This window comes from Pleurodeles waltl, chromosome 4_2 (genome assembly GCF_031143425.1).
Source record: "Pleurodeles waltl isolate 20211129_DDA chromosome 4_2, aPleWal1.hap1.20221129, whole genome shotgun sequence".
Classification (NCBI taxonomy): Eukaryota; Metazoa; Chordata; class Amphibia; order Caudata; family Salamandridae; genus Pleurodeles; species Pleurodeles waltl.
In genome coordinates this window covers 199039097-200192529 of record NC_090443.1, presented here as the reverse complement: position 1 = coordinate 200192529, position 1153433 = coordinate 199039097, and the positions used below count along the sequence as shown (strand labels likewise).

At 46.0% G+C, this 1153433-nt stretch overlaps 2 protein-coding genes across 4 annotated transcripts; both read left to right on the top strand.

The window, feature by feature from the left end:
• The first annotated feature begins 29714 nt into the window (after positions 1–29714).
• GORAB (golgin, RAB6 interacting) lies at positions 29715–109034 on the top strand. Of its 2 annotated transcripts, none has more exons than XM_069231081.1 (6): positions 29715–29795; positions 36615–36674; positions 75848–76193; positions 98359–98460; positions 107207–107347; positions 108025–108568. In XM_069231081.1, the coding sequence occupies exons 1-6, from the start codon at positions 29759–29761 to the stop codon at positions 108428–108430; spliced, it is 1092 nt and encodes a 363-aa protein (XP_069087182.1). In that variant the 5' UTR covers positions 29715–29758; the 3' UTR covers positions 108431–108568. The 2 variants fall into 2 exon arrangements, with proteins under 2 accessions (XP_069087182.1, XP_069087183.1); XM_069231082.1 differs by having other exon boundaries at positions 29728–29829; positions 108025–109034.
• Positions 109035–617869: 508835 nt separating this feature from the next.
• On the top strand, positions 617870–1097008 carry PRRX1 (paired related homeobox 1). Of its 2 annotated transcripts, XM_069231080.1 has the most exons (5): positions 617975–619547; positions 981072–981247; positions 1045564–1045745; positions 1081495–1081571; positions 1093615–1093743. In XM_069231080.1, the coding sequence occupies exons 1-4, from the start codon at positions 619301–619303 to the stop codon at positions 1081544–1081546; spliced, it is 657 nt and encodes a 218-aa protein (XP_069087181.1). In that variant the 5' UTR covers positions 617975–619300; the 3' UTR covers positions 1081547–1081571; positions 1093615–1093743. The 2 variants fall into 2 exon arrangements, with proteins under 2 accessions (XP_069087180.1, XP_069087181.1); XM_069231079.1 differs by lacking the exon at positions 1081495–1081571 and having other exon boundaries at positions 617870–619547; positions 1093615–1097008.
• The last annotated feature ends 56425 nt before the right edge of the window (positions 1097009–1153433 follow it).

Genomic DNA, 1153433 nt, shown 5'->3' with positions numbered 1-1153433 from the left:
ACCACTGGAAGTGGAATGAGGGGGGCCTTTGGATGCCCACCTGTCTTACCACTGGCTTGACAGGTGGGGCAGGAGAGGCAAAACTCCTTAACCTTGTGGGACATATTGGGCCAGTAGAAGTGGTTGACTAACCTCTCCCACGTCTTGGTTTGTCCCAAATGTCCAGCAAGGGGAATATCATGGGCTAAGGTCAGGATAAACTCTCTGAACGACTGAGGCACTACCACTCTCCTAGTGGCACCCGGTTTGGGGTCTCTGGCCTCAGTGTACAGGAGTCCATCTTCCCAATAGACCCTATGTGTTCCATTTTTCTTGCCCTTGGACTCTTCAGCAGCTTGCTGCCTAAGGCCTTCAAGAGAGGGACAGGTTTCTTGTCCCTTACACAGCTCCTCCCTTGAGGGTCCCCCTGGGCCTAAGAGCTCAACCTGATAAGGTTCAAGCTCCAAAGGCTCAGTTCCCTCAGAGGGCAGAACTTCTTCCTGAGAAGAGAGGTTCTCTTTTTCTGACTGTGTTGCAGTTGGTTTCCCAACTGACTTTCCTTTTCTCTTGGTAGGCTGGGCCTTTCTTCCAGACTCCAGCTCTACTTTTTCACCCTGTGCCTTGCATTGTGCTCTTGTTTTTACACACACCAGTTCAGGGATACCCAGCATGGCTGCATGGGTTTTTAGTTCTACCTCAGCCCATGCTGAGGACTCCAGGTCATTTCCAAGCAGACAGTCTACTGGGATGTTTGAGGAGACCACCACCTGTTTCAGGCCATTGACCCCTCCCCATTCTAAAGTTACCATTGCCATGGGATGTGCTTTAGTCTGATTGTCAGCGTTGGTGACTGTATAGGTTTTTCCAGTCAGGTATTGGCCAGGGGAAACCAGTTTCTCTGTCACCATGGTGACACTGGCACCTGTATCCCTCAGGCCCTCTACACTTGTCCCATTAATAAAGAGCTGCTGCCTGTATTTTTGCATGTTAGGCGGCCAGGCAGCTAGTGTGGCTAAATCCAACCCACCCTCAGAGACTAGAGTAGCTTCAGTGTGGACCCTGATTTGCTCTGGGCACACTGTTGATCCCACTTGGAGACTAGCCATTCCAGTGTTACCTGGATTGGAGTTTGGAGTGGAACCTTTCTTGGGACAGGCCTTGTCTCCAGTTTGGTGTCCAGGCTGATTACAGCTACGACACCAGGCCTTTTTGGGATCAAAGTTTTTACCCTTGTACCCAGGATTGTTTTGTGAAGAGGCTCTGGGCCCACCCTCCTGTGCAGGTTTTTGGGGGCCTGTAGAAGACTCTTTACTATTTTTATTTTTGGCTGTCTCACCACCTTTCCCCTGGGGAGGTTTTGTGACCCCTTTCTTTTGGTCACCCCCTGTGGAAGTTTTGGACACCCTAGTCTTGACCCAATGGTCCGCCTTCTTTCCCAATTCTTGGGGAGAAATTGGTCCTAGGTCTACCAGATGCTGATGCAGTTTGTCATTGAAACAATTACTTAACAGGTGTTCTTTCACAAATAAATTGTACAGCCCATCATAATTACTTACACCACTGCCTTGAATCCAACCATCTAGTGTTTTTACTGAGTAGTCTACAAAGTCAACCCAGGTCTGGCTCGAGGATTTTTGAGCCCCCCTGAATCTAATCCTATACTCCTCAGTGGAGAATCCAAAGCCCTCAATCAGGGTACCCTTCATGAGGTCATAAGATTCTGCATCTTTTCCAGAGAGTGTGAGGAGTCTATCCCTACACTTTCCTGTGAACATTTCCCAAAGGAGAGCACCCCAGTGAGATCTGTTCACTTTTCTGGTTACACAAGCCCTCTCAAAAGCTGTGAACCATTTGGTGATGTCATCACCATCTTCATATTTAGTTACAATCCCTTTAGGGATTTTCAACATGTCAGGAGACTCTCTGACCCTATTTATGTTGCTGCCACCATTGATGGGTCCTAGGCCCATCTCTTGCCTTTCCCTTTCTATGGCTAGGATCTGTCTTTCCAAAGCCAATCTTTTGGCCATCCTGGCTAGCTGGATGTCCTCTTCACTGGAGTTATCCTCAGTGATTTCAGAGTTGTTGGCCCCTCCTGTGAGGGAACCAGCATCTCTGACTATTATTTGTGGAGTCAGGGCTTGAGAGGCCCTGTTCTCCCTAAATAGGACTGGTAGGGGGGAATTTTCCTCCAAGTCACTATCTTCATCCTCTGTGTTGCCATCCTCAGAGGGGTTGGCCTTTTCAAACTCTGCCAACAGCTCCTGGAGCTGTAGTTTGGAAGGTCAGGGGCCCATTACTATTTTCTTTATTTTACAGAGTGACCTTAGCTCCCTCATTTTAAGATGGAGGTAAGGTGTGGTGTCGAGTTCCACCACATTCATCTCTGCACTAGACATTATGCTTCTAAAAGTTGGAATACTTTTTAAGAATCTAAAACTAGTTCTAGGTTCTAATTCAAACTTTTAACAAACTTTTAAACTCTAAAAGAAATGCTAAAAGGGACTAACACAAGGCCCTAGCAGGACTTTAAAGAATTTAGAAAACTTTTCAAATTGCAAAAATCAATTTCTAATGACAATTTTGGAATTTGTCGTGTGATCAGGTATTGGCTGAGTAGTCCAGCAAATGCAAAATCTTGTACCCCACCGCTGATCCACCAATGTAGGAAGTTGGCTCTGTATGTGCTATTTCAAAGTAAGGAATAGCATGCACAGAGTCCAAGGGTTCCCCTTAGAGGTAAAATAGTGGTAAAAATAGATAATACTAATGCTCTATTTTGTGGTAGTGTGGTCGAGCAGTAGGCTTATCCAAGGAGTAGTGTTAAGCATTTGTTGTACATACACATAGACAATAAATGAGGTACACACACTCAGAGACAAATCCAGCCAATAGGTTTTGTTATAGAAAAATATCTTTTCTTAGTTTATTTTAAGAACCACAGGTTCAAATTTAACATGTAATATCTTGTTTGAAAGGTATTGCAGGTAAGTACATTAGGAACTTTGAATCATTTCAATTGCATGTATACTTTTCAAGTTATTCACAAATAGCTATTTTAAAAGTGGACACTGCAATTTTCACAGTTCCTGGGGGAGGTAAGTTTTTGTTAGTTTTACCAGGTAAGTAAGACACTTACAGGATTCAGTTCTTGGTCCAAGGTAGCCCACCGTTGGGGGTTCAGAGCAACCCCAAAGTTACCACACCAGCAGCTCAGGGCCGGTCAGGTGCAGAGTTCAAAGTGGTGCCCAAAACGCATAGGCTATAATGGAGAGAAGGGGGTGCCCCGGTTCCAGTCTGCCAGCAGGTAAGTACCCGCGTCTTCGGAGGGCAGACCAGGGGGGTTTTGTAGGGCACCGGGGGGGACACAAGCCCACACAGAAATTTCACCCTCAGCGGCGCGGGGGCGGCCGGGTGCAGTGTTAGAACAAGCGTCGGGTTCGCAATGGAAGTCAAAGAGAGATCAAGGGATCTCTTCAGCGCTGCAGGCAGGCAAGGGGGGGCTTCCTCGGGGAAACCTCCACTTGGGCAAGGGAGAGGGACTCCTGGGGGTCACTTCTGCAGTGAAAGTCCGGTCCTTCAGGTCCTGGGGGCTGCAGGTGCAGGGTCTTTTCCAGGCGTCGGGACTTAGGTTTCAGAGAGTCGCGGTCAGGGGAAGCCTCTTGATTCCCTCTGCAGGCGGCGCTGTGGGGGCTCAGGGGGGACAGGTTTTGGTACTCACAGTCGTAGAGTAGTCCGGGGGTCCTCCCTGAGGTGTTGGTTCTCCACCAGCCGAGTCGGGGTCGCCGGGTGCAGTGTTGCAAGTCTCACGCTTCTTGCGGGGAGATTGCAGGGTTCTTTAAAGCTGCTCCTTTGGATAAAGTTGCAGTCTTTTTGGAGCAGGTCCGCTGTCCTCGGGAGTTTCTTGTCGTCGTCGAAGCAGGGCAGTCCTCAGAGGATTCAGAGGTCTCTGGTCCCTTTGGAAGGCGTCGCTGGAGCAGAGTTCTTTGGAAGGCAGGAGACAGGCCGGTGAGTTTCTGGAGCCAAGGCAGTTGTTGTCTTCTGGTCTTCCTCTGCAGGGGTTTTCAGCTAGGCAGTCCTTCTTCTTGTTGTTGCAGGAATCTAATTTTCTAGGGTTCAGGGTAGCCCTTAAATACTAAATTTAAGGGCGTGTTTAGGTCTGGGGGGTTAGTAGCCAATGGCTACTAGCCCTGAGGGTGGGTACACCCTCTTTGTGCCTCCTCCCAAGGGGAGGGGGTCACAATCCTAACCCAATTGGGGGAATCCTCCATCTGCAAGATGGAGGATTTCTAAAAGTTAGAGTCACCTCAGCTCAGGACACCTTAGGGGCTGTCCTGACTGGCCAGTGACTCCTCCTTGTTATTCTCATTATTTTCTCCGGCCTTGCCGCCAAAAGTGGGGGCCGGGGCCGGAGGGGGCAGGCAACTCCACTAGCTGGAGTGTCCTGCGGTGCTGTGACAAAGGGGTGAGCCTTTGAGGCTCACCGCCAGGTGTTACAGCTCCTGCCTGGGGGAGGTGTTAGCATCTCCACCCAGTGCAGGCTTTGTTACTGGCCTCAGAGTGACAAAGGCACTCTCCCCATGGGGCCAGCAACATGTCTCTAGTGTGGCAGGCTGCTGGAACTAGTCAGCCTACACAGACAGTCGGTTAAGTTTCAGGGGGCACCTCTAAGGTGCCCTCTGGGGTGTATTTTGCAATAAAATGTACACTGGCATCAGTGTGCATTTATTGTGCTGAGAAGTTTGATACCAAACTTCCCAGTTTTCAGTGTAGCCATTATGGTGCTGTGGAGTTCGTGTTTGACAAACTCCCAGACCATATACTCTTATGGCTACCCTGCACTTACAATGTCTAAGGTTTTGTTTAGACACTGTAGGGGTACCATGCTCATGCACTGGTACCCTCACCTATGGTATAGTGCACCCTGCCTTAGGGCTGTAAGGCCTGCTAGAGGGGTGGCTGACCTATACTTGCATAGGCAGTGAGAGGCTGGCATGGCACCCTGAGGGGAGTGCCATGTCGACTTACTCGTTTTGTTCTCACTAGCACACACAAGCTGGCAAGCAGTGTGTCTGTGCTGAGTGAGAGGTCTCCAGGGTGGCATAAGACATGCTGCAGCCCTTAGAGACCTTCCTTGGCATCAGGGCCCTTGGTACTAGAAGTACCAGTTACAAGGGACTTATCTGGATGCCAGGGTCTGCCAATTGTGGATACAAAAGTACAGGTTAGGGAAAGAACACTGGTGCTGGGGCCTGGTTAGCAGGCCTCAGCACACTTTCAATTGTAAACATAGCATCAGCAAAGGCAAAAAGTCAGGGGGCAACCATGCCAAGGAGGCATTTCCTTACAGCAAGCACATAGTTAATATTCTATGCTTATCCTGAGTGTTTTTATTTTTTGAGCTAACCAAAATGGAATTTCTTCTTGTTTGGTGGGTACTTTACCTATGATCAAATGTACAGTCACCGGATTAACCTGGCGTTACTGCATGTGGTTGCGCTGAAGCAGCACGTGCTGGGTTTGTATTTAATGTTTGCATTACAAACTGTAGAAATCATCTGTATATTTCCGTCAGCTCAGCATACAAGTGGCGGACTTCAGCTACCGCCAAGGTTGCTGCATCAGGGTGGGGTGTATATGTGGTCAATAAAGGCCAGGTAGGACCGTCATTACTTAGAAGACCTAACCTAATGTGTAAAATTGTATGGGGTAGGGTGCCATCAAGGCAATTATTATATTCTTGATAAGATACAGGTATTTCTAGATATGCATATGCAGGTATATTTGCAGTTGTATAGTGATGAAATATATTTGCGTTCCCATCAGCTGCTGGAAATGTGACTGTGGAAGGGCTTGGCGGTACAAAGGACTCTGGGTCGTATATATGGGGAAAAGAAAGGGTTTTTATTTGTTTTAGGAAGATGAAGTGGAAAAGAACGTTCATATATTGTAACAACAAAAATGTCTGAGAGGAACAGTTCCACGTAGATTCTTCTTGTCTTAATCTCTCTGTCTTTTCTTCTCCTTTAGGTGTCTTGCGGATTATTGGGTCGCGTAACTTTCCCCAGTGGAACCAGAAAAACAAGAACACAGGAGCAAACAAAAGGTAAGTGGCTTTGTGGGGCTCTGGCGCTGTTTTAGTAGGGGAACGTGCGGGGGGGAAGGAAAAGAGTGGTCTGTTAGGGGTGAACAGATATAGGAGTATATCGGATAGTGAGGGAGTGGTGGGGTTTTTTCTGAGGTATTTGTGTCAATCCGCTTTTAGTGCTCAGCCCACCATCTTCCCCGTTGTGATTCTGTCCCCTGTGACCCCCCCGTCTCAACCCCCAACGTCTCCTCTTTTCTACCACCCCCCCTGTTCTCAATATTATTTACAGTGTGCCGCCGTCCTCGTAACAAGGACCGCACCTTGTGAAGCCACGACCCTCCGGGGTCGTGGCGGAGACTGCTTTCGTCTGTAACCTGGTTTCCCGGTTCGTCGTTTTTCTGGCGTGCCGTCTTCACCGCTGATCCGGACCCGGCTTCTTCCTCTCGCGGCGTTCTCCCTTCGTCCGGCGTTCGGTTCCTGTTTCCAGGGAACTCCTCCCCTTCCTTGAAGTCCGTCCTCCGTTTTAGCTCTGAAACGCGGAAATCCGGTGTCGACGGCTCCAACGGCCTTGGTACGTCCCCATGGGAACGCGCGAGGGCTCCGGATGAGGCGCGCGAAAGGCTCCAGTCTGCAGAGTTGTGAGACGCGGTCGACGAGACCCGTCTACAATCCCCATCCCATGATCGGGACTGGTAGAGGACAGTAGAGTCGGGACACCGGGATAAAAAATCAGCATGGCATTGTTGGGATCCAGAAATGTGGCGGACCTGAAAGGTAAAAGGCTGGAGCTCAAGAAACCAACGTAAGACTCTCTAATTAGTGTCCTTATGTGAGGCCAACCACGTTAACGGGGCATGATCGGTGTAGAGGACAAAAGGCCTGCCCAAGAGATAATATTGTAAACATTCTATGGCCCACTTAATCGCTAGGCATTCCTTCTCAATAGCGGGATAGTGACACTCTCTGGGAAAAAGTTTCCTGCTGATGTATACAATAGGATGCTCGTGACCCATACCGTCGGGCTGAGGGAGAACGGCGCCAAGACCGACGTTGGAAGCGTCGGTGTACAGGTGGAAGGGCTTGGAAAAATTTGGACACTTCAACACCGGCTCTGTCGTAAGGAATCGTTTGAGCATATTAAATCCATGAAGCTGAGAGTCGGTAAAAAGGGGTAGTTTGGTGGGGTAGTGTTTTTTTAGGAGGTCGGTTAGGGGAGCTGCAATTGTGGAATATTGAGGAATGAATCTGCGGTAGTATCCCACCAACCCTAAAAAGGAACAAAGTTCTTTCTTGGTTTTGGACACAGGTACTTGTAAGATGGCCTCAACTTTATCTTTTTGGGGTCGCAGGACTCCGTTACCAATAAGGTAACCGAGATAAGCAATTTGTGTTTGACCTAAAATGCATTTTTTCGGGTTGGCCGTAAGGCCGGCCCCTGCTAAAGTGTGGAATACGTTTTCAAGATGATGTAGGTGTTCAGTCCATGAGTTGCTAAAAATGACGATATCGTCCAGGTATGCTGCCGTGAACGCTTGGAACGGTTTTAAGTGCCGGTCCATCAAGCGTTAAAATGTAGCAGGTGCTCCGTGAAGGCCAAAGGGAAGGACAGTGAAATGATAAAGACCAGACTGGGTTGCAAAGGCTGTCTTCTCCTTGTCGGAGGAGGCTAGTGGGATCTGCCAATATCCCTTCGTTAGGTCCAGGGTGGACATATAGCGGGCACTTCCTATTTTCTCCAGCACCTCATCCACTCGTGGGATAGGATATGTGTCAAAAAGGGATATGTCGTTGAACCTCCAGAAGTCGATGCTTAACCGGATAGATCCATCCGGTTTTGGAACGAGAACAACCGGGGAGCACCAAGGGCTGGTGGACGGTTCAATAACTTTTAAGGCTAACATTTTCGCTATTTCTTCCTCAATGAGATGTTTCGGTGCTTCGGGAATCCGGTAGGGCCGTAGGCGAATGGTATGGCCCTCCGGTGTTCTAATACGGTGTTGAATCAGAGAAGTCCTACCGGGAGTCTCTGAAAAAAAATCAGAATATTGTTGTAACAATGTGGATAGCTGAGTTTTTTCTATTTTGGAAAGAGAGCTGTTTACGCAGGGCCTTACCCACTGTTCTATACTTGTGGTGGGATAAAGGTCCAGGCCTAACTCAGTGTTTGGTGTTATTAGGAACCCAGTAGCAGAGAGGCTAGGAGTGTCTTCAGGTGTTTCCCATTTTTTTAGAAGATTAATATGATAGATTTGGGTCCTTTTTGGGTGTGTATTAATTTCAATAAGGTAGGTGACGGGAGAAACCGCTTTTAATACGCGGTAGGGCCCTTGCCATTTAGCCAATAGTTTGTGTTCAGAAGTTGGCCGCATTATTAGAACCTGGTCGTTAGGGTGAAAAACCCGTCGTTTGGTGCCCTGGTCGTAATACGCTTTTTGATTTTCTTGTGCCTTCTCTAAATGCTTTCGTACATCTTCCCAAACAGTCTGTAAATGTGATTTTAACTTATGGATATATTCGAGTAGGGGTTTTTCTTCCTTACCCTCTTCTTCCCAGATTTCGGCTGCCATGTCAAGTAAGTTACGGGGTTGCCTCCCAAACACCAGTTTGAAAGGACTATGGGGGTCATTCTAACTTTGGCGGGCGGCGGAGGCCGCCCGCCAAAGTTCCCCCGCCAGAACACCGCAGCGCGGTCAAATGACCGCCGCAGTGATTCTGACTTTCCCGCTGGGCGGGCGGGCGACTGCCAAAAGGCCGTCCGCCCGCCCAGCGGGAAAGCACCAGCAACGAGGAAGCCGGCTCCGAATGGAGCCGGCAGAGTTGCTGGTGTGCGACGGGTGCAGTTGCACCCGTCGCGATTTTCAGTGTCTGCCACGCAGACACTGAAAATCAATGTGGGGCCCTGTTAGGGGGCCCCTGCAGTGCCCATGCCAGGGACCCCACGACACCCGTTCCCGCCAGCCAGGTTCTGGCAGTGAAAACCGCCAGAACCAGGCTGGCGGGAAGGGGGTCGGAATCCCCATGGCAGCGCTGCTTGCAGCGCCGCCGTGGAGGATTCCCTGGGGCAGCGGGAAGCCGGCGGGAAACCGCCGGCTTCCCTTTTCTGACCGCGGCTTTACCGCCGCGGTCAGAATGCCCCCGGAAGCACCGCCAGCCTGTTGGCGGTGCTTCCTCCGTCACCTACCCTGGCGGTCTATGACGCCAGGGTAGGAATGACCCCCTATGTCCAGTGGAGGATTGTTCATGAGTCCGGATAGCGTAGAGGACCAGAGGCAGTTTCTGGTCCCAGTCTTTTCCGGAATCATCTACTGTTTTTCTCAGTAATGTTTTAATAGTGCGGTTATAGCGTTCCACTAAACCGTCCGTTTGAGGGTGGTATACTGCGGTTTTTATCTGAGTGATCCCTAGTGTTTTACATATCTGTTTCATAAGGGCCGATACAAAAGGAGTCCCCTGATCAGTTAGGATCTCTTGAGGAAAACCTACTCGGGAAAAAAAAGTTATCATGGCCGGGGCGACTGAGTTCGTGGTTATACTAGTAAGAGGGATGGCCTCGGGATATCTGGTAGCGTAGTATACCAAGACGAGTATATAGGTGTGCCCTTTAGATGATGGTAAGAGAGGACCGACCAAATCCATACCCACGCGTCTAAATGGAGTGTCTATAATAGGTAGAGGTTGCAAAGGGGCCTTCCTCAAGGCTCCTGGTTCTACTAACTGACACCTAGGACACTGTGTGCAGTATTTTCTGATGTGGGCATAAACTCCTGGCCAATAGAATCGTCTCAATAAGTATTCTTCAGTTTTTTCTCGGCCGTAATGTCCACCCCCTGGTTGGTTATGGGCCAAGAATAGGACCTGAGTCCTGTAAGTCTCTGGTACCACCAGTTGTTTCTTTTCTCCGTTTGTGGTCATAATGACTCTATACAGCAGGTTTTTTTGAATTAGGAAATGGGAACCCACCTCCCCGGTAGATTCCGTTTTGACATTCCTCCATGCATGCACAAGGGTAGGGTCCTCCCGCTGGCTAGCTCCAAAAGAGACAGAGACGTTGTCAATACTGGCTACCAGCCTCTCTGGGGATTCTTCAGGTGGGCCTGTTGAATACTTTCGTTTCTGTTGTCTTTTCTCTTTTCGGGTTAGTTTCCTCCGAACTGAAGGCCCCTCAATGGGACTGTTGGCAAATGGTGCTTCGGACCACCAGTCAGGAAATTGTTTGGGTTTTCTTGTTTGGTCTAAGAGGTCAGTGAACCGAGAATAATCCGTACCGATGACACAGTCTTCTATTAATTTGTCCATAATCCCTATGGGAAGGAAATCGTGTTACTCTCCCCATTCTATTCTGACCAGTTCTAGGGGGTAGTTTGCTTTATCCCCATGAATGCAACAGATAGTAACCCACTGGCTCGGGGTCAGGCTTATTTGACTTAATAAGTCTCTGCGGATCACTGACTGACTACAGTCTGAGTCAATCAAGGCCTCTATTGGTGTTCCATTTACCTTTATGATCTGCTTGAACATACGATTCCCTTTACCAATACACAACACTCTACCCTGGGTAACTCCTATTTCCATAGGTTCTACCCCTTCGTTTTTCCTGGGACACCCTCTTGCAATGTGGCCCCACTCCCCGCAACTAAAGCATTGCGGTTGTTGCATGGGGCTAGATTCTCCGGTTCTAGGATATCCTGGTTCCTCGGGTGTCCGTCGGGGAGGATATTTGAAGGGCCCTACGGTCGGTTTGCTTAGGTTCCTGGGGCCTAAAGTCTTAACTTCAACAGACCGGTGGCGCAGGCCAGATCGACTGCCAGTTCTGTGTCTATCTTGGGATGCTGCTGTATCCAATTCCTGGTACTACCGGGAAGAGAGTCTAGGTATTGTTCTAGTATAACTGCTTTAATGATGTCTTCTCGGTCTGTTCCTAACGGGCCCAGCCATTTCAGACCCAAATCCTTGACCCTAAAATAGAAAGTACGGGGATCCTCGCTCTGTCCCCATTTCAGTTTTCTAAACTTCAACCTATAATACTCGGTATCGTGACCTACCCTTTCTAGAATACTTTTCTTAATATCCTTGTAAGGGGTAGTGCTACCGGGATTCGCAGCCTGATAGGCTGTTTGAAGGATATCTGTCAGGAGGGGTGCGATGTACTGGCTCCACCGTTCTTCAGGCCATTGAGCCGAAGAGGCCACACGTTCGAAGTTTGTGAAGAAGGAGTCAGGGTCTTCTCCTTCCTGGAACTTTTGCAGTACCGAGCTGGGAACGTTAGGGTGGACTTTGCTGGCTGCGATGGTGTCAGTTAGTTTCTGGAGCGCAGTCTCGTGTACCAGCTGGTTACTAGCCATAATGGTGGCTTGGCTTTTTAGTGCTGTTTGAAGGGCCTCACGGTCTTCTTTTGCCTCCCTTTGATGGGCCTCCCATACCAGTTGGAGGTGGCGCTGGCCCTCAGCCAATTGTTTGATCATATCCTCCAGCGTGGGTTTCTCCCCCATTGTCTGCCTATATGTACGGCCAGGGAATCTATCCCACTTCTGACACCACTGTGGAAGGGCTTGGCAGTACAAAGGACTCTGGGTCGTATATATGGGGAAAAGAAAGGATTTTTATTTGTTTTAGGAAGACGAAGTGGAAAAGAACGTTCATATATTGTAACAACAAAAATGTCTGATAGGAACAGTTCCACGTAGATTCTTCTTGTCTTAATCTCTCTGTCTTTTCTTCTCCTTTAGGTGTCTTGCGTATTATTGGGTCGCGTAACTTTCCCCAGTGGAAAAGGAAAAACAAGAACACAGGAGCAAACAAAGGGTAAGTGGCTTTGTGGGGCTCTGGCGCTGTTTTAGTAGGGGAACGTGCAGGGGGGGAAGGAAAAGAGTGGTCTGTTAGGGGTGAACAGATATAGGAGTATATCGGATAGTGAGGGAGTGGTGGGTTTTTTTCTGAGGTATTTGTGTGAATCCGCTTTTAGTGCTCAGCCCACCATCTTCCCTGTTGTGATTCTGTCCCCTGTGACCCCCCCGTCTCAACCCCCAACGTCTCCTCTTTTCTACCACCCCCCCTGTTCTCAATATTATTTACAGTGTGCCGCCGTCCTCGTAACAAGGACCGTACCTTGTGAAGCCATGACCCTCCGGGGTCGTGGCGGAGACTGCTTTCGTCTGTAACCTGGTTTCCCGGTTCGTCGTTTTTCTGGCGTGCCGTCTTCACTGCTGATCCGGACCCGGCTTCTTCCTCTTGCGGCGTTCTCCCTTCGTCCGGCGTTCGATTCCTGTTTCCAGGGAACTCCTCCCCTTCTTTGAAGTCCATCCTCCGTTTTAGCTCTGAAACGCGGAAATCCGGTGTTGACGGCTCCGACGGCGTTGGTACGTCCCCATGGGAACGCGCGAGGGTTCCGGATGAGGCGCGCGAAAGGCTCCAGTCTGCAGAGTTGTAAGACGCGGTCGACGAGACCCGTCTACAGTGACCCAAGAATAAAAAAATTCTATTGTATAGGCTGGATGAGCCTCAACAAAAAATGTAACTGGACCCCCCTGGGCCGTTAGGCCATGTGCCAATAAATGTGCAGTAAGGCCGGTTCGCCGTAACGAATGGTATATTTTGTTCAGAGATAAGCACACCAAATGGGGATTATCCTTTTAGAGTTCAAGCTTGAACAACCTACAGCGTTAGTTAGGTACTCCCTACTTAGCTGAGGAGGAAAATCCTCAGTACCACGAATGTCTCTGTATATAGTACTGGGGTGTCTTTGTATGTAGTGAGACAGAGATAGTCAGGAGGACCCGAAAATTAGAGCCTGACCAAACGTTGGCGGCGCCATGTCGCGTAGGCTCTCATTATTCTAATGAGACTACTGGATTTGGGTGGCAGAATCACTTGCACTGTGGGGGACTGAGTCAAACCCACTACAGGTGACACATGTCGGCCTAATCTGAGTTTTGCTCCGGCTAACTAGCAGAGCCTCATCTCTACCGAAGATCAGGGATGATTTCCCCCAGTCTTTTCATGACTGGCGGAAAGAAGACTCATGATCAGCAGGGCCGTAATCTGGCGGTCAGACTACCAGGAGTATGGTAGTCTGACCGCCACCGCAGGTTTGGCGCTCCTCAGACAGCCAATCTTGTAATAGGGCCGTTAGAAAGAAGTCAGTGACACACCTCCAGCCCCATGAAAATTCTAAGATATGGAAATATGTGAACACTTAAAAGGAAAAGATAATGAGGAGCCCTTCCTCCTACATGACAACCTAAACAATGAAAAATGAATCCTAATATTTTCTACAGCAGATAACATACAAAAACTAAGTCATTGTCAATCCTGGATAATGGATGTGACCTTCAAAATGTGCCTCAATTCATTCACTCAGATATACACCATACACAGTGAATATCATAACTCAAACATACCTTTTGTATATGCCTAACTCCCAAATAAACAAAGTAGCACTTACTACTAACTCTTCAATCACGTTGAATATAAAGCAAACAACTTCTACCCATAAAAAAGCAATAATAGACTTTGAACAAGCCATGATTTAAAACATTTTAAAAGTCTTCCCACACACTAATGTTGTGGGGTCAGCAGTCCAATACTTATACTCATTTCCGCATTTGAAGTAGGCAAACTTCAAAGGACGTCCATGTAGTACACACCACCCTGCCTTTCCCTTACCCTGCTCCAGACAAACACTAGGGGTTTGGAGACTGTATCTGGAGAGGACAGGCACAGCCCTTTCAAGCACAGGTGCCAGTTCCTCCCTCCCACTCTAACCCAGGAAGACGCATCAGGAATTGCAGGACATACAGCAGCTCCCTTTGTGTCACTCTCTAGAGTTAATTAACAAACAGCCCACCTGTCATTGTGTTTTGCTTTGCCTGACCCAGACATGTATTCAGCAGCCAGGCAAATGGACAGAATGCTTAAGCAAGAAAATGCCCACTTTCTAAAAGTGGCATTTTCAAACTTACAATCTACAAACTTAATTTTCAAAAATATGTTGTTTTAATTGTGAGTTCAGTGACCCAAAACTCCATATCTCTATCTGCTACCAATGGGAAACTTCACTTAAAAGATATTTCAAGGCAGTCCCCATGTAACCCTATGTGAGGGAAAGGCCTTGCAATAATGAAAAACAAACTTAGCAGTATTTCACTTTCAGGACATGTATGACCCACTAGTACATGTCCTCCCTTTTAAATACACTACACCCTTCACATGGGGCTGCCTTGGACCTACCGTAGGGGTGACTTACATGTAGTAAAAGGGACGGTTTGGGCATGGCACGTGGGTACATTTGCCAGGTTGACTGGCTGTGCAAAACTGTACACACAGACACTTCAATGGCAGGTCTGAGACATGTTTACAGGGCCACTCATGTGGGTGGCACAATCAGTGCTACAGGCCCACTAGTAGCATTTGACGTACAGGCCCTGCCACCTTTAGTGCACTTTACTAAGGACTTACTAGTAAATCAAATGTGCCATTCATGTATAAACCAATCACCAATACAATCTAGACAGAAAACATATGCATGTTAGCACTGTTTAGCAGTGTTTAAGTGCCCAGAGTCATGACGCCAACAAAAACAGGTCAGAAGAAATAGGAGAAAGAAGGCAAAAAGTTTGGGGATGACCCTGCAAAAAAGGCCAGGTCCAACACTACCATTTTAATCAAAGGTTTTGGGGCCAAGTCCAATAATCTGGACTAAGTTTAGAATACTCTACAATCAATTTGCCTTTAAAATTAAAAACATTTACAGCACTAGCCCACGTCCCTATCACAGAGGTTGCTAGCCACTACAATTTTCTTAATGAAAGTCCTTTCTATCAACAAAACAGACACAGTCACCAACCAGAATTCAAACTACCACAGTGAAATGTCTATGACAGAACCTTTCTACAGGAAGCCAAATCAAGCAACACAGTGGAAGGATGACACAATGCCTTTCAATACAGACTAGGCAGAACCCATCCCACAGTTTATACATTTATAGAAGCCTTACAAAAAGAAGCTGCCAACAACTACGAAGGGAATAATCTCTAACCCAAATTAAACCTAAAATTAGTAAACAAATCAATGGAATGTCCAGTATACTACAATGTAAAGTAAAACTGTTCATAAACAACAAAGGAGTAGATGACTTAAAAGTAATAGCCAAAGGTCTATTGCAAAATAAATACTGATCTGCCAAACTCCCAAAAAATGAAAAGCACAAGCTTAACTAAATAAAAAAAAATACTTTTTATTATAAATAAACATTATCTTATTTGGTCAGACAAAAAATTAAATAAAAGTCCAATTTTAAATGCGACCGATAAAGTAATATAATATGTATATGTATTACATTTCTTAACCATCCCAACCAGAAACCTCAAACAACAAATTCAATCCATTGCAAAAAATAAATATAACACATAAAACATATTATACCAAAATAACAATGATATAAACGGACATACATGATAACATATAACCTATGATATTACCCTCGCCGAGGAATGGGATAATCCCGACGTGCTAGCCCCCTTGATGAAAGCTCAGATAAGGTCTCTTTTTATGAACACCTTCAGAGTTCTCGCCAAATAAATGCTGTAAGGATGGCTTCTATGAATAGAGCCATGTTATGAACTGGAACTTTACTTAGTGGGTGTAGAGAATCCCCGATTTAATTTTTTTCTTACCAGGCTATGGCTGAGCATGTTACATTATCTTCCTGCGTTTGCACATCAAGGCTCATGGTTTGACAGTCTCCCTTTCTGACAATTGCTCAGCTCAATCCACAACCCACCTAATGCTTTTCTATCTGTTGTATTAGACAGTCCGCTCTTGCTTTTTTCTGCCAATTTTTCATCCCTTGAAGTTAATTTCATATAAATAGGGCTTGCAATATCTCCAGAGGCCGGATTCGGCTGAAACATCCTGGGCAGTAATTAATTTTATTAGAGGTGCTCTCAGCATTAGGAAAAGATGTCCTTGATAGTTGCTGTTATCTATATGTAAGTGTGCTTTGTTTTCTCTGAAAATTGATTTTGTGATCTTTTTATTGCCACACTGTCTTTTTATGAGATTTTAACATGACAAGTTTTTATGATTATATGAAATTGTTTGTTTTTTATGATTGTATGGAAGTTGAACAACTGTACATTTATGGCATTTTATGCTGAATAAAGTTTATTTGAATGATTGAACATTTCACACCCAGACCAAATAAATGCAATTTTACTTACTGTTCTACAGCTGCAGATCATGCTTCAAATTCATGTAGTCCAAAAATACATGCCACCAAAAAAACAGGAAAAACTATTTTCAAAAAGCCTAAAAAATACAAAAATAAAGTCTGTCCAATAGAAATCAATAGAAACAATCCACAGTGTCCAGTTACCATAAAAACACCCAAAAAAGTGCACAAAAAAAAACACTCGAGCAAATCTTTAAAAAAATGAAATCATAGTTAAAAAACATTTGGTTTGCTAGAAACTAAAACTGATTTCATTAAAAAAAATGAAATCCAGTTGTCATAGGACAAGTTCATAATATAAATTTTGCAATGTAAAATCGAGCCCTACCTGCAATAAATCAGCAAGTAAAAAATAACATATATCACCCTCAGTTATAAAAAAAACAACTAACTTAACACAATATAACATAACATATATAAATATTACTGCAGCACTGTACAAAAACCTACAAAAACACATTAGTGATGAAGACTATAATTACTACAATTAAATGTAGTAAAAACACACAAGCAACACTATAACGAATCTCAGCGCCCCAAATCTCCTCTCCCCTCAAAACTAAAAAAAACTTTTAAGAGGGACTTACCTTTTCTGACGAACACCGGCACCTTCCTGTGACCTGCATGCCAGAAAATTGATGAAAAATTAGACAAATAGACTACAAAATATAAGGTAGCAGTAAAAACAAAATGGACGCTAAATGAGACTCAACAAATACTATCTCCCCATAGAAATCAATGGGAATACAACCTAAAAATATTCCAAATAAAACTTTAAAAAGGTTGTTAAAAGTTGTTCAACATGTTAAAAATGTTTTAAAATATGTGAAAAAATTACAAACTATGGATTATTAATAATATAAAAAATATCTTGAAAAGAAATGTATATGGAATAAGTGGTAAATATTGATACTTATTTACAATATAAGAAAAATGTTTCAAGATTAAAAACAAACAAAGAAAATATAAAATATTAAACACATTTGATACCAATGCATTTTTAAATTAAAAATGAAATTTTATTAAACATACGGAAATACATGCATTAAAAAATAAAAAATAAAAAATAAGTATTTATTTTCAAATGTTTATTTCTAAAATAATTTAATATTTAAATTAGATATGTCAATATCATGCTTAATTTAGCAAAACATTCAACTTAATTACTACATATATTTATTAAATTTTAACAATTTTATGGTAATTTGCATATCAATAAAAAAAATGATATTACATTAAAAATAAACTATTAACAATTTAAAAATGTCCTCATCTCTATCCCTAAAAACCCTATATCAGGCTACTCGTGAAAATTTAATGCGGATTAATGTTACATTAAAACTGAAAATTTAAATTTCAAATTTATAAATTACAATGAATTATTTTACCGAACACAAAAATTTAAAAAAATCTAAAAACACATCAAATCAAACCCCCCAATAAAATACATATAAAAAAATAGGTATTGCAAAATTCTATACAACAATATTTTCCACAACTATATTTTTTACACCATTAAAAACAGCACAAAACTATGGCCCTCATTCTGACCTTGGCGGGCGGCGGAGGCCGCCCGCCAAAGTCCCGCCGTCAGGTTACCGTTCCGCGGTCGAAAGACCGCGGCGGTAATTCTGACATTCCCGCTGGGCTGGCGGGCGGCCGCCTTCAGGCCGCCCGCCAGCCCAGCGGGAAAGAGGCTTCCACGATGAAGCCGGCTCGGAATCGAGCCGGCGGAGTGGAAGCTGTGCGACGGGTGCAGTTGCACCCGTCGCGTATTTTACTGTCTGCGCAGCAGACAGTGAAATACATTTAGGGGCCCTCTTACAGGGGCCCCTGCAGTGCCCATGCCACTGTGCCAGTGGGCCCAGGGGCCCCGCGACCCCCCCTACCGCCATCCGGTTCCCGGCGGGCGGACTGCCGGGAACTGGATGGCGGTAGGGGGGGTCGGAATCCCCTCGGCGGCGCAGCAAGCTGCGCCGCCTTGGAGGATTCCAACGGGCAGCGGAAAACCGGCGGGAGACCGCCGGTTTTCCTGCACTGACTGCGGCCAAAGCGCCGTGGTCAGAATGCCCTGCGGGGCACCGCCGGGCTGTCGGCGGTGCTCCCGCCAACCGCGAGCCTGGCGGTCACAGACCGCCAGGCTCGTAATGAGGGCCTATATTCTTACCTTCAATGGTAATGATATTCTTGAAAGCCCAATATTCTTGCCACAATATTTTGGTATCACAAATTGTTTTATTCGCTATTTTGTCCAAACACTGGGTTACAGCATTTTGGTTTGCAATCTGCAGAATCTCCATCCCTCTGTTACCTGTTCTTGCAGATCAGTTTTCCATTTATCCCTTGCTTTGGCTATAATGATAGGGGCAGTTAACATCAGCAAGAGGGTTGTTGATATGTGGGTAATAACGTATCACATGCCCCTCGGAGCCAATAATGGGTGAATATCTATAGTACCGAAGGGATATTGCTCTCCAGAAGGTTCTCTAATGATACAGAAATTCCTCTCAGAAATATATCTCCAAACTTTCACAACCCACAATTCTGGAAAACATCCAGCACCCTTCAGTAACTTGTGAGAATCATATTAAGATGGTGCTTGAGGGGTATGTTTGATAAGTACAGTGTTGTCAATTCAACTTTATTAGCTAATTTCAACCATTCTGCCATGGTGCACATCACTCGGAATATCTCTATTGGTGAACATGCTGCTGTGCAATACAGCATAGCTTGTAGAGGCACAGGGGTTGCATTGTCCTTTTCAACAGCCAGGTCAGGGAGCCATGTTATTAGGTAGTACCAGTGATAAACATGCTGTGCTAGTGCACAAAGATAAAAAAAAGTCCTAGATCTGGTGCTGCAAACCGCCCATCCTCCCATGGTTTTGTCAATACTGCCCATGTGATACTGGGTCTCTGAAAACACAAACATTGAAAATAAAAATATTGTAGCCTTTGAATAACTACATACAATAACAAAAATATATAAACAACAGGAGATATACGTAACAACTGCCACTGAATTTTCTTTTTAGGAGAATCTGGCCCCGTTGCTGGGCAAGCTTCAGCAGAATGTAGGGCACTGGTGGTCACTGCTGTTCTCCCTGTTGGGGAGAGCGGTGCTATTTAAAATGATGTCTTTACCACACTTCTTGTATGCTATGCAAACACTCCATACAAGGTGCACAAATCTTATTTCAAAGCAATCAAGATGGTGATCTGGTCATTGTTGTGTGATGATGGGCCCAGCAAGAATTGTTCTATCCAAGCTTACAGGGAACTGGTACCAAGGAGGCTTAGCTCTGCTTGCTATTCAGAAATACTATTGGGTGGTACAGTTAGGCACAATTAACAACTGGGTGTTCCTGCCACAGATGCAGCCAGTGCTACGAATAGACATGCTTCGCCTGGGACCACAGGGATACATGAAAGCCCCTATGGGAGGGTGACTGACTTGCCCGATCCCACCAGGGTGGTAGTAAAACTCTGGAATGAGGTCACAGTCTATCTGGGGTGAAAAAATATTGTTACACAGGCAACCCTGTTTTGAGATGCTGAGACCCTAGGTACATTGCGGACGCAACCAAGGTTTGACAAATGTGACCTTATTAGACTTTCCACGATTGGGGACATATGGACCCAGAAAAGCATTACCCCCCTGCCCAACTTACATTGAGAATATCACCTAGCATCTTCTGAGAAATACAGATATCTGCAACTCTGGCATGCGCTCAGAGCAGTGCTGCCAAAGGGGAACTGAACAGGTGGATTCCTCACCACTGCAAGATAGACTGTTGGAAGATCCCATGCCCCAAAAAGTCACATTACTAGTAAACCACACATTTTTTGCTATGCAAAATGAGTGGGTGAATGGGGCCGGGATGTGGGTGGTCTTGCAGCTGGGGAGTGGCCCCATGGGAGGTGGCCATATGGTCAGGCTTCCGACTGGTGCAGTTACGGATCCGCCATCGCTCCTACTATGCTCGGATTACTATAGTAAAGATGGGAAGGGCTACTAACGCACATTGATTACGTGAATGTGGGCAATTGGGATCCTCCGTCCACATCCTCTGGGACTGCCCGTTGATACAGGAATTCTGGTCTGAAGTGGTGCACTGTCTGGTGGAAGTTGGGTGGGGGGGCTTCAAAGACTCAAAAAATGTATTCTTAATATATGGGGGGAGGTAATGGTTGACAAGGTACAGTGGAAGTGGATGACGTTGGGCCATGTGGTTGCAAAGAGAAATCTGACAAAGGCATGGGGTGCAGGACAGTCCCCAGACCTGGGGACCTACAAGCGACATATGGACTGGTGCATGTTAGCCAAAAAAAGTGGTGTCTGAGTGTAGGTGGTTGTCCCGGAAAATGGGCGAGCATATGCAATGGAGGGAACTCCTACAGGAGCATGGTGCAGGGGAACTCGAACTTAGTGGATGGTGACACAACAAATAGACAGAGAAATGCAAGATGAACACTCAGCGAGTAGGGGATGGGTTTGAGCTTGAACTAATTCTAGAAGGTATTCTGGGATGCAGGACAGTGCTAATGTTAACTGTTGTTGATGTAAGTATGAAACTTTCAATAAACAGATGTTTTAAAAAAATATAGAAATATGATAACAACAATAATATCTCAACAATTAGGCAAAAAACAAAGATAAAATGATTATTTAAACGATTGTAAAGTTACAATAAATGCATTTAATCAAAAAGCATAATTAATACATAAAATGAGCATTAAACATATATTAAACAAATGATTGACTTTTAAATAAATATTAATTGAAATATATAAACACAATAAAATTAGTAGTATAAAAATAAACTTTAAAATATGACACTAAACATTATAAACATTTCATTATATCACAAAACACCACAAGTATACATTTAAGATTAAAACATAAACACTAGCTTCTGTCAAAAAATAGGTAATAACTGAAAAAAAATCAAACCAAACACACATAACCAATAAAATGTACCATAAATCAAACGGACAAATAAAACATTACTTCAATTAACAAAACAGAATTACAGGAACAGCAACATTTCACTACGTCTCACATAAGAAATACAGAACTTTCCAGAGAATTGCACTTTTCTGGCTTCCCAAAACAACAGCAAACAGGGAAGCTGCAAAAATATATACCAACTACCCTAACAAGTAAGCAAAAAAAATGAAATGTAAACTAACTTATTTAAAAAACATAAATGTATAAATAATTAAACAATGTTTCTATTTTTATTTCTCTAGCAATCTTTAGATACAAATGCACAACTGCAGCAAAATCAAAATACTGCTCAATGTTTAATTAAACTGCACATTTGAACACCTGGACAAAGGCATGATAAAAGGTAGTAAAATTAAGAAATGTGTAAACATCAAGTAACCCTTATATGTAAAAAAAAATTAAATAAAACCTCACAACCCCTGCAATCAATACAGTGAGAAAAATTGCAAGTTTTCCCCAACAGAAAATAAGACACTTGCCCACTTATTAACAGCTTCAACTTAATCAAATACCTGCAATTACAATCAACAACACACATATAAGTATAAAATGTAAAATGGCTGAAATAATTGTTTTCCCTGTATTAGCAAAATTACACTTATAACACACTATTTACCTGTATTATTTAACTATTTTCATACAGAACGGCAGAAAGAGCAATATATATAACATCACTGAAAGACAAACAATTGCTCTCACACATGGGATACACTTATAGACAGGAAAGCACAAGTACCAAGAATGTAAATTAGAAATCTATGAAATACTATTCTAACACTTGTTGTGGGAGGGCTACATCCAAAAAAGTTGTTGTTATTAACGTGAGAGAACACAACCATCCACCAAATATAACTGAAATAGAATGATGGCATAAGAAGTGTGGGAGCACTGTTTCACATCCCAGCATTCAGTTTGCTTCAATGTATTATGGTAATGCAGTAAATGCTCACACTTACTTCAGTGGTAATCTGTGGTTTTTCACCCCTGTTGGTGCAGCAAAAGCTGTATACCTATAGATAGGTGTTTCCGGATAGAGGGTCTGATTACGAGTTTGGTGGTCGGACCACCAGATGGCCATATTGGTGGTCTTAAATTGATCAATGCGCCTGCGGTCCCCAGAACACAGTATTACGATGCAAACAGGCAGCACCGCTGCCCGCCAAGCAAAAAAGGCCGACTGCCAGTGGCACGGTGGTTTGTATATAGGCGGTCCGACCTCCAGATGCATCATGGACGCAGCCAACCACCTAGCATATCAAAAACACACAGTTTCGTGGTGGTCTCCTCGCGGCAGTTATCCAATGGTGGTTGACCACCACGGTACGCGTCCAGCAAAAGTAACAGACAAGTGCACATTCTATGAATTAAAAAAAAACACAACTGACACATATTTGTCTAGTGGACACATCTGCAAATTACACTATAAAACACACCCTTTTTACAGACCACAATCCTTTGCCTTTTTGCAGGGAGCCAAAGAACCGTGACCACCGTTTATCCATTTTTTCATTGATTAGGCACCCCTTTTTTCACCATCGCATAGACCAACCTGTACACACTTATGTTCATTCACTCCCTATTGCACTTCTGCTGTTAAGTAAGTCCATGTTACCCACTTTAGTTGTCCACCATGTCATGTTCCAAAAATCCCAGTTTCTCAGAAGATGAGTTGAGAGTCATGGTAGATGAAATCATAAGAGTAGAGCCACAATTGTTTGGAGCCTAAGTGCAGCACACTGCTCTCATTAGGAAAATGGAAACGTTGGATAGGATAGTCAACAGAGTGAATGATGTAGGCACCACCATCTGCACAAAGGAGGACATTAGGAAGAGGTGGAACAACCTCAGGAGCAAGGTCCATTCCCTGGTCTCCATGCAGCAGCCAGAGGCCAAGAAGACTGGCAGTGGCCCTCCCAGTAGCCCATTAAGACTCTTTCTCTGGGAGAAGGTCCTGGCCATCCTGTATCCTGAGGGCTTGACAGAAATACATGGATGAGTGGAGTTTAGTATGTTACAACACAAAAACTGCCACAAACCTGCAATGTCCAGCATGCTCACAGCTCGGTTTTTGCCACTGTCTTGTTCATGTACCTCACCAACATTCAATATCCAGAGTATTGGAGGTTTAACACTGTCAATGTGTATTATTGGACCCAATATCACAGCTACCAAGGCCCATCACATGCCATATGTCCAAATGGTGCCTGTAAATCTCACAATATCAAAATAAAATTCCAGGATTCATGGTATGTCTCAAAATATAAATGTTGCTCAAACCTAATACAACCTGCATACAGATATATAATACCCAGCATATGTCAAGTGTTGGGGAGTAGATGGAGTGACCTGATTGCAACTCCCAGGAGACCCTGTTTCTGTAATTCCAACCACCAACCCAGTGTTCACTTGCCCCAAAACAACTGTTAGTAAACTCTCAAATGAAGTTTACTCACCTGCTAGGATACCATTTGTCAAGTATTGGGAAGTAGAGGGAGTGCCCTGACAGCTAAGGCCAGGAGGCCCTGTTTCAGTACCTCTAACCACCTGCTGAGTGCTCATTTGCCCAACTACCCCTGTGTCTTAACTCTCAATTGAAGTGTACTCACCTGGGAGGATATCATTTGTGTAGTGTGTGTAGTAGAGAGAGTGACCTGACTGCAACTCCCATGAGACCTGGTTTCAGTGACTCCAAACACTAGCCCAGTGGTCACTTGTCAAAATACACTTGTTTGTTAACTCTGAATTGAAATGTACTCACCTGGGGGGATGTCATATGTCACGTTTAATGAAGTAGAGGTAATGATCTAACTGCTAAGGCCAGGAGGCCCTGTTTTAGTAACTCCAACCACCAGCCCAGTGTTCATTTTTCCAATTACCCCTGTGTTTCAACTCTCAATTGAAGTGTACTCACCGGGAGGATACCATTTGTATAATGGGTATAGTAGAGAGAGTGATGTGACTACTAAGGGTAGGAGGCCCTGTTTCAGTAACTCCAACCACCAGCCCAGAGTTCACTTGGCCAATTACCACTGTGTCGTAACTCTCAATTAAAGTGTACTCACCTGGGAGGATACCATCTACCAAGTGTTATGCAGTAGAGGTGGTGACCTGACATCCAAGGCCAGGAGACCCTGTTCCAGTAACTCCAATACTAGCCCAGTGTTCATGTGCCCAATTACCCCTGTGTCTTAACTCTTTATTGAAGTGTACTCACCTGGTAGGATATCATTTGTATAGTGTGTGTAGTAGAGAGAGCAACCTGACAGCAACGCCCAGGAGGCCTTGTGTCAGTAACTGCAACCACCAGCCCAGTGCTCACTTACCCCAGTACATCTGTTAGTAAACTCTCAGGTAAAGGTTACTCACCTGGGAGGATACCATTTGTCAAGTGTTGGGAAATAGAGAGAGTGACCTAACTGCTAACGCCCTGTTTCAGTAACTCTAACCACCAGCCCAATGTTCACTTGCCCATTTACCCCTGTGTCTTAACTCTCTATTGAAGTGTACTCACCTGGGAGGATACCATTTCTATAGTGTGTGTAGTAGAGAGAGTGATCTGACTACAACTCCCAGGAGGCCTTGTGTCTGTAACTTCACACACCAGCCCAGTGTGCACTTTTCTGAATACTCTTGATTGATAACTTTCAATTGAAGTTTACTCACCTGGGAGTGACCAAGATACTCAGAGATGAGTCTGTCAACCTTCCTCCATCTTGACCTTCCAACCCAAGATGAAACTACTGAGGACAGGAATAACACCTTACACAGTGTGTACGAGCTCCATCACCAGATTGGTATTGACAGCAGACACATTGACAAAGCACTGTGCACAAGATGACTCCAGTCACATATACATCACAGTCCTGTGTTTGTCTGCACCCCACTCAACTAGGCGTTCAAATGTTCAAAGCCATATGTTGCCTCTCCACTGTGTTAGCTTCACTGGTGGCAAGATGTCATTTTCAGCCCATCTTTCAAAGTGCAACTGATCCGCACATCTCATCAGCTACTTGAGTCAAATAGGTTAGGCATGCTTCAAACATGTCATGTCAAATAACCCAATACCATGCTAACTTGGCACAATAGGATTACCTACAACTTAACTATGTCAGTGTCTCTGCTTACTGTAACACAAAACCTTTGGAGGTAGATGTCACAATTCAACAAGTAACAATGTATGTTCTTCATCAACAGGTCGAGCTGCCACTGGGCACACGAAGGCCACAGAACAGATTACCACTACCCCTTGGATGAAGCCCTCAGTGATGACATCACTACTGGTTTTGTGGACGTGGAGGAAGGTCCTGGCCCACCTAGGCAACCTGGTCAGATGTCAGATGGCAACAGTGATTCTCACTGTGGCCACAGCGTCACCTCCCAGCCGTGTTGCTTCAACATCCCAGTTAATGATGCCCCCCAACCTGCGTACCTAGCACAGTTTCCACCATCTCCCAACATCTGCTCCTTCTTGTGTGGGAAGTACATCATGCCAAAATACATCTGTGACAGACACAGGAAGCGAGGCCCTGACAGAGGCACAAACAGCCACAGACACCCCTACCTCTGCATCAGCTGATCCCTCACCCCTCGCAAGTGGGGCATCCAGCAAAGAATCCAGGAGGTGCAGATGGCAAGGCACCCACCACTGTGTATGAAAGTACCCTCTTTCTTGGCATGTTTAGCTCCTTTTTCTGCCTGATGTCAGTGTGTTTGACTGTGTTCACTGGTATCTTGCTAACCAGGGCCCCAGTGATTATGCTCTCTCGCCCAAAACTCTGTATTTCATCCCATCATTGGCACACTGGTTCCCCATTATAAGTCCCTAGTATATGGCACCTAGGTATCCAGGGCATTGGGGTTCCAGGGGATCCCTATGGGCTCCAGCATATATTTGGCCACCCATAGGAAGCCCAAGCAAAGGGTTCTGCAGGATTGCCATTGCAGCCTGCGTGAAAAGGTGCAAGCACCAATTCACTGCTACTTTTCACTGCACCAGGTCACTTATAAGTTACCCCTATGGCAGGAATGCTAGCCCAGAGGGCAGGGTGCAAAGTACCTGTGTGTGAGGGCACCCAGTATTGGAATTACAGCCTTCTGAGAGTTTCCGGGCAGCCCAAGCTGCTGCCACCTCCCAGGCAGGTTTCTAACCTCATATTGCTTGAGCAGCTCAAGCCCAAGAAGCCCAAGAAGGCAGAACAAAGGATTTCCTTTGGGAGGGGGGGTTACACCCTCTCCCTTTGGAAATAGGTGTTACAGGCTTGGGAGGGATAGCCTCCCCAAGACACTCGTAATGCTTTGAAGGGCACGTTTGGTGCCCTCCTTGCATAAACCAGTCTACACCAGGCCAGGGATCCCCAGTCCCTGTTCTGGTGTGAAACTGCACAAAGGAAAGGGGAGTGACCGCTCCCCTGTCCATCACTACCCCAGGGGTGGTGCTCAGAGCTCCTACAGAGTGTTCCTGGGTTTGGCCATCCTGGATTCAAGGTTGGCAGGGAACTCTGGGAGCATCTGAGTGGCCAATGCCAGCAGGTGATGTCAGAGCCCCCTCCTGATAGGTGGTCACCCAGCTAGGTGACCAATCCCCCTTTAAGGTCTATTTAGGGTTCCTCTCTTGGGTGGTTCCTCAGATTCAGCTTACAATTCTCCAGCAGGATTCCTCTGCAACCTCCACTTGGACTTCTGACCAAAGAAACTGCATCTGGATGCTCCAGGACCCGACAAGCTGCAACTAAGTAGCAAGACGCCTCCTGCAACATTGTATCCACTGCTCCTTCCAGCAACTGCAACATTTCCCCAGTTGTGCATCCTCTGAGGACAGCTCTTCTTCAGCCTACACCAGAAAGAAGAAGGAATTTCCCTTGTTGGCATCTTTTCCAAGGGATCTTCAGGCATCTTGAAGCTTCAGCCTCCAGCACTCCATCCTGTGACACACAGCTCCCTGAGTGGTTCTCCGGCGGTGTGGGATCCCTTTTAGTAGTGCTGCGTGGGCTCCTTCTTGAACTTTCATGTTCCTGTCCTGAAAGACTCCTGTGGGTCCTGCCTGTGCTTCTGTGGGTTCTCTGTGTTGCTGAGGGCCCCCTCTGAATCCCCCTCCTAGGTAGAGTCCACCTGGCCCTTCCTGGTCCTGGGAGCTCCACCTTCCGCTAAACGTGAGTTTTGCATGTGCCAAGGCTTGTTGGCGGATTCTGAAAACGCAAACCCAACTGCAATCCTCCTTCCAGCGTGGGACATCCTCTAGGAACTCAACTTCATCTTCCTGGGTGCAGTGCTGACTCTCCTTTCTCACCGTGGACTCATCTCTTGCACCTTCAGTCTGGTGGGTAGGGGCTCCTGCCCTTCCTGGACTTTGCTGTGCTTGTTGGACTTGGTCTCCTTCTTCCACAGGTCCTCTTGTCCAGGAATCCACTGTTGGTGTATTGCAGTCTCTTCTGTGCTTTGCATTCTTCTTCTTTTCTTCCAGGTGGGGAATTTACAGTGATTTCCTTCTACTTTCCTGATTGCTGGGGTGAGTTGTGGTACTTACCTATGGGCTTTCCTAGTACTCCCAGCTCCTCTCTACACACTCCACTTACCTAGGTGGGGGAACGACTCTCGCATTCCATTTTTTTAGTGTATGGGTGGAGCTCCCCCAGGGCTATTTCTCTCTATTGTGATTTTCACTAATTGCACTGTTTTCTAACTGTTGTTATGCCTCTTTCTGCATACTAGTGTATATAATTGGTGTATTACTGACCTCCTAAGGGAGTATAGCCTCTATGGTGTTGTTGATATTTGTGTCACCAAAATAAAGTACCTTTATTTTTGTAACACTGAGACCCTCCTTATGACCCTGATGGTGAGTGATAAAGTGTCTGTAATACCGCCAACAGGCTGGCGGTAATTACCGTCAAATTATGACCATGGCGGAGAAAACTACCATAGACAGCCAATGTACCACACCAACCGCCAGGACGTTAACACCACTGAAAACGGCGGTAGTCAACAACAGCCAGGCGGAAGACAAAGTACAGACCACCATATTTTGACCATGCAATCGGCCATTATTTCCGGGGCCGTACCAACGCCATCAAAAGCCTGGCGGAAACACATCACAGAAAAGCAAAGACTCACCATCGGAGACACAGGGAAGAACAACGCCGCCATGGAACCGGAACTGCAAGTCTTCCTGATGCTCCATGTTCCACCTGGAACACCAACGCCGACGACGACGGTGAGTACAGCCGCCTAGCTCACTGGTTAGCTCGCAATGCACTACATCGGGAATCATTACATCGAGGTAAGTACATCTGGAGTACATTTACTTTGTAGGTTGTTGCAACAGAAGTGACTTTATTTTGCATTCGTAAAGCTATTTTTTAAATGATCTCTTTATATGTTAAGCGTTATATTATGTTTTAATTCCCCCTACTGCCTAGCACATGTAAATATATATATATATATATATATATATATATATATATATATATATATATATATATATATATATATATTATGTATTATATAATAGTAATGTAAAATATTAGAATATAAAAGAATAAATATAATATAAAATAATAGTTTACACATAAGATGCCTTTGTCTTCTTGCCCATTTTACAGAGCGACGCTCCACAGGACAGCAAAACAAAGAACTCCAACCACCACAGTTGTAGCCCCTGCCTTAACTCAGTGATTCTTCTGTACTTCAATGCAAGACAAAAGCATTATATTTTGGTTAATAACATTTTGGATAGGGCCTGCTAAATAAGAAGATTATGGATTTTACCCTTAAGAAACATTTGTATTTTTTAAATGTTTCCTTCTCTCTAGCAAAGTATGTTCAAATAACAAACTGTCAAAATAATAATGTCAAGTAATGTGCGCATTAATTTGTCTTATGTTGAAACGTAATGTAGTCAACCTTGCCAAAGTTTGTTTTTCCATTATTGTATAATTCATGTGGCTCTTATAATATAACTCATGTAAGTGGTGTTACAGTAAAAAAAATATACAAGTTCATAATAATATGAGTGGCTATCATAAAGGAACATAATTCGAAGTGAAGCTTTGAAACAAATTTGAGGCTCAATACCCGAATCCTGACCTCTGCTCAATACCCCGTGATTCTTAACTTCCATGTACCTAAAAAAAAGGGAAACATCTGGCTCTCGTGTGTAAACATATCTCATTGTCACGAAGAGCGCTCAGAGGACTTTGGGGCAAGTTTATGCTTTAAAAAACAGCACTTAAATGTTTTATGTGCAGCGCCCTTCCTGCTTCTACAATAGTTTCCTCCATTAGGGAAAAAAATCCTTTGGTGTGTCCAGCTGAAAGAGTTGTCATCGCCAATGCTTGATTAGCCGCCACGTTGATGAATACACTATGGATTTGTTGTAGTCCTTTTTCTGTTTCTTCTATCCGAATGTATTTCTTTTGCATCGGAACGGAAGCGGAAGTACAATTGTAGTGTGTCCAATGCGAGGGGAAGGCGGAAGAGTTGTTGCTGCTCCAGGTAATACGTGGAATCGGTGCTGAACTCACTAGAGGCACGAAACATTATTTTCTTCGTTCGGTATTTTTTGGAGTGGTGGGGGGAAATGGAAAGTGAGGGGTGGTTGAATTCCGGCCTCTCGTCGCTCCTTCAGGTTCTCTGCAAGTGCTGCACTTTGTTTGAAAGTCGGGAACCCGCCTTTTAAGTGGAGTCTAGGAATGTACTGTGGTCAATTTGTCTCAAAACCGATGTTAGTATTTAATTGTTTAGGAACGGTTTTATTTGGGAAAATGATACCATGTCTTTAAAACCGTTAACGTGAAAATGTTTCTCATTGGAATATCGGTTGATATCACTGCATTGATAAGTATTTATTACAAGTGACGTACTGAGAACAGTCTTGCCACCTCTCTGATAACGCAGCAGTGTTGTTTGAGTACTAACAGGCAAGTCCATTGGCATATGTACACTGTCTGTGGCCTACATTCTTATTCTGTTTAGAGCAACATTATACTTAGTTAAATCAAACATTACAGATTTTTTGTACAGAACACATCCTGAACTCCACTATTTGAAGGTTCTCTCTCTCTTATATTTAGTAATACACAGAAAGATGTCTCAAAAAATAGAAATAAGTATTTGCCTGGAATCACACAATTTGGTGAAGCCAGGATCAGTCCCAGTTTCTTATTTGCACACTGAGCAATATAGGTATGATGTCTTTTTTCCCATTTAAATTCATGCCTTGCCGCTAATTTTTGCCAATGATTAGACCTCGTATGACAGTCATAAACCACTTTTTTGGCAGTTTTATATAGAGAAAAATAAACCGTTCCCAAGGACACGGGATCACTTCAAAACACACAGTCTACGTTATACTTTTTTCTGTCAGCACAGGGACATTTGGACTGATTCATAGATTGTTGAACCAAGGCTGAGATTAGAATCTGGTGGTTCCCAGGGGGTGTATCCTCCATTAGTGCAGCAAGTGCAGTTGCACTGGGGCACATAGGCCTGAGCGTTCCACTAAATCCTGATTATTCTGTATTTTACAACTCAAACAGCAGCCATGGGATTAATTTCTTCTTTCCGCTTGGATCCTAACACACTGGCTACACCACTGTTAGTTCCCTATATGACAGGGTTGGCATCTCTAACCACTAGACCACTGCTTCTTTTGTGAAATCTCATGTCAAGGTTCTAAAGGAACTGCCATGAATGAAAACAAACCCACCGTTAAGAGGAGGAGGTGGGGGTGGGCTGTATGGTGGTTTCTTACTTCAAAGTTCAACCGCAGAACGTCTGGATATGTGGCTCTTTGATTTTCCAAAGTCATCTGAGGAATTGTCCAGTTTCAAAGCCATTACATAACATTCTGTAGACATAATTTGAATAACACCACAGGAAATCACTTAAAATGGGATTGAGATAAAAAAAAAAATAGTGTTGCCCCTGATCCAGGGGTCTGACATACACATTTCCCATTTGCAAAAAGTGGTCGGAAATTGGGTGTCAACTTTTTGAGAACCATCGTATGTACTAATAGATCAGTTCACTAAATTCCGAATCATAGTGAGTTGCAATTTGACCTATCTCATTAATATGCCTAAGGCAGGTTGCAATTGCAACCCTCTATGATTAGAGTCACAGACATGGTGGCCTCCTAGAGCCAGCAGACCACAATGCCTGTGGTTACTTTTAAATGTAGCAATCCCTTTTTTAAAATTTTTGTATTCACACTGTTTTCCTAAAAGTATAATGGGATACATTAAAAAAATGAAACATTAAATATTTTTAGGAGTAGGCAGTGGTACCATTTGAGCCACTGCCTATCCTAAAAAACGTTTTTGTCAGCACTGTAAGAAGGTTGAGTCCCTCGGAGACCCCTTCCTTTATGTGAGTGACTTGCCCTCAATTTGGATTAAGTGGTAAAATATTATTGTTTTGGAGCTTGATTGTGTTCACAAAACATTAATACGTTTATTAAAGATTCTGTATTTGGAAGGGATGCTCTTGAAATGTTCCATCCAAATAGCAATTCCTTAATGTTTACTTAACCCACTTCATGATTTGTAAAAACCTTTTTGGATCGTTACTTGATTTTTAGTAAATTGAAAAACATGTTTTAGATGTTACAAACACACAAACATACTGAATCTGAGGGCTTGCAACTGTTAAATTATTTTGTAAATCAGACCCGTTAACATCATGTGATGCAAGTGGCATAAATGAGTAACATTTGATTACTGTGGCTGGTGATGGGGACAGTCAGTTGGGCGAAAGTGACTGAAGACTTGGGGTGGTGATAGGGAAGCAGGTTATAATTGTTTTTAATAGAATACTTTTCATGTTTTAAAAGTTGGAAATGACAGTTGTTACTGTTACTCTTTCATCATAGTTCATTCACCCATCTCAGAAGGATTGAAGACAGTTTACGTTAAAAATATTTGAATTTGTGATCTGCAAATTACTACAAAATCTATATCAGTATTTACCTCAAAGTCATTTTTCTGATATCAGGAAAAAGGCAGGCTGACAGAAGGGAGCGCAATGTCAAGACAGCCTAATGAGTGTGACAATGCGATAGAACAGACAATGAGAGGGGATTATGACAGACAAAGACAGGTAGGGATGGTTTTATGGTGCTTGGAAGGGAGTGAGATTGGAGGGTGTTGCATTTAAGGACTGGTGGGACAACATGTCCATTTGATAGAAGTGGACAGGGAATGAGTGACACTGGATACATGTGGCAGAAGTGTTACTAGAATGCAGCTGGGGCAGTAGAAGTAAATTATAGTTGAGAGAAAGAATGAGTTAATGTTGCTTGGTGGGAGAAGATGTCATTAAACAGGAGAGGACTGTCAATTCATGGCATAAATAAGTATACAGGACAGTCTGGGCGAGCCCCAGTTGGCAGGAGGTAATAGGTTCAAACAACATGTTATAGCAGATCATTGACCGGGGTGAAAGGACACATGACAGATGGGAAATGCGCGGTGTAGATGTGACAAGAAACAACATAGGATGCATGGTGGGTGTCGTTGAAAAGGGATTAATGGCAGGAGGGGTGCGGGGCAGGGGAAGGTGGAGTTGAGTGACATAGATGGTAGAAGAAGGGATTGCTTACAGGAGGGTACATATACATTGAAAATTGAAGTGGTTTTGGTGCCAATACAAGATCACATAGTGGTGACGGGGTGGTGGCCTGACTGGAGGAAAACTATGTAGGGTCCCAGGAGAGGGACAAACTGAAGTAGGACTGGAGTGAGTGATGTTTACTGTGCAGTATTAGCGGCAACAGATGGAAACTTCCGGAATCTGCAGGAATCCAGACAAATCCTACCATTCAGCAATGCCCCATCTGTACTCATAAAAACCCTTACCCACTTGTGTAGGTGCCCAAAGCAGAGTCGGCCTAAAAACGTGTGAAAATAAACCTGCTGTTTTGGACCCACTCTGGTTCCCCCTCAGTTTCTACATGTTTTGTCCTTCCCTGTCACAGGCACTTGGCCCACCTACATAAGTGAGGTATCATCTTTTATCGGGAAACCGAGGGGATGCTGGAAATTTGTGTCTCCTCCCAGATTCCAGGACTTGCAAGGGATTCAGGGTAACAGAACCTGGTGAGAGCCACACAGGACACCCCATCCTGGATTCCCCTGGGTGTCTAGTTAAAAAAAAAATGTACAGTTTTGCTAGCTTTCCCTACGTGCTGGCTGAGCTAGGACCCAATATTCACAGTTAAGCATATTGCAAAAAAGGGTCTGTTTTTAGTGGAAGAATGTGCTGTGCCCACGTTGCATCTTGGGCCACTTCTTGTTGTGGGCACTAGGCCTACCCACACAAGTGAGGTACCATTTTTATTGGGAGACTTAGCGATGCACAGAATAGTAAAACAAGTGTTTTTACCTGTTGTCTTTCTCTCCATTTGCGCCTAACAAATGTAAGATAGTGTGTAAGAAAGAAGTCATTTTGAGAAATACCCTCTAACTCGCGTGCTAATATGGGTACCCCCAAATTCAGAGATGTGCAAATAACCACTGCTTCTAAACTCTATATTGTGTGCCCATTTCATAAACACACAGATTTCCTTGATACCTATTTTTCACTCTTTACATTTTACCAAATGATTTACTGTATACCCAGTATACAATGAAAAAGCATTGCAATGTGCAACTCAGTTATTGGCTTTGGATACCTAGGGTTCTTGGTGAACCTACAAGCCCTATATATCCTGACAACCAGCAGTTCACAAAAATGTTAGCATGGAGCGTGGACGATGGTAAGAAAAAACACTATTTTGGCAGTTTTATATAGCTCAAAGTCAACCTTTTCTTGGGACATAAGAGCACATCAGAACACACTCAGACTACTTTTTTTCAGCACAGGGACATGAGGCCGGATTCACTTGTTGAGCCTATTCTTGGATTCAACCCAGGTTGCTAGGTGTGTAGGTAGCTCTACTTCTACAGTTTAGAAAATGTCTGTACGTTGTAATCCGTGCCTGATACAATAGGGCAATGATGGCTCCTGTAATGTGAGAATGTTTCATAAATTATAGCAAGTATCGCTGTCACCCTCCTGGAACAGTGTGTTGTGGACTCAACTACCCAGTCCAGTTAGACACCTGGCAAACCATACCTTGCAGTCTTCCCTAGACAGTGCACATAGCAACTGAAAGCAACACCTCCCCTCCTTACTGCCACTAGATCACTAAATTGCAGGGTTCAGCTAGCACAGGCCACAAAGCTCCGAGTTGCTCACTCACAGTGATCACAGAAAGTGACAGCTTTGGTAGAATCTCGTGTGGTCTTGTACTGACACCATTTTTCAAACTTTACAAAAATCCTTGGGGGGACCTACCATTGCTGCCCACCTGTAATGATATTTGTGTTTTGACCACTGACTTCACGTTGGCCTTAGCCTAGCAGCACACAGTCACATTAGTGACCACCAGCTTCATTTTGCCTAATGACTTTATTTGAGCATTAGCCACCGCCATGTTAAAAGCTGTAAGTAATTTTCCACGTTGTACAATGTGCTCATGTTTTTGTTTTTCGTGTTCTTTCCCACCAAGGGCTTAGGCTAATAAGAATGTACTAGGGCGGCAGGGGACGGTTTTGTTTTCATCCAGGGCACCTTGGAATTGTGGCCAAGTCCCAATGTGTTCTTTTCAAAGCTGGCCTAAAGTAATCAGCATTTTTTGAATAATAAACTTCTGCAGTGAGAGGGAGTGTCTAGAATTTTTGTTTGTTTAAAGTATAAGAGGCAGAGACCAGATGGATGGAGAGTGATTCAGATCTCAGACATGCCCAGGACACTGGGGTGTGTCATCCTTCCCACAAGTATAAGCGATCTCTCTCTCTTTTCTATCGATTCTGGGATCTGGTGATCTGATGCTGATAGGAGGGAGATGATGCAGATGTGCCCGTGCCTCATGGTGATGCATGCTTTTTAATTCTTGTTATCTTCTTTGCGTTGTGATGTATAGATAAATGTGTGTGTGTGTGTGTGTATATATATATATATATATATATATATATATATATATATATATTGCAGAAGAGAATCATTTGTACATGTTTTCATTTCATTGCTGTGACCATTTTTAAATGTGTGCTTTCAGCATGCTGACCTTCTTTTACGGACCGTGCAAAGTGAATTTATACATTTCTTCTTTAGTCTAAGAAGCGTATTCCAGAGATTTTTGTCAGTGCATGAGTGTTTCATCTCGGTCATTAGTGAAGCAAAACACCATCTCAGCCTTAATTTTGTGTCCTACTGATGGTGTTTCTACTACCACCCTTGTTTTGGTCTACATATATGTACCCAGACTGGGTTTGCTGACAAACTGTCAGGGTCCAAAACAACTTAAATGTATTCTGTTGATATAATTTGAAATGATGGCTTTGTCCCAACAATAAAGCACAGGAAAATAACAAACTATTTTAGTATGTAAGGCTTTAAACCAAGGTTTTGTTAAATTTAAAATGATGCACTGATCTCATTAAAGCAACCTTTTCCCACACTAGTAAGTAGTCCGTTGTTCTTTGAATACGTCATCTTGCCCAAAGCTGATAGCATAAGGGTTTCATTTATGAATGTTCCAGTGTAAGATATTACAATGTAAAATCCTCTAATTTCAACTGCAACCACTAACCTATCATTCTTTCAACAACGCACGTCGTTGAGTAAGTGCGCAAATTTCCATTAATTTCCGACGTCAAGGCCAGTCTCATATAGACGAGATTGTCATCTTGCAAATTGGTGGTGAGCTGCCTAAACGTGGCAGAGGGTGGGCTTAAACAAATTCTGACTCGTGGCTTGTTTTACCGTGGAAGCTAACTCAACGGCCATTTTGAAACAGCTTGATATGAATTTTTAGGTCGTAGCAGTGATAACTTTTAAATCAACTGCTTCTTCACTTAACACAGAGTTTCTCTGATCTGTTTGTAAAACTGCCCCACTGGGTTTCAATAAAAATACATAACTTTGTACATATTTCAAACATATGAAATCACATTTACATCTTTTGTGCGCATCATAAGAATAGCTTTTCTATCAAATAAGTATGGTAGGTTGTTTGTCAATAAGTCAACAACAGCTCTTGCATGAACTTGACAGTACAAGCCACTGTGTTGAAACGTAGATCGTGAAAGGACTGTATGACTTCTGCATCTTTTTCCACATGCTTTTCCTATCTTTGTGTCTTTGCTGTTTAGTTCTGGCAGTTTAGTTCTTAACATTTTTGCTGCTGCATAGGTTTGTTGTCTGCAAGACTCATTATAATGAGTCCAAGACCAAACAGGGATAACTCATTCTGTTCTTGTTGCATTTCAGTCATGGCAGGATGGGCCGGCTTTTCAGAGGAGGAGCTGAGAAGAATGAAGCACCAAAAAGGTATGTGTTTGCATGTATTTCTTTGTTTTTAGTGGTGTGGTACTTTTGTGCTCAGTTATAAAATGTCACCTAGGAGCCACACACACGTTTCTATACGTATTGTCTTAAATCCTGGCTGCAGGTCTAGTGTCATGAGTTATATAAGTCAGTTCTTGCTTGTATTATGCTTTGGCATGCATGCTGCAATCCACTGCACCGTAGGAAAAGCAAACCTTAGGAAAAGTATTAGAATGCAGCGTGCTGCTGGCTAAAAATCCAAGCTGGGTTCAAGTTGTCACATGGGAAATGGTGCAATTTGGCAGTACTGCCTGAAGCTTTCATTGTGCCAGTGCATTTCAGTGCACGTCCCTGGGTGAGATCTCACTGTGAATGGCTGTTGGCTGCATTTTGTTTTCATTGCAAATTTAGAAGAGGGTCTGTTTCTGTCTTAATACATCTAAGTCACTTATAGCACAACACATTTTATACCTGTCAAGTGGCATCAAGTTCCCGTGACACGGTCAGCCAGTTCTGGCGTATTTTTTTTCCAAAGGCCCTAGTTTCATACTCGTGCACCATACATCTCATTTATTGTGAGACTGATTAGTGCCAGCTGGCACTGTAGAAATGCAATGTTGCTGTATGGGGGTCAGGTGGGCTGACGTAAGAGAAGGGTATAAATAAGGAGATCGCACTGCTGACGGCAGACTCTGTGACACGCCAAGTACGCAGTGCCCATGTGTGGTTCTTAGCTGTGCTCCTGCTGTGACGAGATGGAATAAGTCCATCGCACCTCCACCCGCATCTGGGGCTGGACGTGCTCCCAAAGACACCTCCTGCCACATTGGTTGCTGTGCAGTGTGTGGCCTCCTACCTGCTGCACTCCATCTGTTTGGTGGATCGCCACGCAGAGGCCCATCAGCACCTGGTTGCGTGCACTGCGCCCTCCCCCGTACTGCCTTTGTGTACGGCCTGCACCATGCGACCCCTTTGGCGACGGCAGTAGTTCCTGTCCATTGAAACAACGCTCACCTGCAGCTGAAGAGCGCATCAGCAGGAAACTGGGAATTCCCTGAGGAGTGCGCTGATCGAGAAACTCAGCCCCTCTGCCATGCAGTGAGGCCCCACCCCGTGGCTGCCGGGGAAGTGCCATGTTTCTGGCCCAGAAAGGCCTGGATTCAGGAATCGTGGTTCAGCTCCCTCGAAAAGGGACCGGAGTGCCACATGGAGGCCTGTGCCAGCTCCTGTGAGGTATTGTGGGGCTGAAAAGGAAAAAAAAAACAGAATAAACAACAGACTCTTTTGCTGCAAAGTTAACAGTGCAAAGAAAGTAAAGAGAAAGTACTGAGACTTATCCACAGACTGTCTGTAGGTCGAGGGGAGGTACAGTACCGGTCACAAGGATTAAGACCAGTAATTGCAACAGCATGACATGTGGCAAGCTCACAACATAATGAGCTCAGCACATCAGCACCATGGCCAGCAGCCATCAGCGCCTAATGTGGTGGCCCATTCATTGGTTGCAGCATTGCTGCCGTTCAGTCAGTTGGCTGACCCTGCCACGGCTGCGCCGCCCTGGCGTCATTGGCTCAGCCGACTGTACAACTACTTACGCCCACTAGGGAAATAGATGGTGCCGTCCGATGTTCCCTCATGCTGCACATGGGCTGTGATGAACTGTACAAACTCTTTGAAACGCTCTCCAACACATGAGGCCTTGAAGATTTTGATGCTGCCGTGGCAGCCTTAAACCATTACTTTGATCCCCAGTCAAACCCGGATTACAAACGGCTTAAGCTCTGTCAAGCCCAGCAAACGCACACAGAGTCTGTGGACATGTTCTATGCCAGGCACCTGCCTGGAGCTCAATCAACATTAAGAAATCCTCTTGCCTGTCATTCAGGGGTGCAGATCAAATATGCTAGACAAGATTATTCTGTGATAACGTGGCATTATATGAGATGAGATCCTAATCGTGTCCTGCTCGCATGAACTTTGGCCAGCCGGGCGGGCACCATGGCGAAGCGTGCATTGGCTCTGCAAGAATGGAAGTGATTTCTGGACGGTAGCCGGTCCCTGGATCCCGAAAAGCGTCTGGCCATGCAGGTCACCAAGAGGGTACGAAATGAGCTGTCCGTGGGGAGTGAGAGCCTCCCCTTGCGTGGCAAAAGAATCATGAAAAAAGTAAACAAACACAAATGAGGAACGAAATGCGTAACCAGTCAAACATTCACCCCCAGTCACAGATCTGGGTTTTATCCAGCAATTCTTCTGCTCACCATGCCACCCCAGTTTGGACCCAGCCATGTGCAAATCAGTCTTGACCCTGTTTCCCATGGGAACAGTCCAGCCTGAACTGTCAGGCCAGGTCCTCCCTGGACTTGGCATGGCAAGTAAAAAAACTAATAGATTAAACCCAGATCTGTGACTGACTGTGAATGTTTTATTTGCTCTGCATTCCATCCATCATGTGTTGTTTTTGCAAAGAATCGTGATGCCACAATGCCTATGGGACCGAGTAGTCGAGCTGGCTCATCAAAGACACCAAGGGGCTGCTAAGACCAAGGCTCCGGAGTAAGGTGTGGGTTCCTGGGATGGACTCGCTCGTCGAGTGAGTGAGGAGATGTCACTCATGCGCCATCACAGCCATTGATCAGCCCTCTGCGCCAGTAATCACCGAGCCGCCATGCATGTAACCTTGGACCAAGATCAGCATGTGTTTTGGGTGTTCCTCTTTGGTCATGATTGATGCCTACACTTGGTTTCCTTTGGTTGCACTGGCCTTGTCAACTGCGTTTGAGCATGTAAGGCCCTTGTTGGAGAAGACCTTTGCTATGCTGGCCTCCCTTATGTTGTAGGGACTGACAATGGTCCCTCATTTCAGTGCCAGGAGTTTCGGAACTATCTCCAACAACGAGCCTTTCGCCATATTCAAATCACTTCTCATTGGCCTCATGCCAATTGCGATGTTGAGAGATTTATGAGGACCCTCAACCGGGTTCTGCAGATTTGGGTTGACGGAGGAGAGGATGCCGAGTGGTGAATGCACAAGTTCCTACGAGCCTACCGGCAGATGCCTCGTAGTACAACGGGGTGTGCCCCTGCTGCCCTCATGTTTTGGCAGCCTCCTGTATCCCAGCTGACGTGTTTTGGCAGCCAAGGAAGCTTGACCAAGAGGCCATTCAATCGAAAAGGAGAAAGACCAATCAAAAGGCCAGTGATCAGCGCCGAATGAAGAGCCCCGACCTCGAGGTAGGTGACTCAGTTGTCGTGAAAGATAGGTATCCGGGATGGAAATTTCAAACTCCATCCGAGTCTGAGGTGTGGACTGTGGTCAAAGTGCATGGGATAATAGTGACAGCCCAGCAAGGGGATCAGAGAGCCATCAGAAACGTGTTGTGGTTCAAACGAGTGGAGACGGTTGGTGTGGACGCTGGTGATGACGGGGAAGACGCTGAGTACCCTGAGGAGGGAGAAATGCAAAGTGGAGGCGTGGATGGCGCTTCACGAGAGCTAAGCCGAAATCCCTTGTGGGTGCAGGAAGAGGACAACTGGGACAAGCATGAAGGTCTGAGTGGGCGGTATCATCTGAGCCCCAAAGCTGCACCTAGTCAGCGAATCCTGGATTTTGTGTGCTGAAGAAGGAGCTGACCCTGTGATACTGCTTTTTCATGCTTATGCTGTCTTTCTGTTATGTTCCTTCTCACTCTGCTCCACTGTCCCTTTTACCCTCCTGCGAGTTGAATTTAATTCTTTAAGTAAAACAGGGGAGGGATGTAGAGAGCTTACAGCAGACTTTGCGGCACACCAAGTACTTGGTGCCCGTGTGTGGTTGTTAGCAGCGCCACAGGCACGCTTCCATTTAATATAGGGACACATTACTCTTGGTACATAGGATTCCTAGTGTCCTACGTTTTGGTTGAGAGTCCAGAAAACTCCTCCGTTGTGTAGCCTTATAAGAACCACACACACAGGCATACTGGTTTCAGTGCACTGAAAGTTTGTTTACTGCCTCTGATGAATCAGGGTACCAGTAGCTCACATTCACTCTGGTCTGTTGACAACTGTTCCCTAACGGGAGGTTAGAAGGGTATGACAATGGCTGAAGATAGATGCCTGTTGGACTTTTCATTTCCCTTACAGTAAACATCCCACCTGGGGCACTGAATCTCACCTGTGGGGTGGTAAGTGGTTACAAGTTGTGTGTCGCCGACTTGCTGCCCAAAGAGTGAACTTTCGGTACACCACCTGTTCTCTGAACACTGTTTCTCACCATGGTGAACTGAATGACCCAGAGAGTTTAGGGTAATCTCCTTCCCTGGTGCTTGGTGAAGCCTTTTTGCCTAGGTATCCAGCTATAGGTTCCACTTGGATCCGATCCTTCCTCTTAAGTGCAGGCCCTTATCTAACAGAGTACTTCCAGTAATGGATTTTATTATGTGTGTGCCACCTTTGCCAAATTTGGCTTAGTAAAATCCTCAAGAGACTGCCCTGTGGCTCGTCTCAATATGTCATTCTTCTTAGTTCAAAGACTAGGTCCTGACTCTACTGCTACTAGAAAAGCCCATGCACTCATACAAACCAATACACATAACGTTTGCCACTCAAACCTCAGTAGCTCTCTCTCACTCATCCACACAAGTGTTTCCTTTACTGACACTGTAATATTCTTCCTACTTGAAGGAGCTGGAGTCCCCTTCCTCACAATAACCTTGTGAAGGTACGCTGCAGTAAACGGCATGAGTGGAAGATTCTTTGAGAGCAAAGCATTTATTCCACCTGAATACCTCTGTTACTGCATGTTCAACACTAATCAGGGACAGATAAATATACCCTTGTGGAAATTTCCAGACAGTGTATTTAGAGAAATAATAAAGCATTCATTAGTAATAACTCATCATGACACAGTTGATAATACTAACGAGAAAAAACATTCTTCCCAGCACGGATTCAGCCTTGAAACGCAGCCATATGTCAGAGAACAAAACACTGTTAATAATGCTCAAAGCACAGGAAAGTCAAGCTTCGCAGAACACCATTTTACAATGTATAATGGTAACTCTGATGTGTTGTTGTGTAGTGTTGTGGTGTGGGCATGTGAGCCAAACAAGGATTTGGCCAGGTTTCTTAAATATTTCTTAAATATGGCCTAAATGTAAACATTCCCTCCTCTTGGCTTTATCTGCCCACCATTTGATGTCATTTATTAGTCTCACCTCCTTTTGATATTCAAATTCCATAGCTTTCGCCTCTCTTTCTCCTAAACTTTCATCAGACCCCTTGGAATGCTGATTGCCCCTCCCTAATTCCAAGCTCATTGAACAGTTTAGACATCTCTATCAATAAAACATTTGGTAGTACCACCTTTCATCTCGGGTCCACCCATCATCCCTCTTCATTGCGTCTGCAACCCTTGTTCACCCATTCAGTCTCCTCCTCCTCTTCATTCTCCTGTATGTTCCTGATTTCCTCAAAATTATGTGCAGTCATGTCGGTGACTCACTGCTGCAAATAAAGCGACTTGCTCCACAGGGGCTTTTGAGGCATGAGAGAAAGCCACAGTATCCGCAGAATTATTGCCTCTTGAAATTTCATCTGACAGTCTCCCATGTGCTTCACACTTCACGTCAGTTATTTTTTATTGCATTTGTAGAGCTTGCAACAAATCAAACACTCAAGGGCAATTGCATACTGGGGTACCAAAAGAAGTCATTAACCCTCTCTGCTACAATAAAATGCCAAAATTGTAGAAAACTTCAAATGCATAACCTGAATCTGTAATAATGGCTACATTTATGATCTTGACCTGAGAGCAGGCCCTTGTGAGAGCTATCAATTTAGCTGCCTGTGAAATCGTACACTTGCTAAAGAGGTGAGCACCAATATTACTTCATGGCAAGTAAGCCAGACATCTTTCAAACAATGGGATTTACATTGAGTGAGCAACATTTCAACTGAATGAGACCCATACATTGTCAGAGGTTATGTCCCAGCGCAATATATTCAGACTGATCAGCCACCACTGCTGCAGCTGCAAGGCTTGTTGATACCCTGGAAGGCCTGCTGCAACATGATCCAACATGGCTTAAAAAAAATACCCAACTGGGCATTGTTGATCACCATGACGTCATGTCAGTACAGATAGTGAGCATCCTTCCCTTTCTCTGAACTATAAGGAAACCCCTTTGTCATAGTTAGGCCTTCCTAAGCCTGTGGAAAAACGCAGAGCATATTTTAATTCCAAAAATGCTTTCTGGCACTCATTTGGCCAGGACAAGGGGTTTGGGTACACCTTTGTGGTTCAGTTGCTTTACACACTGTGCAATGAGAGAACAATTAGATATCCACTTCTTACAATAACCTACGATTCCAAGAAAACCCCTTACTTCTCTTTGGGTATGGGGTGGTGTTATTCGCAGAACAGCTACTATCCTCTCCTAGGGCATCCTCAGTTTTCCTTTTTCTAAATCTTGCCCCAAATTAAGCACTTTCTTCTGAAAATACTGTAACTCGAAGAGGGAGACATTGTGCCCACCCCAGGCTAAATGACTCATCAATGCAGTAATATCCCATTCGCATTCTTCCCTGGTAGGAGAAGTGACCAACACATATTCAGTGTATTGGACCAGTACAGACCCATGTGTAAGCTGCAATAATTACAAATCCTTATGAAGTGCCTGGGATAACAGACCTTGAAAAATCTATTTGCCCACTAGCCATGGTGAGTCATATTTTATTAGGTTGAGCTATTTTAGGACCTTCTTGACCCTTCTGGCCAGTTGACAAAGAACAGGTGTCCTGTGCACTTAGCAAGCGAAGGAGCAATAAAGACGTCTTTAAATCTTGTTCTCGTCACATTTGCTCTGTGGTCAGAGATAGAGGTCAAAGGTCAGTTTGTCTTCTTGCAATTATTTTTCTTTCTGACTACAAAGTTCCAGCAGTTTGTAAGGTGAACTGTCTGACCTGCTATACAAAGTGTGTGAAATGAAAGGCTGTAGGGCGTTAGTTATTTATCTGTTATGTGTTAGGAAACACCTAAGTTGTGTGTACAGACATTTCAAAATATTTCAGTAGTTGTGAAAGATGATTTTATTTTTTGTATTCTGTGTGCTAAACAATACTTTAATTGGATGAAAACAGATCAGAACACTTTATTTGGAGATGTGCAAATGATAAACATGTTTTCTGAAACCCATTTTTCACAAATTAATACACTACATAGTTTTATCAGTAAAGCTGCAAGTTACTGGGAAGGTTTTTGGACATTTGGAAATGTACTGTCTGTACATAACTGTGCGTTACCACATCATGCAGAGGCAAGTCAAGGATCATGTTAATCAAACAAAATAGGTTTTTTGTACAGCAGAAATGCCGAACTCACATAGTTGAAGCTACACATCTGTGAGAATGAAGAAAAGGGTGACTGTAAAATAAAATATTTGCCTATTATCACACAATTTGAGACCCGTTTACGAGTCAAGTACATTGCAGGTAGGTTGAATAGATTATTCAGGTTACTCAGCCTGTAGGTCTAGTAAAATTTTTATGATTTTTTTGAGGCCTGGATAAGATGGTGGGGTTTTCAGTTTAGCCTTGAGGAAGCCTTGATCAACAGAACACCATAGTTTTAAATCTAAGAACAATTAAGTACTAACTGACCTCATTCACAGGTATGGGAAAAAATGCTGAACATAAATCAACAACTGTAAACCACTCTGCTGTAAGAGGCACCTGGAAGAAAATCACAGGGAATTAGGGAAAAGTGGGAACCGCAATAACATGAATAGCTCTTAAATCTTTGATTATTCTCCAAGAAAGAGCACTCCCCTTTGGAGTGGGAATGATGGGGTGTTGCAGGGACTTGATTCTGTCCTTTTAATAATGCTCTGCAGCAGTAGGTCTTGTATCACAGGCTCAATCCCTTCTCCTCCTTCACAAGACTGCTTATATTGCGGAATTCGGTGCAACCTTGCTTCCTCTTTCAATTTCTCCCCTTCTGACTGGGCAATCTTTCCTGTCCTTTCTCCATTCAATAACCAAGGCCCGACTGATAGAGTACTTTGCAAATGTTTAGAAATCTCATATGACTCGAGAGAAAGTTTCTCACCCTCAGTAGCGATATTGCTTTAAAGTGCGCATCAGGGTGTCCTGTTCGAACAAATACACCTTCAGGGGTACAATAATCTCTCCCCAATAGATTTACAGGGCTGATATGACACATCAAAAGTTCATGTTGTTCTGTAATGGGACTTAGTTATTATATTGAGGTGGAAACTGGATGGTTAATGGCAGAATTTGAAATACTGACTGCTTGCATTATTTTTCCCTAGAGGGATGATAGGTCAACCTCTCGTGGTCTCACAGTAGATTGAGCAGTTCTAGAATCAACTGGGAAGTTCACAAGGTGTCCATTTACCTTACTGTGTAAGTGAGGGTCTTCATGATCATCTTAAAGCTTACCAGCCTGGAAGAAGTCCTCTCCTGCCAGGCAGCCCTATTGTGCAAAGGTTTGGCAAGTCGGAATCACTGTAATTGCGGCAAAATGGGGAAATGCCATCATTTGTTACAGATGTAGACTGGTTCATTCACGTCATGGCTGGGGAGAGGATTTGGCAGATAAAGCTAAGGTGACAACACAATTGAGAGGGCAGGAACAGTAGGTTGGGCCAGGGCAAATAATATCCTAGAAGGAGCAGGTTGAATAAGCGATACTCCTCCCAGCACCCCACCCTTTCCTACTTCGGGACACTCGTTCTTCCTGTGTTCAATCAATCAATCAAGGATTTGTAGAGCATGGCTACTCACCTGTGAGAGTCTCAAGGGGCTGGGGGTGGGGGGGAACGGAGGGGTGCTGAGGGTCAGTCGAAAAGCCAGGTCTTAAGGTCCTTCCTGAACTGCGATAGGGTGGGGGACTGCCTGAGGTGGATGGGGAGGGTATTCCAGGTCCTGGCTGTGACGTGGGAGAACGATCTTTCTCTGGCTGTGGTCTTCCGGATGCGGGGGACGTTGGCGAGGGCCTGGTCAACAGAGCTGAGCAGTCTGAGGGGGGAGGACGAAGGGGGGTGTTGAAGGCGAATCAGTGGTTGAAGTAGGCTGGTCTGATGTCATGTAGGGCCTTGTAGGCATGGGTCAGGAGCTTGAAGGTGATTCTCTTGTTGATAGGCAGCCAGTGTAGGTCTCTCCGAAGGGCGGAGGTGTGGCTGTGACGGGGGGCTTTCTTGATGAGATGGGCGTAGGCGTTCCGAATGCGGTGCTGTCTTTTTCGGGTCTTGGTGGTGGTTCCGACGTGGAGTGCATTGCCGTAGTTGGCGGCTGCTGACGAGGGTCTGGGTGACTGTCCTTCTGGCTTCAGTAGGGATCCACTTGTAGACTTTCTAGAGCATGTGCATGGTGTGGAAGCAGCTTGATGAGACGGCGCTCACCTGTCGATCCATTTAGAGTGATGGGTCTAAGATGACTTTGATGTTGTTCAAGCTGTACATACTTAAAGCAAGCATTTTAATGAATTGCCATGTCACCCTGCCACTTTCCCTTCCTCTCCACCCTCAACATCTCTTCCTGGCCCCTATCGATAGTCCTGTACCACACTGTCTGTGGGTTCGGAGTCCTTGTTGGAAAAAATAGATTTGCACCATCATCAGTTATTCAAGATATTCATTACAATAGTGTCTACATGCTAACATTTCTTCAGTTGTGTTAGTTTGCAATCACATCAGACTGTTGTAACTGAGTACAAATATTGGGCTATAGACCCAATACAAAGGACGGTACTAGTTTCAGCATCCCATGCTAGGTAGCTTTTTCTATTGATACATTTTTGTCACAGGTGATTTCTTTTGACCATGAGATGCATTGTTCAGGTCTGCAAAGCAGGTATATATCGCAGATGTTTGCTTTGCATGTTTTTCCATGAACAAGGCTAAGGCAGTCAGGTTATCAATGGTGCTTGAAGCTGATCGAAATCCTGTTTGATTTATCGGAATTGGGTTCCTTTCCATTGCCCAAGATTCCAAATCAGCAAGTAACAGCCCAGCAAATATATTTTTGTGTCAATGTTGCGTAATGCCAACATGTGGTAGCCGTCTGGGTTGGTATATGAACCTTTCTTGTAAAAGAGATATATGATTGCCCCTTTCCATGAATCTGGGGCCCAGTTTTCTGATAGGCAAGTGTCTCCCCTAGTAGCCTTTACTGAACATTGTGTTGTTTTTTAATAATGCAGTCGGTAGGCCTTCTACAAGGCACGATTCTTGCCTCAGAGTGCTCAATGAAAGTTAAATCTGAGGTTCTGCTGAGTAAGGCAGACAGAGCGACACTGTTGTTAGGGTTTTGGTATAAATTCAAGATGTGTTTTACCCATTTATTTTCTGCCTCCGTTCCAGCTAATAGACTGGAGAGGCTTGCAGCTTTTTTGCCTTGCAGGCCTCCACAATTTTTTCATGGTCTTTATGTGCTTGTTTGGCCCTCCACACTGCCTTTTTGTACTTGGATCTTAGGGCCATATGTACGAACACATTTTCCCATAGACACAGAATTGGTTTATCCCTTTGCAGCAGGGGCAGGTTAGTTTTCCATTTCTTCAAGTTTATCATGAATGGATCATTCCATCTTATGCATTGCCAGTGGCTGCCGGGGTCCTGTGAGTCTAAATACTGTAAGGCGTTGTAGTTTGACTATTATTATTATTTTTTTTTAAACATTTCCGAGGGTGGTGATCGTTTTCAGTTCTGACCTCAGTGTTGATTTATTTTTTACTTCTTAAAATATGGATAGCGATATAAAAATAAAGACAACAGTGGACTCAGAATTCCTTGACTTATGTGTGGCTAACTTTGGGGAGTCTGTTGGGAATCATGTATTTAGGGCTTAAAGACCCATAACCTCCATAGCACGCAGTAGGATATGGTCACTTTATTAATGTTCATGAAATGTGATATATGTGGTGGTATGCTAAGCTTCCTGTGTAAGACCTTTTACCTGGAACTTCAGTTTTTGGTGATTTGCCAGAGTTAGGTTGAAGTCACTGGTGATCACCCAGGGAGTCACCCCATAAGTGGCTTGTATCTCTATCAATGTATTTTGTTTCTTGAGCTAGTTTTTTTATCAGGGTTACATAGATGTTTATTATTATGAGTGATGTTGTCTGCATTCCTGATTTCCAATTTGTAATCATAGTTGCCTGCATGTGATTCGTATTTAAATCAACTTGATTGGCATTGACGCCTTTGAAAGTTGAAATGTAGGTAGACAAGCCTCCTTTTGGGTGACCCTTGTTCTTGAAGTTCTACACGGGATTGAGGTATTCAACATAGCCTGCCAGCAGGTTCTTGGCCATACGCCAGGTTTCTTGGACGCAAAATATATCCGATTTTCTCAGAAACTCACATATTTTAAGGTGCACTCATGCGTGAAAATTAAGAAAAAGGCGACTCTGTGAAGGATTTGCCTAGGATCACACAATTTGAGACCCGTTTACAGGTCAAGTACATAACAGTTAGGTCGAGTAGATTATTTAAGTTACTTGACCTGCAGGTCTAGTAATATTTTTATGATTTTTTGAGCCCTGTATTGACTGTCCCTGAGCAGTGCCAGTCCGCAGCTTATAGGATTTTTTTTGAACTATGCAAATAAATACGACGTACCTTACTGCGATTGGAGTTTGGTCTGGTACCCCCAGAAATCAAGTGTGAAATGGCTATTGTTAAATACTGCCATATAAGGTGAAATGAAAATCCCACTACAGATCATTTTCAAAGTAGTGGTCAAATTACCTGCAGAATGCTTTCAACTCCTTGAACCTGAACTTCAGTCTCTCAGTTCACATGGCAGTAACTTACCAACAGTTAAAGTTCCTCTTAAAAACTAATATAAGGCAACTGTGTAAAGTGCTTGACCTACAGGAAGCTATGCTCGCTGTGGGGGCTCAAGGTCTGCTTCAGTCACATAAGGCAGAAGCCCTCTATCCTTACCTGCCCCTTTGGGCAGGCCAACTTAAAAAAAAAAAACATAGTTTACTTGAGATTGCTGGCTTTACCAGTATGGGAATTCCAGTGCATTGAGAGTCTAAAAGTGCGGGGGCAGCAATGTTGTCACATGTGCACGTATGAAAATGAATCTCTGAGTAATCTATTATGCTGCTGCCCCGTGTTGATAACTGACGGAGGCATTTTGCTGAAGCAGTTATTCATAAAGCATGATCTAAGAACCTGCATAGAAGTGGTTTTTTACGCCTGTACATGTGATGTCCCAATGAAATTAACAAGAATGGCAAAATATTATTCCATACTAGGGGAACGGCTAAAGGAATGTAATACCTGTAATTTGCCAACCGTTAGAACCTATATTGCTATAACTTGTTGACAGGAACCACCTCATCAAGGCGTTAAACTTGAAATGCTGCCATACCACTATTTATATCAAGAACTTTGTGATATGAACTACCTCCATTAAGGCATCCTCCACTTTGGTTTGAACTTGAAATGCCGCCATATCACTTGTATTCTTGATTTAGTCTTGCATTTTTCTTTCTGCATGCTATATTAACAGTTATTAAACCAGCAGTGGACATCGATATGCAGCTGTAACACTTGCACCTTACAGCTAATCTCACACTCTATCCTTACTTCAGATTTGCACTGGTTTGACAAGTATCTATATCACTATTTTAACTCTCACCTTGCCTTTTTTTTGCATTAAGTTGTATGGAACAGGTGGTCGACCATGATATACTGCTATAACACCTGCACCTTAGAGCTCATCTTGCACTTTATCTTGTTCAATTTTTCACAAAGCAAAAATGAGCAAGTGGTTGTAGAGAGGGTCCTGGCAAACTTCTGCACCCTAGGTCAACCCAACGTCCGCACATTTTTTAAATATCTGCCTAGATAATCACCATATGTTTTCCTATGAATATTATTAAAAAGAAGTCTCATTAATGCACGTTGCAGCTTTGCATGAGCCCTCAATGTGGTTTTAACACGCAGCTCTATTCATTTCTCATACTTGTCCTCTCCTTGTTTATACCACCGCCCTATAAAATTAATCAACTGCTTTGATCATAATCGTACATCTGAGGTTAAATCAAGCACTATACAGTTTGAATCATGGGTAACATGCAGCTATGTACTTATTTCTGGTGATCACTAATGCCTGGTGGAAGCAATTGGCACAATATCAACTTAGGTTACCTTTTTTCTTTCACAGTTTAATCATACTGTTGTTTTAAGGTATTTATTACACTGCAATGTTTCTTTTATGATTGTGAAGATCTTAATCATGCAATAAGGTATTTTGCACATTATATAGTGGACACAAATATTGTAGACTGAATCAGCATGTTGTGGAGTGGTGTGACAACAGAATCGATTATATAGACTGTCATAAAGTTTTGTAGAGTGTTTTAGAATGGAGTAGGGTAAAGTAGTGTTAGAGTGGAGTATAGTCAAGTGGAGTGTCGTAGAGTACAGTAGAATGGAGTGCTGCACGCACAAGTATTTTGTTTTCCCCATTGAGTAGTGAAATAGGCCTGTAGCTGCTACAAAGTAAAGGGACCTTCCCCAGTTTTGGGAGGACCGCTATCCCCAATGTTTTGGAGATAGAGCCAAGGGATCCCATCTGATTGGCTTCACGGAAGACTTCGTAAAGGAAGTCCACTACATCCTCTGCTGCCCATTTATAGAACTTCGCAGGGATGCAGTCCTCCCTGGGAGCCTTGTGGTAGGGAATGTTGGCTTTGGCCTGCTCAATCTTGGTTTTGCTGACCTACCCAGTGAGCAATTCCCTATCGGCCCAGCTGAAGCTGGAAAGGCATATGCCTTTAAAAAAGGCACCCTCATTGGCTGGGTTAGCAGTATGGTTCAGCATGTAGGGGGCTCAATTAAAAGCCCTAGCATCCGTTGACGTCTTGTGGGCAGGTAAGGACAGTGTCATTCACTCTTTATGGCAGGAATGGCATGGTGAGCTCTGCCTCCTGTTGGCGCAGTTGGGCCTCTAATAGGCATCCCGCCTTTTTGGCTCGTTTGCAGCCTTTGAGTTTCTGAAACTCATGTTAAGCCTTGGACTTGAAAAGGGCATTGAGATCCACGTACACCTTCTCCAAGAGGCGATGAGTAGGGATAGAGGGCTGTGCAGTCTAAAGACTTGTGACAGTCGCAGTCTCATCCTCCAGGTCTCTGGTGGGTCACTCACTGAGCATTGCCAGGGTTGCATCTTGACGTGGCCACGGACTGTCACCTTCCCTGCTACCCACAGGATCTTATGGGAGGGCACCAACCCCTTACTTTCCTTGAGATATATGTAGAAGTGGGACCTGAGCAGGGACTTACCCTGGGGAGTGCAGTAACGTGATATATTTAAGCACCATGGTTTTCTACCTGGGGAGGCGAGGCCTAAATCCAGGGGAAGCAAAGGGGGTGAATGGTCGGAAAGGGAGGCCTTCATAATCTGGTAATCCCGGGCGATGGCTACTTCTTGGTGGGAAGCCAGGGAGTAGTCCAGTCTAGACTGAGGACCATGTACTGGGGAGAAAAACATGTATTCCTGGTCTACTGGATGCAAGAGATGCCAGTAGTCCACCAGGCCATGATCAGCGAGCACGTCCGCCACGATGGCTCTATCCTCATTATTGTCAGCGTCCAGGGACCAGCACCGCATCTTTCACCAGGTTCCAGTCTCAACTCTCCCTCCCCCCAACCCCCCCCCCAAATAAATAGTGGTAAGCCCTAAATTCTGTGAGGAGGCAGTTGAGCTGAAGAAGGAAAAGGCACTTAAGACCCATGTGGGCATACACCAAGCCGACAACAGCCCCGCCAAGCTTCAGTCTGGCAAAGAAATACTGCCCATCTCTCAGACCAGGTCTTAATGACGGTGACTGGGAGGGATTTGTGGATTAGGATCGCAACTACTCCACATTTCGGGTGGAGCCCAGGTCAGTCGCTATTGTCAGAGGACCGCTGCTATGGACCACCCTCCCCACCCAGTTCCGTCACAGCTTCTTGGACGCGGGCCCCCTGGAAGAGGGCCACATTCATTCTTTTGGCCTGCAAGTAGGAGAGCACTTAGTAACACTTCATGTAGTCCGTCAGGCAGTTGATATTACAGGATATAGCGGGCAGAGGCAAGGCGGATCAAGAGTAGTGGTTGTCATCAGGGTTGGCTATGGGCCGGTGTTCGACAGAGGGAGGCATAGGCTACTAAGAAGCAGGGGAGAAGGGGGGAGGGGTGGGTAAAAGGCAATGGGTGAGAGAGCTGGGAAAGGGGTTGGAGGAAGAGGGATGGGTTATCATGGGGGGGGGGGCCTCATATGTGGTGGAGGATGGGGGCTGTAAGAAAATGAGGGGAGAAGGGGGAAAAAAAGATGCACTGTCTCAGTGGGAGGATGGGGGAGGAGGAAAAAAAATTCCAGAACTAATTTGGGGACGAGAGCCAGAAGCTGTAAACAGTGGGTCCAGGTTTGCGGTACAGCATGCCTGAGGTCCCACAAGGAGGGGAAGGGAACATTTAGTGAAATACAAGGATAGGTGCTGGGTTGGGGGGTTGGTGGCTGTGTAGCATTGGTGGCTGGGTAGCGTTGGTTCAGATCAGGATGAGCCTTGCCCCTAGGGATTGCCACATTGCTGGAGGGCCTGCCGGAGGCAAGCAGTCAGCAGGTGCCATTCATTTGTCTCTTTGGGTCATTGGGGAGAGGTGGGAGGCCTGGAGGTGGGGAGGAGAGGAAGTGGGCGAAGAGTGGTGTGGAGCAGTGGGTGCATAATTCACCTTTGATTGGTAACTGGGGGGGGGAGGGAAGGGGGCAAAGAGGGAGGGCTCAGTCAGATCGGGCCTGCTGTGGCTGTCAGTCAGCGTGGGACTCCATTCTAGCCGAAGGCGGAGCAAATACAAAACGGTGTGGGCATCATAAACCTACATAGAACATCATGTCATAAAACAGTATAAAGGCATGCCCAACTACAGTTATTTAAGCACAGTGCATTGAAAAACCGGGCAAAGTACAGTCGAACATAGCATTCGTAAGACTTATAGGCAACATGGCAGGCAAAAAGGAAAAGTATACAAATGTAAACATTATACTCATCCGTCCAGAACTTGGAAACCACGGGTCCTGTCAGACTACAGCCATTCCAAGGAAACAGCAGTCGCGGCTGCAAGGAGCAAAGTTCAGCCGTCTCTACTGGTGGGTTTTAGTGAAGACCAGGATTTGTCTCTGTTCTGGTCGTAGGTAATGGCTGCCACCGCCTTGAGGGCAATGTCCCTGTGATCTGGCCAGCCTCTCTACGTCTCTGCTCCAGGTGCGGATTCTGTTGGGGTGTCATCAACTGCCGTGTGCAACAGTGGATGGAGGCATAGAGGCAGGACATGGAGCAGTGTCTGAGTCTACAGGGGTAAGTTCCATGGCATGTTCTGCTGTTCCATCCAGGAAGAGGTGTAGGGCACCCGGGTCAAAGAAATTCTTAGTTCTGCGGTCTTTTGTAGTCCACACACTGGCAGGTTCAAACAAGCCGAACTTAATTACAGTTTGAGGATCTTGGGTTGGACTGCCAGAAACGCCTTCCTCCTATCATTAATCTCTCGCGAAAAGTCGACGGCTACGCGTATCTAGTGGCCCTCAAAATCGTACAGGCCATGTGCCCAGGCTGCTGTTAAGACTTGCTGCACCTGCTCATGGTGGTGTATGCAGGCTATAATGGGGTGCAGCCTCCCTGATGAGTCATGGCGCTCAGGACCCATGCGATGGGCCCGTTGGATATCAGAGTGGGGTGTGGGGTGGGGGAAGAAAACGAGTCCAGCTAGTGAGGGGAGGAGGCCCTTGAGGAAGTCAATGGTGTCTGCCCCCTCCGCACGCTCCAGGAAACCGAAGAAGCAGACATCTCTGTGGCTTATATACTCCAGGTCCATGGGTTTGTTCCGTAGGAATAGGAGCTCTGGATCCTTGTCTGGTGATTGTTGAGATGGTCCTCCACGACTGCAAGCCTCTGCTTCACCTCCTCCACTCTATCCTGGAAGCTGGCAATGCTATTTCTTATGGACTTGGTCTGGGCCACAAAATCTGAACATTTGGTGTCCATCCCTTCCATACGGCGTCCAAACCGAGGACCTGGCTGAGTTGGCCACACAGGGTGTAGGAAGCAGCCAGTGATGAGAGAGTGCACCCAAAGTGGGCCGTCTGCCTCAGTAGGGTGAGTCGCTGGTCTGTCTACTTGCCCCTTAGCATTGCAGAAGGGTAGATCACATGTGGGAATCCCCCCTTTCCTGCCATCAGTGCAGGCACATAGAGCATATAGGTCACCTGAGAGGTGGATGGGCCTGAGTCTCCAAGGAACTGTGGGGGCGTGAGGGACAGTGTGGGGGGACAGAAAGTTCCAGGTGCTAAGGGGCACCCTGTCTGTAGATGGAGGGGTGGGGTCTGTTACATGCTTGGGGGGTGGGGAGGCCTGTGGGCTTTTCATCATCACCGGCCCGACAAAGAAGTCCCTTTGCACCATGTCAATCAGCTAGAAGAAGGGAAAGGAGCTCCTGGCATGAGGAGACAGGGCTGCAGGTCAGGTGGCCGCAGAGGGGGGTCAAAACGGAGCATAGGCCTCTGCAAAGACTTTCTACCGAGGGCAAACCTCCAGCTTTTGAACATGCTCCTGCTGTGTGCAGATGGTAAAAGGCTGTGTAGGTTTCAGTATCTCCAAGGCGGGGTAGAATACGCTGTCCAGGCGTGTCCCTAATTCGATGATTTAGTGGGGGCAGGCGGATTCACACAGTCTAGCAACGTGACAGCGCTGAGGTTGGCTGAAAGGTGATAGTGTGGCCCTTGGACTGCTGGTGTGAGTGAGGGAGGGGAAACACCAGGGTTATGTGGCCGATGCCCTGTGGATTGGGGGGGTGGGTAATGGGGTTATCGTGCCGTGGGGGGCCGCCCGGTGCACGTGCTCTCCAAGGGCTGGCCCTCTTGTTCCTGGAGTGGGAGGCCAACTTCATTGCTTTGCAGTCCAGTCGTGCTGAGGGGCCTGGGGTGCGGTGGACCTGAAGACATGAGCCTGGGACCCTCTGCGACAAGTGGGTGCCCGGGTCGCTAACCACAGGGGAGTCTAACTGCTCACTATAATATTAGAGACTGGTCTGCTTGATACCTGCGATGCTGGTGGGCAAGCCTGCAGTGTCCTGAAGTGGGCATCAAACTAATTTGTGGTGCAGGCAGGCCATATGGAGGGATACCAGAGGCAGGGGCGAGGCCGCAAAGTGGTGGGTCCCTCCCTTGGTGGGCCCCGGTCAAGGCTCGGGCCGTCTCAGGAGGCCTGCTGATCCTTATCAGGACTAACATGGAGAGTGGGCACTGTGCGTGCGGCCTGCAACACTATTCCAGGCCACGGCTTCAATTAAGGCAGCAGACCCAGCTGCGTAGCAGCTGTCCGGGCTGCTGGTGCATTGGTGTCCGTGTCATGGAGGGTCACGACGGGGGTTCAAGACCCCTCTCTGGGTCCCAGAGGCAAACAGGGTGTTGTGGGCCATCTCCCCTGCAGCCCTTAATGCCCTGCTGCTGTACCTGCGACACTCCGGCGTGCGGAACCGATCAGCTAAGCAGCCATCACCAGTTGTGGCCAGACCGCAGGGTAGATTTTCTATGAACAGACTAAGGAGTGATTACAAACTTTAGCTTGGGAATATTGTAGCTCAGTGATTTCGTTGTTTGACTGTTTTCCTCTTATGTTCTAATATACAATGTAATAGTGAAATACAGATTTAGTGGATAGTTACTTTATAAAAGTGTAATTGTGCTACCTGAGCCAAACCTGGTTCAGAGTAGGTCTGGGCAAAATTATAATTCTGCTTGCAGAATTTGGGTAATTCTGCGTTAAGTTTGTAACACAGAGTTCCAGCAATTTAGCTGTTCACGCTTAAGAGGAACAATGTGAGGCTCCACAACATGCATTTGAGAGTTTGATTTGGTATGATTTCTGTTTGTCAAGGAGCCTTCCAGCACCTTTTTAGAACGCTGGCAGATGCAAGCGGTCGTAGTCAGTGAGGGCTGCCATTGGAGTAGACTTGCTGCAGCTGGAGTAGACTTGCTGCTGCAGCTGGAGTAGATTTTCTACTCCAGTAGCAGCAAAATCGACTTGGATGGCCGTGCACTCTTGAGGAACTCATGGTCCTGTTTGTGCTGTTTTTCAGCACTCTGCGCGATACCATTGGTAAATTGCAGGTGGAGCAACATATTTTTCCACCCATTGGCAGAGTTCTGGGGAATCTCATGCACCGCCCTCCTTTTATGTTTCATTGCCTGATTCCCCCGGGCCTCAACCCACCCAGGGCCTAAAGCGAAAACAAGTACGAGAGACCTGTTTTTTAATTAATTTTCAGCAAATGCACGGATCCTCCGCGATTTTGCTGCAAACATATTTTAAAAATACTTTTTTGCCCTGGTGGTTTCCCAGGAGGACCCCCAGCACTAAGACTAAGGTGTCAGGGTATTCTTCCCTTCCCCCTTTTCTTTTCTTCCCTAACGCCATGCGTGGCGTGGTGGGTGCCTGGTTAATGGGGCTTTAGCTGCCCTGTGGGCAACCTTCGCTGGGCCAAAGGCTGAGCGTGTCTGGGTGCCTATAAGGGGTAGGCCACAAGGTCTGACCATAGGTCAAGCCCCCCCGCACAGCCCTCCGACTTCCTGTGGAAAATCCCCATGTTTGCTTGCCCATCGATGGTTGAGCTGTAGCTCTTCCAAAACTGTGTTGCCTTCTTTTATGTTGATTTGGTAGTTATAGAATTCTTTCAAGGGTAAGTTCTCAGATGTAAATCAAGTTAATAGCATTTAGCTATTAACATGGTTGCCTGCGAACATGCAGACAAGAGGTGCATATTATACATTTTATTCCATTTTTAAGTATTTTAGGAGTAGTTTTGTTCTTTTGTATCTTGTTATTCAGATAGCACAATATGACACAATGGTCTGGTTTTTTTAGGTTTATTTTTTGGGTGTGTGGTTGAGGTACTTTATGTCCCAATGGAGGGTGCTCCCCCTTGGATCAAGGAGCATACTCCAGTTTTGACACCAGTCAGTCCATATGTTGTGACATTTTTGTGGGCACCCTCTGGCCTCATATGTGGATGTCTCCAATCTAATTCAAAGGTCCATACCCCTTCTCCACCCCTCCGACGGCAGAGTTTTTGCTTCCTTCCATGCTTTGGTTATGTCCCACTTGAACACTACAAGGTCAAACCACAGTTGGGCCAGTTTGTACTTGTTGCTAACTGTAAAAATGTTGATGTGTAATAGTGTGATCTTTGGGTCCCTTGAGAGTCTCCAACCCAGCCTGCACCCCAAGCATGCAGCACCCTTTCCCAACAAGGGATCAGTTTTCCCCAGGCCCAAGTGGTATGTACAAGGTCCTCTCTCTGGGTAGAAAATCCCAGACAATTCAGTGAGGATACCACTCCACTTTACCTCAACCTGCCTTATATGCACTAGGCCCTCTGTAAATACTTCAATTCTATGGCCCTAAACTGCGATGCCGTCCCCGTTTCTCTGGTAGAGGCTCATGCCTAACTCTAGTTGTCATCTGTCAGGGGACTCTGATCGCTTTCCCTGGATTCTCACAGTTGGCCATAAGTATCTGGTAAGTTGACAACCAATGAGTGGTAAATCTGTGATATTTTATGATCTATCAGCTTATCCATCAAGACCATGGGCTCTTGGGCTAAATTCAGGAAGCTCCCCAAATTTTTTTATACACATATAAAAGCATGCTCCTGGAGCTGCAGATATCAGAAGAATTGATTATGGTGCCGGTCATATTCCTCCTGCAATTCCATGCAAGATTTGAATGTTGTGCCGAACATGACATATTCCAATTTAGACATGTAGATGATCTCGTCTTGAATCCTTGCAAGCCAGCCTCCTGTCCCAGCCACTACCCTAGTCACGTGACTCCTACATCCCAGAGCCTACTTTGCTTCACTCCACGCGTTTTACACCACTTTTAAGGTAGGGGGGCCAAAAGAGGGTGGTTGACCCACCATCGAGCAAATGAAGGATCTGTGTGCCTTGTATGGCCCATTTCTCGGAGGCAAAGGCAGAGTCCCTTGGCCATTAAAACACCATTCAGAAAGACCAGTTAAATGAGTTGACCTGTAAAATGAGGTGATATCAGGGGCTCTTATACCCCCCTTGAATGTGAACTTAAAGCAGTTTAACGTAGCAATCCAGGGGGTATGGTGATTCCATAAGAACTCCTCTAGGAGTTCATAGCACTCTCGTAAAGAAGTAAGTATAATTTTGTAACTGAAACGTGGCAGGATAAACATCTTAAAAATTGAAGGGTGTCCCAGAAATAGCACAGGAAACACTAGCTAAAAGCCCAGATCTCTAAGCAACAGCCAAACTAAGGATGAGTATTTCTCCTCCAAGCTCTCTGCACGTCCTGTGTTACATAAACCCCAAGGTATTTGAATCCCTCTTTTATGACCTGTAGTCCTCCCGCCCTCCCAATTATCAAGACCTAGTTTCTTATAGGCTACACTGGGGACTTGGCTTTATGTATGGATTGTTCAGTAATTTCCCAAAAATCTGTAGCTCACGCACTCACTCTGCGCACACTGTTCAGTATTGCAGTCTCTCTTTTCTGTACCCAAGTGTGTTATTTTAAAACCACACACTGCCAGCACACACATTTACCATGTGTGCACTGTACTCCAATTCACCTTTTGTATAGTGTGTTTCTTGTAAGTGCACATGGATTTTGTACCTGTTTTCACCACGCACGCACTTCTACATCAACCTGATGTGGGCCAGGGGGCAGTTAAATGCACAGCAGCAGATCTTTCACAAAGGTGAGTGAGCCTATAGGGCTCAATCCAGCAACATTGGGTAAAAAGGACCTTTTCACTACTACTGATCAGTACATAGTATGCTGCAGCCATTGCGCTTGTGCTTCTTAACTCCTTATGCTCCTTCCACCACTATAAGAACAGCTCTTTGGGCCACCCTCAGGGTCCCTTGAAATCACAGTCGCAAGACAGGTCATGTTGTGGCCTTCTGAGAAAAATGAACATTAAGGATCTAGACAACAACACGGTAGGGCGCTCAGTGCAGGGGTGCATGTATCCTACAGTGCTGAGAACTTTTCTTCCCAACAGATGCCCCTCGCATATCAGAATACCCAAACCAATTCCCAACCTCCAGAGGTTGTGTGGTCAGATCGGGAAAACTGTCACGAAACTCTGCCAGCATTCCCATGACTCGATCGGCCCTGTGCTCCACCTCAGTGTATAACCCTTGTAAAGAAATAGATCATTTCAACAACCTGGGACTCTTTCCCTTCATAGCCATCACCCATTTCAGTGGCTTATGATCTGTCTGCACCACAAACTTAGTGCAAAAAAAAAAAGGGTGGAATTTGAGCAAGGCCCACTCTATGGCAAAGCACTCCTTTTCAATAGCCGTTCAGTTCTGCTCCCTGGGAAGTAATCTTCTAATAAATGCTACCATGCGCTCTTAATCTTTAAAATCCAGTTAGACCAACACCACTCTAACTCCCTTGTCAGAGGCATCAAATCTGTACATTAAAAAGGCTGACTGTAGTCAGGCGCTTTCAGTACCATTGCATTGTATAGTGCCTTCGTCAATTCCTCAAATGCCTTTAAGCACTCTGCAGTCCATGTTACTTTCCTGGGCCACTTCCTAGAGGTCAAGGCGGTCAGTGGGGTCACTATACTTCCATAGTTTGTCACAAAGTTTGTTTCTGTAATACCCAGTGAGTCCTATAAAGGCCATCACTTCAGTCATGGTAGTAGGTACCTCCTACTCCATCACCTACTGAATTTTGGTATAAAGCCTGCAAATCTTCACATTTCCCATCTCATGCATAGTTCACCAGGTGCTGAAAAGTAGCAGGAGCATTTTTCACCTCAAGGAGCGTCACCCTTCTGGTGTAGAAAATGCTTAGGTACTAGAACCACAGGGCTAGCCTAAGGACTATGAGGTCTCTCAGTGACTCCCTAGTCCAACATTTTGGCAACTTCTGGCAGACTGTTGCTGATGTCTGCCATGCACACATACAGGAGTAAATCCTGGAGTCAGCGAGAAGAGGTTGGTAAACCATTCCAACACCTCTCCGTACACACTCTGCTACTCAGGCTCACTGTAAGCTAGAGCATCCTCCCATTCAACATAGTGCTTCCTGACCACCCCTTTGTTGACCCATTCCTGGGCTTTCTTTTGAAGTCCTTCTGTGTTCTCCATTGCCTAGGACTTCCGACTTTGTGTGTTGAAGAGAAAAAAAAAAACTGGACGTATTGCAGCACTGATGCAATCTGGAAATGCCACCTTGTAGGAGGCTGGACTGGCTTGTAGTGAGTACCAAGAGGTACTTGCACCTTGCACCAGGCCCAGTTATCCCTTATTAGTGTATAGGGTGTCTAGCAGCTTAGGCTGATAGATAATGGTAGCTTAGCAGAGCAGCTTAGGCTGAACTAGGAGACGTGTGAAGCTACTACAGTACCACTTAGTGTCATATGCACAATATCATAAGAAAACACAATACACAGTTATACTAAAAATAAAGGTACTTTATTTTTATGACAATATGCCAAAGTATCTCAGAGTGTACCCTCAGTGAGAGGATAGGAAATATACACAAGATATATATACACAATAGCAAAAATATGCAGTATAGTCTTAGAAAACAGTGCAAACAATGTATAGTTACAATAGGATGCAATGGGGAAACATAGGGATAGGGGCAACACAAACCATATACTCCAAAAGTGGAATGCGAACCACGAATGGACCCCAAACCTATGTGACCTTGTAGAGGGTCGCTGGGACTATTAGAAAATAGTGAGAGTTAGAAAAATAACCCTCCCCAAGACCCTGAAAAGTGAGTGCAAAGTGCACTAAAGTTCCCCTAAGGACAAAGAAGTTGTGTTAGAGGAATAATGCAGGAAAGACACAAACCAACAATGCAACAACTGTGGATTTCCAATCTAGGGTACCTGTGGAACAAGGGGACCAAGTCCAAAAGTCACAAGCAGGTCGGAGATGGGCAGATGCCCAGGAAATGCCAGCTGCGGGTGCAAAGAAGCTTCTACTGGACAGAAGAAGCTGAGGTTTCTGCAGGAACGAAAAGGGCTAGAGACTTCCCCTTTGGTGGACAGATCCCTCTCGCCTTGTAGAGTCGTGCAGAAGTGTTTTCCTGCCGAAAGAACGCCAACAAGCCTTGCTAGCTGCAAATCGTGCGGTTAGCGTTTTTGGATGCTGCTGTGGCCCTGGAGGGACCAGGAGGTCGCAAATTGGACCAGGAGAGAGAGGGGACGTCGAGCAAGACAAGGAGCCCTCTCAGCAGCAGGTAGCACCCGGAGAAGTGCCAGAAACAGGCACTACGAGGATGCGTGAAACGGTGCTCACCCGAAGTCGCACAAAGAAGTCCCACGTCGCCGGAGAACAACTTAGGAGGTCGTGCAATGCAGGTTAGAGTGCCGTGGACCCAGGCTGGACTGTGCACAAAGGATTTCCGCCGGAAGTGCACGGAGGCCGGAGTAGCTGCAAAAGTTGCGGTTCCCAGCAATGCAGTCTAGCGAGGTGAGGCAAGGACTTACCTCCACCAAACTTGGACTGAAGAGTCACTGGACTGTGGGAGTCACTTGGACAGAGTTGCTGGATTCGAGGGACCTCGCTCGTCGTGCTGAGAGGAGACCCAAGGGACCAGTAATGCAGCTTTTTGGTGCCTGCAGGTTGCAGGGGGAAGATTCCGTCGACCCACGGGAGATTTCTTCAGAGCTTCTAGTGCAGAGAGGAGGCAGACTACCCCCACAGCATGCACCACCAGGAAAACAGTCGAGAAGGCGGCAGGATCAGCGTTACAGAGTTGCAGTAGTCGTCTTTGCTACTTTGTTGCAGTGTTGCAGGCTTCCAGCGCGGTCAGCAGTCGATTCCTTGGCAGAAGGTGAAGAGAGAGATGCAGAGGAACTCGGATGAGCTCTTGCATTCTTTATCTAAAGTTTCCCCAGAGACAGAGACCCTAAATAGCCAGAAAAGAGGGTTTGGCTACTTAGGAGAGAGGATAGGCTAGCTACACCTGAAGGAGCCTATCAGAAGGAGTCTCTGACGTCACCTGGTGGCACTGGCCACTCAGAGCAGTCCAGTGTGCCAGCAGCACCTCTGTTTCCAAGATGGCAGAGGTCTGGAGCACACTGGAGGAGCTCTGGACACCTCCCAGGGGAGGTGCAGGTCAGGGGAGTGGTCACTCCCCTTTCCTTTGTCCAGTTTCGCGCCAGAGCAGGGCTAAGGGGTCCCTGAACCGGTGTAGACTGGCTTATGCAGAAATGGGCACCAAAAGTGCCCATGAAAGCATTTCCAGAGGCTGGGGGAGGCTACTCCTCCCCTGCCTTCACACCATTTTCCAAAGGGAGAGGGTGTAACACCCTCTCTCAGAGGAAGTCCTTTGTTCTGCCATCCTGGGACAAGCCTGGCTTGACCCCAGGGGGGCAGAAACCTGTCTGAGGGGTTGGCAGCAGCAGCAGCTGCAGTGAAAACCCCAGGAAAGGCAGTTTGGCAGTACCAGGGTCTGTGCTACAGACCACTGGGATCATGGGATTGTGCCAACTATGCCAGGATGGCATAGAGGGGGCAATTCCATGATCATAGACATGTTACATGGCCATATTCGGAGTTACCATTGTGAAGCTACATATAGGTAGTGACCTATATGTAGTGCACGCGTGTAATGGTGTCCCCGCACTCACAAAGTCCGGGGAATTGGCCCTGAACAATGTGGGGGCACCTTGGCTAGTGCCAGGGTGCCCTCACACTAAGTAACTTTGCACCTAACCTTTACCAGGTAAAGGTTAGACATATAGGTGACTTATAAGTTACTTAAGTGCAGTGTAAAATGGCTGTGAAATAACGTGGACGTTATTTCACTCAGGCTGCAGTGGCAGGCCTGTGTAAGAATTGTCAGAGCTCCCTATGGGTGGCAAAAGAAATGCTGCAGCCCATAGGGATCTCCTGGAACCCCAATACCCTGGGTACCTCAGTACCATATACTAGGGAATTATAAGGGTGTTCCAGTAAGCCAATGTAAATTGGTAAAAATAGTCACTAGCCTGTTAGTGACAATTTGGAAAGAAATGAGAGAGCATAACCACTGAGGTTCTGGTTAGCAGAGCCTCAGTGAGACAGTTAGGCACCACACAGGGAACACATACATATAGGCCACAAACTTATGAGCACTGGGGTCCTGACTAGCAGGGTCCCAGTGACACATAACAAACATACTGAAACATAGGGTTTTCACTATGAGCACTGGGCCCTGGCTAGCAGGATCCCAGTGAGACAGTGAAAACACCCTGACATACACTCACAAACAGGCCAAAAGTGGGGGTAACAAGGCTAGAAAGAGTCTACTTTCTCACACACCTCTATGTATTTTGGCTCCTAAACGTTAGGCATCCCACTGCTTATCGCCAGTCGTCATAACCCCATTCATAAGGCCACGGGGCAAGCAGTAGTTACATGGCGCAACCAAGGTGGTTGAGGCCTTTTACTCCAATTGTCTCAAAGCATGTCCTACTATGGATCGTGTTCAACTGAGCCAAGCGCTCTCTTCTCAACCTGAATCTTAGTTGGGTAGCGTAGGTCAAGTAGTCAAGCTTCCTTTAGCCGAAGCGAAGATTCAGATGGGTGAACATGACTCATAACTCAACGTACGAGCAGTGCTGGCAATAAATACATGGCCAGTCAAATACTTGATTTTATATAAGAAGAAGATCTTAATTCTAATTCTACACATACAAAGGTAATCAACATTGAACATCTATGTCACAGTCCCCCTGGAGGTGGGGACTCTAGTAATTGTCAGGCCACTCCCTATCCTCCCAGCTCTAGTGCAAAGGGGTTTGATGTTAATCCCAATTTACTGGTGTCTCCATCCATGGAATGTAAACTTTTAGGCTGTATGCGCAACTTCTCCCCTCGGACTCTGTTCATAAGTTTAGTTACTAGAGCATATGGATTTGCAGCACCAATGGCGTTATGTCCACCAGGGCCTAAAAAAACAGTTATTCGCTTATCTGCTGTGATGGTATGGAATTTCAGCAGTGCAGCTCAGTCCTGCTCCGGATCGGCAAAGTCAGTTTGCATGCGGTCACCTGTGGCAACACCTGGCAGGTGCAGGCTCTCAACCTCTAGCCACGCTGTCATCTGGTCCAGACGATCGGGGTTGCTCCTGCTCAGAGCAGTCATGCGGTAAGAAGTCTCTTCTCACTGTGAAGGGGTGGCGGTGAGCTCCTTGGTCCCACGGGACACAAGTGGTGTCCTGTTGATCCTTGAGCCTCCTTCGGTGCAGTCCACGGAATGTTGGCTGGTCCCACCTTGGTCACAGCAAGCTATCAGGTGACAGCCCAGACCCTTAACCTCAGATCTTCTGGTGACCTTTTCTGATACACAAGGTCCCTACCCTGGCATTTACAAGTCTGGTCATTCTGAACTGACGTTTCCATCTACGGCGTCCCCTCCTGGCATATGAGGTTGCCGAAGTAATTCGGCACACCAACTACTGCTTGATCAATGTGGGAATAGGTGTCTCCGACCACAATCCTTAGTTCAGTCCACAGCAGCCCTCCTGGCATACAAGGTTGTTGAATCAGTCTGGCACAAGTGTTATTGCCCGATCTGTGGAGGAGCAGATTCCTCACACAGGGAGTCCTCATGTCGGTGCTCCCGTCTTTACCACGCTCCCTCCAATGCTCTCCTCTTCCTCACGGGCACACTAGTCTTGGCGAGCAGGAAGGTGCTGGTGCTCCAGGGTCCAGGGCAGGTGGTCTTGGTTTCCCTCAGTGATGTACCCACAGACAGCAGGGAGACTTGCAGACTTGGGCCCCTAGTCCTGGTCACAGGCAGAGGTCTTGCAGAACATCTCCTCCTCATGCAGTCCGTCTTTCTGCCCATCAGATAAAGTTTTAGGGTCTCAGACTTCCCTGCTTATAATCCTTTTCTAAACACAAAATGTAATTTAGTGTCTTGGGCTTTGGAGTTTTATGTTGGAGTTCTGTTTCTTTGAAATGGACATCTTTCCACTTTTTTCTTCCTCCTTTCTTCTTCTTCCTTCCCCTTTCTTCTTCATCCTGAAGGATGTCTGTCACAGCAAGCAGGACCCCGAAGCTGATAAACCCACAACACCATTCATGGGAGTGACTAGTGTCTACATTTGGATGTCAGCCGCAGTGATATGTGCATCAAAAGGTTAATCCTGGGTCCTTAGCCCTACTCTTTGATTCCTTTATCTGCCCCGTCTGCCTCTTCCTGAAATGTGTCCAGACCACTTCCTCGTGATAAGTTAAGGAATCAAAGAGCCCTTAGAAATGCACAGAGAGCCTAGCTTGGCCTTCCTGCAGTGCATGTCCCACCCAGAATGCAGCAATATACCGATGTGTCTTGCAGGGGGTGGATTCCTACTACGCAGGTCAAAATAGAACCCAAGGTCCTCCATGTAATGTACCAGTGCAGGCACTTCTGCACCTGGTGCCAGCATATACATTTAGCATGTGTGCGCTGTATCCCACTTAACCTTTTGTGCAGTGTATTTCTTGCGAAATAGGGGTGATTTAAACAAACATCAGCTGAGCTTTTAAAAAGGTAGGTGAGTCTCTGGCCTCACTCCAGTGACACAGGTTAAAAAGGACCTGTTCACTATTACTGATCACTTCACGGTATGCTTGCACAACCACGCTTGTGCTTCTTAACTCCTGATCAAAGCAGTAGACTTCTGCCACTACTGGGGCAGCTCTGTAGGCACCTCACCCCGTTTCAACAATGCCACAATCCGTAAGTCAGGCCTGTGTCATGGTGGACATGCATAATCCATGTTCGCCTGTGATAAAAATCAGCATTAGGAATCCAGACAGCAACACTGTTGGGCACTTAGGGCAGGGGTATAGATCTCTTACTGTGCAAAAGATTTTGTCGTCCCAACAAGCCCTAAGGTCCGTTGTCTATGATTGCTGTTTCAAATGAGGCATTTGTCTGTAATTTTACCATTTCTTTGGACAGTAGATTGCCTCGGTTTAGGAGGAAGGAAGTATCTTCTTGTGCTTTGAGACCGAGGGAGGGGCAGACAGCTAAACATGAAACGAATGATTTTGTCGGGCTATATATATATATATATATATATATATATATATATATATATATATATATATGTATTTATTTATATATATATATATATATATATATATATATATTTTTTTTTTTTTTAGCCATGCCTTTTCATCATCTCCACGCTTAATGACTCAGGATCACAGTACCCATACTTTTTTGTTGCACTTCAATTATGTTTAATAACTATGTAAAATCTGAGAAAGCTTGTGATATTAACATATGGTGTCCTGCCTTCCTTGTGCACCTTTTTAGGGTTGAGACTGCGAAAGCATGCACTAGCGCATGCGTCTCACTTGTGAGACTCTGTTATTAAACAAAGAAGGGCTTGTAGCCTGTCTGTTGCTTACCGTCTGTTGGCTTGCCTGGCACTCTTCTTTAAAATCTCGTAATTTTTCACTGCAGGCCAGGCATCATTTCTGCTCCAGTCTGTGGATCAGGGACCACGCACTGATTGATTAATCTTAATCATTGCCCGTCCGCTGTTCCTGATGTGATTAAGGTACTTATTTTCAACTTCCAGAGCCCAGCAAACAGAAGGCGTATGACTGGCAAAAACCTGCCCAACAGGACAAACAAAATTGTTTTATTTTCTTTAGTTAACTCTTTTCTTTGATTTTGCCAAGACTTCTTTTCTGCCTTTGCACTCATGCTTTTTTTTTGTTGTTGCTGGTGGGCGCTGTTCTCAAAAGATGACTATTGTCTTGTTCGAAATACTGCAAAGTGACTTTGTTTCTTTCTTAAGAGTAATTTCCAAAAGTATGATTTAACAGATAATCGTGCAGTACATCTCATTCGACCCACCACACTCCAGTCCAATCCGTCCATTCCAATTTATGCCAAACCATCCTACCTCACCCCACACGAATGCACCCCACTCGCTCCAGTTGACCCCCAGACCAATCCAGTCCACCCCACTTCGATCAAGTCCACCTCACTCCAATCTAAACCACTCGCCCCAATCCACCACACTCCAGTCCTTCCAACCCACCTCACTCCAGTCTGCCCCATCTGTCCCACTCCAATCTGCCCCACTTGAATTCAAAATAATCTGCCCCACTCCAAAACAACCTGCTCCAATCCAATCTGACCCACTCCAATCCAAAACAATATGCCTCGTTCCAATCAGCCCTGCTCCAAACAATCTGCCCTACTCTAATCCAAAAACAATCTGCCCCACTCTAGTCCAAAACAATCTGTCTACACCAATCCAAAGCTGTCTGCCCAACTCTGATCCAAAGCAGTCTTCCCCACTCTGATCCAAAACAGTCTGTCCCACTCTAAAACAACCTGCCCCAATCCAATCTGGCCGACTCCATTCCAAAACAATCTGCCTTATTCCAATCAACCCTGCTCCAAAACAATCTGCCCTACTCTAATCCAAAACAATCTTACCAACCCCAGTCTGTCCCACTCCAATCCAAAACAACCTGCCCGCTCCAAATCCAAACCAACCTGCCCCTCCCCAGTCTGGCCCACTCCAATCCAAAACAATCTGCCCCGTTCCAATCAGCCCTGCTTCAGGCACACTGCCCCACTCCAATCCAAAACAATCTGTCCCACTCCAGTCCAAACCAATCTGCCCAAATCCAATCCCAAACAATCTGCCCCACTCAGTCTCTGCCACGCCAATCCAAGTCAATCTGCCCCACTCCAATCCAACACAGTTTGCCCCAATCCGAAACAATCTGTCCCACTGCAATCCAAAACAACATGCCTACTACAATCCAAAACACTGTGCCCCACTCCATTCCAAAACATTCTGCCCCTCTCCAGTCTACCCCATTCAAATCCTAAACAGTCTGCCCCACTCCAATCTGCCTCGCACCCAAGCAAAACAATCTCCCCAGTCCAATCTGCCCCACTCCATTCCAAAACAGTCTGCCCCACTCCATTCCAAAACAGTCTGCCCCACTCCATTCCAAAACAGTCTGCCCCACTCCATTCCAAAACAGTCTGCCCCACTCCATTCCAAAACAGTCTGCCCCACTCCATTCCAAAACAGTCTGCCCCACTCCAGTCCAAAACAGTCTGCCCCACTCCAGTCCAAAACAGTCTGCCCCACTCCAGTCCAAAACAGTCTGCCCCACTCCAGTCCAAAACAGTCTGCCCCACTCCAGTCCAAAACAGTCTGCCCCACTCCAGTCCAAAACAGTCTGCCCCACTCCAGTCCAAAACAGTCTGCCCCACTCCAGTCCAAAACAGTCTGCCCCACTCCAAAACGATCTGCCCCAATCCAGTCCAAAACAGTCTGTCCTACTTCAGTCTGCTCCACTCCAAAACTATCTGCCCCAATCCAATCTTCCACACTCCAGTCTGTCCCAATTCAAAACTATCTGCCCCAATCCAATCTGCCACACTCCAGTCTGTCCCAATTCAAAACTATCTGCCCCAATCCAATCTGCCACACTCCAGTCTGTCCCAATTCAAAACGATCTGCCCCAATCCAATCTGCCACACTCCAGTCTGTCCCATTTCAAAACTATCTGCCTCACTCCAGTCTGACCCGCTCCAGTCAAAAACAATCTTGTCCACTCCAATCTGCCCCACTCTGAACCAAAACCATCTGCCTCACTCCAGTCCAAAACAATCTACCTTACTTCAGTTGGCTCCACTCCAAAACAATCTGCCCCAATCCAATATGCCACACTCCAATCTGTCCCAATACAAAGCAATCTGTCCCACTCCAATCCAAAACAATATGCCCCACTTCAATCCCAAACAATCTGCTCCTCTCTAATCTGCCTAACACCAATCAAAAACAATCTGCCCCTTGCCAACCCAAACCAGTCTTGTAGGAGGATGGCCTGGCTTGTAGTGGGTACCAAAGGTACTTACACCTTGTGCCAAGTCCAGTTATCCCTTATTAGTAGAGAAGAGGTGTTTCTAGCAGCTTAGACTGATAGAAGGTAGCTATGGCAATGCAGCTTAGGCTGACCTAGGAGACATGCAAAGCTCCTACTATACCACTTATATCGTATGCACAATATCATAAGAAAACACAATACACAGAGTTACAAAAAATAAAGGTACTTTATTTTTATGACAATATGCCACAAGTATCTCAGTGAGTACCCTCAGTAAGAAGGTAAGTAATATACACAAGTTATATGTACACAAACCAAAATCAGGTAAGTAAGAGCAAGAAAAGTAATGCAAACAGTGTAGAATTACAATAGGTTGCAATAGGAGTACGTAGGTATAGGGGCAACACAAACCATATACTCCAAAAGTGGAATGGGAATCACAAATGGACCCCAGATCTATGTGAGCTTGTAGAGGGTCGCTAGGACTGTAAGAAAACAGTCAGGGTGTCCAAGATACCCCAACCCAAGACCCTGAAAAGTAGGAGTAAAGTACACCTACTACCCCAAGAGAGCACAATAGTCGTGATAGGGGGATTCTGCAAGAACAACAAACACCAGCAATGCACGGACAACGGATTTCCGGACCTGCAAGGCAAGGGGACCAAGTCAAATAGTCGCAACAGTGTCCAGGGCGGGGCAGGAGCCCAGGAAACCCCGGATGAAGGTGCAAGGAAGCTGCCTCCGGATGGAAGAAGCTTGGAGTTCTGCAAGAAAGAAGAGGACTAGGAACTTCTCCTTTGGAAGACAGTTTCCCACGTCGCGATGAAGCTTGCAGAGGTGTTCCCACGCAGAAATACCGCAAACAAGCCTTGCTAGCTGCAAGGGTCCCGGTAGAGGTTTTTGGGTGCTGCTGAGGACCAGGAACGACCAGGTTGTCGCCTTTTGGAGGAGGAGACGGAGGGGGCACTCAGCAACTCAGAGAGCCCTCACAGATGCAGGCAGCACCTGCAGAAGTACCCCGACAGGCACTTAGAAGAAGAGTGAAACGGAGTCCACGTGAAATTACAAAAGGGGGTCCCACAACGTCGGAGGACAACTCAGAAGGTTGTGCACTGCAGGACGGAGTGCTGGGGACCCAGGCTAGGCTGTGCACGAAGGAAATCCTGGAAGAGTGCACAGGAGCCGGAGCAGCTGCAAATCACGCAGTACACAGCTTTGCAGTCTAGCGTGGGGAGGCAAGGACTTACCTCCACCAAACTTGGGACTGAAGAGTCACTGGACTGTGGGAGTCACTTGGATAGAGTTACTGTGTTCCAGGGACCACGCTCGTCAGGATGAGAGGAGACCCAGAGGACCGGTGATGCAGTCTTTTGGTGCCTGCATTAGCAGGGGGAAGATTCCGTCGACCCACGGGAGATTTCTTCTGAGCTTCTGGTGCAGGGTGAAGGCAGGCTACCCCCAGAGCATGCACCACCTGGAAACAGTCGAGAATGCCGGCAGGATTAGGCGCTACAATGTTGCTGGTAGTCGTCTTGCTACTTCGTTGCGGTTTTGCAGGCGTCCTGGAGCAGTCAGCGGTCGATCCTTGGTAGAAGGTGAAGAGGGAGATGCAGAGGAACTCTGGTGAGCTCTTGCATTCGTTATCCGAAGAATTCCCCAAAGCAGAGACCCTAAATAGCCAGAAAAAGAGGTTTGGCTACCAAGACAGGAGGATTGGCTACCAAGACAGGTAAGGGCCTATCAGAAGGAGTCTCTGACGTCACCTGCTGGCACTGGCCACTCAGAGCAGTCTAGTGTGCCCCCAACATCTCTGTACCAAGATGGCAGAGGTCAGGGACACACTGGAGGAGCTCTGGGCATCTCCCCTGGGAGGTACTGGTCAGGGGAGTGGTCACTCCCCTTTCCTTTGTCCAGTTTCGCACCAGAGCAGGGCTGGGGGATCCCTGAACCGGTGTAGACTGGCTTATGCAGAGATGGGCACCATCTGTGCCCATCAAAGCATTCCCAGAGGCTGGGGGAGGCTACTCCTCCCCAGGCCTTCACACCTATTTCCAAAGGGAGAGGGTGTAACACCTTCTCTCAGAGGAAATCCTTTGTTCTGCTTTCCTGGACCAGGGCTGCCTGGACCCCAGGAGGGCAGAAACCTGTCTGAGGGGTTGGCAGCAGCTGCAGTAGAAACCCCGGAAAGGCAGTTTGGCAATACCCGGGTTCTGTGATAGAGACCCGAGGGGGGGTCATGGAATTGTCCCCCCAATACCAGAATGGTATTGGGGTGACAATTCCATGATCTTAGACATGTTACATGGCCATGTTCGGAGTTACCATTGTGACGCTGTACCTAGGTAGTAACCTATGTACAGTGCACACGTGTAATGGTGTCCCCGCACTCACAAAGTCTGGGGAATTTGCCCTGAACGATGTGGGGGCACCTTGGCTAGTGCCAGGGTGCCCACACACTAAGTAACTTTGCACCCAACCTTCACCAGGTGAAGGTTAGACATATAGGTGACTTATAAGTTACTTATGTGCAGTGTAAAATGGCTGTGAAATAACATGGACGTTATTTCACTCAGGCTGCAGTGGCTGGCCTGTGTAAGAATTGTCAGAGCTCCGTATGGGTGGCAAAAGAAATGCTGCAGCCCCTAGGGATCTCCTTGAACCCCAATACCCTGTGTTCCTCAAGGGAATTATATGGGTGTACCAGTATGCCAATGTCTGATTGTCAGATTCGCATTGGGACATGACGCGTACCATTGATGTGTAATGAATCCCCTTTCCATGGTGGCTGCCGGATTGCCCATTAGCCTTGATAGTGTTTAGACTTGCCTTTTAGAAACAAAGAAAGGTTCACAGCTGAATCTAGTCTCAAGATCGCAGCCATACTTTAGACACGAGCTCCAGCCTAGACTTCTTAGAAGCCCAAGTGTTCACGAGTCTCAGCTGTTCCAGTTAAGGCAATGGAACAGGCTTTAAAAGCGTACCACTGGTTCCTGCCTTCACTGCAGCGAGGGTGAAGGACACAGTATGTCTTTGGCAAGATGCTCTATGGTACTCAAGTGAGTATCTTTCCTTGTGGGACCGGCTTTGAGAATGACTGCCTTTTTAGATTCATTACGCCTTGAGCATGGTTCAATCAACCAATCAGGGATTTGTAAAGCGCACTACTCACCCGTGAGGGTCTTAAGGCGCTGAGGAGGGGAGGGGGAGAAGGTGGGGGGGAAGTGCTGCTACTGCTCGAACAGCCACGTCTTGAGAAGTTTCCTGAAGGTAAGGAGGTCTTTGGTCTGGTGCAGGTGGATGGGAAGAGTGTTCCCCGTTTTGGCGGCGAGGTGTGAAAATGATCAACCGCCGGTTGTAGTTCTGAGGATGCGTGGGATGGTTGCGAAGGCGAGATCAGTGGAGCTGAGATGCTGGGTCGGGGTGTAGAAGGAGAGTCGTTTGTTGAGGTATTCTGGTCCAGTGTTGTGCAGTGCTTTGTGAGTGTGGGTGAGGAGTTTGAAGCTGATTCTCTTGTTTACTGGGAGCCAGTGCAGGTTTTTCAGGTGGTCTATGATGTGGCAGTGGCGGGGGTGTCCAGCACGAGGCGTGCGGAGGCATTCTGGATGGTTTACTTTGTTTCACTTTCATTACCTTCCCTTTCAAACTTTTTAGGAGAGATGCACAAGGGGCGTCCCCGCTGCCACTCAATTGTACTTTTTAAGTAATCAAGTTGATAAGACAGATTTAGCTTTGTTAATGTACCAGCTGCTGCTGTTTTCATGACTGCACTGCATGAGGATTTCTCTGCTGTATTTCACTGCTGTGTTTTTGTGCTTTCTATGAGAGAATTTCCTCATTTGATTTTATCTTTGCTTCTTTGGAGGTCAGCTATGTACTGAACAGGTAGACACTACACACTTATTTTGCAAGGGGTGGATTACATAGGAATATCCATTAAACACCACTCCCCTGGGAGTAGGTTAGGTTCCAGGTCCTGAAGAATTGCCATGATCCAAGCGGGACATTAAATAGGTGTATGAATGGAATATGGTCAACAAGTTTCCTGTCTGAGTCAGAAGGATCATCTGTTGCTTTTAATCATAACCGGGCCTTCTACACAATAAACTGATATTGGACCTCCCACAGACGTTTTTTATTTATATTTCCTGCACCAATCTACTCACTCTCATAACACCACACCTCTCCAGCACCTCACCATTCACATTGGCAGCCAGAAAAGATCTCCGGCAAAGATCCTCCAGTGGGGCCCGTTGGGAATTACAGCGCCGGTCCAACGTGGAGCTGCCCAGTGATAAAGCATGACACCCTCCTGAACTGAAACACTTCCATATATTAAATAAATTCTTTCTACATTTTAGAGTCTTTATCGTGTTCTTACATTGTTTGTTGCGTAACTTATATCCCAAATATTTTGATGATTCATAATCTTTTTTTGTCATTTAGGGATGATCCAGACCACAAGTTCAGCCTTGACCCGACTGCAAAATCATTTTAAGACTTGGGCAGACTTGGCGATTGCCCAAAGCCAAAACTTTGAAGGGACTCTGCCCCTGCCCCTATCCACAAGCACCACTTAATGGACCATTGCACCAGCAGATTTTGCTAGGGTGGGTGCTGCTTGTTCAACCACTTGACAGTGCCTTTTCTGTTTCTGGCCTTTTTACTGAGACTTCTCTCGAGGTACGCAGTACTTTTTGGTACTCATGGGTGACTTATCTTGTCTGATTTTAGGAATTGTCCCACTTAGTTCTCTTCCTTATTTATCCGGTTCTTAGCAACAACCCTCTGATGAGTGAATCTCCAATCTATCTCAACTTCATCCTGCTGCTTAACTCTCTTTGTCTGGCGGCCAAGGTCTTCAGGTGTGAAATAAAAGTAGAGTCCCTGACGCACCCTCTAAGGTAACAGTTGGATCTTTTTGGTGCTGTGAGACTGTACCTCAGATTCTGACAAGATTTATGAGGATGTTGTCCACACCATATGCTCTATCATGTTTCTACACATGCAATTATTGCAAAGGTAGTGTTTTGTCGAAGACTGTTATGAAATATCTGTCCCTTTCAGGCTTCTATGCTTTCTCAGGGCCCCTCATTGAATGTATTCACTGCTTTGGCTGGGCAAGTAGCACAGGCCATTACACTTCTATATACAGCTCCGAAGGTACATTCATGACTGTCTCTTGTTGGAGCGTCTGTGCTCCAGCTATGACGTATACGGTAGTGCTGCCATTGCAGGATTAAAATACAGCTTGTTTGACAACTCTGTTGTCAGTCCCTGTTCAGAGGGCCACAGGGCCAAGCAGGAGCTACTAGGCCTCTGCCATGGTGGTTGAGGTAACTTGCTGCTAATGTGCCGAGACCCATTCAAATATAGCTATCTAACCTTGGCCAAGTACATCTGTTCTACACTTGACCCTCAGGGTAACAATGGCAAGCAGTGACAGCACTTAACAATCTACCTAAAGACACCGAAAAGTTGCTGTCAAGCTGAGTGCTTATCTTTGTAAGAAAAACATACTATAATCACTCCGCTGTACCAATTACTACACACTACACTACATGTGTGTTTCAGGATGCTATCTCTTGGAGGCACTCCCACCGTTTTCCCTCTCTCCCCTGGTATTCTCCCTCGTTGTAGGTTATCCTGAGTAATCGGGAGTAGCGTCTATCTGGCACAGGTGCAGTAATTAGGTGATATAAATCAAATATGCTTAGTCTTGTGTGAACTCCTGTGGTCAGTGACAGGCCTAGACCTTTGCACACATACTTAGTTGGTCGTGAGGCTAGGGCCAACATAAAAAGCCAAGACACCATATATACATGTAGTTGGGCACTTGGGACAGGAGAGACACACGTGGACCATGAAAGGAACATACCTGTCCCAACAAAATATCTTGTTTTTTACCAAAATGTCAGAATGGAAAATACTGCACTGCCATCACTTTGGTCTGTTTCTTGCAGACTCAACACTAATTATTTCAAGTCATTATTAGAATATTCTGCTCACGGACTTTGTTGTCATGGAGAAAATAAAAGGCTGCGTTAACCCTGCCAGGATGTGCTCCTTTTATTTGCTATTATTTGTTATAAATAGGCCTATGCATCTTGGGTAAAATCTAACAAAAATAGCTCAACGGTCTGAATGCAGTGGTCTATTCTGTAAGAGCACAAACTCCTTTTAGGAAACTCACTAGCCATCCTACACTGCAATCTCCCCTACTAACCCCCATTTTACATAGCATTGCCACACCTGAAGAGCATCACAGACCACTGTGGGACGTCATGGAGAAAAATAGATTTGTTGCCGGATATTGCAACCAAGCATAAAAACTTAGTCTCCTCGATTAACACCATTTACAAAGTCTTTTACGGGCCCACGGCTCTCCTGCCTATCAAAACTCTGACTACCTTTCTGAACAGAAGGACTTATTTTTCATAACATTTCTTTACTTCTCTCCACATTTCGGTATATGCTATTTTATGCATGACAACTAAAGCTAACTTCCTGTCCCTGGGTCTATAGAAATCTCTGCAGGGTTACCTAGTTTGCCATTTTCTCACAACCTCTTCTTAGTCCTTTCCAGAATCTTGCTGTCTTGTCAGCTGTGTGTGGTACATACAAGTGAAGCTACAACCCTAGCTCTCGCCACCGGACCACTAACAAACTCTACACAGTTGGTGATGGTGCACATTTCAAAGGGTTGTGGTGCACAGTGCTATATGTGATTTTTTTTAAAATTGGAACAGCGACTGAAATAATGCCAGTGAATTAAATAGAGCACACCCTGCTGTAATACTTTGTCTTCCAATTCCCACCAAAATTTGTAAATAAAAAACCTATAATACGTTTTGGGAAAATGATCAATAACTGTGAGGGAAGTAGAAAGCACAAGATGAAGCTGCCCACTGGTAGTATCCTTTATTTGGCAGCTATGGCCAGTCTTGGCTTTTAGCCAAGACCTCTTTGCATTCAGAGAAATAGATTAGTGACTTTGCAAAACACTTAAAGGGTGTGATATATGGTAATTGATGACACGTATGCTTTGTTCTGCTTGTGATAACGTGTCACATTGAAATGCCACACATAAGCACGCTGAAATCTTCAAATGCCGTCATCATACGTAAGTAAACCGAACACATATGTCAGGGAGGCTATCTCATGCCTTATATTTTTGTAAACCATATTTTCCTGCAGGGAGAAAAGAGTCTTTTTTTCTTTTTATAATTTAAAATGTGTATTTTCTATTTAAATGTATATAGAACCATCAGAAAGTCACCGGCGGCCACCGTCGACAAACAAAAGTCGACAGCAGTTGCAGCGTGAAAAAGTTCTCCAGCAGCAGATCCAGAAAGCAGGCCATGCCGATGGCCAAACCATGGCCCTTCCTGAAGAGCAACTAAGCACACCTCGGCCGAATCCTGTCCCGTCTAATCCAAAGGCAAATCAACAGCCAACAGTAGCACACCAGCAGACTACAAGTCCAGGAGTTCACCAGCCTAAAGTGGTTCACGATTCTCACCAGAACAGTGCGGAAACAGAGCATGTGATGAAATACTTTGATTTGGAGCAACACTCTAAGACTGATAGCAAAGGAGAATTGGAATTGTTAGTAAGTCTATTATATTAAGTACAATAATACTTTAAGCACATTGAGAGAATAGTTGTTGTTTTTCGTTGTTCTGATTTGGTTCAATTAAGCACTTTTAATTAGTTGGGCACTAAGGGGAGATGCAAATTGCGAATAAGCATTTGAGAACCAGTAAGGACTGGCATGCTTAAATTCTGTGTTTCAGTGAAGATCAATTTATGATTGAGGTTCTACAGACAACCGCTTCCTCGTCCCCCTATTATTTATAATACTTTTTACAGTTACTTTCTGAAAACCATATCATTCTTTCCTGTGTTTTTAAGATGCCAGACAGAAATATAACTCTTTCTTCTGGTGTACCAAATTAACAGATACTAAGTTTCCCATTGCTTCAGACATTATGGTACTACCCAAAAGGCTCAGCTGCTTGATATGTAATCAGAACACAGGCGTTGAGAAGTACTCTGGAAGACCCAAAAGCGCAGGAGGTACCAAATCAGCATTGTACAATACACATGTAGCCACAGAGACCTGCCCAGTGTTTACATTTCATCAACCTAACCTCTTTACCATCCAATGCTATGAAAAAAGGACTCAATGGTTACTCTTTAAATTGTATTATTTAACCTATTCATCCCCACAGTTCCTTACTTGTTATGTATGGCTTCAATCAGCTGTCACTTGTGAGTCATTTTGTTTACTTACCCTACCTACACCCTATTATCTCCACCCTACTATCACCAGCAGATCGCCCTACCTCCACTTCCACATAAATAACCCTACCACCCTAACCCTATGACCGCCACCACCCTACCAGCACCTTCATCACAATCCTAACCAGCCTACTGCTACTGCTACCACCCTAACCACCACCACCACCATAACTGTCACCATCCAAAACCACTCTTACTTAGCTATCCCTACCATACTGTAACAACCACAGCTGCCTTCAACAGCACAACCACCCTAAGAACCACTCTAACCCCACCACCCTAATCAGTCTACAATCCTAACCCTTAATCCACTCTTCCTCCACCCTGCCTGCCACGCTAATAATCACCACCATCCTATCCTATTCTTACCACCACTACCTCACCCTTACCATATCCCCACCTTACCCTAATCATACCCCCAACTTACTCTAACTACCCCACCTTATCATATCACCACCATCACGCCTCAACCCTAACCACTCCCATCCCAACCACCACCTTTACTGCTACCAACCTCACCATCAACACCCTACCACCACCCACACCCCCTCCTCAGCACCCAGCCCTAACCACCACCTTTTCACTCAACATGGCACTCAGAATATGTACTTGCTCACTTACTGTGGAGAGTCTTATTTTGTCAGGGTGAGCTATTCTTAGGACCTATTGGCCCCTTCTGGTAACACTTTACTTGGTGATGTGCAAGTGACAATCATTTGCTGAACCCTGATTTCCACACACTACAGTTTGTTTGCTATGTAGTTTTATAAATAGGACTGCACGTCTAAGGGAAAACGTATGGCCATTTCAGTGGACAGTGTGCGGTCTGTAAATAACCGTGCAGTAGCACATCATGCTTTAGTAGTAAACTTATTAAAAATGAGAGTTTTTAAACATGAACTGAGCAACATTCCTGCCGTGCCTGGATAACAATGCTGTTAGTGAATTAAGAGTTAAGTTAGGGGTCGTGTGCACCTTATATGTAGGCTACATTGTTAGGATAGATGGAGCAAAAGTTTAGTCACTTTAATCAAACAAAATCGTTTTTTTGTACAGCAAACAGGCTGAACTCACATATTTGAATGTGCTTTTGTGTGTGGCAATGAAGAAAAAGGTAACTCTGAATGCAAATATTTGTATAGGATCGTACACTTTGAAACGGTTAGGTTGAGTAGATTACTCAATTCACTAGACCCTCATGTCTGGTAACATGTTTATGATTTTTGAGGCCTTATTGTTTTCATTGAATGTTGTGGCCTATGTTTGCATTTATTTACTGTCAAGTAAGTTGTTCTTGCCTGAAACTATGCATCTAGGTATCTTTTAAAGCTAAGTCATATAAAAGATTATAAATATTTACACGTCGGCAATAGCTCTCTATCGACATGCCTGCCTATTCTATGGAAATTAAAATGTTTCAATAATAGCGATTACCTAATTGTGATTTTTTGCGCATTGCAATTAAGTAATCGCTATTGGAATGTATGAAACTCCAGGAGTTTCATACTGCAATTCGCAAAGACTCGCAAATGGACCTACCTCCATCAGTATTCATGAGGTAGGTTGCAATTTGAAAGCCATTCCGAATGGCTACAATCACAGGGATGGTGGCCTGCTGGGCTGAGCAGACCACAATGTCTGTGATTGCTTTTCAATAAAGGAATCTTTTTTTTTTTTTTTTTTTTAAATATTTTTTAAATGCAGCCTGTTTTCCTTAAAGGAAAAAGGGATGTGTTTAATAATGTAAATTGAAAAGTTTTCTTTTCATTTTTTAAGAGTAGGCAGTGGTCTGTGGGACCACTGCCTGCTCTTAAAAAACGTTTTCGCATGCAGTCACAAAGGGGAAGGGGACGCCTTCCCCATTGCGAATGGGTTACCACCTACTTGAAGTAGGTGGTAACTGAGATCGTTTTGCGACCGCATTCACAGTCACAAAACAATCATACATACCTCTGAGATTCGGTATTGGGGAGGGACACCCTTGACACGCCCCTTCCTAATACCAAATCGGTATCTAGTCGCAAATCCAATTTGTGATTCGGTAACAAGTTACTGAATCGCAAAGTGGACTTGTTACATACCAAAATGGATTTTTTTGCGATCGCAAAAATGTTTGATACATCTGCCCCATTGTTTACAGTTCAGTGGCCTTACAACCAGCCCACAGCATACTATTAGTTGTTTTGTGGTCATTCATTTGCAATCTTTTGATTGCTTAACTCTGTAGGCTTCCTTTCTTTTCTTTTATAAACCCCTCTCTGGAGCATGAACTAGGTTCATGTGTTCTTCCTCATCATTTTTTTTTTACTGTATAAGCGTTCAGTATTATTCATTGACTTGCAGTGTGCTTTCCTACTTTCAACACTGGTGTGCAACTTCTCATTTATGTTACTGTCACCCTATCTGCCGTTCCTATTGATGCTTTAGTTACTTATACCTTTAACTGCACTACTGTACTCTGTGCTGCTCGACTCTACACTTCTCTACTATTCACCTTCCACTGTATGCCACTCTACTCCACGCCAGCAGTGTATGCCACTCCACTGTATGCCTCTCCACTCATTGTCACTCTACTCTTTGCCACTCTGCTTTACTCTACGTAACCCTACAAAACTCTGTGCCACTCCCATCTACACCAGTCCAGGCCACACCACACCACTGTATGCCGATCCCTTCATTCCACTCAGCTCTATGCCACTCCACTCTACGTAGATCCACTCTGTGCCACTCTACTCTACATCACTCCATGGCACTCCACTTCACACAGTACCACTCCACGCCACTGTATCTACTCCACTGTACTGTGAGCTACTCTGCGCCATACCACACTACAGTACTCAACACCACTCTATTCTTCTCCACTCCTCTCCACGCCACTTTGCTACTTCACTCCATGACAGTCTGCTCTACACCATGCCACTCTACTCCATTTCACTTTACTTTACCACCACTCTATGCTAAGCCACTCTATGGCACTCTACTCCACTCTACGCCACTCCAGTCTGCTGCTCCACTCTGTGGTACTCCACTTTGGTCTACACCACTCCTCCACTGTGCTTCTTCGCTTTACACCACTGCACTCTGATACTCCACTCTTCTCTACACCACTGTACACGTTTCTTGATAGTCTATGCCACATTACAGTACTTTTTTCTACTCTGTGCCACTCTACTCTGTTATAAGCCACTCCATGCTACACTACACCACTCCACTCTCTGGCACTACACTGTACTGCTTCACTCTATGCCACACCACTCTACTTCACCCTATGCCACTCCACTCTGCCCTATGCCACTCAACCCTACGCCACTCAACCCTACGCCACTGTATTCCACTCAACGCAAAGCAAATGGCTCCCCAATAGGCAAGACCTGTTGTATTTGCTAATACTTGATTCTGTTTGCTTTAGCGCTCCATCTGAGTTAATGTGTTTTACAACTGTCTCCCTCTTGTACTTCTTTTGCCTCTTCTCTGCACTCCATGGTGATGTCTCAAATGCGATTCTCCCCCTCTACCCCCTGTTATGCTCGTCTTTCTGTCCTTATCATCTGCATTTCTTTTTCATTTGTGTGCTACTCCCCACACCATATGTACTCTCTTGACTTCTGTTCCCATTGCTCTCCACACTGCTCCCTCTCACTCATGTTACATAATTTCCCCACCGTCCTCAGTGTTGCTTCCGATCCTGCCCTTTGGGATGCTTATCCCCCACCTACTGTCTCCATTTTACTTCCACACCCCCAACTCCCCTTTTTGCTTCCCCACCAACTTAAAAAAAAAAAAAAAAAAACTCTGCCCCACCCTCTTTATTTTTTTTCCCTTTACCAATTTTACTTGGATCAGTGAATAAAAACGGAAAAACAGCATGGTGCACGCGACTACAAAAGGGCACAGCTGCAGAGGCCATGTTGTAGCACCATTTTAATGGTTTCCTATGTAGCCATGTTGCACAGCGTCACTAAAAACAGTTGGCCAAAACAACAAGTTCCAAAAGGCGAAATCCATTGACTTTGCGAATACTTCTTTTTCTGCATGGCATTGTGATAGTCTGCTCTGGATTTCGAATAGAAGTCAGACAGGATGAAACAAGTCTGATAATCCACTGGTGAGATGAGATGCTCCTAGTTTCCTATCACAAGCAGTTACTTGTCCCTGTGTAAGCTCTAATTGGAACAAACTGTAGAAATCTAGAGGTTCTTTCCAGACACTGCATGGTCAAATAATGTTTGGTTTTTAAAGTCAAACGAAGTCTAACTAGCGAGCTTCTGCTGTTGGTTAAGATTGAGCTTTTATTAAGTGATAGCATGGGGCAAAACTGATTTAGTTTAGATTTGTTCTCATTTAGTTTAGATATATGTTAGAGCTGAGAGTTTTGAGAGGGTTCTCCAAAGAGTAGCTTGTGAGCTACTGGTAGCTCACCATCTACCTGCAAATAGCTCTCCTTTGTGCAGCCAAGCCTGCAACTTTAGAAGATTTTGCTTAGTTTCATTAATATATGTACACCAAAATTGATGTGTGTATTTTAGACTGACTTATTTAATTTCAGCCCTCTTAAGCTAATGTTTAGAGAAAAACGGTTTAATTTCCAAAATGTGTTTTTAAATTATGTGGCATTGGGGAGACCTGTTACTAATACTTGGTGCCATGGGCATTGCAGCTATGGCTGTTATGTATTACCTATGTAGAGGCATTCCAAACAGATAAAGCCTTTCTTTATATTACTGCAGGCAAGTTTACATGATGCCCTAGGTGATTAATGCTGGTAATCTTGCCTACAATGCCACTAATATAACCTTGTCTGATGTGATAGCTATTCCAAAACCAATAGTATTAGTAGCTCAGGATGATTTTCAGTGAACACAATTAGATCTTATTATGGAAAATGTTGGAGACCCCTGGTTTAGAGACCCATATGACATATTAGTAAAATGTTTTTGATGTCCCATTTCCAACTACAAGTATCTGTATTAATCTTTCCAAACAAAACTCTTAAACATAGAGTGCCGTAAGACTCTTTGCCCTATCATTTAAACATAGACACACTGTGATATGCTTACAATAAGCATTTTACTGAAATATAGCACTTTAATGGCTTAATCTGTGGTTAAACTGGGAAAAACAAACCTCATGGAATTAAAGTTCTGGTTGTTTTGGGGCGGTATTTGGTTATAGGAACTGTGAATTGAAGACAAAATGGAAATAAATGAATTTTCTTCACTATTTAGTATTCATCAACTAATGGAACCATGTGATTTGTGAAGGATCTAGAAAATACAAGGTATGATTTCCCCCGGAAACAGTTCCCTGTGTGAGGAATGCAATTGCATTTTTTTATCTTATAAAAATAGGATGATGCATCGGTCATTCAAACATTGAATGTTGAAATAGACTTCATATTGATTTGTATTTTGAAGTTCTTTGTTTAAAGGCCTCACACATTTATTGCATGGACCACTCCCTTTAGGCACAAAGTTTGTGATTTATTGGCTTAGTCTGTATCTAAATGTAATTCTTTTTTCCCTATTTTCTTGGGCTTTCAAGCCACATGATCTCTGTCAGTTATAATCTACGACAGTACTTTGAGAATTTCTAGAGGAGAACAATAGCTATTTCATGTAATATTTTGTAGATTAACATAATAACCCTTGGCTCTGCAAGGATATAATTTGAGCCTTTTCCCTATCAGTTCGCAATAAAAGCGCAGATCGCCACTGGTATTGCTTGGATTATTTTTATACAATTTTGCAGACGCTTGTATCCATACATATAAGGATTAGTAATTTTGGTTATTATGGGTTTATTAAACTGAACATATTCTGCATGGAACTCTGGTAACTCCTGTTTCATGTTTTTTATGAATACTATTCTTTACTGACATTCTGCTTTGTCTTTTCGACATTATTAAAATGTCCTTCCTCCTTGGCACAAAGAAGAAAGGACACTGACTTGTAAGTAATTAACAATGCTGTCTGCCTGTCAAAGGAAATATACGGTCATAAAAAACTACATGGCGAATTTGCAGCCATTTCAGCTATTATAATTAAAGCCTCAAAGCATCAATATTTTCACGTAATCTTTTTCAGTGCAAACATCTTTTCTGTTAGAAACCAATAATGCTCCTTTAGTGGTTAGAACTTTGTTTCTGTGCCCCAGTGTTATAGTACTAGCAGTGTTTTGTCATTTAGCTCCACTTTCTATGAAACCATGCTTTTTAAGACCAAAACAAGTACAAGGCCCTAGCAGATCATTAACCATTGTTGGAAATTGGATTATTGGTAAGGGCAGGTTAGTACCTACACTTAGCAATAGGCACTAACACCCACTAGGTTCAATTAGGTCTCAATAAATTAATCCCAGCTCAACCGTTGGTAGCTTGGCAAAGAGCGACAAGGCATAACTTAGAAGACTAGTGTGTAAAGCATTTAAAAATCACAAAACAGTAAAGAAGTAAAACACAAACACAATAAAAATACAGCTTCAATCTATAAAAGTAGATTTTATTTGTATCTTTAAAATGACACTAAAATGATTAAAATCAGATAAGGGAAACCAGAGATAGGAATTTTAAAAGTGTAAATGTTTTTTGGCGCATAGGAATTAAAAACGCCAATCTGGACATCTGGTCGCACTCGACCAGGGCAAAGTCAAAATTTGAGGCTGACCGCAATAGAGCCCTGCTTGGCTGCAGCAAGCCTCAATCAAAAGTTTTCCATCAGACATAATCTTTTTCTTGAAGATTTTCTTCACCAGGATGAAGTCGCAGACTGGATCCAACCCCCCCTTGCTCCCTCTTCAGATACGCGTCACCGGATACCTCGATTTTTCAGCACAGAAATTTTCGTCCGGGCCAAACTTGGCCTTTTCCCTCTGACGTCGGACGACCCTCCACAGCAAGCTGATTTTGAGTCGACCGATTTCCATTCCATGAGCCCCTTAGGAAATCCTGGAAGTCTGAGGCTCCGGAGCCCTTTCGGGTTCTGAGCTGGCGGCTTCGGCCTCAGTGCCGAGGGGCACCCATGGATCCAGTCCTGAATCCAGACTGACGTCGGTTGTACCACCCCGCCCATCCCTGACGCCAATGCTCCTAGCGCCACCTGTGCAGACAGACAGCACCATACCCATTCTCATTGCTGATCCGGAGCTTGATGGGCGTCGTATGACGCTGACTCCAACACCGGCAGAAGCCTTGCCTCCTGTGTCCGATCCCGATCCCCTTTCTTGTTTGCTAGGTTACTGTGAGAAATGGGAGTGGTCGCTGGACCCTTTAGAAAACAGGCTCCAAGATACTATGGACTGGCATACGGACTTGTGTGAGGCCCGCGGACTGGATACTTCTCCAGATACTGGCATGCCTTCTTTCCCTACCCTGGCTACAGAGGAGGAAGCTTCCTATTCTCTGGTGGTAAGAGGAGCAGCTGAGGTCTTGGACTTTGAGTTGCCTTCGGTGGCCGTCGTGACTAACCTCCCGACTGATGCTTCAACCTTGAGCTTCCTCCTCAGAACCCATGCTCCCCTTTAATGAAGCCCTCATGAATGCCTTACTGGGTACCAGGTCCAAACTCTGCACAGGGGATCCTGTGAACAGGACAGTTGACTGCCGCCATTGCCCTGCTTTAGGGGACCCAAACTTTCAGATGCCCCACCCCACCTCAACGAGCTTGGTCATTCAAGCCTCTACTTCCCAGGGCATGTTCCCTTCCGCACCCCTGGATAGGGAATCCAAAAGTTTGAACACATTAGGCAGAAGATTTTTTTCTTCCACCAACCTAGCATTGCGGTCCGTGAACACTGTATGCCTTTTGGGCGATTACTCCCACACACTGTGGGATATGGTTGCGCAAGTGCTGTTACAGGTACCAGGGGAGGCCCGAGGTGTACTCTCTCCGGCAATTGCCGATGGGAGAGACGCAGCAAAGTTCACCATCCATTGTGGACTGCACACTACTGATTCGCTAGGCAGCGCAGTTTCGTCAACAGTGGCCCTGAGGAGGTCTGGTTTTTCAGGGGATGTCAAGGCTACTTTGATGGACGTACCCTTTTATGTCACCTTTCTCTTTGGAGACAAGGCAGACTCGGCATTAGAGCGCTTCAAGGATTCTTGTGCTGCAGCCATGTCTTAAAGCCTTATGGCAGCCCCTTGTCCGTGGCCAGCCTTATGGCAGCCTCATGGTGGCTCCTCATCCGTGGCCAGCCACCATGTTGCGCACGCTGCTCAGCCTCTGCTTTGCTCAGGGCGTGGGATCCACCAACATCGTGGATCAGGGAACCAGTGGTCTGGCCAGATTATAATGTCCCCCTCCCATGAGCACTCTTTTAAGTCTCCCTAGTCTGATGCCCTATCAGGGGACAGTCGGAGGCATGATCCGCCATCACCTGCCCTGCTGGCAATCCAACATGTCAGACAGGTGGGTTTTACAGATAGTCCAAAGGGGCTATTCCCTCTCCTTCAAGACTACTCCCCCTCCCATGCCACTATGACTCCTGGTGGACTGCCACACTGGGAACTGCACCGACATCCACCGACCAGGCACGGAACCTGGGATTCATCCTGGACTCATCGCTATCAATGACCCAATAAGTCAATGCCATCTCTTCCTCCTGCTTCATCACCCTCTGCATGCTTCGGAAGATCTGCAATGGATCCCCACTGAAACCAGAAGGATGGTCACCCAAGCCCTCCCCTGCCACAGCCACATTACAGCCCACCTGAGAGGTCTGCACTGGCTCCTCATCAACAAGAGAATCACGTTCAAACTCCTCACCCATGCTCACAAGGCACTACACAACACCGGACCTCAACAGACTGCTCTCCTTCTATACCCCGACCCGAAAGCTTCGCTCCGCTGACCTTGCCCTCGCCACTGTCCCATGCATTCACAGATTGACTGCCGGCAGCAGATCGTTGTCCCACCTCGCCGTTACAACGTGGAACACTCTTCCCACCTACCTACGACAGACACAGGACCTAATTACCTTCAGGAGAGACCTCAAGACTTGGCTGTTCAATCACAGGCAAGCACCCCTCCAATCAGCGCCTTGAGACCCTCACGCCAACATAGACAGCCACTTTAACACTCCGACCGCCACAGCGGTAGAAACAAACACCGTAGCGGTAACCGCCAACAGACAGGTGGAAGACAATGTACTGCCCACTGTATTACAAGGCACCAATCCGCCAGCTTTTCCAGGGCGGTATCAACGCAATCAAAAGCACAGCGGATACAGTACACAGAAGGGAAACCACTCACCTCTCGACACACAAGGAAGAACCAGGACGCCGTGGAGCCTGAACTACAGGTGTTACCAATGTTGGTTTACCTCGTCTTCTACCAGGAACATCAAAGACGGCAGCGACGACCACGGTGAGTACTGCACCTAGCACACAGGGGAGGGGGGAGGAAAAAGAGAGTGACACACACGCAACACTCCCACCCTCACCCACAACACCATACACACAAATACATGCAGTAACATTACAGTTACACCCCGTAACCCCCTGGAAGAACCAAGGACCAAATGAAATGATTTTAACAAGTGTAATCATTGAAAATCCAGATAGGGCAACAGGTCTGTAAAAGAGCAATATATACAAAATGTACAGCAACTACACAAGTCCGGATAGTGTTCCATTCATTGTCCGTGGACCAGTGGTCCCAAAATGCATGGGCGAAGCCCATATATGATACCTGCCTCAAAACGGAGAGAACACTGCAGGTGCATCAGGTCGAAAATAAACAGGCCCCTTCCTATTGTGCACCGGTTCCAGTCCTGAGAATACACAGTACCAGAACTGTTGTTCTACCACCACTGCCTGGTTCCAAAGAAAATCGCTTTGTCTCTATCGACAATGTCAAACTACACCATATGGCCGATCCTGTACCGTAGTTCCTCTACGGGTTTTAAGCAGTAATGCTGATACCTCTCCGAGCTTGGGGAGGGTGGAAAATGATCTTTCATTAGTTTCACTAACTTCTTCTGTGACAAGTAACGTCAACAACATTGAGTGATTCTACTCAAACTCTACACAAATGGATGGTATAGTCTACTATAAACAAAAAGGGAGACGTCTGCTAGTTCTCCTCTTTCAAAAACGGCGCCAGTTTTTGTACGAACTGCTTCTGGATATTTTGCCGACAACAATGATACTTTCACCAACTCATCTGCCTCTTCTGCAACAGAACTGTCAAGAGCACATAAGCTGATAACTTGACTCAAAATTGCTATTTTATTCTTCCATGGAAGTACCTATGGCTTTTATCAACTGTACTTGCCTTCCTCCTTTGGATTGGGTTTCTCATTGTTTTCTTTTTAATGATACATGGTCATTACCTTCTTGAACGCTCTACAGTTGAACTGGTGAATTGGGTCCTAATACCACATTTTTCCTCTCACAAAGTCCACAGAGACTTGTCTCTAGTTAACATTTCCGCTATACCAATTCCTGATGGGATTGTTTGGGATGAAGTATTGTTTGATATGTATGGCCCAACGGAGGTCATCCAAATTCCTTATGTATTTAAACTTTCCATGGGCAATGTTAGAACACCCACAGTAGTTTCTGATGATTGGGATGTGAAAACAGTTGATTCTATGAGGACTGATCTGCAATATTTCACTGTATTTAAAAGTGAGGATGTTTATCAATCCAAGGAACATTATGGGGATATGTTCTGTTATAATTACTATAGACATCATTTCATTCACAGAGCAAGTACCCCAAAGACTTTTTTTAATTATACGCAGTGGGATCACTGTCCGAAACCGCCAGTGGGGAGTTCCAAAATGCATACTGAAAGGTTTGCATATTTCTCTCGGCACAATGTTAAAAATGCTGAGTCTTATTACTTTATATTGCCAGTAATGGAAAGTCAACACATCTTATTGACTGATACAAAATTGATTTATTCTGATTCCTTTGTTTCCCTGTTAGCTATAGAAGGCTATGAATATTGGTTGTAGTCAAAAGACTTAAAAGTGTGTGGGGAACAAAAAAATTGGCAAATAAGGGGAAAGGAATCTTTATTTAGAGCATGCCTGATAACTGTTCAGATAATATTTTTAAATGAAACTGTACAGCTGACAAGTTGTTTAGGCTTGGCAAAAATTAAGGATTTGAATGCACCCAGTATTCCTGCCCCTGCAAAATTTTACAAATGGCAAAAGTACATAAATGCATCTGAAGATCAGCTCGATGTGTGTGTCCAGAATGGAACATTTAACACATCACATTCACGTCCTGGTGGGTGTTGATTTTGGCCAGTAGACACCAATGGGTGCCATATATGTTTTGTAAACTCCACGGGGGTGGTTTATAACAAATAGGCCAGACCCTCATTATGTGTCATCGGAAACACTCTGGTATAGTGACAACATACAGTGTAGGGAAATTATGGCAGCAATGGTTGAAAGGTTCCTCACTTGATGCTGTTAAGGAACACCTCAGTCTCATGTCTAACAATACAGATTTGCATGATTTCCCTTTAGGCCTCGGAAAACAATGCAGAAATTGCTTCACAGTATGTAATGAAATTTGGAAACTTTCCCAACAAGAAGCTGATGCCCGGCTAAGGCAAAAAGATCAGGAAAATTTACAGAAAGAATTAGCCGTTTTATGTAATGGGATTAATACCATGTCCGATCGAATATACACTTTAAACAAAATTGTCTCTTCTGCAATAGACATAGTATAGGGCGACATGTCATCTTTACACCATGGACAGAGTCAGCTAAGGTCCATCATACAGTTAGGTTGGACACTACAAAAATTGAAAGCAGGTTGCGTTCCCTGGCAACACGTTGGTGCAAGGGATATGTTTTTAGCATTTAATTTAACATGACAACAACAAATAATGGCTAAGAAGGAAACCACGTCCGTCATGCTAAACATTGAGAAATTAGAAAAGTTGTGTAAAGAAATGGCTCCCTGTTGCAGTTACCCCCCACTTTTTGCCTGGTACTGATGCTGACTTGACTGAGAAGTGTGCTGGGACCCTGCTAACCAGGCCCCAGCACCAGTGTTCTTTCACCTAAAATGTACCATTGTTTCCACAATTGGCACACCTTGGCATCCAGATAAGTCCCTTGTAACTGGTACCTCTGGTACCAAGGGCCCTGATGCCAGGGAAGGTCTCTAAGGGCTGCAGCATGTATTATGCCACCCTAGAGACCCCTCACTCAGCACAGACCCACTGCTTACCAGCTTGTGTGTGCTAGTGAGAACAAAATGAGTAAGTCGACATGGCACTCCCCTCAGGGTGCCATGCCAGCCTCTCACTGCCTATGCAGGATAGGTAAGACACCCCTCTAGCAGGCCTTACAGCCCTAAGGCAGGGTGCACTATACCATAGGTGAGGGTACCAGTGCATGAGCACTGTGCCCCTACAGTGTCCAAGCAAAACCTTAGACATTGTAAGTGCAGGGTAGCCATAAGAGTATATGGTCTGGGAGTCTGTTTTACATGAACTCCACAGCACCATAATGGCTACACTGAAAACTGGGAAGTTTGGTATCAAACTTCTCAGCACAATAAATGCACACTGATGCCAGTGTACATTTTATTGTAAAATACACCACAGAGGGCACCTTAGAGGTGCCCCCTGAAACTTAACCAACTATCTGTGTAGGCTGACTAGTTCCAGCAGCCTGCCACACTAGAGACATGTTGCTGGCCCCATGGGGAGAGTGCCTTAGTCACTCTGAGGCCAGTAACAAAGCCTGCACTGGGTGGAGATGCTAACACCTCCCCCAGGCAGGAGCTGTGACACCTGGCGGTGAGCCTCAAAGGCTCACCCCTTTGTCACAGCCCAGCAGGGCACTCCAGCTTAGTGGAGTTGCCCGCCCCCTCCGGCCACGGCCCCCACTTTTGGCGGCAAGGCTGGAGGGAACAAAGAAAGCAACAAGGAGGAGTCACTGGCCAGTCAGGACAGCCCCTAAGGTGTCCTGAGCTGAGGTGACTCTAACTTTTAGAAATCCTCCATCTTGCAGATGGAGGATTCCCCCCATTAGGGTTAGGATTGTGACCCCCTCCCCTTGGGAGGAGGCACAAAGAGGGTGTACCCACCCTCAGGGCTAGTAGCCATTGGCTACTAACCCCCCAGACCTAAACACGCCCTTAAATTTAGTATTTAAGGGCTACCCTGAACCCTAGAAAATCAGATTCCTGCAAACTACAAGAAGAAGGACTGCCTAGCTGAAAACCCCTGCAGAGGAAGACCAGAAGACGACAACTGCCTTGGCTCCAGAAACTCACCGGCCTGTCTCCTGCCTTCCAAAGAACTCTGCTCCAGCGACGCCGTCCAAGGGACCAGCGACCTCTGAATCCTCTGAGGACTGCCCTGCTTCGAAAAAGACAAGAAACTCCCGAGGACAGCGGACCTGCTCCAAAAAGACTGCAACTTTGTTTCGAGGAGCAGCTTTAAAGACCCTGCAATCTCCCCGCAAGAAGCGTGAGACTTGCAACACTGCACCCGGCGACCCCGACTCGGCTGGTGGAGAACCAACACCTCAGGGAGGACCCCCGGACTACTCTACGACTGTGAGTACCAAAACCTGTCCCCCCTGAGCCCCCACAGCGCCGCCTGCAGAGGGAATCCCGAGGCTTCCCCTGACCGCGACTCTCTGAAACCTAAGTCCCGACGCCTGGAAAAGACCCTGCACCCGCAGCCCCCAGGACCTGAAGGACCGGACTTTCACTGCAGAAGTGACCCCCAGGAGTCCCTCTCCCTTGCCCAAGTGGAGGTTTCCCCGAGGAAGCCCCCCCTTGCCTGCCTGCAGCGCTGAAGAGATCCGTTGATCTCTCATAGACTAACATTGCGAACCCGACGCTTGTTTCTACACTGCACCCGGCCGCCCCCGCGCTGCTGAGGGTGAAATTTCTGTGTGGGCTTGTGTCCCCCCCCGGTGCCCTACAAAACCCCCCTGGTCTGCCCTCCGAAGACGCGGGTACTTACCTGCAAGCAGACCGGAACCGGAGCACCCCCTTCTCTCCATTCTAGCCTATGCGTTTTGGGCACCACTTTGAACTCTGCACCTGACCGGCCCTGAGCTGCTGGTGTGGTAACTTTGGGGTTGCTCTGAACCCCCAACGGTGGGCTACCTTGGACCAAGAACTGAACCCTGTAAGTGTCGTACTTACCTGGTAAAACTAACACAAACTTACCTCCCCCAGGAACTGTGAAAATTGCACTAAGTGTCCACTTTTAAAGTAGCTATTTGTGAATAACTTGAAAAGTATACATGCAATTGAAATGATTCAAAGTTCCTAATGTACTTACCTGCAATACCTTTCAAACAAGATATTACATGTTAAATTTGAACCTGTGGTTCTTAAAATAAACTAAGAAAATATATTTTTCTATACAAAACCTATTGGCTGGATTTGTCTCTGAGTGTGTGTACCTCATTTATTGTCTATGTGTATGTACAACAAATGCTTAACACTACTCCTTGGATAAGCCTACTGCTCGACCACACTACCACAAAATAGAGCATTAGTATTATCTATTTTTACCACTATTTTACCTCTAAGGGGAACCCTTGGACTCTGTGCATGCTATTCCTTACTTTGAAATAGCACATACAGAGCCAACTTCCTACAAGTTGCCTTTTACTGTGGCTGAAATAACATCTGCTGAATCGTTGATACATGGTGTTATTAAGCTACCTGTTTCAACACTTCAATTTATATCCTGCTTGAAACACATTCCAGTAGGCAGATATAAAAGGCTGGGAGATAGTTATGTTCATGAGGTGTGGGAGATTCCCTTTTCGTACAAATGTTTCAATGGCATGAAAGAGGTCTTTCTTAGCGGCAGTGAATGTGAGACCTCTGGGAGCCATTTGATGGTTTGTAAGCAGCTGTCCTTGCATGGGGCATGTAATGCCTCAGCAGCGAACTTGGCTCCCTATTTGAAGGGAGTTGCAGTTCCCTTGATTAGACCTGCGTTCCAGGTGCTCCCAAATGAAAGCTATGTGCTCCCTAACCGTGAGAGTTGTTGTGGAATGCGAGCCAGCATAGCTTATGTCATTTCAGTCTCCCAAATTGTCACCTATTGCTGGAATGTCCTTTTTCCCCCCTACACAAAAAAAGGAGGTAGCAGAGATTTGGCCTCATATTGCTTCTTCATGTTTGGGAATTTTGACAAGTTGAGCAGACTCGAGGCTTTATGGTTTCAAAAATATGTGGCGCTTACATCTGCACATGAAACCTGTGCGCTTTAAGTTGTGAGGTCACCTGCAGAGATTCAGTCCCTTTTAAGTACAAACTTTCCGAGACACTTTGGACTCGTGGAACAAATATTTAATGTGTACAGTATTACTGGTGTTGCGCATTTCTTTAAGGCTGTTGGTTCTGGTTTCATTCACACCTTTTCCTCTATATTTGGCTTAATACCTTCAGCTATACACTTGGCATTTTTGAGTATTTTTGGGGGATTTCCAATTACTTTGGCTATAATAGGTGGCATTCTGCTGTTGCTATTTTTTCTGCGCAGTGGCTGTCCCTTCACAACAAGGAGGACTGATAATGCTTCCACCAGCGCAACTGTGTTGTGAACGCAAGATGCAGTATCTTGGAGCACCACTACTGGAACAGCTGAAGTACGACTGGTCTCAGTCATTCATACCAGTTTTGGATTGTGTGCAGCCCGTTTTTCTTTGCCTTTGGTGCCTTTTCGAATGTGTACTGAACGTTTGTCTATGCAACGCTTACTTTCTTTGGACACTGATCTGTTGATGTTCTCGCTGAGGGCTGATTACCAAACATGCGATTTGCGGGTGCATTTGCTATGGGAAGCTATTTATGAGTTGCCCTTCTTGGATAATGCAGCTCTTAACATTGGTCACAACGCGAAACGCTGCTGCCTCAGCTGGAGCTCGGGCTTTGGAACATGAGTGCTTTTTGGTTTTCCTTGGAAATGATTTGGATATTTTATCACCTTTCCTCACTTCAATTGTCCCAGATGTAATTCTCGCTTTTTAAAAATGACAATTGAATTTTGAGTTCGAGTTTTATTGGTGCCACTACTAATGGTTTAAATTGCCCCTTTTATCCCATGCTCAAGTGTCCTTTTAACTTGTCATTATTGACATTCATGTTCATATACTCTTATGGCTTTTTATGAATAGGCTTTAGTAGCTTTTATATTTTATGTTTGGCTTAAGCCACCTTTGACCCAGCAAAAGGAAAGGTGTTGTAAAGCTATTTTAGCCATGTTTTAGACATATTATTTTAGCAAACTAGGCCTGCCATTTTGCACTTTAGCCCAGTTACATTTCATTCAGCATTGCTTTATTTTGCTAGCATTAGCCACATTTGCTGTGGTGTTTTATTTTCTCAGTTTGTTCCTTCGACTAGGAAAGCATTACGTTTTTAGCACTGCATTCATTTCACTTTGTGCTTTCTTCAAGGCTGCAGTCAGATAGGGTTGCCGGCAAAAGTGTTACGCTGTGTCTCTGACTTTTCCGGAAACATATACATGCTTACGTGGGGACATTTCTTAGAACATTAGCTGCTTTATTATAAAAACACTTTTCTGTCCCTTACAAGTCAGAGGGAGATTCCAGCCAGATGACCACGACTGCATGCTGACTGCTGAACTTCTTTGCTACAGCTGCTTGCTTAGACTGCTGAATCTCTAGCATATATGGGGACGGTGTCTTTTAAGGCAACAGGCTTACTGGCTCAGGTATGAGGCATGATGTCTTACCAGAGGGGCTTATCACGCTGTGCTCTAACATAGCTTAGGTACGAAAGAAATATATTATTCCTAGTGACGGTATGGTGGGACTGTTTTTGTGTTTCACTCTCCTTGTCACAATTTAGCTTTCAGTGTGTGTTTTCTCATCTTAGTTATTGCAATACATGCCATTTTATCTAAGATGCAGTTTATTGAATAAACCTTATTGAACTATACTCTGCTTCTGTTTGTCTTTGCCTGTGTGAGGCTAATGTAACTGAGAGAAAGGGATGAGATCTGATCGACCATTCTTCCTCTGAGGAGTCCTCTCTGTCATGCACCCGGTTGCCACAATCATCCCTGCTCTAGGGTGGAGATGAGGAACTGTTAGTTGGCCGGAAAACCCAGATTGTGTCGACAGGTGTCACATGGTGTGGGATTGGACTCAGTTCCCCACAATTCAGGTGATTCTGCCACCCATATCTGGTAGTCTCATTAGGATAATGAGAACCTATGCAACACTCTATGCCAATGCACTTTAAACAACTGCACTATATGCCACTGCACTCTACTCTGCACCGCTCTATGTTACTCTACACCACTCTCCTCTGTGCCACTTGAGTCTACTGTGCACTCTACACCACTGTACTATACACCACTCTACACTACTACTCACTCTGCCACTCTATTGTATACCACGCTACTCTATGCAACTGCACTTTGCCACTCTACTCTGCACCACTGCACTCTACTGTGCATCATTCTAATCTATGCTTCTGCATTCTGTGATGCTACATTCTATGCATTCAATGCCCCTTCACTCTACACTACTATATTCTGCAACACTCCACACTAGTGCACTCTACACCAGTCCACTACTATATTCTGCAACACTCCACACCAGTGCACTCTACACCAGTCAACTCTGCTGCATACCATGTCACTGTATGCCACTCTACATGACTCAACAGTATGCTACTCCTAAACACAACACTCTCTGCCACTCCACTCTACATCACTCTGCTCTTCACCATTCCACTCTGCAACACTCCTCTACGCCCCTAATTTTTAGGCATGCTAAACAGCAGCCATTCTGGTGTGCAACATGGCTAAAACACATTGGCAAAGCTAGTAACTCTTGCGTAGAAGAGACCTACTGGCTTTGCTAATGTTTGTTAGTACTATGAGGTTCCAAGGTCCCTGAAAGCACTGTAAGTGTAAGCCCTTATTTTAAACATGCATTACACACACTACAGTAAAGGCTGCCACAAAATGTGTAACTACATTTAGATTAAATTTAAAAAAAAGCCCTTCTAAAAAACAGATAAAAAAAACTATACAGATTATACCTAGTGTATAAATTTATCATAACTGTCCATTAAAACCTCACACTCCACAGCTTAGCTTGGACCACCCTTATAGTACCTCTCTAAAAGAAAATATCTTTGCCATCAGAACACTTTAAGTGACTCCTTCGATTAAAGCCAATACAGGTTTCCAAGCCCCTTTACATTTGCAGATTTACCAGTTGTGCACATTTGCATTTCTTTTGAGACGGAGACACCCAGGCAAGAAGGCCTATTACATATCTGTCTCTCTCTCTCCCTCTGGGTCAGAGCACAGGAGACTCCCTGCCGTTAAATTTAGCTGGGGAAACTAAATTGTCCTAATTACGTCTGTCCAGTAGCTGAAAGGCAAAAATTACAGACAAATGCTGTCTATTGACCCTTCCATCACGGACAACGGATTGTAGGCCTAAATTAAGGGCAGTCTGTGAAAACTACGGACAGGTGGACACCCTAGTTCATGGTAGCCCACTAGCACTTTCATTTCACCGTGCTCCCCAACGCACCTCAGGTGTTCACCAAGTTGATGGCAATGGTCAGAGCTCATCTGCAGAGATCAGCGTTTCAGTCTTCTCCTGTCTTGATGACTGACCATTGAAGGCGGGTTTGCCCCAGGCTGTCGTCTCCCACCTCCGGACTATAGTGGACCTCTGACATTTGTTGGGGTTCACTATAAACATGCCAGAGTTACACCTGGCTCCCTCTCCTTGGGGCTGTTCAGGACACAGCGCTGTTTCGGGCTTATCTGCCCGAGTGACGAGTCGAGGATATTCAGGCTATGATACAGATGTTTCAGCCTCTATCCTGGATTCGGTGAGAATGACTCTGAGGCCGATGGCCTACTGCATTCTGTGGGCAAATCATGCCAGATGGCGTATACAGGCTCTGCTGTGGAATCTGCAGTTCCAGTGGGCGCAGAGGAATCCCTCCAACAAGGTCCAGATCTCAGAGGGATCTGCACAAGATCTGCAGTGGTGGTTAATGAACCGAGATTGGGTCAGAGGCAGATCCCTCTCCCTTCCCCCAACCAGATCTGACAGTAGTGACAGATGGGTCACTCCTGGGATGGGACGGCCTTCTGGGAAAGGTGGATAGAGGAGGCATCTGGTCTCCAGTGGAGTCTGTATTCCACATAAACATGTTGGAGCTCCGTGCCATCTGGCTTGTATTGAAGGCTTTTTCCCCCTCGGTCGTGGTGCTGCAACAAGCAGGGCAGGGTGTGGTTGTGGACCCTTTGTCAAGTGGCTCTGCACCTCTTGTTGTAACTGGAACAGCAGAGCATATCCCTGGTTGTTCAAAATGTGGTGGACTCTCTGAATGCCAGAGCAGACAAACTCAGCTGAAAATGTCTACCGGATGACAAATGGCATCTCCATCTGGAGGTGGCGCACGGTCTGTTGCAGCAGTGGGGAGAGCCTTGATTAGATCTGTTTGCCTCTGCCGAGAAAACGCAATGTCAGCACTTTCTCATGATGGAGTTTCCAAGGTGGCAATCGCTCTGACACTTTTTGTCTTGAATGGAACTCGGGCTTCCTGTAAGCCTTTCCGCGCATACCACGTCTTCTCAGAGTGATAAATAAGATCAAGAAAAACTGGGCCCAAGTAATCCTTGTGGCTCTGGACTGGGCATGGAGAGTCTGGTATCCCAAGTCGATGAGCATCTCCATCGATTCTCTGATCAGACTGCCCCTTCGGGAGGATCTTGTGTTGCAGCTGCAGGTTAGGATTCTACACCAGAACCTGTCAACTCTCTCCTCCTTCTTGCGCGGTGATTGAGCGGCAACAGTTGACAGCTTTTGACCTTCTGCCCAAAGTCTCTAATGTAATCTTGGCAGACAGATGTCCCTCCGCCAAAATGGTATACAACTGTCATTGGAAGAAATTTGTGGCATGGTACACAGACTAGTCTGTTGACCCCCTTTCTGCCCCTTTCTCTGAGCTCCTATTGTTTATCCTTCCTCTGGCCCTATCTTACACATGTTTCCTCTATCCTCCTTCAATATGCCCCAGTGGGATTTGAATTTTGTTTTGACACTTCTGATGTGCGTTCTCTTCGAGCCTCTACACAAATGTCCTCTCAGGCTTCTCATTTTGGAAACAGCTTTCCTTGTGGCCATTACATCTGCCCGCACGGCATTGTCATCTAAGTCACTCTACCTTTCCATCTATCATGACAAAGTGATGCTTCGCACTAGGGCTTATTTTCTACCAAAAGTGGTTATGGCCTTTCATGTAGGACAATAACCTTGTCTACTTTATACTCACCCACACGTCCCCCTGAGGAATTGGAGAGACTCCACTGCCTGGACCCATTCTACCCTGATAGTACAAAAGAGTTCTGGGTGGATGATCAAATCTTTGTTGGTTATGTGGGTGCGGAGAAAGGTCAGAAAGTGCAGAAGCGGACCATCTACAGATGAATTAAGATCTGCTATGCACTGGGCAAAAAGCAACCACCTTAAGGTTTGCGTGCTCATTCTACCAGAGCTACAGCTGCGACACTTCATTAGCACATGAAGTAACAGTCCTTGACATTTGTCAGGTGGCAATGTGGGTGTGTCTGCAAACATTTACCAAACACTGCAGCCTGAACAGTCAGCTCCGTAGGGATGGGCACTTTGCCTGTTTGATCCTGCACGACTTTCTATTATGATCTTGGTTTGCGGACCCACCGCCGGGGATGGTATCTATTCAAAGGTAAGGAATCTGCAACTAAAAATCTCTTTCAGATGCACCTGTTACTTACCTTCGGTAACACCTTATCTGGTAGAGACATATTCTAGTTTCAGATTCCTTACTGACCCACCTATCCTCCCCACTCTGCAAACTGATTTCTAGGAAGAGGGACTCCCCCTTAAGGGCCTTCGTTTTGACATGTCAGTAGTCTTTGTTCTTCATGGCTCAGCGCTTCTGGTGTGGAAAGTCGTGAAAAGAACCTGACATCAGCACACCAGGGTGGCGCCTACATAGGGCGTGTGACGTCCTATCTGTCCAAGCCGATGCTGAACCTGGAGCCAGTTGATGCCACTTAACGGCACGCATGGGTACTGTTCAGAAAATTCTCCAGACCCAGTATGACACCTGGGGAAATTCAGAGGTAAGGAATCTGCAACAAGAATATGTTTCTACCAGATATGACGTAACCGAAAATAAGTAACTTGGTCATCATTCTCTTAGAGAGGATCCAATCTTTGTATGGCGGCAGCCATAGAAAAGTTACATTGCTCATAAAAATCAGTAAATAATTTGCTTTAGAATGATGTTCATAACACTGATGAATAGTTTTGTGCATTTCTCACCTGTAGTTATTATAACACTTGAATAAAATCTGCTCTTGTGGTATTTGTTTTTTTAACTTTAACGTAACAAAAACAACTTTAGTGTTGAAACTTTGCACTGTTTTGTGATTGTGTTTACATTCAGTACCATTTCATTTTATTAAAATAGACGGGACAAAACTCGTTTGGATCATCTTCAGCTGGAACAGCGTCTTATGCAAGAGAAGAATAAGCGCAAGAAAGCTCTGCTGGCAAAGGCTATTGCTGAAAGGTAAGAATATTTTTATGTAGTAATAAGCTATCAGGCAGTTCACTCTAAGGCACCCTGAAATGTGAATTTAATTATCCATCATTTGAACGTGCTAGTAGAATAACAAGCAATAACTCAAACAAAGCATATTAGTTGTGAAATGTTGTGCACAGAGCAGATGGACAGAATTAAGAGAGAGCATTGATAAGCTTGTGTTGAGGCGGCTGTTTCCATCTTCCAGTTCAGCAAGAAGCTTGGCTGGACTGCAGAACCAAAAGCAGCCCTGGCAAAAGTGCTCAAACCAGTCCGCCTCCTTATCTTCCCTCTCTGTTGAATTGCTATGTGGCTTCTACAGTTAACCTCTAAGATTTGGGCCTAGTGACTGAGGCACCAGCAGCGGCCCTGGTCATTCATAGCTGGCTTTTAGTGGCTTCGGTCCACCGGGGAATGCCCACTGGAATAAAAGTCCAATCTGAAATCTGACAGAAAGTACTAAAGGCAATTTAAATCTTACCATATCCAGGAAGGTGAACCAGTAGGATCTAAGTGACCAAATAGGTGTATTCTTAGTAACCCTCAAAGAGAGGCTGAAATGACCATTATAATTGAGGACTTTGTGGGTGAAGCAATGAGATTTAAACTCTGTTAGCCTCCATAGGCAGCCAGTGTTGCTATTACTATTTGTGAGCAGCAATTTACAGTGGTCAGAAATCCTATATAGATTATTTTTATTGCTACCAGGAGCAGCCACACAAGTACCAATGTTTCATTATTTTCTAAACAAATAATTATAGAATAATGTAGATCAGCTGTAAAGTAATATAGCACAAGTACTCTTTTTAATCTTGCCTATATCTTTCCTTACTTTATCAAGACATTAAATATTTGAAGGAAAGTAGTGTGGAAAAAGCAATTGGTTCACATTTTTTGAGCTGTCCCTGAAATTGGTTAAAGGATGCAATAAAGCACCCACGTGGGTCCCTCTGTGCTGTGGCAATTACTGTGGCATTGCCTGTTGGACTCCGTTTCCTAGCAGTCTCTAGGGACAAGCAGGAGGGCCTGAGCAACTCACAGCACCTGTTGCTGTCTCTGTACTACAAAATTAGCACATCAGTCCTGCTGTGCAGGGGTAATTACTGTGTCAGTGTCTGTTGGACTCTGGGTCCCAGAAGTCTCTAGGGCAACACCAGTGATGTATCCTCTTTAAATAGTTTAACTCTCTGAAGTGGCGGGGTAGCAAAGGCCCCCGCAGCCCCTGCGGTGCGGGGGAGGGGGTGTTGTGGTGTTGTGTCCCGAGCTCCAGGGTGCCCCTCAGCGCAGAACACTATGCATGGGCGGCAGGCTCCTGAGTCCAGGGGGGCCCTCCAAGTACTTTTCAGGGCCCCCCCTCAAGTTTGTTACGCTACTGATTCTCTGGAAATTTGTGGGGAGTTCTTGGTCTCCAGCTGCTTCTTCTTATGAACTTCGTTCTTCTCTTCTCATTCCCGCAGCATCTTTACCATATATCACTGGAGGGGATGTGTTGTTATAATATTGCACCGCTTTTGGAGAGCGAGTGCGCGCTTTGTTTACAGTAGAGTGTAGTCCCTTCAATAAATATTTTACTCTGCCATGAACTGAACCAGCAATCCCTTTGCAATGAGTAAGCGGTAAGGAACTGAAATTCTGCCAGGGAAGAGGAAGAGGAGCTCCAAGTTAACTACTAGTGCTCCTGCAGATAGCATTGAAATACAAGGCTAGAGGATTCTGAATGCTACAGGGAGGTAATAAAAGAAAGGCTGGTGGCAAAATATATTCTATATTTTCAAACCAAGGGGAGAGAACACCATTTAGCTCAAGCAAAGGCCCAACTGGCCTAAAAGGAGGTATTGCTTCAGGTGCCCCTGAAGCCAATTACTGATACCCCGTCAATTCTAATCTCAAGGGAACAGCGACTACAATAGTCGAACCAACTATTACACGTGGAAACAGATATGCCGTCCTTGCAGATTATCATCTGTGTGCTGAAATGGGCGATGGAAAAGGCACTGAGTTGCATATTACGGGGGGGGGGGGTGCCTTGAAGTGATGGACTGTTCTGTTGTGGACTCTGGCCCAAGACTCTCCGTTAATGTGGATATTGTCATACTGGTTAAAAGATTACAAATAGAGGTATTTAACCTAAAACAGCAGGTAGTAACCCTGTCAGATGAAGTTGGGAAATTGAAGAAACTGGATAGCGCCCCACAATCTAAGATCTCTCCCAACCTACCCACTAGCATGTATACCACACTAATTGACAACCAAACCAAGAGGAAGGATAGTAGCAACAAAATTGGGTACCTACACACCTGTGTTGGAGCATGTGCACTCCCCAGTTTTGAAGTTCCTTTCCTCTAAAATGTAGGGTGTCAGATATAATCTATGGAGTGTTTTGAGGCCAGCTCCTCTTTTCAGGGATCAAAAATAAGGGTCAACCGAGTAAGGTGCATGAGGGCCAGATGGGGAGGCAGAGTAGTGTTTTAATGACAAAGGTACCCAAGTTGAACCTTGTGGATAGAGAGAACAAGGGCACACTGATAGATAAATATACCCATTATGTAAGGTTGGTGCGCCACTGCTATTCCTTAATTTGTTCAGATATTTGGTATGCCAAAAGGGGGCCTTTGATTATATTGAACTATGATGAAAGCATATCCAGATGGCAGTAGGGCTTGTGGGTCTGGAAATGCACGAAAACCTCCTGACTGACTCTCACATTTGTTTCAAGCTTAGTCCCCTGTTTTCTCCACTGTCTCCATCCATTTCCTAACTTCCAACTTCCATAAGTGCTTTGGGAATATCAATGGTGGATTGATTCGGCAGCAGTAGTATTCACATTCCTGTGGGAGGAGGGAAACCCTCTGCTATTGATGGGATAAAATCATCAAATATACCCCCATGGGGTGAGATTTTACCTTTCACATCTTTGCAAGTGGAAACCTTTTCTCTACAAGGGGGCAGTCAACCGCCAAATTCAAATATTGTAAACATCCTGTCTTGGGATGTGGCGGTGTTATCCTGAACGGGGTTAATTTATAGACCATTTTGACATATGTTTGTTTCAAGAAATATGGTGCCTTACAACTGTTCATAGGCCGGGTTATGTTAATTTATTTTTCCCAGCACGTTACAACCTTATGGAGGCCTTCTAGCCTGGGTACGCATTTTACAAAATGAGAAATTGTGTTTTCTTGATACTGTCTCCCCTGATAGCCATGATATAACCTTCACTAAATGGGCAGTCGCATGTTTTATCTGTGCAGTATGTATCATTGCAGGAACAGAGGGGAAGCTGAAACACCCACATTGAAAGCAGACATAGCTCACAGAATTTTATATATATGATATTTAATCATTATGGTTGATTTTAATACCACCTTGAACCACTTGATAGTTCCTGTGTACAAAAAGGGCTGTAGGGATTTCCCCCTTAATTATAGGCCCAGTAAGCCTTATCGACGTGACCCAGAAGCTTTTTTGCAGGCAGATACTGAATAGGCTTGACCTCTGGGTAGAAGAGCAGGATTATCTACCTAACCTCCAAGCTGGCTTTAGGAGAGATTTAAGCACTGTTGACCAAGTCTTTAGATTTCTCACTAGTTACTGGAAGATAGTTATTTTGCAAAGGTCACATTTTTACTTTGCATTTGTGGATCTAAAGTCTGCTTTCAGCTTGATCCTCTGCCAGACACTTTGGGAGGTACTGGAGTCGAATAAGGTCCCGCTTGATTTGTTGAACGTCCTTGTGCGTTTGCATCTGGATACTTACGTTCAGGTGGCCCGGGGGCCTCAGTTGAGCAGATGGAACACATTGGGATTCACAAGGGCGTCTGGTAAGGATGCGTACTCACCCCCCCTTTACTTTGCCTGTACCTCAATGATGTGGTAGCTTACCTAGATGGCTGGGATAGCAACACACCTCGGGTTGCGGGCCTAAAAGTTTGCTTGCTTTTATTCACAGATGAGACCTTGCTGGTCCTTAAGACGCCAACTGGCCTGCCGAAATTAGTGAATCGTTTGCCGCTTTTTGTGCTGACCGTGGGTTGATAATTATTTGTGTAAAAAAAACAATTTATGACCATTAACCCACATAGGTCATTTAGAGGTTCCATCACTCTTGCTGGAAGTAACCTTGACAGGGTAACTACCTTTGATTACCTTGGAATAACATTAACTCAGAATATGCTGTGGCTTCCCCAAGTAAAGAGAAGCAGTATAATTTTATGCCATCGTGCGTTTGGACTTTTGAGGCTGTATCAGGCCTCAAAAGTGAGACGCATTTTCCCAGCATTAAAACTATATAGCTCCAAGGCAGAGGGCAGTGCCCTATAGGGTGACGAACTGTGGAGCTCATCTGGACTGGCTGAGCTGGGGAAGTAGAGAACAATTATTTTTAAGGTCCTTCGTGCATCTTCCCTAAAGCAGGCCTCTGCTTCCCCCTAAGGTGCAGCATGGACCTTAACTTTCACTCATAAGGCCCAGCTATGATCTCTTTTGTATTGGTGCCAGCCTAAGCAGACTACAGCTCTTGCTGAATACTAAAATGCTGTTAAGAGCAAAGTTGAAGCAGGTACGAATCGCAGAATAAAGTGATTATGTTACATCAATGACACTGGCTCAATTGGGCCTACAGGGCCACCTGCTTCACAAGAAGAGTTGTTCTCACCTTCCTAAGCAGACTTTAAAGGGCATCTATTAGGCTCATGTGTGGTGTCTTGAATGAGCAGCAAGAACTATAGATCACTCACAACTGAATTTTTAGATTTTAAACACTATATTCGGTAGGAATAGCTTTTAGATTTTATCTCAATTCATGCTGTTAGACTTTTGTACATTACAGTTCGCCACAGCATTTTAGCACTCCAGTCTTTCTGCTCCAAATTGAACTTCAAAATCTCTGAGAGCACGTTTCTGTCCAGTGTGCTGTGGTGCGGAAGAGACTCCATCCCATCCCATCCCATCCCATCCCATCCCATTTCTTTTTTTTTTTTTGCCCAGCCTACGAACGTCCAAGTAAGTGTATACTTCTTGTGGTTAGATAGTGCTCAGTGCTACTCAGGCTGCTGCTGGTTTAGACTAACTCTTTTGTCTGTGCAGTTGCCAGCTATTTACACTGGAGTTGGAGTATGAAAACCAGCACATTGGGGCAGTAGTGGCAGGCTGGATAGTTCACTGTTGGCACTGTCAGGGTGGGTGGAACAATTAATGTTTTTATGTTTGAAAACTGTTAGGCAACTTATGTTGTTTATGGCCCATTCACCATCAAGCCCACCATAAGAAATGATCACAGGAAAGAGCCAACCACATTGTAAAACAACTTAGCAATGCGTTTTTATTACTTTGATGTATAAAGCATATGCTTTGTTTGACATTTGTGGCAACTTGTTTTGGAGAGGTGGATAAGTTTAAAGGCAATGTTTATGAAAACCTTTGTGTTTATGTTTAACTACACAATAATTGTGTATTCTGTCTTCAACTACGCCTATATTTTACTACTGAACAAGCAGTCACAAGTGCAGTTACCTTGCAGGCACTAGGGCCCTGATTTGAATTGTTCAGCGAGTGCAGTGACACACTGGCCAAAAGCTCGAGGAAACACACTGAACACCAAATATCTCTATATTTTACTAGTAAACAAGCAGTCACAAGTGTTTCTACCTTGCAGATACTAGGTCCTTGATTTGAATGTTGCAGGAGTTGCAGTGGCATAGGGGTGAAAAGCTCTAGGAAACCAACTTAACACAAAATATTGATATATTTTAGTAGTAGTGCATTTACCTTGCAGACACTAGAATCATGATTTGAATGTGGCACAGGTTCCATAAGCTCTAAGAAAACCACTGAACACAGAGTGTAGTTGAATGATGCAGCAGGTGCAGTGGCATAGGGGCCAAAAGGTCTAGGAAACCCACTGAATACCAGATATTGCTATATTTTACTACTCCCCCCAACTCGGAACCAGCTATGACAGATATCTTCCCGCTCCCTAGCGACTGTCTGCTAGTGCTCCCTGTGGTGCAGTATGAGTGCTGCATCCTTCAAGCAGGCTTCCTCTTCTCTTTACCTAGGACACTGGCACACCTTAAAAATATTTGGATCAACTTTTTTCACAGTATGAGCAGCTTTTGTAAAAAGCACTTAAAAGTTCTATAAAGTATTTCAGCACTTTATAAGAGCACCAGTTTTATTGCACAGACACTTTTTATGGCACTGGGAAGATTACATGATTTGGTCAGGATCATAGTATATTGAGCCTGCACCAAGACTCAACCCCAATTTCCCCAAGTCAGCAGCTCTTTCCATTACTTCACATCTTTATTATAATCATCTGCAACATGTAAAAATAAACACTGACAAAGACACTAAATTTCCCATAGGTGAAACCTATAGGCTTTACCAACGCTTGGCCTTTATCATTACATATAATAATATCTTGAAATGCATACCTTCAGGATGTGCGCTGTACGAAAATGTCTACAACATTTGATTTTACTGAAATTGTCTATGATTAATAGGCCATTCAAAGAATGCACATAAACTGACTTGCCCCTTAGTTCACTATTGGCATTGTGAGGGTCGGTGGAAGCAAGAACGTTTCAGAATTCATGTTTGAAAACTATTCCTTAAAGAAACAATGCTTGCACTGATTTAGTCTTATGTACTACTAAGATAATACATTCTGCATGTGAATAAAATACTTTTTTTGGAATTTAAGCGATTGGCCATGATATACCATGTGACACCAATACAGAAGTGTTCTTCTGCACTTCTGATTTCAATCGAGCATTCAGACTGGTGTCTAAAATCTTACTGCCCTTCTGTGACCTACGAGTCATTTAGCGGTGCTCTTCTTTATTGGCGACTGGACCAGATGGCCGGCTTTGAGTTCTTGATATGGCCCTGAATTTATTAAAGACAGTCTGTAGACCGGACCTTTGAGCTTGGCAGGAGATATTTTCTAGCCGCATCTCCGTTTAGTTCAGTAAGTTTCTCTACCATCCTTTGGTGTTGAGATATAATTGTAGCGGAGGCATCCGGGTTATTCCGTGTTTTTTCCCTCTAGCTTACAGGGTACGTGACAATCCCAGACATGGAAATGCTTTAGATGAGCTCATTAGAATTACATGAGATAATCCCCTTGTGATGGTACAATTGGTTGACCTTGCATTTGGGACTCCACTTCCTTCCCCTTCCCCCACTATTGTGGGATCGCTCACTAGGTTGATGATTGCTTGTAAGGTGACTAGCTGTCTGCACTAAAAATAAACATCATATAGGAGAAAAGGGAGCACAATAACGGATGTGGCTGGCTTGGTCTCTTTTAACACCTGATTTATAATTGTATTTGTTTTTTAAAAATTGTATTTAAACAAAACGATATGTACTATATGAATATTTTGTATGTCTTCTACTTTTCTATATCCTGAGGAGGCCCAGCATTAAAAGGGGTCGAAACACGTCGACACCTCACAAAAGAGGGATCCCGTACAAATTTGAACTCATGGTCATAAAGTGATGTCACGCATAGCTTGAGAAAAAAGGGACTTAGTAGTCCCCTGTACCTGCGATGACAGATGGGACTACCTCATGTTGTGGATTTCATGGTGATATAATTATGTTAAAGGCACAGAGACTGTTAAAAGACTGGAGTCTTTTCACATGTTGTTTTTGTATTGTGAATATTTATGTAATATATATACATTAGGTTGTGTAGTCCTATGTGGTCAGATAAGTCTATATATGTGATAAGGCTGTAACGTGTATTGTATTTTGTTGAGATTCTGTACGAATAAGTAACATGTTGAGCACAGGAACTGGAACTTATAGATAATAAAATCTGATTAAGTCTTTTGGTGATAATTTTACACCATAAAGTACTAGGTGTCTAATTTTGGTCTTCACTGTAAATTGAAAGACTTCATTCATTCCCACCATTCTTTCTTTTGAGATTGATATATCACCAGGATATGTGGAAACATTTGGGCAAACTCTACATTAGATAGGTGTACGGATCTAAACAGATGCTTTCAATGAAGAAATGTATGACTGCAAGGAAATACATTACTCTAACCAACAAAAGCTGTTGAGTCTGCATTGCTACTCCTGCTTCCCCTCTCTTTACTTCTTCTGTTTTCTGCTTTTGTAGCACCTTCTTCCTCATTCTTTGTATCACTGTCCTTCTCTTCTCCATTCCCTTAATTTTCATTACCCCCACCTTTTATCAGACTCATGTTTCTTTTATCAGCTGAGTTAACTGTTCTAGAACCACTTACAGCATGTTCTTGTGAGTCCAATTGCATGCACCTGTCAACAAATTCAGAATACTCTGATATTTTAGGATTGTTTTGTTGAGTAGTTTTCATGATGTAGTTTAATGTACAGTTGATTTCAGTAAAAAAATCATCAAAACAGAGAGTATAATGTATTTAGTGGGAGGAAGATAATCCAGCCTACGTCAGGGCAAAGTAATGGTGTCACTAATCCCCACTGAGAAGGCTGAAGTAGGGCACAACACATACCTAAACCAATAGTTAATTGAGAAAATATCTAAATACAATTTGAGCCCATACTTTAATATTGACTATATTGTGCATTCCTAGATTTGTACTTAAAATCAAGCTTCGCTTTTTGTAGAGAAATTATACAATATTTCACTAAAATGTGTTTTCGTTATATATCTTATATGAAAACAGGCATTATTACTTTCCTTGCTGAAACTTTGGAAAAACAAATATTTATTGTCTAGATCTAAAAAAACTCAAGCAGAAACCGTCAGACTTCGCCGGATACAGAAGGAACTGCAGGCATTGGATGACATGGTATCAACAGATATTGGCATCTTGAGAAACCGAATCGATCAAGCCTGCGCAGACTTCTCCTATGCTAAGTATGCTGAATCTTAAACCATAATCTTAACTTTATAGAAAGAGCTCACAATCTGCTCACCTTCTCTCCAAAGGGCTGGGTACTGTTAATGTCTCTTTGGTCATTTCAATTAAAATTTCATTTTATAGAAATCAACAGCTTGCCTCATCCTTATCCCCTCTCCTAAATATGCCACCTTGGAAAGGACAACTGTGGATCCAAGCTTACTTGAAGTCTAAAACATGTTTATTATGAAAAATAAACCAAATAGCTATATCACAGCCCAGAGAGACAGAGCTTCGCTTCACCAGTCAGTTAGTCATATAATGCTAGGCCCTCCCCTTTCACATTTTCCCAACTTTTATACTTTTCCTTCACATAGGCAGTGTGTGCAGTATATGTGTGATAGAAACTCAAACGTTCGATATTAGTGCTAACAAGTGCATGGTGTTTTTCATGTTTTTTCAGTTCCTGTGCAATTATTTCAAGCAAAAGTGCATTTACCTTAAATTCCTCAAATGTTTGAATTAGTGTGTGAGCTAACATACTGTCGGCTGCTACCTTTTAGTGCTGGGGGCTTTGAATGCTGGACATTTGTCCTTTCATGCAATCATGTTACTCTTTGGCTAAATAATGGATGTGTAAGGATTGAAAAATTCTACTGCAAATCAATGAACTACTGTACCTGTGTGCCCACAGGAAGAGATTTGACAAGGCAGAAGCAGAGTATTTAGCGTCAAAGCTAGATCTCCACCGAAAAACTGAGATCAAGGAGCAGCTTGCTGAGCATCTGTGTACTATCATCCAGCAGAATGAGCTGCGCAAGGCAAAAAAACTTGAAGAGTTAATGCTGCAGCTTGATGTTGAAACTGATGAGGAGAAACTTGAACTCGAGATTGAAGTTGAGCAGATGCTGCAGCAACAAGAAATTGAGGCAAGGAGACAGGCACTCCTTGTAAATACAGTGGCAACTGAACAGGCGGCTGAGGAAACCCCTGTTCTTACATTTACAGAAAAGGAAAATGAGGACAAACCTGCTTTGGCACATGCATTAGAAAAAAAAAAAGTAAACGTCTCTCTTGAGACTGTTCCCAGTGATCATTGAGATCACATAATAACAGAGCAAAGTAGAAGTACAGTTGAAACTGCTGCATGTTAACTTTTTTTGCCCATTATGTACCTCATAAGCAACCTGAAAAACACTACTTTCTGTGCTCTCTTTACAAAATAGCTCTACAAATACCCTGCTCAAGTGCCATTTGTCTGGTTACAGACCACTCATGTAGATGAAGATTGCAAGGAACAATGCAATAAGTCCAGGTTGTAATCTTTTCTGGTGTATCATTTTCTGTTTAGTTTGAAATATTTTTGGCCCATACTCCTCAAGATGTGGATCATCAGTTTACACTCATCTTTTACTGGGCCAGTTAGTACTTCAGAGTTAAAGTTTGAACTTAGTATTGTACATATGCTGGTTTTGTGGGATCAAGTATTAATGTAATATTTTAACCTGATACGTTTGCTAAAGTTTGTGATAACCTGAAGGCATCTAATCTCTTTTCAAGGTGGTGTAATGCATAATGATACAACACAGGAAAAGACTCTTCACTAAAACGACATATTGTAATTTTTAGAAATGTGCATATCAATGAACTGTTTGTAAATACACAAGAATAATTGTTATTAAATGTTCGGGAAGAGAAGGCAGAGCTACTCTCTCTGTAGATTCATCTCTGTTCAGTTTTAAAAAGGACTGACTGATTGGCATTTGCTTCATGACGGATGGGGTTCCAGTCTAGACAGCACTAGACCTGTAGCCGTGAGCTGGAGTTGAAAAAGCAAGTTATTATTCAACTTGTCTGGTGAGAGAGCTCTTATTTTACCATTTTAATCTATTTTTGTGAATTTTCAGGTGGTGCTTTTTCAACGTAAAGAGGATGATAGAGTTCTTGCATACAAAGCCACTGTTTAGTAAGAAAACAATTTCTGCTTAAATATCCATATAAATTTTTATACTGAATATTTTATTATCTAAAGGAAGTTGAGTACAATTCACATCAAACTCAGAGTACAGGTGCATGTCAAAATACAACCAGGTAATAGCAAAGTGAATAGTTAACTCAATGACATACAGAAAAATCTGAATGGTATATCACATGTAGAACTCAGTAACATGGGTATACAAGTGTGTGGTTGAGAAAGTCAGACCATACATAAGGTGGGCATTGATGAGGAGATAGTCACAGAGCAGTAGAGTGAAGCAGGGATAAGGATGTTGGGAGAGACACCTATACAAATGTTAGGAATAAAAGAGAAGGAAAAAACAAAAGTATTGGAAGTAAAGGGGGGGAAACAGTATGAGAGCATCCATGTGTTTTGATAGATGGAAGGAGAGAAAGAAACAGATACATAAGGGAATAAAGTGTGTGTGGGTGGCATCTCAGAGTGGAAATACCTACGGTTTCATAATGAACTGCAATTACTGTACAAGAAATTTGTCTAAAGTACACGTGTGTGACCCAAGCCCACCAAATGTGGAACGAAACATGATTAATTGATTTCCATTCTAGCAATATGATCTTGATGGTACTAGCTAGTAAAAGAACCAATAGAGCTGGGTAAATGTCAGAGATGGACAGTGGAACCGAAGAAGCGTATGAACCCAATATTATGAGGGGGGAAATATAAAGTGACATTTGTGTCGAAAATTGTATTAAGCCTGACTTTTTTTTAATCTTCCCAATAGGACTTGCAGGAAAAACATGTGTTTTGCAACATTAATCTTTTCTGGTTTCACATATTGTGCATGTTTTATTCTGCCATCTAGTGGTTGGGTCCGTAATTCTCCAATATACAAAAAGTCCTTCTTCTCTTTTATTTTTGTTATTGGGCATCAATGGTCCCACCATTTGGTGTCCTGTCCCACCTCCTCTGACGTCACGTGCCCTCCCTGGAAGCGCCCAGTAGGGGTCGCCATCTTCAGATTCTTTTTTTCCTCCATTGGGTCGGGAAGCATTGCTGAAAGCTCTCCAATCTGAAAAGGAAAAAGTTTAGAATAATTTTTTGTCAAACAATACTGAAGACCACCACCAAAAAAGAGGTACTGGAAAAGGAGTGTTAATTGGATGTGTTGAGCTATTATCGGAGAACGCCCAAACACAGGGGGCTTCCTGTTCCACGTGATATGGAGAAGACACCATTCCAATTCTGCCTGCAGTGCCACTAGAAATTCACCCAGAAAGACGAGCAACAAGCCTTTAACCTGTGTCTTCCGCTCGACCACAACAGCGAAGACTGTGAGGCCTATGCAGATTATAGACCGAAGAAGCTGAAAGCAAGGGACAAGGTGATGCAGGCACATTATGCCATGCAGGACCTGTGGTTGTCAAGTGACAATGAGGATAACATCATCGAAGGGGCAGAAGGAGAAGGGTCAGACTTTGTGTTAAGAATCTTCATCAAGAAGAAACAGCACATGCAAAGCCTAAGGTAATTCCAGAAAAACATTCAGAAGAGAGTCTAAAACGTTGGAGTCAAAAGCACAGAGAGCAGCCTCGATGTCAAAGAAATCGCTGACCGGAAGGCAAACTAACACAGAAAGAACCCTTTGGGTCCCAGGACAGGGGACACCACAGGCAGTCGAACATCCGAAAAGACAACAATGTTGAAAGACGGTCAAAGTCATGAAGTTTAGAAGACTGATTGAAGACCGGGAATGTTTGATGGCAAAGGAAAAAAGAAGGGGTCAAATGCTGTAAAAGGTGATGAAAGACAGACCATTGAAAAAAACCTCTATGTCAAAGGAAATCAGTATCAACGCTTGACCCCGAAGATCAAGCAGCTGAAATTGAGCGTAAGAAAAAGCGACTCAAGGCAGAAATGGCTGTAATTCTGCAAAAGAAGAAAACATTTGATGCAATCATTCAGGAATTCCAAATTCCTCAGAAGTCTTTGACACCTAAAGAGCAACCTGAGATGGGTGTTGAGGAACTAGAACCAACAGTGGCACCTGAGCCACAGGAGGAGAAAGAAGGGCAAGGATTCTTCATGAAATAGAATCCTGACAATTTGGCTATGGGGATGTTTCAGGATTCCTGTATCGAAACATATTGGTAAGACATCGAAGCATATTCCTCTGAAGAAGAAATGAACAGAAATCTATCAAGGCCATCACCCCCAGATGAAATGGGTATGTATGGACAGCTTACTAAAAATTTAGCTGTTAAGTAGGGAGCACAATTAGTGGAGGAAACAAGACTCCTGCTTCCTCCTAGAGACATTGCTGCTTTCTCATACAAGGAACCCATTCCTGACAATGCTGCCCAGCATTTTGGATCAGGAGAGAAGCTTTCAAGGAGCCTGTAGTATGCAGAGCTGTGATACCAAGGGCAGGGAAAAATATAAACATTCATCCAAAGATCCTCTGTACATTAGAGGAACAATCCCTCATGACTCTGTTATAGCAACTACAGCCAAGAAAAGGGCAAACATCCCAACTGCATCTGGTCCTCCTCCAGACAAAGATAGTAACAAGATGGTGGGCAGCAACTCGGTCATAAATTTTTATTCGGATTAAATTCATAAAAATAAAATGCGGCATTATCACAAATCATACTCATTACAAATATTTATAACTGTTGTGAAATAAAAATTCTAATAAGAACTAAAAAACATAGATAAAAACTCTGTTCTATACAGCATATAAGGGATATCAGTTCTGGCGATATTTATAAATACCCATATTTCATCCTCATTCATCAACTAGGTTATCTTATAAATGATTGATTTATTTCAGAATATGTATAATACACGTAGAATAAACATTCTAAATGAGTATATGTTTTCCTTTGTTTGGCAGCCTGGATGAACACAGAAAAACACAGTTTGCATAAATAGTTAAAAGCATAATTATAATAAAAAAGCTTTTTTGACAGGAATAAAGGTTATAAAATACTTTCCCTAATGTCATTATAACATCTACAAAACAAAATAAAGCGCAGAGAGGATTGTAAAGATTTACCATCACGTGGTCATTTGAGTAATTCATCCTCCCATCCCCCCTTCCTTTCTGGGGAAGGCTACTATTGGACCTGGCCCCTTTTGCAGGGTCATCCCCAAACTTTTTTCCTCCTTCCTCCTATTTTTTCTGACCAGTTTTTGTTGGTTTTAGGACTCTGGACATTTTACCACCGCTAAACAGTGCTAAATTGCATATGCTTTCTGTATAAATTGTATTGGTGATTGGTTTATCCCTGATTGGCATATTTGATGTACTAGTAAGTCTCTAGTAAAGTGCATGCGAGGTGCCCAGGGCCTGGTAAATCAAATGCTACTAGGGGGCCCTGCAGCACTGGTTGTGCTACCCACATGAGTAATACTGTAAACATGGCGGAGACCTGCCACTACAGTGTCTGTGTGTACAGTTTAAACTGCTAGTTCGACCTGGCAAATGTACCCACTTTTTATCCATGTAAGGCACCCCTAAGGTAGGCCCTAGGTAGCCCTATGGACAGGGTGCAGTGTTTGCTAAAGGTAGGATATGTACTGATGTGTCTTACATGTCCTGACCGTGAAATACTGCCATTTTTGTTTTTTTTGTTTTGCAATGCCTATCACTTTCATGGGGACTGCCTTTCAATATCTTTTATGTGTAGTTTCCCATTGGGCATTTGGGGTCTCTGAACTCACAATTTAAAAATACATCTTTTGGTAAAGTTGTTTTTTAGATTGTCAGTTTGAGAATGCCACGTTTAGAAAGTGGGCATTTTCTTGCTTGAACCATTCAGTGACTGCTTGCTTGTGACTATCCTGTCTGGATCAGACTGACAGATGGGCTGCTTGTGAATCTCCACTAGACAGTGAAACAAGGGGGGCTGGGGTGCTACCTTCATATCCTGGTGGATCACCTGGGCTAGACACTTATACCTGAATGGGCTGTGCCTGCCTTCACACAATGCAGTCTCCAACCGCCTGTCGTGTGTCTGGGGTCAGGCCTGGGCAAGGCAGGATCTTTTGAACAACGTAGACTTTCCTTTGAAGTTTGCCTTCTTTTGCCTTCTTCAAAGGCAGAAAGGGGTATAAGCAGTGGACCCAAAACTCCAGTTTTTTAAATTACTTCTGGATTCAAGAGGAGCCTCTGCCAGGAGTACTGCCCCTTTGCCTGTGTCTGTGCTTTGCTGGATTGACTGGAGTTGCTTCTTCTGCCTGAAAGAGGACAAAGCCTGTACTTTCTGGTATATTCCTGCTTGTGAAGTGTCTCCAAGGGCTTGGACTGAGCTTGCCTCATGATTTGATGTCTCAGGCCCATCAAAGACTTCCTATGCCAGCACTTGGACTCTTTGCTGAGACTTCTGCCCTGCTAAGTGGTGCCCTTCCCAGTCCCTGGGCCCTTGAAGGGGGAAGCTGGTAGAACCAAGGTGAAAATCCACGTACATGAGCCGTGCAGGGAAATTCTGATGGACTGCCTGCAACGCGGCTGTGAAAATGATGCACCACCCGCATCACGGCTGAGAAATCAACGCATCACAACTGGGGAATCGACGCTTCGCTCTCTTGCGGGTGACAAAAATGGTGCATCCTCTACCCAACCGGAGAAGGATCGACGTAGTGCCTCACTTGTGAGTAAGGAATCTACACATCGCTGACTTTTCTGATGCACGATCGCCCATGCAGCATTATTATTGACGCAGACTACGTGCTTTGTGTAACAACAGTGTTTCCATTGTTTTCTATGGAGTAAGAGTCTATTATTTTAAAAAATGCATAACTTTACTTGTGTTTGTTGGATTTTTGTCATTTTGGTCTTGTTTCATTTAGATAAATATTGGCTATTTTTGTAAACTGGTGTGGTGTCCATTTTTCTAGTGCTTTCACTGTTATGGTATGTGTTGGTACACTTACTTTACACTTTGCCTTTGAGATGAAACTGACTGCTTGTGCCAAGCTACCAAGGGGTTGAGCAGGGTTTATCTTAAGTGAGTATCTCCCTTACCCTGACTAACCTGAGGGTCCCTGCATGGACAGAGTGCAAACTGACTGCCAACCAGAGACCCTATATCTAACAGCTACCATAAAGTGCAAAGTGCCCAAATGGACTCTCGTAAGATAAAATCTATGCTGAATACTTGATACTGAAACTAAATAACTTTTGATACCTTGTTGGACATATCCAGAGCATTATCTCAAAACAGTTGGTTTAGATTTCCCTCTGTTTTCCGTTCTTGCTGCTCTGTGAGCTATTGGGACCGTTTTCAATTCCTTTTTACCCTAACATAGGCTGTAGTAATATTTGCATCAGTCTTTACGCATGCCAACCATGGCATTTTCTCTCTATATGTTACGCAACCCCCCAGACCCCTCACACCCCACCATCAACACACCACACCCTACCGCATGTGGGACAAGATCCCCACAGAACGACTAAACTCCCAACTGGCCCATAACCCCCCCCCCCCCCCCCCCACACCAACGACCCCAACGCAGGAGCACACAACCTCTCCAAATGGATCACTACCTGCGCAGACACACTAGCACCCCTCAGAAAACACATCATCACCCGCAACATCAAGAACGCCCCATGGTTCACCCCTGAACTCCAAGACTCCAAGCTCAAATGCCGCCAAGCTGAGAAAATATGGAGACTAGAACCCTCCTCAACCAACTTCTCCAAAACCAACATTCGCACCCATCACCAACTCATACGCACCGCCAAAAGAGATCACTACAAGACACGCCTTGACAACAACTCCCAAAACAGCAAAGAACTCTTCACCATCATCAACGAACTTGCCAAACCCAAAGCCAGCAACATAGACCCCACACACACACACAGCCCCTCTGTGACGCCCTTTCCAACCACTTCCTCCACAAAATCCTGGACATTCACAACAGCTTCATACCACACACACGCACCACACAAACCCCTCTCCCACCCAACTCAACCCCCACTCAAGACCCCCCCACCACACTATACACATGGACCCCTACCACACACGAAGAAACCGAAAAAACCATGAACTCCATCCACTCCGGTTCCCCCTCCGACCCCTGTCCACACCGCATCTACAACAAAGCTAGCCCTACCATCGCCCCCATACTCTACAACATAATCAACTCCTCTTTCGACTCCGCCACCTACCCAGACCCCTGGAAGCACGTGAAAATTACTGCTCTCCTAAAAAAAAAAAAAAAAAAAAGCCGAACCGGAGATCCTCTCCAAATACCGCCCCATCTCCCTCCTCCCGTTCCCACCAAGGTTGCAGAGAAATTAGTCAACACTTGCCTATCCCACTTCCTCGAAGCAACCAACACCCTGGACCCCTCACAATCTGGGTTCCGCAAGAACCACAGCACAGAAACCGCCCTCATCGCATGCACTGACGACATCAGGACCAAAGTCAACAAAGGTGAGACCATCGCACTCATCCTCCTAGATCTCTCAGCAGCTTTTTACACCGTCTGCCACCACACACTCGCACACGCCTCCACAACATAGGAATCTGCCACAAAGCCTTAGACTGGCTCTCCTCCTTCCTCACCGACCGTACCCAGAGAGTCCGCTTCCCGTCCTTCCACTCCAACACTACCAAGATCACGTGCGGAGTCCCCCAAGGGTCCTCCCTCAGCCCCACACTCTTCAACATCTTCATGATTCCCCCTAGCCAACATTCTCCAAGCACACGGAATCACCATCCTCTCATATGCAGATCACACCCAACTCGTCCTCTCCCTCACCCGCAACCCCACCACCGCCAAAACCAACCTACATGCAGCTCTCCTACACACCGCCAACTGGATGACCACCAACCATCTCAAGCTCAACTCAAACAAAACCGAAGTCATCATCTTCAGCCCCAACAAAACCACATGGGACGACTCCTGGTGGCCCATCGCCCTAGGCCCGCACCCACCCCGCAACCCACGCACGCAACCTCGGCATCATCCTCGACCCCTCCCTCTCCATGACACAGCAAATCAATGCTCTAACCTCCTCCTGCTTCCACACGCTCCGCACCCTAAAAAGATCCTTCAAATGATCCCCCCAGAAACCAGAAAGACAGTCACCCACGCACTCATCAGCAGGAGACTGGACTATGGCAACGCCCTCTACGCCGGCACCACACTCAAACTCAAACGCAAACTCCAAAGAATCCAGAACACAGCCGCGCGCCTCGTCCTTGGCCTCCCCCAACACGAACGAATCTCACCACACTTCAAATCCCTACACTAGCTCCCCATAGACAAGAGAATCACATTCAAGATCCTCATCCACGCACACAAATCCCTCCACAACACCGGGCCAACCCACCTCAATGAAAGAGTAAACTTCCACACGCAACCTCCGATCAGCTGACCTCTCCCTAGCCACAGTCCCCCGCATCCAGCACACCACCACAGGAGGCAGGTCTTTCTCCTACCTCGCCCCCAAAACCTGGAACTCCCTCCCCACCGACCTTTGCAAAACCGAAGACCTACTGGTCTTCAGAAAGAACCTCAAGACTTGGCTGTTCGACCAGTGACCCCCCCCCCTGGACCTCCCCTCCCCCCCCCCCCCCCCCCAGTCCCCCCCTTCACCCCAGCACCTTGAGATTGATTGATTGATATGCAAGGGCTAAGCATCTTTAATAATCTCCTTACTTAATTTTGTGCCTATCTCACTCCAGATCCTGTGCCAGATTAAAACGGTGCTAATACGAATGGGGCATTTACAATTCATTGTGAAACACATAAGAAAAAGTGGGGCACAGCACCGCCAAAGGTCTACACAAGAAAAGATTCTTCTGTGCCTGTAGTATTGCACTATTTCCCGTGCCCCACAATTGGGTGTCATAAGTCGCAGTGGATATACATTTGCTCTCATGCAATTGTAATATTTCTCTGATAGGCTTACTTGCAATTTTGGCGGCAAACCTAAAGAGGGCTTCTGACGTTCTTAAAAATTAAAATTTTCCTTTTTTCAATTGGGTCCCCAAAACCCATTATTTGAGAAATGTATTCCCGAGTATGTAAAGCTTTGAATTTCTACCAGCTCCTGTCCTTTAGCAGAATAGATCATCTTTTTTACTTTCTTTATCCCACACATCATGGTAAGTTTTTGCCAAGTTGAGTTTCAAATCTCTCTCCTCCATAGATGTGAAGAAACTATCAACCAAACGCTGCATCCATTTGTGGTTCTCGATAATACTGTGTCATCAGCGTATAGGAGGACAGGAGTCAGTCCCTCACCAACCTTTGTGGCATCAGCGTTCACCTGCTGTAAAAACATATCCACTCCATTAATATTAAGTGAAAACAAAAAGGGGGCAAGGATGCAGTTTTTACAAATCCCTCGGGCAACTCAAAAGCCTCTGATGCATTCCCTGTTCATCTCATATTGTACACAGGCAGTCAGTCTGTCATACAGCTGTGAAAGAAATGAAATTATATCTATTGGGGCACCCACTTTTACCAAAGTCTGCCCCAGCTTTGCAGGATTTACGAAATCAAATGTACTATTTAGGTCCTGCACGCATAGGTGGACAGAGCCTTTCTTAACAAAGTTGTACTTAATTATAATAAGATTTAAATTAATGCATTACTCCAAGGTGCCAACCTCACTCCTGAACCCAAACTGCGATTACGGGAGCGCCTGGTTGTCTTCTGTCCATATCTCCAATCTTTCAAGAAGAATTCTGCCTAGCAGCTTAGCTGACAAGTATGGGAGCGAGATTGGTTTATATTACCTTGCGTCCCCCATCTCCCTTATTAAAAATCAGGACTAATATACTCTCAGGCCAGATAACCGGAAAGCTGCCCAGAGTAAAGGATTTGATTTATAAGTACCTATATGAACCCCTACTGGGCTTGGCACCTTCCCATTGGCTCACTTACCAGGGCTCTATTCACTTCTTCCATACTAATGTGTGTCAAAAGTGATGGCCCTATAGGATATGTATTCTCTATAGGCAATTCTATAGTTTCATTTTTAGGGTTAAAAATACCACCATCGTGCCTAATCCAATTTGCATGTGAGACGAGTGTCTCAACCCTAGGAACCGAAGATTCATTAAGGAGTAGCTGGTTAATTGTTTTCCATGATAGTGTGGAGTTTCTCATTTCAGCCGCCTGCTTTAACTTGGCCTAAGCTTTCTCTCTGAGTTCTTGTTTCCTTTTCTCTAGTGCCTGTTTGTAAATGAGCTTCAAGCTTTTAACCTGCTCCCTATTTCTTGGTATAACCTGTAGTCCTTTTTTTTTTAGGTTCTGATTCACCTGTGAGTAGTTGCCGCCAAACCATCCTTTTTTCACTATATTGGGAGTTCTAATACTAGTTTTTAAATTAGCGCAATTGAAGCTGTGATTTTAAAGAAAACATTGGAAATTTTACTTGGGCTGATGTCCCTTTCTGTACAGGTGATAAATTTGCCAGCATTTTACTTTACAACATTTTCTAAAAGGTGGATTAATTTATCCCTGTCCATTTTAGCGTATCCTGTTGTTACCCACAGTGTTGATATTTGCAGCTAACTATGCTCCAGGCATATGCTTTGTATTAATACTGAAGGTAAATATTCATGTTTGATGGTCGCTTTTCTCAATCCTGAATGATAGAGACAGCCCCAAACCATTTTCAGATAACAAAATATGGTCGAAAGGTGAATTACGACCACTCCCCTGAAATGTTGGAATCTGTGATCCTTCAATGTCAGGCCTTTGCTCCAACAGCTCTAAATTGTATTTGAAGATCATTTCATTTATTGTCTCCCCATTCAAGTCATTTAAGAAGTGAGATTGGCTGATTCTAGAACAGCCCATGTACCCACAAACCTCCCTTACTGCCACCTGACATTTACTTAATAAAGTCCCCAGCCCAGATGTAGACACATTTGTCCTCAATACTCTTCAAAAATCTTTCAAGCTCCTTCCCTTTGGCCACAATTTCCTCACATCTAGTATTACCAAATATGTTGTTATAGAAATTTATCAATAAGATGTTTAATTTTTCATCAGACTGTAGGTGTGAATTCTGAAAGAAGGGTGATTCGGTGTAATATTTCATTAAAATGAATAGGGCTGCATTAGAAATTAGAACTGCTAATCCTCCCTGCGCCCTTCAGCTATTCAAAGGAATGGCTGGAGTAATAGTTGAGGACCAGCCTTCGACATGAAAGTACTCCTAAAGCCAGGTTTCTTGTATGCATACTAGATGTAACATCTTAAAAATGTCAAGCCATACTGGGTTCCCAATTTATTTTTAACACCGGCTATGTCCCAGGTCCTGAAGGCTAATGTGTTACCTATAATACTAACAATGGATCTTTCAGTTCCTACTGCTCACTGGGTATCTGTTATTTCCTCTAGCGCAATGTGATCACTCTCCACCACCAAAATCCCTGTTGTCAATCATATTCATTACAACTACTAAGGGGTGCTTATCTATTTGAGCTCATCAGGGACATACCCATGGAGGGATTAGGAGCAAGACACCTTGGTCCAACTCCCCAAGGGGTTGTGTTATGCATCAGGGTTTATAGAAGTATCCTAGTGGCACAGCAATAATCTTCCTATCCATGTTAGCATTATTCTGCTGCCTCCTTTGAGGGTCAGAATGGAGGAGGTTTAAAACGAAGGGGTGACAGAAGTTTACGGTAATGAAATCGCGATGTCCTGATTCCTTAGTGTGTCCAACCCAGGTTACCCTCCTCACCATAATCATTTCATTATATAAATAGTTAGTGTCACAGAAGACTTTCCAGGTCTCAGTTGTACAATGTCTTTCCAGGTTTCAGTTGTACAATGTTCTAGTTTTAGAACATCCTTTAGGATGATTACATACAGAATGGCATCCAGGGGTAGATGTAAAATATCTGTGGCATTCTCCTGAGATCTGTTGTTAGCTTCCCCCTGCAATGTATAGATGTGGCTTAATGAACTGTGGGTAGTGCTGGCGGACCCTCTTTAGGCTATTACACACAATTTGTATGTTCCTTAGACGAAGCTTCGTTGGTCAGACCATTTGTTGCTTCAGACAATAGTTCCACCATGGGCATCAACTCCAGACATTTAGGGAGTGGCAATTCATGGTCTTATAAAATGTGCCCATTTCCCCTGAAGCTCATTGTCTTAATCAATTTATTTTTTAGGCCGTTAGCTCGTGACTTCAATAAGCTGTCTTTTTTTCTTTTTTTTTTTTTTGCTGGGGGAGTGGGGGAAAGCTGGCTCATTATTTATTGAGAGCTCCCTGATCTTAAGGGGTGTGATTGAGACACAAGGTGGATTAGTCAATTTGGTTATGTTACCATTTGTGCAGAGTCTGAAATATTAGATGGCCCCAGGGACAATGTGATGTCTTCATCAGTAGCTTCCACAATAACCTTACATAAGACGTTTTTTGTTGCTGCCAATCTTTCCTTTCCACTGATAATCTTGTCATTAATTAAGCTCATGGCGTCAGTCAGATAGTTTATGGCACTGGTAGCTTTCCCAGTCTTGTCACATTTCCCAGCTATACTAGGGGTAGTTTCCGTTTGGGTGTGGGGTGGCGTTTGGGAGGTGGGGTGCCGGCATTGTATGGCAGTGGATGGGCACAGATGGGCCCACTCTTTGCCTGGGCACGTGCCCCAGGATGTCCTGCACCGCGCTGATGGAGAAGCACTGTCAAGTGTGCTGCATGGGTCCCCCCCCTCCTCTGCACAGGTGAAGCAACAAATCCCCACCCCAGCAGTTAGCACAAATTCAAAGTCCGACTTGGCATGTCTCACTCAATGGAGAATCACCAACTCCAGTGCTCTGCTAAATAGGTACACATACCAGCAGTGGGATGAGATGGCAGAGCTAATGAAGCACTTGCCCTGACAGACCGTAAAAGAGAAGCTTCCCTGGCGTAACATGGGAAAAACATCACCAACATATACCTTAATTCAGCACTAGATGCTGCAGACACTGCAAGTCAACAGATGATGGCGGGAACAATGCTTAGACGCCATGCATGGTTGAGGGTGTCTGATTTTAAACCAGAGGTTCAGGTGAATATCAACATGCCTTTCAATGAAGAGCAACTGTTAAGCAATACATTAAATAAAACCCTACAACAGCTGAAAAAAGATAATGGAACACGTAAATGTACGGAAACTCTACAATCTAACGGTAATCTAAGGAGAGGAACAACACCTGTTGAGAGGCTGGCAGGAAGAGGAAGATTCCCTAGTACCTTCTCACATTAAGGATGCATCAGGGTTCAAAGGCACTAGCTAAACACAGACAACACCTCAAAGCTGGCAGTTTCAGATGCAAGGGCACCGGTAACTGACTTTGCTCCTCATCATGACCTCTTTCACCCAACACTAGTGGGAGGCTGAATAAAGGGCGTCCTTCAGGAGCAGAGGAAGGTAACACCACACAACTGGATTTTAAACATAAAATGTAGATACTGCATAGAAGTGATCAAAACACCTTCAGCAAAGGGACCAGAGAAAAATTTCCACACAAAAGAAAAAACATCCTGTCTACTCGAAGTAGAGGAGTTGCTGGGTAAGAGCAATAGAAAGGGTGTCCAGAAAATAAATTTCTCAGGGGAATTACTCAACATATTATTTCATAATCCCAAAACAAGACAGAGCACTACAACAGATACTAGACCTACAATGATGAACCAGTTTATAAAAATGCAAAAAATCAAGATGACGTTACTGGAGGAGGTCCTACAGCAGTTACAAAAAGGGGATTGTGTGACAACCATAGGCCTAAATGACGCTTTCTTGCAAATCCTTAATGAGAAGCAAACAGTACTTGCGATTTATAGTGAACAAGACATACTACCAATTCAGAGGTTTGGCCTTCAGCATAAAGTTTGCACTGTGGGTGTTTACAGAATGCCTTGCAGCAGTGACAGCACATTTGAGAAGACGGGATACACATTTATTTTTACTTAGACGACTGGCTAGTGAGAGCAAACGTGTTAAGCAAATGCAAAACAGACAAACAAAAAGTGATAACACTTTTCAAACAAGGATTTTCAATAAATACCATAAAACCGTCAACAAAATCAGAAAAAAATAGTTCTACGACCAAGAATCTATTCAGTGGAAGCAAAGGCGTATCCCTACAATATTTCAAGAAACTGCCTTTACCAGAAGGGGCTGTCTGACAGTGACAACGGTGGGGAAGATGGCCTTCTGCATCCCTCTCATTCCAAATGCAAGGCTACATATGAGACCAATTTAGGAATGGCTAAATAACAATGGTCCAAAGCTACAGCGAGTTGGGAGGCTGTAGTGGTTATTGTGCAGAAAATACAGGAGGAGGTGTGGTAGAAAAGCTCACATTTAACAGCGGGAAGACCACTTATACAACCAACTCCAACAGTAACCATTACTAGATATGCCTCACATATGGGTTGGGGAGCACATATGGGCTCACTCAAGGTCAGAGGTGTATGGAGGGATCAAGAAGCATTCCAGCATATCGGTGTCCTGGATCTAAAAACTGTGTTCTCAGACTTAAAAGACTTTCAGAAGGAGCTGTGGGGGAAATCTCCAGTAACAAAACAGACAATACTGTGACAGTGTTCTACACTAACAATCCGGGAGGAACTCAGTCCTTTGTTCTATCAAAACTAGCGCAGGAAATCTGCATGTGTGCCAGTCAGCGACAGATTTACCTCACAGCTGTTCATATTCCAGGGAAGACAGTGTCAAAGCGGACAGGCTAATCAAGCAAGCTTCATCCTTCCATGAATAGGAACTCAATCAAGCAGTACTCAAACATATATGAAGACGTTGGGGAAAACCAGAAATAGATCTGTTTGCAACCCAAATAAATGCAAAATGCCAATACTTTGTCTAGACACCCACACTACCAATCCCTAGGGATTACTCTGTTGATAGGCTGTCAGGGATATTTGCGTAAACTTTTCCCTCAATACCACTGTTACACAGGATAATCTACAAACGCAAAGTGGCCAAGGTGATGCTAATACTTATTGCCCCGCAGTAGTCAAGACAGACGTGGTACTCTGAACTAATGGAGATAGTGCAAGGAAACATCCAAAGGTAACGAAGACAACAAGACCTGCAGTCAATGAAAGGGGCAAGAGTTCTCCTTCCAGAACCACAGAGTTTCAGTTTGGCTGCATGGCTCCTGAAGACTCAGAATTCGGCCACCTCGGCTTACAAGAAAACCTAATGGCCATGCTCAGAGAAGCAAGGAGACCAACAACAAGAAAGTGTTACATGGCCAAGTGGGAAAGATAATCGTTACAATGCCAAAGGATGGACGTATTACAGGATAGTACTAAGGACACACACTCCTTGGATATCCTACGCATCTTCTAAACTGCAAATTAACCTATGCTTCCTTTAAAGTACATGTAGCAGCAATTGTGCCCAACACAATAGGCCATATAGGAAGGCATTTCTTCAGAACACCTGTAATAAAAAGGTTCCTAGAGGGAGCAAAAAGGATAGCACCACTTAGACGGATACTGGACCCTATACGTGGTACTAACACAACTAACGAGGAAACACTTTGAGACACTGCATAAGGAATCTATAATGATGTTCACGCTAAAAACAGCATTCCTGGTGTTAACAACATTGCTTCACAGAATGAGTGAACTGCAGCCATTCACAATTCAAGAGCCATACCTACAAATCCACATGGACAAAATAGTCATGGGGCCAGATCTGCACTTCTTACTCAGTTATTTTACATTTCCATATGAATCAGTCAATTTAAATTCAAAGTTTTTTTTTCTTCCAAAAACCAAAAAGTCAAGCAGTGGAGCATTGCACACACTAGACACAAAAAGAGCGATCTTGTACTTTATAGAACAACAAAGACAAGCAGGAAGACAAATCGATTATTTGTGTCATATGCAGACAATAACAAGGGTAAACCAGTGACAAAGGGTGCAGTTGCTAAATGGAACTCACAAACAATCCAACTCTGTCTTTCTTGCAGGAATAAAATTATTTTCTAAACCAAAAGTGCACTCAACTCACAAAAAAGGAGCAGCAATTGCTTTTCTAGCAAATATAGGGTTGCAGGACATTTGCATGGCAGCTAGCTGATCATCAGTGCACAAGTTTACAAAACATTATTGCAAAGATAATCAAATGAACAAGGAAGCTCAAGTCGGGCAAAGGGTGTTAGAACATTTGTTTACAATTTTAACAATTTTAAGCTCATCTTCATCCCAACCACTCAAAATTAAAAGACAAATCCTACAAAATCAATGCACAGCACGTGAATCCAGAAAAGTTTCATGATGCAAAATGAAGTGGTTTCTTACCTGCAGGAGAGGTTTTGCAGTTTAAAGAATTTTCTGGGTTTTTAGGCGACCCACCCACCACCTCTAAAAGACGGGAGAGAAAATAAAAAAAAGGAAGAAAAGGAAAATAAAAAAGAATATGAAGATGATGACCACTACTGGGAGTTTCTGGGGAGGGCGTATGACATCAGAGGAGGATGGATACAACACCAAACGGTGGGACAGTTGACGCCCAATAACAGGAAGAAGAGAGGATGGACTACTGGTAATATTGGATAATTCCTGACCCAACCACTAGATGGGTGAATAGTGCACAGCATGTGAATCCAGAAAATTCTTCAAGCTGTAAAACTGCTACAGGTAAGAAATTATTTTATTCAATATCACCAGGAGTCTGTTTGCAAGACCAGTTGTTATCAGAAGTCATTAGAAGTAGTTTAAAGAGTTTCAACGAGAACCAATATAAAAAAAAAAACTAGCTAAAACAAATTGTTTGGGACCGCAATGGGGTTCGTTTATTCTTAAGTAAATTGGAGGAAATTTTGGAGCAAACAGTTTCAGGGAAGGAAGATACGTTGGAGGCCTGGAAATACTTGAACCACGCTCCCTGAGGAGGGGTGAAATTGGATTTGGAGAGTTATATACTTTTGGAAGCTAGATGCCCATCCTGTCTGAAAGAAAATAAAGCAAGAAAGGTGATTGTTTGGGACCCAGTTTAGATATTTTTGCTTCCCGTTTCACTTCTAAGCTTTCAATAAGGCCTCATTGTCTGAAAAGAGATCTGCTGTCAAAACCAATGCCCTTGGCAGCCTATTTAGGGCCCGCAGTATCACAGTTCACAAATATTTTTTGTTCTTCCATGAGGAGACAGCGGTAGGACTATTGATGTTGGAAGATAAATGTCTATGTAGTTATCTTTAAAGACCAAATAGTGTAAAAAAAAAAATAATGTGGGAAGGCGTGCTGGGAAAAATTTAATAGAACAGCCAGAGAGAATGGTGAACTGAGATGGCGTTCAGTGGTGAAACAAGGGAGCACAATGTAAGGTCTTCAGATAGCTAGCAAGAGCTAAGGCCGGAAAGGAAAGCAGTTCAGTAGTTCAACCAGTATGCATATTCATAGGGTAATTTAAGTTCTTTTTATAGGCAATTGTAGGGGTTTTTTTTTTTTCGTTTTTTTTTTTTATGGCTGGGGAAATTCTGATGCAACTTTGGCTCAGATTAGCATAATCCATACATTTGAACAATAATTAGCAAGCATACATTTTCTGTGTGGGAGCGTACAAATATATATCAAAAAGTGAACACTTAATTTTACAGAGTGCGTAGTATTCACAGTTGCCAGTCTTACATAGTGCCATTAAAAAAGGGAAGTTGCAAGCTATCACTTTTTTCAGGGTACCTTTACTTAAATTGGCTTTTAATTTATGCATGCTATTTTCAACGTGTTGGTTTTCTTAAAAATTTATGTGCTGAGAAAGCGAGAATTATTCATCTGCTTTATTGCCACAAACACAACTGTAGTCGGTGCTGCACCTGTGCAGTGTCATAGATTTTCACCTATGCTCAGCAGCACCTATGATGCAGTAAATGTACTTCACTTAGCCCAGTGCATTTGCACATCTGTGAGCTGGCCTGGTTGTCTGTAAACTCCGTGTGGGCATTTAATCTGTGGATTTCTCAGTCCTGGTCCTAACAAGTGGTCTTAACCCCTTCGCTGCCAGGCCTTTTCCCCCTCCTGTGCCGAGCCTTTTTTTGGCTATTTGGAGCAGTTCGCGCTTAGGCCCTCATAACTTTTTGTTCACGTAAGCTACCCACGCCAAATTTGCGTCCTTTTTTTCCAACATCCTAGGGATTCTAGAGGTACCCAGACTTTGTGGGTTCCCCAGAAGGAGGCCAAGAAATTAGCCAAAAAACAGTGAAAATTTCATTTTTTTAAAAAAATTTGGAAAAATGTGCTGCAGAAGAAGGCTTGTGGTTTTTTCCCTGAAAAGGGCATCAACAAAGGGTTTGCGGTGATAAAATCACCAGCTTCCCAGCTTTCAGGAACAGGCAGACTTGAATCAGAAAACCCAATTTTTCAACCCAATTTTGGCATTTTACTGGGACATACCCCATTTTTACGATTTTTTGTGCTTTCAGCCTCCTTCCAGTCAGTGACAGAAATGGGCATGAAACCAACGCTGGATCCCATAAACCGCAACATTTCTGAAAAATAGACACAATTCTGAATTCAGCAAGGGGTAATTTGTGTAGATCCTACAAGGGTTTCCTACAGAAAATAACAACTGAAAAAGAAAAATATTGAAATTGAGGTGAAAAAAACATCAATTTTTCTCTAAGTTTTACTCTGTAACTTTTTCCTGCAATGTCAGATTTTCGAAAGCAATATACCGTTGCGTCTGCTGGACTCTTCTGGTTGCGGGGATATATAGGGCTTGTAGGTTCATCAAGAACTCTAGGTACCCAGAGCCAATAAATGACCTGCACCCTGCAGTGGGTTTTCATTCTATGCCGGGTATACAGCAATTCATTTGCTGAAATATAAAGAGTAAAAAATAGCTATCAAGAAAACCTTTGTATTTCCAAAATGGGCACAAGATAAGGTGTTGAGAAGCAGTGGTTATTTGCACATCTCTGAATTCCGGGGTGCCCATACTAGCATGTGAATTACAGGGCATTTCTCAAATAGACGTCTTTTTTACACACTGTCTTACATTTGGAAGGGAAAAATGTAGAGAAAGACAAGGGGCAATAACACTTGTTTTGCTATTCTATGTTCCCCCAAGTCTCCCGATAAAAATGATACCTCACTTGTGTGGGTAGGCCTAGCGCCCGCGACAGGAAACGCCCCAAAGCGCAACGTGGACACATCACAGAAAACAGACCTGTTTTTAGCAAAGTGCCTACCTGTAGATTTTGGCCTCTAGCTCAGCCGCCACCTAGGGAAACCTACCAAAGCTGTGCATTTCTGAAAACTAGAGACCTAGGGGAATCCAAGATGGGGTGATTTGTGTGGCTCGGACCAGGTTCTGTTACCCAGAATCCTTTGCAAACCTCAAAATTTGGCTAAAAAAACACATGTTCCTCACATTTCTGTGGCAGAAAGTTCTGGAATCTGAGAGGAGCCACAAATTTCCTTCCACCCAGCGTTCCCCCACGTCTCCCGATAAAAATGATACCTCACTTGTGTGGGTAGGCCTAGCGCCCGCGACAGGAAACGCCCCAAAGCGCAATGTGGACACATCACAGAAAACAGACCTGTTTTTAGCAAAGTGCCTACCTGTAGATTTTGGCCTCTAGCTCAGCCGCCACCTAGGGAAACCTACCAAAGCTGTGCATTTCTGAAAACTAGAGACCTAGGGGAATCCAAGATGGGGTGATTTGTGTGGTTCGGACCAGGTTCTGTTACCCAGAATCCTTTGCAAACCTCAAAATTTGGCTAAAAAAACACATGTTCCTCACATTTCTGTGGCAGAAAGTTCTGGAATCTGAGAGGAGCCACAAATTTCCTTCCACCCAGCGTTCCCCCACGTCTCCCGATAAAAATGATACCTCACTTGTGTGGGTAGGCCTAGCGCCCGCGACAGGAAACGCCCCAAAGCGCAACGTGGACACATCACAGAAAACAGACCTGTTTTTAGCAAAGTGCCTACCTGTAGATTTTGGCCTCTAGCTCAGCCGCCACCTAGGGAAACCTACCAAACCTGTGCATTTCTGAAAACTAGAGACCTAGGGGAATCCAAGATGGGGTGATTTGTGTGGCTCGGACCAGGTTCTGTTACCCAGAATCCTTTGCAAACCTCAAAATTTGGCTAAAAAAACACATGTTCCTCACATTTCTGTGGCAGAAAGTTCTGGAATCTGAGAGGAGCCACAAATTTCCTTCCACCCAGCGTTCCCCCACGTCTCCCGATAAAAATGATATCGCACTTGTGTGGGTAGGCCTAGCGCCCGCGACAGGAAACGCCCCAAAGCGCAATGTGGACACATCACAGAAAACAGACCTGTTTTTAGCAAAGTGCCTACCTGTAGATTTTGGCCTCTAGCTCAGCCGCCACCTAGGGAAACCTACCAAACCTGTGCATGTCTGAAAACTAGAGACCTAGGGGAATCCAAGATGGGGTGATTTGTGTGGCTCGGACCAGGTTCTGTTACCCAGAATCCTTTGCAAACCTCAAAATTTGGCTAAAAAAACACGTTCCTCACATTTCTGTGGCAGAAAGTTCTAGAATCTGAGAGGAGCCACAAATTTCCTTCCACCCAGCGTTCCCCCACGTCTCCCGATAAAAATGATACCTCACTTGTGTGGGTAGGCCTAGCGCCCGCGACAGGAAACGCCCCAAAGCGCAACGTGGACACCACCAAAATTTTGGAAGAAAACAGGTGTTTTTTGCGAAGTGACTACCTGTAGATTTTGGCCTCTAGCTCAGCCGGCACCTAGGGAAACCTACCAAACCTGTACATTTCTGAAAACTAGAGACCTAGGGGAATCCAAGGAGGGGTGACTGGCGGGGCTCGGACCAGGTTCTGTTACCCAGAATCCTTTGCAAACCTCAAAAATTGGCTAAACAAAAACACATGTTCCTCACATTTCTGTGGCAGAAAGTTCTGGAATCTGGGAGGAGCCACAAATTTCCTTCCACCCAGCGTTCCCCCAAGTCTCCCGATAAAAATGATACCTCACTTGCGTGGGTAGGCCTAGCGCCCGCGACAGGAAACGCCCCAAAGCGCAACGTGGACACCACCAAAATTTTGGAAGAAAACAGGTGTTTTTTGCGAAGTGACTACCTGTAGATTTTGGCCTCTAGCTCAGCCGGCACCTAGGGAAACCTACCAAACCTGTACATTTCTGAAAACTAGAGACCTAGGGGAATCCAAGGAGGGGTGACTTGCGGGGCTCGGACCAGGTTCTGTTACCCAGAATCCTTTGCAAAGCTCAAAAATTGGCTAAAAAAAACACATGTTCCTCACATTTCTGTGGCAGAAAGTTCTGGAATCTGGGAGGAGCCACAAATTTCCTTCCACCCAGCGTTCCCCCAAGTCTCCCGATAAAAATGATACCTCACTTGCGTGGGTAGGCCTAGCGCCCGCGACAGGAAACGCCCCAAAGCGCAACGTGGAGACCACCAAAATTTTGGAAGAAAACAGAGGTGTTTTTTGCGAAGTGACTACCTGTAGATTTTGGCCTCTAGCTCAGCCGGCACCTAGGGAAACCTACCAAACCTGTACATTTCTGAAAACTAGAGACCTAGGGGAATCCAAGGAGGGGTGACTGGCGGGGCTCGGACCAGGTTCTGTTACCCAGAATCCTTTGCAAAGCTCAAAAATTGGCTAAAAAAAACACATGTTCCTCACATTTCTGTGGCAGAAAGTTCTGGAATCTGGGAGGAGCCACAAATTTCCTTCCACCCAGCGTTCCCCCACGTCTCCCGATAAAAATGATACCTCACTTGCGTGGGTAGGCCTAGCGCCCGCGACAGGAAACGCCCCAAAGCGCAACGTGGACACCACCCAAATTTTGGAAGAAAACAGAGGTGTTTTTTGCGAAGTGACTACCTGTAGATTTTGGCCTCTAGCTCAGCCGGCACCTAGGGAAACCTACCAAACCTGTACATTTCTGAAAACTAGAGACCTAGGGGAATCCAAGGAGGGGTGACTGGCGGGGCTCGGACCAGGTTCTGTTACCCAGAATCCTTTGCAAAGCTCAAAATTTGGCTAAAAAAACCACATGTTCCTCACATTTCTGTGGCAGAAAGTTCTGGAATCTGGGAGGAGCCACAAATTTCCTTCCACCCAGCGTTCCCCCAAGTCTCCCGATAAAAATGATACCTCACTTGCGTGGGTAGGCCTAGCGCCCGCGACAGGAAACGCCCCAAAGCGCAACGTGGACACATCACAGAAAATAGACCTGTTTTTAGCAAAGTGCCTACCTGTAGATTTTGGCCTCTAGCTCAGCCGCCACCTAGGGAAACCTACCAAACCTGTGCATTTCTGAAAACTAGAGACCTAGGGGAATCCAAGATGGGGTGATTTGTGTGGCTCGGACCAGGTTCTGTTACCCAGAATCCTTTGCAAACCTCAAAATTTGGCTAAAAAAACACATGTTCCTCACATTTCTGTGGCAGAAAGTTCTGGAATCTGAGAGGGGCCACAAATTTCCTTCCACCCAGCGTTCCCCCACGTCTCCCGATAAAAATGATACCTCACTTGTGTGGGTAGGCCTAGCGCCCGCGACAGGAAACGCCCCAAAGCGCAGCGTGGACACATCACATTTTTTCATTGAAAACAGTGCCTACCTGTAGTTTTTGGCCTGTAGCTCAGCCAGCACCTAGGGAAACCTACCAAAACTGTGCATTTCTGAAAACTAGAGACCTAGGGGAATCCAAGATGGGGTGACTTGAGGGGCTCTGACCAGGTTCTGTTACCCAGAATCCTTTCCAAACCTCAAATTTTGGCTAAAAAAAACGCATTTTTCACACATTTCGGTGACAGAAAGTTCTGGAATCTGAGTGGAGCCACAAATTTCCTTCCACCCAGCGTTCCCCCAAGTCTCCCGATAAAAATGATACCTCACTTGTGTGGGTGGGCCAGGTGCCTCCAACAGAATAAGGCCCAAAACTTGTAGAGATACAGGGGATAGTACTGCGAGTTTATAAGGACATATTCTTTTATACATCTTTAGACTGACTCTGCTTTGGGGACCCACATACGTGAGGTGTCATTTTATTTGGGAGACTGAGGGGAACACTGGGGAGTAGGAATTTTGTGCTGGAGTGGTGATCGTACGAAGAAAAGTCAGGAAAATATGCTTTTTTTAAGCACATTTTGAGGTTTACAGAGGAGTCTGGGTAAGAAAATGTTGGGGGATCTACGCAAGCCACTCCTCCCTGGACTCCTTGGGGTGTCTAGTTTTAAAAAAATTCTGGGTTTGGTAGGTTTCCCTAGATGAAGGCCGCACACAGGACCAAAAACATAGGTGCCCTCTCCCCCCCCAAACACAGGTAGTTTTGTAATATATCGTTTTGATGTGCCCACATACGTCCGTGATGTGCCAAACACTAAAATTTTGAAAAGAAACACACTTAGGTTATGTGAAAAAGACCCCTCACCCACCAACCAAGTTGGTGGCATGCTTCATCATCGGGGTCCCACCTGAGGCACCTAGCGTGTCATAGGTGTGCTGCGACGCCTGATTACAGCGGAGCAGGTTTGGTCATTTTTACCACACATACTGGTTGGATTTGGCACGAGGGTGAGTGATGGTTCAGTGGATCAAATTTTACTAACAAGAGCTTTCACAAAAATGAAAAGCACTGTTAGTAACTGAAAGGCAAAAAACTGAACCAATGACTCACAGCTCGTGAGCTGTAAAGCCGCGACAAGGCACCAACCGCTTTACAGTCCATTCACACAACTTTCATACATGACACACACAAGGCCATTCACACTGCCAGCCACGGGCCCAGCACATTACAACACTCACATCGACAGACAGCGCCACTCAAAGGCCCATCACTTACATACGCCCACATGCCTGATACAACAATAACACCAGCTGATGGGAGTGTGTGGACTGGTGTTTGGCTGGCAGTGTGTTGCAGTAGCCAACATCAAGTCAATATGTACAGTCTCAGCCAAGCACCACTCCACACACAATGGCATCATATATTTTTTTTTTTTAAACAGAGGAACCCTTAACTAAGTAGAAAGAATTACAAAACAACAAACACAAAAGCTCTAACTAAGAACATGACAGAAATGCTAACCATGAAACTAAACACATGAAAATACAAAACAGACATGAGTTTACACTCATGGTTGTTCCCAGAAATTCTTCTGGGTGTGGTAATTCTTAAAACAAGCACCGACACACAGCCCAGGCTTTGAAGGACAATCTGGGCAGTACATTCGAGACTCCCTCCGGATACCTCTTCGAAAACACACTCTACATTTCTTAGCTGGAAAGTCTTTTTTGGGTGTGGGAGGAATGTGCTCAGCAAAGTGGCGATCTTTCAATCTAGCCACATCCTCCACCACTGCTTCTCTAGGAACTCTGGCCTGTTCCACCACAATAAGGCTCTCTATCACTGACTCCTGAAATTTCACAAATGTCATCTTTGAGTCTGGAGACCTATCCCTAAACACAATAAAAGCATTGAAGGTTGCTAAGTGGAAGAGGTGAAGTGCTAACTTCTTATACCAAACATAAGACTTACGAATAGCAGTATAAGGTTCCAACCTCTGGTCAACTCTATCTACACCTCCCATGTGCTTATTATAATCTAAAATGCACACAGGTTTGCGCACTTCAGCAACCTGGCCCCAAACAGTCACAGGGGAAGTACTCTCATCATGGATGGTACTTAGCATGTAGACATCCCTCTTGTCTGAAAATTTCAAAGCTAGCAGCTCCTCGTTCCGCAAGGCACAGCACTGTCCCCTCTCAAGTTTTTTACAGACAAGCTCCCTTGGATAGCCTTTCCGGTTAGAACGGATTGTGCCACAAGCAACTGTGTCCACTCTAAACAATTCCTTGAACAACTGCACACCAGTGTAGAAGTTATCTACATACAAATGGTGACCTTTGTTGAACAGTCGTCTACCAAGATCCCACACAATTTTCTCAGTAACTCCAAAAGTGGGAGGACAACCAGGGGGGTCAATATTGGAATCCCTACCAGTGTACACACAGAAACTATACACATATCCTGTCCTACTTTCAGACAGCATATACAATTTAATTCCATATCGTGCCCTTTTGCTAGGAATGTACTGCCTAAAAACCAAACGACCCTTGAAGAGGACCAAAGACTCGTCCACACTTATCTCTTTGCCTGGAACATAGACCTCCGAAAACCGATCTACAAAATGATCAAGGACGGGCCTAATCTTAAAAAGACGGTCAGAATCTGGGTGATCTCGTGGCAAGGCTAATGCATTGTCAACAAAATGCAGCATCCTAAGAAGAAGCAAATACCGATTACGACTCATGGTAGCTGGAAATATAGCTGTTGCCATCAAGGGACTAGTAGACCAATAAGAAGCCAGTGACGGCTTCCTTATCAACCCCATCAAAAAAGTCAAACCCAAAAACTTTTTTATCTCCTCCAAATTTGTGGGAATCCACTGGGCAGCTCTAGAGTGTGGCCTAAGTCTAGCAGCGTTGTCCCTCAAATGCTGCTCCGCATACAAATTAGTCTGCTCAACAATCTCTTCCAAAAACACATCATCCATGAATAACTCAAAGAAATTGATAGGCATAAAGTTCTCTGTATTGGCGTTACACCCCGGGAGACCAGTAAAGGCAGGCAACTCTGGCTGCTCCATGTTTGGGGCAACCCAGACATCAGGTCTTCTAACGGGAAACCTTTCAGCCCCAGGTTGCTGCACTATTGGCACATCAATGTCCTCCTCTAAAACAGAACCTTCATCTGCACTGAGTGTGGCTTCATCATCAGAAGATTCCCCTCCAACAGAAACATCACTGCCAGAATCTCTGACTTCCTCCTCTGCCTCAGATGCAGAGTCCGTCTCATAGTCATGATCAGACTGTGACTCAAAAAGCATACCAACCACCTGCTGAGCGGTCATCCTGCGGCTAGCCATGATCTCTCCTGCTAAAATTAACTGGACAAATTCACCACCAACAACCAGCACTGTGTAAGACAAGTAACAAAGTGTAGCTTTGTTAGTAAGAGTTACAAACTCAAAAACTATACCGCTCACTTGCCTGAAAAAGCTTGATTCACCAGCAACTACACAGCAATCACCAATGATATCCCACTAAAAAGAAAGAAAGAAAGGCAAATTAGAAATAAGACAAAACAAATATCATTGTGCACAAACCTAAGGACAATTTCACACACAATCCTGCATTTAGTACACCCCCTACAAACATGTCATTCATGCATGGCAACAATACTCCTTTGGAGTAAATTGTTTTTACTTACCTAAACCATGCAACTGTGCAAACTGCAGGTCAACCACCGCCAAAACCGCAAGGAGCCACAGCAAATAAAGCAAAAGCTTTGAACTAGAACAAAAAGGAGGAAAACATTTTTTATCACAAATGCAAAGACTTCTTCAGTTGACAAACACCCCACCATCAAACATTTGAGAAATTGGTGCCTAAGTGGATTCTGCCATAGGGGCAGATGGGCCTACTAAAAAAATAGGCCTGTCTGCCCCAAGGAAGCCAAAAAATACCTTTAGTACTGTGTCCCCATGGAGAGCGACCCTTGCCAAAGGGGACAGCCCTCAAACAAAAAAAAACAAAAAAAACACACACAACACTATCCCTGGTGCCTAAGTGGCTTCTGCCCCCTTGGGGGCAGGTGGGCCTAAGAAAATAGGCCCATCTGCCCCCAGGGGGTGTAGAAATGGCCAACAGGTCAATGCCCCCCTTGGGGGTGCGCCCCGTGACCAAGGGGACGCCCCCCCACAAAAATAAACAAACAAAAAAAAATCCCTGGCGTTCTAGTGGTTTCTGCCCCCCTTGGGGGCAGAAGCCTAAAAATAATAGGCTGATCTGTCTCCAAGGGGTGCAGAAATGGCCTGGGTACATGTGCCCTCAAAGTGGGGGGCGACCCTTGCCCAAGCCCCCCCCCATCCACTAACACACACACACACACACACTATCCCTGGTGTCTACGTGGCTTCTGCCCCCCTTGGGGGCAGGTGGGTCTAGATAAATAGGCCCATCTGCCCCCAGGGGGGGCAGAAATGGCCAACAGGTCAATGCCCCCCTTGGGGGGGCGCCCCGTGCCCAAGGGGACGTCCCCCCACAAAAATAAACACATAAAAAAAAATCCCTGGCGTTCTAGTGGTTTCTGCCCCCCTTGGGGGCAGATCAGCCTAAAAATAATAGGCTGATCTGTCTCCAAGGGGTGCAGAAATGGCCTGGGTACATGTGCCCCCAAAGTTGGGGGCGACCCTTGCCCAAGCCCCCCCCCATCCACTAACACACACACACACTATCCCTGGTGTCTACGTGGCTTCTGCCCCCCTTGGGGGCAGGTGGGTCTAGAAAAATAGGCCCATCTGCCCCCAGGGGGGGCAGAAATGGCCAACAGGTCAATGCCCCCCTTGGGAGGGCGCCCCGTGCCCAAGGGGACGCCCCCCCACAAAAATAAACACATTAAAAAAAATCCCTGGCGTTCTAGTGGTTTCTGCCCCCCTTGGGGGCAGATCAGCCTAAAAATAATAGGCTGATCTGTCTCCAAGGGGTGCAGAAATGGCCTGGGTACATGTGCCCCCAAAGTGGGGGGCGACCCTTGCCCAAGCCCCCCCCCATCCACTAACACACACACACACACACACTATCCCTGGTGTCTACGTGGCTTCTGCCCCCCTTGGGGGCAGGTGGGTCTAGAAAAATAGGCCCATCTGCCCCCAGGGGGGGCAGAAATGGCCAACAGGTCAATGCCCCCCTTGGGGGGGCGCCCCGTGCCCAAGGGGACGCCCCCCCACAAAAATAAACACATAAAAAAACATCCCTGGCGTTCTAGTGGTTTCTGCCCCCCTTGGGGGCAGATCAGCCTAAAAATAATAGGCTGATCTGCCCTCAAGGGGGGCAGAAATGGCCCTAAAAGACATGCCCGCCAAAGGGGAGCGACCCTTGCCCAAGGGGGCGCCCCCCCATCCACTACACACACAATCCCTGGTGCCTAAGTGGCTTCTGCCCCCCTTGGGGGCAGATGGACCTAAAAAAAATAGGCCGATTTGCCCCCAAGGGGGGCAGAAAAGGCCAACAGTTATCTGCCCCCTTGGGGGGGGTGCCCCTTGCGCAAGGGGGCACCCCCCCCACATAAATACACATAAAAATAAAAAACCCTGGTGATCTAGTGTTTTCTGCCCCCCTTGGGGGCAGATCTGGCTAAAAAGTAGCCTATCTGCCCTCAAGGGGGGCAGAAATGGCCCTAAAGGACATGCCCCCCACAGGGGAGCGACCCTTGCCCAAGGGGGCGCCCCCCCATTCACTACACACACAATCCCTGGTGCCTAAGTGGCTTCTGCCCCCCTTGGGGGCAGATGGACCTAAAAAAAATAGGCCGATCTGCCCCCAAGGGGGGCAGAAAAGGCCAACAGTTCTCTGCCCCCTTGGGGGGGGCGCCCCTTGCCCAAGGGGGCACCCCCCCCCAACATAAATATACAGAAAATATAAATCCCTGGTGATCCAGTGGTTTCTGCCCCCCTTGGGGGCAGATCCACCTAAAAAGTAGGCCAATCTGCCCCCAAGGGGGGCAGAAATGGCCATAACTAATTGCCCCCACAAGGGGAGCGAACCTTGCCCAAGGGGCCGCTCCTCGCAAACAAGAAACAGTGAAGAAAAACAAAAAAATCCCTGGTGTCTAGTGGGCATTCCTGCTGCCCGATCGCAATGCGATCGGGCAGCAGGAATGCTCAAAGAGACACCGGGGGAAAGGAAAAGCCTTTCCTTTCCCCCGGTGCCTCTTTAGCCCAAACCCCCCACCCACCGGGAAGAGGAACTCACCTCTTCTCCGTTCGCCGCACAGGAAGCAAATGGCTTCCTGTGCGGCAAAATCCCCATAATGAAGTCAGCGCGCGATCGCGCGCTGACGTCATTATGGGGGGTGGGGGGGTCGGGGGTGGAAGGGGAAGGGCTTCCCCTTCCATCCCTGACTTTGGGGGGGTGGGGGGAAGCACACAGAGGGAGCGAGAGCGCTCCCTCTGGGCTGTGTGCCGAGGACGTAGTGGTTACGTCCTCGGCACAGCAGCACTGTGCCGCAGGACGTAACCACTACGTCTGCGGCACAGAAGGGGTTAAATGAAAAGGAAGAAAACAAAGTACACAATCTCAGTTGACAATAAAAATCACAGTTCAAAAATGTGCACGTTTCTTTGCTAATGTAACTCTTTTAGAGATGCGAGGAAGACAACCTAACCATCTGCCTGCATTTTTCAAAAACATTGTGACCATTTTCTGAATGTCGTCAACCAGACAAAGCTCCTGGATAAAAACACATCACCAGATCCTCACTTAACTGCAGTTATTCTCTGGCATGTAAAAATAGTCTGCTGCTGGGTCTCGTATTCCATTAGCGTGTATAAAAAAACATTTATTTCAAAGCGTAGTGTAAGGTTAGTTCCATAACCTTTTCTTATATAATATGCAATGATGACAAAGAGATGAGTAAAACAACTGTTTCATTCCAGGATCTTTATTCCGCAAAGCCATAGGCATGGCCAGGTCACAATTTGGTTCTGCTGTTTTAACTCCCATGAGGCATTGATACTTGAAAACGTTTTCACAGCAGGTTAACATTTTTGTTAAGTTGTGTTTGAGGTCAACCACTGCAAAAGGTAAAGGGGCAGTACAGAAATCGCCTCTAGGAGATGTCCAGCTATGTACATGCACAAAATCTTAGATGGGTCACTGTCAATTGCGAGGGTGGTTTTCATTGAGTAAATGATATTGAGCTGGCGGATCCAATGAATCTTTTTCTAAGTTCTGAGGAGTGAAGAAAAACCACTAAACCATTCAACAGAAATTTACAGTGTAACCCAATTGGTTACACATTGAATCTTGGAGGCAAAATAAAAGTTTTATTACAAATTCAAAACAAACTTGAGTAAATAAGTCTCAAAAATATTCTATACAAGTACAAGATTACCAAAGGTGAGTTAAAGCATTGAATAAAAATAAAAAGCACCAGCATTAAACAGGCCTATACGTCAGTAGCAACAATACATAAAATAAGGAATAACACTTGGTGCTTTGAGTTCAAGCTTTGATTCTCTTGCCTAATGATTTAACCTATGTTTCGCTAACTACTTTAAGAAGCTACAGGAAACCCTAAAATAGTCTAGCCTAGGTTGTTAGGAATGAAACCATGTGTCAGCACCGCTGAAACCTCAGTAAAAGTTCCTGCAAGAGAGAGGTGTGTCGCATAAAGCCACATCAGCCAAGTAAAGGGAAACAGAAGTCCGTACCTCTCTGTGTCTAAAGGTCCACTCTAGTCTGAGGTCAAGAAAGGTCTGAATCTTTACCCAGCTAAAACACTCTTATCCCCTCAAACTTCAGATAGTTGGCATCACCACCGGTAACTTTTCATATTCTGTGCACAGTAGTGAATGATATCTTTTAATTAGGCTTTCATCTCTTGATCCAGCCATCAGGATGACCTTGGATCTTTTCTCGCCCTCAGGAATCCAGAGGGGAGTTCTCCGGCACAACTCGTCATTAACACTCCCGTCCTCAGCAATCTATTTTCTCATACCCCCCTTATCTATAACTAACAATAAGCTTTTCATTAAAAGATGGCTTCTATTGATGCACCTGAAGGCAAAAAATACACAGTAAGAGCAAACTTACACGTTGTAGATTAATTACAAAGAAAACATTCCCAAGCCTCATCTCCAGCTTAATTCAGCATACCCTTTCATGCACCTTCAAATACATAGTCATATGTGCATTGCACTTAAACAGTATAAATGAGGAACAACTATGAATAGTTTGATTAACTAGAAATCATAATATTCATATATGGTGTAATATTGCATACATGTGATTCGCATATGATCATTCTGTTTCTACATATACAATTATTTCAGTTCATTATTTTCAGTTTCCTTATTTACATGAGTACATTTAAACACATATATATGTTGCCAAGGGTGTTTTATTTCTCCTTCTGGAACGCATAATCGCACAGTCAAGTTATGCTGTCCCAATATAATGGACACCCGGAGCGAAGTTCGAGTTCTCAGACACTCATAATCACAAGATGAAAAAAAAAACATGTTATTGCCAGATATCTTTCTAAAATTTTATGTTGTATGTGGTGTTTGTATCCATCCACTATCAGCAGGATTGATTTGTAGCATGGTTATTCACACAGTAGTTGTTGGTTCATTATAGATTTTTGTGCTCTGATATTTGTCTGACATAAGTTTGTCTGACGGAGTATAGTGGTATATAGTAGTCTAAAAAGATTAATTTGTAATTTTTGTTATGTTTAAATTAGTTACTTTTTCAGTTTGCAAGCCATTGAAAGTTAATTGTGTTCATTATGGAAACGATCTACTTTTCCTTAATCATCATCATTTCCCTGTGTTGTAGTGAAAGAATTAGGGTTAGAAACTTTTTGGATGTCAATTAGAACGGAAATTATGGATATTGCATGTTTTTAGGTCCGTATGCAGCATATTTGATGTATGGTGCCATAGAGTGCTTTTCAGATTTTATTTTCATGCATCCTTTATTGTATTAGTGTTGTTTGTTATTCATAAAATTGTATGTATTTATTATGGTTGTCTTGGGTACGTTGTAGGTGCCCCATTCCAGGCAGTATTGCTCATTTGTTCATCGTGCAAAGTGTGTTTAAATGCACACAGATCATGTGTAGAGGTGCATTTGGCTTGTCATTTTAATTTGTACCTGAATCAAAATGGTAGGTATGTCCAGTGTGTATGAGGGTTTCATCTTTATTTGACTGGTTCTCTTTTCTAAGGCCTTTAAGATCTTTTGTTTTGCTGTAATTTTTACTGTGGTATGTTCAGAAATAATGTTTTGCCTCTGTAAATGGTGTATTGATAGTCTATGGCCATTAGGTGTTGGTCTGTGCTAACATCCATCTTATTGTTGAACTGTCTTTTTCATCACTGTGAAAAGTCTTTTAAGGTGTCTGACTTTTTAATGCCGTTCTAGTTATTTTACGGGCATTTCTTTTAGCTTTCTTGTTTCTGATAATTTTATTATTTGTTAAAACAATTTAATGTTTAGGTACTTTGAGTTTCTGGATTGTTTTGTTTTTCTTAAATCACGGCCTTTCATTAATTAGTTGAATAACAGATTGTTTGATGTTGCAGGGTATTACTTTGTCAGAATGTGCAATAGAGTAATTTATTGTCCTAAAATACCTTTTTCTTTTAAGGGTGGTATATCTTCATGCTGGTACTAGCATGTAATGTGAGCAACCTGTTCATGAGATCGTACAAGGAGAACCATTGGTATTGCCTTCATTTTTTAAAATGATTAATTAGCTATATCCAGGGATCTTGCTTTATCAGAGTATGCCGTTTGTACAATTTATTGCCTATTGATAGCTGCTGTCAGCTTCTTAATACTGCTGAGCTGATGAAGTTGTGACCCAGAAGATCTTAGGAGGTAGGCCACTACATCATTGTGATAGACAGGAGGATAGGAGATGGCAGCCATCCAGCCATTGTATACATAGGCACTGGTAGGTAGCAGCAGTGCTCCAGCAGTGGCAAAGCTCAAGAGTTCAGCAGTAAGAGCTTTGATGTTCAGAACAGATGAGTAGGGTAAGTACACTGTCAGGCTCCAGAACCATTCCACTGTTTAGATGGCAGGAGGGCAGCAGAGATGCAGCTCAAGTGTCATGCAGCTGACTGGAGCAAGATGGATATCCCGTCAGAGCATTATGCATTGTTGCAAATCAGGGGCTTGCAGGATGGTAAGCTATGCTGATTTTGACTCATTTGTAGAGAAATTGAAAAAGGCCACAACCCTGGCAGGAGCAGCAACAGTTAAGGTACGAATACTGTCAGTTCCTGTTCAGTGGGTGATTAGTGTATTGAGTTATAACCGTGAACAATTGCTTGTTTTTAATTGCTTTGCCATACATAAAGTGAATAAGCGTGTTTTGTTTCACAAGCCCTGTTAATATTAGTAGTTGAGCATTAACAACATGTACAGCATATATTTTAAAATGTTTACAGCAACTTATGAAGTGTTACCCAGTTATTTGATTTGTGTGTAATGCAAATATTGAAAATCATAATAAAAAAAATAGAATTTAATGAAAAAAGCATGTTGTCTTATCTTTCTGCAAATATGCTTTATTTTGTGGAAGTGAGTGTTATGTATTTTGTAATCACCTGATACACATTGATGTGCATGTTCAATTTTAAAAAATAATCTATGAAACTGATATGTGAAATTGTCCTTGGATTCTCAATGGTTGACATTTCAGCAATTGTGTACATAGCTACTGCAGTGACATTATTTTTCAAAGATTCCTTTTGCAATAAATGCTATATTTTCCTTCCAATCTATACGTAGTGGCTGACCTAATATTTATTTTTATGTAGTTATTATGAGTTACAGTAGTATTCATCTTCGGAAAATGTTTGTGTTATGTCTATATAAGATAATTTTTATCTACATATAGTCTAATTTAACATACATTATTTTCATTATCACTAGAGATTTCACAAATTATCCATATTTAAAGGCATTGAAAATTAAATCAATAAACTACAGTTACAAAGATGTGTTTTAGTGCACCAATGGTTGTATTCAGTGTAGCATTCCTACAGAGAGTGAGACTTAGTCAAATGATTCATAGTAGCATTGTTAAATGGGATTGTTAGAGCACAACACTTTCCCGGTGAACAGCTTGAGCAAGAATTTTATTCACACAGGGCCAGGCTAGCAAAGCATCACCTTAAAATGTTGAACACCTCTTCTTGTGGCTTCTTTCCTACATTTGGTGGAGATGTTTAACTTTTTGGCGTTTACAACCATCCCTAGGGGCAGCCTTGGAAATCTATGGCAACTGAAGATTTTCATGGGTACTCATACTTCCCAATATTTTCCTATATGATTTTCCATGCAGTGGAAAATCTGTTCAAGATAAAATCTCCATTTGTACATTTAATGTTTTATTACTTCATCTCTAGATGATTTTTTCCATGTTGAGAAACCGCTTACTCCACATGAAGATCAATGCAGCTTCGCAGTCAACTTATTCTTGGCTCTCAGGAAGGGCCCACCACTGTCCTCAACCTCTCCCAACTCCCTTGTGGGCTAAGTAGGAGTAGTTTAAGAAGAAAGCTGGAGAAATCTGTAGCACCTTGAACAGATAAACCTCCGAACTCCAGGCATATTAACAGGCATCCGTGACTGCATGACAAAATAGAAGGTTCAGATGAGAATCAGAGGAGTAGACAACCGCCCAACCAAGCAACGGGTGCAACAAGTAGGGATACAGCATGCATTTAATCTTCTTCTATATTAATAGACCAGGACCTAAAAGTGAAAGGAAAGAAACAGAAACATAATTTCCTCCAAAATGGAAAGGTTATGCATAAACTGAAAAATAAGGCAAAAAGACAGTTTCACAGAGTTCTTGTATGAGTTTCTAAACCGAAATAGGAAGCATCAGAAGTGGAAAAAGTGCATTCTTCCTTTGAGCACTACAAATCTGCTCAACACCAGAGAAGCATGAGCACCACTTTGTGAAGGTGAAACCCAGCAGTCTCGTAGGAGCTGCTAAAGAGTGGCATGACTACTTACTCTCTTGGACAAACTGTACATGGAAACTGATATGGAGATGATTTTGAAGCGAAGGTAAAACTCAGGATTCTCTGTGTTGCTTCAACAGCATAACACTATTGTGTATCCCAGTGGTCAGCAAGTACTTGGGAGCTTAAGTTCTACAAATGTCAAGCGTTGTGAAGCTGTTACACAAGAACCCAGACCGTAACCCAAAGTCTTCATGAAAAACAAGACGCACTGCCAGAGGAGAGTTACTTTGACAGAGGCCAACATTAGCATCTAAGCACTCACCTGGAGTGGGTACCTAACTGTTTGGGTAGTGCATTTGTGTCTGGGCCCAAGGAATATTCCCAAGTCGCAAGATTTGCCCAGGTGCAAGCTACACTATCCACTTGCTGCCTCTCTGACTGGTGATGATAATCCCTCTGCTCACCTTATAGCTGCAAGGCGCCAGATATTCCGAACACATACCAGCTGTTTGGGCGGGGAGAGACTGTTGATCTCAAGATGACTAAGGGCCTGTGGTGCACACCCTGCAAACAGCAAGGTCCCACCTAGGATTCAGAGCAACACTGTCGTTTCCTGTGATGGAGCTGAAATGACAATGTGAAAGGTATTTTGTGCTAGCAAGGAGACTGGCGTGGATAGAAGAGCAAAACGTTGCTACTGAAGGGATGCATATGGCACAAAGAGCACCTTTTTCGGTTGTCCTATTGGAGTACCAAAGGATACTCCTTTGGGTGATATGAATACCCGCCGAAGGTAAATATTAATGCTGACTAATTTGTTGAGCCTGAACTATTTATGTACAGTACTACATGGTGTGTGGTTTGTAGCAAAAGTTGTAAGTAAAAGTACTTTTATCTTCTTCAAAAGGCTAATTCTGGCTGGACATTGTTGCACCTGTTCCCTCAGTAAATCTTGGGCTATTTGACTGCTAATTTGAGGGTCAAGTGGTGAAGGGGAGTATATAGTTTTGAGCTGAATAGCAAGTTCTGATAGAGACTTCTGACTGCAGGGTCTGCTTCACGTTAGCATTGCCTGTGTCAGAAGTGATGTTGCTGTGCCTTTGTAGATGCCAACCTGATGCAGTGACATCAGTTTCTTTTGTGACTAGATCTGTGCCAGAACTGCAGAGTCTCATAAAAGCTAATGAAACTATTTTTGACCGGTATGTAGTGTCTAAAGGGATTGTTTTTGGGGTGGGGGGATTCTAGATGGCAGAATGGGGAGGGTTGGAGGGTTGGTGAGGACTCTGCAATTAGATAAAGCCTCTACCAGAAAAGGTGTTACTTAAAGGAAGTAATGTGTTCTTCTGATAGAGACTTCTAACTGCAGATTCCTCACATTAGAATAGATACCCAATCCATACCTTCTCGGAGGTGGGCCGCCACTGGCTTAGAGGAGGGCTGAAAGGACAGAATGCCATTCATGACAAACCTGACTGTCAAAGCAGTAGCGCTTTGTGAATGTATGGAGGGACATCCACAGGGCAGCTCCACAGTTGTCCAGGCAGAGTGCCCCAAGTGCTGGGGGAGGGGGGGAGTGAGTGATTATTTGCCAGTGGTTAGCAGATTTTTATGCAGAGTACTATCCATCTGGAGATGGTTTGTTTCTGCACAGCCTTTCCCTTCACTCCAGTGAACTCGAGAAGAGCTGATCATCCACCCTGTGATTTTTGGTATGACAGAGCCCTTTTGGAGTCTAAACAGAGTATTCTATACTCCTCCTTTGACAGATGAGGTGAAACATCGAAGGCAGGTAGAGTAATGTTCTGGCCAATGTGAAAGGGGGTGACCAACTTTGGAACAAAAAAGGCATGTGTTTGAAGGATCAGTATGTCAGGGAAGGAGCTGGTCTATGGAGACTAGACCATCAGGAGCACTGTTATCCGAATCAAGTGCAGCAGAGGGCAGCTTTGCAGGGGTTCAAAAGGAGAACCCATAAGGAAAGCAAAGACCAAATTGAGGTCCTATTAGGGCATTAAAAAGGAGCACACAGAAGTAAATGTTGTGCACCTTTTGGAAAAAAAGAGTCACAAGGGGTGACTTAAATAAGGAGGGTTGAGCTCCAGCAGCCGCAAAAAAAGCAGAGATGGCTGAAAAATAACCCTTAACTGCACCTACATGGCATGATAACCACCAAACCACACAAACTGATCCCAATGGCAAGCGTAGACCGTTTTAGTTTTCTGGCTGCCAAGATGACTCAACTGTTGCCACTCAGTGTCTATGTATGAAGGTGGAGCATGCTCAGGTTCAGGTACAGGACCCTGTATTGTTGTGACAGAAGATACTTGTGGCAGCCTGACCAGAGGACAGATGCTCATGCTCTGGATCTTGGCATACCATACTCTATTTGCCCAATCCAGAGCCACTAGGATGACATGGGCCCGATCGCTTCTGATTTTCTGAGAACTCGGGCAGGAGTTCCATCAGCAGAAAGGCATAATGGAGTCCTGGATTCCACTCAAGGCGGATTACATCTCTAAGTGAAAGCCGCTTTGGAAACATCAGAGGACAGAAGTGCCTGATATTGGGTGTTCTTAGTGGTGGCGAATAGATCTAACAAAGGTTCTCCCAAGTCTCGGAAGAGACCTTTCACTGGATGTAGACGCCATTCATGATCTACAAGGCCATTAACATCTGAGTTTGTCCACCATGGCATTCAGAGACTTCACAAGGTGTTGTACGATTAGGAAACGTCCTGACATTCCAGCCATGTCCAGAGGTGAAGAGGCTCCTGCCACAGGGTCCACGACTCCACCCCTCCTCGGTTCTTGCAGTACCACATGGCAGTGGTGGTGTCTGTGAATGCTTGAACCAGTCTTTGTTTGACAGAGAAAATGAAGTGTTTCAATGCCAAGTGAATTGCCCTCAACTCAAACAAATTGATGTGGAGCTAAGACTGCCATAGACCAGAGTCCTTTGTTCTCCATCTCTCCTAGATGACGTTTCCTAACCCAAGAGGAACGTACATGTCACAACTGTGAATTGAGTGGAGAAGGGAGAGAGGGGTCTGCTGATGACCCAATTATGGTTCATCAGCCACCACTGCAGATGTTTTACAGTGTCTCATATATCTGGACCCCTGATGCTGCATCCACAGAGCCCACAGACATCAGTGAGCATGCTTTGTGACTCACTAGTGCCCAAAGGTGCACCAGAACCAAGATGCACAACCCACAAGTGTAGGCCAATGTAATGAACAATCTTAGTTTAATATAATCATTTTTTTTAACCATTTTAATCAATTTTGTCTTCTTTCTTCCTTATTTGTTCAATACATTTTGACAACATGGTGATTCCAGTGCTCAAATTCATATGAAGTGTCACTCTAGGCTTATTTGAGCAGCATATAGTGATCACAGAGCATCATCAGTGACCCTTTTGATGTAAGCCCAATGCATTTCAGGAAAAAGTCCCTTCATCAGTGGTAGCTGTATTATGAGAGAGGTCTCATCAGAACAAACCATGGACGACAAGCCAAACAACCATAGTAAATCAAACACTCAATGATGTGAATGCCAGTACCACATGCATGTTGTAGTATTACCAAATGCCAGTGCATGAACCCTCCACAGAAATGCTCAGTGAACATAAAGACCTCAAGTCCAAACAAATCTTTGTGAAACAGCTAATCAAAATAAAAATTAGCACCTTACACATAGGGAACACAACCTACTTAACTTATAATCGATATTTATACCTAAGTCTACATTCACACAATGATTACAGATGTGTGTCAGTTGTGTATAGAAAACATGCTGTGTGCCAAAACTGCAGTGCAAAAAGAAGAAACATTACCAAATGTCAACATACAGTGAACTCACAGTGTGAACGTCATGTAATGTAAATCTCCTGTTGATTGAAGGAGCAAAAACTCTATCTCAGATATCAAACCCGGGACGTGCCCGACCTCTGTGACACCATTGTGTCAAACAGATTTTTCAAACAAACAGCTTGACCATTGCTAATAATCGCGTCAGTAAATGCTCTGTAAACAGAGACAGGTGTGCCAAATACATCTTAAGTGTGCTGTGAGATTCGACTGTGTTACGTGCACCAAAACGTGCCCCTTTGAGTGAAAATAAAATTCTCTGAGCATGCTTTACCAGCAGGATGCAGGTGGCCTTGACACCCAGGAGCCTCAGCATCAGTCTCACCAGAATCCAGAATAGAGGCTGAAACATCAGAATCATAGCCCGTAAATACTGGACTCCCCATTATGGAGTAAAGTTGTGGATTTACAATGTGTCCAATTTGGCTCTGATGAAAGGGACCGTATGAGATCGAGTCAGGTGCGACTTGGTCATGTTGATAACATACCCTGGTGAATGCAGAAGTTCCGCTGTAGTCTGGAGGTAGGCAAATACTGACAGAGACAAAGCCACCTTCAACAGCTAGTCGTGGAGGTACAGCTAGCCTCTGCAGATGGGCTGCAACCACTACCATCACTTTAGTGAATACACGAGGTGGTGATGAGGCCAAAGGGAAGTGCAGTGAACTGAACTTGCTTGTGGCCCACCATAAACTGCAGATAACTCCAGTTGGCCAGCAGAATGGGGATGTGGAAATACGCTTCTTGTGGGTCCAGCGCTAAAGTCCAGTATCCAGGGCAGAGGGGACCTGAACCAATGTGAGCATCTTGACTTAGTCTTCTGTTAGGATGTAGTTGAGACAGGGCAGGTCTAGTATAGGGCAGGTGTCTCTGCTATTATTTGGCACCAGAGAGTAGCAGGAGTAACAACCATACTCTACATCAGGTGTGGGCACCCTCTCAATAGCTCCTATAGCCAAAAGAACACAAACTTTCTGAAGAAGCCAGTAGAAATTGTCTTCTGTTGGCTGTGGACTGTGGGAGCGGTGGAGGTGTTTCCAGAAAGGCAGGGCATACCCCTTCTGAAAGATCTGAAGCACCATTTGTAGAATGTAATCATTGACCTTTGGGGCAGATGGTGCCTTATACTGCCACCAACAGGATGACTGTGGTGGATGGGGGTTCGTAGGCTGCAGCAGCCTGTAGCACAGGGGAACTGGACAGCATATTAGGACTGGTTTCTGCATCCTTTCTGGCATCTGCTCCCCTGTCTTTGAAGGGGCTGGACTGGCTGCAGGACTGGGTATGGCTGGTACTGTGGGCGCCCAAAGTTACCCCAGCCGTGTCTGCGATACAGGTGAAAGGACTGCTGTTGCATGCAGAAGGAGAGGGAAAGGCCTGGCATGGCAGTGACCATGCTCTTGCGAATGCACTTGTGTCACACCAGTCTTGTTACCAAGTAGGTGGGAGCCAGCAAAGGGCATGTCAATCAATGAAAACTAAACATCCCCCAAGAACTCAGTGGTCTGTAATCAGATGTGGTGGTGCAGTGCCACAGTACAAGCCATTGCTCTATCTCAGGGAGTCTGTGATGCCAGTCTGCACTGAAAGCGACCTTCACAGCATCCCTGCTGTCCACCAAAGCCTGGTTGAGGATGGCCTTCCCTGGAAAGCATGTGAAGCAGCTGTGCAACCGAATCTAACAATGCTTGGGAATATAGCCCAAGAGGCATGCTGTGTTCACCGACCGCAGAGCAAGGCTGGTGGAGAGAAAAAAGGTGCTTCGCAAAGGCGCCCAGCCTCTTGACTTCCTTTCTGGTGGCATGCAGGAGAGGAAGGCTGGGTCTACTGGGGTGCGGCAGTGCTGACTGGTAAACAGACTGCACAGGGATCACCTGTGCAAGGTTTTGCTCAGGCCACCAGGAGCACCTCGTTGGGGGTTTCATAAAAAAGGGTTACGGGTGCAGAGTGAGGCACCTCTGTCGAGGCACTGGTCCTGACCTCGACAACCAGCAGCTGGAGATCGAGGACCTCTACTGCCCTGCACATCGCAGTGACAACAGATGTGCCTTCCTCCAAAACCTAACCCGGAGGAGCTATGCCAGAGTCTGAGAAGGTATCCAGGCCGTTGGTGCCACCTAGCTCCTCATACCATTTGTCATTATCAGCGTCCTTCAAGGGACCATACACCACCTCATCGTTCCTCCCCCCCCCCCCCCCCCCCAAAGGATAGGGCCTATTAAGGGGTGGAAAGTCCAGGGGGATGTTAAGGCCTAGATGGTGCTTGAATCAACGTCAACCAGCACTAGGGGGGGGGACACTGGATCAGCAGCATGTTACAGCGGTGCTGTAAGGGACAGAGCCAGTCATGGAGGCACATGTGGTGGTGTTGGTCTGCATCCAGTGGTGGATCCAGAGGGCCCAGCTGATGTTGAACCTGAACCCCTGGGGCCCAAAGGCGTTCCAGAGACAGTTGGTGGCCCAAAGATTGTGTGCGTGGCATCATAAAATTCTTTGGGCTGGGCAAGCATCGCCCTGGTGCTGGGACACTTGGAATAGCTTGGAGTGGGCCATGACTCCATCTTCTCTGATGGAGTGCAGAAGCAGGGCCTGGAAGCATGATGCCACAAGGCTAAACCAAAGAGCACTTCACCTTCTTCTTCTTGTGCTCTTTATACTTACCCAACTTTGACGAGGAGGTCTTGGAGCAGGAAGACGATCAACCGTGGGATCAACTTTGGTAAAAGCCCTGAGATCTTCTACACCACTGAGAACTGGAGCAGCACAATCTTCTTTTTCAGCACTGCCAGGGGCTTCATCACCTGCTCTCAAATCGCCTTTGAATGCATCCACTTGCCTTAGGTGCAGGACTTTGGGTCGTTTCCCGATCCCCGATCCCAGGCACCAGAGGAAAACCAAGTGGGGATCTGACGCAGACATCTGCATGTGCCAATGCCCAGAAGGCTTAAACTCTGAGAGTTTTGCAGGTGACATGATGTACTAGCACACTGGGAGCAAAACTCAAAAAGGTCGACCAAAAGTTGAAAACAGTTGGTAAAAAAATATGACCGGTAGTTCTTCGGATCCACGCTGTTAAAATGGAATGAAAAGAACTGATTTCAGCTCGACCAAGTAGCACCTATACAGGCACTGCAACATCACTTCTGACATAGGTGATGCAGAGCCGGAGAATGCCACGTGCCCATGCGCAGAGGTACTGCTCAAGTTTTTTTCTGGATCCAGTCTGATGCGTGGTTAATATTCTAAGGTGAGGAATCTGCAGTTAGAGTCTTTATCAGAAAATGTATTATCAAAGGTAAGTAACTTGTTTGTTAAGCCCAGGGCACCATTTGGTAAAAGGCTCTGACTGACACATTCTGAGTCCAGTGATTATTGTTTGCCTTGGGACTCCTGAAAAAGTTCCCACACTTACTCCTGTGTTTCTCTATTGCCTAATGGTTATCAGTCTTTTTTTTCTTACCACCAAGAATCTATTTGGTAATATTGGTCATCATACATAAAATACATTCATAAAAGAGAAGGAATTCTTGTCAGCCCCGAAGGAAGTCGTCAGCCCCCATGGAAACAAATAGGCTTTTTGTGGTCACTAAATATTTAAGTGCCATATATTGATGTGTTTACTGCTATTTGATGTCCGAGGTATTCAGTTTGCCTCCTTTCTTTGAAATGAATATTGCAAAGTACAGTGAAAACGTTATGCTACCATTTTATCAGCCCTGTCTCACAGTTAAATTCTTTTTTCTGTCCTTCTTTTATTTCAATGGGGCCTGCCAGACCTGTTTAAATGGCAGGTGTCTTTAAAAAATTGGGATTAAGGTGAGAGGCACAGATTATTCTAATCTTTGTATTTCTTGCCTACTTCTGTCATCTCATAAAGGGAGATTAACTAATCTCTGCCTCAACCACAATGAACCCAAAACAGTAAACTGTCATGTCTGAAGAAGGGTAAAGGTAATCCGCCTATAAGGTCAATGTGAAGCACTTGTGCTTCAGCTGTGAATTATATTGCTCTGTGAGCTGATTGCGGCCCCTTCATTGGCAGTTCTAGTCCCTCTGATACTGTTTGCAAGTAATTGGGTATACCTTCACATGGCTTGCTACTTTGTATGACTCCTCACAAGCTAGAGTGTCCACTGAGGGTACTTTGCTTCAACACTGCTACTGTCACAGAGAATGAGCAGAGTGACATCGCATTTTGCACCCCATGTACATCCTTGTACAACAGCCCCATTTATGAGCAATGTTGGTCAAGCAATTTTGAAGCACACCACCGTTTGTTGTAGAATCCTGCAGTCCTCCCTGGTTTGTTCTACAAATTGTATTGCAGCATTATACTTTTCTGCAGTCACATGTTGTGCATTATTCGGCCATCTAGTAGTTGGGTCCGAAATTCTCCTTTGTAATAATAGTCCTTTTCTCTTCGTTGTTTTGTTGGGCGTTGACTGTCCCACCATTTGGTGCCCAGTCCAGCCTCTCCTGACATCATATGCCCTCCCTGGAAGCTCCCACGCATGGTTGCAATGTTTAGATTCTTTTTTCTGCCGTTGGGTCTCGAAGCATTGCTGAAGGCTTCCTAGGCATCGAAAAGAAGGAAGAGTTATTCTAAGGTTCATCAAGAAAGAATCCGAGATACTGGAGGAAACAACAGATTAAAGACATCAAGAGTCCACATCGAAGGAAGACCGGAGAATGTTCTGGCAGGGGCAGAGGTAGACAGTATCGCTGAAGTAGTCAGAGGAGAGGGCTCAGATGTTGAGATGAGGGGTCATAGACATCGAAAAGGAACATTGAAAACTGATGGAGAAACATTTGCAGGTAACATCAAAAATACAAATGGGGGCGAGTCTTGAACATCAGACTCAAAAACACAAAAAGCTGTCTCTGCATCAAAAATCTCACTGACCGAAGGCAAGCAGAAGCCGAAAGAACCCCTCCCGTCCCTACAAAGGACTCAGCAGGTGGAATAGCTTCAGAGAAGGCAATGGCATCAAACGACGGCCAGAGTCAGGAGAGAGCAAATCAAGCATTTGCAATGCACTAGGGTCTCGCATTTCTCCGAGTTACAGCTATTAGCAGTTGTAAACTCCCCACTGGATTTTTCTTTCCACATTGAAAGAAAAAACAGCGCGATTGCGCTGCTACAGTTAACTCATAATGAAACCAATTGGCAAAAGTGCAATTATCTACTTAACTGGCAAAAGTGCAATTAACTATGTAACATCTTTGATGGTTTGCACAGCGCTCGACTTCTGCCAAGCGAGATCGCGCTGCGAACAAAAGATAAAAAGTATTCCACAAACCTGACGGGAAACTGCGAGCCTCGCCTGTTTTCAGTACTTGGTTGCTGCGCTCGAGGATGGCTAACCACCGGAAAAGGCATGACGTATGCGTGCCTTAAGCAACACACAAGGATGATGGACGGAGTGCTGAACAATGCAAACACTCACACCCAGTCACAGATCTGGGTTTAATCCATCGTTCTTTTGCTCACCATGCCACCCCAGTTTGGACCCAGCCATATGCAAATCACTCTTGACCCTGTTCTTCATGGGAACAGTCCAGCCCGAACTGCCAAGCCAGGTCCTCCCTGGACCGGTGACAAGCATCCTGGGACCGGTTTCAGGGTATCACCCTTCATCAGCCAGGCTTCCACTAATGAAAGCAAGCAGATTTTAACAGGCAAGCCCATGAACCAATGAAAGACAACTGACGTGACGTGAACGGGCTGCGAGCCCTTTTCTGACTCCTAAAGCGTCTTGCAAGCGCATGCACAAGAGGATGCAACGCAAGCTCGACCCTAAAAAGGATTGAGTGATACATCGACAACAGAAGCTTCAACATTGAAAAGAAAGCCTACACCGGTTCAGGGATCCCCCAGCCCTGCTCTGGTGTGAAACTGGACAAAGGAAAGGGGAGTGACCACTCCCCTGACCTGCACCTCCCAGAGGAGGTGCCCAGAGCTCCTCCAGTGTGTCCCAGACCTCTGCCATCTTGGAAACAGAGGTGTCTGTGGCACACTGGACTGCTCTGAGTGGCCAGTGCCAGCAGGTGACCTCAGAGGCTCCTTCTGATAGGCTCTTACCTCTCTTGGTAGCCAATCCTCCTTCCTAGGTAGCCAAACCTCCTTTTCTGGCTATTTAGGGTCTCTGCTATGGGGATCTCACCAGATAACGAATACAAGAGCTCATCAGAGTTCCTCTGCATCTCCCTCTTCACCTTCTGCCAAAGGATCGACCGCTGACTGCTCAGGACGCCTGCAAACCGCAACAAAGTAGCAAGACGACAACTAGCAACCTTGTATCGCTTCATCCTGCCGGCTTTCTCGACTGTTTCCAGGTGGTGCATGCTCTGGGGGTAGCCTGCCTCCTCTCTGCACCAGGAGCTCTGAAGAAATCTCCCGTGGGTCGGCAGAATCTTCCCCCTGCAACCGCAGGCAACAAAAGACGGCATCACCGGTCCTCTGGGTCCCCTCTCAGCACGACGAGCGTGGTCCCTGGAACTCAGCAACTCTGTCCAAGTGACTCCCACAGTCCAGTGACTCTTCAGTCCAAGTTTGGTGGAGGTAAGTCCTTGCCTCCCCACGCTAGACTGCATTACTGGGTACCGCATGATTTGCAGCTGCTCCGGCTCCTGTGCACTCTTCCAGGATTTCCTTTGTGCACAGCCAAGCCTGGGTCCCCGACACTCTAACCTGCAGTGCACAACCTTCTGAGTTGGCCTCCGGCGTCGTGGGACTCCCTTTTGTGACTTTTGGTGGACTCTGGTTCACTTTTCTTCTAAGTGCCTGTTCAGGTACTTCTGTGGGTGATACCTGCTTCTGTGAGGGCTCCCTACGTTGCTGGGCGCCCCCTCTGTCTCCTCATCCAAGTGGCGACATCCTGGTCCCTCCTGGGCCACAGCAGCATCCAAAAACCCTAACCGGCACCCTTGCAGCTAGCAAGGCTTGTTCGCGGTCTTTCTGTGTGGGAACACCTCTGCAAGCTTCATCGCGACGTGGGACATCCATCCTCTAAAGGGGAAGTTCCTAGTCCTCTTCTTTCTTGCAGAACTCCAAGCTTCTTCCCACAGGTGGCAGCTTCCTTGCACCCTCAGCTGACATTTCCTGGGCTCCTGCCCACTCTCGATACTGTCACGACTATTGGACTTGGTCCCTTTGTCTTACAGGTACTCAGGTCCGGAAATCCACTGTTGTTGCATTGCTGGTGTTTGTTCTTCCTGCAGAATCCCCCTATCACGACTTCTGTGCTCTCTGGGGGTAGTAGGTGCACTTTACATCTACCTTTCAGGGTCTTGAGTTGGGCTTTTTTTTTCTAACCCTCACTGTTTTCTTACAGTCCCAGCGACCCTCTACAAGCTCACATAGGTTTGGGGTCCATTTGTGGTTCGCATTCCACTTTTGGAGTATATGGTTTGTGTTGCCCCTATACGTATGTGCACCTATTGCAATCTACTGTAACTTTACATTGCTTGCATTACTTCCTTTTGCTATTATCTGCATAATTTTGGTTTGTGTACATATATCTTGTGTATATATCTTATCCTCATACTGAGGGTACTCACTGAGATACTGTTGGCATATTGTCATAAAAATAAAGTACCTTTATTTTTCGTAACTCTGTGTATTGTTTTCTTATGATATTGTGCATATGACACCAGTGGTATAGTAGGAGCTTTGCATGTCTCCTAGTTCAGCCTAAGCTGCTCTGCTATAGCTACCTTCTATCAGCCTAAGCTGCTAGAAACACCTCTTGTACACTAATAAGGGATAACTGGACCTGGCACAAGGTGTAAGTACCTCTGGTACCCACTACAAGCCAGGCCAGCCTCCTACACTTATCGATTTCAAACAAAATACTATTGATATATGTGTGAAGTACGAATCGGTTGAAGTACTTACCTACAAATTGAATCTTGTGGTTCTAGAAATAAATTAAGAAAATATATTTTTGATATATAAAAACCATTTGTCTGGCGTTGTCATTGAGTGTGTGCTTCTTCTATTGTCTGTGTGTACAACAAATGCTTTGCACTACCCTCTGATAAGCCTATCCGCTCGACCACACTACCACAAAAGAGAGCATTAGTATTATCTACTTTAGCCTCTGTTAAGCTGCTGGAGAACCCCTGGACTCTGTACACATTATATCTCATTTTGATATAGTAAATGCAGAGCAACCTTCCTACGTCTTGTTTTCCATTAGAGATGCTACTACCATCCCAAAGTAGGAGTCAGTACCTCCCCGTTCTTTTGAGCATACTGGACCAGGGAAGAGAGGCCTTAAAGGAGCCTGCAACTTGCAGGTTGCTAACACCAAGGGCCAACAAAAAATATGTAAGCAATCTTTAAGGGATCCTCTTCATATTAGAGGGACAGTACCAGCAGATTCTATTATTGCTTCAACAGCAAGAAAGAGAGCAAATGTTCCCACTGTTTCCCGACAACCTCCATACAAAGAAAGTAAAATGATGGACATTGTGGGAAGAAAATTTGAAAGAGGAGCTGCGACTCAATGGTTCATAGCCAATTCTAATGCCCTACTCAACAGGTAATGCATATCAGCACTGGGATGAGATAGCATAGCTGATAAAACAGCTGCCTGAGCAATACCAAAGGAAAGCAGCATCCCTTGCAGAGGAGGGTAACAATATTGCTAGTGCCTACTTAAACTCAGCAATGGATGCTTCATATACAGACAGATGATGGTAGGAACCACCCTAAGAAGACATAGGGGGTCATTCTGACCCCGGCGGTCAGAGACCGCCGGGGCCAGGGTCGGCGGGAGCACCGCCGACAGACCGGCGGTGCCCCGCAGGGCATTCTGACCGCGGCGGTTTGGTCGCGGTCAGATTCGGGAAACCGGCGGTCTCCCGCCGGTTTCCCGCTGCCCTGCAGAATCCTCCATGGTGGCGGAGCGCGCTCCGCCGCCATGGGGATTCTGACACCCCCTACCGCCATCCTGTTCCTGGCGGGACTCCCGCCAGGAACAGGATGGCGGTAGGGGGTGCCGCGGGGCCCCTGGGGGCCCCTGCAGTGCCCATGCCAATGGCATGGGCACTGCAGGGGCCCCCGTAAGAGGGCCCCACAAAGTATTTCAGTGTCTGCTATGCAGACACTGAAATACGCGACGGGTGCCACTGCACCCGTCGCACCTTCCCACTACGCCGGCTCAATTCTGAGCCGGCGTCCTCGTGGGAAGGCTGATTTGCCCTGGGCTGGCGGGCGGCCTTTTGGCGGCCGCCCGCCAGCCCAGGGCAAATCCCAAAATACCCTCAGCGGTCTTTCGACCGCGGAGCGGTATTTTGGTGGGGGAACTTCGGCGGGCGGCCTCCGCCGCCCGCCGAAGTTAGAATCACCCCCATAATTTTGCTAAGGGTGTCTGGCTTCAAGAGTGAGGTACATACCAACATTATTAACACCCAGTTCACCAGTGAACAACTCTTTGGTAGTGCAGTTAATAAAACTATGCAACAGCTAAAATTAGGGCATTGACACAGCCAAGTCAATAGGAGCCCTAAAATTCAGGGGAAAGCTAAGGAGAAGATCAACACTTATTAGTAGACCTGTAGGTAGAGGGAGTGTTCAAGATGCAGCCCCACATCAAGGGTTTCAGAGTCCAAGCCAATCTTAAACACCAGTGCAACAGTGGCAGTAACAGTCAACACTGCATCAACCCTTTTGGGGATGAGCAAAAGGAAGACCTCTGCACAAAGGGGAGCAGCTGCACCATCCAACAAGTGACTCAATACAATAGCATCCCCTCGCGCACATAGCACCTGGAGGATAAAGGGCTTCTTCCAGGAGTGGGAAAAACTGACTGCAGACAAATATATACTCAATGTCCTGTGATTTGGATATTGCATAGAACTAATCAAGAAGCTGCCAGTAAAAAGGCCAAAAACGTGATCCACACAAAGGAGAGAAAAAAACTGATTACAAGAAGTACATTAATTTCTTCAAAAGAAGGGAATAGAAAGAGTACCCAAACACAAGATCAAACAGGTAAGCTACTCAGCATATTTCTTGATACCAATGCAAGACAGACCTCTTCGTCCAATAATAGACCTCCATTTCTTAAATAAATTCATAAAAGCACAGAAATTCAAATGGGAAGGCTGAAGGATGTCATAGCGCAGCTACAACAATGAGACTATATGGCATCAATAGATCTAAAGGTGCATATCTTCACATCTCAATGAATTACAATCACAAAAATTACTTGTGTTTTGTGGTAAACAGAGAACACTATCAATTCAAAGTGCTAGCTTTTGGAATAAAGTGGCACCCAAAGTGTTTACCATTGGGAGTTAGGAAGGTCTATTGTTTGTCACACAACAACTACAGGAAGAGATGTTGTGGTGGAACAGGACAAATATAGCAACTAGGAGACTAGTCTCAGCTCCAGCTCCTCCGACTGTAACCATTACCACAGACCCCTCACATATGGGTTGGGGAGCACATATGGGCAAGCTCAAAATCAGAGGAATTTGGAAACAGTGTTAGAAATTGGATCTCTAGTTTGCAGAAGTATACACCCGTGTCCAGAAAGGGACCACAAGCCTAGTCAGGGTAAGTCACAACACAATCCAATTTATCCTGTGCCCACCCTCTGGTAGCTTGGCATGGAACAGCCAGGCTTAACCTGGAAGGCAATGTGTAAAGTATATGTGCAATAACTCATACCGTAACACAGTGAAAACACCACCAAAGTACACCACACCAGTTTACAAAAGTAGATAATCTTTAGCTGAATATAATAGAATCCAAATGTCAAACATCCAATGTGGAAACAAAAAAGTACACTGTTCCAAAGTAGAATCAAAGGTCCACTAGGCACTTCTATATATAGAAGCAGGAGTCCTCACATCCATAAGATGTCATGCTTCATCATAGGGCTTGCTCTTCGTCAGACTGGTGCTGCGATGTCTGACAGGCCCCACAAGGGCGCTCTTTGCTGTAGATCTTTACTGGTAATCCGTGCAGTGTTTGGAGCAAGTAGGGATAAATTTAAATCTACGGGCAAAGAAAGAGCTGGAGAGAAAGAAAAGAGATCAAGTTGGCTCAGGAACCTCCAAAACCTGTACTTCATTGATCAAGGCAGGGCCCCGGTCAAGATTAAAAATACTTTAGAGTGAAAAGGAGATAATGTTCCCACACTCTACCAAAAGAATGGAAGAAGGAACATACTTCAACCACTACAGAAGGTCAACATGTTTTGCCCCTAAAAAAGTCCTAACGGATCAACTGACGCTTCATCAGGACCACACACAAAAAACTTCTCCTAAGCTTCAGTGAAAACTACATTGTGTGAAAAAAAAAAAAATGTATGTAAAAAATAAAAAAATAAAACCTTGAGTTAACTTACTCAAACAAGTTACACATCTAATAGTCAAAATAGAAGAGGACCGTCTTCAAATGGGGACGGGGCTCCATGGGAACAAGCGTACTATAGGGCTGTCGTTGTATAGCTTCAGCTGATAGTCCGTGGCTGGAGACCTACCCTGGGGCCGCGTTCCCAGAAAGCCTCCCTCAGTGCACGTCACCCCGTGGCTCTGCCCCTTTCAGAACAAAAGGATAATAGACATAGTTTATTACCCTTTCGTTCTGAAAGGTTTGCAGCTTCTACTGCTGGCAGGGGGGTGGGGGATGACACTCCTTCGCCCTTATGGAGGAGCATCTCCTGGTGTGTGTATACATGGATATATATATATATATATATATATATATATATATATGTGTGTTCAATGGCATGTGTAGCTGCAGATACACATGCTTTGCACATCCCGCCATCTAGTGTTGGGCTCGGAGTGTTACAAGTTGTTTTTCTTCTAAGAAGTCTTTTCGACTCACGAGATCGAGGGACTCCTCCCATTTCGGCTCCATTGCGCATGGGTGTCGACTCCATCTTAGATTGTTTTCTTTCCGCCATCGGGTTCGGACGTGTTCCTTTTCGCTCCGCGTTTCGGTTCGGAAAGATAGATAGAATCTCGGAAAATTCGACGGTATTGTTTGCGTTCGGTATCGGGTTAGTTACAACAGATCGACACCGATATTTGGAAGAGCTCTGGTGGCCCTTCGGGGTTTTTTCGATCCCCCGTCGGGGCCTGGTCGGCCCGACCACATGTCTCTTCAAGGCTGATGGAACAGACCCCATTCCGCTTCCGCCCCAAATGTCACAACAAGTATCCTTATACAGATCAGCATCTGGTCTGTAACTTGTGTTTGTCTCCAGAACACAGAGAAGATACTTGTGAAGCCTGTCGAGCGTTTCGGTCGAGGAAGACATTAAGAGACCGAAGAGCAAGAAGACTGCAAATGGCGTCGGCGCCGACAGGACAAAGACACTTCGAGGAGGAAGAAGAAACCTTCTCCATCCAGGAGTCGGACGAGCTCGATCCCGAAGAAACGCCTAAAACCGTGAGTAAGACATCGACACACAAAACTCACGAGAAGACCACAAAAGCCCAGGGGACGCCACCGCCAACAGGCCATGGCTTAACCCGAAAAATAGGTGACCGATCATCGGCACCGAAAAAGGGCACGCATGTGTCGAAGTCATCCGACTCCGGTCGAGATACCGGCACACAGCAACCTCGACCCCGAGACAGCGGGTCCGAGCAAGTTCGGCACCGAATCAAGTCGGCACCGAGAGACCGGGACGCAGAAAGTAAAGAAAGTGTCGTCGGAGCCGAAAAAGGCTACCGAAAAGGTTTCCATTCCGAAACATCCAGCCTCGGAACCGAAATCAGGTTCCTACACAGAGGAACAGGGACTGTCCTCACAAATGCAAGGACATAAGTTCGGACAAGAACTAGAGTCAATGGAGCCAGACTACACTCAGAGAAGGCTCCACATCCAAAAGGACACAGGGAAGATAAGTACTCTTCCACCAATTAGGATGAAAAGAAGACTTGCCTTTCAAGAAAAGGACAAGCAGCCACAGGCAAAGGTGGCAAGACAAACAACTCCGCCACCGTCTCCACCACCATCAACCCACACATCACCGGTAGCCACTCCACCACTGATGCAATCCCCAACTCATACTGGAATGAGTCAGGATGATCCCGACGCATGGGATCTTTATGATGCGCCGGTGTCAGATAACACCCCTGACTGTTACCCAGCGAGGCCGTCGCCACCTCAGGACAGTACAGCCTACACACAGGTGGTGTCAAGAGCAGCAGCATTTCATAATGTCACCTTGCACGCAGAACCTATTGAGGATGACTTTTTGTTTAACACACTATCCTCCACTCATAGCCAATACCAAAGCTTACCTATGCTACCTGGAATGCTAAAACACTCAAAACAAGTGTTTCAGGAGCCCGTGAAGGGCAGGGCCATTACTCCAAGGGTGGAGAAAAAGTACAAGCCACCGCCAACAGACCCTGTCTATATTACACAGCAATTAACACCAGACTCTGGTAGTAGGGGCAGCTCGCAAGAGAGCAAACTCTCACACCTCGGGAGACACACCACCCCCAGACAAGGAGAGTAGCAAATTCAACGCTGCAGGGAAAAGGGTTGCAGCACAAGCGGCCAACCAATGGCGCATTGCCAATTCGCAAGCACTGCTGGCAAGATATGACAGGGCTCATTGGGACAAAATGCAGCATTTCATTGAACACTTACCCAAAGAGTTTCAAAAAAGGGCACAACAAGTGGTGGAGGAAGGACAAAGTATCTCAAATAATCAGATACGGTCAGCAATGGATGCAGCAGATACAGCTGCTAGGCCAGTAAATACAGCAGTAACCATAAGGAGACAAGCATGTTTGCGTATGTCAGGATTCAAGACGGAAATACAACAAGCCGTGCTGAATATGCCTTTTAACAGACAGCAGTTGTTTGGGCCGGAGGTGGACACTGCTATCAAAAAACTTAAAAAAGACACTGATACGGCCAAAGCCATGGGCGCACTCTACTCCCCACAGAGCAGAGGCACATTTCGCAAAACACAGTTTAGAGGGGGTTTCGAGGACAAACTACAGAACCCACAACCTCACAAACAAGGCCCACTTATCAGAGCCAGTATCAGCGGGGAAGTTTTCGGGGACAATATAGAGGTGGACAATTCCAAAAGAGTAGAGGGAAGTACCAAAGTCCCAAAACTCCTCAAAACAAGCAGTGACTTCCACGTCACAAATCCCCAACTCATAACACCTGTGGGGGGGAGACTAACCAAATTTTACAAACATTGGGAGGAAATAACAACAGACACTTGGGTCCTAGCAATTATCCAGCATGGTTATTGCATAGAATTTCTCAAATTCCCTTCAAACGTCCCACCGAAAACACACAATATGTCAAAACAACACATGGACCTTCTAGGACTAGAGGTCCAAGCGCTGCTACAAAAAGGAGCAATAGAATTAGTACCAATTCAACAGAAAGGAACAGGAGTTTACTCTCTGTACTTTCTCATACCCAAAAAAGACAAGACTCTAAGACCTATATTAGATCTCAGAACATTAAATACCTACATCAAATCAGATCACTTTCACATGGTGACATTACAGGACGTAATCCCACTGCTCAAACAACAAGACTACATGGCAACATTAGACCTAAAGGATGCATATTTCCATATACCGATACATCCTTCACACAGAAAATACTTGAGGTTTGTTTTCAAAGGGGTACATTACCAATTCAAGGTGTTGCCATTCGGAATAACAACTGCGCCTAGAGTTTTCACAAAATGCCTGGCAGTGGTAGCTGCACATATCAGAAGGCATCAAATACATGTGTTCCCGTCCCTAGACGATTGGATAATCAAAACCAACACGCTAGAACAGTGTTCACAACACATAAAGTATGTCATAGAAACCCTCCACAAACTAGGTTTCTCAATCAACTACACAAAGTCACACCTTCAGCCGTGTCAGACACAGCAATACTTAGGGGCGACAATCAACACAACAAAAGGGATTGCCACTCCAAGTCCACAAAGGGTACAAGCATTTCACAATGTAATACAGGCCATGTATCCAAGACAAAGGATACAGGTCAAGATGGTGATGAAACTACTAGGCATGATGTCCTCATGCATAGCCATTGTCCCAAACGCCAGATTACACATGCGGCCCTTACAACAGTGCCTAGCATCACAATGGTCACAGGCACAGGGTCAACTTCTAGATCTAGTGTTGATAGACCGCCAAACATACACCTCGCTTCTATGGTGGAACAATATAAATTTAAACCAAGGGCGGCCTTTCCAAGACCCAGTGCCTCAATACGTAATAACTACAGATGCCTCCATGATAGGGTGGGGAGCACACCTCAATCAACACAGCATCAAGGGACAATGGGACACTCACCAAAGATAGTTTCACATAAATCACTTAGAACTACTGGCAGTATTTCTGGCGTTGAAAGCATTTCAACCCATAATAAGCCACAAGCACATTCTTGTCAAAACAGACAACATGACAACAATGTATTATCTGAACAAACAGGGAGGAACACACTCGACACAGTTGTGTCTCCTGGCACAAAGAATATGGCATTGGGCGATTCACAACCACATTCGCCTAATAGCACAGTTTATTCCAGGGATTCAGAATCAGTTAGCAGACAATCTCTCTCGGGGACACCAACAGATCCACGAATGGGAGATTCACCCCCAAATACTAAACACTTACTTCCAAAGATGGGGAACACCACAAATAGACCTATTTGCAACAAAAGAAAACGCAAAATGCCAAAACTTCGCATCCCACAGGATCAGTCTCAGGGCAATGCGTTATGGATGAGATGGTCAGGGATATTTGCATACGCTTTTCCCCCTCTCCCACTCCTTCTATATCTGGTAAACTAATTGAGTCAAAACAAACTCAAACTCATACTAATAGCACCAACTTGGGCAAGGCAACCTTGTACACAACACTACTAGACCTCTCAGTAGTGCCTCATGTCAAACTACCAAACAGACCAGATCTGTTAACTCAACACAAACAACAGATCAGACACCCAAATCCAGCATCGCTGAATCTAGCAATTTGGCTCCTGAAGTCTTAGAATTCTGACACTTAGACCTTACACAAGAATGTATGGAGGTCATAAAACAAGCTAGGAAACCAACCACTAGACATTGCTATGCAAATAAGTGAAAAAGATTTGTTTATTAGTGCCATAATAATCAAATTCAGCCATTACACACATCTGCTAAAGACATTGTAAGCTACTTACTACATTTGCAAAAGTCAAAGCTAGCTTTTTCATCCATTAAAATACATCTTACCGCAATTTCAGCTTATCTGCAAATTACGCACTCAACTTCATTATTTAGGATACCAGTCATAAAAGCGTTTATGGAAGGCCTAAAGAGAATTATACCACCAAGAACACCACCAGTTCCTTCGTGGAACCTCGACATTGTCTTAACACGACTCATGGGTCCACCTTTCGAACCTATGCACTCATGTGAAATGCAATACTTAACATGGAAAGTTGCATTTTTAATTGCTATCACATCTCTGAGAAGAGTAAGTGAGATACAGGCATACAAGAACCATTTATTCACATACACAAGAATAAAGTAGTCTTACAAACAAATCCTAAATTCTTACCAAAAGTCATATCACCGTTCCACTTGAATCAAACAGTAGAACTACCAGTGTTCTTCCCAGAGCCAGATTCTGTAGCTGAAAGAGCACTACATACATTAGACATCAAAAGAGCGTTAATGTACTACATTGACAGAACAAAACAAATTCGGAAAACAAAACAATTATTTATTGCTTTCCAAAAACCTCATACAGGAAATCCAATTTCAAAACAAGGCATTGCTAGATGGATAGTTAAATGCATTCAAACTTGTTATCTCAAAGCAAAAAGAGAACTGCCTATTACACCAAAGGCACACTCGACTAGAAAGAAAGGTGCTACCATGGCCTTTCTAGGAAATATTCCAATGACTGAAATATGTAAGGCAGCCACATGGTCTACGCCTCATATGTTTACCAAACACTACTGTGTGGATGTGTTAACGGCACAACAAGCCACAGTAGGCCAAGCAGTACTACGGACATTGTTTCAAACAACTTCCACTCCTACAGGCTGAACCACCGCTTTTGGGGAGATAACTGCTTACTAGTCTATGCAAAGCATGTGTATCTGCAGCTACACATGCCATCGAACGGAAAATGTCACTTACCCAGTGTACATCTGTTCGTGGCATGAGTCACTGCAGATTCACATGCGCCCACCCGCCTCCCCGGGAGCCTGTAACAGTTTCGAAGTTGATCTTGAACATTTGTAACTTTGTAAATATATCACTTTAAACTACATTATGTACATACATATTCACTCCATTGCATGGGCACTATTACTATAATACACAACTCCTACCTCACCCTCTGCGGGGAAAACAATCTAAGATGGAGTCGACGCCCATGCGCAATGGAGCCGAAATGGGAGGAGTCCCTCGATCTCGTGACTCGAAAAGACTTCTTCGAAGAAAAACAACTTGTAACACTCCGAGCCCAACACTAGATGGCGGGATGTGCAAAGCCTGTGAATCTGCAGCGACTCATGCCACGAACAGATGTACACTGGGTAAGTGACATTTTCCATATATATCACTATCACTAAAAAAAACAAAGGTTACTGGGGAGTTATTGTTAGGAAATAAAAAAAATTAAAAACCTTAGCAATTCACTGAAAATGATAAATGTGAAAGGGATGTTACAGTTTGGTTGAGATTTTACACATACAAAACCATAGAGATATAGCAGTTATAGCTACCTGAGCTTTACACCTGCACAATCCGCTGCTTATGACCTCACGTATTACATCACTAATGACATGGTCAGTGACATCGGTGATGACATCTCAAATTACCTTGTTGATGACATCTCTGATGATATCATCCAGTGAGTATGTTTTTTGCAAAGTTTTTGAGACTTGAAGATGTATGTATTATGCTGCTGCACAAGTTGAATTACTATTATTTCTGAACTACTAATTAGTAATACAATTTCTAAAATATGTCATAAGATCTATAATGACGTTTTTAAAACAGATGTATTATTTATTAGTAAACTAGTCTCTACATTGACACATGTTCGTTGCTGATGTCTATGTATGTTAGTGCTTTGCAACTGTGTAAGTTGTTTATTGAGACCTTACTCTACAGTGATGGCTGTGTAGAGTTTTGTTTTATGACATACTGGCCACTTTCCTTAGACGTCTCTCCTTTGTAATGAATGACTGTAGTAGTAGATTGCAATAAATTCATCTGTTCGCTGTGACCTTTCTGTAGGGTGATGGCTTAGTGTAGTAGACATTTACAAGACTCATCTCTGTGCTCACACCTTTCTCCAGGATAAAGTATGATTTAATAGTTGTTTCTGACCCAGTGGCCTCTCTACTGGTTGTACGTAGTTGTGGTTTCTGCTGACATATGCACTAAAACCTCTTTACAGGTTCACTAATAGTGTTGTGGTTTGCAATAAACTAGCCTATACGGTTTGACTTTTTACTTTGGTCATCAGTGTTTAAAGTAGTGGTTGAGAAGAGAGAGAACTATCTGCTGAGAACTGTGTCAAAGGTGGTAAATGGGTGTAGTAGTTAAGCTCTGTGCTGTACGCCTCTCACCTGTGACACTTCGATTGACAGGTGCATCACAAACATATAAAAAATGCTTGTCACTGATAATTCTAGAAGAACAATCCACACAATTGTCTACATTATACTCACACTTCAGCAAAAATAAGCTTCCTTTACAAGTTCTGATGTAATGAGATACCGTTACTGGCATTACACAGGGGTACAGCTTAAATTAGTGCAGCCCGGTGCTGTGGCGTCAGGGCCCAGAGGCCTGAGGGGTTTAATTGTTTATGTATTTCACAGATTAAAAGCAGCCAGGAGCCCTTTCCTTCCCAGCATCAGGGACCATGACACACACACTGGCTGGTGATGTCATGGTGATGGCGAGTCTGGGACTGTGCCTGGTGTGTCCTGGAATCAGGGAAGAAGTAGAAGGCCCAGCAAAAAAATAGAACACAGGAGTACAGATTGAGAGAGCTCAGCTGAATCTGAGTCCCAAGATAGCTGCTGCCAACAACTCCAGGTTGAAGTGTTGGCAGCCTATCAGATCTCACCATGAGATCTGTGCATAGGCTTCGCCCAGATATTTATATTAGTTTTTTCTTAAAAACCACAAAATTACTGCATGGATTTGCACCAAATCACAAAAAGCACACTTTCTGGACCAAGAGATAGCTTTCTGGAAAATTAGGTGTAATTATGTACATAGGTTTGGGCTGTAATTGTGTTTAAAATCCTTATGGGAAGTTGCACAGGGAAAACATGTTTGGTACCCCCCCTTCTTCTCAGCCCCTGCTTGATGGATCACCCTGAAACTTTCAAGGCAGCACTTGAAGTAAAACTAGTTTGGACAAATAAAAAAACTTTTCCCATGGAAACTAGGTCCCAGCTATAAAGGACTACTACCAATAGATTTTAAATATATATATATATGTTCAATGGCATGTGTAGCTGCAGATACACATGCTATGCATAGTTTGCCATCTAGTGTTGGGCTCGGAGTGTTACAAGTTGTTTTTCTTCGAAGAAGTGTTTTCGAGTCACGGGATCAAGTGACTCCTCCTCTTCGGCTCCATTGTGCTTGGGCATCGACTCCATGTTAGATTGTTTTCTTTCTGCCATCAGGTTCGGACGTGTTTCTTTTCGCTCCGATAGTTTGAGTCGGAAAAGTTCTAAAACTCTCTAATTCTCGTCGGTATAGTTTCGATCGCGTACATCTTCCATCAACACTTTGGTACCGTCAGGTCAAACATCTTTATTCACCCTTCAGGGCGCCCGTTCCCAACTCGGGCCTGGTTGGGCCGACCGCATGGAAGCCTCATGGACCGGACCCCATTCCGCTTTTGTCCTCTGTGCAACGCAAAATTTCCCTACACAGACCAACATCTCGTCTGTAATCTCTGTCTTTCCCCAGACCATCGGGAAGAAAATTGCGAGGCCTGCAGATCCTTCCGTTAGAAGAAAACGTTCCGAGACAGAAGAGCACGGAGACTCGAGATGGCATCCAAGAGTACTGATCGTCTCGACATCAAGGAGGAGGAGATCATGCACACGGCAGTCTCCGTTTGAGGATCCAACTCTGAGCAGGAGTCTGAGGAGGACAGACCGTTCACGGCTGGACAGCACTTGAGTACGCCTGCCCCTGCCCCAGCCAAGCCCAAACATAAGGCCTTGGGAACGCCACTGCCGGAAGGCCATGGCTCGACCCGTAAAAAGACCTTCGGTGACCAACCAACAACTTCGGCACCAAAAAAGGCCACGCCACCTAAACCTTCGGACTTGAGCCGAAGCTCTGTCTCCGAGACTACCAAGCATCGATCCTTCGAGTCGAAACCTCAAAAATCATTTTTGGAGCTTAGGCCATCATCCACTCCCAGCCTTTCGATACCGAAAAAAACAGCTTTGGATCTGAAAAGGCCAATTTATACTGAGGAACATGGACTTTCGCAAGCACTCAAAGCCATAAAATCACTTAGGAACATTCACAAATGGAGGCAATAGATGAAAGGGGAGCCAGGATTCACATCCACAACGACACTGGCAGAATTATAACAGCACCTCCTCTAAAGCCTAAGAGGAAATTAGCCTTTCAAGAAGAATTGGACACTGCTCAGCCACCAGCTAAAGTGCCAAAATCTAAAGAGAAACCTCCACCTCCTCAATTTTCTCCTCCTCAGTCTCCTCCTCACTCTCTTCATTTGCTTATCTCTCCCCCTGCTAGTCCCACACCTATGCAATCTCCTGTACATTTGTTTGATTCACAGCACGACAATGTGGATCCATGGGATCTTTATGATCCAGATCCCATTCCAGATAACCCAGACTGCTATCCCTCTAAGCCATCACCACCAGAGGATAGTACAGGCTATACTCGGGTCATAGCTAGGGCGGCATCCTATCACAATGTCGCCATGCACACTGAGCCGTTGGAGGATGACCTCCTTTTTAATACACTCTCCTCTACACATACCACCTATCAGTCGCTTCCCATGCTCCCAGGTATGTTAAAGCATGCGGACCAAATATTCCAGGAGCCAGTGAAAGCTAGAATAATTACTCCTACAGTGGAGAAAAAGTATAAGCCACCTCCCTCTGATCCTGCCTTTATCACACAACAATTGCCTCTGGACTCTGCAGTGGTAAGCGCAGCCAGGAAAAGAGCAAACTCGCAGTCATCAGGGGATGCACTCCCACCAGACAAGGAGAGCAGAAAGTTTGATTCTGCAGGCAAAAGGGTGGCATCTCAGGCAGCCAACCAGTGGAGGATGGCCAACTCTCAGGCATTGTTGGCTAGATATAATAGAGCCCACTGGGATGAGATGAAAGATATAATACAACATCTCCCCAAAAACCAACAGAAAAGGGCTCAACAAATAGTTGAGGAAGGGCAGGCTATCACAAACAATCAGAACAGGTCAGCCCTAGACTCTGCAGACACTGCAGCTAGAACAATCAACACTGCTGTCACCATACGAAGACATGCATGGCTTAGGTCTTCAGGATTTAAGCCTGAAATTTAACAGGCGGTCCTCAATATGCCTTTTAACCAAAAACAGCTTTTTGGCCCCAAGGTAGACATGGCTATGGAAAAAATTTAAAAAGATTCGGACACAGCTAAAGCCATGGGTGGTTTGTATACAACGCAATACAGGGGATCCTTTTGTAAGCCCCAATACAGAGATGGATTTAGAACCTAAACACCTGAGGCATCCACCTCACAAACAAATTCAGCCTACCAACCTCAATATCAAAGAGGTGGTTTCAAAAGCACTTACAGAGGCCAGTACCCCAGAGGCAGGAAAAAATATCAGTCAACAAAACAAGCCTCACAACAGCCAAAGCAGTGACTTAATCCATCCCTTCCCAACTCACACCTCACCTGTGGGGGGAAGACTGCAAAGGTTCTACACCTATTGGCTACCCATCACAACAGACACCTGGGTATTATCAATTATCCACAATGGCTATTGCATAGAATTGGCACAAATTCCACCAAATAGTCCACCAAAACTGCACAACCTCCCCACACAACATATCGCCCTGTTGCAAGAGGAAGTAAAATCTCTATTACTCAAACAAGCAATAGAGCCAGTGCCACAAAATCAACTAGGAACAGGAGTTTACTCACTGTATCTCCTCATTCCCAAAAAGGATGGAACCTTTTGGCCAATATTAGATCCCAGAACCCTCAATCTTTACATCCTGTCAGAACACTTTCACATGGTAACACTACAGGATGTTGTCCTACTACTTCAACAGCACGATTTCGTGGCAACATTAGACCTCAAAGATACGTATTTTCACATACCCGTCCATCCAGCACACAGAAAATATCTCAGGTTTGTAATTCAGGGAAAGCATTATCAGTTCAAAGTATTACCCTTTGGAATAACAACAGCTCCCAGAGTATTCACAAAATACCTGGCGGTAGTTGCAGCCTACCTAAGAAGGCAACACATTCATGTCTTCCCATATCGCGACGATTGGCTAATAAAATCCAACAGTCATACACAGTGTCAAAAACATACGCATTATGTAATACAAACCCTACACAACCTAGGGTTCTCCATAAACTACCAAAAATCACACCTACAACCTGTGCAAATTCAGCAGTATTTAGGAGCCACACTAAATAGGCAAACAACGCTTGCAAGCCCAAGTCCACAAAGAATACAAGCATTTCGCAATATATTCACACAAATATAGCCAGCCAGACAGCACACTGTGAAATTCATTATGAAACTGTTGGGCATGATGGCATCCTGTATCGCCATTGCCCCACAAGCAAGACTAAACATATGGCCTTTACAACAGTGCCTTGCACAGCAATGGTCACAGACACAGGATCAACTTCACGATCTAGTGTTGATAGACCGCCAAACATGCATATCACTTCAGTGTTGGTATTCCACAAACCTAAACAAAGGGCAGCCATTTCAAGACCCCGTGCCTCAGACCATACTTACAACAGATGCATCAATGATTGGCTGGGGGGTGCACCTCCACAATCACAACATTCAAGGACAATAGGACGTCAAATACAAACAGTTACACATAAATCACCTAGAATTGCTAGCTGTATTGCAGGCAATCAAAGCATTTCAGCCTCTTCTCACTCACAAGAACTTCCTTATCAAAACAGACAACATGACAACAATGTATTACCTAAACAAACGAGGGACCCATTCATCCCAACTCTCCCTCCTAGTCCAAAAGATTTGGCAATGGGCATTCCACAACATTCACCTGGTAGCACAGTACATTCCAGGGATACACAACCAATTGGCAGATGTTCTCAGCCGAAATCATCAACAAACACACAAGTGGGAGATTCATCCTCAAGTGCTTCAGCTATACTTTCACCAAAGGGGAACACCAGACATAGATCTATTCGCCACCAGCGAAAACGCAATGCCAAAACTTTGCTTCCAGGTACCCACATCCCCTATCCAAGGGCAATGCTCTATGGATGACTTGGTCAGGGATATTTGCTTACGCTTTGCCCCCTCTCCCGCTCATTCCATTTCTAGTCAACAAACTAAGTCAAAACAAACTCAAACTCATACTCATAGCGCAAACGTGGGCACATCAACCCTGGTACACAACACTGTTAGACCTGTCAGTAGTACCACATCTCAAACTCCCAAACAGGCCAGCTCTGTTAACACAAAACAAACAACTGATCAGACATCCAAATCCCAACATAATCTAGCGATTTGGCTCCTGAAGTCATAGAGTTTGGGTATCTACAACTACCAACTGAATGTATGGAAGTAATTAAACAAGTAAGAAAGCCCACTACCAGGCAGTGCTATGCAAACAAATGGAAAAGATTTGTGTATTTCTGTCTATCTAAACAAATTACCACTCTTTCAGCATCAATACAAGACATTGTATGTTATTTGCTTCATTTGCAAAAAGCAAACTTAGCTTTTTCATCCATAAAAATACATCTCACTGCAATCTCTGCATACTTGCAAAATATACAACACAGCTCTTTATTTAGAGTTCCTGTTATCAAAGCCTTCATGGAAGGATTAAAACGCATCATTCAACCTAGAACGCCTCCAGTACCTTCGTGGAATCTAAACATAGTGCTCACGCGACTTATGGGTCTACCATTTGAACCTGTGCACTCATGCCAGATTCAATACCTAACATGGAAAGTTGCCTTCCTAGTCGCAATTACTTCAGTAAGAAGAGTTAGTGAAATCCAAGCTTTCACAATTCAAGAACCGTTCATACAAGTACACAAACATAAAGTTGTATGTCGAACACACCCAAAATTTCTCCCAAAAGTTATATCACCGTTTCATATCAATCAAACAGTGGAACTACCAGTCTTCTTCCCACAGCCAGCCTCTGTAGTAGAAAGAGTCCTGCATACATTAGATATTAAAAGAGCCTTAATTACATTGATAGAACAAAATCTTTTAGGAAAACCAAACAGTTATTTGTGGCGTTCCAAAAACCACATACTGGTAACCCTATTTCAAAACAAGGTTTAGCAAGATGGATAGTAAAATGCATCCAAACATGTTACCTTAAAGCTAAAAGGCAGCTCTTAATTACACCTAAGGCACATTCCACACGGAAAAAGGGGCTACAATGGCTTTCTTAGGAAATATACCAATGGATGAAATTTGTAAAGCAGCCACTTGGTCAACACCGCATACATTTACTAAGCATTACTGTGTAGATGTGTTAGCAACACAGCAAGCTACAGTAGGTCAGGCTGTACTAAGAACACTATTTCAAACAAATTCAACTCCTACAGGCTAACCACCACTTTTATGGGAGGTAAAACTGCTTTGTAGTCTATGCAGAGCATGTGTATCTGCAGCTACATGTGCCATCGAATGGAAAATGTCACTTACCCAGTGTACATCTGTTCGTGGCATGTTCCGCTGCAGATTCACATGCACCCTCCTACCTCCCCGGGAGCCTGTAGCCATTTAAGTTCAACATTCACTTGTACATATGTGTGTGTGTATATATATATTCCATTTGCATGGACATCTCTTTTCTTTATACTCTATCACTCCTGTCTTACCCTCTGTGGGAAAACAATCTAACATGGAGTCGATGCCCATGCGCAATGGAACCGAAGAGGAGGAGTCACTCGATCCCTTGACTCAAAAACACTTCTTCAAATAATAACAACTTGTAACACTCCGAGCCCAACACTAGATGGCAGATTTATGCATAGCATGTGACTCTGCAGCGGAACATGCCATGAACAGATGTACACTGGGTAAGTGACATTTTCTATATATATATATATATATGTGTGTGTGTGTGTGTATATATATATATTACCTAGTGGTGGTTGCCACTAGGTAGTTATAGTTAGGACCTAGTTTCTAATAAAAAAAAGGCTGAATCTTCACAAAGTTTTCTAAAAGAATGTGTCACTCACTTGAGCTTCTGTCTCTGGAAGGTTTCGGTGTGATCTGTGAAGTGGGGGACGAGAAAAAGGTGGGGGTTCCCAAAATACTTTTACCCCATTATTATTCCAATGGGATTTTGATCAGTAATAGTGCCCGAACCACTGGACAGAATTACACCAAAATTGGAAGAAAGCTAGGGCTCGATCCAGAAAGCGACTTTTTTGTAATTTTGTTTTAGTTATTAAGTGGAAAACAAATTTGTATATATATGGATGTGGATCTATCGTAACTCCTGCGGGGAGCGCCGCAACTCCTTGGAACAGAAGCAGTACTGTGATTGGCTGGCTGCAAGCTCTGGAGAAAGTTGCGGCTGTGTTAGGGCATGAAATAGGGCCTGAAAAGAATAAAAGGGGTCCAGGTAGAGGTATTCTGATGCCATGAGGTTTATTGTTGGGTGTCTGAGGGACCCATTATGACTTAAGAGGTTAAAAAAAACATTTTTGGTCACCATCGTGGAGTCGCAACGCTGTTGCAGCACTCCTGTTTAACGCCGTGAAGGAGTCACGAACAGTGGTGAAAAATATAAAAACAAATATAAATTCACACACTAATACACACAGTCAGACCCACTAAGACGCTCACACACCCACTCAGAGATCCACTCAGTCACTCATACTCCCACTCACAGACACACTCATGCACCCACTCACAGTGACACTCATACACCCACTCAAATACCCACTCAGATACTCATATACTCAGTTACTCATACACGCACTCAAAGGCCCATTCAGACACCCACTCACTCACTCACAGACCCACAGTCACGCATACAACCACTTACTGACACACTCATGCACCTACTCACAGATACAGTGACACACACACATCCACTAAGGTAGCCCTCCCCCCCCACCTTTTGCCTGAAAAATACTGTGGTTTCAAACTAAGTGCCCTGGCCTCCTGCTAAACAGGTTCCCAGGGCCAGATCTCTTTCCCCAAAACTGTACTATGTTTGGCACTTCAGCCACCCTTGGAAGTCCCTAGTAAATTGTACCCCTGGTACCTCAGGCATGGGTAGTGAAGAATGCCCCCTAGAGCTACAGCACCAATTGTGGCACTTTGAGAGGCCCCACACACTAGCCCATGCAGACTGCCATAGCAGGTGCATGACAAGGTGTATTTAAAAGTTGTAAACTCGACACAGCACTCATCAAGAGTGCCCTGTCCACTAACACTGCATGCAATATAGGTAAGTCACCTCTCTGGCAGGCCTTAGAGTCCTAAGGCTGGGTGCGCTCTAATGCGTGTGAGTGAATATGTGCACAGGAGCAACTATGTCTTTACTGTGTCTTTACAAGACCTTAAGACAAAGTAAGTGTATAGGGAAGCCATAGAAAATACATGTGCTGGACAGTGATCATTATGAGTTCCCCAGCTACATGATAGCCTCTGAATACTGGGTTGTTTGGAATCAAACAAATCAGAATAATACATCTCCAACGATGTCAGTGTTGGAATTATTATAAAAAGTACCCAGAAGGTACCTTAGAAGTGCCCCGTGCAAAACCTAACTGCTCTGGTATGGTTACTGACTGGTCTTAGTCAGCCTGCCACCACCAGACAGGAGTCTGGGCACCTGGCTTGAGAGTCTTTGTTCTCAGGAGCCAAAACACAAAGCCTTTCCTGGATGGAGGTGTTACTACACCTCCTCCTGGCAGGCACCCAGGCCCAGTGGTCAGTTTCAAAGGCTTTATTGCCTTTGAAATCTGACCCCGCCTCTGCTGCTACCAGCGGATGGCCACCCAATGGTTTTCCTCCTCTTTGAACTGGAAACCCGGTGGGAAATCTTAGCCAGAGTAGGATTAGTGTCCCCCCCTCTGCTTGACCCACACCCCAGGTGTGGCAGGCGAGGTGACCACACCATTTTATTTTCCTCCTTCTTGGATGGCAGAAAAATAGACAACCAGGGTTAACGATGTGACCCCTTCCCACAGGAAGTGGTCACTTAGTGGTTGTAGCCATCCAAAGGTAGGTGGTCCATTGGCCACAACCAGGTACTCCCTCTAGCACCCACTAAATGCAGTATTTAGAGGGCATCCCTAGGCCTACTGAACAGATTCGATGGACACATCAAGACCTGGAACAAAGAAGACCCGAGGCACAAGAACAGAAGTCCTGCTGCACAAAGAAAAAGGTGATAAACCCTGCCTGCTGCTTCTAGGACCCGACAGTCGGCGCTGAGGTGTCACCTGGAAACTTGAAGGACTCTACAAAACCCCAGAGCACCTCTCGCCTTCTAAAAATCACCAAGAATCTCCCTCAAAGTGAAGGTATCACTCACCTGTAACCGGCAAGCAAGGAACCACTGAAGTCCAGTTCAATGACTGGCTGCTGACCAACGAACTGGACCCAGCAGCCTGACTACAATCCACATGACCTACCGGAAGGACACTACCTACTGATGTGCCAAGTTTGGTGGTGCTGCGACTTTCAGGGTCTGAAACATACCATTGCCCTGGGTACTGGAACTTAACATCAGACACCAAGAAAGAAAGTTCACTCTAGACTCTCAAAAGCCCAGAAGCAAGAACCAGTCAAGGAACTTCAGGAAACCCAAGAACCACCCCCAGAGTGGCCCTGCTGATCTGCAGTATATCCTCAGAGCGACCTGCTCCTGGCTCCCTGATGCACAACTCTTGGCTGGCCTGTCTGGACTTCACCCGGCTTCCCTGGCCCCTGAAACACCAAACCAGCTGTGCTCTAGGTGTCCCTAGCCGCTTGCGACCTCTCCCCTCCAAGAGAACTCACCAGACTTAACTTTAAGCCCATCTGTGCTGTGTGTTTCAAAGTGGTCCCGTTCTCTGTTGTGGACAACTCCAAGACTTTCAGCCGTTCCTTCTGCTTGAACTGGGAACTTCACATACGTCTCCGGCTGGCTCAGAGGACATCTCAACGACCTCAACCTAAAAATAGAAGGTCTCACTTGTGAGAGCATTGCCTGATTTTATATGTGTTCATTCCTATGGTGTGTATTCATGCACAAAAAGCATGTATTTCCTAAACTTTGAAGAATATAACAAACAAAGTACTTCCTGTTTAGCGATGATCTTGAAATCTGAAGTATTTTTATAAATTGATTTTGAGTTATTCTTCCAAGTTTGTGTCCACATTTATTGACACTCTGAGTACAGCAAATGCTCAGCACATCTCCAAGATAAACCTAACTGCTCACCCACACTACCACAAAAACACATAAGGTGGGCTGCTTTTTACCTCTGGATAGAAAGGTGGGATTGCTTGAACTCTTTGCACAGTGCACATCTTGCTTGTACACTATCTATAGAGTGCCAGCTTCTTACAGATACCTGTTGACACCCTCATGCACTCACTCCCATTCACATACACCCACCCACAGTCCCACACAGCCACTCATACACTCACTAACACACACACACCCTCATACACCCACTCAAAGACACACTCAGACTTCCACTCACAGACCCAGGCAGACACTTGTACACCTACTGAGAGGTCCACTCAGTCACTCATACACCCACTCACAGACCCCCTGACACTCATGCACCCCCTCACAGTTGCAGTGACACTCATACACCCACTCAAATACCCACCCACTTATATACCCACTAAAAGACCTATTCAGACACCCCATGACAAACCCACTCAGACACATACACCTACTGAGAGACACTCTCACTCATACACCCGCTCACAGACCCAGTTACACACTCATACACCCGCTCACAGACACACTGAGACTCGTACACCCACTCAAAGATCCACACACACACCCACTCAGACACCCACTTGCATACATGTGCTCACTCATAGACCCACTCGCAGTTACATACCCTACTGACAGACCCATTCAAACAGTTCTATACCAAACTGAGACCCACTCACTTATGCATCCACTCACAGAAACACTCAAACTCTCACACACCCATTGATAGACCCACTTAAACACCCATTCATACACCCACAGACACTCATGCACCCACTCACAGACTTACTCAGACACGCACACCCACTAACAGTCAATCACACTCATGTACCCATTCACACACTCACTCATACTCTGACACACCCACTCACAGATCCACTTACCCACTCTTGCACCTACATACCCCATCAGTCTTACACTGAGGTATTCAGAAATGTATTGCTACATGAGGAGAGTGAAAATAAGACATGTATAATATGTTTGGTGTTGTGCATTGAATTTGTGTGTTTGATTTGACAAATCCGCACCGGATTCGCAACTCCGATTTTTTAAATATTTTTTTTAAAAGATCACATTTTCTTTCAATTTTAAATAGTGTTTGGGATATAGGATGGCTCTAGGAAGAGCCTTTGTGTTTACTGAGTTACTCAAAAACACTTTTGCTGCCTTAATTTGTGAAGTGAACACCATCTCTTCTATGTATCACATACATGTCAAAGTGCAGGTTATTATTGTAGATTGAGCCTATGTTATGGTCTCTGAGGAATGCTGAAACCGTTTTATTAACATGTTTTCTAGCATTGTCTATTTGTGGACAGAAATCAATTGACCACTTCCATTTCTGCCTCTGGTATATGTTAGAGAATACAAAGGCAGTGTCACGGAAAAGTTTCATTAATTGGACAAAGGTAACCTTCATTAGATTTTCAATCCTATCACAGTCTGTGTGCCCAGGTCATTACCAACACATTGCACAATCAGGAGGTTGACAATTTCTAATGCTTTCAACCAATGGAAGCAATTGCTGTCGCTTTATCCCTCTCTAGACAACCCAAGTAATATCCACATTAGGCAGACCCAGGTCCCTGTCAATGCCACTCTTTCTAGCATACTCACTAGCTCAAAAAGCATATTTGTGCCCTACTCTCCACACACTAACCCTTTTGAAGGGAGGGAGCAGTAGCACACGGGAGAAGGCTGCAGCTGAATGAGGCAGCTTTCAGAATGTGAGGTGGTTAAAATAGAGAGACCAGTGTTTTTTGTTTTTTTAAAAGCACAATTTGTATTGGATATCGTACATACCTTGGTAGATAAAAATAGGTTGTGATAGAAAATATGGAGTCAGACACTCACTGGTTGTTTATTGTTTTTTCATAAACAAGTAATCCCATTTGGGATATGCTTACATTCTGTAATAGTCAACCACACTTGCTATAGCACACATTGAAGCTAGTCTGCTGCTACGAAAAAGTACAGTGAACTTTCGAACAACTGGTACAGTAGAATGTTCTAGAGGAGGTTGCTATGGCAGCTGAGGAGAAAGAGTGTTGGGGAAAGAGAGCTTTTAAAGCACACATACAATTTTAAAATAAGAGGTTTTGGTACACAAGGAACTGGAGAAAAATGATTTTTCCAATGGAGTATTATAAGTAAATTTAAAATGTAGGTGAATCTTTACCAAGAAAATAAGGTGAAATACATGTTCAAAACCCTGTATGGAGTTGCGACTCTGTCGCAAAGGTACACAAGGGGGGGCACTGAGCATCGTGATAGAGTCACGACTCCGGCAGCATACAGTAGCAAATTGGGCTTCTTACCAAAATACAAGGGAGGGTTAACAGATGCTAACCATTCAGATGTGGAATAACATAAATTAAACATGAAACGCTGTTTATGATTTGCTAAGTAGGACAGTATCACAGAGAGCAAAGGTGAATAGGTTGCCATTACTGGTTCCTTGGTGTAAGAGTGGTGTACCACTCGTATTCCGAGATTTCATGATTATAAAAACAAAACACTTTAATGTGAAATTGTGACAGTATGTTACCTGTCGACAAAAGACCTCTAAGAGGTATGGGAAGTATAGTGTATATTTGCAATAAATGTGTATTAATAGGTGTGTGTGTGTGTGTATACCAGGGATAAAACTGTATATGATATTGAAAAAACATATTTTCTGAGACAAAGCAGAGCTGTGAAGTAAGGTATTTACGTTTTTGTGAAATGGATAAATACTAGTAGTGTTTAAACCATGCATTCTGTATGCTTCAGTAGAAAGTAAATAGATAGAAGTTATGTGTACAGTATGCTATATGTAGGTTAGAGGGAGCCTAGTATATGCTTATGCATATAGTGACACAAGAAGGCACACACTAATGTGTAAATTGACAGACCCAGGCACACACTAACGTATACACTGACACAGCAAGGAACTCACAAATATACACAGTAATACAACCATAAATACACTGATACATGTACTGACACATCCTGGCACACAGTAATGTATACTGTCTCAGAACCAAGGCAGACACTCATGAATATACTGATACACTTAGGAACACACTAATACATACAATTGTGTAGTGAAGCAGAGAGCAATATATACACTGGAACACACAGGCAAATATTGATGCATATGCTGACAAACCCAGACACACACTGGTACATACACGGTGACAACTACACGTACACTTATATTCACACTGACACCCCTACAAACATACTGACACATACACTCACACCCCTAGGGAGACTCTCATGCATATAATGACACACCCTGGCATATACAGATACATACACTGTCATACCCAGGCACACACTGATACATATCCGGACATATCCAAGAACTCACTGTTTGTTACATTGAAACACCCATCAGCACACTGATGCATACTCTGACACACCCAGGCAGTCACTGATGTGTACACTGACATACAGAGTCATATAGTAGGGAGGCATACACTTATGTATACAAATACACACCCAGGCATAGATGGACAAATATTCTGATACATCAGGGACCCAGTTATGTATATACTAATGTACCTAGAGAAATACTGATGCATCTGATAAGATACCAAGCACACATTCATGGATAAAGTGAAACATTGAGTCAGTCATGAAGGTGATAATAGAAAAAGGCATACTCTTCTTTAAACATGACAATTAACACAAGTAGAGTGTGAGAACATAGTGACATGATTGTATAACATTTTAAATGCTTATGATATATAATTGAACACTATATAATAAAAATGTATACATTTCGCCATTTTTATTTCAGCGATCTATTCCTGCATTATAAGAGATATCTAAAATGCAGAAAAAACACCAGCAAAGATAAATTGAGGAAAATATACTATCTACTTGCAACACAGAAACAAAAAGATCAAGTGGACAATGTTACTTAAGAGAAAGGAGCTTCTGGTAAGAAAACCAAAACATTCTTCAAATATGTATGTGGGAAACTGAAATGTTTGCAAAATGAAGAACAAAAAAAGGAGACTTTTAACCCAGCCAAAATAAGGAAAAAACATGTCAGGTTACAAGCAAGAAATCAACTAAGAAAGCTGATAGCTTAACCAGTCAGCATCAGTTCAAAGAAATTAGAGTTACAATGTTTCGTGCCAGGGTAATTCAGAATTTTATTAAAACTATGAAGCAATACAAAAGGAGAAGAGAAGTATTGAAACAAAAAGAATGTGTTGAGGCTATAGTTAATACGGCGTTTGCCTTGAAGCGGAGCTTTTTATTTTGATTATCACTAGAATGAGAATATTGGATAAAACAGTGCTGGGTATGAAGAGATGCAGCCAAACTAAAAGACTTGTCAATAAAAGTAATGTTTATAAACTCTTTAGTGGTAAATGGAAACACCCCTCAATCAGAACCTTTCTTTAATGAAGAAGGTTATTTACAAGAGAACAGATTAGTACCTACAGTTGATTCAACTGGACGAGGAGATTGTTCCTAGAAATAGGGAAGAGGTGATAGCTGAAGAGGTTCAGGGAAGGCGTAGACAGGGCCCTGTTTACAAATGGAACTGTAGCAGTGTTTGTAGTACTAGGCAACAATCCATTGATTTAGTATGAAGTTTTGTACGTGACTTTCCATGTAAAAGTCTGAAGCGAAAAATATCAGTTTTGCCAAGTATTAGATCCATGCAAAGTAAGAAAGTGTAACATTCATTAGCAGGTTTATCATAGAAAGTGTGCCGAACCACCTTCCATCGCTTTAGAATGTTGGCAGTTCACCACTAAAAAATACAACGTTTAGTTAGGAGACTTCGCTATGTGAAGACTCCAGCGTTATGTGTAGGAGAAATGAATCAATTACTTTTGCAAGGTACAGTACAAGAAGTAAACATTTGTGAGGATGTACAATTTCAGTTCTTTGGTTCTGATAACAATTTTAGGGAGAATGAGGAATTTGTAGGTACAGGAATTGAGGAACAGAGCCTAGAAATTAGTACTGAGGATTTTGAACAAGAGATTATAAAATAAAACACAGCTTGTTCAGAACAACCAATCTATGCATTTGTTGTGGACGCACTCACTACTAAACTAAAGTGGTAGGAACTTGCTGCTTATTTATTTGTAGAGGGGCGGTTTGACTTGTCCATGCAGCAAGTTACATGTAAGTACTGTTATGACAAGTTGCAAGATCAGAAAACACCAGTGAGAGCAGTATATAACAGGTTAGAACTTGTCACTATTCCTGACGAAATATGACACTTAAATGTATATGAATCAATCTTTATACAGTCTGTACATCCATTTCAAGCGATAATACGAATGGTACTAAAAGCAGGGAATAACATCCAACAGACTTACTAAAAGGCTTTAAAGGAAGAGTAGTGTATTTGCCACTACATTTTAGGAAAAATTTAAAACTGTAGAAGTAGACAAAGGCAATGATGAGCCATTTATTATTCTGGTAAACGGTGTGTCAACTAAGAATAAAACAATTTGGCAAGAGTTAGTTGATGTTAATAAACAAGCAATGTTATACCTGGTCCAAAATAACATTTATTACGAAAACGTTGAGTTTCAGCTTGATTTACCAAATTTTGAAGATGACAGTTTGCTAGCAAGTGGACAAATAGAAAAAGTGGAATGGTCCCGATCTGAACAAAGTTATGAGCACTACAGCATCAATCCGTTACATTGCCAAAATGTAATTGGTGATGCTATTGACCTTTTCCAAATGAAGTAAGCTAAAAAAGCACCCATGATTGTGTAAAAAAAAAATGTTTAGAGGCTCGCTGTTTTCCCCACATGTTTCGCACTAGGGTAGGAGGTTCGTATGATGACTGGCACTTACAATTACCAGCAGCTGAAAACCAATCAACACGATTATATTCAGAAGATTTAGGAATGAGACTGTATCCCATACATATTTCACCTTCCATATCAGAGTGACTTTTCTGGACTTTAGTATGCAATAAATTACATTCTATGAACAGGAGTTAATCTTAAAAATATCTCTGCAAGAGATTTTGTGAACAAACTACATGAAAAGGATAAGAACTCAGAATACAACTTGATTAATTTAATGGTGTGCCAACGTGGCACCAGCGAATATTGGTTCAGTTGCCACGGAGAAGTGAGAAACCTGGGTGCACTAACATGGTTTCTCACACTCAGTTGCGCTGAGTATGCGTGGGATAACCTTAATCAATTTTGGGAAGAGGTGAACTCATCTGAAAGACATCAATGTAAAGACAGCTGGAGAACTTTACTCATTAGACTCTGCTAAGGTTGGAAAATATTTCATCGATCACTTCCAATCTATGCTTGTTTTCATCTGCAACTAAAACAATCCTCCTCTTGGAGAAGTAAGTGACTTCTTTTGGTGGAAAGATTATCAGGCAAGAGGTGCTCCTCATTTTCACATGCTGCTATGAATAAAAGATGCATCATAATTTGGAGCAGATAGTGATGAGTCTGTGTTTGTTATAGAACAGTACATGACATGTGCCATACTGTAGGAGGCTGGCGCTCTATATAATGTACGAAAAAGGACGTGCACAGACTGCAAGCAATCCCACCTTGATATCCAGAGGTAAAAAGCAGACAACATAATTCTCTGTTTTTATGGTAGTGTGGGTGAGCAGTAAGGCTTATCTTGGAAATGTGCGAAGCTTTTGTTGTACTCACAGTATCACTAAATGTGGACAAACACTCAAAAGAATAACTTGAGACCAATTTACAAAAATATTTCGATTTTTGTTAAATTTTTTGAGACCAAAATCATCAAAATTGGGTAAGTACAGCTGGAGAAGTTCAGGTGGCTCCCAGTGGGACTTAAAGGTACGTCCGGTGAGTCCCCTTGGAGTGTAGAGGTTGCAAGAGGTTAGGGACCCCAACAGCACAGCTGGTTTTCCGATACAGAGGCCTGGTGCAATGCAGATAAGTCAGCCAAGGGTCATGCATCAAGGAGTCTTTGGAGCAGGGTTCAGGCCACTTTGAGGGTGGATTACAGGTCAGCAGGGCCACTCTGGGAGGTAGTCCTTAAGTGTCCTGAAGTCACTTGACTGGTGCTTCCAGTTCATTGGTCAGCGGCTGGTCAGTGAACTGGACTTCACTGGTTTCTTGCCTGCTGGGTGCTGAGAGTGATGTCTTCACTCAGAGGGAGGTTCTTGGTGATTTTCTGAAGGCTGGAGGTCCTCTAGGGTTTCTTAGAGTCTGTCTGATGTCCAGTCAACCCCTCTGCGGCGCTTGTTGGGTCCTGGGTGTAGCAGTCAGGGTTTGGCACCTTTTTCTTCTTGCAGCAGGGCTTCTGTTCCCAAGCTTTGGGTCTTTGCCACTGGTCTTATTGTGCCCGCGAGTCTCATCTGCAGGTCTAGGAATGCCCACTAAATACTGCATTTAGGGGGCGTTAAGGGGAATACCTGGTAGTGGCAAATGGGCCACCTGCCTTAGGGTTTCTTCACCCACTATTGGATGACTTCATGTGGGAAGATGTTACATCCCTAACCCTGATTGGCTATTTTCCTGCCATCCAAGATGGAGGAAAATGAAACGGAGTAGTCACCTAGCCTGACACACCATGGGGGTGGTACAGGCTGAGGGGGGCTGATCCTCCTACTCTGACTAAGTTTTCACGCACGTTTCCCCATTCAGAGTAGGGGGGGGGAACCATTAGGTGGCCATCTGCTGCTTATAACAGAGTCAGAGGTCAGATTTCAAAGGTGGTAAGCCCTTTGTAGCTGACTGTTCGGCTTGGGTGCCTGCCTGGGGGAGAAGGTGTAATACCTCCAACCTGTAAAGGCTTTGTGTTCTGCCTCGTGAGAGCTGAGACCCTCACTCCTGGAGTCCAGATTTGTGTCTGGTGGTGGCAGGCTGGTAAAAACTAGTCAGCCACCAGGTCAGGGCTGTTAGGTTTTGCAGGTTTTTTACCTGGGTACATGGTATAATAAATCCAACAGTGGCATCAGTGTGGGTGTATTATTCTGCTTTGTTTGATACCAAACAACCCAGTATTCAGAGAGGCCATCATGTAGCTGGGGAACTCGTAATGACCAGTGCCCAGCACGTGTTTGCTGCGGCTTCCCTGTACACTTACTATGTCTTAAGATTTTGTAATGACACACTAGGGCCATATTTGCTCGCGCACACCAATGCCCTTTCATGCATTATACCGCACCCTGCCTTTGGGCTGTAAGGCCTGTCAGAGGGGGGACTTACCTATAGTACATGCAGTGTTAGTAGACAGGGCACTCTTGGTGCATGCCATGTCGAGTTTGCAACTTTTAAATGCACCTTGTCATGCACTTGAAATAGCAGTCTGCATGAGGCTGGTATGAGGCCTCTCAGAGAGATAGAGTTGGTGCTGCAGCTCTGGTGTGCCCTCTTCAGTACCCATGCCCTTGGTACCAGGGGTACTATTTGCTAGGGACTTAAAAGGGTGGCTGAAGTGCCAATACATAGTACAGTTCTGGGGAAAGAAATGGGGCCCTGGGAATCTGTTTAGCAGGGGCTCTGTGCACTTACAGTTTCAAACCACATCATTTTCCAGGCAAAAAGTAGAGGGTAGCCAGTTCAAAAGAGCGCCTTTCTCACACATACCAAAACACACTGCTGAAAAAGAACTCCGAGAACAAGTTTTTTTGTTTTGAAACACATAAATGTGGGAAGAACTATCATTGTAGATACAGATCGAAAGGAAATTCTTACATAAGATGTCGAATTGGATTACCATGACCTGTTGTTTCAAAAGGAAGAGTAAACAGCTTCTTGTCTTTAGTCAGACACAATTACGAAACAATTGGGGGCCCGGGGGTCACTCTAGCGGTGCAGGCAGGCACAGGGGGGGCTTCTCGGGACAGCCACCACCTAGGCAAGGCAGAGGGTCGCCTGGGGGTCACTCCTGCGTCGAAGTTCGGTTCCTTCAGGTCCTGGGGGCGGCGGGTGCAGTGTTGGTTCCAGGCATCGGGTCCCTTGTTACAGGCAGTCACGGTCAGGGGGAGCCTCTGGATTCTCTCTGCAGGCGTCGCTGTGGGGCTCAGGGGGGTCGTCTCTGGTTACTCACGGGCTCGCAGTCACTGGGGAGTCCTACCTGAGGTGTTCGTTCTCTGGATCTCGAGCCAGGGGCGTCGGGTGCAGAGTGTGAGGTCTCACGCTTCCGGCGGGAAACGGCAGTCTTTGAAAGTTGCTTCTTTGTTGCAAAGAAGTAGCAGGTTTTGAACAGGGCTGCTGTTCACGGGAGCTTCTTGGTCCTTTAGTCTAGGGCAGTCCTCTGAGGCGTCAGAGGTCGCTTGTCCCTGTCGGATGCGTCGCTGGTTGCAGGTTTTCGAAGTTGGAGACAGGCCAGTAGGGCTGGTGCCAAAGCAGTTGTTGTCGTCTGTCTTCTTTGCAGGCTTGTAGGTCAGCAGTCCTTCTTGTTTCTTCAGGTTGCAGGAATCTAGTTTCCTAGGTTCTACGGTGCCCCTAAATACTGAATTTAGGGGTGTGTTTAGGTCTAGGAGGGCAGTAGCCAATGGCTACTGTCCTTGAGGGTGGCTACACCCTCTTTGTGCCTCCTCCCTGTGGGGAGGGGGGCACATCCCTAATCCTATTGGGGGAATCCTCCAAAACCAAGATGGAGGATTTCTAAAGGCAGGGGTCACCTCAGCTCAGGACACCTTAGGGGCTGTCCTGACTGGTGGATGACTCCTCCTTGTTTTTCCCATTATCTCCCCTGGACTTGCCGCCAAAAGTGGGGGCTGTGTCCAGGGGGCGGGCATCTCCACTAGCTGGAGTGCCATGGGGCATTGTAACACGAAGCTTGAGCCTTTGAGGCTCACTGCCAGGTGTTAAAGTTCCTGCAGGGGGGGAGGTGTTAAGCATCTCCACCCAATGCAGGCTTTGTTTCTGGCCTCAGAGAGCACAAAGGCTCTCACCCCAGGGGGTCAGAAACTCGTCTCTCAGCAGCAGGCTGGCACAGGCCAGTCAGTCCTGCACTGAAGGATTGGGTAAAATACAGGGGGCATCTCTAAGATGCCCTCTGTCTGCATTTTTGTAATACATCCAACACTGGCATCAGTGTGGGTTTATTATTCTGAAAAGTTTGATACCAAAGTTCCCAGTATTCAGTGTAGCCATTATGGAGCTGTGGAGTTCATTTTGACAAACTCCCAGACCATATACTTAATATGGCCACACTGTATTTACAATGTCTAAGAATAGACTTAGACACTGTAGGGGCATATTGCTCATGCAGCTATGCCTTCACCTGTGGCATAGTGCACCCTGCGTTAGGGCTTTAAGGCCTGCTAGAGGGATGACTTACCTATGCCACAGGCAGTATTTTGTAGGCATGGCATCCTGAGGGGGATGCCATGTCGACTTTGCCCTTTTCCCCCAACCAACACACACAATCTACAATGGCAGTGTACATGTGTTGGGTGGGGGTCCCTTAGGGTGGCACAACATATGCTGCAGCCCTTGGGGACCTTCCCTGGTCACAGGGGCCTTGGTACCACTGGTACCTTTTACAAGGGACTTATCTGTGTGCCAGGGGTGTGCCAATTGTGGAAACAATGGTACATCTTAGGTGAAAGAACACTGGTGCTGGGGCCTGGTTAGCAGGGTCTCAGCACACTTCATAGGTAAGTCAGCATCAGTATCAGGCAAAATGTGGGGGGTAACTGCAACAGGGAGCCATTTTCCTATACAAGACCCCCCCCCCCCCCAGCCCACAGGCCAGGAGACTCAGCCAAAGCTGGGATAGCTCGAGTAAGCCCACCATGACCAACAGGGTCAGGGAGCCTAACTTGCTATTTGGCATGGGGTCAGACCACTATGCCAAGGATATAGTGCAGCCATAAAGGCTAACACCCAGCAGAGGCCACTGACAGCTGTCAGTGCCCAGAACCACACCTTTAGCTCTTCACCTACAAGGGAAGGAGCTAAGTTACAGGCTTCTTTGGGTTCAGGGTGCCTTTCTGCTGTGTTAGAGTGGGGGGTTACTACATCTTGTAGTAAACACCCTTCTTCCATTCTTTCTTCTGTTAACTGGGGAGCCACCCACTCAGGTTTAACAATTGCCTGACTAGCCAGGACTTCCTGTGGGTCAGGTTGGACCTTAACAGTGCCACTTTTGGAGCTCTCCCCTACTGGAGCAGAATCCCCTTGGCTTGCTAGAACCATGGTTAAAGGTTGCCAACCCTTCCTACTCTTTTTTTCTTATCTTTTTCTTCTAGGGCCTTGTAGGAAGCTGGCCTGGCTTGTAGTGGGTACCAAGGGGTACTTACACTCTGTACTAGGTCCAGTTATCCCTTATTAGTGTAGAAGAGGTGTTTCTAGCAGCTTAGGCTGATAGAAGGTAGATATAGCAGAGCAGCTTAGGCTGAACTAGGAGACATGCAAAGCTCCTCCTATACCACTGGTGTCATATGCACAATATCATAAGAAAACACAATACACAGAAATACTAAAAATAAAGGTACTTTATTTTTATGACAATATGCCAAAAGTATCTCAATGAGTACCCTCAGTATGAGGATGCCAAATATACACAAGATATATGTACACAATACCAAAATTATGCAGTAATAGCAAAAGGAAGTAATGCAAGCAATGTAAAGTTACAGTAGATTGCAATAGGAGCACATAGGTATAGGGGCAACACAAACCATATACTCCAAAAGTGGAATGCGAACCACAAATGGACCCCAAACCTATGTGAGCTTGTAGAGGGTCGCTGGGACTGTAAGAAAACAGTGAGGGTTAGAAAAATAGCCCACCCAAAGACCCTGAAAAGTAGGTGTAAAGTGCACCTATATTCCCCAGAGAGCACAGAAGTCGTGCTAGGGGAATTCTGCAAGGAAGACCAACACCAGCAATGCAACCAAAATGGATTTCCGGACCTGAGTAGCTGTGAAACAAGGGGACCAAGTCCAAGAGTCGTGACAATGTCGAGAGAGGGCAGATGCCCAGGAAATGCCAGCTGAGGGTGCAAAGAAGCTGCCACCGGATGGTAGAAGCTGTGGATTCTGCAAGAACGAAAGGACTAGGAACTTCCCCTTTGGAGGATGGATGTCCCACGTTGTGGAGAAGCTTGCAGAGGTGTTCCCACGCAGAAAGACCGCAAACAAGCCTTGCTAGCTGCAAGGGTCGGGGTTAGGGTTTTTGGATGATGCTGTGGCTCAGGAGGGACCAGGATATCGCCACTTGGATGAGGAGACAGAGGGGGCGACCAGCAAGTTAGGGAGCCCTCACAGAGGCAGGCAGCACCCGCAGAAGTACCGGAACAGGCACTTAGAAGAGGAGTGAACCGGAGTCCACGCGAAGTTACAAAAGGGAGTCCCACGACGCCGGAGGACAACTCAGAAGGTTGTGCACTGCAGGTCAGAGTGTCGGAGACTCAGGCTTGGCTGTGCACGAAGGAAATCCTGGAAGAGTGCACAGGAGCCGTAGCAGCTGCAAATCACGCGGTACCCAGCAATGCAGTCTAGCGTGGGGAGGCAAGGACTTACCGCCACCAAACTTGGACTGAAGAGTCATTGGACTGTGGGAGTCACTTGGACAGAGTTGCTGAATTCCAGGGACCACGCTCGTCGTGCTGAGAGCAGACCCAGAGGACCGGTGATGCAGTCTTTTGTTGCCTGCGGTTGCAGGGGGAGGATTTCGTCGTCCCGCGGGAGATTTCTTCAGAGCTCCTGGTGCGGAGAGGAGGCAGGCTACCCCCAGAGCATGCACCACCAGGAAACAGTCGAGAAGGCGGTAAGATCAGCGAGACAAGGTTGCTGTAGTCGTCTTTGCTACTTTGTTGCAGTTTTGCAGGCGTCCTGAGCAGTCAGCGGTCGATCCTTTGGCAGAAGGGGAAGAGAGAGAGGCAGAGGAACTCGGATGAGCACTTGCATTTGTTATCTAAAGAATTCCCCAAAGCAGAGACCCTAAATAGCCAGAAAAGGAGGTTTGGCTACCTAGGAAGGAGGATAGGCTAGCAACACAGGTAAGAGCCTATCAGAAAGAGTCTCTGACGTCACCTGCTGGCACTGGCCACTCAGAGCAGTCCAGTGTGCCAGCAACACCTCTGTTTCCAAGATGGCAGAGGTCTGGAGCACACTGGAGGAGCTCTGGGCACCTCCCCTGGGAGGTGCAGGTCACTCCCCTTTTCTTTGTCCAGTTTCACGCCAGAGCAGGGCTGGGGGATCCCTGAACCGGTGTAGACTGGCTTATGCAGAGATGGGCACCATCTGTGCCCATCAAAGCATTTCCGGAGGCTAGGGGAGGCTACTCCTCCCCAGCCCTGACACCTTTTTCCAAAGGGAGAGGGTGTAACACCCTCTCTTTGAGGAAGTCCTTTGTTCTGCTTTCCTGGCTCGACCTCAGGAGGGCAGAAACCTGTCTGAGGGGTTGCAGCAGCAGCAGCTGCAGTGAAACCCCGGGAAAGGTAGTTTGGCAGTACCCGGGTCTGTGCTAGAGACTCGGGGGATCATGGAATTGTCTCCCCAATGCCAGAATGGCATTGGGGTGACAATTCCATGATCTTAGACATGTTACATGGCCATGTTCGGAGTTACCATTGTGACGCTGTACATAGGTAGTGACCTATGTACAGTGCACGCGTGTAATGGTGTCCCCGCACTCACAAAGTCCGGGGAATTTGCCCTGAACGATGTGGGGGCACCTTGGCTAGTGCCAGGGTGCCCACACACTAAGGGGGTCATTCTGACCCCGGCAGGCGGCGGGAGCCGCCCGCCTGGAGGGAACCGCCAGAATACCGCTGCGCGGTCAAAAGACCGCCGCGGGTATTCTGGGTTTCCCACTGGGCTGGCGGGCGACCGCCAAAAGGCCGCCCGCCAGCCCAGTGGGAAACACCCCTCCATGAGGATGCCGGCTCCGAATGGAGCCGGCGGAGTGGAGGATGTGCGACGGGTGCAGTGGCACCCGTCGCGTATTTCAGTGTCTGCAAAGCAGACACTGAAATACAAAGTGGGGCCCCCAGGGGCCCCACGACACCCCTCACCGCCATCCTGTTCCTGGCGGTCGGACCCGCCAGGAACAGGATGGCGGTGAGGGGGTCGGAATTCCCCATGGCGGTGCAGCAAGCTGCGCCGCCATGGGGGATTCCCAGGGCAGCGGAAAACCGGCGGGACACCGCCGGTTTTCCTCTTCTGACCGCGGCCAAACCGCTGCGGTCAGAATGCCCTGCGGGGCACCGCCAGCCTGTTGGCGGTGCTCCCGCCAACCCCGGCCCCGGCGGTCCTTGACCGCCGGGGTCGGAATGACCCCCAAAGTAACTTAGCACCCAACCTTCACCAGGTGAAGGTTAGACATATAGGTGACTTATAAGTTACTTAAGTGCAGTGGTAAATGGCTGTGAAATAACGTGGACGTTATTTCACTCAGGCTGCACTGGCAGGCCTGTGTAAGAATTGTCAGATCTCCCTATGGGTGGCAAAAGAAATACTGCAGCCCATAGGGATCTCCTGGAGCCCCAATACCCTGAGTACCTCAGTACCATATACTAGGGAATTATAAGGGTGTTCCAGTATGCCAATGTGAATTGGTGAAATTGGTCACTAGCCTGTTAGTGACAGTTTAGAAAGCAGAGAGAGCATAACCACTGAGGTTCTGGTTAGCAGAGCCTCAGTGAGACAGATAGTCATCACACAGGGAACACATACAGGGCACACTTATGAGCACTGGGGCCCTGGCTGGCAGGGTCCCAGTGACACATACACTAAAATAACATATATACAGTGAAATATGGGGGTAACATGCCAGGCAAGATGGTACTTTCCTTCATGCCTACTTGCAGTTACTGCAGGGGTAGCACCTCCAGAATCCCTGGGAGAGGGCTGGCAGTGGACCAGTTCCTCTCTTGGGCTCTGACTAACTGGGTAGTCATTTCCAAGGAGACAATCAAGGGGGAGGTCTGTACTGACTACGACCCTTCTCCATCTAAAAGTCCCACCCACTTCTATGGGCACAAAAGCCACAGGCCTATCAGTGACCCTATCTGGGCTAACTCTTATTCTGGCAGTCTCACCTGGGATGTACTGGTTTGAGAACACCAGCCTGTCATGCACGATAGTGTGAATTACACAAGTGTCTCTCAGGGCAATGGCTGGGATTCCATTCACCAGTAGGTGGTGGAAGTGTCTACTTCCCCCTGGAATCTCCAACTCACCTGTTGGGCCCATTTTCCATTTAAAGGCTATGAAGACCTCCTCATCTGAGGAGTCATCCCCAATGGCTACACTGGTAATCCCTGGGACTTTGCTAGAGGGTTTGTTTTTGGGGACAAGAAGTGTCCTTGGTGTGGTGCCCTGTCTGTTTACAGTTTTGGCACCACCCCTAGTGGCATTCCAGTTCTTACCCTGGTACCCACCTTTGTTTTGGTTTGTGTCTTGGGGCCCACCCACCTAGTCTGGTTTTTGGGGGCCTACAGAGGACTCTTTCTTTGTTTCGAGTGCCATTCACTTTCTCCTGGGGAGGTTTTGTAACTTATTTCTTTTGGTCACCCCCAGTGGACGTTTTAATTACCCTAGTCTTGACCCAGTGGTCTACCTTCTTTCCCAATTCTTGGGGAGAAATTGGACCTAGGTCTACCAGATACTGATGCAACATTTCATTGAAGCAGTTACCTAAAATGTGTTCTTTCATAAATAGATTATAAAGCCCAACATAGTCATGCACTTCATTTCCAGTTACCCAACCATCCAGTGTTTTCACTGAGTAGTCTACAAAATCAACCCAGATCTGTCTCGAGGATTTTTGAGCCCCCCTGAACCTAATCCTGTACTCCTCAGTGGAGAATCCAAAGCCCTCAATCAGGGTAGCCTTCATGAGGTCATATGATTCTGCATCTTTACCAGAGAGTGTGAGGAGTCTATCCATACACTTTCCAGTGAACATTTCCCAAAGGAGAGCTCCCCAGTGAGATCTGTTTACTTTTCTGGTTGCACAAGCCCTCTCAAAAGCTGTGAACCATTTGGTGATGTCATCACCATCTTCACATTTTGTTACAATCCCTTTGGGGATTTTTAGGATGTCAGTATTCTCTCTGACCCTATTTAAGTTGCTGCCACCATTGATGGGAGCTAAACCTATCTCTTTTCTTTCCCTTTCTATGGCTAGGAGCTGTTTCTCCAAAGCCAATCTTTTGGCCATCCTGGCTAACAGGAGGTCATCTTCATTGAGGCTGCCCTCAATGTTTTCAGAGGTGCTGGTCTCCCCTATGGAAGAACCAGTCTCTCGGACTATGATTTGAGGAGTCAGGGTTTGAGGGACCCTGTTCTCCCTATTTAGGATAGGAAGGGGGAAGTCATCCTCCTGTTCACTAATTTTCCCATCTGAAGGATTATCCTCAGAGGGGTTGTCCCTTTTGAACTCTGCCAAAAGCTCCTGAAGCTGTACTTTGGTAGGGTTGGACCCAGTTCTTACCTTTTTTTAATTTACAGAGAGTCCTTAACTCTGGCATCTTTAGATGCAGGTAAGGGGTGAGGTTGAGTTCCACCACCATCTCTTCTGTGCTAGACATTACTTTTCTAAAAGTTGGGATACTTGTTAAGAATCTAAAACTATTTCTAGAACTTAAATCCAAACTTTTACAAACTTTTAAACTCTAAAAGAAGTGCTAACAGGGACTTACACAAGGCCCTAGCAGGACTTTTAAAAATTTAGAAAAAAAATTCAAATTGCAAAAATAATTTTCTACTGACAATTTTTGGAATTTAGTCGTGTGATCAGGTATTGGCTGAGTAGTCCAGCAAATGCAAAGTCTTAGACCCCACCGCTGATCCTCCAATGTATGAAGTTGGCTCTGTATATACTATTTCAAAGTAAGAAATAGTGTGCACAGAGTCCAAGGGTTCCCCTTAGAGGTAAGATAATGGCACAAGTAGATAATTCTAATGCTCTATTTTGTGGTAGTGTGGTCGAGCAGTAGGCTTATCAGAGGGTAGCGTTAAGCATTTGTTGTACACACACAGGCAATAAATGAGGAACACACACTCAAAGACTTACTCCAGGCCAATAGGTTTTTATATTGAAAAATATATTTTCTTAGTTTATTTTAAGAACCACAGGTTCAAGATTTACATCAAACATTTTAAATGTAAGGTACTTCATTTAGATACTTTAGGAACTTTGAATGAAAACAATATCATGTACAGTCTTTGTAAAAATGGCAATAAACTATTTTCAAAGTGGACATAGTGCAAAAATCAAGTGTTCCTGGGGGAGGTAAGTAAAGGTTAGATTAGGAGGTAAATAAAACACTTACAAGTCTCAGTTCTGGGGCATAGGCAGCCCACCGTTGGGGGTTCAAGGCAACCCCAAAGTTACCACACCAGCAGCTCAGGGCAGGTTAGGTGCAGAGGTCAAAGAGGTGCCCAAAACACATAGGCACCTATGGAGAACAGGGGTGCTCCGGTTCCAGTCTGCCAGCAGGTAAGTACCTTCGTCCTCGGGGGGGCAGACCAGGGGGGGTTTGTAGAGCACTGGGGGGGGGACACAAGTAGGCACACAAAACACACCCTCTGCGGCACAGGGGCGGCCGGGTGCAGTGTGCAAAGCAGGCGTCGGGTTTCAGGTAGGAAACAATGTGCAAGCAGGCACAGGTGGGGCTTCTCGGGACCGCCAACACCTGGGCAAGGCAGAGGATCGCCTGGGGGTCACTCCTGCGTCAAAGTTCGGTTCCTTCAGGTCCTGGGGACTGCAGGTGCAGTGCTGGTGCCAGGCGTCGGGTCCCTTGTTACAGGCAGTCGCGGTCAGGGGGAGCCTCTAGATTCTCTCTGCAGGCATCGCTGTGAGGGCTCAGGGGGGTTGTCTCTGGTTACTCACGGGCTCGCAGTCGGCGGGGAGTCCTCCCTGAGGTGTTTGTTCTCCGAATCTCGAGCCGGGGGCATCGGGTGCAGAGTGTGAAGTCTCACGCTTCTGGCGGGAAATGTGCAGTCTTTGAAAGTTGCTGCTTTGTTGCACAGAAGTAGCTGGTTTTGAACAGGGCCACTGTTCACAGGAGTTTCTTGGTCCTTTAGTCCAGGGCAGTCCTCTGAGGCTTCAGAGGTCGCTGGTCCCTGTCGGATGCGTCGCTGGTTGCAGGTTTTCGAAGTTGGAGACAGGCCGGTATGGCTGGGGCCAAAGTAGTTGTCATCGTCCGTCTTCTCTGAAGGCTTGTAGGTCAGCAGTCCTTCTAGGGGTGTGTTAAGGTCTTTGAGGGCAGTAGCCTATGGATACTGTCCTTGACGGTGGCTACACCCTCTTTGTGCCTCCTCCCTGTGGGGACGGGGGCACATCCCTAATCCTATTGGGGGGGAAACCTCCAAAATCAAGATGGAGGATTTCTAAAGGCAGGGGTCACCTCAGCTCAGGACACCTTAGGGGCTGTCCTGACTGGTGGGTGACTCCTCCTTGTTTTTCTCATTATCTCCCCTGGACTTGCCGCCAAAAGTGGGGGCTGTGTCCAGGGGGGCGGGCATCTCCACTAGCTGGAGTGCCCTGGGGCCTTGTAACACGAAGCTTGAGCCTTTGTGGCTCACTGCCAGGTGTTACAGTTCCTGCAGGGGGAGAGGTGTTAAGCATCTCCACCCAATGCAGGCTTTGTTTCTGGCCTCTGAGAGCACAAAGGCTCTCACCCCAGGAGGTCAGAAACTCGTCTCTCAGCAGCAGGCTGGCACAGACCAGTCAGTCCTGCACTGAAGGATTGGGGAAAATACAGGGGCATCTCTAAGATGCCCTCTGTGTGCATTTTTTAATACATCCAACACTGGCATCAGTGTGGGTTTTTATTCTGAGAAGTTTGGTACCAAACTTCCCAGTATGCAGTGTAGCCATTATGGAGCTGTGGAGTTCGTTTTGACAAACTCCCAGACCATATACTTAATATGGCCACACTGTATTTACTATGTCTAAGAATAGACTTAGACACTGGAGGGGCATATTGCTCATGCAGCTATGCCCTCACCTGTGGTATAGTGCACCCTGCCTTAGGGCTTTAAGGCCTGCTAGAGGGGTGACTTACCTATGCCACAGGCAGCATTTTGTGTGCATGGCATCCTGTGGGGGATGCCATGTTGACTTTGCCTTTTTCTCCCAACCAACACACTCAAACTACAATGGAAGTGTGCATGTGTTAGGCGAGGGGTCCCTTAGGGTGGCACAACACATGCTGCAGCCCTTAGGGACCTTCCCTGGTCACAGGGGCCTTGGTACCACTTGTACCTTTTACAAGGGACTTATCTGTGTGCCAGGGGTGTGCCAATTGTTGAAACAATGGTACATCTTAGGTGAAAGAACACTGGTGCTAGGGCCTGGTTTGCAGGGTCCCAGCACACTTCTCAGTCAAGTCAGTATCAGGCAAAAAGTGGGGAGTAACTGCAACAGGGAGCCATTTTCCCTACAACCAGCAAGAGCAGTAGGAAAACCACCATATCTAGTATGTGTAACATTGTCATTAGGTCAAGAATAGGACTAGGACCGAGAAGAACACAATCAGGAACAGCAAGACTAATAGGACCTAGGAGATCAGGCAAAAAAGCAGCAGGGGAGCCAGGAGAACTAGGACCAAAAGGACAAGGGACCAAAGATAATGTGATTAGGAAGACCAGGAGCGTAAGGGCCATGCAAAACTAAGACAAGGTGGACCAGGAAGCCTAGGGGAGTAGAAGCAGAACCAGAGGGCAGAGACCATGACCTGAACGAGTGAAAAGGAAGATCAGGACCAAATGGACCAGGAATACTATGACCATTTGATGAAAAAAAGGCTGAGGAATAGGACCAGAAGAAGAAGGAGTATCAAGATGAGTAGCAGAAGCAGGATGAGGACCAATGTACAGAGCAGGGAGTCCTGAACCAAGGGGAGTGGCACCAAGAGGAAGGTGACTAGGACTCAAAGATGAGGAGCACCAGAAGGGCAAGGACCAGGAGGATGAGGATCAGAAATAGGAAGAATAAATACAGGACCCAGAGGAGATCCAGGAATATTAGGAGGGACAGGAAGAAAGCCAAGAACCAGGAGGCAAATGAACAAAAGGAGGACAAAACCAGTGGAAGGAGGAGGGCCTGGAAAGAATGAGGAGGAGGAGAAAGATCAGAAGGATGTTTGATTGGTTCCGCATTCTGTCCATCATTTGGGTTTGTTTACTTTTGTCCCCATAAGTGTGCCGGGTATGCCCGGTCGTGGGTCCCGTGCTCACTGCGCCACTGGATTCAAACTAGCCTAGCTGATGAAGGGTGAAATCCTGAAACCATTTCTAGGATGCTTGTTTCCGGTCCACGGAGGAACCGGCTTGGCAGTTTGGGCTGGACTGTTCCCATGGGTAATAGGGTCAAGACTGATTTCCATATGGCTGGGCCCAAACCGGGTTGGCGTGGTGAGCAAAAAAAACAATGGATAAAACCAAGATCTTTGTGACGGGGGTGAATGTTTGCATTGTACAGCATTACGTCCATCATCTGTTCTTTTTGCACTTCTAGAAAGTAGGCATTTCTCTACCCTCACTGCCATCTGTGCCTTATAGCCTGTCTCCAATCCACCTCTGGTCTGTGCTGGTTGACAGTTCCCCTTGTGCATTCCACCCAGACAGCCATAAACAGAGGACACTGCATCTGCATTCATCTGCATAGAGATGGGTTTCCCTGGGCAAGAATGATTGTGGGGCTCTCACACTTTGCAGATTAGTGGCCTGCCCTCACACAAAGGACTGATAATCCCCCACAGGGCTCTTGGCAGACAGGGCTGGGTTAAAAGGGGAACAGGTGCACTTCAAAACCACTCTTTGAAATTTCCTCCACTTCAAAGGCACTTTTGGGTGTATATATACTGTGTCTGTGACCCCACCAAATCAGATACTTCTGGATCTGCAACTGTACTCTGTCAGAGGGACTGCCTGGCTACCCAAATGACTCATCTGGACTGCTTTGTTGAAAGGACTGCTCACCTGCTTGTTGCCCTGCTGGCCCTTGGCCCTGCTGGAAGGACTCTGCCTTCTTCCACAAGTGCTCTCCAAGGGCTTAGATTGAGCTTGCTTCCTGTTCTGAAGACTGACTCAGGGCCAACAAGGACTTCACCAAAGTAAAGAAAATCCCTGTGCATTCAAAATCGCTGCAATGCCTGCAGAAATCGATGCTGCGTCTGCCTTGCAGCTGGAAAGCAGCTGCAGAGCCTGCTCCTTCCTGCCAGCTAATTCTGGATTTTCAGAGCATCGTCCTTGAGTGTCAAAATACCCCCGCATCACAGGGAAGAACCAAGTCTGCACTCCTGGAAATCGACACACCGCTTTGCAGCATGGAAAGAAACAACGCATTGTCTTTGCCGAGCCAGAAAGTCCACCACATCACCTTACTTTTCCAACACATCTCCTCCTCTGCAGCTCCTTTGCATAGTTATTTTTTATGCATCTCAGGTACTGTGTGTTAAAAGGATACAACCACTGATTCTCAAGGATTAAAACTCATTTAAAACTTTAAAAAGTGATATATTTACTTGTGCATATTGGATTTTTGTTGTTTTGGTCTTATTTTATTCCAATAAATATGATCTATTTTCCTAAACTGATGTGAAACCTTTTTGTGGCGTTTGACTGTAATACTGTATGAGTTATTGCACAAATACTTTACACATTGCCTTCTAAATTAAGCCTGCCTGCTCTTTGCCAAGCTACCAGCGGTTGTGCACAGGATAATTTAGGTTGTGTAGTGACTTATCCTGACTAGAATTGTGATCCCTTCTTGGACAAGGATGTATACCTCTGCCAGCTAGAGACCTAATTTCTGACAAGGCTCCATGTTGTTCTCATCTCTCCCAACCCCAGATTTTTTATCTTTTATTTAATCCACCCACATCGATAGCTCCCCTGCCTACTTCCTGTTGCTTCCCCCACCCACTCCTTTGTTGCTTCCCCACTCCTCATGTTTCTTAAAATACTTATTTTTACATTTTGTTTCGGGCTCACAGCTCCCATGTGCTGCTGGGGTACTCTGCCTTCACAAATTCACTTTTTCACAAGTGTATTTTTTAATTTACCTTTTGAAGTGGCATCTGTCATCTTTGATTAAAAAGTCAAACAATGAAGCGTCACCCGCTTTATTCAGTGGCTGTACTCGTGTGGTAACACATGCTCATGCCTAATGAATGACGTGGCTACTTGATGTCATGACTCATTTATTTTGCTGCACATCAACAGTAAAAATCATTAGCAAAGCCAATGATTTTGCCAGTGCTAGTTTTGTATAGCACTTCATGTAAGGTAACTGCACTGTAAATAACAGCTGTTAAGAAATACCCAATTTGATTGTTATTTACTTATCTCCTTCAGACCTACGGAGGGCCAAGTTTCAAATCTTCAGCAGGCATTCTTGATGAACTACATTGGTGGTTTTGGGTGAAGGGTTTTTGTATTGTCTACATTTGATGTGTAGGTATTAATGGTATGTTGTTATGTGTATTTGTACAGCACACTGTTACCCAAGAGGGCATCCTGGTACTGTGCAGGTGTATGTGCCTAGCCTTGGCTATGGTAGGTTGGTTAATTGAGAAGCCAGGTCTTCAGCTTCTTCTGGTGATGATGAGTGTAGGAGGCTGGCCTGGCTTGTAGTGGGTACCAAGGGGTACTTACACTCTGTACCAGGTCCAATTATCCCTTATTAGTGTAGAAGAGGTGTTTCTAGCAGCTTAGGCTGATAGAAGGTAGCTATAGCAGAGCAGCTTGGGCTGAACTAGGTGACATGCAAAGCTCCTACTATACCACTGGTGTCATATGCACAATATCATAAGAAAACACAATACACAGATATACTAAAAATAAAGGTACTTTATTTTTATGACAATATGCCAAAAGTATCTCGGTGAGTACCCTCAGTATGAGGATCACAAATATACACAAGATATATGTACACAATACCAAAAATATGCAGTAGTAGCAAAGGGAAGTAATGCAAGCAATGTAAAGTTACAGTAGATTGCAATAGGAGCACATAGGTATAGGGGCAACACAAACCATATACTCCAAAAGTGGAATGCAAACCACGAATGGACCCCAAACCTATGTGAGCTTGTAGAGGGTCGCTGGGACTGTAAGAAAACAGTGAGGGTTAGAAAAATAGCCCACCCCAAAACCCTGAAAAGAAGGTGTAAAGTGCACCTATAACCCCCAGAGAGCACAGAAGTCGTGATACGGGGTTTCTGCAAGGAAGACCAACACCAGCAAAGCAACCAAAGTGGATTTCCAGACCTGAGTACCTGTGGAACAAGGGGACCAAGTCCAAGAGTCACGACAATGTCGAGAGTGGGCAGATGCCCAGGAAATGCCAGCTGAGGGTGCAAAGAAGCTGCCACCGGATGGTAGAAGCTGTGGATTCTGCAAGAACGAAGAGGGATAGAAACTTCTCCTTTGGAGGATGGATGTCCCACGTCGTGAAGAAGCTTGCAGAGGTGTTCCCACGCAGAAAGACCACAAACAAGCCTTGCTAGCTGCAAGGGTCGCAGTTAGGGTTTTTGGATGCTGCTGTGGCCCAGGAGGGACCAGGATGTCGCCACTTGGAGGAGGAGACAGAGGGGGCGCCCAGGAAGGCAGGGAGCCCTCACAGAAGCAGGCAGCACCCGCAGAAGTACTGGAACAAGCACTTGGAAGAGGAGTGAACCGGAGTCCACCCGAAGACACAAAAGGGGAGTCCCACGACGCCAGAGGACAACTCAGAAGGTTGTGCACTGCAGGTTAGAGTGTCGGGGACCCAGGCTTGGCTGTGCACGAAGGAAATCCTGGAAGAGTGCACAGGAGCCAGAGCAGCTGCAAATCGTGCGGTACCCAGCAATGCAGTTTAGCGTGGGGAGACAAGGACTTACCTCCACCAAACTTGGACTGAAGAGTCACTGGACTGTGGGAGTCACTTGGACAGAGTTGCTGAATTCCAGGGACCACGCTCGTCGTGCTGAGAGGGGACCCAGTGGACCGGTGATGCAGTCTTTTCGTTGCCTGCGGTTGCACGGGGAAGATTCCGTCGTCCCACGGGAGATTTCTTCAGAGCTCCTGGTGCAGAAAGGAGGCAGGCTACCCCCGGAGCATGCACCACCAGGAAACAGTCAAGAAGGCAGCAGGATAAGCGATGCAAGGTTGCAGTAGTCGTCTTTGCTACTTTGTTGCGGTTTTGCAGGCGTCTTTAGCAGTCAGCGGTCGATCCTTTGGCAGAAGGTGAAGAGAGAGATGCAGAGGAACTCTGGAGAGCTCTTGCATTCGGTATCTGAAGAATTCCCCAAAGCAGAGACCCTAAATAGCCAGAAAAGGAGGTTTGGCTACCTAGGAAGGAGCATAGGCTAGTAACACAGGTAAGAGCCTATCAGAAGGAGTGTCTGACGTCACCTGATTGCACTGGCCACTCAGAGCAGTCCAGTGTGCCAGCAACACCTCAGTTTCCAAGATGGCAGAGGTCTGGAGCACACTGGAGGAGCTCTGGGCACCTCCCCTGGGAGGTGCAGGTCAGGGGAGTGGTCACTCCCCTTTCCTTTGTCCAGTTTCGCGCCAGAGCAGGGCTGGGGGATCCCTGAACCGGTGTAGACTGGCTTATGCAGAGATGGGCACCATCTGTGCCCATCAAAGCATTTCCAGAGGCTGGGGGAGGCTACTCCTCCCCAGCCCTGACACCTTTTTCCAAAGGGAGAGGGTGTAACACCCTCTCTCTGAGGAAGTCCTTTGTTCTGCCTTCCTGGGCCAGGCCTCACTGGACCCCAGGAGGTCAGAAACCTGTCTGAGGGGTGGCAGCAGCTGCAGTGAAACCCCAGGAAAGGCAGTTTGGCAGTACCCGGGTCTGTGCTAGAGACTCGGGGATCATGGAATTGTCTCCCCAATGCCAGAATGGCATTGGGGTGACAATTCCATGATCTTAAACATGTTACATGGCCATGTTCGGAGTTAACATTGTGACGCTATACATAGGTAGTGACCTATGTATAGTGCACGTGTGTAATGGTGTCCCCGCACTCACAAAGTCTGGGGAATTTGTCCTGAACAATGTGCGGGCACCTTGGCTAGTGCCAGGGTGCCCACACACTAAGTAACTTTGCACCCAACCTTCACCAGGTGAAGGTTAGACATATAGGTGACTTATAAGTTACTTAAGTGCAGTGGTAAATGGCTGTGAAATAATGTGGGCATTATTTCACTCAGGTTGCAGTGGCAGGCCTGTGTAAGAATTGTCAGAGCTCCCTATGGGTGGCAAAAGAAATGCTGCAGCCCATAGGGATCTCCTGGAACCCCAATACCCTGGGTACCTCAGTACCATATACTAGGGAATTATAAGGGTGTTCCAGTATGCCAATGTGAATTGGTAAAATTGGTCACTAGCCTGTTAGTGACAATTTGTAAAGTAAAGAGAGAGCAGAACCACTGAGGTTCTGGTTAGCAGAGCCTCAGTGAGACAGTTAGGCATCACACAGGGAACACATACATATAGGCCACAAACTTATGAGCAATGGGGTCCTGGCTAGCAGGGACTCAGTGACACATAACAAACATACTGAAAACATAGGGTTTTCACTATGAGCAATGGGCCCTGGCTAGCAGGATCCCAGTGAGACAGTGAAAACACCCTGACATATACTCACAAACAGGCAAAAGTGGGGGTAACAAGGCTAGAAAGAGGCTACTTTCTCACAATGAGGCTCTGATCTAGAGTGGGAGATTGTTCCACACTTAAGGAGTGATGTAAGAAAATGTCTTTCCTCTTGATCTGGGTCTGTGTATGCATGGGATGTGTGTGAGTAGGAGTCCTGCAGAGCGGAGGTGTCTGGTGGTTGGTGGAAGGAGATGTGAATGTTCAGGTAGGTGAGGCCTGAACTGTTTAGTGACTTGAATGTGTGTGTGAGAAGTTTGAATTGAGTGTGCTTGTGTGTTGGGAGCCAGTGTAGTTCTCTCAGGTGTGGGAGGTTGAAGATGAGTCTGGCTGCCAAGTCCTGAATGGTTTGTAGCGGGTTGCTTGGTAATTTCCAAGAAGAGGATGTTCCCATAGTCCAACTTGCTAGTGTAATGGTGTGTGTGATAGCTTTTCTGGTATTGCTTGGGAGCCATTTGAAGACCCTCTTCATCTTCAACATCTTTAGTGGGTGGAAACATGATGCATTGATGGCATTGACTTGCGCAGTCATATCTAATTAGCTGTCAATTATTCTTCCAAGGTTCCTGTTGTGTGTGTGGGTCCAGGTTCGGCTGGCCAGCAGTTGGTGTCCCATGGTAAGGTATTCTTGCCGAAGAGCACTACTTCCATCTTGGTGGTGTTGAGCTTGAGTCAGTTAGCTTTTATCTAGTTAGCGACTTTGGTCATACAGATGGTGAAATTCTTACTAGTGTTGGGGTCTTTTCCAAGAGGGAGAGTATGAGTTGTGTGTTGTGCAGGAGAGGATGTTGAAGTTGTATGCGCTGGACAAGAGGGATCATGTATGAGTTGAAGAGGGTGGGGCTAAGCTATGGACCTTAAGGCATTCTGTACATGAGCTTGCACACTAATGGAACAGAATATACCAAATAGTGTTTACTCGCGTAATATGCAGCTTTATTAGTGTTTTCATGCCACAGAATTCAGCCAACCCTGCCATAAAATTCTGTATAGCACTGCTGCTTAATTATAGTGGTTTTGTTTAGAACAAACCTGAGGTCTGAAAGGAAATACTTCAATAATTATGTGGGTGAAGAGGCATAATAAAGTTCGGTTCCCTTTGGTTTTTTGAGGCGTTTAATAGTGGTTCTTCTTCATGCACCTGATGAAGTGCATTAGCGGGCGGTCAGAACTCTACAGAGCAGCCCAGGCTCCAGGTGAGTGCAGCATTATAACAGAAGTGGGTAGGTAAGTATTTCACGTGCGTCCTTTTTCATTCCCCTCCATTCATGCACAGTCAACTTTTCCAGACAACTAGAAGTCTCAGCAATTTTCAGTTTAAAATCTGGCCTGTAGCATTACGTTGGTTACAGGGTTTAAATCATGCTGTACAAACTAAGACAGATTGAAAAGCCTTTGATGGCTCAGTAAACTAGGGTAGGGGACATGTTCTTAGTTATATAAATTAACGGAACATAAATTCGTCGCACTGATGTTTTTTGTCAGAATTATCCATGTTTACTGGCCTATCGTACATTACGCTCAGCGGTTAATAATTGTATATTGCATTATTATTATGGGTCACAAGTTGAATGATTTGCTGATGTTTTTAATTGGGTTACGGCTATGAGAAAGTGAAAACTAAAATCACAAGGTTGCGCATAAACTTTTTTTGGCATAGAACTCATATAACACCACCATATAAACAATCATGAAGTTATAAATAGTCAATAACTATACTGCCCAAGATACCCAGAGAAACAACTACATGTTTCCCAATCGGTAAAGGAAATCCACCAATTACAATACTGGTAGCCTTAAAGAAACAATTGTGTAACATTATGTAAACTGCATTGTTTTGCTGTTAGGCGGCTATTTTAAGTATTCAAACATTATTAACGTGTTTTTCCTTTTATCGTAATGGAGATTGATTTATAGTGATTGTTGTGCAGGCATACCAGTGCCGCGCGGACCGTCCAGTCGGCGGCTCTGTTTTTAATTTGTCTCTTGCTGGTACAAGTGTAGTACCCAATGTAGATTATTCCTCATCCCCTCACATTCCGTCTCCTGTGCTGACACCATTTTGTCATCCATTCATGATACTGGACAGCGGATTTCCATTGGTACAGGCAGAGACTTGCTCCTTCCAGTCTCCTTCCCCAATCTGTTTGGAGTCTCTGGGGGTTATTCTAACTTTGGAGGAGGTGTTAATCCGTTCCAAAAGTGACGGAAAAGTGACGGATTTACCACCAGCCGTATTACGAGTCCATTATATCCTATGGAACTCGTAATACGGCTGGTGGTATATCCGTCACTTTACCGTCACTTTTGGGACGGATTAACACTCCTCCAAAGTTAGAATAACCCCCTCTGTCTCCTCCAACCCCCAGACATTACGACTTGACTGTGTGGAGACCAAGTCACCTGATCCTCAGGTCTGCATGCGGGTCCTCCTTTCGGCCAGCTCCTATCAATCCACGCGTCCTATTACTGTAAAGCTCTACTTCTGGGAAATCTCCGGGGATGTTTCCCAACTCATTCTGACCACAAAATTAACTCTTTTGCTGCCTGATTGACGCCCGGTCCACAAGGCTGCAACAATTACCGACAGCAGACGTCCTCTCCTGCAAGGGCTGTTATAATAATTTCAGAGTTTTTCATACTTGGCCAGCCCCACCAACCTTTATCCTTATCGTGCGTACTGTTGCCGAGGCCAACACTATCTTTTTGGTATTCCTGAACCCCCCAAGCCTAACCCATCTTGGACCTCACAAAATATTCCGAGTAGAAAATTGCATGCGAAGCAGGGCGTGTTTGAAAACTTAAAAAAAGAAGTACCTAAATACTTGGTGCATGAACCAAATGAGACGTAAGAACAAATAGCGGAAAGTGTAACCTATTTTCCAGACGTGATGGAGGCAGATGTTGAATCCAACACCTTTGAGGAGGATGATAGTCATTCTTGGCTCTCCATAGCCTAAAAGAGAAGCCATGAAGATCCTGTTACCTGATGCTTGGGAGGGTCCTTCCAATTCTGATTCACACCTTTTGCGTGGGACATTGCACTCCACCAATATTATTCATCCTTGCTCTTCTAAGTGGACTCCATCCCCAAGATCACTGCGTATCTTCATAACAGATTATGCATATCATTTTCCTAAGGGATATGGAATAAGCTGCGGACAGTGTGTCTTCGCCCATCCATACCAGAAGTGCCCATGGCATCCGATATTGACCCCAAACTAACTAAAGTTTTAAGGAAGTTTGTTGCAGACCCTAACAAATGTAGTAATAGGTTTTTGAAAGCTTGTCAAGATAAGCTATTGGACCTGTCTGACCCCTGATGGCCTGGAAGGTTGGGCCCAATGTGTCATCTGCCTACTTGGGAAGGCAAACTGTGCATTGTCAGCTCAACTTTACCAATCCTTTCTCCTTTGTTTGGATGCTAAACTCTGTAATTTGATGACTAACAAGATAGGCTGGTCAGTGGACGTTCTGTTGTTGCGTGATCCCTTTACAAAGGAGGTAGCCCATTTTGTGAACACTTTTACATCACTAGAGAATGCCCAACAGGCACTGAAGAAGGTTTTCCGACCTCCCCTTTTGCCCTGGGCTGGCAGAGGCAGGGGCCGTTCTACCATCCACTTTGCCTACCAAGCTCCTTCATACAAAGAGAGCTCGAAACGCCAGTCTGGCTGGAATGATAATTGGAGAGGATCCTCATTTTTCTCATCAACAACCAGGGGTTATAGTGGCAGTTTGCGGCATGGAACTTTCTACTGCTCATCCTTAAATTTTCCTTTTCAGGGCAAGTCACCACCCTTCTTCCCATCAAGAGTTTGGAGGGTGAATACACCTTCTTCACTTTAGGCAGTAGATCACACAAGACGCATTGGCCATTCAGACCGTCCAAGGTTTTCCATCTAGAATTTTATGCAACATCCATTTAGATATTCCCTCCCAAACAGATAATTTTCTCATCACAAAGAAGCTGCTCATAGACCAAGAAGTCCTGTCCCTACTTTTAAAACGAGCCATAACTTTTTGTCAATCCTATAACAGGGGTTTTCTAAGCTACGTGTTCCTTGTAGACTGAAAAGGCAGAGGCTCTTGCCTAGTTATAAATATCAAGAATGTCATTGCCTGGATCCTTTACAGGCATTTTAAGATGGAGGGAATACATTTGTTGCTAGATCTTTTAGTAGAAGGTGACTTCATAGTCAGACTGGACCTGAAAGATGCTTACAAGACAGTCCCAATTATTCAATCAATCAATCAATCAATCAGTAATTTGTTAAGCGCGCTACTCACCCAGTAGGGTCTCAAGGTGCTGAGGGGGGAGGGGGGTTGTGCTACTGCTCGAAGAGCCAGGTCTTGAGGCACTTCCTGAAGGTCCTGGCTCAGACATAGGTTGATGGGGAGGGAGTTCCAGGTTTTGGCAGCAAGGTGGGAGAAGGATCTGTCGCCGGTTGTGGTCCGGTGGATGCGGGCGACGGCCGCGAGGGCGAGGTTGGCGGAGCGGAGTTGGCGTGTCAGGATGTGGAAGTTGAGACGCTCGTTGACGTAGGCAGGTCTGGCGTCATGGAAAGCCTTGTGAGCGTGGATCAGGAGTTTGAAGATGATCCTTTTGTTGACGGGGAGCCAGTGGAGGTCTCTGAGGTGGGCTGAGATGTGTTTGTGGCGAGGGAGGTTGAGGATGAGTCATGCTGAGGCGTTCTGGATGCACTGAAGTTTCCTCTGGAGCTTGGCCGTTGTTCCCGCATAGAGAGTGTTGCCGTAGTCCAGTCTGCTGCTAACTAGGGCGTGGGTGACCGTTCTGGTTTCAACGGGGATCCATCTGAAGGTCTTGCGAAGCATGCAAAGAGTGTTAAAACATGAGGATGAGATGGTGTTGACTTGCTGGGTCATAGAGAGCGATGAGTCCCATATGAAGCTGAGGTTGCGTGTGTGGGTGGTGGGCTTTGGGGCAGATCCCAGAGTGGCAGGCCACCAGGAGTCGTCCCATGCTGATCTGTTGGAGCCGAAGATGATGATCTCGATCTTCTTCGAGTTCAGTTTGAGGTGGCTTGCCTCCATCCAGTTGGCAATGGTGTGAAGTCCGGTGTGGAGGTTGGTCTTGATGGTTGCGGGGTCCTGCGTGAGAGAGAGGATGAGCTGAGTTTTTTCCCCACCATTGCTGTTTCGTTCAATTACAGTGGCAACGGACTACATACAAATTCCTGGAATTGTCTTTTAGACTTTCTTCATTGCCTTGGTGCATTACCAAGTTGCTCAAACCAATAACAGAGCTCTTGAAGGCCAGAATCCTTCATTTTATTATCTGTGTGGACGACATCCACCTCATGGCATCAGCTCCCCAACTCTCTCTTTTGGATGCTTTAATGTTCTTTATCAATTACCCCCTAATCAGATTTAAATCCTTCCAGATAAATGACCTTCTTAGGCTTTACAATAGACTCTATCTCTGCCACCCTAGTTCTTCCAGAACACAAGCCTGAGCCATAAAGCAGGAGATTATCATTGTCTTGAAGAAACAATCCCTTACACTTCTTTGGCTAGCCAGGTCGATAGGTCTTCTTGTTGCCTCATGTATCTGAGCTATACTTCCAGGCACAATATGCTATAGGGCTCTTCAGTGATTCAAGAGATGCAACTTGTGGAGAGAGCTACCTTACTTGGACCATAGCTAATTGACCATAGAGGTACGACAGGAACGTCGATGGTGGCTCGATCATATGGATTCTTGGAATGGAAGTTCCATTTTGGGGCTCATTCTGTACGTGGTCATAGAATCAGATGCAAGTTGCCTCAGCTGGGGCGTGCGGTATGGAAATTTGTAAACCGTAGGTACATGGCCCAAAGACAAACTTTCTCTGCATAACAACTGCCTCAAACTTTTAGCAGGTTCCTTTGTGATCAGATCACTCTCCCCTCAGCGGCCAGCTGTTTTATAATTTTAAAAGTGGACGTGTCAGTGGTCCAATATACCATTTGCTGGGAGGAACGAAATCCAACTTCAGAGGAAAATCTCAAAGACTTTTTGCATTACTGCCTTGGCTCTCAACCTCCAGATTGTAGTTATATATCTCCCAGGCAAACAGAAGTCTGTGGTGGATTGGAATTCACATTTCCTCAAGGATTCCAGGGAATAGAAACAGAACCCTTTTTTGCTTTTCAGGATAGTGTCAAAATAGGGTCCCTGTCATATACACCTCTTTGTATCTCGACTGGCTTTTTATTTACCATTGTTCTATAGGGGACCGGACCCTCTGGTGGGGGCAACAGATGCCTTTCTAAGAGTAGAAAGTGTCTGAACCATTCCTTCCTACACTTCTTCATGATTCTGAGGGTTAGCGCTCAAAGTCAGGAAACAAACAACAGAACTGATCCTGATCTCTTCATTGTGGAGAACACAGTGCTGGATCCTCCATCTCCTAGAACTCTCATGCAAACCTCCTTTCATTCTTCCATATGTTCCGGATCTCATTCTGGATCTTCTAGGCCAGCCCCATACATTTGTCACTCATCATCAACTGACTTTTATGGTTGTGAGACTTTCCAGAGATGCTGGCAAATGCTGGGACTTTTGGATCAAGTTCTTGAACTCATCTACAAGGCTAGATTGGATGCAACTCACAGGATATAAGTTGGCTGGAATAGGTGGTTGTGCTGGTGCTTGGCACAAAGTCTGGATCCCATGGCAGTAGATATTTTGTGTCAAAATGTTTTATCTTTAGTATCAGAAGGAATATCCCACAGGACAATTAACACTTTTCAGTTGGCTATGTCTGCTGGTCATATTCCAATTGCCAACAGATCCATTGCAGAACATCCTTTGGTGTCCATACTTTTATGGGCTATCAGATTTTTATCCTCAAGCCAAATAGTCAAGCTTATCGATGCATCAGTGGTGTTGAACTTTCTTCAGGCTTGGACAGGCAGCACAGATTTAACTAGAAAATAACTTTCCATCAAAATTACATTACTACTCTGTTTAGTGTCCTGCAAGAGAGTGTTGGATGTTCAATCGCTAGGCCTCACCTGTAGGTTTTACACTTCTGAAGGAGTTTCATTTATAATCTTGAAGAAGACCAAAGCAACCTCTAGACATGTGTCCTTTACAGCACTTTCAGGAGACCAAAGGATATCTGCACTTCATTGCCCACAGCAGTATTAAAGGATCACTTCACCACTCAGAACCTCGCCCTGAGGACAATCGTTACTATCTTTAATGCACCCTCATGGGTCTGTTTGTTGTCCACCCGTAGCTCATTGAATTAGATGGATCTTGGCTGAGGCTGATATTAACACTTCGATTTCCGGTGCTTATTCTGTCAGGGGAGCTATGACTTCAAAGCCTTTTAATGTGGATGCTCTATTAGAGGGCATCATACACATGGTAGACTTGTCATCAGGATCAATGCTTAAGGAGTTGAGTTCTATTTCAATCCAGTAACTAAATAATTTTTTCTTGATCTCTGATAAGCTTTATACTATTCTGAAGCCTCCCATCCTGACATAAAATTGAAAATATTATAGCGTTTGTGTACAAGAATTTTCAATGTTTTTAGGGCAGGAGGTAAAAATGGCCCCACCCGTATTTCTAAAACTGAATTAACTGGGTATGTTGCTTTCTTCTTGCTCGCACTAAAACCACTGTTATGGAAGAAGCGTTACTTAGTTTGATGTTTCTTTTAGTTTCAGAACAAAAACAAGAATGAGATGATTGGTTGCTTCATGTAGGAAAGTACCATCTTCCTTGGCATGTTACCCCCATTTTTACCTATTGGTCAGTATGCTCTTGAATGTCTCACTGGGATCATGCTGGTCAGGACCCCAGTGCTCATAGTTTATGGCCCAATGTGTGTGTCTGTATAGTGCTTAACTGTGTCCCTGTTTTTCTGCTTACCAGAACCTCAGTGCTTATGCTCTTTCTGCTTTTAAATTTGTCACTATAGGCTAGTGACTTCATTTACCAAATTTCAATTGGCACACTGGACCCCCCCCCCCCCCCTTATAAGTCCCTAGTATATGGTACCTAGGTTCCCAGTGCATTGGGTGCCAGGAGATCCATATGGGCTGCAGCATTTCTTTTGACACCCATAGAGAGCTCAGACAAACCCTTGCGCAGGCCTGCCATTGCAGGCTGCGTGAAATAACGCATACGTTATTTCACAGCCATTTTTACTGCACTTAAGTAACTTATAAGTCACCCATATGTCTAACCTTCACTTGCTGAAGGTTAGGTGCAAAGTTACTAAGTGTAAGGGCACCCTTGCACGAGCAAAGGTGCCCCCACATAGTTCAGGGCCATTTTCCCGGACTTTGTGAGTGCGGGGACGTCATTACCCGCATGCACTACATATAGGTCAATACCTATATGTAGCTTCACAATGGTAAAACCGAATATGGCCATGTAACATGTCTAAGATCATAGAATTATCCCCTCATTCCAAATCTGGTATTGGGGAGCCAATTCCAAGCATCCTCCACCATGGACCCCCAGTACTACCAAACCAGCTCTCTGAGGCTTGCACTGCAGCTACAGCTGCTGCCACCTCACAGAACGGGTTCTGCCATCCTGGGCTCTGGGCAGCCTAGTCCCAGGAAGGCAGAGCAAAGCATTTCCTCTGAGAGCAGGGTGTTACACCCTCTCCCTTTGGAAATAGGTGTTACAGGCTGGGGAGGGGCAGCCTCCCCCAGCCTCTAGAAATGCTTCGAAGGGCACAAATGGTGCCCTCCGTGCATAAGCCAGTCTACACTGGTTCAGGACCCTTCTCCCCTGCTCTGGCGCTGAACTGAACTGAACTGGACAAAGGAAAGGGGAGTGACTACTCCCCTGTCCATCACCACCCTAGGGGTGGTGCCCAGAGCTCCTCCAGTGTGTCCCAGACTTCAGCCATCTTGCTTTGCAAGGTGTGGGGGCTCTCTGGAGGCCTCTAAGTGGCCAGTGGCAGCAGGTGATATCAGAGAGCCCTCCTGATAGGTCTATACCTGATAAGGTAGCCACTCCCCCCTCTCAGGGCTATTTAGGGTCTCTTCTGTGGGTTCTCTTCAGATTCTGCTTGCAGGTTTCCTTCAGGAATCCTCTACAACTACTTCAGCATCCTCTGACCCCGGATCAACCGCAGCCTGCTCCAAGAAACGCTGTAACTGCAACAAAGTATCCACAAAAGATACTTTTCTTCTGCAACCTCAGCTCCACATCAGCAACTGCAACAGTTTCCACTGTGTGCACGCTCTGGGGACTCCCTGTCTTCATCCTACAACAGAAGGGCCGAAGAAATCTCCCGTGGAGTGACGGAGTCACTACCCTGCTCCAAGCAGGCACCTTCCAAGACGACGACCTGTATCCTTGGACTCCTCTCACAGTGACAAGCTTACTCCTAAGGACACAGAGGGTGGACATCATCAACATAGACTGTCCTGAAGTCCTGCTGATGCAATTTGGAGGAGGTAAGACCTTGCCTTCCCTGAGAGCAATGGTACCCCTGTGTACTGCATCTTCTTCACCTCCTGAGGCCTCTGTGCACTATATGCAAAATTCCTTCATGCACAGCCTGGCCCAGGTTCCCAGCACTCCATCCTGCAACGCTCATTTCGCTGAGTTGTTCTCCGGCATGGTGGGACCTTCCTTTGTTGTGCTGCATCAACAGCGTTTTTCACCTCCTTTGTCCCTGTGTCCTGGGACCTCTGGGGGTGCTGGCTGGCATGCTGAGGGCTCTCTAAAGTGCTGAGAGCCCCCATTCCTCCTCACACAGAGTTGAGGCCCCCAGGTCCCTCCTGGGTCCATCCAGCACCATTTTGATGCAAAATGGACTTTTGTGGTAGCCAAGGCTTGTTGGCAACTTCCAACACGAAATCACATCTGCAACGATCTTCACGTCATGGGACATCCTTTTCATCATGCAGGAACCCGCTGGCATCTTCCTAGGGTGCATTCCTGCAGTCTTCGACTAACCGGGGACTCTCCTTTTGCAGCCTTTCTTCTTTTGGAGCCTCTTCTGGGTTGGCAGGGGCTCCTGTCCTTCCTGGAACTTCTTTTGACTTCTGGACTTGGTCCCCTTCCTTTGCAGGTCTTCAGGTCCAGGAATCCAGCAGTTGTTCTTTGCAGACTTGGTTGGTTGCTGCAAAATCCCAATCACCAGGTGTAGTGTGTCCTAAGGAAACTTGCAGTACTTTATTCCTCCTTTTCTGGGCTCTGAGGTGGGGTAATTTACTTCCCATTACTGTATTCTTACTCTCCTAGTGATTCTGCACACACTACACGTGTCTAGGGGGGAATTCGTGATTCGCATTCCACTTTCTTAGTATATGGTTTGTGTTGCCCCTTGACCCATTTTATCCCATTGCATTCTATAGCATTTCCTATTGTTTGCATTGTTCTGTGAGTATTTACTTGTCTCATTTTGGTGTCTAGTGTATATATTATGTATAATATATAATACTTACCTCCAGAATGAGTATTGTCTCTAAGATATTTTTGGTACTGTGTCACCCAAATAAATACCTTTATTTTTGGTAACACTGAGTATTGTCTTGACTAGTGTATAAGTACTGTGTAACTATAAGTGGTATTGCAGGAGATTTGCATGTCTCCTAGTTCAGCCTAAGCTGCTCTGCTATAGCTACTTCTATCAGCCTAAGCTGCTAGAACATTACTACTTCACAAATAAGGGATAACTGGACCTGGTATAAGGTGTAAGAACCCAAGGTACCCACTACAAACCAGGCCAGCCTCCTTCATTGGAGGTGCAGTGGTGGGATAAGTTTTTACAAAGTTCTGAAAAGTTTTCTTCTTTTCTCTAAAACGTTAGCTCTGTTACTCTACTAACTTTTTACTCAGTTTCCTAAACTTTTTTCTTTCAATATGTCTTCTGTAGAAGCTACCCATAGAGTTGTCAAGACTACCTATGAGAATCTAAACTTTAAAAGTTTGAGAGGTCTCTGTATTGAAAGAAGTTTTGGGATTGGGAAGAACCACAATAAGGAGTTCCTCTTAAATCTTCTCCTCCAAGATGACCAGGGACTCAGCACTGGTCCAGATGAGACAGGGGAAGAGATAGAGGATGACTCCAACCAGGAAGGCTCAGAGGAGCAAAATGACAATCATGGGGAGGGTCCTTCCACAGACTTATTTGTCAACAAGTCCCCTAGTATAACTGGTAGTGGGAAGGGTTCACACACAAGTAGGGCTCCCTTCACCCCTAGAGGCCAGGTCACTAGAGTGGCCCCTGTTAGAGATAGGTCTGCTTTTGCACACTCTCATGTTACCTCTGTTTCAGAGGCTTCACATAATTCTATACCTGAGGACCAGTGCCTAGATAGGGAACTCAGAAAGCTGAGGTTAGAGGAGGCCAGACTGAGGCTAATGCAGCAACAGTTGGCCTTAGACAGGGAATCCCTGGCTGTGGAGAAAGAGAGGCAGGGTTTGGGGTTAGTTCCTCATGGTGGCAGCAGCAGTTTTAGAAATACAAATGTTAGGGAACCTTCATTTGATTCTCGGAATCTGCACAAAGTTGTCCCTCCTTACAAGGATTGTGATGACATCAACAAGTGGTTTGCTGCACTTGAGAGGGCTTGTAAAGTTCAGAGGGTCCCTCGTGTACAGTGGGCTGCTATCCTTTGGTTATCGTTCTCTGGCAAGGGGAGAGACAGACTTCTGATTGTCAGAGAGGATGAAGCAGATAATTACCAAATTCTTAAAAATGCACTCTTGGATGGTCTGGGCTTAACTACTGAACAGTATAGACTTAAGTTCAGAGAGACCAGAAAGGAGTCATCACAGGACTGGACAGACTTTGTAGACTGTTCTCCGAAGGCCCTAGAAGGTTGGTTACATGGCATTAAGGTGACTGATTATGAAAGCCTATATAACTTGATTCTGAGAGAGAATATCTTGAATAATTGTGTGTCTGACTTGTTGCATCAGTATCTTGTGGACTTAGATCTGACCTCTCCCCAAGGATTGGGAAAGAAGGCAGGCAAATGGGTCAGAACAAGGGTGAGCAGAAAAGCTCATACAGTGGGTGACAAGGATGGCAAGAAGAAGGATGGTAAGTCACATGACAAGGGTGGGGACAAAGATAAAAAATTATCAGAGTCTTCATCAGGCCCACAAAAATCCTCTGGGGTGGTGGGTCCAAATCCTCTTCTCAAAAAGATAGGAAACCTTGGTGTTATATGTGTAAAGCCAAAGGCCATTGTGCAACCGACAGTCGTTGTCCAAAGAAAAACACCAAACCTCCCACCACCACAACCCCAACTGTAACCACTAGTGCCCCTAGTAATAGCAGTGGTGGTGGGAAGAGCACTACTAATAGCCAGTCAAAGGGTATAGCTGGGCTCACCACTGGTAATGTGGTTGGGGTTGGTCTAGTTAGGGAGATCACTGAGACTGTTTTAGTCTCTGATGGTGGTATTGACCTAGCCACTTTAGTTGTTTGTCCCCTTAACATGGATAAGTACAAGCAGCTACCCCTGATTAATGGTGTTCAGGTCAAGGCCTAGAGGGACACATGTGCCAGTGTCACCATGGTGATAGACAAACTGGTTGCCCCTGAGCAACACCTACTTGGTCACCAGTACCAAGTGACAGACGTCCATAGCAACACTGTAAGCCACCCCATGGCTGTTGTGAATCTCAACTGGGAGGGGGGGGTTACTGGGCCAAAGAAAGTTGTAGTAGCTACTGACTTATCTGTAGAATGTCTGCTAGGCAATGATTTGGAGACTTCAGCTTGGGCTGCAGTGGAGTTGGAGGCCCATGCAGCAATGCTAGGCATCCCTGGGCATATAGTTGCTCTCACTAGGGCTCAGGCCAAGAAGCAAAGAGGACAGGGAAACTTGGACCCTGGAACAATCAACCAAGTGCTCCCAAAAACTAGGGGTAGGAAGGGCAAACTCTTGTCTACTATCCCTCCCTCCACAGATGATTCCCCTTTTGAGGAAGAGGGATTCTCTCCCTCTGCAGAACCTACACCAGAGGAGATGGGAGCTGATACAGCTGAGCTTTTGGGTGCAGGGGGTCCTGCCAGGGAAGAGCTGAGTGTGGCATAGCAAACCTGTCCCACATTGGAGGGTCTCAGACAGCAAGCTGTCAAACAGCAAAATGGTGATGTCAATGACACACACAGAGTTTATTGGGAGAATAATCTCCTTTATACTGAAGCAAGGGACCCGCAACCTGGTGCCACCAGGAGACTGGTCATCCCCCTTCAGTACAGGGAATTCCTCCTAACTCTGGCTCATGACATCCCTTTAGCTGGGCATTTAGGTCAGAGTAAACCATGGGACAGACTTGTTCCACATTTTCACTGGCCCCATATGTCAGAAGAAACAAAGGAGTTTTGTCGCTCCTGTGTCACCTGCCAAGCCAGTGGCAAAACTGATGGCACCCCAAAGGCCGCCTTAATGCCACTACCAGTGGTTGGAGCGCCCTTTGAAAGGGTAGGGGTTGATATTGTTGGCCCCCTTGACCCTCCAACAGCTTCTGGCAGTAGATTTGTCCTTGTGGTGGTGGACCATGCCACAAGGTACCCAGAAGCTATCCCCTTAAGGACCACTACTGGTCCTGCAGTGGCAAAGACCCTCCTGGGATTTTTTTCCAGGGTGGGCTTCCCTAAGGAAGTGGTGTCAGACAGGTAGTAACTTCATGTCTGCATACCTAAAAGCAATGTGGAAGGAGTGCGGTGTTTCCTACAAGTTCACCACCCCTTATCATCCACAAACTAATGGACTGGTTGAGAGGTTTAATAAAACTCTCAAAGGTATGATTATGGGACTCTCTGAAAAACTCAGAAGGAGATGGGATGTCCTATTACCTTGCCTCCTTTTCGCCTACAGGGAGGTGCCCCAAAAAGGAGTGGGCTACAGCCCCTTTGAACTCCTATTTGGTCACCATGTTAAGGGTCCCCTTGCTCTTGTTAAGGAGTGTTGGGAGCAACATTTAAAAGCTCCAAAACAAGACGTAGTGGACTATGTACTTGGCCTGAGACGTAGAATGGCTGAGCACATGAAAAAGACCAGCAAAAACCTTCAGGCCAGCCACGAGCTCCGAAAGCAATCGTTTGACCAGAAGGGTGTCCTGACAGAGGACCACCCAGGACAGAAGGTGTGGGTATTGAAGCCTGTGGCCCCAAGAGCACTCCATGATAAATGGAGTGGACCCCATCTAATTGTAGAGAAAAAAAGGTGAGGTCACCTACTTGGTAGACCTGGGCACTGCCAGAAGCCCCCTTGGGGTGATTCATGTCAATCGCCTAAAGCCTTACTATGACAGGACTGACTTAACCCTGCTCATGGCTACAGATGAGGAACAGGAAGAAGAGAATGACCTTCTCCCTGATCTCTTCTCCACCACTGAAACTGATGGTTTAGTGGAGGGAGTGCTTCTGGCAGGTTGCCTTACTGCTGAGCAGAAGGAAAACTGTAAAAATCTCCTTGATCAGTTTTCTGAACTCTTCTCCCTCACACCTGGTACAACTACTTGGTGTGAACATACTATTGACACTGGAGACAGTTTACCTGTCAAAAGTCAAATTTACAGGCAGCCTGACCATGTCAGAGATTGCATAAAAGCAGAGGTTCTGAAAATGTTAGACCTTGGAGTTATTCAGCCTTCAGGTAGCCTCTGGGCCAGCCCAGTGGTGATTGTCCCCAAACCACATAACAAAGAAGGAAAGAGAGAAATGCGGTTTTGTGTGGACTATTGAGGTCTCAGTACAGTAACGAAAACAGATGCTCACCCTATACCCAGGGCAGATGAGCTAATAGATATACTGGCATCTGCCAAGTATCTAAGCACTTTTGACTTGACTGCAGGGTGTTGGCAGGTCAAGATGTCAAAAGATGTTAAAACAAAAACTGCATTTTCTACCATAGGAGGGCATTATCACCTCTGAGTGATGCCCTTTGGTTTGAAAAATGCACCTGCCACTTTGTAGAGGCTGGTAAATACAGTCCTACAAGGTTTGGAAGCTTTTAGTGCAGCATATTTAGACGATATTGCTGTCTTTAGCCCCACTGCGGATGAACACCTGGTCCACCTGTGGAAAGTTTTGGAGGCCCTGCAAAAGGCAGGCCTAACTATCAAGGCTTCAAAGTGCCAGATAGGGCCGGGGAAAGTGGTTTATCTGGGCTACCTAGTAGGTGGGGAACAGATTGCACCACTTCAGGGGAAGATTCAGATCATTATGGACTGGGATCCCCCTGCATCCCAGACCCAGGTCAGAGCCTTATTAGGTCTCACTGGGTATTACAGGAGGTTCATTAACAATTATGGCTTCATTGCAGCATCTCTTAGTGGCCTCACCAGTAAGAAAATGCCTAAAAAGGTACTGTGGACAGCTAGCTGTCAGAAAGCTTTTGAGGAGCTTAAGCAGGCAATGTGCTCTGCACCTGGCTTAAAGAGCCCAAACTATTCCAAAAAATTAATTGTTCAAACAGGTGCTTCTGAATTAGGTGTAGGGGCTGTACTATCACAACTGAATTCAGAGGGCCAGGATCAACATGTTGCTTTCATTAGCAGGAGGTCGACCCCTAGAGAAAAGCGTTGGTCTGCCATAGAGAGGAAGGCCTTTGCTGTGATCTGGGCACTGAAGGAGCTGAGACCCTACTTGTTTGGGACTCACTTCATTGTTCAGACAGACCACAAACCTTTATTATGGCTTAAACAAATGAAAGGTGAAAACCCTAAATTGTTGAGGTGGTCCATTTCCCTACAGGGGATGGACTATACAGTTGAACATAGACCTGGGAGTACCCACTCCAATGCAGATGGACTCTCCAGATATATCCACTTAGACAATGAAGACTCATCTGGGCAAGGTTAGCCTTATTGTCCCTTGTTTGGGGGGGGGGGTTGTGTAGGAAAGTACCATCTTCCTTGGCATGTTACCCCCATTTTTACCTGTATGTCAGTATGTTTTTGCCTGTCTCACTGGGATCTTCCTGGTCAGGACCTCAGTGCTCATAGTTAATGGCCTAATGTGTGTGTCTGTATAGTGGTTAACTGTGTCACTGAGGTTCTGCTAACCAGAACCTCAGTGTTTATGCTCTCTCTCCTTTTAAATTTGTCACTATAGGCTAGTGACTTAATTTACCAATTTCAATGGCACCCTGGGCCCCCCTTATAAGTCCCTAGTATATGGTACCTAGGTACCCAGGGCATTGGGGTTCCAGGAGATCCATATCGGCTGCAGCATTTCTATTGCCACCCATAGGGAGCTCAGACAAACCCTTGCACAGGCCTGCCATTGCAGCCTGCGTGAAATAACACACGTTATTTCACAGCCATTTTCACTGCACTTAAGTAACTTAAAAGTCACCTATATGTCTAATCTTCACTTGCTGAAGGTTAGGTGCAAAGTTACTAAGTGTAAGGGCACCCTTGCACTAGCAAATGTGCCCCCACATAGTTCAGGGCCATTTCCTGGGACTTTGTGAGTGTGGGACGCCATTACACGCGTGCACTACATATAGGTCAATACCTATATGTAGCTTCACAGTGGTAACTCCGAATATGGCCATGTAACATGTCTAAGATCATGGAATTGTCCCCCCATTCCAAATATGGTATTGGGGAGCCAATTCCATGCATCCTGGGGGATCCAACATGGACCCCCAGTACTGGCAAACCAGCTCTCTGAGGCTTGCACTGCAGCTACAGCTGCTGCCACCTCACAGACAGGGTTCTGCTCTCCTGGAGTCTGGGCAGCCCAGTCCTAGGAAGGCAGAACAAAGAATTTCCTCTGAGAGCAGGGTGTTACACCCTCTCCATTTGGAAATATGTGTTACAGGCTGGGGAGGGGTAGCCTCCCCCAGCTTCTGTAAATGCTTTGAAGTGCACAGATGGTGCCCTCCTTGCATAAGCCAGACTACACCGGTTCAGGGACCCCTTCTCCCCTGCTCTGGCATGAAACTGGACAAAGGAAAGGGGAGTGACCACTCCCCTGTCCATCACCACCCTAGGGGTGTTGCCCAGAGCTCCTCCATGGTGTCCCAGACTTCAGCCATCTTGCTTTGCAAGGTGTGGGGGCACTCTGGAAGCCTCTGAGTAACCAGTGCCAGCAGGTGACATCAGAGACCCTTCCTGATAGGTCCATACCTGAAAAGGTAGCAACTCCCCCTCTCAGGGCTATTTAGGGTCTCTTATGTGGGTTCTCTTCAGATTTTGCTTGCAAGTTTCCTTCAGGAACTACTTCAGCATCCTCTGACCTCGGATCAACCGCAGCCTGCTCCAAGAAACGCTGTACCTGCAACAAAGTATCCACAAAAGATACTTTTCTTCTGCAACCTCAGCTCCACAGCAGCCACTGCAACAGTTTCCACTGTGTGCACGCTTTGGGGACTCCCTGTCTTCATCCTACACCAGAAGGGCCGAAGAAATCTCCTGTGGAGTGATGGAGTCACTACCCTGCTCCAAGCAGGCACCTTCCAAGACGACGACCTGTATCCTTGGACTCCTCTCACAGTGACAAGCTTGCTCCTAAGGACACAGAGGGTGGACATCATCAACATAGACTGTCCTGAATTCCTGCTGATGCAATTTGGAGGAGGTAAGACCTTGCCTGCCCTGAGAGCAATGGTACCCCTGTGTACTGCGTCTTCTTCATCTCCTGAGGCCTCTGTGTGCTATTAGCAAAATTCCTTCATACATAGCCTGGCCCAGGTCCCCAGCACTCCATCCTGCAATGCTCAACTCACTGAGTAGTTCTCCGGCAGCGTGGGACCTTCCTTTGTTGGGCTGCATCAACTGCGTTTGGCACCTCCTTTGTCCCCGTGTCCTGGGACCTCTGGGGTTGCTGGCTGGCATCGTGAGGGCTCTTTAAAGTGCTGAGAGCCCCCTCTTCCTCCCCACACAAAGTTGAGGCCCCCAGATCCCTCCTGGGTCCATCCAGTGCCATTTTAGCACAAAAAGTACTTTTGTCATAGCCAAGGCTTGTTGGCAACTTCCAACACGAAATCACATCTGCAACGATCTTCATGCCGTGGGACATGTTTTGCATTACACAGGAACCCGCTGGCATCTTCCTAGGGTGCATTTCTGCAGTCTTCGACTAACCATGGACTCTTCTTTTGGATCCTCTTCTGGGCTGGCAGGGGCTCCTGTTCTTCCTGGAAATTCTTTCGACTTCTGGACTTGGTCCCCTTCCCTTGCAGGTCCTTAGGTCCAGGAATCCAGCAGTTGTTCTTTGCAGACTTGGTTGGCTGCTGCACAATCCCAATCACGAGGTGTAGTGTGTCCTAAGGATACCTGCAGTATTTAACTCCTGATTTTCTGGGCTCTGGGGTCAGGTTATTTACTTACCTTTACTGTATTCTTACTCTCCCAGCAATTCTGCACACACTACACTTGTCTAGGGGGGAATTCGTGATTCGCATTTCACTTTCTTAGTATATGGTTTGTGTAGCCCGAGACCTATTTTCTCCCATTGCAATCTATAGCATTTGCTATTACTTGCATTGTTCTATGACTATTTACTTGTCTAATTTTGGTGTCTAGTGTATATATTGTGTATAATTACCTCCAGAAGGAGTATTGTCTCTAAGATATTTTTGGTACTGTGTCACCCAAATAAATATCATTATTTTTGGTAACACTGAGTATTGTCTTTACTTGTGTATAAGTACTGTGTAACTATGTGTGGTATTGCGGGAGCTTTGCTTGTCTCCTAGTTCAGCCTAAGCTGCTCTGCTATGGCTACCTCTATCAGCCTAAGTTGCTAGAACACTACTACTTCACTAATAAGGGATAACTGGACCTGGTATAAGGTGTAAGTACCGAAGGTACCCATTACAAACCAGGCCAGCCTCCTACAGTTCATACAAAAGAAGATTGTCTTGCAGCAAGAAGAGGTGGTTTACATAATATTACAACTGTTTATATTTCTACCAATGTTGTGATTCGTAGACTGTAATTGCCAATCCTGGAACTTGTATTTTTTTCTTTGCGCATCTTGGGTACTGTAATGAGTGACTGTTGATACATTTATTTCTATACGGCTGCTATGCAAATAAATAAAATATAATGATGCATAATCTTTGCCTCATTGTCCTTAACAGAACTGGAAATTCTTGTTCACGTATGCTATATAACGTTCCATTCAGCAGTGGCAATTTATGTCTCAGATATACAAATTTTATGTTAGATTTAGAGGAGATCTTGTTTTTCATTTCTTATCAAGGAATACGTTTGTAGAGTACTTATTACACTTTTTTTGAAGAAAATATTGGTGTTTTATCAGTCATAATACCCAAGTTATATCTCCGATGCAGCAAACCGCTTATGAGTGGTTGATGCACAATGGCAAGAAATATCATCTGTAATATTTCACCAGCTTGTGGTGTTGTTCCTGACAATGGACATCCTCCAGTAGTAATATTTTTTAGGGAAAATAAGAGAGCTACTTTTTTTCTTTGTACTCTGTCCAAGTTTGTTTACGTTTAAGTGTCCTTAGCATTATTTTTAGCAGCACCTCTGTTGATTGCTATTTAGACACTTAATTAAGTGTCAAATGACTTTTTCTTTACTTCAAAACTACTTCCCTCCAAATTTTCTTGAACATTTTCAAATTTTGTGGAAAATGTTCACAAAAATGCGCCAAATACTTTAGAAAACAACTCCAAGGTGTAAATATATACAGACGGATGCCTTTGACAAAGGAGTTTAAACTGTGTTACCTCAAACTGATGACAAAAGTAGAGAGCATCTGATAGCCTTAATTAGTAGAAGGTTACTACCCAGAGAACAGAACTTGGCGGCTATTGAGAAGGAGTGCTTTACCATAGTGTGGGCCTTGCATATGTTCTGGCCTTACTTATTTGGCACTAAGTTTGTAGTGCAACCGGATCATAAGCCACTGAAATGGTTGATGACTATGAAGGGAGAGAATCCCAAGTTGACACAGAGCCACATTGAGCCACAAGAATCCCGATGGTTCTTCTCACCGGTTTTTACCGATCTAGCTACCCAACCTCTTCAGGGTAAGCATTGGGTGTTCTGATCTGGGAGGGGCATCGGTTGGAGTAGAAAAGACGTCCAGATGGTAATGGATGCCCCCTGCCCTGAATTCGCAAATATACTGATTTATCAGTCCCTAATGTTGATTTGTGTTGTCATGACACAGCTCTGTCTCACAGATTGTGGTCTTGTTGGACCAGGGAGGAGGAGACCTTTATCAGGGTCTAAGCAGCATGAGAGCATTGGTGACAGCATACCACATAGTGATCAGTAGGAGTGAACAGGTCTTTTTTGCCTGTGTGACCAGAGTGAGGCTTGTAGGCTCACTCATTTAAAGTGTGCTTAACTCACCCTTGGCCTACATTGGTTTGGTGTGCAGTGCTGCACAGTACATACGTGGTGTATCTGCACAGAATGTATCTATGCCTGGGAAGAGTACAATATAAGGATAATGCAGTACTGAATGCATGTGCTGAATGTATATGTGCCTATGAGTGGCACAGTACATGATGAATGCAGTGTTTTGTAGTGCATGCATGTTAAATGTATGTGCTGGATGGAGCTGTGCCTATGAGTGGTACAGTTCAAGAAGGAGACAGTGCTGTATAGTGCATATATGCTGGATACTTATATGTGTGCCTGTGAATGATATAATACATGGAGGACTCAGGCTCAATTTTAGGAAACCCAGACCTGCACGGTGAGCTTTGAGGAGAGGAGTTAGAGGATTCCCCCAGACAGATTGTGATATACACTGGAAACTAGAGAGCCTGGTTTCCTCTGCACGCTTCAAAGTGTGCTATTTGATTGATTGACAGGTTACAAGGAAGGGGCCCTGGCACATCTCAGGAAGGAAATGGGGCTAATAAGAGAATCATAAAGAGCAGGGTTGAGGCCCTGTGCTAACCATGATGCACATATCACTGTGGCTGACATACAGGTGTGACCTCTAGTCACTCCCATGGCCTATGTTGTGAGGCTATCAACTTCGGCTGTGACAGATTGCTTTCAAGCGGGCAGAGGAGTGGGCACTTCAAAAGAAGCAGACTCCCCAATATAATCTTCAAAGACCCAGACTCTAAATCATATTTGGTGTCTGGAAATGGACTATAAGAAGGGGAGCTTGAGACCCAGAAATTGTCACCTGCCAAGCATCCAGATGGACTGTGTAAGGAGGGGAAGCTCTGCAAGGCTTCTGCATGTGACCAGGATGCAAGGCCAATGTCAGCTATTCTCCCTGCTGGGTGAGGGGACATCACCCAGGAAATCTTAGACCACCTTTCCTGCAGCCTGGAACACCATCACCTGCCTGCTTGCCAAGAACAGTGTGCACTGTGAGGAAGAGAGAAGCGAGGTCCAGTGGGAAATCCTGTTGAGTGGACACCCATTGTGAGGTTTGAGGAAATGGCTGCTGCACTGATCTGGTCATTGCCCATGTGCAGGACAAAGTTGGTGACCCCTGAATGCCAGGGGAAGGCCGCCGTGAATTGACCCTTGTTAAAAGCTGTGCCAATCGGGCTAGAACCTTGAGCAACTAAGCACTGGCACCACCCTATTCGAGGAGGGACTACCTTCTGTGAACTTTGCCAGTCAGGCCATATATGTCAGACGAATTCAGGGAATTAACATGCGCATCATACCTGCGCATCCTTCAACTGACAAGTCTCGTCAAGATTCCCCTTTGATCAGTCTGGCTGATGTGTTCCCAACAGGGATTTCTTGCTTGCAATGTACGTTTTGAGTATGCCCATTGAGTGACATAACTATTTTACTGTAAATGATATGCCTCCCTTCCCCCCCTTCTACATTCCCCTCCCCCTTTTTCACCTGTCCCCCCACCGGACCGTGGTTGTAGGTGGGAGAAGTTGTACTGCTCTTACCCCTTTAAAATCAATAAAAGAGATCTTAAACCTAAATTATACTAGTGGGCCTGCAGAACTCATTGTGACATCCACTAAATAGCCTTTAAGGACATATTTCAGGCCTGCCACTGCTTTTTAATACTTCTAGGTAACCCCTAAGGTAGACCCTAAAGGTTCATAGGGCAGGGTCCATGGTATTTAGAAGGTAGGACATGTGGTTTAAGGTTGTTTAGATGTCCTAGCAGTGAAAAACACCTCAAGTCGTTTTTTGCTGTTGTAAGACCTTTCTCTTCCATTGACTAACACTGGGTTACCTAAATATATTTAATAAAAGATAACGTTAGATTGGCAACAGGTAGGAATATGGTGTTTACCCAGAAATTAAATGTAATTTGAAATCCTCTTTTATGGTGATATCTGATCTTCTGTCACAATTCTGAAGATGATACTGTTAGAAAGCTGGATTTTTTTTTGGTTCTAACTGTTTAAGCCTTCTGCCAGTGCCCTGGGTCACATGAATGTCAACGGCCCAGATGTTGGGGTTAACGTAGTTCACCCAGACAGTGACACAAAGGGGACTAGATGAATGGGCAGGATGGGCATCCTGCCAGGATGGCTGGGGGTGGAGCTGTGCCTTGCCCCAATTATACTTCAAAGGACTTGCCTCTAGTACATATAAATAACCCTGACACCAGCCTACTATCACCCTAAATAGTTTGAAGCCTTGACATGGGAAGGGAAGAACTTTCAAAAACTAGATGGGGGGCTAGGATACGGTGTCTCCCCTAACACAAAGGCTGCCACCAGGTACAAATGTTGGACCTCCAAAGCCATTCATTAGAACACATCCAGACCTGTGGGCATTAAGGAAGAAGGACTGTCCTGCTGCCAGTGGACTGGACTTCTGTTTGAGGACTGCCTTGTTGTCTGAAAAAATAAACTGGACCTGCTTGCCTGCATCCCAGGTGAACCTGAGTGACTCCAAGGGTCAGTTGGCTGACCTTTGTGAACTATAGGGATTCACCAAGCTCCTGAGGCCTCTCTGCAACTACCCTACTGGGCTCTGCTAGAGTGAGTTTCCTGATCCCCAAGAAGTGCTTCCCCAGGTCCTGGGCCCATGGCTGGCATCAAAGTGCACTCTTCCTGAAGTGAATTTGTGAAGTTTGGGCTCTTTTCTATGGTGATTTGTCCTGTTCATGGCAAAACTCTGCCACCCATGATGACTGCTAACACGAAGTTCCAGCTACAGCAATGACAGCAAAGACAGCCAGTGGTGACCACCAGCATGCAGCTCCCGCAACAACCGTCCACAACACCCCACCTGCTCTTTGAGCTACGACGACGACTGTACTCAATGCCAAGCCTGCTCTTTGTGCTACAGGGACGAATACCATCTGCAACACTCTCCCTGCTCCTCCTCCACTGCCAATGGAACTCTTTGTGCCAGGCTTTAAGAAGGTAACTTTTTTATCCGGACTAACTTGGCTCCTGTATCTGACCCGTGCTCCATGGCGGACAGCGTGAATTTGTGACTTCCCCTGGTCTAGCAGGACCTGATCACCATGAGTGGTGCTTTGTGCTTCTAAGCGCTATTTTTACGTAAAACAGAGCCTTTGAGGAACTAAGGAGGATGCAGGCTACAACAGAGGAGCAGGAGGAAGATCTCCCTGAGGGTGAGGAGGTGGACTTAGAGGATGAGGCTGAGGAGGAAAATGACCTGGCCACAGGTCCTGAGCTAAAGCACCCTGAAGAAGATGAGGAGGATACCTTTCCCACAGGAGTGCAGTCCCCTACCAGGACATGGAGAAATGTGTCAGCCAGCATTCTGACCCCTGAGGAACTGGAAGACAGCAGGGCTGAAAGGGAGCTTAAGCTGCAGCTGCCCAAATTCAAAATGGAGTAGGCAGCTACCCAGAGGGCCTGGAGAGAAGTAACTTGCTCTGCAGGAGAAAATATTTCTGCTGGCTCCTGAGAAGAGTCAGAAAGAAATGGATCTAAATCCAAACAGCACACACAATCTATCCGTAATGATGGCAATGATGATTTAGAGGGTCATTCTGACCCTGGCGGGAACCGCCAAGTGGCCGCTCCGCGGTCTTCTGACCGCGGATGCCATTCTGGCTTTCCCGCTGGGCCGGCGGGCGACCGCCAAAAGAGCGCCCGCCGGCCCAGCGGGAAAGGCCCTGCAACAAGGAAGCCGGCTCCGAATGGAGCCAGCGGAGTTGCAGGGGTGCGTCGGGTGCAGTTGCACCTGTCGCGATTTTCACTGTCTGCTAAGCAGACAGTGAAAATCTTTATGGGGCCCTGTTAGGGGGCCCCTGCACTGCCCATGCCAGTGGCATGGGCAGTGCAGGGGCCCCCAGGGGCCCCACGACACCCGTTCCCGCCATCCTGTTTCTGGCGGTGAAAACCGCGAGAAACATGCTGGCGCGGAGGGGGTCGGAATCCCCATGGCGGCGCTGCAAGCAGCGCCGCCATGGAGGATTCCCCCAGCCGGGGTTATTCCGGTGGAAAACCGCCGGACCCGGCTGGGCGACCGCGGCTGTCGGAATACAAAATGAAGCACCGCCAGCCTGTTGGCGGTGCTTCAGCCGGCCTAGGGTCAGAATGAGGCCCTTAGTGTTGAGTGGAGACAGGAAGGTCCACATCCCCAAAGACCTGGTGCCAAGCTATTTGATGGAAGATGACAATGGTAAGTAGTTTTCAGCCTTTGAAGTAACCTTAAGAATGCACAGAGTCTCTGGAAACACATGTCTATGGTGGAGAGGTATACTCTGATGACATTAGAGGTAGAGGTAGAGGACAGATGACGTATGACCCCATGAAAGACATTCTAAAGACAAAATTTGGCCCACCCAAGAGAGCTACTGCATGAGATTTAGGGATAGCCAAAAGCTGTAAAGCCAGTCATGGGCCGATTTATTTGATAACTCTAGTAAGGCACTGAATGGTTGAGTGAGTAGTAGTAAGATGAGTGATTTTTATGGGCTGCATCACCTGATTTTGAAAGAGCACATACTCACTACTTGCTTTACAGAGTTGCGCTGCCAGAACCCGTTTCAGAGGGCCACAGGGCAAGCAGGGGTTACTGGTCCCAACCGTGGTGTTTAAGGCCTTTGAATCCTAATGTCCCAGGGCCAAGACTACTATTAATTCCCCAGCAACTGGGCCAAGTGCCCCCTTCAGCACATACCTCGAAGGAATAGAATGGTCCTAGAAGTGCAATGGGGAAGGTAAACACTGCGGAGTGAACACAGGTTCACAACTCAACATGCACATACAACATCAATAAATCACTGTCCAGCTAAATGCTCATTTTTATTAACAAAGAGACATATTTTAGTTCTACTGCTATCAACACAAAGGAAAAATATGACATTTACAAACAACTACACAATCCTCCTAAGATCAGGGCACTAGCGATTTCTTGGTGGTTCCTTGCCCCACTTCCTCCTCCCTCTAACAATAGTGGTTATTCTCCATTCACTATTGGCAACTTTAACTCTGTTCTGAACTAAAAAATAGTCCAGCACTGACATGCTATCTAGTCAGCAAGTTCCCCTGGTGCCAACTGGCCGAAATCAGTCATACCCACACCTGCAGGCTCTGAAGGTTCAGAGTTAATAAGAGCCCCCCCACTGTGGGCACTGTCGAGGCAGCTGCAGCAGATGGCCTAGGTGAGGTCACTGCATGTGGCCCAGGCAGGCTGCGCTCGCTGATCCCCCATCTCCTCACAAGTGGTCACATTCCTGTGGTGACCGGAGGTTAGTCACAGCTCCTTGTTGCAGGTAAGTCTTGTGGTCTCTCCCACGATGGGGGGACAAGGCCAAGATGTTCCCAGTGCTGATCCCTCCTACAAGGCTAGATGTGTGCAGCAACCTAACTCTTCTGATGATGCTGTAAAACAGTACACAATGCTGGCTAATTCTGATGACCCTGGTCTGGCATATGGGGTCAATCTGTCCCTATTGTACATGGACAAAGACCTGCGCGGCACAGCAGATGTCCATACAGCACCGCTCTTGATATACGACGCTGCCGATCCTTTTAATTTAATTTCTGGGCTTCATCAAAGAGGGGCAGCGAGCCGGTCGCTGCTGCTGTCAATGTTTCTATACCCATAAGGGCCCATAACTTGTGCAGTCAATCAGTATGAGTGGGAATGGTCTCAGAGCCCCATTGTGAAAGTAATAGTTGTTTAGCAGCCCGAGCCAAAGTAATAGCCCTACCATTAGGTGTGTGAAGTGGATATGTTTGAGGATTGGAAAGGCCCATTAGCACGTAGCTTGGGGATCGTGGCATGTTAGTGTCATGTATGTCATCTATCGCTTGGAGGATGGAGTGCCAAAAAGAGGTGAGGGGCCACAATATGTGAGTGAGTGTACCTTCCTGTCCGCACTGACACCAGCATCTGCCGTAGCCACGCACCCTCCACTTGGCCACCCATGCAGGTGTGTAGTACATGTAATGGGCTATTTTAAAAACATTTCTTTGGTATTTGTGGCGTGCGCTGTGACTCGTTGCCGGTGAAGGACATCTCGCCACTCCCTGTCTGTGAATGTGCGCTCGCATTCCTTCTCCCATCTGTGCTTCGCTGGTGTTATGGAAAGTGCGGTTGGTGTGAGCAGCAAGGCATAAAAGTCAGACAGGAGCCGCTTGTCCGTATCCCTAGTCAATAACCATTGTTCAAATCGCGTGACTGGTCGACTCCCATGCGGGCGTATTGCAGACGAGGTTGCCCAGTGATAAATGGCCATATATTGCCAGAATCTGAATGTCGAAAGGCCATACCCTTCCTGTAGATTGTGGAAGTCCATAACTCCGTCTTCATCAAAAAGGTTGCCTGTCCTCTTGCAGTTTGCTTCCTGCCAGGGTGTAAAGGCAGGGTCGCCAAATGCAGGGGGAAAGTCTGGGTTGCCCATGAGAGGTGTCTGTGGGGAGACTGGCGTGGATAGCCCTTTCAGAACCTGTACTTTATCCCCTGCTCCCATCGTGGCCCTCAAATTAGGGGAGTCATACACCCCCTGGTGGTCGTTATTTCGTGGGTAGCCAAGGTACCTTCCAGATGTGGATTCCTGCCACTGCCTGGTCGATAAAACACCAGTATTTCTCTGTAAGGGTTCGGGCCCGTTCAACCATGTAACGCAGCTGTGCAGCATAATAATAGCTCAACAGGTGTGGGACACCCAACCCTCCCTCGATCCGCGGGAGGTATGCCTGGGGTTTGGACATTTTAGCCCTCCTACCACTCCAAATGTATTCCCAGATAAGCGCATGCATTTTGTCTAGGAGGTTAGGGGGCGGTTGCAACTGCAGGGTCTGCATAAGGTGAAGTATTTTAGGCAGAAGTGTCATCTTGATCGCCGCTAGGCAGCCTAGCCAGGAGAGCCCGTGCTCCTTCCACTTTGCTAAGTCTGAGCGTGCAGTGTTTAGTATCTTATTATAGTTACAGTCTACTGTTGCCTCTATTGTGGGAAGTATCCACAGACCCAAGTACGTAATCCCTTGTGTAGCCCACGAGAAGGGAACATTGGTCTCTGGGGTGCCCTTTCAATGCTTGGAGTGGTGAGATTCAATATGGACAATTTAACGAGATTGGTTTTAAAATCTGATACCTTACTAAAGACCGTCAACTCCGTCATGACCCCAGGGAGAAGAGTCTGAGGCTGGGTCAAGTGAAGGAGCACATTGTCTGAGTAGAGAGCCAATTTATGTGATCTACCACCCATTGCACACCGAAAATGTCCTGGTACTGCCGTATATGCTCAGCAAAGGGCTCCATATATAAGGCAAATAATACAGGCGAGAGGGGGCTTTCTTGTCGGATGCCCCTTAGAATAGGAAATTGCTGGCACAGTCCCCCATTCATGAAGACCATGGCTCTAGGTTTATCATAATTATATCGGATCCACTCACGGAACCTGGGGCCAAGTCTGAGTTTCCTTAAGACTGCGTGAAGATACTGCCAGTGTATTCGGTCAAAGGCCTTCTCTGCGTCAATGGTGAGAAGGAGAGCTGGAGTTTTAGAGCGATGAACCTTGTCCAGCAGGTGGCATACTCTCTTAGTGTTGTCGCTACAGGAGCATTCACGGATGAACCCGGTTTGGTCTGGGTCTACCCGATCCTGCATGTACGGGCTCAGCCTATGAACTAGGATACCCGTGAAGATCTTAGCGTCCATATTTAGTAATGTAATGAGTCGATAGGAAGAGCATAGTTGTGGGTCTTTCCCCAGTTTGGGGATAACTGTCACTATACCCAGTTGCATCGTAAGTGGGAGGGGGAAGGATGAGCCTGGCGCTTTATACAGCCGGGCCAGCTCAGGGGCTAGCTTGGCACCAAAAGATTTATAAAACTCTGCTCCAACACTGTCCGCGTCTGGGGCTTTACCTGGCTGCAGCCAGTGTATGCTTACGAGGACTTCTGTGGGTGTGATATCCCTCTCCAAGGGGGCACTGTCTACAGGTGGGATTCTGGGCAGGGGGGCAGAGTCCAGATAGTCCTCCATAGCTTTATGGTCAAGCTCCTCTACGGAGTATAAGTCTGTGTAGAACCGCTCAAACTGATGATGGATCATCTCTTCTTGGCATGTCAGTGTACCATCAGGCAGCCTTAACTCTGCCACCTGCTGTTCCATAGCCTGTGTGCAGAGCCTTTGAGCCAGCAGGCGACCCGCCCTGTTTCCCCCAGCATAGAATTTTTGCTTAGTCCGTAGTAGGGCATATTCCACGTTATCTTCGTCCAAAGCCCGTAGCTGCTTCTGATGTGTGGCGAGTCGCCTCCTCGTTGCTAGGGACCCACTCTGCCTATGTGCCACCTCCAGGGCCCTTATGTCATCTTCTAGTTATTGATGCTTATTACGGCGTGCGATATTCAGTCTTGGTGCTATTGCTATGAACTGACCTCACTGTTTAAAGGTTTCCCAAAGGGTCGTGATATTGGTTGCAGGGGTATCGTTTATAGTTAGAAAGTGGCTTATCGTGACCCGGATTTCTGCCAAAATATCCTTATACGCTGAAAGTCTTATATTCAGAAGCCAATGTTGTCTACTTGTAGTGTATGTGGGTAGAGCAAGGGAGAGCGTGAGCAGGGAATGATCTGAGACTGAGGCCACTCCAATTGCACAACTGGTAGTCAGAGTGGTAATACGTGGAGAGGTGAGGAAGAGGTCTGTATGGGCATATGTCTGATGGGCGGCTGAGAAAAAGGAGTATGCTCTTTCCGCTGGATGCTGCTGGTGCCAGATGTCAGTCAGTCCTGCTCCCTCAAGCCATTCCTGAAAACCCTTTGAAAAGGCTCCTGTCTGGCCGTATCTCTGGATGGACCTATCTAAGTGAGGATCTGGGACTATATTAAAGTCTCCACTCACTACAATGTCTTCATCAGACGTCGCTACAATCCTCCCTAATGCATCTTTCAGGAAGCATTCTTGGTGCTTATTTGGCTAATATATATTAGCTATTGTCAGCCTGTGCCCCTGCATGTCAATTTGTAGGAAGAGAAGTCTCCCAGGAATCTCAGCCTGCACCTGGATCACCTTCCCTGGGAAGTTTGTGGCCAGTAAGGTCGCCACCCTCGCCCGCCGCCCAAGTCTCACTGAATGGAACTGACGGTCAAACCAGTGTGTTCTCAGTCTTTTTCATTCTGAACGGAGTAAGTGAGTTTCCTGTAATAGACACATATCACTCTTCAGGTCTCTAAGCTGCAGTAGAAGGGCCTGTCTCTTCACTGGAGCGTTAAGGCCTCTTACGTTAAGACTAATTACAGTTATCATTGGGGAGGTGGATGGGTGTCGCTGTATTGTGTGTCATATGACCAGTGCATTATGGGAGTGTCCCTATGAATGAGCCCCTGAATGATGAGGAAAGAAGGTGCTGCCCCCTCTGGATCAATGTGGGAAGGCAATAAAAATGAACAGTCAACATGGGATAACCTATTAACAGCGTTCGCCGCCTGGGAACAGTCACTAGCAAGTCCGGGGGTTCGGACTAGATCATCAGTCCGTCAGTTGTTCGACCACTGCTCCGATAAATCGGAGCTCCACCATATGGTTGTCTCAGTCTATTGTCTCTTTGCCTTTACCATCTCACGGACTGCCCCCTTGAGATATCCAATAAGCATCATCTTGTAAGCAGGGGGAGATCCCACACAGTGAGCCAGTTCATATCAATGGTCTGAGTCTGCTTTTGATACGCTGTCACAACTGCGTAGACTTCTGAGCAGTGCCACCCTCTCCTTTTGGCTCTCAACTGTTGTAGGTTTGTGTGATTTATTCCGTCGGGTGTGTGTTTTTGGACATCCCCCCATCTGCACTTGGTGATTGTACCTGTGATGCTGATTGCTGGGTTTAGTCTCCGAGGTGTGGCGGCATCCCGTCAAGGCCCTGCGCTTCTTCCAGTGTGCGGATGCTACGGGTTTTATTCTGCCAGGTAAAGTGGATTCGAAAGGGGTGGCCCATATATATCTGATACCTTTCTCTCTGAGGAGGACTCTACGCCGCTGTGGCGTTAACATCGATAAGTCCTCAAACAAGCTGATCCGGTGGCCCTCAAACTCAATTGATGCTGTATCGCGGACCGCTGCCATTATGACCTCTTGTTGTTTATAATAATGCAGACAGGTTAGTATGTCCTGGGCCAGGCCCGGAGTGCGAGCAGGTCCGCCAGCTCTAAGTGTTCTGTCAAGCACAATGTTCTGCTCTTTCAGTGCCAGGGCCATGTGGCGAAAGAGTCACACCACAAAATCCTCCAGGGCCCCCATCACTGCTTGTGCCGTCAAATGTTAGAGCGACGTGATCTGTTCTCTAGGTCCTCTAGTTGATACTGCAGCTCTTGGTTCTTGTCTTGTAGGTTGAGGAGTTATTTCCTGTGGCAGTCCAGTTCCTCCTCTCATGCGTCATGTATCTGTTCCAGCGTGTCCACCCGCTGTCCCAGGTCGACCACCTCTCTCCTAAGGTCTTTAACATCTGCTGCTATTTCCTGTTTCAGTGTTGCGAAATCTTCATGTTGAGACCCAAAGAGTTACTCATGAATGCTCTTGTCAATGGCGCGCCATCGCCTTCTGATAGTCCTGCATCCGCTGTCTCTCCGCTCTCCATCATTGGGACCCCCAGACGGGACCGCTTCTTTGGCAGGGGTTTTATTGAAGAGGTCTTTAAGAGAGCCCTCCTTCTTGTTGTGTCTCTATGACACTATTCCTGTTAATCCATGTCTTATTCAAGGCTTTATCTGGACCGCCGTCCTCCTGTTGCTGTCTCAGCCCACTCGCTGCCCCGAGAGTCCCATTTGCGTTGATATCTTCGGTATTCCACGGATGTGTGGTCCAGGGCAATGTGCTCCTTCAAACATGCAGCCCCGGGCCCCAGCGTGCGGGGCGCCAGGGCAGGTGGATCGCCGCCACCACACCAGCTTCAGTTAGCCCTTGTTCAGCTTCAGCAGGGGCCCTGCTCTTGAAACACCATCTTCCTCCCGTCTGAGTCTGCCCAACACTTCAGGCCAGCAGGACGCCACTGTTTAGCTGCTAATCTGTGCTGCGCTGGCCGTCGCAGGCCCCGGTCACGTTCACTTTGCACGACTGGGGCAATCGATTGCATGCTCCGTCCCAGCAACAGTCCCTGCACAGGCCATCTCCTTGGCCCCAGACGGGACTCCTCCCCTGGTTCTCATATCCTGCGTCATCCAGGTGCTGACGCCAGCAACCTCATCACGGCAACCAGGCCTGCTGCGAACAGGTGAGGACTGCTGTTCCGTAGGGCCTCTGCATCCAGGGCGCCCGTCCTCTCTCTTTCGCGCTTGTCCTGCGCCGCAGCCCGGGTCCGCAATGCTCTAGGGCTCGCCCAATGGACAGGGCCGACTGGACGCCACACGCGCATGCCTGTTGTGATCCGTACCATCAAGGTGCGGGCCGCTTCCTACTCCGCCTTATGAAGCACCCCCCCACTTGCCGTCATTCTTCCACTCTCCCCTCCGCTCCAGGATCCACCCAGGTCCCGGCGTCTGCTTCAGCCATCCCAGTCTCATCCTTACACTGCTCCAGTGGCCACCTGGCAGTGTCCAAGCCCACGGGCAAATGGGGCCCACACTCCGGGCTACAGCACCCACCGCACGGCAGTGTCAGGCTCCCCCGCATGGTGAGCAGGTGCCGGTCCCAAAGCGGGCACTTTGGGTCTCAGCCTACCCGGCCGCAGTCTTCTTGCCGCTCCACCAACGGCCCACCCCAGCCCACTCAATAGCCCCCTTGTAAGCCCCCAGGCGGGGTCACAGCACCTGAGAGTGGGACTTCAAGGCCTCAGCCAAACTCTGGGGCCTACAAGGGGACTCAGGGGGTGCAGCAACACCCCTGGATGGCGTTATTGGGTGCCCGATCCAGACTGTTCCACGTACCGACAGCGGAGCTCCAAAGAAAGGCGCCTACTCTGCAGCCATCTTAGCCATGCCTCCACTAGTTTCATTTAATGTACGAATCCTGGGTACAGGTAATACCATTCACTAGGGACTTACAAATATATTAACTGCACCAATTAGCTGTAGTACAACTCCAACACGTTTGAGGGATAGAGTACAAGAAGTTTAGCACTGGTTAGCAGTGGTAAAGTGTACAGATTCCTAATGTCAATAACATCAAATTCAGCTAAATAGGAAGGGTAAAGGCAAAAGGTTTGAGATAATACCATGCCAAGGATATCAGGTCAACCAGCCATCCAAGCCAAGCTAGAAAAGTGACAAAGTTCTTTGCCATTTTTGCAGCAAAGTTTTTTAGCGTAGGATTAGCTAGTGCAATCCACACTGACCTGAAATAGGGGAAAAGCTTTCTACCACTTCAGGCATAGTATTACAGCTTTGACTCTGCAGAATACCATCCAAGACAACATAAAATGAATAACAGCAGCCCCTTACATGAGTTTCACCCTTATTAGAGCTCATCAGAGAGGCATAGCGGTGACCTAACACAAGGTAGCACCCAGCATAAGTCACAGCAATACCTTTTCATGCTTAGAGTGCTTCATACATTATTCTGGCTAGTTCCCAAGTGTGAGGTGGAGAGTAGCTCCTTTATATGGAACACTCTACAACACCACTGACGCTCTAAAATTGCTCACCTCAAATGTCTGTTTTTCTAGCAGAGTTTTTAAGCATAGGATTAGCATTGTGTCATCCATGCTAAACTAGAAAAGTGACAACGTCCTTTGCTATTTTTGCATCTAAGTCTTTAAGCTTAGAATTTGTTAGTGCCTGAAGTGGTGAAATTTTTCAGTTCAGCGTGGATGGCACTAGCTAGCACCCACTTCAAAAAAAGCCAGCGCCGGCTGCCCATTGGATGTGTGCTGTCAGGGAAGCCGCGGCGTCATGGGCCTCCTCCTGCAGCCCAAAACATTGGCTGGATGCCAACCAAACCTGGATAAAAATAATTTAAAAAATAATAATATGGGTGAATATGAATTGAGTGCAGTAGCTGTTCTTTTTTATATTTACTGCTTCTGCCAGAGAGCTTCACATAATGCCCTGAAGTTGCTTTTAGGTTATCATGTTAGATCCTGATTATGCCCCACAAAAAGGGTTATGAGCACCATCAAGCATATTTTGAAAATGCTCTAGGGGGCTACAGGAGTGTAACAGCTTTCTCCCTGAACAGTTAACAAAAAGTGCAGTACGTCTCCTGGGCCTTTGAATGCATGACCCCAGGAGAGCTTACTATCATTTTCTAAATTGTTCTGACCTGGAGCTGTATGCTTTTCAGCTGAAGCATGAAGGACTCCTTGTAGATGATTCTATGGCTGCATTGTGTGGCCTGAAGAGTGTGCAAAAAAACTCAACAGATGTTAATGGGTGTTTAGAATAAAGATGCTTTATTTGAAATATTTTCATGACTATATTATTATTCACTTTGCATTACGTTTTTGGATACATTATTGTGGTGATATAGTTTTTGATAAATTGTTGTGGTGATTTATTGACAAAGCAACTAGGTATGCTTTATATGTTGATGTGCTAATCCCCCTAATAAAGCCAATAGGCCTATCTTTTCTATTTTGGACTTCTCATCCTTTGACAAAGCTAGTAATTCTGCCCTACTTACAATGGCAGCCTTTATATTGTTCCAGTTAACATTGCCTTGTTGGGCAAAACTTCCCTTTGAAGCTAAGTACTCCAAAAGAAACATGCATTTTGGGTGATAAGCTCTCTCCGTGTATTTGCAGAAGCTGGTTTCAGTCCTGGTATTTTTACCTGAAAATCACTGTTATTCCTGTTATTCAATGTGGTATTTTAATTAGGTCAATGGATGTGTTAGCTCTTTTCTTTGCATAATTTCAGAGCTCATAAAGCACTATCATATGAATCAAAGTTTACAACTGAGGCTGATCAACAAGACAAGGAATATTTACATTTTCCAATCATGGCAGTTTATTAAAAGTTTAATTCTACAGAAGACAAAAATCATTGAGTTATTATTGTTCAATGTTCAAAATATGAATGCATGAATTAATATAAATTAATATAAAGTTAAAATCAAAATCTTATAGATCAGAGGACTAATTAGCAAGGGGGGAGTCACTTGAAGGCAATGACAAAGGATAATCATTACTTTGAATTAATGTACTCTAAATTTCCTACTAATCTCTGCTCTAAGATACATCCAAACTCACTCTGCACTTTAATATACACTGCAGCTACTTAAATCACAGTTCTAAAATTTTTCTCATCTATGTGCAGTTCTCCTGGTGTTAGCCAATGAGGTTAAAGCAGGTTGACGTAATGATATGCTTGTTAGGTTCTCAGGACTCCTCACAATACATGCTTCTCTCTGCATCCTTGAAACTATGCCGTTTGTTAAAGGCCTTGAACCCGAGTTTTAGAGAAGAGGCGCATACAAGGGCCTATAACGAGGTAGAGGGCCTTTAACAACCAGTATAGCCTGAGGCAGAAGGGCTATAAGGCTATTAAAACATTCCATCCACTAAGGGTAGAATGTGCTAAATTAAAAAGGGAGAAACATGAAGACAAACACTGGAATGGTCTAGCTCTGGGCTTATACCAGCCACTATACTGTAATCCCAGAGCTACTCCAATGTCTTAAGTGGAGTGCTCAACATTCCAAAGTTCCAATATCTGTAACAACATAAGATACAGGAACCAGCCTGTACTCGGCAGGTGTGTCCTTGAATGCACTACTTATTACAATATTCCATTATCATCCCAAATAAAAAAAATAAAAAAAACATTTCTTCACATGAGACAGAGAACAAAAGAACAATTCATGTAATAGTTAGCACTTCACATAGAAATAAAATGTTCATGACACAAAGCAAGATGGCAAACAGCTGTAGCCTTTTTTTAAAATGCAGGCCTACCCTAGCTATGGTCACTCTCAATGTAAACATACATAATTTCCACTCCATTGCATTAGAAAGTCTATGCACGTTAATGTTGTGTTGAGGCAAGACATTTAAAAAAAAAAAGTGTCACCAGATGTAAACCAAGACTGCAAACCCCAGAAAAAGCTGAGGACTGGAATTAGTGTCCGTAATGGGATGAAGCGAGGTGGTCGCCTCCATGTAATCTATGATCCCTGTAGGTTGTGTGCTTATGTGCAGCCCACATTTCCTCAGTGCCCAGGGTCTTTATGTGGTCGTGCCAAACAGCATGTCTCAAAGAGAATACTCAAGACCATTGTTCCCCATAATTCCTTGTTTATTTACTTTTGTGACTAATAGAACAGCAAAGGTACCATGGGCTCTCGTACAAAACATGGGAAATTCCACCCTACCCCACCACCTGTCACAGTTTAGTAGTAAAATACTGTCATAATTGGGACCCAGAGGGCCCTTTGCCCCTCTGGATCCCAATGCCACTGCACCTACTGCACTATTGATAGCAGCTCTCCTGTAGTCATTGTCTTCTGTGAGGCACATTAAAAAAAGGAGTGTTCCAATCATAATTAACATACACCCTTTAATCTTCACCTCTTTAACTCTGGATGGTGCCATTGATTTGGTGGAGTGGGGTGTATGATAATGCCAGTATTGCCACTGAGATGCATAACGGAGAATAAACTGTATTTTATAAACTGACATATTGTGTTCCTCCTACTACGAAGGATACAGTTCAACAAGACCTTTGCAGCATTTTGTAACACACATCCTAAGTGACTCTTGTGCTTATCCGGTCTAACAGCAGAGAGCCTCGACTCACCCTTTGAAAGAGGTGTGTGTGTGTATGTCATGTTTTGTGTGTGTGTGTGTGTGTGTGTATATATATATATATATACACACACACATATATTTATATAGATCTTAAAAGGCATCGTATTGGTTAGATATTGAACACTAGCTGCATATTGTGCTATGATTAAGTTGCAGGACACTGAAGCAGGCAGATACGTGACTGGTCGGTTGTTGGTCTCCTCAAGTCTAGGACAGCAAAGGTTAATTAATCTACCATTCTAATAATGTGTCTGTTGCTCATGAGGACTCAGCGCCAGCTTTGTTTTTTCTGGAAAACGGAAACTGGTTAGTCAGGCTGTATAGAAACCAACAGACAGACCTGGTTTTTAAGGCCCAGAATGAGTTTATTTTAGTTTTCTCCTGCTTAAAATGGCCTCCACTTCCATGTAAATTATTGGGGCAAATCACTTCCTCCAATTTGTTTTGTAAATCTCCTCTTCTTTGTTCAGAAATGTTGGCATGTGATTTGTGTGCAGCAGTGTGGCTGCATTTTGTGCTATGGTAATATCACTTCAATACAGAATGGTACTTCCATCGTTCAACTAAGACTGTGCTAAGGGAAATGCTAAGTCATACGTAGTTATTTGTCCTGGCATGTATCTTTATAAATCCATCGCAAGAAAAGCAAAAGCTATTTTTTCTCATTGGAAGCATGGCTTATAGAACTACTTGAAAGCAGGGGACCATCAGCTTCAAGGCCACTTCTATACCCTTGCTAAACCTTGAAAGTTGGAAATAATATCTTGAGGCTTAACTTGTGCCAGGGCTGAGATATGATCAAGAGGCTCTAGGAGACAGCTTTGATGCCGTTCAAGTATATTACAAGCCCTCAAATGTTAGCATCTTTCTTATGCCTCCTATCTGTGGGATCTTGTCTGTTTCTTGTCTGCCAGTTTATACAAGAATATCAGAGCCATGTTTTAATGTCATGAGGTAAACAGTAGGGAACTTAGAATGTGGAATATAGAATCTAGGCAAAAGTGTAATGGTGAAAGTCAGTTGGTCCCCAGCAGCTGACATGGATGAGACATTTCTGTAATACTGATGGACTTGAATAAATCTTCTCTTCAGCTCTACTCGTGGACTCCCACTTCTTCACATTAACGATGAGGATAGGAGACAGATGTACGTAAATAAATCTTCTCTTCAACTCTACTCGCGGACTCCCACTTATTCACACTATGCTCTCTACCTTTTCTGGTCCCTTGACATTGACGGCAGTACTCCTGGAAGATGTTTCATGTAAGAAACAGATAGCTTGGATTCATCAGAGGTTAATATCATCAGATTGAACATACTGCATTATGCTGAGGTTGTGAAATTGTAGGCAACTGCGTTCCAAAATAAGAAAGATGCAGGCCAATGACAGAGGTAATAATAAAAGTAATCTTCATTTAGCATATGAATAGGAACATTTACTGTGCGTGGATATCTTGAAAATCTGTGATTGATTTAGTTCTTTTGGATATATGCTGCACAATCTTGCCATAACACGATGATCAAGGCCTGTCCATATTCTCTTGATTGTGTGTGACATTTTCCGACAGCTATAAACCTCCGAGCCCTGTCATTTTTGCATCCATGAAGTACAGGTGCTATGGGGATAAATTATGCAGTTCCTCTTTGGGATGCTGATTGTGACCGTTTTAGTGTTTGAAACTATAACATGGGTAAACACCTCAAAAGTAAAACTATTCTTTGGCATGCTTAACATCACTTATTTTGGAAGTTCATATGCTGGGCTTGCTTAAAAGGTGCGTTGTTGCATCATTTCAGTGATCGTAGCCTTGGTTGCCTTGCAAATAGACCCTTCATTCCTGAGCCCAGAGGGAACAGTGTATGTAATATAAAAATACATAACCGGTAACATGCATTGTAGTTCTACATTGCCATCTCCGAGCTCTGGTGGCATAAACAATGAAGGGAAAAGTGTTAGAAAATATAAATGACTATTTGCAAATATTTAGGTAAAAGGGAATTGCTTCCTCACATGTCCTGTCATCACTGTTCAAGAGGTGAAGTACAAAATATTTTGTAAATGTGCATGTTGAAAAAAGTGTCGGATTTTCTGTTTTAAAAAACATTTTAACGTGTTTTGTTCAGGACATCTTGTTTTGTTTGATGATATATAACATTGTACTTCCATAAATGCAACCCTGTTGAGGACAACCATTGGCATTTGGTCTTGAGTGGCGGTTATTGGCAAGGCCAGGCCTTGCACCCAACCCTCTGTGGGGGTCCAACTCCTGCGACTTAGAACCTTTATCAGTGTGCGGAGGAAGGCCACAGGGTGTGAGCCTGTATCCAAACTGCACAGTACACTTCCAAAGTGTAGAAATAGTGAGGTTTGTGATATAAATTAATATATAGGTGGTTGATGCTTACAAGTCGCACATCTGAAACAAAAGAACAATGTCCAATAATGGATACAGCAAGTCCTTAGAAGGGTGCCAACCTGGTAGAAATACCCAACCACCATGGGTATTCAATTGCATAGATCGAAGAAGAAGGAAAGCCTCCTTTGAGCCGTGCTGGAAAGTCAATTTCAAAACAGAAATACCAGGGAACTCCAAATAATAGTCCACAGTGAGCAGAACTCCAGAATCTTTAATTCCTTATATTGAATACATAGAAAATATAAGTGTGCAGAGACAGCCAACACGTGTTTCGTCCAACAGGACTTTTTCACGGCAAAAATTGTACATAAGCAGGGACGTATCCAAAGCGAACCATACGAGTGGATTAATTTCTGAATCGATTAATGGTGTTTCCTAGTCACAGGAAAAGTAGGTCTTGTATGATGTTTGGGCCATAAAAGCCAGCAATCCAAAAGTCTTATGTGTAGTACGTGGTAGGGGGTCCTGATAAGCCCATTCACCCGTACTCTCCCGGTCCCTAGAGAGTCGGAAAAGCCGATGTAGGCGTGCGCGCGATGTGCAAGCAAAGTAACACCAGGGATAGTGAGGTTTGCCTGTTTAAAGGGTGAGATGCAGGGCCTGGACACAGAACTGTGGACAGACCTTGCTCTCAAAGTAGGGTAGATAAGTAATCATTACTGCATACCGACTCCATTATCTTTCACCTGTTACGCACTAGCTTTATTATTATGACAGTGCAAAAACAAATGCCATCTTGCAACCAATAAATAGTGTTTTTTAAAACTAGTTCTGTTTTTTACAATAAAAGGTGGTTTTAAAAAGAACCTCTATTTGGTGATTTGTGTTCTTTGTCTGGAAAATAAAAACAGGTAAAAAATGTATGCAGGAAAAAATTATTGATAATGAAACTCTTTGGGCCTTATCACTAAATTGGCAGTCCCAACCACTTGACCGCCAATACGGTGGTCGGGAGGACGCCGCCAAGCTGGCAGCCTCCCCACTGCCATATTAGTATGTTCCCACGGGTTGGATGACAGTGATAGTGTTGTGGCGTTGGATTTGGCTTTAAGGGAGAGCAGAGGCCAATGCCGCTGCACTGTTAGTGCCGCCAGCACAGTCAGAATGTGCAATGTTGCAACTGCAGACAGGGAGCATTCTGACTGTGCTGACAGGGCAAGGCCTCTGCACTGCCCACGACATGGGCAGTGTAGGGCCCCCCCTGTGGCCCCGTCTCTGCCTTTCCTCCAGACTTTTCATGGCAGTGTCCCCTCCATTAAAAGTCTGGTGGAAAGGCAAGTCGTGATCAGCACGGTGGAGCCAATATTGGCACCACTGTGCTTGACCATGGCTTTCTGCACGGCTGCATCCGTAGGATCTCTGATCCTGTCGGCTGCATCTGTCTTGTGGTGGTCCGACCGCCAGCATCGTAATCTGGTGGTTGGACCGTCAAGGGTGCGGCAGTTCTACCGCCACTGCGGGTATGGCAGTCCTAGGACCGCCGTACTCGTAATCAAGCCCTTTGTTCTGGTCTTTGTGAGCTCTGCTGTGGGTACCAAATATGCGTTTTGCTGTGTTTCAAAAGAGCATCTAAAGCAGCATATTTTTCTTTTTCTAACAGGAATTATTCAGATCTCTAGTTTTTTGCTATTATTGAGCTTGAGGGCTCGCATCCAGAAGTTTGCGAGCCTACTTCATGATGCTGTGAAGAGGATTTACCCGGATCTAGCCTCCAGGCCTCTGCTTCCTGGCTCGCATGCTTGGCATCAGTAAGCCTTCTGAATCTGCCATAAAAGCAAATAATATACCCTTAAAGCCTACTGCCGAAGCCTAATACAGTTGCTAATGACCCTGAATCCAGGTTATAGGCCTGAGGTTCAGGGGCTGGCATATAACGAGGGTGAAAACCTTAAACAAAGGGTATAGCCAGAGGCAAAAGAGCTATAAGGGTATTAGAACATTACGCTGACTAAGGGTAGAATTCCATAAATTAAAAATGGTGAAACAGAAAGACAAACATTGGAGTGTTGGAGCAGAAGGATTATACCATCCATTATAAGCCCAGAGCGACTCCATTGGCTTCAGAGGAGCTCTCAACATTCCAGTGTTCTAATAATCAAAATTGTGCATTTCTTTTTTCTGAGCTTGAGGCTGGGCTCTTAAGCTCAGAAGAGAATATCCCATTGATGCCAGTATTGTTTGTGGACAGGACTACCTGACTACCTGTTTTAAGAAACAGGCCTTCTGGTTATGGGACCCTTGCCCTTAAAATACTTTAAACAATTCTGAGTTTACTCTATGTACAGAAGTGAATCCACAATTTGACCTATCACTTAAACATTAATTTTAGTTAGTAATATACGTTTTTTCCATTACTTTTTTCATTCCTACAACATTCGCTTGCAAGACAGAAGTGAAAGACCACAGGCATTTAACAAAACATCCAACTTGCCCTGATGACATTTTAAGGTGGGCCTTGATGTTTTGTGCTTGTGTGCTTGCAAATGCTAAGCTTTAAAAGAGAGGGAAATATTTAAGAGCCCCTAGTGACATCTTAGTGATGCCGTAGCGTCATTTTGTTGACACTAAGGTGGCGCCGAGGTTGCTTTTTCGATACGCCATAGTTACAAAATGGCGCAATGCACGCATTGCACTACTTTGTAAACCTTTGTACCACATTATGCCTGCACCAGGCATAATTTATGCAAGGAGGGCATTACGGCGCTAGGAGCCCTGCAAAAATGGCACAGTGAAATTAAACAGATTTCACTGTGCCATTTTTGGCGTCATTTTAAACGCCTGCTCAGAGCAGGCATTGAAATTACACCCCCATAGAAACCTATGGGCCTCCTTGCTTTTTGCTACACTAGTGTCAATATTTTTGACACTAGTGTAACAAAGCAGCACAATAGTGTAAAAAATGTTGATGATATTGTGCTAACGACCACCATGGTATGCCGTATTGCAAATAGTAAATGGTGTTGTTGGGTGCCGGCAGGGAGGTCACAGAAAAAGTGACACATCAGCTCTGATACGCCACTTTTTCTTAAATATGGGCCATAGTTCTCCATAAATGCATTCTGAATTTGACAATATGAACCTAGATATCATCTAATAAAGTAATATTAAACCAACATCAGTGGCTACAGAAATGTAAACAGCATTTCCATCAACATAAGCTTGTGAAATCCAATATCTGGATGTCCATATCCCCACCCACCCCAACATGTGAACTTGTGAGCTCATACCCATGCTCTAAGACTTAAACATATGTTAACATGGATTAGGTTAAACATGTATGTCCATTTATTTTATTGTTAATATATTGCTCTTATTTGGAACCAATGTGCAGGGTGGATTGGTGGAAGGGCTTGCCTTTTGTGTATGCCATGTGCCCAATCCTCAGCTTGCTCCGAACCCCTGCTGCATAGAGCCATCTGCTGTACACAGCATGGGTTGGACACAAGGACTTACTGCCTTTCTTATGCCCTTGACATAATGTTGAAAGAGTCTGCAGTCATCTGTTTAGGGTTGTGAACCCCAACTCCACCAAGCCCTACTGGTTTACCCCAAATTGAACTTGTGGACAAAGATGGCCACTGAGTTAGGAGATGCCCCCCAGTCCCCTCATACCCTCTTTCCTTTTATGATACAAGATCTTTTCTCCTGCTGCAGCAGTCAACAGTAGAGCTCAGGTTTGGGAACTTGGTTTCTGTTCACGAAGCCATATTGCATGATGAGAAAAAATAACCTTTTATGCAATATGATGTTTTCATTTTGACTTTGTGTGGCGTTGTGTTGGCAGCAGTGAATGAACTGCTGCTAGGCCCTGCTCCCGCCCACTGAATGTGGCCAGTGCCCACTTATGACTCTTGGCCAAGCATAACAGCAGCCCACAAAATACTGTAGCCAGGGATGCAGAATTCCTATCGCCCCATACCCGGGACATCTTGTTTGGGGTCAAGGGCAACAAGTTTTCATGTTTATATTGTCCTTGGGACAAGTAGGCCCAACCCCCTGCAGCACAAACCATTTGGCTGCCAGTTTACAGCGAGGGGAACTGTTTGCAGTGGAGGTAATATGCATATCTGTATGTTAATGCTGTTAGAAGTTGTATTTATGGTTCATTAATTGAAAGCCTTCATTATTAGGATGAACACTGTAAATAAACATTTTAAGGTCACACTTCACTACTGACAGTGGTTCCAGTTAAAAAAAAAAGTGTACACCCATTTGAAAAGTTTAACAATATGAGGGTACATATAATGCTTCCAGAATGCTTTCTGATTAGATGTAAATGTTTGCAAAAGCTTGTAAGCAAGAGTGATGATTCTTTGCTTTTAAAATAAAATGTTCCAAAAGAATTGCAACTAGGAAAAAAAAACGTTTTGCTTCTATGAAATCTTAGGTGCTATTACTTTGATACATCTTTTAGTAAAATGTGTTGATGCATGCTAGTATTTCCAACATTGTTAAACATTTTTAACAAGATTAATGGAAGCATGAAACAAGCACTGAAAAAGCCAACCAACATTTGTTTGTGCCTTTTGGTATCGTCAATGTGTCTCTTGTTTTGACATGGCTTTGTAACATTTTATTGTTGTAGGAGCTGCCAGGCCCTCATCATTGTAACAAACGCTGGCAAAAACAAAAAAAAGTATTTGATCTCTAAAAGCACATATTGCTACCAGTGGCATAACAAAGGTCCAGTAGCCCCTCTCCAGGGGGCCTCTTAGGCACAGCACCTGCATTGAGTGAGTCTGGAGAGGTGGCCCCTCCGTGTTCTTTGAAGGGGGGCTCCCCTACAGTTTAATTATGACACTGAGTGCCACTGTAGTTCCTGACACTGAACAAAACTACTTTATGTGCCAGTATGCTCCTTGTATAAGAGCAGAATGCAACCACTCACAGTAAAGCCAGCCGATAGAGAGAGAAATAAAGGCTTAATAATAAACAAAATGTCCTAGTTAACGCCAGACCTAATTAGGGACTGATTTCTTAAAGAAAGTCATAAAAGTGCACCCATGGTATTTGTCTTTGAATTAGTGGCTTTCATGAATTCGCCAGAACTTACAGAAGTAGACCGGGTAATCATACTCATATAAAATATTTGTGAACTGTATTTTAGCATGAGCAAATATGCATTTGTAGATTTGCTTATGTGAAAATCTATTGAGGGTTTACAAGTTCACTCTCCCTCCAACCACTTTTTCACAACCCTGCAAGAACTTCTACTTCTGCCTTTATCAGGATTACATTTCCAACCTTTCTAATTATGATAATAGATTAGAGAAGAGCTTGTTAAAATCCTTAAAACATGCAAGGTAGCAGGTTTGCAGACTCAAAGGCATTCCAGTCCTGGAACTACTGCTTACTGCTTCCTCCAGCCCCAGCATGTAGATCGGCGGAAAGGTTGCAAAGTAAGGAAATTACTATAGTAGGGACTGGAATTGCAAGTAGCCCTGGCATAATCAGTGAGGGTATTATTAGAGCTCTTACATAATGAGATTGCTGCCATAATATGTAGCCGCACTACATGGCCCAAAAGTGACAAGTAGTTTTTTTTTTTTTACAGGGCAAGTAGATTTAAGAAGCAACTTGACCCATGGACAAGTAGGTATTTTATTAAATTCCCACCACTGTATAGCTCCCCATTTTTACTGGCTTCACAGTCTACGGATGGATACAAGAGACCTGGACCCTCCCAAGGTGGGCACAGGAGTCGTTAATCCAGATTGGGATCTGCATACCCTGAGAGTTTTTCTTAATATGAATTCTTTTGCTGGGAGTTGCCTTTGGGGACCCCTGACATGGGCCTGGGGTTCAGGAGGTACCCAACTGTCTTAGAATGGCTGCTGGCAGCCGCCTAAGCACTGTCAATCAGGTGCAAATCAATAAGGATGCTCAGTAAGGAGCAACACACACAAAGCTGATGCAATATGACTTCAGTAAAACACTAGCACATATTTTGGCAATGAGAGTTAAACAGCAGACTATTTGCATGAATAACTCTAGTACAGCATGGTTAGAGGTAGGTCATACGCTGGCCGTAATCACATGATGCAGTGAATTAAGGCGCAAAAGGAATTTGTTCACTTAGATTAACACAAGAGAATCCAGCCTTTCACCCTAGTTACAGAACCCAATGGCCAAAATAGTTACAGAATGATATAAAAGCATATAGTACACTACTAGCACAATAGTAGTGAAACAGCCTGGACTCAATTGCATTGCAGTTATTCAGAGATGCAGTAATGAATATTACTTCAATACTTAAACAATGGAGCGTTTGCATAAATAACACTAGATTCAATATTGGATGAACAGTAGCATGTATATAGTGCAGTACTGGCACAACAATAGCATAAGAAAGAAACAGTCTTAAATTATTCACAATGCAGTAAATCAAAAGCAACGTAGCAATTTGAAAAGTGAAGATAAAACATGAGCATCTGGCCCTTCTCCCCTGGAACTTAACTTAACACAGGGAAGCCCTCTCTGACTACTTTGCTCTCCCTCCCTTGGAAACGGTGACATGGGGTGGCAGTGGGCGATGACAACTCTGCACAACTCCATCTGTGAGCTGCCCCCGAAGCTCTGGCACCCATGCTTGTTATACACTAAAAGTTGGCTTGTGCAACATTCTGTTAGATTCTCTCAGGTTCTAGTGTTGTTATCAGTTTTTGACTTGATGTGGCTGGGACCCATCAATCATTCCATCAATCCCACTTCAAAGTGCGCAGTAAAGCTTGTGGATATTTTAGGGATGGCTAAAAGTCTATTCAAAAATTTCTTTTCAGCTGCCTGTAGCCTTCCTAAACCGGCATATCCCCAGACTCCAGCTCCATAAACACCAACTGACAGGCACTCCTGATTATAAAGCCGGTGCATCGTTTACAAACCAGTAAAGTGTGCCATGCATGTAGTACTTCATGTTAAACAAAGTAGAGGCTGAGTTCATCTGGTGTGGATTGCAGAGGCATTTTTCAATGTAGGTTGTGGCTTGAAGCCAAAGTCTATGAGACAAGCCAAAGCTTTTAATCCATCAGTGGATGCCTAGGCACTTGCCAATATTTAATTGCTGTAATACAGGACTATAGACAAAATCAGTGAAACAAATACATTTACGAGGCTTGGATGATTATGTACAGAACTTTGCTGAAGGTGTTAAGACATTTTAGGTTTTTGAATATTGTAGAATGTAGGACTGACTCACTTATACGTGGTGTAGTGTGCACTGGGGCTGTAAACATGGTTCTAAGGTTGTATGCCATCATGCTCAATTCAGGAAAGTGTGTAGTGTATTTTACTAAACTACGGGCGGTTATCCATAGGGCCTGCCAGGTGTCTTATCAGTAGCAGATGCATACCTGTCAACCACTTGATTTAAAAGTGCAGGTTAGATGAAGTATTTAAGAGGGTGAGCCTGTTAAGGTGATGAGAGTACAAACTCTTTTTTTTTAAGGGTGTTAAATGATAAAAACCCCACTAAAGTTTTATTGAGGCTCTCAGTTTGTTGGGTGGGTTTATTCCATCAAAAGAGGGCAACATCCACCAAATATGGGTGACTTGACAGATCTGCTCTGTGCCCAGCATGTGGTCAGAGTTCTGTTCATCATCACTCAATTGGTGCTAGAAACTTGGGCACAGATGTAGCTTGTTGAAATACTTCAACATGACTCTATACTTTCATCAGTGATGTCATCAATGATGTAATTTGACATGCCATACATGTCATGAATGGTGTCATTTAACGTGTCACAAGTGAAGTAATATGTGAGGTCATAAGCAATTCACTAAACTATAACAGACAAGATGTCAGTGTTTCTTTTGTTTTTTAAAGGTTAGTTCTTATCTCATATCTCATTCTGATGTAGATCTCGACGGAACGGTTACTCCATCACAAAGGTGACAGACATCCTGTCCACCGGAATCTAAATACCAGAGAAAACAATGGTATTTAGAGTTCAACAGATGGGGTAGCCATCACCGTTGTGACGGAGTAACCCCTCCGCCGAGATCTAAATTAGGCCCTTCATCTTTTTCGTTTACATGAGCTAAGGTCTTATTACCATTCCTAACTATCCCATCACTTTAACCTCTTGTTTCGTCAGTGAATTTCTGTGCTTTTGTGATCAGATTGAAAGTTGAGCATATGTGCAACTCCTTCAGGCATCCTGCAGCCAACCCCCAACACAGTGGAAAAATTCTGCTTCACCTTTGGCCATGTGCAGCAGGTCATTGGGCTAGAGTCTGGCGTTTGGCCAGGTCGTGCATCCATCACCCCCATAGGGATCAAATACCCCCAGCTGTGGAGTGGGAGCTGGGCATAGGGCCTTGCCTCTGGCCAGGACATGCACCCTACTCCCCGCTAATATAAGAAAGTGGGTTATTAGCTGGGAAGGATGTGAGTCCTTTTCAAGAAATAATTTACAACCTTCTATCTGCTGTAAACCAAGTACCCACCATTTGACTCCTTCAGGGTAGTGAGAGAGAGCAGACCTAGGCCTACTCAGGGTATGGGTGTTGGCTAGTGCTACCATCAGTAGCTACACAACAAACAACACCCAATGAATCATTGTCCAGCCAGTGCTTTTACTTATAAAAATTAAATGTACTTTATTATGCACAGACTACTTAATTCAATTAATTCATTTAGAAATATGTACAAGTAGGCAGAAAGCAATATAGCAATGGTGAAACCCTCCTAACAGTCCACCCTCCTAGCGAGCTCGGAACCCTAAGACAATGATACCCCAACATATACTAGACATACTATAAGGTGGTGTTGGTATCAAAAGGCCATCCTACTGGGTTTATTAGGGTGACGCCACATTAATAAATAAATAAAGATATCATTGTGGACCAATGCAACATCATTACAACTACTATAGATAGGACCACTTTGCAATGACCTTTATTAGAACATGCAGTGACTCAGTGTTAACCTGGTGATAATAAAACATTCCAGTGACCTTCATTAAAATGTATGACATATAAAGACTCATAGCCAACTATGTCATTGTCAATAAAGCATTTAAATTTCAATAACATCTGCATAATACTTTTAGCATGATGCAAGTGCTGCCTTAGGACTCCCTAAAAAGGGTCCCCACACTCCAGACCCTCTCAACAGGGCAAGTATTGTAGGTGCTGCTAGCAGTGCAGCAGCCCCCAGCAGTGGTTTCCTAACTTTTTACCCTATGTCTTTTGGGACATATAGACCTTGACCCCAAGGGACGTTAGCTTATTTCTCAAGCACTCCTGCAGCTGGACCGTTTACTCTTCAGCTTTGGAGTGCAGGGAACCCTAGTGGCTGATCCTTTGGCTATAGTATGTGGTCTGAATGTGTAAAATATAAATTAATACATGTTAATTGTTGTTTTAAATGCAAATGTTTTACTAATACGTTTTTCACATGCACCCCAATACTTATATACTTTTAATGAATGTACTTGAAATTGATTATTGTTTCCATAGGGCTTAATGGCATCATGGATAGTTGTTTGTTATTAGTGTGGTGACAGTCTGACAAAGCCAATAGGCTTGCCTCTTATGTATTGATGTTGTCACACTTTGACCAAGCTAACAGATTTCCTTTATATTTTATTGCAGTGATTCCTTACAAAGCCAGTTGGCTTGCTTTCTGTATTATGTGGTGACCCCTTGATAAAGCCAGTAGGGCTGCCTTATAAATGATGACACCTGATGTTGAATCTAGTATAAGCAGGGAATGTTGTTCAGGACCCACTATGCGTCAAATATGATACATGGGTGTCACCAAAGTGGTTTCATCTGCCAAACGTAAATGTTTGTACTTTAAAGCATAGTATTTAGTAATATATGTGTAATAAATGTACTTTATTGAGTTTTGCATGCCAGTGAATGGTGATTACTAGACCACACCACCACCCCTGTGTAAGCTTTGGTTTGCTCTGCTCCTCTACCCTGAGAGAGTCGAGTGCTGCAATGGGGTACTTGACTCTCAGTAAGGACACTATTGTGGACCTGTTACTTGTAATATGATCTTACTTTGCATTTAAAAAGCCCTAGAATTTCACTGAAAAAAACAAAGGTTAAAGTAATGTTATAGTTAGGTATAGAAAAGGACCTTAACTTACATTAAAAAAAACGTAGAAATTAAATGAACAAAATAAAGTTTAAATGGACGTTTTAGTTAGGTGGCAATGTCAGTCAGAGTGCTGTGTTTTAAACACTAAAACCAGTGAAATTCACCAGTAATAGTTTAGTGGACTAACTATGATTTGTTTCCCCACAATGGACTTCTTAAGAACTCCATATTAGGTCACTCATGACATGTTCAATAACATTATCAGACATCACTCATGAAATCTCAAATGTCATCATTGATGACCATCAACATTAAATTGCAAAAATGCTTGCCCGCCAGTGGGCTTGGGATCATTGAAATGAGTGCATTTGTCAGGGAAGCTAGTACATTCACACTCAGTTCCTTTGACCATGTTATCTACTGTACTTTCTATGCAATGGGGAGCCAGTATTTTATCCACCACCTTTGTCATGTCCACCAGTGGGGTGAGGCCTGAGTCGTATAATACAACGATGTACTCATTCCCAGTGTAACAGAGTAAAGAGAAATTGAGCACACCCATTAATTTTTGTATGACATCTCCAATTCCATTCTGGGTCTGACTAAAATGCTCTTATTGTTCCTGGCTTATAAACACTGAAAAAGTAATGAGGCAGTTTACCAGCAACAAAAAGCCTCCTCCTTTTTAGGGTTGAGCCTGCAAAAGCATGCACTAGCGCATACATATTGCTTGCGAGGCACTCTTGTAAACAAAAAAGGGAATGGAGCCCACCTGTTGCTCACCATTTTTGGGCTTTGCATGGCACACTTCTTTAAAACCTCATAATTGGTCACTGCAGGCATATCATCATTTCCTTTCCTGTCTGTGGAGAAGGGACCAAACACTGTTTGATTCAACTTAATCAGTGCCCGCCTGATGCCCCCAACATGATTGATGTACTATTTTGTTTATTTTTAACTTCTAATGCTCTGCAAACAGGAGTATGTGACTGGCATATATATGCCCAGCAGGGCAAACAAAATTACAAAGTTTTATTTTCAATAGTTAACTCTTTATTTTTTGTTTGCCAAGTCTTCTTTTCTCACTTTGCTCTCATGCTTTATTTTGTTTTTCCTTGTGTGCGCTGAACTAAAAAGAAGACGATTATCTGGTTCTAAATATTGCAAAACAACAATGTTTCTTTCTTATGTGTAATTTCCAAAATGATGCTTTAACACATAATTGTGCGGTTTACCCCAATCCACCCCACTCCAGTCTGCCCCACTCAATATAAACCACCTCAACCAATCCAATTCACCCCAATCCACCACATTCCAGTCCTCCCAACCCACCCCACTCCAGTCTGCTCAACTCCAATCCAAAACTGTCTGCCTCAATCCAAAACAATTTACCCCACTCCAATCCAGAACATTCTGCCCCATTCCAATCCAAAACAATCTGACCAACTCCATTCTGCCCCCACTTGAATCCAAATTAATTTTACCCACTCCAACCAAACCCAATCTTTCCCATTCCAATCCAAGGCCATCTGCCCCACTCTAATCCAAAACAGTCTGCCCCCCTCCAATCAAAAACAATCTGCCCCACTCCAATACACAACAATGTGCCTCACTGCAATCCAAAGCAATCTGCCCCATTCCAATCCAAAACAATCTACCCCACTCCAATCAGCCCCACCCCAAACTTCCTTAATCCACTCCAAAACATTCTGCCCCACTCCAATCCAAAACAATCTGCCCCACTCCAAACCACAAACATCGGACCCACTCCAACCTGCCCCACTTAAATCAAAAAAAGTCTGCCCCACTCCAATCCAAATCAATCTGGCCCACCCTAATCTGCTCCACTTCAAACTAAAACAATCTGCCCCTCTCCTATCCACCCTGCTCTAATCTAACCCACTCTAATCCAATCCATCTCACTCCAGTCCACCTCACTCCACCCTGATTCACCACTCTAATCCGCCATATTCAACCCCACTCCAACCCAATCCATTTTACACTAATCCAATCTAACAAACACGAGTCCCTTTCAACCCATATCCAGTCCAACTACTCTTTGCCACTCCAATCGAATCAACCTCACCCCAGTCCAATCAATCTCGCTCCACCCGAAACCACTCCAATCCAAATCAATCTGCCCCACTCCAATCAGCACCAATCCAAACCAAAACAATCTGCCCCACTCGAATCAAAAGCAATCCGCCCACTCCAAAACAATATGCCCCACTCCATTCTGCTCCACTCCAATCCAAAACAATCTGCCCTGCTTCAATATGCCCCACTTCAGTCCCAAATAATAGGCACTACTCCAATCTGCCCCACTGCAATCCAAAACAGTCTACCCCAGTCCAATCTGCCCCACTCAATCGAAAAACAATCTACCCCACTCTAATCCACCCTACTCCAGTCCAATCTACCCCACTCCAATACAGTCCACCCAACACCAATCCAATCCACCCAACACCAATCCAATCCACCCCACACCAATCCAATCCACCCCAATCAAATTTACTACACTTCAATCCAGTGCACTTCACACCAACCCACTCCCATCCAATCAAGCCCACCCCTGTCCAACCCAACCCAACCCACTCCAGTCCAATCCATCCCACTCCCCTCCAATCCAATCCATCCCACACCAATCCAACCCAGTCCATTTCAATCCACCTAACCCTTTCCAGTCCAATCCAGCCCCCTCCAATCCAATCAAATCCAATCCACTCCACTCCGCCAACCTAACCCACTGCAACCCAATACATCCCACACCAATCCAGTGCACCACAATCCACCCCATTCCAATCCAAAACAGTCTGCCCCACTCTGATATGCCCTACACCAATCTGCCCTACTCCAGTCAAAAATATTCTGCACCGCTCCAGTCTGCCCCACTCCAACCCAAAACAATTTATCCCACTCCAATTCAAAACAATCTGTCCCACTCCAATCTAAAACAATCCACCCCACGTCAATCCACCCAGTACAACCCAATCCAACCCACTCCAAACCTATCCACCCCACCCCAATCCAATCTACCACTCTCCAATCCACATCACCTCAATCAACTCCATTCCAATGCACCACAATCCATCCCAGTCTACACAAATCCAATCCACCCCACTCTGGTCCAGTCCAACCCAACCCATCCCGTTTCAATCCAAACCTCTCCAGTCCAATCCACCCCACCTCATTCCAATCCAGTCCATCCTACTCCAACCCAATCCAACCATTTCCAGTCCAATCCAATCAACTCCAATCCAAATCAATCAACTGCAATCCAGCCCATCCCACTCCATTCCAATATACCACAATCAACCCCATTCCAGTCCAGAACAATCTGCCCCACTCCAGTCTATCACAATCCAATATGCCCCACTCCAGTCCAAAACAATCTGCCCCACTCCAAGCCAACAAAATCTGTTCCACTGCAATCCACCCCACTCCAATCCAAAAGAATCTGTCCCACTCCAATCCAAAAGAATCTGCCCCACTCCAATTCAAAACAATCCACCCACTCAATCCAAAACACTCTGCCTCAGTACAAAACAATCAGCCGCACTCCATTTTGCCCCACTCCAATCCAAAACAATCTGCCCTACTCCAATCCAAAAAATCATTCTGCCTCACTCCAGTTGAAAAACAATCTGCCCTACTTCAATCCAAAATGATCTACAGACTCCAATCTGCCCACTGAAATCCAAAACAATCTTCTTCACTCCAATCTTCCCCACTCCAAGCTGCCCCACTCCAGTCCACCCCACTCCAATTCAAAACAGTCTGCCTCACTCCAGTTTTCTCCACTCCAGGCTTATCTGCTTCACCTCAATCTTATCCATCCTACTTCACCCCAATTCAACTCACTCCAATCCAACCCACTCCACTCCATCACCACAATCAACCCCACTTAAATTCCGCCCATACTAAGCCACCCCAACCCAATCTACACTGCTCCAATCCAATCCATCTCACCCTAATCAACTCCACTCCACCACAATTCATCCCACTCCAATCCACCCCATTCCATTCCAACATACTTGAGTCTTTTCCACCCCACTCCAGTCCAATCTACCCAACTCCAGTCTAATCCACTGCACACCAATGCAATCCACTCCAGTATAATCCATCCCACTCCAATCCAGTCCTCTCCCACCCCAGTCCATTCCATCCTGGCCCATTCCAATCCAACCCAACCCACTCCACTCCAATCCAATCCATCCCACTCCAAGCCACCGCAATGCAATCCACCCCACCCCACTCCAATCCATCCCACACCAATCCAATCCACCTTTAGTCCGTCATACTCCAGTCCAATCCATTCCACCTCACTCCAATCCAATTAACCCAACTCCAATCCCCCCACTCTAGTCCAAGCCACCCCAATCCACATCAGTCCACCCACTCCTCTCCAGTCCGCCTTACACCAATCCAATTCACTCAATCCAATCCAACCCACCCACTCCAATCCAATCCACCCCACACCAGTCCAGTTCACTCATTCAAATCCACCCCACTCTACTCCAGTCCAAACCACCACAATTCACCCCATTGAAATCCAGTCCACTCCACTCCAATCCACCCCAATCAACTCCACCCCACTCCCAATCTATCACACTCCACCCCACTCCAAAAAATCAACCCCACTCCAAGAAAGCCATGCCACTCAATCCACCCCACACCATGCCAGTCCAATCTACCTCAGTCCAATCCACCTCATCCAAATCCAATCCACCTCAATCAATCCAATCCACATCAATCCAATCCAGCCCACCTCAATCTAATTCACCTCACCCAATCCAATGTACCCAATCCCATCCATCCCGCCCCACTCTAATCCACCCCACTCAAACCAATCCACCTAACCCCAATCCAGTCTACCCACTGCAATCCAATCTACTCCTGTCCACCCCACCTCATTCCAATCCAATCCAACCTAGTCCACCCCACCTTACTTCAGTCCACCATACTCAAGTACAACCTATTTGTCCAATCCGCCCCATCTAATCCACCCCTCTCAGTCCAGTTCACCCCAATGCAACCCACCCCAATCCAACCAAACCTGCCCCAGTCCAGTCAGTCCACCCCACACCAGGCAAATGCACCCACTAAAATCCACCCCATTCCACTCCAGTGCAATCCACCACAATCCAGCCCACTCAAATTTAAACCACCTAAATCCACACCACTCCTCTCTAAACCAGCGTACCTCAATTACATCCATCCCAGTCCAATTAATCCTACTCCCAAAAATCCACCCACTCCAAAACAATCAGCCCACTTCAATCCAATTGATCCAACTTCATTCCACCCCACTCCAGTCCACCCCACGTACTCCAGCCCACCCTACCCTACTCCACTCCAATCCACCCGATCCCATCTAATCTACCCCACTAAATCCAATTGACCTCACTCCAATCCACCCCACCTCAATGCAATCCACCTCACTCCAGTCCACCACACTCCAAAATACTACACTCCAATCCAACCCATCCTACACCAGTCCACCCCACCCCAATGGAACCCACCTCACACCATCCAACCCATCCCAATCCATTCCACACCTCCCAATCCCATATCAGTCCACCTATTCTAATCCACCACGTCCAATCCACCCCATTCTACTCTAATCCAATCTACTCTGACACACCTGACTCTACCCCAATCTACCCAACCCACCCAAGTTCAGTCCACCCCACTCCAATTCAGTCTATCCAGCCCACACCACTCCACCCAACCCACCCTGCTCCAATCCAACCTACTCCAGCCCAATTCACCTGCTCTGTCAATTCACCCCACTCCGTCTAATCAACCCCACTCTGTCCAATCCACCCCAATCCTGTCCAGTCCACCCCACTGCACTCCAATCACCCACCCTACTCCAATGCGCCTACCCAACTAAGTCCAACCCGCTCAACTTAAATCCAACCCACCCCAATCCCATCCACACCAATCCAATCCACCCCACTCCAGTCCACCCCACTCCGGTAAACTCCACTTTAATTCAGTCCACCCTGCCAATCCTCCCACTTCAATCCAATGTACCCAATACAATCCACCCCTCCCCAGCCCTATCACTCCAATTGAATCCACACACACCAATCTAATCTAGCTCACCCCACCCCAATCCAATCTTCCTCACCCCATTTTAATCCACCCCACTCCAATCCACCCCACTTCGCTCAGTCCACCCTACTCTATCCTAATCCAGTCCACCCCACTCTACTCCAATCCACTACACTACCTCAGTGCTCTCCAACCCACTCCACCCTCTACCAATCTATGGCACTGCACTGTACGACACACTCTGCCACTGAACTACTGAACTATACTCCCCTCTACTTAACTCCACAACACTCTACTCTCCCACTCCGCTTTACTTCAACAAGTCCAGTCTCCGACACTGTGTTCCTCCACTCTATAGCACTTCACACCACTAACCTTTAGCCCTGCTGGACAGCAGCCACATTTATGTATAACATGGCAGAAACTCATTGCTAAATCCAGAATCTCTTGATGTATAGGTGAGACCTATTGGCTTTGCCAATGCTTTAACCTCTTTGTATCTTTGCCACTTTTTAGGTCGCAACCTACTAGACAGCACCGCAAAAGACTTCTTGGGGACTTCTAGAAAGTTGATTGAGGAATGCATTCTGTCCATTGCTTGCCACTGGTTTTGTAGTTTGTAATTTCCTTGCTTTCCATTTGCTGGCTTTGTTTATTTTAGGCTGTTCATCTTGAGTTTGTACCTTCCGTTGTTAGAACCTTATTTGAAGTATCCTTCTGAGTGCTCCCTTTCTGTAAAAAAGGCCTGTAAACTGTGGTCTTATCTCGTCACATTTGTTGTGCATTTAAAGACTGAGGTCAAATGTCAGGCACTGTTTTCTCGAGGGCACTTGTTTACTTTTCTTTCTCAAACTTCAATGTGAGAAAATTTAGGTGACAATCTTGCTGGATACTTAAGATAGGAAATATTTTTTTTCTAGCATTTAATATTTAAATGAACTGTGTAAGTATTTCAGAATATATTAGAATTAGGAACACAAATCAAGCACATTTTTGGTATTTCTGAAATGTGTTGGAAACAACTACTTTAATATGATCCGAACAAATCATTACACTAGGCGATGCAATTTCCACACATTTTTGTCTGTGCACTGTATAGTTGTATTAGTAAAACTGTATGCCTGTGCAAATGTAATTGCCATTTTTATTGACACCATACTCTACGCCACTCCACTCTACTCTGCACCACTCCACACAATTGCAGTCTACTCTGCACCACTTCACTTTACACCACTCCATGCCACCACACCACTCCATACCGCTCAACTCTATGCCACTGCACTCTACAACACTTCACATTACGCCTCTATGCTGTACTCTGTACCACTCTACTATATGCAAATGCACTGTATGCCACTGCGCTCTTTACCACTGCACTCTACATTGCTCCAGTCTAGGCCACACCAATCTACTCTGCTGAACTCCACTCTATGCCACTCTGCAACACTGCGCTCTATGCCATTGCACTCTACGCCAATACACTCTATGCCAATGCACTTTACTCTGTAACACTCACCTCTATGCCCCCGCATGCTACTCCAATCCACTGTACTCAACTGTAATCTACTCTGCACCACTGCACTCTACATCACTTTACTTTATGCCATTTCTCTCTGTGCTGCTATATGTAACTACACTCTACCGTGAACCACTCCACTCTGTCACTTCACTCTACTCTGAAACAAACTACTCTATGCCACTGCACTCTACACCACTCTTCTTCACTCTGTGCCACTCCACCCTATGCCACTGCATTCTACCTCCCATTAATCTTAACCACTGCACTGTACACATATGCACTCTACACAACTGCACTCTATCAGCGCATTCTATGCCACTGACCTCTAATCTGCAACACTACAATCTATGCTGTTGCTCTCTACATTACTCTTCTCTACACTACGAACTCTGACACTTCTCTGCCACTAAACTCTACTCCACTCTACTCTACACTACTCCACTCTACCCTACTTCAGTCTGAGCCACGGCGCTCTATGCCACTGCACTCTTCAACAATATACTCTTCTCTGGATGACTCTGCTACTGTACTTTGAACCACTTTATGCCACTGCACTCTTTGCCACTCAACTGTCCTCTGCACTCTATGCCACTCGGCCTCACTCTACTCTGCGCCATACTGCTGTACGACCCTTCACTCTACGCCACTGCACTCTATGCCGCTCTGCTGTGCACCATTCCACTCTGCACCATTCCACTCTGCACCCTTGCAGTCTACTATGCACCACTCTCATCTACACCACTGCACTCTAGTAAGCTTCATTGTATGACACTTAATTCAGTGCCACTTCACTTTACACCACTATGCTCGGCAACACTCTATGCCAATGCACTCTACACCAGTCCACTCTACTTTATGTTACTCTATGCCACTCCAGTGCATGACACTCTGTGCCACTCTACTCTGCAACACGCTATTCCGCTCTTCTCCACTCCACTCCACTGTACGTGCTCCACACCACTCTTCTCTACACCACGAACCTTCAGCCATGCTGTTCAACATTACTAAAACGCATTGGCAACGCCAATAGCTCTTGAGAAGGTGAGAACTATTGACTTTGCTAGTGCTTGTTCAGTCTTAAGACAGCTTTGCAGAAACTGTTGGCTATTGTTTGCCTGCAAAACCAACAATTCTTCTCTTGCTTTATGATAGAAAATGCTAGATTTCCTGTTTTTTTTAATTGATGTCATGTGCAAATCATACCTCTTTTATAAATTTTGCAAAAGACTTGAGATTATTTTACTTTTTATATTTCTTTATCTATACACTTCATATTGGAGGATTTTCAAATTCACCTGAAGCACATAACTTTACCAAAGTTTACAGCCTTGTGTCTACAGAATGATGGAGCTCCTTGTTCATTTGCAATATCCTACTTATGTACCATTGGGAGTACTACAACAATTCATACAGTTGCAATTCACTTTGACGTAGTTAAATGAGTTGGGAATTAGGTATTTTCTTCAAGGTTCACGTGTCTATCGATTTGGAAAGGGGACATATTGGAAGAAGAGAAATCTTTGAGGTTGCAGCCACACTTTTATATCCTATAGTTTACGGACTGAATCCTCACGTGTCAATTTGTTAATTCGACCAGCTCTTTGAGGCATGGGTAAGTGTTTCACCTTTATTGGGCTGGGCCTACTTAACCATGTACTGCTCGCTCTATCAACCCAGCTCATTTAAGCAGGTCCTGCTGAGACTGGAATAACTCGGTTCCCACTGGGCGAAATTAGGCACTAGCGCGTAGCAAATGGCACTCCATAAACCTGCTTGAGATCTTATGCGAATAACACCCTACATAACTGCATTTGGTCGGAGCGACATCTCCAATTTTTAATTCTCTCTAGCCCACTTGTAAACTTCCAGGTCAATGTAATTGTGACAATGACTGGGGTAATAGTCACATCTGTTTACTCAGCTTCCACATGTGCAAGATCGATAGTGAGCCTGAACTACTCATTAGTTACTTTAGGGATGAGTCTTGGGAAGCTGCTGCCAAGGGGGCTCTGCATCTGTAGCTCATCAGAGCAGAATGCTGCCTTGCGCAGAAATTGGTTTCATAGTGATTCCTCTGCTAGTCAACAGAGTAAAGTGTGACAGTAAACCCATAGAGATGAGTTCAGGATATTTGATCCGTTGGGACTGTCATAGTCAAGGTAAGAGGTGATGCCAAAAGCTGGCTTTATATAAAACAAAAATATTACTTGTCTGAAAGTAATGTCTGTCTACAGGGACTCAAAATAAGGAAATTGTGACAGCAGGGTTGATTTTAGTGAGCGGTGGGTGAAGGGAAGGGTAAGCACCTCCATCTGAGTGGTCAGTAGGCCTGTGAATAGGGTCGATTAGAAAGCTTATATGGGTTAAATAAAGACCGGAGCGGTATAAGTATTTTAGTAAAACAACTATGAGCAATATCACATTGTCCCTGAAACATGGACAGCCTGTTACTAGGAGGAGATGCTGCTGAAAAGAGGCAGCGGCACAAGATTAAAATCATCTTGAATTACCTACTTACCTGATAAGGTGGTGGTTGTAAACACCAGCATAGTTGTTGGGACGCTCTGGATGCAATGGATTGGTGGATGAAAAGTGATCTTGATAGGAAGATGTCGACTGCTTTAGGGTGTTTGAACTCAAAGCTGTAATCCTTTTTAAACACTTTTACAGTAGGTTGAAAACGGTGTTTCTAAACCATTTCTCCAATAAGAACATTGGGATTAATTGTGATGACTAACAAAGAGGTGTATAGTCTAAGCTTGGAGCATTTGACATTTTCACAAACTCTTGTGCAATGCTAATAACCTAACCCATGACAGATAACATCTTAAAAGACAATGGTAACATCGCTGGTAAAGTAACGTGATGTCACAAGGAGTGCATGGCAAGGGTGTGTTAGCACGTCTGACGTTAATAAGTAAATTTACAAGGGGACGCAAATAGGTCGATGAACCTTTTGACTCGCAATTAAGATGTTCTTATCATAGCTCCAGTACATAATCAATACGCAATATCAATAATCACCAACAATCAATAACAGTAATAATCAAGAGTCCGTAATTGTCACACACCATGACCTTTCAGTCATGAATAACCACGCCATTTAGTAAAAGTTAGAATATTTATTTCCCTAGATTAACAATGCTAAGGTCATGTACATTAATCTCAAAATCAAATGAAACACATACAGAAACAATACTGGTTGTCCAAAGCGGCGGAAGAAACGTTATTTAATCAAAGCTTGAACTACAACACATTCTAAGTTTATGGTACAAATTAATAACAAAGTCAACTGCGTCAAAATAATTACATACATTCAAATTAAGCAGCGAAATTCATCAAGCATTTTTCCCTATTAGCACAATTCCATTAGTGAGGATCCTTAACTAACATCAGATTAGCATCAACATGTTGGGCTTCATGCAAAATAATTTGGTACACAAATTTGAAAAAACATCTAACTATGGCTCTATCAAGACAGTGCAGATGGTACCTAAAAAGGAAAAGCAAATATGCATATTAATCAACAGTCTAATTCATAATACCTACCTCAGTGTGGATCAGCAAGCAGAGTCAGTCTTCGTCCTTGGGCCATCAGTTGATCAGCAAGGCATCAGGATTCAGCATCAAAGTTCAGAAAACACAAAAGTCTTTAAGCATTAAAGTTAAGCATGTCTCTTGTCAAGACGCACAAGAAATATTGACCTTTCGTCCAGCAAGAAAATGGGCAATGACGGTAATGACAAAATGCAGAATGCTGGATTTTTCTCAGTGCACTGTTGTTAAATTAAAACTAGTAAAATTACTTCCCAAATCCCCATTGGTCAATTAATCACATATTCACACTTTGTCCAATAAAACTAAAACTCCAAATCTATGAATTCTACTATTACTCCGTTCACATGTCATTGATTGGTTTTCCTGTAATGTCCGCATCATCCGGCATGTCAGGTAACAATATTGTTGCAGCTTCCACTTCAGTCAGTATCTCCTTTGTTCTTCTCCTGAGAAAGTCAGTCTCACACGCATTAGACACAAAATGTTACATTAACAAGAACAGAATCTTCTAGCAGTGGGTTCTCATGAGAAAGCTTCCGCTGTGAGCACATTTAAACAATACAATATAAATCACAGTTTAACTCTCTAGGTAAGCCATTTATTAAACGTTAGAAAATACAGCTTTGACATGAGGCCTGGCAAATAAGCCAAGACATTCGGTAAGTTAAGGCCTATAGTTAATAAATCTAGGACATAATACATAACCCTTAATATGACATATTACTACATTAATCCAATATATATTCAACTTTTCACAGTGTTAGGTTATTAATAAGTACATCTTGTGAATATTGGCGGCCACTCTTTGTAATCACATTTTCAAATGCGTGCATTATTTTTCTACTATATCATATTTTCTACACAAATCCATTACTCAGAGTACATGAACACTTGTTAATAATTTTTGTTAATACACCTGCGCTAGCAGCTGCGAGTTAGAATTACTTCCGATAACTAAACCTGGTGATTTTCGCTGTTTATTTTAGTTTAAAATGTTATGTTTAAACTGACCTTTTCACTTAACTATAACACCACTTTAACCTTTGTTTTTTTTCAGTGAATTTCTAAGGTTTTTATTAAAGTTAAGAAAGATATTGGTTTTTATTAACATAAAGTAACAATATAAAGGGTGTTCTTTTAAGTAAGCCAGACCTATTGGCTTTGTCAGAGGGCCAGGTAATGGAAATATCAAAGGCACACTATTAACTTTATCAGGGAGTCAGTCAGCACATCAATATATATGAAGCAGACCAGTTGGCTTTGTCATAAAGTCATACACAACAGGAGCTGCAGAGCGACAATAAAGTACAAAGGACGCCCTCCACTCAAAAAAGGCAAGGAGAAACAAAAGCCCTCATTGCTAGTCACACCAAAATACACAAGACACTCCCCTCAAATCAACGTATGTAGGGCCAGGTCATGCTCCAGCGAAAACGCAGAGTCTGACCATATGTCAAGGTGTGACTCTTTTCAGTACAAGTGCCTACGGGCCTTATAACTCAGTCGGAGCTATAAACAAACATTCTTCAAAAAGATGCTGAGAAAAATAAACAAGCATTTATAACACAGTGAGTTTGATCGAGTTATATCTATTAGCATTGTAAACTCCTAACTGGACTTTTCTTGCCACTTAAATTGAAAATGAAAAGTAAAACAGTTGACATAAGCAAGCCGATTCAAAGCATCACAGCCGTCATGAGCGTGAACGCGAAGGACAGATACAAAAGGAAAAAGAAGTTTGCTAGCAGTCAAATGTATCCGCAAATGTGCAATTTTCCATGTAACAGGGTCGATGGCCAAGGTGGTAACAAAACTGACCCAAGGAGGGACAAACGTAAAGCATGTACCAATGATAACAAATGATTTTTGAAAAGGAAGCCCATGAATGAGTGATAGTGATGGGCGTGCTAGACTAGTTTAAAAAAAAAAAAACATAAACATGCATTTGAGTGTTTCCTTAACACTCTTAAGGCCACTCCCTGTGAAGACTATTTTTTTTTTTTATAGTCCGTGGGTGCCCTATCAGTTTTTCATTTTATTAATGGGAAGTGGAGAGAGCACTGTCAAGCTGTTGAATTTGTGGCCTCGTGCCATTTTTTTATATTTCTTTTGGGAGCTCCAGTCACACCTGGGCCACCAACAACCTCAGTTTTCTTTTCAGTATCAGCGGCACGGGGAGCCCACATGCACTGCTGAGCCAGCTCCCTGCTTGCCAGCACATACCAGCAGGATCTGGCACTTTACTGCTCCTTGTCCGTTCATGTTGGGCAGGGTGCTGCGATGTGTTTTCCACTCACCTTGGGATGAGGGACATGAGTAGCACACCACAATGTGGAGGGTGTGTGATGGTCCCTCCTTGTGTTCACTTTGGGGTCCCAGGGATGGGATAATGGGACTCCACCATAAATATGTCTGCCAGTGGGGAGATGTGGGTCCCAGGGACTTGAAGTAACTTGGGGAGGGTGCCCCATCCATGTGACATCCGCATTATTATGTATTGTAGAGGCCCCCAAGGAGATTGAGGCCCCCAGGGGTTTTCTCCACCTTGGGAAGGTGGCTGTACACACGATCCCTCCTCCAATATTTAAAAAAAAAGATGAAAACGCTCAAACACCTCAGAACCTGACTCACCCCAGGGTGATTATATTTGAAAAGGACTGGAGACCTTTTTTTCAATTTTTGCCACAGTCCAGCAGTACTGCAACAACATCTTTCTGGATTTTGGCCCTGGGGCGGGGCATCCCTTTGGGATCTCCCACAAGTACTATGGAATCAGGGTATCCCTACCCTTCCCACCCTCTATATATTTATAGTATGTTTTCAGGACTGAGTCCCTGAGTCTTAAAAAGGCTGCCAAACATCTTTGTGGATGTGAGGCAGGCAATCCGATTTTATCTTTTGATCTGCCCACAGTACCATGGCAGCCTGATATATCTATACATTTTGAACCTTAATTTCTCAAAACTGCTGTACGATCTACACTAAATTTCAAAAAGCATGCTTTCTACTTAAAGATCTAGCTTTCTGCCAAATTTGTTTTTTTCCTGTAGTTTTGTTCAAAATCCCTATGGAAAATGATATGGGGAAAACTTGTTTTGCCCCTCCTCCCTTTTTTTTGGGCCCGCTTGTTAGATCATGCCGAAACTTTCATGGAAGGAGCTGAGACAGAATAACCTTTTTTTTTTTTTAATTGTTTGTGAAGGGTGTCAGAGCTATTAATATTTTTAACAACAAACTCTTGCCTTGAGAGATTTGATAAAAAAAATCTTTGCTATGTGGGTACTTCGAAAATAGTCCCCACACAGCAAAGCTTCAGTAACTTCCGAGGACCCAATTTTGCAGCAGCTCCTCTGAAGGCACAAAGATTTCTACCTGCATTTTTCCAAATTTCATTCATATTCATCAAACGACAACAAAATCATTATTGAATGAAACTTTTGTTGACTCCATGTTCTCTTTGCTCCCCTTTTCTCAAAACATGACATAAAAGGCAGAGACCTAAACATTATTTTTTTAATTATTTTTTCATTGAACAGTTGCTCAGTGTATAATTAAGCATAAATGGGTTAGCGTGTGCAGAGTAGGTATTATATAAGAACCAATTTCAGTACAAGCAGCATGTCCACTAGGATGCATTGTAAGAAGAAATGCGCATACAGTAATCATCAATACATTATAACATGGATTTGACAGTAGCTTCAGTTCTGCACCCAAGATGTCATTCACCTTTTTTCTAATGGTGCCATCTATTCCCTGTATCTGCATCAGCTGTGCCATATTTTTCCATTTTCTTTGGGTAGTCCCCTGACTCTGGTACAAGAACTAAACATTCTAAATGTCTGCGAAATTTTGTGTGAATTCGTTGAATTTTGGCCCATTGACTAATGGGCTATAAGTAAATGAATATCAGACCATTTATACTATTGAGGACAGGTATTCCAATGTTTCTGTACATTTCACTGTACGATTCTAGATAACTTTTGATAATACATCCAATATTGTTATGGCTCTGTCTCCTGATTCCCTGACTCAAAGTTTTTAAGTCTATGCACCCGATTAGCAACTTGTCTGGCCTCAGTTTTCATGTCAAACATTTCCATACCATATTGTCCTCTTTGAACATTCTTTGATAGATAATTTTTTCCTTTCAGGCTTTCATTTCAAGTCGGGATTTCATAGTCTTCCGTCTTAGGCGGCATTGACTTGTTGATGTGCTCTGGGGTTGGGCTCATAGCCACATGTAGGTAGGCATCACTCAGCTCTAATTCCCTTAGCTGTAAATATCATCTCTTTTGATCTTTACGAAAAATGTTCAAATACCTTTCCTGCCGTTTTTGAATGACACTCTGATTTAGGTCAGCCTGCCTACAATACTTGTGATGATGGGGCATGTCGGGGAACATGGCGGCTGAAGGTCAGAAGCGCTCGCGTTGCTAGAACAGCCGGGGCGCTGTTCGGACCCTCACTGGCAAGAAAAGAAGGGGAACAAGGGACAAGGGGCAAGAATCTCCCCCGTATTCCTGGTCAGGGGGTTTCTTTCACCTCGCAGGTTGTGGGATCGCGTCCCGGTGCAAGTCAGGACGCCGACAATAGGAACCACAGCAAGGGAGAGCGGCGGCAATTGGGAGCGTGTCGCTCTCGAGGTTAGGAGAGTGCGCGCCTTCAGCTCCATGGTCGCGCTGAGAGGAGCGACCGGAGGCGAGGTAGGCAGGGGCAGCACAAGACGGCGAGGCAGCATGGAAGGCAGGATTAAAGAACTGCTGCCCCATACGAGAAGGAAGGATTCTCTCTCTCCCTCTGGCATCGGGACCTCCCAGCCTGTATCAAGGTATCGCGGACGACGTGGATCAGGTACCGAGAGAGGGGGGAGGACGTGTGGAGTCTGAGGACCTTAACAGTTTAAAGGAGGGGGGTTCTTCTTATATATGGCCATGTCAAGTTCGCAAAGACATAGTTAGTGCTGCCGAAGGCTCTGTGGATGCTTTGGTGGGGAGGAGGGCGGTAGCGCTGCCACAGCAAAAGAAGAAATCTGTGGGGAGGAAAAAGCAGCCCTCCCTCAACGGAGAATAACCCCCTCATTGAGGGCATATTTTAAGGCTAAGAGTTCCGACAACATATTGGCCACCTCCAATATATCCCCCCCCCGTTTCCTCAGGTGCAACTCCGAATGAGACCTTATGGTCTGAATATGAGGAGGGAGAACAAGCATACTTGCCCAGGATGAATCTTTCTCCCTCACCTGTGCCCCCTTTAAGTAAGGGGGGACATTAGACACAGGTATGCCAACGCAGAAGCAGGCCCCTCCTGATATAGGAGAAGATACTCCCCCGCAACAAAGGAATATCACTTCAGAGGGGATGACAGTAGACCTTCTGGGATCTCAACAGGACCTACTACCGGAGACAAATTTAATGCACACTCAGCCATCTTTAGAATCCCTGCTGCATTCTTTATCTAAGGAAGTTAGACAGGGATTCTTGGTATCACACACTAACCAGAAAGGGATTCAAGCAGTCTGTGAAGCTTTGGTGACTAAGATGGATATTTTAGCACAACGAACCCAGATCTTGGAAAATCAAGTTGTCCAACTTAATGAAACGATGGAGAAGCATACTAGCGAAATCAAAGCATTAAAGATCAGGGGAACCCAGAATGCTGAGTGGCTGGAAGTGTTGGAAAACAACGCCAGGAGGAATAACATTAAAATAATGAATGTCCCGGAGGGGGCTGAGGGTGATAATATAAGAATGTTTGTGGTAGGTCTCCTGAGTCAATGCGGGGTGTGGGAGGGGCCTGAGGACTTACTATCCCAAGATATACAGAGGGTTCATAGGGATCCCTTTCAGAAATCACCAAATGCAGCCAAGCCAAGGACGATACTGGTGAACTTTCTTACCTATGTTATTAAGGAAAAAATCCTCTCTAGAGCATTGAAAACCGGAACTTTTGGCGCAAGTGGTTTCTCTTTTGAAATAAGATCTGATGTATCTCGAGTGACCTCCAACCGACAATGGGAACTTGGCAGGAGGATGGAGGAGTTTAGGAAGTTTGGGGCCACGGTCCAATTAAAATTTCCAGCAACTCTGAGAGTGATGAGAAAAAAACGGATGTATAACTTACGGGATGTCCATTGTAGGAAAGTACCATCTTGCCTGGCATGTTACCCCCATATTTCACTGTATGGATGTTGTTTTAGTCCTTGTGTCACTGGGACCCTGCCAGGCAGGGTCCCAGTGCTCATAGTATGTGCCCTGTATTTGTTCCCTGTGTGGTGCCTAACTGTCTCACTGAGGCTCTCCTAACCAGAACCTCAGTGGTTATGCTCTCTCTGCTTTCCAAATTTGTCACTAACAGGCTAGTGACTAAATTTACCAATTCACATTGGCATACTGGTACACCCATATAATTCCCATGTATATGGTACTAAGGTACCCAGGGTATTGGGGTTCCAGGAGATCCCTATTGGCTGCAGCATTTCTTTTGCCACCCATAGGGAGCTCTGACAATTCTTACACAGGCCTGCCACTGCAGCCTGAGTGAAATAACGTCCACATTATTTCACAGCCATTTACCACTGCACTTAAGTAACTTATAAGTCACCTATATGTCTAACCTTCACCTGGTGAAGGTTGGGTGCCAAGTTACTTAGTGTGTGGGCACCCTGGCACTAGCCAAGGTGCCCCCACATCGTTCAGGGCAAATTCCCCGGACTTTGTGAGTGCGGGGACACCATTACACTTGTGCACTATGCATAGGTCACAATGGTAACTCCGAACATGGCCATGTAACATGTCTAAGATCATGGAATTGTCACCCCATTACCATTCTGGTATTGGGGGGACAATTCCATGATCCCCCGAATCTCTAGCACAGAACCCGGGTACTGCCAAACTGCCTTTCCCGGGTCTCCACTGCAGCTGCTGCTGCTGCCAACCCCTCAGACAGGTTTCTGCCCTCCTGGGGTCCAGGCAGCCCTGGCCCAGGAAGGCAGAACAAAGGATTTCCTCTGAGAGGGTGCTACACCCTCTCGCTTTGGAAATAGGTGTGAAGGGCTGGGGAGGAGTAGCCTCCCCCAGCCTCTGGAAATGCTTTGATGGGCACAGATGGTGCCCATCTCTGCATAAGCCAGTCTACACTGGTTCAGGGATCCCCCAGCCCTGCTCTGGTGTGAAACTGGACAAAGGAAAGGGGAGTGACCACTCCCCTGACCAGTACCTCCCAGGGGAGGTGCCCAGAGCTCCTCCAGTGTGTCCCAGACCTCTGCCATCTTGGAAACAGAGGTGTTGGGGGCACACTGGACTGCTTTGAGTGGCCAGTGCCAGCAGGTGACGTCAGAGGGTCCTTCTGATAGGCTCTTACCTCTCTTAGTAGCCAATCCTCCTTCCTTGGTAGCCAAACCTCCTTTTCTGGCTATTTAGGGTCTCTGCTTTGGGGGACTCTTCAGATAACAAAGGCAAGAGCCCACCAGAGTTCCTCTGCATCTCCCTCTTCGCCTTCTACCAAGGATCGACCGCTGACTGCTCCAGGACGCCTGCAAAACCACAACAAATTAGCAAGACGACTACCAGCAACATTGTAGCACCTCACCCTGCCAGCTTTCTCGATTGTTTCCAGGTGGTGCATCCTCTGGGGGTAGCCTGCCTTCATCCTGCACCAGAAGCTCCGAAGAAATCTCCCGTGGGTTGACGGAATCTTCCCCCTGCTAACGCAGGCACCAAAAGACTGCATCACCGGTCCTCTGGATTCCCCTCATCCTGACGAGCGTGGTCCCTGGAACACAGCAACTCTGTCCAAGTGACTCCCACAGTCCAGTGACTCTTCAGTCCAAGTTTGGTGGAGGTAAGTCCTTGCCTCCCCACGCCAGACTGCAAAGCTGTGTACTGCGTGATTTGCAGCTGCTCCGGCTCTTGTGCACTCTTCCCGGATTTCCTTCGTGCACAGCCTAGCCTGGGTCCCCAGCACTCCGTCCTGCAGTGCACAACCCTCTGAGTTGGCCTCTGACGTCGTGGGACCCTTCTTTGTAACTTCGCGTGGACCCGGTTCACTCTTTTTCTAAGTGCCTGTTGGGGTACTTCTGCAGGTGCTGCCTGCTTGTATGAGGGCTCTCTGAGTTGCTGAGCGCCCCCTCTGTCTCCTCCTCCAAAAGGCGACATCCTGGTCTTTCCAGCAGCACCCAAAAACCTCTACTGCGACCCTTGCAGCTAGCAAGGCTTGTTTGCAGTATTTATGCGTGGGAGCACGTCTGCAAGCTTCACTGCGACGTGGGACATCTGTCTTCCAAAGATGAAGTTCCTAGTCCTCTTCTTTCTTGCAGAACTCCAAGCTTCTTCCATCCGGAGGCAGCTTCCTTGCACCTTCATCCGGGGTTTCCTGGGCTCCTGCCCCGCCCTGGACACTGTCGCGACTATTTGACTTGTTCCCCTTGCCTTGCAGGTTCTCAGGTCCGGAAATCCGTTGTCAGTGCATTGCTGGTGTTTGTTGTTCTTGCAGAATCCTCCTATCACGATTATTGTGCTCTTTTGGGGTAGTAGGTGTACTTTACTCCTACTTTTCAGGGTCTTGGGGTGGGGTATCTTGGACACCCTGACTGTTTTCTTACAGTCCAAGCGGTCCTCTACAAGCTCACATAGGTCTGGGGTCCATTCGTGATTCGCATTCCACTTTTGGAGTATATGGTTTGTGTTGCCCCTATACCTATGCTTGCCTATTGCAACCTATTGTAATTCTACACTGTTTGCATTACTTTTCTTGCTCTTACTTACCTGATTTTGGTTTTTGTACATATAACATGTGTATATTACTTACCTTCTTACTGAGGGTACTCACTGAGATACTTTTGGCATATTGTCATAAAAATAAAGTACCTTTATTTTTAGTAACTCTGTGTATTGTGTTTTCTTATGATATTGTGCATATGATATAAGTGTTATGGTAGGAGCTTTGCATGACTCCTAGTTCAGCCTAAGCTGCTTTGCCATAGCTACCTTCTATCAGCCTAAGCTGCTAGAAACACCTCTCTTCTACTAATAAGGGATAACTGGACCTGGCACAAGGTGTAAGTACCATTGGTACCCACTACAAGCCAGGCCAGCCTCCTACATTGGTGGTGCAGCGGTGGGATAAGTACTTGTAACTGCTTTACCACTTTGTCATTTTGTACTTTTCATAAGAGAATCATATACCAAACAGTTCAGTGTATGTACACTTAAACCAAAAAGTTTGCTTTTCTACTCTAAAACTTTTTACAAAGTTCTGAAAAGTTTCTTAAAACTTCTAAAAGTTTTCTAAAAGTTAGAAAAAGATTTTCTCTGTGCTTTCAAAAGTTCTAAAACTTTTTATTTTCTCTCCCTGTCTCTAAACCTTTTGCTATCATGTCTGTGGTAGATTCTGCTCCCAAAACTGTCAATGCTACTTATGACATTTTGAATTACAAGAGCGTAAGAAGTCTCTGCTTAGATAGAGGTTTAGTTATAGGAAAGAACCCTACAAAAGAGTTTCTGTTTAACATGCTTATGGTGGATGACCAGAACCAGTCTGGCCCATCCAGTGAGAGGTTAGTAGAAGCTTCCCAGTCTGATTCAGAGGAACCCCCGGGGGAAGCTGGGGAGGGTTCTGATCAGGGTCTGCCCCCTAGCAGGACACTCAGTAATGCTGGTAGTAATAGAGGTTCCCATCACAGTAGGGCATCCTTTATTCCTAGAGGCCAGGTTACCAAGGTCCAGACAGGTAGGGACAGGTCCCCCTCTGAAGTTTCCAATTTGTCATCTGTGTCAAAGCATTCCCAACCCACCCACCCTGAGGATAACTTGTTAGAAAGGGAATCCAGAAGGTTGAGGGTTGAAGAGACTAGACTGAAGCTTAAACAGCAACAGCTGGCCTTAGATAGGGAATCCCTAGACATTGAAAAGGAAAGACAGAGGTTGGGGTTAGGACCCCATGGTGGAAGCAGCAGTATTCCTGATAGTAATCCTGTTAGAGAGCATGATTCCAGGAATCTGCACAAGATAGTCCCCGCTTACAAAGAGGGGGATGACATCAACAAGTGGTTTGCTGCACTTGAGAGGGCCGGTATGGTACAGTTGGTCCCTCAAAGGCAGTGAGCTGCTATTTTGTGGCTATCTTTCACTGGAAAGGGTAGGGATAGGCTCCTTACTGTTAGAGAAAGTGAAGCTAACAATTACACAGTATTGAAGGATGCACTCTTGGATGGATTTGGCTTAACCACTGAGCAATACAGGATTAAGTTCAGAGACACCAGAAAAGAGTCCTCTCAAGACTGGACAGATTTTGTGGACTGTTCAGTGAAGGCCTTGGAAGGGTGGTTACATGGCAGTAAGGTATCTGACTATGAAAGCCTGTATAATCTTATTCTGAGAGAGCATATTCTGAACAACTGTGTGTCTGACTTGTTGCATCAATACCTAGTGGAGTCGGATCTGACCTCTCCCCAAGAATTGGTAAAGAAGGCAGACAAGTGGATCAGAACAAGGGTGAACAGAAAAGTTCATACAGGGGGTGACAAGGATGGCAAGAAGAAGGATGGTAAGTCTTCTGATAAGGGTGGGGACAAAGGTAAACATACTGAGTCTTCATCAGGCCCACAAAAATCCTCTGGGGGTGGTGGGTCCAAATCCTCTTCCAATAATCAACCTAAAAAGCCTTGGTGTTATTTGTGTAAAGTCAAAGGCCATTGGGCAACTGATTCCAGTTGTCCCGAGAAAAACACCAAACCTCCCACCACCGCAACCCCTGCTGCAAATTCTAGTGCCCCTAGTAATAGCAGTGGTGGTGGGAAATCTACTAATAGCCAATCCAAGGGTGTAGCTGGGCTCACTATTGGCAATGTAGTTGGAGTTGGTCTTGTTAGGGAGACCACAGAGGCTGTTTTACTCTCTGAAGGTGCCATTGGTTTGGCCACCTTAGTTGCTTGTCCCCTTAATATGGATAAGTACAATCAACTTCCCCTAATAAATGGTGTTGAGGTCCAGGCCTACAGGGACACAGGAGCCAGTGTAACTATGGTGATAGAGAAACTGGTCCACCCTGAACAACACCTACTTGGTCAGCAGTACCAAGTGACAGACGCTCATGCCAACACTCTTAGCCACCCCATGGCTATTGTGAATCTCAACAGGGGGGGATGGGGGGGGGGGTTTACTGGTCCAAAGAAAGTTGTGGTTGCCTTAGATTTACCTGTAGACTGTCTACTAGGGAATGATTTAGAGACACCAGCTTAGGCAGGAGTGGAGTTTGAGGCTCATGCAGCAATGCTGGGCCTTCCTGGGCATATTTTTGCTTTAACCAGGGCTCAGGCCAAAAAGCAAACAGGACAGGGTAACTTGGATCCTGGAACAATGGACCAAGTGCTCCCTAAAGATAGGGGTAGCAAGGGTAAATCCCTACCCACTATCCTTCCCTCTAGAGATGATTCCCCTTCTGAGGAAGAGGAATTTCCTCCCTGTGCAGAACCTTCACCAGATGAGCTGGCAGCAGACACTGCTGAGCTTTTGGGTGGAGGGGGGCCTACCAGGGAAGAGCTGAATGTGGCACAGCAAACCTGTCCCACATTAGAGGGTCTCAGACAGCAAGCTGTCAAGCAGCAAAATGGGGATGTCAGTGACAGCCATAGAGTTTACTGGGAAGATAACCTCCTGTACACAGAGGCAAGGGACCCAAAACCTGGAGCAGCCAGGAGATTGGTCATTCCCCTGCAGTACAGAGAGGTTCTCCTAACTCTTGCACATAACATTCCTTTGGATGGGCATTTGGGCCAGATCAAAACTTGGGAAAGACTTGTCCCCTTGTTTCACTGGCCTAGGATCTCAGAGGACACTAAAGATTTTTGCAAGTCTTGTGTGACCTGCCAAGCCAGTGACAAGACTGGTGGCACTCCAAAGGCCCCTCTAATTCCACTACCAGTGGTTGGGGTGCCCTTTGAAAGGGTAGGGGTTGACGTAGTTGGCCCGCTTGACCCTCCTACTGCTTCAGGCAATAGGTTTATCTTGGTGGTTGTGGACCATGCCACAAGATATCATGAAGCAATTCAACTAAGGACCACTACAGCTCCTGCAGTGGCAAAGGCCCTCCTGGGAATCTTTTCCAGGGTGGGTTTTCCTAAAGAGGTAGTATCAGACAGGGGTAGCAACTTAATTTCTGCATACTTGAAAGCAATGTGGAAGGAGTGTGGTGTAACCTACAAGTTCACCACTCCTTACCATCCACAGACTAATGGACTGGTAGAGAGGTTTAATAAAACTCTCAAAGGTATGATAATGGGACTCCCTGAAAAACTCAAGAGGAGATGGTATGTCCTGTTACCTTGCCTCCTTTTTGCTTGCAGGGAGGTACCCTAGAAAGGAGTGGGCTTCAGCCCCTTTGAACTCCTCTTGGGGCACCCTGTAAGAGGTTCACTCATTCTTGTGAAGGAGGGTTGGGAACAACCTTTAAAAGCTCCTAAACAGGACATAGTGGATTATGTACTTGGCCTAAGATCCAGAATGGCTGAGTACATGAAAAAGGCCAGCAAAAACCTTCAGGCAAGCCAGGAGCTGCAAAAGCAGTGGCATGACCAAAAGGCTGTTCTGATCCAGTACCAACCAGGACAGAAGGTGTGGGTATTGGAGCCTACGGCCCCAAGAGCACTCCAAGACAAATGGAGTGGGCCCCATCAAATTGTTGAGAAGAAGGGTGAGGTTACCTATTTGGTAGACCTGGGCACTGCCAGAAGTCCCCTTAGGGTGATTCATGTCAACTGCCTAAAACCCTACTATGACAGGGCTGATTTCACCCTGCCCATGTGAACAGATGAGGGACAGGAAGAAGAGAGTGATCCTCTCCCTGATCTGTTCTCCACCACTGAAGCAGATGCCTTAGTCGAAGGAGTAGTTTTGGCAGACTGTCTGACTGCAGAACAGAAAGACAACTGCATAAATCTCCTAGGACAATTTTCTGACCTCTTTTCAATTGTACCAGGTACAACATCCTGGTGTGAACATACAATTGACACTGGGGACAGCCTGCCTGTCAAAAGTACAATTTATAGGCTGCCTGACCATGTCAGAGACTGCATTAAACAAGAGGTGCAGAAAATGTTGGACCTGGGAGTGATTGAACCTTCTGAAAGCCCATGGGCTAGCCCAGTGGTGCTTGTACCAAAGCCTCACACAAAAGATGGAAAAAGGGAGATGAGGTTTTGTGTAGACTACAGAGGTCTCAATCAGGTAACCAAAACTGATGCTCACCCTATACCCAGGGCAGATGAGCTCATTGATACACTGGCATCTGCCAAGTATCTTAGCACTTTTGATTTGACTGCAGGGTATTGGCAGATCAAATTGGCAGAAGATGCTAAACCAAAGACTGCATTTTCTACTATAGGAGGGCACTACCAATTTACAGTGATGCCCTTTGGTTTGAAAAATGCGCCTGCCACTTTTCAGAGGTTGGTGAACACAATCCTGCAAGGGTTGGAGGCTTTCAGTGCAGCATATCTTGATGATATTGCTGTCTTTAGTTCAACCTGGGATGAGCACCTGGTCCACCTTTGGAAAGTTTTGGAGGCCCTGCAAAAAGCAGGCCTAACTATCAAGATTTCAAAGTGCCAGATAGGGCATGGGAAAGTAGTTTATCTGGGCCACCTGGTAGGTGGAGAACAGATTGCACCACTACAGGGGAAAATCCAGACAATCATGGATTGTGTTCCCCCTACAACGCAGACCCAGGTGAGAGCCTTCTTAGGCCTCACAGGGTATTAAGGAGATTCATTAAAAACTATGGCTCCTTAGCAGCCCCTCTTAATGATCTCACAAGTAAGAAAATGCCTAAAAAGGTATTATGGACAGCTAGCTGTCAGAAAGCTTTTGAGGACCTCAAACAGGCCATGTGCTCTGCACCTGTCCTTTAATGTCCATCCAAGAAATTCATTGTTCAAACTGATGCATCTGAATTAGGGGTAGGGGCAGTCTTATCACAACTGAATTCTGAGGGCCAGGATCAACCAGTTGCTTTTATCAGCAGAAGCTTGACCCCTATAGAAAAGCATTGGTCTGCCATAGAAAGGGAGGCCTTTGCTGTAGTCTGGGCACTGAAAAAGTTGAGGTCATACCTGTTTGGCACTCACTTTATTGTTCAGACAGACCACAAACCTCTACTTTGGCTAAAACAAATGAAAGGTGAAAACCCTAAATTGTTGAGGTGGTCCTTATCTCTACAGAGAATGGACTATACAGTGGAACATAGACCTGTGAGTACCCACTCCAATGCAGATGGACTCTCCAGATATTTCCACTTAGACAATGAAGACTCATCAGGTCATGGCTAGTCTTATTGTCCCTCGTTTGGTGGGGGGTTGTGTAGGAAAGTACCATCTTGCCTGGCATGTTACCCCCATATTTCACTGTATGTAGCTTGTTTTAGCCCTTGTGTCACTGGGATCCGGCCAGGCAGGACCCCAGTGCTCATAGTATGTACCCTGTATGTGTTCCCTGTGTGGTGCCTAACTGTCTCACTGAGGCTCTGCTAACCAGAACCTCAGTGGTTATGCTCTCTCTGCTTTCCAAATTTGTCACTGCAGGCTAGTGACTAAATTGACCAATTCTCATTGGCACACTGGTACACCCATATAATCCCCTTGTATATGGTACTGAGGTACCCAGGGTATTGGGGTTCCAGGAGATCCCTATGGGCTGCAGCATTTCTTTTGCCACCCATAGGGAGCTCAGACAATTCAAACACAGGCCTGCCACTGCAGCCTGAGTGAAATACCGTCCACGTTATCTCACAGCCATTTTTCACTGCACATAAGTAACTTATAAGTCACCTATATGTCTAACCTTCACTTACTGAAGGTTGGGTGCCAAGTTACTTAGGGGGTCATTCTGACCCTGGCGGTAATTACCGCCATGGCGGAGGTCGGCGGTAGCACCGCCAACAGGCTGGTGGTGCACCGCTGGGCATTCTGACCGCGGCGGTTCAGCCGCGGCCAGGAACGGAAAGTCGGCGGTGTACCGCCGACTTCCCGCTGCCCTTGAGAATCCTCCATGGCAGTGGAGCGCGCTCCGCCGCCATGGGGATTCTGACACCCCCTACCGCCATCCGGTAACAGGATGGCGGTAGGGGGTGCCGCGGGGCCTCTGGGGGCCCCTGCAGTGCCCATGCCAATGGCATGGGCACTGCAGGGGCCCCCGTAAGAGGGCCCCACGAAGAATTTCAGTGTCTGCTTTGCAGACACTGAAATTCGCGACGGGTGCAACTGCACCCGTCGCACCTTCCCACTCCGCCGGCTCCATTCTGAGCCGGCGTCCTCGTGGGAAGGGTGTTTCCCGCTGGGCTGGCGGGCGGACTTTCGGCGGTCGCCCGCCAGCCCAGTGGGAAAGCCAGAATGACCGCCGTCTTTCGGCGGGAACCGCTTGGCGGGCGGCGACCGCCGTCCGCCGCGGTCAGAATCACCCCCTTAGTGTGTGGGCACCCTGGCACTAGCCAAGGTGCCCCCACATTATTCAGGGCAAATTCCCTAGACTTTGTGAGTGTGGGGACACCATTACACGCGTGCACTATACATAGGTCACTACCTATGTATAGCGTCACAATGGTAGCTCCGTACATGTCCATGTAACATGTCTAAGACCATGGAATTGTCACCCCAATACCATTCTGGTATTGGGGGGACAATTCCATGATCCCCCGGATCTCTAGCACAGAACCTGGGTACTGCCAAACTGCCTTTCCGGGGTCTCCACTGCAGCTGCTGCTGCTGCCAACCCCTCAGACAGGTTTCTTCCCTCCTGGGGTCCAGGCAGCCCTGGCCCAGGAAGGCAGAACAAAGGATTTCCTCTGAGAGAGGGCCCTCTCCCTTTGGAAATAGGTCTGAAGGGTTGGGGAGGAGTAGCCTCCCCCAGCCTCTGGAAATGCTTTGATGGGCACAGATGGTGCCCATCTCTGCATAAGCCAGTCTACACTGGTTCAGGGATCCCCCAGCCCTGCTCTGGCACTAAACTGGACAAAGGAAAGGGGAGTGACCACTCCCCTGACCAGTACCTCCCAGGGGAGGTGCCCAGAGCTCCTCCAGTGTGTCCCAGACCTCGGCCATCTTGGAAACAGAGGTGTTGGGGGCACACTGGACTGCTCTGAGTGGCCAGTGCCAGCAGGTGACGTCAGAGGCTTCTTCTGATAGGCTCTTACCTCTCTTAGTAGCCAATCCTCCTTCCTTGGTAGCCAAACCTCATTTTCTGGCTATTTAGGGTCTCTGCTTTGGGGAACGCTTCAGATAACGAATGCAAGAGCTCACCAGAGTTCCTCTGCATCTCCCTCTTCGCCTTCTACCAAGGATCGACCGCTGACTGATCCAGGATGCCTGCAAAACCGCAACAAAGTAGCAAGATGACTACCAGCAACATTGTAGCGCCTCATCCTGCTGGCTTTCTCAACTGTTTCCAGGTGGTGCATGCTCTGGGGGTAGCCTGCCTTCACCCTGCACCAGAAGCTCCAAAGAAATCTCCTGTGGGTCGACGGAATCTTCCCCCTGCTAACGCAGGCACCAAAAGACTGCCTCACCGGTCCTCTGGGTCCCCTCTCATCCTGACGAGCCTGGTCCCTGGAACACAGCAACTCTGTCCAAGTGACTCCCACAGTGCAGTGACTCTTCAGTCCAAGTTTGGTGGAGTTAAGTCCTTGCCTCCCCATGCCAGAGTGCAAAGCTGTGTACTGCGCGATTTGCTGCTGCTCCGGCTCTTGTGCACTCTTCCAGGATTTCCTTTGTGCACAGCCTAACCTGGTTCCCCAGCACTCTGTCCTGCAGTGCACAACCCTCTGAGTTGGCCTCCAACGTCGTGGGACCCTTCTTTGTAACTTCACGTGGACTCTGGTTCACTCTTCTTCTAAGTGCCTGTTGGGTACTTCTGTGGGTGCTGCCTGCTTCTGTGAGGGCTCTCTGAGTTGCTGAGTGCCCCCTCTGTCTCCTCCTCTAAAAGGCGACATCCTGGTCCTTCCTGGTCCTCAGCAGCACCCAAAAACCTCTACCGCGACCCTTGCAGCTAGCAAGGCTTGTTTGCGGTATTTCTGCGTGGGAACACCTCTGCAAGCTTCATCACGACGTGGGACATCTGTCTTCCAAAGGAGAAGTTCCTAGTCCTCTTCTTTCTTGCAGAACTCCAAGCTTCTTCCATCCGAGGCAGCTTCCTTGCACCTTCATCCGGGGTTTCCTGGGCTCCTGCCCCGCCCTGGACACTGTCGCGACTAATTGACTTGGTCCCCTTGCCTTGCAGGTCCTCAGGTCCGGAAATCCGTTGTCAGTGCATTGCTTGTGTTTGTTGTTGTTGCAGAACCCCCATATCACGACTATTGTGCTCTTTTGGGGTAGTAAGTGCACTTTACTCCTACTTTTCAGGGTCTTGGGGTGAAGTATCTTGGACACCCTGACTGTTTTCTTACAGTCCCAGCGGTCCTCTACAAGCTCACATAGGTCTGAGGTGCATTCGTGATTCGCATTCCACTTTTGGAGTATATGGTTTGTGTTGCCCCTATACCTATGCTTGCCTATTGCATTACTTTTCTTGCTCTTACTTACCTGATTTTGGTTTGTGTACATATATCTTGTGTATATTACTTACCTTCTTACTGAGGGTACTCACTGGGATACTTTTTGGCATATTGTCATAAAAATAAAGTACCTTTATTTTTAGTAACTCTGTGTATTGTGTTTTCTTATGATATTGTGTATATGATATAAGTGATATGGTAGGAGCTTTGCATGTCTCCTAGTGCAGCCTAAGCTGCTTTGCCATAGCTACCTTCTATCAGCGTAAGCTGCTAGAAACACCTCTCTTCTACTAATAAGGGATAACTGGACCTGGCACAAGGTGTAAGTACCATTGGTACCCACTACAAGCCAGGCCAGCCTCCTACATCCATGAAGCAGATTCTCTACTTGAGAAATTTAAGAGCAACTAAAATCAAGCCAGGATATCTGCTCACTTTTCTTTCTTTTTTTTTTAAGTCTTGTTCCTGTACTTTTTTTTTTAATTATTTTTTTTGCTGAATATAGGTGGTGGGGGTCTAGCAGCACCAAATGGCTTAACAGCCAAGAAAATGGGGGAAGGGGGCCCCAGGGAGGTGAGAGGGAGGTGGCTGGGGAGGGAGCAGAGAAGATGCGGGGTAGGGATTTGGTAGGGGGGGATTGGTTTTGGTGGGGGGGAATGTGTTCCTCATTGCAAAATGGTCCGACCCGTCAGAAAGCCTGTAACTTTTGGAAAAGTACATAAGAGGGATGGTCATAGGTAATTTTCAGATTCTCTCAAGGAATGTGAACGGGTTGAAAGTAAGGGCAAGGAGAAACTATATTCTACAATATATTAAGGACTCCCCGGCGCAAATTGTAATGATTCAGGAGTCTCACTTGACATCTGTGGAAGCACAGGAGATTTTTAAACCCCTGACTTTGGTTAGTCAAATGATTTGTTCTAATAATACATCACATTCGAAGGGGGTGATAATTTTGGTTAAAAGTGTCGCCAATGCTCTGATTATGTGCACCAAGTCGGATACAAAAGGTAGATAGGTCATGGTGGATGTTAAGATTAATCAGGCTATTTACACTTTAGTATCCTATATTGGCCCCAATGTAGATGATGCGACCTCTCTACGGGAAATATGCAATGTACTCCTGAAACTCAGCAGCAAATCATAATAGCGGGCGATTTTAATGTGGTCTTAAACTATGCTTTAGTCCTCTGGTAGTAAGGCATGTGGATGTCAAAAATCCCTGGTGTACATCAAAGTGATGATGGAGCAGTATGCTCTGGTTGATATTTGGAGAGACTTACATGGTCGCTCGCGCAGTTTCACTTTCCATAATAAAAAGTTTAGGCATCATTCCAGGATAGATTATTTCTTACTTGCGAAGACTCTCAAGGCATGCGTGGTGGATGCACAACACATCCCCGCTCATTTATCTGACCATGCCACAGTCATGTTGACTTTGAAGGAAGATGGACCACAGCTGGCAAAGAAGTGGACGTTAGACCGCTCCCTACACATGTGAACAGGAGTTGGGAGACTGGAGCTGCAGAGGGGCAGACCCAGAAGCCCCTTTAATTTTGGAACGCGCGGGCGCGAACAGAAGTTGGGAGACCAGAGCTGCAGAGGGGCGGACCTGGAAGCCCCTTTAATTTTGGAATGCACGCCCGCTTCGCGGGCCGGGCCCGTCCTGTGACCGGTTGAGGCCGGGCCGGGCCCCCCCTCTGAAGCCTGCAGATCAGGAGGTACAGTGACCAGTATCCAAGGAAGAGAGGAGAAGTAAGCCATACATTTTGACCTGCTAATTGAGTAGTTTATTTATCTTTGTATTTCAAACCGTTATATAGCACCTTTGTGCCTTATTTGTTTTGACTAATTTTGGGGGTTTTGCCCTATTACTATCTGAATACAATGGGCAAAAGGAAGAACACTACATCCGGGGTTGAATGAGTAAATGCTGTGCCCATTCAATCATCAATAACTAGTTATTTATCTACAGTTATTGGGGCCATTGAAACTGAAATTGGTCAAGTAGAAGAAAGGATTGGGGTGGCCAACAATTAAACTCAAAGAATCCCTTTAAAGCCTACGGTTCATATACTGTCTACCGATTCTTTAACTGCCCCTTCTAATTCTGGTCTGCCTCAATCTAAAGATAAAATTAACGCTCTGTACTCCCTACAGTCCCCTGATGGATGCCATGGAGCCACTATAGAACACTTAGGCGGTCATTCTGACAGCGGCGGGCGGGGTCGCCGCCCGCCATGCGGTTACCGCTGAATGACCGCACCGCGGTCAAAAGACCGCGGCGGTCATTCCAACTTTCCCGCTGGGCCGGCGGGCGGGCGACCGCCAAAAGGCCGCCCGCCGGCCCAGCGGGAAAGCCCCTGCAACGAGGAAGCCGGCTCCGAATGGAGCCGGCGGAGTTGCAGGGGTGCGATGGGTGCAGTGGCTCCCCTTTTCTGACCACTGCTTTACCGCCGCGGTCAGAATAGCCCAGGAAGCACCGCCAGCCTGTTGGCGGTGCTTCCGCCACCCTCCGCCATGGCGGTCATGGACCGCCAGGGTCAGAATGACCCCCTTAGTTGCTATCTCTCCTCCTTCCAAAAAAAGGAAATCTGGAGGTCATCGTAAAAGCACCAAGCTGCTAATACAAGTACCGAAGGATAAGGAACCTATTTCTCCATTATTGGAAACCCCGGTTGATCATTTCCCCATGACAAGTTTACCATCAGGAGAATTGGGCTTAGACAGTAGGAACGTAAAGGGCAACTCTCTGCCCAACTTGGACCAAATCCTTAAACCGCTTTTTGTGGCTTTAGAGGAGAAATTAACATTATTAATTAACTCCAAGTTCAAGCAGCTACAAGAAACTGTTTTTACATTTCTATCTCAACAGCCTACTACAAAAACTGATATAAATCCCGTGGCTTCTTTTATCCAGGAAACTAAGTCTGATTCTAAAGATTCACAGCAAGTTAACTGCTTAATGGATTATGATCAAGCTTCGGCTCACCGTAAATCCACTCGTGGCTTACATGGTGATTTACCTAAAGATCCCTTGCCTATTCTGACTGGCAGTATGACTACTTTTTTTAAACCTGATACAGCCGCTAGGCCCAGATCATCCGTCATTCCAACTGAGGTTTTACAGTTTCCTCCGGACAGTATGCCATATGTTTTAGTTTTAGCTAATGTGCCCCCTCTTGAATGTACTCAGAAAGAAGACACTCGGGCTCTAATAAGGAAATGTGCACAGTGGATGAGGAGAAAGCTTAGATGCCAAGATGATTTAAATAATAGAATTATTATGGCAAGAAGGGTGAAGTGGGTAGGTTTGTCCAATAAAGCACATGAAGGGGATTGTATAGTGATTAATTTTGCCAACCCTCATTTGGTTAACTATCTGCTGGTGACCCTGCCATTGTGTGCGAAGGGGGATGGTGGGATCAAAATTCACCCTCTAAGTTTTTTCTGTGAGCCGACTGTTCTATCAGTTCCCTCCATGAAGGTCCCTTACGGACTAAATGTAGTTCCGCTAAAGGTACCACCATGGAATTCCACCCCTGATTTCGAAGGTAATCAAAATCTGTCACCTCTTGACGTTAATGGTTGACAAGTGGAGGGGAAGATGTTTCCAATTGATATTCTGTATGGAAATGAGATGGTGGGAGGGCATATATCTCCGGCATCATCAATAGGGTCTGATGAATCAGTTATTTTATTACAGAATGCAACAGACATTGTTATAAATAAGGAGCCAGGGAATACGTCCCAGGAAAGTATTGAGTCTCTATCCTTATTCAGTTGGAACATCGCAGGGCTCCGAAGAATGGTTGGAGTTTGTATCCACTTATGATATTATTTGTTTCCAAGAAACTTGGTCTATGGCTCCTTTTTATATGGATGGATATTATTCTGTGTTTCAGCCTGCTCTTCCATCCATAGCGGGCAGAGCAAGTGGTGGGCTTTTGGTACTTGTGTCTCTATTACTCCCAAAAATTGAGGTCTCTTTGATTTGGTCTTCTGCCTTTTTTATGGTGGTCTTATTATCAATGGCTGGGTGTAAGGATATTTTACTCCTGAATTTTTATAACAACATTCCTTGTAATGCCCTGTCAGGAAGCCTCGAAGAGCTAACCGATATTTTAGATTCTGCAGGAAAACTCCAGGACAGGGAATTTGATATGATTTGGGTTGGAGATTTCAATGTTCAGTTGTGTAACTATGAACCACCCCATATATGTGGCTCCCTTATAGATGGTAGAGAGTCACTTACACATTTTATTCACTCTAATTCAGGTAACGCTCTGAATTCCCTTATTTATAAATTCGACCTTATTTTCGCAAGGGATACGACAAATACCCAGATAAGGGAATTACCCACCTATACTGGGAGTGCGAATGGTAGTATTATTGACTTCATTCTTATCTGCCCTTCACTCCATCGGGAAATTGTGGATTTCAAGATCATATCCCACTGTGCCAGCGACCATAATCCCTTGAGTATAAAACTAGCCCTTAAAACTAGGGCAATTTTACCTAGGACAGAATGTAAGGGGAAAGTGGTTTTAAAAAGAAATGTTGGCCCCCGTCTGAAGTGGGAGAGAGTAAACTCAAACACCTTTTATGAGGAGTTCATAACACAAAACAAGGCCTACATTAATATTTGTCTGTCTTTGCAACCTGTCTGTGTCCATCTTGTAGCTGCCTATGATTCTTTAAGTTGTGCTATTTCCGAGGCACTGATGTATGCTGAACACTCTAAAGGCGTAAAACCTCAACGCTGGTTTAATTCGGCCCGTACAGCTGCCCATAGGGATTTAAAAACAGCTATTAAAACTATTCCATTTAACCGTGACTTAGTCATACAGGCTAGGGGCCGATATAAGGCAGTCCTTGAAGATAGGAAGAACGAAATACATACTAGAGCATGGGAAGATCTCATGGCAGCCAAGGATTTGAGGGACCCCTCTCAATTTTGGAAGGTAGTTAACCATCCATACTTTTCAGGACAAGAAAATAGGGAGGATGATTGTCTGATACCAGAGGGGGTTTGGGTAGAACATTTCTCATCTATAGTTCAGTCCACAAATGGCCCTAATCATGGTACGGAGCTATGTGGTTCTCCGGGTTTGGCTACTCCCATTCCAAATAAGAGTGGAATTTTACTTGAGATACATGAGATTGCTATAGCAATAAACAAAATGAAACTAGGGAAAGCCCCCGGCCCTGATGGGGTACCAGCGGACTTACTCGAATCTCTACCTGATTTGTGGGTCCCGATAATCACAAATGTTCTGAATAGTGCCATTCAAAGCGCTATTCCTTCATCATGGCTTACAGCAATAATTGTTCCGATATTTAAAAAAGGTAATAGGCTTGACCCCTTTTGTTATAGACCCAATAGACCCATTTCTCTCATTGACTCTACGGCAAAGATCTTGGAGAGTGTCATTTTGAATCGGCTTGAGGAGTGGATGGCAAGTACAAACATCTTATCGCCAATTCAATACGGGTTTAGGCCTGGATTAGGTACAGTAGATCAGGCCCTAAACTTGCATCTTATTCTTAGCAAATATGTTATTGCTAAAAGGGAATCTCTCCACTTAGCCTTTATAGATCTATCCAGTGCATTTGACACGGTGAACAGAGTGAAATTGTGGGCACTAATGGATACAATGGGGGTTGAGCAAGATTTGTTGGATCTGATCAAACGCTTATACTCTGATCGTACCATTTCAATTCAGTTTGGTCTACATGGCGAAAGGTCCCATCCCCTTGCATCCAATCGGGGGGTAAGACAGGGCTGTACTCTGGTACATTTTTTATTTTTGTTATATATTAATGGCTTGTATAGTTATTTAGCCCAAAATGGTAAGGATTGTCCAAGGATGAGTTTTAGACAATTGCCAATTTTACTGTATGCTGACGATGCTGTTTTAATAGCCAGTACGGCTAATGGCCTACAGACCCTTCTGGACCTTTTTTTAACGTATACACAAGAGCTTGATCTGAAAGTCAATTTTAAAAAGTCACATGTTATGATCTGTGGTCCTAGAAATACACATACTAAATGTTTTAAAATGGGCGGGAACACCCTAACAAAGGTGAAAGATTTTTGTTACTTAGGCCTGTACCTAAGTTCCTCTTTGTCATGGAAACCCCATCTGAATTTTAAGCTTTTACAAATGGAAAGAAATGTTGAAGCAATTTTCCGTTTTGCTCGCAGACTTGGGCATAGACATGTTCATCAGATCATTACGCTCTATAAATCCAAATGTGTGTCGGCGGAGATTTATGGGGGGGGGGGCCTTTGGGGATATACCAGTTCAATTACTCTACAACAGGCGGAGAATACATTTCTCCATCGACTACTAATGGTACCCAAGAATGTAGCGAATATTATATGCCATGAGGAGCTGGGAATTGGTTACATTACTGATCTGATAGATATTGCCCCCCTTTTGCTATCGATAAAAGTATGGTCAACCCCGACGGCCCCTTTAACACAGGACTGTGTAAAAGACTGTTCTTCGTTAGCAAACCACAACAAAATTCCATGGTTACATTTTATTCAAACTTGTTTCTGAAATTTGGACTTGGAGTTCATGTATCTTAATCCAGAGCTTATGCCTGCTAATGCAAAGGAAATCGTTAAATCCCGCTATAAGGAGTATGTTATGAATCTTAGATATCAAGCGGCAGAGAAATTGAGATCATTTGAGCTATATGTACAAATTTCATTTTCAAACTCGTTAGAACCCTATTTTGCTTGGTTTCCGTTTCCCTCCTTATATTCCTTACTTGTATTGTTAAGATTCAATATGATTCATTTTAGAGTGGCGTTTCCAACAAAATGCGTGTGGGTAAAAACATTACCACCATGCCCTTGTGATAACATCTCGAAACAAAGCACTTGCCACTTTATTTTATTTTGTTCACTTTACTCAGTTCCTAGGAAAACTTTTATATTACCAATTTTGCGCAACTTACACACTCTTTCTCACAAGGAAGGTCTGATTGGTATTCAAAGCCTCTCATCCAAACAAATGTGTAGTTCCATTTTAAGCTTTATCAAATAAGCTATTGCTATTAGAAATCTATATGAATTTGTTGATGTGACCACTTGTTAATGCAATTTTAAATACTGTTTTATTGATGCATATGATTTTATAAGTATTAACTATTATATTTTGATTTAGAAGGGCTAAGGGACATGTTGTGATTTTATAATCCTTGTAAATCAGCAGATTGAAGATATTTGCTTTTATAATTATGTAATAAGTATTGTATTTTTATGGTGATGCATATATATATGCACATGCACTTTTATGGCATTATACCGAATAAAGTTTTCTGACTGGCTGACCGCTCCCTATTAAGCAATACCGAAGTGGTAGAATGCCTGTTTAGAGAGACTAAGGGGTTTTTTGAAGATAATTGGAATTCTGCAGCACCTTATGTGGTGTGGGACTCTTATAAAGATTTTATTAGGGGGGTTCTGATCTCCATCTCTGCCCGGAGAAATAGGGAATACAGGTCATGTATTCAGAATATTGAGAAAGATTTAGAGAGTCTGGAGAAAAAATTGGTCGAGGCACATTTGGGTGGGAGAAGTGAAGACCCAATCATGCTAGAATTGATGACTAAGTGAGCAACCCTTTCAACATTAATAGAGACGGGAGTAAAGGAAAAATGGGAAGCAAGCAAATTCGCAAATTTTGAATATAGGGAAAGCGCGGGGAAACTATTGGCGTGGAAAACAAAATCTGATCTCACCAGAAATCAGATTTCAGGGATAAGAGAACCCACCACACGGGTGGTCGTAACGGACTCCTCAGCGATTCAAAGAGCATTCCAGGTTTTTTTTGAAGCTTTATATAAAGAAGATCTACCAGAAGTGGTGGAACATAAGATGCCAAAGGTAGAAGAATTAATGCCAGGGAAACTTGATGAGGAAGGGCGGTCTCTTTTGGAGGAGGAGTTCTCGGAGGAGGAAATAGTACAGGCCATCTCAAAACCAAAAAAAAGGGAAAGAAGTGGGCCCTGATGGCTTACCTGCGGAGTTCTATGTAAAATTAGGTAGTATCATATCCCTTCTGCTCAAAGACCTTTTTAACGCAATTTGGAGGGGAGAATCCTGATTACCAGGGTCTTGGAATGAAGCAATAATAACTGTCATATTCAAATCTGGGAAAGATTCCTCGCTTTGTGAATCATACAAACGAATTTCCCTACTAAATAATGATTATAAAATATTCACAAGTATACTTGCCAGCAGATTAGCGAAGGGTATTGCGCCGCTGATCCAGGAAGATCAGAAGGGGTTTTTAAAAAACAGGCATATGTATCAATTATCCTACAAATTAATTGGGCCAATTGATATGGCATCAGTATCGGATCTTCCTCTGGTGGTTATTACTCTTGATGCTACCACGGCGTTTGACCGAGTGAACTGGAGCTACGTAAATCATATTTTAGTACATTTGAATTTTGGGCCAAGGTTTTTAGGGGCTGTAAAAAGTATTTACACCAATCCATCGGCGAGAGTTTTGATAAATGGGAATCTAACTCCTTCTTTTTCCATTAGTAGAGGAACCAGACAGGGTTGCCCTCTCTCCCCCCTGCTCTTTGATGTGTATATAGAACCGCTTGCTTGTATGATTAAAAAGGATGCTCTGATAAAACCTTTTGTTTACATGGGGTGGGAGAAAAAGGTATCCATGTATGCTGATGACATTATAATCTATACCACAGACCTCCTCTCGACATTAGATAGATTGGAGGGGATAACACAAAACTTTGGCCAGGTATCAGGATATCAAATTAATATGAAATTATGACATGGAATATGAATATTCATCATAAACTAATAAAAGAGGAGATAAAATATCTTGGAGTTAAGATACCGCAGGATCTGGAGAAAACGCTGTCAGTAAACTTGAAATGTTTGACGCATCAGATAGATAAACGTTTATTAAGCTGGGTACATCTTCCTTTAACCCTATACGGGAGGGCTAATTTAGTAAAAATGTTTATTTTCCCGAAGCTCACTTTTCTCTTCAATATGATTCCTCTGGAATTTGAGGAAAAAAGGATACAAGATTTACAATCAAAGATAGATAGTTTCATATGGGCTTACAAGGGAATCAGGATTTCCAGGAAAAAGCTTTGCAGAAGTTATGTCAAGGGAGGGATTGCCCTCCCGGATATCCAGTTATATGTATGGGCATTCCAGTTAAAGAATTTTGAAGATCTATTAGTAGCAGAGGAGGTCTCTCCCCAGAAGAAGGCTATGCTGAGTGGTGAAGGGAAAGGGGAGCGGAAATTCCTGTATAAATTTGGCCACCCAAGATTTTATAAACAAAAAAAGTAAGGCTGAAATCACTAAAAGAGGGGGCTTCTTTGTGGTCCAGAATAAGAAAAATCACGAACCTATTGTATTATAGTGCTCATGCTCCTATCTGGGATTCCTCTGGAACCCCGGATTGTCTGAAAGACGCTTTAGCTCGCCGTTTGAAGGAGGCATGTATTGTGGAATGGGGACAAGTATTACAGGATGGAGTGTTGAAACCCTGGGGAACATTCGCCTCTGTGAGCCAGGTTCAAATATTATCTATCAATTACACGCATGGGTAAGAATAGCGGAAAAGGAGACCAATGAGCTAGTGGAGTTATTACATAAGAATCAGCCATGCAAGAAGGAAGCTGCTGTCTATTATAGAATACTCTTGAATTGTCTGAATAGTTTAGATGACAAACAGAATTTTCCTGGCTCTGTATGGGAGGAAGTGTCGAGTAAGGAGGAAATTAACACATTATGGGCAAGTTCCTGGCAACGTCTTTATAGGGTGGTCAAGACTGCCGCTCTTAGAAATAATCATTTATTTGTTCTACATAGGGCATATTATACTCCAAAGAAGTTACAAATTCAATAAAAATGCCCATGCAGCTTGTAAAAAGTGTGTACTAGTGGGGGCAGATGACACTCATTTGTTGATGCTATGTCCTCGGGTTTCAAATTTCTGGGGGGATGTGTTTGAGACTCTATCCTCTGTGATACAGGCCCCACTGGTAGCTTCCCCAGCCTTAGTTTTATTTGGTGGCACTTTAGAACCACTAAACCTCTCAAGTGTTCATAGGAATTTGTTATTCTATTTAATACTTTTGGCTAGGCTGGAGATCTGCAGGCATTGGATTTCTTCTATTCCTCCAACTTGGTGGGAATGGGTGGATGCCGCAATGAAAATTTGTCAATTAGATATTTGTAGAACTGGATCCAATAATGTTAAAGAATTAGGGAAATCCTGGGTGAATTGGTTTTTCTCCGAGCACTAGCGCTTAAGCATATTGTCCAATGATTATTTCAAATGGAAGGAAGGCACACAGTCAGTCCCACCCTTCAACTACTGGTCTTCCGGATGAGGCTGGCCTGCGCCTGATCCAATAGGTTTTGGAGTACATATCGGGTCTGGTCATATTGGAAGTACTATAAGAAATATGAGGACAAAAAAAAATACTTGTGATGGTGTTGAAGCCTTGAGCCAGGTTAAAAAAAAATATAACTGTTATGGACTTTACTGCATGAATGAACATTACTAAGGGTATTATTTCAGCTACAGTGCACACAAGGATTAAATAGGCCTTAAGGTATTCTATTCTGACTTAACTTCTGTTCAGCTTTCTGCAGTAGATTGTGCTTGATCATACTTGAGCTACAAAAAGGTATATATTAGTTTGGATCTTTGTTGCAGGGCACCTGAGGCTTTCTTCATACAAGGGCTCTTGACAGGAATCCCCTTTTCCCCAGATTACCTTCAATTTCTTCAGTAATAAAATGTAACATTCCCCATATTATCAAAGGAATGTTAAATCCAGCAAACTGGAGTAGCAGGTATTCCAGTGGATTAAAATCATCACTAAGGGTTTGCACTAGGAACTAAAAAGTGATGTACATCTGTACCTTACTTAGCAAAAGCAGCAACCATCTGTTCTGTTTGTCCTGTGTAACTTGTTTAATAACTCATCTGCTATTTTTATGATTGTCATCCCTTTGCAGCAGTAGACACATTGGACTGCCCTGTCTAAGAGACCAACCAATCTCTCACTACAGATGACAAATTGGTCATTAATTCTTCCTTAGTTTGTTCTAACAACTGCATAAAAATATTTTATTTCCTTGAAACATTTAATCCATTCACATTTACAGATATGTTCTTCACTAAAGCTATCCTTGTCACTTACTTGACCTTCCAGTGCTATCCATACTATTGCTGTACCTAAATACTCATTTTGAGTATATCTTACCCCAAACTACCTTACCTTGTCCTCCATGGGTCTATGCCCCACCCACTACACCTGCCTCTTTCTTCCCACACAAAGGAAGAGACCAGTCACTTCCTAGCAATGCGTGTGCTGTAGGTACTGTGTGAAAAGGATGTTTGCTGAGCAGCCTGGGGTACTTCAGTATACCATTTACCAATGTCTATTTGTATTAATGCCCCCCTTACACCTACCACTTTAGGAAAAAGACAATCCTGCATTTTATAATTTTTTTGTCTTGGCCTCCTGTAGAAGCTTTATTTACTGAGCTCTGCACTACGCCCCTTTACTCATCACGTGTTTCTTCAGGCTTTTTCAGAATGTGTGAAGGAACATCCCTGCCTCCTCAGTTTCATTCAGAATGTGACACTCCCTCTCTACAGTATCTTTTGCTGTGAATGCCGTACACTCTGATTCTGTGCTCCAGTATCCTGGAATTCACTGATTAAAACTCTCTTTTGCCTGCCTCTCTGTGCAATCTTGAAAGATATTTCTGAAAATATTTAAATGATTAACCCACTGGGGCTCTTTTTGTTGAATATTGCTAACTCCAAAATGTCCTCCTACATAGTACAAATACATGCTAGAATGATATGACAGGGGATCCAGCTGTAGGCCTGTGAAACAACACATAATGGACACGTAGAATTGTTAAATCATGTTCTTTGTCATTATACCCATTCAATAGGGACCATTTGAGCCCTGTAAGAAACTGATTTGTGTGTAAATCTCATTCAGTATCCTCCGGTGCTCCCGCAAGCCTCTTCTATGGAATACTTTAATACCATTGGTGAGATGGATAGGAAACACATCAGGTGTTTTTAAAATCTTTATTTTTGCTTTTGGGATACATGCACAAAACCAAAATAAGAAGTAGTGCATGTCAACATGTGCAGGTATCATATCACGTATCCTTCTGGGTAAAAAACCAGGATCATCATACATTGGAGAATATCCCATTTAACAAATCTCTGTGCAAATCATGTAAAGCAGCAAATTACTACCCTACCCACCTACAGCATCCTCCTCACTCTAGACAGTCAGTACACCCTATGCCTCTGAGTCCCCCACGTCTGATTCCCCATCTGAGTCGCTAAAGTCATTGAAAGATTCCAACATTGCCCCCCAGGCCGCCAGGTCCTCTGCTAGCTTATCATCTGTGCTGGAGAGATTCAAGTGTTGCTCCTCTATGATTCCCCATTCCAGATCATCTTTAACCCATGCAGCCTCATTCAGAGTTTGGGATGCCATCCAACTCATAGCAACTCTATGCTTAGCGAAGAGCAGCGCCAATTGCAGAAGCTTGTACGGCATCTTTCGGCCATTAGGTTTTCGACACCAAACCTAATAAGCAGGCACCTGTTGTCATTAACACAGTAATTCCCACCGCCTCTGTAATGTGGGGTGCTACCACTTCCCAGGAGCTACATAACCCTGCACACTGAAGTGTCAAATGGGGAAATGTGGTCCCTATCTCCTCGCAAAGGGCATGCTTTGCCACCCTAGTAGGATATGTTACATTAAGCTGGGCTGGTGTTATGCATGTGCAGTGCAAATAACAGAAGAGGAGTAGCTTAAATCAGTTGTTACAGGACACTGCTTTCACAGGGCCACCATAGTGGCTCTAGCTTGAGTCTTCAATGAGCTCCCCCAACTCAGCCTCCCAGGCCATTTTTGCCGTGTATACCTTCGTTGGTAGGTCTGCTTGGAGTGCCTTGTAGAAGAGAGAAATTAGGTGTCTACCCTTCCCCCACCTTAGTAGTCCTCCCAGGGATTGAAACAGTGGAAGAGCTGCTGAATACATGCACCAAATCTCTTTTACAGTGTTTTCTAGCTTGGCGAACTGAAGAAACTGGCCTGACCTATATCAAAAGCATCTTGTGCCTCCTGATCGGTTATGAAGACCTCCACCGGAAATAAATCTCCTGCTGTGTGTCACCAGCCCTCCCTCCATCTCTCCCTAGACATGTCACAGTCTATAGCTCAGAAGCACTCCAAATCCCATATACGCAATTCCATATCAAAGGGGGCCCTGTGCAGCACCTTTCTCACAACAGTCTCCCACATATGAGCAGTATTTCATACTAAGTAGGGTAACAGCACGTCGGACAGGCTTCCTCTCATTAAAATGTGTGACAGTGAGTCATCTCCTGTTGTACTGTGTAGTAACTGTTTTCCCACTTATCAGTGGCTGTAAACTATTTTGCTGCGTACTGCAGGTGGGCCACAAGATAGTACAGTTGAATGTCAGGAAGGGGCAGGCTGCCCCCCTCCAAGTTTCTTTTCAGTACTTCCAAGGCCACTCTACTGTGCTCTCCCACCGAAACGAGCTTGATAAGCAAGCTATCCAGCGTTCGGAAAAGCTTATCATGTAGGTGACAAATCCTATTTTGCACCAGGTACAGACATTATGGGAGGAAAAACATTTTTGCTTTGGCTGCTCGCCCCATGACCGACAGGGGTAGCGTGTTCCAAAAAAGCCACTGATCTGTCCAAACCTTTCCACTCTATCTTCATTAATGCGTTGAGGGTGTGCCGCTGTCCTGGTGAACATATTACCAAGGTACCGAAAACTCTTCTCCTCCCATCTAATGTCCAGGTCCAGCAGCTGGCTGGGTGGCAGCAAAGCCAGCCTCCCTAGGGGGAATAACTGTGTTTTTCATATGCTCACCCCAAGACCTGACATCCATTCAAAGGTCTCCAAGTGGTGGAGTAATTAGCGGACTGCCTCAACAGGGGATCGCAGATACCCCAGCGCATCATCAACATGCAGCAAGATGACATGTCTCCTCTCAGACCCTTATGTCCCAGGCCATCAATCCTTGCACAGCAGAATAGACATGGGTTCAATTGCCAGGGCAAACAATAACGGCGACAGGGGGCACCCTGCCGAGTTTCTGGCTCCACCACCCAGGCCTCTGAGATCTCTCCCCCTCCACTCTAATGGGGCTTGTATGCAGCAATTAGATCCATTTCCGGTAGGCTGGGCCAAGCCCACCTTCTGAAGCACTGTCATAAGATAGCCCCGTTCAACCGTATTGAATGCCTTCTGGATATTGAGGGATACGGGGGCAAGATCCTGGTTTGACCCCTTGGTCTCGTGCAGCACATGAGTTAGGTGTCTCAGGTTAAAAGCTGGGCAGCGCGAGGGCATAAAACCACATTGATCCTCATGAACCAGATCATGGATTACCCCCTGCTGCCGCATTGGCAATATTTTATAGAGGACTTTAAGTTTATTAATTATAAATATTTATGTGAGGAGAGGTCTTCAAGCTCTCCTTCCAGCTTCATCATAAAACATATAATGCCCTCACGCATGGTTGGGTAAGGATTCTGTGGTGGCATGCCTTCCTGAAGCGTTCTAACAATTTTTCCCCAAGAGCGTCTGAGTAGGCTTGGTAAAATTTAGCAAGAAACCCATCGCCTCCAGGGGTTTAATTCTATTCAAGTCCTGGAGTGTGGCACTGAGCTCCTCCAGTGTGATATGATTGTTTAGCGCTTGCAGTAACTGGGGAAAAGTAGGGCAGGGTCATTCCTCTACCTGCTCTGGACGGCCCCCCATCCAACCAGTAAATGGCAAGGAAGTGTGTCACCAGGCGATTTAATATATTGCTTTATCTCATCACAACCTGCCCTTGCGGGTCCTGAATCCTCAGGATATACAGGATCTCCTGTTCACGTGTTGGTATCCATGCCAACAACCGACTAGATTTATTGCCTTCCCTGTGTAGCCACTGCCGATAAGATGTGAGTCCGTGTCTGACAAGGGATTCCCACAGTGTCTGCAAGGTACGTTGTGTGCGCATAACCCCCTCCCCTTGTATCTGCTGAATTTGTGTCATTTCCATGGAGGGTCTCCAAATGTCTTTCATTGTCTGCAATGTCACCACGTCATGCCTATACAGCACCCCCCGCAGCACAGCCTTGAGAGCCTCCCATTATGTGGCTCTTGATGCCGTTGTACCCTAATTACCATCCAGGTAAGTCTGAAGCTCTTGCCTCAGTGTCTCCCGGCATGCCGCATCCAACAGTAAATCCAAGGACATGCGCCAGCGCTGTGCGGTATGTGTATCTCCCACCACCTCTGGCAGAACAGCACAGATGCATGATAAGACAAGTATCCCCCAGGTGATCAACTCCCTGCAGCGCCCCAGGATCCAGGCCTGTGACAAGAAGCCTATCCAGGCAACTGTATGTACCATGCGTCATAGAGTGACACGTGTGACCATGCTTTTGTGGATGAAGAGTGCACCAACAGTCCACCTCAGGTTTTTAATTATTTTCTAGCTCATTCTGTATAATCTGTACCTCCTTACTAGTTTCTTTATGCATGTGGTCAGATCTTTGTGAGGTCTCCAGAATCTATTGTACAATTGAGTGTTTATGGCACCCTGCAGCAACTTCTCTCAAAAGGAGCTAAACCCCAGCCATGTTTCTCATTTGATTGCATGGGCACTAAGGAGGCTCACCATTTATGAATCTATTGCTGCATCAGCCTCTGGGCTTAACTCAGTATTTTCAAATTCAGAAAAGACTTTAGAGTTTGATTGGAAGGGCTCAGTCTCATAGTGGAATTTCATTTCTTTTGTTGTTGGAACTGAGAAGCAAACTACATCTCCTATCATGCACTGAAGGAGGAAGAGGAGGTGGACACCTCACCTTCACAAAATGTTATTAAGCGTTTCTGGTCGTAGAGCTTTGCTCAACTTCATTTCTGTTACTGTTGTTGTGATTAGGCACCAAACTACATCTCCCATCAGGGACTGAAAGGCTAGGAGGAGGAGTGACCCTTCATCTCCCCTGAGTATTGTGTCACCTGGTACAAAAATTTATCCTGAGACTCAGTTATAGACAAGTACCTCTCTGGGTAATAAGGATAACCTCAGTGAAGGATAATAAAGCCATTGTTAGTGTAGTGTCTCTACTAAAGTGCAGGTGATCTAAGCTAGTATCTTTTTATATAGTGAAACAGTCTAATTTATCTTTAGCCTATGGCTAAATTAAACTTAGAATACTTTTAAAGCATGCAAACACTCCCATTGAGGCCAAATCTGAACATGTACTACCTTCCATACCGAAGTCGCCTGTGGAGGGCAAAGGGAAGAAATGTCTGTTATACCTTGCTTTAATTCTTTTGATGCAGTATTACTTTTGGATGAGAAGAGTGTTTCACAGCATGATGTTCTTATTGTGAAATCTAATGATGTAATTTATCCAGCTAGGAAACAATTATAATTTCTAGCTCCTACTAAAACGTGATCCAGGGCAGCTTGTTTAGATGGTGTAAGGAATTCTACAGTTAATAAAAAATGCGCCAGTTCTTGTTTGCCATTGGAAATGCTTGGCAACTGTGTGCGGGATATACAAAGCTATGGAAAACAGGTTGGATTTAAACTTATGAATCACACATAGAGAGACGGAGGTGACACCATCGCTATTCCTCCAACAAAGATCATATATCAAAATAAGAAACAATGGTCCTTTTGAAAAAAGCGGGTCAACTACTTCTTTTCAGGGTCCTTATGTTTTGACCGTCTGTCCCTTTTAGGACTCTCCTGCTTCTGCTGTTTCTATAGACATGCCAATTATATTGGATAATGGGGCCTCACTCATCTTTTGTGTTATAAACAGGGGACTCCATGAGGGACCAGGGGTACATGAAAATTACAAAGGACTACAGTCCCTCATCAATCATAATCAACACAGTAATATGAGAATACCATCATGCCCATATACAGAGCCCAATCAACCTGTGTCAAAATTATGGTCTTTAATTATTAGTGAAATACAAAAATGTTAGAGTTGGGAAACAGCCATGTTCAGTTCATAAATACTCCTGCATATGTGTGACAGTCATTAAACCATTGTCCAAGCCACAATTAAACGTAGACATAACAAAGCCCTTTATGCATGATCATCAAATAACAAAAGATCAAGGTGTCAAAGTCGACAATGTTTTTAACCTCAAGGCAATAGTGGGACTATCATCTGGACAAGACAGTTAATAGGCCTTAGAGTACTGAAAATTAATGGATCGGGGAACAATAACCCTGGAGTCACGGCTGTGCAAGAGGTGAGTCAATGATCACAGAATAATGAAGAAAATATTCAGCCTGGCCATGAGGAAACGAGGGACTCCAAGAGTTGGGTAAATCCATGGCATCAATACGACCTAATGGTGCTGGGGGAGTTGGACAGTGCCGAAGAGAACTCGCCATTCATGCAGAGGCCTCACATTTTGTGGCATGCTTCATTCTTGGCAACCTTATCCCACCCTGGTAAGCTAATACACCAGGGCAGACTTTACCTCAAAGAATAAGGGGAGTTCTTGATGTTATAACTCCTGAACAGTCAGGGAGACCAGATAAAAAAGGGAATACCTTGCCTTAAACCCAAAAGATAGCCCTTTTATTAGTAGGTACCCAGGTATGTTAAAAAAAACAACCAGGATTATGGTGAACGCTTCTTTGGGTTTAATGGCTCATGCTTTCATGTTAAGCCTGAGACGACATGCCCTCACTAGTGCCAATACTGGTCAGGGAGATATATTAGGGCAATGAGGATTGAGCTGCTCTAGAGTCACTTATTGTCACACAATGGCAGCACAAATCTCGAAATCATATTTATGAGGCCATGCAGTGCCACTTTGGGTGCCTTTAATGATCTCAAAAATATGGAGTAAGGCAAGGCAGTGCAAATCGTACGAAGCCTTTCTCTGCATTAGGGAGGCTTTCCAGGGGTGTTGCAGTAGGTGTTCCCACACTACACCCATGGATTTTGATGCATCTCCATATTTACAAGACCTTGTAAACTTGGGGATGCACCAAAACTTTGCACCTCCCTAGGGGAGGTGGAACGAGGAAAAATATCAGTTTCTCCTCGTTTTTTACTCTTTCTGTGTGTGCTGCATACCCATGGTACAAGGGTGCCTGCGTTGGCACTAGGGTGCTGAAGTTGCACTAGCGCAGGGGGAAATAATAGGAATGTGCTGCATGCCACAGGTATGACACATTCCTGCCCTTTGCCTTTGACTTGCTGCGCTGCCCTGCTCCAACATCCTATAAATATGCCCCTAAGTGCGCAAATGTCATATAAAGGATACCTTACCTTGACACTTCTCTTCTTTTATTTATTTTATTTTACACCGAAAGGGGTAGCACAAGGGAAACAATACATTGAAAAAAAAATGTCCATTGTATGCATGTATTAAGCAAATCTCAGCAGCAGTAAATGAATATTAGGTCAGCCGAATGGGCATAGCCGGAGGCAACATGATTACTAATATACATATCCATATGAATATCACCACTGCAAACACAGGGCCATCCACGCTTCGTGTCAGCCTCCCATTCTACAATCCAGCACCCATGGTTTTCCACAGATATCAAACTCTCCCCTAATTATTGGGATGAAGCTAACCAGTCAGAGCACCCTTGGGGCCAGTCAACCATTTGATCATGGGAAACCAGATCTTCCTACCCTGTTCTTTGGCTTACCTGCCCTTGCAATTATATAATGGTATTTCGAAATTATATATTCCCATAAGTCACCCTGTCCAAGCCCCATAAGTAGGAGGTTCGGGACTTTTCCTGTGGCGATTAGCAACCAGGTGACAGACATAGAGATATATAGAAAAGAGGTCTGGGTCACGCTATAGGTATTATGGCCTTCATAGCCAAAGATCATCATCAACAGGCTAATACAAGTAGCTCCCAAACAATTTATCCCAAAAAGGTTTGATGCCCTCCTTCAGTAGGGGTAATTCCTCACAACTATAAAACATATGTAACATGTCCGCTGGACCCTTGCCACACCGGCCGCACCTGTCATCTACCCTTTTACCCCAGTCAAAAAGCTTTGCTGGGGTGTAATATAAATTGAAGATTGTTTTATAGTGCTGTACTTTCGGGCTAGATGAGAGAAAAACCTTCATTCCTGGCTCAATGGACAATTATAAATCCACCTCCCCCTCCCCTAATCATCTGACCCACATGGCTTCCATCTTTTCCAAATCTTCAGGCACTGTATCTCTGAAAAGCTTGTAGATGTGCCTGATCCTACAGTCTGGCCGATTTATTGACTCTAAAAGCTCTATTCTGCCCATGGAAATTTTACTGGGTCTGACCTGCCTCATATAATCCTGGGCCTGATGATACTTAAAGAAGGGCCTAGAATCAATTCCAAACTCTGATTGTAGCTCCGCAAAGGAGTGTATATGGTCTGTGTCGAAGAGGTCCCTGAGTTAAGGAGACCAGATCGTTCCCAACCTCTCCCCATAATATCATAAAATTAGTCAGGAAGAGCACTGTGTGCCACAAAGGCATATATCTGTTATATTGCTTGATCTTCATCAATTTTTTAACCCCCATTCCAAACCTTCCAAGCCAATCTCATGCTCTGAACTTTCTTATAATAGCTTGACTCTATCTGTCGGAAGAGGCACCCATGGGCCGCCTTTTCAAGCTCAAGCTCGTAGATGTTTGGGCGAGTGGCTCCATTCATAGTGCTTTGCCCTTCACTGCTTCCTGCCAACAGCAATAACCCCATCTGTTGCAGTAGGGCAGCCCAATGATAGAATAAAAAACTGGGTCTGACCCAGCCCCCACTCGTGAGAAAAAGCCTCTTTTGTCATGGTTAGCCCCCACTTTTTGCCTGGTATTCAATGTGGTCTCAAAGTTGTTAGTGCCCAGGGCCCCTGCTAGCTAGGTTCCCTGGGCCAGATCTCTTTCCCAAAACTGTTCTGATGCATTAGCACAATTGGGAACACCTTTAACTGCCAATATAAGTCCCTAGTAAATGGTACTTGGGTACCCAGGGCATGGGGTAATAAGGTTAGGCCCCTGAGGGCAGCAGCACAAATTGTGCCACCCTCTAGGGCCATGCATCCAGATGTACCCAGCACTGCCATAGCAGGCTGAGTGTCTTGGTGCAATCCTAAAATGCAAACTCAGCATGGCACACACAGTCTGTTTGCCCTGTCCACTACGCGCTGCATGCAATATATGTAAGTCACCCCTCTGGCAGGCCTTCCAGCCCTAAGGCAGTGTGCACCATACTGTATGTGTGGGCATAGATGCATGAGCAAATGCCCCTACTGTGTCTTTGCCATTTCTAGGACATAGTAAGTGAACAGAGCAGCAATTGTAAATGTATGTGCTAGGCACTGGTTAGTACGCGTTTCACAGCTACATGTTGGCCACTCTGAATCCTGAGTTGTTTGGTATCAAACACCTCAGAATGATAAATCCAAACTGGTTCCAATTTTGAGTTTATTGAAAAATGTACCCAGGGGCCACCTTAGAGGGGACCCCTGCAAAGCTAACTAACACTGGCATGGTTGCTGACCGGTCACAACCAGCCTGCCACCACCAGCCAAGATTCTGGAACCCTGGGGTGAGAGCTCCTGCTGTCTAGGTCACAGAACAAAGCTCTTCCTGGGTGGAGGTGTCACACCTCCCTCCTCAGGAATGTGCAGTGCCCTGCTAGCGAGCTTCAAAGGGCTTACCGTCTTTGAAACTCGACCCTAAGTCTGCTGCTAGCAGCAGATGGCTGCCCCTGTTGCAAACCCCCACTTTTGGTTGGATCAACAGGGGAAAGCACACAAAGGACAGGAGGAGTGGCCAGACCTATCTTGTATCACCCCTAAGGTGCTGCATGTGAGGTGACCCCCTCCATTTCATTTTCCCTCATCTTGCATGGAAGGAAAATAGCCAATCAGGTGTAGGGAAGTGACCTATGTCCACAGAAGTGGTCACTTAGTGGGTGTAGCCACTCTAAGGTAGATGGCCCATTGGTCACTGATAGGTTCTCCCCTAAATGCCTGCTAAATACAGTATTCAGTGGGCACCCGTAGACCAGAGATCCAGATTCCATGGACACAAGAAGACCAGCAACAAAGAAGACCCAAGGCTCGAGAACTGAAGTCCTGCTGCACAAATAAAAAGGCACTAAACCCTGTCTGCTCCACCCAGGACTCGACAATCGCCGCTGAAGGGTTGCTCGGACATCAGACAGACTCTATAAACCCCCTGAGGACCTCCACTCTTCTAAAAATCACCAAAGATCTCCCTTCAGAGTGAAGGCATCACTCTTCTGCAACAAAGACCAAAAGACCAGTGAAGTCCAATTCACTGACCGGCTGCTGACCAAGGAACCAAATGTCACAGCCGGACCAAATTTCTCCCGACAGACCAATAGGACGAATCCTACCAGATGCCAAGTTTGGTACCACTGCGTTCTTCAGAAAAGAGCAACCTATCTCCTGCTTCCAAGGGCACCTTTGCACGCACTTGCTGGCTCGCCGATTTGCTCTACACCCGGCTGCCCTGTGCCCTGCACCGAAGATCCAGCAATTTTCTAAGGGTCTCCCACCCCTTGCAACCTTGACACTCCAAGGGGACCCACAGGACTCACCTTGCAGTCCAATTGTGCAGTGCTTTTCCAAGTGGCCCCCTGCAGTAGCTTTGCAACAGGTCCTATGACTTTCTGCAGCTGCTCCCGCCAAAACTGGGAGCTGCCCGAACTTCTCCAGCTGGTCCGCAGGACCCACTGATGACCTCGACCTATCTGCAAAATTAGAAATTGGTAGAAGCATTGCCTGATTTTATATGGATTTTTAAAGTATTTCTCCCTTGATTCTTATGGTGTGTAATTACGCACAGAACTGAGACATTTTGTAATCTTTAAAAAAATTTAAGTTAAAAGGCACTTACCCGATTTTGATGATCTTGGTTAAAATACATTTTATAAAAATCTTAGGTATTTTTGTAAATTGGTCTCGAGTTATTTTTTTGAGTGTGTTGTCTCATTTATTGATACAGTGAGTCCAACAATGGATTTGCACTTCTCCAAGATTAGCCTAACTGCTCGACCAAGCTACCATAAAAATTTGAGCATTAGGTGGTATAGTTTTTAACTCTGTAAACCAATGTGGGGGTGCCCGGACCCTCTACAATGTGTGCCTGGTTTTGCACACTACATAGAGGGCCAGCCTCCTACAACCCTGTCGCACAGTAGTGTTAAGTATTTAAGGGATTGCCTGACCCTCTGACATTGCCATATAATGTTAGCACAGATGGTATCTAACTTCCTAAGTAATGACCCTTCAACCACTAGAGGAATAGCACTAAACAGATAAAGTACTCGGGGTAAGATTAGCATTTTAAGGACATTACACCTACCCATAATTTACAAATGTAACCCTTTAATACGTCCTGAATCTATATTAATTTTACTAATCAGTGGTTCCAGGTTCCTTTGGTATAGAGTAGAGACCTTAGAATTAATCTTGATCCCAAGATAGCTAGTGGTTTCCATCCGCCAAACATCTGTGATTATAACATTCTTGGTACAGACAATCTCTGTTTTTTCCCGGTTCAATAAGTAACCCGGCACGTTCCCATATTCCACCGCCAAACCCTCAACTTCACCAATTGACTTCACCGGGTCCGATGTAATCACTGTGATGCCCAGTGGCGTAGCGTAGGGGGTGCAGGGGGGGCCGGCCGCACCGGGCGCAACATCTCTCGAGTGCTAAAATCCACGGGTTAGGGGGCGCAAATTACTTGCCTTGCCACGGGTGCTGACAACCCACGCTACGCCACTGGTGATGCCATCTGCATATGCTAGCACCTTTGTGTCAAATCTGTTTATTCAAACAGGTTTAATATCCTTGTTCTGCACAAGTAATTCAATGAATGGGTCGATATGGATGGCAAAAAGATTGGGGAGCAGGGGCATCCCTGTCTTGTACCCCTGGTTATCTCTATCTTCCCAGATTCTGCTCCCATGTGACACATGGGGTAATATACTTTGCTCTGACAGTCGCGATAAAGTGTGCCCGAGTTTCTCCTGTTTCATAACCTGTCATAAATACTGCCCTGACACTCTGTTGAAAGCTTTCTCATGGCCATTTGCGCATCAGTACTTTCTGCTATGTCGAAAAGACTAATGACACTTCTGATATGGTTGGTGGTACCCCAGCTGTAAAACCCATATTGCCAGGGCATCACCAGCCGGTCGATGACCTTCCCCAAGTGCACTGCCAGTATTTCAGAATACAATTTGGCGTTGGTATTAATCTGAGAAATGTGCCTATACAAAGCTGAATTATCCATGGGCTTGTCTTTTTTGGGAAAAATAACTATGTCAGTGCCCTGCCATGATGGAGGAAGTTTCCCATTCTGCTGTACACCAAAAATAGGCCTAGGAGAAGCAGAGCTAACTCAGTTCTGAGAGATTTATACAAATCTAGGGGGGGTTCTGTCAGGTCCTGCTTCTTTACCGGCTGCCAGGGAAGCCAAAGCATCCAAGACTTCTTTCAAAGTAATGCCCGCCTCTAGTTCCCTATATATCTCTGGTGTTACTGTCCCCCATACAAGTTCCTCCCTTTTGCTATTCTGCCCAACCCAGAATATGAAACATCTTCGTAATACAATGCTTGATAAAAACCCTCAAAAATCTTAATAATCTCCTTGGTATCTGTTGCATCTGACTCATCCATCCTTTTAATTTTCTCGATGCCCTTCCTTACTTCCTTTTGTCTCCCTACCGAATCCCCATACTCGTAACTATTGTTTCTAAACACCTGAAACCTTTCTGCCTCTTTGTGTGGTAGCTATTAATCTCTGCTTTAACTGCCATAATTTGGACTAGAATCTGCCCTCTCCTGACCACTCACAGTCCTCTCTGAGTGGCTCTCTTCCAGCCTTGCAAGTTTGTCATACAATCCCCTTATTTCTTCTGCCACCTGTTTCATACTAAAGGCAGTAAAGTTAATAACTTCCTCTCTTAGTCCAGCTTTAAGAGAATTCCAGACCATCCCCCTCTGAGCACTATACCTATGATGTTCAAATAAATTAACCACCTATTTTCTCAAGTGCTAGATAAACCACTTGTTTAATAGCATCTTTCTGTCAAACAACCATTTATGCAGTAATTTGAAATTAACCTGACCATTGATTTCTAAAATGAGAGGGTTGTGGTCTGAGAGAAGCCTTGGCAATTTCTTGATGGCAGTCTTGTCAATCAACTGGATGAAACGATAAAGTAATCTTGTCTAACGAATTTCCTGTGCAGGCAGAGAAGTACGTATAGACCGGGTCAGGGGTTTTCTTTGCCTCCCAGACATCTGGTACACCATGAGTCTCCCTGAGTGACTCCAAAGAATGCTATACTCGGGATTTCCTTCCACTGTATTTAGACCTATTCCGGCTCCCCACCCACAGATGTATATTTAAGTTTCCACATATTACCAACGTAGTCAGACAGTTGGCTAGCTCCACCTCAAGATCTTCAAATACTTTGGGGTCATCCTGGTTAGAACCGGAAATGGAGCAGATAACCACCTCCAATTCCGCAATCGCCCACCTGACCCATTTATCCACCCTTTTCCGTTTAACCCTCCCCATGATGTTCTTAACGAAAATCGAGACACCCCTGATTGTTGTACTTTGAGTTGTGTATGCCCCTAAAATATAACTCAGAATAGTCAACAGGTCCCTCTTACCCCGTGGAATATGTGTTTCCTGCTGACATATTACATCAGTGCCAAGGGATCCCATGATTGCGGACACCTTCTGGAATTTCCCTTTATTGTTTAGGCCCCTACGTTAACAGAGCAAATTACTAGTCTACCCATTTGGTATCCGATGCACCAACCTCGGTCTTATGCCCACGTTAGGATGCCATGAAATCCACAGCCCTATCTCCTTCACCACTTGTTCCCTTATTTTCCCTTTGGGTTTTCTTCATTTTATCCCCACTCCTGCCCTGATATTCTCCCCCCAATCCCCTGCCCTCCAATCCTACCCCTCCCTGAATCCCCCTGAACCCTCACCCTTCCACCCCTGAGAAGCAATCAGGCCAACCATTAGTCTGAGGGGATTTAAGCGTACCCTCTACCCTGCACCCATAAACCAAAAAGAAAATAGCCCGGAAAACCCAGAGACCAAAGGACATGAACCAAGGGGGGGGTAGGGGGGCAACACCCTCCCAAGAAAATAGAAATAGAAATAAAAATAGAAAACCTCCCTGGTTTAACTCAACAAAACCCTTGACTATCCAGACTACAAAGAAGAAGGTGAGACAAGTTGAAAAACAGTCTAGCATGTTGCAGTGATCCCTTAATTAGGGGGAAGGACTTATCCAAGCCCGAGAGCCTGTATTACACCAATGGCCAGCTCCTATACATGCTCCCTCCCTACTTGGGTCTAAACACAAATTATTATATTATTTCCTGTAGATATTTCCTCACTTTGATCTCAGACATAAAGAAACGTGGTTGCTCCCCCCATATCACTTTCAGCCGAGCCGGGTTCAGTAGGAAAGCCTGTGCCCCTTTCTCCTGAAAGGGTTTAATAAGCTACCACCAGCGCCTTTCAACCGTTTTGTGGCTGAAGTCTGGCCTAATAAAGAAGGCGCAGCCCCCCACAGTACGTTATGCCTACGGCCTGGCCTTTTCGAATATTGCCTGTCTCAGGAGAAAATTCCTCATGTAAGCCAGAATGGCCTGAGTTTTCCCAATGTCCCTGGCCAGCTGCTTCCCTACGATTGGTACTCAATGTGCTCTTTCAACTTCCAGGGCCCAGTTCCAACCTTCCAAATCTGGGAATGCCTGGCAAAATACATCCACCATATAGGACTGCACATCTGTACCTACTTTTCCTTCTGGAATCCCGAGCACCTGAAGATTGTCATACCTTTGCTGGTTTTACTGATCCTCCAACTTCCATTGTATGTCAACTAGCTGAGCTTCCTGGGCTTTTAGCTGGCCCATAGCAACCGTGGGGTCCACTTTGAGGGCAGCAGATTGTGTCTCCAGGTCAGTGATGCATTTCACAATGGCATTACAAGACTAGCGATCTTGCGGACCACACTGTGCAATTTCAGATTGCTGCCTGCAATCAGCAGCTGTCTGTTCACGTCTCCTCCCGGTGTGCCATGATTCTTTGAAAGATGGTCTCCAATGTGGTGGGGGGCATGGATTGGAGGTATCGGGAGGTCCATCTGACCTGCCTTCTATTCTGCCTCCCACCAGTTGCTCGGTGGGAGAACAATCCCACTTTAAGTCCTTACCACCTGTAAGTTGCAGCCCTGCCCGTTTAACCACCTTCCTTGCGGTGGAAAAGAATGATACGCTAGTTTGATCCTCTGATATACTGTCACTGGACCCATTAAAGGGTTCTGACTCCTCTGTCTGGCCATTTGCCCTCATCCGACAGGGAGAAGAAATGATAGTTTGTATCCAAGGTCAGAGCTAGCTAGGAGGCCATGCTGACGAGCGTTCTTGTCCCACTGAGACAGTCTGCTGGAGCTACTAGATCTAACCAGGGGGGATCCCTTAAAGAAAAGTGCCTGCTTTGCCGAGGCATGCTTGTACCCTTGTTTCTCCATCCATCTGTGTGGGCTACCATCTCCCTCCTTAGTCTCCCCTACCAGCCTTTCTCTAGAAACTGCATGCTCCTTCCTATTGCCCCCCATTTCTTGCGTGGGGTGCACAAGATTTTGGTCAAGCAATCCAGATAATCCAGGGGCCACAGTATGTGAAGCCCTCCCCTGCCTCTCATGGGAATCAGAGGTAACTACCGCCGCCAGGTTTCCAACCTGTAACTGGCTGTCTGCTAAGAGCCCTTCAGTATTAGTGTTTTGCTGAGACACCGCTTCATCCTTCAAATGAAACAAGTATATCTTCATATTGTCCACGGCCTTCGTGGCCTTAAGGGTCTACTCTGGCGGTGGGCCCCCCTTGGGCCCAGATGAGGTAGAGAGCTTTCCACCATGGTCATAGTGCCTTAAAGAAGCTCCAGGACTGGCCCGACAGGACACTAGGGCTGTGCAGCTCCGCCTGTACCCTTCTTCTCACTGGCTGCTGGAAGGCACTGCTCGCTATGCCGTGAAGCGATGCTGGAGGCTGGGCCAGTCCCAACACCTGCCAGTATTGTCTGGCAGGAGGCTACCAAGGTGACTTTCAGCTTCAGAGAGCCCGGAGAAGCACTGGTTCGTGGAGCTGCTGTCGTTACTGACAGCCAGTTGCCAAAGAATGGGGATTTCTTGTGCAACAATGTTTCACCATGCGTCCTGCCCTTTAATAGCTGTAACAATGTAGCAGCCTGGAGGAACACTGCAGCTGCTGCTGCAGCACAATCCTCTGGGTCTTTTCCCTCGGAACCGACAATGCCCGGGCTGGTCAGAGGGATGCTAACTAGCCACGTCAGGCGGCCACCATCTTGCTTCTACCTAGTATCGACACAGCTCAAAGGAAAGGTTCCCTAATTTGAAAATACTGAGCTTCTGGATGTGCATGGAAGCATTGTCCTGTGTAGTCAAACATTCGTCAAGAGGTCCTTTTAACCCACTTGCTCTCCATTAGGCAGCCGTTTGTAGCCACCATCTACTCACCATTTTTTCTTGTTGTGATATATGGATTCAATCTTAAACTTTTTTGGGATGATTTGTGTGGCACTCCCAGGTCATACTGAAGAGCTAATGGAGGTTGTAGCCAACTAGTCAATATCATCAGTAAATACACAATGCACACTGTATGCAATATGATCATATTGACCAGCAGGTAAGGTTTGGAGACACGCTGGTAAACCATAATGGTAATGATTGAAATAAACGAACAACGAACAACTTCTATTCACATCACTGCTGATAACGGTCATACTACAGCTAAAACTAATTGGTCAAATAACTAGGGTAAATTCTAGAGCCTTGACAAACCCATCTAAGAAAATAACCTGGGGTGCACAACTAATAAAGTGTCTATGTGCGACTAAAAATATTTGAGATTAAAATAATATCAGTTTTCTTTTAGCAATAGCACTCTTTTAAAAGGAGCAAATTATACTATAAAGAGTGGGTGAGTTTAACTGTTGCAAGTAAGACAAAGCATCGGCATATCTTCTAATACCTTTTTGTCTTATTAGAGGAACTGAAAACCTCTTAGAATGATCAATATAAAACTGGCAAAAGAAGGTACAGTGAACCAAGCCCTGGGATGAGGACTCATCAAATGGGCAAATTAACACTTGGCTTGGATCAAATTGGCCTAATACAAATAATGCAAACAATACAAATGAAGGCCCTCATTATAACATTGGCAGTAAAAACCACCTACCGCTGCGGCAACGGCTGCCAAAAGACTGTTGCCGCGGCTACCAGGTGTCTGCCGTATTATGACCACGGCCGGATTTCCGCCAGAAGGATGGCGGAAATCTGGCTGTGGCCATGGCGGCGGATGGCGGTAAGGTGGCACTGCTGCCACCAGCAGCGCCATGTCAGTAGACCGTTGCCGGTTGTATTATGACCCATAATACGGCCTGGTGGTGTTCTGCTGGTGGATGCTGCTGGTGGCAGCAGTGCCCCGTCCCATCTTCTGCCATAGGACCCCCTGACTACAGGTAAGTCGGGTCTCCGACAGGGGAGGGGGTGGAGGGTGTTGTGTGTGTGTGGGTGTATGTTTGTGTGTTCATGGCTGTGGATGTGTGTTGTGTGTTGGGTGCCAGGGTGCATGTGTGAAGGTGTGAGTGCGTGTGTGTTGTTTTTTGTGTCTGCGTGTATGTTTGAAAGTGTGTGCAGGTGTGTGTGAGTGGATGTCTGCATGCGTGGATGTTTGTGGGAAAGTGTGTGTATGTGTGTGTGTGAAGAGGGGAGCGTGTATGTAGAGAGGGGGTAGGGGGCTTTGGAGAGGCAGGAGGGTGGGGGGTAACTGGAGAGGGAGGGGGAGGAGGGAGACCCCCATTAATGACAGGGAAGGAATTTCCTGTCACTGATGGTGCCTTACCACCATGGTTTTTGTGGCTGCAAGGAAGCCACAAAAACCATAGTTGGTATGCAGGGTCATAATCCAGCGGGCGTAACAGTGACGGCAGCCGGGCTGGAGATAGATATCTCCAGCCCGGCGGCTGTCACTGCCATGGCGGTCGGAGTGGTACATTGGTGGTTTGGCATCACCAATGTCATGATATGGTGATAAGAACCGCCAGCCTGTTGGTGGTACTTACCGCCATATTACCACCGACCGCTGGGTTCATAATGACCCCATAAGGGATTTCCTCAATTTACACAACTGAGTGGGCCCAAAAAGGATGCTAGGACCCGTCGTTTAAATAACAGCTGTCCAACACGTTAGAATTCTCTGTTGATAACCCCTTTGGCCCATAATCTAAAACTTCTATGACGGAATGTGGCAGGTTTTGGTTCCAAACTTAATGATCCAGACAGGAGCAGATTTATAGCAAACATCATAATTGTTATCTTCAGCAACCGGCCCCCTTTGTAAATAAAGGGTTTTACATATTATAACTTTCCGGCTGTTGCTGCCCTTAAAGGTAGGCCCTCTCGTGGACTCCCTCTTTGGATAGAGGCAGGAGCAAATAGTAAGGTTAGAGCTATATGTACCTCCTCGAGAGACTTTCAATTACTTGAAAGTAATTTAACATCCAGTGATGTTTATAATTGGCCTAATACCACAAGAGCCCCACGGAGGAAGTCTGAATTCCTGGGACTTTTAGATGACGATATATACAAAGGAGCCATGTTACGAAATTAAACTTCTATCTGTCATAGTAGTGACAGATGGCGTTAATAATAATTTTTAACTTATACGGGGTGGTCCAATCTAATTGAAATTGAAGATGAGTCTTTCGGTATCTCTCCGACTCAACTCCTGGTCATAAATAGTTGCTACTCGCTTACCAATGATCTCCTAAGCTTCCTAACATGTCAGATATAACTGACAATGACCAGAGAATCGCATGATAATTCACCTGCAGAAATAAGGGCAGGTCTGCAGTGTTTAAAATTTAAACTTCCTAAAAGCGGTTTGGTATAACGATGCATACAACATAGAATAAAAACCACAAAAAATTGGATGTATTGAGCTGAAACCTTGTCAGCGCAATTCTGTGCTGCACATTTGTTACTAGCAGAAACAGGTAGGGTTGGATGCCATTGGTACCCTAATTTAAATAACTGGCACTACCTATTTAATACTGAAATGCTAAAAACAGTCCAGAATGATCATGACGCTTTGATTTTGAAACTAAAGTCCAAAATTAATGGCATTTAAGCTATCTCTGCTACTTTGAAATATTCCAGCCATGATACACTGCATGTTATTGAGCCTGTAACATTTACAATTGATGGGGCTCATCGAGCTATTCACAAATGGTCAACAAAGCTCCAGTGCCAGATAAAATTTCGTCAGATGTATTAAAGTCAGAGCTTATTATATGTGTTCCTAACATGGGGATTGTAGCCAATAGCATTTTGCACACAGGGCTATTTGAATGGGAGCTGAGGTCGTCCCAAATTAGTAAACAAGCATTTGCAATGCAACAGGTCTCACATTTGTGAGTTTTTGAGCCAATGCAGCCGCACTCCCGCGGAGGCCATTTGGAGATCCCCGCTGGGCCGGCGGTCAGAAACCTGATTTCCGCCTGCCGGCCCAGCGGGGATCTCGGCCGCAACACGGGAGCCGGCTCCAAATGGAGCCGGCGGTGTTGCAGTGGTGCAACGGGTGCAGTTGCACCCGTCGCGCTTTTCACTGTCTGCATAGCAGACAGTGAAAAGCTCCATGGGGCCGTGGCAGGGGGCCCCTGCACTGCCCATGCCAGAGACCCCCCAAGGGCCCTGCGACTTCCCTTTCCGCCAGCCTTTCCATGGCGGTTCATACCGCCATGAAAAGGCTGGCAGGAGGGGGACTCGTAATCCCTGGGCAGCGCTGCCCTGGGGGATTACAACCGCCAGGACCAAAGTGGCGGGAAACTGCCGGTCCCAGCGGTGCGACCGCAGCGCTTCCGCTGCGGTCGTAATCCCATGGAAAGCACCGCCAGCCTGTTGGCGGGCTTCCGACAGAACAACCCTGGCGGTCTTTGAAAAAATAGTTAGAGCTATTAGCATTGTAAACTCCTAACCGGACTTTTCTTGTCACATAAATTGAAAACGAATAGTAAAAAAGTTTCACATAACTGATCCGACTGTTCTTGCCACATAAACTCAAAAGTAAATGTTTCACATAAGCGAGCCACTTGCAAGATGATTTAGCCTCTGAGTGTGTCCATTGCTCCATACGTGATTAACCTATTCCAAATGAGAAGCCATTAGTCACACCTCACTAAGGGGCACATGTACATACCATTTTTCCTGTTGCAAACGGCCCGATTCGCAGAATCAAACCGTTTGCGACAGGAAAAAAACATTATGTTATGTACAGAGCCTATTTTGTGATTCGGTAATCTATTTACCGAATCGCAAAATAGGTTTGCGACTCGCAATTAGGAAGGGGCGTTCCAGATTTTAAAAGGAGGTACACCATTATTTATAGTGGGCCTCTGTACCCAGCAAATCCTGCATAGTACAACAGAAGTGTCAAAAATTATGACAATAGTGTCCCAATCTGTGCCATGATGCACCATATGTTAAATATGCCACACACATGGTGGCGTTGGTGCGAAATGGTCCGCAAGAGACTATGGGGGTCATTACAACCCTGGCGGACGGTGTTAAAGCGGCGGTAAGACCGCAAACAGGCCGGCGGAATAAAAAAGGGAATTATGACCGCGGCGGAAACCGCCAACAAAGACAGCCACTTTAACACTCCGACCGCCACAGCGGTAAATACAAGCAGCGCGGCGGTCACCGCCAACAGACAGGCGGGAGACAAAGTACCGCCCACAGTATTACAACAGGCCAATCCGCCACCTTTTCTGGGGCGGATTCACCGTGGATAAAAACACAGTGGAAACAGCCATTTCAATGGGAAAAAGCTCACCTTAACACACTCCACGAGGAAGGAGGGCACCATGGAGCCGGAACTCCAAATACTCCCTGCAATAGTCTTCCTCCTCCTCTACGATCATCAGCAACGCCGGCGCCGAAGACAACGGTGAGTACTGCACCTACGACATAGGGGAGGGGTGAGGCAAAAGTCAGGGACACACACACGCAACACGCAAAACCCCCACCCCCACCCTCACCCACTACAACACACACACACCAATGCATTTCCAAACATCACAGTAACAACCCTCAACCCCCCCGGAAGAATGCAAAGACAAAAGGAAATTAGTTCAACCATTGTAATGTTAGAAAATACAGTAAGCTAATATATACAGATATATATATACACATTCCAATTTTTTTACATCCCGATTAGTAGTGCAGGTATGCACCATTCAATGTCCGTGGACCACTGGGCCCTAAATGCATGGGCGAGGCCCACATCAGATACCTGACCAGAAACGGAGAGAACACTGCTGGGGCATCAGATCGAAATACAACAGGCACCTCAGGGGGAAGGGAAGGGGTGGGGGCACCTCAGCCGGATGACAGCACCACGCCAGATCCACGACGGGGCTCCATGCCCATTGATGTATCTTGGGGAGTGCAAAGCCACAGTCTCACAAGTCTTTTCAGTGGGTGGTTTGCCCACTGCTTTATCCTGGGGAGTGCAAAGCCACAGTCTCTCAAGTCTTTTCAGTCGGTGGTTTGGCCACTGTACCATCCTGGGGAGTGCAAAGCCACAGTCTCTCAAGTCTATACAGTGGGTGGTTTGCCCACTGCTTTATCCTGGGGAGTGCAAAGCCACAGTCTCTCAAGTCTTTTCAGTGGGTGGTTTGCCCACTGCTTTATCTTGGGGAGTGCAAAGCCACAGTCTCTCAAGTCTTTTCAGTGGGTGGTTTTCCCACTGTACCATCCTGGGGAGTGCAAAGCCACAGTCTCTCAAGTCTTTTCAGTGGGTGGTTTGCCCACTGTACCATCCTGGGGAGTGCAAAGCCACAGTCTCTCAAGTCTTTTCAGTGGGTGGTTTGCCCACTGTACCATCCTGGGGAGTGCAAGGCCACAGTCTCACAAGTGGATAACAGTCGCCACTGGTTCTGGAGGGGGACTGGTGCCCAGAGTGCTTCATCCTGTTAAGGATTGAGGTAGTGGATGCTGTTCTCCACTGGTTCTGGAGGGGGACTGGTGCCCAGAGTGCTTCATCCTGTTAAGGACTGAGGTAGTGGATGCTGTTCTCCACTGGTTCTGGAGGGGGACTGGTGCGCAGAGTGCTTCATCCTGTTAAGGACTGAGGTAGTGGATGCTGTTCTCCACTGGTTCTGGAGGGGGACTGGTGCCCAGAGTGCATCACTCTCCCCGTGACGTCCCAGTTCCGTCACTGCCACTGCCGCACATGGGCTACCGGGGCTTGAGTTTGCGGTGCTTGCCATGGCGGTCTTTCCCCTGTTCAGCGGTGCTTGACTTTGCTGTCTCTGACCTGTTCAGCGGTGCTTGCCATGGCGGTCTTTCCCCTGTTCAGCGGTCTTTGCCCTGTTCAGCGGTGCTTGACTTTGCTGTCTCTGACCTGTTCAGCGGTGCTTGCCATGGCGGTCTTTGCCCTGTTCACCGGTGCTTGACTTTGCTGTCTCTGACCTGTTCAGCGGTGCTTGCCATGGCGGTCTTTGCCCTGTTCAGCAGTCTTTTCCCTGTTCAGCGGTGCTTGACTTTGCTGTCTCTGACCTGTTCAGCGGTGCTTGCCATGGCGGTCTTTGCCCTGTTCAGTGGTGCTTGACTTTGCTGTCTCTGACCTGTGCAGCGGTGTTTGCCATGGTGGTCCCTCATTGCCCAGCGGGGCTGTGGCTGCCGGGGCCCTCCTGGACACTGACTGTGGCGGTGGTCTCCTGATCACTGACGACTGGACTGCCCTCCTGGGCACTGACTGTGGCGGTGGTCTCCTGACCACTGACAATTGGACTGCCCTCCTGGGCACTGACTTTGGCGGTGGTCTCCTGACCACTGACGATTGGACTGCCCTCCTGGGCACTGACTCTGGCAATGGTCTCCTGACCAGTGACGGAGAGCACTGACTCTGGCGGTGGTCTCCTGACCAGTGACGATTGGACTGCCCTTCTGGGCACTGACTCTGGCGGTGGTCTCCTGACCACTGACGATTGGACTGCCCTCCTGGGCACTGACTCTGGCGGTGGTCTCCTGACCACTGACGATCGGGCTGGCGGTGGCGTCCTGGCCAGCAGGGATGATGGTGGCCTTCTCCGCCGTGCTGCTCTTCCCAGACTTTGACGCTTTCTTCTGCCCCTTCCCCACCTTGGGAGGAGTCACAGCTGACTTGACACTCCCCCCGGGACCCTTGTGAGCGGCTTTGCCGGCAGGAGTCTTCCCCCTCTCCCGTCGGGCACTGTCCAACTTCTGGTGCTTCACAGGGGGGGGGGGACTGGCTGTGCTTTGGCTCTGTGTCACACTGGCTGCCCTGGTGCCCGGTGCACTCCACATACCTCTAACAGGCACCACTGGTACCGGAGATTTTTTGGCTGAGGTGCTAGTACGGGACCTATGAATTGGAGGAGGGGGCGGTGGGAAAGAGGTCAACGTTGCTCAGGAAAAGTTTCTGACGAACACTGGGACGGGTAGCTGGAGGGGGTCTGGGAGTGGAGGAAGAGGAGGTGGTTGTAGGAGGTGTAACTTTTGATGATTTGGGTGCAGGTGCATGTTCTGGAGGCTGTCGTGAGGTGGATGGATGTTGGGTGGGTGTGTGCCCGCGTTTGTGAACTTTGGGAGGGGGCGTCAAAGACACACTGGGAGAGGACACAGGGGACGTGTAAATGGTAGTGGGGGTGGTGAGTGCAGGTGAGCGGGGTGTGGTGGAGGGTGTGCTGGTGCGAGTCCTAGTGGCTGTAGTGGTAGTGCATGCAGGTGAGAGTGTAGACGACACTGGGAGGGAGGAGGGAAACGACGAGGAGGGGGACAGAGTGGAGGCAGTGGATGTTGCTGTGTCTGTATGTGGGTGATGCTTGTGTGAGTGCCTGTGGGATGTGTGGTGCCTATGTTTTCCTGAGCTGCCCTTGTGTGTTGAGGTGTGTGCAGGATGGTCTGATGGTGTGCTTGGGATAGGCAGAGGTACAGGGGATTGGGTCTGGGTGGAGGAAGTTGGAGGGGGGAGGCTAGACACAGGGACAATGGCTGCCATCAGTGCTGAGGCCAGAGATTGCAGGGTTCGATGATGGGCAGCCTGACCAGAATGAATGCCCTCCAGGAATGCATTAGTGTGTTGCAACTCTCGTTTTACACCCTGGATGGCATTCACAATGGTAGACTGCCCAACAGTGAGTGACCTGAGGAGGTCAATGGCCTCCTCACTGAGGGCAGCAGAGGTGACAGGGGCAGGGGCTGAGGTGCCTGGGGCGAAGGTGATGCCCACCCTCCTGGGTGAGCTGGCACGGGGCGAAGGCTGAGGGGCTGCTGGGAGGGCGGTGCTGGTAAGGGGGGTGGCGGCTGTACCTGTAGAAGTGGGGGGCACAGATGATGCTGAGGCACAAAAGAACAGGGCGAGCACAAAAGGGGGGGGACGACAGAAGAAAGACAGGTTGAGTGCATGGCTTACCGCTACCGTTGGCGGACAATACAGACACAGCAGCCCCCTGCACTACGCCGTGCTGTTGGGCTCTACAGATGCAGTTCCTGGGATATGGCCTACATGGCTATGGTGGACATCTGCACACATAGATGACACAGGGGCATGTATACCTGTACTTGGCACTCTACAGAGGTGGGGTGGAGTGGCACATGGCCTGCCTTACGGAGGGGCCTAGCCTACGGAACTCGCCCTGGCCTAGGGAAACCCACAGCCTTCCTCCCCCACCCAGACACCTACACTGCGCGCAAAGTCAGCTGAATGAGAGTGTACTCACCCCCTCGAGTCTGCTGTGATGCCCTCAAGCGCCCATCCACCTCAGGGTAGGCCACCGCCAGGATCCGGAACATCAGGGGGGTCATGGTGCGACGGGCACCCCTCCCACATTGGGAGGCCATCCCCAGCTGAGCCTCCGCCGTCTTCTTGCTCCAGCGGCGAATGTCCTCCCATCATTTACGGCAGTGGGTGCTCCGTCTCTGGTGGACCCCCAGGGTCTGGACGTCCTTGGCGATGGCACGCCAAATATCCTTCTTCTGGTGGGCGCTGACCTACATGACATGTACAGGGGAAGAAGAGAAGTCATTACCAACTGCACCGTCTAAGTGAGTGGCCCACATCCCTACCCTTGCCATGTGGCACATGCATTCACAGTCCTTCATGCTCGCAGAACTCTGCCCCCTTCCTTCTTACATCCAGCCCTCTCCACCCAGGCATAGCCCATACAACTTGCACCCTATGTACTCACCTGTTGGTCTGAAGGACCGTAGAGTAGCGTGTACTGGGGGAGGACCCCGTCCACAAGCTTCTCCAACTCCTGTGCAGTGAAGGCAGGGGCCCTTTCCCCAGACGCACGTGCCATTGTTTCTTCCAGACCGAGGTCACAGCAGCACTTGCAGTATAGGTCCTCTCCTGTCGAAGATCAGGTATCGAGTGATTGAACAGATAGAAAATGGCAGTCACGTCCGCGGCGGTGCGTATCATCACCGCCGGCGCACTTCGTCATTGGCTCCTGGGACCCCTAGGGTCCAATGTTAACCAATGCAGAATTGCGCAGCGGTCTTCGACCACCTACCGCGACGGTGTACAACGCCAGCGCAGTTACCTCACATCCCATTGTCCCACTTTAGAGGTCAGGCAGCCGCCATTTCAGGGGCCCACATGGCTTCATTTTCAACTGCATCACACATACCTAGGCCTGGACTCAACACACATACAGATAACTTTTTTGATTATGTTTCGTGTTCTGTGTAGCTGTGGGTACATACCTCTGAGTTGCTTGACTCTGTGGTCGCTGTTGTCCTTCCTAGGCACCGTCAGCTGGGACATGTGAGGAGATGGCGGAATCCTCCGGTGTACCGACCGCTGGTGGACCTGTTGACAATGGAGGAGCGACATTTAATCATCACCTACAGGTTTGACCGTGCCACAATCCAGGAACTGTGTACCCAGTTGGAGCCAGACCTTATGTCACCAATCCGCCATCCCACAGGAATCCCCCTTCAAGTGCAGGTGCTATCAGTGCTCCATTTCCTAGCAAGTGGGTCATTTCAAACAACAGTGGCCATGGCATCAGGGATGTCTCAGCCTATGTTTTCCAACGTGTTGTCCACCCTGCTGAAACACATGAGGAGCTGCATCGTTTTCCCTCAGGTGGAGGATTTGGCTACTGTAAAAACGTGACTTCTATGCCCTTGGACATATCCCTAACATCACAGGTGCCATTGATGGGACCCATGTAGCTCTGGTCCCACCCCCCCCATAGGAGTGAACAGGTGTACAGGAACCGGAAGAGTTATCATTCGAGGAATGTACAGATGGTATGTTTGGCAGACCAGTACATCTCCCAGGTAAATGCTATGTTACCTGGCTCAGTGCATGACGCCTACATCCTGCTGAATAGCAGCATCCCTTATGTGATGGGTCAACTCCAGAGGCACCGGGTGTGGCTATTAGGGAACTCTGGTTACCCCAACCTGTCATGGCTACTGACCCCAGTGAGGAATCCCAGGACCAGGGCAGAGGAACGCTACAATGAGGCCCATGGGCGGACTAGGAGGGTGATCGAACGCACCTTCGGCCTCCTGAAGGCCAGGTTCAGGTGCCTCCATATGACAGGTGGTTCCCTATTCTACTCACCAAGGAAGGTGTGCCAGATCATCATCGCCTGCTCTATGCTTCACAATCTTGCTTTGCGACGCCGGGTGCCTTTTCTGCAGGAGGATGGTCCAGATGATGGTGTTGTGGCAGCTGTGGAGCCTGTGGACAGTGATGAGGAGGAAGCAGAGGAAGAAGACATTGACAACAGGGACTCAGTTATACAGCAATATTTCCAGTGACACACAGGTGAGAACACTTTCTTGACTACTACATTTACTTTCACACTTCTACCTTTATCCTGTCTGTCAATTTCAAGCAGTATTTGCTAACTGAGTTGTACATTTCCATTACGGTTTCACAGGTGTGGTTACCAACGTGTGTCATCTGCTTGCATCCTTCATGGACTTGTGATGTGTGACATAGGTATGTTGACATTACATTTTCGAATGGATTTTGTCATTGTCATAGCTAATACACATTTTCAAAATCACAGACTGACTCCAGATATTTTTGTGCTTCAAGGGTGTTTATTGAGGTGCTAATTATTGGAGGGGTTGGTCAAATGGTGATGGGTGATGGTGGAGGAATATCCATGGCAGAGTCTAGTCTATTAGTCTCACAGGTGCATTACCCATATGGGCATAGGAAGTGGAGCTGGGGCAGTTCCAGTATGGACAGGGTTACAACGTGGGACAGTGGGATGACAATCAGGGTGGTCTCATTTCTTGGTGGGGGTCTTGCCATCGTGCTCTGTCCTGTTCCTGGATCTCAGGGACCGCTTGCGTGGTGGTTCTCCGTCTGCAGAGCGTGGGGTGCTGGTGTGGTGGTCCTGTGGCGGGGCGTCCTGTCCACTAGCGCCGGCGGAGGTGGTGGGCAGTTCATCATCCAGGCTAGTGTCAGGGGCCCCTTGGAGTGCCACGGTGTCCCTCATGGTGTTCTGTGTGTCCTTCAGCACCCCTACGATGGTGCCCAGGGCGGAGCTGATGGTTCTGAGTTCCTCCCTGAAGCCCAAATACTGTTCCTCCTGCAGCCGCTGGGTCTCCTGAAACTTGGCCAGGACCGTAGCCATCGTCTCCTGGGAGTGGTGGTATGCTCCCATGATGGAGGAGAGGGCCTCGTGGAGAGTGGGTTCCCTTGGCCTGTCCGCCCCCTGTCGCACAGCAGCCCTCCCAGTTCCCCTGTGTTCCTGTGCCTCCGTCCCCTGGACCGTGTGCCCACTACCACTGCCCCCAGGTCCCTGTTGTTGCTGGGGTGGTGGGTTATCCTGGGTTCCCTCTAGTGGTGGACACACAGCTGATTGACGTGTCCTGTGGATGGAGGTATGGGCCCGCTGGGTGGGTGCTGTACTGGTGTTTCCAGAGGGTGGAAGGTCAGTGTTTGGCTGTGCCTGTGTGAGGGGAACCGACTGTCCCGAGGCCCACAATGGTCCGGGCTGGTCATCTGGATCCAGTTGTCCAGAGCTGCTGTCATCACTGTGGGCCTCTTCTGTGGGTGGGGTAGAGATGTCTGGACCCTCCTGTCTGGTGACGTTAGGTAGTGGTCCTGCAGGGGTGTAAAAGCATGATTATTGCATCTGTGTGTGTCATGGTGTGCAATGGGTGGGTGACCCTGTACCCGGATGCTAGCATTCCTGTGTGGGGGCTTTTGTGGTGATGGTTGGGGGGTGTTATGGGTATGTGCAGTGGGCATGCTTTAGTAAGGGGTGACCATGCTTTGTTGTGTCATGCAGGGCTTGGTGTTGGGATGGGTGGTTTGTGTTATTAGTACATTATGGAGGAGTTGGAGTGATAGGGGAGGGGGTGAGGGTGGGGGTGTGTGATAGCATACAGGTAGGGTGGGGGATATGATAGTTAAGATTTGACTTACCAGTGTCCATTCCTCCACCGACTCCTCCGAGGCCCTCTGGATGCATTATGGTCAAGACCTGCTCCTCCCATGTTGTTAGTTGTGGGGGAGGAGGTGGGGGTCCGCCGCCAGTCCGCTGAACCGCGATGTTGTGCCTGGAGACCACGGAACGCACCTTCCCCCGTAGGTCGTTCCACCTCTTCCTGATGTCCTCCTGATTTCTTGGGTGCTGTCCAACTGCGTTGACCCTGTTGACTATTCTTCGCCATAGCTCCATCTTCCTTGCAATGGAGGTGTGCTGCACCTGGGATCCAAATAGCTGTGGCTCTACCCGTACGATTTCCTCCACCATGCCCCTGAGCTCCTCCTCCGAAAACCTGGGGTGTCTTTCCCATGCCATGGGGTGGTGTAGGTGATGTGTGGGGTGTTGTATGGGGTGATGAGTGTGGTGATGTGTAGTGGTGTGGGGTGTCTTGTGCGTGGATGTTGTGTGGGTGATGGTGTTGTTTGCCTCTTTGTGGTGGGGTAGTCTATGCTGTGCTCTCTCTCTCGCCTTCGTCTATAATTTTTGGTCGTAGGGGTTTGTGGGTGATGTGGGTGTGTGTTTTATATTGTGATGGGTGTGTGGGAGTGGTGTTAGTATGTGTATCAGGTGTGTGTATTTGGAATTGTCCAATGTGGCGGTGTTTTGGAGATGTGTGTGTATTTTGAGCGCGGCGGTGTGTACCGCCAATGGAATACCGCGGTTGAAAGACACGTGGATTCGTGGGTCGTAATAGCATGGGCGTGTTTCTGTTGGCGTGACGGTGGAGGTTTTGTTTTCGCCAGTTTATCACTGACCTTTGGTGTGGCGGACTTGTGTGGGTGCCTGAATTTCGGCGGATTCTGAGATGTGTGTCATAATAGCTGTGGCAGAATTCTGCGGCCGCGTCGGTGTATTGGCGGTCTTCTGCACGGCGGTAAGCGGCTTTTACCGCCATTGTTGTAATGACCCCCTATGTGACTTTTTATGACATGAAGTGCCACTTTTCTTAAATCTGGTCCAATATTTTGAATGACATCTGTCTATCTTGTGGACAAGCTGTCCAGACTAATGCTCATTTTCAGGTTACAGCACCCTACCAGACAGCTGCACTGTGTGGTTGCTAAAGTTTACTTGGGGAATTTTAGAAAGTTGACCTAGGAATGCATTTCGCTTGTGGAATACCATGGACTTTGTGGTTTGTAACTCACACTTTCTGGATTTCTGTTTGCTGGCTTTATTTGCTTCAGGCTTGCCAGGTTCAGTTCTTCCCTACAGTTGCCTAATCAATGTTTTCTGTATTCTTCCACAAACTTCCTTTCTGTTAACAGGCCGTTAAATATTGTTCTTATTTTGTGACTTTTGCTGTGCATTCATAGACTGTCAAATGTCAGGAGCTGTCTTCCAAGTGCCCTTGTTTACTTTTCTTCCTCTGACTTCAAAGTGAGAGAAACATTTGTGACAATTTTGCTGGGGGTAGGATTTTTTTTTTTTTTCTAGCACACAACATTTAAATGAACTGCTTAAGTATTTCAGAATATATCAGAATGATGAACGCACCAATAAAGCAAATTTTTTGTTATTTCTGAAGAGTGTTGGAAACAAATACTTGAACATGATCAAAAAGTATCATTAAACTAGGTGATTCAGTTTCCACACATTTTTGTCTGTGCACAGTATAGTTTTATGAGTAAAGCTGCATGTCTGTGCAAATTTAATGGTTATTTCAATTGAAAAAGTGTTGTCTGTAATTACAGTGTACTACCACACCATGAATACTCCACTCTACATCATGCCACTGTACTCTCCATCACTCCACAGCACCACACTCTGCACCACTTCACATTACACCACTCCATGCCTCTGCGCCACTCTACTCTAAGCTACTGCACTCTGTGTCACTTCATGCTACACTAATGCCCTTTACTCTGTAACACTCAACTCACTGTCCCTGCAATCTACGCCAATCTTCTGTACACCACTCTCATCTACTCTGCCACTGCACTCTACTCTACACCACTTTACTCTATGCCATTACACTCTACGCCACTCTACATAACTGCACTGTACCTTGCACCACTCCACCCTACACCACTTCACTCTACTCTAAAACAATCTACTCTATGCCACTGCATGCTACACCACTCTACTCTTAATCACTGCACTCTACACCAACGCATTCTACAGAACTGCACTCCATCACTGTATTCTACACCACTGCACTCTACTCTGCACCACTGTACTCTACGCCCCTGCTCTCTATGCCATTCTTTAAAAAATAAAAAATGTATTGGTTTCAAATGCCGAAGCAGTTACATCTTTGTCAGTAATCATATTGTCACAGCAATGCATTACATATGGCAAGTAGCAAAGACGCAGAGCAACAGTGGAGCCATCAGAGAGAATGAACAGTCATTGTGCAGCTATAGTTACAGTGGTGGCCCCAACCCATATTAATCCCACCACTTACCCCAGATCCAGGCATGGTTGGAAGGGCATCTCCTGGCCTCATATACCAGCTTCTCCTGTTGGGCGCCCCAGTCCACTCTATGACACCACTGTGACAGTGTTGGGGGCTCAAAATCTCTCCAGCGGGCAGCTATAGCTCGCTTGGCCACCATGGTAGCTGTCCCCAGAAGCGCTTGGTTCGCCCCAGAGCCTCCAGTGCCCTCCAAAATGCCCAAAATCAGGAAAGGCGGTGAAAGTTCAACCTTCCATCCCAGTACCGGTGATAGTTCAGCAGCTACAGCAGTACAATATCGTGCCACCATAGGGCAGGACTAGCATGTTATAGATGTCCGCAAGTGTCTGTGAGCATCATAAACATGCAGGGTTGGGAAGGAGACCCACCTTATCCAATCAGTCCGGAGTAAGATGAGCACAGTACAGATAATATGTTTGCAACAAACAAAGTAGATGAGATTGTGATGACCTGGAGGGTGGGTGCAGCACTGCATCACACTAATCTTCGTCCTCTAGGAATCCCAGCCAATCCTCCCACCATGTCTGAAGGTTTTCCAATTTAGTAGAGGAATTAATAATCGGTGTGCAGTATATCTGTGCGACTCCCCCCTTCCCCTAGGCTCCCGTCAGGGTCGTAGCCTCCAGGGGGATAAATTCAGGGAGAGGCGTGGCAGGTAATATATGAGTGCTCAGTGCGTGGCACAGTTGAAGGTACTTATGGAATTGTATTGAGGATAATGCATATGTGGTTTGAAGTTCCTGAAAGGAGTACAGTTGTGTACCCAACCAGACGTCGCCCAGTTATGAGATACCTATGGCATCCCAACCTGTGAAGCCTTCAAACTCACCTGTTGCACCCAGCAATGTGCCCTGCCACAGGGGAGTCTCCTGTGTGAGGATGGTGTTCCAACCACCTCAAGTGCTGCCGGCCACCCAAGAAAAATAACTTGGGTCACGTCTGGCATGGCAGTAGAGATGTTGGTGCCATATAGCATGGACATGATCCAATGAAAACCCAGTGAGATTACCTCAACCCTATAGGCGGGGTCTGACCATCCTCCATTGAACCAATCATTAATTCGACAGATGCTGAAATGCAAGGTAAAAAATATAAAGATTGACTATACCGAGGCCACCATCATATAGTGGCTGCTATCAGTACATAAAGGCCAGACACAGTCTGGAGTTATGCCACAGAAAGGAGATCATCTCGAATTCCATCTCGTGACACCAATGGCGGGGTATCACTTACAGGAGTTTCTGAAAGAGATATACAAATCTTGACTAGCCTTCCCTTCACATTAAGCAGAAGGGATTGCCACTTCTTCAGATCTGCCTTACCTCTACGGGTCAGTAGAGTATTGTTAAGGGACCAAGACAACGCAGAATGTAGCAGCACTTGAATAGATAGCGGAAGATCAGCTGATTTATAGGTGTGTTGGTCGGCCAGTCAACAGAGCTTTGCGGCGATGACAGTAGCACCAGGGTCGACTGGGTGTGGTTAACATGTAGTCCAAATGCTTCAGCAAAGAGCCAGAGGAGTTGAAGACAGCAATGGCCGCGTGGTTCAGGGTTGGAAAGGAACAGTAAGACATAATCCGCATTTAGCTTAATATGGTCCTTGTGCCCTGTATCTCACTTCTAGCCCCGTACCTGCGTGTCATAACAAAAGAACCACACAAGAGGCTCAATGGCCAGGGGGAAGAGGAGGGGGGCAAGGGAAATCCCTGCCTAGTCCCACAACTTATGAGGAACACGTCATAAAGACCACCCATTAATCTGTACCCACGCAGCTGGGTTAGAGTAAAGTCCCTCACCCAAGCTACGGAAGGGAGGAGCAATCCCCACCCTCTGCAGGACCCAGGAGAGGTAACCCCAGCCCATTGTATCGAAAACATTCTCAAAGTCTATGAGGATCAGAGCTAGTTGGGACATGAGCAAGGGGTGATGAGTGAGAGTTACATGAATTCATCTAAGACAATGTTGTATGCCTCTGGCAGGCATAATCCTGCATTGGTCTGGTTGTATGAGAGTTTGGAGAACTCCTTTTAGACGCGAGGCCACCTTTGTCATGAAAACTTTGATCCCCCCATTGGCTAAGGAGATCGGTCAATAAACTTCACAGGAGGTGGGCGAGGTGTGCGTTTTCGGTAGGATGACGATGTTGGCCATGTCAGTTTCTTGCTGGAAGGAGCCTGTCTCAGCAGCCTCCTTTTATAAGTCAAGCAGATGGGGGGATGAATCTTTCTATACTTGGCATAAAACTCGGTAGGGTATCTGTTGGGGCTGGGGGTCGTCCCGGACGCCAATGCTGAGATAGTGGTTCCCACCTCTTCCGGTGTTAGGGACTGGTTCAGGGCTTGTCTCTCATCTCACGACAGTTGAGGAAGGGGCATCTCGTCTAGTAAGGGGGAGTCATTTTCAGCCGGCTGTCACAGAACTGCAGTGTAGAGACGGCTATAGTACATCGCAAATATCTAGGCGATTGTGTGGGTAGTGTGCTGCGGACTACCATCACTGCCCAAAATCTCCGGTATCACCATCCAGCCAGAGACTGTGTAGCCAACCAATGCAACAATTTACTGTTACTTTCTCCTCAGCCGTATATCCTCAGCATGGAGGCATGTCAAATCTGTTTTGCTGCTTTAAGCAACGGGGTGGATCTCTGCACGGGTCAGTTCGAGCTGTCAGAATGCCTCTCCCTGATGGTCCACAGGATGCTGTGCCTACAGCTGGAGGACGTGAGCCCCAGATTAGTTATGTGTTGTAGTTTACCTTTTTTCCCTCCCCCTAATTATGCTCTACGTGTGGCCTTATATGCTGGCTCTTATAGGTCGCCCACAGGGTACCAGCAGGGCTCACCGTTCAACTATTAGTTTGGAAGTATGCCAGTGTCTTCACCTTCCAGCACTTGAGTGTATGGCTCATAGTAGATATGCTAGGTGTCAAGCCCCCACGTGGGGTGCGGGACTTCACTTGCTGCAGCCAAGTGCAGTAGAATAGGAGCATGGTTGTAGATCCCCCATGGAAGGTCCTGTACCTGGGACACCAACAGACAGTCAGTGGCGGGCATAAAGATAAGATCAATGTGCACTTGATAGTGGTGCTCAGCTGACATGTGAGTATGTTTGCATTGCCTGGGGTTTCAGAGTCTCCAGGTGTCAAAAAATGCCCAGGGCGGTTGTCCAGTTTGAGTGGTGTTGAGCGCCAACACAGCGGAGCACGAAAGTCATGGTAGGCCCTATTGTACCCCTGAGGAAGGAGAAAAGGACAGTGGATGCCCATCAAGTGTGTATCCTGGAGCATTAGTATGAAGGGAGGTACCAGTGGGTATAGAGCAACACTACGGAGTGCTTTATATGGTCCAGTAGATAGTTAGCGTTCCATGATAGTATGTGCACAGCCATCACATTAGGGTAGTTAGGTAAGGTAAGCGGGCGCCGATATGGGAGCCTTGGGTAGACAGCTGGGGGCTGCTGTGTAACATTGCAGTTGTATATTGGTGTAATGTCTGTGACAAGCGGATTGGTGTGATGTGACGATGTAACTGAGTAAAATGAAGAAACAACAACCCAAAGGATATTTGAACAAAAGAAACAAACTACCCACTCCCCTTAAAACTCCTCTCACCCTATACTTCAACCTCAAAAGCATCTGTCACCCATGAACCTTCAACAGAACCAAAAATCATTAGTGAGTCTAACATGCAGTGGTGGACCCCTCCTTAGAATAGGATCTGTTATGGCCAGGGTACAATAGAAATACAAACTTTACAATGGTTACACTCTTGGGAGTAAATCAATGTAGGAGGCTGGCCTGGCTTGTAGTGGGTACCAGAGGTACTTACACCTTGTGCCAGGTCCAATTATCCCTTATTAGTGTAGAAGAGGTGTTTCTAGCAGCTAAGGCTGATAGAAAGTAGCTTTGGCAAAGCAGCTTAGGCTGAACTAGGAGACATGTAAAGCTCCTACTATACCACCGGTGTCATATGCACAATATCATAAGAAAACACAATACACAGATATACTAAAAATAAAGGTACTTTATTTTTATGACAATATGCCAAAAGTATCTCAGTGAGTACCCTCAGTATGAGGATGCCAAATATACAAAAGATATATGTACGCAATACCAAAATTATGCAGTAATAGCAAAAGGAAGTAATGCAAGCAGTGTAAAGTTACAATAGATTGCAATAGGAGCACATAGGTATAGGGGCAACACAAACCATATACTCCAAAAGTGGAATGCGAACCACGAATGGACCCCAAACCTATGTGAGCTTGTAGAGGGTCGCTGGGACTGTAAGAAAACAGTGAGGGTTAGAAAAATAGCCCACCCCAACTGTTAGGTAGGTGTAAAGTGCACCTACAACCCCCAGAGAGCACAGAAGTTGTGATAGGGGGATGTAAGACAAGGGGACCAAGTCAAAGAGTCGCAACAGTGTCGAGAGTGGGCAGGAGCCCAGGAAATGCCAGCTGAGGGTGCAAGGAAGCTGCCACCGGATGGAAGAAGCTTGGTGTTTTACAAGAACGAAGAGGACTAGGAACTTCCCCTTTGGAGGATGGATGTCCCACGTCGTGAAGAAGCTTGCAGAGGTGTTCCCACACAGAAAGACCACAAACAAGCCTTGCTAGCTGCAAGGGTCGCGGTTAGGGTTTTTGGATGCTGCTGTGGCCCAGGAGGGACCAGGATGTCGCCACTTGGATGAGGAGACAGAGGGGGCGCCCAGCAAGTCAGAAGCAGGTAGCACCCGCAGAAGTACCGTAACAGGCACTTGGAAGAAGAGTGAACCGGAGTCCACGCGAAGTCACAAAAGGGAGTCCCACGACGCCGGAGGACAACTCAGAAGGTTGTGCACTGCAGGTTAGAGTGTTGGGGACCCAGGCTTTGCTGTGCACGAAGGAAATCCTGGAAGAGTGCACAGGAGCCGGAGCAGCTGCAAATCACGCAGTACCCAGCAATGCAGTCTAGCGTGGGGAGGCAAGGACTTACCTCCACCAAACTTGGACTGAAGAGTCACTGGACTGTGGGAGTCACTTGGACAGAGTTGCTGAGTTCCAGGGACCACGCTTATCATGCTGAGAGGTGACCCAGAGGACCGGTGATGCAGTCTTTTGTTGCCTGCGGTTGCAGGGGGAAGATTCCGTCGACCCACAGGAGATTTCTTCAGAGCTCCTGGTGCAGAAAGGAGGCAGGCTACCCCCAGAGCATGCACCACCTGGAAACAGTCGAGAAAGCCGTCAGGAGCGATACAAGGTTGCTAGTAGTCGTCTTTGCTACTTTGTTGCAGTTTTGCAGGCATCCTGAGCAGTCAGCGGTCGATCCTTTGGCAGAAGGTGAAGAGGGAGATGTAGAGAAACTCTGGTGAGCTCTTGCATTCGGTATCTGGTGAGATCCCCAAAGCAGAGACCCTAGATAGCCAGAAAAGGAGGTTTGGCTACCTAGGAAGGAGGATTGGCTACCAAGAGAGGTAAGAGCCTATCAGAAGGAGCCTCTGACGTCACCTGCTGGCACTGGCCACTCAGAGCAGTCCAGTGTGCTACAAACACCTCTGTTTCCAAGATGGCAGAGGTCTGGGACACACTGGAGGAGCTCTGGGCACCTCCCTTGGGAGGTGCAGGTCAGGGGAGTGGTCACTCCCCTTTCCTTTGTCCAGTTTCGCGCCAGAGCAGGGCTGGGGGATCCCTGAACCGGTGTGGACTGGCTTATGCAGAGATGGGCACCATCTGTGCCCATCAAAGCATTTCCAGAAGCTGGGGGAGGCTACTCCTCCCCAGCCTTCACACCTATTTCCAAAGGGAGAGGGTGTTACACCCTCTTTCAGAGAAGTCCTTTGTTCTGCCTTCCTGGGCCAGGGCTGCCTGGACCCAAGGGGGGCAGAAACCTGTCTGAGGGGTTGGCAGCAGCTGCAGTGCAAACCCTGAAAAGGCAGTTTGGCAGTACCCGGGTTCTGTGCTAGAGAACCGGGGGATCATGGAATTGTCCCCCCAATGCCAGAATGGCATTGGGGGGACAATTCCATGATCTTAGACATGTTACATGGCCATGTTCGGAGTTACCATTGTGACGCTATACATAGGTAGTGACCTATGTACAGTGCACGCGTGTAATGGTGTCCCCGCACTCACAAAGTCAGGGGAATTTGCCCTGAACGATGTGGGGGCACCTTGGCTAGTGCCAGGGTGCCCACACACTAAGTAACTTTGCACCCAACCTTCACCAGGTGAAGGTTAGACATATAGGTGACTTATAAGTTACTTAAGTGCAGTGGTAAATGGCTGTGAAATAATGTGGACGTTATTTCACTCAGGCTGCAGTGGCAGGCCTGTGTAAGAATTGTCAGAGCTCCCTATGGGTGGCAAAAGAAATGCTGCAGCCCATGGGGATCTCCTGGAACCCCAATACCCTGGGTACCTCAGTACCATATACTAGGGAATTATATGGGTGTACCAGTATGCCAATGTGAATTGGTAAATTTAGTCACTAGCCTGTTAGTGACAAATTTGGAAAGCAGAGAGAGCATAACCACTGAGGTTCTGGTCAGCAGAGCATCAGCGAGACTGTTAGGCATCACACAGGGAACACATACATATAGGCCACAAACATATGAGCACTGAAGTCCTGGCTAGCAGGGTCCCAGTGACACATAACAAACATACTGACAACATGGGGTTTTCACTATGAGCACTTCGCCCTGGCTAGCCGGATCCCAGTGAGACAGTGAAAACACCCTGACATATACTCACAAACAGGCCAAAAGTGGGGGTAACAAGGCTAGAAAGAGGCTACTTTCTCACAACCAACAACACCGTCACAGCATAGGACTTGAGGACAGCTCATTGCCATCGTCAGATGGGGAAGTCGGCATCTCCTGCAGTACCCCCTCACCCCATAACGAAACTTGAGAGGCCACTCCATTGCACATTGGTGGATCTGGGCCCTTTGTTGCTGCACTGAAGTGTCAAGGCTCAGGGCAAGTGAGTCAATCTGTGAGTTTCGACTTCCTCGACGGGAACAGGTCTGAGACCCCTGCTGCCTTTGACCAGCACCTGAACCGGCCATTGCGGGGGCTGCACCCGAGGGAGAGCCCAGCCAACAAAGATGTTTCTCCTTGGGTACCCAGTCCTAGGCGGTATCAGGGGTTTCAAAGAAATGCATCTTGTTGGCATAGCCCAATTCGAGACGTGCCGGGAACAAAAGCATGTAGGATAAGTTAAAGACCTTGAACTTTTGTTTGAACGCTGTGTAGGTGCACCATTTTGACTGCACCTCTTTGGTATAGTCGGGGAAGATTAGGATCCTTGACTCATGGTACCTCAGATCCGAGAGAGACAGAGCCTCACGCAGGATAGAGTTTTTGGCTTTAAAACTAAGGGCCTGTTTTACAGTTTGGCGGAGGGAATTACTCTGTCACAAACGTGATAGATGTCCTATCCACCGTTTTACTATTCCATTATTTCTAATGGAAATCGTCCTCGTGGAGGAGAGCCACATCCACATGGACCTCACCAATTTTAGATTGAACTGCGGTTTGGGAGGCATGAATGGCCTGTAGTATCATAGCCAGGACTAATGTCTTATCCATTGTGGCCCCTCCCATCACCCCAGGAGCTTTGGTAGTTGTATTAGTCCTGGGTTGAGAGGAGTGGAGATGAGTGGCTTTGTCTTTCTCCATGAGCATGCTAGAGTGGCACAGCAGGAGTAGTCACACAAGTGCCCAGCCCACTTGCTGCAAGGCATGCAGCAGCATCAGCAGCTGGGCACCAGTGAAGGGTTATCTATCTATGGGGAGAGGTTGAGCAGCAGGAGGGAGATTTGTGTTGGGCACAAATATGGGACAGCTCAAGTTAGCCAAGACTTCCTCAATGAAGAGGCCGGTGGAGCTCTCCGCTTCCAGGTGAACAGGACAGGTTTATACCATGAAGAGGTGGATGATTGACCTTCCTCCCACGCTACACAGTAGGGGGGGACCACTCTGCAGGTTGCAGTCTCCAGTAGCTCGCCTTCAACCATTCCACTCAGGCAAGCAGAGTATTGTATATTCCTTATGTTTTAGGGCAAATATCTGCACACACAGGGTAAGAGGACCCAATACCCCCAGGAACCTTGTTGAGTGCCATGGATGGGAGTGACGGTACCAGTAGGTCCTTGCTACATGGCATGAAGCTGCAGCAGTACTGGGCACAGCAGGGGGTCCCACTACTTCATCTCTACTGCCATCACTCAGCCAACAGTCCAAGAAAAACAAAAATGCAACCCTTTACTCGATGCCTGAGCACGGCCCCCAAAATGTCCAGTGATGCTGGAGGGCCCCCTCACAAACACCAGGCCCCCTGGGGATGGAGAAACTGATGAGAGGTCTGTAGCGGGGAGACACGGGGCAATCCAAGTAAGTGGTTCCCAGTAGAACCGTGGGCACTGCTCGGTAGCGGCCTGTCAACAATGAAACACTGGCTCTCAGAAAAACCGGCATGCCGGCACACCATTCAAAGCTGCCCATCTGCACCTACCATACTCACCCCACCGCACTTTCCCACAGGACGGGGCAGACTGCAGGATCCTCAGATGGTCCTCCGGGCCGACTCCACACCTCAGGCTGTTTCCGCAGTTAGACCGCGTCTCTGAACAGAGGCGGGACGAGAGGCCGGCAGCCACCATGAGGATGACATTTTCTCACTGGATCCTCACGGTGTCATAGAAAATTTTGAAAAGGAAGAAGGCCAATTTATTAATGCACGGATCAGCAGGAAAAAGTGCAGAATTGTATGTGGTCAAGAACACACACAGGCCCAAACTGTTTACAATGTCAGAATAGAGAACAGGAACAGAGTGGGGGCCTGGGTGAGAGACAGACATGAGTTGTAGTTGATAGAATGATTAGTAACAGTTGAAATGGAATAAGCATGAATCATAGGCCACATTGTAATACACGTTTCTGAGAAAGAATGTAGCTTGCAGCGCAGCAGACGTGTAGGGAGTAAATGTTGATATGCTTCAAAGCATAAGACTAAAAGACACTGGGCCCAATTCACAAAGGTAAACTTAGATCAAAAGTATAAGTTTAGACCAAAAGTGTAAATTTAGACATAAAGTCTAACTTTACTCATAGTAAAGTTAGACTTTTGGTCTAAGAAACAGATTTATGGAAAGTGGCACTGCACTGAGTGCAGCACCACTTTCCCTGTGCCCCTTAGCACCCCCCTACCACCACCATGTGTGCACCGTATTTAAAATACGGCGGTCCATGATGCAGGGTAGGGTGCAAAAGCGTCATTATTCATGACACTATTGATGCCACTACGCTACTCCTGCAGAGTACATAGGGCCCCATTCTAACAAATTAAAGGCTCCTTTTAATACCTGCTCTTGAGCATGCGTTAAAAGCATCATACAAAATGGCGTAAGGAAATCTCATAGTTTTCCTTACGCCATTTTTCCGGCTCCCATAACGGGGGAACGCCCCCTTTGCATACATTATGCCTGTAGCGCATTGTGCCACCCTGTAAATAAGGCGTGGTGATTTCGGCCTTGTTGGGCCACATTAACGTAAAAAACAATGACGTTAATGTGGCAAGGTGGCACAAGGGTACTATAAATATGCTCTAAGTTTAGACCAAAAGTATAAACTTAGACCAAAAGTCTAACTTTACTACGAGTAAAGTTAGACTATTCATATAAATTTACACTTTTGGTCTAAACTTAGACTTAGACTTTTGATCTAAGTTTTCCTTTGTGAATCGGGTCCACTGTGCTTTCTAGCAAAATGTATCAATAGCAGGTGTGCTTCAGTCGCATTCTTGTAACATGTGGTTAGATGTTTTGCAGAAAACTATTGCTTCATGCTGAAATTGTTAGAGGTAACACTGTACTAAGCAAGCACTTTCATTAATATGCATGCCACCGATGAATAAGAGTTCATTGTGGTTTTGAGACTATATTAGACAAGATTATGTTGCAGATTGAGTACATTTCACAAAGCTGATCTGTCCTCCTGGTCACATTTGATAAAAACCTATACTATATTGCCACCCAGGATTGTGTACACCTACCTATTCAAACAGACGAGTGGGCTTTCCAGAGGTTGCCATCCTAAAGGGTGAGGAGAGGTTGGGCTTTGTACCTTAAAATTGTAATTGCATGATTCTGTGGCAATTATACCATGTGGGGGTGAGGAAATGCATGCATGAATTATGTGTTTTTTTCAGGATGCAATGTTATGCTACAGAAATGAAATTTGATTTCCAGTCAGACCGAAAGACTAGCTAGTGTGAATCCCCTTTGAGATAGATGGGAGGAATAACAGGTAATAGTGGATTACCCAGGGGATAGCTTTTGAAAGGAACATTCCTGTGGGAGTGGTCGGCATGTATCCCAGTTAGGTCCAGAGGGGTAGAGTAGAAATAGTGAGGTGGGCCGGGTAACAAGTGTGAATTCTGATGTGGCAAAGAGACGGTCACTTCACCGGCACTAGAGGGCCTTGCTCTGAATAGGTCAGATGCCCGGTTCCTAAATTCTCAGGTTTAAGATATCTGGAAGGCATCTTTAAGGGACAGCGTCCATGGCTCTGAGCACGGTCAGACTCTTGGTTGCAAACCCAATAAGCATTTGCAATGCAATAGGTCTCGCATTTGTTAGAGTTAGAGCTATTGGCATTGTAAATGATAATGTTTTTTAGTTATGTGTTTAGTTGTGTGTTATATGTACATGATGTGTAAATATAGTTATGTGTGTACTATTGTAATAGTTAGTTGTTTATTTGTGTTTTGTAGAATTTTGTGTTGTTTAGAATATTTGTGTAATAGAATTATGGTCTTCATTACGAGTTTGGCAGAGGGGATTACTCTGTCCCAAAAGTAACTGATATCCCGCTCGCCGTATTACAAGTTCCATTGTATCCTATGGAACTTGTAAAACGGCATACGGGATATCCGTCACTTTTGGGATGGAGTAATCCCCTCCGCCAAACTCGTAATGAGGCTCTAGGTGTTTTGGTGAATAGATAGTGGTGATAGTAGTAGAGAATAGATTGAAAGGACGTATGAAAGGGATAGGCAGCTTTAAGATATAGTTGTTATTTATACTGAGAAAGAGGAGCAGTAATAGTGTGAGAGCAAGAGAGAAAGAATGTGAGAGAATCTTATAGATGTTAAAAGAAGGACTTTTTTGTAGGTTGAAGAATTGCTTAGAAGTGGAGGATAGCATGTGTATGAGTGAAGGAAAGTTTGAAACGGGAGATATATAAATTGTGTGTGTAAAGTATTTCACCAAATCGCTAAAGCTACATAAAATACGAAAAAAACCACAAAGTTTTATATATAACAGAAAAGTGTTTTGCAATTTAAAAACAAAAATAAGCTGAAAATGTTGCTGCAGTTATTTTCATAAAAGTAATGTATATACATAATTAAAAGACAAATAAGTAAATAAATTGTATGTAAAAATGCAAGTTTCCCCTCCACAAAAAATAAAGCAACACCAGTTTTATGAAATAAGCTTTCACTAAAAAAAAAGTAATGTTGGCTTTTTGGCTGCTTTGAAAATGTTAGCTAATTGTGAGGGATTTACATTGGTTAACAAAGAGGGAAGATTGCGCCTACAAGTCTGGAATAGTGTGAAACATTCAAATTTGTTCTAGACATGTTGTGAAAGGAAACAGGGAAGCGCAAATGATGGTTGTTGTAAAGATCGGTATCTGTGTCTGCGGCATGTGTGGAATACACATTAACTGAGTTGGTAGAAACAGCAGGATGTCAAACTTCCCACACCACACACACAGTGTAAGTCACTGCTGAAGCCAGCCATGTAGAGAGTAGAGCATATTTAATATAGTGAAGTAGGAAATAATAAGGGAATATAAACGCAAGGATTACAAAAGTACAACTTGTTGGAAATTGCACAGAAGTGGGTTAAATGGCTATTACTGTATGATTTGCTATACAGGGAGTGCAGAATTATTAGGCAAGTTGTATTTTTGAGGATTAATTTTATTATTGAACAACAACCATGTTCTCAATGAACCCAAAAAACTCATTAATATCAAAGCTGAATATTTTTGGAAGTAGTTTTTAGTTTGTTTTTAGTTTTAGCTATGTTAGGGGGATATCTGTGTGTGCAGGTGACTATTACTGTGCATAATTATTAGGCAACTCAACAAAAAAAAATATATACCCATTTCAATTATTTATTATTACCAGTGAAACCAATATAACATCTCAACATTCACAAATATACATTTCTGACATTCAAAAACAAAACAAAAACAAATCAGTGACCAATATAGCCACCTTTCTTTGCAAGGACACTCAAAAGCCTGCCATCCATGGATTCTGTCAGTGTTTTGATCTGTTCACCATCAACATTGCGTGCAGCAGCAACCACAGCCTCCCAGACACTGTTCAGAGAGGTGTACTGTTTTCCCTCCTTGTAAATCTCACATTTGATGATGGACCACAGGTTCTCAATGGGGTTCAGATCAGGTGAACAAGGAGGCCATGTCATTAGATTTCCTTCTTTTATACCCTTTCTTGCCAGCCACGCTGTGGAGTACTTGGACGCGTGTGATGGAGCATTGTCCTGCATGAAAATCATGTTTTTCTTGAAGGATGCAGACTTCTTCCTGTACCACTGCTTGAAGAAGGTGTCTTCCAGGAACTGGCAGTAGGACTGGGAGTTGAGCTTGACTCCATCCTCAACCCGAAAAGGCCCCACAAGCTCATCTTTGATGATACCAGCCCAAACCAGTACTCCACCTCCACCTTGCTGGCGTCTGAGTTGGACTGGAGCTCTCTGCCCTTTACCAATCCAGCCACGGGCCCATCCATCTGGCCCATCAAGACTCACTCTCATTTCATCAGTCCATAAAACCTTAGAAAAATCAGTCTTGAGATATTTCTTGGCCCAGTCTTGACGTTTCAGCTTGTGTGTCTTGTTCAGTGGTGGTCGTCTTTCAGCCTTTCTTACCTTGGCCATGTCTCTGAGTATTGCACACCTTGTGCTTTTGGGCACTCCAGTGATGTTGCAGCTCTGAAATATGGCCAAACTGGTGGCAAGTGGCATCGTGGCAGCTGCACGCTTGACTTTTCTCAGTTCATGGGCAGTTATTTTGCGCCCTGGTTTTTCCACACGCTTCTTGCGACCCTGTTGACTATTTTGAATGAAACGCTTGATTGTTCGATGATCACGCTTCAGAAGCTTTGCAATTTTAAGAGTGCTGCATCCCTCTGCAAGATATCTCACTATTTTTGACTTTTCTGAGCCTGTCAAGTCCTTCTTTTGACCCATTTTGCCAAAGGAAAGGAAGTTGCCTAATAATTATGCACACCTGATATAGGGTGTTGATGTCATTAGACCACACCCCTTCTCATTACAGAGATGCACATCACCTAATATGCTTAATTGGTAGTAGGCTTTCGAGCCTATACAGCTTGGAGTAAGACAACATGCATAAAGAGGATGATGTGGTCAAAATACTCATTTGCCTAATAATTCTGCACTCCCTGTACAGTGTGTTAATGGAATTGATAATTAAGATGGGAAAGCGTTTGAAATGCTTTAATAATAAGAATTAATTTCTACCGACATGAACTCTTTTGGTGCATTAGGATAACGAAAGACGGAGTAAAATTTTTACTGCTCTTATGACAGCTCCTTAAGAACAAGAAAAGCCCTCTGATCTATATTAAAAGATTTAAACTAAGAAACTGCAAATAAAATACATACACATTAAAAAAAATACTCTACAATATAAGAGCACTTCCTTTTAAAGTTCCCTTTAATGTACTGCTTTCCCACCACACTCCGTAGTATTTACAAAAAAGTGCCATTCATTATGCACCAGTTCAACAAAATATAAACACGTTGCTTCTACCCCCAAAAAAAATCAGAAACTCACAAACACATTTTCAGTTACAAACCCAACCAAAACAAAAGCTGCAGGCACGTTCAACAAAAGCAAAGAAAAAGAAAATATAGTTCCAAACCAAATACTTCAACATTTTGGGGGAAAGTTGACAGTAGTTAGGCAGTGCTGTGTAGGTGTTACCAAAGAACTATAAAAGGAGGAACTAAAGCCAAATTAACCACTACAAAGGACGACATTTTTACAAGACAATCAAATAAACCTTTGAAAAGCCAATGGGCGGACTGTCAACCCACATACCAATTATTAAATGTCTCGGAGAGACAGTGCATGCGCTGCCTAGGCTTGACCTAAAAAGCGCAGCAGTAGCAAGTAGATATGTCCCCCCATGAATAAAGAGGATGACATTAAGATTACAGTAATCCATAATCATAAAGGCCAAAATATAGAGGAATGGCAGGGGTCCCCGCCAGCTGTCATATAGTCTGATATAAACGAGGAAGAAAGGGTGCAAGATCTTTGCCATATTTCTGACATTCCTGTAGAAACCCCTAAAGTGTCCTGGAAGTGGGGAGACATTATTTCAGATAAAAACACATGGAGCAAAAATAAAACATCCTACGACAAGTGTAAACTTTAATAATAAATCTCTGTGAATGAGGCTGATGATTCATTGTGGCAGGAACAGATACCATTGAATTAAAAATAATATTTGAGTGGGCCCATGGACAATGCCTGTGCCCATGTAACATTCCTCGGTTTGAAATAATAACTCAGTCACCTATTATATTAGAGGCTCTCCTTGATGCATTTCTCATAGACATTCACAATTTAGGACTTTAAAACATGAACAGGACACCACATCCCGAGCACCAAAAATAGTTTTTTACATTAATGATAATGCTATAAGGTGTATTGCGTCAGGCACCAATCCACTTATACCTCCCATAAATGCACCCACCCCAGACATATCCATGGAAGGAGTGTTACACAGATTAGCGATAAGTATGGCTGATGTTGACCGATTTGGTCTCACAACACTATGGGGGTCATTCTGACCCCGGCCGGCGGCGGAAGCCGCCGGCCTGGTTGGGACCGCCAGAATACCGCTGCGCGGTCAAAAGACCGCTGCGGGTATTCTGGGTTTCCCGCTGGGCTGGCGGGCGACCGCCAGAAGGCCGCCCGCCAGCCCAGCGGGAAACACCCTTCCATGAGGATGCCGGCTCCGAAAATCTTGACTGAAAATCTTGGTGGGGCCCTGTTACGGGGGCCCCTGCAGTGCCCATGCCATTGGCATGGGCACTGCAGGGGCCCCACAACACCCCATACCGCCATCCTCTGCCTGGCGGCCAAAACCGCCAGGAACAGGATGGCGGTATGGGGGTCGGAATCCCCATGGCGGCGCAGCAAGCTGCGCCGTCATGGAGGATTCCCCAGGGCAGCGGAAAACCGGCGGTACACCGCCGGTTTTCCGTTTCTGACCGCGGCTGTACCGCCGCAGTCAGAATGCCTAAGGGAGCACCGCCAGCCTGTTGGCGGTGCTCCCGCGGTCGTTGGCCCTGGCGGATTTTACCGCCAGGGTCAGAATGACCCCCTATATGTGAGATCAGGTAACACTGCATGAGATCAACACATGCTTACCACTGCCATAGGTTAGCAAGATTGATAAAGACGAATACACATCAGTAAAGGAGACGAGGTCCAAGAGGGACATAAAATAGTGGACAGATAAGTAGGAGGTACACATAGGAAACACACATCCTTTGGGGACTGTGGAGACTCCCCTGGAACACAGGACAGAAATGTTCCCTTCAGACAAGAAGAGGATACAAAAATACTGTAAACAGTGGTATAAAGGTACCAAGGACCACGCTCAGCCTTGGCTAAAGAAAGGGACATTTAACGAAGACATAGCTGAACAAACATTGACTTACATTCGCTTTAAGTATAAGAGAAAGAAAAAACAGAAATAAAGTCATTATGGTGGGCATTCTGTGATACAAAAATAAATGTGACACAACTCCCAGAGAAACTTTCAGGGGAGCCCCCACCTTACAGTCTTTATCCCATTCTTCCAGCTTTAGGGTACCAGGATTCCGTTAGAGTTGTGCCTAAAGAGGAGAAACAGGAATCAGGGGGAGCCGAGTCAATGTCAGACCCCACCCCTAGCAGTCAGTCCAGTACCAGACCGTAGAGACAGATTAATAAATGAATTGCAGCATACTGTGGGACAGGCAAAACGATCTAGGAGTCTTGCCCCCCCTTCGAGGGCATTGGACTACGAGGCATGTTGTTCTTAGGTTGGGAGACACTTCTGCTGAGACTGTGAGAGTGGCAGCTGAGGAATGGATAAAAGAAGAATGGGAAAGGGATGTAGAGACGCCACAATATAATGAACCTCCAACACAGTTACAGGATATAGGAGGGGCAAAGGACGATGGGGGTTGGGAAGAAAGACCTAACAAGGGTGCAGATCAACTGGAAATTAACTGGAGATCATATAATTTCCACCCGTGTCCTACGCAGGGGGTTACTCATGACAGCAAGAGACACCTCAGACATGCGGAGGAACTCAAACCTAAAAGCGAGCAGGCCAGATCTAACACTCATTGATATGATAGGACAAAAGGAGGGCAGTTACTATTGCCAACCCTCCTCAGATAAATTGGTAAGGTGGACTAAAAAGGAAGGGTGAAAGCCATGGCGCAGACAAAGGTCTATCCAGCTCTTTGGCTTACTATCTGCAGAATATTGTATACGGCAGGGACAGGGTGACCCAGATTGCAACTACTCTATATGCAAGAGTGCTTTGAGGTCTAGGAGCAGTATGCTATAGACAAACCAACTAAAGTAATATGAGGTAATAGACCAGATCCGAGGTTAGCCCCAAGGCCATTAAACGCTCAACCAATAACTCAGTTACCCCTCATTTTCAAGGGTGCGCAAAGACCCACATATATACCATGGCCGCAGATGGATACAGAGAATTTAAAGAGAGCACTACCACCCGCTGTCTGAGGGACCGGGAAAAACACACTGCTGGAGTCAGCCTCACCTTGGGTGATGTTAAAAGCTTGCTAAGTTCTTTAGTGGGAGACAAAGTAAATACCATTTGTGCCAGGTCAGGGTTCCCTCAAATAACATTGATAAATACGCAGTTTGATGGGTCATCCTTTAATAATATCCGTCAATATGTTTGTGATGCACACTGACGGACATACCCAGACAGACCAGACATTAAGGGCCTGATTCTAACTTTGGAGGACGGTGTTAAACCGTCCCAAAAGTGGCGGATATACCACCTACCATATTACGAGTTCCATAGGATATAATGGACTCGTAATACGGTAGGTGGTATATCTGCCACTTTTGGGACGGTTTAACACCGTCCTCCAAAGTTAGAATCAGGCCCTTACTCCCTTATGGCAGAGAGCAAAAATCGACTGAAGGTATTGCAGAATCATTACTAGAATGAAAAAACGATTGATACAGGAAGTAGAATGTAATTGGGAAAACACTGGAGGAAATGCAATTTTCTTGAAATAGGGCCTGCCCACAGATATACAAGCAAGCCTGGCCAGAAATACAAGCCCATATAATACATTATTTCAAGCAAAAACAAGAGAAGGATAAGGAGAGGACAGGACAGGCAGAGAGGACCACAGCTAAGTTGGTGCAACAGAAACTTAAGAAACCAAGGGGCAGATTTTGGCCTCGTTTGGGCCACATTAGCTTTAACCAAAATGATTCTAAATTGGTTCAAGGAGCTGCTAGGAGCTCTTAAATCTGTACCCAAGTACAGAAGGGGCACTTGGAACAGCACCACCAACAGCTGTCTCAATGCCAGTGCAAGTGCAGGCACCAAGAGAGCAGCCAGCAAGTAACATGGGAAAGGGACAAGGACGTTTTTCAGGAGGTCAAGGGCCAGCGCAGGGAAGAGGACAAGGAGGATACAGGGTAGGATAGCAGTGTTATTATTGCAGTAAAATGGGTCCTTTTGCAAGGGAATGTAGAACAAGAACAAGACTGAACGATGTGCAAGCACGAGGATGAATCACCCCGCAGAGGCAGATGAGGGCATAACAGATGCAGTAGGTGCCCCAACAAGAAGTAATAAAGGGACCCCCACAGGTCCCTCAAGTTCAGTGGACCGCACAAAAGGGGTCAGTGCCACAGAGTGCACCCCAGGGTGTCAGAAACACTACAGGAAGACCAACACAAGTCCAGACGGGAGGAGTAATGGTGCAAGGAGGTAATCCCTTTTACGCACAACCCCAAATGTCTGGAGGGACACCAACCAACAATTGTACTCAATGACAGCCCACAGACAACCACTTTGGCCCATATGGAAGGAAAAGTGGTACATCAGCTATGATGCACCACTTTTTCTGTGCCCCCACCAGCACCTTACAACACCATGGTTGTGCCATATTTATCATACAGTGCACCATGGCAGTAGTTAGTACAATAGCGTCAACATTTTTGACGATATTGTGGTGCTTTGCTACAGTAACATAAAAAATTTGACGCTAGTGTAGCACAGTGCTGAACAGGTGTTAAGAAGGACTCCAAAAAAAGCGCAGTGAAATCTTATAAATTTAACTTTGTCATTTTTGAAGGCCTCCTAGCGCTGGAACATTCCCCCTTGCATATGTTATGTGTGGCGCACGCATTAAGTGGTGCAGGGGTTTACAAAGTGGAGCAATGCATGTATTGCACCACTTTGTGAATATGGCATGGGGAAAAAGCCACTTTAGCGCTGCCTTACCATAAAAGAATTACACGATAGCAGCACTAAGGTGGCGCTATGGGCTCTTAAATATGCCCCTATGTGTCCACTCTTATTGGTAACCCACAGGTCAGATGAGGAGCCCACTGTGACGGTAGCCATAGAAGGTCGCCCCTATAGTTTTCTTATCAATCCTGGGGCCACCAAATCGTGTATGAAGGAAGTAACACTACCACTTTCTCACAAGTCATTTGACACACAGGGTTTTCTGAGGCTGTTAGTAGGATTCAGTTTACTGAATCAGTGAGCATGATTGTAGGAGACACAAATTGAAGGACCATTGGTCTATTCCCCAGAGGCACCTGTCAACCCTCTTGGACGAGCCCTAATGAGTAAGTTGAACATGGCCATCTCTTTTCTGGAAGATGGGTCAATAGTATGTTACACACCCAATGTCACACCAGGTAGGATACTATCACTCATAGCTCATGAGGAATTAGACAACAGGTCCGAGCAATTCCCATTGACACAGAAGTCTTTTAATATGGCATATATGTTTTGATAGCGCACACTCCAGCGCTGCTGGGGTAGCAGTGCAAATACCAAAAAAGCTATTGTTCAGATCTGACAGACCTATGGATCCTATAGCAAAACCTGATATGATATTTGAAATATCTGCCCTTGAAATAAGGCCAACATATGCATTGTTAATAGCATTTGACAGTGATGTGAGCATCAATAGTATTTACGGATGCAGGGGACAAATTGAGGAAATGTTTGATGACAGCTCACCAACTGAGATAGTGGTATTTGAAATGGACATCACCATTAAAGTGTAGTTGCAATACAGGACTGTGCCAAGACATGCACACTCCAGTACAACAAGGCGGTGGTATCAGAAAGTCTGTGGACAAAGGGGCAACATGATGTGGGACTGATTGAAGGAGCTGAGCCTGCGAAAATTAAGCTGAAACCTGTTTGTACAAAGAAGCAGAAAAGGGTATCTTTCCTAAAATTCAGCCGTTACTTGAACAGGGAGTAAAAAATGAGAGATCAACACAATGTAATACTCCAATTTTTTTGATAAAAAATGCTTAGCGGGGGACTTGGAGGATGATTGAAGATTTCTGATTCCTGAAGGATATAGTAATACAAATATTTCCAGTAGTACCAGCCACATCAGCAATACTGACACATATTCCTACTGGTGCCACCTATGTTTTGGTGATTGATTTGAAAAATGAATTTTTCAGCATTCCATTGCACCCATATAGTCAATATTTAATGGGGTTCACGTACAAAGAAACTCTATATTGCCATAAAAGTCTTCCACAAGGCTATTGTGAGTCCCCAAGTATTTTTAACAGGACAGTGAAAAAGGATTAAGCAAACATAAAATGAAAAAGTACCCTCTGACCTGCTTTGGGCCAGGAGTACACTTCGGCTCCACCAGCTTGCCTTCGTGCCAACGACCACGCCTTTTGCTGCTAGAGAAGTTCGAGGCCCTCCACCACCCGCAGGCACCCGCCTGCGCCTCATCCCTGGTGCCTAGTGGTAGGTATGTCTAGTACACCTTGTATTTCATTTCGGTTCGTTTCCATTGCTCGTATTTCATTTATTGTATTTGTTTTTCATTTTTCCAAACTTTTTAAACCTTTAATCTGGGCTCATTTACTGCTCTGCTTTGCATTTGCGCTCTCTAATTGTGCCCGCTATTTTTCTCCGGCTCCTGCCGGTCTCTGTGTCCCAGCCGCTGCGTCCCATGTGGCCCCGCCCCCCTCACACCCCGATTGGACACTCCCTCCCACTTCCCAGCTGCTCCTCCCACCGCCCCTTCTTAATGGCGGCCACTGCTCGGCGCCTAGTGTGACCCCCTGGCCTGCTTTGGGTCAGAAGTACACTTTGGCTCCACCAGCCAGCCTCCGTGCCCCCGAACCTGCTGTTTGCTGCTAGAGAAGTTCGAGGCCCTCCACCACCCGCAGGCACCCACCTGCGCCTCATCCATGGTGCCTAGTGGTAGGAGTGTCTAGTACACTGTGTATTTCATTTTGTTTCGTTTCCATTGCTCGTAGTTTGTTTATTGTAATTGTTTTTCTTTTTTCCAAACTGTTTCAACCTTTAATGTGTGCCCATTTACTGCTCCGCTTTACATTTGCGCTCTCTAATTGTGGCCGCTATTTTTTTCCAGCCCTCGCCGGTCTCTGTGTCCCAGCCGCTGCGTCCCCTGCGTCCCCGCCCCATGCAGCCCTGCCGCCTTTTCGCCCCCATCGGACACTCCCTCCTACCTCCCAGCTGCTCCTCCCTCCTACCTTCCCTTCTTAATGACGCCCTCTGGTGCACCAGAGGCAAGCCCGCGAGCGCCCATCCACGCCTGGACCGTGCCAAGCACCCGTCCCCCTGGTCCACACGCCTCCTCTACAGAACTCCTCGCTCTCAACCCAGGCCAGCACCCCGCCTGCACCCAGGCAAACCCCAAACACACACACGGACCTTTTACATGCCACTCATGCCATTTCTCCTGCACTCACACCAACACCAGCAACACCAACAAGCACCGCAACAACACTAAACCCCACAATCACCTTACCTGCATCCTCCTTAACACCCGCTCCATCCACAAGCACGCCATCGAGCTTTTGGACCTGCTCACCACAAACTCTCCTGACATCGCCTTCCTCACTGAAGCAGGGATGAAGTCCTCATCAGAACCTGACATCGCCATAGCCATCCCAGAAGGTTACAAAATCACTCGCAGAGACTGCCCCAACAAACCAGGAGGAGTTATCGCCATAATACACAAAAACTCCATCAAAATTTACACCGACACCCTAGACAACGCAGAACACCAACACTTTCAAGTACACATCAACTACAACACCACCCTTAGAGGAACCCTCATCTAAAGACCACCAGGATCCCGCCCCCATTCTGTGACACCATTGCCGATACTATTAGCTCCCACGCCCTCACCTCCCAGACTACATACTCCTTGGTCACCTTAACTTTCACCTGGAAAGCACCCATGACTGCAGCTCCACGCCCTGCTAGACAACCTCGCAAACCTCGGACTCAAGCAACTGGTCACCTCACCCACCCACTCAGCGGGACACAAACTAGATGCCTTCACCCCCAGCAGCCACATCACCTTCACTCACACCACCAAACTCCACTGGACTGACCACCACTGTGTCCACTTCTCCTTCATGAAACCCACCACCAACAACATACTACACCCTACCGCAAGTGGAACAAGATCTCCAAATAACACCTGATCTCCAACCTCGCACAAGCTCCACCTCCCATCACCAATGACCCCAACACCACCGCCCTCAACCTCACAGAATGGCTAGAAACTTGTGCAGACTCCCTCGCCCTTTTGAAAACAAACAACAACACCCACACCATCAAGACCGCCCCCCTGGTTAACCACAGAACTTCAGTCTTCCAAACGAGAATGCCGAAAAATTGAGAAACCTGGCGCCAAGAACCCTCAATGAGCAACTTCTCCGCCCTCAAAACAGCCATGTGCAAACACCACCAACTCATCCGGACCACCAAATGGTCCTTCTACAAAAAACGCATAGACAACAACACACACAACAGCAAGGAACTTTTTGCCATCATCAAGGAACTCACCAAACCCAAATCTTGCACCACCAACCCCCCACACTCCCAAGACCTCTGCAACTCCCTCTCCAACTACTCCCACCGCAAAATCGCAGACCTACACGACAGCTTCACATCAGCACCCACCATCACCTCCACCGACACAACCAACATCACAACACCCTGCCACACCAACCTACTGAACACCTGGACCCCCACCAACGATGAAGAAATCGGCAAAACCATGAGCTCCATCCACTCAGGCTCCCCAACAGACTCTTGCCCCCACCACATCTTCAACAAGGCCAGCCAAATCATCGCTTTCCAGCTCCGGGCCGTTATCAACAGTTCCTTCAACACCGCAACCTTCCCAGATATTTGGAAGCACGCCATAGTCAGCGCTCTTCTAAAAAAAAACAAAGCAGACCCTGAAGACTTCACAAACCACCGACCCATCTCTCTTCTCCCCTTCCCCGCAAAGGTCATGGAGAAGATAGAGAACGTACAACTGTCTCGCTTCCTAGAAGACAACAACATACTTGATGTCTTCCAGTCTGGATTCCGCAAGAACAGCAGCACTGAGACCGCCATCATCACCTGCACAGACGACATCAGGACCAGATTGGACAATGGCGAGACCGTCGCCCTCATCCTCCTAGACCACTCTGCAGCTTTTGACACGCTATGCCACCAAACCCTCCGCGCACGCCTTTTCGATGCTGGAATTCGCCACAAAGCCCTGGACTGGCTCACCTCCTTCCTCTCTGAAAGAACCCAAAGAGTTTGCCTCCCTCCTTTCCGGTCTATAGCCACCAAGATCATCTGTGGGGCCTCCCAAGGATCCTCCCTCAGCCCCACCCTTTTCAACATCTACATGGCTCCTCTCGCCAACATCCTCCGCCCACAAGGCATCACCATTATTTCATACGCTGACGACACCCAGCTCATCATCTCCCTCACTAGGAACCCAGCCACCGCCAAGATTAACCTGCACGCCGGACTACTCGACATCACCAACTGTATGTCAGCTAGCCACCTCAAATTGAACTCAAACAAAACAGAGATCATCATCTTCAGCCCCAACAAAGCAGCATGGAATGACTCTTCGTGGCCCACCACCCTCGGACCACCCCCAAAACCGACCACCCACGCACACAACCTTGGCATCATACTGGACTCGTCTGTCTCCATGACCCAGCAAATCAACGCTATATCATCCTCCTGCTTCAACATACTTTGCATGCTACGCAAGACTTTCAAATGGATCCCTTTAGAAACAAGAAGAACAGTCACCCACGCCCTCACAAGCAACAGACTGGACTACGTCAACGCCCTCTATGCAGGGACCACAGCCAAGCTTCAAAGAAAACTCCAGCAAATCCAGAACGCAGCTGCACGTCTCATCCTCAACCTCCCTCACCACAAACACATATCCACCCACCTCAGATCCCTACACTGGCTGCCCATCAACAAAATGATCATTTTCAAAATCCTTGTCCATGCTCACAAAGCCCTCTACGACACTGGACCGGCCTACCTCAACGAACGAGTCAACTTCCACATACCAACTCGACCGCTCCGCAGACCTCGCCCTCGCTACAGCCCCCCATCAAACGCACCACCTCCGGTGGCAGATCCTTCTCCCACCTCGCCGCCAAGACCTGGAACTCCCTCCCCACCAACCTACGCAAGACCCGGGACCTCCAAACCTTCAGAAAGCACCCAAAAACATGGCTTTTCGAGCAGTAACCAGACCCCCCCAGCGCCTTGAGACCCTACCGGGTGAGTAGTGCGCTTAAGAAATTATTTGATTGATTGATTGATTGATTGATTCTATAGTATGTGGATGACATTATGGTATGTAGCCCCATTGAAGACATATGTAGAGATGACACTATTGGTCTCCTTTGCATGCTTGCAGAGAAAGGATACAAAGTGGAAAAAAACACATTGCAATATGTGCAGCCAGAGGTCCACTATTTGGGGCAGATAGTATCCAAAGACTGGAAGAGGATGACACCTGACAGAGTAGAGAGCATCAGAAACATGCCAAAACCTACCACCTCAAAACAAATGCAGCAGCTCCTAGGACTCTGCTATTATGTGAGACAGTGGGTTTTTGATTATACCACCCTGACTGCACGCCTTCAGACTGCTTTAAAAGAGTGCAATACCAATGAGAACAAAATAAAATGGACGGAAGAAACAGAGACAGCATTTCTGGACCTAAAGAAAAGAATCACAAAACTCCAGTGTTAGATACACCTGACTACAGCAAAATAATCTACTTCTGTCATTGAAATGGAATGTAATGTCAATGACAGCATTATGACTCAAAAGACATCTGTGGGGTACAAACTGTAGGAAAGTACCATCTTGCCTGGCATGTTACCCCCATATTTCACTGTGTCGCTTGGGCTCTCATTATTCTAAATGAGACTACTGGATTTCTAGGTAGCAGGATCTATAACGGTGTGGGGGACTGAGTCTGACCCACGTGTAAAGAACTCTGTCACCCTAAATCCGGTTTTTGCTCCGGCTAACTAGCAGTGCCTCATTTCTCCCATGTGGAAGGAATGATTTGGCAGCCGAGCGCATGACATCTTTGGAACTTCTCAGGGAAGTCGTGGTTACTCAGATCCAAACCAACTCTCTTATTTCCAATATGATCTCATATACAAATGACAAAGACAGTATAAGTTTTATATAATGTTTTAATAAAACGACTGTATTTTAGATATTAAGGCGTGAGCCGCAATAACCAGAACGATACAACACAGTAGGATTAAAATAGTCACCAGGAGAGTAAAACATAAGAACAAAGCTATCATATTGTCTAACAGTTTCTACTCTCCCTCTGCTTGTTCTATTTAGAGCACAGCATGTTAAGCTTCTAGCTTGCCTATTAGAATCACTGTGGAGACATCAGCCCTCATACCTGAGCAAAGACCTGTGATCTTGGTTCAGCATCTGCAACGAGGCAGTCAGCGTCTAGTTGTGGTTCCCTGGTCGGAATCTCCCTCTTGCGTGTATTGGGACAAGGAAGTGATTTTATAACTAACATGTCATCGTGATCACAAAATGTCCCTACGCAGGAATGCCAAGTCTAAACTCCTACCACGTCTATCGGCAATGTACCAGACTGTATCCTTGACTGAAGCACAGAGTAAAATGTTATGGAGAACTCCAGTGCTGAAGTAGGCAAAACAGTGTGATATGAATAAAAAACAATACCGTAGAACTGGCTATTTGAAAAATAACAGTACGAAGCCTAATAAAAAGCATGTAGAGCAAAGTGCACAGAGGCTCTAAGCTGTCAGCAAATGAATAAAATATATTCAGGGCAAAGTGCACAAAGGCCTAAAGCCTGAAGCTAAAGCGCAATGAATACGTAAAACTAACCACACTACAACTGTATATATGTTGTTTTAGTGTATGTGTCACTGGGACCCTGCCAGCCAGGGCCCCAGTGCTCATAAGTGTGCCCTGTATGTGTTCCCTGTGTGATGACTAACTGTCTCACTGAGGCTCTGCTAACCAGAACCTCAGTGGTTATGCTCACTCTGCTTTCTAAATTGTCACTAACAGGCTAGTGACCAATTTCACCAATTCACATTGGCATACTGGAACACCCTTATAATTCCCTAGTATATGGTACTGAGGTACCCAGTATTGGGGTTCCAGGAGATCCCTATGGGCTGCAGCATTTCTTTTGCCACCCATAGGGAGCTCTGACAATTCTTACACAGGCCTGCCAGTGCAGCCTGAGTGAAATAACGTCCACGTTATTTCACAGCCATTTACCACTGCACTTAAGTAACTTATAAGTCACCTATATGTCTAACCTTCACCTGGTGAAGGTTGGGTGCAAAGTTACTTAGTGTGTGGGCACCCTGGCACTAGCCAAGGTGCTCCCACATCGTTCAGGGCAAATTCCCTGGACTTTGTGAGTGCGGGGACACCATTTCACGCGTGCACTATACATAGGTCACTACCTATGTATAGCATCACAATGGTAACTCCGAACATGGCCATGTAACATGTCTAAGATCATGGAACTGTCACCCCAATGCCATTCTGGCATTGGGGAGACAATTCCATGATCCCCGAGTCTCTAGCACAGACCCGGGTACTGCCAAACTACCTTTCCCGGGGTTTCACTGCAGCTGCTGCTGCTGCCAACCCCTCAGACAGGTTTCTGCCCTCCTGGGGTCCAGCCAGGCCTGGCCCAGGAAGGCAGAATAAAGGACTTCTTCAGCGAGAGGGTGTTACACCCTCTCCCTTTGGAAAAAGGTGTCAGGGCTGGGGAGGAGTAGCCTCCCCCAGCCTCTGGAAATGCTTTGATGGGCACAGATGGTGCCCATCTCTGCATAAGCCAGTCTACACCGGTTCAGGGATCCCCCAGCCCTGCTCTGGCACGAAACTGGACAAAGGAAAGGGGAGTGACTACTCCCCTGACCTGCACCTCCCAGAGGAGGTGCCCAGAGCTCCTCCAGCGTGCCCCAGACCTCTGCCATCTTTGATTCAGAGGTGTGCTGGCACACTGGACTGCTCTGAGTGGCCAGGGCCAGCAGGTGACGTCAGAGACTCCTTCTGATAGACTCTTACCTGTGTTACTAGCCTATCCTCCTTCCTAGATAGCCAAACCTCCTTTTCTGGCTATTTAGGGTCTCTGCTTTGGGGAATTCTTCAGATACCGAATGCAAGAGCTCACCGGAGTTCCTCTGCACTTCTCTCTTCACCTTCTACCAAAGGATTGACCGCTGACTGCTCACGGAGCCTGCAAAACCGCAACAAAGTAGCAAAGACGACTACTGCAACCTTGTATCGCTTCATCCTGCCGGCTTTCTCGCCTGTTTCCTGGTGGTGCATGCTCTGGGGGTAGCCTGCCTCCTTCTTGCACCAGGAGCTCTGAAGAAATCTCCCGTGGGTCGACGGAATCTTCCCCCTGCAACCGCAGGCAACAAAAGACTGCATCACTGGTCCTCTGGGTCCCCTCTCAGCACGACGAGCGTGGTTCCTGGAACTCAGCAACTCTGTCCAAGTGACTCCCACAGTCCAGTGACTCTTCATTCTAAGTTTGGTGGAGGTAAGTCCTTGCCTCCCCATGCTAGACTGCATTGCTGGGTACTGCATGATTTGCAGCTGCTCCGGCTCCTGTGCACTCGTCCAGGATTTCCTTCGTGTACAGCCAAGCCTGGGTCCCCAACATTCTAACCTGCAGTGCACAACCTTCTGAGTTGTCCTCCGGCGTCGTGGGACTCCCTTTTCTGACTTCGGTTGGACTCCGGTTCACTCCTCTTCCAAGTGCCTGTTCCGGTACTTCTGCGGGTGCTGCCTGCTTCTTTGAGGGCTCCCTGACTTGCTGGGTGCCCCCTCTGTCTCCTCATCCAAGGGGCGACATCCTGGTCCCTCCTGGGCCACAGCAGCATCCAAAAACCCTAACCGCAACCCTTGCAGCTAGCAAGGCTTGTTTGCGGTCTTTCTGCGTGGGAATACCTCTGCGAGCTTCTTCACGACGTGGGACATCCATCCTCGAAAGGGGAAGTTTCTAGCCCTCTTCGTTCTTGCAGAATCCACAGCTTCTACCATCTGGTGGCAGCTTCTTTGCACCCTCAGTTGGCATTTCCTGGGCATCTGCCCACTCTCGACATTGTCGCGACTCTTGGACTTGGTCCCCTTGTTTCACAGGTACTCAGGTCCGGAAATCCACTGTTGTTGCTTTGCTGATGTTGGTCTTCCTTGCAGAAACCCCCTATCACGACTTCTGTGCTCTCTGGGGGTTATAGGTGCACTTTACACCTACTTTTCAGGGTCTTGGGGTGGGCTATTTTTCTAACCCTCACTGTTTTCTTACAGTCCCATGACCCTCTACAAGCTCACATAGGTTTGGGGTCCATTCGTGGTTCGCATTCCACTTTTGGAGTATATGGTTTGTGGTGCCCCTATACCTATGTGCTCCTATTGCAATCTACTGTAACTTTACATTGCTTGCATTACTTCCTTTTGCTATTACTGCATATTTTTGGTATTGTGTACATTTATCTTGTGTATATTTGGCATCCTCATACTGAGGGTACTCACTGAGATACTTTTGGCATATTGTCATAAAAATAAAGTACCTTTATTTTTAGTATATCTGTGTATTGTGTTTTCTTATGATATTGTGCATATGACACCAGTGGTATAGTAGGAGCTTTGCATGTCTCCTAGTTCAGCCTAAGCTGCTCTGCTATAGCTACCGTCTATCAGCCTAAGCTGCTAGAAACACCTCTTCTACACTAATAAGGGATAACTGGACCTGGTACAGAGTGTAAGTACCCCTTGGTACCCACTACAAGCCAGGCGAGTCTCCTACACAAACCAATTGCCTACTACAGTGGGCTGCTAGATCATGCCATGAAAGGTCACTATCCATGTGAGCAAGCACTGGCAACAGCAGCATTTGCAGTTCTGAAAAGCACTGCTATAGTGATGGGGTCACCTTTAACACTGTATATTGAGCATGCAGTATTTGCTATCTTACAAAGAGGCAAGAGCACCCTCACAACTTAGAGAGCATCTGGATACAAAGTAATACTTTCAATACCATCACTGCAAGTGATTTGCTGTCACACAGTTAATCCAGCGACATTCTTTGCACTCCAGTTACTGATGATGAACAAGTACATGACTGTGCTAATTGCATACCATATGAAGGATTAATGGTGGGAGAAGACACCATTCCCATTTTTGTTGTTGGGTCCTCTTTCATAGATCAGGAAACTAGGATTAGACATTCTAGAGCAGCATTTGTAAGAGCTGAACAGCAGGAATCATCTGATACACTACAGATAATTAGTCAGATACCGCTACCTTCTCATTTTTCAGTAGAAGCTGCAGAATTAGTGCCCATCATAGAAGCATTAAAGCGAGCAGAGGGACTAGAGGTCACCATTTACTCAGATTCAGCATACGTCACCACTACTGTACATTCTATCATTCACAGGTGGGAAAGGAGATGATTTCTTGATTCTGATGGGTCTCCCATACTGCACAAAGACTTATTTGTACAATTGATAAAAGCTCTAACTCTTCATCCAAAGTAGCAGTGATAAAGTGTGCAGCGCACCCCAATTAGCTAGACTTTGGCCCTCATTACAACCCTGGCGGTCAAAGACCGCCAAGGCTGTTTTGTAGTTTGTACCGCCAACAGGCTGGCGGTCCAAACTCGGGTATTACGACCGCAGCTGAAGCACCGCGGTCGCACCACCGGGACTGGCGCATTGGTCCCGGCGGTTGTTATCCCCCAGGGCAGCGCGGATTACGAGTCCCCTTTCCGCCAGCCTTTTCATGGCGGTAGGAACCGCCATGAAAAGGCTGGCGGAAAGGGGAATCACGGGGCCCCTGGGGGCCCCATGGAGCAAATCACTGTCTGCATAGCAGACAGTGAAAAGTGCGACGGGTGCAACTGCACCCGTCGCACTGCCGCAACTCCGCTGGCTCCATTTGGAGCCGCCCGCTGGCCCAGCTGGGATGTCTTAATGGCCACCGCGGGAGTGCGCTGCTGCATTGGCGGCCGCATGGCGGATACAACTTGCCAAAGTTGTAATGAGGGCCTATATTTCCAGAGGTAATGGTCTGGCAGATTGGGCAGCAAAAGAAGCAGCTAAAGCATCCCTAAATTATCATGAATATGATGAACACACATTAGGAATGATGAGAACCAGGCAACAGGATGCTAATGAATTCCCACCTCCATATGCAGAGACAGCATAATTACATTTATGCAAATTGCAAGAACAAGCACTACCTCATGAAAGGGAGCTGTGGGAACAGTGAGGCTGTACGCAGTCACCAACAGACTTCACTTACAGGCAAGATAGCACAGGCACGCCAATAATGCTACAAGCCCTGCTGTACACAGCTCTAGAGCAACTACATCTTGCAGCACACACTGCAAAGGAACATCTTGCTACACTACAGGCAGATTGGTTCATTCCACAGCTATCTGAAATTATCACTATGTATATTGCAGAATGTGCATTATGCCAACAGTACAGCCCTAAGCCTACATTGAAAGTGATCACCTCAACAGTACCACACATTAAAAATGTACATGTAGGCTTTGTTGACATGATTGTGAGATACAACAATTACAGGTATCATATCGTGGTTGTCTGTCCCTTCTCAAGGAAGATTGAGGCAGGACCATGTGTACATAATGATGCTAAAGCAGCAGGCATTTTTTTTATAAGAGAAGTAATACCAAGGTGTGGAATTGCAGAAGTGATTCACTCAGATAACGGCACACACTTTGTTAATGCAATGTTCCAGCAGATTTGCACCTCCCTAGGAATAAAATATAAGTTGTCATCAATTTACCACCCCCAAAGTAATGGTATAGTGGAGCACCTCAATGGCCTCCTGAAGAATAAAATAAGCAAACTATGTGCTATCCTACAAAAAAATTAGCTTCACTGCTTCACCCTAGCTTTATATGCCCACAGAAATCAACCAGTTAGTGATCACCATTTGACCCCATACCCTATACTGACAGCGTGTCCCACGCCTACCCCCTTACCAATAGTGCGACAAAAGACAGATGCCCATAAGACAGCTGAGGTTTTGGGGGATTAAATAAGCTGTTAATTATCTCAGTTTTTGATGTCTGCCAAGTTATTCTCTAAACAGGTGTTGCCACAAGAGAAGTGCACCACCGCAGCCCAGTAGACCAGTCCAATACCCATTGCCCAACAAGTGTAGATCCTCAATTTTCTATGTAGATGGAGGGACAGGATATTCGAGGGCACCTACTCGATCACCCAGAGCACACCCACTGCAGTAAAAGTGGAGGGCAGGAAGCCATGGATACATTTGTCAGACGTTCGACTGGACCCTGGTTTGTCAAGCATCGTCATCCTCAGAGGGAGACATACAGAAGAAAAAAGAGAAACAGGAGTAAAAGTGTCTCCCTTCAAAGCGCAAGTGGAGTATTTTATTGACTCTGCCAGCAGACAGTTATGTATTTCTGTTCATGTCTTCTTATATTAGCAGGTGCATTGTAATGGTACTTTAGCCCATGTTTTGCACTATGTCAGTATATAATAAGCTTGCAGAGAGAAGTATACAAGTGCAAAAATGTATCTCATAGCATTCATGGTAGCTTGTTAGATTATATGTGATACCAGCATATGACAGAAATACGCATGCAGACTTCTAATGAATCATGTTTTGTTTGTTACTTGATTCCACACGCTAGTGATTCAGACAGGCTACACTCGTCTAAAGAGGTATCCCTGAATGTTACTCAGTGTCTATTACAACTTTTCCTTTGTAGAATGTAAGTGCACATGCAGCCTGTTAGACCTGACTCTCTTAGGGTTGTCATGTCCTAACTTTTTACCTGCTTCCCCCCAATTTTCTGACCCTGTTTTTGCTGGTTTCAGGACTCTGCACACTTTACCTCTGCTGAATAGTGCTAGAGTGCATATGCTCTCTCTCCTAAAACAGGGTAACATTGGTTCCTACCCAATTGGCATATTTAATTTACCTGTAAGTCCCTAGTAAAGTGCACCACATGTGCCCAGGGCCTGTAAATTGAATGCTACTAATGGGCCTCCAGCACTGATTGTGCCACCCACATAAGTAGCCCCTTAACCATGTCTCAGGCCTGCCATTGCAAGGCCTGTGTGTACAGTTTCACTGCCACTTCGACTTGTCATTTAAAACTACTTGCCAACCCTTAAACTCCCCTTTTGCTAATTATAAGTCACCCCTAAAGTAGGCCCTGGGTAAACCATAGGACAGGGTGCTATGTAGGTTAAAGGCAGGACATATACCTATGTGTTTACATGTCCTGGTAGTGAAAAACTCACCAATTTGTTGCCCATTACTGTGAGGCCTGCTCCTCTCATAGACTAGCATTAGAACTGCCCTTATATCCTTTTGAGTGGTAGATTTTGATCTGAAAGGAGTGTCCATGTCACGTTTAGTAAAGCCAGAATGGTAATAAATGATCCTGCTTACTGGTGAAGTTGGATTTAATATTACCATTTTAGAAATGCCACCTTTAGAAAGTGGGCATTTCTCTGCACTTACTTCCATCTGTGCCTTAAAACCTGTCTCCAGTCCACATCTGATCTCTGCTGGTTGACAGCTCCCCTTGTGCATTCCACCCAGACAGCCATAAATACAGGACACATAGGCCCTCATTATGACATTGGCAGTAAATCCCACTTACCGCCACGATGACGGCTGCCAACATACCGCTGCTGTGGCGAATATCCATTCGCCATATTATGACACACATACACCAAACTGACAGAATATTACCACATGCACAAATCCGCAAGCCCAAAGTTCAGCGGTAAACTGTTGATACCAACACCCATACAGTTACGCCAACAAAACAACGGCCACTACATCATGACCCACGAATCACCACAGGGGACATTCAACGGCGTTAAACCATTGGCGGTACACACTGGCGAGCTTAGAATGGACACCCAAATATTAACCTGCACAACAGGGCCAATACCAAAAACCCACACCTGACACTCATACACACACCACACCCACACATCCACAGCACTATAAAACACACACACACATTACCCACAACCCTTTACGAATACAAATTATTGCCACCAGACTGACACCAAGATCACTACGAAAAGTAGACACACACACCACATACACCCATACATCCCTCACTCAAACCACTATGCTCACCCAACCTCACTACACAACACCCACACACTTACACACACCACACAACACCCATGTCCCCACAAAGGCACCCCCATTTCACAGATGAGGAGTTTAGGGTCGTGGTAGAGGAAATAGTCAGGGTAGAGCCACAGCTGTTTGGAGCATAGGTACAGCAGATATTGATTGCCAGGAAGATGGAGCTATGGCGGAGAATCGTGGACAGGGTGAACATTGTGGACAGCATCGAAGAACAAGGGACGACATCAGGAAAAGGTGGAACGACCTACGGGTGAAGGTATGTTCTATAGCAGGAAGGCACCAGCTGGCCATACAGAGGATTGGTGGTGGACCCCCACCCCCTCCCCCACAGCTCACAGCATGGAAGGAGCAAGTCTTAGCATTACTGCATCCTTATCAACCCCCAACCCCCTCAACCTCACTCACATCATTCCTCTCCATCCCACACACTGCAACTACACAATGCAACATCTCTGTCCCCAGGACACGTCAATCAGAAGTGTGCTCACCTCCAGCTGCCACACAGCGGTCCTCACCTCCTGCAGAGGCTGCTCAGGAGCACCTTCCACAGTTGAGACACAGCAGCCCTCACCTCCTGCAGAGGCTGCCCTGGAGGCAAATTCCACAGCTGAGACACAGCAGCCCTCACCTCCTGAAGAGGCTGCCCAGGAAGCACCTTCCACTACTGAGACACAGTAGCCCTCATTTCCTGCAGAGGCTGACAGGGTATCACCACAACCACCACCACCAGAGGTCATGGAGCCCTCACCTTCAGCTGAGATGGTGCAGCCCTCTCCTTCAGCAGCTGTCATGTAGGCCACCCTCAAGGGACTGCTGTGCAAGGAGTCCCCTCCAGAAGCACTGGGCGAGTTCCCCGCCTGAGAGACTGTGACCTTGTACACCCCAGCAAAGACAAATGGGCATGGATCCCACTCCAGAAGCAGTGGGCGAGTTCCTGACTTCGGCTGAGGTCCCTCCACCCCCCCTTCCCCCTGAAGTGCCTGCCCACTTCAATCATGATTCCACAGCACAGTTCTGTGAGGATGCGGTCAGGAAACAAGTTGGGCCTTGGACTGTGCCCTGTGGCCATGTGAGCTCTTAGAACTTTGGACTGGGCATTGGCCCTTTGTGGACAATTGTACATATCTGGTTCATGTGGTGGCTTTTCTCTTGATAATACATTTTCAGTACTTCCAAAATCTAGTCCTTGTTTTATTATGCTGTGTGTTGTGTGCCATTGGTTTACGTCTGCAACTGGTTGTGTGTATGGTGTGTGTGTGTCACTCTTCTTTTCCTCCCTCCCTCCCTTGTGTGCTAGGTGGCTGTACTCACCATTCTCATCTTTGTCGGCATTGGTGTTCCAGGTGAAGCATTGTGTAGAAAAGGCTAGGGAAGACTTGCAGTTTCAGTTCCATGGCGGCGTTGTTCTTCCATGTGTCTCTTATAGTGAGGCTTTTGTCTGTGAAGTGTTTCCACCGGGCTTTTGATGGCGTTGGTACCGCCCCGGAAATCGTGGCAGTGTGCTGTGTCATAATATGGTGGGTGGTACCTTGTCCCCTGCCTGGCTGTTGATGGCTACCCCTGTGGTCGGTGGTGTTTACACCCTGGCGGTTGGTGTGGTACATTGGCTGTCTGTTGGAGTTATCACCACCAGGGTCATAATTTGGCAGTAATTACCACCAGCCTGTTGGTTGTATGTCTGCCACTTTATCACTCACTGCCAATGTCATAATGACCACCTAAGTCACATCTGCATTCATCTGCATATTGAATGGGTCTCCCTGGCCTCACACAAAGGACTGATAACCCCCCACAGGGATCCTGGCAGACAGGACTGGGCTGAAAGGGGAACTTGTACACTTCAAAACCACTCTTTGAATCTTCCCCTACTTCCCCCACTTGAAAGGCATTTATGAGTATATAAACTGGATGCCTGACCCCACCAAATCAGACACTTCTGGAGCTACACCTGCACTCTGTCAGAAGAACTGCCTGGCTGCCCAAAGGAATCATCTGGAGTGCTTTGCTGGGAAGGACTGCTACCCTGCTTGTTGCCCTGCTGGCCTTTGACTTTGCTGGAAGGTCTCTGCCGTCCCCAAATGTGCTCTCCAAGGGCTTGGATTGAGCTTGCCTCCTATTCTGAAGTCTCAGAGCCACAAAAGACTTCACCTACTAGCCCCTAGCTAGTTTTCCGACTTCAGCAACTCCAGGACTGACTCCAGCACAGATGCCGCTGCCTGACGCCACACCGCTGCCTGCTCCGGCTCTGTGGTCCTCGGTGCATGGAACGACCGTGATCTGCAACGCAAGTCTGACGTTGCTGCGATGCCGCCGACATCACACAGTGTGCTTGTGACACTGCAAAGTCGACTCATCTTGTCTTGACTGACTGGATTCATCAACCCTGATGCCTCACCTCCCCTGCCTTGCAGTATGGAACAGATGCCTCACCTCCCCAGACACCGTAAAGGACTGATGCCACACGGGCTCCAGAAATGCTTCATATCCACGACTCAGTGCGACTTCTTTGTTTCTTCATTTTCAGGGGTACTGCGTCTGGCGGTCCGTACGACTCCATGACCGGTGCCTGTGGCATCAGATTATTGGGAACGCCGCCGTCAACAATGCCGTGATAGCCCCAATTGGATTTTCATTGTTTTGGCCTTATTTTATTCCAATAAATATTATCTATTTTTCAAAAAATGTGTGCTGTTTTCACTTTGTTACTGTACGAGTTATTGCACAAATACTTTACACAGCAGAGACCAATTTCTAACACAGCTCCACAGGTAAAACAGGGAACATTTCTAGTAAACATCACACATTTATGAGGAAGAGTTAGCAGACATATTAAACGTCCTGACAAACAGCAAAGAACTAGTAGTGAAGCTAGACACAATGGCCAAGACAGGAGTTGTGAGGTACAAGAGTGAAAGGGAGAGGAGCTAAAATATTGCAGCAGGGACTTTTAAGGGTATCCCGACCTACTCTTTCTGTAAAAACTACTCAGTCACACCTGGTCCCCTCTATTGTCAAGAGAGACCATATTTCAGAGTAAATGGAACTGTACATGTTCATGGTCACTGGCACAGTGACGCTACATTTGGATACAGAGCCCTTTCCTTATGGAAAGGAAACCAGAGTGATAATGTCATGCAACAAGTGTCAGGCAGTATGGGATAAGAACATATCTAGACTAACTTGGGTAGAAACAGCTTCAACTCTTCGAGTAGGTAGAAGACCTTTTATTTTTTCTTTATGTTTCAGGGGGAATTGAATGGTCCTAGTGGGGAACAACATCAATTGCATCACCACAAGGTATAATGGTTACATGCAAAGGGGCATCTCCTGTCTGATGGATTACTATTGGCAGTGAGGAGAGTGGTTGTATACGCGACTTCCTTCAGGATGGAGAGGTCTCTGTTCTTTGGTCACTGTGCACACCCCCTCTTTGGTGATTCCAGGAGTGGACATTTCAAAGTTACATGACCATCCCATGAGCCATCCACCTACCTTGCTACACCATCATCAGAGGAAGAGAGCTTCTGAATATTTTGTCACTATAACCTGGTAAAAATGTCCTGCAGGAGCACAGGTTGTTCAACAGTGCCCAGTGGTTCTTTGGAAGCATCTTTCCACTCGTCCAAGCAAAAGCGACTGTACGTTGGTTGCAGATAGCTGGCTGGGAACTCATGATTTTTAGCCACACCAGTGGGTGGGCTCAGCCAGATGTAACCTCCAAAAATCACTTTCAGCCATGATGGATTTTTGAGGAATGTTGCCTCCTGGGATAGATTTTTGCCACACTTCCCAGGAAGTGGTCATCACAGGGGGAAGGACCCTGCACCTGATTGGAGAATCAGGACCCCCCTGTTTTTCACCCAGGAGCAAGGATAAAACTGGCAGACCTGCACCCACACCTCAGTTCCCTACCAGATCCCTATCGGGAAGAACTACAGAAGAAGAAGGACTGCCCTGCTGGACCCCTGGCCTGCACCTGGAACCTGCACTCTGAAGGACTGCACCAGCTGCACGCTTGGGCTTCACCACAAAAAGGACTTTGCCTGGCTTCAACTGGTTCAAGGAGGGACTCCCTGTTTGCTACAGGTGAAAAATTGCTAACCAGAGTCCCCTGCACCAACTCCTGAAGAAATCAACCAGCTGACGACTGTCCAGTGGCCAAAAAGGAGTTTGCGCCAGGTGCATTCTGGGAGTTGTAGCCCACACCCCCAAGGATCATCTCAGAGCTTCTGGAGCCTTGGGGTGAGCTGTGGACCCCAAAAGAACCTTAAAAGAACATCTGGGAGAAGATCCAGAAGTTTGGAGAAGTTTGGAGAACTTTTGAAAAAAAGCTCCATAAAAGGACCGACCCGCCACGGCAACTCTAGCCAGCTTGCAGGTTCGTCCCGGTGAAGAAAATCTCCAAAAAAAAGACTAAGGCCCTCATTACAACGTTGGCGGTAAAAGCCACTTACCGCCGTGCAGAAGACCGCCAACACACCGCCGCGGAATTCCGCCACAGCTATTATGACCCACATCTCGGAATCTGCCAAAATTCAGACACCCACACAAGTCAGCCACACCAAAGGTCAGTGATAAACTGGCGATAACAAAACCTCCACCGTCACGCCAACAGAAATACGCCCACTCTATCACGACACACGAATCCACGCAGTGGTCTTTCAACCGCAGTATTCCATTGGTGGTACACACCGCCGCGCTCAAAATACACACACTTCTACAAAACATCCCCACATTGGACGATTCAAAATACACACACCGGAGACAAATACACACACCACTCCCACACACCCATTACAATATAAAACAAACACCCACATCACCCACAAACCCCCACGACAAAAAATACAGAAAGAAGGCCAGAGAGAGACACCACCAGCAAGTACAACAGCATCCGCAGGCACACAACACCATCACCCACACAACTTCCACGCACCTCACACAACACACCACTACATATCACCAAACTTGTCACTACACACTCCACCACACACATCACCTACACCACCCCATGGCACGGCCAAGACACCCCAGGTTCTCGGAGGAGGAGCTCAGGGTCATGGTGGAGGAAATCGTCCGGGTAGAGCCACAGCTATTCGGATCACAGGTGCAGCACACCTCAATCGCAAGGTAGATGGAGCTATGGCGAAGAATAGTGGACAGGGTCAACGCAGTGGGACAACACCCAAGAAATCGGGAGGACATCAGGAAAAGGTGGAACGACCTACGGGGGAAGGTGCGTTCTGTGGTCTCAAGACACCACCTGGCGGTTCAGCGGACTGGCGGCAGACCCCCACCTCCTCCCCCAAAACTAACAACATGGGAGGAGCAGGTCTTGGCGATTCTGCATCCTGAGGGCCTCGCAGGAGTAGCTGGATGAATGGACTGTGGTAAGTCAAAGCTTTACTATTACATCCCCCACCCTACCTGCATGCTATCCCATACCCCCACCCTCGCCCTCACCCCCATCACACCAACTCCTCACAAATGTACCAATATCACAAACCACCCATCCCAACACCAAGCCCTGCATGCAACAACAAAGCATGGACACCCATCACTAAAGCATGCATACTGCACATAGCCATACACCCCCCTAAACCATCATCACACAAGCTCCCACACAGGAATGCCAGCACTGGGGTACACGGTCACCCACCCATTGCACACCATGGCACACACAGATGCAATAATCATGCCTTTCCACCCCTGCAGGACCCCTACCCAACGTCACCAGACAGGAGGGTCCAGACATGTCCACTCCACCCACAGAAGAGGCCCACAGTGATGACAGCAGCTCTGTCCAACTGGATCTAGATGACCAGCCCGGACCATCGGGGACCTCTGGACAGTCGGTTCCCCTCACACAGGCACAGGCCACCACAGACCTTCCCCCCTCTGGAAACACCAGCACAGCACCCACCCAGCGGGTGGCAGCATCAGAGGAGGAAGATTTTTTCACTGTGATAGGCTGCAGTTATCTGTGGGGGCTAATGACGTATTTGTTAATAACTTATTCTCATTCACGTGTCAATATATTTTGTAGCAGTCAATGAGGTTCAGATTGTAGGTGAACCATGCTGGTCCATGGCGGAATTAATTGATAGTTAGCAGGGAGACTTCAGGTCCCATTTTCTCCATGCAAGATTAAACCTCAGAGAGCACCAGTGTCCTCAAAGGAAGGTTTTTGTAGCAATTGGTAAAGAATTTGCAATTTTGTGTGGGGTAGTTAGTCACTCTTGCTGACCGTTAAACACTTTCACCCATGCACATTTGTGGAAAAGACAGTGGCCCTGTGGGGTGGTTGGAAGACATGGTCTGTGCCAGGGGACCAAGACATGCCCAGTTGCCCAGTCTAGCTTTTGGGATACCTCAGGTAAGGTTGTTCAGAGGTGAGAGGGCCTCCTATGCAAGTGAAGAGTGCTAGGACTTTTATTTGAGGTCTGGGCTTTTTCTGCTCTCTGGAAAGTCCTTAGAGGGACCGGGCCGTTCAGATGTGCCGGGGCACTAGGTTGAAGGACAATGAGTTAATAGAACTTTTTTTGATGCACGGGGAGTTACTGAGGTTGTAGGTGACTCGATGTTTAGTGAATTCTTTATGAAGCAAAATAATTATTTTACAAACTTGTAAATATGAGCGCTGTGTAACTTTTACAATTTAAATTTTATGTTTTTACATAAAAGAAGACAGCCTTAGATTTTATATTTCTAGCCAACAAGTTGTGGTCTCAGGCTTTTATTGGGAGTGATATTTAGCTTTGGGAGAAAGGGTTGGTTGAGGTCATCGATGAATCCCTTCTATTTATCCAAAGGGATTCTTCAATTATGAGGAGAGCCACCAGTTTGAAGAGCATGGTAGGGACTTGTGTGATACAATGGCGGGCCAACATGCGATGTCCCTATGTTTGGCTTGGCCCACCACCTTGTCCCTTGCACTATTTAGCCGTGGGGTGTTCTCATGATTGCTGCGATTGTCGTGGAAGAGGCCTCAGGCCAATGTGCTGTAAGGAGGGCTCAACCTCTTTGCTCCTTCCTTCTTCATTGTGACTGCCACCTCTGGCCGCTGTGAGACCGCAGCTTGTACGGAGCAGCTGAAGGCTAGGAATTATCTTTTTCCCATCCACCCCCTAGCTCAGTAGATTTGTTGGATTGTAGATTGATTGTGCTATTTTCTGTTGTTGATGTAATGTCCAGGGTGTTATTGACTTATCTTATCTCGGTCTCTTTTCTTTGTTTACAGGTACTAATTCCCATGTATATTTATGCTTTTTGTCGGGTCAGGGCAGGAGGCGTTTATGACTGGAGTGGAGCGGGGACACTTCCGTTCTGCTTGGCTTCTTAGAAGAACACCAGTGTCACAATGACTTTAAATGGGGTGCTTGCAGCGACCATTAATGAATATGCAAATTTCCAGGGGGTTGGGTTGGTAGTAGTGTAAGGGAATAACTCCACCAAACTTTTTGACAGGTGCCACGTCCGATGATGACGTAGGCAATGACGTGGGTGCCTTGCCCCGAGGTTGTCAAGCAATCACCGTGCCTTTAATGTGTCTGTGGCTGTGTGATTGATAGCCCTAAGAGCCTGCACCTGGTGTCTGTGTGTTCCCAGACATGTTCAGGCTGTCAAAGGTTTGTGAAAAATTATAACCCTAACAGCTTGCGCAGGGTGTGGATCTATCACTGTAAGTCTGGGTGTGTTAAGGTATGTGTAAAATTAAAGGCCTAACATTTTGCGCAATGTGTGAGTCTAACGGGCTTGTTGGGGCATGTTAAAAGCTGTGCTGGCTGTCTCAGCAGAGCAAAGGGTATGTGCGAATGGGCAGGGTGCCTCATGGCTGACTAACAAGGAAGTGGAGACTGGCAGTGGGAGTTTAAAAAAAAAAGAAGTGAGATGTTTTAAAAGGACCCCATAAAACAAAATGCACAAACCTGTCAAAGCTTCCCGTCAAGTGTCACAGTATGAGTAACACAGAGATAGGAAAGGGCAGAGTCATAAACAATTTTACATTGCCAAATCGCCCTGCAAACGGCTGCAACAAACAGAATGCAGGAGGGATCTGTAAATCAGACCCACAGTGTCAAATACATTTAATGGTTGTCAAGCTGAAAACGTTTAAAATGAATGGTCTCCATGAAAGCCTAGTGTAAACAGATGCAACCAACACAATGCCAGAGGGAGCTTTAAATCAGAGCCTATGGCCCGCATTATGAACATGGCAGCATGGCGGTTTGGACCGCCATATTACCAACAAGGGAAGGCCACCACAGGCAGCCTTCCGCCATCGACAGGCTACCGCTGACAGGCAGCCTGGCGATGGTGGATTTCTCTGTCCGACAGGGCAGCGCTCCAGAGCTGCCTGTCGAGACGGGCCACTGACCTGAAAAGCAGGATGTTTGCAGGGGCGATGGTATGCCTCCTGCAACACCTCTTGGCGCTTCTTGGTGGACACAGAAACCCTGGCAGGTGTCCCTAAAGGAAAGGGGGAGTGGAAGAGAAAGAGACAAAACATTGCCACGTCTTGCCGGTCCAGCGAGGCACCCTGTATCTTCGGGGTGCAGGTCGTTGTTGACAGAATGATAGTAGAGTTAATGCACTCAATTTCCTTGAAACTGAATCTCTCTTTCTGATATGGGCATGGAAGCGATAGAAGAACACTGGGATGCTTCAGCACTTTTGTTGGATAATAATAACTGTTGGCACAATTACTAACACGGCATTACCAAAAACCCAAACTGAGTACCATAACAATAAGTACTGCGACACGAGGGGGCTTCACAGAGATTCACTGTTGCACACTACAATTAGAACTGTGGTTGCACTTATCATGCACAAGAAAGACAAACAAGGGCATTAATTATATCACGTATAACTTTCCTGCATGCATAGGGTTAAACTAAAAGGAACAGAAACAATCCAAGAAATACAAATGTCCACTCAGGGTTTAAACAGCTAGGGTGGCACAGTTTGGTCTCACTGTATATGTGAAAAACCCTTCAAAAGCAAATTCCTCAAACCTGAAACACAGGCATGAATGACACTATTTAAATCCAAGAGTTATGCTATTAGAGAAAGAAAAGTCACGTAAATGCTCTTTTAAAATTGCACTGTCACTTTTTGTAGTACTTGAGCTCAAGCAGATTTCCTGAAGCACATTTAGGCAAGTAACTACAATAACAATGTAGAATGTTCAGAAATGCATTTGTCTCTTCAAGATAAGCACTCTGCCAAAATACGAGGTCTGAAATACACCAGCTGCTCTAGGAAAGCGCGGCGCTCAAAGAACAAACTCCCTGGAGAATACTAGTCACTTAGCTGCAGTCTTTTCCGGAGTGCTGGAGGAATGCCTGGTGTCAGCTGGTACAGGAATGAAGAAAAGCATTGCCTCAAAAGTCCTGAATACGAGGATGACAGCAGGGGCTGGACTGCCAAATCAGATGCTGAGATCAGGAAGCAAAACAAAGCCAAGCAGGGAGGCATGCTTCACTCTGCTATTTATAGCCAATCAGGAAAGCAGTTGAGTTTCCACATGTGGATGAGTCACCACACCCAATTAGAAGCACATGTCTACACCTGCTCACATTAGCAAACAAGTATTGGTAAAACAAGCATTGACAAAACCAATTGTGTGACACAGCACATTATGTTTACTTAGAAACATGAAGGTCTAACCAAGAACAGAGATATGATTTAACTCTAATCCCTGGGGATGCTGATAGATAATGCAGGAGGCACCTTGGGGATTCCTGACACTGCCCTCCGGATAAAGAACCAATTTTCCTCCAGCCTTTCCCTGGTGGTTTCCCACACCAGGGAAAGGCTGGTGGAAGGGGTGCAAAAGGGACCCCCATGCACAGCCCTGTCACACAGGTCACTGCCTGATTTATGGGCAGTGACATGCGCAACGGGTGCTGCTGTACCCGCTGCACTGTGGCATTGACGACTGCTCCATGGAATGTTCATTGTAGGGCCGACGGGGTCATCAAGGGGCTGGCAGCATGAACACCCCCTATATGTCAAAGCATCAAGCCTACACAAACAAATCTGACGGGTCCCAGAGCTGTCAAAATGCTGAGGAAGGTTGGAATTTATGACCAGCGTTTGTGAGTTTGTGTCACAAGACACCGTTTGATCTGTTGAAAATCTCTGACAGGCATCACTATTCCCACAGTATGGTTAGCAGGGCCCAGTGTACAAAGGGGCTATAAAACACAATGTGAATACAAACCATTGTTCTCTAAAGCAATACATGCGTATAATTAACAGTTGTCACAGGTATAGAAAAACCCTCAGTAACCTTGTACTCAGACCCATCTTGGACAGTTTTAAGTCCCCACCAATTTGGAGTTGTACCCAGTTATTCCAGGATCCTACCCCAAGACATCTAACATGGCCCAGAAGGACGCACTCCCGAATTCAGGGGGGGGGGGGGGGGAAACCAACAGCTACTGAAGGTAAGTAACTGTCATATTTACATTTTATATTTAAGCACAAAAGGCCGCCTATACATACTATAACTAGCCCCAAATGTGAAATATAAAGGTGGTTAAGGCTATGTACATGGGGCATTTTACAAATAAATACAATGTTAAATATTTTGTTGTACTCACCCTGTGATAGCAGTATTTGTGGTGGGGTGGCTGGTAACATCCCCAAGAGTATTCTCTGATTGTGAGACGGTAGCCCTAGTGAGGTCACTGATGCTTTTATAGGGGTCCTGTAGTGTTTCTGGTGGCATCTGTATTTATTTATCTGAATCCACAGAGAATATTATGCGGTCCTGAGCTGTGTTAACGGGTGCTGGAGCTTGAGTGGTCATGCTGTCTAGGGGTCCACAACAATCCTAAGTGCCATGGTGTGGTGTGGGGTGAGTGATGGGGTGTTGGAGCAGGCGCCTCACCCTAACATTGTGGCAGCTTCCAATATATTTTTTAATTTGTTAGGGACCGGCGCCTAAACATCGGGATGTCGGTCCCTCAGTGATATGGGGCCGTAGTGGGTCATGGAGCCAGCACCTCACTCTAATGTGGCACCGTCTCCATATATATTTTAAAATTCGCTGGGACCGGAGTCGTACCAGTGTGGCGCAGGTCCCCACGTTAGACTTGGGGGCAGTGCGGTGGGGTTTGGGAGTCGGTGCCTCAACCCCAGTGACGCCGGCTCCCCTAGGGGTATACACTTCTCTAAAACACACAGATGCCTGATCCTAAAGCATACTCGGGCCTCTTTAATGCATTTACAAGCACCAATTGCCATCCACCCTGCAACTTACTTGTGCCTATGGTTGCACTTAACCCCTCTGTCCCTGCTTTCTCCAACCATACCTTTCCCCTAGAGGTATTTTGCTGCCAGTAAATGCAAAAACGCATGGGTATTGGGACCTTCCCGATACAGCTAGCCCCTGTTCTGTAGAGAGTCTTGCACTGTTGACATTAAATAGCTTGTTTTAAATTATGTTTGGGCCTTTAACTTGTTTATAATGCCGGGGAGCCAGGGACAGACGCAATACAGAAATTTTTACAGAGAAATGTGTGTTTATGTTTCATGCACCATCCATATTTTAACCCTAAAATGGGATAGGGTAATATTAGTAAACTGTTGTTGAGTTCCAATATTGAAAACGTATGGCGCTAATCCTAAATATTAGAATGTGGCTCATTGTGTCTGTTTTCTGTCTTTTCTATGCCCCTACCTTTCACAAATGTGTATTTTAATGCAGTAAACGTCTCAATGTATAAAAATATGTTGTTTAGGGCTAATAATGCTAAGGTTTGATCATGTCAAATGCAACAATGTGCTTTTTAAACATTTTTCTAAGTAGTTCAACCCTTGATATTTTGTGGTGTTTTATTCTGCGCAGTTTTCAAACTGTCCACTGGTTTGTTTTAAAACCTGTAAAGTGCACGTGTTGAAAAGTGATGGTGTGTCAGAAATGTATCTGTGAAACACATGCTTGTAGTATTTAGTTAGTGGTGCGCTGTGTATTGTGCTGTGTTAATATGAAATGTGCATGTTGTCTTTTTCTAATGTATTATATCCGATTTTGCAACTTTAGCTAACGCTTGCAACTTGCGTACTAGTGTACAAATTTTGATGGCATTTTCAATTTTCATAGTCTTTTTTCAATAGTGTGTCTCACTCCCTTTAATGCTTTTAGGCTGTAAACTATGTTTAGAGCCGGTCAAAATAAATGTTGGAATTCTGCGCAAATGTTGTAACACGACCTGTCTGGGTTTTGATGTTTCTATTTTAAAAATGTTTTACTTAACGGTGTAGGACCCTGTACGGTTATTATTTATAACTTATTTTACTCATGACTAGTGACTGGGTTTTTATAAATGCATGGTGTCAAAGGGTGTTGAGACCTAAAACCTATGGCTCTGGTTAGATATTATTTTAATGTCAATTTGTCTGTTCTGTAGGTAGGATATCCCAAAACTAGCGTGGACATTTCAACAAACTGAAGCCTTTCAACAAGGTACAAGTATTTTGAGCTTTATAGCTTAGAGACCCATTGTCAACCCCAGTGTTTTACACTAGGTGTTTTATTTGGTAATTTTTCTAAAATGTTTTTACAGGTTACAATGCCGAAGTACGGGTGGCTGTGGACGCTCTGCAGCAAATCCTAGACGATCAAGACGCTGTGAACACAGTGTCACCTATTACAACTCTTGCAGGTAAATAAAATAGGGACTTGTTTCAAACGTTATGTTAACATTAGAATAGTATAGGTTGAAACCCTCAGACGGTCTATTGGAACCAGGCCTGTTATTATATTGTAAATGCGGCGCTGATGTATTTTTTTCTCCTTTACAGTTGCCAAGGAAACGTACCGGGACCGCGTAGGATCGTTAAAGGTAGAACCCATCGCGAAAAAGAAGGATCAGAAAAGAAAATCCAAGGCGCTTGGCGAAGGGCCATCCGCAAAGAAAGGAACACCTCTAAGGAACAAACCAGGTATGTTTTTCGCAACTGTAGTAAAAAAGAACCCTAACATCTCTATCTCTCAACAGATTACTCCTGGTGCGTGTAGTAAGGGCTGTAAAAATGTATTGTAAAAGCTAGAAGGGCGGGGCATGTGGCTAGGGGGTGGTAACCATAAGTGATGTCTTCTAATTTTTCTAATACGTACTTTTATGTATTCACCGCAGGGACGGGTCAAGAGAACTCTGAAGGGGACCGGTGTAAGCGTGAACGAACGGCGACGCTGCTCTAGGACATCACCATGAAGCTTCAAAATGTCTGGGCACTGGCTACAGTTGAAAGCGACGCAGCCCTAAATGAACCAGGTACATCATACAGCACCAACACCATTATCCATCTGATGTCGACACACGGACCTTTGAACACTCCTACATGTTCCACAGTTCAGCCACCATTTAAGGGCTCCGAAGAACATGCGTTACCAAGTGCCGACATACATCAGCAAGGATATTGTAAACCCATTGAAGGGGGTCTCCAACCCGTCATACAGCCAAAAGTGAACAAGCTTTCCCAGAAGTATAAGAGGCAGAAGCAGGCGCTACTGGTCCTACAAACACGTCCTCTAGACCTATCATTAAAAAAGAGCGTTACCATTGAGACAAACGGACAGAAGCAGGGGCTCTCTATTTGTTCAACCCCTGTGCTGGATAATACCTGCGTTATTCCCGGGGGAGTACCCCCCTGAACCATGTATAAATACAACCAGGGGCCCGAGGGAGGCGATCCTGAAACAGACCAGGCAGAGCAGGCTCCTTATTCCCACTGTATTGACCTTCTCAAAGGGTTGGCAGGTGGTCTGGAGAGTTCTGAAACCCCGGCAACAGCTGTGCACAGTGTAGACCTTGAACAGGGGCAAACACCGGTACAAAGTCCCTACGAAGCCTACACCACTGAGGCCTTGGGTTACCACGATCACTAATTAAGTTTCCCAGATCCGTTGTCACCTCCCACACCCCCTGGAACATACGACCCTACCAGCCCCATGTCAAGGGTTATAACAATGTCACCAGCCTCAACATACCCCAACACTAGCTTAAGGTGGAGCGACCGTCAATACCATAGTTTTGAAACGTTTTTTATCGACTCTCAGGCCTTCGAAGCCCCAGGCTGTTCACTCTGGGGCACTGGTTTTTTGAACCCCCAGAGTCCCGATCTACACAAAAGAGCTGTTTAAACTAGATATTTTAGACCCTAAGAATGTGCTAGAGACCTAAATTAAAGACATCCAGGGGGCTCTCAGAAAGCTAAAAGCGTCGCTCTGTTCTAACACATTAAAACCAGGGAAGGCTGGAAAAGGGAAGCGGCCCCTGAGGGTCGTTCCAAGGAAGGTAATTCAGAGGCTGGAGTGTTGTAGAACCGAGGTGATCCAGGCCTGTGAAGCAGTCGCTACGGACATAGGGGTGATGGCGGCGTGACTAGGACTGAGAAGCGCCCTATGGGGCGACGGTTCAACATTCACGGGCCGAAATATAACAAAAAGGTAGCGGCTATACTAACTAAAGCCCTGCATTTCTTATGCACCATCAAAACTAAAAATCATATAGAACACCCTCAAGTTCCAAAGATATTGCCAGCAGCGTCTAAAGCCGACCCTCCCTGTTCCCAAAAGATACATTTCAGTGAGAACAAAGGGACCACCACAAACTTCAAACCCCTCTGCAACAAGCAGGGTGACTCAAAGACCCCAAACACTTAGAAGATCCATCTGAGGGACCTGTAGTAGGGTCCTCAGCGGGGTCAGCTCCAGAGTGTGTCGCAGAGGTCGTTCAATTAAGCGGTGGGAGACTCCCTAAAATCGGGTGGGCCGTTAAGAAGAATAAGTTTGCAGATAGCACCAAAACAGCGCCTGCTTTTATTAAGCAAATTTAAGAAAGCCAGAATATGCGCTGTGCAGAGGTTAAACAATAAAGGTGCCCTAAACAATGGTCAGACTCCCCAAAATGGCCCTACCGAGAGTCCCCCCTCCAGCATAGATACTCAACCTGGGGCTTCCGATATAGCGTTTCTACAGAGCATGAGACGGTATAGTCGCAACATAGAGCGGTTTAAAGCTACAGAGCATTATGAGGAGTTTAGGTTTGTTAACCTAGACCGTATAAACTCCTCCGATCAGGGTGTTATAACTATACAACAAGCTGTACAAACGCTCATAGAACTATTGTTACACAATGTGGGGCCTAACGATTTCTTTCAGCTACGTTTTAAGGGGCAGGGTCTCAACAGTCCTCTGTTCACCAGACGGTCATCTCGAGATGTGTTTGATGCTGTGACATTTCTAGAAAACCTGTCTAAGCTTTTACAGAGCAAGGCTGAAGTAATTGTGTACAGGACCTTCAGAATCATCGCCCTAGTTGTTAGGGCGGTGCTTCCACAACCTTAAAGAGCGTCATGTACAGTAAAATCATCGGCAATAAATATCAATGGTTGCTCGACTTTAACACCGGAGCTACCAATATGTGTCTGGCAGCGAGCATTGCGGGGTTGTTGGTGGACCGAGCCACCCCTGACAACGTCATTATGTCTATGGCGGCAGCAGCCCTTGAGGCTCTTCAAATACCGCCTGACAGACTGGTTGGTTTTGGGGACCTGGGACTTTTTGAGAACCATTTTGCTGTTACGGTAAAAGTTCTGTACCACAGCTGTTCTTGGAAGTACTTCACTACCGATGAGCATGTGAAAAAAAAGACCGTTTATGTGCTACATCACAAAAAAACCTTTTACGGTATCTTGAACCTGAAAGGTTTTGTAGGAGCAAGTACGTGTGCGAGCATTGCGTCCACTTATATACCGGACAAGACACCAGTGTGAAATGCACTGTAAAATGTGTCAGAGGGACTCAACGTTTCAGATGTTTTGTCAGTCACAAGACTGCTTGAACATACTGTAGGAAAGTACCCTCTTTCTAGCCTTGTTACCCCCACTTTTGGCCTGTTTGTGAGTATATGTCAGGGTGTTCTCACTGTCTCACTGGGATCCTGCTTGCCAGGGCCCAGTGCTCATAGTGAAAACCCTATGTTGTAAGTGTGTTTATGATGTGTCACTGGGATCCTGCTAGCCAGGACCCCAGTGCTCATAAGGTTGTGGCCTATATGTGTTCCCTGTGAGTAGCCTCCCCCAGCCTCTGGAAGTGCTTTGATGGGCACAGATGGTGCCCATCTCTGCATAGGCCAGTCTACACCGGTTCAGGGATCCCCCAGCCCTTCTCTGGCGCAAAACTGGACAAAGGAAAGAGGAGTGACCACTCCCCTGACCAGTACCTCCCAGGGGAGGTGCCCAGAGCTCCTCCAGTGTGTCCCAGACCTCTGCCATCGTGGAAACAGAGGTGTTGGGGGCACACTGGACTGCTCTGAGTGGCCAGTGAAAGCAGGCGACTTCAGAGGCTCCTTCTGATAGGCTGTTACCTCTCTTGGTAGCCAATCCTCCTTCCTTGGTAGGCAAACCTCCTTTTCTGGCTATTTAGGGTCTCTGCTTTGGGGAATTCTTTAGATAACGAATGCAAGAGCTCATCAGAGTTCCTCTGCATCTCCCTCTTCACCTTCTACCAAAGGATCGACCGCTGACTGCTCAGGACGCCTGCAAAACCGCAACAAAGTAGCAAGATGACTATTAGCAACATTGTAGCGCCTCATCCTGCCAGCTTTCTCGACTGTTCCCAGGTGGTGCATGCTCTGGGGGTAGCCTGCCTTCACTCTGCACCAGAAGCTCCAAAGAAATCTCCTGTGGGTCGACGGAATCTTCCCCCTGCTAACGAAGGCACCAAAAGACTGCAACACTGGTCCTCTGGGTCCACTCTCATCCTGACGAGCGTGGTCCCTGGAACTCAGCAACTCTGTCCAAGTGACTCCTACAGTCCAGTGACTCTTCAGTCCAAGTTTGGTGGAGGTAAGTCCTTGCCTCCCCACGCTAGACTGCATTGCTGGGTACCGCGTGATTTGCAGCTGCTCCGGCTCCTGTGCACTCTTCCAGGATTTCCTTTGTGCACAGCCAAGCCTGGGTCACCCGTACTCCTACCTGCAGTGCACAACCTTCTGAGTTGTCCTCCGGTGTTGTGGGACTCTCTTTTGTGACTTCGCATGGACTCCCGTTCACTCTTCTTCCAAGTGCCTGTTAGGGTACTTTTTGCGGGTGCTGCCTGCTTCTGTGAGGGCTCCCTGGGTTGCTGGGCGTCTCCTCCTCTAAGTGGCGACATCCTGATCCCTCCTGGGCCACAGCAGCACCCAAAAACCTCTACTGCGACCCTTGCAGCTAGCAAGGCTTGTTTGCGGTCTTTCTGCGTGGGAACACCTCTGCAAGCTTCATTGCGACGTGTGACATCCGTCTTCCAAAGGAGAAGCTCCTAATCCTCTTCTTTCTTGCAGAACTCCAAGGTTCTTCCAACTGGTGGCAGCTTCCTTGCAGCTTCAGCTGGCATTTCCTGGGCTCCTGCCCACTCTCGACACTGTCGTGACTATTGAACTTGGTCCCCTTGTCTCACAGGTACTCAGCTCCAGAAATCTACTGTTGTTGCATTGCTGGTGTTTGTTCTTCCTGCAGAATCCCCCTATCACGACTTCTGTGCTCTCTGGGGAATATAGGTGCACTTTACACCTACTTTTCAGGGTCTTGGGGTGGGCTATTTTTCTAACCCTCACTGTTTTCTTACAGTCCCGGCGACCCTCTACAAGCTCACATAGGTCTGGGGTCCATTCGTGGTTTGCATTCCACTTTTGGAGTATATGGTTTGTGTTGCCCCTATACCTATGTGCTTCTATTGCAATCTATTGTAACTTTACACTGTTTGCATTACTTTTCTTGCTATTACCTGCATCATTTTGGTTTGTGTACATATATCTTGTGTATATAACTTATCCTCATACTGAGGGTTCTCACTGAGATACTTTTGACATATTGTCATAAAAATAAAGTACCTTTATTTTTAGTACTTCTGTGTATGGTGTTTTCTTATGATATTGTACATATGACACCAGTGGTATAGTAGGAGCTTTACATGTCTCCTAGTTCAGCCTAAGCTGCTTTGCCATACCTTCTATCAGTCTAAGCTGCTAGAAACACCTCTTCTACACTAATAAGGGATAACTGGACCTGGCACAAGGTGTGAGTACCTCTGGTACCCACTACAAGCCAGGCCAGCCTCCTACATGTACACATCAGCCTCGCACAATGCGTCTGTAAATCAGACTGTCGGACTTGCGGGCGCTACAAGGACACCAACCACGATTGTAAAGGTATACAAAGTGAAAATTTGTAAAGCTTATTTTATAGCCGGAACAGCACACAACTGTTACATGCTCGAAGGCTTCCCCCAGAAAATATACCAAAGACTATATTGTATTCGATATAGATTGTACGCAGGAGATGGGTGTACATCAGCCAAACTACATTTACACTCAGCATCTAACAGCCGATGAAAACTGTGGGTTTGAGGGCCGGTCGTGCGTGAACGATTTCCTCAATATATTCATGCAGCCAAAATATTACGAGTATACCATACTGGCTCACAACTCGAAGGGGTACTTCTCGTTCTTCATTCTCTGAGACCTGATTTGTGAAAAGATGGATGTAGAGCTCATCACCCAGGGCTTCAAACTGATGCTGTTAAAGGTTGTGCCTTTTGAAATTAGGTTCATAGACACCTTGAATTTTCTGCCGATGAAGTTAAGCAAGTTGCCAAAAGCCTTTGGTTTTGAAGGCTGTAAAGGTTATTTCACACACATTTTTAACACATGGGCTAGTCAGAATTACAGCGGTCCTTTGCTTCCGCCCAACAGTTATGCGTTGAGTACATGATGACATCTGAAAAAGAGAGCTTTCTTCAGTGGTACGATGAAAACCGTGGAAATCGGGTTCATTTTCAAACAGAATTGAAAGCTTACTGTAAGGCGGATGTAATGATCTTGTGAAAAGCGTGCAACCTTTTCAGAGACGTTGTGGTGGAGATGACAAAATGGGTCAGGATTATCAAAACCAAATCCCGTAAGAGGAAAGAAATCATGGAATACCTAGACCCCACAAGTTTAATACACTGCAGGGTACCACGTTTGAACATCTGCATCGTCGTACTCTGGCGAAGGCGCAGTGTATTGAAAACAGCGACTTTGTTCTGAGAACCCTCTGGGAACACGATTGGCTAGTTGCGCTAACAAAAGATGCGGAAGTAGGCGCTTACATTAAGAGCCGCCAGTTACCCGCACCGTTGGAACCCCGCGACGCCTTATTCGGTGGTTGTATAAATGCCATACAGCTGTACTGGGTCACTGGTGAGGGTAAGAAAATACACTACTACGACTTCACCAGACTATATCTGTTTGTGAACAAGACGAAGTTGTACCCAGTGGTGCATCCTAGGATCATATATAGCAAGTTTAAGTCCCTAGACTAGTACTTTGGTCTCGTTAAGTGTCAAATTCACCCTCCGTGGAAGCTTTACTTCCCGGTGCTTCAGTACAAAGACGACGGCAAGCTAATGTTCCCCCTATGTCGAACATGCGCTGAAAGAAAACAGACTAGCAAGTGTAGACATGTGATGAGCAAAGGCTGCTATAGTGGACATGGTTTACAATCGAGGTACAAACAGCCCTCGAGAAAGGGTACCGCCTCGGTAAAATACTGGAAATTTGGCACTTTCCATACACCACAACCTGACTCTTTTCTGAGTAAATCAACTTGTTTCTCAGAGACAAACAGGAGACATCGGGGTATCCCGACTGGTGCATCGATGACCCTTGAAGCAAAAGTACGTCACTGATTACCACGATCACAAGGGTATTACACTGAGACCAGCATTCCTTAAGGTTAACCCTGCCAGACGCCAGTTAGCTAAGCTCTGTCTCAATTCCTTATGGGGAAAATTCGCACAGCGTACCAACTTGTCAAACACATCCATTGTCACAGATCCAGACGATCTTTTTAAGTATCTATTTGCCACATCTTATGATGTGTCCATTTGCAAATATATCGATGATGAGAAATATGTCAAAGAGAACCCCACAATTTGTAACAATATAAACATTTTCATAGTGTGCTTCACAACTGCTCACGCTCGTCTAGAGCTGTACAGGTTGCTGGATAAGCTTGAGGACCGTTGTTTGTACCACAACACCAACTCTGTTATTTTTGTGAGTAAAGAGGGTGATGAATATCCTGCGCTAGGTGAATATCTAGGGGATATGACCAGCGAGCTCAGAAATGATGAGTACATACTCGAATATACCTCCTCCAGACCCTAGACCTATAGTTACAAAACCTCGAACAACTAGGCGTGCATGAAAGTCAAAGGTATCACTTTAAATGTCAGCAATAAGGTTAAAATACATTTTGACAGTCTGAAGGGTCTGGTGCACGAGTACTATGCATCGAGCGATCACGAAAATAATAAAGCAATAGTCTATATCACCCTAGAATTGTCAGGTCCAAAAAAAGGTGGGAAATTACAACACAGCTGCTGTATAAAACCCTGCGAGTAGTGTTTGAGAAAAGAGTCCTGACCAAGGGCTATAAACACTGCCGTACGGTTATTAAAAAACATTAGAGGTGTGAACACCCAACTGCTCTGGACACCAGGCTGCAACACCTGCATTTTAGCAGGTCCCTCAAATAGCGGTAAAAGTTATTTTGTAAAGAAACTGTTAGAAAATGCTCCCGGTGTTTTATCTCAGACCCCTAACAACATCGTATGGCTTTATTCCTGCTAGCAAGATCTTTACACTGAACTATCCCTAAGGTTCCCACAAATCAAATTTATACAAGGCATCCCCAGTAATCTCAACGACAACGACTTGTTACCTAAACACCTTGTAAATATGGTCATTGTGGATGATATCATAAGCGAAGGCGGGGACCCCCCCGAGATCGAGAGGGTTTTTACTCAATGTTGACTTCATCGTAATCTAATCATATGCTACATCATGCAGAACTTGTTTTACAAGGGTAAAAGCAGTCGTTCTAGAACTCTCAACACCTCATACCTGGTCTTGTTTAAAAACCCCTGCTACAAGCTTCAGATATCAATTATAGCTAAACAGATGTGCCCCAGAAACACACAATTGTTCATGGAAGCATTTAACGACTCTATCGCAAAACCCCATGGCTACTTACTGGTAGATTTAAAACCCAATACTCTAGAAGGCTACAGACTACACTCCAGTATTTTCCCACCTGATTTCCCAGTTGCTTACATGCCAAAGCCTATAAAAAGACCCATTAAAAAGACTTTTGTAACATTTACACTCTAAACCTTATAATATAAGGTTGCCACCATGTCTGCGCGGCTACAGCATAATTTAGACCTCCTAAAAATGCTGGTCACAGCCAGCCCCCTGAAAAGAAAGGCTATCTTGTGCCAGCTTCGGACAATTTAGTGCCTGCCATTTCAGAAATCGCCCTAAATGCCCTAAAAGGTAATGTCCCAATATCAACGAGCCAGTTCCTCGTGCTGAAGAAGAAGTGCCACATTATTAAGAAGCTCAACAATAAAAGGGCGTCGCTCCTTTCTAACAAGAAACTGGTCAAGCAGTCAGGATGTTTTATAGGGGCGCTGCTGGATATAGCTATACTGCTAATCACAGGTCTCCTGTCGAGGACCTGATGGAGCACGCTCAAAAATGTACCTTGCGCCTCGCCAACAGCTGGAATGGTTGGGTGGTTGGGCCCTTCTACCACCGACGTCTGAGACATAAGTAGAAACGAGATGCAGCGCCTCGATGCTGAGATCAAAGCCATCTTGAACAGAACAGATTTAAAATCACACAACAAAGCGGGGCTTTACTCGGGAGCCCTTCAAAACGTTTTACAGTATTACAAACAGTGGAACGGTGAAAAAAACAAACTGAATCTGTATACCCCGACATGGAACAGCCGCCAGCAGACCCGGTAGCGCCTCAAGACCACACAACCTCCTCAACACCCAGGACCCCCACGGACACCTTTGTTGAAGACCTTTTAAAAAATATAAGTCAGAGGTATGGAGAGGCGGTACAAATGCTGCTTGGTAAAATGACTGCTACTAAAGATCTGACCTCTTGGAACGACCAGGGTGAATTCGTTTACGAGGGACAACCGGTTGCTGGAACATGATCTACGATCTGGTCAGAGGTCTCAGACACTTCAAAACACTATCGACCAAAAACACTCCTAGAGGATGGGAGCAGTTCCTATGTGCCTCTGCGGAACACCACATTCCTTCCACGATCGTCGGTAATGCGGACTACTGGCGAAGGCTTGAAAGTTTGAAAGATCTGACCCCTGGTGTTTTTACCATGAGTCCCACCATGTCTACATCGCCTTTCCTTCCACAGCTAACAAAGTCTAGGAGCAGCGATGCTCTACCTATGCACCTAAAAAGAGACTGTTCAAAATGAACACTTGGCTACCGCTCTAATGTTATCATGACATTTGAACAGTTGTACAGTTTTGTTAAAAGGTTCGCGCCTCGAAAGATTTTTGCTTCATTTATTTATTTAATCGTGTAAATGTTTGTGTTGAAAACTGTTTGTAATAAACACTTTTAACTTTTCTACAGTTGTCAGTCATTTTTGTTTTTTTTAATGGTTTTAAAATGTGTGGCGGGTGAATAATAAAATGCATAGTATGAATTCATGTTTAAAATGTTTTTATTTTAGACAGTCATCAGTACAAATAGAGGCGTTACAAGGCCTTACACTTTTGACAAACGTATTCTCTTTTAACAACGCTCAACATAGTCCTTGAGTTTTCATTCACATATTTCATAACAATACCGTCATTGTTTACTAGATCGGTGGAATACAGATTTAAAAAATCTCTAAACGTCATACCCTCAGACATTTTACTAATAAAATATATACAATGTTCCCTGCAGGTGATGGCTAGAGAATCCTGTACATGCACCTTGTTATACTCGACTGTGGACAATGCTTTTTTTACAGTTTCTGGGAACTCCACTAAACTGTCAAGCACTATAACCTTGTCTACATCCAGAAACGGTGCCGCCCAATGTGTACCACCCTTGTAATGCGGGTCGCTGTTAAAGACGAGTGTGCAGCGTCCTTCTGGGCCTGTCTCCCCCGGTAGCCCGTCGCTAGAAAATACACCTAAAAATACTTCTTAGCATATTTATGCCTGCTTAAGAAGTCACGTATCTGCACAGTGACCATTTTACAATCTTTTAATGATAGTCAAACATAAACTGTCAGGTGTGATTGACTTGGTTGACGCTGTCGAATACAGAGAATACAACCATGATGAGACAGAACGCTTCCTTGTTGCGGTTGAGTTTGATCTTAAGATCAATACCGTTGACGAGAAGTTTATCTTGGAAGAAAAGATCTGAATGTATGCATCCCAGGAGGTCAAACTGTCTACTGCCGGCAGCGAAGCTGGCTCTTTTTTTAAAACCATCACTTCCCTGTCCAACGCCGTTTCCTCAAAATGTACAACAGTATCTTTGTAGAAAAGCCCTGCTGAAAGCTGTGTGTCCAGGGCATCGCAACTGTAATTTAGAATACTCTCTATGTAGGCCCCGTAGGCATACATGTTATCACTTTGCATGACGAGTCGATTACCCAGGTTAATGTCCACCTGATTAAACATGGTTGCGACAGGGTAGGCGATCGGTGCCACTTTAGCATCGGCCTTGATGTTGGTGCCATTCGCTTTTGTTATTTTGCAAATGAGTTACAGCAGAGTGTTGTTGAGATCCAAATACATATCCGTGGACCCCGACACAAAAAACTCTATTGACGCCAATGGCGTCAGAGCGGCTAGAGGCGATACTTCCATGAAAAAATTGTTCTCAATGCTGGTCAGTGTGGGATTTAGAGAAAACAAATCTAACTCAGATTTTGCGCATTCACCCGAGGTGCAGTGTACGAAGGCCATGATAGCTGATGTAAAAAATATTTGCACAAGAGTGTGTTCTCTTCTTCTTGGAAGATCTCTTCCGTCTTACGACTCTTCTTTTGTGTGGGCCTTTTGAAGAAGTCCTCAGTTTTTTATAGGGCATTGGCGGGCCCCTGTGCCTCAAAGCCCTTCACTTCCTTTTAACACCCGCACGCGCCCTGTACAACAACCCAACTCCTTCTTGGGGCTGTTTGTTCATGCGCTCAGCGGCAGCCAACATTACAGAGCCCACAACATCATGGGCTATGTCCGAAGCCGCCGCTTTAACGTGAGGTTTTGCCATTTCGGATCCTCTTCTCAAGAAAGGTATGGCTCTTCTAAACAAACTCTGAAAGAAGCCCCCCAATCTGGCCCCACACATAACTGGGGCCCCTTGAAAGTAGGGCGGCCATCCGCCATCGCCGGCCTGAACTCTATAATAGTCCCTGTACATAGAGGGGTCCCCGTATGTTTTCACAATGACCATCGCTACAGCCTAATAGCCACTGTCACAGCAGGCCTTAAATGAAGGGTAACAATAACTTTCCCATATTAAAAGGCCACCGGCTCTGACTGATCATCGAAGACCATAATGGTTATAGTGTCAAAATGTTTTTTAGAAATTGCCACGTAGTCGAGTTTGTGATGTTGAATATTAACCATTGTGTTATTTTCTCCCTTCACCGGGACCCATCTCAACAACGGTGAATAACTATCCCCCATCCTCTAAGGTTCTACGATGTCGCTAGAGACGTAGAGTGTATAAAATCCGCCGTTAATATCAGGACACGCAGGGTCTGGATCCACCTTTTCACATGTTGTACGGTCCCTAAAACCCTTTGTACTTTACTGGTACAGGTAAACCTGGTATCGAGCCTCGGGGCTTTAAGAAACACTTTTCTTCTAATGTTATCTGACACCAGATGTATATTCACATACTCTTCAATGCCGGCTATGGCTCTGTTGAAGGAGTCGACCACTGCCGCGACGGTGGTGTAATACCCATGCAGGAAACTCACGGGGAGGCTCAAAAAGTCCTGAGAGCACTTTATGATAAATTTAGCCTTGTGGTTTGTAAATGTATTCCACATTCTAGGGTACTGTATCTCTGTTAGGGGCACCTCCCAGCACCCTTTCAGGTCCACCGGTTTAGCCAGTTTCACCGTATAGTTAGAAATCTGATTGCCGGGAACATGTCCTTCGAGGCGTTGGATGGCAGCGTAATATAAAAACGGTGATGTCTCCATCTCAGCGCTTACAGCGCGACCTCACACACCATGCAGCGACCTGTCCAAAAACCTACTGTTACATTTCTCGGGCCACTCCCGCCATTTGACCAGTGCCTGTCTCTTAGCTCCGTTGCCTTTTCTTTTCAGAACCTTTTCAACACTGTACACCCTCTTGAAAGCTTGAACCGGAAGCAGAACCGCAGCAGAGAGCAGCACAGCTGTGACGCACTTTCCCTCGCATCAGGAACTCCCTGCGGCTCCTCGCGGCTTACGGCTTCTCAGGCCAGACCCCTATGGAAGCGGCCCGTTCGACCAGGTGTGGCTAGTGGGGATATGTGAGGGAGGGGTTTAACCACTGCTGCTCCTGGCATCGCTCCTGCCATCGTCATCGCTGCTGCTGCCTCAACAACCCTTCCAGCACTCCCACCTCCTCCACTGGGGGCCAGGAGCCTTCTCAGCATGCAGCACACCAGCGTACCGGTAAGAACCCCCCCGCGCTTGACTCAGCCAGAGCGGTGGGGCAGGTTGTAGGGTGATAGCAGGGGGAAGCAGGTGGTGGCAGGGGGGAGGTGCCAGAAGTGTCAAGGTGGTGGGGAGGGCATGGAAAGGCCAGGGACTGCCAGGAATGGGGTGAGAGCCCTACACACCACTCCCCCATCACTCCCATCTCTGCCTGCTGTGCTCCTTCCCAGGCTCTTTTCTAGTTCACTCATTACCTGCCCCACCCTGCCCTCCTCTGCTTCACTCCACCTGGACCGTTGCACCAATTTTTCCAGGTGGCATGCTCGTGCCCCTCCACTGCCTCAATCGTTCATCTAGTACCAGCTTAATGCTAGCCATAGCCAATAGCCTACAGCCTACGGGCGTGGAGGAGAGGTGGCGCCCTGAACACAAAGCTGGACTGCTGCACCAAGTATTCCCAGCCCTCCGGGTGGCGTGCTCGTGCCCCTCCACTGCCTCCATCGTTCACGAAGTGCCAGCCTAGTGCTAGCTACAGCCTACAGGCGTGGAGGTGAGGCGCTGCCCAGAACACAGAGCCAGATTGGGAAAAGCACCTGGTTCACCAGGCACCAGGAGCACAGGTGCGACATGTAACACACACAGCAGGACGAGTCGGAAAGCTGTCCAGTGGGTTAATGACATCCACTTCATCCACCCCATCTTAGTCGGACATTGCTGCCACCACTGCCCACCAGATAAGGAATATCCCTTTATTTCCATTCCTTTATATTTGACTTCACTGCAGCACAGGACATCATCAGAACCAAGTGCATCAGTAGCATCAGTAGCAGTAGGGGCAGTGCCCTCGTGCAGCATATGAGTCTGGTACAGGTGGGAGGACAAGCGCAGCTGCTGTAGCTAGCCGCTGCTGAGTGTTGTACCCTGCGGGTTCACAGAAGCAGCCCAACTAGGCCTGGGTGGGGCTTGTGAACTCGTTAGTGAGACCCGCTCGTTCCCTGAGAATCCCGCCTTCTTCAAGTAAGCTGGGAAACCTTGTCAGTAAGGTTGCAGAATCTATTCACCGCATTACATCAAGAGCTAGTGTCAGAACAGCACTTCAAAGCAGCCCGCAAGTAGTGAATCTTTGAATGTTGGGGAAATAAGGACTAACTTGAACAAAACCCACCATTGGTTGCTGCCCCTTTCAACTTCAGTAAGTAAGCTAGTATAATGCGTTCCGGCAAGCTTCGGGTTGATCCAGATGGTCGGAGGACATGACCCCCAAAAAGAGCAAGGCATTGCCACCCAGTGAACTCTGCAGTAGTATGTTCAAGCACCACTGGACTTGAAGGGATACAGCCCACTGAACAGAGGGAATCCAATTTGGAATCATCTTAAATGCCATCAGCAAAAAAAGTGGAGTATAAAATCACAGACTGTTTTTACTAGTGGGCATTCACGTTCACAGGAAAATAAAGTATCAAAAGATCTAGCAGATGTGGTAACCAAGCTCAATTCCATCATTTCCTTAGTCCATTTCAGGATAGTACCCGCGATTCCCAGCCCCAATCGGATGTTACAGCCAATACGAGGGGCTCACTCCTGTCGACATTGGATGTCATGGCAACCACAATAAAGCATCAGGCAGATGAGCAAGATATCCAAGTCGACTTACTCAATATCATGGCTAAATATATTGTGGTTATTGATTCAAAACTACAAGCCTTTAATGATTTGATCCAGAGAGCCCAAAAACAGAATTACATACAACAAGTGGCGTGTGGCTGTGCGATATCAGGGAACAATCTGCAGATCATCGTCACCATAATAAATGATATATTAGTGGAAGTCAGAGCCCAGGCCCTAAGTACAAGGAAAAGACTCTGGGGGTCATTCTGACCCCGGCGGTCTCAGACCGCCGGGGCCAGGGTCGGCGGGAGCACCGCCGACAGACCGGCGGTGCCCCGCAGGGCATTCTGACCGCGGCGCTGTGGCCGCGGTCAGTGCAGGAAAACTGGCGGTCTCCCGCCGGTTTTCCGCTGCCCGTCAGAATCCTCCAAGGCGGCGCAGCATGCTGCGCCGCCTTGGGGATTCTGACACCCCCTACCGCCATCCTGTTCCTGGCGGTTCGCCCGCCAGGAACAGGATGGCGGTAGGGGGTGTCACGGGGCCCCTGGGGGCCCCTGCAGTGCCCATGCCAATGGCATGGGCACTGTAGGGGCCCCCGTAAGAGGGCCCCGCTTGTATTTCACTGTCTGCATAGCAGACAGTGAAATACGCGACGGGTGCAGTAGCACCCGTCGCACCTTCCCACTCCGCTGGCTTGATTACGAGCCGGCTTCATGGTGGGAAGGTCGTTTTCCCCTGGGCTGGCGGGCGGCATTTTGGAGGCCGCCCGCCAGTCCAGGGGAAAACTCAAAATACCCGCCGCGGTCTTCCGACCGCGGTACGGTATTTTGGCGGCTCCCGCCGGGCGCGCGGTGACCGCGCCCGGCGGGAGTCAGAATGACCCCCTCTGTGTTTTAGAACTCGATGAATCAAGAAAATGTGAAGAAGAAAACATTGTCATGGAAAATCTGTCAAGACATCCCTTCAATGCATCTTCCTCACAAGCTATGACGCAAATAGAGTCCAAAAACTCACTTAGCAGTTCACATGAAGGGGTCAACCACACAGGGAGTCATTGCAAGAATTTAAGTACTATTAGAAAAATTGAGGTGAATTCCCCCCATAGTGCCTCACAAAGCCCAGTACCTGTGAAGTCAAAAAGGGAAAAGAAGAAGCAAAGGAAAGCAAGGAAAAAAGCAAGATTAGTTAAGCAGAAAATTATATGTCAATTCTTTACACATTATAAGCAAGTCAGTAATGCTAATGCTAATGCTTTTTTGCCATCTGATACCAAATTATCGGCAACGGTTGAGGAATGTCCTAGTTCAGGTCCAAATCTCAAAGTGCTTATGTACCCCCAGTAACAGAGGGCCAAAGACACAAGGAACAAAGCCCTCTCTTCGGTCAATTAATGGCGGAAAAAAATAATGTGGCAAAAGTGTAATATTCTATCAGTAAGCCGATCAATAAAAGACCAGTTCCTAAGGTATGTACACCAGTGAATTCTCCAACAATCACAGAGGCTTGCGACATAGTAGAACATCAGCATTTAACAACAGAGGATATCAATCAGGAATATGAGAAGGTGGGAAGTGCCCAAAGATGGAATGAATGGAGTTCATCCAGCCCTAGCACGCAGTCAAAATATCTGCTGCAGCATCAACCGGATACAGGTTATAAACGCTCGACCCAGAGCAATGAAGCATTTACAAATGTCTCGTTGGTGGCGACGCCCACAGAGGCGCATAAACTACTTTTCATCTCCCATTTTAAATCAGAGGGAAATTTTGACATCCTGAATAGAGGAAACATTCTTAAATTGATTGGGGAGATAAGAAGCCTATCCCAGATCTCATTGGTGGACCTGCTCTCTGTTGAATTTAAACCCCATCCACTTGGGAGCGATCAAGAGGCCACACTCACCACTTGGCCCAAAGCAGGCCATGTGCATCAACTAATATCATACTCCGACACTTTTTTATCATGGGCATTGAACTACGCCAAATAGACCGTCCTTGCTACCGAGGCCCACTGCGGGCCCCCAGGAATTGTAATAAATCAGCGTTAAGAGGGGCAATAGGAGCAGATACAATCCCTTTGGCAAGGAGAAACTTATCAGTTGTGAAACATGATGGCAAAACAGGAATAGGCCACATATTTTGGGCCTCCAAAGAATCTCTCCCTTCTATTTTGTAAAAATGTCCCTGACAGCAGTCAAAATGTCAGGAACCATGGTGCAGTTAGTCCATATGTCAAAATTTGTTAATGGAAAGTCCATGGTATTCAAAGGCTTCTACATGATTAAGAAGTACAATCCTTTTTTCAGGAATACAATATTATCCTAATCCAAGAAACCTGGTGTACAGAGCTGATTGCGGTGTCCGGGTACGATGCCTCATATATTCCAGTAAGGTCCAATAGAAAATACGGCCATACAAAGGGAGGCCTGGTGATCTTGATTTCCACAGCCCTCATATGCCACAAAACCTTAATCGATATAGAGTCAAACTGGATCCAAGCAACCAAGATCACATTAGGCAGAACACAGTGCAGCCATCTATATCTAATCCTTATAAATGTGTACATTCACCCAAAAAAAACTCTTAAGGGGGGAAATTGGAAACTCTGGGTGAATTTATCAAAACCATACATACTGAGACAATACCAGGAGACCACACTCATCATTAGTGGTGATTTCAATCTTAATCTATTGTCCCCAAAAGGAGGAAATGCAAAGAACCAAGGTGCAAGTGCCCACAGACATCAGCTAGAGAAACTAGGTCTATCCTTACTAATTGGAAACAGCAAAAAGGACTTTCCGGCATCTATTACCTTTGTAAGTGGGAAAAAAGTTCAACCATCGATTACATCTTCATAAATTCCTCTGCAAGAGCACTGGTAAGGAATTTTCAAATTAAATGCAGACTGGAGAGTGATCATTTTCCACAAACATTGGAACTAACATATAAACCTGAGTTGCTACAGCCCTCGAATGATTGAATAAGTACTCCAGAGTTGTTTAATCTTAAGAGATTGAAATGGTGTGAGAAAGGGATTGCATCAGTGATGGATGAGGTGTTCCAGATGGCTGGCGCCCTGGGAGAAAGAAAAATACTTGCAGATATGCAACAAAAGGAGCCAACCCTCAATGTGGATTGGGACAAAGACTGGGCTGTGCTATGTCGTGGCTTGTTGGCAAAGTTCCCGGCCACCTCTAACTCAAACTTCCAGGGATTGTCCTACGTATACAACAGGGACCGTATTAGTCACCCTTGGTTCAACAAAGATTTGAGCAACCAGAAATTACAATTTACACGCCAAATCAGGAAAATGGTAAAAGCGATCCAACGGGGAGAAGGCGAAGAAAATCACATTTTATGGACATTGAAAAAAAAGTATTGTTTTGATTGTTGGGCCACAAAAAGAAGCTATCAGGAACATGCATGGTCCAAATTATTATGGGCAAGCCGAATGTCCAACAGCAAGCTCTTTGGGGGTTGGTGAACAACCGGGCAGTAGGGAAAAGCAGACATCACAACTGTGGGATAACTCAAGCAGCCTGGGGGAGCCATGTCAGTGGTCTGCATGGGCTGACAACCAAGCCGTCTAAAGGCGGAGCCAGACTTCTTCCCATAGTGATGGGATCCGAACCATCAACAAGCAATAATCAATTACTAAATCTCCAAGCCGAGGGCAGGATCTTAGACACCGCCGAAAAGGATGATCAAAAGCAAGTTTGGAAGTTAGAGCAACTAGTCGGTCTGATCTAGAAACTGAAGTCCGAAGGGGCAGCTAGACCAAATGGACTTCCGAATGCAATCTTCAAAGCTGACCCAGTATATTGGGCACAATACTTCCTGCTACTCTTCAACTCTATCACCCACTTCAACCGGATCCCAGAATCTTGGAGAGGCAGTATAATACATACCATCTATAAAAGCGGAAAACCCACTCTCCTTTCAAATTATAGGCTGATAGCCCTCACTGATGTTGAAGCCAAGCTATACGGCTCATGTTTGCTGCAGTATCTTCAAGCCTGGGCTGATGAAAACAAGCTCCTCCCGAGGTTTCAAATAGGCTTCGGGTCAGGCATGGGAACGTCATCAAATTTAATTGCACTTTCCCTTATATTGGAAAAAGCCAGTCACAAGAAGCTGGGCCTCTTGGCATGTTTTATTGACCTCAAACCGGCCTCTGACTGGATTTCCAGGGAAAGGTTGTGGGCTAGGCTGGCTAAATGGGGTATTCCCAACAACCTACTGAAGGCCATTATAGATCTCTACACTGATACCTGGGTCCAGATTAAAATCGGAGACGGTTCAAGATTAACAAACAGAATACCCACAAAATCTGGCTTAAAGCAAGGTTGTGTTCTGGCACCAATTCTCTTCAATCTATACCTGGCAGACCTTGCTGGCATGTTAGCACAAGTGAATAGTCTTCCCCCCGGCCCTGGGTTCAGAGAAAATTGGGTGCTTTCCATATGCAGATGCCATCGTCCTGCTGAGCCATACTCCCCAAGATTTGCAACGAATTTTATCAGCACTTAACATCTTTATGGCTGAGCAAGGCCTAGAAATTAATCTGGATAAAACTAAACTGATAAGGTTCCTCGGGCAAATTATAAACAATTCAATTGGTACCTGGGAGAGAAAAAAGTGGAAATGGTGTAGTCGTACAAATATCTAGGAGTCCATCTTGAACTACGCCTGAAATGGAAGCACCAATTACAGTTGATCAAGGCAAAGGCCAACTCACTAACATATAGCTTTAATCTGCTCAAAAAGAAGCTGGATTGCTCCAACTGGTCCCATTTATTGAAAATCATGTCTGCACAGCTATGCTTCCAGCCATCACCTACGGGTTCGAAATATTGAAGGGCCGCGAGATAGATACTCTGAATAACATTCAGGTTAAAACATACAAGGCTATTTTTAACATCCCGAAAAGTGCCTCCCCGGCCCAGGTTAGACTGGAGATGGGCTTAAAAAAATCAAAGTTTCCAGCAAAAGGGCGCCTTCCTCAAAGCATCATGGAAGTTACGTGCGGCAGAGGATTCTTCCATACTCTACTCCTGCATGCAAGAGGTACAGGTGCAGCAACTTGGTAATATGAAAGGAGCATGAGGAAGTTACCTAAGCCAGGTTATCATTAGCCTGGGAATGGAAGAAGTCTGGAAACGTAACATTTGGAAGACTGAATTTAACAGATTAGTTAACATTACTGTTCGCTCACTCTCGCTTATCACAGATAGAGCCATTCTGGCCAAAAGACGGCATGCCTGGGCAGTCCTGGGGTCCTACTCGACATTGTCCCCACATGGGTACTTGGCCGTCCACTTTTCTGTTCACTCCAAACATCAGTTCCTGTTATATCAAATGGGTTTCTTCGACACCAAAGAAGATCGTCCCTCCTGGAAAGGCCAGCATATCGACCAAAACTGCTGCATATGCAGCTATAATCAAATCTTTGCTGCATGACTTTTGTATTTGTCCCACTTTAGGTCTGGAAAGAAGAAGATTGCTTCAACTTTGAAACCCTGACATGATCCCCATCTTTTAAAACAGGTTTCTTGACCCTCGCCACGAGACGACTCCCGAACACAGTTCTCCACACCATTAAGGAATTGTCAGCTGTTACCTCAACGGGAGACATTTTGATGGTCCAATGGTAACTGGCATTATAAACATCTATAAAAACCTGTAGAACATCCACATATTTGTAGGTATTGTTGGCTGTGAAATATCGCCACATCTTTGATTTTAAAGTTCTGTTAAAACGTTCTACAACCGCCACTTTTACCTCAGCGTGTGTTACAAAATGCTGAACAGCGTGCTGCTTTAATAATTTCTGAAAAGGCTTGTTTATAAATTATTTTCCAGCATCTGTTTGTAGTTTTTGAGGTACTCGACCTGTCACGAAGATGACTTTAAATGCGTCAGTGACGCTGGTACCATTTTTATCATTTAACGCTTCTACATAGGCGTACTTGGACAATACGTCCATGACTGTAAATATATAATTGTGCCACTGTTATGCTTTGCTAGATCTTGAAGACTGATTATGTCGGCCTGCCACTGATAATCTAGCTGTGCGCAAACGACTGTGGCCCTCCTCTCAAAACGTCTCCTGGCTGGTTTGTGGAGTGAATACGCCTCTTCCCCCGATAACCAAGTCTTCACCCCTGATTGGTTTACAGATAAATTTTCAACTCAAGCCCTTTTAAACAGAGCTTTAGCGCTTCTGAAGCTTCCAACCCCTAGTGTATCGTAATAAAGCTTCCTTAAACCAGCCCCTGCCATGCTGGCACACACCGCAACCATGAAGTGAAAGACGTTTGTTTTGTGTAAGGTCGTTTTATTAAACATAAAAATGGTAACAGTACATAAACACTGCAGACTTTACAGTTTCCAGACAGGTATCAAAGCCATTGTTGGACACTTTGAAGTCTTCTCATTACCTATACATAACATGACATCATGTACACACATTATGGGGGGCCTGACAGCTAATAGGCCTCAGGGTCACGTGTTTTGCTATTTTCATAGATATAAATTCAATGGCTCTAGACACGACTGCCCGCTCAGCCCTCATATAACTTTACACACACTGGGTGCTGATGCCATTTAAAAGTTCGTACAGTTCGCGCTCAGACAGTGCAAAGCCCTTATTATTGAAATAATGTTCGGTAACACGCTCCAGGGTTTTGCATAATTTGATTGTTGGAAGTAGTCTTAAATCCATCGACCTTCACCTGTATATGCTCCGGTATTCACCCCACATAAGGCACCACGCTTTTCTCCGCCACTTCGGTACACACTCAGAACTGTCACACTGCTTCGTGTCTGGTGGATCACAAAACTGCATATGGCTCCACGTTAGAGGCTGTATTTCAGCTATTCTTTCTTTGAGCAACGCATATAACATTTTTGTAATACCAGAGTATCCAGGGTGTAATTCATAGCCATCTTGCGCAGCATCGTTCTGACTCCCGTCCTAAAAAAGTGAGTAAGTATGTAATGTTAAATAATACAACTACAATACGTTGTCTCATCATTCTTAAAACAGTCTACGCAGGGCTAAAGCGCCCTTTCTTCTGTTTTTAAAGTGAACATCACACATACGTCTTTCTATGATCCTTTCTACCATACTTCTGTCAACAGCACCACCCAGACTTTGCATGCTTTCAAGCTTTGAGTGCGGATCGCACGCATATCGGAGCTCACAGAGTGCGGTCCATAAAACTTTAATCATATCAGGTTGAACATTTTTCTTTAAAGTCGACATCCCGTACACCCATCTTAACAGTTTATACACTTTGTACGGATCTAGCAAGCTGCAGATGTGCCTGGTTATTCTTTGGTCATGCGACGGGTCTAGACATTTGTGGCCCTCCTGGCCTGCAACGTTAATTTTGTTGCTGTAACACATGGTATATTAGTCACGTTTCACACAATCTTTCACAACCGTCGCTGCAAACCCTTTAACAGCCCAGAAGCCGGCATAGGGGATGCTCGACGTTTCCGTTTCAATGCTCGAGACATTGTGTGGACAAACACCATTCTTACACGATTCACTGTTTTGGCTTGTGGAACTTTCACTCTGATTTGAACAGCAAAAGCAATTAAAATTTACGGCGTTAACCTTTGGTTGCAACTCCTTCACAGCTCTTCTTCTGGCCGCTGACTCCTACGGTTCAAAAGAAAGACAGCTATTAGTTTACAATACATAAAATACTGGTATACAGGATAACTGTCTATAGATGGTTCTTACTAACCTCAACACTTCCTCAAGACTTCGCGGCCCCTCTTAAATCTTAAGAGTCATCGAGTTCCATCGTTGCATGACCATGTCTTCATAAACCAGCGAGTTATGCAGCTGCATAGCCTCTTCAAGATTTTCCATGTCTATGGGGTTGTTTCCACCCTCTGCACCACTACACGAGGCTTCGCTCACGTCGCCATCACCCTTAATAGGTGGTATCAACATTGACAGGGGAAGCTTTTCAAACCGATGATTGGGGTCTCCATGAAACACCATAATGTCGAAACCCACATCTTTAGGGGTGCCCGGCAGCATGTCCTCATCCAATGCCAAGGGCGGGCGGTTGGTATATCTAACAAAAGTGGTCATTCTGCTTTCGGAGGACGCCCTTCTTATGATGGGATTGTATCTCTTCATATTGGCGATCAAGAGCTCTTATTGATCAGGATACTCCAATTCTTCACACTGCTCGCTTATGGGAGCCTTATATGAGGTCTAAGTGCAAAAAAGTGGGCGTGCACTGTAGGAAAGTACCATCTTGCCTGGCATGTTACCCCCATATTTCACTGTATATATGTTGTTTTAGTCTATGTGTCACTGGGACCCTGCCAGGCAGGGCCCCAGTGCTCATAAGTATGTGCCCTGTATGTGTTCCCTGTGCAATGCTTAACTGTCTCACTGAGGCTCTGCTAACCAGAACCTCAGTGGTTATGCTCTCTCTGCTTTCCAAATTTGCCACTAACAGGCTAGTGACTAAATTTACCAATTCTTATTGGCATACTGGTACACCCATATAATTCCCTAGTATATGGTACTGAGGTACCCAGGGTATTGGGGTTCCAGGAGATCCCTATGGGCTGCAGCATTTCTTTTGCCACCCATAGAGAGCTCTGACAATTCTTACACAGGCCTGCCAGTGCAGCCTGAGTGAAATAACGTCCACACGTTATTTCACAGCCATTTACCACTGCACTTAAGTAACTTATAAGTCACCTATATGTCTAACCTTCACCTGGTGAAGGTTGGGTGCAAAGTTACTTAGTGTGTGGGCACCCTGGCACTAGCCAAGGTGCCCCCACATCTTTCAGGGCATATTCCCCTGGCTTTGTGAGTGCGGGGACACCATTGCACGCGTGCACTACACATAGGTCACTACCTATGTGTAGCGTCACAATGGTAACTCCGAACATGGCCATGTAACATGTCTAAGATCATGGAATTGTCACCCCAATACCAGAATGGTATTGGGGGGGACAATCCCATGATCCCCTGGGTCTCTAGCACAGTACAGGGGTACTGCCAAACTGCCTTTCCGGGGTCCCCACTGCAGCTGCTGCTGCTACCAATCCCTCAGACAGGTTTCTGCTCTCCTGGGGTCCAGGCAGCCCTGGCACAGGAAGGCAGAACAAAGGATTTCCTCTGAGAGAGGGTGTTACACCCTCTCCCTTTGGAAATAGGTGTGAAGGCTGGGGAGGAGTAGCCTCCCCCAGCCTCTGGAAATGCTTTGATGGGCACAGATGGTGCCCATCTCTGCATAAGCCAGTCTACACCGGTTTAGGGATCCCCCAGCCCTGCTCTTGCGCGAAACTGGACAAAGGAAAGGGGAGTGACCACTCCCCTGACCTACACCTCCCACGGGAGGTGCCCAGGGCTCCTCCAGTGTGTCCAAGACCTCTGCCATCTTGGAAACAGAGGTGTTGGGGGCACACTGGACTGCTCTGAGTGGCCAGTGCCAGCAGGTGACGTCAGAGGCTCCTTCTGAAAGGCTCTTACCTCTCTTGGTAGCCAATCCTCCTTCCTTGGTAGCCAAACCTCCTTTTCTGGCTATTTAGGGTATTTTTTTGGGGGGAATTCTTCAGATAACGAATGCAAGAGCTCACCACAGTTCCTCTGCATCTCCCTCTTCACCTTCTACCAAAGGATCGACCGCTGACTGCCCAGGACGCCTACAAAACTGCAACAAAGAAGCAAGACGACTACTAGCAACATTGTAGCGCCTCATCCTGCCGGCTTTCTCGACTGTTTCCAGGTGATGCATGCTCTGCGGGTAGCCTGCCTTCACCCTGCACCAGAAGCTCTGAAGAAATCTCCCGTGGGTCGACGGAGTCTTCCCCCTCCTAACGCAGGCACCAAAAGACTGCAACACTGGTCCTCTGGGTCCCCTCTCATCCTGACAAGCGTGGTCCCTGGAACTCAGCAACTCTGTCCAAGTGACTCTCACAGTCCAGTGACACTTCAGTCCAAGTTTGGTGGAGGTAAGTCCTTGCCTCCCCAAGCTAGACTGCATTGCTGGGTACCGTGTGATTAGCAGCTGCTCCAGCTCATGTGCACTCTTCCAAGATTTCCTTCATGCACAGCCAAGCCTGCATCCCCGGCACTCCTTCCTGCAGGGCAAAACCTTCTGAGTTGTCCTCCGGCGTCGTGGGACTCCCTTTTGTAACTTCGCGTGGAATCCGGTTCACTTTCCTTCCAAGTTCCTGTTCAGGTACTTTTGTGGGAGCTGCCTGCTTCTGTGAGGGCTCCCTGAGTTGCTGGGTGTCCCCTCTGTCTCCTCCTCCAAGTGGCGACATCCTGGTCCCTCCTGGGCCACAGCAGCACCCAAACACCTCTACAGTGATCCTTGCAGCTAGCAAGGCTTGTTTGTGGTCTTTCTGCGTGGGAACATGTCTGCAAGCTTCATCGCGACGTGGGACATCTATCCTCCAAAGGAGAAGTTCCTAGTCCTCTTATTTCTTGCAGAACTCCAAGCTTCTTCCAACAGGTGGCAGCTTCCTTGCACCCTCAGCTGGGCTCCTGCCCACTCTCGACACTTTTGCGTCTATTGGACTTGGTCCCCTTATCTTACAGGTACTCAGGTCTGGAAATCTACTGTTGTTGCATTGCTGGTGTTTGTTCTTCCTGCAGAATCCCCCTATCACGACTTCTGTGCTCTCTGGGGGTAGTAGGTGTACTTTACTCCTACTTTTCAGGGTCTTGGGGTGGGGTATTTTTCTAACCCTCACTGTTTTCTTACAGCCCCAGTGACCCTCTACAAGCTCACATAGGTTTGGGGTCCATTCGTTGTTCGCATTCCACTTTTGGAGTATATAGTTTGTGTTGCCCCTATACCTATGTGCTCCTATTGCAATATATTGTAATTCTAGACTGTTTGCATTACTTTTCTTGCTATTACTTACTAATTTTGGTTTGTGTACATATATCTTGTGTATATAACTTACCCTCATACTGAGGGTACTGACTGAGATACTTTTGGCATATTGTCATAAAAATAAAGTACCTTTATTTTTAGTAACTCTGTGTATTGGGTTTTCTTATGATATTGTGCATATGACACCAGTGGTATAGTAGGAGCTTTACTTGTCTCCTAGTTCAGCCTAGGCTGCTTTGCCATAGCTACCTTCTATCAGCCTAAGCTGCTAGAAACACCTCTTCTACACTAATAAGGGATAACTGGGCCTGGCACAAGGTGTAAGTACCTCTGGTACCCACTACAAGCCAGGCCAGCCTCCTACATTGGTTGTGCAGCGGTGGGATAAGTACTTGTATCTACTTACCACTTTGTCATTGTGTACTTTTCATAAGAGAATAATATATAATACAGTTCAGCGTATGTACACCTAACCAAAAAGTTTAGCTTTTCTCCTCTTAAACTTTTTACAAAGTTCTGAAAAGTTTTCTAAAACTTCTAAAAGTTTTCTAAAAGTTAGAAAAAGTGTTTTCTCTGTTCTTTAAAAAGTTCTGAAACTTTTTCTTCCTTCTCACTGTCTCTAAACCTTTTGCTATCATGTCTGTAGTAGGGTCAGCTCTTAAAATGGTCAATACAACTTATGACAATTTGAATTACAAGAGCCTAAGGAGTCTCTGCTTAGATAGAGGTTTAGTGATAGGAAAGAACCCTACAAAAGAGTTTCTATTTAACATGCTTATTGTAAATGATGAGTCTCAAGCAGGCACATCAAATGAGAGGTTAATAGAAGGTTCCCTATCTGACTCAGGGGATCTCCTTGAGGGAGGTAGGGAGGGTTCTGAACAGGATCTGCCCCCTAGCAGGACACCCAGTAATGTTGGTAGTAATGGAGGTTCCCATCACAGTAGGGAAGTCTTTATTCCTAGAGGCCAAGTTGCTAGGGTCCAGTCAGTTAGGGACAGCTCCCCCTCTGTTGTTTCAAACCTGTCTTCTGTGTCCAAGCATTCCCAACCCACCCACCCTGAGGATAACTTGTTAGAAAGGGAACTCAAAATGTTGAGGGATGAAGAGACCAGACTGAAGTTTAAACAGCAACAGCTGGCCTTAGATAGGGAATCCCTAGACATTGAGAAGGAGAGACAGAGGTTGGGGTTAGGACCCCATGGTGGCAGCAGCAGTATTCCTGATATTAATCCTGTTAGAGAGCATGATTCCAGGAATCTGCACAAGATAGTCCCCCCTTACAAGGAGGGGGATGACATCAACAAGTGGTTTGCTGCACTTGAGAGGGCCTGTATGGTACAGCGGGTCCCTCAAAGGCAGTGGGCTGCTATATTGTGGCTATCTTTCACTGGAAAGGGTAAGGATAGGCTCATTACTGTTAGAGAAAGCGATGCTAACAATATTGCAGTTTTGAAGGATGCACTCTTGGATGGATTTGGCTTAACCACTGAACAATACAGGATTAAGTTCAGAGACACCAGAAAAGAGTCCTCTCAAGACTGGACAGACTTTGTGGACTGTTCAGTGAAGGCCTTGGAAGGGTGGTTACATGGCAGTAGAGTATCTGACTATGAAAGCCTGTATAATCTTATTCTGAGAGAGCATATTCTGAATAACTGTGTGTCTGACTTGTTACACCAATATCTAGTGGACTCAGATCTGACCTCTCCCCATGAATTGGGAAAGAAGGCAGACAAATGGGTCAGAACAAGAGTGAACAGAAACATTGATACATGGGGTGACAAGGATGGCAAGAAGAAGGATGGTAAGTCTTCTGACAAAGGGTGGGGACAAAAGTAAAACTGAGTCTTCATGAGGCCCACAAAAATCCTCTGGTGGGGGTGGTGGGTCCAAATCCTCTTCCAATAATCAACCTAAAAAGCCTTGGTGTTATTTGTGTAAAGTCAAAGGCCATTGGACAACTGATGCCAGTTGTCCAAAGAAAAACACCAAACCTCCCACTACCACAACCCCTGCTGCAAATTCTAGTGCCCCTAGTAATAGCAGTGGTGATGGTAGCAAACCTACAAATTGCCAATCCAAGGGAGTAGCTGGGCTCACTATTGGTAATGTAGTTGGGGTTGGTCTTGTTAGGGAGACCACAGAGGCTGTGTTAGTCTCTGAAGGTGCCATTGATTTGGCCACCTTGGTTGCTTGTCCCCTTAATATGGATAAGTACAAGCAACTTCCCCTAATAAATGGTGTTGAGGTTCAGGCCTACAGGGACACAGGTTCCAGTGTTACCATGGCGATAGAGAAACTGGTCCACCCTGAACAACACCTACTTGGTCAGCAGTACCAAGTGACAGACGCTCATAGCAACACTCTTAGCCACCCCATGGCTGTTGTGAATCTCAACTGGGGGGGGGGGGGTTACTGGTCCAACGAAAGTTGTGGTTGCCTCAGATTTACCTGTAGACTGTCTACTAGGGAACGATTTAGAGACATCAGCTTGGGCAGAAGTGGAGTTGGAGGCTCATGCAGCAATGCTGGGCATTCCTGGGCACATTTTTGCTTTGACAAGGGCTCAGGCCAAAAAGCAAAAAGGACAGGGTAACTTGGATCCTGGAACAATGGACCAAGTGCTCCCTGAAGCTATGGGTAGCAAGGGTAAATCCCTACCCACTATCCCTCCCTCTACAGATGATTCTACTTCTGAGGAAGAAGAATTTCCTCCCTGTGAAGAACATTCACCAGATGAGCTGGCAGCAGACACTGCTGAGCTTTTGGGTGGAGGGGGGCCTGCCAGGGAAGAGCTGAGTGTGGCACAGCAAACCTGTCCCACATTAGAGGGTCTCAGATAGCAAGCTGTCAAACAGCAAAATGGGGATCAGTGACTCACATAGAGTTTACTGGGAGGACAACCTCTTGTACACCGATGCAAGGGACCCAAAACCTGGAGCAGCCAGGAGATTGGTCATTCCCCTGCAGTACAGAGAGTTCCTCCTAACTCTTGCACATGACATTCCTTTGGCTGGGCATTTGGGCCAGATCAAAACATGGGAAAGGCTTGTCCCCCTGTTTCACTGGCCTGGGATTTCAGAGGACACAAAAGATTTTTGCAAGTCTTGTGTGACCTGCCAAGCCAGTGGCAAGACTGGTGGCACTCTAAAGGCTCCCCTTATTCCACTACCTGTGGTGTAGGTTCCCTTTGAAAGGGTAGGGGTTGACATAGTTGGCCCCCTTGACACTCCTACTGCTTCAGGCAATAGGTTTATCTTGGTGGTTGTGTACCATGCCACAAGATATCCTGAAGCAATTCCTCTAAGGACCAATACAGCTCCTGCAGTGGCAAAGGCCCTCCTGGGAATCTTTTCCAGAGTGGGATTCCCTAAAGAGGTTGTATCAGACAGGGGTAGCAACTTCATGTCTGCATAATTGAAAGCAATGTGGAAGGAATGTGGTGTAACCTACAAATTCACCACTCCTTATCATCCACAGACTAGTGGACTGGTAGAGAGGTTTAATAAAACTCTCAAAGGTATGATAATAGGACTCCCTGAAAATCTCAGGAGGAGATGGGATGTCCTGTTACCTTGCCTCCTTTTTGCTTCCAGGGAGGTACCCCAGAAAGGAGTGGGCTTCAGCCCCTTTGAACTCCTCTTTGGACACCATGTAAGAGGTCCACTAACTCTTGTGAAGGAGGGTTGGGAACAACCTTTAAAAGCTCCCAAACAGGACATAGTGGACTATGTACTTGGCTTAAGATCCAGAATGGCAGAGTACATGGAAAAGGCCAGTAAAAACCTTCAGGCCAGCCAAGAGCTCCAGAAGCAATGGCATGCACAGAAGGCTGTTCTGATTCAGTATCAACCAGGACAGAAGGTTTGGGTATTGGAGCCTGTGGCCCCAAGAGCACTCCAGGACAAATGGAGTGGACCCCATCTCATTGTTGAAAAGAAGGATGAGGTTACCTATCTGGTAGACCTGGGCACTGCCAGGAGTCCCCTTAGGGTGAATCATGTCAACCGCCTAAATCCCTACTATGACAGGTCTGATCTCACCCTGCTCATTGCAACAGATGAGGGACAGGAAGAAGAGAGTGACCCTCTCCCTGATCACTTTTCCACCACTGAATCTGATGCTTTAGTGGAGGGAGTAGTTTTGGCAGACTGTCTTACTGCACAACAGAAAGACAACTGCATAAATCTCCTTGGACAATTCTCTGACCTCTTTTCAATTGTGCCAGGTACCACATCCTGGTTTGAACACACAATTGATACTGGAGGCAGCCTGCCTGTCAAAAGTAAAATGTATAGGCACCCTGACCATGTCAGGGACTTCATAAAACAAGAGGTGCAGAAAATGCTTGATCTAGGAGTGGTTGAACCTTCTGAAAGCCCATGGGCGAGTCCTGTGGTGCTTGTACCAAAGCTTCACTCAAAAGTTGGAAAAAGGGAGATGAGGTTTTGTGTAGACTACAGAGGTCTGAATCAGGTAACAAAAACTGATGCTCACCATATACCCAGGGCCGATGAGCTCATTGATAGACTGGCATCTGCAAAGTATCTAAGCACCTTTGATTTGACTGCAGGATATTGGCAGATCAAATTGGCTGAGGATGCTAAATCTAAAACTGCATTTTCAACTATAGGAGGGCACTACCAATTTACAGTGATACCCTTTGGTTTGAAAAATGCACCTGCCACTTTTCAGAGGTTGGTGAACACAGTCCTGCAAGGGTTGGAGGCTTTTAGTGCAGCATATCTAGATGATATAGCTGTCTTTAGCTCCACCTGGGATGAGCACCTGGTCCACCTTTGGAAAGTTTTGGATGCCCTGCAAAAGGCAGGCCTCACTATCAAGGCCTCAAAGTGCCAGATAGGGCAGGGAAAGGTGGTTTATCTGGGCCACCTGGTAGGTGGGGACAGATTGCACCACTTCAGGGGAAAATACAGACAATCATGTATTGGGTTACCCCTACAACTCAGACCCAGGTGAGAGCCTTCTTAGGCCTCACAGGGTATTATAGGAGATTCATTAAAAACTATGGCTCCATAGCAGCCCCTCTTAATGATCTCACTACTAAGAAGATGCCTAAAAAGGTATTGTGGACAGCTAGCTGTCAGAAAGCTTTTGAGGAGCTCAAACAGGCCATGTGCTCTGCACCTGTCCTAAAAAGCCCATGTTACTCCAAGAAATTAATTGTTCAAACTGATGCATCTGAATTAGGGGTAGGGGAAGTCTTATCACAACTGAATTCTGAGGGCCTGGATCAACCAGTTGCTTTTATCAGCAGAAGGTTGACCCCTAAAGAAAAGCGTTGGTCTGCCATTGAGAGAGAGGCCTTTGCTGTGGTCTGGGCACTGAAAAAGTTGAGGCCATACCTGTTTGGCACTTACTTTATTGTTCAGACAGACCACAAACCTCTACTTTGGCTAAAACAAATGAAAAGTGAAAATCCTAAATTGTTGAGGTGGTCCATATCTCTACACGGAATGTACTATACAGTGGAACATAAACCTGGGAGCACCCACTCCAATGCAGATGGACTCTCCAGATATTTCCACTTAGACAATGAAGACTCATCAGGTCATGGCTAGTCTTATTGTCCTTCGTTTGAGGGGGGTTGTGTAGGAAAGTACCATCTTGCCTGGCATGTTACCCCCATACTTCACTGTATATATGTTGTTTTAGTCTATGTATCACTGGGACCCTGCCAGGCAGGGCCCCAGTGCTCATAAGTATGTGCCCTGTATGTGTTCCCTGTGTGATGCCTCACTGTCTCACTGAGGCTCTGCTAACCAGGACCTCAGTGGTTATGCTCTCTCTGCTTTCCAAATTTGTCACTAACAGGCTAGTGACTAAATTTACCAATTCACATTTGTATACTGGTACACCCATATAATTCCCTAGTATATGGTACTGAGGTACCCAGGGTATTGGGGTTCCAGGAGATCCCTATGGGCTGCAGCATTTCTTTTGCTACCCATAGGGAGCTCTGACAATTCTTACACAGGCCTGCCAGTGCAGCCTGAGTGAAATAACATCCACGTTATTTCACAGCCATTTACCACTGCACTTAAGTAACTTATAAATCACCTATATGTCTAATCTTCACCTTGTGAAGGTTGGGTGCAAAGTTACTTAGTGTGTGGGCACTCTGGCACTAGCCAAGGTGCCCCCACATCGTTCAGGGCAAATTCCCCGGACTTTGTGAGTGCGGGGATACCATTACACGCGTGCACTACACATAGGTCACTACCTATGTGTAGCGTCACAATGGTAACTGCGAACAAGGCCATGTAACATGTCTAAGATCATGGAATTGTCACCCCAATACCAGAATGGTATTGGGGGGACAATCCCAAGATCTCCCGGGTCTCTAGCACAGTACCAGGGTACTGCCAAACTGCCTTTCTGGGGTCTCCACTGCAGCTGCTGCTAACCCCTCAGACAGGTTTCTGCCCTCCTGGGGTCCAGGCAGCCCTGGCCCAGGAAGGCAGAACAAAGGATTTCCTCTGAGAGAGGGTGTTACACCCTCTCCCTTTGGAAATAGGTGTGAAGGCTGGGGAGGAGTAGCCTCCCCCAGCCTCTGGAAATGCTTTGATGGGCACAGATCTGCATAAGCCAGTCTACACCGGTTTAGGGATCCCCCAGCCCTGCTCTGGCGCGAAACTGGACAAAGGAAAGGGGAGTGACCACTCCCCTGACCTACACCTCCCAGGGGAGCTGCCCAGAGCTCCTCCAGTGTGTCCCTAACCTCTGCCATCTTGGAAACAGAGGTGTTGGGGGCACACTGGACTGCTCTGAGTGGCCAGTGCCAGCAGGTGACGTCAGAGGCTCCTTCTGATAGGCTCTTACCTCTCTTGGTAGCCAATCCTCCTTCCTTGGTAGCCAAACCTCCTTTTCTGGCTATTTAAGGTCTCTGCTTTGGGGAATTCTTCAGATAACGAATGAAAGAGCTCACCAGAGTTCCTCTGCATCTCCCTCTTCACCTTCTACCAAAGGATCGACCGCTGACTGCTCAGGACGCCTACAAAACTGCAACAAAGTAGCAAGACGACTACTAGCAACATTGTAGCGCCTCATCCTGCCCGCTTTCTCGACTGTTTCCAGGTGGTGCATGCTCTGGGGGTAGCCTGCCTTCACCCTGCACCAGAAGCTCAGAAGAAATCTCCTGTGGGTCAACGGAATCTTCCCCTTGCTAATGCAGGCACCAAAAGACTGCAACACTGGTCCTCTGGGTCCCTTCTCATCCTGACTAGCGTGGTCCCTGGAACTCAGCAACTCTGTCCAACTGACTCCCACAGTCCAGTGACTCTTCAGTCCAAGTTTGGTGGAGGTAAGGCCTTGCCTCCCCACGCTAGACTGCATTGCTGGGTACCGCGTGATTTGCAGAAGCTTCGGCTCCTGTGCACTCTTCCAGGATTTGCTTTGTGCACAGCCAAGCCTGGGTCCCTGGCACTCGTTCCTGCAGTGCACAACCTTCTGCTTGTCCTCTGGCGTCGTGGGACTCCCTTTTGTGACTTCGCATGGACTCCGGTTCACTTTCCTTCCAAGTGCTTGTTAAGGTACTTTTGCGGGTGCTGCCAGCTTCTGTGAGCTCTTTCTGAGTTGCTGGGTGCCCCCTCTGTCTCCTCCTCCAAGTGGCGACATCCTGGTCCCTCCTGGGCCACAGCAGCACCCAAAAACCTCTACCACGACCCTTGCAGCTAGCAAGACTTGTTTGCGGTCTTTCTGCATGGGAACACCTCTGCAAGCTTCATAGCAATGTGGGGCATCCATCTTCCAAAGGAGAAGTTCCTAGTCCTCTTCTTTCTTGCAGAACTCCAAGCTTCTTCCAACCGGTGGCAGCTTCCTTGCACCCTCAGCTGGCATTTTCTGGGCTCCTGCCCACTCTCGACACTGTCACGACTATTGGACTTGGTCCCCTTATCTTACAGGTACTCAGGTCCGGAAATCCACTGTTGTTGCATTGCTGGTGTTTGTTCTTCCTGCAGAATCCCCCTATCACAACTTCTGTGCTCTCTGGGGGTAGTAGGTGCACTTTACACCTACTTTTCAGGGTCTTGGGGTGGGCTATTTTTCTAACCCTCACTGTTTTCTTACAGCCCCAGCGACCCTCTACAAGCTCACATAGGTTTGGGGTCCATTCGTGGTTCGCATTCCACTTTTGGAGTATATGGTTTGTGTTGCCCCTATACCTATGTGCTCCTATTACAATCTATCGTAATTCTACACTGTTTGCATTACTTTTCTTGCTATTACTTACCTAATTTTGGTTTGTGTACATATATCTTGTGTATATAACTTACCCTCATACTGAGGGTACTCACTGAGATACTTTTGGCATATTGGGGGTCATTACAACCCTGGCGGACGGTGTTAAAGGTGGGCAATACTGCAAACAGGCCGGCGGACAAAAAAGGGAATTATGACCCTGGCGGAAACCGCCAACAAAGACAGCCACTTTAACACACCGCCCGCCACGGCAGTACAGATAAGCAGCGCGGCGGACACCGCCAACAGACAGGCGGAAGACAATGTACCTCCCACAGTATTACAACAGGCCAATCCACCACCTTTTCTGGGGCGGATTCACCGTGGATAAAAACACGGCGTAAACAATTACTGCAATGGGAAAACGCTCACCTCAACACATCCCACGAGGAACGAGGACTCCATGGAGCCCGAATTACACATTCTCCCGGCCCTTGTATTCCTACTCATCTACGAAGACCAACGTCGGTGTGGGCGAAGACAACGGTGAGTACTGCACCTATGACATAGGGGAGGCAAAAGGTAGGGGGACACACACGCAACACCCCCACCCCCACCCTCACCCTCGCATATTACAACACACACACCAATGCATGTACAAAAATCACAGTAACAACCCACAATCCCCCCGGAAGAATGCAAAGACAAAACGAAATCAGTTCAAACATTGCAATGTATCAATACACATGTTTAAAAAATATACAGATATATTCTAAAATCAGCCAGAAATATATACATTACGAGAAGTAGTGCAGATATGCACATATCAATGTCCGTGCACCACTAGTCCAAAAATGCATGGGCGAGGCCCACAGTAGATACCTGTCCACAATCGGAGAGAACACTGCCGGGGCATGAGATAGAAATACTACAGGCACCTCAGGGGGAAGGGAAGGGGGGGGCAACCCAGCCGGATGACTGCAAAGCCAGATCCACGACGGGGCTCCATGCACATTGATGTATCCTGGGGAGTGCAAAGCCACAGTCTCTCAAGTCTCTACAGTGGGTGGTTTGCCCACTGGACCATCCTGGGGAGTGCAAAGCCACAGTCTCTCAAGTCTCTACAGTGGGTGGGTTGCCCACTGGACCATCCTGGGGAGTGCAAAGCCACAGTCTCTCAAGTCTCTACAGTGGGTGGGTTGCCCACTGGACCATCCTGGGGAGTGCAAAGCCACAGTCTCTCAAGTCTCTACAGTGGGTGGTTTGCCCACTGGACCATCCTGGGGAGTGCAAAGCCACAGTCTCTCAAGTCTCTACAGTGGGTGGGTTGCCCACTGTACCATCCTGGGGAGTGCAAAGCCACAGTCTCAAGTCTCTACAGTGGGTGGGTTGCCCAATGGACCATCCTGGGGAGTGCAAAGCCGCAGTCTCTCAAGTCTCTACAGTGGGTGGTTTGCCCACTGGACCATCCTGGGGAGTGTAAAGCCACAGTTTCGCAAGTAGATAACAGCCTCCACTGGCTCTGGAGGGGGACTGGTGCCCAGACTGGATTAGTCTCCCGTGAAAGTTCCTGTCCCGTCACTGTCCCAGCTGCACATGGGATAACGGTGCTTGATGTGGGGGTCTTTTCATTCTTCCCCGGTGCATGCCCTGTTCAGCGGTGCTTTGCCATGGCGGTCTCTGGACTGTTCAGCGGTGCTTTGCCATGGCGGTTCTGGACTGTTAAGCGGTGCATTGCCATGGCGGTCTCTGGACTGTTCAGCGGTGCTTTGCCATGGCGGTCTCTGGACTGTTCAGCGGTGCTTTGCCATGGCGACCCTGGAACGGGCATTGGTGTGTGGCATGACGTTCCCTGGACTGGGCATTGGTGTGTGGCATGACGTTCCCTGGACTGGGCATTGGTGTGTGGCATGACGTTCCCTCATAGCCCAGCGGGGCTGTGGCAGCCGGGGCCCTCCTGGGCACTGACTCCGGCGGTGGCGGTGGTCTCCTGACCAGTGACGATACCTGGGCCCTCCTGGGCACTGACTCCGGCGGTGGTGGTGGTCTCCTGACTAGTGACGATACCTGGGCCCTCCTGGGCACTGACTCTGGCGGTGGCGGTGGTCTCCTGACCAGTGACGATACCTGGGCCCTCCTGGGCATTGACTCCGGCGGTGGTCTCCTGACCAGTGACGATACTTGGGCCCTCCTGGGCAATGACTCTGGCGGTGGTCTCCTGACCAGTGACGATACTTGGGCCCTCCTGGGCAGTGACTCTGGCGGTGGTCTCCTGACCAGTGACAATACTTGGGCCCTCCTGGGCTGTGACTCCAGCGGTGGTCTCTGGACCAGTGACGATACTTGGGCCTTCCTGGGCTGTGACTCTGGGGGTGGTCTCTGGACCAGTGACGATACTTGGGCCCTACTGGGCACTGACTCTGGCGGTGGTCTCCGGACCAGTGACGACGGTGCTGGCGGTGGTGTCTCGACCGCCGGGAAGGATGCCGCCCTTCTCCGCCGAGATGCTCACAACAGGCTGCGCAGACTTCCTCTGGCCCTTCCCCACCTTTGGAGGAGTCACAGCTGACTCTGCAATCCCCTTGGGACCCCTGTGAGTTGTTTTGCCTCCAGGAGTCTTCACAGGGTCCCGACGGCCACTTTCCAATTTCAGAGCCTTTACAGGGGGTGGGCTGCCAGTGCCTTGGCTCCGGGTCATACTGCCTGCCCTGGTGGCCGGTGCACTCCACACACCTTGAACAGGCACTACTGGTATTGGAGGCTTTTTGGCTGAGGCGCTACGACGGGACTGATAAATTGGAGGGGGCAAAAAGGTCAACTTTACAGAGGGACAGTTTCTGACGAACACTGGGATGGGTAGTTGGAGGGGGCCTGGGAGTGGAGGAAGAGGAGGTGTCACTTTAGGTGTTTTGGGTGCAGGTACTGGAGGCTGTCGTGAGGTGGATGGATGTTGGGTGTGTGGGTGCTCGCGTTTGTGTACTTTTGGAGGGGGCGTCACTGGGAGAGGACACAGGGGACGTGTAAATGGGAGTGGAGGTGGTGAGTGCAGGTGAGCGGGGTGTGGTGCTGGGTGTTCTGTTGTGAGTCCTGGTGCCTGTAGATGTAGTGCAAGCAGGTGAGAGTGTAGATGACACTGGGAGGGAGGAGGGAGAAGAGGAGGAGGGGGACACAGTGGAGGCAGTGGATGTTGCTGTGTCTGTATGTGGGTGATGCTTGCGTGAGTGCCTGTGGATTGTGTGGTGCCTATGTTTGCTTGAGCTTCCCTTGGGTGTTGACTTGTGTGCATGCTGGTCTGTAGGTGTGCTTGGGATGGGCTGGGGTACAGGGGATTGGGTCTGGGTGGAGGAGGTTGGAGAGGGGAGGCTAGAGACAGGGACAATGGCTGCCATCAGTGCTGAGGCCAGAGATTGCAGGGTTCGCTGAAGGACAGCCTGACCAGAATGAATGCCCTCCAGGAATGCATTACTGTGTTGCAACTCTCTTTCTACACCCTGGATGGCATTCACAATGGTAGACTGCCCAACAGTGAGTGACCTGAGGAGGTCAATGGCCTCCTCACGGAGGGCAGCAGGGGTGACTGGGGCAGGGCCTGAGGTGCCTGGGGCGAAGGTGATGCCCACCCACCTGGGTGAGCGGACACGAGGCGAACGCTGAGGGGTTGCTGGGAGGGCGGTGCTGGTAGGGGAGGTGGCGGCTGTACCTGTAGAAGTTGGGCGCACAGATGGTGCCGCCACCACAAGGAAGCTCCCATCGGCGGACGAGTCCGTGTCGCTGCTTGGTGATCCGGTGGCCGACGTGAAGATCCCCTCTCCCTCCGTCCCACTGGTGCATTCTGAGTCCGTGGTGTGGCCCTCCATGGCCACGTGGGATGCAGCTCCCTCGTGCTCCGGTGCCACTGTACCTCCGCCTGGTGATGCTGAGGCACAAAAGTACAGCGAAAGCACAAAAAGGGGGTGGAGACAGAAGAAGAACAGGTTGAGTGCATGGCATACCGCTACCGTTGGCGGACAAGACAGACACAGCAGCCCCCTGCACTACGCCGTGCTCCTGGCCTCTGCAGATGCAATTCTTGGGATCTGGCCTACATGGCTATGGTGGACATCTGCACACATGGATGCCACAGGTGCATATATACCTGTACTTGGCACTCTACTGCGGTGGTGTAGAGTGCCACATGGGCTGCATTACTGAGGGGCCTAGTCTACGTATTTCTGGCTGGCCTAGGTACACCCACAGGCCTCCTCCCCCACCCAGACCCCTCCACTGCGCGCAAAGTCAGCAGAATGAGGTTGTACTCACCCCCTTGTGTCTGCTGTGATGCCCTCAAGCGCCCATCCAACTCAGAGTAGGCCACCGCCAGGATCCGGAACATCAGGGGGGTCATGGTGCGACGGGCACCCCTCCCACGTTGGGAGGCCATCCCCAGCTGAGCCTCCGCCGTCTTCTTGCTGCAGCGGCGAATGTCCTACCATCTTTTCCGGCAGTAGGTGCCCCGTCTCTGGTGGGCCCCCAGGGTCCGTACGTCCTTGGCGAAGGCACGCCAAATGTCCCTCTTCTGGTGGGCGCTGACCTACATGACATGCACAAGGGAAGACGAAAAGTCATTACCAACTGCACCGTCGATGTGAGTGGCCCCCCTCCCTACTCTAGCCATGTGGCCCATTCATTCACATGCATTAATGTTCCCTGAACTCTGCCCCCTTCCCTCTTACAACCAGCCCTCTCCACCCAGGCCTAGCCCATACAACGTGCTCCCTGTGTACTAACCTAGAGTAGCGTGTACTGGGGGAGGACCCCGTCTACCAGTTTCTCCAACTCCTGAGCAGTGAAGGCAGGGGCCCTTTCCCCAGACGCAGCAGCCATTGTCTCTTCCAGACCGAGGTCCCAGCAGCACTTGCAGTGTAGGTCCTCTCCTGTCGAAGATCAGGTATCTAGTGATTGAACAGATAGAAAATGGCGGGGAAGTCCGCGGCGGTAACGTTCGCTGTGGTGCGTATCATCACCGCCGGCGCACCTGTTCATTGGCTCCTGGGACCCATAGGGTCCTATGTCAACCAATGCAGCATTGCGCCGCGGTCTACGACCGCCTACCACGACGGTGTGCAACGCCAACGCAGTTACCCCACAATCCCATTGTCCCAGTTTAGAGGTCAGGCAGCCGCCATTTCAAGGGCCCACATGGCTTCATTTACTTCTGCGTCACACATAGCTAGGCCTACACTCAACACACATACAGGAAGGGTTTTGTGTTTGGTGTCGTCTTCTGTGTAACTGTGGGTACATACCTGGAAAAAAATTGACTTGATCGTCGCTGTTGTCCTTCCTAGGCGCCGTCAGCTGGGACATTTGAGAAGATGGCGGAATCCTCCGGTGTACCGACCGCTGGTGGACCTGTTGACAATGGAGGAGCGACATGTAATCGTCACCTACAGGTTTGACCGTGCCACAATCCAGGAACTATGTACCCAGTTGGAGCCAGACCTGATGCACCAATCCGCCATCCCACTGGAATCCCCCCTGACGTGCAGGTGCTGTCAGTGCTCCATTTCCTTGCAAGTGGGTCATTTCAGACAACAGTGGCCATGGCATCAGGGATGTCCCAGCCTATGTTTTCCAACGTCTTGTCCAGAGTGTTGTCTGCCCTGCTGAAACACGTAAGGAGATACATCATTTTCCCTGAGGTGGAAGATTTGGCTACAGTTAAAGGTGACTTCTATGCCCTTGGACATATCCCCAACGTCATAGGTGCCATTGATGGGACCCATGTAGCTCTGGTCCTCCCCCACAGGAGTGAACAGGTGTACAGGAACAGGAAGAGTTATCATTCCATGAATGTACAGATGGTCTGTTTGGCAGACCAGTACATCTCCCAGGTTAATGCTATGTTCCCTGGCTCAGTGCATGACGCTTACATCCTGCGGAATAGCAGCATCCCTGATATGATGGGTCAACTCCAGAGGCACTGTGTGTGGCTATTAGGGGACTCTGGTTACCCCAACCTGTCCTGGCTATTGACCCCAGTGAGGAATCCCAGGACCAGGGCAGAGGAACACTACAATGAGGCCCATGGGCGGACTAGGAGGGTGATCGAACGCACCTTCGGCCTCCTGAAGGCCAGGTTCAGGTGCCTCCATATGACAGGTGGTTCCCTATTCTACTCACCGAAGAAGGTGTGCCAGATCATCATCGCCTGCTCAATGGTCCACAATCTTGCTTTGCGACGCCAGGTGCCTTTTCTGCAGGAGGATGGTCCTGATGACGGTGTTGTGGCAGCTGTGAAGCCTGTGGAGCCTGTGGACAGTGATGAGGAGGAAGCTGAGGAAGAAGACAACGACAACAGGGAGTCAGTCATACAGCAATATTTCCAGTGACACACAGGTGAGAACATTTTCATTTTTACCATTACATTCACTGTCACACGTCCTCCTCTATCCTGTGTGTTATTTCATGGGATTATTTGGTAATTGAGTTGTTTCTTTCCATTACGGTTTCACAGGTGTGGTTACCAACGTGTGTCATCTGCTTGCATCCTTCAAGGACTTGTGATGTGTGACATTGGTATGTTGCCTTTACATTTCACAACGCATTTTGACACTGTCATAGATATTAATTTTTACCAAATCATAAACTGACTCCAGATTGTTGTGTTTCAAGGGTGTTTATTGAAGTGCTCAAAAATGGAAGGGGGTTGTAAAATGGTGATGGGTGATGGCGGAGGAATGTCCATGGCAGAGTCCAGTCTATTAGTCTCACAGGTGCACTGCCCATATGGGCATAGGAAGTGGAGCTGGGGCAGTTCAAGTATGGACAGGGTAACAAAGTGGGACAGTGGGGGGACAATCAGGGTGGTCTCATTTCCTGGAGGGGGTCTTGCCATCTTGCTCTGTCCTGTTCCTGGCTCTCAGGGACCGCTTGCGTGGTGGTTGTCCGTCTGCAGGGGGTGGGGTGCTGGTGTGGTGGTCCTGTGGCGAGGCGTCCTGTCCACTAGCGCCGGCGGAGGTGGTGGGCAGTTCATCGTCCATGCTAGTGTCAGGGGCCCCTTGGAGTGCCACGGTGTCCCTCAGGGTCTGCTGTATGTCCTTCAGCACCCCTACGATGGTGCCCAAGGCGGAGCTGATGGTCCTGAGCTCCTCCCTGAACCCCAAATACTGGTCCTCCTGCAGGCGCTGGGTCTCCTGAAACTTGACCAGGACCGTCGCCATTGTCTCCTGGGAGTGGTGGTATGCTCCCATGATGGAGGATAGGGCCTCGTGGAGAGTGGGTTCCCTTGGCCTGTCTGCCCCCTGTCGCACAGCAGCCCTCCCAGTTCCCCTGTGTTCCTGTGCCTCCGTCCCCAGGACCGTGTGCCCACTACCACTGCCCTCAGGTCCCTGTTGTTGTTGGGGTGGTGGGTTACCCTGGGTTCCCTGTAGTGGTGGACACACCGCTGATTAACCTGTCCTGGGTACGGAGGTTTGGGCCCGCTGGGTGGGTGCTGTGCTGGTGTTACCAGAGTGTGGAAGGTCAGTGTTGGGCTGTGCCTGTGCAAGGGGAACCGACCGTCCCGAGGCCCACGATGGTCCGGGCTGGTCATCAGGCTCCAGTACGGCAGAGCTACTATCGCCACTGTGGGCCTCTTCTGTGGGTAGAGTGGAGTTGTCTGGACCCTCTGGTGTGGTGACGGTCCTTCGTGATCCTGCAGGGGCATAAGAGCATGATTATTGCATGTGTGTGTGTGATGGTGTGCAATGGGTGGGTGTTTGTGTACCCCAGTGCAAGCATTCGTGTGTGGGGGCTTGTGTGATGATGGTTAGGGGGTTGTTCTGGGTATGTGCAGTGGGCATGCTTAGGTGATGGGTGTCCATGCTTAGTTGTGTCATGCAGGGCTTGGTGTTGGGATGGGTAGTTTGTGTTATTAGTACATTAGTGAGGAGTTTGGGTGATAGGGGAGGGTGGGGGTGTGTGATAGCATGCAGGTAGGGTGGGGGATATGATAGTTAAGATTTGACTTACCAGTGTCCATTCCTCCACTGACTCCTCCGAGGCCCTCAGGATGTATGATGGTCAAGACTTGCTCCTCCCATGTTGTTAGTTGTGGGGGATGAGGTGGGGGTCCGCCGCCAGTCCGCTGAACTGCGATGTTGTGCCTGGAGACCATTGAACGCACCTTCCCCCGTAGGTCGTTCCACCTCTTCCTGATGTCCTCCCGATTTCTTGGGTGTTGTCCCACAGCGTTGACCCTGTCCACTATTCTTCGCCATAGCTCCATCTTCCTTGCTATGGATGTGTGCTGCACCTGTGAGCCAAATAGCTGTGGCTCTACCCGGACAATTTCCTCCACCATGACCCGGAGCTCCTCCTCGGAAAAGCGGGGGTGTCTTTGGCGTGCCATGTGGTGGTGTGTGTGATGTGTGGGGCGGTGTGAGTGTTGATGTGTGTGGTGATGTGTAGTGGTGTGTGGTGTTTTGTGCGTGGATGTTGTGTGGGTGATGGTGTTGTGTGCCGCTGTATGGTGGGGTTGTCTTTGCTGTGCTGTCTCTCTGGCCTTCGTTCGTGAATTCTGGTCGTAGGGGTTTGTGGGTGATGTGGGTGTGTGTTTTATAATGTATTGGGTGTGTGGGAGTGGTGTTTGTATGTGTATCAGGTGTGTGTATTTGTAATTGTCCAATGTGGCGGTGTTTTGGAGATGTGTGTGTATTTTTAGCGCGGCGGTGTGTACCGCCAATGGAATACCGCGGTTGAAAGACAGCCGCGTGGATTCGTGGGTCATAATAGCATGGGCGTGTTTCTGTTGGCGTGGAGGTGGAGGTTTTGTTTTCGCCAGTTTAACACTGACCTTTGGTGTGGCAGAGTTGTGTGGGTGTCTGAATTTCGGCGGATTCCGAGATGTGTGTCATAATAGCTGTGGCGGAATTCCGCGGCCACGGCGGTGTATTGGCGGTCTTCTGCACGGCGGTAAGCGGCTTTTACCGCCAATGTTGCAATGACCCCCATTGTCATAAAAATAAAGTACCTTTATTTTTTGCAACTCTGTGTATTGTGTTTTCTTATGATATTGTGCATATGACACCAGTGGTAAAGTAGGAGCTTCACATGTCTCCTAGTTCAGCCTAAGCTGCTTTGCCATAGCTACCTTCTATCAGCCTAAGCTGCTAGAAACACCTCTTCTACACTAATAAGGGTTAACTGGACCTGGCGCAAGGTGTAAGTACCTCTGGTACCCACTACAAGCCAGGCCAGCCTCCTACATTGGTTGTGCAGCGGTGGGATAAGTACTTGTAACTACTTACCAGTTTGTCATTGTGTACTTTTCATAAGAGAATGATATAAAAAACAATTCAGTGTATGTACACCTAACCAAAAAGTTTTGCTTTTCTCCTCTTAAACTTTTTACAAAGTTCTGAAAAGTTTTCTAAAAGTTAGAAAAAGTTCTATCTCTGTTCTTTAAAAAGTCCTGAAACTTTTTCTTCCTTCTCACTGTCTCTAAACCTTTTGCTATCATGTCTGTAGTAGAGTCAACTCTTAAAATGGTCAATACAACTTATGACAATTTGAATTACAAGAGCCTAAGGAGTCTCTGCTTAGATAGAGGTTTAGTGATGGGAAAGAACCCTACAAAAGAGTTTCTATTTAAAATGCTTATTGTAAATGATGAGTCTCAAGCAGGCACATCAAATGCGAGGTTAATAGAAGGTTCCCAATCTGACTCAGGGGATCTCCTTGAGGGAGGTAGGGAGGGTTCTGAACAGGATCTGCCCCCTAGCAGGACACCCAGTAATGTTGGTAGTAATGGAGGTTCCCATCACAGTAGGGAAGTCTTTATTCCTAGAGGCCAAGTTGCTAGGGTCCAGTCCATTAGGGACAGATCCCCCTCTGTTGTTTCAAACTTGTCTTCTGTGTCCAAGCATTCCCAACCCACCCACCCTGAGGATAACTTGTTAGAAAGGGAACTCAAAACGTTGAGGGTTGAAGAGACCAGACTGAAGCTTAAACAGCAACAGCTGGCCTTAGATAGGGAATCCCTAGACATTGAGAAGGACAGAGGTTGGGGTTAGGACCCCATGGTGGCAGCAGCAGTATTCCTGATAGTAATCCTGTTAGAGAGCATGATTCCAGGAATCTGCACAAGATAGTCCCCCTTACAAGGAGGGGGATGACATCAACAAGTGGTTTGCTGCACTTGAGAGGGCCTGTATGGTACAGGGGGTCCCTCAAAGGCAGTGGGATGCTATATTGTGACTATCTTTCACTGGTAAGGGTAGGGATAGGCTCCTTACTGTTAGAGAAAGTGATGCTAACAATTTTGCAGTTTTGAAGGATGTACTCTTGGATGGATTTGGCTTAACCACTGAACAATACAGGATTAAGTTCAGAGACACCAGAAAAGAGTCCTCTCAAGACTGGACAGACTTTGTGGACTGTTCAGTGAAGGCCTTGGAGGGGTGGTTACATGACAGTAGAGTATCTGACTATGAAAGCCTGTATAATCTTATTCTGAGAGAGCATATTCTGAATAACTGTGTGTCTGACTTGTTACACCAATATCTAGTGGACTCAGATCTGACCTCTCCCCAAGAATTGGGAAAGAAGGCAGACAAATGGGTCAGAACAAGAGTAAACAGAAACGTTCATACATGGGGTGTCAAGGATGGCAAGAAGAAGGATGGTAAGTCTTCTGACAAGGGTGGGGACAAAAGTAAAACTGAGTCTTCATCAGGCCCACAAACGTCCTCTGGTGGGGGTGGTGGGTCCAAATCCTATTCCAATAATCAACCTAAAAGGCTTTGGTGTTATTTGTGTAAAGTCAAAGGCCATTGGACAACTGATGCAGTTGTCCAAATAAAAACACCAAACCTCCCACTACCACAACCCCTGCTGCAAATTCTAGTGCCCCTAGTTATAGCAGTGGTGGTGGGAGCAAACCTACAAATAGCCAATCCAAGGGAGTAGCTGGGCTCACTTTTGGTAATGTAGTTGGGAGTGGTCTTGTTAGGGAGACCACAGAGGCTGTGTTAGTCTCTGAAGGTGCCATTGATTTGGCCACCTTGGTTGCTTGTCCCCTTAATATGGATAAGTACAAGCAACTTCCCCTAATAAATGGTGTTGAGGTTCAGGCCTACAGGGACACAGGTGCCAGTGTTACCATGGTGATAGAGAAACTGGTCCACCCTGACCAACACCTACTTGGTCAGCAGTACCAAGTGACAGACGCTCATAACAACACTCTTAGCCCCATGGCTGTTTTGAATCTCAACTGGGGGGGGTTACTGGTCCAAAGAAAGTTGTGGTTGCCTCAGATTTACCTGTAGGCTGTCTACTAGGGAACAATTTAGAGACATCAGCTTGGGCAGAAGTGGAGTTGGAGGCTCATGCAGCAATGCTGGGCATTCCTGGGCACATTTGAAGAACCTTCACCAGATGAGCTGGCAGCAGACACTGCTGAGCTTTTGGGTGGAGGGGGGCCTGCCAGGGAAGAGCTGAGTGTGGCACAGCAAACCTGTCCCACATTAGAGGGTCTCAGACAGCAAGCTGTCAAACAGCAAAATGAGGATGTCAGTGACTCACATAGAGTTTACTGGGAGGAGAACCTCTTGTACACAGAGGCAAGGGATCCAAAACCTGGAGCAGCCAGGAGATTGGTCATTCCCCTGCAGTACCGAGAGTTCCTCCTAACTCTTGCACATGACATTCCTTTGGCTGGGCATTTGGGCCACATCAAAACATGGGAAAGGCTTGTCCCCCTGTTTCACTGGCCTACGATGTCAGGGGACACAAAAGATTTTTTCAAGTCTTGTGTGGCCTGCCAAGCCAGTGGCAAGACTGGTTGCACTCCAAAGGCTCCCCTTATTCCACTACCTGTGGTTGGGGTTCCCTTTGAAAGGGTAGGGGTTGACATAGTTGGCCCCCTTGACCCTCCTACTGCTTCAGGCAATAGGTTTATCTTGGTGGTTGTGGACCATGCCACAAGATATCCTGAAGCAATTCCTCTAAGGACCACTACAGCTCCTGCAGTGGCAAAGGGCCTCCTGGGAATCTTTTCCAGGGTGGGTTTCCCTGAAGAGGTTGTATCAGACATGGGTAGCAACTTCATGTCTGCATACTTGAAAGCAATGTGGAAGGAATGTGGTGTAACCTACTAAGTCACCACTCCTTATCATCCACAGACTAATGGACTGGTAGAGTGGTTTAATAAAACTCTCAAAGGTATGATAATGGGACTCCCTGAAAAACTCAGGAGGAGATGGGATCTCCTGTTACCTTGCCTCCATTTTGCTTACAGAGAGGTACCCCAGAAAAGAGTGGGCTTCAGCCCCTTTGAACTCCTCTTTGGACACCATGTAAGAGGTCTATTAACTCTTGTGAAGGAGGTTTGGGAACAACCTTTAAAAGCTCCCAAACAGGACATAGTGCACTATGTACTTGGCTTAAGATCCAGAATGGCCGAGTACATGAAAAAGGCCAGTCAAACCTTCAGGCCAGCCAAAAGCTCCAGAAGCAATGGCATGACCAGAAGGCTGTTCTGATTCAGTACCAACCAGGACAGAAGGTGTGGGTATTGGAGCCTGTGGCCCCAAGAGCACTCCAGGACAAATGGAGTGGACCCCATCTCATTGTTGAAAAGAAGGGTGAGGTTACCTATCTGGTGGACCTGGGCACTGCCAGTAGTCCCCTTAGGTTGATTCATGTCAACCGCCTAAAACCCTACTATGACAGGGCTGATCTCACCCTGCTCATGGCAACAGATGAGGGACAGGAAGAAGAGAGTGACCCTCTCCCTGATCTCTTTTCCACCACTGAATCTGATGCTTTAGTGGAGGGAGTAGTTTTGGCAGACTGTCTTACTGCACAACAGAAAGACAACTCCAGAAATCTCCTTGGACAATTCTCTGACCTCTTTTCAATTGTGCCAGGTACCACATCCTGGTGTGAACACACAATTCATACTGGAGACAGCTTGCCTGTCAAAAGTAAGATTTGTAGGCACCCTGACCATGTCAGGGACTGCATAAAACAAGAGGTGCAGAAAATGCTTGATCTAGGAGTGGTTGCACCATCTGAAAGCCCATGGGCGAGTCCTGTGGTGCTTGCACCAAAGCCTCACTCAAAAGATGGAAAAAGGGAGATGAGGTTTTGTGTAGACTACAGAGGTCTCAATCAGGTAACAAAAACGGATGCTCACCCTATACCCAGGGCAGATGAGCTCATTGATACACTGGCATCTGCCAAGTATCTACGCACCTTTGATTTGACTGCAGGGTATTGGCAGAACAAATTGGCTGAGGACGCTAAACCTAAAACTGCATTTTCAACTATAGGAGGGCACTACCAATTTACAGTGATGCCCTTAGGTTTGAAAAATGCACCTGCCACTTTTCAGAGGTTGGTGAACACAGTCCTGCAAGGGTTGGAGGCGTTTAGTGCAGCATATCTTGATGATATAGCTGTCTTTAGCTCCACGTGGGATGAGCACCTGGTCCATATTTGCAAAAGGCAGGCCTCACTAATAAAGGCCTCAACGTGCCAGATAGTGCAGTGAAAGGTGGTTTATCTAGGACACCTGGTAGTTGGAGAACAGATTGCACCACTTCAGGGGAAAATCCAGACATTCATGGATTAGGTTCCCCCTACAACTCAGACCCAGGTGAGAGCCTTCTTAGGCCTCACAGGGCATTACAGGAGATTCATTAAAAACTGTGGCTCCATAACAGCCCCTCTTAATGATCTCACTAGTAAGAAGATGCCTAAAAAGGTATTGTGGACAGCTACCTGTCAGAAAGCTTTTTAGGAGCTCAAACAGGCCATGTGCTCTGCACCTGTACTAGAAAACCCATGTTACTCCAAAAAATTCATTGTTCAAACTGATGCATCTGAATTAGGGGTAGTGGCAGTCTTATCACAACTGAATTCTGAGGGCCAGGATCAACCAGTTGCTTTTATCAGCAGAAGGTTGACCCCTAGAGAAAAGCGTTGATCTGTCATTGAGAGGGAGGCCTTTGCTTTGGTCTGGGCAATGAAAAAGTTGAGGCCATACCTGTTTGGCACTCACTTTATTGTTCAGACAGACCACAAACCCCTACTTTGGCTAAAACAAATGAAAAGTGAAATCCTAAATTGTTGAGGTGGTCCATATCTCTACAGGGAATGGACTATACAGTGGAACATAGACCTGGGAGTACCCACTCCAATGCAGATGGACTCTCCAGATATTTCCACTTAGACAATGAAGACTCATCAGGTCATGGCTAGTCTTATTGTCCTTCGTTTGGGGGGGTTGTGTAGGAAAGTACCATCTTGCCTGGCTTGTTACCCCCATATTGCACTGTATATATGTTGTTTTGGTCTATGTGTCACTGGGACCCTGCCAGGCAGGGCCCCAGTGCTCATAAGATGTGCCCTGTATGTGTTCCTTGTGTGATGCCTAACTGTTTCACTGAGGCTCTGCTAACCAGAACCTCAGTGGTTATGCTCTCTCTGCTTTCCAAATTTGTCACTAACAGGCTAGTGACTAAATTTACCAATTCACATTGGCATACTGGTACACCCATATAATTCCCTAGTATATGGTACTGCAGTACCCAGGGTATTGGGGTTTCAGGAGATCCATATGGGCTGCAGCATTTCTTTTGCCACCCATAGGGGGCTCTGACAATTCTTACACAGGCCTGCCACTGCAGCCTGAGTGAAATAACGTCCACGTTATTTCACAGCCATTTACTACTGCACTTAAGTAACTTATAAGTCACCTATATGTCTAACCTTCACCTGGTGAAGGTTGGGTGCAAAGTTACTTAGCGTGTGGGCACCCTGGCACTAGCCAAGGTGCCCCCACATCGTTCAGGGCAAATTCCCGGACTTTGTGAGTGCGGGGACACCATTACACGTGTGCACTACCCATAGGTCACTACCTATGTGTAGCGTCTCAATGGTAACTCCGAACATGGCCATGTAACATGTCTAAGATCATGGAATTGTCACCCCAATACCAGAATGGTATTGGGGGACAATCCCATGATCCCCCGGGTCTCTAGCACAGTACCCGGGTACTGCCAAACTGCCTTTCCGGGGTCTCCACTGCAGCTGCTGCTGCTGCCAACCCCTCAGACAGGTTTCTGCTCTCCTGGGGTCCAGGCAGCCCTGGCCCAGGAAGGCAGAACAAAGGATTTCCTCTGAGAGAGGGTGTTACACCCTCTCCCTTTGGAAATAGGTGTGAAGGCTGGGGAGGAGTAGCCTCCCTTAGCCTCTGGAAATCCTTTGATGGGCACAGATGGTGCCCATCTCTGCATAAGCCAGTCTACACCGGTTTAGGGATCCCCCAGCCGTGCTCTGGCGTGAAACTGGACAAAGGAAAGGGGAGTGACCACTCCCCTGACCTGCACCTCCCAGGGGAGGTGCCCAGAGCTCCTCCAGTGTGTACCTGACCTCTGCCATCTTGGGAACAGAGGTGTTGGGGGCACACTGGACTGCTCTGAGTGGCCAGTGCCAGCAGGTGACGTCAGAGGCTCCTTCTGATAGGCTCTTACCTCTCTTGGTAGCCAATCCTCCTTCCTTGGTAGCCAAACCTCCTTTTCTGGCTATTTAGGGTCTCTGCTTTGGGGAATTCTTCAGATAACGAATGCAAGAGCTCACCAGAGTTCCTCTACATCTCCGTCTTCACCTTCTACCGAAGGATCGACCACTGACTGCTCAGGACACCTGCAAAACTGCAACAAAGTAGCAAGATGACTACTAGCAACATTGTAGCGCTTCATCGTGCCGGCTTTCTCAACTGTTTCCAGGTGGTGCATGCTCTGGGGGTAGCCTGCCTTCACCCTGCACCAGAAGCTCCGAAGAAATCTCCTGTGGGTCGACGGAATCTTCCCCCTGCTAATGCAGGCACCAAAAGACTGCAACACTGGTCCTCTGGGTCCCCTCTCATCCTGACAAGCCTGGTCCCTGGAACTCAGCAACTCTGTCCACGTGACTCCCACAGTCCAGTGACTCTTCAGTCCAAGTTTGGGGGAGGTAAGTCCTTGCCTCCCCACGCTAGACTGCATTGCTGGGTACCGCGTGATTTGCAGCTGCTCCGGCTCCTGTGCATTCTTCCAGGATTTGCTTTGTGCACAGCCAAGCCTGGGTCCCCCACACTCCATCCTGCAGTGCACAACCTTCTGAGTTGTCCTCCGGTGTCGGGGACTCCCTTTTGTAACTTCGCATGGACTCTGGTTCACTTTCCTTCCAAGTGCCTCTTCAGGTACTTTTACAGGTGCTGCCTGCTTCTGTAAGGGCTCCCTGAATTGCTGGGTGCCATCTCTGTCTCCTCCTCCAAGTGGCGACATCCTGGTCCCTCCTGGGCCACAGCAGCACCCAAAAACCTCTACCGCAACCCTTGCAGCTAGCAAGGCTTGTTTGCGATCCTTCTGCGTGGGAGCACTTCTGCAAGCTTCATCGCGACGTGGGACATCCATCCTCCAAAGGAGAAGTTCCTAGTCCTCTTCTTTCTTGCAGAACTCCAAGCTTCTTCGAACCGGTGGCAGCTTCCTTGCACCCTCAGCTGGCATTTCCTGGGCTCCTGCTCACTCTCGACACTGTCACGACTATTGGACTTGGTCCCCTTATCTTACAGGTACTCAGGTCCGGAAATCCACTGTTGTTGCATTGCTGGTGTTTGTTCTTCCTGGAGAATCCCCCTATCACAACTTCTGTGCTCTCTGGGGGTAGTAGGTGCACTTTACACCTACTTTTCAGGGTCTTGGGGTGGGCTATTTTTCTAACCTGCACTGTTTCCTTACAGTCCCAGCGACCCTCTATAAGCTCACATAGATTTGGGGTCCATTTCTGGTTCCCAATCCACTTTTGGAGTATATGGATTGTGTTGCCCCTATACCTATGTGCTCCTATTGCAATTTATTGTAATTCTACACCGTTTGCTTTACTTTTCTTGCTATTACTTACCTAATTTTGGTTTGTGTACATATATCTTTTGTATATAACTTACCCTCATACTGAGGGTACTCACTGAGATACTTTTGGCATTTTGTCATAAAAATAAAGTACCTTTATTTTTAGTAACTCTGTGTATTGTGTTTTCTTATGATATTGTGCATATGACACCAGTAGGAGCTTTACATGTCTCCTAGTTCAGCCTAAGCTGCTAGAAATACCTCTTCTACACTAATAAGGGATAACTGGACCTGGCACAAGGTGTAAGTGCCTCTGGTACCCACTACAAGCCAGGCCAGCCTCCTACATGCACACACTATGCAAGCTGTTAAGGCTGTAATTTTGCACAACCCTTTGATAGCGTGAACATGTCCGGGCACACACACACACACACTAGGCGCAGGCTCTGAGGGCTATCAATAACACAGACATGTGACAGGCACGGTGATTGATTGACAACCTCGGGGGAGGACACCCACGTCATTGTCTACGTCATCATGGACGTGGCAGCTGTCAAAAAAGTTTGATGGAAGGTATCTCCTTATACTACTGTTGGTCACTCTTGTAGCCCTTAACAGACATTTCACGCTCTAGCTACACAAAGTCGTGGTTTCAGGCAGTTATTGGGAGTGATGTTTATGCTTGGGAGGAAGGGGAGGTGGAGGTAGCTGAGGTTATTGAATCCCCTGCATATTGAGTGCCCAGCTGTGACCCACTTCAGTTTGCTAATGTGAGTACAATATTTATCACATAGTTTCCTTTCAGTAGTATTCAATACTACTCCTTTCTCTTTGGAAACAGAACGATTACAGACTGCACTACATTCTATGATAAACTATGTTCTGTTTGCTGACACCACCACCACCATTTTCCTCTGCTGCCCAACACCTCACGTTGGACTCTGGGACAGTCACTTAGAGCATTTTAGCTTCAATTGGGTTTCACACCTGGGAATCAAAATGTTTATATTAAACAAATTCTAGGATAAAGCCAACAAATTTCACCTTTCTGGGCTCACTTTTTCACCACGGCCCGATTTCCACCAATGCTTCACCTCCCCAAAGAGGGGTGATGTCATGGCTACATGGTGGCACGTGTCCCTGCCTAGAGGTGCCTTTAGTGGAGCCTAAATAGAATAGAAGGGGCGCAATATAACACATTTTGAACTCGATTAATCGCCGTCCATCTGGACCCTTGTATTCCCATCCTACCATCCTGCTCTTTTTATTAATGTTTTTCATCTCTCTGTCGTGCACTTCAAAATAATTCAGATGGAGACATGAAGCTTTTTATAAAACCTCATGATAAAACAAGAAACGCCACATAGTAGCAAGGACCATTAATGGGAGAAAGTAAAACTCCTGCTCAGTTGTAAGCGACATTAATGAGTGAGAGTGGGATGGTGGTTCGTCGGCAAATAACAGTGGTAATGTGAGATAAAGTATTGGGCCAACTGAACGCTACATTAATGAGAAGGGTAAAATGACAATACCCTGGAAAAAAAAATAACGAGGGACAGTAACATGGTAGCAAAGTTACACGTGACATCATTGAGGAGCGGCCTTGGTGAAAATTGTACCAATCAATAGGGTAGTGTGGAAGAGGGGCAAGAAGAGAAGTCACAACGAGCAAAAACAGGCGATAAAGGAAGTAAGCATTTGAAGGACTGCATACTTACAAATAACTCACTTGTCCTCGCCACAGCAGTACACTTTATATACTGATCTAAATATTGGCGAGTGACAATTTAAAAAAATGAACACTATAGTGCAATATATTGCAAGGTACCAACAGCGTCTGTCGAATAACAGGTTTCTCTTTTGTGCATTTTCGATAGTCGTATAACTTGTATTTATACCACTACCGAAGTTGCTAAATTCTCAATCTTCGGCAATAAGATATCGGAGTGAAGTTCATGAAACTGGGCTGCCTTGTATGATACGTGGACGACGTTGTCAATCTTTTTTTTTTTGTTTGTTTAATTGTAGATGAACAGGACAGTATCTTATTTTCACTCACTGCCCATTTTGGACGAGTACAAAACTACACAAGAATTGTTTCTAGTTCCAAATGAACAATGCACTACTCTATGCAACGCCTGTAATAGTATCACAGGGGCTCCCACTGATAGGCAGAAATGCGCAGCCTCAGGGTCAATGCACGTTTTGTTTTTTTACAAGGAATATTATTATTGGCGCAGTCAGTGCAATAAAAGGGCAGGTGCTCACAGGTAAGACTGTGCACTCCTGTAATTGTAAAAGACGGGTACCTGCACTTCTCGGTGGGGGGTAAATACTTTTAATGGGAGAGTACCGACACTTCTCACTGGCACACAGCTACGATTGGGCAAGGAGTACGTCCACTTCTGTAATGCCATTTCCACCACTGGACACAGACAGTCAAGTACACAAATGCACGGCAGTCTACTCACATCTTTTTCACAGCCGTGCTCCCCGTTCCCTTTAAAATACATCTAGCATAGAGATTCTTGCACCGCGGTGTTGAAAGAAAAACTGTCCCGCTCAGGTGGCCTAACAGGCAGGCAGTGTATTTGTGATCAATGAGAGCACAAAACCATCCAGTGCAAATGGACTTTGTACACAGAAACGATTTGTGTCGTATTAAAAACCGTGCGCAGAACAATGTAGAAAAAAGGGGAGATTTACCAAACAAAAAGAAGCCCAACACGGCAGTTGCCCTAAGGAGAGAGAGCAGGGCACAGCGAATTTACTAAATACGGCCTGCTCGGGCTTTCTTTCCCTGCACTGGTGCGCTTGAAGGCGGACTACCGCCATGCACTCTGCACTATAATGAAACCAGCGTGTATGTGTTGTGTAGCATAGGTTTGCACGGAACGGCACCCTTCCAATACAGTATCCTATGCTTAGACATTCTTTTTACATTTCATACATAGACGTGTGCTACACTGCCGCACACGGGCATTGTCTGAAGTGAAGGGAGAAGTGACAACATTTCTCCGACTTTGTATCTGCTTCAAGGAGAAGTATTTTTTAAGCAAAGCCAGGTCTGGCAAGCTTTGTAGATCTGACATTGCATAACACAACGTGGGTAGTAACATTGGAAGCCAGAGGTTCCACCCATTGAACGCCCTTATACGGTAATTAACAACAGTGCCCTAAGTGCTACCAATCGGACGAGTTTCCACTATACCATGTACACACCTGGCGGTGCTTTGCGGCGGATCCGTGTAAGGTGATTGTGCCTGCTCTCAGCATGGTATTACGACTCCCATGCCGTTATACGCGGGGAGTGACCCACGGGTAAATCCAGTGTTACGTGCCCACAAACATGCTGGGTTGATAGCTATGGTTCATTTTCTTACAAAGCAGTAGGATTACAGAGGATGGAAACAGCCCTTGTGTAGTTATTTTTAACAATCATGCGCGGGTCTAAATGGCCGCCTTGATGTATTTACAACACACACGGCACTCCGTCTTTGCAGAGCACACAAATTCCATCTGCCCGACTGGCAGCAACAGTTTTTTCTTAGGCGGCCATGTCCAAAAAGGTGGCCTCATTATGTGGACAGAAGTGGCCCAGTGCCGAAAATGGCAAACCTGAAGTTCTGACAATCTGAAACATGGCAAGAGTAGGCGTCCTCGCCTACCTGGCATGCGACATTAATATTAGAAGCCTTTAATTACCATAAATAGTGTACCTGCCGCTATATACCGATTGTATTTCTCCGTTTAAAACAACTGGTACTGCACAATTAATTCAACGACGTTTGGAAGGAAAGATTTAGGTACACTATTTTTAATTCCTTTGAGTTTTAAAAATGAGTACGTATTATAGGAAATATTCCCGAATAAACATAGTTGTAAAGTTATCATCAAAGCAAGGAAAATCCTAAAATAATGAAAATAAATCAACAGCGACCACCATGGTGTCGGTAGTATATTAAAAGTAAAAACACAAAAACAGTAATACTATTATTAACGCTAAAGATGTGAGTACCGGTCGCTTTATGTTGTGCCTGATAAACAATCAGTATTGTAACCAGTAAATAATACGAAAGCTGAAAACATCCTCATGTTATTTTATCGCTACATTTAATTTTGCTCCGGCTTTTCTTATGCATATTAAAGCTACATTTTGAAGTCCACGTCTCTATATGTGCTTCCACAACAATAAATTCTTTCGTGTCATTTCACAGAAGAAAACTTAAAAAGGTGACAAGGGTGATCAGAGAACAGCTACAGAGCCAGACGCTAAAGCTGCGCTTGCATTGTACATGTTAAGTTATTATATTGTTTTTATAACGCATAGGCTATCAAAACTAACATTATGAGTGTAGATTTCTGCCAAATGTGAATGCAAACAATAAAACAATTGACTATTATTTACATTTAGTCATGGAAAACATTTACCAAATCATACCCTTAACATTCAAGCGATCGGGCAAACACAAACAACTGCAAAACGTTTTTTTGATAAAATCATAATAAATGAACTACAAATATATCGTTAATTAGAAACATGAAAAATGCGTGCAGTTCATTATCTTTCTTCAAAATAAATCATGCCACAAGTTTCCTTTCTTTTTCAATCGGCAAGGATAGTGTGTGCGATGGGTGGGTGTGCTTGCGTTCTTAATGCTAATCTGTCCTCGCCCCTGAGCCTTAGTATTCGTTCGAGTCGAAGCGGCTCGCAATAAAACTGCAGGCAGAAATCTGTGCGTTTAACACCAGCGCGAAACATGAAATACAAACCGCTCTAGAGGCTGAGCGAAGGGCGAGGCTATTCGGAATTAAAAGAAACACCCTCTGCCGCTTCCTAAAACGGTTTCGCTGCCAGTCACGCTCACACTCAGAGAAAGCCCCTTGCCTGGATCTCAACAAAGCAGCACAGGTCGGCTGTACAACGTGGTGGTGTGCTGCGTGAGCGCTCGATAAAACAGTCTCAAAATGAAATGGATTGCATTTGTTAAACTGAAATAAAGGACCTTCATAGGCATTACACTATAGAACATAACAATTTCTTATTTTACACCGAATTTGTTGGTGATTATATTTGAAAGGCTGTGTGAGTTATAATTAGGGCTCCCAGTTTTACGTTTTTACAGATAAAGGCAAACAGAACACTTTTTTTTCCCTGTCTGGATTTATTTTTAAATACAGGAAAATACGGAAAATTGGGGTTATTTGGATGATTTTCTCTACTGTCAATCATAAATGCCAGGTCAGTAGGGGTACAGATTGAGAGATGAAAAAAGATAATACATTTCATAATTAATCTTATGTAAGTGCAGATCTACAGTAATCTATGCTATTCTACAATACAATTGTTTCCAGATAATGCTATTGCACCTTATACCGCTGACACCTTTTAGACATCCAAGTGCAAGTATACATTTATCAGTTAAATAAATGTGGAAAAATAACCATTGCAGCTTCATTTATATAGTAAATAAAAAATAGATAAGTACAGAAAAATTAGCAAAAAATTAACATGGTTAAAAATAGACGGAATCCAATGAAAAAATACATACCATAAAACCAGGAGTCCTAGTTATAATAGATCGCACGCAGTTCATGACAGCAAGTGCTCAGCTCCTTGAACTACCTTGCTGGCTTTTTTATCCCAACCACTTATACACTAAAAGCATATAAAGATACAAAATGACAAATTTATATATCTAAAACAAAACATGGACACTTAAACATAACTTCTGTAGCCACAGTAACAAATCCCATTGATGTTGTATATGGCCCCTGTGCCTCCAGGCGGTCTTATATGTCACAGAATGCAAAAATGCTCTATCGTGATTGGCGCCTAAAAGGATAATCAACACTCCATGATGACCTAATGATACACGCTCATCACAGACCGGTGATGGAATTTGTGAGCTGTATCTAACAGCTGATTCCCTACTGTACATTAGCAGTCTGTAAGAAAAAGTCATTCATGTGCGCTGCCCTCTTAAAGCACAAGTTAGCAGAAAAGTAGAAGAGAACCCAATGTACTGAGATGACTTCTCATTCATTTTAAATGTGTTAACAATCTATACTTTATTCTGCTGCTTTGTTTACTTTCTCTGTCCTTACATACCTTAAAACTGTAAAAGTAACTTTACTTTGGGGAAGTGCTGCGACTTACCAAGGCACGATATTAGGGCTCGGGGCCCCCGAGGGTCAGCCCCGTCTTCCCCACTTGCGACTCGCTGGGGGCAGGGGGATGGAGCGAATACCAGGATGTCCAGCAAGAAGGTTGGGCTGACGCCTTAGCTGGCAGGCGCCTAGATGACTAAATCTCTGTCCTCGACTGTCACAACAATTCAGTCTGCAACCAGCTTTGCTGCCTCCTTTCTTTGTGAAGCTTCGCAACGGCAGGAACGGTGACTCCGACAACAGCCACCCACCCACCCGTTCCCCCTTTCTTCGTACTATACTTGGTCTTCTGGGTATGTTGCGGGGTACGGAAGTGAACCCCAAGGGTCACCCTATACCGGGAGGGAGAGTCCTTCAGCTAGTTTCCTAGAACAGCACTGAGTGGGGACATTGATCTGAATCTCAAAGAGTAACATCCACACCAGCTGAGGGGGTACGGGCGCACAGTTGGATGGTGTAGGGCATGGGGCTCCAGCCCCCGGTCTCACCCTAGGATCCTTGCGGGCAGTCTGGTGGTGGAGGGATGGCTCCATGGGGTGCAGACAAGGCTACCAGGAGTGGGGACCATCCCTTAAGGAAGCAGTTGGGAGTCAACTGTGCGGTTCTCCAAGCGTGAAGGTTGTCTGGACCTTAGTGCTGGAAGACTGATTAAGGGGAGATCTACTAAGTTCCACACCATATTTTGTAACCTCAATGAGCTGCCTTACTATGCTTGGGTTAAAGATGTCTTCGTTGTTATGCCTGAATTTCCGTACATTGTTTAAAATGTCTTGTCGTGTTTATATTTTGAGAAGCGAATTTGGATGATCTTGTTTTGATCTGAGTAATGAATGTAAATGAAACCTGTAATGTTTTGACATTTTTAGTGTCTGTAATAACCATGACCCTCTTACCTAAAGACAAATCTTTTGTCTGTCATTGACTTGTTGGATGTTGGGAAGGGGCACATCCCGGCAGTGAGGGGCTCTGGGTCCTAAAATCCTTATCATTCTGCTCCTGAAATGAAAGCACTAATACATTAATGTTGTTTCACTTCCCATGAATGTGTCCATTATAAAAACAACATAGTGATATGAAAATGAAAGATCTGTAAATCATAATTGGGTAGTGCAATCAGTAGAATAAATATAGCTCCCACACCAAGATAAAAAGGTAAAAATCACAGACACACATGGGTGTAGAAACTATGGTGGCCAGGAGAATTTGCACCCTCAGGATTTTGCAGTGGGGTGATATAGGCAACAATCTTCTCCCCTCCCCCAAATTTTATAAAGTGAAAAGTGAATATTAAATAGTGGCAGACAGAGCATGACTCTCTAAAACCATGCAGCACATCGCCCAAGTCTCCTTGAAGTTCCTCTGTTGGGGCTTGAAAACCTTGTTTTGACAATTATTTAATTGCTGTCATTGGGGCTGAACATCTCAATTTGTCCCCTGGGGGAACCAGAGAAAGGGTAGATCATTGGACCATGTCATGGGAGGCACCCCCCTCATATAAGTAGTGCCTTTCACCTATCCCTGATGTCTAATGTACTTTCTGCCTCCGTGGGTGGCAGACTAGGGCGAATACCGCCTCTGCCCCCAGGAGGGCAGAAAGTGATACTGGGCCTGGGACAGGGGTAGCCCGTGTCATTGGGGCCACCTCCCCCCAAAAAATACTGATATAAAGATATCCCTGGTGTCCAGTGGGCATTCTGCACTCTTGATAGGCCATATTTGGGGGGAACACCCCCATCTGCCCTCCCGGGGGGTGTCAGAAAGACTAAGGGAGCCTGCTGTGGGGGGGAGCACAGCCTCATGTCTCTGGGGCCTTCTCTATCAAATTTATGCTGGTATATACATATCTCTGGTGTTTTGTGAGTATTCTGCTACTCGGTGGGGTTTTGGGGGTGAACACCCGCATCTACTGCTCAGGGGCAGAAAGAATAAATGGGCCTGGTGTGTGGTGGAGCACAGGGCCACACTGAGGAGTGCCACTTCTCCCCCCCACCAGCAATCCATATCCCTGGTGGCCTATTGTAGCAGATCCCTGCTTTGGGATCGCACCCCAAGCAGCAGAGTTATGCCCCCCAACACTGATCAAAACTGAAAGCGCGATCTACTTTCACTTTTGTTTTGATTTGAATTCATTCTGCTGTATGTGCTGACATTACAGCTAAACAAAAAAAAACAACTCCAGGCACGAGGGAGCTGTTCCCTGGCATCCCACCTTAAATTTTGAAAAGGGAAGTGCTTCTGATAAAAAAAAAAAAAAAAAAAAACAGAAGCATTTTCTTTTTCAGAGACAAGGTCACCTTGTTGACATCATCAGCTCTACAGATTAGAGCTGAGGACATCAGTGGGTTGTCCACTGCACTTCAGCGGTTGAAAGAGTTAGCCACATTTTCTCAAACAAAGTTGCCTCTAATGAGACCGTTTGTACTCAACACACTAGGAGTGCTTTATGACTGAAAAACAAAAGCATCTTTATTAGTAATTTTAGATCTGAACTTAGTCAAGGATTTATGGGGGTACTGCAGCATGCCTCACACACCTACTTCCAGCGCCACCGGAATGGAGACATATGGGAGGGTATCCATAAATTTGATGTGAAGAATTATTTGATGACTAATCTCCTGATATGATGAACCTCAGATATTGTACATTTTCAACTTCATTGTGACCTACAGTTGACACTTGGCTGCGTTTTTTACTGGCATGACAAGAATTTCAATGTCTCAGCTGGCCCAAAATTAAGAAATATCAGTTAAAGTCCGCATTTTTCCCCATATCGCTTCATGCTTAAAGCAGAAAGTAATAGAAGAAAGTGCTTTAAAATGTGTTCTAGAGCTGCCTAATTGAATCCTGGCCAATAATTAAGGTAAACAAAGACAGAACGGTCATGTTAGACATGAGTGCAAATTATTTTTATATAAAGTTCTATTTCAGTATCATGTGCAGGCTTTTGAGGATGCTTAAAATGTGAAGAAATGGCAAATATCTTTTTCGGGGAAAGGTGGCAACCCTATTTTGACACTGCCAGCACCACCACTGAAGATTTAGTGGTTTCAGTGTTTATATAAACTATACACATCTAGCAGTTTTTCTCCCAAATAAAGTGGATGCAGGAGTTAAGTGACAGCAACTACAGCAGGCGATGCTGGTGAAAGTTCAGTTTATCCAATCTCTGTTTTTATTAACATTACAATAGGGAGGGGAGGCAGACCTTGAATATATTTGGCATGTAAAACCTGCAGCAAGCATTATGTAAAACATGATAAAGTCTGTTCATAACCTAGACCTCTCCGTGGCCTTTGACACAGTATGCCGTCACACACTCCGCACTCGTCTCCACAACGCAGGAATTCAATACATAGCCCTAGAGTGGCTCGCCTCCTACCTCACCGATAGAACCCAAAAAGTCCACCTCCCCTCCTTCCAATCCACCGCCACCAAAATCATCTGCGATGTCCCCCAGGGATCCTCCCTCAGCCCCACCCTCCTCAACATTTACATGACCCCTCTTGCCAGCATCCTCCAACCGCACGGAATCACTACTCTCTCCTACGCAGACGACACCCAACTCATCATCTCCCTCACCCACAACCCTACTACAGGCAAAACCAACCTCCACTCGGCACTCCTCAACACCGCCGCCTGGATGACAGCCAGCCACCTCAAGCTCAACTCCAACAAATCCGAAATAATTATTTTTGGACCCAACAAAACCATATGGGATGACTCCTGGTGGCTCACCGCCCTAGGCCCCGCTCCCACCCCTGCTAACCATGCACGCAACCTCAGCATAATCCTTGACCCCTCCCTCTCCACGACCCAGCAGATCAAAGCCGTCACCTCCTCCTGTTTCAACACCCTCCGCATGCTGGAAAAAACCTTCAAATGGATTCCCTTAGAGACCAGAAAGACCGTCACCCACGCACTCGTCAGCAGCAGGCTAGACTACGGTAACGCCCTCTACGCCAGCATCACACTCAAACGCAAACTCCAGAGAATCCAGAACACAGCTGCACGCCTCATCTTAGATCTCCCTCGCCATGAACACATCTCACCACACCTCAGATCCCTTCACTGGCTCCCCATCGACAAGAGGATCACCTTCAAAATCCTCATCCACGCGCACAAATCCCTCCACAACGATGGCCCAACCTACCTGTAGGAAAGTACCATCTTGCCTGGCATGTTACCCCCATATTTCACTGTATATATGTTGTTTTAGTTGTATGTGTCACTGGGACCCTGCCAGCCAGGGCCCCAGTGCTCATAAGTGTGCCCTGTATGTGTTACCTGTGTTATGACTAACTGTCTCACTGAGGCTCTGCTATCCAGAACCTCAGTGGTTATGCTCTCTCATTTCTTTCCAAATTGTCACTAACAGGCTAGTGACCAATTTCACCAATTTACATTGGCATACTGGAACACCCTTATAATTCCCTAGTATATGGTACTGAGGTACCCAGGGTATTGGGGTTCCAGGAGATCCCTATGGGCTGCAGCATTTCTTTTGCCACCCATAGGGAGCTCTGACAATTCTTACACAGGCCTGCCACTGCAGTCTGAGTGAAATAACGTCCATGTTATTTCACAGCCATTTACCACTGCACTTAAGTAACTTATAAGTCACCTATATGTCTAACCTTTACCTGGTAAAGGTTAGGTGCAAAGTTACTTAGTGTGTGGGCACCCTGGCACACATAGTTCAGGGCAAATTCCCCGGACTTTGTGAGTGCGGGGACACCATTACACGCGTGCACTCCACATAGGTCAATACCTATGTGTAGCTTCACAATGGTAACTCCGAATATGGCCATGTAACATATCTATGATCATGGAATTGCCCCCTCTATGCCATCCTGGCATTGTTGGCACAATCCCATGATCCCACGGGTCTGTAGCACAGACCCGGGTACTGCCAAACTGCCTTTTCAGGGGTTTCACTGCAGCTGCTGCTGCTGCCAACCCCTCAGACAGGTTTCTGCCCTCCTGGGGTCCAGCCAGGCTTGGCCCAGGATGGCAGAACAAAGGACTTCCTCAGAGAGAGGGTGTTACACCCTCTCCCTTTGGAAAAAGGTGTTAAGGCAGGGGAGGAGTAGCCTCCCCCAGCCTCTGGAAATGCTTTCATGGGCACAGATGGTGCCCATTTCTGCATAAGCCAGTCTACACCGGTTCAGGGACCCCTCAGCCCTGCTCTGGCGCGAAACTGGACAAAGGAAAGGGGAGTGACTACTCCCCTGACCTGCACCTCCCCTGGGAGGTGCCCAGAGCTCCTCCAGTGTGCTCCAGACCTCTGCCATCTTGGAAACAGAGGTGCTGCTGGCACACTGGACTGCTCTGAGTGGCCAGGGCCAGCAGGTGACGTCAGAGACTCCTTCTGATAGGCTCCTTCAGGTGTTGCTAGCCTATCTTCTCTCCTAAGTAGCCAAACCCTCTTTTCTGGCTATTTAGGGTCTCTGCTTTGGGGATTTCCTTAGATAACGAATGCAAGAGCTCATCCGAGTTCCTCTGCATCTCTCTCTTCACCTTCTGCCAAGGAATCGACTGCTGACTGCGCTGGAAGCCTGCAAAACTGCAACAAAGTAGCGAAGACGACTACTGCAACTCTGTAACGCAGATCCTGCCGCCTTCTTGACTGTTTTCCTGGTGGTGCATGCTGTGGGGGTAGTCTGCCTCCTCTCTGCACTAGAAGCTATGAAGAAATCTCCCGTGGGTTGACGGAATCGTCCCCCTGCAACCGCAGGCACCAAAGAACTGCATCACTGGTCCTCTGGGTCTCCTCTCAGCACGATGAGCGAGGTCCCTTGAATCCAGCAACTCTGTCCAAGTGACTCCCACAGTCCAGTGACTCTTCAGTCCAAGTTTGGTGGAGGTAAGTCCTTGCCTCCCCACGCCAGACTACATTGCTGGGAACCACGTCTTTTGCAGCTACTCCGGCTCCTGTGCACTTTCCGCGGGAATCCTTTGTGCATAGCCAAGCCTGGGTCCACAGCACTCTAACCTGCATTGCACGACCTCCTGAGTTGTCCTCCGGCGGCGTGGGACTCCTTTGTGCAACTTCGGGTGAGCACCATTTCACTCCACTTTGTAGTGCCTGTTCCGGCACTTCTGTGGGTGCTGCCTGCTTCTGAGAGGGCTCCTTGTCTTGCTGGGGACCCCTTCTGTCCCCTGACGCAATTGGCGACATCCTGGTCCCTCCTGGGCCACAGCAGCATCCAAAAACCCTAACTGCATGACTTGCAGCTAGCAAGGCTTTTTTGCAGTCTTTCTTCAGGAAAACACTTCTGCACGACTCTCCACAGCGTGGGACATCCATCCTCCAAAGGGGAAGTTTCTAGCCCTTGTCGTTCCTGCAGAATCCTCAGCTTCTACTGCCTAGTAGCAGCTTCTTTACACCCACAGCTGGCATTTCCTGGGCATCTGCCCACTCTCGACTTGATCGTGACTTTTGGACTTGGTCCCCTTGTTCCACAGGTGCCCTCGTCTGGAAATCCATCGTTGTTGCATTGCCGGTTTTGGTCTTTCCTGCAGAATTCCCCTATCACGACTTCTGTGCTCTTTGGGGAACTTTAGTGCACTTTGCACTCACTTTTCAGGGTCTTGGGGCTATTTTTCTAACCCTTACTGTTTTCTTACAGTCCCAGCGACCCTCTACAAGGTCACATAGGTTTGGGGTCCATTTGTGGTTCGCATTCCACTTTTGGAGTATATGGTTTGTGTTGCCCCTATCCCTATGTGTCCCCATTGCATCCTATTGTAACTATACATTGTTTGCACTGTTTTCTAATACTATACTGCATATTTTTGGTATTGTGTACATACATCTTGTGTATATTTGCTATCCTCATACTGAGGGTACTCACTGAGATACTTTGGCATATTGTCATAAAAATAAAGTACCTTTATTTGTAGTATATCTGTGTATTGTGTTTTCTTATGATATTGTGCATATGACACTAGTGGTACTGTAGGAGCCTCACTCGTCTCCTAGTTCAGCCTAAGCTGCTCTGCTAAGCTACCATTATCTATCAGCCTAAGCTGCTAGACACCCTATACACTAATAAGGGATACCTGGGCCTGGTGCAAGGTGTAAGTACCCCTTGGTACTCACTACAAGCCAGTCCAGCCTCTTACATTGGTTGTGCAGCGGTGGGATAAGTACTTTGCAACTACTTACCACTTTTGTCATTGTACTTTTCATAAGAGAAAAATATACAAAACAAGTTCAGTGTATGTACACCTAACCAAAAAGTTTGCTTTTCTTCTCTCACTTCTTTTCTAAGTGCTGAAAAGTACCTCTAAAACTTTCAAAAAGTTCTTAAAAAGTTTTAAAAGTTTTTTTTCCTGTTCTTTAATAGTTCTAAAAACTTTTTCTCACTTTTTCTATCACTTAAACACTTTCTAAAAATGTCTGGCACAGGCCAAACTTGATCTGTCCAAACTTGCTTATGATCACCTTAGCTGGACAGGAGCAAGGAGTCTCTGCATAGAAAGAGGTTTAAGTGTAGGGAAGAATCCCTCTAGAGAACTGTTAGTTAATATGCTTGTTGAACAGGATAAGGCCAGAGGTGCCACTTCTGTTGAGAAATTAGCTGATGGTTCCCAATCTGACCCTGGGGCACCCCTAGCAAAAGATTTAGAAAGGAAACTTCCTAGCCTGCCCATTATCAGACAACCTAACATAGCTGGTACTGATGTAGAGTCACACCATACTGATAGTGTTGTCTCACATCACAGTAAGAGTATTCCTTCTCATCATAGTAGAAGTGATGTTTCTGTTAGCCAAGCTGTTAGGGTGCCATCTGTTAGGGACAGGTCTCCTGTTCATTCTCACCATACTTCTGTTTCAAGGCATGTCCCACCCACCCACCCTGATGACAGGGTGTTAGAAAGGGAGCTCAATAGATTGAGAGTGAAACAAACCAGGCTGAAGCTCAAGAAGCAACAGCTGGATTTGGATAGACAGTCCTTAGAAGTGGAAAGAGAAAGACAGAAATTGGGTTTAGAAACCCATGGTGGCAGCAGCAGTATTCCCCATAGTCATCCTGCAAAAGAGCATGATTCTAGGAATCTGCACAAGATAGTTCCCCCTTATAAGGAGGGGGATGACATTAACAAGTGGTTTGCTGCACTTGAGAGGGCCTGTGTTGTACAGGATGTCCCTCAAAGGCAGTGGGATGCTATCCTATGGCTATCATTTAGTGGAAAAGGTAGGGATAGGCTCCTTACTGTGAAAGAAAGTGAAGCCAATGATTTCAAAGTTCTTAAGAATGCACTCCTAGATGGTAATGGCTTAACCACTGAACAGTACAGGATGAAGTTCAGAGAAACCAAAAAGGAGTCTTCACAAGACTGGGTAGACTTTGTTGACCATTCAGTGAAGGCCTTGGAGGGGTGGTTACATGGCAGTAAAGTTACTGATTATGAAAGCCTGTATAACGTAATCCTTAGAGAGCATATTCTTAATAACTGTGTGTCTGATTTGTTGCACCAGTACCTGGTGGACTCTGATCTGACCTCTCCCCAAGAATTGGGAAAGAAGGCAGACAAATGGGTCAGAACAAGGGTGAACAGAAAAGTCCATACAGGGGGTGACAAAGATGGCAAGAAGAAGGATGGTAAGTCTTCTGACAAGGGTGGGGACAAATCTAAAAATGAGTCTTCATCAGGCCCACAAAAACACTCTGGTGGGGGTGGTGGGCCCAAATCCTCTTCAAATCAAAACAAAGAAAAGAAACCATGGTGCTATTTATGTAAAATAAAAGGCCATTGGACAACAGATCCCAGTTGTCCAAAGAAAAGCACCAAGCCTCCTACCACTACAACCCCTGCTGCTACACCTAGTGCCCCTAGTAATAGCAGTGGTGGTGGGAGCAAACCTAGAGTGAACTTCCACACTCCCATCCGCCACCTCCGATCTGCCGACCTTGCACTCGCCACAGTCCCCCGCATCAAACGCACCACCACAGGAGGCAGATCCTTCTCCTACCTCACCCCCAAGGCCTGGAACTCCCTCCCCACCGACGACTGTTCGAACAGTGACCTCCTCCCCCTCACCCCTCACCCCCCCTACGCCTTGAGACCCTAACGGGTGAGTAGCGTGCTTTATACATTTTTTGATTGATTGATTGATTGATTGAAAATTCAAAAAGTTTATTTCTTTAAAGTGCAGAACTTAAGTTTATCCGATTATGCCACTGCGTTGAGAGAATTTTATAAAACATTTTTAAATATGAACTTAGAATCATTTGTGCCCTACCTGCCATGATGACAATGCCATTAGTAAACTGAGAGGCAAGTCAGTTGTCATGTGCACCCTGCATGTGGCCTAGATTCTTATGTACTGAATAAAAGTATAGCCTATTAATTGAAACACATACTGATACTGAACACTTTCAGGGTGCTAGCATATATGAGACTGAAGAAAAAAGTGACTCAGTTAATACAATATTGATCTAGGATCCCAATGTGGTTAAACGGGGAGGCCGGTATTAATCCTGGGTCTTCTGGGCTCACTTGGAGCAAGTCAGCCACTACATGGGTGTCTGTTTTGTTCTCCTGTCTTTTTTGACTTTGAGGGTCACTGCTGTGTTTTGAATTCTTTAATGATGGCTTTCTCGAAGGTCCAAAGGGGGCCAGTAGCAGAGAAAGAGCGAGGCATAAGGACCAAGCCTCTTTGGTGACTGGCTGGAAGGTCCAAAGGGGTCCAGGAGCAGAGAATGGCAGAGGCTCATACTCGTAGGGGGCACAGGAGTCCAGCACAGTAAATGGCCACCAATGCCCAGCAACAGCGGCCCAAAGAGACGAGGGCAAAATGGCGAGGGCATGCAGTAGCAGCCCCCAAACCCCCAGGCTGGACCGGAAGTGGGGGGCGGCGCAAAGCAAGGCGCCACGTGGGACGCAAGTGGCACAAAAAGCCACCCAAGGGGGGGGGGGGGGTGCATTTTTTTTAATCATGCCGGTGGGGCGGGTGTGCCCTATAAATGGTGGGGGCTCACAAGGTTCAGGCACTCTAGGGACCAGCAGTGATTTATGGCCTGTGGTATGATTTATGACCTGTGTCAAGAGTTGGGCACAATGAACAGCGGTACTTTAACAACTACAAATAAATCTGTGGCCAAAAGCTGCCACATGCAACGTGTTAAGAGTTTGAATTGCATGTAATGTGGAGTGGGAGAGGCCGCGTACAAAATTTAAGAGCGAGGCATCAGGATGGAGCCTCAGTGCCTCGCCCGCCTCTGCATCACAGACAGAAACATATCAGGAAGGTGTAACCTAGTTGAGGTCCAGCGTTGCTTTCCGCCCTCCCGCATCAAGCTTTGACACGCCCAAGGCAGGCCCATCTTTCGACCTGGTTCAGAACTGCATCTATAATGCGAAAAATATATTGAGTGTCTCTGCTGACATCTTTTCCGCTTCAATAACCTCGCATCAAGGGAAACTTATTAATAAGCATATCCTCCCTTCACTGTTCCTGCCCACAGATCAACGGCTAAACAGTAAACAGTAAGGAGTGACTTGTATTCTGCATGTTTTATGCACATACTAACCCGTGGGGGTGGGGGTACAAAAGAAACATGCATTTGCAATGCAATGAGTCTCGCATTTGCTCGAGTTAGAGCTATTAGCGCTGTAAATTTCTAACTGGACTTTTCTTGCGACATACATTGAAAATGAAAAGTAAAACAGTTGACATAAGCGAGCTGATTCAAAGCGCCATGACCACCATGAGCATGAGCGAGAAGGAGAGACACAAAAGGAAAAAGGCTTTAGCTTGCAGTCAAACATATCAGCAATCGTGCAATTATCCATGTAACTGGGGCAATCTGCAAGGTGATAACAAAACCACCCCAAGGAGGGACAAAGGTAAAGCATATACCAAGGTTAAAAAAGGATTTTTGAAAGGCAAGCCCACGAACGAGTGAAAGTGATGGGTGTGCGGTGGGTGCAGTTAAAAGCCCACAATACTTACAACAGGCCAAATCACTTGCACGTTTGACCTAAACAAGGAAGAAGTAGGAAGAGATAGAAAAGTAAGTGGGAACGTAATGCCTTAGAGTATGGAAGAAAAAGCACAGGATAGGGAGTAGAAAATAAAGAGAGTGGGCGACAGGTGGGATGCACCAAGGGGTGAGGTAGATAAAGGCAGTTAAGGTAAAAAGATAGGTGAGGTAGAGAGAGGTAAATGCAGAAAGGTAGGTGAGGCATTGAGAGATGTACAGAGCAATGCAAGGTGGATATATGGGCAACAATAGACAGATAGATAGATATGGTAAAGAAAACAGAGAGGCAAAAGAAAGGTAGAGAGAGGCTGAGTGGTAAATGGGAGAGATGAATAACAGAGGGAAACAGGGAGCAGTATAAAAAAAAAACTAGATGAATGAGAGGGGAAGTTTATACAAGTATTGAGAGAGTTTGGTAAAAAAGAGCAGTAATATAGTGATATGTATATAGAGAGAGGTGAGGTAGAGAGGGTGAGTTGAAACAAAGAAGAAGGTGATGAGAGAGCAGAGAGAGAAGAAAAAGATGGAGAAGCCGTCTGAGAGGTGAGGGAGAGGAAACAGAGGTAGAAAGTGAGAGGCATAAGGTGAAGCTTTAGGAAATGAATGGAGAGGTAAATTGTGAGGTTAATTAGAAAGAAAAGGAGGGTAAAGAGTACAGACAGATGATGCAGACACAGAGATGCAAGGTAGAGAATTTTGGTTGCGTGAAAATGGAGGTAGGGAGGGATGAGGAGGAGAGTAGGAGTTAAAGAGAACTAAGTTGCAGAAAGATAATGTAAAATAAAGGGTTACATATTTACATATTGGAAGGCACTACCGTTATGTGAATCAGACATGCAGACTGCTAAATATATATATTTTTTTTTTATCTTCACATTTATTACACCAAGATTTCGGACTGTCTCAATAACTTTTTCATGATGCTCCTTGAAAGGTAGGGGTCATGGACAACAATCCACTTTGCCCATGCCTACAAAAAGGCACTTAGAAGAAGACCATATCTCAATGAGTAAAAGCTGGGCGTTCTACTTTTCATTTTGTGGTGGAAACCATAAATACTACTAAGCAACGTTGTAATATCTTTTATTTGCAGCACCGAGAAGTAAAATATACCAATACAGACCAAAGATCACGATTTTTTTTTCTTTTCTCAAACTGGCTTTGTTTTACCTCTCCCCAACTATCTGTTTTAGCTGATGCCATAATGCTGACTTTAACAGTCTTCATAATAACTAACAGCAGTTACGTTGCAGCCCCAATGTTGTATTGTATTGTAATAGTACTGTATTGTAATAGTATTTATATAGCACTTATTACCCCTGACAAGGCATTGAAGCGCTTTTCGGCGAGTAGCACGCTACTCGGGAACCCAACAAGAATTTGTGGTGGATTAGTATAGGGAAATACGGGGTACAGTTTTAGTATTATTATGAGTTAATTTGAGCCGTGGATATGAGAGTTTGTTAGTTAGATTGACTGGTGTAACAGAGGGGTGAAGGAGGAAAGAATCCAGAAGTGTTAATTGGGAGTTTATGGCAATAGGATTTAGGCTTGGGATGAGTTAAGGGAGGATGGAGGAGGGAAGAGTCCGTGGAAGGGAATAGGGAGATCATAGTAGCAGGGTGAGATAAATGAGGGAGAATATAGTAGGGTTGTTTGGGAGATCATGGTAGTAAAGTGAGGTTTGGTGAGTTAGATGTGGAAGCAGAGGGAACAGCTTAGGCAGAGTTATTTAGGAGATACAAGTAGTAGAATGGATTTGGAATGAATCAGAGTGGGAATGGAGGATAGATTGATAGAGACATGACATATGGTGATGGGTAGATAAGTTTGATATAAGATGAGAGCAGGTGATTGACATTTTTGAGCTTTTCAGTGATTAAGGATTTTGGAAGCCCACAGATCTCAGTACTGGCTTTTAATAGAAATTAGGTTATTTTCACCCCTTGCTGAATGCTACTCTAGTAACTATCATTATGTGGGTTCTTATAAGATTTTATTTTAGAACTAAGTAAGAGAACTAGGGTACCAGATGCACAAAACCATTTTGAGGTTGCAAACGCTGCAATTTACAAAAATACAGGGATTAATACCACAGAATGGCGTATGACTGTAGGAAAGTACCATCTTGCCTGGCATGTTACCACCATATTTCACTGTATATATGTTGTTTTAGTTTATGTGTCACTGGGACCCTGCCAGGCAGGGCCCCAGTGCACATAAGTATGTGCCCTGTATGTGTTCCCTGTGTGATGCCTAACTGTCTCACTGAGGCTCTGCTAACCAGAACCTCAGTGGGTATGCTCTCTCTGCTTTCCAAATTTGTCACTAACAGGCTAGTGACTAAATTGACCAATTCACATTGGCAGACTGGTACACCCATATAATTCCCTTGTATATGGTACTGAGGTACTCAGGGTATTGGGGTTCCAGGAGATCCCTATGGGCTGGAGCATTTATTTTGCCACCCATAGGGAGCTCTGACAATTCTTACACAGGCCTGCCACTGCAGCCTGTGTGAAATAACGTCCACGTTATTTCACAGCCATTTACCACTGCACATAAGTAACTTATAATTCACCTATATGTCTAACCTTCACTTAGTGAAGGTTGGGTGCAAAGTTACTTAGTGTGTGGGCACCCTTGCACTAGCCAAGGTGCCCCCACATCGTTCAGGGCAAATTTCCCGGACTTTGTGAGAGCGGGGACACCATTACACGCGTGCACTATACATGGGTCACTACCTATGTATAGCGTCACAATGGTAACTCCGAACATGGCCATTTGACATATCTTAGATCATGGAATTGTCACCCCAATACCATTCTGGTATTGGGGGGACAATTCCATGATCCCCCGGGTCTCTAGCACAGAAACCCGGTACTGCCAAACTGCCTTTCCGGGGTCTCCACTGCAGCTGCTGCTGCTGCCAACCCCTCAGACAGGTTTCTGCCCTCCTGGGGTCCAGGCAGCCTTGGCCCAGGAAGGCAGAACAAAGGATTTCCTCTGAGAGAGGGTGTTACACCCTCTCCCTTTGGAAATAGGTGTGAAGGGGTGGGGAGGAGTAGCCTCCCCCAGCCCATGGAAATGCTTTTATGGGCACAGATGGTGCCCATCTCTGCATAAGCCAGTCTAAACCAGTTCAGGGATCCCCCAGCCCTGCTCTGGCACGAAACTGGACAAAGGAAAGGGGAGTGACCACTCCCCTGACCAGTACCTCCCAGGGGAGATGTCCAGAGCTCCTCCAGTGTGTCCCAGACCTCTGCCATCTTGGAAACAGAGGTGTTGGGGGCACACTGGACTGCTCTGATTGTCCAGTGCCAGCAGGTGACGTCAGAGGCTCCTTCTGATAGGCTCTTACCTCTCTTGGTAGCCAATCCTCCTAACTTGGTAGCCAAACCTCCTTTTCTGGCTATTTAGGGTCTCTGCTTTGGGGAATTCTTCACATAACAAATGCAAGAGCTCACCAGAGTTCCTCTGCATCTCCCTCTTCACCTTCTACCAAAGGATCGACCGCTGACTGCTCCAGGACGCCTGCAAAACCGCAACAAAGTAGCCAGACGACTACCAGCAACATTGTAGCGCCTAATCCTGACGGCTTTCTGGATTGTTTCCAGGTGGTGCATGGTCTGGGGGTAGCAATGCCTTCACCCTGCACCAGAAGCTCAGAAGAAATCTCCAGTGGGTCAACGGAATCTTCCCCCTGCTAATGCAGGCACCAAAAGACTGCATCACTGGTCCTCTGGGTCCCCTCTCATCCTGACGAGCGTGGTCCCTGGAACACAGCAACTCTGTTCAAGTGACTCCCACAGTCCAGTGACTCTTTAATTCAAGTTTGGTGGAGGTAAGTCCTTGCCTTACCACGCTAGACTACAAAGCTATGTACCACGTGATTTAGCAGTTGCTCCAGCTCCTGTGCACTCTTCCAGGATTCCTTTGTGCACAGCCTAGCCTGGGTCCCCAGCACTCCATCCTGCAGTGCACAACCTTCTGAGTTGTACTCCGACATCGTGGGACTTCCTTTTGTAACTTTGTGTGGACTCCAGTTCACTCTTCTTTGAAGTACCTGTTGGGGTACTTCTGTGGGTGCTGCCTGCTTCTGTGAGGGCTCTTTGAGTTGCTGAGCGCCCCCTATGTCTCCTCCTTCAAAAGGCGACATCCTGGTCCTTCCTGGTCCTCAGCAGCACCCAAAAACCTGTACTGCAACCCTTGCAGCTAGCAAGGCTTGTTTGCAGTCTTTCTGCATGGGAATACCTCTGCAAGCTTCATCGCGACGTGGGACATCCTTCTTCCAAAGGAGAAGTCCCTGGTCCTCTTCTTTCTTGCAGAACTCCAAGCTTCTTCCAACCAAAGGCAGCTTCCTTGCACCTTCATCTGGGGTTTCCTGGGCTCCTGCCCCCCAGGACACTGTCGCGACTATTGGACTTGGTTCCCTTGTCTTACAGGTACTCAGTACCGGAAATCCATTGTCAGTGCACTGCTGATGTTTGTTCTTCCTGCAGAATCCCCCTATCACGACTAATGTGCTCTCTGGGGGTAGTAGGTGTACTTTACTCCTACTTTTCAGGGTCTTGGGGTGGGGTATTTTTCTAACCCTCACTGTTTTCTTACAGTCCCAGCGACCCTCTACAAGCTCACATAGGTCTGGGGTCCATTCGTGGTTCACATTCCACTTTTGGAGTATATGGTTTGTGTTGCCTCTATACCTATGAGCTCCCATTGCAACCTATTGTAATTCTACACTGTTTGCATTACTTTTCTTGCTCTTACGTACCTAATTTTGGTTTGTGTACATATAACTTGTGTATATTACTTACCTTCTTACTGAGGGTACTCACTGAGATACTTTTGGCATATTGTCATAAAAATAAAGTACCTTTATTTTTAGTAACTCTGTGCATTGTGTTTTCCTATGATATTGTGCATATGATATAAGTGGTGTAGTAGGAGCTTTGCATGTCTCCTAGTTCAGCCTAAGCTGCTTTGCCATAGCTACCTTCTATCAGTCTAAGCTGCTAGAAACACCTCTTCTACACTAATAAGGGATAACTGGACCTGGCACAAGATGTAAGTACTTCTCGTACCCACTACAAGCCAGGGCAGCCTCCTACAATGACCATGTACAAAACTCCTTTTATGACTTGGAAAACACTTTCTGCATCATAAAAGGGCTTTTGAAAGTGTACGTAGCACTGCCTGACCTACATTAGCGTGTTGGTGTGCTAGAACACCCACACAGTAATGTCTTGTTAAAGTAAGTTGTGTAGACCATGTAGCTACTTTGTATATGTCAGCTATTGGAATGTTTCCTAGGGAAGCCAAGGACGCTCATTTCTTTCTAGTACATTGTGCTCTAGGAGCTGTGGCTTCAGCGAAACATGTTTGAATGCATTTAGCTATCCATCTGGCAACAACTGATTTGGATATAGGCTTTCCCTTGAGGTGGTAAAAAAGAAACAAATAGTTGTTTAGTGTCTCTAAAACTTTTTGTTTTGTAGAACATAAGGGCTCTTTTGACATCTAATGTGTGGAGAGCACTCTCCACAATCAATTCTGGTTGAGAAAAAAAACTGTAACTCGACTGATTGAGCTGAAAGTCAGAAACAACTTTTGGTAGAAATTTAAGTTTGGTGCATAGGACCACCCTGTCTCCTTGGAGCTGGAAGAAAGTTTTGTTCCAAGGTATATGCCTAAAGCCTGCTAACGCGTCTAAGAGAAGTAATAGCAATTAAAATTGACACTTTCCAATAAAGATGTTGAAGGAGACAGGTATGCAGGGGCTCGAATGGAGAGCCCATGAGTTGTGTAAGAACAATGTTAAGATTCCATGAAGGTGCAGCTGGAACCCATGGTGAAATTACTCTCAGGCCCCTCTATGAAGGCTTTAATGACTGGTATTTTGAATAGAGACACGTATTGGTTATTTTGTAGATAGACAGCTAATGCAGCGAGATGTACCCATATGGAGGTGAATGCTTGCCCAGATAGTTGTAAATGAAGCAGGTAAAAGACAGTGTTTTGTACAGTGGCATTAAAAGGATCAATTTCTTTTGAATGACAATAACAAACAAACCTCTTCCATTTAGCTGTGTGGCATGACTACAAGCTTCCCTGCGAATAGCCATAAATTCAGGTGGTAGATTCAGGTAACCAAATTCTATGACCTCAGGAGTCAAATCGCCAGGATGAGAGCCTTGGGATCTGGGTACCTCATTTCTCCATGGTTCTGAGTGCAAAGGTCCGGCCTGTTGGGAATCTTCTTGTGGGGGACTAAAGAAAGGTCCAGTAATATTGGGCCCGTCAGCCCTGGTTCATATGTCGGAGCCACTAGCTAGAAATGGAAGGAGAGTGGGAAAAGCATAGGCAAATATCCCTGACAGATGAATCTACAGTGTGTTGCCCTTAGATAATGGGTGTGGGAACCTGGATGCGAAATTTGGGCATTTGGCGTTTTCTATGGTTGCAAAGAGAATGTTGAACCCAAACCACTTTGCCAGACTCTCCAGCTGACGATAAACATGACAATTTACCAAGAATTCGTGTTTCTGCCATTTTGCTGTTTTTCTGCTTTTCTTGAAAAGTTACAGAGCTAGTGCCAGTCAATTTCCAGGCTGCAGACAGTGACCACTGCAGTCGTGCCTGCGTATGCAGACAAACCCGCCACCAGTCCTGCACAGTCTGGGCCCCCAGATATAGCATCCTTTAATTAGGCTCTGTGTTACCACTCAGTGCAAGGGGCAGTTATTGACCTGTCAGAGCTTAGGTGTGTATTGCACACATGCCTGGTAGCACATTACTATAAAATACCCGGATACCGTTCAACAGTGCTGCTGTGTCTAGCGGCATTGAAAGTGTGATAGAAATATCTTCGCAATCAAGCAGTACAGGCCAAAAGGCATGAAAAATGTGCTTGGGTGACCAAGTTCGTTTGGACACTCAGTTCACAAAAGGCTCCTGTTAACCTTTGGTTCTGGTGCAATTGCTCCTGCTTCTCCGCTAACCTCTATCCCATGAATGATGTTTTGGCAAGCATTTCTTTCATTCTATGGTCTTATAGCACTAACAACACAAAACTAGCATTGGCACGGGATTTTATTTCATTGCCGTTTTGAAAACAATGGAATGTTTTTACACCTTGATTAGTGCCAGCATTTAGCATTTTCACGGAGCACCTCATATCCGGTAACAGCTTCATCGAAGTCACTGACACTAGCTTATCAACTCTGGAAGGATGAACGTCTGAGTCAGCCCTAGATATCCAGTTACCAGCACATTACATAAAGAACTCAGCAGAGAGCACAGAAGTTACTGGGCTGCTGTGCCATATTACAATAGCTTGTTTCCAAATGGAACGTGCGTATGGTCTGAATGAAGGCATCACTCGAAGCACGGGGCTAGTTTCAATTCAACATTTACCATCTTCTACTACTTGCTATTTTCTTCCCAAGCATTTGCTATAATTACGGTGTGTTTCGAATTTCCATTTCAGTTTGCGTAAAAAAAAAAGGTTTCAATATTTGTATTGTTTTATTTCCTCTCGGGCGGTGGTGGGGATAGGGACGAGAACAAATTACAAACAAATTACAAATACATTTAAAAAAACAAGCACGATCGCACTGTGTAAAACCTTGAATTTGCGAAGGAGAGCTAGGATAAGCATTAGAATTAAACTTATAGTCATGAAAAGCGCACAATTACTACCCAGTGAGATCACGCTCCGTACGAAAAAATAGTCCAGAAACCATACAGAAAACATGGAGCCTCGAATGTTTTCAATAGTTGGCTGGTGCACGCGAGGAGGGATAAACACCAGAAAAGGCATGACGTATGCATGCCTTTCACTAATGAAATTCTGAAAATGTTAAAAGGCAAGGCCACGAACCATTGAAACTGATGGGCGAGACATGGGCATGGTATAAACCCACAGAGAGATTACAACAGGGGCTGGAGTGCTTGCGTGCTCTGTAGGAGGTTGGCCATGTTTGTAGTGGGTACCAGAGGTACTCACACCTTATACCAGGTCCACTTTTCCCTTACTAGTGAAATGTAGTCAGTGTCTAGCAGCTAGGATGTCTAGAGGTAGCTTGTAGCAGAGCAGCCAAGGTTGAACTAGGAGACAAGCAAAACTCTTGCACTACCACTGTAGTCACACAGTACTCACACACATGAAAGAAAATACTCAGTGTTACAAAAATAAAGGTACTTTATTTTGGTGACACAAATGCCAAAAATACTTTATAGACTATACTCCCTTAGGAGGAAAGTAATGTACACAATATATACACTAGCAACCAAAACACGTAAGTACACAGTCAGAAAACAGTGCACATAATGAAAAACACAATAGGTTGCAATGGGACTAGGAGGAACACAAATCATATACTAAAATAGTGGAATGCGAACGTTGGTTTCCCACGTAGGCAAATGTAGTGTGTAGAGGGGTGCTGGGAGTGTAAAAAAAAACCCACCAAAGGTAAGTAATAGAACCCAGCCCAGAGCCCAGTAAAGCAGGAGTAAATCATAGTGTGTTTCCTAAAACATACAAGAGGTCATGATAGAAGATTATGCAAGAACCAGAAGAGACTGCAATACAACAACCATGGATTCTTGGACCTGAAGACCTGTGGAAGAAGGGGACCAAGTCCAACAAGCACTGAAGAGTCCAGGGAGAACAGGAGCTCCTGCTAACCCAGATGAAGGTGCAAAAGAAGAACCACCAGTGAGAAGACAAAGTCAGTTATGCACCCAAGAAGACAGATGTGGCTTCTTGGTTGGTGTAGAAGATGTACCATGCCGGATGGATGATTGCAGTCTGGTTTGTGTCACTTGATGCCACCGACAAGCCTTGGCACATGCAAAGCTCGCGGCTAGCAGAAAATGGCACTGACCAGGAGGGACCTGGTAGCCTCTACCCAGGAGGGGGAGACAGATGGGGCTCTCAGCAACTCAGAGAGCCCTCAGAAGACCAGGTAGCACACACAGGAGTCCCACAGTGTGGGGACAAAGAAGGTGCAAATGGAGGCCCATGCAGCACAACACAAAGGGATCCCACGCCGCTGGAAAGCACTCAGGAAGCTGTACATCCCAGGATGGAGTGCTGGGGGCCTAGCTGTGCTGTGCACAAAGAACTTTGTGGAAGGCCCCACACAAGCCTTGGCAACTGCAAGTCACACAGTGCACGGGGGTACTGTCTTACGTGGGGAGGCAAGTTCCACCAAAGTTGGACAGCTGGACCTTGGGACTGCCGGGGTCACTTTAGTCCATCACCCATGTTGCTGGATCCACGCTTGTCATCTGGAGAGGGGACCCACACCACTGGTCGTTGCTACAGAGAGGTGCCTGCTGAAGCGGGGAAGTGATTCTGTCACTCCACTGGAGATTCCTTTGTTTCTTCTGGTGCAGGCTGAAGACAAGCAGTCCTCAGAGGAAGCACGACTTGGAAACTGTTGCTGGCAGGAGCTGAAGTTACAAGGTTGCAGAAGTCATCTTAGCTTCTTTGTTGAAGTTCTGTAGAGTTTCTTGAAAAGTCAGCGATTGATCCGTCGGTAGAAGATTAAGTAAAGGATACAGAGGATTCCTGCTGGAATCTTGCAATCTGAATCTGAAGAAACACCCAAAGGAGAGACCCTGAATAGCCCTGAAAGAGTGATTGGTCACTGTAGGAGGCTGGCCTGGCTTGTAGTGGGTACCAAGGGGTACTTACACTCTGTACCAGGTCCAGTTATCCCTTATTAGTGTAGAAGAGGTGTTTCTAGCAGCTTAGGCTGATAGAAGGTAGCTATAGCAGAGCAGCTTAGGCTGAACTAGGAGACATGCAAAGCTCCTACTATACCACTGCTGTCATATGCACAATATCATAAGAAAACACACTACACAGCTATACCAAAAATAAAGGTACTTTATTTTTATGACAATATGCCAAAAGTATCTCAGTGAGTACCCTCAGTATAAGGATGCCAAATATACACAAGATATATGTACACAATACCAAAAATATGCAGTAATAGCAAAAGGAAGTAATGCAAGCAATGTAAAGTTACAGTAGATTGCAATAGGAGCACATAGTTATAGGGGCAACACAAACCATATACTCCAAAAGTGGAATGCGAACCACGAATGGACCCCAAACCTATGTGATCTTGTAGAGGGTCGCTGGGACTGTAGGAAAACAGTGAGGGTTAGAAAAATAGCCCACCCCAAGACCCTGAAAAGTAGGTGTAAAGGGCACCTATATTCCCCAGAGAGCACAGAAGTTGTGATAGGGGAATTCTGCAAGGAAGACCAACACCAGCAATGCAACCAAAGTGGATTTCCGGATGAGAGTACCTGTGGAACAAGGGGACCAAGTCCAAGAGTCGCGACAAAGTCGAGATGGGGCAGATGCCCAGGAAATGCCAGCTGAGGGTGTGAGAAGGCTTCCACCAGATGGTAGAAGCTGTGGATTCTGCAAGAACAAAGAGGACTAGGAACTTCCCCTTTGAAGGATGGATGTCCCACGTTGTGAAGAAGCTTGCAGAGGTGTTCACACGAAGAAAGACCACAAACAAGCCCTGCTAGCTGCAAGGGTTGCGGTTAGGGTTTTTGGATGCTGCTGTGGTCCAGGAGGGACCAGGATGTCGCCACTTGGATGAGGAGACAGAGGGGGCGCCCAGCAAGTCAGGGAGCTCTCACAGAAGCAGGCAGCACCCGTAGAAGTACCGGAACAGGCACTTGGAAGAGGAGTGGACTGGAGCTCACCCGAAGACACAAAAGGGAGTCCCATGACACCGGAGGACAACTCAGGAGGTTGTGCACTGCAGGTTAGAGTGTCGGGGACCCAGGCTTGGCTGTGCACAAAGGAAATCCTGGAAGAGTGCACAGGAGCCGGAGCAGCTGCAAATCACGTGGTGCCCAGCAATGCAGTCTAGCGTGGGGAGGCAAGGACTTACCTCCACCAAACTTGGACTGAAGAGTCACTGGACTGTAGGAGTCACTTGGACAGAGTTGCTGAGTTCCAGGGACCACGTTCGTCGTGCTGAGATGGGACCCAGAGGACCGGTGATGCAGTCTTTTGTTGCCTGCGGTTGCAGGGGGAAGATTCCGTCGTCCCACGGGAGATTTCTTCAGAGCTCCTGGTGCAAGAAGGAGGCAGGCAACCCCCAGAGCATGCACCACCAGGAAACAGTCGAGAAGGCGGCAGGAGAAGCGATGCAAGGTTGCAGTAGTCGTCTTTGGCTACTTTGTTGCGGTTTTGCAGGCGTCCTGAGCAGTCAGCGGTCGATCCTTTGGCAGAAGGTGAAGAGAGAGATGCGGAGGAACTCGGATGAGCACTTGCATTCGTTATCTAAAGAATTCCCCAAAGCAGAGACCCTAAATAGCCAAAAAAGGAGGTTTGGCTACCTAGGAAGGAGGATAGGCTAGTAAGAAAGGTAAGAGCCTATCAGAAGGAGTCTCTGACGTCACCTGATGGCACTGGCCACTCAGAGCAGTCCAGTGTGCCAGCAACACCTCTGTTTCCAAGATGGCAGAGGTCTGGAGCACACTGGAGGAGCTCTGGGCACCTCCCCTGGGAGGTGCAGGTCAGGGGAGTGGTCACTCCCCTTTCCTTTTCCAGTTTCGCGCCAAGAGCAGGGCTGGGGGATCCCTAAACCGGTGTAGACTGGCTTATGCAGAGATGGGCAGCATCTGTGCCTATCAAAGCATTTCCAGAGGCTGGGGGAGGCTACTCCTCCCCAGCCTTCACACCTATTTCCAAAGGGAGAGGGTGTCACAGCCTCTCTCAGAGGAAATCCTTTGTTCTGCCTTCCTGGGCCAGGGCTGCCTGGACCCCAGGGGGGCAGAAACCTGTCTAAGGGGTTGGCAGCAGCTGCAGTGCAAACCTTGAAAAGGCAGTTTGGCAGTACCCGGGTTCTGGGCTAGAGACCCGGGGGATCATGGAATTGTCTCCCCAATGCCAGAATGGCATTGGGATGACAATTCCATGATCTTAGACATGTTACATGTTACATGTTACATGGCCCTGTTTGGAGTTACCATTGTGACGCTATACATAGGTAGTGACCTATGTATAGTGCACGCGTGAAATGGTGTCCCCGCACTCACAAAGTCCGGGGAATTTGCCCTGAACGATGTGGGGGCACCTTGGCTAGTGCCAGGGTACCCACACACTAAGTAACTTTGCACCCAACCTTCACCAGGTGAAGGTTAGACATATAGGTGACTTATAAGTTACTTAAGTGCAGTGGTAAATGGCTGTGAAATAACGTGGACGTTATTTAACTCAGGCTGCAGTGGCAGGCCTGTGTAAGAATTGTCAGAGCTCCCTGTGGGTGGCAAAAGAAATGCTGCAGCCCATAGGGATCTCCTGGAACCCCAATACCCTGGGTACCTCAGTACCATATGCTAGGGAATTATAAGGGTGTTCCAGTATGCCAATGTGATTTGGTGAAATTGGTCACTAGCCTGTTAGTGACAATTTGGAAAGCAGAGAGAGCATAACCACTGAGGTTCTGGTTAGCAGAGCCTCAGTGAGACAGTTAGGCATCACACAGGGAACACATACATATAGGCCACAACCTTATGAGCACTGGGGCCCTGGCTAGCAGGGTCCCAGTGACACATAACAAACATACTGACAACAAAGGATTTTCACTATGAGCACTGGGCCCTGGCTAGCAGGATCCCAGTGAGACAGTGAAAACACCCTGACATATACTCACAAACAGGCCAAAAGTGGGGGCAACAAGGCTAGAAAGTGGCTACTTTCTCACAGTCACTTAACCAGGTAAGCACCTATTAGGGGAGGTCTCTGACGTCACCTGCTGGCACTGGCCACTTAGATGCTCCCAGAGTGCCCCACATCCTCGGAATCCAAGATGGCAAAACCCAGGGACACTCTGGAGGAGCTATGGGCATCACCCCTGGGGTGGTGATGGACAGGGGAGTGGTCACTCCCCTTTCCTTTGTCCAGTTTCGCGCCAGAGCAGGGACTAAGGGTCCCTGAACCGGTGTAGACTGGCTTATGCAAGAAGGGCACCATCTGTGCCCTTCAAAGCATTTCCAGAGGCTCTGGGAGGCTACCCCACCCATGCCTGTAACACCTATTTCTAAAGGGAGAGGGTGTACCACCCCCCTCCCAAAGGAAATCATTTGTTCTGCCTTCATGGGCTTGAGCTGCTCAAGCAACAGGAGGGCAGAAACCTGTCTGTGAGGTGGGATCAGCTGGGGTGGCCTGGAAAACCTCAGAAGGCTGGTATGGCAGTACTGGGGGTCCACTGTGGAGCCCCCAGAGTGCATGGGATTGTGTAACCAATACTGGAATCAGTATTGGGGTACAATTCCCAGTTGTTAGACACCTTACATGGCCATATTCAGGGTTACTGTTTTGAAGCTGGACACAGGTATTGACCTATGTCCAGTGCATGCGCAAAATGGCGTCCCCGCATTCACGAAGTCGAGAAAATGGGCCTGGATGACGTGGGGGCACCTCTGCCAGTGCAGGGGTGCCCTCACATAGAGGTACTTTGCACCCAGCCTTCAGGGTTGGAAAGTTAGACATATAGGTGACTTATAAGTGACCTGGTGTAGTGAAAATGGCTGTGAAATAGTACACACGCTATTTCATACAGGCTGCAATGGCAGTCCTGTAGAAGCCTTTGCATGGGCTTCCTATGGGTAGCAAACGTAATGCTGCAGCCCATAGGGATCCCCTATGTATCATATACTAGGGACTTATAAGGGGGGACCAGTATGCCAATTTGGAGTGAAATACTGATTTACCAGTATGTAGTGATACATTTGGGAACAGAGCGAGCATTAGCACTGGGTTCCTGGTGACACAGTCAAGCATACTGACAAAAACAGTGAAACATACTGACAAGTAGGTCACAAACCATAAGCACTGGGGTCCTGACTAGCAGGATCCCAGTGACACAGTCAAACACACTAACAAACAGGGCAAAAAATGTGGGCAACCATGCTCGAAAGAGGCTACTTTCTCACACGTTGGACCCTAAAAAGCACAAGACCTAGAGAAATAGGGTCTGCACTCGGGCTTGCATTGAAGTGAGGGACATACAAATATTTTGAAAAGTGAAACTATCTACATTTTGACTCGAAAATGCTTTTTTCAAAATAGAAAGCAGGCTTTGTATTATAATTTATTTAGTTTATTTGATAGGAGTGGTGTTTTTATCGTCAGATTACCACTATTGGTAGGAACATAAACGACTCACAAGCTAGTGCCTGTCGTGGCATTTTTTCTATCCGGCCAAGGCACAGAATCTACGCCTGTGTTCATACCGCTGAGCTCTCACCCATGGTCCACAATATATGAGAAAAGTCTTTCGTGTCAAGTGGAATTGCTTTGGAGTTGCTTCCGGTGTATGAAGTGTTACATTAAAATAATTTGCCAAACAATGAAAACACAACGTAAGGATACATTGAGGGGTGGGCACTGGATTTCAAGGCTTTAAAAGACGGAGTGATCCTGTCTGTACTTAGCACCAACAGTAATAAATAACTGACAAAGAAACAGGTCCTCCTACCAGCTTGTATTTTAATTTCCTTAATTTAACAAGAAATCGTAATGGTTTATTTTTCAAGGAGTGTAAGAACTCTTAACGCAATAGCAGTTCTTATTTACATTATACCCATTTTACTTCATGTATCATGTCACATGTGTCTCCGGTCCCTAAGTGTTTTTGATTTTCCTTTATATTATATTTCGTTTTGCTTTGTGTGCAACCTGAGCCTGGAATAGCTACTGTGAACTGACTTTCCTGTAAGCGTCTGGGTGAGTTCAGGGGTCTCATTTGGAGGAGTGACTGAAATCTCTGGAGCCGAGGATAAATACAGTGGAATTTTTTCACGGTGTCTAGGTTACAAAAGTTTTCAAGTTACATTGTTATCTACCCACCTTGTCTGAAAAACACAGGTTATATATGTGCCAATTATAATTGCCATTCCATGGGAAAGTGTGTGAAAAATGTGCACAGCTGGCAATATTTTGACGGAGGAAGAGAAAATGTACTGCGTGCGAGTGGGGAGCAGCGTTGTGTATAAGAGATAGGGTGGTGAATTCGAAGACAGGACAGCACGTGCACGCATAAAAAAGAATGAAAAGAAAACACCGAAGAAGGAGTTGAAGCGTAAGATATTTCAGATGAAATTACTTCAAAATTGGGGTGCTCGGCAAAAAAAACAGGATGTCAGCAATGAATGCAGAGGGTTAGATTTTAGCGGCAGATGTGAAGGGATGAAAACGAGTGCAGAAAACACTCAGAGGGGCATTCCCTTTTCAACCGACATGTCTGAGGTCAAGTTCACAAACGAATATACTCTGAAATTAAAAATGGTCCATCCTGATTGTTATTAAACATTGTTGTTACTCATTTCTCAGAATGTGAATAAAAGTCAGTGATAACAAGCATTAGCAAAGCCAGTAAACGTGGGATGTTTTAGGGGTGTACCCTAACAGAAAACACAGAAGGAGCCAGAGTCTGCTCATGTGTCATGCTGCATTCTGTGTAAGAGCAGGATTCCCATTCATATGTTTTAGGTCTCGTCCTCAATTACTTGGGATAGGCCACTTGTAAAGGAATCCTAGTTATCCTTCTTTGGCTGCAGCCCGTTTGGAGACTTACCTTGTCCCTCACTCTTAAAGCAGTGCTATAGTCCCTCTCTGAAACACACAAATGTGCATGTTTTTATTAAAGTAAGTTTATGGAGAGGACGTGGCATACCGCCAGAGATGCCGACTTTGGACCAGGGGAACCTGCTTGGAGTGTCTCTGCTGTTTAACATCTTGTGAGTCTGGGCACTTAGGCCAATATTTATATTCCTTTTGCGCCGAACTTGAGTCTTTTTTTCACGCAAATTTGGCGCAAACTTAACTCCAAATTTATATTTTGACATTAGAAACGCCTAACGTCAAAATATAGGAGTTTGCACCATTCTTTGGATAAGTTAACCTACCTTGCGTCAAAGAGATGCAAGGTAGGTGTTCCCATCCAAAAAATGGTGCTCTCCCCAAGCCCCATATTTATACCCCCATGCTAAAATGATGCACAGGTGGGAGGAGGTGCTAAATAATGGTGCTGAGATTGCTTAGCACCATTATTTAACTCCTGGGTCAGACCACACGTTAGGGACCTGTGGACCTATTTTCATGGTTAAACACCATGGAATGGGTCCAGAGGTGCCCTCCCCAAGCACCAGGAACACCCCCACTCCACCAGAGGGACACTGGAGGATGGGGGACCCCATACCATGTAAGTCCAGGCAAGTATTTTTTAAATATTTTTTTGCCCCTAAGTTGGGGCCCCCTGCATGGCACAGGGTGCAATGGCCATGTCAGGGGACACTTGTGGTGGGCATGACTCCTGTCTTTCCTAAGACAGGAGTCATGTTTTTGGTGGTTGTGCGCCAAGAAATGGCGCTAGTCTGGTTAGAGGCATTTTTTTTGCCTCTAACCAGGCTAGTGCCATTTTTTGACGGACAAACCCTCCTTCCCTACTGCCGCCCCCACCTGGCAAGGCTCTTTTTTAAAGATGGAAGCCCATGTTTAGCGCCATTCTAATAAAATGCCGCCCGGCTGGTGTTGTAAAATGACGCAAACCGGCGCGATACTTTTTGCTGCAAAATTTTGTTCCTGCAGTTTTGCACCAAAATGTATAAATTTGTACCTTAATCTTCCAGCGCCTTAAAAACTGAGGGCCACATTTACTGAAAAACGGTGCAGCGTGGTGCTGTGCCAAAACTGCCAGCGCCGCACTGTATCACTTTAGAAATGCAGGGATGCGCCGTATTTATTAGAATACGGTGCACCTCTGCGTTTCCCCCTGCGCTGGTGCTAAACTGAGCCACCTAGTGCCAACACAGGCATCCTTGCACCATTGTGCAAGCATGTCTGCATTGAGGGGTTTGATTGTTTATGTGCGGGAAGGTGTCCCTTCCTGCACTTAACAATCACTAATGATGATTTGGTACCTCTGTGTATGCTGCACACACAGAAGTGCCAAAGTGTCATTTTGAAAAAATTGCTTATGTGCAGGAAGGTACACCTTACCGCACATAAACAATCATGTCTGGCATTTTGCTCTTTCTATGCATGCTGCAGAATGCAGCACGCATAGAAAAAGCAAAAAATGAGGAGAAATGAAAGCATTTCTCCTCGTTGCACCCTTGAGGTGGCGTTAGATTTTGGCACTGCCCCAGGTTTATGAAAACAAGTAAATCTGGGGCAGAGTCAAAATGCAATGGGTGTTGCAGTGGCACGCCCACAGCAACACTCATTGGGCCAGATTTACTAAAAAGTGGTGCAGTGCCACGCTATAGAAATGCAGGGGTGCGCTGTATTAGAATATGGGCAGCCCTGAGTTTCCCCTTGCACTGGGGCTTAATTTGCTGCCAGCACCATCACAGGCATCCTTGCACCATTGTGCAAGGATGTCTGCATTGAGGGTTTGATTGTTTATGTGCGGGAAGGTGCCCCTTCCTGCAGATAAACAATCATTTCTGGCATTTTGCGCTTTCTATGCGTGCTGCAGAATGTAGTACACACAGAAAAAGCAAACAGTACACATAGAAAAAGCAAGGAACAAGAAGGAATAAAAGTATTCCTCCTTGTTGCGCCTTGCTAACTCCACTCCTGGGGTGGTGTTAGATTTTGGTGCTGCCTCAGGTTTACAAAAATACGTAAATCTTGGGAACCGCCAAAGCACCACCTTGTAAATATGGCGCAGGGCATTACCTCCCGTCCCTCCCTCGCCTTCCTTAACCAATGAGGCTCCTTTGCCTCACCTACACCCCTCCCCTCTCTTTTTAAAAGAGCCCCCACCCACTCCTGTTTGCTTTTGTCTCCTTACCTGGTGAGACTTACCTCTTCTCTCCTCCTAGGCGTGGCTATGGGGGGCGTCAGCCTCTTCTATGGCGCTGGTCCCGGTGCCTCTGGTGCCGTCTTTCCCTCGCTCGGCAAACGGCATGGTGGAGGTGTGCGGGGCTGCTTCTCTGTAGTTTCCTGCAACGTCGGACGGCTCTGCTGTGGCTGGGTCTGTGCTTCCGAGTTGGCATGTGTCACGGAGCACGTTGATCGCCCGGCAGCATGATTCTGAATTTTCAGGTGTAAGGCGGGCTATTGGGCCTGCGTTCTTTTAATGTTTGTTATTGATTATACTGATTGTGGGGCCTATTAGGAATCAACTTGTGATTGGTACTCAGTGAGACAGTTTTTTGGCCTTTTTAAGCACAGGAAGGTGGTTTTGGTCATTTGTTTTGTGTCATCATGTCGGGGAAGAAGGGTGCAAAACTCAGGAGAGTGATTTCTTCTTCTTCTTCCTCTTCCGAGGATGAAGGGGTTCCGGTGCCATTGCAGTCTACTAGAGTGGACAGGACTGATATGGCTGGTTCTGCTCCTCTCATGTCTCATGAGGAAGTTCAGGACATGATTGAGGTGGCAGTTTCCAGGGCTGTCCAGGCTAGGGCTGTTCGTGACGGTCGTCCCTCTGCTGCTGCCACTTCCATGGAGGCTGGTGGTTCCTCTTCTTCTGAGGGAGGTGGTCCTTCTACATCTTCTGGGGCAAATATGTGTCTTGTGAGGAAATGTGGAGTATTCTGGCTCACATCTGGGACAATTTGGGTTTTCCTTCTTTTCAATCTGCAGGGGAGGATTCTACCCTATTTCCTCAATATGTGACTCCTTCTCGGTTTGCTATGCCTTTCCTGGGGTCTACTAAGGACATGGTTTTCAGGGAATATACGGAGGTGGACAAAGCCCAGGTTCCACGTTTTCTCCAAAAATTGTATTTGCTGGAAGGAAAGGAAGCCCTGCCTCCTTCTGTGCTTTTAGATTCCATGCTGGCTACTTTGATTGGTAAAACAGCTGTCAATGCCGAGGACTGTACTCTTTCTGATGCCACCGATCAGAAGGTGGACTCTGGTTTGAAGAAGGCTTTTTCTGTTGGAAATTTGACTCTTCGGGCTGGTATTTTTTTCGGCTTATTCTACGCAGTCCGTGGTTCAGGACTTTGACAAACTTGCGGTGGCTGTGTAGGATGGGTCGGAATGTTCTAAATTACTGTCCATGATGGAGCAACAGGCCCGTTTATTGGCTGATTTTTCTTCGGATATTATCCGCTCTTCAGCTATGGCTTCTGGGGCAGTGATTGGGGCACCCATGTCTCTTTGGTTGCGACAATGGAAGGCTGATCCTGGGGAGAAAGCGGCTTTCTTAAGATTTCCTTTTGAGGGTCAGGCTCTGTTTGGGGATCAATTGCCTGCAACGACTTCTAAGGCCTTTAAGGACCGCAAGCATGGATTACCTTATAAAGGAAGCTCCACATCTGGCAAAGGGTGAAAGTCGCACTCCAGGTTCTCTCCGAAGTTTGTTCCTCAGTCCTCGTCTTCCAGGAAGCGTAGGTTTCAGCCTGGGTTTTCTCCTAAGAAGTCTGTTCCTTCGGTGAAAGGGGCTGCTGAGAAGGGTTCCTGACAATCAAGGTTTTGGAGAATGGCCAGTGGGAGGAAGGCTGAGACATTTCTGTCCAAATGGAGAAAGGATGTCACCAATCAGTGGGTCCTGAACATTGTAGAAAATAGATTCTCCATAGAGTTCAATCTTGTTCCTCCAGACACTGGGGTTCGTCCGACTCCTTTACCAGTGGAAATAGGCAGGTGGGAGTCTTTGGTGGAGGGAGTCCAATCCTTGCTGTCCAAAGGGGCCATTTGCAGGGTTCCAGTGGAGGAATGGGGAAAGGGGACTTATTCTTTCTGTTCCTTGTTCCAAAATTGACAGGGGGTTTCCGTCCTGTCTTGAATCTTAAATGGGTGAATTCACGGATCAAGACTGTGCACTTCCGGATGTTGTCCATTCAGGATATTCTTCCTCTCATTTTGCTAGGGGATTTTTTTGGGTCTCTGGATCTTCAGGATGCTTACCTCCACGTACCTGTTGCAGTGTCTTCTCAAAGGTTTCTGCGCTTTGCAATAGGTCCAGACCATTTTCAGTTTTGTGTTCTTCCCTTTGGCCTGAAGTCAGCTCCCAGGGTCTTCACGAAAGTACTGGCTCCTCTCGTGGCGCTTCTGCATGGGGAAGGGGTTTTTGTACATCCTTCCCTGGACGATCTACTGATTCAGGCTCCAGGTGCAGATCTCATGAGGTTTATGTGGAAAGGGTCTTGGGGGTCCTACAGGGTCATGGTTTCTTAATCAATTGGGGGAAATCAGATTTGGTGCCTTCCAAGGACCTGGTATTTATCAGGCTAGATTTCTGACTCTGCAGGGGTTGGTGACTGTGTCAGACAGAAGATGGAAGGGTCTTCAGGCTCAGGTGACAGCTGTGCTGTCTCAAGTGGCTCCCAGGGCGCTTCAGTGGTTACGGCTGCAGGGTCCCTTGGCTTCAGTGATCTTCTTGGTTCCTTGACCGAGGACTCATCTTTTTTGTCTGGGAAATTGGTTGCTATCCTGATGGTCCCCGGATCCTTGCACTCTGCAGACTCGCGTTCCAGTGTCGGATTTCATTCACAGGGAGTTGGGTTGGTGGATGGTGCCGGCTCCTCTACAGATTGGGGTTCCTTTGCTCCGCTGATGCCTGTGGTGTTAACGACTGATGCCAGTCTCTCGAGTGGGGGGCTTGGCTGGGGCCAGGGCAGGTTCAGGGGTTTTGGTCCCTGAGAGATTCAGAGAGGTCCTCGAATTGGAGGGAATTGACTGCGGTCCGGCTAGCCCTGGTGCATTTTCAGGCGCTCTTGCACGGGGAGGTGGTGTTGGTACAGACTGACAGCTTGGTGGCCAAGTCCTATATAAACAGGCAGGGAGGGACCAGATCCCGCTCTCTGAGTCTAGTTGCTTGGGCAATTTTTTTGTGGGCACAGCATTTGGTTCTGTCTCTTCGGGCCACGTACATTCAGGGGTCGGACAATGTTCTGGCAGATCAATTGAGCAGGGTAATTCCTTACTCCCGGGAGTTCTCCCTTTGGGTATCTCTATTCTGTTGTCTGGTGCGGAAATGGGGTTGTCCGGTTGTGGACTTGTTTGCATCTGTGGAAAACATGAAGGTAGGGGAGGCCTGCTCCCAGTATTGGTGTCCTCAGGCATGGGCAGTGGATGCTCTGACATGTCCGTGGCCGCAGGGTTTTCTTTATGCGTTCCCTCCTTTTCAGTTGATCCAATCCTTTCTTGTCAGGGTACGGCGGGTGGGGGCTCAGGTGATTTTGATCGCTCCCCGGTGGCCAAGTGCGAATTGGTTTCCTCTGCTTCAGCGGTTGACTTTCGGGACCGAGTGGGTTCTTCCTCTCCTTCTCTCTCCGCTGGTGTTTCCTTGTCTCTCCCGGGGATGCTTGCAGAGACTGCACTTGATGGCTTGGAGGTTGAACGGAAGGGTTTGACTGGACTGGGGGTGCCTGGTCCTTTGGCTGTGACTTTGCAGGCTGCTAGGCGTAAATCCACGTTTCATTCCTATGGACATCAGTGGAAGGTTTTTTCCTCGTGGTGTTTGCAACAGCATATTGACCCTACGGTTGCTTCTCTGTTTGTGATCATGCAGTTTTTGCAGGATGGGGCACATATGGGATTGTCGATGGCTACGCTACGTGTTCAATGTGCGGCGGTCCAAGCTTTTCGGGGTCCCTGGCGTAATCTGGAAGAAGATGGTCATTTGATGCCCAAATTTTTTCAGGGTCTGGTGAATTATTTCCGAGACCGGTGCGTTCTTTCCTTGGCTGGAATCTGCAGTTGGTGTTGGAGGTATTGATGGACCCTCCTTTCAAACCTTTGGGGGACATTGATTAATAACATTTGATGCTGAAAACTTGTTTTTTGGTGGCTATTACTTCAGCCATGCATTTGGGGGAGTTGGGTGCATCATCCTGCTCTTTTGCTTTTTGTAAAGCTTTTCCTGATCAGGTTGTGCTGGTTTCTGTTCCCTCTTTTGTGCCTAAGGTTAATTCGGCTTTTCATGGTTGACAAGAGGTGATTCTTCCTGCTTGTTGTCCTGACCCTTCCTCAGAGGAGGAGATCACATTACATGCTTTAGATATGTGACGGACCTTGTGTTATTTACAGGCGGTTACTGCATTCCGTAAGGGGGATTCTTTGTTTGTGAATTTTGGTCCTGCTAGGAAAGGGGAGAACCCTTCCACTGCTTCCCTGAGTCGCTGGATCCAGTCAATGGTACTGTTGGCCTATGATTTGAAAGGGGTGGTGCCTCCTGCTGGTTTTCAGGGTCGTTTTACGCGGGGTATGGCTGCTACTTTGGCTGAGTTGCAGGGCTCTTTGGTGGTGGAGATTTTTAGAGCCGCTACTTGGGCATCTCCGTCCACTTTTGTGAAACACTACCGTATTGCTGAATTGGGGTGTTTGGAGGTGGTTTTGGGGCACAGGGTTTTGTCCTCTATGAAGGGATAGGGGTCTTCTCTGTGTATGGCCTGGTTGTGATTAAATATGTTTTTTTCTGCATTGCAACTCAGTTGTCTGTCTTAAGTTTTTCTTGCTATATCTCATTGGTTAAGGAAGGCGAGGGAGGGACGGGAGGTAATGCGTCAATTACCTACCGTTAATGGCATTACTCCTCGTCCTACTCCCTCGTCTTCCTTACAGTGCCCTCACTCCATCCCTTTACAGGACAACTGAGTTTCCGTTGGCTTGTTTCTGTACAGGAGTGGGTGGGGGCGGGGAGCTGTTTTAAAAAGAGAGGGGAGGGGTCTAGGTGAGGCAAAGGAGCCTCATTGGTTAAGGAAGGCGAGGGAGTAGGACTAGGAGTAATGCCATTAACCGTAAGTAATGGACGCATAACGCCACCGGAACGTCACAAAAAGTGACACTCCAGTGGTGCTAAGGGCTCATAAATATGCCCCTGAATGTGACCTTATGTAATGTGATTAGTGCTGATGTAACACACGCAAATACCTTAGGACTGACTTCTGCTAAGCTGCTGACTGAAAGGCAAACCCACAGCTGAGCATATCTTAAAGTATTCCTTTGCATGTGTGACCTTCTCAAGAACATTTAGAAGCCCCGCCCTGAAAATCAAAGCACTGAATGGCCACTGCTGATTTTGGTATCTCGTGGGAGCACAAAAAACAGGCATAGGGCACAGAAAGAGGTAGAGACTCCTTTTCTTTTCGAGTAACATTGCAGAGAGGGGCCGTTTTACGAGGAAGACAGTAAAAAGGAGAAATCACACAGTTTATGAATATCTTAGATTGAAAACAGCATATTTTGAATGGGATTCTAGTAATTCTCCAAAGCACAGTGATGTACATTTATCATTCCCATATTATGGGAAGTTCGATTGTGGATTTGTTGGCATGAACCTACATTTGAAGTTTTGAATGCACGTTTTATCATTTGAATGTACATTCATAGGCTCAGTTCTATGCCCCACCTGTAGTTAACAATGAGAACACTGCACAGACCAACTTCAGATATTCACTTCATTATGGCTGTGTGATACCTGAACACAATCCTTCATGTGTTGGAGTACAGTCAGTGTCATGACTTCGGCATATTTACCAAACATAATTTTGCTCGTTATTTACGCTTCATTCATATATAAACTAAAGCCTTCAAAAGCAGTTCGATCATTTTTTGCCAAGTCTTTCCTGTGTGCATGCCGCATTTTGAATCCATTATGGAAAGTGAAATTTATATTTTGTCTGTCCGCCTATATTTAGAAAAGGTTATTGAGTTATCCACAAAATAAAATAATCTACTATTCAAGAGATTAATTATTACCTTTTATTCTCATGTATTGGTCTCTTCTGAGTCTGTTTCTGTACTTGAATGCCTATGAAGGTTTTCCACCATATAAGTTTTAGACAAAGATGATTTGTACTTGTAATGATGGGGTCCTGTTATGCTATGCCTTAGGTGTGATCCAACAGCGGGGAAACCTCTATTCTAGCCCAGTAGAGCATTTATCTTTCACCTAATTGTACTAGCTGTTTGGGTGTATCCTTACACCTCCACTAGAGTGCCTGAACTGAAGAAATTACTTTACAGCTACAACCCTTTCTGTGACATCCTCTCGCTCTAATCTGCTAATGCTTCATATGTTTGCACATTAAGCGTAGACCTTCTGGCTTTATCAATGCTTTTTACTCTTTGTGATTTTTCTTTTTTCCCCGGAAGACTAAACCTGTAAAGATTTAGGGGCATATTTATACTTCTTTTGCTCGGAATTTGCGTCATTTTTTTAAATGCAAATTTGGTACAAACTAGCTCCATATTTATACTTTGGCGCTAGACCCATCTAGCACTAAATTTATGGAGTTAAAGTCATTTTTTGGACCTGAAAACCTACTTTTGCGTCAATGAGATGCAAAGTAGGCGTTCCTGTGCACAACAAACTCTATGGCCTTAGCGCCATATTTACCCCCTGTGCTAAAAGCATGCACAGGAGGGAGAAGGGGGTAAAAAATGGTGCAAAGCTTGCTTTGCACCATTTTTCAATGCCTGGGTCAGGGCAGGCGTTAGGGGACCTGTGGGCCTATTTCCAGGGTGGAACACCATGGAATAAGTCCACAGGTGCCCTGCCTAGGCCCGAGGGGACACCCACATCAGAGGGACCCCGTCCCAGGTAAGTACAGGTAAGTATTTTATTTTTAAGTGCCACTGGGGGCCTGAAATGGGCCCTCCTACATGGCACTGGGTGCAAAGGCCATGCCCATGGGACCCTGGTGCCCTGTGCTGGCCATTGGGGTGGTGGACATGACTCCTGTCTTTTCTAAGACTGGAGTTATGGGGTATGGATAGTTTTCCGTCAGAAAATGACTCTAGGCAGGTTAGAGAATTTTTTTTTTTGCTCTAACCTGCCTAACGTCATTTTTTGGTACAAAACTCCCTTCTTCCATGCCGCCAGCCCCACCCAACTAAAGTCATTTTTTTTTATGCTAGCCTACCCTTTGCACCGGCTTGCACCATTCCATAAATATGGTGCCCAGCAAGTGCACAGAAATGGTGCAAGCCGGTGCTAAACTTTTTGGTGCAAAACTGCATTTGTGCAGTTTTGCACCAAAAAGTATAAATCAGGGCCTTAATGATTGGGAAACGACTCTGATCACTGCTGTATTTCATGGCAGCTCCTGTACATGTTGTCTTGATGTAATTTTCTAAAAACATCCCAACATGGGGATCCTGTTTGTCTATTGAGAATACCCGGTTTGCTTTACGAAACACTGATGGGTTTGATATATATATTGTTTAGTTTCTCTCGTCTTTGCAATCTTAAATTTTATTACAAGAACGGAGGCTCCTATTATGCTTCCTTTTCTTGCTTTATTTTAAACAGCAGCCAAGATAATAAAGCAGAACTACATATCCCATGAAACAAAGCGAGTGATGTAAATGATGAGGTCATAAAGAATAACCAATGAAAAACATTCAACCACAATAATTATCTTAACTGCGAACAACAAGCCCTCTTTTCTTGCTGCTCGCAGTCAAGATAAGTTCTTTTACCTCATCTTAAGTTTACATGTTATGTATTGTCATATTTTCTATTACTTGGTTTTCTTATAATCATTCCTAGTTTAATTTTAAAAAACCTTTGTTTTTTTTTCATATGTATATTTGAATTATTTCCTTTCTTCTTTTTCGACTCTTATTGCCGTTTTAAGCGCTCGCGTCGCGCTTTCGCGGCCGAGCCGAACGTTCTGAGAACGTTCGGCTCTCCCGCCTCGCGCTCCTGAGGTAAGCATCTTTCTCTTCAGAGCTTACCTCGGAGCTGCGCGGCAGTCCTGGGAGACTCTCGCTTTATCGGAGAGTTTCTCCCCTCCGGTCGTCTTTGAAGAGGTTTCCTCTCACATCCTGTTCCGGCTCGGCTTGCAAGACCGGACACGCCTCTTTCCCTTGAGAGTGTGTCGTCCTCTTCACGCCCACTTTGCTTGGTGTTATTTGGCTTAACCCTTTCTTCACCGCATTTCATTTGGAATTTATTTGGCATTCATTATCAATTTGTGGAATTTTTCTGCCCGGCATCTTCATTTATTTGTTAGTTCGTTATTTATTTTCTTAGCTAATAATGGCTAAAAAAGGAGAGGATAGCTCCAGTAAAGTTGATCTGGACAATTTACGTGCAGATTTAAATTCTTTTATTCAGGATACGGTCCAACAGGCGGTATCTACATCTATGTTACAAATGTCCAAAAAATTGGAATCATCTTTTAAAAAATTGTCCGCTCGAAACTCTGATGTTTCTGAAACTGTCAGGGGCAAAAAACGCTCTTTTACAAAAGCGCAGGTGAAATCAAGCGCTGATGACTCTCCCCAGGTTGCTGGTCCTTCCCCCGTAAGGAGCTTAATACGGTGGAAACGGATCCCTCTCCTCTTGAAATAACGCTGTTGAGGGATACTGATGATGATATGGATTATAATGGTGGAGATTTTGATGATATTCAGGATCCTGATGATCTCTGGCAAGGGCCTTCGGAGAAAAGGCAAAAAATTTCTCCATTTGATTCGAATTCTTCTTGTGTTTATGATTTTACTGTTCTCGATGCTCTGGGAGAACCAATGTTTGATCCCACTTTGATACATCACCCAAATTCCACCGAATGGTTCCTTCTGATCATGTGGCGGATTACGTTTTGTGTCATTTAAGACATTCTTTGGACAAAGCCACAAGAAACAAATTGCGATCAGAATGTCCCCGGCCCTCCCTCCCGCACAGCATAACTTCCACTCCTGCGATAGATCCTAATATGCTTTTACTCTTCTCTAAATTTGGAAAGGATCCGAAAAAAGGAGTTGATCGTGCATGGTCCGTGTGTCAGGACAAGCTTTTAGATTTGGTCGGTCCTTTAACCAGAATTCTCGATTTAGCTGAAGATGCCAGGCTGGAGGGTACGCAAATTGATCCTGACGCTTTGTCCAACTGGGCCCAACGGGCGATTTGTTTATTAGGAAATGCGAACACTGCCATGTCCCAGGAGAGACGAAAAAGTCTGTTGCTCAAAATAGAACCTAAATTGGGCAGTTTGGCGTCTAGAGAGGAGGGACTACAGGCTAACGGTCTTCTTTTTGGGGATTCGTTCATCAAAGAACTTAGTAGATATGTTTCTACGTTTACAACACTGGATAAAGCCCAAACCTCGATGAAGAAGATTTTCAACTCTAGGGTTTTTGGCAGGGCCGGTAAAGGAAGGAGCCGCTTTACCGGCCGCTTCACCTACCGTGGTGGCAGCTTCAGAGGCTCCTCTTTCTACTCCCCCGAGTTCAGACCTCAATTCTATCCTCAAAGATGGAGAGGTTTCAGGACCAGAAGTTACCATCACAGAGGCGGACAAGTCTCAGGTAAGAGTTTTGAATTTTGGCCATCTTCCGGTGGGAGGTCGGTTAGCCCATTTTCTGTCAAATTGGTTTCGAATTACCGCGGACCCTTGGGTTCTTCAAACCATTAAGGGGTATTGCATAGATCTCTATCAGATTCCCTCCCAAACTTCCCCTCCTCCTCCTCTAAGATTTTCTCAGGAACTATCCCGTCTGATGAATTTGGAAATTTTAACTTTGGTTTAAAAAAATGTGATAGAGCGGACATGTTTTCATCCCTCGGATTTTCTCAGTACCATATTTTTGGTTCAAAAGAAAAACAAAAAGTTTCGGCCAGTTATAAACCTAAGACTGTTCAACAACTACGTAGTTTACAACCATTTCAAAATGGAGACAATCCTCCATCTCAGAGACATTCTGTTAGAGGGCGACTGGTTTGTCCGTCTGGATCTTCAAGATGCTTATTTTGCGATTCCGATCCATCCCTTTTACAGGAAATTCCTTCAGTTTCAATGGGAAGGTTCGATTTTCCAGTTCAAAGCTCTCCCATTCGGGCTCGCTTCGGCTCCTTGGTGCTTCACAAAAGTAATGAAGCCGGTGGTAGCCTTTTTAAGGGCCCAGGGCATAAGATTAATCATCTATCTAGACGATTTTCTTATAATGGCTCAGAACAAGGATACCCTGTTGCAACACTTACATGTCACCCTTCACCTGTTACAGACCCTTGGGTTTCTGGTAAACATGGAGAAGTCTTCTCTAGTTCCCTCCACTCAAGTAGAGGTTCTAGGTTTCCTCATAGACTCTCAAACTACATCTCTATCACTACCGCTTCAAAAGGTGACGCGAATAAAACGCGAATTACAACAGATCCTCAGTCTCTCCCATGTTTCTCTTCGGTCTCTGGCGAGAATTGTAGGTCTTTTAGCCTCTTCCATTCAGGCCATATTTCCAGGTCCGTTACATTACAGGGCTCTTCAAAGGTTAAAGATTCGCCATCTCCGAAAAGGTCTTCAATATTCAGATATAGTCCTGTTGGATCAAGACTCTCGTGCAGAGATACGGTGGTGGCTCGATCATTTGGAAGCCTAGAACGGAAGAGCTATTTTCTCTTCGGCCCCAGATCTAGTATTAGAATCCGATGCAAGTCGGACAGGTTGGGGCGCAAGATGTGGCAACGTCTCAACTGGAGGCGTATGGTCAGAGAGGGAGTCTGTCTTGCACATAAATTGTTTAGAGATGCTTGCAGGCTCCTTTGCTCTGAGGACGTTCCCAAAGGACAAGGTAAGTTGCTCTATTCTTTTAAAGATGGACAACATTTCCGCAGTAAAGTATATCAATCATCTGGGAGGAACGAGATCCAAGCCCCTTGCGGATCTAGCCAAAAGCTTTTGGGAGTTTTGCCTCCCTCGGAAGTTGTCGGTCACGGCTCAATATCTTCCAGGAAAAATGAACACAATAGCAGATTGGTGTTCACGCTATCTAAAAGACTCCAGCGATTGGCATCTTCATCCTTCAGTATTCAACAATCTTTCTTCAAAGTTCGGTATCATGTCAATAGATCTGTTCGCTTCACGGTTAAACTCTCACCTCCCAAAGTTTTACAGCTGGAGACCGGATCCTCAAGCTCTCGCTACGGACGCTTTTCTCCAGGACTGGTCTCCCAGTCTGAATTATGCTTTTCCTCCTTTTACGATGATAGCCAGAGTCCTTGCCCAGGTTCGTCGTCAACGAGCCTCCCTGGTATTAGTGACTCCCTTTTGGCAGACACAGCCTTGGTTCTCTTCGGTTCTGGAGTTATCAATAGATTGTCCGGTTCTGATTCCTTCGTTTCCAGAGCTCCTCCTCGATCCAGAGGGTCGTCCTCACAAAATGGTTCTCAATCAAACTCTAACTCTTGTGGCTTGGAAGATTTCGGGTCAGCCTGGAGAACCCCCGGAATTTCGGAAGAAGCTGCCCAGTATATCCGCCATTCTTGGGCCCCGGGAACATCTAAGGTTTACAGGTCTGCCTGGTTGGTCTGGTGTGGCTGGTGTTTGGACAGGAATTCAGATCCCTTTTCAGCCGATGTGACTTTAATCGTTAATTTTTTAGCTTCTCTAGCCTCCCAGGGGAAAGCATACAGAACGGTAAATACTTATAGATCTGCCATTTCTGCTGAACATATCCGAATAGATGGAAAACCTGTTGGGGAACATCCTTTGGTGTGCCGGCTTTTGAAGGGAGTAAGATTTTCTCATCCTCCGACATCTAAATACACATATTTATGGGATGTGAATTTGGTTTGGATTTATTTAATTCTTGGCTTGATAATGATTTACTTTCTTTGAAGTATCTGTCTGCAAAGCTAACTATGTTGTTATGCTTAGTTTCATTGAAACGTGTTTCTGATGTTAGAGCTTTGGACGTCTCCTCTGTCCAGTTTTCTCCTTCTAATGTGTCTTTTAAGATTTATAGAAGAACTAAGACTAACATTTCTGTGGTTCATTATCCTTACTTCCCTTCACATCCTAAACTCTGTGTTGCTAAATGTTTAAAAGTTTACATTGCTAGAACTGCTGATTTAAGAATGTCCTCTTTCTCCCAGTTGCTAATATATTTTTCTAAACCTCATAAACCTGTTTCCTCTCCTACCCTTGCTCGCTGGGTTAGGTGGGTCATGGCCCTTGCGGGTATTGACACTACTTCTTTTGGAGCACATTCGACCAGAGGTGCTATGGCTTCTAAAGCTCTTTTAGCTGGAGCTCGATTGGAGGACATTCTTAGATCGGCGGATTGGTCTAATGTTTCCACTTTTAAGACGTTTTATTGTAAACCTATTTCTTCAATGGCTGATTCTGTTGTTAATATGCTTTAAACAAGCATAATAGGAGCCTCCGTTCTTGTAATAAAATTCTGATTTTCCTAGCTTTAGTAAAGGAAAGTCTATATTTTATTAAAGAAGCGGAGGCGAGTATTATCCCACCGCTCTTATTAACCCACCCTTTTCTTTTCCAGTGCCGGTTTCCCCTGCACCAACCGCTTCGACTTGAACATGCTGGTTTTGTGTCAAAGACCCTTCCTTTGAAAGATCTTTCTTCTGGTTGCTCCCACGATCAGCGGACAGTGCCTCCCGGATGTTGTGATATCCACCTGAAGTCGTCTCCTCCTTCTTCCCTGTACTTTGCCAAGGACTTTTTCACGCTATTAATGGCTTTTTCTATTATTTTGATTATTATTCCTTTATTCCGTCCACTTTGATCTGCTCCTGCAAGAAAAGAGGGCTTGTTGTTCGCAGTTAAGATAATTATTGTGGTTGAATGTTTTTCATTGGTTATTCTTTATGACCTCATCATTTACATCACTCGCTTTGTTTCATGGGATATGTAGTTCTGCTTTATTATCTTGGCTGCTGTTTAAAATAAAGCAAGAAAAGGAAGCATAATACTCGCCTCCGCTTCTTTAATAAAATCTAGACTTTCCTTTACTAAAGCTAGGAAAATCTGAATTCATAATAACGTAAGCTGCAACACTGTAATACATCTCTTACAAGACCGTTTAAAAAGTTAGGACAAAATGAACAAAACATTAAAATATTAAAGGATCCTACTAATGTAGCTTCTTTTCTTCTCCATCACTTAAACCATCAGTTTTTTCTAATAAGTTACTCATCACATTTCCATCTAAAACTGCGGGCAACATATTGGACACACATTTTATTCAGATGCTGCAAAAAATCACAACCCACACTTGGAGGCTGGACAAATAATGGCAATTTACCCTATTCAAAACAACAGGGTAAGAAAGTCCAGTGATAAGAGAAACAATTGCAAAGTGATAAATTCTAATTGAAACCAAAAATACTAATCAGAAGCAGACGGATATTCATTCTTCTATTCAGTCGTTTTATTCCAGCAGACTAAGTGAAGCAGGTGTGAGGGTGCATAACCCTTCCCTCCAGTATCACTGCTGAAAGTGACATTGCCGGGGCTTTGGCCCTGGTGATATGAGGTTGGAAAAGATTTATGTGAAATATTCTGACCTGAAAACTCGACACTGCTGTATGGTAATAAAGTGAGATCAGTAACAACCAGAGACTACATTCTAGCAAATGGTAAAGGTACGATTGCATTTAAGAGATCAGAGGTCATAGTCATGAAATCATAAGAGTTTAAAAACAGCCCACAGTTGTTGCAAGTGTCAGTCCAAGGTTAACAAAGGCTGGCCCTCACAACAGGCTGCCAGCAACTGTGCAACCACTTCTTCATTCGCAACGATCTTGGTGGTCCAGATGGCCAGATGGCCTTTGGGTTTGAGAAACATTTTAGGGGTTGCTTTAGAATTTCTTTCCATACTGTATGTCACGATGAAGCCGGTGCAAAGACTGCTGGCGACTTAAAATTATTCGATAGGCTTCTGTGCCACTAAGGTCCGCGGTTGCATGTTTCTGATTCTGCAAAGGGAGGCTGCTGCAGAAGTCACATATGCACTCGATTTACATTTACAATCACAGATTCATAAAAACTATTCTGGAACTACTCAAAAGGGATTGGAGCTGTAACAGGAATATGTTCTGCATTTACTCAAACTATTCGCATGCATTTCAGGACTGTTCAGTGAGAAAAGGCCTCTTTTCCCAGATAAGCAGCCACTTAGTAGCCTCATAGCAAAGGTAACTAGCAAGACGCCCTCTCATACTCACTTTTCAATGGCATATATCTGGTGTACAAGTCATTTGCACTTTGAAACTTTAAGCACTGTAACATTTTACCACAAATTCTTCTCTAGCTCAGTACAATACTAATAAAAACCTAACGTTTTCTATTTGTGCACTGGACAAGAATGTTTCCAAACCTAAGAATGTTGCTGAGTGCAGCGCAATTCGACTCGATTGTATTATTAATTTCAGGCATGATAAAGTGTCAACAACTCAGTTTAGGATTAGGCAGCAAAGTGCTTCTCCTTGTCGTACACTCATTCTTCAGCAGACTACCCACTCGTTAGCATGATGTTTTCTCTTTAGAGAGTATGACGTCTCCTTTTGACTCCCATCTGCTGTCAATCCTGCTGCCACGCAGACTCAGGAGAGTTTGTTTCCAAGGGCAATGTTCTTTTTTTCTTGATGCTTGAACACCTTTATTGATTCAGGTTTAGAGTTGGCACTTTGGGCTCATTTCACAAAGGTAACGACATGGGAGTAATTACTGCACTGGTAGATTATTACTATAGACGCTGGAGATTCACACCTAGCATTAGAATGATGTTTCCATCCCTTTACATCAGGACATAGGAACATGTAAAACTTTAGAGAGAATCAATACAGCCAGGTAGGAGAGCTACCAATTCCCATTTACTCCTAATTCATTAGACAACACCACAAAAAATGGGGCGGGAATTTATTTATGCACTCTTACATTCCTTCTGGTACCTGCTCTAAACCCTGTATGTGTGCCCTTATCTCCGGGATCTCCCCTTTATGGATGGAAAAGCCTCACCCACTTTACATTGGCATGCTTTATCATAGGCTAGTCCAACCCACCCAGTTAAGATAGTACTAGCCCAGTAGTCTCAACCGTATCTCCTGGGGAGAACTAGCTCCTCATGGGGCAGGGAGATCAGAATAAATAGGCTTCTGGTCAGCAGGGTACCAGTGTGGTAAAAAACAAAGTTAAAACTACCTCAGCATCTATCCAAAAATGATTCTTTATTAGGGATGACGATGGGTAGAGTTAAAATAAATTCAGTGTAGGAAAGTACCATCTCTCTTAGCATGTTGACCCCAATTTCTGCCTGTTTGTCAGTGTGTTTTTAGTGTCTCACTGGGATCCTGCTAGTCAGGACCCCAGTGCTCATAGTTTGTGCCTATATGCCAGTATGTTTTACTGTTTTGTCAGTGTGCTTGACTTTATAACTGGAGTCCTGCTAATCAGAACTCCAGTGCTCATGCTTTCTCTGTTTCTAAATTCTCTCTATAGTCTAGTGAACCCATATTTCACCCCAAATTGGCATACTGGTCCCCCCTTATAAGTCCCTAGTATATGGTACCTAGGTACCCAGTGCATTGGGGTTTCAGGAGATCCTTATGGGATGCAGCATTTCTTTTGCGACCCTTAAGGAGCTCATACAAACGCTTCTTCAGCCATTTTCACTGCACCAGGTAACTTATAAGTCACCTATATATATCTAACCTTCAGACCCTGAAGGCTAGGTGCAAAGTTACTGTGTGTGAGGGCACCCCTGCACCCCTGTTCTGCGATCTTGTTTTCTGGATGGTCAGGGAAGTCTGAGAGCATCTGAATGGCAAGTGCCAGCAGGTGACGTCAGAGACCCGTCCTGGTAGGTGCTTAGCTGGTTAGGTGACCAATCTCCATCTCAGGGCTATTTAGGGTCTTTCCTCTGGGTGTTTCCTTGGATTCGGTTTTGCAACACTCCAGCAGGAATCATCTGCAACCTCTGCTTCACCTACTACCACCAGAGCAACCGCAGAGCTACTCCAGGAACTTTACAACTGCAACAAAGTACCCAAGAAGGCTACTGCAACTCTGTAACTTCAGCTCCTGCCTGCAACTGCAAGAGTTTCCAGGTCATGCATGCTCTGAGGACTGCATGTCTTCATCCTGCACCAGAAGGACCAAAGGAATCTCCCGTGGAGTGACAGAGTCACTTCCCTGCTTCAGCAGGCACCTCTCTGCAGCAACAACCAGCACTCTGGGTCTCCTCTCCTGATGATGAGCATGGATCCTGGAACACAGATGGTCGACTGAAGTGACCCTGACTGTCCAAAGTTCCAGCTGTCCAAATTTGGTGGAGGTAAGAGGTTGCCTCCCCACGCCAGACAGTACCACGGTGCCCTGCTTTTTTTTTCAGTTCCAAGGGCTTCTGTATGCTTCCCCAAGGAATCCTTCGTGCACAGCGTTGCCCAGGTCCCCAGCACTCTATCCTGTGACGCTCAGCTCCCTGAGTTGTTCTCCGGCGGCGTGGGATCCCTATGTGTAGTGTTGCGATGACTGTGATTTGCAACATCTTTGTCCCCATGTCCTGGGACTCCTGTGGGTGCTGCCTAGTCTTCTGAGAGCTCTCTGATATGCTGAGAGCCTCCTCTGCCTCCCCAGTAGAGTTGAGACGCCAGGTCTCTCGTGGGTCCAGGTAGCGCCTTCTCCCACCAAATGTGTCTTTTGCGTGAGCCAAGGCTTGTTGGCGGAATCTAACGACAAAAATCAGCCTGAATTCTTCTACTCAACATGAGACATCTCTTGCACCAAGCAGGAACCAGCAGCTGTCTTCTTTGGTGCATCTCTGACTTTTTCTTCTAACCGGAGAATCCACTTTTGTACCTTCATCCAGGTTAGCAGGGGCTCCTGTTACTCCTGGACTCTTCAGCTGTTCTTGGATTTGGTCTCTTCTCTCCGCAGGTCTTCAGGCTTAGGAATCTATCATTGGTCTCTTGCAGTCGTGCTTGTTTTTTGCATTATTTTTTATCACGACTTCTAGTGTGTTCTGAGGAAACTTGCTGTACCTTACTCCTGCTTTCCTGGGCTCTGGGGTGGGGTACTTTACTTACCTTTGGTGTTTTCTTACACTCCCAGTGCCCCTCTAAACATTACTCTTGCCTAGGTGGGAAACCAACATTCGCATTCCACTATTTTAATATATGGTTTGTGTTCCCCCTAGGCCTATTGTAACCTATGATTATTTTCACTATTTGCGCTATTTTATGACTGTTTACTTACCTGTTTTTGGTTACTAGTGTATATATTGTGTAATTTACTTACCTCCTAAAGGAGTATAATCTCCAAAGTATTTTTGGCCTTCTGTCACTAAAATAAAGTGCCTTTATTTTTGGTAACCCTGAGTATTGTCTTTCATGTGTGTGAGTACTGTGACTACACTGGTATTGCAAGAGCTTTGCATGTCGCCTAGTTCAGCCTTGGCTGCTTTTCCTACATCTACCTCTGGACAGCCTGGCTTCTAGACACTGACTACATTTCACTAATAAGGGATAACTGGACCTGGTATAAGGTGTAAGTACCTTAGGTACCCACTACAAACCAGGCCAGCCTCCCACATTTACCATTCCTTTTAAAAGATGATAACGGTGGTTAGTGGATCTACATCAATCTCCAGGAGGGTTGGTTCTCTATTGTCACACACTAAAAGTCAGAACAGATCTCTTAATCACAGGATTTAAAGTCATGTAACAATTACATCATTTAGGGGTCAACAGGGGTCGCAGCTCAGATCCCTGGCTTGCCCCTTGTGACCCCTGGCACTGTCTTAGCGACCCCTGGCTTCAGAGGTGGCAAAATCAGTGCCAGCGTTGGAAAAACAATACTTGTCCTGGCTCTTGCCCTCTCTTTTCCCTGTCTATTACATCTTGGCTCCGTAGAGTCATAGTAATCACCCCCTATGGGGTTAAAAAACGTTGTGGGATGTCCTGTCCTCAACCTATATTAGTGGGGGAAATGTCACATACAAAATTGATGCCACCCTCTCATGCTATATAGTTCAAGTTTATTTATTCGATGCATAGTTAACAAAACCAATACATCACATCTTACTACCTAATACAAAAATATATCTAAATCATAATATATATAGTTTTAAAATCAATCTGTAACCCCTAATATACATAAAAATATTTTTATTTATGAAATTTCCTAAAAGGTACCTCCTTTTCCAGGTCAGTGTAGATTACCCATATATGGTTTTTACCTTACTTAACTAAGATTAAAAATCATTTCATGAGTACTGTACAGTGATTAATTGTTTTTTTGAGGGTTAATTTTTTTTTTTATAATTCTATAAAAACTAATACACATGTACTAATTAAGATCTTATTTTAAACCAAATTTTGTGTTGCTAAATGTAAAAACTTGGTAACTTTAGCATTTAAAACAACGTCAGAGGGTTTAAAACAGGCAATCACCGCTTGCCTACAAGTCTGTATCCTTCTTTGGATGAAAGCTGCCTTTAATAGAGATTTGCATTAGTTTCGTAGTCCATTACAAATACAAATCAAGTGGATTATAGCTTCCTTTCCCCGGCCACACAGCCTGCACTGAGGGTTTGTTACAGGGCGTTCCCACGGGGCCAGATAGGCACCTCCAGGAACGATACCAAACCAGTATTTGATGAAATGGTCCTTGACTGTCTTTGTCCACCCGGCTTCCAGGTAGGGCTGACATTTCAAAAGTTTATACTCATTTATTACCATCCAGGAGTGGGATCTGAAGGACAGTAAGCTCTTATCCATGTTCACTGATCTTTTCCTTGTTATTCGGTTTAGGATTTTTTTAAAAGCCGGGTAGGAAAGATTTAATAATTCTGCTACTTCCAAATCTGTTAATGCCTGATCTAGATACTCTCGCGATTTAGCCTTGGGGTTTGAACTAATCTCCTTCCAAAGTGCTTGGCAGAGCTGATTTTCCTTTTTAGCTGTAAATGTTTCCAAACTTTGATATAACTGGCTTTCCTGTCTATGCATTGATTTAGATAATCTAACTCCAGCCTGATTTGTGGTTGGGAGGTATATCCCGGTAGCTGGAATAAGGACCTACAAATTTTCCCAGTAATTTTATTTAAGATTATAGCATCTTGTCCACAAAAGGCTTCGCTTCCGTATCCTAATGTTGGGATTAGTTTGGCTGTAACGACTTGAAGCAGTGGCCAATAACCTGGGCCAGTAAGCAATTTTTTTAAAGTACGAAAAGCAGATAATAGACTATTTCCTTTTCTGTATAGCTCCTGTTTTTGGGGAGCAAAGGAGCCCCGTTCATCAAAAAGCACACCCAGATATCTCTACTGGTTTACTTGTTTCAAAACACCCCTTTCTGTATTCCCCTTTTTTGCTCTCAATTTTTTTTTGCTGATTTCCATAACCTTGTTTTTTTTCTGATTTATTTCCAGACCATTTTGTTTTCTGATTTATTTCCAGACCATTTCGCACACAGAACTGTTTCAATCCTTTTTTTGTTTTAATTTCCCTTGATAGGAAAGATCCGTCCCCTATCTTAACTCTTACCCATGTATCTGTGTATAACTGTTAAATAGCCTTTAACAGATTCACCGGTATCCCCCAGGAGACTAATTTCTCCCACAGGAGAGGTCACTGTACCAAGTCGAAGGCTGATTTAAAATCAACAAAACATAGATACAAGGGTTGATTTTTTTGTTTGTACTTATCAATGATCAGGGATAGAGTTAAAGTATTTGCAGCAGTATCCTTTACAAAACCTGTCTGATTGGAGGGAATAATGCAATTTTCGGTTGCCCACCAATGAAGATACTCCTGTAAAATCCCTGCATAATATTTAGCTTCTACGTCCGTTAGGGTAATTAATCAATATCTCTCAGTTTGTGACTAATTACCTCCTTAAATATTGGATGTATTATCGCACCCCTCTAAGATTTTGGAATACTCACTAGTGCCATACAATGGTTGAAAGTCAAAGCCAATTTTTCACCCCAAAATGCAGGATTCAGTTTAAACAAGGCATTTGGGATCCCATTAGGGCCCGGAGCACCCCCAGTTCTGCTGTTTTCTATTGACCTCATAATTTCAGCCCTTGTAAATATTATTTTTTTGTTTTCCTTTTGGGGTTTAAGGGGTTTTAATTTTGCTTTTTCTAGGCTTAACTTATTCACATCCTCTTCTAAATTTTTGCTGTATTCTCTTTTGTTCTCTGAAGTGGTGACTTAGGTAAACAAACCAGACGGCTTCCGAAATATTGGAGCTGGTCAAAGTCATCGGAGCCTTATTCAGGGCATTCACCATTTTCCAAAAACATTGTTTATTTGATTCTTTACTCAAGAATAGGGCCTTGGCCCAAAAAACATGTTTTTCCTGATGCTTGCATTCCCATATTTGTTTCCGATATATGTTGTTTAGTCTTTTTAAATCTGCCTTAAAATAACGGTTTGTTGAATTCTTGTTATATAGTCTTAAAGCTCTTTTCCATTCTTTTCTTAATTTAATCATGTGTGCTGAAAATTTTATATCTTTGTCCATTTTCGCACCTTGACCCTGGTTTTGATACCTCTTTTGCGATCTATCTGTGAGGAGAGCAGCCACAAATCTATCTAAGAAAGATGACCAGATCGTCATTGAATCCCCTGTTAAATCCATATGGCATTGCTCGATTATCTCCATTGACCGTTTACTAATGGATTATTTTAACCTTTCAGACCATCGAAGTTTTTTATAGTTGGATGTATTAATATTCCTGGGTGTAGTAAGTGCAAGGTTAAAATTAGGGAGGCCACAACCTATCTCCAGGCATTGCTGGCCATGGTCGCTCATATCCGGTTTAACGATGTAAAATTTTGTAATTAGCGTAAGCAGAAATAAGGATGCCACAGTATAGTCAATTGTCGCTTGAGTTCCAGCGGCATAGCAGGTAGTTGCCGGAGGAGTATCTTGCGGATATCTTCCATTTAGTAGTATAAGCCCAAGAGCCTCCAGATCTTTTACTAAGGAGAGTGCTACTATCCAGGCTTTTCCTTTCTCTGTTGCCCCCATTGACTGCTGTGGTGCTGCCATAATAGATCTTGCAAAATAGTTTGTGTATCCTTTTCAAAGGGGTATAGTAATTTCAGATTAAAATCCCCTGCGACTAAGAGCTCCAGGGGTCCTAGATTCTGATGGGCAGTTAAAATGTTATCTATTAATTTGGAAGATATATATTTCCTGGATCGTACATCTGGGTGGATATAGACTTTTATTAGCAGGAGTGGACAGGGATGTTCCTTATTCCACCCATCTAACTTCACTAACAGGAAGTCTTTGTTTTCCTCATATATTCGAGTACATAATATATTTAAACCTGCTGAGATCAAAATTGCTAATCCCCCCTTTGGATGACGATACTTTTTCTCCTTTATTGCTGGGAAAAAAAATCCCATAAATCCATCAATTGAAAAAGAGTCGGTGGCCCAAGTCTCCTGGAGAAGAATAATTAGAAATTTCTTTAATAAACTTGATAGATCTTTTTGTAGGGTGTTTGATCTAATCCCATTTATATTCCAGGAGCAAATTTGGAGGGGATTTTCATGCAAGATTATCATTTCATTTTGCACCCTACTAATCATAAGTCACTGATGTTTTTCTCGATGGATTGTTTCCGATATCCAGCCTAAGTCCAGCTGCGATAAACGTGTATTAGATATGGTATGCGCTAAGGGGTAATCTTTCATTCTTCCAGTTGCAGATCTAAGAACTGAGAAAGGTTTATCCGACTCTTTTGGATTGGATTGATTAGGCAAATTGGTTTGCTCCTCTAAACAGTCAGGATAGCCTACTTGTTTGGGTATACTGAAATGTATTCCCCATTTTAAGAAGGAACCTTTTTCATTAACAACTCTTTTAACCAACTGTGATGACCTCCAGGTTACCAGGGTTAATTAGTTTAAGCCTTTCTCTTTTATATTTTCCCTAGGTAAAAACTCTATGGAGACACTATCAGTAGATTTTTATATCTTTTAATGCAGGAATAATTTGTAGTAATTTTAGTATGTTCCCTCTATTTAGGATGTCAAAACGCCCCCTAGAGTGATATTGAGGTTCTAATATTAGTTGTAAACAATTGTTTGGCAAAACTAAATCGGAGCTACCTATAATATCCGTCTGTTCATCTAATTTGGCAGTCCTCGAATATTCTAATACCTGACTCCCTACTTGTGGCTCTCTATCAGACCGTTCTAACTTTAGAGCCCTTTGCTTTGCTATTAAGCCACTTAAGGAACCTTCATCCAGGGAGGATATTGGCCTTCTTTGTTTTATTGCCTGATTTTGGGCCAAAAGGGCTCCGGTTTGAGCCCCATTGCATATTCTGGATTTGCGACCGTAATTGTTATACCGTCTTCTTCAAACATCATCTTATTTAATACGGGACAAGGACTCGTTTCTGCCTATGTCCCCCGTTGATGTGGCTTTATATTTTGAGGTTCCTGCTCTGATTTGCCTACATCATTTGTCATTACCTTAATTTGTTGGTCATTACTTTCTAAATCCCCCTTATTGGAGTGTAGTTCATTTTTGTTTTGTCCCCCTTGATTATGAGTAGTATTGCCCTTTGCTCCAAGGTTGAATAATGGTAACAATTTATTTGCCGTAGAGAAACTCATTGTGTTTGTCACAAGGTCATTGGGCATTCGCATGGCATCACTTCTACCCAAGCTAGAGGAGGGGCTTGATTTTATTGTCGGGGGCCTATTGAGGCCACCCCTTTTTTATTTCTCACTTTTCGTTGCTTTTTCTTTTGTCTTTTAGTGGATTGCTTAACTGGTTCAAGTGAGAGCCCCACGGATTTGGGACAGTCAAAGGAGCCTAAAACATCCTTACATGCTTCTTCCTGCTCACATTTTGGTTCTTCAAGGGATTCTATCTCTTTGTCCTTTGTCTTCATTGTACACCAATTTGCTCTAGTTCCCGGGTTTGTGCTGTCCCCTGCCTCCCTCTGAAATGGGGGGGTCCTTTGGCTATAATTTCCTCCTATCTTTTCATATTTACATTTTCTTTAAAGATTGCTATCAGTGAGTTTAAAGCTTCTGGAAGAGTGGCAAACTTGTCAATTATGGGCTCACAAGTGCATTCTATTACTGATATTTCGGCAAGATTCTGAGCTCGCTTAATCAAGTTGTTTAAATTTGACAGTTTGTGGTCGATCCCTGCTACGGATTTGGCCATAGAATTCAATATATCCACCTGGACATCCATTTGGAGGACTGGTAGGACAGAGCATCCAGTGTTAGCTGCAAGGTTTTAAAAAAGATATCCCATACCGCATTTTGATCCAACTGCTTTTTAGTATTTCGTACTTCCGGTGTGTTCTCTTTATTTTCCTCCCTACTTTCAGATTCACTTGTTTTTTCATTTAATATAGAGGATCCATTTAGGGATCTGCATTTAAGGACTGGGATATCCATTTGTGTATCTGAGACTCCAATTTTGTCTTCTTGCAGGGGCATTCCCATATCTTTATGGAAAGACTTGTTATGGATATACATGGTGGGGCTTCGGTCCCTGTTTTTACAGGAAAGATTAGTGTTTAATGGGTCCAGGTTATTGAAATTGTTCGAAATATGAATAGTTCCTAACAAATGATCCATTTCCCTTACTTTACCATACTCTTGCAAAATCGCAACTGGTTCACTTAGGGAAGAAACAGTTGCTCCTTTAATAATCACATTTACCTCAAATGGAAATTGAGTGACTAAGTGAGAAAAATTCATTTGATTTTCCAAGGATGGACAGTTTGAGGTACCAGGTGAAGGTGAAGACGACCTGAGGGTCAGTAATTCTAAGTAATTAATTGAGCCCCAAACATTATCTTTAGGGTTGTCTTCCATTTGGTTGTTATATTCTGCCTGCCCTTCCTTCTTAAACCTACTTTTATCATCTCGGTCATGTAACAAACTGCATTCACTTTTTATAGGGGAGATTGGATGAGGTAGAGTCGCAGGGCCATTTGGAAGAGAAAAAATCACATCCAGAGGTGACTTTAAGAAATCAGACTTGTGGGGAACCCTTACCGGTTGTTGAAGTCTGCTGAAGAAAGGGGTTATAGGGGAGACCAGGGATTGACACTTTGTCTTTGATTTTCTTTCCCTTTTTGATGTTGATGGTAATGGTGATGGTAAGAACATGGGCTTACTTTGTTTCTTAATTTTCTTGGATTGTGGCTGAAATGCCCTTTCCTTCCCTCACCTCATTTTTGCCGACTATTAAACTTCCTTTAAATATTCCTCCTTACTAAAACTGACCACAATTAAGGGGCAAGGGGCACGAGCATGTGTGATCCTCTTCAAATGCAGCTCAAACGACAAACGAGCTGCTGGCTCCTGTCAAGGTTCAAGGTTCAAGCAGTTTTCTTCACTTTTTCTTTTCCATTGGATAGACACGTTGCCACACCTCTGGATAGAGGGTCACGAGCGCGTGCCACTGGCCTCTATCGAGGTCCAGCAGTCTGCTTCCTTTTTTTTTCCTTTTTTCGTCAAGTTGGACAAAATAGACAAAATGGACACGCTGCCACACCTCTGGGTTGAGGGGCACGAGCATGTGTAGTCCTCCTCGGGTGCTATCCCAGCCAAGATACGTTTCAGGTCACAGAGAGGTTTGATAGAGGAGTCTGTGTTTTAGGCAGCAAACTGCACCACGGAGATCCGTGGCCGCTTCCGCTACCCGGACACTGTTGGGCACTCCTGTGTGTTCACTTTTTATGGAACCACCCCTCTTGGGGTCTGGGAGGCCCAAAAGGTCTTTTTAATACTTATCAGATATACTGCCCTGGGAGCTAGTGCCCTAAAAAGGCTGCATACGTCTTCCCCGAGGTAGGTTACTCAAGTTACGCAGGGGTGCCAGCTGGGTTGCCTGCTGGTCATATGGCTAGACCCCCCAGTTTATGATACAGTGTCTTTATGACCTTTCAGTGGGGGCAGCCTAATTTGGCGCAATCTTGAAGGACTGAGGATTGTAGCGCCGAAGCAGGTAGCTCACCCTCAGCGGAGGCCTCAAAGGAGGACGAGAGGCTAGGGTAGATGGGGCCTTCTGAGGGAGAACGGGGGGTTTGAGGACCACTGGTGCTGGCGATTATGGTGAAGGGTCAAGGATGCTGGGGGGCAGGAGAGCAGGAGGGCAGGAGAGCCGGAGAACACAGAAGCAGCACTTCTGCCTCCTCCCGCTCCTCCTGATCCTCCTGATCCCGCTTAGCGTGCCCGGCTCCTCGTCTCGCGGTGCTCCTGGCTCCTTGTGCTCCTTGCCTCCCTGCTGCAATTCCCGGCTACAAGCACCTGGTGGCCAGAAGCCTACCCTCACTTTCAGCCCTTTACTCTTCTTCTCGCTCCTTTGCTCTTTGGCTCTCCTGCTTTCCTGCTTTTCCACGATGCGACGCGGCTCTCACCCGCTGCAGCTGCCGCGATCATGAAACCGGAAGTGGAAGTGTAGATTCCGGAAGTTGCAGCGTCTCCCGTCAGACAGATTTCGGTATCGGCATTGCATGCTCTATAGTATAGAAGGATCTAAGTTTTTGCATAAAATGGGGTTGCCAGCCCCTTGCAATACCTTTTGTCCAGCAAAAACACAATTGCTGATCAGTATTCCCCTGATACAGAAGCTGTAGTGGTAATACAGCAGGCATCATCTCACACTCAGCATAGGACGATTTTCCTGGGGGTCCCTCATTTACTTCCTTCGCAAGGAATGGTAGTGTAATAGCTTGTGTTTACTTAGTATCATCTCAGTACAGGATTGTGATACCCAGCATGAGACGGTGGTCAGAAAATAACTGCCTTCACTGGTAGTACTTGAACATTCTGAAATGCCCTTAATGTTGCGGTATCAGCCACATCAGCATATTGTGCTTGTTGAAAAAACACACTCAGGCCTGGATCCATCTGTTTCAAAATTATAATACTCAACACCAGACGGTGGTCAGAATATCACTGCATTCGCTCCCAGTACTCAAATGTTCCAAAATGTCTGTAATGTTGCGGCAGTACGAGCCGCATCGGCATGCCGTGCTTTTTTGTCAAGTAAACCAAACTGTCTTGGGAACTTCTGCACACATACAAACTAACACTCAAAAGGTTGTGGTGTCAGCCGCGTGGACATGCTCATAACGGAACCTCCTGTTCTGATTATCTCTGTCACCTGCCCCGTCCCCCTTACTTTGTCAAGGGAAATCCTCTGTTGGTCCACCTAGGTCGGGCTGCTCCATAGACCTGCCTCTCCTCTCGTCTTCCCTCAACCGGCTATTTTTATCCACGCCTCATTGCTGGCCTCACCTTCCCCCACGCCACTGCTTCATCACTTGCTGCCATTGTGCATGGGATTCTGGGAAATGTGGTACATTCTTGGAAAGGGAACAGAAAAACCCTTTAAATTGTATTGATTAGTCCGGCAGACCCGATTACCTCTGAAAGAATTGACCCAGGCCATTGTCTGGATTTTTAAGAGAAAGCATGTAATGGGAATATAAGAATTTGCATGTCCCCTAATAGCTGTTCATTTAATTTGATCCCTGTTTCTCAGGCATTGTGCTCTCCAGATTTTTATTTGAGAGTGTAAGTGCTATAGTGTTTAACCAGTTAGACCTTCACTCTTGATCAAAGAGTTTTCTATAAGCAAGTGTGCTGCCTCATAAAGCGTAGAGTCCACACCTCAATTAATTCTAACAATAACTCAATGGTGCCATTTAGAGTGTGATATCTCATTGAGCACATACCACCATACCTCATGTGCTAGTATAGCGTGTCAGTGTTACCTGTCCCAAATAATCATACTCTTCAGGTTATAGGGGTTGCATCCAAATATTTATCATTTGTCTATATAAATTGGCCTAGTCAGTCCATTGGTTTCCTGCTTTAGTCAAATATTTGTTTCATTCCCTGATATCGTTATACTGTTGGTTGTACATTATTTCATCTTTCTTCATTTTACCACCATTTATACGGTATTTATTAATGCTCACTGTTGTTTTTACTGCTAACGTCTCCTACCTATTATTCATTTGTGCCCAAGGTATCTCATCGTTTAGACCCTGTACATCTGTGTGGAGTCTAAACACCCACCTTTGTTCTCCCAGGAGCAAGGTATGAGCAGTGTCCACTGTGGTGGCTGTTACTTGCTCACTGACTGACCATGAAAAATCATCAAATCCATGTCCTGTCTCCAAGAACTGGCGCATAAGTTTTGTCATCTTTTTTCACCTTAACCCCTCGGGTGCCGTGAACGAGCTGGTCTCGCCCTTGGCCACTGTCACCGTGTGCCGAGGACGAGACCAGCTCATCTTGCACCCGGCTCATGGGGGAGCGCTAGCTCTCCCCCATGTGCCAAGGGCAGGGATGGAAGGGGAATTGCAATATGTTTTACGTCATTTCAGCCCCCCTTGGGGGCAGATCGGCTGATTATTTTTAGGCGGATCTGCCCCCAAGGGGGAAAGAAGCCACAGCGACGCCAGGTATGTTTTGCTCTTTGTGTTTTTTTGTGTGTGGGGATGCCCCTTGGGCAAGGGCCACCTCCCACAGGGGGTAAAGCACTGTTGGGCAGTTCTGCCGTCCTTGGGGGCTGATGGGCCTATTTTTTTTTAGCGCCAGGGATCTTGTGTGTGTGTGCTTTGTGTGTGGGGGTGGCCACTTGGGCAAGGGTCGCCCCCCCCCCAAAGGGGGCAATATATTTTATGCCATTTCTGCCCCCCTTGGGCCTGTTTTTTTTTAGTCCCATCTGCCCCCAAGGGTGCAGAAGCCACCAAGATGGCAGGGATTTTTTTTGTTTGTTTTTTTGTTTTCTTTTTTTTTGTCATGGGTCACCCCGCAAAGGGAGAAAAGCACTGTTGGGCAGTTCTGCCCTCCTTGGGGGCAGATCAGCCTATTTTATTTAGGCCCATCTGTCCCCAAGGGGGCAGAATCCACTTAGCGCCAGGGATCTTGAGTGTGTGCTTTGTGTGGGGGGGTGGCCCCTTGGGCAAGGGTAGCTTCCCAAGAGAGCCCAATATTATTCACACCATTTCTGCCCCCTTTGGGGGCAGATCGGCCTCTTTTTTTAGGCCCATCTTCCCGCAAGGGGGGCAGAAGCCACCAAGACGCCAAGGATCTTTTTTTTGTTTCCTTTGTTTTTTTTTGTGTTGGGGGTGCCCCCTTTGGCAAAGGTCACCCCCCAAAGGTGGCAAAGCACTGTTGGGCAGTCCTGCTCCCCTTGGGGGCAGATCAGCCTATTTTATTTAGGCCCATCTGCCCCCCCGGGCACCAGGGAAAATTTCTAAATGCTTGGTGGCTGGGTGTTTGTGAATATAACAGTTTATTTCTCTTTTTTGTTCTAGTTCAAAGCTTTTGCGGTGGCTCCTTGCGGTGTTGGCAGTGGTTGTTCTGTGGTTTGCGTACTTGCAAGTTTTAGGTAAGTAAAAACAATTTACTCCAAAGGAGTATTGTTGCCATGCATGAATGACACATTTGTAGGTGGTGTACTAAATACAGGATTGTGCGTGAAATTGTCCTTAAATTTGTGCACAATGATATTTGTGTTGTCTTATGTCTAATTTGCTTTTCTTTTTTCTTTTTAGTAGGATATCATTGATGATTGCTGTGTCTGTGCAGAGTAGTTGCTGGTCTAGCTTTTTAAGACAAGTGACTGGCATAGTTTTTGAGTACATAACTCTTTTTATAAAGCCACATTTTGCTTACTACTTATTTTAGACAGTGTTGGTTGTTGTTGGCACATTTGTTAAGTTACAGTTCTTTGAAAGGATCATGGCTAGTTGCAGAGTCACCGCTCAGCAGGTTGTTAACATGCTTTTTGAGTCGTCTTCTGACCATGATTATGAGACTGACTCACATTGTGTTTTGGGGCATTTCCTTTCTCAGGTACTAGGCCTACCCACACAAGTGAGGTACCATTTTTATCAGAAGACTTGGGGGAATGCTGGATGGAAGGAAATTTGTGGCTCCTCCTAGATTACAAAACTTTCCATCGCCAAAATGAAGAAAAAGTGATTGTTTTTGCCAATTGTTGAGGTCTTCAAAGGATTCTGGGTAATAGAACCTGGTGAGAGCCCCACAAGGCACCCCATTCTGCGTTCCCCTAGGTGTCTAGTTTTCAGAAATGTCCAGGTTTGGTAGGTTTTCATAGGTGCCGGTTGAGCTAGAGGCCAAAATCCTCAGCTAGACACTTTGCAAAAAACAGGTCAGTTTTCTTTAGGAAAATGTGATGTGTCCATGTTGTGTTTTGGGGCATTTCCTGTCGCGGGTACTAGACCTACCCACACAAGTGAGGTACCATTTTTAGCAGGAGACTTGGGGGAACGCTGGGTAGAAGGACGTTTGTGGCTCCCTTCAGATTCAAGAAGTTTCCATCACCAAAATATGAGGAAAACTTGTTTTTTTGGCCTAATCTTGAGGTTTGCAAAGGATTCTGGTAATAGAACCTGGAGAGAGCCCCACAAGTCACCCCATCCTGTATTCCCATATGTGTCTAGTTTTAAAAAATGCACAGGATTGGTAGACTTCCCTGGGACTGGCTGAGCTAGAGGCCAAAATACACAGCTAGGCACTTTGCAAAAAACAGATCAGTTTTCTTTGAGAAAAAGTGATGCGTCCATGTTGTGTTTTGGGGCATTTCCTATCACGGGTACTATGCCTACCCACACAAGTGAGATACCTTTTTTATCGGGAGACTTGGGGAAATGCTGGGTGGAAGCAAATGTGTGGCTCCCCTCAGCTTCCTGAACTTTCCATCAGCAAAATATGAGGAAAAGTGTTTTTGTTTGCCAAATTTTGATGTTTGCAAAGGATTCTGGGTAATAGAACCTGGTGAGAGCCCCACAAGTCACCCCATCCTGGATTCCCCTAGGTGTCTAGTTTTCAAAAATGTATACGTGTGCTAGGTTTCCCTTGGTACTGGCTGAGCTAGAGGCCAAAATCCACAGCAAGGCAATTAAAAAAAACAGTCCATTTTCTTTGAGAAAATGTGATGTGTCCATGTTGTTTTTTGGGGCATTTCCTGTCGCGGGCACTAGGCCTATCCACACAAGTGAGGTACCATTTTTATCAGGAGACTTGGGGGAATGCTGGGTGGAAGGAAATTTGTGGCTCCTCTTAGATTACAAAACTTTCCATCGCCAAAATGAAGAAAAAGTGTTTTTTTGCCAATTGTTGAGGTCTTCAAAGGATTCTGGGTAATAGAACCTGGTGAGAGCCCCACAAGGCACCCCATTCTGCGTTCCCCTAGGTGTCTAGTTTTCAGGAATGTCCAGGTTTGGTAGGTTTTCATAGCTGCCGGCTGAGCTAGAGGCCAAAATCCTCAGCTAGACACTTTGCAGAAAACAGGTCAGTTTTCTTTAGGAAAATGTGATGTGTCCATGTTGTGTTTTGGGGCATTTCCTGTCGCGGGCACTAGACCTACCCACACAAGTGAGGTACCATTTTTAGCAGGAGACTTGGGGGAACGCTGGGTAGAAGGACGTTTGTGGCTCCCTTCAGATTCAAGAAGTTTCCATCACCAAAATATGAGGAAAACGTGTTTTTTTGGCCAAATCTTGAGGTTTGCAAAGGATTCTGGTAATAGAACCTGGAGAGAGCCCCACAAGTCACCCCATCCTGTATTCCCATATGTGTCTAGTTTTAAAAAATGCACAGGTTTGGTGGACTTCCCTAGGACCGGCTGAGCTAGAGGCCAAAATACACAGCTAGGCACTTTGCAAAAAACAGATCAGTTTTCTTTGAGAAAAAGTGATGTGTCCATGTTGTGTTTTGGGGCATTTCCTATCGCGGGTACTATGCCTACCCACACAAGTGAGATACCTTTTTTATCGGGAGACTTGGGGAAATGCTGGGTGGAAGCAAATTTGTGGCTCCCCTCAGCTTCCTGAACTTTCCATCCCCAAAACATGAGGAAAAGTGTTTTTGTTTGCCAAATTTTGATGTTTGCAAAGGATTCTGGGTAATAGAACCTGGTGAGAGCCCCACAAGTCACCCCATCCTGGATTCCCCTAGGTGTCTAGTTTTCAAAAATGTATAGGTTTGCTAGGTTTCCCTTGGTACTGGCTGAGCTAGAGGCCAAAATCCACAGCAAGGCACTTTTTAAAAACAGTCCATTTTCTTTGAGAAAATGTGATGTGTCCATGTTGTTTTTTGGGGCATTTCCTGTCGCGGGCACTAGGCCTACCCACACAAGTGAGGTACCATTTTTATCAGGAGACTTGGGGGAATGCTGGGTGGAAGGAAATTTGTGGCTCCTCCTAGATTACAAAACTTTCCATCGCCAAAATGTGAAGAAAAAGTGTTTTTTTGCCAATTTTTGGGGTTTTCAAAGGATTCTGGGTAATAGAACCTGGTGAAAGCCCCACAAGACACCTTATTCTGCATTCCCCTAGGTGTCTAGTTTTCAGAAATGTCCAGGTTTGGTAGGTTTTAATAGGTGCCTGCTGAGCTAGAGGCCGAAATCCTCAGCTAGACACTTTGCAGAAAACAGGTCAGTTTTCTTTAGGAAAATGTGATATGTCCATGTTGTGTTTTGGGGCACTTCCTGTCGCGGGCACTCGACCTACCCACACAAGTGAGGTACCATTTTTAGCAGGAGACTTGGGGGAACGCTGGGTAGAAGGACGTTTGTGGCTCCCTTCAGATTCAAGAAGTTTCCATCACTAAAATATAAGGAAAATGTGTTTTTTTGGCCAAATCTTGAGATTTGCAAAGGATTCTGGTAATAGAACCTGGAGAGAGCCCCACAAGTCACCCCATCCTGTATTCCCATATGTGTCTAGTTTAAAAAAATGCACAGGTTTGGTAGACTTCCCTAGGACCAGCTGAGCTAGAGGCCAAAATACACAGTTAGGCACTTTGCAAAAAACAGATCAGTTTTCTTTGAGAAAAAGTGATGTGTCCATGTTGTGTTTTGGGGCATTTCCTATCGCGGGTACTATGCCTACCCACACAAGTGAGATACCTTTTGTATCGGGAGACTTGGGGAAATGCTGGGTGGAAGCAAATTTGTGGCTCCCCTCAGCTTCCTGAACTTTCCATCAGCAAAATATGAGGAAAAGTGTTTTTGTTTGCCAAATTTTGATGTTTGCAAAGGATTCTGGGTAATAGAACCTGGTGAGAGCCCCACAAGTCACCCCATCCTGGATTCCCCTAGGTGTCTAGTTTTCAAAAATGTATAGGTTTGCTAGGTTTCCCTTGGTACTGGCTGAGCTAGAGGCCAAAATCCACAGCAAGGCACTTTTAAAAAACAGTCCATTTTCTTTGAGAAAATGTGATGTGTCCATGTTGTTTTTTGGGGCATTTCCTGTCGCGGGCACTAGGCCTACCCACACAAGTGAGGTACCATTTTTATCAGGAGACTTGGGGGAATGCTGGGTGGAAGGAAATTTGTGGCTCCTCCTAGATTACAAAACTTTCCATCGCCAAAATGAAGAAAAAGTGTTTTTTTTGCCAATTGTTGAGGTCTTCAAAGGATTCTGGGTAATAGAACCTGGTGAGAGCCCCACAAGGCACCCCATTCTGCGTTCCCCTAGGTGTCTAGTTTTCAGAAATGTCCAGGTTTGGTAGGTTTTCATAGGTGCCGGCTGAGCTAGAGGCCAAAATCCTCAGCTAGACATTTGCAGAAAACAGGTCAGTTTTCTTTAGGAAAATGTGATGTGTCCATGTTGTGTTTTGGGGCATTTCCTGTCGCGGGCACTAGACCTACCCACACAAGTGAGGTACCATTTTTAGCAGGAGACTTGGGGGAACGCTGGGTAGAAGGACGTTTGTGGCTCCCTTTAGATTCAAGAAGTTTCCATCACCAAAATATGAGGAAAACGTGTTGTTTTGGCCAAATCTTGAGGTTTGCAAAGGATTCTGGTAATAGAACCTGGAGAGAGCCCCACAAGTCACCCCATCCTGTATTCCCATATGTGTCTAGTTTTAAAAAATGCACAGGTTTGGTAGACTTCCCTAGGACTGGCTGAGCTAGAGGCCAAAATACTCAGCTAGGCACTTTGCAAAAAACAGATCAGTTTTCTTTGAGAAAAAGTGATGTGTCCATGTTGTGTTTTGGGGCATTTCCTATCGCGGGTACTATGCCTACCCACACAAGTGAGATACCTTTTTATCAGGAGACTTGGGGAAATGCTGGGTGAAAGCAAATTTGTGGCTCCCCTCAGCTTCCTGAACTTTCCATCAGCAAAATATGAGGAAAAGTGTTTTTGTTTGCCAAATTTTGATGTTTGCAAATGATTCTGGGTAATAGAACCTGGTGAGAACCCCACAAGTCACCCCATCCTGGATTCCCCTAGGTGTCTAGTTTTCAAAAATGTATAGGTTTGCTAGGTTTCCCTTGGTACTGGCTGAGCTAGAGGCCAAAATCCACAGCAAGGCACTTTTAAAAAAACAGTCCATTTTCTTTGAGAAATTGTGATGTGTCCATGTTGTTTTTTGGGGCATTTCCTGTCGCGGGCACTAGGCCTACCCACACAAGTGAGGTACCATTTTTATCAGGAGACTTGGGGGAATGCTGGGTGGAAGAAATTTGTGGCTCCTCCTAGATTACAGAATTTTCCATCGCCAAAATGTGAAGAAAAAGTGTTTTTTTGCCAATTTTTGGGGTTTTCAAAGGATTCTGGGTAATAGAACCTGGTGAAAGCCCCACAAGACACCTTATTCTGCATTCCCCTAGGTGTCTAGTTTTCAGAAATGTCCAGGTTTGGTAGGTTTTAATAGGTGCCTGCTGAGCTAGAGGCCGAAATCCTCAGCTAGACACTTTGCAGAAAACAGGTCAGTTTTCTTTAGGAAAATGTGATGTGTCCATGTTGTGTTTTGGGGCATTTCCTGTCGCGGGCACTAGGCCTACCCACACAAGTGAGGTACCATTTTTATCAGGAGACTTGGGGGAACGCTAGGTAGAAGGACGTTTGTGGTTCCCCTCAGATTCCAGAACTTTCCATCACTGAAATATGAGGAAAAAGTGTTTTTTTGGCCCAATATTGAGGTTTGCAAAGGATTCTGGGTAATAGAACCTAGTGAGAACCCCAAAAGTCACCCCATCCTGGATTCCCCTATGTATCTAGTTTTAAAAAATGCACAGATTTGGTAGGTTTGGGGAAATGCTGGGTGGAAGGAAATGTGTGGCTCCCCCTCAGCTTCCTGAACTTTCCATCACCAAAATGTGAAGAAAAGTGTTTTTTTTGGCCAAAATTTGAGGTTTGCAAAGGATTCTGGGTAACAGAACCTGGTGGGAGCCCCACAAGTTACCCATCCTGGATTCCCAAAGTTGTATAATTTTAAAAAATGCACAGGTTTGGGTAGGTTTCCCTAGGTGCCGGCTGAGCTACAGGCGAAAATCCACAACGAGGCACTTTGCAAAAAACAGGCCAGTTTTCTTTAGGAAAATGTGATGTGTCCATGTTGTGTTTTGTGGCATTTCCTGTTACGGGCACTAGGCCTGCCCACACAAGTGAGGTACCATTTTTATCAGGAGACTGGGGGGAATTCTGGGTAGAAGGAAGTTTGTGGCCCCCCTCAGATTCTAGAACTTTCCATTACCGGAATGTGAGGAAAAAGTGTTTTTTTTGGCCAAATTTTGAGGTTCGCAAAGGATTCTGGGAATAGATCCTGGTGAGAGCCCCACAAGTTACTCCATCCTGGATTCCTCTAGGTGTCTAGTTTTCAAGCATGAACAGGTTTGCTAGGTTTCCCAAGGTGACGGCTGAGCTACAGGCCAAAATCAACAGCTAGGCACTTTCCAAAAAACAGATTTCAATGTAAAAATGTGATGTGTCCATGTTTCATTTCCTGTCGCGGGCATTGGGCCTACACACACAAGTGCGGTACCATTTTTATCGTGAGACTTGGGGGAACCCAGAATAGAAGACCAAGTGTTATTGACCCTCGTCTTTCTCTGCATTTGTTCCTTCCAAATGTAAGACAGTGTGTAAAAGGGACGTCTATTTGTGAAATGCCCTGTAACTCACATGCTAGTATGGGGACCTCACTTTCAATATTTTTTTATTTCAGCTGGTTTTTTCTGTAGGCAAACCTTGTAGGATCTCCACAAATTACCCATTGCTGTATTCAGAATTGAGAATTGTGTCCACTTTTCAGAAATGTCTAGCTGTCTGGAATCCAGCATTGGTTTCACACCCATTTCTGTCACTAACTTGCAGGGGGCTAAAAGCACAAAAAATAGTAAAAATGGGGTATGTCCCAGTAAAATGACAAAATTGTGTTGAAAAATGTGGTTTTCTGATTGAAGTCTGCCCGTTGCTGAAATCTGTGAAGATGGTGATTTTAGCATCACAAACCCTTGTTGATGCCATTTTCAGGGAAAAAAAACACAAGCTTTCTTCTGCACCCCCTTTTTCCCATTTTTCTTTTAAAAAAATGAAATTTTAGTGGTATTTTAGCTAATTTCCTGGTCTCCTCCAGGGGAGTCCACAAACTCTGGGTACCTCTAGAATTCCTAAGCTGCTGGAAAAAAAGGATGCAAATTTGGCATGGGTAGCTTATGTGGACAAAATGTTATGAGGGCCTAAGAGCCAGATGTATGAAAGCTTTTTGCATTCGCAAACGGTGCGAATGCCCGTTTGCGAATGCAAAAAGCCATTTCAGAATGTATTAAAGGCATTCTGAAAGCAATTTTAAGGAATCGCTAAAATAGCGATTCCTTAAAATTGCGACCCTGTTTAGAAAGTCGCAAATTGTGACTCTCTAAATAAGAAATCGCAAATAAGGATTCCTTATTTGTGATTTCTAAAGCACATGTAAGAAGCAATTCCTAAATGCGAATTGGGCATTTAGGAATCGCTATTTACCACCAGGTTGAACCTGGTGGTAACCATGTGCAAATTTAAAAAATGCATTTAAAATGCATTTTAAAAATTTACATGTAAAGCACACATGCCCTTTTGGCATGTGTGCACCTTACATGTTGTAAAAAATTATTTTGGGGTGCAGCAGAGGGGGCCTTAGGGCCCCAGCACCCTGGGATTTTGCATTTCCAAAATTGCAATTTCCAGTTAAGAAATCGCGATTTTGGAAATGCTAAAAATTCACAGATATAGACTTACAGGCCCATAGGTGCAAATGGGGCCGGTATTGCAATTTTCGATTCGGTAATAGCATTTGCGATTTTTAAGAAATCACTATTACTGAGTCGCAACTGTGATACATTACATTTTGCGAATCAGAAATAGCGATTTCTTAAAAATCGCTATTTCCGACTCGCAAAAGGCCTTCTTGACACATCTGGCCCTAAGTGCGAACTGTCCCAAGTAGCCAAAAAAAGGCCTGGCACCTGAGGGGGAAAAGGCCTGGCAGCGAAGGGGTTAAAGTACTTCAATGTTTGTTGATTCGTATTTTGACTGCTTGAGTGGTCATGCCTACGTGTTTAGTTCCACACCTGCATGTTATAATATAAACTACATTTTGGTGTTACAATTGGAATTTTTCTGAGTTCCTACGTTGTGCGTTGCCCCAGGTCCAAAGTCTTTTCATAAGATGAGACACATTGCAATCTCCACATGCGTGGTGCCTAGTGTCCTCTGTCTGTTGGTCTCCTGTGTCTTCCTTGGTCTAGTGTGAATGATCTAGTCACTTAAGCTTCCTGATCGTTTAAAAGAGAACAGTGATGTTTTTAAATCCAAACACCCTGTTCGTAGAAATTTCCAATCTTTTTTGTCCATCTTTTTAACTGTTTTGGATAGAGGAATGTAAAGCTATATTGTATAGTAATTGCATTTATGTAACACTTTCTGCCTCTGATGAGGCACTGAAGCAATTTATGCCAAGCTGCACATTTAAAAAGAACACAAATTTAGGGCCAGATGTACCATCACGGCCCATTGCGATTCGGTAATAGCAATTTTTAAGAAATCGCTATTACCGACTCGCAAAGGGCCATGTATCACATTTGCGAATCGGTAATAGCGATTTCTTAAAAAACGCAAATGCTATTACCGAATCGCAAATTGCGATACCGGCCCCATTCGCACCTATGGGCCTGTTGGCCCATAGCTGCGAATATTTTGCATTTCCAAAATTGCAAGTTCTGAACCAGAAATCGCAATTTTGGAAATGCAAAAGGCCAGGGTGCTGGGGGCCTAAGGCCCCCTCTCCTGCACCCCAAAAACTTTTTTTTCAACATGTAAGGTACACACATGCCAAAAGGGCATGTGTGCTTTACATGTTTAATTTAAAAATGCAGTTTAACTGCATTTTTTAATTTTGCACCAGGTTAACACCTGGTTGCAAAGCATGGTATTTTGCAAGTGCAAAATGCCATTTTTGGAAAAATCGCGATTTGTGATTTTTTCCAGCATAGCCTTGCGACCTGGAAATTGGGAATCGCAAATTGCGTCTCGCAATTTCCAGGTTGCAACACAAGAAATCTTAATTTTAGCGATTTCTTATTTGTGGTCTGCAAATGCATTTCATGCATCGCAGACCACTGTTTTGCACTCGCAAATGGCCGAATTTACCGATTCGCACCGTTTGTGAGTGCAAAACCTTTTACTTCATCTGGCCCATAGTGATTAATCCGTTGGCTATTGTTATTCTTCTGCTCACAAGTAAATCATTCCATGCATTACTCAACTGTCTTTGTGATGGCTTAAATTAGAAGGATTTAGTTTGGACTATTGGGAGAGGGGCATATAAGTGCATGCATATGGTTGGTGAGATTAGTAGATAAGTGCAAAAAGATTAGGTATTGCTAGGTAGCATGTTATGATTTTCAAAGAAGAACAGCTTGTGATCTTTAAGATGAAGGCCCATATTTATACTTTTTGACGCTAAACTGCGCTAACGCAGTTTAGCGTCAAAAAGTTTTGCGCCGGCTAACGCCATTCTGAAGCGCCATGCGGGCGCCGTATTTATTGAATGGCGTTAGCCGGCGCAAGCAGACCGGCGCTGCCTGGTGTGCGCGAGAAAAACCACGTACACCAGGCAGCACCGGCGTAGGGGGAAAATGGCGCATGGGCGTCTTAAAATGGGGCAAGTCAGGTTACGTCGAAAAAATCGTCGTAACCCGACTTGCGCCATTTTTTTTCGACGCCCATCCCCCATCAACATGACTCCTATCATTTTAAAGATAGGAGTCATGCCCCCTTGCCCAATGGCCATGCCCAGGGGACTTCTGTCCCCTGGGCATGGTCATTGGGCATAGTGGCATGTAGGGGGGCACAAATCAGGCCCCCCTATGCCCAAAAAAATTATTAAAAAAAAATAAAAAAATACTTACCTGAACTTACCTGAATGTCCCTGGGGTGGGTCCCTCCAGCCTTGGGTGTCCTCCTGGGGTGGGCAAGGGTGGCAGGGGGGGTCCCTGGGGGCAGGGGAGGGCACTCTGGGCTCATTTTGAGCCCACTTGTCCCTTAACGCCATGCCTGACCCAGGCGTTAAAAAGCGGCGCAAATGCGCCGTTTTTAGCCACGCCCACTCCCGGGCGTCTCTTTTGCCCGGGAGTATAAATACCACGTAAAGGCCTGGGAGTCATTTTTTAGACGGGAACGCCTCCCTTGCATATCATTAACGCAAGGAAGGGGTTCACGCTAAAAAATGACGCACATTCCGGGAACTTTGGCGCTAGACGCCTCTAACGCCATAGTATAAATATGGCGTTAGTTGGCGTTAGTTTAGCGTCGAATTTGCGTCGAAAAAAACGACGCAAATTCGGCGCAAACGGAGTATAAATACGGTCCGAAGTGTGGAAAATTTGCAGAAATATGATAATAGATATTAAATCAAACATGCACATGATTAAGAGTAGGCTCTACTAAGAGTGGGAAGACATGTAGAGGATGGAGAGACAGGAGTGGGTCAAAGTAGACTTGAGATAGCTTGCACTCTGAGCATGCAAAACTGTAAAAAGGAGCGTCATTATTTGCAATTGGGACAGTGCTAGATGGGGTACTTTTTACAGGCCATGGACTCAGGCGAACAGTCAGTCCACTGGTAGGCTTCTGCTAGACCAATTCTTCAGGAAGGCATGCTGATTAGCTCAGGGGTCTATAACTTTCTTTCTTCCTCCCACTTCGTAGCAGCTTTTTGCCATTTTCTAGCCACTCTCATATTTACATGTAAAGCATAGCAACTGTGAACTGAGTTATAAGTATTATATTTATGGAGACCTCCTCAAGTGAAAGTAAGGCAGGTGTAGGCATAGAACTTTGTCTCTCCCTAAGGGAATTGTATTTATGAGCATAAGAAGTGGTCCTAAAGAAGTACTGCTACACATACTCTTAAAATCCTTTTTGAATTAAGAACTTTGTATTCCTTTTCAGTTTTCCTTTACTGCAGGGCCTAATACTATGTAGTCTTGGCACATGGCAGCCACAGTTTCCAGGACAAGGCTATGTAAATATATTAAATAACTATATTGTCCAAAATCTTACATACCTTATTTTCATGACAACAGTTGGTTTAGCTCCCATTTGAGTAACTTGTTATCAGTTTTTCAAAGGAACAATTAACAATTGATTCTGGTAATGATAATGACCAAAGTGACCATGTTTCTAGAGAAAATCTACAGCATTTTATTGTGATGTAAAGTCCCTAGGGTCAGTCTCCATCTTAGCTAGGGCCTCCTCCAGCGTAGCCCATAGACATCGCCATGTTCTCTGTTTTTTCAGAATCATTCTTGTGTCTGTATGATAATACCATTGTCACCAACCCTTATCTTTCCTAAGAAACATGATATTGTTCAGTTCTGTATCCCACAACAGATACAAACTCTAAGTTGACATTTGTCTGGGTCAAGTGTTGAGTCCGCCCTAAGTCAAGGATACACAACACACAATATTGTTATTGGATCAAGGGAGTGTAATCTGAAATGATGCCCTTTTCCTCTATATGGCCATAACATCAATGTCATAAGCGTAAACTTTGATGTGCATAATCTAGCACTCACATTCAAATCTCTGATAAAGATTTTGAATATAAAATCTGTCATTTGCCCACTTGGTAGATAGGTCCTTTGGCCAGATTATCACTCGAGATTCTGACAGAGACAATCTCATCTAATGTCAATGCACTTCACACTTCGCAGGTGACACATCTCGCCTGAAATCTGTAGTTGCTATAGCCCAGTCCGGAGGAAGACTGATCAACTGCCACCCCAGTGGGTGTTTGGCCTTCGATGGGAACAGGGTCTACACACCTCCACGGATAACAACAGTTGTTGCTGTCAACAAGGTATGCAGTGTGTCCCCTCTCATTAAGAAACTCTAGAATGCAAGTTTTGTTGCCTTTCATGCTCTCAGGCTATAACGCTTGGAAATAGACAATAGGGAGTTACTTTTTAGACAATATTTTAATGACATTTTAGCAGTGCTGGAAGTTTTCATTTTATTCTCGTTACTTCTAACATGTCTCCTGTCTGTTTTTATAAGAAACAGGAAACGTCCTAAACAACGTGGCCTAAGCCATGTTGACGTTTACAACGCAAGCGGAACAACACTTACCTTAACCATGACTGCCTTGTTTTCCTCCTTAACCACACAAGTCCCTAAACCACGCATATGAGTGGCTAAAGCAGAGAGCGGTCTAGTGGTGCTGGTGGGGGTAGTTTCAGGGCTTTGGGTGGGGGGGTTGGGTAGTTTATTTTTTAGGGGTGGGGAAGGTTTTAGGAAGGGTGAAGAGAAGAGCAGCAAGGATTGGGAGAGGATGTGGTGAGGTAAGTGGGGCTGGAGCAGGGTTTGGGGGGTCATTTTTAGGGGTGAGTGGATTTAGGGCTTAAGGTGGGAGGGTGGTCGGGTAGGTTAGTTTTTAGGGGTGGGGAAGGTTTTAGGGCTCAGGATGGGTTGCGGGGGTAGGGTAGTTTTTGTTTTAAACAAGGGCCAGGGATTTGGGGAGGTTGGGGTAGGTGTTTTACAGAGGGCAGGGTTTTAGGGCTGAGGGTGGGAAGGGGCAGGAGTCATGTTTTGGTGGGGATTTAGGGGTGAGGGTAGTTTTAGACCTCAGGACAGATAGGGTCTGGGGCCAGATTTTGAGGGGCGGAGGTTTTAGGTGTGGGGAAGGTTTTGGGGTTCAGGGCGGGTGGGTAGGTGTAGGGTTAGTTCAGTATTTAGGGACGGGGAGGTTTTGGGGCTCAGGGCTGTTGGGGGGGTCGGGGTAATTGTTTTTGTAAACAGGGGCCAGGGTTTTGGGGGGAGGTTTTCATGGGTAGGGGTAGTTTTAGGCCTCAGGGCATGTGGAGGGGGATCAGCATAGTTTTTTAAGTTGAGACACATGCAGGTTCCACAAATTCCTTTACTAAGCATACTTTTACAATGAATTTAGTTGTAAGGGCATGTGTGGTAAATGCCTGCATGGTAAAGAGGCGGTCGTGGTTCTGACCGCGTTGTTAAGGCATGTGTGTTTGTGTCATACAACCCTAAGAAACATATTCCATCTATAGTATTAAATACTTTTAACATAAAAGCATGTCATTCTTCTTAGTACAATGTGTTTGATAGTATGAATAAAGAGTTGCTGTTTCAGCAATTTCTTTGATGTCTTTATGCGATTGTTAGCAACCCAAAAGCAAAATTTCAATGTTAATTACACATTGAATAGTGTCTTGAGGGGCTACAATGATTTGTCCTTCACACTTCACGCTAGTGTGTTAAACTAAATTCACTAGTATCCACCGTGGGTGGGAAGGGACCCCTTGTATAGTTATACCAAAGTCGTCACTTATGCAGTGTCACAACTCCATCTTTGTGCCATATGTGCGGTGGTATTTACTCACCAGGCTCATGTTACCCTTACTTTGTGGTGCCTCCCTGCACTGAGTACTCCAAGTCATGCTTTCCTTGTGGTGCATTCCAGTCTCGGGCTCTCCAGGATTTCCATCCCAGGAAGCACTGTAGGAAAGTGTCTCTATTGACATGCCCCCCACCACTTTTTGACTGATTTCTGGTGTAATGGCGAATTAAAGTGTATCGGGTCCCTGCTAAACAGGTCCCCAGTGCCAGATCTCTTTCCCTAAAACTTCACAGTTGTTTTTTCCAATTTGCAAACCTTTAGTTGCCACTGTAAGTACCTAGTAAATGGTCCCACTGGTACCTATAGTATGGGGTGCTAAGGGAAGGCCCCTGAGGCCTGCAGAACTGACTGTGCCACCCTCAGGGACCCTCTCACCTAAGTGCACCCAGTACTGCCTCCGTGTCTTGTTGCAAACCCAAAATGAAAACATGACATAGCACACAGCCTGTGTGCCCTGTCCCACTACACTGCATGCAGTATATGTAAGTCACTCCTCTGGCAGGCCTTCCAGCCCTGAAGGCAGGGTGCATTATATTATATGTGAGGATATACCTACAAGAGCAGATATGCCCCTGCTATGTCTTTGTCGATTCTCAAACATAGTAAGTAAACGGGGAAGCCATTTTAAGTATGTTTGCTGGACACTGGTCATTACGAGTTCCCCAGCTACATGAGGGCTTCATTGAAGATAGGGATGTTTGGTATCAAACATCTCATAATAACAAACCCTCACTGAATCCAGTGATAGATTTATTAACATATGCACTCAGACGACACCTCAGATGTGCCCCCTGCAAAACCTACCAGCTCCTAGTGTGGGCAGTGACTGGTTAAATCCACTACAGCCATCTTAGAAAACGTTCTGGGCACCTTAGGTGAGAGTCAGTGCTCTCGAGGGCTCAGAACAAAGACCACCTCTCCCAAGCAGGGAGGACATTCCAAGGCGGGGAGCTTCAAAGGTCTTCCTGCCTTTGAAATGCATCCCAGACTTCTCCATATGGTGGAGGAGGTCTACCTCCCATTCCAGACCCCACTTTCTGTGGTAGGACTGGCGAGAAAATTAAATAAATTAGTAGGAGCACCCACTACATACCAGTCCCACCCCTAAAGAGGATGAGCTGAAGAGGACACTGCTTTTTATATTCCTCCATCTTGCATGGAGGGAATTAGGCCAAATAGGGTTAGAGCTATGCCACTTCCAAAAGGAAGTGGTCATAGAAAGGGTGTAGTCACCCTAGAGGGGATTAGCCCATTGGCTACCACCTGGCACGTCCTGTAACATCCCTAAATTCAGCATTTAAGTGGCACCCCTGAGCCCTAGAAGGAGATTCCTGCAACCTGAGAAGAACCGGACCTGGTCACGAGGAGAGAAGACTGAAGACACCCCCTTACTTGGCCCCAGCTCTACCGGCCTGTCTGCAGCCTTCAAAGAAACCTGCACCCAGAAGATGACGGTCCTGCAGCCCAGCGACCGCCAAAGCCTTGGGAGGACTGCCTGCCTTCAAAAAAGACCAAGAACTCCCATGGACAGAGGACCTGTCCAGAAGAAACTATCTTTAAAGAAAAGGAAGTCTGCCTGAAGAACCCTCGAAACCTGATGCCAGAAGTGACCACTGCACCCAACGTCCCTGGCCCAAGTCCAAGTGGCCCAGTGAAGGTCCCCAGCACTTCTGACTAAGTATCCACCATGAGATGACCCCTGCCGGCTCCCTAGTGAAACCTGCAGTCTAAATCTGAGGGGTCCCTCCGACCGCAACCTGCCTGGTGAGCTGATCCTGATGTCTAAAGACAGCACCTGGAGCCCCTGGGCCTTGGGTAGCTGAACCAATGGTGTCCCTATGACCCCTGGCATCTCAACGTACCTAGGCAGCTGTGGGTTGACCCTTCCCCTATGCTGCTGAGGGTGTAAGTTTGGTGCTAACTTGTGGCCTCCCCGGTGTTCACATGAACCCCCTGAGACCAACCTCTGCCACCACTGGTACTTACCTGTGAGCAGCATGTCAACTACTCCCCCCACCAGCCTCCATTTTTTAACATTGGGCACAACCTCAACTTCAACCTCTGCACCCAGCCACCCCAGTGCCACTGTGGGTACTCCTTGGAAATCAACCCGAACCGTGCCCAGTGCTAGCCTAAATCCCTGAAGGTTGGGACCGTAAGTCATGTACATACCTGCAAACCTGCATCTTTGTTTCCCTCCATAGGTTAACATTGAAGACTCTGAAAATTGCACTGTCGATTTTTGTAACAGCAAAGTATTTTTTAATTTGAAAACTGCTTAGCTTATAACTAAGTTCTTTGGTTCAAAGCATATATAAAAGCAACTGTTATTATTCTAAATTGGTCTCAGATTTATTCTTTGTGTGTGTGTCTCATTTATGGCCTCTGTGAGTACAACAAATGCTTGGCACGACTCCTTGATGAGCCTATCTGCCTTCGCTCAATAAAAACAAATAGAGCGCTATCTATTTCTGCCTCTGCACTTCCACTGGACTCTATGCACAGTGTACTACATATTAGTGCATTATATAGAAAGCCAGCATCCTACAAGCATCAGCCATGACCCTCCTGCTTTGTTGCAATGCAAGTTTAGTCTATTTGTTTGCTCCTGCAGACATCATGTGTCTTTTTAAGGTAGTTACACTTTCACTGTGAACCACTGAATTGTACATTAATGCACTTGGGGTTCCGTTATCCTTGTTTGTTTTTGTCAATTACCATTTGAACGTGCTACCTGCAAGGCCTCATGTCTGTTACCTGTAACACATGATTTTCCCCAGGTTCAATGGAATATTCCTCGCATCGATGTTGGCACGTGCCTTTCTGGAACACTCTTTACTTCTAGTATAAATACCCTATCTGAACCTGCACTGGGTCTTGGCCTCATGTCCAGTCCTGTGCAAGCATAGTCCCTGCCCTCTCCTTCTGAGTCATCCGAAATTTCCAAAGCGCTAGTCTTCCAAGCCTTCCTGATGATCCTGTGACCCTGGCGTCTCCTCGTCAGCTTCTTGCATGAAATCTCCTGTGGTCTTCGGATTCCAGTTTAAGCAGGAGACATGGCTAAGTATTTCCCCCTCAGGGTAGTGTGCACATTTAATGACTTTGGGCATTGTCTGAATATTAACCCCCATGAGGCCCTGCGCTCTGAACTCTTTCATTGAGGCGCTCTGAACTCTACTGTACCTGAACGGAAAGTTTGCTATTGTATTTCCTGACAAGTTGTATGTATTATTTGGGAGAAACCTCAAGCGCTTGACCTTGTATTTGAGTTTGAACTTGAACCCTGCGTGTTCAGGAGTGCCATAATATCTCCAGTTTATTCTTGAAATTGATTCTGCTCTCTCTCATGCAATATTTACATTGTTCGGTAAATGTATAAAAAGTGTAAACAGTTGATAGATCTTTTAGAGTTGAGAACATATTGGTAATTTTGGCTCTTGTCGTTTGTACCTGCATAAAGACAGCGAGGCCCAGAGAGTCCCGATTCTACTAAACAGAGCACAAGACAGCAGTGCAGCCCCCTTCAGGGAAGCAAGTTCAACTTTTCTTGTTTTCCCTTCCACCCCACTCCATCCCCTTGGAGGCAGGGGGTGAATAAGGGCTGATTTTGCTTCAGTTCCGCATCCATCTGTGGTGAGATAGGTGGGCCACAATAATCTCCACGGTTGGAACCAGTTGAGTGCGTGACACGCATTAATTGGTGTGTCTGTCTCAGCTTCACTTAAAAAGGAATATTCGCGTAACTTAGTCATAAGTATAAAGGAGGCCATTGTCTCCCAGGCAGCTAATGGTAGCAGATTCCCCATTTAATGGTACAACTGTCACATTTTTTCCTGAAGTTGCTGGTTTACGGTCTAAAATCTATGAATGTGTCAGTATGTCTGTGCATGTAAATACTACTGCATGTAACTACATATAGGTAGTCATATAATGGACTTTGGCGGTCATTACAACATTGGCGGTAAAAGCTGCTTACTGCCGTGCAGAACACCGCCAACACACCGCCGCGCCCGCGGAAATCCGCCACGGCTATTATGACCCACAGCACGGAATCCGCCGAAATGCAGACACCCACACAAGTCTGCCACACCAAAGGTCAGTGATAAATTGGCGAAAACAAAACCTCCAACGTCACGCCAACAGAAATACGCCCACACTATAACGACCCACGAATCCATGTGGCGGTCTTTTAACCGCGGTATTCCATTGGCGGTACACACCGCTGCACTCAAAATACACACATTTACAAAACACAGCCACATTGGACAAATCGAAATACACACACCTGATACACATAAACACACCACTCCCACACACCCAATCCAATATAAAACACACAGCCACATCACCCACAAACCCCTACGACCAGAATCACAGAGAGAAGGCAAGAGAGACACCACCATCAACAAACTAGCATCCACAGGCACACAACACCATCACCCACATAACCTCCACGCACCTCACACTACACACCACTTCATATCAGCACACTTATCACCACACACACCACCCCACACATCACACACACCACCCCATGGCACGGCAAAGACACCCCAGGTTCTCGGAGGATGAGTTCAAGGTCATGGTGGAGGAAATTGTCCGGGTAGAGCCACAGCTATTCAGATCACAGGTGCAGCACACCTCCATTGCTAGGAAGATGGAGCTATGGCGAAGAATAGTGGACAGGGTTAACACAGTGGGACAGCACCCAAGAAATAGGGATGACATCAGGAAGAGGTGGAACGACCTACGGGGGAAGGTGCGTTCCGTGGTCTCAAGTCACCACCTTGCGGTTCAGTGGACTGACGGCGGACCCCCACTTACTCCCCCACAACTAACAACATGGGAGGAGCAGGTCTTGGAGATTCTGCATCCTGAGGGCCTCGCAGGAGTAGCAGGAGGAATGGACTCTGGTAAGTCAAATCTCTCACTATTTCATCCCCCACCCAACCTGCATGCCATCACATACCCCCACCCTCACCCCATCACTCCAACTCCTCACAAATGTCCCAATATCACAAACCACACATCCCAACACCAAGCCCTGCATGCAACAACAAAGCATGGGCAACCAACACCAAAGCATGCCCACTGCACAAACCCATACACCCCCCTAAACCATCCTCACACAAGGTCCCACACAGAAATGCAAGCACTGGGGTACACGGTCAACCACCCATTGCACACCATGGCACACACAGATGCAATAATCATGCTTTTACACCCCTGCAGGACCCCTACCCAATGTCACTGCACAGGAGGGTCCAGACATGTCCACACCACCAACAGAAGAGGCCCACAGTGATGACAGCACCTCTGTCCAACTGGATCTAGATGACCAGCCCGACCCATCGTGGACCTCGGGACAGTCGGTTCCCCTGACACAGTCACAGGCCACTACAGAGCTTCCCCCCTCTGGAAACACCAGCACAGCACCCACCCAGCGGGCCCATACCTCTGTCCCCAGGACACGTCAAGTAGCAGTGTGTCCACCACTACAGGGAACTCAGGCTAACCCACCACCCCAACAACAACAGGGACCTGGGGGCAGTGGCAGTGGGCACACCGTTCAGGGGACAGAGGCACAGGAACACAGGGGAACTGGGAGGGCTGCTGTGCGACAGGGGGAGGACAGGCCAAGGGAACCCACTCTCCACGAGGCCCTCTCCAACATCGTGGGAGCCTACCACCACTCCCAGGAGACGATGGCAACGGTACTGGCCAAGTTTCAGGAGACCCAGCGGCTGCAGGAGGAACAGTATCTGGGCTTCAGGGAGGAACTCAGAACCATCAATTCCACCCTGGGCACCATCGTAGGGGTGCTGAAGGAAGTACTCAGCACCAGGAGGGACACTGTGGAACAACAAGGGGCCCCTGACACTAGCCTGGATGATGAACTGCCCACCACATCCGCCGGCGCTAGTGGACAGGAGGCACCGCCACAGGACCACCACACCAGCACCCCTCCCCCTGCAGATGGAGAACCACCCCGCAAACGGTCCCTGAGATCCAGGACAAAGACAGAGAACGATGCCAAGACCCCCGCCAAGAAATGAGACCACCCTGAATGTCAGCTTTCTGTCCCACTTTGTCACCCTGTCCATCCTCAAACTGCCCCATCTCCACTTCCTATGCCCATTTGGGCAATGCACCTGTGAGACCAATAGACTGGACTCTGCCATGGACATACCTCCACCATCACCCCTCCCCATTTTGCAACCCCCTCCAATATTGAGCACTTAAATAAACACCCTTGAAGCACAAAACAATCTGGGTCAGTCTGTGATTTCGAATTAGTGTATTATCAATTACTGTGGCAAAAAGTTCTTACAATTGTAATGTCAACATACCTATGTCACACAGCCCTAGTCCATGAAGAATCAAAGCAGATGTCACACAGTGGGACCCACATCTGTGAAATCGTAAGGGAAAGTGACAACTCAGTGACCATACACTGGGTGAAAACGACAGACAGTAGAGAGGTAGTAATGTTAAAGTACATGTAGTAGGCAGGTTTGTATTCTTACCTGTGTCTCACTGGAAATATTGCTGGATCACTGAGTCCCTGTTGTCGATGTCCTCTTCTTCTGCTTCCTCGTCTTCACTGTCCACAGGCTCCACAGCTGCAACAACACCACCATCTGGACCGTCCTCCTGCAGAAAAGGCACCTGTTGTCGCAAAGCTAAGTTGTGAAGCATACAGAAGGCCACGATGATCTGGCACACCTTCTTTGGTGAGTAGAATAGGGAACCACCTGTCATTTGGAGGCACCGGAACCTGGCCTTCAGGAGGCCGAAGGTCCGCTCTATTATCCGCCGTGTTCGCCCAGGGGCCTCATTGTAGCGTTCCTCTGCCCTTGTCCTGGGATTCCTCACTGGGGTCAGTAGCCATGACAGGTTGGGGTAACCAGAGTCACCTGCAAATGGCGAGGGACAACTGTTAGACACACACTAACCGGTAGGGATGTCCCCAGACCCAGACAACCATTCCCACTGACTTGCTTCCAGGTGCTCACCTAATAGCCACACACGGTGCCTCTGGAGTTGACCCATCACATAAGGGATGCTGCTATTCCACAGGATGTAGGCGTCATGCACTGAGCCAGGGAACTTGGCATTCACATGGGAGATGTACTGGTCGGCCAAACATACCATCTGCACATTCATGGAATGATAACTCTTCCGGTTTCTGTACACCTGTTCACTCCTGCGGGGGGGCCAAAGCCACATGTGTCCCATCAATGGCACCTATGATGTTGGGGATATGTCCCAGGGCATAGAAATCACCTTTCACTGTAGGCAAATCCTCCACCTGAGGAAAAACAATGTAGCTCGGCATGTGTTTCAGCAGGGCAGACAACACTCTGGACAACACACTGGAAAACATAGGCTGGGACATCCCTGATGCTATGGCCACTGTTGTTTGAAATGACCCACTTGCAAGGAAATGGAGTACTGACAGCACCTGCACTTGAGGGGGGATTCCTGTGGGATGGCGGATAGCTGACATCAGGTCTGGCTCCAGCTGGGTACACAGTTCATGGATTGTGGCACGGTCAAGCCTGTATGTGATGATCACATGTCTTTCCTCCATTCTCGATAGGTCCACCAGCGGTCTGTACACTGGAGGATGGCACCATCTCCTCACATGTCCCAGCGGACGGTGCCTATGAAGGACAACAGAGAGCACAGAACACTAATCATAATCTGAAAAGTGACCTGTATGTGTGTTGAGTCTAGGCCTAGGTATGTGTGATGCAGTTAAAAATTAAGCCATGTGGGCCTCTGAAATGGCAGCTGCCTGACCTCTAAAGTGGGACAATGGGATGTGAGGTAACTGCGCTGGCGTTGTACACCGTTGCGGTAGGCTGTCGAAGACCGCGGCGCAATGCTGCATTGGTTAACATTGGACCCTATGGGTCCCAGGAGCCAATGACGATGTACGCCGGTGGTGACGGTACGCACCGCCGCGGACGTGACCGCCATATTCTATCTGTTCAATCAATTGATACCTGATCTTCGACAGGAGAGGACCTACACTGCAAGTGCTGCTGTGACCTTGGTCTGGAAGAGACAATGGCTCGAGTGTCTGGGGAAAGGGCCCCTGCCTTCACATCGGAGGAGTTGGAGAAACTTGTGGATGGGGTCCTCCCCCAGTACACACTACTCGTCCTCCAGACAAACAGGTAAGTACACTGGGAGCATGCTGTATGGGCTATGTCTGTGTGGAGAGGGGTGGATGTAAGAAGGAAGTGGGGAGAGTGCGGCGTGCATGAAACGACGATGAGTGTATGTGCCACATGCCAAGGGTAGGGATGGGGGCCAATGACTGTGACGGTGCAGTTGGTAATAAGTTTCTCTTCCCCCTGTACAAATCATGTAGGTCAGCACCCACCAGAAAAAAGATATTTGGCGTGCCATTGCCAAGGACGTCCGGACCCTGGGGTCTACCACAGACGGAGCACCCACTGCTGGAAAAGATGGGAGGGCATTCGCCGCTGGAGCAAGAAGACAGGGGAGGCTCAGCTGGTGATGGCCTCCCAATGTGGGAGGGGTGCCCGTCGCACCATGACCCCCCTGATGTTCAGGATCCCGGCCGTAGCGTACCCGGAGTTGGATGGGCGCTTGAGGGCGTCACAGCAGCCACAAGGGGGTGAGTAAACTCTCATCCTTCTGATTTAGCACGCAGTGGAGGTGTCTGGGTGGGAGAGGTGGGCTGTGGGTTTCCCTAGGCCAGGGCGAGTTTAGTAGGCAAGGTCCCTCCGTAAGGCAGGCCATGTGGCACCCCACCCCACCTATGTAGAGTGCCAAGTACACCTAGTCATGCCCCTGTGTCATCCATGTGTGCAGATGTCGTCCATAGCCTAGTAGGCCATGGCCCAGGGATTGAACAGTGGAGTCCAAGAGTGCGGCATAGTGCAGGGGGCTTCTGTGTCTGTCGTGTCCACCAACGGTAGCGGTAATGCATGCACTCAACATGTCTTTCTTCTGTCGTCCTCCCCCTTTTTGTGGTCTCCCTGTTCTTGTGTGCATTAGCATCATCAGGCTGAGGAGCAATGGCGCCGGAGCACGAGGGAGCTGCATCCCACATGTCCATGGAAGGCGAAACTAGGGACTCGGACTTCACCAGTGGGACAGAGGGCGAGGGGAGCTCCACGGCGGGGACAGGAGCTGACACCAGCGACACGGATTCGTCCTCTGATGGGAGCTCCCTTGTGGTGGCTGCAACATCTGTGCCCCCCGCATCTACAGGTACAGCCGCCACCCCCCCACCAGCACCGACCTCCCAGCAGCCCCTCAGCCTTTGCCTCGTGCCCGCTCACCCAGGAGGGTGGGCATCACCTTCGCCCCAGGCACCTCAGGCCCTGCCCCAGTCACCCCTGCTGCCCTCAGTGAGGAGGCCATTGAGTTCCTCAGGTCCCTCACTGTTGGGCAGCCTACCTTTTTGAATGCCATCCAGGGTTTAGAAAGGCAGTTGCAACAAACAAATGCATTCCTGGAGGGCATTCATTCTGGTCAGGCGGCCCTTCAGCAAGCTTTTCAGACTCTGGCCTCAGCACTGATGACAGCCATTGTCCCATCTCTAGCCTCCCCCCTCCAACTTCCTCCACCCAGACCCAATCCCCTGTATCCCAGCCTATCCCAAGCACACCTTCAGACCAGCATGCACACACCACAACACACAAGGGTAGCTCTGGCAAACATAAGCACCACACATCCCACAGGCACTCACGCAAGCATCAAACACATGCAGACACACCAACATCCACTGCCTCCACTGTGTCCCCCTCCTCCTCGTCTCCCTCCTCCCTCCCAGTGTTGTCTACACTCACACCTGCATGCACTACATCTACAGCCACTACTGCCATCACCAGCACACACGCCACCACACCCCGCTCACGTGCAGTCACCACCCCCACTACCATCCACACGTCCCCTGTGTCCTCTCCCAGTGTGTCTGTGACGCCGCCTCCCAAGATACACAAACGCAGGCACACACACACCAAACAGCCATCCACCTCACGACAGCCTCCAGCGCATGCACCTTCACCCAAAGTCACCAAACAAACAACCTCTTCACCCACTCCCAAACCCCCTCCAGCTACCCGTCCCAGTGTCTCCCAAAAACTTTTCCTGTCCAACCTTTCCCACACCTCCCCCACCCCGTCTGTCTCCTAGGTCCCGACTCTCCAGGCCCCAACCTAGCACCTCAGCCACAACATCTCCGGGACCAGTGGTGCCTGTAGTCACCGGAATCTGGAGTGCACCGGCCACCAGGGCAGCCAGTGTGGCACGGAGCCACAGCACGGACAGTCCCCCACCTGTCAAGCATCAGAAGTTGGCCAGTGCCCAGCGGGAGAGGGGGAAGACTCCAGCCACCAAAGCCGCTCCTAGGGGTCCCAGTGGGAGTGTGGAGTCAGCTGCGACACCCTCAAAGGTGGGGAAGGTCCACAAGAAACCCGGCAAGTCTGGGAAGTGCAGCACGGCGGAGGAGACCGTCATCATCCCCGCTGCCCAGGAGGCCACCGCCATCATCCCCTCTGCCCAGGAGGCCACCGCCATCATCCCCGCTGGGCTAGAGAGGACCACCAGCACAAGCACCGCTGGGCTAGAGAGGACCCCCAGCACAAGCCCCGCTGGGCTAGAGAGGACCGCCAGCACAAGCCCCGCTGGGCTAGAGAGGACCGCCAGCACAAGCCCCGCTGGGACAGAGAGGACCACCAACACAAGCCCCACTGGGCTAGAGAGGACCGTCAGCACAAGCCCCGCTGGGCTAGAGAGGACCACCTGCATGAGCCCCGCTGGGACAGAGAGGACCGCCAGCAGCTGAGTCGCTGCAAAGGAGCCCGCCACCTCAGGCACCGCTGAACAGGGTACCGCCGCTCCAAGTACCGCTGAACAGGGCACCGCCGCTCCAAGCACCGCTGAACAGGGCACCGCTGCCTCAAGCACCGCTGAACAGGGCACCGCCGCCCTAAGCACCGCTGAACAGGGCACCGCCGCTCCAAGCACTGCTGAACAGAGCACCGCCACTCCAAGCACCGCTGGCCAATGAGCGCCAAGGGCACTGACACTACTGAGTCAGTCACGAGCAGGATGAAGCACTCTGGGCACCAGGCCCCCTCCAGAACCAGTGGAGTATCACATCCACTACCTCTGTCCTTAGCAGGATGAAGCACTCAGGGCACCAGGCCCCCTCCAGAACAAGTGGAGACTGTCATCCACTACCTCTGTCCTTAGCAGGACGAAGCACTCTGGGCACCAGGCCACCTCCAGAACCAGTGGAGACTGTCATCCACTATCTCTGTCCTTAGCAGGATGAAGCACTGGGGCACCATGCCCCCTCCAGAACCAGTGGAGACTTTCATTCACTACCTCTGTCCTTAGCAGGATGAAGTACTCTGGGCACCAGGCCCCCTCCAGAACCAGTGGAGACTGTCATCCACTACCTCTGTCCTTAGCAGGATGAAGCACTCTGGGCACCAGGCCCCCTCCAGAACCAGTGGAGACTGTCATCCACTACCTCTGTCCTTAGCAGGATGAAGCACTCTGGGCACTAGGCCCCCCCAGAACCAGTGGAGACTGTTATCCACTTGAGAGACTGTGGCTTTGCACTTCCCAGGATGGAACAGTGGGCAAACCACCCACTGTAGAGACTTGAGAGACTGTGGCTTTGCACTTCCCAGGATGGAACAGTGGGCAACCCACCCACTGTAGAGACTTGAGAGACTGTGGCTTTGCACCCCCCACGATGGAACAGTGGGCAACCCACCCACTGTAGAGACTTGAGAGACTGTGGCTTTGCACTCCCCAGGATGGAACAGTGGGCAACCCACCCACTGTAGAGACTTGAGAGACTGTGGCTTTGCACTCCCCAGGATGGAACAGTGGGCAACCCACCCACTGTAGAGACTTGAGAGACTGTGGCTTTGCACTCCCCAGGATTGAACAGTGGGCATGTGGCCCCCTCGTGGATTTGACGTTGTGCACTCAACCGGCTGAGGTGCTCCCGCTTTCCCTCCCCCTTAGGTGCCTGTTTTCTTGCTCTCTGATGCCCCTGCAGTGTTCTCTCCGTCATGGTCGGGGATCTTGTGTGGGCCTCGCCATACTGTGTGGGCCCAGTGTTCCACGGACTTCATTGGAGCACTACCTGGACTACTAAGATTGGTGTATATTTTGTTTATGGTGTATATATATATATATATTTGCGTACTTGATTTTAATATATTACAATGGTTATACTAATTTCCTTTTGTCTTTGCATTCTTCTGGGGGTTTGGGGGGTGTAACTACAATGTATAAATATGTACTTGTGTGTGTGTTGTAGTGGGTGAGGGTGGGGGTGGGGGTGTTGCTTGTGTGTGTCCCTGTTTTTTCCCTCCCCCCTCCCCTGTGTCGTAGGTGCAGTACTCACCGTTGTCTTCGCCGTCGGTGTTCGTGCTCCTGGCAGAGGAGCAAGAAGATGAGGGCTGGAAAAATGTGCAGCTCTGGTTCCATGGCGTCCGGATTCCTTGTGGGGTGTGTGGAGGTGAACGCTTTCCCTTCAAAGTCCTGTTTCCTCTGTGTTTTTGTCCACGGTGAATCCGCCCCGGAAAAGGTGGCGGATTGGTAGGTTGTGATACTGTGGGCGGTACATTGACTGCCGCCTGTCTGTTGGCGGTGACTCCCAAGCTGTTTGTCTGTACCGCCGTGGCGGTCGGAGTGTTAAAGTGGCTGTCTTTGTTGGCGGTTTCCGCCACGGTCGGAATTCCAATTTTTTTACCACCGGCCTGTTGGCGGTCTAACCGCCGCTTTAACACCGTCCACCAGGGTTGTAATGACCACCTTTGTGTCTTGTACATAAAATGACACAAGCATAAATTGTTTATGTGTACCTGTATGTATACGTAACACTATACATTTAGATGTATGTGTATGGCTCCATAAATTTATATATTCATTTTTACTTACTGGGGAGGGAAAAATAAAATTAAAAAATAATAATTTCCCCTTTGAACATCACCCTGTACCTCCACTGTCTGACTCATCTCAAACCTCTCCAACGTCTGTGGTCTCCCAAACACTCTTTCCAAACTCATCCTTTCTGCAATTCTTTAATTCTAAAAGCTGCACATGTCCACCACTCCCAATAACAACTAACATCTTCCCTTTACTAATCCACTTCAATTAATCTACCCCCTTTAAAAATACAGTAAATACAGTGAATGCATGGGATCGCACTGGGCACTGATTTAACACTCCACAACTAATTCACACTTGTTACTATTCTACTAGTTTCTCACTTCTAACCTTGGATTCCGGAGTACCTTGCTACCCGCTGCAAAGCACTTCAACGCCTCATCAGGGGTAGTAAGCACTATATTAACACCATTTACAATTTCAATTATAGTGATTACAGCCCCACTTACTGCTAATGCACAAATGCCCATACCATTGAAATACTACTTGAAAATAAATATCAGTTGAGAAGGTGGATTCTCATTCTGTATCTGCTCCCTCCCAAAGTGGCCTTGGTATTAAAAGAAGTGTTTCATCTTCTTCATGATGCCAGCTGACAGTCAGTTATTGGACTCTCAGGCAGAGGTAGGACAAAAGGCGATGAAGAGGACTCATATACTTTTTTGACCGACCGTACTGATACCAATTCAGGTAAAGAAATTATTACACCTGATGCAGGTACCGACACCAAGGGTGATGCTACTTTTAATTATTTTTTTCACTGTTTTTTTCCGAATATAAAAAAGAGGACCAAAGAGATCGAACTTTTTGGATGGAATTGAGGCCCTTGCATTTCAGCGGAATTCATAGATGATGCAAGTGAACCGCTGTTCAATCTCACATTGATTTCTCACTCATTATTTTGTGAATGCCCCCCCTTGTCATATAACAATGATTACGTGCAAGGCATGATAGCGTCTCATTAAACAATTCTAGGAGGAATAAGGTGAAGGAGAAATGTCCTCGTCCTTCTAAACCAGATTAGATTTTAGCTTCACCTGGAATAGATAAAAGACTGATTATCTTTTTCACTAAATATGGATGAGATCTGACAAGGCTCATTGACTGGGTGTGGGCATTCTGTCAGGACAAACATCTTGATAATATGAGACCGGTGATTAACATTTTTCAGATGCCTAAACGGGCTCATTAGAGCAATGCCACTGTTGACCCATTTGAACTTCCCAACTGGACTGAGCATTTGTTTGATGGGAAATGCTAATGTGGATATTACTCTCGAACAAAGCATAGGACTCTTGCATAAGATCTATATTGGCAGAAATGGCTTCCAATGACACTGGCCCTCTGCTGTTTGTTGCAAATTTTATTCAAGACTTCTGGATATGTCTCACTTTATACATCTACCAGCAAGGCACACTCATTTCTTTAAAGACCCTTCTTCCTTGGAGAAGTGTGGCTCAATGGTTAGAGCGGCAGACCCTGATGCAGAAATCTGGCCCGGGCCCAGGGTTCAATTCCCGCCTCAGTGGGTCTTGGGCTCAATTTCCTCAGACCTGATAATTCTCGCATCGGTGCCTAATCTAATTCATGGGTCCCACTCTGTAACTCTGGGCAATAGCTTGCTTAATCTCCACAACAGCCCCAACAGCGCTGGGATGCCTGGCTTCACCTTGGAGGTTTCCCAGGAGTGGGTACCTCACAGGGAAAAGCCAGGAGGGGTTCCACAGCGGTATGCGTACAGCACCTTGAGACCCTAACGGGTGAGTAGTGCGCTATACAAGTATGAAGTTTTACAGTTCCTTTGACAGATGAGATAAGAGAGGGGCTGCTCTGCCAGCCATTAGTCACTGGATGAATGGCCCCCCTTTCCCTCCAAGAGAGATCAATATGGACTCAATATCAACATTCCTATTTTTGTGATTTCTTTTTTTCTTCATCATTGCAAGCATTGAAATTCATGGAGCATTCTAGGCTTCACTGCCAATACCCCATTTAAATCATTCATGATAACCAGTTTACAATCCTTACACTAAAACACCAATAAGACATGAACAGCTGAACAGATTTTAGATTTGTAGTTCTCCAGCAGTCCATATTTCCTTGGGTAATGGTAATCTTGGGAAGAATTGCGCTAAGGACCCCTTCCTTCTTCAAGACAGAAGTGCATGTACATGCCACGTTGTGGTGCACAGAGGTCTCCAGGGAAAGTATGAGTCAAAAATGAGAGAAAAGGAAGTTTGAAAATAGGCTCCAGGTCAAGCTCCCATGGGGATTAGAAAGCACAATAAGGTGGAATGGGTGAGATGAAACCATTTTTCACAATGTATTAGATGTTTGTATAATGAAGGGGACCTGTTGGAAATGGCCTTTCTGCAGGGTCACCCCCAAACTTTGCCTTCCTCCTCCTCTTTTTCTGACCTCATTTTTGCTGGCTTCAGGACTCTGCGCACTGTACCACTGCTAATCAGTGCTAAAGTGCATATGCTCTCTCCTTAAAACATGCTGACATTGGCTCATACCCAACTGGCTTATTTAATTTACTTGTAAGTCCCTAGTCAAGTGTACTACATGTGCCCAGAGTCTGTAAATTAAACGCTACTAGTGGGCTGCAGCACTGGTTGTGTCACCCACATAAGTAGCCCCCTAACCATGTCTCAGGCCTGCCATTGCAGGGCCTGTGTGTGCAGTTTCACTGCCACTTAGACTTGGCATTTAAAAGTAATTGCCAAGCCTTTTTCTACATATAAGTCACCCCTAAGGGAAGCCCTAGGTAGCCCATAGAGCAGGGTGCTATGTAGGTAAAAGGAAGGACATGAACATGTGTGTTCTATGTGTCCTGGTAGTGTAAAACTCCTAAATTCGTTTTACACTGCTGTGAGGCCTGCTCCTTTCATGGGATAGCATTAGGGCTAGCCTCATATACTGTTTGAGTTGTAGAGCCTGATCTGAAAGGTGTAGCCAGGTCATATTTAGTATGGCCAGAATGGTGATACAAAATCCTGCTTAATGGTGAAGTTGGATTTTAGATTACTATTTTAGAAATGCTACTTTTAGAAAGTGAGCTTTTCTCTACACTCAAATCATTCTGTGCCTTCCAATTTATCTCTGGCTAGGTTTAGTTGACAGCTCCCTTGTGCATTCACTCAGACAACCCCAAACACAGGATGCTCAGTCACACTGGCACACATCGGCATATTGAATGGGTCTTCCTGGGCTGGGAGGGTGGAGGGCCTGACACTTACATTTCAAAGGACAGTAGCCTTCCCCCACATAAAGGACTGTCACACCCCCTACTGGGACCCTTGTAGACAGGATAGAACTGAAAGGTGACCTTGTGCACTTCTAAGCCACTCTTTGAAGTCTCCCCCACTTCAAAGGCACATTTGGGTATTTATGCAGGGTCTCTGACCCTACGAACTCAGACACGTCTTGACAAGATACCAGTGGAGAAGAAACCCTGAACCAGAACCTGCAACCTGCCAAGAAGAACTGCCTGTCTGCCCAAAGGACTCACCTGGACTACTTTTCTGAGAAAGACTTCTGCTTTGCAGTTGCCTTGCTGCCTTGCTGCTCTCTGGCTATGCTGAGAAGTGCTCTCGAAGGGCTTGGATAGAGCTTGCCTTCTGTTCCCTGAAGTCTCAGGACCAAAAAGACTTTGTCCCTATTAAAGAACTCCTTGTGCGGCAAAGTTCGACACACAGCCTTCAAGAAACAAGGCACAGCCTGCCTCGCAGTTAGAAAATTACTGCACGCCAAACCGGAACGACGCAGCCCAACTTCCTGACGAGGAGATTAACGCAGCTCCAGCATTGCCACTGGAAATTTGATGCACGGCCCTCTGGATCGACGCAAAGCTGAACCGGAATGATGCAGCCCGACTTCCTGTGAGAAATCGATGCAGAGCCTGCCATGTGGCAGAAATTTCCACACAGTGCCCACCAGATCGACGCAAACCCTGTGACTTCATCCTGCAAGTCCAGGATTTCAACGCATTGTCCCCGGGGTGTCTGAAAACCCTGCAACAAGAAAAGGATCCCAGTCTCCGAGCCGGAAATTGACGTCAAGCCTGCCCTGTGAAAACACAACAACGCATCATCTGCCTGTGCTAGAAAAATCAACGCACACATCCCCTGTTTTCCACGCAACTCCTCCTCTGCGGTCTCTTGCAGAGAATTTGAACGCAAACCAGGTACTTTGTGCTTGCAAGAGACATTTGTTACTTTTTAAGAACTAAAGACTCTTTATATCATTTTCTAAGTGATATTTCAACGTGTACTTTTTGAATCTTAATCATTTTGACCTGCATCTTACCAGATAAATATTATATATTTTTCTAAACATTGTGTTGTGTATTTTTGTGGTGCTCTACTGTGTTATTGCATGATTTATTGCACAAATACTTCACACATTGCCTTCTAAGTTACGCCTGACTGCTCAGTGCCAAGCTAGCAGAGGGTGGGCACAGGATCATTTGGAATGTGTGTGACTTACCCTGACTAGAGTGAGGGTCCTTGCTTGGACAGGGGGTAACCTGACTGCCAACCAAAGCCCTCATTTCTAACAGGACCTCGTTGGTTCAAGTACACACCTCCATTAACTAACATTCAAACAGTTCAGAAACAAATCTGTATTAACTGAGAACAATGGGCGAGGGCTCTGAGTTTTGCTGAATGAGGGGTGGAGGAAGCTCCTCTAAGAGCACCTACAGTAAGTCTGGGGTTCTCAAAGCTATTCTCCACACCTGAGCTATCAGCTGCCCAAACCTTGTCACCCTTCTTTATGAACTTTTCCATGTCCTAATAGGTTTGCTAAATTACGATTCAGAATTTATCACAATCTGATCTCCTTTATGAATATTAATGGGCTAGGTCTCAAATTGTGTCTCACTCTGATTGTTGGACTTCACAAGGATGCAGTCTTATAGGATCAGCAGACCACCATGTTTGAGACTGTCTTTCAATAAATAAAGGTTTTGAAAAATGCAGTCCATTTTTCTTAACTGCTTGGGTGCCTTGGACGAGGTGATCTCGTCCAAGGCACCGGTTCCCGGGTCCCTTGGACGAGATCACCTCGTCCTGCATCCGGGAACCGGTGGGAGCGCTAGCACTCCCCCCATGGGCCCTCCACCCACACTCCCACCGGTCGTGGATGGAAGGGGAATCCCTTCCCCTTCCACTCCCGTCCCCCCCACCCACCCCTTGTGACGTCAGCGCGCATCACGTGCAGACAATCACAGAGGCCTCCTCCTCCAGCGCGATCGACGTGAAGGAGGCCGGAGAGGCTTCAAAGGGAAGAAAATTAATTTCCTTCCCTTTGAAGTCTCTCTGAGCATTTCAAAAGCGGGATTGTAAAGCAATCCGGCTTTTGAAACGCCCACTAGACACCAGGAACTTTTTTTCTATTTGGAAATTGGCATAAGGGAGCGACCCCTTGGGCAAGGGTCGCTCCCGGGGGTCAAATTTATTTTAGGCCATTTCTGCCCCCCATGGGGGCAGATCGGCCTTTCTAGGCGCCAGGGCAAATTTTTGTTTTTTTGTTTTTTTTGTTTTTTTAGAGATGGGGAGTGACCCATTAGGCAAGGGTCGCTCCCCTGGGGGGCAAATTGTATTTAGACCATTTCTGCCCCCCCTTGGGGGCAGATCGGCCGATTTTAGGTCAATCTGCCCCCAAGGAGGCAGAAACAACTAGGAACCGGAGATTTTTTTGCGCCAATGTCACGCAAGGGGAGCGACCCCATAGACAAGGGTCGCTCCTGGGGGGGCTTGGAGGGGTGGGCGGGTTAAATTTATTTTAGGCCATTTCTGGGGGCAGAAACCACTTAGGCACCTGGGATTGGTGTGTGTGTATGCGTGTGTTTTCTTTAGGGAGTGCAGCCCCTTGGGTAAGGGTCTCTCCCCATGGGAGCACATTACTGTTGGCAATATCTGCCCCCCATTGGGGGCAGATGGGCCTATTTTTGGAAGGCCCATCTGCCCCAAGGGGGGGCAGAAAGCCATACCACCACCCCAAATAAATGGGGCCAAAGTTGCAATTACCCCTGATCCACACCCCGTGGGGGGGGGGGGCAGAAAGTCTACTAGATGCCAGGGAATAAAAAAAAAAAATAATAATATTGGGTGGTGGCTATCAACCAGTATGGGCCTGGTTACGCCCCCACCTCAACTGAAGGGGGTAACAGTCTTTCAGCTCTCCCCCGCACTCTAAAACATCTTATCCCACAGCAAGCAAGAAGGCATTTGATTATTTTGGGTTTTAGTTTTACATTTGGGCCATGAGAACTTGGCTTACTCTCAAAATCGTCCCACTTGGAATGGTGAGGGCTGCACTTTATGGACTTTGGGACGGTGCCATGTAGAAAAATCCACAAGACCTAGACACATCTGAAAACTAAACATCTGGGTGATTCCAGACTGGTGTGTTTCACATGCACCCGTACCATTTTTGTTCCCACAATCCCCTGCAAACCCCCAACTTTGCTGGAAATCATACATTTTTCCCACATTTTTGTGATGGAACCTTCCGGAAACTGCAGAAATCCACAAAATTCCTACCACCCAGCATTGTCTCATCTATACCGATAAAAATTCTGCTGCACTTGTCAGCCTAAAAATGTTTTTTTGCAAACTGCCCTTTTGGCCCCCACAATATCGACATGTTTTTGGCTCTTCCCTTTCACAAGAACTTGGCCCACCTACACAAATGATGTATCATTTTTACCGGGAGACTTAGGGGAACATTGGGTGGTATGAAATATGTCCCAGTGCGGTGATCCCACACAGAAATGTGGGAAAAATTTGATTTTTGTGTAGCTAAATTTGAGGTTTGCTGAGGATTCTGGGTAAGAAATCATTGGGGTATCCACGCAAGTCACACCTCACTGGACTCCCTCAGGTGTCTAGTTTTCAGAAATGTCTGGGTTTGGTAGGTTTTCCTAGAAGGCTGCTGAGCCCAGGACCAAAAACGCAGGCGCCCCCCTGCAGAAACAGGTCGTTTTGTATTTGATAATTTTGATGTGTCCATGTTGTGTTTTGAGCCATTTCCTTTAGTGGGCACTGGGCCTACCCACACAAGTGAGGTACCATTTTTATCGGGAGACTTGGGGGAACGCTGGGTGAAAGGAAATTTGTGGCTCCTCTCAGATTGCAGAACTTTCTGTCACCGAAATGAGAGGAAAAGGTGTTTTTTTGGTCCAATTTTGAGGTATGCAAAGGATTCTGGGTAACAGAACCTGGTCAGATCCCCACAAGTCACCCCATCTTGGATTCCCCTAGGTGTCTAGTTTTCACAAATGCTCTGGTTTGCTAGGTTTCCCCAGGTTCCGACTGAGCTAGAGGCCAAAATCCACAGGTAGGCACTTTGCAAAAAACACCTCTGTTTTCTGTGAAAAAATGTGATGTGTCCACATTGTGTTTTGGGCCATTCCCTTTCATGGGCGCTAGGCCTACCCACACAAGTGAGGTACCATTTGTATCAGGAGACTTGGGGGAACGCTGGGTGGAAGGAAATTTGTGGCTCCTCTCAGATTCCAGAACTTTCTGTCACCGAAATGATAGGAAAAAGTGTTTTTTTGGTCAAATGTTGAGGTATGCAAAGGATTCTGAGTAACAGAACCTGGTCGGATCCCCACAAGTCACCCCATCTTGGATTCCCCTACGTGTCTAGTTTTCACAAGTGCTCTGGTTTGCCAGGTTTCCCCAGGTTCCGACTGAGCTAGAGGCCAAAATCCACAGGTAGGCACTTTGCAAAAAACACCTCTGTTTTCTGTGAAAAAATGTGATGTGTCCACGTTGTGTTTTGAGCCATTTCCTTTCTTGGGCGCTAGGCCTACCCACACAAGTGAGGTACCATTTTTATCGGGAGACTTGGGGGAACACAGAATAGCAAAACAAGTGTTATTGCCCCTTGTCTTTCTCTACATTTTTTCCTTCCAAATGTAAGGCAGTGTTTAAAAAAGACGTCTATTTGAGAAATGCCCTGTAATTCACATGCTAGTATGGGCACCCCGGAATTCAAACAAATAACCACTGCTTCTCAACACCTTATCTTGTGGCCATTTTGGAAATACAAAGGTTTTCTTGATACCTATTTTTCACTTTTTATATTTCAGCAAATGAATTGCTGTATACCCGGTATAGAATAAAAACCGACTGCAAGGTGCAGCTCATTTATTGGCTCTGGGTACCTAGAGTTCTTGATGAACCTACAAGCCCTATATATCCCCGCAACCAGAAGAGTCCAGCTGACGTAACGGTATATTGCTTTAAAAAATCTGACATCGCAGGAAAAAGTTACAGAGTAAAACGTGGAGAAAAATGGCTGTTTTTTTCACCTCAATTTCAATATTTTTTTATTTCAGTTGTTATTTTCTGTAGGAAACACTTGTAGGATCTACACAAATGACCCCTTGCTGAATTCTGAATTTTGTCTACTTTTCAGAAATGTTTAGCTTTCTGGGATCCAGCATTCGTTTCTCACCAATTTTGGTCACTAACTGGAAGGAGGCTAAAAAAACACAAAAAAAGTAGTAAAAATGGGGTATGTCCCAGTAAAATGTCAAAATAGTATTGAAAAATGGGGTTTCCCAATTCAAGTCTGCCTGTTCCTGAAAGATCGGAAGGTGGTGATCTTGCCACTGCAAACCCTTTGTTGATGCCCTTTTCAGGGAAAAAACCACAAGCTTCCTTCTGCAGCCCTTTTTTCCCATTTCTTTTTTAAAAAAACACAATTGTCACTGTATTTTGGCTATTTTCTTGGTCTCCTTCAGGGGAACCCACAAAGTCTGGGTACCTCTAGAATCCCTAGGTTGTTGGAAAAAAAGGACGCAAATTTGGTGTGGGTAGCTTATGTGAACAAAAAGTTATGAGGGCCTAAGCGCGAACTGCCCCAAATAGCCAAAAAAAGGCTTGGCACAGGAGGGGGAAAAGGCCTGGCAGCGAAGGGGTTAAAGGGAACAAAGCTGCATTTAAAATAGAAGTTTTCTTTTTTTTTAAACATTTGCTCTAGAGTTCTGTTTCCTTCCCTAACAAACGTTTTTTTTACAAAATTTGCAGAGAGGAAAGGATCCTAAGGGGGCCCTTTCCTCTTTGTGAAGACATTCCCAACCCAAATTGTAAGTCAGTACTTTTTCTCTGTTTTGAAACCAGATTTTGGTCTCAAAAAATAAATACACTGCATATGGAATTGGTTCTTGGAAGGGGCACATCCTGCATGCCACTTTGAAATACTGAATCAGTATGGGGTTGCTGCCCCATTTTAGCAATTGGTAAAAGTTTCAAAATTCCTTAAATGAGATTAGTATATTTAAAATAAAAATGCTATTTTGCGCCCACAAGCTCAGAATTGGAGTGCTTGTGACCATAAAAATGCTTTGTTCATCTGGCCCATTGTTCTCAAATTGTTTGACTACCCGGGAAGTCTTTACCTCCAACCTGCTCAATAATTTCCATAGACCAATGTTCCATGTACACATGCACTCCTCAACTCAGTCATATCCCCTAAGAAGGTGTTGTGTCCGAAGGCTGTCTTTCGCTTGCAGAACAGGTGGTTCAGCAATTTTAGTTTTGACTCTGCACAAAGCAGTTTGTACTCTCACTGACAGTCCTACCGCCTGCCAAGGTTCAAGTGCTTCTCCTTCTCAAACCAGCAAATCCCAGCCTTTCCACTACAAGTAACCCTGTTTGTAGCAGGTGGATCAATTGGTTCATACCTTCTATCCATCCCTGAGGACCATGAAATGCTCTATCTCCTTGATGGCCTCATTGGAGCCTAGTCATTTACCAGTTATGTTCTTAGTCCCTGTCACAACCTGCAAGCTTTAATTTCAGTCCCATGCACTTACTCCACTTAGGGGGCAATCTTCTATGCCACTGCTTCCTGTCTCTTTTTTGTCCTCATTACACCTTCAGTTTCTCATAATTCTAGTTCCTCCATTACAAGGACTGACTCACTGAGACAGCTGCCGCAAGCTTGCTGGCTCCACGAGCGTAGCTTCCACAGCTTTACCAAGGTAATCAATGGACAAGGCAGATGTTAGTGCCTTTCAACATAGCTCTTTCAGACCCTCTCACAGATACCCGGGTTGCATGCACTATCCACTTGGAACTCACAATTAACATACTTCAATAACTCGAAGTACTAAAAAAAGATAAGTCTCACCTTAGTATTGTTTGTTGCGATGTTTAGCATGAGATTGCTACCAAAAAACACCTACTGTATCTTGGTTTGTGGCCAGATATTTCACTTAGAATCTTACACTCTTCCAATAAGGTGACTGACTAATCAGGGCAGACCATAAACAAATGTGTGTCATCTGCTTGCAGTGCTCCACATTGTGGGCAGGAGAAAGTCTTCTCTTTCCTTTTTGCCAATTTTCTTGGAGTCCAATAGGCCCTGTGGATGGTAAAAAGATGGTTTATCTTCAGTGGAGCAGATTTTACAACAGCATATACAATATTTAGAGATACTTGCCACAATCGTCCTATATCAGTCTCTATTAGGTCCTCCTTCCAGATCAAGATCTTTTCAGGGTGATGTTTATCTTCAACATTAAGAAGGCCCCGATACCAAAGTGCAAGTTCATTTTTCAAGGTTCCCTTACTCTCTAACCAGTCCTCCCATTTTCCCTTAGTCTCCTCTACCCGTTTCTGCAATGCCCGCCATGAATGCAACTGACAATATTTAAATCTTGAGAGCGTGCCCCCAGTAAGTGCTACCATATTAGCCTACCTAATTAATCTTGCCCCATCTCTCAGGTCCCTCCAACAGTTTAAACATGCATGTTTGGGGCGCATCGTTCAAGAATTCTGGCATCCAAGGTGAATCCCACACTGAAGCTGTGTAATAGGGGATATTAAAAATTCTCCTGACACTCATCCAAGTCTTTAATGCAGCCGTAAGTACCTTCAACCTGACTTTCTTAAAGTACTTGGAACCCTCAAATGTATAGAAAACATGGCTGTACCCTGTACCCTCCAACATTGCTGCAAATAATCTGTTCCTTAATTAGTTATCTGGCTCATTAGCTAACAGCCCAATGTTTTTAAACTGAAAATCATGGACAATCGATCTGGAAATCAGACAGCGTTAAGCCTCCACCATCAGCTTTCTTCTGAGTGTTTTCCACGAAAGTCTGATGCCCTTGGGTGCCCATGTGAAGCTACTTACTCTGCTATGGATCTTGCTAATATACATTTTAGGAAAAGTAAGGGGTATTGTGTCAAACAAGAAGGAGATTTTAGAAAGAATCATCATTTTGACAAGGTTCACTCTCCCATAGATTGGTAATGGTAAGTTGTTCCATTTCTCCAGGGACCTCTCTGTTTCGCCACTCGCTTTCTTCAGCTTTACCAAGGGGATATGTTCTAAATTAGGAGCAATTTGAATCCCGAGATACATCATCTGTTGTTTGAGGATTTGTACCCCAATCTTCATCTTCCATGCCATTATCTCAGTTTTATCCTAATTTATTTGGTATACTGAAATCTCAACTCTCCAGCATGCTCCATTACCTTGGATATTGAAAAAGTTGGATTACTGATGTATAGCAGGATATCGCCGGCACATAACTCCAGATTAACCTCAAAACCAAGGATGCTAAATGGAATGATAGAGTGATCTGACCTAATATGCTGAGCTAAGGGTTCTATGTATAGGTTAAACAAGATCGGTTAAAGTGGGCAACCTTTCCTAGTGCTTCTTGGTCAATTCCTCATTTACTGAAATCCTTGCAACTAGCGAGTCAAATAAACTCTGCACTGTTCTAATCATTTTATAACTAAATTTACATTTTTTAAAGGGTTCCCAGAGGTAGTCCCAGTTGACCCTTATCACAAGCCTTTGCGGCGTCTAGGGCAGTGACTCTCAACTGAATCTTCTGGATGCAGGCTAAATCTATAGTGCCAATCAAGAGATGAGTCAACTAATTTAACTGTTGTGTGTGGTGAAGCCCCTCTGGTCTGTTTGTACAATTGTTCTAATTACACCTGCCGTTCTACTGGCCAATATTCCAGTAAAAATCTTATAGTCTGTATTTAATAAGCATATAAGTCTGTAGGTTTCAGCTCTAATAGGATCTCTTGTTGTCTTCAGGACTGACATGATGGTGGCCTCTAGCTAAGAGGAAGGGGCTTTTGCTCCCAGAAGATAAATTGTATTCAATAGTATCTTCAATGGCTGTACCAAAACATCTACCACTATCTTATATAGTTCATCTGGGAGCCCGTCGAGCTTCCTGTCTCTTTTGTATCATCTCACTAAAAATCACATCCTAATGCCTGCTATACTTTCGTATGTATTTAAGAGAAACTGATAGTGTTCTTTCCAGGCCTTCACCACTGGGATGTTATTACAGCTGGAAAAGTGCCTCACCGGCACACTTGTAATTTTGAACCCCGCCCTCATCCCTCACACATCCTGTTGCGTAGGCTCTCATTATTCTAATGAGACTACTGGATTTGGACGGCAGAATCACTCGCACTGTGGGGGACTGAGTCTGAACCCACTACAGGTGACACCTGTCGGCCTAATCTGGGTTTTGCTCTGGCTAACTAGCAGTGCCTCGTCTCTACCCAAGAGCAGGGATGATTGGGCAGCCGAACGCATCACACAAGTGACTCCTCAGGGTAATCGTGGTCAGATTGCGTACGTTTCTCTCAGTTACATTAGTCTCACATATACAACGACAATCAGAGGGCAGTATATGTTTCAATACGGTTTTAATGAAGCAACTGCATGTTAGATAATAAAGCACGTACTGCAACAACTAGGACGATGAAGCATGACAGGATTAAATTGTGACAAGTAGAGTAAAGCATAAAAATAAGGCTACCATATTGTCACTAGAATCATTAAAATAATTCCTACCTAGGCTATGTTAGAGCACAGCATGTTAAGCTCTAGTTCTGCCCTTCAGGTTCCCGTGGGAAGACATCATCCCTCATACCTGAGCAAGAGGCCCGTAGTCTACATAAGCAGCTGTAGCAAAGCATTCAGCAATCAGCATACAGTTGTGGTCATCTGGCTGGAATCTCCCTCTAACGTACATGAGACAAAGTAGTGTTATAATAAAACAGCTGATGTTCCAAGAAAGAATCCCTACGTAAGAGTGTGTATGTTTCTATGAACACTAGAGACAAAGCTTTACCACATTTACCGGTAACCTATCTTACTGCAGCCTTGAGAGAAGCACAGAGTGAAAGAAATGTCTTGTTTAAGAACACAGTGCTGACCTAGGCAAACAACAGCTAGATAGCGAGAAATAAAACAAGACTGCAAATGTGGCTATTGTTATAATAATAAACAAAGCTGAATAAAATATATCTAGGATAAAGTGCACAGCAGCAGGCCTAGTTTGCTAAAATAACGTGTATGGAGCTATAACTAAAATGACTACACAACAATCCCAGACCAGCATTCTTCTCATAATGATGTTGAGGCTATCAGCATCTGTCCATCAAAGAACAGACACAGTTTGCCTTTACCAGTAGTGAGTGCATAATCGGTTCTTTGTCTCGTATTGTGTACAAAAATTGAGATAAAACATATTAAAAAAGAAACAATGTTACATAAATATATATATATATATATAATTCCTCAAAAAATATTTATGAATCTCAGCAAAACAAATTGAGAAATAACTTCTAAACCTGATGTACAACAGCTACGTTAGCAAATAGAAACGCTCTATCAGTTATTGAGGCTTTCAGTTATAGAGGGCCTGATTTAGATAGGAAATAATCAGATTTAGATTTTGGCAGACAGGATATCCATCACTGTTGTGACAGAGTAACCCATCTGCCAATTTCTAAATCAGTCTTTAAATCCTTAAGACTGGAGTGCTAAGAGATTTCTGGTATTTTTTGACACTTTGCATCTCGGAGTGGATGGCAGTGGCTTAAAGAATTTGCTGTATAAATGGCAAAAGACTTTGTTCATTTCTAGCTCAGAATGGATGGTGCTGTGCTAATCCTATGCTTAAAAACTTTGCTAGAAAAGCAGACAGTTAGAAATTGGGTCTGTAGTTGGCAGAGGTATGCACCCTGTTCAAGTATGGACCACAGTTCTACTCAGGGTAAGTACAACCTAAATTATCATGTGCTCACCCTGGGGTAGCTTGGCACAGAGCAGGCAGGCTTAACTTAGAAGGCAATGTGTATAGTATTTGAGCAATAATTTATACAGTAACACAGTGAAAACACCATGAACGTATTCCACAACAGGTTACGAAAATAGATAATATTTATCTGAATAAAATACCAAAACAACAAGATTCCAAAATGCGCCAGTCAAGAGATCACTTTTTAAAGGTTTAGATGAATCTGAATCCTTAGGAATCAGTGGTTGTATCCTTTTAACACACAGTACCTGGGATACATCAGAAATAATGACACAAAGGGCCACAGAGGAGGAGATGCGTCAGAAAGTAAAGTGATGCATCGGTTTTCCAGGGCGGCAAAGGGGATGCATTGTTTCTTTTGACGCTACAAGGTGATGCATCAATTTTTAGGCGAGTGGCCTTGGATCCTCACTGCGATGCAGGGATATTTTGACACCCAGGGACGCTGCATGGATAATCCAAAGCGCATTGTAAAGAGGCAACAGGCTATGCATCGATCCAGCAGGTGATGCAGCGATTTTTCAACTGCAAGACAGGCGTTGCATAAGAATTTGCAGGCATTGCATTATTTTTTTTCAGTGCTGTGGATTTTCTCCTTCAGATGAAGTCTTTCATAGTCCTGAGACTTCAGAACAAGTGGCAAGCTCAGTCCTTGCCCTTGGAGAGCACTTGTGGGGGGAGATAGAATCCTTCTAGCAGAGTCAGGAGCCAGCAGGCAGCAGGGCAACAAACAGAAGAGCAGTCCTTCCTGAAAAGGAGTCCAGATGAGTCCTTTGGGCAGCACAGTAGTCCAGTTGTAGGTCCAGAAGTGTCTGATTTTGGGGTGTCACATACCCAATATATATACCGAAATGTGCCTTTGAAGTGGAGGAAACTTCAAAGAGTGGTTTTGAGGTGCACCAGGTCCCCGTTCAACCTAGTCCTGTCTGTCAGGAGATCTGGAGGGGGTATTATAGGTCCTTTTTGTGAGGGTAGGCCACAATCCTTTGAAGTGTGAGTGAGAGCCCCTCTACCCTTCCTGCCCAAAAAGACCCATCAGTATGCAGATGAATGCAGATGCAGCTGAGTGTCCTGTGTTTATGAATGGCTAGGTTGAATGCACAAGGAGAGCTGTCAACCAATACAGACCAGACGTGGATTGGAGGCAGGCTATGAGGTACAGAGAGCAGTATGTGCAGAGAAATGCCTACTTTTTACAAGTGGCATTTCTAAAATAGTAATGATAAGTCCACCTTCACCAGCAAGCAGGATTTCTCACTACCATTCTAACCATATCAAACTTCACAACGCCAATCCTTTCAGTTCAGAAACTACCACTTCAAAGTATATAAGGGAATTTCTAATGCTGGCCAATAAGAGGAGCAGGCTTTACAGTAGTGAATAATTACTTTGGGAGTTTTTAACTCTCAGGACATGTAAAGCTTACAAGTACATGCCCTGCCTTTTACTTACATGGCACCCTGCCCTCTGGCTACCCAGGGACTACCTTAGGGGTGACATATATGTAATGAATGGGGAGTTTAATGTTTGGAAAGTAGTTTTAAATGCCAAGTTGAAGTGGCATTGAAAGTACACACACAGGCCTTGCAATGGTAGGCTTGAGACATTGTTAAGGGGCTACTTATGTGAGTGGCACAATCAGTGCTACAGGTCCACTAATAACATTTAATTTACAGGCCATGGGCACATGTAGTGCACTTTACTAGGGACTGATAAGTAAATTAAATATGCAGATTGGGCATGAGCCAATTTTACCATGCTTTAGAGAGAGTGCACATGCACTTTAGCACTGGTTAGCAGTGGTAAAGTGCCCAGAGCCCTCAAGCCAAGAAAAACGAGGTCAGAATAAGAGGAGAAGGAAGGCAAAAACTTTGCGGTGACTCTTCAGAAAGGGCCATTTTCTTATTTCCAACAGAGATATTTGAGGTGAGCAATTTTCTGCCAGTGTTGTAGGGTGCTTTGTACAGGAGCTGCTCTCCACATAAGCTTGTGAACTACCCAGAGGTCTCTGCTTCTTTTTTTCATTATATATATATATATATATATATATATATATATATATATATATTCACTGAAAAAAACAAAGGTTACAGGGACGTTATAGTTAGGTTCTGAATTTACTCGTACAAAACCATAGATATTCAGCAGTTTAGCAGTTATAGTTCTGTCAAGTAACTACAACTTGTGCCCTAAGGTAACTATAACTCGCGACCTTGCCATGCAGAGTTTTCTCATCAATAATGTTATTGCAAACATTTCAGTGGTATCAAAGATGCCATACAAGATCTCATCAATGACATAATTTGTGGAGTAATTAGCTGTGCATGGCCAAGGTGCGAATTGTGGTTACCTTAGTGCACGAGTTATAGTAAGTATAGATACTTGCAAGTATGAGTGCACAAATTAGTGTATCAATGAGTCTGTGGATTTTCTTTCAATTTTTTCCATAATCGCAAATATTTTGCAAATAATTAGTGGAAATGTGCAAATTTTTCATGAATAGCACAGGCTGTGACAGAAAATTATATTAAACCTATAATTTGCCCCTAAAACACACCTATAACACACCCCTGGGGCCAGGGTACCTTCACCCTGACCCCTTATACCACTTTTTATTAGAATTTTCACCCCCGGGGACCAAGACCTGTGAAATAAAAATGCGGTCACAACTTTCTAGTCAGGTTGTGGTCAGCCAATTGCAATGCCTCTTTTTCACATGCGTATTCGTGAAAATTCACGAATTTTGTGAATTATTAGTGGCCAGAGATATACAAATTTGTTTGCCCCTAAATGTCTCCTAAACTGCTGAATGGATTTCCACCAAATAACAAAAGCACAATCTACGTACAGGCAGCTAGCTTTCTGCCAAATTTGGTGTAATTCTGTCCAGTGGTTCGGGCTGTAGACTTGTTGGCAGGTCCTATGGGAATTTTGACTTGCCTATATCTTTGGCGTCCGTTGATGAATCGTCACAAAAGTTTCCTAACAAATTTGACGCTCACTTCATCTGCTTTGTGGAAGGTTTTGGGGTGATCCATCAAGTGGGAGCTGAGAAAAAGGGGTCAATCCCAAAACGTGTTTTCCCCATGTTAATTCCCATAGGGTTTTTGAACTCTATTATAGCCTGAACTGCTGGACAGAATTGCACCAAAATTCAGCTAAAACGTGACTGTTGGTCAAAAAAACGCACAACCTTGTGCCATGCACGGCCTTCTGTCGTGCGCAGTGGATTTGGCTGCAGGGCCTGGCCTGTGGCCAGTCCCTGTGGCCAACCCCCACTAACCACCCAACCCTACTCTGCACACTGCCTTTGGCCATGTGCAGCAGGTGTTGGCCGCAAGTCCACGTGACCCCCCCAACCAATTTCGGCCCCAGTGACCCCATTCCACAGGGCCCACTTGAATTCCATGGGGGGGAAATATATATTTTTTTTAGGATGGCCACGCTGCCCCCCTCCCCAGTCCAATCTCAGCCCTGGGAGCCCCATCCACGAGGCCTGGCCATGTCATCTGGGTGCCCCCCAGGCCACTCAGTCAAAATGGTTGGGGACCATGTTGTGGGAGCCTTAAAGCCCCCATGGCGCCAGCTGGCTCCTCGCCTCCTGCCGGAGCTAGCATTGCTGTCACAGAGAGGGAGCTGCTAAAGATGCAGCTCCCTCTCTGTAAGAGCAATAATTTCCTCTGTTGCCCAGTCTGCATCTCTGCAGGCAAGGAAACATTTGAAGCCTGTGCTTCCAGCAAGTGAGAGCTGTTTTGCGGCCCTCACTTGCTGGAAACGGAGTATGTGCTCTGACTTGGCAGGAACTGTCAAAGCTCCAGCCAAGTCAGAGCAAACAGCTGTGTCCCAGGGATGGGCACACCGGGACATAGCAGGAGCTGGCCCTGGAGGGGTGACATTCCCCAGGCCATTTATGGCTCCTTGAGGGGGCTGTGTGGCCCCCCTCCAACTTATATGCCCAGGGGAGGTGTTGGTTCCCAGAGCTGTGTGGGGGCCCCTACATACAGATTGTTTTTTGCCCAGGGAGGTGTTTGTCCCTGGGGCTTTGGGGTTGGGAGCACAGACCCAGCATTCTTAAACTATTTAGTCCCAGGAAGGTGGCAGTTCCTGGTGCCAGGGGGGGGATGGGCCCCCCAGCAAGCCTTATTTCTTTAGCCCTGGGGAGGTTGCAGTCCCCGGGGCTCTGGGGAAGGTGATAGAGCCTTCTCAACATTAAAACAATTTTGGCGGTGGTCACCAGTGCTGCGGGGAACAGGTGGCCCCCTCCATTTGAAATTTCAATGTCCTTACACTCACCCCTTTTCTTTTTTTGAATCTTTTTTTATGGAGTCCCAACATGGGTGCCAACACTTCCTTTTTGGAGTATTGTCAGCCAATCAGATCTCAGCACGAGGGTACGCAGAGTCTTCACATTTGTTTTTGTTTTACTTTCTAAAAAAACTACTGAATGGATTTTCACCAAATAACAAAAAGGGCATTTTGTGGATCAATAGCTACCTTTCTGCCAAATTTGCAGTAATTCCGTTCAGTGGTCTGGGTGCTATTCCTGTTCAAAGTCCCGGTCAAAAACTGCATGGGGAAAAAAGCGTTTTGGGAACTCCTCTTTTTGCCTTCCCCCACTTGACGGATCACCCTGAAACTTTCCAGAAAATTTCATGAAAATTAATCAAATGCGTCAAAGTTATTAGCAAAACAAAAAACGCTTTTTCTATAGAATCTAGGTCCTAACTATAACTACCTAGTAGCCACCACCACTATGTAATACAAATATATTCAATGACAGAAACAAAGGTATTATATTATAGTTAGACATAATTTATGACATCACTGATGGGATCTCAAATGACACAATTGATAACATTTATGTTGATTTCCAGGGATAATAACACCCAGGGGCCAAATTCAATAACAAAAGGGGAGGGAGCTTGTGGCCATCCTCCAAGTCCTTATTAGGCACTGGGTAGCCCAACCGCCGAGACCAAGTAATTAAAAAGGGGAAAGGGTGTGTGACTTTCCTCGCTGAACCTCATTAAAATGGGAGAGGGCCCCATCCCCGGTACCCATATCAGATATTGGTAAGTGGCCCATGCCCACCTGCCACTACATTGGGGGCAGTGATGGAAGCCCCAAGGAGCCCCAGGGATCCAGCTCTCCCAGCCAGCTCCCCCACATGGTGAAGGAGCTGGAATTGCTCCCACCCTGGGGAGCATCTGCATTCATGCCGCTTACTCGGGTTTGAGCACTATGTTTTCCATTTCCCTGCTTGCACCAGTACGGACAGGGAAACAGAACACAAGTCTGCTCCCAGCTGGATGGAGAATTTTTCAATCTTCCGCCTGCATGCAGAAGACTTAGCTTTTGCTCAGTTTGGGTGGAAATGTGAAAATGCTCCCACCAGACAAGTGCAAACACATGTTTCTGTCCATGGTAGTGTCGGTAGGGGAGTCGTGGGGTGTGATCCCCGGAACACAGCAAGTGAGCTATCCCCGTTTGCCTTCACCATTAAAGGCTCAAGAAGAGAGGTTGTGTGGCCCCTGTCCTTTAAAATATACCCGTCCTGGTTGATCCCCGTTCCTGGAAGACAGCAAGATACTCAACACCTCCCAATCCGGAAACGCTGGAATCCGCGACAAGGCACTCGACTGGATCTCGTCATTTCTCTCAGGCAGAACCCAGAGAGTCCGCCTCCCACCGTTCTTGTCAGAAGCCTCCAGAATCATCTGTGGCGTTTCCCAAGGATCTTCGCTCAGCCCCACGCTCTTCAACATTTACATGGTCCCCATCGCCAATATCGCACGATACCACCACATCAACATAGTTTCCTACGCAGACGACACTCAGCTCATACTCTCCCTCACGAAAGACCCTACAACTGCAAAGAACAACCTCCACAACGGACTTCACGCCATCGCCAGCTGGATGGAATCAAGCCACCTCAAGTTAAACACAGACAAGACAGAAATCCTCATCTTTGGCACCAACCCCTCAACTTGGAATGACTCCTGGTGGTCCACCTCCCTGGGACCGCGCCCTCACCCACCACCCACGCACGCAACCTGGGCTTCATCTTGGACTCCACACTTGGCATGACTCAGCAGGTCAATGCCATCTCCTCTTCCTGCTACAACACTCTCCGCATGCTCCGCAAAATCTTCAAGTGGATTCCCGTCAAAACCAGGAAAACTGTCACCCATGCCCTGGTCAGCAGCCGATTGGACTACGGAAACGCCCTATATGCAGGAATAACAACCAAACTCCTAACAAAGCTGCAAAGAATCCAGAACGCATCCGCCCGCCTCATTCTGGACATCCCACGATGCAACCACATTTCTCCCCACCTCAGAGACCTTCACTGGCTACCAGTATCAAAGAGGATCACCGTCAAACTCCTCATCCACGCACACGAGGTCCTCCACGACAAGGGCCCAGCCTACCTCAACGACAGACTCACCTTCCACAACCCCACCCGCAATCTTCGCTCCGCCAGCCTCGCCCTCCCCTCCATCCCCCGCATCCGCTGCACCACTGCCAGAGGAAGATCCTTCTCTCACCTAGCCGCCAAGACCTGGAACTCCCTACCGCTCCACCTTCGCCAGACCCAAGACCTCTTGACATTCAGGAAACGCCTCAAGACATGGCTCTATGACCAGTAGCTCCCCCCCCAGCGTCATGAGACCCTAACTGGTGATTAGTGCGCTCTATAAATCCTTGATTGATTGATTGATTGATTTTAAAGGAAATCATTAATTGCCTTTCCCTCATTTTCTGACACATTTAGCATTTCCATCAAAACTCCTGTGCATCTTGTTGCACATTCAAAGTTAACTGTGTACCACTACTATAGTGGTCAACTTTTTCAGCTATTTTACATGTAGATGCAGTTGAATGGCTTTTATATGTTTCAGTGTTCCTACGCCGACGACACCTGACACACGACGCCCATCTGATAGTCTCCCTCACCAACAATCCGACCACTGCCAAAAACAATTTCCATGAAGGAATGAAAGCAGTCGCTGCCTGGATGAAAGATAGTTGCCTCAAACTGAACTCGGACAAAACAGAAGTCCTCATCCTTGGCTCCACACCCTCTGTCTGGAACAAGTTCCTATGGGCCTTGGAAACGCCCCCTCCCCCACCAACCACGCCCGCAACCTAGGCGTCAACTTAGACTCATCGCTCTCAGTGGACCGACATGGATCCCCACCGAAGTCAGAAGGACAGTCACCCAGGCCCTTGTCAAGCAGACTATGGCAATGCTCTCTATGCCAGAACCACTGCCAAGACCCAGAAAACACTACAATGCATCCAGAAGGCCTCCGTCTGTCTAATCAAGCATGCCCCACGACACAGCCACACCTCCGTCCTCCTAAGAGACCTACACTGGCTGCCTATGGACAAGAGAATCACCTTCAAGCACCTCACCCCCTTACAAGGCCCTACACGATGCCGGACCAGCCTACCTCAACCACAGAGTCTCCTTCTACACTCCCGCCAGACAACTCTGCTGACCAGGCCCTCCCCGAGGTCCCCCGCATCCAGAAAACCACAGCCGGAGGAAGATCCTTCTCCCACATCGCCATCAAGACCTGGAACACCCTCCCCATCCACCTCATGCAATCTCCCACCCTGCCTCATTTTAGGAAGGTCCTCAAGACCCCCCTTCCTCCCCAGCACCTCAAGACCCTCACGGGTGAATAGCTGCACTCTACAAATCCCTGATTGATTGATTGAGTGTGTACTACATTGTACAGAGTTGTCAAAGCTTGACATAAAGATTTCTCTTTGGTTTCTACAATGTTTTCAACCACTGGTTGTAGATGTAGATATAATAGCACATTAAATATTACATCACAGTAACATAAAGCGCTGGAAAAGTTAGAAAATGAAAAGTCTATAACATTACTGACTTAATTAGTTTTTAGCTTTTTGGAACTCTATGTAGGTTCTTCACTCAATTTTGAAACTTTTGAAACATCTACAATTCACTTTCTACACCTTGGATGCTTTTCAAAAATGGGCTATACGCTGAAATTAGGAGCATGTAGCCCTTGCAAATGATTGTATTCTATCACATATGATGAGTCAGCATTGACTTTGCTCTCATCAAAATCAAGAAGGCACAACCCTGATAATGCCCTCTCCCATGATAATGCAACATAAGACATTCCTTCTTTAAAGACTGTGTGACTTTTATTTATCATTTCTGCATCCAAAAGTAATCCTTGAGATTTGTGAATGGTGACAGCATAGGCCAAACACAGAGGATGCTGTTGTCTTTTTACATACAGATAATTTACCAAGGAGAAATCTGTCAGCGTGCCTTCCAATTATAATGCCTATTCAATGTGATCAAATGTGATCAAATTGTATTCATACTCTGTTCTGTTGGGCTATGTAATGCAGTCAATCACATTCTACATTCTACCATTCTTTTATCCCTTTCTGACATTCAGATTGCATCACAAAATTATTCTGCAATTTTTACACAGCATTAAAGTATTTTCTAACCCAGCAGTATAAGGAACTGCTTTCTCTAGTGATTCCAGTTTATTTACCACTGATTGTCATAGTGGTATGTGTAAACCTTAATGTCCGATTTTATCTTAACTAGTAAGAGTCACAATCTCCTGTTTCTCCAAATGAATCATTACTAAGTTATATTGTGTGCACTCGTCCAATGCTGGCATCAGGCACACCATCTGATTCTGAGTTTTCACATGGTGTTGCATTATAGAAACTGGTGACTTGTTGTGTTGGAATAAAGATCTAACCATACAAGAAGCAACAGCTTTCTCATCTTGTTTGCCAATTATTCCTATTCTCATGTCTTTTAATATATTCCCATACTCTACATCTGCTACCTGTCTCAATTTATCTCTCAACTCAGTGTAGTGAAAATGTAACAATATGTTACCATTTCCAATACTCTTAAATTACTTTTTAGTTTCTTTACGGTCAGGTTTTTAAAAAAAATGGTTGACCTTTGACAGGAGTCTACTGTAGAAGGTCACCAAAAACCATGACATTTTTACCACCAAACAGAACATCATAGTCAGTTCTGAGGACCTCTTGCATTCTCAGATGAATGAAACCTAGCATATGGTTTGGTAGCGTGCTAAACTCATCAATAATGAGACCTTTACATTTTTGAGAACTCTGGACAATTCGTGACAAGCATCACCAGATAACTCTAGGTATTCTAGTTTGTTGCCATATTCCACTGGCAACCTTAGTAGTCTGTGCAGTGTGATTTCTTTAAAATTGTGAGCAGCAAGTCCTGTTAGAGCAGTCATAACACATGAAAGATCACATCTAGGTTTTCTGTGAACAAATGCTGTCAGCACTTTAATCAGAAACCTTTTCAAGTGTCAGCTTGAATGTTTTACAAGTACATTCAGACTTTCATGTAGCAGTCCATGTTCTACACATTTTGTTATTTGGTCCAAACATTTTTAGATGTTCTTCATTTAATTGTAAAATCAAACTTTCTAATCACTGCTCTCACTCCTCACTTGACCTATAGTATTGTCTACTTCATTCATAGCAATGGGTGCCTCATTTTTAATGATAGGCTGGCCATGGGGATCTTGACTATTAGGTCCTGTGCTCTGGCTATCTTGTGAACTGTCCTTTGCAACAGTCTCCTCCTGTTGAATTTCATCATTTACCATGTGGGAAACATTTCACTTTGAATGCTATCTTTGACTGCAGTGAAAGCATCTTCGTAAAAGTCATTGGTAATCATTATGACCCTGGCGGTGTTCTGACCGCCAGGAATAACGTGACGTTATGACCACCAACAGGCTGGCAGTAATGACCGTCAAATTATGACTATGGCGGTGATCCCTCCCATAGACAGCAAATGTACCATACCAACTGCCAGCGCGGTACAAACACTGAACACGGCGGTAGCAAGGATCCCCCCACCATATTATGATATAGCACACCACCACAATTTCTATGGCGGTAGCAATGACACCAAAAGCCTTGTGAAACACATCATTTAAAAGGAGACACTCACCTTCAGGGACACACAGGAGTCTGCGGCTGCCATGGAACCAGAACTGCAAGTCTTCCCAATGCTGTCCCACACCATGGCCGTCCTGGAGCACCAACGCCGCCGAAGACGGTGAGTATAGCCGCCTACCACACAAGGGAGGGAGGGGGGAGAGTGGCACACACAGCACAACACACACCATACACACACCACACACCCAGAACCAGATGCACAGGAAAATAACAGTAACAGAACCCTGGAGTAAAGAAACCCAGGACACATACACAGTTCCAACCACTGTATTCCTTTTGTATGAATGTAAAATGCAACAACATGCACACCTGCAAAAATAAATACATGCAGGCCCAAAGGCCAGTCTAAAGTCGCAAATGCCCACAGGGCAAAGTCCAAGCCCCAACCTGACTCCTAACAACAATTGGGCTCCACTGTTCTGGGGCATCGTGTTGGAAATGGGCAGGGACCTCAGGGGGTGGGGGTGGCACACATTGAAAGGGGGCTTCCTGCCCACTGGTTCTGGAGGGGGCTTCCTGCCCACTGCCTGCCCACTGGTTTTGGATGGGGCTGCCTGCCCACTAGTTCTGGAGGGAGCTTCCTGCCCACTAGTTTTGGAGGGGGCTGCCTGCCCACTGGTTCTGGAGGGGACTTCCTGCCCACTGGTTCTGTAGGGGACTTCTTGCTCATTGGTTTTGGAGCGGGCTGCCTGCCCCCTGGTTCTGGAGGGGGCTTCCTGCCCACTACTTTTGGAGGAGGCTGCCTGCCCACTGGTTATTGATGGTGTCCCTTGGCCTCTGGTTCTGAATGCTGCTCCTTGGCCTCTGGTTCCGGATGCTGCTCCTTGGTCTCTGGTTCCGTATGCTGCTCCATGGCCTCTGGTACCAGATGCTGCTCCTTGGCCACAACTTTGTGTGGGAGCTCCTTGTCCAGGGATTTTGTTGGAGCCACCTTGTCCAGCGATTTTGTTGGGCCTCCTTGGCCAGGGATTTCTGTGGAGCCTCCTTGGCCTAGGATTTTTGTGGGGCCTCCTAGGCCAGGGATTCCTGTGGGGACTCCATGTCATTGGATTTGGATGGGGCCTCCTTGGCCCTAGATTTTGGAGGTGGCCCCATGATCTTGCCAATCTGTTTGGGAGGGGGTGTCACTTTAGCCCTCTGTTTTGGAGGGGGAGTAGTGTCCTTGGTGTGGAGGCCGGCTTTGCACTCATGTGCCACTTAGTGGCAACTGGAGACTTTCGGGGTTTAGCTGTGTCTGAGTGGGTATTTGAGGTACTGGGCTGGGGTGGTGTGACCTTCCTTTTATGGGCAGGACGGGGGGGAGGGGGAGGCAGGAGGTCACGGCTGGCAAGGAAAAGCTTCTTAGGGACAATGGGGTGGGATGTGGGAGAAGGGATTTGTGTGGAGGTAGAGGGAGTGGTTGTAGGAGGAGGAGGTGTGCTGGACTTGAGTACAGGTGCATGGACAGTGTGCGTGTGTGAAGTGGATGGCTGTTGGGGGTCTGAGTGCGAGCGTGTGTGTGTTACTGAAGGGAGGGCAGACCGGGTGGGGGAGGACAATAGGACATGTAGATGGATGTTGTGGTGGTGTCTGCAGATGAGGTGGGTGTCCTGTATGAGGTGGTGGTGGTGGTGACTGTGCATGTGGTGTATGGGGTGCATGTCTGCGGGTCTGCTGTTGTGGTGACTGTGGGCAAGGCTGTGCAGGTGGCAGGTTCAGAGACTGTAGATGCAGTTCATGCTGGTGTGAGTGCGGATGTGACTGTGAGGGAGGAGAAGGAGAGAGAGACAGTGGAGACAGTGAATGAAGTTGTGTGTGCATCGGCACAAGTCTTGTGTGTTGTTTTGGGTGCATGCTTGTCAGAATGTGTGCGTTGGATGGTTTGGGGTGAGGAAACTGGCACTGGGTAGTGGTACTTGGAGGGGGGACGGATAAAACAGGGACACTGGCTGCTGTCAGTGAAGAGGCCCGAGCCTGAAACGATCTCTGTAGGGCCGCCAACCCACCCTGGATGCCCTCCAGGAAGGGATTTCATTACTGCAGCTGCGATGCCAGCCCCTGGATGGCATTCACTATGGTTGACTGCCCTACAGAGATGGATCTCAGGAGGTCAAAAGCCTCCTCACTGGGGGCAGCAGGGCTCACTGGGGCAGGGCCTGAGGTGCCTGGGGCGGAGGAGATGCCCACCCTCCTGGGTGAGCAGACACGGGCCACTTGGTGGGGGGGCAACTAGGAGGGCGGTGCTGGTACAGTGGTGGTGGTAGAACCTGTATCTGGGGTGGTCCCAGAGGCGTTCACCACCACCACCATCGGACGACAAACCAGAGTCAGTGGTGTCACCTCCTGTCCCCGCCGTGGTGCTCCCCTCGCCCTCTGTCCCACTGGTCCCCTCTGCATCAGTGGACTCTGACTCCTGGGACCCGTGGGCTGCAGCTCCCTCACTCGCCGGTACCCCTACTCCTTCGCCAGATGATGCTAATGCACACATGGACATGATGACAAAAGGAGAGAGAGGAGGAGAGAGAGAAAGGGAGCACAGGGTCAATCTCATCACCAACAGCACAGATGGCAGACACATCACTGTCACACACTGAGACTGAGAATGGGCAGTATGGACCACACTAGCATACCATTGGCTAAGTACCACAGCAGGTAGCCAAAAACCAACTGGGACCAGCTAAGTCCTGTCTGAGATGGGAAGCCTCCTACCTAGCTATCTAATACATGCTTTCCACCCTATTAATCTGAGCTAGAACACGCAGCAATGTCTGAACTGGCATATTGGGGCATCCAATGACTAGTACCCTGCACCGAAATCCCATGCCAGGCAACAGAGATGGTTGACAAACACACTGTACTCACCCCCTTGTGGCTGCTGTGATGCCCTCAAGCGCCCATCCAGCTGGGCCTCGAGGTTGTTCCAGGCCCAGCGTCTCAGGTCCTTCCACCATTTCCTGCAGTGAGTGCTCCGCCTGCTATAGATCTCCACGGTGCGCACGCCTTTGGCGATGGCATGCCATAACCCCTTCTTCTGATGGGCACCAACCTGCAGAGGAAACACAGAAGGCGGGACACCATGAACCTGACAATCCAGCATGTCACACATATGGCCCACAAAAAACATTTACTCTCATCAGGCACACACATAACCCGTACCCCTGCATTGACGTTGCCACCAACCATACCCCCCCACCTGGCCCACTGCCAGCACGTACATACATCTCAATGCAGTCATGTTGCATGCAACGTACCCATGGTGTCCTCACCTGTTGGTCTGGAGGCCCATACAACTGCCCATACTGGGGTAGGACCCCCTCCATGAAGCACTCCAACTCCTCCGATGTGAAGGCTGGGGCCCTTTCCCCTTGTGCACGAGCCATGGCAGGTTCCAGACACAGATCACAGCAGCACACACAGTGGAGATGTCGTCCTGTGGAAAGTCAGGAATCAAGTGAAGCCGTAGAAAGGTAATGACGGTCACGTCCGCAGCGGTGAACACCGTCACTGCCGGCATTGATCATCATTGGTCCCCATTATCCATAGCGGGCCATGTTAGTCAATGAGGAATTGCACAGCGTTGCAGACTGCCTTCTGCCATGACGTGAACGCCAGCTGAGTGAGGTCACTTCCATCTGTTCATGAATACAGGACAGGTGGGTGCCATTTTCTCATGCTGGTACACCTCTATAGATTAATTAGTGCGTCATTGTAGTCGAACTCACCTTCACAATTCCAGTGTCCAACACACAAGCATGCTCTGTGCACACGGTTCCTGTTGTCACTCCTTTCTTAAATTTGGGTCCCTTAGGTACCAACCACTGCAGAGGTATAGAAGGATGCACACATCTGTGTGCAGACCCCTTGTGGACTTGGCTACACTGGAGGACAGACACATCTTACTCACCTATCGTCTGGACAGGGCCACAATCACAGAGCTGTGTGAACAATTGGAGCCAGATCTGCTACCTGCAATCCGTAGCACCACAGCAATCCCCCATCTTGTGCAGGTACTCTAAGTGCTCCATTTCCTGGCAACAGGCTCTTTCCAGGTGACAGTGGGCCTGGCTGCAGGGATGTCACAGCCAATGTTTTCTATTGTGCTTGCAAGGATTTTGTCTGCCTTGCTCAAACACATGTGCAGCTACATCACATTCCCCCAGGTAAATGATTTACCCACTGTAAAGGGAGGATTCTATGAAGTGGGACATACACCTCATGTTTTTGGGGCCATCGACTGGGCCCATATTGCCTTAGTCCCCCCAGGGTCAATGAACAAGTATACAGGAACCGGAAGAGTTTCCACTCAGTCAATGTCCAGATGGTGTGCCTGGCTGATCAGTACATCTTCCACATCACTGCCAAGTATCCAGAGTCAGTGCATGATGTCTTTGTCCTGAGGAATAACAGTGTCCCACAGCTGATGGCACAAATACAGAGGCACAGAGTATGGCTAATAGGTGAGACTTTGTCCCCGTCCAATGTTTGTGAGTGTATGCCTTCAGGAGTCATAGCCCATGCCATTGTGCAGGGCTAATGTGTGTCCCTTACTTCTTGCAGGTGATTCCGGCTACCCAAACCTGTCATGGCTCATGAACCCTGTTAGGAATACGAGAACAGGGGCTGAAAATACATACCATGATGCTCATGGGCATACCAGGAGGATTGTAGAAAGGACCTTTGGGCTCCTGAAGGCTAGGTTCAGGTGCCTCCATCTGACAGGTAGATCCCCATGTTACTCCCCTGAGAAGGTCTGCTGAATTGTTGTTGTGTGCTGCATGTTGCACAATTTGGCCCTCAGGCATGTACCCTATCTTTAGGAGGAGTTGCGACAATGCAGCTGTGCCAGCAGTTGACACTGAGGACAGTGAGGAGGAGGAAGAGGAGGAGGGGGATGTGGGCAACAGGTCACATTTGATCCAGCAGTACTTCCAATGACACTCAGGTGTGACTGTTGTACTAAACATTTCAACATTTTAGTGTTGTACTGTGTGACTGCAGCATGATGCCAGTCATTCCCTTTGCATCCCTCCTGACTGTCACCTATGCCTTCCCTTTTTGCAGATGTTGGTGTTGTTACAACAGTGTACTGCTGTGATGTGTACAGACTGCTGAGACACATTTGTTGGATGGATCAACATATTACTGAACATTTACACAGGATCATGCAGTTCATTACAGTTCACTACAGTGTTTGTTCCCTGTAGATAAAACACTATTACTCAAGTTGTGACCAAGGGTGTTTATTGATAATTGTTCTACAAAGGAAAGTGCAATTGAGTGGGGTGATGGTTGGCAATAATGCAGTGTAGTGGGCCAGTCTGTTTGTAGCACAGGTCCAGTGTCCAAGGGGCCATAGGAAGGGGATCAATGGCAGTTCAAAGTTGACAAGGTGACACAGTAGAACACAAGCGGGACATTCAGGAGGGGCTCATTTCCTGGTGGTAGTCTTGGTCTGGGCAAGTGTTTCTAGTGTCTGTCTGGGTCGCAGGAAATTTTTGCGGAGTGGTTCACCTTCTGCAGGGGGAGTGGTGCTGTCCTGTGGTAGGGCCTCCTGTCCACTAGCTGCAGCAGATGTGGATGGCTGATCAGTTGATTGGCTAGTGGAAGGGGCCTGCTGGTGTGATGTGTAGTCCCTCATGATGTTTGCCATATCACCCAGTACCCCTGCAATGGAGACCATGGTGGTGTTCAGGGCCTGCAATTCTTTCTTGATCTCCTGGTAGTGTCCCTCCTGCAGCTGCTGGTTCTCCTGCATGATGTCTATCACCTGACCCATCTTGTCCTGGGATTGTTGGTAAGGACTTTAGTGAGTGTCCCCTGGACAGTTGGTTCCCTGGGCCTGTCCTCCAAGTGTCCCTGGCCCCCGTGCCTGTGACCCCTGAACAGTGTGCCCACTGCCACTGGCCTCAGTACCTTCATTGTCTTGCCTGTGAGGTGTGGACAGGGGTCCCTGTGCAGGTGGGAACACTGCTGATTGACGTGTCCTGGGGACAGAGGCCTGGGGATGTTGGGTGGCTGCTGTGGTGTTGGATGCTGAGGGGGAAGCTCTGTGGTGGACTGGGTGTGGGATGGTGTAGCCAACTGACCAGTGGTCCCTGATGGGCCAGGGAGTTCATCCAGATCCCGATCTCCAGAGTTGCTGTCATCACGAGGAGCATCTTCTGGTGGGGGACTGGGTAGCCGTGGCACCTCCTCGATGCTCAGATTGGCTGGGGCACCTGTGGGGATGTAAGGTTGTATTATGCTACAGGTCTGTGACATATTCTGCATCCCTAGCTTCCCCTATATTGTTGCTATTACCCTGCCATCTTTGTTTGTGTATGATGATGTGTTGTGGGATTGTTAGTTCTACATGTTTGCATGCATTGGTGGTGGGTGTGCATGCAGGGCTGGAAGGGATGTGCATGCAGTGGGTATGGCACACTGGGCTTGGCATTTTGGCTTGTTAATTGTGGTGGTGCACTGTGTGGGATGGAGTGGAGTGATGGGTGTCAGGGTGAGGGGTGGTGGTGGCATGCAGGTAATTGGAAGTGATAGTACATTTTGACTCACCAGTGTCCAGTCCTCCGGCAACCCCAGTGAGTCCCTCAGGATGCAGGATTGCCAAGACTTGCTCCTCCCATGCTGTCCGCTGTGGGGGAGGAGGCGGGGTCCACCGCCAGTCCTCTGGATGGTAAGCTGGTACCTTGCTGCTATGGAACGCACCTTTCCCCATAGGTCGTTCCACCTCTTCCTGATGTTGTCCCTTGTTCGTGGATGCTGTCCCATGACGTTCACCCTGTCCGTGATCCTCCGCCATAGCTCCATCTTCCTGGCAATGAATATCTGCTAGATCTGTGCTCCAAACAGCTGTGGCTCTACCCTAACTATTTCCTCAACCATGACCCACAGCTCCTGATCATTGAAATAAGGTTTCCTTTGTGGGGACATGGGTGTTGTGTGGTGTGTGTGTTCTGCAGAGTGTTGAGTAATGTGGTGGGGTGTGGGGTGTATGGTGCACGAGGCATGAATGGGTGGTTGTGGTGTATGTGTGACGTTGTCTCTGTGATTTGTGTGATTATCTACAGTATTGTGGTCTTTTTGTGTTAGCAAAGGATTGTGGGTGATGTGGGTGTGTGTTTTATAGTGCCATTGGTGGGTGGGTGAGGTGTGTGCACTTGTGTCAGATGTGGGATTTTTGTTCTGGCCAATGTAGTCTTGTTTTGTCTTTGGGTGGCATTATCCGCCGCTGCAGTGTTCACCGCCAATGGTTTACTGTCATTGAATGTCAGCTGTGGTGATTGGTGGGTCATTACTTGGAGGGCGTAGTATTGGTGGCGTAACGGTATGGGTGGTAGTACCAACAGTTTATCACATTCAGTGGGTCTGGCATATTTGTGGTTGTGGCTGTTTTCTGTCGATTTTGTATGTATGTGTCATAATGTGGCAACGGATGTTTGCCACGGCAGCGGTATGCTGGCGGCAGTGACCACAGTGGTATTAGGTATTTACCACCAAGGTCAAAATGAGGGCTATAGTCACCTAGCAGTTCAATTTCTGAACACCAAGGTTTAAAAAGTTGCAAAAGAGCCAGATAAATATTTTTCTTTTGTAACCTGTTTGACAACACAATTTCAAATGATTAATGATTCTTGGTTTTTAATGTCTCACTAATTATCGTTACAGCCAGTCACCCCAAACGTTCCCTGGTCAATGTTTTCATCTATCTTATTTATGTATGTCTATTACTGAAGTACGTCATACAAACAGATGTTTATTTAGATAGACAGTTTGATTAGGGTAATGCATGATTTAAGGAGCTCTGAGCTTTCTGGATCAAACTGAGAAACATATTCAATTTCAGTAAATGATTTCTAACCATGTTTTTGTGTTGATGCCTAGCCTGATCTAGCCCAAATTATTGATTTGGACTTCCCGTAAAAGCTTGAAGAATTGAGTTTGTCACACGATTCATAAGATCCAATTTTCCTGTGGGGGAGCATCTTTACCTGAAACTGTAAAGCTTTTTACTTAAAGACTTCTCTGCTGCTGTCTCTTCCATACATCCTCCATTTCTGTCTTTTCTGACTTTGTCATATATGAAATGACTTATCGAGATATAGTTTGTAGCAGGCAATACAATTGTCTGCTACAAACTGAATATCCATGTTGGCATTCAACATGGACAGGATTACTATATTGTAATCATTGATATGTTTTGAAGCCTCTCTTATTTACATAAATTTTAGGTGATTTTCCAGTAACAGTGTGTTTGATTGCAGACATACAATTTTTCACTTTTCCTTTGAAGATAACAGGCTTAGGGAATCTAAAACAACATCTAGTATAGTATTTCCTTTTTGATTTGTATTACCGCCAAAAATAGTTACATTTATGGACCTGAAATTGAAAGACATTGTCTAAAAGGTCTGTTCTGAGATACTAAAAGTTACATATTACTCAATGAATGAGAACACTGAGTCATCAGTATCCTCACAGAACCTTGGAGCTTCTTTCACCCAAAATAACATGTGTATATGTGGTGCTCCTCTATCTTGGTTAGCTTTTCTCCTGAAGCAATTAACAACCTCACCCAGTGGTGGATTATTTTTGCTGCAGGTACAATTTAGCATGGTTTCAAATCTGTGCTTGAAATATCTTCAAATATTTGCAGGATCAATAGAACACAAGTCACCTACAGACTTTAAATGAATCCTTGTAGTTTGTGTATTAGCTTGCCTGAGAAAGTAATGAAGATCATCCCAAGCATGCTTTGTATAGCTCGAAGTAACAAACAAGATAGATGCCCCTAGATTATATAACATACACTTTAGCTCACCATGTCAACAAAACCAATATTCATTATTACCACACTGTCAAGCCATAACATTAATCAAATCACTTTCTAGTATCTCATCTTTACAACATACTTTTTACTCCGAATCTCTCACAGTGATGTCATTAAACGGTGTGTCTGTTCTCATACAATGGCCCACAGCATAAAATAGGACTGACAAATCTCTCTAATTAGAAAGGGGGGAAATGTATGGTTTGTTTATGCCTAAAGCATGGTTCTACAGAATACTTTCTTCTGGATCTATATTCTGATGCAGGAATCTGTAGTATATGTTCATATGTTCATTATGATGACCACCAGTAGAATACAACAGTGGAAAACACTGTGCTTCTAAGCTCTTTTCCCACACAATTACTGGTTCTCTTTTTGCTTACTTCATTTGGTACAATTCTTTAGCATCATCCATCATATTGTTGAATGTAGAGGGTGAATGCTGTATCATTCATATATTTGTTCTTCTTTACCTAAATCAATTTTTTCAAAGTGGTCTGAAGGAGCTGGGGTGGCTATTTCTCTTCAAAGACAGATAACATGTCCCACTACATCAATATGTTTGTAAAATACATTTTCTAATTTAAGGTATTGCCAAGCTTTTTAACTCTATCAATGCTCACAAGTTCCTGCCAATTTATTTCTCTTTAGTGGGTACTCCAATTTCTAGACCCACTACTGGGTCTTCTTCTTCTTCTTGATCTACTCCTATAGTTTCAATATTCTCCTTCATATTCAAAGGCCAACACACAACTGTACCTTTCAGACCTTTTAGTGGGTCAGAAGGAGGTTGTTTCTTATTCGTAGTCCCCATTCTAACAATGGCTAGGAATGGATGTACTGTTTGTATGAGTATAGTCTCATACACATACACAGTCAAGCTCAGCAGGAATGGGAACAAGTTCCGATTTGTTTGGAACACCTATAGCAGACATTTTATTATCATCCAGTTTGCCAATACAATATTTATTGACAATCTGGCTTATGCACAAGTCAAACCGATCTTTAGCAATTAAAAAAGAGTACGTTTAAACCACTGTATTAGATCAGTCTCTTCTGTTTTTCAGAAATATGAAAGGGGCACAGGCACATGGGGGCAGGGGGTGTGGTAGGGAAGCTATGGGGTGTGGTGGGAAGCTACAGGCCAGAGGGTTGGGCCCCCAAGGGACTCTACTGACCAAGCTACCATCTCCCAAGTCCTGGGAGCATACCAAAAATCCCAGGCCAGATCATAACAATGTTGGGGAAAACCAAAGGCTGCAGAGGGAATAGCAATAGGAGGCCATGCATCAGTGGCAGGCCCACAATGCCACAATGGCCTCCATTGCAGTGGTGCTGAGGGATATCAGCACCACCCTGTGTGCTTCCTCCACCCATTCCGCTACAACATAAAATCAGTCCCATCAACATCAGCGGGAACAGGCGGAATGGAGGCCCTGCAGGTGGAACCACAGGCCTCAGACACCACTCCCTCTGTAGCTGATGAACCCCCCTGCAAACGTGGATGTCCATCCAGACATCCGGCTGGAGCAGTTGGCAAGACCACACCCACTGCCAGGAAGTGACCCTCACTGGAGACACCCTGTTGACTGTTCAACAACATAACTCCATATTCCCATTGGCAATTGGACATTGGACCTGTGCAATCAACAGCTGTACCACCTATTCTGATGATTTTATCTACCATGACCTCACTCATCCTCTCTTGGACAATGTTTGCACCATATATTTTTTTTACCATTTCAATATATGCACAATAAACACTAATGGAGCACAGCTACTGTATAAGTGTCTTCATTACAACATCAACAAAAGTTATGATTGCCATATGTGAGATGGATATGCACACCAGCATCTAACAGGCAGAGCAATGGAAAAGAGAGGGAGGCATCCTCAGCAGGAGACACATCACATAAGATATGTTCCAGGAGACATGCCAGACAGTCCACAATCTTGAGCCACATAAGAGTATAGTCAGCATGCAAACCTGCAAAAATAAGATTACATAGAGTACCATCAGGATGGAAGGCATGGAGCCACACAAAGCACATATGCAGCATACAGAGGCCATCCCCAGTGTAGATTACCACCTAACCATGGTCCCCAAGCTGTGTTTTGTTTGCGTGATATGATGTATGTTTCGTTGTATGGCTGTGTCATTGTGTATATTGGATGTCAGTTGTTGTTACATGTTGAAGTATGTATGTGGTGTCATGTGGAGGTGTGTACTGAAAGGGCTTGACGAAGCATTTGTGTAGTTATGGTTGTGGTGTCATTGTGTGAATCAGTGTTGTTGTGTATTGTTGTGTACAATTGTGCGGATGCTGTGTATCTGCAAGTTGCTGTGTGTCTTGTATGTCTGTGTTGGCCGTGGTGTGTGTAGTATGGGTGTGCATGTGTGTTGTGTGGATGTTTATGTGTGTATGTAGGTGTGTGTGGATGTGGGTATGAGTGTGTGGTTACGTGTTTGTGTGTCACTGTCACATGCCACCCTGGATGTGTATGTAATGTGTTCATCTGAACTTTGGGTTTTCCCTACAGTGTCAAGTGGGTATGTATAGTCACAGTTGTTGTCTTCGTTGCCATTGGTGGTTCCCGAGTTGTGGTGCGACCAGTGAGAGGACTTCCAGGTTGGGTTCCATGGTCGCTCCAGACTGGTATGTGTTCCTGAAGGTGAGTGTCTCCTTTTATAAAATTGGTTTCCACCAAGGTTTTCATGGTGGTTCGACTGAGGAGGAAACCGTGGAGGTGTGCAGCCTCATAATGTGTCTGGCGGGAACACGGTCCCCGCCGCCCTGAAGGTGTCTTGCGCCATTCATTGCGGCCTGACCGCACTGGCAGTAATTTGGCTGTCTTCTGTTGGGAAGACCGCAATGCTCATAATTTGGCAGTCTTCTCAGCCAGTCCGTTGGCGGGATGAACGCCACCACCGACATGGCAGTAATGGAACAGCCAAAATCATAATGACCCCCATAGTTACTGATCTTCTGGGCTTTCCTATTTTTGTAGATCAATACCTTACTTTTTGAGATGTTAATCTTCAGAAAGTGAAGGCTGGCATGCTGTTGTAAAGAAGCTATTCTATCATTTAAGCCCTTGTGGGTTAGATCCAGGATTGTGATATCATATGCATACATCAAGCAGGAAAAGGGATAGCCAACTATCCTAGGTGTGCCCCCCCCCTTGCTGGTTGATAGACTGTGAGGTCAGAAACATAAAACAAAAAAAGAAGTGGAGCCAGCAAGCAATCTTGTTTCAAACCATTTTTGGTTGGAATTTTGGAAGACAATCCTCACCAAGCAACACCTGACACCAAGTGGAAGGATGAAGAGCAATTACTAATGAAAAGAGTGTCACGGGCATGCCTAACTTCATTAATTTATTCTATAATGTGGATTGTCCACCCGATCAAACTCTGTGGATAAGTCTATGAAAGTCACATATACATTAAGCATTTGAATGGAAATGTTCTTTTCCACTCTAGGCGTCAACATGAATATATTGTCAAGCGTAGAATGTTTGATCGTAAAACCTGCTTGTTGGATAGGGAGAATCTTTTCCTCTTCAACCCACTCATAGAGATGTTCTAGAATACTCCTAGCAAATATTTGCCCTACCACATTCAGCAAGACTATTTGACGATAATTACAAGGGAGCTTTCTAGGGCCCTTTTTTAGGTCGAGCATAATCGTACAACCTCATATATACTTTAGTATACTTCTTTGTGAGGGTAATCCCCACCCAATTCCTTTTATTTGTTTGTTTCACTGTCCCTTAAAAACCCTTTCTTGCTAGTGGTCAATGCTTCCTCTTTGTCCATCCCATGGAGCACCGTCTAACTAATATATTCTTATCCTTTGTCGGTACACCTGGTGTTTTGTGGGACTACTTTCTTTTTTGATTCCTGCTGGTGCTGCTGTTTGCAGTGAGCTCTCTTAATCTCACAGTGCCATCTACAGACTGAGGAATGCAGCCCCTGGATCACTGCTCCAGGCAGCCCCCCCCCAAATAGGCTTGTAAACATTGTTTTTTTCTCCTCACATTTGTCAGACGGTGCCCAGTGTGTGCTATTAATTAAGACTTGTTCCAGGCAGGGCTCTTTATTTTCTTTCCACATGCTTCCGCCTGTGACCTGAAGGCAGAGGAAGAACAGGAAGTGCTGTGAGAGACAAAGCATACACTAACATTATCCGTTCATCTTTTGACATCTTTTGCTTTCATGCCCCCTCTTTTTGACAGTGCAGGGTACATCAACTAGACACCCGCCATTCTCCACAATCAGTACTTAGCTGAGGATGCCACAAGGTTGACATGAATGAGTGAAGACTGGCTCTGTACAGTGCTGACCAAAGGAATGGGACCATAGAGCGTGCTCACTGTGGGAAAAATAAATATTGCTTTTCTCTTCAGGCCTTTAACACATGTTCAACCACAAAATATAGTTATTTTTCTTTTTTTCTTACAGCTTTTTTCATGAGAATGAATTGTTTGTAAGAGTTAACCCAGGTTCTGAGTAGTAGGAAGGGAATCGTTTTGCTCTGCCGTCTGTCTCTGCTGCTGTTCAAGTACTGGGTTTTTCAGAACCCAGCGGTGCCAGGGAACACACCCTAAGACTTCGAGTCCTTCCTGTTTCAGACTACAGAAACACAGAGTCTTCTTGGTGAAGTCAAAGATCTTGTTTATTGGCTGCAGCCAGTAACAGGTATCCTAGAAGTACAACACTGTGTATATTCTCAGGAGACTGCTCCCTTTGCAAAGCTAACCTTCTATTTTATACAAAATATTATGCTTTGGGCAAACATTCCTTATTTTACAGTTAACCATTCACATATTTTCACTACAAAGAAATAGCATGGTTATGATGACAAGCCCATATTTCAGTTTGTCCAGCCCTCAATCAATTACCCGGCAAGGCTTAGTACTTTCATCAGATATCGACGGACCCCCAATATAAACGGGCACCTCCTCCTTGTAAAGCAAGTCATAAAGAAAGAAACAGGGACAGGTGTGTGTAAGATTAGGCATGGTTTGTGTGTGATGAAAGGTTTATGATGTGTTGTGCCTTGATACTAATCTCATTCGGCCACTGGGAAAGAAACTGGCCGAACAGGTTTGGCTTCAGGCAGTGGAGTCAGCTTGCCCAGGTCACAGAGGAGTCAGCAAAGGTGTACGTGCCCTTCAGACTCGTTTTCAGCATTAGACATTGGCCTATGTGAGGGCAATCACAAAATGGCTGTCGTCTAAATGGAACCCGAGGGTTCAGGACGGAAACTCTGATATTCGGGTGATTTCGTTACCCGAATATGAATACAATGCTTGTGCATACTATTCTAATCATTCTCGGTCTGCTGATACCAAAATCGTTGTGATACGACGATGTTTATAACACGGGTCCAGAATTTTCAGTACCACAGACCCTCCTTTTGCCCTTACATACGCAATAACCTATACTCACGCTAATCTGAGTCCAGGTCTATATTCATAAAGTCGTTGAGATGTTGCTGTAGCATCATCCTATTACTTAGCTCGTCCCTTGATACAGGTTTCCTTACACACGATGTAGCACAGAGGCCACATATTGCAGGAGCACACTGTACACACAGACAGGACAGGAAAAGAATGGCTAAGATCATCCCAATGACTACCAGAGTCTTCCATCCCCAGGCGGATATCAGCTCCCAGAACCACCCCATCAATGACCAATCTCCTTTATCCACGTGAATAGATTCGGAGATCTTATGCAGTTTGGAAATGGCCTGGTAGACTGTCGGAGCGTTATCTGGGATGAAAACACAGCAACTTGATTGGATCACTTTACATACCCCACCTCGGTCTGCAAGTATGACATCTAATGCGACCCTGTTCTGAAGAGTCATAAGGCGATCCAACTGGAGCTCAGCAGTCAAATTACCAAGGGCACCGGCGGTTTCAACTACTGTGGATTCAACCACCTTTGTCAATTGCCTTATGTTCCTGCTGTTAACCATAGGACCCCAAAACGGCAGAAAACCCTTTACGAAATCTCCAAATTCTTGTCCTGTAGTGTCTTCTTTACTTATGACACCTCTAACTATCCTTGTCTTATGGTAATCTGCCGCGGCCGTGTAGGTGGGAGGTAACAGGAACGAAACAAAACATGTGCCTGAGAAGTCAGGGGGCAACCATGTATAGGCTCTATTATGGCAGATGAAATAGGTACCCTTAGCTGCTAAGAACGAAGGAGAAGTCTGAGACGCAAAAACATATGTTTCAGTGCAGATACTTTTCCCTAACTGAGCTCTGGGATTCTTGCCATTACCTTGCAGACATAGGTGACCCTGATGGGGTACGATCCAAATCGGGGAGGATCTCTTTGCTCGATGGTTCCCACTCAGACTAACTCCATATCCTGTTATGTTCCATCCAATATATGCTAGTGTCTCATCTCTCGGGAAATATCTTCCCTAATCATATCTACTATACCCTTAGCTAGAGCACTATTCTTAGGATTATCTTTCACAGAACGTAGGGGGTTGGCTTCATACGCGTATATGAACACCGTTCTATATGCCCACACAGAACCGTTATGGCTGAAAGGTAGGACCAGATAAGGGATACCTTTATCAGTAGTATGAGGCATAAGACCACACACCCAACAGTTAGTTGTGTTCACTACTAATTGGTGTTGGTGTAGAAGCTGAATGAATGAATTGTTGACAAATTCTAATCTTCTGGCAGACTCGTGTTCAGGCAGGGGGTGAAAAGAATGCGAGGAAACAGTAGAAGGAGGTATGGGCTGAGTAATGGGTGCAAATGTCACTTGAAAAGAGAATAAAACATATCCTATTAAAAACGTCATTACACTAAGCAACATGAAAATACATAATATCAAAAATCGTTTCTTTGTCATTATTGTACCCATTCTGGCTTTAAAGTCCATCTGTCTGGCAGGTCTCTCATTCTTGAAAAACTCCATCCTCTCTAATTGCTGCACGTGGTGGTAGGGTGTTCTATGCTAGGGAATGCTTCTGTCAGTCCAGGGCAACTCCCTTAGACCGACCAGAACTGTCGACCTAACGTCTTCAGCTGCACTCCAAAGACTTGGGCAACCACGACCCTACAGCTAAACCCGGATGGCGGTTCGAAAAGAAAAAAACTAAAATAAGAAAGTTTCTCAGATGAGAGAGCCGCACTTTAAAAAAAAAGTAGCAAAGGAACGGGAAAAAAATTATTTGTCCTTAGTTCTTGGTCTCAAATTATAACGGCTTTTTCCAGGTACTGTCTGGTTCTGGAACAAGAGTTCAGGCTCTGTAGTGTTCAATCGAATTGACGGTGGCAAAGCTTCTTGCAAATTATTGTCACTTTCTCGTTCAGAAATTGTTCCTTTTACACATGCATCGCTAAATGGCAAAAACCGAGGCACAGTCTCAGTCTCAGAGTCAGCGATCCCCTCCTGGACCCACCGGTTGTGCAGTAGAGGAAAAGGGACCCTCTTGCAGTGTACGCCGTGGATCCAGTTCTTTTTCCCTTCCACTCGAACAGCTGATCTTGTTGAGAGAAGGACGAGGTAGGGGCCGGTCCAACGGGGCTGGTCATTCTTTGCCCGCTGGAAGTTCTTGAGCAGCACCCATGATCGATAAGATGTCCTGGAGCTTCAGAGACCTGAGGCAGAGTATCGTGAACCTGTTGGTGTAGAACACGCAATTTAGCCGTCAATTCATAGAAATAATCAAGCGGTACATGGTGTTCGATCTCACTGAATTTTGTTGGTCTTGGCACTCCCCATATGTTGGCCGGGCGGCCGAACACAATTTCATAGGGACTAAGTCCCACTCGCGAATGCACAGTCATTCTTGTTGATAGGAGTGCTAGAGGCAGAGCGTCAGGCCATTTAAGACCAGAGCTCGCTTGTATCTTTGCCAACTTCAGTTTTAGCGTGCCATTATAGCACTCTACTAGTCCAGCTGATTGGGGGTGATTTGCAGCGTGGAATTTTTGCTGGATACCTAGCCCTTCACATACTTTTTTCATCACTCTGTGGTTCTAAAAATTCTGGACCCATGTAATTTACTTTGCCACAGCAGTACGATTTTAGTATCAAAAGACCGATAATGACTAGTACACTAAGCATGACCATTTTCGCTCAATTCCAGCAGCGTTTTCACCTCGAAATCGCCATTTTCGTCCTGCACTCGTGGCTCCCATTTTATACACGGCAGCCATTTTTAAAAGTTGCCCTCACATAGGCTTATAATACAGTCAGATTTTATTCCAAGGACACGTACACCTTGATTGACTTTTCTCTGACCTGGGCAAGCTGGAACCATTGCCTCAGGCCAAACCTGTTTGGTCAATCCCTCTCCCAGTGGCCGAATCAGATAGCATCAAGGCACACCAGGCCATAAAACCCTTATTATCACTCACACACCCTGCCTAACTTGCTCACACCTGCACCTGCTCTTTTCTTCTTCTTACTTTACGAGGGGGAGGTGCCCGTTTTTATTGGGGGTCCACACTTATCTGATGTGAAATTCTAGGCCTTGCCGGGTAATTTATTATGGGCTGGATGACATGAAATATGAGGTTTCATCATGACACTGGTTTTTCCTTTGTAGTGAAAACATGTGAATGACCAACCAAAATGTCAAGAATGTTTGCCTGAAGCTTAAAAAACTGTATATAAGGAAACCTGACTTTGCATTGAAACACAGTCTCCTGAGAACATACAAATCGTGCTGTTGTACTTCTAGGACACTTGTCAATTGGTTGCAGCCAATAAATTCGATCTTTGACTTCACCTAGAAGACTCTGAGTTTCTGTAGTCTGAATCAGGAAAGTACCCGAGGTCTTTGGGTGTACCCTGGCACCGCTGGGTTACCGGATCAGTACCGGTTCTGAAAAACCCAGTACCTCAACTCGACCCACAAATTCACTCCCATTATCACTCCAGACCATTCTCGGCATTCCAAACCTAGGGAAGAATTCTTTGGCAAGGGCTTTAGCTGTGGATAAGGCAGTGTTGTCTTTTAAGGGATATGCTTCTACCCATCTTGAAAAAGCACAAACAACAACGAGTACGTATTTCAGATTGTTGCACCTTTCCATGTGGATGAAATCTAGCTGCAAAACCTCGAACGGATACGTTGGAGGCGCAAAATGACCAGCTGGAGTTGGGGTTCCCCTACCAGGATTGTATTTCAGACACACCATGCAATTCTTGACCACATTCTCTGCACATTTAGGAATTCCAGCATTTTGCCATACTGGAGCCAACAACTTACAAATCCCTTTCGCACTGATATGGGCCATTCCATGAGCCATTGTCACCACTGCAAGCACATATGCATCGGGTAACAACCATCGCTGATGTTCTGACAAGTCAACCCAACAACCATTTTCATCCAATTTACCCGTACTCTCTTTCCACACGCTCAACTCTTTCTCTGAAGCTTCAGCTTGAAGAGACTTCACACCCTCTATCGTATCTTCACATATTCCAACGTTACCAACCCATCTTGCGGGGCCTGCAACATACATTCGATTCATCACATCTTTTGCTGTTTCTTTTGCGATTTCGTCTGCAAATGCATTGCCACAACCGACATCATCAGTAACCCTCTTGTGTGCACTGCATTTCACAATCGCAACTTGTAATGGCAAGGTCAGTGACTCAAGAAGCTCATTCACCAACCGACCATGCTGAATTTTAGCTCCATGCGAAGTCAGGAACCCACGTTCTTTCCACAATCGTCCAAAACTATGGGCCACACCAAACTCATACTGGCTGTCGGTATATATGGTCACTTTCATTCCTTTCGATAACGCACACGCTCTCGTAAGTGCAATCAGTTCTGCTGCTTGAGCTGAATTATGTGGTATACGTGCAGCTTCAACAATCGTATGCAAAGTTGTGACAGCATATGCTGCAGTCGTATCACCATTCGGAAGCTTGAAGCATGAACCATCCACCCATAAGGTACCATCACACTTTACAAGAGGAGTATCTTTAAGATCTACTCTCCCTTTCGTTTCTTCTTCTGTCCTAAGAAAACAATCATGTTGTTCAACATCATCTGTCTCTACTGAAATCGGCAATAACGTGGCTGGATTCAACGTATTGCGCCTCTTTATGTGCACATGACTCGCTAACAGTGTCAACTCGTAACCTGACAATCGAGCACTAGTTAAATGCTGTGTCTTGGTCCTGTTTAACAACGTGTCCACTGCATGTGGAACCATCACAATCAACATATTATTCATCACTAACCCAGCAGACTGTCGAATAGAAACAGCTGCTGCCGCTGTGGCTCTCAAGCAACTCGGCAATGCTTTAGCTACCGGATCCAAAGTTGACGAAAAATATGCGCATGGGCGCTGCTTGTCTCCAAAAGACTGTGTCAACACTGACAATGCACAACCCTCTTTCTCATGGACATACAGTGTAAAGGGCTTACTGTAGTCGGGGGTACCCAACACAGGAGCCGAACACAATGCATTACGCAATTCGGAAAAACTTTTCTGACAATCTTCAGACCACGGAACGGGATTCGGTGTATCTTTATAGGTCAATGCTACCAAAGGTTTGGCCAGCAAAGAAAAATTCGGTATCCATTGTCTGCAGTATGATGTAATGCCCAAGAAAGCACGTACTTCTCTCTGTGTCTTTGGCACACTCAATTTTGCAATTGCCTGAATTCTTTCTGAGGTCAGTTTCCTTCCCTCCTTCGATAAGAGATGACCTAAGTAGGTCACTTCTTGTCGACAATATTGCAGTTTTGAAAGGGACACTTTGTGATGTAAATCAGACAAATGACGCAACAACAACAAGGTGGCTTCTTTACAAATCTCTTCAGTATCTGTAGCGACTAGCAAATCATCAATGTACTGAATAAGGGTAGCGCCGTCAGGTAAAACAATTGCATCAAGCTGTGTTTTTAAAGCCTGACTATATATTGATGGACTTTCACAGTAGCCTTGAGGAGCGCGTTTGAAGCGGAAACTTCGGCCTCCTAAACTGAATCCAAAAATATCCCTGCTCTCCTCTGCAATCGGGATGCTGAAGAAAGCATTCTTTAAGTCAATCACCGAGAACCAGGTGGCGGAAGCTGGAATCATAGTCAATATGGCAGTGATATCAGGAACAACTGGAAACTGTGGCACAACTATTTTATTTACCTCTCTAAGATCAATCACGAGCCTGTAAACAGGTGGCTTAGAGGGGTCAGTACGTTTCAAAACAGGCAAAACAGGACTATTACAAACGTTGCCTCTTGTCTCTTCAATTACATCTTTTTCAATTAAATCATAAATGATCGCTAGCAACGCCTTTTCACCTTCACTAGAGATCTTGTATTGTTGAATGCGTGGTAATTTAACATTGGCTTTCAATGTCACAACATAAGGCGGTATTTCCAACAGACCCACGTCATTAGGACCAGTAGCCCAAATGGTATCAGGAAGAAACGACAATTCGGTCGGAAGTTTATCCTTCGACAAATACATTGGAGAGACCATTTTCCTACCCAGTGTAAGTTGTACTCCCGAAGGAGAACAATATAATGTTGCATGCAATCTTTTCAACAAATCCAATCCTAACAAGTTTTCACCACAACCTGTCGTCAGAATAAGGGGTGCTTCCAATTCACAAGGTCCAACAGAAAGGGACATAGGACTAGAAATCGGGTTCCTAGCCGGGGCGCCAGAAAAACCTACTGAAACATTCATCTCGCCAGACAAAGGTGCGCCAGGGAGTTTTGAGTGCATAATAGAACTCTTTGTAGCACCAGTATCCAACAGAAAAGGCTCCGACACACCTGAGGTAATCACCTTAACATAAGGTCCATTCTGATCTACTGGAACTAAAAAAACTCCCTCTCTTCGTCTATGGCTGTCCTAGCAATTATTACCTTCCAAGTTCTCATCTTCTGCATAGTAGTCGTCAGCATAGTACTGAGCCGTCCTACCAGACGCGTTATGTTGCTGGTCAAAACTATTCATTGAGTTTTGAGACGGAAAGGAACGCGTGTTCTGGGGGAAACTTCCACGTCCTCTACCTCTAGGAGCTTGTTGAACACCTCGACCTCTTGCGCCAGAAGCACCATTCGTACGCTGTAACAAAATAGGACAACTATACTTAAAATGACCCTCTTCTTTACAATATGAACACTGATTGGGACCTACAGGAACACGTGGTTGAGAAAACTCGAACCTTTGCGAGTTTCTCTGGAACTGTTGAGGTTGCTGATAGTTACTCTGACCACCACGTGGCGGATACGCTTGTTGTAAAAGAACCTTCGTCTTTAATTCTTTAGTTTTCTTGTCTGCTCTATCCTTCTCATCTTTATCCCTATTTTCGTAGTACTGTGCAGTAGCCAATATTTGTGCTGAAGAGGAAACGGCCCAAGAACTCTCTGAATCCTTCAATTTCTTACACAGCTCGGCAAGCAAATTGTGCACAAACTTGTCGACGAACAACCGTTGACCACCTTCTGTACTCATATCTTGACCACTGTGGTCGATAAATGTTTCCTCAAACCTGGTGAAGAAATCAGACACTGTTTCATCTTTCTTCTGCTTACACGCAGACAATTTATCCCAATTCACACGCATCGCAGGCATTAAAGTCTTCATGTAAGTAATGATCCTAGCAGGCAGTTCTGCTACCAAAGGCTCAGGCTTGGCACCACCAACTTGTCTATCATTTGCAGCACTAATATTAGCCCATGAGTCACCTAACTCTTGTGCATGATCTGTATGGCGAATCAATCCCCACAAAGGCTGTGGAACAACATTCCCAAATAACATGTCTATGCCGGCTAAATTCATAATGCATGAGTCTGCAGTCTGTGATAATTTCGTATAATACCCTGCAGGGTTTTTACGGGGATCAGGCAAAGTCTGCTTAAGGGCTAAAACTTCAGCTCGCTTCCACGGAACATGTACCCAAACACGCTGAAAATGAGCTGGGACAGCATCAATTTGATTAGCAACATCAGCCGCAACGGCGTCCTTCCATACCGGAGGGACTTCTCTCATTGGGTACTGTCGCACCTTTTTTTTAACAGAGGAGTCATGTTGGAACAATGACTGAGAAGGATCCTTATTCCTAAAGGACAACAATGTCGCAACTGCTTTCTCAACATCGGGACCCACAATCGTGCCCTTTGCAAACTCAAACCGTACACGGCACAAATCAGGCGGATTTGTTTCCAAATCATTATCTTCCAATTCCTCACAAAGGAAAGCACACATTTTCTCAAAAACGTATCTTGGTTTCGGTGCTTCCCATTGGCGGAAGACATCCATAACAGACTCTACATCGTATCTTAAAGGGTAAACAACCCATTTACGCGCCATATGGTCAAACATTTCTTTCTCTTGAGAATTAGGCAGTTGACTACGCGACTGCTTACGCTCCGAATCTGGGGTCACACCAGACGACCCAAAGAGAGGAAATATAAGGCTGGCAACAGTATCTGTCATTCTCTGTCGGACAGAAGGAGAAGTTGATGAAAGAACAGGAGGAAAAACAGAGGGAGGCAAGGCAGACGCAGAAGCAGACGCAGAGGCAGTATCAGGAAGAACACCAGAAGAGGCAGTCGATGTAGTACATAAAGTCGTAGGAGGTACAGATGGAGCAGGTAGCGAAGTCGGCGGCCCTTGAAGGGGCTGCGCCATAGTAGTAGGAGCCAACTGAAGAGGAGCTGGCGGCTGTGGAAGAACCTGAGGCACAATAATCGGAGGTTGCACAGCTAAAGGTTGCAGAGGTGCTGTAGCATTCTGCGCATAAGGGGGTGGCGAACTCAACAAGTGTGACATTAAAGGATCTTTCTCAAGTTCTTTTGCTGCATCTTGCTGAAGAAGTGGAAGAACTGGATAACATTTATCGGTCACCAATTTACGTTGCCTGTGCAACTGCTCATTCATCTGTTCTTCTTCATCATCTTTAAACTGCATGGCAGCTTGCATTATCGAGATACCCTCTTCCCTCTTATTTCTCTTTGCTAATTTAATTTCCTTCTGTTTGGCTTCCTTACGCCATAGGCGGAAAGAGTCAAACATCGCCAGCCGGGCTTTCTTCTTAAAAAGTTTAACCTCCAGATTATCCAGAATCTCTGTGTCAAAACTACCATATTGGGGCCATTTTAAAACACCATCTTTCCTGGTGTATCGGATCCATACTTCATTATATGTGAGGGGGCCTATGCCATGTTTCACATATAGTTAATAGGTTGGAGTTCCAATCGGAGGAACCGGACACGAGTCCTCCAATCGGGAATCCCTATTATAACCAAGACAAAACAAATTTCCATATCTGCTAAGACCAGGCATCTTCGCTCTCTAGTCTAGCTTCAAACTTCAAAGGATTATCGAATACGATAGTCTCGTGAATACACGAATCCCTCGGCTTTGGTACTTGCAATTTCCAAATCAAAGATCCCAAGGGGATACCAAACTAAGAACCAAACTAAGGACTGGGAGACGCTCCACTTATACTTAACTGAGGTATCGATGACGTCACCAGAAGACTCGTTTATCGTTTCGCTGTACCAAATCATCAAGGGTCCAAAACAGGGCGATAGTCAGGGCAGCAGTCCTTCGTAGCCGTCGGAAAGCGGGGAACCTCGCAGCAAAGACTTTCGGACCACGTCGACATACAGGGGTCGATGAAGTGGCGGCCTTCCTCCAGAATTTTCACACGAAGCTCCTCACGAACCTCTGGCTTGGACCGGTACTGCTGAAATCGCCCCACGTTGGGCGCCAACTGAAGTACTGGGTTTTTCAGAACCCAGCGGTGCCAGGGAACACACCCTAAGACTTCGAGTCCTTCCTGTTTCAGACTACAGAAACACAGAGTCTTCTTGGTGAAGTCAAAGATCTTGTTTAATGGCTGCAGCCAGTAACAGGTATCCTAGAAGTACAACACGGTGTATATTCTCAGGAGACTGCTCCCTTTGCAAAGCTAACCTTCTATTTTATACAAAATATTATGCTTTGGGCAAACATTCCTTATTTTACAGTTGACCATTCACATATTTTCACTACAAAGAAATACCAGGGTTATGATGACAAGCCCATATTTCAGTTTGTCCAGCCCTCAATCAATTACCCGGCAAGGCTTAGTACTTTCATCAGATATCGACAGACCCCCAATATAGACGGGCACCTCCTCCTTGTAAAGCAAGTCATAAAGAAAGAAACAGGGACAGGTGCGTGTAAGATAAGGCATGGTTTGTGTGTGATGAAAGGTTTATGATGTGTTGTGCCTTGATACTAATCTCATTCGGCCACTGGGAAAGAAACTGGCCGAACAGGTTTGGCTTCAGGCAGTGGAGTCAGCTTGCCCAGGTCACAGAGGAGTCAGCAAAGGTGTACGTGTCCTTCAGACTCGTTTTCAGCATTAGACATTGGCCTATGTGAGGGCAATCACAAATTGGCTGTCGTTTAAATGGAACCCGAGGGTTCAGGACAGAAACTCTGATATTCGGGTGATTTCGTTACCCGAATATGAATACAATGCTTGTGCATACTATTCTAATCATTCTCGGTCTGCTGATACCAAAATCGTTGTGATACGACGATGTTTATAACACGGGTCCAGAATTTTCAGTACCACACTGTCTTCTTCCTGGAATGGCATTACAGCTGCCTAATCCAAACAGGGAAGAGGAAGGGGCATCTCCTGGTGCTGTGTACAGGCATTCATATGAGCCACAACTGGTGATGTGGAATTTACAGCAGAGTGCTAAACTTGCCTTTGACCGCACCCTGCAATAGGAGAGGGGAGGAATAATAGGGAGTGCTGCGAGGAACAGAGGAAATTCATGTTTTTAAGGCACAGGGAGATGTGAGGTTTTTTGCACTTTTATTTGGTGTTAACTGGACCCAAAGGTACTGGAGCTCTTTACATGAGCACAAGTTATGTTACACAATGTTGTAATGTTTTTATGGCACAGGGAGATTTAGCCCCTCATTATGACTTTGGCGGGCAGTGGAGGCCGTCCGCCAAAGTCCCGCGTCACGATGACCGCATATGTGGCTGTTTCTCCGCAGTACCTATTATGAGTTTCCTGCTGGGCCAGTGGGCTGAAACATCGTTTATTCCCATAATAGTATCCTCATTCTCTTTCGTGGTCAGGGAAATAGTATGCCAGGAGAGAATAGTAGTGTTCAGTAGAGCTAATATGAGACCACTTAGAACATATTGCTTGAATATAACTTCCTTAGATAAGCTTTCCATTCTATTTCCCTTATCAAAGTTGAGAGGGATTTTACTCTAGTGCCACAATTGTTAGAGATAATTTCCCTTTATCTCTTAATATCTTTTCAAGAAGCTGCTTCTTTTAGCTGAAGCCAGCTATGGCCATCTTTCCCGTTCTTTGGCGATAATTTCAATCTATGCCTTCTTCTTTTCAGGAGATTAATCAATTTACTTTGTTCTGTGGTGAAGAGAATATATTGGACCTCACTAGCCTGTTTTCTCCCTGTTTGTGAGTCACAGGGTTAGGATACGGTCTACTAGAGGAGGTTGAGTTGCTTATTTTATAGGCGGTAACCAGTATTCGCATTCAGTTCCCATAACTGAGTAAGGGGTCATGGCCCATAAACTATGAATCCTCTATTAAAGCAGCCAGCAACTCTTAATTCACTAGATGACTTGTAATTCCGAAGGGTTCTACCATTTGATATCTCAAACCCCAACTACATATCTTTGAAATTGTAGGTTCCTTCTTCCTTTAGAGCTACATGAATCATGCAGAAAAGCAAATTATGATCACTATAGGGATTATCAGAAACATTCATGTCAGAGATCATATTGAATGTTAAAAATGGAACGATCACATAGTCATCATTCATAGTTTATTTTGGGCAAAGCCGATAAAACTCAACAAAAATAGAGCATATTTTAAAAACACATCATAAAGTAAAATTAGTTAAACAGTAAACATGAAATAAAAACAAAGTACACAAATTAAAACAGTGACTCAATTTGTATGGGCAGATCACATGATACTTAAGCAACTACTTATAGTGCTATAGTGAGAATCCTGTTGCTTTCCTTATCCATCAAAGTGCTTGAAGGTAGCAACCAAGGTCTAATGCTAAATGGCTGCTACAACCCATTTTAGGATTTGATAGGATTCTCTATAATGTTTTTTTACCTTAAAAAATGCACAATGGTCTGAGCCACGATCACTTGGGTCTATCATAGGTAGGGCAAAATAATAAGAGATGTTACATATCTTCAGCCGTGTAAATACATAAAGGGCAGCTATGTAAATTTGGTGGATTAAAATCCCACTTAGAGATAAACGTATTGACCAACAAAGTGCCCACCCTGTTTTTGTATGCACAATATACATGCTAAGGGTAAAATGCACACATCCATAGAGGATTCAAATTCGGGGGTAGATTTAAAAGACAAGAACTCTTCTACCAGCCCTCCTGCTCTAGCATTTAGGGAATAAGAGTAATTTGCCCATTTCCAGTATTTCTCTTTTACCAGTGGCTTGGTATTCTTGCTAATCAATCAATCAATCAATCAGGGATGTGTTTGTCCAGTATGAACTCAGGCCTAGTATCCCAAGTTGCTGTTTGATATACTGAAACCAGAGAATTGAGCTGCTGTTGCTAAGGCACATGACCTCGGTTCATGCTAATCTATGAAAGGCCAGTTTCAGGATAGACCATATTCTGATCCAAACAGGATGGGACTTGAGTCTTGCGAGATCACCACTTTTTTGTAGTCCGGTATCAAAGAAAATAGTACTTTTCGGGAGTTTGAATAGGGACTTAATAAAACTATTCTCTTTGGATGCTAGCCCATTCAGATTCTCCATCCCCCACAGTACTGCATCATACAAAGAAACTGACTGCACCATGAGCTATAGGTTTCTAAGACTGGTGAGACTGATTTCGGGGTGGTTGCCTTATAGTGTTTGGCAACAGAGAAAGCACCATGCAAGAGGGAGAGTTTTGACTTCAGAATTTGTGCCTTCCATTTTACGGTTTTATCTATCCTTACTCCCAAATAGTCGAAATTATCAACCATTTGGAGTATCACTCCTTTCATAACCCTCCCCTCCCCCTTGAATGATTTGTGCGGTTTCAGGACCATGGTCTTGATTTTAGAGAAATTGACTTCCAACCCTTGGGAATTACATTAGGCAATAATTGAACAGGTGGAAGAAGATTTATGAGTAAAATTCTGGAGGAGTATTGTTCTCTAGTCTTCCATTTACTATTAAAAATTAATTGTTCTTTAAAACTTTTAGCAGCCGTAATCCTCTTTTATTTACTTATTCTATAATGAGGAGGAAAAATTGTGGAGGAATTTTTAATGTTTCCTCTTTGGGCTCACTTGCGTATGACTTTAAAGACTGGAAAGTTTTGAATTTTGGTCACCTACTAATACTATAAGTTTACAAACCTCTCTCTTCGTAATACTAGAGATAAAGGAAAACATGTCTGTTACCCGTTGACCATAAATAGGATCAGGGGGATAAATACATTAACCATCAATATTGTTTCATTACTATCTTGTTCTCCCTTAAGAAATGTTTTTTACTGCCTGGATTACTTTTGAATCGTGTAAATTAATTAAATATCTAACGCTAGTTGGTAGTTAGCATTATAGCAACACCTCCTTTTGCATGGCCCTCCTGGAAGGGATTGTGGGGTTGCTTAATCTGTTCAAAAATATTATTTTATTACTATCTGTCAGTAACTCAGCCGCATTCCACGAAATCAGTTTAAGATTACTACTGGGTACTTCTTTCACAGTTTAGCTCAATCAAACCCTTAGAATTAAGTGCACCTGAAACCCTACTCTAACTCTTTGCTTTATCGTCTAGGTTCAGGGCATTCCTCCTCTCTTTCCCAGAGAATAGGGAAACCCTCGAGACCTTTTGTTCAAATGAGACCTGCAAGTTATTTAATTTTTCAATTAACAAGGAGTCTAAAGGAGGGAAGTCTAGGGGATATTTGTCCTCACTCAAGGTTTTCTGCAAGGAGATTCTAATATCCTTCTCCTCTTGTGAGGAAATTACATCAATACCTCACTGCATTACTTGTCACTATTAGTATTACTAGGTTAGATACCACTTTAGAATTAAAGGTTACTCTAGCCCTGCAGTTTGTCCCTTGATTTGCAATTTGGACTAGTGAAAATCATAGCTCTGAACTATATGAAGCTTGGATATATTGGTAAAACAGCCCAGTATGAAAGGCCTATTCAAATACATTTCTGGTTCAAAAATGGCAATAAATTCCAACATCAAAGGCACATTCAATGAGTTTATCCTCCACTTAGAGAACATCTTGACATGGGGGTTCAAGGAATAAGTAGGGACCTCTTATGGGAGGCTCATGTAGGAAAGTACCATCATGCCGGGCATGTTACCTCCATTTTCACTGTATGTATGTTTGTTTTTGCCTATGAGTCACTGGGATCCTGCTAGGCAGGTCCCCAGTGCTCATAATGTATGCCCTGTATGTGTTCCCTGTGTGGTGCCTAACTGTATCACTGAGGCTCTGCTAACCAGAACCTCAGTGTTTATGCTCTCTCTGCTTTTAAAATTGTCACTGCAGGCTAGTGACTAATTTTACCAATTCTCATTGGCACACTGGAACATCCTTATAATTCCCTTGTATATGGTACCTTGGTACCCAGGGTATTGGGGTTCCAGGAGATCCCTATGGGCTGCAGCATTTCTTTTGCCACCCATAGGGAGCTCAGACAATTCTTACACAGGAGTGCCACTGCAGCCTGAGTGAAATAACGTCCACATTATTTCACAGCCATTTTACACTGCACATAAGTAACTTATAAGTCACCTATATGTCTAACCCTCACTTGGTGAAGGTTAGGTGCAAAGTAACTTAGTGTGTGGGCACCCTGGCACTAGCCAAGGTACCCCCACATTGTTCAGGGCAAATACCCCGAACGTTGTGGGTGCGGGGACACCATTACACATGTGCACTACATATAGGTCACTACCTATATGTAGCGTCACAATGGTAACTCCGAACATGTCCATGTAACATGTCTAGGATCATGGAATTGTCACCCCAATACCATTCTGGTATTGGGGGGACAATTCCATACATCCCCGGATACTGCCAAACTGCCTTTCCGGGGTCTCCACTGCACCTACTGCTGCTGCCAACCCCTCAGACAGGTTTCTGCCCCCCTGGGGCCTGGGCAGCCTGGTCCCAGGAAGGCAGAACAAAGGATTTCCTCTGAGAGAGGGTGTTATGCCCTCTCCCTTTGAAAAAAGGTGTGAAGGGCTGGGGAGGAGTAGCCTCCCCCAGCCTCTGGAAATGCTTTGATGGGCACAGATGGTGCCCTCTCTGCATTAGCCAGTCTACACCGGTCCAGGGATCCCCCAGCCCTGCTCTGGCGTGAAATTGGAAAAAGGGAAGGGGAGTGACCACTCCCCTGACCAGCACCTCCCAGGGGAGGCGCCCAGAGCTCCTCCAGTGTGTCCCAGACCTCTGCCATCTTGGACACAGAGGTGTTGGGGCACAATGGACAGCTCTGAGTGGCCAGTGCCAGCAGGTGACGTCAGAGACCCCTCCTGATAGGTGCTTACCTTTCTCAGTAGCAAATCCTCCTCTGTGGCTATTTAGGGTCTCTCCTCTGGGCTATTCCTCAGATAACGAATGCAAGAGCTCAACAGAGTTCCTCTGCACTTCCCTCTTCGACTTCTGCCAATGATCGACCGCTGACTGCTCCAGGACGCCTGCAAAACCGCAACAAAGTAGCAAGAAGACTACCAGCAACATTGTAGCACCTCATCCTACCGGCTTTCTCGACTGTTTCCTGGTGGTGCATGCTCTGAGGGCTGTCTGCCTTCACCCTGCACGGGAAGCCAAGAAGAAATCTCCTGTGGGTCGATAGAATCTTCCCCCTGCCAATGCAGGCACCAAACTTCTGCATCACCGGTCCTCTGGGTCAACTCTCATCGTGACGAGCGTGGTCCTTGGAACACAGGAGCTGGGTCCAAGGCCCGTATTTATACTTTTTGACGCTAAACTGCGCTAACGCAGTTTAGCGTCAAAAAATTTTGCGCCGGCTAACGCCATTCTGAAGCGCCATGCGGGCGCCGTATTTATTGAATGGCGTTAGCCGGCGCAAGCAGACCGGCGCTGCCTGGTGTGCGTGGAAAAAAACCACGTACACCAGGCAGCGCCGGCGTTGGGAAAAATGGCGTTAGGGCATCTTAAAATGGCGCAAGTCAGGTTGACGCTAAAAAATCTTCTTAACCCGATTTGCGCCATTTTTAACGACGCCCAGACGCCATTTACATGACTCCTGTCTTAGTAAAGACAGGAGTCATGCCCCCTTGCCCAATGGCCATGCCCAGGGGACTTATGTCCCTTGGGCATGGTCATTGGGCATTGTGGCATGTAGGGGTGCACAAATCAGGCCCCCCTATGCCAAAAAAAAAATATTAAAAAAAATAATAATTATACTTACCTGAACTTACCTGAATGTCCCTGGGGTGGGTCCCTCCAGCCTTGGGTGTCCTCCTGGGGTGGGCAAGGGTGGCAGGGGGGGTCCCTGGGGGCAGGGGAGGGCATCTCTGGGCTCATTTTGAGCCCACAGGCCCCTTAACGCCTACCCTGACCCAGGCGTTAAAAAGTGGCGCAAATACGGGGTTTTTTGACCCGACCACTCCCGGGCGTGATTTTTGCCCGGGAGTATAAATACGACGCATTTGCGTCGCCGTCATTTTTTTAGACGGGAACGCCTTCCTTGCATCTCATTAACGCAAGGAAGGCGTTCACGCAAAAAAATGACGCTATTTGCCCATACTTTGGCGCTAGACGCGTCTAACGCCAAAGTATAAATATGGCGTTAGTTTTGCGCCGAATTTGCGTCGAAAAAAACGACGCTAATTCGGCGCAAACGGAGTATAAATTTGCCCCAAAGTGTCTCCCACAGTCCAGTGGCCCTTCTGTCCAAATTTGGTGGAGGTAATTCCTTGCCTCCCCACACCAGACAGTAATCCTGTGTACTGCGTGATCTACAGCTGCTCGGGCTTCTGTGCACCTTTCCAAGACTTCTTTTGTGCACAGCCTAGCCCAGGTCCCCAGCACTCCGTCCTGCATTGCCCAACTCGCTGAGTTGGACTCTGACGTTGTGGGACCCTCCTTTATGACTCTGAGTTGACTACTGTCCTCAGATCTTCTAAGTGCCTGTTCTGGTACTTCTGTGGGCGCTGCCTGCTTCTTAGGGGCTCTCTGAGTTGCTGAGCGCCCCCTCTGTCTGCTCCTCCAAGGGGCGACCTCCTGGCCCTTCCTGAGCCTTAGCAGCACCCAAAATCCTCAACCGCGACTCTTGCAGCAAGCAAGGCTTGTTTGCGGTATTTCTGCATGGAAACAACTCTGCGTCTTCCAGCAAGCCGTGGGACATCTTCTGACCAAAGGAGAAGTTCCTGGCACCTTCTGTTGTTGCAGAATCTTTGGCTTCTTCCACCCGGAGGCAGCCCTTTTGCACCTTTATCCGGGGTTTAGTGGGCTCCTGCCCCCCCCTGGACACTTGCGTGACTCTTGGACTTGGTCCCCTTCCTTTACAGGTCATCAGGTCCAGGAATCCGTCTTCAGTGTTTTGCTGGCAGTTGTTGTTCTTGCAGAATCCCCTATCTCGACTTTACTGTCTTTCTGGGGTAGTAGGGTAACTTTACTCCTACTTTTCAGGGTCTTGGGGTGGGGAATCTTGGACACCCCTATTGTTTTCATACACTCCCAGTGACCCTCTACAACCTACAGTAGGCCGGGGGTCCATTCGTGGTTCGCATTCCACTTTTAGAGTATATGGGTTGTGTTGCCCCTACGCCTATTTCCACCTATTGCAATCTATTGTGATTCTACATTGTTTGCACTACTTTTCTAACTGTTACTTACCTGTTTTTGGTTTGTGTACATATAATTTGTGTATATTACTTACCTCCTAAGTGAGGGTATCCTCTGAGATACCTTTGGCATATTGTCACTAAAATAAAGTACCTTTATTTTTGGTAACTCTGAGTATTGTGCTTTCTTGTGATATAGCGCTATATGATATAAGTGGTATAGCTTAGGCTGTTAGAGGTAGCTATAGCAGAGCAGCTTAGGCTCAACTAGGAGACATGCTACGCTACCTCTAACAGCCTAAGCTGCTAGAACACCTCTATTCTACTAATAAGGGATAACTGGACCTGGCACAAGTTGTAAGTACCACAAGGTACCCACTATAAGCTAGGCCAGCCTCCTACAGCTCATGATTAAAGTTGCTAATGTGTCCTCTGCTCACAGGCTTGGGATAGGTTCTGAAGACATTTGGGAGAGGGGTGTATCAACCCCCCCCTGTTGCGCCGAAGGCAGAATTAGAATCGTGGCAGATCCTTTTTGCTCGCTTTTTGCCAATTCTACGCTTTCTTCTTCCTTGGTTTTTTTCATTTGTTGTCTTCCTTGTTCTTCTTGCTTTCCTTCCCTGTGAATCTTAGCAATGCTTACACTTCTTTATTTTGAAATATAGGGAAAAGTTTGTTCATTTAATGCTCTGTAGCAGGAGGGGAGACGGAGTTAATTATTCAGTAAGTTTTGATTTGAACAGATTTGGAGGGAGAAAATCTGCTCGCTCTCTGAGGGACTCCGGCTCTCATTATTCCTTTTCGTACTTTGAGGCCAGACTGTGTGTACAAATCCTTACAGCATTGATGGGATATGGAGACCTCCCCATGGAAGTTACTTATATAGGAGCGGGATTGAGAAGCCTCAGCCCAGGGTCCACTCTGAGTTTCCCTTGTCAAGAGCAGGGGGAGGAAGCCTTTTCTAATAAAGAATAAAGATCATTTGTCCAAGCCCATTTACTTTGATAGGGACAAAAGTGAACCCAATATATGGTTGGAGTTATTCACTGATTTTTCCAACAGAGTCAGTATCGAGGACAAGATTCTCTCTAGACAGAATAGGCTTTCTGAGAGCTGGACATATTTGTGTAATTCTGGGATACCAGACACCCTCAACTTACTGTACTATTGAAAAGCTGCATTCTGATGTGCGGCAAAGAACCCTGGGGGATGCCAGCCATGTTTTTCTTCTGACTGGTAAGTCAATGAATGACCAGTTACTGTTTGGTATTGATTTTGACTTAACTCACTATTTAGGTCAGGGAGAGTAGAGTCTCTGTTAAGAAGTGACTTATCCATAGTCTTTATTTTCATATCATCTATGCACCTTTCCAAGTTATCGGACGCACTGGGCTTATTGCTGGGGACTGCGAGTCCCATACTGCCCTGCTGCTGACTGCCTGTGAGGAGGGGCGAATTTTCCACCATGCTATTGTAGTGATATTTGTGTTTTGACCACTGACTTTGTGTCGCACCACTTTGCACTTGGCTTAGCTATCCACCGTCACATTAGTGGTCACCAGTTATAGACTCCATTTTGTATTCCGCTCACCAGTTACAGACTCAATTTTGTATTCAGCTTAGCCTTAGCTTCATTGCCACATTAAAGGTGCGAGTAGTTTTCCGTACAAAACATGTTATGCAACATGTTTTCTATTCTGCATGTTCTCTTCTCACCGAAGGGCTAGGACATATTGTAGAGGAGTCTGTTAGCTAGATAAGGATGTACTAGACTGATGTTTATGGTACAGCAGGGAACGGTTTAGTTTTGGGAAAGACACCTTGGGATTTTCGACCTGTTTCTTTCAAAGCTAACCTAAAATAGCCAGCATTTTTCATTACTTCTTGCGCAGCGGGAGGGATTTTTCCAGAATGCTCCTTCCTCGTTTGTTTAAAATATATAAGAGACCCAGGTCGACAGTGGGAGATTCAGAGACTTCAATCAGGATTTAGATGTCGAATGCCTGATATATTTCCCATGAGGGTAGAGATCTCTCTTTCTCGTTGCGATCGAACCGGAGTCAACGACTTGCTGGCAGGAGAAAGATGAAGCACCAGACAGGTCCTACGGTAATGCATTTTTATTCATTATTTTCTTTGCATTGTGAATGAATATATATACATATATCAATGTATCCTTGCATGTATATATTTGCTGTTTATAGATTGAAGATTCATTGTACATTTTAAAAGTACAGTTTTGGCTATATAGGCCTTCTTTCACGAGCCTTGCAGAAAGATATAATAAATGTCTTCTTCAGATTAAGAGGTGCATTCAAGAGAATCTTTTCGACTCCTCTCGGTGTGTGTATTTTGGCTCAGCCAGCAGTAAAGCAAAACAGCTATATAGTGTTGAAGGCTGCCAGTGAGCGTGGGATGCAGCCGGGCGTGTACCTTGGTGAAGACCAGGCCAAGACTAGCCTGGGAGTGGGACTGTCTGTGCCAGTCCGCAGCCATAGGAGGCTGGGCAAGGTTACCCTTCTTCATATTTCTACAGGGGGTTCTCGGTCCCTTAGCTTGCTGGTAACCTTGATTACAAGGAAGAAAGGTATTCTTCTTCCCTTTTCTTTTTGTTTTCCTTTGGGTTGTGGCCCTCCTCTGTGGGGCTCCTGTGCTTTTAGACATGATGAAAAGGAAGGCCCTAAACACCAAATATGTTTTGGCTCTCACAGCATGACCATAGACACCTTCTTGGCCAGAGCATTGAGGGTAATTACCAAAGAAATCATCCTGCCGGAAAGACACTTGTCCCTGGATTTAGCCACACCCATGAACTCTCTTTCACCTAGGGATATCAGCCTTTCTGCTCTGGGGTATTCTGAGGTACTGTCAAACAATGAGGTTGTATTGTTTAATGCTACTGTCCCAGATTCCCTCAGGTTTTACCCACTTGGCAATCTTTATGCCAGTGCAACCCAGCTGTAAAGCATAAACAGAAATCGTAACATGTTATCTCTGGGGCTGATGCCACCTGCATTAATTTATCTGGCTTGTCTGATGCCCCAGCTTCTCATTTCACTGGTGACTACAACAACTCTGCTTGGGAGCTATTTGTCAGTAGAATTATTACTGCTTTAAATGATTGTCTTGCCCCACTATGAGAAAAACTGGACAAACATGATGCTGAAGTTGATAAAATCTCTAGTCTGTGTCAATGTCACCTTCATCATCTTCTAACTGAGGCAACACCTTTTATTACTCTAGTTACAATGCACCCACCCATTCCCAGGCTCCCTTGGCACAGGGCTGAACCCACTTCTGCTAACAATGTTGTTCAATTACCTGTGGTAGTCTCCCTTGGAGCCACACCCCTTTAGCCCTTCCAGAGAACATTCCTAGGGCACCTGGTCCCTACCAACTACATTCCAGATCTGGTCCATATCTATGTCCCAGACACCCGTTACCTCAAACTAACCTCCCCCCTATGCTCCTATGTTGTAGTTTTGGCCAATGTCTCTCAGCTGGTGGATCCCAACACAGAGTCTACTGCCCACCCTAAATACGTGTGCCATTGGCTTGTTAGAAACTCATGTTTAATGTCTGGGACCACAAAAGCATCTTGATGCTCCAGCGGGTAGGCTGGGTGGGTCCTCAGATGCGCTGTTTCAGTGTGATTGTGTTATTGTAAATTTTAGATTTCTGATCTTCGCAATCCATGTTTTGCATCAACACTTGCAGATTTGGAGATCGATAGGAATATCAGTGTTTTGCCCTTAGGATTACTTCACAGGCAACTGCAAAATGGCTTGGCTTCATTGCCATTTCTGGGGTTTTAGGCTCAAGCCAACCAGAGGTTTTCAGTTTTCCCTACAGCAGTCGCTTTACAACCCTGTCAGACCTTAATGAAATGGATTGGCTTCTCCAATATCCTGATGCTCTGTCCTATGCTTCTGCCCTTGGGCAATTTTAACCTGACAGTCCTTTGTGCGGTATCACACCATTGGTTGATCGCATTACCACCATCAGTGACCCAAGGTCCTTCCATAGGCAGGCTGCTGGAGCCATGTCACTTGCTTACTCAATTTTCTGCATCCGCTCCAAAGGTACCTCCATAAGCAGGATGCTGAAATTGTTTTGTTGGAACATGTTGGGATTGATTTCCAAGCTGGGTGATTTAGGATTGGCTCAATTATGTTAAAGAGTTTGACCTAATTATGTTCCAAGAGCAACTCACATGAAATGGTTGTCAGTGTTTTTTGGTCCCTGCCTTTAAAGCCAACAGAGGAAGAGCTTAATGTTTTTGGTCTGCCCCACATGCAGGCTAATAATGTTAATATTATTATCTGGGGGCGTTAACGCTAAATTGGTATTTAATCATACTCTGCTTCAACAGTTTCAAGTCCATCAGGAGGACATTGAGCTTGGGATTACTGACTGTAGGAATGAAATGCTCTGTAGGTATATTCTTGAGTTAGGACTTGTGAATTCCATAGAATTGCATGGAGCATTTGATCTCACCACCCTTACCTTTGTTGTCAGAGGCTGAAGCACTACCATCACTTATACTTTTGTCTGTCCCCCAAGGTTAGGTTTGTTTATTCAATTGCCATTCATGTTAGTGCTTACAGTGACCATAATCATATCAAGTTTTCCCTTACCCTTTCATTGACTGCTGGCCCTCCAGCATTTATCAATGCTACAGGCTCTGCCCTTCACGATCGTGGGCTAAGGTTTAGATGGAAAGATGCTGATTTTTCTAAACTCTTTATCACTATGAGTAAATCCAACTTTTCCCTAATGTTCGAGCATCTCTTGTCGCTACATCAGCCCAGCAATTGTGTAGGTTTGGCTTTCTGCTCTTCGAATGTCAGCATTAAAACATTTTGCTTTGTCCCGTATACATGGGTAACAGAGCTGATCTGGACTGGATTCATGAGGATTGCAGCATGGCTAATAGGCAACTCTATGCAGCCATTAAATCTACCCCCAGGGATAGGGTCTACCTGGCTGCTTGTCGAGGCAGTTATAAAGAAGACATCCATGCTAGAAACCTGGCTGTTAAACAGGAAATATGGGAGACGCTCATCTTAGCCACCGCTGTCAAGGACAATTGTGGGTTTTGAAAAACTATTAACCGACCAAATACTTCAGATGCATTGTCTGAGGGAACAGTGACAAACATTAGCCCTGAATGTGAGATTAAGCATTTTAAAGCTATCTATTCCTACCAAATAGGACAGTACGTTTCATAGAACAACCTATTTCCTTTCCCCTAAAGATCAGATTTGATCTTACTGAGGTGTGGGAGGCTATTACAGCTAGCCCATCGAGGAAAGCGCCTGCGCTTGATAGGGTCCCTATGGATCTGTACAAGGAGCACATCAAATTCGGTGTACCCTTCATTACCATCCTGACCAATAATGCTGCTGCATGCGGGCTCCCTAGGTCCTGGCATATTGCCATGATAATTCTTGTTTTTTAACAAAGGGTGTAAACAGATCTTTGCTGGTATAGCCCCATCTCCTTGATAGACTCAATGGTTAACATTACTGGGTACATCATCCTTAACAGGATTGAGAACTGGGATGGAATCAATTAAGTGATATCCCTGGGGCAATATGGCTTTAGGAAGGGACTTGACACAGTTGAGCAATGTCTCAACCTTTATTTAATTATTAATAAACATATGACTGTCATAGGTGGGTCATTGAACCTCTTCTTCATGGACTTTAGTAGTGCATTTTATAGAGTTAGTTGTAGTAAATTATGGACAATCCTCTCTGAACTTGGACTTGAAGATTTGATAGTCTTTTGCTGGGCTGTACATAGTAGGGTGAGTGCTACGGTGAAATATGGACCACGGGGAGAATAGATCTATTTGACCTGCATCAGGTTTTCGCCAGGGCTGTGTCCTGGCACCTATTTTGTTTTTATTGTACATCAATGGATCAAACACCAGTTTGCCAGAATTTGGAAAGGAATTGCCTATGATTAACTCTACCTCAGAATGTATCTGCTTTTTGTAGACAATGCTGTCCTGATGTCCCGCACCCCTAACGGCTTTAGGGCCTTCATAGACAGCTTTGTTGCCTTCATGGATAATCTAGATTTGGAAACAAACATCTCCAAAACTAAATACATGATAAGTAGCTTGAGAACAATAAAAGTAGGCTCTTTCTGGATTAAGGGCAAGCACATTGAACTGGCTCTAGTTTTCTCTATTTCGGAGTCATGTTTAACTCCAAATGTTTGTGGTCATCCTATAGTTTGAATTGTTGTTTGTGTTTTACTGATTCTGTGGGGGTTCAGTTCGATTTTGCCAGCAGAGTAGGCAACAAGCCAGCCAAGCCCCTTCTGAAGGTTTACTTGCGGAAGTGTCTACCCACTTTAAAGTATGGTGCAGGAAATTGGGACTATCTGATGTCACCAAAGTACAGGTGGAAGAGATATATTCAATGTTGTGCCACTACTGTTTTGAGTATCTGTGTGGTCCAACAAGTATACATGCCTTACTCAAGAGATCATCATGGATTGTTTGAAATGTGAGAAGGGTAATTGCATCCCTTGGCCAAAATATGTGAAATCTTCTAAAGCGTTAGGATGGAATGAATTGTTTACCTCTGCCAACTCTTTGACCAAATTGGATATCCAGAAAATGAAAGCGATCTTTATAAGTCATAGCGTGACATCTTGAGTGCAGGAGGAACTGACAAAATCTTCCTTGTGTGATTATGCTATTGTACAAACATCACCTAGCCTTGGGTCCTACTTTACCTGAGTCTTGAACCCTTGGGAAAGAGCTCTCCTAGTCAAAGTTCTGCTGGGTACCATTGCATCTCTGCTCTGATTTCCTTTACTTTGGCCAATATGATAGATATTCTTTCTTAATTTGCCCATGTGATGAAACCTCTGTTCAAACCCTAGGCCATTTTGTTTTTTGTTAGATACAACCAATTTCAGACCTGAAAGTTTTTAAAACCTATGTTTAAGCTGTATGGTTTCCGTCGATACAAACCTATCTTGTATTTTCCGTGTATGCTTTCTAATTCCTTGATTTCCTTTTATGTTGGGAATTTCTGTAAGTCAGTTGTACACAAATGATCTCTCCTGTCTATCTGAAATCTTCCTTTTTATTCTTTTGATGTTTTCATGAAATGTAAGTCTTTCTGTCTTCCTTTTAGTTATTTATGATATTGCTGTATGTAAAGCTTTATGATCTTAGATAATCAAATAAAGTATTCTTTGATTGACAAGCACTAGGCCCTCTCTTACCATATTTAAACAGGGTACAGTTTAGTTGTGGTACTGTTTCATGAAAGAGTAACTTCTTCTTATACAAGCCCATGCAGAGTGAACGGTTCAGATTTATAACAGCACACCATCTCTCCTGACAGCCAGGTTAGATGGTGGGTGTGAAGGCATTTAGTACTAGACCCTTGTCTCTCAACAGGTGATTTCCTCAGAGTGAACAGGGTGTTTGGTTTAGATCAGAAAGAGCTATCTGTGTACTAACACTTCCGAAGAGAATAATAAATGTATGTAGAAGGATGTATGCAAATACTAGCCCTTTTATTATCACAATTCACACAACCCACATATTCTGTATGATTCAGTTTCAGGAGCGTATTGGCTAAATGCTTCTTTGGTTCCTTTTTTAATGACAACATAGCCTCTCTGCTGAGACATTGCTTCATTGTGAGGGCTGGGTATGAAAGGCTTTACTGAGAAGGTCATCCTTTTCTAAAGATGTTTTGTATGCATGAATAGAATGTTTAGTTTAGTACGGTAAGACCATCAGCTCTAATGATTTGTAGAAGACCTTTGAGAGCTAGTACCTCTTGTGTAATATGGCATTATGAACAGCAAGGTATCTACTAATATCTTTGAAAGGAGTAAACGGTTGTGTAAAAGGCCTCAGACAAACACTAGCCCATGCGCTATTACATTTTACCAGAGGGGAGATGAGTGATAATATAGTTTGATGTAAAAAGAAGTTTTTAATGTAATTCTATAGAAAGTGATTAGCTCACTTCTATCAGAACATTCCTTCTAGGCTAATAGGTCTTTAGAGGTTATGGATTGAGTGCAAAAAGGGTTTAGTGAGTAATTCAGTCCTCCATAAAGGTCCTCTGAGAGAACATGGTGTTTGAATCAGTTTATGGTCACCAAGGGCACTACAAATACCTCTGAAGGGAGTAAAGGGTTAGTGGAGAAGGTTTTAGACAAGCAATAGGCCATCTTCTGCCAGATTTAAACAGGGTACAGTTTGGTTGTGGTACTGTTTCATGAAAAAGTAACTCCTTATCTGAGCTCATGCAGAGTGAATGGTTCAGATTTATAACAGCACACCATTTCTCCTGACAGCCCTTTGCAGGTTAGATGGTGAGAGTGAAACAATTTCATGATAGACCCATGTCTTTCAACTGATATTTTCTCAGAGTGAACAGGGTATTTGGTACAGGTGATAAAGAGCTATCTGTGTACTGACAGTTCTGAAGAGTATAAAGAATATATGTAGAATAATCTATGCAAATACTAGGCCTTCTATTATTAAGCTTTAACAAGCCACTGATTCTATACTGTTCAGATTCATTAGAGAGGGGTTCCTTTTCTTATAAGTGTATACAGCCTTAATGCTTCTATTTATTATGAGAACATAGCCTCTCACGGTGAGGCATGGGCACGAAAGGCTTTACTGAGAAAGTCATCCCTCTGTAAAGATGTTTTGTATGTGTGAATACGGTGTTTAGTTCAGTATAGTACAATCACCCTCTCTAATGATTCCTGTGAGCTGAATATACAGTCTCTATAGAAGCATTGACAGAAGAAGTGGTCTCTGTGAAACTATATTTCAGCATGCTATACATTCTGCATTGTACAGTTTCATCAAACAGTGATCCTGTCTAATAGTACCCTGAAACAACATCCTCTCTAAGTAATAGCACACCAAAGACCAACTGCTTTATGTAGAAGGCCTTTCAGAGCTAGTACCTCCTGCGTTACATCACTTTGTAAACAGCCAAGTGTTTACTAATATCTTTGAACAGAGTAAAAGGTCTTGGAAAAACACTAGGCTCTGTGCTACTTGGCTCAATCAATCAATCAATAAATAAATCAGAGATTTGTAGAGCGCGGCTACATAGGGTCTCAAGGTGCTGTTTGTGGGCGTGCTGCTCACTAGAAGAGCCAACTCACCTTTATACGAACATTCCATCTTTAGTGATAGATCAGTGCAGGGTAATGGGTGGGTGCAAACGGGTTTACTGAGTAATTTACCCCACACAAAGGCCTCCTTCTAGGAGAACATTGTGTATGAATGGGTTTTTAGACAGCAAGGTCTCTACTGATACCTCTGAAGAGAGTAAAGAGTTAGTGTACAAGGTTTTAAACACATACTACGCCTTCTCCTATGTGATTCAAACAGGGTACAGTTTGCTTGTAGTTTTTTTATGAAAGAGTAACTATGTCTTATAAAAGTCCATAAAGAGTGACCAGTTCAGTTCTCTACAAGTTAAACAGTACCAGTAAAACATATCACTAAGAAACTGGTGTCTCTGCTGAGACCTCTCCACAGGTCAAATGCTGGGTATAAAACTATTTTGTTAAAAAGCCATCCTTCTAAAAAGACGTTTTCTGTCATTGAACCACATGTACAATTGCTTTATGAAACAGAACCCTATGGAATTACTGCAAAGAGCACAACACACTTTAACAGTGTACAGAATAAATAAACTGCAATTTGATAAACCCTTGTGTGTACATCACACAACTTTATAGACTATAAATGCTTCAGTCTAATATCAACATGCACTCACTACAAAAAACCTTCATATAAGGTGGCATCTCACTGTTAAACAGTTTAATAAGAAATTAATTCCTTATGCAAACAAAGTTCTTCAGAATCAGGTACATCTATGATTCAATTTACTTAGTATACACTTTCTAGTGTAAAAACACTCTACTATATATTTAACTGTATTTAGGAAGCCTACTATCCAAAAATATTCATAGTAAGTTCACAACTTAGAATATGCCTCAACAATTCTTGAGAAACACCTAGCTCTTAAAACAAAATCCAGAGCCACCTATGAACTCCACAATATATGAATGAAACAATCAGTTAACGTTCATTAGCAATCAATTGTCATTTCTATTTAGCATTTCAAACATTCAAATTATTAGTACTGCCATAATAAACAAATATATTGAACTTTGTTTCTAAATATATTATTTTATTTTAATATTTAGGGCCTGATTTAGATGTTGGCTGTAACAAGTCTTCTGCCATTTTTTCGACTGAAACCCTGTTCCCAAGCTTGACGGTCCGCCCGCCCGATTTAAATGTTGGAGGTCCCATAGACCTTAACCCGCCCAAGTCCTGCTAACTCCGCCTAGGATTCCCATCCACTGCAAAAGCACCATAGGAAATTGAGGCTTACAGCGGAACCCCCAACTACACTTACCTCCGTGCAGATTTAGATGTGCCTTGTAGGAGGCCGGCCTGGCTTGTAGTGGGTACCAAGGGGTACTTACACTCTGTACCAGGTCCAGTTATTCATTATTAGTGTAGAAGAGGTGTTTCTAGCAGCTTAGGCTGATAGAAGGTAGCTATAGCAGAGCAGCTTAGGCTGAACTAGGAGACATGCAAAGCTCCTACTATACCACTGGTGTCATATGCACAATATCATAAGAAAACACAATACACAGATATACTAAAAATAAAAGGTAATTTATTTTTATGACAATATGCCAAAAGTATCTCAGTGAGTACCCTCAGTATGAGGATGCCAAATATACACAAGATATATGTACACAATACCAAAAATATGCAGTAATAGCAAAAGGATGTAATGCAAGCAATGTAAAGTTACAGTAGATTGCAATAGGAGCACATAGGTATAGTGGGACACAAACCATATACTCCAAAAGTGGAATGCGAACCACGAATGGACCCCAAACCTATGTGAGCTTGTAGAGGGTCGCTGGGGCTGTAAGAAAACAGTGAGGGTTAGAAAAATAGCCCACCCCAAGACCCTGAAAAGTAGGTGTAAAGTGCACCTATATTCCCCAGAGAGCACAGAAGTCGTGATAGGGGAATTCTGCAAGGAAGACCAACACCAGCAATGCAACCAAAGTGGATTTCCGGACCCGAGTACCTGTGAAACAAGGGGACCAAGTCCAAGAGTCGCGACAATGTCGAGAGAGGGCAGATGCCCAGGAAATGCCAGCTGAGGGTGCAAAGAAGCTGCCACCGGATGGTAGAAGCTGTGAATTCTGCAAGAACGAAGAGGGCTAGAAACTTCCCCTTTGGAGGATGGATGTCCCACGTCGTGTAGAAGCTTGCAGAGGTGTTCCCACGCAGAAAGACCGCAAACAAGCCTTGCTAGCTGCAAAGGTCTTAGTTAACATTTTTGGATGCTGCTGTGGCCCAGGAGGGACCAGGATGTCGCAACTTGGATGAGGAGACAGAGGGGGCGCCCAGCAAGTCAGGGAGACCTTACAGAAGCAGGCAGCACCCGCAGAAGTACCGGAACAGGCACTTGGAGAGGAGTGAACCAGAGCTCACCCGAAGACACAAAAGGGAGTTCCACGACGCCGGAGGACAACTCAGGAGGTTGTGCACTGCAGGTTAGAGTGTCGGGGACCCAGGCTTGGCTGTGCATGAAGGAAATCCTGGAAGAGTGCACAGGAGCCGGAGCAGCTGCAAATCACGCGGTACCCAGCAATGCAGTCTAGCGTGGGGAGGCAAGGACTTACCTCCACCAAACTTGGACTGAAGAGTCACTGGACTGTGGGAGTCACTTGGACAGAGTTTCGGAGTTCCAGGGACCACGCTCGTTGTGCTGAGAGGGGACCCAGAGGACCGGTGATGCAGTCTTTTGTTGCCTGCGGTTGCAGGGGGAGGATTCCGTCGTCCCACGGGAGATTTCTTCAGAGCTCCTGGTGCAAGAAGGAGGCAGGCTACCCCCAGAGCATGCACCACCAGGAAACAGGCGAGAAAGCAGCAGGATCAGCGATACAAGGTTGCAGTAGTCGTCTTTGCTACTTTGTTGTGGTTTTGCAGGCGTCCTGAGCAGTCAGCGGTCGATCCTTTGGCAGAAGGTGAAGAGAGAGATGCAGAAGAACTCTGATGAGCACTTGCATTCGTTATCTAAAGAATTCCACAAAGCAGAGACCCTAAATAGCCAGAAAAGGAGGTTTGGCTACCTAGGAAGGAGGATAGGCTAGCAACACAGGTAAGAGCCTATCAGAAGGAGTCTCTGACGTCACCTGTTGGCACTGGCCAGTCAGAGCAGTCCAGTGTGCCAGCAACACCTCTGTTTCCAAGATGGCAGAGGTCTGGATCACACTGGAGGAGCGCTGGGCACCTCCCCTGGGAGGTGTAGGTCAGGGGAGTGGTCACTCCCCTTTCCTTTGTCCAGTTTCGCGCCAGAGCAGGGCTGGGGGATCCCTGAACCGGTGTAGACTGGCTTATGCAGAGATGGGCACCATCTGTGCCCATCAAAGCATTTCCAGAGGCTGGGGGAGGCTAATCCTCTCCAGCCCTGACACCTTTTTCCAAAGGGAGAGGGTGTAACACCCTCTCTCTGAGGAAGTCCTTTGTTCTGCCTTCCTGGGCCAAGCCTGGCTGGACCCCAGGAGGGCAGAAACCTGTCTGAGGGGTTGGCAGCAGCAGCAGCTGCAGTGAAACCCCGGGAAAGGCAGTTTGGCAGTACCCGGGGTCTATGCTAGAGACCCGGGGGATCATGGAATTGTCTCCCCAATGCCAGAGTGGCATTGGGGTGACAATTCCATGATCTTAGACATGTTACATGGCCATGTTCAGAGTTACCATTGTGACGCTATACATAGGTAGTGACCTATGTATAGCGCACACGTGTAATGGTGTCCCCGCACTCACAAAGTCCGGGGAATTTGCCCTGAACGATGTGGGGGCACCTTGGCTAGTGCCAGGGTGCCCACACACTAAGTAACTTAGCACTCAACCTTCACCAGGTGAAGGTTAGACATATAGGTGACTTATAAGTTACTTAAGTGCAGTGGTAAATGGCTGTGAAAAAACGTGGACGTTATTTCACTCAGGCTGCACTGGCAAGCCTGTGTAAGAATAGTCAGATTTCCCTATGGGTGGCAAAAGAAATGCTGCAGCCCATAGGGATCTCCTGGAACCCCAATATCCTGGGTACCTCACTACCAAAAAACTAGGGAATTATAAGGGTGTTCCAGTATGCCAATGTGAATTGGTGAAATTGGTCACTAGCCTGTTAGTGACAATTTGGAAAGCAGAGAGAGCATAACCACTGAGGTTCTGGTTAGCAGAGCCTCAGTGAGACAGTTAGGCATCACACAGGGAACACATAAATATAGGCCACAAACCTATGAGCACTGGGGTCCTGGCTAGCAGGGTCCCAGTGACACATAACAAACATACTGACAACATAGGGTTTTCACTATGAGCACTGGGCCCTGGCTAGCAGGTTCCCAGTGAGACAGTGAAAACACCCTGACATATACTCACAAACAAGCCAAAAGTAGGGGAACACGGCTAGAAAGAGGCTACTTTCTCACAGTTACCCAAATGTCTGGTAGTCCAACAGCCAGTGCCTGAAGGACACACTAGGTTTTCCCAAGCCATGCTAAAAATACCCATGGCAATACTTAGTTATTTTTAGGCCTTTGCCAAGCTTGTCACGGTTTCGGGCGGGTCTGATCAGGACTTTGGTTGGGACAGCCCTTGAGGTCACCGAATATCCTAAAGAGGTAGTACACTGGGGCAGAGGAGCAGCTAAAGGCATACAGGGAAAGGACAGCTATGGATAGGCACAGGAAACAGGAAAGTAAAAGCAGAGCAACCCTTGTGTGAACAAACAGGAAACGGATTACCAGTGGACAAACACGCTGGGGTTGTACACAGAGTAAGGCGCAGAACCTCCCACAGTGACAGGGAATCTCAATGCCTCTGTGCAGTTTGCTCTTACAGATAGTCACCCTGCCAGCCCCATAGAAAGGAGGCAGCAGAAGTGATTCTGTCTCTGGACCCTAGAGCACAAACAAGGATAGTACTTACATACACAGGACACGCTCTTGTGGGTCCAGCTGGAAACACAGTGGCGATTCCTGAGAAAACAGCAACAGCACACTGTCACTGATAGGCACGAAATACAACGTATAACACTGGACAAGGATGGAGGCTGGAATTGCCTCCTGGAAACCAGGAGCCAACCCCAGTACACAGGAGGACACGTATACACTGGTGAAGACTGATAGAACACTTACCAGACACAAAGAACCAAGAAGGAACAGAAACAGAAGGGAACAAACAAAGAGGCAGAGGCAAGAACTAGGAACAGGCTCAGGCTGAAGCAAAGGCGGGACTAGGACTTGAAAACAGGGCGCAAACTTCTGTCTGGGACAGACAGAGACAGGACTGGGAAACTGAGAACAGGCTCTGGCTGGAACAGGCCTGGAATACAGGGAGTAGGAAATGAGCAGTAAACAGGACTGGGAAACAGAGAGAAGGTTCAGGCTGAAACAAGGCAGGAGCAGGGCAGAGAAACAGGGAGCAGGCTTTGGAAGAAACAAACAGGTACAAGGCTAAGAAATAGGGAGCAGACTCTGGCTGGAACAATCAGGAGCAGGGCAGAGAAACAGGAAACAGGATCAGGCTGGAACAGAACAGGAACAAAACTGGAACACCATCCGACAAGGGGTCTGTAACACAAAGGAATTGAAGTCCGATGCACGACAGGGAGCTTGAGGAAATGGCTGCTTATAAGCAGTTCCAAGCTGGGCTGCACAGGAGAGGTTTCAGGTGTGTGTAGTTTCGGACACTTGCAAGTCCTGGAGGAGAGGATCCAGTGAAAAGGAGCAACTGGACTTCTCCCATTGAAAACAATGGGAAACAGAATCCGGGTTTTCCCGACTACCAAGCTGTGCATTATGGGATTTGCAGTCCCAAGAAGCAAATGTAGTCCTACACAAGTGTACCATGGAGAAAAGAGAAACAAACAGGAGTCAGCAAGGGACTCTAGATAGGTGTTCAAGGTGATTCCCAGGCTTCTGACAGTCCCCTTACAGCGCCCCCTGGAAATGGGACGACCGAGTCGTAACAAAGCTTCTACATGTAACATTGATTTGATTTTCATAGACATTCATGAATACAGCTGACCCCGATTTATTTGAACAATTCCTATTTTTTGAGTGTTTAGCTACTATGGCAGTCATTCTGACTGCGGCGGTCGGCGGTGGCCGCCCGCCAAGCGGTTCCCGCCGAATGACCGCTCCGCGGTCAAAAGACCGCGACGGCCATTCTGGCTTTCCCGCTGGGCCGGCGGGCGACCGCCAAAAGGCCTCCCGCCGGCCCAGCGGGAAAACCCCTGCAACAATGAAGCCGGCTCCGAATGGAGCCGGCGGAGTTGAAGGGGTGCGACGGGTGCAGTGGCACCCATCGCGATTTTCAGTGTCTGCAAAGCAGACACTGAAAATCTTTATGGGGCCCTGTTAGGGGGCCCCTGCACTGCCCATGCCAGTGGCATGGGCAGTGCAGGGGCCCCCAGGGGCCCCACGACACCCGTTCCCGCCAATTACCGCCAGGAACAGGATGGCGGGAAGGGGGTCGGAATCCCCATGGCGGATTCCCTGGGCCAGGGGAAAACCGGCGGGAAACCGCCGGTTCCCCTTTTCTGACCGCGGCTTTATCGCCGCGGTCAGAATCGCCCAGAAAGCACCGCCAGCCTCTTGGCGGTGCTTCCGCTGCCCTCCGCCCTGGCGGTCATGGACCGCCAGGGTTGGAATGACCTCCTATATCTTTCTTTTTATGATAATGGTGCCAGCCTTCCATTTTTCATGTCTTTTGCTGTGCTGCTTTTCTGAACAGTTAATTTTTAGTTTTGAAAGGGACAGAATAAGTAAGTATTGTGCTCACCCATTCTCCCAAGGTGTCAACAAAAATACCTCAAGTTGATCTTTGTTGTTTGTCTGTGGAGCTTTCTTGATAGGGTTGTCATGGGAGCTTGCCCACTGCAGGTGTCAGAGTGTTTTGCCTCTCTTCTTCCTTACCCTATAAGGGACGTGATAGGGACAGAGGCGGTGTCTTACGTAGGTGATTAATGTAGACTGAGGAAACCAGCGTGTCTATTCAGAAGAGGGTGCTATCCCTCTACCAGTTTAACAAGGGCCGTGGGACCCTCTGGGATAACCTATAGTTCCTGCTCATTTGAGTAATGGGTGGAGTCTCAGAATGACCACATCTGGCATGACAGCTGACTCAGTTGACAGTTGTGTTCCCCAGACCTTAAGGCTCCCATTTGTGCTGAGGATGGAAAGAGGCAGCAGCGTTCCTCCTGCCAAATTAGAAGAACATCATCTACCTTCAGAAAAAATGGAATATGAAAGACAAAGTCCTCTGAGCATAGGAACCAAGCCGTTAGCAACTGTTAAGAGGCTATAAGTCCAATCTTGCCCAGGGAATCAGCACCATGTAATAATAAAAATAATAGGCTTTGTAGAGCACATAGAGTCATTACAGCATTGGTGGTAAAAGCCGCTTACCGCCATGCAGAAGACCGCCAACACACCACCGCTGCAGCGGAAATACGCCACAGCTATTATGACCCACATCACGGAATCCGCCAAAATTCAGACACCCACACAAGTCCGCTACACCAAAGGTCAGTGATAAGCTGGCGAAAACAAATCCTCCACCGTCACGCCAACAGAAATACGCCCACACTATCACAACCCACGCGGCGGTCTTTCAACCGTGGTATTCCATTGGCGGTACACACCACAGCGCTCAAAATACCCACACACGTACAAAACACTGCCACATTGGACAATTCGAAATACACACACCTGATACACATACACACACCACTCCCACACACCCAATACAATATAAAACACACACCCACATCACCCACAAACCCCTACGACAACAATTACTGAGAGAAGGCCAGAGAGAGACACCACCATCAACAATACTAGCATCCACAGGCACACAACACCATCACCCACATAACTTCTACGCACCTCACACTACACACCACTACATATCAGCACACTTATCACCCCACACACCACCCCACACATCACCTACACCACCCCATGGCACGGCAAAGACACCCCAGGTTCTCGGAGGAGGAGCTCAGGGTCATGGTGGAGGAAATCGTCCAGGTAGAGCCACAGCTATTCGGAGCACAGGTGCAGCACACCTCCATTGCAAGGAAGATGGAGCTATGGCGCAGAATAGTGGACAGGGTCAACGCAGTGGGACACACCCAAGAAATCGGGAGGACATCAGGAAGAGGTGGAACAACATACAGGGGAAGGTACGTTCCGTGGTCTCAAGACATCACCTGGTGGTTCAGCGGACTGGCGGCGGACCCCCACCTCCTCCCCCACAACTAACAACATGGGAGGAGCAGGTCTTGGCGATTCTGCATCCTGAGGGCCTCGCAGGAGTAGGTGGAGGAATAGACTCTGGTAAGTCAAATCTTAACTATTACATCCCCCACCCTACCTGCATGCCAGCACATACCCCCACCCTCACCCCCATCACTCTAACTCCTCACAAATGTCCCAGCATCACAAACCACACATCCCAACACCAAGCCCAGCATGCAACAACAAAGCATGGACACCCATCACTAAAGCATGGCCACTGCACATACCCAGAAACCCCCCTAAACCACCATCACACAAGGTCCCACACAGGAATGCAAGCACTGGGGTACACGGTCACCCACCCATTGCACACCATGCCACACACAGATGTCCTTTTATACCCCTGCAGGACCCCTACCCAACGTCACCGGACAGGAGGGTCCACACATGTCCCCACCACCAACAGAAGAGGCCCACAGTGATGACAGCACCTCTGTCCAACTGGATCTAGATGACCAGCCCGGCCCATCGGGGACCTCTGGACAGTCGGTTCCCCTCACCCAGTCACAGGCCACCACAGACCTTCCCCCCTCTGGAAACACCAGCACAGCACCCACCCAGCAGGCACATACCTCCGTCCCCAGGACACGTCAAGCAGCAGTGTGTCCACCACTACAGGGAACCCAGGATAACCTACCGCCCCAACAATAACAGGGACCTGGGGGCAGTAGTAGTAGGCACCCGGTCCAGGGGACGGAGGCCCAGGAACACAGGGGAACTGGGAGGGCTGCTGTGCGACGGGGGAGGACAGGCCCAGGGAACCCACTCTCCACGAGGCCCTCTCCAATATCATGGGAGCCTACCACCACTCCCAGGAGATGATGGCAACGGTACTGGCCAAGTTTCAGGAGACCCAGCGCCTGCAGGAGGAACAGTATTCGGGCTTCAGGGAGGAACTCAGAACCATCAATTCCACCCTGGGCACCATCGTAGGGGTGCTAAAGGAAGTACTCAACACCAGGAGGGACACTGTGGCACTACAATGGGCCCCTGACTCTAGCATGGACGATGAACTGCCCACCACCTCCGCCGGCGCTAGTGGACAGGAGGCACCCCCACAGGACCACCACACCAGCACCCCACCCCCTGCAGAGGGAGAACCACCTCGCAAACGGTCCCTGAGATCCAGGACAAAGACAGAGATCGATGCCAAGACCCCTGCCAAGAAATGAGACCACCCTGATTTGTCATCCTCCTGTCCCACTTTGTCATCCTGTCTATGCTTAAACTGCCCCAGCTCCACTTCCTATGCCCATTAGGGCAATGCACCTGTGTGACTAATAGACTGGACTCTGCCATGGACATTCCTCCACCATCAACCCTCACCATTTTGCTACCCTCTCCAATATTGAGCACTTAAAAAAACACCCTTAAAGCACAAAACAATCTGGAGTCAGTCTGTGATTTCGTAATACTGTATTAGCAGTCACTGTGGCAAAAAGCTCTTTCATTTGTAATGTCAACATACCTATGTCACACAGCTCTAGTCCATGAGGAATCAAAGCAGACGTCATACTGTGGGACCCACATCTGTGAAATCGTAAGGGAAAGTGACAACTCAGTGACCATACACTGGGTGAAAATGACAGACAGTAGAGAGGTAGTAGTGTTTAAGTACATTTAGTAGGCAGGTTTGTATTCTTACCTGTGTTTCAATGGAAATATTGCTGGATCACTGAGTCCCTGTTGTCAATGTCTTCTTCTTCTGCTTCCTCGTCTTCACTGTCCACAGGCTCCACAGCTGCAACAACACCGCCATCTGGACCATCCTCCTGCAGAAAAGGCACCTGGCGTCGCAAAGCCAAGTTGTGAAGCATTCAGCAGGCCACGATGATCTGGCACACCTTCTTTGGTGAGTAGAATAGGGATCCACCTGTCATATGGAGGCACCTGAACCTGGCCTTCAGGAGGCCCAAGGTCCGCTCGATCACCCTCCTAGTTCGCACATGGGCCTCATTGTAGCGTTCCTCTGCCCTTGTCCTTGGATTCCTCACTCTGGTCAGTAGCCATGACAGGTTGGGGTAACCAGAGTCACCTGCAAATGGTAATGGACAACTGTTAGACACACACTAACCGGTAGGGATATCCCCAGACCCACACAACCATTCCCACTGACTTGCTTCCAGGTGCTCACCAAATAGCCACACACGGTGCCTCTGGAGTTGACCCATCACATAAGGGATGCTGCTATTCCGCAGGATGTAGGCGTCATGGACTGAGCCAGGGAACATGGCATTCACATGGGAGATGTACTGGTCTGCCAAACATACCATCTGTACATTCATAGAATGATAACTCTTCCAGTTTCTGTACACTTGTTTACTCCTGTGGGGGGGACCAAAGCCACACGTGTCCCATCAATGGCACCTATGATGTTGGGGATATGTCCCAGGGCATAGAAATCGCCTTTCACTGTAGGCAAATCCTCCACCTGAGGGAAAACCATGTAGCTCCGCATGTGTTTCAGCAGGGCAGACAACACTCTGAACAACACATTGGAAAACATAGGCTGGGACATCCCTGATGCTATGGCCACTGTTGTTTGAAATGACCCACTTGCTAGGAAATGGAGCACTGACAGCATTTGCACTTGAGGGGGGATTCCTGTGGGATGGCGGATAGCTGACATCAGGTCTGGCTCCAACTGGGTACACAGTCCCTGGATGGTGGCACGGTCAAGCCTGTTTGTGATGATCACATGTCTTTCCTCCATTGTAGACAGGTCCACCAACGGTCGGTACACTGGAGGATGCCGCCATCTCCTCACATGTCCCAGCGGATGGTGCCTATGTAGGACAACAGCAAGCACAGAGTCAAACAACTCAGAAGTACGAACCCACAGCTTACACATAACACCAATCGTAATCTAAAAAGTGGCCTGTATGTGTGTTGAGTCTAGGCCTAGGTATGTGTGACGCAGTTGAAAATGAAGCTATGTGGGCCCCTGAAATGGCGGCTGCCTGACCTCTAAAGTGGGACAATGGGATGTGAGGTAACTGCGCTGGCGTTGTACACCGTCGCGGTAGGCGGTCGAAGACCGCGGCTCAATGCTGCATTGGTTAACATTGGACCCTATGGGTCCCAGGAGCCAATGACGATGTACGCCAGCGGTGACGGTACGCACCGCCGTGGACGTGACCGCCATTTTCTATCTGTTCGATCACTCGATACCTGATCTTCGACAGTAGTGGACCTACACTGCAAGTGCTGCTGTGACCTGGGTCTGGAAGAGACAATGGCTCGAGTGTCTGGGGAAAGGGCCCCTGCCTTCACATCGGAGGAGTTGGAGAAACTCGTGGATGGGGTCCTCCCCCAGTACACGCTACTCTACGGTCCTCCAGACAAACAGGTAAGTACACTTGGAGCATGCTGTATGGGCTATGCCTGTGTGGAGAGGTGTGGATGTAAGAAGGAAGAGGGGAGAGTGCAGCGTGCATGAACTGACGCTGAGTGCATGTGCCACCTGGCAAGGGTAGGGATGGGGGCCAATGACTGTGACGGTGCAGTTGGTAATAAGTTTCTCTTCCCCCTGTACAAATTATGTAGGTCAGCGCCCACCAGAAAAAATATATTTGGCGTGCCATCGCCAAGGACGTCCGGACCCTGGAGGTCTACCACAGACGGAGCACCCACTGCCGGAAAAGATAGGAGGACATTCGCCGCTGGAGCAAGAAAACGGTGGAGGCTCAGCTGGGGCTGGCCTCCCAAGGTGGGAGGGGTGCCCGTCGCACCATGACCCCCTTGATGTTCAGGATCCTGGCGGTGGCGTACCCGGAGTTGGATGGGCGCTTGAGGGCATCACAGCAGCCACAAGGGGGTGAGTACACTCTCATTCTGCTGATTTTGCACGCAGTGGAGGTGTCTGGGTGGGAGAGGTGGGCTGTGAGTTTCCCTAGGCCAGGGCGAGTTCCGTAGGCAAGGTCCCTCGGTAAGGCAGGCCATGTGGCACCCCACCGCACCTCTGTAGAGTGCCAAGTACACCTAGTCATGCCCCTGTGTCATACATGTGTGTAGATGTCGTCCATAGCCTAGTAGGCAATTTCCCAGGAATTGAACAGTAGAGCCCAAGAGCGCGGCGTAGTGCAGGGGGCTTGTGTGTCTGTCGTGTCCGCCAACTGTAGCGGTAATGCATGCACTCAACATGTCTTTCTTCTGTCGTCCCCCCCTTTTTGTGGTCTCCCTGTTCTTGTGTGCATTAGCATCATCAGGCGGAGGAGCAGTGGCACCAGAGCACGAGGGGGCTGCATCCCACATGGCCATGGAGGGCCACACTACGGAATCGGACTTCACCAGTGGGACGGAGGGTGAGGGGAGCTCCACGGCGGGGACAGGAGCTGAGACCAGCGACACAGACTCGTCCTCTGATGGGAGCTCCCTTGTGGTGGCGGCAACATCTGTGCCCCCCCCATCTACAGGTACAGCCGCCACCCCCCCTTCCAGGACCGCCCTCCCAGCCTTTGCCCCGTGCCCGCTCACCCGGGAGGGTGGGCATCACCTTCGCCCCAGGCACCTCAGGCCCTGCCCCAGTCACCCCTGCTGCCCTCAGTGAGGAGGCCATTGACCTCCTCAGGTCCCTCACTGTTGGGCAGTTTACCATTTTGAATGCCATCCAGGGTGTAGAAAGGCAGTTGCAATAAACAAATGCATTCCTGGAGGGCATTCATTCTGGTCAGGCGGCCCATCAGCGAGCTTTTCAGACTCTGGCCTCAGCACTGATGGCAGCCATTGTCCCTGTGTCTAGCCTCCCCCCTCCAACTTCCTCCACCCAGACCCAATCCCCTGTACCCCAGCCTCTCCCAAGCACACCTCTAGACCAGCATGCACACACGTCAACACACAAGGGAAGCTCAGGCAAACATAAGCACCACACATCCCACAGGCACTCATGCAAGCATCACACACATGCAGACACACCAACATCCACTGCCTCCACTGTGTCCTCCTACACAAACGCAGGCACACACCCACCCAACAGCCATCCACCTCACGACAGCCTCCAGCGCATGCACCTTCACCCAAAGTCACCAAACGAACACCTCCGACAACCACAACCTCTTCCTCCACTCACAAACCCCATCCAGCTACCCGTCCCAGTGTCCAACCTTGACCTCTTTCCCACACCTCCCCACCCCGTCTGTCTCCTAGGTCCAGAACTAGCACCTCAGCCACAACATGTCCTGGACCAGTGGTGCCTGTATTCACCGGAATCTGGAACGCACCAGCCACCAGGGCAGCCAGTGTGGCACGGAGCCACAGCACAGACAGCCCTCCACCTGTCAAGCATCAGAAGTTGACCAGTGCCCGGTGGGAGAGGGAGAAGACTCCAGCCACCAAAGCCGCTCCCAGGGGTCCCGGTGGGAGTGTGGAGTCAGTTGCGACACCTTCCGACACCATCATCCCCGCTGCCCAGGAGGCCACAGCCGTCATCCCTGCTGCCCAGGAGGCCACAGCCGTCATCCCCGCTGACACAGAGAGGACAGCCAGCACAAGCCCCGCTGGGCTAGAGAGGACCACCAGCACAAGCCCCGCTGGGCTAGAGAGGACTGCCAGCACAAGCCCTGCTGGGCTAGAGAGGCCAGCCAGCACAAGCCCCGCTGGGCTAGAGAGGACCGCCAGCACAAGCCCCGCTGGGACAGAGAGAACCGCCAGCACAAGCCCCGCTGGGCTAGAGAGGACCGCCAGCACAAGCCCCGCTGGGCTAGAGAGGACCGCCAGCACAAGCCCCGCTGGGCTAGAGAGGACCGCCAGCACAAGCCCTGCTGGGACAGAGAGGACCGCCAGCACAAGACCCGCTGGGCCATGAAGGACCGCCAGCAGCTGAGTCACTGCAAAGGAGCCCGCCGCTCCAAGCACCGCTGAACAGGGCACCGCCATCTCAAGCACCGCTGAACAGGGCACCGCCATCTCAAGCAACGCTGAACAGGGCACCGCCGTCTCAAGCACCGCTGAACAGGGCACCGCCGTCTCAAGCAACGTTGAACAGGGCACTGCTGTCTCAAGGAGCAGGAAGACTGTCGCAGGGAGAATTTGGAGTTCCGGCTCCATGGTGTCCTAGTTCCTCGTGGGGTGTGTAGAAGTGAGCGTTTTCCCTTCGGAATCCTGTTTCTGCCGTGTTTTTATCCGCGGTGGAACCGCCCCGAAAAAGGTGGCCGATTGGTAGGTTGTGATACTGTGGGCGGTACTTTGTCCTCCGCCTGTCTGTTGGCGGAGACCGCCGCGCTGTTTGTTTGTACCGCCATGGTGGTCGGAGTGTTAAAGTGGCTGTCTTTGTTGGCGGTTTCCGCCACTGTCGTAATTGCAAAATTTTTACTGCCGGCCTGTTGGCGGTCTTACCACCACTTTAACACAGACCGCCAGGGTTGTAATGACCACCATAGTTACTTCTTGTGAAGTTTCCCAGTGCTAGGATCCTAGTTCCCAAAAGAAGAGATTGGCCATCCTATTGAACATTACACTTTGCACATACCGACAATCACAAGCATGAGCTCAATATGGGGTCAAAAGGACTGGAGATGAGATATTAACTTTAGTTTACACTCTAATTGAAGGAACTCTTGGCTCATGTTAGTTTCAAACAATCATAATTAAAACAGGAGATTAGAGGGGAAAACGTCCTAAACAACGTGTTGTGAACAACGCACACGTTTACCGCACAAGCATAACCATGCTGGCCAGAACAACGACTGCCTTTTTCTGTACCTAAACCATAGATGTGCCAAGCTACGCATATGCGTGGTTTAGGCACAGAAAAGTCTGAGTGAATTGGGAGAGGACGCAGTGACGTAAGTGGGGCTGGGGCAGGGTTCAGGCAGTTTTTAGAGGTGGGGCTGGATTAACGGTTTTGGAGTGGGCTTTTTTTAATGGAGTGGGGGTGGGAGTTTGGGTATCTTTTTCAGGGCTTTGGGTAGGAGGCTCGGGCTATTTTATTTTTAGGGGCGAGGTGGAGTGGTTTGGGTATTTGTTTTTTAGGGCTTAAGGTGGGGGGTGGGTAGTTTATTTTTTAGGGTTAGGGAAAGGTTTACGGAAGGGCGGGAGGAGGGAGGAGAGAAGAGGAGGAAGGATTGTTAGAGGTTACGGTGAGGTTAGTGGAACCGGGGCAGGGTTGGAGAGTAGTTTTCAGCAGTGGGGTGGATTTAGGGCTTAGGCTGGGTGGGGGGTTGGGGTAGTTTACTTATTGGGGGGAAGGTTTTAGCGCTCAGGGCAGGTGGGGGCTTTCGGGGTAGTTTAGCTTTTAAGGGCGGGGAGGGGGAAGGGGTAGTTTTTTTTTAGGGCTCACGGCAGGTGGGGGGTTGAGTTAGTTTTTAGGGGTGAGGTGGGAGGTCAGGATAGTTTTTTTAGGGCTTAGGGTGGGTGGGGGTCAGAGTAGTTCACTTATTAGGGGGAAGGTTTTAGGGCTCAGGGCGAGTGGGGGGTGTTGGGGTAGTTTCGGTTTAGGAACAAGGGTGTGGGATCTGGTAGCTTTTGGGGGGGGCTTAGGGCAGGTGGGGGGCCGGGGTAGTTTAGTTTTTAGCGGTGGGGTGAGGGGTTGGGATAGTTTCTTTTAGGGCTTACATGGGTGGGGGGTCAGGGAAGTTTAATTATTAGTGGTGGGGAAGGTTATAGGGCTCAGGGCGGGTGGGGGTATTGTAGGAGTCTGTCCTGGTGTGTAGTGGGTACCTATGGTACTTACACCATATACCATTTCCGGTTATCCCTTATTAGTGTAGTGTAGGCAGTGTCTAGAAGCCAGGCTGTCTAGAGGTAGCTGTGGATGAGCAGCCAAGGTGTATCTAGGAGTCATGCAAAGCGAAATGCAGTACCACTGTAGTTACACAGTACTCACACACATGAAAGAAAACGCCCATGTTACAAAAATAAAGGTACTTTTATTGGTGACACAAATACCAAAAATACCATAGAGGCTATACTTCCTTAGGAGGTAAGTAATACACAAATTGTATACACTAGTGTGCAGAAAAATACATAAAAACAGTTAGAAAACTGTCTAATTAGTGAAAATCACAATAGTTAGAAATGGGCCTAGGAGGAGCACAAACCATATGCTAAGAAAGTGGAATGCGAAAGTCGGTCCCCCTCCTAGGCAAGTGTAGTGTGTAGAGGGCAGCTGGGAGAACTTAGAAAGCCCAAAGGTAAGTACCAAACTCACCCCAGTGATCAGGAAAGCAGGAGTAAATCACAGTAAGTTTCCTAGAAGACACACATAAACGAGAAGAAGAATTATGCAAAACCTAGAAGAGACTGCAAGACACCAACAGCGGATTCCTAGAGAAGAAGACCTGTGGAAGAAGGGAACCAAGTCCAAAAAGCACAGAAGAGTCCAGGAAGAACAGGAGCCCTTCCTAACCCGAATGAAGGTGCAAAAGGAGAAGCACTGGTGAAGAAGAAAAGTCAGCACTGCACCCAAGAGGATGAAGTTGAGTTCCTGGAGGGTGCAAATGATGTCCCACACCAGATGGAGGATTGCAGTCGGGTTTGCGTCGTCGGAGTCCGCCAACAAGTCTTCGCACACGCAAAGCTCGCAGTAAGAGGATAATGGCGCTGCCCGGGACCAGGAAGGACCAGGTGGACTCTACCCAGGAGGGGAAGTCAGAGGGGGCCCTCAGCAACTCAGACAGCCCACAGAAGACCAGGCAGCATACACAGGAGTCCCACAGCACGGGGATAAGAAAGTTGCAAAAGAGGACCATGCAGTACTGCAACAAAGGCTCCCACACCGCTGGAGAACCACTCAGGAATCTGTGCTTTGCAGGATAGAATGCCAGGAGCCGGAGCTACAAGATGTACAAAGGACTTGGATAAAGGATGCCAACAAGCCTTGGCAGCTGCAAAAGCCGCGGTGGATGGGGGTACTGTCTTGCATGGGGAGGCAAGGTCTTACCTCCACCAAAATGGGACAGCTGGAAGAGAGGACTGTCGGGATCAATCAGTCCATCACCCATGATGCAGGATCCACACAGCTCTGCAGAAGAGGGAATCCACGCAGCCGGTCGTCATTGCAGTTGGTGCCTGCAGAAGGAGGGGAGTGACTCCTTCACCCCAAGGAAGACTTGTAAGAAGCTGGCTCTCTATATAATATAGCAAAATGAGAAATAGTGTGCACAGATTCCAGTGGTTCCCCAAGTGGCTTGAGGTAGTGTGGTCGAGCAGTTAGGCTTATCAGAGGATAGTGTTAAGCATTTGTTGTACACACACATGCAATAAGTGAAAATCCAGGCCAATAGGTTTTTATATAGAAAAATATTATTTATTTCTAGAACCACAAGATTCATTTAGCAGGTAAGTACATCAAATGAAAGGTGCTTTGCATAGTAATACGCAGGACTTTGAATAGATTCTATATTGTACACAGCTTTCTTTAAAATGGCAAAAAGCTATTTTAAAAGTGGACACACTGCAATTTTCAACAGTTCCTGGGGGAGCTAAGTAAAGTACAGTTTCTGAGGTAAGTTCCACACTTACGAGTTCAGTCTCTGGGGCATAGGTAGCCCACTGTTAGGGGTTCAAGGAAACCCCAAATATCCAGCACCAGCAACACAGGGCCGGTTAGGTGCAGAGGTCAAACAGGAGCCAAAATAACATGGGTGCCTATTGAGACAGGGGGTTCTCCGGTTCCAGTCTGCTTGCAGGTAAGTACCCATGTTGTCAGAGGGCAGAGCAGGGGGGTTTGGAGGAGTACTGGAGGAGCCCCAAGTAGGCCCAAAAACCACACCCTCAGCTGTATGGGGCAGCCGGGTGCATTGTGAAAACAGGGCGTTGGGTTCTCAATAGAACTCTATGGAGGGACCCAGGGGTCACTTAGGTGCTGCAGGCAGGGCACAGGGGAGCATCTCAGAGCAAGCCACCGACTGAGCAATACTGAGAGCCACCTGCTGGTCGTTGCTGCACCGATGGTTGGGTTTTCAAGGGCCTAGGGGCTGTGGGTGCAGTGCTTCTCCAGGTGTCGGATATCTTCGTCCCGGGCAGTCGCGGTCGGGGGGCCTCAGGATTCCCTCTGCAGGTGTCGTCATGGGGGTGCAGAGAGGTCAGCCCAGGGTGGACACATTGTTGGAGTCGCCTGGGGGTCCTCTCTGGATAGTTGGTTTCTCTGGACAAAGGCTGGGGGCATCGGGTGCAGAGTAGTTGGACTCACGCTTCTGGAGTGAGGTGAGGTGAGGTGATGCAGGCAGTCCCCTGGAGGCTTTTCAGGGGTTGCTGGTCCTGCAGAACGCATTGCTTCTTTTCTTGCAGCTTTTCGAAGCAGGAGACGGGCCAATAGGGCTGTGGCTGAGTCAGTTGGGGTCTCCTTCTCTTTTTCTGTGGGGTTTTCAGCTCAGCAGTCCTTCTTCTTTCCTAAGATTGTCAGGAATCTGAAGAGTTAGGTTCAGCATCGCCCCTAAATACTACATTTAGGGGTGTGTTAGGGTCAGAGGGCAGTATCCAAGGGTGGCTGTACCCTCCTTGTGCCCAAAACCTCTGTGGAGGGGGGCACATCCCTAACCCTATTGGCCCTGATCCTCCAAAGCAAGGTAGAGGGTTTCTCAAGGAGGGGGTCAATTCAGCTCTGGTCACCTTAGGGGTGAACCTGGCTGGAGGGGAGACTCCTTGTTTTTCTCATTATCCCTCCGAATGTGCCTCCAAAAGTGGGGGCTCATCCACGGGGCAGGCTTCTCCACTAGCTGGAGTGCCCTGGGGCACTGTAACACCAGGCTTGAGCCTTTGAGGCTCACCGCCAGGTGTTACAGTTCCTGCAGGGGGATGTGTGAAGCACCTCCACCCAGGACAGGCTTTGTTTCTGACCATAGAGTGCACAAAGGCACTCACCCCATGTGGTCAGAAACTCATCTGGAAGTGGCATGCTGGCACCGACCGGTCAGCCTTGCACTAGCAGTTGGGCTAACATACAAGGGGCAACTCTAAGATGCCCTCTGTGTGCATTTTTCAATTAATCCAACACTGGCATCAGTGTGGGTTTATTGTGCTGAGAAGTTTGATATCAAACTTCCCAGTAATCAGCGTAGCCACTATTGTGTTGTGGAGTTCGTAATGACAAACTCCCAGACCATATACTCAGTATGGCTACCCTGCACTTACAATGTCTAAGAATTGACTTGAACACTGTATAAGAATAGTGCTCATGCAGCTATGCCCTCACCTGTGGTATAGTGCACCCTGCCTTAGGGCTATAAGGCCTGCTAGAGGAGTGACTTATCTATGTCACAGGCAGTGGTTTGTGGGCATGGCACTCTGAGGGGAGTGCCATGTCGACTTTGTCTTTTCTCCCCACCAGAACACACAAGCTGCAAAGCAGTATGCATGTACTGAGTGAGGGGTCCCTGAGGGTGGCATAATACATGCTGCAGCCCTTAGGGACCTTCCCTGGCCACAGGGCCCTTGGTACCAGGGGTACCTTTTACAGGGGACTTAACTGTAACAAAGGTACAGTTTTAGGGAAAGAACACTGGTGCTGTGGCCTGCTTAGCAGGGTCCGAGCACACTTCCAATCAAAGCTGGCATCAACACTAGGCAAAAAGTGGGGGGCTGACCATGTCAACAGTGGCATTTTCCTACACACAACCTCCCCAAAAGAAAAAGGGTGAGACTAACCTTTCCCAAGAGAGCCTTCATTTTCTAAGTGGGTGAACCTAGAAAGGTCATCTGGATTAGCATGGGCAGTCCCAGGTCTGAGTTCCACTATAAAATCCATTCCCTGTAGGGATATGGACCACCTCAAAAGTTTTGGGTTCTCTCCTATCATATGCATGCGCCATCTGAGAGGTCTGTGGTCAGTTTGAACAATAAAGTGAGTATCAAACAAGTATGGTCTCAACTTTTTCAGTGACCAAACCACAGCAAAGGCCTCCCTCTCAATGACACTCCAATGCTGCTCCCTGGGGAGTAACCTCCTGCTAATGAAAGCAACAGGTTGGTCAAGGCCATCAGCACTGGTTTGGGACAGGACTGCTCCTAACCCATGTTCACAGGCAAGTGTCTGCACAATGACCTGCTTAGACTAATCTGGAGCTTTTAGAACTGGTGCTGAGCACATAGCTTCTTTTAGGGTGCCAAAGGCATTATGAAAGTCTATGGTCCAGTTTACATTCTTGGGCATTTTCTTGGAGGTACGTTCTGTGGGGGGATTCACTATGGACCCATATCCCTTCACAAACCTCCTGTAGTATCCAGTCAAGCCAAGGAATGCCCTGACTTGAGTCTGGGTTCTTGGAGCTTGCCAGTCCAGAATTGTATGGATCTTGGGTTGTAAAGGTTGCACTTGTCCTCCACCTACAAGGTGGCCCAAGTATGCAACTGTTTCCTACCATATCTGGCATTTGGATGCCTTGCTTGAGAGGCCAGCTGCTTGCAGGGTCTGCAAAACCTTCTCCAGGTGGACCAGGTGATCCTGCCAGTTGGAGATAAAGACAGCAGCATCATCTAGATATGCTGCACTAAAGGAATCCAAACCAGCAAGGACTTGATTCACCAACCATTGGAAGGTTGCAGGGGCATTCTTTAAGCCAAAGGCCATAACAGGAAATTGATAATGCCCATCAGGTGTTGAGAATGCAGTTTTTTCTTTCGCTCCAGGTGCCATCCTAATTTGCCAGAACCCTGCAGTTAAGTCAAATGTGGCTGCACCTAACTTGTTAATCAGCTCATCTGCTCTGGGTATGGCGTGAACATCTGTCTTGGTGACAGAATTGAGTCCCCTGTAGTCCACACAAAACCTAATTTCTCTCTTTCCATCTTTGATATGAGGTTTGGGGACCAAGACCACAGGGCTAGCCCAGGGACTTTCAGAGTGCTCTATTACCCCTAACTCCAGCATCTTGTGGATTTCCACTTTGATGCTTTCTTTGACTTGGTCAGACTGTCTGAATATTTTGTTTTTGACAGGTAAACTGTGTCCTGTATCCACATCATGGGTACACAGATGTTTCTGACCAGGGGTCAAAGAAAAGAGCTCAGCATACTGTTGTAGGACTTGCCTACAGTCAGCTTGCAGTTGGGCAGAGAGAGTGTCTGAATAGACCACACCATCTACAGTCCCATCCTGAGGGTCAGTTGAGAGGAGGTCAGGGCGAGGTTCACTCTCTGCTTCCTAATCAGCATCAGTAATCATCAACATAGTTATGTCTGCCCAAACATTATAGAGCTTAAGGCGGTTAACATGGATGTCCTACTACTGCCCAGGTCCACCAAGTAAGTCACCTGACTCTTTTTCTCGAGCACTGATAAGGGCCACTCCATCAGTCCTGAAGTGCTCTGGGAGCCACAGGTACCAGAACCCAAACTTTCTGCCCTGGTTGAATTTCACCCATTGCAGAATTTTGGTCATACCACAACTTCTGGAGTTGTTGGCTGGCATCAAGGTTTTTGGATGCCTTTTCCATGTACTCAGCCATCCTTGAGCGGAGGTCAAGCACATAGTCCACCACATCTTGTTTAGGCTCATGGAGCGGTCTCTCCCAGCCTTCTTTTACAAGTGCTAGTGGTCCCCTTACAGGAGGGCCAAACAGAAGCTCAAAGGGGGAAACCTTTCTGTAGGTGAAAAACAGGCATGGCAGGAAGACATCCCATCTCCTTTTGAGTTTTTCAGGGAGCCCCATGATCATGCCCTTCAATGTCTTGTTAAACCTTTCAACAAGTTCATTGGTTTGTAGATGATAAGGTGTGGTGAACTTATAGGTCACCCCACACTCATTCCTCATGTGTTTGAGGTAAGCTGACATGAAGTTTGTAGCTCTGTCAGAAACCACCTCCTTAGGGAAACCCACTCTGGTAAAGATACCAATTAGGACCTTGGCTACTGCAGGGGCAGTAGCTGACCTAAGGGGAATTGCTTCAGGGTATCTGGTAGCATGCTCCACTACTACCAGTATGTATTAGTTCCCTGAGGCTGTGGGAGGTTCAGGTGGACCCACAATGTCCACACCAACCCTTTCAAAGAGGACCCCCAAACCTGGAAGTGGAATGAGGGGGGCCTTTGGATGGCCACCTGTCTTGCCATTTGCTTGACGGGTGACAGAGGAGCTACAAAACTCCCTTACATTCTGGGACATATTGGGCCAATAGAAATGGTTCACTATTCTGTCCCATGTCTTGGTGTGTCCCAAATTCACCACCCACGGGGATGTCTTGGGCCAAAGTGAGGATAAACTCTCTAAACTCCTGAAGCACTACCACTCTCCTAGAGGCACCAGGTTTGGGATCTCTTGCCTCAGTGTAAAGGAGTCCATCCTCCCAATAGACCCTCCTTTCTCCTGCTCAGCAGCTTGCTGTCTCAGGCCTTCCAGAGTGGGACAAGTATTCTGTCCCTGGCACAGCTGTTCCCTTGAGGGTTCCCCTGGGCCCAAGAGCTCTACCTGGTAAGACTCCAGCTCCATGGACTCAGTTCCCTCAGGGGATAGGACATCTTCCTAGGAAGAGAGGTCCTGTACAGAGGCTGCCCCCCAGTCCACTTACCTTTTCTCTTGGAAGGTTGGGCCATTATTCCAGGCTCCAACACTTCTTTTTTTACCCTGTGCTCTGTGCTTTTGTTTTTACTCACAGCATTTCAGGGATACCTGGCATCGCTGCATGATTTTTTATTTCTACCTCAGCACATGCTGAGGACTCCAAATCATTCCCTAGCAAACATTTTACTGGGATTGCAGAAGAGACCACTACCTGTTTCAGGCCAGTAAGCCCTCCCCATTCTAAAGTCACCCCTGCCATGGGATGGACCTTTGTTTAACTGTCAGCACTGGTGACTGGATATGTTTGTCCAGCCAAACACTGTCTTGGGGAAATCAGTTTTTCTGTCACCATGGTAACACTGGCACTTGTATCCCTCAGGGCTTCTACCTTTGTCCCATTTATCAAGAGCTGCTGCCTGTATTTTTGCATGTTAGGTGGCCAGGCAGCTAGTGTGGCTATATCCACCCAACCCTCAGAGACTAAAGTAGCTTCAGTGAGATCCCTGATTTTCTCTGGGCACACTGTTGATCCCACTTGGAGACTGGCTATTCCAGTGCTAACTGGAGTAGAAGTTGTGGGACTTTTCTTGGGACATGGCCGGTCTCCAGTTTGGTGTCCTTACTGTCTACAGGTGTGACACCAGGCCTGCTTGGGATCAAAGTTTTTACCTTTAAACTCTTTTGTGGGCTGTGAAGAGGCTCGGGCCCACCGTCCTGAGCATGTTTTTGGGCCCTTGAGAAGACTCTTTAGTTTTGTCCTTGGATGTCTCACCACTCTTCCCCTGGGTAGGCTTTGTGACCAGTTTCTTTTGGTCACACCCTGTGGATGTCTTGGTCACCCTTGTCTTGACCCCGTGGTCTGCCTTCTTTCCCAATTCTTGGGGAGAAATGAGACCTAGGTCTTCCAGATGCTGATGCAACTTTTCATCAAAGTAGTTACTTAGCAGATGTTCTTTCATTAATAAATTATATAGCCCATCATAGTCATGCACTCCACTGCCAGATATCCAACCATCTAGTGGCTCGAGGTTTTGTGAGCCCCCGGGAACCTAATTCTGTACTCCTCAGTTGAGAATCCAAAGCCCTCAATCAGGGTAGCCTTCATGAAGTCATATTATTCTGCATCCTTACAAGAGAGTGTGAGGAGTCTATCCCTACACTTAACAGTAAGCAGTTCCCAAAGGAGAGCTCCCCAGTGAGATCTGTTTAGTTTTCTGGTTGCAAAAGCCCTCTCTCTCAAAAGCTGTGAACCATTTGGTGATATGATCACCTTCTTCATATTTTGAAACAATACCTTTGGGGATTTTTAGGATGTCAGTACTCTCCCTGACCCTATTTATGTTGCTGCCACTATTTATGGGTGCTAAATCAATTTCTGCTCTCTCCCTTTCTATAGCTAGGAGCTGTTTATCCAAAGCTAATATTTTGGCTTTCCTTGCTAAAAGGATGTCCTCCTCGTTGAGGCTGTCCTCAATGATCCCCGAATGACTTGACTCCCCTGTGTAAGAACAAGAATCTCTGAGTCTGAGTTGTGGAGACAGGGGTCTTGGAACCCTGGTCTTCCTAGTTAGGGTAGGAGGGAGGACTTCTACCTCCTGATCCCCAAATTCTTCCCCATGTGAGGGGAGGTCTTCCCCTTCAGTAGGGTGGTCCCTGGTGTACTCTTCCAAGACCTCCTGGAGCTTGACCTTGGTAGTGTTGGACCCAGTTTTAATCTTTCTTAACTTAACAAAGAGACCTTAGCTCTATCATCCCTAGATGCAGGTAAGTGGTGAGGTTGAGTTCTATCACCTTATCCTCTGAGTACTCTTTATGGCCCTCATTATGACATTGGCGGTAAATCCCACTTACTGCCATGCTGACTGCCGCCAACATACCGCCGCCGCGGATATCCGCTAACCATATTATGACACACACATACCAATCTGTCACTATTTAGACACACACACAAATCCACGAGCCCAGATGTCAGTGACAAAGTGGCGGTAGCAAAAACCACACTATTACACCAACAGAACAACCCCCACAACATTATGGCCCACGAATCACCACGGCAGACATTCAATGGCGGTAAACCATTGGCGGTACATACCACTGTGCTCAAAATACACACACACTAACAAAACAGCACAACATTGGACAATTCATACTACACACACCTGGCACAGATACACACACCACTCCCTCACACACACACCACTATAAAACGCACCCACAGTACCCACAAACCTTTACGACTACAAACCATTGCCAACAGACTGACATCACAACTACTGACAAGACCGGACCCACACACCACCATCACCTGTACACCACCCACGCACCTTACAACACACACCCCAACACATCATCCTAAACACCCTCACACACACCAATCACACTACACTCACGGCACCACAATGACACCCCAGATTCTCTGAGGAGGAGCTGAGGGTCACGGTGGAGAAAATCATCCAGGTAGAGTCACAGCTATTTGGATCACAGGTGCAGCAGATATCCATTGCTAGGAAGATGAAGCTATGGTGGAGAATCGTGGACAGGGTCAACGCCGTGGGACAGCACCCAAGAACAAGGGATGATATCAGGAAGAGGTGGAATGACCTACGGGGGAAGGTACGTTCCATTACAGCAAGACACCAACTCGCTGTACAGAGGACTGGCGGTGGACCCCCACCTCCTCCTCCACAACTAACAACATGGGAGGAGCAAGTCTTGGCAATCATGCGCCCTGAGGGCCTGGCAGGAGTAGCAGGAGGACTGGACTCTTGTAAGTCAACTCTCATAACTAACACCTCCCTACCCGCATGCCATCACATACCCCCACCCTCACCCTCACTCCCATCACTCCACCACTTCCCACACACCCCGCCATCACATCTCACTCATCCCAGTGCCAAGCCCTGCATGCTCTACCAATGCATGGACACCCCTCACAGCCCTGCATGGACGCTCATCACTAAAGCATGCACACTAGAGACAATCAGCTAGCCCACCAAATAACAACTCACACAAGGCAAAGCTGCCAGGGCAATAAAAACCATGGAGGGCAGCCCATCCATGCACAAGATGTCACACACAGAAACAATAACACTGCATTAACATCAACACAGGTATCCCAGCCAATGTCACCAGAGAAGAGGTGCCAGCAACATCCAGTCCCCCTACAGAAGAGGCCCACAGTGATGACAGCAGCTCTGGTCGCCTGGATCTGGATGACCAACTTTGCCCATCAGGGACCTCCAGACAGTCAGTTACCCAGCCACAGTCTCACACTACCACAGAGCCTCTCCCCTCAGGAAACACCACCACCGCACCCACCCAGCGGACCCATACCTCTGTCCCCAGGACACGTCAATCAGCAGTGTGTCCACCACTGCAGGGACCCTAGGGCACCCCACAAACCCAGGACAATCAGGGACCTGGGTTCAGTGGCAGTTGTCACACGATTCAGGGGACAGAGGCACAGGACAACAGAGAAGCTGGGAGGACTGCTGTGCAACAGGGGGAGGACAGGCCCTGGGAACCGACCCTCCAGGAGGCACTCACTGTGATCTTGGGAGCCTACCAACATTCCCAGGATACGTTGGACCAGATTCTGGACAAGATGCAGGAGAACATGCGGCTGCAGGAGGGACAGTACCTGGGGATCAGGGAGGATTTGAAGTCCATTAACACCACCCTGGTCTCCAATGCAGGGGTGTTGGCAGACATGGCCAACAGTATGAGGGAGGCAGTGGCACACCACCGGGTCCTTGACACCAGCCTGACTACTGAAAAGCCCTCCACCTCCGCTGCCGCTAGTGGACAGGAGGCCCCGCCACAGGACCAACTGGCCACCAGCACCCCTCCACCTGCAGAAGGTGAACCATCCAGCAAACGTTTCCTGCGATCCAGGCAGAAGCCAGAGACTATTGCCAAGACCCTTGCCAGGAAATAAGACTCTCCTGATTGTCACCCTTGTGTCCCACACAGTCACCCTGTCCACCTTGAACTGCCATTGCTCCCCTTCCTATGTCCCCTTGGACAATGCACCTGTGCTACAAACAGACAGGAACAATACCCTAGACTTTCCTCCATCATCACCCCATCCCTTTGCTCTTTCCCCCTATATGTTAGCACTTCAATAAACACCCTTTGATAAAAATCGATTTCGTGTATGTCATGTATTTCAAATATGTATTGATTGAAACAGGTACAACCAGTGTAAAAGAACTGTACATAGAATGATCATAGAATTAATGATCTGTAACTAGCTGTTGTGATTACACCAGGAGTATTTGTCAAATCACCAACATCTGGAAAATCAATAGCCAGAGGCAACAGTAAGCGGACATAGAAGTGGGAAATACCAGCACGCCAATGTCACACAGAATACAACCAAAGTCATTGAAATGTAAAGTTACACTGTCTCACCTGTGTGCCATTGGGAATACTGACAGATTACAGTCTTTCTGTTGTCCTCATCCTCATCCTCTGCCTTCTCATCCTCACAGTCCACAGGGTCAACTGCTGCCACAGGGGCATCTCCAATCTCCTTCTCCTGCAGAAAAGGGACACAGCGTCTAAGGGTCAGGTTGTGCAACATGCAGCATGCCACTACTGTCTGGCAGATCTTCTTGGGTGAGTAGCACAGGGATCCACCTGTTAGATGGAGGCACCGGAACCTGGCCTTCAGGAGGCCAAATGTTCTCTTAATTATCCTTCTGGTCCGCCCATGTGCCTCATTATAACGTTCTTCTGCCCTTGTCCTGGCATTCCTCACAGGGATGAGCAGCCATGATAGGTTTGGGTAACCAGAGTCACCTGCAAATATTGAGGGACAACATTTAGCCACATACTTTCCTATATGGGCAACACCATACCCATACACCAACATATACTGGGTGGGAAACAGGCCTCACTATTAGTCACACCCTGTGCCTCTGTAGTTGGCCATCACATTTGGGATGATGCTATTCCTCAGGACAAAAGCATCATGCACCGACCCAGGGTGCTTAGCATTGACGTGGGAGATGTACTGGTCCACCAGGCACACCATCTGCACATTCATAGAGTGGAAACTCTTACAATTCCTGAACACCTGTTCATTCTGGCAGGGGGGAATGCAATATGTGTTCCGTCAATCGCCCCAATTATATTTGGGATATGTGCCATTGCATAAAACTCGGCCTTCACAGTGGCAAAATCCTCAACATGGGGGAATGTAATGTAGCTGCACATTTGTTTTATCGGGGCAGACAATACTCTTAACAGCATGTAAGAAAGTAGCCTCTTTCTAGCATGGTTACCCCCACTTATGGCCTGTTTGTGAGTGTGTGTCAGTGTGATTTTACTGTGTCACTGGGATCCTGCTAGCCAGGACCCCAGTACTCATAGATAAAAACCTATATGTCAGTGTGTTTTGCCTGTCTCACTGGGGTCCTTCTAGCAAGGACCCCAGTGCTCATAGTTTGTGGCCAAATGTGTATGCCTGTGTAGTGCCTAACTGTGTCACTGAGAATCTGCTAATCAGAACCTCAGTGCTTAAGCTCTCTCTGCTTTTAACTTTGTCACTGTAGGCCAGTGACTTCACTTACCAATTTCAATTGGCAGATTGCCCCCCCCCATATAAGTCCCTAGTATATGGTACCTAGGTACCAAGGGCATTGGGGTTCAAGGAGATCCATATGGGCTGCAGCATTTCTTTTGCCACCCATAGGGAGCTCAGACAAACCCTTACACAGGACTGCCATTGCAGTCTGCGTGAAACACACACTATTTCACAGCCATTTTCAATGCACTTAAGTAACTTATAAGTCACCTGTGTGTCTAAACTTCACTTGCTGAATTTTAGGTGCAAAGTTATTAAGTGTGAGGGCACCCTTGCACTAGCAAAGGTGCCCCCACATAGTTCAGGGTCATTTCCCCGGACTTTGTGAGTGTGGGGACGCCATTACACGCGTGCACTACATGTAGGTCAATACCTATATGTAGCTTCAGAATGGTAACTCTGAATATGCCCATGTAACGTGTCTAGGGTCATGGAATTGTCCCCCCCATTCCAAACCTGGTATTGGGGAACCAATTCCATGCATCCTTGGGGCTCCACCATGGACCCCCAGTACTGCCAAACCAGCTCTCTGAGGTTTGCACTGCAGCTACAGCTGCTGCCACCTCACAGACAGGGTTCTGCCCTCCTGGGGTCTGAGCAGCCCAATCCCAGAAAGGCAGAACAAAGCATTTCCTCTGAGAGCAGGATGTTACGCCCTTTCCCTTTTGAAATAGGTGTTACAGACTGGGGAGAGGTAGCCTCCCCTAGCCTCTGGAAATGCTTTGAATGGCACAGATGGTGCCCTCCTTGTATAAACCAGTCTACACCGGTTCAGGGACCCTTTCTCCCCTGCTCTGGCGGGAAAATGGACAAAGGAAAGGGGAGTGACCACTCCCCTATCCATCACCATCCTAGGGGTGGGGCCCAGAGCTCCTCCAGTGTGTCCCAGACTTCAACAGTCTTGCTTTGCAAGGTATGGGGGCACTCTGGAGGGCTCTGGGTGGCCAGTGCCAGCAGGTGACGTCAGAGACCCCTCCTGATAGGTCCATACATGATAGGGTAGCCAATCACCCTCTCAGGGCTAATTAGGGTGTCTCCTGTGGGTTCTCTTCAGATTCTGCTTGCAAGTTTCCTTCAGGAATCCTCTGAAACAACTTCAGACTCTTTTGACCTCGGATCAACCGCAACCTGCTTCAAGAAACGCTGTAACTGCAACAAAGTGTCTACAAGAGAAACTTTTCTTCAGCAACCTCAGCTCCAAGTGAGCAACTGCAACAGTTTCCACAGTGTGCATGCCCTGGGGAATCCCTGTCTTCATCTTGCACCAGAAGGACTGAAGAAATCTCCTGTGGAGTGACGGAGTCACTCCCCTGCTCCAAGCAGGCACCTTCCAAGGTGACTACCGGTACCTTAGGACTCCTCTCACGGCAATGAGCCTGCTCCTAAGGACACAGAGGGTGGACATCATTGACATAGACTGTCCTGAGGTCCTGCTGACGCAATTTGAAGGAGGTAAGACCTTGCCTTTCCTGAGAACGACAGTACCCCTGTGTATTGTGTCTTCTTCGCCTGCTGAAGCCTCTGTGCCCTCTTTGCAAAATTCCTTCATGCACAGCATGGCCCAGGTCCCTAGCACTTCACCCTGCAATGCTCAACTTGCTGAGTTGTTCTCCGGTGGCGAGGGACCTTTGTTTGTAGTGCTGCATCAAGTGCGTTTTGCACCTACTTTGAACCTGGATCCTGCGGCTTCTGGGGGTGCTGGCTGGCATCCTGAGGGCTCTCTAAAGTGCTGAGAGTCTCCTCTTCCTCCTCACATAACGTTGAGGCCCCCAGGTCCCTCCTGGGTTCATGCAGTGCCATTTTAATGAAAAATTTACTTTTGTCGTAGCCAATGGTTTGTTGGCACCTTCCAACATGAAATCTCATCTGCAACAATCTTTACTCTGTGGGACATCTTTTGCATCATGCAGGAACCCACTGGTATCTTCCTAGGGTGCATTTTTGCAGTCTTCGACTAACCGGGGTCTCTTCTTTTGCACCCTCTTCTGGGTTGGCAGGGGCTCCTGTCCTTCCTGGAACTTCTTTCGACTTCTGGACTTGGTCCCCTTCCTTTCTAGGTCTTCAGGTCCAATAATCTAGCAGTTGCTCATTGCAGACTTGGTTGGCTGCTGCAAAATCCCAAAAACGAGGTGTAGTGTGTCCTGTGGAAACTTGCAGTACTTTACTCCTGCTTTTCTAAGCTCTGGAGTAGGGTAATTTACTTACCTTTACTGTATTCTTACTCTCCCAGCGATTCTGCACACACTACACTTGTCTAGGGGGGAATTTGTGATTCACATTCCACTTTTTTTGTATATGGTTTGTGTTGCCCCTAGACCTATTTTCTCCCATTGCATTCTATAGGATTTCCTACTGTTTGCATTGTTCTATGACTATTTACTTGTCTAATTTTGGTTTCTAGTGTATAATACTTACCTCCAGAAGGAGTATTGTCTCTAAGATATTTTTGGTACTGTGTCACCCAAATAAATACCTTTATTTTTGGTAACACTGATTATTGTCTTTACTTGTGCATAAGTACTGTGTAACTATAAGTGGTATTGCATGAGCTTTGCATGTCTCCTAGTTCAGCCTAAGCTGCTCTGCTATAGCTATCTCTATCAGCCTAAGCTGCTAGAACACTACTACATTTCACTAATAAGGGATCACTGGACCTGGTACAAGGTGTAAGCACTCAAGGTACCCACTACAAACCAGGCCAGCCTCCTACACAGCACTATTGAGAACATTGGCTGTGACATTCCTACTGTCAAGCCCACTGTCACTTGGAAAGAACCAGTTGTCAGGAAATGGAGCACTGATAGAACTTGCACAAGATGGGGGATCCCAGTGGGATGATGGATAGCAGATATCAGGTCAGGTTCCAATTGGGCACACAGCTCTGTGATTGTTGCCCTGTCCAGTCTATAGGTAAGTATTATGTGCCTTTCCTCCAGTGTAGCCAAGTCCACCAGGGGCCCGTGCATGGGGGTATGTCTCCATCTCCTATTCATCCGCAGCAGTAGGAATCTAAGGGACATAAGAGTGAGGAGCCTGTCACAAACTGAACAATGAAGCCACAACAGTAATTTGCAATCTGTATACATGAAATGGGTCAGTGTGATCTGTCCAGTATGTGTCTATTTCTCCTGTGACCCAGCATTATTCCATAGCCCTGCCCCCCCCCCAAATGGCGTCCCCCTGTCCTGTGTGGAGGGACAGGTGGAAGTGAGATAATGCCGCTGACGTTGTGCACCGTGGCGGGAGGCAGTCGGGAACAGCTGTGCAATTCCTCATTGGTTAATATTGGGCCCTATGGGGTACATTGGCCAATGGTAATCTATGCAGTCGGTGACGGTATGCACCGCCATGGATGTGACCACCATTTTCTATCTGATTCCTCACTTGTTTCCTGACCTTCCATAGGAGAGGGCCTACACTGCATGTGCTGCTGTGACTTGTGTCTGGAACCTACCCTGGCCCGTGTGACCCGGGGAAAGGGCCCCAGCCTTCACATCTGAGGAGTTGGAGAGACTAGTGCATGGGGTCCTACCCCAGTATGGACTTCTGTATGGGCCTCTAGACCAACAGGTGAGTACACTGTGGGCACGATGCATGAGGCATGCATATATGAAGGTGTGTGTGAAGGCATCGTGTAAGGGGGAGGGATGTCCTCCTGTCTGGGTACACACTGAGTGCTGGGCTATGTGTGTGCCAATAGTGCTGTAAACGGGTATAGTGGGCCATTTGTGTAACTGGCTGGACTGTTTGTCTAATGGTGTTCCCCTGTCTGTATTGCATCTGTAGGTCAGCGGGAAACATCCTTTTTTACGACTTTTTTATTACGAAAGTCGTGGTTAACTAAAGCGTAACAATGCTTTTTTTAACCACGACTTCGTATTTTTGTGCCTTAACTACGTATGTTCTGAACAACGAACATGCGTGGTTAAGGTACAAAGAAGGGAGTTGGCGAAGGTAAGTGGTGGGTTTAGGTTTTGGGGTGGGGGGTCAGGGGGTTTTAGGTTTTGGGGTGGGGTTGGGCGTTTTTGGTTTTGGGGAGGGGGTGGGGGTTAGGGGGTTTTAGGTTTTGGGGTGGGGTTGGGGGGGTGGGGTGTTTTTGGTTTTGGGGAGGGGGTGGGGGTTAGGGGGTTTTAGGTTTTGGGGTGGGGTTGGGGTGTGGGGCATTTTTGGTTTTGGGGAGGGGGCGGGGGTTAGGGGGTTTTAGGTTTTGGGGTGGGGTTGGGTGGTGGGGCGTTTTTGGTTTTGGGCAGGGGGTGGGGGGGTCAGGGGTTTTTAGGTTTTGGGGTGGGGTTGGGGGGGTGGGGTGTTTTTGGTTTTGGGGAGTGGGTGGGGGGTCAGGGGGTTTTAGGTTTTAGGGTGGGGTTGGGGGGTGGGGCGTTTTTGGTTTTGGGGAGTGGGTGGGGGGTCAGCGGGTTTTAGGTTTTGGGGTGGGGTTGGGGGGGTGGGGTGAGGGATGTAGGGTGAATGGTGCCTATTGCTAATGATTTTATCAGGAATGCCTTTACAACGAAATATCGTTGTTAAGGCATTCGTGGTAAAATCATTAGTAGTAAGGACGAGGTCTGTGTTCTGACCTCGTTGTTAAGGTTAGTAGTTGTTTTTAATTCGGTGTTCCGTCACATAATCTAGGTCAGCGCCCATCAAAAGAAGGGTATATGGCGTGCCATCGCCAAGGAGGTGCGGACCCTGGGGGTCTATGGCAGGCAGAGCACCCACTGTTGCAAAGAGTGGGAGGACCGGAAATGCTGGGCATTGAAGACCGCGGTGGCCCATCTGGGGATGGCCTCCCAATGAGGAAGGGGTGCCCGTCAAACCCTGACCCCCCCTGATGGCCTGCATACTGGCAGTGGCCTATCCAGAGCTGGATGGGCGCTTGAGGGCAACACAGCAGCCACAAGGGTGTGAGTACAGTGGCATTACAACTTACGGCTGGTGGGGTGGTATCAGGGTGGTGGTTGTGTGTCAATGCGTTCCCCTAGGCCAGGCCAGACATAGCAGCGTAGGTCCTCTGGTGGCTAAGGGTCTGAAGGGAAAATACTGCGTGCCTAGCTTGTTAGCATCAACTACTGGTCCGGGCTGCGTGGGTCTCAGGTGTGCTGTAGTTGACGCTGTGTGCTCCTCCTCATGCCTTGGTGGCTAGCAATAACACTGGTAGTGCAATGCATAGTGCGTAGGCCTATTCCCTGTGTGTGAGGGTGCAGTGTACACCAGTGGTGGTGTTGGTGCAGTCATTGACCCAGTGTATCCTTTGTCTCTCTCCCCCCTCTTTCTTGTTTTGTCATCCTGTCCTTATGTGCATTAGCATCATCTGGTGGAGGAGCAGGGGCACCGGCGACGGAGGGAGCTGCATCCCACAGGACCCAGGAGGTAGAGTCCACCGTCGCTGAGGGCACTAGTGGGATGGAGGGTGAGGGGAGCACACGGCAGAGACTGGAGAGGACAATATAGACTCAGATACCTCCTCCGATGGAAGCTCCCTGGTGGTGGCGGACACCTCTGTGACCACCCCATCTATAGGTGCAGCCCCCACCCCCCGTACCAGCACCTCCCTCCCAGCAGCCCCTCAGTGAGTTGCCCGTGCCTGCTGACCCAGGAGGCATCTCCTTCGCCCCAGGCACCTCCAGCCCTGCCCCAGTGAGCCCTGCTGCCCTGAGTGAGGAGGCTAGTGACCTCCTGAGATCCGTCTCTGTAGGGCAATCAACCATTGTGAATGCCATCCAGGGGCTCGCAGCCCAGATGCAGTAATCTAATGCATTCCTGGAGGGCATTCACAGTGGATTGGCGGCCCAACAGAGATCGACCCAGGTTCTGGTCTCCTCTCTGATGGCAGCCATTGTCCCTGTTTCAACCGCCCCCGCTCCAACTACCACTTACCAGTCCCATTCTCCTCAACCCCAACCCATCCCAAGTACAGAGCCAGACGAGCATGCACACAGGACAAAGCCCAATAGTGTCACAGGCAACCACAAGCATCATGCTTCATCCCACAGGCACTCACACAAACACCATTCACTTGCAGACACAACAAAATCCACTATTTCCACTGTCTCCCCCTCCACCTCCCACCTAGTTATGTCCACACTCATACCTGCATGCACTACATCATAATCCACTACCTGCATCATCACCACATCAAGCAGAACACACACCTCACTGGCAGACACCTCCACAACATCCATGCACATGTCCCCTTTGTCCTCTCCTATTGTGTCTGTCCCCCCCCTAAAGTACACAAACGCAAGCATACAGACACCCAACAGCCATCCACCTCACAACAGCATACAACCCATGCACCTGTACCTAAATCCAGCAGACAAGCACTTCCAACAACCACTCCCTCAAACTTCACTCCAATTTCTTCTCCCTCTTCCTGCCCCAATGTCCCTAAAAAGCTTTTCCTTTCCACCATTGACCTCTTCCCTACTGCAAGGAAACGCCTCCTTGGCATGGTTACACCCTGACTTTTTGCGTTGGCTGATGCTAAGTTTTGTTGAAAGTGTGCTGGGACCCTGCTAACCAGACCCCAGCACTAGTGTTCTTTCCCTAAACTGTACCTTTGCTTCCACAATTGGCACAGCCCTGGCACCGCTAGAGTGACCCCCGGGTCCCTCCATTGTTTCCTATCTAAATACCAACACCTGCTTTGCACACTGCACCCGGCCGCCCCTGTGCTCTGAGGGTGTGTTTTGTGTGCCTACTTGTGTCCCCCCCCTAGTGCTCTACAAAACCCCCCTGGTCTGCCCCCCCGAGGACGCGGGTACTTACCTGCTGGCAGACTGGAACCAGAGCACCCCTGTTCTCCATAGGCGCCTATGTGTTTTGGGCACCTCTTTGACCTCTGCACCTGACCGGCCCTGAGCTGCTGGTGTGGTAATTTTGGGGTTGCCTTGAACCCCCAACGGTGGGCTGCCTATGCCGAGGAACTGAGACTTGTGAGTGTTTTACTTACCTCACAATCTAACCATTACTTACCTCCCCCAGGAACTGTTGATTTTTGCAGTGTCCACTTTTAAAACAGCTTATTGCCATTTTAACAAAGACTGTATATAATATTGCTTTAATTCAAAGTTCCTAACTTATCTGTGTGAAGTACCTTGCATTTTATGTATTTACTTCAAATCTTGAACTTGTGGTTTTAAAAATAAACTAAGAAATATATTTTTCTATATAAAAACCTATTGGCCTGGAGTAAGTCTGAGTGTGTGTTCCTCATTTATTGCCTGTGTGTGTACAACAAATGCTTAACACTACCCTCTGATAAGCCTACTGCCCGACCACACTACCACAAAATAGAGCATTAGAATTATCTAATTTTGCCACTATCTTACCTCTAAGGGGAACCCTTGGACTCTGTGCACACTATTTCTTACTTTGAAATAGTATATACAGAGCCAACTTCCTACACCTCCCCCGTCCTGCACGTGTGACCAGGATATCAAGAACCCAGCCAAGCACCTCAGCCAAACAGTCCATGGGACCAGTTCCATCAGCACCTACTCATGGTGGAAAGGATTCCAGGCCACAAATCCTGAAGGGCAAGGAGCCTGCACTAGCCATCAAAAAGGGGAAGGAGCCTGCACCAGCCAACAGAAAGGGGAAGTAGCCTGCACCAGCCATCAAAAAGGGGAAGGAGCCTGCACCCACCAGCAGAAAGGGGAAGGAGCCTGCACCAACCAGCAGAAAGGGGAAGGGGCCGGCACCAGCCAACAGAAACGGGAAGGAGCCTGCACCAGCCAGCAGAAAGGAGAAGGAGCCTGCACTAACCAGCAGAAAGGGGAAGGAGCCTGCACCAGCAGCTGCCACAGAGCCTCCACCACCAGCTGTGGTTCTGCAGCCATCAGTGAGTGCAGGGGCGGAGCAGGACCCTCCCACTACCACCACAGTGCAGACATCGCAGGGTGCAGGAGCTGAGCAGGAGCCTCCCACTACCACCACCACCACAGTGCAGCCATCAGAGGGTTCAGGGGCTGAGCAGGAGCCTCCCACTTCGGCCGCCACCACAGTGCAGCCATGGGAGGGTGCAGAGCCTGAGCAGGTGCCTCTCACTACCACCACCATCACCACAGTGCAGCCATCGGAGGGTGCAGAGTCTGAGCAGGTGCCTCCCACTACCACCACCACCACCACAGTGCAGCCATCGGAGGGTGCAGAGTCTGAGCAGGTGTCTTCCACTACCATCACCACCACAGGGGAGCCATCGAAGGGTGCTGAGTCTGAGCAGGTGCTTCCCACTACCACCACCACCACAGTGCAGCCGTCACCACCGGCGGACGCCATATGATCCAGCCTCCATGGGCTGTTCTGTGGCCTGTCCCCTCCAGAACCAGTGGGGTATTCACCCACTCGAAAGACTGTGGCCGTGCACTCCCCAGGACTAAGCAATGGGCATGTTGCCCCCTCCAGAACCAGTGGGAAATTCACCCACTCAAGAGACTGTGGCCTTGCACTCCCCAGGACCAAGCAATGGGCATGTTGCCCCCTCCAGAACCAGTGGGCAAGTCACCCACTCAAGAGATTGTGGCTTTGCACTCCCCAGGACCAAGCAATGGGTATGTTGCCCCCTCCAGAACCAGTGGGCAAGTCACCCACTTGAGAGACTGTGGCCTTGCACTCCCCAGGACCTCGCAATGGGCATTCTTGCAACCTCCAGAACCAGTGGTCTTGTTTCCGCATCTGGCTGAGGTGCCCCCGCTCCCCCTGAGGTGCCTGCCTATTTGCCAACTGATGCCACTGCAGTGTTCTCTCCGTATTGGTGCAGGGAACCTTGGACCTTGCCCTTGGCCATGTGGCCCCTGTGAACTGAGGACTAGGCAGTGTCTTTTTTTGTACATTTGTACATATCTGTTTCATTGCCAAATCAAATTATTAATTGTGTGTTGATCTTATTACAATTGCTTTAGTCAATTCCTGTTGTCCTTGCATAATTCAGCCGATTTAGGGAGATACATTGTTTTCTTGTGCTGCTGGTTGTGTGCATGGGGTGTGTGTGTCACTCTCGTTTTCCTCCCTCCCTCCCTTGTGTGCTATGCGGCTGTACTTACCGTCGTCATCTTCGCCGGCGTTGGTGTTCGTGGTGGAGCATAACGTAGAAGATCATTGGGAATACTTGCAGTTCTGGTTCCATGGTGGCGTGGTTCTTCCCTGTGTCTCCAATGGTGAGTCCTTTTACTTCTGTGATGTGTTTCTGACAGGCTTTTGACGGCGTTGGTACCGCCCTGGAAAAGGTGGTGGATTGCCATGTCATTATATGGTGGGCGGAACTTTGTCTTCCGTCTAGCAGTAGGCGGCTACCGCCGTGGTGACTGTTGTTTCCGCCCTGGCGGTCGGTGTGGTACATTGGCTGTCTTTTAGAGATCTAACCGCCAGGGTCATAATTTGGCGGTACTTACCACCAGCCTGTTGGTGGTATTACCGCCACTTTATCACCGACCGCCAGGGTCGTAATGTGTGCACAAAGTTCAGGGGTTCCCCAAGAGGCAATAATAGATAATACTAATGCTCTATTTGTGGTAGTGTTGTCGAGCAGTTAGGCTTATCAGAGGGTAGTGTTTAGCATTTGTTGTACACACACAAGCAATAAGTGAAAACACACTCTCAATGACTTAACTCCAGGCCAATTTCTTTTTATATAGAAAAATATTCTTTTGTTAATTTATTTCTAGAACCACAAGATTTATTTAGCAGGTAAATACATCAAATGAAGGGTACTTTGCATAGTAATACTTAGGACTTTGAATAGATTCAATATTGTACAAAGTTTTCTTTAAAATGGCAAAAAGCTATTTTAAAAGTAGACACAGTGCAATTTTCAACAGTTCTTGGGGGAGGTAAGTAAAGTACCATTTCTGAGGTAAGTAACACAATTACGGATTCAGTCTCTGGGGCAAAGGTAACCCAAAACGCCCAGCACCAGCAAAACAGGGCCAGTTAGGTGCAGAGGTCAAGCAGAAGCCAAAATAACTTGGGCACCTATGGAGACAGGTGGTACTCCGGTTCCAGTCTGCTTGCAGGTAAGTACCCACGTTATCATAGGGCAGACCAGGGGGGTTTGGAGGACTACTGGGAGGCCCCAAGTAGGCACAAAAACCACACCCTCAGCGGCACGGGGCAGTGGTACACTGTGAAAACAGGGTGTCAGGTTCTTAATTGAACTCTATGGAGGGACCCAGGGGTCACTTAGGTGCTGCAGGCAGGGCACAGTGGGGCCTCTCGGGCAAGTCACCAACTGGGCAAGGATGAGGGCTGCCTGCTGGTTGTTGCTGCACTCTCATGGGCCTGGGGGCTGCAGGTGCCGTGCTTTTCCCGGTGTCGGATATCTTTGTCCCGGGCAGTCGCGGTCAGGCTGGTCCTCGGGAGTCCCTCTGCAGGTGTCGTCAGAGAGGTCAGCCCAGGGAGGACAAGTTGTCGGAGTTGCCTGGAGGTCCTCTCTGGATAGTTGGTTTCTCTGGACACAGGCCGAGGGGGTCGGGTGCAGAGTAGTTGGACTCACGCTTCTGGAGTGGGGTGAGAGTCCCTTTAAAGTAGGTTTATTGATCTTCTTTTTGGACCGGTTCGCTGTCCATGGGAGTTTCTTGGTCCTCGTGATGCAGGCAGTCCCCTGGAGGCTTTTGGGGGGTCACTGGTCCTGCAGAACGCGTTGCTTCTTTTCCTGTAGCTTTTCGAAGCAGGAGACGGGCCAGTAGGGCTGGGGCTGAGTCAGTTGGTGTCTCCTTCTCTTCTCTGCTGGGTTTTCAGCTCAGCAGTCCTTCTTCTTTCTTGAGGTCATCAGGAATCTGAAGACCTGGGTTCAGGGTCACCCCCTAAATACTAAAGTTAGGGGTGTGTTAGGATCAGAGGGTAGTAGCCAATGGCTACTGTCCCTGAGGGTGGCTACACCCTCCGTGTGCCCACTCCCTCTGGATAGAAGGGCACATCCCTATCCCTATTGCTCTTAATCTTCCAAAGAAAGATGGAGAATTTCTCAAGGAAGGGGTCACTTCAGCTCTGGTCACCTTAGGGGTGGACCTTGCTTGAGAGGTGACTCCTCCTTGTTTTTCTCATTATCCCTCCGGACTTGCCTCCATAAGTGGGGGCTCGTCTTGGGGCCGGGCATCTCCACTAGCTGGAGTGCCCTGGGTCACTGTAACACCAGGCTTGAGTCTTTGAGGCTCACCGCCAGGTGTTACAGTTCCTGCAGGGGGAGGTGTGAAGCACCTCCACCCAGGATAGGCTTTGTTTCTGACCATAGAGTGTACAAAGGCACTCACACCATGTGGTCAGAAACTCGTCTGGAAGTGGCAGGCTGGCACAGATTGGTCAGCCTTGCACTAGCAGTTGGGCTAACATACAGGGGGCATCTCTACGATGCCCTCTGTGTGCATTTTTCAATAAACCCCACACTGGCATCAGTTTATTGTGCTGAGAAGTTTGATACCAAACTTCCTAGTATCCAGTGTAGCCATTATGGTGTTATGGAGTTTGTAATGACAAACTCCCAGACCATGTACTCAGTATGGCTACCCTGCACTTACAATGTCTAAGAATTGACTTGGACACTGTATGGGCATAGTGCTCATGCAGCTATGCCCAAGCCCGTGGTATAGTGCACTCTGCTTTAGGGCTAAAAGGCCTGCTAGAGGGGTGACTTACCTTTGCCACAGGCAGTGGTTTGTGGGCACGGCACTCTGAGGGGAGTGCCATGTTGACTTTGTCTTTTCTCCCCACCAGCACACACAAGCTGCAAAGCAGGGTGCATGTACTGAGTGAGGGGTCCCTGAGGATGGCATAATACATGCTGCAGCCCTTAGGGACCTTCCATGGCCACAGGGCCCTTGGTACCAGGGGTACCTTTTACAAGGGACTTAACTGTGTGCCAGGGCTGTGCCAATTGTGGAAACAAGGGTACAGTTTTAGGGAAAGAACACTGGTGCTGGGGCCTGCTACCAGTTGCTGGCAGGAGCCGGAGATATAATGTTGCAGAAGGCGTCTTGCTTCTTTGTTGCAGCTTGTAGAGTTCCTGTAGGGTCCAGATACAGTTTCTTCAGTGAGAAGTCAAAGTGGAGGATGCAGAGGATTCCTGCTGGAGTCTTGCAATCCGAATCTGAGGAACCACCCAAAGGAGAGACCCTAAGTGGCCCTGAAAGGGGGATTGGTCACCTAACCCGGTAAGCACCTATCAGGGGAGGGCTGTGACGTCACCTGCTGGCACTGGCCACTTAGATGCTCCCAGAGTTCCCTGCCAACCTTGAATCCAAGATGGCAAAACCCAGGGACCCTCTGGAGGAGCTTTAAGCACCACACCTGGGGTGGTGATGGACAGGGGAGTGGTCACCCCCCTTTCCTTTGTCCAGTTTTGTGCCAGAGCAGAGACTGGGTGTCCCTGAACTGATGTAGACTGATTTATGCAAGGAGGGCCCCAAATGTGCCCTTCAAAGGGGTGTAACACCCCTCTGCCAAAGGATATCCTTTGTTCTGCCTTCCTGGGCTCGGGCTTTTCAAGCAACAGGAGGGCAGAAACCTGTCTGTGAGGTGGCAGCAGCTGGGGCTGCCTGGAAAACCTCAGGAGGCTAAAATGGCAGTGTTAGGTATCCTCTAAGGAGCCCCCAGAGTGCATGGAATCATACAACCAATGTTTGCAAATGCCTTGGGGTATGATTGATACCAAACATGCCTATGTTTAGAGATACCATTCTGTAGGTGGACATAGGTAGTGACCTATGTCCTGTCCACGTGTAAAATGGCGTCCCCAAACTCACAAAGTCTGGGAAAATGGTCCTGGAGTTCATGGGGACACCTCTGCTAGTGAAGGGGTGCACTCACAAACAGGTCATTTGCACCCTGCCCTCAGGGCTGATGGGCCTGCCATAGGGGTGACTTATAAGTGACCTGGTGCAGTGAAAATGGCAGTGAAAGGGTGCTTACACCTTTTCACGCAGGATGCAATGGCAATCCTGCAGAAGCCTTTGCAGGGGCTCCCTCTGGGTGGCAAAATATATGCTGCAGCCCAGAGGGATCCCCTGGAACCCCAATGCCCTGGGTACCTAGGTACCATGTACTAGGGACTTATAAGGGGGCACCAGAATGCCAATTGTAGGTGAAATACTGAGTTTTGGGAGAGAGAGCATAATCACTGGGGTCCTGGTTAGCAGGATCCCAGTGAACCCAGTCAAGCACTCTGACATCAGGCAGAAAAAGGGGGTAACCATTCCAAGAAAGAGGGTACTTTCCTACAGGTATCAGGGTAGTTTATTTTTTTGGGGCAGGGGTGGGGTAGTTTTTTTTTACGAATCAGGGCGGGTGGGGGGTTGGGTAGTTTAATTTTTTGTGGCAGGGGTGTGGGGGTCAGAATCGTTTTTTGTTAGGGCTTACAGGTTATTTAGTTTTTCGGACTTAGGGTGGGTGGGGGTTCGGGGTAGTTTAGTTATTAGGGGTGTGGGAAGGTTTTAGGGCTGAGGGTGGGTGGGGGTGTCTGGGTACTTTAGTTATTAAGGTTGGGGGTAATTTTGGGGCTCAGGGCAGGTGGGGGCGTTGTATAACAGAACCACATATGCCGTTTTCACAAATGCCTTTACTAAGCATGCTTTTACAAAGAAATGAGTTGTAAAGGCATGCATGGAAAAGACACGGTTGTGGTTCCGACCACATTGGTAAGCCATGGTGTTGTTCCGGCATGCACGGTTCTGTCATACAACCGATTAGGGGAGTCACCTAATGGAATTCTTTATTGAAAATTAGCAAAATATGTGTCCAAAGAACAGAACACTTCATGTTCATGTTCTGCAAATTCTGAGGGAAAGAAAATGAGTGAAACAGCCCTTTGTTGAGGTGTGACTGTACATGGATTCCTTTCTGATGAATCATTCCAGAAGGGGGTGTAAGGCTTTATGGTAATTCGTGGTGTTGATTTAAGGCGAATGCACTCTATTGCACTGATAATGATGATCCTAAATGGTGAACCTGAAGTACTGTGTGAAGTCGGATTGGTATGTGAAAATGAGCTTCTACCTGATGTATTTATGTTAGGAAATCACCAGATATCCCTAGAGGGATGATGTGCTGCAATGTCTCCACCTTTAATGTCTGTTTTATCTTAAAATTGTGTGCTTGCATGATGTTCCTAATTGGACAGAAGTTGTTGTTGCCTTCTAAGACAAGAAAGGTAACCAAGCAAATATCAAACCCTCATCAGCCCAGAAGACACTGACCACTGCAGTTTGGGAGACCATGACACAGACTACGGACGCATTTGCTTAACTCCTATCGAGGTTGAAAGCTATGAATGTCTAGCCAGTGACCATCTTTCATGATTTCAATACCAATTGTTTCAATACGGGCTTCTGTCATTCTGTCAAGAAAAATAATTACCCGCACCCACACACATCTCATAGATAGTCAGAATCATAGAAACAATGTGTAGTCCTTAGCCTGGAGGAGCAGAAGGGAATCAACATCCACAAGAGCAGCAGTGGCCTGAAATATATGCCCTGATTGCTTGTTTTTAACGATGAATGATCTGTTCAGACTCTTTGGGGAGTGATTTGCTGCAACCCAATTGCAAGGAGGGCAAATCTTTGTGATGGAATCATCGAGCTTATTCTCACATAGCATACAGCCTATGATTATTACTTCTGTAACTTTGCCAGTCTTCCATGCTCTGAGCTGTAGGTGGCAGAAGGCCACTATCAATGTCTCAAAAACTGAAGATGCAACATGTCACTAATCAAAGGGGAAATCAGGCAGCAGCACAGCTGGGCTGTACAATTCAGAGCTGCATCCCCTTGCAGTCAGCATGATCTGGTGGAGCAGTGCCATTGGTTGCTACTATGGCTTGTCTCATTAGGCAGGACTGTTTGGAGCCCCTCTTGACCATCCCTTGACAATCACATTTGCAAATAGCCAAGGGAAAGGTTTCCTTAAAAGTTTTGAAAAGCAGCGTTGTATTATTTTAGGCTCATTCTCATCCCAGCTGTCCTTGCTCTGCAAGCTCCATATTGTTTCTCACGTGAAGAAAGATGTCCATTAGCTGATTCATCTTTTCATGCTTCCTCCTGGAATCTCTGCACTTATCTTGGCCAGAGGTCTTTCTCTTCAGTTTATAAAACGGTCTTCCGCCTTCTCAGCAGCCCACGTCCCCAGTCATGCTAGTTCATATGAAAAATACTGTATCTTGTCGCTATTGTTTGGTGAAACAATCTGTGAAAACACGAAATGTGCAAAATCTACCAGCAAAGAAATTTCACATGCAAAAGTGATTCATCCAGAGCTCTGAGAATCTGTTTCATCTCGGGAATGTTTTGTGACTCCTTCTGCATTGTTTGTTGGTTTGTGCTGTTCACACACCAGCTAGAATCGCCAAAACGGGCATAACAATTTGTGATTCATGTCTAACTTGTGCATCATTTTCCCCTATTTTGCGAAACAAGGAGCCAAAATTAAAGTGTGCTTAGATTCTGCTGGGACATCACATACTCAGTACAGGTATGACAATGGTCTTTTCTGAGGGAAGGGTGACACCTTCTGTTCCTGCTGTGAGAGGCCATTTTCTCAGGCCCCTCTATGGAATTTTCATCATGTGTGGAAGCAGTGAACGTCAACCCCTAGAGGCCACCATGATAAAGCCAGATGAAGCCTAATTCACTATACCTGCTGATGATGGAAATGAACAAACCTTTCCTACCTGGATGGAAATTGTGTCTTAACGAGCTCCCAAGCCCCATATCATTGATGGCAGCAAAGCAAAAGCCCCATTCCAATATGCTAGGTTATGGAATCCGAGACTGGTCCATCGGCGACAAGTCTACAAAAAACAATTACCGTCTATTGGCACCTCCTCACCAAAGTGCATGGGGGAAGAAACAGATTGTGAGGAGCAAGGTACCCAGCAACAGAGCATGACATACGAACTCATGCATCCCTGGGTCATCGTCTGTCTTCTGCACTACAACAGTAACTTTTCAGGACGAGAATGGTACCCTCATCTCCCATATGGGTGGGAAGGCTTGGCATACAAAGAAAAGCCTATGGCCCTCTGAAGCCTGTTTAACTGTTGAAAGAAAAAAGAGTACTCTTATGTTTGAGCAATACAAAGCTGACAAGGAGTCTTGGGATGCTCACCCAAGGCTCATGTCTGTTTTAAAGTCAGACAGAAGAGGTCAATGGGTGAGTGAGGTAGGAAGTAATTTAAAACGTCTCTTTTTTAGAAGGGAACATGATGCAAAATGTCTTCAGGGTAGGAGTCACTCTAATTTGATACGGATTGAAACAAGGAAGGTGTAGATTGTTTTGACAGAGGGAGAATGATCAATACCTTGACTATACAGGGCATACAAACCACGAATGTTACATGCACAATTAGCAGTGAGTCAACAGCAACGGCTTTTGAGTCATGACATGCATAGTGATCAATGTGTGGCTGGGTGTGGTTGGCATGAAACTTGGCATTAGGTTCCTTTTCTTACATGTGGTCCTTAAGGAAAGTTTGAATGGTGTGTGGTAATGATTGTTTCTGTAGAGCTTTCCTTCGCAGGAGTACTTGGAGTACATTAGACTGGAATGTAGAGATGGCGCAAGCCATTATAGTTGAGCGAAGATGGTGTATGGTCACTGAGCAAAGAAGGAAAATAGGAGTGTACAATGTGATAGATTGACAGATTTGCAAGGTGAAAAAGCCAGTAATACCTTTATGTACTGGCAGAACAATTGGTAGAGCTCTAATTTGGGCAGAGCTGGTTCGAGATGAAAAGAGGAGGTGGGGTAGAGGTACACAAGACAAAGAGTGCTGATGGAAACCTCCCCAAGAAGGTAGGGGGGTTTATTGGAGAAGGCCAATGGGCAGCCTGCTATGGTATGTTATGATAGCAGCTCACCCTGGACCAGTGCATAACCAGGGTTGTAGTCAAGTAAAACGAGACATGATCCTAGATCCTGCCCACGATTAGGAAGTCAGACCAAGAGAGATGGTGCTGTTGCTGCAATAAAGTGTGACAATCACATACAATTCATGACCTCAACAAGGAGACTCCAGGCTGAGGTAATGTGGTAATGCAATAGGGACGGAAGGTGCTGGTTTATCTCAATTGCTAAAGATAGTGTAGGGTCACCCAACAATCAAAGAAAGTGAGGCCACTGGATAGCGAGGCCTGAATGTGGAGGTTCACAGTGACGGAAAATAACATGTTGAGGTAGCAGTGAAGAAATAGTGCCGAATTCAGAGGAGAGGATGACTTTGGGTGTAGCGTTGTAGAGGTAAAGAGGTAACCCAACTGTAGGCACATTGGCCTACCCATCATTTCACGTGGCCCAGCAGTTTGAGGGTCCTACTGCACCCCAATAACGGCTGTTATTTCTCTCATACCTGAGATGGGGTGCATGTTCCTAGCTTGCATGGTGCTTTCGACCCCCTTGTTAGCTGTTGCACAACAGGCGATACTGGGCCTTCGAACACTGATTCTACGGCCATACCCCTTGCTAGACAAAGTCACGCAAGGATGTTTATTTTGAAACTGCGTCACAACAAGAAGTTAATGAGCTTCGCTGAGATCGTCTGATGATTGCATTTTAACCCTTTGTTTGTGTTTGTGTTTTTTTCTCTAGGGTAAAGAGATGAAACAGCCACTGTTTTCGAGCAAGCAGAGATGGTTGGATAGGTGAAATGGTAAGTCAGGCGCGCGCTCCTAGAGAGTACTGACACAAAGATGGGCGCAGGCACCGGGGAGGCGGCATGTGGCGCGGGATAATGATGAAAACGTCTCCTCCAGCTCAACTCCTTAATTAAATGCAAGGAACGAGTCGGGGGAGCACATCTGGATTCAATCCGGAGACCCTTTGATGGTATGAAATGTTCCTTCCCCGGATCATGACTGGAGGCTCAGCCTGGAGACCTGCGCTCCCATCATGGGTTCTGCTTCCCTCCTGTCACGGCCCTCCGACCCCCGTTCGTCCCTCTCCAGCTCAACGGCGTTAAGACATCGCGTAAAAAAAGACACAGCAGCAAGAAAACGTTCGGTTTTCAGCAACTGTGGATCTCTGAGCCAAAATATACTAAAAAGTCCACCTTTTAAATAAACCTTCCCTCAAGCGTGTTAGAAAAGTACTTATATGTTACATGGATTGTTATATAAACGGGATTCGTCCAAATGTGTTAAAAAGATAAACCCTTGTGTCATTCAAATACTACTACTAATAATAATAATAAAGATGAGAACCACAACCTTAAATTTTTACAAAGCTAAGCACTAACGGAATTGCTTCTTTGCGCCTAAATTATTATTGCTTTTGTCACCCAACCAATGATACTCCTAGTAGCTACTATGGGTGAAAGGCTGAGCTAACGGAATCGCAGATATCGAAGGAGGCACTTCACCCGTCAATCTATAAAAGTCAAATCTATTTCGAGTTTTAAAATATACTTCTACCTTCTGTTAAAAAGCAGGTTCGTTGTGCTTCCTGGAGTTAGGTTCATTTTTTCCTTATGTTTTTTTAATTTAACAGACTTTGGTTACCTTCCCAAGTAACAGAGCCGTGCTTGTTTTTATTTCCCAGTCCCCCTGTTTGTAGCCTGGAGCAAACGGTGCTGGAACAGCGGTTGGAGACTTTTTTCAAAATATGTCTCTGCCTCTCTTATTAAAACATGCACGTGAAGTCGGGGACATGGGGCCAGCACAGATGCCCTGGGCCACCAGGTCACCTCATTGACACGCGTGTCTCGTAGATAGTCGGGGTATTCTCTCTGCAAAGGGTTGAGGGGGGCGTAATTAGACCACTTAAAAAAAGCTACTTGGGCCAAGTCAAATGCTGGCAGATAGTTTCTTAATCAGAGTGTCTAGTTAGTGGTAGTGCTGTGGGCGGGTGGGTGGATAAGGGGGTCTGCGAACCGTCAGGCCAGTACAAAAGCTTTGCTTCGTAATTACAGCCCTTAATAAGCTGCCCGGCCTCCCAAGGGGCTACAGATTTCATTTCTTCCTGCGCACCCTCCCACCTCCCTGTACATGCCAGGCTGTCTCTTTTGAAGTGCCAGAAAGCTACTTCGTTCAACTGAGAAAGGGAGAAGGAGTCATACGGGTGGCGAAAAAAAACGCTGAACTCCTTAAAACCGCCTTTCTTTCCCCAGGAAGGGTAAGCTGAGAATGCAGCTTTTCCCTACATCTGTAAGACATCAGGCTCAGTGAAACCTCAGTCACTCCCGAGAAGCCGTGCAAAGGAGGGGACGGGCTGTCCCGTGGAAGATGGTTTGAGAAAGTGTCTTTCGGTCGGCCCCACTGCTGCTTGGGAATAGATTTTTTTAAAGAGAAACTCACTTTTTCGACTCTGGTGTAGCCGAGACTTCGATTATTGCGCGGCAAGCTTTTCACCCAGTGGATACTTGGGTTCATCGCGAGTACGTGGGTTCATACTTGGACAGCTGTGTTTTCCAGTGCATTGAGCAGAGGACCTAGGTGGCAGTCACAGTCTTCAATTGGGTGCTGTGATCTGCAGTGGCGAGACTTATTCTCCAGTTGGCAGGAGCCATCGCTGGTGGGCAGCAGTGTACACCATTGGACAGCCGTATTATGCAAAAGAATAATATATTATCCTATGTGGAGCTGATTTCTTCATTTGGCACACGTTGTTTCCAGGAGCGAGCCATAATCTCCAGCCGCGGTACTATTTTCCAGTTAGCAGCGCCAATCTCCAGCCCATAGACGAACCCTCATGTTGACAGTCCTATTATCCGACAGGCAGCACCGTTTTCGATCTGACAGTTTTGTATATGCGTACAGAGCCCATTCTTTAGCGGACGGCTCTGGGCTTCATTTTGCAGCGGTAGACAGCATTGTGCAGCTGTATTCTTTGGCGTTGGTGTTTGTATTTTCAAGTTGCAAGTCATCTCCGAGTATGGGTAGCTGTATTCTGTAGCATCAAACGCATTCTCCAGCTGACTGACATTTTCAGGGACGCGCATCTGCAGTGGACAGCTGTATTCGAAGGTTGTGTTGTATCCCTCGTCAAATAAGCAGCTGTATTTTACAGTGAACAACTCTTTTCGGCAGTGAGCAGCTGTACTTAGCAGTGGGAAGCTGAATTTGGTGGTGGGTTGCTGTATAGTTCACTGTTCAGCTGTGTACGGCAGTGGGCAGTGACAGTCCACAACTAACAGCTGTATTCTCCATGTGCCAGCTGTAATACCCAGCTAGCAGTTTTATTTTCCTATTGGCATCTGTTTTCTTGGGGTTTTGTTCTATCACCCTGCTTTGGCGGGCCCGAGAGAAGCTGTGGCTGGTTCTTCTTGGACTCTTCTCACACAGGAGTGTGTGTTTCACTTCCCTCCTCGAAGCTGGAGCTCTGGACCATGAATTCCAGCTACCCCCAAGTTCTGGACAGGCCGGCCCCACTCTCAGGCCGCCTGGAGAACCCCATGGCGGCGAGCCTGGACACCTTGCAAGCCAAGAAGAACTTCTCAGTCAGTCACCTGCTGGACCTGGAGGACAACGGTGACCTAGCGGGGGTGCAGGCGGACGAGACATCAGCAGAGGCGGGACGGAGCCTCTTGGAGTCCTCGGGGCTGACCAGTGGCAGCGACACCCCTCAGCAGGACAGTAAGTGCAGCAGGAGGGGAGAAAAGTGAAACTTCAAAACGATGAGATAAAGCGATATTGTGTGTGTGTGTGTGTGTGTGTGTGTCGGGGTACATGGCTACCTACGAAGCTGAAGAGTGGAGGGCAAGAAGCAGGGGCATTGGTAAAGAAGGTGCTTCTTTGAAGAGAACTGGGTCATCGGAAGGCTGTGTCTTCTGGCTGTCCCTTATAGTCTGAGACTCGCTTTCTCCCACGTGCACAAAATCTGTCTCTGAAGCTGACAAAACATACTAATGAAATAAACGCACGATCGGGTGTTTAATGTGATGTGGGACCAGCTGATTGTGCTCTTAAACGCTTTCCTACTCATCCTCCACAAATGTCCCGTTTCTGTGCACATGTTGGAGGCAGGACCGCGCTAGTCAGGGAAGTAACTTCCTTTGTGGGTATGTGGAGCTAGTGGTGAAGTCCTCAGAAGGATCTGTACAGACCTCGGGTGTAGCTTTCATTGGTGCAGTGGGTGTAATGGCTCCGGGGCCCAGAGACCGAAACGGCCCACTGAACCCTGATTATTGTGGTATTTCACATTTCAAACTTCCTTGTACTAGGGCCCTTGATTCACTGGCTATGCCACAGACAAAATTGGATCAATCCCCATAGGATGGGAGCCTGTGTCCTGGGCTCAGAAACTCTCTGGGGAACTGACATCAGGGGCCTCAGAGAGAGTCTGAGGCAGTGTGAAGTTGAGGCACAGTAAATACACCCCACGAACAACCACATACACAGAAAGAGATGCGCCACTAGGAGCCATGGAGCCTGTGAAGTGCAGGAGCGGTCCCTGACCCGAATGCTGCCTCTCTGGGTAGAGCAAGAGCACCTAGCTCATCTTCAGCGTTACAGCAACATCTTTATGGAACCCGCGGGGCCGCATGAGCCTGATTACAGCCTGCTAGGGACCAGTTAGGGGGCCTATTTACACCCCTCAAGGGGCACAGAGAGACAAACTGCTTCCTCTCCGTTTAGAATTCTCCCTCCGTTTCCAGCGAGTGGTGACTCCATTCACAAAACTATGTATTTATTTATATACAATATATTGCAGAGTAGATTCTGGAGTCTGCACTAGTGGAGATGAGACTCAAATAGAATATATATAACAGAAAATGTAGAGCCTGTGCTGGTGACTCTGGAGTTATGACTGAGACCGTGAGGACATAGAAAATCGATTGTGGCTCTACCAATCACTTTGGCCATTAATCCATTATGATCAAACAGATCAATAAATTATACAGGCATGTAGATTCAAACTTGGAATTAATATTGCCAATTCATCAAGATATATATCTGCAGAGACAGAACTGCCAGCGTGGATCATCACAGACCAAACATTTCATCTCATTGAAGGTGTCATCTCACCAAATGTAACATACCATTCACACCAACAGGAACCCATCTTCAAATGCTGAATCAGACTAGTCTGAAATGTAAGCCTAGGTATAATTTGAAAGGTACTGTGACTGTTCCTCGCCTTCAGTGGTTATGTACAAAAGCGCTGTGCGGCACAATGCCCTGACTGGCCCCAATACACCCTGAGTTTATAAGGCCTATCCGCACTTCAAAGTATTATCTTCTCTTGTAACATGCATTAACAGCTACTTTGTATGGTGGGTCTGATTAAGGCAGGTAACAAGGTCTGCTAAGAAATTCTGGTCAAAGGCCTAGTCACATCTGATTCACCGCCTTCACCAGCGTAGCAATGGTAAAGGTCAATGGTTAGGATTTATGCTAGTATTTTGTTTAGGTTAATGTTATATTAGGGTTGTGGTTTGGGTTGTGTTAAGTTTAGATACATTTATATTAGTTCCAAAGGCACAATTTGTTAAGTGTTTCTGTAAATTGTTGGGCCATGCTCCACACTTATGTGTGATTTACGACCCGATTACGAGTACGGCAATCCATGGGACATAGAACTGAATTATCTGGATTTACACGTGCACATAAACACGATTTGAGACTCAGCTCAAAGTGAGTCCTAGAGTGCGAGTTAGGTGTAATTTAGGCTTGGGTTATGTTTGGTTCTAAGGTTAAGGTAAGTATCAGGGTTAATTCTAATATTAGACTTTTGGCTAGGTTAATGTTATGTGAGGATTGGAGCAAAAGTCAAAGTTTGGCTATGATTAGTTTAAGGTTAGGTTACTGTTAGGTTAGTGTTGGGGTTGTTTATATTTAATGTGTGAATTACAGTTGTGGGTAGATTAGTATGAGAGTTATGGATGAGTTTGGTTTTAAGATATCTATTGGTTTAGTGAGGTGTTTAAAACTGTAGTTAATGTTAAATTTCCATTAGGGATAATATTAGATTAGATTAGATTAGATTAGATTAGATTAGATTAGGATTTGAGTGTGGATTACGTTTGTGATGAGACTATGGTTAAATCAGAGATTATGGTTGGAGCTCAGGTTAACGTTCTAATATGGGTGGGTATGTCATTAGTCTTCTGTGTTGGATTAGTGTTAAGGGTTCCTTTGTAATTGGGGTTACCATTTGCTTAAATTATAGGTCATGATTAGGTTCTAATAAGGTTAGTGGGAGCATAATTGTGTAACTAGGTTAGAATTAGATACACCTATGAGCACTACAAATGTTAGGGCTAGAATTAGCATTGTAGCTAGCTTTACCTGGAAAAAATGGAAAATACTACAGCTGGAGGAGCACTGTTTCCAATGCAGTACTAATTGTCAATTTCCATTCTTTGAACCATTCCTTTCTGTAGCATTTCTGCCCCGAAAACCATTCAACCCAGCAAATTAATGTCTTTTTTTTTTCTTTCTGTTCAGGGTTTTGTAAAGGGTAAACTAGGCCCATATGCTGACATGGGACTGTGCAATGGCTCAACTGGGGGTGCAGGAAAGTAGCATAACTGAGCATTATAGCACATACAACCTAAAGAAATGCATTCACCTTTATATATCACACAAATAAAATTGAGATGTATTATGTTAGGTTACACCAGACTACAAAGAGAGGCGACGGGGGCAGAGTGGTTTCGCCGAGCATTGGACGGCTTTAGTTCATATTTCCGAGCCCAATGACTGGTCAGATTTGCAGGTGCCCCTTCCGTGCAAATAAACCGGGAAAACTACTCATTTACTCAATACACAAGTAGTTGTTTTTTCTCCAGCACATTCATATCATTTTACAGATATTTCATTTGTGGTGTATCTAATTATTGTGTTGCCTCCTCTGAGTGGAACAGATGCTGTTGTTACCCAGTCCAGTAGTTCTTCATTGCTCACCCTCTGCAGGATGAAAGTCTTTAGCTAGTGTGCCGAATTTCGAAACCATGTCTTGTAAATCACAATAGATGGCAGCAGCAGGGTTAGCCCTCTGGGTACGTCGTCTAGATGTGAACATTTTATCAAAATATAAAAAAGACTTAAAGTCAAGCTCTTTAAAAACATGAATTACGGGGAGTAGTAGCATGTTAGCCTGCACGTGCAAGACGCGCATCGAAAGTCGAATACATTGCTTTTCCTATGGTATAGATAATCACAGGGTGCACTTAAAACGCGTACTAATTAAGATTTCAGAGAAACATGACACAATTCATCGGGAACAACTTTCTGTTAAAACAAAAGAATGCCCCTGTGAGACAATAAAAAGCATATGGATATGATTTGTAGTTGGAAGCGAGTTTCTTGGATCTTTTGCTGTTGTTTAAACTCTCTCACACGCTCTATATATGCATGTGTATTATCAACTGCATAGTTATATATAACAATCAAGTTACACACGTTTTTTGTTTTTATTTGCACAAAACGTGATGGTATAAAACCTATATTTAATAGAGACTTGTGAACTATGGAAAATATTTCATGGGTGTCGCAGAAACATGGAAAATAATGCATGATTCACTTGAAATACGGGTGGTTTAATTAACGTTTTATTCAGAAAATGTAGACAAAACCTGAACATGCCAAAAATCAGCTGCACTTTGAACCACCTCTCTATCCCACAGACCAAACCTTATTTTTTTTATCAAAGCCATTGCTTTTCTTCCAAAATTCCACATTTTTAAAAACATTATTTTTGTGACTTTTTTCCAACAACGAAAGAGTATAGTGCCGTATTCACTTATTGTTTTCACGAACCATTTCTCTTTTTGCAGAAACAAACATAACAGTATTTTCAAGCCAACTGCCCCAAAATAAGCAAGAAATAGAGAAACATAAACGTACTTAATGGTAAACATGTGTAATGTGTTCCTATACTTCTATTAAACAGTTCTAGAGACATTTATAAACCATTCAGCCTTTGGTCTCTTGGTTTATAATGTCACCACAACTCCTCAAAGGCAATATAGAACTATATAACATGCTTTCCCGTTATGTGCCCTCGGTTTTCCCACTTTTAACGTGAGAGTAAGTCTGTATCAATACAAACACACACACCGATTTTCCATTTATTCAATTTATTAGCAACCCCGCCATCTCTTTCTCATGACAGTGCAAGAGACCTAGATGTAAGCAATTGTGGAGGATAATGGTGTGACCATGTACCTGAAGTAATAACATACCATCTGCATTATATTAAACGAATATTGTATGTCACGTTAGCGTTCCTTTTCCTTATAAATATACTTCACTTTTGTATTCTTTTCTCTGCATGGTTACAGTACTCCTCTATGATTTCCAACATGGTTTCAAGTGAAACATTTATAATTTCACACCCAGGACAACTAATGGCAGATTATGCGCTCCCAAATGCTAAATACCGAAATCAATATCATGAGTGGTAGAGGGCATTTTATCCCATCTAAAACTTTTATATCTGGAACTTTTAAACATTTTTATTAAGCCAGTTATAAACTTGTGTTTATATATATTTTTATTTATGAATTTTGATATTTAAGAAAGCTGTGCATCTAAATTTGTTATTGAGTTTTGTGTAAGTGTGTAACATAACATATATCTCTAGTTGTGTGTGTAAATACTTAGTAATACAGTTTTGTAAATGATCTATGCTATGCAGATTTGTAGAGTGCACTATTACCAAGAAGGGTATTCTGGCGCTCAGCAGGTCTAGTCACCTTTAGGGCCTAGTGGAAATACTTGAAAAGCCAGGTCTTTCGCTTGTTGCGGAATTAAAAAACTGAAGAAGGGGCTCTTATATGTAGCGGCAGCTCAACCTCTGGATCTGGTTTTTAGTATGCATTGGTTTGTACAAGTAGGAGTCCAGATGTGCGGACGTGTGTGGAAGGTGAGTGAGTGTAGATATGTATTTTTATGTAGTAATGGAGCAATCCCTGTAATTGTTACTGTACACAACTTTTGATGCATGTGTTCTTTTTTAATCTACAGGTTATCTCTCTCTCTCTCTCACACTCTCTCTCTCTCTCTCTCTATCTATATATATATATATATATATATATATATCAACACTCCTATTTGTGCATATATATTTGATTCCAAAATTAATGTTTTAAAATTATTTTCTTGGATGGTATGAAGATAATAAAGGCCATCCAAATTGTTTCAGACAATGTAAAAGTTGGAAATTCAAATGCAGAGCAACAGGTCATATATTGCATATGGAAAGTGGAGGGCTTAATGTGGGTGTGAAATACCTCAACAGATACAAAGTTATTATCATGTACATATATTGTATTTTCAGTAATTGTGAAGTGCATCGATAAGCTGCATTCTTAATGCCACATACAGATAGGTGCTGTGAAATAATAAAGTGTTTTAGCTTCACATAGAGGTGAGGTACAGTGATACAAAGTGTGATTGGTGCTAAAGGTGTTTAATGCACTTACTATCTAGTTAGCTCCCTGATAATGTGGGACACATTTTTAATTATCAAGTGTGAGTGGGAGCATATAGAAGTGTTCGCATTTCTATAAAATGTACTTGGTTAAAAATCATGAGACCGTCCACAAATGAGAAGTCTGATCAGATTCACAGAAAGGTGACATAAAGTGTGTCTAATTCTACATAATATTAGGGTACACTGAAAAGCTGTGTACTGAGCACCACAACAATCAGAATTTTTTTATTTTATCTGGTGTGCAGTTAAAGAAAACTATAGTGAGTAAATAAATATATGGGTGCATTGATATAGAGTGTACCAAGTTCCACATAGAGGTATAGTACACTCCCAGAAATTATGGTTATTTGGGAGACGCTAATGTGTTGCAGCTTTGGTGGCTGTCTGGCACTAACTTTTTAGCCTGGTTCAAACTTAATTATAACTACAATAAATAAATAAATATATCCTCTGATATGTAGTAAGCTCCACTATGAGATGGTTCTTTCAGCTGTAAAGTGAGATTACTTCTGAATAGAGATGGTGTGTGCGGAAGTAAAGTATGATTAGTTCTTACGCAAAGTGCAGCTTGCTCCAGAAGAGGGGGGCACATTGATACAAAGAGGTATTAGTTTCATATAGAGGTGAGTTGTACTTAAAAGCAATGCACTTAGTTTCACGTAGAGGTGGGGCTCACAGATAAGCAGTGTTGTTAGTTCCAATTGTGGGTGGAGTTTTTTTCATATAAAGTATGATGAGTTCCACGTAGATATGGGATGCACTGATGTAAATATGGTGATATTTGCAAAGCTGGAAAGTTCAGATAAGGTATGTCATGTAAGATATGATGACTGTCTCAAAAAGTACGGACATGCAGATAGACATTGTGGTGAGTTCCACACAGAGGAGGCATATGCTGTTTATATAAAGAGTGGTAATTTCAATATAGAGTTAGGATGCTGATATAAAGTATGGTTAGTTCCATATAACATAAATGGCATATTTATTGAGCCCTAAATCACTTCTATGTAGGCCTTGACAATATAGACAGATGATGTATGTTTACTGTTTGTTATCACAATAATATTCATTTATTTTATTGACCACAGAATGAAACAAGTATTAGTGGAGTCACTGGAATTTAAACCTGTTACCATAGGATCAAAGTTTCTTGCAGTGGATATATTGCTTCACTGAGCCACGAGACTTAGTGAGGGCATCTGTCGAGAAGATCATTACTTCTACAGAAAGGTTGAGTTCAGACTTCTAAAGTGCGATTAATTCAAAATAGAGGTGGTGTGCATTAGTATCAAATGTGGTAAGGTCCACTTAAAGGTGCGATGCACTTGTAAATGATTGTTAGTTTCATATAGAGGCAGGGTGTGCTAATATAAAATGTTGTTTGTTCCCCAAAGAAGGATTGTTAGTTTCATGTAGAGGCAGTGTGTGTTAATTAAGATGTTGTTTGTGCCATAAAAAATGATTTTTAGTTCAATTTAGAGGCAGGGTGTGTTAATATCAAATGTTGTTTGTTCTACAAAGAAGGATGGTGCACTGATGTAAAGTGTAGCTGGTTCCACAGAGAGTAGGCTGTTGGATTGATATAAAGTCATGTTTGTTTCACATATAGGCAGGGTGTGCTGATATTAAGTGTTATTAGTTCCACATACAGGTGGGGTGCACTGACATAATGCGTTGTTAGTTTCACATGCTTATCCTGATAAAGAGTGTGGTACTTTTCGAGTATTAGTGGGGCATGCTCATATAAAGGATCGTAAGTTCCACATGTTGGTAGGGTGTGCTTATATAAAGTGTGATTATTCCTAGACAGAGGTGTTGTGCACCTACATAAATTATTAGTAATACCACATAGCGTTGGCGTCCACTGACATTAAATGTGTTAACCTCCTAGAGGTAGGGTGCCCCTGTATGAAGTGTGGGTAGTTCAGCTGATACATGGGGTGCACCTGTAAAGGTAATGGTTAGTTCCACAACCTGGTTGATGACAGATAGTGTGATGGGTTTAACAAATAGGTAGGTGTGGCATAAAGTGTGTTAAGTTCCACATAGAGTTATGTGTGCTGATATAAAGGCCCATATTTATAGTTTTTTTGTGCCGCATTTGCATTGTTTTTTTACGCAAAAGCGGCGCAAACTTATAAAATACAATTATAATTTGTAAGTTTGCACCGTTTTTTAATAAAAAAATGACGCTAATGTGGCATAAAAAAAAGTATAAATATGTGCCAAAGTGTGGTTAGTTCAACGTGGAAGAGGGGCAAACCTATGACAATAATGGTTGCTCCCACAAATTGTTGTGGTGTGGTGACTTAAAGTATGGTTAGATTCACATAGATGCAGATGTGCCTGTATAAAGGATGCATAGTTCAATAAAGAGATGGGTGTGTTTGTAAAAGTGTGGCTATTCCCACACGCATCCAGCCGCCGCAAAAGGTAAAGAAGGACTAGCCTTCTTGGGGGGGCTTTTAAATAGCCCCCCACCAGATTGCGTCAGCCGCATCCGGCCAGGGTCCGAAGCGGACCCAACGTCCAGCTCCCAGTAGTACTTCCGCCCCGAAGACTCGCAAGGCCTGGGGGCGGAAGTCCAGCCGGCCCCTGCGCACCTCTGGTGCGCCCGAGGGGAGTGCTGGGCCTCGTAGGCCCCTACCCCTAATGAGCCGCGCCCCCTCACTTTGGGGGGGGGGGGGGCGCTTTACCCTCCTCATGAAAGTGTGGAATGTTTGCACAAAATATGAATGTGCTGCATAGAAGTTGGTGTGCTGATATAAATTGTGGTTCGTTCGACATATAGGTGTCGTTCATGCATGTAAACTGTGTGGTTAGTTATGCACAGTGGTGGGGCATGCTCGTACAAAGTATGGCAAGTGCTGCATTTAGGTGGATGCACTCATGTAAAGTGTGATTAGTTACAGAACTAGCAGGCAGCGGCGACTGCTACCAGGCTGGGCAGGTGGGGCAGCGTGCGGGGGAATAATAATAAAAAAAAAAGACTTACCTGACACCTCCCTTAGTAATGTATTATCATTTTATTTTTCTGCTGCCTTAGCAGGGGGCGACGCACCTCCACCAAAGCGGGGGCAACCCCTCCCCCTGCTAGCAGGGTGTGCTTGTATGAACTCGGGCAAGTTGCACATATTGGTTTGTGCCAGTGTGTATAAAGTGTGGTTAGTTCCAAATGGTGGTGTGGGTGTGCTTGTAAAAAGTGTGGCTAGTTCAAAATAGAAGTGGACGTACTTAAACTGAGAATGAGAAGTGCGTATAGAGGTTGATTTACTGATTTAAAGTGTGATTAATTCCACATAATGGTGTAGTAATATTAAGAGTGTCAAACTCCACAGAGAGGTTGGAATGCACCTATATAAAAGTATAGTTAGCTTCACATAAAGGTTTGTTGTGCCTACATGAAGAATGGGTATCGTCCCAGAGCGGTGTGGTGCACTGATACAAAGTGGTTTGTTGTGCTTGTATGAAATGTGGAAAGTGGTGTGATGTGGTGATGAGCAGAGTGTTTCATTTTTCTGTTGGACGTCATTCGAAGCCCCTTGGATATTTCATATCCAGGTGTCTGATGTTTCTGTTTTTTATGGATTCGACATGGATTAGAACTCGCTCCTAGAATCTGGAATCAACTTGGAAAGTGACAAGCTTGGGTGAATAAATGGAAAACGCCATCACCCTAAAGCTGGAATTCAGATTGGAACCTCGTAGGTGCCAGCGGACATAGCGAATACCGGAGGGGACACTCAGTGCTGTTGTAAGTCTTGAAAGTCTCTAAAGTATTTGGGAATTCAAGTTTTATTGAATGATGGTGGGGAGAGGGAATAAATGGTGAAGGCAGGTATTGCAAGGTAGTAAATGCAGAAGAACAGCGTGAAAAAGACAATGCTGTAGAGGAAGTAGGTCTCTTGGGCGATTGCAGATGAAGGATTTCAGGAAGAGGTGGAGAGAGCAAGACATTAGTATCTAACAAGTGATTTATTGCAGTGGAAACTGGTTTGAAGGGGAGAACAGGAGTGATTGAGACACTCTGAAGACCACTCCCCTCCCATACTCTTTGTAAAGTTTAATGCACAGCTCCTTGTTTTTAAAATGTATACTTTTTGCTATTCTAGTTATTCACAACAATATCACTGTATCTCATTTAACTGATACTACTAACGAGCATTGGCAACAGCAATATGCCTGGCTTTTTAACGTGTATGTGTATTTGTCAGATGCAATTGGAAAAACTCTTAGAGGAAACCAAATACTTGTCAGGTGGTAAAGCGTAGAAGAGTCTAGTTAACATGTATAACTAATCCACATAGCACGGAGCATAAATGTAACCAAGTAACCTGGTATGTTGACAGTGTGCTATTCACAGAGAAAAACGTTGTCATGTTTTAAATTATTTATTTATAGCACACAGCTGTTAAAACATGTTTTACAAGCATAAATTTACTAAATTCGTAAAAAATTACATTTTTGTTCAGTACTGAAAGGGAGGATGCTCTGAATAGAATATACAGCAGGAGCTATATTAGAGAAACATTTCACGGGTGCAGTTAACTAGGGGAAACTCGTTTCCGCTCTGTGTGTAATACAGAACGTAACATATACATTTGCCCCAGTTCGCACTCATTACAGCGGATTATAAATTGTAGCAGAATTGCAGAACATACCTGACTTTTTATACTACATGCCATTTAAGATGTGTACTAGAGATATGAACAAAGAAAGAAACCTTAGTTCACCATGAAGCCTTTGCAAATCGAGCTATGGCTCTTTCACGATAAAAAGTGAACGGGCTGATTTGCGTCTTACCCAGACCCGACATTCACATTTGGAAATTCTATAACATACACCGTCATATTATCTCATTATGCAAATAAATTAATAAAACAAAAATGCTGTAAAATCAGTTTCTATCATTTTGCCCTTTAACGTGTCCTAGAGTTTCCTCCGTTTTAGCACCAATGCAAGTTGTGGAAGAACGCGTGGCCACTGGAATTATACGGCAGGGGAGGGCCAGGTTTTGAGGCAGGATTCAGTAAATGATGTGGCAAGAAAAGGAATTTATGCGGCTTAAGGCGGCACATTTTACGATAGTATTTTTACACTTGCGAACACTGTCTGGGCATAGTTTACATCATATTAGTATTAGTTTATCATCCAAATATGGTTATAAACAGCAGAAATGTGACCAGTCAAACTTTGCAAAGGGTCTTCCACTTCGCGACAACATTTGTCACTGCGCTATTAGCAACTTTTGAACCGTCTGAGATAGAAATATTTTTGTTAAAATCTGAGCTGTAAACAGCAGATAATGGATTATGTGACAAATGTGGCAATCTATATCTATGCGACAGTCGCCGTGGCCGCACAATCAGAATAATTCCAGGGGCTCTCGGAAGAAAGGCCCTAGCTGTGGCTGTTATCACCTAAAAAGTTAAATACCACGGGTTTCCGTAAACTTTTTTGTAGCCGGGGCACAAAACCGAGATGGTATGGTTCATTTGGCGGCCCGTAACCAACTTAACCAAACCTATTCTTAAACTCGTTGTAAACCCCCAAGCTGCTCAATGTTGGGACCACAAGCTCGTTTTATATTTTCAGGTCAGGAGCAAATTCCTATTTTTTCCATTTATTTTGGTTAGGAGCCTCTAATGGAAAGTTTACTTTTTTTCCAGGTAAATCCAAGTGTTACCCAAAAACAGAAGACCCGCTCTCCTCCCTCAAAATATTTTGTGTCAGCATTTCCGACATCATCCTTTGACAGCCACAAGTACATTGCTAAAGTAAATGTCTATAATGATCAAACTTTGCTTCCTTGGCCTATGTGACCATTAGTATATTCCCGAAGTTAAGAACTGTCATAAATGCAGCCAGCCTGCACTGTATATGTTATGGTTAGGAATGGCAGACATCGGCGATAAGGGGGGGAAGGGGGGTACGTGGTCTTTTAGGAGTCTGCGGAGTTGTTTTCGCCCCTAAACGGAATGGGATTGAAACTCTCAAATGAGAGTGGCCTCCTGACTTTGCAGTTGATGAACACCAGATAGCTGGAGGGCAGCATTCTTACTTTAATTCGTTTGCATTGCTTGTGCTCTGATGTGTGACAATTTAGTGATATTTTTCTGTGAAACATTCATTTGGCGACTCGGGCGCTAAAAAACCTGAAATAAATAAAAGTCAAGTATGGTGTTCACGTTTAATTATTGGCAATGTAATAATTGATATTACGAATAAAGAATTCGACAGAAAACGCAGGGATGAACAATGATGTTCATAACTCGTTCATATAGCGCTTGTGGCGAAGTAGCGCTGCAAAGTTCAGGGTGGTGCCGGGTGGGGGCTCTGAAGGGCGAAAGGTAAGTAGACCATCCCTGGTTCCGGTCTGAGGCTGTCGATTGCCCATAGTCAGCAAGAGACGTGACCAGTTGAGGTATCTTTCTGGTTGTTACCCTACTATCGGCAAGTAATAAGATGAGTGTCTTGCATATGTTAAATAGTTCGCATCTGGTACTTCTTAGAGCATTACTTAGGGTGACCAGATTTTGAGGAGCAAAAAGTGGGACAGGCTGAGACATAAAATAAGGACTAACGACTTTACGCTCACTTTTATATCTGTCCTGTCCCGTTTTTTTGCGTAGCTTTGTGAATATATGTCTATACATGTGTGTGTTTGTATATATATATATATATATATATATATATATAAATAAACACATACATATTTACAAAAATACATATAAAAAATTAGCTGTGGCTTGACATCCCACCCTGCACCTCCAACCCGCCCCCACCAACCTATCTCTGCTCCCCACTCCCTCTCTCTGCTAGGAGCACACAGGGTGTGTTGCATGACAGTAACAGATACATTACTTTAATTATTTCATACTTTGTAGGCGTCTTTAATTTATGCTTCCCTAGATAATCTGACCTTCGTCCCCAAAACCGGGACATTTATTTAAAGATCTGACCTATGTCCCAAAAACCGGGACATTTATTTAAAATTAAGAGAAGCGTCGGGACACCGGGACAGTCCTCTAAAAACCGGGACTGTCCGGGGAAATCCGGGACGTCTGGTTACCCTAGCATTCTGCAATTTTCAAACGATTTTTAATCCAAAACGAGCACTTGCTGCTGGTTTCTCGTAAAATGAATATGTGATAGAATAGCTAATGTGGCAGGCACAGAATCAGAAGTATGAGGTCACAGTCCTGGATTCCGCACATAAGGATGCCGGGCAAGTCTCTATATCTCCAAGTGCGTCCACTTATTCAAAAACACAGACTCTATTCCAAGGTACAGCACTAATTACAAACGGGCGGTAAGATATTACAATATCCAATTAATCGACCTTTCTGTTTAGTCAGCACGCATAACTATGATTTTCAGCTTCCACACACAATTTATAAATTAAAATATTCCCTTTCTAAGTTCGGTGCTGTTTTAATTAGTTGCAAATTTATTTACAAAAGCATACCATTCATTATGCGAAATCGTGGAAATATAAAAACATATCGTGGAACCATTAAATTAAATATACATGAGTATGAAGTCACACGGAAATGTTCTCGCGACTCAATTGTAGATTTTGCGACCAAAAAGAATGGGGCTCAGCCCCGGCTTTATCTTCACATAACAGCCAGCTTGCGTGAACCAGGAAATACACTTTACTTCCGAGCGTCTTAGTTCATTTGTCTTCATCATGAGGTTCGAAGCACCAAGTGAAGTTTTATTGTACAGATGTGAAGCGTACAAGAACACTGGGTTATTTTTTGACGAGCTGCCTCAGACGACCGTAGTCTGTGAAACAGAGTGAAGCCCTTCGGGACCCTCGTCACCGCGTCTCTGTCAGGCGGGGCAGGCGCCTCCCCGCGGTTCATAAGTAGGTATTAACGGCTGCGGCGCAGCAGCCTAATGAGCCCTTTGTGTGGCACGTGGAGCAGTAAACTGCCCTCCGAGTCCGCTGCAGGCGAGCAACCCAGGCGCTCCAAAGGTTAACAGATTCCGTCCTTATCCGGGAAATCGATTCGTCATGATCTCAAATTGATTAGTCACGATTGAAAGGATGTGAAAAGGCGAGTCTCGGCCTATTAATCATTTCCTGAAGGATGGGAGAGTGGCAAGTCTTTGCAAACAACACCCTGGCTGGCGATGGATCTATTCTTGCAGTTTAATATAGTGCAAACACGGCCGTTGGGTATTAGTGCGATTTGCCATGAAAACAGTCATGTTAAGTAGATTATACATAGGGGCATATTTATAAGCCCCTTGCCCCACCTAGCGCTGCCATAGCGATTTTTTTTTTACGCTAAGGTGGCTTTTCTGCTGTGCCATATTTACACAGTGGTGCAATTCTTGCATTGCACCACTTTGTAAACCCTTGCACCACATTATGCCTGCATAAGGCATAATGTATACAATGGGGGCGTTCCGGCGCAGGGAGGCCCAAAAAATGGCGCAAAATGTTTGACACTAGTGCAGCAAACCGCCACAATAGCATCAAAGCTTTTGACTCTATTGTACTAATAATTGCCATGGTGTGCTGTATTGTTAATATGGCGCAACCGTGGTGTCGTTAGGTGCCAGTAAGGGGAGGGGTGAAGAAAAGTAGGGCATTATCTGTGATGCACCACTTTCTTGTAAATATGCCCAATATTGAGTAAACACAAGAACAACAGACATAATGAAGCAGCCAAAATGAGACACACGTAAGACATTTGCCAAAACATCATGGCCCATATTTATACTTTTTTTGCGCAGCATTTGTGTCATTTTTTGACTCAAAAGTGGCGCAAACTTGCAAAATACAATTGTATTTTGTAAGTTTGTGCCATTTTTGTGTCAAAAAGCGGCACAAATGCAGTGTTAAAAAAGTATAAATATGAGCCCATATGTATCTTGCACCGCATAGTGAATATCACATGAAAGGTCATGTTTTACGCCTGAAAACAAATATGTGATCACATCACCCTTGTGTTAATGCTTTAAAAGCTGCCCTTTGGAGCCGGAGCACAGTTCAAAAATTTTGTATCGCCCACAAAGTTTGTTTTACGGACAGCAACACCCAACTAAATGACAAGAGAATGTAAGCTTTACTGTCTTGTTGTTAGGTTTATCTGTGTTAAAGAGAAAGTTACAAATATACAGTGCACATGAAAATGCTGTACAGCAGCACGTGTCACACCCCCAAGACCACTCCTATTACAGCTTACAAGACAGAAAAAATAGAGACAACTGCATATTGGTATCTTTTGTGAGGCATTGGTTATTGTCTTTACAAAATCATTGCATTTAAAGTATCAAGGCCCGTATTTATACTCCGTTTGCGCCGAATTTGCGTCGTTTTTTTCGACGCAAATTCGGCGCAAAACTAACGCCATATTTATACTTTGGCGTTAGACGCATCTAGCGCCAAAGTATTGGCAAATAGCGTCATTTTTTTGCGTGAACGCCTTCCTTACGTTAATGAGATGCAAGGAAGGCGTTCCCGTCTAAAAAAATGACGGCGACGCAAATGCGTCGTATTTATACTCCCGGGCAAAAATCACGCCCGGGAGTTGGCGGGTCAAAAAACCCCGCATTTGCGCCACTATTTAACGCCTGGGTCAGGGTAGGCGTTAAGGGGCCTGTGGGCTCAAAATGAGCCCACAGGTGCCCTCCCCTGCCCCCAGGGACCCCCCCTGCCACCCCTGCCCACCCCAGGAGGACACCCAAGGATGGAGGGACCCACCCCAGGGACATTCAGGTAAGTTCAGGTAAGTATAATTTTTTATATTTTTTTATTTTTTTGGGGTGGCATAGGGGGGCCTTATGTGTGCCCCCCTACATGCCACTATGCCCAATGACCATGCCCAGGGGACACAAGTCCCCTGGGCATGGCCATTGGGCAAGGGGGCATGACTCCTGTCTTTACTAAGACAGGAGTCATGAAATGGCGTCTGGGTGTCGTAAAAAAATGGCGCAAATCGGGTTGAGGCGATTTTTTTGCCTCAACCTGACTTGCCCCATTTTAAGACTCCCTAACGTCATTTTTGCCCAACGCCGGCGCTGCCTGGTCTACGTGGTTTTTTTCCACGCACACCAGGCAGCGCCGGTCTGCTTGCGCCGGCTAACGCCATTCCATAAATACGGCGCCCGCATGGCGCTTCAGAATGGCGTTAGACGGCGCTAAATTTTTTGACGCTAAACTGCGTTAGCGCAGTTTAGCGTCAAAAAGTATAAATATGGGCCCAAATGTATTGTACTGCAACAGACCCTGAGGGAAATTTTAATCACATACTTTAAAGTAGAGGAAAGTGTATACTAAGGGCCATAATTACAAGCCCCTTGCGCCACCTTGTGCCACCCTAGCATCATTAGTTTTTACGCTAAGGCAGCGTTAAGGAGGTCTTTCTTCCACGCCGTATTCGCAAACTGGTGCAATGCTTGCTTTGTAAATGTGGAAATGGACAAAGTGCCACTGGAGCATCGCTGAAAGAGACACTCTGCTGGCGCTAGGGGCTTGTAAATAAGCCCCTTAGTGCCCTTTCCATGTGTTTGTGGAATTCTCTTTGACTGGAATAGTGATGGCATATTGAAACACAATACATATGTATCTGCAACAGATACACATGCAAACGACTTGTGGGGTATCTATATTACTATGTTACATTACTAGCATCTGTCTAGCACAGCCTCCCGTTAGTACAGCCTCACAGTGCTGTCTGATGGGTATTGGTCCCTTTCCACACTACCCAAAGGATTTCATTGCTGGCCAGAGTGTGATTCATCTAGTGACAGTATGTTTCAGGTATCGTGGTTTGGTCCATCCTTGAAGCAGAGAAGCATGGGAGTGTCCAGCAATTACGTAGGCGAGAGCATTTTCCAGACAGATTTTCAGGATATCTATATAATGTAACACAATACGACCCCCACTCACAGGATATGGCTACGGCTCCCTAAATCTCCCATATGTCACAGATGTTCACTCAACATTGCCCGAATGGAGGACCCCCTGAAGGGTTGGGGGCCCTCTGAAGGATTGGGTTCCCCCCATGCCACATGGGTTGCAGGAGCCTCCGTTATGTGTCTAACGATAACTTGCACACTCGGCTACTGAAATTACGCAGCACGGAAGGACCAAATTATGCAGTAAGGTTGACTAAATTATGGGGTAAGAAAAGGCAAATTATGGGGCATAGTGCAGCACATTATATGATAGTTTTACTTTATTATTTTGAAATTTTCACTCATTGTAACACTAACAGGGAAAATATTTATCTTCACTAGTACCTGTTTAGCACCCAAATACAGCAAAAGGCAAATGAAAAGAGGCTAGCCAACTTTTTTGATGGGCCTTTCACTGTGTGGGAACACATGCTGCAACATTTTAGTAACTTTTGATCCGTTTGAGTCAGAAACACATTTTTTTGTGAAAAATCTGCAGATTATGCAGCAAATGATGGATTTTGTGGCAAATGTGCAAATCCATGACTATGTGGAAAATGCAGCAGGTGCAGAATTGTATAATTCTAGTGGCTCTCCCTTGCATGTAACTAATTTAGATGCAATTAATTTACTTGGTGGTAATCCTGAAAATAAACACAAACCTTGCCCTCCTTGGTCCAAGTTGCACTTCACTCTTGTATTGTCACTTGCGTCAAAAGAGGTTGTATGTTATATTCATATGAAAGTGATTCTCCGTGGACATGTTAGGTGGATGTTTGGCTGTTTCCTTTTCATTCTGTATATGGATTTAGATGTATGTATATACATTTATATAATAAATAAAAAATACCAAAAAACACAGGACTCCTTTTTTAGGTCGGGCGTGCAAGCACTCTGATGTGTTGTAATTTATCTGTGGGCTTTTAACCATGCCCAGCGCACGCACATCATTATCACTCATTCATGGACTTGCCTTTCAAAAATCCTTTGTTATCATTGATAAATGATTTACGTTTGCCCCTCCTTGGGGCAGTTTTGTTACTGCCTTGGCCATCAGCCCTATTACATGAATAATTGCACTTTTGCCGATACGCTTGATTGTGAGCGAACTTCTTTTTCCTTTTGTGTCTCTCCTTCGCACTCACGCTCATGGCAGTCGGGGGGGTTTGAAACGGCTTGCTTCCGTCAACTGTTTTACTTTTCATTTTTAATTTATGTGGCAAGAAAAGTCCAGTTAGGAATTTACAACGCCAATACCTCTAACTCGAGCAAACGAGAGACCCATTGCATTACAAATGTTCGTTCTGTTAATGCCGCCCATTTTATTAATGCGTAGAGCAATATCATGACTTTCAATTAAAAAAACAAAGTCTAAAAAAAAAGAAAATTAACACGGAAGAAAAACTAAGAGAAACACAGCCACGAAGCAATATTCAGGCATCAGAGGCAAATAAAACTAAAGGGCTCACATGCTGTAGTTCACAGGGACAATCTCATTACAGCAGCTTGAATACTGAGCTGCGAGGAATATACCGTAGCTTCACTGGTGTTCGATTGAAAACCGAAATTAACAGCGCTAAACTAAAATAAACAGCGCTCCAGCTCTAGGGTTGAGTGCAGAGTCGAGGAAACATTTGTTTTGTGTTTAAGAAGAGAGGGTCCTTCAAGCAAAGGACCCTTTTGTGCTGAACAGGCCTTATCAAATATACTTTCTTCATGTAAGTTTATTCATCCCTTTGCCCACATGCAGCCCTTATTTGTTTATGCAAATGTTTCCACCAGCGAAATTTAGCTAAGGTCCAGATTTTTGCCCTTTGTGGAAGTTGCACGTTTTCTCAATGTTCCTCTGTTCGAGCGAAGTTTTTTCGAGCCTTGCAGGATAAGTTTCACTTTATAAACTACATAATTTTCTTTGAAAAGTTACCATGTGCGGTTTTTCTAGATAAAAAAGGCAAAGTGCTAAACGAAATTTTGCACATTTGCAAAGCTCTCCATAAAACTGTACAAAGGTTGCATAAGAAAAAATTGCAAGCCCATAATTGTAAGGTGCTGACTGAATTCTCAGGCGCAGTCCCTTGACAACATACGGGCAATGAGGTTTATAGATGCTGATTGGGAGTGTATCTTTTCTGCTGGCTTTAAAGTGGCCCTACCCACATATTATTGAGGTGTGCGGTGTTGTATCGAGCCCCTGGTTGGTGCATTGTGTGCAGATCCACCTATAATATCATGGACAGTGATTCACGAAAATGCTTGGATTAGTTCAAGTAATGCACTCTCTGACTATGATGCTTTCTCCGAGTTAATCCTTTGTCCTACAATCAGCCTCTCATCCAGGATGGCTAAGGGGAATGATAAGGGATGGAAACTACCGAGATTTATACGGTTCTTCAACCCCTCGTTAATGTCTGTTCCTGCTGCCATAACCCAACAAGGACCCTACCAGAGGTAACAAAGGGCAGGCCAGGTATGGTAGCTAACACGCAGGTGCAACCTTATTTTACCCATATCATGCCACATTCATCTGCCTCTTCATAACTGGCGGCCACCATTGACCATAAACCCAGATCACCTCCCACAAATCCCTCTACACCTCCTCAGGGTCTACGTTTGATGCCCTCCTGGCACTTTGCCACCAGAAGACACTTCTCGGCTTAAGGCCTGCTGTATCACTACCACCTTCAAGCACGTCCTCACTCCCTTAATTCTTCAGAATGACTTGTTCCATCATCTCCTTCCACACGAAGTTCACAGGGCCACCATAGGGATTGGTTCTAGGGTATAAACTGCAATTTCAATGCATGTTATGAAGTGAAAATACACTTTCAACCCTATGTTTATTATGGGAAAAATCGACCTCTTGGAGGTTATTGTATTTATTTATTTTATATTTGTAGTTTTGTATTGTTCTCAGGAGGCCAAAAAACCATACCAGTGGACAGCAAAACACCAAGTTACACAAAAAAACTGCAAAATAGCAAAAATGTTGATGGGTATGATTGAGATAATTTGTAAAGTGCAAACAGCTACTTCAGGTAATACTACTGGAGCTACTATAAAGGAAGAGTAACAGAGAAAAATGTTACAGGAAATAAGATAGAACAGTTACATGGCAGTACATATTTACATCATGAAAACTGTATTTATATTTTCTTCGGGGACAATAAGTAGAAGAATCAAGTAGCACCTTGAAAGCGGTAAGATAGCGATAGAGCAGTGGTTGTAATAGTCGAGGAATAGTGGCTGTGCAAAATAGTTGGAGTGTAGCAGCTGGAGGAATTAGGGCAAAAAGTCACAAATAAAAGGGGCGTAAGACTTGCATATATATGTCTAAAAGGTGACATTTCACATCTTTTTTTAATACGTTTAATTTAATTTATGTGGCTAGCTGGAGGGATAGAGTTGTAGATCGTATGGATGCAGCCAGAATTTTTTTTAGAAAAGGCCCCACATGATTGCTTTTATTGAATCAATGCAGGTACTATATACCGGTTTTACAGAACTAAGTATAGGCTTTCAGGAACTCACTTTACCCGTCTTCAGATATAAACTAATTACATTGCTAACAAGACATTGGACGCAATCATCTTCGGAACTGTTAAACATGCTGGTTGTCTGAAGGCAAAGGGATCTTCACAAAGCTGTCAATCAGACTTACATACCTGATTGTGGGAGGCCTGTGTGAGTGAGTGCCCCTTCCTATTAATGTCTTTGATTCTTCAGATTAGTTCTTACGAATGGTGTCAATAAACAGCCTTGGTTGTGGTCCTTAAGTTTGAAATGAGCAGGTTTATGATAAAGCCGACTCTGGCACAAGTTCGCCATTAATGGCATTAATGGAAACATGTTATAGCTTCCTATTTTTATGTAAATTGCAATCCCAACATCAAGGTCATCTATACTTCATCAATACTTGATAATTCGTGATTTACATCATTACTTGGGTGATATGTTCCAATTATGCCATTGTTCCATTAATTTAAAAGGATGCATGGTTTGTCACATTAGAATTTCTCGCTTGATGCAGCTGACACGTTTCCCTCTAAGAGGGAAGAGCATACCCAATAAGCCTGTTAAAGGCTGTGACAATGAAAGAGGAATGATGTGTATATTAGAGTATCTAAACTGCATACCCTTCTCTAAGTGATGTATGTCGTGCCTTGCTTACTCCATTAAAACGCATCCTCTTGCCTGGGAAAGTGAAAACGAAGAGGGCAGTGAAAACAGTAAACACCTGGACCCAGTTTTACCTTGCATGTAACGAGGCCTGAATTTTTGTACTAATTACTTACCGTTGCTGTATTAGGTATTTTGTGGAAGGTTGTTAGGTGCCATTTAGTTCATGGAGAAGGAAAATACGCACCATTAGTTAGACGAACCCTCGAAAAAATGGTTGTACTCGCAGGATATTACATATGCGTCCCAAAAGGGAACAGTTGTGTAAAGTGTGCTTACTGAACACAATGCGTGTGTATTTTGAATATATAAATCTTGATTACCATTCAAAAATCGATATCCCATGGAAAAAGACACTGAATAAAAATTAAGTCAATTGATACAGATTTGGAAATGCACTTCATGACCTAATTTACACCCAACGAGTTGAAGTGCAATTAATGCAGGAAGTTCCTAAAACTTCACAAGTTTTCCACGATTTTATGCAATAAGTTAAAAAAAACAGCTGCCCTTTATCTTAAAAATAATGTCAGCACTCAGGCCCATATTTATGGAAAGTTATCATCGCCTTAGCGTAATTATTTTTACGCTAAAGAGGCCATAACTCCATATTTATATTTTGACGTTAGACCCATCTAGCGTCAAAATATTGCAGTTAGCGTCATTTTTAGGAAGCGCCAAGACACCTTGCGTCTCATTGAGACAATGAGATGCAAGGTAGGTGTTCCCTTCCTAAAAATGACACTAGCCCCCCAGCACCATATTTAACTTCCGAAGCTGAAATGATGCGCACCTAGGAGCCGGACCAAAACTATGGCACTAAGTCTGATTAGCGTCAAAATTTAACACCTGGTCAGACCAGGCATTAAAAAGAGGCCCACACACCACCACGTAAGGAAAACACACAGAAGGAGCATTTGCAACATTTGCAACATGGAAGTAGTACTGCTCCAGCTTGGCAGAAGCTGCAGACATCAGCGAAGACAGCAGGTCCCTCCACCACCACTCCAGCAACCCCAAAAACTACCACAGGAGCCACAAAGGCAGCGCAGAAGGCGGGAGAGAATCTTCAGACAGCGGACAACCATCCTTGGCCTCAGGGAACAAGATGTCATCAGGATGTACGGACTGAACCGGGAGTCCATTGTACGCCTGCTGCACCACATTACGCCACACATCACAGCAAGGATGGCAACTCCTACAACTATTCCGCCCATGACAAAACTCCTCGCTGTCCATATGCTGGCATCTGGATCATTTTTTCAAATGGGTGGTATCTCCTAGCCATCCTTCTCGGTCTTCCTACCTAAGGTCCTGGATGCAATCATAAGCTTCACACCCCACCACATCTGCTTCCCAAACACCCCCACAACTGCAGCAGGAGATCAAGTAAGGTTTCTACCAAATTGCTGGCTTCCCGCATGTGCTAGGGGCAATGGACTGCACCCATGTCTAACTGGTGCCACCTACTGCAACTGAACAGCTATATAGGAACCACAAGCATTCAATCAATGTGCAGACCACTGTGGACCACAATGGGCTCTTCACTAATACCCTAGCAAAATATCCCGGCAGGGTCCATGATGCCTACATATTCTGCCATTACAATATCAACAAGTGGTTACATGATGGGCAATATGGCAATTGGCTACTCGTAGGTAAGCCACCATACCAATCAGTACACACACAACACACCAACCATGTAGGACAAACAAGACATACACCACACTAAATACACATGGACAGGGGAACACAGATCTACATGGAACAACACATATGCAACATGCCACACTACACCACAATCATTACACATCACAAGCACATACACCTGCATGTACATAACACAGCCACAACCTGACTGGCACACTACATAAGGATAGGTGGAGCTATGTCCCCTTTGCATACAGAAGCTGCCCACAAACCACTACAAGTGTTCACTGGTTGGCAACTAAATACACATCACACACACCTTACACCAAAAAAAGAATAGCTCAGATGTGTTAATGGCATATGCCATGGCCATGTAAAGAAAGTCACACATAGGCACAGCCCCACGTAAACATTGGCGTGCAAGTCTCTGGCAGAACCTAAATCACATGCCACCCAAGTTGTGCCATTACCAACTACATATCATCTACACATATCTGACAGACCTGTAGTGCGCATATACACCTGTCTCCTGCATTGTGTCACACACATATGAATACAAATTAACCTGCCATGAAAGACCATGGGGCAGAATAATGAGAAATGGTGCCGCACGTACTCCAGTTCCACCTAACATGCCCCCCTTAGCGCCCCCTAACACCAACAAGTCTGTTCCATATTCAAGAAACGGTCCACCATGGTTCAAAGTTAGTGCGAAACTGTAAAGATGAAGGATGCCATAGAGGGACTCTGTAGGAGTATAGAGGACATACCTGACCTTACATGCACCGTTCATAGGGACCCATGTAATAAATAGGCGTGCCCTTCCCAAAGCCTGCACTGTGCATGTGTTGAAAGTGTCTGTGATAAATCATGTATTGGTAGCTAAGAGATTCTACTGCACCAAATTAGATCATCCTACAAATGTGTGATTCACACCCTTGTGCACTTCATGGCTGGCACAACCATGATCTGCCACAAAGGGCCACTAAGTGTTGCATTGCATGCATAGTCCCACATGGTAACATGGAGAGCACAGTTTGGCTTTGTAGAGCTACCATTGTGTCTCTACATCTAACACCACTGTGATGCAAGGGGGTGGTAGGTTCCATTCGACAAATGGACACTGCCTTAAATATGAACTACACAACACATCTTTGCAATGATTTAATGATCACTTTAGAATTATTATGACAATTCCCAGGTCCCTGAACTACAACCCAAGATTGTCATGTCCATTAACACAGACTTATGAAACCATTTCACAAAAACAGGAACATACACTATACCACAAGCAAGTCTGAGTCACCACTCCACCTACAACTAACAACCTCCATGGTATATTCCAAACCACTATCAAGCTTTACCAACACATCTTCACTCATTTTTTAGAAGCCGATCAAGGTTACGGCCATGGGTAATGACCCCATTTGCCAATCCCACAACAGTGGAAGAGCGTGCATATAATGAACGACACAAAAGAACACGCAATGTGGTGGATAGGACATTTGAGCTTCTGAAGTCAAAATACAGGTGCCTGGCCCTGACAGGAGGAAGCCTCTTGTATGCCCCACCACTGGTATGTCAAATCATACTGGCATGTGCCATCCTCCATAATATGTGTATAAGAACAAATGTTCCTTAGGATGAACTGGATGACGTCCCCAAAGACGAGGAGAATGATAATGGTGCAGCTAATTTGGAGGGGGAAGAACAGAACACTGCTGCAGGAGTTCGCAGGAGACTCCACATAGTATAGAACTTTTATACATAGTGACTGTACTACCATCATCACATTGTAAATAGCATTATAAAATACTTTGCACCTGAATCTCCATGGTCTATTCATTCTCCACTACATATACCATTGGAATGTAACTCAAAATTCAGGGAGCAGGTAAGAAACACAATAGTTACAAGTATGGTAGCAACATAGTTTGTGATGTAAGAGGGTCTACAGCCTACGTGCCATCAAGGGGGCAAGATGCTAATTCCTAGCCCTTTGCCCACATCATCACCATGCCTACCAGGATGTATGCAAGGGGGGCACATCTCAAGGTGATTGCTGCTTTGCCCGCACAGTGCATGTGTGACAAGGGGGGGACATCATTGGTAACTATGGACCTTAAGTAACTGTACAGAGGTTGTAGCAAATGTTAGAGGCAGAGCCTGCACTGTGTATCCATGGGATTATGTCTTGGCACTGCCATTGGAAACAACCCTGACACATGGTGGGCTGTACCTTACAGCACTCATACGTTGGCTGTGGAGTGCGCTATGGGTTGCCAGGCAAATGAAGCAGCTATGGGTGCTGAATCACTATCCAAACATATGACTTATTGTCATGATCTAAGAATTAAATGGGACAATGCACCACCAAATAATTGTCAGGGTGGAATGTAGGCAGAGTGTGTTACACTCCTTATGTACATAAGATGCACACTTTTCACACAAATCTGCTGCTTTGACATATGCCTACAGCAATTCCAGATAAACATGTGAAGACTGATGTACGGGTTTATGTCCTAGGTAGCAAATGGTTTGCTAGTACCAACAATGGTTGACATGTGTCAGCAAGGTAACCTAGTATGCTCTGTATAACAACACCACACTGCACATAGCAATACACACCACTCATTGTCACTCACATGCCAGGGTGAGGTAGAAACAGTAACAAATTACCCCATACATGTTTTGGGCTTTAACATGGCAGTCAGGTGTAGGATGTGCAACTATGTCCAGCAATGTCCTAAAATGTAAGTGACCCATCAAACAAATGAATGGGAGTAGAAGTACTCATATATGTTCCATTTGGCAAATGAAAAAAGCAGCAGTAAGATGATTTCACACATCAGCATCATTCAGTCATGGTAAGATTTACCTAGGTTGTGCCATGCAAGAATAAATACATACCCACGTTCAACGGAGGATGTGGATGGAGATCTGAAAGATACCCACACATACTTGCAAATAACATGGGAGGTCACTTGGAGACAACACAAGTGCTGTGGCTGGTGTAATGTTATTTGTTTGTGTGTTAGACCTGGCATCCTTGGTGTGGTATTCGCTGTCTTTTTGCCTCTGCTTCCCGTGTTTTGACTGTGTGCTGGACTCTGTTTTTGCTGTTTTTGGTACTCTGGGCACTGCTGACCAGTGCTAAAGTGCAAGTGCTCCCTGTGTAAAATGTATGTGTGATTGGTTTATCCACTATTGGCATATTTGATTTACTAGTATGCCCTTAGTAAAGTGCACTAGAGATGCCCAGGGCCTGTAAATCAAATGCTACTAGTAGGCCTGCAGCACTGAGTAGCCTTGTAAACATGGCTCAGACCTGCCACTGCAGTGTCTGTGTGTGCAGTTTCAAATTGCTAATTCGACTTGGCAAGTGTACCCACTTGCCAGGCCCAAACCTTCTCTTTTATACATGTAAGGCACCCCCAAGGTAGGCCCTAAGTAGCCCCATGGGCAGGGTGAAGTTTATGTTAAAGGTGGGACATGTACTGATGTTTCTTACATGTCCTAACAGTGAAATACTGCCATGTTCGGTTTTCACTGTTGCAAGGCCAATTTCTATCATAGGTAAACATGGGGCATTGCCTTTAAATAACATTTAAGTGCAGATTCCCTTTGGGAGCAGATGGAACTATGGCGTTTGGTGTCTCTGAACTCCCAATTTAAAAATACATCTTTTGGTCAAGTGGTTTTCTAAATTGTCAGTTTGAAAATGCCACTTTTAGAAAGTGGGATTCTTTCTGCTTAGACCATTCTGTGGCTCTGTCTGTTTGTGGATTCCCTGTCTGGGTCAGACTGACAGTTGGGCTGGTAGTCAATCCCCTCTAGACAGTGAGACAAAGGGAGCTGGGGTGTAGCCTGCATATCCTGATGGGCCATCTGAGCTAGAGTGGAGGGAGGAATGGTCACTTACACCTGAATGGGCTGTGCCTTCCCTCACCCAATGCACCCTCCAACCCCCTGGTGTGTGTCTGGGGCCTGGGCAAGGCAGGATCTTGTGAACAACAGAGACTTTCCTTTGAAGTTTGCCTACTTCAAAGGCAGCAAGGGGTATAAGTAGTGGTCCCAAAACCCCACATTTTTAGATTACTTCTGGGATCAAGAGGAACCTCTGCCAAGGGGATAGCTGAGAAGCTGAGGAGTAGTGCTTTGCTATCCTGCAGTTGCTACTCCTGCATGTGAAAGGGGACAAGGACTGGACTTTTTTGTGCATTCCTTCTTGAGAAGAATCTCCAGGGGTTTGAACTAAGCTTGCCTTCTGTTTTGAAGTCTCAGGGCCATCAAAGACTTCCTCTGCCAGCACCTGGACTCTCTGCTGAGCCCTCTGCTCTGCCAAGTGGTGTCCTATCCAGTCCCTGGGCCCTTGAGGGGTGAAGTTGGCAAAACAAGGACTGAAATCTATGCACAGAACGCTGTGTGGGGAAATTTGTGATGCACCACCTGCAACGCAGCTGAAAAAGACGCATCACCCGCTTCGTGGCAAAATCAACACTCCACCTGCATTGCAGCTGGGAGATCAACGCAACACAGCTGGATAAACAACGCAACATCCGCTTGCGACTGCTGTTTACGATGCAAACTCCACGTAGCACAGTGGTTCATTGCTGGGCGTCAAAAGTCAACGCCAGCTGTGCGAATCTGAGGTGCCCGTCTGGAAATCAACGCATCGCTCTCTTGCGAGAGAGAAAAATTACGCAGCGCGTACTTGACTGGGGAAGAAAACAATGACCGGTCTCGCTTGAGAGTGAGAAATTGGCACATCGCTGACTTTTTTGATGCACGCTCACCCTCGTGGCTTTATTTGTGACGCAAACCAGGTACTTTGTGTAACAGCAACGTTTCCATTGTTTTCTATGGAGTAAGACTTTTATTCTTTTGAAAATTCATATCTTGACTTGTGTATTCTGGATATCTGTCTTTTTAGTCTTGTTTTATTTGGATAAATATTACCTATTTTTGTAAACTGGTGTGGTGTCCGTTTTGTAGTGTTTTCACTGTAGTACTGTTTGTGTTGGTACAAATACTTTACACATTGCTTCTGAGTTAAGCCTGCCTACTCGTGCCAAACTACCAAGGGGCTGAGTGGGGATTACCCAGGTGTGTTTCTCCTTTGCCCTGACTAGAGTGAGGGTCCTTGCTAGGGCATGGGGTAACCTGACTGCCAACCAAAAACCCCATTATTAACAGTGTGGTGCTCATTATATCTCACAAGTACTGGGAACTGGACGGTAGCTATCATGTAGCCAGTAGTAGAAGATGTGTACATCTACAAATTACACAAGTCACATGTTGCATCCTGTCCATGTATGACGAGACAATGTTGCTGAGGATGATGTGTACAAAGTATAAGCAGCAAAAAGAATGGGAGCAATGTAGGAGGCAAAATATACCTTCCAAGTAATTTGGTATAACATGGAGAAGGAACACAAATAGACCAATTCTGACTGTGCAACACAGCAACGTCTACATGTGAACATCCAACATACGTACAGAAAGGGTGGCCAGGTCAGTACATAACCCCATCATGTTTGCCACTACGATAACCTGGTAGTTGCCCATCGCATGCCAACATGACAGGAGGCAGTGTCCCCTGGCACGTTTCCAAACAAGAAGTCACAACAGAGATATAACCCCTAACCATGCTGCCCATGGAAATTACTAAGGACATCAAATGATGAGACATGTCCAACAGGTACAAGTACCCAGTCCTCTGTACATGAGAAGGGAAGGCTGAAATCAAGTACCGCAGATAAAAATGTGATATCCCAGTCCGTTTTCTCACAATTGTGCATGTGTCTGTCTGCAGGGGTGTGTGCGTTGCTCTGCTGATTAGCAATCATGAAGAGGCTAGATCCCTGCTCAAAACACCCTAACAGCACTGCTCTGGCTACATAAACGTATGACATTGTCAATGGCCTGATGCATGTGCACAGTGTCCTGAGTAATCTGGATCTCCGTAAACGTGCCCCTTGACATGCAACCATGGGTTTGTGTTGCCATTCAAACTCCCACAGTAGTGATGAAGAGGAGGCTGCCATCTATGCCAGACACCAACACTGCTACACATTGGTAAGCCATTGTATGTAATAGTCATTACAAATATGATGTGGACGAATGTGAATGCCTAGTTGGTGGCATGCACGCATATACCACATATTTCAGCACACATGTACCACTTAAATGGCACAGGCATGGTAATGTGTATAGGATTCTGAACAAAAGGCAATCTACCACAAATGTAAGGGCATATGTATCACAAAATCACTGGCTAAAATAAATTACCTTCACATGTGTTCCGATATACGGAAACATAGGTGGCACTGATATGACTGCACCGGGCATTTTTCAAAGGCCAACCTGAGTCCATTCAGTAAGATAGATAAGTGAGGTTTCACATCCCATGAACCCACCACTGTGGTCAAATGTTACTGAAATTACACTACACATATCTTGATACACACAGAGCATATAGCAACCGTCAGTGACACATTTGTTCATACCTTTTCCTGCAACTAAAATACATGGGGACCTATACGTCACACGTGTAGCAGAGCATCATGAAGACAAAACCAACAACACACCACAGAGTGGACACACATGCACATGCAAATTGCCAGGGGTAACGTGATGTCAACCCAGTCCCAGTCCACTTCATCCTCTGAGTACAAATTGTCAGGCTGTCACATGCCTTACTATGTTTTGGACATAGGCCATCATATATTTTGTGTTGTTAGTATGTGTACATTTGTATATCAGACATACCAATGTAGTACTCCCACAAATAAGTGTTCAAACACATATGTACACTCATAGTACACATATGCAGACATGTATGTGGACGCAGTGTAGCTAGACATGCACATATGCACAAGGTATGAGTAATCACATGCAGCAGACACATAAACGAATAGATAGGTTCAACATACCGATGTCACCCTAAAGATATGACTGGATAGTTACACACATGTAGGCATACCATAGTATAACATTGTTGCATAGCCCATGTGACATGGTAAGTTAATCTGGGTGCACTCAAGGCCTACATTGCAATTTGGAGTGTTTTTGTGCTGTGTCCTGTAGCTGTTGTGTATTTTTGTATTTTAAACTGTCTTTTGTATTGTAATTGTTCTGTATCTGTCACTGTATTGTGGGGTGTTTGTTTGGGGTACGATAGTTTGTTGGGTATTTGGGGAAGTGTCAGGGCATTTTTTTTCTGTCAACTGCATTTGCAGAGCATGACGTCAGGGAAAGGGAGGATGGGCAGGATATCCTTTGATGAGCTGGGGGTCGTCAACTGGGGGACAACATTACCTCCCCATGTTGCTGGTACTGGGTGGCTGTGTTATACAGGGGTACCCGACAGAGGCCAGGAAGTTGCGGTGGGGCAAGGTGCTCCACCACCTGACTAGAGTTTTTGCCAAAGGAAAGAGTGACCAACAACTGAAACACCGCTGGGCTGACCTCATCACAAGGGATCAAGATCTGCTGGATCACCTGGGCATCAAATAAGTGAAGCAGTTGGTAAGTATCCCATTACCATACCAAGTCCATCATTTGAATGTGCTAACAGGTGCTGATACAGTTGAGTGCAGCATGTCATGTTTAAGGATCTGGACATGTTGTATGCTGCCTGTATGAAGAGCCCCAGCCCCACCTTAGAGCTGCCATTTTAATGCGCCTTAATGAAGCAGAGGCAGGGCAGATGTGTCATCTTCCCTTTACAACCATTACAAAGTGTTGTGCTGCATGCATAGGTCAACTCGGTTTTGAGCAGCAGAACATGAGGCTTGCGCCATTCATCATGTATGGGAGGGGGGCCCAACACCTGTCTGGGGGCAAATGTACAAGCCTCTGGGATAAATGAGAAATAGCTAAATCCCATTTACCAAGCACTTTGAACGGCTGCTGACAGCAGGTATAATACTGGGGCATATAAATGTATCTGATGGGCCCCTATGTACTCAGCAGAAGTCGTGATTATCTGTTTTGTGGCAACTCCTGCTGAGTACATCATTTTCCTACATATAAATAGATGCAGTTGGACCCTACTTGCATCATGCTGTGCCTTAATTCTCATTAGGCGCACACATGGTGGGGGTAAGGGGTGCACTGGGGGCCAAAAGGACTGTCATGATGCACTTGATGCTGCACCACTGCCGTTCAAGCTGCCCCTTTGCATCATTGCGCAAGGCCATGTAAGTGAGCTTGACTATGCACTGGGTCCAGACTACTAGCATTTTCCTCTTTCTGTACATTGTGTATCACATACACCCCAAACTATATCTATTACCACACACACATGTGCTGAATTAGTACCACAGGCCTGCCGCATCTTACTGACAGTATGGGGCTGCCCTGCATCTGCTCCTTCACGGGCACATTACTTAGAAACCTGCACCAACATGTGCATCCTTGGACCACAGAGTAAGTGTGTCCGTGTTGAGGCATATGGCTATGCGCATGTTCTTATCCCATCCTGGACAAATAATGGTATACCATGTCAACAATGGCTGGCCACACAGTGTCGGCAATACATCCGTAATTTCAACCAGTCAGTCAGTGTGCAGGTAGATACAACTATTCAAACATAAGTAAACTCCCCTGGCATTATTCCTCCTGTGTGTGCCTTTTGATGGCACACACATATTAGTAACTACAAACAAGGATGTATCACAGCATTCCTCAACACTTTGGAATACCCACACAACCCCTGGGCAGTTGTTTGTCAGTTTTCAGTGGCAATGAGGTAGATGTCTTCAACATCTGGGTCAGGTTCAAATGCTATGGGTGTCACAATGGGATGGCAACTGCAACAACCATCACATGTCCCTTAAATGAGGTATTCAGTGTCATGCAATCCCATATGGTCATGGAGGTGTAAAGCTAACAAACACCTGCATGACAATACCATGTCTATATATGGTGCAGTGAAAAGCACCACAGACGTGTCTGTGAAAGTGATGGTTTGTAGGTGCCTGGGTCTCCATTATCTGATATTTTGTGTGATTGACTGATCATAGATGTTCATCAGTTGCTCTGATCTACCACTAGGTTGACTTGATCACTCAGCCTAACAAGTTCATAGTTAACAATGTCATCCATTAACTGAAATGTACAATTATCAATAAGCAGTGTTTTTCATTTATGTCCTGCAGGAGGACCTTCACCCTATACCATTGGTGAGGTCGTCAGATTTGAAGACCCCAATGCAGCCAATAAGTGTCATCTTGTGTGTCATGTGTGCCAATCCAGGGTTTGGTGTGAGTCAGTCTGATATGTGGAATGCTAAGAGTGATGGTTTTGCCTGACCAATGATATGATATAATTGGAGTTAGGATGATGACATCATGTCTGTTGGAATGTTGAGCATTGAGAATGGCTTAGTTGTAGCACAAGGGGCAACGTGTGCTGGCATGGCATTGTGGGTATTAGGAAATGTAATGGCTGGCCACATATTCATTGATGTCTATCATGACAGGTGTCAGAGCAGCTGTTTATGTAAATAGCATGCCTGCTGACAACAACTGTGTAACAGCACTATTGACAGCACTGTGTGCCACATATAACTTACACTTATTCACAAGACGGTACAGATGTAGGTTGTATATTTAGATGTGAGGGATACTTGCACCACAGGTGCCTCAGTACCTTTCAGATATATATTGAGGCTGTAGTACTGCAAGGACCCATATTGTGCTGGACAACAGTCAGTAGTGTACACAATTAGAAGAAAACTCTGCTCTAGATGGTTGTGGGAAAAGTCAATTATATTTCCAAACCAGATTTCAGAAGATTACCCAACATGGTCCTGCCACCATGGTATTTGTGAGTGATCTAGGTCACATCACATGTGAATATGATGTGAATGCTGAGTGTGTATCTATTACTTTGATGATCTCTGACGTGCACATGCACATGATGTTCCATATATAATAATACTGTTGCAGCACCCAGTGCAGTGCCAAATTCTCTGTGTGCCTAAGGGCACCCATACAGCCATCATGTGTGTGCTGTTTTACACAAGCAGCACAGGATAGGGGGCATTAGTTCTGTAATGTGCAGACAACTTTTATGTGCAGGTCAGGCTTTGCCCAAAGTTTCTGGGGACATTGCATTAGTTGTACATGTGGGCACATCATGGGCAATGGTGTGCCCCCATGTAACGTATGCTCAGGTCAGGTCTTGAATCAGGACACATGAATGAAGATTTACCAAACCTTATAATAGCCTGTGGGAAGTTTCCAGACCCCCTATCAGATGGCCCCCACCTAGCATCCATGATGGCTGAGCAAGCCTTGATGTTTCACCAGGGGTGTCAAAGTGATGGATTGCATGCAAAGCCCCCCTTATGGACAAGGACACAGGAAATCCAGACTTGTTAGGGCATGTGATCCTCACAAGTTTGATAAATGCTGATCAAGGACAATTTAGTCCACTCAGCTCTGGGCCCTGGTGGTCAACAATGGATAGCCCTCATCCCAGTGACATGTACATGATACCGTAAATGTCTGGTAGGAAATAGTCATAGATGAGGAGTAAGTCACTGTTGAGGAATGTATGGTGGACTGCATTTGTCATCTGCTGATGCAGTGTTCATTATATGTCTGTTCAACCTCCACCCAATGCTGTATGTGATGCTTGATTCTCCTCATGTTTCAGCTGCCAATATGACACCTGACCAACAGCATGCATTCCACAAAAGGGCTAACAGGTACAGGAACATTATAGAAGTGGATGCCAGATACCACAGGATAGGAAGGAGGTTCTGCAAGGAGAAGGCCACTGGGGAATGACATGCGTTTGCACATGGGGGACCTCCACAGCAGCAAAAGAAGGATAATGTGGGCAAAACATCAGGGGTGCAGGTGGTCTCTGCAGGTCCAAGCCCCCCCTGTCAGCTGCACCTCGTAGTAGCCAGGCACCTGGGCAGCTCCTGCTGAGGTCATGAGCAACCAAATTGAAAGGAACATGAGACAGGACATGTCCAACAGAATTACCAGATTGGACAGATTGGAGAAGGAGAGTGCTGACAAGAAGATTTTGAAATTTGTAAAAGAAAAAACTGAAAAAATGTAATATATATATATATATATATATATATATATATATATATATATATATATATATATGTATGTTTAGGCCATAGGTTAGGTTAGTACTTGTGTAGTCACAGTTTATGTTGTCCTACTTGTATCTTGTCTCTTAAGAGGGGTGGGGGGCAATGTTTAGAGTGTGGTTTTACATGTGTAAGATGAGTTTAGAATAGGTTAGATCAGTGGTTCCCAACCTGTGGTCCGGGGACCCCTGGGGGTCCGCGAAGCCTCCATCGGGGTCCGCGACTGCTTAGAAAATTAAATAATATTATCAGAATAGGTCCCCAGCTTTCAGTAATGACTCGATGGGCGGTCACCGAATTCCAATAATGATTCAGTGGGGGTCCCCGGGTTCCAGTAATGATAAAGTGGGGGTCCACAGAAGCCGAAAGTTTGGGAACCACTGGGTTAGATAGATGTAGTTGTAAGTTAAGTTAGTTTAGGTTAGTTTAGTCTAGGGTAGTTTTTGGGATACTAGTGGGTATATGGTTGCTAATATTTTACAATAAATCCTGTTTCTATTAGACAAGTTTTTTTCAAAGTTGATTGAGTGTCTCGGGGTTCTCATGTGTGCACTGGCCAAGTTGGACGAATGACCTAGGGTACTCTTACTGTCTTGATTTCCAAGGATTACCAAGCATCCCCTATGACCAAGAAGCTGTCAGATTGCCTGCTAAATAACATCAACTAGTCCATACATTCGCCATCCACTGTTGCAGCCATTCACAATGTGTATGTATACTTTATCTTGGACAGGTAAGTATGGAACTTCAATCAATCAATCAATCAAACAATTTATAAAGCGCACTACTCACCCGTTAGGGTCTCAAGGCGCTGGGGGGGGGAGCTAATGATCGAAAAGCCATGTCTTGAGGTGTTTTTTGAAGGACAGGAGGTCTTGGGTCTGGCGAAGTTGGAGCGGTAGGGAGTTCCAGGTCTTTGCAGCAAGGTAGGAGAAGGATCTTCCTCCGGTGGTGGAGTGGGGAATGCGGGGGACGGATGCGAGGGCGAGGCTGGCGAAGCGGAGCTGGCGGGCGGGATTGTGGAAGGTGAGTCTGTCGTTGAGCCAGGCTGGGCCTGTGTTGTGGAGGGCTTTGTGTGCGTCGGTGAGTAGTTTGAAGGTGATCCTCTTCGATATGGGTAGCCAGTGTAGTTCTCTGAGATGGGCTGAGATGTGGTTGCGGCGTGGGACGTCAAGGATGAGTCGGGCGGAGGCGTTTTGGATGCGTTGCAATTTCTTTTGTAGTTTGGTTGTGGTTCCTGCATAGAGCCCGTTTCCGAAGTCCGGTCTGCTGCTGACTTGGGCGTGGGTGACTGTTTTTCTGGTTTCGACAGGAATCCACTTGAAAATCTTGCGGAGCATTCAGAGGGTGTTGTAGCAGGAAAAGAAGACTGCGTTGACCTATTGAGTCATACTGTGTGCTGAGTCAAGGATGATGCCCAGGTTTCGTACTTGGGTGGTGGGGGTGGCTCTGAGGGATGTAGGCCACCAGGAGTCGTTCCAGACAGAGAGGTTGCTGCCGAGGATGAGAACCTCTGTTTTGTCTGTGTTTAGCTTGAGGCGGCTTGAAGCCATCCAGCCAGTGATAGCGTGAAGTCCCTTGTGTAGGTTGTTTTTATGGTGTTGTGGGGTCTTTCGTGAGGGAGAAGATCAGCTGGGTGTCATCTGCGTAGGACACTATGTTGATGTTGTGGGATTGTGCAATGTTGGTGAGGGGAGCCATGTAAACGTTGAAATGAGTTGGGCTGAGGGAGGATCCTTATGGGACGCCACAGACAATTTTGGAGGATTCGGATTTGGTAGGGCGGAAGGCAGACTCTCTGGATTCTGCCAGAGAGGAAAGAGGAGATCCAGTCGAGGACCTTGCCATGGAACCCGGTGTTGTGGAGGTGTGTTCGAAGGGTGTGGTGACAGACGGTGTCAAAAGCTGCGGAAAGGTCCAAGAGGATGAGAGCTGCGGTTTTGCCTTTGTCGAGCATGGACCTGATGTCATCTGTGGCAGCAATGAGTGCGGTCTCTGTGCTGTGGTTTTTGCGAAATCCAGATTGGGATTCATCTAGCGCTTTGCTGTCTTCCAGGTAGCGGGAAAGTTGGCTGTTCACGATTTTTTCGATTACCTTCGCTGGGAAGGGGAGGAGAGAGATAGGTTGGTAGTTAATGGGGTTATCTGGATCTGCTTTGGGTTTCTTCAACAGGGCGTTGACGTCGGCGTGTTTCCATTTCTCCGGGAAGGTGGCTGTCTCAAAGGAGCTGTTGATGATTGCGCAGAGGTGGGGTGCGATGATGCTGCAGACTTTGTTGAAGATCTGGTGCGGGCAGTGGTTCGAGGGGGAGCCGGAGTGGATGGAGGCCATGGTGTTGATGGTGTCTTCATTGTTGACGTGGGTCCAGGAGCATAGCGGGTTGGTGCTGATTGATGCGTCGGGTTCTTGGTTGTCTGTGGTTGGCTGATGGGTCTGGGGTTCGAAGCTGTTGTGGATGTCTTCGATCTTTTGATGGAAGTGAGTGGCGAGGGTGTTGCAGAGTTCCTGTGATGGAGAGGGTTCGTGGGCACAGGTCCTGGGGTTGGAGAGTTCTTTGATGATGCAGTAGAGCTCTTTGTCGTTGTGGGCGTTGGTGTCTATTCGGTTTCTGTAGTTGGTTCTTTTGGTCGTGTGGATCAGCTGGTGATGTGTGCGGATGGCAGTTTTGAGGGCGGTGTGGTTGGGTTCGTTGGGTGCAAGGCACCAGGTCTTCTCCATACTTCGACATTCCCGTTTGGAGGCATGCAGGTCGGGGTGAACCAGCTTGCCTTGGGTCTGTGGTGGGAGTCTGAGGGTTGTTTGAATGGGGTGAGGGTGTTGGCGCAGTCTTCTAGCCATTTGTGCAGGTAGGTGGCGGCTGTGCTGGGGTCCCGGGTCCTTGGGGGGGGCGCCTGGGTGAGGGTGGAGATCAGCTGTTCTGTAGAGATTCTGTTCCAGTAGCGTTGGGGGGGTTTGGTGATGAGGTGGTGAGTGACCGGCTTCTGAAAGGAGAAATGGATGCAGCGATGGTCGGTCCATAGGAGTTCAGTGGTGTGGCTGAAGGAGACGTGGTTGCTGGCTGAGAAGATGGGGTCGAGTGTGTGTCCTGCGGTGTGGGTGGATCACTTCAACTGTCGTTAGTGGGGTCCTGCAGTTTGATTGTTGGCAAGTGTGGCACATGTGACAACAGGCAAAATTGGTACTGTGTCCTGCAACACTGACAGGTGCCCATCACTGATAAGGTTAGCTTCTTCTGTACCACACAAATAAGTTGTACTGGTACTCCCATCTGGGTAAATGACCATTGACTTGGTTCTGAGCCATATACATGCTGTATGCAACTTCAAAGGATATCTGTTCAATATTTGTATAGAATACTCAATAAGTCAGTTGTAGCAGACAACACCATCATTCACCGTTCTCATGTTAGGATCCCAGTGTGTGGCTTTGTGTCTTACAGTAATGCACTAATGCACTGATATTCTGTACTCACTGACATGGATTCCCACAATGCAATCATTTAGCTGAATAGATGGATCACAGTAAACGTTGAAATGGTACATTTATACAAGGTGCTTTATTTACAGGTGCAAGGTTATTTTCAAGTTCTATGCAATGTCCAGTTCACAGACCCCATGAGTGACAATTAGCTATATGTAGCACAATCAGAGTCCTGGGTTGAGGGACATGTCATGAGACATGGCGAGGAGTAATGTGCATTAGTGAGGAGGATAAAAATTGCCAATCTGTAAAAATGGTGACAATGACAGTACATAGCAGACAAGTCACCAGTGGTTGGGTGAAGACAGCACAGTTCCTACTGTCACAACACTGGCATGATCTTAAGCCCAGAACTAAGGAGATACTGTCCATGTGGCACAGACTGGTGCTACCTGGTGCTTTTCCTTGTGAATATTATTCCTTCCATATCTTCATCCTCTGATGTGTGTGGTGCCTCCTGTGCCATGGCTGGTGCTGTTGTAGAGGCAGAGGAGGCCACACACACTTCAGGGGATAGAGATGTGGAGTAAAAGGTCCCGGTAGCTGCCATTTGTGGGAACACATAAGGCATCACTGCAGCAAGGAGGAGCTGCTGATTTTTCAACACCGCAGCAACATCACAGTGGTAGGCAGCCATGCTCTCTCGAGGGAGACCACTTCGAGCTGTATGGCTCCAGGGTATTCTGCATATCCCCCAGCCTTTTGTCAGTTATGCTGCTGCCAGTTTGGGAGGGCAATTGCTGTAGCCTGTGCCTTATGGCAGCAGCTATGTTGGCCAGGGACTGCTGAAGTCCACGCCGCGGGGAGTCGGTGCCTGTGATGGCAGCTGAGTTGTCCTAATTGGGATTGGGGCACCTCTGCAATCCCTCTAGGCTGCCTGCCATGGTCTCCATCCCCACCTGCGCCTGTGTGGCCAGCTCCTGCTGGACTCCTACCACTGTCCTCTGAAAGGTGATCTCTGGGTCCCCAGAGTCCAGGGCTGTGTCAGTATGGGCTGGTGGTGTGTGTTGGTAGCTGGGTGGTTCATGCAGAGACCCCACAACACTGTGTGTTCTCCCTGCGACTGGAGGTGGTGTCTGGAGGGATTCTGGGACATCCTGGAGAGTCTGTTCATTGACGGTTAGCAGCTAGTCATCCATGTCATCTGTAAAATCCAGGACAGGCAGCTCAGCAGAAGGTAAGCCATCATCTTCTGCAATGAGATAGTGTAAAGTCAATCTTAGATTGTTGTTGCTGTTGACATGGCACATCATGTATTTGCTACTAGAGGCTCAGTGACATGTTATTGACCCAAGGTTGTAGTTGTACAGTATGTGTTGCATTGTGCATCACACATGGGTCAAACTCAAAAAGTATTTTGGGGCATATTTAGGTGCCCAAGCGTCTCCTGAGTGTCACTTTTTGTGAGGCCCCGGTGGCGCAATGCCCAGAGCCATATTTAGTAGGTGGTGTAAAGCCACTTTTTGTGGCTTAACACCACCTTGTAAACATGGCCCCTTCACAAGGAGCCCTTTGCGTGGAAGGTGTGTGCAATGGGTGTTGCTGTGGGCGTGCCACAGCAACACCCATTGGTTTTGACACTGCCTCAGATTTACAAGTTTTTGTAAACCGGAAGCAGTGTCAAAATTTAACACCAGCCCAGAGGTGGCTTTAGCATGGCAAAATAAGGAGAAATGCTTACATTTCGTCTTGTTTTTCCCTTTTTCTATGTATGCTGCATTCTGAAGCACACATAGAAAGAGCATATTGCCATTTAAGTTTGTTGTTGTGCAGGGAGGTGTTCCTTCCTATACAAAAACAATCCCCCCTCAACGCAGCCATACTTGCACTATGAATACAGTACAGCCCTGAAATTCCCCCTGCACCTGCACAGATGTGTTCTCCCTGCACCAACACTGGTATTTTTGCAGCATTATGAGGGGGTGCCTGCCTTGAAGGGATGATTTGTTTATGTGCAGGAAGGTGTCCCTTCCTGCACATGTACATGCTATTTTTGCTAGGGTGGCTTTTCAATGTGTGCTGCATGATGCAGCACACATGAGAAGAGCAATGTGACACAGAGGAAGGGTAGCATTTTGACCAGATACACCACCCTGACACCCCCATGGGGTGGTATTGACTTCGGTCCTAGTCTCTGATGTCTATGTTGTGTAGGTACAGGGGCTTTGACAATATGCAATGGGTGTTGTCATGGCAAAGCCATAGCCACACTATTTGCATGTCCCTTCCAGGCAATGTGCTGCATATTTACATGGTGGAGTATAGCCATAGTGAGTGGCCTATGTCCAGTACATGTTGCAGTGCATAGTACAACAAAGCATCAGTACATGTGTGTCTTGGGTGGGGATGGTGCTTCTTGATTCAGGTCCCATGTGTCCTGATATAACCCTTCAGCATGCATTGTGTTCTATGTGCCCCCCCACCCTTCTACCATTTGTAGAATTCCAGATATCCCCCCGCAACTTACTCTGCATTAGTGGTGGTTCTTGGTAGTCTGTGCTGTCCTGTGCTGTGATTCCAGTGACCAGCTACTCCTGAATGACCGCTGCAACCATCTCCTCCAGCTCATCCAGGTCCTCCTGTGGTGCGGGACCTCCACCTCCAGTCTGCAGTGCTGCCTTACGGTTCCTGGTTAGTTTCCCCTTAGTCCTGGGCTTGCAATCGTACCAGCACTTCTTGCACTCTGTGTCAGTCCTCTTCACCTTTGCCACGCTGTTGACTTTGTCCACTATTGCCTGCCATATTGCATCTATCCTACCAAATGGCAATTTAGAGGTGACGAAGAGCTGGTGTTGGTGCTCCGTCACCTCTCTGAGCAGGATGTCATGCTCCTCCTCACTAAGGCTACACTTGCGCGTTCTCTTCTCCTGAGACTTTTCTGGATCCTCCTGACTGGTACTTGGGTGATGTAGGTCTCCCTGGGGTCTCTCCTGGCCTAAAAACTCCATCCTCTCTTCAAATTGCAATTTTTCCCGCTTGTGCATTTTGTTTTGACACCAATGTGGTAAAAAATGGCGCTAACCATATATACGTGCCACAAAACGGTCTAGCAGCACTTTTGCAGCATTATCGTCATATTTCCTTACGGCATGTCACAATGGTTAACGTAATTTTTTTTTAGGCTAGCCATTCCCTGGTGCCATTGTGTCATTTCTTGAATATGGCGCAGGGATGGCTCTAGGGAATGACGTTAGCTTGTGTTAAAAAAAATGACGCTCAACTGTGTTAGCGCAGTTGTGCATTATTGTTTTTAAATATGGGCCTTAAAGTGCTTAGAAAAACAGTACCACCTCTTTTGCTGATCTGAGACTTCCGCACTATCAGGGGCGGCTCCTCCTTGAGGGCAGAGGAGCATCACCCCACCCTCTCCCCGCCAGCAGCAACCGCTGCAAATCCTTTCACAAGGAGGGATAATAAACTGTGTTTATTATCCCTTCCTTATGAAAGGAGTGGGCCACAGGCTTTGACAAGCAGAGGGGATTGCTCTGTGCACTCCCCTCAGAGCGCATGTGTGTTTGGCCGGCCTGAGTTGGCCGGCCAAACACACATGCAAACAGGGCTCTCTCTAGCCCAGCAACAAAGTTGCTGGGCTGGAGAGAGCCTGCACAGGCTGGGCGCTCCCAGATAATCCTGACGCTGCTTAGAGCAGCATCAGGATTGGCCACAGGGCAGGCTGGGAGCCTGTGCCTGCAGGCAGGGGTGAGAAGCAACACGATTCTCCAGGCGACGGCAGCACAGGTAAGTTTATATTAATTTTTTTTAATGTTATTATTAGTTTCCCCCATGTGCGCGCCACCCTTCTCCCTCTAACACCACGAGCCGTGACTGCACACCATATGCATTGCACAAAAGATTACGATGTATATGAAGAAGCAAACTATTGATGAAGATTGTGTTCAACACCAGCCTTCTGTATAAAGTACCAGTGTGTCCACGGGGTCGAAGCCATCAGGGACTCTCTGGTGTTATAACATGAATAAGGAATGAATGTGTTTAAAAATTAGGGCCATATTGCAGACAAGTTGCTTTGGCGCTAAAACAGAAAAACGTATTTTCCACTATTGTGCTGCTTCACAATAAAGAATCAAGCAAACGAATTTCCCCAAGTCCATGATAAAGAAAGTTGAAGCACCTGGACAAAACCGATGAAAATGGATTGTAGCACCATTGCTAATCAAAAGTAACACACATAGATGTTTTGAAATCATTTTTAAATAACAAATAGAGAGATTAACAAATAAATTGGAGGCCGTAAAATCCCTAATTTCAAAACACAGGAATCTGTTTTATTGCTTATTTTCGAATAATTGGAGTAGATAGATTTTGCACCATGAATTGTCCTATGTTTCTCAGGTGAAAATATGCTTAAGTGAAAACAGCAAAAATAGCATGAAATGACTTTTGCCGTGTTTGCCCAGTGTCAATTAGGGGCCAGATGTAGCAACCCGTTTGCGAGTCGCAAACAGCGAAAATCGCCGTTTGCGACTCGCAAACGTAGGTTTGCAATTCAGAAATGCATATTGCGAGTCGTTACCGACTCGCAATATGCATTTCCGACTCGCAAATAGGAAGGGGTGTTCCCTTCCTATTTGCGAGTCGCATTGGGATGCAATACCATTTGCGACCGCATATGCGGTCGCAAATGGCATCGCAGTTACCATCCACTTCAAGTGGATGGTAACCCAATCGCAAATTGGAAGGGGTCCCCATGGGACCCCTTCCAGTTTGTGACTGGACCCCAAAATATTTTTTCAGGGCTGGGAGTGGTCCAAGGGACCACTCCCTGCCCTGAAAAAAACCCGAAACTAAAGGTTTCGGTTTTTTTTAAAGTGCAGCTCGTTTTCCCTTAAGGAAAACGGGCTACACTTCAAAAAAAAAAAACTGCTTTATTTAAAAGCAGGTCGCTAACATGGAGGTCTGCTGACGTCAGCAGGCCTCCATGTTAGCGAGTGCCTATACTCGCAATGGGGCCGCAATTTGCGACCCACCTCATGAATATTCATGAGGTGGGTCATTGCGACCCCATTGCGAGTTGCAGTCGGTGTCTGAGACACCGTACTGCATAGCAATTTGCGACTTGCAAATTGCGAGTCGCAGGGACTCGCAATTTGCAAGTCGCAAATTGCTTTTTTGCTACATCTGGCCCCAAATTCCTTCACACCAATTATACATCCAGCGTGAACAGTGCAAAAGAATGTATCATTTGTTTGCACCTGAGGAAAGTTTTTATTAACAAGGCTGTTGTATTTCTAATTTCTTGGGGCAACTTTGTAGCACCACAAGCCTGAAAAGGTGTATATATATATATATATATATATATATATATATATATATATATACGCACTCACACGGGAAAAAGTCCTTAATATGAATATATTCACACCCAACTACAACAATAAAACGTGACAAACGCGTTTCGGCTACGTGCCTTCCTCAATGTCAAGATACTGCCCACAAATTGCCGTCCTTAAACACTTTCCACCACCGTTCATCACGCAACGCGGCAAGACGATAAACATAAATGATGCACAGCAATTTCTATCACTAGGCACCTCAATATGAGTCACTAGCGCTATCTGACACCTCTGCCTGTCTACTGACAACATAAACCCTTGAATCACAGCACATTGAGGAAAAGCATATTATTTAACCCCATCCAATCTTTCTAATACAAATCTACTGTCTCCAAATTTGGATCAATCTCCAACTGAAGCACCTCACTATCTTACTTGCCATACAAGATACAAAAGCACACACCTCCAGGGGACTCTCCAGTGCTCCTGCAAGAGACAAAAAACTCTTGATTGAGTCTCTAATTACTGCAGTCTCTCAGATTTCTAGAATTCCAATCTGCTATCAGATTTTCTTGCCCTGGCAAATACTCTGCTTTCAGTTTGATTTTGCACTCCATAAGGCATAATTCTTTAGGTGCTTCAGTCAGATTTTAAACTTGCTTCAACCCAGACAATGCAGACACATTGTCCATCCTCTATAGAAAATTAAATGTGCTTAATGTTTTATCAAAATTATTCAGAACAACAGCCCTGCGTTTAGCTCCAGACTGTTGATATACAGCATCATCTCCCCTGGAGTCCACCTGCCTCCTGCTGGTCTAAACATGCCCCCCAATTGAACTGACTCACATCCGATTCCAATATGAAATCTGTGGTCAGCCCAAACATTGCCGAACCATTTCAGGCATCTGCATTCTCTAGCCACCAAATTAGTTCTTCCTTTGCCTTTGCTGACAGATTCATCTTGTTCCCTTGCCACAAAACCCATCTGAAACTGAAAGCCTTCAAACTTCCTAGGACCCTTCATTGCAATGTGTGAGAAAGTGGCTAATAAGTTGGGGTGAATGATTGTCCACCACAAGTAATAATGAAGCTATCCTTGTTAGGTCCAGAAAAGGACTCAGTAATTTAAACTTGAGCTCATCCCTGGTAGCTATGGCACAGAGCAGACAGGCTTAACTGTAATCCATTTGGAAGTACCAAAACAGTTACAATACTCAAAAACACAACACAATAAAAATCCAACTCCACTTTATAAAACTAGAGAATAGTTTAATGAATAAAAAGAGATCAAACAACAAAAAATCAACAAGGCAAACCAGAGATATGAGTTTTTAAAGTTTTAAACGAACATAGCACCAAAAAGCGCAAAGATTAAACCATGGGCAATTGTACAAACTAGACCAGGACAAGGGTAATGTTTAAGGGTGACTGCGATGAAGCATAGGCCGAAAACATTGGTTGGATTTGTCTAAGTCAAAAAGTCACCTTCACTCTTAGAACATTTTCAAGAAGATAAACTCTCAGGGAGGCATGCCAAGTTGATGATGGGCAAGGTCTTGGCGACGTCATCGACAAAGATGGGAAACGCTGAAAGAGGGAAAATCCAGAGTTCGCACCCAGGAAGCCGTTGACGTTGATCAGTTGCGGCTTAGCATATGGCCCAGGGAAAGATTTCTATCTGGTGACTTAGACTGTTTTCTGGAAGTCTGATTTTCTCAGTGGGGCAAGGATGCAGGGTGTATCCATAAAGGGTTCATCACATGCCTGGGCCTGCTGAATTAGATTTGCTACTGTGGAGAAGAGCATAGATGTAGCAAAGTCAGGCTCATCAGCGATGCACAGGTGAGCAGGTTGTGCTAGTCCCGGTCCCATAACTGTTCTCCAGGCAGAATTTTAGGAAAAAGGTTCTAAGTCCTGGCTTTTATACTTAGACAGGAGGAGTACACTTTGACACCAGCCAATGGTTCCAAGACATCAAGAACAGTTCTTTGGGGTCAGGACTCACTTCAGTAGAAGCTACCAGTAGGGCCCAGGGGATATCCAGTGGAAACTAGTCAGGTGGGCTCTTCCAGGAAAGTGGGATTCTTGCAGCTTTTGTATCCTTGTGGTTTAACACGGAGTGAGACAACTGACCACTGAAGTCCACTTCTTACTCCTGGGTACATGTGTTAGCAGGTCCAGCCCTTGGGGTTCTCCTCGGAGGTCTTAACAGCAGATGCAGTCCTTCTTCTGTTTTCCACAGGTCCAGTAGTGATCTGAAGATGGTACCCAGGGGTGCCACATTTATGCTTGGCACTAACTTGAGGGTGGGTGTGAGTCATGTTCTCTACAGAATGAGCAAGCAAAAGGTTCTCAGAATCAACCATACCCATGTTTGCAGCAGTTCCTGTTTGTCTTTCAGCAAACAATACCACTCAATATAAAACCAGCTCAGCAGAACCTTTCTTTCCCTATGCAGAGCTCTCTGTACCCACCCAACAGTTTGGCTATGGCAATGGGCAAACCATTCCTCAGTTGACTCTAAATCAGTTCTGTGGTAGCTCAATCTCCCTCTGCATTTGGAGCCAGCCTGGCTAGGAAGAAAAAAAGGGAGGCAGGCACAGGTGTGAACTATGTCTGCAGTCGTCCATTGAAGATTTGCAAGGGGCTCCTAGGCCACATTCAAGGACCACTGTCTTTGTCTGTGGAGCAGTTCACACCTCACACCTCACTAAAGGGGAGCCATCAACAGTCAGGTGACAGTTGAATACTTAACAGAAAGGCCTCTAGGGGCTTTAGGCACAAGAGAATGTAACGTTCCAATCGCAACTTTTCTGTACTAGTTAGACAAAATTTGACTACCATCAAGTAGTATTTCGTTTAACTATGAAAATAGGCCTTTGAAGTATTTTCCTAGCTGTTATCAATCTGAAATTAGCTTTAGTGCATGGAATAAATTCACTAATTGTTTTCCTTTGGCACAGACAGCCTTGCTACAGTGACATAGGTTTTAGGGCATTTTTATTGTAAGGACAGGTGAAACGTTATGGGGCATATTTATACCTTTTGATGCAAAACTGCACTAACGTAGTTTTGCATCAAAAAGTTTTGCACTGGCCTGCACCATTCTTGAGCACCAGCCGGGCACCATATTTATGAAATGGTGCAAGCCGGCGCAAAGGGTAGGCTAGCGTTTAAAAAAATCACGTTGGCTGGGTGGGGGTGGCGGTATGGGAGAAGGGGGTTTTGCACCAAAAAATAACGTTAGGCTGGTTAGAGTAAAAAAATGACTCTAACCAGGCTAGCATCATTTTCTGATGCAAAACCATCCATTACACATGACTCCTATCTGAGAAAAGACAGGAGTCATGCCCACCATCCCTACTGGCCAGCACAGAGGACCAGGGTCCCCTGGGCATGGCCATTGCACCCAGTGCCATGTAGGGAGGCCCATTTCAGGGCACCCAATTGCACTTTAAAAAAGAAAAACACTTACCTGTACTTACCTATACTTACCTGGGATGGGGTCCCCCATACTCCACTGTCCCTCTGGTGTGTTTGGGGGTGTCCCTGGGACCTGGAGAGGGCACCTGTGGGCTTATACCTTGGTGTTCCACCATGGAAATAGGCCCACAGGTCCCCTAATGCCTGCCCTGACCCAGGCGTTAAATAATGGTACAAAGCAAGCTTGCCCCATTATTTGACCCCTTCTCCTCCCGTGTGTGATTTTAGCACGTGGGATAAATATGGCGCTAAGGCCATAGAGTTGTTTTTTCCACGGGAACGCCAACCTTGCATCTCTTTGACGCAAGGTAGGTTTCCATATCCAAAAAATTACTTTAACTCCATAACTCTGGCGCTAGACGGGTCTAGCGCCAAAGTATAAATATGGAGTTAGTTTTGCACCGAATTTTCGTAAAAAAAATGATGCAAATTCGGCGCAAAACAAGTATAAATATGCCCCCTTATTTCTACATGTCTTTCTTTTAAATACTATGCACCCTGCATTAGGGATAATAAGGTCTACGTTAGGGGTGACTTTATAATATTAAAAATGTAAAGTTTTATGCCTTTTCAAATTTGCTGATTTTGAAAGGTTGAAATGAGTTTAAAAGTCTCACAGTCAGACTACAACGGCAGGCCTGGAGGCATGTTTTACATTGTCACTGTAGTGGTGGTACAATAAGTGCTGCAGTCCACTAGTGACATTTGACATACTTGTCCTGAGTACACTTGGTAATGGAGCTAGCTGGTTTTAGGGTGGTATGAATGTTGCAGTTGAACTTGGCGCTGAGCTTGGATGTGCTAGGTTTAGAAATAATGGGTTTAAAAGCAATGAAGTGTTCTTTGTGTATCCAGAAGGCTTCAGGCAATAATAAAAATGCCAAGATAACTCTACTTATTAATGTCAGTACTGGAGAAAGATCAGAGTTTTATCTACTGGAAGTTTTGACTCATCATAAATTAGTACTGATAGTTACTAATCCTGCTGTAAAGAACGTGTATCGTGCAGATCACAGAAGCTCAGTGGGTTACAACTTTGTTCACAGAGATCCTTTTTAGAGTCGAGCACAAAGCGCTCTGTCCCTGGTGTAATCGCTCTGTGGGCTTTAAACCACGCCCACCGCAGGACCATCAGTTTGGTTGGTTTGTGTGCTTGCCTTTTAAAATTCGCTTGATTTCATTAGTGAAGGCATGCATATGTCATGCCTTTTCTGGTGTTTAGCCCACCTCTAGCCCACCGGCCAACTACTGAAAACATATGAGGCTCCATGTTTTCTGTATGGTTTCTGCACTATTTCTTCTCTTTATTTTGCAGGCAGCATGATCTCGCTGGGCAGTAGTAGAGCGCTTTGCATGACAAATTGTCTGTTACACGTATAATTACACTTTTGCCGGTAACATGGTTAATTGCACTTTTAACAATACGTTTCACTGTGAGCAAACTTCTGTTTTCATTTGTGTGTTTGCTTTGTGCTCATGGCAGCCTTTGGCTTGGTTATGTGAAACTGTTTTACTTTTCAGCTTATGTGGCAAGAAAAGTCTGGTTAGGAGTTTACAATGCTAAGAGCTTTAAATCGAGTAAACGTGAGACCCATTGCATTGCAAATGCTTGGTTCTCTTGCCACTGACCCTAGCGTTTCATTTTTCGTAGATGTCAGGGAAGTGTGTAGATGGAATTCCGGCATCGTTAAGAGGGACAATGACTTTGTCATTTTGTGATTTCTGCAGATTGTTACATAAATTCCTGACGAACAATAAAGAAAACCCTATTCTTTGCAGTTTTACCCCTTCTAGAAGATTGTGGTCAGTTTTGAGATGCCCTTCTTCCTCAGCTTGTTTTTTCTTCAGAAACCAAATGATGATGTCCACTGTCTCTGGTTAAGTGATAGCGTTGTTTGGTGTTGCTTTTATTTAAAAAAAAATTAAAAACGGAACACTAAATTAAATTCTTGCGTACAGGTGGCTCGCAAACTTCTGTTGTCTTGCATTGTCTCCTGTTAACACTGGTCTGTCACTTGAAACAGTCTACCAGCGCCTGTGCCATTGGCTGAAAAGCAGTCCTTATGAAAAAAGCTATTTAAAAGATCACATTTTCCCATATCTACTAATTTAGGCGAATAAGTATGGCCAGTGCTTAATTTGTGCTTGTTGGTTCTGGGGTGGAGCACCAGCACTTATTTATGAGGACCGGCGCTTATTTTTCTGCCTCAAGCATGTACTGCGAGCAAAAGACACATATAGGAAAGACGGAGGAAGAGAAAAATGTCAGAAAGGAGAAAAGCAGGAAGCTGCAAGAGTGAGCTGAAGGGGCAGGGAGTGGCTGTAAATGGATTAATGAGATCTGAGATGGCTTCCGGATTAGGCTGCCTGAGTATTCCAAAACTGCAATTTTTTTTTGCAGCAGCCCCGTGTTTAATAGGAGAGCTTTGAGCACCGGCACGTTTTTATTTACAAATTAAGCACTGAGTATAGCGAACACAAAAACCATTACTGCACATGCGTAATTTGCGTATCTAACTCCTGTCATACGTCATGCTTCACTGCTATTGTTGAATTTACTAACACAAGGTAATACTACAAGCGGTATGTGAGCTTGTGTTTTCTTCTGAATGTATAGCATTCTGTGAGCCTCGCCAGCAAATATAGTGACTGCATAAAAAACCCAGCAGAGGGTCGCAACTAAAATCGTGATTGTTTTATAGAGTACGGGAACAGTGGCACTAAAACTAGAAAGCTGCGAGTCCTCATTCTGCTTTTGTTGTACTCACATTTCGCTGTGTGAAAGATGGGAGGGTGACAGGCTGCCCCCTATACAAAGCTCATAGGCAGCAGACTTCGCCTCAGCACAATACCACTAGCAGCATATGAAAGTTCATCACCAGATAGTCTCAGCATGTGCGCGCCGCAGTGCTACCACTAAAGGTTAAAAGAATTTCAGAAACCAAGATAAGAATATCACTTTAGGACCGGTCACTTTCTGGCCGTACAGAGATAAACACAGAATCTTTGAGCTGATATTGTGCACATAGCATTAAACATACCGACCTTTCACGTGTCCGCTTCTTGAGGACTTTGCCTTTCTCATTGCAGGTGACTTCTCCTCAGGGCCGGCTTTAGGACTGGTGGCGCCCTGTGCGACAGTTTATTGTGACGCCCCCCACCCCATGACCTCCTCCTCGGTTTCACTCACTACCACCCGGCAAACGTGCCCCTCATCTCTCCATCGCTCCTCTTTCACATACATTCATCATTCATGTGTTTTAAAGCACTTGTAAAGCCTGGCTTTACTAATCCACTCAGCTAGCCACTTAAAATATAGGGGCATATTTAAGAGCCCCTAGCACTATTCTAACGGCACTTTAGTGTCATTATTTTAATGCTAATGTGGAGTTAGACGGCCAAAAACTCCGTGCCATATTTACAAAGTGGCACAATGCATGCATTGTGCCACCTTGTATGCCTTTGCGCTACATTATGCCTGTGCCTTGCATAATCTGTGCAAAGGTGGCATTCCCCTGTTAGGGGGGGACAAAAAAATGGCACAAAGAAAACGGACAGATTTCTTTGCGTCATTTTTTTCTGGCACTTTTAACGCCTGCTCAGAGCGGGCGTTAAAAGGAGACTTCTGTTGGTTACAATAGGCCTCTGGGTGCTTTGCAGGGTTAGCATCAACATTTTTATGCTAATCCTGCAAAGCGCCGGACTAGCATTAAAATTCTGACACTATTCCCCTAACTACCGCTATGCTGCACAGTATTTTAAATACAGCGCACACATGGTGGTGCTAGGGGAGCGCTAAGGGATGCAAGAAATGTGGTGCAGCAGTGTGCAGCGCCACTTTTTTCAAATATGCCCCATAGGGGCATATTTAAGAGCCCGTAGTGCCATTCTAGCGCCAGATTAGTGTAATTTTTTTTAAGCTAATGTGGCGTTAGAAGGCCAAAAACGCTGTGCCATATTTACAAAGTGGCGCAATGCATGCGTTGCGCCACTTTGTAACCCTTTGCGTTACATTATGCCTGCGCCAGGCATAATATAAGCAAAGGTGGCATCCTTCTGTTAGGGGGGGCCAAAAAAAGGGTGCAAAGAAATCTGACAGATTTCCTTGCGTAATTTATACCAGGCACTTTTAACGCCTGCTCAGAGCAGGTATTAAAAGGAGGCTTCCTTTGATTACAATGGGCCTCCGGGTGCTTTGCATGGTTAGCGTCAACATTTTTTATGCTAATCCTGCAAAGCGCTGGACTAGCATAACATTTTATGATGCTAGTCCCCTAACTACCACCATGGTGCGCCATATTTTAAATATGATGCACACATGGTGGCGTTAGGTGGGGTGCTAAGGAGCACCACAAGAAAAGTGGTGCAGCACTGTGTGCAGCACCACTTTTTTCAAATATGCCCCATACAGCAGTGCTTAATTTGTAAATAAAAAGGTGCTGGTGCCCAAAACCCTCCTCTTAAACATGCGGCTGCTGCAATTAAATGTGTGAACACGGAATACAGAGGCAGCATAATCCTGAAGCCATCTCGGGCCTCTTCAATCCATTTACAGGTGTTCCCTGCCCCTTCAGCTCACTCCTGCAGATTTCTGCTTTTTACCATTGTGACGCTTTTTCGTTTTTCTCTTCCTCCATCTTTCCCATATGTGTCTTTTTCTCACAGTAAATGCTTGAAGCAGAAAAATAAGTGCCGCCCATCAAAAATAAGTGCTAGTGCTCCGCACCGGAAACAACAACCACAAATGAAGCACTGCCATAGGAGCTTATTTAAGAGCCCCTAGTGCCATTCTAACGCCACATTACTGTCATTTTTTTTACACTAATGTGGCGTTAGAAGGCCAAAAACACTGCTCCATATTTACAAAGAGGCGCAGTGCATGCATTACGCCACTTTGTAACCCTTTGCACTACATTATGCCTGCGCCAGCCATAATGTGTGTAAAGGGGCATCCCCCATAAGGTGGGGGGGCAAACAAATGACGCAAACGAATCTGTCAGATTTCTTTGCGTAATTTTTTCCGGCATTTTTAACACCTGCTCACAGCAGGCATTAAAAGGAGGCTTCCATTGGTTACAATGGGCCTCTGGGTGCTTGGCAAGATTAGCATCAACATTTTTTATGCTAATCCTGTAAAGCACCGGGCTAATGTATAAAATTCTGATGCTAGTCCCCTAGCTACCGCCATGATGCACCTTATTTTAAATATGATGCACACATGGTGGCGTTAACGGGGCACTAAGGGGTGCAAGAAAAGTGGCGCTGCACTGTGTGCAACACCACTTTTCTTAAATATTTCCCATTGTTCTGTTTTTTGCAGCAGGCATATTAACCCTCTATGCTACTTTACATTGAGTCAAAGCTGCCACTAGGCAGAACTCCCATCTATATCTCTAGCAGGAATATTAATCACAAGAGGTTGACATTTTAATTGTTTCTTGAAGGCTAAACGCACAAGGAACTTTTCAGCAGGTGCTTTTAAATCGCAAGTTTCGGATGTTACTGCTAAACACGCGCCCCCCCCCCCCCCCCCCCCCCAAGGTCAGCGCCTGGTGCGGTCGCACCGCTCGCACCGCCCAAAAGCCGGCCCTGCTTCTCCTTTAAGCATTATACACTCGGTTAATCTTGATTTTGTGTACACTTTAAAATAAATCAGAAAAATAAGGTTCATTTGTTATTAGACCACCCAAAGGCTAGAGTTTTGGATAACGAGCGCCCAATTGTTAAGACTAGAATCATTTTTTTTTCTTTTCTCTTCCCGACTCAAGAGGTTAGTGCTGTTGTGGCACTCAAGCATATGTCTAGGATCGCGAGATCTATGTCGGATTTTCTTAATAGCGAGGTAAAATAATTTACATAAAAATAATCTAAAATGAATTAATTTAGACTGTCAAAAGTTACCCTGTATATTTTACCTGAACCCACTTTTAACACTCCAGGGTTACTGAATTCTTCTAGCACAATAGCCAAGGTATAAGTGATGGATCAATGTCGACTTTAAGTTGTTTCTGTAAGAACTTTTTTTGTATGTGATATTTCAAGGGAAACGTGTTTCCTTATGCCGTAAAGAGCGGTTATTTCCCCTTTTTTTTGGAGAAACTGATTTTTTGGAAAATGTCTTGGTTCCAGTGCAAACGCTTTGCTTGGAGTGGTGAAAGGATATTACCTGATAGGTGGTTTTCTGTACTTATCCTTCCTTACTGTTTGGCTTGAAATCCTGTGTTTGGAATGGGGAATAACATACGGACCCCAGAATTACAGGGCATTTTCCTGCATGTTTATTACTGCCTTTGGTTATGTTTCTGCACACAAATCCATCCTTTCAGAAAATAAATTGTAAAATACAAGGGAAGCAGTTCCCCTAGACTTTCTTATTGAAAAAAAAAATGATTTAAAATTCGAAATCCCTTTGTAAGCTCATAAATGCAGGAAAAAAAACAGCTCCAATAGCCATTTTATATATACACAATTCATAATCCTTTCTAAAAGTCCATGTTATTCGGTCAATCAAGGCTAGCTGTTTTATATATTTCAAAGAATCACCAGTGCTAACAGTGCACTCTTTGTCACAGACTAGAGAAGGCAGACTGATTAAAACATAGCCAACATGTTTTGACATGGAAATGGGCTATTCAGACTCAACATCAACCACCAGAGTACGACTGTATTACATTGATATTCAGAAGTATGCTATACTACGATTTACCGAGTGGTGTAGTTAGTCCTGCAGCTCAAAGTCATGTTAGAAAAACTGGGGGGGAGTGTCTACCAAGTAATACTTAGTGTAACCCACGGCTTTCCACACTTTTTAGAACCACAACTTGCTTCTTAGAACAACAAACATTCACGACCCACCTAGCTTTAATGAACATGAGGCATTCATTTTTACGGTTGAGCGCTCTAGCCTGCTGTAATCTCTCTGTGGGGTTTTGACCAGGCCCACCACACTACCATCAGCTTGGTTAGTTCATGGGCTTGCCTTTTCAAAATCGCTTGATTTCATTTGTGAAAGGCATGCTTACGTCATACCTTTTCCGCTGTTTAGCCCTCCGGCCAACTACTGAAAACATACGAGGCTCCATGTTTTCCGCATGGCTTCTGGACTACTTTTCCTTTTTATTTCCTATGCAGCGCGATCTCGCTGGGCAGTAGTCGAGCGCTTTGCATGACATCAACCCTGTTACATGGATAATTGCATAACTGCCAATACATTTGACTGCGAGCAAACTTCTGTTTCCTCTTATTTGCTCCTTCATGCTCATGGTGTGGCGCTTTAAATCGGCTTGCTTATGAAAAACTGTATTACTTTTCATTTTCAATTTATGTGGCAATAAAAGTCCGCTTAGGACTTTACAATGCTAATAGCTCTAAATAAAGCAAATGCGTGAGACCCAGTGCATTGCAAATGCTTGTTTAACCTGCAGTTCATAAGTTACATTCCTAATATAGCACAGTTACCCAGTGACCTACAAACTGTTATCAAACAGCTGCATGCAAACTGTGTGGTATGGTCAGAATGTTATATTTTCCCTAGTCTTTCATTATCCTACTGTTCATTTGGGTGGAAATATATTCTTATTAGTAAAGCCAAACCCAACCACTGAGGTACATTTTAAATGCTGTGTTTGTGCTGCTCCAGTGCAAAATATACTGCCTACTAGTATGGATAACGTGATTCCTACACCTTGTAATCCTCATTGGCGTATGTAGCATTTCCTAATGACTGACTTACACCTGTGTAATTCATTGTCTCTGTAAGATGTAAAGATCTTTACAGTACTCTGATACCATACACTGGAATGAGAAGTGCTATAGAACAAATGAAATGTATGTGAGTGAGAGGATATGTAAAGATATCTGGCACTGTTGGAGGGTGGTAATGATGGAATCTGTGGAAAAGGTCATTGGAGGAGGGTATGCCAAAAAAGATTGTCGCACCGAGAGCCACCAGCGCTAAAGCCACGTTGCTTGGTACTATATACTATGGACATATAGGTAAGTTAAATATGACAATTGCAGATTATAGCCATTTTGTCATGTTTTAGGCATCAGAGCACCTTAACTAGGACCTAGTTAGGAGGTTTGCAGTGCTCAGACACTAAGAAACAGCTTCATCAGTCCAAAATAGGGGGCAATCGTGCAAAAGAGGCACTTTCATACACAACAGTCTAGGAAAAAGTACTTTAATTGACTAAGAAAAAAAATCTTGTCACCCAAGCCAGTGTTCTTGATGTTATCACTCCTTACTTCTACCTTTACCATTTTCACATTCTACCCAGGAAGAGTCAAAACCACCTACACTATATCTACCTGAAAACCTAGAAAGTCAAGCTGTCTGCCCGGTTCCAAGAACAACTTCTCTAACTGTATTACTAAGCCCATACTCTGCAATAACTATTTTGCCATAATTAGATCAGGCTTCCACACCAACTGATTCTGATACATCCACAGAAAATCACCCAGATACCTGACCATATTCATGCTGCACTCAGAGCGATAAGCAGCCACTGGCCTCAACACTAAGGGATTGATGCTTACACAAATAGTAGGAACACAAATTGATAAAGAATTCCTGCTCATCTGAAATTAACACATCCCTGACACTCCTCTGCAATGGGGATCATGTTATAGGCATCCTTGAGACCTATCTTTTCCAATCAGTCTCCTTCCTGGAGTATACCTCTTAGTAGACTGACACCACTTTCTTTAAATGCTTGTACTTTACAAATAATTGAGATGCCTAAGATATATCACTGTGTGCCAACTTTTGTCCTTCTTTAATAAAAAAAATCATGCCTACAAAAGGTCTGCTATTCTCTGAAACACTCTCAGTAGCACCTATCTCCTCCACTGTTATTCCTCTGAATCCACCACACACCTGGTTTCTTCTATAAACACAATCACTGTCCACTCCTCCCATTGACTTGATGCCTCCCTAAACTCTACCATGTAACTGTCAAGTGTCTCTAGAACCCTCGATCTATTGTTAAATCCATCCAAACTGAAGTGAAATGTCTAAACCTCTTCATACTCTTTTTAAAGGAAAACCAGAAGAAATATTTCTGCTTACCTTAAATAGCGGTAGTTTGCTGAGCACAACCTCTTGGTACTTTCCTCCTACCAATTTTTCGGGAAGATCCCTGTTGCTGCCAGGTAACCCCTAAAGGTTCCCCTTCTGTGAATCTGATATTAAAATACCTTTAGAGTGTGCAGCAGTGAAAACTTCCCCTTCCCCCTGACCTTGCAAAAACACTTCCACTACCAGCAGACTCCGAAGAGAAGACTAGGGCTTTCCTAAGGCCATAAAAGTGGAAACGTATTTTCTAATCCCCTTCACCAAGCCATTGTCTAATATTGTTAGGTTCTCACTTTCTCACTTTCTTTCCTTTAGACAAAATCCCCTAGACTGCAGACTGAGCCATGTGAGTACAACCTTACATCTTTCTGCGATTACGGCCAAATTAGAGTATCACAAAAACATATTGCATGTTGGCTCCTGCCTCTTAATAGGCAAACATCCAGATCCACACCTTTAGAATGTGCTTCCCAACCATATCTGATATATGTGCCAGTGGCTCAATAACATTGAGGATCGTATGCTGGAATTGTTTAAGTGACTATTCTAGACCATTCCTAGGGTCTGGCTTTATCTGAAAAGAAAAGTTACTAAATCCAGATCCAAATTTTCAATGGTTTACACATCCAAAGTTTAATGTACTTAATCATGGGGCTTAGAAGCCACAAGTCTGCAGTCTTTGATGGTGAATCATGTGTGGACATAACATGCCCCCCTTGAGGATTTTTCACAATAACTTATGCACAACCTACCTCCTATCCCCATCCAAATATCAGCCTCCACCCTCTGATAGATCAAGAATGGATTCATCCAAATTTACTCTACTAGAAACCCAGAGCTATATGTCTCATCTCCATCATCTAGGCTTACCTGAATCTCATCGTACAGCTAAAGACACCAGCCAGTGTACTACGAGGGACACTACTTGCAAATGTGGTGCTTAAACCACCTTGCCATGTAAAGATTAAATACTCCTCTTCTCCTTGTAAGAGATGCTTTCTGTATTTTCCTTACCACCTTTATCTGTATCCCTGTTCTCACCCACATCAAGATTCTTAAATTCCTCATCTGCATCTCAAGGTTCCTCAAATAATTTTTTCTGTACAAAAACAGTTTTTACAGCCTCCCTAGTAGAGGATTGTACTTGCTTCTGAATAAGCCTTCTTAAATCCTCCTCTGGCACTGCCTCATTTGAGACAGTGCTGTCAGATTCCATTTTATAGTCTGAAAACATATGTCAATAACACTAAAAGCTTAACTATATATATTGCTTTCTGAGCTCTGACCTTCACATAGTAACCACAGCTGTAATTCATGCACAACACTGAGAGGAGAAAATGACTGTCATTTTAAGGACTTCTACACTCTGACAAATAATAAGTATCCTATAAGCACAAACAAAAATGGCCACTGGTCACATGAGATCTGAGGGGTCATTGCACAACATATGATGTCACAGATCAGTGCATCTCGCACTGGACCCCCCTTTGCGCAGTCCCTTGGGACGTTGCACCAACAAAAGTACACATTGCAAGGTAGGTGCAAAGCAGTAATGAAAACACATGCTGCTAGCACTAGGGTGACCAGACGTCCCGTTTTTTTAAGGACTGTCCCAGTGTCCTGGCACTTTTTGTCAAAACAAAGACATGTCCCGGGTTTTTGAGAGAGTGTCGGATGAACGTGGACATTAACCACTGAGTTGTGCAGGCTCACGTTTCATCCAGCCTTCTTATCACACCAGAGACACATCTTAACATTTGCAGGGTCACCTGCTGTCCTGCCTCAAATCATTCAAGCACCACAGCAGAATTTAATGTGGGGGTGAATAAGGCTTCCCACAAGCTAGGGCCCAGCTCATCAACAGTCAGACCCTGGAGCTTCTAACAGCAATTGGGGGTGGGGTTTATTGCATATATACACATATTACTAAACAACACGTACTGAATGACATGTCAATATGTAGTCCTATTTGTGGTCACCCTACCTTGCACTCAAAACTAAAGCGACAGCGACACTAACAACTGGGCTTTAAGTTGGATGAAAAAAGTAGGAGGGCCTCTACAAGAGGGTGGCCTAAGAAATTAAGCCCATGGCTTAAACAGGTAAACTACATTTCTATGATTACCATAGTGTGCCACCAAATCGATATGTTGATTTCTCTCTGAGTCCTCTGTTATTGCAACCAGATATATTACAAACAACTATCAAACACCTAAAACCAACAAGGACTATTGGCTTTGTAAATGGTTAACTGTTTAAGCTCAATAAGTAACAACAATGATTTTGTTGTAAATAATGAACATTGAAAATGTTTCCGTTTTGAAATTCGAAGTCTGAAGTAAACATTACTGAGCACAGTGCGCTCTGCAAATGATTTGATGACCACATGTATTCTGAAAACCTGTATGACCCACTGATAGGCACTGTGAGATGCTTTCACTGCCTCGAGCCTCAACTACAGTGCTCTTAATGGTAGCCTGTTATAAACACCCGGAGGCGACTCAGTTAAAAGTATGCACTTTAAAAGAGTAATATGGTACACGAAAAGAACAGAAAAACAACATCCTGAAAACAGTTAAGTTTCGTAGGGAATGCAAGATTAGGTCGAACATGAAATATAAATAGAAACTAAATTGCTGATATGGATTTCCTTAACGCGTTTTACATTTGTTGTTCATACATTCATCAGTGTTTTTTCCATTAAAAGTAAGAGCATGAAATTAGGGCCTGATAGTGATCTGTTTCAATGGCCGTTTTTAATTCCTACCAGTCAGAGTCCCGCACAGACACAGGCCACTTAGACCCCTAACACCAAGCACAATCATGTGTTCCCATTTGAACAAAATTGATGTTAAAACTGATACACGCAAATGCATTCATTTATTGCGGTTTTATACTGTTTATTTGTTTGTAGGTATCTGTGTTTTTGCTCATGTTCTATCTTTTTATGGCTGTTAGCTGAATAAAAGTATTTGATGGGTTGGTTGATACTAAAACTGGAAACTAAACACAAAAACACGATCAACAGTAGTTCTTAATACCCTTTTTACTCGTCCAATTAAAAACCTAACAGAAAAACATTTCAAAGATGTGTTAATAAAACCCCAGTATCCTATAAAGAAACAGCCCTCATTCAAAAAGGTGCACATTCAACTTTCAAAGAATCACACTCACATCGATGCTAATAATATAGTTCACCAAATAACTTAGGAAGCAAAGATATACTAAGCTGTTAAGAAGCAGAAATGAAAAGAGGAAAGCTGTAATGTCATGGGGCTTTTAAGGACTTAGTTAAGTTTATGCTCCTGGAATTTGGGGTATTCTATATGTTTGTTCTAAGTGGTGCCTAAGGAGTAGCAATGAATGATTAATGGTAGCCTCCGATCTTGTCACAAAATGTGTAGAAAACGTGTTCCCCTTTTATCTTTCTCGAGCACGAACCACGATTTCCATGACAAAATGAAACCCTTTATTTTGTTTACTGAATGCCGTCCACCCCCCCACCCCCCCCCTCCACCCCCCCTCAACCCCGGAAATGCTTCAGATCCACCGCATGGATTTTACATATGTCTCACATTTGTCATGAGTATTGATTGTGTGCATTGTAATTGTTCACTAGTTTTCTGTGATGAAGCTAGAGAAACATGCTAGTAAATCAATTGTAAGGCTTCTGCTGGGGGGTATACATTTCACACAAAAATGCCAGACCTTTTTCTCACATTGATGAAGAAGCTTTTTGTTAATTTGCTTCAGGAACACTTACCATAATTTCCATGAGCTGATCATGACAGACAATGTTTTCTTTTAAAGATGGTTCATTAAAGCCCATCAAATCAACAATATTTTTCACAGGGTGAAAACACCTCAGTCCTTGCCCCAATTCCTAAACATGTCATGACACTCCCAATAAATGATTTATATTGTGACTATCAGCTGTCAATAGGAAACACATAAGAAACCTTACAAATAAAAAATCTAACATTGTTGTCTCATGTAACCTTTCACCTAATTATTACCATATAAAGACACAAGCTATCAAACAACTGTATGAATTCCACACTACATTTTAGGTGTAAGGTTTACAATAGCAGTATTTTCCAAGGGGGAGAGCTCTCTCAGGTAGTTACAAACCAGGATATAGTAGGTCACTCTGCTTCTAGTCTGGCCCTCTGACTCCACCCTGGTCAATTACTAACTGTGCAAGCCTCCACCTAGGATAATTGCTTAAATAGCACCCAGAATGAAGTACTAACGTTGGCACAATCAATTATGAATGTTTAGCATCTTGTAACTAACTGCTGTTAATCTGCTGAGGTACAGAAGAGGTAATACTTTCAAAAAGCTTCCAAAGTGAAACTACACAGACTAATATGCTTTCTGAAATAGCCATGCTTCAAGATCCAGTCTGAACTTTGAGTAGTTGGGAGACTGTTGAAATGTTTGGTGGGAGGGGTGCGGGGAAGAATTCCAGATTGGCAGGGCCTGCAGAGAGATTGTGATGCCACCCATCCTTTGCTTGCTATTTTTAGGGATGGACAAGAGATTCATGGTGGAGAAGTGAAGTCTCCAGCTCTAGAGGTATTTCTTAAGTCTAGATTTTAAGAATGAGTTTCATTTGTCAGAAAATGCTTTAAAGGTGATGCAATCTATTTTGAAGATGACCCTTTGCTCTAACGGGATCCAGTGAAGGTCTCTCAAAAGTGGGGTGACAAGGAAGGCCAGGATGACAGGAGCCATGATGGCCAAGCTGGGTTGCCAAGAATGCATTCTTTCTATGTGTGCTACAGAATGTAGCACGCATAGGAAGAGAACGTAACGACGAGCAATACAGATATTTCTCCTTGTTGTGTCTCATTTGGGAAGCAGTACCATTTTGATGCAATCCTTAGTAAATTTGGGATTGAGTACAAATCCATTGGGGGACGCATTAGAACACCCATGCTATACCCATGGAACTCCTTCCCAAGACAAAGTAATGCTAGACAGTGATTTGTGCTACCTTGCATTACTCTGGATTTACTAAGCCACACAGAGCCATGCAAAATGGTTTTAAGTGGCTTAGTAAATCCCATTTAAGGGCTTGTGTTGCCTTGCAATGCTCTGCTTGGTGCAAGGGCAGTGCAAACCCTTAGTAAATCTGCCACTAAATGCATAGCAGTAAGAATCCTTGTGTGATCAAAGCCTGAGTGCATGGACCAGTGGGATGTATTTAGCATGACATGATGAAGAGCTTCCCTACAGAGTGGAAGTGTATTGACTACATCACTGTGGATAAAGGGCGGAGATCCAATACTTAAATTAGGAGAATGGAGAAAAGCTATTAAAACAATATCTGTGAGGTTCTTTTTAGCAAAGGGCTGCTGATTAGTTCTTCCTGAGTGAAGACATAGGATGGATGGTAGAAGTAAGGGAAAGGGCAGATGTTTCTTTTGTTGGGGGTGTAAAAGTTTCTAAGCAGGGCTGCCCTTTCATCTGCACTTGATGACTATTCTGAAAGGCTGATGACAGCCATGTGAAGAGATCTTATGGTTCATTGTTTACTTGTGTTGGATACTTCTGCTTTGTGCCAGCACTGTTGCTATTGCTGTGAGAGCAATCATCCAGCACAAAGGTTGTGTCTGAGTGACAGTCAGAAAATAATATTTTAAAAACAAATGCTGCAAATCAGTTTTGGAACCTCAATATTGGTTCCACATCTCCTGTCTGGAAAATGAGCTTTAAAGTAGAGCTCTGAAATGATAGATCAGTAGGTCACAAGAATGGAGGCAACAAAATGTCTCTGTTTATTAAGCTTCTTATTTCTTGCAATATTTGTAGTAAGATCAATGAATAAACATGTCTGTGATTTTCTTTTCTTCCGTGCCTTTGACGCCTATATGTCTTGCTCTGATTTCATGGGAAAATTCATTTATACTTCAATGAGATTTAGTTCATTTAATTATAGTACCAGTCCTTTACTTGTGGCTTCTTGAAGGAATACTTCCTCTTATAAACCGACAAAATACGGGCAGCCAAAGGAAGGAAGTTTTACCATCTACCATATTTGACGAAAAACCTGGTTATAAAGACCAGGAAAAAAATAATAACCCTGTCATCTACCAGCATGTGGAACCATTAGTTTTTTTTGTTTTCAGAAACAAACCCCTGCTTTGGGAGCTTGTTTTTGAAAAACACTTTTTTAAAAGTTTGATGGCAGCCATCATGTGTGACTGAACTGCCCTTCAAATGTTTTGTGCAAAGACAGGAAGGGCCATGACAGCAGTTCTTGTCAATGCAGAGGTATTGTTCTCTGTCATCCTGATGTAGGTAACTCCATCCTCAAAACTCTAAATCAGACCCATAGTTTATTTTTACTGTCATGAGACTGGAATGAAGCCTCCTATTATACTGTTAGTCACTTCAAACAGGACTGACTGCACTTGTTTCTATTTTGATAAAAAAAATAACCCTAAATATTAGATAGCTCTATGTTATTGGCACACATCATTTCCATTTCTGGTTTTTGCATTTACAAATCACTGGTACAGTCCCATAGCTTTGTGAGTCAGAGCAAGTATATAGCTTTAGAAGAGTAAACAGTTTTAACTAGTCTTGCAAAGGTTCTAATCATCTATAATATTACTCACATTTGCAGGTACATGTAAAGGAGTAGGAGCATTTGTGGAGAAAGAGGTAGCTTCATAAAGAGCCTCCAAGTTTCTATGTCGTGGCTTACAGTGTAATGGAGTGGCATTCTTTGTCATGTCTGTCAAAATAACTTGGAAACATGTAAACATTTGGGACCTTTAGACCTAGAAATTAGTGCCTACATCTAAGCAGATTTTAGTACTAAGGGCCTCATGTCTCAAAGTCACAATGTATGTGGCCACAAAAGTACTTATTATAAATGTACAAAACCCCTTTTATTAGTTGAACATTTCTTTAGACTAGTAAAAGGACTTTTGCGATCATTTCTAAATTTCTAAATTGCAAATAGGAGGATTCATGGAAGGGGTTTTGTCCCTTCCCTTTAGTTTTTGAAAAGAAATGTATTAATAGTTTGTGACTGTGATTGCTGTCGCAAACCATTGATGAGCTAATGATCCCCTACTTGGGGTGGCAACTAATTTGTAACGGGAAAGGGGTCCTTTTAGGGCATGATGTTGGCAGCCTTAAGGGTGGGAGTAGTTTTCTGAAAACTGCCAGCCAAACAGCACTGAAGCTCAACAAATAGAGACCGACCAGGTAAAAAGAGAAGTTTATCTACTATTAGCACATCTGCCAGGCAAACAGTGCAGAATCTCGACTGTTTGGACAGTGGCTGGGTCAATTGTGAGGTTTTTCTGCTATTTGCACGTCCGCTGGCCAAACAATGCAGAATCTCTACTATTTAGCCAGTGGATGGAAAATAATGAAGTTTTTATGCTATTTGCATGGATTGACAGTCGACGAGTGCAATATCTCTACTTCTTAGCCAGCAGCCTTGTAATTATTGAGGTTTTTATTGCACGGCCATTGGCCAAACAGTGCCAGCGACAGCATTTATAGTGAAGTTTCTCAGCTAATGTCAAGGTAGTAGGACAAATAGTAAATAATTTCTACTGCTCAGCCAGTGGGCGAGTAAATAGCAGGAAAAAAACAGTATTTACCTGGCAGCAGGGTAAATAATGGACAGACAACTAACCTGCCTTTTGCCTCAGTTTATGTATAGTTGTGCATTTGAATTTAAACAACTGTGACTAGATTAGCATTATTACAGATCTGCTTAAATTGGTGGGTTTTAAAAGGGTGAGGACTTTAAGTATGAAACAGTATAAATAAATAATATTCGGAATAATGTCCCAACATGTAATTTACAATTGCTCAACATTCTGTCCTATGACTCCCAGGTTGCTTGTGGTAAATACAGATACTTAATCCAAAGTAACATAATCTTTCAGCCCTTTGAATAAAGGGTACACTTATTTATACTCAATTTTACTCAGACCATACGAGTAAATTTGAGTACAAAAAAACTACACATTGTCACATTTATCACTTGCATCACCTATAGGTATGCAGGCGCAAAGTGTGGATGAATCATCTTGCACAGCATACTTGAGCAGATTATATGGTCCCTGTGAATCGAACTTCCTGCAGAGATGGCTTCTGAGAAACTTAGTTATGTAGTTCCATGGGGAGATTGATCCTGGGAGATGCAGTGATGTCATTTACTGTACAAATAAAGGCTACGAAAACTCCCCTAGGCCGACCTGTTTTAAAGAACAAGTTACTTACCTTCGGTAATGCATTATCTGGTAGATACTCTATCTAGCTGCAGATTCCTTACCTTTGAATTCCCTGGCGTCAGCTTTGAATTCAGAATATTTTTGCTGAGCAATACCCTGTGTGCGCCGTCGGGTGGTGTTGTTCGGATCTGCATGCATCGTCCGGCTTAGCATGGCTTCGCCAGCGGCGTCAGACCCAGCTGTGGCCTCACGGTCGCCTATAAAGGCACCACCCCGGCACGCGTACTTCAGTTCTTTTATCCACAAAACTTACGCACGAGAAGCGCAGGGTCATGGATAGAACCAACATTTGTCTGCAAAACTAGGGCCCTGAAAAGAGCTAAACCCTAACCCTACTAGACATATCCGCAGAGCGAGGAGGCATGGGTGGGTGTAAGGAACCTGTAGCTAGATAGTGTCTCTACCAGATAATGTGTTACTGAAGGTAAGTGACTTGTTAATCTGATAGATTCTTCTAGCTTCAGATTCCTTACCTTTGAGTAGATACCCAAGCCGTAACCTCCTGGGGGTGGCCTGCCGATACTACTCCTTACACTAAGAAGTCCTGTAGGACTGAACAGGCAAAGTGCCCGTCTCTTCGTACCTGACAGTCCAGGCAGTAATGTTTTGCAAATGTGTGCAAAGATGCCCACGTTGCCGCCTGACAGATCAGGACTCGTACACCTCGAGCTAGTGCAGTGGTAGCAGCTTTGCCCCTGGCAGAATGAGCTTGCAAGCCCTCAGGGGGCTGCTTCTTAGCCAATGCGTAGCATATCTTGATGCAGAGAACAACCCAGCGTGAAATGGTTCGCTTCTGCACTGCCCAGCCCTTCTTTGCTCCAGCGTACCCCACAAAGAGTTGGTCATCCACCCTGAACTCTTTTGTGCAATCTAGGTAGAATGAAAATGTTCTTTTTGGGTCCAGTCGATGGAGTAGCTCCTCTTCTTTAGAGGGATGTGGTGGAGCAAAGAAGGTGGGCAGGGTGATGTTCTGACCCAGATGAAATGGGGTCACCACCTTGTGGAGGAAAGAGGCACGAGTTCTGAGAACCACCTTGTCTGGATAGATAGTGAGATACAGTGGCTTTGATGCCAGGGTTTGCATCTCACTCACCCTCCTGGCAGAGGTTATTGCCACTAAGAAGGCTGTCTTGATGGTGAGCAGCCGGAGGGGACAGTTGTGCAAAGGCTCCAAGGTAGCACACATCAGAAATGTGAGGACCAGATTTAAGTCCCATTGGGGCATAACAAAGGGCGTATGGGGAAACATATGTACAAGCTCTTTGAGGAATCCATGTACAGTGGGGGATTTAAACAGAGAAGGCTGATCAGGCAACCGAAGAAAAGCCAATATGGCAGGAAGATAGCCCATGAGAGTCCATAAGGCAGAACCCTTTGGGCTAGGGAAAGAATGAAGAGAAGAATATCAGAAAGAGAAGCAGAAAAAGAGTCAATAGACCAAAGCGTTTCCAACAGCAGGCATATAGTATTTTAGTGGAGGGATGCCTGGCTGCCAAAATAACCTTACAGACTTTGGGAGGAAGGTCAAAAGCCATCAACTGCCACCGCTCAATCTCCACGCATGAAGGCACAGAGTGACAGGTTCAGGTGGAGAACCCTCCCCTGATGCTGCAACAGAAGATCCTCCCGAAGGGGCAGCCTGATCGGAGTATTGATGCTCATTTCGAGAAGCGCGGGATACCAAACTCTCCTTGCCCAATCCAGAGCCACTAGGATGACTTGGGCCCGGCCGTTCTTGATCTTCTTGAGAACTCTGGGCAGGAGTGGTATGGGTGGAAAAGCGTACAGGAGGCCTGAACTCCACTTGCGACGTAAAGCATTGCCGAGTAATTGCCGCCTTGGAAACTCCAAAGTGCAATACTGCTGACATTGCACATTCTCTGCGGAGGCGAACAGATCTAACCAAGGCTCTCCCCACTGCTGAAAGAGTCCTTGCGCCACCTCCGGATGGAGATACCACTCGTGATCCACTAGGCATCGACGGCTGAGTTCGTCTGCCCTGGCGTTCAGAGAACCTGCCAGGTATTGAACCACCAGGGTTATGCCCTGCTGTGTCGGTAAGATTTCCCTGATGCTGTGCCCACTGGAACTTCAGGTCCCACTACAAAGCCCTCAAATGCCATCTGGTATTTTTGACTTGCAGGATGCCAGAAGCCATGAGTCCCAACAGCCTCAGAGTCTGTCTCACCGAAATCCAGGATACAGGCCGAAATATCGGTATCATAATCTGAATATCCTGGACTCACTGCTCTGGAGGATAAACCTGAAACTGTACTGTATCCAGAACAGCTCTGATGATGTGAAGCTTCTGAGAGAAAGTCAGGTGTGACTTTGGCACGTTTATAGTGAACCCCAATGAATCCAGGAGGTCCGCCGTAGTCTGAAGGTGGGTGACGAGAGCCTGGGGCGTAGGAGCCTTCATCAGCCAGTCGTCGAGGAAGGGGAAGATTGAAATCCCTAACCTGTGCAGATGAGCTGCTACCACCGCCATCACCTTGGTGAACACCCGAGGGGCAATGGTGAGACCGAAAAGGAGCACGATAAACTGAAAGTGCTTGTGTCCCACCTTGAACCGCAAGTAACGCCTGTGGGGGGGCAGGATGGGGATGTCAAAATACACATCCTGCAAGTCCAACACTACCATCCAGTCTCCTTGGTCTAGGGCAGACAAGACCTGAGCTACAGTGAGCATCTTGAATTTCTACTTTTTGAGGAAGAGATTGATGTCCTGCAAATCCAGAATAGGGCGAAGACCCCTGTTCTTTTTTGGAATCAGAAAGTAATGGGAATAACAACCACTGCCTACTTCTGACATCGGGACCCTTTCTATCACTCCCTTGGCCAAGAGAGCGGTTACTTCCTCGCAGAGCAAGATCAAATGATCCTCCATCAGCTGTTCTTTCAATGGCGGGATAGAGGGAGGAAAAGACTGGAAGGGGAGGGAATAGCCCTTCTATATGATCTGCAAGACCCATTTGTCAGATGTTATGGACTGCCAGTGAGGGAGAAGAAAGCAAATCCTCCCTCCAACTGGACGAACATGGTCTTGCAGAACCTTACTAGGAGGCCTTGGTGTTGCGGAAGAGGAGGGCTGGGTGGTTGTCGACCTCTGGCGAGACCCTCTGGGTCTGAAGGTACCACAACCTCATCCTCGCACTGGATGCTGTGAAGCTGGACAACGGTGGCTGACCTGTTGATCGCATGGTAACCTGCCCCTCCCAAAGCCTCAAAAGGGGCGATAAGCATACTGCTGGCGATTGGGTGCTGAGAGCCCCGAGGATCTGGCTGCGGCTCAAGAATCCTTGAACCGCTCAAGTGCCGAGTCTGCCTTCTCACCAAAAAGGCATGAGCCATCGAAGGGCATGTCCATCAGGTTTGCCTGGACATCCCCTGAAAAACCAGTAGTACGCAGCCAGGTGTGGCCACGAAGGGCTACTGTCGAAGAAATCGCCCTGCCCAGCAAGTAGCTCATATCCAAGCCACACCGAAAGGTAAACTTGGCTGCCTCTCTCCCATACTTGACAGCTTGGGTGAGGGTGTCCCGTACGCCCTCCGGGACCTGGGGCAGCACCTGTGCCAGGGTGTCCCATAAAGTATGGGGAAAACGGCCTAATAGGCATGAGGTGCTTACCGACCTCAATGCCAGGCTGGAGGAAGAAAACATCTTCTTCCCAAGTTGGTCCCGCCTCTTGGATTTCCTATCCGGGGGAGTGGAAGGAAAGGCACCATGGGAAGTGGAGGCCTGGACCACCAAGCTCCCTGGGGTGGGGTATTAGGTGAGGAAACTAGGGTCTGTAGGAGCTGGCCGATGGCAACAGCCAGTTGTCCTACTCACCGGAGCCCCTGTGCTCGGTCTGGACCACGTCCCCAGCAGGACATCAGCAAGGGCCTCATTGAAGGGTAACATCAGCTCCGATGAAGCAACCCTCGGCTGAAGCACCTCTGTCAGGAGGTTAGTCCTGACCATCACGGTAGATAAGTCTAGGTCCAAGACCTCAGCTGCTCTACGCTCCACCATGGCATACAACGCTCCCTCCTCTATAGCCACAGAAGGAGGTGAGAGCATCCCAGCATCTGGAGAAGTATCCAGTCCATTGGCTTTCCCTAGATCCTCATACCAGTCCTGTTCCTCCAATTCATATTCCAAAGGGTCCTCAGACACTGATCTGGACCTAGTCGGTGACATCGAAGTCGGAATTGGCATCATATGACGTTGTTCCCGCTCCGGATCATCAGGAATGAGGATGGGGCTACCACACCCGGTGGGTGCCGGTGGTGGGGGGAGCGTTGACATCGGACCCAGTGCCGGAGGAGGCCGACTGTGAGAAACTGGCACCGGTCCAGATCTGATATTGGATCCTTGGGTCCCCAACGGGGCCGAGGCTGAAGCCGCTGGCGTCAACCCCGATGAGGCTCCTGCTGACCCCGTGGGGTCCGAAGACCCACCCATGGGGCCAACCCGCATGGCTTTGTAAAAGTCCTTTATTTGAGAGCTGGTCGCTCTGGTTCCTAGATAAGGGGGAGACGTGAAGTCAGCCCTGGCAACGGCTTCGCGGAACCATGCTCGGAATGTCGGTGTTCCCGAGACGCCTCGTCACCGGACGGACATGGCAAAGTCAAAGTCCGCTTGGACTTCTTCTTGTGCCTCTTCCCCGAGTGCTCCAAGGACCTAGAGTGGGAAGAAGAGGACTTGGGGCTCCTGGAGCGGTCCTGTGACCTCCTCCTTGAGCGGGACCGTGACCTCCGAGGAGTCACGCCGACATGAGCTTTAGAGACCACTCTCTCAAAGCCTTTGGGCCATGGCCCGGTAGTCGGAGCACGACTTAGAGTCGTCGTCCCTGTCGAGGCACCAGAGACATACCTGGTGGGGGTCCGTCACCTACATGGCGCAATGACAGGTGCCACACGGCTTGAAGCCCAGTCTTCCTAGATGACATCTCCTTGCATAGATGAAAAATGTCTCCTACAAAACGTTGAAAAAAGGCTTTCCAAAAAAGGCAAAGGGTAGCTCGATCCCAGACCTGTGCTTAACCGGTGCAGAAGGAAAAGAACTGACATACGTGCACTGGGGTGGTGCCTTTATAGGTGACCGTGACATCACAGACAGCTCCAACGATGCTGACGAAACCAATCGGAGCCAGGCGACTCACGCGGATCCGAACCATGCCACCCGACGGCACACGCAGAGTATTGCTCAGCAAAAAGATACCGGATGCTAAGCTGACGCCAGGGAATTCAAAGGTAAGGAATCTGCAGCTAGAAATCTCTATGAGATTCCAGTTTTAATAATGGACAGCAACCAACATGCTTTCTGTTGCTGTTTATGTATATTTGTCCATTTAAATTTGAACAAGTGTGGCTAACCGAAAGATTGGTATTACTATAGATGTGCTTAAAAGGGTGTGGTGGAAAACGCATGAGGGGTTCAAGCATGAAATAGTATAAATAAATAATATTAGGACTAATGTCCCAACATATGATGCAAATTTGCTCAAGATTCTGTCCTGTGACTTCTAGATTTCATGTGGTATGATACAGATGCTTAATTTAAAAATGCATGAGTTTACAGCCCTTTAATTAGACGGTATACTCGTTCATTCGCGTGCACAATACTACAACATTGACACATTTATCATTCACATCACCTCTAGGTATGCGGGCACAAAGTTTGGATGAATCATTTTACGCAGCATAATTAAGCTGATTAAATGATCCATGTGAATTTGTAATGTAAACACCTCTGATCTCTCTCTCCTTATTCACACTAACTGTGTCTGTCATGTTTAACACATTTTGCAGTCCATGGCATCCTTTTTGTGAACAGAAATGTTGAGTGCTACCACAGATTTACATTATTTTTATGTACCAGTGAAAAAACACTGGGACAAATATATTTTGTAACATTTTAACCCCTTGCGTAATAATGAATGAAGCAAAACTTGCACCATCTCACATTGTAAATTTTTTACAATAGTAGAAAGATGAAGGAAATGAAATTGGGAAAGTTTGTACAACAGTTACTACACATCTATTGCATATAAATTGTTTTATATGAGTAAAAGACTTTTGAACAAAGAAATCATGGTTCTGGAATACAAAAGGAAAGGCAGATATGGTAATGCACTATTTATATCACAGATTTAGCACAAACTGATTTTGTCTCAGTCTTTGTTTACTCTGTCGAATATTTGAAAAGTGGCTAACTATGTATTTGCACCATTTCACATTTTTGTAAATACAGCAAAAACAGAGTAGAATTGCTTTGTTTCCTTTTTGGATCGACTGCAAAACTGCACTTTTTAGTAGATCCATATTTGCTCCATTCACTATTATCCAAGTTGCCACAATATTGTGGTGCAATATACATTTCCAATAATTTCTGGAGGAATACAAAGATAGTTTGAACTACTTTCGCTATGTTCGTTACTGGTCTGGATAAATCGTATGCACCCAAAAGCCACTTAGGTCAAATGTGGCCCAATTGAATGCTTGTCTGTTGTAGAGAAAAAAGAAAGGGCCCGGTGGGGGCAAGGAAATGCATAGACTCCCATGGAGTTTTGATAAAAAAGAAGAGAGGGAGAAAGCAAGGAAACAAGCACTCTCTTAAAGATCATCCAATTAAAAGTGTGAGGGCGAAATACTCCTGGGTGGGAGAAACATGAACAGGGAGGAAAATCATCAAATCGAGAGTAGGCATAAGTGATAGATATTAAAGTCAATGTGCCATGGGCAATGGGATACTCAAAGCTCACTCTTACTATAGGATAATTATCTGAAGCAAAAGGTCTGCTAACATACAGCTAAAGTCGTTCATAGCCAGCACCTAAAAAAAAAAAAGCAAGGATGGATGTCTCCTGAGACAGCCAGTCAGCCGAGCAGGGTATACCGAGCTGTCCTTCAAATGTGCCTCTAGGTATGCACTGGGAAAAACATTAGGGGCCAGATTTACAAGTCCCTTGCACCACATTAGCCTAATTTTTTTTTTATGCTATTATGTCTCAAAGAGAATTTTCAACAAGCCATATTTACAAAGTGCTGCAATGCATGCATTGCACCGCTTTGCACCCCCTTGTGCCACATAATGCCTGTATCAGCCATAATGTATGCAAGGGGACGTTCCGGCATTGGGAGACCAGCAAAAATGGAGCAGTGAAATCCACAAGATTTCACTGCACCATTTTTGGTGTCATTTTTAACACTTGCCCAAAGCAGACAATAAAACGACGCACCCATTGAAATCAATGGGTCTCCTTGCACTTTGCTACACTAGCGTCAAAATGTTTAAGGCTAGTGTAGCAAAGCGCCACAATTACATCAATAATGTTGACGTTATTGTTCTAATGACCGCCATGCTGCGCCATATCATGAATGCGATGCACACATGGTGTCATTAGGTGGGGCAAGGGCGACGCATATAAAATGGCGCATCAGTACTGATTCTCCTCTTTCTTGTAAATCTGGCCCTAGGTTTTGGGTTAGGGTTTTTGTAAGGATGGTTTAGGTTAGCACAACTGTTGCGCTTATGACTGAAGAAGGAAACTGGGTTACTATTATATTTACATAAAAAGAAGTACTGAAGGGGGTTAGAGCTGGAGTAGACGTTAGGTGAATTGTGGTGTGGGTAGCTTAAACAGCAAGATTGTTGTACAGTTATTTGTTATAGATGTTTTCTTGTTGAAAGGTGATAACATTTAAAGAAAAATATCTCTGTGGGGATTCAAGGTTACAGATTTGTTGTCAAGGTACTTACTTGTTAGGGCTTTGATTAAGATTGTGAGCTCAACAGTGCAACATGCCATCGACAGAAGGGATTGGCCAGTGAAACCCCTCTGGTCATAGCCGAGAGGAGGCTATATTGACCAAGATATGAAGAAAATTCCTTGGCCTTCAATAAGCAAATTGACTGGGATGGATTGTAGCAGCCAATTTGACTCTAGAAAGATACGAAGAAAAGGGTAACTTCAGCCTAGATGATTGATATAAATGGAAAATTAGATATAAAATGCTAAGGAGAGGTAGTGAGAGGGATCGAAGATATATTTTTGCAGATTGTTCGTAATGGTACTTCTTAAGCATGAACTTGGTTCAGGAGCAGTGGAGCTCTACATAATGGATTAGAGGTATTGAGTGTAGGAGAATGATGTGCAAGTAGGCAGCGGGGAACGATTCAACATTATCTATATTAAGGATGGGTGTAAAGGAGAAGGATCAATAAAATCTCTTTGTTACTAGTCTCAAAAGCCAAAGGAGCTGGGTGGGCATTTATGGATGACATGTTAAGTCATTCTTAAGAGATGAGCCTTTACCTGTTTCCAGCGCATTCATGGAATCAGTTAGTGTCGTTCTTGTCCATAAGGAGACCTTTAAAGTTGTTGCCAGAGAAGGTACAGCATTTGTTGTTTTATATTAATTGGGTATGTGTCAAATATTCAGCTTGACTTGTAACCAGCCTGGGGCATTGGGACTTGAGTATCTGGGACTGAACTATAATAATGCAAGGTGTGAGGAGTGAGCCTTCGGTATCATGTTGTTTGGCTGAGTTTACTGCATAACGAGCTTACAAATTTAAGGCCTACAGTTGACAGACACACCTGAATGCATAATGTTGCCCTTCAGATTATAGCAGTATTTGACTTGTCAGGGTTTGCCATTTATGTTTGCACAGTGTTATCAATCCTTCATTAGGTGCCACGAGCGGCTAATGCATTGCTGTAGTCTGCCCTTTGTGTCTGCATGTTGTTTCGCCTCAGGTGACAAGATGATATCAGGGGTCATGGCATGGGTGCAGTGTGCCCTGGGGGTTGTGTGATCTTCCTCTGGTGATGGAATTTACAATGCTGTTTGGCCAATGGATGTCTCTGGTGTTGATATTTTCTGTGCATCAATCTAGAGGACTGTTGTCTGAGGCAGGCTGATGTACATAGTGTCTCATGGAGTGTGTATAGCCGTGTTGTCTGGTGTCATAATTTGTAGGAGAAAAGTGTGTTTTAGATACTCTCCCCATTTTCATATGGTATCTGTGAGTGTTTCTGAACATACGTCTTTTGCATGTGTGAATGTTGTGAAAGGAAGGACATGAATCATGTCCCAGTACCGGTATGGCTGAGCTGGGGCATGGTGTGTGTCATGCTAGTATTTGGATGATTTCCAAGTTTCCCATACAAATCTATATATTTTAGGGTAGAAGTGGTGGGAGGGGAGGGGCAGGTCTCTTATGGGAAAGCCAGGCACCTGCATGATATTTTTCCTGATAGGAACAAAGATACTATATTGTGTCCAATTACGTCAACTTTTGTGATAACAAAGTAGGAGTGTTTTGCTGCACAATTGTTGTGAAGATGAGTTATAAGTGGCACATGCTACCATCCTAGAAATGTTCTTTCAGGAAACAGAAGAAGGAAACAGATAGGGAGGATGTTACACCTGACAGCATAGGGGTGGTCACCCCCCATCTTTTTGCCTGCGTCCCTCCATTTTCTGATCATGTTTTTGCAGGTTTTAGGACTCAATGACCGGTACTAAAGTGAATGGGCTCTCTCTCCTAAACATGGTAACATTGGTTCATACCCAATTGGCACATTTAATTTACATGTAAGTCCCTAGTAAAGTGCATTAGAGGTGCCTATGGCCTGAAAATTAAATGCTACTAGTGGGCCTGCAGCACTGATTGTGCCACTCACATAAGTAGCCCCTTAACCATGCCTCAGGCCTGCCATTGCAAGGTCTGTGTGTGCAGTTTTACTGCCACTTTGACTTGCCATTTAAAAATACTTGGCATGCCTTAACCCACCTTTTTTCTCTATATGTCACCCCTAAGGTAGGCCCTAGGTAAACCACAGGGCAGGGTACTATGCAAGTAAAAGGGAGGACATGTACGTATGTGTTTTACATGTCCTTGTAATGAAAAACACACACATTTGTTTTCCACTACTGCAAGGCCTGTTCCTCTCATAGACCAGCACTAGAACTGCCCTCATAAACTTTTAAGTGGTAAACTCTCATCTGGAAGGAATAGCTCTTTCATGTTTAGGATGGTCAGAATGGTAATAGAAAATCCTGCTTAATGGTGAAATTGGATTTAATATTACTATTTTAGAAATGTCACGTGTAGAAAGTGGGCATTTTCTGCACCATCTGTGCCTTACAGCCTGTCTCCAATCCACGTCTTGTCTGTGCTGTTTGACAGTTCCTCTTGTGCATCCCACCCAGACAGCCATAAACACAGGACACTCAGTCACATCTGCATTCATCTGCATACTAAATGGGTCTCTTTGGTTGGAAGGGTGGAGGGGCTCTGTCTTACACTTAAAAGGCCAGTGGCCTGCCATCACACAAAGGACTGAGAACCCCCCATAGCGATCCTGACAGACAGGACTGGGCTGAAAGGGGAACTTGTACACTTCAAGACCACTCTTTGAAGTTTCCCCCACTTCTGGCACTTTTGGGTATATATACTGGGTCTCTGACCCCACCAAATCAGACACTTCTGGAGCTACACCTCGACCCTATCAGAGGGACTGCCTGGCTGCCCAAAGGACTCATCTGGACTGCTTTGCTGAGAAGGACTGCTGCCCTGTGTGTTGCCCTGTTGTCTGCTGGCCTCTGACTCTGCTGGAAGGACTCTGCCTTCCCCACAGGTGCTCTCCAGGAGCTTGGATTGAGCTTGCCTCCTGTTCTGAAGTCTTGGGGGCACAAAGACTTCACACCACAGAAGAAAATCCCTGTGCGTCGGAAAATTGACACAACGCCTGCAGAAATTGATGCAGCGCCTGCCTCGCGATGGAAAAATTGGTGCAACGTCTACCGGATTGAGGAAGTGCCTGCTCCTTCTACCAGCTCGTCAAGGATTTTCAACGCATCGTCCCTGGGTGTCAAAATATCCCTGCATTGCAGTGAAGAACCAAGGTTGCACTCCTGGAAATCGACGCATCACCTTGCAGCATGGAAAGGATCGATGCATCGTCTGTTTGGTGCTGGAAAACCTGAAGCAACGCCTTCTTTTTTCAATGCATCTCTTACTCTGCAGCCCACATGCAACATTATTTTTGACACATCCTGGGTACTATGTGTTACAAGGATATAACCACTGATTCATAAGGATTGACACTCATTGAAATCTTTAACAAGTGATATCTTGACTTGTGCATATTGGATTTGTGTTTTTTTAAATATTATTTTAGTCAGATAAATATTATCTATTTTTCTAAACTGGTGTGTTAATGCACAAATACTTTACCCATTGCCTTCTAAGTTATGCCTGCCTGCTCTATGCCAAGCTACCAGAGGATGAGCGCAGGATCATTTGGATTGAGTTGTGACTTACCCTGAGTAGGATTGTGGTCCCTACTTGGACAAGATGCATATCTCTGTCAACCAGAGACCCCAATTTCTAACAGAGGGTGTGACAAAACACTAATGAAAAGAGAAGGAGATTAGAATGATGGTATGGGCAAAATAGGGAGTATGGTTTGGAGAGGTTAAAGTAAATGTAATCACCTCAAAATATTCTAACTTGACAATCTGGCCCATCTAATTCACCTTTGTGCAAATTTGACTTCAGTAATTCATATTTTTACCCGACTAATGATTTGTTTCATTTAGATTAATATTTTCACTTAGGACAGTTTAAGGATGAAATCAGCACTACATTCTATAAGAATAGCAACTTTGTGGTCCTCCCTTAGGATTCACCTGAGACAGTGCATGCCCTGTCAGCAAATTATTTTGTTAAAAAAAGCTTCAAATGGCCTTGGAGCCCATCTATTACTTACCGTTGGTTGACTTTGACATCACTCTAGTTTCCTTGCTCTTTATTGGTCAGCACCTCCTTCTTCTGGAGCTTCAGTCTTTGTCCCTGCCATGGAGCACGGACAAACTACAGCTTTCTGTTTGCGGCCGGTGGCCTTCCAGGGGCCGCGGGCTCCTGCAAGTACTTTTTTTTCTCCTTTTTTGGCATGCATTCTATGAGTGCATGTGTCTCCAGTCCCTCCCTCCCCCCACCGTCTGTAAGCTTTCCTCAATTCCCCGTGCTGTCCGTTGTGTTGCTGTTCCCTCCCACGCATCTCCCTCCTGTTGCTTGCCCCCAATCTTCCTCCCGATGTCTGTTGTTTTAGTGCCACCCCGTGAGTACCTGTGTCTTCTCCAATCCTCCCATTCGCCACAAAAAACATTAAACAAAGCCAAATAGCTTTTGTGTGAGTGCTATTTGATGTTGATCAATATTTTTTAGACTTATTGCACAGCATCGTGGGCTGCAGTGCAACATGGCTTAAAGAAAAAAGCATTTGCAATGCAACAGGTCTCACGTTTGCTCAAGTTAGAGCTATTTGCATTTTAAACTCCTAACCGGACTTTTCTTGCCACATAAACTGAAAAGTAAAACAGTTTCACATGAGCGAGCCCACGGCCACCATGAAGCGTGACGGAGGCACACAAAAGAAAACAGATGTTCGCTTGCAGTGAAAAGTATTGGCAAAAGTGCAATTATCCATGTAACCGTCAAAAGTGCAACTAGCCATGTAACAGGGTCGATGTCATGCAAATCGCATGATTACTGGCCAGTGAGATTGTGCTGCCTGCGAAATAAAGAGAAAAAGTAGTCAAGAAACCATACGGAAAACATGCCTTGTATGTTTTCAGTAGTTGGCCGGTGCGCTCGAGGAGGGCTAAACACCGGAAAAAGTGATGACGTATGTATGCCTTTCACTAATGAAATGAAGCGAATTGTAAAAGGCAAGCTCACAAATAAATCAAACTGGTATGCGTGGTTAAAAGCCCATAAAGAGATTACACCAGGAACAGAGCGCTTTGCGCTCGACCCTAAAGAGAAGTGCTATGACACTGTCATTGCTGGCCACGTCAACGTACTTTTTAGGTTTCGCGTGCGACAGCACATGCAGCCCATGTGCACTCTTGTTTGTGACCACCTTTTGTTTCTTAAAAACAAAAATCTAAAAAGGGGCTTTTAGCCCACCTATTCCTTACAATTGGTAGGCTTCATATTCACTCTTCTTACATTGCTTCTCATTAGGCAACACATGTTGGCGTCACTTCCTTCTCCATCTTTTTGTCCCTTTGAAGGAAGTATATATTAATGACTTTATTAGTGTTCAATCACAGCTTGCAGTTGTTCTCGGATATGGTACTTTTTAGGATCAAGTGCACAAGCGCTACGACTAGGTTGTAATCTCTCTTTGGGCTTTTAACCACACCCATGTCAACCTGTCACTTTCATCGGTTTGTGGGCTGGCCTTTTAAAATCCGTTTGATTTCATTAGTGAAAATGAATGCATAAGTCATGCCTTTTCTGGTCAACTCTGAAATTTTTGTCACCTCTGAAATTTTCAGTCACCTTTGAAATTGTAGGTGTCTGTAAATTTTTAAGAAAATCATTTAGCACTCTGCAAGCAACAACCATAAATAAACAGTACCTGCTAGAGAGGCTTTAGCCCTTCTTAAAAACCTGGAACATAGCTACAGAAATCTAGCGTGCTCAATGCCAGGCACAAACCATTGTCTATCATGCTTCAGGAGACTCTAATTTATAGCTTCCTCTGTGTTACACAGAACAGCAACATTTGTTTCACATTTTTCGTTTGGTATCCTTACACTAACTTGCAGTAAGTACACAAATCAGCCTAATAATAATCACAAATGCCATTTTAAAAATTTTGACCTGAAATTTACAAATACACTGTACTGGGTTTGTGCCACAAAAGTGATGCAAACCCTGCACAATGTTTGTTGGTTGGATTTACATTCCAATGCAAATCGTGATTTGGATTGAAATACTGCCTAAGGTAATGCAAATCGGAACTTTGTCCTACTTTGTGCTACCTTGTGCCATGGGGAACATATCATGGGTGGAACATGGGCGTTCTCCTGCAACCACCGATGGGTTAGAGGAAAAATCCTATCTACTAATATCTGCAGACAGGGACTTGAGCCAACAAATTACACCCACTTGAGGTAGACATAACAGTGGGGCAACCTTCAAAAGTCTCACATTTTTTAAACTTTGCACGTGTGTTGCACTGTACAGTACACATACAAAGTGGTAAAAGTAGTGAAGCATATTTTTTGCCCAGGAAAAGTCGCCTTTCAGCACAAAAATGATGCTTGACAGAATGCACACAAACTTGCATTGTGGAGGAACAGTGTGTACGTTGACAAATGGATGCCTAAAGTGCATCAGCACTGGGGGAAGAGAAAAACTGTGATATATCTTAGCAGATATGATGCGCATCTTCTCTCTCCCTTTGATGCAACACGGTGCAACAACTTGGTTGCTCCGCTGCTTGGTGTAAAAACTTAGCAAATCTGCCCATGTACATCAACCCAGTCAGCACATAGTCAGTACGTGGTTAGCTCTGTTATGCAGAAGCTAGCTCCTGCAGTTCAATTAATAGTTTTCCTACTCAAATGTCATTAAAATCCATACAAACTAGCCTCCTCAGTGTAGGGATAACCAACTTTAAAAATGGGATTTCCCTTAAGAGGCAGAAAATCACCAAGTATAAATACGTGGAGGACTGTGCAACTCTACTGGGATAGAAAATAGGCCCAGGCACGAAAATATAAGTGGCCCACATAAGTGAGCTAGATAGCTAACAAGTATGGGCAAAGCCAATAGTTTTCGGCTATGTGCTATCTCTTGTTAATGTTTTGAAATGGGCAGCACAGTGGACCTGAGGGGAACAAAATGGATAGCAGGAGAAGGGTGGGAGGGTGAAATTAAAATTGCAGCAGGAAGGGGGCAGGATTGGTGGGGAATGAAATAGCCCGAAGAGTGTGGAGTTGGTGGGTAACAAATTAAACAGTGGGAAGAGGGCAGGGTGCAACACATGTGTGCTGTGGCTGAAGGAGAAGCAACAAAGGACAGCAAGATTAGGGTGGGGGTAAGGTGGGAAGACAGTACAGTACCATACATTCATAGAATACACTGCAATTTTAAAAAACGTACCTGGAGCTGAACGCAGCCATTGGTAGGTCCATGTCCATGGTTGGGACAGTAGGCCCACCAAAAATGCGGGAGAAGGTGAGCAGCCGGCAGGAAGCAGCAGGGCTAACCAATAGTAATCATTGGTAAGTAATGGATAGGTGGATAGGCTCCAAGCCCGTTGTTCAGTAATTTTTGCTGATAGCTTATGCAAGCTGTTGGCAAACCCTAAAAAGTGGTCCATGTGTGCAAATGGTGGCACTCTTGAACATGTAAAGAAACACCTTATACGTGTTTTGAAAGTTCTGGAAGACTGCGTGGACCCTGGAGACCATAAAACTGGCCACAAACAGCAGGGGTCAGTGAGCATCGGGCGGGATCAAAAGTGGGGCCAAAAAGAACAAAATATTCTGTAACTGTTTTGTTGGTGTTCACTTTCAAGTAGCAGCCTATAAAATAACACATGCCTTGATAAATGAGTGATAGATGTAATATTTCAGATTTGTGAAACCTCTGTTAGTTAATGTGAACACAGCAGATATCTGTGTGTAGCCAGACAGCCACATAATTGAAGTCTGGTAGGTGCAGTGGGGAATAGTGACCTGTGTTTTTAGTGTTAAGAGGTCCCAGTCTGAGACAGAAAGCACTGTGAATGTGTACATCATTATTTTAAACTTGCATTACGCACAGTATGGATAGGCTGCCACAAAGTGTTCAAAAAGATTTAGGTTGAAGATAAAAAAGTACTTCCAAGATGTAGACCTTAGTAATATTCAGATTGTACTTAGTGCAAATATTTTTTATGTGTCCCTTAAAGCACGCATTCCACAGCTCATCAAGTCAACTTACAATACCATTCAAAAATAATATTTTTCTAGTGATCCCATCAAATAAAGCCAATGCCTGCTTCCAAGCAGCCTTCACAGTTGCAGATTACCCAAATGTGTACATTCACATTTGTTTCAGGCAACAGCACTGTAGATACTCAACCCTTCAAGTGAGGTGTCTCAAATTTCTGAATTAACAGTCTCCTGCAGCGCCTGTCGCACATGCAAAGAAAAAAGGGACTTTCACGCCTGTCTTGTCTTTTAAAAACAAGGGGGTGGCATTAGCAGAACATCGCTTTTGTTACCTGATTTTGTCTTGGGCGCAGCAAGCACACTGCCAGAGAGAGCATGGGCGCTGGAAGGAGTGAGGCTGCACAATACCACAGTCTAAAGGGAACATAGGTCATATCAGTCAAAGCGCCTGACTTTCCACAGTTTAAACCCTGATCCCAACATTCTAGCCCCCCCCCCCCCAGTGAGTGATGTGCACTGTTGGATTTGTTCCCCTGTCAACCAGATCGGAAGGGGTGGCTGAGTGTTCACACACTGCCATCTGTGATGGCCTTGATGGAAGGCCCAGGGAAAACACTACACAATATAATGATGAGAATGACACACACCGTGATCTGTACTTGGGTGGAAGACCCCATGTGGTCTAGCCTCTGCCCACACCTGGCCAGAGGATATATTTGGTGCACATCCAATGTCAACTAATGACAACAGGTCATGCCGCCAAGAACTACACAGCATCATTACATCCCTCCCAACACGGTTCAAATGTTCAATTGTTCATATACCACACAAAATCCCTTAGTCTCTGACTGGGTGGTGGATTAGGCCAGACACTGTTCCTCTGGTGGAGAGAACGGCTTGTCTCCTCCTGAGTCATAGAACGAGTGTCCAACGGAGATCTAGGCGTGCCCGGTCCCGGTGCGGATTCACTGGCTGTCATGTCTTTGGGTTCTTGTTCATCTTGTGGTGATCCCCAATTGTTGTTGTTGAGGTCTGACTTCTCGCTTGGGGGATATCTGCAAAGGTTGCTTTTCGGGACCATAAAATATTCTGGCCCTTTCTCAACTTCTTTCTGTACCATGACCATGGTGCTGGCCACCCCAGTGATTGTCCGTATCCAAGGCTCATATGGCGTTCGGAACTTCCAGCTAGGCCTTCGGTCTTTGATGAACATTTAATCACCAGACATAGATGCCACATCGTCGCACGTCTCCTCTGGCTTACTCGACTAGTCATCTCTTGACGTCTTGCTTGTGCCTCTTCGGGGAAGTAGGGAGGTGGCTTCCACCCCAGATGAGTTGAGATGGTGTCTCATCTTTCTCCCTTTAAGATCAGGGACCAGGGGGCTTGTTGCGAGGTACAGTGAGGTGTTCCTCTGTACTCCCTTAGAAGACATTAAAGGCTGAGCTCTGGGTCATCGGCTTCCAGTGTGGCAATCCATAGGGTTTTGTTGAGTGTATGCATGCAGCATTCAATCTCACCATTGCCCTGTGGCCCTTGCAGGGTGATCCGTTGATGTTGGATGCCTAATCTCCTCATTCAATCTTGGAATTCGGCTCCTTGAAAAGGGGGCCAATTGTTTGTTTTAATCTCTTCCAGGAGTCCAAACATTGGAAATATTTTCTCAGTGGTGGGCATGACATTGCTGAATGTAGTGGAGTCAATGACTTCTACCACTCCATACTTTGAGTACCCATCTATTGTAACCAATGTGATCCTTCCATCGGGGAAGCTCCCAAAATCAAGGCTAACCTTGGGCCATGACTTGGTGCATTGATCCTCCGTCATGACTGGCGCTGCACATCTGGGGTGCTCATCAATTGGCAGGCCAGGCATTGCCTTCCAAATCCATCTATTTCGGCTTCAAGGCTGGGAAACCACACCTTTTCTTGCATGCGTGCCTTCATCTTCACTGTGCCTTGATTTCCTCCATGCACTAGCATGGTCACTCGTAGATGGAGGATGAGGGGAATCACCAACCGGTGTTTCCGCAGTATGAGACCATTGTGGGTCACACTGAGTTCATTACAAATTGTCCAGAACTTCGTCAGCCTGTCCATATCCATGCTCATCTAGTCATTGGCATTTCTGAGAAAGTCTTGCCAGGAGCCACCATCTGAGGCATGCCTCACTTTCATCAAAATGACATCATCAGCTGTAGCATTGGAGATCTCCTTCCGATCTAGGGCTCCAGGACATCTGCTGCAAGGTAGTGCTCACACGTTTCTCGACCGCCTCATCATTAGTCATCCTTTCTTCAGTCGGTTGCAACGGGTGTCAGGATAGAAAATCGGCTAGATTCCTTGCGCCAGGCTGGTAAGCTACCTCCATGCAGTAATGTTGTATCTGGATGCCCCAGCCTTCAATCCATTGAGGAAGATGCTGTGCAGTACCCTTGAACAACGGCATTAGTGGTTGATGGTCAGTGACCACTCTAAACGGCCTTCCACTGATATATAAGTGAAAGTCTCCACAAGCCCATTTTACAGCAAGAGCTTCTCTTTCAATCTGCGCATAGCACTGCTCAGTTTGTGTTAATGCTTTGCTGGCATTTGCGAGTGGTGCCCAATGGCCAGGCTCCACTTCCTGAGCTAAAACAATTCCCAGGCCTACTGGTCTGGCATCCACAAGCAGCTCTGTCTTTTTCATCGGGTCAAGATACACCATTGTAGTCTTGCATAGTAGCACTTCTTTGAGTGCTTGAAATGCCTCTTCTGAGCAAGTAGCCCACCAGTAATACTCAGCTGTAGTGCACCACAAAGTCTCTGGCAATCACACTGTTAATGTGCAAACCAAGGGGCATAGTAACAAGCCCCATAGCGCCGCCATGAATGATTGTTATGTGCGCCAAAATTGGCAGTGATGCGTAAGTCCTGAAACGCAGGGATGTGCCGTATTTACAATAATACGGTGCATCCGTGTTTCCCTTAGCGCTGGCGCTAAATTTAGCTGCTTTAATTAATGATGATTTGGTAGAATGAAGCATACATAGAAGTGCCAGATCGCCATTGTAGTTTGTTTATGTGCAGAAAGGGGCCCCTTCCTGCACAGAAACAAACCTTCCCTTCAAAGCAGACACCCTTACACTAGGGGGCAAGGATGCCTGCGTTGGCACTGGGGGCTAAAATGTAGCACCAGCGCTAGGGGAAACACAGGGGTGCACCGTACTTTTGTAAATACAGCGGCGCATCTCTGTGTTTCAGAACTAACGCAGCGCTGCCAATTTTGGCACAGCACAGCGCTGTGCCAGTTCATTGTAAATATGCCCCCAAGTGTGTAGTGTGACGCTCACTTCATTCCCTGCATCTGTTGGCTGCTAAATTTGGGCACAAGGAAGACAGTAATGATGATGTCACGGTATAATCCCCCTGCCCGTGTGTAGCGGCAGCTTGCTGTGACAGTGCTCAAAAATCTGCAACAGGCGTGAAATGTATAATCATGCGCAACTCAGAACAACCGGGACAGTACATGAGGAGAGATCCACTGAAGGCAGCCAAATTCTCTCCACCAATTTCAGGGAATCATAATCATTGGCCGGCCAAACATCAAAAGTCAGTATACTGATTATCTGCAGGCAAAAAACAGCACTGTACCAGCCTGATGGCAGCGGATTGCTAGGATTAGCTGTGCAAGCCTCTCCGGGGCTCGTGGTTGCTCCAGGGCAGCATCATGGGCGGGGTTTCAAAGCCAGCTCCTTTGTCAGGCAGAAACAGGCCTCGGGGAAGGCAGTGGCATAAACCTGTCATTTGGGCAGCATGCCGGCTGCGCAGGGGAAAGAGAGACATCCAGTGCACTCCGCAGGAGGCAGGTAGGCTCTGTGGATGTCCCACACCTGAGACAAGGCTTGCCGGGGTCCAAATGTTGCTGGCGCCGCACAACAAGTGCGAGGCTTCCGCCTGGGCCAGTGCAGGCGACTCACCATGAGGCAGGCTGGTTGAAAGCAGTACATGGTGGCAGGGAACCTCGTTGCCAATGTGACGGCCTTGTTGGAAGGCCCAGAGAAAATGCAGCACAATATAATAAGAATGACACACACACACACACACTGTGATCTGTACTCGAGTGGAAGGCCGAGTGCGGTCTGTCCCCCATTTATTTATAGTCTCTGGCCATGCCTGGCTAAAAGATGTAGTTAGTGCACATCAGGGGTCAACTAATGACAACAGGTCATGCCGGCAAGAACTACGCTGCATCATTACACCGTTGTGACTGACAGGCACTGAAGGGACAAGAAGGGCACAATGACCATCGGGCTGAAAGTAAAATGACCATAAACTCACTATAAGGGGTAAAAGGCCGCTTTAATAGAACAAGTCTGGCAATTAAAACCCTGGCATTATAGCCTCACAAAACTACCCAAACCTCACTAATACAAAAACCATCACCTAACCCCTCCCCCTCCCTCTAAACTGACCCAACCGCACTACCCTTTGTCCCATCCCCACCTTGACCCGACCAACCCATTAACCCATCTGTCCTGCAGTCACCTTTCTCCAGTTACCCTTGACCAGTGCAAATTCCCTGCCCTCTCCTCTTTCTGAACTACGCCTTCCCCCCCGAAAAGCCAATTTTCGAATTCCAAAAATTACCCAAATCATACCAGACATGACTATCAGCGGCAATGACATAAACAAACCCCAAAGACCCCACCCCCCTACTATCTAGTACAACCCAGTCTGTTAACCTATACACATAACAAAAAACAAACTGAAATAGACCTGCCCTGTTAAAACATGAAAAAACAAAACAAATGTACAGGAAAGGGGAAAAATCCACACAAATGGACCAAAAATTCGCCCAAAACCCTGCCCATTCAAAAAACCTTAAGAAAATTACAATTAAAATTAAGGGAGCGCGGGAGGGCAAGAAGACCAAAACGCCCACTGGGTGTGACAACGGCCAAAGAACCCGCCCACACCCAGCCCCTGCCCTTCATACCTCCTGCCACGTCACTGCCCTATCTCCAGCCAAAAAACAATCCCGTTCGGGCCTGTGGAACATTCCACCACAGCCCGATAAACCCGGGGGGAGACCGGGCAAGCCCTATGCTCCCCCCAAGTCCCCATCGGGCTGAAAGTGAAATGACCACAAACTCACTATAAGGGGTAAAAGGCCGCCTTAATAGAACAGGTCTGGCAATTAAAACCTTGGCATTATAGCCTCACAAAACTACCCAAACCTCACTAATACAAAAAACGATCACCTAACCCCTCCCCCTCCCTCTAAACTGACCCAACCGCACTACCCTTTGTCCCATCCCCACCTTGACCCAACCAACCCATTAACCCATCTGTCCTGCAGTCACCTTTCTCCAGTTACCCTTTACCAGTGCAAATTCCCTGCCCTCTCCTCTTTCTGAACTACCCCTTCCCCCCCGAAAGGCCACACAGGAAAACCCAAAAGGTGTTTTCCTGCCCCCACCCAAACTTACTATCTATCCCATAAACGCTCACCCAATAAGTCAGCAATCAACAACCTCAGGTCCAGTAAATAGTACTTATTACCCAAAAATGTCAGATGTACCCCATCCTGCCGAAACAGATCTACATCAGAAACCCCAATGTCATCATGAGACAAGACAGAAAAACCTTGAGCTTTACAAAAACTTTTCATCTTCCTATTAATCTTCCGACGTTGCTTCTCTATGCCCTTAAAAGAATGAGCACCCCTCCATACTCTTCTCGGCACTAAACTCGTCCATACTATATGCGTACCTGCCCAACGTTCCTTAATCCGGCATAGATCCATCTTCATGACCTTCAGCAACCCAATGCCTGACAAGGCTACCAAATCATTTTCCCCCAAATGCAACACCAATAAATCAGGACAAACACCCCTTTCCATTTTCTTAGCCAAAACGTATAGTAACTCTCCCCATCTCATCCCACTCTTCCCTACCCAACTAATCCTTATCCTTGAAGTATCGAGCCCCAGTTGCCTCCCAAAATGTCTTGATGCAGCTTGTTTTTCCGCCCTTCGAACAAATGAGTGTCCCACAATCCACACGGCGCACACCTTGTCAGGACCCCCGACACAACCTACAAGAAAAAATATGCTAAGTAGCACATCCACATCATGCAAAACCAAATTAAAAGAAAAGCAGAACAGCAAACAGCCAGAGAATTAGTAGAGTAAGGACAGATAGGATCGTAGACAGAAAATAGGAATAAGCGGAAACGCTAAAATAAAATTACTGCTTAAAAGAATGCACATACTTCTGAAAACAGCCCGACCTCCATCTACCCAATTGTTTAATCAACTGATCAGATTTACCTTGATTCCGTGCTTCCGTAGCAGCCCCAATCCTAAATGAATGTGTACCATAGTTACTAGGGTCCAAACCCAATCTCCTCAATGCCATCCTCAGTACCACTAATAACTGTGAAACTAATAACCGTGTCCCATCTTGATGAACAAATACAAACCTGGAGATATGCGACCCCAATGCTGAAAAAGAAAACCAACAACACACCGGGCAATCACTAGAATATACTGCCTTCAAAAACACCTCCTGACCCCTCCCCAGTTGATCCATTTTTGAAAAAGGTAACCATATACAAACGCCCCCATCCCTCACTTGAACATTGTTGTGAATAAGTCCCTCTTTGCCCTTCACCCCTAGAAGCTCTGAAATACGAAAAGCCCCATGAAACAACCATGACATACAGAAGGAAAATAAACATACCTCCCACTCCGAAAAGCACAAGTTCCCCAGCACCCCTAAAAAAGCCCTCAAAATATTAAGGGGGTCATTCTGACTTTGACGGGCGGCGGAGGCCGCCCGCCAAAGTCCTGCCGGCAGAATACCGCTGCGCGGTCAAAAGACCGCTGCGGTAATTCTGAGTTTCCCGCTGGGCTGGTTGGCGACCGCCAGAAGGCCGCCCGCCAGCCCAGCGGGAAACCCCCTTCCATGAGGATGCCGGCTCCGAATGGAGCCGGCGGAGTGGAAGGGGTGCGATGGGTGCAGTTGCACCTGTCGCGATTTTCAGTGTCTGCTTGGCAGACACTGAAAATCTTGGTGGGGCCCTGTTAGGGGGCCCCTGCAGTGCCCATGCCATTGGCATGGGCACTGCAGGGGCCCCCAGGGGCCCCACGACACCCGTTACCGCCAGCCAGGTTCTGGCGGTCAAAACCGCCAGAACCAGGCTGGCGGTAAGGGGGTCGGAATCCCCATGGCGGCACTGCTTGCAGCGCCGCCATGGAGGATTCCCTTGGGCAGCGGGAAACCAGCGGGACACCGCCGGTTTCCCGTATCTGACCGCGGCTGTACCGCCGTGGTCAGAATGCCCATGGGAGCACCGCCAGCCTGTTGGCGGTGCTCCCGCGGTTGTTGGCCCTGGCGGTAGGGCGCCTACGATCGCACCTCACACCCCCGACCTAGCCCAACCAGCTAAAATCCTCCTACATAACTCTCCGTCCACTGGATCATAACCCCAAAAATACTTACCATAAAAGGACACACCCGATAACTTACCCGATATGGTAACTGCCGCCAAACCAGACTCAATCTGTTGTATTACAAAAGTAACCGCATCTTCTTGCCTCAAATATAGCATGTCGTCCCCACCCGAACGCCTTACCAAACCTGAATCCAAAAACTCCAACCATGCTTGCCAATAAGCCTTTCTCGTTGACGGAGCTATAGACTGTTGAACCAGCTCTAGAATCCTCAATCTCCTAGGGCCCATAAGTCCTGATGAATGACCGTCTTCGACACGTCCGCTCCCGGCGCCAGACCACGGAATCTCTGCCACTGAAATCGAGATAACGCATCAGCTATGTCATTATTGACACCGGGCACATGACGAGCCTTGAACAAAATGTTGAACTTCAAACAATTCAGCAAGAATATCCTCAACAACTTAAGAACCTTGACATCCTTCGCCTTCTGAGAATACACCAAATGTACTACCGACTGATTGACTACGTTGAAAACAACTTTTTTGTTGGCCAGAAATCTGCCCCAAATTGCCAAAGCCACGACCAAAGGAAAAAATTCCAAAAATGCAAAGCTCAAATTTGCCCGCTTCCAACTCGCAGGCCATGCCTCCGACGCCCAATGACCATCCCAAAACAAACCAAAACCATGAGCACCAGACGCATCGGAAATAATCTGAATCTGCCAAAACCAATCCTCATCATCCACCAGCATAGACACACCATTGAAATCCTTCAAAAATTCTATCCACATCTTCAAGTCTTCCTTTATACCTGCCCGAAGACGAATATGATGGTGTGGCAAAAAGGCACCCCGCATCGCGAAACCAAGCCTGCGGCAAAATGCCCTACTAACCCTGACCACCTTACAGGCAAAGTTCAAATGACCCAGCAACGACTGTGCCTGACGCAACTCCAACTTGGGTTTTTTAACTGCATCTTCCAACAAAGAAACCAATTGTTGCACCTTAATCCTAGGCAGCCTCACTTCCATTTTTTCAGAGTCCAATTCAATGCCCAAAAAACTGAGACAAGTTGAAGGCCCTTCAGTTTTATCTCTCACCAAAGGTACACCAAGCATTGACATCAAACGTTCAAACTCTTTGAGAGCCCTGCCGCAATCGCCCGACCTGGCAGCACCCACGAATAAAAAATCATCCAAATAATGGGTCACCAAACCACAACCACCTTGAAATCCAAAACACCATTCCAAAAATGAGCTAAACATCTCAAACAAACAACATGACACCGAGCACCCCATAGGCAACATTCTGTCAACATAAATGGCATCCTCAAATTGCATGCCCAATAATGAAAAATCGTCCGGGTGCACTGGAAATAGCCTGAACGCTGACTCCACATCAGATTTTGCCATCTCTGCGCCCCTACCACACCTCCGAACCAATGCAATGGCTTCATCTATCGAAGCATAATGCACCATCGAATCTTCTCCTGCAATGAAATCATTAACCGAGGCCCCCGCAGGCCATGACAAGTGATGTATCAATCTAAACTCGCCCGCCTGTTTTTTGGGGACCACGCCCAAAGGAGAAATAGTCAAATTTGACAAAGGCCACTCTAAAAAGGGGCCCAAAATCCTGCCCAAATCCACCTCTTTCTTCAATTTCGTCCTCACCACCTCAGGGTGCTCCCTTGCCGACATCAAATTATTGGCCTATCTCCATAACCTCGGGCCCTGGTAGCGCAACCTAAAACCATTTGAAAAACCACTAAACAAAACCTTAGCCTCTTCCTCAAGTGTATAAAATTGTAACCAGTAAGCAACCATCTCAAAATTAATAGGCGTAGGGCCCTTTTCCCGTAACTTGTTGTGAAGAACCTCTACCTCTCTCAACACCTCTGGCCTGCGGCCCATGCCAGGTCCATTGAAAACCTCCGAGACATTGGAAAACTGGGTGTTTTCCCCCACAGTTGGAGCAATCATGCCTGAACTTACATTGCTGTCTATTACAGGTGCCACTGTTGTAAGACCAGAACGCCCCATTCCCCTGAAACTGTCCTCGGTGCCCAAAACCCACCCCAAATTGGGTGGGACGCCTCTGAAAGGGCTTATACTGAACAGGTAGCCCACTCGCCGTATGAGTTGTAGGTGCGTTCCTCGCCGTTCTCAACCATTGCATCCACAATTCACGATCAATTTCACCCCACATCTTAGAAGAGTCTATAGCCTTTCTTGCCCTAAACTCCTCATCATAGCGAAACCAACCAAAACCACCAAAATCCATTTGAGCTCTACGCACCACATCCATATACTTAAGCAACGCCACACAAGAATCCTGATGTTTCTCACAATACACGCTAGCATAAATCAAAAAAGCTGAAGTCCAGTTTTCTATCGTAGTAGTAACTCTAGGTCTCCTAGCTAGTTCCCATTTTTTTCCCTTCGAGCCTTCTTTGGCCTGAACCTCCCGATGAAGCAACTTAAAAACATCCACAAATTCACCCTTTCAAATCTTCTCTTTAAACTCAAAGTGAGATGCGTCCCCAAAGGCATTGACACTCCCATATACGGTAACCTCTTAGACTTGACGTTTCCCCCAATATCCTCCCCACCCATCTGCTTTGACCCCATTTTAGCTCCATCACCATCTTCCGCCTTTGTTGATGACCCTTCAGTCCCAACACTTACCTCCAACTTACCGTCCACTGTGACCGCATTCACTTGAATTGACGCATCCACTTTACTACTTATCTCATTAGCACCCTTAACATTCGATGCCCCTAAACATCTGAAAACCCCACGATTTACCCTCCCACTCTGTGTTCCCAAAAAACCACCCAACACCTCCTCACCTCTAGGTAAGTTGCTTGCAGACAATACATGTGGCCGCTCTGGAACGTGGCCGCCCTGGACCACACCAGGCGCTTCTCCCTGCACTCTATCCCGCTGCTTTGAAGTAACCTGTTCCTCCAATTCTTCGTCATAATCAAGCAGATCGTCGTCCCAATCATCGCAACCATCCCCAGCGCCCTGGCTAGTAGATGTCTGAGCATCGCGAATTTTAGCTGCATCCCCCGAAGTCAGGCGGACCGCTCCGGATCGCACCCTCCCTTCCGGCCGGTGTGCTGAAGGCGCTCGGACCTTCACCGGTAGGCTCCGGTCACCAACCATCCGCCCAGATGGCCGATACACCGCCTTCACCCCCTGTCCGCCCAAAGCAGGATGCGTGTCACACCCAGAGGGTCCCTCACCAAACATTGGCTGCGAAACATCCAGCTTTACAAATGCCCTGTCCACTGACCCAGACCCAGAAGTCTCACCACATACCTTTCCACTAAGTACACGTCCACTAGCATCAACAAATTCGACCTGTTCACCCAACTTAAAAACAGCCTCATTGTCCAATTGCCAGGACTGCACCTTATATAACATAGGACTAAACAACCTAGGAACACACTGCCTCACCCTACCTACTCCTTTAATACCAGCACCAACAAAACCACCAAAAACCTGATCCCCAACCCCATCTTGACACACCTGTTCACCTTCTTCCTCATCAGATGTGACCACCACTTCACCATCATCGATCAAAATGGGCGCGGCCATCTTGCCTGCCGCACCTAAATGCCTTTCCTCTAATGCCCCCTTTCCCAACCAATCAGAAACCAAGGGGGCGGCCATCTTGGGCGCGCCTCCTAAGGCTCCTTCCTCGCACGATCTGTTTTCGCGTTCCCCGCCTGTTTTTAAAGGCGGTTGGGCTCGCTGAGGATTCCGAGCTGATCGCACATGCGCGAAAACAGCCCGCGCCCCCATGCGCCCAGGAACGCGCACCGCACCAACTCAAGCCGTCCCTCTACCCCCAGCAGCCACGCGCCTCGACAAGGATGCTCCCTGCCTACGGGGAAAACGGCTTCCACCATGCCGCTTCCCCGCAACACCTTCATTGCGACACCGAACAACAGAAATCAGCTCCTCATCGCTCTGAGGTGAGCGCGCCACTTTCCTTCCCCCTACACTTTTTGCCTTCAATTTTTTCAACGCTTTAACTGGCGAAGTACACGCCGCCACTGCAGCTGAAACACCCTCAGCTGATAATCTTTTAGGACATTTTAACCCAACCCACGCTTGCTCCAAAACTCCTTCCCTCAACAAATCCTCTCTACCCTCATCATGCAGCACTTTAAGCGCCTGAACTACCTTATTAGGTTCCATACTACCAAACAAAACTACCTAAATCACTAGCTCCTCCCAAAAACACGGTAAAGGCCCTCCTCTAAATCCACAAAAACTCACAGAAAACTCCTGGCACGAAGAACAAAACGCCCACTGGGTGTGACAACGGCCAAAGAGGCCGCCCACACCCAGCCCCTGCCCTTTATACCTCCTGCCACGTCACCGCCCTATCTCCAGCCAAAAACCAATCCCGTTCAGGCCTGTGGAACATTCCACCACAGCCCGATAAACCCGGGGGGAGACCGGGCAAGCCCATGCTCCCCCCAAGTCCCCATCTCGGTCAGTGGTTCAAAGGGGCAGGATCGTGAGTGGCGATGGCAGAAGGAGCAAGACAGCGGAGAGCTGCCGAAGGGGCGGAGTACAGCGGCAGTCAGCAAAGGCATGGTCAGGACCAAGCACAGACCAGGCATGGCTGTGGCGAAAGTGTTGGGCCGGATTTGAGACTGAGAAAGAAAGCTGAGGGTTGACATAAAAACAGGACTGCATGCTCTCCCCACTGAGCTCCACCTGTGAAGTTAGACCCCCCTTGTGCCAAATCAATGGCTGTAGATATATTAAGGTCCACAGCATGCCCAATAGGTTCCATGGTTTGCAAGTAGCAGTGTCTTAATTTGAGCCAGTCATCGCTAGTAGGGCCCACCAGCACGTATTGTTCAACATCAGATACTACAGGCCTTGGTATCATGCCGACATTTAATTACACTGGCCACGGGATTCTGAGCAGAGATCTTTCTTTTACAGGCTATGCACTGGGGTTAGTACATTTAATTTGTTGGAAAATACTGATATTTTTGTATGTTACTTATAAGGAAAATGATATACTAACTCTCAAAAATGAATGTATGTGCAGTATGAGCAATCCTGACCCCATGTTTCATATTTTGTTAAAATAAAATATTGCAACAGTTAGAAAAGTACGTTTTCGTGTCTAGGAATTATTCTTTGTTTTTATTTGGTAGAAGGTTGAAATATCAAACTAATCTTTAAGGATTGTGCTGTGGGCCCTGGTTGCTTTGTGAAATGACGGATTGCAAGCATTTGTTCTTGCTAGGTATTTTTAAAATCTTAGGCAATCGCTGATATTTCCTTCTCCATAAGGCTGCCACGTGGCATGATGTAAGGTGTCAGCGTTGCCACATGCAGTATCCCTTCATAACATGAAGAACGTGACAAAATTGAAAACAAATGTTGTAGGGAGTAAATTATCTGAACACTAACTGTTTCATGCAGAAAAAAGAGACATCATATATGCGTCAGCAAACACCAACATGGCCATCTTCGCTGCTCTGCGTCCATGATCTTAAATGAGCCTGCACCCAAATAGGCACTAGAATAAGAAGCTGTTCTAGAAATGCCTTAGTGCCCTTAGCACACTTGCACCATGCCTCACAAGTCACAACCCTTTCCTCGATATTTTAGACTGCAACGTGTAGCAGTTTTAATTGTCTACAGCATAACCCAGTTGCTATTCATCAGTTCTATAATTTGGACACTCGACTTACATTTTCTAGTCACTCCACACAGTCTTAGCGTTATGACTACTACTACTATCGATGTGTAATTCTCGAAAGGTACACCACTATGTACAATAGTATTAACCTATTTATCACACCTTTGCAAAACGAATCTCATATGATGACATTTGCAATATATACAAGCTACATTAAAATATGATTTTTTATTGGCTAATAGCATCCGATCCAAAATCATCTGCGCCTATGGCAAGGGTGCTCTAAAACCTCTCTAAAGCACCACAACCCCCCCCCCCCCCACACACACACAGGGTAGGCATCGAATAGAAGGGTGCACACTGCTCGTAGTAAAAGAAGCACAGACGAAAATACATGGTGAGTACTTAGCATTGCTGGTGGAGTCACACTGAAATCTCATTTAAACTACAATCGCTATTAATGTACTGAAAAACACACACAATAATGTTCATTAACGTGTGAATAAATTGAACGTGTGTATTTTTTCACTGACACGCTTATCTACCGAGATCACAACACGCATATTTTGGAAATAGCCTAATCAGGTTTTTATGAACTCCCATTATAAATAAAAAGCAAGGCCAGAGAACTTGATTATGTAACAAATACACGTTAGTGCATTGATCCTTAAGCAGGGCCACTGGAAATATGTGGCAGGAGAGGGCCAAATTATGTGGCCAGGGTTGAGTAAGTTATGTGGCAACAATAGGAAAAATATGCAGCATAATGTGGCACATTTTGTAATAGTGTTACTTCATTATTTGATCAATTTAAAGCTTGGTAACCCTGCCTGGGCATTGGTCACACCTTATTAGTACCAGTTTAATAACCAAATACTGCAGTACACAACAAAAAGGTGACTATTCCAGGTTTGCAAAGGGTCTTTCACTGCCCAGTAATACGTGTTGCTCCATTCTTAGTAACTTTTGAACCGTTTGAGCTAGGAGCTAATTTTTTGGGGTTAAAATCTGCATACTATGGGGCAAATAAGGGATTATGGGGGTCATATTGACCCTGGCGGTCATGGACCGCCAGGGCCAACGACCGCGGGAGCACCGCCAACAGGCTGGCGGTGCTCCCATGGGCATTCTGACCGCGGCGGTACAGCCGCGGTCAGAAACGGAAAACCGGCAGTGTCCCGCCGGTTTCCCGCTGCCCTGGGGAATCCTCCATGGCGGCGCTGCAGGCAGCGCCGCCATGGGGATTCCGACCCCCTTACCGCCAGCCTGGTTCTGGCGGTCTTGACCGCCAGAACCTGGCTGGCGGTAACGGGTGTCGCGGGGCCCCTGGGGGCCCCTGCAGTGCCCATGCCACTGGCATGGGAACTGCAGGGGCCCCCTAACAGGGCCCCACCAAGATTTTCAGTGTCTGCCAAGCAGACACTGAAAATCACGACGGGTGCAACTGCACCCGTCGCACCCCTTCCACTCCGCCGGCTCCATTCGGAGCCGGCATCCTCATGGAAGGGGGTTTCCCGCTGGGCTGGCGGGCGGCCTTCTGGCGGTCGCCCGCCAGCCCAGCGGGAAACTCAGAATAACTGCGGCGGTCTTTTGACCGCGCAGCGGTATTCTGGCGGTTCCCGCTTGGCAGGCGGCAGAATGACCCCCTATGTGACAAATGCGGCAAATCTATAGTTATGCGAAAGTTGCTGAGGCCGCTCAATCGCATAATTCCAGTGGCCCTGTCCTTAAGTAATAGATGGTATTTCAAGTAGTTTAGTGTTCGGATTCACATATAATACACACCAGAGCTATCACAACAACAACAGATGTGTTCAGAAGCAATACAAATGGCACTGTGGATTTTCAAAAAAATTACGTCATCCTAAACTTTGCCAACCAACAAAGTGAACATTAAAATGGCTAATTCCGTTTATGGAAGAAGAAGTTTGGTGTGGAGGATAAAGATAGATGCTCATATTAAAAAAACAACGGATTTCACAATGACCAAAATGTTTAAAGTTGTGGGTAATTACTGTAATTAGAAATTTGAAAACCATGTGATGCATAGCTCACAGCAACGCCAGCAGGGAACGAAGGGGAATAGGACAAGTTAGGTCAAATCTATGAAGCACCATCGCACTGAGCCCAGTCCACCTCTCTCTCATGAGGTGCGTTTTGACCAGGGTCGTTCCCCTTTGTTGTTTAAGTTTATCTTAATTTATTGCGCAGGCCTGGAAGGTAATTCATACAAAAATGCGACACAGGGATGCAGATGCAGCAACGAATAGTTATGAAACAAGAGTACATTACAGATAAAATGTGTGAATTCCATTAACAAAATTATGGAACCAATGGGGCACATGCAGAGGACTGTACGCACCTTAGAGCGAAACAAAAACGGAGTTATAAACTCCGTTTTTTTTTCACTATGTAAAACTGCCAAAAACGAGGCCTGTCACATACTCTAATTTCCCTCTCAAAAAATTAAGGCCAAAGCGTTAACCTTCGATATTAGAGGTAATTCTTGGAAGATGACATTAGAGACCGTGCATGACAGGCATAACCGCTTTTATTTTTGGCAGTTTTACAAAACTTTGAATCGGGTTTCTGCATACAGGAATCGGGAGGCATGGGACTAGCCATGGAATCGGTACTCTCCTGTCTGAATCAGGAGGGCTGGCATTTATGTCAGGCCAAGGGGTGTGTGACCCTAGGCCTAGGGGCAGACTTTGTGGCCTTGGGGCTGAGGTGAGTGAGCTAAATAAAGGCAGCAGGACCCATGCGGCTACATCAACATGGCAGCCAGAAGCACTGCTGAGTGAACCTAGGTAACTGTTGTGGTCTCCAGCGTCCACTGCTGAGTAATCCGCTACCCAGGCCCCACCGACGTGCCGGGTCTGTCTCCTGGGCCCCAGGAATCGCAGAGGTGGCCACCTTCAATTACATTGATGCATGGAGGCTGGCAACCACCGCAAAGGTGCCCTACTGCACAGTTGGGCTGAGTTGCTGGCCCAGAAGATGTCTAAGCTTCGATCCATCTCCAGTTGCCTGGGCCTGTGATGCAGGCTGGTTGGTGCATCTCCACCCGTGGATATTCATCAGCCCTGGGGGTTCTTCCAGGTACTGGAAGCATGTGGGAGCCTTGGTTGGGGGAAGCCCATTGGCCAGATCTCTGGGCTAGTGATTACAGACAATGTATGAAAGATGCTAGCTGTGCCCCATCAGTCAGGCAGCTTAAACTGATGACGGAGAAGCCATCAGGACACTGCATTGGACCCCAGCAGGATAAGCTGGCCATCCTCCTCCTTTATCTGTGTGCTTTTAATCCGTGGCGGCATCCCTGGACGCTGGATACTTCTGCACTTATAGGCTCCTGAGCTTGGGGTGGCGCAGTGCCCTTCCAGGAATCCCCACTGAGGCATTTAACCCTGACACAGTATTAGTCGCACTAGATCTACCAAGGACCCAGAGGGAGCGCTCAATTATGCCAAGATACCATGCAGCCTTACGCAAAGGATACAAAATTAAATGACAAGGGGCCCTGTGTGTGGAGTGTGGCCCCCAAGAAGCTGGATCACATTCTGGAGGCAATTAATGCCATCAGGAAGACCCTTCAGGCCAGAACTAATAGATTGGTGATAGATATGACCATCTTACAGGGCGATCACTTCAAAGCTGAAGATAAAGTGAAGTCAAACGAAACTGCCCTCCACACTCTGCACCCAATTGTTGATGAGCTACAAAGACAAGTTTAGTCTCTCACCAAAAAGTCACACTACTTGATCAAAGGACAGAAGACGTAAAAGGCCACAGTTGGTACAACAATATTAGAGTGGTGTGTCTCCCTGAAGGGTTGCAGGGCAACAATACGGTTGCCGAGCTCGAGAAGTGGTTGCACACCAGTGTGGCTCCCGGAGGCCTCTCTCAATTCCTTGTCCTGGAGAGGGCACACCATGTGCCAGCAAGACCCCTGCCCCTGGGAGCACTGCCTCGTCCTGTAGTGGCCAGGCTAGGCAACTACATGGACAGAGGCACCCTACTGCATGTGGCTTGATCATCTGCCCCCCTGTGAGAAGGCAATAGCACAATTGCTATTTTTCCGGATTACACATTGGCGGTCCAGCGCATGAGGACCTCATATCTGGAAATCAAAAGCACACTGTAGGATCATGCCTCATAGTGAGGGAATGTTGAGATGGTGGAATCTTGGGATCTGGGGATTCCAGGAGTAGGGAGTGGGAGAAGGAGTAGGTGCTGAGCAGAGATGGAGGCTTGATCTGTTGCTGGGGGTTATGTATGCTGTTGTACTATCAACATCGAAATAAAGACGAAGAAAATGAACCTGGATTACCGTGTGGTTCCTACATAATTTGGCGACAAGAGTGTTCTGCGCAGGGGGCAGAAATTACTGTAACCCCCAACCCCTGGATTCTGTGAAGATTTGATTATTTACTGGAAACAAATTCTGCTGCATAAGTAAGTTTTCCTTCTCATTTCTCTGCAGCACAATATTCCTAAGGAGAGACTTTTTAAAGACTGTAAATTACGATAAATATTATTTGATGGGACTTGTATGTTTAAATGAACTTTAATCTGAACTAACAACATTGGAGTTGAAAAACAATCGGTATAACTGCAAGAAAAAACAAACGATCATTAATTCTGTGCGGCGTGACCAGGTAGATTTTTTTTTTTAAACCAAAATCGTTTTCATGCTGGGATGCGGTGCGCACGTGTATTCACGAGCGTCTAAAACGGATCTATTCAAACATAAACAGTCCGCGTGTTAAGCACACGCGCACTGCAACGAGCACAACGCTAAGAACGTGTAGCGCGAGTGCTACACGAAGATTGATAGCAATTAACGTGTATTATTTAAAAGAAAAGAAAAGACGTAAATTTTTATTTTCGGAGCATTTCGTGCACACGCACTGCAATGGGCACAACGCTGGAAGCGTGTAGCACGAGTGTTACACGAACATTGATAGCGACTAACGTGTATTATTTTAAAGAAAGGAAAAGACTTACATTATTATTTTCGGATAGTTATCCGGCAAACTTCTTCCTTTGAGGAATTCGATTTATCTGTGAGAGTCGCGTCTACACAGATTGGATGAAATGGAATAGTAAACACTGCGAAAGGACTATTGGGCAGAAGAGAAAAGAATAGAAACAAAGAGAGGACTATCATCTGCACATAGTGCTGGAGAAGGATTCTTTTATGAACCAATATGAACATTTGAACTAATATGTTATATATTCAATTATTATTTTAGATTATTATTTTAACTTTTTACTTTAATTTAAAATGTTAGTATATTATTGTAGTTTATTGTTTTTCTCCTTCAGAATGCAGAACAAAATATGTCCTCACCACCATGTTTCCTACCTGTACCTGGTGAACCTTCAATTTCGTGGAAACGGTGGCGAAATATGTTTTCCACCTATCTATTGGCTATTGCGAGGGATAGATATACCCCTGTTAGGAAACAAGCAATACTGCTTCATCATCTTGGAGCGGAGGGGAGAAGAATTTATGATGACCTGCCTGAAATACCTTTGGGTTCTGGAGATGGTCATCCTACTAATGTTTATAAAATGTCTTTGTTGATGCTAGAGAAACATTTCACTCCCAAATTGAGCACAATGTTTGAGCGTCATAAATTCTTCTCCCGTGTTCAAGGCCAGGATGAAGACATTATGGCCCTCATTCTGACCCTGGCGGTCGGTGATAAAGCGGCGGCCAAGCCGCCAACAGGCCGGCGGTCTAAAATATGCAATTCTGACCCTGGCGGGAACCGCCAACACAGCCCGCCAACTTAACACTCCGCCCGCCACGGCGGTACAAACAAACAGCGCGGCGGTTCCCGCCAACAGCCAGGCGGCAGACAATGTACCGCCCACCCTATTACGACCCACCAATCTGCCACCTTTTCCGGGGCGGGAGCACCGCCGATAAGAACACGGCGGAAACAGACTACGAACGGGAAAACGCTCACCTCTACGCACTCCACGCGAGATTCCGGCAGTATGGAACCAGAGTTGCAGGTCATCCCCGCACTCCTATTCCTGCTCATATACCAGGAGCACGCCCGGCGGCGCGAAAGACATCGGTGAGTACTGCACCTACGACACAGGGGAGGGAAAAGATTACCGGCACACACCCACCCACCCACACCCACTACAACACACACATCAATGCATTCCCACAGATCACTGTCACAACCCACAAACCACCCCCCTCCGAAATAATGCAAAGACCAAAAGAAGAGATCATAAACGGGCAGATATATTGAAATATGTACACCAGTAATCCCAATAAATAAATAAACTATGTACAAAATATATACAGCTACTAAATGTAGTCCAACCACTGTCCGTGGATCACAGGGGTCCTGTGCAAAGGGGCAAGGCCCAGTCCCACGACAAGAACTCCACGGAGAGAACACTGCAGGGGCATCAGAAAGAAAATAGGACAGGCACCTCAGGGGGAAGGGAAGGGGGGGCACCTCAGCCACTTGAGTACACGACGCCAGATCCACGAGGGGACTCCATGACCACTGGCCCATCCTGGGGAGAGCAAAGCCACAGTCCAAACAGTCCATACAGTGGGTGGCCTGCCCACTGGGCCATCCTGGGGAGAGCAAAGCCACAGTCCATACAGTCCATACAGTGGGTGGCCTGCCCACTGGGCCATCCTGGGGAGAGCAAAGCCACAGTCCAAACAGTCCATACAGTGGGTGGCCTGCCCACTGGGCCATCCTGGGGAGAGCAAAGCCACAGTCCAAACAGTCCATACAGTGGGTGGCCTGCCCACTGGGCCATCCTGGGGAGAGCAAAGCCACAGTCCATACAGTCCATACAGTGGGTGGCCTGCCCACTGGGCCATCCTGGGGAGAGCAAAGCCACAGTCCATACAGTCCATACAGTGGGTGGCCTGCCCACTGGGCCATCCTGGGGAGAGCAAAGCCACAGTCCATACAGTCCATAACAGACCCCACTGCCACTGGAGGAGGCAAGTTGGCCAGAGGACATCCTGCAGCCCTGCCCGAGATAGATCCTGCCCTGCCACGTCTGCCAAAGGGCCAGCGGTTCTTGCCTTGAAGGGCCCAGTTCAGCGGTTCCTGAGACGGCGGGGCCCAGTTCAGCGGTTCTTGAGACGGCGGGGCCCAGCGGAGCGGTGCGTGAGACGGCGGGGCCCAGCGGAGCGGTTCTTGAGACGGCGGGGCCCAGCGGAGCGGTGCTTGAGACGGCGGGGCCCAGTTCAGCGGTCCTTGCCCTGAAGGGCCCAGTTCAGCGGTTCTTGAGACGGCGGGGCCCAGTTCAGCGGTTCTTGAGACGGCGGGGCCCAGCGGAGCGGTGCGTGAGACGGCGGGGCCCAGTTCAGCGGTTCTTGAGACGGCGGCGCCCAGTTCAGCGGTTCTTGAGACGGCGGGGCCCAGTTCAGCGGTCCTTGCCCTGAAGGGCCCAGTTCAGCGGTTCTTGAGACGGCGGGGCCCAGTTCAGCGCTCCTTGCCTTGAAGGGCCCAGTTCAGCGGTTCTTGAGACGGCGGGGCCCAGTTCAGCGGTCCTTGCCTTGAAGGGCCCAGTTCAGCGGTTCTTGAGACGGCGGGGCCCAGTTCAGCGGTCCTTGCCCTGAAGGGCCCAGTTCAGCGGTTCTTGAGACGGCGGGGCCCAGTTCAGCGGTCCTTGCCTTGAAGGGCCCAGTTCAGCGGTTCTTGAGACGGCGGGGCCCAGTTCAGCGGTCCTTGCCCTGAAGGGCCCAGTTCAGCGGTTCTTGAGACGGCGGGGCCCAGTTCAGCGCTCCTTGCCTTGAAGGGCCCAGTTCAGCGGTTCTTGAGATGGCGGGGCCCAGTTCAGCGGTCCTTGCCTTGAAGGGCCCAGTTCAGCGGTTCTTGAGACGGCGGCCGGTCTATGGCCAACTGTTAATTGCCTGGTGGTGCCCTCCTGGGCAGCGGGGATGGTGCTCCTTCACTGCCCACCTGGGCTGTGGGTGGTGGGGCCCTCCTGGCCAGCTGGGCTGGGTCCTCCCTGGGCAGCGGCTATGGGGGTGGTGGGCTCTCCCGGGGCAGCTGTGCCGGTTCCTCCCGGGGCAGCGGCTATGGGGGTTGTGGGCTCCTCCTGGGCAGCAGGCCTGCTGCCTGACCTCTCCGACTTGCTGCCCTTGCCCTCCTTAGTCGTGGGCCTGTGGCCCTTTCCTCCCTTTGGAGCTGTGGCTGGTGACTGTCTCTGGGTGGTGTCCGGGGGGGATGTAGAAGGCGGGCTCCTGCGGCGCCCCTTCCGCCTTCTGCTCCTCTTCCCAGGGGGTGGGCTGGCTGTCCCCTTGCTGCTGGGCGAAGATCCAGACATGCGGGCTGGCGGGCTCCAATACCCCTGCACCCTTGTCAAGGGGGCTGCAGGGCTGGTGGTGGCTGAGGTGCTCTTCTTACCCCGACGAGAAGGAGGGGGGGGCTCAGGGTCAGGAAAGAAGTTAGTAGTGGCGAGGAAGAGCTTCTTGGGACAATGGAGAGTGGTAGGTACAGTGGGAATGGGAGTGGAGGGAGAGGATGTGGTTGTAGGTGAGTCACGTTTGCTGTCTTTGGGTGCAGGTGCAGGAGGGATAGGCTGCCGTGAGGTGGATGGCTGTTGGGGGGGTGGGTGGCTGCGTTTGTGTGGTGTGGAAGAGGGGGTGACAGACACAGTGGGAGAGGACACAGGGGACGTGTAAATGGCAGTGGGGGTGGTGACTGCACGTGTGCGGACTGGAGTGGAGGGTGTGCTGGTGATGGAAACACTGGCTGATGGTGAGGTGAATGGAGGTGTGAGTGTAGACGTCACAGGGAGGGAGGAGGGAGACGAGGAGGTGGGAGTCACAGAGGTGGTAGTGACTGTTGGCATGTCTGCATCGGAATGTTGCGTGTGTGAATGTCTGCGTGATCTGTGGTGCTTATGTTTGGATGAGCTTCTCTTGGGTGTTGAGGTGTGTGCAGGCTGGTCTGATGGTGTGGGTGGGACAGGCAGAGGAACAGGAGACTGGGAGGAGGGAGTTAGTAGAGGCAGGCAGGAGACAGGGACAATGGCTGCCGTCAGTGCTGAGGCCAGAGCCTGGAACGATCGCTGATGGGCAGCCTGACCCGAATGAATGCCCTCCAGGTACGCATTGCTGCGATGAACCTCCCTCTCCACCCCCTGGATGGCATTCAAAAGGGTAGTCTGCCCAACAATGAGCGTTCGGAGGAGGTCAATGACCTCCTCACTGAGGGCAGCGGGGGTTACAGGGGCAGGGCCTGAGGTGCCTGGGGCGAAGGAGATGCCCGGCTTCCTGGCAGAGCGGGCACGGGGCGAACGCTGAGGGGCTGCTGGGAGGGCGGAGATGGTGCGCTGGGTGGCAGCTGTACCTGTAATGGCGGGGGGCACGGATGGTGCCACCCCCGCAAGGGAGCCCCCTTCCGAGGACGTATCCGTGTCGCTGCAGGGTCCAGTCGTCCCCGTCGTGGAGCTCCCCTCGCCCTCCGTCTCACTGGTCCAGTCTGACTCTGTGGCATGGCCCTCCTGGGCCATGTGAGATGCAGCTCCCTCCTGCCCCGATGCCACTTCTCCTCCGCCTGATGATGCTGATGCACACAAGCACAGAAAGACAAACAAAAAGGGGGGGGGAGAGAGAAATAAAGGGATATTGAGTACATGGATCTCCGGTACAGTTAGCGGACATGACAGACACAGATGCCCCCTGCACTAAGTTGCGCACTTGGGGTCCGCTACGCATTCCGTGGAACATGCCCTACACGCCTAGAGTTGACAACTGCACCCATGGATGACACGGCCCAGGGATGGCTGTACTGACAAACTACTGAGGGTGGTGGCTGGGGACACAGGGGCTTACGGGGGTGCCCAGCCTACAGATATCGCCCTGGCCTAGGGGGACCCCCAGCCCTCCTCCCCCACCCAGACACCTCCACTGCGCGACAACAGAGTAGATAATGCTTGTACTCACCCCCTTGTGTCTGCTGTGCTGCCCTCACGCGCCCATCCAATTCAGGGTAGGCCACCGCCAGGATCCGGAACATCAGGGGGCTCAGTTGATGGCAGGCACCCCGCCTACGTTGGGAGGCCATCCCCAGCAGAGACTCGGCGGTCTTCTTGGTCCCGCGGCGGATGTCCTCCCACCTCTTGCGGCAGTGGGTGCCCCGTCGATGGTGGACCCCCAGGGTCCGGACTTCCTTGGCGATGGCACGCCAAATCCCGATCTTCTCATGGGCGCGGACCTATGTGACACGTACAGGGAGGGAGAAATACCACGTTCAAGTTTGTCAGCATTTTCCTTTCCAGTGGCCCAACGCCCCCCATCCCCGCCAGGCCCCCCGCCATGCCCCCCGCCAGGCCCAACATGCCCCCCATCCCCGCCAGGCCCCCCGCCATGCCCCCCGCCAGGCCCAACATGCCCCCCATCCCCGCCAGGCCCCCCGCCAGGCCCCCCGCCAGGCCCAACATGCCCCCCATCCCCGCCAGGCCCCCCGCCATGCCCCCCGCCAGGCCCAACATGCCCCCCATCCCCGCCAGGCCCCCCGCCAGGCCCAAAATGCCCCCCATCCCCGCCAGGCCCCCCGCCATGCCCCCCACCAGGCCCAACATGCCCCCCATCCCCGCCAGGCCCCCCGCCAGGCCCCCCGCCAGGCCCAACATGCCCCCCATCCCCGCCAGGCCCCCCGCCATGCCCCCCGCCAGGCCCAACATGCCCCCCATCCCCGCCAGGCCCAACATGCCCCCCATCCCCGCCAGGCCCCCCGCCATGCCCCCCGCCAGGCCCAACATGCCCCCCATCCCCGCCAGGCCCCCGCCAGGCCCAACATGCCCCCCATCCCCGCCAGGCCCCCCGCCAGGCCCCCAAGCCAGCCAGTGGCCCCAAATCCATATTGAATTAAACTCACTTGTTGGTCTGGAGGACCGTAGAGTAGTGCATACTGGGGGAGGACCCCATCCACAAGTTTCTCCAACTCCTCTCCAGTGAAGGCAGGGGCCCTTTCCCCAGGCGCAGCAGCCATTGTCCCTTCCAGACCGAGGTCACAGCAACACTTGCAGTATAGGTCCTCTCCTGTGAAAGTTCAAGTCGCAAGTGGATAAGTAGATAGAAAATGGCGGTGACGTCCGCGGCGGTGCGTACCGCGGCGGTGCGTCCTGCCACCGCCGGCGCCCTTCGCCATTGGCTCCTGAAACCCATAGGCTTCAATGTTAACCAATGCGGCTTTGCGCCGCGGTCTTCGCCCGCCGCCCGCCGCGGTGTGCCACGCCAGCGCATTGACCTCACATCCCATTGTCACACTTCACAGGTCAGGCAGCCGCCATTTCCAGGGCCCACATGGCTCAACTTCAACTGCGTCACACAGGCCTAGGCCTTGCATAGCCACTCAGACACGCCATTCACTGCATAGAGAATCGTATACTGTGCTAGCTGTGAGTACGTACCTGTGGGTTGCTTGACTGTGTGCTCCATGTTGTCCTTCCTAGGCACCGTCCGCTGGGTTGGGCGAGGAGACGGATGAATCCTCCCGTGTACCGACCGCTGGTGGACCTGTCGACAATGGAAGAACGCCACATTATCCTGACCTACCATTATCCTGACCTACCGTCTTAACCGTGCCACTATCCATGAACTGTGTGCCCAGCTGGAGCCCGACCTGATGTCCCCCATCCGCCAACCCACAGGGATTCCCCCTCTGGTGCAGGTCATGTCAGTACTCCATTTCTTGGCAAGTGGGTCATTTCAGACAACCGTGGGAATTGCTTCTGGGATGTCTCAGCCCATGTTTTCGAAGGTGTTATCCAGAGTGTTGTCTGCCCTGATGAAATCCGTGAGGAGCTACATCATTTTCCCTGAGGTGGGCGAATTGGCTACAGTGAAGGGTGATTTCTACGCCCTTGGACATATTCCCAACGTCATTGGTGCCATTGATGGGACCCATGTGGCTTTGGTTCCCCCAAGAGACAGGGAGCAGGTGTACAGGAACAGAAAAAATTACCATTCAATGAACATCCAGGTGGTGTGTTTGGCTGACCAGTACATCTCGCATGTAAATGCCAAATTCCCAGGGTCAGTGCATGACGCCTACATCCTCAGGAATAGCAGCATCCCTTACGTGATGGAACAGCTACAGAGACACCGTGTATGGCTAGTGGGGGACTCTGGGAACCCCAACCTGTCGTGGCTACTGACCCCAGTAAGGAATCCCCGGACCAGGGCAGAGGAACGGTACAATGAGGCCCATGGGCGTACTAGAAGGGTGATCGAACGCACCTTTGGCCTCCTAAAGGCCAGGTTTCGGTGCCTGCATATGACAGGTGGATCCCTAATGTACTCACCTAAGAAGGTGTGTCACATCATCGTGGCCTGCTGCATGCTTCACACCCTGGCTTTGCGCCGCCAGGTGCCTTTCCTGCAGGAGGATGGTCGAGATGGTGGTGTTGTGGCAGCGGTGGAACCTGAGGAGAATGACGAGGAGGAAGACGACGGGGCTGAAACAGACAACAGGGACAGAATCATTGAACAGTACTTCCAATAGGACACAGGTAACATTTCAAAGATAATTTAGTAAATGTTAACTACTCTCCAGCATCTCTGCTGCCTGTCTATTTGCCCCAGTGTATGATGACTGAGTTTTGGCTTTTCCCTCCCTATTTCAGATCTGGGGTCCCCACTACGAGTCCTGTGCTTCGTTTCCCCATGGACTACAGCTTTGTGGCAGCTGTTTGTTGACTTCACCATGTACAAGGACATATTTGCACTGTCATGTCAATTACAATATATTGAAATCACAGCCAGACTCCAGATATTTTGGTGCAAAATAGGTGTTTATTTCAGTGCTCAAAATGGGATGGGTGGTTTCAAGTGGGTGGGGGCTATGGTGAAGGAATGTCCATGGCAGAGTCCAGAGTAACAGTCACACAGGTGCATTGTCCAGAGGCCTGTGGAGAGATGGAGCATGGGCAGTTCAAGGATGGACAGGGTGACAATGTGGGACAGTGGGATGACATCAGGTGGTATCCATTGCTGGCGGGGGTCTTGACATCCTACTCTGTCTTCTTGCGAGATCTCAGGGCCCTCTTGCGGGGTGGTTCTTCTCCTGCAGGAGGTGGGGGTCTGGTGGGCTGCTGCTGTGCGGGGGCCTCCTGTCCACTAGCGCCGGCGGAGGTGGTTGGGTGTTCTTGGTCCAGGCTAGTGGCAGGGGCCCTTGGGTGTTGTTGAGTGTCCGCCCTGTTGTTGACGAGGTCCTGCAGCAGCCCTACCATGGTAACCAGGGTGGTGTTGATGGCTCTGATGTCCTCCCTGTACCCCCGATAGTGTTCCTCCTGCAGTACCTGGATCTCCTGGAACCGGGCCAGTACCGTCGCCATCGTCTCCTGGGAGCGGTTGTATGCTCCCATGATGGTGGTGAGGACCTCGTGGAGAGTGGGTTCCCTGGGCCTCTCCTCCCCCCCCTGTCGCACAGCTGCCCTCCGAGTTCCCCTGTTTCCCTGGGCCTCTGCCCCCTGGCCGGTGTGCCCACTACCACTGCCCCCAGGTCCCTGTTGTTGTTGGGGTGGTGGGTTATCCTGGGTGCCCTGTAGTGGTAGACACACCGCAGATTGACGCGCCCTGGAGACAGAGGCATGGGCCCGCTGGGTGGGAGCTGTGCTGGTGTTCCCAGAGGGGTTTGGGTCTGTAGTGGCCTGGGCCTGTGTGAGGGGAACCGACTGTCCAGAGGTCCCCGATGGTCCGGGCTGGTCATCGGTGTCCAGGTCGACAGAGCTGCTGTCATCGCTGACGGCCTCTTGGGTGGGGGGTGTGGAGAATTCTGGCCCCTCCGCCGCGGTGTGTTGACGGTCGGGTCCTGCAGGGGTATAGAGGTATGGTTATAGTTTCAATGTGTGGCATATGGGTGTATCTGTGGGTTCTCGTGTCCCCAAGTGCTGGCATTCGTGTGTGGGGGCTTTGGTGAGGGTGGCTTGTGGGGGGGATGTGTATATGCATTGGGCATGCTTTGGTGATGGGTGTCCATGCTTAGTGGACGCATGCAGGCCTAGGTTTTGGGATGTGTGGGTTGTGATGGTGAGACATTGGCGGGGAATAGGTGTGCTGGGGGTGGGGGTGAGGATGGTGGTGGGGGTGGGGGTGAGGGTGGGGTTCGAGGATGGGGGTGAGGGTGGGGTTCGAGGATGGGGGTGAGGGTTGGGGTATGATTTGGCATGCAGGTGGGGGGGAAGCAGTATTGAAGCTTCAACTTACCAGTATCCATTCCTCCGCCGACTCCTGCGAGGCCGTCAGGATGCAGGATGTTCAAGACTTCCTCCTCCCATGATGTGAATTGTGGGGGTTGAGGTGGGGGTCCTCCGCCAGTCTTCTGCACGGCGATGTTGTGCCTGGATACCATGGAACGCACCTTCCCCCGTAGGTCGTTCCATCGCTTCCTGATGTCTTCCCGATTTCTGGGGTGCTGTCCCACTGCGTTCACCCTGTCGACAATCCTCTGCCATAGCTCCGTCCTCCGGGCAATGCTGGTGTATTGTATCTGTGTGCCGAACAGCTGGGGCTCTACCCGAACGATTTCCTCCACCATGACCCTGAGTTCTTCGTCTGTGAAGCGGGGTTGTCTTTGGGGTGCCATGGGGTGGTGTGTATGATGTGTGGGGTGGAGTATGTGTATTTAAGTGAGTTGAGTGTGGTGGTGTGTGTTGTTTTGTGTGTGGATAGTGTGTGGGTGATGGTGTTGAGTGGCTGTGGCTGTTATTTTTTGGATGCTGGTGTCTCGCTCTTGCCTTCTTTACGAATTTTTTAGCGTAGGGGTTTGTGGGTGATGTGGGTGTGTGTTTTATATTGTATTGTGTGTGTGGGAGTGGTGTGTGTATGTGTATCAGGTGTGTGGGATTCAAATCGTCCAATGTGGCTGAGTTTTGTTCGTTTGTGTGTATTCTGACCGCGGCGGTGTGTCCCGCCAATGGAATACCGCGTTTGAATGACCGCCGCGTGGATTCGTGGGTCGTAATGGCATGGGCGTATTTCTGTTGGCGTGACGGTGGAGGTTTTGTCACCTCCACTTTTCCGCCGACCGCTGGTCTGGCGGTCTGTTGTGGCGGTCGGATTTTCGGAGGTTTGCCTTCTGCGGGTCAGAATGACCGTGGCGGGTTTCCGCGACCGCGGCGGGATTATGGAGGATTTCTGACCGGCGGTAGGCGCCTTTTACCGCCGAGGTCAGAATGACCACCTATGTCATTTGTGGCAACTCTTAGAGGGTTAGCGGTCACGTGTGACTTTCACGATTTATCTGACTCCTTGATTCGGGACCAAATAGTGCGTTGCACAAATAATAAGAAGGTAAAGGAAAAGTTATTATCAATGGACCCTACATTGGAGGAAAGTATTCAAGTAGCCAGAAGTATGGAACACACGGTTACTTGGATGAAGGAGATAGAAAAGTCCAGCACTCAGTTAAGGGATACTGAGGATAAATCCACGATAGAGGTGAAGGAAGTAAAATGGAAAAAACAGGGATTTTCGGTTGATAATACAGAAAAGAAAATGGGTGAAAGAAAGACTTTTAACATAATGGGGGTTATTCCAACTTTGGCGGGCGGCAGAGGCCACCCGCCAAAGTTCCCCCGTCGAAAGACCGCTCCGCGGTCAAAAGACCGCGGGGTCATTTCGACTTTCCCGCTGGGCCGGCGGGCGACTGCCAAAAGGGCACCCGCTGGCCCAGCGGGAAAGACCCTGCAACAAGGAAGCCGGCTCCGAATGGAGCCGGCGGAGTTGCAGGGGTGCGACGGGTGCAGTGGCACCCGTCGCGATTTTCACTGTCTGCAAAGCAGACAGTGAAAATCTACATGGGGCCCTGTTAGGGGGCCCCTGCACTGCCCATGCCAGTGGCATGGGCAGTGCAGGGGCCCCCAGGGGCCCCATGACACCCGTTCCCGCCAGCCTGGTTCTGGCGGTGTAAACCGCCAGAACCAGGCTGGCGGGAAGGGGGTCGGAATCCCCATGGCGGCGATGGAGGATTCCCTGGGCCAGAGGAAAACCGTCGGGAAACCGCCGGTTCCCCTTTTCTGACCGCGGCTTTACCGCCGCGGTCAGAATGGCCCTGGAAGCACCGCCAGCCTGTTGGCGGTGCTTCCGTGGTCCCCGGCCCTGGGAATGACCCCCAATATGTTTTAGATGTGGCTGTTCTGGTCACATTGCATCTAGTTCTAAGTGTACTGCTTGTAACTTAGTGTGTAGGTCCTGTGGGAGAAAAGGACACTTAGCTAAAGTTTGCAGATCCAAAGGGAAGGCGATGAATAGTGTGAAATATATTGATAATTTAGATGAGAATAACCAAGAAATCATTTTACCCATATATCAAATTGGTGAAACAAAGCAATCTATAGCAGAACCTAAAGGTGTGGGAAGGTGGAAACGTGAAGGTTCCTACAAATTAGAAAAACCACATTGCCATGTGCTTATGGATTCTGTAATGGTGAAAGTATTAGTGGATTCGGGTAGTCTGTTCACATTGATTTCTAGGGAGACTTTTGAAGGCACACTAAAAAAAAGGGTTGATGATTTGTTTAAGACTGATGTAAAGGCTGTTGGCTATGGGGGCAGGAGAATAGAAATCATAGGAATGGAATGGATGGATATTGTGTTTGAGGGGAATGGAGTTTATGGTAAGGTTTATATCACAAACGAGGGATCAGATCTTTTGGGATGGAGACATCAAAAAGATTTGAATATAGTGCTTGACCCGAATGCTCCTAATCCAGTTATGGTTATGGAGCAAGCGGCCAATGTGGATAAATTGGTTTCCAATGAACAATGGTCTAAAGATTTAATGTCTAAGTTTTCAAAAGTTTTCACTGACAAGCTTGTAAAATTGAAGGGATTTACACATCGTATAATTTTGAAAAGCAATGCGAGCCCAATAGTGCACAAAGTAAGACCAGTCCCCTTTTTGATGAGAGAACCATTACAGCATGAATTAGATAAACTTCTTCAACAGAAGATAATTGAGCCAATTGAGTCGTCTGAGTGGTTGGCACCAATAGTTTTGGCACCCAAGGATGGGAACAAGGTGCGTTTGTGCATCGATTTGAGAGACCTCAACAAGAATATATGGGTAGATAGACAGCCCCTTCCGAATATTAACGAAATGTTGAGTGTAATGAGTAGAGGAAGGGTATTTAGTGTATTAGACATGTCAGCTGCATATCACCAGGTCAATTTACATCCAGAATCTAGACCTCTGACTTCTTTTGTAACCCCTCTTGGAGCATATAGGTATTGTAGGATGCCTTTCGGCTTGGCATCAGCTTCTGCTGTCTTCCAACGAGTAATGCAGAATATTTTTAGAAACCTCAATAATGTTTTATGTTTTTAAGATGATGTAATTGTGATTGGAAGGTCACTAGAGCATCATGATGAGTTACTGTTGGTAGTGTTAAAGAGAATTGAAGATTATGGTTTGACGGTAAAAAAAGAGAAATGTCAGCTAAGGAAGAGTTGTGTGAATTACTTGGGACATGAGATTTCAGCTGATGGCATTAAACCAAAGAAAAGCATAGTGGAGGCAATCAAAAATGCCCCATGTCCAACCAGTAAAGACCAGTTGAAGTCATTTTTAGGGCTAGCAGAATATTGCTCAAAATTTGTATACAATTCTGCAGAGTGTGTAGAACCCATGAGGACCTTATTGAAAAAAGGAGCAGTGTTTGAATGGAATGAAGATTGTGTAAAGGCATTTGAACGAATTTAAATGTCCATCGCGGGATCTCCAACTTTAGGTCATTTCAATGTGATGAGGAAGACAGTTATATTTACCAATGCCAGTAATGTAGGATTGGGGGCAGTTTTAATTCAGATTGATGATAAGGATGAAAAAATCATTGGCTTCGCCTCACGAAGATTGCAAGGGGCTGAACGGACGTATTCTGCCATAGAGAAAGAAACTTTGGCTTGTTGCTGGGGAATTAACCATTTTAAGTATTATTTATGGGGCCCACCTTTCACCTTAAGAATGGATCACAAACCCTTATTGCTAATTTTCAAGTGTGGACGAGGATTAGAAGGTAGTTTAACTCCAAGAATTTCTAGATGGTTGTTGTCTGTTATGGAGTTCAATTTTAAGGTGGAATATGTCAAGGGAAAGAAGAATGTGGTTGCAGATTGCCTGTCTAGACTACCTATTGAGGGGTGTGAAAATGGAGGTGATGAAATGTGCAGTGTGAAATTGGAGACCTTCTTGATTGTTGGAGAATTCGCTCTAAGTAAGGAGGAATGGGATGAAGCTGTGAAAGATGACCCAGAATATAATAAGTTAAAAGAGCTTTTCGGGTGGAAGAAGATTTGAAGAATTTTTTTGTGGTAAGGGATGAATTAAGTCTACAAGGAGAAAAGATTTTGAGAAGGAATAGGATAGTACCACCATTGAAGTTGAGAAAGAGATTAGTAACAATTGTGCATGAGGGACATTTGGGTAAGGGTGCAACAAAAAGAAGGTTGCGGCAATTCTACTGGTGGCCTGGGATGGACAGGGATGTTGAGAAGGTGGTTGAAGAGTGCCAGGCATGTAGGAATAGTGATAAGTCGAAGATTGTGAGGTAACCTCCTTTAGGTGAATTGCAATTTCCCAAGGCGCCATGGGAGAAGCTAGCTTTGGATTTAGTGGGGCCAATTGAAAAATTAGGTAAAAATAATCGCTTCCTCATGGTCCTTGTGGATTACTACAGTAAATGGTTCTGTATTAAGGGCACTGAGCAGGTTACTACAGATAAAGTAATTGAATTTCTTAATGATTCATTTTTAGAGGAAGGGGTTCCGATAATTTTGGTAACAGACAATGGAGTACAATTGGTTTCTGTTGCCATGACCACGTTTCTGGATGGGTTGAGAATTAAACATGAGAAAGTTGCGTTGGGTCGGCCCAGGCTAATGGTCTTGTAGAAAGGGTGAACAGAATTATAATGAAGAATATTCAATTGTCCTTAGCTAATGGATTGAATTGGAGGCATGAGCTGAATAATATGTTATGGGCGCACAGGATTTCACCTCATTCTGTGACAGGTGTGTCACCTTTCATTGCTCTTAAAGGGAGAGAGCCGGGTACTAAGGAATCTCCCTGGTGGATCAGTGAAAAACAGCAAGTGTGTGTTGATCAGAAGAAATTGCAGACAAGAGTTATGGATTCTCAGAGAAGAAATAAAATGAGTTATGACAGAAGAAAAGGAGTTAAATTTACTGAAGTGAAGTGTGGGGATCTCGTAGCGGTTAAGAAGGTAAGAATGGTAAGAAAGGGTGACAGCACATTTCACATGCCACAGAAAGTAATTTCTGTGAAGAATTCTGTAGTCAAATTGGAAGATGGAAGAGAGTGGAGTATGGGGAATCTGTGCATAGTCAAACAGAAGTAATGGTTATTTGCTTTATTCCATCCAATTGCATTGACTATAATGATATTATCTTATGATGTGCCAGTAGTGGGAATTATATCTGATGGAAATTATACACTGTATAAAAAAATAAAAAAAATAAAAACAAAAAGAAGAAGAAGTATTGCTTTGAAGTATATTATGGCCCTCATTCCAACATTGACGGGCGGCGGAGGCCGCCCGTCAATGTTGCGCGTCAGGAATACCGCTCCGCGGTCCAGAGACCGCGGAGGGTATTCCAAGTTTTCCCCTGGGCTGGCGGGCGGCCGCCGAAAGGCCGCCTGCCAGCCCAGGGGAAAACGACCTTCCCACCATGAAGCCGGCTCGTAATCGAGCCGGCGGAGTGGGAAGGTGCGACGGGTGCTACTGCACCCGTCGCGTATTTCACTGTCTGCTATGCAGACAGTGAAATACATTTTGGGGCCCTCTTACGGGGGCCCCTGCAGTGCCCATGCCGTTGGCATGGGCACTGCAGGGGCCCCCAGGGGCCCCGCGACTCCCCCTCCCGCCATCCGGTTCCCGGCGGGAGAACCGCCAGGAACTGGATGGCGGGAGGGGGAGTCGGAATCCCCAAGCCGGCGCAGCAAGCTGCGCCGGCTTGGAGGATTCCTTGGGGGCAGCGGGAAACCGGCGGGAGACCGCCGGTTTCCCTTCTCTGACCGCGGCTAAGCCGCCGCGGTCAGAATGCCCCGCGGGGCACCGCCGGCCTGTCGGCGGTGCCACCGCGTCCCGCGGCCCTGGCGGAAGTAATCCGCCAGGGTCGTAATGACCACCTATATGTTTATTCTTATCTGTATTCCTTTCCATTCTAATTCATATTATTTTTTCCTTCTTTCCTTTTCCAATTATTGTAATATTTATTGTGGTTATAATTGTTGTAATTCTTAAGGGGGAAGATGTGTAGGATCATGCCTCATAGTGAGGTAATGTTGAGATGGTGGAATCTTGGGATCTGGGGATTCCAGGAGTAGGGAGTGGGAGAAGGAGTAGGTGCTGAGCAGAGATGGAGGCTTGATCTGTTGCTGGGGGTTATGTATGCTGTTGTACTATCAACATCGAAATAAAGACGAAGAAAACGAACCTGGATTACCGTGTGGTTCCTACACACACTCTGGGAACTGGGCCTCCAGAATATGCTGCAGTTGTCCCGCTCACATCAAGTTCATGGTCGAGGACTGTTTACATTTCTTCGACACACCAGTGGATGTGTTGGACTGGATTTAGAGACACCTTACTGATTTAGGTGGTTCCCCCCCTCGTCACTCACCCACTGCACAGAGGTGAAGAAGACACTATAGAGCACATTTGGCAGGGGAGCACCCAACCGGGAGGCAAATGGACTTTGACAAAGAGGCTGCCCTGGAGGCTGCAAGCCACCTTACCAGCTCACCACACACATCATTGGGGGATCGCCTCTCTGACTCATCTTGTGCTGGCACTGACTCGGATCCGAACATTAAGGGGCCTTCCCAGGGCCTGCTCCTGACTCTGCACATGGCTGGTGACCTCTGCTTCACCTCTTATTGCTGCCCTTTGTCACTGACGGAGGTGGCCCATAGGGGGAATCATTTGCAAACTGTCTAGACCAGTTTTCACAGAGCCCACAATAGAAGATGTAAGGTGCTGCTTGTTGTATTCTGCACTGGAATGGCGAGCAACTGGTTGCAAGCCACATGTGGTTGCACAGAGATTGGCCTCTCCTTGTTGCAGTTCCATCTAATGCCTTTGCATTTGGCACATTGTTGCATTCAAGTTCCGGTTTTAATGGACTTTGGGTGCCTGACCGTTGTCAGTGTGCCCTGAGAGGTGGTAGATGGAGATTGTTTGTTCGTATTTCATAGGTGTACGACGACCACATTACACACACATCAGGGTGTCACTCTCACATGTATAGTATGCCTATAGTAGCTATAAACATTTTTTTTTGTCAAACCCTCACCCATTCTAGTAGTGACATGCTTCATCATTGAGTCTCATCTTGATCCCTGAAAGGAAGGATGGGCTAAACCATATTCCAGGTAGCACTTTGAATTTAAATAGCTACTGTGGTCTTTTTTAGAATAAAAATAACTAATAGAATAACCACGGTACCCCTTTATTAGCGGTTGTACAGGTATGATTAAAAAAACAAATGAGGGGGTAAAAAAGGAGGTGAAGAAGAAAGAAATGAGGTGTAAGATATGGACATGTAGAGAGAAAAAGGGTGTACATGTCTAATAAAAGGAACACAACGGGAGAGAGTGAGTCATTCTTAAAACCAGTATCCTTTCAACATGACTCATGATGTTTAATTTACAGCTTCATCATGTCAGAATTAAAAGATTTCCAGAATTAATTATTTACAACAAAGTCACTGTTGTTATTCATTTATTTTAAAGAGCTAACAACCATTGGCAAAGCCAATAGTCCTGTCTGGTTTTAGGTGTATGCCGCTTGTTGTGCTATATGCTGGGATGCACTAACAGAAAGCTCAATGAAGCACCAAAATACTGGCTGGGGTGGTACACTATGAGAATCACAGAATTTTTGTTTACAGATTTAAGCTATGTCCCTAATAACATATGCCGCCCCTGCTTTAGAGCCGCCCCCTCACATTTTTCAATCCCCTTAAAGCCTGCTGCAAGAACAGCACATGTGCTAGCCTCAGGCTGAAATGTGCAGTTTTCCAGAATTATGCACTCTTAACTCTCATTGAGGAAAGATGAGAACCAGTAGAAGAAGGTGTCCACCAATTTGGCTATGATTTGGGGTGGAGCGGTGTATTAATATGTTGTGATCTACAGCAATAAGTGCTGTTGGCAGTTCAAAGAGTAGCACAGAACCAGACATAGTACATCACTCCACACTGAGTCTACTGTTGATCAGTGTTCCAAACATTTTTGTCAACATTTACAAAGTTCTATGTATAAAATTTCCAGTTTAAAAAGCTTTTGCGTTGCAACGTTCACATCAAACAGATAATTTTTTTTACATTTTAAGCAATCTAAGCTGCATATGTCTTTGTGTAATGCTAAAAATGGGTTGACATAAGATGTACTTTCTCCTTTTTAATTTAAATTTTTTCCTTTTATAGTAAATGTTAAGGTGGGCGCAAACATCTGGGCTGTGGTAGGGTACCATTTGTGCGCCTCTCTGTATATTTCTGCTAGCATATGGTAGGCCCTGCCAACCCGATTTCACATGTCCAATGTGAAGGACCTTTATAATGCAGACACATCAGTGGCACACTAAAGGCAAGCATTTCTACTGTATCTCTGCCCTCCTGCTTACATTAGCTGCCATTTAATCAACACCTACTCCAGTAAAAAACTCCTTGCTCTCTGTGCTAATGCATATTACCTACCTGCCTACATGGTATCCTGTGTTTAGAAAAACCTCATGGGATTAAAAACATCTGCTGCAGAGTTCCTTGTTTGTCTATCAGTTTTCAGGCAACAATAAAAAAATGTCACGTTAACTTTGGTGAGTGATGTTTCTGCTGGAGAGAGATTGGAGTTTTTTCTAGTGGCAGTTTTGACTCATCATAAAGTAGCACAGAGGGTTAATATGTCTGCTGCAAAGAATTTGTACTATGCAGATCACAGAACTGTATTTTATCTGGATAGCTCAGTAGGCATCTGCTTTTGGCGCAGAAGTCCTTTTGTTATTTGCAGGCCATAAGTTAAAATCCTAATATAGCACAGTGACCTAAGAACTGTCATCAAAGAGCTGCATACAAATTGCATTGTATAGGTTAGAACATTATGTTTCCCCCCAAGTCTTTCATTATCCTAATGTTTCTAAAATGGGCTTGTTTAGGTAGAAATACATTCTCATTAGTACAGCTCATCGCAACCACTGCAGTACATTTTAAATCCTGAACTTGTGCTTTTCCACACCAAACAGTCTCAAAATATACTGCCTACTAGCATAGAGGATGTGATTCCTACACCTTGTAATACTCATTGTTCTCTGCAATATAACCTATAGACTGATTTTCACACATATGATTTATTCTCTCAACATAATAAGTGTGGCTGTAAAGTGCTCTGACACCCTACACTGATATGAGTAGCACTATAAAACAAATGAATTGCATATGAGAATATGGCTGGGGAGAGATGAGGTGCACTGTTGGAGGGTTGTCACATTGAGCGAAACCAGTGCTAAAGCGAGTCCTGATGGTATCAGAACTCTTTAAACTCAACATCGTCTTCAGCAGCCCTATGTTACTTATTCTTCTGATCTCACTGAGAGAGTGTAAAACATGGGTGTGGCTTCATGGTTTCTATCAGACTCAGTTGTCTGTGTTGTTCTATCAGTCTCCTCACTTAATTCTTCAGATGTGCTGATGAAAAACACCTCCCCACCTGCACATCTCACACACTCCTTTCCCTCCAGAAAATCCCAGGGTCTTTATTTCAGATTTTACTGAGGTTTTCTTCAACCCCTTTCTAGCACACCATACCCTCACCATGGTCCTAGGTCACAGTTCACCTGCACTCTGCAGGTCACCTGCTTGACTGTGTGATCGCTTTTCAGGTTGAGCATCCAAGACCTGTTCTATACACTTTGTGGGCTTACATCCCGCATATTGCTTTTTATTTGTTATTTGCACTGTCCTTCCAAAATGCTTGCTTGCCAGTTGTGAAACCTTCCTCTTTGTCCCACCTTTTTGTTATTTATTTCCTTCCATGGAGCAGAGACCAAGTACTGTATCTTTACGTTTTCGTTGTTTATCTGTTCATTTGGGAGACTATTTTTTTATTTCTTTCCTGCTCAGGTTACACTGTGGATGTGTGTTCAGCATCAGCACCTATATTATACTGCCCCCTCCTCCCCCTGTTGTTGCTGCCATCCTTCCTGCACCTCCTGCTCTGTTACTTGCTGCCCCCCTTACTTGTGTCCTGTTGCTAGTCTGCTGTACCTGAGGTTTCACAATGGTGGACACACGCTTAACTTGTATCTACACAGTCCCAATGCTTCATGTTTGAACACTCCTCCAGCTTTCATGTTTCAATTTAGATGGCTGTCCGGTTAGATTTGCCGGTCCTTTGTTACCGGGGCTTCCTGGAGTGCTTTCTCCTCCGGGATTTAGGTCACAGCTTCCAGGTGCTGCTTCTGCACATTACTTCTAGTATCAGAGACTCCGGGTAGCAGTGCTGACGGCCCTCAGCCTGCATCAATGCAATACAGATACAGGATTATGCTGGTGAGTTCTGGCCGTCTGCTGTAGCCTTATGTTTGTTGTTGGGGGTCTGTGTTAGAGACTACCAACACCGAAGTTGCTTGCCCGCAGCCCACATCCATGCCGTACAGAACCAGAATGATGCTGGTGAGTGCTGGCCTCTGCTGTGGCCCTAGGTTTGTAGTTGGGGTCTACATTAGCTGGAGTTAAGAGTTTCGTGGCTCTTGCGAGGATTGGGTAGATTGTTCCGCTGCTTGTTTATTTGTAGCTGCTTGTCACTATTTGGTATAGAATTGCAGACAGCCTGTTCACCCTTGGGCTATGTTAATCAGCAAATATGATGTTCACAGGAAGCCTGCTTTAAAACCAACTCTCTATTTCATTTGATTAATGATCAATATGGAGCACTACAGTCCTGTACAGACTCTTGATGGACTCACTAAACTTGTGAATATCGCAGCACCTGCTTTAACACACGGAAATTAATACAATCAAACCAATCAAAAATGTAAGTGATCATTTTGGTTTCTATTGAAGGTCCTCACTGGTGCCTTTTGACATTCAAAAATCTTTTGGCTGAAAGAACTACTAATCTAGTTGAAATTCTGGGTGTTCTGTCTGTACTGAGGGCTCTCAGCATGTAAAACTCTACAGGTCAAAGCAGTCCTCAAAAGCTGCTTTTTCCATATGCACAATATAATACCTGTCCCATAGCACCTTTCGCAGAAGAACTGACTGATAGTGGTGCAGAGGCAAATACCAGTTTTAATTACCGACACACCCTTTATATAAAGTTATCTGAGACCTTTTGGTTAGTTCCAATGTGACCATAACGCAGCAGTTTGGGCTGAAAAAGAGAGGCTAGGATCTTCTGCCCATAGCGCACTGCAGCGTTCCCAGTCTCAGATCTTCTTGCTTTCAAATTCTTGTGCACTATGTATAGAACATCTACATCAACTCTCCCTTAGGTGTGTCTTCCAAAGTCATGCAGCAGGTTGTACATTCAAGATCCTAGCTAAAGTAAAAACATTTCCTTACTAGCCTCTCTTTTTCTGTGCAAGCGTCATTATTGTACTACTTTACTGACTGACATTAAGCTTTTAAACACACTACCAAGCGTAAAAAATCAGAGGTCTTAAATTTGAAATTATGAAAAACATTATTTTGTAAAATTATTTAAACAGGTGGAAATAATGATTCAAAAAGTTTGTTCAAAGTTTGTAGGAAAGTACCCTCTTTCTTGGCATGGTTACCCCCTTTTTTCTGCCTGATGTCAGTGTGTTTGACTGTGTTCACTGGGATCCTGGCTAGCACCCCTAATAACTAAACTACCCCGACCCCCCACCCACCCTAAGTCCTAAAAATTAAATTACCCGACCCTCTCACCCACCCTAAGCCCTAACAAAAACCTATTCTGACCCCCACACCCCTGCCCCAAAAAAGTAAACTACGCAATCCCCCACCCGCCCTGATTCATAAAAAGACTACCCCACCCCTGCCCCAAAAAACTAAACTACTCAGATACCTGTAGGAAGGTACCCTCTTTCTTGGAATGGCTACCCCCTTTTTCTTCCTGATGTCAGTGTGCTTGACTGGGTTCACTGGGATCCTGCTAACCAGGAGCCCAGTGATTATGCTCTCTCTCCCAAAGCTCTGTATTTTACCCACAATTGGCATACTGGTGCCCCCTTATAAGTTCCTAGTATATGGTACTTAGATACCCAGGGCATTGAGGTTCCAGGGGCTTCCTATGGGCTGCAGCATATATTTTGCCACCCATAGGGAGCCATTGCAAAGTCTTTTGCAGGACTGCCACTGCAGCCTTCATGAAAGTTGAAAGCACCCTTTCACTGCCATTTTCACTGCACCAGGTCACTTATAAGTCACCCCTATAGTAGACCTTTCAGCCCTGAGGGCAGGGTGTAAATTACCTGTGTGTTAGGGCTCCCCTGCACTAGCAGAGGTGCCCTCACGAACTCCAGGACAATTTTCCCAGACTTCGTGAGTGCAGGGGTGCCATTTTACGTGTGTACTGGACATAGGTCACTACCTATGTCAAGCTACATAATGATAACTCCGAACATAGGGATGTTTGGTATCAAACATGTTGGAATCATACACCAAGGCTTTTTCAAGCATTGGTTGTATGATTCCATGCACTCTGGGGGCTCCTGAGAGGACCCCCAGCATTTCCATTTCAGCATTGTGAGTTTTTCCAGGCAGCCCCAGCTGCTGCCACGTCACAGACAGGTTGCTGCCTGCCTGTTGCTTGAAAAACACGAGCCCAGGAAGGCAGAACAAAGCATTTCCTTTGGGAGAGGGGTGTTACACCCTCTCCCTTTGAAAATAGGTGTTACAGGCTTGGGAGGGGTAGCCTCCCCAAGCCACTGGAAATACTCTGAAGGGCACATTTGGCACCCTCCTTGCATAAACCAGTCTACACCCGTTCAGGGACCCCCCAGTCCCTGCTCTGGCAATAAACTGGACAAAGGAAAGGGGAGTGACCACTCCCCTGTCCATCACCACCTCAGGGGTGGTACTCAGTGCTCCTCCAGAGGGTCCCTGGGTTTTGCCATCCTGGCTGCAATCCTCCATCCAGTGTGGGACATCACTTGCACCCTCTAGGAACCTGACTTCGTCTTCTTGGGTGCAGTGCTGACTTTTCTTTTTCACCGGTGGTTCTCCTTTTGCACCTTCATCCAGGTCAGCAGGATCTCCTGCTCTTCCTGAACTCTTCTGTGCTTCTTGGAGTTGTTCACCTTCTTCTACAGGTCTTCTTGTCCACTAATCCACTGTTGGTGTCTTGCAGTTTCTTCTGGGTTTTGCATAATTCTTCCTCTCGTTACTGTGTCTGTCCTAGGAAAGTTATTGTGATTTACTCCTGCTTCCCTGGTCACTGGGGTGGGTTCTGGTACTTACCTTTGGTCTTTCTAAGTACTCTCAGCTCCCCTCTACACACTACACTTGCCTAGGTGGGGGACCAACTTAAGCGTTCCACTTTCTTAGTATATGATTTGTGCTCCCCCCAAGACCCATTTCTTACTATTGTGATTTTTCACTAATTGCACTGTTTTCTAACTGTTTTTATGCCTATTTCTGCATACTAAGTGTATATAATTTGTGTATTACTTACCTCTTAAGGGAGTATAGCCTTTATGGTATTTCTGGTATTTGTATCACCAACATAAAGTACCTTTGTTTTTCTAACACTGAGTATTTTCTTTCATGTGTGTGAGTACTGTATGACTACAGTGGTATTGCATGAGCTTTGCATGTCTCCTAGATAAGCCTTGGCTGCTCATCCACAGCTACCTCTAGAGTCTGGCTTCTAGACACTGCCTACACTACACTAATAAGCGATAACTGGACCTGGTAGAAAGTGTAAGTACCGTAGGTGCCCACTGCACACCAGGCCAATGTCCTACAAAATTTAAATAAATAATGTCACAATATCCTACAAAGTGAAATGTCCCATGGTCTCCACCTTATTTTGTGCATTTTTACTAATTTTATTTATTATAAAGTGCATTGACATATAACATTGTTGCACTTTTAGTCTTTATAGAGATATCTCTTTGATGTTTGCTTACACTTTTTTATTAATATATATTATGCATCAAATTCTTTAATTATGCCTAGTTATGTAAAATATTGGACATTAATTAGCATTTGATATTAACTGAGAGCATGTTAGGTTTGATGTTACGGCTCAGTTCTTGAGGCTGTTGCGTAGGTTCTGATTATCCTAATGAGACTACTGGAATTGGGTGGCAGAATCACCTGAATTGTGGATACTGAGTACAATTCCACACCATGTGACACCTATCAGCCTAATCTGGGTTTTCCGGCTAATTAGCAGTGCCCCATCTCCAACTGAGAGCGGGGATGATTGTGGCAACTGGACGCATGACAGAGAGGACTCCTCAGGGGAATCGTGGTCGATCAGACCTCATCCTTTTCTCTCAGTTACATTAGTCTCACACAGGCAAAGACAAACAGAAGCAGAGTATAGTTCAATAAGGTTTATTGAAGTAACTGCATCTTAGATAAAATGGCATGTATTGCAATAACTAGGATTATAAAACACATTAGAAGCAAAATTGTGACAAGGAGAGTGAAACACAAAAACAGTCCCACCATACTGTCAAGAGGAATAATATATATGGATTGCCTACCTAAACTATGTTAGGCTATCTTAATCCCTAATCCGCCCTTTAGGTGACCCCCCTGAGAAGACATCATCCCTCATACCTTAGTAAGTAAGCCTGTTGTCTAGAAACACACCGTTCCCATTTATGCTGGGATTTTGGTAGTCTAAGCAAGCAGCTGTAGCAAAGATGTTCAGCAGGTAGCTGGATGCACACAACGCAAGAACTAGACCTAGACGAGGGAATCAAAACACCCACAACTTTTTGCCTGCCTCCCTGCATTTGTCTGACCCTGTTTTTTTTCTGGTTCTAGGAGTATGCATACTTTACCACTGTCTACAAGTGCTAAAGCTAATGTGCTCCCTCCCCTAAACATGGTAACATTGGTTCATATCCAACTGTCATACTTAATATACTTGTAAGTCCCTAGTAGCACTAGAGGTGCCCAGGACCTGTAAAATAAATCCTACTATTAAGCCTGCAGCACTGGTTGTGCCACCAACATAAGTAGCCATTTAGCCATGTCTCAGGCCTGCCATTGCAAGACCTGTGTGTGCGGTTTCACTGCCACTTCAACTTTGCATTTAAAACTGCTTGCCAACACCCTTTTCTACATATAAGTCACCCCTAAGGTAAGCCCCAGGTAACCCATAGGGCAGGGTGCTATTTGAGTAAAAGGAGGAACATGTACCTGTGTGTTTTACAAGTCCTGGTAGGGGACAACTCACACATTTGTTTTCCCTAATTGTGAGGACTGCTCCACTCATAGGCCCTTGTATACTTTTAAGTGGTAGATTCTGATCTGAAAGGAGTAGCCCTGTCATGTTTAGTAGGGCCAGAATGGTAATCGACAATCCTGCTTACTGGTAAAGTTGGATTTAATATTACTATTTGAGAAATGTCACTTTGAGAAAGTGGGCATTTCTCTGCACTTACTGCCTCGTGTGCCTTACAGCCTGTCTCCAATTCACGTCTGGTCTGTGTTGGTTGACATTTCCCCTTGTGCATTCCACCCAGACAGTTGTACACACAGGACACTCAGTCACATCTTCATTCATCTGCATACTGAATGGGCCTCCCTGGGCAGGAAGGGTGGAGTGGCTCTGTCTTACACTTCAAAGGCCAGTGGCCTGCCCTCACACAAAAGACTGATAACCCCCCACAGGGATCCATGCAGACAGGCCTGGACTAAAGAGCTTGCCTCCTGTTCTGAAGTCTCAGTAGCAACAAAGACTTAGGGGGTCATTCTGACCTCGGCGGTAAAAGGCTCTTACTGCCGGTCAGAAGACCGCCATTCTACCGCCGCGGCCGCGGTAACCCGCCACGGTCATTCTGACCCACAACTGCCAAGCCGCCAAAAACCCGACATCCACGGAAGGCCGCCTCATCAGCGGGCAGCGATAAACTGGAGATGACCAAACCTCCACCGCCACGCCAACACAAACACGCCCATGCCATTACGACCCACGAATCCACGCGGCGGTCATTCAACCGCGGTATTCCATTGGCGGTACACACCGCCGCAGTCAAAATTCACACCCAGCTCCAAAACCCAGCCACATTGGACAATTTGAAATACACACACCTGATACACATACAAACACCACCCCCACACATCCAAGCAACTATAAAACACACACCCACATCACCCACAAACCCCCACTAGTTGGAAATCGGAGAGAAGGCGATAGAGAGAGAGCGAGCGAGCACAGCAATCGAAAACCCCAACACACACAGGAACCCAACATCATCAACCACACCACATCTACGCACACATCACCACACACCACCACTCACATCACCACAAACACCACCCCACACCTCATCCACACCACCCCATGGCACCCCAAAGACACCCCAGGTTTTCGGACCAAGAACTCCGGGTCATGGTGGAGGAAATCATAAGGGTAGAGGCCCAGCTCTTCGGCACACAGGTGCAACACACCACAATAGCCAGGAAGGCGGAGCTATGGCAGAGGATCGTCGACAGGGTCAACGCTGTGGGACAGCATCCCAGAAACCGGGAAGACATCAGAAAGCGCTGGAACGACCTACGGGGGAAGGTACGGTCGATGGTCTCCAGACACAACATCGCTGTGCAGAGGACTGGCGGCGGACCACCACCCACCCCTCCCGAATTCACAGCATGGGAGCAAGAGGTCCTTAACATCTTGCATCCTGCGGGCCTCGCTGGAGTAGGCGGAGGAATGGACTCCGGTAAGTCTAGTCTCAACTACTCCCCCCCCCCAACCACCAGCATGCCAACCCACACCCCCACCCTCACCCCCAACCCCCCAGCACACATCCTCCCTGCCAATGTCTCACCAGCACAACCCACCCAACCCAAAACCAAACCCTGAATGCCAACACAAACCATGGACACCCATCACCTATGCATGACCACTGCACATACCCATCCCCCCCACAAACCACCCTCACAACTCCTGCCACAAGGGAATGCCAGCACTGGGGGACAAGGGCACCCACAAATCGCGCACCATGGAACACACAGAAGCAATAACCATACTCTTTCACCCCTGCAGGGCCCGAACGCCAACACACCGGCCAGGAGGGTCCAGATATGTCCATCCCACCCCCAGAACAGGCCCGCAGTGAGGACAGCAGCTCTGTCGACCTGGAACCTGATGACCAGCCCAGACCATCGGGGACCTCTGGACAGTCGGTTCCCCACACACAGACACAGGCCACAGCAGACCTAACCCCCTCAGGGAATATCAGCACAGCTCCCACCCAGCGGGCCCATGCCTCTGTCTCCAGGACAGGTCAATCAGCGGTGTGTCCGCCACTACAGGGCACCCAGGCTGACCCAACACCCCAACAACAACAGGGACCTGGGGGCAGTGGTAGTGGGCACACCGTCCAGGGGACAGAGGCCCGGGGAAACAGGGCAACTGGGAGGGCTGCAGTGCGACAGGGGGGGGAGGACAGGCCCAGGGAACCGACTCTCCAAGAGGCCCTCACCACCATCATGGGAGCATACCACCGCTCCCAGGAGACGATGGCGACGGTAATGGCCCGGTTCCAGGAGATCCAGGCACAGCAGGAGGAACGGTACATGGGGTACAGAGAGGAGCTCAGGAACATCGTCCAGGCCCTGAACCTAATAGTCACCACATTGCGGGACCATGTGGCACCCCAAAGGGCCCCTGTCACCAGCCCGGACCAGGAACAGCCTACCACCTCCGCCGGCGCTAGTGGACAGGAGGCCCCCACACAACGACGGGCCACCAGAACCCCACCTCCTGCTGAAGATCAACCACCCCGCAAGAGGAGCCTGAGATCACAAAGGAAGACAGAGTAGGATGCCAAGACCCCCGCCAGCCTAAGATCCCCCCGGATGTCATTCCACTGTCCCACATCGTCACCCTGTCCAACCTTGAACTGCCCCTGCTCCATCCTTCCACAGGCATATGGACAATGCACCTGTGCGACCGAGAACTGGACTCTGCCATGGACATCACTCCACCCCCACCCATCACCGTTTTACTATCATGGACCTATATGTAGCACTTTAAATAAATCACTAATTGCACTTAAAACACTCAGGAGTCTGCTTGTATTCTTAACAAATGTATTACACATAACGGTTCAAAAATGTTCAGTTACATTGTGATGACAACATACCAATGTCAATGTGCTTTACTCCATGGCCGAACAAACCAGAAGTCACGCAGTGGGTCATACAGCTCTGAAAAGCCAAGGGAAAGTCACAATTCAGTTGAAAGGAACTGGGGGGAAACACAGAAAGTAGAGATGCAGGAGGCCAGAAGTAAATGTAAAATGCCGTGGGGGATTCTTACCTGGGTGCTACTGAAAATACTGTTGTATGACTGTGTCCCTGTTGTCCGTGTCGTCCCCGTCGTCTTCCTCCTCTTCATTCTCCACAGGCTCCACAGCTGCTACAACACCACCATCTGGACCATCCTCCTGCAGAAAAGGCACCTGGCGTCGCAATGCAAGATTGTGAAGCATACAGCAGGCCACGATGATCTGGCACACCTTCTTGGGTGAGTACATTAGGGATCCCCCTGTCATATGCAGGCACCTAAACCTGGCCTTCAGGAGGCCGAAGGTCCTTTCTATGATCCTCCTAGATCGCCCATGGGCCTCATTGTACCGTTCCTCTGCCCTGGTCCGGGGATTCCTCACTGGGGTCAGTAGCCAAGGCAGGTTGGGGTAACCAGAGTCACCTATTAGCCACACACGGTGTCTCTGTAGCTGTTCCATAACATAAGGGATGCTGATATTTCGCATAACATACGCGTCATGCACTGACCCAGGGAACATGGCATTTACATGGGAGATGTACTGGTCAGCCAAACAGACCACCTGGACATTCATCGAATGGTAACTTTTCCTGTTTCTGTACACCTGATGACATGGCCACTGTTGTCTGAAAAGACCCACTTGCCAAAAAATGGAGGACTGACAGAACCTGCACCAGAGGGGGGATTCCTGTGGGTTGGCGGATGGGGGACATCAGTGCTGGCTCCAGCTGGGCACACAGTTCATGTATAGTGGCTCGGTCAAGTCGGTAGCGAAGTATTATATGACGTTCCTCCATTGTCGACAGGTCCACCAGCGGTCGGTACACGGGAGGATTCATCCTTCTCCTCGCAAGTCCCAGCGGACGGTGCCTAGGAAGGACAACATGGAGCACAGAGTCAAGCAACCCACAGGTACGTAACTACAGCTTGCACAGCACACGATTCTCAATGCATTGAATGGCTTGTATGAGTGGCAATGCAAGGCCTAGGCCTGTGTGACGCAGTAGTAATTAAGCCCTGTGGTCCCTTGTAATGGCGGCTGCCTGACCTGAGAAGTGTGACAGTGGGATGTGAGGTCAATGCGCTGGCGTGACACACCGTGGCGGTAGGCGGTCGAAGACCGCGGCGCAAAGCCGCATTGGTTAACATCGAACCCTATGGGTTTCACGAGCCAATGACTAGCTGCGCCGGTGGTCGCGGAACGCACCGCGGCGGTACGCGCCGCCGCGGGCGTGACCACCATTTTCTATCTGGTTAATCACTCGAGACCTGATCATCCACAGGAGAGGACCTATACTGCAAGTGCTGCTGTGACCTCGGTCTGGGAGATACAATGGCTGCTGCGACTGGGGAAAGGGCCCCTGCCTTCACTACAGAAGAGTTGGAGAAACTTGTGGATGGGGTCCTGCCCCAGTATGCGCGACTCTACGGTCCTCCAGACCAACAGGTAAGTACACTGTGTGCACGTTGAATGGGCTATGCCTGGGTTGTGTATGGTGGATGTAAGATGGTGGGGTGGGGGGACAATGACGAGTGCAAGGCACGACAGATGAGAGCATGTGACACATGGCAAGGTTGGGGAGGGGGGGCCAATCGCATCTATCATGCGGAAAATTGATGATATTTCAATTTCCACCCTGTACATGTCAAATAGGTCAACGCCCATCAGAAAGTCGACATTTGGCGTGCCATCGCCAAGGAAGTCTGGGCCCTGGGGGTCCACAACAGACGGGGCACCCACTGCCACAAGAGGTGGGAGGACATCCGCCGCGGGACCAGGAAGACCGCCGAGTCACTGCTGGGGATGGCCTCCCAACCTAGGAGGGGTGCCAGTCGTACCCTGACCCCCCTGATGTCCCGGATCCTGGCGGTGGCCTACCCCGATTTGGATGGGCGCGTGAGGACATCACAGCAGACACAAGGGGGTGAGTACCAGCACATTCAGCTATCTTTACGCGCAGTGGAGGTGCCTGGGTGGGGGAAGAGGGCTGTGGGTGACATTAGACCAGGGCTTTTTCTGTAGCGTAGTCCTCTGCTTTAGCCATGTCCCTGTGCCCCGCCCCCCACCTCTGTAGGGTGACAAGTACAGCTATCCATGGTCCCGCATCACCCATGTGCGCGTTTGGTGTCCCTAGACCTGTTGGCCTAGTCACAAGTACTGAGTAGTGTACCCCGATTGCGCGGCTTAGTGCATGAGGCTCCTTTGTCTGTCCTCTCCGCCAACGGTGTTGACAATGCATGCACTCAACCTGTTTTTATGTCTCCCCCCACCCTTTTTCTTTATCTTCTTGTGCATGTGTGCATAAAAAACTTTACCTCTCCACTCTTGACCTCTTTCCCTCCCCTGACCCCCCTCCCTCCATCTGCTAAGAGTCCCAGGAGCGCCTCAGCCACCACCAGCCCGGCTTCAAGGGTCACCGTAGTGCATGGCTTCTGGAGTCCCCCCTTTGCCAGCAGTGATACATCGGTCAACAGCGAGGGGACAGCCAGCCCCCCCCCTGGAAAGAGGACCCGTAAAGTAAGGGGACGCCGCGGGACGACTGACACGGCTGCCCCCAAGGACCAAAGTTCTGCCACTTCACCTGCCACAACATCCAGGGGAGGCAAGGGCCAGAGAGCCAGATCGAAGGAGGGCAAGGGCGGCAGGGCGGAGAAGTCAGCCAGCAGGAGCGCGGACCAGGAGGGCCCCACAAGCCCCATCCCGGGTGTGAGGGAGGACACCCAAGGGCCAGCACACCGTCACCGAAGGGTCCAGCAACTGCACGGTCGGAGGGCGACTGAGCAGGGAGTCGTGGCCAGGTCTGACTCCCTTGACTTACAGAACAAGCACCGCTGAACAGGGCCCCGCCGTGCAGAAAGGCACCGCTGAACAGGGCACCGCCGGGAGGAGCACCGCTGAACAGGGCCCCGCCGTCCAGAAAGGCACAGCTGAACAGGGCCCCGCCGTCCAGAAAGGCACCGCTGAACAGGGCCCCGCCGTGCAGAAAGGCACCGCTGAACAGGGCCCCGCCGTCCAGAAAGGCACCGCTGAACAGGGCCCCGCCGCCCAGAAAGGCACCGCTGAACAGGGCCCCGCCGTGCAGAAAGGCACCGCTGAACAGGGCCCCGCCGTCCAGAAAGGTACCGCTGAACAGGGCCCCGACGTCCAGAAAGGCACCGCTGAACAGGGCCCCGCCATCCAGAAAGGCACAGCTGAACAGGGCCCCGCCGTGCAGAAAGGCACCGCTGAACAGGGCCCCGCCGTCCAGAAAGGCACCGCTGAACAGGGCCCCGCCGTCCAGAAAGGCACCGCTGAACAGGGCACCGGTGGGAGGAGCACCGCTGAACAGGGCCCCGCCGTCCAGAAAGGCACTGCTGAACAGGGCCCCGCCGTGCAGAAAGGCACCGCTGAACGGGGCCCCGCCGTCCACAAAGGCACCGCTGAACAGGGCCCGCCGTCCAGAAAGGCACCGCTGAACAGGGCACCGCCGTCTCAAGCACCGCTCCGCTGGGCCCTTCCTGTCAAGCACTGCTCCGCTGGGCCCCGCCGTCTCAAGCACCGCTCCGCTGGGCCCTTCCTGTCAAGCACCGCTCCGCTGGGCCCTTCCTGTCAAGCACCGCTCCGCTGGGCCCCGCCGTCTCAAGCACCGCTCCGCTGGGCCCTTCCTGTCAAGCACCGCTCCGCTGGGCCCCGCCGTCTCAAGCACCGCTCCGCTGGGCCCTTCCTGTCAAGCACCGCTCCGCTGGGCCCTTCCTGTCAAGCACCGCTCCGCTGGGCCCCGCCGTCTCAAGCACCGCTGGCCCAATGACAGTGCCGGTTCTGTGTCGTGCTAATGTTCACGCTGCACTCGGGCCACCCTGCCTCCTCCATTGCCTGTGGAGACTGTTATCCACTTGATGGACTGTGACTTTGCACTCCCCTGGATATGACAGTGGGCAAGCCACCCACTGTAGAGACTTGAGAGACTGTGGCTTTGCACTCCCCAGGATATGACAGTGGGCAAGCCACCCACTGTAGAGACTTGAGAGACTGTGGCTTTGCACTCCCCAGGATATGACAGTGGGCAAGCCACCCACTGCAGAGACTTGAGAGACTGTGGCTTTGCACTCCCCAGGATTGAACAGTGGGCATGGTGGCCCCTTCTTGGATCTGGCGTCGTGGACTCATGTGGCTGTGGTGCCCCCCCTTCCCTTCCCCCTGAGGTGCCTGTAGTTTTGTCATCTGATGCCCCTGCAGTGTTCTCTCCAACGGACTCAGGTCTCCTGTGTGGGCTTTGCCCATGTGTTGATACACTTTGGCCCACGGACATTTGCAATTTCTGTGACTGTGCGGGACTTTCTGCCTCTATTTCTCGGTTACGCAATGTTTACATTTGGAATTTTTTGCATCATTTTCCTATTTTACCATGTCTTCAATGAACCTATTTTTTACATAAATGTTGTTTCTCACTTTAATCATATCTTTTCGTTATTCCGGGGGGTTTGGGTGGGGTCACTTTGACTTGGTGCTCTGCATTGGTGTGTAGATAGTTGGGGGGTGGGTGTAATGCGTATGTGTGTGCCCATAACCCTTCCTCCTCCTCCCCTCCCCTGTGTCGTAGGTGCGGTACTCACCGTTGTCGTCTGCGCCGGAGTTCGTACTCGTGGTAGATGAGCAGGTAGACGAGAGCAGGTAGGATGTTCAATTCGGGCTCCATGCTGTCCTCCGTCCTCGTGGAGTGTATAGAGGTGAGCGTTTTCCCGTTCGTAGTCTGTTTCCGCCGTGTTTTTATCGGCGGGGCTCCCGCCCCGGAAAAGGTGGCGGATTGGTGAGTTGTGATAGGGTGGGCGGTACATTGTCTGCCGCCTGCCTGTTGGCGGTGACCGCTGCGCTGTTTGTGTGTCCCGAGGTGGCGGTCGGAGTGTTAAAGTGGCGGGCTCTGTTGGCGGTTCCCGCCAGGGTCAGAATTCCATTTTTTGGACCGCCAGCCTGTTGGCGGGTTGGCCGCATCTTTATCACCGACCGCCAGGGTCAGAATGACCCCCTTAATCTACTAGCTTCTAGATAGCTCACCAACTTCAGCAACTCCAGCATCGACACTGCTGGTCGACACCCCACCGTTGCCTGCTCTGGCACTGTGGTCCTCCCTGAACACAATGACTGCAGCCTGCAGCGTAGGCCCAATGCAGCTGCTGATGTCTCACAGTGTGATTGTGACACTGTGAAGTCGACACATACTGTCTTGACAGACCCCACAAGGAACTGATGCTTCACCACTGATGCCGCATCAGATCCCTGGCAACTGGTCAGAACCAATGCCTCACCTCCCCTGCCTCGCAGTACCAAACCGATGCCTCACCTCACCAGTCACCATAAGGAACCAACGCCGCACCAGCTCCAGTGATGCCTCACCTCCCCGACTCCATGCAACGTCTTTGTTTCACCATTTCAAAGGTACTGTGACTGGGGGTCCGTGTGACTCTGTGACAGGGGCCAGTGGCGTTGGACTGTTAGAACTGACTGCGTAAGCAACGTTGTGATAGCCCCAGTTCGAACTATTGTATTTCTTTGCACTTTATAGGGATTTAGGGGCATATTTAAGAAAAATGGCACTGCAAACAGTGCAGCACCACTTTTCTTGTGCCCTTTACCACACCCCTACCACCACCGTGTGAGCACCGTATTTAAAATACGGCGCACCATGGCGCAGGGTAGAGGTCAATAGCATCATTTGTTATGACGCTATTGATGTAGACTGCAGGAGTAGCGCCAACATTTTGGCACTACACCTGCAGAGTACATAGGGGCCCATTGTAAACAATGGTCTGCCCCCTTTCAACAACTGCTATGAGGAGGCATTAAACGTGCTGGAAAATATGGCACAAGGAAATCTGTTACATTCCTTGTGCCATTTTTTTGGCCCCTTTAATGGGGGAACACCCCCTTTACATACATTATGCCTGGCACAGGTATCGGTGTAACGCAAAGGGTTACAAAGTAGCGCAATGCATGCATTGCGCCACTGTAAATATGGTGCGGGGATTTTGGCCTCATCTGGCCACATTAGCGTAAAAGATTTTGACGCTAATATGGCGCAAGGTGGCACTAGGGGCTCATAAATATGCCCCTTAATCTTTAGAAATTTGTATCTTGGCTTGTACACATTGGATTCTTGCCAGTTTTACCTTATTTTATTCAGATAAAGAGTATCTACTTTTTAAAACTTTTGTGGTGTTTTCACTGTGTTACAATATGAGTTATTGCACAAATACTTTACACATTGTCTTCTAAGTTAAGCCTGCCTGTTCAGTGCCAAGCTGCCAGAGGGTGAGCGCAGGATAATTTGGATTGTGTTGTGACTTACCCTGACTAGGTTTGTGGTTCCTGCTTGGACAGGGGGCATACCTATGCCAACTAGAGATCCCAATTTCTTACAGATGTGTTTTGCTTTTTTCTTGTACTGTAGTTTCTTTTATGTCTCTACCATATGAGCAGTTAAAAGAAAGTATTTCTAATAATCATATAAATAAAAAACATGTGCTTAGCTTAGGCACTGGCCCTAACATCGATATAATTAAACACTGTTTTCTGCAGCGTAGTGTATGAGACATTTTTTGCTCTAATTCTAAACTAAAATCCGAAAAAAGTAAACTCCCAAATAAGGGAGTGTACTAATTCATTTGTAATAAGCTGAGTGTGGCATAAAAGCACTCTGCCTACAGGTACATAGGTCTGAAGGCTTATTTGTCTGGCTAGGCATTATTTAATTCAGGGCCAAGAGACCTAATTTCGGGTAATGGGTGCTATAGAAATTCCAGTCGATCAGTCATTCGCCTGGTGTTGCATTTCTGCCCATCATATTATTGTTTTTCATATTAACTGCTGTTCATATCCATGTGTTACTCTCCTCTTTTTCTTTAGGTCTTGCATAACAGCGGGCATGCACTGTTGCTGGGGGAGATATTGTTTACAGTAAAAGGGATCAGAGACCTTCCTTGGCTAACAAATCTTTGCCTTGATTTTTCCTAATCGCCCAGCACAGGCCGTGCATCACTTCCTTTTATGTTTGTGGCGCACCGACCAAGCAGAGATTGATTCATTCAAATTAGTGTCTGTCCGCTGCTTGTGTTGTGATTCAGGTGCTATTTCCCACCCTCTACTCTCCCATTGTTTACATCCCGCCCCAACAACAAAAAAAACTATAAAGCACCCAGTGCCTGCTGCGTCGTAGTGCTTTTTTATTTACTATTAATTCCACGTCTTCTTAATGAACAGTGCCTTCACACGCATGAGGACCGCAGGATTAGGATCATTATTACGAGGCCTCTTAAGCCTCTGCGACATTAAGTAAAATGCATAAGTAGCAGGCCGTTTTCTCCCACCCTCCTATTATCCCTTCTATCCTCCCGTTGTCTGTGTCCCCCATCTGCCATTAGAAAAAAAAGCGATGTGATGTGGACTAGCTGCGTCATAGTGCTTTTTTAGGTCGAGCGTTCGGCCTGCTGTATACTAAAGTATAGTGTGAGTGAGTTCCAATGTTCTGATTTGTTAGTTGAAGTGTCCTTCAAAAATCCTTGCTTGATAGTGGTCAGTTCTGCCTCTTTGTCCTGCCTTTTTTCACTTTGGGAGCAGCACAAAGTACTGTGTAATTACGCTGTGTCCTGTTTATCTCTTCTGTAAGGGACTTTTTTTTGGCATTTGCCTGTTTCACCTCAACAGTGTGGGTGCTTGTTCAGTCCCTCCTCCCCACCACCTCCTTCTGTAAACACAAAGCAACAGCAGAGGGGGGCTTTTCCCGGGCCAGCTCACCCTCGCGCCCTTCCTTTTGTTATTTTCAGTCTGTCTTGCCATAAAAGTCCAGTCAGTAATTTACAACGCTCTGAGCTTTAACTCGAGCAAACACTCAACTATTGTATTCCAAATGTTTGTTCTGAAGTGTAGCGCTATGGAAATGCAGTTTAACGGGCACGCTGTGCGCGTTATTTATGGCCTTCACAAACGTGGCTTAACAAGAATTACTGACTTCACCCAACTGAACTTATCTCCTGGTGAAAGGGTGCTTTGCATCTTCGAAGCGGCACCTCAGCAGCGGAAATCAGTTGCATTTTCAGGCAAACACCAGGGGGCCCTAAACATTAAGCCACAAATGAGTATCAGCCGCCAGGATCTGTCTTGTTCATGAGACACTCAACACTGGTTGAAAAACCCTTAACTCCTAACCCAAAGGGTACATCACGCGCAAAAAATGCACGTAGAATTTTTATTCTGAATAAACGAATCAGACTGGATGTTTTGCTATGAACTACATCGCAACAGGAGAAAGGAATTTTGGAAATATTGTCACAATCACTTAAGAAAAATACTGCTTCATGGATGTCTAGCACGAGTAGCCGCTGCTACCCTTGGTTTGCCATTTGGCACCCTTGGCACAGTCTGGACTATCCCTGGCCTCAGACGTCACGGCAGATGCCGTAAAGACATGAATACACAAGGTTTTATATTTACTTTCTGTATTTTTGCGCCCTTGCCCCACCGAAGCCGCCAACCTTACACACACGTCAGGCAACAGAGGGCCGAGTGGGGGGTCAACTCTCTGATGTCATTTGGATCAAAGGTACTTGCATTAACTTCATTATCTTTTGTTCCAGTGCGATCTCGCTTGTTCTCTTTTGTTACTGCCCCCCCTCTCGATCCCGTCTGTCATTCCCTCTTCTTTAACTCTCCAGTCATTTTACTCCCTCTTGTGACTGATTCTTGCTATATCTTTCTCTTCTCGCTGCCCCAGTATTGTCACTGTATTTTTGTCTTCTGCCGTCTCCTTGCTTGCTAGCAAACACTGATCACAGCTCCATCTCTCTGTCACTGCCCCTCTTTGTTCTGTCACTGTCCATCTTGTTCTCCTATCCCCAGAGCCGAAGCTCTCTATTTCCAGTCCCCGTACCACTCTCGCTCTACAGTTACAGCACTTCCCCTCTTTTGTCATTGCCATCTCTCCTATTGTTTCCTCTTCACATTTCCTTGTTTTTTAAATGTCGTGTTCTCTTAACACTTTCCAAACGGAACCAAAGTTACCCGAATGAACGTCGACCTCTTGATTAAAGGGTGGTACTTGGCGCACGTGCACACGAAAGGAGCAGCACCCCCTCCCCTCAGGCCCCCTCCGGTACCTGTTGTATATTTAATCATGCGCTTGGAGGCACAGTCACCGTCCGTCTTAATAAGAACTCACGATTCCATGTTGCAAAACCGACATTCGCATTTGCCCTTGAGTCACAGGACATGCCGGCCATTTGTATTCAGCAGTAGGGCCGGTACAGAAATGGAATCAAAAATATATATTTTTATGCTACTGTTTTTTTTAATTGAAGAGTGACTATTATATTTTTACGGATAAGGGATGAGCGGATGAGACAGTTTTGGTAGGCCCTGCCATTGACACAAGGGTAAAAAAAGAGACGGCCTGAGGCACGTATTTTAGTTACTGTTTTCCTGAACATTACTCAGTTGACCCTGAAAGGAGGGTAGGCTTTGTAAATCAGTGAAATGGTAGAGGAGCGATACTAACAAACACTACAACTGAGAAACCAAGACCAAAAAATAAATGTGGCATTGCGTGTTCTTTTGAGTCGATTGTAGAACTCATTAGCAACAGAAATGGGAACAAAAGCAGACCATGAAGTCACAAAAGATCTAGGGCAGAAACAGATTTGCAGTAGTAATGAGGGGAGAGGACTAGAGCTGGAGACCAAGCTGATGGGCTGTTGTGTAAAAGGTAGCCATGGAGTAGAAGAGTGTTAATTGTCTGATACCTCCCACCTGGCAGAACATATATCCATTTCATTTTTAGGTCGAGCGTGCAATCTCTCTGACATTTTGTAATCTTATCTGTGGGCTTTTTTATCCACGACCACCGCACGTCCATCACTTTCACTCGTTCATTGGCTTGCCTTTCAAAAATCCTTTGTTATCATTGGTAAATGCTTTACGTTTGTCCCTCCTTCTGGCAATTTTGTTACTCTCTTGGCCATCAACATTGTTACATGGATAATTGCATGTGTTCAGATAGGTTTGACTGTGAGCAAACTTCTTTTTCCTTTTGTGTCTCTCCTTCGCGCTAATGCTCATGGCAGCCATAGTGCTTTAAATTGGCTTGCTTATGTCAACTCTTTTACTTTTCATTTTCAATTTATGTGGCAAGAAAAGTCCAGGTAGGAATTTACAACGCTAATAGCTCTAACTTGAGCAAATGCGAGACCCATTGCATTGCAAATGCTTGTTTTATTCTGCCTTTCTCCCTTCCATCCACAATTCTCTCTCAGCCTGCTTCACCTGTTGCCCACCCCCTACAAAAAACACTATTACATAACGCTTTTTTCCATTGCTTTAACTCCACTTGTCTATAAGCAGTACATTCATACTCCTCAAGCCGCGAGGTAACTATGATAATTACGAGGTCCCATGCTGCCCCGTCGTAGAGCTCTTTCTCATTGGTTTAACTTCACTTCTTCTTTATAAGAATAACATTGTTTCACATTTCATTTTGATTAACACAAGGTTTCAGTCTACTTTTTTTTTTTAATGCAGCAATTTCGCAGATTTTAAATGCTCGCTTATTGAATTCTTTTTTGTGATCACTGCACTCTTTTTTCCAGGCGTTTATGATACACGCAGCAGCAGAGAGAACACATGGCTGCAGTTTTTTTTATTTTTGGAGCACATTTGACTGCTTATTCAGGTTCACCAGTAATTTGAGTATCAGTTCTAATTAACTATCTAGATGTGTTGGTGCAAAGTGGCTTAATTGGACACCAGACTATTAAGAACACCAAAGGAAAGGAACACGGGTTTTTGAAGCAGCAGGGGCGGAACGCAGGAACAGGGTTGGGAGAATGTTGGGGAAATAAGAAAAAATCCTTCATAGTTGCCACCGCGGCAGCCCGCTGCCACCACCACTGATCTGTTCCTCTGCTGCAGGCGCATTCTCCCTGTGGCCAATCCTGACACTGTTGAGAGCAGCATTAGGATTAGCTGGGAGCGGCAGACTGGGAGCTTGTGCCTGCAGCAGAGGAGCGGCATGGTGGCGGCGGCAGCAGCTATGATGCAGGTAAATGCCCGATATGGCCGGCTGGCCAAACATACATGTGCAACGTCATCCCCAATGCCCCACCTCTTTTACTACAAAACGATAATAAACATAGTTTATTATCATTTTGTACTAAAAGGTTTGCAGCTGCTGCTGCTTTTGGGGGGGCTATGCTCCTCCGCCCTAGCAGAGGACCTGCGCCTGACTTTTTGCACTTGATTACTAAAACAAGTTGTGGCTTCCGAACAATCCATGAAGGTTAAATAATTGTTTATGGGGCAGAAACAATTAAACAGGATTACAGAGTTCCAGAGAACAAACAAACAGTAGAACAGACAGGAAGAAGTTGTTAGCATTTCCCTGAAAACTAGAAGACATTTCTTATGTCAATTATTTTTTTATACGTGCAGTTCTACATAATGTCTTATTGGTTATATATAAGGTAACAAAAATGTTTATAGCACTTTTTTATTATAACTTTTGAACATGCTGCACAGCAGCCACGCTGCTCTACAACATAGCTTAAAGTCATTGGCAAGGCCAATAGCTCTGGCTAAGATTTATAATGTCCCAAAGGCGAGACCTATTGGCTATGCCAATGCTTGACGAAAATGTCATCACATCAGTGGGCTATACCCCCTTTGGTTTTTGGACCATTATCTTGTTCTTATTTAAACTGCCTTCTTATCGCCTCCCATTGCGGTAAACAACACTTATAAACACACCTGCGATTGGAGAAAAATCTTTCCTGATTGCACCCTTCCTTAGAACTGCTGTTTAGATCAGGCATGCCTGCAGGGACATCTTAAGGAATTTGCAGGCCCTGGGCCAAACCTATTCTGGAGGGTCCTGTTCAGAACAGCTTTTAATTCATGATCCAGTTCCAGCTCTTAAATGCCATCCTTGACCAGGTCACTGACAGTGCACAGGCACACTCATCCAAATTCTAAACGTACTTACATCTAATATTTAGGGATAGTGAAGTGTATTTTCAATACTGTTACACAGCAGCATCTCACTAATATAGCTGCAAATAATCTCATAGGTGAGGTCCTGTTGTGATCTAAAAGAATAAAACATAAATGCAACATTTATCTGCCAAATGTCTCTAACAGACTCTCACACTTCACCTACATTAAAAATAAATGAAAACGGTATTTGAAACAATCTATTTAAGAATGATTCAAGGTCATCAGGGCAAGACGCTCTACAGAACAGGGCTGGCTGCATCAGTCCGTATCAGGAGCCCCTGAAAGGCTGGGGCACTAGGCCAGTGCTCACTGTGCCAATGCCTTACAACATCTCTGCATGCCTGGTAATGATCCCGCCCCCAAATACAAAGAATTCTGTTCCATGATTAACTATAGTCTTGACTCATTTTCACCTGTCACCCCAAAACTTACTCTAAAAGATGTTCTTGGCATAATGATTGTACAAATTTACATGTGCGCGACTAACTGCAAAAGCCTGTGCCCATCGCAGATGCACCTCTGCAGAAGGACTTACATTTTTTTACTCCTTATTATATGGCTAAGAGTCTCATGGCCATATTCATCAATGTTTTTCGTCATCCTTGCACCAGGCAAGGTAATGCAAGAGTGGCACAAAACCTAAATGAGATTTACCAAGCCATGCAAGGCCTTCTTGCATGTCCCTGCAGTGCTTGATAAAAATATGGAGTAATACAAGGCAGCGCAAGTCGTTGCTTTGCGTTACTCTGCCCAAGAGAGATGTTCCATGGGTGGAGTTCGGGGGTTCCCACACATCCACCCATGGATTTTGGAGCATTCCCAGATTTAAAAGGAGTAGTAGACCTGGAAATGCATAGAAATACTCTGCTTTTCCAGGTTAGGTATAACAATGAGAAATATATTTATTTATCCTTGTGTTTTAAACTTTCTATGTGTGCTGCATTATGCAGCACACGCTGAAAGAGGAAAGCGCCTCAAAGGATAATTTTTGTGCAGAAAGGTGTCCATTCCTGAACATAAACAATCCTTCCTCGAATGCAGGTACACTTGAGCCATGGTGCAATGGTGCCTGTGTTGGTGCTAGTCAGCTATAAGTGCACCAGCACTAGGAGAGAGCAGGAATGCACAGTATCTATGGTATATTCTTGCTCTTTCCTTTTTACCCAGCGCAGCAAGGTGTCTTGCTGCGATGCGTTGTGTGAAAAATTTATAAAGTATCTGCTAATGGGGTTTTCATTTGATTCATGCTCATGTCCACTTTTTGTCACCTCTAAAAGACAGCTTACAGCTATCCCTTCTTGATGTCCCTAATGTGTCCCAAGAAAACAAGCCTAAACTCTCTTGTCCAGTCAACTATCAACCAATCACTTTTCACCCTCAGTGATCAAATCTTCAAATCTTATGTGTCCAAGGAACTGTGCTCCTTTATGGAATGCTAAAATGCCTAGGATGAAACTCAAGCAGGTCTTTGTCCCGATAGGAGTACCAAACCTGTAATTAGAGCTCTGGTTGATGATTTTCACTTGACAATGGATATACTGCCATAGCCAAAACCTCTCCTGTATTGGTGGCACCTACCTTAATTGGTTCTGCTCTTTTGTAGAGCTTCATCCATTCTTTACCAGCATCACTGGTTACCCATTCATGATAGCATTGCTTTTACACTCCGCTTCATTGTTCATTTTGCTGTGTTTCAACTCTCCCCTAATCTAAACTCCAAGTTCCTCATTTTATACATGGTAGCAAAATCGCTTCTCTCTATTAGCCTTTCCCTGCTGCATATTCCAGGTTCTGCTCATTCAGATGCTTTTGCTATTCTTGCTGTATCTCTGTGGAACTCTCTTTCTAGAGAGGCTCTGTGCAAACACTTGCCTTCTCAAGTTTATATAACAAATTAAGGACATTACTTTTCAGCCATACCATTTAATACCTTCAAACCTAGACTGGATCTTTCTCCATCTGTTCCTCAACCCCCCACGAGCTTGTTGGTGCTAGTACACTCCACAAAGTCTATTTAACATAATTTAACAAAACAAGAACAGTCAGCATTCCTGTTCATATACACCACTTTGTACCACAAAAGAAGCCAGACGCTAAATAGATTTTTTTTTTAGTCTAAGTCTAAACGGAAAAATAATCATAACGGGAAAAAAAATCATATAAGCTTCTAGATCCTTTTAGAGGCCCACACAGATCCTGGAAAGGTACCGATTGCTGAAAAGGAGTCAGAATTACTGATTCAACGAACAGTAATCTGTATAATTTGTTCAATGATTCGCCAAAGAAACGAATCAGTGAGATACAAATATAATGATCAGAAGTTTAAAAAAATGCATGATAAGGTTTTTGACGTTTTTGCACGGAAGGCCAATCTACAAGAATATTATAAATCTGCTAGCATCTTCCGAGCACAGGGGTGTGGTGTTTGGACTTCGTTCAAAAGCTCACGTACCCAGAGCCAACAACTGAGTGCAGTTTACAGTGTTTTTCACTGTGGAACCGAGCATGCATCGCTCGATAATGAAACACATTAATACATTAAACTTGGAGGGAAATAAAAGCTATGTTTTTCGAAATTTTCCCAAAAATCTGAGTTTAGGGAGTGGGATGTCATTTGAACCGCTTTTTATTCTGGATTACCCACAATGTCAGGTAATTCGGAGGAAAGTTTAAAAAAAAGTGTTTACGTGCACAATGATTTACAATAAAAAGCAAGCAAAGTATGAGCCTTCAATAGATAATAATAAATGCCATGTTATCCTACTTTCCCAAACTTCTCTCAGCACCTCACAATTGTGAGTGGGCCTGTGGACCTGGACATGAATATTGTAGATAAATGACAGAAATCTTAGCAAGAGTTGCATTAAGTCATGTCCGATATCCCTTATGAAATGCTCTGGTTTCAAAAACTGTGTATAATAGCGAATCCGTTTTAAGGGCGTAGCCAGTAAAGCAAAGGTGAAAAGTGGGAAATGATGTTGTTCACCCGATGTTAATTTGGTATACATAATATACCTGAATGCTAAAATAAATACCATGAAACCAATGGCTTACATTGTTGTTGCAGGTTATTTGAAAATAATATTTCTATAACAAACAAGAATAACACACACAGTATTATCCAATAGTATCCCCAACTGACATCCTTAGAGGCTGGTTTTGTAAGTAAAATTCTTTCTCTAATACTGCAAATGGATTTTTCATACAAAGGATCCTATTCAAACAGCACTGGCAAAGTCAATAGGTCTGGGCTCGGTAAGAGACACAGAAGCTAACCATTCCTGTTGGAGAGCAGTGAGTTATTTTTTCCTGTTTTCTGCAACTTCAACCTCAGATGCGCAGTCGTTGTTTCTTTCAGTTTTTTAGAAGGTATCTAAATGCCAATATTCTGAAGCACTGTTTCTTGACAACGTGAGGTGACTGAGGCAATTTCAGGAGCTACAGTTTCTCATTGCCCACAATGCTCACTGGGTATGATGCCGCACAGTCCAAGCTTTTGTCCCTGCAACAGACACATCCAAGCTTCACCCGCTATGCAGGTTGCAGCTCCCACTCAAGAATTCGAGTGTATGTGTCGTAAATAATGCAGGACGAAAGATAGGAGTTCCCAAGATTTATTCACATATGAAGAAAACACGTCTTGTCAGTCCCGCATCCACCAATGAATAATCCCCGATCCCCGTGCCTTCCATGTTCCCCCGTTCTACATTCCAGATTCCCTCTAACCTTCCACTGTACCACATTCTCTCTGTAACATACTTTCCCTCTTTAAACAAAAACAAATAAAAACAGGTATGTATCTATGGCAACAAAATGATGAACAAACTTAACAAAATAAACATAGTAACCCACTGCCATAAAACATCGTAATAAGAGTCCCCTTATTCCAGATGTACTGTTTTTCTAAACAAAATCCTTGAACTTGGCTGGTTGACATCTTGCCCTAAAGTTGGACTTTACTCGTGATGCAACAGAGGTATCATTAACGTCATTGTCACACGTCGGCATCGACTCTTCCTCTCCAGATCGATCCTCGACCACTTCCTGATGATCACAACCAACTTCACCATATTGCATAGTATCTTCAATCCTAAACAAAGGATTAATAGCATAACTGCTGTCCTAGTACTTGTCATTCCATGCACACTTTGCTAGTCTACTTACATTCCACACCTTGCCGTCCTGCGTAACAACACTATTCCTGAATACTTTTATAACTTTCAAAGCATCTCCAAACTTAGCCGCCCCTTTCACCAAGAAACCAGGTTCACGCACCTTCACCAAATCACCCACCCCAAAACAAGGTTCTTTCACTTTCCACTTATCATCATACCTCTTCTTGAAATTCTCCTGTTTCCTCCTTATCCTCTCTCTAACTTCTTCAACTGAGAATGCCTCCCAGTCTCTATTCTGCTTCTTCTTGAACCACCAAGGGCACAATTTAGACACGGGGTGTCTGCCTTTAAGTAATCTAAACGGACTCACCTCTGTAGTACTTTGCGGAGTGATACGATAATGCCACAACTTCTCCCTCAATTTCTCTTTCCACAATCCACCAGATCCACGCGCCCAGAAAATACTATCTTTAAGAACCCGGTTGAATCTTTCAACTTGACCATTCCCTTTAGGATCATATAAAGGAGTAGTTACATGTTTGATGTTACTGTACTTGAGAAAACTTTTCATCTCACTCGAAGTCAGCTGGATACCATTATCTGAAATCAAAACTTCTGGATAACCTTCTCTAGCAAACACCTCTTTAAAGAATTCAATAGAGTTGCTGATGTCACCTGGGTAACCAATTTCACCTCTGGCCATTTGGAAAAATAATCTATCAACACCAGAGCATAACGTGTATCTGTTGGAAGAGAAAAGAACGGGCCCGAAATGTCAAATCCTAATTTCTGCCAAGGAGAACTCGGCCAGGGAACAGGAATTAGGGGAGCAGGAACCGTCTTCAACATTTTCTCTGCATTTACACACACACCACACTCCCTCACTACCCTGTCCGCCATTTTATCCAACTCTGGCCACCAAAAACAAGTGCGAATAAGTCTTTTCATGGATGACATTCCTGGATGACCCTCCTATGCTAGTTTTAAAATCACATCCTGCATTCCCTTAGGAGGGATACATTTCCCTTCCTTAAACAACATATTGTTCTCTATGTCCAGCTCATCTTTGACCTTACCATACGGCTCTACTTCAACAGTTACACTTCTCCGGTTTGGCCAACCCTCCTTCACATATTTCTTAACCTCTTGGAGCACTTGGTCCTCCTTATTACATCTGATCCACTCATTCTCGTCTATACCACCAAATTCAGTAGACATATAACCCGAAACAGCAGATACCATGTCACACTCCAAAATACCCTCACAAGCTCCTCTCTCCATCTGTGGAAGGCACGACAAACAATCCGCTACAGCATTGTTTCTTCCTGGCACATATTCAACCTTAAACAATACTCCTGCAACCTGGAGACTAATCTGGCAATACGAGCAGTAGCATTCCAGCCTCCACCTGGAGATAAGATACCAATCAATGGTTTGTGGTCTGTTTGCAAAATAAATTTAGATCCCCAGATATAGTCCCGGAAATGTTCAACCGCCCAAATGCACGCTAACAGTTCCTTTTCAATCACTGCATACCTTCGCTCTGCCTCGGTCAAAGTACGAGATGCAAAGGTAACATTCCAACTGTCCTTCCCACACCACTGAGATAACACTCCACCGATTCCATACATACTTGCATCCACTGTCACAATGCATTGTGCCCCCCCACACAGAAAGGCTTCAACGTAGGTGCCTCAACAATTTCCTTTTTGATTATATCAAATGCATTACTTTGTTTACCAGTCCAAACATACTGAACTCCTTTGCGTGTGAGCTCCCTCAAAGGTTCTATCTTGGTAGCAAAATCCTTGATAAATTTGCTATAATATTCACACAAGCCAGTGAAAGACAACAATTTCTCCCGATTGTCAGGAACTGGAGCATTAACTATTGCTTCCACAAGAGATTGTTTGGGAACTACCCCTTCACATGAAATAGAGTGACCCAAATACTCAACGGATTTCGCAAAGAAATTGCATTTCTTCGCCTTCAAGGTCAACCCATTCTTACTCAGTACTTTACACACATTCACCACATGCTGTTTATGTTAATTCTCATCCTTCGAGAAAATCAGAATGTCGTCTTGAAAACATTTTACGTATTTGTCCATGTCCTTAAACAGATGAAACATTGCTCTCTGGAAGACAGACGCAGCTGATGCCAAGCCAAAAGGCATCCTTTTGAACTGGTATAATCCTTGCGGGGTAATAAATGCTGTTAAATGCCTGGAGTCTTCTGTTAACTCAATCTGATGGTACGCTGATCTCAAATCTAGTGTGGAAAAGATGTTCGCCCCTTCCAACATACTAATAACCTCGTTGATCTTTGGCAAAGGATGACAATTCACGATTATATTGGCATTTACAGCTCTTAGATCTACACATAGTCTCAAAGATTTATCAGACTTACGTGCCAAAACAATCGGAGAAACCCACTCAGAGGATTCAATCTCCTCTATCACACCTAACAGAACAGGAGGGCAATGTAGACTGTGAACGTGTGTGAACGGGTGCGCACACTAGGAGCAAGTGTATAGGATAAAGTTGAAAAACGTGGACTGTAGGAAGCACAAGGCTCTGCAGCTTGAGTGGGATCACTAGAGAGCAGAGTCACTTCAAGTTGCTGCAACATCACAACTGCTTCCATTTCCAGTGCCCACACAGCACAAACATGAAATGCAGCACGCAGTATATTATTTATTAACCCAGTTAGACATGCTGTAGCGATTTCAACTAAGTTACAGTCTCTGTTCTGTGGATTTTACCGTTGGTAATTGGTTGGAATCAGAAGCAGTCATCCATCTAGTGCTGAGGCCAGTCCGTATGGCATTCCAACAATGGTGGGGATAAATGAAGGTGGCCAAGGGCCTGGCAGCAGAGGACGTGCACTGTAGTAAGTCACATGAGGCCTAGGCACTATCACTTTCCCTGCATGCTGGGAACATTGTCTTAGCATTTTCCGGCAAGATACTAAGGTTGAGATACAACAGTCTAAGTTGTGCTCTTCTCATGGGTGTGGTTGTGACAGTTATAAAAGTGAGGCATACCTGTCTGAGTGACTGGAAAGTGCTGTGATGCTGTCGTGTTTAGGACATTGCTATTAAGACGGTGGTGCTGCTGCAACTGTTGCCTGCAGTGTAGCAGACATAGGGACAAGTGAAAATACAGTTAGAAGGCGTTGACTTTTGTATATTTTGTCTTCACTCTACAAGGGGCAGACTGTTTGTGAGTGCCATGTGTGGCATGTGAGCCTATATATGCATGGGGAGATGTCTGGTGTTTGAAAACCATGTGATATAGGTTCCGAGTCAGGAGCAAGTTGAGACATAGAGGTGTGTTGTACTCCCCAGGCCTGACGTTAGGATTAACTGAAACAGGCCAGCCCTCTTGCCATTTCTTTTAGATATCTTTCGCAGAACATACCTCCGACCCCAATGCATACACCCTATCAGCAGCCTCATGCATATGGCCACATTCTCCTCTCCACAGAGGGTGTGTGGAGACAGACCATGCAGTTCCCTAGAGGGGTCTACTTCAAAATTAATTAAAAGTTCGATATGATCTATGAAGTTCCTCTTCATTTTGAGTGGAATGGTCTACACCATGATAGCTTTAGGAGAAGTGTTTGTCTCCACGTTACATCTCAGCTCAAGGGAAAGATGCTAAGGCCCTGGGTGTTGGCTGTATTTCAATGATTTCACTGTGTAGCTGTTTGTCAGGTGATGAATGTTTTCCTTTCCTTTTTAATTTATTGTTCTACATTTCCACATACCATATGTTAAACTAACTTGTCTTGTGTAACCTAGAATTTCACAATAAAGTTACTTGTAGTAACTTTATAGTCATATTTTGATGCACTTGTCCTCACCGCCTCATGAAAGAGAGCGGAGACATATATTACTAGTACTATGCATAAATCTTTGCTTGAGTTGCTGAATTGAATTTAGGTTGACAATTGCCCCCAGATGTAGACAAAACTACGTGTGGATGGAGATCTCCCACATAGGGGCATATTTAGAAGAAAGTGGCTCATCAGTCCAGATGCACCACTTTTCTTGCATCGCCACTGGCCCACCTCACAACACCAAGGTTACGCCGTATTTACAATATGGTGCACCATGGCAGTTGTTAGGACATGGGGTCAACATTTTTGACGTTATTGTGGCGCTTTGGTCCACTAGCGTAAAAAATGTTCACGTTAGTGCAGCAAAGCACGGGGATGCCCACTGATTAAAATGGGTGCATAATTTTAATGCCTGCTGTGAGCAGGCATTACAAATGACAGAAAAAATGGCACAGTGAAATGTACATTTCACTGCAGCATTTTTTTGGGTCTCCCTGTGTCAGAACACCCCGCCATGCATACATTTTGCCTGATACAGGCATAATGTGGTGCAAGCGGTTACAAAGTGGCATAATTGAAGCATTGTGCCACTTTGAAATACAGCAGATATTAGCATGCTAATCTCAGGTTGACCCTTACAAATCGTGGCAATGTGCTTTAGTGAATACATTTCTAACGTACCCTTACTGCCCGCCGTATCAGGCTATACTGGCCAATAAAGGTCCTCCCCAGTGTTAAAGGCCCGATCCTTCGGCTTTGGCCTCTAACAAGGGAGTGGGTCTTTAAGAACTGGTATAGCCCAGCTACAGTGGGCTTTAAGGCTTTTGGAACATTCCGCCCCATCAGGACAGAACGTGCTAATTAGTAAAACAAAGGTGTCACGGAGCCCAAGGGGGTTGATCCTCTGGTGCCTCTGTTTACAACTGTTACTGTGTAAAACAAAGATTGGAATGTTGGAGCTCCAGGCTTCTACCAGCCATTAGAAGCCCGGGGCTACTCCTTTGTCTTCAATGGAGTGCTCAACATTCCAATGTTCTAATTTTGGTTCTTGCATTTGACCAAAATCATGTAATTCTGAGTAAACCACTTTCTTTCTCCTTGTTGTGTCTCAAATTGTAGATGGATATGATTGTTCCACATATAAAAAGATTTAAATAACCAAAACTATACAGTGTGTTTGACAAATGGAACAGAGACACCATTTTTCTACACATGGTTTCACCTGAAATCTAGTTGTATGCACCAGAGCATCTCATGTTTGAAGATTGTATGTTGTAATGTTAAAATTATTTTTGTATAGTGGACATCTGTCGTTAAGGTTCACCTTCATTTAGGACTTACCTTCATTTAATCTTATTAATTATCTGACCCAATCTTAATTTTATCATCCATTTTCTCATTTCTTTTGATTGAATTTTTCTTAAATACTGACGAGGTCAATAATTTTCTTCTGGGTGATTTGCATATCCATGTAGAGGGTTTTTCTTGCTAAGAGCAAAGTCACATTCGTAGTGTAGGAAGTTGACTCTGTTAGCACAGTTAACAGGTAAGTACTCAACTTACGATCCCAGTCTTTGTGGGCTAGGATGTCCACCGGTCAAAGTTCAAGTTCACCCCAAAAGTGCACCACCAGCAACATAGGGCTGGCCTGGTGCAGAGGTCAAACTTGGTGTTGGGTTTCCAATTAAATCCTATGAGGACTGGGGGCACTCAGAAGAACACAGGTTGCAGGTAAGTAACTGCTGTTTCAGGATACAGGCCTGGAGGGTTTAGGTCAGCACCAGGAAGGCCAGAGGTTACCACCAAACACACACCCTTAGCAGCACAGGGGCGGCCAGGTGCAGGGTGCAGACGCAGTGTTGGGCGCCCAATGCTTATCATTGGGGGAACCCCTGGGGTCACAAAGATGCTGCAGGCCAGGTCCAGGGGGTCGGTTCCAGAAAACCAAAGGCTGGACAAGAAGGAGAGTTGCTGGCTGGACGTTGCTGGACCATCGTTCAGATTCTCCAAGGCCACGAGGCTGCAGGTGCAGGGGTACCTTTGAGCATTGGGAATCTTCGTCTGATCTGGAATTAGGCATCAGGTGTGTTTGTGTTGGTCAGGAGGGGTAAACCCAGAGTGGACTCGAGGTCAGAATCACCTGGGAACCTTCTCTGGACCGGTGAATCACCTGGACACGGGCCGTGAGCATCGGGTGCAGAGTGGACAGGGCTTGCAGATCCGAGGTGGTTCTGGAGTCCTTTTGGAGGGTTTCTTCTGGACAGGGCTGCTGTCCTCGGGAATTCTTGGTCCTCTGCTGGGCAGGCTGTCCTCTGAGGGTTTGTGGAGGTCGTTGGTCCTACAGAATGTGTTGCCTTTTTGTAGCAAGAGTCTTGAAGCTGCAGACAGGCCGGTAGGGCTGGGACCAAGTCAGTTGTCATCTTGAGTCTTCACTGCTGGGGTCGGCTCTTCAGTCCTTCTTCTTTCTTTTTTCTTGAGGTTGCCCGGAAACTGAAGAGCAGGATTCAGGGGAGCCCCTAAATACTAGATTTAGGGGCATTACAGGGGTCAGAGAGCAGTTTCTAAAGGTTACTGTACCTGAGAGTGGCAGCACCCTTCCTGTGCCCACCCCCTTTGGGGATGGGGGCACATTCCTATCTCTATTGGTCCCTCTCCTCTAAAACAAAATGAAGGATTCTGCACGGAGGGGGAGGGGTCACTTCAGCTCTGGACACTTTACGGGTGGTTCTAGCTGCAGTGGTCACTCCTCTTTGTTTTACCTAATTTTCCTGCTGGACCTGCCACCAAAAGTGGGGCTTAGTCTTTCCATTCCACACCTTGCCGTCCTGCGTAACAACACTATTCCTGAATACTTTTATAACTTTCAAAGCATCTCCAAACTTAGCCGCCCCTTTCACCAAGAAACCAGGTTCACGCACCTTCACCAAATCACCCACCCCAAAACAAGGTTCTTTCACTTTCCACTTATCATCATACCTCTTCTTGAAATTCTCCTGTTTCCTCCTTATCCTCTCTCTAACTTCTTCAACTGAGAATGCCTCCCAGTCTCTATTCTGCTTCTTCTTGAACCACCAAGGGCACAATTTAGACACGGGGTGTCTGCCTTTAAGTAATCTAAACGGACTCACCTCTGTAGTACTTTGCGGAGTGATACGATAATGCCACAACTTCTCCCTCAATTTCTCTTTCCACAATCCACCAGATCCACGCGCCCAGAAAATACTATCTTTAAGAACCCGGTTGAATCTTTCAACTTGACCATTCCCTTTAGGATCATATAAAGGAGTAGTTACATGTTTGATGTTACTGTACTTGAGAAAACTTTTCATCTCACTCGAAGTCAGCTGGATACCATTATCTGAAATCAAAACTTCTGGATAACCTTCTCTAGCAAACACCTCTTTAAAGAATTCAATAGAGTTGCTGATGTCACCTGGGTAACCAATTTCACCTCTGGCCATTTGGAAAAATAATCTATCAACACCAGAGCATAACGTGTATCTGTTGGAAGAGAAAAGAACGGGCCCGAAATGTCAAATCCTAATTTCTGCCAAGGAGAACTCGGCCAGGGAACAGGAATTAGGGGAGCAGGAACCGTCTTCAACATTTTCTCTGCATTTACACACACACCACACTCCCTCACTACCCTGTCCGCCATTTTATCCAACTCTGGCCACCAAAAACAAGTGCGAATAAGTCTTTTCATGGATGACATTCCTGGATGACCCTCCTATGCTAGTTTTAAAATCACATCCTGCATTCCCTTAGGAGGGATACATTTCCCTTCCTTAAACAACATATTGTTCTCTATGTCCAGCTCATCTTTGACCTTACCATACGGCTCTACTTCAACAGTTACACTTCTCCGGTTTGGCCAACCCTCCTTCACATATTTCTTAACCTCTTGGAGCACTTGGTCCTCCTTATTACATCTGATCCACTCATTCTCGTCTATACCACCAAATTCAGTAGACATATAACCCGAAACAGCAGATACCATGTCACACTCCAAAATACCCTCACAAGCTCCTCTCTCCATCTGTGGAAGGCACGACAAACAATCCGCTACAGCATTGTTTCTTCCTGGCACATATTCAACCTTAAACAATACTCCTGCAACCTGGAGACTAATCTGGCAATACGAGCAGTAGCATTCCAGCCTCTACCTGGAGATAAGATACCAATCAATGGTTTGTGGTCTGTTTGCAAAATAAATTTAGATCCCCAGATATAGTCCCGGAAATGTTCAACCGCCCAAATGCACGCTAACAGTTCCTTTTCAATCACTGCATACCTTCGCTCTGCCTCGGTCAAAGTACGAGATGCAAAGGTAACATTCCAACTGTCCTTCCCACACCACTGAGATAACACTCCACCGATTCCATACATACTTGCATCCACTGTCACAATGCATTGTGCCCCCCCACACAGAAAGGCTTCAACGTAGGTGCCTCAACAATTTCCTTTTTGATTATATCAAATGCATTACTTTGTTTACCAGTCCAAACATACTGAACTCCTTTGCGTGTGAGCTCCCTCAAAGGTTCTATCTTGGTAGCAAAATCCTTGATAAATTTGCTATAATATTCACACAAGCCGGTGAAAGACAACAATTTCTCCCGATTGTCAGGCACTGGAGCATTAACTATTGCTTCCACAAGAGATTGTTTGGGAACTACCCCTTCACATGAAATAGAGTGACCCAAATACTCAACGGATTTCGCAAAGAAATTGCATTTCTTCGCCTTCAAGGTCAACCCATTCTTACTCAGTACTTTACACACATTCACCACATGCTGTTTATGTTAATTCTCATCCTTCGAGAAAATCAGAATGTCGTCTTGAAAACATTTTACGTATTTGTCCATGTCCTTAAACAGATGAAACATTGCTCTCTGGAAGACAGACGCAGCTGATGCCAAGCCAAAAGGCATCCTTTTGAACTGGTATAATCCTTGCGGGGTAATAAATGCTGTTAAATGCCTGGAGTCTTCTGTTAACTCAATCTGATGGTACGCTGATCTCAAATCTAGTGTGGAAAAGATGTTCGCCCCTTCCAACATACTAATAACCTCGTTGATCTTTGGCAAAGGATGACAATTCACGATTATATTGGCATTTACAGCTCTTAGATCTACACATAGTCTCAAAGATTTATCAGACTTACGTGCCAAAACAATCGGAGAAACCCACTCAGAGGATTCAATCTCCTCTATCACACCTAACAGAACAGGAGGGCAATGTAGACTGTGAACGTGTGTGAACGGGTGCGCACACTAGGAGCAAGTGTATAGGATAAAGTTGAAAAACGTGGACTGTAGGAAGCACAAGGCTCTGCAGCTTGAGTGGGATCACTAGAGAGCAGAGTCACTTCAAGTTGCTGCAACATCACAACTGCTTCCATTTCCAGTGCCCACACAGCACAAACATGAAATGCAGCACGCAGTATATTATTTATTAACCCAGTTAGACATGCTGTAGCGATTTCAACTAAGTTACAGTCTCTGTTCTGTGGATTTTACCGTTGGTAATTGGTTGGAATCAGAAGCAGTCATCCATCTAGTGCTGAGGCCAGTCCGTATGGCATTCCAACAATGGTGGGGATAAATGAAGGTGGCCAAGGGCCTGGCAGCAGAGGACGTGCACTGTAGTAAGTCACATGAGGCCTAGGCACTATCACTTTCCCTGCATGCTGGGAACATTGTCTTAGCATTTTCCGGCAAGATACTAAGGTTGAGATACAACAGTCTAAGTTGTGCTCTTCTCATGGGTGTGGTTGTGACAGTTATAAAAGTGAGGCATACCTGTCTGAGTGACTGGAAAGTGCTGTGATGCTGTCGTGTTTAGGACATTGCTATTAAGACGGTGGTGCTGCTGCAACTGTTGCCTGCAGTATAGCAGACATAGGGACAAGTGAAAATACAGTTAGAAGGCGTTGACTTTTGTATATTTTGTCTTCACTCTACAAGGGGCAGACTGTTTGTGAGTGCCATGTGTGGCATGTGAGCCTATATATGCATGGGGAGATGTCTGGTGTTTGAGAACCATGTGATATAGGTTCCGAGTCAGGAGCAAGTTGAGACATAGAGGTGTGTTGTACTCCCCAGGCCTGACGTTAGGATTAACTGAAACAGGCCAGCCCTCTTGCCATTTCTTTTAGATATCTTTCGCAGAACATCGCTCCGACCCCAATGCATACACCCTATTAGCAGCCTCATGCATATGGCCACATTCTCCTCTCCACAGAGGGTGTGTGGAGACAGACCATGCAGTTCCCTAGAGGGGTCTACTTCAAAATTAATTAAAAGTTCGATATGATCTATGAAGTTCCTCTTCATTTTGAGTGGGATGGTCTACACCATGATAGCTTTAGGAGAAGTGTTTGTCTCCACGTTACATCTCAGCTCAAGGGAAAGATGCTAAGGCCCTGGGTGTTGGCTGTATTTCAATGATTTCACTGTGTAGCTGTTTGTCAGGTGATGAATGTTTTCCTTTCCTTTTTAATTTATTTTTCTACATTTCCACATACCATATGTTAAACTAACTTGTCTTGTGTAACCTAGAATTTCACAATAAAGTTACTTGTAGTAACTTTATAGTCATATTTTGATGCACTTGTCCTCACAGCCTCATGAAAGAGAGCGGAGACATATATTACTAGTACTATGCATAAATCTTTGCTTGAGTTGCTGAATTGAATTTAGGTTGACAATTGCCCCCAGATGTAGACAAAACTACGTGTGGATGGAGATCTCCCACATAGGGGCATATTTACAAGAAAGTGGCTCATCAGTCCAGATGCACCACTTTTCTTGCATCGCCACTGGCCCACCTCCCAACACCAAGGTTACGCCGTATTTACAATATGGTGCACCATGGCAGTTGTTAGGACATGGGGTCAACATTTTTGACGTTATTGTGGCGCTTTGGTCCACTAGCGTAAAAAATGTTCACGTTAGTGCAGCAAAGCACGGGGATGCCCACTGATTAAAATGGGTGCATAATTTTAATGCCTGCTGTGAGCAGGCATTACAAATGACAGAAAAAATGGCACAGTGAAATGTACATTTCACTGCAGCATTTTTTTGGGTCTCCCTGTGTCAGAACACCCCCCCATGCATACATTTTGCCTGATACAGGCATAATGTGGTGCAAGCGGTTACAAAGTGGCATAATTGAAGCACTGTGCCACTTTGAAATACAGCAGATATTAGCATGCTAATCTCAGGTTGACCCTTACAAATCGTGGCAATGTGCTTTAGTGAATACATTTCTAACGTACCCTTACAGCCCACCGTATCAGGCTATACTGGCCAATAAAGGTCCTCCCCAGTGTTAAAGGCCCGATCCTTCGGCTTTGGCCTCTAACAAGGGAGTGGGTCTTTAAGAACTGGTATAGCCCAGCTACAGTGGGCTTTAAGGCTTTTGGAACATTCCGCCCCATCAGGACAGAACGTGCTAATTAGTAAAACAAAGGTGTCACGGAGCCCAAGGGGGTTGATCCTCTGGTGCCTCTGTTTACAACTGTTACTGTGTAAAACAAAGATTGGAATGTTGGAGCTCCAGGCTTCTACCAGCCATTAGAAGCCCGGGGCTACTCCTTTGTCTTCAATGGAGTGCTCAACATTCCAATGTTCTAATTTTGGTTCTTGCATTTGACCAAAATCATGTAATTCTGAGTAAACCACTTTCTGTCTCCTTGTTGTGTCTCAAATTGTAGATGGATATGATTGTTCCACATATAAAAAGATTTAAATAACCAAAACTATACAGTGTGTTTGACAAATGGAACAGAGACACAATTTTTCTACACATGGTTTCACCTGAAATCTAGTTGTATGCACCAGAGCATCTCATGTTTGAAGATTGTATGTTGTAATGCTAAAATTATTTTTGTATAGTGGACATCTGTCGTTAAGGTTCACCTTCATTTAGGACTTACCTTCATTTAATCTTATTAATTATCTGACCCAATCTTAATTTCATCATCCATTTTCTCATTTCTTTTGATTGAATTTTTCTTAAATACTGACGAGGTCAATAATTTTCTTCTGGGTGATTTGCATATCCATGTAGAGGGTTTTTCTTGCTAAGAGCAAAGTCACATTCGTAGTGTAGGAAGTTGACTCTGTTAGCACAGTTAACAGGTAAGTACTCAACTTACGATCCCAGTCTTTGTGGGCTAGGATGTCCACCGGTCAAAGTTCAAGTTCACCCCAAAAGTGCACCACCAGCAACATAGGGCTGGCCTGGTGCAGAGGTCAAACTTGGTGTTGGGTTTCCAATTAAATCCTATGAGGACTGGGGGCACTCAGAAGAACACAGGTTGCAGGTAAGTAACTGCTGTTTCAGGATACAGGCCTGGAGGGTTTAGGTCAGCACCAGGAAGGCCAGAGGTTACCACCAAACACACACCCTTAGCAGCACAGGGGCGGCCAGGTGCAGGGTGCAGACGCAGTGTTGGGCGCCCAATGCTTATCATTGGGGGAACCCCTGGGGTCACAAAGATGCTGCAGGCCAGGTCCAGGGGGTCGGTTCCAGAAAACCAAAGGCTGGACAAGAAGGAGAGTTGCTGGCTGGACGTTGCTGGACCATCGTTCAGATTCTCCAAGGCCACGAGGCTGCGGGTGCAGGGGTACCTTTGGGCATTGGGAATCTTCGTCTGATCTGGAATTAGGCATCAGGTGTGTTTGTGTTGGTCAGGAGGGGTAAACCCAGAGTGGACTCGAGGTCAGAATCACCTGGGAACCTTCTCTGGACCGGTGAATCACCTGGACACGGGCCGTGAGCATCGGGTGCAGAGTGGACAGGGCTTGCAGATCCGAGGTGGTTCTGGAGTCCTTTTGGAGGGTTTCTTCTGGACAGGGCTGCTGTCCTCGGGAATTCTTGGTCCTCTGCTGGGCAGGCTGTCCTCTGGGGGTTTGTGGAGGTCGCTGGTCCTACAGAATGTGTTGCCTTTTTGTAGCAAGAGTCTTGAAGCTGCAGACAGGCCGGTAGGGCTGGGACCAAGTCAGTTGTCATCTTGAGTCTTCACTGCTGGGGTCGGCTCTTCAGTCCTTCTTCTTTCTTTTTTCTTGAGGTTGCCCGGAAACTGAAGAGCAGGATTCAGGGGAGCCCCTAAATACTAGATTTAGGGGCATTACAGGGGTCAGAGAGCAGTTTCTAAAGGTTACTGTACCTGAGAGTGGCAGCACCCTTCCTGTGCCCACCCCCTTTGGGGATGGGGGCACATTCCTATCTCTATTGGTCCCTCTCCTCTAAAACAAAATGAAGGATTCTGCACGGAGGGGGAGGGGTCACTTCAGCTCTGGACACTTTACAGGTGGTTCTAGCTGCAGTGGTCACTCCTCTTTGTTTTACCTAATTTTCCTGCTGGACCTGCCACCAAAAGTGGGGCTTAGTCTTTCCATTCCACACCTTGCCGTCCTGCGTAACAACACTATTCCTGAATACTTTTATAACTTTCAAAGCATCTCCAAACTTAGCCGCCCCTTTCACCAAGAAACCAGGTTCACGCACCTTCACCAAATCACCCACCCCAAAACAAGGTTCTTTCACTTTCCACTTATCATCAAACCTCTTCTTGAAATTCTCCTGTTTCCTCCTTATCCTCTCTCTAACTTCTTCAACTGAGAATGCCTCCCAGTCTCTATTCTGCTTCTTCTTGAACCACCAAGGGCACAATTTAGACACGGGGTGTCTGCCTTTAAGTAATCTAAACGGACTCACCTCTGTAGTACTTTGCGGAGTGATACGATAATGCCACAACTTCTCCCTCAATTTCTCTTTCCACAATCCACCAGATCCACGCGCCCAGAAAATACTATCTTTAAGAACCCGGTTGAATCTTTCAACTTGACCATTCCCTTTAGGATCATATAAAGGAGTAGTTACATGTTTGATGGTGTTGTACTTGAGAAAACTTTTAATCTCACTCGAAGTCAGCTGGATACCATTATCTGAAATCAAAACTTCTGGATAACCTTCTCTAGCAAACACCTCTTTAAAGAATTCAATAGAGTTGCTGATGTCACCTGTGTAACCAATTTCACCTCTGGCCATTTGGAAAAATAATCTATCAACACCAGAGCATAACGTGTATCTGTTGGAAGAGAAAAGAACGGGCCCGAAATGTCAAATCCTAATTTCTGCCAAGGAGAACTCGGCCAGGGAACAGGAATTAGGGGAGCAGGAACCGTCTTCAACATTTTCTCTGCATTTACACACACACCACACTCCCTCACTACCCTGTCCGCCATTTTATCCAACTCTGGCCACCAAAAACAAGTGCGAATAAGTCTTTTCATGGATGACATTCCTGGATGACCCTCCTATGCTAGTTTTAAAATCACATCCTGCATTCCCTTAGGAGGGATACATTTCCCTTCCTTAAACAACATATTGTTCTCTATGTCCAGCTCATCTTTGACCTTACCATACGGCTCTACTTCAACAGTTACACTTCTCCGGTTTGGCCAACCCTCCTTCACATATTTCTTAACCTCTTGGAGCACTTGGTCCTCCTTATTACATCTGATCCACTCATTCTCGTCTATACCACCAAATTCAGTAGACATATAACCCGAAACAGCAGATACCATGTCACACTCCAAAATACCCTCACAAGCTCCTCTCTCCATCTGTGGAAGGCACGACAAACAATCCGCTACAGCATTGTTTCTTCCTGGCACATATTCAACCTTAAACAATACTCCTGCAACCTGGAGACTAATCTGGCAATACGAGCAGTAGCATTCCAGCCTCCACCTGGAGATAAGATACCAATCAATGGTTTGTGGTCTGTTTGCAAAATAAATTTAGATCCCCAGATATAGTTCCGGAAATGTTCAACCGCCCAAATGCACGCTAACAGTTCCTTTTCAATCACTGCATACCTTCGCTCTGCCTCGGTCAAAGTACGAGATGCAAAGGTAACATTCCAACTGTCCTTCCCACACCACTGAGATAACACTCCACCGATTCCATACATACTTGCATCCACTGTCACAATGCATTGTGCCCCCCCACACAGAAAGGCTTCAACGTAGGTGCCTCAACAATTTCCTTTTTGATTATATCAAATGCATTACTTTGTTTACCAGTCCAAACATACTGAACTCCTTTGCGTGTGAGCTCCCTCAAAGGTTCTATCTTGGTAGCAAAATCCTTGATAAATTTGCTATAATATTCACACAAGCCGGTGAAAGACAACAATTTCTCCCGATTGTCAGGCACTGGAGCATTAACTATTGCTTCCACAAGAGATTGTTTGGGAACTACCCCTTCACATGAAATAGAGTGACCCAAATACTCAACGGATTTCGCAAAGAAATTGCATTTCTTCGCCTTCAAGGTCAACCCATTCTTACTCAGTACTTTACACACATTCACCACATGCTGTTTATGTTAATTCTCATCCTTCGAGAAAATCAGAATGTCGTCTTGAAAACATTTTACGTATTTGTCCATGTCCTTAAACAGATGAAACATTGCTCTCTGGAAGACAGACGCAGCTGATGCCAAGCCAAAAGGCATCCTTTTGAACTGGTATAATCCTTGCGGGGTAATAAATGCTGTTAAATGCCTGGAGTCTTCTGTTAACTCAATCTGATGGTACGCTGATCTCAAATCTAGTGTGGAAAAGATGTTCGCCCCTTCCAACATACTAATAACCTCGTTGATCTTTGGCAAAGGATGACAATTCACGATTATATTGGCATTTACAGCTCTTAGATCTACACATAGTCTCAAAGATTTATCAGACTTACGTGCCAAAACAATCGGAGAAACCCACTCAGAGGATTCAATCTCCTCTATCACACCTAACAGAACAGGAGGGCAATGTAGACTGTGAACGTGTGTGAACGGGTGCGCACACTAGGAGCAAGTGTATAGGATAAAGTTGAAAAACGTGGACTGTAGGAAGCACAAGGCTCTGCAGCTTGAGTGGGATCACTAGAGAGCAGAGTCACTTCAAGTTGCTGCAACATCACAACTGCTTCCATTTCCAGTGCCCACACAGCACAAACATGAAATGCAGCACGCAGTATATTATTTATTAACCCAGTTAGACATGCTGTTGCGATTTCAACTAAGTTACAGTCTCTGTTCTGTGGATTTTACCGTTGGTAATTGGTTGGAATCAGAAGCAGTCATCCATCTAGTGCTGAGGCCAGTCCGTATGGCATTCCAACAATGGTGGGGATAAATGAAGGTGGCCAAGGGCCTGGCAGCAGAGGACGTGCACTGTAGTAAGTCACATGAGGCCTAGGCACTATCACTTTCCCTGCATGCTGGGAACATTGTCTTAGCATTTTCCGGCAAGATACTAAGGTTGAGATACAACAGTCTAAGTTGTGCTCTTCTCATGGGTGTGGTTGTGACAGTTATAAAAGTGAGGCATACCTGTCTGAGTGACTGGAAAGTGCTGTGATGCTGTCGTGTTTAGGACATTGCTCTTAAGACGGTGGTGCTGCTGCAACTGTTGCCTGCAGTGTAGCAGACATAGGGACAAGTGAAAATACAGTTAGAAGGCGTTGACTTTTGTATATTTTGTCTTCACTCTACAAGGGGCAGACTGTTTGTGAGTGCCATGTGTGGCATGTGAGCCTATATATGCATGGGGAGATGTCTGGTGTTTGAGAACCATGTGATATAGGTTCCGAGTCAGGAGCAAGTTGAGACATAGAGGTGTGTTGTACTCCCCAGGCCTGACGTTAGGATTAACTGAAACAGGCCAGCCCTCTTGCCATTTCTTTTAGATATCTTTCGCAGAACATACCTCCGACCCCAATGCATACACCCTATCAGCAGCCTCATGCATATGGCCACATTCTCCTCTCCACAGAGGGTGTGTGGAGACAGACCATGCAGTTCCCTAGAGGGGTCTACTTCAAAATTAATTAAAAGTTCGATATGATCTATGAAGTTCCTCTTCATTTTGAGTGGGATGGTCTACACCATGATAGCTTTAGGAGAAGTGTTTGTCTCCACGTTACATCTCAGCTCAAGGGAAAGATGCTAAGGCCCTGGGTGTTGGCTGTATTTCAATGATTTCACTGTGTAGCTGTTTGTCAGGTGATGAATGTTTTCCTTTCCTTTTTAATTTATTGTTCTACATTTCCACATACCATATGTTAAACTAACTTGTCTTGTGTAACCTAGAATTTCACAATAAAGTTACTTGTAGTAACTTTATAGTCATATTTTGATGCACTTGTCCTCACCGCCTCATGAAAGAGAGCGGAGACATATATTACTAGTACTATGCATAAATCTTTGCTTGAGTTGCTGAATTGAATTTAGGTTGACAATTGCCCCCAGATGTAGACAAAACTGCGTGTGGATGGAGATCTCCCACATAGGGGCATATTTAGAAGAAAGTGGCTCATCAGTCCAGATGCACCACTTTTCTTGCATCGCCACTGGCCCACCTCACAACACCAAGGTTACGCCGTATTTACAATATGGTGCACCATGGCAGTTGTTAGGACATGGGGTCAACATTTTTGACGTTATTGTGGCGCTTTGGTCCACTAGCGTAAAAAATGTTCACGTTAGTGCAGCAAAGCACGGGGATGCCCACTGATTAAAATGGGTGCATAATTTTAATGCCTGCTGTGAGCAGGCATTACAAATGACAGAAAAAATGGCACAGTGAAATGTACATTTCACTGCAGCATTTTTTTGGGTCTCCCTGTGTCAGAACACCCCCCCATGCATACATTTTGCCTGATACAGGCATAATGTGGTGCAAGCGGTTACAAAGTGGCATAATTGAAGCATTGTGCCACTTTGAAATACAGCAGATATTAGCATGCTAATCTCAGGTTGACCCTTACAAATCGTGGCAATGTGCTTTAGTGAATACATTTCTAACGTACCCTTACAGCCCGCCGTATCAGGCTATACTGGCCAATAAAGGTCCTCCCCAGTGTTAAAGGCCCGATCCTTCGGCTTTGGCCTCTAACAAGGGAGTGGGTCTTTAAGAACTGGTATAGCCCAGCTACAGTGGGCTTTAAGGCTTTTGGAACATTCCGCCCCATCAGGACAGAACGTGCTAATTAGTAAAACAAAGGTGTCACGGAGCCCAAGGGGGTTGATCCTGTGGTGCCTCTGTTTACAACTGTTACTGTGTAAAACAAAGATTGGAATGTTGGAGCTCCAGGCTTCTACCAGCCATTAGAAGCCCGGGGCTACTCCTTTGTCTTCAATGGAGTGCTCAACATTCCAATGTTCTAATTTTGGTTCTTGCATTTGACCAAAATCATGTAATTCTGAGTAAACCACTTTCTTTCTCCTTGTTGTGTCTCAAATTGTAGATGGATATGAGAGTTCCACATATAAAAAGATTTAAATAACCAAAACTATACAGTGTGTTTGACAAATGGAACAGAGACACCATTTTTCTACACATGGTTTCACCTGAAATCTAGTTGTATGCACCAGAGCATCTCATGTTTGAAGATTGTATGTTGTAATGTTAAAATTATTTTTGTATAGTGGACATCTGTCGTTAAGGTTCACCTTCATTTAGGACTTACCTTCATTTAATCTTATTAATTATCTGACCCAATCTTAATTTCATCATCCATTTTCTCATTTCTTTTGATTGAATTTTTCTCAAATACTGACGAGGTCAATAATTTTCTTCTGGGTGATTTGCATATCCATGTAGAGGGTTTTTCTTGCTAAGAGCAAAGTCACATTCGTAGTGTAGGAAGTTGACTCTGTTAGCACAGTTAACAGGTAAGTACTCAACTTACGATCCCAGTCTTTGTGGGCTAGGATGTCCACCGGTCAAAGTTCAAGTTCACCCCAAAAGTGCACCACCAGCAACATAGGGCTGGCCTGGTGCAGAGGTCAAACTTGGTGTTGGGTTTCCAATTAAATCCTATGAGGACTGGGGGCACTCAGAAGAACACAGGTTGCAGGTAAGTAACTGCTGTTTCAGGATACAGGCCTGGAGGGTTTAGGTCAGCACCAGGAAGGCCAGAGGTTACCACCAAACACACACCCTTAGCAGCACAGGGGCGGCCAGGTGCAGGGTGCAGACGCAGTGTTGGGCGCCCAATGCTTATCATTGGGGGAACCCCTGGGGTCACAAAGATGCTGCAGGCCAGGTCCAGGGGGTCGGTTCCAGAAAACCAAAGGCTGGACAAGAAGGAGAGTTGCTGGCTGGACGTTGCTGGACCATCGTTCAGATTCTCCAAGGCCACGAGGCTGCGGGTGCAGGGGTACCTTTGGGCATTGGGAATCTTCGTCTGATCTGGAATTAGGCATCAGGTGTGTTTGTGTTGGTCAGGAGGGGTAAACCCAGAGTGGACTCGAGGTCAGAATCACCTGGGAACCTTCTCTGGACCGGTGAATCACCTGGACACGGGCCGTGAGCATCGGGTGCAGAGTGGACAGGGCTTGCAGATCCGAGGTGGTTCTGGAGTCCTTTTGGAGGGTTTCTTCTGGACAGGGCTGCTGTCCTCGGGAATTCTTGGTCCTCTGCTGGGCAGGCTGTCCTCTGGGGGTTTGTGGAGGTCGCTGGTCCTACAGAATGTGTTGCCTTTTTGTAGCAAGAGTCTTGAAGCTGCAGACAGGCCGGTAGGGCTGGGACCAAGTCAGTTGTCATCTTGAGTCTTCATTGCTGGGGTCGGCTCTTCAGTCCTTCTTCTTTCTTTTTTCTTGAGGTTGCCCGGAAACTGAAGAGCAGGATTCAGGGGATCCCCTAAATACTAGATTTAGGGGCATTACAGGGGTCAGAGAGCAGTTTCTAAAGGTTACTGTACCTGAGAGTGGCAGCACCCTTCCTGTGCCCACCCCCTTTGGGGATGGGGGCACATTCCTATCTCTATTGGTCCCTCTCCTCTAAAACAAAATGAAGGATTCTGCACGGAGGGGGAGGGGTCACTTCAGCTCTGGACACTTTACTGGTGGTTCTAGCAGCAGTGGTCACTCCTCTTTGTTTTACCTAATTTTCCTGCTGGACCTGCCACCAAAAGTGGGGCTTAGTCTGGGGAGCGGGCATCTTCACTTGACGGAGTGCCCTGGGACTCTGTAACAGGAGGCCGGAGCCTTTGAGGCTCATCAATCAATCAATCAATCAATGATTTATAGAGCGCACTAATCACCCATTAGGGTCTCAGGGCGCTGGGGGGGTGCTACTGGTCGTAGATCCATGTCTTGAGGCGTTTCCTGAATGTCAAGAGGTATTAGGTCTGGCGAAGGTGGAGCGGTAGGGAGTTCCAGGTCTTGGCAGCTAGGTGAGAGAAGGATCTTCCTCCGGCGGTGGTGCGGCGGATGCAGGGGATGAGGGCGAGGCTGGCGGAGCGAAGATTTCGAGTGGGGGTGTGGAAGGTGACTCTGTCGTTGAGGTAGGCTGGGCCTGTGTCGTGGAGGGCCTTGTGTGCGTGGATGAGGAGTTTGAAGGTGATCCTCTTTGATACTGGTAGCCAGTGAAGGTCTCTGAGGTGGGGGGAAATGTGGTCGCGGCATGGGATGTCCAGAATGAGGCGGGCGGACGCGTTCTGGATTCTTTGCAGCTTTGTTAGGAGTTTGGTTGTTATTCCTGCATATATGGCGCTTCCGTAGTCCAAACAGCTGCTGACCAGGGCGTGGGTGACAGTTTTCCTGGTTTCGATGGGAATCCACTTGAAGATTTTGCGGAGCATGCAGAGAGTGTTGTAGTAGGAAGAGGAGATGGCATTGACCTTCTGAGTCATGCTGAGTGTGGAGTCCAAGATGAAGCATAGGTTGCGTGCATGGGTGGTGGGTGAGGGCGCGGTTCCTAGGGAGGTGGGCCACCAGGAGTCATTCCAAGTTGAGGGGTTGGTGCCAAAGACGAGGATTTCTGTCTTGTCTGTGTTTAACTTGAGGTGGCTTGATTGCATCCAGCTGGCGATGGCGTAAAGTCCGTTGTGGAGGTTGTTCTTTGCAGTTGTAGGGTCTTTTGTGAGGGAGAGGATGAGCTGAGTGTTGTCTGCGTAGGAAACTATGTTGATGTGATGGGTTCGTGCAATGTTGGCGAGGGGGGGGCCATGTAAACGTTGAAGAGCATGGGGGTGAGCGAAGATCTTTGGGGAACGCCACAGATGATTCTGGAGGCTTTTGACAGGAACGGTGGGAGGCGGACTCTCTGGGTTCTGCCTGAGATAAATGACGAGATCCAGTCGAGTGCCTTGTTGCGGATTCCAGCGTTGTGGAGGCGTGTGCAGAGAGTGTGATGACATACCGCATCGAAAGCTGCGGAGAGGTCCAGGAGGATGAGTGCTGCTGTTTCTCCTTCATCAAGCATGGTCCTAATGTTGTCTGTGGCAGCAATGAGTGCAGTCTCGGTGCTGTGGTTTCTGCGGAATCTGGATTGGGAGGTGTCAAGTACCTTGCTGTCTTCCAGGAACCGGGATAGTTGGCTGTTTACGATTTTTTCGATGACCTTGGCTGGGAAGGGTAGGAGGGAGATCGACCAGCAGTTCTTGGGGTCATCTGGGTCTGCCTTTGGTTTCTTTAGCAGAGTGTTGATTTCCGTGTGCTTCCATCTTTCTGGGAAGGTGGCTGACTCGAGAAAAGGAGGGGGTGGGCAGATGGAGTGTATATACATGTCAATGGGGGTGAATGTAGTGAGTGCATGTGTGAGTGGGGGTGTTGCGCGTGTGTGTGTATGGATTTGGAAGGATGTGTTGCGTGTGGCACGTGAGTGTAAGGGTGTTGTGAGCGAGTGAGTCAGGGTGTGCATGTCTGTGGGTGTGTGCGGGTGTGTACGCAGGGGGAGTTGGGGATAAGTACGGGCATCGGGGGTGGGAGTATGTATGTGTATGCTTGACTACTGGGAGCAGGGGTGGGGAAGTTACCGGGCGATTCAGGGAGGTGGGGGTGGGAATGTAAGGGAAGGGTTGGGGGGCTCTTGGGTAGATGGCGTGGTGGGGGTGTAATCTTCCGGCAACAGGAATGCAAATGCCTGTCACCGGTAGCCTTTCGGCCACGAATTTCGTGGTGGTGCTATCTCCACGAAATCCCTGGTGGACAGGGGAGTCGTGATACCGCCAGCGGTTTTGGGCTTACTGCTGGGTCGGAGATGCTTATCTCCGGCCCGCTGGTCCAACCACCCTGATGGTAAGCACGGGAAAGTGGCAGATTGGCACAAGCTAAACCGCCACACTAGTAATGTGGCGGTCTTCACCACTGGCCTATCAGCGGTGACACAGCCGCCGCGGGCCTGGTGGTCTTCGGATTGCCAGGTTCTGAATGACTACCTCAGTCAAGTTTGCATCAATATCAGGCAAAAAGTAGGAGGGTAACTGTGCCAAAACGGACACTTTCCTACACATATGACTCTAACTTACTTATGGTTTTTAAATATTGTTGCCAATTATTTTCTTTTGACACTTCTATTAAATTATTTATTTTAGCCCAGATTTTACCCTTATTAAATTCTTGTCCACTCCATACCTAGGTTCATCTCAGCATGTTTATTCAGTAAATATCTATTTGTGTCAGTGAGTGCAACTCTTAGCAATACCAATAATTTAAAATTGGTATGCATTTCAAAAATTATATTTACTAAGACAAGCTCCAGTCAATCCAATCCATTTTTTTGCAAAAAACTTCTACTTAACAGATTGTACTTACCTCCTTTTCTCTTAAAAGTTCACTTCCAAACAATAAAGCATTTACTATGTTCATCTCATAGGTCTCTTTCAAAAGCCCCACGTACTCAGGAAACCTTTGCAAGCGTACAGGTTTTGCATCTAATAATAATATTGTATAATCATAATAGGAAATACTTTGTACGTGCTTTGTCCCTAATTTCGGAGGAAAAGACCTTGCTAATTGAAGAAACTTTGGTCTGGTGCCATATTGCAGCCTTGCCTCAATCATCTAGGGGTACTAAATCATTTTTTACAGCTCTATTTACCCCTAACTGCACTGGAAACCATGCACCATTATGTAACTCAATATCACTGTCAAAAGACCAATTGGAAATTCCCAAAGCTGCCATTTCTGCTATAATGTGTTACAATCTATAGAATCAAAGTCAGCAGACAGTGTTGTGAGGCTATTTTAGCAATGACACGGGCACATTATTTTAGCTCTGGGCCTTAGTCCTGTGCCATTTCACCTAGTTACATGTCATTTTTATTCCTCTCAATATTGTAGCAAAGCTTAATTTCAGTGATGTTTTATTATTTTTGTCAGATGCCCTTCCATGCAGAAATTATTATTAATTTCTTTGCATGACATTTCCATTCTGTGCTCAACCTAAGGCTGCGCCCGATAGTTCACTGAGTATTGCTGGTCCAAAGAGTTTAATGTCTACCCTACACAAAAAAAAGGTCAGGGCAGTTTTTAGAACAAGAACATGTTTTATTATAACACACTACACTGCCCCCATCACCTCAGAGGAGACATTCCAGCCAGCCAGCCATCTTATGCTGCACATCGACATTGCAGTTTCTGCTGAAACTCTGAGTCTTCTCTTCATCCATATAGGAGGACTCACAGCAGACCAACAGACCTCTTCTCTACCTATAGTAAAGGTATGGAGATTGGGTTTCCTCCCAAGGCCTAGATGGGCAGATTAGAGCTAACACTGCTATTTCTCTAATGTAGAATCTCAGTAGTGCAGGTAGGGAATTCAATATTGTGACAGTATGGTGGGACTTTCCCTCTGTTTCACTTTTCTAGTCACCGCAATAATATTGTTGTGTTTCATTATCCTGATAATCGCATTTCATGCCTTTTTACATAGAATGCAGTTGCTTCAATAAAACTTATTGAACCAAATCCTGCTTTTGTTTGTCTTTGCATGTATGAGATGTGTATAACTGAGAGAAAGGGGTAAGATCTGTTTCACCACAACTTCCTTGAGTGTCATGTGATAGGCTGCCATAAATCACCTTTACTCTTGGGTTCTGGTTAGGTGCTGCTAGCTAGCCAACAACTATCATACAGTGTGGGGTCAGACTCAGCCCCCATGGTTGGTGGTGCTGTCACCCAAAATCAAGCAGTCTCGTTCCTTCAACGCACAGGGGTGTAGAGTGGGGGGTTAGGGGGCTTGCAGCATTGGGGATCATTCCAGTTGTCCTATAGTGTGTCTTCACCAGCGCCGAGCCCGCATCATTGGACTAAGGAGTGGGCTAGAATTTCAGCTGGAAAATGGTAAAACATCCCCCAGTGTGAGCTAAGGGTGAGAGGTGCTGTGCCTGGAGCTCCCGGAGAACCTGGAGCTTGGAGTGCCTGTAGCGAGCGGGATCCACTAGGCTGCAGGTAGCCTACTAGGAGCAGGTGCAGGAGCAGAAGCAGCTGGCGTTAGGCCAGTGTGGCTTGCCACACAATATTAAACTGCTCTGCTTGCCCCTGGCTGTTGATGGATACGAAGCTGCTGAGTGCCCTGGAAGCACGTTGGAAGTGGTTTGCCCCAATTATTAGGGCACAGCAAATTCGGACCAGTCTGGACAGGAGAAGAGAGGGGAGCACTTTCGAATCTGGGCAATCTGGCCTCTAAGACCACATTGGATATTGCTCCCGAATAAGGTGAGAGGCTTCTTCATCACCCCGGGGCATTGACTTGGTCATGGTAGTTTGGAGGAGGGGCAAAATTATGACCCAAAAGAAATTCTGCTCAGGGTGCTTGCTTCCAGGAAGGACATGCACAAAAACTGAATCCAATCCCCTTCAGAATAAGGTTAACCCGGCCCTATGGGTGAAGGACCAGAATAAAAGTTTCACATTATGGGAATAAGAAAAAATCCCTCAGGAAGAGACAAAGCTTGATGTTCCCCTCGGCATGACAGCTGGCACGGAGCTAAGTTGAACCCTATTCAAGGGGGTTTCAAAGGAATCCTAATCCGTCTATAGTAGATTGTGGGGGGAGCAAAGGACATAGCCTCCCAGGATGCCCTGCTACAGAGCATTCAGAACTTGCCCAGGGCGCTGCTGCATTCCTCCTCTACCTCCCCCCCCTCCTGCTAGTTAGCCCACCTCACCTGTAGAGACCTTCAGAGGAGTAGTTAAGTCTGCCAAAGCTCTCCAGGAATCTGTTTTCCACTTGAGGATTACAGGGACTCCAGTCACTGGGCTTCAAGACATCACACTGCCTGATTTGGATGTAGGCCTCTGTAGGAGACATGGGTATCAAGTCAAGGACTATTCCTTGCCTCCTGGGGATCCTGTGCCATTGCTTCCACTGACAGGTCTCCATTTGTTTAGCAGTACCCCATCCATTCAAGACTCTGTACTCTCACCTATCTGTGACCACAGTTCTGGAAGTAAGCAGTAATTTGCCTAGTCAACCTCCTGACCAGGAGATTAGGTTCTCTACTTCCCTGAATAGCTTTCCTCAATTTTAAAACATCTTGAGAAATTTGTAGGAGGGTCTGACTGTATTTTCGATTCTGTGACAGACATCTTGAAGGAATTGTCTAAAGATAACAGTCAGGAGTTAGAATCAAGGCCTCTCTAGGTCATCGGCTGCCCCCCCTTTCTACCAAATGAGCCAGAGAATCCCATGGTGCGTTCCTGCATGGAGGTGAGTACGGAGGCTGGTAAACCCCAGTATAAAGTGACTATTGATAAAAGGGCACTGCCTGATAGCCCAGTGGACTTCATACGATTTATTTTTTACCCCTCCCCGGATAAGAGTAAACTATCGGCCAAGTCTAATCGAACTGAACAGGAGGTGTTCCCAATATTTAAAGCATTGTCTAATCAGAGGAATTGCTCTCCGGAGTTGCCTGCTCCCCTGCCAATGGTGGGAGGAAAAAACAAGAGGAAAAAATCTAAAGGTTTGAAAAGACCAGTTTGAAGGATCACTAAGAGAGGCAGAAGAAAAGTACATTTCTCGTAGACGACAGATTCCACACAAAAATGCATGGTAGTACCTAGCATGATTTCTCCCTCCTCTTTGGCGACAGGGATCGCATCTGGAAATATTGGAGCAGCTGCCAGGGAGGGAGTCCGAGAATAAGCCTTTCTTTGTCCACCCCCTGGTCTGTCTCCCGAATTGAATCCAACAGTTCCGATATATCCGTTCCCCAGGCTGAAGGGAGACTCTAATGGCCTTGTATCTTCGGAAGGCCTTCCCACATCTGGATGCCATGCCGACACATAAATAGTAGACTTTATTCCAATCTTTGATGAAGATTTATTCTTGAATAGATCTACTTTGTTAAACTGCTTCGCGGAGTATGGCCCATTGAGGTCAATTCAAAGCTGTGACATTGACCTTGTTTCTCTATTGTATTCTAATGTAGGCTTTAAGTCAAGGATTTCCTATCGCTTTAAACACTTGGCTAAACTGGTCTTTCGAAATGCTGATTTTTGCAGTGTCGCAGAATTGATGTGGTCCCCTATTTGGGTTTGAATCAGACTGGCACTTTTGGGGGGTTGGTAGTGGAAAAGAACAAAGATAGTTATTTGTGTCAGAAGTGACCCAACTCTAAGGACTGGTATGAGTTTAGGCTCAGAGTAGATTTGCAGGACCTGAAAGTTTCCCTTGGAGAGAATGGTAGGCATGTGTCACTGTGGGAAGCTCCAACTGCCCGAGCAAAACAGCATTAATAGTCTGGATGGGTGGGGTTGGCTCCTGAGTGCCTTAAACCAGGCGCAGGAGTCTAGTTTCCTGTTTCTCCCCCTCAACTAGCGGCCTAAAAATTATCTCACGGAATGCTGCAGAGGTAAAATATAGTAGGGAGAAATTACTGTGTTGCAGCTCATTAAGTCCTGACTTGATTTGCCTCCAGGAGTCATGGTTTGATAGGGATTTATTGTGGGACGATTATTATGTTATAGACTGTAAGGCTACCCCTTCTAGAAATGGGCATGCTAAAGGGGGAGTCGCCTGTGTCCTGTCAACTAAAATTAAGTGGAATAATGATTTTTATAAAGATCCTAGCAACCTTTTCATGGTCTTAACCCTTCAGGTTCATAATCCGGCTTGGGGCTCTACCCCCCTGTTACTGGTCAGCGCCTACACCCCCCCCCCCCGAAGCGGTCTATGATGCCTTGTTGCAGAAGTTTTTTGTCTGTATAAAAAACGCTCTAGATAATGAGTATCTTCCCTATGTAGTGCTAGTTGGAGACTTAAACTGCAACATTTCCAATCACGCTTTGCGCTAGCCCGCAAGGTCGAGAGAGAGGAAGCCCTGCGAATTCCATCCTGTGTTTTCCCCCCTCGATAAGAACAAATGAGAGGACAACTTGTACTTGATCTCCTTAAGAGAAATGATTGTATCATAGCTAATGGAAGGTCTCCCTCAGATTCCCCAGCTTCCTTTACACATGTTTCTCCAAGGGGAATGGCAATATTAAATTACCTGGTGTTAGGTTATATCTCTTTTTCTCTGTTAAATGACTTAAAGATTACATATACCTCTGTTAGTTACCACAATTTGCCTTTTTTCTCATTGCAATTGAACATGCTAATGACGGGGACTTGGGAGTTGGGTGAGTCAATCCCCATTTCCAAAAATAAGACAGGAAGGACCCACTGAGATCACAGAAGGATCTCAGGCGTGTTAGAGACCTTAGAACTTGCTGTTGCAGAGCTGGATAACTGGGAGGGGAATGAATTGCAAAACTTTGCAAATCTTATGAAGCAGCTGCTAATTAGCTCCTCTCTAAGATCTCCTAAAAGTAGACACAAGATGATTCCCTGTCCATTATTTGCCCTGAATAGAGAAATAAATTGTCTAGTTAGGATTCAATACTTGGAGTATTCATCTGAAAGGAACTCCAGGGTGGCCCTGTTAAAAAAGAAGAGGCACTTGAAGGTCCTTCTCGCAAGATACTACTGGGACATGCTTTGGATCCACCTCAGTGAAGCAGCGGTGAAGGGTCAGGCTAGACGTTTTGGTCATTGGTTGGCAAAGGCTGCAGCTCAAGAATGCGTCCTTCCCCGTAGCCATATCTGAAGCTTGTTGGACTGAATTTGTTGCTACCCTTTATGTATCAAATGGGGTGGAATTGTTCCGGCTTCCCGGAAGTGATGGGTCACAATCCACTGATCTTCCTACAGTAAAGGAGATAGAGCTGGCCATTCGAGCTATGCCCCTCTCCACCGCAATGGGTCCTGACGAATTGCCAATTTTATTTGTTGTTTTTAGATGTTTTCTTTCCAGAGGTATCTCAGCCTCCTGGGTCGATAGAATAATTGTGCCTTTATCTAAGAAGGGCGATAGTAAATGTCCAGCCAACTACCGGCAGATCGCCCTCCTGGACGCAGTGGGGAAAATCCTTGCTAAATGTCTGCTTCCAGACTATCTATTTGAGCAGAGGAGAACAATATCATTCCCCTGGAACAAACAGGGTTTAGGCGTAGTCATAGCACTTTGGATACTATTGCAGCGTTACAAGTTATCACTGAAAAGTACGTGAAAGTAAGAGGTGGAGTGGTCTATGCCGCATTTACCGACTTTTCAACAGCTTTTGACAAAGTTGATAGAGACTTGTTATGGGGAAAGCTGGCTAACTTGGGTATGCCTTATATTCTTCTTGAACTAGTGATAGTGCTTCACTCCTCTACTTGGTGTAGAATACTTTTAGGGTGGGGGACAAAGGTTTATCCCAAGCCACTCTGAATGGATTAAAACAAGAATGGCTCTTGGCGCCTTTGCTCTTCTCTCTTCATATATTTCAGATCTCCCCTCTTACCTTTCCCAGAGCAAGGGCTTTCCCCCCACAAATCAGTGGAAATTCCGTTTGCTGCTTACTACAGGGAGTGCAGAATTATTAGGCAAGTTGTATTTTTGAGGATTAATTTTATTATTAAACAACAACCATGTTCTCAATGAACCCAAAAAACTCATTAATATCAAAGCTGAATATTTTTGGAAGTAGTTTTTAGTTTGTTTTTAGTTTTAGCTATGTTAGGGGGATATCTGTGTGTGCAGGTGACTATTACTGTGCATAATTATTAGCCAACTTAACAAAAAAAAATATATACCCATTTCAATTATTTATTATTACCAGTGAAACCAATATAACATCTCAACATTCACAAATATACATTTCTGACATTCAAAAACAAAACAAAAACAAATCAGTGACCAATATAGCCACCTTTCTTTGCAAGGACACTCAAAAGCCTGCCATCCATGGATTCGGTCAGTGTTTTGATCTGTTCACCATCAACATTGCGTGCAGCAGCAACCACAGCCTCCCAGACACTGTTCAGAGAGGTGTACTGTTTTCCCTCCTTGTAAATCTCACATTTGATGATGGACCACAGGTTCTCAATGGGGTTCAGATCAGGTGAACAAGGAGGCCATGTCATTAGATTTCCTTCTTTTATACCCTTTCTTGCCAGCCACGCTGTGGAGTACTTGGACGCGTGTGATGGAGCATTGTCCTGCATGAAAATCATGTTTTTCTTGAAGGATGCAGACTTCTTCCTGTACCACTGCTTGAAGAAGGTGTCTTCCAGGAACTGGCAGTAGGACTGGGAATTGAGCTTGACTCCATCCTCAACCCGAAAAGGCCCCACAAGCTCATCTTTGATGATACCAGCCCAAACCAGTACTCCACCTCCACCTTGCTGGCGTCTGAGTCGGACTGGAGCTCTCTGCCCTTTACCAATCCAGCCACGGGCCCATCCATCTGGCCCATCAAGACTCACTCTCATTTCATCAGTCCATAAAACCTTAGAAAAATCAGTCTTGAGATATTTCTTGGCCCAGTCTTAATGTTTCAGCTTGTGTGTCTTGTTCAGTGGTGGTCGTCTTTCAGCCTTTCTTACATTGGCCATGTCTCTGAGTATTGCACACCTTGTGCTTTTGGGCACTCCAGTGATGTTGCAGCTCTGAAATATGGCCAAACTGGTGGCAAGTGGCATCGTGGCAGCTGCACGCTTGACTTTTCTCAGTTCATGGGCAGTTATTTTGCGCCTTGGTTTTTCCACATGCTTCTTGTGACCCTGTTGACTATTTTGAATGAAACGCTTGATTGTTCGATGATCACGCTTCAGAAGCTTTGCAATTTTAAGAGTGCTGCATCCCTCTGCAAGATATCTCACTATTTTTTACTTTTCTGAGCCTGTCAAGTCCTTCTTTTGACCCATTTTGCCAAAGGAAAGGAAGTTGCCTAATAATTATGCACACCTGATATAGGGTGTTGATGTCATTAGACCACACCCCTTCTCATCACAGAGATGCACATCACCTAATATGCTTAATTGGTAGTAGGCTTTCGAGCCTATACAGCTTGGAGTAAGACAACATGCATAAAGAGGATGATGTGGTCAAAATCCTCATTTGCCTAATAATTCTGCACTCCCTGTATATGCTGATGACATCATCATTTTCGACTTAACCCCAAAAAGGCCTAAATACCCATCTTCAGTCTTTGTCACAGTATACTGAGGCCCACTTTTTAAAGGTTAATGCTTCGAAAAGCAAGGTTATGTGCTTTCACAGAAACAATAAAATGAAGACCCCTAATTTTCACTAGCCCCTAGGCACTCAAAAGCTGGAAATTGTGAATTCTTATACTTTTTTGGGGAAAATAGTCTGTGGTAATCTTAGGAACAAAGCGCAAATAGAAAATAATAAATCCAAAGCAGGTTGTCAGGCAAGAGGCTTAAGGGCCCTGTATATGGCCACTGGGAAGAAGCACTTTGCACACCATTTAGCAGTCTATCGAGCAAAAATTCCAGCAACCCTTTTATATGCCTTGGAATTGATTGATTTCTCTAAATGTTTTTTTTTAATTTGTTGGAAGGCAAAACCCCTAGAAAACTTGTCGGTTAATTCAGCTACCTCTGTGGCGGCCTTACGGCTAGAACTGGGATTAAGAAGCATGTTCGACTCTATGCTACTCTACTCAGTGGCACTATATGCCACTCACATCTACAACACTTTAAGCACTCCACTGTACAATGCTCTATCACACTCTGCTGTACTCAAATTCACTCCATGCTACAACACTGTACTCCACTCTGTGCCACCCCACTCTACAACAGTTTCCCACACTCTCTGGCACACCGTACCACTGCTCTGTAGGACACACAACTACTCTCTCTGATACTTTATTCTAGATTATTATACGCTACTTCCTTCTACTCTACTCCATGCACTCTACTGTACGACTTGCCACTACACTCTATGATACTTTACTCCACTCTACACTATGCCTCTCCACACAGCTGCACTGTACACCATTTTATCCCACTCAACACCACTGTACAGCACTCTGCTCTACACCACTTCACTCTACTCTACACAAGTTCTCTCTTAACACTCTACGGCAGTGTATGCCAATGTATGACACTATACTATACTTTATGACCCTTCACTCCGCTATACTATACTTAACTCCACTCTAAGACAGAGCTCCCTCTATGCCACTCAACCCCACTTTAGTCCACTCTACTGTATGTCATATTAGTCCCCTCTAAACCACTCCACTCTATGCTACTCCACTGCATGCCCCTCCACTCTACCCAGCTCCACTCTATGCCACTCCAATCTACTCTGCTCAAAGACAGTCTACTCCACTCATCAACACTCAACATCCCATCACTCTACCATATACTACTTCACTCTGTAGCACTTTGCTATACAACAAGGTACTCCAGTCCTTTCAAGTGTGTGCCACTTTAGTTTAGGTGTGAGAATAGGTGTGAGAGGGTGTCTCTAGCTGTGAGAGTGTCTGTTTGGGTTTGAGAGTGTCAACCTGGATATCTTTACATGTTAATCATACCTTTCTGAAGTATTTTCACTGAATGTTCAACTGTTGAAATTTTTCTGCTGCCTTGACTTTTTTATAATGCTAGGTGATTTAACAGGTGGACATTCTTAGGCAAATTGTTTGTCCTCTGTTGAAAATATTTTTTTAGAAAATGTTTTGTCTCCCCTTTGAAGCACTCACACTTGTGAAGTTTTGGATTTAGCTTGACATGCCACAGTGTATTTAACAACATCTCCTTGTAGTTCTGCATTACATTCATAGTAAAATCCAACAAAATAAAAATGGATGTACCCTCTTGGTTTGTGTTATACAGTTGTACAACAACTCACCCTCAACTCTTAAAAAACCTCTCATGGTGATTAAATAGAAGCTCATCATTTCTAAATCATGTTCATTTTTGGGCAGCCTATGTTCCTTGTGAATATGAATACATTAAAGCCTTACTTTTTCTTGCAAGAATGTGTTATCTAGGTATTTAGAATAATATTTTGCCATTATTTAGCTATCAATTGATATTTGGTATGTGGTATTTATTTTACAAAATATCTTAATTCTACTACTTATGTACCTCAAATGCTTCTATTTAAAATGTAACATTTTACCCATATTACAATCCTAAAGTTGCTAAAATAATGCACGTAAAAACGATGTTTCAAAAAATTCAGTGTAAAAATACTGAGGGCCTGTGACGGGTCAGACCGTTCCGACCCGCACATAATTACGACTAGTGCTGTCTCTGCTGGTGCTGTCCCGGAAGCAACCCAGAGACCCGCCCTTCCTATTGGCTCTCCGTGGTGCCCGCGGGACGTGTAAGCCGTAAAAGGGGAGGTCCCGGAGTGTCCGGAGTGGAAACCTCCAGGAAGCGGCAGCCGAGCGGACCCGAAGCACCGGAAAAGACCAAGGAGGAGAGAAATCTACAACATCCGGAGTTCCTGGGAGAGAACCCGACTGGATCCAAAAGCCCTCACAGTCCCAACCCGGGATGAAGATCGCTGGCCCCGGGGTGTATACGCCTAGGACCCGCCACACTTCAGGAGAAGCGTGGCCAAGCCAGGCACGGAGTTAGGGACGGGTAGGGAGGGTGGGAAGCGGGAGGAAGAGGGGGTACACGGGGAAAATAAAACGGGCACGGGATGGGAAACATTATAGAAAGAAGGGGAGGGGAAAGGAAGAAAAAGACAACCAAACGGGGAAATACTATGAGCACGAACTAGGTGATTGATCAGAAAAGAAACAGAGGCAGACCCGTCAGGAAGGACCAAATAGAGAGATTAACAATGAAGAGAGCAGAAGACTCAAGAACCTAAGAAGAAAGAAACGAAGAGAAAGATACAGGAGAAAAGAGAAAGCGGTCAGAGGAAGCACTCAAACAGACAGGAGTAAGAAAAAACCCAGAAAAAACAGGGGAAGAAGTGAAAGACCAGGAAAACAGGGTTAAGGAAGAGCCAGTAAGAAAAGAAGAGATGAGCAGAGCAGGAAAAAGGAAAGAGAAAGTAGAGAATAAGACCCTAGAGTGAAAGGAAGAGGGAGAGAAAAGGTAACGAGAGCATTTAAACAATCACTTACCATACCTATTCTTCTTCTGTCCCCACATGCTTCCCGAGAGGCCTATGGAGAGGAAAGAAAGAAGAAGACGAGATTAGCACCCAGACGAGAGAACACATTTGCAACCAACTACCTCAGACATACCTATCAGAAAGTACTCTGTGCAATAACAATAAACCGTACTTATCTATCGACACAATCAGTCTGGTGTACTTGATATTGGCCAGCCTACGACAGGGCCATACTTACAATTCCTGTGGTGCAGCAAGTGCCTTGATGCGCCGCGCTGCGCCACCGGGAAAGGGCAAAAATGTTTTGTACATAAAAGATATGGCGCATTTCTGTCCTCTCCCGCTGCACTGGTGCACAAATTGCTGCCATGCGCCAACACGGGCACCCTTAGACCATGATGGGAGGGTGCCTGCGCTGTTAGGATGATTGTTGTTGTGCAGGAAAAAAAACCTTTGTGCACAAAAACAATCAATGGAGGCTATTTCCTCCTTCAACATAGAAAGAGGAAAAAATGGGGAGAAATAAGGGTATTTCTCCCTGTTGCATCACTCTTACATCCTTCATGGGGTGGGGTAGGCTTTTGACGCATTCCCATGTTTACAAATCCTTGGAAATCTGGGAATGTATCAATATCCATGGACGTTACATGGGAACATCCATGCAACACCCATGGAAACGCCTCCTTGCGCAAAGTAAGGCAACACAGCAAACGTGTGCTGCGTTGCCTTACTCCATATGCATAAGGGAATGAAAGGCCATGCAAAGTGACTTTGCGTGGCCTTGTAGATATGGGTCAGCAGCCTCAGCCACCAGTGTGTTACAAAAAGTGATGCACCAGCAGCTCATGCCGCTTGTAAACATGAGCCACAGTATACAGACTGAGCTAAAAACAAAGGGCAACTAAAAAGTCATTGCTGAAATGAACTATGAAAATTCTAACTTATGTAACTGGTAGTGAGGTTATAGCAAATTGCAGTTAGGTTTAGGAGGCAATGGGTGTTAGCTGAATTAAAAGAAAGGGTAGGTTGGCAAACTACATTAAGCAAGAACTAAGGATTTGTGTTTAACTGATACTTTGTAACACTCTAAAGTACTTTATAGATATTTTCAACTCAATTTTGGAACTAAGGCCCTCATTACAACCCTGGCGGTCGGTGTTAAAGCACTGGTAATACCGCAAACAGGCCGGCGAAAAAAAATGGACAGCCACTTTAACACTCCGACCGCCACGGCGGTAGCAACAAAAACCATGGCGGTAACCGCCAACAGACAGGCGGAGGACAAAGTACCACCCACAGTATTTCAACATGCCTATCTGCCACCTTTTCTGGGGCGGAACCAACGCAATCAAAAGCACGGCAGAAACAGTACACAGAAGGGAAAACACTCACCTCTCTACACCCAACGAGGAACCAAGGCGCCATGGAGCCCGAACTACATGTGTTACCAATGCTGCTCTTCCTCCTGCTCTATCAGGAGCAGGACAGACGCCGTCGATCACCACGGTGAGTACTGCACCTACAACACAGGGGGGGGGGGGAAGAGAGTGACACACACACGCAACACACAATACCCCCACCCCCACCCTCACCCACAACAACATACACACAAATACATGCAGCAACATTACATATACACCCCCTGACCCCCTGGAAGAACGCAAGGACAAAATGAAATGATTGTAATGATTGTAATCAATAAAAATCAGATAGTGCAATTTAAAAAATCAGTATATACAAATATGTACACCAACTACACAAGTCCGGATAGTGTACCAATCATTGTCCATGGACCACTGGTCCCAAAATGCATGGGCGAAGCCCACACAAGATACTTGACTGGAACCGGAGAGAACACTGCTGGGGCATCAGACCAAAAATATACAGGCACCTCAGGGGGAGGGTGGGTACCTCAGCCAGATGAATGCATGCAGCCGCTGCTGCACGAGGGGGCTCCATGCCTATTGCTATTTCCTGGGGAGTGCAAAGCCACAGTCTCTCAAGTCTCTCCAGTGGGTGGTTTTCCCACTGCTTTATCCTGGGGAGTGCAAAGCCACAGTCTCTCAAGTCTCTCCAGTGGGTGGCTTGCCCACTGCTTTGTCCTTGGGAGTGCAAAGCTACAGTCTCTCAAGTCTCTCCAGTGGGTGGTTTGCCCACTGCTTTAACCTGGGGAGTTCAAAGCCACAGTCTCTCAAGTGGATGTCATTCTCCACTGGTTCTGGAGGGGGCCTGGGGCCCAGAGTGCTTCATCCTGCCAAGGACTGAGGTAGTGGATGTATCTCTCTACTGGTTCTGGAGGGGGCATGGTGCCCAGAGTGCTTCCTCATGCCAAGGACTGAGGTAGTGGATGTACCTCTCCACTGGTTCTGGAGGGGGCATGGTACCCAGAGTGCTCCACATGCAGTGTGGCCGGTACAATTCCCTCACCTGGGTGTGTGTGCCACGAGATTGTCGAGGTACAGGTAGCATGATTCGCCATGGAGGCAGCGACATACCTCACACTGCTGCAGCTTCGCCTTCCACCTGCAGGTGCAAACACTGATGGAAGTCAAGCCTCATGGAAGCTGGCCAGGGTCCAGGAACTCTCCTCCAGCCTCGGACGACTCACCACTGGGGATGGTAGCCATGTCAGCTTTGGTGCCACTGTCCGAGCACGTTGCGGGGCTGGTGGCGGTGCATGCGGTGGTGTCTGTGGCAGCAGTGCTGGCAGTGGTGCATGGGTCAGCACCTGCTGAGGGACACAGCAGGACGTCTCCTGCAGCCTCTGACGGCTGCCCACTGGGGAAGAGGCTGGGGACTGTCGCTGAGGCTGTAGACGTGCCAGTGGCTGTGAAGGTGGCTGTGCTGGTGGCGGTGCAGGTGGCAGTAGCGGGGCAGCTTGCGGTGTTCATCGCCGTACAGGTTGGTGTGGTCGTGGACAGAAGGTGTGACACTGGTCCCTCATTCTGTGCCACCGTGCCCTGTCCTGATCTGCTCTTCTGCTTTTGCCCCTTCCCCACCTTTGATGGAGCCGCAGTTGTCTTGCCACTATCCCCTTTTGTTTTTGCTGAGCCCTTGGTGGCTGGTAGGTGCAGCTTCTCCCTCCGGAATGTGGGCACCTTTTTCACCTTGGCAGGTGGCGGAATGTCCTTGCCCTCGCTACGTGGCACACTGGCAGCCCCGATGGGTGGTGCACTTGATGACCCCGCAGTTGCTGGCACCACTGTGCCTGGGGATTTGGTGGCTGAGGTGCTGGGCTGGGACCTGGAAAGCCTGGCCCTAGGGGAAGGACAGGTGGGGGAGGTGAAGGGAAGAGGTCAAGGGTTGCCAGGAAAAGGTTTTTGGACACACTGGGATGGGAAGATGGAGGGGGTTTGGGAGTGGAGGAAGAGGTAGTGGATGTAGGAGGTGTACGTCTGCTGAATTTGGGGCATGGTGCATGGGCCAGAGGCTGTTGTGAGGTGGATGGCTGTTGGGTGGGTGTGTGCCTGCGTTTGTGTACTTTGGGAGGAGGGCTCACAGACACACTGGGAGAGGACACAGGGGATGTGTGAATGGTAGTGGGGGTGGTGATTTCACGTGAGCGGTGTGTGGTGATGCGCATGCTGGTGATGGAGGTAGTGGCTGAGGACGTAGTGCATGCAGGTATGAGTGGAGACGAGACAGGGAGGGAGGAGGAGGACGTGGAGGAGGGGGACACAATGGAGGCAGTGGATGTTGCTGTGTCTGCATGGGGATTGTGCTTGTGTGAGTGCCTGTGGGATGTGTGGTGTTTATGTTTTCCGGAGCAACTTTTGTGTGTTGATCAGTGTGCTTGCTGGTCTGATGGTATGCTTGGGATAGGCTGAGGTACAGGGGATTGGGTCTGGGTGGACGAAGTTGGAAGGAGGAGGCTGGACACAGGGACAATGGCTGCCATCAGTGCTGAGGCCAGAGCCTGAAATTCTCTCTGTTGGGCCGCCTGCCCAGAATGAATGCCCTCCAGGTATGTATTTGTTTGTTTCAAATCCCTCTCAACACCCTCGATCGCATTCAAAATGGTAGATTGCCCAACAGTGAGGGATGTCAGGAGGTCAATAGCCTCCTCACTGAGGGAAGCAGGGCTGACTGGGGCAGGGCCTTGGCTGCCTGGGGTGAAGGAGATGCCCACCCTCCTGGGTGAGCGGGCACGGGACACACACTGAGGGGCTGCTGGGAGGGCGGTGCTGGTAGGGTGGGTGGCGGCTGTACCTGTTGATGCAGTGGGCACAGAGGTGCCCGCTACCGCAGGGGAGCTCCCATCAAAGGAGGAGTCGCTGTTGCTGGTGTATGCTCCTGTCCCCGTCGTGGAGCTCCCCTCGTCCTCCGTCCCACTGGTGGCTTCAGACTCCGTAACTTCACACTCCAGGGAAATGTGGGATGCAGCTCCCTTCTGCTCCGGTACCACTGTTCCTCTGCCTGATGATGCTATTGCACACTAGAACAGGGAGACCAGAAAAAGGCGGGGAGACAGAAGAAAAACATGTTCAGTGCATGCAACACCACTGCTGTTGGCGGACACAACACACAGGGAGCAGTCCTCAGCACTACTCCATGCACTAACAGTTCCTAGAAAATTCACATGACCATGGGGTACGAGGCCTAAGCCCAGTTGCTGTACACCTGGAAGTCACAGGAGCTTGACTAGGTGTAGATGGCTCTTACCACTAGTGGGGTTGGGGTGCCAATTAGCCTGCCTCACAAGGGACCTTGCCTACCAAGTTCGCCCTGGCCTAAGGGAACCCACTTCCCACCTCCTCCACCCAGATACCTCGTAATACGCACAGAATCAGCTAAATGAGAGTGTACTCACCCACTTGTGGCTGCTGTGATGTCCTCAAGTACCCATCCAACTCCCGATAGGCCAATGCCAGGATCCGGGACATCTGGGGGGCCATGGTGCGACAGGCACCCCTTCCACGTTGGGAGGCCAGCCCCAGCTGGGCCTCCGCCGTCTTCTTGCTCCAGCGGCGCAGGCCCTCCCATCTTTTACGGCAGTGGGTGCTCCATCTGTGGTAGACGCCGAGGGTCCAGCCGTCCTTGGCGGACCCTCGGCCCTCAGGGGAAAGGAAATTACTCACCCGTCCGGACCGTCATACTCATTGCCCACCAGTTCCCACGCATGCCCTGACACACATACACTCACCATCTGTGCATGCAGGCCTCAGCCCCCACCATGTATCTTCCATCCACACCACTCAAAGCAGGCATTGCCCATGCAGCATGCTCACAGTGTACTCAACTGTTTGTCTGGAGGACCGTACAGTTGCGTGTACTGGGGGAGGACCCCATCCACTAGTTTATCCAACTCCTCCGAAGTGAAGGCAGGGGCCCTTTCTCCAGACACTGTAGCCATTGTCGCTTCCAGACACAGGTCACAGCAACACTTGCAGTGTAGGTCCTCTCCTGTTGAAGGTCAGGTATCAAGTGAGTGAACAGACAGAAAATGGTGGTCACGTCCACGGCGGTGCGTACGGTCACCGCCGGCATACATAGTCATTGGCTCCTGGGACCCATAGGGCCCAATGTTAACGAATGCAGAATTGCGCCGCGGTCTTAGACCGCCCACCACGACGGTGTACAACGCCAGCGCAGTTACCTCATATCCCCTTGTCCTACCTTACAGGTCAGGCAGCCGCCATTTCAGGGGGCCACATGGGATGGATGAAAACTGCGTCACACCTATCTAGGCCGGGAATACAGACAGATACCGGCATATTGTGGATTACTATCGTTTCTGAAAAAAACACATTTTGATACCTCAGTGTTGGATGACTCTATGCTTGCTGTTCTCCTCCATAGGGCATGTCTTCTGGGGCAGGTGATGAGATGGCAGCATCCTCCAGTGTACAGACCCCTGGTGGACCTGTCGACAATGGAAGAGAGACACATAGGGGGTCATTCTAATCTTGGCGGGCGGCGGGAGCCGCCCGCCAAGCGGGAACCGCCAGAAGACTGTACCGCGGTCAAAAGACTGCGGCGGTCATTCTGAGTTTCCCGCTGGGCTGGGGGGCGACCGCCAGAAGGCCGCCCGCCCTCCCAGCGGGAAACCCCCTTCCACGAGGATGCCGGCTCCGAATGGAGCCAGCGGAGTGGAAAGGGTGCGACGGTTGCAGTTGCACCTGTCGCAATTTTCAGTGTCTGCTATGCAGACACTGAAAATCTTTGTGGGGCCCTGTTAGGGGGCCCCTGCAGCATGGGCACTGCAGGGGCCCCCAGGGGCCCCACGACACCCGTTCCCGCCAGCCAGGTTCTGACGGTCAAAACCGCCAGAACCAGGCTGGCGGGAAGGGGGTCGGAATCCCCATGGCGGCGCTGCCTGCAGCGCCACCATGGAGGATTCTTCAGGCCAGGGGAAAACCGGCGGGAAACCGCCGGTTTCCCTTTTCTGACCGCGGCTTTACCACCGTGGTCAGAATTGGCCTGGATGCACCGCCAGCCTGTTGGCAGTGCATCCGCGGTCCCCGGCCCTGGCGGTCTATGACCCCCATAATCACATACAGACTTGATCGTGCAACAATCCTGGAACTGTGTGCCCAGTTGGAGCCAAACCTGATGTCAGCTATCCGCCATCCCACAGGGATACCCCCTCTAGTGCAGGTCCTGTCTGTACTCCATTTCCTGGTCATTGGATCTTTTCAAACAACAGTGGTCATGTCATCAGGGATGTCCCAGCCAATGTTCTCTAACATGTTGTCCAGAGTGTTGTCTGCCCTGCTGAAACACTTGCACAGCTACACCGTTTTCCCTCAGGTGGAGGATTTGCCCACAGTGAAGGGTGACTTCTATGCCCTGGGACATATCCCCAACATCATTGGTGCCACCGATGGTACACATGTGGCATTTGTCCACCCCGCAGGAATAAAAAGGTGTACAGAAACCAGAAAAGCTACCATTCGATGAATGTGCAGTTGGTGTGTTTGGCAGACCACTACATCTCCCATGTGAATACTAAGTATCCTGGCTTTGTGCATGACGCTTACATTTTGAGAAATAGCAGCATCCCTTTTGTGATGGGGCAACTCCAGAGGCACCGTGTGTGGCTAATAGGTAAGGCCAAGGTCCCCATACAGTTGACATAGGTGCCTGGGTATGGGGTTGTCCCTAAGGGTTAGTGTGTGTCTAACAGTTGTCCCTTAACATTTGCAGGTGACTGGTTACCCCAACCTGTCATGGCTACTGACCCCAGTGAGGAATCCCAGGACAAGGGCAGAGGGACGCTACAATGAGGCACATGGGCGAACTAGGAGGATAATAGAACACACCTTCGGCCTCCTGAAGGCCAGATTCCGGTGCCTCCATCTGACAGGTGGTTCCCTATTCTGCTCACCAAAGAAGGCATGCCAGATAATCGTGGCCTTCTGTATGCTGCACAACCTGGCTTTGCAACGCCAGGTGCCTTTACTGCAGGAGGATGGGCCAGATGGTGGTCTTGTGGCAGCTGTGGAGCCTGTGGACAGTGAAGAAGAGGAGGCAGAAGAAGAGGATATCAACAACCGAAACAACATCATCATGCAATACTTCCAGTGAGACACAGGTAAGAAGATGTCACTGCTTCCCACATCTCATACTATTGTTGGAGCTAGCATAAGTCTGTCATTTTCACTCAGTGTATGGACACTGACTTGTCACTTTGACTTTCCATTTCACAGATCTGAGTCCCACTTTGTGCCCTCTGCTATGTTTACTCATGGTCGACAGCTGTCTTACATTGGTATGTGAACAAGTAAATTGACACTGCTATATTCCATAGATATTGCAATTACACATTTGTGAAAGCACAGACTGACTCTAGATTGTTTTGTGATTGAAGTGTGTTTATTCCTGTGCAAATAAGTGGAGGGGGTTGTAAAATGGGCTGGGGTGATGGTGGAGGTATGTCCATGGCAGAGTCCAGTCTATTTGTTTCACAGTTGCATTGTCCAAAGGGGCATAGGAAGTGGAGCAATGACAGTTTAAGGGTGGACAGGGTGACATAGTGGGACACAAGTGTGACATTCAGGGTGGTCGTATTTCCTGGCAGGGGTCTTGACAATGTTCTCTGTCTTGTTCATGGATCTCAGGGACCATTTGCGGGGTGGTTCTCCATCTGGAGTGGGTGGGGTACTGGTGTCCTGTTGTTCTTGTGGCGGTGCCTCCTGTCCACTAGCACCGGCGGAGGTGGAGGGCTGTTCATCGTCCAGGCTAGTGTCAGGGGCCTGTTGGGGTGCCACTGTGACCCTCCTGGTGTTGAGACGGTCTGCCTGCACCTCTGCAATGGTGACCACGGTGGTGTTGATGGACTTCAAGTCCTCCCTGAGCTCCAGGTAGTGTTCCTCCTGCAGCTGCTGGGTCTCCTGAAACTTGGCCAGTAACGTGCCCATGGTCTCCTGGGAATGGTGGTAAGCTCCCATGATGTTGGAGAGTGCCTCGTGGAGAGTGGGTTCCCTGGGCCTGTCCTCCCCCTGTCACACAGCAGTCCTCCCAGCTTCCCTGTTATCCTGTGCCTCTGTCCTCTGAACCATGTGCCCACTGCCACTGCCCCCAGGTCCCTGATCGTCCTGTGTTAGTGGGGTGGCCTGGGTTCCCTGTAGTGGTGGACACACTGCTGATTGACGTGTTCTGTCGACAGAGGAATGGGCCCGCTGGGTGGGTGCTGTGGTGGTGTTTCCTGAGGGGGGAGGTTCAGTGGTGGTTTGTGACTGTGTCAGGGGAACCGATTGTCCTGAGGTCCCTGATGGGCCGGGCTGGTCATCTAGATCCAGGCGTGCAGAGCTGGTGTCATCACTGTGGGTCTCTTCTGTGGGGGGACTAGATATGTCTGGCACCTCCTGTCCGGTGACGTTGGGTAGCAGTTCTGTTGGGGTGTAAATGGATAGTTATCGTATCTGTGTGTGCCATCTTGAGCAATGGGCGAGTGACCCTCTACTCTTGTGCTTGCATTATTGGCTTGGTCCTTGTGTGATTGGTGATTTTGGGGCATGAGTGAGTCTCTGTACTGGACATGCTTCGGTTATGGGTATCCATGCATTGGTGTTACATGCAGGGCTTGCTTTTGGGATGTGTGGGTTGTGTTAGTGGGGTATCTGTGGGTTTTTGGGGTGATGGGTGTGAGGGTGAGGGTGGCGGTATGTGATGGCATGCAGGTGGGGTGTGGGGGATAAAGTAGTAAAGATATGTCTTACCAGAGTCCAGTCCCCCTGCTACTCCTGCGAGGCACTCAGGATGCATTCTTGCCAAGACTTGCTCCTCCCATGTTGTTAGTTGTGGGGGAGGAGGTGGGGGTCCACTGCCAGTCCTATGTACAGCAATCTGGTGTCTGGATACTACGCACCTTCCCCTGTAGGTCTTTCCACCTCTTCCTGATGTCATCCCTTGTTCTTGGATGCTGTCCCACTGTGTTAACCCTGTCGACAATTCTGCGCCATAGCTCCATCTTCCTTACAATGGATATATGCTGCACCTGTGATCCGAATAGCTGTGGCTCTACCTGGACGATTTCCTCCACCATGACCCTGAGCTCCTCCTCAGAGAACCTGGGGTGTCTTTGAGGTGCCATGATGTGATGTGGGTGCTGTGTGAGGTGGTGTCGGTTGTGATGTGCGAGGGAATGTGTTGGTGTGTGTTGTTTGAGGTGTGTGGATGTTGTGTAAGTGATGGTGTTGTGTGTCTGTGGATGCTGGTATTGTTTTAGGTAGTCTCTCTCTCTGGCCTTCTTTCAAAATTTTGGTTGTAAGGGTTTGTGGGTGATGTGGGTGTGTGCTTTATATTGGATTGGGTGTGTGGGTGTATTATGTGTTTGTGTATCAGGTGTGTGTATTTCGAATTGTCCAATGTGGTTGTGTTTTGTAAGTGTGTGTGTATTTTGAGCGCGGCGGTGTGTACCGCCAAAATGGATTTCTGTGGTTGAATGACTGCTGCGTTGATTCGTGGGTCGTGATACTGTGGGCGTATTCCTGTTGGCGTGATGGTGTCGGTTTTGGTATCGCCAGTTTATCACTGACCTTTGGTGTGGCGGACTTGTGTGGGTGTCTGTATTGTGGCGGATTCCGAGCTGTGGGTCGTAATACCTGTAGCGGAATTTCGTGGCCGCAGCGGTATGTTTGCGGTCTTTTGCACAGCAGAAAGCTGGATTTACCGCCAGGGTTGTAACGAGGGCCTAAATATTTTCGATACTAGATGTTCAAATCAAATCAATTCACTTTATTCTGTTAAAACATTTTCAGCCATAGAAACATATAAATAAGCAACACATCACAAATCTCTCAAACCTCATAACCCACAATTATTAATAAAAAAAATTTAAAAGACAATTACATTCAAAATTACAGATACTAGATGTTATTATAATTGTTTTTAATTAGATATTAATGGATTTGTGGTATATAGTATTTATTTTGGGAAATATCTTTGTTCTACTACGTATGTTCCTCAAATGCATCCACTTAATATTTGGTATTTGATTATTAACCCATATTTCATTCCTAAAATTGCTGCAATAATACACAGAACAATGTTTCAAAACATTTGGTGTAAAAATACTGAGCATATGGAACAAGTCAAAAACAAAGGTTAACCAAAAAATCATAGCTAAAATGAATTATGGAAATTATAACTTATAGAGCTGGTGGTAAGGTTATGGTAAGTTGTAGTTTTAGGTAAAGGGTGACTGCCGAAGTATAAGAAAGGATAGATTGCCAAACTACATTAGATATTCTGGCTCAATATTTTAGAAACTATACTTTAAAGAAATAGATTTTACTATACATGTACCAGACCCATAAACATTTCCTGATGATATTAATTTGCATAACTCGTTGAAGATTACAAGCTCAATACAATTATATGCATTTAATGGCAAAAAAGTTATTTTACCTTCAGTTCCAAATATCAAGTTTTAATGCATCAAACCATTTCCCAGTGTTGGTTTGTCAAATCTTTTGATGAGTTAAAATGTGAACAATAGGTTATTCTTATGTATTTTTGCGATATTTCTTTTGAAGTATGAGGACATTTTTGGTAGGGGTGCTCTCTTCTGCTTAGCAGTAAGTACGACTGGTGAAAGGCACTTTGAATTGTATTGTAAATTACAGCCATTTTAGGTCGAGCTATGCAGTGTGCAAACTCTGTCTTTGACATGTTGTAATCTATATCTGTTGGTTTTTACCACGTCCATTTCACATCCATCACTTTCATTCACTCCTGGACGAGCCTTTCAAAAAGTCCCTTGATGTTGTTGGTAAATGCTTTACATCTGTCCCGCCTTGAAGCTGGTTTGTTACCGCCTTGCAGACTTACCCTGTTACATGGATTCAATTGGCCATATAAGTTAGTGTGGGGCACTATTTTTTTCTTTAGCCTTGCACTGCGTGACCCTATGTTGTTTCTGCCTCTTCCTTGTCTCTTTTTCCTCTGCTTACTAGTTAGGATCGCCGCAATTGTTGTGTCAGTAGCTGAAAGGCACTTTTTTCTTCATTCAATTTTAATGCGTTTCCTTTGTGGATTTCCGCACGTCCACCCTATCTATCTGCCTTTTGATTGCTATTGTTTATTTCGTTTTATTTGTTACAAGTTTATTTTTAGATCAGCATTTAAAAAAAAAAAACTTTTAAGAGAGCCAATGCCAGACTCGAGCCTGCTTCCCAGTCCTAAAGTCGACAGCTCTGTATGATATGCTGCATCTCTAACCTGTTATTTTTATATTTTCAGAGGAACCGTCATTAAAACAATGGCTCCTCTGTTGTCGAAAGTCTCAACAAGGCATCTCAAGATGGAAACAGAGAGCATACAGTAAATGAGAGGAAGATTACTGGATTCTTTGGCAGGCGAGGACATTCCCCTTTAAGAGTGCCGTGTTTACGTTCTCTCCATTTGACTGGACCTTCATTTTAAAGGCGATGAAACAGAAGTATGCTGATAAATCATCTACATCGCAGAGGTCCCAAACAGAACAAGTACTGGCCATGCTATCAACTTTGACTTTTTTCTCCTATCGACTAGGGCTCCAAATACATTCCATGAGACTTATTTTCTCTTGCGCTCATTGTACTCCCTTTCCTCTCCCTCACTGCCTCAGCCATCCATGGACGCTGTTTCTTCTGCCCCTGAGGATGCTCTCCTCGGGAGTCGGTGATGTTTGAGCTGACTGATACACAGTTGCCGGGGCCGTGTTCTGCTTGGTAAACGTTGCTTGATCTCCTGCTACTTCACTGATGAGGGGGGTGGGCTACTGGAAGCAAGGGTTTACTGGTGGTGATGGAGGGGTTTGGGCATTTTCTCAGATATGACCTATGGAAATGGCAGGATGTTGCTTAGAAAAGCTTAGACTTGCGCCACAATTTGTTTCCCTAAGACTTGCAGTATGGGGCACCCACTGATTCTGTGCCCAAGATATTTGCAGAGATTATTCGTTGATCAGTCTTTCATTTTTGTTGCAACAGTGCTTCGAACTTTAACGTGTTCGATATGTTGGCGAAAATGAATGTCTGCGAAAAACAGCAGCCTTCCCTCCACACACCACACACCACACCAGCTTTGAGGTTCCCCTCCCCTGACTTTTGCCATCTTACCCATCTTGATTGCTGTACCCGTGACACCACTTTCTGCCCTTCCACCGTACACCACACAAGGTCACAGTATACAGTACCGTCTCCCATTTAGTTGAACCAGCGCTGTTGGGGTTGAAGATCAGTGAGTCCCCTAAATCCATTTAGTGCCAACAAAATATTGTGAGTTGAAAACAATTGAGAACAGGGAGCAGGTTACTTGAACGATCTCTTAAGGAAGTTTTAATGGATTTTCAGAAAACAAAATCTTCCCAACGACTTGTTTCTCTGAGTTTATGGATTTGCAAGTATAAATAACACACCAAGCAATGCCTCTTACCCAGACACCTGGTGGGATTTTAAAATGTGACCTTTGTTTGGATGGTAATATATCAATGTATATATGTTGTATCAACTGTAGTTGTTTACCTGGTGAAATCGGTAGTGGTAACATCTTACATGGAACACATACGGGTTTAAGGTCATGAGCATAACATTCATTGGAAGGACCCTACTTTAACATGACCGCTACTCCTTTAATCCCATCAGAATTGGAGTTTGTCCTAAACAACATTGACTTGAGAGTGCGTTCACAACCACCCTTGTTAGATTGAAGCCTACTGGAAAGCACAGCTGTCTGGTTTGCTAAGGACATCACAGGGACATTCAGAAACCATTCAGAGGTCATATAGCTTAGTGTGTCACACTGATGGTGGAGTGGTGAAAGTGGTACTCTATTGTAATTAGCATGTCAGATTTAAATTACGATGCTAAATGGCAACAGTTTCATTTTTTTGCTGCTAATAGAGGAAGAAGGTAAATGGAAGTGCTTTAGTTATATGCAAGGCCACTGGAATTATGTTACAGGAAAGGACCAAATTATGAGGGGGGTTGACCAGTTTAGGTGGCAAGAAAAGTCTAATTAGGCATTTACAACACCAATAGCTCTAACTCTCGCAAATGCGAGACTTATTGCATTGCAAATGCTTGTTTAATGTTTGATACTTATGTTCACATTTTTTGTGGATGTCCACAAGCACAAATAATATGTTTGAATGTAAAATCAGCATCACCATAATTTGTAACAAACATCAAATACCAACCTGTGAATATAAACCAGACCATCAGATTACATTTGGGCAAGAAGCTAGACCCTAGAAAATTCTAAATAAAGATGCATTGATTATCAAACTCATGTTTAAAGAGAACACAGCAACAGAATCTATTCACTGTTTTTATAAAAAACAAAATGCCCAAGTAATTTGTTGATGGAAAGAAATTTCTGCCAAATCTAATCAGTACTCTTTGAAGTTTGACAACACACTCTGTCTGCATCCGGCATAAGATGCCCAACAAAAACAAATACTTTTCTCGACAGATTAATGGTTTTAATGGAAACAACATATGTTTGTGCTACATTATGGCATTTCAGTGCAGAATGATGGCCCATTGATATTTTGGAGTTTATCCATTTGCCAAGAAACTCAGATTAATTTATTAAAAGTTGTTTTTCCCTACTGTGTATATTAAAGCATTTTTCTGAGACAGGGGCACTTAGATACTACTGCATGGACAAATATTCCATCCATATAAAGTAGTTCTTCATAAAAATCAAAGCAGTCTTAAGAACAGCGTGGTATATGTGACACAACATATTGACAAGCATGTCAACAGAGATCACGTGCCAACTCACTCTGTGAAGTGAGAGACGTTGATCCTTTCTGCAGAGGAACCACTGTATTAAACACAGGGCTTAATTTGTAAAAATAAAATACGTGTGAGGGTCCTCATCAGGAGACCGCTGCAGCTTGCATCCAGTGACTGGTAGAAGGGAAACTTCCACGGTGCTACCACTTAGTTGAGTTCTTTCCACTCTTGTGTCCCTGTAGCAGGTTTCAGGGGACCAGCTACCTGATCCTTTGAATCACTGGGGTTGGTGAAGTGGAGAAATCGAGTTTTCCAGAGGTCGGAAGCCACAGGCAGGGTCCTAGTTTACTAGTCCAAAAATGCGGCAGGTGCAGTCCTATCAGCATTGCAGCCTTTCTTTGCACAGTCCAAGGCCAGCAGGACAAGCCTTCTTCAGTCATTTCTTCTTCTCCAAACATGAACTTAGGGTAAGGGTGCCAGGGGTGCCCATTGTATCCCACAAACATGCCCCAAGTGGACCACATGGTCACTACCCAATGGGCTACTGAGTCCCCCCATTCCAGTGATGAAGTTCCTGGGAATGTGTCGTACCTGGCTATCCCAAAGTGCCCCATTGCTGCCCTTTCCAAGTTGGCAGAATCCTTCCTTAGTCGCGGGGAGCAAGATGGCCCACCTTCAGTGTGTGGCTACCAGTGGGCTATAAGCCCACAGGAAAACCTGTTCTAACACTGGTCTCCCCCTCTTGGTCCTGTTTCCTAGATATCTGCAGGAGCAAAAGTCATCTTGCTCAGGAGTATTGTGGTCAGCAGCCCATCAAAGGCGGCTTCACCTTTGAGACTCGCCTTTTGGGCCAACACCCTTTGCTGCCTTCTTGGGAGAGAAGGTCACACCTAATATTCCTGTTCCCTGGCCTGGGAGTCACTCACATATCTCCCCAGGCAGTTAGCAACCTGTCTAAGTGTGAATGGCCTTTGTGAGGCCACTGTACTAGCTGAAGTGCAAGGTAGCAACTTTCTAAAAAGTGCTTAGAATTAATAGTGACATCAAATCTGATCTGACCATGAGATCGGGTTTAATTCTCCCATTAGTTTGATACCTTACTTGACCTGGTTAGGTGGTCCCATCCATAAGTTAGACATGTTTAAGTGTAAAACATGTAACCCTGTGTTAGCCAATGGGGTGCCTAACCTTCCTCAGTAAAACAAAAGTTTGGAAGTGTTGCTGGAAAGACATATTAAACATATATCTAACTTAGAAGTCTATTGCTCCCTGCCATAGGACTTGGTAGGCCTGATTTAGGGGAGTCTGATATATAGACTTCAGGGAAGTGGTCCCTTTGACGTAAGGAATAATGTCAAATTCAAGTTAGTAGTGTGCCACACTTCTCTTTCAGTCCGCAGTGGAAGGCTGGGGTTCCTTTCACATTTAGTACAGGCAGGATGGCACAAACAGTGCTGCTGTCCTGTGTGGTCACTCTGCCTTACATGCCTTGATGCCTTGAGTACCTCAGTATCATATACTTATAAGTAAGGCAGTGCTTGTCAATTGGGGATAGCAAATCAACCATACTATTGTATAGGGTTAAAACATTGGCATTGAGGTCTTGGTAGCAGGCCGCAGTGCACTCCTGAAGTAAAAAAAAAACAACAGCATCAGTCCCAAAAATTGAGAGTTAAAATGTCAAAAAGATGCATTTCCTTACAGGATCCTTTCAGGATCCTTTCAGTGGAGCACTGGCGCAAGTTGAGCCTGACGAGCAGTTCGGCAGTGGCTCCTACAGTCTGGAGGTAGCCTCTCTTTTCTTTTGCAAAATCTTCAGTATTGGCATTTTGGAGGAAGAAAGAGTGCACTCTAACACCAGGACCTTTTGGGCACCAATCTGGGGTTATGACTCAATCTCTCAAAACCCACGACAAGGGTCCAGGGCAAATCAAGTCAGAATTGGTCAGCTGGGTTCAGCAGAATCTTGGGCTTCTTGAAGCTTTTATGTACCAGAGCTTAGTAGAGGCTAGCCAACTAGTCATTGGAGTCCCCTCTTCATTTTTGGGTAAAAGTGGGGAGCAGGCCCTTGGGGTTCCTCACCACAAGTTCAACAACAGCTGTAGTCCTTCAACTGTCTTCCACGGGTCCAGAGGTATTTTGAGGAGGTGCTGAGGATACCAGTTTAATGCCCAGTGCCAGTCTGTGGGTGGAGAAAACTCCTGGGCTCTCCCTAACCAATAGGTTCAAAATTCCAAAGGGTACCCTACCTACGTTTGCAGCACAACCTGTATGGTTTACTGTAAACTATCACACAGTGCAGGGCTTTTTGGAATGTTGATGTAGGATGCAATCTGAGTAGAAGAAAGGCTGAAAGCTGATAACCTATGGACAGGTAATATAAGTTGTTAAATTTTATGTTGCCCAACCTGACCATCAAGGGAACCAACTGCTCTCTTCCACATAGATAGTAGAAAGCAGCAAGGATGGTAAAAGGTGTGTCCACTCAACTGGACATGTTTTCTTACTCCCCTATTATTCTGCTTCTCCTGTTCATTACATTCAGCAGTCAAGTCGTGCTGATTTCATGAGGCTTTGGGAAACTATGATTTGATTTGCTGCGTTTCCATCTGATATGAATGACGATCAATCCTAAAAACATGGAATTGTTTCCTACCAGGTTTCCCATACAGCTGCCTTCTCCATGGCGTCCTGCTTTCAGGGATGTGGCGGCACAAACCCTTTAGTTGCTTGATTACAGAGAGTGGAACTCTCTGCAGTTGAGGTAATGTGTTTCCGAAAGATAATGCTGTTCGAACTTGTATTTATGGTTCATTATTTGAAAGCCTTCATTATTAGGGTGAGTGCTATAAATACATGTTTTAAGGTCACACTTCACTACTGACGTTGGTTCCAGTACAAAAAAAAAAAAGTGTATACACATGTTTGAAAAGTTTAGGCTATGAGGCTAAGTATAATGCTCCCAGAATGCTCTCTGATTAGATGCAAATGAAGTGTCATTTAGTAAAATGTTTTGATGCATGCTAGTATTTCCCAGAAATATTTCTAATGGAAAATCAGTGTAACCATTTTCAACACGATTATGAGAAGCATGAAAATAAACAAACACTGACAAAGCCAACTGATCTGACATATTTGTATAAGTCTTTTAGTTTCATCAATGCGTGTCTTGTTTTGACATGGCTTTTGTAACACTTTATTGTTGTGGGAGCTACCAGGCCCTCAACATTGTAACAAACACTGGCAAAAACCCCCCAAAACGTTTTTGAACTCTAAAAGCACACCTTGCCACCAGTGGCATAACATAGGCCCCGCAGCCGCCCTCCAGGGGGCTCCTTCAGCACAGCACCTGCCCTGAGTGAGTCTGGAGAGGGGGCTCCTCCATGTTCTTTGCAAAGGGGCACCCTCCAGTTTCGTTACGTCACTGATTGCCACTGTAGTTCCTGACACTGAACAAAACTACTTTGTGTGCCAATATGCTCCTCGTGGAAGAGCAGAATGCGATCACTCACAGTAAAGCCAGCCGAAAGAGAGAGATATAGAAGTTTAATAAAAACAAAATGTCTTTGTTAACACCAGACCTAATTAGCAACAAAGACCCACATGCAGTTAGCTTTTTGCATGTCGCAAACAGCGACTTTCACTGTTTGCGACGTGCAAAAAGCACATTGCGATGCAAAAACCCAGTTTTGCGATTCGGTAACCTGGTTACCGAATCGCAAAACGGGTTTGCGACTCGCAATTAGGAAGGGGCGTTCCCTTCCTAATTGCGACTCGCAGTGCAATGTAGGATTGTTTTGCAAACGCGGGCGCAAACCAATCGCAGTTTGCACCCATTTCAAATGGGTGCTAACACTTTCGCAAAAGGGAAGGGGTCCCCATGGGACCCCTTCCCCATTGTGAATGTCACTGTAAACATTTTTTCAGAGCAGGCAGTGGTCCTGCGGACCACTGCCTGCTCTGAAAAAATGAAACGAAAATGTTTCATTTTTTGTTTTTGTAATGCATCTCGTTTTCCTATAAGGAAAACGGGCTGCATTACAAAAAAAAAAAAAACAGCTTTATTGAAAAGCAGTCACAGACATGGTGGTCTGCTGTCTCCAGCAGGCCACCAGCCCTGTGAGGGCCGCCATTCGCAAGGGGGTCGCAAATTGCGACCCACCTCATGAATATTCACGAGGTGGGCATTTGCGAAGCCCTTGCGAATCACAGATGGTGTCAGGGACACCATCCTACATTCGGATTTGCGACTCGCAATTTGCGGGTCGCAAATCTGAACCTACCTACATGTGGCCCCAAATTCTTAAAGAAAGTCCCAAAAGTGCACCCATGGTATATGTCGTACCCCTATAAAATATCTGTGAACTGTATTTTAGCATGGGTAAATACGCATGTGTAGATTTGCTCATGTGAAAATCTATTGAGCATTTGCAAGTTCATTTTCCCTCCAGCCACTTTCTTCCCAACCGTGGAAGTAGTTCTAATTCTGCCATTGTCAGGAGTAAATGTCCAACCTTTCTTATTATGGGAAAATATTAGAGAGAAGCTGGTGAAAATCTTTAAAACATGCAGGTTAGTCGGTTTGCAGACTCAAAGGCATTCCAGCCCTGGAATTATTGCTTACTGCTTTCTCCAGCCCCAGTATACAGATCTGCAGAAAGGTGGCAAAATAAGGAAATTGCTACAGTAGGGATTGAAACTGCAAGTATTCAAGCCCAACTATGGTAGTAGCCCTGGCATAATCAGAGAGGCTATTATCAGAGCTCTTACATAATGAGATGGCTGCCATAATTTGGCGCCACACTACATGGCACCAAAGGGACAAGTAGATCTTTTTACAGGACAAGTAGATTTGAGAAGCAACCTGTCCCCTGGACAAGTAGATATTTTAATAAATTCCACACCCCTGCATAGTGTAAATGGGGTTTTACATCGAAAAAGGGTACACACTACCCCAGGCTTTTTTAGTAAACGATATGCACTCAGTCATCAACAAAACAATACCACACATTCAACCAGCAAGGAGATATGTCACACCATTTAATAATCATAGCTTAGAAATAAAGGGTGTATTTGGTCTGCTCTTACTTCACGAAGCTCTTTACTAATCTCCCGCTAAATGATCCTTACGACTCAGAAGAAACAGCCATAATCAATACCACAATGAAAAATATACATGGAAAATATAGTGAGCCTAAGCCTTAATGATTAAACACCTCCCAACAATTATTATTGATTTATTTACTTTTTTCCTTAGCCAGCTTTCCTCAACATGTGCCTAAAGCAGGACAGTTGAAGAATATTCAGCCAGGAATGCCAGTCTAATTGATTAGTAATAATCTTGTTTGAAGCAACGTGTGATAGGTCCTCTTTAAAATGTGAGGTAGACATTCTAACTGCTGTGTTAATTGAAATTAATTTAAATCAAATTAAACTAAATTAATTAAATGTCTGTCAACAAAGACATTTTACTAAGCTTTGATTTACAGGTGGTAAACCACAACACCAATAGCAAAAAAATCATCATGTCATATCTGACAGGACTGAGCTTCATCTGCATGTCTCTACCTAGAACTATTTCTTTGATGAATTACACGGTCTTCCCACATCCTTCAACATCTGCCTTTTATCCTCTGCAACCACCTTTTCACAAAGCATTTTCCCTGGCTCCTTGGTTGAAGTTTAACAACATGTCCTTGTTTCACCCACAGTCTTCCTCCTACACAATCGCCTGCCCTGCTAATATGTTACTTAGGGCCAGATGTAGCAAAAGTTTTTACTCATTCTGTGTCTATGGGAAAAAGTGTTCGTACATATGACCCTTAGTGTGTAAGCGATATGCCCTTGCCAGGTTCGCAGTTTCCTTCATACGCAATCATTTGCCATTCTATTTTTTTTTTAGAAGATTTTAAGCAAGATGTCAAAATGCCCTTGTCACATACACAATCTTTCTCTACTTGTACACGATCTTCTCCTACTTGGCAACATCACTATTCAATAGAGTTTAAGACTTCTCCATAATCCTGGTTGTTCATAAAGCTAGTTAATTCAGTTCAGATCCCACCTATTGCCCAAGGATATGAAGATGAAAATGCTCTTACTACAGCTATTTGTATTGATGCAACACTTTTCAGCATCCTTTTAATACACATAGGCCCTCATTAGAACATTGGCGGTAAGTGCTGCTTACTGCCATGTTGACTGCTGCCAACATACCGTGACCACTGCGGTATACCACTACCCGTATTCATGCCATCACAAACAACAACCCCTACCCTCACCACCTCACATATATCCCTCCATCACAACCCACCCCTCCCTATATCAAGCCCTGCATGCAACACCAATGCATGGACCCCCATCACAGACTTGCATGGACACCCATCACCATAGCATGCACACTAGTGACAATCACTTAGGCAAACAAATCACAACTCACACAAGCCAAAGCTGCCTTGCTAATAACAACCATGGAGGAAAACAAACCCATGCACAAGGTGTCACACGCAGAAACAATAACACTGCAATTACATCCCCACAGGACCCCCACTCAACATCATCGGAGAGGAGGTGCCAGCCACATCCAGTCCCTCCGCAGAAGAGGCCCACAGTGATGACAGCAGCTCTGCACGCCTGGATCACGATGACCAACCTGGCCCATCAGGGACCTCTGGACAGTCGGTTACCCAGGCACAGTCCTAACCCACCACAGAGCCTCCCCCCTGAGGAAACACCACCACAGCACCCACCCAGCGGGCCCATCCTTCTGTCCCTAGGGCATGTCAATCAGCAGTGTGTCCACCACTACATGGAACCCAGGCAACCCCACAAACACAGGACAATCAGGGACCTGGGGTCAGTGGCAGTGGGCACACGGTTCAGGGGACAGAGGCACAGGACAACAGGGAAGCTGGGAGGACTGCTGCGCGACAGGGGGAAGACAGGCCCAGGGAACCGACTCTGCACGAGGCACTCACCAACATCCTGGGAGCATACCACTATTCCCAGGAGACTATGGGCCAGATACTGGCCAAGTTGCAGGAGACCTAGCAGATGCAGGAGGGACAGTACCTGGGGTCAGGGAATACCTGAGGGACATCCACACCACCCTGGTCACCATTGCAGGGGTGCTGGCAGACATGGCCAACACCATGAGGTGAGGCAGTGGCACACCAATGGGCTCCTGACAGTAGCCACACCGAAGAACAGCCCTCTACCTCCGCCGATGCTAGTGGACAGGAGGCCCTGCCACAGGAACAACAGGCCACCAGCACCCCACGCCCTGCAGAAGTAGAACCACCCCGCAAACGGTCCCTGCGATCCAGGCAGAAGCCAGAGAACATTGCCAAGACCACTGCCAGGAAATAAGACTCTCCTGATTGTCACCCTTGTGTCCCACTCTGTCACCCTGTCCACCCTGAACTGCCATTGCTCCCCTTCCTATGCCCCCTTAGACAATGCACTTGTGATACAAATAGACTGGACTCTACCCTGGACTTCCCTCTATCAGCAACCCAGCCCATTGCAATACCCCCTTCACCTATTAGGACCTAAATAAACACCCTTGGAACAAATTCAAGTAAGGAGTCTATCAATTGTTTGACATATGTATTAGTTTAACAAACTGTAAACATTGCAATTCTAATCTAATGTAATATTTACATAGGTATGACCTGTATTGGGCAGCAGTAAACACAACAGGAGCCAGAGTGGGGCAGAGAGATCTGAAAATGGAGATGCCAAAGGGTACAGTAAGTGGTCATAGAAATAGAGAAATCAGGCTGCCATGTCCAATGCCAAACACAAAACTGCAATGGAAGGTGAAGTTACAGTGTCTTACCTGTGTGTCACTGGAAGTACTGTTGAATTAGTGTAGTTCTGTTGTCCACATCCTATGCCTCCTCTTCGTCACTGTCCACAGGCTCCACCGCTGCCACACAACCATCCCTAGGCTCATCCACCTGCAGAAAATGCACCTTGCGTCTCAAGGCCAGGTTGTGCAACATGCAGCGATGATCTGGCACACCTTCTTGGATGAGTAGTACAGGGATCCACCTGTCAGATGGAGGCACTGGAATCTGGCCTTCAGGAGGCCAAAAGTTTCCTCAATGATCCTCCTTGTTCACCCATGTGCCTCATTGTAACGTTCCTCTGCCCTTGTCCTGGCATTCCTCACTGGGGTCAGTAGCCATGAGAGGTTGGGGTAACCAGAGTCACCTTCAAATATCGAGTGATACCTGTTAGCCACACACTCACCCTTAGGGCAAACCCAAACCCATATGCCTACATCTATTAGCCACACCCTGTGCCTCTGGAGTTGAGACATCACATATGGGATGCTGCTATTCCTCAAGATAAATGCATCATGCACAGAGCCAGGTTACTTTGCATTGACATGGGAGATGTACTGGTCCGCCAAACACACCATCTGCACATTCAGAGAGTGAAAGCTTTTTCTATTTCTGAACACTTGTTCATTTCTCCTGGGGAGGACAAATGCAATATGTGTACCATCAATGGCACCAATGATGTTGGGGATATGTCCCAGTGCATGGAAGTTAGCCTTCACTGTGGCCAAATCCTCCACCTGGGGGAATACGATGTAGCTGCACATGTGTTTCAGCAGGGCAGACAACACTCTCGTCAGCACATTTGAGAACATAGGCTGTGACATCCCTGATGCCATGGCCGCTGTCGCTTGGAAGGAACCACTTGTGAGGAAATGGAGCACAGACAGGACCTGTACTAGAGGGGGGATACCTGTGGGGAGGCGGATAGCTGATACCAGGTCTAGCTCCAATTAGGCACACAGTTCTTGGATTGTGGTCCTATCAAGTCTGTAGGTCAAGATGTCCTCCATTGTCGCCAGGTCCACCAGGGGTCTGTACACGGAGGGACGTCTCCATCTCCTATTCATCCTCAGTGGTTGAACTCTAGGGTGAAAAACAGTGAGCAGAAGGTCATATTCAAACATATTTCCACATTAATATGCAGTATTTGCTTTACAGAAACAGTATGTGAACTCGTAAGTCAGTTGATGTGCCAATGTCTGCTGTGACGCAGTTAGGGGCCATGGGCTGTGCCCACCTGAAATGGCGGCGGCCTGACCTGTGAGAAGGGACAATGGAAATGAGGTAATTCTGCTGGTGTTGTGTGCCGTTGCAGTCGGCGGTCAATGACTGCTGTGCAACACCGCATTGGTTATCATTGGGGCCTGTGGGTTCCAGGAGTCAATGGCAATGTATGCCGGCGGTGACGGTACACACCGCCGCGGACGTGACCGCCATTTTCTATCTGTTCACTCACTTGCTACCTGACCTTCAACAGGAGAGGACCTACACTGCAAGTGCTGCTGTGACCTGTGTCTGGAAACGACAAAGGCTCGAGTGTCTGGGGAAATGGCCCCTGCCTTCACTTCGGAGGATTTGGAGAGACTGGTGGATGGGGTCCTCCCCCAGTTCCCTTTACTCTTTGGTCATCCAGACAAACAGGTGAGTACACTGAGCATGATGCGTGGGGCATGAATGTATGGATTGCTGTGTGTGTAAGCCTGGTGTAGGGGGGGTCTGAGGGGTCCTGGGCAGAGTGCTGCATGTATGGTGGTCAATGTATGTGCATAAGGGGATAAGGGGGATATGGTGGGCCATGAGTATAACAGTCCGGACGGTATGACTAATACCTTTTCTGCTGTTTTTATTCTGCAGGTCAGCGCCCATCAGAAAAAGGGTATTTGGCGTGCCATCGCCAAGGAGGTGCGGACCCTGGGGGTCTTTGACATGCAGAGCACCCACTGCCGCAAACGGTGGGAGGACCTGCGCCAATGGGCAAGGAAGATGGCGGAGGCCCAGCTGGGGCTGGCCTCCCAACGAGGAAGGGGTGCCCGTAGTACCCTGACCACCCTGATGTTCCGCATCCTGGTGGTGGTCTAACTGGAGTTGGATGGGCGCTTGAAGGCATCACAGCAGCCACAAGGGGGTGAGTACAGATTCTGAATCATGAGTTTGTGCGCATTAAGGTATTGACTGGGTGGGGTATGTAGGCTGTGGGTGCCCTTAGGCCAGGGCAAACATGGCAGGGTATGTTCAATGATGGGCAAGCTCAGATGCACCCCAACCCCAATAATGCTAGTGGGCATCTACTTCTGGGCAGGGTCCAGTGCATAGGGCTGTTCCCTGAGTTGTGTACGCCAACGGTAGTGTTGTTGCTAGCATTGACCAAGTGTATCCTTTGTCTCTCCCCCCATTTTTGTTTTGTCACCCTGTCCTTGTGTGCATTAGCATCATCTGGCGGAGGAGCAGAGGCACCGGCGACGGAGGGAGCTGCATCCCACATGGGTCTGGAGGCCAAATCCACCGACGGTGAGGGCACCAGTGGGAAGGAGGGCGAGGGGAGCACCACGACAGAGACAGGAGGGGACAATAATGACAGCGACACCTCTTCCGATGGATGCTCCATGGCCGTGGTGGACACCTCTGTGCCCACCCTAACTACAGGTACAGCCGCCACCCCCGTACCAGCACTGCCCTGCCAGCAGCCCCTTAGCGTGTTTCCCGTGCCCGCTCACCCAAGAGGGTGGGCATCTCCTTCGCCCAAGGCACCTCAGGCCCTGACCCAGTCAGCCCTGCTGCCCTCAGTGAGGAGGCTATTGACCTCCTGAGATCTCTCTCTGTTGGGCAGTCAACCATACTGAATGCCATCCAGGGTGTAGCAGGGCATTTGCAACAAACAAATGCATACCTGGAGGGCATTCACTCTGGTGTGGCGCCCCAACAGAGAGCATTCCAGGCTCTGGCCAACTCACTGATGGCAGCCATTGTCCCTGTCTCAAGCCTCCCCCCTCCAACTTCCTCTACCCAGTCCCAGTCCCCTCAACCCCAGCCTATCCCAAGCACACCTTCAGACCAGCAATCACCCAAATCAACACACAGAAGTGGCTCAGGCAAACACAAGCACCACACTTCATCTCACAGGCACTCACACAAGCACCATCCACATGCAGACACACCAACATCCACTGCCTCCACTGTGTCCCCCTCCTCCTCCTCGTCCACCTCCCTCCCAGTAGGTCTCCAATCACACCTGCATGCACTACATCCTCATCCACTACCTTCATCACCAGCACGCCTATCACTACACTCCCCTCACTGGCATTCACCACCCCCACATCCATGCACACGTCCCCTGTGTCCTCTCCCACTGTGTCTGTGACCCCTCCTCCCAAAGTACACAAACGCAAGCACTCAGACACCCAACAGCCATCCACCTCACAACAGCATCCAGCCCATGTACCTGCACCCAAACACAGCAGACTGACACCTCCTACAACCACTCCCTCTTCCTCCACACCCAAACCTTCACCCTCTTCCCACCCCAGTGTCCCCAAGAAGCTTTTTCTCGCCACCATTGACCTATTCCCTTCCCCTCCCCGTCCTTCACCTCGGGCCAGGGTGGCCAGAACCCAGCCCAGCACCTCAGCCGCTCAGTCCACGACCACTGTGGTTTCTGCAGCAACTGCACGTGTGAGAGGCTCCAAGGAGGCACCCGTCAGCCCAGCCAGTGTGCCAGCACCACCTGCTAAGGCCAAGAAGGGTCCGCCACCTAGCAAGGGCAAGAAGGAGACACCAGCCAGCAAGGGGAAGGAGGCACCACCAGCCAGCAAGGGCTAGAAAAAGACATCAGCTGGCAGAAGCAAGGAGGCACCAACTTCTGCCAAGGGCAGAAAGGAGCACACAGCACCAGCCATGGCACTTCAGCCGTCCGAGGCTGCAGGTGAAGGCCTGGAGGCTACCACCACCACTGACACCACCACCACAAGCACGGTGGCCAGCACCGCCAGCTGCACCAGGCGCCAGCACCGCCACCATTAGCACCACTGCCAGCAGTAGCAGCCCCAGTGGGCAGCTGTCCGAGGCTGCAGGTGAAGGCCTGGAGGCTACCACCACCACTGACAGCGCCGCCACCTGCACGGCGGCCAGCACCGCCACCTGTACCGCCACCAGCAGCACCACTGCCAGCAGCAGCAGCCCCAGTGGGCAGCTGTCCAAGGCTGCAGGTGAAGGCCTGGAGGCTACCACCACCAGTGACAGCATCGCCACCTGCACCGCGGCCAGCACCACCACCTGCACCGCCCCCAGCAGCACCACTGCCAGCAGCAGCAGCCCCAGTGGTCAACCGTCCAAGGCTGCAGGTAAAGGCCTGGAGAACACCACCTCCACTGACAGCATTGCCACCTGCAGCGCAACTGGCATCCACTGAACAGCCGTCACTGCCGGCGAGCAGTGTGTAGTGGTGACTACATGGGCTGCAGTGCGTCCTGGCCCCTTCAACACCTGTCGGTGTGACAAACAGGTGAGAGACTGTGACCTTGCCCCATCCAGGATGAAGCACACTGGGCACAAGGCCCCCTCCAGAACCAGTGGAAGAAGGCATCCACTCAGCCCCTCCTTGCCAGGATGAAGCACACTGGGGAGGCCCCCTCCAGAACCAGTGGAAGAGGGCATCCACTCAGCCCCTCCTTGCCAGGATGAAGCACACTGGGAACACGGCCCCCTCCAGAACCAGTGGAAGAAGGCATTCATGCAGCCCCTCCTTGCAGGATGAAGCACACTGGGCACAAGGCTCCCTTCAGAACCAGTGGAAGAAGGCATCCACTCAGCCCCTCCTTGCCAGGATGAAGCACACTGGGCACAAGGCCCCCTCCAGAACCAGTGGAAGAGGGCATCCACTCAGCCCCTCCTTGCCAGGATGAGGCACACTGGGCACAAGGCCCCCTCCAGTACCAGTGGAAGAAGGCATCTACTCAGCCCCTCCTTGCCAGGATGAAGCACACTGGGCACAAGTCCCCCTCCAGAACCAGTGGAATAAGGCATCCACTCAGCCCCTCCTTGCCAGGATGAAGCACTCTGGGCACAAGGCCCGTCCAGAACCAGTGGAAGAAGGCATCCACTTGAGAGAGTGTGGCTTGGCACTCCCCAGTACCAAGCAGTGGGCAAACCACCCACTTGAGAGACTGTGGCTTTGCAATCCCCAGGACCAAGCAGTGGGCAAACCACCCACTTGAGAGACTGTGGCTTTGCACTCCCCAGGACCAAGCAGTGGGCATGGAGCCCCCTCCAGGCCAATTGCGTTGTACCATCTTCCGGCTGAGGTGCCCCCCATTCCCTGTCCCCCTGAGGTGCCTGTGTTTTTTCGACCTGATGCCCCTGCAGTTATCTCTCCGTATCGAGGCAGGAGTCAAGTGTGGCCTTGGCCTATGTGTAATGGCCCAGTGGGCCACGGACATTTTGGAGTGGGCAATGTCTCTCCTTTTGTATATATTGTACATACTGTTTATTGTTTAAGGACATATAAAACTGTACTATTACACTCATTTTACTCCATTCCTTTTGCCCTTGCGTTACTCCTGAGGGTTACGGGTGTATATGTGATGTTGCATCTGTTTGTGTGTATGGTGTTGGGGGTGGGGGTGATAGTGTTGCGTGTGTGTGTCATTCTCTTTTTCCTCCCCCCCTCCCTTGTGTGCTAGGTGCAGTACTCACCATGGTCGTCTTCGCCGGCATTCGGGTTCCTGGTGGATGAGAAGGTACACCAGCATTGGAAAAAAGTGCCGCTCGGGCTCCATGGCGTCATGGTTCTTCCTTGAGTGTCAAGAGGTGAGTTGTTTCCCTTCAGTGTTCTGTTTCCACTGTGCTTTTGATGGCGTTGGTACTGCCCCGGAAAAGCTGGCGGATAGGCCTGTTGTAATGCTGTGGGTGGTACATTGTCTTCCGTCTGGCTGTTGGGGGTTACCGCCATGGTGTTTGTTGCTAGCGCTGTGGCGGTCGGTGTGTTAAAGTGGCTGTATGTGTTGGCGGTTTCCGCCGTGGTCATGATTCCATCATTTTTACCGCCAGCCTGTTAGGGGTCTTACCGCTGCTTTATCACCGACCGCCAGGGTTGTAATGAGGGCCATAATCGTTACACATATTGATAAATTTATCCCAACAATTATAACACACCCTCCGCGTATCTCCTAACCCCATTGTTTTTCCAGTCTTAAATTCCCAATTCAGAATCTAATCTAAGATGTAATTAGACTTCTTGCCCTTATGATTATTTTTGATATACTCACAGCATTCTTTCCCTCTGAGTGCACAAACTCCGCTTATTGTCTCTAGTATACAATCTAATGCTAAGTTATTTTGTAAGGCTACCATCCGAATTTAGATTTATTCTTGTGTTAATTTCTCTATAGCATCTGTAGTGCTTATTTAAAGATGATTCAAAAGCAAAGATAACTGCTCTATAGCTTGAAAAGCCTATATAAACTAAAGGAGGTATCATTAATTCAAGATATTTTCCCCATCCAAACAATCCCTCACACATTACGGCCCATATTTATACTTTTGTTGCGCCGTATTGGCATCACCTTTTGACACAAAAGCGGCACAAACTTACAAAATACAATTATATTTTGTACGTTTGTGCCGCTTTTGTGTCAAAAAATGACGCCAATGAGGCGCAAAAAAAGTATAAATATGGGCCTATGTGTTTTCCCTACAGGCAAGGTTTCCACCTGTCAAACTCCAGTAATCTTACTGCCCAAAAGATACATTCCCCTCACTTTAGGTGTAATCACCTTTGTGCTCAATTGCCATGAAAATAATATATTCCCCTAGGCAATAACCTTTTTGTTTTCACTAACTGATGAAGTTGATTTTGAATACCGAGATGAAACCTAGCATCAAACATGAGTCCATCTTTCTCTTCTGTTTTTCGTCCCTACCTCTCATTTGTAGTGCAGTTGAAAGTCAGTAAAAAACACTGATATTGTTTAAATTGCCTTGCCCTGCAAAAGTCCCAGTTCCTTCTATCATTCATTCTGACTACAATACATTCAGTGAACGCAACATGCTAATATTGGTGTTAGACCACAAATTTCCTGACATCTAAGCGATAGCGTCTTCTTCTTCTTATGTTGTTATGTTATGACTTGGTATTCCATTCGCTAGTAATTCCTTTGCTTCACTGCTCCACTCATAGTATTAAAGCTGTACATCCAGCAAGAACTGGTATTCTGATGCTGTGCATACTCACATAGCATCCATAGAAAAGTATTACTAGACCATGATGCTTTTATAAAAAAGAAAATACACAGGATCAGATTTGTCATGAAGCAACACAAGGCTAGTTGCCCCTGGTCTTTGTGCTACAGTTTCCTTCTGCTGATGGTTCTTTTAACTCTCCCGGACAGCAAACACTTTCTGTCCTGGAGTCTCTATAGTAGTTTTGTGGGTCCATGATGCAAAAATGAATTGAACCTTGTTAAAGTGTACCACACCTACCTATGTCCCACTATTTAATTTCAGATCTTGTTGTGTTATATTTAGCAGGAGTACTCACAATGCTGCTGGCTGTGTATCCACACATCACTATGGTCCCCTGGTTTTATCACCCACCTCTGCTTTTAAAGGTTTTCAGTTAAACTGACGTTAACCTTCAGTCCCTCTGAAAATTTACTCCAACTTCCTACTTTAACCTTTCCCACCTGTTGATTTGGTATTACCACCTTCTGATTTCCTATTAGTTTCAGTGAACTGGGGAAGGCCTCCTTCTCTTGGTATGAACCATCACAGTTCAACTTCAATATAAAAGTACATTCTGGTCCTGATCCCTTCCGATCATTCGAGTAATGGGTGTGGAGTGTGCCAGTGGGTGGTTGTTTAGCAGTAGTAGAGCCTGTACCATCACTTGGTACACTCCCTCTAAACCTCCCCTAGTGTCAGTTTTGTTTTTGATTTTTCAATAGACCATTGTTGTGTTCTGACCTGCTGCCTGTGGTCGTTAAGGAACATGCAATGTCCATTTTATCCTCTATCTTTCATCAAGCATTGCACTTTATCTCCAGTAAAATGGGTGCTATTGTTGCTTTGGATCTCTTGAAGTACACAAAACACATTCACTAAATATTGCAACATTTCCTGGTGGCAGTGTGGTCCGCTCGTTCAGATGGAGTAGCTTGAACCGTTTCATAATACATGTCTACTGCCACCACAGACTATTGTAATTCTCTCACCCCATGGCTGGAGGAAACTGAATTTATTCAGTCTTCCAGATCATTCCTACTTGTTCTCCCATCTAAAGCCAAACTGTGCTGTGCTTCTCGGTTGGCCAGCTCCAGATTTGAGTACATTGGGGACACCCACGTTTTGCAGTCATTGCCATCAGATGGGTGATAGGCATTCCCGTTTGTTGAGCCCACTCATATGTGCCCTTCCCTCCCCAAATTACCACTTTGCTCGTGAGCCCAATTTGCCAGCCTCTGCAATATCAGATCTACTGTCTCTTTTGCTGTTGTGCCAATGCATCAATTTAAGCCATTATGTCGATTGCATAATTTCTGGGGGCATTGTGCATCTACATGCAGCACATAGATATCCTTTTTGATGCTGCCTCCCATGTGTTGTTCTATATCTTTTCTCCTCCCTTTTCACTATTTTCTTTTGCTACCTTATCCACTGCTACCCACCATTTCTTCAGCAATGACACCATGGGTAAACCACCTGTGCCCTTCTTATCCATCCCTGCCTTTAGTAAGTCTATACATATCTGTATTCAAGTTATTATCACTTTATCTTCCCCACCTGTGCTCCTGTAAAAGGATTACGCATTGCTTGTCTTCATGTCTCTATGTCCCAGAGTTAGGCATTAATTCTGTTGCCTCATGCACTTTGTAAGGTGTATTTATGCCTGCCAAGAGGGATAGTAGTGGTCCCTCAATTATCAGAGGTGCTGATGCTATTAGTTTAGATCTCATAGCGGGTGTAATATGCCCCACAGTGGTTGTCTCTCAGCCGGTGTTCTGCTGCCATGGTTCTCGACCTTGCTATACCATCAATATTTTTTTCCACTGCAAGGTGAGTAGCAAGTGAGCAAAGTATGGGTCTGCACTAGCTATAACATTCCATATCATATCCATTCCATCATGGAATGCTGTGCATTACTCTTGAAATCCTGTACCTTCCTTATGCACTGCCTCAGTTGCGGGTCACTGGTCAGAGTTACTAATGCTTCTGCCTCACGAGGAGTGAGAAAGACATTATCAGCTCCTTCCTCCCAATATCACATGACCCATGCTATAATATTCTCTCCAGTCTTTTGTTTTTATGTTATTTTCAAAGTGGTAAACTTTGTTTCAGTACTATCGTTATGCTGTCTTCCAGGGTGGTCACATTATGAAGCCCTTCGGGTGTCATGACTATCTCGGAGGTTTCCTGGAAACTATTTAAAACTACAGGTCAAGGGCATGATATCCATCTCTACATCAATTTCTTTTTATCATACTATATTTACAGGGCATACCCACACCCTTCTTTTGCCTTCCCTTCCTAGGCCAGTACTATGCCAGTATTCTGGAGACCTAGATATTCGCTCAGATTGTCTTTCTCAAAGGCATCAAAGTTCTTTAATCAAGCGTTCTATAACTGGGTGGATTTCTAGAGGGTCTATTGGCTTCTCCGGTTATTGGATTTTTCTTAACTTGTAAATTGATCAGCTTATCCTGAGCATACAGCAAATGCAGCATTATACAGCCTATCTCTGCAGCTGTTTTGCAAGATCCCTTATCATATCCTTTTACATTTAGTCAAGCTAATCCCTTCTCCAAATGTTCCCATAGGTTCCCTTGCACAGAGGCCTCTGCATATCTCACTAATTCCTGTGAAACATATTGCCATAGACCCTTGGCCCACTCTGGCATTGAGTATTGGGGGTGTCCAACCCTCATTGTTTCCTAAGCCAAAACATTTTCCTTTTTAGGGTTGCGCTCGCGCAAGCGCTCTAGACCATGTTGTAATCTCTATGTGGGCTTCCAACCACGCCTATGTCACGCCCGTCACTTTCATTAGTTTGTGGGCTTGTCTTTTAAAAATCGATTGATTCCATTTGAGAAAGGCATGCAAACGTCATGCCTTTTCCGGTGTTTAGCCCTCCTCGAGCACATCGGTAAACTACTGAAAACATACAATTCCATTTGTGAAAGGCATGCATACGTCATGCCTTTTCCGGTGTTTAGCCCTCCTTGAGCGCATCAGTAGACTACTGAAAACATACGAGGCTTTGTGTTTTCAGCTGATTTCTGGACTGGCTCTCGCTGGGCAGCAGTCGAGCGCTTTGCATGACATCTACCCTATTACATGGATAATTGCACTTTTGCTGGTTACATGGATAATTGCACTTTTGCCGATAAGTTTCACTGCAAGCGAACTTGTTTCCTTTTCTGTGTCTCCTTCATACTCATCGCAACCATTGGGTCGCATATGTGAAACTGTTTTACTTTTCATTATTAGTTTATATGCAAGAAAAGCCCGAATAGGAGTTTACAATGCTATGCAAGCATACGCGAGACCCGTTGCATTGCAAATGCTTGTTCTTAATTAGGAATCAGGCAGAAAATCCCACGTCTGAAACCAAAATGTGTTGTTACAATACATTGATTAAGAAAATATGTATGCATTACACCATGAATGTTCAATAAATAATATTTACGTAGCTTTGATTTCCAGGGGGAAAACATGCATCCACAAAGACAGTAAAAAGATCATCATCCCATATCTGGCAGGAGAGCTCTTTATCTGTATGACTCCACCCAGGGCAATTCCTCTGATCAAGTCACAAACTCTTCCCAGCTCTGCCAAGAACTGCCTTCATATTCTAACAACCATTTTGCCACTAAGCCTTCTCCCTGTCCCCTTTGTTAAAGTTTAACAACATCCACAGCCACCTTTTTTACACAATCATCTGCTCTGCTGATATGTTATGGAGGGGCATATTTACGAGCCCCGTTGCATCACTCTTGCACTGCACAACTTGGTGCAAGAGTGATGCAACTCAAAAATTAGATTTATGAAGTCACTCAAGGCTACTTTGCGTGGCCCTGAGTTGCTTCATAGCTCTTGAGTAAAACAACGGAGCACACATTTCTGTGTTGTGTTACTCTGCCTTGGGAAGGCATTCCTTGGGCCTTAAATAGGTATTCCTACTAACTCGCACGGATATTGGTGCACTCCCAGATTTACCAGAACTGATAAACTTGGGAATGAACCAACATCCTACGCCTTCCTAGAAGAGGCATAACAAGAAAAAATATATTTATTTCTCCTCATTAATTTCCTCTTTCTGTGTGCTGGATCCTACAGCACACATAGATGAGTATGCTTCAGGGGATTGTTTTTGTGGAGGAAGAATAATCATGCATGCAAAGGAGTCACCCTTACACCGTGATACAAGGGTACCCTCATTGGCGCTAGACAGGCTATTGTGCAGCAGCAATGGGGAAAGGACAGGAATGTGCTTTATTAGGATAAATATGACACACTTTTGCTCTTTCCTTGTGATGCAGCACAGTGCAGCAAGGTTACTTGCTGTGCTGCACTGCGCTACATCCCCATAAATATTCCCCTTAGAGTGTAAGCAACTTCACCTTTCCACACCCCATTAATTTCCTCCAGACACAATCACCTGCCTTTCTAATATATTACTTTCATTAGAGTTAAAGCAATATATCAACATGTTCTTGCCACATATGCAATTCTTGTCTGCTTGCACATAGTCCTCCACTTCTCACCCAAATCTACTATTTATTCGTGTTTATTTACTCTGCTGTGACTTCAATACATAACATTGGTCATTCTTAATTTAATGCATTCACTATACTACATGCATAAACTACTCCTTCCAAGATAGTCCTAAGGTAATAAGGTGCCACAAACACACAATGTTCACGTGCCTTTTTGAATAAAGGAACTCTTACCAGCTAGCAAATCCTTGTCTCGTCAAAAGTCAGTTATGGGTATATGTCATCCATTTGCCAACCTAAATATTTTGTCCAGTGGACGATTCCATTGTGAAATGCTTTGTGATTCCACTTTTGCTCCCTTGTCTCAATTGAGCACAAAGCAAAACTAAAGGACTTTGGACCTTCCAGAGGTTAGCAGTGAAGGTTTATCAGAATGTACAAAACAAACTAAACAGATATAGGAGTAATGTTCGGTCGGATAGGTGCAGGCCAGTCCAGTAGGAAGCATGATAATTCTCCTACCTGAGCAGTTTGTAAGTGGAACCAGCTCAAATTTGTCAGCATGCTGACTGTGGTACAAAAGTAACTTTTTTGCAGTAAAAAACATATTTAAAGCAGTTGGGTTGAATGCTGGTCCATGAGGCTCTTAACCTTTGCAGATTTACATGATATTCACTAAAAACAGCTTCATTTAACTAATTTGGCTAGTCAGTGGTAATCCTGAAAATGTGGCTTACGTGTCACATGCCTCCTTCTGAAGGTGTCTACCTTCTCCAGCCTCTTGTGGTGAGATGTCAATATTGTTGTCTCTGTATTGGCATATTTCCTGGAAATGTGTGGCTAACAAAAATTAACCATTTTGCTGCAGCTGCATCAGAGATATTATAACATGCCATCTTCTCATTTCATTAAGTGACCCTAGTGTTGCCATTAGGAGCCATTGTTGCAATCACTATTGGCTTTTTAGCTAGCAACACTTTACATGCTGGGACTTGTGGGTTTACATTCAACTTGCAAACTGCTTGAATAGCACTTTGCTAAAGCTCAGAACTTTATAAATGCACCTCAGATGAAGTAGGCCTAATAGACACCTCTGCACACTCCTATGTATTAGACATGCACCCCTATGTGGAGTAAACATTTGCTTGTCAATGGATTTTATGATGTTCCACGTCTGTAAAAAGTTAAAAAAGGAGGGCGTATCTTGACACGTCAAGATGGCAGTCGCACTCGAAGAGTGCTCTGGGGCCCTTTGTCATCCGCCTCCATCTGCCCTTCACCACCGCGACTTTTGCAACCTGCTGGTCACTGCTGGTATACCCTGCTCTGCAGTCATCCCCCCTGCGTGATTCAAGACAACGTGATCAGCCACATGTGGGAGGACTGATTCCCCAATGGCTTGGCCAAGTGACAACATGGCAGCTTAGTGAAGTAGCCGGACTGGCCATCCCTTGATTCTTCAACAATGGCGGCATTTTAATAAAGGCTCCCCCAATGATCTGGGCTATGGACTCCACAAAAGCTGCATCTGACGCGCTTTAGCACAAGTGGTGAGCGAGGGGAATGGGACTCTGAGAAGAGTATGTGCATGTCTGACTCCTTGGCCTGCATGAACCGAGAGACTGGATGTGGTTGGGAGCAAGCTGCCTATGGCGGCAGGTGATGGGCTGGACCTCTTGAACTGTGCCACATTACAAGTTGCCCCTGGTCAAGGTGAAGGTTGCTTGCCTCCTCTCCCAGACAGCTGAGGTTCACCATTGTGCAGGGCACACAAAAAACTGGTCCAGCTGAAACAATATACGGTTTGTGTTTTTTTCTGAAGGAGTGGAGTCCACTCAACCCACTGACTTTCTGGAGCACTGGATCAAGACTTGGAGGCCGGCTGAGAAACTTTTTCCCTGATTTGCTGTAAAGTGGGCACATAGGACGCTCACTCTCAAACCTCCCAAGGGAGTGCCACATTGGCCCATGATTGCCCATAGTTTGAATAAGTGAGATAGAGACTGCATCCTCAGAGAGGCCTGCTCCCTCCCTGAACTGCACAACTAATTTTCCAGACTATACCAGGGAGTAACAGGCAAAGATGCGATCCTACAAAGTCATTAAGCAAAAGCTCAGGGCCCTTACCCTCTCTTACATGCTGCTTTTTCCAGCCCAAGTCAAGGTGACCCACACCAATAGAACAAACAGAACCCACTTCTTTGAGACACCTGAATCAGCTTGGGATTGGCTCACTAAGGAGAAACAACACTACAAGCTGAGCCACTCCTCTTCTCCGGACGCACATAATTCTGGGTAGAGTGGTGTCGAGGTGGCCCAGTGAAGGAAGAGGATCCATCCCCATTCCCGGGTGGAGGTGACGAAATGCCCAAACTGATTCACCCTCCCCAGGCCCCAACCCACAGAACTTGAGTAACGGAGGCACACGGAGATGATGGATCCAGCGATGAAGGGGTGCAACAGGGTCCCCTATCCTTCCCTGTTTGCCCCCTGAATTGGGTAGGCATACCGCACAGGAACTTCTAAATGTACAACACGAGTCTGCGTACTGATGGAAAACACTGATCCTGTAATATGGAGGGGTCCACTACTCCACACATAGAGGGCCACTGTTTTTCAGTTAGGTTGCAAATGTATGGGCAACAGATGCTTCTTAAATAGAAAGTATAGAGTGGGGGGAGTTGGGGGGAGGGGAATTGTTTTTGCTGTTCAGTTGTTTGCAGGTTTTTGTCCCCAATGTTCCCTCTAATTTTTTCCCAGTGTGTGCGGCAGTGTAAGGTCCCTGTGTGCTGCAGCCAATGATACCTGCGCCAAGAAATTGACCATTCACGCGAGCGCAGCGCGTAACTACCAAGGTCATTGGCATTTCCCTCGTCATAGCTTTGTTTTACCACTAAATCAAAAAAGTGATATCTTTATTAACATTGCTCCATGTAATAGGACATTAAGGCAGTTTTGTGACCTGGTGGCACACCCCAAGGACATGACCTCTTAAGTACCACCTACACCCCAGTTAGAGGAAACAAAAATCAGGAGGTTGAACCATTATGAAACTTTAATGAATACTCTCAGAGTGCTGCAGAGGGCCATGCACATCAAATAGAGAAAGTTGTACAATTAGTTAACATTTACAATTTGATGAACACACTGCTGATAAATGCCATGATCCCAATGCCAAGAGACAGGCTGAGAAATGTTCTTACCCAACCCACACATGGACTGTAGGAATAGCCGCATCAGAGTTTAGACAAGTCAGGGTCCAACATTAGATGTGTGACATGTTTGTTTCTCTTGCCGGTCCTTGCCATTCTTCCAGTGCTGATAAACTCAGTCTAAGTCAACTTTCCCATTTGAGAGGTAGCCCTTTGTCCTTATCAGCATATCTAGGTGGCTCTCCTCGAGTCTGTTTCTTAATTTGGACTTGATTGAGTTCATGAGGCTGAATCCTCATTCGCAGTCTGCACTTGAAGCCTGAAAAGTTGCACAGACATCAACAAGCTGACATACATTATACTATGCAGCATTCCGCAGAGTGAAATTCACCATGTCTTGAAAGGTCCCAAACAACCCGCTTTTTAAATGTTCTGCCACCACATATTTATAATCTCTGTATTGCTGAACAACATCATCAGGGGTGTCACAACCACCCAGGACCAAGACCTTCTTATACTTTTCAACAAGTCTTTGTACATTCTCAGCCCCAAGATCAAACTGTGATTGTGTTGTTACTGCATGGAAATCAAAGCTTGTCCATTCCTTCAATTTATCTTCTGGGAACCTTCTTTCTGTATGCTCACAAGGAAGTTTAACGAAAGATAGAATCAGCTAACTGTTATACTCTTGGTCTTCTCTGTACAAATCCATTAGATTTCTTACAGTGTTGCTCCAAAAGACAGTGACACCCAAGCACTGTTCCTTGATTTTTGCTCTTGCATAATGTACAGCTTCTACAGAGGTCAAAGAGCTTTTCTGAAAAAACTTGCATAAAGATGCAAGTTGACTGAGAAAGTCATACAGTGCTGCAAGTGAAATATGGCAGTTTGAGTCAGATAGCTTCTTGTAGCAATACTTAGCAATTGGGTCATTCTCTTCAACCTTTACATGCACAAACTATTTAAGTGCAACCTCATAATTATGCAAGAGTGCACCAACTGCAAAATGCCTGGAAAGCCACTGCACTTCATTCAGTGGCCAAAAGGCGACCGCCTCACATTCGGTGACCAAAGCAATTTCGTCCAGCTTTGACTTCCTCACAGGAGACCGGGAGAACACAGTGTAGACAGTCCTCAGTAACATCTTAATTTCTCAGATCATCAGCACTTTTTTCCAGGCATCATCAACTCCCAAATCATCTTGGTGAGCAACATAGTGCTGCTCAACTAGATGGGGAATGGATTGTTTAAGGCGGGCAGCAACACCACTGTACTTGCCCAGCATCACTGATGCACCATCTGACGTAAACATGACTATTCTCATAAGGTCCAGTTTATTGGCAATGTAGACGTCTCTTACAGCTGTAGTGATCGCCTTTGCATTAAATGTACTCAGAGTTACTACTCCCTCAAACACTGTTTTGTGCTCTGTTACAGATCGGAACTAAAAGTAGACAATGAGCATTTTTGTAACTGAAATATCTGTGCTCTCATCAATTATCAATGTATGATATTGAGCGCTGCGAAGTTCTGCCATGGTGTCAGAGCATATCACACTGGCCTCCAAAAAGTCAAAGGCATAGTTCTTGCTCCTCCAGCTGTCTGGTATCTTCACATACAATGTGAGATGTTCATGGATATCTTGAACCGACAACATAAAGTGTTCATCTTGACCTCTATCAACACATTGTTGATGAGAATCATTATCTCTTCCAGCAGGGATCTTTACTATTCAACCACTTCCAGTCTGTTTGCTCTGTAAGTGGGGGTTTCTGTCAGCATGGTGCGCACTCCAAAACCCAGCCTGATAGCAGCACTTTTGTTTCTTAAGGTCACCAATGCAGATTCATGAACTTTGCTAAATAGATGGCGCTTCAAGTAGTCCAACTTCTAGCCATCGCTCCATTTCGTCCTGGTAGAAAATTCTCCCACAATTTTTGCTTCGGCACATACTTCACAAATCAGGCCTACATCTGGGTAGTATTGAAATAGCTCTCCCAGTTGCATGCAGATCTTGCTCCGTGACTTAGATGTCTCAGTCTCCACAATTTCTTTAATCCGTTCTTCTTTGAACACAGGAAAGCATTTCTTTCTTTGTGGTGAAGCGTTGCCTCTGCAGAAGTGACAACTTTGCACTTGAACATTTTGGTGGCAATCAGCCTGAGCCCACTATGCCGCAAAGCCTGCAAAGGAAGTTTTTATAAAGTTGGTTCTTATGCTCATGAATGCAGTCTGTCAGACAGCCGTGAACTACCTCATGGAAAATGTAGCAAGTAATTACCTGGACTTTTCTATTTGTTCTCACACCTGCCTGTCCAACTCTGTATGAGCTCTGTCTGTAATGCCTGCAATGGAAGAGAAGATGGTTAAAACAGATTGCTAGTTTGTATTCTACCAGATGCACTGGAAGTTAAGTCTGCCAGATAATTACCTGGCCTGTCTGCTTTATGCCTGCCCTTTCAAATTCAGGTGTAGCACTGTCTGCAATAGAAGAAAAAACATTGTTAAAACACATGGTTATGTTCCAATTACATAGATGCCCCACAAAGAAAAACTACCAAATAGTTACCTTGTCTTTCAGCTTGTAGTCTTGTCTGCCCTTTCTAATCTACTATGAGTAGCACTGTCTAAGAAGCCTGCAAAAGAAGCCAAAATGTTTAAAACATGGTGCCATATTATAATACACAAAGTTCAACACAAGGGAAATTTACCAAATAATTACCTTGTCTTTCTGCTTCTACTCACGTGTGCCTGTTCAAATTTATGTGTAGCACTGCTTTAGATGCCTGCAAAGAAGAAATAATAGTGCTCAGATGCACCACAAGGAAAACTAGCAACTAATAACCAGCTCTTTCTGCTACTACTCCTGTCTGCCTCTTCTGGGCTATGAGCTGTACAATCTGAGATGCCTGCAACAGAAGAAAAAGTGGATAAATGTTGGTTAACGCATGTTGTCATATTATGATGTGCCAGGGGACCCAGAAGAGGATCTACCAAATATTTACCTGGTCCTTCTTCTACGCACCCCAGCTCATTCAAATCTATACCTTGCATTGTCCGACTAACCTGTAAAAGAGGAAGAGGTGTGGATCATGAACTTGATTTATCAGGAGTCCCCTAATCCCACCTGGAACGTCTAAAGAATTACCTGGTCTTCATGGGTACGCATGCCTGCCTGTTCAAATCCAAATGTTTACCCTCTACAATTGGAAGCAAGATATTTAGCATTAGTTATAGGAGTTACAAACCTAATTTGCATGCCGGTTCCAGAGGCTCCACTAGAAAAAGCATCTGAATAGTTACCTGGGTTTTCAGTTTAGATTAACTCAGGTGAGTTCTCACATGGTTCCATATTACCATCTGTTTAAAAACTAGCATCATGCATTAGACCTTCTGTGATGAAACCTTTACAGTCCTCGAGAGATCTGCTCGCCCATTCGCTAGGACTAATCAGATTTTATCTGGGTAAGCTATGTTTCGGTCATACTGACCTTTTCTGGTGAGCTGACAAAGAACAGGTATTCCTTTCATTCAGAAAGTGAATGAGCAAGAAAAGTGCTTTTAAATCTTGTTTTTATTTTGTCACATTTGCTGTGGGTTCAAAGACAGAAGTCCAATGCTTATTTCTTCTTACAATTTGCTGCTTTTTATCCTGGGGTTCAGTGGTTACTTTCTGTCTTTGACTGCAAAGTTAGAGTATTTTGTAAAGTGAACCTTCTGACAAACGTGCTGTTCAGGGACTATGAAATGAAAAGCTGCAGGACGTCAGGGATTTTTCTAGCACACTGCATGTAAAAAGCTTGTTGTTGGAGTTGGACTCTTCCTCTAGGCAAGACTGCTGGTTTAAGGATGACAGTACTTATGTTTGTAGGTGACTATGCCAGTCCTACAACAAGTAGCAACTGTCGTCCCAACCCTCCCGGCTCACAGGCAGCACCTCACAAAAAACCCAATCAGTAAAAGGTGATTTGTGGCAGCCTTTACGCATGGACTCAAGAGTGTGGCATCTCAGGTAGTGTCGTGGTTAAACGGAGATTACCCCTTTCTCACATTAACAACATGTCTCAATCAAACATAGGCAAGGAAGAAGATGCAGTAAATTTTCATAGCTTTTATTTAGCAAAACTGCATTCTGCAATAAATTGCATGGGCTGCAATGATTAGGATAATGAACAGTGCAAGAAACCGAATAGTAAAGACAAGACTCATTAATACAAAGACCCCCACCATCTTGCAATAACATGAAAAGACATGAGATGTGAAATATGTCCTAATACCCTAGCATGATAGGCCTAACCTTTAACCTAAAGGAGAGCTAGGTATGGTAAACCTAATCTGCCAATTCCATGTCTATGAGAAGAGCCCCCAACCATTGTTACTTTGGAATGAGGTCTCTAGCTCAGACTCTGTAAGGACATGAAGACTGGGTCAGCGTCAAGGCGACGTGCAGCATCGATAGCAGTGATGGCATCTGGTCGGAATCCCTATGACTATCTGTTTAAGTGAGGAGTATTTATACAGATCTGCTTGGACCCCAGACGTAGGTCTGTTCCCAAACAATAGATACCAAGGCATGCTTGGGATGATAATTTATATAAAAAAATTCCCTCAAAAGCTTGAAGAGGAAAAGTACCTCCGATAAACACCTACAATTTGTTTATCTTTGTCGCTTGATATTGACGCCTTAGAACGGTGGCACTGATAATGCAAACTAAAACATGGGCCTAAATAAAACAATGCGGCCATCTTAAAAGATTTAATTAAATAAATGAGCTAAAACAGGGCAAGCTACTTAGGATAAAAGTCACTGGGTGGCGGGGGCACAAGTCTGCAAGCCAAAGGCTAAGCTAACTCCTGTATCCCATTAAAAAAACTAGGATTTACTACATTGTAAATCATCCATACAAATATTTTGAAATATCATTCAGTGGTTTCTAAAGTAGATGTTTTGTAATTCTGTGTGACGGAAACAATCATTTTCATAGGATCATAACAAGCCAGAACACTTTACTTGGTGATGTGCAAATGATAGACCTGGAATTTGTACTGGTTACTTTGTGCCCAACTCCTTCAGGCAGACATTGGTAGGAAGATTTGTTTTTAATTCTCCTAACTTTGTAGGTTATTATGTTAGGATGGTAATAAAAGAAGTAAGTATGACATAACTACAAGGAGACTCTGGAAATTGAAACTCTGTAAGGTGTGATATTCTAAACGGTTATGAGTGTTTCAAACGTGCAATATATGCTTTGTTGCTGCCATTTAACCTGTGGCTGGGGTGGGGGACACTGGGGTGAGATGGCTTGGAGTGGATAGGATTGAGGTGAGGTGCATTGGATTGGCGTGGGGTGAATTGGACTGCGTGGTGTAGACTGGATCAGAGTAGGGTGGGTCGGATTGAGTGGGGTGGATTAGGGTGGAGTGGATGGATTGGAGTGATTGGGATGGGATGGGTTGGGAGGATTGGAGTGGGGTGAACTGAAGTGGATTGGGTTGGAGTGAGTGGTTTGGATTGGAGTGGGATGGATTGGAGTATACTGCACGATTATGTGTTAAAGCACAATTTCGGAAATTATACATACCAGCACTTTTTTTATTTAAGAGAAACATTTTACTAGTTGTTTCCTATTTTTGAGGGCCAATGCTTATTTTTCTTACTCAAGCATTTACTGCGAGTAAAAGACACATATGGCAAAGAAGGAGGAAGGGGAAAAAGAAAAAAGCATTACAATGGGAGAAAAGAGAAAGCTGCAAGAGTGAGCTGAGGGGACAGGGACTGGCTTTAAATGGATTGAAGTGGCCCGAGTTGGCTTCAGTATTATTCTGCCTTAGTATTCCATGTTTGCACTTTTAATTGCAACAGCTTTGTGGTTTAAGAAGAGGGCTTTGGACACTGGCACGTTTTTTATTTAAGAGAAACGGTTTACTTGTAGTTTCCTATTTTCGAGGGCCGGCACTTATTTTTCTTGCTCAAGCATTTACTGCGGGTAAAAGACACTTATGGGGAAGACGGAGGAAGGGGAAAAAGAAAAAAGCATCACAATGGGAGAAAAGAGAAAGCTGCAAGAGTGAGCTGGAAGGACAGGGACTGGCTTTAAATGGATTGAAGAGGCCCGAGATGGCTTCAGGATTATGTTGCCTTAGTATTCAGTGTTTGCACTTTTTATTGCAATCGAGTGTTTAAGAAGAGGGCTTTTGGCATGTCACTTTTTTTTATTTACAAACTACACACTGGAGAGAACACAATGCCCTCAGTGACACAATAAACATTTTATCTAGCAAGCAATCACCCCAGCTGTATAAGCCAGCCAGCCTACTGATAAGCAGGATTTATTGCCCTGAATGCACCCCGGTCCCCTTTAGCCAGACAAAGCTAAGTAAACTCCATAACCTGCTGCCACTCCTGAAAAACTACAAACCTTATTCACATTGGTTTCTCTTCTGGATGCTGCTTGTCCTGCACTGCTGCAAAGAGAGCATATTTTCACACTGCTTGTTTTTAAATGCAGTAGTAACGAACAGTTTCATGCTCTCGGTGATGCAGGCAGTGAAGTAGTAGGAAAGTGCGTGCTTTGTAAACGTGTGCACGGTGGGAAAAGGCATTGTGCGCACGCGCCCTTTAAAGGGAACATTGGTCACCATATGTGTTTATAATTTTAAGTGTTCCCAATGTGTCAGGTCTGCTTCCACAATCATATCAAGGCCTTTTTTGTCCTGCCACTACTACATCCTTTGAAGGGGCCCTCTTGGGCACCCCTGCTTCCCCCGTCATTCCACATGTCCTACATTATCAGGGCTCCCACACACCTCATGTTATTGAACATGACCGGTCTTTTGGACTCCGTTAAATGCTCTGTACTGAATTATGCCAGCCAATTCTTGCCATTGGTCCTGATGCTACAAGAGGCACATATCATGGAGACAAAATGTCCATTCCTAATGCGCCAGGGCTGCGACAGGGTATACCATGCTGGATACACCAGGGGGTCCCACGGAGTAGCGATTATTCTGTGCCACGCCTTCGCTATGGTGGTTACTCACACAGCGCCTGACCCCAAGGACGATACTTTGCTCTAACAGGTGTAGTGGAGGGTCAGTGGTTGAATCAATGTATGGCACCTGCAAGATAAGGCATACACTGCCGCCAGGGAGCAAGAAATACAAAACTACTTTGAGGTTAATGAAGAGACAGTACGTACGGTCAGTACCCTTTAGGGTGCCTGTAAAGCCAGTGTTAGGGGCCATGCTAAATTCCTCCTCCGGGAGAAGAAAAAGGAGAAACAACACCAGTTAACTCAGCTGGAGGCCTGCACCCTCCGCCTGGAGACGCAGCGTCCCACAGACTCTCAAGGAGCTACAACCATACAGCTGACGTTGATCAGGGAGCAGATTGGGCTTGTCTCACTTGAAGTGGTGAAACAAATCTAACAGGCATCCGTTGTCCAAGTATATGGGTTAGGAGACAAGAACTGAAAATTGCTCTATTGGCTGGCATCCCAGCCTTTGACGGGCAGAATTGTGCTTGAAATACAAGACCCTATTGGCCTCCTCCACCATGCCTCCCGAGACATTGCCCAGACATTTGATGCTTAGCTATATGCCGAGGTCCCTCGTCCGTCAAGTGAGGTAGAATCCCCACTTCTGGATGAAGTGCCTCTCCCCTGGCTTTCCCCCATGAAAGTGCGGGAACTAAATCAGCCCCTCACAGCGAAAGAGATTGGGACTCCCATCTCGGCCATGGTGTCCATTAAGACTCCCAGCCCAGATGGCTAACCTGTAGAGTTTTACACGAATTACAGGGCAATCCTTGCTCCAGACCTGCTGAACCTCTATAGGGAAGCAACAGTGGTAGGCTCCCTCCCGGGAAGTTGACCAGACCACCATTGTGGTCATACCGAAGATCCAGCCCCTGTCCATCTTTTTGATTAATGGAGAAGTCAATATCTTTGAGCAGATCCTGGGCTCCAAGCTTAGGCCTGTACTTCAGACCCTTATACACCCAGGTCAGTGTGGCTTTATGCCGGCCAGGAGTATGAGACGCTGTCTGAAGTGACTGCACGTGGCTCTCGACCATCATCACCTCCTCCCATCTCATTTAGCCTTGATCCTTATTGACTTTGAGAAGGCCTTTGATACAGTGGATTGGGGCTACCTCTCTCAGGTCTTGCAATGGCTGGTTTTGGTCTGTGCTTTTTTGTTTTTGTTCAGGTACTGTATTCCAACGGTACGTGTGCAAATCAACAGGATGGTGTCAGATGAATTCCCAATATAGTGGAGCATCTGGCAGGGATGCCCCCTGTCCCCCTCCTCTTCGCTTTGGCAATTGAACCACTCTCCAGACTCCTTTGCTGTGATGCACAGCTCCGCAGACGGGAATGGGACTTGAGTCATGAAGATCGCATTGCTTTCTATGTAAATGACTTTCTTTTATTTTTAGCTGAACTTACTACCAAGGGTCCTTGCTGTCTCCAGGTCTTGCAGGCCTTTGCTGAGTCCTCTGGTCTACGCATTAATCGAACCAAAATGACTCTGGTACCATTGTCACCATCGCAGAGTTGGCAACCTGGCAGACCACGATTTCGGTGAATCACCTGAGATTCCGATACTTGGGAATTCAGGTGACTCTTTTCCCTGAACTTAAGTGGTCTGTTAATATTAGGCTTCTCACCCGTCGAATCAAGGTAGATTTACAAAGATGGAATGCTCTCTCGCTGAACGTGATGGGCTGAATTGCCTTGTCTAAAGTGATGGTGCTACCATGATTCCTATATCTCTTTAAAAACATTCTGCAAATGATACCTCAACACTGGTTCTGTGAGATGGGTTCTCTACCCTGCTCCTTTCTATGGCATAGTTCTTAGCCGCGCCTGCCATATGGTTTCTGCCAGCCAACCTCTACTTTTACTTCCTTGCTCTATGGCACTGCAATCCCCAATGTTCTACTGGAGGTATCTCGTATGGTCTTCCTCGGATGGTGAGCTGCCTTGCGACATACCCGGTGAAGCTTTAAATTCACCCAACAGACTCCACTATGACAAGGTATATGGCTCAGGTAGGTTGAAGAGCAGGATGGCTTTTATCGCTGGGATGCCATTGGCATTATACAGTTGGGAGATGTTTGGACTGGTACCCATATGTACTACTTCCAAAAACCTTAAACAGAATATGATCTCTCCACAGCGCAATTCTGCAAATATCTGCAGTTGCGAGATGCACTTCACTCGCATGCCCACACACGGCACGTCATACCCTGAATTCAGACCCATTAAAGCTAAACTCATGATGGGTGCGCTAAGGAAGGAGGAGCCTCCCAAACCTATCATACATTGGTCAACAACACCCCTCACATCCTGGATCACCTCAGAACCTGGCCTGAGGGTTGTTTAGGACCACTGCAGGATGAGGACTGGCGTGATGCAGCGAAAGCCCCAGAGTCATTGCAATATCTTCCAGACTGCGCCTCATTCAGACATATTGGTGGTCATTATGTTTTTGACTGTCACTTGACCGCCATGGCGGTGGTGGTGGTCGGTCCGCCTCCAGGCCAGTGGTGAAGACCTCCATATAGTGGCTGTGAACTGACCCAAACACAGTCACATCACTGTCACTACTGACAGTGCGGTTGGACTGCGGGGCCAAAGGTGAGCTCCTCCAGCCCCGCAGCAGCCATGAAGTCTGGTGTTATCATGACCCAGCAGACTGCCAGGCTTTCCGTGGCAGTTGCACCACCATGAAACCCCTGGCAGCAACGAACCCGGCGACAGGAATCGCCATTCCTGTCGCGGGCACCCTGCCCCCTCTACATCCACACACATGCACGCAGCCCCCCCCACTTCAACGCACATGCACACACCCTCCCCCCTCACATTCATACACATTCACACTCTCCCCCACCGCACCCATGCATGCACCCAGACACCCCTATTCACACACATACATGCACACACACCCCTAGGCACCCAACAACCCCCCCCCCCTTCGGACGATCAACTTACCTTTTCCTGCGTGGTGGTTGTCCGGGATGGGAGGGGCCCTGGCATTTTCCACTGCTAGCACCGCACCGCTGACAGGACTCCTCCACGCCATATTATGTATTGTAATATGGCAGGCGGAGTCTTGTTGGCGTGGTGGTGCTGGTGGTGGACCCTCCTCTCTTCCTCCATCGGCCAGGATATTCTTCCTTAGTCAAAATATGGCTGTCTTCAGACCACCAGCACTGGCGGTTTGTTGGAGGCAGCGGCTTCAACGGTCTTGGAAAAAGACCACCTAAGTCATAATAAGCACCATTGTCTGTACTGTGCTTACCTAACTCCTGAGCATCTATTTACAGCAGGCCTTCTGGATAACCCTACATATTCCATGATGTCCACAGGCCCCTGTGGACTTCTATCACATGGTCTGGTCATATCCTGTCATAACGCAGTACTGAGAGGTCGTAGTTGCAGAACTCTCAGGGGTACTGAGATGGGAGGTAGTACTCTCCCCGCTACTGCTGCTGTTGGTGGTGACTGAGAGTGTGGGTGGTGCATGAGCCAATCGAGCATTACTCGGAATGGCTACTATGGTGGTCAAATAGGACGGGGTGGATTGGTGTGCCCAGCAGAAGAAACCAGTGTACGAGGCATGAGGCTGCCCTACCAAATATGACAAAATATGGGGCAAGTGGTGGGGGACTTCTGGTATCTTCTCGTAGAGCAGGTCTGCAGGAATACAGACTTGTGGCCTCAAAGTTGGGGCATCATGGGTTCTAGTATTTACCATGTTATATGTAAATGACAGTGGTTGTGATGCTATGCTTGATATAAATGTGATCTGTATTTTGTTGACATCAACCAAGATCAATAAAGTTATTTATTAAAAAAAAGATAAAAAAATGCTTATATGCTGATTGAGAGCAGCATTGCCCAAAAAAAGAGAACTGGCTGCTGCAGCATAGTGATCAATATCAGGGCTGGACTGGAAACCCAAACCAGCCACGACAAATTTTGTCAGACCAGCCCCCAAAGAGCGCATAGCGAGTGAGCCTGGCCACTACAATGGGTCTCCAAGTGCATTAGCTTTTAAAGCATAGTAAATGATGACCTTACAGTGCACCAGGAAACAGGAATCTTTATTGGAGCTTTTCAATGATTCCCTGACCATCACCCTCTAACAGTGCCTCTCATCCCTCCATAGCCCATCTCTGACACGTATTTCATTTGTTTGATAGCACCTCTCTTACCAGTGTAGGGTGGTGGAGCACTTTACATCAGACACACGTACAGAGACAATGAATCACATGTGTGTAAATCAGTGTATAGAAAATATTACATAAAACAAAGGGGACTACAAAGTGTATGATTCACGTCATCCGTATTGGTAGACATTTTTAAGAGAGCTTGATCTGGGGAAGCATGAACTCAGGATTCTGAACCTAACAGTGGTTAGGGTTGACTTTACTAATAACAATTAATTTCTACCCAAACAAACGCCTTTTTGTAAAAATTATGATAACCAGACTGGGAAAAAACATAACTTTCTAACCTGTACTATGCAGTTTGCATGCAGCTCTTTGATGCCAGTTCATAGCTCACTGTGCCAGATTATGAGTGTAACTTATGAACTGCACAGTAACAAATGGAACTCTATGACAAAAGCAGCATCCCACTGAACATTGCGCATAAAATACTGTTCTGTGATCTGCATTTTACACGTTCTTTGCAGCAAGCATGTTAGCCCTCTGTGCTGCCTTAGATGAGTCTCATTTGCCACTAGACTAAACTCTGATCTTTCTCCAGCAGGCACAATTATCACCAGAGTTATCTTGGCACTTGTTTTGTCGCCTGAAAACTGCTGGATGTACAAGGAACTCTGCAGTGCTTTTAAAACTGCTGCACTGCTACAAAACCGGCCCCAGTAACAAAGGCAGATCCCCACCCTTCCAGACTCCCAAGGAAATGCCTGATGACCAGTACGGCCAGTCTGGCCTTTATGAATATGCAAACATGAATTACCATGCATGGGCATCTAAGTGGACATTTGTTTCAACTTATAAATTAGTGTTTCTAGATGGTGGGTGCCACTCTGGGATTAATACATTAAAATCTATGTGTTAAAGCACATCAAACGTTAAGGAGCATCGTGAAAACAAACTGCAGATGCTGACCCTTCCAAAAAAAGAAAAACATATCAGTTGAAAAAGATTTGTGATGGGGAAGTCAAGAGAGGAGTGTTTGAGGAGGACCAATGGAAATGTTGGGGTGCATTGAAAAGTAAATATGCCAGTGGGTGGTGGGGGAGTAACAAACTCACTGGCAATAAGGGGACAGCAACATAGAGAGTGTAGGGATGGGGTGTTGATTGGGGGGAGGAGTACATAAGGGGAAGAGCAAGAATACACAGGCTCTTGGAGTACTTAGAGCGGAAGAAGAAATGTTCCATGATTGTAGTGGAATGATGCAAATCATGCACTGACAATGATGGCAAAGAAGCTATTCTTGAGAGGAGAGACAATAGTAAGAACAGGATGGAAAGCCATCGAATAAGATGCAAGCAAATGAAACTGACAAGAAAGCCAAACAATAATAAGCAACCGGCTGACCAAAAACCAAGTGTAAGTATTGGTACAGTACACAATAGAATAACAGACATGTAAAAAGTGACTAAAATGAATTTGGGAACCTTTCTGAAGTTATTTAACATACTGATAGGCACTCCTTCTACTGCTACTTCTTCTTGTATAAAAATAAGCCTACTTTAAAAAAAATATTTTTGCATAGAAAGACAGGGATCACATGTGGGGGAAAAGCAGACTGCACATGACAAGGACTCAAATGAGAGGTTAAATATGTCTGTGATTAAAACCAAGTGGAAAGCAATACAAGGATTAAAAGATGTGGCATGGAAAAACAATCAAAGGGTAAATTTGGCCTGCTCACTCAGCAGCACAGTAAATTCACAGTTTGTTTATCCTAACGGAATCTTACAGGGGTGAGGGATTAGGAAAACCCATGGGATATCAAATGCACTCAACGTGATGGCTTGCCTCTTAGTATGCAGTTTATATTCGGAATCCATGCAACCAGAGAGAAGGGGGACAGTTCAGGGCACATTTGGGATAAGTAAAGTTCTGCCCTGCTGTCTCTCTTTTGCACCAGTGTAATCATGTACGCGGCGCAGGCCAAATTTGGGAGGGATGAATGCAACAATTACATTAAAAAGCAATCAGAATACATTGTACTCCTCACATGGATTCAATCTTGTCTCCCTTTGACATCTGATGTCAAGGCTTTGCCTGGTTGATAGAGTTAAATTAATGCATTGGAAAGAATGTCGGCGTTTTCGACTGCCAGGGTTCTACTGGCTAGAATAACCACAAAACGTAAACCAAAATATATTAAGCCTTGACTGAGATGTCCTGGAGACGCAGTGAGAAACGTTTTCGTATGCATAATACTGCATCTGGGACTCAGAGTCAGCTCTGACATTGAGTTTAATAACGCAATTTCAATGATTTAATTGGTCTTAAGGGCAGAAAGCAGATCCATCCTTCCTCTGGAAATCATACAAGGCTGCCAGTGAAAATGTTAATTCATTTTAATGTGTTTGTAGTCTTTTAAGCCTGTAAACAATATGTAAAGTTTTGTATTCTGGCCCGCTTGGAAAATAAATGTATTTTCAGTAATCCGGTATATTTGCGGACACAGCATCTGAAATACTCAGAGATTCATTGATTCGCCTAGGATTTCAAATTTTAGTGCATGTAAACTCTTGGGGGCATATTTATGAAAAGTGACGCTGCATCCAGTGCAACGCCACTTTCCTTGCACCCATTAGCGCCCCCCTAATGTCACCATGTGTGCTCAGTTTTTAATATACGACGCACAATGGCAGTAGTTAGGGAACTAGTGTCAGAATTGTTTACGCTACTTCGGCGCTTTGCAGTAGTAGCGTCAAAAATGTTGATGCTAATCCTGGAAAGCACCCAGAGGCCCATTGTAACCAATGGGAGTCTCCTTTTAACACTCGCTCAGAGCAGGCGTTAAAAGTGTGCCATTTTATGAACCTTCCTAACGGGGAACGCCTCCTTTGCATTCATTATGCCTGGCACAGTGTTTTTGGCCATCTAACGCCACATTAGTGTAAAAAAATGACATTAATGTGTCATTACAATGGTGCTAGGTCCTCTTAAATCTGGGCCTTATATACATGATGGTGATAGGGCAGTTTACACTGCTTCCAGTTCTCAGGCCAATTAACCTTTTTCTCTCTGTTCCCGGGGATGAAGAGATCAACATAAAATTTCAAACATTAATTTCAATGTAACTCATTTGGTCACACATTCAACCTCGGAGACCAACTTAAAGTTTAAAGTATTTTATTACAGACTCAAAGTAAGACTTACATAAATGAATGTCAAAAATATTCCATTAATGTAAAGTATGACCAAAGGCGAATCAAATAGGCGCACCACATGAAACATAATCAGCATATAAAGAACAATATTTAAAAAGCAGCAAAACAAAAAATGAGGAAAGGTGTATGGTACCTTGAGATCAGGCTTAAGTGCTCATGCCTAAACATCTATTCTATGTTCCTGGCTATTCTGTATCAAAAGGATTTTAGAGAAAAAGTGTCAGCACTACAGAATCCTCTGTAAAGGATCTGCAAGAGAGATGTGAGCAGCATTTAGCCACAGAATTTAGCAAAGAGTGAGGAGTCTGTACTTTTCATAGATCCGACTCCAATCAATGGGCAAAAGGAAATCTAAAACCTCAGCTAACTACATGTTATTTACAACTCTGGATCTCCAAAAAGCTGAACTCATGGCTAAAACTGTCCATTAAAAAACAGAGTTATAAATCACACATCTAATTGAGTTTCATCCTTTCAGTCTAGATGTGCTTGTCCTTGGTCTCTCCGATGCGTCAGGAATGTGGAAGGGAGTTCAGTTACTGTCTCCACACTGCTCTTCTCATCCTTGGTAACACATTTTCTCAGGCCCCCTTATCACACAATAGCAATAATTAATTCATTAGCCAGTAGCTGGTACCATCACACCTGCACTTCAAAGAAATATGCAGCAAAACAAGCTTCTCATGGAAAGTTAAACCATTGAAAGAAATTCAGGCTTTCACTACGACCAAATGAATACAGGCATAAATGCATACTTGATTTGAATGAATGTATGTATTTCTCTCATAATGCAATGAATATAAATTATTATGAAAATATTATTTCTAAGCACTATACATAAATGTATTTGAAAAAGGATTAATAAAATCAGATGATATGGAAACATTCATAGGGCTTTAATCGTATGTGCACCTTCCTAATATTCATTTCAGTGCACCACATTATATGAAAGTCATTTACACATGTTATAGATGAAGCCGATTACTCCCTCGTTCACATTTTGGAAGAACACAATGGCTCAGCCAAGTTATGTTCTCTCAACCTCCCCTTTAAGTAATCACAAACCTATTTCCTCTCGGATGCGACGCTCTAAAACCTGGTTGTCTTCATCAAGTTTCATCTGGAATCCTCTAAACAATTCCTGTCATCATAATATTTACACTGATTGTCTTCGATTTCAACCTTTGCTGTCTTTCTCTTTTTTCCATTCTGAATCCTCATTCTCTGAAAGATATTTTAAGCAACCAGCAGAACCATTGCCACTATTGTGATTATAAATAATGGCTTCAGAATAAACCCCACATCTCCACTTTCCAAGTTCCCAAACCATATGCCTATATCAGAAAATTTATCTCCAATTGCTTCTCATTCACCTGTCACTTCCATCTCCTTCAAATCCTTTATCAACTCTGAAATGTTCTAAACATATTTCTCCAAATCTTTACTCTTGTACAGAATATCAGTACAACATTGCTAAACCTTCAGCATCTGGCAGACTCCATCCTCTTTTGTGAATAATAGGTCTAACGCAAGTCAATTTTGTAAAACCATTGTTCTTATCACCACCATCTCTGTGTTTAAAAGCAACAAACTGTTCGCTGTGCTACTAGCTTACTTATCCACTATCGTAAACAGCTTTCTAATTTTCAGATCATTCCAGATCACCCCTACTGATGGAATCAACGCACCACAGATATCTCCAACTATTTCTGAAACACTAGTTCCTCTTTTAGCTGTAGGTTTCACTTTCCACACAGGATTCTTAAGATGTTCCACATGATAGATCTTTGGAAATACTATCGCCATATAGCACGTACCATGCCATCACTTCCATCCAAATAGAATTCACTCTTGCCTCTGACATCGAAAAACATTTTCACAATCTTTTCCCCTATGAACAATTGGGCTATGTAACTTTGATCAATATGAATGCACAATTTCCCTTTGTTTTGCCAATCTAAAGTCAGTGCTGGTAAGTTCCCTTGCACTTGATGTTCTATTTCTTCCTTATTCCTTCTGTGTTGTGCTCTTTCTATTTGGATCTGAGTTCCAATTCCCTCCTTCGGTCTTCTACTAAAATCAAAAACATCCTTTTCTATCTCAGTCATGGAACAACTCAGATTGTGTCTGTGTGCATATGCAGTGTCTAAAGGTTTCAATGAAATTAAATATATCCCTGCTATTTTTGTGCTTTAAGATGAGAATTCTTGTTCAAGTGCCTAAGCAAAGGGACTTCTGGCAACACTAGGTCATAATTGGAAAAACAGTATTGAAAGAAATATGCGCAATAAAAGACTACAAGAGATGCCGTAGGTGAATGGAATATGATGCTATGTTATTCCTTCTGACACAGAAGCATGTAACTGTGTGTAAACAAAGCAGTCTCTGGCGTTCATCATATTATTACACTCAGACAGTAAACTAAAATATACATTTGCTGAATAATCGCCTCTAGATTAATCTAAATGTAATACTTTCTCATCTAAGATATAAAGACTATCGTCTTTAGGGCTAAAAGTTTGTTGGGAAACACTAGGAGATAACTTCTTTTGGACTGAAGGTGTAGGGAAAAGAGCTCCTACTAGCAACACTACTAATATCACAAGGGAAATAAGGAAGAAAGCACATATTACGTATCTACATCTTTTTTTCTGATTTGGCTCCATGACATCTTCAGAATCAGGTCTATTATCAATGAAATGCACCTGCAGCAAAATATTTATTAGTTGATTCAGTAATACGAGCAGCAGTGAAGTTCAAATGTTCAAAAGTTCATTAACATGTGACCAAGGGCCAGATGTACGAAATTCTGGCATTGCGACTCGCAAATTGCGAGTGTGAGTGACTCGCAATTTGCGAGTCGCATTGCCAGATGCAGGATGGTGTCCCTGACACCATTTGCGAGTCGCAAGGGGGTCACAAAGGCCCACCTCATTAATATTAATGAGGTGGGTCGCAATTTGCGGAGACAGCAGACCACCATGTCTGTGACTGCTTTTAAATAAAGCAGTTTTTTTTTTGTAATGCAGCCCGTTTTCATTAAAGGAAAACGAGATGCATTACAAAATGAAAAATGAAACGTTTCAATTTCATTTTTTCAGAGCAGGCAGTGGTCCATAGGATCATCATGCTCATGGATCATCTGACCTCAACCCTGTCATAAACCTCAAAACAAAATGCCCCATATTCTTTTTCTCTAATATCTTCAAATCACTGTACTGTTTGAAAGCTTGTAATAAATGTTCTTAATAGGCATGAATTGACTCCTTTGAGTCCTGGGTCGTCCTGTCAATCTTGAACCAAACAACGTTTTGGGGAGGCACTTTCAAAGACGTCATGACCTTCTGAAACTTTTTCATTAACAAAGGCAAAGGACCTTTAGTTATTAGATTTCTACTTGGTTCAGTCTCAGGCCTCTGAACAGCTATTTTACATTGCGTCCACAAACCACTAGGAACAACAATGTAAAACAATGTATTCAAATCAACCCACAACACCTTTGCAATTTTCACAGATCTTTCAACCTGCCTATATCATTCCACTGGTGTTGCTCTCAATTTGGGGAAATCATTGGTAAATGATGCCAGATCACTTCTGCTCCACAGTAAATGTACGTAACCTCCACCAGGCACTTCTCATAAGGGGAAAGTTGCAATTCCCCCCTCTCCTACTGCCAGAGGCGGCTTTCCTGAAGTCTTCTTTACCTCTTTCTTTTATGCCCATATATTCTCCCACTTATCTAACTCATTCCACTTCCAAATGTTATGGATTAATTTCTTAATTTGAGAATGGATCCCTGGTATTCTCACATCACTAATGTTATTTACACTGAAGCACACTGAATAGCTCTTTTGTAAAGCTTTGATTTTATTCAAATCCACTTCATATTTGTGTGCCAGTTCTCCCAACTTATCGTAGCCGTGTCCTGCCCGGCTATTAAGATCTCTGCACAGAAATGTGAGTTCATCCTCCTGATATGTGTCTAAGCAATCCAAGCCAATATTTCCAAGAATCACTGCATGGTGCGCTTCGTCACATCTAACATTCTTTCGGTGACAACTGAATTGTTCCCTGACTCACCTCAGTACTCACATTTTCTTTAGATGGAGTGTTCTCGTTAAAAGATTTCACTCGCTCGTCTATCTCCTTAGCACTAATTGTTAGAGTCACTACAGGAATGTTAGGTCTAATGTCATTTCCTAGAGCACCATTTCCAAGATCCCATGGTGGTTCCCATATGGGAGTTGCATGGGTAGGTATTTTCTGATAAGTACCTCTGGAGGTACATCCTGACATATTCAACGTCGAATTTTCACTGTTTCCACATGGGGTGCTAGCATGTGTCAGGATCAAAGGGACACTTTCTCTAGCATCTGGACTATTTGGAACTCCTCTTTGTCTACCACCAGAACTAGTCACAGCAAAACTGTTTGTGTTGTTCCCAGACCCATCTGATTTATACATAGGAACTACTGAGCCAGTAGTAACTGGAACGGTGAAAGCATCTACAGTGCTTTTAGTAGGATCAACAGCAACACACTTTCTCAAACCCTCACTCCTCAATCCATGAGCTACATTAGCTGAGGTGACTCTCAAGGGACTAGGAGTCATCTTAGTTGGAGCTTGTAACAAAAATAATCAGTCCACCACCATCAGCACCATTGCTTCTACCCTCAACTCTGGCTTCATTATATCGAGGTGAGTATTCGGACAATAGTTCAAGAAACTATCGTTAGACTCGCTATCACCAGCTTCATTCATGCAATCGTGACCAGGGTGGTGTTGATGGACTTCAAGTCCTCCCTGATCTCCAGGTAGTGTTCCTTCTTCAGCCGCTGGGTCTCCTAAAACTTGACCAGTACCGTGCCCATGGTCTCCTGGGAATGGTGGTAAGCTCCCATGATGTTGGAGAGTGCCTCGTGGAGTGTTGGTTCCCTGGGCCTGTCCTCCCCCTGTCACACAGCAGTCCTCCCAGCTTCCCTGTTATCCTGTGCCTCTGTCCCCTGAACCCGGTGGCCACTGCCACTGCCCCCAGGTCCCTGATTGTCCTGTGTTAGTGGGGTTGCCTGGGTTTCCTGTAGTGGTGGACACACTGCTGATTGACGTGTCCTGGGGACAGAGGGATGGGCCCGCTGGGTGGGTGCTGTGGTTGTGTTTCCTGAGGGGGGAGGTTCAGTGGTGGTTTGTGACTGTGTCAGGGGAACTGAATGTCCCGAGGTCCCTGATGGGCCGGGCTGGTCATCTTGATCCAGGCGTGCAGAGCTGCTGTCAGCACTGTGGGCCTCTTCTGTGGGGGAATTGGGTTTGTCTGGCACCTCCTGTCCGAAAACATTGGATCCTGTTGGGGTGTAAATGCATAGTTAGTGTATCTGTATGTGCCATCTTGTGCAATGGGTGAGTTACCCTCTACTTCTGTGCTTGCATTATTGGCTTGGCCCTTGTGTGATTGGTGATTTTGGGGCATGAGTGAGTCTCTCTACTGGACATGCTTTGGTGATGGGTGTCCATGCATTGGTGTTACATGCAGGGCTTGGTTTTGGGATGTGTGGGTTTTGTTAGTGGGGTATCTGTGGGTTGTTGGGGTGATGGGTGTGATAGTGAGAGTGGGAGTATGTGATGGCATGTAGGGGGGGTGGGGAGGATAAAGTAGTAAAGATTTGCCTTACCAGAGTCCAGTCCTCCTGCTACTCCTGCCAGGCCCTCAGGATGCATAATTGCCAAGACTTGTTCCTCCCTTGTTGTTAGTTGTGGGGGAGGAGGTGGGGGTCCACCGCCAGTCCTCTGTACAGCAATCTGGTGTCTGGATACCACGGAACGTACCTTTCCCCGTAGGTCATTTCACCTCTTCCTGATGCCATCTTGTGTTCTTGGATGCTGTCCCACTGCGTTAACCCTGTTGACAATTCTGCGCCATAGCTCCATTTTCCTTGCAATGGATGTCTGCTGCACCTGTGATTCGAATAGCTGTGGCTCTACCCCGACGATTTCCTCCACCATGACCCTGAGCTCCTCCTCTGAAAACCTAGAATGTCTTTGGGGTGCCATGTTGTGGCGTGGATGATGTGTGAGGTGGTGTCTGTTGTGATGTGTTAGGGGATGTGTTGGTGTGTGTTGTTTGAGGTGCGTGGATGTTGTATGAGTGATATTTTGTGTGTCTGTGGATGCTAGTGTTGTGTTAGGTAGTCTCTCTCTCTGGCCTTTTTTCAAATTTCTGGTTGTAAGGGTTTGTGGGTGATGTGGGTGTGTGCTTTATATTGGATTGGGTGTGTTGGTGTGGTGTGTGTATGTGTATCAGGTGTGTGTATTTTGAATTGTCCAATGTGGTTGTGTTTTGTTAGTGTGTGTATATTTTGAGCACGCCGGTGTGTACCGCAAATGGTTTACCGCGGTTGAAAGACCGCTTCGTTGACTCGTGGGTCGTGATACTGTGGGCGTATTCCTGTTGGCGTGACGGTGTCGGTTTTGGTATTGCCAATTTATCACTGACCTTTGGTGGGGCGGACTTGTGTGGGTGTCTGTATTGAGGTGGATTCCGAGCTGTGGGTCATAATACCTGTAGCGGAATTATGCTGCCGCAACAGTATGTTGGCGGTCTTCTGCATGGTGGAAAGCGGGATTTACTGCCAGGGTTGTAATGAGGGCCTAAATGTTTTATAGTGCTTTGAAAACAAATTCGCCAATCTGGACATCTGGTCGCACTCGGCCAGGGCAAAGTCAAAATTTGAGGCTGATCGCGATGGAGCCCTACTCGGCTATAGTGAGCAGAAGGCCTTGGTCAAAGTTTTACCTTTGGATTTAGTCTTTTTCTTGAAGATTTTCTTCACCTTGACGAAGTCACAATTTGGATTCAACCTCCCTCTGGCAGGAGAGCTCAGTGAATAATTCTACCTTTGGACTATTTTTCATGACAGAAATCTTTGTCTGGGCCGAACTTGAAATTGCATCTAACTTCCCTGGAGCCCTCCTCGGATATGCTGTGCAGGAAGCCTTGGTCAACTTTCTACATTCAGACTTGGAAACTTTTTTGGAGCGTTTTCTTTCCAACGTCGGACAACCCTCCACACCAAGCTGATTTCGAGTCAACGTCGTCGGATTGCCTTTCCTGGACCCTAGTGAAATCCTGGAAGTCTGGGGCTCTGGAGCTTTTCAGTGGGACAAACCTGCAAGTCAGGCCAGGTTGCGGTTGACATAAGCCCCCTTGACTCATGACATCGGTCGGTCTCTTTATGGAGCTTTTTTCCAAAAGTTCTCCAATCTTCTCCAAACATCTGGATCTTCTTCCAGAAGGTCTTTGAAGGTTCTTTAGGAGTCCACAACTCACCCCAAGGTTCCAGAAGCTCTGAGTTGCACCTTGAGGGTTAGGACTCCAACTCCCAGAAAGCACCTGGTCAAATCCCAAAATTACCACTAGCCACTGGTCAGCTGGTCAGTTTCTTCAGGGCGTGATGCAGGGGACTCTGTCCAGCCATGTTCTACCTGTGGCAAACAGGGAGTCCCTTCTTGAACCAGTTGAAGACAGGCAAAGTAATTTTTGTGGTGAAGCCCAAGTGTGCAGCTGGTGCAGTCCTTCAGATTGCAGTATCCGGGTGCAGGTCAGGGGTCCAGCAGGACAGTCCATCTTCTTCCTGTCTTGTTCCTCATAGAGATCTGAGGTGGTGGTGCAGCTCTGCCATTTTTATCCTAGCACCTGGGGTGAAAAACAGGGGGCCTCCTGACCAATCACATGCAGGCCACCACCCTCTTGAGTGACCACTCCCTGGGAAGTGTGGCAAAAATCAATCCCAGGGAGCAACATTCTCTTAAAATCCAAGATGGCAAAAAATCTATCTCATAGGTTAGGTCTAGCTGAGCCCACCCTCCTGTGCGGCTAGGTTCCCTTAACACACTCCTTTCCATCCCTTTCCTAATCTAATCAGGGGATACCTGGCTGGCTGGTTTTGCAGGAAATGGGGGAGGTCCACTTGCAGGACCAAATGTCCTTCCCTCCTTTGAAGTACAGTTTGACTGCTCTCCCCAAATCCCATTTCACCATCAGCTGAGGCAATTCTCCTCCCCCAGGCACGTCCTTTGTATTCAGCCCAGGCCACTCCACGCCTCATCAAGGCAGCCTGGCCAGACTGCCAGAGGCTGGCCAATCAGAGAAGGGCACTACAGAGCTGAAACTGACAACTTTCAGGTAGAGTTTGAAAACTCTTTCCCTGAGTTAATCATATTAAATTCAACAATGGCAAGTTGTTGAATTTATTATAACAATAGGTTTGATACCAAACTTGAAATATCTAGCTCTTTTTGAGAGTTTTTTAATAAAAAATAAAGGCCATCGTTACAAACCTGCCGAGTTCGGCGCTGACGGTCAACAGAAGACTGCCAGTGCGCAGAACCCCCCGCCGGCCACATAAAGAACATTCAGCTAGGCCGGCAGGCGGAAACAGTGTTTCCGCCAGCCGGCCCAGCTGAATGTAGGGCCTGAAGATTGACCACCAGTGGCAATGTAGCAGTGTGACAGGAGCAGCAGCACATGTCGGGCATTTGACTGCCCGTAAATTGGGCAGTGAAATGTGCAACAGGGCTGTGTATGGGGACCCTGCACTGCCCATGCCAAGTGCATGGGCAGTGCAGGGGTCTCCAGGGGGGCCCGAGTCACCCATTCTACCGGCCTTTCACCACCAGCGAAAGGCTGGTGGAACCTGACTCATTATCTGGCGGGCAGCGCGGCTTGCAGCGCTGCCCTGTTGGATATGAAACTCCGCCACCACTAGGCTGCCTGGTGGCAGAAACCTGGTGGTGGCGGAGTTTCAAAAGTGGCTGTTCTGCCACGTTTATTATATGGCGGTCTGGACCGCCATGCCCGCCGGCATGGCAGCCCAGACCGCCATGTTCATAATGAGGGCCAGAGTCTCCCCATGTTAGCCTATGGAGTCCATTCACTACAATGAGGGAAAATGGAAATCTTTTATAAAGTCCCTGCTTATAGTTACATTGCACCCAACCCTGGGGTTAATTTTAACTTAAAGGCATATTGCCATGCATTAAGTGCTTCATATTGTGCAGGTCCAGGCAGTGGCTTCATTTCATATAGCACCCTCCTCAAATTTTCATTTGCAATTTAAATGTTCCATGTAGGGGCCATCTCAATGCACCCTTCTTTTCTGTGATCTTGCACCATTGACCAAGCCACACACATGTATGTAGCCTTACATTATCACCATATAGTGACCTGGGGTATCTTCAGGAGGCGGTTCCTCACCCTCCCTGCTAGGAGTATGAACATCACTTCTAAACAAATCTTGCATCATTTAAAAAAAATCATTTTCTCGTTCAATGTCAACAATTTTCAGAAATTATTTTTTAGTTCAAAACAATGGTGTATACACAATCCCTTGCTCCAAATCAACCACCAATTGCAGCATGACTCCGTGTGACGTTGTCAGCCAATAACAGCACAGCACAACACCAACCGACCTATACAAGTGCTGCACACCATGATGTAGACCTCACTCCTCGCAGCAGCTCCCCCTCCTTTACAATCTGCCCGAACACTCTCTCCACAATATAACACACACACAAAAAATACAATACAATAATTTTTTGTCTGCTCCCCAAAGGAAATGAATAGTTTTTCAAACACAAAATAAGTTTCAAAACACTTCATAATAAAACCTCGACCTGCAGGATATCATCTAGATCAGTACAGCTTCTCTCTACACATTTAGATTCACTATACTAATCTCCTCACAGTCACACAAAAGAAATCCTAATCTTAACTGTGCCGTTGACGATGTCTCACAACAAACACAACCACTTAGCAGAAAATGTATTATGGTGTCTTCTACACCTTTTAATACTATCCCAAGATGTTAGGTCACATCGGACCCGATTACCTCTTCAACATCTTTATAAATCACCACACTCATGCAACATATAAAACATCTCCGCAAGACACTAACCAGACTCACAAACACTGCAAACTAAAAATGAAGTGCTGCAATTCACAACCCTATTAATACTCACACCTCTGACCCCAACATGACTCTCCTCCAGGTTTCTTTGATTTCACTTATCCTCCAACTCTAGGCACAGGATATAGGAATTGAGTTCTGGGACTAACTACTCCAGAACCTGTTTCTAGTTCTCCTCAATATGGAAAGAGAACCACCTGTATTTGCTACCACCTGATAGGGTGGTTGGGCCGATGAACCTTTTTCCCTCTGTTTTGGGGGGTGAAGAGATCAACATATAATTTCAGAAATTCAATTCAATGTAACTCATTTGGTCACACATTCAACCTTGGAGACCACTTTAAAGGACCCATTTAGAGTTTTAAAGGATTTTATTACAGACTCAAAGTCAGACTTTCATGCATGAGTCTCATAAACATTCCATAAATGTAAACTATTACCAAAGGTGAATCAAAGCAGTGCACCACATAAAACTTGATCAGCATATAAAAGACCAACATTTCAATAGCAACAATACAGAAACTGAGGAAAAATTTATGGTGCCTTGAATCAGGCTTAGATCCTCCTGCCTAACCATCTATTCTATGTTCCTGGCTATTCTATATCAAAAGGATTTTAGAGAAAAAGTGTCAGCACTACAGAATCTTCTGTAGAGGATGTGGCAAGAGAGATGTAGAAGCATATAGCCACAGAATTTAGAAAAGAGAGAGGAATCTGTACTTTTCATAGATCTGCTCCAATCATGGTGCAAAGCCAATTTGAAACTTCAGCGCATGAAACAATACTTAAAACCCTAGATCTCCAAAAGGCTGACCTCACGACCAAAACCTTTCATTGAAAAACAAAGTCATAAATCACATATTTAATTGACACTTTTCATCCTTGATGTGCTTGTCCTTGGTCTCTCTTGTGCTTCAGGAATTAGAAGGGAGTTAAGTTATCGTCTCCACAATGCTCTTTCCTTCCTTGGTAGCACATCTTCTCAGGCTCCCTTAACACACAATAACAATAACTTGTTCGTTAGCCAGTAGCTGGTCCTATCACACCTGAAGTTCAAAGAAATATGCAGCAAAACAAGCTTCCCATGGAAAGTTAAGCCTTTAAAAGAAATTCAGGCTTTCACTATTGCCAAATTAATACAGACATAAATGAATACTTGATGTTAATAATTATACATGTTTCTCTCATAATGCAATGAATATAAGTGATTATGAAAATATTATTTCTAAGCACTATACATAAGCGTATTTGAAAAAAGATTACTAATTATGGGGTACATGGAAAAATTCATAGGGCTTTAATTATATGTGTACCTTACTAATATGGATTTCAATGCACCACATTATATGAAAGTAACTTACACACATTATATATGAAGCTGATTACACCCTCACTCACATTTTGGAAGAACACAATGGCACAGCCAAGTTATGCTCTCCCAACGGCAATCCTGATTTATGTGGAAGGTGCTGCATTTATTATGTATTGGCGCAGGACAGCGCTGCAAGCCTTTTTGCTGCACCACCCTGTGTCAAAACAAAAGGGCAGGAATGCACCATATCTATAATATAGGGCACATTCCTGTTCTTTTCCTCTGTGCTGGCACACAAATTGCTGCCTAGCGCCAACGCAGGCACCCTTGCACCATGGTGCAACGGTGCCTGTGTGCAGGGATGATTATTTATGTGCAAGAAGGGCCACATTCCTCCACATAAACATTCATTAATGGTGTTTTCCTCTTTCTATGTGTGCTGCAGAATGCAGTACACATAGAAAGAAGAAACAACAAGGAGAAATAATTTTATTTCTCCCAGTTGCATGACTGTAACGCCACCCCTGAAGCTGTGTAGGAATATGATGCATTCCTAGACTTGTAATTCTGGGAGTGCGTCAGCTTTCATCGGAATTCATTTGTTTTGTGTGGCAAGGTGGTAAGGCCCCTACATTTTTGAAGCAAAAGAAAAAACAAGCATTCACAAAGCCTCTGTGGTAATAGCTGGGCCACGGTGTGTGTCGTGGACACTGCTGTCCTAGAAAGTGAATCCAAATAACGAAGCAACATCCAGGTCTATAAATATATGGGAGTTGTTAATGAGGCCCATTTAAACAGACTGTATTAGAATTAAGATGTATCCTCTTAGAACACTGTTATGATAATAGACGAGAAGGTGAATTTTATGTTGTAAGTAGATGGTAGATATTTTTGCTATAATCATTATTTTCATTGCTTCTTTTAGAGAACATATGAGCATGCACGTCTTTATTTCTTGAATGAGAAAAGCCATAAACCCAACAACATGTGAAAATGAAAAAAAAAACAGACAGGAGGAACTTCCTGAACAAAACGTTTAAAGAGACTTAGGGGCATATTTAATCTCTGTTTGCGCCGAATGTGCGTCCAAATTTTGGACGCACATTCGGCGCAAACACTGCCCCATATTTATACTTTGACGTCTGACGCAGCGGGCGTCAAAGATCCACCATGTGCGCCATTTTTTAGAAGGGTGAACCAGTCTTGTGTTAATTATATGCAAGGTAGGCGTTCCCTTCTAAAAAATGACTTTAAGGCCTGTGCCCCATATTTATACTGTGACGTCATTTTGACGCACAGGAGGGGGCAGGCCTTAAAAAACGGCGCCCAGCCTGATGGGCGCCGTTTTTTAACGCCTGGGTCGGGCAGGCGTTAAGGGACCTGTGGGCTCGGAAGGAGCCCAGAGGTGCCCTCCCCTGCCCCCAGGGACACCCCCTGCCACCCTTGCCCACCCCAGGAGGACGCCCAAGGATGGAGTGACCCATTCCAGGGAACTTAAGGTAAGTTCAGGTAAGTATATATTTTTTTTTTGTGGCATAGGGGGGCCTGATTTGTGCCCCCCTACATGCCACTGTGCCCAATGACCATGCCCAGGGGACATAAGTCCCCTGGGCATGGCCATTGGGCAAGGGGCATGACTCCTGTCTTTGCTAAGACAGGAGTCATGTCAATGGAGGGTGGGAGTCAAAATAAATGGCGCAAATCGGGTTGAGGCAGATTTTTTGCCTCAGACCGACTTGCCCCATTTTTTGACGCCCAAGATCCATTTTCCCCTACGCCGGCGCTGCCTGGTGTGGGTCATTTTTTTTGACGCACACCAGTCCGCAGCGCCGGCTAACGTCATTCCATAAATAAGGCGCCCGCATGGCGCTTTAGAATGGCGTTAGCCGGCGTTAAATTTTTTGACGCACAACTGCGTTGGCGCAGTTGTGCGTCAAAAAGTATAAATATGGCCCTTAGGGTCTGATTACGAGTTTGGCGGGCGGACTGTTGGCCTTCCGGGCCCATGGGAAGGAGACTTCTGCAAAGCTGGAGGTCTCCCCCGGCCCCATTATGATGTTTCCACTAGGCTGACTGGTGGAAACCTCCATATTGGGAGGTTTCCGCCAGTCAGCCTGGTGGAAACAGTGCAGCAGCATTGGCCTCATCTCCTCAGGGAGCCAAGGCCAATGCAGTAGCAAATAGGGTACCCGCAGCACCCTCGGAATGCACACTGTCTGCTATAGCAGACAGTGCGTAATCCAAGTGTGCGGTGCAGTGGCCTCATGCAGTGCCTTTCCACCAGCCTTTTCATGGCAGGGACCCTGCCATGAAAAGGTTGGCTGAAAAGGAAGTTGTGATCAGTACGGCAGTGCTGAACTCAGCACTGCCGTGATTGACCATGACTTCGACCGCCGCCAACCCATTGGGATCCATGATCCTGGTGGTGGTGGCGGCAGGCCCCTGGTGGTCCGGCTGCAAGAGTCGTAAACTGACGGTCAGACTGCCATTGCAAGTTTGCCGCGCTCAAGACCGCCAAACTCGTTACTAGGCCCTTACAGTGACTGATGGTGCTTAGGCCTCTATGGAAATGTGAGTGGCTTACTGTGTCCAACTGGGCTTAAACTTTCCTTCATTTCACCACTGCCAGCATACCTACATATCTACCTACCTACCTACACACATACATACAGATAGTTGGATTGTGGTCTTCCCTCTTTTGCACTGCTGTTGGCCTTTTTTTATGAGTTGCCATACCATTGGCCTGAGTGGGCAGCCCTTAAAGTCACAGCATTTCCTGCAAGGCTACATGGGCCTTTAACAAGTTCCCTGTGTAAGAAGTCCACTGTTGTGATCCTACACCCTAATCACTGCATCTGTGTCCTTCCCTGACTCCACTCAATGTATGCTGACCCTGACAGCTGCCACTGCATTAAGGCAACCTGGCAACACAACGCTGCGGGATCAAAAGTAGCAGAAAAATAGGCCTCAGGCCTTCTGGCGTTTCCATGTAATTGTGTGAGTACTGAGAGAGACAACCTTTCCTCTCACTGCATAAAAGTGCAAATGACATATAAAATCAGGCATTCCCTGTGCTGGGGCACAACAGAAACGTTATCTAAGCTCTAGGATGGTAATCAAGAAATCGTTATCCCAGGGTATTAGATCAGAAGCATCCTTGCGTGTCAGCCTCTGTAAAGGCATGGCATTTAGGGAAAAGTTGAGTATCCACTGGCGATAGTATCCCACCAATCCACAAAACATCCTGACTTATCTCTGGGTAGTTGGCATATTCCTTTTCAGAATTGCAGAGCTCCTTTCTTGTGACACTTTCCTTGCTCCTTTCTCAATGTGATGTCCAAGATTTCTTTCTGACAGTGTTGGCACTTGTTTGGGGGCACTTTATGTTCATTCTCAGCCAGGTGGTTCAACAGTGTGATGATATCTTGCTTACAGGCTTCTTGAGTATACAACACCACCAGTAGGTCGTCGATATACTGGACAAATACTGAGTTGCTAGGCAGCACCAGGGATTACTGATTATTTTTGGGAATCTGATTAAAGATGGAGGGACTCTCAGTATAACCTTATGGGATTTGGCACCATGCCAAAATACTACTGCTAACCGAAATGTAAAGGGGAACTGATTGACCTCATGCAAAGGTATGTAGAATAAAATCTGGCACAAGTCAATTACCGTGAATCACTTGTCTGACGTGGAATCTGAAACAGAATCACAGCTGGATTTGGTACCATGGGACAACAGGGATCAACAATGTTGTTCACTTTCATCAGTCTTGAATAATGCAATATTTCCGACGTGGCTTCTGTAAGCCCATAATGGGTGAATTGCATGGACTCCCCATAATCTCTTTCAACATACCCTGTTGAATCATAGATTCAATTACTAGAGTAATCTCACAAATTGTCATAGGTGCCAAATTGTATTGGGGTGTTCTCGGGTACTCAGCATTTGGTTTAATTGTTATTCAAACTAGTTCAACACCTTTGATCAACCCAATGTCATTGCCTGAAAAATCCCAAACCTCAAACTTTACTGTGTCTTTAAGGTCTGGTGGCAAGTCCTCAATGGTCCCCATCATAAACAATGCAACATAATACCTATTATTTGCCAGTTTAAAGACAACATCCCCATCATGAGTCTGCATTTCCATACCTTTTGGAGTACAATAAATGACAAAGATCTTGCAAAGAAGGTCTCTTCCCAAGAGACCCACTGGACTAGTATCACACACCGCAAATCAGTGATTCGCCTCAAATGACCCTATTTTCAGAGGTACTTCTGTTGTTTCAAGGGTTGCCATTTGTTTATTAGCAACTCCTATAACTTGGATTTGGATTCTTCCAAAAGGGGTAGGTTTGAGACTTCTAGTGTTCTCAGAGTAGAATGGGTAGTACCAGTCTGAACCAAAAATGACACGGGTGCCCATTCACTTCAACATCTACCAATGGAGCACTCTAGTCTGCCTCCAAGACTGCACCAAGTATGCACTCTTCTTCCCCCTTCAAGCACTGTCAGACTGAACAGAGCCAGAGTTCTCAGATATCTCCAACATAGGGTATTGTTGGAAGGGGTTATTATCTTGAAATGCATTCGGATTCACATTTGGAACTTGATTAGAATTCAATTTAGGGCCATTGGCATTGTATTGCGGCATCAGGGGTTGTGTAACCTGCATCAGTGAAGCTTGTGGTAAATCAAAATTCTTCACTCTCTGTCTCTGCACATTTTGCATCTGGACGGGGTTGTTACTCTGGGGCCGTACAAACCCTGACGTTTGGAGTTGATCAGCTGGATTAAGACAACATTCCTGCTTCCAGTGCTTCAACTTGTTGCAATAATGACAAGGGTTTGTCTTCTTCAGACTACCCACATCCATCCCAGTAGTGGGATCAATTGGGGCACCTCGACCTCTACCCTGCACGACAGCAGCTCCCTGCTTGTACACTTCTTGCACAGTAACGACATTCCCTATGTAAAGCTGGGTCTGATTACTTCTCTGAACAGTTTTCATCTGCACAACCATTAACGTCTCCTTCAATTTCTTCTGTTTCATCTCTATTTTCATCATTGTAATACTTTGCATAGCTTAATCTCCTCAACTGACTCATTCTGCCAGCAAAGCAAATGCTGTTGAATCGTAATGCTAATTTCAGGCCTCAATCCCATCACAAACCTAGACACAAAATGTCCCATACCTTTTGGTTCAAGTGCCCCCATTCCACTATACTGCTTGAAAGCGTGCAACAATCTCTCATACTAAGCATTGATTGACTCTTAAAGTTCCTGAGTGGTTCTGTCAATTTTGATCCAATCAATATCTTTGGGTGACACCGTTGACTTTATATCACCACCTGCTGATACTTTTCATCACCAACGGCGAAGGACCTTTCATTACTAGGCTCCTCTGTGGTTCTGACTCAGGCCATTCAATGGCTATTACACATTCTGTGACAAGTTACATCGAACAACAATGTCAAACTGAGCATTTAATTTGATCCACAACAATTTTCATAAATCACTCAACCTGTTTGTACCACTCTACTAGCTCTCCCTTAGCATCGGAAAGAAATTAGTAAATGATGCAAGATCACTTCTACTCTATGGCACGTGGACATAGCCTTCACCTGGCCCTTCCCTCAATAGGAAATTTGATGTGCACACCATTCCTTCTAGAAGGAGGAGGTGGTTCCTTTTTTTCACCCATCAGCTTTCCCATTTATCTAGCTCATTCCCTTTCCAAATGTTTTGAATTAGCTTTTTAATTTGTATTTTCATCCCTGAATTTCTCATACAGGCTATGTCTTCCTTATTAAAGCATACTTAGTAACTCCTTTGCAAAGCTTTTGATCCGTTCAAGTCTATCTCACATTTTGTAGGCACCTCAGATAATTTGTCATAAACTTGCCCAGCACTTCTGATAACATCCCTACACATGAATACAAGATTTTCTTGAAATGTGTTTAAATGAGCCATTGGAAGGTTCCCACTAATCATCACGTCCAATTCTACTTTCAATTTAGCCATATCCAGCAAGTTTTCTTATACAGGTGACTGAATAGTTCCTTGACTCCCAGGGAGTTCCTGCTATCACTCGAAGAAGAATTTAAAGTGTTCACCCCATTGTCTATTTCCTTAGCACTAAGAGTCCGTGGGACCTTAGACACATTCCCATTTCCATAGGTAACACTACTAGAATTTAAAAGGGCTCCCATATGGGTGTACCTGAAATTGGTATTCTCTTCAGTATTCCTATGGAACCACACGCCTAATGACTCAAAGTCATATCAGCACTCACCACACATGGAGAACTTGTGTTTGTTGGAATTAGGGGAACAAATCCCCTTGTATCGGGATTCACAGCAGCACTACCTGAAGCACCTGCTGCTCTGGGGACAGCCACATTATAAGTTGTCTTTCTTGGGAAATCAGGCTGAAACATGGGAACCACATGACCAATAGTAACTGGGACACTAAGAGCATCAGAAGTATTTGGGATAATGAGGTTAGGAGGAACACGAGTTCCTGAGCCTTGTCCAATCCCTCCATGATGTACAGTCACTGGAGTAATCCCCACCAAAGCAGGATTTACGTTTAATGGGGTAATAGCTAATTGAATATTTCCTCACCACTAATGCTATTTTCACCCTACAGTCAGGTCTCATTGTACAGAAGAGACCATTCTGATAAAAATGCATCTAGAAGGCTATCACCAGAATCATTGTTGCTGATCTCATTCATATCATCTGGCTCTGTTCGTTTTCCCTCTTTTGGTTTCTTGTTCTTTTTCCTTTCCTTCTCCCCCTCAAATCCTTTAATTGTTAAGGCTGGGTACAATCAAACTCCCTCTATCATGTCAGTTCCCCACTTTTTTTGTTCTACATCCGATCTAGCATCAGCATCTGTGCACACTGCTCTTTGAGCTATTCCCCAATACTTTTCTTTCTCTCTAGCATGAGCAGCATGTTCCCAAGCGTTTAGCACCTCATATTGTGCAGATCTGGGAGGTGGTTTCATTTCGTATAGTACCCTCCTTAAAATAATTCTCAGATTAAATGTGCTATGATGTGGAAGCCTCAATGCACCCGCTTTTTCTGTGATCTTGTGCTACTGACCAAGCCAAATGCATGTGTGAAGCCCTATATTTATTGTCATAGAATGACCTGGGGTATCTTTGGGTGGTGCCTCTTCTCCCTCTCTGATAGGTATAATGACACCACCTCTAAACAAATCTCGTCCGACTTTAAAACAATCCATTTTTCCATCAAACGTCAATAATCACAGATAAAACTTTTGTTCCGGACCAGGAGGTAACTTTTTGTCTACAGTTCCCGTTCAACAGCAGCAATGGATCGCAGTGCAATCCCTTGCGATGTAGACAACCAATTGCAGTGTGGCACTACACCACTCGACCAATACCAGAGCGGGACATTGTGACGCCAATCTCGCTCCTTGGAGCAGCTCACTCTCTTTTACAATCTGCATGCACTATTCTCAGCATTTAACACACCTAACAAAATACACTAGGAATAACCTTTTAAAGAATTGAAAGTATTCAATCACAAAAGAGTCAAATAATCAAGCACTTAAAATGAAAACTTCGACCTGTGGGATATCATTCAGATTGGTACAGGCTCTACCTGCACATTAAAATACACTATACCAATCACCTCACATTCACGCAAAGCAAAAAGTCCCAATCTCAATTGTCCCGTCCACGACGTCTCAAAACAAGCACAAAAGAGTCAATTAAACAAGCACTTGGAATGAAAACCTCAACCTGCGGGGTATCATTCAGATTGGTACAGTTTCTACCTGCACATTAGGATACACTATACCAACCACCTCACATTCGTGCAAAGGTAAAGTCTCAATCTCAATTGTGCCGTCCACAACATACAAAACAAGCACCCCCAAACTTAGCAGACAATTGCAATAGTGTCTTCTACACTTTTAATACTATCCGTGGATTTTAGGTCACATTGAACCCGATAACAACTTCAACTTCTTTTACTAAACACCACACTCTCCTGACATTCAAAACAGCTCCGCAAAACAACATCTAAACTTCACAGAGCACCGCAAGCTAAGTATGAACCACTGCAACTCATGAGCCTTCTAATGCTCACGCCTCCTCTGCCACGACTGTCTCCCGAATCTCTGAAACTCCTCCAATCTTTCAAATTCTGGACATGGGCACTAGGGACTAGGCGCTAAGGACTAACTAATCTACAACAGAGGGTTCTGGCTCTCCTTTGTTAAAAACTCAAACCATCATTGCTGTGCTACCATCTGATGATGCTCGAGACCATATTTCTGCTTCTCTTCTTCCAATTAACCTTTTTTGATGTATTTGAGGGGAAAGAGAGTTAAACATCAACCCTTAAATTCAATCAATAGTGTAACCTATTTGGTCACACATCGAATCCAGGAGGCGGAAGATAAAGTTCAAAGGTTTATTATTAAAAGAGCTAAACTGATGTAAATGAATGTCCAAAGTATGCTATATCAGTACAGACTCACCCAATGTGAAGTAAAGCCCTGAATGAAATTAAATCAACTAAGCATAATGCAAACGAAAATGTCAGTTGATGCAATACAAAAGATGAGGAACAAAATCTGATGATATGTATACAGATTGCCGTTCTTTTGCCTAATCATTGGAGAACCTGAATTAACCTCAATATCCTATACTAGGCTAACGAGAAATCCTAATTAAGTCTTATGACATTTTAGGAAAGTATCAGCATGAATGAAACTTAATAGAAGTTCTGATAGAGAGGTGGTGCATATAGTAAAGCAACAAAAAAAGGAATAAAGAGTACTGAGGTCTGTACCCCTCCAAATCTTCAGAGAATCTGCCCTCACCTGACTAGGTAAATACCAATTAAATCTACAGAACCTTCCAGAAATTCATGTCATCCACACCAGTAGTTTTCCATCTTTCATGCACAGTTGAAATGAAATGAGTGCCTCCTGGTGTCTGGATCACAAACTGGAGTCTTTTCTTACCCATTCGATAGCACTCCTTTGTTGTTGCCAAAGTATCCTCCCATACCTCACTACCTTCAATACACACAACATGCCTTTCATTAACTGTAGTCTCACATGAATGCACCTGCAAAGAGAAAAATTGCAATGCAAACAAAACTCTATGTTGAAAGTTAAACACACAAATCAAATGTGTCAGGCCTTTGGTTATGCTAACTTAGCTTCAAACATTAAAACACACATTAATATGTACTTCTAGTCTTCTACAGTGAATGCATTTTCAATAATACGATTTAGATTCTCCGCTTTACATTAGTAACATTAAAATACACAATATATATATTGTTTATTTCCTTGCTGTATAACTCCCGTAATGCATAATGGTGCAACCAAAATTATGTGTTGCCAACTACGATTTGAGCACTAAAGTGTATGGCCCTTGGGTGTACTGGAGAATGCTTCTTCACGCTCCTTTTGTTAAAGCAGGTTTATTACATATACAGTGTAGCAATTTGCACAATTAAGGTATTTTTGTAATACACACATTTTGTGAACAAATGTGTAGAAAAACCTTCATTCAAAAAATGCTCTCTCGTGTAAAGTAATTAATCAATTATTTGTGGAGCAGAAACTTTTAAGGTTTGGCACCAAAAGTGGTAAAATGTAATTATGTCACACTGCTATACGCTGGCAGAATAAGTGGTGGAGTTGAGCTGGAATCACATCATCAAAGAGGGAGAAGTAAAAAGATGAGCATATTGAAAAGATTGATGGCTGAATGCAATCAAAGACCATGGCGGAGTTGGAGTGTGGCTTCTGGGGTATCAGCCTAATTTGAAAAATCACAAAGGGATTCCCATAACACCTTTTGATTTATAATGTAGAAACATTGTTGTGAAATACCTTAATGTCCCTATGGTAAATATTTTTATTGGAAACAAACCTTAACTATTCTGTCACAATTTGTATAGCCAGATAGTTTATGCATGTTTGTTGTATGGAAAACAGTGCATATTACCTGGGTCATTTCTGTGCTTCACAAAACATTTGATCCCCTGAAGCACAAGCCTATGTCTTGTCTGTAGCATAGTACTGCTCGTTGCCCATAGCATAGAAATACTAGAAATACTATGGACACCCTCATTAAATTAAAACTTAAATTGCTGTGTTTCCATTGTGGAGTAAAGATCCCGTTGGTTGTCTGGAATTAGAATGAAAACATTCTAATGTCTATGTATGTGGTCCAATGCTTACTAAGACGGTAAACATCAGGCGGGCTGTGATCAAGGCGCACCAGGAGGTGAAATAGGAAGGGCCACTCTAGTGAGTAAAATGCGTTTCTGGCGTCCAGTAGGGCAGTGACCGCTGCAAGCTGGGGCTCTACAGTGTTCATGACGGCAAACATCATGGCAGGTTGTGCACTGTGGACCATCCCAGTACAAACCTCGACTGGTCTGGGTGAACTATGTCTGCCAGCAGTGTAAGCAGGTGATTCACCAGTAATTTGTTGAGTATTTCATTGTCCACATTAATCACTGAAAGGGGCTGCTACAAGTCAAGGCGATTTTTGCCGGTTTGTCTGGTTTAAGTATCATAACAATTACCCCTTCACAGAGGAATGGTGGCAACTCCATCGACGTCACGGTGTCATCATACATTGCTAGGAGGTGTGGGGCCAGGAGGCTGGTGTAGTCCTTACAGAAGGAAGTGGTAAACCCATCTAAGCTGAGAGCTTTGTCCCCAGGGAAGCTCTGTGTGACCTGGAGCACTTCTTGGTGTGTAAAAGGGGAATAGAGGTAGAGACCATGAGGCCAGTCAAGCTAGAGCAACTGTATAGTGTTAATCAGTAGGCTGTTAATTCCTCCCCGCTCGGCACCGGTGTGGTGATATATAGTTGGGTAAAGAAGGAAGACATGGTTTGGAGCAGGCCAGCAAGAGTGGATTGTCGTTCCTGGTTCTTGTCAAATAGTTAAAATACATAGTCCGAGGCCAGTGGCCTATAGAGCAAATTGCCCAAAGTCCTCCAGGGGGGATCTCCTTCAAAGTAGCGATGCACAGTCGCTTCCTGATGCATGTATCTAAGGTCAGGCCCACAAGGCAATTACAGGCAGGGATAGCTCTAGAAAAACTCGGACATGGTCCGAAAGCATGTAGGGAAGGTGCAACACTGACGTGGTCCAGGTGAGAGCTCCCCGGGTGAGAAACCAATAGTCAATTCGCAACTATGAACTGTGCCCATCGCAAGACAGTTGCCATCTTTGCTGCTCAGTTGTTTGAGCCGACAAACATCTGTCTGTCAATTGTCCCTCATTAACGTGTGGTGCCACACAACCAGGTTAGGGTTGGGTCATCTCAGAGCACCAGAGCGGTCTGCACTGCGGTCGAGCACTACAATGAAATCACCCCCCATTTCACTGCACCATGTCCCATGTCAGCCATCAACCACCACACATTTGTGAAGAACTCTGGGCTGCCAATGTTTGGGCTGTAGACTGAGGCTTGAATGACAGGGTGCCTAGGGAGTGTACCGGTGAGGAGGACATACCACCCAGCAGCATCACAGATAATATCTAGAGAGTGCCAGGAGAGGCCCTTGCACATGAGTATGGCGGTGCCCCAAGCATATTAATTGTAGAAGGACGCATGCGATTTCTGCACACCAGCCTGCGCATAGGCAGGAGGCCATCGCCGACGACACCAGCTAACCCAAACTACCTTTTTAGTTGTCACTTAGGCAACCATAGTTTTGGGTAGCTGCAGACTCTCAAGAAGATGTATGTCAGGCCGAGATCTGATGAGAGAATATTAAGGCTGCTTTTGCATTCATAAAATTTTGGGATTTCCCCTTGTGGAATGTGTATAATTTTGTAGCATCCGCTTGGCTGGGAGGAACGCGCGGCAAAAAGGCTGCACCGGCAGCATGAAGTCTGTCTATGAAGAGACATTGTTATGAAGAGACATTGTTTTCTTGATATCGGATTGAGCGACCCCATCTGGCTTGCCGAAGGACCACATTGTGAATGCAGTAGCTAAGGAGTCTTGCAGTTAATGGCCAGGCAGAAGCGCCCAGTGGTGGTCTTAGGCCGAGTTACTTATTGTCTGTCTCCACTATGAAGACCACTAATAGAGCATCCGTCAAGAAAGACCTCAGCATTGTTTCCCCAAAGTCTTCCATTTTGGCTATCAAGGTGGATTCCAGAGTCCTGATGATTGGGAAATATTTGTGCTGAGAATCCGCTTTCAAGTCTTAGTTTTTTTGTTTGATGATTTCTAGGACTTTGTCCATGCGAAACAGGTATTTGGTGGCCAATTGCTGGCCGTTGTTTGAGTGTCATCTGCATCAGAGGCGGTCTTCATGTTTGTCCACTCTTTCCTTCCAGTCGGCTTCTCAATCTTAGCATCAATGGAGCGTATGCTGATTTTGACGTCAGTAAGAATATCTTTGAGGTCTGTATCCTGCAGAGTGGCACACTGAGACTGCTCTGGGGGGGTCCTCAGTACGTTTTTCCAACTCAATGTGGCACGTCTTGCACTTTCCCTCAAAGGCCAGCTTGGACTGGCATCCTACAAGTTTTCTCAAGTCCCGTGCCAGGTGGTTGCCAAAGCACTACACCCGTCTGGGTTCACTCTGTCCAGTAAAGACCAAGGGGAGCAGGGGCACCCAGTAGTGTCCCCAGCAAATCCACAAAGCCAAGGTGTGCAGCACTAGGGACCCTGCCCCACCAGCCAGCCACAGGGCACTGGGCAACCATGTGTAGTGGTTGCAGAAAAGCTATCAGCCCCCCTAGCCCACGACACAACACCCCATCTGCAGCCAGGATTTGGGGGGGTGGGTCAACAGCAGGCCTACGTTGATAGATGAGGGGCTGAAGTTGATAGGGCAGTGGGGCCGGCAGGCTTCAGACCCAGTTGGTCCATTGTGGCCTCAACAATCCTAGGTATTAAGCAATGTCTGAGTAGGCAGTGTTTAAGTGTGGAGTTGCAGTCATGAAACTGGTCCCCCAGCCCCCACCACACCCCAGAAGCCAAGATGGTCTAATGGGGGGGACAAGCAGGCCTATGGCTTTAGAGGATGAGTGCGCAGGGTGGGGGGGGGGGGCTCAGGAGCAGTTGATCCAGCAAATTCTGGAACCCGCAGTTAGCCAGGTCCAGCCTGGGTTCCCTCTCCTCTCAGGTTAAAGGCATCAGGAGGTGTATCCAGCCCAGTCACACGAGTCAGGGTGACCACGTAGTGGTGCAGGGCCTCAGGCTCTTCCAGCTGCAGGTGTGGTGCGGGGCCCCCAGAGTGCAGCAGATGGTCCTAGTATATGGAGTGCACAGGGGCGTATTCCATACTGTGGCTGGAGTTGGGGATAACAGGGCTCTCCAGCTGTATCCAGGGAGTGTGGACCCATGATCCAGTCCCACACCCCCACCTCACATGGCCACATTCCAGACGGAACATGCCACATTTAACCAGCGGTTGCCTCACACCTCCAACACCCTCCAAACCTCCAAACCAGGACGCCATCAGGCCCAAGGTGACAAGGATGAAGGTGGGCATTGGTTCTCCGATCTTAAACTGCAAGCGGATGGTAGTAGCTCCCGAGGTGTCATCAGGTGCCCAATGCAGCAGTGATTATTCATCCCCGGGGCTAGGTACACTTCGCTCAGAACAACAGTTCGGGCCCCCACCTCCCCTCACAATGAAGTGTCACTTGCGCCGACCACAGCAATGTCTGTCTGACTGCCAACTCTCTCTCTATACCCAGGAGGGCAGCTTTGCTCTCACTTGCTATTATCAAACTGTGCACCTCTCCAGAGAATATGGCAGCAGCTAGGGTGTGTTAACAGCATCCATGGGTCTGGGGATGCCCGACTTCAGGCACAGCTCGGTGTCGCTGACTTCCCGGTCCGGAGGGGAGAGCCCCCAGGAGCTCCACATGGCAGCTCCCTCGTAGGCCATAGTTCAGGCCGTGATGCCTAGTTGCGGTTTCATCATCAGCGGCCATCCCATAGCCAAAATGGCAACAGCAACTGTTCCTCCTGCAATTCACAAAGGCATACCAGGCAGATAAACTCAGGATCGTGCCCAGTCACTGCAAATAAATGCTGGATGCTTACATCGGCTGGCAGAGCCTTGCGAGGCAGTGGCCAGCTTGCTGATGGGCTCACTAGCGCCCCCTTAACATGTAATTTATTACAGATATCTACATTCATAGCAGATTTCATAGCAGATAACAACTCTAAAAGTACTGTTAACATGAATTCAGACTGGACTACAACAATCAAAATGCATTGTAATCTTGATGATGACAGGGTGTTTTGTCTGCCACGTAATTTAAGGGTGATGTTTTAGTATAATATGACTAATGTTGCTTCTTGTCATGATCATGACGTTGTGGTTTGGTCCAGAGCACCCAACAGAGCAGTTAAGTATAAACAGATACACATCACCCAGCATGTGTAAATAAATAGCATGCTTAATTTTACGGTTTCAGCACACTTATTCCTGTCTAAGTGTGGACACCGCGTGAGTGCAGTCAATTGACCCTAGCATGACAGCAAATCCTGCTGTAGCGTAGATTATTGCTTTGCTGGCATTAGCTGAAATTATTACTGCTTTCCTTTGACTGGAAGCATTTTAAAGTGTGCTTACCACTGGGTTTTAAGAACCTCAAATACTTATATTTGGTTGTTATTTACTACATATGTTTTTTTGCATGTGGTAATCATCACATGCAGTAAACCACATACGCAATAAATAATGCACAGTGACCATAGGCATGCAGTACTTAGCATATGTGCTGACAATCTCATGCTATTTTTAGTTAGTGATCAGACAATTCGTTACACTCTTCCGCCATTTGCCCTGGCATGCAATACCTTACTGCTATCCCTAACTCAGAATCAGGACGTTTGTACTTTTTAATTTCAATGAATTCTTTGGCCCATGCCATTAATTAGCCACATTTCCCAGATTAAATTTTAAAGTCCTAAACAGACCACGCAAATCTTTTCAACTCAAATTTATAGTTTATCTTTTTCAGGAACGTATTCGAAGCACTGACATCTGGTAAATCCTCATGCGTTAAGAATGAAAAATCTGTTAGCTTACATTATTTATTCAATTGGATAATTGCAACAGTTGTCACTATTGTGGAGCATATTAGCAGGGAATCAAAGTAAATTTTTGCTCAGTTTATCTCAGTGATAGAAATCTGCTTTTGAAAGCAATTATGAATCAATGTACAATAAAGCTTCGTTAGGTTTACAGGCCCTCTGAACAGGCAGTGATAGTTTAGTCAGTGTTGCAAAACGTTTTGTCCAAAAAGGTCTGTAAAGTTTTCACTCACGGAAATGCCTTGTATCTTCCCGGGAGGTATTTCCCTTCCTCGGTTTGCTCATTTATCACAAAAACCTACTAATATAGTTGTTCATTTAAATTTCCAATACCCGAGGATAAACGCTTCACCGGATGAAGGTAGCAACGAATACACTCAATAAATCTAATGTATGTGGTACCAACCAAATGTGTGACATTCTCAAAATTACTCTATTTAAAGCTTTTACAGATAATTGTATTTCTATGTGAATTTTTCATTTCCAGATGAAAACGATTTTCTTAATATAGGCATATATATTAAATACAGGCTGTATTACTGTGGTTGCAGACATTTCTGATGTCACAGTCTCTCTTGTCTCAGCTATCTTCCAACTATAAAAATAACATAAACGGGGTGCATATAAGTGTTTTGAGTATGTATTATCATTCTGATTGGTAGCCAATGTTATCCTGTTGTCAAATCCTACACCCCTCGGTATATGTCAACTAGTGTTTCAGTCTTTAAGTCATGCAGAACCATAGGTCCCAAAAATATCCTTGGCTTGAATGCTCACCATTGATGTTAAACTTCCACTCCTGTATTAACCAAAGTCTGTGGGCCAGAAACATAAAATTTTTAGTCTGCTTGGAGGCAAATTGCCTTTAGTCAGCATTGGTACCAAAGTGTGCCTTTGCTTTTCTCAAATGCCTTTGAAATCAATTGATCGGTGAGTGAAAAAATAACAGAATGAAGAGACCTTGTGCCAATGCACATGAACAAGCTTTTCGTAATCTTTAGTTAACTCTGTCTGCATGCGAGAAGCATCCTACTTTTGTCAGTCAAACTGTTCTACCATGTGCAATGCCCAACCTCTTTTCCTTAGTAAGCAAGTGTCCCTGGCCAACCAATGAGACACTGTCTAGCCTTTTGGAAATCTCAGAGTGGTTGTGAGAGGCAATCACATTGGCACATTTCTGTTTCCCTTATTTTATTGATTTTGGAAACTTTCATAAGTAATGGTTTACATGCTACTTTTCTTTTCTGTAGTTCTTTCATCTATTTATATTTAATTATTTATATGTTTTGCTGCTGTTCTTTAATGCCTGAAGTCTTAGTGATTACATCTATAATATCCTTACCGATGCAACATGTGACAGCATGTTTGATGTTGAAGTGCACAGCAAATGTACTAAGGGGCATATTAACAATAAAATGGCGCATCAGCTATGATGCAGCACTTTTTTGCACCCCCCGCACCGTCTAACGTCACCTTACGATACAGCGCACCCTGGCGCACATTAGCACAAAGGCTTAAAAATGTTTTACGCTATTGTGGCACGTTGGCCGACTATTGCCAAAAATTATAGCACCAGTCCAGCACTGCGTGGGAAGGCCCATTGGAAACAATGGGAGTGTCACTTTAACACCTGCCTTGGGCAGGTGATATAAATGACGGAAAAATGGTGCAGTGAAATCTTGCAAATTTCACTGTGCCATTTTTCTGGGCCTCCTGATGGGGGAACATCCCCCGGCATACATTATGCCTGGCTCAGGCATTATGTGGCGCAAGGGGTTACAAAGAGGCGCATTGCTTGCAGTGCACCACTATGTAAATTTGTCATGGGGAAAAGGCCTCCTTGATGCCGCCTTAGGGCAGTGCAAGGAGGTGCAAAGGGCTTGTAAATATGCCCTTAAGTTTGTTAGTATGGCACTAGTTTAGATGGTATATCTGCAGAGAGGAACCACAGCCTAACATAAATCACTGAGGAGGTCTTCACTAAACTTCCTTGATATTGTAAAAAATGAAGTTATCTCTTCAGTGGTGCTGTATAAGCAATTAAATACTGGCTCGTACCTAAGTATTATACTAACCTCCTGTTTAGGAGGGATAGTACATGATTCCGTTTTTCAAACACTTACCTTGTTCACCGGGTTCGTCTCCCTCGACTCCCTGTCGTCCAGAAGCACACAGGCTCCCATACTTCCCTCAGCCAATCACAAAGCTGCTATCACCAGCATGACAGCAGCCCCGTGACGGGTGTAAGCACTCTGCTTTGGTGCTCACAGAGGGAGTGGCACCCTGTGCACTTTCTCCTCCCGGCTGTTCAATACAGCAGGGTGGAGAAATGCAAAGTGTGCATGTCTGTACAGACATGTGCACCTAAGGTGCGCTAACCACTACTCCCTCCAGCCCCGCCCCACCCTATCCTGCTGCCTCAGCTAAAAATAAAAAGATAATACCATCCGTTATTATAATTGTATTTTTCTTCTGCTGAAAGCAGCTGGGTGACGTTACTCTGCCTTAGAGGAGGAGCAGCCCCTGTTCTAGTTATCCTGTCACTATCAGCAGACCCCATTTCTTTTCCTGTGAGCACCTTCATTGGCACTATTGTAACATGCCACAAAGTCTACAGAGTCTGCAAACACCACCTTAAAATTATAAAGCAATCTAGTCCCAAGCGCCATGTCACTCACTAGGACCATATTTTCGTAGCATGCTTAACAATAATTTTTCAATGATTTTTCAACTGTTTTAAATCACGATACAGCAAATGGCAACATTAGTGCTTTTATCCAGGTCAGTGGTTTTAATAATAATAATAAGAATTATTTGGCCACACGATATACCTATGTCATGGCTTCATATACTCAGGGCATTTTTCTGGGGTGCCATGCTTTTTACCCAGTGCATCTATCATTATATTTTAGGTACATTGAGAATGAAGAGCAGAAGTAAAATGAACATATTTCCTTGAATTTTTGAGGATTATATGTTTGGAACGTGATTTAAAAAAAAAAAAAAGTGACATGAATTTTACTTAATCAGCAAAAGAAATAAATCTGAAGGGGTAAAAGTAAAGCACTTAAACTGTAGACACCCTTCGAGTAATCTGTTCCTTTCATTGTCTTATTCTGACCTTAATAGTTAGCTGAGGCATAATGTGCATAGGTGCAGCTGTAGCAGGGGCCACTCAGCGTGACGGTTCGTGCTGGGTGCCAGTCACTCAAATATCAAACAAAACAATCCTTACTTCGAAAGAAGGAGCACGGACTCAACGGATTCAGAAACCTTCAACAGATTTAATACAAAAGCTTCACCAACACATTTCGGCCGTAGCCATGATCACGGTTGGTGGTCTCTGATTACACACACTTTTTAATGGATTCCATACAAACAATAGATAACAGACAAATGTTCCATATTCCATTTGGAGCTCCATCTTGAAATGTATATCTTTTATACACCGATAGATGTCATATACCCATCATTGACAAATAATCTTTGCCCTTCATATTATTTTCATGCTTGTCATCATAAATTTTACATTTTCTATTCTAATTCATTAATGTCTATCCAAAATTATCTCCATTTTTATATACAATGTGAATTTCAATATATTTCAAGCAGGACAATTTCTTGTCATCAAACTTCATTTACTCATATACTATCTATATTTTTCAATGTTTTTTTAATGGACTCCATACAAACAATAGACAATGGACAAGTGTTCCATAATACATTTGGAGTGCCATCTTGAAATGTACCTCTTTTATACACCAATAGATATCATATACCCATCATTGACAAATAATCGTTGCCCTGCATATTATTTACATGATTGTCATCATTAATTTTACATTTTATATTCTAATTCATTAATATTTATCCAAAATTATCTCCATTTTTATATGCATGTGAATTTCAATATATTTCAAGCAGTAAAATTTCTTGTCATAAAATTTCATTTACTCATACACTATACTTCTTTTTTCGATGTTTTATTGCTTATTCATATTGTTACAGGTACATATGACGCCAAACGGAGCTGTTTCCCCGTTTAAGTCAAAATGCCGAAATAGGCGTTATTTCTGGCCAGGAGGTGTGCTGGAAGATAATCTTTATCTATTTTACCCTTGTGGGTTTATCCCAAATCTCATTCCGAGCCATCTCTGCCCTATTTTTTATTAAATCCACAGGAAACATCACATTACTACGATGGCCTTCCACCAAAAGTATCTATCAGCATATTACACATACAATACCCTAAAAAAAATACCTACAACTTTTATCAGTATATTTGTTTATCTTCACATCTAATGTGCAAAAAGAGAAGGAAAAAATATTTAAAATGTTACATTTGCTTTATCATTGTGTTACACTACTTCTACCCATATAATAAAAGTCCTGTCAAATTTATTTTAAATGTACTGCCAGTTCCTCACTTGAGTTTAAACCTCGGGAAATGAAAACCTCAAAGTCTATTATGTATCTTGATTCAAGAACCTGTAGTTCATGTTCTCTATCCCCTCCTCTGACATGGCACTTTACATCGTCAATGACCACAGTTCTGAATTACCATTGTGGGCTTCTGAGAAATGTCTCACAACAGGATATTGTTTGTTTCTTTTTTTTATAGCCCTCAGATGTTCCAATGCTCTCTTTTTGGCTTTGTATATAGTACTTCCCACATATATTTTGTCACATCGACACATCAAGCAATATACACAATAATCCCTATTGCATGTATACACATTTTTTAAATCATAGTATTTTCATTTGGAGGAGATCCATATTTTGGTGCAGTCCTTACTTTGTTTGCAATCTTTGCATTTTTCACAGCAAAAAAACCCTCCAGTTTTCTGTGTTCTTTTTCTACTTTGGATTTGGAACATTACCAAACTATTACTCAAATTGTCAATTTAATGACCTACTTCTACAGAAGGTAATTTGTGGTGTATTTTGTATAAATTTGGCTATATGGTCATCTGTCTTCAGGATACCCCAGTATTTGGTAAATATCTGGAGTATCCGGGAAGCCTGACACGAAAAATCAGTAATAAATCTGATTGTTTGTTCACTTTCCAATGATTGTTTGAGGTAGAGTAAAGAGGTCCTTTCTACAGCGTCTATTCTGTTGCTCACCTGTTGCACAATATTATGATTGTATCCTCTTTCCTCAGATCTTTAAAACATAATTTATTTTTCATGATCATAATCTGCCCTAGAACTAAAAATTCTTCTACTCCTCAGGAGCTCACCATCTGGGATACTGTTGATCAGCTTTCTCGGATGTGCACTTGTCGCGTGCAATAGACTGTTACCTGCAGTTTGTTTTCGATGTGGTCTAGTGTTGATCTTATCATTCTCAATGTATACTTCTATACCCAAAAATTCAATTCTTTGTTTACTCATCATGCTTGTGAATTTTAGGTTCAGCTGATTGTCATTCAACTCTCTAATAAAGATCTCAGCTGAGATTGTATCTCCTCTCCAAATGATAAAGATGTTGTCTATGTACCGTGCCCACAGAACGACATGATCTTCAAAAGCTGGGACACTGGTGGACACCTTCTCCTCCCACCAGCCCACAAAAAGATTTGTGTAGCTGGGGGCAAAGCATGTGCCCATCACCATTCCTTGCTTCTGTCTATAAATTGTGTTGTCAAATAGGAAAAAATTGTTTGTAAGACAAAAACAAATCATGTCTAACAACATTTCTGTGTGTAGTAACAATGACTAAGATCTTGCCCTTAAAAAGTGTCTGATCACCTGAATACCTAGCTCATGGTGTATACTAGTGTAGAGACTGGACACATCCAAGGTTATCATAAGGAAATTCTCTTCCCATATTATTCCATCCGTCAATGAAAGAAAATGGGTGGTATCCTTTAGATATTCTGGTAGGTCCATTACGAAGGTTCTTATGAATTTTGAGGTATTTTCTGTCAAAGAACCTATTGCAGAAACTATAGGTCTGCCTGGGGGGTTGTTAGTATCTTTGTGAAGTTTAGGTAATAGATACATCACAGGTGTTCTCGGATGTTTACATTTTAAAAAGCTATATTCTTCTGATTCAAGGAGGCCCTGATCTTTCCAATTTATGAGCATCTCCTCATATTGTTTCTTATCTTGACACATTGTAGAGAAGTTACTCTGTTCATAACAAATCTTATCATTAAGCTGTTTCTCTCCATCTTTCATATATTTCTCTTTAGACCATACCACCACATTGCCCCCTTTGTCTGACTCCTTAATAACAATGCTCGAGTCGTTTCTTAAGCTAGATAATGCCTGTCTCTGGCCTACAGTGAGTTTATGTCTGTTTGGTAATTTGCCTTGATTTATTTATTTCTTCTAAAAAATCTCAAGTGTTTCACAATGTATTTGTGGTGTAAATGTCGATTTAGGTTTGAAACGACTTCCCTCACTCATTGCCCAATCGATACCACAATCGGCCAAATTCAAGATAGCGTTCTCATGTGCTAAACAGGAGTCATCCAATAGGGCAAGATTGTGTAATGTTTCTATATCATCAATGCACAAATTGCTAAGTACCGGTATCTTTCCCTTAGGAGAACCCATAGAGATTTGGGTATCAAACCATGAAGGGCAAGAAATGTCTAGCTATATAATATATATATAAATATATATTAACATTTATATGTTGGTCTGTGAATGGGTGCGTGAGAGGTAAAAAGAGAATGAAAGAGAGAGAGAGAGAGACAGAAAAAGGAGTGAGAGGGCAAATGTTTTGTAAGCTTTGATGTATGACATACTTAGAATGAGATATTCCTGCACAAAACGAAAAGAAAAATGTATTTGTCAATTAAGAAGAGTAAGATCATGTTTCAGTATACTATGAGCCTTAAACATTTGCAGCTGAAAAGAAATAAAGGAGGGTATTGACTACAGATACACCTGAGTCGAACCCTCAACTCCCAGTGTGAAGGTGTGTGACCTTCCTCATTCTGCTATATATATATATATATATATATATATATATATATATATATATATATATATATATATATATATACATATATATATATAGATATATATAATATATATATATATAGATAGATATACATATAGATATACATACACACATTTTTCCATATATATATATATATATATATATATATATATAGCCATTTTTTACCCTTTATGGGCTATCTGGGACCACGGGGAGCCTCAATTCCTCCCCCACAGTCCCACCCGATTGTTTTTTTGCCCTTTACAGGCAAAGGGTCAAAATTCAGGACAAAATGTCAGTTTTACAGACACATCCAAGGAGATGCCATACCCCACTACATTACTCGAGCATTTATTTACTATTTTCTACATAGGACCATTTATTCACTATGGTCTTTTTGTGATTGCCTCCTGGTAGCTACATTCAGGTAGCACAATATGTCCTTGTATAGTAGAATCTTTAAAATATTTAGGATGTAAATTACACAAACAAAATGTAAGAACATGAGAAAGATTTTAAAATGTAATTAATGTTTCTTTAACAAATGGAAGTGTTTTCCCCTTTATGTACAATTGGACCCCAAATTGAACTGTGAACCAGTTACTTTTTGATACCTAGGGATTAATATCTACCTTTCCCCCACTGATTTGTATGATGGAAATCTGGGCAGAGTGCGCACAGTCCCTGCAAGCCCAGTTTGCTTTTTGGTCTTCTCTTCTACTTTCAGTAGTGAGACAGTCCACTCTAATGTATGCCACTCCACTGTATGCCACTCTACACGACTCCACACTATGCTACTCCTATACAAGACATTCTCTGCCACTCCATTCTACAACACTCTACTCTTCACCATTCAACTCTGTAACACTCCACGCCACTCTCCTGTTTATGCCACTAACTTTCAGCAATTCTGAACAGCAGCCACGCAGGTGTACAGCATGGCTTAAACACATTGTCAAAGCCAATAGTTCTTGCATAGACAATACCTGTTGACTTTGCCGATGATTGTTAGTAATATGAGGTCCCGAGGTCCCTGAAAGCACTGTGAATGCGTAAGTCATTATTTTAATCATGCATTACACACAGCATAATGTAGGCTACCACAAAATGGCACAATTAAAGCCAATACGGGTTTCCAAGTGCCCTTTACATTTGCAGATTGACCAGTTGCGCACATTTGTATTTCTTTCAGGAAGCAGGCACCCTAGAAAGAAGGCCTGTTTCTTATATGTCTGCCCCTGCCTCTGGATCAGAGCACAGGAGACTCCCTGCCTTCCACTCCAGCTAGGGAATCTGAATTGCCCTAATTACCTTTTGGCTTTTAGATGACAATGGACAGTAAGGCTAAATTACGGACAGTCCACGAAAATTACGGACGGGTGGTCACCCTTATGGTGAAACAATTTTAAGTCCCCATGGAGTCAACTTAGCCATTGGCTTGCAGGCCTGTTGCCCTTTTTACCAAGTGACCTTTTACCTATTTAGCATGCTCTGTTTCATTCAATTTATTTATTATTTCTTTCAACATTCTGCAATTGCTTACATTTCATAAGAAGTGTTTGCTTTTTGTTATCAGTGCCATTATTAGCGTCATTATCAGTGATGTACATAGATATTGCCATCATGTCCCTTTCTCACTTACTTTTGACAGGAACATAATGAACACTTGTTAGGGATTGTGTGTGTAATTGCCGGCACAAGTCTGCCACATTATCAGTTGTTTAGAAACATACCTGCGTCAGGGATCCTACATAAGCCGTATAAATACACCTCACAAGGACAAGGTCATTAGAGTGGTTCCTTCCAGATGCCATCTATGCTGCACGTCATCCTCGCTGCAGAACTCAGCCGTTGTGTCTTCACGGAGTCTGCTCTAGAGACCTAATTTCAAGGTAACTAGGGATGGGGGGTGCTTCTCATGAACATGGTACTGGCAGATTAGGGGTTATCACACCTAGCTCTCATTAGGGTAAAGATTAGACTTTCTTTGTTAGTAATGTCATATCTTATGTTTATTGCAGTATAGTGGGGGTTTTCGTATTCACAACTCTCATCTTTACAATTTTGCTTTTATTATTGCTCATTGCCCTGATTATTGCAATGCATGTGTTGAATATATTTGTTGCAGCCTTTTCAACATGTATATTGAAAAACTCTCCTGCGTCTCCTTGATTGACCAATGTGTGTATGAGATGTTTTGCTAACAAGAGAAAAGGGTAACTTCCGTTCACCACGTCTCCCCTGAGAAGTCTCATCTAGAATCCATGTATAAGGCTGCCAGAAATCACCTTTGCAGTCTGATTTTCAATGAGGTACTGCCTGTGAGCCAGGAGGGTTCGGCAGGCAGTTGCCACTTGTTTTAGGAGTAACTCAGTGACCTACAAACAAAAGTTCTGTCACCCCTAAACCTGCAGTCTTGCTAAGGAGAGAAAGTCCAACTACGACATGGTGCAAACCAACAATGGGTGTTTTGGCACTACTTTACGGATATCCTGAGTATCTCTGTTTCATACCCAGCATGCACCCTAAGTACCATTATAAAGAGACGTCCGTGGTCTTAGGGGTAATGTGCCTCAGGTGAATAGGGAGCACTTATCTAGGCTGTAGGTTGTTCAAGCTTGAACTTCCAAAAGGATTTTACCCCAACTGGTGACAGTCCAGAAAATTTCAGATGCACATTAACACAACATCTTATAGCCCATGGCTTAACAGATGAGGGCAGGAATGTCACGTTTATCACAGAAGCTCATGAGGCTTACCAAACAGAAACATTGAGCTTGTGATTTGGAATGGTTCCCTCAGTGGACGACTGCATCACATGGGGTACAGTCTTCACTGCAATTTACACTTCCCCGCATGGTACTCCCACACTTGCCAACTTACCAGAAGTGTTCAAATAAATTCAAAATGAACACAGAGCTGCTCCAGCCCTGGAATTAGGGATGAAACTGATGTGCGACTTCAACACAGTCTCCTCAATAATACTCAGTAACATAAAAGGGGAAGCAGTAGCGTTGGCTATATGCCAGCAGCTCTGGGAGATTCCACAGTTGGAACAGGAGAGTCAGCTACCATTTTTTTTTCCTGAAACCTATACTAGTATAGGTTAGGATAGTTTGGGAGTCAAGTTGAAAAAATTGGAAATTCAGAGTACCACCCTAAGAACAGTACTAAACAAGCACAAAAAGTTTCTAAAAAAATTGTGGGATAAACAAAAACAAAATAAAGACAGAAGAAGTCAGAGAGCAGACTCTCCACATCTTGAGAGCTCCGAAAGGAGATGTAATTTCAGAAATAGAGAAACTTTAAAGACTCCTGGCAGATATACTGATATATGTCCCTGTCGTTCCTTCCAGGACACTCTGGATAAATGGAGTGAGCGAGCGGGAGGGTCAGAGCAACGCACGGTCTATATGAAGCAGAGAAAATATTCACGGCACTCTCAGACAAGAAAGAGGACAAATCTCCCCAACAGGAGCCCCAATTCAAAATTTAAAGGTGGCTACAATCACAGTTAAACATGGTAGCAACGTTGAGGATGTTGTTGAGGAGCAAGACATGGGCAGAGACTCTGCTAGACAGTGCAGCAGAGGTCACGATTTGTCACTAGTGTCTGAGAGATCATCTGGATGTGACAGCAATGAATGACTTTCTTGTAGTCGAGACTGTGGGCGGGTGCGTCCTCCCACCCAACAGGATTTATGATTTAAATATCCAAATTGTTGGAGACATCGAGGGCACTATTCGTGTAATTTTTTGGAAACTTAATTGTGATATCCTATTGGCAAAAAAAGACTGGCTACCCGAGTACGCCCGCAAACTCCCACATGGGGAAGATGTCTCTATGCCTTCTTTCTCAGATATTGTTCCGGATGTGGTAAAGGAAGCCTAAGCTGTTGATTGGGCTTTGGCACAGGCACTCGCACTGTATGGCAATCACGTAGGGTGGGATAAGGATTCCCCCCTACCATGTAATACCTATTAGGTCTACACCCCAGCCTCGTCCTCAATATCCAGTCAAGCATGAGGCTAAAGCCTCAGTGAGGGAAATCCTCACTCAACTAGAGTAGCAGGGAATAATAGAGCCCTATGTCTGTGCAATTAATAACCCGTTATTCCCCGTTGGAAAACCAGACCATTCATATAGAATCGTCTTAATTTGTAGACAGTTAAACAACTGCACACGCACATAAGTGATACAAAATGCACATAGCACTGTACTAACTACCAAAATATTGCATAATGAATACAAAACAACCTTGGATATTTCCAATGAGTTTTTTCTGCTAAAACGTATTGCATGAAAGTTGGGACCCAAGTGCATTCTCATTTGGCTCCCAAAAACATTTTTGCCGTTTACCACAAAGTTATAGGAACATCCCAAGGTTGTTTTCTACCCTTGTTACATCAATATTGCATGATATTGATCCTGAGGCATTGTCCTATGTGGCTGATATCTATCTCACAGATGACAACCTCAGCATTCATCTTGCCATGTTCAGTCAGGTTGTCTCATGATTTGCCGCCATCGGCTACAAATTCAATTTTAAGAAAATTAAAATAGCCTTTCTTAGTGTATTGTACCTGGAACAGGAGCTGAAAACAAGTATAGAATTTCTAGAGGAATGCGCTCAGCTTCAACCACCAAAGACAATTAAAAAACTACAGTCACTACTTGGTTTCTATACCTTTGGCAGAACATACATTCCAAATTATGCTCAATGTATACAACCACTCTGTGACATAATACATCCAGATTTTTCAAGTAGACATTGGACAGTTGAACATACACACATTCTTAGAGAAATGCTGCATGGCATGCTGGAAGCGAAACACTTACACGCATGTGACAACAAAGCAAATTTGGTCATCAGAATCATTGCTGGTGCCATCAGGTTCACCTATGTCACCTTTAATGAGGGTGACACAGTAATCATAGCATACAAATCACATTTGTACTCAAACACAGAAAAACGTTTTGCACCCACAGACTGCCGTACAGATGCTGTCATCAAGGGAAGGTCCCTTGCCCAAGGGAAACGCATTATTGTTGTTACCCCTGTGCCGGTCCTAGAAAGCATTCCTAACACTAAAGCATTACACCCACATTGGATTCAATCGGCAACCTCCCTGATTGCCACTGTTGTTGACTATATTTTTGACCCAAAACTTAAAAAAGAATAATTTCTCCAGTATGAACAGGAGTACCCCGTACCTACTAACATCTTGCCAGTTGACAGATACCAACCTGTCGTTTACACTGATGGTTCAGTACAACCAGCCATACGTACAAAGCATCAATACTCAGCCACTTGTGCAGCTGTGAGCGGAGTAATGAAGGATGGTGTATTCCACCCACAACATACCTACACGCCGACCCTGGGGGACTGCACCACTCTATTGACTGTGCTTAAAGCTCTTATCTTTGCACCAGAAATTACAGCTCAAGAACAGCTCACATTGATTGTGTGTGATTCATACTACTGTGTCCAGTCCTACAATGATTATCTCAATCATTGGCAGTTGAATAGGTTCAGAGATTCAAAGGGGAACACCATAAAACACAGAACTCTGTGGAGGAGGGTTGATGATCTATTGAATAAGCTACCAGATGCTCATGTAGTACATAAACTGGGCCATCAACATGTAGGGGTACGCCTTATAGGAAGTACTTTGGCTCATAAAGCTGCCAAATCTGTAGTAGCTATGGCTTCTGTTGCTGCAGTGACTCGTTCTCATATGAGATTGGATAATGAGATTCAGGCTGCCATGAAAGCTTTGGCTGAGGGCAAGCCTTTATCAAAAGCATACCCTGCAAAATATTCCTACCATATCTGTGCACAGAATGTTGCTTTTGTGACAATTCCTGGGGTTGGAGATCAATCGATCCCCAACCAAGACCAGAGATTAGATCTCATCAAAGCAGCGCATGAAGGTGTTGTATGTGCTCATGCTGGCGTAGTAGCAACAATATCACATTTACAGTAATGTTTCTGGTGGCCGGGTCTATACAATATGTCCTTTGCTGTGGCATTTGCCAGCAAATAAAGGGCTCCAACATCAAACGCCCACCGCAGACATCCCTGTTAGTGTTCAATAGGCCACTACAATGTGTGTACCTGGACCACTGTGGTCCTTTACAACCTGATGGTGCATACAAATACATATTAATCACTGTTGATTCATGTTGTAGATTCCTGTGGGTATGGCCACAGCGGTCAGCTGACCTCAAACTGGTATTAAAGACTTGCTGGTCTTTATCAGTACATATGCAGTTGAAGCATTCCACTCAGACCAGGGCCCTGCTTTTGCCTCTAGGGTATTCAGGGACACCATGAGGATGATGGGTGTTGAACTCCATTAGTCTTCCCCATATCATCCTGAGGGTAATTCTGTTGTGGAGAGGAGGAATCATGACTTAAAGCAGTCCTTAACAGCCAGAGTAGTAGGTTCAGGCTGCAGTTTGGTTTCATCACCTATATGGGGTCCAGAGAGCCAAGGTGATCCATGGGGGACACACTCCTTAAGAGGTCCTCTTTGGGATACCTATGTATGTCCCAAACTAGATGGCCCTGGTATGTTGACGGCAGGCATACTGTTTGACGTAAATGGGCATCTCACAGTCCAACAATTTTGTGATGACAATTCATCCACCAGTGCCGCTACAGGCCGGATTCCTAAAGTTGGGGAGCTGGTTTGTGAGAAGATTGCTGTGAAGAAGGAATTTGGCCCATCTTACAGAGCACCTGTTCCAGTCCTGGGAATTCAAGACACCAGAACTGTCATTCTACCATTGTCTCCATTGACAACATTAAATTGCACTATGAGGTCAATCCTGCACAGTAGACCCCGAGGTCCCTTGGGTAGTTCCTGGTCCCCTCTCACAACCCAACAGGATATACCACCTCGAAGAATAAACAACGCTTCTGAATATACCAGCATGTACAACAATGCTACAAATGCCTCCTCAAGCATGGGGAGGGTAGAAAAATGATCTACTGCTAATTCCTGTTACCTCTTAACTGACAAGAACTGTTCAAGATGTGGCTGTTTATTACTCCAATGCAACACAAACTGATGAACCTATATGTGGAGTGGATCCATCCACCAACAATGCACCGGCTCATGTGTTTTCACAGACTATTTTTGGTTACTTGATTAACAAAGATTACTTTTCTTCAACTTCATCTACTTCTACAATTGCAACTGTTTCAAATACACGTACGCTGTACATATGGCTTAAGAATCACTATTTGATCTATCCATGGTATTATCTGTGGATGCTACTGACATTGCTTGCCTTTCTGTTATGGATTGGTTTTGTGACTGTTTTCTTTGTCCTGACAAATGGTAATTACCTTCTTGAACGCTCTGCTCTTGAGCCAGTGGATGAAGTTTTAACACCACATCTCTCCTCACGTAAGGTCCCAAGAGACTTGCCTCTTGTGAACATTTCAGCAGTACCAACTCCTGATGGGATTGTTTGGGATAAAGTACCATTTGATATATATGGACCTACTCAGGGTATCCAAATTCCTTATCTGTTTATGATTTCGATGACTGATGTATTTAAACCTGTTGTTGTTTCTGATGACTGAGATTCTATGATGTCTGAACTGCAGGATTACACTGTATTTGAAAGTGAAGGTATGTATATGAACACAGCGAATTATGGGGAAATGTTCTGGTATCATCGTTGGAGACATTACTTTCTTCACTGAGCTAACCGACCTAGAGCAGTACTTAATTACACACAATGGGAACATTGTTCAACTCCACTTGTGGGGAGCTCCAAAACATATGTAGGTAAATTCACATATTTCTCTGGGCATGACACTTCAAATGCAGAGTCATCTTATTTTAAATTACCACTTTCTAAAATACAGAAAAGTTTGCTAACAGACACCAAATTAATCTATTCATACTCCTTTGTTTCCCGGCTTGAAAGTGAAGGTTATGAATACTGGAAGAACACTATTGATGTGAAAGGTGTATGGGGAACACAAGATTGCCAAATTCATGGTAGAGAGATTTTGCTTAGAGCATGCCTTATTCCTGAACAAATGATATTTTTAGATGACACTGTTCAACAAACATTATGTTCACGGTTAGCAAAATAAAAAGAAATGAATGTGCCCAGCACACACCACACCAGCCAAATTCACCAACTGGCAAAAATACTTAAATGTCACTGAAGAAGAACTGAATGCGTGGGTCCAGAATGGTACTTTTAATTCAACGATTTCAAGTCCTGGCGGGTGGTTATTGTGGCCCTTGGACACAAATGGATGTCAGGCATGTTTTGTTAATTCCTCAGGGGGTTTCAAGGTTACCCAGCCAGACCCTTGCTATGTCTCCGATCAATACTCAGGTATTGTTACTACATACAGTGTGGGAAGACTGTGCCAACAATGGTCATGCACTAACTTCTTAGCAGCAGTTAAAGAACATCTTGGCCTCCTATAAGAGGAAGTAGACTTGCAGAATTTCTTGTGAAGCCCAAGAAAACCCTGCTCTGGGCGATTCCTCTATGCATATACATTGAGATCTGGATGCTTAATGCTTAATGATATTGTGTTTTACAACATGGGCAAAGTCAGCTGCGTTCCATCATGCAGTTGGGTTGGACATTGCAGATTCTGAAAAATGTCTGCGTCCCTTGGAAATACATTAAGAGTAGTGAACTGTTTGCTGCTTTTCATTTCTCCAGGGTGCAACAAATACTGGCTAAAAAGGAAGCAAGTTACCCTATGCTTAACATTGAAAAGTTAGAAAAGCTGCCTTTCACTGTAGCAGAGACACCATCAACAGTATGGTTAGTACATGGGGTTAAAAATCTGCTGATTTACACCTTTCACTTCACAAAATCTTTGAAACATTTTACTGTGGGCGGTTGCTAGTGGCTAGGAAATAGTTATATTAAGGTAGAGTGGGTGTTGCCTTTCAAGTTCAGATGTCTGAACGTCAAAACAGAGGTATTTCTGAGCGGAAGCGGAAGTGAGACTACTGTTAGTCATTCAGTGATTTGCAAGCAGGTGTCCCTTTGTGGCTTTTGCAATGAAGAGGGCGCAAACTTGGCATGCTTTCTGAAGGGTACTCCCGTCACTTTGATTCACCCAGCATTTCATACACTTTTGAATGGAAGTTATGTGGTGTTGGACGATCAGAATTGCTGCAGAATGAGGCCGGGAATTGCCTACGCAATTTCAGTTTCTCAAATAATAATTTGTTGTGGCCATGTTTTATTCCCCCCACACAAGAGATAATGGTAGAAGACATGTGGCCTCACATTGCTACTACTAATGTAAATTTTGACAAGCTGAGCAGACGAAAGGCGCTTTTGTTTAAAAAACAAGTGGCGTTGACATCGGAGACGTACAATCTCGAGATAGCGAGATCATCAGCTGAGATACAATCTTTATTAAATACCAACTTCCCTGAGCACTTTGGAGAGCTGGTGTGTAGGATTTGTATTGCCTCGAACACTGCAGGGATTGTACACCTTTTTAAGGCTGACGATCATCTTTGGAGTCATTCCTTCAGCTATTCATTCACCTTTTTCAAGTGTATTTGGCAGATTTCCTATAACTTTGTCACTGATTGGCGGAATACTCCTACTGCTATTCCTGATATGCAGTGGTTGTGCTTTCTCAGCTAAGAGGAGTGATAGAGATGGTACTGCTTGTGAGCTGGGAGGGTTGCCGACAATTGCAACTTGTTGTAGAAGTAACTCAGTCACCTACAAATTAAAATGCTGTGACCCCTAAACCAGTAGTCTCACTAAGGAGCTAAAGTCCAACTACAACACCCTAGAGATCCGCCTCCTGCGTGAGCCAGACTTGCTTTATCAAGCAAGGAGCTGCTTTTAATAGCAGCTCCCTTCTTGCTGGAGCAATGTTTTCATCTGTCTTTCCTGCACTCATATCTGCGTGCACGGAAGACAGATGAAAACTCTACTTTCTGACAGAGGGTCCTATTTGACAGATCCCGCTGTCAGAAAACAGATTTATGTTTGCTTTTGCTTGGTGGGAGCGGTCAGCTCGTTTCAACAGAATCGCTCCGAGGTACTGTTTAGAGTAATCCATGGTCTCATGCTTCTCTTTTTCATAGTATTAAGAATTATTTCTCTCCCCCGCCAGCAAATCAGTGATATCTCCCATATGGTCATCTGGGTTGACTCTGTGTCGGCATCTGGGTCTAGGAATTTTTCACATAGATTTCACCAGACTGTGAGGTCCTCATCTACTTTGCGTTCCCTTCTTCTGAGTTTCATATGGGTCTCCTTCACTAGTGACCACTCCTGTACATCCCGGTGCCAGTGCTGTATCTCAGGTGCCCTTTGACCCATTTATGTGATGCAATTCTACGTCTGGCCAACACCAGTGGCAACTGGAAAAATGTATATGCCATTTGGCAGCCCTTTGGCCTTTTGATGTTGCCTAGTAGGCAGCTCTAAGGAGTATGTTCTATTCTAATGTTCATGGTCTGCTTTTAGTGTGCTACCACCTGGGCCCAATGGCACTGCACCACCTGGTATTTCCATGCCAAATGCAGAAAGTCCAACCCGCTAACAACACAATGTGGGCAGCTGCCCGGTCAAATCAGGGACATGCCTAAAAGGTCTTTAGGAGTGCAGGAAATTGTAGTGTACCAGTTTAAAGCAGGCACTAGAAGAGACTGTACATGTAAGGTCACAGATACGCATCCAGTCCCCATCATCCAACAGTGTTTCTAAGTCAGCATTTCAGGCTATACGGGCCCACAGTGGGGGACCTACTGCGTTAACTCGCATAGCTTTTTATAATAATGTAATCAAATGTCTGCCTGTCCCGCAGGAGAGTGGGATCCCCAGGATGTGAGTACGTTTGCACATGGCATGGTAAGGCTTAGCCATCTCAGCTAGTCCGGCATGATGCAAGAAGTGTCCCAGTCCCAGCATAAATTATTCACAAGTGTCTTCAAAGGTTATGAAAGTCTCACCAGGGTATAAGTCCCCAAGTAGGGTACACCTGCTCTCCTGCCATGCTTGGAAGGACATATTGTCCATCATTTGTGTAATCTGCATCAGCGTCCAAACCATGAGTTCTCAGTGGAATGGGGGTTGTTTCAGTACTGTCTCGATGAAATGTTGCCATATTGTCTCAGTCTGTTGAACTATGGATGGGATGTCTTTCAAGATCCTCGCACAGTCCATTAATTATTCCGGCAGTCAACTGGATTCCACCATCCCAGTCAGTAATCTCTATTCCCAGTTGTCCCCCGCATCCAGCCAATGGCCTGTGTGTTATAGGTGTGTGGCATAGTAATACCGGTTCAGTCATGGCACTTCCGAACCCCACTCTTTGTAGAGTCTTGTCAAGGTAGCCAGAGCCACCCTACTGCACCTGCTTGCTCATAGCAATGAGATAAGGATTGAGTCCAGGTGTCTGAACACCTTCAGTGGGAGGAATTCTAGCAAGTTCTGCAGTATATACATACATCTCAGCAGTAGCACCGTTTTGGAGATGGCTAGTCTGCCCATCAGGGAGTGGGGCAATGTGTTCCAGAAGGACACTGGTGTCTTTGGCATGTTCAGCACTCTGTCTATGTTGAGGTGTAGTTGCTGTGCTCTGGTATGTGCTACCGTGATCCCAAGTATCTGAGCGCTCCCAACTTAAGACGATGTCCGGGAGGTGATCCATGGTTGTGCAGACTAAGGATGCAGGAGGAAACAGCAGCAATTTAGAGTGGTAGAGCCGGAACCAGAGAGGTCCCCAAACTCATCCAATAGATGCAGCAGTATCGCCAATGCAACTTGGGGGAGGAGAGATAAAATAAAGTGTCCTCCATGTAAAGCAATATAATATGTTGTCTGTCTCTCAGGTGCAGGTACCAGTCCTGGAGCTCCCAAAGCACCACCACCAGGGGCTCAATCTTGAGTGCAAACAGGAACGGCAAAAGGGAGCAGCCCTGTCGTGTCCCAGGACCCATTTGTCCAAACGACTGCATCCCATCGCAACCTGGCACTGGGCTCTGTGTAAAGCAGCTCGACCCACCCGCGAAAGTGAGGACCAAAACCCATGACTCCCAGGACCTCGAGTAAATAACTGCAGTCCACAGTGTCGAAGGCCTTTTCCAGGTCATTAGATACCAATGCCATTTCTTCATCTCAACGCTCAACATCATGTAGAACATGGGCTAAATGTCTGAGGTTCATCCCAATGCCCCGGTATGAACCTGCTCTGGTCTTTGTGTACAAGTTGTGTCATTTGGACTCTCAGTCAGTTGGTAAGTAGTTTAAAGCCATCCCCACCCGGTGCCTTAGCCTGCAGGAGCATATTCAATGCTAACCTAAGCTCCTTATGTTATGTGGAGGCATCCAGGGCCTCGTCTGCTGATAGACCAAGCCGGGGAATGCCCAGGCTCTCCAGGAATTGTGTGTATCAGTTTGGGTCTATGTCCCTGTCCGTGGTGTAAACTTGGTGTAGGTGCTCATGGAACACATCCACTATGCCTGTTCTGGAGGTGACCATGGTACTCTCAGGTGCTGTCAGATGTTTCGTGAGTGGTGGCGTGTGCTCCCTACGCGGTATCCATGTTAATAATCTACCAGATTTGTCGTCTTCCCTGCATAGATTCTGTCTATATTGTTTCAGAGTGTACCTGTCTAATCTGTGACAGATGTCCTCTATGACCTGCGCACTGTTCATTCCCTCTTACATGTCTCTGGAGGAGCCATGTCCCCCACCTGAATTGAGGTCAGTGTCATTTCCTCCCTACTTAACTCCACATAGAGCTGTCGACACACCCAGCAGGTTAGCCCCAGACAGGTTCCCTTTGGCACCTAGCTGAGGAATTGGTCACCAAGGTCAGCCTTGAAGGGGGTGATTCTTAGTCCCAATGGCAGGAGGCTTTTCTGTTGGGGGAAGCCTTCAGTGGCCCAGTGCCCCGCTGTGCTACACTTGTTCCTGCTTGTACTAGTTGTGGGAACTCTCTAATTGTCTATAAACTACTAACACTGTGTTTGTTGTTGCCTTATGTTTCATTGTTGATTTGGACCGTTCAGGGTTGTGTCCCATCAGAAGACACCATTACTAGGCTCTTATGCACCGGCAGGAGCAGCCACCTACATGTGCGCTCTGTAGGGAATTTTCCACCTCTGATCCCAAGCAGACAGACCCCCAGGAGATCACAGGCATAGGCCAGGACAGTCTGGGACCTGGTATGTCACTCCGAATGCATTATGGACCACCACACTCGGCCACACAGGTCCAGGCTCAATATGTTCAAGGTAAGGGACCAACAAGGGTTCACAAGATCACTTGATGGTAGGCTGACAGGATGCTATAGAATGTGTGGTATATTTCCCCCAGGCTGGGGTGGGGGTTTCATTGTGGAACTTCATGATCTCTCCAGGGTGCCGCACTGCCTACTCCCTGGTGTCACCGTCAGACATTCAGGGGCAATGAACAGAGGTGCACCCCCTCCGCAGTCCTCCACCCAATGCCGTCAGCTTCTAGTACACACAGGCTCCAGCAGTGCATTACCGGGAGTGGCAGTGGGCAGGCCGCACCATGCAACCAATCTCCAGTGCCACCCTGGGCAGGACACGCATCCACCAGGAGCTGTCCCCGCTCTCTCAGTCCGCCACTGTCTAATGCGCTCGGTCAAACCTCTGTGGGTGAGTTTCGTTAGTGGGCCGCTGGAGGGAAACTGGTCATGCAGCCAGCTGTCTTTTCTTGAGGCGCTGAGTGAGGCGTGTTTGTTCCTCAGATCGAAGGGGGCGCCAGAGCCAACCAATCCCTCTGGTGACGGTCCGCTGACGTTCCTGGGCCCCCTTCGCTGGGCCATGTCTGTGTGGGCTCAGGGCCAATGGGCTTGGCGCTGTGCTTGGTTTCCTTCCACCCAACGCTTTCTTCAATTCAGCACCCATTGGTCTTGCACTCAGTTCTCTGGGCTTGCGCCGTGTCATCAGGCACCTCGGCCGCAAGATACAGGGCACATTCACATCAGGGTTGCCTCAGCTCCCGCAGCCCTCCGGTTGTGGTTTCACTGATTCATAGCTGTCAATGGCAGTTTTACATTGTAGGCTGCCACTCTACTTGACCCAGGCCACGGCTAGGCCCCAAGCGCGGTCTCCACTACTTGACCGGTCTCCACACGAGGGACTCAGTTTACGGCCGGCATTATGTTCAGCTGTAAATATTATTTATGCATGGCTTATGCTGGGGGTCGATATTTTGAACAAATAAGCAGGATTAATCAGGAGCTTTGAGCTGGCTGGCTGGGAGCTCAGGAGCTCATGCCCTGTTGGCCATGTTTCCAGGCTATGCACCGTCACCACCCACCATTTCGTATGCAAAACCATATCTACTAACAATAGTAGGCAAGGTTTTATGGCAAAAATAAATGCCCCTTGTAAGCTGGCATTAAAAAGAGAAATCTTTTCATTTCTCCTTTCTTTTCTGACTTTGCATTGGTACATCACACATACAAAGTAGTAAACATTTTTAAAGTTGTCTAGGCATGCTATTTTGTACTGGAAGGGAACCCTTTCAGTAAAAGAACCTGTGCTACACTCACGCACACACCATGCACTATGGTTCATGGGTGTGTGCGTGGTGCTCAGCAGAAAAATTCTGTGCTGGTGCTAGGGGGAGGATCTTGGTAGATCTAGCGTTTTCGTGCGCGCTCTCACTGTCATGCAGCACAGCATTTCTGGCTGCTGTGCTGCATTGTGTGACATTTTTTTACATCTGGGCCAAAATTTGCAGTCACATCTGGGTGTATTTTATGAGCGCTTGCTTGATTCACAAATATTTCAGGCTTGCCAGTGCATGATGTAAACATGTAAAAGATCAGTGTTGGTGTATACTAAATATTAAATCTACTGAATAACTGCCTATTTTAACCCTGTGTATACACCTCCTGCGCACTGCATACACATGTTCAGGATTAAAACACTTGTGGAGTTTAATGTATTTATTTTAAATTACCTGTGTACTGAAGAATGTCTTTCTGCTGAATCCATCTCTTCCTCTATTCCCACGTTCCGTCTGAAAAGTGTCTACTATTTGGCAGAATAACTCACCAATGCGCAGGACTTTATTATATTGCATTGCCATGACCACTCCAAAGACAGAGTTCTAGGAATACTGGCCTAAACTAATATCAGACATGTGCGTAGATAATATGGGGTGCATACTATATATTCATACATTTATATTGTTTGCATGTACTGATGCATTCTCCTCCTTTTTTGAAATGATACATAAAGTACAAATGTATAACTTTCAATATCTTCCAGGCTTTAGTCTATTTTACGCCTCAAAAAAGCTTCACACATCTTAACAAGGATTAGTCCATATTAAATGCAGATATTGTCATTGTAAGTGAAGTTTCATTACATACCTTGCTGAATTGTTTTGTTTCGATTAGAGAATGTCCACATACCTTTCCATTTCTAACTTTTCACTTTCTAGTTCATTCTGTTCAAATTGGAAATCTGGAGTGGAATGGTTGAGTTTGTGCAACGTCCCATGTGAATAATAAAATTTGATGGACTGTCAACAGAGGACTGTAACGTGATTAAAGCTCATTTGTTAACTTGACATGTAATATTAATCTAGATATACTATTTACATTTAGCTAACACTATTACTGTTTGGTAATGGGAGACGAGACGAGACATTTTGCAAGTGCATTCATTTGCCTGGCGTCATATGTTGGCAGTCAATTACGAACTCAAAGGAGGAATGGGAAAAATGTATTTCCTCCTCGGCCCCAAATTACAATTTCTATTGCTAGCAGTGCTTGCATATTTAAGTTAACTTTGTAAATGAATGCGGATGGAAGCTTGGCAAGAAGTTCCTCCATAACGTCCTCAAATAGTCATTGCCTCACAACTTAATATATGTATTTTTCCATGAAGTCAAGCATTTTCAAGAATTCGTTGGGTTGAACAAAACTTAGAAACGCCCTGGATCAAATGGGATTCTAGGTGTGTGCGAAATTTCTGTTCGCTTTTTATCAATCTCTTGAATTCTTTTCGAAACGTCAATCCGCTAAACAATTTAATTACACTGTTTTCCTTTTTAAATAGGACGTGAAAAAAATCTGCACACTAAGGCCCATATGTATGGACTTTTGGGACAGGGCAGTGCAGCAAGTTACCTTGCTGCCCTGCATCAAGGGGAAAGAGCAGGAATGTGCTGTATCTATGGCATACGATGCATCCCTGTCCTTTCCCACTGCACTGGTGCAGTTTAAGCAGCCTAGCGCCAATGCAGGCACCTTTGCACCATGGTGCAAGTGTGTCTGCGTTATAGGCAGGATTGTTTTTGTGCAGGAAGAGGCACCTTCCTGCACAAAAACAATCCTGGGAGCTTTTTTCCTAATTCTATGTGTGGCGCAGAATGCAGCACACATACAAAGAGCAAGAAAATGAGGAGAAATAAACATATTTCTCCTCGGTGAGCCACCCCGGGAAGGCATAATGTTTTGGCATATCCCCAGATGCGTGAAAATCCATGGGTGTGGCGTGGGAACACCCACTGTAACACCCATGAAATGCTTTCCTTGCGCAGAGAAGGTCAACGCAGCAATTTACGCTCCCTTGTCTTACTCCATATCTTTGAGTCCATTCAAGGCCACTCAAAGTGGATTTGCGTAGCCTTCTAGATATGATTTCAAGGTTTACGCTCCTGTTGCATCACAAAAAGTGATGCAACAGCAACACAAGGGGCTTATAAATATGCCCTTAGGATTTTGTGGGAAGAATCTGTGAAGATATATTTTGTTTTGCTAAAGAAAAACCTTGAAAACCTCTCCTTTAAAGCTATATGTAATAGGAAATTTCACCCAAAACGTTTTAAGAAGTTTGGCATGTTCTCAAAAATCTTTCCTGTGGATTTATAATTTTGGACCCTATAATTCTGAAGCCAATTAAAGATCTGCCTCTTTAAACCATCTGTGAATAATCATATGTGTATGGTTTTTACATTTTGATAGCTATATATATATATATATATATATATATATATATATATATATATATATAAACACAGTTTTGTTTTGGAGCAGGATGCTGATGGTGCTGAATGTTGCAATTATTTAATATCAGGGTTGCCTAGTTTTGATTCCACCTTATGCCTCTTTCACCTGTTTCTCTACACTTCTTGTCTCTGACTTCTAGGTGCTTTTTTATCGCTGTTTTCTCATTTCCTCACTTTTCCTCTATTTCTCTGCCTTCCCCTTTTTCAAACTTTCTATTTCTTGCTCTGGGTCAAAGTTTGATGACGAAAAATACGACCTTGTCTCCAAAAATGAGTGCCGGTCCTCACCCCTTGCAATGCACAAATGTAGTCTTCTATGTGACATGACCACACAAATTCAAAAAAGGTAAGCAAATGAGGAGGGACACCTGGAAGTGGGGAAACATGCTTCACTGATACACCAACCACCAGCTAAAGGAATTTTGAGGTACATTGCGGTCACCTTGGCATCAATGTGGTGAAGCTATGGTTCACTATAGCAAATTATGTTATTAGGTATGCAGGATGTAAGGCTTGTGATGCCCACAATTGTTTTTTTTACTGGTAACCAAGTACTCCATTGTAGCACTTGACTCTCTCAGGGCAGCAAAGTCCAAAGCCTACTCAAGGGAGGTGGTGTGGGCTAAGAACCTTCAACCTCTGGCACACAGTAACAATACTCAATGAGTGATTGGCCAGTCAATGCTTTTACATTGACAAAGCAAAACTATATTTATTACACAAACACTACTAAATACAACACATTAATTTACAAATATATACATCAGGTGGATGCCAATATGTTTGATGACATTCATGAATCACATTTGACACCTACTGGGTCATGACCCCCAAAATCATAATCCTCCCAACTATACCTGATATAACATCAAAATATAAATGAGTGCCATTACATATAAGCAGGCCCCTTGGCTTTGTCAAGGGTCACCAACTCAATATATAAGGCAAGCCTATTGGCTTTGTCAAGGGGTCACCAAGTTCAAGTATAAGGTAAGCCTATTGGCTTTGTCAAGGGGGTCACCACATTAAAATATAACTAAAGTCTATTGCTTTTTCAAAGACTAACCACATTGAACAACAATATTCACATGTTAAAAGTCATCAATATGTCAATGCAATCAATAACCACATTTAAATGGCAATCATTATTACTAAAAGGCGTTGCAATGTTCATTAATGAAGTTTCAATAAAGCATTTTAAATAAAGTATTGCAATTCAAAGTAAGAAGTGTCAGAGTCTTTCTTTTACACATTCAGGCCTCATAAAATGGAGTGCTAAGACCCACTACTAGAGGTCTTTCTGAACTGAAAACAAAAGCTCCAGCCCAGGTTTAAAAATGCTACAAAAAAAAGTCTTCCCAGGTCATGCATCCTGTGACCTGCAAGACATAGTGGTAGTGGTTTTCTTGGAGGCCCTCTGGGAGGTTGTAGCACTCCACAATACTTTACAGATACATTGGTGGTTCCCCTGCCCCTCCTTGGGGCAACATAAAGAGAGAAACACAAGAGAAACAAAAACTAAAGCCCTTGGAGGATATTATATGCCACTAATCGACAGGAGAGTGCATGCTTAATGACCAGCTTCTGCCACTTTGTTTATATGTGCAGTTAATATGCACGGCCTCGTACATCTTTCCTATTTGTTTCTGTTATTGTGGGTGTCCCAATACCATCCAGGGCACCTGTAGCCTCTGGTTGCGTTGTCCAGCTGGCTTTCCACTGGCTGACATACTTCTTTTAACAGCACAGGAGCTGGCACGTGCACTACTCCACTCATGTCCTGCAGTGAGGTGCCTTTTGCTGTGGAGGACCCTGTGCTTGGGGTCCCAGAGCCCTCCTTAAATGTGCCAGCCCCAGGGGGCTGTGACAGAAAGAAATACAGGGAGGAGGTCCTGCACATGGATGCTCCCCTAAATAATTTCAAAAGGTACTACGACCCTAGGGGCTTGGCCATCCACTAAGGAATTGTCAAGAATAGCGCTGAAGCTCCACACGCTTGTTGGGCTGTGTGGACTTTTTAAACTGGACAATCTTTAAATCTGCATATCTTGGGCCCTGTTGGGAAGATTTCCTCCATCTTGGTTGTATTTTGTTCCTGGTAGCGCACTCTAGTCACCTGGAGCAGTTTCAGAAGGCCTTCTGACCTTAAAGTGGTGCACTTTGTGGAGAGCCACTGTTGGAAAGTGGATTATTCATAAGGGCAGGTCAGTACCTACAGTTAGCAACAGGCCACTAACCTCTGCTTAGGACCAATTATGTCTAAATAAATTAAACCCACCTCAACCCTTGTTAGCTTGGCAACAAGCAACAAGGCTTAACTTAGGAGACATGTATGTAAAGCATTTAAAAATCACAAAACAGTAAATAAGTAAAACACAAAACACAATACAAATCCTAACTAAACATAGATTATATTTTTATCTTTAAAATTACACAAAAATGAATAAAATCCGATCAGGGGAACCGGAGATATGATTTTTTAAAGAATTAATGTTTTGTAGCGCATAGAAGCTACTAGCGCTGAAAGGGTTAAAAAACGGTCACACTGGACAAGAACAAAGTACAAAGTTGAGGCCACCCAGGAAGCACCACTGTTACACTTACTTTCAGAAGAGTTCCTTGATTCAGGAAAGTGGTCCACAGTACCAGCCAAGGGTTCAGTGGCTCTGGTTCGCCTCTTGGGGAATGGGAGTACAACTCCCACAATGCACTTCTTCAACTTATGGAGTTGCTCCAAACATCTCCAAACTACTGGATCTTCGTCCAGAGATCCTTTTTGGGTCCTTGAAGTGTTCACAACTTGATCCAAGGTTCCAGAAGCTCTGAGTTTCTCCTTAGGAGTTGGGACTATAATTCCCAGAATGCACCTGGTCAGAATCGCAAATGGCCACTGGACGCTGGTCAGCTGGGCTCTGCTTGCAGGACTTAATGCAGGGGACTCTGGGCAGCTCCTTTGTAACTCTGGGCAGCTCCTTTGTACCTGAAGCAAGCAGGGGATCTCTTCTTGAAGCAGCAGAAGACCGCAAAGTCATTTAAGTGGTGAAGCCCAAGTGTGCAGCTGGAGCAGTCCTTCAGAGTGCAGTGTCCAGGTGCAGGTCATGGGTTCAGCAGGGCAGTCCTTCTTCTTCTTTGTCTTGGTCCTTGTAGGGATCTGAGGTGTGGGTGTGGGTGCAGCTCTACCATATTTATCCTTGCTCCTGGGTGGAAAGCAGGGGGTCTTGATTGTCCAATCACAGGCAGGCTCCTTCCCCCTTTGATGACAACTTACTGGGAAGTGCGGCAAAAATCAATCCCAGGGAGCAACATTCTTCAAAACTCCAGCATGACTGAAAGTGATTTTTGGAGGTTAGATCTGGCTGAGCCAACCCACTGGTGTGGCTAAAAATCCAAAACACACCCCTCTCCTACTCTCTCCTAATCTAATCAAGAGGGCACCTAATTGTCTGGGGTTGCAGGAAGTGAGGGAGGTCCTGAGTGCTCCTCCCCATCCTGTTTCACCATCTGCCAAGGCAGATCTCCTCCCCCAGGCACATCCTTTGTGTTCAGCCCAGGCCACTTCACACCTCATCAAGGCAGCCTGGCCTGCCTGTCAGAGTTGTAAAACTCTTTACCTGAACTAGTTATATTAAATCCAAGAATTGTAAGTTGTGGGATTTATTATAACAATTAATTTGATACCAAACTCAAGGTATCTGGCACTTATGTCGATTTTGTTAATTAAAATAAAGCCTCTCCATTTAGCCTACGGAGGCCATTCACTACAGTGAGCGAAAACACATATGGCTATTTTATTTTAGCAGGCCTTTTAAAACTATTTTTATAAGGTCCCTTCTTATAGTTACATGGCACCCAACCCTAGGGGCATATAGGGCACACCTAAGGGGTGACATATTTAAAAATAATGTCGTTTAAGACTTTAGAAGTACTTTTAATTACAAAGTCAAATTTGCATATAATGGTAACTTAAAAGCAGCCAGCAAGACAGGCCTGCCTTTAAAATGACTCTGGGCACCTCAGCAGTGCACCTATGGGTGCCCTTCCTATGCTGGGGTCCCTATACCTACATGCCCTACCATATACTAGGGACCTAAAGGTAGGTTGACATAGCCAATTATAATAAGCCTAATTTGCATACTCATTTTACACAGAGCATAGGCCCTAGGACTGGTTGGCAGTACCCAGGGCACTACCGGACTCAGGAAAACACCAGCAAAAAGTGAAAAATGGGGGCAAAATGTTAGGGGGCCTGTGCAATTAGCACTAGTTTCTCACAGCCACTTTTACTGGCTCTGTATGCCAGTCTTCTCATCTCTTGCAGGTGGGGGTGTCTTGGACAGCCCCTCCTCTACCAGCCACTACAGCTCCCTCCTGCCCACACTCCCAGAGCCTCCTGACTGTCTTGCAGGGCACATGAGGTGGCACCATAGTCCAGATCTTTCCACAACTGGTCTTCAGGGGGAATAATGGGGCTGGTGCCTCTGGCACTGGATAGACCCATCTAGTCCTGGTGATCAGCTGCAGCCAAAGTTCTTAGTCTATCCAGGGCATCAGAATGCTTCTCCTTCCAGCTGTCCGTGATTTTTCAGTCATCCCCTTCCAGGTCCAGGGCCTTGCTCCCTGTTTTCCCTTGTTCAGGGTTGATAATTATGGATGGAATGTTCTAGATGCCAGGAACACCTGTCAATCCTTGGATGCCACATCATACCTCCACCACTGTCCTAACATTCCTGCACTGCATTCTGAGACCATCCATTAAGGCAGAACCGTTTTTCCCCAGTCAGTGCTCCTGTGCCTACTCAGAGGAATGGGTATGAAAATGGGCAAACCCTCCTTCGTGGTTACTCCATCCAGGTTCTGAAGCAGCTCTCTTCCCATTGATTATGCAGCCAGGTTGTCTAGGAAGACAAAAGGGAGACATGCCTACATATGAGCTACATCTGCCAGTGACAGTTAGAGGCTTAGACGCTTTAGGCAGAAAAACTGTAAGTTTGCTCAGTAGATAGACAGGATTCCATTTCACAATTAGATTGGATTTTGGACAACTATTCAAATAAATCCTTGAATTATTTCTCTAGATGTTACAAATCTGAATTAAACATGTAATACATGTAACAATGTAGCCCAGCATTTCATTATGGAAGCAACCGGCCCTGCTACAGAGTGAAAATAGTTTTTACGATGTTTCACTGAAGCACATGTTGAACATTACTTTCTACATATCCCACTTTTAAATATCATGCACTCTGCCTTAATGGGCAATAAGACCCAGTTAGGGGAGCCATATTAACCCTTTCGCTGCCAAGCCTTTTCCCCCTCCTGTGCTGAGCCTTTTTTGGGCTATTTGGGGTAGTTTGCATAACTTTTTGTTCACACAAGCTATCCATGCCAAATTTGTGTCCTTTTTTACCAGCATCCTAGGGAATCTAAAGGTACCCAGAGTTTGTGGGTTCCCCTGGAGGAGACCAAGAAATTAGCCAAAATAAAGCTAAAATGTAGTTTTTTTCAGAAAAATGGGGGAAAAGGGCTGCAGAAGAAAGCATGTGTTTTTTCCCCCTGAAAATGGCATCAACAAAGGGTTTGTGGTGCTAAAATCACCATCTTCCCAGCTTCCAGGAACAGGTAGACTTTACCCAGAAAACCACACTTTTCAACACAATTGTGGCATTTTACTGGGACATATCCCATTTTTATTATTTTTTGTGCCTTCAGCCTTCTTCCAGTTAGTAACAGAAATGTGTATGAAACCAATGGTAGATCCCAGACAGCTAAACAGTTATGAAAAGTAGGCAAAATTCTGAGTACAGCAAGAGGTCATTTGTGTAGATCCTTCAAGGTTTTCCTACAGAAAGTAACAGCTGAAATAAAACAAATATTGAAATTGAGGTGAAAAAACACAATTTCTGTCCACGTTTTCTTCTGTAACTTTTTCCAGCTTTTGCAGAGTTTTTAAAACAATCTACCATTACGTCTGCTGGACCCTTCTGGGTCCGGAGATATATAGGGCTTGTAGGTGCATGAAGAACCCTAGGTACCCAGAGCCAATAAATGAGCTGCACCTTGCAATGGGTTTTCATTGTATACCGGGTATACAGCAATTCATTTCGTGAAATATAAAGAGTGAAAAATAGGTATCAAGGAAATCTTGTATTTCCAAAATGGGCCCAAGATAAGGTGTTGAGAAGCAGTGGTTATTTGTACATCTCTGAATTCCGGGGACCCCATATTAGCATGTGAATTACAGGGCATTTTTCAAATAGACTTCTTTTTTAACCACTGGTTTACATCTGGAAGGAAAAAATGTAGAGAAAGACAAGGAGCAATAACACTTGTTTCCTATTCTGTATTCCCCCAAGTCTCCCGATAGAAATTATACCTCACTTGTGTGGGTGGGCCTAGTGCCCGCGTCAGGAAACGCCCCAAAACAAAACATGGACACTTCACATTTTTACATTGAAATCTGACGTGTTTTTGGAAAGTGCTTAGCTGTGGATTTTAGCCTCTAGCTCAGCTGGCATTTTAGGGAAACCTAGCAAACCTGTGCATTTTTTAAAACTAGATACCTAGGGGAATCCATAATGGGGTGACTTGTGGGGCTCTCTCCAGCTTCTATTACCAGGATCCTTTGCAAACCTCACAATTTGCCCCCAAAAAAGCTTTTTTCTCACATTTCGATGATGGAAAGTTCTTGAATCTGACGGGAGCCACCAACTTCCTTCTACCCAGCGCTCCCCCAGGTCTCTCGATAAAAATGGTACCTCACTTGTGTGGGTAGGCCTACTGCCAGTGACAGGAAATGCCCCAAAACACAACATGGACACATCACATCTTCCCAAAGAAGGACATGTTTTTTGCAAAGTGCCTAGCTGTGGATTTTGGCCTCTAGCGCAACCAGCACTTAGGGAAACCAACCAAAACCGGAAATTTTTCAAAACTAGACACCTAGGGTAATCTAGAATGGGGAGACTTGTGGGGCTCTCACCAGGTTCTATTACCGAGAACCCTTTGCAAACCTCAAAATGTGGCAAAAATACTTTTTCCTCATATTTCAGTGATGGAAAGTTCTGGAATCTGAGGGGAGCCACAAACTTCCTTCTACTCAGCATTTCTCCAGGTATACCGATAACAATCATACCTCACTTGTGTGGTTAGGCCTAGTGCCTGCAACAGGAAATGCCCCAAAACACAACGTGGACACATCACATTTTCCCATAGAAAACAGACATTTTTTGCAAAGTGCCTAGCTGTGGTTTTTGGCCTCTAGCTCAACCAGCACTTAGGGAAACCTACCAAACCCAGAAAGTTTTCAAAACTAGACACCTAGGTGAATCCAGAATGGGATGACTTGTGGGGCTCTCACCAGGTACTATTACCCAGAAAAAAGCTTTTTCCTCACATTTCGGTGATGGAAAGTTCTGGAATCTGAGGGGAGCCACAAACTTTCTTCTACCCAGCGTTCCCCCAGGTCTCCTGATAAAAATGATACCTCACTTGTGTGGGTAGGCCCAGTGCCCGCAACAGGAAATGCCCCACAACACAACGTGGATGCATCAAAATGATCTATTACAAGACTGCCTTTTTTTATGAGGGGGACGCGTGCTGCGTTTTTGGTCCCAGGTGTGGCAGTCATCTAGGGAAACCTAGCAAACACAGACATTTTTTAAAACTAGACACCTGGTGGAGTCCAGGGAGGTGTGGCTTGCATGGATCCCTCAACATTTTCTTACCCAGACTCCTCTGCAAACCTCAAATTTAGCTAAAAATAATCACATTTTACACACTTTTCTTGGTAGCATCACTGTGCCGGTACATATTTCCTACTACCCAATGTTCCCCTTGGTCTGCGATAAAAAAAATACCTCACTTGTGTGGGTGGCTCAAGTGCCTGCAACGGGGAAGGGCCAAAAACGTGTAGAGATTGAGGGGATAGCACAGCCAGTTGATAAACACAATTTTAGTTTTATACATTTTTAGGCTGACTCTGCTCTGGGAACCCACACAAGTGAGGTATCATTTTACTTGGAAGACTGATGGAAACTCTGAGTGGTAGGAAATGTGTGCCGGCGCGATGATCCTACAAAGAAAAGTGAGGAAAATGTGCTTTTTTAAGCAACGTTTTAGGTTTGCAGAGCAGTCTGAGTGAGAAAATGTTGGGGCATCCACGCAAGCCATACCTCCCTGTACTCCACCAAGTGTCTAGTTTGTAAAAATGTCTGGGCTTGGTAGGTTTCCCTAGATGACTGCCACACCTGGGACCAAAAATGCAAGTGACCCCCCTGCAAAAAGAGGTAGTTCTGTAATAAATAATTTTGATATGTCCACATCCTTCTGTGATGTTTTAAACATTCAAGTTGTGAAAAGAAACAACTTTAGGTTATGCTAATACGACCGCTCACACACCATTCTAGTTGGTGGCATGCTTCATTATCAGGGTCCCACCCAAGACACCTAGCAAGCCACGGGTGTGCTTCGACGGCTGATTACAGCGGAGTGGGTTTTTACATTTTTTATTTTACCACACATTCTGGTTGGATTTGGCATGAGGGTGAGTGATGGTTCAATAGATAAAATTTTATTAACAAGAGATTTTACAAAAATGAAATGCACTGTTACTAACTGAAAGGCCAAACACGGAACCAATGACTCACGGCTCGTGAGCTGTAAAGCCACCAACCGCTTTACAGTCCATTCGCGCACCTTTCATACGTGACATGCACAAGACTATTCATGTCACCAGCCGCGGGCCCAGCACATTACAACACTCACATCAACAAACAGCACCATTCAAGGCTATCACTGTCATAAGACCACATGCCTGACACAACAATCACACCAGCTGACGGAGTCTGTGGACTGGCATTTGGCTAGCAGTGTGTTGTTGTGACCAACAGCAAGTCACAATTTACACTGCCAGCCACACGCCACTCCACGCCCACACCGCCAGCCACGTGTCACTCCATGCACACCGCCAGCCATGCGCCACTCCACGCACACCGCCAGCCAAGCGCCACTACACGCACACCGCCATCACTTTTATCTTAACAAAAAAGAATACACTAACTAATGATAAGTAAGTACAAAACTACAAACACAAAAGCGCTTACTAAATACAGGACAGTAATGCCAACCATGAAACTAAACAAAAAATATAAAACAATAGGAAACAGGCAGTTTACGCTCACGGTAGTTCCCAATAATTCTTTTGGGTGTGGTAACTTCTGAAACAGCCGGCCACACACATCCCAGGCTTAGATAGACAATTGCGGCAGTACATACAAGACTCCCACCGAATACCTCTTTGGGTACAGACTCTACATTTCTTAGCAGGAAAGTCTTTTTTGGGAGTGGGAGGAAAGTGATCTGAAAAGTGGCGATCTTTCAATCTAGCCACATCCTCCGCCACTGCTACTCTAGGAACTCTTGCCTGTTCCTCCACTACAAGGTTCTCTATCACATGTGTCACAACCTTTACTCCTTTGAGTAAACGTGTCAAAAAAATCATTAACAAATGTTGGCCGATACTGACCAGTTCTGGGGAGTCCCTGGAACGTACGTTATTTGCATTTAAAAGGACACAGAACATTAGGGACCTAATAGTACACACCAGACCAATACGCACCAAAAACCATGACACCGCCTTGTCAAAGTCCTGGCTTTGTGTAGTAGGACACCACCCTTGTGGAGGATGTAATGTCTGTCCTTTGTCTATGATTACCTCTGAACTAGACTTGGGGGGGCTTAAAAATGGCAGTTAACTGCCACACCAAAAACTGAATTTATATGATTGTATGCCCCTGTAACCTCTGCTATATTGGTATGACCACAAGAATGGTCAAGCTATGGATCAATGAACATCGTAGCACTATCAGATGCCGATGATCCTCAACAAAATTGATGATCCATTCAATTGAACAGGATCACACACCTGATGACATGAAATGGGTCATCCTAGAATGTGTAACGGACAATAGAGACTGTACCAGAAGACTATTTGAGAAAGAACAACGTTGGGTGCATAGATTGGGTACACATACTAGAGGACTTAATGATGATCTTCCATGGGGCGAACTTATATAACCCTGACTTTCTAGGAACTTTGACTTTTTCTATGTCTTCAATCTACCATCTCATACCCCGCTATGCTTACCTTCAATCCATTAAGAGGTTCGACACTTTACTGATCCTATGCCCCTTTTTATCATGAGATACATTTCATTTAAGACACAGTCTCCATTCTTTTTTATTGGAACCTTATTATTCCAAGTGATGGCACTCTTTTCACTTTTTTCTTGGGCATTTGACTTTAGCCATTAACATCATCTTCCAATATGTTTTATCTTTTACATATTTTGAGATGGCTGCCATTGTTCTTAAACTTGAATATTTTTCTCACACACCAAGATGGACACTGTCCTTTTTTGACTCCACGATTATTCCTCTTTTGTTTTCTATTTTCGGCAACCTGTTCGTTATAAGCCCAGCCTGCTCCCCCACTTTTCATTCCAGGGAGTGCGGAGCTGGGGTAGGTGTGACGGATCCGTCGTACTGTTGAAAAGTAAGTGGCTTCTTTTTAATCTTTAGTCCCAAGCCAGCTGCCCATGCGATACTTACTTCAGTTCTCGGCCTCCCTAACTATGGCAGTTTGAATACCTTGCGCAGCTATTATCACTAACAAGTTTACCATGTTCGTGATACTGTGGTTACCCATTTGCGGTCCGATTGGCAACATCATGTATATGTCCCTTGGTGGGAGCTGTCTTATTACCCCAGAATGGCGTTCAACATAATAGTGGATCTGATTTATGACTGTATCCTAATTATAATGATCGAACACCCTAATGTCTCGCTGTTCGTAATGGAACGTCCTTCTGTAGAAACTGTTCCAGTAGGTGGGGGCACTTGATACAACTTTGTTCCATCACAAACGGTTGCACTATCTTGGTGGGAGCTGTCATACGTTCAACCATTTTATTTTGACGGTTTCTATCCTGTGAAACATTACTGAAAAACCTCTGTACATTGTGAGACACATACGGCTTAGTGCGCAGTGAGCTGGCCGAGCGCACAGTTATTTACATAATGTACTTTTGGAGGGAATTGTTTATATAATTGCCGCCCCAAGCATGCCTTCTTATCTATTGTTTGGGAGCATACTTGCATCAGGGGGTCCTACAAGATCTGTATAAATACATCTTGCGCAGACAAGATTATCAGAGGTATTCCTACCAGATGCCATTAACGCTATCTATGCTACACATCGCCTTGATGCAGATCCAGCCTTCGTGTCCCCATGGAGTCTGATCTAGAGACCTCATTCCAAGGTAACAAGGGTTGGAGGGCACTTCTCATGGAAATGGTACTGGCAGATTAGGTTTAACACACCTAGAATATTTTGCCTCAAGGTCATTTAGTGCTATCATCCTCTAATTACTAACTGAATTGTGGGGTCACCTTTCTTATGAATGAGATGCAAAATCGATTTTCATTTTTACATGCTCTTCTGAAAATAGGAAAAAGTCAGTGGGACTAATACTTTATTTATTTGTTTCGGCAATCGCTTGTGGTACATTCCTTGAACATTTAAAACGAGCATATTGACAGGGACATCCTTTTGTAGCACAGGTTTTGCAAGTACATGTACGTATAAATTCTGTGGGTTGCGGCTTTAGAAATTTTGTAGTTTTTAGCATCCCATCAGTATCTTCCCAACCAAATTTACAAACATCTTTCTCTACATATGCATGATCCAAAACATTTACACATCTTCTGATCACGTAGAACACTCCTTTAATGTGCCAATTCACAGAATTTGGCATCAGTGGAAGGTCACCTAGCAGGACTGATCTCTTTAACTTACTGTTCCAAAGATTGTCAAGTGTGTGACAGTCAGAACTCCTTTTCCACACATGCACAAGGTATTTTTCTACGTCTTTAAAGTTTCATTCTTCTTCTGTCTTAGAAAATGCTTTTAGAAACTTTACAGGTTTAGTAGTTAAAGCGCCAAGCTTTGTTCCAATTTTGCACATAGTGTCATCATCCGTAGGAATATGTGCCTTGATAAGAACACTGGGGCAGCATGGTGAGCAAAGGAATTGATGGATTAAACCCAGATCTTTGACTGGGGGTGAATGTTTGATTGGTTCCACATTCCATCCATCATTTGTGTTTGTTTGCTTTTGTCGCCCTAACTGTGCCGGGCATGCCCAGACATGAGTCCCAGGCTCACTATGCCACTGGATTCAAGCTAGCCTGGCTGATGAAGGGTGATATCCTGAATTCGGTCCTAGGATGCTTGTTTTTGGTCCAGGGAGGACCTGGTCTGGCAGTTCGGGCTAGACTGTTCGCATGGGGAACAGGGTCAAGACTGATTTGCACCTGGCTGGGTCCAAACTGGGGTGACATGGTGAGCAATTGAATTGAATGTTTGATTGGTTACGCATTCCGTCCATCATTTGTGTTTGTTTGCTGTTGATAGGAACACTGGGCACCTCTGGATCCAGTTTCTTGTGCAGAATATGAAGCAGGATTGCATTTCTTTTTTCACCTGTTCCATAAAGTATCCATAACTATGACAATCCTTGACTTATGAACATTGCAACAAATCTAAGAAGCACAATAATAACCTCTGTGTCATTTGACAGTACAATGACTCGACTGGAACCATTTCGAACAGCCCACCCAACATGTGGCACAACATGAAGGTCAGCTTTCTCCATTTTGCTATTACGTTCTTGAACAGTATGGCCTGTACCTTTTTAATATATCTCTGCAGGCACTCTCACCTCATACACAGTCATTCTACTTGCAATAATTGGAAATTCAGTTTTCACTGAAGCATCAGCAATATTTTGGCGAGTTAACCTCTACAAGTTAATCTTGTTCAATATTGATGACCAGAATTTATCAAGTTGCACAGGTATAGGTGTCACCTTTTTGATGCAGGTATGGTCATTCGTCTGATTGTCTCACATTATTTGACAGATAGTTTGACATGTCAAGTGTCAAAGACAATATGCAATTCTTGCAAGGTGCACAGTGACTTTGATATCCGTGAAACAGTCTGAACGACCTCTTCGAAGTTTTGCACAGATGAAATCTTATAAAGTACAAGAGGCACTCATTATAACATGAAAAATAATAGTACTCATGAGTCAGTATACATAGGCAATGTTTTGTCATATATTTCTGAAAATTAATAGGATTATTTCCAACATAATCCCCAATTACAGTATCACTGTCCAAATCCAAATAGTAGAATTAATTGATCTGTTGTTCCAAGATTGCTATGATCCAATGTTCAAGTCCAGATTTCTCTAATCAAAGTTCAACCATATTCTTCAAAAGATGATATAGCTTATTATTTAAACTTTAGCAGCCGCATCCAAATTGATAGCCAGTCCAGATTTTCTCAAATCAAGGTTCAATCATATTCTTCAAAGGATGATATTGCTTATTATTTAAATTTTAGCAGAAGCATCCAAATTGATAGCCAACACGTGTTTCGTCCGGGAGTTTCCCAATGACTTCATCAGGGCTGTAAATTATATAGGTACCTATTATTATATGTGTATCCATATTACCTAATTAAAAAGGAGAGACCTCCACCAGTGTATGGACATGAAAAAATATATGAGAAAATGTAAAAAAGGGGTGAAGAAAATATATGAAAGGAATATAAAAGTTAATGGAAAAGTTGTGGAATAAAATGTGAACACAATGGTGGGATGCAGACATATGTTAGTTCTCAGTGCACCTTAATTCCCAAAATGTGAGAATATCATATCCTTAGGTATCAAACATCATATATTATTATTAGATACTATGGTGGTCATTATAACCCTGGCGGTATTATGACCGCCAGGGTCAAAACGACGGGAGCACCGCTAACAAGCTGGTCGCTGGGGATTACAACCCCCTTACCGCCAGCCTGTTCCTGGCGGTTTGCACCGCCAGGAAGAGGCTGGTGGTAAGGGGTGTCCTGGGGCCCCCTAACAGGGCCCCGGCCAGCTTTTCACTGTCTGCATAGCAGACAGTGAAAAGCGCGACGGGTGCAACTGCACCCGTCGCACGGCCGCAACACCGCCGGCTCCATTAGGAGCCGGCTCCTATGTTGCGGCCTCATTCCCGCTGGGCTGGCGGGCGCAAACTTGGTTTGCGCCCGCCGGCCCAGCGGGAATGTCATAATGGGGGCCGCCTGAGTGAGGCCGCATTGGCGGCCGCATGGCGGTAGCCGCCCGCCAAGGTCGTAATGACCCCCTATGTCACCCATTCTTGAGTGAAAGGTGAACATGGGTGAACTCGGACTTAAGATGCCTCTCAAGCTTTTACCTCTACGAAATGTAATTTCCGGTTTAGCACCTACAATACCCTTTAAGTCACGTATTGACTCATTGGAAGGTGGATTGATATAACTGATATCAGGTAAGCTACATGCTTTAGGTATAAGTTTATTCAAGATTTCAGGATAGGAAATAGTAGTAATGTTTTTTTTTTTTTTTTTTTTTTTTAAAAGGGACTCAGGAGAGAGATATGATTACGATATACTTATATACTTGGCCTATTTTATTTATATTGGAGGAATTTATTTAATAGGGTATGTTCATTTTGATAAGAACTCTGATTAGATAAAGATGGGATTTTAGGGTTTACTATGGTCTGATTTGTTTCTTGATATTGGTTTGGTTGGACATGTTTGATAGTTATATTTAGAAAATTTTACATAGCAGATAAGTTGCTTAACGGAATTACTCTGGGATTCGCTTGTAAGGAATACTTATGATATAGGACGCATCTACATATATGTTTAGGTAAGAGCATGGCTCCTTTGCACGTGTTTTTTAGTAGCAAGGGACATCACTAGGGTACGGGGTCAACTCATATTCAGTAAATAAGAGCGATTTAAGTAAGTTTCATTTTTTTGATACTTATTCACTAATTCTTATATCCTAACACCATGTTCACCTTTCACTCAAGAATGGGTGACATAGTACCTAATAATAATATATGATGTTTGATACCTAAGGATATGATATTCTCACATTTTGGGAATTAAGGTGCACTGAGAACTAACATATGTCTGCATCCCACCATTGTGTTCACATTTTATTCCACAACTTTTCCATTAACTTTTATATTCCTTTCATATATTTTCTTCACCCCTTTTTTACATTTTCTCATATGTGTTTTCATGTCCATACACTGGTGGAGCTCTCTCCTTTTTAACTAGGTAATATGGATACACATATAATAATAGGTACCTATATAATTTACAGCCCTGATGAAGTCAGAAACTCCTGGACGAAACACGTGTTGGCTATCAATTTTGATGGGGCTGCTAAAATTTAAATAATAAGCTATATCATCCTTTGAAGAATATGATTGAACCTTGATTTGAGAAAATCTGGACTGGCTATCAATTTGGATGCAGCTGCTAAAGTTTAAATAATAAGCTATATCATCTTTTGAAGAATATGATTGAACTTTGATTAGAGAAATCTGGACTTGGACTTTGGATCATAGCAATCTTGGAACAACAGATCAATTAATTCTACTATTTGGATTTGGACAGTGATACTGTAATTGGGGATTATGTTGGAAATAATCCTATTAATTTTCAGGAATATATGACAAAACATTGCCTATGTATACTGACTCATGACTACTATTATTTTTCATGTTATAATGAGTGCCTCTTGTACTTTATATTTGCAATAGTGCTTTTAGCATCTATCAAGACCTTTTGGGTGTGGTCTTTCAAGAGTGCACAATTTCGAGATTCAACATTCTTCGTTGATATTCACCTCGCTACCCAGAGCGCTAGTTTTCTCCCAGTACAATACACCCACACGTAGTTAGAGTACAGATGAAATCTTGCCCATTCGCAATTGTGACATGTAGTCCACAACAACAGCAGTTTTCAATGAGGACACCTTTTGAAATTGAAATTCTTCAGGATAACGTTTTTTCGAGCTCTTGTATGAGTTTGTGCTTCACTAGTTTGGCTGCAGCATCTCCATCAAATAATGCATTTGTTGGAAGAAGATCATGCAACAGAATGTCCTTGATAAATTCACCTCTTTCTTTTGATACTTCCATCTCTCTATGTGCTTGTGAAAGTTGTTTTTTGTAGCCTGTTTGGTTGGACGAAACTCTTACTATACCAATTAAAACGTGGAAATTTAGCTTTAGTGATGAACAGATTTTTCTCTTTGAACACAAATCTCTCCTGCTTCAGTTCTGCATATAGTTTCGATCCATGTTCCAGGACATCTAGATCAGTGGTTCCCAACCTGTGGGCTGGGGACCCCCGGGGGTCCATGAAGCCTCCTCAGGGGTTCCGCGGCTGCTTAAAACATTTAATAATATTAGGTCCCAGCTATCAGTAATGACTCCTCGGGGGTCCCCGTGTTCCAATAATGATTCAGTGGGGGTCCCCGGGCTCCAGTATTGATAAAATGGGGGTCCACAGAAGTCAAAAGGTTGGGAACCACTGATCTAGATGATGTGTCTTTTTTTTCAAATTATTTTTATTGGCATTTTCTGCATAGACAAACAGGATCTCATTAAATATACATGAATGAACATGTCATAGTATCAGTAGAGGATAAAAAGAACCGAAACCACCAGTGTAACGCTCTTCTATTGGTCGTAGGCTGATGCTGATTATGATAGGATCCTTAAGTCCATGCTACAAACATCCCCAATATATGTTAATGCACCTCCCACCTAACCCTCCCCCCAGGCTTCACAGAAGAAATAGTAATATATATACTGTATAGGAACCATGTGTGTAAAGTACCTAGGTCTATGGGGCAAAACCCACACAGTTGAGTCCACCACACCAAAACCAAGCAATCAGGGGAACTAGTTTAAGGGAGTTGTAACAGATGAATCTCTCCTCAGGGTGCCTGAAGGGTCATCTAGCACTGTCATGAGAGTGAGAGTCATCCCAGCTCAGGCTAGCAAAACATCTGGTAGTTTATCATCCCATTTAATGCTCCTAGCCACTCCACTAGATCATATCACCAGTGTATTGCAATACACCGCTTGGCAACTATGAGGCTGAGAAGTGTATATTTCCTGCTAAGATTATTTTTTTTGTTTTCTGGAAGTAGGCCCAGTAAACATGGTTTCATATGTCTAGGAACTATCCAACCGGTCACTGTCTTAATATGTGTTAATATCGTCTCCCAGAATCTGAGTATGACATGATAGTCCCAAACTAAATGTAGAAGGTCTGCGTTCGTCACACAACAGCGCCAACATTGAGGGCTTCTCCATGGGTGTATAGCATGGAGCTTCTCTGGAGAAAGGTAGACCATATGAATGGAATTATATTGGACTAGTTTGAATCATGCATTTACTGACACCATTCGGATCCCCGCATTAATCTTTTCCCACTCCCTAGGGGTGATCGGGGCTTCACACGCCTCCTGTCACTGCTCTTCCACTCGGAGTTGCCCCACATCTCTGTGGGCCCGAAGACCCTAATATAAGTGTGTTATCAGTTTGTGACCATCAGCAAACCCTAGCAGAATAATATCCATCTGCGACAGAGCAGGGGCCTCAGGGAACGATAGCCAGAGTCGGTGAGCCATGGCTGCTGTCTCTAAATTCTGTAAAAAATGACCCCAGCCCAACCCAAACATGTCAAAAGCTTCCAGTATGGTGGTGAACGATTAGCAGGATATAAATCAGAGAGCATGATACAGGCACCCTCCCACCACTTCTCCGTAGACATCACTTGAGCTAACTGGGTGAATGGACGAATAATCCACATGTCCAGGTCAGGAGCAAAGGGTGTCCTCCGTATCACCTGTTGGATCACGCAATCCCACAAATGGCAGGTCAGGTGGATCACATGGGGCAAGGTGTGTGGGACATCTATGCCCCTCATAAGGAGTTCTCCCAGTTGGTGGCCATCATGGGATCCATTCAATAGCTTCCTCTCCCAGTTATCCTCCCCATCCAATCAGTGAACTGCATGCTGGAGATGGGCGGCCAAGTAGTAAAGTTCCGGATCTGGAACTTTGAGGGCCCCACCTACTCCATTTCCTACAGAACGTGGCGAGTCCAACCCTTGGGCTCTTCTCAGCCTATAATAGTTGCAAGATAAGCCTTTCTAGGTCTCTAAACACCTGCTGGGGGAACTCGTGCATGGTGCCCTAAAGAGCGGATATTCAGAGTGGCAAAACCACCATGTTCACCAGGGCAATCTTTCCCATCAGGGACAGTCTCAGTGTATTCCAGAAGACTACGGAGGGGCTCAACGCCTTCATCACTCGGCCCAGGTTAGCATCATGGTATAGTTGTTCCCCAAGGGTGAGGTAGACACCCAGATAGCTTATCTGATCACATTCCCATGAAATGCCTGACTTTAGAAGTCACTCCTGAGGTAACATACCCAGTGTCCCTATGGGGAACAGGGTGGACTTAGATGCAGTGACCATTAGGCCAGAGAATTCCTCAAACTCCTGCATTAGATTGAAAAGAAGGACATCTGACAAGTCCAGCCGCCTCAGGAACACCAACACTTTATTAGCATAGAGGGAAACAACATGCTCTGTGCACCCCACGGGCTCCCGCAGCCCCTGGTGCAGACGACAGGTAAGGGGCTCCATTGCTAAAGCAAACAGGAGAGGGGACAACGGACAGCCCTGTCTTGTGCCCCGCTGAAGGGAGATGACAGCGGACACATAGCGGCCAGTCTGAACTCATGCTGTGAGCTGTTCGTAAAGTAATTTCACCCATTTTATATATTTTGGGCCCAGGCCAAATGCCTCCAACACCCCCTGACATAGGCCCTCATTACAAACTCGGCGGTTCGGTGCTGACAGTCAACAGAAGATCGCCAGTGCGCAAAACCCCCCACCGGCCACATAAAGAACACTGCCCCCTTGGAGGCCCAGAGTCACCTATTCCGTGAGCCGAAAGGCTGGTCGAACCTGACTCATTATCCAGCAGGCAGCGCTGCCCTGTCGAATAGGAAATGCCGCCAGCCACCAGGCTGCCTGGTGGCGGAAGCCTGGCAGTTGGTAGCATTTCAGAAGTGGAGGTTCTGCCACGTTCTTTATATGGCAGTCTGGACCGCCATGCCAGTAGCGGTAATTACCACTGCCGCCGGCATGGCGGCACAGACCGCCAGGTTCATAATGAGGGCCATAGTCCCATGTCAACGGAGTCGAAGGCCTGTTTGATATCGAGAAAGGCCAGGACAAATGAGTCAACCTGCAGCCCCGGAAAGTGGAGCACGGCCACCAGCTAACGGATGTTGCGCAGCGTGATTCGCCTGGGGATTAATCCCAAATGGTCTGCGTGACCAGTCATTGGAAATGTGGAAGAAGTCTAGATGCCACTGCACTGCGTCAACAACAGTGACGCATCAGTGGCGCAGGCCCCTTGTAAATGAAGCCCTTGGTGTTTAGGTTTTCTGATTTTGAAGTGAGTGTATTGAACATTTGCCTGGCTTTGCATCATGCCTTTTGAATGAAGACAACATCAGGCATTCTTGTTGAGTCCTAGAGCTCTGGGGCATCACAAAATGTGTCATTATGTCCAAAATCTAAATCTTTCAAGACATTTCTTAAAATGGTTCCTGCTGATTTTACTGCATCTTATGATCTTTATTTGGAAGCAAGAGCTTAACTGAAGACTGGTGGTAACGTTGCTGCCTGTAGCTCATAGTACATTCATATTTTTGAATGTATGCATGCATGCAGTTCAGGTGGGCATACAAATCGTTTACAAATACATTAACCTCGCTGTTTAGCTCAGCTACCCATCTAAAAACTTCATCTTGAAAGAAACTAGCTGCAGATAAAAACATGTTTACCCTTTAAGGCTCACATCTTCTGTACTTTGTTCTCTCATCAACCCCTTTGGCCCATGTTCTGGCTAAATCACAGACAACACATTGTAGATCCTCTGCTTTCTGATCAGGTGTTGGAGATGGACAAGGGGTAGCCATCGATCTGTGGATCCGTGTAGTCATCGATTTGTGGATGGGCATTGGGTTTGGTTGTCGTCGCTTTCTTTGAAGAATCGGATTCTTATTGTGATTCATTGGTTTCTGCCATTTTTTGACAGTTTTATGAGGCTTTTTTCCATTGTATATGCCTTGTAGCACTTGTTGTTGCAATTATACATATTTGATCATCTTCACCCATTAGTTTCAATATTATGTGAACTTTGCCTTGCTGTATTTCTACACCATCTCAAACGCTCTTCTGTCCAGCCGCAGATGATGTTAAATTTTCTATTAGGTTAGTTTGGCATATGACACATTTTTCTTTGTTGAAGGAGTCCTCAGATTTTGTAGTTAGCAACACTGTCAGGAGGGAAAGAACCTCTGCTACCACCTGCTTTTCTCATGTTTACGAATTTGAATCAAAGGAAAACCTGAGACAAAACAATATCAAAATAAATTACCAATATGATGGCTGAAGCACATCATTATAGAGCTGCCATTTCGGAAAATGGCAGAAGGGTTGCTCTGAGGAGTTTTTTCTGTCTCTATAAGACTACTTTACCCCCCAAAACCTATGTTTTGACACTAAAATGAAGTATATGGTGTTCATGGTTCCTGAAATATTACATCATCACTGCAATGCATCTGCCATTTTTAAAAATGTCACCCAGAAAAAATCGGTACGGGTTAGCAATGTCTATCCAAGCTAAATTACTTCTCTAATGATAAAAAAACACATCTCAAAAATGAAAATGTATTGACAATAATTTTTTACAGAGGTATATCAAAGGGCCAGGTCTAGCTGTACTCAAGGAAGTAAGTCCCTTGCATAATTTTCAGTTTTCCTTGGTGCAGAAGTTTTACGGATTATTCCAATCTTCTGTTTTGTTCAGGTGGAGTACTAGCAAAGAGGGACAAGTATCTGGGGGATATACCATGCTAAGCTTTATTCTCCAATTCACAAACAGTGGACCTTAAACCAAATTGGGGACCTGTGGTTAGTTCTAAGTCATCCCAGTGCTTCTACTGAATAATATTCTCTCTTTTCATGAACTCAAGTTTTTAATGTTGCGTGATAACTATTGTGGGGCCAGAATCAGTACAGAAAACTGTGCACTTGCGGAAGGATGGCTAAATGTAGCCTGTCTACAACCATAGTGGAAGTGTTAGTATCAGTGCTGATGTTACTTTATTTCTTCCTGCTAGCAAGAATAACTCTCTTGCCATTCTGTGCTTGTTAATCTCTCTGACTAATATGTTAATTATTAATTCAAGACTTATTCTCCAAAGTGAAAGTTGACAGTTTAGGACAGTGACCAGTGGCAAGGCCCTATTCCCCCTTTGTTTTGGACAGTGAGCTTCGCCTTCTAAATGATGGGAAACGGCTGAGTGCCTTTCAGCCTCTTTAGTCCCCTAACAGATGAGGCTTTTTATCCCAGACTGAACCCTTTTTCGGCTGTTTGGGGTAGTTCTTGCTTAGGCCTCCATGAATTTTTTTCAAAATAAGAATTCAACACTAAGGGGTAGATTTACAAACATTGTGTATGCTAACCAGCACAAAATGTGTTTCAAACCAGCACAATTTTGTTTTTTACTAATTTACTTTCCAGTGCAAAATTGTCTTTGCACTGGAAAGTACCCTAAAAGTAACGCAAATAGCTCAAAGGACTGATTTGCATTACTGAGCACCAGGGGGGCATTACAAGGGTGGTACATGGGTGTTCCCATGCAACCACCCATGCCTTTTGACACAATACCCTATCTACAAACAAAAAAGGGTTCAGCGCCAAATGTTAATGCTATTTGAAAGGAGGCGTTAAAAAGATAAATGTTTTTATTTCTCCTTTCTTTTCTGACTTTGCATGCATGCTGCACTGTGTAGCACACATACAAAGTAAAAAACGTTTTAAAGTGTGTCTAAGCATAGTATTTTGTTTTGGAAAGGTACCCTTTCAGTACAAAACCCATGCTAGACTCATGCACACACCTTTGGACTATGGCGCAAAGGTGTTTGCGTGCCGCACAGCAGCTAAAACCTGCGCCGGCACTTGGGAGAGGGAAGGAAAGAGTCATTTCTCTGTAGATATGGCACTCTCGTACTTCCGCCCTGTCATGTATTCCAGTGCAGCATTTTTGGCTGCTGCGGTGCGTTCCGTGACTGTTTTGAGAATCTAGCCAGAGTGTCTGTCCCTTTTTTCCAACATCTTGGAGATTCTAAAGGTATCCAGGGTTTGTGAATTCCCTTGGAGGGGACAGAGAAAATAGGCAAAATATAGCTAGATTTTGACTTTTGGGGGAAAAATAGGGAAATGGTGCTCTGCAAAAAGTGTCTGTTTTTTTTCTCTAAAAATGACATCCTTGAAAGGATTATTTTACTAAAGTTACAATCTTCCTAACTTTCAGGAAAATGCAGAGCTGAATCAAAACCCCATTTTTGACATCAGCTTTGGCATTTTGTGAAGAGGTAGCCCATTTTCCCTAATTTAATTCCTTTTATTCTCCTTCCAGTTTGTGGTAGAAACCAGTGTGAAACCCATGGGTGATCCTGGAAACCAATAGATTTTTCAAAAGCAGTCAAAATTCTGAATTCAGCAAGGAGTCATTTGTGTAGACCTCTCAAGCTTTTTCCAAATAAACTAACTATTGAAGTAATAAAAATAAAAAAAATGAGTAGGAAAAAAGGCCATTTGTGACAATGCTTTCATTTGTAACTTCTTGTTACAATGACTGATTTACAGATGCAAAATACCATTACGTCTAAAGACCTCTCTGGTTGAGGGGATATGAAGGATTTGTTGGTTGTCTAAGAATCTAAGGTACCCAGACCCAACACCTGAGCAGCAACAAACAAAGTTTTTTTTTATTTTGTACTGAGTATAGAGCAATTCATGCGATAAAATATAAAGAATGAAAAATGGGTATAAAGGAAACGTATTTATTTCTGAAACAGACACCAGATACAGAGTTTAGGAGTAGTGCTTATTTATACAGCTCTAAATTTGTGGGTGCCCATACTAGCATGTAATTCAGAAAGCATTTTTCAAAATCTTTTTTTTCGTACACACTGGCTTACAATTGGAAGGCACAAATGCAGAGAAATCCTATTGCTAATAACAAATGTTCTACCATTCTGTGTTCCCACATATTTCCTGATAAAATTTGCTTCACACTTGTGTGGGTAGTAGTAGTGCCAGCGACGGGAAAGAGCCCAAATTGCAACATGTACACAACATCTTTTTACAATGAAAACTGCCCCCTTTGTGTAATGTTGATAGCTGTGGATTTTTTGGCTCTATCTCAAACAACACTCAAGGAAACATAGCAAACCTGTACATTTATGAAAACTAAACAACTGTGGAAATCTGGAGTGGGGTAACATGTGTGGCTCCCACCAGATTTTCTTACCCAGAAGCCTTGTAAATCTCAAACGTTGACTAAGAACACACATTTTCCTCAAATGTCTGTGAGGATATCATTTGGAATCTGTGGGGAGCCACACACTCCCTACCACATAGCATTCCTGCAAATCTCCAGATAAAAATGGGACCACACTTGTGTGGGTAGGACTAGTACCCACAACAGGAATAGGTCGAAAACACAACATGGACACATCACATTTTGCCACTGAAATCAAACTTTTTTGCAATGTGTGCAGCTGTGGATTTTGAGCCCTAGTTCAGCTGGCACTTAAGGAAACCTAGCAAACCTGCACATAGTCGAAAACTAGCCACCAGGGGGGAAGTTTGCAGGGGTTGAGTTTTGCAACTCTTAATAGGTTTTTCTCATCTGTAAACCCTTACAAACTTCAAACTTTTACTAAAACATAAATATGCTTTGTATTTCTGTGAGGAAAACTTCTGGAATCTGTGAAGAGCTACACGTTCCCTTCCTCACAGCATTCCCCTAAGTCTCCTGATAAAAATGGTACCTCATATGTATGGGTAGGCTTAGTGCCAGAGTTAAGAAAGGGTGAAAAATGCAACATGGACACAACCCAGTTTTTCACCTGAAAAACATCCCCTTTTTGCAATATGTGTAGCTGTAGATTTTGGGTCCTAGCTCAACCGGCACCTGGGGAAACCTAGCAAACCTGCACATTTTTTAAAACGAGCCATCAGGGGAGAATCCTGCATGGGGTGACTTTTGTGTCTCTCAATAGATTTTCTTATCCAGAAGCCCTTGCAAGCCCCAAACTTTGACTATTAAGACTTATTTTCTTCACATTTCTGTGAAGAAAACTTCTAGAATCTTTGAGGAGCCACACATTTCCTACCTCCCAGCATTTCCCTGAGTCTTCAGAGAAAAATGTTGCCTCACTTGTGTCGGTAGGCCTAGTGCCCATGACAGGAAAGGGCCCAAAATGCATCATGGACACATCACATTTGTGCACTGAAAGCTGACACATTTTTGCAGTGTGGGTAGCTGTGGATTTTGGGATCAAACTCAGCTGACACTTAGGCAAACCTAGCAAACCTGTACATTTTGAAAATTAGGGGAATCCCAGGTGGGGTGACTTGAATGGCTTTCCCCAGGTTTTCTTACCCAGAAGCCTTGCATACCTCAAACCTTGATTAAAAACACACATTTTCCTCACATTTCTGATAGGAAAATTCCTGGAATCTGTGGAGAGCCATACATTTCCTACCAAACAGCAAGTATCCCAATAATAATGGTACCTGACTTCTGTGGATTACTCTAGTGCCAGGAAGGCTTGGTGGGGCAGCATGCAGAGTGTGGGGAGCAAAAATAAAAAAATAGACTTACCTGGCGCTCCCTGCCCTCCATGTTCCTCTGCTCCCACAACCTTGGTTCTTCTCTGCTTCCTCCCCACCCTATTCAAATGCCTCTCTCATGCTGTTTCCCAGCATGAGAGAAGCGCTGACATTGGCCTGAGCGGGCTGAAATGCCACTTAGATAGGGAGTGGGAGCCTGCCCCGGTTCTCCTCCCAGCTGTGAAACACAGCTCGGGTGGAGAGTTCTAAGTGCACATGTAGGTTTGGCCGGCATAAGATGGTCAGACAAACCGACATGGTCACTTACAGTGCACTGACACCTCCTCCTCCCCTGCTGATGAGGTGGATGATGGCCCCGCCCTGCCCTAGACTCTGCAGACTGGTGGTGGCAAAGGGGAAAAATAAAATGATAATACAATAATTTTATTATCATTTTATATTTCTGCTTTCTGCTGCCTTTCAGCGGTGAGTTGACACTCCTCTACCACACATTTCCTATCACCCAGCATTCCCCCAAGTCTCCGAATAAAAATGGTTCCTCACGTGTGGATAGGCCCAGTGCCTGGGAAGGAAAAGGCCTGTAACATAATATGGACACGTCACATTTTTGCACTAAAATCTGACCATATTTTGCAGTGTGGATAGCTGTGGATTTTGGGCCCTAGGTCAGCCTGCACCTCAGGAAACCTAGCAAACCTATACACTTTTGAAAACTAGCAACTGGGCGGGGATCCTGGGGCGGGGTGAATTTTGAGGCTCTCAATAGGTTTTTCTATTTAGAAGCCCTTGCCAACCTCAAACTTTGACAAAAAGTATAATTTTCTTCACATTTCTGTGATAACAACTTCTGGAATCAGTGGGGAGTCATACATTTCCTACTATACAGAATTCCTACACGTCTCCCGATAAAAATGGTGCCTCACTTCTGTGGCTGGGCCTAGTGACTGCGACAGGAAAGGGCTCATAATGCAACATGGACACATTACATTTTTGCACTGAAAGCTGGTGCTTTTTTTACAATGTGGGTAGCTTTGGATATTGGGTCCTACCTCAGCCGGCACCTAAGAGAACCTAGAAAACCTTCACATGTTTTAAATCTAGACTCCCTGGAGAACCCAAGGTGGGGTGACATTGTGTGGCTCTCCCCAGGTTTTCTTACCCAGAAGCACTTGCAAACCTCAAACTCTGACAAAAACAAATATTTTCCTCTCATTTCTGTGAGGACAACAGCTGGAATCTTTAAGGGAGCCACACATTTCCTAATGATGCCTGCATTAAAAGGGTTAAAATAATCATTGCATCCACAAAGGCTTCTGTTTTATTTGTTTTTTAACTCTGCTTCCTTTTTTCCATGAAGAGGTTTGGATAAAGAAGAATTAGAGCCTGGTTTAGATTTTGCCGAATATGTTACACCATCCCAATGGTGACGGACATCCCGTCAACCGAAATATAAATCCCATAGGAAATAATGGGATTTATATTTCGGCGGACAGGATATCTGTCACTGTTGTGACAGAGTAACCTGTCCGCCAAAATCTAAATCGGGTACTTAATGTTTTTTTGATCTGCCTAAAAGTGACACCCTAATATGATCATTCAGCATCTTTCCTCTATATGTTCTATAGATCCACAGTCTCCTTCTCATTCCCCTGTGTTAGACTTGGCCCTCTCTGTATGGTCACTCCCAAACCTTTTGCCTTCAGTTCTCCTATTTTTCTTGAAATCGTTTCTGTTGGCCTCAGGACCCTGTGCACTTTACCCTTACCAAGGTGCTTGTTCTATCTTGTTTAAACATGGTAAAATTGGCTTACACCGGATTGGCATATTTGATTTACTTATAAGTCCCTTGTAGAGTGGAATATCATATATCCTGGGCCGGTGGGCTAAATGCTACCAGTGGGCCTGCAGCACTTATTGTGCTATCCACTTAAGAATACCCTTAAAACATGTCACAGGCCTGCCACTGCAGCCTGACTGAAACTTTAAACTGATAATTCAACATGCAATTTAACCCTTAAACTCCCCTTTTATTGTATATGCCATCCGTAAGGTAGGCCCTAGGTAGCCCGGAGAGCAGTGTGCATTGTAATTGAAAGGTTGGACATCGACATTTAGGTTTTACATGTCCTGATAGTAAAGAACTTCTAAATTCATTCTTCACTACTGTGAGGCCTAACTCTCCCATAGGATAACATTGGGTTGCATTATTACATGTAGTAAGTGCTAACATTTGATTGTAAGCAGTTAGACGTTTCATGTTTAGTGTCTGAGAATTTATAATTAAAAATACTGCCTACTACAGAGAACGGCTTGCTACACCTGGAAGGACTGCTCTGCTGCCTGAACCCAACCCTGAATGCCCAGAGGCCTGCTCTGATGCTTGAGCCTTGATCCTTGTACCACTGTTGAACCCAGGACTACCAGAGTGAATCCAAGTGCTAGTTGGCTGGCCTCTTGATTAGAGCCTTAGGGATAGAAAAGGCTCTAACCATCTTGAACCTGAACCTGGTCCCAGCCTGAGTGAGTCCTAACCCCCCAAGTATTGCCCCTCCAGCCCTGGACCCTTGATTGTGGTGCTAAAAATACCCTGATAGCCAAAAGCCAAAACTTGGGACTTAAACTATTTTTGGCTAAAAACTGCTCTGAGAGGAGGAAGGGACCAACCTGCTTGTCTCTCCTCCCAAGCTGCATCGCAGGTGGGCCTCGTCCCACTACATTCTCACCCGAAGCAGCAAAACCTGTTCAGTGGTCCTTCTGCAAAGGGTTTTCTGGCCTCTTGGAACTCTCTTTGCCTGGAGCCTCCAGCTTCTTCCCGCTTGAAAAGTGACTACGTTCAAATGTAGGAATCTTCACTGAGACTTTGCCAAGCAACCGACGATGACACTCTCTCCTCGGACACAACCTGCAGCTTTGACCCTTTACCTTCACAAAACAGCTTTCTTCTAAATTTCTTCTAAGTCCAAAAGTAAGCTTCGACCGGGCCCAATCTACTTTTCGTATCTGACCTGCACTCCATCACGGTCGGGCAGTGCCGAGGCCAGAGTCGCTGTTGGGCTGCCTGACCAGAATGAATGCCCTCCAGGTATGCATTTGTCTGTTGCAACTGCCTCTCTACACCCTGGATGGCATTCAGAATGGTAGACTGTCCAACAGTGAGGGATCTGAGGAGGTCAATGGCCTCCTCACTGAGGGCAGCAGGGCTGACAGGGGCAGGGGCTGAGGTGCCTGGGGCGAAGGAGATGCCCACCCTCCTGGGTGAGCGGCCACGGGACACATGCTGAGGGGCTGTTGGGAGGGCAGTGCTGGTAGGGGGGTTGGCGGCTGTACTTGTAGATGCGGTGGGAACAGAGGGGCCTGCCACCACAAGGGAGCTCCCATCAGAGGAGGGGTCGTGTCGCTGGTCTCAGCTCCTGTCCCCACCGTGGAGCTCCCCTCGCCCTCCGTCCCACTGGTGAATTCAGAGTTCGTAGTCTCGCCCTCAATGGCCATGTGGGATGCAGCTCCCTCCTGCTCCGGTGGCACTGCTCCTCCACCTGATGATGCTAATACACACAAGAACAGGGAGACCACAAAAAGGGGGGGAAGAAAGTAGAAAGACATGTTCAGTACATGCAATACCGCTACCGTTGGCGGACACTACAGACACAGCAGCCCTCTGTACTATGCCATGCACTAAGAGTTCCCTAAATAATCACAGGGACATGGGGTACAAGGCCTATGCCCGATTGCTGCACACATTGAAGTCACAGGAGCCTGACTAGGGGTAGATGGCTCTTAACACTGGTGGGGTGCCACATAGCCAGCCTCATGAAGGGACCTTGCCTGCAAAACTCTAACCCACTGTCCACCTCCCCCACCCAGACACCTCCCATTCGTGCTGAATCAGCTGAATGAGAGTGTGCTCACCCCCTTGTGGCTGCTGTGATGCCCTCAAGCGCCCATCCAACTCCGGATGCGCCACCGCCAGGATCCGGAACATCAGGGGGGTCATGGTGCAAAGGGCACCCCTCCCACGTTGGGAGGCCATCCCCACCTGAGCCTCTGCCGTCTTCTTGCTCCAGCGGCGAATGTCCTCCCATCTTTTACAGCAGTGGTTGCTCCATCTGTGGTGGACGCCCATGGTCTGACTTCCTTGGTGATGGCACGCCAAATATCCTTCTTCTGGTGGGCGCTGACCTACAGGAATAGTACAGGGGAAAAGGAGAAAATATAACCGTCCGGACCGTCACAGTCATTGGCCCACGTTCCCACCCTTGCCCTGATGCACATACACTCACAGTTGTTTCATGCACGCCTCATTCCCCCCCCTATTTCCCATCCACACCACTCCAAACAGGCATTACCCATACAGCATACTCACAGTGTACTCACCTGTTTGTCTGGAGGACCGTAGAGTAGCGTGTACTGGGGGAGGACCCCATCCACTAGTTTGTCCAACTCCTCCGATGTGAAGGCAGGGGCCCTTTCCCGAGACACTGTAGCCATTGTCGCTTCCAGACTGAGGTCACAGCAGCACTTGCAGTGTAGGTCCTCTCCTGTCGAAGATCAGGTATCAAGTGAGTGAACAGACAGAAAATGGCAGTCACATCAGCAGCGGTGCGTACCGTCACCGCCGGTGTACATCATCATTGGCTCCTGGGACCCATAGGGTCCAATGTTAACCAATGCAGGATTGCGCTGCGGTCTTCGACCGCCTACCGCGACAGTGTACAGCAACAGCGCAGTTACCTCATATCCCATTGTCCCACCTTACAGGTCAAGCAGTCGTCATTTCAGGGAGCCACGTGGCATTATTTTTAAATGCGTCACACATATCTAGGCCTTGCATACACACTAAGACAGGCACATAGCGAATTGACAAATGTGTGCAATAAAGTTTTGTTTTCGTACCTCAGTGTTGGCTGACCCTCTGCTCGCTGTTCTCATCCATAGAGCACGTCCGCTGGGGCAGGTGAGGAGATTGCGGCATCTTCCGGTGTACAGACCACTAGTGGACCTGTCGACAATGGAAGAGCGACATGTAATTGTGACCTATAGACTTGATCGTGCCACAATCCAGGAACTGTGTGCCCAGTTGGAGCCAGACCTGATTTCAGCTATCCGCCATCCCACAGGAATCCCCCCTCTAGTGCAGGTCCTGTCAGTACTCCATTTCCTGGCAAGTGGGTCTTTTCAAACAACAGTGGCCATTGCATCAGAAATGTCCCAGCCTATGTTCTCAAACGTGTTATCCAGAGTGTTGTCTGCCCTGCTGAAACACATGCGCAGCTACATCGTGTTCCCTCAGGTGGAGGATTTGCCTACAGTGAAAGGTAACTTCTATGCTCTGGAACATATTCCCAACATCATAGGTGCCATTGATGGGACACATGTGGGCTTGGTCCCCCCGCAGGAGTGAACAAGTGTACAGAAACCGAAAGAGTTACCATTCTATGAATGTGCAGATGGTGTGTTTGGCCGACCAGTACATCTCCCATGTGAATGCCAAGTTTCCTGGCTCAGTGCATGATGCTTACATTCTGAGGAATAGCAGCATCCCTTATGTGCAAAGGAGGCGTTTCCCAGTTAGGGGGGGCCAAAAAATGGCACAAAGAAACTAACAGATTTCTTTGCATTATTTTTTTTCGCCACCTTTAACGACTGCTCAGAGTAGGCATTAAAAGGAGGCACACCATTGTTTAAAATGGACCTCAATGGGCTTTGCAGGATTAGCGTCAACATTTATTATGCTAATCCAACAAAGCTTTGAACTAGCATCAAAAATTCTGAAGTCAGTTCCCTAACTACGTTATGGTGCGCCGTTTCTTAGATATGGCTCTCAGATGGTGGCGTTAGGCAGGGCACTGAGGGGCACACGAAAAGTGGCGCTGCACTGAGTGAAGCACCACTTTTCTTAAATCTGGCCCAAAATAAACAGCACAGAGCTAGCACCAGGAAAGCCTCTGTAAGTCATACACAGTGATTCAAATGCCTCCTGCGCTGCCTGTCTTGATGTGAAATGTTTGGATTACTTACTTCATTACTCTGATTCCTAATTCCTTATCCTATTACTTAATATATGCACTTTGTGAGGCGAGGCCTGTCCCCTACCACACCAAACAAGCACATTCTAAAGTGAAAAAAAATAACAGCTCCGCCCGCCCACCTTTACCATTAAAGGAAGACAAGGGCAAACCACATCCTGACATACCAAGCCTCCACAGCCTCTCTTTAAAATGGTTAATGAAGATTCCTCGTCCCATTCCTTACTGTATGCAAGAATACCCAAGCACATACTGAAAACAAGACAGAATTCATGCTTCAAATATTTAATTTATATCTTCAAACAAGGAAAATGAATCTGTTATGAAAGAAAATTGGCAAACAGCTTCATACAGGTTTGGAAAATAAAACTGTTGTACCAAACCTCAATTCTGATCCTTGAGCCAAATTTGCCCTGTATTGATCAATGAAGGTTGATTGAGAAGCCCAAGTTGCAGCTGCACAAATATCTGAAATTGAAACACCACCCCAGTCTGCCCAAGAAGCAGCAATTCCACAAGTTGAGGGTGCTTGAACCGAACCAGGAGGAACAAGACATGCACTGAAGTAGGAAATTAAAATCACTTCCCTTATCCGACACAAAGAGTGGAAACATATGTTTTTTTACCCTTGTGTGCAGGACCAAAATGAATGAAAAGGAAATCACTGCTCCTAAAATCAGCAGACAATGACAAGTAAATCTTGACTGCCCTTACCACATCCAAAAGAGCATCAGAAGCAGAGGGAGACTTAAGAACCATAACAACCTCCTGAGACTTATGAAAAACTGAATTCACATTTGTAATAAAGTGAAGACCCAATTTTAACACATTACAATTCTCACATACCGGAAGGAATGGAGGATTACAGCATAAGGCTTTCAAGTCCCACAATCTTCTGGCAGTAACAATGGCAACCAGAAAGACCCCCTTCAGAGACAGATCTTTAAGGGATACATGAGATAAAGGCTCAAAAGGCAGACCCTGAATAATCTTCAAAACCTAAAGAAGGTCCCAAGGAGGAAACATATTTCTGACTTTAGATCTTGACAAATCAAAAACCTTAAATAGTCTCAACACTCATTCTTGTATTCTGAAGAGGTCAAACTTTTATCAAAACCCTTCTGTAAGAATTGCAAAATGGTCTTAGGAGAGCATAGAACAGGTGAACAATCTTTACACCACCTAGAGAAAGAGACCTAGTGATGAATCTTGTAGATACCTAATCGGACTCAGAAAAAGCTTGAGACATTCCTAACCTCCTAAGTGTCTCCCTCTTAAACTGCAAGCCACTAACCTCAACCTCTGGAGGGACATCAGAGGTAACTGCAAGGGAGCTAGAAGGGGGCCTTGGGACAGGGGCAGGAACCACACCTGATCTACTACCATGTTCATTAGCAGGGGAAATCAATGTCTCTGGGGACAAAAGGGACATACCAGAATCACCTCTGCTTTTTCCCTCCATATACTTGCTAGAAGATAAGCAACTAGATGAATTTGAGAAAATGCAAACAAGAGGCTGTCTGACCAGTGCCATGTCAATGCATCCATGCCTACTGCTCGGGGATTGCTGAAACTGGAAAAATAATTGGGAAGGAAAGCATTGGAATGGTCTGCAAAGAGATCTATAGAGGGGTTCCCGAACCTCTGGCACACCCTGTGAAACATCTCCCCTGTAAGTCTCAGGTTATGTGATGAAGAGAACACTCTGCTTAGAGTTGTCTTTCCCTCGAACACAAGAGTCATCCCTGGGTAATCTCCAGTTGGATGAATACCTCCTTTCAGGAGCTGTCCAAATTCCCTGAGTTGTGCATTGGCCCAGTACCACCCCCTAACCTCTGTGACAGGCATCTGTTATTACTACTAAAGTGTGAAGAGGAGAAAAAGAAACCCCTCTTTCCAAATGGGCAGGAACTAGCCACCACTGAAGCTGAGCTCTCAGACCCTGAGTTACTGGAAGAAAAGTCCCGAAATTGTTTGATTCTGGTTTCCAATGCTGAAGAATGTAAATCACCAACGGATCCAAATGACTTCTAGCCCAGAGAACTACAAATATAGAAGCTGTCTAAAAACAAAAAACAGAGAGAGGATTTCCCAAAGAAAAAAACAACCAGGAGATAATGCATAGAAACCATAACAAGCAAACACACCTACCATATCTCTCTGTACTCACAGGAATTCACATTCACATGCAGATGCTTGATCTAGACGTAGAAGGACAGACAGTCTGTGTCTCAGCTTCAGCCGTCTCCCTTCCGGGAAGCAAACAAGACCCATATCTGTCTAGGACCATGCTCCAATATAAGCTAGGGTTTGAGAAGGTTCTAGGTTTGATTTCTTGTGATTAATCAGAAACCCAAACCGTTCCAGGATCCGATGTGCTTTCACAATGTCCAATGCCAACTTCTGATCTGAACAGGAGACCAGAAGAAGATTGTCCAGCTATAGATGGATCTGAATGTTCATCTTGTGGAGAACTGTAATCACTAGGGCCAAAACCTTGATGAACACCATAGGGGAGGCTTTTAGCCAAAAAGGAAGGACTTTGCTTTGCCAATGTCTGTTGCCCCTGCAACCCTGAGGGAATTCTGATGAGGAGAAATATGGGCGATATGTAACTAAGCATCCTGGAGATCCAGAGATGCCAGGAAATCTGTCTTCCTAGCCAAGGAAATGATTTGCTGTAGGGAGTTCATCTTGAAATGGATTGTCTCCAAATAAACATTCAAGTCCTTCAAGTCTATTATTAGGTGATAATCTCCTGATGATTTCTTTACTAAAAATACCGATGAGTACCAGCCACAAGCTTTTTCTGAATCTGGTACAGGCACAATGGCCCTTTTCTGAAGCAGCAAGCTAATGTTTTCCTGTAAAATGAGACTCTTCACTCGACACCCTGGAAAATGTGTCACAAGAAAACGTTTCTCTGGATGGAAAACTTGGAACTCTAGTGAGTACCCCTGAGAGACCAACTGAAGAACCCAGCTGTGTCTGATCTGATTCTGCCAAACCAAGAGAAAAAAGGACATTCTCCCTCTCACAGGGATCTGCACAGGACCAGTCTCGACATAGTCAGGAGCATTGATTGTTCTTGGGAATCTGAGATTTCTTTAAATTCCCCTCCAAGGGTTTTGGTTAAAATCGAGATTTTTGAAAGAGGATTCAAATTTCTACCTCTTGGGTTACAATAGGGCATTTATTCACTAAGAGATTAGCACCTGATAAAGGCATTTTCAGAAGACACATTTTTTGACTGCTATCAGTCTTTCAACCCTTTATGTACAAATGCCTCGATGAGCATGACCCCCCCCCCTTCCTGAATTGAATGGGATAGAGCCTGAAAATCTTTAACCAGAGATTGAGAGATGTATGTAGAGTATACTCCCACTCTCAATCCCAGATTCAGACCAGAATAGGCTCTCATCAACGAAGCCTCAAACGTTTTATCAGCTGGGTCAGAAATTACAGCTTCCTCAGACAAAGGTTTTGCAGATCGGCCTGTCAAGTGCACAAGTAAAGGATCTATAGAAAATTTCTGACGAAGATACCGTTCTTTCTTGGAATGGAGATAAAGTCTAGTCTTAAACCTAGGAACTGAAGAATTTTCCGGATCCTCCTACTCCTTTTTAGAAAGCCCCCAGACTTTTGAATTCACAGGACACCTGGGAGGAACAGGTTTATTAAATTGATGAAAACAGTCACTACTTGTAGAAGGCTGCTCCTCGTCCAAAGGCAAATTCAAATTTGAAAAAATATAAGAAACAACACCCTTCAAATCCACCTTCTGCACATACTTGCCTCTAGGACTGCCAGTTTCAAACTCATTAGAGTCATAACTGGAAGAAGACCATCAGGAAGAGACTGAAGAAAGAGAGGAAACGGAAAAGTGGGAAGTGTCACTTCTATCAGGAAAAAAACAACCACTTTGGTCCTGTCATGTGTTGAAAGCATCTGAAATTGATCTGATCATCATCTGAAGTTGATTGTCAGAAAGATTCAAAGCTGTGTCTAAAGAACCTTTTCTGACTCTGGCCTTGATAGCAATAGAAAAACTTCTCTCCTTAGAGAGAGAGAGAGAGGTGTTGAGTCTTCTCACTGTGCTTACCCATTGTGAAACCACCAACTCTGAAAAACACCAGAAAAGAGCTCTGTATAAAGGCTCAACGGACCTTACATGAAAACCCGCAGAGGATTCTGAAAAATAAAAATTTGGTACTACCCACTTAAAAGTAAGTCCCGTAAAATGAAGGGAGAACCAACTAACAAAACTTCCTGGCTGAAAAAAACAAGACAAAAGAGAGGGATGCCAACAGGCAAAGCTATTGACAACCCTCTCCCCTCCTTTTTAGTTTTTTTTGTTTAGCAAGCCCTCTAACAATATAAAACAGAGAAGATGGGCAGGACAGCTGGGTTACCAGAAATACATTTCAGAAAGGCCCAAGAAGCTGGCAACATTAAGGTAATGAACAAATAAACATTTAAAAATAGACTTACCATGCAACCCTAGTATGTTTCCCTGCCAATAGCCATCTATGCATGCAGGCTGTTCCGAAATGTTGTCATTAAGGGCCTGATTACAACTTTGGAGGAGGGTGTAAATCTGCCCCAAATGTGACGGATATACCACCCGCCATATTACGAGTCCATTATATCTTATGGAACTCGTAATACGGTGGGCAGGATATCCGTCACATTTGGGACGGATTAACACCCTCCTCCAAAGTTGTAATCAGGCCTTAAATGTCAAATTTAAAATATGTAGACTTGGCTACTGTGCTTTTTCCCCAATAATGAAAGCCTAACAAGGCTGAACAAACATCAAAGGGGGAAAGAAAAAAGAAAATAGGGGGAAAGCACAAAACCGTGGCAACTCCCCTAAACAGAAATTAGTAAAGGCTCTCCCAACTTGGGGGAGCAGCACATATGGTGACATGGCCGTGGCCTGACCTGGGGACCCGGTGACAGTTGCCACAGCCCTTAGATGGGGCCTGGTGGGATTTGTTGATCTGGGCACAACGAGGAAGCACTAAAGTGCTTCCAGGGTCGTCGAGGGATGGCAAGGAGACCCAGCCCATTAAAGGTGTTGCTAGGCAGTGAGCGAGTCTCTTCCCACTTTCTGCTTCAGTAGGGGATGCCACCCGGACTCCCTGCACTGCCGAATTCTGGAGGAAGCAGAACTTTCTTTTCGCTGAACTTTCTTTGTGTCTCCTTTGTTTGTCTCCTCTCCAAGGACTCAGCAATACCCGATGCTCCACTCCACACTCTGCAAGCAGCCTTCAGCTTTAGTCACTGGGAGCCGCAAGGGCTGGAGATTCTTATCTCGCCTGACCCGAGTTGGTACTTGGTGCCGGCTTTGGTGGTGTGCTGGGGGGCTGCAGGGTGAGCGTATTTGAAGGGGGACCCAGGGTCATTGTACAGTGTTGGTGTGGCCTATATGGGCTATTAGGCATTTCAATTGTGGTTGCACATGGGCCAGTGCTGAGCCCCTTACTTGCAGTTGTTTCTCCCACTAGAAATTTGTGGGTAAAAAGCACCTGGTTGGGTCTTGGTGGGGGGCTACCTGACAATTTTAATTGTGTTTTTGCACACGATGGAGTCCTTGCAGTGTTATGAACTGCGTTGTCCAGACATAGGCCCTCATTATGGCGTCAAAGCCGCGGGAGCCAACATACCGCCAGTGCTGGCGGTATGGCTGGCCCCCTATTATGATATTTCCACTGGGCCAGAGGATGGAAACAGCATTCGGGCAGTGAAATGCGCGATGGGGCTGTGCCTGGGGGCCCCTGCACTGCCCATGCCAAGTGCCTGGGCAGTGCAGGGGCCCCCAGGGACATCCTGAGTCCCTCTTACTGCCAGCCTTTCACCGCCATGGACAGGCTGGCGGTTGGGGACTCATAATCCCCAGGGAAGTGCTGCTTGCAGCACTGCCCTGGGGATTATGACTGCCCGGCAGAAGCCTGCAGTATAGTGGAGGGCCCGGCGGTATGGCCGTGGCTAATGCGCCACGGTCATAATACACTGGCAGAGCACCGCCAGCCTGTTGGCGGTGTTACCGCCAGTGTTCCGCAGGCTGTCAGGGTTGTAATGACCCCCAAAGTGTTCCTGGGTTTGCAGCACAGTTAGGATTGGCTTCTGGCGCGAGCAGGTAATTTGGTGGCAAGCTGTTTAGGCACAAAAGGTTTTTTGTGCTGGGTTAGGCTCATTGGTCATTGCAGCCAGGAGCTGGAGCTCAGAAGGTCACATGCATTTGGTACTGAAAGTTCCTAAACAGGAAGGGTTCAAATCCCACTACTGGTAGCAAGGTGTTGAAAGATCATCTTTTAAGGTACTTTTTTTACGGAGTGGATTTGTGGGTGTTGTGTTTTTCATACGGCTACTCCACTTTCTAACTTGCATAGGAAGTGGGTAAGAGGAGTAAGCGAGGGCCCTTGCATCCTCCTAGCAGAGTCAATTTGGTGCACAGGTCCATTCTTTTACTGTTTTTTGGGCTCATTAAACAGGATGCTGGGTGGTTCACCAACACAGTGCTAGCTTGGTCAAACATGATACCCAGGTTGGATTGAGGAGATGGTATGTTGGTCAAAGCCCTCAATGAACAATAAGATCAGTAAGTTGTTCGGGTCAGCCAAGTTGCCAACAATATTGCATGGTTGCATCAATGGTGACTGTTTTTTTCTTACAAGATGGTGCTCATCTATTTAAACTGGGCAATGAGCTGTTTATGGAGGATGTTTTGGCTTCACTTGTACATAGCCCGAGCATGCCGGTGGGTAGGGCAGATAGCAGGTGAACTATGCTGGTCTGCGGTGAGTGAGGACATGATTGGTGGGACAGTTTGGGCACACGCAAGACATCCTTTTAGACAGTGACAGTGGGGTCACAGGATCCTCCAGGGGGTGCTGGCTCCAGGTAAAGAGGTTTCAGGGCCATTCAAGGTTGCGGACGGTCACTGGCACGTGGTCCTTTCCTGGCAATCACCCGTGCCGGCACAGTGGGTGCAACCTCTGTGCATGGGGTGCCCGAGGTAGGTATCCTAGCGGGCAGCAAGACCCACTGCATGGGATCACCCCGGTATGGAGGGATCAGGAGGTGGGGCCCGACCACAGGAAGGTACCCACCCAAGTCCAGAGTTGCTTGATATAGAGTCTAGGGGGAAGGGAACTGTGCTATTAGTCATGAGCTCACTCGACAAGATATGATGTTGGTGGATGCACAGGAACATAACATTTAGCTACTGCATAGGAATCTCCTGTATATTAGTGCCTTTGTTAAGTTTAGGATATGACTCAGTAAGCAATGATGTAAAATAAGGGTTACTGTGCATAAAAACAGTTTGAAATTTGATGTTTGTCCAATATTTGTAAATAAGTACGGGCACCTCAGATGCATAATGCTCAACACATAATCAATCGTCAAGCACGCGATTAAAGTATGGGATCTCTCGACTCCATTGCCCGATGTCACCTTCTTCACGGACACCTGGATTACGACCACCTTAGCACCGGACATCGCCACTGCCATCCACGATGGCTACAAGATCATACATAAAGACCTTTGAGCCAACCAGGAGGAGGTATCACCATCCTCCACAAAAACTCACTTGGCCTCATGTCCTACATCGATGCCAAAACCCCCATCGAAAAACACCTGCACTTTCAGATTCAGTCAATTCCGAATACTACCCTCAGGAGCACCCTCATCTACACACTCCACCGGACCGTTTCCTTCAGCAAAGGCCTGGCCAACCTCATCACTCCCCATGCCTGACCTCAATGGACTACATCCTTCTCTGCAACCTCAACTTTCACCTCACCAACCTCAGTGACCCGAACATCTCAACCCTCATGGAGAACCTCGCCACCCTAGGGCTCTTGCATCTAGTCAACCTCCCCATACACTCAGCAGGCACACCCTCGACCCCGTCTTCTCTGCCAGAGACCACATCTCCTTCTCACACACCTCCAAACTCCACTGGACCAACCACCACTGTGTCCATTTCTCCTTCACCAAAACCACCAAACAGCACCATGCCCACCGTTCCCCCTGCAGAAACCGGACCAAGGTCACAGAAGCCCAGCTCACCGCCGGTCTCCACCTCTCCCTACCACCAGACACCACAGATGCCAACACCTCGGCCCACAACCTACACCAATGGATGACCAACTGAGCCAACACTCTAGCCCCCCTAAGGAAACCTGCAAGCAATCAACACCACAGGAGATCCAGCTGGTTCTCCCCCGACCTCCAAGAATCCAAGAGCGTCTGCAGACAACTCGAGAGAAAGTGGAGAAGCAGTAAGAGCATGACAGACCACAAAGCCTTCAAGGACGTCATCACATCGTACCACCAGGTCATCAGATCAGTCAGAAAATCGGTCATTCAGGAGCGCATCCACACCAATGCACACAACAGCAAAGAACTCTTCACCATAGTCAAAGAATTTGTGGAACCCGGCTCGGACAGCTCACACATCCACCCTCCCAAGACCTCTGGGACAACCTTGCCACCTTATTCCACCGAAAAATCCAGGACATCTACGAAGGATTCGCAAGCAAAGACCCACCCCCCTGCCCACCAGCACCACCAGGGATGCCAACCTCCCGCTGACCCTGAATCATTGGACCCACCTCTCCCCGGAAGACACCCTGAAGCTCATGTGTACCATACACTCTGGGACACCCTCGGACCCATGCCCACACCACATTTTCAACCGAGCCAGTGCCACCACAGCACCCAAATTATGCCGTATTATCAACTGCTCCATCGAGACTGCCACCTTCCTGGAAGACAGGAAGCAACGCAGAGATGAACCCACTACTGAAGAAGCCCTCCATAGAGCCAATGGAGCTGAAGAACCACAGACTGATCTCACTGCTCCATTTTCCAGCCAAGGTCATCAAAAAAGTGATCAACACACAGCTCATTGAGTTAATCGAGACAAATCACATCCTAGATCTCTCCCAATCCAGATTCAGGAGCAACCATAACACTGAAACTGCATAATTTGCAGCCTTGGATGACATCCACGCCCTATTTGACCATGGTGAAACAGCTGCCCTCATGCTCCTTGACCTCTCCTCCCCTTTCGACACTGTCTCCCACACCACCTTGTGTACCAGACTACACAACGCCAGCATCCGCCGCAAAGCCCTAGAGAGGATCTGCTGCTTCCTCACCAGCCAAACTCAAAGAATCAAGCTTGCATCTTTCACCTTGAAACCAATGAAAACCAGCTGCGGAGTACCCCAGGGCTCCTTTCTGAGTCCCACCCTCTTTAATGTCAGCATGACCCTGCTTGCCAAGATCGTCAGACAACATGGGCTCAACATCGTTTCCTATGCCGCCGACACAAAGCTAGTTCTCTCCCTCACCAACAAACCATTGACAGCCAAAACTAACTTTCTCAACGGAATGAAGGCAGTTACTGACTGGATGAAAGACAGTGTTGCGTTGGCTCTCATTATACTACTGAGGCTGCTGCAGTTGGATGGCAGCATCACCTCAGTTGTGGGGAACTGAGTCCAATCCCACACCATGTGACAACTGGTAGCCTAATCCATTTCCAGCCAACTAGCATCACCTCATTTCCGCACAAGAGCAGGGATGATTTGTGGCAACTGGGCACACAAAATGATGACTTCTCAAGGAAATCGTGGTAGATCAGATCTCATCCTTTTCTCTCAGTTACGTTAGTCTCACACATGCAAACACAAACAGAGGCAGGAAATGGTTCAGTAGGATTTATTGAATCAGCTGCGACTTAGATAAAATGGCATGAAATACAATAATTAGAATGATGAAACATATTAGACACTAAGGTGGTCATTCCAACCCTGGCGGTCGGGGTTAAAGCTGCGGCCAAACCGCAAACAGGCTGGCGTTAAAAAAAATGGAATTCCGACCCTGGCGGAAACCGCCAACAGAGACCGCCACTTCAACACACCGCCCGCCACGGCGGGACAAACAAACAGCGCGGCGGTCACCGCCAACAGCCAGGCGGGAGACAATGTACCGCCCACCCCATCACAACCTACCAATCCGCCACCTTTTCCGGGGCGGTAGCCCCGCCGATAAAAACACGGCAGAAACAGTCATTTAGAACGGAAAACGCTCAGCTCCATACACCCCACGAGGAATCAGGACAGCATGGAACCCGAACTCCACATCCTCCCAGCGATTGTCTTCCTGCTCCTCTACCAGGAGCACGAACGCCGGCGCAGAAGACAACGGTGAGTACTGCACCTATGACACAGGGGAGGGGGGAGGAGAAAAAATACGGGGACACACATACGCGACACACCCACCCCCACCCTCACCCACTACAACACACACATCAATGCATAGCAACAACTCAGAGTTACACCCCCCAAACCCCCCAGAAGAATGCAAAGACAAAAGGAAATGATTCTAAACATTGGAATATATTGTATCACTGGCTTAAAATTATATCACACATCTAAAACCTTTATATACATTAATTTTAAAGTCCGATCATTGTAGCAGGCATTGTCCGTGGACCACTGGGCCCAAATCACATGGGCAAAGCCCACACAGGATACCTGACTCCAATGGAGAGAACACTGCAGGGGCATCAGATAGCAAAACTACAGGCACCTCAGGGTGAAGGGAAGGGGGGGCACCTCAGCCAGATGAGTCCAGGACACCAGATCCACCAGGGGCCTCCATGGCCACTGTTCCATCCTGGGGAGTGCAAAGCCACAGTCTCTCAAGTCTCTACAGTGGGTGGCTTGCCCACTGTTCCATCCTGGGGAGTGCAAAGCCACAGTCTCTCAAGTCTCTACAGTGGGTGGGTTCCCCACTGTTCAATCCTGGGGAGTGCAAAGCCACAGTCTCTCAAATCTCTACAGTGGGTGGCTTGCCCACTGTTCCATCCTGGGGAGTGCAAAGCCACAGTCTCACAAGTCTCTACAGTGGGTGGTTTGCCCACTGTTCCATCCTGGGGAGTGCAAAGCCACAGTCTCTCAAGTCTCTACAGTGGGTGGCTTGCCCACTGTTCCATCCTGGGGAGTGCAAAGCCACAGTCTCTCAAGTCTCTACAGTGGGTGGGTTCCCCACTGTTCAATCCTGGGGAGTGCAAAGCCACAGTCTCTCAAGTCTCTACAGTGGGTGGGTTCCCCACTGTTCAATCCTGGGGAGTGCAAAGCCACAGTCTCTCAAGTCTCTACAGTGGGTGGCTTGCCCACTGTTCCATCCTGGGGAGTGCAAAGCCACAGTCTCTCAAGTCTCACAAGTGGGTGGTTTGCCCACTGTTCCAGCCTGGGGAGTGCAAAGCCACAGTCTCTCAAGTGGATAACAGTCTCCACTGGTTCTGGAGGGGGACTGGTGCCCAGAGTGCTTCGTGCAGCCCTGCCCGAAACAGATGCGGGCCTGCCCCTTCTGCCAATGGGCCAGCGGTGCTTGAGACGGCGGTGCCCAGTTCAGCGGTGCTTGAGAGAAAGGGCCCAGTTCAGCGGTGCTTGAGAGAAAGGGCCCAGTTCAGCTGTGCTTGACTTGAAGGGCCCAGTTCAGCGGTGCTTGAGACGGCGGTGCCCAGTTCAGCGGTGCTTGAGAGAAAGGGCCCAGTTCAGCGGTGCTTGAGAGAAAGGGCCCAGTTCAGCGGTGCTTGAGAGAAAGGGCCCAATTCAGCGGTGCTTGAGATGAAGGGCCCAGTTCAGCGGTGCTTGAGACGGCGGTGCCCAGTTCAGCGGTGCTTGAGAGAAAGGGCCCAGTTCAGCGGTGCTTGAGAGAAAGGGCCCAGTTCAGCAGTGCTTGAGGTGAAGGGCCCAGTTCAGCGGTGCTTGAGACGGCGGTGCCCAGTTCAGCGGTGCTTGAGAGAAAGGGCCCAGTTCAGCGGTGCTTGAGAGAAAGGGCCCAGCTCAGCGGTGCTTGAGAGAAAGGGCCCAGTTCAGCGGTGCTTGAGACGGCGGTGCCCAGTTCAGCGGTGCTTGAGATGAGTGTCCAGCTCAGCGGATCCGGCCATGGCATGGAGGTCATTCGCCACCTGACCTGTGGCTGGTGGTGCCTTCCTGCCCATCTGTCGTGTGGCTGACGGGGCCCTCCTGGGCTGCAGTACCAGGCCTGTGGGTGTCCTCCTGCCCACCTGGGATGGGGCTGGCGGTGCCCTCCTGGCCAGCTGGCCTGCTGGCGGGCTTGTCGGGCGTGCTGCCCTTCCCACCCTTCCCTGTTCGCCTGTGGCCCTTCCCCACCTTTGGCGGTGTGCCAGGTGGCACCACACTTCCTTTTGGAGCCATGGTAGGGATTTTTGTCCCAGGTTTGTCCCCGGCCTCTCGCGCCGGCCACTGGCAATCTTCGGGTGCTTTTCCGGGGGTGGGCTGGCCGTGCCTTCGCTCCTAACTGAGCTGGCTGCCCTTGAGGGTGAGGGACTCCACAGTCCATGGCAGACTGTCTTTACAGGTCCTGCTTTTGTGGTGGCTGAGGTGCTGACTGGAGTCCTATGAGATGGGCGGGGTGGGGCAGTTGTTGGAAAGAGGTCAAGTTTGGAAAGAAAAAGCAATTTAGGAAGAGAGGGACGGGTAGGTGTAGTGGGTATGGGAGTGGAGGAAGAGGTTGTGGTTGTAGGAGTTTTCAGTCTGGTGTCTTTTGGTGCAGGTGCTTGGGCTGGAGGCTGTCGTGAGGTGGATGGCTGTTGGGTGGGTGGCTGCCTGCGTTTGTGTAGCTTGGAAGAGGGGGTCACAGACACAGTGGGAGAGGACACAGGGGACGTGTAAATGGTAGTGGGGGTGGTGACTGCACGTGTGCGGGGGGTTCTGGTGGGTGTGCTGGTGATGGACGTAGTGGCTGAAGATGTTGTGCATGCAGGTGTGAGTGGAGACATGACAGGGAGGGAGGAGGGAGACGAGGAGGAGGGGGACACAGTGGAGGCAGTGGGTGTTGGTATGTCTGTATGTGGATGTTGCTTGTGTGAATGCTTGTGTGATGTGTGGTGCTTATGTCTGGATGAGCTTCCCCTGGGTGTTGAGGTGTGTGCAGGCTGGTCTGATGGTGTGTCTGGGATAGGCAGAGGTACAGGGGATTGGGTCTGTGTGGAGGAAGTTGGAGGGGGGAGGCTAGAGACAGGGACAATTGCTGCCATCAGTGCTGAGGCCAGAGTGTTGAACGATCGCTGATGGGCAGCCTGACCAGAATGAATGCCCTCCAGGTATGCATTACTCTGGTGCACCTCCCTTTCTACACCCTGGATGGCATTCAAACGGGTAGACTGCCCAACAATGAGCGTCCTCAGGAGGTCAATGACCTCCTCACTGAGGGCAGCAGGGGTGACAGGGGCAGGGCATGAGGTGCCTGGGGCGAAGGAGATGCCCACCTTCCTGGGTGAGCGGGCACGGGGCAAATGCTGAGGGGCTGCTGGGAGGGCGGTGCTGGTGCGCTGGGTGGCGGCTGTACCTGTTGTTGCGGGGGGCACAGCTGTTGCCGCCACCACAAGGGAGCTCCCTTCAGAGGACGAGTCGCTGTCACTGACATCCGCACGAGTCCCTGCTGTGGAGCTCCTTTCGCCCTCCGTCTCACTGGTGAATTCGGATTCTGTTGCATGGCCCGTCATGGCCATGTGAGATGCAGCTCCCTCGTGCTCCGATGCCACTTCTTCTCCGCCTGATGATGCTAATGCACACATGAACAGGAAGACAACAGAAAAGGGTGGGGGAAAAAAAAAAAGATTTGTTGAGTGCATGCATTGGCGACACCGTTGGCGTACAGGACAGACACAGAAGCCCCCTGCACTACGCCGCGCACTTGGGGTGGACTACGCAATCCGTGGGACATGGCCTACAAGCCTATGGGCGACATCTGCACACATAGATGACACAGGGCAATGAATAGCTGTACTTGGCACCCTAAAGAGGTGGGGGGCGGGGGCACAGGGCCATGCCTTACGGAGGGGCCTAGCCTACAGATATCGCCCTGGCCTAGGGATACCCACAGCCCTCCTCCCCCACCCAGACACCTCCACTGCGCGCAATGTCACCAGGATTTGAGTGTACTCACCCCCTTGTGTCTGCTGTGATGTCCTCACGTGCCCATCCAATTCGGGGTAGGCCACCGCCAGGATCCGGGACATCAGGGGGGTCAAAGTCCGACTGGCGTCTTCCTGCTCCAGCGGCGGATGTCCTCCCATCTCTTTCGGCTGTGGGTGCCCCGTCTCTGATGGACCCCCAGGGTCCGGACGTCCTTGGCGATGGCACGCCAAATATCGACTTTCTGGTGGGCGCTGACCTATGTGACATGTACAGGGAGAGAAGAATAATCATCACCTTCTGCATGCTCGATGTGAGTGGCCCACCATCCCCACCCTTGCCATGTGGTACATGCTCTCATCCGTCGTTTGATGCATGCCTCAATCGCTCCCCTCCCCACCATCTTTCTTCCACCCCACTCAACACAGGCATTGCCCACAAAGCATGGTCCCAGTGTACTTACCTGTTGGTCTGGAGGACCGTAGAGTAGCGCATACTGGGGGAGGACCCCATCCACAAGTTTCTCCAACTCCTCCGCAGTGAAGGCAGGGGCCCTTTCCCCAGTCGCATGAGCCATTGTCTCTTCCAGACCGAGGTCACAGCAGCACTTGCAGTGTAGGTCCTCTCCTGTCGAAGATCAGGTATCGAGTGACTAAGCAGATAGAAAACGTACCACGACTGCCGGCGCACATCGTCATTGGCTCCTGAGACCCATAGGGTTCTATGTTAACCAATGCTGCTTAGCGCCGCGGTCTTCGACCGCCTACCGCCACGGTGTGCCACGCCAGCGCATTTACCTCACATCCCATTGTCACACTTCACAGGTCACGCAGACGCCATTTCAAGGGCCCACATGGCTTATTTTGTACTGCGTCACACATACCTAGGCCTTGCATCGACACTCATACAAGCCATACAATGCATTGGGAATCGTGTTATGTGCAAGCTGTGGGAACGTACCTGTGGGTTGATTGACTCTGTGCTCGCTGTTATCCTTCATAGGCACCGTCCGCTGGGACATGCAAGGAGATGGAGGAATCTTCCCGTGTACAAACCGCTGGTGGACCTGTCGACAATGGAGGAAAGACATGTCATACTGACATACAGGCTTGACCGAGCCACTATACAGGAACTGTGTGCCCAGCTGAAGCCAGACCTGATGTCACCTATCCGCCAACCCACAGGGATCCCCCCTCTAATGCAGGTTCTGTCAGTACTTCATTTCTTAGCAAGTGGATCATTTCAAACAACAGTGGCCATATCATCTGGGATGTCCAAGCCCATGTTTTCCAAGGTGTTGTCCAGAGTGTTGTCTGCCCTGCTCAAACACATGCGGAGCTACATCGTCTTCCCTGAGGTGGGTGATTTGGCTACAGTGAAGGGTGATTTCTATGCCCTTGGACATATTCCCAACATCATTGGTGCCATTGATGAGACACATGTTGCTTTGGTCCCCCCCAGCAGGAGTGAACAGGTGTACAGGAACAGGAAGAGTTATCATTCCATGAATGTCCAGATGGTCTGTTTGGCTGACCAGTACATCTCCCATGATAATGCCAAGTTCCCTGGCTCAGTGCATGACGCGTACATCATGCGGAATAGCAGCATCCCTTACGTGATGGGTCAACTCCAGAGGCACCGTGTGTGGCTAATTGGTGACTCTGGTTACCCCAACCTGTCATGGCTACTGACTCCAGTGAGGAATCCCAGGACAAGGGCAGAGGAACGGTACAATGAGGCCCATGGGCGTACTAGGAGGGTGATAGAGCGGACCTTCGGCCTCCTAAAGGCCAGGTTTAGGTGCCTCCATATGACAGGTGGATCCCTAATGTACTCACCAAAGAAGGTGTGCCAGATCATCGTGGCCTGCTGTATGCTTCACAACCTGGCTTTGCGACGCCAGGTGCCTTTTCTGCAGGAGGATGGTCCAGATGGTGGTGTTGTAGCAGCTGTGGAGCCTGTGGAGAGTGAAGAGGAGGAAGGCGAAGAGGACGACATAGACAACAGGAACACAGTAATACACCAGCATTTCCAATGACACACAGGTAAGAATCCACACCGGCATATAACATTTACTTAAAGACTACTACCTCTCTACTGTCTGTCCTTTTCCCCCAGTGTATGGTAAGTGAGTTGTGACTTTCCCTTCCGATTTCAGAGATGTGGGCCCCACTGCGTGACATCTGCTTTGTTTCCCCATGGACTACAGCTGTGTGACATTGGTATGTTGGCATCACAATGCAAATAAGCATTTTTGCACGGTCATATATAATACATTTGTTCAAAATCACGGGCAGACTCCAGATTGTTTTGTGCAATAAGTGTGTTTATTACAGTGCTCTAAATTGGTGGGTGGTTGCAAATCAGTGAGTGGTGATGGTGGAGGATTGTCCATGGCAGAGTCAAGACTATCAGTCTCACAGGTGCATTGTCCAAATGCCTGTGGAAAGTGGAGCAGGGGCAGTTTAAGGTTGGACAGGGTGTCAATGTGGGACAGTGGGATGACAATCAGGGAGGTATCCTTTTGTGGCGGGGGTCTTGGCATCTTACTCTGGCTTCTTCCTGGATCTCAGGGCCCGCTTGCGGGGTGGTTCTCCTTCTGCAGGGGGTGGGGTTCTGGTGGCCTGTTGGTCTTGTGTGGGGGCCTCCTGTCCACTAGCGCCGGCGGAGGTGGTAGGCAGTTCTTGGTCCATGCTAGTGACAGGGGCCCTTTGTGGTGCCACAGCGTCCCGCAATGTGGTAACTACCTGATTCAGCACCCCTACGATGGTGCCCATGGCGGAACTGATGTTTCTTAGTTCCTCCCTGAACCCCATATACTGTTCCTCCTGCAGAAGCTGGATCTCCTGAAACCTGGCCAGGACCGTCGCCATCGTCCCCTGGGAATGGTGGTAGGCTCCCATGATGGAGGAGAGGGCCTTGTGGACAGTGGGTTCCCTGGGCCTGTCCCCCCCCTGTCGCACAGCAGCCCTCCCAGTTCCCCTGTTTCCCTGGGCCTCTGTCCCCTGGACCGTGTGCCCACTACCACTGCCCCCAGGTCCCTGTTGTTGTTGGGGTGGTGGGTTAACCTGGGTTCCCTGTAGTGGTGGACACACCGCTGATTGACGTGTCCTGGGGACAGAGGTATGGGCCCGCTGGGTGGGTGCTGTGCTGTTGTTCCCAGAGGGTTGAAGGTCTGCTGTGGGCTGTGGCTGTCTGAGGGGAACCAACTGTCCCGAGGCCCCCGATGGGCCAGGCTGGTCATCTAGATCCAGGGAGACAGAGCTGCTGTCATCACTGTGGGCCTCTTCTGGGGGTGGAGTGGACATTTGTGGACCCTCCTGCGCGGTGACATGGCGTTCGGGTCCTGCAGGGGTATAAAGGTATGGTTATTGCTTCTGTGTTTGCCATAGAGTGCAATGGGTGGGTGCCCGTGTACCCCAGTGCTGGCATTCCCTTGTGGGGGATGTTGTGACGGTGGTTTGGGGGGGGGTGGGTATGTGCAGTGGACATGCTTGGGTGATGGGTGTCCATGCTTTGTGGTCGCATTCAGGGCTTGGTGTTGGGATGGGTGGGTTGTGATGGTGAGACATTTGCAAGGAGTAGGTGTGATGGGGGTGGGGGTATGAGTTGGCATGCTGGTGGGGTCGGGGGATGAAGTAGTTAAGATTTAACTTACCAGAGTCCATTCCTCTGCCTACTCCTGCGAGGCCGTCAGGATGCAGGATCGCCAAGACCTGCTCCTCCCATGTAGTAAAATCTGGGGGAGGAGGTGGGGGTCCGCCGCCAGTCTTCTGCACCGCGATGTTGTGCCTGGATGCCATGGAACGCACCTTCCCCCGTAGGTCGTTCCACCGCTTCCTGATGTCGTCCCTATTTCTTGGGTGCTGTCCCACAGCGTTGACCCTGTCGACTATTCTGCTCCATAGCTCCATCTTCCTGGCAATGGTGGTGTGCTGCACCTGTGTCCCGAAGAGCTGTGGCTCTACCCGTACAATTTCCTCCACCATGACCCTGAGTTCAGCCTCAGTAAACCTGGGGTGTCTTTGCGGTGCCATGGGGTGGTGTGGGTGATGTGTGGGTTGGATTGTGTGGTGCTAAGTGTGGTGATGTGTATTGGTGTGTTGTTTGAAGTGCGTGGTAATATTGAAGGGTGACGGTGAATTACGCGTCTGGGTGCTCGGATCTCTTTTCTCTGTGCGTGTTCACGAATCTCTAGGAGTGGGGGTTTGTGGGTGATGTGGGTGTGTGTTTTATATTGTAATGGGTGTGTGGGAGTAGTGTGTGTATGTGTATCAGGTGTGTGTATTTTGAAAAGTCCAATGTGCCTGTGTTTTGTAAGTGTGTGTGTATTTTGAGCGCAGCGGTGTGTACCGCCAATGGAATACCGCGGTTGAAAGACCGCCGCGTGGATCGTAATGGCATGGGCGTGTTTCTGTTGGCGTGACGGTGGAGGTTTGGTCATCACCAGTTTCTCGCTGGCCTTTGGTGTGGCGGACTTTTGTGGATGTCTGTATTTTGGCGGTTTGCCTGTTGTGGCCTTTTACCGCCGAGGTCGGAATGACCCCCTAAATGGTGACAAGGAAAGTGAAACACACGAAAATTCCCACCATACTGTCACTATGCACGCTATATGCGATTCCTACCTAATCTTTGTTAGAGTACAGAAGAATATGCCCTATTCCGCCCTTTCGGATACCCTCCTGGGAAGACATCATCCCCCATACCTGAATATGAAGATGTCTGTTTTCTATAGAAACAACATCCCCATGCAGGCCAGGGAACCAGTGATCTCAGCAAGCAGCTGTAACGTAGTCAGACAGCATGCAGTCGTGGTCATCTGGCTGGAACCTCCCTCTAACATGTATGGGACAGAAAAATGTTTATATAATAAAACAACTGCTCTTAGAAAATGTCCCCACGTAAAAATATGTGTGTTTTTGGGAACGGTAGAGACACAGTGTACCACTTGTGCTGACAATCATATCTTGCTGCAGCCTTGAAGAAAGCACAGAGTGAAAAGAATAGTGTGCTAAGAAATGTAATGCTTTCCTAAGCAAAAGGACAGCTAGAAAAGAAAATGAAAACACCACCACGAATGTGGTCGATTCTAAAAGAATAAAATGAAGCAAAATACAATGTTACTAGGCTAAAGGGCACAAGCAGCAGGCCTAGTTGCTAAACTGACGTGCCCAGAGACATCACTAAAATGGTGTAGGAGGCTGGTCTGGTTTGTAGTGGGTACCTTGGGTACTTACACCTTACACCATGTCCAATTATCCCTTGTTAGTGAATGTAGTAGTGTTCTAGCAGCTTAGGCTGATAAGAGGTAACTATAGCAGAGCAGCTTAGGCTGATGTAGGAGACATGCAAAGCTCATGCAATACCACTTATAGTTACATAGTGCTTATGCACAAGTAAAGACAATACTCAGTGTTACCAAAAATAAAGGTATTTCTTTGGGTGACACAGTACCAAAAATATCTTAGAGACAATACACCTTCTGGAGGCAAGCATTATACACAATATATTAGACACCAAAATTAGTAAATAGTCATAGAACAATGCAAACAGTAGGAAATCAAATAGAATGCAATGGGAAAAAATAGGTCTAGGGGCAACACAAACCATATACTAAAAAATTGGAATGTGAATCAAGAATTCCCCCCTAGACATGTGTAGTGTGTGCAGAATCGCTGGGACAGTAAGAATACAGTAAAGGTAAGTAAATTACCCCACCCCAGAGCCCAGAAAAGCAGGAGTAAAGTACTGCAAGTTTCCTTAGGACACACTACACCTCATTTTTGGGATTGTGCAGCAGCCAACTAAGTCTGCAAAGAACAACTGCTGGATTATTGGACCTGAAGACCTGCAAAGGAAGGGGACCAAGTCCAGAAGTCGAAAGAAGTTCCAGGAAGGACAGGAGCCCCTGCCAACCCAGACGAGGGTGCAAAAGAACAGGCCCCAGTTAGTAGAAGACTGCAGAAATGCACCCTAGGAAGATGGCAGCAGGTTCCTACATGAAGCAAAAGATGTCCCACGGCGTGAAGATCGTTGCAGACGAGATTTTGTGTTGGAATGCACCAACAGGCCTTGGCTATGACAAAAATGCGTTTTTAATTAAAATGGCGCTGACTGGACACAGGAGGGACCTGAGGGCCTCAACTCTGTATGAGGAGGAAGAGGGGGCTATCAGCACTTTAGAGAGCCCTCAGCATGCCAGCAAGCACCCCCAGAAGCCGCAGGATCCGGGTTCAAAGGAGGTGAAAAATGCAGTTGATGCAGCACAACAAAAGAAGGTCCCACGCCACCGGAGAACAACTCAGTGAGTTGAACGTCGCAGGATGGAGTGCTGGGGACCTGGGCCAGGCTGTGCATGAAGGAATTTTGCAAAGAGTGCACAGAGGTCTCAGAAGGTGAAGAAGACACACCGGGGTACCGTTGTTCTCAAGGAAGGCAAGGTCCTACCTCCTCCAAATTGCGTCAGCAGGATCTCAGGACAGTCTATGTCGATGATGTCCACCATCTGTGTCCTTAGGAGCAAGCTCCTGGCTGTGAGAGGAGTCCCAGGGTACCTGTCGTCGCCTTGGAAGGTGCCTGCTAGGAGCAGGGGAGTGACTCCATCACTCCACGGGAGATTTCTTCAGTTCTTCTGGTGCAGGATGAAGACAGGGAGTCCCAAGAGCATGCACACTGTGGAAACTGTTGCAGTTGCTGAATTGGAGCTGAGGTTGCTGAAGAAAAGTGTCTCTTGTAGACACTTTGTTGCAGTTACAGAGTTTCTTGGAGCAGGCTGCGATTGATCCGAGGTCAGAAGAGTCTGAAGTTGTTGCAGAGGATTCCTGAAGAAAACTTGCAAGCAGAATCTCAAGAGAACCCACAGGAGAGACCCTAAATAGCTCTGAGAGGGGGATTGTCTACCTTATCAGGTATGGACCTATCAGAAGGGGTTTCTGATGTCACCTGCTGGCACTGCCCTCTCAGAGCCCTCCAGAGTGCCCCCACACCTTGCAAAGCAAGATGGATGAAGTCTGGGACACACTGTAGGAGGTCTGGGCACCACCCCTGGAGTATGATGGGCAGGGGAGTGGTCACTCCCCTTTCCTTTGTCCAGTTTCCCACCAGAGCAGGGGAGAAGGGGTCCCTGAACCGGTGTCGACTGGTTTATGCAAGGAGGGCACCATCTGTGCCCTTCAAAGCATTTCCAGAGGCTGGGGGAGGCTACGCCTCCCCAGCCTGTAACACCTATTTCCAAAGGGAGAGGGTGTAACACCCTGCTCTCAGAGGAAATGCTTTGTTCTGCCTTCCTGGCTCTGGGCTGCCCAGACCCCAGGAGAGGCAGAACCCTGTCTGTGAGGTGGCAGCAGCTGTAGCTGCAGTGCAAGCCTCAGAGAGCTGGTTTAGCAGTACTGGGTGGCCCATGATGGAGTCCCCAGGATGCATGGAATTGGCTTCCCAATACCAGATTTGGAATGGGAGGACAACTCCATGATCTTAGACATGTCACATGGCCATATTCGGAGTTACCATTGTGAAGCTACGTATAGGTGTTGACCTATATGTAGTGCACAGGAGTAATGGTGTCCCCGCACTCACAAATGGGGGAAATGGCCCTGAACTATGTGGGGACACCTTTGCTAGTGCAAGTGTGCCCTCACACTTAGTAACTTTGCACCTAACCGTCAGCAAGTGAAGGTTAGACATATAGGTGACTTTTAAGTTACTTAAGTGGAGTAATAATTGCTGTGAAATAACGTGTGCGTTATTTCACGCAGGCTGCAATGGCAGGCCTGTGCAAGGGTTTGTCTGAGCTCCCTATGGCTGGCAAAAGAAATGCTGCAGCCCGTGTGGATCTCCTGGAACCCCAATGCCCTGGGTACCTCGGTACCATATACTAGGGACTTATAAGGGGGGGTCCTGTATGGCAATTGAAATTGGTAAATGTAGTCAGTGGCCTACAGTGACACATTTAAAGGCAGAGAGAGCATAAGCACTGAGGTGCTGATTAGCAGAACCCCAGTGACACAGTTAGGCACTACACAGGCATACACATTAGGCCACAAACTATGAGCACTGGGGTCCTGGCTAGCACGATCCCAGTGAGTTAGGCAAAACACACTGACATATAGGTTTTTATCAATGAGCACTGGGGTCCTGGCTAGCAGGATCCCAATGACACAGTAAAAACACACTGACACACACTCACAAACAGGCCAAAAGTGGTGGTAACCATGCTAGAAAGAGGCTACTCTCCTACAAATGGCTATACAACTCCCTCCCCTTGTTGGATCCGAAGTGGCGAGCAGTCTAGTTCCAAATTAAAAAGCAACTAAAAATGCAATGCTTTAAAACAGATATACATAAACATCAATTGTGACAGGTTACACTCAAACATGTGAAATGTCGGAAAAGGACAATTTAGAATGTTAGCAGTGGTGCCAATGAAACCAAATTTAAAAGTCAATGTAATTTTCAAAATTTCCAATTACAGCTGGGACAACTGAAGCAAGGAAATGTTTCACTTCAGCAGGTGGTAATGTGATCAAATGGATCCCAACAAAAACCAAAGAGCACTCATGTTCTTAAGCCTGAGCTCTAGCTGAGGCAACAGCATTCGGTTTTGTGCCCAATGTTAAGTCAAGAGCTGCATGACCCATGAAGGAAAGCTCATAGACGGCTGTAGCAAACACACCCTCAACGCACATATCGGTTAATGAGCTCTCAGCGAGAACATCAACAGATCAGCTTCCAAAGAAAGTAAGCGCCGCATAGATAGACAAACTTTCAGTGAACTTTTGAAAAGGCACCTGAGACAAGGAAACACGGGTTACACACAATCCAAAACTGGTCTGAATGACAGAGACCAGTTGCACTCCAGTTCTTCCAGGAGTGCTGCCCCGAAATACTGCATCATGCGTTTACGACACAGTTGCGCGGGTGAAAGCGTTTTCAGTCCTCTTTGTTGCGATGGGACAGCCATTGTGAATAAAAAACAGCAAGATGCTACCTACTATAGCCAAAGTAATCAGAAATGCCCTGAAAATACTCATGGCTACAGCCAAATATAGAGAAGGTGTTAACGAAACCAGAACCAACAGCCTTAAAGAAATGTGCAATCCCAGTAGTACTAGACGCGTTAAAACTTTGTCCCACAAGCTCACCAAGTGTCTCGGAAAGTTTGTATTTAAAACGGACGGTATTTCTGCAAATGACCTCGCCACTTCAAGCGCATAGGTCTTTTGTGCAGATGTCAGTGCAAATGTTTTGAAACAATAAAGCCTTTAGCCTACTCAACTTGTCAAAATTCACATTTGATATAGCAATGTGAGGCCCAAAAATCTGCTACTTTCACTTGTTGTGTAGAGGGGAAAAGAACGTTCCCGCAACAGGTGACTATTTGGGAGACCAAAATGACGTAAGCAATCCTGGCTTGTATTCCACAACAGCTCTCACTGTTAAGAAGCACATAGCTTCCATTAGAGAGCACCTGGAATGCAGGTTTAATCAAGGGGACTGGAACTCCCTTCAGATAGCAAGCTAAATTTGTTGCCGAAGAGTTACATGCCCCACGCAAGGACAGGTGCCTACAAACCATAGAACGGCTCACGGAAGTCTCACATTTACTGCCGCTAAGAAAGACCTCTCTCATGCCATTGAGACATTTGTGTAAAAAGGAGAACTCCCACACCTCATGAATGTAAACATCTCCAAGCCTTTCATATCTGCCTACTTTAATTTGTTTCAAGCAGGACGTGAATTGCAGTGTTGAAATAGGCAGATTAATAACCCCGTGTATTAAACATTCAGCAGATGGTATTTCACCCACAGTAAAAGGCAATTTTTCTAACTTCTCCATGTTTATCATAACATAAGTTGCTTCCTTCTTAGCCATTATTTGTTGCAGTTGCGTCAAATTAAATGCAGAAAATAAATCCCTTGAGCTGACATGTTGCCAGGGAACGCAACCAAATTTCAGTTTTTGTAGTGTCCAGGCCAGCTGCATAATGGACCTTAGTGGACTCAGTTCATTCTGGAAAAATGCCGTCACTTTGTAAAATGGCTATTGCAGATGAAATAATGTTGTTTAAAGTTTATATGCAGTCAGACAAGGTGTTAACCCCATTATCTATAACGGCCAAAGCTTCCTGCAAGTTTTCCTGATCTATTTGCCTTAACTGGCAGCAGTTTCTTGTTGAGAAAGTTTCCAAATTTAAATATAAACTGCATGTAAGAAGCACTTTATGCAGGGGGCGTGGCCAAGCCAATGAGCATGGTGGACGCGAGCTGCTAGAGTTCTGCGCCGTGCCCGGCTCATCCGACACAATCAGAGGGGACCAGGGAAGCATATCGCTCCCCAAGCAACCGGGCTGGAGCCCGGACGACTGTGAGGCTCATCGGAGCAGTGAACGGGCCATCGGCGGTGTTCCGCGGCGGAGCCCGTGAGCTCGGCTGCAGCCTGAGGAGGTGAGGTGACGCCTCCTCTAGAGATGACAAGAACGAAACTGGCGTGCGGCCCACGCAGGCCTTTTTGGGAGCCTGTGGTGGGCCCGGGCGGAGCCCGTGGGGCCCTCTTGAGGACCGGTGGGGCCCTGGCGGCATTTGCCCTGATCCTGACTGTGGTGATGGAGGAGGGGGTGCGCCCCCTCGATGGCCCGAGTCCTGTGCTGGGTAGTAGTGAAAGAGTCACCGGCAGGAGGTGCTCCGGGCCCTTCCAGGCCTGCGGGGAGCAACGGATCTGCGCCTGCACCAGCGTTGAATTTAACTAACCTGTTGGAGGCCTGCAACTACTAAAAGGACTCTTGAGACCAAACTGAGTGGCAGAGGATTTGAGGTGGGGAGACGGTTGGCCGGGCTGCTCGTGCTGTCATGTGGGGGCGACCTGGTGCCTTCCGACAAGCGGGCCCGGCCTTCCCCATCATCTTGGTTATCCGAGCGAGCGAAGGATACGTGGAAGCTTGCATGACCAGCTAATGGTCAATAACGCGGAGAACGCTGCGTAGTGGGCAGCGCTTGGTGCGATTCTCGACTGGACTGGCTTCAGGTGGGGATCTGCAGCGTGGAGTTTGAGGCAGCCACTGGTGGTATTGTCTGGCATCAGGCTGCGCATCTTTGGCGGTGAGTCGCCCGCCTGCCCCCCTTTGCACCAACTGAGTCTGAACAAAAGCATGGAGCACATGCGGTGGCTGGTAGGGCGGTGAGTGACGACTTGGGGCTGGACAGAGGCTCCCTGCGACCTGGAACATGGCCGGAACAGGGCATTTGCGCTCTGGTGCCGGGGCTGGGAAATCGCAAGACCCAATAATGCAGGACAGCCAAAAACTAGATGCAGTACTTGCTGCAGTAGAACGTATTGGAGATTTACTGGAGCGTGCCCGCACATCGTTGGAAGCCAAGATGGACAAGGTGGCGAGTGACCTTGTCCAGCTGCATGCGGAGCATTGCAAGTTGGCAGACAAAACCAGCGAGATCGAGGCTAAAGTAGATGAGCTAACACCCGCGGCCTCCTGGCTGAAAACAGAAATGGAGGACGTGCAAGCCAGGGTGACGGAGTTAGAGCGCCGAGTGGAAGACGCAGAAGGCCGCTCTAGGAGGAACAACATCCGAGTGGTGAGCTTGCCGGAGGGCGCCGAGGGCTGGGATCCGGTGGCCTATTCGGAGAGCTGGCTGCGGGGGCTGGTACCAGAGGGCCAGCTTACCCCCTTCTTCTCTGTGGAGCGTGCCCTTCGAATTCCGGCACGATCGAGGCCACCGGGGTGCGCTCCGTGCCCATTTATCATTCGCCTCCTCCACTATGCAGATAGAGATGTTATACTACGAACGGTGAGGGTCGCCCCGCCCCCCCGAGTGGACGGCGCGCAGATCTTACCATTCCCGGACTATACCCTAGCGGTGCAGAGGGACCGTGCCTCCTACCTGCCTCTGAAGCGTAAGCTACGATCCCTTGGCCTAAATTACTCTTTGCTATTTCCCGCCAGGTTGCGTGTGTTGTGGCAGAGAACAAATCGCATTTCTTTGACACACCTGAGGCGGCATGGGAGTGGCTTGAGTCATCGGGACTGGCTTCTGGTGGAGCAGCTGAACGGGCTGGCCCAGTACCTCGAGGCAAACGCAGTCGGGCCAGACGGGACCGAAGGAGAAGTGAAGCTCGCACTGGCCCTGAGGCATGCGCGCCAGACCTAGAACAACTAATCCAAGAGAGAAGGGAAGCAATCCACACTGCTGCGGCGATAAGTGCGTCCGCCCTTGTGTCGGGGTCAGACACAGAACTCTCGCAGCCGGCTAGTCACCGTCCTCTCACACCAGACTGCCCGTCGGAATTAGGCCTCACTGGAGGCCCCCCTGTGACACCGGCCACCACGGAGGAGCTCTTTTAAAAGATTCTCGAGCAATGTCGAGAAACTGTACACTGTTGGAACTGCCCAACTAACTGAACTTACATTAGTATGGTCCAGGAAATGAGCGGGTAGCGGATCCGATTGACGAATGCGTGTGTCGGATTCTACGTGGTTGTGTGTATGCCGGATGGCGTGGCGCCCTCCCTCGCGCGCTGCTCTCCCCTGCGGCTGGAAAGTGTGAGATTGCCCTTGTGTTCCCCTCTATTTTCTCTGTTATCTGCTGTAGCCGGATAGAATGGCTTGTGTTTGAACTGCTTTTCTGGGGGTTTGGCCTACCCCACACTCCTGCTAGTGGAGATACATAATGTGTGGTTGTGTGGCTACACGCTACTGTTTTTGTTGTTGGGTTTGGGCGGTGACCTGTTGTCTATCTGCTCTGATGGCATTAGTTATGTTCTGTTCTTGCTGGAGGACACCTATTGAACACCCAATTGTTGGCTGGGAGTGGAAGAATGTCGATGTGGTGCTGCGCGGAGGGGCAGGGCGGGGAGAACGGAGAGGTGATCTGTTACCTATGGTATGTCTACATATACAGCAATCACCTGGAATATGAGAGCCATTCACACCCCCAAGCGGCGATACGTTATCTATTCCTATCTTAGAAGACACTCAGTCCATTGGGCGTTTTTACAGGAGACTCACCTGGTGGGGCTGGAGATCCCCCAGTTGCCCCAACGCTGGAGAGGCGAATTGTATGCAACAGGTCGCTCAGCATACGCCAGTGGTGCATTGATTTGGATTAGAGCTGTGATCAGTGTAGGGAAAGGTGTGGAAGACATTGTAACGCAAAGGGTTAATTAGCTTGAACAGTGTAGATGAGCGTGATGCCTGCCGAAGCCAGAACAACGTGGAAGAAATTCACGATGTTCGCTTTCAAGCTTGTTTTCTTCTGACATTCCGTAGATAATCTTATTCGCAGCTGCATGTGTGAGAAACAGTGAGTCAGTCTCAACCTTGAGAACGAGACCACAGTAAAAGATGGAATGAAAACAATGGCCAGGGAATTGCAAGGCAGCCAAGAGACATATACTGATAACATAGCTAGAAAATACTGGAAGGGGGTAGAATCCAAGCTTCAGGTTATTTAAACACTGAAAGGTGGGTGAGGGAATTTTGAAGCTTGCAGATGGAGTTATGAAACTGTCATCTTCAGACCCAGAGCTGCCTCCCTGTTTTGCTGTTCCAAAACCGTAACGCTCGAGGGGGAGAGAGGTCCAAGCGGCGGTAGAGGGCTTCCCAGCATTCGTGGACTAAGTTAAGTTCCAACCGGGGATGAAAGGCTTTTTGTTTCTCTGCTCTATTATTATGATTGATTATTATACTTGCACTGTGTTTATAATCTGAGAAATTCAGCTCGTTTATAGTTTTTTCTGCCTTACTGGACATCGTAGTGTGAGTCTGCCACAGTAATTGAAATATGCATTTTAGTGTGAACTCTTTGCTTATATATATATATATACATAGATGCTCCTTATAGTGTACTTATATATAAATAAATAGATGCTTTTCATTGCTATTCTTATTCTACTATTGTTAATGTGCTAAATGCCTACATTTTACCTGCAATTCTAGTAAAGCTAAATTGTATTTATAATTGGCGTGTGGTCCTTCATTGAGCGTCCTTATTGACTTTTACCGAACAGGTGTCAACCAGTCACCTGGATAAGACAAGCTGGCACTCCCTTTGCAGCAGAGGAGCAGGTTGTGGACCCACAGGGTAGATTTGTGTTGGTTCGTGGGAGGCTGGCGGGTCATACTGTTGTATTATGCTCTATATATGCCCCAAACACAGACCAGACTTCCTTTCTGCATGGCCTGTCTCAGCACCTGGCGGGTTGGAGCGGCCTTCCATGGCTGCTGGGAGGGGACTTCAACAGTGTACTTGATGTGGAGTTGGACCGCTCCTTCCCCCGTTGCCCACGTCACCAGTGGTGGCTGCCTCGCGCGGTCTGGTGAGCTGGACTCAACAGTGGCAATTGGTAGACATATGGCGGCAGCGACACATGGTGGACAGGGTCTACTCCTTCTACTCTGCCCCACACTCCCTCCACGTGCGCCTAGACAGAATGCTTTGCACTGCGAGCTTCACCCTGGTGATAGTGAACTCGGACTATTTGGGGCGCACACAATCGGATCACAACCCGTTGCTTGTGCGCCTGTGTTGGGGGTCCTCCCGTCCGGCTGTTCCCACCTGGAGGCTGAGGCCGGAACTGCTAGAAGACGCTGCTTTCAGAGCGTCACTGAGTGCTGTAATCCCAGATTTTTTTTAGCACAACGAAGGCACGGCTTCGTCGGGTTTGGTAGAATGGGACGCATTCAAAGTTTTCATCCGGGGGCACTGTCTCGGAGCTCAGTGTAACTTGCGTTGTTCTGTTGAACGCGATCTGACCCGGGTGGAGCGGGTTCTGTTACGACCTGAGGGGGAGGTAGCTAACAGTCAGGCTGAAGATTCGATGTTACCTGCGATACTCGCTGAACACCTGTTGCTGCGATGTCTGAATTATACTGCGCACCCTACAAGAACCCATGCTTCGGCTGACAGGGCAGGTAAGCTCTTGGCTTGGCTGATCCACCGGGATTGTGAGAGGAGACGGATAGTGGAAATCCACTCACAGACGGGGGGACTGATACACACACCTGGGGAGATACAAGCCAAATTCATGAGGCATTACAAGGCACTTTACGCCTCAGGAGGGCCTCCCGGGGATTATTCCAGCAACGGGTTTCTCACTGGGGTGGAGTTGCTGTGCTTAGAGAACGACCAGATTGAGGCACTTGAGACACCCCTCGACCTTGAAGAGATCAGGTCTAGTATCCGTGAGCTTGCATCTGGCAAAACGCCGGCCCGGATGGTTTGCCAGTTGACTTTTACAAGGACTTCGCACTACAATTGGCACCTAGGCTGCTTCGTGTATACGAGGCGGCTGAGCAGTAGGGTTATCTATCGGCTACTCAGAGAGTGGTGTTGCTGGTCTCCCTTCCCAAGCCTGGGAGGGATCCAGTGGAAATGGGTTTGTACAGACCTTTGGCAATGCTGAACACCGATTATAAAATACTAGCTAAGGTGCTGGCGACGTGCCTTGCGCCGAGTGTGCCGGGCCTGATACACCTCCCACAATATCAGAAGGTTGTTCCGGGTCATGCAGTATGCGAGGCGTGATTGGCCACGAGCGGGCTGCCTTGTCCTGGATCTGGAGAAGGCCTTTGACTGTCTAGAATGGCCCTACTTGTTTAGAGTGCTGCAGCAGTTTCGTATGGGACCATCCTTTATTCATCTAGTTAAACTGCTATACACCAGGCCGCAGGTGCGGTTGAGGCTGGGATCCGAGATATCGGAACCGATCCGGGTGCGCAGGGGCACGAGACAGGGATGCCCTCTCTCGCTGTTGTTGTTTTCACTCGCTATGGAACCTCTGGCGGCGGCGGTTGCACAGAGAGGGGAGTGACTGGGGAATCCCTCTAGGGGACGGCCTGCACATAGTGTTGTTGTATGCTGACGACCTCCTTCTGTACTTCAGAGATGTCACGCAGATCCCGCCGGAGGCTGGGTCGCTTCTACAACACTTTGCGTTGATATCCGGCCTCAAGGTCAATTGGTTTAAGTCATGCCTCTTTCCTTTTGACCCGGGGCTTTCAGATCCGGGACTTAATCTGGCCGGCAGCCCTGTTTCGTGGCAACCATGCACGTTCAGATACCTGGGCATTCGAGTCTACCATCGCGAGGAAGATATATTCGAGGGCAACCTTGCAAGAGCGGTGTCCTCGATCAGGTCTCAAATGTCGTTTTGGAGGACATTGCCGCTGTCGGTGGCGGGCAGGATAGCACTCCTAAAGATGGTGGGCCTGCCACGACTTTCTTATTTTTTCTCTAACCTCCTGCACTATGTTCCCCTTGGTTTCTTCAGGGCTGGAGACGGGGCTGAGAGACTTCATCTGGAACGGCGGCCGCTGCAGAGTTGCCCTAAAAATGTTGTACCTACCGCCCAGCAGGGGTGGTCTGGCAGTCCCTAATTTGGAACACTACTACCTGGCGGCCCAGCTTCAGTGGATAGCCAGGTGGTTGGCGGACGCCCAGCTCGCAGACACAGCGTCGGACCGGGGTCCTTGGACGCTCCAGCAGATACAGCACTTATTTCACCTGCTTACACGTGCACTGACCCCACTGCAGCTGTTTGTCAGGGTAGCCCATAAATGTTTCCGTAGATCCCTCCACCTCATGAAGTCGGTGATCCCCTTTGCGCCAACCCTGACGCTGTCGGGTACGCCAAGGGGCCCTAGAGCCACGTCAGACTCCAAATTACGCGCATGGCACGAAATGGAGTTGTGTACATTGGGTGATCTCTATGAAGAGGGCCAGCTGCTCCCGTTTGCTAGGCTCCAGGAGCTGGGGTTGCTGCTTGGTCAGTTTCTATTATACTGCTCCTTGTTATGGGCTCTGAGGTTCAGGTGGGGAGAAGTCTTGGTGGCTCCTCCCACTCACTTGCTGATTCACTACCTGCAGGTGATGGGTCGGGGTCGTCGCCTGATTAGCTGGCTTGCAGATGCCCTGAGAACTCACACTGCCCTGGAGAGCGAAACGCTACGCGCGGCATGGGAAGTGGACGCGGGCGGTCCAATCGCGGTGGCACGGTGGAGGTTTGCTCTCTCGGGCCACCTTAATGTGCCCCGTAATTCGCGATTTTGCTTAATTCAGTACTATATAGTACACAGAGCCTACCTTACGCCAGCCCGCGTGAACAGATACTTTGCCCGTGGGGGCGCGGCCTGTCCCCAATGCTGCGAGATTGACGCAGACTTGTTACACATGGTGTGGTCCTGTTCTAGCTTGTGCTCCTACTGGAGGGTGGTAATTGACAATTTATCTGACTGCACAGCACAAAGGATACCCTTCACGTGGGAGGCGTGTATACTGGGGCTATTCCCCAGAAACAAGCGGCACAGAGCAGAGGTGCGCTTCACGGACTTGGGGCTTATTGTGGCAAAGCGATTAGTGACCCGTAGGTGGAAGTCACCAGATCCCCCACCAGTGCGGGCCTGGAGGCGCTCTCTCGAGGTGTTGGCAGGGGGTGGAAGGTACAGCACTGCAACGGGAGGAGGTGTTGGGGCTGCGCCAGTTCCCGCTGTCTACCTGCTGGGAGGGGCTGATGTTGCGGCTGCAGAGCGTGGGCGGGGACCCAGTGGAAGGAGGTTTGGACTAGTACGAATGAGTATCTGTTGAAGAAGAGATGCACTGCTCAGGAGGACTGACTTTGGGAATTGGCGAGATCCGCTATAGCGCTGGGAGGCGAGGAGGCAATATTTACTGGACTTGACGCTTGACCCAACCCCTCTACCGGCATGCCGGTCTGTTGCAGTATGATCCACAACCTGATCGGGAAGTAATTACATGTGATATAATTGTACAGATGTCCGCAACCAGCAGTTGTTACCGTTGTTTTTGCTCTAAGGTTAGTTTATATAAAGTTCATAGTATCTGCCCCCTTAGCAAAGACACCCAAGTTGTAAACTTGTGATGGAAGCAATGGTGTGCCAGCGAGTACTGCCAAGCGGCATGCTCACTAATAGACGTTAAGTAGGCTATTAACTTCTTAGGCTGCACCTGTGAAACAGGTTGATAGCGGTAGAGTACACCAAACGAGAAAACAATGCTTGATGCAAATCGCAGGTAACGCAGTAAATGGACTACACATCTGAGCAATTGCAGGTTTATGCTGAACAGTATATTACACCATCGTATTACTGTTTTATTGACTAATACTCAATGATATAGCTGCTGCACACTGCACTATGTTAAAATGATACTACTACAAAAACATGATGTAATGTAATGATAAAATGTTAATAAACAGATTTATGAAAAAAACAAAGAAGCACTTTTTGCATTGACTTCTGGGGCCTCACAGGAAATCCTACAAGTCTGTGTTATTAGAAAGGAGACTGAGCTGTTCTTTAACAGCATCTAGTGCGGACATTTTTAACCTCTGCTGGCACAATTTCCATACACTGTATGTTGTTACTATACCTGCATGTTCTGATGACACATAGGGGGTTATTCTAACTTTGGAGGAGGTGTTAATCCGTCCCAAAAGTGACGGAAAAGTGACGGATTTACCACCAGCCGTATTACGAGTCCATTATATCCTATGGAACTCGTAATACGGCTGGTGGTATATCCGTCACTTTACCGTCACTTTTGGGACGGATTAACACTCCTCCAAAGTTAGAATAACCCCCATAGTGGGGGTCTGGTATATTTGTTCTAAAAACGCCTGTGGAGTTGACAAAATGCGCATGACAACCGTCCAGGATGTTAAAGTGATGTGTTAAAGGTTCCATTTTGGACCCACCATCAAGCTGATCTTCAGTTGCATTAATATATTTTTGCCATTTATAAAATTTTGCAGGGGCAGGGATACTGGGTGCATTCAAATCCTTAATTTTTCCGAAGCCTAAACAAGTTGTCTGTTGTAAAGTTTCATTTAAAAATATAATTTGAACAGGTATCAGGCATGCTCTAAATAAAGCTTCCATTCCCCTTATTTTCCAGTTTTTAGTTCCCCATACACTTTTCAAATCAATCAACTTCAGCCAATATTCATAGCCTTCTATAGCCAACCGGGAAACAAAGGAATCACAATAAATCAGTTTTGTATCAGTTAATACGATATGTTTAATTTCCATCACTGGCAATTTAAAATAATACGACTCAGCATTTTTGATATCATGACCAGAAAAATATGCAAACTTTACAGAGTATGTTTTCGAACTCCCCATTGGCGGAGTTGGACAATGTTCCCATTGTGTGTAATTAAAAATAGTCTTTGGGGTACTTGCTCTGTGAATATAATGATGTCCATAATAAATATAATAGAACACATCTCCATAATTTTCTTTCGATTGATAAACATCTTCACTTTCAAACAGAGTAAAATATTCTAATTCAGATAGCATAGAATCAACTGTTTTAACATCCCAATCATCTGAAACAACTACAGGTGTGATTACATCACTCATTGAAAGTTTAAATACATATGTAATTTGAATAACCTCCGTCAGGCCATATATATCAAAAGATCCTTCATCCCAAACAATCCCATCAGGAATTGGTATAGCTGAAATGTTCCCTAGAGACAAGTCTCTGCAGACCTTATAGGAGGAAAAATTGGGTTTCAGAACTTCAATTACCAGTTCAACTGTAGAGCACTCAGGAAGGTAGTGACCATGTATTAACAGAAAAAAGAAGATGTCAAATTCAGTACAGGGAAGGGAGCCAAGTGCAATTAATAAGAGCCACAGATAGTTCCATGGAAGAATAAAATAGGTAATTTTGAGCCAATTTATCAGCTTACATGCTCTTGACGGTCTGGTTGCAGAAGAGGCAAATGAGTGTGAAAAAGTGTCACTAACATCGGCAAAATATACAGAAGCAGTTTGTGTAAAAACTGGAGCTGTGTTTGGAAGAGGAGACCTGGCAGAAGTCTCCCTTGGTGGTTCATAGTAGACTATTCTATCTGTTTGAGTTGAATGTGAGTAAAATAGCTCTTTATTCTTGACATTGCTTGTTGCAGAAGACGTTTGTGGGACTAATGAAAGATGATTTTCCACCCTCCCCAAGCTCCGAGATGTATCAGTGTTTCTGCTCAAAACCTGTAGAGGACATCCTGGTCTGTAGTGAGAGGGAGTCGGGTACTCCCTAGGAGTCCTCTAGGTCTGCTGTGCAGGATCGTCCATATGGTGTAGCTTGACATTGTCAATGGAGACAAAGCGGTCTTCTTTAGAACCAGGCAACAGTGGTAGAATAACAGTTGTGGTACTGTATACTCCCAAGACTGGAACCGGTGCACTATAGGAAGGACTGAACTCCTTTTTCACTGCAATCTTTTTACGCACTAGATCCCCAACTTTTGGAATCCAGCAGATAGGTGTACTTGGTGCATCCCTTATTCCCAAGGAGGTGTACTGGCAGATGCATTGTCATCATGGAACTGTTGTAAGTCCTGCAAGATAGTGACACGTTCATTTATGTCAAAAGGTGTATCTGCCGCCCCGCGCTGGGACAATCAAGATCTGGAACATACATTTGTGTTCTGAACAGGCATTCATATGGGGTACGCCCTCCCAGGGACCTTCTGGGAAGATTATTAAGTGCTCTCTAGCCTCCATACAGGTGATTAAGCCAACTACGACATGTGACTAGTACTCTAGCTGTTAAGGATTGCTTTAAGTCCTTGTTTTTTTCCTCCACAACAATGTGTCCCTCTTGATGATATGGAGACAAATAATACAGTTGGACCCCTAACAAAGCCATGGTGTCCCTGAATGCCCTTGAGGTGAAAGCAGGGCCCTGGTCCGAGTGGAAAGCCACAACTCTAGATGTGCCAATAAAGACTTGCAAATCTTTAATAACAGTTCGAGTGTCAGCTGAGCTTTGTGGCTATACTCATAGAAACCCGGGGCATAAGTCAGCAGTGACAAAGATGTATTTGTATGCACCATCAGGTGTCAGGGGACCACAATTGTCCAGGTACACACATTGTAAGGGTTTGTTGGGAATTAGGAGGGGTGTCTGCGGTTGGCGTTTGACGGTGGACCCTTTTATTTGCTGACATATGTCACAACAAAGGACATACTGCTTGGTCTGTTTTTAGAGACCTGGCCACCAACAACGTGCTTGTAGCAGTGAAATAGTAGCCGCCACAACAGCATGGGCAAAAGCAACACCCTCATGCGCTTCTTTAATCAACTCAGGTCTTTGATCTTTGTTGGGGGTCACACGATCACCCACCCCTGGTATTGTTACTAGGGCGGAATTGAGACTAGATATGCAGTAGGAATATTTGGCAGAAAATGCCTTTGGCATTGGCTTGCCTTCAGCCGAGACTTTTATAGCAGCCGGTGTTTCATCATCCAGTCTCGTCCATCAACAAGTTATTGCAGCATCAGAAGCCCTAGCTACTGCTGACTTGGCTGCTTCGTCAGCCAAGGTATTGTCGGCAACGTGTATTCCAACATGTTGATATCTCAGTTGTATGAACTAAATGGACATTGGGTAGCGTTTCTTTCAGATCTGCAACTTTCCCTCACAGGAGTCTGTGTTTGATGGTATTGCCTTTTGAATCTCAGAAGCCATTCTGGCACCAGTAATGCAGGTATTCATTGAAGAAAAGGACACAGCAGTACAAATCACAGACGATTAGTGTTAACTGTCCTGGATCTGTGTGTTCAAGTGCCATCAACAGAGCCTTAAGCTCTGCTAGTTCTGCAATGCCGTTCCCTAAGGTATGCATATAGTTGTGTTGTGGATGGAATTCACCACCCTTCATACAGCCACTCACAGCCATACAGGTGGCGGAGTATTGATGTTTACTGGCTACTGCAGGTTGGGCTGAGCCATCAGTGTACATAATTGTTTGATATTGTTCATTAGGCAATGTGTTGCTGGAACTGGGTATTCAAGTTCATATTGTAGACATTCTTGAGTTTGTAATTTTGGGTCAAAAACATAGTCAATGTCAGTGGCTGTCAGAGACATTGCCCATTGAATCCAACAGGGATGTGGTGCCTTAGTGTTGGAAACGCTGGCTTTAGGACTGGGATCGGAGATACGACAATAATGCGTTTCCCCTGGGCCAGATGTCTCACTTTAATGATAGCCATCTGAACAGCAGTCAGAATATTTTCTGTGGGAGCAGCCGTGGAATACAAATGTGATTTGTATGCAGTAAGGACAGTATCACCCCCATTGAACGTTACATAGGTGAAACCAATGGCACCAGCAATTACTCTGATGACCAAATGTGTTATGTCTCTTGTATGTAAGTGTTTAGCTGCAAGCATGTCTTGTTGCAATGCTCTGAGAATGCATGTGTGTTCGACTGTCCAATATTTACTTGAAAAGTCAGGACGTGTTAAGTGATATAATGGTTTAATGCATTGTGCATAATCTGGAATGTAAGTTCTGCCAAAGTTAAAAAGCCCAACATTGACTGGAGTTTTTTGATAGTGTTCGGTGGTTGCAATTGTGCTCATTTTTCTAAATATTGAGGCGCTAGGCTCTTGCCTTCATCTGATAGTTCGTATCCCAAGAATAGGACCCTAATGAAGGCTATTTTCTTTTTTAATTAGCTTAGTTCAGCAAAACCCACAACAATGCGGTTCACCCATCTTACAAGTTGAACGAGATCATCATCTGTAAGGTAGATGTCCTCTACGTAGGGCAATGCCCCAGGGTCAATGTCGAGTAAGATTGAAGGAACACGAACTGAAAACAATCCTGGACTGTTTCTATACCCTTGTGGGAGTCAGCAAAATGTTTTCTCTGAGCCTAAAGCACTAAAACTCGTTAAGCCCCTACTTTCAGGCGCTATCTTTTGGCAGAAGAAACCATTGGAAATATCCAAGGTTGTTTTGTATTTTATGTGCACTATATTGTTAATAAGTGCAATGCTGTGTGCATTTTTAATGGAAAATATGCGTATGTGACTATTTAAATGTCTGTAGTCTAAGACTATTCTATAAGAATGGTATGGTTTAGCTACGGGGAACAACGGGTTGTTCATTGGTGAGAAACAGTGCTCAATTACGCCCTGGTACTATAGCTGTCTGAGGATTTCCCTCAAGGGTGCTCTGGCTTCATGCTTTATTGGATATTGGGGTTGAGGATGTGTTTGGGATCTAATTGGTATTATATGGTAGAGAGAATCTTTATCCCACCCTACATGGTTGCGATATAACTGGGTTGCCTGTGCCAATGCCCAATCAATAGGGCAAGCCTCCCTGAGCACTCGTGGAACAAGAAGTGAGAAAGAGCGTTCAGTTACCTCTTCCCCATATGGGAGATTACAGACAAATTCTGGTGGCCAATATTTTTCGGGCCAAAGAAATATCATAAATGGTTACTACGCAAACCCAAAAGATAGCGTCTATTGTGCATTCAGTGTCTCTTTCTAGTTGTATTTTTAGTTTACACACCGTATCAGATGTGTAGACATGCATGTACGCAGTCTCGACTTGGTAAAAGTCATTAGTTGGTTTTACCTACAGATGCTCTTAAAGATTCCGGTGAACTATTGTGACCTCTGCAGTGGTGGCTAGCAGGGCCAGTACCCACATCCTGTTCTTCAGTAAAGCTCTCATTTTGTATTGAAATCGCTTTACTTTTTTCTTTTTGAAGGTGGTTTTTGTTGGGGAAGTTTCTCTTCTTTCTTAACAGAAACTTCTGACAAGTGTTGTGACTCCTTTCTCTCTTTCACCTACTCAGTTTGCTGTTCTGACAGCCCACCTCTCTCAATGCATTTATCAAGTAAGCCCCAAAAGATATGAGATTGGCATGTATCAGTATATTGATATCTATCAGGAGCTTTTATATTATCTCTATTTCTAGGATTATAGCAGTTTTGAGGGGTTCTTTTTTAGGTGTTTGTTTTTGTTTATCTCAGCCTTTTTTAGAATCCTTAGGTGCTTGCTTGGTAAAATCCTTAATGGACTTAACCTGTCATTGTGGCATAGTAGGTCTGGCTCTCAGACTATCCCGACCAATGCTAAAGCAGGTCTTGGCTATAATCTTTGGCAGCTCACGTTCTTGATACTGTACAGGAATGTCCTGCAGCGGCATGCCCTCTGCTAGTGCATCTGCTTCCCCTTGAAGATTACTTTATATTATTGAAGATACAGTGGCAAAATAATCCATTAATTGCCTGCCAAATCCAGAGCCGGAGCAGCCCCGTATTCATCTTGAATTTGTTTTAACACTTCCGAAAGATTGGCAAGTGTTGGTGTACCATGTCGGGTAGTCTAGAGCGTAGCAAATACTGTGCCCCAAGTATTGCAGTTATCTACTGTGGGAACCATCCCAAATGGCAAGCACATAGTGAGAATTTTATCTTGAGGTCCCATGTGGGGAAAAACTGCTTTCAGCACATTTATTTTTTGAGCTAACCAAAATGGAATTTCTTCCCGTTTGGCGGGTACTTTACCCATAATCGAATATACAGTCACAGGGTTAGTGCCTGGTGTGATTGCATGAGGTTGAGCCGCGGCAGCTCATACTAGGTTAGTGTTTAATGTTTGTATTCCAAACTGTACTAACAGTCTGTATATTGCTGTAAGTTCAATATACAAGCGGTGAACCTCAGCTACCGCTAAGGTGGCTGCATCAGGATGCGGTGTACATGTAGCCAATAAAGGCCAGGTAGGACCATCATTGCTCAGAGGACCTAACCTAATGTGTGGTATTGTGTGTGGTAGGGCGCCATCAAGCCAGTTATTATGGTCTTTATAAGATAGAGGTATCTCTAAGTATGAATAAGCTCTGTATTGTGCAGGTATGTTAGCAGGTGTGTAATGATGAAATGTATTAGTGTTCCCATCGACCGCTGGGAGGTTGACCCAAGAATAAAATATTTCTGTTCTATAGGCTGAATGAGCCTCAACTACAAATGTTATAGGACCCCCTGTGTTTCACAACCATTAGCTAGCAAATGAGCACGTTTACTGTAATTACCACCCTTTGTGGATTCGCATTGGTAGATATACCTGTTCGGAGATAAGGACATCAAATGGAAATTAATCCTTTTAAGGTTCAAGCTTGAACAACTTACAGCATTGGATAGGTACTAACTACCTAGCTGAGGAGGAAATCTTCAATACCATGGACATCTCTGTTTATAGTATTGAAGTGCCTTTAGCACATAGTGAGACAGAGATACTCAGGAGGATCCAAAAATCAGGGCCTGACCAAACGTTGGCAGCGCCATGTCATGTTGGCTCTCATTATACTAATGAGGCTAATGGATTTGGGCGGCAGCATCACCTGAATTGTGGGGAACTGAGTCCAATCCCACTCCGTGTGAAAAGTGTAGGCCTAATCCATTTCCAGCCAACTAGCAGCACCTCATCTCCACCCAAGAGCAGGGATGATTTGTGGCAATCGGGCGCATGACATGATGACTTCTCAGGGAAATCATGGTGGATCAGATCTCATCCTTTTCTGTCAGTTACACTAGTCTCACACATGCAAAGACAGAGGCACGAAATGTTTCAATAAGATTTATTGAATCAGCTGCATCTTAGATAAAAGGGCATCAAATGCAACAATTAGAAAGATGAAACATAGTAGAAACAAAATGGTGAGAAGGAAAGTGAAACACAAAAAAAAGTCCCACCATAATGTCACTAGGCACACTATATGCGATTCCTACCTAAGCTTTGTTAGAGCACAGCAGAATAAGCCCTAATCTGCCCTTCAGGATTCCCTCCTGGGAAAACATCACCCCCTATACCTGAATATGAAGATGCCTGTTATCTATAGAGAAACCATCTCCATGCGGGCCAGGGAACTGGTAATTTCAGCAGGCATCTGTAACAAATTCAGACAGCATGCAGTCGTGTTTGGGACAGATAAAGGTTTTTATAAGAAAACAACTGTTGCTCTGAGAAAATGTCCCCTCGAAAAATATGTGTGTTTCTGTGAATGTTAGAGAGGCGGTGTACCACTTGTGCCAACAATCCTACCTCCCTGCAGCCTTGAGGAAAGCACAGAGTGAAATGAATCTAGTGCTAAGAAATGTAGGGGCAGATTTAAGAGCCCATTACACCATGTAACAACACATTAGCGTAATTTTGTTTTAATGCTAATGTGGTGTTAGATGGCCAAAAACATTGCGCCAGATTCACAAAGTGAAACAATGCACGCTTTGCGGGACTTTGTAACTCTTTGTGCTACATCATGCATGTGCAAAGGGGGTATTCCCCCATTAAGGGGGGGGGGGGCGAATAAATGGCACAAAGAAATCTAAGAGATTTCTTTGCATCATTTTTTTCAGCACTTTTAACACTTGCTCAGAGCAGGCGTTAAAAGGAGACACACCATTATTCACAATGAGGCTCAATTGGCTTTGCAGGATTAGTGTCAACATTTTTTATGCAAATCCTGCAAAGCTCCAAAATAGCGTCAAAAATGTTGATACTAGTTCCCTAACTACCGCCATTGTGTGCGTATCTTAGATACGTAGCACACATTTGAGCATTAAGGGGGCGCTAAGGGTCGCAAGAAAAGTGGCGCTGCTCCCAGTGCTGCGCCACTTTTTAAAAATCTGGCCCATAATGCCTTCCTAGGCGAAAGGACAACTAGATACAGAAAATAAAACACCACCACAAATGTGGCTGATTCTAAAAGAATAAGATGAAGCAAAATAAAATATTACTAGGCTAAAGGCACAAGCAGCAGGCCTCGTTGCTAAAATAACATGCCAGAGACATCCCCAATATGGCTATATAAAAACAGCTGCCTCAAGCTCAACTTAGATAAGACAGAGGTCCTCATTATGGGCCCCACCCCCCACTGCCTGACAATACTCCTGGTGGCCCACCGCCCTTGGAACTGCCCCATCTCCCACTAACCATGCACGCAACTTTAGTATCATTCTTGACTCTTTGCTTTCTGTGGCCTGCCAAGTCAACGCTGACTCATCCTCTTGCTTCACACACTCCACCTGCTCCGGAAAGATTTTCAAGTGGATCTCTATTGATGCAGGAAGAACAGTTACTCACGTACTCGTCAGCAGTAAACTCGACTAAGGCAACGTACTCCATGCCGCCTCAACAAGAAACTCCAGACAAGACTCCAGAGAATACAGAACGCCGCGGCCAGACTCATCCTGGACATCACCCGCCACATCTCCACCCACCTGAGAGACCTACACTGGCTCCCCATCAACAAATGTATCTCTTTCAAAGTCCTGACACACGCTTACAAGGCCCTACCTACCTCAACCACTGCCTCTCCTTCTGTGCACCCCCCAGGCAACTCCTCTCTGCTAGACTGGTCCTTGCCACCATCCCTAGGACCTAGAAGAACATGGCTGGAGGAAGATCCTTCTCCTACCTTGCCGCGCAGACCTGGAACACGTAAAGTCACACTTTACAAACACCTGATTGATTGATTGACTGATTGTACTGGCCGGGGGGGTCTTTCAATCCCTAGTCCCAGTGTGTCTTGTTCTGCCATATGCCATGTGAATGTGGTGGGGTGTTGTGGGTGGCAGAGTAGCTCAGGGGTGCGATTGACAAGGTACATCGGCAACTGCCTGGCCACTTAGCTTCAGGGCATGCCGAGAAGAGCGGCTAAGTGCTTACTCAGTCAAAAAAGCTAATCCCAGAGGACACATGCTCCTGAAACAAAAGAAAACAAAAGAAACAAGCATTTGCAATTCAAGGAGTCTCGCTTTTGCTTGAGTTAGAGCTATTGGCGTTGTAAATTCATAACTGGACTTTTCTTGCCACATAAATTGGTCAACCTTGCCTTATAATCTGCTATTTTCCTGCCACTTGATTCCAGTGACCATGCATATACCTAAAGCACTTCCATTTAACTTTGTCCTCTATCTGCAGCCCAAAATGAAAATGTTGCTATTTAGCATCCTAATTTAAATCTGCCATGCTAATTCCAATAGAATACCACTTTCACCACCCCACCATCAGAGTTGCTGGCTGGCTAACACAATTCCCAAAACAAGACAGTGGAGTAACGAGAGAAATAAACTAGAAGTCACCCAAACTATCAAGAGTGTTCCGTCATAGTGTAATAAGGATGTTAAGTTGGCGTGAATCATGGTCAGAATTGCAATAAGGAGAGATTAACAACACATAAACAGTTATCATATAAACCCAATAAAAACCTTTATCAGAAATAAACGTTTCGCATTAGACTGTAATGCTCAGAACAGCCCCTAGCGAACATCACATTGAAAATAGCATTTGAAAGAAACATGCTCATGTTACCATATAGTTAGCCCCTAGAGGGAATAGCCACATGAAAAGAAAGAGGCTGGAAGTATTTCAGTGTAACCTTAAATTTAGCCTCTAGAAAGCATAGTGGATTACACATTTTCAGAGCTAGCAGGCATTCTGCAATTATGTTACAAACAAGACCCTAAAAACACAAACTACTCTCAGCTATAAAACTAAAGTTCCAGCCATGCGAGAAGTTAAAAAGACACTGAATGGAGGGACGGGTTATTATTTGGGGTCCCCACTAACCTAGTGTGGGGACTCAGAGATGATCTAGACAGAAAGAGCAGGTTATGGTGAACATTTTGAATGTGGTCCCATTGTCCTAGGACCACCACAGGCTGAGTTATGAGCTACAATGTTTTGTAAAATAATGCCCTGCAAAGCATTATGAGACGAACGAGTGCAGCAAATATTGTAGTATGTTGATTGTAATGCTCAGAACAGCCCCTAGAGAACACCACATTAAAAATATCATTTGTAAGACACATGGTCATGTAATCATATAATTAGCCCCTCGAGAGCATAACCCCATGAAAATAGAATGGCACAAAGTAATGTAGTGCAACCATATATTTAAACCTTAGAGAATGTAGTGCCTTGGCATTTTCAGGCCTGTCAGACCCACTGCAATACTAAGCCCCTTAGAACACAAACTACTCTCAGCTGTAAAACAAAAGTTCCAGCCATAAGAGAGCTTGAAAAAGGATTGTATGGTGGGAGGGGTTATTATTTTAGGGTCCCCAGTAACCTAGTGTGGCGGCCCAGAGAAGACCTAAACAGAAAGAGCGTGTCATGCTGCAAATTTTGTGGTGGTCCCATTGTCCTAGTGTAGGAGGCAGGCCTGGTTTGTAGTGGGTACCTAAGGTACTTACACCTTATACCAGGTCCAGTTATCCCTTATTAGTGAAATGTAGGCAGTGCCTATAAGCCAGGCTCTCTAGAGGTAGCTATAGGCAGAGCTAGGAACAGGAGACATGCAAAGCTCTTGCAATACCACTTTAGTCACACAGTACTTACACACAAGAAATGTACTTACACACAAGAAAGACAATACACAGTGTTACCAAAAATAAAGGGTACTTTATTTTAGTGACATAAGGCCAAAACTATCTTAGAGGCTATACTCTCTTAGGAGGTAAGTATTAGACAAATAATATACATTAATAACCAAAATCAGGTAAGTACACAGTTATAAAATAGTGCAAATAGTGAAAATCACAATAGGTTGCAATGGGCCTAGGGGGAACACAAACCATATACTAAAATAGTGGAATGTGAAAGTCGGTTTCCCACCTAGGCAAGTGTAGTGTGTAGAGGGGCGCTGGGAGTGTAAGAAAACACCAAAGGTAAGTAAAATACCCCACCCCAGAGCCCAGGAAAGCAGGAGTAAAAGACAGAAACTTTCCTAAAACACACTAGAAGTTGTGATAGAAGATAATGCAAGAACCAGAAGAGACTGCAAGACACCAATGATGGATTCCTGGACCTAAAGACCTGTGGAAGAAGGGGACCAAGTCCAAGAAGCAGTGAAGAATCCACGGAGAACAGGAGCCCCTGCTAACCCGTATGAAGGTGCAAAAGAGGAACCACCGGTGAGAAGACAAAGTCAGTATTGCACCAAAGAAGACAGATACGGGTTCCTGCTTGGTGCAGTAGATGTCCCACGCCCAATGGATGAATGCAGTCTGGTTTGCGTTGCGGGATTCTGCCAACAAACCTTGGTAAATGCAAAACTTGCAGTTCGCTAAAAATGGCGCTGCCCGGGGCCAGGAAGGACCAGGTCGACTCTACCCAGGAGGAGGAGACAGAGGGAGCTCTCAGCATGTCAGAGAGCCCTCAGAAGACCGGCAGCATGCACAGAAATCCCACAGCACAGGGACAAAGAGTTGAAAATTGCAGTCATTGCAACACTACACAAGGGGATCCCACAACTCTGGGGAACAACTCATGGAGCTGAGCATCACAGGATAGAGTGCTGGGGACCTGGGCTACTATGTGCATGAAGGATTTCTTGGAGAAGTGCACAGAAGCCCTAGGACTCGCAAAAACCTCAGTGCACAGGGGTACTGTCTGACACAGGGAGGCAAGCTCTTACCTCCACCACATTTGGACAGCTAGACCTTTGGACAGTCAGGGCCACTTTAGTCCACCACCTGTGTTCCAGGATCCATGCTCGTCATCAGGAGAGGGGACCCAGAGTACTGGTTGTAACTGCAGAGAGGTGCCTGCTGAAGCAGGGAAGTGACTCCGTCACTCCACAGGAGATTTGTTTGGTTCTTATGGTGCAGGATGAAGACAGGCAGTCCTTGGAGCATGCAGAACCTGGAAACTGTTTCAGTTGAGGGCAGGAGCAGAAGTTACAGAGTTGCAGTAGCCTTCTTAAATACTTTGCTGCAGTTGTAGAGTTCCTGGAGCAGTTCTGCTCTTGATCCGACGGTAGAAGATGAAGTAAAGGATGCAGAGAAACCCTGCTGGAGTCTTGCAATCTGAATCTGAGGAAACACCGACAGGATAGACCCTAAATAGCCCTCAGAGGTGGATTGGTCACCTAACCTAGTATGGACTTATCAGGAGCGGTCTCTGACGTCACCTGCTGGCACTGGCCACTCAGATGCTCCCAGAGCCCTGTGACCATCCTGAAAACAAGATGGCAGGACCCAGGGACACTCTGGTCACCACCCATGGGGTGGTGATGGACAGAGGTGTGGTCACTCCCCTTTGCTTTGTCCAGTTTTGTGCCAGAGCATGGACGGGGTTCCCTGAACCGGTCAAGAATGGATTATGCAAGGAGGGCACCATCTGTGCCCTTCAAAGCACTTCCAAAGGCTCTGGGAGGAAACCCCTCCCATGCCTGGAACACCTGTTTCCAAAGGGAGAGGGTTTAACAACCCTCTCCTAAAGGAAATGCATTGTTCTGCCTTCCTGAGATTGAGCTGCTCAAGCCCCAGGAGGGCACAAGCCTGTCTGTGAGGTAGCAGCAGCTGGGGCTGCAATGAAAACCTCAGAAGACTAGGATGGCAGTACTGGGGGTTCATGGTGGAGCCCCCAGGGTGCATGGAATTGCCCCCCCCAAACCAGAATCAGATTGGGGGTACAATTTCCGGTTCCTAGACACCTCACATGGCCATATTTGGAGTTACCATTGTGAAGCTACATATATGTATTGACCTATATGTAGTACACACTTATAATGGTGTCCCCGCACTCACAAAGTCCGTGAAAATGGGCTTGGACGACATGGGGGCACCTCTGCTATTGCAGGGGTGCCCTCACACACAGGTACTATGCACCTAGCTTTCAGGGTCTGAAGGTTAGATATATAGGTGACTTATAAGTGATCTGGTACAGTGAAAATGGCTGTGAAATAGTGCTTACACTATTTCACTCAGGCTGCAATGGCAGTCCTGAAGAAGTGTTTGTATGAGCTCCTTATGGGTGGCAAAAGAAATGCTGCAGCCCATAAGGATCTACTGGAACCCTAATTCCCTGGGTACCTAGGTACCATATACTAGGGACTTACAAGGGGGGTCCAGTATGCCAATTTGGAGTGGAATACTGGGTTACTGTTATGTAAGTACAAATTTGGAATCAGAGAGAGCATAAGCACTGGAGTTCTGGTTAGCAGGACTCTAGTGACAAAGTCAAGCATACAGTAAAACATACTGACATGTAGGCCACAAACTGTGAGCACTGGGGTCCTGGCTAGTAGGATCCAAGTGAGACAGTAAAAACGCACTGACAAACTGGCCAAAAATGGGGGTAACCATGCTAGAAAGGGGCTACTTTCTCACACCTATAACCACCACAGGCTGAGCTATGAGCAAAAATGTCTTGAAAAAGAATGTTTGCAAAGCACTGTAGGGCGACTTTTCCCTAGTGCAGTGAATATTGTAGTATCGACTCTCCCCCTTCGCTGGGAGAGCCGGGTTGTGGATTTCTGTTTTTTTTAGTAAAACATTTATCAATTATAAGTGTTTTTGGGAAAGCTATGGAGCGCGAAGGGGTAACAGTGTTAACAATGTGACTGGTGCTCCAATACCACCGATGGTGCTGTGAGCACTGTGAGGGCCATGGCTGCCATGGAGCACGAAGGGGAGAGACAAAAGAATAAAATAGTTCACCCACGCTGAAGTATAGTGGCAATGGTGCCGTTATCCATGTAACAGGGTCAGTCTGCAAGGCGGTAACAAAACCGCCCCAAGGCGTGACAGATGTAAAGCAACTACCAATGACATCAAGGGATTTTTGAAAGGCAAGCCCACAAACGAGTAAAAGTGATGGCCGTAAGATAGGTGTGGTTAAAAGCCCGCAATACTTACAACAGGTCAAAGCAATTGTTCGCTCGACCTAAAAAGCAGCACAGCACGCTTTACTTCCAAGAATGAAATAGAGCCTGCGCGTACGAATAGGCACCAGTAAACCCCCTAATGAATCAGAAGTAATTTCAGGAGCATGGACTCCGGAGACAAGTGTAAAAGCGGCGCAACATGATTAAATAAGTGCAAGCACAGTGCGAACCTTTGGACTGTACGATAACGATTTTAAAAAGTCAGGCCCGACCTCAAAAGGCGCACAAAAACACAACCGGGTGTGCTTTGCCCTTGTCTCCTTTCAGTAGTAAAGGGGGCGGAGTGTTTTTTTTAAACTTCAGAACGTGCTTGGTAGGTGTGGCCTTGCCTAGGGGAGTGCATATAGTAAGGAATAGGACGAAGAATGGATGTGGAGGTAATGCCTTTGTCTCATGCGCAGCCTTGCTTCTTCTGACCCTTTCTTTGTGTGGAATGCGCTGCTTCTCACGCTCCACTGAAAACTTTTCCAACTCTTTGCCTCACGCAGTCTCCCGAGCCGAACTCTCTGCCTCCCTCGGGTTACGCAGAGCGAAACGCATGAGATTATGTTAACCAGCTGCCAGCTCTCGGTACAGCGCTCGGGGTGGCAAGTTAAATCTTGACAGTTTTAAGGGCTGTTGTTACTGTCACTGTAAATACTTTAATTTCAGCTACACTGCAATTTAATTAACTGCCTGGACCCTTCTTCATGTGCACGGCGCCTGGTATAACTAAGCGCTGTTCTGTGGGGATCAACACTGTGATGTTGATCTTATCAGCGAATAGCTGATCCTCCGGTGAAGCACTCTATATTAAGAATGGCACTGCAAATGAGGCAGCCTCTGCTTCCTTCTTCTAACAGCCGGCGGGTGCCTGGCCAAGAGGTCACCTTTCCAAGCATGTAAATACCACCACCTTTGTCGAAAATATGTATGTGATATTGTACATAACGAGTGGCACACATGTAAGCAGAAATACTTGAAGCTTGTTTCAAGAAAGAAAGTCTCTTGCAAAACGCTGCATGCTCTGCTTTTCTCATAACCAACCGACCACCAGTCACCCAAAACATTCCATCCACAACACTTTGCCTCAACATTCCCGTTCACGAGACATCAGGCAGGGATGCAGCAACCTTACAACAACAACAAAACGTATATATAACTTTTGGACGAGGAATATTGAAGCCGAGGGTTGTGGATGCAACGTTGTAGGTGATGGGTGGACGGTTGTTTTTTATTTCGGTCGAGTCTGCGTGGCATGCGCTTGAGCATGTGTATCGCTAGCAAGACGCTTTAGGTATTAAAAAAGGGCCCGGACCCCTTCAACGTCACGTCAGTGTCTTTCATTGGCACGTTGGCTTGCTGTTAGAATCTGCTTGCTTTGATTAGTGGAAGGCACGCATACCTCATGCCTTTTCCGGTGGTTAGCCATCCTCCAGCGCAGCAACCAAGTACCGAAAACATGCGAGGCTCGCTGTTTCCTGTCAGGTTTGTGGACTACTTTTTCTCTATTTTCACAGCACGATCTTGCTTGGCAGAAGTCGAGCGGTTTGCATACTATTGACCCTATTACACAGTTAATTGCACTTTTGCCGGTTACTTTCATAATTGCACTTTTGCTGATAGGTATTATTTCGAGTGAACTGTAGCAGCGCGATCACGCTGTTTTTTTCTTTTAACACAAGAAAAATCAGGTTGGGAGTTTACAACTGGTAATAGCTGTAACTCGGACAAATGCGAGACCCTAGTGCATTGCAAATGCTTGTTATTATTATTTTTTGTTGAGCAGGTTAACCCTCATATTAAAATATACTTTTTAGAAAAAAAACTCATAAAATGAGTTAGAGTGACTATACATTTGTCATGATCCACATCGAATCATTTACATTGAGATGATGAAGGTGCAAATAAGAAAAAAAACGTCCTAGTGCTTATTGCTTGTTATAGATTGTAGAAATTGGGATCTATATCCATCCAATATCCTCCTCCTAGAGATATTTTCTCATCATACAATTTGTTTAACAGCTAAAATTGTACATTTATCATGATACACATCATTTCACTCAGGATGATGATAAGTGCAGTTAGGCAAGTTGAATAAAAAACCTACAAGCTTAGTTGAAATATGAAACATGAAAAAGTGCTTGGGCTATGTGCTTATAAAGTGCAAATAGACAAGTATAATAAGAACCTTCAATCTTAGTTGAAACACCTAACACAAAAAGGTGCTAATGCATATGCTTCTTCAAACTGTTGCATCCTTAGCATTTTTTGCAAAGCTAAAATCGTAAATTTATCATGATACTTCATTTATATCAGAATGTTGAGAGGTGCAAATAGGCAAGGATAATGGAAACCTTGAGTTAAAATAAACAACATGACAAAGTACTACTACTTAGTGCTTACAAAGTGCAAATAAGCAGATGTAATAATAGACTTCAATCTTGATTGAGATCCAAAACACAGAAAAGTGCCAGTGCTTTGAGCTTGGTATGGTCCACTGTAACCTGTTCATCTCCTCAAAATAACAAAGAGGATTAATTATCATCCTAATCATATTCAAGGGGTTTAAATTGCTGCCAGACAGCTGTAAACCTCTCAGCACTTCCCACTCTCTTCGCTTATGCTTCTTCAAACTGTTTGCGTTTTTGCACACCACTCCTGGAGAGTTGTAAACCTGACATGTCCTCCATTTTCGCAGTAATCATGAACAAGCTATAGTTAATGCAAAGATAAAATACTGTCCATATTTTGTATATTACAGGTCTCTTTAGAAGCCCCAAATAACACTACACTTGCCTCTACTGCACAACTTTACTACTAACTGCAGATAGTTCCTCCCATAACTGAGAGAGTGTTTGGGCATGCATAGAATATGTGGAGCCAATCCCCCATTCCTGTCTGATGGCAGAGAAAGCACTGAACTGGAACTGAAGGGAACATTTTATGGAAAACTTGGGGACTGTAGTATGCCATCCAGTGGGACAAGAGGGACATTCTTTTATAGTTTGCTGCCCTGAGTGATCTATGCCCAAGCTCGGCAATTAGCTGCCAATCTCTCTCCGACATTCTACATTGAGTAAATTCTCAGGAAATCGGCAGTCAGTTCCTGAGCTGGATGCTTATGAAGCAGCCTGAACCAATTACCAATGCTTGTAAGCTCACTCATAGCTAATACACGCCATGCCGTACGGTCTTCTTGACTCGCTTTCTGCATATTAGTAGATAGAAAATGAATTATCTATCCATAGCTTAAAAACAACTGACTACACTGTACCACATACAGCGAAATAATCTCTTTCCATTGGCTGTAATTGCCCTTCACTACGAAATCACCCAGCTCCTTAAATCTGTTAGAGTTCCAAAATCTTATTGCGGCCCTAGATAAATTAGAACTCAAAATGATGACACTGCTGCAATTTAAGATAGCTATAGCCAGCTGCAATCTGGTTGGAAATAAAAAGGACATCAATCCTACTGCGTAACTCCTGGATTAATTTATAACAAGTTTTCTTGGGTAGTTTTGCAGTTTTGGTAAAAGCTGGTAGATTTATTACAGATTCTTGGACCATCTTTCTCAATAAAAAATCTTCTACCACCTCTTTGCCTTCAGTTAATCGTGCCATATCGAGCATTGTTGCTGGATAATATGTCTGAATATGGGGTAGTGCTAGACTTCCTTTGGTCTTATCAAGTTGCAATATTGAGTAACTCACCCTAGGGGCTTTCTTATTCCGTACTTAATTTCTAACAAGAGATTCTAGTTCTTGAAAATAAGAGCTACTCGTTTTTATAGGTACATTGTTAAAACGAAAAAGAAATAACGGTAAAATAGACATCTTAAAAAGTGAGACCCTCCCTTTCAATGTCAATGGAAGAATCAACCATCTTTCCAATAGTGCTTGATCTTTTCTTAACACAGTCATATGATTTAGTTATTTAGTTGAAATAACTGGTCATAACATTTTGCCACATGTGTACTCAAATAGCGAATGGCCCCTTGTGAACTGGCCTGTTGCTTTCTAAAACTGGAAGATCACTAACTGATACATTAAACAGAAGCAGCTCTGTTTTGCTTTAATTTATTTTGTATCCAATAATATTACTAAATTCTTTAATCAAATTGAATACCCCTTGTATATTTATCTCATCTGGCTTTCAATATAAAATTATATTGTCCGCGAATAGCTTAATTTGGGGCATGCCTGCAATGGGTGAGTGGATTCCTTCCATGCTGTGGATCTTTACGACCAGTGGTTCAATGAAAAAAGCAAACAAAATGGGAGATGAGGGGCAACCGTGTTGGGTGCCTCTTGATTATCAATGAGCCCGCAACTCAAGAACTGATGATTATCTTGGCCAGTGACCCTTGATATAAATTCCTAATCATCCTTATAAATTGAGCAGGGAACCATAAATTGACCCAGGCTGTAGAACAAGGCATTCGAATAAACAAGCTCAAATGCCTTCTTGACATCCCTCACTATTACTGCTGCTGTGGTTTGGTTGTGCAAAAAATAATCGCCTCGATTAAAAAATTGGTATTTGATGCAGTTACTCTGTTGGCTACAAATATGCTCTGATCACTTTGGATTAGCAATTGAGCAGCAGGGGTAATTCGAGCATCGCAGACTTTTGTCAGCAAGTTATAATCTCCATTAAGAAGATTTATTAGACAAAATGAGTTTGGATTAGTGGACATTTGTCTTTCTTCAGAAACTAACTATGGTGAATTCTTTGAAGGTGGAAGGAATCTCCTTACCTTCCATTATACAATTAAACAGGTCTACTAAAAATGGTACCAATTCTTTTGCGAAAGCCGTGTAAAATTCTGATGGAAAACCGTTGCTCCCAAATGCTTTTGCATTAGGCATTTTTTTGAGCGCTTCTGCAACTTCAGAAACTGTTATTTTTGCTAAGATTGTATCCACATGATTTCTTGGCAATTGGAGCAGATGAATAGAGCTATAGTACAGTTCAGTAGCAGAAAGTGTAACAGGATAGGATTCTCATATATTCTAACATAGTGCTTCAGAAAAACCTGTGCAGCAACATCATCCTGGGTGACTAATAAGTGAGTATTAGGGTTCTCAATTTTCCTAATTACTTGTTTATCATGTTTAATTAAGGTAGACCATGACAAAAATGTTCCGATCTGTTTATTTTCTTCATACATTTGTTGCTGCAATGACCTTGAATTATTTATTTCCTCAAGTGTGAAGAGATCCCTAAGATTTTTCCTGGGCTTTTCCAGCTAATTTTTTGGTGGCCTCAAGGCTTCCCGCCCTGATACAAGCCCCTGTAGCCTTATTAACTGGCAGCTGCAATTTGTTTATTCGTAAAAAAAGCTGCTTATTTTGGCTAGCTGCATATGATATAATATGTCCCCGCACTGTGACATTAAAGGCCTCCAATGCTACAAAGCATCATGCTGTGTTACGATTGAAGAGGAAAAAAAACTCCTTTATAAAAGTTCCCATATCAGTCCCCCAGCTGTGCTTAGTTAACAGAGACCTATCGAGCTGCCATCTGGGACTTTCTGTAATTGGGGTATCAAGCTCTATAAAAATAGATTGCTGAATGATCTGAAAACACGTTTGCCCAGATATCAGAACCCCCTCTTCTTAATTACCTGGGATATTTAAAAAAAAGTCCAATTGCGATGCTGTTTTAAAATGCTGTGAGTAGCAAGTATTTTGAGATAACCCAGGATGATCTTCCCACAAAGGATCTATTAGTTGAAAATCATGCTTTATGGTGGTAAATTATTTTGTTTGTTTTGGGTTTAAATTGTTTTTTCACTTGATTAGACGTGTCCAAGGTAAGGCCCTGAATATAGTTAAAATTCCGCCTATCAATGATGGGCCCTTCTGAGAATCGATCTCATCGCTAACGGGACCATATTATTTAACCAGATTTAATGGGACCCTCGGAGCCACAACTTTCAACCAGAGCCATCTTCCTCAAGGATCCCTGGTAACCTACTTTATATCCCATTGAATCCTGTTGCTGAGACAGATCGCAACCCCCATTGTAAGCCCAGAGGAAGTAAAAAACGCTTAGGAGCACTTCTTTGGAATATAAACTTTAGGATTATTACTTTTTAAATGGGTTTCTTGGAGGTAAATTACTTCTGGACTGAAAGATATCAGCCATTTTAGCAAAACCCCATATTTACGCCGATTTAGGATTCAATTAGCATTGCTAGATACCAGCTTTAAGTTATGCATGATTAAGTGAGGCAATTGTAGCTGCACTATTACTCTTCACACCTCTCGGATTAGTTACAGTGAGACATATTTTTAACCTGCTAATTTTTACCAAGAGTGCTCCCCACCAATCCTGAAACTCACCCTCTAATAACTCAGTGATGACCCTCTTACCCCCAAACACCAATGCGAGGGGAATTGCTCGTATTACCCCTCACCCTTGAACCAGCCCCTTTGTTGTCATGATACTGCACCTAGCTACCCTCATGGACCCTTGAGAGGGCCCCCACACTCCTAACGTACCCCCCACATCTAATCAATGTCTTAACCTAAAGAAAAAAAAAGGAAAAAAAAACGAACACACGGGAATAGCAATAACAAGAGCACAAAAAGTCACACAGGCCATTAAACATTACCGTGTCATTTTAGACAAAAACTCCTGAGCTTCTTCTGAGTTCATAAAGAGGTGGAACTGCCCTTTTGCAAGCACCTTTAACTTCGACTTTTGTTCCACCGATGTCTGGGCACCCTGAGTTCTGCACATGTGGGCAAGTCTCTGAAGTCCTTTCGGCCACGTGCTGCAGAAGCAGACATGTCTGAGAAGATGCGGAACTGGATATTTTCTTAAAAAGTAAACCCTTTTTTTCAATTGCTGTAGACAAAATCTGTTCTTTAACACAGTAATCAGCAAAGCTCACCAGGATAGTACGTGGATACTTTAGGTGTCCGTTGGGATGGTCCACGATGTGCCCTCATAATAGACAGATCCCCCTCGAAGTCTAGTAGCACATGGGCTTTAATCAAAGAATCCAACATCTGTGGCACATTCTGGCTTTCGCTTCCCTCTGGGATGCCCACAAGGCTGAGATTGGAATGGTGATGTGGCAAGCAGAGGATGCAGCCTTTGGCAAAGGGCTTCTTTTCTTGGCATAAACTTAAAGTATTTAGGCTGACCTGTGTGTCAGTCCTTAAGTACAATATCATGCCATGCTCTCAGTTTCATCTAAAAACTGAACACCTGTTTGTGGGACAGTCCTGGGAAAAAATCCGTCCTAGGCCCTGAATGCAGACCGGCTCACCCGCCCTGTGCATCATAAGGGTTGCAATCAGAGCGCTCAGTGGCATGCTCCCAATGCCCCCTTAAATGAGAGAGGGACAGATACTCTCGGCACACAATTGCGAAAGTTATGCAAGTTAATAATAGCCTATAATGTTCGATTTGCATCTTTCAAAATTAAAGAAGAGTCATTAGAATGCTTCTGCTTCGACCCTGTCAAACAAACAAATGCCCTCATAAGACCAAAAAAGGAATTAAAGCAGACACATAAAATGGGCATCTTAAAAGCAATATACACCCCTCCAACCCCCCTAAGAAAAGGTGTGGGAGGGTGGAACAAACTAGTTGTTTGTGAGTCAGGCTCCAAGGCAGTGGAACTCCTGGAGCTGGAGCAGAAAGGTGAACAGTTCATGATGAGGGTTTTTATTCCCCAGAGTCCAACCTCCTCATTTTCCAGCTGGTCAGATGCATGCAGAAGTAACCCTTCCCTTCCTTCAAAGAGCTAGTGCCCAATGACTTCTCTGAAAGGGGGAGTCTCTGTCACCTGGCCCAGCCTAAATGTGCTCATATGTACCATGGTTTACATCTACCCATAATTTTCCTGGGTCAAACATGGCTATATATCTATAGCCCTTCGGCGAATTTATAAACTGGCAGAGATGGAAAGCAGTACAAAAACATTTTTCTTAAAATTCAATGAATTGAATAGCCGCCCTGTATTAGGTAAGTCGATCTGACAGTAGGTAATGCACGATGGATACGATTGTATATTATAGTGCTTTAATTATACTAGTAGACTACACATTAGCAATATCATTGTAGTGCAAATGATTTATTGAAATAGTCAAAATAGCTGTGCGTTTCATTTAGCAGTGGCATTTTTCTTATCTCGCTTCGTTGCATAATGGATAAGTACAACGGGGGAAATGGGACGGCCAAAAGGGAAGTGTTCATTTCGGAGCAAATGATCGAGATTGTGATTGCGAATAAAAAATATTGGATGGGCTAAAGGATTCTGCTAGAACCCATCTTACTTCAGGCAACAAGACGCATTCCCAGTATCACAACGTTTGCACTTGTGATAACCAAATTGACAGTTTACTCCACTTCCAATTAACTTACATCTGCACGAAGAAATCGCTCTACTGAAAAGGATATGTTTGCTTTAACAGCTCGTTTAGGCCCCGGGGCCAAGCTAGCTCTTCTGCACAGACCCCTATATGCAGTCATTGTTTCGCACTCAGAATAACATCCCATCACTCACAGAAACTGCTGATTGAATGTTGTTTTTACAGCTGGGATTGTCGTCAGTACCCTGGCCAGTTGCTCATTTCTGTGAAGTGCTTCGGGACAACACGAATGACTCATGGAGGCAGATCAGAATGACAAAACTTCAAACCAGGATTACGTGGGACTTCTAATAATAACCCCACAAAAAGACAAATAGATGAGCAGCTCATCCACTGGATCTCAATATGGTAGAACTAGTTAGTCCATTTCTAGAAGTATCCAATGCAATGTCAACTCCTTGAAATAAAGAACTCATTTAGTTTCTGTGTTGAGATTGCACATCTGGTTTACATTTATCACGAGCTTAAATGGCCGGCCATCTCTTTTGTATTTAAGGTGAACAACTGAATTCCGATCAGAAAAAGAAAAGGAAGCAGCGGCGGAACAGGACCACCTTCAACAGCAGTCAGCTGCAGGCACTGGAGCGGGTCTTTGAGAGGACACACTACCCAGACGCCTTTGTGAGAGAGGACCTCGCAAGAAGAGTCAATCTCACCGAAGCCAGGGTTCAGGTATTCTTTAACATTATTTCATGGACTCACCCCTTATTATTGACTCTCTAACGTGTATAATACTCTCTTCCAGCCCAAGAGTGGCTTATGAAAATGTAATTAACTATATCTGGGATGTCCAAAGTTGGCCCGGAAGGGCTAAATCAAGGCCTGATACTCATGTTACCTATATGAGATAAAATTGTACACCGTGGGTCCGACTCGCAAAATAATTTATAAATCTGCATCCACAGATTTGCTACCTGGCATGGGAAAAGAGTTACAAGTTATTGAAATTCAAAAAGGATTCCAGGACTACTGCTAGGAACCCGTGACATGAGCAGGTTTCCAGAAGTATTCTTTGAAATGTTTTGTGAATTCTAACCATACACAGTACTTTCACATGCGTGTTGTACACAAGAAATCGAACATACTCTTTATGTTGCCTGATTCAGCAGCTGTACAAATTCCCTTTCTAAACATATTGAAATATATTGATGTAATCTGATTTGAAAAATAATGACATTAACCACTGGAAGATAAAATCTCTTGTTTTGAACATTAAATTAATTTGAGTTAGATGTATATTAAATGGTACTGGAGTAATTCCAAAGGAGTGCCCTTGTTGTGACTTAAAAACAGCCCAGTGTTGTTAGAGACATGCTGCCCTCAAGTGCATAATGTAGGACACTGAGTTAATGGTTGATGGGGGGGTTAAACCCTTTTTAAGCAGCAACCACAATTCTTTCTTAGGATGAAGTCACAAGCAACCCCAAATTAACCTGTGCTTAACCATCTGGCAGCTTGGTACAAAATAAATCAGGCTTAACTTAGAGGCAGAGTGTAAAGTATGTATGCAGTACTTCAATCAGTATTAAAGAGAAAGACAGTACAAGAAAAATCCCACACCAATTTACAAAATAGAGTAAAGTTTTATAAATATTTTAAGACCAAAACAACTAAAATCCAGTCAGTAGAACCAGAGATATGTAATTTTAAAGACATAAGTGAAAATAGCTTAAAAAAACACAAAATGTCACTTGCAGCTTTCTGGTCATGCGAGACCAGGTGAAAGTCACATGTTCAGGATGACTATGATGGAGCGCTGGCCAGATACAGGGACCAGGTTAGTCTGGCTGAAAGAGTTACCTTCACAGTCCAGCGAAAAGAGTTATGCTCTTGGTGGAAGGGGACCACAAGGAACAGAAAGAGCGTTGCGATGGCTGTCAAAGTAGTGCAAAGATCCTGTCAGGTGCGGCGGACCGTCAAGACTGGAGCTTCATATTGGCAGTCCCCACAGGCTGGCTGTGCTATAGCATGAAATGCTGATTTGGCACTGGTGGCATCGTTGGTGGTCGATGAGTAGGGTTCACTGATAGTTTGCATTGGAGAGCAGTAGGATCTTGCCACCTTGGCACAAACAGGCCTGTTTGCATATGTGAGGAGGTAAAAAACATCATGAGAGCTCATCCGAGGCCACACCAAGGGTCTAGGACCTGAGGGACACCACTTGGGAGTCAGGAACTCACTGCAGCAGGGCTCAGGAAGGTCCAGGTAGCAGGTCAGCTGGGCAGTATCTGGAGGTAGTTATGTCCCTAAAGCTCAGATTAGGACGTCTGATGACTGACTCTTCGATTCACTTGTGCCTGGGTTGAGGTTGCAGGCCCAGTCTTCCTTTTCAGAAAGCAGAGGTGCAGGCAGCAGAGCAACAGAGTAGCGGTGCAGCAGAGCGGCAGTCCTTCTGGCAGCAAAACAGTACCACAGTCCTTCTTCTGTAGCATCCATAGATCCAGGAGTGTAATGAGAAGTTGGGTCTAAAGGGTCAATATTTATTCCTGGTGTAGAGAATGCTTCTAGACGTTTGCAATCACCTGAGATGTCAGGCACCCCTTCTTCCCTCCCTGGCCACAGCCTGTCTAGGATCACAAAACACCAGTGTCAAACCTTTGGAAGCACACTCAGAGACAAACCTTTGTGAAGTGCAATTGTGGTAGTTGACAGCTACTCCCCTGATCAACTCAGAGCAGCCCATCCTACCAATACCTATAATCCCTTTGTCTCATTATCTGAGGAGCAGTACACAAAGACCAACTGCCAGCTACACCTAGCTATGTAACCCAGGAGCAGGCTGCAAGCACCAAATGGTTAGGACACAAAACTGCCAACTTTCTAAAAGTGGAATTTTCAGAACTGAGGCTAAAAATCTGACTTTACCATTCAATTATAACTCTTCAGACACCAAACTCAACCTGTGTACCTGCAACTAACTGAAAGTTGCAAGTTATTAAATGTAATAAGTTTACCCAATTTTATACTATGGGAGTGGTGGGCCTTCCACTAGTGAAAAACAAATTTAGGATTTTTTCATTATCAGGACATGTAACATTTAAAAGCACATGTACAACTCTTTAAATCCACGGCATTCTTCCCTCTGGGCTGTTCCGGCCCTTCCCTATTGTGTCTTATATTTGGAAGATTTGGGCTGGAAGGTTTATCTGACAATGTAAAAATGGCAGTTTTAAATCTGCGCACACAGGGGGATGTAGCCAAGCTAGGTGGTGAAGTAGACGTATCCTCCGATCGCTCATGCAGCCCTGAGTGCAATCCTGCTAAATTCTGCCTGCCAGAAGTAGAAATACATACCATGGGATTTTGCCTAGCCCCATGGCAATCATCTACATGCTGCCAGACTTCCTGATTTGCTGAAGTTGCACCATTTGGTGATGGAGGGTCAGCGACAGCAAGGCTTGTTCTTAGCCTGGTCACAGTGTCTGGTCCTAGCCTGGCCCTGATGGCTGCACCGGGGTCACCAGAGCACCTTCCCAATGTGACTTGAGTGCTCAGGAGCTCTGTGTTGTTGCTTTTCCCCCAGGCCTGGGGCCATGGGGAGCTGGATCCTGCTCAGATGTGGGTCCGCCTTGGGTTGGCTGAGGCAGGGCCTCAAGTGGGTGCCACGCCCTAGAAGAGGTTGGGCCAGACCCTTGGCCCCCAGGGAGGAGCAGTGTCCCAGGGAGATAATGGAGCTCTTAGCAGCAGTAGGCTGCAGAGGATTGCACAAGTTGGGGCCTGGTGCCCAGGTAAAGAGGCTGCTCCTGCCTGTGGGCCTGAAACGGGGGGCACAGCCCCTTCGGAGGACTGAGGATGCTGCTGTGGGGTTGCAGCGGGTGTGGTGGTGGAGCAGAACACTTGGAGGAGCCATGAAAGGCGCAGGTGTCATGTAAGGCAAAAGAGAAGCTCCTGAGTCAAAGGCGCTCGCACCCCAGAGGACTCCCCTGGAGAGACTGTACCTGAGAGGAGGAGAAGTCTGGGTTACTGGCCTCAGCACAGACTGTAGTGTGACATAATAACTGGGGGACACTGAACGCTATTTTGAGTGAGCATGGGCAAAAACAGCCCTCCTTAATTACAAAGAAACAACACAGTCATCCAGTATAAGGCCCCAAACTGCATAACACAGCAGTCTGATGCCCCGGGCGATCAGGAGGAGCAGTGGAATGCTTGAGGGGAGCCCTCCAGAGCAGACATCCTCACAGCATTACAAAGCTCTTGAGATACACTGGAGTGAAGGACAGCAGAAATTGCAATTGATGTAAACTTAGGGGCATATTTACTAGCCCCATGGCACTATATCTATAAGATGGCACATTTCTGTCCTCTCTCCCTGCACTGGTTAACAAATGGCTGTCATGCGCCAATGCTGGCACACTTGTACCATGGTGGAAGAGTGTCTGCATTGTGAGGATGATTGTTTTTGTGCAGGAAGGGGCACCTTCCTGCACAAAAACAATCAATGGAGATGATTTTCTCACATAGAAAGAGGAAAAAAAGGGGAGAAATAATGTTATTTCTCCCCACTGTGACTCCCTTACGCCACCCCTGGGGAGGCGTAGGGTTTTGACACATTCCACGGTTTGCAATTTCTGGTCAATCTGGGAATGTGTCAAATGCCATAGGGGTTACATGGGAACACCAACTGTAACGCCCATGGCATGCCTGACTAATGCAGTGCAACAAAGTGACTTGCGCTGCGTTGTCTCATGCCATATCTTCAAGGCTATAAAAAGCCATGCAGGGTTGCTTTACATGGCCTTGTAGGTATGACTATGCAGTTTGCACCACCTGAGTGTCACTAAAGTGATGCTCGGGTGGTGCAGTAGGGCTTGTAAATATGCCCCTTAGTGCGCACTGATCTCTGCAAAGTGGCAGAGAGGGTTCACTCAGTGGAAAGGTCGGTCTCAGACCTACAAACAGATGCAGATGCAAAAGACTCAGGTGACCTCCCTGCACTTCGCGATCACACAACTGGATGAAAGGGCAGAAGATGTGGATAACTGATACCACCAAAATAACTGGAGATTCCTGGGGTTCCCGGAAAGAGCTGAGGTTGCTGATGCAGTGCCCTTCTTGCAGAGCTAGATTTGCAGTGCTCTGAAATGGAAAGGCCTTTCTGAGGTGTTTATCCTGGAGCTAGTCCATAGGGCCCTGACCCTGCCACTGCCATCGAGCACCCCCCCCCAAGGCCCTCTTTGCCAGGGTCCTCAATTACAGGGGTCGGGACTGCATTCTGCGGGCAGCCAGGGAGGCTGGACACATGACTGGAGGTGTTGCATTAAACTGGGCCTGTGCAGAGGAGCCCTCGGCAGCCGGTGGAGTGCAGTTCACAGTCACAAACCACGAGTGGCAGGTGCCAGAGATGATCTCGGTGCCGGTCAGGGTCTTCCAGGGTCACAATTGACCTTGATGGCAGATGGGAGCTTGTGTAATTCTGTACTAGATTACCAAAGACCTCCAGACCAGAACGCTGATCCTGACGGGGAGCGGATTGTCAGAAAGCATACTGAGCAGATTCAGTCCTTGCCAATGAGTGACACTTTGACACTGTCAATCTCACCCGTTGGTGAGACCAGAGTGGGGGTTTACTGCCATCCGGGTGGGGAGGTGATATAGCACTCAGACTCTCTTGTTTGATGGAGGAAAACATCATGCATGGATAGGCACTGAAGGGAACGATGGGGCTGTGGGGAGCAGGGTTGTAGGGATGCACTACTGCCCCTGGGCATCGGGGCGCAGAGTGGCACAGTGCACTCCCCCAGTATCCTGCTAAATAGCAGACTGTGGTTGGATTCACCCCATTGATGTGATAGAAACAATAGTCTGGGTCCACAAGCTGTTAAATTTGTGTTAGCACTTAGTTACGAGAGGGTGGGAGGGAAGTGGTATTAGGAGACTCTTATTTGGGTTCCTAGATGTTACACTTGCGTGCGGCCCCAGTTCGTGATGGGAGGAAAGCTGCTCAGAGGAAGAGGTTGGAAGGGGGGATTATAGGAGGTTTGTTGGGCGATCAGTTTGCGGTTTGTCAGGAACGGCAGTTAAAGTGCATTGGTAGTGCTCAGGAAATAACACTGGGGGTAAGAGACAAGAGGAAGTGGGCTACCCCACTAAAGGAGGACCATTTACCAATACTGTAAGTTGAACAGAACAGCACTTACATGGAATGTCCAGGACCTGAACAATTGTATGGAGAAGTACCACATGTACTCCTATTTACAAAGGTACAAGGTGCAAGTGGCACTCCTCCAAATGAGACATCTACTGCAGGCTGAAACCATGTGTAGGAGGCTGGACTGGCTTGTAGTGAGTACCAAGGGGTACTTGCACCTTGCACCAGGCCCAGTTATCCCTTATTAGTGTATAGGGTGTCTAGCAGCATAGGCTGATAGATAATGGTAGCTTAGCAGAGCAGCTTAGGCTGAACTAGGAGACGAGTGAAGCTCCTACAGTACCACTTAGTGTCATATGCACAATATCATAAGAAAACACAATACACAGTTATACTAAAAATAAAGGTACTTTATTTTTATGACAATATGCCAAAGTATCGCAGAGTGTACCCTCAGTGAGAGGATAGGAAATATACACAAGATATATATACACAATACCAAAAATATGCAGTATAGTCTTAGAAAACAGTGCAAACAATGTATAGTTACAATAGGATGCAATGGGGACACATAGGGATAGGGGCAACACAAACCATATACTCCAAAAGTGGAATGCGAACCACGAATGGACCCCAAACCTATGTGACCTTGTAGAGGGTCGCTGGGACTATTAGAAAATAGTGAGGGTTAGAAAAATAGCCCACGCCAAGACCCTGAAAAGTGGGTGCAAAGTGCACTAAAGTTCCCCAAAGGACATAGAAGTCGTGATAGGGGAATTCTGCAGGAAAGACACAAACCAGCAATGCAACAACGATAGATTTTCCAGTCGAGGGTACCTGTGGAACAAGGGGACCAAGTCCAAAAGTCACAAGCAAGTCGGAGATGGGCAGATGCCCAGGAAATACCAGCTGTGGGTGCAAAGAAGCTGCTACTGGACTGTAGAAGCTTAGGTTTCTGCAGGAACTACAAGGGCTAGAGACATCCCCTTTGGAGGACGGATCCCTCACGCTGTGGAGAGTTGTGCAGAAGTGTTTTCCCACGGAAAGACCGCCAACAAGCCTTGCTAGCTGCAAATCGTGCGGTAAGCGTTTTTGGATGCTGCTGTGGCCCAGGAGGGACCAGGATGTCGCAAATTGCGTCAGGAGAGAGAGGGGACGTCGAGCAAGACAAGGAGCCCTCTCAGCAGCAGGTAGCACCCGGAGAAGTGCCAGAAACAGGCACTACAAGGATGTGTGAAACGGTGCTCACCCAAAGTCGCACAAGGGAGTCCCACGTCGCCGGAGAACAACTAAGGAGGTCGTACAATGCAGGTTAGTGTGCCGTGGACCCAGGCTGGACTGTGCACAAAGGATTTCCGCCGGAAGTGCATGGAGGCCGGAGTAGCTGCAAAAGTCGCGGTTCCCAGCAATGCAGTCTGGCGTGGGGAGGCAAGGACTTACCTCCACCAAACTTGGACTGAAGAGTCACTGGACTGTGGGAGTCACTTGGACAGAGTTGCTGGATTCGAGGGACCTCGCTCGTCGTGCTGAGAGGAGACCCAAGGGACCGGTAATGCAGCTTTTTGGTGCCTGCGGTTGCAGGGGGACGATTCCGTCGACCCACAGGAGATTTCTTCGGAGCTTCTAGTGCAGAGAGGAGGCAGACTACCCCCACAGCATGCACCACCAGGAAAACAGTCGAGAAGGCGGCAGGATCAGCGTTACAGAGTTGCAGTAGTCGTCTTAGCTACTATGTTGCAGTTTTGCAGGCTTCCAGCGCGGTCAGCAGTCGATTCCTTGGCAGAAGGTGAAGAGAGAGATGCAGAGGAACTCGGATGAGCTCTTGCATTCGTTATCTAAAGTTTCCCCAGAGACAGAGACCCTAAATAGCCAGAAAAGAGGGTTTGGCTACCTAGGAGAGAGGATAGGCTAGCAACACCTGAAGGAGCCTATCAGAAGGAGTCTCTGACGTCACCTGGTGGCACTGGCCACTCAGAGCAGTCCAGTGTGCCAGCAGCACCTCTGTTTCCAAGATGGCAGAGGTCTGGAGCACACTGGAGGAGCTCTGGACACCTCCCAGGGGAGGTGCAGGTCAGGGGAGTGGTCACTCCCCTTTCCTTTGTCCAGTTTCGCGCCAGAGCAGGGCTAAGGGGTCCCTGAACCGGTGTAGACTGGCTTATGCAGAAATGGGCACCAAAAGTGCCCATGAAAGCATTTCCAGAGGCTGGGGGAGGCTACTCCTCCCCTGCCTTCACACCATTTTCCAAAGGGAGAGGGTGTAACACCCTCTCTCAGAGGAAGTTCTTTGTTCTGCCATCCTGGGCCAGGCCTGGCTGGACCCCAGGAGGGCAGATGCCTGTCTGAGGGGTTGGCAGCAGCAGCAGCTGCAGTGAAACCCCGGAAAAGGCAGTTTGGCAGTACCAGGGTCTGTGCTACAGGCCACTGGGATCATGGGATTGTGCCAACTATGCCAGGATGGTATAGAGGGGGCAATTCCATGATCATAGACATATTACATGGCCATATTCGGAGTTACCATTGTGAAGCTACATATAGGTAGTGACCTATATGTAGTGCACACGTGTAATGGTGTCCCCGCACTCACAAAGTCCGGGGAATTGGCCCTGAACAATGTGGGGGCACCTTGGCTAGTGCCAGGGTGCCCTCACACTAAGTAACTTTGCACCTAACCTTTACCAGGTAAAGGTTAGACATATAGGTGACTTATAAGTTACTTAAGTGCAGTGTAAAATGGCTGTGAAATAACGTGGACGTTATTTCACTCAGGCTGCAGTGGCAGGCCTGTGTCAGAATTGTCAGAGTTCCCTATGGGTGGCAAAAGAAATGCTGCAGCCCATAGGGATCTCCTGGAACCCCAATACCCTGGGTACCTCAGTACCATATACTAGGGAATTATAAGGGTGTTCCAGTAAGCCAATGTAAATTGGTAAAATTGGTCACTAGCCTGTTAGTGACAATTTGAAAGAAATGAGAGAGCATAACCACTGAGGTTCTGGTTAGCAGAGCCTCAGTGAGACAGTTAGGCATCACACAGGGAACACATACCTATAGGTCACAAACTTATGAGCTCTGGGGTCCTGACTAGCAGGGTCCCAGTGACACATAACAAACATACTGAAAACATAGGGTTTTCACTATGAGCACTGGGCCCTGGCTGGCAGGATCTCAGTGAGACAGTGAAAACACCCTGACATACACTCACAAACAGGCCTAAAGTGGGGGTAACAAGGCTAGAAAGAGGCTACTTTCTCACACAACCCCCCCCAAACGAAGGACAATAAGGCTAACCTTGGCCAGTTGAGACTTTATTGTCTAAGTGGTGATAAGTAGAGAGTAGCTCTGCAATAGACTGGTTACTCCCTTTATCATCCACTATATGGTTACTTCCCTGTGGGGATGTAAACCACCCTGTTTGAAGTTTTTTAGCTAAGCAACAGTGTGAAGATGTATTTTCAGAGTTTCTATCAGTAAGTTTTAGTTTAGAGCAGTGGGAATTATCCACTGAACCTATTTGTAGTGATGGAAATGCCAGACAGGGATGCTGTCCCAGAAGAGCCATAGCTGGGCAAAAACTTTGTCCATATGGCTGGAAGAGAGAACAGGGATGCTGTTTCTCTTGGGTTGGAGCAAGGCAGGGATGCTGTACTATGAGCTCCACACTAGGGCAGGGATGCTGTCCTAAGTGTTGTGAGGCAGTGCAGAGTTTCTGCACTAAAGTTTCTCTGGGAGGGTTGGAGGGATGCTCCATGTTAACTAAAATGGTGCTCTTTTTCTCACCAATGTTAGTTATCTCACAGAGAGGTACTTCTACCTCAGGGAGTACAGCTTTGCCAGCTGATGTTTCCCTTGGAACAGGTGCCACCCCAGGAGAGGTTTCTCCCACCACAGGAATGGTATCCTGAATGGTAGGGTGGTTAGGGGATACTGTGATACCCTTTTTACCTGTTGATGGAGAGGGATCCTGAGTTTTTAGGCCTTCTCTCCTTGGCTTTTTCATTTCAGTAGAAATGAGAGGGAACAATTCCTCAGGGATGCCCAGCATGGCTGCATGGGCATAAAACTCTACATCAGCCCAACCTGAGGCCTCTAGGTCATTACCTAAGAGACAGTCTACAGGTAAGCTAGGTGATACTACCACCTGCTTAGGGCCAGTAACTCCACCCCAACTAAACTGAATTATAGCTAAGGGAAGAAACTTAGTGGAGTTATGGACATCAATAATTTTATACTGTTGTCCAATGATGTGTTGTTCAGGAGCCACTAGGTTTTCAGTCACCAAAGTGATACTGGCACCTGTGTCCCTGTAGGCCAAGGCCTCAACACCATTTATTGAAACTGTCTGCCTGTACTTATCCATTGTAAGGGGACAAGCAGCCAGTGTGGCAAGGCCAATGCCACTAGGTGTGACAGAAACTGTCTTGGGAGTGACTACCCCAGTTTCTACTATGGACCCATAAGTGAACCCAACTACACCCTTAACTTGACTGTTGCCAGCAGTCCCACCACTAGTACCACTACTGCTAGGGGCACTAGAGCTTGATGTATTAGTGGTGGTAGGCTCAGGGGGTTTACCTGGACAGGACTTATCCCCTGGCCTATGGCCTCTATTTTTACACACAAAGCACCAGGCTTTTTAAATTGTGTAGGTTGAGAAGAAGAGGAAGAATTTGTTTTATCCCCACCCCCTGAAGAGTGTTTAAGATTTGAAGTGGGATCTTGGGTTTTACCCTTATCCCCATGATTATCTTGAGATTTTTCACCATCTTTCTTCTTATTGTTCTCTTTGTCACCCCCTGTATGAACGTTTCTGTTCACCCTTGTTCTGACCCATTTGTCTGCCTTCTTTCCCAATTCTTGGGGAGAGGTCAGATCAGAGTCCACCAAGTACTGGTGCAACAAATCAGACACACAATTATTAAGAATATGCTCTCTCAGGATCAAGTTATACAGGCTGTCATAATCAGTAACTTTACTGCCATGTAACCACCCCTCCAAGGCCTTCACTGAATGGTCAATGAAATCAACCCAGTCTTGTGAAGACTCCTTTTTGGTCTCTCTGAACTTTATCCTGTATTGTTCAGTGGTTAAGCCATAACCATCCAGGAGTGCATTCTTAAGAACTTTGTAATCATTAGCTTCATTTTCTTTCACAGTAAGGAGCCTATCCCTACCTTTTCCACTAAATGATAGCCATAGGATAGCAGCCCACTGCCTTTGAGGGACATCCTGTACAGCACAGGCCCTCTCAAGTGCAGCAAACCACTTGTTAATGTCATCCCCCTCCTTATAAGGGGGAACTATCTTGTGCAGATTCCTGGAATCATGCTCTTTTGCAGGATGACTATGGGGAATACTGCTGCTGCCACCATGGGTTTCTAAACCCAGTTTCTGTCTTTCCTTCTCTAGTTCTAAAGACTGTCTATCCAAATCCAGCTGTTGCTTCTTGAGCTTCAGTCTGGTTTGTTCCACTCTCAATCTATTGAGCTCCCTTTCTAACAATCTGTCATCAGGGTGGGTGGGAGGGACATGTCTTGAAACAGAAGTGTGATGAGAATGGACAGAAGGAGACCTGTCCCTTACAGAGGGCACCCTAACAGCTTGGCTAACAGACACATAATTTCTACTGTGATGAGAATGAATGCTCTTGCTATGATGTGAGACAACACTATCTGTATGGTGTGACTCAACATCAGTACCAACTATGCTAGACTGTCTAGTAATGGGCAGGCTTGGAAGTTTCTTTCCTGAATCTTTTCCTGGGGGAGTCCCTGGATCAGATTGGGAACCATTAGCTACTTTTTCAACAGATGGGGCACTTTTAGCCTTATCTTGTTCTCTAAGCATGTTAAGTAACAATTCCAAGGAAGGATTCTTCCCTACACTCAAACCTCTCTCTATGCAGAGACTCCTTGCTCCTTTCCAGCTAAGGTGATCATATGCAAGTTTGGACAGATCAACATTTTGGCCTGTGCCAGACATTTTTAGAGAGAGTTAAAGTGATAGAAAAAGAGGAAAAAAAAACTTTAAAAACTTTTTTGAACTTTTTAGAAAGTTAGTAGTACTTTTCAGCACTTAGAAAAGAGTGAAAAGAGGAAATGCAAAACCTTTTGGTTATGTGTATATACACTGAACTTGTTTTGTATATTTTTCTCTTATGAAAAGTACAATGACAAGAGTGGTAAGTAGTCTCAAAGCACTTATCCCACCGCTGCACAACCAACGTAGGAGGCTGGACTGGCTTGTAGTGAGTACCAAGGGGTACTTGCTCCTTGCACCAGGCCCAGTTATCCCTTATTAGTGTATAGGGTGTCTAGCAGCATAGGCTGATAGATAATGGTAGCTTAGCAGAGCAGCTTAGGCTGAACTAGGAGACGAGTGAAGCTCCTACAGTACCACTTAGTGTCATATGCACAATATCATAAGAAAACACAATACACAGTTATACTAAAAATAAAGGTACTTTATTTTTATGACAATATGCCAAAGTATCTCAGAGTGTACCCTCAGTGAGAGGATAGGAAATATACACAAGATATATACTCACAATACCAAAAATATGCAGTATAGTCTTAGAAAACAGTGCAAACAATGTATAGTTACAATAGGATGCAATGGGGACACATAGGGATAGGGGCAACACAAACCATATACTCCAAAAGTGGAATGCGAACCACGAATGGACCCCAAACCTATGTGACCTTGTAGAGGGTCGCTGGGACTATTAGAAAATAGTGAGGGTTAGAAAAATAGCCCACCCCAAGACCCTGAAAAGTGAGTGCAAAATGAACTAAAGTTCCCCAAAGGACATAGAAGTCGTGATAGGGGAATTCTGCAGGAAAGACACAAACCAGCAATGCAACAACAATGGATTTCCAGTCAAGGGTACATGTGGAACAAGGGGACCAAGTCCAAAAGTCACAAGCAAGTCGGAGATGGGCAGATGCCCAGGAAATACCAGCTGCGGGTGCAAAGAAGCTGCTACTGGACTGTAGAAGCTTAGGTTTCTGCAGGAACGACAAGGGCTAGAGACTTCCCCTTTGGAGGACGGATTCCTCACGCCGTGGAGAGTCGTGCAGAAGTGTTTTCCCGCCGAAAGACCACAAACAAGCCTTGCTAGCTGCAAATCGTGCGGTAAGCGTTTTTGGATGCTGCTGTGGCCCAGGAGGGACCAGGATGTCGCAAATTGTGTCAGGAAAGAGAGGGGACGTCGAGCAAGACAAGGAGCCCTCTCAGCAGCAGGTAGCACCCGGAGAAGTGCCAGAAACAGGCACTACGAGGATGCGTGAAACAGTGCTCACCCGAAGTCGCACAAAGGAGTCCCACGTCGCCGGAGAACAACTTAGGAGGTCGTGCAATGCAGGTTAGAGTGCCGTGGACCCAGGCTGGACTGTGCACAAAGGATTTCCGCCGGAAGTGCACGGAGGCCGGAGTAGCTGCAAAAGTCGCGGTTCCCAGCAATGCAGTCTGGCGTGGGGAGGCAAGGACTCGCTCGCCGTGCTGAGAGGAGACCCAAGGGACCGGTAATGCAGCTTTTTGGTGCCTGCGGTTGCAGGGGGACGATTCCGTCGACCCACGGGAGATTTCTTCGGAGCTTCTAGTGCAGACAGGAGGCAGAGTACCCCCACAGCATGCACCACCAGGAAAACAGTCGAGAAGGCGGCAGGATCAGCGTTACAGAGTTGCAGTGGTCATCTTAGCTACTATGTTGCAGTTTTGCAGGCTTCCAGCGCGGTCAGCAGTCGATTCCTTGGCAGAAGGTGAAGAGAGAGATGCAGAGGAACTTGGATGAGCTCTTGCATTCGTTATCTAAAGTTTCCCCAGAGACAGAGACCCTAAATAGCCAGAAAAGAGGGTTTGGCTACCTAGGAGAGAGGATAGGCTAGCAACACCTGAAGGAGCCTATCAGAAGGAGTCTCTGGCGTCACCTGGTGGCACTGGCCACTCAGAGCAGTCCAGTGTGCCAGCAGCACCTCTGTTTCCAAGATGGCAGAGGTCTGGAGCACACTGGAGGAGCTCTGGACACCTCCCAGGGGAGGTGCAGGTCAGGGGAGTGGTCACTCCCCTTTCCTTTGTCCAGTTTCGCGCCAGAGCAGGGCTATGGGGTCCCTGAACCGGTGTAGACTGGCTTATGCAGAAATGGGCACCAAAAGTGCCCATGAAAGCATTTCCAGAGGCTGGGGGAGGCTACTCCTCCCCTGCCTTCACACCATTTTCCAAAGGGAGAGGGTGTAACACCCTCTCTCAGAGGAAGTTCTTTGTTCTGCCATCCTGGGCCAGGCCTGGCTGGACCCCAGGAGGGCAGATGCCTGTCTGAGGGGTTGGCAGCAGCTGCAGTGAAACCCCGGGAAAGGCAGTTTGGCAGTACCAGGGTCTGTGCTAAAGGCCACTGGGATCATGGGATTGTGCCAACTATGCCAGGATGGTATAGAGGGGGCAATTCCATGATCATAGACATATTACATGGCCATGTTCGGAGTTACCATTGTGAAGCTACATATAGGTAGTGACCTATATGTAGTGCACGCGTGTAATGGTGTCCCCGCACTCACAAAGTCCTGGGAATTGGCCCTGAACAATGTGGGGGCACCTTGGCTAGTGCCAGGGTGCCCTCACACTAAGTAACTTTGCACCTAACCTTTACCAGGTAAAGGTTAGACATATAGGTGACTTATAAGTTACTTAAGTGCAGTGTAAAATGGCTGTGAAATAACGTGGACGTTATTTCACTCAGGCTGCAGTGGCAGGCCTGTGTCAGAATTGTCAGAGTTCCCTATGGGTGGCAAAAGAAATGCTGCAGCCCATAGGGATCTCCTGGAACCCCAATACCCTGGGTACCTCAGTACCATATACTAGGGAATTATAAGGGTGTTCCAGTAAGCCAATGTAAATTGGTAAAATTGGTCACTAGCCTGTTAGTGACAATTTGAAAGAAATGAGAGAGCATAACCACTGAGGTTCTGGTTAGCAGAGCCTCAGTGAGACAGTTAGGCATCACACAGGGAACACATACCTATAGGTCACAAACTTATGAGCTCTGGGGTCCTGACTAGCAGGGTCCCAGTGACACATAACAAACATACTGAAAACATAGGGTTTTCACTATGAGCACTGGGCCCTGGCTGGCAGGATCCCAGTGAGACAGTGAAAACACCCTGACATACACTCACAAACAGGCCTAAAGTGGGGGTAACAAGGCTAGAAAGAGGCTACTTTCTCACACCATGCACCTAGAAAAGAGGTTTAAAGGACTCATCTATGAAGGCACATATTCAAATTATACTCCTGGGATAGTGACCTGGATTGCAGAAGGGGTTCTTTTCTTTCAATGGGAGGTGCACTAATTCCCTCAGGGAAGTTACATAATTGTTGTGTGCATACTGAACAGAACACCTGTATAGTAAATACATATGCACTAAATACTGATGATAAAGAGTTTTATCCGGGAATCCTGAAACTAGTGGCCCCATATCTCCAAATGTGCTAGGTGTGGTCAGAGGACTTAAATTGTGTGCTTGATTGGTGTTTGGTCAGGGCTCCCCACAGGCAAGGCCATTAATCCCAGATTGAGGCCTCCTTGCGAGAGATAATGGAGAGCCTTATCCTAATTGAGATCTGGCTTCACCATCACTTTACTGATAGCGGGTTTTCCTATTATTCCCCTGTATACGGGCTTCACAGTAGACTGAATATGGTACTGGGGAGGGAGGAGGATATCAACATGTTTCACCACTCTGCATATCTTAATGGTTATTTACCTGATCACTCCCCCATTTGGTTACACTACTTTCCAGTTGGATGAGACCAGATATTTCACTTTGGAGTCTCTGGAGAAGTGCTGTAGGATGCAGAGTTCAGAGATCACATGAAAGCGTTTATTAACCTCTCCTTCTGGGAGAATGTGCATACCATTGAGAGTAAACTAACCAAATGGAAGGCTTACAAGATGTGTTTCTTGGGGAGTGCACAGGGTATATTCATGGGGTACAGTTGAAGCTAAAATAGGAGCTCACAGGCTTTAAGAGACAGCGGGTAGAATGGAGCGATCACACTACCCCAGACTCTGAGGCCTGCAGACAACTGGCACAGTTAAATAGGCAGGTTGGAGACACCTGGACACACCTTGATAAATATATTTCCGCACACAGTATCAGCAATTACTGTTTAGGGAAGGAGATACGATGGGTACGCTTCTGGTGTTGCTGTTAAGAAGAAAAAGACCCCAATCTCATATACTTTCACTAAGGAAGGTGGACAGGACGTTTATAATGGAATGGATTTATGCAAAGGCTACTGGCAGCAGTTGGGGAGAAATAGGAGTACCTCCCAGTGGCAGTGCAGCCACTCTCAGTCTGAAGCAAAAGTTACCCCTGGAGGCCCAACTGATGCTAGAGAAGATCCAAAAAGAACAGGTGGACATAAAAAGTGGAGGACACTGGAAAAAGATGGCCTTCCGATGGAGCTGGGAACAGATGGCCTTCCAATGGAGCTTTATCAACTTTTGAAAAAGCTGCTGGAGTTATGTATGGTGAAAAGAGCAGATGATGGACAGAATGCAGAACAAATCAAACATTCACCCCAGTCACAGATCTGGGTTAATCCATTGTTGTTTGCTCACCACGCCACCCCAGTTTGGACCCAGCCATTTGCAAATCAGTCTTGACCCTGCTTTGCATGGGAGCAGTCTAGCCTGAACTGTCAGGCCAGATCCTCTCTGGACAGGAAACAAGCATCCAGGGACCGCTTTCGGGGTATCACCCCTCATCAACCAGGCTAGCATTAATCCAATGGCACAGTGAGCCCATGACCCACGTGTGGGCATACGCTTCCACGTAGAGCGACAAAAGAACAGGTGATGAAACAGAATGCTGAACAAATCAAACATTCACCTCCATTCACAGATCTGGGTTCAAGCCACACTTTCTTTCCTAACCACGCTACCACAATTTGGACCCAGCCATATGGAAATCAGCCTGGCTGCTGAGGGGTGATACCCTGAACCCGGTTCCAGGGTGCTTTTTTCCAGTCCATGGAGGACGTGGCCTGGCAGTACGTGCTGGAACGTTCCCATGGGAAGCTGCGTCAGGACTGATTTGCTTATGACTGGGTCCAACCTGGAATGCAATGCCTGGCAAAAACAACGATGGATTTAACCCAGATCTATGACTGGGAGTGAATGTTTGATGTGTTCAGCATTCTATCCATCATCTGTTCTTTTTTCATCTGCCGACTTAAGTGGGAAGGGTATGCCCAGACGTGGGTCTTGTGCTCGCTATGTTGCCGGTTTCAAACTAGATTGGCTGATGAGGGGTGGCACTCTAAAACTGGTCATAGATTGCTTGTTTCTGGTCCAGGGAGATCCTGGCATGATAGTTTGGGCTGCGTTTTCCCATGAACAGCATGGTCAGGACTGCTTTGCATATAACTGGGTCCAAACTGGAATGGCATAGCTGGCAAAAGAAATATGGATTTAACCCAAATCCCCTACTGGGGAATGAATGTTTGATTTGTTTAGCATTCCGTCCATCACCTGTTCTTTTTGCATCTGTTGCCCTAAGAGTGAAGGGTATGCCCAGATGTGGGTCCCTTGCTCACTATGCCACTGGATTCAAGCTAAACTGGATGATGAGGGAGTCATACTCTGAAACTGGTCCCAGGATGCTTGTTTCCAGTCCAGAGAGATCTTAGCCTGGCAGTTTGGGCAGGACTGTTCCCATGGGGAGCAGGGTCAGGACAGATTTGTATATGACTGAGTCCAAACTGGAAAGGCATGGCTGGCCAAAAAAATGATGGATTTAACCCAGATCTGCGACTGGGGGATGAATGTTTGATTTGTTCAGCATTCCGTCCATCATATGTAATTTTTGCATCTGTTGCTCTAAGTGGGAAGGGTATGGCCAGATGTGGGTCCTGTGTCCACTATGCCACTGAATGTAAGCTTGTCTAGCTGATGAGGGGGTAATACTCTGAAACAGGTCACAGGATCCTTGTTTCCAGTCCAGAGAAAACTTGGCCTGGCAGTTCGAGCTGGAATGTTCCCAAGGGGAGCAGGGTCAGGACTGAGTTGCATATGATTGAGTCTAAACTGAAATGGCATGGCTGGCAAAACAATGATGGATTTAACCCAGATCTGTGACAGGGGGTGAACATTTGATTTGTTCATCATTCTGCTCATCATCTGTCCTTTTTGCATTTGCCACCCTAAGTGGGAAAGTTATGTCTAGACATGGTTCCTGTGCTTGCTGTGTCATAGGTTTCAAACTAGACTGGCTTATTAGAGGTGATACCCTGAAACTGGTCATGGGATGCCTGTTTCTGGTTCAGGGAGATGCTGGCATGGTAATTCGGGCTGCATTTTCCCATGGACAGCATGAACAGGACTGATTCGCATATGGGTCCAAACTGGAATGGCGTGGCTGCCAAAAAAAATGATGGATTTAACCCAAATCCCTGACTGGGGGATGAATGTTTGATTTGTTCAGCATTCTCTCCATCATCTGTTATTTTTGCATCTGTTGTCCTCAGTGGGAAGGTGTACCCAGACATGGGTCCCATGCTCGCTATGCCCCTGAATACAAGCTAGTCTGGCTGATGAGGGGTGATACCCTGAAACTGGTCACAGGATGATTGCTTTCAGTCCAGAGAGGACCAGGCCTGGCAAATCGGTCTGGACTGTTCCCATGGAGAGCAGGGTCAGTACTGATTTGCATATGGCTGAGTCTAAACTGGAATGGCATGGCTGACAAAAAATGATTGATTTAACCCAGATCTGTGAGTGGGGGTCAATACTTGATTTGTTCAGCATTCTTCCTGTCATCTGTTCTTTTTGCATTTGTTGCCCCAAGTGAGAAGGTTACTCCCAGATATGGGTCCCATGCTCGCTATGCCACGGGACTCAAGTTAGCCTGGCTAATGAGGGGTGATACCCCCAAACCAGTCTCAGGATGCTTGTTTCCGGTCCAGGGAGTACATTACCTGGCAGTTTGGGCTGGACTGTTCCCATGGGGAGCAGAGTCAGGACTGATATGCATATGGCTGGGTCCAAACTCTCATGGCATGGTTGGCAAAAGGCAATGTCTTTAACCCACACCTGTGACTGAGAGTGAACGTTTGATTTGTTCAGCATTCTGTCCATCATCTGTTCTTTTTGAAGGTGTATATGGTAGTGGGAGAGACATGAGAACTGCCCTTAAGTATAGGAGATGTGATGACAATCCTGTTGTCCAAAGATGGGACAGACCTGATGGATCTAGCGTCATACAGACCCTTCTCCATGCTTCATATTAATCTTTAAAATACAGCTCAAGATCCTGGTCAGTAAGTTGATGTAAGTGGTCTAATTTCTTATTCATCAAAACCAAACTGGGTTTATCCTGTATAGGAGTACCATGTACTCTCTTCAGCATCTTAATCACATCTCACATATGCTCACCGCCTCTACAGCCAGCTACACAGTGGCACCTCTGGATATGGAAAGGGCATTTGATATGATGGGGTGGCCTTACCTGTGGGCGGTTATGCAGCACATGGGATTCAGCCCCAAATAAATGAAATGGGTGAGACTCTCATATTTGCAACTGGTTGCTTGGGTTCATACCAGGGAACTGGTTTCAGACCCCTGGGAATTGGGACGGGACACATAGCGTGTTGTTCACAGTGCCCTAAATTATTTGCTCTCGCAATTGAGCCACTGGCGAGAATGCTCCATGCCAGGCTTAGTCTGTGAGGGGTCCATCTGGATGACAGTCCGTATGTGGTGTCCCTGTCCACTGACAAAGCACAGATCTACTTGCGGGACCCAGAACACTCTGGCCTACGGCTGTTGGAGGAAATAAACAAATTTGCTGCAGTCTCAGGTTTCCACATGAATAGAGCAAAGTAAAAAGTGGCAGGACTGGCAGGAGGAGACCTGGAATTCTCACTGTGGCTGGTGCGGGCACTGGGAATGGGAGGCATTTTGACATCGAGGGATCTGGATAGCGCGAGACCGGAAGGTCCACTATGCATGCAGAGCCTCATTTACAAGGCTTGTGGTGCACAGCAGTGCAGCAAGTGCCTCACTGCGCTGCCCTACACCACCAGGAAAGGGCAGAAATGTGCTGTATCTACAAGATATGGCACATTTCTGTCCCCTTTCCCTGCGCTTGTTCACAAATTGCCATGCACCAACGCAGGCATGGTGCAAGGGTGCCTGCATTGTGGGTACCTTCCTGCACAAAAACAATCACAAGAGGTGTTTTCCTCTTTCCATGTGTGCTACAGAATGTAGCACAAATAGAAAGAGATGAGAACTGGGAGAAATAAAGATATTTCTCCCTGTTGCGTCACTTTTGTACCACCTTTGATTTGGCGAAGGAATCTGATGCACTCCCAGACTTGTGAATCTGGAAATGCATCAGATTCCCTTGTGTTCCATGGGTGTTGAATGGGAACAACCGAAGCAACACCCATGGAATGGCCCTTTCACTCAGTGTTATGAGTGAAAGGGGTCCATATTTACAAGGCCATGAATTGCCATGCAAGGTTGCTTTCCGTGGCCTTGTAAATATGGGATGGCATACTACGCCACCGCAGCGTCAAACAAAATGATGCTCTGGTGGCACAGTGTGTCTCTAGGGCCTCGTAAATGAGGCCATCAATGCGGAGAAGACGGTAAAGAGAGTGGCCAAGTCAGTCGAGTTTTACAAGATGCTTCAACTCTCCATGATGGGGCAAATCTCTGTGGCAACATGGTTGTCCTGCTATGCTATCTCTATTTGCTGCAGTAGGTGAAAGCCCAATCCCTCCTATGACCCTTGCGCGGCTGGACAGACTGTTGGGCAGCCTGATTTGGGAAGGTGGCAGGAGTCGGGAAAGGCTGGACACACTCAAGCTCTGTTGGTGGAGAGGGGGGCTTTGGACTGCTTGACCTTTTTCTATACTATGCTTTGTCACAACTTCAACATGCAGTGCAGTGGTTGGATGAGGAGTTAAATTGTGAAAAAACTCTCCTGGTGGGAACCTATGATCCCTACACGCTTCAGGTGGTTCTTTTGATGTGGGATAGGTCCCTGATTCACTCCCGTACTTGCTTCTCCATATGAGTAACGTGTGACTTAGATTAGTAATGGTGGTCTTACACAGGGCACCCTATGTTGAGAACTTGGCTCTGTGGATACCCAGACCACTCTCTGCCCTTCTACAAAACATCATTTGAGCAGTTGCAGGTGGGAGGATATGGGATGTTGGGGGACCTCTACACCAACAAATAGTTCATTACATTTGAGCAAGCCCGGGACTGATTTGGCAGTGGCCTAGGTCAATCTTGCTGTGTGTCCACCTGGAACATACAGCCCAGGGTGTTTGGACCAAGTTTCCGAAGTAACCAAGGGAGCACAAAGTATTACAGAGATTGGGGAACTTGGTAGGCAGAAGGGGGGCAGTTCTCTGTGCTAAGGAAAGATGGAATGCAGACTGTAGGGAGGGGCGGACTGACTCAGATTGGTGTAAAGCCTGTGAGCAGATCTGATTTGTGTCACTCAACACCTGCTTTCAACCCATACAATTTAACTACTTACATCAAATCTATTTGGCCATCTCCCACACTCCAAAACATACCCTGGCTCTTCTTCCTGATGTGGTAGTTATAGTCAGTCCTCAGCAGGATTTTCACATATGACCTGGGACTGTGGCAGTTGACTGATTTTTGGACCGCAGTAGTTGGTACTTTGTCTCTTACAACAGGAGTTTTGCTTCCAAGAGCGTTAATATGTGTCTCTTGGGATTGCTTCCACAGGGGAACACAATACCACAAATGCCACCTCCCAATGGTTGCACTGGGGGTGGTGCTGAGGAGATGTCTCATTACTATCAGTTGGCTGGCGCCATAGCCACCAGAGATCGCAGCTTGGAGGCTGAGCAGCAAATTAAGCACACCTGCAGGGATGGGTGTGCAGCAGAAAACATAGTGACATGAGGGGACACGGTGCTAAGAATAGTAGATCCCACTGCTGATAACTCACGGAGAAGGATGTAATGGGACAATGAGTCAGGGTGTTGGGTGAGCAGATAGTCAAATTGTGGCCAGTATTTGAGGAGGGAGCACTACTCCATTGTTTGAGCAAAATTGTAACATATGCAGCTCAGCTGCATTGTTATGTATTGTTATGTATTGTTAAAAGACAAAACAGCTACGCTAATGTCTAGCAACAATGCCCCATTGCCTCTGTCCAGAGTGTGGCCATGCCATGAATGGATCCATCCAACACTCCCTCTAGACAGGGAACACCAGATAGGTCGAATGCTTTAGAAACAACTGACCCAAGCCATTAACTGAGTTTGGACAAACAAAGTTTCTTGTATGTTGAGACCAAAGTTCATAAAAAGAGTATCACTGTCAAAAAACAAAGTGGGTTCTAAATCGATGACCACTGCTTAAAACATCTAAAGTGCGCAAAGTAGCTTCCTCCTGAGGAAAGAGTCTGGAAAAACAGATGAAGAATATTCTTGTCAAAATGTGGGATGTGGGTTGACTGGGGTGTGACCCCTGGTCAAGCAACAACCACAATCCTTGTCAGGATAAGACAGAAGCAAACCCCAAAGGAACCTGTGCTCACCCACTGATAGCTTGGCACAAAGGAGCCAGGCTTAACTTTCAGACAACTTGTAAAGTATTTGTGCAACACTTCAAACAGAAACGCAGTGAAAACACACCACATAAGGAGACAACAAAATAGTTAGAAAAATTTAGTAAACTTAATAAATAAAACAAGAACACAATTACAAAAATCAATCAGTAGAACCAGAGATATTAAATTCTAAAGTTTTAAGTAAATAGTGTCAAGAAGCACATACAACTATTGGAGGTATCTGTTTGCACAGGCCCCAGACAAAGTCACAAGTTCAGGCTAACCACAGTGGAGCACTGGCTGGATACAGCAGCCCAGTTAGACCCACTGACCTTAAATTCTGGTTGCAAAGTTTTGTGTGCATCCGTGTTGAATATGTGTTGTGCAGCCGAGGGGATGCATCAGTTCCAAAATGCTGCAAGGCTGTGCTGCAAGGTCCTGTTGCATCAGCAATGAGGATCCCGCCGATGGGACTTGCAATACGCAGTTGAGGCAATCTGCTGATTCTGAAGAGCGATGAAGCTGTAATGCAGAGGTTAGGTGTCATCATTGAGGCTGCCATTGACAAGAGATCAGAGAATTGTCAAGCAGCAGCAGTTCCAAAGGCGATGCATCAGACCCAGGAAACGGAATGTGGCAGCAATGCAAGTATTTTGCAGTGGTCCTATCCATGCAGCAGTGGCACTGCATCAGTTCTGCTGGGTGATGCACTGCTCAGCCGATGAGATGCATTGTTCTGCTCGGGGATACGTCACTGAGAGGATGCATCAGTTCCACTGACAAGCACCTGAGGCCCACTTTCAAGGGCCCAGGACTGGGGTGGCACCACTTGGCAAGGTAGATTTACAGATTGCAGAGTCCAAGTGCAGAAGCAGGGTGGTTGGAAGTCTCTGATGTCCCTGAGTATTCACATGAGGAGGCCAGCCAACTAGCCCTTGGAGTTACCCTGGGTTCTAAGTTCAAAAGATGGAGGCCCAGTTCTTCTCACCCAGACAAGAGGGCAGTAGGCAGCAAGTCATCAGAACAAAGCAGGATTCCAGCAGAGTACAGTCGAGCAGAGTAGTAGTCCTTCAGCAGCACAGCTGTCCTTCTTCCTGGCAGATAATCCACAGGTCCAGAAGTGTACTGAAGTGGTGGTGTCTAAGATTCATTATTTATACCTGGAAGCCCTGGTTCAGGAAGGTGGGAGAACATTCTAGACAGTGGCTTTGAAGTGAAGGGAATTCCCTGCCTCCCCTGCCCTGGCCCCAAGCTGGCCGGAGTGACAATACAGGGTTGTTAGGCCCTTTGTGTGTGGACAACCTCTCAGCCTATTTAGGTGTAAGTTGGGCTGTGTCCAGATCCTCCCTCCCATTTTGCCCTAGATGGCCTATCAAGTTGCACCTAAACTCCCATCATGTGTGGCTGTCTAGTAGGCGTACACAACGCCCAATTGCCAACTACACCCAGTCATGTGACCAGAGACAGGCTTAAGGCACCAAATGGCTAAGGCAAGAAAATACCAACTTTTTGAAAGTGGCATTTTCAGAATTGCAATTTAAAATCCAATGTCACCATAAGTTAGGATTTTAAATTGTGATTTCAGACACACTAAACGTGAAGGAGTTATCTCTTCCCATTTGGAAATTATACTTACAGAATGTAATAAGGCAACTCTAATGATATACTATGGGAGAGATAAGCCTGGCTGTAGTGAAGGATTAATTTAAGGGTGTTTTACTACCAGGACATGTGAAACAAAAAATGTCCATGCCCTACCTTTTAAATACACCGTACCCTGCCCTTTGGGCTGTCTAGGGCCTACCATAGGCGAAAAAGGAAGATTAGGGCCTAGCAAGATGTTTATTTTGGAAGGGCCAAATGGCAGTGTGAGACCTGTTTAAAGGAATACTTAAGTGGGTGGCACAATCACTGCTGCAGGCCCACTAGTATCATTTAATTTACAGGCCCTGGGCACATATAGTGCAGTTTACTAGGGACTTATAAGTAAATTAGATATGTCAACTGGGGATAAGCCTATATTACCATGTTTAGAGGAGAGATCACAAGCACTTTAGCACTGGTTAGCAGTGGTAAAGTGCTCAGAGTCCTAGGGGCAATGAAAACAAATTCGACAAACATAGAAGGAGGAAGGCAAAAAGTTTGGGAACGACCCTACACTAATGGCCATGCCCAACAATTCTCCTGAGAGCATGAGATTAAACCTGGTGCACAAACCCTGGGATATGGCAAAGAAGCCAGCAATCCAGATACACTCAGAAGGAGCAAGGTGCACTAGCGACTCCAATTCTCCCAGCCTACAAGCCAAAGTCTTGGCCACCAGGAACTAGACCTAGAAATATAAAATACAAAGAGGCCACAAGATCTGTCATTCTAAAGGAGGAGCCTTCAAAGCCCCAAGCACCAATGGCAAGTCCTAAGGAGGAGTAGGAGACTTAAGTTGAGTGCTAGACCAGGAGAAACCCTTAAGGAGTCGTGAGACCCAGGGCACAACCTCAACTGTCCATCTGTCAGGCTCATGAAAAGTCAAAATAGCCACCCACTGCTCTGAGAGGGAAGGAACCCAGTACACACTTTTCTGGTTTTAAGTTTTGTCTGCATTTTGACATTTTTCTTTCTGGTGTTTTTTTGATGGACATTGCATAGGTGTTGTTTAGTATATACTTATGATACGTAAGGACAAGGATAAGGAAGTGAAGAAAGAGGTAATGCTTTGATTACTAACTGATAATCCCATAGCTCTGATTCGCTCTTTCTTGTCCCGGTTCCTACATACCACTCTCCCTCCCAAAATGAATGTATGAGATTGTCTATTGTAGCTTAGATAGTCTGATCAGGAGTTGCGTTAGTTCGGGCCATGGTTTCTAGTACTACTAGGTAGAGGTCCCTACTTTGGTGAGGTCCCAGTGTCGTAGTTTGACTCTTGCTGTAGGCAAGACTGCTGCTTTAAGGATGACAGTACTTATGTTTATAGGTGACTATGCAAGTCCTATAACAAGTTGCAACTGTCGCCCCAACCCTCTCGGCTCACAAGCAGCACCTCACCAAAAACCTGAACAGTAAAAGGAGATTTGTGGCATCCTTTACCCATGGACTCAAGAGATTGACATCTCAGGGTGTGTCGTGGTTAAACTGAGAGTACCCCTTTCTCATATGAACAACATGTCTCAATCAAACACAGGCAATGAAGAAGATGCAGTAAAGTTTCAATAGGTTTTATTTAACAAAACTGCAATCTACAATAAGTTGCATGGGCTGCAATGATTAGGATAATCAACAATGCAAGAAACAGAATGATAAAGACAAGATTCATTAGTACAAAGACCCCCACCATCTTGCAATGATACGAAATGACATGAGATGTGAAATATGTCCTAATACCCTAATATGATGAACCTAATCTCTAACCTAAAAGAGAGCTAGGTGTGTTAAACCTAATCTGGGTGTGTGTTCCTATGCAACAGCCATGCTTTTTGATGCATTCCCACATTTAGAAAATACTTGTAAACCTGGGAATGCTCCAAACAATATGCCTTCCCATTCTGCAGCACACTTAGAAAGAGGAACAAGCCTCAGAGGGTTGTTTTTGTGCAGGAAGGTATCACTTCCTGCACAAAAACAATCCTACCTGCGTCACTCTAGGCTGCCAAAAGGGTAAGGACAGGAATGTGCCATACTGGATAAATGTGGTTCCTGCCCTTTCCTTATGAAGCAGAGCAGCGTAGGAAGGTGACCTGCTGTGCTGCTCTGCACCCCAAAGCCCATAAATATGGGCCCAGGTCTTTAGTACTGATTTTCTTCCACAGTATTTGGTCTTGTGTTGGTCCATTGAGGTAATTTGGTCATCCTTGCTCTTCTGAACATCAACGTTGCAAGTCTTTTACCTGTGGTCAAATGAGGAGTTGAACAATAAGCTTGTAGGGTATAATTCAAGACAGTTTTAAATTTAAGGCTGAGCTTTTCCAATGCAGTACTCTGCACAGCTTTCTTTATTGTACTCACAAAACGTTCGACAAGGCCATTAGCCTGTGGCCAAAGAGGTATGCTCTTCTGATGCTTCATGTTAAGATGGTGAAGAAAGTGGCTGAATTCTGTACTGTTGAAAGGTGGGCCATTGTCAGATTTCAAAATCACAGGAATACCCCAAGTCTCAAAGATGCCATCTAATCTCTTGATGACTCTTGAGTGATAGATGAGACATCTTCTATTAATTGGAAACAGGAGAATTAATCAGTAATCACCATCAGATGATGCCCATTGTCAAGAGGACCAAATATGTCAAAAGCAATTATTTCCCATGCTTGCTTTGATAACTCTGATATGCTTAAGGGGTATTGCATTTCTTTCCATGAAAGGCAGTTATATAGATAACAGGCCTTTAACGCTCTTTCAATTCTTTAATTGAGATGAGGAAACCAGACTCAGTCTCGGAGAGCTCATTTCGTGGCAACCATTCCATGATGTCCTTTATGGACCCTTTCAATTATCTGTTGTTGCAGACTCTTTGGAATTACAATTCTCAAACCTCTCAGAATAATGCCTTCTTGGGTTACGGATAGTTCATCTTTGACTTTCTAAACTTCTGATGCTCACTGTCATTGACAAGAGGTCGAGTATGTTGGTTTCATGACAGGTGTAGTAAGGCCTTCAGTTTTAACAGGTCCCTATCTTGACTCATGGCAGTGACAATACGTTCGAATGAAATGGCAGCTGGTGTGTTTGATTTCACAATTAAGTTTATGTAGGCTTCAGCTGTCTTAGAAGGGGTACCTTGACACTGCATAGGTACTCTGAAGAAATAGTCGACAGGGTTTTGATCTTTTCCTGGACAATGCACAATTGTGTAGGTGGGCTGTTGTTATCGTAGACCCAAATGTTCAATGCAAGGAGGCATCTTGACCTTTGGGTTGCCAAAGATGGTCAGCAATGCTTGATGACCTGTCACAAGCATAAAAGGTTTTACACATAATTACAAGTAGAAATGTTCACAATACCACACCGCTGCGAAACTTTTTTTCAGGTTGTGAATAAGCTTGTTCCTTTTGGGACAAAAGTATGCAGTAATATGTCTTCAAGCATTTGGGTGTCAGCTGTGCAAGAATTCTGCCAAACCCGATTGGGCTAACGGTAACAACAACTTCTTTATGTAGCTTTGGATCAAAATATGCCATTTCATTAGCATTCTCAATACCTTGTTGTATTCTCTTAAAACATTGCTCACATTCATGTGACCAATGAAATGAAACATTCCTTTTCGTCAAGTCTCTCAATGGAGCAGTCACAGTGGCAAAGTCTTGTATGTATCTAGAACAGTAACGGGCCATATTAAGGCATGAACCTAACATGAACCTAACATGGAAACTTCTTGTGGGGGACTTGCAGTTCACAGCGCTTGCACTTTTGCTCAATCTGGTGTCATACCCCATCAGAGAAGATATGGCCAAAGAACTTTAGCTTTGTCTTATTGAATTTATATTTCTCAGCATTCAATGTTAAACCCGCATCAACAAGTAAACTACACACTTGCCTGAGAGCTTTATCATGCTTCTTATGTGTAGCCTGAAAACTAGTATGTCATTGCTATAGTTGAAAGCATTTCTGACAGGCTGTAAGATACGTCGAATGTCATCTTGAAAAATGTCTGCCCACCAAAACTTAGGGGCAGATTTAAGAGCCCCTTAAGCCTTCAACAACACATTAGCATCATTTTGTTTATGCTAATATGGTGTTAGATGGCCAAAAATACAGCTGCAGATTTACAAAGTGGTGCAATGCATGCATTGCGCTACTTTGTAACCCTTTGCTCTACATCATGCATGCGCATGTATGCAAAGGGGTCTTCCCCAATTAGAAGGGCCAAAAAAATGCCGCAAAGAAATCTAAGAGATTTATTTGCGTCATTTGTTTCGGCACTTTTAATGCCTGCTCACAGCAGGTTTTAGAACGAGGCACATGATTATTCATAATGGGCCTCAATGGGCTTTGCAGGATTAGCGTCCACATTTTTTATGCTAATCCTGCAAAGCTCCAAACTAGCATAAAAAATGTTGACGCTAATTCCCTAACTACTGCCATGGTGCACTGTATCCTAGATATGGTGCACACATGGAGGTGTTAGGGGGCGCCAAGGGGCACGAGAAAACAAAACAGACCAATATGTGTAGAAAAGGTTGTAATGTACCTACAATTCTCCTCAATTGCCAACTGATGATATCCTTTATTTAAATCAAGGCCAGAGAAGACCTTCACACCTTTCAACCATGTTATGTCAGCTATGTGCCGACCTAGATGTTGTTCTCTTGCCATTGCCTTGATTGCTTGATGCATACCCAAACGGATGTGTACAGCTCCTTCACTGCCCTTTTTATGTACTACCAATATAGGTGAAGCCCATGGCATTGGACCAGTAGAACACTCAATGATATCATGTTTGAGTAATGATTTGATCTCCTTTTCAACAGCTTCTTATAAATGAAATGCAATTCTTCAATGTATTTGAGCAATAGGATGAACTTCTTTATTAATATGTAATTGTACTTTCATAGTCTTAAGCTTTCCTAACCCATGAAATAAATGGAACATACTTACTATTTCATGATGAAAATTCATGTTGTAGCTCTCTGAGATCAGTCCCATATCAGCAGATCTGCTGAAACTGAGTAAACAGGCACTTGACAGCAAACCTTCAAGCACATGAATGGGCGCTTGCACTTTTGTCTTCTTGTGTCTCATCGTAGCTATGAATGAACCTTTGCTTTTCAATGGTGTCAATGCAGCTCATTTTTCTACTTAAGTTTTCAATGGCATCAGTCCTGGCAATGGAGATAGTTCATTATATTTCTCCTCAGGCATAATATTTATTGATGCACCACTGTCGATAATGAAAGGTATTGAACAATCATTTATTTTCAGCATAATTTTTGGACAATGCTTGAATGACTTTGGAGCTCTTTGACTGGTATTTCAATTCACATGCAGCCAGTCCAACATGCACAAATTTTTCTGGGGTAAACATTGACATTGATCATCTTCTTCACTTTCAATTGATATTGATACTGACAAACATTTTCATGATGATTTAGATGATGATCAACTTAATGTGGTGTTGAATTGTCTCAACTAATGTTGCTGTTTGGCCCTGTGAGCGTGTGTCAAACGTTGCTTCTGTAAAATTCGGATGGCCATTTTGTCTTTGTGCCTTGATGCACTAACTTTTTCCTTCAGCTTGCAAACCATTACAAAATGGTTCTCCTCCCCACAGCCTTTGCATATCTGTCCAATGGCGGGACATTTACCTTTGTGTGGAAATGACAATCCACCCCTGAAACACAATTTCTTTTACCATGGAGACATCGCCATATGTCCTTCAGCTTTGTGTTTCTGCTTGCTTTCATGTTCATAACTTACTCACTTTGGGCACCTCCGGCCTCCGTGTCAGCAGCTTGTTGATCGGCACACTATTCAGCTCCGGCAGGACTGGATAGTCACCTATGAACATACGTACTGTCATCCTTAAACCAGCAGTCTTGCCTAGAGCAAGAGTCAATTTACGACACTCTAGATTAGTTAAGTAGCGGCGCAGCACATGGAGGATTCCATGTTGTTTAGCCAGGCAGACCCCCCCGATAACCACCTGAGATGCTTCCCAAAGAGTCCCAGGGGACAGCATATAGCCTTTATTACGGGTAAAATAGTGGACAATGGCCACCTGTATCTCGTCTCTGAAGACCTGATCCTGTAAAGCTCCCGCTGGTAGCCACCAAGTAAAACCTTGTTGCATGTTTTCAGGTATGCTCATTTCTAAAAGTACAGAGGAATGGTCAGAGAGCGTGCACATCTGGTGCATTACTGCGCAGATCCAATGGTCCGCATCTTTGGTAGCAATTCACATGTCTATGCAGGACCAGCTGTTGTGTGTGGTGTTGATACCTGTGCCTTCCCTGTGATTTCTGTGCCTGACACGCCATAAATTTACCAGCTCATGCCTAGTCATGATGGTGCTCAGTGCTTTCGCTGCAGCTGGGTATGGGGGCCATGTGTCACTGCTGTGGTCCATCGCAGGGTCTAGCACTACATTAAAGTCACCTCCCCAGTAGATGGTGCCAGGTCCCTGCGCACCCACGAGATGCCATACTTAGGTAAAAAATTCCAGACTGTCAACATTGGGGCCATAGCCCAACAGCAGCCGGAAGGGGTGATCAAACAACACCCCAGAAAGAATGATGTAACATCCCAATGGGTCACAGATTACCTCTCTGATGCACTATGCAAGTCCTTTGCAGATGAGAATTGCGACTCTGCGAGCATAGCAGGAATAATGAGAAATGTGACTTTCCACAATCCACCCCGCACGTGGTCACGACTTGCAGTAAGCTGTGAGATGTGTTTCTTGGAACATGCAAATATCAATAGTGTGTCGCCTCAGATAAGCAGATGTCAGGTGCATCTTACGTGCATCATTTAGCCCCAAACATTCCATCACAGGCATTTCAGTATATTGCTATTGGCTTGTGGCAATGTAGAGTCATACAAAGGATGTGTTGAGGTGAAGCTGTGTCATCATGTGTGGGCGGAACGTGAGATTGCAGTGTAGTGATAGGGATTAAAATTCATACAGAAATACTGCAACAACAAACAGCATACTAAGACACAACATATCACCTGCCTCCCACGCTGCCCCTCCACCCCCATTGTGTCAGACTTCCAGAATCCATCCAAACAGCAACCCACAACAGCTCCCGCAGAGGGTTAACATTCAGGTGTCTGTGGACTCACCCCAGGGGGCAGTGGAGAGGCCTGTGTCCCTCCATCTCTACATGGGGATGAGTGATCAGGGGGGAAAAGGGAAAGTTGGAAGGCATTTGGGCCAGCCGGGTGGCCCAGACAAGTGTGTGCATTAGTGATTGGCAGCTGGCCCGACTGGTGTTACCTCTCCTCCACCGCTCAATCATTGTCACTATGGTGGACATCGTCACCAGCTTCTCGCACAAAGGCTGAGTCAGCAGGCTTTTTCGGAAGCGATTTCCCAAATTTGGCAGCCTCCTTGGGATCCGTAAAGTAGAGCAACTTTCCACCAAACTGGATTCTCAGTTTTGCCAGATTTATCATGGAATAGTTGGTGTCAGTTTGGAGCAGGGACCTTTTCACATGTGGAAAGTCTCTTCGAGCAGCCTGGACTGCCAGAGTGTAATCTGGAAAAATGGTGAGCATGTTGTTTTGGTAAACAGGACGCTGCTCCTGAGCCAAGTGGAGTACAGTGTTGCGATCCCTATAATTTAGAAGTCGAGCTATGATAGGCCAGACAGGGGCCCTAGGGGGTGGTCTCGGTCCTAGCGATCTATGCGCTCTCTCATCTGCCATCACTGCAGGCAAGGCCTCGTGGAAAAGTGATCTCAGCATGTCCTCCACATAGTCCTCTATACGACTCATGGTGGTGGACTCATGAACCCTCACTATGCAAAGATTATTCCTCTAAGAGCGGGCCTCTAGGTCTTCATTTTTATTTTAGATAACCTCAAGCACTTTTTCCATTTGTAGAAGTCGCTCATCAGAGGTGTGGCACCCGTCGTCAAGGTCTGAGGTGCAGCACTTGAGTTGGTCAAGTCGGGAGTCATGCTCATCGCCCCTGTCTTTGAGCCAGTACATCTGGTTTGTAAGTTGGTCCAGTTTGGCATCTATGCCAGCAAGGCTTTGTTTTAAGTCTAGGAACATGGCTTTGATTGACGTAGTCTGGGCTGCGTCTTTTGAGGTGGGATCTACTGAGTCATCATCATCCCACGACTTAATCAAAGTCCCAGACTTTTTGTGGGCACCAAACGAGACATTTGTCTGTCTCTGATCAGCCTTCCCTGTGTCTCTTGCTCACATGGGGTAGAAATTATGTGCCATAAATGTCAGAATCAAGTCAGGAGACACAACATGGGGGAGAAGAAATTTCCAGTCTCTTTAAAAGAAGAACCCCCAAATGCAGCAGTAGGGTTGCATACGATTTTTAATGCAGGCCTAGTATTATGAGGTTGAGCCGTTGAGACGAGGGAGCAGGGACAACCCGCACAGAGCAAGGCCATGCCACACTCAGCACGGCTGCCCAGGGCACGAGCGGGCCTACAGTCCTCTCTGACCCAAGCGCACTTTATGTTCAGCCCTCCCCAAGTTGTTCATATGGCTGAGGTGGCATGTATGCGCCACTGGTGCCAAGTCATAGGGGGCAGATCAGGAGGCACAGCAAGGGGCAATCAGTTACAGAAAAGTTGCTCCCACAAGACCTCCAAGCACTGTTGCTTTCCACTGCAGTGCTACAGTGTAGGTGCAGTCCTGTGAGGAAGAGGAGGAGGACCAGCAGAGAGGAATCCCCTGCACAACTTGCCATGCCCCTCTGCACCTCAGCACAACCACTGGGGGCACAGGCGACCACAGAAGCACCCTCTTACTGAGGTTCAGATGCCTCAGGAGTACACTCCCCAAGACGCAGCCGTTTAAAACATGGAGCACGACACCTGCATCGCATCCAACAAGGTAGGCTCTGCAATGTCATTCAGGGGGGAGGCAGTATGCAAGGCGGAATTGTCATCTACACGCCTCACCAGGCAGCCCCGGCTCAACCCTCACAGCTGTGCTCGCGTCTCTGATCACTTTTGAGTTCAGGGGGAAGCGCTATAATTCACAGTGGGGGTGGCGCACCAACTCCAACCACTGCTCAGCTTTCTCCCATGTGCCGCCCTCGCAGTGTCTCCAACCGGGGCAGCATGCCCAATCAGCCAGCTCCCTTCTACTGTGCTGCTGCAACGCTGTGCCTCAGGGGCCAGGCCTCTCGATGGGCTGTGGCCCTCCACAGGGCTCCACTCACCACGTCTCCACTGGCACTACGAAGACCTGGTCTCTGCGCTCTTGAGCCCATGGGTCAGCCAGGATCCAGTCAGGGTGACCACCTATCGGCAGGATTTCTCATTCACAGCAGAGGGAGAAGATACATTCTTAGCGCTGCAACATCGCGGGCCGCGCTGAATCTTCCGCACCGCCAGCCCAGCAGTCTGCAGCACGAGCAGCCCCTCACACAACGCTTTCTCGCCGGCACCAGGTAAGCTCGAACCCGGTGCCACCAAGCCCGCTGGGCACCTGGAAGCCAAACTAGATCACCTCCTCCTGGCAGGATTTCTCAAGTGTAGCGGGGGGAGTTGATCTCCCAGCACCGCACCCTCATGGGCCGCGCTGAGCTCACCACGTAGCCTGTCTGACAGTCTGTAGCATCCACGGTTCCGCTGCGACCTCTGGGGTGCCAAACTTTGCCACGTGCCCCAGGCCACACAAAAGATAGAAATTGTAGAATATATTACCCGACCGCCTAGCCTCACCCAAGGGCAGCCATCCTGCCATCGGGCCAAGCCACACCCCCATAAAGAAACCTTTATGGCTCCTGAAAGACTCCGTAGAACTTTGACGTAAGTGTTAGAATGTGATGAAGTGAATGTAGGTTTAGAATGTTGAGTTTGCGGTTACACACAGATGAATAAAGACATGTAATGCATAGCTCCGTGAGCAGCCTAGTTATTGGCGAGTACCCTAGCTGGGGAAGACACTACAATGTGCTCCTCAGCAATGCAGCACTACATTGGGGGCAACATGGTCTCCTCAGCGAATACGAGCTTGTTTGACTGGGGCCCCTATTAATGCTAAGGACATTTTTTTTTATCAGCACTGAAATTCACAGTGACATAAAGAGAGGGTGAAATGTCCTTTTTTCTAGTAATTGATTCAGTAGTTGCCTTCCACTGATATTGGAGATTTGGATCTGATAACATGATGTACTCTTAATTTTGTTAATTCGTAGATAAACACATTGACAGTAAAGAAACTTCTAAAGACTGTGGGGCCTACTTACAAGCCCCTGTGCACCTGCTGAATGTCACTTTAAGTGGCGCACACTGCAGGACCATACCTACAAGGCTACGTAAAGCCACCCTGCATGGCTTTTCAGGGCCTTATACATATGGACTGCGGCAAAGCAGCACAAGTTGTGATAGGGATGCTTGCCATGGATGTTATGGTGAGTGTTCCCACATACAACACATGGCATTTGACACATTTCCATATTTAAGTGATTTCTTAAACCTGGGAACATGTCAAAATCATACACCTCACCAGGGCAGGTGTAAGGGAGGCACAGCAAGGAGAAATACCTTTATTTCTCCTTGCTTATTCTTTCTCAATGTGTGCTGCATTCTGCAGCACACATAGAAAGAGGAAAACGCCCCTTATAATGCTTTTTGTGCAGGAAGGTGTCCCTTCCTCCACAAAAATAATCATCCCAGCAATGCAGACACCCTTGCATCATGATGTATGAAAGTTCGTCGTGTGCCAGTGCAGGGGAAAAGGACCGGAATGCGCCATATCTCAAAGATCTGGTGCTTTGCTGGCCTTTTCTTTTGACGCACAGCAGCACAGCTAGAAACCTTGCGGCACTGCCCTGTGCCAAAACCTCATAAATGAGGCATTGTGTTCCTTTCTTCTGAGAAGATAGATCAAGTAAATAGAGAGTACATTACTAGGGCCATATTTACAAGGCCCATGGCATAGGGCGGTGCCTTGCTGTGCCAACCTGGGCCACTGGGAAAGGGCAGAAATGCACGGTATCTAGAGCATAACAGCACATTTCTGTCCTTTCCCACTGCTCTGGCACTCATATTGTTGCCATGCGCCAAAGCAGGCACCCTTGCACCATGATGCAATGGTGCCTGCATTGTAGGGATGATTGTTTTTGTTCAGGAAGGGACACCTTCCTGCAGAAAAACAATCACAAGAGGTGTCTATGGAAGTGATTTCCTCCTATGTGTGCTGCAGGATGGAGCACACATGGAAAGAGGAAAAAATGGGGAGAAATAAAGATATTTCTCCCAGTTGTGTCACTCTCACGCCACCCCTGGGGAGGCGTAGGCTTTTGACGCATTCCCAGGTTTAAAATACCTCAAAGTCCACCATGGATGCATGGGAACACCCACGCAACACCCATGGAAACGCCCCCCTGATGCAAGGTAAGGCAATGCAGCGACTTGTGCTACTTTGCCTTACTCCATATTTACAAGACCACGTAGAGCTACGCAAAGTGGCTTTGCGCGGCCTTGAAGATATGGGTGAGCAGGCTGCGCCGCCGGTGCATCACAAAAATTGATGCACCAGCGGCGCAGGCCGCTTATAAACATGGGCCCTAGTTTCCTGATGCAATTGGTGTTGGCTGATAAGTGAATGTCAGTCTACTGCTTATAATAAAAAAATAACACATAATATTGGACTTATGGTTGGCAGGAAATGACATAATTCTGAAATTGTATCATTTCAAATAGGTGTACGAAAGACAGACACTGTAGAACAGTACAGGAGCACTGAAGTTGTTGATTCAGTAGTGATGTTTCTTTCTTTGAGTGAAGTTCAAAAAACACGCCAGCCAGAAATGTAATCCCTCTGCAAGGAACGCAGAACTTTCCAATTTCCTGTATACTAGTCACAATCCATATTGAAATCTGACTTTATGTGAAAGGTTTTCCTGTAAAGATGAAAGCACAGAGGATGACTGTTCAGCCTCTAAAAATATGTTGTCAAACTGGGGTTTTCTTCTACATTACAAAGCACTAGATGTTCTGCTCATACAGTCGGAGGAAAGTCGCAAGAAGCAACTGAAGAGGTTTGGAAACATAGGGATTCTTATTCTTTATGCCTTACTAACATGGGCCCCTTTTCTCACTGTAAAACTGAAGACATTTTGTTGAAATATGTTCCTACGAACACACAATAAAACAGTGGATTGTTTCTAAGAAGTCTTTGTACAACAGCATGGCACGGCAATATTTATTTGCCGTGTTTTTTAGAAAAAGCATTCGTGGGGGTCTTCAAGTTCTTTGCCAACATAACAAGTTACATTGGCTAGAAGAATACAAATATATATTTTTTTTGGTTTAAAAAACACACATTGTCGAGGAGTCCCTGACACTGAAGGGAGCTACTTTGTGTGGGGATGTGCTCTTGTAAAAGAGCAAAATGTAGTCACAGTGAACTAGCCAATGACTGATATGGACTGACCGATTGTCCGTATTGTCTTCTGTATTGGGCAGAAGGAAACTGTGAATGACACAACAGTGGACCATTGAATGAAGAAAGCTGGCTGAAAGTATCTACATGTAGGTATATTATTATATATATAATTTTAGTAAAATCAAAAGGTTTTAGCTAATGCCACACCTGAAATGTGTATTTTGTGGTGTTGGGTTTTATATGAGTATGGTTTATAACATTTTACTGACTGTCTGAGAAATTAGTAAAATATGTCTGGGTAGAGGAAAAGTCACTGAAGTGTGCATACTGTATTTTTGGTCACTGACAAGGGCTATCATGAGAGGCATGGCAGCCTTGGGCAAGTAGTTTGCTAAATGACCTCATCCCCAAAGAGAAAGTTCCGTGCATATTGGGGTCATTGATTATTACTTTCACATGAAATAACTCCTGATTTAATTTTTTTTTCTTAAACAACAAAGGGGCTTATTTACAAGCCCTTTGCACCACTATAGCGCTACGTTTTTGTGACGCTTTGGTGGTGCAAGCAGTCCCCTACACTGCACCACATTTACAAACTGGCCAGGTATAATGTATGCAGAATGGGCATTGCATGCTAAAAGCCACGCAGAACTGATGCAGTGAAATTTACATTTCACTGTGCCATTCTGTGCCTTCACAGCATCACTTTTGTAATGCCTGCTCAGAGCTGGCATTAAAGTGACCCTGAGCTTTATATCATAAGACCCTCCCCGCATTGCCGGAGCAGCAGCAGATTACCAGTGCTACTCCAGCACTGAGCCACTTTTGCATCAACAGATGCACCAGATTTTGTAGTGCATCTGTGGAATCGTACGTACACCATGGAGCACTGTATCATAAATACAGCGCTACCATGGTGTTGTTAAGGGGTCTAGGGCAAAACTGGCGCATTGATGCTGATGTGCCAGTTTCTTGTAAATTAGGCCTAAAATACTTTACTTAATGGGTGCCTTAAAAGTGGAGCAGTCATAACAACAACTGTTCGAACGCAGCAAGTTCCCCGTCTGCCTGGCAGGGAGCCCTAAATGTGGTGGGGCTCTCCTCTTCCGGGTGAGCAAAAGCTATGGAGTTCACTTACCTGGAGGTCTGGTAGGCCTCTCTTAATTCTCTAAAAGCACGCTAAGGGCTTATTAAACACCTCATGTGACGCAGGTGCTTCACTTTTTGTGATGCTGCGGCAGCGCATTGTGCAGGCCCATATGTACAAGGCCACGCAAAGCCATTTTGCGTGGATTATCATGGCTTTGTAGATGGGGTGTAAGACAACACAGCTCAAGTTGCTGCATTTTCTTACACTGCATCAGGGAGGTGTTCCATAGGGGTTGGAGTGGGTTTTCACATGCAACACTCATGGATTTTGATGCATTCCTAGATTTATCAGGCATTGCAAATCTGGTAATGCGTCAAAACCTTTCACCTCCCCAGAAGAGGCACAATGAAAAGAAATATCTTTATTTCTCCACCATTGATTCTTTTTGTGCAGGACGGTATCCGTTCCTGCACAGAAGCAATCCTGTCTACGATGCAGGCATCCTTGCATCATGGTGCAAGGTGCCTGAGTCAGCGCTATGTAACCCATTGTGCACCAGCGCAGGGGGAGAGGACAGAAATGCACCATATCTTGCAGATATGGTGCATTTCTGCCTTTTCTCTGTGGCTTAGATGACTTGCTGCACTGCCCTGCGCTATGGTCCTTGTAAATATGCCCCAAAGTGTGCACTTAAAACTGATTTGTTCAATAGGCCCTGATGCTCAGCATGTTTCAAGGGGACATCAAAATTCTACTCACCTACACCTCATGACAACAACATACTCTTGCATGAAATCACTTTTACAGTATAGCATTCTACACATCCGCAAATGCACTTCAGCACCTCGTCAGAGGTATGAAGTTCCAAATAAATGTAACTGTAATACATAGCAATATAATCATTTGAGGGTTAATTGCATGTCTACGATGGTCAAAAGAACCATCTTTGTATGGAAGGGAAGCTGTATATCTGTCGGCAACAATGCATGGTGAGTATGCTCATTTCTAAGAAATTACTGTATTTGAAACAACTTGCACATGTTCTTGGCCCCTTTAGAAACAGCTATCACATGTAGTAGACACAGACGAAGTGTAAAACAGTGTTTGTGCTCCAGCAGAAATATTGGGCATTAGAATAAAAAGAATCACCATCTACTAAATTTGAGATTTCTCACCACTTTCAGACGAAATTGAAAAACAAGGATATCTGGTCAGTCAGGCATGAAGTAGGAATGATGACAACAAACATTGACTACCAAGAATATTAATTTGGGCTTGTCTAAGGTACTTGCTCAGTGTCATGTATCTTATTTTGTGTTTTAAATAAGAAACATCTTTTCTTAATGTTTAATGTTGCTGATATATTTAGTTTCAGGATTTAGAGTCCCACCTAAAAAGTTTATCTAACTGTGAGACAGCAACCACGAGTCACAAAACCTTCTTAAGAAATTCTGAGTTAAGAGCCTGATTTAGAGGTTGGCGGACAGTATGCTGTCTGTTGAGATGGTGGAAGACATTTCTCCTCATTACAACATTGGCGGTAAAAGCCGCTTACCGCCGTGCAGAAGACCGCCAACACACCACCACGGCCGCGGAATTCCGCCACAGCTATTACGACCCACTGCTCGGAATCCGCCAAAATTCAGACACCCACACAAGTCCGCCACACCAAAGGACAGTGATAAACTAGCGATAACAAAACCTCCACCGTCACGCCAACAGAAATGCGCCCACACTATCACGACCCACGAATCCACGCAGCGGTCTTTCAACCGCGGTATTCCATTGGCGGTACACACCACCGTGCTCAAAATACACACACATTGACAAAACACTGCCACATTGGAGAATTTGAAATACACACACCTGATGCACATACACACACCACTCCCACACACCCATTACAATATAAAACTCACACCCACATCACCCACAAACCTCTACGACCAAAATATCGAAAGAAGGCCAGGCCAGAGAGAGACACTACAAACCACTACCAAGCATCCACAGGCACACAATGCCATCACCCACATAACTTCCACGCACCTCACACAACACACCACTAAATATCATCCCACTTATCACTACACACACCACCCCACACATCACCCACTCCACCCCATGGCAAGACACCCCAGGTTCTCTGAGGAGGAGCTCAGGGTCATGGTGGAAATCGTTCGGGTAGAGCCACAGCTATTCGGATCACAGGTGCAGCACACCTCCATAGCTAGAAAGATGGAGCTATGGCAAAGAATAGTGGACAGAGTCAACACAGTGGGACAGCACCCAAGAAATAGGGATGACATCAGGAAGATGTGGAACGACCTACGCGCGAAGTTGCATTCCGTGGTCTCAAGACACCACCTTGCGGTTCAGCGGACTGGCGGCGGACCCCCACCTTCTCCCTCACAACTAACAACATGGGAGGAGCAAGTCTTGGTGATTCTGCATCCTGAGGGCCTCGCAGGAGTAGATGGAGGAATGGACTCTGGTAAGGCAAATCTTAACTATTACATCCCCCACCCTACTTGCATGCTATCACATACCCCCACCCTCGCCCTCACCCCCATCACTCCAACTCCTCACAAATGTCCCAATATCACAAACCACACATCCCAACACCAAGCCCTGCATGCAACAACAAAGCATGGAGACCCATCACCAAAGCATGGCCACTGCACATCACACAAGGTCCCACACAGGAATGCCAGCACTGGGGTACACTGTCACCCACCCATTGCACACCATGGCACACACAGATGCAATAAACATCCTTTTATACCCCTGCAGGACCCCTACCCAACGTCACTGGACAGGAGGGTCCACACATGTCCACACCACCAACAGAAGAGGCCCACAGACAGCAGCTCTGTCGAACTGGATCTAGATGATCAGCCCGGCCCATCGGGGACCTCTGGACAGTCGGTTCCCCTGACACAGTCACAGGCCACCACAGAGCTTCCCCCCTCTGGAAACACCAGCATAGCACCCACCCAGCGGGCCATTACCTCTGTCCCCAGGACTTGTCAATCAGCAGTGTGTCCACCACTACAGGGAACCCAGGCTAACCCACCACCCCAACAACAACAGGGACCTGGGGGCAGTGGCAGTGGGCACACGGTCCAGGGGACGGAGGCCCAGGAGCACAGGGGAACTGGGAGGGCTGCTGTGCGACAGGGGGAGGACAGGCAAAGGGAACCCACTCTCCACGAGGCCCTCTCCAGCATCATGGGAGCCTACCACCATTCCCAGGAGACAATGGCAACGGTACTGGCCATGTTTCAGGAGACCCAGCGGCTGCAGGAGGAACAGTATTTGGGCTTCAGGGAGGAACTCAGATCCATCAATTTCACCCTGGGCACCATCGTAGGGGTGCTGAAGGAAGTCCTCAACACCAGGAGGGACACTGTGGCACAACAAGGGGCCCCTGACACTAGCCTGGACGATGAACTGCCCACCACCTCGCCTGGCGCTAGTGGACAGGAGGCACCGCCACAGGACCACCACTCCAGCACCCCACCCCCTGCAGAGGGCGAACTACCCCGCAAACGGTCCCTGAGATCCAAGACAAAGACAGAGAACAATGCCAAGACCCCCGCCAATAAATTAGACCACCCTGATTGTCATCCTTCTGTCCCACCTTGTCACCCTGTCCATCCTCAAACTGCCCCAGCTCCACTTCCTATGCCCATTTGGGCAATGCACCTGTGAGACTATTAGACTGGACTCTGCCATGGACATTCCTCCACCATCACCCCTCACCATTTTACAGCACCCTCCAATATTGAGCACTTAAATAAACACCCTTAAAGCACAAAACAATCTGGAGTCTGTCTGTGATTTTGAAATAGTGTATTAGCAATTACAGTGTCAAAATGCTCTTTCAATGTAATGTCAACATACCTATGCCACACAGCTCTAGTCCATGAGGAAACAAAGCAGATGTCACACAGTTGGACCCACATCTGTGAAATCGTAAGGGAAAGTGACAACTCAGTGACCATACACTGGGTGAAAACGACAGACAGTAGAGAGGTAGTAGTGTTAAAGTACATGTAGTAGGCAGGTTTGTATTCTTACCTGTGTCTCACTGGTAGTATTGCAGGATAACCGAGTTCCTGTTGTCGATGTCCTCTTCTTCTGCTTCCTCGTCTTCACTGTCCACAGGCTCCACAGCTGCCACAAAACCTCCATCTGGACCATCCTCCTGCAGAAAAGGCACCTGTCGTTGCAAAGCTAAGTTGTGAAGCATACAGCAGGCCACGATGATCTTGCACACCTTCTTTGGTGAGTAGAATAGGGATCCACCTGTCATATGGAGGCACCTGAACCTGGCCTTCAGGAGGCCGAAGGTCCGCTCTATAATCCTCCGAATTCGCCCATGGGCCTCATTGTAGCCTTCCTCTGCCCTTGTCCTGGGATTCCTCACTGGGGTCAGTAGCCATGACAGGTTGGGGTAACCAGAGTCACCTGCAAATGGCGAGGGACAACTGTTAGACACACACTAACCTGTAGGGATATCCCCAGACAACCATTTCCACTGACTTGCTTCCAGGTGCTCACCTAATAGCCACACACGGTGCCTCTGGAGTTGGCCCATCACATAAGGGATGCTGCTATTTCGCAGGATGTAAGCGTCATGCACTGAGCCAGAGAATTTGGCATTCACATGGGAGATGTACTGGTCTACCAAACACACCATCTGCACATTCATCGAATGATAACTCTGCCGGTTTCTGTACACCTGTTCACTCCTGCGGGGGGGTACCAAAGCCACATGTGTCCCGTCAATGGCACCTATGATGTTGGGGATATGTCCCTGGACATAGAAATCACCTTTCACTGTAGGCAAATCCTCCACCTGAGGAAAAACGATGTTGCTCCGCATGTGTTTCAGCAGGGCAGACAACACTCTGGACAACACGTTGGAAAACATAGGCTGGGACATCTCTGATGCTATGGCCACTGTTGTTTGAAATTACCCACTTGCAAAGAAATGGAGTACTGACAGGACCTGCACTAGAGGGGGGATTCCTGTGGGATGGCGGATAGCTGACATCAGGTCTGGCTCCAGCTGTAGGTGATGATCACATGTCTTTCCTCCATTGTCGACAGGTCCACCAGCGGTCTGTACACCGGAGGATGCCGCCATCTCCTCACATGTCCCAGCGGATGGTGCCTATGAAGGACAACAGCGAGCACAGAGTCAACCAACTCAGAGGTACGTACCCACAGCTTACACAGAACACAAATCATAATCCGAAACTTGGCCTGTATGAGTGTTGAGGCAAGGCCTAGGTATGTGTGACGCAGATAAAATTTAAGCCATGTGGGCCCCTGAAATGGCGGCTGCCTGACCTGTAAAGTGGGACAGTGGGATGTGAGGTAACTGCGCTGGCGTTGTACACCGTCGCGGTAGGCGGTCGAAGACCGCGGCGCACTTCCGCGTTCCATCGCCAAGGACATCCGGACCCTGGGGGTCTATCACAGATGGAGCACCCACTGCTGTCAGAGAGATGGGAGGACATTCGCCGCTGGAGCAAGAAGATGGCGGAGTCCCAGCTGGGGATGGTCTCCCAACGTGGGAGGGGTGCCCGTCACACCATGACCCCCCTGATGTTCAGGATCCTGGCGGTGGCGTACCCGGAGTTGGATGGGCGCTTGAGGGCATCACAGCAGCCACAAGGGGGTGAGTACACTCTCATTCAGCTGATTCAGGGTGCAGTGGAGGTGTCTGGGTGGGGGTTTCCCTAGGCCAGGGCGAGTGTGCTAGTTAGGTCCCCTTCTTCTGGCAGACCCTGTGGCACCCCACCCCACCTGTGTACAGTGCCAACTATACCTAGTCAGGCTCCTGTGACATCCATGTGTGCAGATGTCGGCCATAGCCTTGTAGGCCATGTCCCAGGGATTGAACAGTGGACCCCAAGTGCGCGGTGTAGTGCAGGGGGCTTCTGTGTCTGTCGTGTCCTCCAGCGGTAGCGGTAATGCATGTACTCAACATGTCTTTCTTCTGTCGTCCCGCCTTTTTGTGGTCTCCCTGTTCTTGTGTGCATTAGCATCATTAGGCGGAGGAGCAGTGGTACCGGAGCAGGTGGGAGCTGCATCCCACATGGCCCTGGAGGGCGAGACTACGGACTCGGAATTCACCAGTGGGACAGAGGGCGAGGGGAGCTCCACGGCGGGGACAGGAGCTGAGACCAGTGATACGGACTCGTCCTCTGATGGGAGCTCCATTCTGGTGGCGGCCACATCTGTGCCCCCGCATTTACAGGTACAGCCGCCACCCCCCCCTACCAGCACCGCCCTCCCAGGAGCAGCCCCTCAGCCTTTGCCCTGTGCCAGCTCACCCAGGAGGGTGGGCATCACCTTCGCCCCAGGCACCTCAGGCCCTGCCCCAGTCACCCCTGCTGCCCTCAGTGAGGAGGCCATTGACCTCCTTTGGTCCCTCACTGTTGGGCAGTCTACCATTTTGAATGCCATCCAGGGTGTAGAGAGGCAGTTGCAACAAACAAATGCATTCCTGGAGGGCATTCATTCTGGTCAGGCAGCCCTTCGGCGAGCTTTTCAGACTCTGGCCTCAGCACTGATGGCAGCTATTGTCCCAGTCTCTAGCCTCCCCCCTCCAACTTCCTCCACCCAGACCCACACCCCTGTACCTCAACCTAACCCAAGCACACCATCAGACCAGCATGCACACACGTCAACACACTTAAGTTACTTATAAGTCACCTATATGTCTAACCTTTACCTGGTAAAGGTTGGGTGCTAAGTTACTTAGTGTGTGGGCACCCTGGCACTAGCCAAGGTGCTCCCACATTGTTCAGGGCAAATTCCCCGGACTTTGTGAGTGCGGGGACACCATTATAAGTGTGCACTATACATATGTCACGACATATGTATAGCGTCACAATGGTAACTCCGAACATGGCCTTGTAACATGTCTAAGATCATGGAATTGTCACCCCAATGCCATTCTGATTCGCTTTGATTGTTGTGCCAAGGGCGCTTTACTCATGTGGCCTGAAACGCTTTTGATTATCGTGCCAAGGGCGCCTTAGGCGTGTGGCCTGAAGCGCTTTGCCCGTTGTGCTAAGGGACGCTTTACTCCTGTGATCCGAAGCGCTTTGATCGTCGCACCAAGGCTGCTTTACTCTTAGAACTGGAAGCGCTTTGCTCGTTGTGCTAAGGGGTGCTGTACTTTTGGAAGTAACACCTCCCTTCAAGATTGGGCTCATCAAGACCTTACCGCTACGAGTACGACCTACCCGTATCTGAATTCACTGTGGAAACAAGGATACTCCGACTTGCTGTCAATCTGCCTTGCAGAAAAACTGCTCTTCTTCAGAGGAACCCCCACGAGGTCGGACTGCATCAAAGTCTTCAAAATAGTGAGCAGTGTGCTTGGGTGTGGCTGGGCTTATAGGCCTGCCACGCCCCAAGATGACCACTGCCTCTAAAAACCTGGGAATTGTAGTCCCTTCATAGAATAGCACTGATAAGTGCATCTTGTCCACCAATGTCCTGACCCTGCAGCTACATGAGCTTTACCACAGGGCTGGCAATGCTGCTGACCACTTTTAGAACAGGAAGGGATGACAAGTGGTGTGCATGAAGCGCCGCAAATATGCGCAGCGGAGTTTCGGGCGGGACCTGGACCGCGCGCAGCCTTATTCATGACACTAGTAATGTTTTGATTATTCTTTGAAACACAGAGGAGGCCTAACCCAATCTGAAAAGCATGCATACAAATGTATACGTACCAAATGTGGTAATAAAGATCTTGAGAATCTTCATGCAATCGCATCTGTGATAGGCGGAAGCCAAATCCTAATTTGAATAATGCTTGACCCCTTACTACCAAAGTCAGTAACTTAGACATGTTGGGTCTAGGGTTATGATTAACAACCACAGCCTTATTCAGCGTCCTCAGAACTACACAAAGATTAATCTCCCCACTTGGTTTCTTTCCCACAACAATTGGAGCCAACCATTCATTAACCTCAACAGACTCAGTCAAACCTTGCTCAACTAGCTTATCCACCTCTGCCTTAACATTATCATGCATACCAAATGGTAATCTCAGCTTGGAGACAACTCACTGAACACCGCTCTTAAGTTTAATTTTATGCATATAGGATCGAAAACAACCAATCTCATCACAAAAAACTTTTGGAAAGCTAGCTTCAGCATTCATACAAACATCTTCTACTACCTATACATGTACTTGAGTCTGCGTGTTGGGATCAAGATACCCACCAAAGTCATTTGCACGAGCCAACACAATATATCATCCCCTCTTTCAAAAAAGTAAATATTTTCTTTTGATACTCTGTCCTTGAATTCTAGATTAGTATTGAAATAACCACATATTAGACATTCCTGAGCACCATAGCCAACAGGTTTTACATCCTAAGTCTTCAGATTCACATCATCACCATTCAAATAGCAATAGGTTTCGTTGGATATTATCGTTAACATGGAACAAGATTCAAAACACATTCTTACACCCACACCATTTAACTTTACCACCTCACAGGGATTTGCATATAAAGTACTACACAATTGCATAACAAACTCATCACAATTGTCATTTATCTTCAAACTGTTATTCACAGATGATCTACAGCACTTCATGAACTGCTCTTTTTCCCTCATATATTAAATGTAGCCTTTAGTGTAGGACAATCATTATGATTAGACATGTGACCTTGTTGACCACACCTGATTACTCTTTAGCTTCCACTCCCTTCCTTTTAACCTCCCTTCATTATCTGTGCAAGCATTTTCTTTTGATCCACTCATAACACTAACCAATGCTTGTGTTTTTATACTTACATATTTCAGACACACATGACAACGTATGCTCAACACATTTTGCAATCATCAACACTTTAGACAATGGTGGTTCATATTTTAACTATAACTTCTCCCTCAATCTATCATCTTTACAATTCAGAAGAAATTGATCTTGAATGCGCTCCTCGCACAATTCACCAAATTTACATGAGGCTAACAATTTTCATAAACTTGTTGCTGCTCTTCTATATTTTAATTCAGATCTTGGACCCTCTTCCTAAATTAGAAATGTTCCAAAATAGTGCTTATGTTTGGTAAATAATGTAAGTTAAGTTAATTTTTTTGTAAGTATTTCAAATTAATTTAAACCAATTCATTTAAACCATGCACACCTTCAGTACTCTTTAAATACCTGCTGTTTTTCCACCCCCAAGCAACGTACTAAACAAGTAACTTTTTTTGTCCACGGTCAAACTGTTTGGACACATCCGAATGTAGTTCAAGTATACTTTTTTTCACTTAGACCATTCATCTTGTGCCTGCCCACCTGTTAAGAAGAAAAATGGAGGTACTGTGACATTTTGCATTTCCAATAGTTAAACAACAGCTTCCTATGTTTTTTCAAAAAATATATCATGCCAAAACACAATACACCAAGTCACCTACCACAGCAACAGTTTTTTCAATAATCTGCTTATCCCCAATATCTGAACTACCAAGTGGCAGCCTTCTTTGTGACAAACAAAAGATTTGAAATTGAAAACTATTATCCTCATCACAGACAATACATTCCCTCTCTTTTCCAAGGTGTGCTCATCACCAAGTACCTGACTCAATTTGATAAACAATAGTTTCCTCTTCTTCATAATCTCAATGGTGTGCCCATCACCAAAGAGCAAAATGACAGCCACAGTATGCCAGGCACAACTTCCCTCTGTTAACCCCTTCGCTGCTAGGCCTTTCTACCCCTGTGCTAAGCCTTTTTTTCTGGCTATTTGGGGTTGTTCCTGCTTAGGCCCCCATAAACTTTTGTCGACATAAGATATCCATGCCAAATTTGCTTCCTTATTTTTCCATTATCCAGGGATTCTAAAGGTGCCCAGGGATTGTTGGTTTCCCTTGAGGGGGCTGAGTAATTAGCCAAAATACAGCTAAAATGTTTTTTGGGTGGAAAATGGCAAAATGTGCTGCAGAAGAAAGCATCTGTTTTTTTCCCTGCAAATGGCATCAATGGCGAGTTTGTGGTGATAGAAATTCCATTTTCCCAGCTGTCAGGATCAGGCAGAGTACAATGGGAAAATGGGATATTTCAACAGTGTTGGCATTTTACTTGGACATACCCTATTTTTCCTATTTTTTGTGCTTTCAACCTCCTTCCAGTTAGTGACAGAAATGAGTGTGAAACCAATGGTGGATGCAAAAAAGCTATACAGTTCTGAAAAGTAGACAAAATTCTAAATTCAGTAAGGGGTCATTTGTCTAGATCCTTGAAAGATTTCCTATAGAGAGTAACAGTTGAAAAAATATTGAAATTAAGTTGAAAACAACAGCCATTTTTGTCTGCGTTTTCATCTGTACAATTTTCCAACAATGGCAAACTTTCAAAAGCAATATACAGTTATGTCCACTGGACCCTTCTGGTTGCAGGGATATATAGTTCTTGTAGGTACACCAAGAACCCGAGATACTCAGAGCCAATAAACGAGCTGGACCTTGCAATGGGTTTTCATTGTGTACCGGGTATACAGCAATTCATTTGGTAAAATATAAAGAGTGAAAAATAGGCATCAGGAAGACCTACGTATTTCCAAAATGGGAACAAGATACAGAGTTTAAAAGCAGAGATTATTAGCACCTCGCTGAAGTTGGAGGTACCCACACCAGCATGTGAATTAGAGGACATTTCTCAAAATGACTTCTTTCTTACATACTGTTTTACATTTGGAAGGTACAATGCAGAGAAAGAATTATAACTTGTTCTGCTATTCTGTATTTCCCCAAGTCTTCTGATAAAAATGGTACCTCACGTGTGTGGGTAGACCTAGTGCCCGCGATAGGAAACGCCCCAAAACAGAACATGGACAAATCACATTTTTCCATTGAAAACTGACTGGTTTTTTTTGCAATGTTCTTAGCTGTGGGTTTTGTGCCATAGCTCAGCCAGCACCTGGTGAAACCTAACAAACCTGTACATATTTTAAACCTAGACATAGGGTAATCCTTTATGGGGTGACTTGTGTGGCTCTTACCGCATTGTTCTACCCAGAATACCCTTAAAAACCTGCAGATTTGTTTAAAGTACATAGCTTCCTCATATTTCTGTGATGCAAAGTTCTGAAAACTTAGGAGAGCCACAAACTTCTTCCCACTCAGCATTTCCCCAAGTCTCCCAATAAAAACGGCACCAAACTTGTGGGTAGGCCTAGTGGCCATGACTGGTGTTAGAAATGGGGTCTCTAGATGGCAGAGGTATACACCCTTGTCCAAATAGGGAACAAAATCCTATTCAGGGTAAGTCACACACAATCCAAATTATCCTGTGCCCACCCCCTAGTAACTCGGCACTGAGCAGTCTGCTTAACTTAGAAGGCAATGTGTAAATTATTTGAGCAATAAATCACACAGTAACACAGTGAAAACATCACAAAAATACACTACACTTTTAGAAAAATAGATAATATTTTCCTGAATAAAAAAGGTCAAAATGACAAAGATCCAATAAGCACAAGTTGAAATATCACTTTTAAAATGTTTAAAAGAGTCTTAATCCTTGGAAATAAACAGTTGTCTCTTTCATACACACAGTACCTGGTATGCGTCAAAAATAATGACGCACAGAGACTGCAGAGGAGGAGGTGCGTGGAAAAATAAGGTGTGGCATTGGATTTTCCGATGCACCACAGATAATGCGTTGTTTCTTTCCATGCTGCAAGGGGTTTGCGTCATTTTTTCAGCATGCAGCCTTGGTTCCTCTCTGCGATCCGGGGATATTTTGATGCCCGGGTACAATGCGTGAAAATCCCTGATGCGCTGAAAGAAGGCACGGGTGCAGGTATTTTGATGCCTGGGGGCGATGCGTAAAAATCCTTGACATGCTGGAAGAAGGCACAGGTTCTTTATTTTTTTCAGTCGCAAGGCAGGCACTGCATCGAATGTCCAGTCGGGAAGTCAGGCTGCGTTGTTCTGGTTGGTTGTGTGTCGATTTCTTGGTCACAAGGCAGGCTCGTGTCATTTTCAGAAGGCGTTGTGTCGATTTTTTTACACACAAGGAATTTCTTTGAAGAGATGGTCCCTGAGACTTCAGAAACAGGAGGCAAACTCAATCCAAGCCCTTGGAGAGCAGTTTTGGGGGAAGGCAGATTCCTTCCAGCAAAGTCCGAGGACAGGAGGGCAGAAGGGCAGCAGTCCTTCTCAGCAAAGCAAAGTCCTTCTCAGCAAAGCAGTCCAGATTAGTCCTTTGGGCAGCCAAGCAGTTCCTCGTAACAGGGTGCAGATGTGGGTCCAGAAGTGTCTGAGTTGGTGGGGCCAGAGACCTAGTTCATATACCCAAAATACCTTGTTTTGAGGTTGAGGGGACTTCAAATATTGGTTTTGAAGTGCACAAGTTCCCCTTTCAGTGCAGGTCTGTCTGTCACGGTCCCAGTAGGGGCAGTCCATTGAGTGAGGGCAGGCCACTAGCCTTTGAAATGTAAGTGTCAGGCCCTCCACCCATCCAGCCAAGGATGACCCATTCAGTATGCAGATGAATTCAGATGTGACTGAGTGTCCTGTGTTTGTCTGGGTGAAATGTGCAAGGGGGCTGCCACCCAGCACAGACCAGACGTTGATTGGAGACAGGCTGTAAGGCACAAATGGTTTTAAATACACAGAAATGATCACTTTCTAAAAGTGGCATTTCTAAAATAGTAATATTAAATCCAACCTCACCAATAAGCAGGATTTTCTATTACCAATCTGGCCATACTAAATATGACCTGGTTACCCCTTTCAGATCAGAATCTACCACTCAAGTATATGAGGGCAGTCCTAATGCTAGTCTATGAAAGGAGCAGACCTCACAGTAGTGGAAAACAAATTTAGGAGTTTTCCACTACCAGGACATGTAAAATGCATATATGCATGTCCTGCCTTTTACCTACATTGAACCCTGCCCTATGGGTTACCTAGTGCCTACATAAGGGGTGACTTAAATATTGAAAGGGGGAGTGCAAAGCTTGGTAAGTACTTTTAAATGCCAAGTCAAAGTGGCAGTGAAACTACACACAAAGGCTTTGCAATGACAGGCCTGAGACATGGTTAAGGGGCTATTTATGTGGGTGGCACAATCAGTGCTGCAGGCCCACTGGTGGCATTTAATTGATAGGCCCTGGGCACATGTAGTGCACTTTAATTGGGACTTATAAGTAAATCAAATATGAAAATTGGGAATGAACCAATGTTACCCTGTTTAAGGGAGCAGTGGCAAAGTGTGCAGTCCTAAAACCAGCACAAACAGTGTCACAAAAGTGGAGGGAGGAAGGCAAAAAGTTGAGGGATGATCACCCTAAGGCTGTCAGGTCTAACAACAGGAAATACCCCAAAACGCAACGTGGACACATCACATTTTTCCACTAAAAGCTGATTGCTTTTTTTGCAATGTGCTTAGCTGTGGATTTTGGGCCCTAGCTCACCTGGCACCTAGGGAAGCCTAACAAACCTGCACATTTTTTAAAACTAGGGGGCAGCTTTAAGAAAAGTGGTGCTGCACCTAGTACAGCGCCACTTTCTTTGTGCCCCCTGGGGCCCGCCCTACTACCACCATGTACGCGCCGTGTTTAAAACACCAGGGTATGGGGCAATAGCGTCATTTCTTTTGATGTGGTTGATGTACTCTGCAGGAGTAGCGCTAACATTTAAAAAAATTTTTTATATATATATATATATATATATATATATATATATAATGGAAGCCCCTTTTTAATGCCTGCTCTGAGCAAACGTTAAAAATGCTGAAAAAAAATGGCGCAAGGAAAATTCTTGCGCCATTATTTCAGTCCCCCTTCCGGGGAACGCCCCCTTGCATACATTATGCCTGGGGCTGGCATAATGTGGCACAAGAGTCTACAAAGTGGTGCAATGCATTCATTGCACCACTTTGTAAATGTGGAGCGGGGAAAATGCCACTTTAGCGCCGCCTTAGCATAAGGTGGCTCTAAGGACTCTTAAATCTGCCCCTAGACACCTAGGGGAATCCAGGATGAGGCAACTTGTGTGGCTCTTACCACATTTTTCAACCCAGAATCCCTTGCAAACCTGAAAATTTGTCTAAAAAACAAGCAGATTTTCCCCCACAGTTCTGGATGGGAAAGTTCTGCAATCTGAAGGGAGCCACGAATTTCCTACCACTCAGTATTTCCCTCGGTGTCCCAATTAAAATGATACCTCACTTGTGAGGTTGGGCCAAGTGCTTGGACAGGGAAGGGCCAATAGCCTGTAGAAATTGAGGGGGCACCAAACCGTGTTCATAAGCGCAGCTTTTTATTTACACATGTTATACATTTTATACCACACACGTGAGGTATTATTTTTATTGGGAGACCGAGGGGTATGCTGGGTGGTAGGAAATTTGTGGTTTATTTTTCTTTCTGGAAGAATCTGGCACAGAAATGCAAGGAAAATGGTTGATTTTAGTCACATTTTGAGATTTGCAGGGCATTGTGGGTAAGAATTGTTTGGATCCTTGAGAGGCATCCCACCCTGTACTCCCCTGGGTATCTACTTTTCGAACATATCTAGAGCTGGTAGATTTTCAATACAGAAGAAGTGATCACACTACCAAGGGGGTCATTACAACCCTGGCGGATGGCGGAGAACCGGCGGTAAGACCGCCAACAGGCTGGCGGTCTTACCTTGGTGAATTATGACCATGGCGGTTACCGCCATGGTCATCCGCCGGTTCTCCGTCCCGCCCGCCAGGGCGGAAACGACCACCGGGCTGGGGACCTGGGTCTCCAGCCCGCGGCCGTCAGTTTACCGCTGGCGGTATTTGGACCCGGCTTACCGCCGTGGATTTCCAGCGGTTTGAACCGCCATGAAATCCATGGCGATAAGCACTATCAGTGCCAGGGAATTCCTTCCCTGGCACTGATAGGGGTCTAAACCCACACCCCACCCCGACTCCCTCCCCTACACCCCCCATCACCCCTGCCACCCCCCAAAGGTGGCAGGGCCCCCCTCCCCACCCCAACCCCCAACATAACATTACTCACACACACCTGACACGCATGCAGACACCACCAACACACACACGCACACACCCAGACATACATGCCCACAGCCATACACACAGTCAGGCACGCACACGCACACCCACATTCAAACATACACGCACACATCCATACAGACATACCCACAGCCATACACACACTTATTCCCATACACACAACACCCCCGCAAGCATACACGCACTCACACACCCCCTCTACATTCACACTCGCACACCCCCATGCACCCACACAACACCCCCCACCCCCTCCCCTAACGGACGGTCGACTTACCTGGTCTGTCGATTCTCCGGGAGGGGAGGGGAGCCATGGGGGCAGCTCCGCCAACACCGCCACGCCAACAGAACACCGCCACGACGAATCACAGGACGTGATTCGCTGGGCGGTGTTTTGTTGGCGTGGCGGTGAAGGTGGAGCAACCTCCACTTCCCCGCCGCCCGCAAGTATGGCTGTTGGCGGCTCTCCGTCTGAATAACGACGGAGAGCAGCCAACAGTCATAATACGCCGAGCGGCAAACCGCCTGCAAAGGCGGTCTTCCGCACGGCGGTCCCTCGGCGGTCTTGCAAAAAGACCGCCGAGGTCGTAATGACCACCCAAGTCTCTTACTTCTGTGATGTCCCAAACACTCAAATTGTGAAAGAAACATCCTCAGGTTTTGTTAAAAAGACTCTCACCCACCAACGTAGTTGGTGGCATGCTTCATCATTTGGGTCCCACCCGAGACACCTAGTGTGTCAGGGGTGTGCTTTGCTGCATGATTACAGCAAAGTGGGTTTTTTCCGTGAGTTGAATTCTCAACTGAGAGGGGAAGTGCAATAAATGTGTCTTGTGGCTACCCTCCGTTAGTTTTACACACATACTGGTTGTATTTGTCACCAGGGTGAGTAATGGCTCAATATATAATATTGTATTAACAAGAGATTTCACCAAAATGAAATACACTGTAAGTACTTGAAAGGTCAAAAAACTAAACCTATGACTCCCAGCTCGTGAGCTGCAAAGCCGCGTTAAAGCACCAACGGCTTTACAGTCCATTCACACACCTTTCATATGTGAAACACACAAGACCATTGACGGCGCCAGCCATGGAGCTCAACACATTACAACACTCTTATCAAAAGACAGCACCATTCAAGAGCCCATCACTTTCACACACTGAAATGCCTGACACAGCAATCACTGTCTGACAGATTGTGGGGCATGGGGTTTGAGTACCAGTGTGTTTAGTGGCTAGCAGCAAGTCACTACTTACACACTTCCAGCCAAGTGCCAGCTCACACACATCACCAGCCAAGCGCCATTCCACACACACTGCCAGCCAAGCACCAGTCCCCGCACACCGCCAGCCAAACTCCAGTCCATGCACACTGCCAGCCAAGCGCAACTCCACGAATGTCACCAGCCAAGCGCCACTCTATGCACACCGCCAGCTAAGTGCCGTTCACCACACACTGCCAGCCAAGTGCAACTTCACACACTCCGCCAGCCAAGTGCCAGTCTACGCACACTACAATCACATTTTTTTTAACAAAAAAGAAAACACAAACTAATTATAAGTAAATACAAAGCTACAAACACAAAAGATCGAAATAAAAAGCAAACCGTGAAACTGAACTAAAAAATGTAAAACACTACAGAAAAGGCAGTTCACTTTTGTGCTCACTATAGCTCCCAAAAATTATTTTGGGTGTGGTACATTCTGAAACATGTGGGCACACACAGTCCAGGTTTAGAAGCACGGTCGTGGTAGTACATATGACTTTTGGCCGTGGGAGGCTTGTGATCAGCAAACTGGCGATCTTTCAATCTAGCCACTTCCTCAACCACTCCAGCTTTACAAAGACTTGCCTGTTCCACTACAACAAGCCTGTCGTTGTTTGGACTCTTGCTCAGGGCAAGACTGCTGGTTCAGGGATGACAGTACTTATGTTTGTAGGCGACTATGCATATCCTACAACAAGTTGCAACTGTAATCCCAACCCCTCCGGCTCACTAGCAGTACCTCACCAAAAACCCAAACAGTTAAAGGTGATTCGTGGCAGCTGTTACGCATGGACTCAAAAGTATGACATCTCAGGAGGTGTCGTGGTTAAACGGAGATTACCCCTTTCTCACAGATATATCATGTCTCAACCAAACACAGGCAATAACGAAGATGCAGTAATGTTTCAATAGTTTTTATTTAATACAATACGGTATATCGCATGGGCTGCAATGATTAGGATAATGAACAGTGCAAGAAATAGAATTGTAAAGATGAGAGTCATGACTATGAAGACCCCCACCATATTGCGTTAGCATTGAAAGACATAAAGGCCCATATTTATACTTTTTGACGCTAAACTGCGCTAACGCAGTTTAGCGTCAAAAAGTTTTGCGCCGGCTAACGCCATTCTGAAGCGCCATGCGGGCGCCGTATTTATTGAATGGCGTTAGCCGGCGCAAGCAGACCGGCGCTGCCTGGTGTGCGCGAGAAAAACCACGTACACCAGGCAGCGCCGGCGTAGGGGGAAAATGGCGCATGGGCGTCTTAAAATGGGGCAAGTCAGGTTACGTCGAAAAAATCGTCGTAACCCGACTTGCGCCATTTATTTTCGACGCCCATCCCCCATCAACATGACTCCTATCATTGTAAAGATAGGAGTCATGCCCCCTTGCCCAATGGCCATGCCCAGGGGACTTCTGTCCCCTGGGCATGGTCATTGGGCATAGTGGCATGTAGGGGGGCACAAATCAGGCCCCCCTATGCCAAAAAAAATTATTTAAAAAAAATAAAAAAATACTTACCTGAATGTCCCTGGGGTGGGTCCCTCCAGCCTTGGGTGTCCTCCTGGGGTGGGCAAGGGTGGCAGGGGGGGTCCCTGGGGGCAGGGGAGGGCACTCTGGGCTCATTTTGAGCCCACTTGTCCCTTAACGCCATGCCTGACCCAGGCGTTAAAAAGCGGCGCAAATGCGCCGTTTTTAGCCACGCCCACTCCCGGGCGTCTCTTTTGCCCGGGAGTATAAATACCACGTAAAGGCCTGGGAGTCATTTTTTAGACGGGAACGCCTCCCTTGCATATCATTAACGCAAGGAAGGGGTTCACGCTAAAAAATGACGCACATTCCGGGAACTTTGGCGCTATTCGCCTCTAACGCCATAGTATAAATATGGCGTTAGTTGGCGTTAGTTTTGCGTCGAATTTGCGTCGAAAAAAACGACGCAAATTCGGCGCAAACGGAGTATAAATACGGCCCAAAGTGTATAATATGTCCTAGTACCCTATCATAATAGGCCTATCCTTCTACCTTGTGGTGAGCTGGGTATGTTAAACCTAATCTGCCAATGCCATGTCTCTGGAAGGACCCCCCATCCCTCGTTTCCTTGAAATGAGGTCTCGAGCTCAGACTTCGGAAGAACACAAAGTCCGGGTCAGCATTAAGGCGACGTGCAGCATCAATAGCAGCGACGGTATCTGGTTGGAATCCCTCTGATTATCTGTCTAAAGTTTGATGTATTTATACAGCTCTACTTGGACCCCTGACGTAGGTTGTTCCAAAACAATTGATGACACTGCATGCTTGGGACGGTAATTTCTAATGTGAGCACCTACAGTTTGTTTGTCTTTGTCACATGAGTTGACGCCTTAGCGCGGTGACACTGATAACATAACTCTAAACAAAAGGGCCTAACTATAAACAAGGCAGCCATCTTAGAAGAATTAATTAAATAAATGGTCTAAGACAGAGCAGTCTAAGTAGGTTAAAAGTCACTAGTTGACGAGGGCACGAGTCTGCAAGCCAAAGGCTAAGCTAACTCCTGTTATCCAATGAAAACAAACTAGGATTCACGACACCCTCCCCATTGCCACAACAAGTATGACGCCATTACTCAACGCCACCGAAGGTTGAGGGAATCAAAAAGCAAAAAAGCTGCTCTGGACAAAAGTGAAGCATAATACCCAACATTAAAAACATAGTTAAAAGTAAATGTTTAAAAACATACTAAAGAGACTTAAAGTCATCCATGACAAGCACAGCAGGCCAAAGTAAAATCATACATTGGATGTTAATTTAGAGGAAAAAAATAAATTCCAGTCATTGTGGCGTGGAATTATAATCATGATCTTGAAGACTAGCTCCGAAGTCACCTGTTAAAAAGTCATCAAAAAATGAGGCCAAATCGTCTTATGTAAGATCGATCACTTGGGCGGATGGATTCACGGAGCAAAAGTGCGCAAGTAGTCACACGTGCAGGTCCACCTGAATCAGTGCCATTGTCCGTAGATGGAAGAGCCAACTCTGAGTGTTCATAAGTGGCCTCACGGATCAGCCTTAGTCTCATGGGGCACGACTGTGTATGAACCCTCATCGGTAACATCAGCAGTTCTTGGTCCACAAGAGAAACTGGGAACGCGGCAATACACACTGTTGGCAAATTTTTGAAGGAGCACCATACGCAGCGAAAGACAGGCTGCACACACCAGAGGAGTGGCTGAAATGACAATGACCAATTCAACTCTAGTTCCTCCAGCTAGGAAACATCGAAGATCTGAACCATGCGTTCACGGCACAGTTGTGCTGGCGGCAGCGGCTCCATCGCTCCGTGTAGCTGTAAAGAAACAAGCACTGCGAATCAGAAAAAATAGCAGTAGTATTCTGCCAAATAATGCCAAATAATGCCAAAAACACACTCGAAAAGAGTGAATGGATGGCTGACAGGATGACTCCGAAGATAGTCTGGAAGACGGACACAAATCCAGACCTGACAACCTTAAAGAAACGGACAATCCCAGTAGTGTTTGAGGCTTTGAATATTCTGGATACCAGCTCACCAAAGTGCTTGGGGAAGTTGGTATTTAATAGGGATTGGATCTTGGCCGATGATCTCGCAATCTGGACAACATACGTCTCTCTAGCAGATGTCAACACGACCTGTTTTTTAAACAGTAGCGCCTTCAGCCTACTTAGCTTGTCATAATTTATATTAACAGTATCAATGTGAGGCCACATTTCTGATCCCTTTATCGCTTGTGTGGGGGGGAATAAAACATGTCCACAACACGTAACAACCTTAGAGACCGAAATTGTGTAGGCAATGCCCGGTCGCATACCGCAACAGCTTTGATCGCTCAGCACCACATAACTGCCATTGGATAGTACATGAAATGCTGGTCGAATCAAAGAGACGGGAGTACCCTTCAGAAAACAGGACAAGTTCGCGGCCCCCACATTGCAGTGGCCGTGAAGGGACACCTGCTTGCAGATCATAGAATGACTAACAGTAGTCTCACATTCGCTTCTGCTAAGAAAGACCTCTGTTTCGCCATTCAAACATTTATAATTAAAAGGCAACTCCCACTCTTCCTTAATATAGCTATCGCCCAAACGCTCATACTTGCCCACCTGAATGATATCAATCGTAGACAACACTATATTCGTGAGTGAATAAATTCTGCTGGGCAGGGTGTTCATGCCGTTATCGACAACCGCCAAAGCCTTTTCTAAGTTTTCCTTATATATATGCCTTAGACGTGCAGCAGCTTCTTTCTGAGAGAGTTTCCATATCTCATTATAGATAGCATATACAAATCTTTTAGAGTGCTGTTTCCTAGGACCTAACAGGAAGTCCAGAAAGTCTATATCTTCAGAAAGTGTTTTCAGGTGTTCTTTAACTGCGGCTAACGTGTTAGACTGTACCCATTGTTGACACAGTTTACCCACACTGTATGTAGTAACTATCCCCGTGTGTTGACCAGAGATGAAGTGAGGATCTGGCCTGCTAATCTTAAAAAACCCCTGAGGAATGCAAAAAAAATGACTGACATCCACTGGTGTCTATTGGCCAAACTAACCACCCTCCAGGACTGGAAAGCGAAGAATTATAGGTACCATCCTGAACTTTTGCATCTAGCTCTTCTTCGGTATTATTCAGGAAGAATTGCCAATCATTAAATTTAGCCGGTGTGGGGATGCTAGGCGTGTTCATTTCTTTTATTTTCGCTAACTCGAGCCAGGACGTCTGTTGAACAGTGTCATTTAAAAAAATAATTTATACAGGAATCAGGCAAGCTCTGAACAAGGCTTCCCTATCCTGTATTTGCCAATCTTGTGCCCCCCATACACTCTTTAAATCAATATTGTTCATCCAGTGATCGCAACCTTCAATGGTAAGACGGGAAACAAAGGCATCTGGATATATCAGTTTTGTGTCTGTTAACAAAATTTTCCTAATTTCTGAAGGAGGCAATTTGAAGAAATATGACTCGGAATTCCTTGTGTCATGCCCAGAAAAATAAGTGAAGTTTTCTAAATAATTTGTTTGGCTCCCCACCGGTGGCGTTGAACAATGTTCCCACTGGTCTATTTCTAGTTGCACGGCGCAGGTAGTAATGCCCCCAATTATTGTAGCAGAACATTTTCCCATAATTCATTGTATTTACATATACATCATCACTTTCAACTACAGAATAGTCCTTCATTTCAGTTAACGTAGACTCAACTGTCTGGACATCCCAATCATCAGATACAACACCAGGCGTGATAACATCTGTCATGGATATTTTGAATACATATGGAACTTGAATGATCTCAGTAGGCCCGTATATTTCAAAGGGAACTTTGTCCCACACAATCCCATCAGAAAGAGGTACAGCTGAAATGTCCACCGGGGACCAGTCTCTGCGGACCTTGTGTGAGGAATGATGTGGAGTTAGAACTTCATCTACTGGTGCTAAAATTGCGTGTTCAGGAACGTAATGACCATTTATCAGTAAGAAAAAAACACTCACAAAACCAATCCATAGAAATAAGGTAGAAAATATTAGGCAGAGCCATAAATAGTTCCAGGGATATAGCAAGTAGTTCGTTTTAAGCCATAGCTATAGCTTGCTTGTCTTTGAATCATTTTCAATCGCTTGAGTGGATGAGTCTGAAGAAAAGTCATCAATGCTGATGAAGTAACCAGAGGCAGTCCCTGCAAAAACATGAGCAAGTTCAGTACTTGTAGATGTGTTCACTCCACGTGGAGGCTCATAGTAAATAGTGCCGCCAGTCTGTGTTGTATTGGTGTTTAAGATGGCCAATTCTTGACCTGGTGTCGTCGTGGAAGTGGAGACTGGAACCAGCAAGCACTCATTCTCCGCCCTCCCTATGGTCGAGACGGAATTTATAGCATTGTTGGACATTGTACTATAGTCCATAGTAGTGTTGGTCACTCTGTTCTGAAGAGGAATGTACTGTTGGGTAATGAGAGGGGATCGGGAACTACCCAAGGGACCTCTGGGTCTACTGTGCAGGATCGGCCACATGGTGTAATTTGACATTGTCAATTGAAACAAATCTGTTTCCTCGGGAACCAGGTAATGGTGGTAGTATTACAATTCTGGTACCTTGTATTCCCAAACTGAGACTGGTGCCCTATAGGATGGACCAAATTCCTTCTTCACCGCAATCTTTTCATGAACCAGATCCCCAACTTTAGGAATCCAGCCAGTGGAAGTTGTTGGAAGATCCCTTATTCCTAAGGTGGCAGCACTGGTGGATGATTTTTCATCTCAAAATTGTGCTGTAAGACAGTGAAACTTCATTTAAGTCAAAAGGTGTTTCTGCTGCCAACATACCAGAACCATCAAGATCTGGGACATACATAGGTATCCCAAACAGAACCTCATAGGGAGTTTGTCCCCCCAAGGACCGTCTTGGCAGATTATTCAGTGCTCTCTGGACCCTATATAGGTGATGAAGCCAGCTGTGGCCAGAACCTAATACTCTAGCTGTTAAGGACTGCTTTAGAACACGGTTCCGCCTCTCCACGACCGAATTCCCCTCGGATGGTATGGTGAGTAGTAATGAGTTCAACACCAATGATCCCCATAGTGTCCCTGAATGCCTTAGAGGCTAATGCAAGGCCCTGGTCCAAGTGGAATGCTGCAACCCTATACGTACTGATAAAGATCAGCAAGTCTTTTATAACAGTTCGAGCGTCATCCGACTGCTGCGGCCATACCCAGAGGAATCTAGAACAAGAATCTACAGCAACTAGGATGTATTTGTATGCACCATCTGTTTGGAGTGGACCAGAGTGGTCCAGGTACACACATTGTAATAGCCTACTGGACACTACGAGGGATGTCTGCGCTGGGCGTTTGATAGTAGAGCCCTTTATCTGCTGGCAGATGTCACAACAAAGGACATATTGCTTTGTCTGTTTATATAGACCCATCCACCAGAATCTTTTTTGTAAGAGTGTTATCGTGGCCGCAATACCAGCATGAGCAGAAGCAACACCCTCTTGCGCTGCTATTACTAGATCTAATCTCTGATCTTCGTTGGGGATTGCTCGATCTTCAACCCCAGGAAGTGTTGCATAAACAACATTCTGTGCAATGATATGGTACGAATCTTTTGTAGGGTATCCTTTTGGGAGAGACTTGCCTTAAGCCGAAGCTTTCACAGCAGTCACTATTTCATTATCCAATCTCGTATGGGAACGAGTCACTGCAGCCACTGTAGCCATAGCTACTGCGGATTTTGCTGTTTCGTCAGCCAAAGTATTACCGATAACATGTACTCCTACACATTGGTGGCCCAATGTATGTACTACATGGACGCACAGCAGCTTATCCTTAAGATCAGACACTCTCCTCAGCAATGTCTTGTGTTTTATGGTGTTCCCTTTAGAATCTCTTGACTCGTTCAGTTTCCAATGATCAAGTTAATCATTGTAAGACTGAACACAGTAATATGAATCACAGACTATCAAAGTCAGTTTTCCTGTCTCAGTTTTTTCTATAGCTAAAATAATGACTTTGAGTTCGGCTAACTGAGCTGTGCAGTCCCCTAGGGTCTGCGTGTAGGTATTATGAGGGTTGAAGACTCCATCCTTCATCACTCCACTCACGGCTGCGCAATCGGCTGAGTATTGATGTTTGGTACCTACAGCTGATTGGGCTGAACCATCAGTATAAATTACAGTATTATAGTTGTCTGAAGGTAAGAGAGTAGAGGAGCGGGACTGGCACCGGGGTAATGACAATGATGTGTTTCCCCTGGGCAAGTGGTCTCTCTTTTATGACGGCCATTTGAACTGCAGTTAGCATTTTTTCTGTGGTTGCAAAACGTTGCTCTGCATTAGAGTATAAATGTGATTTATATGCTATGGGCACCGTGTCATCCTCATTGAAGGTGACATACGTAAACCCAAGGGCACCAGCAATTATTCTTATGACCAAATTATTTTTATTGTCACGTGTGTGTAAATAGCTTTTAGCATGTCCTGTTACAAATCCCTAAGGATGTGCGTGTGTTCAACTGTCCAGTGTCTGCTAGAAAAATCTGGACGTATTAAGTCGTATAGGTGCTTGATACGTTGTGCATAGTCTGTAATGTATGTTCTGCCAAAATTAAAGACACCAAATAAAGACTGTAGATTCCTTAGTGTATTTGGTGGGTGCAGTTGCGCACATTTCTCTTAGAGGTGCGGGCCAGGCTCTTTCCTTCGTTTGATAGCTCGTATCCCAGGAACAATACACTGAGAAAGGCGATCTTGCTTTTCTTAAAGTTGAATTTATAACCAACTCCTGCAAACCCCAAAATTATTTGATCGACCCTAACAAGATGAATGTTCAGGTCGTCATCTGTGAGATATATGTCGTCCACATAGGATAACACATCTGGATCAATATCATGTAATAAGGATGTTACTCGGGTGAGAACAGTCCTGGACTAGTCTTATAGCCCTGGGGTAAACGGCAAAAGCGTTTTTGTGAGCCAAATGAGAATGCACTCAGGTCCCGACTTTCTTCCGCTAAATTCTGGCAGAAGAACCCATTGGAGATATCCAACGTTGTTTTATATTTTTTTCGCACTATGTTATTTATCAGTGCTGTGCTGTGTGAATTTTGCATCACATATGTACGTGTATGACTGGTTAAGTGTCTGTAATCTAAGAATATTCTATAAGAATGGTCTGGCTTCGCAACCGGGAATAACGGATTATTCATTGCAGAGGCACAAGGCTCATTTACCCCCTGATATTCTAGCTGAGTTAGTATTTCCCTCACTGGAGCTTTAGCCTCATGTTTGACTGGATACTGTGTCTGAGGCTGGGGTGTAGTCCTGATAGGTATTATATGACATGTAGAGTCCCTGACCCAAGCTACATGATTGCTGTATAATGCAGGTGCCTGCGCTAGAGCCCAACTGACAACGTACGCTTCCTTTTTTGCCTCTGGAACAAGATTAGAGAAAGAAGGCAAAATGACATTTGCCCCGTGTGGGACGTGTTCGGGCGGCCAATCTCTTTCAGCCAATCGGATGTCACAATTAAGTTCGTCCCAAAAGATCACACCGATGGTGCGTTCCACGTCTCCTTCAATTTGGATATTTAGATCATAAAGTCTATCTGGTGGGAGTACACGCCCGTCCACTGTTTCAACTGCAACAAAATCGCTAGTTGCTGTCGCATCCAGATGATCTTTCAGACTCTGGCGCCATATTGTGACCTCTGCTGCAATGTCTAGCAGTGTCACTGCCCACGTCTTGCTCTTCAGCAATGTTCTCAAGTGTACTGGCATTTTTAAGTGATAGTGCTGCCACCTTTTTCTTTTTAAACTGTGGCTTTTGTTGTGAAGTCTTCTCTTCTTTTTTGACTGTAGACTGCGGCGAGTCTTTCTTTTGTTTCACGTAGTCAGGACGTTGGTCAGGAAGGCCCCCTCTCTCATTACAACAATCCAGAGCATCCTGAAAGGAACGAGAGGGACGTGAATCAGTATATCTATCAGGAGTTCTAATATTCTCCCTATTTCTGAGAGTATATCTCCTTTCAGAGTTCTCCAATGTGAGTCTGCTCTCTGCTTCTGTCTTTCTTTAAATTGTTTTGGCTTCTCCCAGCACTTTTTCAAACCCTCCTGTGTCTGTTTCGTACCTTCCTTAGGGGTGGTACTCTGTACTTCCAGTTTCTTTGGCTTGGCTCCCAGACTATCCTGTCCTATACTAGTATAGGTATCGGAAATAATTTTTGGTAGCTGTCTCTCTTGATCCAAATGTGGAGTTTCTTGGAGACATTGGGGTATAGCCAGTGCTACTGCTTCCCCTTTAATGTTACTGAGTATTATCGAGGTCATGTGGTCCAGGGTGAGGGTGACCTCCACTCTTCACTGCACCGATGCCCAGTGGGTCACAAGAATCTCGTGCCATCTTGGTTATCCCCAGGCACTCCTTCTATAGAGATGATTTGGCACTTGTTAGCCACCTCAAGTGCTGCTGTTTGTTCAGCACACTCGCACAACCTCTCAGTCAGGCCTGTTGAAGACTTTCATAGAATATAAAGTACTAGAATAGAATAGAGAGGGGAACTGGTCACCATGGACACAACTGTCCATTTGCTCTTGGTGTAAGTTCTGGCCCCTCTATTATGCCCCTGGGCCAAGCATGAAGAGAAAGGGAGAGACTATTGGGAAGCTCCAAGAAAAAGCTGCCATCTTGGGACATGGCTTGACCCGCACCCTCACATAATTTTAAAGTTGCGTATAGATCTATGTTAATGTCGTTTTTAAAGTGGAGTAAAATATATTTCAGTTTTAATTTCTATGAGCATATGACCAAGATTACATTTATGATATATTTTATTAAAAGGTATTTTTTATAATTATTTATAAACATGAATACTTCATATTTTAGCTTATGGTAGTGCAGAAATTCATAAACATATGATGTATTTTCTAATTTATTTTGTAAGACTATATTAAAAGTTATGTTTACAACTGTGCAAATATTTTTTTTGAAAGGTTACTATTTTTTTTTGTCATACCGTGAAAAATATACATTTAATAAATGTTTCTATAAAGGAAGATTCATCAAACTGCACCAAACTGCACCATACATCAAGGCCCCTCTTAGATATGTAAATGTTTTTCCCCCAAACACATGGACTGATTCACAGAGATCAATTTTTATTACACTCAACACACACTTATACACAAATATTTGAAAATGATCTTGCATACGGATGAATGCTTGGAATATGCTCACATGTACTTTCTTGTATAGGACCATACATAACAAGGCATACTTATTAGTAAAGTAAGTAAAAAATAATAATAAAACCTAAAATATTTGGTCTTCATTTTCTTACACCCAGGTATGGTTCCAGAATAGAAGAGCAAAGTTCCGCCGAAATGAACGAGCCATGTTGGCAAATAAGAATGCCTCCCTCCTCAAATCATATTCCGGAGACATGACAGCTGTTGAACAACCAATAGTACCTCGCCCTGCTCCACGACCCAACGAGTATCTATCTTGGGGTACAACCTCTCCATACAGGTGACTATATTTCGCCACCAGTTATCAAACTTACATTTTGTTTGTTGCACCAATTCTGTTCATGAATTATAGCGTTGTATCTATGATTATGTAGACATGTTTATGTTCACATTTTCTTTTATGATATCAAGTAATCATTCATTTAGATTTTCATTTGACATCTTCTTATTTATGCATATATAAAATGTATAGACAAATACACAAGTATAGGAATTCAATAGGAATTATACAAATGTGGTTAAATTAAATAGAAAATGATCTACAATTAGAAAGAAAACAACTAACACTAGTAAGGCACCACATACCATTAAAATTAATAATTACTAGTTGTAGTAAAATACTTAATTTGGTTCTGTTAAAAACCATAAAAGACATCAGATATATAAAAGCATACACGTTTCTCAATCATATAATAAATAACAGCATTTATAAGTTTTGTATACATAAAACAACATGTATATAAATTCACGCATCCTATATTGTCCCTGCATCTCCCAAATTATGTGGGTAAGAGGAAACAAGATAACTAGACCTGATGCCCTTGGGAAAAAAAAGATATGACAAACAATCTTCTTGAAAGTGTAGCATAACAGGTACAAAGAATACAGAGTGCAGAATGCTTTGAGGTGTTTTACCTTCACAAATTTCTCAATCATGTAATAAATAACAGGTTTAATAAAAGTTTCGGATACCAAAGACAATATAGATATATAGTTTAACACAACCTGTATTGTCTCTTCATCTCCCAGTTTTTATGTATAAGAGACAGCAAGATAACTAAATCTAATGTCCTTAGATAAAAAGACAGGACATAGAAATCTTTTTCTAAGTACAGTATAGAGGCCTAGTAAGAACAAAACGATGTTGTAGTTTCATTACATTTACCAGGTATGGCTGCATACCTTCCGTGGACAAAATCAGTTGATTAGACACAATACTAAGGGGGTTATTCCAACTTTGGAGGAGGTGGTAATCCATCCCAAATGTGACGGATTTACCACCAGCCGTATTACGAGTTCCATAGGATATAATGGACTCGTAATACGGCTGGTGGTATATCCGTCACTTTACCGTCACTTTTGGGACGGATTACCACTTCCTCCAAAGTTGGAATAACCCCCTAAGTTTTTTTGCCTCTGCTGTCCACCTCAGGTCTTCTAGGTGCTTCAAAGACAGGGACCTTAGCTCTTTTCTACTTACTGTCTTCAATCGTCCTGAACTAGTATAGTAATCTTTATGACCCATATTTTCAAAAAAGGTCATAATATACCTCAGCCAGGGGACTCTTAGAGAAAAGGCTGATGCCATGAAGTCCTGTAAAACTGCCCTATTTAGGCCAGTGTGTTCTGAGACCCACATTTTCTGCCATAGCAGTATAGGTTGTATCTTTATTAGACCCATTAGATAGTAGTCCCCTAGTTCTGTATGGCTAACAAATGATGAAGTGCCGTTTGGTACCAAAAGTAGATATCTCAAAAAATCATGTTCCACAGTTTGGATTGGGTTACAGTTAGTATACCCCCATACACCTGCTCCATAGGTGGAGGTCGGGATACATTTCGCTCTATAAACTTTTAACATATTCTATGGGGTGATCGTCCCTAACATCTTAGGAAATAGTTTCAGGGCTGTCGTTGTCTTTATGGTCTGTAATTTCCTGATTTTTACACATTGAGCCCAAGAACCTTGTTTATCAAACATTCTCCCCAAATAGGAAAATGTTGAAGTAATGTCAATCTTACCGCCTTGCATGACAATGTCTTGAGTCTTAGTTAGTTTCCTACCACATTACATTATGTAGGTTTTAGAACGGTTAACAGTAAGGCCCAGATCTGCCATGTATGTTACACAAGTTGTTAGAAGTCTTTGAAGGGCTAAGGGAGTCCGGACCATAAGGACAGCATCATCTGCATAAAGTAAGGCTGGGATTGGGCAATGGCCTATTTGGGGGAGAGCTTTGCATTTGCTTATTAGTTCAAATTCCAGCTTATTTATATAAATTGAGAATAAGAATGGAGCTAGTACACAGCTTTGGCGTACACCCCTGTGTATACCAAAAGGCCTAGTGCATTCTCCTTCTATCCCATATCTCACCCTTGCTCTACTCCCTGAATACAGTTCCCGTATGAGTTGAACTGTTGTTGGATCTACCCCTATGCCACTTAGAATTTCCCATAATTTCTCATGGACTACACAGTCAAATGCTGAAGACAGGTCTATGAAGGCCAAGTACAGATTGCCTTCCTTATCTTTGTGTGTTTCCCAATTATAATACTTAAATTTAATCCCTGTTCTACAGTGCATATTCCCGTGCGAAAGCCATACTGTAATTCAGATAAGATGTTATTTTCCTCGGTCCAGCCTGGTAATCAGTCAGTCAGTCAGTCAAAATAACTTTATTCGGCGTTTTGCCATAAAAGTACACATGCATACATAAAAGTCATCATAAAATACAGTACCTATTACATACATCAAAAGCAAATCTATTAAATCTGAGTTTACCGCCCAAGCTCACTAAAATGGTATAAGATAATAAATACTTATAAAATCATATATAATAATAAGACAATATAGTAATAAGACAATGTCTAGTTTCTCTTAGCAAATAGTCACATTACCAGTTCATATCGGTTCCTAATGGTAATAGCAGATTTAATAAAACTAAGAATAGAAATACACATTTGTTTGGATGAGAGGCTTTGAATGCCAGTCAATCCTTCTTTGTAGGAAGAAGTGTGCAAGTTACGCAAAATGGGTAATAAAAAGGTTTTCCTAGGAACTGAGTAGAGTGTACAAAATAAAATAAAGTGGCAAGTACTTTGTTTTGAAAAGTTATCGCAAGGGCATGGCGGTAGTGTTTTTTCCCAGACGCATTTTATCGGGAACGCCACTCTAAAATGGATCATATTAAATCTAAAAAGTACGAGTAAAGAGTATAAAGAAGCGGTCGGGAACCAAACAAAATAAGGTTCTAACAAGTCCGATGATAGAATTTGTATGTATGAATTAAAAGAACTCAATTTCTCTGCCACTTGGTATCTAAGATTCATAACATGCTCTTTATGTCGAGATTTACCTTTCTTTCTCATTGGCCGGCAGGAGCTCTGGTTTGAAATACATATACTCCAAGTCCAAGTTTCGGAAGCCATTGTGAACAAAATTTAACCATGGAATTTTGTTACAGTTTGTTAATGAAATACAGTCTTTTACATAATCGTGTGTTAAAGTAGCCACCGGATTTAACCATACTTTTATCCATAGCAAAAGGGGGGCAATATCTATCAAGTCTGTAATGTAGCAGATTCCCAATTCCTCATGGCATAAAATGTTCGCAGTGTTCTTAGATACCATAAGTAACCGATGAAGGAATTTATTCTCTGCAAGCTGTAAAGTACTTGGACTGGTATATCCCCAAAGGCCACCCCCATAAATCTCTGCCGAAACACATTTAGAGTTGTAGAGCGTGATGATCTGGTGGACCGGTCTGTGCCCTAATCTACGGGCAAAACGGAAGATTGCCTCAACATTTCTTGCCAGTTGTTGGAACTTAAAATTCAGATGGAATTTCCAAGACAGAGTGGAACTTAGATACAGACCTATATAGCAAAAGTCTTTTACCTTTGTCAAGGTGTTCCCCCCCATTGTAAAACATTTGGTGCGAGTGTTTTTAGGGCCGCAAGTCATAACGTGTGATTTTTTTAAATTGACTTTCAAATCAAGCTCTCGTGTATGTGTTAAAAAAAGATCCAGGAGGGTCTGTAGACCATTGGTCGTGCGGGCAATTTAAACGGCATCATCGGCATATAATACAATTGGCACTTGTCTAAAACTCATCCTTGGGAAATCCTTACCGTTTGGGACCAGACAATTATACAAACCATTTATGTACAATAAAAACAAAAAAGGTGCCAGTGTGCAGCCCTGTCTAACACCTCGATTGGAAGCAAGGGGATGAGATCTTTCACCATGCTGTCCAAACTGAATTAAAATAGAAAGGTCAGAGTATAAACGTTTGATCAAATTCAACAAATCTTGCTCAATCCCCATTGTATCCATTATATCCCACAGTTTCGCTCTATTCACCATATCGAATGCGCTGGACAGATCTATCCCATCGGGCCAGGGGCTTTCCTCAATTTCATTTTAGTTATTGCTGCACTGATCTCGTGTGCCTCAAGTAAAATGCCGCTCTTAATTGGAATTAGAGTAGCCGAACATGGGAGGCCACGTGCCTCCCCTCCATCATTAGGATTATTTGCAGATTGAAATACTGATGAAAAATGGTCTACCCAAACCCCCTCTGGTATCAGACAGTCGTCGTCCCTATTTACCTTTCCTGAGAAATATGGGTGATTAACCACCTTCCAAAATTGAGAGGGATCCCGATGTTCCGTCGCTGCCATAAGTTCATCCCAAGCACTAGTGCGTATTTCATTCTTCTTTCTTCAAGGACTGATTTGTATCGGTCCCTGGCCTGTTTAACTAAATCGCGATTACATGGAATAGTTTTGATCACTGACTTTAGATCTCTATGGGCAGCCGTACAGGCCGAATTGAACCACCGTTGAGGTTTTACGCCTTTGGGATATTGGGCACACGTCAGTGTCTCAGAAATAGAGCAGCTTAAAGATTCAAAGGCAGTTATAAGGTGGAATGGAGTGGATTGCAGGGACAAGCAAGTGTTGATGTCAGCCTTATTTTGAGTTATAAGGTTCGCATGAAAAGTGTTAGGGTTTACTCTCTCCCACCTCATGCGAGGGCCGGAATTTCTTTTAAACACTTCTTTCCCTTTATATACAATCCTAGGTAAGATTACTCTAGTTTTAAAGGATAATTTTATACTCAAGGGGTTATGGTCACCAGCACAGCCAGATTTAATTTTAAAATCCACTATTGAACGTGAAAGTGTGGAATTAATAAGAATAAAATCAATAATGCTACCATTAGTACTCCCTGTATAGGTGGGTGTTTCTCTTATCCGACTGTTTGCCATATCCCTTGCAAAAGCAAGATCAAATTTATAAATAAGGGTATTCAAGGCGTTTCCTAAATTAGAGTGAATGAAATGAGTGAGAGACTCTCTGCCTTCTATAGCAGCACCACATAAGTGGGGTAATTCATACCTGCATAACTGAACATTAAAATCTCCAACCCAGATCATATCAAATTCCCTGTCCTGGAGTTTCCCGACAGAATCTAACAAGTCTGTAAGCTCTTCGAGACTTCCTGGCAGGGCAACACTTGGGATGTTATTGTAAACATTTAGAAGTAGAGTGTCTTTCCGTCCAGATATTGATAATAAAACTACCAAGAAAAAAGCAGATCAAATCAATGAAACCTCAATTTTTGGGAGTAGTAATGACACAAGTACCAGAAGACCACCACTTGCTCTACCTGCTCTGGATGGAGTAGCTGGCTGAGACACGGAATAGTAGCCGTCTAAATGGAAGGGTGCCGTAAGCCAAGTTTCTTGAAAACAAATGATATCAAATGTGGATATAAACTCCAGCCATTCTAAATTTTCAGCTTTAGAACGAAGCCCAGCAATATTCCAACTAATTAAAGATAACAGTGCATTACATTGCTGGGGCATTTTCCCAGACTCCTCAATTATGGCCGTATCTGTTATAAGATGTGGAAAGCTAACTAGCTCATCAGACCTTATGGGTGATTCCAAAAGTGTATGCACTCCCATCAGTTCTAATTCCTGTGAACAATCATTTGGGAGCCCCAAACCCTCCAATTGTCAATCAATTGCATCAAGGGAGGAGTGATTTTGGGTACCCCCAAGGTCAAGGGTATGGTTCTGTAAAGGTGCCTTTGTTGAAATATTTTGACCATGGGAAGCCCTCGTAGAAGGAAGTGGTGAAGTGGGCGGCCTGTAGAAGAAGCTTAATGGATAGACTTTGATCCCACCTTCCCCTTTTGGACTCGATGGTAGAAACGCCAACAAATAATTAACATAATGAGAATTTGCAAAATTGATCACTATACAATCGCCTTCATGTACTTTTTTAGAAAAACCTAGCCACTTCACCCTTCTAGCCATAATTATTCTATTATTTAGATCATCTTGGTGTCTAAGTTTTTGGCTCATCCAATGTGCACATTTCCTTATTAACGCATGAGTATCTTCCTTCTGGGTACAATCAAGAGGAGGAACGTTTTCTAAGACTAAAACATATGGCAAACTATCCGGAGGAAGCTGTAAAACCTCCTTTGTACTAGTGGGAGATCTAGGTTTAAAAGCAGTTTCAGGCTTCAGTAAGGCAGTCGCACCACCAGCCAAAGTAGGCAGAGAATCAGTTAATGAATCATCATGGGAATCGCGGGTAAGTATGCGATGGGACGGGAGTTGGTTGCAATTCATTAAACGGTTAGCCTGCTGAGAGGCATTGGGATCACACACCAGTTTCAGAGTAGAGGAAGGGGAATTTGTACTTGTTTTTAAAGTAGACTGCTGAGGCAGATATTTAAGAATAGTTTCTTGTAGCTGCTCAAATTTGGAATCAATAAGTAGTGCTAGCTTCTCCTCTAGAGCCGAAAAAAGAGGTTTGAGGATCGAGTCTAAGTTGGTCAAATGATTGTCTCTTAGAATCCTGCAGTCTGAGCCTAGTTCGCCAAATGATGGAGTTTTCTTTGGAAAAGGGTCGGCCGGGGTATCCAATGGTGTAGAAGTAGATTCCTTGGCCTTCGTTGGATGTTTAAGTAACTTATTACACTTGCGATATCCTCCAGCTTTCCTTTTTTTTGGAGGAGGGGGAGTATCAACTAAATGTTCGGTGTTAACTGCATTAAAGGGCTATAAGGAATGCAAAGCATTAACGTCATCTTCAGGCAGAGGCGAATTGAATTTACGGGGAACAATTGAAGAGACTGCAGACTGTATATAAGTTGTGGGTTCTAAAGAGGTTCTTTGAGTCAAGTTATTTACCACCCCAATTCTTTCTTCTACTTGGACAATTTCAGTTTCAATGGCCCCAATAACTGAAGATAAGTAGCTAGTTATTGATGATTGGACGGGCACGGCATGTGCTCCATCGGCCCCAAGTGTGGTGATCTTTCTTTTACCCATCGCCTTACGAATGATAGTGGGGCAGAACACCAATCTAAGCCGGTATAAGTGATATACAGGGAGGCTATGGCAATGTGAAAATAGTAAATAAATAAATAGAACTGCTCTATTAGCAGATCTTACTTAAATGCCAGATACTTGGGGCCTCCTAAGCCGTAAAACCCAAAGAGGGGCTATGGAAAAACAATCACAAGAGAAAAAAATGTTGTACCTCTTAGGAGTCCAATGAGCCTGATCCTGAAATCCCAAGGAAATTCTCATGGGGATGGCCCAGCCCAGCCTCTGTCGGCCTCTGACGGGCGCAGGACGGGCCCGCCCTTGGCCCGGGCTTTGCCCGTGCACGTCCCGCGAGGCGGGAGCGCTTCCAGAAATTTAAAGGGCTCCTGCCCCTTAATGAAATGCCGGTGTGCGCGTTTAAAGGGCTCCTGCCCTTTTCAAAGATTAAAGGGCTCCTGCCCCTTAGCGGGATGCCGGTGCCTTCCCCCGAGCGGTGTCTGGAGCGCGCGAGGCGGGAGCGCTTCCAGAAATTTAAAGGGCTCCTGCCCCTTAATGAAATGCCGGTGTGCGCGTTTAAAGGGCTCCTGCCCTTTTCAAAGATTAAAGGGCTCCTGCCCCTTAGCAGGATGCCGGTGCCTTCCCCCGAGTGGTGTCTGGAGAGCGCGAGGTGGGAGCGCTTCCAGAAGTTTAAAGGGCTCCTGCCCCTTAATGAAATGCCGGTGTGCGCGTTTAAAGGGCTCCTGCCCTTTTCAAAGATTAAAGGGCTCCTGCCCCTTAGCGGGATGCCGGTGCCTTCCCCCGAGCGGTGTCTGGAGTGCGCGAGGCGGGAGCGCTTCCAGAAATTTAAAGGGCTCCTGCCCCTTAATGAAATGCCGGTGTGCGCGTTTAAAGGGCTCCTGCCCTTTTCAAAGATTAAAGGGCTCCTGCCCCTTAGCGGGATGCCGGTGCCTTCCCCCGAGTGGTGTCTGGAGAGCGCGAGGTGGGAGCGCTTCCAGAAGTTTAAAGGGCTCCTGCCCCTTAATGAAATGCCGGTGTGCGCGTTTAAAGGGCTCCTGCCCTTTTCAAAGATTAAAGGGCTCCTGCCCCTTAGCGGGATGCCCCAGCCTTCCCCCGAGCGGTGTCTGGAGCGCGCGAGGCGGGAGCGCTTCCAGAAATTTAAAGGGCTCCTGCCCCTTAATGAAATGCTGGTGTGCGCGTTTAAAGGGCTCCTGCCCTTTTCAAAGATTAAAGGGCTCCTGCCCCTTAGCGGGATGCCGGTGCCTTCCCCCGAGTGGTGTCTGGAGAGCGCGAGGTGGGAGCGCTTCCAGAAGTTTAAAGGGCTCCTGCCCCTTAATGAAATGCCGGTGTGCACGTTTAAAGGGCTCCTGCCCTTTTCAAAGATTAAAGGGCTCCTGCCCCTTAGCGGGATGCCGATGCCTTCCCCCGAGTGGTGTCTGGAGAGCGCGAGGCGGGAGCGCTTCCAGAAGTTTAAAGGGCTCCTGCCCCTTAATGAAATGCCGGTGTGTGCGTTTAAAGGGCTCCTGCCCTTTTCAAAGATTAAAGGGCTCCTGCCCCTTAGCGGGATGCCGGTGCCTTCCCCCGAGTGGTGTCTGGAGAGCGCGAGGCGGGAGCTATTTCAGAAGTTTAAAGGGCTCCTGCCCCTTAATGAAATGCCTGTGTGTGCGTTTAAAGGGCTCCTGCCCTTTTCAAAGATTAAAGGGCTCCTGCCCCTTAGCGGGATGCCGGTGCCTTACCCGAGTGGTGTCTGGAGAGCGCGAGGCGGGAGCGCTTCCAGAAGTTTAAAGGGCTCCTGCCCTTTTCAAAGATTAAAGGGCTCCTGCCCCTTAGCGGGATGCCGGTGCCTTCCCCCGAGTGGTGTCTGGAGAGCCTTGTCATCTATTCAGGATGATTCTCCCAGCTATTTTAGCTAATGTATTTAGTAGTGAGATGGGTCTGTAACAGGCTGGGTTGAGACAGTCGCCTTTTTTATATATGGGGACAATGATAGAGTCTAACCATGATGGTAAGGGTCCTTGTGTACAACACGCCCTCAATACCTGAGTCAACAAAGGGCCCCATAGGTGTATATTTGTCTTATATAGCTCTACAGAGACTCCGTCAGGGCCCGGGGCTTTTCCTGCTTTACTTGCGTTAATTGCTTCTACTACTTCCTCCAGGCTGAACTGGAGTATTATAGTCATACGTGGGTTACTTTGAGTGGTTTAGCTCGTTAATGAATCAGATCGTTCTGTGTCAGGAACCGGGCCACAAATCTTGGAAAAATGACCAATCCAATCCCCCTCCGTTATAGCAATTTCCATTCTGGGATATTGTCTAGGCCCTGACATGGGGGTATTTATTATATTCCAGAAAAGGATGTTATCGTTCATAAGACTGGCTTTGTGTAGGGATTCCCAAGTATTTTCTTTCAGGGTTGTTTTCCTTTTCTTAATGGCCGCCTTATATTCCTGCCTCCGGATACGTATCTCAGTCAAGCATCTTGTTGGAGAACTTAGTGCTTTTTTTAATCTCTTATGTGCTTTAGTACAGTCAGAGTCAAACCAACCCGTTTTTCCCCTCCACCCAGGCTTTCCCCTTTTATTAGTAAGAGCTTCTGTCACACCTTGCGTTATCGAGGAGAAGGCATTTATGCATTTTAATGGATCTATATCATCGCTAAGGCAGACCGCGAAGTCTTCCAAATGCTCATGAATTAACTGCTTCAGAAGGTCCTTTGGCTCTATTTGGGACCAACGTAGAGAGTACCTGTTACGTGAGGCTAGTTCTATATCATTTACCATGGCAATATTGTCTTGCTGGGGGATGGTAGAGGATGTTAGTAAAATCTTTAAACTCTGCGGGAAGGGATCACTTATTGCAATATCATGCAGTAGGTATTTGGAGAGATAATGTGCAAAATGAGTGGAGATTAGGACGTAATCAATCACTGTATCTGCACCTCTACCATTAAATGTCGGCTTAAACTGCAGATCCTCGAAGTAAATTTCATTTATAAAAGATAAATTAAATTTATGTGCCAATATATTCATCGCATCACCCTGGGTGTTGTGTGCAAAATGAACCCTCGGGCTGGTGTCTTCCTCGAACAGTCCGCATACCTTCTTCGAGGGTTCCTTGCAAGGGTGGACATTGAAATCACCACCTCACATTATGAGGCTATCTCTCCTAGATTTTATATATATTATCTCTAATTCCTCTCCCAGTTGTGTTAAAATGGTGGAAATCTCAGCCGTAGGTATATTGTTATAAAAATTAATGACCACTAGTTGGATCTTCTGATCTGGGTAAGTCACTATCACTTGATAGTAAACATTAGAGATTTGCGTGTTTAACACTGTTAGAGGAAGATTATTTGAGATATATGTGCATAAACCCCCTTTTGGCCGACCGTGTCCTGAAGGTACTGTCGGTGTGTGGAATGTTTTATATCCGTTTATATGAATAGGGTTTAAAAGCCAAGTTTCCTGGAGACCTAAAAAAGGGAAATCTTCGATAAAGTTCTTCCACTTCTCGTTATTAAGCTTATTGCTTAGACCTGCGACGTTCCAGTAAAGTACAACTATTTCCATATTCTGTTGAATCTGTCCCTGTACGTTATTTGTACTCAACGGGGATATAGCACTATGTACAGTAGGGCTCAATGACCTAGGTAGATCTCCCCGCTTTATCTGCCCCCCTTCTATGACCTTTTTCACTTTCGTCTCAATGGGTATAATTACTATATTAAGGGGCTAGTTTATATATTGGCGGTAACCATACTATGTTGCATTGGAGACAAAAGATGCTTACCAGCAATATAATGATCCGCCCACCGAATTTATATGCAGGCAGACTATAGTTCTGCAAAAACGGAGACTACTCCATCAGGCTGTCAGAGAACTAGCTATATGTCCACCTACCCAATTCAGATTGGGCAGACATTTAGCCATTTTTCACTTTCTGTCACCACCAGGCAAACTATGGCAGTAAGGGCAGTAAAGAATTCAAAATGCCCCCTCACCATAAAAGAACATTCCCATAGCGAGAGGGACATTGTTTTTTTTATTTTCAATAACAACAAATCCCACTTCAGAATCCTTTTTTTGAAAATTTAAATAAATATATTTTTGACTGATCAGTGCATCAAACTTAATAAAGCATTAACATAATATATCATGCTTCAAAAATGACTGCCAGCTTGGTAGTCATTTCTAAGTTTGAATGAATGGAGACTCCATCAGGGTGATGAAGTAATTTACTCCGTCACCCTGAAGGATTTACCTCCGTCCCCAATGTATAAATCAGGCTGTGCCTTCCTAACAATTCCTTTCAGCTATGTGATGTGAAAAATAAAATAATGCCTATCTATATGTAAAGAGAAAAGATCCCTTAAAAGACACCACAGTGAATGGATTCATATAGAATGTGCATAGATAGAGAAAAGGAACTGCAGGGAAATAGACATGAACCTTATAAGGATATTACCAAGATCCTATATACTTACAAAATTAACTTTCATTCAGATGCACCCAAATTACAACCACCAACCTCTTTAAAAATCGCCTTGCATTACATTTTGGTTGAAGAGTTCATCTTCCAAAGAGGCTAACATTGAGTTAGTTGAGAAATACATTTAAAAAAAAGAAATGTATTCGTTTTCTACTGCTTTAATATGGTTATCAAGACATTTTCTTGAATTCATTTTATATTTCCTATAGGAAAGCATATCAAAACACTATTGGTGGCGTGGTGGATAATTTCTAATACACTCAGAGTAATAAGGAAAAGGGGTGTGATATCATGGTAGTTGCATCACATTTCGAAACATGCTTTGGACACAATTTGGGAACATAATTGGATGTTTTTATTTCAGACAAAAAGCACCTTTTTACAAATGCGCAGAATTCGGTGCGTGCATAAAAGAGAATGACAGTTCAACTTTAAAGTGGCAGTTTAAGCAGGCTCACTCAGATTATTTTTCCCCTTTCTCTATCTGCCACCTCTCCCAAAGTCTCCCTATTAGAAGATCCTCAACGGTCGCACTGCACATATATATACTTACATGACACTCATGTGTTCAAATCCTGGCGGATCCGCGCTTTTTGTCATCATTGCTTTGCTAGGTTTATAAAAATCAGTTATATTGAGTGGAGGAAAGGTAGCACTTGTTATGTATCACACCTCAGTCTAATGGTGTAAGTACTAAATAAACTCTAAAAAATATATATTTTAATGTTTGAATTGATATATATTTTGAGTCTAAAGTTGTGGTGTTCTTTATGGTTCAGTGTAAAAAATAAAGAAATCAGACAGATCATTTTAACATCATATACAAATACACCGATAAATCTGCAATATGCTGCTGCATTTTAGACGACTTATCAGACCCTTTCTTGGTGAAAATGATGCAGAGGACAAGGACGACTTGCCTCTTAGGACCTGGTAGAGCCGAGGCCCAGAAATTCTGCCCTTTATTATACCCACAAGCCTTTACTAGGGCACATCCACATACACACACACAACAACGCACATCAATCATTCACAGCAAACAAAATCGCTCCATCAACCACTCACTCACAACTCTACAAAACATTTCAACATACCAGGAAATCCCTATCTCTACCCAAAGGCCCTTTGCTCCTGAGCAAACCAGAACTCTATGACACAAATACATTCCAAGTCACATATCACAAATAAACCGCTAACTCACACTGCACAAAGACATAATCCCTTCACACACCTTCTCTCTTCTCAGACAAAGTCCTCCCATTCACATTGTCTACTCCAAACACTGCTCATGCAAGCCCCTGTTAACCCTTTACTTAACCCTCTGTCATATCATCCCCCTGCACAATGCACTTCTTCTTTTCTCACCCAAAACATGGAACAAACACTTTCTACACTTACTTCAACCACCAATGCTACCTATTCCCCCTACACATCTTACAGCCAACTTTCCTCACTCCTGTTAATCCTCTCTACTGCTCCAGAAAGACTCTCCTCTAATATGCATACCCCCATCTGCTTCAACAGCCATACCTTCCCAGTTCTTCTCATTCAAATACTGCGCATTAAGTCACTAGGCTAATATGAAATATAATCTCCCCACTGAAAACAAAATGAAACACACACATAACCTTTTATAAAAAAGAAATTCCACAAAATTAACACCTTTTCCTTTTCAAACTACAGATACCTATCCACTCTGCTCTTTATTGCAACACAAATAACACACTTTCTAAAACAAATCTACCTCACACTTTCCAAGCAACAAAGACACCAACAACGCACTCCACAAATCACAGCTCTCACCTGCAGATTATCCATTCAACCAATCCACTACCCCTAACTCATACACCTTCCACCTTCCCCTCATGTAAAAGACAGCAACTCCACATTGCTCTAACCTCTGATCTTCTTGTCTGTTCCACAAGACTAGCTTTCAAAAACATTTCTACAGCCCATCGCCCTAATCTCAACCAGTATCCTAGTCAGCCACACACAGACCCAAAAAATGTCTTCTAAGTATGCTGAAGGAGGATAACAACCCCCACAGCGAAGGCACTTTCTGTTCTGCTGCAGTTAACCGGATGACCAATATCACACTTTCTACAACTTCAAAGGACAATGAAAAAAATAAAGTTCAACAGCGGTCCACGGACATTAGGGCTATAATCACGGACGGCCACCTCTCACAGTTCAGACCCATGCGGCGCTTCCTCAGGTAGCGAGCTGTGAGAAACGGAAATCCAGAAGCAGAACCCCATAACCCTGGAAGCAGCAGGCGCACCAGTGCTGTGCGCACCAGTGCCACCAGTGCCACAGTGTGCTGCGGCATCCTCCGAGACCTGATCTGGGAGACTGGAGACCAGAGACCAGGGGCCTGAGACCGACCCTCAGACCAACTCTCAGCCCTGGCCGGACCTTCAACTGTAGGTATCAGCCTGGCCAGCTCAGCTCTATCCCCTGGCTTTTTCCCCCATGCTAGTTACTGTTGGGCACTCAGCGCCCGGCTCCTCCTCTCCCCCACAGAGGCTCTGGCCTGCTATCTGAGCCAGCCAGAGGCACTAGGAGCACAGTTAGGGGGGTAAGGTGCTGAGGGGTTGCCGGGCATTCATTGTCGGCCTGTCATTCTGCCGCTCCCACCTGCCTGGCCTTGCCCTGTTTTGCTACACCTGTCAGGCCTCCTGTCTGCAGGAGGCACCAGCATGAGGCAGGCAGGGGGCCCGCAGCGACCGCAACTACACTGCAGTAGCACTGTTGACTAACCAGAGCCACCGGACCATGAGCCCTGGCTACTTCTTGGGGTTCATGAGCCCTCCCCTGCATAGAACCAGCTGACTCCCTCCTGCCAGTATCTCCCAGCACCTCCCATTCTTTGAAGCCCACACTAGAACCTTCCCATCTTACGCCCCTGCACAGAGCCTAGAACTTGCTCAGTTGGGTCAACGTTTGATCAGTTACGCCTTTGATACTTGCGACACACGGAATATTCGGATCAACTTCAGGAACAATCCTGTCCCTACTGACTGCCTCTCTGGTCACCTATGAACTATGAAATCATGTGAAAAGGAACTCTGAGCACGGACTGGAGATCCTTCAGCAGATCCCAGAAACCAGACGGCAGCTGCAGAGTGTAGCGACTAGGCAGTCACTGAGAAGGGTGTGCCCTGGCCCATCGCAGGAGTTGCCCAGCTAGGCTGGGTGTGGCTTGCTGGGGCGTGGTGAGCCTCACTTGCCTTGACCACTAGCCTCCACCCACCCCTTACTCCGCCTGCCCCTTACCAACACACTGACTCAAGTTGGTCAGGAGTGCTGGCGTCACTGTGTTGAGGGGACATATACAGTGCCCTACACCTTCCATCACCTTCCATTAGGAGAACTAAACAGAACAGGCCCAAAAACTTAACAAGTCGAACAATACGAATCATAAGAATCACAGGAAAGTAACAGAAGAAAAGAGCTATGCGGTCAAGAAAAGCAAGAAAATCTACTACCAACAAAACTGCTGCAGGGAGGCGGAGGAGGAAACCCCAAGAATCAGCAAACCACTTCAAAACTCAGGCAGTCCCTTAACTCATTGAGATAGAAGCGGACAAGGAAGTAGCAAGTCTCAATCTCAGTGACAACTCAGAATAAACAAAAAAACGCTGTACTGCTGATCTCCAGTCAAAAATCTACACAAAGTTCTCCTTGAAAAACACCAGATCAGCCATTTACTCAAGCTACAGCAACATCCAGGGCCTGCAGCCATCGCTACAACCTTCAATCTCCACTATCCACCCTATAAGCATTTCACCCCAGCAAAATCCTTCCACAATGGAAGAAGTGTTAAAACCAATACTAAGCTGAATTACAGCTTCAAACAAATCCCTACCATCTAGGTGGCAACACAAGCAAACTATCCAAGCAGAGATCCATGCAGCATTTGGGCAGGACCCATAGGCCCAGGAGCTGGTCCCCCCAACAAAACAAGAACTGCCAAACTGCCTCACCCCAAAGCGAAACCGTAATGGTACTGACTGCAACCACCAAAGAGGAGAGCCTGTTGCCCACAGGTACACAGGACATGAGTTCACCTACAGACTTCACTTCGCAAACAACTTCAATGATCTGGGCAAACCAAGCTCACCAATCATCAGTGCTCTCAGGGGGTCCAAAGGTAGTGGAAGTTCCCATAGCAGGGGACAAAGAGATGCTATCACATATTTAGGCAAGCAAAATGGGAGGATATGCTGACTGCATACTCTCAAGACTCCTTTCCAGCTCACAGACCCACTCCTGGCACAGACCTCTGCACAACAATCTTCAAGAACATCAAGAGCATCGACGCAAGCCCAATTAGAAGGGTCACAACACCAACAGGAATGGACACCAGCATAAACTCTAGGGAATTAAACAGTGATGGCACATGGTACCTACTAAAAACCATGCAACTTCTATTTGAAGCTCTTCAATATCAATCAGATAAAATGGACGTTCAACTAACACTACTCGATACACCAGCAGTGTTTGTAGCAGGAATTGATGGGAAACTAGGGGACCTGAAACTTCTTCTTATGCAGGCACAACCTGATATGGCTAGTGCACAGACTAACTGCACATGCGGCCCGATTGCAAACAAACTATCCTCACTATCTTCCATGCTCAGCAATCTATGCCCGTCCTTGAAACTGGGAGTTTCCAGTAACCCTCCCATTTCAAAGTTGGCACGTCAGCTCAGGACTCGCCAGAAAACCATCTATGCACAGCAAAGAGGACAGTGTGCGACTTGGGAGTAAGGTACCAGGTTTGGGAATTATGCCACCTGCAGTGGAGGCACCAACTACCCTGGGTCTGGCAGCTGTCAACACCCAACCTCTGGGAAACACCCAACCACATGGCAGCCCCACAGACGGAAAAATAAATGGAAAAAGAAATGGCAAGCAAAGACGGGCTCAAAGGAGAAAAGGACATAATAGGGAACCTCCATGAAACAGCAAGGATATCGCTCTGATCTTCAACCTTGCAACCGGCCCTATACCCAGCCCCCCGCCACAGAGACCTGCCATGTAGTAACGTCTCCGCTGACTCCAGGGTCAAACGGGAACTCTAACATAAAAAATCCCCTAGTAAGGAACTAATAACCAACACAGAGCAGACCTGCACGCATGCAGCTGCCCACTGAGGGAGCATGACTAACATAGATCCTGTCCCTGTGCCTGCTGTAACTACAGCACAGGAGGCCTGTATAACATAGCCCTTCCAGAAAGAGCAAGCACCCATTGGAAGCGAGCTTAGAGAAGGAGTGGCTCCTCTTAACATCATCATGGCTGCAGTCAAAACTCCAGCAGCTGTATTAGTTACACTGTCAGAAAAACATGTAACATCCCTACAGTCAAAACTGCGCAGGTCGCACAAATTGCAGAGAGCCCCACACATGGAGCCTGCAATCCACTTGCATGCCTAAACTCACCGGACCACATAGCCACACCACTGCAGGAATCCTCACAACCCAACCCTTCTTTCCCTAAGGGAAGATCTCAGATTGTGACCTGTAATTGAATCAGATCCAAACAAGATACACAAGCGGCTGAGAGCTGGCATGAGCGAAACAATCTCTGGGACATGGGCGGAGTATTTAATCAACCATTACAAAAACTGGAGACACTGTATGAGCATTTAGACACCAATAGTCTCATGTTGCGGCCGCACTATAAATTAAAAGGGACGGATGACATCTTGAACGGGGTAACATCCTTTTGTCTGATATCACATATTCCAGCCACTGTTGGCCTGTGCACAGCGTACCTCCTGGCCGTAGAGTTCACTTGCCTGGATGCATCACCAGCACATGAAGTGATTAAGGCTACATGGAGGTCAAGCCTAATAGCCCAAACAATTTTTGCAGAAAAAGAGCAATGGGGTATAACCACCACCAAGTACCGCGAAGTTGGGTATCCGCTTCCTCTACTAACAGTTGTCCCTGATATCAAACCAGAGCCTCCGATCAAACAAACCTGTTCCGTACTCAAGAGTACCTTGGGACGCTCACCTTGGAACTTAAGATCCATGACAATTACCACCTCTGATGATCACCAGAGCTGCCCAACACCAACAGATCTTCAGCACCTAAACAACTACCCAAGGTGGATCTCTAGAATGATTAACAATCATAACGGGACCGAGTGACAAACCCTAGACAAAAGAAGGAGCGCGTCACCAACTAGGGACACTCTTCGTCTCTGCTCATGGAACGTGAACGGCCTCGTTGATAAAACCTCAGATCAAGACTTCCTTCAGTATATTAGTACATTTGGCATCATATTAATGCAGGAAACATCGCTAGATGAACCTTTCCACATGCAGGGCTACATGTGTTTTTTCACACCAGCAACTAGGAAAGCAAGGTATGGTCTTCTGCAGGGTGTCCTTGCCACATATGTCTGCCTAGCTATATCAGCCAAAGCCACCTCCCTTGCATCTAACCACCCTTTCATCAATACCATTAAAATTACTACAACTGAGAATATGCCCACAGCAGAGGTAGTCATTGTAAATATTTATATCCACCCAAAGCTTAAATCCAGAGACGCCACTCAGCTCGTGGATCAGCTTGAGAACTACATAAATAGCAGATAAATAGCCAAAACTGCAAACATCATTGTCTCAGGTGACTTCAATCAGCACCTACTTGGAGCCTCCACAGACACAGCTGCAGTTGCTCTTTCCACCACCTGGGGAATAGCAATGCAGGGGAATAATAAGCACGTGTGACCTATGACAACAAGTAGGGTGCTACTTAAAGGCCTGGAACGACTATAACTAAGAGCTCTGACTGGCAGATTCTGGGACGACTCCCACCAGCCGCCTCATACTTCTCAACAATCACTTCTACAATGATAGACTACGCTCTTGTTTCTCTGCCATTGTTCGAACAAGTCGCCACCTGTCACCTAGGGGACAGGGGTGAGAGCGACCACCAGGCACAGGAGCTAACCCTTTTACTGACGGTCCCTAAATCGGACAGGACAAGCGCCCCTTCAATACCACCTACACTATAAACTACAAACGGGTCAAATGTGCTCAATCAAACACAGAGCGCTTATCCCATACACCAATGGACCTGGAAGTCGAACTGGAAGCCACAAGCAGTAGTGAGGTGGTGAAGTGGGAATTGCTAACGACTAAGTTATGTGGTAAGTTGGCGGAATTCACTCCCACCCGAACACCTACAGCACTCTCAGTGACAACACGCATGTCGCAGGAGCAAAGGGCCCAGCTATGAGAACGCAAAAGGAAAATTAAAACCACCATAAGGCATCTCCAAAGCAGGCCCAGAAACTTAGCCTGCTAGGAGCTCTAAGGCACCAAAAACAGACAATAAGGCCCTCATTACAGCCCTGGTGGTCTGTGTTAAAGACCCCAAACAGTCCGGCGGAAAAAAAAATGGAATCATGACAATGGCGGAAACCGCCAACATAGACAGCCACTTTAACACTCCGACCGCCACGGCGGTAGAAACAAACACTGTGGCGGTAACCGCCAACAGACAGGCAGAAGACAATGTACCACCCACCATATCACAAGAGGCCTATCCGCCACATTTTCCGGGGCGGAACCAACGCGAACAAAAACGTGGCAGAAACAGTACACAGAAGGGAAAACACTCACCTCTCCACACCCCACGAGGAACCAGGACGCCATGGAGCCCGAATTGCAGATACTGCCGATGCTGGTCTTCCTTCTCTTCTATCAGGAGCACCAAAGACGGCAGCGACGACCACGGTGAGTACTGTACCTACAACACAGGAGAGGGGGAGGGAAAAGAGAGTGACACACACATGCAACACGCAACACCCCCACCCCCTGGAAGAACGAAAAAGACAAAATGAAATTATTTGAACAAATGTAATCATGTGAAATCTCATTATCAAATTTCAAAATCCAGTAAATACAATTATGTACACCAACTACACAAGTCCGGATAGTGCACCAATCATTGTCCGTGGACCACTGGGCCCAAAATGCCCGGGCAAAGCCCACACTAGATACCTGACTAGAAATGGAGAGAACACTTGAGGGGCATCAGATCGAAATTAAACAGGCACCTCAGTGGGGGGGGGGGGCACCTCAGCCAGATGAACGCACGACACCACTGCTGCACGAGGGGGCTCCATGCCCACTGCCTTATCCTGGGGAGCGCAAAGCCACAGTCTCTCAAGTCTCTCCAGTGGGTTGTTTGCCCACTGCTGCATCCTGGGGAGTGCAAAGCCACAGTCTCTCAAGTCTCTCCATTGGGTCGTTTGCCCACTGCTTTATCCTGGGGAGTGCAAAGACACATTCTCTCAAGTCTTTCCAGTGGGTGGTTTGCCCACTGCTGCATCCTGGGGAGTGCAAAGCCACAGTCTCTCAAGTCTCTCCAGTGGGTGGTTTGCCCACTGCTTTATCCTGGGTAGTGCAAAGCCACAGTCTCTCAAGTCTCTCCATTGGGTCGTTTGCCCACTGCTTTATCCTGGGGAGTGCAAAGACACATTCTCTCAAGTCTTTCCAGTGGGTGGTTTGCCCACTGCTGCATCCTGGGGAGTGCAAAGCCACAGTCTCCCAAGTCTTTCCAGTGGGTGGTTTGCCCACTGCTGCATCCTGGGGAGTGCAAAGCCACAGTCTCTCAAGTGGATGTCATTCTCCACTGGTTCTGGAGGGGGTCTGGTGCCCAGAGTGCTTCATCCTGCCAAGAACTGAGGTAGTGGATGTCATTCTTCACTGGTTCTGGAGGGGGCCTGGTGCCCAGAGTGCTTCATCCTGCCAAGGACTGAGGTAGTGGATGTATCTCTCCACTGGTTCTGGAGGGGGCCTGGTGCCCAGAGTGCTTCATCCTGCCAAGGACTGCAGTAGTGGATGTATCTCTCCACTGGTTCTGGAGTGGGCCTGGTGCCCAGAGTGCTCCACGTGCAGTGTGGCCGGTACAATTCACTCACCTGGGTGTGCGTGCCACAACATTGGCGAGGTACAGGTAGCATGATACGCCATGGAGGCAGCAACATACCCCACACTGCTGTGGCTTCGTATTCCACCTGCAGGTGCCAACAGTGATGACAGTAATGCTTCATGGAAGCTGCCCAGGGTCCTGGAACTCACCACCAGCTTCGGACGACTGACCACTGGGGATGGTAGGCATGTCAGCGGTGGTGCCACTGTCCGAGGACGTCGCGGGACCGCTGGCGGTGCTTGCGGCGGTGTCTGTTGTGGCGGTGTCTGTTGTGGCGGTGCTTGTGGCGGTGTCTGTTGTGGCGGTGTCTGTTGTGGCGGGGCTTGTGGCGGTGTCTGTGGTGGCGGTGCTGGCGGCGGGGTCTGTGGTGGCGGTGCTGGCGGCGGGGTCTGTGGCGGCGGGGCTGGCGGTGGGGCATGTGTCAGCACCTGCTGAGGGAGAAAGCAGGATGTCTCCTGCAGACTAGGATGGCTGCCCACCGGGTAAGAGGCTGGGGACTGTCGCAGCGGCTGTAGACGTGCCAGAGGCGGTGCAGGTGGCAGTGCAGGTCGCGGTGTTCGCCACCGTACAAGTTTGCGTGGACGTGGACAGAAGGTGTGACACTGGTCCCTCAGTCTGTGCCACCATGCCCTCTCCTGACCTGCCCTTCTGATTTTGGCCCTTCCCCTCCTTTGATGGTGGCACAGTTGTCTTGCCACTATCCCCTTTCGTTTTCGCTGACCCCTTGGTGGCTGGTGGTTTCGGCTTCTCCCTCCGGGATGTGGGCACCTTTTTCACCTTGGCAGGTGGCGGAATGTCCTTGCCCTCGCTACGTGATACACTGGCAGCCCTGATGGTTGGCGCACTCCATGGCCCGCTGTTGCTGGCACCACTGTGCCTGGGGATGTGGTGGCTGAGGTGCTGGGCTGGGACCTGGAAAGCCTGGCCCTAGGGGAAGGATCGGGGGGAGGTGTAGTAGGGAAGAGGTCAGTGTTAGTCAGGAAAAGTTTTTTAGACACATTGGGACGGGTAGATGGAGGGGGTTTGGGAGTGGAGGAAGAGGTAGTGGTTGTAGGAGTTGTACGTCTGCTGAATTTGGGTGAAGGTGCATGGGCTGAAGGCTGTTGTGAGGTGGATGGCTGTTGGGTGGGTGTGTGCCTGCGTTTGTGTACTTTGGGAGGAGGGCTCACAGACACACTGGTAGAGGAACCTGGGGATGTCTGAATGGTAGTGGGGGTGGTGATTGCACGTGAGCGGTGTGTGGTGATGGGCGTGCTGGTCATGGAGGTAGTGGCTGAGGATGTAGTGCATGCAGGTGTGAGTGGAGATGAGACTGGGAGGGAGGAGGGAGACGTGGAGGAGGGGGACACAGTGGAGGAAGTGGATGTTGGTATGTGTGCATAGGTCTGTTGCTTGTGTGAGTGCCTGTGGGATGTGTGGTGCTTATGTTTTCCTGAGCCACTCTTGTGTGTTGATGTGTGTGCATGCTGATCTGATGGTGTGCTTGGGATAGGCAGAGGTACAGGGGATTGGGTCTGGGTGGAGGAGGTTGGAGGGGGGAGGCTGGACACAGGGACAATGGCTGCCATCAGTGCTGAGGCCAGAGCCTGAAATGCTCTCTGTTGGGCTGCCTGGCCAGAATTAATGCCCTCCATGTATGCATTTGTTTGTTGCAAATGCCTCTCAGCACCCTGGATGGCATTCAGAATGGTAGACTGCCCAACAGTGAGGGATCTCAGGAGGTCAATAGCCTCCTCACTGAGGGCAGCAGGGCTAACTGGAGCAGGGCCTGAGGTGCCTGGGGCAAAGTAGATGCCCACCCTCCTGGGTGAGCGGGCATGGGACAGATGCTGAGGGGCTGCTGGGAGGGCGGTGCTGGTAGGGGGGTGGCGGCTGTACTTGTTGATGCGGTGGGCACAGAGGGGCCTGCTACCGTAAGGGAGCTCCCATCAGAGGAGGAGTCGCTGTTGCTGGTCTCTGCTCCTGTCCCCGCCTTAGAGCTCACCTCGCCCTCCGTCCCACTGGTGGCTTCAGACTCCGTAGCTTCACCCTCCAGGGCCAAGTGGGATGCAGCTCCCTGCTGCTCTGGTGCCAATGCTCCCCAGCCTGATGATCCTATTGCACACCAGAATAGGGAGACCACAAAAAAGGGGAGGGAAAGACAGAAGAAAGGCATGTTCAGTGCATACAACACCACTACCGTTGGCAGACACAACAGACAGTGAGCAGCCCTCTGCACTACGCCATGCACTTATAGTTCCTAGATTTCTCACATGCCCATGGGGTACGAGGCCTAAGCCCAATTGCTGCACACCCAAAAGTCACAGGAGCCTGACTAGGTGTAGATGGCTCTTACCACTAGTGGGGTTGGGGTGCCACATAGCCTGTCTCACAAGGGACCTTGCGTTCCAAGATCGCCCTGGCCTAGGGGAACCCACTGCCCACCTCCCCCGCCCAGACACCTCGTAGGGCGCGCAGGCAGCTGAATGAGAGTACACTCACCCCCTTGTGGCTGCTGTGATACCCTCAAGCGCCCATCCAACTCCAGATAGGCCACCGCCAGGATCGGGAACATCAGGTGGGTCATGGTGCGACGGGCACCCCTCCCACGTTGGGAGGTCTTCCCCAGCTGGGCCTCCACCGTCTTCTTGCTCCAGAGCGGCACAGGTCCTCCCATCTTTTACGGCAGTGGGTGCTCCGTCTGTGGTAGACCCCCAGGGTCCGGACGTCCTTCGGGATGGCACGCCAAGGTGCTGACCTAGAGGAATGTTACGGGGGAAAGGACATTACTCACCCGGCCGGACCATCATACTCATTGCCCACCATTTCCCACCCATGCCATGACACACATACACTCACCATCCGCACATGTAGGCCTCACCCCCCCCATGTATCTTCCATCCACACCACTCAAAGCAGGCATTGCCCATTCAGCATGCTCACAGTGTACTCACCTCTTTGTCTGGAGGACCGTACAGTTGCGTGTTCTGAGGAAGGACCCCATCCACTAGTTTCTCCGACTCCTCCGAAGTGAAGGCAGGGGCCCTTTCCCCAGACACATGAGCCATTGTCGCTTCCAGACACAGGTCACATCAGCACTTGCAGTGTAGGTCCTCTCCTGTTGAAGGTCAGGTATAAAGTGAGTGAACAGACAGAAAATGGTGGTCACGTCCGCGGCAGTGCGTACCGTCACCACCGGTGTACATCGTCATTGGCTCCTCGGACCCATAGCGCCCAATGTTAACCAATGCTGAATAGCGCTGGGGTCTTCGACCGCCCACTGCGACGGTGTACAACGCCAGTGCAGTTACCTCATATACCCTTGTCCCACCTTACAGGTCAGGCAGCCGCCCTTTCAGGGGGCCACATGGCATTAATAATAACTGTGTCACACCTATCTAGGCCTGGAATACACACAGTTACAGGCACATTGCGGATTAATACATTTCTGCAAATGACACTTTGTGATACCTCAGTGTTGGCTGACTCTCTGCCCGCTGTTCTCCTCCATAGGGCACGTCTGCTGGGTGTACAGTGTACAGACCCCTGGTGCACCTGTCTACAATGGAAGAGTGGCACATCATAGTAACATACAGACTTGATCGTGCAACAATCCAGGAACTGTGTGCCCAGTTGGAGCCAGACCTGATGTCAGCTATCCGCCATCCCACAGGGATACCCCCTCTAGTGCAAGTCCTGTCAGTACTCCATTTCCTGGCAAGTGGTTCCTTTCAAACAACAGTGGCCATTGCATCAGGGATGTCCCAGCCAATGTTCTCAAACGTGTTGTCCAGAGTGTTGTCTGCCCTGCTGAAACACATGCGCAGATACATCATGTTCCCTCAGGTGGAGGATTTGCCCACAGTGAAAGGTGACTTCTAAGCCCTGGGACATATCCCCAACATCATAGGTGCCATTGATGGTACAAATGTGGCATTAGTACCCCCACGCAGGAGTGAACAGGTGTACAGAAACCGGAAGAGCTACCATTCAATGAATGTGCAGATGGTGTTTTTGGCAGACCAGTACATCTCCCATATGAATGCCAAGTTTCCTGGCTCATTGCATTACGAGGTGTCTGGGCGGGGGAGGTCGGCAGTGGGTTCACCTAGGCCAGGGCAATCTTTGTAGGCAAGGTCCCTTGTGAGGCAGGCTATGTGGCACCCCAACACCACTAGTGGTAAGAGCCATCTACACCTAGTCAGGCTCCTGTGACTTCCAGGTGTGCAGCAATTGGGCTTAGGCCTCGTACCCCATGGGCATGTGAAAAATCTCAGAACTATAAGTGCATGTCATAGTACAGAGGGCTGCTCACTGTCTGTTGTGTCCGCCAACTGTAGTGGTGTTGTATGCACTGAACATGTCTTTCTTCTGTCTTTCCCCCCTTTTTGTTGTCTCCCTGTACTTGTGTGCAATAGCATCATCAGCCGGAGGAGCATTGGCAACGGAGCAGGAGGCCCTGGAGGGTGAAGCTACAGAGTCTGAAGCCACCAGTGGGACGGAGGGCGAGGGGAGCTCAACGGGAGGAACAGGAGCAGAGACCAGCAACAGCGACTCCTCCTCTGATGAGAGCTCCCTTGCGGTGGCGGGACCCTCTGTGCCCACCGCATCAACAGGTACAGCCGCCACCCCCTCACCAGCACCGCCCTCCCAGCAGCCCCTCAGCGTCTGTCCCATGCCCGCTCACCCAGGAGGGTGGGCATCTCCTTTGCCCCAGGCATCTCAGGCCCTGCCCCAGTCAGCCCTGCTGCCCTCAGTGAGGAGGCTATTGACCTCCTGAGATCCCTCACTGTTGGGCAGTCTACCATTCTGAATGCCATCCAGGGTGTTGAGAGGCATTTGCAACAAACAAATGCATACCTGGAGGGCATTCATTCTGCCCAGGCAGCCCAACAGAGAGCATTTCAGGCTCTGGCCTCAGCACTGATGGCAGCCATTGTCCCTGTGTTCAGCCTCCCCCCTCCAACCTCCTGCACCCAGACCCAATCCCCTGTATCTCAGCCTATCCCAAGCACACCATCAGACCAGCATGCACACACATCAACACACAAGAGTGGCTCAGGCAAACATAAGCAGCACACATCCCACATGCACTCACACAAGCAGCATACCCATGCACACATACCAACATCCACTACCTCCACTGTGTCCCCCTCCTCCACGTCTCTCTCCTCCCTTCCAGTCTTGTCTCCACTTGCATGCACTACATCCTCAGCCACTACCTCCATCACCAGCACTCCCATCACCACACACCGCTCACGTGCACTCACCACCCCCACTACCATTCACACATCCCCAGTGTCCTCTCCCAGTGTGTCTGTGAGCCCTCCTCCCAAAGTACACAAACGCAGGCACACACCCACCCAACAGCCATCCACCTCACAACAGCCTCCAGCCCATGCACCTTCACCCAAATTCAGCAGACGTACACCTCCTACAACCACTACCTCTTCCTCCACTCCCAATCCCCCTCCATCTACCCGTCCCAGTGTGTCTAAAAATCTTTTCCTGGCTAACATTGACCTCTTCCCTACACCTCCCCGTCCTTCCCCTAGGGCCAGGCTTTCCAGGTCCTAGCCCAGCACTTCAGCCACCACATCCCCAGGCACAGTGGTGCCAGCAACTGTGGGGTCATGGAGTGCGCCAACCATCAGGGCTGCCAGTGTGCCACGTACCGAGGCCAAGGACATTCCGCCACCTGCCAAGGTGAAAAAGGTGCCCACATCCCGGAGGGAGAAGCCGAAACCACCAGCCACCAAGGGGTCAGCGAAAACAAAAGGGGATAGTGGCAAAACAACTGCGCCACCATCAAAGGTGGGGAAGGGCCAAAAACAGAAGGGCAGGTCAGGTCAGGAGAGGGCATGGTGGCACAGACTGAGGGACCAGTGTCACACCTTCTGTCCACGTCCACACCAACCTGTATGGCGGCAAACACCGCCACCTGCACCGCCACCGGCACGTCTTCAGCCGCTGTGACAGTCCCCAGCCTCTTCCCCGGTGGGCAGCCGTCAGCAGGTGCTGACACATGCCCCGCCGCCAGCCCCGACGCCACAGACCCCGCCGCCAGCACCGCCACGACAGACACCGCCGCAAGCACCGCCAGCGGCCCCGCGACGTCCTCGGACAGTGGCACCACCGCTGACATGCCTATCATCCCCAGTGGTCAGTCGTCCGAGGCTGGTGGTGAGTTCCAGGACCCTGGGCAGCTTCCATGAAGCATTACTGTCATCACTGTTGGCACCTGCAGGTGGAATGCAAAGCCGCAGCAGTGTGGGGTATGTCGCTGCCTCCATGGCGTATCATGCTACCTGTACCTCGCCAATGTCTTGCCACGCACACCCAGGTGAGTGAATTGTACCGGCCACACTGCACGTGGAGCACTGGGCACCAGGCCCCCTCCAGAACCAGTGGAGAAAGGCATCCACTACCTCAGTCCTTGGCAAGATGAAGCACTCTGGGACCAGGCCCCCTCCAGAACCAGTGGAGAAATACATCCAACCTCAGTCCTTGGCAGGATGAAGCACTCTGGGCACCAGGCCCCCTCCAGAACCAGTGGAGAACGACATCCACTTGAGAGACTGTTGCTTTGCACTCCTCAGGATAAAGCAGTGGGCAAACCACCGACTGGAGAGACTTGAGAGACTGTGGCTTTGCACTCCCCAGGATAAAGCAGTGGGCAAACCACCCACTGGAGAGACTTGAGAGACTGTGGCTTTGCACTCCCCAGGATAAAGCAGTGAACAAACCACCCACTGGAGAGACTTGAGAGACTGTGGCTTTGCACTCCCCACCATAAAGCAGTGGGCATGGAGCCCCCTCGTGCAGTAGTGGTGTCGTGCGTTCATCTGGCTTAGGTGCCCCCCCTCCCCCTGAGGTGCCTGTTTCATTTTGATCTGATGCCCCTCCAGTGTTGTCTCCGTTTCGAGTCATGTATCATGTGTGGGCTTCGCCCATGCATTTTGGGCCCAGTGGTCCACGGACAATGATTTGTGCACTATCCGGACTTGTGTAGTTGGTGTACATAATTGTATTTACTGGATTTTGAACTTTGATAATGAGATTTCACATGATTACATTTGTTCAAATCATTTCATTTTGTCCTTGCGTTCTTCCAGGGGGTGGGGGGGGGGTATGTGTACTGTTGCTGCATGTATTTGTGTGTATGGTGTTGTCGGTGAGGGTGGGGGTGTTGTGTGTGGCTTGTGTGTGTGTCACTCTCTTTTCCCTCTGCCCTCCCCTGTATTCTAGGTGCAGTACTCACCGTGGTCATCGCAGCCTTCTTTGGTGCTCCTGATAGAAGAGAAGGAAGACCAGCATCGGCAGTATCTGCAATTCGGGCTCCATGGCGTCCTGGTTCCTCATGGGGTGTGGAGGGGTGAGTGTTTTCACTTCTGTGTACTGTTTCCGCCGTGTTTTTGTTCGCATTGGTTCCGCCCCGGAAAAGGTGGCAGATAGGCCTCTTGTGATAGGGTGGGTGGTACATTGTCTTCCGCCTGTCTGTTGACGGTTTCCGCTGTGTTGTTTGTTTCTACCGCTGTGGCGGTCGGAGTGTTAAAGTGGCTGTCTATGTTGCCGGTTTCCACCATGTCATGATTCCATTTTTTTTTTCGCTGGCCTGTTTGCGGTATTACCACCGCTTTAACACCGACCGCCAGGGTTGTAATGAGGGCCTAAATGTTTCTTCAACGATCCTGAGACACAATTTTGATATAATTACTTATCTTTGTAATTCTGCTCTTTGGGATAGATCTTGTCAGCTTGTCTTGTTTTTCTTTGCCAATGAAAGGATCTAGCAATGTTACAAGCAAATTCTGAATTTCACTAAATCCCAAAACAATCAGACGCACTTGTCTGTGAATATTTTTGTAAGGAATAGCTACGCTACTGCATACTTTTTCATAATGAAAATCTACGTAATAATGTCTCGAAAACTAATTAAAGCATTTATGTGAAATTCCTTTTTGTCATAAAATCTGCTTTTCCATGGTACAGCTTCTGACATATGTATTAAATAAACAACAATACCTCATCTAATTGTCTAATGAAGAACATGTATTTTATATCATAATATGGTTTCTACTTCTTCATCTGATGAGCCTGTAAATAAAAAGACACCAGGCAGAATGCTTTTAAAACTAAAGAATTCGTTTTTTTTCTTCAGAAAAACATGATTCACCAATGTGTTATTTTTGTGTTCCGGTTAGCAACGGTGACTTTAACACAGAGAGTTTTCTTTCATTATAACAGTGATACTGTTGGGACAGGAATGACTCTGTATGGTAAATAGGCGTGTGTTCTCTTGCCCTGCGTGCACAATTGCATGTGAAAATTGGTATTCTGACTTTTATTTCTGGTCCTGGTGACAATCTAGTGTAGAGTTTGTGCAGAGACCTAAGTCTGTCATCTCAATGTAAGGTCCAGAACCTGTAAAGTGACCTGGAAGGGCGCCCCAGGTGTGCCCTCATACATTTTTACTCCAACCCGACCTTTTTATATGAATGAGTAAGAGTGTGGCCTGCTAAACCTCGTATATAAAAATCTGCTACTATGTGGAACACAGGATCTTACTCTGACATTCCATGTGCATGTCTAGTGTGTGTGTGTGTGTGTGTGTATGTCAAGTGAGTATGTGACACTCGTGCAATATTAGAATACCGTGTGTTTGTGGGTGTGTGTGCTGAACCCAGGGGAATACAGTTTGGACGCCCTTGGTTGAAGCATGGCACAAGTTGGAGAGTGAGGGTACCTTCTGCAGATAGTAGAGGTGTATTGGCTACGTTCATGTGGCCGTAGGTTGGAAATTCGAACATTGAAATGAGGATGATGTTGACAGAACTATCTTTAAAAATTTCAGGAATTCTTTGTTAGCAAGGGGAGGATTACTTTTTACTGAGCACGGCCATTTGGTAGATGAGAGAGATGCGATGGAGGTTCTGTGGTTGAGGGTTTGGTATTTTCGCGACCAGCCCTGCCTTTTTGTCTATCTCTTATTACCGTTTCAGGAAGGTTGATAACAGCCTGACAGAAAACTCACATTTCATTGTGCAGGTGTTGTGGGGCATCCTGATTGGAGTCAGCTATAGTGCTACCTGCTGTGAGAAGAATCACTATACACAAAGGATATGACTGGAGAGCAGCCTAACTAGGACACTTGGAAGAGACCTGACCCAAACTGGTTCTTAAACTTGAAGCAGTGAATCAACACACTCTGGCTGAAGAGTGTGTCTAAATGTGCGGATCTGCAGAGTACTTGAAAAACTGCTGTGTACCCAGGGATGGCTTCTGCATAACAGCCAGTCTCTTAGAGGTATGGGGACATCAACAAAAGCCAATTTTCTGCTGCACAAGCTGATGGTCTGCCCTAAGAGCCTAAGCACTGTGAGGAAAGCACTGTGTTATCATTGAACGGTGAGCACGATGTGCCCAAAGGCTCCTAGTGCCCAAAGATATCACCAAGAGATAATTCAACTTGGAAGCCCTAACTACCTCTCCTGATTGACTGGCGACCATCAACCAAGAGGACAAGCACTGCTGAGCCAGGTGCTGCCACGGAGACCCATGTCCCCAATTCGTCTTGCAAAATTGTAAAAAAAAAAAAAAAAAACTACTGCTGTGGCCCTGCAACAAAGAGTCGCACTGAGAAGGTCAGAGGGTGTGACCTCATCTTCCACATTCCTGAGATTGGTAAGAACAACTTGCAGGTAAACTGTGGGGGCTTACCCTATACCATGGGATGAGAGACACAAAGGCGCACAAACCGATCTGCCACAACCACTGGAGACTGTTGTTTGATGCTAAAGGAACTATAAACTGTATAACTGAGCTGCCTACTTAAACAAATGAAAACATTTTATCCAAGTGTACCTCTGCCTAATCCTATCTAAACCCAGAGAAATGTGTGGATGACATGAGCGGAAATCTGGGCCTTAGCGTGATGGAGGACAATTAATGAGAATTGAAAGGGTTGTGGAACAACTCTTTATGTCATATCCATTGAACTGTAGAGGTGATAGCCCAAATTTAAGAAGGGTCTAGCACCAATTATCGCTACATTAGCATAATTTTTTTATGCTAATGTGGCGTTCGCATCGCAAAAATACTGCGCCATATTTACAAAGTGGTGCAATGCACGCTTTGCGCCACTTTGTAAACCCTTGCGCCACATTATGCCTGCACCAGGCATAATGTATGCAAGAGGGCATTCCGTCGTTAGGGTGCCCGCACAAACGGTGCAGTGGAATCTATGAGATTCCACTGCACCATTTTTAGCTGCAATTTTAACACCTGTACACAGCAGGCTTTAAAAGGAGGCACACCATTAATTTTATTGGGCCTCTATGTACTTTGCAGGATTAGTACCAATATTTTTGGCGCTAATCATGCAAAGTACAACATAACGTCAAAAATTATGACGTTATTGTCTCTAACCTGCGCCATGGTGTGCCACGTGTTAAATATGGCGCTCACATGGTGGCGTTGAGGGGGCGCACTTTTCTTAAATCTGGGCCTAAGTTTTAACATCAGTGGCAAGCAACTTCGACCTCCACAAATGGGGCCCTTTAGCCCCTGCGTGCTATGTGCCCCCATATACCCCTCAAACAGGATCTGACCGTTCCCATTCACAGCCTTTTGTCTGGGCTGAATGCACATTTTTAATTGGTCAGTGCCTAACCAACTGTCGCATTAGTAATATGTTCTTTCTTCTGAACCTATTTTACTTGTCTACATTTAAGACTGACTTACTTTGTATATTATTACACCTCTGATAACAACCCTATCAAAGATACTGTTAATAATTTTACATTAAACAGCAAATACATCATAGTTGCTGATTCTTGCAAGCTAGACTTTTTTTAAGCACATTTGTTATTGGACCTTTTATTTAACTACTCAAGACACACCACATTATGTTGTACGCTACAGTCTCACTTAGATTACAAAATCTGTGGAAACACCACAGTGGCATTCCCATGCAACCACCGATGGTTTTGGACCCAAACCCCTAACTACTAACATTTGTAGACAGTGCTTTGTTCCAAAAATAACTCCTATATATTTAAGGCTGATATTCTAAAGGAGAACTTTTTTGACTTTGCATGGTTGCTGCCCACATTCAAAGTGGGAAAAATGTTAGTTTGCCTTAGCATAGTATTTTGTACCAGGCTACCCTTCCAGTGCAAAACCTATGCAAGACATCACACACCCACATTTGCAATATGGCGTAAAGGAAGTGTGTTGCATTAGGCAGCCTGATTGTGCACCAGCACTAGGGAAGATAGCTTAGCAGATGTAGCAATGTACTGCTTTTTCCCTCTCACGCAATACAGCGCAGCAAGTTTGATCGCTGAACTGCTTTCCCAACTGTCTAGTGGTAGTTCAAGTACCTTGCAGCTAGCGCCGGATTGAGTGGGCATAATTTATGCACCCTTGATTTAATGAATTCTCCTCTAATTATTATATGTATAAGAAGATACGATCTAAGACCTTCCTGAAGCCATTAGAAGGTAAAGTAAACAAGCATTTGCAATGCAACGGGTCTCGCGTTTGCTCATGTTAGAGCTGATCGCATTTCATCTATCGGCAAAAGTGCTTTTATGTACGTAACCCGAAAAAGTGAAATTAACTGTGTAAAGCGCTCGACTTCTGCCAAGCGAAATCGCGCTAGGAAAATAGAGAAAAAGTAGTCCACGATCTGACAGAAAACAGCGAGCCTCGCATGTTTTCTGTACTTGGTCGCTGCGCTCGAGGAGGGCTAACCACCGTTAAAGGCATGACGTGTGCATGTCTTCCACTAATGAAAGCAAGCAGATTTTACTAGGCAAGCCCACAAACCAATCAAACACTCTGACTTGACGTCGACAGGGCTCCGAGCCCTTTTCTAATAACTAAAGCGTCTCGCTGCGATACGCATGTGCGAGCGCATGCAACGCAGGCTCGACCCTAAAAAGGGGTATTATTAACAACACACCAGGGCTACATGAGATGGAAGGCGAATTGGTATAGTTTTATTGTTAAAACGACTAGGATGTGTCTGAGTAAAATCAAATAAGGGTGCTTCCTATTTCAATATTCTGTTCTGATGATGACCCACCTGAATTAATTTCTTTGACTGGGGTCAAAACATCGACATTGTATTAGACATTGTGTACTGACTTTTGAGAAATTCAGCAGGCTCACAGTACCTATGGTTATAGGCGCTTATTTGAGACCTCATGCTTTTAACGACAGTTTGGTTTAAGTTTTCATGTACTGCAACACTTATACTAACACATAATTCACTCACACTGTGTCGTTAGTCAGCAGCACCTCGATAACTTTACTTTAAATTGTTGAATTTAAGTTTCTAATAAATGTGAAATATTACTCACTGTCGTGGAGGTTAATTCATATCCTTCCCCCAGAGGGACCAAAATAATTGTTGTTATATTATTCACTTACCCAGTTCCCAGGGTACTGGGTTGCCCCGTTTCTTCAAAATAATATAACATGTCTGTAGCAGACATTGAGGATCATTAATTGTAATGTCTAGTTTTATTGCACTCTGCTTATTTGTATGATGAGCTGTGGTTACAAAAGTACAATCTCCTCACATTTAAAATATCACCAATTTGATACGGTAGCTGGAAAATTGATTTATGCCAAATTTGCATTTAATTATAAAAAATGGGAGGAGTCCTGGATAGTACCTAGGGTCTGGTGCATGAAACTGTTTTACTATCATAAAGCCAGCAATTTTCAAATTCAAAAGCTTTGTGACTGCAAAGCATCTTGTTGCATTCCACTAACGAACTGGTGCATCTTGAATGTAAATGATGATCTGTTCTCCTTTGTGAATCAGTATACCAAGAATCGATGGTGTGTGGCCACAATTGTGGTCAAAATGGTGATCAGTTACCAAGACCTCTAAGGGGTGGTAACATACCCACAAAGGGGACGTTTTCCCCTAGGAGCAGGGCCCACCCCATGACTGACTGCTGCTGCTGGCATTGGGGTAGCACACCAGTTGATCAGGGGAAGCTTCATGCTCCTCACAGTGCCATTCCCTGAATGCCAGCTTATATTTTTGATTCTTTCAGGGACAAGGACCTCTTCAAATAAATGCAGTATTCTGGTATTGGAAAGATAGATATAGATGTTTGTTGTTCTAGATCTCCAGTCCTGCTTCAAAGCAATTCTTAGGGAGTTACATAATGGCTCCTGCCTTATACAAATTAACAAGGCAGGAATTTTTGCAATCTCTTATGAACAAGCATTTTTTCCTGCAACTAAATATTGCATCAGTATGTGCAAAATGAAGGTAAGGTCGCAAACCATATTTGTTAACTACACTGGCTGCACTGGGACCTGACCTTAGGACTTCATGCTTCAAGTCGCATATACTGGATAATGACTGTACCTTTAGAAAGTTTAACGCACAATATGAGGTTCACGTTTGCACATTTGTAAGTGACTACCAATGCCCTACCTGGATACATTTCCAGTCGACATATTTAATTTGAAATTAGTGTGAAAGAATATGTTCTTCCTTTTGAAGCAGGTAAAATGTTACAGTAAACAGTTGGCTCTATTAACTAGCAGAGACAAAAAATGTGTTGCAGATAACCAGTGTTTAAGCCAGATCTTTACTTTTTTCACGGTCGTTTTGCATCTCTTCAAAGAAGCTTCAGAGGTAAATAAATTACTTTCATTAGATGGACAGCCCATCTAGGGTGGATTAGCCTTTCTTCTCAAAAATACAAACCCTGGGTAAGGAGACAATTAAGAAATTCCGTTATGCCAGTGATCCATTTATATAATGCTCCCTTTGCACCCCATGCATAGTTTGCTCCATTCCTATTTGTTCAATATAGCTGAGGACCCAAGGGTCAGTAATAATCAGGATGCCGAAAAAAGCTTAGCCACATATAGGCTAATTGTGTAATGTACATTCCACTCCAGTCACTCATTCTTCAGAATTCTCCAAATGGGTACCAAGTTTAGTAGTGTGCTAAACTCAAAGTAAACAATATTAAACCAAACTGAGAGTGAAAACACGACATACCAAGAGTGGTAGAAAGATCATTACCCTTGTGTCTTTTATCTATAATAAAACCTTCCATTTACAATAAAAATATGTATATCTTTTAGTTGTCCCAGTTTGCTACTTTCGAAACGATTTCCTGTACGTTAAAGTAAGTTTTACAACACCGAAAGTACAATTTGATGTTCGATGTCGAAGGACTGTAATCCAAAACGATCCACTGCACACCATTTGTTTGATTTTAAAAATAAATTTGAACGTTTCCTATTTTCTCACTACATAGATAGCAGCACAGCTTGACTAGCGTTCTTCTTAGCATGAATGCAATGTATGCAATAATCTTTTGATTAATTAGGTATACAAATAAAAAGTATACAAAACACGTCTCCTCCACACCGAGGAATTCTATGAAGGAATGGGCATACATGTTATCAAATATATACACCCTGCCGGGCTAGGGCACCAAAAGCAGCCTTGTCATTGACGCAAACCCCACTCCCTCCTGTCCTCGCTCCGTCTCTCTCTGTCAATCCATACACCCTCTCTGATCCTCTGTTCTCTCACTCTTCTCTGCTTCCAGACTCTCTCTCCATCCCTCTCCCACTCTCCTTTGTTCTTTTCTCTCTCTCTTTTGAAGTCATTTCTGCCTGCTGCAGTTATTTTCGAGGAGCGGGAAAAGCGAGAGAGACACCAGCAGCAACCCTCAGGATTCAAGTTTCTCCAGGCCCCTGAGCAAATGCCCGATGAACTAAAAGGCTAGTCCAGCCCTGCTTGTATAGAAGTCTTACACAATGAAATCTAAAATGTAACCTACTGGTTGTTTTGTTCATTAATAATTGTTTAAATATTTTAAATATCATAGATGTTTTACAAACGCACTGGGAATCCTGTTTCTCTTTTCACCATTGATTTCTTATTCTTCTGGGATGTTACTCGCTTGCAGTACTACCACTGGCACTAGCCTCCATGTTAGATTTTTTCACTTGCAAATGCCTCCTGTTACTAAATAATGGCATGTTTTATTGAAGATTAAGAGTACTGGCAACTAAGTAAATAGTCTTTCAAGAGTGATTTACCAGAATACCTCTTTATGGAACAACCCTTTATCACCCTCTTCCGACTTGCTCCTTAATACAGTTAACAGTAAAGTCATCCTCAGTGCTGAGAGTAGGGAAAATCTGGCTCATATACTGGTTATTGACAGCACATCGTTTTTTGCCTCCTCCTTTAGTGGGTGGAGCCAAACCCCCAAGGTGAGAACATACCTGTTCCAGGAATGGTGAAGAAAAATATTCTAAAAAGATCAGGGTGAGTAATTAAACATTTTCATTACTTTTAGAGGTTTTACAGCAAATATATATATTTCACAGAGCTGTATTGTTTGCTAATTTATTGTTCAGATGATATTGCAGCACACGATTTATGTTTTAATGACCTTACAGCATGTGCTTTCTTGAGAACCACCAATTATGGTGTGTCTCACTCAGAAAATAAAACAGCCTAAATCCCGATTCCTCCTGTGATCTTCCATTGCACGTTTTTTTTATCTCCAAGGGAGGAGATGAAGACCTATGCAGAGTACTTCATAAAATGTCCTAACCACCTTGGGAGTCTCTGGAAAGCAAGCTATAGCTTAAGCCATGTTTGGTATTCTGCAAATCATTGCTTTAAACACACTGCATATGTATATGCTGGAGATTCAGCCTCTGTTAGAAATGGGGTCTTTGGTTGGCGGTCAGGTTACCCCCTGTCCAAGCAAGGACCCTTACTCTAGTCAGGGTAAAGGAGAATCACCCTTAGTTAACCCCCGCTCACCCCCTTGGTAGCTTTGCACAAGCAGGCAGGCTTAACTTCAGAGTCTAGGTGTAAAGTATTTGCATAAACACACACAGTAACTCAGTGAAAACACTACAAAATGACACAACACAGGTTTAGAAAAATAGGAAATATTTATCTAAACAAAACAAGACCAAAACAACAAAAATCCAACATACACAAGTCAAGTTATTAATTTTAAAAGCAAAAAGACTCTTAAATCCTTTAGTAAACAGTTAAAACACTGTTAGCGTTGAAAAGTACCTGGGTAGTGTCAAAATAACACGCACAGGCGAGTGTGCGTCAGAAAAGGTTCGCGATGCGCCAATTTCTCACCCGCAAGCGAGACCGTGTGTCGTTTCTCCTTCTCCAGTCGGGTCGGCGTGTGTAGTTTTTCCTCTCCGCAGGAGAGCGATCCATCAATCTGTGCAAGCACTAGGGTTCGGACAGGCGTTGCAGCGTTTTTCCACGCCAAGCAAGGTTGGTGTCGAAAATCCTGCTGTACGGTATCAGTAAAACCGCGCTATGTGGGTTGCGACCTTATCAGCCTCCGTCAGCGGGTGTTGCGCGTCATTTCTCCAGCTGCGTCCGTCGATCTTCCAGCCGCGATGCTGGTGGAGCATCAATTTCTGCTGCACAGCCAGCCGCACGTCTTTTTTCATGCACGTCTCGGAAGGTGCATAGATATTTTCCCTGCATGGCGGTCTGTGCGTGGATTTTCAGTCTTGGTCTGTCAGCTTCACCTTCTAAGGCCCCAGGAACTGCATAGGGCACCACTTGGCAGGGCAGGAGTCTCAGCAGAGAGTCCAGGTGCTGGCAGGAGAAGTCTTTGATGGCCCTGAGACTTCAAAAACAGGAGGCAAGCTCAGGACAAGCCCTTGGAGATTTCTTCACAAGCAGGAATGCACAACAAAGTCCAGTCTTTGTCCCCTTGCACAGGCAGACGCAGCCACTGCAGGATTGCTCCACAAAGTATAGTCACAGGCAGGGCAGCACTTCTCCTCAGCTCTTCAGCTCTTATCCAGGCAGAGGTTCCTCTTGATGTCCAGAAGTGATCTAAAGTCTGTGGTTTTGGGTGCCCTTCTAATACCCATTTTGGCCTTTGAATTAGGTGTACTTCAAAGGAAAGTCTCTCTTGTTTGTGAAATCCTGCTTTGCCTAAGCCAGGCCCCAGACACACACCAGGGGGTTGGAGACTGCACTGTGTGAGGGCAGCCCCAGCCCTTTCAGGTGTAAGTGACCACCCTTCCCCTCCTTCCTAGCACAGATGGCTCAGCAGGAAATGCAGGCTACACCCCAGCTCCCTTTGAATCATTGTCTTGAGAGAGGTACAAACAGCCCCACTGTCAAACTGACCCAGACAGGTAATCCACAAACAGGCAGAGTCACAGAATGGTTTAAGCAAGAAAATGCTCACTTTCTAAAAGCGGCATTTTCAAACACACAATCTTAAAATCAACTTTACTAAAAGATATATTTTTAAATTGTGAGCTCAGAGACCCCAAACTCCACATGTCTATCCGCTCCCAAAGAGAATCTTTGCTTTAATTATTTTTGAAGGCAGCCCCCATGTTAACCTATGAGAGGGATAGGCCTTGCAACTGTGAAAAACGAATTTGGCAGTTTTTTTACTGTTAGGACATATAAAACACATTAGTACGTGTCCTACCTTAAACATACACTGGACCCTGCCCATGGGGCTACCTAGGGCCTAGCTTAGGGGTGTCTTACATGTAAGAAAGGGAAGGTTTAGGACTGGCAAGTGGGTACACTTGCCAAGTCGAAATGGCAGTTTAAAACTGCACACACAGAGACTGCAGTGGCAGGTCTGAGACATGATTACAGGGCTACTAATGTGGGTGGCACAGCCAGTGCTACAGGCCCACTAGTAGCATTTGATTTACAATCCCTGGGCACCTCTAGTGCACTGTACCAGGGACTTACCAGTAAATCAAGTATGCCAATCATGGAAATCCAATCAACAATACAATTTACACAGAGAGCATATGCACTTTAGCACTGGTTAGCAGTGGTAAAGTGCTCAGAGTTCTAAAGCCAACAAAAACAGGTCAGAAAAAATAGGAGGCAGGAGGCAAAAAGATTGGGGATGACCCTGCATAAGGAAAAAAGTCCAACAGCCTCTAAGTGACCTTTTGCTTGAGTCTCTCGCTCCTATGGGAGCAGATGTACGCTCACATGTGCTCACCACAGGGTCTAGCGGAAACAAGCAACTGATGGCCAATCAGTCTGTGCACCATTACTAACTATGGCAAGGGGTTGTTTACGGGACACTTTGTGATGCAACTGAGACCAGTATGCCCTCCTTGAAACTCCCACTACTACCTTTTATATCCTATCCAAAGGCTTTTATTGTCTGATACACGTCTTATAACTTTATCAGTGTTAAATTCAGTGTGATGTAACTCTGAATTGGTCATCGAGGCTTAAGGCCACGTGGTGTTTATTTCAGTGATTTCTTCAGTGCGTCAATTGGTGTCGGATTCCAATTCTATTACCTCTGTAGTATTAGTGAAATTACTTAAATGTCAGAGTCTCCCCATCTGCCTTTCTCATCTACCTTCTAATGCAAAGAGCAACAAGAGAGAAAGAATTAAGAATCAAATTGATGTACTGTCCTTTGGCACTTAAGAAGTTTCTGAACAATTGTTGAAAATGTGTAAGGACATGCAAAATGATGAGGGTAGAGCAATTAACAGATAAACATGCAACTTCTTAAATCTGACAATCAATTTTTAAAAGTAGTAATTCTCCAGTTTTAAGTCAGTTTATGATGGCAGTGCGTTCCGAAATTAAAACCTCTCAAAGTTGTAAAAACTTAGATTTGTAAAACTGACCCTTTTTAGACGCCTGAAAATGAGTGAGTCAAAATAATATATTTATTTTCTGCATTATTTAGAGCCTTGTCAGTTTATTTTTCTGATTTCTTCCTCCTCACAATAATTTGGTGAAAAGCGGATGTGGAGGACTTGGAAACCTACTGGCTTCTAAAAACTCGTAAACATTCTATATTCAGAAAGGGTTAATATGTTCAAAGTATAAAAGAGGCCCATACCTGTTATTCCTAAAATCTAAATAAAATATGTACAATGAAAATAATAAGTGCAGTCTTTTCACTTTTTTGTTACGCAGAAACTCAATTTCAGTATTTTGTTTGCGAGTACAAGCAGCTCGGAAATACTCACCAGGGGATTACATCAGGTATTTTACTGTGTGCTCACCATCCTTGACTTGCCATCTAGAAAAAATCAATAGTATGAGGTTAAGAAGACAAGAGATCTATTTTTAAGTAAACATGATCATAGGTTTGGGGATAGTTCGTGGTGACCCTCAAAAACATTTAAGTTCAGAAATGCTATGTAATTAAGCCACCGTTTTTGAGGAAATTTGGCTTTTCTGACATTTCCTGTATAATATTTTAAAATAATACGCTGACCTGTTGCTACAAAGAAATGTCACACCAAGTGCTGGAAATGGAAACTATGTATTCTAGGATCACATTAAAATAAGTGCAGCAGAAAGTGAGGAGATTCACAAGAGGTGAAGCCACTTGGGCAGGCCAATGCGATTCAGCATTTACAATATTTGTGACACATTGGGCCAAAATGTAATTGACAGCTAAAATTGGACAGTGTGCCTGTTGCTTGTTCTGAATTACTATTAGACCACAGACTACATTTTAAAATAGATGAGGGGGGCCAAGCAGTGCATCAAGTGAACTGGAAATGGTATCGTTGGAGGGTGTGCGACCTTAAAAGAGTAACTCAGAATCATTCATAAGAAAGAGGTGTAGCCTCTGTAACTAAGGGCATGTCCTAAGTAATGAGGCCCACCATAACTTTTGCTGCCTTTTTCCTGGTTCCCTCCTCGTGGTCCTCCACCTGCTGGTTCTTCTGCTCCTCCTCAACATTTTCCTCCTAGTGCCCTTCCCCCTGCAAGTCCTCCTCCACCTAGTCCTTCTCCCCTTCCTACTCCTCCTCCTTCTTCTGTTCCTCCTTCTCCTCATGTCCGCTTTCTTCCTGTGCATTTCAAGTCCTGGTCTTTTTCATGGCCATGTCCAGGTCCTACTTGTCCTGGCCATGGTGCTTCCGGCTGCCTTCGTACGCCTTGTCTTCCACTAGGCTCTGCTCCTGTTCCACCTGGTCCTGATTCTTTCCCTACAGGTACCTCTGCTCCTGCTGGCCCTCCCCCTCCTGGCAACCCTTCTCCTTCAGGACCTCCTCCTGGTCCGAGATGCACTCTTCAGCATCCTGGTCATCCTCTGCCTGGTAATGAACAAGTTCTTCACATCCTGGTAGTTCTGTTTCTCCTGATCTTCAAGTCCCAGCTTCCTGGTCTTGTTTGTTCTGGTCCTCCTGGTCTTCTTGTTTCTGCTGCTCCATCTGGTCTTGGTTTGTCTCCAGATCTTGGATCTCTTAATGGGTCTTCGAGTCCTACTCCTGGTGCACTCGATTCCCCATGTCCTGGTCTCCCGGTATTCGTGGGCACGGTTCTGCACTTCCTTGTCCTGATTCACCTCATTTGCTTGCTGGTCCTCCTTCCTTCTGGACTTTCTTGTCATGTTCCTCCCGGTCGAGCCTCCTGGTCTTCTCCTTCGCCAAATTATAGTCCCTTTTTTCAGTTCTCCTGACCCTGGTCCTGTTCCTGACCCTCGTGGGCTGATACTTATTATGCCTCTCTTGCTCCTCCTAGTCTTAATTCACCTGATGCCCATTTTCCTAATGCAATTTCTATGGTTGTTATTTCCCTGGTCCTGGTCATCTTGCTTCTGTTCCATCTGGCCTTGGTACTCTTAGCCCTGTCTCTCTGATCATTCTTGTCATGGTCCTCCTTGCATTGTTGCTTCTGGCTTTGATCTTTCCAGTCATTGTCATCATGGTAATTACACAAGCATTCCAACTCATTCACCCAGTCTGCCATGCTAGAGAAAGGCCCACATTATGTAAATCAATGCTGACCCTGCTTCTCATGTGAGCAGTCTATCAAAAACTGCCAAGAGGGTCCCCATCCAGAAGGGAAAATAAGCAACTCCACACCAAATTTGTTCCTGTTAGTCCTCATCAGTGAGGTATAGCTTGGACCCTATGGCAAAGTGAGCAAAGTATTGGTGCCTGGGCATTCCCTTGGCCACGTAGGACATTACATCAGCCACACAAAAGGTGATGAGAGGAATGCGTGCAAATAGTCTAAACACTGGCAATCACTCATGTGAACGTTCCAACCCATCCTTTTTTTCCCACTGGGCAACACTCGTAAAATGCTCATTTTACCAACTCTGCTCCTCGTGGGAGTAGTTTATCCCTAACTGCCAGGTAAGGGCCCCTGCAGAAGGGAACACAAGCATCCCCAGGCTGATGGCGCCTTGTTAGACCTCATCAGTGAGGTATAGATTAAATTCTATTGTACACAGAGCAAGGGACCCATGTAAGGGTAACCTCTTGGCCACTTAAGGCGTTACATTAGTCACACAAAAGATGATGGGAGGAATGCTTCCAAATAGTGTATTGGCAATCCCTTGGGGTACCATTCCAACGCATTGTTTTTCATCCACTGTGCCACTTTAAACAAAGGCCCATCTTGTACAAATTAGTACTGACCGTGCTCCTCATGGAAACAGTCTAAAGAATGATGGAGGGAATGCTACCTTGCATGATTGCCAGTGGTTCGATTATTTCAAGGATTCTTCCCTTCACCTTTTGTGTGCTTGATATAACTTAATAAATGACCAAGGATATGCCCAGACGTGGGTGCCCTGATCACTGTGCTACTGGTATCAAGCTAAACAAAACTGAAGATGCCCAATTCAGCTGAAAGCAGACTTGGATTGCTTCTGCTTCAGTTTAGAGAGGGCCTGGCTTGGCAGTTACAGCTGCACTGTTTTGAAGTGGTGTGCAATTAAACTTAAAATGGTTACTTCACCTGTTCACACGTGCCTGCTGAGTAGCATCTATGCTGTTCTGTTAAAATTAAATTTGACGGTTATTTTTTCATTTAACATTTTTATTGCTAGCATTCTTTTAATTTTTTTGTAGTGTATTCTTGCAATACAAAAATGATCTGTCACTCAGGATTGCAAATGCCAAACCTATTGCCTTTGTCCGTGATTGTTTTCTTTGAGGGCACAAAGCACCAGTATGATCTGCTCACTTAAAACACCGAGGATTAGACATTGGCTGCAGCTATCTATGTGTATTGGACAACTTTCATAGTGTAAGAGTAAGTTAACTTTGATGTTTAATGCACTGGCTGAAGAGACATCTGTGTAATCCCTGGTCACAGATTTGAATCATCATAAAGCAGCACAGACAGTTAATGTGCTTCAAATGTGTAGCTCACAGATTTGGGATTCCTTTTTATTTAAGATTGTTCAGTGTGTTGTGTTATCTACATGTCATGTGTCACAGTCTTGGTAAAATAGCTGAATGAGCATTGATACAGCCCCATGTAATATATTCAAGGGATAACTGTGAAACTGTGTGGGTTTCAACTCAGTCTTTGCTTATTGCAATGTTGATGACATTGCTAATACCATTGAGTGGTACTAATAACTAACTGCTGACATTTGTGTATGCTATATTGGGGGTTATTATCAGTCTATGTATAAAAAGAATTTGCAAGGCCTCTGCAAGCTGTTGGTCCTCACAGTGAAACATACAGAGAATGTGGGCTGGCACCTCTGTTTGGCAGCTAAGTGAATAGACTGCACAGGTAAACAGAATCGGATGATGCTATTGCACCGATACCAACCCCGGACCCAGCTCAAGAATAGCTGCTGGATCCAGAATCTGGCTGGATCCCTCTTCGTTCCATCACTGGCCATCCCAGTCCTGACCTTAAACACTCTTAATGATGAAAACAATTCTTGTGTGTGAATTAACCTAGCATATGGGATAGGAAAAAGCTGAAACTGTAGCCATCTTGAGAGTATTTAGGGATCACATTTTATTTAAAAAAAATTACAAGTATATTTCTGCAGTGATTTGTAAGGGGAAGAGCAGCACTTATGCAACACAACATATTTTGAAGCGCAGAAAGTCTTGACAATAAATGGGATGCATTGTCTTGACCACATAAATATTTCCCACTCCTAACGCTCCGCAACCTGACCAGATCTGAGTCAATCAGTTTATCTATTATACATAAGTGGATTTATTTCCATAGTAAATTGTAAGTTGTGCATTAGCGAAATGTTTCTGTATCATAAAACAAAAATAAAGGTGTTTGTTGTGTACATTATTGTGTGTTTACGTAAGTTATTCTACACATGCTTAAGCTACGCATACGGATAGTAAACCAAATCAATTTAATAATAAATAATAAAGTCATTGTAATATAGACTATGAAAAACAATAAAACAGGTATTTTAAAATTACATCTAAGGTGTTTTCTCTTTAGGTCAGACTGTACAAATGTAGAAATGGACCATGGTCTCGACAAGCCATGCTTAGCATTTAACTTTTAATGCAGCACCCTATATAATATTACCAATCATTTAGCTGTAACTGCCTTTCCCCACTTCTAAAATATGTATTTTAGTGCATATTTATGTGGAATTGGCGTAGGGCAGTGCTGCAACTCTTCTTGCTGCATTGCCCTATGCCAATGTGAAAGGGCAGGAATGCACCGTTATTTATGAAATACAGTGCATTTCTATCCTTGCCCCCGCACTGGCACACAATTGGCTGCCTAGTGCCAACGCAGGCACCCTTGCACCATGGTGCAAAGTTTGCAGCGTTGCATGCAGTATTTGTTTTTATGCAGGAATGTACATCTTCCTGCACAAAAAACTGTCCTGAGAGTTGTTTCCTGCAGCACACATAGAAAGAGGAAAACACTAGGAGAAATAAAAACATTTCTCCTCATTACGCCTGCTCTGGGAAGACGTATGGTTTTGGAGCTGCCCCAGGTTTACATGATTCTGTAAATCTGGAGCAGCATCAAAATCCATAGGTATTGCCAGAAACAACAACTGCAACGCACATGGAATGCCCCATGGCACAGATTAAGGCGATGCAGCGACTTGTGCAGCTTTCTCTTACTCCATGTCTATGAGGCCATGCAAAACTACGGTTGAGAGGTTTGTGCCACTGGAGCATCAAAAAAGTGACGCTCCGAAGGTGCAAGCCTCTCATAAACATGCCCTTAAATCCCTAAGTGCCTTTCAGTGGTAGATGCTCTTTTGCCAGGTCCTCATAGATCTTCCTCTCTTACCCATGTTGTAATGGTATTGGCATGATTCCTGGGTCCCATATGTTAGTTGAGCTCACATATAGGGAGAGAAGAGACTGGTTGTAAGCATAAACAAACAGAGAAACAATGAAAAATGAAATTGGTAAGCAAGAATGTTACCGCATAATTTGTTGCTGCATCAAGGTACCCTATATTTGTGCGATAAATAGATCAAGGGATAGGTGAAGCCAAGTACTGCAGCTACATCAAAAATGCCTTGGGGGGAAAAAATCTGATCCACGATCAGGAAGGCAATTGCTTTCTATTTTTATTTCTATTTCTATTTCTCACCTACTAGACAGCGCATGGACTGTCTGTTGCAAGATGTATTGCTAGCTTACAGTGGGCTTAGAGCCCTCCCTTTGCTTACCATTGTTTGGCTTCATTGTCACTCTTATTTGCTTGTTTGTTATTCACTAGAGTGTGTGTTTTCCTTCCTCTTCTTGTGTTTGCCCCTACCCTGGCTCATAGACACATTACTGTGTCCTCACACTGCTCCTAATTCCAGGCACTACTTGTTTCTGTTTTTTTTTAGAAATCCCAAGAGTGCATGTGTTTTCCCCCTGTCTCCCTAGTAATCTTATCTCCCTCTCTCCACACTGCTCTCTCTTGACCTTATGGTTCTCTCTCTTCCTCCACTTGGTGTTACCCTTGTCTTTGTGTGCTGCCCGTCCCCATGCTTTTCCCCTCCCCTGATTTTCTCCCTCTTTTGCCTGCTTACTTTTCTACTCCGCCCTCGATGCTGCTGTTCGTCTCACACATTTGCCCTCCCTGCCCTTTGTGTTGCTTCCCCTCCACCAACACATTTTGTGTTGCTTAGAGTCTCCTGTGTTGCTTCAGCACCAAATGGCGCCCCTGTTGCTCTTCATCCACCACCCATGTTGCTTCTCTCCACATGCCTTTTCCTTGTGCTGCACCCCCCACCCGCTTTCCCCAAAATAAGGCCTTTGTGCATGTTTTCTTTTTATTTGACAATTCAAGCTGCATGGACAAATACAAAGATAAAAACAGCTGTGTCATTTTGTAGGTGTGTGCATTTCTGGGGCGTGTGCCTACAAAAATATGTCTTTTGTCTTATTTTGCCATGCTCCTAAGCATCTGGGATGCTGTATAGATTAGCTAAATAAATAATGCGAATGCCATTAGGCAAAGTCGAGACCTTTTGGCTATGCTATGGCTTTTGTAGGGGAAAGCACGGAAAAAGCAACAATTCATATTTTATAAAAGTGGTTAATCTGGGGAATGCGAGGGCATATGACTTGAATTTGTCCTATAAGGTTTTGGTACCCTTGATAAGGTGAAACGTTAAAACAAGTTGTAAGAAAAAAGAATAAAACAAAATGCATCTCTATACAGAAAGAGCTTTGAAATGGGCGGACCGGATTTTTCACACACACAGGGCTGCGACAAATGCAGTATTTGAAAGTTTGCACTGTTAGCACAGAGCCCCGGACATGGCGCTTGTTCCTGTTGGTATATCCTCTATTCACGAGGGCTGTACAAACAGAAAGCCTTGTCTCGGATTAGCCTTCATCGGTGGTAGATCTGAGGCAGCGTTGGTGGACCCAGAGGAAGACGCAAGAGACACTGTTGTCATCATCTTGTTTACCTCGGCCTGACTTGCAGGGCCTTCGTAGTAATACGTATGCAGTACATGAGCATTGCTTTGCAGTCTGATATGAAAATAAAAAGGCGCATTTCAGAGATGGAGTCTTAAAACCCACATTCTAAAACTTGTTAAGAGCGCTCGCTCAAGCACTCATTCAAGAGAAGGGCTGAGGGTGTGCTGACTTTATTAATTTATGTATTTGTTTGTTTGTTTGTTTATTGGTGGTCATACAAGTTGAGCAGAAATGTTTTACACAGCAAAGTGGAGGTTCTTAGTATAATGATAAAACAGATGAGATAGTTAAAATAGACCCAAAACCTGCAATTTGAGTTATCAACGATAGTGACTGTTCTGTGTAAAATGTGACAGCAACGATACATTGTACATTTCAATGTGTGTGACCACAAAATAGTTATATAGATTTGTATTAAGTGTTTCACATTGTAGAGGTCAGTTACTGCTTCCAGTAGTAGGAGATGATTCCTTCGGGACTGTTCTAAAATGATCAAGTGAGGGGCTTGCATGAATGGTTAGTGAAAGTGAGTTCCAGTTGATTGATCCTAGAGGGTTAAGAGACCTGCCTCTAGGAGCTTCACGCGGTGGTTTGGGTGAGATTACAAGCTTGTGACTGAGAGACCATAGGTTACGGGTGGGGGAGTATTATGCCAAGATAGGTATCAGTGATAGGGAGCAAGGTGGCCTGCGTTATGTACCTGAGGCAATAGTTTGAATAGAGCTTTCTTTCTGCCACAGGACCAGCCAGCTTGATGATGATAGGATGTAATGTGAATGTGCCTAGGGAGACTGAAACGAGTTTTGGTGGAAACGTTTAAGACTTTGTGCAGGAGAAAGGGTATTGAAGAAGGCCAGCCAATAGGCTATTAAAGAAGACTAATTTTAAAAAGTACTCGTGGGTTTATAAGAGTTTTAGTTGTTTGAAATGATATAAATGTGCCTGTTTTGCAAATGTTTAATCTTTGATAACGTGATATGGTTGTTGTGCCACTTGTAAATGTGATAAGTTCCACAGCGCTTGAAATACATTGCTGTTGAGGGGACAATACATACTTATTCATTGCATGAAGCCCAATGCATAATTCTGCAAAAAGGGACTGGTTTTTTAGCACTTAGCCTCACCTTGCGGCCATCTCACAGTGCTTAGATTGTGTTGCTGCATACAGAACAAGTGTGCTCCCCTGGACACATTTCGAAGTTGTGGTGCACATTACGCACATCACAAACTCACAGCCAGGACTAAGAAAACTGTAGCTTGAAGTGCTGTTTAACTACCCACCAAATAACTCATCGGAGGAACTGTCCTGTTATGCCGAGACATCCAGGTTCTCATCCTTTGTATAACCTGGCCACTCATGTTGACATTTTTGCAAACACCAGCCTCCTTTGTTTGTTTGATCCATCCTGGACACACACTTTGGTTGATTCTGCACTTCACCTAATTGTTTAATCTGTCTCAGTTTAAAGGGCCCTCTGTCTTCCTCTTTACTGACATTTGACGCCTTATAAACATTCAATACATAGAGATATAATTACATTATTGAAGGTGGAGTACTTTTATCAGTGGGTAGAACTGGTGGCCTACTCTGCTATAAACGTTGCTGGTTTTATTAATGAGACCGAGTGTTTAAATTGTGCTAATCTGTTTTTCACTTGTTTTCACAGTGCCATTGCTGCTTACTCTCCCCCTTGTGCCAACGCTGGTCCTGACCAGGGTGTGAACATGGCCAACAGCATTGCTAACTTGCGACTGAAGGCAAAAGAATATAGTTTACAAAGGAACCAAGTGCCAACGATCAACTAAAAACAAAGTAAATGAAGAGAAAAAAACTGTGTACACTATGCCTTTAAAAAAACATCAATAAGAGGACTAAGAAATGGACGAAATAGAGACATGCAGGGTGAACGTAAACAAAGGAAATACTACTTAAATTTTATCTTACTTTTGGACAACGCCACCAATCTTTCTCAACAGTTTTCCTTCATGCTTTGCTAGTATTGCTATTAGCTTCTTTGTTTTTGTAAACACCTACTTGAGGTTTATGCGGAAGTTCGAAAAAAACAAACAGCGATCAATATGAAATACATGTCGAAACGACAACTCACTCTGAGGACTCTTACACTGCGTGCTATACACGCCACCAAACAAAAATGCAACAAACGTTAAGGGCTCATCCATGGTAAACATTCATGGCAGACATGGTCTTTGTACATAGAAACTGCCTCTGCTCTAAGTGTTTGAATTTGTGTCCGGTGTCACACAAACACATTGTTGCATGTGTCTAAGGTATTATGTGGATATGGGAATATTTGTTAAAAGTACTGTCTTGATCGCAGGCCCACCGTATATATAGGAGTCACGCCACTCTTACTCGAAACAGTAGTTCATTTGACTGTTATTCCTTAGACTGTCTTCAATGTGCAAGCAAGTTAGTTTGATTTTAGAGTCCAAGTGGAGTAGACTGAATAGAATAGAGGCATATCAAGTGCCGATTCTCTCTAGCACTTCACCTGCAACATGTTGAATACTTTATTCTGTCTAGTTGGCGTGTTCTGTAAACTGTCCCAACATTCTCCATTATATAGTTCTAATACAGAGAACAGACAGGTGACACTGTGTAATTTCAGTTGTGATGGTCGAAAAACAAGCCGGGATCCATCTTTTCCTTTGTCAAGCAGAATTCTAAAAAGACTTCTTTATGGTATGTGCGTACATTTAGTTAACAACTACAGATTCAGAAACACATTCTCTTCTAGTGCCAAGGAAATACAATATTTTTTTAATTCCCGATCACGCAGTGTCAAGGAAGTAGGAAAGGTAATCATTTTTAAATTCTCGATCACAACATATGTGAAGAATTACTGTCCTGATGTATTTATTTTACTTGCGTTGCTTAGTTTCTGGATCACTGATTAGTCGATGTGTACATAGATCACATACATTTTGCTCAGAAAGCACAGCTTGTTTGCAATATAGACAATGATGTGATGTAATATTAATGCGCTCTTTAAAAATGCTTTGATAGATAATTTAACCAGAGGACCACTGGAGCAAATTATAACATAGTGTAGATACGGACTATTGGGCTGACTTTGATTAACCGCAAGTTTTACGATTTTCAATGTCTGCAACCAAGAGCACTGCAACTTCAAAGGCTTCCAGCTGGCGGACTGTCAGTTAATGGTGGCACAATTACAGTTAGCTTAAGTTAGCAAGCCATAAGATATGGAAACTATTTCTGACACACGTGGTAAAATGAGCGACTTATTTTTGGGGGTAGAGTTTAACGTTTTTGGGCGGTAACTGTTAGTTCAAAGATGGCCACCAGTAGGCAAAGGGGCAGGTTTCCTTTCAAAGTTAATAAGCAAAAATACAATTTGTTAGCGTCTTTGGATTACAGTGAGTACATGGCTTGCTTAAGCAGTTATATATACAAGATATCCATGAACGTTTCCAAAATCACCATTGTTTTAATTTGGTAATGGTTTTTTGAGAGCAAAACTATACCTATTGTGAAAAAATATTACATTGAAAAAGCTGTTGTTAGATCCTTTGACTAAACAGTGGACTCTTACAATCAGTTAAGTGGCTGGGAATGGGCCAATAATGCATTTCATCTGGCTCAATAGGGATGCATATGACTATGAGAACTTAAGCACAGCTTGTTTGAAGGAGTAAAGCCCAGACTGACCTGTTGGAAAGTGCAGAGCCCAGCATGACCTGTTGGAAGGCTCAAAGCACAGCAGGACCTGTTGGAAGGAGTGTCAGCCACTCTCTGGTCAGAACTCTTTTCTCTCTGTTTTGGAAGATGGACCTGTACTGTCTGCATTATCCTGAGCAAATAAAGGACGTCTCATTAGACATCTAAGTGAGCATGCTGTTTGTGCTACAGAAAACCCTTAAATATACATACGTTTATAACACACAATTCTAAATGTAAAGCTGATGTAACAATCTAATGTCCTTAACTACTTGTATAAAAACTTTATGTAACATTCTTCATCTTTGGCAAATTTGGTATCCAATGTGATTGGATGAATTTCAGGACTCATGTATTCAATATTGGTGAAAATGACAAGTTGTTGTTTCATGATTTCAACCCCTTATGTGGCGATTTAGAATTTCGCTCTTCAAAGGATGAGGAACAGCAATAATTATGGTAATACATGCTATCTTAAGAAACAAGTCATTATTAATAATAGCCCATAAAAACATAAATTCTTGCAAATTGGCAGGAGTTCTTTCCTCCTGCACTGATGTATGCGAATTAGGTTATGCAGAATAAATTAAAGTAAAGGTCTTTAATAAATAAAATCCTAAACAGTACTTTTGCAATTTAGGTGCACTATAGATTTTGTCAGCCCTTTTGGACAACACACACTCTTTAACAGAATGTTTTTCATGTAGAGGATAAGCACCCTTATAGTTTTATGTCCTTTTTAATATATGTATGTCTGCATATTGATATCAAACGTCTATCATTTGCTGAAATGGTAAATACCGTCAACACTTGGAATAATTTTTTGTGTTGACAATATTTTCTGAACCTGATTGGTCGTCCAGTGTGTCAAATCCTTTGTAATTCCCTGTAAATCAAAAGTTCTATTCAGTACTTTGGATGGTAGAAGAACACATGCTAATTTCTGTTATCAATGAAGGATAATTCCTTTATGACCCTTCCAGTTTTATTGCTCTAGTATAGGCTTAGATATTATGCACCAGGCTACATAACCCAAAATATCTTTGCTAATTGTATTGGGCGCACTGATTTAACAGAACTCCTTCCATATGCATTTACAATGGAGCCCACTATGCCAGCCCCTTTGAAGATACAGTTCGATCAACATGGTAAAATTATGTGTCAAATACATGGAACTGTCATCAAGCACCTTAGTTTCTAGGGCGTCAATGCAGTCGTGCTCGACAATAAGACTATAGCGTGAGCAGCCCAGGCATTGTTTTTGGTGACTATAATGTTGCAGTCTGATCACACATCCCTGTTATTAAATGTAACAGTATTCTTAAGTAATTTAGCATTAAAAGCACTGTAGACAATCATGATCGTCATTTAAATCTTTAATCAGTTATAGATATAACCATGAAAGTGCCCCTATAAGATGCTCGACTGAAATACGTACCTGCAGACAGGCATACAAAACAGCCATAAAAAAGAGGAAACTTGCTTTGAGAGGGGAGTTATGGGATAATCTACACAGAGCTAGCCTTATGAAAGACAATGTCCTCTTCTGGAAAATAATAAATACACCTGTTCTATGTAACAGTGATACTCCCAGAATGGAAATCGCAATCTCGGAGGAGGACTGGATTATGTACATTTCCAAGATATACTGCCAATCTAACGACAGAGCCCCCCTGGACCCTTTAAAGGCCTCAGACTCCCAGGAGGTCTTATACCCAGCAGTATCACCTCAGTCTACTTTAGAGGAGGTAGCGGAAGCCATAAACATAAGCAAAGCTGGAAAAACACCGGGGCCCGATGGCGTCCCAATTGACTTATACAAAGCTAACATTCACTTATGGGGCCCTCTATTGACGCAGGTATTGAGGGCTTTCTGTTCACAAGGCCTTCCACCGACCTGGCGCTACTCTATTATTATACCCATTTACAAAAAAGGTGATCGCCTCAATCCAGCCTGATATAGGCCTATTTCTCTCCTTGATACATCAGCCAAATTAGCGGGGAGAATAATTTTAAATAGACTCCAAACATGGGCGGAAGAAAACAATATTTTATCCCCAGTGCAGTACGGATTCCGTACAGGACTAGGCACCGTTGAACAGGCTCTGAACTTAACCATCTTAGTGGGGAAGTATACGAAGATCAGAGAGGGTAATTTGCACCTGGCCTTTACAGATCTATCATCAGCATTTGACTGCGTCCTGCACAAGAAGTTATGGGACATTCTAACAAGAATGGGGGTCGAACCAACAATAGTTAATTTTATAAGGGATTTGTATACAGGGTGTAGAGCAAGAGTAAGGTACGGGACGAGAGGGGAATGTACCAGGTCCTTTGGAATATACAGAGGGGTGCGTCAAGGTTGCGTTCTTGCTCCACTTCTATTCTCATTATACATAAATAACTTAGGAAACAGAACTGACAGGTAAATGTAAAGACCTTCCCCAAATAGGTAATTGCCCTTCCTTACACTTCTTTATGCAGATGATGCAGTACTTGTGGCCAGGACACCGCTAGCCCTTAACCACTTGCATAAACTATATGACAGACCTGGGACTCACAGTCAACCGCTCAAAAACCTTTATAATGAACTGTGGCAGGAAACTGAGTAAGTTCTATAATATTACTATTCATGAGGATAAGGTGAAGATAGCCCCTACCTTTTCATATCTGGGCATAATGTTTGACAAACAGGCCACTTGGGCATACTGTGTGAAAATAAAAAAAGATCAGCTTATTAAAATTAAAACAACGGCGGCCTTGAAGATCTTCTCTAAAAAGATGGGGGGATTACCCCGAGAAATATGGTAAAGATCTACAAGGCCAAGTGCATCCCGGCGGCCACTTACGGAGCAAGTATTTGGGGGTATACTAATTGCAATGCGATTCAGAGAGTGGAAAATGATTTCCTTAGACACTTGCTAATGATACCAAATAGCACATCATCTTACATTAGTCATGCAGAACTTGGGGTCCACTATGCAATTGATCTGATAAAAAATCAGCCATTATTATTATGGCACAAGGTGTGGACCACTGAGCATACTGGACTAAACAAGGCCATTCTATCTGATTGTACATGGCTAACACACTCGCTCAGAGTTCCCTGGCTGAGCTATATCATGACTTTTTTTTTTTTAAATGGGTTGCAAAGATTATTACCTAAATCCACAATCACTGGAAAAAATAACCAGGAGAGAACTGAGGGCCTTATCATTGAAGCATTTGGAAGAACAGAGATGGGAAGAGGAATCAAAAAAATCCACCATAATGTATAATCAACTAATTTTGTCTACGGACGCCTCCAGCCTTACCTTGTAAGAGTGGCAAACCCTCGACATCGATTTGTTCTTACAAGACTCCGTTTAGATATTTAACATCAGCTTGTAACTTTTCCGACCATGAATGATTGAAGTATAAGTTTAGGAGCTTGTCCTTGTGAAGTGAAGGCCCCCCAATCCACAATGCATGTGGTTCTTTTCTGCAAATTTTATAACTTACAAAGAAAACAGTTTTTATTGCCCTTTTTAAGGTCGATTAATTTGCGTCGGTGCCGCGACGCGTATTTTAGTTTACAGCTTTTATCTTCAATTGAAATGTGTGGAATTTTAGCAAACTTCTTATGCTCAGTACTGACTGTAAGGAAGTCTATGGGAGTTCTGGACTAATTTCATTGGATTGTCTGGAATTTTTTATCTTATGGACAACACAAAAGGGAAAAACAACCAAACATTTTTTTTAAAAATTGCAAGGATACTTGATTTGGTATTGGTGTAAATCTATTAGGGGTTTATATACCTGTATTGAATGAATTTAGAATGTGTTTTATTACTTCCACTCTTTTTACTATTTACTTATTTTACATATATTTATTTATATTACTAAACGTGCTATTACCTGATACTTTTATGGCTGGTTGAAAGCCGAATAAAGTCTGTTTAATTTGATTTGAACCATGAAAGATCATAAAAGCACAATGCCAACACTTCATAAACCTATGAAAACAAATAGACTTACAGTTTTACAAATTCCATGAAATAGTAATAAAATAAAATGTTTCTAATAATACATTGTATTAAAAAAAACCTTGTGAACAACGGCAGAGGTAATCAGGTCTAGATCGTCTTGAACTCAAAGCTGCACGTAAAAACCAAGAAACAGCAAAGAAAACAAGTCAGTTCGGTAAAAGCTGCAGGTACATAATCACTGGTCTAACGTGTGAAATTCAAAGCTTTCAATTATGGAGGTATAAACCGCTTCCTGGGCATGCTAAAGTAATTGCAACAGAGCACAAAATGTAAGGTGTCCTGTGGAGACACAATGTCGCAGCCACAGTGTTCTAGGGCAGTGGTTCCCAACCTGTGGTTTGGGGACCCCTGGGGGTCCGCAAAGCCTCCTCAGGGGGTCAGAGACTGCTTAGAAAATTCAATAATATTATCAAATTACATCCCCAGCTTTCAATAATGACTCAGTGGGGTGTCCCCGGATTCCAATAATTATTCAGTGGGTGTCCCCGGGATCCAGTAATGATAAAGTGGGGGTCCACAGACGTCAAAAGGTGGGGAACCACTGTTTTAGGGTTCCCAGACGGCTCCATCCATTAGAGTAGGCCAACAAATTGAACCTGAATCTCACCACAACACATCTATCCCTTTCGTTAAATAAAAGGGATAAATTAGGCTCTATACTCTGAACAGTTTTAAGCAGTATATGCCCCGAACCATGGTTTTTATCAACTCTGTGTATTCTTGTTGCAATAGAATATGAACAAAATCAAATTCCTCACCCTTTTAAGCTCCTGGGGGCTCAGGGAATGATAATTATAAAATAAGTATGTCCTGCCCAAGCTGGTAAAAGCTGTCTTTACAAAAGCTATCCATGGGATTTTGTGGGCGTGATCAATGGACAAACAGGCAGACAAATCTGTCTATTTAACTGGACACCCTTTCCGGTCCAAATCAAAGCAAAAGCCTGAAAGCAACAATGTCTCCAAAGTATTCTACACCAAGCTCCCCATGAACAGGAAAGGCCAGGGTGCTTTTCTGAACCTGCAGAATACATCTTAAAAACATTTTTTCCACAAGCTGGATCTTATCAACCATTGTGAATCCCCAAACCTACAGCCATGTAGAGCCTTGGAGACTCAACTGGCCTGGTACAAGTTGACTAAAGTACCCAGGGACCAAGAGCCCAACCTTTGGGCAAAACTAGCTACTGCCCCTGTAGCTTTGACCTGGTCACATCTCCTTCACTCAATCAGGGGTTCCCAGTTAATGCTTGCATCAAATAACACCCCGAGGTAAGAGAAAGCTGGGACCTTTGCCAAGGTTTTGGAACTGGTGGAACGAGGGCAACTGCCATGACAAATGACTTTGCGAAATTTAACACCAGGTCTAAGCTGTCCATAAAGGAAACAAACTTGTCCAAAAAGGAATGCAGTCCCACCACAGTACGTGTCATGAGAACCGTATTGTCGGCGTACAACAGAACCAATATTGATCTTGCTCCCACCCCAGGCCAATCAGCTTGCACTGAAAGACAGGTTGGTTCCAACCCGTTGATATAAAGGGTAAACAAAAAAAGGGCAAGTATGCACCCCTGATGTACTTTCCAAGTGGTAATAAAGTGCCAAGTGAGATCCCCCTCTGTGATTACCTCATCGTAGCCGAGGTGATAGCATGCAGGTTCGATAAGAGGAGCACTATGTCTGGATCCACACCCATCGCAAGGAGCAGAACCCACAACTTCCTACGGTTGACCCTATCACATGCAGACATGAGGTTCATGAATACTAGGTAGAGTGGTCCTGGCTGGGCAACAGTGTACTTATTTATAAGTTTTAAGCATTGATCAGTTGTCGACTTACCTGACCTAAAACCATATTGGACCTCCTAGAGTATACTTTTGGCATCTCCTCTTACCATCAACCTGTTTAAAAGTACCCTCCCAAGGACCTTTACCAATGCTTTGATGAGTGAAATCGGTCTATAACACTGAGGGTTATCCTTGTCCTCCTTCTTAAATATCGGGACAATTACAGCAGTGGACAATGAGTGCCGACCATCTTCCCTCACTGCGACGTTTAGGACCAATGTCAGAGCTGGCCTTCAAACTTCAATGATATTCCGGATCCTGGAGCCATATTTCGCAATAGCACCTGAAATGCCCTGAATAACTTCCTCTAGAGTAAAAATTACATTAGCTCTGCTCAACATTAAGCCACCTTGATTCTCAGCACATCATAAAATACAAAATTATACATGCCTTTAAAATCATCCACCCATTGCTGATCCAAGATATGAACTGACACTGCAAACAATCAAGATGTCATGTTATGTTATGTTATGTTGATTTGTATGGTGGAGCTTATCACCTGGAGGGTATCCAGACGCTGGAGCAGTAAAGTAGGTTGTATGGAGCTCCTAACTGAACAGCCAGGTCTTCAGTTTCTGGAGGAAGTTGAGTAGCGAAGGAGATATCCTGATGTGTTGAGGAAGTTTGTTCACGTCTTGGTGGTGACGAAGGAGAAGGAGCAACCAAATAAGAAATATATCAAAGTACACTGTTCAGAACAGAGTCACTTAATTAGACCCTTCTTTTATTACAGATCAACTGGCCACTTCTATGCTCAGAAGCAAGAGCCCTCACACACCCATATGGGTGTCATGCTCCATCATCGGACCTGCTCCACATTGTGGCGGTGCTGCAATGCCCAATGGGCCCCACAGGAGGAACTTTACCAAAGATCTTTTTAATAGGTGCTGTTGGTATATGCAGGAGTAAGCTTAGGGGCCTATTTTAGAAAAATGACGCTGCACCCAGTGCAGCGCCACTTTTTTTGCAACCTTTACCACCCGCCTACCACCACCATGTGTGTGCCGTATTTAAAATACGGCGAACCATGGTGCAGGGAAGGGGGCAATAGCATCAGTTTTTATGATGCTATTGATTTACTCTGCAGGAGTAGCGCCAACATTTTTGGTGCTACTTCTGCAGAGTATAAAGGGGCCCATTGTAAACAATGGTGTGCCCCCTTTTAACACCTGCTCTGAGCAGGTGTTAAAAGTGGCGGAAAAAATGACACAAGGAAATATGTTATATTTCCTTTTGCCATTTTTTCGCCCCCCCTAAAGGAGGAACGCCCCCTTTGCATACATTATGCCTGGCGCAGGCATAATGTAGCGCAAAAGGTTACAAAGTGGTGCAATACAAGGATTGTGCCACTTTGTAAATATGTCATGGGGATTATGGCCTCGTTGGGCCCCATTAGCGTCAGAAATAATGATGCTAATGTGGCGCAAGGAGGTGCTGGGGGCTCTTAAATATGACCCCCAATCCTGCCAATGGAAAAAGGAAAGGACTGGGAAAAATATGTTAAAATTAACTATAGGCCCAAATACATCTATGTTTATTGTTCCCTGAGGGATTTATGTCAAGGTTAAAAACAGAGTGGTGAGTATCAAAAGGAAATGATGTTGCTATGTTCACCAAAGAAGAGAATAAGGAGGAAGCAAGAAAGTCATCTGTCCTTTATTCCAATATGAAGGTCGACGTTTCATGCCTGTTTGTCCATACAGGATCAGTGGCGTTTCTTCAGGACCAATAACAAAGAGAGAAAGCCTAGTCCTCACTATAGAAACCCTAAGTGTATCTGCAATGTAATGAAAGTGTGGAGAACTCGCATTGGTGTCTATGTGCTCTATATTGAAGTTGACCTGAAAATAAAGAGACCATAGAAAATAATAAAGTATAGGTAAGACAATACATCTTAAAACATATGTTGCGCCCATGCATGCTGTGTTAACATGCACACACATTATTGGTAAATGTGGTGTTTCCTCTGTCAAATCTCATGCAGAAACAGCTCATAGAGCCTGTGTCATTAAACATAAAACTTGAGATAGACAAGAATGCCTTACCCTCCTATACTATGGAAAGGGCCCCTTGGGAAAATGCAAACCGTTGGACTGCTGCAATACTGAAAAGAATCAAAGCAACCTCCTGACTTGCCTTTGCAGATGAGGAGAACCTCTGCAAGGGTGAGAAAGGTTGAATGTAGCTGTCTGGATAGATGATAGAGTTGAAGTTGGTCATTGCTGGTCCAGTGTTGTGGAGGACCTTGTAAGCACGGATGAGCAGTTTGAATTAGCAATGTCTGTGGATAGGTAGCCAGTTTTGCTCAGTGAGATAGCGAGTCATAGTCATAGTCAAATCAGCTGGTTATGTAGGACTGGGTGACCAGGTGTCTTGTGTGTGTGGGGAGCCATTTGTAAGTCATGCAAAGCATTCTGAGAATGAGGCAGAAGGATGTGGTCACAGCATTAACCTGTTTATTCATGGTGAGTTTGTTGACTAGGATGATGTTGAGGTTTCTGGCGTGGTCTGTGGGGTGTCTGCAAGGGTCCTAGTTTGGATGGCCGCCAGGAGGAGCCCCATGGGGAACTCTTATTTCAGAAGATCAGGATCTCCATTTTGTCCACAAGGTGTTTTAGGTAGTTGTCCCTCATTCAGTTGGATACATTGGTCATACAGGAGGTGAAGTTAGTCCTGGTGGTGTTGTTCTTATTGGTGAGGGAGAAGATAAGCTCGTTGTGGTCGGCGTAGGAGACAATGTTGATGCCAGGGGCTCTTATGACATGGGTGAGGGGTGCCATGTACACACTGAAAAGGGTAAGACTGAGGGAGGATCCTTTACGGTCTCTGCAAGTGAGCTTTGTGGGTTCAGAGGATTATGGGGGAGTCTGATTCATTGAGTTGTGTTGGAGAGGAAGGAGGTGAGCTATTTCAGGGTAGGGCCTTGATTTACTGGGTCCTGGAGTCTAGCAATAAGCGTGCCATGGGACAGGGTGTTGAAGACCGCTGAGAGGTTGAGGAGGGTGAGATCGGAGGTTTCACATCTGTCATTGATGGGCACATTATCTTCTCTTACTGCCAGGAGGGCAGTTTCCATGCTGGGGGGATTGCTGTTGAGCCCTAAACGGGTGAAGTGCACAAGGTAGTGCTCAATGGGAGGAGAGTTGCCTTTTGATTTCTTTCTGCAAGACCTTCGGCAGGAATGGAAGGCGCAAGTAGTTGAAGAGTTCTTTCCGGTCTGCTGAAGGTTTCTTCAGGAGAGCTGTGACTTCTGTGTTTCCAGCTATCCAGAAGGTTCCGCTAAGGATGGCAGAGTTGATGATGGTGGTGAAATTGGTGCTGATCAGTGTTTTTCACAGGTTGTAAATATGTTGAGGGCAGGGGTCTATGGGGTATCCTAAATGGGTGGTCTTCATAATTCGTTTTGAGGTGAGGGGGCTCTAGTTCTTTAGGTAATGGGCGTTCTTGGTGGTGGTGTGTAGCTGCATGATGATGTCTTCTGCAGTGGGTTGGGGTGTGAAGCTAGTGTAGATCTTGAATATTTTGCAATGGAAGAAGTCAAAGTGGTAAATGCAGAGGTCCTGTGAGGGAGAAGGTGTTGGTGGTTGCAGTTGGATTGGTGAAATCTCTGACAATGCTCAAAAGCTCTTTGCCAGAGTTGGAGCAGGGTTCAGGTCACAGTACAAGGGCTGCCTTCCTGGCTTCTGTGATCTGTGTGTGATTCTGAGTGTGAATTTGTAGGCGACGCTAAATGTGTTATCTCTGCTGATTCTCCATTTTCTTTCTATTTGTTTTCTGAAGTGCTTGGAGTTCCTTAGGTCTTCCGTGTACCAACATGCTTGAGCATTAGTTCTGTTTTACTCAATGTGTTGCCACCCTCTGAGATCCAGTTGTTAACTGTGGTTAGGTCATTCTGCAGTACGCCAGGGACGTTAGGCTAGTTGGATCTGAGAGTGTGGGCCCTGTCTGCCTCTGCTATGTTGCCCTAGTTTCACCTGATGTTGATGGCTGGCTTTGGTTTGCTGGATCGGATGCAATGATGTGGAACATTACAGTGGAGTGGTCAGTCCACATGAGTGGGGAGAGGTGCCTGAAGGCAATCTTGTTGCTGACTGTGATGATGGGTGAAGAGTGCACCCTGCGTTTTGAGTCATGCCTTGGACAAGATGTGTGAGTTCGATGTTGCCGAGGCTATCTAGAAGGGCACTGCTAGTGTGGTGTGCTGGGTCATTGAAATGGAGGTTGAGTTTGCGGTGCAGCAAGAAATTGTTTACTGATAGCAGTGGGAGCGATGAAGTAGGAGATTACTGAAGGTGTGCATGGTCTTGGAGGTCAGTTATCGAAGGTGCCAGAGACGGTCATGGTGTGGCTGATTTGTGGCCAGAAGAGCATGTGTTCCATGAATGTTGTAGTTTTGTCCATTAAAGAAGTGCAGATGATGGTGTCTTTGTGGACAATTGTAAAACCCTCTTCTGGTTTGTGGTGCCTGTCTCGTCAGACGATTCTGTAAACAGGAAGGATGGCCTTGGTGACGGTGGGAGTGGATGACAGGTTGAGCCAGATCTAGGTGAGAAACAGGATGTTCGGAAGTGCATGTCGATGAGATCCAAGACCTTATGGCATGCTTGCAGAGAGATGTTGTGTTGACAAGTATGCATGCGATTCAGGGTGAGGTGTGTGTGGTGGGTGGTGTAGGAGTGATGCTGCAAGAGAAACAGCAGTGAGCACATGAGAAAGGTTCTACCGTGGATTGAGGTGTGGAGCGGGAGCAGCAATCATGTTGGCATCGGTTGTTGAGTGCTTGCAAGTCAGAGGAAGTTTAGCAGTGGTGGACGGGCAGACCTGGGTCCATGGCACTGGGCATGGACCGGGTGAGGATACCCAGGAGAATGCATGAGTAAGAGGCAAAAGAAACAGGTACGGAGAGGGGGGAGGAGGAGGCATGTGAGGGGTGGAGGCTGGGAAGTCCCTGTAGCAAGAGGAGAAGAGGGGAATAAAGGAGGAGTATAGTAGTCACAAAAATGAGTCAAGGCACCAAAACGGGCACAAAAACAAGGCAGAACACGAAAATGGGCACAAAGAGATGAGATGGGCACAAAAGACGAGAAAGAACACAAAAGTGGGCACAATGAGATGGGATAGAGCAACAAAACGGATGCAAAAGGCAAAGCACCGGTCAAACCACAGAACAGGCACAATAATGGGGAGAACAAGTGAAAGCGGAAGAAGCAAGAGTGCAAAAAGAGTGAGTGAGAGCAAGATGATTGCAGACAGAGAGCGACAGAGGAGGGTGTAGTGTCTTAAGACTGTGACATTAGGACCCTGCAGCCGGGGGCGGGCCCATGAAATGATTACGTAATCATTCTGGGAGGTGTTAAGGTGTGGGCATTAATGGCTGTGGGATAAGGAGAAGTCAGTTGTGTAGGAAGCTGGCCTGGTGTGTGGTGAGCACCTATGGTGTTATCACCTTATACCAGGTCCGGCTTTCCCCTATTAGTGAAGTGTAGGCAGTGTCTAGGAAGCCAGGGCTCTCTAGAGTTAGCTGTGGATGAGCAGGCAAAACGAATCTAGGAGCTATGCAAAGCTGATACAATACCACAACAGTCTCACAGAACGTATACTCATGAAAGAACCACACAATGTTACAAAAATAAAGGTACTTTATTATAACACAAATACTGAAATACTGTATGGCCAATACCCCAACTGGAGGTAAGTAAACACACTATTATATACACACTATTAATTCGTAAATAGCATTGAAAGCAATAGGCATTGGTAAAAGCAATAGCAAATAGTAAGGGCCCTAGGAGAGGGCCAAATCATATACTAAATAAACAAGTGGAAAGTGAAAGGCAGTCCTCCACCCTAGGAATTGGAATTAGTAGAAGGGAGCTGGAGGAACTAGGAACCCCAAGAGGTGAGTAGCAGAGTGACCCCCAGTGACCAGGAGAGCAGAGGTAAGTGCCTGGTTTTCCCAAAAACCAATAGGAGGACTTTGGAAGAGGATTGTGCAAGACTCAGACAAGATTGGAAGAACCCAAAGGTGAATCCTGACAAGACATGACCTGCAAAGGAAGGGGGCCAAGTCTAGTTCGAGTTGGAGTGTCCGGTTGTGGCAGAAGCCCCTACCCACCCTTCTGTGGATGCAACGACAGGTCGACGTAGGACACAGAAGGTCAGCAATGCTGCACAAGAGCAGAAGTGGAATCCCAGAAGTGATGCAAGTGATGTCCCACGTCCACGGTTGTGATGCAGTCAGTCACTAGTGCTGGAAAACCACCAACAAGCCTTGATAAATGCAAGAGTCTGAGAAGAAGGTTTTGCAAGGCTGAAGAGAACCAGCAAGGTCCAGGAGACTCGACCCAAGGAGGGGAGTCAGGGGTGAACCTCAGCAGCTGGAAGAGTCACAAGAAGAGGAGGCAGCCCCCACAGACGACCCACCGGCAAGCAGGCACGGGTCGCAGTGAGGCCCATTCAGCACATCTGAAGAAATATCCCACGTCGCTGGAACAGCAGGCAGGAGATTGTGCATTGCAGGAAGAGGTGGTGGGGGTCAGGGCTACTGGGAGCCTGAAGATTCTTTGGAGGAGGAATAAACAAGCCTTGGTAGCTGCAAGAGTCATGGTGCACAGGGGTACTGTCTGGCAAGGAGAGACAAGGGCTTACTGTCTCCCAAGTTGGACAACTGGTAGAGAGGACTAAGGGTACCACTCCAGACCACCACCTGTGATGTGGAATCTATGCAGCTCTAGTGGAGAGAAGATCCATGCAGTCGGTCATCGTAGCAGTTGGTGCTTGCGGATCCTGGGGAGCGACTCCTTCACTCCAAGGGAGATTCCTTCTTACTTCTTGTGCAGGCTGAAGACTCATTGCCCTTGGAGGATGCACAGCCGGGGAAATGTTGCAGGTGCTAGAAGAAGGCGGAGAAACAATGTTGCAGAGCAAAGTCGTCACTGAAGTTGCAGATTGTCAATTCCTGGAGGGTCCAGATGCAGTCTCAGTGGCCAGAAGATGTAAATGATGCAGATGAGTAATGCTAGAATCCTGCATGTCGAATCTGAAGACCCACTCAAGAGGGAGACCCTAAATAGCCCAGGAAAGGGGAATGGTCACGCAGCAGGGGCTGTGACATCACCTACCTGACCTGGCCACTTAGATCTTCCCAAGGGCCTCTGCCCACTTTAGATTCAAGATGGCAGAATCAAGTGGCCACCTGGAGGAGCTCTGGGCAGAGTGGTAACACCCCTTTCCATAGTCCTGTTTTGTGCCAGAACAGGGACATGGGGTCCCTGGACGGGTGCAAACCGGTGTATGCAAGGAGGGCACCTCTTCAAAGCATATCGGGGGCTTGTGGAAGCTACCCCTCCCAAGCCACTTAACACCTATTTCCAAGGGACAGGGTGTTACCTCCCTCTTTCACAGGAAATCCCTTGTTCTGCTTTCCACTGCCTGAGCTGGTCAAGCAGCAGGAAGGCAGAAACCTGTCTAAGGTGTGGCAGTAGCATGGGCTGCCCTGGAAACCCCAGAAGACTAGTAGGAGCAATGCTCGGGGTCCTCTAAGGAGCCCTCAGAGTGCCTGGAATTATACAACTAATAATGGCAACAGTATTGGGGTATGATTCCAACATGTTTGATACCAAACATGCCCAGGTTCGTAGTTACCATTATATAGCTGGACACACGTAGGCCCATATTTATACTTTTTGACGCAAAACTGCGCTAACGCAGTTTTGCGCCCAAAGAATTAGCGCCGGCTAACGCCATTCTGAAGCGCCATGCGGGCGCCGTATATATTGAATGGCGTTAGCCGGCGTTAGCCGACCGGCGCTGCCAGGTGTGCGTGAAAAAAAACGACGTACACCAGGCAGCGCCGGCGTAGGGAAAAATGGCGTTTGGGCGTCCCAAAATGGGGCAAGTCAGACTGAGGCAAAAAAATCGTCTTAACCCGATTTGCACCATTTTTTTTGGGTGCCCAGACGCCATTAACATGACTCCTGTCTTAGCAAAGACAGGAGTCATGCCCCCTTGCCCAATGGCCATGCCCAGGTGACTTCTGTCCCCTGGGCATGGTTATTGGGCATAGTGGCATGTAGGGGGGCAAAAATCAGGCCCCCCTATGCCACAAAAAAAAAATTAAAAAAATACTTACCACAACTTACCTTTTCTTCCCTGGGATGGGTCCCTCCATCCTTGGGTGTCCTCCTGGGGTGGGCATGGGTGGCAGGGGGTGTCCCTGGGTTCAGGGGAGGGCACCTCTGGGCTCATTCTGAGCCCACAGTTCCCTTAACGCCTGCCCTGACCCAGGCGTTAAAAAGAGGCGCAAATGCGGTGTTTTTTGCCCCGCCCACTCCCGGGCGTGATTTTTGCCCGGGAGTATAAATACCACGCACATGCCTGGGAGTCATTTTTTAAGACGGGAACGCCTACCTTGCATCTCATTAACGCAAGGAAGGTGTTCACGCAAAAAAATGACGCTAACTCCATGAACTTTGGTGCTAGACGCGTCTAACGCCAAAGTATAAATATGGAGTTAGTTTTGCGTCGAATTTGCGTCGAAAAAAACGACGCAAATTCGGCACAAACAGAGTATAAATATGCCCCGTAGTGTCCAGTACACAGGTAAAATGGCTTCCCTGCACTTACGAAGTCCAGTGTAATGGAGCTGGAGCTCATAGGGGCACCTACCCTCATGCAGGAGTGTCTTCACACACAAGTACCTGCACCCTGCCCTCTGGACTAGGAGGGCCTACCACAGGGGTGACTTGCAGTGACCTGGTGCAGTGACCTCTAGTGAAAGGGTGCATGCACCTTTTCATGCAGGCTGCAATGGCAGGCCTGCAGACACATTTTGCATGGGCTTCTATGGGTGGCACAATACATGCTGCAGCCCATGGGGAACCCCTGGTGCCCCAATGCCCTGGGTACCTTTGTACCATATACTAGAGACTTATGTGATGGCACCAGTATGCTAATTGTGGAGTGTGCAGAGTCCTAAGCAACCACATTTAGAGGGAGAGAGCACAGTCACTGGGGTCCTGGTTAGCAGGATCCCAGTGAACAAAGTCAAACTATACTTTGACTACAAGTTCCATGTGTGGTGTGTTTTTGTGCATGCTCAAGGGCTGGGGAAGACGCAGCAACTGGCGACGAGTATGGGATATGTGCCCCCGAAGAAACAAGACAGATCTCCCTGAGAGTTTGCAAGAAGATAGCAAACTGCTCATGCATGCCACATGAGCCAGTCCCGTGCAAAAAAAGTCTGCAGTTGGCATATGTGGAGTGCAAGCTCCATTCCAGCCCATACAAGGCCTCGTGGAGAAATCAAAGGCCCAAGAGGAAAGCGCCTTTAGAAAAGCCTGCCAAGATTACTGGACAGGCTGAGAGAACACGGTGTTGCATCATAATGTCGGGCCATTCTTCATACAAAGATAATGCTAATGGCAGTGACAACCAGGTACAACATAAAAGGCCGGAACAATAAGAGATAGTGATATAAGGCAGTGATACCCAGGTACAACTTTAAAGGCAGCGACAGCCAGATATATCGCTAAAAGGAATCGACAACCAGGTAAAAGAAGTGAACTTCCTCACCAGCCATACAACCTCAACAATCAGGTGAGGGGACTCAAGAGTAAACAAGGGGTTGTGCTTTCAAACCTGTTAATCGCTGTAGAAACCACGGAAGCCACCTTTGAATTGTGAATTTTTTCAGTAGCAGCCAGAAGAGATATGGAGTACAGTGCTGCCACTTTTTGGAAACCTGTGCCACCATTTGTAACAGCCAAAAAACAGAATATTGGTCCCAGATGGACCACATGGATCAAGAATTTCAATGATTTCATAGATGCCCTGGAAGCAGTAAATGATGAGAAAATGATTATTTTCATAGACTGAAACAATGTTGTACCGTCATTTCGAAGAAGCATTAGGAGCCAAGTTTAATCCAATGCCGAATGCTGATTATGAAAGGTACATGCTCAATCAATCAAGCAAACAAGTTGGTGAGGCAATAATAAGTTTGTTGAGAGACTTGATGTGCTCATCAAACATTATAAGTTTAGAGAATTTAACATTGAAGAAGCCATGCGCCTCAGAGTATTAATGGTTGCTTATCGAACTTGTTCAGAAGACTCATGTTCTGAGAGACACTCAGGGCCTCATTACGACTTCGGCGGTCCTTTTATAGGGCTACCAAAGCTACTGCAGGCAAAAGACTGCCAGTAATGGAGGTCTTTTGCCTGCCATATTATGAGTTTTCTGCTGGGCCAGCGGGTGAAAACAGTGTTTCGGCCCGTTGGCCCAGCGGAAAACTCACCACAACATTGACGTTGGCTCGTAATCGAGCCAGCGGCAATGTTGTGGTGCGTCAGGTGCAACAGCAACCGTCGCTCATTTCAATACCCGTAATTCGGGCAGAGAAATGTGTAATGAGGCTGTCCATGGGAGCTCCTGCACTACCCATGCCAAGTGCATGGGCAGCCCCCTTTCCGCCAGCCTTTGCATGGCGGTGAGACCACCATGCAAAGGCTGGCAGAAAGGGAACTCATAATCCCCAGGGCAGCGCTGCTTGCAGTGCTGCCCTGGTGGATTGTGACCGCCGAGACCACCAGGCTGTGTACAGGCGGCAACCTGCCGGCTCCGGCGGTCAGACCGTGGCCCATCTGCCACGGTCATAAGAGGGCGGTCGGACCGCCCTGTCTGCAGCGGTCTGGCTGCCATATCAAGTGTGGCGGTCTTGAGACCATCACACTCGTAATGAGGGCCTGAGTCTAGAAAAAGTACTGATGGCTTCCAGAGCCAAAGTACGAGCAGATCGGCAAGCCACTGACATGGAAGCAGGAACCATGAAAAGTGAATCAGCGCTAGTCATGAAGAATATACACAAACACCAACCGGATGCCTGCAAGTCGACATCTTCAAAGAAAGAAAACCTATGTTAATGATGTGAGCTTTCATTTCCACATAAAAGCAAATGTCTAGTCATCAGAGAGACCTGCACAAGTTGCGGAAAGGAGAACTACCTCCGAGCAGTTTGCAAAGCAAAAGAAAATCCAAGTGCATCATGGAGAGACAAAGAAATGGATTCCAAAGACTCCGGAAACACTCCCGCTATGCCCACAAAGGCAAAAAAGCAACTTCTACTGTGACAGGTGGAAAAAAAAAAAAATTGATCGTCATCAAGTTCATCTTGAAAGGATCTCTTGACATCATCTAGTGACAGCAAAGAGGGTGGATGTGCAAAGATCATGTCATAGAAAGAAGGACATGCACATGTGGGCTTTTCCACGTGTAAAGAGGACAAATTACCAAAAAACACAAGTGAGTTAATAAAACAAAAGAACTCTTATGGACATTACCCCAAAATCAAACAAAAAATCAATGGCTGTCCCATAATCTTTGTAATTGATAGCGGTGCATCGATCAACATCATGCCAGTTGACCAATTCAACAATTTATTGCCTGCATTATGGCCCACAGCGTCTAATACAAGGGTGTATACACTGCTTCCATAATGTAGCTGAGTCAAGGACTATCCTGCGCACTACTGGCCCCACACCATGGGTGATGCCCATAGTGGTGGTGCCAAAAAAGAACTGTGGAGGTGCAGTGCGCATCTGTGAGGAAATGTGCCAAAACATCGAAGCAATTGAGAGAGTGAGACATCCTGGTCCGCACATTGCGGATATGATCATGCAGCTGAATGAAGTCAGAGTTTTTTCCTGTCTTGACCTGAACAAAGGATACCATCAACTAGAACTGAAAGAAAACTGCAAGGACATCACCACTTTTTTGATTCACGTTGGTTTGTTCAGATACAAAAGATTAAGCTTTGGAGTGTCATCTGTTACAGAAATATTCCAAGATGTTATGCATAGACTTATTCAACCTGTTACACATGCCTTCAATTACAGTGATGACATACTGGTGTTTGGAACAGCAAGGAACGAACATGGCTAGGCTCCTAAACAGGTGTGTCAGTTGCTTAAAGATGCAGGTCTCACACTAAATGGTAAAAAGTGTGAATCTCACAAAACAAAACTCAGTTCTTCTGGCATGAATTTTCTGATGGGGAATGATTCCATATCCTGATAAAGTGCTATCATTATCAGCCACCACTCCTCCACAAGATGTTACCATGGTATGACCCTTTTTGGGCATGGGCAGCTATTGTTCAAGGTACATTTGTGACTTTGCCACAGTGAGTGCCCCGCTGCGGATCTGACAAAGAGAAATGTCCAGTTCAGATGGTCCTCTGAATATGAATGCAGTTTCAAAAACGTGTAGCAGGTAATTGAACTGAGACTGAGATGGTTTATTTTGATCTAAAACTACACACTGAGATCATGGCAGATGCGAGCCTGGGAGGGCTGGGAGCAATCCTTTCTCAGCATAATGAACATCCAAATGCTTAGATACACGTTGTGTCATAATCCAGTTGAAGCTTGTCTGACACGTAATGTGCCTACTCCCAGTTGGAAAAAGAGGGTCTAGCTGTAGTATGTAAGCATTTTCTTGTGCTTTTGGATGGTAAGCATTTTATGATTGTCACAGACCAGCAAACGCTGCTCACCATCTTCGGCATTCCAAAGGCAAAGATGCCCCCTCGCATTGAGAGGTGGGGGTTGCATTTACAAGAGTATGATTATACATTTGTGCACAAGCCAGGGAACAATCAAAACCCTGCAGATAATATCTCATGAGTATCCCTACAGCGGCACAGGTCAAAAGCGAAAACTGCTGAGAAATACTTCAACTTCATTGTAAAGTCAAGTACGCCAGCTGCACTGCCCATCAAACAGATTTCTACCACTATTAATGCTGATAAGGACATGCTTACCCTCAAAAACATCATTTCAGCACAATCATGGAGGCACAGTATTCGACCTCTAAATGACGAAGTTTCAATTTAAAAAGTATCAAAATGTCCAAGATGAACTGTCTGTCACTAAAGAGGGCAGTGGTTAAGAGGTGCCCAGATTATCATACCTGTGTGTCTGATACGGCAAGTCATTGAACTCGCTCATGAAGGACATCTTGACATTGTAGCCACCAAAAGGGCCTTGAGAGATCTAGTGTGGTTCCTTTGATTGGATGAGAAAGTTAAGAGGGAGTTAAAGGAGTGTCATTTATGCATTTGTCTGTCTCCTAAGGTGACCACTAACCCTGTCCGGCCTTCCTGCGCATACATGGAAAAGAGTAGCCGCAGATTTTCTTTGGGCCCCTGGCAAATGGATACCATCAGATGGTGATCATTGATGAGCGTTCCTGTTTTCCTCTGGTAGAGGACATGTCATCAACAACTCACAACAAAGTTATTGAGTGGCTGGATGATATAGTTGCAGTGTGGGGCATGCTAGACACTCTCATGTCTGACAATGGTCCACTATTCAGCAGCAAGGATTTTAAGGAGTTTCTGACTAAAGTCAATGTCAAGCATCAGAAAAGTACACTCTTGTGGCCTGAGACAGGCTGTGTTTTGGACAGTTTATGGGGACTGTAGGAAGCTTGCCCTTTATGTGTTACACAATACTGTGTAAAGGGTACAAGGGTTCCCCAGTGAGTGGGCAGGGCTGCAATACAATCCCAAAGTGCTCTATTTGGAGGTAGTGTGGTCGAACAGCCTTAGGCTTAGCACAAGAGTGCAATACATCTACAAATACACACAACAGCCAATAAATGGGGCACACGACTCAAACAGGAGATCCACACTAATTTATAAAAATAGCAAGTATCCTTATATATGTTTAGGCATCAGAGAAAACTTGTTCAGGTAAGTATGTATTTAAATAGGAATCCCTTTCTCTTTAAAAAGTGGACACAGTGCAAAATCAAAGTTCTGCAATGTTATGCTATGGGAGGAAAACAAGTTTAGTAAATAGGTAGAATACTGTGACTTACAAGGCCATTCCCCAGGAGTTACATTTGGTCCTCTTTTCCTTAGCTCAGGGGTGTCAGGTGCAGAGGTGTCTTTGGGCCTTGGATTTTCCTTACTGGAGCAGTTGAGGTAGAGAAGGGTTGCGTGCAGAGGCTGCAGACATTGTGAGGGAGTCCAGGAGGAGTGATAACGCAATGGACTCAGACTCTGTAGGGCTTGGCAACTTTGTTACCCTAATGGTCCACTTCAACTCGGGTCAGAGACGGCGGGTGCAGTGGTGACTTCAGTTGTTGGGTTTTGGTGGTTCCGGAGGCTTCAGAGTCCCTACTTTGCAGGTTGCTGGAAAACAGGTCTGCTGTTCACGGGAGATTTTGAGGCCCGTATTTATACTTTTTTTGCGCCGTATTTGCGTCGTTTTTTGACGCAAAAACAGCGCAAACTTGCAAAATACCATTGTATTTTGTAGGTTTGCGTCGTTTTGCGTCAAAAAGCGGCGCAAATGCGGCGCTAAAAAAAGTATAAATACGGGCCTGAGTCTTTTTTGAAGGCAGACAGTCCTCCCAGGTTTCTGGAGACACAGCGGCTGTACGAGTCGACCTTGGTGCAGATTTTTTACGAGGGATGCAGGCAGACCAGCTGGGTTGGTACCAGGTCAGATGCTTCTTCTCGCCTATTCTGCTTTTGCAGCTCTTCAGGTTCCTTGCTCTTTCTAGGTCATCAGGATCTGCTTCTCTGGTGCAAGGGGTTCCCCTAAATACTGAATGTAGTGGCATCAGGAGTGTGTAGGATAGTAGCCAATGGGCTACTGACCTTGGGGGTCACTGTGGCCCCAATATGATCACTTGCTGTGGGAAGAAGGCATAACTCTGTCCCAGAATTCCTAGGTATGTCATCTCAAAGATGGCTACCTCTTAAAAATTGTGTTCGCCTTGGCTTAGCCCACCTAGGGGGTGGTACTAGCCTGGAGGTGGCATGCCTATCTGACTAGCTAATTTCCCTGCCTGTCCTGGTGTCAAGTGGGCTCTAGACAGGGGGAGTGTCTTCCTCCCTTTGAGGGGAGCCAGATTTGCACTGGTTAGCAGGGACCGAGTGCACTTTTTCAGTCAAAATCACACCACATACAAGCCAAAAACTGCGAGGTACCCATGTAAAAAAAAGGCACATTCCTACAGGGATCCTGAAATGAGTAATCCAACGTGCATCGATGAAAGGAATTCAACTGAGTCAGGCGCTATGTCAAGCCCTCCGTGCTTATCGGTCGACCCCTCACTCTACCACCGGTGAGAGTCCTGTGAGATTCCTGCCACCCTGATTTTTGGGAGAGCAAACAAATTACTGCAGTGGACCCCTGAATGGACCCTGAATGATGATGAGGATCGCGCTACTGACACTGTTTAGAAGTTGTGAAGCTTAAAGAACACATAATAACTGTACACCATCCTGGCATATCCATTACAAGGGACTAGAGACATTTCAAACATCTGTCTAGCCATTCCTCGATCTTGGCAGTGCCAGAAGAGGCTGTTCCACCTGAAAGCCCTGATCAGACACCGAACCCTGTACCTCGGGGTCCACCCCGGGTATAGCTCAATTACCTCAAATCGCACGATCTGGCCGAACTGTAAAACTACCTAGATGGCTGATCAAAGAAATATAATGCTGCTTTTTGTTCATGTCTTTTTGTTTGTTTCTTTTTGTTTAACAGGGGGGCAGATGTAGGGGCAGATTTATGGAAAGTGGCACTGCACCAAGTGTAGCGCCACTTTCCCTGCACCCCTCAGCGTCCTCCCACCGCCACCATGTGTGCGCTGTATTTAAAATACGGCACACCATGGCGCAGGGTAGGGAGCAATAGCGTCATTCAATGTATTGATGTACTCTGCAGGAGTAGCACCAAAATGTTGGCGTTATTCCTGCAGAGTACATAGGGGCCCATTCTAAATAATGGAATCCCCCTTTTAATGCCTTCTCTGCATCTAACAGGGGAATGCCCCCTTTGCATACATTATGCCTGGTGCAGGCATAATGTAGCGCAAAGGGTTACAGAGTGGTGCAATGCATGCATTGTGACACTCTGTAATTAAGGCACGGGGATTTCGGCCTCGTTGGGCCACATTAACGTCAAAAATAATGATGCTATAAAGATGTTGACTATAAGCTCAGTGTGTGGTGTGTTCTTGTGCATGATCCCGAGCTGGAGAGGACACAACAGCAAAGTGCAATGAGGCGGGGGAGTTGAAGCATACAGCTGGGTCGGAAAAAAAACTTATATTGGTCAGAGGACCAGTCCAAGGTAAGTGGGAGCTGGGGCCTAGGCATAGCGCTTATGTTTAAAGCCACAGTTGTCTACAGCATTAATCAGATTCATATAATTGCAATCAACAGTGTGAAAAAATCATTGCCATAGAAATTTACTAAGCTAAAAACAAACGTTTTCCAATTAACAGAGAACATTTAAACTCCCCTAGAGGAATTTCACTGATTTGGTCACCTAGAGATATTTTAAACAATGTGGAAGCACACCCCCCCCCTACCTTTTGCTCAACCCCACCTGCAGGGTACTGCCAGTTTGGAATAATACAGATAGTCATCAAAGAACAACCCAGTCGGGGTCCGTGCCTCTTGAAATAAAATAATGTCAAAACATTTAAAAAGTGAAGAGTAATCTGCTAAATTCATTTTAGAGTTAATTCTCACGATGTTTCCAGCTTGCTGGTCTCAGACTGCCAATAGAAGCAAGGAGGTAATGGCGCTATTTGGCACAGGTTGGCAAGGAGGTTGAATGGTAAGTCAGTCTAATTGCTCACGGCCTTCTAAATCTTGATATCTATTACGAAGCGGAAACCCAGACATTGAGTATAAGGGGCTGGCGAAACAGTAGACAGTACTGAACAAGGGCTTGGGTGGCTCATACAATTGCCATAGAGGTAGGACCTTGATTGGGTTGGTTGCTGGTTGTAAACTACAAGACCGCAACAGCAGATTCCTCACAAATAACAAGGTCTTGAAATTCGATCCAAGTATGATCCACGCCACCTTCTAACCATTAAAATCTGTTCACCTAACACCATTAAAACCAAGATGCTTACAAAGCCAATGTAACACTTTGGGGCATATTGACAAGAAAGTATGCATTGCAGCAGTGATGTGTCAAAAAAACTTACACCCCTGTACGACAGAATCTTACTTCATGGATACATCGTAATTAAAATATGGCATACCATGGCATAAAGATCCTGGTACCATTAAAAAAAAAAATGTTGCATCTGTGTGCACAATATCGTAGGAAAATCTGACGCTACTGCTGCAGAAGTGATGCACTGCGGCCCAGCGTCACTTTTAAGTGTGGAATGCTTCAACAAAGTTTAACAAATGAGGGGGCATATTTATACTCTGTTTGCGCCGGAATTGCGTCGTTTTTTTTTATTTATACTTTGGCATTAGACGCGTCTAGCGCCAAAGTCCATGGAGTTTGCGTCATTTTTTAGCGTGGACACCTACTTTGCGTTAATGATATGCAAGGTAGGCGTTCCCGTCTAAAAAATTGACTCCGAGGCATGTGCGCCATATTTACACTCCCGGGCAAAATTCATGCCCGGGAGTGGGCAGGTCCAAAAAAATGACGTACGGCTGCTTTTGCGCCGTTTTTTTGCGCCTGGTCAGGGCAGGCGTTAAGGGACCTGTGGGCTCGGAAGGAGCCCAGAGGTGCCCTCCCAAGCCCCCAGGGACACCCCTTGCCACCCTTGCCCACCCCAGGAGGACACCCAAGGCTGGAGGGACCCATCCCAGGGACATTAAGGTAAGTTCAGGTAAGTGTTTTTTGGTTTTTTTTTTTTGTGGCATAGGGGGGCCTGATTTGTGCCCCCCTACATGCCACTATGCCCAATGACCATGCCCAGGGGACAGAAGTCCCCTGGGCATGGCCATTGGGCAAGGGGGCATGACTCCTGTCTTTGCTAAGACAGGAGTCATTTCTATGGGGGTTGGGAGTCGAAAAAAATGGCGCAAATCGGGTTGAAGCGAAAAATTTGCCTCAGCCTGACTTGCCCCATTTTTTGGCACCCAAGCTCCATATCCCCCTACGCCGGCGCTGCCTGGTGTACGTCGTTTTTTTTCACGCACACCAGGCAGCGCCGGCGGGTAACACCGGCTAACGTCATTGAATAAATATGGCACCCGCATGGTGCTTCAGAATGGCGTTAGCTGGCGCTAATTTTTTTGACGCAAAACTGCGTTAGCGCAGTTTTGCGTCAAAAAGTATAAATATGGCCCGAGGTATCTTGAAAAAAGAAAATTACACACTATACAGAAACCAGCCATGAACTAGGCAGCAGGCAGTAGCACCAAAGATAACAACCCCAGCTCCAGCCATGATGTCCAGACAGGCTCACGGGGGAAGAGGAAGAATGACATCAGCTCTTTGTCACCTCAAAACTGCCACTCGGGAGGAATGAGGTCAATTTGCAGTCCATCATGGAGAAAGTCAACTGTGTGGACAAGTGAAAAGGACTGTTACTGATTGAAAGAAGAGCTGTCACAATTATAAGTGCCGGACAAAGGAGAAACTGACTAAGAACTTAAAGGCAGCAAAGCAGGCCGGAGGAGAGAGGGATACCTTGGAGTAGCGGGTGGCAGTTGTCATCCCAGACAAGTTGGTGGCTGGAGTCCCCTGATAAGACAGTGCAGCACACGAGGAACTACCACCAGCACAGGGTAAGTATCAATAAGGGGAAATGGGGGAAAAAATGAAAATTTTTGCAGTTTGGCTAGCTATGTCCCAGTGCTCTGCTGCACTGCCTACAGGGCATAGGGCAGGAATCTGGATTATCTCCCCCCATCAAATTCCACTGAAAGGTCACTCACGCTGCTCAGTAATATGTTGCACAGCTCAGTCAGGCTACATCACATGTATCCATAACATTTGTAAAGTGCAGCACCTGTCCATCCCAACCTGTGTATTCTTGCACATGTTGTGAAATGCACAACATGAGTTGACAGAACTACAAATCTCACAATACAAATTACAAAACAAGGGGAGGCATATTTCCTACGTTTGGGCACAAGGCAGTGAAGGAGACCTTCTTGCTGCGCTGCCCTGTGTCAAAAGAAAACAGAAGGAGTGTGCCATATCTATGAGTTATAGTGCGTTCCTGTCCTTTTCCCCGATGGTGGTGCACAATGGGCTCCCATGCGCAAATGCAGGCACCTTTGCACCATGGAGCAATGCATTACAGGGATGATTGTTTTTGTGCTGGAAGGAACACCTTCCAGCACAAAAACAATCACCAGAGGCATTTTCCTAATTTCTCCTCATTGAGCTTCCTTTACACCGCCCCTGGGAAGGAGTAGGCTTTTGCCACATTCTCTGGTTTACAAATCTTTGTAAATCCAGGAATGTGTCAAACTCCAGGGGTGTTGTGTGGGAACACCCTCTGCTACACCCATGGAACGCCTCTTTGACACTGAGTAAGGCAATACAGCGACTTGCACTGCATTGCCTTACTCCATATCTACAAGGCCATGTAAAGCCATGCAAAGTGGCTTTACATAGCCTTGTAGACATGGGCCAGGAGCCTGTGCTGCTGGTGCATCACAAAAAGGGATGCATCAGCAGTGCAAGCCAGTTTTAAATATGCCCCAGGGGCTCGATCACAAGCTGTGTGGTGCAGGGCAGCAATGTAAGTCATCTCGCTTCCCCATCTTGTGCCACGTGGGGAAAGGTGAGGAATGCCCTGTCCCAACAATTTGACATGTATCCCTATTCACTCCCCCTGTGCTAATGCACACTCTGCCAAGTGCCTGGCGCAAGCATCCTGGCATCCATGTTGCAAGGATGCCTGCATTGCAGACAGTATTGTCCCTGTGCAGAAAGGTACACCTTCTTGCACAAAAGCAATCATGTGAGGTTTTTTTCCTCTTCCTAGGTGTGGCAGAATATAGCACTCACTAAAAACAGATTAACACTAGGATAATAAAATATACCACTCCTTGTTATTGCTCACCTTGGAGGTGTTACACTTATTGGTAATACCAGAATCACAAAATCTTGTCACACTTGTGTTGCCATAGGGAACAGATGACAGAGAAAAGGCCATTGGGTTATAACATCCTACATTTTATGTGGTCCTGGGTGAAAACGTAGCAACAAGCAGGAGGGAGTCTGAAGGGAAATTGTGTCACCTTGCCAGATATTTCAGAGTTGGAGCATGTGAAATATGGATCTCTCAGGGGACATGTAAAAATAGTCTGCCAACACAAAGGGCAGGAGTCAGTGATGGTTGGAGACCGAGGTGGATGCTATCAGTCATGTTGCAACACCAGTTAGATACATGTCACCATTTCCAGCAGTAGTACCATGTGGGGTACAGCTTGAACCGTGGCTCATAATAAAGCCAGACATGTCAGTACATTGGACATGGTCACACATATTGTGGGTGCTGTAGGCACAAGAGAGTCAATGTATGTCTGGATGACATACTGTGTGGCAGTAAGTTGTGTCCCTGGGCCAAAATGAAGAGTGCCAGAGGAGGCATGTACATGTACAAGTAAACAGAGCTCAGTCGACTAATGTGTCGCCCAACATAGATGCTCAAATCTGGCAAGGATTAACTTGGATGAGTGTTAGTGCTAGCAAATTACCTTGTGTGACATTGACCATAGCCTATGATTTGGGACATAGGGGAAAATTACAACATTGGTGGTGAAAGCCGCTTACTGCCGTGCAGAAGACCTCCACCGTCACGCCAACAGGAATATGCCCACACTATCACGACCCACGAATCCACGCGGCGGTCTTTCAACCGCGGTATTCCATTGGCGGTACACACCCCGCACTCAAAACACAAACACACATACAAAACACTACCACATTGGACAAATCGAAATGCACACACCTGATACACATACACACACCACTCCCACACACCCAATACAATATAAAACACACAACCACATCACCCACAAACCCTTACGACCACAATTGCGACAGAAGGCCAGAGAGAGACACCACCAGAAACAACACTAGCATCCACAGGCACTCAACACCATCACTCACACAACATCCACGCACCTCACACAACACACCTCTAAATATCACCCCACACATCACAACACACACCACCCCATACATCACCCACACCACCCCATGGCACCGCAAAGACACCCCAGATTTTCTGAGGAGGAGCTCGGGGTCATGGTGGAGGAAATCATCCGGGTAGAGCCACAGCTATTCGGATCACAGGTGCAGCACACCACCATAGCTAGAAAGATAGAGCTATGGCGCAGAATCATGGACAGGGTCAACGCAGTGGGACAGCACCCAAGAACACGGGATGACATCAGGAAGAGGTGGGAAGATGCGTTTCGTGGTCTCAAGACACCAGATTGTGGTTCAGAGGACTGGCGGCGGACCCCCACCTCCTCCCCCAGAACTAACAAAATGGGAGGAGCAGGTCTTGGCTATACTGCATCCTGAGGGCCTTGCAGGAGTAGCTGGAGGAATGGACTCTGGTAAGTCAAACCTTTAACTACCATATCCCCCACTCTACCTGCATGCTATCACATACCCCCACCCTCGTCCTCACCCCATCACTCCAACTCCTCACACATGTCCCACTATCACAAACCACACATCCCAAACCCAAGCCCTGCATGCAACACCAAAGCATGGACACCCATCACCAAAGCATGTCCACTGCACATACCCATACACCCCCCTAAACCATTATCACAGAAGGTCCCACACAAGAATGGAAGCACTGGGGTACAGGGTGACCCATCCATTGCACACCATGGCACACACAGATGCAGTAATCATGCCTTTACACCCCTGCAGGACCCCTACCCAACGTCACCGGTCCAGACATGTCCACTCCACCCACAGAAGAGGCCCACAGTGATGACAGCAGCACTGTCCAACTGGATCAAGATGACCAGCCCGGCCCATCTGGGACGTCGGGACAGTCGGTTCTCCTCACACTGGCAAAGGCCACTACAGAGCTTCCCCCCTCTGGAAACACCATCACAGCACCCACCCAGTGGGCCCATCCCTCCGTCCCCAGGACACATCAATCAGCAGAGTGTCCACCACTACAGGGAACCCAGGCTAACCCACCACCCCAACAACACCAGGGACCTGGGGGCAGTGGTAGTGAGCACACGGTTCAGGGGACAGAGGCCCAGGAAGACAGGGGAACTGGGAGGGATGCTGTGCGACAGGGGGAGGATAGGCCCAGGGAACCCACTCTCCACAAGGCCCTCTCCAACATCATGGGAGCCTACCACCATTCCCAGGAGACAATGGCAACGGTGCTGGCCAAGTTTCAGGAGACCCAGCGGCTGCAGGAGGAACAGTATTTGGGGTTCAGGGAGGAACTCAAATCCATCAATTCCACCCTGGGCACCATTGTAGGGGTGCTGAAGGAACTCGTCAACACCAGGAGGGACACTGTGGCACAACAAGGGGCCCCTGACAAGAGCCTGGACGATGAAGTGTCCACCACCTCCGCCGGCGCTAGTGGACAGGAGGCACCTCCACAGGACCACGACACCAGCACCCCACCCCCTGCAGATGGAGAACCACCCCGCAAGCGGTCCCTGAGATCCAGGACAAAGACAGAGAACAATGCCAAGACCCCGCCAAAAAATTAGACCACCCTGATTGTCATCCTTCTGTCCCACTTTGCCACCCTGTCCATGCTTAAACTGCCCTAGCTCCACTTCCTATGCCCCTTTGGACAATGCACCTGTGAGACTAATAGACTGGACTCTGCCATGGACATTCCTCCACCATCAACCTTGACCATTTTACAACCCCCTCCACTATTTAGCACTTAAATAAACACCCTTAAATCACAAAACAATCTGGAGTCAGTTCGTGCTATCGAAAATGTGTATTTGCAATAACTGTGGAAAAATGCTATATCCAATGTAATGTCAACATACCTATGTCACACAGCTCTAGTCCATGCGGAAACAAAGCAGAGGTCACACAGTGGGACCCACATCTGTGAAATCGAAAGGGAAAGTGACAACTCTGTGTCCATACACTGGGTGAAAATGACAGACAGATGAGAGGTAGAAGAATTAAATCAGATGTAGCAGGCAGTGTTGTCTTCTTACCTGTGTCTCACTGGAAGTATTGCTGGATCACCGTGTTCCTATTGTCTATATCCTATTCTTCTGCTTCCTCGTCTTCACTGTCCACAGACTCCACAGCTGCCACAACACCTCCATCTGGACCATCCTCCTGCAGAAAAGGCACCTGTCATCGCAAAGCCAAGTTGTGAAGCATACAGCAGGCCACGATGATCTGGCACACCTTCCTTGGTGAGTAGAATAGGGAACCACCTGTCATATGGAGGCACCGGAACCTGGCCTTCAGGGGGCCGAAGGTCCTCTCTATAATCCTCCTAGTTCACCCATGGACCTCATTGTAGCGTTCCTCTGCCCTTGTCCTGGGATTCCTCACTGGGGTCAGTAGCCATGACAGGTTGGGGTAACCAGAGTCACCTACAAATGGCGAGGGACAACTGTTAGACACACACTAACTGTTAGGGACATCCCCAGACACCTAGTCACACTGTATTGGGTCCATGTCCTCACCTAATAGCCACACATGGTGCCTCTGGAGTTGCCCCATCACATAAGGGAGGCTGCTATTCCGCAGAATGTAAGCGTCATGCACTGAGCCAGGAAACTTGGCATTTACATGGGTGATGTACTGGTCGGACAAACACACCATCTACACATTCATAGAATGGTAATTCTTCCGGTTTCTGTACACCTGTTCCCTCCTGCGGGGGACCAAGGCCACATGTGTCCCATCAATGGCACCTATGATGTTGGGGATATGTCCCAGGGCATAGAAGTCACCTTTCACTGTAGGCAAATCCTCCACCTGAGGGAAAACGATATAGCTGCGCATGTGTTTCAGCAGGGCAGACAACACTCTGGACAATACGTTGGAGAACATAGGCTGGGACATCCCTGATGCGATGGCCACTGTTGTTTGAAAAGACCCACTTGCTAGGAAATGGAGTACTGACAGGACCTGCACTAGAGGGGGGATTCCTGTGGGATGGTGGATAGCTGACATCAGGTCTGGCTCGAACTGGGCACACAGTTCCAGGATTGTGGTACGATCAAGTCTGTATGTGACAATTACATGTCGCTCCTCTATTGTCGACAGGTCCACCTGCGGTCTGTACACCGGAGGATGCCGCCATCTCCTCACCTGCCCCAGCGGACGTGCTCTATGGAGGAGAACAGCGAGCAGAGAGTCAACCAACCCTGTGGTACGTAAACACAACTTTATAGCAAAATGTTTGAAAATCAATATATGGCTGTATTAGTGTTTAAGCAAGGCCTATATATGTGTGACGCAGTCAAAATGAATGCCATGTGGCCCCTGAAATGGCCGCTGCCTGACCTGTGATGTGGGACAAGGGGATATGAGGTAACTGCGCTGGCGTTGTACACTGTTGCGGTAGGTGGTCGAAGACCGCGTCGCAATCCTGCATTGGTTAACATTGGACCCTATGGGTCCCAGGAGCCAATGATGATGTACGCTGGCGGTGACGGTACACACCGCCGCGGACGCCACCGCCATTTTCTCTCTCTTCAATCACTTGATACCAGATCTTCGACAGGAGAGGACCTACACTGCAAGTGCTGCTGTGACCTCAGTCTGGAAGATACAATGGCTCATGTGTCTGGGGAAAGGGCCCCTGCCGTCAGCACGGAGGAGTTGGAGAAACTAGTGGATGGGGTCCTACCCCAGTACACTCTACTCTACGGTCCTCCAGACAAACAGGTAAGTACACTGTGAGCATGCCAAATGGGCAATGCCTGTGTGGAGTGGTGTTGATGAAAGATGAAGGGGGGGAGAATAAGGCGTGCATGATACGACGGTGAGTGCATGTGCGTCATGGCAAGGGTAGGGATGCGGGCCAATGACTGTGACGGTGCAGACGGTTATATCTTCTCCTTTTCCCCTGTACTATTCCTGTAGGTCAGCGCCCACCAGAAGAAGGATATTTGGCGTGCCATCGCCAAGGAAGTCCGGACCCTGGGGGTCCACCACAGACGGAGCACCCAGTGCCGTAAAAGATGGGAGGACATTCGCCGCTGGAGCAAGAAGACGGCGGAGGCCCAGCTGGGGATGGCCTCCCAACGTTGGAGGGGTGCCCGTCACACCATGACCCCCCTGATGTTCCGGATCCTGGGGGTGGTGTATCCAGAGTTGGATGGGCGCTTGAGGGCATCACAGCAGCCACAAGGGGGTGAGTACACTCTCATTCTGCTGATTCAGCGTGCATTGTAGGTGTCTGGGTGGGGGAGGTGGGCAGTGGGTTCCCCTAGGCCAGAGTGAGTTTAGTAGGCAAGGTCCCTTCTTAAGGCAGGCCCTGTGGCACCCCACCTCACCTGTGTTCAGAGCCAACTACACCTAGTCAGGATCCTGTGACTTCCATGTGTGCAGCAATCGGGCATAGGCCTTGTAACCCATGTCCCTGTGATTAATTAGGGAACTCTAAGTGCACGGCGTAGTGCATGGGGCTTCTGTGTCTGTAGTGTCCACCAACGGTGGCGGTATTGGATGCACTCAACATGTCTTTCTTCTGTCTCCCCCCCCTTTTTTGTGGTCTCCCTGTTCTTGTGTGCATTAGCACCATCAGGCAGAGGAGCAGTGCCACCGGAGCAGGAGGGAGCTGCATCCCACTTGGCCCTGGAGGGTGACACAACGGAGTCAGAAGCCACCAGTGGGACGGAGGGCGAGGAGAGCTCCACGGCGGGGACAGGAGCTGAGACCAGCGACACGGACTCCTCCTCTGATGGGAGCTCCCTTGCGGTGGTGGGCCCCTCTGTGCCCACCGCATCTACAGGTACAGCCGCCACCCCCCATCCCAGCACCGCCCTCTCAGCAGCCCCTCAGCGTGTGCCCCGTGGCCGCTCACCCAGGAGGGTGGGCATCTCCTTCGCCCCAGGCACCTCAGGCCCTGCCCCAGTCAGCCCTGCTGCCCTCAGTGAGGAGGCCATTGACCTCCTCAGGTCCCTCACTGTTGGGCAGTCTACCATTTTTAATGTCATCCAGGGTGTAGAGAGGCAGTTGCCACAGACCATTGCATACCTGGAGGGCATTCATTCTGGTCAGGCAGCCCAACAGTGAGCTTTTCAGACTCTGGCCTCAGCACTGATGGCAGCCATTGTCCCTGTCTCTAGCCTCCCCACTCCAACTTCCTCCACCCAGACCCAAACCCCTGTACCTCAGCCTATCCCAAGCACACCATCAGACCAGCATGCACACACGTCAACACACAAGGGAAGCTCAGGCAAACATAAGCACCACACATCCCACAGGCACTCACTCAAGCATCATACACATGCAGACATACCAACATCCACTGCCTCCACTGTGACCCCCTCCTCCTCGTCTCCCTCCTCCCTCCCAGTCTCGTCTCCACTCACACCTGCATGCACTACATCTTCAGCCACTACCTCCATCACCAGCACACCCACCAGCACACCCCGCTCACATGCAGTCACCACCCCCACTACCATTCATACATCCTCTCCCAGTGTGTCTGTGAGCCCACCTCCCAAGGTACACAAATGCAGCCACACACCCACCCAACAGCCATCCACCTCACAACAGCCACCAGCCCATGCACCTTCACCCAAAGTCACCAAACGTACACCTCCTACAACCACTACCCCTTCCTCCACTCCCAAACCCCCTCCATCTATCCGTCCCATTGTGTCCATAAAACTTTTCCTGTCCAACCTTGACCTCTTCCCCTCACCTCCCCCACCCCTTCAGTCTCCTAGGGCCCGCCTTTCCAGATCCCAACCCAGCACCTCAGCCACAACATCTGCGGGAACAGTGGTGCCAGTAGTACCCGGCTTCTGGAGTGCGCCAAACAGCAGGGCAGCCAGTGTGCCAAGGAGCCAGACCATGGACAGTCCTCCACCTCAAAAGCAGAAAAAGTTGGCCAGTGCCCAGCCTCTCCCAGGGGTACAGTTGGGAGTGGGAAGACAGCTGCGCCACCATCCAAGGTGGGGAAGGGGCACAGAAAAACAGGCAAGTCGGCGAAAACCTGCACGGCGGACAAGACTGCCTCCAGCACCGCTGACAAGTACAGCTGCCAAGGACACTGCCGCCACCAGCACCGCTGCCAAGGACACCGCCACCACAAGCACCGCTGAACAGGACAATGCCACCACCAGCACCGCTGCCAAGGACACCGCCGCCACCAGCACCGCTGAACAGGACACCGCCGCTGTGGCTTTGCACTCCCCAGGATAAAGCAGTGGGCAACCCACCCACTGGAAAGACTTGTGAGACTGTGGCTTTGCACTCTCCAGGATACAGCAGTGGGCATGGAGCCCCCTCATGGATCTGGCATCGTGCACTCATCTGGCTGAGGTGCCCCCCCTTCCCTTCCCCCTAAAGTGCCTGTTGTATTTCTATCTGATTCCCCAGCAGTGTTCTCTCAGTTTTGATCAGGTATTGAGTGTGGGCCTCGCCCATGCATTTTGGGCCCAGTGGTCCACGGACTATGATGGTGGAATACGTTGGACTTGTATTCTTGGTGTATATATTTGTTTATAGTGTAAACATATATATATATATTTTTCATTACTCTATTTGAATAGATTACAAATGTTTGACTCATTTCCTTTTGGCCTTGCATTCTTCCAGGGGGGGTTGTAAATGTAATGTATCTACATGTACTTGTGTATGTGTTGTAGTGGGTGAGGGTGGGAGTGTTGTGTGTTGCGTGTGTGTGTCACTCTTTTTTCCCTTCCCCCTTCCCTGTGTCGTAGGTGCAGTACTCACTGTGGTCTTGCGCGCCGTCTTTGTTGTTCCTGGTAGAGGATCAGGCAGATAAAGGCTGGGAGTATCTGGTGCTCGGGTTCCATGGCGTCCTGGTTCCTCGTGGGGTGTGTAGAGGTGAGCATTTTCCCTTCCAAGTCCTGTTTCCGCCGTGTTTTTGTTCGTGGTGAATCTGCACCGGAAAAGGTGGCGGATTTGCCTGTTGTAATAAACCTTGTCTTCCGCCTATCTGTTGGCGGTTACCGCAGCGGTGTTTGTTTGTACCGCCGTGGTTAAAGTGTCTGTCTATGTTGGCAATTCCACCACAGTCGTGATTCCATTTTTTTTACCGCCGGCCTGTTGGCGGTTTTACCGCCGTTTTAACACTGACCGCCAGGGTTGTAATGACCCCCATAGTACCCACTGTTCACAGTGATGGTCCCAAAAGTGTATTCAATCATTACAAATGAGGAGACAAAAATAGCACTACATGGAAAGTACATGCCCACACACATTCCTGCAGTCTATCACTTTTTGATGTGTGTGGAGCTATGCAGGATAAGTGTAAAAAAATCAATCCTTGAACACATGAATATATGATGTGCATGGTAGGCAGAACAACAAGGAAGAGACTCATAGTGTACAGTTTTAAACCCAGATGGCAGGATCATAACAACATCAAGAGCAGAGCCGCATCACATGCACAGGAGTAGTAGGATGAATACTGGCACATGGAATGCAGCCACCCTGGGGAATATGTGCAATAAGAACAGTAGTGAGGCCAGCATGTCAAAACACAGTTACTATAGGCGTCATGTCAACCAATGCAAATCAACTTGACAGATGTGGACACAATTTCTTTACATACGTCCAGGAACGGTAGGCCCAGTGACCTGTGTAACAGTGCCTTAATATGTGCCATGAGTCCAAATGTCTGTCTCGTCACACAGTAGTTGTAGTGAAAATGCTGAGATACTGCCACTCGAAAGGCAATTACAGTGCAACTTGCAATCGGAAACTCCATGTAACAGACATCCTAGACAAAAATTGCTTTGAAAGTCAAACATTACCAAGTCAGTTTGTCAGTTTACCCGTTTCAATATCTTACAAAGGACACCCTTAACATTGCTCTCTCTTATTGCAGAGGATGTACTTACACCTTCTGAGCAGCTGCCTTCCCAGGATGACAATCTGGCTGAGGATGGCAGTCTGCCCACCCATGATAAAGATGCCCTCCGGGAAATCCTGGGCTCCCTTGACATGTCATTTCCATTTGTGGGAAGTGCTGGGAGTGTTGCAGGGTCTCCAGAAGATCTGGCCAGCACATAGCAAACACCACCTGCCCCACCACCCCCAGCCTGGGACTCTGAGTACCCTCAAGTAGAATTTCAACACTGGGCAATAGGAGTCCATGGAGAGATGCTAGATGTGGTGCGGATGGGGATGGAGACCAAGGCGGGCACCTCAGAAGCAGTCCATAGGTGCATCAGTCCAAATAAGGACACCTCATCTGCTATACCAGGCACCTACACTCTGCTTTGTGGACTTCAACAGTTCCTGGCTGATATCACTGGTGTCATGGGGCAGAGGTATGAACAACTGCCTGCCAAAGTGGCACCAGCAAGGTTGCCACACAAATGGGGGCTATACGTAAGATCCTGGAGTCCATGGAGCGGAAGCAGTACACATACATCTCTATTGTGGGTGCCTACCACTGCTACCTTGGTGCTGTCCTGGCAAAACAACAGGCTCTCCTCAGTGCAGTGCTGCCTCACGTCTTAGCACAAAGAAATGCTGCTGCCGACTGGGAAGCCATGTCTTCTGCCCCTGATGTGTGTGTGCTTGCTTTGCCTTCCTCTCCAGCACCTACAACACCACCCCCACAGGAAGCAACCCACACATTAGAGGAGGAAGAAGTAGACTTCACCTGTTTCAAATGTAAAACTGTCCAGAAGCAGTTTTCTGTGCCAAGATGCCACTTCCTCCTTTGCTCAGTGCTCATGACTATGCAAATGTCACAAGTTTTAATGTCCTCAATTTACTGTCCTACCTGTCGACCTCACCTGTGTGTAGACTGCCAATGTGGGCTTCCCGATTGGCAACTTGTTCATACTCCTCATCACTGAAAACTCTAATGGCACATGCAGTGGTTCAACCATGGACTCTGTCTGAAAATTCAATCACAAACAAAATATGTGGGGTAGTTGCTGTAAGAACTGTGCCTGTGATCCAAACAATATTGCAGATGTAAATAAATGCACTGAATCAAGTCTTTGTGTTGTATGTCTGTAAGAGTATGTAGTAAATAGAACCTGGTGGATTGTGTGAGCCAAAAAGAAGCAACAATCCCCAAAGGGACACATGTGTAATAGACCTATTGGCAAAGATCCACAGGCTGAGGGAAACTGATCATGTGACCCCCTATGTGCATGCAGACTAGCATGTAGTCACCTAAGGTTCAAAGCATGAAGTGCAACCAGTACCACACAGTCAGTGTTAAGGGTGAATTAAGTCACAGCACTGGTGGGGAGTTTAATTTCTGGACACATTGCTGTGACAAGGAAATGTTGGAAGTCTCAGTGCGTAAGGGTCTGCCAATCAGTGTGTGACCACGGATATCCCGGATTCATGTCAATGCTTTTACATCACCAAATCTACAATGCATGTGGAATGACACAAACACAGAGCAATAAATTGAGGAAACATGGTTTGGTCTGTCATCCCTTTCACATTAAGGCCCAGATTTACAAGAAATGGTGCAAGTGCAGTTTTGCGCCAAAAATATTAACGAAGTGCTAAGAGATTTCTGAACGCTATGTTTGTGCCATATTTACAATATGGTGCGACATGGTGGTAAGGAAAGCTTAGCACCACCAAAAATGTTGCTGTTACTTGTGAGGTGTCAGAATTTTTTTTTGCTATTGCCAAAAAAGTGGCGCTAACCTGTTTTGTGGCATGTTACGTGACGCAAATCTTATTTGTGTTGCTTTTCGTCTCAAAGTGTCCAGAAAAAGCCAGCAGAAATGCCAAACAGGAGCCTACAACACTTCAAAATGGAGAATTCTGGACAGGAGAGGCCCCAGAGTGACCCCAATGAGCCACGTACCAACCAGGATGTCCAAACAGAATACCAGGAGAAGGGGAAAAGAAAGATGAAATATTGCATCAGTCAGGAGGAAAATAACATCTTGATCACAGAAGTGACAGAGCACCAACACCATCTCTTTGTCACCTCTAAATTGCCATTAGGTAGGAAGGAGTCAATTTTGCAGTCCATAGTATATAAAGTCAACAGTGTGGCAGAGGTCAGAAGAACTGTGGCAAACTTAAAAAAGAGCTGGCACGATTGCAAGGGCAGAACTAAAGAGAAACTGGCCAGCAACCGAAAGGTAGCACTGCAGACCAGAGGTGGAAGTCCCGCACCCCAAGAGCAGCTGGATGAGATGGAGAAGATGGTGGCAGCAGCCATCCTGGATGAGTAGGTGAAAGGAGTCCAGGGACAGGACAGTGCAGTGTCAGAGGAGCAACAACAAACATGTGGTAAGTTGCAGTGGGGGCAATGTTGTAACTCACACATGACATAAGGGGGGAGGCACATTGGAGGCACTGTATGCATGCCAAAGGGTTGCATAGGGGCCGCCAATGGCTAAACAAATGTAAAATGCACTGACCCCTTCCCCCATATGCACAGACCATTTCTCACCCATCACACCACTCCCTTCACTGTGGCCACTGTACCATCTGCCCATGTGTAACTCTCATTGGGCATCATGTTCAAGGCCTGTTGCGCATGGGGGGGCACCAAGGGCTAGAATATGCCTGCCTGCACCGCTGGGTAAGGGCACTAAAGTAGCGTACTCACAACAGATGGGGCTTTACTGTCATCACCATCTGCGCTGCTCTACATTTTGCTGGCATGTGCCTATTCAGGCAAACCTGCACCATACTGCAGGCGGCCTGTGTTGTGGGGATGAGTTCTGTTGTGCACGAAGGGACACCTTCCTCCATAACAGCAGGCACAAGTGATGTTTTAGCCCCACCATGTGTGATAGACATTGCACCACGAATGGTAAAGTAAAAGCACTGGAACAAACAATGATGTCATAGATTTCCCTGTCACCTTCACATCATCCCTGGGGTGGTACAAAAACCTGCATCACTCCCAGTCATGTATATCTGTGAAGGAATTAGAAGTAGAATGGGCTTCATCTGTGTTTTGTGGATATGCTCCCAGCAACAGACTTGGAAATGCCACCCACATGCAGTATCAAGTGACACAGGTGTACACAATTACCAGGCCATTAAAAGCATGCAAGGTGCCTACCTTGGCCTGGCAAATATAGGCTGACACTGTACCGCTGGAGTGTCAAGTAAACATAATGCTTTGGTGGGGCAGTGTGCTATTAATGTCTGGGAGATGTGGGCAAATGTTAACCATGTTTGATGAAATTATACAGTGCAGCAACCCAGCTGGCTGTGCTGTGCTGCATCATTTTGAATGTGCAGGGATATGTAGTTGTCACCAACATACATGCATCGCTGTAGTACCATTGGTGATGGGCTACAAAGAGCTGTCCAACACTAAAACGGGCACACAATGGGCGTTGTGCAGGTGTGCCTCTGTTGCAGGTCTGATTGTGCACGTGCAGGAAGGGACACATCCTGCAACATCAACAATCAGGAATTCTGTCTGCCACCTCAAATGTCTGTAGCTGATTCTACCACATTGGAACATGCAAAATATAGGACAACAGCAATGTCAGTCATGTGTAGCACAACTACAATGACACCCCTGAGGCAGCCTTGCAATCTGATACATTCACACATTGACAAGTTTAAGAATGTGTGAGGTCCCTATGCCACCCCATGTGTGGTGTAAGAGTAATGCAAGGGGGGGTAACTGTCCACATGCATCCTCCAAGTCACCTCTTGCTTTGTGTGCTTCATCCTGCACCACCCATAGTAAGATGCACCCACCTTGTGTGTATGTATCCATATGAGGAAGTGTTGCTTCATGCTCAAATAAACTCAGCCCAAGAATGCAGGCATCCATGCAGCATAACCCTAATAAACCTATTACTAAATGACCTAACTATACTAATCTATCCTATACTAACTTAGCCTAACTCATCACTACAACTTAGCTTATATTAACCTATTCTAAACATCATACACCACATTTACACATCAACCCCCTCTAAAATACATCAATAGACAAGGACAACAGTGACTGTAGCTAAACATTGACTAACTAAACATATAGGCTAAACAAATATATATGTTTTTGTAGATTTTATGAAATTAGTTTATTTATTTTGTTTTTTATTTATTATATACCATACAGCTAAAACATCACTCCCACCCCAAACTATACCAATAGTCATCACAAAACCCACCCCTCTATTATACAACTACTATGGCCTAACACTACCTACAATATGCTACAAAATCTATCATAACCTATCTAATAACCCCACCTATGAGAAAAAGATATGTACAAGGGGAAGGAAATAAATGTTCAAAGAGGAAAATGTCCACCTCAACGCCTGCTCTGGTCAGCCTGGATGTCTCTTAGTATCTTTAAAATTTGTTTAAGTCTGTGCTCCACCCGAGCAATTCTGTACTTTTGATCTGCAAGTTCACTCCTGAATTCTTGCACATATGGGGGCTCCACATCTAGCTGGCCTGGCTGGGATCCTCCAGGTGCTGGGTGAACAGAAGGCGGTATAGTTCCTGTAGATGGTTCTGCCCCAGAAGGTCCAGCACTGTTTGTTTTCCTTGACCTGCCTGCTGAGTGGGTGGTGGAAGTAAAATCATCCCTTGATGGTCCCCCGTGTGGGAATTCCCCCAGGTCCTCAAAAACTTTTCCCTGTCATACAAGTACTCCATCCACCTGTACCCCTTCCTGACAAGTCTGATGTGCCGGTAGGGTTTGGGACACCGGGCAACCTCATGTTTTTTGGCAGGTGTCTTGTTGGCAGCTTCAGAAAAATAGGACTTTAGCCACCTGCTTGATAGGCAAAAGATCAACAGGCATGCAATGAAAAATCCAACGGCAAACCTCAAACATTGCAATGCACAATTCATAATGTTGCACTGAATACACATCAGCAAATCATCCCAAAAAAGGCACATGTGTAAGGTTTCGCTTCTATCCACTGTAGCACAATACCAAATCATCATCTTTGACCATCTTCTAAGGAACATGACACCATTGAGTACTACTGTCATACACATCATCAATGTGACCATGTTATGTACTATCATCATGTTGGATTGCTCATCTATGTGTTGCAGTTGGACTCTAGCTCCTCTAGCTCCTTAGCGAGACTGCTGGTTTAGGGATGACAGCACTTCTGTTTGTATGAGTCACTCCTAGAACAAGTCACAACTGTCGGCCCAACCCTCCTGGCTCACAAGCTGTACCTCACCAAAACTCAGACAGTAAAGGTGATTTCTGGTAGCCTTACACATGGACTCTAGATGCAACTTCTCAGGGGAGTTGTGGTGGAACCTTAAGTCGCATACACACATAGGCAATAAAGGAGATGCAGGAAAGTTTTTAATATATTTATTGAAAAGACTGCAATCTACGGTAAAATGCACAAATTGCAATGATTAGGATAATGAGTAATAATACAAGCAAAATTGTGCAGATACGAGTTGTGAATATGAAAACCCCCATAATATTTCAGTAAACATTCTTAACAATGAACGCCTAATCTCTACCCTAACGAGAGCCAAGTGTGATAAACACTAATCTGCAAGTACCATGTCCATGAGAAGCACCCCTCCAGCCATTGTTACCTTGGAATGAGGTCTCTAGGTCAGACTCTGTGAAGAAACAAAGGCTGAATACTGCAGCAAGGTGACATGCGGCATAGATGGCATTTGGAAGGAACTCCTCTAATAACCTTGTCCGTGTAAGGTGTATTTATACGGCTCATGTAGGATCCCTGCACAGGTATGTACCTAAACAACTGATAATGTAGCAGACTTGTGTCAACAATTATATAAACAACCCCTAACAAGCGTGCACAATGTTCCTGTCAAACGTAAGAGTGAAAGGGACATGATGACAATACCTACATCACTGATAATGATGCCTTCTCAGAATGGCACTGATAACAAAAAGCAAAAATTTCTTATAAAATGTAAGCAACTGCAGAAGTGCTGAAAGAAATAATGAAATAAATAGGATAAAAGGAGCATGCTAAGTGGGTAAAAGGTTGCTAGTTAAAAAGGGCAACAGGCCTGCAAGCCGATGGCTAAGCTATTTCCTTGCCCAGTGGGGAACTAAAATGGATTCACCACTATGTCCTTCATTCATGAGCCATTGAACCCCCCTCTGATTGCATGTACCAAACTCATCCGACCAAGGACGCTATGGAAAGGTAGACTCAGAACAGTTTGTGCCTCCTATGGCAAGGATAGTGTCTGAAAACATTGCTACATGGAAAATGGATGTTACACGTATCAAATGTAAGAATGATGGGGACAGCAGTCACCCATGTCATACAGAGGAGGGTGACACAATTCTCATACCCACACAGCTCAGTACCAGGTTAATTGTTCTATAACTGAAGGCAGAGTCCAACAGTTCCTTGATGTGTGGCACTTGTAGGAAAGAACCATTCTTCATGTTGCCCCCAATTTCTGCCTGTTTGTCAGCGTGCTTTGCCTGTCTCACTGGGATCCTGCTAGCCAGGACCCCAGTGCTCATAATTTGTGGCCTATGTGTGTTGTCAGTATGCTTAGCTGTGTCACTGAAGTTCTTCTAACCAGAACTCCAGTGCTTATGCTTTCTCTACTTACCAAATTTGTCACTACACTTTAGTGACTCCATATTCCAATTCTGATTGGCACACTGGACCCCCTTATAAGTCCCTATTATATGGTACCTAGGTACCCAGGGCACTGGGGTTCTAGGAGATTCTTGTGGGCTGCAGAATTTCTTTTGCCACCCATAAGGAGCTCATACAAACCTTTCATCAGGACTGCCACTGCAGCCTGAGTGAAATAGTGCACACACTATTTCACAGCCATTTTCACTGCACTAAGGTGACTTATAAGTCACCTATATGTCTAATCTTCATTTACTGAAGGCTAGGTGCAAAGTTACTGTGTGTGAGGGCACCCTTGCATTAGCAAAGGTGTCCCCACGTTGTCCATGACCAATTACCCGGACTTCGTGAGTGCGGAGACACCATTATAAGCGTGCACTACATATGTGTCAATACATATATGTAGCTTCACAATGGTCACTCCGAATATGGCCATGTGAGGTGTCTAAGATCATGGAATTATCCCCCCAATCCAAATCTGGTATGGGGGGCAATCCCATCCATCCTGGGGGCTCCACCATGGACTCCCAGTACTGCCAAACCAGCTCTCTGAGTTTTCCACTGCAGCCCCAGCTGCTGCCACCTTACAGACAGGTTTCTTCCCTCCTGGGGACTGAGCAGCTCAATCCCAGGAAGGCAATGCATTTCTTTTGGGAGGAGGGTGTTACACCCTTTCCTTTTAGAAATAGGTGTTACAGGCTTGGGAGAAGTAGCTTCCCAGAGCCTCTGGAAATGCTTTGAAGGGCACAAACGGTGCCCTCCTTGCATAATCCAGTCTACACCGGTTCAGGCACCCCCAGTCCCTGCTCTGGCATGAAACTGCACAAAGGAAAGGGGAGTGACCACTCCCCTCCATTACCACCCCAGAGGTGGTGTCCAGAGCTCCTCCAGAGTGTCCCTGGCATTAGCCATCTTGGATTCCAGGGTGTGGGGACCCTCTGGAGGCCTCTGAGTGGCCAGTGCCAGTGCCAGCAGGTGACGTCAGAGACCCCTCCTGATAGGTGAATACCTGGGTAGGTAGCCAATCCCCCTCTATGGCTATTTAGGGTCTCTCCTCTGTGTGTTTCCTCAGATTCGGTTTGCAAGATTCCTCCAGGACTCCTCTGCAACCTCTGCTTCAGCTTCTAACCATCGGATCAACCGCAGACTGCTCCAGGAACTGCTGTAACTGCAACAAAGTATCCAGGACGACTCCTGTGACCTGCAACTTCAGCTCCAGCCAGCTTTTGCAACAGTTTCCAAGGTGTGCACGCTCTGAGGACTGCCTGTCTTCATCCTGCATCAGAAGAACTGAAGGAATCTTCAGTGGATTGACGTAGTCACTTCTCTGCTTCTGCAGGCACCCTTCTGCGACGACAACCGGTACTCTGGAACTCCTCTCCTGACGACGAGCATGCTCTCTGGAACACAGGTAGTGCTGCGATGACTGCACTTTGCTTCTTCTTTGTCCCTGTGTTGAGGGCTCCCTGAAGTGCTGAGAGCCCCCTCTGTCTCCTCAGTCCGATTTGAGACCCCCAGGTACCTCCTGGGTCCAGGCAGCTCCTTTTTGACGCAAACCACGTACTTGTTTGAACCAAGGCTTGTTGGCGGAATCCTGCAACGCAAACAGTCTGCATCCAACAACTTGTTGTGGGACATCACCTGCACCAAGCAGGAACCCGCAGCCATCTTCTTTGGTGTTCTTCTCTACTTTTCTTCTGACCAGAGAATCCACTTTTGCACCTTCTTCTAGGTTGGCAGGGGCTCCTGTCCTTCCTGGACTCATCTTCGACTTCTGCACTTGGTCTCCTCTCTCCACAGGTCTTCAGGTCAAGGAAGCCAATGTTTGTTTCTTGCGGTCTTGCTTGGTTCTTGCAAAATCCTTTATCACGACTTGTAGTGTGTCCTGAGGAAACTTGCTGAACCTTACTCCTGCTTTCCTGGGCTCTGGGGTGGGGTACATTACTTACCTTTGGTGTTTTCCTACACTCCCAGCGCCCCTCTATACACTACACTTGCCTAGGGGGGAATTCGCCATTCACATTCCACTATTTTAGTATATGGTTTGTGTTGCCCCTCAGCCCATTACAATGTATTGTATTCTCTACTGTTTAACTATTCTATGACTGTTTACTTACCTGATTTTGGTTACTAGTGTATATATTGTGTATAATACTTACCTCCAGAAGAAGTATTGGCTCTATGATATTTTTGGCCTTGTGTCACTAAAATAAAGTACCTTTATTTTTGGTTAACAGTGAGTATTGTCTTTTATTATGTATAAGTACTATGTGACTATAGTGGTATTGCAGGAGCTTTGCATGTCTCCTAGTTCAGCCTAAGATGCTCTGCTACAGCTACCTCTAGACAGCCTAAGCTGCTAAAACACTGCCTACATTTCACTAGTAAGGGATAACTGGACCTGGTATAAGGTGTAAGTACCTTAGGTACCCACTACAAACCAGGCCAGCCTCCTACAGCACTATGTTGCCCACACTCTGTATACATGTCAAGAACGTACAGCGCTCAGCACTACTGATTTGTGTGTGCATACATGTTGAACACCTAATCTGCAGAGGGAATTTGGGATAACACTGACTAATGCTGTACATGGTGTGAAGATGTTTGCATCACATTATGGCCACTATCAGGACCACCACTATCTGAGAATGTTTGAAACTATGACATGTCATCTGACAGTGCAGTATGGACATCCCACAGCCCACACACGCATGTCACGATCTTTGACGATGACATGGGTCGGCAATGTAGTGATTCATGACACAGAATATGGGGTATCAACCCTCCATGATGGTTAAGATGTAAGCATTTCTCAATTGTTGTAGATTGCCCACTATACAGCATATAGAGGGAAGTAATCGCATGATCTTACCATGGACTGAGTTGACGTGTGCTACATGGGGCACACAGTCCAGTCACATGTTTAGCGAACAACATAGTCACAAAGTCCATACATATGTCTGATACTGAACTTCTAGCACATTTCCCAACCACCAACACTGTTTTTGGTCTCAAATACCATGTCAAATATTTGCAAGGCCCTTTTTGTACATGTTGACATCAGTGCATCATTCCTAAACACATGTGCAACAATAGAGTCCACATCAATGTATTGCATATGAGGACTAATGGCATACATTCAATTTTCACATGGCATCTCACAAAACCATTCCACCTCTCACACCATACTTGCACCATACAGTACGTAGACAGATTGACACTCACTGGCAATTTTGGGGTCGGCAAAAGTGGACACCTCACCAATGGTAAAAGGAGGGGGACCACCTGTAAGAAAAAACATGTGACATTGCATTATGAATGTTGAACAATGAAGAGCATGGGCATATATTGCACATCACACAGAAGGTTCGTGATTACTCCAAAAGGCCAATTGAGATGTCTTTGTGACATAAATTGGTAGGCCAGCTTGACATGTGTGCTGGGACAATACATACATGTCAGCCACGTTGTTCACATATTGCAAATGACTCACTACTGCATCATTTCTAGAGCAAAGACAATCGAATTGTCGCTCTGCACATACATGACTCCATGAACACACTCAGGCATGATCTCCTTTACTTCTGCATCATTTCTATCATCACATGTACATGACTAAGCAACACACAACATATGTCAATCTCAGCTGATATGGACATATCTTCATGTGAAATGTTTTCAATAGAACTATGACACAGTTGTGACAACATTGCTGTGCATCATACTTCTGTCAAAAACACACTATACTGGGGATAAGGTGAGGAATGTGCTATTTGTCTTCGTTATGGTGCTTCACTGGCCTTTTCATGGATGTATTTTTGCAATTAGACACTACCCACTAGCCTGCCCTGAAGCTTCACTTTGTAAATGCAGGCCTATGTCATACAGACATGAACTTACAATTGCACAACAGGAGTCACCCACAAAGATTTTGTACTGACCAACAGTTCAGCCAACATCAATATTGAGGGAGTCCAGCAGGTCTCTCTCCCGTGCAATTAGGCCTGCCCAGCGATGTTTCAGTTGCCAGACAGACCTCTCCACCTTGTACATCATATTCATATGGGACAGGACCTTGCCCCAATGCAGATATCTAGCTTCAGTCCTGTACCCTTGGATGACCCTGCCATCCATGGCCAAGATATGGGAGAGGTAGTCCATTACCATCCAAATGAATCCCTCCACCTCCTCAGGACCAAAGTGACGGGCCATTCCCTTCCCCAACATACTCATATCCCAAACCACAGTAAACTCCCCAAACAAACCTGAACTAACCCTAACCGACCCAACTAACTTATTACCCAAATGACAGACACCCCACAATGCAATGTCCAAACAGTAGAGTAAACAATTTTTAAACATGGAATACACACAATAGACAGTACAGGGACACAAGACAGCACAACACACCACTCCACCAGCACACAACACAACACACCACTCCAACAGCACTCCAAGTCACAGCTCTAACCAACACAACATCCCTCCAAGACAGACAAAAAGATTGTGAGTTGAAAAGAAAGTGAAACTAACTTTGCAATTCCTGGTAGATCCATTATTTCACTTCATGTGCACATGTGTCACTTTTTTCAACAATCCGTCGTTTTTTACACTATGCTCTAAAGCGTCATTTTTCCATGTCGCCCCAATATTAGAACATGGGGACGTTCACATACATCATTTGACATGCGTCATTTTTTTCAGGCACAACGGGTTTAAAAATCTCACATTTTGACTATGCGTTGTTTTTTCAGCAGAAATGAGTGTAATGTTTTTGAGGATGTATAGTGTTGTACTCGTTAACATTTTTATAGTCATGTGGATTGTTGTCCTGCTTGTGGATATTTATAGGGCACATACTGCTCTTTACACCTGTTTCTAATGTATGTGTATTAAGTTTACAGGGGTGATGGTATGTGCCTCAGGATATGAAAATGCAAAGGCTACATTTTCATTTATTCATGTACATGAAAACTAGAGATATTTGTCTCATGAGCTAACCTTGTGTTGTCAGCTCATTCCAAAGCCCATATAACTCCCAGGGATGTCATGGACTTGACATGGAATGTGGCCTGTATGTCGACATGTAGAACTGCACACATGTCATACACTATGTGCTACATCCCAAAGTACAGAGAGACGGCTGTCATGCAAGTTTGAGGGGGAGGGTCATTATGTGGGGCAGACATATTTTGGAATCTGGTAGACAGACATTTGTACTGGTTAAATTTTAATTGACATGCATGTGAGTGGTATGTGTTCTTCATGTTTTATATCTTCTGCTAACTAAAGTGGAGTGTTCAGGATATCACTTCTACAATCCTTGTACTCATTCATGGCCCAATGAAGTCCTTCAGTGCACCTTCTTTGCTCATATTGGTAAATGACATGTTGTCCTCTGTTGATACATCTTTCCTGTACCTAAGTATGCAGAGGCGGTTTCCCCGTACACCAGGCCCTATGATGCATCATTGCATTTGCCCATGTTCAAAGTAATGGAATACACAATGCAGGGGGCAACTAGGGGTGCAATAAGGTAGCAATTAGTGACAATCTTCCTTACAGATACACTTTGACTGTAGAATTCCTCACCATGCATTTTTTTCACAGACTTTTAGCACACACTCTGCATTGCAGGGTTGTTGTCAGACTAGGATGGCAGGCTACTCATCAGTGCACACTCAAGTGCAGCAAACAAAAATGTATGACTACACTCCCCTGCCCTATTATCTACTAGGAGCTTACAGAAAATTTTGTGTTAGCATTGCCCTGTTATCTACTAGGGACTTACAGGGCAATTTGCATCAGCCTTGCCTTATTATCTACTAAGGACTTACAGGTTAATTTGTGTCAGCCTTGCCCAATTATCTAGTAGGGACTTACAGGTCAATTTGCGTCAGACTTTCCCTATTATCTACTATGTACTTAAATGACAATGTGACTATTGGTTGCAATTTATTCCTTCTATGCTTTACTACTTCATTTGTAAATAAATACTGGGACAGGGACATGTCTGCAAACCTGGGGTACAAAGAGTGTCAGTTCCAACATGCCTCACTCATACTTGTTTGTGTCGGACACAGGGGGACTTGCTGAAAGTGTGAGTGGGATGTAAAATAGCCTAGACACTGTGTGAGCTTATGTGTGTTGGCTTACATGGATACAGTGTTGATTTCTGACATAAATGTTGACATTGTGGAGTGATTCCCACACATTGAAGCTACCTTGTGTGCTGTAGGCTTCAAGTGTCACTTGGCTGCCACTGTTTACAGACATTCTATTTGTTCCTTATCTTCCTCATCGTCACTGTCCAGCCCTCCATGCATGTTACAGAATTTGGTCCAAATGATAATTGCTAATACACTTTGATTCATCTACAGGACTATACCTATTTGCTGTGGCACATCCCTTTTATGCAGGAATAGTGGCTGACTCCCACACATTTACAGACTTCAGCCACAATACTTGTACAGTCTGTGAGTGACCTCCACAAAGTGGCTGGGCCTGTTGAGTACAGGAGTGTTTCAGATGTCCTTCAAAATGTGTGTGTTTCACATGAGTACTCACACAAAGATACAGCCAACATCCTTTATCAGATGCACAATGAGTGTGGGTTGATTGTATGAATTGTTCTGACTGTTATGAGTATAACAAGTCTGTGGTAATATGTCTGTGTCCTGTTTGCCACATGCATATTTTCTGGATTTTGAGACATACTATGTCATTGTTTGACATACATGTAAGAGGACGACTGATTTGAGTGAGAAAGGCCTAAACAGAAAGGTGCAGTGTCCTCTGTATTTCACTCACTATTTGTCATACATGTGAGTGCCACTGAAGGGTCTGTTGGCAGTTTTCACCTATGATTGTGCCAGTCAGACATTGACTTGTCAAATAGCTCACACTGACCCACTGATGTTGGCACTGTCTACTGCTGTTCTGCCTATGCCTAAAATAAGGATGGCAGTCATCAATTGGATATTAATTTTGTCTGCTGTCATATTTCATGCTGACAGACTTGTTTGATATGCATGATGCTATGTGAGATGTATGTACAACTGCAATTCATACATTTCACCTGCACATTCTTTTATCTGTGCATTGTGTGTGGTTGTTAGGACTTCTAGAGTGTGTTAATACTTGTATTCCAACTGTTGTGGCATAGTCACGGTTTAATAGATGTGGTTGATTTGCTATTGCATGTAAATGTGACAGAAACTCCAAGATAGATGTGTGATTAAGTGTTTTTTTTTCAACAATGGTGCACAGTGGGAAAAAATTTTTTTTTCATGTAAAACAAATTTGTGTTGTATTATTACATATATTGTATTTTGTATAGATTATTCTATGTGCCCCAGCAGTCCTCTTTCATGTGGTTGTCCATCACTGTCCTCATCCTTCTCCCTGGGGGCCTCTACCTCTTCGTCCAAGGGGACATTGGTCCTCACAAAAATGTTGTGCAATATGGCACAGACTAGGCTGATCTTGCACACTGGGGGTGGTGATTATAAAAGTCTTCCACCAGATAAATCGAGGCATCTGAACTAGACCCTGAGAAATCCAAATATCCTTTTGACCATGTTCCTGGTCTTTTTCAGTGCCTCAGTATATGCCTTCTATGGGTCAGTCTGTGGGTTTGCAATTGGTGTCATCACCCACGGCTGGAAGCCATATCCTTGTTCCGTTGCAATGGAAGAGGAGAGACAGTGTCAGACTTGCCCGTATCCTTTTGACTCGCATGGCACAGTATTTGTCTATAAAGTAGGAATTCAGACTTTCATCTTGTGTTGTGTGGGTTCCTATTTGCATGCATGATGATATTGGTGTGTTGTGGCACACCTTCCTGGAAAGAGTGTAGCCTCAGGGGCATGGTGATTGTGTGATTTGAATGGCAAGACAGTTCACCCATGCAGGATGTGTGTGTGTGATGTTGACAAATGTGGAAGGAATTTCTTGTAAGATATGACCTGCCAAAGAGTTATGTTGTGTGATTTTGATCCTTTTTTGTATGTTCTGTGCCATGATACAGAAGTTGTCCCCTGTGCGTTGCCTGTACACCCCCACCCCCGGACATGGTACTTCTCCCTCCACACATGGCTATTTTCCATATATCATGACTCACTTGCATGTGTGTATGTGGGCATCATGCAAGTGTGGCACAGTAGATTGGGATGTATTGTCATGTACATGGATATTACTGTAGCCCATGTGGCAAAGAATGGGGCAGGAAGTGCCTTGCTGCCCGGCCCTGCACCACCAGGACATGCCAGTTGTGTGCCATAAGTCCTAAATATGGTGCATTGCTATACTCAACCATTGTGCTGACACTTTCTCAGCTGCCAAGTTCCAAGGCAGGTACCCTAACACCATGGTACTATGATGCATGTATTGCAGGGGTGATTGTTTATGTGCAGGAAGGTATCCCTTCTTGCACATTGACAAACATTCAAAAATGAAGCTTTTGTACTTCTATGTGTAAAGAAGTGCCAAATCACCATTGTAGGTTGAAGGTGTCACTTCCTGCACATAAACAATCAATCCCTTCAACACAGACGCCCTTGCACTATGGTGCAAGGATGCCTGATTTAGTCCATGCTGATAAATTTAGCGCCTGAACAGGGGGAAACACCAGGGGTATGCCTTATTATAGCATATACAACGCATCCCTGTGTTTCAAAAGTGATGCAGCACAGTGCTGCAAATTTTGTTGCATGCTGCAACACTTTGTTGTAAATCTGGGCCTAGTGATGCATGTGAAAATTACAGTGTTGACAAAGCAGCTTTGAGAAACTACACCACCTTGTGACAGCGGAGCAGGCATTGCTCTTCAGGAGCATCATTAAAAGTAACACTCCAGTGGCACTAGGGCCTTGGGCCTTGTACATAGGGCCTTGTGTGCTGGAGATGTGGATTGGATATTTGTAGTGATGTATGGTGCATATGTGTTGCTCATTGCACCATGTGTCTTGTGTGTTATATGTGTAAGGTAATTGCTGTATACTTACCTACAAGTAGGCCATTGACATATTGTCCATTCTGGAAGTGCTGGTTGAATGCCGGAATATATAGGCATCATGCACACTTCCAGAATACTTGGCCAGCACATTGGTGATTTGTCCCTGATGGTCCACAGTGGCCTATACATTGATAGAATGTGTGTGCTTCCTGTTCCTGTACAGATGTTTAGTTTCAACATGAGGGGTAATTAGCACGTGTGTACAGTCCACAGCACAAAGCACATGTGGGAACCCAGCAACTGCATAAAATTCCTGTTTGATCTAATGCTGCAGTTGCTGGGTGTTGGTGAAGATGATGTGGCAAGGAGTGAGGCGGATGATGGGATCCCAGACAATTATCAGTAAGGCATAGAGGGAGAGCTGGGATATTCCATGCATTTGTGCCACAGTCTACCGAAATGAGCCAGAGGCCAGCATGTGAAGCACAGCCAGGAGCTTAGTCATGGGTGGTATGTTTGTAGACCTATGGACTCAGGGTGATATTGGTGGTGCAACGTCGTGGAGCAGCTCCACTATGGACTCTCGCTTCAGACGGTAAACCTGAGGATGGTCTCCTCTCTTTGGCCAAGGATGGATGTGCGTTGTCCATATATCCGCTCTTTCCTCCCCCATCTTTGTGGTTGCTGTTGTGGTGATGGAGGGTGCTGTGGTGATGCTGGCAGTGCTTGGCATTGTCGCTGTTGCCTTCTACGTGTGCCTAGCTAGAGCAGTATCAGGTTCATGTTGCTCTGGTAGTTGCCAGAGTACATAATGTGTGTTTTCCTTATATACCTGTGCTCCATTTTAATGCCTGGTCTGACCAGGTGTTAGAATTTTGGAGCTATTTAGTATTCGTGCCGTATTTACAAAGCTCGCATGTTTTTGCAGCAGGCGGATATATGGCGTTAGCCGGGTAGCTTCATTTTTTTGTAGGAAACACCACCCTGCATATCATTTTCATTACACAGCGCAGAGTTAGATGGCTCTACTAAAAAATGGCCAATCTTCAGGAATCTGGCGCTAGACAGGCCTAGCACCACTTTGTAAATATGGTGCTTCATTTTTGCTGCCATTATGCCAACATCTGTGGTGCAACAGCAGTGCAAAATCCTTGTACATATGGGCCTAAGAGTGCCACTTACAGAGCACTACTTTGTTTGGTAATCCCAATGTCATTCTATGCCCAAGCTGAAAGATTCCTCACCCTAGGTATTTCACAAAGTCACATATGTCTACAAACAATGCTTGCAAAGACAAATGCATGTAGTTACCATTACGTAGGCACAATTGCTAACACCTGGACAGAAAACATGAGCTAGACTCTTAAGTAGATTTCACACATTTTTTATGTAAAGATATTGCAACCCAATTTAAACTATGCTATATGAACTACAATGTAGTCTCCTAAAACATGTAAAACTACCTCATCTTAACTTAGCCCACTTTAACCTTATAACACAACAGATTAAACATCGACCTGCCACCCCCTAAAAACAAATCTATATACAAAAACAACATACACTACACCTAAACAACAACTACCTACACACATAATCTTAAACAAATATATTTTTTGTTTTTTTCAAAGTTTTATATATATATATATATATATATTTATTTTTCAAAAAACACATATACAACACATCAGCCTCACACCCACAAAAACCCCTACACGCTAAAATTGTACCTACTCCACCTAAAACATTGTTTTAACTACTATTCCAACACTACATCTACACTAACTCACCCTAAACTAAGCTATATAAATAGTATTACCTTCAAAAAACTATATTCAGGGGAAAGGGCAGAAAATTACCCTGTAGCTCATTGGTGGGGTGAAGGTCTTTTTGCAGCCTCCTTCGCATTCTGTAGGAGCTGAATTTCAGTATCCATTTTATACTCCAGGCCAGCGACTCAGTACTTCAGGTCGGAAATATCCTTCATTATTAGCTGCTCAAAGAAGCTAACCTGTGGCCTGAGACTGGGGTAATGTGAACCGTGTGGGGTGGTTTGTGGAGGTGCTGGGAGGTGCTGGAAACAGGTTCTGCAGAACCACCCTGGTCTTCATTGACATCCTGGGCTTGGGTAGGCTTGTCCCCTATTGGTGGTCCTTGTGTTGTGAACTGCCATTTTCCTGATGCCCTCTCCTCAGCAAATTGCTTCTCCATTGCCTAATAGGCTTTGGCAAACAAGCTGGATGTAGTGGTAGCATTCAGCGCGGATGTAGTGCACCTTCTTCTCCTCCGGGGTCCTGTTGTCTGAGCAGAATAAAAACCTGTCAGACAAAGGGTAACTAGGAGCTGGGTCCATCATCATGATATGTAATTCCAGTTTCAAACATCACATGTAGCATTTCCTAAACCATATAATTATCTCTAAGGCTAGAGTGAGCATTCATCTACCTAATATTTATCATCTCAATAATTACTAAGGACAAAGTTCCAAGGCTTAGCAAATGTTGGCCAATGCAACTGCATCACCTTAGCGCATCTATGTATGGCCATATGAGCACACAATATGCTTAGGAACAATGCTGTTGTGTACCCATGGTATGGTACACATGTCATAATTACTGATCATTAGTGTCCCTTCTGCATCCTGCAATTCCCTTGATTCCATTGGCATTAGCCGAAGTAAGATGAGCAATGTCTGCAAAGTACATGTAATGTGTCACAACATTGTGTACCTGATATGGCAAGGATACATATCTGGACACATTGCTTCCTAGACGTAACATGTGCCAGGTATTAGATCTAAGAATGGAGGGAGGATGGCTAACTCACATCACACAGAGATGTGTGAAAATTCTGCTATATGGACTGATGTAAGTCCATGGTGGACCATGCCACGGCTCATTACATGCAGCCAGTGTAATAACGTGTTCCTCTACACTGCCTAGTGTCTGTCCCTGAGTGTCAGAAAGTAATGGCACCTTGCTGCACATCAGCACTGAACACATCCATGTGATAGGTGTGTACATGCATGCTCTACATCTCATCTGCTCAGATATCTTGTGATGTAAATAGCAATTGCTGTCCAAAGTGTGATCCTGTTTGGAATAAATTGTGAAGACTTTATTGTGCAACACAATCTGAAGGTGGATTGGGGAATTGTATGTTGGATGACTATGCTGCGTAGACATGCCTCTTGTCAAACACACTTTGGCATTTCCATTTAGAAGACAGAGCAAAGGTATGTTTATGAATCCAACATAGAGTATGGGACATTAGACAACATGAATGAGGACTTCAAACGCATTACATGTGTGGAATGGTGACACATGGCCTTGCTACACTTTGGGGCTTATTTAAAAGCCCCTCTGTCCGACCAGAATGCCAGTTTTAGTGACGGTGCTGTGCCGCACACAGCAGGGTCATAGATACAAGCCCACATAAAGCCACCCTGTCTGGCTTTTTGTGCCCTTGTAAATGTAACCCATAATCTTCCTGTCTTTACTGTTGTGTGATTCCTCCTCTCCTATGAGGACTAGCCATATTAATTGGACAGAGAATACAATGTGAGCAACTACAGTTGAATTGTGCGTCTGACCTTCTTTTGGAAGGTTTACCTTTCCCAGGTATGTTCACCTATGAATCCACTACCACATATTTTCACAGACTATGGCAATTTGGTCATCTGTCAGCCCACCTACCATGCGGTCTATCAGAGAGTGGTAATATATTCACCTTGACATTAGTCTGATGCCACTACAACTGCTACAAATACAATCTAGCTTTCAGATCCATCCTCTATGTGACATATGTTTTCTTTGCGTCAGGGATGAAATTTAACATGGCATTGCGCACAGCATCCTACATCACACACAATTCTTTCACTGCACAATAAGCATTCAGGATGACACTCACTAGTAACATCCAGATCTGTGAAGCTTCCCCCCTCACCAACTAGGTGTGGGTCTGGTCCACCTACAAGACAAAACATGATACAATGCACTATGAATGTAAACCACATACACTGTGGGAAAGAGAAGAACAGTCCATATGAATAGCAATTGGTAATGTAACCCTCCAGGTTGTAATGAATCAAATGCCACAGTTGGCATGCTTTACTGATACACATTGGTAAGGCAAGCTAAACTGTACAAACACATGATGAGCCAAAACATGCATCTGGTGGCCAGATTGTGGAACTAGTTCAAATACCTTACTACTATAAAATGTTGCAGGGGTAGTTGAAGTTCATGGCTCTGTGCACCTAAATAACTCACACACCACACTCTGCAAGGTATTACAATACCCAGGTCTATCTCATATATTTATATATCCATGATTAAGCTATATACATCACACAGTAGCCACCCTTGTTCCTAAATTTAACTGAGATCAGTAGCTGTCAGTGCTGCATAGTACCAGGCATTGTACATACATGCCCTGTGCAGCCCCAAAGATGATATTTTAAAAATTTAACACCAACATGTATATGTTCAGATGTGTCTAATACAACCTGTCAGACATTTGGATAAAGTCACATGTGAGTGTGGTCACCTTTAACATACATCAAGCCTCATTTCCAAGACGCATAAACAACTGGATTGTCATTTATAAGACCCACTCCAGTGGCTCAGCCCTCTCAATCTTTTGTATGAGGTCATGCAAAGCCACCTTGCAATGCTTAGCCTGCATTCAGAAGTATGGAGTAAAGCAAGGAAGTGCAAAGCACAGCATGGCCATAGTCCACATCAAGGAGGCATTCATTTTCCATTGCATTTGCTGTCCCAAACAAAATAAATGTGCTTCAACAACATTCCCAGAATTGCAAAACCGTGTAAATGATGGAAGGGCTCATTATGTGTGCCTACACAGGGGAGGCATTATGAGGAGGTTCATTGGTCAATATCCAATATCTTTGTGTTTCTCAGAATTGTATGTGTGCCACATTACACTGCACACATCGAAAATGGAAAACACAATCATGTTAGCAATGCAGAAACACCTGACCAATGAGCAAGGGTGCCTGGGTTTGATAAAGGCACCAATTAGGGCATCTGTGAAAGCATGAAGCAATGGAATGTCCCATCACCAGTTTTGCACTTTCAATTTGATGCTGGTCAGCACAGCCAGAAGCCTTGTTGAATTGACCTGCACCATAACTTGTGCGCTCCCACAGAGTTTTGCTGAAACCTTTGTGTGTCACTTATGTTCTGTAATGCCTGTTACAACAGTACCTGCAAAAATCTTGTGATGCATGAATCACCTTTGCAGCTGACCTGCACTACCTGGGTCAGTATCAGAGAAGTGGCCCAGAGGTATTACAGACATGTTTGGCAGCTTTATGATTCCATGGAACACTTTGGTATTACCAAAAGGGTCACATACACTTGTTCTGGCCTGTCTGTGACACAGAAAGCACTGGAACACATATAGCCCCAGCACTATCACCACAGCATGTTCCTCATTTTCATGGGAGCATGGCCACATGCAAATGAGGGAATCCCTTTGCCTCTGTGTTTGCGCTGTACAGCAGAAGTGGGCACAGAGGCAAAAAGCTTTCAACAGGCGCACAGATAATGCATCATCTTAAAGGGGGTGCACTGTGAGTATGCCCCCTAATGGCTGAACTCTAGAGGGGTAAAAGGGGGTAATCTGTACCTCCCAGACATCACTTGCATGCGGGTGAAGTTGCTCACTGTACCTGCCTACAAGGGGATCTCTAAACACACTTAAAAGTGCAGGCGGCTTGGCACTTGCACAGTGAAACACAGAGCAGCGATGTTTGAGTTGGTGGAGCATCAGATCAATGTTGTATAGGCAAATCATATGTTGACGCACCTTCTCCCACCTGGTCTTCCTCTCCTACGTGGGGTATCCTTGGATGCCCCATCCACCACTAGCTATCATGTTGAGCAGATAGTGGGTTATGAGCCACAGGAAAACTTGAAACTCCCGGACATTCATATTACGTGCCCTTCCTCTCCCAGTTATGTCCTTCCCCAACAACAATCTTACCCTCAAAAATCCTAAAGTGTCAAAAAAATCCACAACGAGACGTAAGAACAATAAAATCTCAAAAGATGGACACTCAACAATACACAGCATGAAATAATACAATAAACAAATACAAAGCACAAATTGAACTTTAGGAGCACGCTACAACAATTGCAAAAAGACACCAAGACATTCTCCAGCACAGCCAAAACACACCTTCCACGAAGCACAGACAGAAGGACTGTGAGGCAAAGTAAAAATAACTGAACATTTTCTGGTTTGCAGCATGCTACAGACACTGCATCATTTGCTGGGCAGATGCATCACATTTTCAACTAATCCATATTTTTTTTTTTACACTTCAAATGAATGCATAGCCGATGCGTGAATTTCACACAAGGACTGACAAGAAACCATGCGGTAATTCTGACGCTTCAACTGGGATGCGTCACATCCGCATGACGCGATGGCTGCAACAAATAACGCATTATGCGAATGCATCTTTTTTTTACATAATGGTGCCAATGTGTGTTTTACAGTATATTGTGTGTTGAAATGCATGTTAACAAGTACATAGCTCAGTGTATTGCATAGGAATATTGGAGGGGACATGCTTGGGGTCTCATTTATGAGGTTTTGGCACAGGGCAGCAGTGCAGGGATTCTTGCTGCGCTGCCCTGTGTCAACAGAAGGGCAGGAGTGCACCATATTTATAAGCTACAGCACATTCCTGTTCTTTTCCCCTGCACTTGCACACAATGGGCTGTCATGCGCCTATCCATGCACCCTTGCACCATGGTGCAAGGGTGTCTGCATTGCAGAGATTATTGTTTTGTGCTGGAAGGGACAGCATCCTACACAAAAACAATCTTGAGAGGCATTTTGCTCTTTCAATGTGTATTGCAGAATGCAGCACACATGGAAAAAGGAAAAACAAGGAGAAATAAAGAGTCGTAGGCTTTTTACCCATTCCCAGGTTTACAAAATCTTGTAAATCTTAGAATGTGTCAAATGCCATGGGTGTTATGTGGGAACACCTACCGTAACTCCCATGGCATGCCTCCATGTTGCAGGGTGAGGCAACACAGTGACTTGTGCTGCGTTGCCTCACTCCATATCTACAAGGCTATGAAAAGATATGCAGGGTGGCTTTATGTAGCCTTGTAGATATGGCACTGCAGTATGCGCTGACGGATAATCACTAAAAGTGGCAATCCCGCTGCACACAGGGGCTTGTAAAAAAAAAACTTTGTGTCTCGTAATACTTTGCATGTGCATATTGAGAGTTCACATATGAGTAACTAATTGCATCACTGGTGAGCCACTACCTATAGTGGACATTTCTTCTATTTATGCAAAAACACAGCTTATAAGAGGTGCATCTTGCACTAACTCTGAAAATGCACACAATTTAAATTTTTACCTAAGGCCTGAGTTTGGGGTAGAGTTGCAT

Bases quoted from the DNA above. Each gene is read 5' to 3' on its own strand.
- GORAB (XM_069231081.1), top strand. From the start codon at position 29,759: ATGCGAGGGGAAGGCGGAAGAGTTGTTGCTGCTCCAG. The intron at 29,796-36,614 runs GTAATACGTGGA...GTTGCATTTCAG, and splicing joins AAGAGTTGTTGCTGCTCCAG to TCATGGCAGGATGGGCCGGC. The intron at 76,194-98,358 runs GTTAGTAAGTCT...TTATTAAAATAG, and splicing joins AGCAAAGGAGAATTGGAATT to ACGGGACAAAACTCGTTTGG.
- PRRX1 (XM_069231079.1), top strand. From the start codon at position 619,301: ATGAATTCCAGCTACCCCCAAGTTCTGGACAGGCCGGCCCCACTCTCA. The intron at 619,548-981,071 runs GTAAGTGCAGCA...TTTGTATTTAAG, and splicing joins CGACACCCCTCAGCAGGACA to GTGAACAACTGAATTCCGAT. The intron at 981,248-1,045,563 runs GTATTCTTTAAC...TCTTACACCCAG, and splicing joins TCACCGAAGCCAGGGTTCAG to GTATGGTTCCAGAATAGAAG.